The 1,153,433-nt window shown below is 43.8% G+C and overlaps 2 protein-coding genes, 2 non-coding genes and 1 pseudogene across 11 annotated transcripts; all 5 read left to right on the forward strand.

Moving 5' to 3' along the window:
• Nucleotides 1-14,959: 14,959 nt before the first annotated feature.
• Nucleotides 14,960-178,672, forward strand: LOC144502549 (histone-lysine N-methyltransferase EHMT1-like). 8 transcript variants are annotated; one of them, XM_078226630.1, is made up of 28 exons: nt 14,960-15,040; nt 57,461-57,510; nt 64,972-65,056; nt 68,458-69,065; nt 91,113-91,263; nt 91,673-91,800; nt 93,847-94,062; nt 95,608-95,697; nt 101,024-101,138; nt 104,084-104,191; nt 104,434-104,579; nt 107,321-107,464; nt 108,742-108,965; nt 111,810-111,998; nt 116,580-116,662; nt 116,920-117,026; nt 117,528-117,650; nt 123,529-123,630; nt 133,680-133,784; nt 139,576-139,730; nt 140,981-141,148; nt 143,763-143,907; nt 148,841-148,918; nt 153,990-154,105; nt 156,323-156,409; nt 160,621-160,699; nt 173,623-173,798; nt 177,900-178,672. In XM_078226630.1, exons 3-28 carry the CDS (start codon nt 64,981-64,983, stop codon nt 178,081-178,083), a joined length of 3,903 nt encoding a protein of 1,300 aa, XP_078082756.1. In that variant the 5' UTR covers nt 14,960-15,040; nt 57,461-57,510; nt 64,972-64,980; the 3' UTR covers nt 178,084-178,672. The 8 variants fall into 8 exon arrangements, with proteins under 8 accessions (XP_078082756.1, XP_078082755.1, XP_078082757.1 ...); XM_078226629.1 differs by lacking the exon at nt 57,461-57,510 and having other exon boundaries at nt 14,963-15,040; XM_078226632.1 differs by lacking the exon at nt 133,680-133,784 and having other exon boundaries at nt 14,969-15,040; nt 177,900-178,668.
• Nucleotides 178,673-185,123: 6,451 nt separating this feature from the next.
• On the forward strand, nt 185,124-185,330 carry LOC144503267 (U2 spliceosomal RNA; annotated as a pseudogene).
• Nucleotides 185,331-245,813: 60,483 nt separating this feature from the next.
• Nucleotides 245,814-910,220, forward strand: cacna1ba (calcium channel, voltage-dependent, N type, alpha 1B subunit, a). Its single transcript, XM_078227596.1, has 47 exons — nt 245,814-246,079; nt 248,747-248,852; nt 257,194-257,333; nt 497,948-498,039; nt 508,493-508,645; nt 520,121-520,296; nt 623,694-623,797; nt 663,734-663,849; nt 668,726-668,782; nt 676,008-676,097; nt 701,905-702,108; nt 704,993-705,105; nt 705,199-705,311; nt 707,768-707,899; nt 710,395-710,467; nt 715,454-715,571; nt 716,398-716,465; nt 719,153-719,259; nt 728,148-728,975; nt 738,951-739,165; nt 743,682-743,820; nt 749,119-749,248; nt 758,382-758,441; nt 761,943-762,049; nt 786,012-786,108; nt 790,144-790,304; nt 792,682-792,819; nt 797,284-797,485; nt 799,283-799,447; nt 801,835-801,945; nt 804,212-804,295; nt 818,629-818,745; nt 821,961-822,026; nt 829,471-829,562; nt 836,965-837,115; nt 845,952-846,079; nt 855,199-855,295; nt 857,849-857,954; nt 880,052-880,159; nt 883,585-883,694; nt 887,316-887,439; nt 893,718-893,836; nt 896,664-896,771; nt 898,997-899,029; nt 901,256-901,472; nt 905,971-906,194; nt 909,657-910,220. Exons 1-47 carry the CDS (start codon nt 245,814-245,816, stop codon nt 910,218-910,220), a joined length of 7,029 nt encoding a protein of 2,342 aa, XP_078083722.1.
• On the forward strand, nt 357,063-357,254 carry LOC144503249 (U2 spliceosomal RNA). Its single transcript, XR_013499464.1, has one exon. It is a non-coding gene; the product is annotated as a U2 spliceosomal RNA (small nuclear RNA).
• LOC144503180 (U2 spliceosomal RNA) lies at nt 501,067-501,258 on the forward strand. The gene has a single exon (XR_013499423.1). It is a non-coding gene; the product is annotated as a U2 spliceosomal RNA (small nuclear RNA).
• Nucleotides 910,221-1,153,433: the final 243,213 nt, after the last annotated feature.

Genomic DNA, 1,153,433 nt, shown 5'->3' on the forward strand with positions numbered 1-1,153,433 from the left:
TATGAAAGAGTTTCTGCACTGTAAATCTATTGAGCCTGCTTCACCTTTCAATAAATTCATGGCTGATTTGAACTTGACCTCAACTCCACTTTTCAACCTGTTTCCCATAGCCCTTGACCTTCCCCCGCCCCACCCCCGCCATCCCCACCTCGCCGCCACCAATGTTCAAAACTCTGTCTCAGCTTTGAATGTATTCAGTGACCCAGCCTCCACTGCTATTGGCCACCTGAAGAGAAACTTAGATCATCAGCAAGCTGTATTAACAGCCCAACAACCCTAAAAGCTAAATTTCACTTAAAAGCCACTGCTCCTTTTAATAATAAGTTTAATTTTATTTATTAGTGTCACAAGGAGGCTTACATTAACACTGCAATGAAGTTACTGTGAAACTCCCTTGGTCACCACTCTCGATGCCTGTTCGGGTACACTGAGGGAGAATTTAGCATGGCCAATGCACCTAACCAGCACATGTTTCGGACTGTGGGGGAAAACTGGAGCACCCGGAGGAAACCCATGCAGGCACGGGGAGAACATGCAAACTCCACACAGACAGTGACCCAAGCCAGAAATCGAAGCTGGGACCCTGGCGCTGTGAGGCAGAAGTGTTAACCACTGTGCCACCCCAATAGCACAGGTGCTAACATATATTCAGAATCAAAACACTGATCTTTATTTAGGTGCAGCAACTGTTCAAAGAATAATGAATATTCTTTAACTAGAATGTTACCTTTTATGTTGGTTGCAAAAGTAATCCTAATTCTGCTTTTAACAAAGTGAACCTACTCGCTAAAACTTTGAACTAAAAAGGGCCTATAGTTGTTACTCTTACTGGAGGAAAGAAATAGTGAATTAAAGGGCAATTTAAAAGTTTGTTTACGACAAGTTATCTAAGAATGTATACTACTTGCATTAGAAGGATTATTTTGATGTTTATGAATGATCATCGGTGTCAGGAAAATATTGGTGACATGAAAATATCCAGGAAATCCAAGAAAATGGATTGTATTACTCAGTTTATTTTCTGTCTTCATCAAATGATACACTTTAGACTAAATAAATCTAAATGACTGTAAATTTATTTCCTAATAATAATTGAACTCTTTGAGTTGGGCATCACTGGCTAGGCCAGTATTTGTTGTCCATTGTTAATTTCACTTGGGAGGGTAGTGGTGAGCTGCCTTCCTGAATACTTAGTCTATCGGTTGTAGGTACACCCATAGTGCTATAGTGGAGTTCCAAGATTTTAACCCAACAACAGTGAAGGATAACGTCCAATTCAGAATCTTCTGTGTCTTGGAGTGGAACCTGCAGGTGGTGGTGTTCCCATGCATCTGCTCTCTTGTCTTTCTAGTTGGTAATGGTCATGGGTTTGGAAGGTGCTATCAAAGAAGCCTTGGACAGTTGCTGCAGAGAATCTTGTAGATGGTACACACTTCTGTCATTGTGCATCGCTGATGGAGGGAGTAAATGCTTAAAGTGGTAGATGGGCTGCTAATCAAATGGGTTGCTTTGTCCTGAATTGTGTCAAACTTCTTGAGTGCTGTTGGAGCTTCACTCGTCACAAGTGGAGAGTATTCCATCACTCTTGACTTTGCCTTATAGATGCTGGATAGACTTCAGAATTTAGGAGGTGAGTTCCTTGCCACAGAATTCCAAGCCTCTAACCTTCTCTTGTGGCTACAGCATTTTATGTGCTGGTCCAGTTCAATTTCTGGTCAATGATAACCCTCAGTATGTTGATAGTGGGGGATTCAGCAATGATAATGTTGAATGTCAAGAGGTGGTGGTTAGATTTTCATTTGTTGCAGATGGTTATTGCCTGGCATTTGTGTGACATTTATGTTGCTTGCCACTTATCAGCCTAAGCCTGAATGTTGTCCAAGGTCTTGCTGCATATGGACACAGACTGCATCAATAGCTCTATCTTAATCCTTTTGGAATTTGCTGGGTGTAACTCTTGCAGAAATAGCAGTGGTTCAAGAAAGTCTCAGGACAACCAAAGGTTAGCAATACTTGTTTTTTTAAATGAGTGAATCAAGATATGTGTTTCAAACTGTAGAGTTTATGGAAAGCCTGAAACAGACAGTTATATCACTGTATCCGTGGTTCAACAGAACAATTAATTTCACTACATAATTTAATGTTATTGACAGTTTTAGCTTTCCAAGTGATAGAAAGTTTTACTTTGCTGAAAACTGAAGTAGTCCTTTCAAACACATCACTTTGATATATTTTAAATATCCACAAGTTTCTGACCTTCCCACCTCAACTTTAAGATCATTCTAAAAATGAGTCATTGTCTCGGTATATGATTTCTTCCTATTATGTGTTTTAAAGTCAAGATAGAGTAAACTTTGATCATTCACTTAAAATTAATTATTTTCTACAGAGGATTGAGTGACCAAAGATTCTATGTGATCATTCATTAAACCTATATTAGAGGATTACAAAGTTATATGTTTTCTAGTCATTGTGAAGAAAAAATACCCATAACGATGTGAAGATCTTTATCACACCTTAATTAAGAGATGACTAATCAGTCATCTGAAGTACAAATGTGTTATTGGGCTTGAAAACTAAGTTGACTTTTTTAAAAAAGATAATGCCCTTAAGAGAGAGAGCCATGAAATGTAATGTTTATTATGAGACAGTTCATCGCAAGACAACCTCTAATAGAATGAAGAAATGTAGAACAGAACATTGTTTTTATCATTTATAGGATTGTGGTCATTATTGGCTAGCCCAGCATTTATTGCCCATCCCTAATTGCCCTTGAAAAGGTCACCATCGATTCCTACAGAAACAATCAACTGGTTCCTAAAACTCAAATTTAAAATTTGTATCCTTTCCGTATTTCCAGAACAACAAATCCTACTGCTGCCATCTCCACTAATCCACCTTGTCATCCCCCTATTCCACGAAGCCTGGCCTTTGATTCAACTCCCCTCCCTTTACCTCAGAGTCATGCCTTCAGCCATTGCGGCCCATCCTCTGGCATCTCCTCCCCACACCCTTGCACTTATTGCGTTCCCTCCACTCCTTGATGGCTATCACAGCTCCATGAATATTTCCAGTGCTTGCACGGTTTAGAAAATATTCATGACCCCAATGAAAAATAGGTTTTGTAGTTTTTTATTACTCTGGTTCCTTTTAACTTTGATTCAAGACTGGAGGCTCTGCTGTAACTGTTTGCAATGAGGTAATGTCTACCAGATGCATTGGCTTCTAGGTGGATACTATAAGAACAGTAATTAAATTCTGACAAGAGTCCAGACCCAAAGGGTATAACGTTGAAATTGAATCTAAGATTATGAAGAAGAACTCAGCAATGGCAATGAATAATCTCTAAGAGGCAAAGATGAGAAAGCAAGATGCGACTGAAGAACATGTCATCACTGTAAGACTGAAGAGCCTCTGAAATATGTGAAAATATTAAGCAGATGAACTAACATTCAATAATCACTCAAGGACAACTTTCTGCAGCTGAAACTCTCGCTGATCGTCTCACACTTTAACATGCTACATAAGATTATCTAGGTCAAAAATGTGGAAACCTTTCCACACCTACAGTTAAAGTAAATGAATAAACTGTGTACTAACAGGTTTGAGTGACAGAATACAAGTGAGATGCACTGGCTAGAAGTTGATGCACACTGACACATTCAAGGGGCCTAAGATCAGTTGCAGGTGCAGGCCTGAATGCCTCTTTTTCTATCTTTACCAACCAGGGAAGTAGCACATTTCCAGTCTGCAATAAGCGGTGTGCCCACGCATAATATTAGATATTAATATTAGATGGGGAGGCATGGTGGCACAGTGGTTAGCACTGCCGCCTCACAGCACCAGCGACCTGGGTTCGATTTCTGACTTGGGTCACTGTCTGTGTGGAGTTTGCATGTTCTCTCCGTGTCTGCGTGGGTTTCCTCCGGGTGCTCCCATTTCCTCCCACAGTTTGAAAGACGCGCTGGTTAGGTACGTTGACCCAAACAGGCGCTGGAGTGTGGTGACTCGGGGAATATCACAGTAACTTCATTGCAGTGTTTAATGTAAGCCTTACTTGTGACTGATAAATAAACTTTACTTTACTTTATGTTAAGGAGGCTGCCTTTCATTTGAACAATGCATGTGTTGCACCATTGAATCACCAAGCCACTGATTCATAGAAATTGACGTTATTTGCTTTTATAATTAATTTAATAATTGCGGCCAACATAGTGATGCAGTGGTTAGCACTGCTACCTCAGAGCACCAGGGATCAGGTTCAATTCCCGGCTTCGGTCACTATCTGTGTGGGGTCTAAACATTCTCCCTGTATCTGTGTGGGTTTCCTCCGGGTGCTCTGGTTTCCTCCCACAGTTCAAAAGATGTGCTGGGTTAGGTGCATTGGCCATGCTAAATTCTCTCTCAGTGTATCCAAACAGGCGCCGGAATGCGGCGACAAGGAGATTTTCACTGTAAATTCATTGCAGTTTAAATGTAAGCCTAATTGTGACACTAATAAATAAACTTTAAACTTAATTATTCTTTTCATTTTTCCTTTAACCATTTCATATGTATTTTGATTCATTTCCTGAAAGAACAGTTACATTCTGGAAATATATACCAGGTTCATTATCCCCCCTTACTGCCTAGATGGAATAGATAATTTAACATTGCAGGTAGGGCCCCTTTCTCGGAATGTTTCTTATCAGAGACATTCTTATCAGAAATTAAAGGTAACAACATGAGAAAAAAAATCAAAACTTATTCTTTAACAATCTTCTTCAACCTCGCTCCCTCACTTCCAACAGCAAGTGTGAGGAAATCATGAATTTCTTTGTCACTAAGTCATTCCATCCAGTCAGCTGTCTCTGCCACTTCCCACCCTTCCCCTAGTGCACCAGCCCAGAGTTCTTCTTTGGAACTTCCCTGCCATAGCCCTAAACTTGGATCTTTCTCTAATTTCCCTCCTATCTCCCAACTTTCCTCTGCAAGCCCATAGGACCCACCTGCTGCTCTCTTGATCCTAGTCCCACTAAACTGATGAACACCCAGCTTCCCTTCTTAGGACCCATGTTAGCTGATGTAAGCAGTTCTCTCTCCTTGGGTATTGTCGATATCATCCTTTCCTCAAAAAACCAGTCCTTCAACCCTAAATCTTTGCAAAGTACTGCCTCATGTCCCTCATGACTCTATGACTCTATCCCTTTCCTTGCCAACATTCTTCAAAGTGTTCTTGGCTCCCAAATACATGCTCATCACTTCTGTAACTCGATGTTTGCATTCTTTCAAACAGACTTGCGCCTCAGTGCAGAAATGGCCCTTATTAAATTTACAAAGAAAGTAACAATGGTTAACTATCCCTCCTTGTCCTTCTCGATCCTTCCACAGCTTTTGACATGGTCAACAATAGTATATCCTCCTCCAATGTCTCTGCATTTTAGTCCAGCCGGATGGGACAACCCTCATCTGATTTCATCCTTATCTGTCTAATTGTAGCTAGAGAATCAATTGCTATTAGGAAGAATGAAACCATTGTCTTTAGCACCACTCCAAAATCTGTTCCCTGGCTAACACTTCCATCTCTCTCACCGGCAACTCTGAGACTAAACTAGAATACCCTAACCTTGGTATCATTGTAGAACCTGGAATGAACTTCTGGCTGCATATCCGGACAAAACCACCTATTTCCACTTCCACCACTTGTCATATCATCTGCTGTTGAAATCTGCATTCATGCCTTTAATTCCTAGCTGGTTTCCCATATTTTATTCTCTGTGAACTTGTGATCATCCAAAACTCTGCTACCCATGTCCTTGCTCATTTCAAGTCCCCCGGTGCTCGTTGACCTGCACTGGTTCCTGGTCAAGTACGTTTCCATGTTAAAATTCTCATTCTTGTTTTCAAATCTCACATCAGAGGCTGGGAACTCACCTCCTGACTCTCCACCATCTACAAAGCAGAAGTCAAGAGTGTGAAGGAATGCTCCACACTTGCCTCAATGTAAGCAGCTCCAACAACACTCAGGAACCTTGACACCATCCACAACAAAGCAGCCCACTTGATTCGCACCCCATTCACTACCTTAAATATTCAGCCCCTCCACACTGATGTACAGCATCTCCCATCTACAAGATGCACTGCAGCAACTCACCAAGCCTCTTTTGACAGCATCTTCCAAACCTGCAGCCTCTACCACTTCCAAGGACAAGGACAGTAGATGTATGGAAATGCCACCATCTTCAGGTTCCCCTCTAAGCCAAGCACCATCCTGACTTGGATGTATCACCGTTCCTTCACTGTCGCTTGGTCAAAATTCCAGAACTCCTCCTCTGTGGGCATTCCTACAATACATGGACAGCAGTGGTTCAAGAAGGCAGTTCACCACCATGTTATCAAAACTTAAAGTTTATTTATTAGTGTCACAAGTAGGCTTACATTAATACTGCAATGAAGTTACTGTGAAATTTCCCCAGTCGCCACATTCCGGTGCCTGTTCGCATACATTGAGGGAGAAAGGGAGGGAACAATACGCAAGGAGAGAGAACTGCTTACATCAGCTATCAGGAAGGGAAGCTGGGTGTTCAGCAGTTTAGTGAGAATAGGATTGAGAGGGCAGCAGGTGGGTCTTAGGGGCTTGCAGAGAACAATTGGGAGATAGGAGGGAAATTAGAGAAAGATCCAAGTACAGGGCTATAGCAGGGAGGATCCATGAGGAACTCTGGACTGGTGCACTAGGGGTGTAATTAGGGATGGGCAATAAATGGTGACCTAGCCAGCAACACCCACATTCCATGAATGAATATAATACACAGTTGGACAACAGTCTTGGTGAAGTAAGAGCAGGTTTCAGTGTATTTTTCTTATGCTCTCATCTTCTTCTGTCTTATTTATAGATCCTTCAATGATGAGTGGAGGCCTGTGACTAGTGGTGTGCCGCAGGGATCGGTGTTGGGTCCATTGTTGTTTGTCATCTATATCAATGATCTGGATGATAATGTGGTAAATTGGATCAGCAAGTTTGCTGATGATACAAAGATTGGAGGTGTAGTGGACAGTGAGGAAGGTTTTCAAAGCTTGCAGAGGGATTTGGACCAACTAGAAAAATGGGCTGAAAAATGGCAAATGGAATTTAATGCAGACAAGTGTGAGATATTGCACATTGGAAGAACAAACCAAAGAAGAACGTACAGGGTAAATGGTAGGACTCTGAAGAGTGCAGTTGAACAGAGGGATCTGGGAATACAGGTACAGAATTCCCTAAAAGTGACGTCACAGGTGGATAGGGTCGTAAAGAGTGCCTTTGGTACATTGGCCTTTATAAATCGGAGTATCGAGTATAAAAGTTGGAATGTTATGGTAAGGTTATATAAGGCATTGGTGAGGCCGAGTTTGGAGTATTGTGTACAGTTTTGGTCACCTAGTTACAGGAAGGATGTAAATAAGATTGAAAGAGTGCAGAGAAGGTTCACAAGGATGTTGCCGGGACTTGAGAAGCTGAGTTACAGAGAGAGATTGAATAGGTTGGGACTTTATTCCCTGGAGCGTAGAAGATTGAGGGGAGATTTGATAGAGGTGTATAAGATTTTGATGGGTATAGATAGAGTGAATGCAAGCAGGCTTTTTCCGCTGAGGCTAGGGGAGAAAAAACCCAGAGGGCATGGGTTAAGGGTGAAAGGAGAAAAGTTTAAAGGGAATATTAGGGGGGGCTTCTTCACGCAGAGAGTGGTGGGAGTGTGGAATGAGCTGCCGGATAAAGTGGTAAATGCTTTTAACACTTTTAACATTTAATAAAAACTTGGACGGGTTCATGGATGAGAGGGGTGTGGAGGGATATGGTCCAAGTGCAGGTCAGTGGGACTAGGCATAAAATGGTTCGGCACAGACAAGAAGGGCCAAAAGGCCTGTTTCTGAGCTGTAATTTTCTATGGTTCTATGGTTCTATGAACGATTCTAAGAAAGGTGTCTACCTCAAAGGTTAACTTGTAATTTAGGGTCGATGATCAACCTGCACTTTACTTTTAGAATTTTGTATTTTTCAGGAAATAAATCAAGTACGTAAGAAATCATAAAAGCAAATATGAAATGGATAACTGTGAAAAAAATGGCCATTCATTTCTAAGAGCCAGCAGTTTAGAAATTTAAAGGCATTAAGCTTGTTTTTGTAGATGTACAACTGGCTCCTAAGACTCCAATATGGTGGACAGCACCTGCTGCCCATTACAGGCCTAAAGTCTTCCATCTGCCTTTCAATAAGTCAAACATTTGTTTTGCAAAAATGTAAAGTAATTTTGTGCAGTAAATTTTTCAACCCAATTCTTGCGGACATGAAGGCAAACTAAAAAGAAAAAGTGCACAACGGCACAATCGACTGAAAAATCAGCCAGCTTCTTCATGGAGGCAACAAAGAGTGTTTAGTGGTGGCACAGTGGTTAGCACTGCTGCCTCACAGCACTAGGGACCCGGGTTCAATTCTAACCTTAGCTAACTGTATGGAGTTTGCATGTTCTCCTCATGTCTGCTTGGGTTTCCTCCGCATGCTGCGGTTTCTTCCCACAGTCCAAAGATATGCAGGTTAAGTGGATTGGCCATGCTAAATTGTCCCTTAGTGTCCCAAGATCTGTAGGTTAGGGGTATTATAGGGGCAAATAGGTGGAGTTACGGGGATAGGGCAGGGGGGGTGTGGGTCTCAGTAATATGCTCTGTTAGAGGATCGGTGCAGATGCAATGGGCTGAATGACCTGCTTCTGCAATGTAGGGATTCTATGATGAAGAGTGCTAGAATAGAAATGCAAAATGTACACATGTGCAGCAGCACATTGATGAAGGACATACAGGATGCTGTACTTTGCATCGACCTGTGCCATAGCTAAGCTGGGACAATGGGAGAACAAATTTGGATCTTTTGGACTGACATTCTCATCTTGATAATCAAGAATGTTTATTAAAAATATTATTTGAAAAAGCTTTAAAAACTTGTCTTTGGAGAAAACCTATTTGATGGTGTTATGATCCTATAGACACCAATAACTTGTAAAAAGAGGACTGAATTTTCCATTGACTGATAGAAGCGCAGGACAAAATTTCACATTTTAAGACTTTTTCTGTAGGAAACAATTAAAATTAACAGGGCCAAAGCCTCACTTAACAGGCAACCAATTAAAACTAAAGAAAATGTAGTTCCTCATTAACTAACTAACACAACTGAAATATTTTATGACCTATTTGTATGATACGCCACACTCCCAGTAGACATATAACCATAAAGATTAAGTCCACTCCTCCTGGCTTTTCAGCAGGCTCCCTTTTTTCCTACCACACCAAGACAGATCTTCCAGTGTCTTTTGAAAGCCATTCTACTCAGTCTGCTGTGTATTATCAAACCGGCTTCCAGCAGCAAGGTACCCTTCAGAAAATTCTTGGTCCTTAAATCTTCAGACCCCATCTCTTCAAACAGAGAACCTGTTTTCATTGGCATCTTGCTTGGTGGCTAACACACAATAGTCTTTTCCTCTACTTTTCACAGCAGCAGCTGTTTCTGCCTTCCTCTCTGGGTCTCTGAGTCAGTGGGTCTAAAGAACCAGCTACCACCCTTTTGTAGCAAGGTGTAAAAAGTAGTGCTTGATTTTCTATAGGTTTTGGCCTGGGCTTCTTTCTCCATAACAACCAGATTACATGGGCCTGTCTTGAGGCAGATTTTAGGAGAATTGTACCATTCTTCTATTCAGTACATTCTATCTCACCATAAGAATGAGCGGCCATGACCATTCTATAAAGTCTTTCATTCATAACAATGGGTACATCTGTATGAAAAAGTGTGTCCATTTAAAGAAAAATATATGCTCTGGCTCTTCTGCCATTGCAGAAACGAATAATATTACTAGAAATGTTGAATGCTTTTAAAATGCACGTTCACATTGACAGTCTTCCTCTTTGACACCCTGAATAAATATTGGGCTTATTGCTGTTGCAGCTGCTTACACTTTCCCAAATCCTAGAGCAGTCACTCCCAACAAGTCACTGTTTCTTGGCATCAGATGAGAGGTCACACAACACCAGGTTATAGTCCAACAGGTTTATTTGAAATCATAAGTTTTCAGAGCGCTGCTCCTTTGTCAGGCGAAGTGGAGAGAGGTGCGCAGGCACAGAATATATAGGTGGACCGACATAGCCTGACACTCGGGTGGCATGGTGGTTAGCACTGTTTGGGCCAAATGCAGGCAATTGGGACTAGCTTTGGGGTTTTAAAAAAAAGGGCGGCATGGACAAGTTGGGCCGAAGGGCCTGTTTCCATGCTGTGAACCTCTATGACTCACAGTGCCAGGGACCCGGGTTCAATTCCCGGCTTGGGTCATGTTTGTGTGGAGTCTGCACATTCTCCCCGTGTATGTGGGGGTTTCCTCCGGGTGCTCCGGTTTCCTCCCACAGTCCAAAAGACATGCTGGTTAGGAGCAGTGTTAATATAAGCCTACTTGACACCAATAAACTTTTAATCTCTCAGGTAAACTTGAAGTAAAGGTGTGAGACAATTTGTTAAGAATGTGGAATTTCTGTCCCTCCTGTGCCAACAGCCAATGGTATCAGAAACCTTCCAAATGTCCTGATGTTTGTCAATTATTTATACTGTATATGGTTGCTCCTCTCTACTATAATAACAGGCCTGAGAGTATGTTTGTCACTGTATATGTGCTGTGTGTTGCTCAACATATAATCCTTCCCTTCTTACCACAGGTCTGGAACAAGTTTTCAGTGAAACACAACATGTTGAGTGCACCAAATTTCAGATTCTGTTCTGTCTCTATACTGGCACCACTTTAACAACAACTTCTTTGTACATGCAACATAAATAACCAGCATTACATCCAGTCTGTCTCATTAATTATTAACCAATCAGTATCTCAGCTAGTGCATTGAATGGCTTAGCTGGTTGCAGCCAGTCTAATGATCCAGATTCATTTCTCTATCATTAATATGATAAATATATTTGAATATCAAATGGTTCATATCTTCCCAGTACACCTTAAATATATATATATACATATTTAACTTGTATAATAATCGTCCGAAATTATAATTAGAAAGACGATTTCTTAGCCAGACGGTAATGAGAAGACTCTCAGGAAATCATTTCTGCACTCGATTGGAAAAGGCGTATGAGCATTATGACAGATCTTGATTTATTTATTATCCAATCTGTAACATATCACAAGGAAGAAGTCGATCAGCAGTTCCTGCATTTCTGTGGTGCAGAGTTGCAAACAAAAAAAATACACATTTACAATGGTGTCCATCAGATATGTTATCTGTTTTTGCCACGGGTTGTGTTTTTGAAGCAACGAGTCGACATCACATTACAATCGTTCAGCCATTTCATTGAGGGGGGAATGAGAATAACATGATGCATATTGACTCAAAATACTTCAGGGTTCCTGAGGATTTCTAAGACAATGATTGGAGGTAGGCTGCAGGCGGCGACGTAAGGGTAACAGCATTGGGTACATTAAAAAGAAACATTGGGCGTGTGCTTGAAACAGACATCCATTATCCTGAAAGAATGTAATCCGGAGGAGAGTTAGATTTAATGAATGCAACTGATCAGCTCAGATTTTATTCGAAGAGCGTTAGGTGCATGGAGACGAAGCGGAATCGTGCATTTTACACCATTTTCTTTCATTGTTACGCCGCCTGGCTGTAAATCACACTCTCAAAAAAAAGGCTGGAAGCCTGGTAGTAATTTGTAACATTAAAAGGTCGCGGTGGAATGGTTGTTCGGGTCGTTTGAGGAGGCTTTCTTTGCGGAATGAACCTAGATTGCAACCCGCCCTCCTGATTCTCTCTCTCTCCCTCTCACTTCCCCCTTCCATCCTCCCTCGCCTCAAGGATCTGAGATGATTTTCTTACATTTTTCTGCATCAGATCCAACATGGCTCTTGTGACTACACAGCAGCCAGTTCACGCTCTTGATGTCGGAGATGTGCATTTCACACTGATAACAAAAAACATTGAAGACTTTTCATCAGACTCAATTTACAATGGAAAACGAACGTGTAATTAAAACAAATATCTCACACTGAAGTTGGCCTTGTGGTTCGGTTTTCACCACTGCACCTACCATTATTTCCAATGCAAATACATTCTGAATCCACTGTACTGTACTCATAGAAGTACTTTATTGATAAATAAACGTTTAATTTATTTGGTAGTTGATTAATAACAACGGATTTGATATCAATCGCATATTATTTTTGTGACTTAGAACAACAAGCTCGTATTCTCCAAAGATAAAAGCAAAATACTGCGGATGCTGGAATCAAACAAAAACAAAAAAATTTTGTAAAATCTCAGCAGGTCTGACAGCATCTGTGGAGAGAGAATAGAGCCAACGTTTAGAGTCTGGATGACCCTTCGAAGGGCATTGTTTTGCATTCTCTAAAGGTTTGTTTTATAAGCAGGGTTATTTAACGTGTCAGACTAATGTCAAATACTGAGAATCCAAGTATACAATATGTACTGTATGACGAACATAGATGGCTATGGTTTCAGAGCACAATGCTCACTTCCCAGTGATTCGACACACAACTCTTTCACTGCCCACCCATCCCTCCTCCCCATTAAATCTCCAGAGTCTGCTAATATTCTTAGGCAGCGAGATGTGCAGTTTAGTAGATTTTGTACCAGGCTATTGGTCTTGAGAGCGCGAAAGGCGCTCTTGACATGATTTTGTTCCTGTAATTATTTTGTGATCCAGTTGCCCCTCTGCACCAGATTTGGACTGTGGGATCGGCGTGATTGTGACTCTAAATCGAACTACTGGATTAATGATTCTTAAACTATTGAAAACAACCGCATTTCTAACTGTCCCCCATACAATTTGGAATGCAAAAAAAATTGCCTGTGACAAATGGAATTCAGGCTTTGGGCGTTGAACTGCTTCGGTTCCAATTAATAGGCAAAGACCATTGTTTTCATTCTATTTTATTTAATTTTTTACAGTTCTCTATCATTTATTTCTTTGTCTTTCTTCATTTTTCTTTCCCCCCTCTCTTTCCTCTTACTTTATCCCCTTCCCTTACCTTTTCTCTCCCTTTTCTCAATTTTACCTCTGTCCCATCCACCCCCCCCCCTCCCCCCCCTCCATCCAATATCTTCATTTTAGCTTCTCTGCCGTTTGGCCATTCACACCCGTTATTCTCTCTGTGGACTGCCATTAGCTGTTTTTCCCCCTGGTTTCTGTGGCTACGACTCATCTTTCATGCCCTCACCCTGCAGTATAAACGCCTCCCACTTTCTATGCCTTTTAGCTTTGACAAAGAGTCGTCTAGTCAGCTCTTTTCTCTCCTTACAGATGCTGCCAGACCTGCTGAGATTTTCCAGCATTTTCTCTTTTGGCCACGCATGCATATTATCTTGTACATGTGTGTAACACTTTTGACTCTGTTTACCTTTCTAACATACTGCTTCATGCTGGGGTGCTGGGCAACGCATCACCTGTTTTAGCCCTGAGAAGTAACATAAATTATAGATTAACTAAACCTATTGGAGGTTGCATTTTTTTTAACAAGGTTTGATCATTAGTAGTTTTGAGTATCCTTTGTGTTACAAATCGAAAGCTACACGGAGGATGAAGTCAAAGATCAGGCAACCTTGATATATATGTCAAATTTAAGATATGGAAATGTAATATGCGTAATTTAAAAAAAGAGTTAATCTTGTCCTGCTTGCCCTTTTATTCCATCTGAGCTACGGGAAATGATTCCATTTATAGTATAATAATGATCAGCAATGAAATAGGCTCTTGCATTTTAAGAGGGAAGGTGCATGTTGGAGGGTGTGTTTGAGAAAGGGATGGTGGCTGTGTCTGGGGTGGATAGGTGAGTTGCAGCCGCACACATCAGGGTTGTGCTCAGTTATTTAAAAAAATTAATGATGTTTTAGTGGTCTAGACTGTCCTCATGGTCTATTGTCGTGCAGTCTTTGGAAGATGATGATTTGACAACATAATAAAAATCAGGAATCATGATCATGATTTGTAGGAAAAAGGGAAGGTGTGTGTTGGGGAAGTGGGTGGAGGTTGTTGCCACGATTGGATTGCAGCCACCTACACTCTCCCTTAAACACACGCACATTCTCTCACTCTCTCACACACACTCACTCTCAGTGTTGCTCCGGTCAGACACACACTATCACTCAAGATTGTTCCAGTGATACACACACTAACTCACTCTCACACTCACATTCAGGATATCTTCAGTCAGACTGTCATACCTATGTACAAACTCTCACACTCAGGAATTTTCAAGTCAGATAGTGGCATTCTCACACTCACTCAGGGATGCTCCACTTAGTCACACACTCACTCATACTCTGTCAATGAATGAGTGTGTGTGTGAATGAGTGAGTGTGTGTGAATGAGTGAGTGTGTGTGAATGTGTGAGACACACACACTCTCATTCACTCGCACATACATAGTAATTCACTCACTCATATTCACATTCACACATAAACTCACTCACATTCACACACAAACACACATTCAGTCACACACGCATTCAGTCACACACACATACATAGTAACTCACATTCATACTCACATTCAGTCACACACACATACATAGTAACTCATTCACTCATACTCACATTCACTCACACATAAACTCACATTCAGTCACACACAAACACAGTCACACACACACATTCAGTCACACACACATTCAGTCACATACATGCACATTCAGTCACATACACATATGCACATTCACACACATATATATTCACTCATATATTCACAACACGCATTCATGCACATTCACTCAGGCACTCACATGCACATTCACACACACACATTCACTCACAGACGCACATACTCACACACATTCAGTCATACACATTAACTCATACTCATATACTCACACACATTCACTCATACACACACATACTCACATTCATTCATTCTCTGTGAGGCAGTGTGGCTCTGGGCGGCGATGACGTCAGGCGGCGGGCGGGCGGCCGGCCGCTGCGTCACCCGAGCTGATCCTGAGCCATGGCTTCACCGGATCCTGAGGTAAAAGCAGCAACTTTTCTCCCCGCACTCTGCCCTCTCCGCTCACCTCTCACCCTGCACACCCACCCGCCTCCCCTCCAAAAACAAGCACCTCCGCCGGAGCGGGATGAAGGAGAGAGTTAGTGAAGTGAGGTGGGGGGAGACATCAAGCCGGAGGCCCCAACCGTCAGAGCGCCCGCCGCTTTTAAAACAGCAGCCCGGGCTTTTGTTTTAATTAAAAGTTGGCGCTTTGTTTTTTTTGGGAAAAAATAGCAACTGAGGGAAGGAGGAGGTTGGAGGGGAGAGAGGAGAGGCAGAGGGAGGCTGGGCTGGCCTGCTGACCGGGGAACCCTGGAGCGTGCCGCCCCGCACCCTGGATAAGGAATGCGCCGCCCATGTATGCCCAGCGGAGGCGCAGCCGCCAGCCTGCTTCCCGGGCACCGGGCAAGAAGGCTGGCTCCAACCTCGAGTGTCTCACTTCTCTCTCTCTATAAGATTTTTGTTTGGCCAGGCGGCTGGGAAACGTGTGTGTGGGTTTTTTCTTTTATTGTTAATTCCTCCCTCTTTCCACCACACACACATAACCAGCCCCCTCTCCTCATGTATCCTGACTCTACTGGATAGAGGAGAACAGCCTGGTTTTTGCTTTTAATGTGCCAATCTTACTCCACTCGATAGTTGCACGTTCAAAAGGAAAGGAAAACAAAAGTGCTCTTGCTTTTGGAGGTGGTGGTGTGGTGGGGAAAGTAGAGTATGGAGGATGGATGGACACCATTCCCAAATGGTCAACAGCAGCCTCTTGGAAGTTGAGCTTGGAAAGGTGGTCTTATTGCACATCTCTGCACTTCTTGCATTGTTACTTTTTGTCTGCACAGTGACCATTGAGACTTCGCAAAAATAAAGAATCTTTTCTTTGAAAGCTGCTTCCAGTTCTACGGATTTTATTTGTTGGGTTGAGCACGGTGTAGAGGAGATGGTTTTTTGGGGTTGGATAGAGAGAAGACATGTCCCCCTTTCTTGCTCTGCCACTTTTCGTTCGGCTCACATCCAACCCTTGTTGCCCCTTGTGATGTCTTGCCCTTATATTGTGGCTTGTTGTCTCCTTGCTGGAGCTTTTCCATTTTTATTCATGTTAGTCTTTTTTATTGTGCAGAGTGGTGGATGGGGGGTGCGGGGTGGTATTTGTATGGTGGAGGAATGGGAAAAGGTCAATTATTTGGTTGTTATAATCTGGTGGTAAAGTAGTTCAAGATTTATGTTGATCTGCACTATCCAATTCTAGAATTGCTAAAAGAAACTCATTGTTCAGCAGTTGAACATCAAGTACATTTTACCTGAATTTAATTATGACATGTTAATCTTGCGTTGTTCGCTTGTTGGTTGTAAATGGATGGTCCTCAGTGTTGAATTACCTTGCTCACTAAATTTACAGTAGTTTAATATCTTTGAAGTGGGAAGGTTTGTAATGTCTAATGCTGGGCATTTGGTATCCTTGCCCCAGTTAATGTTTCTTCATTTACCAGTTTGTGTCCACGTTCATGCCAAAATGTAAACCTTCAGAATCTCACTTTTCCTTGTTATTGATCAGCCTAAAGTGAAGGTCTTTACTGCATTCTGATCAAGGGATTTCACTTTAGATGATGACCAAACTGTCATTTCAGTGAGGTCAGACAGGCATTTTTTTCCTCATAGAAGATGCTCTTCTTAAAGTTCAAGTTCTTCTAAACCTGTTTGACAAATAATTGCTTTTTATCCACATCTTTTGTTCTCTTTTTGAATCACCTCGGTGTGACAAATTCTTCTCAATGTAAGATAGATAGAACCGCACCAAATCTCTACACTGTTGTAGCACTAAGTAGAAAAATAACTTATTGGAAAAAGTTTTATGTTTGATCTTTACATTGGGTAAAGATCATATTGAAGTGAAGCTGCTGTTGCATTTCCATTATTGTTGGTGGTTGACTGATGAATTCCAGTTGGTGAAACTTCAAATCAACCAAATCAATGAAGATGTTGTTCATTTCTGTTGTAGTTGTTATCGTAATTGGTGTTAATGATGAAAACAGAGTCATTTTAAGTTGTATCTTGTAGCATGTTGACATCTTTTGGGCATGAGCATAGATTCAACATCCTGTATTTATCCATACATAACTTAAAGTAAAGTTTATTTATTATTAGTCACAAGTAAGGCTTACATTAACACTGCAATGAAGTTACTGTGAAATTCCCCTAGTCGCCACACTCTGGCGCCTTTTCGGGACTTCTCTTGAAACATATGCCTAGGACACTTGTATTTTAACACTGAGTGATAGTGTATTTTATTCCTGTTTACTTAGTCTGGTGACTGTTAGTAATATGGTCAAGTTAAGTTTTAATTGTTTAGGGGGGAACTTCGGGTTGACTTTTTCATCACACCATGGGGCATAGAAAGGGGTTACAATTATTTTAGGCATTACTTGAAATCAAATTTTAAATTTGAAGATCTTGATGGCGGCCAGTTTTGTATCCTTTTTCAATGGATAAAATTTGACCATGAATTTAACTGAAGAAGGATTGGATGTTACTCTGTCCCTATCACACAGAATCACAGTAGTTTTGCATGTATTTCAACCAATTTATTTTCATCACACCATGGGGCATAGAAAGGGGTTACCAATTTACATCTACCAAGCATGTGACCATTTGTTTCAATTTTTGGTAATTTCTCTTTCTTTTGGTTAAGCCTTTGGATTAAGGGATTCAGAAAAAATAGGTTAAAATAAATACACTTTTTAACATCAAATCCACATTTAGAATTTTAAATAACTTGAACTAAACCCAAGTTTAGGGATTTTGTCACTAACTGTTTCTCTGTAATTTTCATATTGAATGAACAGTTGGTAGTCAACTTCCTTCGTGTTTGTGTTAAGGTTAACCTTTCTGTGAAATAAAATTGTAAAGGAATGATTGTATGTCTGCACATCCTTCACTGTATTTGCATTGTGGTGTTTAAAGTTACTGTTTGATTGCCAATCTGCATCACCCTACTTCCTGTAATTAACTATTCTGTACTCAAAAATGGTATCCTTCATAAAATTATTGGATTCATGCACTATGCCAATTTTTTTTTTAACCTGTGACTTTACATTGCTTATGTTGGGTAGAGCTAGCGATCTGCATATATGTTTCAGATTCTGTTTTGTGTAAGTGGTGTTGAAGGCATTTACAAAATGGAAGAATATGTTCAGATCTTTGTTTAAATCATTTTTCAGTAATTGTAAAAATCTGAGAGATATTTTGAATTTATTATCTTGACTTCTGTAATATAAAAAATAAATGAAGAGGTTTATTTTTAAGATTCAAAGTAGTACAGTGGATTAGTCTCCAAATGGCAGGCCTTCATGTCTGCCAGCAGCTTGGACCATGAAATGGCTGAATCTGCAGTGAATTTATATCCAATGAGCATGCTCAGAGAGCTGTAACTGAAACTATAGGGGGAGTAGAAGAGTTGACTTCTTTGTACAGTATTGAGATGGAGCTGATCAAACTAACAGCTATAGAAGCATCCTTCATTAGATGAATAATTTGCACATCTTTCTTTCTGAAAGCCTTACCTACAGTAGTTGCAATGTTCTAGTGAGTTTTAGTTGTCTTCATCTGATGTCTTATTGGAAGAGTGTTGAAATGGGGACAATGCCAGCCTTTGTGTCTGCTACTGTTGATTCAACACAGTCTATTAAGTCTTATGGTGTACTCTGTTGTGCCATTTAAGCATGTAACACTCTTGAGATTTTCAGATTGGTGCAGCATGTGTAGTTTATACAGTGTAAACACAGTTTTCTGCAGTGTGTCGAAGAATAATATATGAAAATATGCTTTTTATGTTGTCTCTTACCAATTTGGATTCTTACACATTGTTAGCCTTGTAGGTTCTATAGAGTTGTGGTTAACTGATTCTTTCTTTCTCCCAACATGTCGATCTTTAAGATAAGTTTCATTTATCCAGTGTTGCTGAAATGAATTTGCCAATATAGTAATTCTAAAATGTATCTAAAATGTTGGCTAATGTGGCAAGTCGCTGAAATGGATCCAAAATGATATTTTGATAGATTGGTAAATGCACGCTATATATAAGTAACTTATTTGATAATCTTAAGAATCTACAGTATTACTTGGTATAATAGTATAACTAGGAGCATTTTTGATGGTGAGAAAACAACATGCAAGTGTTTTTATCCAAGAATAGAATAATAGTTTATATTGTGTATCAACCTGTTATTTTAAATTATGAATATAGATGTAATGATGAACTTGATTAGAAATGGACTGTCATCGCGACCATGTTGAAGAATTGGTACAGCAGCAAGCCTTAGCTGAAGCACAATGAAATTCAGCGTTTTCAGATTCTTTATTATAAATACAAAAGATATGCTTGCAAAAATTAAATTGTCATAATTATAGCTTGATTGGTAAAGGACTCCAGTGTTTTTAATCTATTGAGTTGCACTGTCGTCCAAGTTACGCCATCATAGTTATCACAATCTTTTGTATCTTAAGCATGGTTGGTAAAATTGCCCACTTTGTGTAGTGTGGTGAAGCAGAGTTGAAAGCATTTTAAACATATGTTTGGGTGAATTCGCAACATACTGCCTGTTTAGAAAGAAATGATCGATTTATGTTTTGAGTTGAGCTAATTTTGGCAGGATAAAAATGTTTTGTTGAAATTAAACATCAGTGGAACTTGGCTTTGCTCGAATTCTAGAACCAGTAACATTGAAAGTTCTATGGGGGACATTTTCAAATGTTTCAGAAAAGCCAGATTTTAGTTAAAATCTTTTACAATAGTAGCTTAGTTTTGGTTGTGGTCATCTGTAGGTTGCAAACATGGTCAGTTGTGGATTTGTTCTGTCGATGGTTTGATTACTGCTGAGTTGCAAAAAAATCCCTGTACCATTCTATGTGTTTTCTAGATATAATTTATTTGTATAACTTGTGTTTCTCAGCAGCCTTTGGTGTCTGAAATACACGTGTTTATGTCTGTCCATTGTCTTGGAATAAGGAACTTCCAGTATGGTCAAAAGCTGTGCTTGGAACTGCATGCAGTAATATAGAACATGAACGGATAACTATCTGGATCTCCACATCATGACTGCAATAAATAACAGTTCACTGTTTTTGGTTTTAATTTTTTGTTGCAGCTTTATTAATGGAAGATTGTCCATGCAAGCACTTAATGTTTGAGATTGTTTAGCTTGTGTCTACTGTATTTTATTGATGGGATAATTATTTTCTTCTGGGTCATTGTACATGAAACATTTTTTGAGTTGTGTGTAGTAATACAATTCATTGTGGAGGGACTGTTTTGATGCTTTGTCTACTAGCACTCTCCTTTTAACAACAAGCCAAGATAATATTTCCAATCATTGAACAAAATATCTAAAAGTGATTGCTCTGATGTGTACAATAATGCCAGAGGCCACTGTTTATATATTTCTGTAAGTCATTGTCTTTCCTTCGTCTTAAACTTCTGTGCATTTTAGTATTAATTTTTACTGTATTGGTGCTTTGGTTTTAATCTTAATGCAAGAAATGAGCTGCAACCAATTAGCATTTTGTTTAGTGTACTTTTGGACTTAATTGTACACTGGTAGAGCTCATGCAACATTATGCTTATGTCTGCAAATGGCAGCCCCACATATCTGTCAGAAGCTTGGACCACAAAATGGCTGCATCTGCAGTGAAATGATCTCCAACTCGCATGCTCAAAAACACAAACAGAGCCAACAGGGGGAGTTGAGAGTTGAGCTGCATACTATACTCAGATGGAATAATAAAGTACTGTACTTAAAAAGAAAAGTCATTTTCAAAAACAAACCGAAAGATTAAACTTTAACTTACTTTCCCGAAGCCCTTGCTTTAACAGATATTTGGAATGTATTTTCATTAATAGTGTGAATTTTATACGTTTGGCCACAAACATGTTAAACCAGTGACAGATGCATTAATGTTTGAGATTTTCATAGTGTAGTGTGTCCAATCTAGCATTGATTCAAAGACCATGGATGCATTTTTCTCATAGATGGAAGATCTCATGATTGAAAACCAAACTTGTTTTTTAAAAAGTATTTTATGTAACCTGCCAACAGGATTTATAACTATGACATGAGTTGGCACACTAAGTATCTACTTTGGAGTTAATTTCTAGGTTTGCATCATCTTGGTTTTGAAATTACCTTGGATTTCACCACGTATTTCTGTCATACATTTAGAATTGGTTAGTTAAGATGATTAGAAAAACAGTCCTTTCATATTGAATTGTTGCACTACGCCACTGATTGTCTCTATATGCTTCTTGTGCATAAAGACATTTTTTATCTCATTAATAAAATTCAGCAATGAGCTGTTCACCAGGATATGGTTGTTCTTTAGTCTCCCATACCAATTAACATTAAACTGTATAATGACAAGTAATCACACTGCAAGTTATTTTGTAAGCAATTAGGGTAGAAAATCATCCAATGAGCTGTGCTTGATGCAGCAGAAAGTACTAATTCCAGTTATATGTTGTAATTTTTGGAGTATTTGAATAAATGTTTGGATAATATTTATTCAACATTGCTTAGATTTTAGCTTCATTTCATTTAGAAAATGCACGACTGGGAGCAGCAGCTGTAAATGTTTGAGAGCCTACAGACAATTAATCTCTAGTGCAATGAGTGTTGACTCTTGAACACGTATAAGGTTTCCTCCAAGTTTAGGAGATCGATATAAGAGTAAAATAATCAAGGTTAAAAAAGTTGGCCAAATTTCAGTAAGTTCTCAACTGCTTACAGAAATTGTTCATCGACATATTTTTCCAAAATTCTTGCACAGTTAAACATTTTTAGCATCATAAACTCAACAGCTTTGAATAAGTTATCTTGTGTGTTCATGGATGTTTTGTCCCGATCAAAGTGTAGACAGTTTATACTGGGGAGACCTTGAATTTTATGACTGAATATAAATGTCAAAACAAAATTCACATAAGGCATCTCACCAGACTAAACTGTGTACATATTTTGAAAAATTCAACTGAGCTATGTTTGCAGCATAGCCTAACCTATTCTTTGTAATCTTGCTGTTTTGTATGTTATATGCAGCAGAAATTAGTTCTTAAGTTTGCAGGAATTATTTGGTTATTACTGTTCACTACCTTTTACCTCCATGAGAAGTTTCAAGAATTTAACATCCACATGATTGGAAAGTTTAAAAATAATATGGGAAGTTTATTTTTTGGCGTCGTTTGGATCAGTGCAAAAATTGTAGACTACTGAAATAGCAAAATACATTGTGATCGGTATTTGCTATACCGATCACAATGTATTTTGTATTTCCTAAAGCTTAGTGAAGGAGCTTGTTGTGTGCCTCAAAATCTTAATATAAAAGATTGTCTATAACTAAAATATTATCTTAATATTTCATTTCATTTTTTCTTTTATCCTCCTTACCCCTGCTGAGATTTTTCTTAGGCTTACAGGGTGGGCATAAGACCGGCTTAAAGATCTTTGTCAGTATATCATACAAGTTCTTAGGGGCTATGTAAGATCAGATGGTTGTGGCTCAATTTTTGTCTTCTCCAGTCCATTGGAGAAAGTGACTGGTTTTTGCTATTGCCTTGCATATGCATATTAGGCATGTGGAGATTCTGGAATTCTGGTAGGATTCAATTGGGCCAAGCACATTGGAGTGCTGATATATGGTTTGCTGTTCTACTTGATATTGTTTTACGGTATGTTATACTCAAATCACTTCTGTGAACAAAACGGTACAGTCACCCCAATTCTTAGTTCTTATTCTCCTTTGTGTTCTCCCTTTCTCCTGTTTTTCTCTCATGCTCATAATTTTTTCTGGTTTGTTGTTCTTGCTTGCCTGTGTTCTCCTCGCGTGGATCCTCCTCACTTACTTGCCTGGTCTTCCATTTGCAACACCCTCATCTGCCAGCTTGCATCCTCTTGGCCTCTGGCCACATCTGTTTGCCCGCCACGTATAGCCCTCTCCACATCTGACCCTCGTGCTGTCCTGGCATGTTGTATACAGTTCTGGGCACCACACTATAGGAAGGGTGTGAATGGAGAGAGTGCAGAAGAGGTTTACAATAATGATTCCAGGAATGAGAGGTTGTGACTCCTCTTCTTGGAGAAAAGACTCCGAGGAGATTTGATAGATGTTCAAAATCCTGAGGGGTCTGGAGAGAGAAGATGGGGAGAAACTGTTCCTACTCGTAAAAGGATCAAGAACAAGAGGGTACAGATTTAAAGTGATTTTCAAAAGAAGGTCTTGAATATATTGCCGGAAAGTGAGGCATTCAAGAGAGCATTAGATGATTACTTGAATGGAAACAATGTGCATGGATACCAGAAGTGGCACAAAGTCATGATGCTGGTTTGGAAAGCCTGTGCAGACACAATGGGCCAAATTACCTTCTGATCCGTAACAATTCTGTGATTCTAATGTGCCACTCACCCCCTCCTTGTGTGTTTTCTCTCTCATTTGCCTCTCATGTTTTCATTCATTTACTTTTGCTAATTGCTTGATTGTACTTCATCTTTTTATTTCATTACTTCTGTGTTGTCTCCCGACTTTCTCATTCTGTGTACTCTGACTCTCTTTATTCACATCTCAAATGTTTTGACTGTTTTCATTTGTTTTTGTGTATTTTTTCTTGCTTTTTGTACACATTCCTTTTTTGTCCTGTACTAATTTATCTCCAATGCTTATCTTTATTATGCTTATGTTATTTCTGCCTCTGTTTCCCTGATTTAATTCCCCCCCCCCCTTTGAGTCTTATTTTCATTGTCTTTACAGTTTATTTCTGTACTTCCTCTTTTCCTTTATCCTTTTGTTTAATTGGGCTATCACTCGCTCTTTCCCCCTTTTTTGTTCACTCTCCAGTTCTGTATTTTCTAGTTTATTCCCCTAATCACCCTCAATTTTTCTCATTGTCACCTTTCTCATTTTTTTAATGTCCGTTTCTCAGAGTTTTGTTTCTTTTTTGTGTTCCCTATCTTGAGCTTCTCTCTCGTTCACTCCCCTGTTCTCACACTGTCTCGATTCGCTTTGAGTCAGGTGTCCATCCTTCCTACTGCAGTGAAAGTTCTCATTCTCTGTAACAGTGGCATATTATTTCCTCCTTGTATTCTCATTGTCAACATGGTCAACCACGTCATAATCCTTCAAATGTCTCTTCTATTGTCCAGCTTGTTGAAATTGCTTTTACTGTTGCTTATTTGCAATTTCCAACTTGGCATCCTGCTTTGGTTGAGGAAGATTCATTTTTCACTCTTTGTTATGGAGCACCTTGTTGTCACCTTTTTTGAAAATAATTGTATTCTGCCACACCATAGTTAACACAGTAAGAGTTTTAACAACACCAGGTTAAAGTCCAACAGGTTTATTTGGTAGCAAATACCATTAGCTTTCAGAGCACTGCTCCTTTGTCAGATGGAGTCTGACGAAGGAGCAGCGCTCCGAAAGCTAATGGTATTTGCTCCCAAATAAACCTGTTGGACTTTAACCTGGTGTTGTTAAAACTCTTACTGTGTTCACCCTAGTCCAACGCCGGCATCTCCACATCATGACACCATAGTTAAACCAGGTATTTAATTCTGCTAGTTCTCAGGGCTTTGCAGCATCAAATATATTCACTATATAATTTCAAAAGTTGTGAAGCTGGCTTCTGTCTCTCCAAAGGGTCTGCTGGTCAAGAATTGATGTCCTTTACCAGCAGAATGTGATTCTTTCAAACAGGATGGCTTTGCTCACTCATCGGGAATAAAACTTCAGAGCCAGGTCTGCAGTTCAAATCCAAAGAAGTGCAAACATTTAAGGTCACCAAGCTCCATTTGGCACAACAGTTGAATGATCATCTTACAAAGCACTCTTCTCTTTTGGAAATAATTCTTTTGCTGTTGTATATCATTTCAAAGTACATAATTTTAGTCCAGGAATATCCTGGTACTATGTTTTTGAACGGAAATCAAAGAATGGTTACTGCACAGAAGGAACCCATTCGGCCTATCATGTCTGTGCCATCTGTCTGGAAGACCATGTCATCTAGTCCCAGTCCTCTGTTTGTTTATTGTTGTCCTGAAAATTTTAAAAGAAAGTTAAATTCCTGGAGTTAACATCTACATACATATGGCAGAGTAACTCTGCTGAAGTACCAAACTCTTCCGGAGGTCCCAAGCATCATAGATGCCAGTCTTCAATCAATTCGATTCACTCCACATGATATCAAGGAACAGCTGAAAGCACTGGATATTGCAAAGGCTAAGGAACCCTGACAATATTTGGGTAATAGCACTGAAGACTTGTGCTCTAGAACTTGCTGCGCTTCTAGCCAAGCTTTCCAGAACAGCTACAACACTGACATCTACCCAGCAATGTGGAAAATTGCCCAGATATGTCCTGTCCACAAAAAGCAGGACAAATCCAACTGAACCAATTACCCAGCAGTCTATTCTGGTTCATTAGTAAAGTAACAGAAGGTGTCATCAACAGTTCTGTCAAGTTGCACTTGCTTGGCATAACCTGCTCATTGATGCTCAATTTGGGTTCCACCAGGGTCTCTAAGCTCCTGACCTCATTACAACCTTGATTGTAACAAGCTGAATGCTAGAGGTGACGTGAGGGTGACTGCCCTTGATATCAAGTCACTGAGTGTGGCATCAGGAGCCCTAGCAAACTGGAGTTAATGGGAATCAGGGAAACTCTCCATTGGTTGGAGTCATACCTAGCACAAAGGAAGCTGGTTGTGGTTGTTGGATGTTAATCATCTTGGTTCTGGCACCACAATGCAGGTGTTCCTCAGTGTAGTGTCCTAGGCCCAACAATCTTTGGCTGTTTTATCAATGATTGTCCTTCCATCATAAGGTCAGAAGTCGGGATGTTTGCTGATGATTGCACAATGTTCAGCACCATTCACAATTCTTCAGATACTGAAGTAGTCCATGTCCAAATGCAACGAGCTGCACAATGTTCAGGCTTTGGCTGACAATGGCAAGTAACACTCGTGCCACACAAGTGTTGGGCAATGACCATTTCCAACAAGAGAGAAACTAACCATCGCTCCTTGACATTCAATGGCATTACCATAGTTGAATCCGCCACTTTCAAATCCTAGGAGTTACCATTGACCAAAAACTAAACTGGACTAGCCATGTAAATACTGTGGCTACAGAGCAGATCAAAGGCTAGGAATCATGAGGCATACACCAGCAGTATGATAGAATACTTTCCACTTGCCTGGATGAGTGCTGCTCTAATAAAACTCAAGGAGCTTGACACCATCCAGGACAAGGCAGGCTTGGGAATTAACTTTGCACCCCTTTGGCACCCCATCCACAAACATTCACTTCCTCCATCATCGATGCACAATGACAGCTGTGTGTACCATCTATACGATGCACTACACAACTTACCAAGCCTTCCAGACACATGACCGTCACCATCTAAAAGTTGGAACATCACCACCTGGAAGTTTGCCTTCAAGTCACACACCATCCTGACAAGAAATATATTGTTATTCCTTCATTGTCGGTGGGTCTAAATACTGGAACTTCCTCCCTAACAGCACAGTGAGTGTACCTACATCACATGGACTGCAGTGGTGCAAGAATGCAGCTCACCATCACCTTGAGGGCAATTAGAGATGGACAATAAAGGCTGGCCTAGCCAGCAACCCTCCCATTCCATGAATGAATAAAAAAAACACCAGGGATCCAGGATGAAGTATCTAAATGGATACAAAATTGGCTTCTTGACAGAAGCCAGAGGGTGGTTGTAGAGAGTTGTTTTTCAAACTGGAGACCTGTGACCAGCAGTGTGCCTCAGGGATCAGTGCTGGGCCCACTGTTGTTTGTCAAGTATATTAATGATTTGGGTGAGAATATAGGATGCATGGTTCGTGAGTTTGCAGATGACACCAAGATTGGTGGCATAGCGGACAGTGAAGAAAGTTATCTCCAATTGCAATGGGATCTTGATCAATTGGGCCAGTGGGCCGACGAATGGCAGATGGAGTTTAATTTGGACGAATGCGAGGTGATGCATTTTGGTAGATTGAACCAGGGCAGGACTTACTCAGTTAATGGTAGGGCGTTGGGGAAAGTTACAGAACAAAGAGATCGAGGGGTACATGTTCATAGCTCCTTGAAAGTGGAGTCACAGGTGGACAGAGTGGTGAAGAAGGCATTCGGCATGCTTGGTTTCATCGGTCAGAACATTGAATACAGGAGTTGGGACGTCTTGTTGAAGTTGTACAAGACATTGGTAAGGCCACACTTGGAATCCTGTGTGCAAACCTGGTCACCCTATTATAGAAAGGATATTATTAAACTAGAAAGAGTGCAGCAAAGATTTACTAGGATGCTACCGGGACTTGATGGATTGAGTTATAAGGAGAGGCTGAATAGACTGGGACTTTTTTCTCTGGAGCGTAAGAGGCTGAGGGGTGACCTTATAGAGGTCTATAAAATAATGAGGGGCATAGACAAGGTAGATAGTCAATATCTTTTCCCAAATGTAGGGGAATCTAAAACTAGAGGGCATAGGTTTAAGGGGAGAGATACAAAAGTGTCCAGAGGGGCAACTTTTTCACACGGAGGGTGGTGAGTGTCTGGAACAAGCTGCCAGAGGTAGTAGTAGAGGCGGGTCCAATTTTGTCTTTTAAGAAGCATTTAGATAGTTACATGGGTATGATGGGTATAGAGGGATATGGGCCAAATGTAGGCAATTGGGATTAGTTTAGGGGTTTTAAAAAAAAAAGGGCAGTGTGGGCAAGTTGGGCCGAAGGGCCTGTTTCCATGCTGTAAACCTCTATGACTTGGTACACCATGAGGTTTAGGCTGCCTTTATTTTTTCTTCCTTGATTTGACATTCTCTAGGTTTTATTGTGTAATGCAGTCCCGGAATGCTCACAGTCATTTATATTCTTCACCAAGGGAATGATCCTTTAAGAGATTCTGTCAACATATTATGATCCAGATAATCTTTTGGATTGGCGTTCAACTTTCTCATTTGGTCATTCAACTCTCTTAAGATGCACGGTTCTATCAGCAGGTTCTTCTTCAACCTTCCGTGTGGGTTGGATTATTGAGCACTGGCTTTTAAGTGATTGTCTCTGTTTTTTCACTTTAATTCGCTCTGCTGAACATTGGGACTTTTTTTGCTAGGTACACTTCCACAGTGGCTGGCATTCTTCTGGTATCTTGCCCAAATAACTATCATATATGACCATAGACAATGTTAGCATGTTTATTTTATCTTATTTCAGCAAGAACAGAGGATGCTGGAAAAACTGAAAGTTAACATTTCATGTTCTTTGGCTCTTTGTCAGCCAAAGGACTCAACGTTACCTCTACTTTCTCTCCTTACAGATGCTGCTAGGCGTGCTGAGTTTTTGTTTCAGATTCCAGCATCCACAATATTTTGCTTATTTATATGATCTTATTTCAATCATGGCATCAAGACAATCTTCCTGACTATATGCAGCAAGTGGATGAGGTTTCCTGTTTATGGTTTTAGGAGAAGAACAGGTACTTGTTGTGATATTCTCGCAATAGTTGCTCAACTGAAGTTTCCAGGTTCTTGCCAAGTACAGCCTTCGCACTTTTCAAGATCAGAACACCAGTAGGAGATGCCCTCATTTTTATCCCTCCTTGTTTGGTGTTAAGATTTAGGTAGGAAATCAGAAGTTGCCCTGATGTTCAACACATTGTGGTATCTGAATCTTCTTCTATGCCAAATACGTTTTTGTGTATTCATCTCTGCTTGAATTTCTTGGCTAAGGACTGTCTGACTCTGTCCTTTAATTTTGGCATATGGGCTAGTGAGCTACATGCACTTGCAAATAGATCCTCTGTCTTTTTTGTCGGTCTGTTCAGGTTGTTTTTTTAACCTCAACCCAGATTTCTGCCAATACTTCTTTTCATGGATTCGTGAATTTTTTGGGAGTCCTGGTATAATACACCCACAGCACATATGCTTGGCTTAGTTAAATTTTTATTTGCAAAATTCTTATGAAACCTTTGTGTTTAAGTTAGTCAGTTCCAAAGTGAAATCATTAAACCCCATTATAAGGAATATCATGTAGGTTCCATGGGTGCATGACACCTGCATTTCATTTGTGATAATCCATTTTTCGCCCTTTGTCTCAACTTTTCTAACACCGTTAATACAGTTTGTTTTATGGTATGCTGTTTAGTCAGAATATTCATGGTGTGCAGGTGTCTTTGGTTAGCCACTCAGGATGTCTGTAGAATATATTGCACTTTACTAATCTTGTCAAATATTCAAAATGAAGCTAGCAAAGAAATGATTCCACGGTCCTGATGAGATGAATGGTCAAGCTGGTAATACTGTTCATACACAATCAAGTCTTGACAGCTATGCAAAGTTAGCTCCCAAACCTGTTTCATGTAAATTCACTGGACTGGGAAAGCAATGGCTTGGGCTGTACATTTAAAAGAAAATAATTTTGGGCAAACCGATTTCTGTTTAATTTCTGGTATAAAGGAAATTGAGATTCCCTTATTGGTTAAGTAGTTATTTAGTATTTTCTCTTCAATACTAATCCTTCGCTCAGGGCTGGTACAAAATGCTTCTAATTCTGGGCTTGACACTCCAGACTCAGGCTTACTGAATCATATCCATCAGTAAGAAGTGGAAAACCCTTTAAATATGAAGATAGATATCTTTGGAACAGTGTTACAGGATTCTTGATGTATCATTAATATAATTCAGACATTTCCCCCTCTATTAGCTCTCCTCCCTGCCAGTGACAGGTTGTATTAGAGATTTGGATAAGTGCCCCAAGGTATCCCAGTACTGTTCTGTCTCTGCTGTTGGTGGAGGACTTTATTGAGAAGATTAATTATTTTTTAAGTAATCTAGGTGACTAGCCAGTTCCATTGCCCAGACATTCCCAAGACAATGTGGAGGCAAATTGTGAAGGATTGATGATGTCATGCTTGAGTTTTAAAAGCTCGGAAATGCAAGGAAGGAAAGGCTTCCATAATCTTGAGATCCAGAGACAGAATGGCCTGGATTTTAGTGCTAGGGGCGTGGATGGGGCAGAGTTTGTAAGGAGCATCCAGGAGGGCTTCCTGAAATAGTATGTAGATAGTCCAACTCGGGAAGGGGCCATACTGGACCTAGTATTGGGGAATGAGCCCGGCCAAGTGGTCGATGTTTCAGTAGGGGCGCAGTTCCGGAACAGTGACCACAATTCAGTAAGCTTTAAGGTACTGATGGATAAAGATAAGTGTAGTCCTCAAGTTAAGGTGCTAAATTGGGGGAAGGCTAATTACAACAATATTAGGCAGGAACTTAAGAATGTAGATGGAGGGCAGGTGTTTGAGGGCAAATCAACATCTGGAATGTGGGAGGTTTTCAAGTGTAAGTTGATAGGGATTCGGAACCGGCACATTCCTGTTAGGATGAAGGATAAGTATGATAAGTTTTGGGAACCTTGGATAACGAAAGATATTGTGAGCCTAGTCAAAGAGAAAAAGGAAGCATTTGTCAAAGCTAGGAGACTGGGAATACACGAAGTAAGTGTGGAATACAAGGAAAGTAGAAAGAAACTTAAGCAAGGAGTAAGAAGGGCTAAAAGGGGTCATGAAAAAGCATTGGCCAGCAGGATTAAGGAAAATCCCAAGGCTTTTTATACATATATAAAGAGCAAGAAGGTAGCCAGGGAGAGGGTTGGCCCACTCAAGGACAAGGGAGGGAATCTATGTGTGGAGCCAGAGGAAATAGGCGAGGTATTAAATGAATACTTTGCGTCAGTATTCACCAAAGAGAAGGACTTGGTGGATGATGAGTCTGGGAAAGGATGTGTAGATAGTTTGAGTCATGTTGAGATCAAAAAGGTGGTGGTATTGGGGTTCTTGAGAAACATTCTAGACAAGTCTTCACTGCCTGATGGGATATACCCCAGAATACTGAGAGAGGCAAGGGAAAAAATTGGTGGGGCCTTGAGAGAAATCTTTGTATCCTCACTGGCTACAGGGGAGGTCACAGTAAGAAGTCTCAAACACCAGGTTAAAGTCCAACAGGTATATTTGGTGGCACAAGCCACTAGCTTTCGGAGCGCTGCTCCTTCATCAGGTAAGTGGGAGTTCTGTTCACAAAAGGGCATATAAAGACACAAACTCAATTTACAAAATAATGTTTGGAATACGAGTCTTTACAGGTAATCAAGTCTTAAAGGTACAGACAATGTGAGTGGAGAGAGGGTTAAGCACAGGTTAAAGAGATGTGTATTGTCTCCAGCGAGGACAGTTAGTGAGATTTTACAGTTAGTGAGATTTTGCAAGCCTAGGCAAGTCGTGAGGTTACAGTACATACAGGGGAAGTCCCAGAGGATTGGAGAATAGCCAATGTTGTTCCTTTGTTTAAGAAGGGTAGCAAGAATAATCCAGGTAATTACAGGCCGGTGAGCCTTACATCAGTGGTAGGGAAACTATTGGAGAGGATTCTTCGAGACAGGATATATTCCCAGTTGGAAACAAGTGGACGTATTAGTGAGAGGCAACATGGTTTTGTGAAGGGGAGGTTGTCTCATGAACTTGATCGAGTTTTTCGAGGAAGTGACAAAGATGATTGATGAGGGTAGGGCAGTGGATGTTGTCTACATGGACTTCAGTAAGGCCTTTGACAAGGTCCTCATGGCAGACTGGTGCAGAAGGTGAAGTCGCATGGGATCAGAGGTGAGCTGGCAAGGTGGATACAAAACTGGCTCGGTCAAAGAAGACAGAAGGTAGCAGTGGAAGGGTATGTTTCTGAATGGAGGACTGTGACAAGTGGTGTTCCTCAGGGATCAGTGCTGGGACCTTTGCTGTTTGTTATAAATGATTTGGAGGAAAATGTAACTGGATTGATTAGTATATTTGCAGACGACACAGAGGTTGGTGGATTTGCAGATAGCGATGAGGACCATCAGAGGATACAGCAGGATATAGATCAGTTGGAGACTTGGGCGGAGAGATGGCAGATGGAGTTTAATCTGGACAAATGTGAGGTAATGCATTTTGGAAGGTCTAATACAGATATGAAATGTACAGTAAATGGCAGAACCCTTAAGAGTATTGATAGGCAAAAGGATATGGGTGCACAAGTACACAGGTCACTGAAAGTGGCAATGCAGGTGCAGAAGGTAGTCAAGAAGGCATATGGCATGCTTGCCTTCATCGGCCGGGGTATTGAGTTTAAAAATTGGCAAGTCATGTTGCAGCTTTATAGAACCTTAGTGAGGCCGCACTTGGAATATAGTGTTCAGTTCTGGTCGCCATACAACCAGAAGGATGTGGAGGCTTTGGAGTGGGTACAGAACAGATTTACCAGGATGTTGCCTGGTATGGAGGGCATTAGCTATGAGGAGAGGTTGGAGAAACTTGGTTTGTTCTCACTGGAGCGATGGGAGGTTGAGAGGAGACCTGATAGAAGTCTACAAGATTATGAGAGGCATGGACAGAGTGGATAATCAGAAGCTTTTCCCCAGGGTGGAAGAGTCAATTACTAGGGGGCATAGGTTTAAGGTGCGAGAGGCAAGGTTTAAAGGAGATGTCCGAGGCAGATTTTTTACGCAGAGAGTAGTGGGTGCCCGGAACTTGTTGCCGGGGGAGGTAGTGGAAGCAGATACGGTAGTGACTTTTAAGGGGCATCTTGACGAGTACATGAATAGGATGGGAATAGAAGGATATGGTCCCCAGAAGGGTAGGGGGTTTTAGTTAAGTCGGGCAGAATAATCGGTGCAGGCTTGGAGGGCCGAAGGGCCTGTTCCTGTGCTGTAATTTTCTTTGTTCTTATTTGCTGTCAGTGGCGAAGGGCTGGTTCTTGCTGCTTATTGTTGAAAAAGCTGTCAAATATTGAAGCTTCGATTTCTGCTATGCTGACATGACTTTGAATCTGGCACTATCTATAGGGAATATGTGCTGCCCAGGAGAAACATAAAGTCATTAAGCAAGCTGAACTGAAGAATTCTCACAGACAGCAAACCAGGAAGTAAAAAGCATTTAAATCATTTTGCAAAAAAAGGGACACAGATAAGGGATTTTGGGTAGAAGCTGAAATACCATAAACTTTAACTTTTTTATTATTTTAACAATCATGGGTTTTTTATACGTTGTGAGGAATGGACTCCATACTTCTAAAATTAGGTTTGCATGACGAGAGAGGTTGTAAATGCACTGTTAAAAAACTTTATTACACTCTTAATGACTGAAAGAGAAGGGAGAAAGTGATTGCCTTGTCTTCTTTCCTGCACCAAAGTATGAGAGAGATGTTAAATACACCTCACAAAAATACAGAGAATATTCAAAGTTTTTGGTTTTATGGAGATTTGAGATTATGTAGAAGAACATTTTTGCAAATAGGGGAAGGAACGTCTTGGGTAAAGTTTTAGCAAGTGAACAGATGAGGGAGATCCATTTTGAGGACAGAATGGATAGCGAGACCAAAAATGTTCATTGATGAAAAATTAAGGATTGGTTATCAAAGAATGGGCTAGGTTTGTGACAGTACAGGGACAACCCTGGGCCTTTTTGTATCAGAGTTTGGTTGAAAAGCATCAATAACAGAAACCTGTGAAGGATAAATACAATTGCTTTCATTAGATTGGATTAACAGACTTGTCTTCTGCTATTCACCTCACAGTTTTTCCTACTGATAGTACTGTGGCATTGGCAACTGTAAAATGTTTGATGACTTCAAAAATCCAACATTTTGAGAAATGAAAAGCTTCAATATATGAAACCTTGGCCTTGTTTCAGTATTCAATCGATGTGATGGTATCCAGTTTTAAATCTGCTCCTTTGTCTTCATACCATAGTAATTACTTATTCTCTAAAGATCTAAATGGTTATGAAACATGGTAGGATCAATTGTGCCGACGTGATGACAAAGACTCAGATAATACATCCTTGTGGCTGAAAAAGTGAGAGGCAAAGAAGGCTTGTTTTGTTATTTGGATCTCTTGTGGCCAGGCAGTATTAAATCGTTTGTGATCATTAATTTGTTAGCAGTGAGATTCATAACTGCAAGGGTTGTGGTGACCCAGATGAGCAGACAAGTTTTACTTTGTGTCGAATGCCTCAATTTTCCACTTTTGGGAGATCAGATTTCTTAAGTTTCCAACTAATGGGTTTTCAGGTAGAACCGTTGAAGTACAGTGGCTTGTTTTAAAATATGATGGAACTACTGCAATTGGCTCCTGATGTAATTTACACTCTAATCTCAACAGGATTTGTGGCGCCTTGACAAAAGACACTGCAGAGGTGAGATGACTATAGTGTAACAAGTGATGTCATAAAATTGTCAATCTGTAAATTTACTAGTCTTTTATGATGCTATGAGAAATGTGGAGTGTAGGAGTGGATTTCATAGGTATGTGGTGAATGGAAAATTTGTAATTGAGTTCTGTTTGTACATCTGCCAATATGGGCTTCACAGTGCTATAAGCCAACCATTAGGAGACGGCTTCCTGCTCTTGGCCATAGTTAGTTTATGGGTGGAGAAAATTGAGCTTTTCTTTATATTTAAAAAAAAATGCAATTCCCTGCTTCTGTCCCCACTCTTCCTGAGCTGCAATCATGGATAATCCCAATAGGCCTAATAGAAATTGGGAAAACCCAAGTGGTTTAGAATCATGGCTGTTCTTGACCCAGTCTTCAGAAATGCCACAGGAGAAGGTTTATTTCGGCAGCATACAGAAAATGAAAATCATTGCATTCTTGGGAGACAGTGATCACAGAGCAATTAATTTTAACATAATTTAGAATAGTCAACAACCCAGAAATTAGGGGCTGTAAAAGGGCCAAATTTGAAGAAATAAGAGAACCGCCAAAATAAATAGAACTGGATGTAGAGTTAAGCTTTGAGGAAACTGGGGTGAGAGGGAAATTCTAATAGGTGAAAGCATAACATACTGTGGAAAAACCATACTGAGTTTAGTGAGAGCGAGGCACACTGGGTGATTTATTTGTGTTTTTACTTAATGGATTTTCAATGTGGCAGCATATCCAGTGGCTGTCTTGCTATAAGTGATAAGTGGGATTGTGTTTTTCCTGCATTTATGCATTTCAGCAGCATGAATGCAAATTTAATCATCAATTGTCTTTGTTTTATTTATCTAAGTCCGACTGGACCTAGCTTCTTAGTTTCAGTGGATGAGAACATCCAGCTTCTCAATATTGAGTTTAAAAGATTATGGTCTGGACTTTAGAGGAGTCAAGGAAAGTCTGTAGTATTTCCAAAACATCCAAAATTCCCATCCTCATACCTGCAGAAATCATTTTTTGCTGAAGTGGGTTATGCAGATCGGGGGAGGAGGATGACTCCCACATCTGTGGGAAACTAGAACTCAGCAGGGCTATTCAAACGGACCCCATTTTGCTGGACCAAAGACCTTATCCTCCACTGTTAGGAATTTTTAGAGTAGGTGTAAATGCTCTTGAAGGGCAAATAAATGTACAGTTGTCAAGTTTTTGATATCCCTAGGTCTTGAAAAAAATAAAAACCCAGCCTGCCTGTGTCTGAGAGCAGTGTTCCAATAGTGTTAATAGTTGTTTGTTGGCATAACCCTCCATGCTATGGTAATAGCATTATTAATGTTTGACTGTTTTTTCACAACCTGGTGTGGGTTGTAAGTTCACAGTCTGACTAACGGATCAGAGGTTATTAAATGATTAGTTGTCTTTAATGTAGGGTTTATAGTACAAATGTTTGTTTCTATAAGGGATTAAGGACTTGAAGGGACTTAAATGGACTTTCATGATTGAGTTTTTGAATATAGTGAAATCTGTAATAAATATTTAGAACACAACACAGCATCCCCCCCCCCCCCCCCCCCCCACCCCTCTTCTCCCAAAACCCCAAACAAAGATCCTGCTGTTCAGGGCACAGTGGGTGAGTACCCAAGAGTCTCTGCAAGCTGAAGTTAATTGGATTTCTGTTGGTGTTGAGTTCTCACCTGGAGAACAATCCTAACATATCATTTTTTTTGTATGAGTTGTCAATTTCTTTTGATTATTGCTTATAATAATGAACATAATGTCTTGGTATTTATTAGGAGCAGCACATTCGGTTCTTTCCAATGGCATTTACATAAATTCTAATGATATTTTGCAGCATTTTTAAGATTGATGAATATTATACACATTATAGTCAAATTTTGAGGACGGTGTTTTGAAGGGGGGAAAGTGTAACATAAATTTGTACGAGTAATCAGTTAATTTTGAATTCTGACATTACTTCACATGAAAACATTCTCTTTTCTATATTTGTCCAAGATTGTAAAGAAAGAATGTACATGCATAAGAATGCCTTTCATCACCACTATTGCATGTCCCGAAATGCCAGTTGTGATATGAATATGGGAATCAAAGTCTGACAAACAGAAATGCTAAATAAATGTCTAGTTTATGGCTAGGACTTTGCAGTCAGTAGCCAACCATTTATTCTACATTTATTATATTTGCATTTGCCCACAGACTTTCCATGGCCTTTTGCACTGGAACTTACAATTGTTAGAAATTCAAAATAACATGGCACCCTCTTCAGGGGCTCGAACGCACGTGTGGACAGGACAAGAAAATACATCTCCTTAACCAGTTAGATCCAAAAATTCATTCTGAGGCAGGCCGAGTCTGGACCAAGATACGAGATTGGTTAACTGAATGGCAGATCATTTGCAGATAGCAAACTTGTGAGAAGAAAGATGGGATTGAGAGAGATTTTTAAAAGACAAATAGTAAACAAAGATTTATTTTTTAAAGATCTCTGAAGGAATTCGATTCTAAATTTGTAAGAGAGAGGTTTTTGGCAGTGATTAAGGTTGAGCACGCTCTAAAAAAATTACCTAAACTAAAATGGAAAAGCCCCAACTATTTTCTGATCTGTTTAGTGAGTATGCAGCACACATTTAATCTCATTTCATGTCCTTCAATTGTTTGAATATTGGGTATCTCAGCCAGATAACCAGAATAAAGCTTTTGGAGGAGTATGGGCACTTTGAACAGCAATTTCCTGATTTCCACTTTTAACTGGACATGTGCCATCACTGAATGTTTCTCTCTGATTTATTTTTCAAGAATGGTTAGTGTTGATAACCCCTTTGTTATTTCGACAACAACATTTGGAAACATATTTAAGATGTTGACTGAGAGATGAATTTTGGCCAGGGATCGGGAGGACTCTTCTTGCTGTCACCATCTTAAAGGCAATTAGGGATGGCTAATAATTGCTAGTCTTGCCAGTGATGCTCACAACCCATGAATAAATTCAAAACAAACCTGAGGGATGAGACAGGGCCTCAATTTAATGTGTCATCCTATAGATGGCATCTCCAACAATACAGTACTCACTCAGTACTGCAGTGAAGTGTCAGACTAAATTCTATGCTCAAATTTGTGGAGTGCTCCTTCAATCCACGACCTTCTGAATCAATCAAGAGCGTTAGGCACTGTGCCATTGCTGGCTCCTAATGTAATACAGTAAGAGTTTTAACAACAGGTTAAAGTCCAACAGGTTTATTTGGTAGCAAACACCATTAGCTTTCGGAGCGCTGCTCCTTCGTCAGATGGAGTGGAAATGTGGTGTTGTTAAAATTCTTACTGTGTTCACCCCAGTCCAACGCCGGCATCTCCACATCCTAATGTAATGACCAGTTTCTCAATATTGGCAAATCAAAGGCAGCATAATTAAATGAGTTGCACATGTGGATACTGCTTTATGGGTAGACAAAATTAGAGCATTAGTGTCATTGTTCCAGAAGATGTTTTTGTGCCAGGCCATGTTGAAACTTGAACATTAAAACGTTGTAGTTCTGTGGTCACATTTCTATGTAAACTCGTTATTCTAATTTAGTTCAGGTAATTTGCATACTGTGGGTGAACCAGTGGATATAGTCTTCTTGTAATTTATACTACAGCTTGATCAGGTCTCGGCAAAGCATGCCAAGTGATTTTGCCACTGATATTGATTTTACTTTTTGGATAAGTGTGTGCTGGTAATTCGGTTTACATTACGATCATTCATTTAAATCATGAATAAGGACATCTTGTACCAAATATTTTGACACAATTTTATTCTTAAAGCATATTGTAGAGTGTCAGGATTATATTTTTGTTTCTTTCTGCCAGAACTATTATTGAAAATCTTGCACAAAGAAAATGATCTATAAATGAAAAAAAGTCTCTTCTGATTTCCCATTAGGTTTGCTCTTCCATCATAGCAGACTGCCAGCCAAATAAGGATTTGTTGTTGTGACTTTGCACTCTATCATAATTAAAGAAAATGATTTTGGTGATGTGTTGCATTATATTTGTGGTCACTTGCCTTGGATGTTTGCATTGCGGAGAGAAAAATATATCATTTGATATTTAGGATGTCATAGAAAAGTGGTAGATTTTAAAGGCTTCAACTGGCAAGATATTTTTTCCATGATAAATCAAACTATTCTGTCTTTACTGAATTCTGATAGGCATTGTGTTATTTTCTAAATGCTAAAGAATATCTTTAAACCATTGAAAAGGTCAAGATTTGGAACAAAAATTAGATTTTTAACATCAAAGTTTGACTGAAGATTAACATTTTGGGCTGTTATTAAAGCTTGTTTCTTGGAAATATCCAAATAAATGTGCATATATACTTTTCTATGTCTTGGAAAACCTTGATAAAAATTGAGTTACCAAACAAGGAGGGGATTATATGAAAATTAACAATATTAAAATAGTTTTTGATGAGACTTTGACAAATTTATTTTAACAAAAGTTATATTTAATTGGATTAGAATTGAAGTGAACAGGAGCACCTGACATCGTTCCACAAAAACCCTAATGAACAGACATTAGCTGGCTGCCCAAAATTTAGTACCATACAAGGATTATCATTCTTCAAATTTTCCTCACACTAGCTTGGGATGTTGAAGGTGTTAATGCCCCTTTCCCACTAGAATCTCAGTCTCTAAGTAATTCCAGTGGTTTTTGAAAGTGGCTAAGATGTTAAATAGGTTTTTTTCAGTTTGTAATTATAAACAACTTGACATGAGTAAGTTTAAAAATTTCATCCATAATCTTTTGCTCATCTCATTGTGCTCTCAATAAACAAAACAGGAAAAGATGTCTGTGCGATGTACGAATAAATTGCATAAGAACTTAAGTTCCATAGAAACCTAGAGAGATTTAAAGAGATTGAAGGAGATCATTAGGCTCATCCTGTCTGTGTTGTGAAGTTGGAGGGCGAAAGGAGTTTTAGTTCTGGTATTGCATTCAAATCAGGCAGTCAACTGGTTCCAATATTTCTACCATGAAATTTAGATTCAAAGTGTACTTACCTTTTGTTCAGTTGCTGTTAAAAATATAAACTATAGTGTCCTCTTGAGAATGGCAAATAAATTGCTGAATTAATTTCAGCCTTTTATTCAGATTAATAATTGAAGTATGCCATTGATCCAGGGTTTCTAGGTTTCTATCTCCTTTTGAAACGAAGTGTATGTTGTATCCTACATTGCAAATTGTAGATAGTAGCCATTTTGGATTTAGATTCAGGCTCTCCATGCTATCTTTGAAAATGGCTGCTGTAACATGCAAAATGAAAAGCCCAGCTGTATGAAATATCCTGTGACTGCAAAAAGGAAAAACAGTTTTTTTTAAGTCTTTAAATAAAAAAATGATGGAATAATTTGTATTTTTTGAAAAAGCTTGATAATTTGCTAACATGGTGGTGCCTTTGCTTTAAACAGTTAAATAAGATTTGCAAGTGGGACAAATTCATGGATGAGCAAGAGATTTCTTTTACTGGCAATAAACTTTCTCTTCGTTTATGAAATTTCCAGTTGCCAAAAAAAGCTATTTTAAAGTCGTTTTGGAAAAAATTAACAAAATTCTTAAAAATAAATTGTTTCTCTGTAATGTTCATGGCAATTAGTCCTTCAACATTCTAAAAATTTTGACTTAACTCTATTGAGTTGAGTTTGGTTTGTTTTACCTTTGAAAATGGTAATAGAAATATGTTCGTCAAATGATCTGTAATGATGTTACCATCAGAATTGTAGAGGGCTGCCAAAATACAATTTCAAATAAAGTTCAAATCTTTTCCAACTTGAGTCAATTGCAGGACCTCACCACTAGCACTTTGACATAAGTATCTTTTGCAGTCTTAATTTCACACAGTTTTGCAAAAATCAAATACCTCCGTCTCCCCTTCAAATTATTGGGCTATTTTGCAATTTACGTTTATCTTCAGCAATTGATATCTCATTTTAACCTTTCAAAGTGTGGAATCATAGATCTTGATTGAATGAAACTTCTGACATACATTAATGTACTAGCCATATGGTGTCAGAGTGACAACAGTAGACAACAGTAGTGCACCCTGATATTTCAATTATAATCAAAATATAACACGCAAAGGTAAGGAATGTAAGCACTAGTCTTGGCGTGTAAAGGAGTGACCTCTAAAAGGGTGAATTAGGGAACTAAATCCATGAAGTAATACTCTTGTTATTTAAAGTTAAACATTTTAATCATCAAAGCTAGTTAGTGACTCAAGTAGTAAGGAATCGAGGGATTGAGTTTAGGAGTCGGGAGATAATGCTGCAGCTTTATAGGACCCTGGTTAGACCCCACTTGGAGTACTGCGCGCAGTTCTGGTCACCTCATTACAGGAAAGATGTTGAAGCCATTGAAAGGGTGCAGAGGAGATTTACAAGGATGTTGCCTGGATTGGGGGGCATGCCTTATGAGGATAGGTTGAGGGAGCTTGGTCTCTTCTCCCTGGAGAGACGAAGGATGAGAGGTGACCTGATAGAGGTTTACAAGATGTTGAGAGGTCTGGATAGGGTAGACTCTCAGAGGCTATTTCCAAGGGCTGAAATGGTTGCTACGAGAGGACACAGGTTTAAGGTGCTGGGGGGGGAGGTACAGAGGAGATGTCAGGGGTAAGTTTTTCACTCAGAGGGTGGTGGGTGAGTGGAATCGGCTGACGTCGGTGGTGGTGGAGGCAAACTCGTTGGGGTCTTTTAAGAGACTTCTGGATGAGTACATGGGATTTAATAGGATTGAGGGCTATAGATAGGCCTAGAGGTAGGGATATGATCAGCGCAACTTGTGGGCCGAAGGGCCTGTTTGTGCTGTGGCTTTCTATGTTCTATGAAAAACCTGACCTGGAAAGAGCTGTTTCATGTTGAGTGTATATGTTCTGATTTTCTTTTTCCAAAAAATATGATTTAGTTTAGTCTCAGTATAATTTTCCAGCAAATCTCTTCACAACATGCATTTTTCCACACAACTTAGGGAAAAATATTTTAAAACTCAATTTCCATGCAAAACCAGCGAACATTAATTTGAAATGTTCATTGGTTTATAATTTTAATATTTTGTGGGATGATGTCTCTATTTTAAACAAAAACTGAAGTGTAAAAGTTATAAAGTAGAACAGTGTTTTTTTTAAATGCTGGAAGTTTAAAATAGAAACCCCAGATTTTTGAAAGACAGCAGGTCCGTCATCTAAGAAGAGAAGAGGGGGTCCTGTTCAGTTGTAAACTTTCATAAGAAGTGCATTACAACAAAGTTTGCAACTCCTCTGTGAAAGAACTCTGCACTTAGCTCTTCACGTTTACTTGTTATCCATCCGTTGTCCACTTCATTTTGCAGAACTGTATCAAGGTGAAACAACAGTTTTCCAGTTCTAACAAATAGTCTCCACCTGAAATTATAACCTACCTTTTTTAGATATATTAATGACCCAGATTATGCTCTCAAAATAATGGAGAAACTAATGACTGGCAATTATTTATGGACAAATGGTACAGCAACTTAAGTGAGGAGCAGATGTATCATTACATGCCAGTAGTCAAAGGTTGCTGTCCTAGTTGTGCTGCTTGCTCTTAGTTTCATGAAAATGGCCATCTTGCTCACCTGTGAAATGCATTGACTGGCCTGAATCTGTTGTATCAGTGCAGTAAATATGAATGAATCTTGTTCCAGAGAGTTAAGTTTTATCATAGTCTAAATGCCCTTTTAATGATGTGGTGAGTGCAAATTACTGCAGGTGCCATCTCTGGTACTGAAAATTAACTATTGCAAATGTGGAGTCTCATACATTACTTGTTTGGGATTTTTTAAAATGCCAAATTTAAAATCAAAACTTTTGTAACTTTTCTGGCTTTTTTCTCTTGAATAGATTAGTTTATCCGTACAGATTTGACATGAAATTGATTCATTCTTAACTTATACTTCTGTCCAAATGTTATTAATTTCACAGTCCTTCAATCTGATTGGTTAAGAAGATAACCAGTTGCTTGCTACACTCAGGCCCCAGATGCCTGTTTTCCCTCAAATTGTAATTATCAGCTTGCACTCTCAACAACTTGCCACGCCAAAAAAGAAAAAAAATCTTAAACAGGCAAGTCCAACAAACAGCAGATGGTATTAGATGCCCTGTCACAACAAAATCTGGGTTGGTGTGTATTTCCAATTTTAATGTTTTTGCTACAAGGTACAATTAAGTTGGCACATTATAAACCCACTGCAGATTGGAAACCTTGCTCTCTTTTTCTGGTCGATGGTTGATTTGTTGTTGAAGTAACTTGACATTTCCTATCTTCTCCACCTTTGAATTCCCTTGGCTATCACTGTGCCTTTGAAGTGCCACATGCCGATTGACATATTCAGCTTCTCGTATGAGGTGGAGCAGTGTCAATCTAAAGGCATGAGTTTATGATGTTTGTAATTCAAAACTGTTAAGAAGTTGGTGGAAACAGGGAATGCAAATTATTAGTAAAATGGAGACAACAGGACTTGGTGCTTGTTGTGCTGTTACTACAAAGTGATGTAATCTGACATTCTTCAACAAATAGCAGTTTTACTAATATAAACTAATGGAAATTTGAAATGAAATAGGATGAACAAAGTCCCCTATGAATAAGACAGATTAAGTAAAGTTATTTCTTAAAATGCAAAATAATATTTGTGCCAAAATGTAGAACATACCGCTAAATGTTATTCCTTGTTTTCTTTATCAGGTCATCAATGTTAAGTGGGAAGGAGAGAAGAAATTCCAAAAATGGTTCTTATTTAAGATGTTTTTGATTTCTCATGTGCATTGCTTAGGAAACACTGACAAAAACTACTATCTATTACAGAATCTCTATCCGCTTCACTCAGAAAATAGCCTTTTGACATCCAGTAACTCCTGAGTGTAGACATCTGTGTGCTTCACTTAACTGTGGGAAATGCCAAGCGAGTGAGGGTAAAGCATTCTGTGAATTTGTGTCCAGCTTAATTTACATTGCAGTCGAATGCAGCAAATGTCACAATCTGCTAGTTTTGTTCTTCTAAGGATGGCGCAGTGGTTAGCACTGCTCACACACCAGGGACCCGGGTTCAATTCCGCCCTTGGGTGACTGTGGGTTTCCTTCGGGTGCCTGGAGTTACAGGGATCAGGCAAGGGTTGTGCCTGGGTAAGATGCCCTGTCGGAGGGTTGGTGCAGGCTCGATGGGCCAAATGGCAGCTTCCTGCACTGTAGGGATTCTATGATTCTATTTCTAGCTGGAAAGAATATACTTAAGTTTCAATTTTTATAGATTTTATTTTCATCATTTCATTGCAGTATTTTTTTTGAACTAAGGTAAACAGTTGTTGTGTAGTATTGTTATACAGTAGTGAAACCCTACAATACTACATCTGGTTTAGTTTCCAAATGGCAGGGCAGCCTATCTGTCCCAGCAGTTAAAACCATGAAATGGCTGACTTTGCAGACAAAGTGCCTCAACTGAGCATGCTCAGAATATTGAAGATGATCCTATGAGGCTGCTGAAGTCTTGAACAGCACTCATGTATTCTTATGGTGGTGGAATTGGTTCAAAATCGTTCTATTGTATAGAAGCTTTGGGAGATTCAGCGGACAATTGATGTATAGATTCTTAGGTTTATCAACCTTACTTACGTTTATTGGTATTGAAGCTCTAGACACAGCATGGGATTATTATGGTTTCGGATGCCTCAGTATTAGGTTGAAAACATTTGTTCAGCTAATACATTAGAAATTGGGATTATAAACATGCGATATCTGAAATATTGTTGCAGATGAAATCATGCTTGCTTTGTTACTACTGCAGGTGTAGATTCAACAATATTGGTGATTCTGGGTGATAATCTATCCCGTTTGAGGTACAAGGCTACTGGACTGAAGAAAAACATTTACACAATGCAATGCTTTCTTACGGAGCATAAGAAATTGCATGAAGAGTTGTATGCTGGACAAGGCCTGCTTTTAGTGGCATTATGGTTTTCAGTCCAAGTCATGACTGCTTTGGACCGATGACAGAATAATCTGGTGCTGGGCATTTGAATGTCAAAGGGAGGATCACTAGATATTGAATATGGTATATTGTAAGGATATTTTGTATGAGAATATCATTTTGCAAACATTTTATTTTTTTGGAATGACCAAGGAATAAGATGTTTGTGTTACTCAAAACAAAATTTGTTTTTTTTTGGTAACAAACTACATTCTTCAAGCAAAGTGATTCACCCAAGTTTGATTCAGGGATGCATTACATTGCCTATTTTTAAAATTTAAGGTTTAATATACAGTTAAATTTGATTTCAGGAGATATTTTGAACTGTTGCTAGCTGTATGTCATTGGTAGATTTCCTACAACTAGCCTTTCAGTATTCCATAAACCTGTAGCAAATGGGGAAGGAAAAGAAAACAGTGAATTTTATATTGGAATCATCCCAAGGTTCAGTGAATCATTTTAAGTCAAATTGTTTTTACTTGTTGACCAATTGGTGTCCTGCTTCAGATTGGAACAGAAGGCACAATGCAACTTGAGCCTGTTTCTTCCACTTAAGATGAACATTTTTTCCCTTTCTCCTCCCCTTCCACTGTTTAGTCATTTAAATGGCAGCCAGTTCCAGGAATTGCTGACATAATTGTGCAAGTTATAAGCATGCTTACTAAATCTAAACTGATATATAAAGTCAGAACACACAAGTGGAGGCTGTACCTCCAGCACAGTTAGTCCTCTTCTTGTTGAGGGCTGTTTTAAAACTCTCTTAATTGCGGCCCATAATTTCCTCTCTTTGAGATTTTTACAGCTATGCATATGCAATTAGATAAAAACCTACAGAAAGCTTATACTTTGAGCTTTTAATCTCTACCATTAATCAGTCAACATGCAATTTTGAAGGTGAAAGGTGGGATTGGCTTTACCAAAACTAACTTTTTAATTGACATTAGTAGGGCCTAGGTATTAGCATAACAATTCTTTGCATTTGTGTGTCCGATTATGCAATGTAGCTTCATAACTCAAGCTTGCAGGCAACAGAACCTGGTGTGCACTTTGATTATGGCAGCAAAAGTGGTGCTGAACTTATTGGGAATCTCGGGTTGATGGTACTAGCAAGAATTTGTTTCAGAATGCAGTGGCTTGGTTTCTGCAGATTTTATTTACTGTTGCTGGCTTTGTACGAACCAAAATACAATATTTAAACTTTGAACTGAAAAATGTGTTTACCTTGTACAAGTGCACCGAGGTAACTTTTGGCTCTCACTAGGGAAATTCAACAAAAATATTTTTTGTCATTAACTTGTGATTGAAATACCTGTTAGCACTTTAAATTGATTTGCACCTATAGTATAGTAATTGTCCCATAAAGGACAGGTGTTATTTGAGCAGGTATTAATTTGTGCTTGGAATGATTGAGCTTGTGTATTTTCCTTCTGCTGTATTGTCAATGGGAAATTAGATTTTTGGATCGGAATTGACTATGTGACAGTTTAAAGTCGACGTTGAAGAAAATATCAAAGTCAAATTTGGCTCAGGTTTAAGAGGTTCCATTTACCTTTTATAATCTGGTGTGTGTTTTTACTTTTGTATGTAGTTGCAATGCCTGCAAAGTATAAAAGTGCCCTGGTTAAATTTAAAAATGTACTGTAAAATTCAGTGGACACATGGTATCATAACACCATCTCCTGCAAAGGTGTGCATATCTTAAAAATCTTGTGAAAGTCCACTTTATGCTCTAGATTTTATATTTAGTCTCTAAATGAAGCAGGAATGGATGACAAGTTGAATAATTGTGATTGAATATCTTGATGGTGATACCTTTTGAAACCCCCTTTTCCTTGCATACAGCAGTCTATAACCGTATCAGATATTTTCTCAGGTAAGCGTATGTTCAACTTATTTTTCTTATTTACAGTATATACACATTTAAAGTAAAGTTTTTATAGACTTTTTAGGCAAGAAGTAGGGATGACTTACACAAGATTAATATCTTTGAGTTGAAATCCATGTATTTTGGAGCTACAGCTGTTCTATTAAAACATGACAAATATTTACCAATTACTGGTAAGCTATTCCAGGCTAAGCAGCAGTAGCCGTAGCGTAAATTTCTTCTTGGGTGCAATGAGGGCAGGGCGAAACTACACTCAGTTGCCATATTCCACTTTAAATTTGCCAATAAAGATTTGTTTCGCACTTTACGTTCCACTAATTGTAGTGCCATCCTCTCCCTAATTCACTACCTAATTTTTTAAAAATGTAGATTACCTTAACAGCACTGGTGATTATAACATCAGGAAATTATAGTTTCTGGATAGTAACTTGCGTTTACACTATTTTGGTGTAGCATTGTACAAAAAATATGAAAAAAACACGTTCTACTATCTCTCAAATTCCATATGTGCAGACTGGTGGGCATTTTGCAATAGGAATAATGGTTAACCTTAGTGGAATTTTGAGAGCAGTCCTTGACAGGAATGAAACCAACACTGCAGAGTCCCTTTAAGATTATTGTGGCCTGACATACATGCAGCTTAAAGGGAACGTTGGTTGTAAGCAGCACTCCCTTCCCTGTATGGTGGCACAGCAGTTAGCACTGTTGCCTCACAGCGCCAAGACCCGGGTTCGATTCCCGGTTTGGTTCACTGTCTGTGTAGAGTCTGCATGTTCTCCCAGTGTCTGTGTGGGTTTTCTCCAGGTGCTCCAGTTTCCTCCCACAGTCCGAAAAATGTGCTGGTTAGGTGCATTGGCCATGCTAAATTCTCCCTCAGTGAAGCTGAACAGGCGCGGAAGTGTGGTGACTTCACAGTAACTTCATTGCAGTGTTAATGTAAGCCTACTTGTGACACGAATAAATAAATTTTAAAACTTTAAATTAAGGCAATGTGAAAACGAAACTGGTTGTTATATGGGACCAGCATTGTTTTGTTTCTCTAACACCTTGAAATATGGGGAACATATAGAAATGCAGGAGAGAAACAGAATGGACTGAAAAGTAAGTACATCATGCTGATTTCTTTTTTCCATTGCTCTTGGCAAGGGCACTCTTGAATTCCAGACCATATTCCAGGACTTACTCAGTTAATGGTCGGGCATTGGGGAGAGTTATAGAGCAAAGAGATCTAGGGGTACATGTTCATAGGTCCCTGAAAGTGGAGTCACAGGTGGACAGAGTGGTGAAGAAGGCATTCGGCATGCTTGGTTTCATTGGTCAGAACATTGAATACAGGAGTTGGGACGTCTTGTTGAAGTTGTACAAGACATTGGTAAGGCCACACTTGAAATACTGTGTGCAATTCTGGTCACCCTATTATAGAAAGGATATTATTAAACTAGAAAGAGTGCAGCAAAGATTTACTAGGATGCTACCGGGACTTGATGGATTGAGTTATAAGGAGAGGCTGGATACACAGACTTTTTTCTCTGGAGCGTAAGAGGCTGAGGGGTGATCTTATAGAGGTCTATAAAATAATGAGGGGCACAAATCAGGTAGATAGTCAATATCTTTTCCCAAAGGTACGGGAGTCTAAAACTGGAGGACATAGGTTTAAGGTGAGAGGGGAGAGATACAAAATTCTTTCACACAGTGTCTGGAATAAGCTGCCAGAGGTAGTCGTAGAGGCGGGTCCAATTTTGTCTTTTAAAAAGCACTTGGATAGTTACATGGATAAGATGGGTATAGAGAGATATGGGCCATATGCGGGCAATTGGGATTAGCTTAGGGGTTTAAAACAAAAGGGCGGCATGGGCCGAAGGGCCTGTTTCCATGCTGTAAGCTTCTATGACTCTATGACTATATGATCCATATAAAATTTTGTACATCAGATGATAATAGCTCAGAAGAATCATTATGCCCACTGAGCACCTAGAAAAAAAATAAATTAGTATTGACGGTGTCACCCAGCTAAAAAGTACCTGGTAGTTGCCTTCAAATGTAAAAAGTTTATTTATTAGTCACAAGTAAGGCTTACATTAACATTGCAATGAAGTTACCGTGAAATTCCCCTAGTCACCATAGTCCAGCACCTGTTTGAGTCAATGCACCGAACCAACACGTCTTTCAGAATGTGGGAGGAAACCGGAGCACTCGGAGGAAACCCACGGAAACACGGGGAGAATGTGCAAACTCCGCACAGTGACCCAAGCCGGGTCCCTGGTGCTGTGAGGTAGCAGTGCTAACCACTGTGCCACTGTGCATGCCACATCTTAATGTTACCTTGAGTCAAATATCATGATGCAAATGAGCCAAAGCCTCGATATCTGACAAAATTCCACCATATTTGTTTCAGAACCGAAAGATGCATTGTATGGAACACTTGTTTGAAGATATTGCTTATAATTCATTCAAATTTTGTATTAGCTTTGGATGTATTGCAGGCATGCTTCAGTGATTGTTCAAAATGTTAGTGTTGCCAAGGGATTTGAGTATAAAGAAGCCAATTTTTTTATGATTGCAATCCTAACTTTTAATTGCAGTTTTAAGCTCACTAAGTAGAATTGTGGAATGCAGTGCTAGATGAGTAATAATAAATAAAAATGCTATTTTTGTCTTCATTCTTGACATAATATAAAATTTATTAAACTGAGCTGTTAAACTATTATACAACATAGAGTTGTACACTATATTTGGTAGTGATGTCAAACTGTGGTCCAAACCCTTTTGACACAAATTTGTATAAGTCATTTTCCTGTGGTCATAATTATAAGATTGGTTATTGGGTTAAAAAGGTTGTCATTTTGATTTGTTCTGTAGATTGCCACTTATATTCTTGAAGTAAACATGTAAAATTATAGCAGAAACCCCTCCCCAATCTCTGAGGAATGTGTTAAATGCTGTACCAAACATGTAAATTGTGTTGTATTGCCACTCTTCAGATGCAACAGTGTAATAAATTACAATTTTAATGAAAATAAAATGAAATTTTGCATCAGCATGTTTTAATTTACTTGAACCATTGTTAGATGTTGTAATCTATGATTTTATACTCGATCCATTGTATTATGATTGAAAATTATTTTGAAATTATTGTTGATTTATGAATCATGCGGATTCTGGTGCATGAATCGTCCTTGATTTAGGTTTTGTATAAATTGCTGGATGCCATAGTGTTTCCATTTTTATATATTTGCATGTTATAAAAACCCCACACAGAGAATGGGATATTTATACAGACATTTTGAAATAAATGCATTCAGTTCTGTATTGGGATACACAATACTGACTTCTAGGATTTTGCATATTTTCATTCTTGTTGATGCAACCCAACGTGAACTTGGAATTGTGGCCATTATCCAAAATGCAAACTGTTTCCTTGATGTCAGTGCAGCACAGTAAGAAGGAAGTAATAAGTATTGTTTGTGCAAAGATATGCTCAGGATACCAACTAGGATAATTTGAATAGTCACTCAAGTTTTCTCGAATATAGAGAGTACTATTTCACTGATTCTTGTATGTAATTATGTACCCAATTTTAATAATTCTGCAAACTACTTAAATTATGGTTTAATGAAGCTGCAACTTGTGCAAAATGAATTGAATCCCCAATTCACTGTCGCAACTAATTCAATTGAAAATTATTGACCTTGAGTCTGCGTGCAACTAGTATCCATAAGTGGTTGGATTTTTAAATACAATACTGTAACTCGTCTTCATTGAGCATGCTCACTTCAGTGAATTGAACCCTGTTGGGAAGCTGTAGCATTTGCTCACAATTCTTTGAATCTGAGGTAAACACTAGTAATATTATGAAAGGAAAGGCCTTGGATATTGGTGGTGTGCTGCGCCAGCTGATTGGTTTGTGTTTTTCTTCATATTACAGTAGCCTACTGGCACTCTCTGATCAGGAAGCAATTTTTATCTTTGTCTATGGATTTTTGTACATGTCTGCATCTACAGACATAGGACAGCACATTTTGCATTGTAGATACCACCATTTAACATTTGACTGTCTACTTAGGACTGTAATTCTAAATGGCAATGAATTGATGTAAATGTGGAGCAAATGAGCAAAATCTGGTAATTTATTGTTGCTTTCTTTTAATGTGGTTTTATGAGGATTGATGCATTGTCAAAATAATTTCATAAATTGACATGTTCCTTATTTGATTGTACTGCACTGCAAACAATGAGGTGTTAACAAAAAATATCTAAGCAGGGAGAGCTTCTCACCAAAGGAAAACAATGTATTGATTTTAAACTGCTTCAGTTTTTTCAATAACTGATCATGAAATTGTTATAATCATGATGTAACAGTAATGTCTAGTCTTCAGTGCTTGCAACATGATGCATTATGGTGTCTTGGTATCCTAAAATGGCGAGCCTTATTCCTTTCTCCTTTGTTTTAATGTACATATGCAAACTGAAATGCATGCAATCCATGCTTGCATGAATACTGTACTTCGATATTGAATACATTTGTGTTTGAATGTAAGATAATACCAAATTTCCCTCAGCTATTCTCTCTAGTAGTTATTTATTCTATTCCCTAAATGGCTGTAGATGACTTCCTTGGTGTTTGTGTGTGTGTTTTTGAAGGTTTCTAATCTCATTTGTTTATTGCTAATTATTGCAATTAAGCCTCATGAGACTCTAGTAATATTGACCTGTAATGACATTTTAAAACTTGGGGAAGCCATAGGGGATACAGTTAGGAGACAGAGGGTTAAGTCAATTTGCATAATTTGAGAATTTGCCTGCAGTGAACATGGGAGAAAGTAACAATTTTATCAACTAATTGAACCATGTTTTTGAAATTAAGGTATTTGTGTTGTGTTTCAATTGAATATTTAAAATATGAATTCAGATCTTTTCTCTGCTGCACATTGAATGGCAGACTGGAGAAGTCTGGGACCTGGATTTCGATATAACTAGAGCAGATCAGTGTTTTTGTTTTTTTATGCTGCATCTTTAAATGGTGAAATATATATGGCTGTCTCAATTCAGATATTGATATAAATATACCATACCAACTGCCCCTTTTCAAAAAATAGTGGAAATGCACTATTAATACTGCCTTTCACAACCCTAAACCTTTTCTACTTCCAATTACAATTCCAGTTTGTAAAAGATTCTCTTTCAATTGATTTACCTTTCCCGCAGGTAGTTTTTATTAACGAAAAGTGGCTACAGTGGAACAGTCTTTCAATTAATAATATGCTTATCAGTGGACTGTTAATTCCCATATCATTTTAGTGCTAAAATCACATTTGTTAGACTGTCACCATTCACTCCAATTTCAACAGTTCAAAAAAACTTTTCTCTCATTTGCAAAGGGCACTGACTTTTCTGTGATCAATGTGGTCAGCCTTCAGCATGTCCTTTACACTGAGTCCTAACAGTGGGAACATCAAAATTGAACCACATTCCAGACTTATGGACATCCACAGAAGAAGCTGAGAACCCTGGCTGAATTATTTTGTCCTCCTTTGTCCACATGTGCTAAAGGCAATTGTCATACACAACTGTTGACTTGGCTGCCACAAGCTGTAACAGGGAGAGAAGCACACCCCAATTATATCAGTACCTGGAGCCTGACTGATAAATGCATGAGAGGAAAAATAAGATTTGCTCATCCTAAACGCATCAAAAATTGAATAATTTTTGTTCATATATCCAGAGTTAGCTGGAAGTATGTAAAATAAGACTTGTGGAATTAGGGGTGTCCATAATAATAAAATGGCAGAAGCTTTAAAGGATTCTACCCCTTGGCTTATATGGAAAAGTGACCTTCCAACATCAGCTGCAATGATCAGCCTTCATAATGTAAGACTTTTCAGAAAATATTACACAACATATATTGGATTGTGTGAAGCAATGCTTCAGAGTAACATATGTTCTCCTGCTATTTTGGATCGATTTTGTTTAAATAAGTTTAGTTGCAGATGAAATCCTGCTTGGCAATCAATTTGAGTTCCTTCAGCTAAGTTTTTATCTCACTCATTATAAGTTGTTTGTTCTACTTTTTGTTGTGTTTGACACTTATGAACCCAAATTTTGTGTAACCTCTTTTTAGTATTCTGATTCTGTTTTGAAGGATTTTTAGCATGGTTAATATTGAGGTTATTGCATTTCAATGTGGTTTGTTGGTACCCCACCCTCGAGTGTTAGATTTTTTCTATTGTACGTGATTACTTCAAAAGAAATGAAGACTTTTTATTAGTGTGCTTTATCTGACATTGAGGTAAAGAAGTACAATATTACCCTAGTTAAAAGATTTCTACCTGTATGACAGTAGTTTTGTAATTAAGCTGAGGTGACAGTTTCAGAATTATTATACGTATATTTTGGTTCAAAGCTACGTGTACTATGATTTTGCATGCGTCTGCAGTCTTGGTGTTCAATGTTACATTTTAAGATTGCTTGACTTTACTGTCAGTAAACCACAAAATTCTTCACTAGGGATTGAATTTTAGGCTTTTTGCAAGCAGCTTTATTGAATTACAATGAGTTGTATATAGTATTGTAACAAAAATTATTTGGAGATGTGAAATTTTTTCAAATCACTCAGCAACCCCTTTTCATTAATTGGAATATCTGGTTTTGAAGCTAATAAAGACTGGTTGGTCAAATCGGATCCCTAATTTGGCTGTTTCAATTGCATCCAAGCTTAATCTACAGCTGATTTTTAAATGTTGGGACAGTATTTATTTTTATACTGAGTTTGTTTACATTAATAGTCCTACAGATCCTGGATTAAGCATTCATCGATGAAATTGTACACTTCCAAGATTTGGCTGCTGTTTCTACCTGCAGAATTGTCCACTATTTGTATCTGAAATTTGGTATATTGCAAACAGTTTAGACCTGCCAGAGGAAGATGTATTTTTATCTGCATGATCCAACTTTCATGGTTATGAGACATAGAATATTGTTTCATGTATTAAATGTATCTTAATTTAGTTAAACATTTTAATGAAATTTCAAGAGATTTGTCTAGAGCTTAACCCCAAGAGTGGTGTCTCTTACAGCCTCAAAATGGCAGATAATTTTGTTTGCAAAGAGTCATGTTATGAAATGGCTGAATCTGCAGTCAGGCGTCTGCATTGAGCATGCTCAGGTCATTGAATTATAGTCCATAGGGGGAGATGAAGAGTAGAAGCTGGGAATCAGTCTTCAGCAGGAACTGGGGTGTACAACTGCTTGAGTCTTTGTCCATGGAAAGATACTAAAATGACCTGTAGATCTTCACTTTTGCAGGCTTTGCCTTCTATACAGGTAATTTTCACCTGCTGCTTTTGGCCTAACATTACTTTGAGCTTTCAAATCTATCAGCAAACTTCACAAATAGTTTATGCCCGAAAACAATGATTTTCCAAATGATTTTCCTATATTTAAAAGTCAAAATAATGATTAGCATAGAGAATTGTTAAGGACGTTGAACAAAAGTACATTAATAAAAGTACAAGATTGTCACTTGGTTGGGGAACTTTAAACATGACTAGATTTTAATGAGTAAAATTATATTGTTTCACATTAGTGCTAAGCATACAGCATTGATAATTCAAGTGTTTCTTCAAGCAATTGAGAATAACACTTGTCATTTGAGGAAGCCTGGTAGATATTTATGGACCACAGGTTTAGCAATCCTAAAACAGGATAGCCTGCACACTTAAAAGGCAAGGGTCTGTTTTTTTTTATAAAAACTACCGCGGGTGAATTGGAAATACATTTTTTTTAAGCTGGTATCATTTTTTTGTCCGATCTAAAATTGTGACAATTCTGATTGGAAACATTGGATATCAACCAATGGTATTGTGCACCTCAAAGTTGAAGTTGTATGACTGAGATACCTTGCAATGAATCACAGTTTAATTAACATTTTATACCAGCTGTTTAGCTTAAATGAAAGTTAAACGTGGTATAGTTTCGAGAAATGTAGGTGACTGCAACATGAATTTATGCTGTGTTCCTTAATGCAAAGATGTGTGGTATTTTTCTCAAAGGGTGTTCAAAGAAAGTTGCAGGAGGGGTGGTGCATCTTGGCAGTTTTCCTATGGTGTTTTCTGGCGAAAATGATTAAAGGTATAGACTTAAAAATGTTGCTTTATCTTTACTTCCTTGAGGACATGTTTTGCACACCTGGATGTGCTTCTGTATTTTTCTAGTTTCTGAGCATCTACATAATGTTGACAGATGAGCTTAAATGTATAGCCATCGGATGTGGTTTTGGCATGTGAAAATTAGCAGCATTGATTTTTATTTTGCTGGCTGTAGCAAACTGTACTTTGAAAATTTAGTGTTTCTTTATCAGGAGATACAATATTGGGAATTCTATTCATAACGCCATTTTATAGTAGCTTGAATGTCTGCATACATACCTTATAGGTGATAGATATGAGCAAAATGGTTGCCTGAAATTGGGTGGATAATTGTATCTGAGGCATTTTATGGTCCAGAAGTATGTCGATTTACCAGTCACAAAAATAAGCTTTGTTGTTCATCTTTTTTGTTTTTGACTTGTACTGCATGTTGTCTATGGATTAACTTTGCAGCTTGAATCTTTTAAATGTGTTGTTCATGACATCGGCTGCAGTCTTTCTTAAACAATACTCTTTGCCTTCTTTACTGTAGAGCACTTGCATATATTTTTTGAATCAATTAAAGTATTTCTAATGGGTTGGCAGTTTGGCTGTTCATGGTATTGATTTGGATTTTCTTTAAGCATTTTAGTGCGTTTTGTAGGGCTGCTACATCAAGTCGTTCATGTTGACAACCAGTGTAGCATCAGCAACATTTTCTTTGTATGTAAATTTGTAATAATTCTGCAGTTTTTTTTAGTGTGAAATGAAGTAATATGTCCACCGTAACTGCAACAGCTTAGGCCTGAGAGTAAGAAGAGAGGGAGTTGAATGGAACTTTTAATATGAAACGCCTTCACGTGGCGAGCTAACAGCTTCAGTTGGTGAGTAAGCTAGTGGATGGTTTTTTTTCAGCGTAGCATTGAGACTTCAATAGCCAGTCAGAAGGAAATAATTTAGGGTAGGTGGAGCCAACATAAAAGCTGAAAATATCTCGGGCATTGTTTTGGTGCCAATTTTCCTGATATTGCTGTATATGGTATGTCAAAGCCCCAGTTGCTACACTGGGAAGTGATTGTATCATAGTAAAGAAAAAATTATATAAGGTAATTTTTCATTATTGGTGTTATAAAATGTTGGCATTGTCACATTCTTGTCTACAATTTAATTAGAAGTTAATATACTGTTCACGCAGTAATTGGGAATTACATTCTTGTCACATGTATCCTCAATAAATGGAATAAAAATTGTTGAATTTCTTTATGCTTGACTGAGCTGTATGGACTTACTGTGCTGAGATTGAAAGATTTTATAATGTTACTAAATATGTTAAAGTAGGTAGCAAAAAGCAAACTCTGCTTTTTACTCTGCAACTCCCCCCATCCCTCCCCCCCCCCCGGCCAAATTCAATTTTGGAATCATAATGTGACACTTGCAAATGAAAAACATTTGCTCAGAAGTCAAAAGCTTTTGGGAAGTAATCTAGTCCCTCTGTAATATGTACTTTGTTAGCTGTGTTCTAAACATTTGCTTACAATCCCATTGTGTTAAAATTTGATTTAGATTATTATACAATACTTACAACAAACTATTTTAAATTCTTGTGATCTGATAACAAAAAGAAGTTGCTTTGTTATGTGACTGAAAATTTTGAAATCATCAGTGAACGCCAATTGGAGGCCAAGTATGAAAATTAGTTTATTCCATCCCAATATTGTTAGAATTTTACATATTACTGCTTTCTTGTGATAGTGATGAGAAAAAGTTCATTTCAGTGTCTGCATATCCCTGATTATAAAGGTTGAAATTAGCAAAATGAATAGCTCTAAACTAGAATTTAAAATTTTTAATGAGCTTTAAATTGAGCTAGTACCGTAAAATAATTTAATGAAACCGTTACATTCTATTGGAATAACAACCAACAGTACGGTAAAAATATTACCTCAAAGTACAGTCGGTTGTTTAATTGCGGGTTCATTCAAACACCAGGCACTTTAGACAATGTCTTTATTGTTTTGTCAACTCGTCCAGTCCAGTTAGGAAATGGCAATTTCACTTCCGTTGCTCCTCCCAATGTATGAGTGACTCCTACTGGGCTCTGATCTGTACTTGCATTTCACAATCAATATGAATTGCCTGAGTACTGTTTTGGCCTGAGAGAGGGAGAGGTTCTTTCTTCATTCTGCTGTGTATGTTTTCCATCAATATCTTGTTTAGAGTTCCATCTGATTTATTTAAAAAAAACTCAATCTGGAACAACTACAACACAGAAAGAAGGCCTTTCTCTGCTGTGTTTCTTCCTAAGCACTGGCTTTGCTAACTGTGATGGATATCTTTGCCTATTTTCTAAACAGTTTCCAATGTTCTTCCCGAATGGAATGAAGTATTTTGTGTTGCATTTTTGAGTGTGTTAATTGTTGTATTGAAGTTGGGTGTACAGAACACAGGCAAATCCAAACACCTTTATCTGGTGCTCATGTGCAAGAATTTGTTGAATTTACTTACATTAGTTGCAATGATCTCAGCACAATGAAAACAATAGCTGGCAATGATATTCTACCACAGCATAAGTCTGAGAAACCATTTTATTCTTAATGTAAGGCTTTGCCTCCCAGTGTCCCATTTCGTTCTGAACAATGTCAGTATGTTTTCACAAATTCATCTGAACAGGACCCTCTTGATGTCACGACATGATGCATTAGTTGGTAGATGCCAGAATCATCAAAAAATTGCCAGAACCTCTGAAGCCAGCATATTTGAGCTGTACCTGGATCAGAGATGTTTTGGATAGAATTACTAAGTTAGTAAATCTAACTTTGATTGTCACGGTGACAGTGATCCTGCAGGTTGCAATGCCTAACAATCGCTACAGCTGTTTGGGTGCATACTATGTACAGCACAGGAGGAAACCATTGAGCATGTCATGCCGGTGGTAACTCTTCAATTTAAAGTGTCTGCTCTAATCCCATTTCCCAGACTTTTCCCCAGGTCTTTTATATTCTTTTTCAAATATGACTCTCTGCCTTATTATCAATTTGCATGAAAAAATCATTTTTTATTCTCTCAAAATCTTTCATAATTTTGAAAATGTCTTTTGCCTTCTCTGTTCCAGGGGAATAAAGTCTTTCTCCACAATTATCATGTGTAATTCCTAATATTCTGGTGAGTCTTCGCTGTCTCTTGCCATGACTGGTACCCTCCCCAAAACCAGATGCACAAAATGAAATGCAGTACTGCAAGTGTGGCTTATCCAATATCTTAAGTAAATTCAATAACATTGCATTGCTTGCTAGTCAGTGCACATGTGTATTAGAATTTAATTTGCATTTTAATAGCCTTTTTGATCTGCAGCCTTTGTAAATCTATCTACCCGTAATACATATCTCTCTCTCTCTCTAATTGGTGAAGTCTTACAGGTTATTGTTGTGTGCGTTTACTGCAATTTCAAAATGTGTTACAAATTTTACTGTGAACCTGCATCTGTAACTTATTTTAAAAAAAAGAATAATGCAGAATCCAGTGAGATGGTATAGAAATATTTAAAATGACGAAATGATAAGAGAATAGAAAGAAGAATACTGTTTCCAGTAATTGACGGATCTAGAATGGAGTCATACATAAAAGATTAACAAATCTATAGTTTATATAGCTTTACAGCTAATGAGCTACTTTTGAAATGCAGTCAGTTGTTATAGGAAACACGGCAAGGCTCCCATAAATAACAGAGCGATAATGACCAGGTTATATTCTATGTTGATTGAGGGATAAATATTGGCTAGGACACTAGGGTAACTCCCTGTTATTCGACAAAGTGTCATGGGATTTTAGTTTTTATTCTTTCATGGGATGTAGACATTGCTGGTAAAGCAAACCCATTGGCCCTTGCGAAAGTGGTGGTGAACTTCTGCAGTCTGTCTGGTGCAGGTACACCTTCACTGCTGTTAGGAAGGAAGTTCCAGGGTTTTGATCCAGCGAGAGCAAAGGAATGGCGATATAATTCCAAGGTAGAATGGTGTGTGCCTTGGAGAGGAACTTGCAGATGGTGGTGGTGTTGCTCTTGACCCTCGAGATGGTAGAGGTCATGGGTTTGGAAGGTGCTAAGGAGCCTTGGTGAGTTCCTGCAGTGCATTTTGTAGATCGTACAATGCTGCAACTGTGCATCTGTGGCGGAGGGAGTGAATGTTGAAGGATGTGCTGCCAATCAAGTGGGTTGCGTTATCCTGAATGGTCTTGAGCTGCACTCATCCAGGAAAATGGAGAATATTCCATCACACTCCTGACTTGTATTTTGTAGATGGTCAACAAGCTTTGAGGAGTCAGGAGGTGAGTTCCTTTACATCCACCTTTAAATAAACCCGTTGGACTTTAACTTGGTGTTGTGAGACTTCTTATTGTGCCCACCCCAGTCCAACGCCGGCATCTCCTCATCACATCTACCTTTTATCGCCTTGTTTGAAAGACAACACTTGCAACAATGCTGCACTGTAGTGTCAGTCTTGATTTTTGTGCTCAAGTCCTGGAAGTGGGACTTGAACCCATAACCTGCTGAGTAAGAGGCATAAGTACTGCCAACTGAGCCATTAAACGCAAGAAAAACTTGGTTACTTGTTCAGACATGAACTTGTTAACTTTCATGATCAATTTGGATGGGTGGATGAAAAAAAAAGGCCTAAAGGAGAGGAAAACCAGTGGGAAAATTTGATCTGAACTATTTGCTTACAGCAAGCATAAATTTCAACATGGATTGTTAAGGCAAATGGCTGGTTTCCCTGCTCTACGTTTTTGTTTGCTAATTTCATCAGCCTACTTTAGGTTTTTGTGCATTCTCACTCTGTCAAGTTCCTTAATTGTGTCATGAGGAAAGTTCAGTGATTATTCCTCCAGCCCCTATGTCCAAATCATTTATACAAGTGCAAGCCAAAATATATTCCTGCATAAATTCCTGCAACATGCACTTATATACACTCTTGTAATTTTCTCAATTGGAGAACTGGTCCAGAAATGGACTGAATGGCCTCCTCCTGGACTGTAATGATTCTGTAAAGTAGTTCCATTTACACTCTTCTTTTGACCCTCCAAACATCCCTTTATCTATACTGCTATTTTCCTACAAAAGTAACTACACTTAAAATAATGTACTACATTGGTTTTGAATCTCTTTGGGATAGCCTGAGGTTGTGGATGGTGCTATTTAAATGCAAATGCTTTCTTTCTACCTTCATTTTGACAAGCTTGTTCTGCAAGAACATTAGAAATAGGAACAGGAGTAGGCTGTTTGCCCACAGCCCTTTGAATGAAGGAATTTCTCTTCATCCCAATCCTGAAAGGCTGATCCCTTATTCTCAGACTGTGGCGCTGTGTTTTAGATTTCCCAGCCAGGCGCAACATTTTATTAGCATCAACTCTTGCAATGTTTCTGAAGAATTATATATTTCAATTGGATCACCTCTCATTTTTCTAAACTTTAGAAAATATCACTGATTATGCGGAATCTGCACGTTCTCCCTGTGTCTGAGTGGGTTTTCTCTGGATGGTCCGATTTCCTCCCACAGTCTAAAAGACATGCTGGCTAGGTGCATTGGCCGTGCTAAATTCTCCCTCCGTGTACCTGAGCGGGTGCCGGAGTGTGGCAACTAGGGGATTTTCACAGTAACATCATTGTAGTATTAATGTAAGCCGCCTTGTGGCACTAATAAATAAACTTAAAAATATATGCCTAGTCCATTCAATCTCTTCTTGCAGGAGAAATTCCTCATCCAAGGAACACGAGTCCCATGAAATAGTTTCTACAAGTTGATGTATTCCATATCCATCATATTCCTTTTATACATTGTGAATTTCTTCAAGAAAGATAAACCATGTTGACTCTTTGTTTCAGCCCATCTCTTTCTCAGTGTTCACTAATTTCACCCCATTATTGGCTCAAAAACTTACTTGAAATTGAAACAAAACTAACTAGCCTATAATTTCCAAACATAGTCCTTTTCATATGTCTTCCACAGTGTGTTCACTTATCAGTTATTTGACATAATACCCATTTCCAAATTGTTTTGCAACATTAAAGGCAATCAAACTATCAGCTCCCAATTTCCCTGGTAATTCAAAAAAGGTGCAATGCTTCAACATATTCCTTTTGTTTGCAGAGAACTGGTCACTTATGGCCAGCATAAATGAGCCAGGTTACAAGCTTGACCAATTATCTCAAATTGGTTGTTACTGTAGCTATTAGCATACTCAGATTTGTTTAGCAAATCGCTAATCGCTGGATCACATCGAAAAGTAGATGTTTTGGGTTTTGCAAGTGTGGACTAGTTGAGTATGGAGTGTACTCTGCCTTCCAAACAACCAAGGGAACATCTTGTTTAATTTGATTAACCAATTATTGAAACGTATGGACTGTGTAAAGGTAAAGTCATGATGTGGAGATGCCGGCTGGGGTAAACACAGTAAGGAGTCTAACAACACCAGGTTAAAGTCCAACAGGTTTATTTGGTAGCAAACGCCACTAGCTTTCAGAGCGCTGCTCCTTCCGTCAGGTGAGTGGGAGATCTGCTAACAAACAGCAAACAGGGCATATAAAGACACAAACTCAATTTACAGAATAATGATTGGAATGCGAGTCTTTACAGCTAATCAAGTCTTAAAGGTACAGACAATGTGAGCGGAGAGAGCATTAAGCACAGGTTAAAGAGATGTGTATTGTCTCCAGACCAGACAGCCAGTGAGATTTTGCAAGTCCAGGCAAGTTGTGGGGGTTACAGATAGTGTGACATGAACCTAAGATCCTGGTTGAGGCGGTCCTCATGTGTGCGGAACCTGGCTATCAGTCTCTGCTCAGCGACTCTGCACTGTCGTGTGTCATGAAGGCCGCTTTGGAGAACACTTACCTGAATATCAGAGGCCAACTGCCTGTGACCGCTGAAGTGCTCCCCAACAGGAAGAGAACAGTCTTGCCTGGTGATCGTCGAGCGGTGTTCATTCATCCGTTGTCATATCGTCTGCATGGTTTCCCCAATGTACCATGCCTTGGGACATCCTTTCCTGCAGCATAGACAACGTTGGCCGAGTTGCAAGAGTATGTACCGTGTACCTGGTGGATGGTGTTCTCACGTGAGATGATGGCATCCGTGTCGATAATCCGGCACGTCTTGCAGCGGTTACTGTGGCAGGGTTGTGTGGTGTCGTGGTCACTGTTCTCCTGAAGGCTGGGTAGTTTGCTGCGGACAATGGCCTGTTTGAGGTTGTGCGGTTGTTTGAAGGCAAGAAGTGGGGGTGTGGGGATGGCCTTGGCGAGATGTTCGTCTTCATCAATGACATGTTGAAGGCTCCGGAGGAGATGCCGTAGCTTCTCCGCTCCGGGGAAGTACTGGATGACGAAGGGTACTCTGTCCACTGTGTCCCGTGTTTGTCTTCTGAGGAGGTCGGTGCGGTTACACATGGAACAGCCATGGGGACTAAATTCGCACCTCAATATGCCAACATCTTCATGCACAGGTTCTGTGTTTGTCTTCTGAGGAGGTCAGTGCGGTTTTTTGCTGTGACGCGTCGGAACTGTCGATTGATGAGTCGAGCGCCATATCCTGTTCTTATGAGGGCATCTTTCAGCGTCTGGAGGTGTCTGTTGCGATCCTCCTCATCTGAGCAGATCCTGTGTATACGGAGGGCTTGTCCGTAGGGGATGGCTTCTTTAACGTGTTTAGGGTGGAAGCTGGAGAAGTGGAGCATCGTGAGGTTATCCGTGGGCTTGCGGTACAGTGAGGTGCTGAGGTGACCGTCCTTAATGGAGATGCGTGAGTCCAAGAATGCAACCGATTCCGGAGAGTAGTCCATGGTGAGTCTGATGGTGGGATGGAACTTGTTGATGTCATCATAGAGTTGTTTCAGTGATTGTTCACCATGAGTCCAAAGGAAGAAAATGTCATCGATGTATCTAGTGTATAGCATCGGTTGAAGGTCCTGTGCGGTGAAGAAGTCTTGTTCGAACCTGTGCATGAAGATGTTGGCATATTGAGGTGCGAATTTGGTCCCCATGGCTGTTCCGTGTGTCTGGATGAAGAACTGGTTGTTGAAGGTGAAGACATTGTGGTCCAGGATGAAGCGGATGAGTTGTAAAATTGCATCTGGAAACTGGCAGTTGTCGGCATTGAGTACTGAGGCAGTTGCAGCAATGTCATCATCGTGGGGGATGCTGGTGTAGAGTGCCGAGACATCCATTGTGGCGAGGAGTGCTCCTGGTTCAACTGCTCCATGTGTAAAGCCGCCATAGTCCCAGATGACAACAGGCTGCTCTCCCCTTCAAAGGGGAGAACTGACTGGTGGTGATTTTAACCTGAGGATCACCACACCTCAGGTGAGGGGCAAGGCCCAAAAGGTAGGCCTTCATGAATAACCTCAGCTGCTACAGGAATTGAACCCGTGCTGTTGGCGTCACCCTGCATCATGAACCAGCTCTCCAGCCAACTGAGCTAACCGCCTATGAATGGCATTGCACTGAAATTCCTACATGATGTTGATCAATTTTGTTGTAGCCAGAACTTCTTTTTGGACCGACGGCAGCATCCTATTTAGTGGAAAATACCACTTGTGTAGCCCCTACATAGTAATAGCGTGAAACAGCTTGTTTAACCTGTTAAAATTTTTGAGATACTAAGCTTGCAAGGTGAGCAATTAACTAAGGTCCAATTTATAAGATTACTGATGAAGCCAATCTTGTAGGACATGAACCCATACACATCTCACCATGTATGGGGTGCAAGTAGACTTGCAGTAGTCATGGAAAACCGATTAACATGTAAACTATTAGTAAGCAGAAGAATAGAGAAAGAGGGAATGGCAGAAATACTAAATAAGTGCTTACTTATGTAGACCTATTAGTAAGCAGAAGAATAGAGAAAGAGGGAATGGCAGAAATACTAAATAAGTGCTTATTTTTGTAATGGAGGTAGATATTGAATTTTTCAAGTTAGTGGAGGTTGTTTTACAAAGAAAGATGGTATTAAAGAAATTACTGAAAACAAAGGGAGACAATTAATAGGACCTCACTGTTTGCACCCAAAGATCCCAAGGAAAGTTTGGGAGAAAATAATGGAGGAGTTGATTTTCCAAAATTCAGTGGAAGGGAAGATGGTGTCAGAGAACTGGAGTTGACAAATGTTCCTGCCTTCTTAAGAAAAGTAGACGACAATAAAATAGGAAATTATAGGCCAGTTAATCTTAGGTAAACTACCAGAGCCTATAATGCAGAATGAAATTAATATGCTTAAGGAGACATTTGGTCGTTGGAATCGACATAGATTTCAAAAAGAAAGGATATGTTTCACCAACCTCCGACAGTAGAGGATAAAGATAGTACAGTAAATGTTTTTTCAATGAAGTATTTGCTGCTGTACCACAAATGAATCATAAGAATAAAAAAGTCACACGGAGTTAAGGGAAATGTGGCTTTGTGAAAGGAGACAATTTGGGGGCAGAAAACCAATGGCAGAATGAAGGAAGTAGTTTTGGTCTGGAAAAGTGTGATGGGTGATTTTCCTCAGGTTTTTATTTGGGCCATCTTCTCTCGCTTTGGATATTAATATATAACAATATCCTGTACGTTAATCTGTACTTAGAAATTGAGGGAATAAATTGGAGATGATGACAAACATTGTAAAGGACAGAAGAAGGTTTTGGAAATGAATAGGATGGGCAGACAGAGTGGGAATGCAAGTCAATGTAGAAAACATTGAATTATAGTTTCCTTGCTTTGATGTTTTCATCTTATCCAACATTGGGAAAATGTGGCACCTCTTGGAGAGAGTAACACCTCAATGTTTTTGAGTATTGCAAACACATGGACTTATATTAACCTGACTTAAAGGAGTACCACCCAAAATAGTGAGTTGAGCCTCCTAGCCTGGACTTCCAAAGTGTTCCACTGGAACGTGATGAATGCAACTTAACACTTTATGATTTATTATCTTTCTGTTTATTTTACAAAGGGAATGTGTTGTTGCTCTTAATGTTATTTTCATTAAAATAATGCATTGCATGCCAATGGGTTATGCCAGTACACCATTTCTGTTTTGTAGAATGTGTGTGCATTGTACTCCAACTGTTTACCTCACTTTCTGGATATTTTCCCCCTAATTGGCAATTTTGTTTTTGTTTAAGCTAATCCTTGTATCTTGACAAATTGGGAGAAAGTTAGAAAAGGTCAGAGTAGACTGGAGTTAGCAGCAGACTGTGAGCGTGATCTTGCTGCCCGTTCACACCATGCTCCCGCTGCAGTGAAGACGGAGAATTTGGCGACAAGCCAAAACTCCGTTCACTGCAGCGGGATGGGAAAAACCCGCTGGCCTGAACAGTCAGAAAATTCAGGCCCATTTTATTTCTGCATGTTTGTGAAATTTATCTTGTTAGAAAAGGTTAATTTTATAAGGTAACAGAATCACTGACATTGAACTCATTTGATGAAAGTTCAGTGAATACTGTTTTTGTTGGTCACTGAGTCTTGGTATAGAAAAAAGTGTGCAAGTGGTGAATAATAAACTTTTAATTCAACCTATTTAAAGACTAAGTACAATTGTGTGCAAGTTTTTATATATATATATATCAACTAAAGTAATCTTGTTTGTACTTCAGTCTGCAGGTATGACTGGGGCAGACACTGCTATAGAAGATCGGAAGCGGGAAGTGGCAAAAGAACTATCCACTACTGAAGACCAAGGTGAATAAAGACATAAGCTCAGACTCCTGGACCCAGATTTGCACTTCTGGGTTGGGTGCGCAGAGAGGGGAGAATTTCCAGCTCTGTGAACTCTGCCTTTAAAAATGGCTCCCCAGTTGTTGGGTTTGTGGTCTGGAGCGGGGGTGGGCTGGATTAAAAGTTGGAGCGGGCAACCAAGGAAGAATTGTGGAGGAGGCTGGGTGAAAGACCTACCTCTGGGATCCAGCACTGTCTCCAAAGTTTAAAACATGAAACATCCCTCTATTCTCACTGTTTCCCTACCCCCAACCTTCCACAAACTTCCCATATCCCATCCATGGCAACCCCCCAACCCAGCCTCCATAACACCTCACACCCTCCCTTCCAACCTATGCACCCTCACCCACTATGCTTTGGCCATATATTTCTTCCATGCCAACTCACTCATTTATTACATTTACATTCTATTAACTAAATAAAAACAAACATTTAATTCAAGTACACAATCTCTTATCACAAACACTGGAATTCATAATCCCGCATCAGAGTCTGTAACCACTTGGCTGGCACCCTACTGTGATAATGGATGATTGCAAAATCAGTCCTGCAGCACTAATCAAATAATGGAAACTCTCAGGCTTATGTCAACAGACAGAGTGAAATAGCAAGTGTTTTTGACCACTCCAAATGTTTTTTCCCCCCAAAGATTTGAAGGGCAGGATTTTTAAAAGCCTTGGCAGCCTGCCAGATCCCTTTGATAGGTCCCATTGACATGTTATTCTGACTGTTTTGACAATTGCCTTTGACATTGCTTCTGACGATTTTGACAGTTGATGTTGATAGTTTGTTGACAGTTCCAATGAGTTTGGCAGTAATGTGTTGTTATGCCTACTTTCACTATTCAGAAGGGCTCCTCGTCTTCCCCAAAGGTGTCCTGGGACCAGATCGAAACTAGTATCCTACTCCTCTCCAAAGGGCTACCCCGGCTAGCCAAACAAACCCACAAGGTTTTAGCTTCCTCTTACCTGCTCTAATTTACACACTTCGGGCTTCACAGTGCTGACCTATCAAAATCCCACTTCAGTGGAGGCAGCTGATGCTCTAAATGGCTAACTGCCTACGTAAACCATGCTTTTATGAAACGCGCCTTGTCACCAGTCCTGTTACCGCAATAATAAGAAATGCTTGTGTCTGGGAGCAGATCTTAGCATTTTCAAGCATTTCTGTTGTCTTTGTGACCATGCAGAAATCTTAATTGTGGCGAAAATCTGGGCCGTAGGTTTGCTATTTTTTGAACACATTATAAAAAAGCATTGGAATTCCATGAAGAACTTATAGTTCATAGAGCACTTAAGTATTTTCTGTTAGAATAACAGAAATTAGATTCTGTTAGATTAACAGAAATTAGATTCTGTTAATCTAATTCACACATCATAGAAGTGTAGATTTCAAGTTATGCCAGCTTGTAGATTTAATTCATAGCTAGCTACTGAGTTTAAAGTAAGCCATTTGGGAAGAGTATGTCTATCTTAGCAGTTGAATAAGAAGTAAAGCTGTTGCAGTAGAATAGAAACATTGAAAGTAGAAGGAGGAGTACTCCATTCGGCCTTTAGAGCCTGCTCTGCCATTCATTTTGATTTTGGCTGATCACCAAATTCAATATCCTGATCCCGCCTTGCCCCCCCCATATCGATATCCGTTAATATCTTTAGCCCCAAGAGATGGAAGCCAGTTTCACAACTTTTGAAATTATACTGAATATATTTGATGCTGCAAAGCCCTTGAGACCTCGCAGAATTAAGTACTCGGTTTAACTCCGCTGTAGCAGAATACAATTGCTTTCAAAAAAGCTGACAACAAGGTGCTCCAGTAACAAATAGTAAAAAATTAATCATCTTCAACCAAATCAAAGTAGACAGGATGCCAAGGTGGAAACTGCAAATAAGCAACAGTAAAAGCAATTTCAACAAGCTGGACAATAGATGAGACATTTGAATGATTATGATGTGGTTGACCATGTTGACAAAGAGAATACGAGGAAGAATAATTTGCCACTGTTATAGAGAATGAGAACTTTCACTGCTGCAGGAGGGCTGGAGAATGGAGCAAGAACAGGGAAAACGATAGGGAACACAAAAAAGAAACAAAAATCTGAGAATTGGACACTAAATAATGTCAAATGGTACTTGTTGGGTTAGGCTGTTTTAAAAGGAAGAATTTGAAATACACAAATTTTCACATTCAAAAGAGATGTTTAGCTGATGATGAAATAATGTGTGTTTGGGAAATTGAGTTGATATCTTGAGATTCATGATTGTAGAACATAGCGAAATAGAATAAAAGCACAGGAGGAGGCCATTTTCCCTATCTTTGTCTGTGTCAGCACTCTGCAAGGGCAACTCCCCTAATCCCCTTTTCCCCATAGCCCTGCAACTTTTTTCTTTTCAGATAATTTTGAAGGCCTTGACTGACTCTGCCTCCACCACAAAGTTTTCCAGGTCCTCACTCCTTGCTACATAAAAATGTTTTTCCTCATTGCTTCTTTGGCCAGTCACATTAATTCAGTGCCCTCTGGTTCTCGATCCACCAATGGGAACAGTTGCTCCCTATTTTCTGTCAGTCCTTTCAGAATTTTGAACCTCCTTATCAAATTGCCTTTTCTCTTCTCCAAAGAGAACAGCCCAGCTTCTCCAATCTACCCATGTAGATTCCTCATTTGTGGAATCACTCTGGTGCTCCTTCTCTGCACCCCCTCTAATGCCTTTTTTGTGTGTGAATTTGACTGTATGAATTTAACAGTCTGGATAAGCTATTCTGTGTTTTTCTGTCCTCTTAATCAATCTGGTTATATATTCCACATATTAACACATTTTCAAAATGTAATTGTGCAAATACTGTCTTATTTCCAAACTGACTGAGTTTAAGTAATTTGTGAAATTATTTGAAATTGTATAGTTATCAGTTAATTTAATTCAGAATAGTTCTCATGTTACAATACTGTTTGACACTATTTAAATTTAACATAATGAAGGTTGTGTATAAAGTGGTTGCTGTGCACAAATACAACTAACTCCTTGAACACGATAAAGCTTAATGCGCCCTAGCCAGTTTCAGTGCCTTTATTATTTTTGAAGAGGTAAAACTTTTACGAATTTCCATGAAAAGACCAAGGAGAGGAATCTGCAAATGAGTATTTTAATGAAAAAAATCTCCTCCTTACAAGGTCACAATTTAAAGATAATTTTCCAAATATAATTCCAAAAATAATTTTCCAAAATTGTTTATTTGCTATGGTTATTTATTCTTGACAGGAAACGAAAAAAATCTTGCTGTGCACATTAAACATTTTGCATACTGCCTTCAGTTTGTCCACTTAGTTTTTGTGGGGGGAAGTAATGAAGCTGTTGTGACCTCTTCCACAGGAAGTGACCTCAAAACTGCTAATTTGAGTGTCACAGAGAAGCCACTGGAAGTTTGTGAGATGTTTGCAGATGGTGAAACCAACGGTTCTTGTGGGAAGAATGAAGAAGCATCTTCAACAAAGAATCATCAAACATCAGTTAAAAACACTCAGGACACTGTGAAAACAACATCACGGGATTTAAGTGATCTAAAGCAGATAAATGAAAATGGAATATTAGGAGATGACGATAAGACTGTTAAAGCAAGCAATCATATGAATTCAGATGATTTGACACTAACGTCTTTGACGGGAAGCAATGGTTTTGTTTTAAATAGTAAACCCTTACAGCAGGTACAGACTGGGACTCCTCCTCTAATCGGTCATGCTGCCAAAACACTTCCTTCATCTCCTAGCAAGGCTGGAGGAGTTAACAAGGTAAAAAACTTAAGTGCAGTTGAAGTTCTGCAAAGCCAAGCCATGAAACCGCTTAATGTGGCATCAGCCAAATCACAAGAAGAAAACCCAGAAGAAAATACATCTCAGGCTAAAAAACTCTCACAAGGCCTCAATGCTGAGGTCAAGGTCCACAGAGCAAGGAAGACCCTCCCTAAACTCAACTCAAATCAGGTAAGAAATTCTTAACCTTAAAAAACAGAAACCTGATACTGGTTACAAGATTTTACACAACTCAAGTTTTGAGATAAACTGCTTGAAACACAGGATGTCTTTCGTGAATGTTTACTTTTGTGAAAAATGTTACTTTAAAAAGGTCCAATTATGCACAACACTGATACATAGTCTAAAGCTCTTTAGAATCTGCAGACTGTGCTGATAGTTTAAGGAGTGTGTGTGTTGGTGCACTTATTCAGTGGGCAGTACCTGGTCAGGGGAGGCATATGGTGTGCATGGAGGATTGCAGTGTGTGTGCATGCGTGCGTGTGTATGTGTGTGTGTGGTCAGTGAGTGGTGTGGTTTGACCAAACAAAAACAGCAGAAGGCAAGGTAAGCCCAATAAAGTTGCGATGGTTCAGAGATTGCATGTGGGGATGGCATTGGGAGGGATGGGAAAGATGAGATTGGCATGGGAGGGAGAGTTTGAGATGATGACATCAATTATTGATACAACTTATTGTTCAAAAGTTATTCTTCATGCTAGAAGTGAAGATGCGTTCGATTTGAATGAAAATGTTTTAGAAAGTTGTCAGATGAACTAAAAGAGTACAGCACAACGGCATTGATTCATAGAACCATAGAAAAGTTACAGTGCAGACTGAGGCTATTCGGTCCATCTCGTACATGCCAGCCCAAAGACATCCTTTATTATCCCACCTTCCGGTCCATAGCTTTGTAGCTTACAGCACTTAAGGTGCAGATCCAGGTACTTTTTAAAACCTCTGCCTCCACCACCAACTCGACCAGAACTGCACACAATGTTCCAGTTGTGTCCTCACCAGTGTTTTATACAATTCCAACATTATATCCTTACTTTTATATTCTATACCTTTGCCAATGAAGGAGAGCATTCTATATACCATCTTTACAACCTTGTCTAATTGAATTGCTGCCTTTCGGGACCCATGTACTTGTACACCAAGTTCTCTCACTTCATCTACCCATCTTAGTATATTCCCATTATTGTGTATTTCCTATAACTTTTTTACCTCCCTAAATGTTGCCTCATACTTCTCTTATGTTAAAATCCACCTGTCACTTTATCGCCCACTCCACCAAACCATCAATATCGTTTAGTAGATTATAGCTATCCTCTGCACTATCCACCGCTCAGCCAATCTTTGTGCAGTCTGCAAATTTTCCAATTATACTCCCCACATTCACACCCAAATCGTTAATATATAACACAAACTGCAAGGGTCGCAGCACAGAGCCCTGTGGAATACAACTTGAAACATCTTTTGCATGGGCATCCATCGACCGCTAGCCTTTGTTTCCTGTTACTTTTGATCCGGTTTGCCACATTACCCTATATCCCATGAGCCAAGTCCAACAGGTTTATTTGGAAACATGAGCTTTCGGAGCACTGTTCCTTCATCAGGTGAGTGCCTTCATCGAGAGCAGCGCTCTGAAAGCTCTGAAACACCTGTTTGGACTTTAACCAGGTGTTGTGAGACTTATAACTGTGTCCACCCCAGTCCAATGCCGGCATCTCCACATCATCCCTGACAAGTCCATGCCTTTCTATGTGACAGTTAATCCTGTCTCTCAGGATTGATTCTACTAATTTGCCCACCACCTAACTAACTATAATTGTTTGGTATTTCCTTTGATCCCTTTTTAAACAATGGAACTACGTTTGCATTTCTCCAGTCCGTCCCTGTATCTAGTGAGGATTGGAAAATTATCCTCAGAGTATCTGCTGTCTCCTCCCTGACCTCTGTCAGCAGCCTTGGAAACAGTCCATCTGGCCCTGGCAACTTATCAACTTTCAAGTATTCCAACCCTTCGAGTATTTATTCCCTTTTTATGATTATTCCAACCAATATCGCAGTGTTCCTTCTGAACCATTAAATCTGCATCATCTCTTTCCTTTGAAAACATGGAGATAAAATATTCATTTAAAACCCTTCCCACAGCCTCTGCATCTACATACAAGTTCCTGTTTTCATCTCTGATAGGTCCCAGTTTTTCTTAACCTTTTTGCCATGATATATTGGTAAAAACATCTTTGTGTTTTCTTTAACTTTACTTGTTAATCTTTTTTCATACCCTCTCTTTAATTTCCTTTATTTTCTTTTTTATTTTGTCCCTGCACTTCCTATATTCATCAAGGCTATTTGCAGTGCTTAGTTCTTCGTGCCTATCATACACCTTTCTTTTTCTGTTTGATCTTCCCTTGTATTCTTCTGGACAACCAGGGGGGTCTAAATTTGGCAGTCTAACTCTTATTTTGGAGGGGACATGTCTACTTTGTACATTTAGGATCTTACTTTTTAGTGCTTCCCACTGATTTATCCCCTAGCAGTGCTGTCCAGTCCACCTCAGCCAAGTCCCTTCTCATGCCTGCAAAATTTGGCTATTCCCCCAGTTCAAAACTTTTATTCCAGCTTTAGCTCTGTCCTTTTCCATGGTAATGTTAAATCTAACTGAATTGTGATCACTACCCCCATATGGTCGCCAACTATCACTTCACCCATTTGCCCTTCTTCGTTCCCTAAGACTAGGTCTAGAATCTCCTCTTGTTGGGTCTGTCACTAATTGGTTGAAAAAAAATTTCTGGACACACGGCATGAATTCGTCTCCCTCAGTGCACCTTGTATTGTTTGAATCCCAGTTGATATTGGGATGGTTAAAGTCTCCTACTATTATTGCCGCCTTGTTCTTACAAGCATAATTTGCCTACATATTTGTTCTATCTCCTTTCATTATTTGGAGGTCTGTAGTATACCCCCAGGAGTGTGATTGTCCCTTTTTTTTATTTCTAAGCTCAACCCATAAAGCCTCGTTTGTTGACTCGTTCAGTACATCATCCGTCTCACAAGATGTTAAACAGTTTATACACTCCGGGAGTTTCTACAGTCTAACTCTAACTGGCATGCCAGTGCATAAACGTAAATTCTCAAGAAATGAAAAGTTATAATGTTGACCCTAAACTTGAAACCCAAGCAAGGACAGTCGTGCAACAAGACTGGTAGTTGAAAGCTGCTTTCTTGGATGATTGATAGATGCTGAAATTATAATCGACAGATTAAGAAAATAAAGTGCTTACTCCTCAAATAATATGAGCCCATCAGACATGAGCCTGTCATTTCAACTCTGGAGAAATTGGTTTCTAATTAGACTTTCTTATTCTCCGACTATAAACAAGTGACAAGATCAGATTCTTGACAAAATTTATATTTATGTTCCCAGACTTTTTTGAACACATGGACAACTTTATATAGCTTTTCCCATTGCGAAATGGTGATGCTGTTAAGAAGTACTATTGCAATAAAGACGCTAATTTGGCTGCAAATATTTTCAGTAAATTTTGCTTTGATGTCAGTTTAATAATTTCGAAACTCCAACAATGATACATTCCCATGAACTGGCTGCACTTAAAACCTAAATAATGTGAGAGTACTAACAGTTGATAAAACAGTATTAAATCACATTGGGGGGGGCGGGGGATGGGGGTGGGGGGGCGGAAGTGATTTTCTGGATAAGTAGTGCTCATGGAAACTATCCAAAATTAAAATGCTAAATAATTGACTGATATGTATTGTTTTCATAGTGCAATTTGTTGAATTTCAACTTCCTGAAATTAGTCTGGTAGTCTGTTTTATAATACTGGAATCTTTTTAAGATGGTATTTTACTGCAAGTTAAACAAGTAATGAACCTGAGAGACTGCTTAAGAAGATGACTACAATGAACCAAATTCAGATATTTCCAACAAACTGAACATCACAGCTTGCTCTTGTATAGCATTTAATGTAGAAAAATGTCCGAAGCCGATTCCCAGAATGAGTCATGATCTTAGGCAGTCCTTTGGGATCAAGGATGACTTCTTCCTACACCAACTTTATGGATTCTGAGATGGCTGATCTGCCAACTTTGCCACATGCAGAGCAAGTGGTGCTTAGATGGTGAGGTTAAGTTTGTACACGTTTTCTGTTGCCTCAATTTCACCTTTGCTATTCTCGACAAAGTCTCATTGTGTTCACTTAATTCCCAAATTAATCTCCTTCATCTTGGTCGGCCAGGAATTCCCCTGAGTGGGTGGGATGTTTGACATCTTCAGGGATGCTTTAAAGACATCCCTAAACCCTTCCTGTTGCCATCCTGGGATTCCTCTGCCATGGTCAGGTTCTGCGTGGAATCACAGTGAGACAAATATGGGCATTGAGCCAATGATAGAAGGATGTTTGTCGAAAAGCTTGACCAAAGAGAATGGTATAAAGGAGAGTCTTTAAAAAGAAGGAAATCAAGAGACTGAGAACTTTAGGGAGGACATTCCAAATTATGGGGACCCAAACTGTCTAGAGCTTGATGTGAAAAGGTAAAGTTGCCATAGTCCCAGATGACTATAGACTGCTCTCCACTTTGACGGGGAGAACTGACTGGTGGTGATTTTAATCTGAGAATCACCACACCTCGGGCAAGAGGCAAGGTTGAGAAGGCAGGCCTTCATGATTAACCTCAACTAGTATGTGAATTGAACTCGTGTTATTGTTGTCAGTCTGCATCACAAACCAGGTGTTTAACCAGTTGAACTAACCGCTCTACTTAACTGTAGAACTGGGTCATGAGGGCACTTATGGAAGCTGACCCTATGTGTGTATATGGTGTTGTCAGGAGGTAGTATGTGGATAAGGATGAAGAAGAGGCCAAGGACAGATCCTTCTGGAAATCCAGAGGTGATACTTTGGAGATGAGATTGTTGGAGATACTTTGCTTTTGATTTCATAAGTAAGAATGGAGCCTAGAGAGGAGTGCCACTTAGCTGGACAATGGAAGAAAGCTGTTAGTGGTGGATAGTTTTGTCAGTGGCTGTCAAAAGATTTTGTGGATGATGATATCATTTGTGACTCTGATTTAGGGCTGTTTCAGAGCCCTGGCAAAGTTGAACAACTGATTGGAGTGATTGCAAGGTGAAGTTATTGGAAAGGGTGCATAAGTTCAGGTACTACATATGGTCAAGGAGCTTGCTGAGAAAAAGGAAGTTCTAGATCATACGGCAATTTGCATAGACTGAGGACTCAAAATGTTACTTAAGGCGAGAAAACTATTTATATTGCTAGCTAGTATGAAGGGCCAGAAGAGAAGTTGGATGTTCAGTAGTTTAGTAGGAATGGAGTCAAATTAACAACATGGACAAGTTAAGGTCAGAGAGGGCATGAAAGGAGATTGGGGAGAAACTGGATACAGATGCATGTTCAGCAGTGGAACTCGACGGAGTCTAGTTAGGCTTGTTGGGCAGAGAAGGAGGAGGGAGCAGTTGAATGGATTGTTACTGATGAAGGAGTCCATGAGCTTCCTTTATTTGTTGGAGGTGTGGGTGGAAGCAGCAGAGGAGACTGGTGATAGTGGAGAAGGGAAGCCAGCGCTGATTATTATTCTCTTGAATGATGCTGGAGCTGAGAGTTGATTTGCCAGAGGCATGGGAGGCCCAACAACAGCACTTAATGTGATCCAGCTAGTTCGGGTGATAGCTGAACTTGTTGTGCACCAGATATGTTTGAGTGTGTCAAAACATGTGAAATTCCTTGTGACTTCATTTGTAGATAATGATATTGGAGACTAATATGCAACAAGAAAACATATCCTTCTATTTTCTGGATTATGTTAGAATTCTTTTATTTCAAGTATCTACAGCACACTTACTTGTTATCATTTGAAGTTGGCTTATGGATTGTGATGGCTCATGGTTTTCTGCAAGAACCCAGTAATAAGTTAGGTGACTGACTGTTAGACGTTGCTCGCCTGCTAGAATGTTAATATCTACACAATAAATAGTGCCAGAATATGTTTAGATTTATTTTTTAAAAAGCGAATAACTGAATTGTCAATTCCCTGAATAGAATATGTTTATATTCTGTCAATATCCCCGTGTAGATATTTTTTCAGATTTGGAGAACTTTCCCTGTATTGAGGCATTTTGTGCAATCAGCAAATTGGAGTTGTGACTCCCAAATCCGGAAATTGCCAGATGTATTTTGTGAACTGCTGTTACACCGTCCTCGTTAAAATAAAGTACCCAATTCCTAGAAGTTGGCACGTTTTGCCATTTATTGTCGCCACTAATCACTATGAGATTACAGTTTAGTCAGTAACTTGAGACTGAAGCTAAGTTTCTTGCGCAGGAAATTGTGGTAAGAAACCTATTGTCTTTGTTTTAAAAGTTAACGAGAAAATTTGATCTCTAAAGTCAATACCTCTATTTTGTTTTATAATTCCGAAGTAAATCAGTTGATAAGCAATCTTATTTGTTTTGGTATATTTCTCAGAAAATTGTTCTAAATGTAAAATATTTGCTTGATGATTACATTTATTTTTCTGTATTTTCACCTTCCCAATTAATGGCAGTCAAGTTGCTACTTCAAAGCAACTAAATAGGGATGTCTTAAACGCTGAAAATTGCATGACTAAAATGCTTTGTTCCTTGCCCTCATTATATCATTTTTGTAAAAAGTTTGTCCGTCTTCTAACTGGAAGAGGATGTCATGTTGATGCTGCTTTCCTTTGCAGACAGTCATCAATAGGGGTTTATCCAGAAAGAAACTACCTGCGTTGATGAAAAATGCCTGCCATATATCATAAAGTGGAGATGCCGGCGTTGGACTGGGGTAAACACAGTAAGAAGTTTAACAACACCAGGTTAAAGCCCAACAGGTTTATTTGGTAGCAAAAGCCACACAAGCTTTCGGAGCTCCAAGCCCCTTTTTCAGGTGAGTGGGAATTCTGTTCACAAACAGGGCATATAAAGACACAGACTCAATTTACATGAATAATCGTTGGAATGCGAATACTTACAACTAATCAAGTCTTTAAGATACAAACAACGTGAGTGGAGAGGGCATCAAGACAGGCTAAAAAGATGTGTATTGTCTCCAGACAAGACAGCCAGTGAAACTCTGCAGATCCAGGCAAGCTGTGGGGGTTACAAATAGTGTGACATGAACCCAATATCCCGGTTGAGGCCGTCCTCGTGTGTGCGGAACTTGGCTATCAGTTTCTGCTCAGCGACTCTGCGCCGTTGTGTGTCGTGAAGGCCGCCTTGGAGAACACTTATCCGAATATCAGAGGCCGAATGCCCGTGACCGCTGAAATGCTCCCCAACAGGAAGAGAACAGTCTTGCCTGGTGATTGTCGAGCGGTGTTCATTCATCCGTTGTCGCAGCGTCTGCATAGTTTCCCCAATGTACCATGCCTCGGGACATCCTTTCCTGCAGCGTATCAGGTAGACAACGTTGGCCGAGTTGCAAAAGTATGTACCGTGTACCTGGTGGATGGTGTTCTCACGTGAGATGATGGCATCTGTGTCGATGATCCGGCATGTCTTGCAGAGGTTGCTGTGGCAGGGTTGTGTGGTGTCGTGGTCACTTTTCTCCTGAAGGCTGGGTAGTTTGCTGCGGACAATGGTCTGTTTGAGATTGTGCGGTTGTTTGAAGGCAAGAAGTGGGGGTGTGGGGACGGCCTTGGCGAGATGTTCGTCTTCATCAATGACATGTTGAAGGCTCCGGAGGAGATGCCGTAGCTTCTCCGCTCCGGGGAAGTACTGGACGACGAAGGGTACTTTGTCCACTGTGTCCCGTGTTTGTCTTCTGAGGAGGTCGGTGCGGTTACACATGGAACAGCCATGGGGACCAAATTCACACCTCAATATGCCAACATCTTCATGCACAGTTTCGAACAAGACTTCTTCACCGCACGGGACCTTCAACCGATGCTATACACTAGATACATCAATGACATTTTCTTCCTTTGGACTCATGGTGGACAATCACTGAAATAACTCTATGATGACATCAACAAGTTCCATCCCACACACGAGGATGGCCTCAACCGGGATATTGGGTTCATGTCACACTATTTGTAACCCCCACAGCTTGCCTGGACCTGCAGAGTTTCACTGGCTGTCCTGTCTGGCGACAATACACATCTTTTTAGCCTGTCTTGATGCTCTCTCCACTCACGTTGTTTGTATCTTAAAGACTTGATTAGTTGTAAGTATTCGCATTCCAACCATTATTCATGTAAATTGAGTCTGTGTCTTTATATGCCCTGTTTGTGAACAGAATTCCCACTCACCTGAAGAAGGGGCTTGGAGCTCCGAAAGCTTGTGTGGCTTTTGCTACCAAAAACACCTGTTGGGCTTTAACCTGGTGTTGTTAAACTTCTTACTGTATATATCATAACCCCAGAGGTAGTCCAGTGATTAGTGTAATGTGCTGGATCAGCAATAGAGAGATTGATCCCCAGTCCTGGAATGGCAACTTATGAAGTTGAATTTAAGTTAGAGAATTTTTCAACTTTCTGGGTTGACATATAAGCCCATCTATTTTAGAACGACGCTTCAGGGAATGGAAAGCTGCTCAGACGTACTTCGAGTGCCAGGCAACACTGTTGATTCTTAATGCCCATTGGTGACACTAAATTGATACCACACATTTGGCCAATTGGGAGGAGCAATAAATGCAGCCTTTCCAATGAAGCATGAGATTTACTTTTAAAGAAACGACTCTGGAATTATTAATATTTAGAAATACTGCTCTATTGCCACAGTCCTTGACCTTTTTTTCCTCTTTATAACTTGATGCTCTCCTTTCATGAAGGGATTGTCTTTTTTACTGGCTTACAATTTATGCGATGGTCAACCAGCAGTACATTGCCAATGCATTTAGTACGCATTGGTATGAGTGTTGATTGGAAGATGTTAAAACCTAGTTTGATAATGCTCACACTCTGCATACATAAGCACTTGAGGCATCAGGAGTGAAGCAATTTCCCCTCTTGCTTGACAAGGGTAGTATGTTGAATTGTAGCCCCAGTGAAGATCAGTGCAGACTAGATCTTGAATCTTAAGTGTTGGGAATGTGCTCAGGGAGTAGCTTTTACATCAGAGTTTTTACATCAATTTGGGGGAAAAATGCTGCAGATGCTGGAAATCTACGAACAAAGAATGTGCAAGCTGGAAATACTCAGTTGCTCTGACTGCATCTGTGAAAACAGAAGCCTGTTGACATTTCACGCCTTCTAGATCCCCCCCAGATCAAAAGATATTACAGGTTGACAGGAACACAAGGAAACTGGGGAACAGGGGAGGGGGGAATCACAGGGGAAGAAATAGAAGGACCTTTGAAATGCTTGGATGGAGGAAAGATGATTAAATGGCAAACCTGATAATTAGCAGGAGACAAAAGGGGGTTTAAGGAGAGGAATAGAAGATGCAGTGTGTGCAAACAGCCAAAGGGGGATAGGTGGAAAGGGAAGCATGTAAATATGACGAGGCAGAGTAGGCTCCAGTGGCCCAGGTGTTTAATGAAAGGATAAAAAGCTAGTCAACAACAAAGGTGCAGATCATCTCACTGGTAATGTTATGCTCTGCAGAAAGATAGGCACACCCACTCATATACCAGCACTGTCTGCCAGAGATCAAATGGGTGTTGTGGTAAAAGTCTGCAGTGGTCAAAGTCCAGAGGGCTATGAAATGCTTAGTAAAAAGATGCTGTTCCTCAAATTTGCATCAAACTTCACTGAGCAGTATTGAAAGTCAATGGCAGAGGTGTGAGTGATAGTGAAACAGTGAATTGAAATGGCTTGCAGCTGGTAGTTTGGGATTGCATTTATGAACAGAACGGAGGTGTTCTCCAAACGAGCACCTAACCTGTCTTTGGTTTACCCAGTGTAAAGTTCACAATGCGAATAGCGAATGCAATTGACCAGGTTTGAGGACAAACAAATAAATCACATCTCATTTGGATAGAGTGGGGCCCTGTGTAATGGTGTGGCAGGAAATAAATGGGGAAAAGAATTGTATCTCCTTCAGTTGCCAGTGAAAGGAAAGCAGGTGCTGAGAGTAATGAAAAAACTATAAAGGTGTTATGCAAGAGGAACAGTCTTTTGGAATATTGGGAATGGTGTGAAAGATATGCTTAGCATAAGGATAGTGTTAAAGATGGCAAAAGAAGATCTATAAAATGCGAAGGTTAAGGAACATTCTAAGAAGGAAGAGGGGTGCAGGGAACGGGATAGACTTGGAACAATGATCCTGACAGCTGTGATGGAAATCAACCCTCGGTTAAGAAGTAAGGAGTTTGCAATATATCTTTGCAATTTCTACTTTGCGACTGCCCAGTATCTAATCTCCACATAAGATTATGCAACACCAGATGAAAGATTATATTAGCTTCATAATCTCTCAAGATTCAGTCTGAAAGTCAAAGTTACAGAAGCCTATGAAGTTATAAGATGATGAAAGAAACAGTGGGTTAGTTTGTAGTACGGTGTCTTGTTATAAAACCAGAATTGATAGCTCACAGACCTGAAACGTTAATGCTGTTTTTCTCTTCACAGATGGTTTTCTGTTTTCATTTCACAATTTCTTGCTGCTTGGCATGTTTTAAGAATTGAATTTCTTTACCCAGATTCTAAAACCTGGCATCATCTTGTTAAAGAGTGTTGGATTCAAAAGGGTAGTTCTCCAACTTTGTGGACTTTCTGGAATGGTTCCAGGAATGAAGTACAGTGGTTAGCACTGCTGCTTCACAGCTCCAGGGACCTGGGTTTGATTCCCGGCTTGGGTCACTGCCTGTGCGGAGTTTGCACATTCTCCTCGTGTCTGCGTGGGTTTCCTCCGGGTGCTCCGGTTTCCTCCCACAATCCAAAGATGTGCGGGTTAGGTTGATTGGCCATGCTAAAATTGCCCCTTAGAGTCCTGAGATGCGCAGGTTAGAGGGATTAGCGAGTAAATATGTAGGGCCTGGGTGGGATTGTGGTCGGTGCAGACTCGATGGGCCAAATGGCCTCTTTCTGCACTGTAGGGTTTTTATGGTTAAGTTCCGTGAAGGTTTGAGAGGACATTTGAACTATAAAAGAATTCATAGAATTCCTACAGTGCAGGAAGAGGCCATCCGGCCCATCAAATCTGCACTGACTCTCCGAAAAAGCATCCCACCTGGGCCCTCCCCTCCGCCCTATCCCCATAACCCTGTGTATTTACCACGGCTAATCCACCTAACCTGCACGTCTTTGGACACTAAGGAGCAACTTACCACCTAATCCAATCCACCTAACTGTGCAAACTCTGCAGTCACCCAAGGCTGGAATCAAACCCAGGTCCCTGGCGCTGTGAGGCAGCAGTGCTAACTACTGTGCCACTGTGATAGAGATGTTCAAAGTCATTAGACTCTAGGCAGGAGTAGATGGAGAGAAGCTGTTTGAACTGTACTGACAAAAGAACCATCGACGATAGGAGTAAAGCTTTTCAAGCAGTGAGAGTGCACTGTTTGAGACAGTGGTGGAAGCAGTTTCAATTGTATCTTTCAAAAAGGAATTGGATAAGCACATGAAGAAAAAACTTGCAGGTCTATGGAGGAAGGTCAGAGGAGTGGGACTATCTGAGTTGCTCTTGCAAAGGACATGACTGGCCGAATGGCCTCGCTTTCTTCTGAAACCCTTATGATTCTATGCTGGGGAACCTTATCGGTTGGGAGCTCATGTCAGAAACTGAAGCATATGCTGAGCATAATTCTTGACTGTTATTTTCATGGTCGGAAAATTGTGTGCCTGTATTTCCAATATGCTGCTGGCTGGCAAAGCTCCCCACATAACCTATCAGGTTGGAAAATCTATCTTATTTGGTTCAGTTACTGATGGAGTCTGTGCTAGGAAAAGCTAAAGTCAATTGTTAGAAATGTCGAATGACAGTGCTGAAGTTTAACATGAGAAATATTGGAGAGGTTTTAGTTTTTCTTCATTTTTTTCCATCATTTCCAAATTCTATTCAAAACTCAAATCATTGATGGAACTTGGCTTATGTTTTGAGTCAATATTTGGTTGCAGGTACTACAGTTTACAGATCCCTGACATCCTTTTAGGGGATATGCTGCAGCAGCTTGATGTTTTCCGTTAGTGAGTGAAAAAAAAACTTGTCAGGCGAGTTGTACAGTTTGTGTCCTAAAATTCTGTGGCGTCAAGCCAAGTTCAGTGAAAAGAGGGCTATATGGAAATTGTCTGCATGCTCTAAATTGGGGTTGTTGCATGTGCACACCAAAGTAGAGGAAGTGCCATCTAAACTGTTCCCAGTTCAGGTAAGATCAATTCTGGGATAAGGGATAAATAAATAAATATCCCCTACTTACATCACCACCACTCCTCGGTGCTCCAAAGGTAGTGCTACGGAATCATTAGAACATAAGAACAGGAGTATCAGTCGGATTGGGTCATTCAGCCCGTCAAGTCTGCTTGGTCATTTAGCAGATTAAGGTTGATTTTATACCTCAACTCCACTTCCTTGCACTAACCCATATTCTTTGATTCCTTTAGTTCCCCCACACCCTCCTCCCTAATTGTCCTACCATCTACCCTGTCAAACCCTCTAGAAATCCAATACGATCTCCTCTCATCCTTCTAAACTCCAGGGAATGTAGGCCTAGTCTACTCAATCTCTCCTTCTAGGACAATCAGCTCATCCCAGTCAGTCTACTGAGCCTTTGCTGCTCTTCCTCGAAGGCAAATATATCTATCTTTAAGTAAGGAGGTCAAACTGAACAGTACAAAGCAAAGACTATTCTGCAAGAATAAAAGAAGTGGGGAAGGGAGGCATTTTTAATTCAAGCAAAAGGTACTCTAGGTGAGGTCTCAACAAGGCCCCATACATTTCTATAAGACTCTTCTACTCCAATCCCTTTATAATAAAGACTGACACACCATTTGCTTTCCTAATTGCTTGCTGTGCCTTCCATGCTAACTTTGTGATTCATGAACAAGGACACGCAGGTCTCTCTGAAAACCAACACTTCACAGTATATCATCACTTTTTTAAAATGTCTTCCTGTTTTTCTTGTCTGGGATCAGCCATGATCTTACTGAATGTTGGAGCAGGCTTGAGGGGCCAAATAACCTACTCCTGTTCCTATGTTCCTAAAAATTAATGAGGTGTGATATGAATGCAGGCCCCATTCTTTAACTTCAAATCAATATCAGAGTCTTAGGAATTTGTTGATTTGTTGTCAGTGATAATGCCAAGAACTAGATCTGTCAAAAAAATACTTCATGTGCATTCTTCTTTGAAGGTAAAATTAAAAAAAAAGAGTTGGAATGAAATGCAAATGAGCCAGGAAGTTGTGCATTATTTCTTTTGTAAAATAAGGTTTAAATAAGTTTTATTTCTAGCTGATTATTTTCTTTTAATTCGAGATTGAAAAAAGCACCAAAGGGGACAAGTTGAGGAATTTAAGTATCGAAGTGGAAAAAGGAAATGTTTAATGCAGGGCATTCCTGGACAGTGTTCTGGGAGAGATGTAATTACACATGGCCTATTTAACAGGCCTCGTAAGTAGAACCAAAGCTACGAGCTTGAGGAGTAGACATTTTTGAGCAAGGCAAACACTGATGTGTATTTTGCTGATTTGACTGTAACTTGTGTAAGAGATCAAATTTTCCAGTGGTTGTGATGCCGATTTTAGATGGCCGTTTGGTGAAATGTTACAGGACTATTAAGTATTTCTGGCCACACCACTTGCAATTTGGAATAAATTTTATTGTTTGTGTGGAAATTAAAACTTCTTAAAAGTTATTAACCAGCATAACAAGTATGCCTTTAAGGCACAATTACTCATGCTGTCATTAATAATTAGTGATTTTCCAGGGCTTATGTCATTGAGTTTATATGATATCTTGTAAACTATTTCTGCCTGGAAATCACTAGTATACCGTTATAAAGAAAATATTTTCATTTCTTTTAAGTGGCAGTGGGAATTTTTAAAAAATACTTTTCCAATTCAATCAAATCAAATCCAATTCAGAGTCTCAACAAGTTGAGACATTTGAGATCCAGGCTGACAAGACAGGGCGAGCGACCAAACCACCCTGTCCTGGGCCTGATCTACATGAGCCAAGCTGATTGGAGAAGGGGGAGGTTCCTCCTCCAAGACTTGAGCTCATTTGCATCTTAGCCAAAAGGCCGAGATGCCGCTTTTAAAAATTGCTTCATATGAAACATATGAAGCTTCAGTGTAACCTAATGACCTCAACCAAGTGCGGCCGACCATGGGCTGCCGACCATACTACACTTGATCTTAGCCAAAAGGTGGGAATTGTTGTTTCCTTTTCTCCCCATTTCAAACCAAGTGATGGATGCTGGCTGAAATACCACAGTAAGAAGTCTCACAACACCAGGTTAAAGTCCAACTGGTTTATTTGTAGCAAACGCCACTAGCTTTCGGAACTGGCTGTTCCTTCGTCAGGTGGGAGTTCTGATCACAAATGGGGCATACATACAAAGACACAAACTCAATTTACATGAATAATGATTGGAATGTGAGTCTTTACAGCTAATCAAGTCGTAAAGGTACAGACAATGTGAGTGGAGAGAGCATTAAGCACAGGTTAACGAGATGTGTATTGTTTCCAGACAGGAAAGTTAGTGAGATTTTGCAAGTCCAGGCAAGTTGTGGGGGTTACAGATAGTGTGACATGAACCCAAGATCCCAGTTGAGGCCGTCCTCATTTGTGCGGAACTTGGCTATCAGTCTCTGCTCAGCGACTCTGCGCTGTCGCGTGTCGTGAAGGCCGCCTTGGAGAATGCTTACCTGAAGATCAGAGGCCGAATGCCCGTGACCGTCACCCACCCACCTGACGAAGGAACAGCCAGTTCTGAAAGCTAGTGGCGTTTGCTGCAAATAAACCTGTTGGACTTTAACCTGGTGTTGTGAGACTTCTTACTGTATTTACCCCAGTCCAACGCCGGCATCTCCACATCATGAAATACTACATGCAGCTGATGTGTGATGATGTTGCTGAGTGATTATGATTGAGATGTAATCGTCAAACGTTTGCTGAAATTTAACCAACAGATGTTTAATAGTAACTATGTTAAAATCTCGCATCGATTGTGTTGTGTACACGCAAGAAAGAAAATATTGGTGCTCATCAAGATAAAGCATTGTCCGAATTCAGGAATAGAGTACTTATAGCTTGGACACCCAACATAAGGTACTCTGAGGTCAGTTTGTAATCTCGTTGGAAACTAAATTGAAACAATACAATGCTCTGTCATGCAAGTTCTTTTGATCCACAGAAGTCTTCCACTTTAATAGTCTGGACAATTTGAATCCAAGTCTACAAAGGTTATAAGGCACTGAAATAGTCCATTTGGTCCTACCAGTCCATGCAGTATTTATATTCTATCAAGCCTCCACCTATCCTTCCACATCTAAATCTATTATCATAACCCTCTTCTCTTCAGATGCTTATCTGGTTTCCCCTTCAATACATCTGCACTATTTGCTTCAACCCCTCCCTATGCTAGTAAGTTCTACATTCTCACCACTCTTTGGGTAAAGGAAGTTTCTTCTGAATTCCATATTGGCCTATCTTAAATTGGTGCCCTCTAGTTATGCTCTCCCTCACAAATGAAAACTACCTCCCTGTAGTCATTTTATCAAAACCTTTCAGAATTTTAAAGACCTCCATTAGTTCACCCCTCAGCCTGCTTTCAAGGAAAATGAAACTCAGCTTGTCGATCCTTTCCTGATGTGTATACCCATGCTTCTCAGATACCATCCTTGTATCCAGAAATTTGGGAACTCCACATCCCACCTTCTGAATAAGAACAAGAACACAAGAAGTAGCAAAGTAGAGTTTATGCTCTATTTCTCTGTCACTTTTCTGCCCACTCCCCGTTTTCCTGATCTCTCTGCTCCAGTGCAAATTTGCACGTGATTCTGACAATGTAAAGATTATTACCCTCCAGGTCCTGCTTAATTTAGAATTGAACTCGTGAGATATTTCAGCAGAACCTCCACCCTGTTCCTATCTCTGTTGTTTGTTTCAACTTGGACCAAGACAACTGAATTTACCTTAAAAATACAAAATGCTGGAAAAGCTCAGCAGGTCCGGTAGCTCCTGTGGAGAAAGAGGAACAGTTAATGTTTCAAGTCTTTTATGACTTTTTTTCAGAACCGAAAAGAGGCAGAAATGGGATTTATGCAGTTAAAAAGGAGGGAGGGGCAAGTGGAGCATGGACTATTTTCTAAACGGTGACAAAATTCATAATGCTAAAGTGCAAAGGGACTTGGGAGTCCTAGTCCAGGATTCTCTAAAGGTAAACTTGCAGGTTGAGTCCGTAATTAAGAAAGCAAATGTAATGTTGTCATTTATCTCAAGAGGCTTGGAATACAAAAGCAGGGATATACTTCTGAGGCTTTATAAAGCACTGGTTAGGCCCCATTTGGAGTACTGTGAGCAATTTTGGGCCCCACACCTCAGGAAGGACATACTGGCACTGGAGCGGGTCCAGCGGAGATTCACACGGATGATCCCAGGAATGGTAGGCCTGACATACGATGAACGTCTGAGGATCGTGGGATTATATTCATTGGAGTTTAGGAGGTTGAGGGGAGATCTGATAGAGACTTGCAAGATAATGAACGGCTTAGATAGGATGGACGTAGGGAAGTTGTTTCCATTAGCAGGGGAGACTAGGACGCGGGGGCACAGCCTTAGAATAAAAGGGAGTCACTTTAGAACAGAGATGAGGAGAAATTTCTTCAGCCAGAGAGTGGTAGGTCTGTGGAATTCATTGCCACAGAGGGCTGTGGAGGCCGAGACGTTGAGCGTCTTCAAGACAGAAATGGATAAATTCTTGATTTCTCGAGGAATTAAGGGCTATGGGGAGAGAGCGGGTAAATGGAGTTGAAATCAACCATGATTGAATGGTGGCGTGGACTCGATGGGCCGAATGGCCTTACTTCCGCTCCTATGTCTTATGGTCAAGGATAAGTTAGAGGGCAGGAGAGGTTAAGTGATGACATCAGGGAACACATGATAACGAGAGTGGTAATGATGGTATTATAAACTAAAGTTGATGCTGATAGCATAATAAAGGTCAGCACTGTCTGAAAGCAAAGTAGCAGAATTTACTTTTTTCCTTTCTAAGTTTCTCTCCAACTGTAGTGAGATTTCCCTTTCCCTGGTGCCAGCTAGAGTAGACTACACACTCTTCGGAATTCTTATTCATCGTTGTAAAGGACATTGTCTATCATCCAAATTATTGGTATTCTGCTCTTCCCCACCCCCAACCATAGACAGCCTACTGAGCCATGGTGCCTTGTTCTGCACTGTGGCTGGTTTCCCTTTAATCTTCCTTCTTGTCCTCACAGTTAATGAGGACATTGTGCCTATCGGACAGAACCAGTGTCTGTGGGATGACCTCTTCAACCTCCCCTCAATCCTCACTATCCTGCTTCCAAACAGCCACATCCCCACCTTTTTTAAGCTATTTTTTCCTTTGGGGTGTGATTGTGTTCTGGATTAAACCATCCTGAACTTCCTCCTCCTTCCTTAGGTATCAGTCTCCACAACTTACACCTCCAGTTCAATGGCTCTGAGTTGGAGAGATTCAAGATGGAGCCATCTCCTGCAGATGTGTTTGTCTGTTCAGGGCAGTTTCATCATCCACAAATTTCCACATTTTGCAGTACATACACAACCGTCTACCATATCTTAGACAAGCCATTTTATTAAATTAGTTAATGGTTTCACTGACCATTTGTGGGCGGCATGGTAGCACAGTAGTTAACACTGCTGTCTCACAGCGCCAGGGACCCGAATTCGATTCCCGGTTGGGTCTCTGTCTGTGTAGAGTCTGCATGTTCTCCCCATGTCAGCCTGGGTTTCCTCCGGGTGCTTCGGTTTCCTCCCACAGTCTGAAAGATGTGCTGGTTAAGTGAATTGAGCATGCTAAAAATTTTTCCTCAATGTACTCAAAACAGGTGCCGGAGTCTGGCGACTAGGGGATTCTAATAAATAAACTTCAAAAGTTGGTGGTTCTAAATATTTTTAACTACTGAAGCTTTAAATTTAATGCAGTACTTGGATTTTCCTGCTGAAGTTTAAACTACTTCCTTAGTTTAGAGCAAAAAAACCTAACTTTGCGATTCATCACCTAATTATTACCTAAAGACTTAATCTTTCGAGTCTCACTGCCTTCTTAGAACATAGAAAAAATACAGCACAAACAGGCCCTTCGGCCCACAAGTTACGCCGGTCATGTCCCTACCTACCTAGACTTATATATAGGCTTACCTATAACCCTCAATCCTATTAAGTCCCATGTACTCATCCAGAAGTCTCTTAAAAGACCCTATCGAGTTTGCCTCCACCACCACTGACGGCAGCCGATTCCACTCACCCACCACCCTCTGAGTGAAAAACTTACCCCTGACATCTCCTCTGTACCTACTCCCCAGCACCTTAAACCTGTGTCCTCTCGTAGCAGCCGTTTCAGCCCTGGGAAAAAGCCTCCGAGAATCCACCCGATCTATACCTCTCAACATCTTGTACACCTCTATCAGGTCACCTCTCATCCTTTGTCTCTCCAAGGAGAAAAGACCGAGCTCCCTCAACCTATCCTCATAAGGCATGCCAACCAATCCAGGCAACATCCTTCTTATCCCTCTCTTGGACTGCACCTGGTTTTGCCATTTGCCAGAGCTATGCCTCTTTACTCCACTGTGCTGAATTCTCTCACTCACCAAATGTCACTAGTACTCTATGGTAGAAGAAACTGAAACTGCCTCTTTACTCGTGTTTGAATAAATAAAGTGATTTGGGGCTCACAATTACCCAGCAATTTGTGATATTGATCAGCAACCCATTCATTACAATAACTGAGGATCCACTTTTAATCCCATTATGGCATCTGTCAAAATGCAGTTTTAACTTCTTCAAGCAGGACTCTGTGCGTTAACTATAGCCTCCTGTATTTGATTAGCAAAACCTTTAAAGATTAGCAGCTATTGCCAAGGAAATCAGTTGTTACTAGCCACCTAATTAATGAGCAACTGCCACTGGCAGGCAACTTAGTTAACTTTAACTAACACTGAAATAAAGTACAGATTAAGGTTCACTGTTAAATGCTAAATTCTAAAATCCACCCAAGTTTTGTAAGTGAGCAACCATTAGAATTCCTTCACTCACCAAATTCCCTGAGTTAAGTACTCTGTTGAAGCATTCATACAAGTGAATACGTCCACTGCCTCACACATGGTTGCTGTTTTAACAAATGTGCTCAGAGATAATAGCTGAATGATATTATAAAGGACATTATTGATTGTTCCAGGAGTTTAGTGCCTCTTATTTAAATGGGCATACCATGCAAGCTTGCATGCAAGCACTGAAGTTTGGTAGAAGGTTCAGAGAGCAATCTCATTAAAGACCTCTGAAGCGAAGCTTAAGGTTTCCAGGAAACTATCTTGACAAAAGTGGAAATGTAGAAAACATTGACAACTTTAGGGCAGAGTCTGTGGCAAGAAATAATAACGATTAGATTGTCATTGAAGCTAAAACTGCATTTTGACAGATGCCATAATGGGATTAACAGTGAATCCTCAGTTATTGTAATGAATGGGTCCCTGATCAATATCACAAATTGCTGGGTAATTGCGAGCCCCAAATCACGTTATTTATTCAAACACATGAATAATGAGGCAGTTTGAGCAGCAACATTTTCCTTTATTACTGCTGCTAGTAAGGCTGGTTGGTTCCATGAACAGCTGAACAGTCAAGCTTCCAATTTTTTTACTCCTGAAACCTGCTGGAGATCTGCTGAAAGTCAAAATTGTTTCTCATTTCTCGCCGTGACACCGTAGCTACATGGACAAGTTTTACAACCAAAGTTCAACTGGCCAGTTTAAAGTTGCTAGCTCTGTTGAGTTTGACTTAGTGGAAGCTTGAGACTGGATCATGAGGGCTCAGTGTCCGTTTTCTATATCACTCACCTGTGTAGCTGGGAAGCTATGATGTACTTGACACAGTATTTTTGGTTATTCCTTTTGAGTATATTACAGGGCTGGTGGCTGAATTTGCTGGCAGGTGAAGCAGGTATTCACGAACTAGTACATCAGCTGATGGATTAGCTGTTACCGTTTGGTTGATTTTTATGGCCAAATCAACAGTGAGTGGAAATAAAAAAGAAAAACTGGCAGCACTGATTCTTGATCTATCAACTTTCATGAAATTTGCATAAAATTACTTTGAAACAGTAACACGGAAACAGGCGCATCGGTGTCATTCCCCAAAAAGCAGTAACCTTCAAGTCATGTTCCCATGTCCCTGAACCCTCTTCTTCAATCACCGACCTGACTGACTAAAAGTTGGCAACATTTGAGGCAATTTGGGATGGGCAATAAACGCTGGAAACCTGCATCCTATGAATGACTAAAAATATAGATATGGGGGGGCAATTCTCCCAGCCAGCACAGCGGGCTGAGAGACATAAGCAGAGGCCGGTTAGTCGACTCCCTTCTGGGAGCCACGCCTTCCACGAGTCTCCGGCTGCTAGATTTCCGGCATTGACAGCTCCGCACCGGAAATCAGTGGGGAGATGAGTGGCGTGGGGAGGAGGGGGTCCCACTGCCACTCTGCACTTGGGGTCAGTGACAGAGGGTAGATGGACAGAGATCAGGGCTGGCCTTTGGGATGGGGGAGGTGGGGAGGGTCGGGGCTGGCCTTCCGGACATGGTGGGGGAGGGGGGTTGGAGGAGCAGCATTGCGGGGTTGCTGTGCTGCCCAGCAATCAAGCTGGCCAGCAATTGGGAGGCCGGCAGTGTGGGGCTACTGGGCATGCACCGATCTCAGCGCTGACCGGTCGGTGCATGCGCAGTGACCTGCTCAGCGCTATGCTGTCGACCTCTCCAACAGGAATAGGCCCCGCCTCCAAATTTTTATCGTGATTGACGCCAGGGCGCTCTTCGATATACAGTGTGTGGGAGATTCATTTTGAAAATCCCGATTTTTAAAAAAAAAAACAAGCCGGATTTACTCAATTGCTTTACATGAATTCGGCACTTAGAATTTTTTTGAGAGAATCCTGACCATGGTCTTGAACCACTAACTCTGAATTCCATGGCCTCACAACCATCAGCAAAATAAGTTTCTGCTGCATTCTACTATTCTCTTCCATTTAACCTTAAATGTGTGTTCCCTTGTTATAGACTCTAAAATCATTGAAACAGTTTTTCTCGCTATTCTGTCCCATCCACTGTAATTATCAATATCGCGAATGAAAAATGCATTGCGCTAATTTAAAAAGCTTACATGTTGTAACTGAAGAGGTTTTTGAAACTTAAATAATATTTCAGTTGTGAGATTTTATAATGGTTGTCCTTCATGCCCTAAGAAATGTTCATTGTTCAGTATTTGTCTGTGATTCTAGAATCAGCATTAAAAGAATTCCGGAAACTAATTAATGCTTTTATTTTCAGTATGTTTAACTTCACGCTTCCTATCAGAAAGCTAATGTTCACACACATAATCAATTTTCATTTGCATACTGACAATCTTATGCATTCAGCTTTTGCCATTTTCACAAGCCTGTGCTGTGAATTGGGTAACCTTAATTAGTGAACTGCCTGACACAATATTCCACAAGATTTTGGTGCTGCTTCATTTCTTTTATCAAGTCAGCAATGTTTTCGACTAAAGAAAAGTGTGCCATCTCAAAAGCATTGTGAGCAAATAACTAGGTATTGTGTTCAGTAGTATGCAGTATCACGGATCACTGAAATACTAATTAAGCTCTTCGTAACTGATAGGAATCGGCTTTGACTAAACTTATATAAACTTAATTTGCATTAAGTTTAAGTTTATTTATTCGTGTCACAAGTAGGCTTACATTAACACTGCAATGAAGCCACTGTGAAACTCACCTAGTCGCCAAACTCAGGCATCTGTTTGGCTACACTGAGGGAGAATTTGGCATAGCCAATGCACCTAACCAGTGCATCTTTCGGACTGTGGAAGGAAATCGGAGTGCCTGGAGGAAACCCACGCAGACACAGACAGTGACCCAAGCTGGGAATCGAACCCGGGTCCCTGGCGCTGTGAGGCAGCAGTGCTAACCACTGTATCACCGACATGCTTTTAAGTGGGCTTAAGTTCTAATAGTGGAGTGTTACTTTGAAAACCACAGCATTAAAAAGAAGCATTAATTTTGTACTTCTACCTTTTAAAGCCACCAAACAAAGACCCAAAGGAAGAAGGTGTAAATAGTCTAGAATGTGGGAAAAAGCCACCACCTCCTCCATCACCACAACCAACACCACCACAGCAACTGATACTACCTCAGAATCAGAACAACACTGCCACTAGCAAACCACAGTCAGGTAATAAGAAAAACTGAACTGGAGCACAGTAAGTTTTTATTTGATTGTGCACTCATCTATATCAGAGCTTCACATAAAATAATTAACAACAAATATTCAAGTGCGATAGTAACTAGATAAAATTTCCTGACTGCATAGAAAAATTAGGCCATGATGGAAATGTTAATTTTTAAAATAGTTAGAAATGGCATTTTATGTTTAATATTGATATTGATTTAAAAACTGATTAGCACAGTTTGAAGCACATATTCAGAGAGTGCAATAAAGACATTTCCAATGTAAGTGTATAACTACATGCATTTATAATTGATAAAGCCGTACATAAACATGAATGACAGTCATGACTTAAATTGCAAAGCACGCAATTTCTTATTTTATTAAATGTTCAAAATAATTAAAACTTTGACAGTGGCTAGGAAGAAGAAGAGAAAAATGGGAACTTATAGCCTGGCTCCTAAGAAGAAGACCAAACTGCTAAAGCAGCGCACCGTACTTGAAATGTTTCAGAACATGTCACAGTCTGCATCTGGCATGCAGGTGGGTCAAGAAAGTGTAAGCCTACTATATAGGGATTTTTTTCCCCCATCTCTACTATGGGGAAATGTATTAGAGTATTTAAGCACAAGTTTATTTTACTCCCAAAATTCTTTCGTACCACTGTCTTGATTTGATATTATTAGTAATTTGAGATAAATTCCAGCATACTTTCTGAATGATGAATATATTGATGATTTTAACAAGTCAGTGCTAGTATTGGGAGAAGCTCTGCTACGGAGTTTGTGCACCTTCTAAATCTGAGGAGAGTTTATATTTTACCTATCTGAATTACATGCTGTGCCCTGAATTAGCTAAAAGATTGAAAATTATATGTGATGAACCAAATCACAGGTTTGTCTTAAATTTTAAATTTTAACTGGTTTGTATGGGAACTTGTGTTTAGTTTAGTTTAGTATAGTATAACAGAATGAACATGGGTCTGAAAATTGCTTACAAAATAGCAATTGCAAATTGTGAGCAAAATAATTATCACTCAGCCATGTCGATACAAAATTTTATGGTCTTGACATTTTCTTGCTTAATTTACTTTTGGGACAAATGCCTCCATTTGATACAAAACATTAATTCAAGAAATGTCAGTCATCAGTGAAAATGAAACTTGGACAAGTTGGAAATAACCATAAAAATTAATGAAAAATGTAATACCATAGGAATTATAGCGACTCTTAAAAGAGTCACTATCTCCGTATATTCACTTCTCTCGGAAATGTAAATAAAACTGAGCGAGAGTGGAACCGTCGCCTACCTTAGCTCATGAGTGTAGAATCCAAACTTCGCTTTGGAATGACTTCTCTTGTCATGTAGTATCCTTGGTATTCTGAAGGTTGCTAATCATGGCTGTCCACGCGTGTCTATCTCCAGTAGTCTTCATGATGCCATGATATCACAACACGGCAAGTAGAAGAGGCAGATCTCAAGAACTACTTCAGCCAATACGGGGACTGAATCCATTCCGGCGGCGTTATTATTCATACCATGTAACCAACTGAGCTAACTGGTTGTACATAGAATTCATTATTCTTGCAAAAACAAAGAAATAAATTCTCCTACGTAACCAGTGCTTACCTCCTTGAATCCTACTTTAGCTAATGTCACAAGATAGAACTAGATGAATCTTCCTCAAGGTAGTAGAACTACATATTTACTTTCTCAACCCCCACCCCCTCAATGCCTGTGGTCTCGTCCCAGATGAATAAGGGGCAATTTCCACAGACTTTTTGTAAGAATTAGAAATCAGCACTTCTTCATATCCTCCAAATACATGACCCGTAATAATTTCTCCTCAATTATGAGAATGACACAGGTGAAAAGGAGAAAACATTCTTTTTCAGTAATTACATGAATTGGTCCAGTTGGAAATGGTTAACAAAAAAGCCTTTATCCAATTTATTAACTTTGATAAGAATCATGGCACCAATGGTTCAATTACAGTTAACCCTGGTATAAAATTGCTGATCAAGCAGATTTGAACCTCTTTGTGACAGTGTAGTAGGGCAATTGATACACCAGAGGGTGCTGTGTTGTGATGGGAGGGTGCACAGTGAAGAGGGTAAGGATGCTGGTGTGGGTGACTGGAGAAATTATGAAAAGCGGGTTCTGTTCTTTTAAAAGCAGCTCATCTAAATGGCAAACGCAGTGGCTTGAAATCACTTGAGCAACGTGGAGTAGATATACTTTTAATATATGTGGCAAAAATGAATCCTAATCATGGTTGAAAATGTTAACAAGCTGCACTGTGAAAAGATGGATTTCAAAATCTACAGCATGAAACTGAGGCAAAGCCAACTCTTGAATCCATAATGTTACACAAGAGATATTGAGTGAAGATGAAGGGAAGGGCCAAGGTCTGTAACAGAAGACATGAGGTAGAAAAGAATAAGTGAGAATACATGATAGATCAGAACATAAGTAGGCAATGCCAAGCTTGGGTATTAGAACGCAAAAAATTCCAGGCATGTGCAACATTTTTGACTGCATTATGCATTTGAAATGTCCTGATTTTTACCTCTTTCCTCTGTATCATAGGAACAGAAAGACTCCTCTAATGGTGTCACTCAGAACATAAATGGAGAGAATGCTGACATATCTCAAGATATGGAGTCCGAGGAGGATGAAGAGGAAGATGATGAGGAGGAAGAGGAGGAGGAAGAAAAATACAGTGTTGCAGACCATCCAGATTTAGAGTTCTCTATGGACTTTGGGGGAACTGACAGCATTCGCAAAATGGAAATTTCTAAGAAAGTATGTACTTGTTGATGCTTACCAGTTAATTTCCATATTGATAGACATGGTACAACACAGGAGAACTGTATCTCCAGTGCATTACCACTCACTGCATAAAATAAAGTTCTTCCTTGTGTTTCTTGCCTGAAACTTTAAATCCAATCAGCTAATGGGCACAGCTTTTCTTTTAGTATCTTGTCTAAACCTATCATTAATCTTTTGTACACCACTATTCCATCTCCCCTCAAACTCCTCTGCACTTAGGAGACAACTTCTCCAAATTAACTATGTAGCTGAAACTTCCCATCTCTAGAGCCATTCTCCTCTGCACCCTTTCGACGATCTTTACATTCTTTTATTGTTGTGATGACCAGGATTGGACACATGACTCTAGTAGTGGCCTAACCAGTGTATATAAGTTCAGCATTACTTCTCTACTTTTGTCTCAGTATTTATTTATTCAGCCTGAAACATTGGGATTAAGTATTGTTGCTATAATATGTTTATGTGTGCACACGCATACAAACATTTGTGTATAATTGTAGTTACATGTAGTTGCTATATTTGGAGGCAGCTTATAGACTCTTGGGCTTTTCAATGATTAATTAAAAGAAAAGTAATCAGAATGGAAAAATATGAGTAGCTATGCCTGGAATACTGCATTTACAGTTCTAGCTACAGCAACATGATGGGCCTGTCATCGTGAGAGGCAGTGCAGAGATCACCAGCCAGGCTGATACTTACTTTTAAATGGTCATCTTATGTTTTGTGATGGACTCTTCCAAAAATTCCTGATATTTCTATTTTTATCCATGATGTATTTGTCAAATGGGTTAGCTTCCGACACTTGTATTATTCAATTAAAATGAATTTTCAGTTCCCTCGTTTCTTGCTGCGATAGTTCAGTCAGATTTTTAAACTACTTTCTCTGAAGATCTTCGGTAAAATAATTCTGGACTTGAAATTTGCAGCCAGATTTTAAAATGACAAGTCATCATGGCTGCAAGCTGAGAAATAGTTTCCTTCTCAGCCCTTTTTTTTTTTAACTACAGAGTGAATTCCTGATCTCAGTTGTAGAGAGTTGATTCTCTAAGGTGAGGCTGAAAGTGGGAATGTGAGTTGAATTAAAATGCTCTTCCTTGGATGTGGTCTGCTCAATACCTGTGAACAGGTCACTTCTTGCCTCTCCCGAGTAGAAAGTGCTATTTTTAAAATCTATATACCCTTCTGTTTTGTAAATGTAAGAGATTTCAATTCCCTTCAAGTAAAATCCATATAATTGCTCAAGACTCAAAATCCTCTTGCAGGTTTGCATCAGACTCAAATGTCCTATTTTGTGCTAAAATATACCTAGTCTAGTTTAGATGTATAAACAGCACTTGATTTTTCACATTTTTCTTGTGCAATATTGTGACAGTTTTTGGTCCTTAAAATAGCAGGCTCACTATTTATTCGGTGGGTTATCTTTGATTTTTTTTCTATGAATGTTTTTGTGGTTGTGCTCTATGGTATTGGTAGATTATCACAGTTTACTGCAGAATTTTAATTTTTTTCCCTATACAGGCCGACTTGCAGCCGGAAGAATATGATCCTGAGGAGGATCAAGACTCTGACCTGGAGGAAGATGATGATGATGACTTTGAATCTGATGTGGTGAGCCATTTGTTCCGGAGTTGCAGTTGCTCAAAGCATTTTCCTTTGATTCTGCGTCTCCGACCACTTTCATAACTGAGCTTTTATTTCCTATAACTTGCAGCGTATCTTTATCTGCTCATCACGACAGTCATTTCTACAATCCAACACAAAAACTCTTGTTACCATTTTTGAATTTCTTAGTTCATGTCATGTACTCGCATGTTATCTCCATTTGCATCAGATGGCAATGGAGTTAGACACTTTTAGTAAACAGTGGCTTAGGCTGTGAACTGCTAAGCAGATTTATTAAGTAGCAAATAAATAAATTAACAAAAGCAATGATTTTGAGTAATTATACATTCCCTGAATGTTAACCTTATTTGGCTTTTTGTTCTCTGTTGTCCATGGAATTATTTCTTAGCCTTTCTTGCTCTCTTTTGGCTTCAGATGGAGCATTCAATTTGAACAAGACAAATTGAGAGATAATTTTCAACAAGAGGACTGGTGCAAATAAAATATATATAAAGCAAAAAATTGTGTCTCAGTATCAAAAGAGCTCTCAATTCAACACAGATAGATGTTAGCAGTGAATAGTTTACACCCTTACTTAAACACAGGCCCAGATGCAATGGGCTGAATGTTAACTTAAAAATATGGGTAGGTTTGGGTTGTGTGGAGGAGGGGGCGGTTGCTGTGGTGTGATTAAAGTATCTTTAATGGTTGTCATGCTTGTGATTCTGACAATTTTCTCAAGTCACTTGTGCAATTGTGTTACTATATAGTTAAATTTGGATCATAAGATGTTAAATCCACTGAATAACTATGCACTGACAGAGCTCAAGGCACCGAGACAAAGCACTTGAAGAAATATTGCTTACTATATATTTTTAATTTGTTCTTTGCATGTAGGTGACATTAGTAATACTGCATTTATTGCCCATTTCTACTACCGAGTGTACAATTTGGAGTTGAGACAATTGAAATTTGTTTCAGTACTTCAGTAAACATTCACACCGATTATGTTGGAATGGCCTGCTCTATTTGATTTGATTTATTATTGTCACGTGTATTAACATACAGTGAAAAGTATTGTTTCTTGCGCGCTATACAGACAAAGCATACCGTTCATAGAGAAGGAGACGAGAGAGTGCAGAATGTAGTGTTACAGTCATAGCTACGGTGTAGAGAAAGATCAATTTAATGCAAGGTAGGTCCATTCAAAAGCCTGACAGCAGCAGGGAAGAAGCTGTTCTTGTGTTGGTTGGTATGTGACCTCAGACTTTTGTATCTTTTTCCCGATGGAAGAAGGTGGAAGAGAGAACGTCTGGGGTGCGTGGGGTCCTTAATTATGCTGGCTGCTTTGCTGAGGCAGCGGGAAGTGTAGACAGAGTCAATGGATGGGAGACTGATTTGCATGATGGATTGGGCTACATTCACGACCTTTTGTAGTTCCTTGCGGTCTTGGGCAGAGCAGGAACCATATCAAGCTGTGATACAACCAGGAAGAATGCTTTCGATGATGCATCTGTAAAGGTTGGTGAGAGTCATAGCTGACATGCCAAATTTCCTTAGTCTTCTGAGAAAGTAGAGGCGTTGGTGGGCTTTCTTAACTATAGTGTCGGCATGGGGGGGATCAGGACAGGTTGTTGGTGATCTGGACACCTCAAAACTTGAAGCTCTTGACCCTTTCTACTTTGTCCCCTTTGATGTAGACAGGGGCAAGTTCTCCTTTATGCTTCCTGACGTCGATGACAATTTCCTTCATTTTGTTGATATTGAGGGAGAGATTATTGTTGCCGCACCAGTTCACCAGATTTTCTATCTCATTCCTGTACTCTGTCTTGTCATTGTTTGAGATTCAACCCACTATGGTGGTGTCGTCAGCAAACTTGAAAATCGAATTGGAGGGGAATTTGACCACACAGTCCTAGGTGTATAAGGAGTATAGTAGGGGGCTGAGAACACAGCCTTGTAGGGCACTGGTGTTGAGCATGATCATGGAGGAAGTGTTGCCTATCCTTACTGATTGTGCTCTGAGAGTTCAGGATCCAGTCGCAGAGGGAGATGCCAAGGCCCAGGCCATGGAGTTTGGAGATGAGTTTCGTGGGAATAATAGTGTTGAAGGCTGAGCTGTAGTCAATAAATAGGAGTCTGACATAGGTGTCCCTGTGTTCCAGGGTTGAGTGCAGGGCCAGGAAGGTGGCATCTGCACTGGATCTGTTGCGGCGATAGGCAAACTAGTGAATCCAGGTAGTCCGGGAGGCTGGAATTGATTTGTGCCATGACTAGCCTTTCGAGGCACTTCATAATGATGGATGTCAGAGCCACTGGCCGATAGTCATTAAGGCACGTTGTTTGGTTTTCCTTCGGTACCGGGATGATGGTTGTCTTCTGAAGCAGATAGGGACCTCAGATTGTTGTAAAGAGAGGAGTCTGTAAAGTCTGTAAATTGTTGTAGTTGTAAAGAGAGGAATCATTTAATGGAGTCCAAAAGTGGGTGGTAACCAGAGAGCCTTCACCTTAGAGTGTGATGGTCAATTTGATTGGCAACTTAATTGATCACTCCTTGAAGACAGTGTGGTATGTCAAACTGTTGGGTCCATATTCCATTAAGAAATAAGAAACAAGAAAGGGCGTGGTCTGGGGCAGCTTTGCTTGATTCGGTAATGATGCCAGGCTCAGATAGTGTCTTCAAGTGAGGGATAACCAGTTTGAGAAATTTCAAATATAATTATATAAAATAAATAGGGAAAATGCTGGATAAGCTCAGCTGGCCAAGCAGCTTTCGTGGAGAGAGAAGCAGAGTTAAGGTTTCAAGTCCACGTGACTACTTCAGAGTGTGCACTTCGCCTGCTAACAGGGCAGTTATGGTGTGTAATATATATGGAGTGCTCTGAAGTTGAAGCTCAAGGGAATTTAATGTAATCTATTTGTTCATTTATTGTTTGCAAAGTAAGTCAGTCTGTTAACATAATTGGCCCTGTTTAACTAAAGTTTCATCTGCCTTTCCTGAGATTAGAGAAATGCATTTGGTGGCTTGATCATTTAGTAAGGAATTTCATTGTCATGATTCCCAGATCATGCTGCTGTGTATGATTAGTTGTTGAACAAGGGTTCGCAAGTCCGTTTGTGTGGGACCTCAATGATGCTTCTTAACCTTGTGAGAATATCCAGTTCAAGCATGTAATTTGTAACTGTGGTTTTATGTGGTTCCAAATTCTGTTCATTCACATGAATTTTTCTGTAACAATTGTAGTGAAATTAAGTTGTAAGAATATACAGTTGTTGTACCTCTAATACTTGATGCATATCTCCTACTTGGACCTTCGTGTATTGTGTATTGTCTTTGTGGTGAAAATGTTTTATTGGGAACTTAGGTTACAGATTTACTAACTTCAATGCATTTACAATATTTTAGTTTCTCTCTATTTGGACTTGTAATTCTAGAACATAGAACATTACAGCGCAGAACAGGCCCTTCGGCCCACGATGTTGCACCGACCAGTTAAAAAAAAACTGAAAAAAAAAACTGTGACCCTCCAACCTAAACCAATTTCTTTTCGTCCATGAACCTATCTACGGATCTCTTAAACGCCCCCAAACTAGGTGCATTTACAACTGATGCTGGCAGGGCATTCCAATCCCTCACCACCCTCTGGGTAAAGAACCTACCCCTGACATCGGTTCTATAACTACCCCCCCTCAATTTAAAGCCATGCCCCCTCGTGCTGGATTTCTCCATCAGAGGAAAAAGGCTATCACTATCCACCCTATCTAAACCTCTAATCATCTTATATGTTTCAATAAGATCCCCTCTTAGCCGCCGCCTTTCCAGCGAAAACAATCCCAAATCCCTCAGCCTCTCCTCATAGGATCTCCCCTCCATACCAGGCAACATCCTGGTAAACCTCCTCTGCACCCTCTCCAAAGCCTCCACATCCTTCCTGTAATGTGGGGACCAGAACTGCACACAGTACTCCAAGTGCGGCCGCACCAGAGTTGTGTACAGTTGCAACATAACGCTACGACTCCTAAATTCAATCCCCCTACCAATAAACGCCAAGACACCATATGCCTTCTTAACAACCTTATCTACTTGATTCCCAACTTTCAGGGATCTATGCACACATACACCTAGATCCCTCTGCTCCTCCACACTATTCAAAGTCCTCCCGTTAGCCCTATACTCAACACATCTGTTATTCCTACCAAAGTGAATTACCTCACACTTCTCCGCATTAAACTCCATCCGCCACCTCTCGGCCCAACTTTGCAACCTGTCTAAGTCTTCCTGCAAACTACGACACCCTTCCTCACTGTCTACCACACCACCGACTTTGGTGTCATCAGCAAATTTGCTAATCCACCCAACTATACCCTCATCCAGATCATTAATAAATATTACAAACAGCAGTGGCCCCAAAACAGATCCCTGAGGTACACCACTTGTAACCGCACTCCATGATGAATATTTACTATCAACCACCACCCTCTGTTTCCTATCCGCTAGCCAATTCCTGATCCAATTTCCTAGATCACCCCCAATCCCATACATCTGCATTTTCTGCAGAAGCCTACCATGGTGAACCTTATCAAACGCCTTACTAAAATCCATATATACCACGTCCACTGCCTTGCCCCCATCCACCTCCTTGGTCACTTTCTCAAAAAACTCAATAAGGTTAGTAAGGCACGACCTACCTGCCACAAAACCATGCTGACTATCACCTATCAATTCATTACTCTCCAAATAACTATAAATCCTATCCCTTATAATTTTTTCCAACATCTTGCCGACAACAGAAGTGAGACTCACCGGTCTATAATTCCCGGGGAAGTCTCTGTTCCCCTTCTTAAACAATGGGACAACATTCGCTAACCTCCAATCTTCTGGTACTATACCAGAGGCCAACGACGACCTGAAGATCAGAGCCAGAGGCTCTGCAATCACTTCTCTTGCCTCCCAGAGAATCCTTGGATAAATCCCATCCGGACCAGGGGATTTATCTATTTTCAGACCCTCCAGAATATCCTGCACATCCTCCTTATCAACTGTAATACTGTCTATTCTACTCCCCTGCAACCCAGTGTCCTCCTCAGCTATATTCATGTCCCCTTGCGTGAACACCGAAGAGAAATATTGGTTCAATGCTTCACCAATCTCTGTTGATATTTTAAAAAGTAACAAAAGCATAAGTGTGATTGTTTACGATATAATTCTGTTTTCGTTGATATGACTGAAGCTATTTCGGCCTATTGTTCAAAATGAAAAGTCTGGCATTAGAATAATTTCCTAATTTATTGCAGCAAATAATGTTATGCACCTATTTTTTTGACTGCTCAGAGTTCAGAGTCTAGTTTGAAAAGGAAATGGAAGAAAAAAGGGAAGAATGACAGCCCGTGGGTAAAACCAACCAGAAAACGAAGACGAAAAAGCCGGCCCAAAAGTAATGATAGAGGTAACAGAAATAAATATTATGTGGATAACAAAAATAGGGCAGTAACTGTTGCATGCTATTTTTGCTGCAAAGCAAGTTGGCACTTGGTTTTACCTGGTGCTGTTATGTAGAATGCTGTTGGGTTAAAATGAAAATTACTTTGCTTTCTAAATTTTTGTCATTTCAAATGACAACCTTTGTGGTTAAATCCTATACTATTCCAAATTAGAATTCAGTTACTATTCCCCATTGAAAGTAAACAGGAGCGTTGTGAGGTTGAATGGCAAAATGTCGATAATCCAGTGCTATATACCCTGTATCTATTCAATACATTGATTTTAGATATTTTTCTTGTCTTGACAAGCATTTTGCCAGTGGTTTCATTGCTGGCTTAGGATGGTGGAAGTAGAGGATAATTAAGTCCTTATATGGATTTTGACAATTTAATAAGAGTTCAAATTCACAATGATCTTGAGGTGCATTTCATTCCAAGGTTCTTTCAGTAGTACAGTGCTGATGGCTAATTTTAGATAATTGTAATTTTAGCTTTCTATGGGCGGCATGGTGGCACAGCAATTAGCACTGCTGTCTCACAGCTTTATGGACCCGGGTTCGATTCCGGCCCTGGGTCACTGTGTATGGAGCTTGCATGTTCGTCCCGTGTCTTTGTGGGTTTCCTCCGGGTGCTCTGGTTTCCTCTCTCAGTCCAAAGATGTGCAGTTAGGTGGATTGGTTATGCTAAATTGCCTCTTGGTGCCCAAGATATGTAATGTGAATTAACTGGATAAATGTTTGGAGGTTACAGGGATATGATGGGGGTCTGGGCCTGGGTAAAATGCTCTGCCAGAGAGTTAGTGAAGACTTGATGGGCCAAATGGCTTCCTTCTGCACTGTAGGGATTCTATGATACCTAGTATTTTGCATTGACGCAGATCAACTTCAGATTTATACTGATACCAAGTTAACTTGCAATTGGCCTTGTTTAATTAAAGTGTTCATCTGCCTTTCCTATGGTTTGAGCAACACATTTGGTGGCTTGTTCTGGATCACAGTTCATTTAACAAGGGATTTCATTGTCATGCTTCCCAGGTCATGCTGCTGAAAGGCTGGTTGTTGGACAAGGGTTCACAAGGGTTGTGAAGTCTGTTTGTGTGAAAACCCAATGATGCTTAACCATGTGAGAATATCATGTAATTTGTAACTGCAGTTTTATGTTGTTCCAAGGACTGAGTTCATATACAAGATTTTTTCTGTAACAAATGTGAAATTAAGCTGTTGTAAGAATATATAGTTGTATCACTAATACTCCAATGTTACTTGGGCCTTATGTGGTCTTTGTGGTGAAAATGTTTTATTGGGAACTGTTGGCAAATTTACTAACTTTTCAGTGGATTAAGTCACCGGTCTGTTTACCTGGCACACCAAAGAGGCACAAGACTCTCCCTCATAAATTCTCCCTCAGTTCCTGGGTTTTTGCGCTGGGTGTAGCACAGCTCCAGAGTAGTGCAAAGTTGATTTTATAAAATGCTGAGGTAATGTTTTGAGTCTTTTTGAAAAGCCTTGTGAGAAATGACAATACTGGCTGATCTCTTGTGACATAAAAAAATAGCCAATTGAAGATATGGACTTGATTCATGCTTCATGCATTACCAGCAGTGAAGCACAGCGATATGTTTATGGGTCTGTACCCACAGCAAGGTACAGCGGGAGTGTAAATAGAACTAAAAAACTTAAGGTGGCTCACCACCACCATACCTTCTCAAGAGTTAAGGATAGGTAACAAATGTTGGCCATGACAGCAATGTTCATGTTCCAAAAAAGAATTTCAAAAAGCATATTGAGACGACAGTGGTATACTATATTTTATACCCCATGGTTATTCGTAAATTAGCTTATTTTTCTATGATTCTGAAAGTTGGCTTTTATTTACTCTTGGCTGACGTCAGAAAGCTCACATTATAATTATTGATGGTTTGTTTCAGTTTTGATACTGTGTTTGATATAATTTAAAGAAAAGTTGTTACTGGGTCTGGGACTTTTTTCCCTGGAGCGTAGGAGGCTTAGGGGTGATCTTATAGAGGTCTATAAGATAATGAGGGGCATAGATAAAGTCGAAAGTCAACATCTTTTCCCAAAGGTAGGGGAGTCTAAAACTAGAGGGCATAGGTTTAAGGTGAGAGGGGAGAGATACAAAAGGGTCCAGAGAGATTTTTTCACATAGAGGGTTGAGTGTCTGGAACGAGCTGCCAGAGACAATAGTAGAGGCGGGTACAATTTTGTCTTAAAAGCGTTTAGACAATTACATGGGTAAGATGGGTATAGAGGGATATGGGCCAAATGCGGGCAATTAGGACTAGCTTAGTGGTAAAAACTGGGCGGCATGGACAAGTTGGGCCGAAGGGCCTGTTTCCATGCTGTAAATCTCTGACTCTATGAATTTTAGAGATTTTATGTCCACAGAATTAAATGATACTTGGAAAATTCTTCCCATCATCCTCTCCACAGAATTGCTGCCTTCCTATTCATTGGACTCACTTGTCACTGAGGTCGACACTTGAGAATCCTGCCTGTTTTATCAAAGAACGAGTTAGCTTTCACAGATTGTGCTAACTGCACTGTATATAGCTTGACATTTAATTATAAATGTAGTCGGTGATGGGAGAACCATGTGTCAGCTGCATTCTTCTAACATAACGTTGCTAATAGAATATTCAAAAGAATATTGAAATTCAAAAAAACCAACCAGTAAATGGTAGACAATAATCTTCAATTCCAGCCCTCATGGAAAAAGTTAAGAATTCAGTGATCTGCGTGCTTAGAGAGAACAAACACTCCAGGTGAGAAAGTGTTTAAAGGCTTTTATATTTGTAATAAAACTTAGATATTTCAGAATCAGTCTTCAAATTCTGGTTGTTGTATGGTTAAAGTGTTTTTATGAACATCTGAGTGTAAATCTTTTTACGCAGGTGCTGAAATAGAGACTCAAGCTCTGACAGATAATAATGAATATACCGAGATGCCCCTTAGCTCACTGAACCTGCCTGCAGGTGGCCTATTCTCCTCACAGTCTACAGGTAAAGTTGCTTTATTAGTTTGAAAGTTTTTTGTTGTTAAGAACATGTTTCCAGATATACAGCTAGAATATTTTCAAAAAATTACTGTGAAAGAACGTTTGGGAAAGTATACACTTTGGAGATTTGTTCAGTTGAATTTTGTATGATTTATGTGAATGCTTTCAACCACTCTTATTTTCATGATTATTTTTACACTAAAAAAGGGTTGAAATAAGCTGTTTGAATATTGTAATTCAACGCAGGTATTTCCCAAAGCTCAGACTCGATGGAACTGGACAAGCTGCAGGAGTTACCTCTGTGTAGCTGTCGGATGGAAACACCAAAAAGCCGAGAGATTGTTAAACTGGGTAACAACAAATGTATGGCCACTGAGAATATAGATGAAGAGGTAAGAAAGGCTTGGCACAGGTTTGAGAAAGCAATTCTTTGGACAGGTTTATGTTGGTTGTTGGATTGCTATGATTCTCATAATGCCTGAACTACATTTAAATTTATGTTTTGATTTTGTGTCAAATTAATTAATCTACCTAGTTTGAAATTGCATTGAAAATTATAGAATGAAACAATTTTAAAAAAAAGTTAAGCATGCCCTCCTGAAAGAATAAGAATACTCCGTTTAGGATAATGCATGCTAATTTCTTGAAGAGTTATCAAATTGAAGGATACTGCTTCCAGTCGTTTTATTAACTTAGTCGTATTTTTGGAGGTTTGCGGTTTAGATTCAATGCAAAGAAATGTTAATAACTAGTACCAGAACATACATGTGCAAGATATAGTGCCATATCTTTAATATTAATGTACCCTTCTGTTGTGATGACTTATCTTTGGTTTTCTTGGTGAGCATTTGCTGTGGCTTGTGGATTAGAAGTCCCCTGCATGTGTAGGCTATGTAAACACGTAAGTGCATCACAAATGCAACAGGTTTGAAGGCATTTTGGTGTTTTTTCAATCAGCTCCATGTATCTGTCTTCTGTTTGCACCAAAGCTTGTCCATCTAAATAGTTTGATTGAGATATGCTGACTTTAAAATAAACATAGTATCCACTACAAAGTTGGAAATCTCATAAGTGGAGGTATTTTAACTTGTGCACTGCTTTACACAATCCAGTATCTTGTGCCAAAACTCAGATAGCCAGGTGGTGCAGGATAGAGTATTGGAACCTAGTCTCTATTCACTTACAAGCTTTTATTTAGCAGGAAATGTTGTATACAGTGCATTTCCAACATAAAGTCCATTTTCAGCCTGCTCATGTAGACATATAAGCCCCTATTTAATAACCACTACTTGAACACAGTTAACATGGGCGGCACAGTGGTTAGCACTGCTGCCTCATAACGCCAGAGACGCCAGAGACCTGGGTTCAATTCCTGGCTTGGGTCACTGTCTGTGCGAAGTTTGCACATTCTCACCGTGGTCTGCGTGGGTTTCCTCCAGGTGCACTGGTTTCCTCCCACAGTCCATGGATGTGCGGGTTAGGTGGATTGGCCATGTTAAAGTGCCCCTTATTGTCAGGGGGACTAGCTAGGGTAAATGCATGGGGTTATGGGGATAAGGTCTGGGTGGGATTGTGCAGACTCGATGGGCTGAATGGCCTCCTTCTCCACTGTATGATTCTATGCAATGTAGAACATCCAATCGATACACAGTAAAGACTCTGGAAATCTACATTGTGCAATAGAATTTAAGTAGCACAATTGAAGAATAATTGAGGGAAAATTTCCTTTGTTCTTAATTAGGATTTCTGTTTTGTTACTTCTAGCATGTGGAGAAAATCTTGCTTCACTGTACTTTTAAATCAATTCATTAATGCCTTTCATAGAACTAAGTGTTCGGCTGATGCATATGACTCTTTTTTCTGGTTAGTAATATACTTTAGCTCATTGAGCAGAATAAGAAATAAATAAGTAGGTAACTTGTATTTATATGGCACCTTTCATAATCTCTCAAAGTCCTAAGGTGCTGTATAGATAATAAAGTACATTAGAAGTGTAGTCTCAATGATAATATAATTGTGATGTCGCAGCAAGTTTCCAAAAGTACCAGTGTGATAAACAGATAATGAAATTGGTTGAGGGATAGAATCGTAGGAGGAAGCCATTTGGCCCTTTGAGGCTGCTTCGCCATTCATTATGGTCATGGCTGATATCCAACTCCATAGCCTGTTCCTGCCTTCTCCCCATATCCTTTGATCCCCTTCACCCCAAGTGCTATATTTAACTGCTTCTTGAAAACATGCAATGTTTTGGCCCCAACTACTTTCTGTGATCATGAATTCCACAGGCTGACTACTCTCTGGGTGAATAAATTTTTCCCCATGTGACCCCTGGTTCTGGACACCCCCACCATTGGGAACATCCTTTTTGCATCTACCCTGTCTAGTCCTGTTAGAATTTTATAAGTTTCTATGAGATCTTCCCTCTTTGTTTCTGCAAACATGCTGGCCCCGGGCACTGGAGATGTTCCCGGCTTCCCACAAGGAGCATGCCACGGCTTGGAGCTCTCCTGTCATGACTTACCCCTTTAAATTAAACCTTTGGAAGATGCTTGATATCAGATTATGTCCAATTCTCTAGGGCACTTCTTTCCTGGTCCTCGTTACTACCAAATATACCCTTACAAACTGCAAACTGAAGCTATAAGTGATAAAAGTATTAAATGCTTACCTGGCCTTACCCACTGCTTACCAATTAGCTCTGTCCCTTGTGTCCTCTAATACTGCAGCAGGGCAAGACCACTCTCTGAAGACTTAAAAGTTAGAAAGAGAGGAGAAAAACAAAAACACCTGTCTCCCCCCTGTATCCGAATTCCCACTCAGCTCCAAGTTCCTGATACCCACACTCACTCTGGCTGAGTGTTCTCTCCCACTGTTTGTGTGCAAAGCTCACTGTTAAATGTTAAGCTCACTGATCAATATTAGCCAGAACACTTGCTCAAAATAATGCCATGGGATCTTTTACAGCCACTCTTTCAGCATACCCATTTGATACACTGAGTGACTTGAGTATACAGATCAGGGTTCAGCTGTGATAAAAATTTTGTGCTGATAAAATTTAGTTCATGGGTGATCAATTTAGAACAAAATCTGCAAATCAGCAGCTGTAATTTGCCTGAATGGATGTTTCTTGCAGTTAAGTAGCTGTATTAACAGCGTGATCAAACAAGAGATGATGCGACCCTCCAACAAGGTGCAGCTAATGGTATTGTGTGAGGACCACAGATCCCGGATGGTTAAACATCAGTGTTGCCCAGGATGTGGATACTTCTGTACTGCTGTAAGTGTAGAGAGTCTCATGTAGTGGATAATTACTAATATGAAGATGAAAAATGTTTCTCACCTATTTTGTTCTTGACTGTAAAACCTCAAATAATGTATTTAATGTGGAGCAGAAAAGCAAAATTATTTTGTAATATATGTTAAATAATTGAACTGACTTTTTCCAGTTTCAAGTTAACTTGTAAGGCCAATGTGATAAATGTGTTCATAGTTAATAACCAAAAAGTATGTAGCACTTGTTTTTTTCAGGGAAGCAGAAGAGCTCCTTGAAAAAATAGCATGTTCGCGTGAACTCCCTTATTTGTTCCCAAATTAAGAAACAAAAAAGTCTGCATCCTTTTGTGTTTGAACACCATACAGTCAACCAACAAGCAATTTAGGGATTCTTCATGTATATTGGAAATATTTATTAGGTGCCCACCAGATGGCACAAGAGGTTTAAAGATAGATTTAGCTATTTTGAGCTCACGGTGGCAAAGGTAGCAGAGGTTTTTCAATTTCAGTTGACTTGCTCATAATGGTTAAATGAATTTTATGCACTGAACTTAAATTAGTTTCGGATTTAACCCCCTATATATTTTGATAGGAATTTAATTTCTTCACATATAGAGGAGTAAGATCTTTGAGAAAGGAGAAAGTGCTGCCTCTTATTTGCCCGTAATTGATCAGAGGCAAGAACATCAGTGCAGTAGTGCCAAGTTGGAACAATTTTGATTCCTTTTTCTCATGAAATGTACATTTACCTGACAACAAACACGACAGTAAGAGGATTGCATTTTCAACCATCCTGTTGCATACGGGTGTGAAGTGAATTTTTTATTACTACTCTGTGCGCATCTTGTGTTTATTGACTAAATTGCACCGCTGCAGTCTCCAATTTAAAAAATAATGGAATTTTGAAGTATATTTCTACCAGGATAATCCTCTTCCATCTCCCAACAATGCAGCAGAACGTTGTTGCTTTAATGGGAATAGGACAACTTGATTTCAAAACAAGGCATTTATGTGTGGTCTATTTTCTACTTTAACCACAACTAGTTGGGCAGACACTAAGCAAAGTTGTGTCTCTTATGCTGGGAAATAATGAAAATTTGGAAGTTATCGTTAGTTTGTCTCATTTACCATTCGGTTTGGGGACAGAGGCCCAGAAGCATTTTGCTGTCAACTCTTTCAATCATTTTACGTCATGGTGGATGAAAATGACATTTAAAAAAGTTATCCTTAAGTACTTGTCAGTTGTGACAGGCATGTATTCAATTTAACTTGTCGTTCCAGGGCACCTTCATGGAATGCCAGCCCGATAGTACTATCTCACACCGCTTTCACAAGAATTGTGCATCTCATATGAATGGGTTGTCGTTCTGCCCACATTGTGGTGAAGATACTATTCAAGCAAAAGAAGTTACCATAGCAAAAGCAGACACTACCTCTATGGTACCCCTCCCAACACAGGAGAAGATTGTCATTGTGAATGGAAAAGCAGACACCACTACATCGAGGTAGGACATCATTGCTTAAACGATAATGCTTTTTACTGAAAGACTTGCAAGCATTTAGAATCTTAGGGCGAAATTTTAAAAAATAAAATTGTTGAATGAGCAAGAAAATGGGAGAGATTCAGCCTAACTTTTTGGGCAAGTTTGAAAATGCAATCTTTTGGCGCTTAGTGCAATAAAAGTACCAAGATGCAACTCTTGCCAGCATGGAGTAGAGCCTCCACTCGCTTGAGAAGTCGGCTGCTGAGCTATAAGGGCACCATTGCACAGGCATCCTGATCACCCAGTGTACTGGGCAATCTCCTTCCTTAACCCCCCCCCCCCCCAACGGGCATTGCACATGCCCACCCCCCCGCCTCCCAAATGTACATTGCCACACCCTGTCCCCACGGCCATCAGGACCCTGATCCCCCTGGCAGAGTTACCCCCTCCCCTTTGCTGATTGCCCCCTTGGCAGATAGCCTCTTCTTCCCTCCCACCCCTGCCGTGCTCCCCTCTTGTCTCCGCCCCCATTCTTGCTCTGGCTCCACCCACTTGGCTCTGCCTATGGCATATTTATGGAGCCTGGTGGGCAGTGCTAGGTTGCGAGGCTGACAGTGCCAGGTTGGCACTGCCCATGGGCATTGCCCGGCCCTGCCCCTGACCATCCGGGAGCTTTAATGGCCTCCGATTTCCCCCCGGCAAGACCATCACGTGTGGTTCCTGTCGGGGGGACCATATGTGGTTCTCGTCTCCGAACCTTGGCCGGCGAGGTGGTAAAGATAAGTGAGCCCGGACAATAGCGTCCGGGGACTCGTTCATGACATTAATATTTAATGATGTCATTAATATTTAAATCGCTTCATGCCCTTCCTGGGCCCAATTCTGCTGGCAAAACAATGTAGGTACGCTCAGGGGAGGCAAAAACCAGGCGCAAATGTGATTTTTCACCTCCTGCTTGATCTTACCACCTCGCCTCGCTGAAAGTTGGGCGGGACGAGGTCGTAAGATCGTGGCCACAGTCTATTTATGTCTTATATGTTTGGATGATGGTGTGAACAGGTTATTGAGTAGTCTTTCATTTTGGTTTTTATAAGTTCACAAGTTCCAGTTTAACTAATATTTGGAGTAGAAACAGTTTTTGCTTTGGAAATCCTCAGTGTGTTTTCTTTTGCCCTTGTTTACTTGTCTTCATATTGCTATGGCTCAGCTAAAGATTCCTGTTGCACTGTGTCTTCTGAGATGTATAATTGGACTTTGAAGGGAGGATGTAGAATGCATTGAATAATTTTCACATCAGGTGCTGTTTCAAAGATTTCAGTGTTAATTCAACCAGAAAGTTAAGTAAAACTAATGCCCCGGATCACTGTGATCAGATTCCGTTTTTATTGAAAGTTAGGTGCTAATTCAGGTATTCTTTTACCCTGTGTCTGTTTGCAGTCAATGCTTCACTATTTTCCTAAGTATCTTGCACAAATTACGGAATGATTGGTAATTAAAGGTGTTTGAAATAATTTTAAAAACTGATCAATTCAAATAAACCTGAGTTCCATTTGCAGCATTTGAAGAGAATGACAAGCATTTCATGAGATAGAAACCAACAAACATTTACACACGCAAATATCTTGTGCTTAACTAAAATTACGTAAGAAAAAACATTATGCATAATCCAGCCAAAATTTCTTGTGTTGCAGATGTACCTTTTTAGGCCTTCATTATTCACCAAGGTTTTATATATAGCTAAAGCCATGATTTTTCATTAAAAATCTTAAAGATTATAAAATACTTGTGTTTTAATGGTCAGTTGGGTACACTGAAAATGCATCATCTGAATTATAGTTCCTGAATTTCATTAAGACATTTTTTAAAACATTAAGATCATTTAGATGTCCATATTCATAAATATAAATTATTGAAATTTAATATTATATCTTTATATATTATTAAATCTTAAATTTGGATTCTTGCTGTATGATACTGACCGATAAGGTCTGTCCACATCTGAAATTTTGTTTTGATACAAATCTTGGGTTAGGGATAAAACTCTAGCCTGCTCATGCCATTCACTCATTACTGCAAGTTTTACAATCTTTGCTGGGCGTTGACGTAATTTTAGCATTTTACTTTCATTTTTATGTGCTTTTTAAAAATTATATCCCTGTGAGGTGTTTAGGAATATTTTCTGCTTCAAGGTATTATGTAAAAGGGAGTTTACTCCATTTATTTTGTCTTCTACATCTTAGATGGCCTATTTAATTTTGAAACCGTACATTTCTTGCCTCTATAAACATTTTACTTTGCTGTCAGCCAAACTTTAAAATGCCAATCTACGTTCAATTTCACCCATAATCTTGCTGTAAATGAGTTGCCGCTTACTGGAAATAGTAGCAAGAGCGGAAATGGTGAATATTTGTTGATCTTGGATGGGTCCAAAACAAATCAAGATTCTCTTCTGAATTCTATTTTTTGGATAGCAGGTTCTTAAATGTAATGCATTTGTATCTGAATAAGCTGATATATTGTGACTCTAATGTTAAGCACATCTAATAATTTGTACAAAAACAGAAAATGCTGGAAAATATCAGCAGGTCTGACAGCATTGGTGGAGAGAGAGCAAAGCTAACATTTCGAATCTGGCTGGCTCTTTGTTGGGTCACCCAGACTCGAAATGTTAGTTCTGTCCTCTCTCCACAGATGCTGTCAGACCTGGTGAGATTTTCCGGCATTTTCTGTTTCTGTTTCAGATTCCAGCATCTGCAGTAATTTCCTTTTATCCAATAACTTGAAGTTTGTTGGTACTAGAATGATCATCTACAGAACATGAATTAACTTCAGTCAGCTAATATAATTTTCAAATAATTTTTGCAGCAGTGCTCGGATAAAAATGTCCGTGGAAAATAAGGCAGAGAGTGCTATCTCCAAAGTAGCTGATAGTTCAGATGCCTCCAGCCTTTCCACTACGTTGAAATCGGGAGCAGTCATATCAGTTGCAGGTCTGCCAACAGGGCCTGGGAAAGAGACGATGGAAAGCATTCTTATTGCACTTGATACCGAGAGGTAAGCATTCAAAAAGTAAAGGATTACAATAGAACAAAAATTTAAAGTTTTTTCTTATTGAAACAAGGAATAATAAAAATTCTATTTTGGAAAACGGCTAACTCCAGAAATTCCAAAGTGAAGTTAATATATTTATTTTCTCTTGATTTTCTGTGGGCTCATTTACTTGGAGTTGTTCAGGCCAGGCTCTGTGACACTGGGCTGGATCTTGAGCCTGCATTCACCTTCCGTGGGATCGGTGTCAGGGGATCAATATCCAGTGAAACCTGGGAGTCGGGAATCTCGCCAGTGAGATCGTGACTTTTGATTTTAGCTGGCGATGTAATCAGATTCACGTCCACAACGGGCGAGAGAGTTGCTGGCTCTGATCGTGATGTGGGGGGTGGAGGGTATGATGCCTGCTTCAATCAGGAGAGGGTGGGAGGTGAATGCCAGCTCTGAATAACGGGGGATACAGGGTGTAAATGCCGGTTCTGATCATTGGGGGGGGAGGTTTACATTCACACTGTAATTAAGTTACTGTGAAAATCCCCTAATCGCCACACTCCGGCGCTTGTTCAGGTACACTGAGGGGGAATTTAGCATGGCCAATGCACCTAATCAGCACGTCTTTTGGCCTGTGGGAGAAAGCCAGAGCACCCGGAGGAAACCCACGCAGACATGGGGAGACTCCACACACACAGTGACCCAAGGCTGGAATTAAACCCTGGTCCCTGGCGCTGTGAGGCAGCAGTACTAACCAGTGTGGCACCGTGCTGCCCCAATCTCAGTGCAGCTGGACTTTGCTGGCATGTTGAGGCCCTGCCAGCCTATATGACGCGTAAAACACCCAGCTGTTTGGAAATGCTGTTTTTCTTGCCGGAACCAATACTTTCCCCCAATAGCTCTGTAACTGAATGTCATAAGGATGCGCAAGAGTGGCATAAGGTACTTCTTATCCTTGCCGTATCCATGTAGAGAGCCAACATTTCCCCATTCCTCTGGCACAGCTGAGATCTGAAATTTGATGAACGGTACAGTTCCTTTAATTTACTTCAACATGTTGCATCATCATGGCCTTTTCTGTGTCTGTTCATTAAAAAAAATGCTGGAAACATAAAAATAATTCTACATTTCTCAAATTAATTTGCGTTGACAACGATCTTTCAATTGTATTTGCGGTGAACTTTGGGATGTTCATCGCTGTTGCAGGTCAGAACCCAGAGGAATTATCGATTTGTGCACGTGCAGAAGTTTCAAACTTCTGCTAGATAGACGTATGCTGCCTGCACCCCTCCAAGGTTTCCTCTGACATTGTAGACTTGGGCGAGGCCCTGAACTTGCCCAAAAAGTTACTCCAGAAAATGCTGATAATCACAGGTATAGGATTCTGAAGTTATTAACAGCAGAAGCTGCATTGGGAAGACCTAAAAGTGTATTTAAAACAATTAACACTGCCCATCTTTCACCCAGTTCACAACCTTCGCACACACCTCCACTCAGCCCTCAACCATCACTCACCCTTCCTCTCACCTTCACTCAGCACCCAACATCCATCCCAGCCCAAACCTTACTTCAGTGCCCCCAAACCAATTCACAACCACCATCCGGCTTGAAAGAAACTGTTGTCCACTGCTAATCCGTTCTGTAACATGAAACAAAATCAATGCACTTGGGAGCAGCTGCATCCACTTATAATCTATTGAGTAAACAAATAATTTTTAAAAATCAATGCGTTAAGAAACCTAATGCACTTTACCATTTTTTTTTCACTTGAAGTACTTTTATAATTCAAGTCCAAACTTTTCCAAGTTTACTTGGCATTAAAGTTTCTCAAGCTCATAAAAACAATTAAAAAGCTTTGAAACATTAAAAATAGTGTAAAAAATGCTTAAGAACTTTTAAACCATCACCATGACACCACAAGCCTGCAGGACCCTATGGGGCATTCCTTGTGCTGCTGACATCAAAGGGGACGTGGTCTTGGTGCTTCTGTGCCTTGCCGTTACCCCTTGTGACTGCATTTATGGATGTCTACACCCTCAGTGGGACAGGAGGTCCCTAAAGCTTCAGTGCAAAAAGGTAAGAGTACAGTTTTGATTGCTGTCAACGGCAAAGCTATGGCATTTGTCACTGACCGAAGGATTTAGGTCATTCGTGTTAACGACTAAAATATTTGAAAACCTTCTTGCTTAGCTTAATGGATAAAAACTTCTCCCAAAATAGCACTAAGCATGCAGATAAAGCTCTAGGTGTGATTTTATGTCTCTTAGAGTTTACTCATTTGATCTGGATCCTAACAGCTGGCACGTCATATGGTTTTCATGTCACTGTTCTGGATAAGGGAAAGAAAATAGTCTTGTTAGATGTAGCTTCCTGTTGGGCAGATGCATGGAGACCTGGTGAGAATGGGATCATTGTTAGTTGTGATATCCTCAGGGGTGAGTGGCCTGCCAAGTCTTGCTTGTGGAACTGTACACCAGTGAAAGTTGGACAACAAAAAATTATGACTAAAACAACAGACAAGCAATGTTTTTGTCAAGGAGCTGTCCTATCCAAGTCAAAATTTCTTTGTAATAGCTCCACTTATTGAATTAACCAATTGTTGATTTTGCTGAGCTTAAATCGTGCCTTTACCGGAAACTAAATAGTTTTGTTCTTGTATGGTAGATAAATGTACATTTTGATTACTCCTCATCGGACGTGAACATATTGTTTAAAATGACAGCCATTAAAAGGGAAGCATTTCCCATTTAAAGTACAGTGCCCAAAAGGTCTTCTGCATCTCAAACATTTTGGTGCTAACTCAATGAACTTATGTGACAATTGCCACAAGAATTTAAAATAGTATTAAACTAACAACTTTTAAGGAAAACAGTTTAGTGGCAGGGAAGTAATTACATATCTACATAAGTGCAGAAGTCTATGGCCCTGTCCACTGTCCACACCTTTCCTTGCTGTGCACCTGATTTATTCCTATTATCAAATGCTTGCTTTACTTCGAAGCTTTAGGGCAGGTTTCTGCTTTCATCTTATTTCCTGGTCATCAGTGTGATGCAAAAAATAGGCCACTAGCTCTCTGCAAAAGTTGCTGTCAATTGGGCAATTTGCTTAAGTTTGCCATCGAATTCCACCTTGACCTCAGCTCACCTGCTGCTGATGTCTTCATCCATGCCTTTGTTATCTTTAGACTTAACTACTCCAACACACTTGTGTCCTGCCCACATTCCACCCTCTGAAATTGAGGTCAACCAAAACCCTGCCTCTTGCCCTAACTTGCACAAGTCTCATTAACCCTGTACTTGCTGGCCCACACTAGCTCAGTTTGGCAACAGCTTGTTTTTGAATCCTTCCCATGGTCTCGTCCGTCCTCATCTCCTCTAGACTTCAACCCTCTGGATAACTGCACACCATAATTTTGGCCTCTTGCATTTCCCTGATTTTAATCACTGCACCATTGGCAGCAGTGCCTTGAGCTGCCTAGGCCCTAAGCTTCCTCCATAAATTTATCTGCCTCACTTCCTTTCTTTCCCCCTTTAAAATTCCTTAAGACCTACCTCTTTGACTAAACTTTTGGTTATCCACAATTGTGTGGCTTGGTGGCAAATTTTGTTTTGGAACATTCCTGTGAGGCACCTTGGAATGTTTACTGAATTAAAGATCTACATAAATATAAATGGTTGGATATGGACAAGAGCAAAAAGGAAACCCTTCTAACAATTACTGCATTTCTTTTGATGAAGCTTGATCTGCTTGATACTTCTCACTTCTATGATTAACCTTAAGATTGCACAACCCCTGAGGTGGGGGAGAGGGAGAGCGTAAAGTTGCATGGATGAAGTTCAACCTTCCCGCCCTGACTCAATTTCACAGTATGGCGGACAGGGTCTCGGCTGGGAAGTTCACCCTTGCCCCTATTAAGGCCCTTAATGGCCACTTGAGAGCCTTTTCTCACCCAGCCTCAATTTTTAGGCTAGTGGGCACCAGTTGGATCAGGATGTGGAATAGAATTAGTTAACAATCTCAAGCTTGGGTGGGAAGTGGGGGGTACCTCAATCTGAAGACACTGTCAGATTTGGGGCGCCCACTCCTTAGGGACCTGGGAGCTCCAGCCCTCCTCCTGGTCTACAACCCCCCCCCCCCCAAAAACCCCCGACAATGAGATCGTCCCCTTCTCTCCTGCCCCCGGTACTTATCTGAAGTGCGGCCCTGGAACTTGGGCTCAGGCACAGTGCTGCAGTACTACTTCTGGCCACTGCAGTCTGTGCCTGGGGCCAGGTAGCTGTTGGCAAATCTAATTGCCTAACTGCTTTCCAAAGCAGGACTCTGGCCTGCTGCCAATCAACACTCACTTGATCATGAAATGGCAGTGGGTCTGTCAGAGTTGGCGGAGATGAGTTCCCCATCACTTGCCATCCTGAAGAATCAGGCCTGGGCGTTTGGCTCTGGGGAATTTTTGGCCAAAATCTATCTCCCATCACTGCCAGTGCTTGTTTAATTCCACACTATGGATTGCCATTTTGCCTGATTTCCTACTATTTATGAAGAATAGCTTACAATGCTGTCTTTCTTACTGAGACTTAATTTGTTTTGTTCAAATAGACCCAAGAAGTTGCGTTTTCACCCGAAGCAGTTATATATCTCTGCTAAGCAAGGAGAGATGCAGAAAGTGCTTTTAATGCTGGGTAAGTTTTCATGTATATGTAAATGTAGGATAAAAACATAAAGCCTGTTTAAAATTGCAGGGAAGGGTTTTGTACATATCAGCTCTAAAGAAGTGGACTTTGCCAAAGAATGGCCTTCTTTGCACTATAATTTTGCATCTTTAAGAAATGCTTTTATTTTATATATTCCTTTGTCCTGTAATTGGCTTCAAATTGAAACCATAGAAAAACAGAAATTTGCTTGAATACTTAATTTTTTTCTCTCATCTTTACTCTAGTTGATGGGATTGACCCTAACTTTAGAGCTGAGCACCAGAATAAGCGGACGCCTCTCCATGCAGCTGCTGAGATAGGCCACGTGGAAATTTGCCATATGCTTGTACAGGTTAAAATGGTTTTATTTTGTTGACTTTGAACCTTATTTTTATAATGCCTTGTTTGTGCTCTATCTAGATAATTTTGCAATTAAAAAAAAAAATCATCTCCATAAATTCATTATTACATGAAGTCGTCATTACAGCTATGCCTATAATGTTGTAAATCACCCTTTTTTAATCTTGGACTGTGCACCTCTCAAGCAAAGATGGCATTTATTATTTATTCATAGTTGTCCATGAGAAAGTGGTGATGTTTGTCCTCTTGAATTGCAGCTGTCTATATGACGAATCTTGTTCTAATTTATCTTTTATCTATTTGCATGTAAAAATATGTTGTTGCAATGAGCTGAGTGGAAAGAGAGATGTCTTTTTGGGTTGCATGGTTGTCCATTCTGATTATAAGCAAGCAAGCTGCTATTCTTTCCAGCAGGGAACTAAACAGAATTTTACCCATAATGATAAAGATGTTCCAGTTTGTGTATCATAAAGACATTTGGCCTCTTTTGCAGGCTGGTGCTAATCTAGATACCTGTGATGATGATCAGAGGACCCCGCTAATGGAAGCAGCAGAAAACAACCAACTTGAAACTGTAAAATACCTCTTGAAGGCAGGTGCACTGGCAGATCACAAGGTTAGAATCAAAGTGAAAGGTTTTCATCATAAGTTTTGGTTTTCATAGATTTCTTGCAGTTTACCCTGAAGTTAAATTTTGGACCCAAGTGTAGCACTGGTTTCCGGTACTGTTTTTTTTCACCCCTGTAATATAGCTTGGAGTCGGGTGTAAACTCATGGGATGAAGATCTCCAATAGTTATAAGAATCCCAAATGAAATTTGTTTGGATGACTCATTTTGTGCAGAACATACCCATAATTTAGAATCTTATTAGAAAGGCCTACCAATGGATTTTGTGGGGTAATAGAAACATTCATGGTCCAGAATGGGATACCCTACTGGAGCTGAAATTGTAACACATCATGAAAAGAACTTTATTCTGCATCCGAGGTTGGAAATGACACAAACTACCGAAAATAATTCCACTTCCCACAGCTGGCAGCCATTCCTGATTTAGAAAATGTCTCCAAATGTCTAAATGTAAGACGGCCTGCTGAGCTCTCTAATATCACATCCCAAAGAACAGAACCTGCTGTTAGCCCTCTCTTTGTTATTTATACGTCCACTCTTACTGATTCCTTGCTGCCTACCATTCGTTCTATTTTCTTGGATCAACTACAGATTTTACTCAACTGAATTATCATTAAATAAACTCACTTATTATGTCGCAACCATCCTTTAGATGGGATGTCATGACCCAGTAGTGCACTTGCGTCAAGGATATCCATATCTACAAGAGGAATCAAAATACCAGAAATGTAACCATTTGATTGCCATGTGCCACAGTTCACACAAATGGGAATGATTTCAAAGTCTAAGCTTTACATTATGGCTTAATGGGCATGGTGAGCTTGCTACCTTGTGAGTACTTCAGGTTATCTATTAGTGATGCAATAAATATCATTGAATCGGGTGTGTACTTAGCTAATCTGCAAAATTGTATAACTGTACATAGGGTAAGGTTATCTTCATTGACAGTAATGGGGCGGTATGGTAACAAAGAGATTCTATTCTATTCTACATCCCCCTCAAATGACGAGGCAGACCAGCACATTTAAGGGCGCCACTGTGGCACAATGGTTAGCACTGCTGCCTCACAGCAGGTTCGATTCTGGTCTCGGGTGACTGTGTGGAGTTTGCACTTTCTCCCCATGTCAGCGTAGGTTTCCTCGAGGTGCTCTGGTTTCCTAAGTCCAAAGATGTGCAGGTTAGGGGAATTGGCCATGCTAAATGCCCCAAGGTGTGTGGGGTAAATATTTGGGGTTGCAGGGATAGGGCGGGGAGAGGACCTAAGTCGGATGTCCTGTCAGAGTCAATGCAGACTCGATGGGGCGAATGGCCTCCTTCTGCACTGTAGGGATTCTATGAAAACCTCCTGGAGAACTTGTAACTATCATGCTAACCAAAATATGTTAACAAAAGTAATCTGTATCTTATGAAGTTGTGGGACAGATTTTTGTTACAATACCATGTTCTTCCAACTGGTTAGGTAATATATTGTTGTATCTTTGGTGCAAAGTGACAGCTATTAGAGGATTAATGTTTGGCAAATTTTGTAGATATTTGATAAATTTCACAATGAGCGTGATTTACGTTGTTCTATTTTTCTCAATGGGAAAGAACAAAATAGTAGAATATTATTCCAGTGATGATTTATTACAAAATTAAGCGGGAAAATGACGCCTAAAAATTGAGGATTGTGAGCATCACTGGCAAGGCCAGCAGCTATTGTTTATCCTTCATTGAGAAGGTGATGGCGAGCTGTCATCTTGAATTTCTGCCGTCCATCTGGTATAGGTACATCAACAGAGCTGTTAAGAAAGGAGTTCCAAGATTTTGATGCTGTGTTCGTGAAAGAATGGCAATAGAGTTCCAACTCGGAATGGTACAGGGTTTGTAGGGGAACTTGCAGATGGTGTTGTTCCCATTTGTCTATTGCTCTTGTTCTTCGTGGTGGTAGAGCTTGTGGGTTTGGAAGGTGCTGTTGACCGTGGCAAGTTGCAGTGCATCTTGTAAATGTACGTGCTGCTGCCACTGTGGTTGAGGGAGTGAATGTATAAAGTGGTGGTGTGTTTTGTCCTGGATGGCGTCGAGCTTCTTGAGTGTTGTTGGAACTGCATTCACTCAGGTTCACCCACCTTTTACTGTCTCCAGATACCTCCAGCTGTTTAGCTGTGGCAAGCGCATCACTCAAATACGTGCATCACTTAGCTACACTACCATAAGACATAAGAGCAGAATTAGGCCACTCAGCCCATCGAGTCTGCTCTGCCATTCAATCATGGCTGATTATTTTTTCTCATCCCCATTCTCCTGCCTTTTCCCCACAACCCCTGATTCCCTTATTAATCAAGAAACTATCTATCTCTGTCTTAAAGATACTCAGTAAGAAGCCTCACAACACCAGGTTAAAGTCCAACAGGTTTATTTGGTCGCAAATACCATAAGCTTTCGGAGCACTGCTCCTTCGTCAGATGGAGTGGAAATGATCACATTTCCACTCCATCTGACGAAGGAGCAGTGCTCCGAAAGCTTATGATATTTGCTACCAAATAAACCTGTTGGACTTTAACCTGGTGTTGTGAGACTTCTTACTGTGTTCACCCCAGTCCAACGCCGGCATCTCCACATCATGACTATTAAAGATACTCCACAGCCTTCTGCAGCAAAGAGTTCCACAGATTCACCACTCGCTGGCTGAAGAAATTCCTCCTCATCTCTGTTTTAAAGGACCATCCCTCCTGAGGTTGTGCCCTCTGGTTCTAGTTTTTCCTACTAGTGAAACATCCTCTCCACGTCCATTCTATCCAGGCCTCGCAGTATCCTGTAAGTTTCAATAAGATCCCCCCTCATCTTTCTAAACTCCAACGAGTACAGACCCAGAATCCTCAACTGTTCCTCATAGGCAAGCTCTTCACTCCAGAGATCATTCTTATGAACCTCCTCTGGACCCTTTTCAAGTCCAGCACATCCTTCCTTAGATATGGGGCCCAAAACTGCTCACAATACTCCAAATGGGGTCTTACCAAAGCCTTATACAACTTCAGAAGTACATCACTGCTCTTGTATTCTAGCCCTCTCGACATGAATGCTAACATTGAATTTGCCTTCCTAACTGCTGACTGAACCTGCACGTTAACCTTAAGAGAGTCTTGAACAATGACTCCCAAGTCCCTTTGTGTTTCTGATTTCCTAAGCATTTTCCCATTTAGAAAATAGTCTTTGCCTCCGTTCCTCCTTTCAAAGTGCATAACCTCACAGCTTTCCACATTCCCCCCGCTTTCTCAATACTAGCTGTCCTCTACATATCTTTGTATCATCTGCAAACTTAGCAACAGTGCCTTCAGTTCCTTCTTCCAAACCGTTAATGTATATTGTGAAAAGTTGTGGTCCCAACACCGACCCCTGGCACACCACTGGTCACCGGCTGCCATCCTGAGAAAGACCCCTTTCTCCCCACTCTCTGCCTTCTGCCAGTCAGCCAATCCTCTATCCATGCCAGGATCTTACCATTAACGCCATGGGCGCTTAACATATTTAACAGTTTCCTGTACAGCACCTTGTCAAAAACCTTCTGGAAATCTAAATAGATCACTGACATTCTGCTGTCTCTCTTGTATGACAAAGTGGCACACAATCTAAGGGAGCATAACAGAGCTGGCAGGTGACAAGGACCCTTGCATCCCATTAACTCCATGAAGGAGATGGTATTCCGCATCATGGGAATGTCAGTGTCAGGATCTGCAACATCCAGTGTCGCGTATCATTTGAGGATAATGGCATCTTCCTGGCCTATACCCCTTCTTAGATAGCAGGATGAGAACCGTGCTGCCAATTAGCATGATGAGTAAGCTGCTAATGGTGTGACCGTGGACCTCTTGCTTCCCAACCCAACCAGTTCTTCACAAGCACCTTCCATTTCTCAGTTCCTCTTTTCAGGCAACGAGAAAGATCCACCTGCACAGCTAATCACCTCATGGTGGAAGGGAGAGAACAAAAGACCTCTTCCCTGATCTGACACTTACAGACTCCAGTTCAAACACTGGCATTGCACCTTCCTTGAAGTCTAGCATAGAATTGGGATCAGCACATGGTGTGTCATTGGGCATGAGTGTGGGCTACAAGCAAACCAGGTTAAAGGGATGTTTTCGTTCTCAGCTCACCATTGTGCTGAGAGAACTTGGCTGAGGAGTTCGATGGGGTGGTATGCAGGAGAGTTCTGATTGGGCATGCAAACTGTAATGAGAGATGTATTGGTTAGCAGGCCATACCGTCTCCTGTCACTGTCAAGGAGCATGGGAGAGTGTGGTCCCATTTTGGCAGAGGATATAATGCAGAGCTTGCCTTCTCTGCAGCCTCTGCTCCATCTCCCTGGTCTGCAGACCCAGAGGCACTGTCAATACTACCCCTGCCGCTGTTATAGCTTTTGTATGTGCTGCTTCCCATCCCTGTGAGGATGCAACAACAGTCTCGCAAATTGACCAAAACACCTCCAGAAATGCTCTTGAATATTGTGTGAAAGTACTGTAGAAAATGTTCCACAGATTTTATTTAGAATACCTGGTTCTGTAAATAATGCACCTGCAAGACCAATCTTGCTACTCATTCTCTTTTCAGGAGTAGACAATGCAGGTCTTCAGTACTAGGACCTGCATTAATCAGTTTCGGTGTCCTGGGTGTTTCATCAAGTTGAACTATGATATATCAGTATAACACCAATTTCATACGTTCGTGTACATATAGGGATGCAAAAGTGTTAGCCCATAGCAATTGAATATGCTCTGCAGGTAGTAGGCCATGGCATACTTGCCCCCAGGGAAGCAAGGTAGGCTTGGCTAACTATGCCATGAGAATGAATTTTGTGGCCTGGAAGTTTGAAGCTCACAGGGCACAAATGTGGGATAGAAGTCACCAGTTGTATCCCATGGCTGGAAAATGTAGCTCAGCATGAGATGTGTTAGACCTAACTTTTTAATGAACTTGGCATTTATGGCGATGATTTCATATTAGGCAATCAATATCAGTTTCAAACAGTCCTGTGTCAGATGTATGGGAGATCTGCAAACAAGGTAGTGAAACTCAACTTTAAGAAGATGAACACCAACTTCTGGTTGTCTATATGGCCTCTGAGACCACAAAATTAAGAACAATTTTGCACTTTGGGCTCAAATAGAAACCAGTTTTGTCCATCTCATATCAATTTCCAAGTTGCTTAGAATTAGCTGAAACAGGAAGATTTGATCCTTTTAGTCATGTCTAGATTTAAACCTAGTTCTCTTTAACTATTGCCTTGTATCCTCTGCACCATTTCATGCTTTGGCATTCAGTATAATTTGTTATTTTCAATATTGAGATTAATTTAAGCTATATAATTAAAATGATAAAGTCAAACTTCTTGGATTGCATTGATTAAAAATGTGAAATAAATGATTCATTATTAGAGACTGCATAAACTAATATTATATGAGAATCAGGTGGCTTAGTTATAATTCTTTGTTGAAAAAAGGCTGTCTGTGTAGTTGACCTTTGACGTCAATAACATTACTTCCACAGTATTTGTCAAAAAAATCTTTTTGCCTTGCTGGTTTTACAGAGTCTGCAAATGGTGCTTACGTTTTACTCATAATTTTTTTTCAAAGCAAATAATATTATGAAAACTGAATGTTCTCAATAGGTTTAGGTTTTATTAATAACTGAATGTGCTGCCAGTCAAGTTTCTATGGATTTCTGTAATTCAGAGAAAAAATAAACTGGCCCCACTTTGGAGATGGCTGCCACTGCACTCTCCTGAGTCTTTATTAGGGCAATATTGAAAGTTAATTACTGTATTTATCTGTCATATTTTGTGCAGCATTTCACTTTTAACATCACAGTAATGTTCTGATTTTTTTCTCAGGATGTGGAAGGTTCAACTTGTCTTCATCTGGCTGCTAAAAAGGGGCATTATGATGTGGTTGTACATCTTCTGTCCACAGGATTAATAGATGTGAGCTGTCAGGTGAGTCGTATACTTGTGTAGGTGTTATAATTTGTGTGTCCCATAAACACAATGTTAAAGGTTTTTCCCTGAGTTCCACTATAGTTGTCAAATCAGGTTGATGTAATCCTGGAGTATTTACTGAGTAACCCACCTGTCTTGAAAGACCTGGCCCTACAATCTCTTTGCATTGGCCCATCCTCCAAGTGTGTTGCCTTCCAAAGCCATTTGGATGGTAATCAGACTTTCTTGCCCTATTTGATTAATTTTAATTATTCGTAAGACAGCTGTATTTCCCCATCTCTGCTATTTTTTATAATTAATGGCAATGTTCAAAGAAGTTGGAAAAAATCATGCAAATTGATTTTTCTCTCAGATTGCTTGTAGCAGCGATCTACAGATTAATCCAGGACAACCCTGAAGGGTTGGTTACCTGAATCTCTGCTGAACTAACCAGAACAGTAATTTTTCTCAATGTGCCCGGGTGAGGGAGAGGAAAAGCAAGTTAGGATTCCGATTACTGATCTACAACCAGAGAGCCCAACTGTAAGTGCTCCTTTCCAATCATCAACTAGGGTTGCCAACCCTCCAGAATTGTCTTGGCGTCTCCAGGATACTGCTGTGTGCCACCCTGGAGAAAGATCAGCAGGATAGAAGTTTTTTTTTGTCATTTTCTTTGCACATTTCTCTTTACCAGATATAAAAGTTTTGAAAATGGTGAAAAATTATCATCCAGCGTTATCCAGTTGGGTAATGAGTCTTTTTTGCTTTCCACTTGACATAGGAAGGTAGTGTGTCACAAGAATGTGTTGGCCAACTAATGGCAAGAGTGTGGGGAAAGTCATGTAATGAAACCTCTAGGAACACATTTGATCACAACTGGCAACCCTAATGTCAAATGAACAGAGGGTTGCTCTTAGGTTTGATGGCTCAAATATCCAATTACCATTGAGTCTCAATTCACACCAGCTAAAAATGGAAGCTAGGGTGAGGTACTTGAGATCTACCACCTGTAAGTTATACAACTGCTGCCTAAGTAGTCATTTTTGAAGTGGAAAAGGGTAGAAAATGAAGGGAGCAACATGTGATAGAAGAAAAAGCTAAGAAATCCAGGCTGTATTTAATTTATTTTTAGTTTAAATATTATACTTATTCTCACTGTGGTTAAATACAATACCTAAGATATATAATGAAAATGTATTTTGCAACAAAAGCACATTGAATATAGGCTTCAGGAGGCCGGCATACTGCTATTGTTTTACTTGTGAAAAATAGAAAATATGACAGTTCAATCACAATTATCTTCTTTCTAAATAAAGTTATTCTAAAGTTTGAAGTAGAATCTATTTGTAGCACAAAGCAGTGTTTCTAAAATATGTTTTCCTATATCTTTGAAGCTCTGCCCTTCATGTAGTTTACTGTAACTTTGGTAAAGCATGACTACTTCTAATGCTTATACTACTTAAATCGTATGGAAAATTTATGAAACTCTTCATTTAAGAATGATGGTTTAAGGCATTCTTCTACATTGGGAGTTTAAATATGCTTTAAAAAAATTAAAAATTTCTGAAGTATTACACTGAATTTAAAAGAAGATGTTTATACAAAAGATATTACACAGTATTGCATGTTATATGATGAAAATATTCACTGAATTTGTTCTGACATCCATGTCAGGCACATCATCTAGTTGTATATGTAATTTAGTTTTCCCCTTTTTAACTTTTTAAAAATTAAAATATGTGTGAAAATTATAAAATGCCAATCTTAATACTCAATACAGAATCATATAATACCCATTAGGGAGTAGGAGCTCCACTTACCAAATAAAACAGCCATAAAATGCTGAGAGATGACATACAGGCCCAGATTTTGTGATAGCAATTGCAATTGGTCTCGAAGAAAACTCCCACAAGGATCTAGCGATCTCTGTAGCGGAGATTTCACCCTTTCCTGATGATTTGAATCTGGCACCTCTCCAGACATCCAGCAACAGTGACATCATCAAGCAGGGTATTCTCACAGAGAGCAAACCAGCAAGTGAAAGGCACTGATTATCCTTCACTTTTTAATATCATTTTGCAGAGAGCAAGCTAAATGATTGGGACATATACATAGGTAGAACCTGAAATATATATATATTAAATCTAAAAATATAAGCATTTTTATCATATTGGAGGAATTTGACAAATTATTTTTTCAGGGCCAGAGAATGAGTGGTTCAAGAGTAATTATGAACTTACTTATGTTAGGACCCGGATGAAAGAAGTGTGTGAGTTATCTAGTCCCACTACTCCACAGGTCATACCATTAATTTAAAAGTTCAGTTTACTCACCAAAATAGACATTTGTGCACCTTCACTATTAGAACTCAGAATAAAGAGGCTTTAACCAGGCTACTTCACTGATTTCAGGATGATTGATTTATTGTAAAACAAGCCTTTTAAACAAGTTACAAGAACTGGTTAACACACAAGTCTGGTAGTATAACTATCTATCTCTTGAACCTTCCCTAGCACACGTACACAGACAAACAAAAGACACACAAGTATTTACTGCAGAGATGGGTGGATAAAAAAACTTAATAAGAAAAGGATAAAGTTTTCAGCATTCAACGACTTCGATTTGGAGTCCCCTCGTGTGGAGACGGGCCTCTGGTCCCAGTGGATGTTTGGAGATTCGCACCACCATGTGGCATGGAGAAATATGTGGATCTGGATTAATTCGTTATGTCTCAACTTTGCAAGCTTCCAAATGCAGACACGTTACACTCCGAAGACGATTCTCTTGCTTCAGGTTGATAACCAGACACACAATTTCAAATAAGGCAGGGAAAGAGCAAGTCAGGCTAGCCATCCTTCTCTGCTTTACTCCCCAAAGCACACTGATTTCAAAAACAGGACACCCAAAACTTAAAAGCTTGCCTCTGTCCTGTGATTTCCAGTAAATCACTAATCTTTGCCAGTTTTTTCCCCGTCAGTTAAAGTGATTGCAGTTCAAAATGAACAAACCGTTCTTCGCCCTCGATTACTATGCTGGTCAGGTGATTTCTTTGAAAAGGCATTGTTGCTTCCAGTTCAAAAATGAACTTATGACCATTTAAAAAAAAACCAATCCAAGCGTCCAAATTTTAAAAGAAAAATCCAGTTCGTAAAGATGTGATTTGCTCAACAATTATGCTATTTCAAAACCTAGATATATTCAAAAAGGCGTGATATTTTCAAGAATTTTTACAGCAAGACTGATGGCAAGAAAAGGCAAGTTCTTTCCAGTTCAGTGATTTCTAATTGATTGTAGTTTGTGGAGACTTCAACAGCTCATCCTATGGAGAAGCATAGAATGACAGAAAGCAACTTCAGGATTTCCATGTTTAACTGTGCATGTGTGGACCCCAGAAGTTGTTATCGGTTTCAGAGGAGTAATGACAGTAAACACTGTCAGTTTTATTGTCATTACTACTGCAAAGTCTGGGCAAATGCTAAAGGACAGAGCACACACAAGTGCAAAGAATGGTGTAGATCCAGGAAACTGTGATAGATACAAAAAGCAGGGAAGAAAATCAAAAGATAGAGCTGTAAAAAGGGATATGAAAAGAAACAAACAATATAAAGATTAACACACAAGATTTTGCAGTTATTACAGAAGAACAATGGTCATCGAGAGAAATGTGAGCACTTTAAAAACAGATGCAGGTAATATTGCAAATATAAATAAGGAAATGGCGGACTAGTCAAAGAGTCATGGCACAGAAGGGCACCATTTGGCCCATCATATGGGACTAACGATGACGGTTACTGAATTGCCTGTCTGCCCCCATAACTATGAAATCTCCTATAACAATTCATAGAACCATAGAATCCCTACAGTGCAGAAGGAGGCCATTGCATTTCTATGCTTTGCTCTTCCCTACAGTATGTTTGTTGCCCATTGAAGCCCTGGTTTTGGATGCTGTCCATCAGGATATCATCACTCCCAGCAGTCTCTAAAGCTGAGTAGTTTATTGAGTGTTGCACTCAACCCAAAGACTCATGAATGCCTGCCTCTTCCTACTCTACTGGATGTCCACCCTTCTACCATCTCATTTCCTGTGGATGACCATCTCCTGGAATGTATGACCCAGGAAAGTTCCATCCTTCCTGGTGCTCCACAGTGACTCCAGCTTGGAAATCCGGAGCTTGAACTGGGGCAACTGGAGAAATTTCCTATTCATTTCCCCCTAGGCACGTGGAGTGTCCTGAAGTTCCCACATAGAACATAGAAAAGCTGCAGCACAAACAGGCCCTTCGGCCCACAAGTTGCGCTGAACAATTTCCTTACCCTCTATCTTACGAACCTCCATGAACCTATCCAAAAGTCTCTTAAAAGACTCAATCGAATCCACTTCCACCACCACCACCGGCAGCCGATTCCACACACCCACCACCCTCTGAGTGAAAAACTTACCCCTAACATCTCCTCTATACCTACACCCCAGCATCCTAAACCTGTGGCTTCTCGTGACAACCATTTCAGCCCTGGGTAAAAGCCTCTGAGAATCCACTCTATCAATACCTCTCAACATCTTATACACCTCTATCAGGTCACCTCTCATCCTTCGCCTCTCCAAGGAGAATAGACCTAGCTCTCTCAACCTATCCTCATAAGGCATACCACTTAATCCCGGCAACATCCTCGTAAATCTCCTCTGCACCCGTTCTATGGCTTCCACATCCTTTCTGTAATGAGGCGACCAGAACTGGGCACAGTACTCCAGGTGGGGTCTGACCAGGGTCCTAAACAGCTGCAGCATTATCGCCCAATTTCTAAACTCAATTCCTCAATTCAATTCCTCAAACTCAATTCAATTGATGAAGGCCAATGTTCCATACGCCTTCTTAACCACAGCCTCTACCTGCGACGCCGCTTTGAGCGTCCTATGAACCCGGACCCCAAAATACCTCTGTTCTTCCACACTGCCAAGCATCTTACCCTTAATATTATATTCTTCCATCCTATTCGACCTGCCAAATGAACCACCACACACTTATCTGGGTTGAAGTCCATCTGCCACTTCTCCGCCCAGTCTTGCATATTATCTATGTCTCGTTGCAACTGCTGACATCCCTTTACACTATCCACAACACCTCCAACCTTTGTGTCATCAGCAAACTTGCCAACCCATCCTTCCACTTCCTCATCCAGGTCATTTATAAAAATCACAAAGAGCAAGGGTCCCAGAACAGATCCCTGGGGCACCCCACTGGTGACCAACCTCCACTCTGAAAAAGACCCATCTACAACCACTCTTTGCCTTCTGTGGGCAAGCCAGTCCTGAATCCACAAAGCAACATCCCCTTGTATCCCATGCCCCTTCACTTTCTCCATAAGCCTTGCATGGGGCACCTTATCAAACGCCTTACTGAAATCCATATAAACCATATCTACCGCTCTTCCCCCGTCTAAGTGTCTAGTCACATCTTCAAAAAACTCAATCAGACTTGTAAGGCATGATCTGCCTCTGACAAAGCTGTGCTGGCTACTTCTGATCATACTATTCCTTTCCAAATGTTCATAAATCCTGCCTCTCAGGATCTTCTCCATCAACTTACCTACCACTGAGGTCAGACTCACCGGTCTATAATTTCCTGGGCTATCTCTTCTCCCTTTCTTGAATAACGGAACCACGTCCGCCATCCTCCAATCCTCCGGAACCTCTCCCGTCTCCATTGACAACGCAAAGATCATCGCCAGAGGATCAGCAATCTCTTCCCTCACCTCCTACAGTAACCTGGGGTACATCCCATCCAGTCCCGACGATTTATCTAACTTGATGCTTTTCAACAGCTCCAACACATCCTCTTTCCTAATGCCCACATGCTCAACCTTCTCAGTCCACTGCAAGTCTGCACTGCAACTACCAAGATCCTTTTCCACTGTGAATACTGAAACAAAGTATTCATTGAGTACCTCTGCTTTTTCAACCGGTTCAATACAGACTTTCCCACCATCATATTTGATAGGTCCTACTCCTTCACATCTTATCCTCTTGCTCTTCACATACTTGTAGAATGCCTTGGGGTTTTCCTTTATCCTGTCTGCCAAGGCTTTCTCATGTCCCCTCCTGGCTCTTCTAATTTCTCTCTTTAGTTCCTTCCTACTAGTCGTATACTCTTCTAGATTTCTAACATTACCTAGCTCCCTGAACCTTTTGTAGGCTGTTCTTTTCTTCCTGACTAAATCCGTTACAGCTTTCATGTACCACGGTTCCTGTAACCCACCATAACTCCCCTGTCGCACCGAAACATTGCCGTGCAGAGCTCCAGACAAATTTTCCTTGAAAATTTGCCACATTTCTTCCGTACATTTCCCTGAGAAAACCTCCTTCCAATTTATGCCTCTAATTTCCTGCCTAATAGCATCATAGCTGCCCTTACTCCAGATAAACACTTTCCTACCTCGGCTGATCCTATCTTTCTCCAAAATGCTCTCCCACTGATAGATTGACACCTGCCCAGGTTCATTCCCTAATATCAAATCAAGCACAGCCTCTCCTCTTGTAGGCTTATCCACATACTGTGTCAGGAAGCTCTCCTGAACACACCCAACAAACTCCTCTCCATCTAAACCCCTTACCCCAGGGATATTCCAATCGATATTTGGGAAATTAAAATCTCCCAACACGACCACTCTGTTATTATCACATCTCTCCAGAATCTGCTTTCCAATCTGCTCCTCCACATCTCTGCTACTATTGGGCGGCCTATAGAAAACACCCAGTAAAGTTATCGACCCCTTCCTGTTCCTAACCTCCACCCACAGAGATTCCATAGACAATCCTTCCATGGCATCCATCTTTTCTACAGCTGTGACACTATCCCTGATCAACAGTGCCACCCCCCCCACCTCTTTTGCCTCCTTCCCTGTCCCTCCTGAAACATCTGAAACCCGGCACTTGAAGTACCCAGTCCTGACCCTGAGATAACCAAGTCTCTGTAATGGTCACCACATCACACTTCCAAGCAGCGATCCACGCTCTAAGATCATCCATTTTGTTCACTATACTCCTTGCGTTAAAATAAACACAGCTCAACCCTTTGGTCTGAGAGCTCCCCTTCCCCTTCACCTGCCTATCCTCCCTCTCACACTGCCGACCAGCCCCTCTTATTTTTACTCTAACCTCGCTCTCCCAGTCACCACATTTTGATTCCCACCCCCCAACCATTCTAGTTTAAACCGTCCCCAGTAACCTGAGCAAACCTTCCCGCCAGAATATTGGTCCCCCTGGGATTTAAGTGAAACCCGTCCTTTTTGTACAGGTCGCACCTGCCCCTAAAGAAGTCCCAATGATCCAGGAACCTGAATCCCTGCCCCCTGCTCCAATCCCTCAGCCACTCATTCATCCTCCACCTTATTCCGTTCCTTTCCTCACTGTCTTGTGGCACAGGTAGCAATCCTAAGATTACTACCTTAGCGTTCTTTTTACTTAACTCCCTACCTAACTCCCTATATTCTCTTTTCATAACCCCTTCCCCTTTCCTGCCTACATCGGCAGTACCAGTATGCACCACGACCTCTGGCTCCTCCCCCTCCCACTTAAGGATTTCTTGGACCCTGTCGGAAACATCCCTAATCCCGGCTCCAGGGAGGCAAACCACCATTCGCGTTTCTTGACTACTTCCACAGAAATGCCTGTCTGACCCCCTCACTGTGGAGTCCCCAATCACCACTGCCTTCCTACTCCTTTCCTTACCTTTTTTTGCTCCAGGGCTGGACTGCGCACAGGAAGCACGACCACTGCTGCTTCCCCCAAGTGGGCTGTCCCCCCCAACAGCACTCAAACAAGAATACTTATTCTTAAGGGGCACAACCACTGGGGTACTCTGAACCACCTGACTCTTCTCTTTCCTAACTGTGACCCACTTGCCTGATCCTTGTGGCCCCGGTGTTACCACCTGCCTATAACTCCTATCTATCACCTCCTCGTTTTCCCTGACCAGACGAATGTCCTCGAGCTGCAGCTCCAGTTCCCTAACTCGGACCCTTAGGAGCCGCAGCTCAATACACCTAGCGCAGATATGCACCTCTGGGAGGTTAGGCGACTCCATGACCTCCCACATCCGGCACTGAGCGCAGCAAGCTGGCTTCACATTCATATTTCCTTTTTCCATGGCGATGGATTGCTTTGTTTCAGTCTTTACAGTAAAGGAAGAGGTTAATGAATCAAGAGTCGGAGCTCAATCTAGTTAATGTAAACAAGAAAACAGTACTGCAAAACAAAACCACTGAAGACTATCAAATTCCTGATGGGAACCTAACTTGGGGTGGCGCGGTGGCAATGTGGTTAGTACTGATGCCTCAGCGCCAGGGACCCAGTTGCCTCACAGCGTCATGAACCCAGGTTCAATTCCGGCCTTGGGTGACTGTCTGTGTGGAGTTTGCACATTCTCCCCTTGTCTGTTTGGGCTTCCTCCGGGTGCTCCGGTTTTCTCCCACACGCCAAAGATGTGCGGGTTACGGGAATAGGGTCTGGGTGGGATTGTTGTTTGTATAGGCTTGATGGGCCGAATGGCCTCCTGCACTCGGGATTCTATGATGGTTTCACCCCGACATTTAAGGGAAGTAGGTGAGGCAATTGCAGGGGCTTCAGCCAAAAGCTTATAAAACGCTCGATGTAGGTATTGTCATTTAGATGAAAAAAATCAAATCATAACTCCTTTAATTAAAAGAGGTGAGAGAAAAACAAGGAAATTATAGATCTGGTTAAACACTGATTGTGGTGGATGAAGTTATTGGAATTTATTATTGAGGATGGGGTGACCGAGTACTTGGAGAAGTTTGAGCTGATTAGACAGCGCCAATATGGATTTACAATGAATAGGTCATTTCTAATGGAATTAACTGAAGGTTTTGGGACAGTACTAAAGTTGTGGAAGTGAATGTCTAAGGATGTAGCTGGTATAGGCTTCTATCAAGAATTAGTAAGATTACGTTTAATTAAAGCTCCATGGTGTTGAAACCAAATTATTGACCTAGTTAGGTGATTGGTTAGTGGCAAAAATTAGAGAGTAGGAATAAATGGGTATGTGACCGTATTGGAAAGAAGTGACGAATGATGTGCTGCAAGGACCTGAGTGAGGGCCTCAACTATTCAGTATATTTATAAATGACTTGGAAAACAGAGAGCCATATGTCCAAGCTTGCTGAAGATACAAGGATTGGTGCCATAATAAATAGTAGATAGGAGCATTAAATTACAAAGAGACATTGATAGATTAAGTTAGTGGACAAAATGGCATTTAGGTATGAGACTATCCATTTTGGACCCAAAAAGAATAGATCTGAGTATTTTTTCAAACTGTGTAAGATTAAGGTCAGTGAGTTCTGAAGAATTCAAAGGGTCTATGTACACAGATTACTGAAATGTAGTAGTCAGAAACAAAAACATATTCTAAAAGGCTAATGGAATGTTGTTTTTAATAACTTGGGACCTAGAATGAAAAGCGGAAGAAGTCTTGCTGCCACTGGATCAAATCTGGAATAGCGTGTACAGTTCTGGGCAGCTCCCCCTTAGAATGGATAGTTGGCCTAGGAAAAAGTACATCACATTCATTGGAATGTTACTAAGGCTCCAAAATTTAGAATATATGGAGGAATTACAAAAATTAGGCTTATATTCCCTGAAATGTGGAAGGTTGTGGGGTGAGGGGGTGATTTGATTTAGGTTTTCATGAATTTGGGAAAAATATATGGAATAAGATGGAAACTTTTTCCACTTTTGGACAAGGACAGAGTCAGGCCATTAAGGGAGAATTTAGGAAACAGTGCTTTGTACAAAGAGTGTAAAAGTATGGAACACTGTCCCGCAAAAAGATGCAGTTTTAGTTAACAACTTTAAATCTGAGATTGATAGATTGTTGCTGGCCAAGTATATTAAGGGATATGGAACCAAGGCTGGTGGATGAAGCTTGTATATAGATAGCTATGATCTCATTAAATAGCAGAAGAGACTTAGCGGGATGAATGCCCTCGCCAGTTCCTGTGTTCCTACTTGATTTGCCAGTTTACTTACTCTATCTTTATTTTCTGAACAGGATGATGGTGGTTGGACATCCATGATCTGGGCCACTGAATATAAGCATATAGATATTGTAAAGCTGCTGCTGTCAAAAGGAGCTGATATCAACATTAGGGACAATGTGAGTTACTTAAATACTTGGGGGTGGAAAGGAGGTTAATCCTATAAAACAATGTATATACACAGTTATATTTGGAAATTTGGGAAGAACAAAATGCTTCTGATGAAACTGCTTTCTGGCTTCATTATGTTCTCATTTAGTGTTTAAATATTGCACAAATGGGTAAAAAATGACTTTAAAAATATTAGGGATCTGGAATTATCTTTTTTTTTAAATAGACATTTTATCTCTGGTTCCAATTTGGCACAGGTTGACGGAATGAAGTCTTCTTTCTCTTTCAGTTGTAATGATTTTGTATTACTTGAGTTTAGGCGGTTTCACCCAATGCATGTGGGATGCAGCTTTATATCACGTTTAGCTGCTAAGTTGGCAGTCTCATTTCTTTAAAACAAGGTTGGTGTGAGAAATCTATGGTACCATAACTGCAACCCTTGGGGCATATTGTGTGGACAGAATGAGGGGAAATTTATTGTGCATATGGTTCATCTTATCAGACCATGAGTTATGTCTGCTAAGTATCATATTGTTTTAGAAGCTTCATTTTCCTTGTTGCTGGATGTCATTCTAAAGCAATTAGCATTTAAATTATTTTGTCCAGGCAGAGTTCATAAGTGTAATAGACTTGTCAGTGTTGATTAACGTTTTGAGTGACATTGTGAGCAGTTATTCAAACAAATTGCAAACTAATTTAAAAATGTAGAGCTGTGCCTATGAAGAGTGAAATGCATCAACATAAGTTACATTTTGAAATGTTAGCATGTCACAGCTCATGAATTATATTTGTACACAGTACTCAACCTGTGTAGAATTATTTAACGATGGTACATGAGTTTCAAGTATGGTGAAAGGTTGACATGGTCTCTTTTTATCTGGAATGCAAGGTCCTTCGAGAAATGCAGTGTTTCAGAATTATTGAAGGCAACAAGAAAATATACTTTGCATTCTATATGCATTGTGTTATAATCCCAGTTTTTATTATGACGAGACGGGAAGATCTAGAATGGAGCCCTGGCTCTAAAGATCGTAACTTTTTTTAGAAAAGGTGGAAGAACGGAGTCACAGGCCCGCTAATTAGTTTTAACAAGAAGAAAAAAATATTAAACATGAAAAATTTGCTCTTTTACTCCCCCCTTAACTTAACAAATACACATAGATTTTAAGATTAACACGGATTATAAAATACAATGTAAGCGACGTTGGTCTCAGTAACACAAAGTCCCTTTAAGCACACAGATTGGCTGAGGTCAGATACACTCAGCTCAAGTGAGTGTCTGTGAATTTGGATTTCTCCCCGCCCCCAGATGATTGTTACATGAGAGTTTCAAAACACCACTCCCAAAAACATGCTTTAAAATCTTCTTTCACAATAATGCTTTCCATTAAGTGTTTGCATTCCAAAAATCCAGTCCAAGTTTTCCAAATGACTCTTAAGCAAAGCTCCAACTCCACTTTTAAAACCAGATCCAGTTTCAAGGTTTTACATCACTCCCTTTAAGATTTCTTTGTTTTAACTGCTGTACATACTATTCACAATTGTTTTAAATCTCGATCCTCAGCTATTAAAATGTCATCAAACTTTTGATTTGTCTCTGGAGTGTGCTTTCCCACTTTAATTCTAGTTACTGCAACTGTCTCTTTAACTCTGAACGCAAAGTATACTTTTCCCCTTGAATTCACCTGAACAATACCTTGTCCCTGTTCTCTTAACTACAGTCTTCTTAAGAATTCTTTCTGTTCTAATCCCCTGTTTATCTGGACTGCATCTGGTTCTTTGGGAGTCTGCCTCTTTGCAGCTTCCTTGTCCTGTCCAGCTTCCCTTGGCAGAGTTGAGAGATTGTCACTCCCTGGTGTCTTGCCTCCAAATATCATCAAATTCAGCTAAACTAAAACATAGAAGCTTTTAAAAGGACCTCCAGTTGCGAAGCAGTGCCAGCATACTTTTGCTGGACTATTTACTCTTCACACCGTAGCTCTCTAAGCACAATAGAAAAACAGTTTGGAATTGAAGTAACCCGCACACATATAGACATCTTGGTCCAGCATGAATCTAACTGTAGGTTTTACTCTTCCTTCCACAGAAACGTTAATTAAACTCAGTTAAGACAATACTTTATTTCTAATGTTTACCAATACAAATATAAATCCTTTAAAACTATCTTTGTTTTCTTAACAATCCCTTCATCTCTAGAATATATTTTCCATATAAAGTAAACCCAAGTTTCACTGAACAGGTAATTGTATTGTTTTGAAAATGTGCATGTGCTTTAATTTTCTGTTGTAGTACATTGTTAATGTAGTACATATTATGATCCCCGTAAAAATGGATAACTTTTTAAAAAGAAAGTAATTCCCATAACACGAATGAAAAAATAGACAATTTTACTTTTTTAAAAATGCTTTTATTGAAAGTTTTACATTTTACCTAAAATGCAACAAATTCCCAAAATCTTGTACAGTACAGAGTAATCATTCCACATAAACATACTGAAAAAACCAGTGAATATTCATGCAAATGTTTCAAATGATCAATCATTGCAATTATTGCAGTTGGTGTCTCCTCTCGTATGGATAAAGAAAGGATACCAGAACGAGTGGGGAATCTCAGGATAACAAGATAAAACCATGAGTATGTGGCCCCATAGTGCGCACCTTCTTCCACGAGATAATAGGGACAGAACTACACTGGGTGGCATAGTAGTTAGCACTGCTGCCTCACAGCACCAAATACCCCAGGTTCAATTCCAGCCTTTGGTGACAGTCTATGTGAAGTCTGCACACACTCCCCGTTTCTACATGGGTTTCTTCCGGCTGCTCCCGATTCCTTACACGGTCCAAAGATGTGCAGATTAGATGGATTGGCCATTCTAAATTGCCCTTTAATAGCCAAAGGTGTGAAAATTAGGTGGATTAGCCATGGTAAATGCAAGGGGTTACCGGGACAGAGTGGTGGGGATCCCACCGAGATAACGAAAGAGAGAGGAGCATCTGGATTATCCAATAGATGTCCGCCGTGATCTTTCAGCGTAAACTTTCACATGAAGGATACCAGGAACAGAACAGTAAAACCTCACAAGAAACAGGGCACAGCAGGATAAGATGCCCACCATACATTCCAAGGCCCCAAGATTTAGCACTTGACACAGGACCAGAAGCAAACAAAGCCTCCCACCCACCTCCGCTCCCTTGCCACTATTCATCAAAACCAAGATTGAATGCAAATTGCAATGCAACTTAGACTACGGTCCCTTGTTCCACCATAGAGCACGCTGGTGAATGAACACCATCAAAAAGAAAGATAGACAATTCTGATTTTCGCAGGAGAACAGGCGACAAACATCTCTGTGCTCAAATATCATACATCCTTATCAGGGTAAAAAAACTAGCACAAAATCAGGAGTATAATCACAAGTGAACAAAGTTCAGAATTAATGATGAACTATAGAATAGCATGACTATCCACAGATACCAAAGTCATGACAGGTTTGTCGAGCAACATCCAGGATCCACCCAGAGTTTTACTGAAGCCTCTCTGCACCTCCACCATGTCATCATCCCCAGTGAAGTAAAACCTAGGCCCCAGTGGAGAGGGACCCGACACACCCAGACGCCTCCAAACCTTCCCGATGAATACCAAGGACAAGACAATGTAGGACCAATAGTCAGAGTCTTCAACCAACTAAGCCTTGAAGACTGGATACAGTGTGCTGCATCAAACTCATGATGCCCAACCTTCAAATCAAGATTGTAAAAGCATGGCAGCCAGTTCTCAAGTTCATCCCAGCTCACCTTGGAAGACCGGGCGCATGGTATTCCTTCTCCAGCCACATCTCCCTGGATCAACCAGGAGGTTTGACATAACATGCAACAGGATTTCCAAGAACTGAAAGTGAGCTTTCACTGAGGAAGATGCCCTCTCAACTGACAGGATTCTCTTCTCCCCTTCATCCGTTCTCTTTAGGATATCTCACAGTTCATTAATATGAGCACCAAAAATCTGTGCCAGGGAGCCAGTCCATCGTCCACAACGTCACTCATAATGGCCGCACTCGTATTTCGATGCCAACAGTATCATTGAAGCATGGACCTGCTCATCAGCAAAGCCACCATTGGAAACCGGGCCACACGCTGGCTGTCTCTAACTGCTTCAATCAGACAAGGATTTTCTATACTTAACTCAGCTTCCCTTCGCCAAATTCAGCCAGGATCTTCCAAGACTATAGAATAGAATATACACATCAGGATCGAATAATTATGGATTGTGCATCATGATTAAAAAATGGAGTAAAAGCTGAGTAGTGCCAGAGCTCGCGGAAAAGCAGACGCTCTCGCACTTAAATCATGTGACCCTCCCCCTGATTTTACTTTTTAAAATTGGTACTGTAACAAACCAACTCAAATCAGCATAATTCAAGCATCAGTTAGAGGTAAAGGATATTTCAAAGGAAAATGTAAATTTTGCTTTAAATAATTGATGCAACAAAATAAACTCCTCATGTATTGACAAGCATTAGCATTACCTCCCATACAAATGTGGGACCACGTGTAATCTCACAATCATTCCCACTCTGCCTCCATTTTATAGAATTTCTCACTTCTATTTTGGCTTTTGAGCTGTATTCACCAGCAGCGAAGTCCCTGGACATGAATACCCCTGACAACATGCACATTTACACTCATTCGGGTCACAACAGTCCTACTAGAGTCATTGAGGTTTACAGCAAAGAAACAGGCCCTTCGGCCCGACTTGTCTATGCTACCCTTTTTTTTTAAACGACTAAACTAGTCCCAATTACCTGCACTTGGCCCATATCCCTCAATGGTGGAAAATTCCCAGGAACTCCCATCTTTAACCTCTTTAAGCAGTTTGGTGGGCTCTGGCACCATTTCAATCCAATCTGCAATCCCTTGCTCTTCCAGTCTTCAATGTTCTGACCATTGCCGCTATATAACACACACACTAACGATGTTTCTGCTCTATTCTCAGAAAACTATTTTAATACCAAAATCTATTCGAAGACTGCCAAACAGAAAACTGTTCTATCTGGAGAGAAACTTGTTTTTTCTTTTCACATTCCAAATCTTCTGAACAGGAAAAATAGGCTTACCAACCCCACTGTGATTAGCTTTCAATTTACTCTTTGCTTCTTAGTTATTGGTCCCTGTGGGAATATCATTTCTTGGGAAATTATGTCATAGTCAGAAAATGATGTATCCCTTTCGTAGTAATCCCCAGCACACTTTGTTCTTAAAGGAACATTGCACAAAAGAAAATAAAGGGCGGGATTCTCTGGCCTCCCAGCTGCATGTTTCTCAGTGACGTGCCGTTTGCCAGCAACTGGATCTTCTGGTCCTGCCGCTGTCAATGTTCTTTCCCATTGATTCCATCCCACGCCTCCAGGAAACCTGTGAAAGGCTGGAGAATTCCAGTCTGAGGCTTTTCCCAGCATGTGACACATGCTACAGCAGGTTGGTCAAACTAAACATTTGTTTACTTTTTCTACCAGAAAACAGTCATACACAACTATAACGTGGCTTCTAACTTAGATTAACATCCTTTTGTTCAGCAATGAAACTGGTATCTTGAGGGTCTTTTACTTGTACTCATACTATTATGACCTTTGCTGTGAAATCATTGATTAATTGTAACTTTTTGAGTGGCTTTTGAAGGAAAGCCTTTTGTATTTTTTACCAAAAATTGCAAAATAATGAAGTCTACAGTGTTCTTTTAAATGTTCTCTGAAGTTGAAGCATAACTTAAAAACTGTGCTCTCTTCCTATTTTCATTGCGCAGGAGGAGAATATTTGTTTGCACTGGGCAGCTTTCTCAGGGTGTGTGGATATCGCGGAGATATTCTTGAATGCAAAGTCTGATCTAACTGCAGTAAATATGCATGGTGACTCTCCTCTGCATATCGCATCAAGAGAAAATCATTATGAATGTGTAGTGTAAGTACCCTTAAGTGCCATAGATATTGGTGTGTTACAGTTCACTTGGGGAATCTGAGTTGTTTTTGCATGTATTTATGGATGGTGATGGTAGAGGCTCCAGCTTTCTTTTCATCACATGGCTGACCAGGAATCTCTCCCACTCTTGCTGCCTGTCATTGATATGTGTTGGACGATTTGCAGTTTGATGCTCAACCCTGTCTGACCACATTACGAACACACCTTTCTCGGCCATCAAGTCCCTGATCTTGAACCTTGAACTTCTGGCTCAGAGGCAAAGATGCTACCCACTATGCCACAAAATCTCAGACAATAAGTATTAAAGTGAAATTTGTGAAGTCAGAATGACGATTTCAACATAAATTATCTGCGATTTTTTAAAAAAGCTGTGTATTTTGACTTTAGCTATTGTAAGCAGTAGGAGCATGAACAGAATATATGGTAATTTTACTTCTTGAGTTCAGTCTGATCTTTGGGCACTTGGCTGATCCAATATAACTACCTCCTTTTAGTTATCCAAATATATTTACTTACTTTCGCTTTGTTTTGGATTTGCTGTGACAAATCTTTCCCCCCTTGTTCCTGATCCTTTCTTTTAGAAATACAATTAAATAACTATATTGCTATGTTACAGTTTCTGCAAATAGGTTTAAGTCCCTGAAAGCTTCCATGATCTAAGATCATCAGCCATAATTTCTTGATAGAAACTACAGGACTCACCTTATGAGACTGTCAAAACTTCTTCCTCAATTCTATTTTCCTTTCTGTCATAGGAGAAATTACTGTTGTCCATTGCACTGCAAAATTTAGTTCCTTTTAGCAATCATTTTGGGAGTGTTTGTGTTCATGGAGATGGCCCTTGCCTATCGCAGGGAAGAAAGAAACTTTATTTTTGAAGAAAAGCACCTTGCTTTATCCTTCACCAAAATTATTTCTTAATTATTGTTATTGTACAGTGGAGAGGAAGCTACAGTTTTGAAAAGCTGTGCAGCAACATGTGTACAGTATTATCCTGAACTGATGGAACGGATCCATCTTTTGCGCTCCGTGAAACACTAATGTGTGGATGCTAAATTGATTATTTGTAAATGATGATTTGAAGTGCGGTGTAGGATTAAGAATGAACTGTTGTACTTTGACACAAATTATAAAAGTTTCCCAATTTGAACGAAAATGTACTTTAAAATTGCTGTTTAACATGCATTTTGTGGATACTCTGGCACTGAAACTGGCTAACTGTGCACATCTAGGCTGTTCCTTTCACGTGGCGCTGATGTTAATATTAAGAATAAGGAAGGAGAGACACCACTCGAATGTTCAAGTCTGAACTCACAAGTGTGGGTGGCGTTACAGGTGAACAAAAAACTGAAACAAGCGTCCGCTAATAAGATTACCCAGGCTGAGAAACTAGTCAGCAGGTACAGTATAACTAACACACTTGGTCTTTTTCAGCTTCAGTTTTAATAGCAATAATTTAAACTTGAATATATTTATATTTTAATTTTCTGTATCCTAGAATCTCTTTTCTTGCTTTTAGCGTATTTGCACTTGGGAAATGATCTTGGAGCAATATGTCACACGGAGTAAATGTTAATGTTACCTCTTAGTTGTGATTTGAAAATCTCTAACTGGAATGTCTTAAAATACATTTAACATGAAAAATCATCAAGTAGCAAAGCAATTTTCTTTTTAAAAGGAATAACAAATTTTGATATTTTCATTACATGTTTTAGATGCATTTTCTAATGTATGTGCTTGCATGGAATGTTTTGTTTTTTTTAATTTTGCACGGTAGCACAGTGGTTAGCACTGCTGCTTCACAGCTCGAGGGACCTAGGTTCGATTCCCAGCTTGGGTCACCGTGTGGAGTTTGCACATTCTCCTCGTGTCTGCATGGGTTTCCTCCGGGTGCTCCGGTTTCCTCCCACAGTCCAAAGATGTGCGGGTTAGGTTGATTGGCCATGCTAAAATTGCCCTTAGTGTCCTGGGATGTGTAGGTTAGACGAATTAGTGGATAAATATGTAGGGATATGGGGGTAGGGCCTGGGTGGGATTGTGGTCGGTGCAGACTCGATGGGCCGAATGGCCTCTTTCTGTGCTGTAGGATTTCTAAGAATTAATTGCAAAAGATACAATTAGTACTGCAGCTACTTACCAGTTCCCATGTGTTGAGACAGGTACATGCTTTGAGGATTTGACTTTTGTTGGATTTTTATGCATGTTTTCTGCTACTAGTTGACTGTAATCTGTAAATCTATTTACAAATGGTGCCATTAATATTTAGTGGCAGCAATAGTGCTGGATTATTTTTCCATGTCATTTATATGTACAAATGAAAGTTGAAGTTTAATTTTTGATTTTTATTGATAAAATGTTTTGTTTGAAGGATCATTATGACTTAGCTACATTACCATAGTCTCTGCACTTCAGAGTAATTAATTGTGTGATGTATTTTTAAGATGATTCTGAGAATAGGGATGAGATATAGTACTTTTAAAAATACAATTTTTGTTATATTATAATCTTACATGGTATTGCTCACAGCAGACCTGGAGCAGCATCAGTGGCTTTTGTTATCAAGTGGAACATTTTTACTTGCAACTGTTGGAATAACCAATTGTGGGGGGAAACATTTAACTGTTATTGAGGAAATGTATATTCACATATACATAGTGATTGATGTTTTTTCCACTGATTTAACATTTTTAATTTGTTAGCTACTATTTCAATTTTCTTATTGAAGGAATATAAATGTATGGAAGTCAGGGGTTCAGTATGTTGTTCAGAACGTTTATTCAGTGTGTGACTGAGTGGCGTTGATATGACGGCCATGAAGGACACGGGGGGGGGGGGGCTCAGTTGCTATGACGGCCATGAAGGACACGGGGGGGGTCATCGATAGATCTTCCTGTGGGCTTTGTTGAGTATGAACTCCCTTACTGAGCAAGTGGAGGCTTTCCTAACGAGAAGTGAGCAGCAGGAGGTTAAAACCTGCTGCTCTAACCCGGACCATGGTTGTAGGCCCCCGGGTACAGACCTGCTTTCTGTAAGCCATGGCTGCAGCTCCTCCTTTGTTTTCCAATAAAGGTTTCTGGTGATGGGAAACTGGCCTTGGTTGAATTACTATATAGGTGGCAAGGAGCTAAAAAAGAGAGACAATCTTTTTTCACTCTTTCCATACAACCTCCAGAAGTTGAGAATCTTCTCTGGTAATGAAAAGCAATTGTGCCTCTTCTCAGGAAACTTGAACCCTATGATATCAGTAGGGTAGGCTGGGCCCAATATACAGAATGCATGCATTGCTTCTTCTGTGCTAACAACATTGAAGGTTCTTCCTTTGGCTTCCAATAAAGGGTTTCTGGTGACAGGAAACTGGCCTTGACTGAATAATTACATGGATATAGCAGAAAAGTTTCAGGTTTTACCCCCAGACTGTGTTGTGTTTGATGTCAATTTGCGGTGGGGTAGGGATTAGGATTGGTCAACACCACCCTGTCTGATATTGAACACCACCTAGACATGATGCAGAGAGAAATATCAGGCAGGAATGTCTATTTAAAAAAATGCCTAATTTTGTTAAATATATTTAAAGCAATGGGGGAAAATAATTTCTATGATTTGTAACCATCATGTCATCATCGCTGCTCATTTTCCTCCTCTTGCACAGATGATGCTCAATACCCATGTGGTGAAACTGAAAGTTTACCTCATGGTCAGATTGACCAGGCAGTAGTTGCAGCTAAAGTAAAGCTTTGAACAAGTTTAATCAATTTAGAAACAAAATGCCATTAAGACTTGTGAGATACTATTTCCACCTTTGTGCATAGCTATGTTCTTGTTGCATTCAGGGAACTTTTTGAATACTTTCCAAGACCGGTTAAAGTAATACTTTGCAAAGTAGGAAATAGAAAATAAGTTTGTTTGCACCTTCTGTGCCTTGCATTCACCATGACCTTCTTAATTGTATACTTGTTTTGGTTGTTTTGATCATCGCCATGACTTCAACAATTATTTTTCTAATTCAAATAACAGAGATATTGGTCGAGGTTATGAACATGTACCAATTCCTTGTGTAAATGGAGTAGATGATGAAGCTTGTCCAAACGACTATAAATATGTTTCCCAAAACTGTGTTACTTCTCCAATGAACATTGACAGGAACATCACACATCTGCAGGTATGTCCAAAAAGAAGGAAACTTCAGTAATGTCAGTTACAGAATGTTGTGACATTCACATTGCCTAAAGATAGACTAAATAATTACAGAGTAAGGCAGCCTCATTATTATTATATTTGAGGTCGTGTGTTCAGATCCCTTAATGGCAAGTTGTGAAACTGAATTCAATAGATATCTGGATTAGCGCCAGAAAAGACTATGAAAGCACAGATTGTCATTCAAAAACAAACTGATTTGTTAATGACCTCCTCGGGAGCAAACCTGCCATCCATTCCCAGACTGGTCTATACATGACTTCAGTTCCACATTCTGGTTAACTTAACGCCCTCTGGTAGCCAGGTATGGGTGATGGATGCCACTACCAAAGAACAGTACAGCACAGGAACAGGCCCTTCGGCCCACCAAGCCTGCGCTGATCACGTTGTCCAATCTAGACCAACCGCCTGTATCCCTCTATTCCCCGCCTGTTCATGTGTCTATCCAGATAAGTCTTAAACATTGCTAACGTCTCAACCACCTCACTTGGCAATGCATTCCAGGCCCCCACCACCCTCTGTGTAAAAAAAAAAACTTCCCCTGTACATCTCTACTGAACCTTTCCCCCCTTACCTTGAACTTATGCCCCTTTGTAATTGTCATTTCTGCCCTGGGGAAAACCTTCCAACTGTTCACCTTATCTATGTCCCTCATAATTTTATAAACTTCTATCAGGTCGCCCCTCAGCCTCCGTCTTTTCAGGGAGAACAATCCCAGTTTATTCAATTTATCCTGCCAATATTGTCCACATCTCGTATATATTTAATATTCATGTAAAAAAAGCACAATGATAAAATCGCCTGAGGGCAAATTGGGAATGTGGAAAACCGTAAATCAGTCATAACCAATCGTAAACTGACAAGGGACAATTTCCACTCCGTCATTTGAGTCCTACAGACATTGGAAGCTGGCTTACCCAGAAAATTATCAAAATTAAAACATGTTACAGTCATATTTAGTGCTGGTAATTTTTCCATGACTGCAGTTATATCCAGAACTAAACTAAGCATCAACACCTGATTTCAGTACATCATCTCTCTGACTCTCTCCAATTCTAGTGGTGCCCTGCAGCGTGGACCTTAGCCTTTCACTTGCATCTAAAAGCAAAAAAAAGGAAGGAAAGTGTATTTTCTTTATACTGAGTTTAATGTCAATTGTACTAGCACAAAATTCTTAAAAGGTGTTGTGTGAGAAAGAAAGGTCATCTTGCCTATTTTTATCTTTAAGTATCAAAGGAGTGAGAAATGTTGACTATCATTATTAGATCTATCTTAATAGTTTCTTAATATGATTACTTGTCAGTTGGCCTTTACAACACCCTGAATCTTCATAGCTTATCCCATTATTAGTGATTTTCCTTCATTGGAAAATGATGCCAAAGTTTTACGTCACAACAAGTGCACAAACAATTTTATCTTTTCATTATTTGAAACAAAACTGGAGAATTGCACAGAACTGCATTATTTTTTAATAATTTATGACATTTTGAGCATAAAACAAAAAATACAGTTTGGTGTTGAGATTCTACTTCAGTGCTCAAAAGATTAACTAAATCTTGGAGAAATACTTAATGGAAAAGACTTGATGGATCTTCCACTTAACCCAAGTTTGTCTATTATGTATATGTTGATAGGGTTTGGGGCTGCATTTTTGATATACATTATCATTTTGGCTGGCTAACTAAGGTTTTTGTTACCATGCATTTGAAAAAGCCAACGGTTATTGTTTGATGTAGTTATTAATGAATTTCTGATTGCTTTGGGATTAAAATGGTACCTTTCTAAAGAAGCTTTATTTGGCTAATAAAAATTATCACATGGCAGTTCAGACAGTCAAAAATGTATAAATTGGAACAGTTCACCACTTGTTTTCAGAGCCATTGGTTGACACTAAATATACTGTTGATGTTTGATAGTATTTAGTTTTTGTGCTCTCGTAAGCTAAAAGCATGCCATTGTTTAGCCCTTTTATAAGGATCCCGATGATATAGGAGCCACTGATCAATCTTTACTGCATTTGCCATTTTCATCTTCCAGGTAATCATTATTGCACCAACATTATAGGCAAATTGTGTCTCCTTCCTCAAACTGTCTCTTTTATTGTCATTCAGAGGCATTCTTCAGAACCATTTTCAGACAGGTGGGAAGGGGATGTGTAAGGGATAATATTGTGCAACAAATACTGAGGTCTGAAATGTTGGGGCTCTCACACTAAAACCTTGTACAATGAATGCACCAAGAATAGTGTGTAACAATGCTCGCAATCTTTTATATTTTCGATGTTTTCGGGAGCAGGTAATAACTGTATCAGGAAGGGTAGTTGTACCTTTGGGAATGTAACAGTTGTAGTTGAGTTGAAGTTTCAAGGTAAAGTAAGGTCCACATACTCGTGTGAAGGAATGTATATGACTTGGAAGTGTAAATCAACCAGAGTAGGATTGGCTTGAAAAAGAACAAACATTTTTGGAAAGGTTGGAGATTTGGAGGTGTTACCATAAATTCATGTTTATTTAAGTTTTTATAGTTTGTACTGTAGTGTCAGCGTTCACAAACAATTGTGTGTGTGTGTTGCGTGCAAGTAAATGTGTGTGCTAATCACTTTTACAATTATAGATTGACTCAAAATGCATGCAAGACTTCTTGTGTCATTAATTCCTGATGCACAAGTCCCCCACAGTCAACTATACTGGCAAATATATTTGATGCGATTGATGGCAATAGGGATTCACTGCTTCATGTGTCTCCTGAACCATGACCTCTCCATTGGACTGTTAAGTGCACTGAGCTGGTTTAAGTCTCCCATCTCCATGCTAGCAGTATAAACTTCTGTCATAATGCTGGCATCCATGATGCACGAGCTCAGTATCTTTTGCCAGGCTTCCATTTTGTTTAAATTGGAGAACTTGCTTTTTAAATTAAAGTAGAACCACCTACATTCTCTCAAGCCTTTATAAGTTTGCTGGAGGATGGTTAGAAAAATGTAGGGATTATGTTTTCTAAATCACCAACCAAAGGAGGGCAGGGGGAAAGATGAAACAACAGGAAGCATAACATAAAGATCAGTTTGATGTTTTTCTCTCCAAAATAGAGTTAAAAGCTTTTTACCCTGGGACTTATTCCACTATACAATGGCCATTGAACATCTTAATGTAACAGGCTGTACGGCACCTTTTCTTTTTAAAAAAAAAATTGGTTGGAGGAGGTTGATTGACATATATTCCATGCAGTATTTCAATTCATTGATTTGCAGACCCTAAATGCAGTGACCAGCCTTGAGTAAATATTGTGCATATGTAAGGTTTCTAGTAAATTCTCTTTTCACAAGTACTGCAATTAAATAAAAAAGGGGCGAAATCAAATCTTTCAAATCAACAATTGGTTTACAAAAAACACTCAACTAAAAATTCCTATACTGCAAATTCTGATTTTTCATTCTGATTTTTCAATCTGATTTCAAGCTATTGTATCAATTTAACCCTTTGCAAATGCTGCTGCAGCATTTACATACCACATCCTAAATTCTGTGCTGGAATTTTTTGATTTTCATTATATGTTTCAAATGTGCTTTTTCCCATGCATTAACTTTAAATAGGCTATATACTCAGTATTATGGTTTGTAATGTAAGCCAGGGATGTGTGAAACCATTTCATTCAACTATTACATTATAGCCAACTCAAAAACATGTAAAACAATGACTCCAATTGAGTCCTTAAACAATGGCTAAAAAAGATGGCAAATATTTAACATTCTTCTGAGCTCAGCTATCACACAAGTTAATGTTAGTGAAAGTGACTTATGATAATTGTCTTGATAACAATTTCAACAAGTGACTAACTATGTTCCAGAAATAGTGGCATCAAATAGGTGCTCTGAGAACCCATCCAGCATGTTCATTTTACATTTATCTCCCTAAATGGTAAATATTCAAGGCCACTATTGCTTAAAAATTAAAATCACAGATATTGATAGTTGTAGTGTGTGCATGCGTGAATGTTTTTATGTTCGTTCCCCAGTGCTTTGGAGGAACATCAATCTTCAGGGTTGTCTGCAGGTATGTGTTTTTAAAATTACATTTTATGTTAATTCTGTCTGCTACTGCAAATCTTCTTGTGATTTTACTTTTTTAATAAAAGAAAACCCTCTGGGCAGTGTTGAGGGGGAGTTTGAATTTCAGAGCAGTGTTTAGGATTAATGGAGACTCGGGTCTGTTCAGATGCATTGATTTACTTGTGTGAAGTGACGTTTTAGATAGAAGTGCATTTGAGGCTCACCTCCAACATTCTTTGCATCGATTGGGCTTGGATTTCCCTGTGTTTCACACAGTTCCAGGAAATTCAATCCAGAATCAAAAACTGTGCCCCAGAGAAAGAAGCTTCTTCAAATTCAGATCAGTTTAGATTTCTATACCAGAGTTAAGATTATGCTTACCAAGACAGTCTTCAGCCCTCAAAAGAGCGTTTTTCAAGACTGGTGCTGCATTTGAACCTGTGCCTTTTACACTTGGCTAAATTTGAAACTTGTGTCAGGCAGGACTGATTAAATATGTGGTTATTTGCTTGTTGTGACATTAAGTATTGCTTCCCAGAATGCTGTTACCAGTGAATTTGCTAAATTTAAAAGAAGGAAAACAAAGATGCTTTTCTTTTATGAATAGCCGGAGTGTCTTTTATCAGATGCATGGTACCTCGCCTTAATGTATGATTTTAAAAAATCATTGTGCAAAATTGATTTAAGCTAATACGAAGTTTGATTTTCATGAGAGTAAGATTATATTTTTAATTGTGTATCAACCTCATTAGCATAATTGATGGAATGCTTTATAGGTTTAATTTTTGTTTAGTTACCTACCACTTTTGCAATCTTCATGAATAATTATTTCTCTTTAATGTGTGCACAGTACTGTTTCTGTGACGATGACTGCTCCTCCAATAATTGCATGTGTGGTCAACTAAGTATACGGTGCTGGTATGACCAGGTAAGAAAAAATACTTTTAAGTTGAGAAAAATTATTTCCACCAATTCCCTTTATGGAAACTTAAATTATTTTCTGCAAGTGAAATGGCTGGTTCTGGAGCACACGTCTTCAGTACTATTGTCAGGCTGTTGTCAGAGCTCGTTGTCTTTGCTGTAATCACAACCTTCAGCTGTTTCTTGATATCACACGCCGTGAATTGAATTGGCTGAACACTGGCACCTGTGATGCTGGAGAATGTCACACAAGTTAAATTTTGAGGGTGCTGATGCTACTTGCTATTGTTGAATTGCAAAACTTGTAACATTCTTCCAAGTGAGCAGAGATCGAAAAGTTATTTCTTTTTTAAAATTTGGCCGTGGGATGCTTACATTGTTGGTGTTGCCCATCCTAATTTCCCATGAGAAGCTGGAGGTGTGTCATGGCTATGAACCAAGGTCATCCTTGTGGTATAGGGAGGCCATGGCATAGTGGTAGTATCACTAGACTAATAATCCACTGGACTGGTAATCTAGAAACCCAGAGTAATGCTCTGGGGACCTGGGTTTGAATCCCACCAATGTAAGTGACAAAATTTGAATTCAGTTTTTAAAATCTGGACTTAAAATGATCACTATGAAACGATAGTCAGTTGTCAAAAAAACCCATTTGGTTCACAATGTCCTTTATGGCAGGAAATCTGCCATCCTTATCCAGTCCAGCAGACATGTGACTCCAGATCCACAGCAAATGGTTGATTTACAAATATCTTTGAAATAACCCAGCAAGCCATTCATTTCAAGGGCAATTAGGGTTGGGCAATAAATGCTGGCCCAGTCAGCGACACCCACAGCAGTCGAAGGGAATTCCAGGATTTTGACTTAGTGATAGTGAAGGAACAGTGGTACAGTTCCAAGTTAGGATGGTGTATGGCTTGGGCAACATGAAGGTGGTGGTGTTCCCACATTCCTGTTGTCCTTGTCCTTCTAGGTGTCAAAGATTGTTTTTATGGCAGGCGTTGTCAAAAGAGGCTACAATACATCCTGTAGATGCTACACACTGCTGTCACTGTGTGTCAGTGGTGGAGGGAGTGAATAGGAGGTGAATGGAACAGCGATCAAGCTACCTGCTTTGTCCCAGATGGTTTTGAACTTTTGGGAGTTTTTGGAGACGCACTCATCCAGGCAAGTGGACGTATCTGAAGTAGTCTGAATGGTGCTGAACATCATGCAATCATCAGCAAATATCTCCACTTCTGACCTTATAATGGAGAGAAGGTCATTGATGAAGCAGCTGAACATGGTTGGCCCTGAGCCCTAGATACTTTGCAGAACTACTGCAGCGATGTCTTGGGGCTGAGATGATTGGTTTCCATCAACCATAACAATCTTCCTTTGTGCTAGGTGTGATTCCAACTGGTGGAGAGTTTTATCCCTGATTCTCATTGACTTCAGTTTTACTGGTCCTCCTTGATGCCACATTCAGTCAAATGCTGCCTTGTCCTTGTTTGAAGCAAGTCTATAACAATGTCTGGGACTGAATGGCCCTAGTGAAATCCAAACTGGGCATTACTGAGCAGGGTATGCCTTGAGTAACCGTCAGTTGATAGCACTTCCCATAACACTTTCCATGACACCTTCCATCACTTTGCGAGTAGACTGATGGGGCTGTGATTGGCCAGATTGGATGTATCCTGCATTTTGAATTGGGGACAGACAGCAATTTCCCATATTGCCAGGTAGATGTCAGTGTTGTCGCTGTACTGGAACAACTAGGGTAAAGAGTGCGGCTGGTTCTGGAGCGCACATCTTCAGTACTATTGTCGGGCTGTTGTCAGATCCCACAATCTTCAACTGTTTCTTGATACCATGCGGAATAAATCAAACTGATTGATGACTGGCGCCCATGATGCTGGGGAACTTCAGGAAGAGACCACAATGGATCATCCACATGACACTTCTGGCTTGCTTCAGTCTTGTATTTTTGCAATAATCCTCCCTACAGTGCAGAAGGAGGCCATTAAGTCAACACTGACCCTCTGAAAGAGCAATCCACACATGCCCGCTGCCAAGTCCTATCCCCATAACTCTCACATTTATGATGACTAATCCACCTAACCACATCTTTGGACACTAAAGGGCAATTTAGCGTGGCCACTCCACCTAACCTGCACATCTTTAGACTGTGGGAATAAACCGGAGCATTTGGAGGAAACCCATGCAGATACGGGGAGAACATGCTAACTCCACAAGTCCAGAATCGAACCCGCTTGCCATTATGCCGCCCTTAGATGTGCTGGCCTACCCCATCATTATGGGGGGGGCTCATAGAATAGAATAGCTACAGTGCAGAAGGAGGCCATTTGCCCCATCAAGTCCGTACCGACTCTCGGACAGATTATCTTACCCAGGCCCTCTCCCTTGCCCTATCCCCGTAACTCCACACATTTACCGTGGCTAATCCATCTAACCTACACATCTTGGGACACTAAGGGGCAATTCTTACCATGGCCAATCCACCTAACCTGCACATCTTTGTGTGCGGAGTCTCGTCCCTCTGGCCAGTTGTTTAATTGTTTACCGCCATGCACAACTGGATGTGACAGAACTGCAAAGCTTTGATCGATCTGTTGTTTGTGGTATCACTTTGCACTGTCTATCACATATAACTTACACTTTTTAGAATGCCTATGATGCATCTTCACTAGGTTTGCAGCTCATTTTTAGTTATGCCTGGTACTGCCCTTGCACTCCTCCTTGAACCAATGTTGGCCCGCTGTCTTGATGGTAATGGTAGAGTTGAGGATATGCTGAGTCATGTAGTTAAAGATTGAGGTGAAACGCAACTTTGATGCTGCTGGCCTACAATGTTGCATAGATGCAGAGTTTTGATGCACAAGATCTATTCTGAAGCTATCCCATTTATAATGGTGGCAATGCCACACAACATAATAGAGATATCTTCAGTCCAAAGGTGGGACTTGATCTATTCAAGGACTGCATGGTGATCACTTCATCCAGTACTGTCATTGACAGATGCATTTCTAACAGATTGGTGAGGTCAAGTTGGTTTTTGCCTTTTCTCTCACTCCCTGCCACAAGCCCAATTTGGCAGATCTCCCTTTAGAGCTCTGTAGTAGTGTTATCTAGCTAATCTTGGTGATGAACATTGAAGTCACTTCAGGGAGCATCGAAGATTGCAATGTATCTTTGCTACCCTCAGTGTTTCTTCACAGTTGCGTTCAATATGGAAGAGTACTGATCCACCAGTTGGGGAAGGCAGTAGGTGGCAAGCAGAAAGTTTCCTTGCCCACCTTTGACCTGATAACATGAGACCTAATGGTGCCCAGAGTCAATGTTTAAGACTCCATGGGTTACACCCTCCTGACTATATACCACCGTGCTTCTACTTCTGGAATCCTGAATGGAGGAGTCTGGGAGATTAGGCATGATTGGTGAGTTGACTATGTTAGGCTGTTGCCCTACATGTCTGGTATAGCTCTCCCAATTTTGGAACAAGTCTCCAGATGTTGGTGAGGAGGACTTTACAAGGTGGACTGAGCAGAATGTGCCTTTGTCATTTATGGTACCTAGGTCCATTACTGGGTGGTCTGTCCAGTTTTTTTATTCTTCAACCCGGTAGAGGCAACATGATACAACTGAGTAGCTTGTTCAGTCATTTCAGAGGGTCTGGGTCACATGTAACAGGCAAGAGCAGCAGATTTCCTTCCCTAAAGGACGTGAGTGAACCACACGGGTATTTACAATGGTGGGATAATTTCATTGCCATGATTACCGATACCAGCCTTTTCTTTTTAAAAACTGTTATTAGTTTTTTATTGAGCTGGAGGAAGGAGTAATTCATCTCGGACTTGACTGATGAGTCTTTTCACACTGGAAAAATGGTTGTGAGCGATGGAGAGTAGTACAGCTGGGTATCATCAGTTTATATATGTAAGGCTACATTAATACTGACTTGAACTTGACTCAAAATTGTGTACCACCTGGATAACTTCAAAAGGGAAGGGATAGGAATAGATTAATTTTATTTTTAAATTGCTGATTGCCATTAAAGTACAGTGCTATCTTTATGTTGCAAGTTAAAATTCAATCATGGAATCTTATTTTTTGCAGGGTACTGGAGGGTGAAAGTAAATTAAATTTAAACAAATGTGGTCCAAGGTTATATGATGGGTTAGGGTATGATATATAATATTAGTTTGGTTTGACTTTCTTTTTAATGGCATTTGGCATCCATTTCGAAAAGTAAATTGTGTTTGTGAACATTTTTAATCAACATGATCTTCATGTGGGGCAAGAAAACTGTCCTTTTTATTCTTATTTAAACTAAGAATTGATATTAGAGTTGTTTCCATTGCAGACATTTTAATTGTACTTCAGCATAGGCTTTTGGAGGAATCTGCACATTGTGCAACATCATATGTTGAGACTATATAAACTCCTCAGTGAAACGAAAGCAAATGCCATCTTTCATAGAATCATACAGTGCAGAAGAGGCCCTTCGGCCCATTGAGTCCGCACTGACACATTAGAAGCACCTGAACTCCCACCTAATCCCATCTGCCAGCACGTGGCCCATAGCCCTGAATGCTATGATGTGCCAAGTGCTCATCCTATGGGAAAATATTGGATTGTTACTCTGCCTCAGTTTTTACCAGCTAAACTGACCAAATGGGCTGAATGTCATTCCAAGTAGATTTCAAGACATCTAATAGCAGTGAAACATGGAGATGATCAAGCTTTGCTTTGGAATTTTTAAAATGCTGACACTTCCTTTAAAAATGTGTTCCTACCAGACATTACAGAGATCCGAAAAATAGATTTTGTCTTTCCAGTTATTTTGAAAGGGATGACCAGCAAGAAATGTACTGAACTGAGTAAATTCGAAATCAGAAGTAGTTGATAATAGTGTTAAAGTAGAAAATGTTTTAGATTTTGTGACTATTCCCATAACAGCACTCGAGATGTTAACTGTTGGTAGAAGTGCATTAGGTAACAAAAGGTTAAAGCTGCTAATGTTTTTGTCGGTTACTCATCACAATCAAAAAGAAAATTGTAATACTTTGTATTCTAAGGATGGACGACTTCTTCCAGAATTCAACATGCTGGAACCACCACTCATCTTTGAGTGTAACCACGCTTGTGGATGTTGGAGGACATGTAAAAATCGTGTGGTGCAAAATGGAATCAGGTCAGGCAAAGTTCGTTATATTTCTCGTGATATAATGTAAACCACATTGATTATAAGATCATAAGAAAAAGGAGCAGGAATAGGTCATTCATCCCAGCGAGCCTGCTCCACCTTTCGATAAGGTCATAGATGATCAGATTGTGGCTTTAATCCACTTGCTGCTCATCCCTCCATAGCCTTTAATTCCCTTGTCGAAAGTTAACTCTGCCTAGCTCAGCCTAGAATATATTCAATGATCCAATGTCCACTATTATTTGTGGAAAAAGATTCCAAAAACTAACAACTCTGAGAGAAGAAATTCCCGCTCATCTCTGTCTTAAATAGGAGATTCCTTATTTTTAAACTGTACCCTCTAGTTCTAGATTCATCCACAAGAGGAAACATACCATCAGAATCTTATATGTTACAATTAGATTGCCTCTCATTTTTCTAAACTCTGAGTATAGACGAACCTGCTCAATTTTTTCTCATGAGGCAACCGTTTCATTCCAGGAACCAGACTGATGAAGAGTCTCCGAACTGCATCCGATTAAAATATATCCCTCCTTAACTGTACACAGTATTCCAAGTACAGCCTACACTGTTGTAGAAAGACTTCTCTACTTTTATACTTGTATAGTATTCACATTACTAATTAATATAAAATTACTTCTATTTACTCTTAAATTTGCTGTCAGCCTGTTCGGGAGACGACGCGAGTAAATATGTTTAAATCTTTTAGGTTCAAACTGCTATACTTTCTCAATGTACTGCAGATGCAGATGTTATATATCTTTTGTACAAGATTGCTTGTAAACCACAACACAGTGTTTGAGTGTGTAATGATCTGAACTTGTACACTAAAGTTTGAATGTCAGTTTTAACAAATATTTTACTTGGCCTGTTCCAAATGGGTGACTCAGATCATTGTCCATTAACTTTCTGAGAGAGGAAAGCAATCTGGAGGATTATTTCCTGTATTCATCAATAGATTGCTCGGGTTGACCATATAGATGCACTGAAACAGAAATCAAGCTCCAATCTTTTAATGCTTGGTTCTCCACACTGTCTAGTGTGAGAATCAGAAATTGCACCACGGGAAGTATCCATTTGGGCATACGAGCAGTTGCCAGTTCTTCAACTGGGGCTGTCTATTCTAAAACCAATTCCCTGCTCTTTCCTTATATCTTATAGAATGATAAAATTAAATTCCCCACATTTGATATTATATGTCAGATTTTTTTCATATATAAATTAAAGCATTAGTACAAACAACAAACCTAATGGTGGAGATTGGGGCTTTTCTTTATTGTCGCTCTAGCAAAGAGTTGGCGCACATGAGAGCCAAATGGATAGTTGTATCAAACTGTAAGGACGATATTGTGTTTAAACAATGCTGCAACTCTTCAGGGTGTAGAAATGCAACCCCATTTGTGTTTAAACAGCACTGAACAGCAGTTCTACAATCAGTCACTCTCAAAATAATGCTCAGAACATTATTCTGATGCTTTGATCATAATGAAATCTAACTAAGCCCTTTAGTCTGTCTAATAGCCTGCAAACTGAAATGCATCACAGAGAACTAAGGCTTTTTTTTCTCTCGCGTAAAGAAGCAAAAATATTAATCTCATCTTTTGCTACTGGCAGAGAATCAAATATCTACTTTCCCCTCAATTTGTCTGTGTCAAGAATGTAACATTTCCCCTTGATGTAATAATCAAAACTGTAGTTCTTAATTTCCATCATTGTATTGCATGATTCTCATAAAATTCTCACACTTAAATAACCTGTTTCATAATCATGATTTCTCATTTTATTATGTTTAGTTGCTAACAATAATTTTGCATGTTAAAATTGGTTTCAAACGGGTTAGCAATGAACCATTCAAGAAAAAAAAAACAACTTTCAAACTACACGTCTTATGTAGCATCGGAAAAACAAGGTTTCTTTGAAAGCTAGCAGGTAAAATTAATGCGTTGTTTTAATGCTAAAAAGGCTTATATTTATTAGTGTCTTATCACCTTCACATATGGCAAATTACTTTGAAATGCATGATTTATTATATGTGCTGTGGCTATTTTGCACACAGCAAGAATTCGTAAACAACATTGAGTTGAATGGCTGGTTAATTTGTGGCATGGTCACTTTACAAATTTTCCTGAAAACGTTAACTTTATATTGCACTACTATGCTTACAATTTTTTCTCAGTTGCCTATTCCTTTTTGTCATCCTTACAGGGTTCGACTACAGACCTATCGTACAAATAAAATGGGATGGGGTGTTCGGTCATTGCAGGACATTCCTAAGGGTCATTTTATCTGCGAGTAAGTGTTGGACTTCACAATCACTAATGATGCAAATGAAGAATTATTTATATTTAAAATTAATTTTCCTGATGTGAAAGTGATTTAAATGCCAATACTTCAAAGCTCTATACAAAAACATGTGGTAATGTTTTTACCACCCTACTAAATTCTGAAGGCCTTTGATGTTCGATGCACTTTTCAAGTTTATTAAAAAAGTATAGAATGACATACGGCTATTTGGTCCAGCAGGACTCTCTCCCATAGATCAAGCACATTGACCTTTTTTAGGTATATATAATTTAGGCTCTGCTGACAAAAATTAATAACTACAGCTATCGCTTGAATAAATCTAAAGCTGTGATAAATGTCTGCCCTTGGGTAATTTACCAAAGCTCCAGGATACCAGTTTAAAGGTTGCATTTTGAGTTGCGTTACTACAGATTTGCCTGCCAGACGCTGATGTACCAGTATTATACAGGAAAAATAACTAATACCCTTCATTTTCATCTGTCTCTTAGTTGTAGCAGAACATGCAGTAGGCTGCATCTAATTTGGCCAACTATTGCTGCACCCACAGTGTGATTGAGTGTATTCTCATTTAATAGTCTTGCTGTAAATTTATATGAGAAAAAAAATCCTTATGTAGCAACAGCCTTGTGTATTTTTGATGTTCAGTTCTCTCAATCTCCTGCCTTTCTATACAATCAGAGTTTGAATTATAATGTTTGATTTCTTTCATGTCTTGCTGACATGTCAATATTGTGAAATGTTCATTGTCACTGATGTATTGGGTTTGCTAAGAGGTCGTACTGTGCAGTGGATTCTTTTATGCATATCTTTGTGTGTGTCTCTGTTATTTAGTGAACTTCCTTGTTCATTTCAATTAACATTAAGCATACCATTGTCTAACAGAATATAAACAGCACACAAACCTAACTATTCAGAGCAATATTTATTGTTGTTTGTGAAACATTTTATGAGATAAATCACTATCATGAATCTGTGTGATCTAAAATGTGTACCAGTAATGACATTGCGACTGGAACTAATTTTCTGTTCTATTTCGTATCATAGCTATGCCATATTTATGGAGGTAGGCAAATATGTGGTAACACTAAGTAATTTTATCCCAGGTAGCCTCAGTTAAACAGGGACAGATGCTTACGCAATGGTGAACAAGGACAACCAGTGTTTACTGTACCTGTTACATAGGAGTGTCAATCCAGCTCCACAAGACAATTGAGACATTTTCAGGAGACCATTTATCCATGGCACATAGAACATAGAACAGTACAGCACAGAACAGGCTCTTCGGCCCACGATGTTGTGCCGAGCTTTATCTGAAACCAAGATCAAGCTATCCCACTCCCTATCATCCTGGTGTGCTCCATGTGCCTATCCAATAACCGCTTAAATGTTCCTAAAGTGTCTGACTCCACTACCACTGCAGGCAGTCCATTCCACACCCCAACCACTCTCTACGTAAAGAACCTACCTCTGATATCCTTCCTATATCTCCCACCACGAACCCTATAGTTATGCCCCCTTGTAATAGCTCCATCTACCCGAGGAAATAGTCTTTGAACGTTCACTCTATCTATCCCCTTCATCGTTTTATAAACCTCTATTAAGTCTCCCCTCAGCCTCCTCCGCTCCAGAGAGAACAGCCCTAGCTCCCTCAACCTTTCCTCATAAGACCTACCCTCCAAACCAGGCAGCATCCTGGTAAATCTCCTCTGCACTCTTTCCAGCGCTTCCACATCCTTCTTATAGTGAGGTGACCAGAACTGCACACAATATTCCAAATGTGGTCTCACCAATGTCCTGTACAGTTGCAGCATAACCCCACGGCTCTTAAACTCCAACCCCCTGTTAATAAAAGCTAACACAATATAGGCCTTCTTCACAGCTCTATCCACTTGAGTGGCAACCTTTAGAGATCTGTGGATATGAACCCCAAGATCTCTCTGTTCCTCCACAGTCTTCAGAACCCTACCTTTGACCCTGTAATCCACATTTAAATTAGTCCTACCAAAATGAATCACCTCACATTTATCAGGGTTAAACTCCATTTGCCATTTTTCAGCCCAGCTTTGCATCCTATCTATGTCTCTTTGCAGCCTACAACAGCCCTCCACCTCATCCACTACTCCACCAATCTTGGTGTCATCAGCAAATTTACTGATCCACCCTTCAGCCCCCTCCTCTAAGTCATTAATAAAAATCACAAATAGCAGAGGACCAAGCACTGATCCCTGCGGCACTCCGCTAGCAACCTGCCTCCAATCCGAAAATTTTCCATCGACCACCACCCTCTGTCTTCGATCAGACAGCCAGTTACCTATCCAATCGGCCAACTTTCCCTCTATCCCACACCTCCTCACTTTCATCATAAGCCAACCATGGGTGACCTTATCAAACGCCTTACTAAAATCCATGTATATGACATCAACTGCCCTACCTTCATCAACACACTTAGTTACCTCCTCAAAAAATTCAATCAAATTTGTGAGGCACGACTTGCCCTTCACGAATCCGTGCTGACTATCCCGGATTAATCCGCATCTTTCTAAATGGTCGTAAATCCCATCTCTAAGGACCTTTTCCATCAATTTACCAACCACCGAAGTAAGACTAACCGGTCTATAATTACCAGGGTCATTTCTATTCCCTTTCTTAAACAGAGGAACAACATTCGCCATTCTCCAGTCTTCTGGCACCATCCCCGTGGACAGCGAGGACCCAAAGATCAAAGCCAAAGGCTCTGCAATCTCATCCCTTGCCTCCCAAAGAATCCTAGGATACATTTCATCAGGCCCAGGGGAATATCATTAGTTTTTACAAATTACACCCCCTTCCCCATGCCTCATACAAATCTCAGTGACTCTCATCCATCAGACCAGTCACAATGTTCCTGCTCCACTTTATGTCTCAAGCTTTCGGTATCCATTGCATACTTGAAATTCCTAAAATCCACATTTTTCATTGCCTGTCTGGTGAGGCTATTCCAACTTTTCAATACATTGTGCATGATGAAATAATTTTTAAGTTCTGTGTTGAACTTTATTCATCCAAGCTTGAAAATTTTGCCCTAGAACAGCTACTAAACTAGATCCCAGACTGATGCTCAACACAAACTATTTCAATTAGGATCTGGACAGTATTGTCACAGTCCTCTTTACAGCACTTTTTTCCAATGTAACCTTTTCCTCATAGCATGGGTGCACAAATGAATTTGTCACCTTTGTTGCCTTTTCTACAGCCCACCCCCAAACAAAAACCTCTAATGTGCTTCCTTCCCATGATGGAGCAATGCTACTTCTTTTGGAACCTGTATTCTATCTTTTCAGCTATATATTCCAAGACCCTATATATCTTTTATCATCTCTCCTGCATATTGTGTTGATGGGTTACATGAGCTTTATACAAGAAAAATTCTTGCCCTTATGGGTTCTTGTAGACTGTTTGTTTCTCTAGGAGGCACCAAAGCTTTATACTGCAATGGTCTCTGCCTGCCATATTACTGTTCTGTTGGAAAAATCCTATTCAAGGAAAAAAGGATTTGAGGAGTGTTTCTCTTAACGGAACATCAGGAGAACTTGGAAGGCTTGGGCATTTCTTCCCCCAATGGTGCAATGATGGCATATTCAGATAATTCCTCTCATGCCGATCACTAGTAGCTCTCAATTGTCTCCATTAGCATGGGTTTGTTTATCCTCCTAACTTGTGAAATAAAATAACGTTTCACTCTTTTCCCTGAGCATCTGTAATGTTAAAGTTAAGAATAATATATTGGTGACAGAGTGGCTTAATTAGCCTGATAATTTCTGAAGTTCATTTCTGTACCTTGCACGTTGCTTATGTAAAAAGTAGTGGTGGTATTGCTGTTGCAACCTTATCCTGATTTAGATACTTCTTTGCATGCCATAAATTGCGGTTCATTATAGATTATTGTTCTTCAAATGTTGATTGTGGAAACCATTAGAAAATATACTTAGGTGTGTTCGTCACCGATAAGTCTTTTAAGGTTTAAGTCTGAGAAATACTGTTTCTTGATATTTCAGTACAACTGTAAGTGAAGGTGGTTAAGATAGTATTGTTGGCCAGGTGTTATCAGATTATATATTCCAGCAACCATATTGGCTGATTTTACTTTGATATTAATGCATCACTCTTCGTTTGGCAATAGAAACAATCTTTTAAACAATGTGACCTTTTCTTTGTACAAGATATGTTGGGGAACTTATAACAGATGCAGAGGCAGATGTCCGAGAAGATGACTCCTATCTTTTTGACCTCGATAATAAGGTACTGATTATTTTGTCTCGTGGCCTTTCTGTGCCAGATCAATTTTTATCTTTCTTTGTTATTACCTCATCACATTAAGATTTCATTTACAAATCAGTTTGTTTAATGCTGATCGCTAGTCTTGAATGTTGTCCCTTTTCTTAAAATGCTGCGTGGTTAACAGAAGAAATACAAAGAGAAAACATCTCAATCAAGAAAATGAGTAAAAATGATGGGCAGGATTTTTCTCCCATTCCACAGCATGTTTCACAGTGGCGGGAGGTGGCAGGCACTCGCTGGCGGTGGGATCTTACAGCCCCGCTGTTAACGGGGTTTCCCATTGAACGCACTCCTCACCGCCGGGAAACCGGCGGCAGGGGTGCACGTCGGTGAGACTGTAAAATCCTGCCGGTGTGAAAGGGAGCAAGATTTCAGCAAATAAATTGGATGGGAAAACTGCACATGTGCAATCCGTTTTCTGTAACCTAATGTATTGTCCTAACTGGCTTACTATGAATTATTGTACTGAATCCAGATCGATTCATGTTAACAATAAGGATGGAGGAATTTCAACAACATTGATTGTGGCATAAACTTTAATGTGCAAATGATCATTATTGAAAGGACAACAGTATATAATTCACAAACTTTGAAAATTGCCTTTGACTGTTTAATGAAGATAAGTATAAGTGTTTTCAATATACAATGTAATATACCTCATGTGAAAAAGGATTGTCAAAAAATCTTCTGCCAAACAAAGTAAGATGTATTTTAATTATTCCCTTCTCTACCATTTGGAAACCCCACCTCATGTTGGGCTTAGGCACACAGTTAAGATAAACGTCACAGATGTTAGTAATTAGACCTAGGACCAAACGGTTAAATTGGAAGACTAAAGAGTTTGCGTCAAGGTTGATAATGTGCTGTGTACTGGGTTGGTGCTAAACTTGCTGGCTCGTTGCCTCCAAACCTGAGACAGACTGTGGTGCTGATTGGCATGACTTCAATTTCATTTGTCCACTGACAGATTTTGTTACTGATGTCTGTGGAGTTGCTTACAGCCGTGTGAGAGAGATCCAAAGTAGCAACCCTCCACAGGGAAGCAAAAGACAATTCTTCCTGTTGGCTGGGAAACATTTTCACATTTGTTAGCTGAAGTGTTTGATTTTGAAATTATTATCGTTGTATATGTCCTTTCACTTTGCATCTATTTTTGTAAAGATTTTTACCAAAAAATGAATATATATTTTGTTATTTAACCTTGAGGGTTTCAGCAAATTCCCAATGAGCTCAGCTGGCTCAGTAACTTGAACTATTTTCTCAATAAACAACTAATGTTATATACTTTGAGACCAAATGGCAATTCATCAAAATGGTGCATTGAATGGTATTTATGAGAGCATATTGGATAACTGTATCCAGCAGTGTGGAGATTTGATCGTTTACTGAAGTATTTCCTGTGACATTGCATCCAATGAATCAGGAGTTTTTATTTAAAAGTTATGTCAAGTAGAATTAGAAGAAACACTGATTATACCTATAATGAGCATCATCCTTTGACCTGCAAGAACAGAGAAGTGGGCCTAGACTTTGGCAGTACCGAGATGGAAGACACTGAGGGAGATTCTGAATAAGTTTTTTTTTGTCTTTCTCATTCCTCTCCTGTTTCTCACTCTTCTTCTTTCCCTCAACTGATTTTGTTTCTCTGCACACTTTATTTCCTCCTATTTTCAGAAGTGGGGTGACATGACTTGCAGGTAAAGGAACTACCAGTGAATGCAGGCTACATTTAAAATAAAAATGTGACCCCCTTCGAGCTCGCATCCCCTCCCCACAATCAAATGTGCTTTTCTGGCCTGCCGTTCTAGCAAAGTCCTGAGTCTTTCTTTTTCTTAATATCTCTTCAATGGTGTTGTTACCTGTTCAATTCCTGTATCCTGTCTTTCGCCTTTGCTCAGCTGTCATTCATCTCACTGTAAACTCTGCATCCACTATCCTTTTTTAAAAATCTTATTTGCTTCCCACAAAAGTCAGTGATGAGGAAAAACTACAGGCCCCATACACACATTCAGTTTCTGTACTCCCCTTCCTCTTCCTTTACTGTTCCACTCAAAAATCAAAACTCCTTTATGATTTCAACATCCAACCTTTTTTAAAAGAGAAATAAATCAAATCCTATTAATCTGTTTGTCTCCCCTTTTCACTTATAGGCATTAGCAATTTAAAGCTCAGTCGCACAGCTTTAGGCATCAGCCTTTTCTGACTGTCAGATGAAATCATTGATTAGCTTCAAAAACAGTTTCGAAAATTGAATTATTAACACGAAGAAACATTCTCTCACTCACACTTTCTGAATTGTTTGCCAGTTTTGTGCATCTGTTCCTCCTTGCTGGTTTTGGATATTAGGAATTACGTTTACAAAAGAAAAACAAAATGACAACTAACATTTTTGAGTGGAAAATATAAGCACAACATTTTGAGCAGTTAGTAGGAAAAAATCATTGCCGGGCAGATTATGCAATTAGACAAGGAAAATAAAAATTTATAATGGTATATGTTGACATAATATTGTGACAGATGTAAGATTTCAATATAATTTTTGACACACTGAATCAATATGTGATGAAAATTACCCACAAAACTGATGTCTTTAGCAAGAAGTAGCAATGAGTACTTCAAGTGGTGGAATTGAAGTGAGGGATTTACCCTTTTAAAATCATCCCCAGATCCACTTGCTGTTAATTCATGGACAAACTTCAGATTAGCAAATAAAAGCAAATTGCTGCTGATGCTGGAATCTGAAACCAAAAGAGAAAATGCTGGAAAATCTCAGCAGGTCTGGCATTATCTGTAAGGAGAGAAAAGAGCTGACGTTTCGAGTCCAGATGACCCTTTGTCAAAGCTCTGGACTTGAAACGTCAGCTCTTTTCTCTCCTTTCAGGTGCTGCCAGATCTGCTGAGATTTTCCAGCATTTTCTCTTTTGGTTTGAGATTAGCAAGTTGTACAGTGCAACTTCAAGCAAATTATTTTAACGTTTGTGGTGGGTAAGGTTTTGATATCCACAATCAGAGGAAAATATTCAGCAGGTACATGGAGAAATTTGAGTTCACTAAAGAGAGCCAGCATGGATTTGTAAAAGGCAGATCATGCTTGACGAATCTAATTGCATATTTTAAAGAAGTAACAGAAAAGGTTAATAAAGGGAATGTGATAAATATTGTCCATGCAAATTTTAAGAAAGTATTTGACAAAGTACCACATAAAAGTCTGGTTAGCAAATTTGAGGCTTATGGAATAGGGGGGGTTAATGATAATTTGGATAAAAATTTGGCTTAAGCACAGTTGTGGTAATGGTAATTTTTCAGACTGGATGGTGGTAGATAGAGATGTTCCCCAAGGGTCAGTGCTAGACCTCTGCCTTTTTTTGTTATGTAGAAAATACTTGGATCTTGGAATAAGGAGCAAAGTTTCAAACATTTCCGATGATGCCAAACATCTGGTGGTATCCAGGCAGATGGAATTTAATATAGAAAAGTGTGAGGTGATGCATTTTAGCAGAAGGGATGGAGATGGGCAGTATAGGTTTAATGTCGCAATTCTAAAGAGTGTGCAAGATCAAAGGGACCTGGGCATGCATGTGAGTTGATCTTTGAAGGTGACAGGACACATTGAGAGAGTGGTTAACAAAGAATATGGGATCCTGGGCTTCATAAAAAGATGCATGGAGTACAAAAGTAGGGAGGTTATGCTGAACCTTTTATAAAGCACTGGTTAGGACTTTGCTAGATTATTGTCTCCAATTATTTTTTTAAAAATTCATTCATGGGATGTGGGTGTCACTGGCGAGACCAGTGTTTATTGCTCATCCCTAATTGCCCTTGATGGGTGGTGATGAGCTGTGTTTTGGTCACCATACTTTAGGAAAGATGTGAATGCCCTTGAGTGCAGAGATGATACACCAGATGGTTCTGGGGTGAAGTGGGATGGGGTGTAGCAGGGCGGGGTTGTGGGGAAAATAGTTACAGGTTATAGGGCGGCACGGTAGCACAGTGGTTAGCACTGCTGCTTCACAGCTCCAGGGTCCTGGGTTCGATTCCCGGCTCGGGTCACTGTCTGTGTGGAGTTTGCACATTCTCCTCGTGTCTGCGTGGGTTTACTCCGGGTGCTCCGGTTTCCTCCCACAGTCCAAAGATGTGCGGGTTAGGTTGATTGGCCAGGTTAAAAATTGCCCCTTAGAGTCCTGGGATGCGTAGGTTAGAGGGATTAGCGGGTAAATATGTGGGGGTAGGGCCTGGGTGGGATTGTGGTCGGTGCAGACTCGATGGGCCGAATGGCCTCCTTCTGCACTGTAGGGTTTCTATGATTCTATGATAGGTTTAGGTTGAAAAGACTGGGGTTGTTCTCCTTGGGGCAAAGGAGATTGAGGGGAGATTTGATGGAGGTATACGCGATTATGACAGACTCAGATCAGAGAACGAAACATACTTCCCATTAGGTGATTGTGCAAGTACTTGAGGGCACAGATTTAAGATTTTGGGCACAACATGCAGGGGGATTGTGAGGAAGGACCATTTTTACATAGCATGTGGCAATGACCTGGAGCCAGCTGCCCATGAGTGTACTGGAAGAGGATCAATGGTTTTAAAAGGAAAGTGGATGGACTTGTAGGAGCTAAACTTGTTGGGCTGCAGGGATCAAGCAGAGGGACTGGGGCTACCTGGATTGCTCCACAGGGAGGCCGGCATGGTCTTGATGGACCGCAGGGCCTCCTCCTGTGCTGTTCGTGTCACTGATTCTATGGTATTGATGCAAGCAGCTGTAATTGCTTCAGCTTTTTGTTTTGGATAATACAAGCATTTAACCGGAAAAGGGTGTGGGTATTCTTGTTGCTTACTTAAGTAAAGTGGAGTTGCTATAAACAATGTGTTTAATCAGCCATTTGACACTTAGGCCTGTCATTTTTTTGAAAGTCTAATCCTTTGAATAGTGCAAACGGTTTTGAAAATTAAATGTTTTTTTAGTTTATAAAAAAAATTGACTTGTTGAAACCTTGTTCCATCCTAAAGTAATCAAAATAGATTTCAAATTCTCAAAATGGCATTGAACGTAACTAGTTTTTCGAATTAAAAACTTTAACATTTAAATTGAGGAAGACCAGTGTTGTAGCTGTTGTTACTCCTTGTTAGATGTGTTAATTTGTGGCTGATGGAACTCCGATTAGGACACAGGGCAATGCTGAATAAAATGCGTGCAAGTTGAGTAACTTCTTTGTGATTAATTTGTATGTTGACATATCAGCCGGAATTCTACCGCCCCGTCCGCCACGGGAATCGGAGCGGATGAGGGGCAAACCATGGGGACCTCAGGCGGGGTTTTACGGGTTGCGGGATGAGCAAGGCCATAAAATTCAGCCCATTGAGTAATTCCACCATTTAAACATTGATGTACTGACAGGAACATTGTGTAGAGATTCTCTCTCCCCCCCCCCCCCACCCCCACCAACTCTCAAAACTCATTAGCTACAAATGTTATTACAGGTAAAATATTGGAAGAAAAAGGCTCAAATGAAATTAATAGATTTAGTGATCATTAAATTAAACTAGAACAAACAAAACAAATTAAGGGGGCAAAAGTCTGTTCTAAAAGAAAATGAGTATATTCCAGAGCTCCTTAAGATTCCATTAATAACTTTTCCAAAAACCACAATTTTACAGGAATTCAACTTGTTTTGAAAGTTTCAAAATTTACTGCATGAAGATGGATTATAGTGGTTGAGTTTTACACTTACATTTACAACTACATTTCAGTTCAAAATAAAAAACAAAGTTGTTTGAGCATTGTCCAATATTTTCTGAGAAATCAATATTTCCAATTTACATAAGATGCAGGAAAATGTATTTTTAAAAAATGAATGAATATCTGTTAGAATACAAGGCAGATTGTGTGTTGCATCGTCAGGGATGAAATCTTTCTGCAAAATTCACTGTTATCCTCCTGCCCCTGCATGTTCCTTTTGACTTGTGTTATTGTTGGAAGGTCTGTTATCCTCTGTACCTATCATCAGGAGTGACTGGTTTTTAAAGCCCGATTAAATTTCATTTTAGTTTGCAGCTCTTATTTCCTTTAGTTTTGTACCCTTTATGTTGCATATCCATAGTGTTGTTTTGTTTCTGCTGTCATGTGCTTATTGTTAGTTAACTTACCCATGCAATCAGTTCACCCTGACATGAAGCCAATATATTTTCACAAAAACAAGGAAATAACTTTTAGAAAAACATCAACTGCTGAGAATTCTCATAAGTACGCACTGATACTGGCTTTAGTATAAAGCTATGGGCTGGATTTTTAGTCCAGGGCCAGGAGCCTGAAATCAAGACCAGTTCCAGGTCCCTGCCCTGCATGGCATGTTCTAGACATGTCCACCCATTTTTTTAAAGGGCCAGGCCTATTAATGGTAGCGAGTGATCTTATTACACAGTAAAGGATGCCAGACTGGCTCCCGAGGCTGGAGGGTCAATTGGACGGCACGGTAGCACAGTGGTTAGCACTGCTGCTTCACAGCTCCAGAGACCTGGGTTTGATTCCTGGCTTAGGTCATTGCCTGTGTGGAGTTTGCACATTCTCCTCGTGTCAGCGTGGGTTTCCTCCGGGTGCTCCGGTTTCCTCCCACAGTCCAAAGATGTGCGGGTTAGGTTGATTGGCCATGCTAAAGTTGCCCCTTAGTGTCCTGCCATGCATAGGTTAGAGGGATTAGCGGGTAAATATGTTGGGATATGGGGGTAGGGCCTGGGTGGGATTGTGGTCGGTGCAGACTCAATGGGCCAGATGGCCTCTTTCTGCACTGTAGGATTTCTATGGTTTCTATGGGAGACCCTCCAATGTTGACATATCAGCAGCCCCACTAACTGATTTGTGATGGGAGGGTGCTTCAACATGGAGTCACCTTTGGAAGCCATGGTCAGTGTTTCCATATTTGGAAACACCTCCAGGAGATGGCTAGTGGTTATAGCTGTGGCCTAGCAGCCATGACTACGGTGGATGGAGGTTCCCTCATGGGAATGAAGCCCAGCCCCAATCTAGCCCGATGTGAGCACACCATGGTTGCCCTACCATCGTCCCTTGTCCGCATTGCCAACTGGAACGGGGCCTTAATAGACCCCATTATTGACCCTAATTCGCCTCCATTGGTTGCTTGCTGTTTGTGGGTGGAGTTGTTCTGACTCGATCCAGTACCTCTATAATGGGCTTGGTGCCATGGTCATGGTGCTGAAGCAGCATGACGGCTGGTGAGGCAAAAGCTCTAGTCCTGACCACAACCTGCTTTCGAAACCCAGTCTGAAGATTTTTCTTCGCTTGTCTGATCATTCACTTCTATATCTGCAAGACAACATAGTTCTGTGAACATATAGGTGCAGGCATCTCAGTGCACCTTTGCACTGGAGTGCGACTTGAATGGAGTGCTGAAAGTTTGGTGAGTTGAGAGCAATGGGAAGGAGGTACTGCTTTGCTTTTTCTAACTTTTTCACCCTGTGGGGATTGGTTCTTACTCTGCTGCAGGAGGAGAGGCTAGCTGTAGAGTATCTGGTACGTGGTTACGGTCTATTCTATTCGTAAGGTTTATAATAGCGCAGAAACCTGTCATAAGCCTAATAAAATACATGCAAGGGAAATAATTAGTTGAACAAATTAATTAAGCAGTTAATTAAAACACATGAAGGATGGATGGGAAGATAGGTGATGTGAATCGGCTGCAGCATGTGGGAGCTCCTGGCTGCCATTATCTTCCAGGGCAAGCATGTGCACAGTAAGTGTTTGTGTCTTGAGGTGCTTTGGCTCAGAGCTGAAGGCTGAGCTGCAAACACTGTGACACGTCAGGGAGGGGAAAGTTACCTGGACACTTTGTACTAGGTGGCAATCATATCCTTTAAGGGAGGGTCTTCTGATTTGTAAGGTGGTCAGGAGCAGGAGCATGTGACTGCAGCTGAGGCAGGTAAGGGGACCCAAAGGGCAGGAGTGCAGGAGCCTTAGTCTCTACTATTGTCCAAGAGATTTAAGGTTCTTTTGGGTTGTTTGGATAAGAGTGGGGCAACATGGTGGATGAGCTAACTGACTGTGACGCTATCCCACGGGAAGCCATTCAAGTGGGAGGAGTAAAAAGGAATGTAGTGATAGTAGGGGGCTGTATAGTCGGGGGGATAGACACTGTTATTTGCAACAAGGAATGAGAGTCCAGAAGGGTGTGCTGCCTGCCTGGTGCCAGGGTGGAGAGGAAACAGTGAGAGGGGTGGGATTAGATGCATTGGCCATGCTAAATTTCCCCTCAGTGAACAAACAGGCGCTGTTGTTGTCCACTTGGGTACCAACGACATAGGCAGGATGAGGAAGGAGGTTCTACATAGTCAGTATGAGGGGTTAGGCACCAAATTGAGTAGGAAAACCACAAGGATAATAATTAGTTGAACAAATTAATTAAGTAGTTCATTAAAACACATGAAGGTTGGATGGGAGGATAGGTGACACGTCTCAGCTGCAGCATGTGGGAGTTCCTGGCTGCCATTATCTTCCAGGGCAAGCATGCCTACAGTAAGTCTTTGCAGCTTGAGGCACTTTGGCTCAGAGTCGTTGAACTGAAGGTGAGTGGGGATAAAAGGGGTCTTTTTCAGGATGGCAGCAGGTGACTAGTGGTGTGCCTCAGGGGTCAGTGCTGGGACCACAACTTTTCACAATATACATTAATGATTTGGAGGAAGAAACTGAAGGCAGTGTTGCTAAGTTTGCAGATAATACAAAAATATGTTAAGGGACAGGTAGTATTGAGGAGGTAGGGGGGGCTGCAGAAGGACTTGGACAGGTTAGGAGAGTGGGCAGAAAAGTGGCAGATGGAATACAATATGGAAAAGTGTGAGGTTATGCACTTTGGAAGGAGGAATGGAGGCATAGACTATTTTCTAAATGGGAAAATGCTTAGGAAATCAGAAAGACGAACAATGACTCCCAAGTCCCTTTAAGATTCTCTTAAGGTTAACGTGCAGGTTCAGTCGGTAGTTAGGAAGGCAAATGCAATGTTAGCATTCATTTCGAGAGGGTTAGAATACAAGAACAGGGATGTACTTCTGAGGCTGTATATGGCTCTGGTCAGACTCCATTTGGAGTATTGTGAGCAGTTTTGGGCCCCAGATCTAAGGAAGCATGTGCTGGCCTTGGAAAAGGTCCAGAGGAGGTTCACAAGAATGATCCCTGGAATGAAGAGCTTGTCGTATGAGGACTCTGGGTCTGAACTTGTTGGAGTTTAGAAGGATGAGGGGGGATCTTATTGAAACTTACAGGATACTGCGAAGCCTGGATAGAATGGACGTGGAGAAGATGTTTCCATGAGTAGGAAAAACTAGAACCAGAGGGCACAACCTCAGGCTAAAGGGGCGATCCTTTAAAACAGAGATGAGGAGGAATTTCTTCAGCCAGAGAGTGGTGAATCTAAGGAACTCTTTGCCACAGAAGGCTGTGGAGGCCAGGTCATTGAGTGTCTTTAAGACAGAGATAGATAGGTTCTTGATTAATAAGGGAATCAGGGTTATGGAAAAAGACAGGAGAATGGGGATGAGAAAAATATCAGCCATGATTGAATGGCGGAGCAGACTTGATGGTCCGAATGGACTAATTCTGCTCCTATGTCTTATGGTTTAATCTCTGAATTATTATCTGAGCCACATGAAAATTGGTATAAGGCAAATAAGATTAGAGAAATTAATGCATGGTTCAAAGATTGGTGTGGGAGAAGTGGGTCCTGGTTCATGGGGCACTGGTGCCAAAACTGGGGAAAGAGGCAACTATACAGTTGGGACAGTCTACACCTCACTGTGCTGGGGCTGATGTTCTAGCGAGCTGCATAACTGGGGGATGTAGAGAGGGTTTTAATCTAAATAAAGGCTTGAATTTGAGAAGATGTGGTATTAATATGAGAAATGGAAAGGAGAGCAAGTACAAATCTTAAAAGTAAATCAGCAGATAAAGCTAGAGGTTACAAAAATAATAAAGGAATAAAACTAAAGGCTCTATATCTGAATGCACACAGCATTCGAAACAAAACAGATAAATTGATAGCGCAAATATAAATAATTGAGTACAATTTGATAGCCATTTCAGAGACATGGTTGCAGGATTATATAGTTTGGGACCTGAATATTGAAGAGTGCATGACATTTAAGAAGGACAGGAAGCTAGGAAAAGGTTGCGGGGGGGGGCTCAATTAATTAATTAATGATAACACGAGGTTGAAATTCAACAGGTTTATTTGGAATCACGAGCTTTCGGAACACTGCTCCTTCAGGTGAGGAGCAGTGCTCCACAAGCTCGTGATTCCAAATAAACCTGTTGGATTTTAACCTGGTGTTGTGAGACCTTTTACTGTGCTTACCCCAGTCCAATGCCGGCATCTCCACGTCTTAATTGATGATGGTATTAACACAGAGAGGGATGCTCTAAGTTCAGGAAATCAGGATTTAGAAGCGGTTTGGGTAGAGATGAGGAAGGATAAAGGCAATAAGCCACCTATGGGAGTGATATGCAGGAACCCCCCCTCCCCCGGCCCCACTGCTTGTACAAATGGAAGCTTGTCAGGAAGGTATGATGAGAATCATGGAGGATTCTAATTTACATATTTTACATATAGACTGGAAAAATCAGATTGGCAAAGGTGGCCTAGGTAGGGAGTTCATAGAATGTTTTTGGGATTGTTTCTTTGAACAGCATGTTCTCGAGCCGACCATAGAGCAGGCTATGCTAGACCTGGTATTGTACAATGAGATAGGATTAGTTGATGATGTCATAGTAAAGGCACCCCAAGGCAGCAGCAATCATAAAATATGATTGAATTTTACATTCAGTTTGAGGGAGAGAAGTGTGCATCCAAGATAAGTATTTTAAAAAATAGGGGCAGTTAGGAGGGCATGAACGCAGAGCTAGATAAAGTGAACTGGAAAATGGGATAGGTCAATAAAGGTGCAGTGGGAGACATCTAAGAGGATATTTCAAATACAGTGAATAGATACATTCCAACAAGAAGGAAAAATTCCAAGAAGACCCACCATCTGTGGTTAACTGAAAAAGTTAAAGATAGTACCAAACGTAAAGAAAAAACGTATAATTGTATAAAGGTAAGTGGCAGATCAGAAGATTGGACAAAATATAAAAATCAGCAAAGAATGAAAATTAAAGTATGAGAGAAAGCCAGCTAGAAATGTAAAAACCAAAGGTAATAACTTCTTTAGGTATTTAAAAAGAAAATAATTAATGAAGTGAGCGTTGGTCATTTAAAATGAATCTGGGAACTTAAGGAGATGGCAGATGAAATGAACGGGTATTTTGCATCAGACTTCACTGTAGAGGATACAAGTAACGTCACAGAAATAGCTGTACCTCAGGAAATGGAAAGGAGGGAGGGAATCAAGAAAATTACAATGACAGGAGAAGTGGTACTGAGAAAATCGTTGGAGCTGCAGGCTGATAGGTCCCTGGGTCCTGTTGGATTTCACCTCAGAGCCTTAAAAGAAGTGGCTAGTGAGAAAGCTGATGTGTTGATTTTAATTTTCCAAAATTCCCTAGATTTGGGAAGATTCCATTAGACTGAAAATGGCAAATGTAATTCCTTTATTCAGAAAGGGAGGGAGACAGAAAATAGGAAACTGCAGGCTAGGTAGATTAACATCTATCATAGGGAAAATGTTAGAAGTTATTATTAAAGATGTTATAGTAAGACAGTTGGAAAAATTCAGGGTAACCAGGAAGAGTAGCATGGTTTTGTGAAAGGCAAATCATTTAACCAAATTTAACCAATTTATTAGAGTCCTTTGAAGAAGTAATGTGCTATGGATAGAGGGGAACCAGTAGATGTACTGTACTTAGATTTCCAGAACGCATTTGATAAGGTGACAAATCAAAGATTATTACAGGAAATAAAATCTCATGGTGTAGGGGGTAATATATTGACATGGACAGAAGCTTGACTGGCTAGCAGGAAACATAATTGCGTAAGTGGGTCATTTTCTGGTTGGCAAGGTGTAACGAGTGGTGTGCCACAAGAATCAGTGCTGGGACCTCAACTGTTTACAATTTATATAAATGATTTGGATGAAGAGGTGGTTGCCAAATTTGCTGATGACACAAAGATGGGTAGGAAAGTAAATTGTTAAGAGGGCATAAGGAGGCTACAAAGGGATATAGATAGGTTAAGTAAGTGGGCAACAATATGGCAAATGGAGTATAATGTGGGAAAATGTGAAATTGTCCATTTTGGTAGGAAAAATAAAAAGCTTGTTATCCAAATGGTGACCGATTGCAGAGCTCTGAGGCGAAGAGGGATCTGGGTGTTCTTGTGCATGAATCACAAAAAGCTGGTATTCAGGTACAGCAAATAATTGTGAAAGCTAATTGAATGTCATTGTTTATCACAAAGAGAACTGATTACAAAAGTAGGGAGGTTATACTTCACTTATAGAGAGCAGTAGTGAGACCACATCTGGAGTACTGTGTGTAATACTGGTCTCATTATTTCAGGAAAGATGTAAATGCATCGGAAGCAGTTCAGAGAAGCTTTACCAGACTTATACCTGGAATATTTTGTACTGTTAATTTATTATCAAATGGTTATATTTTCAGTTTCGTTTGAAGTGCCATTGCAGAATTGTGTGACCTGACATTGTTGCCTTCAGTTAATAGAATTCACTGAGAGTGCCAATTGTACTTATCATATCTTTACATTAAAATGTTTTTAAAAAACATACATTAGGTTGTCATTCAGAAGGAGAGTCGGATCTACGTGGGAATGTGCACCAATTCTCTGAAGTTCTCCATTCTAAGCATAACCATCCTAAATGCCATTGTAATTACATTCATAGCATTTTCACCTGAGGGAGAAAATAACTAGATCCATGGTTTGTGTTTTTAGGAAGGGGAAGTGTACTGCATTGATGCCCGTTACTATGGAAATGTCAGCCGCTTTATAAACCATCTGTGTGAGCCAAATCTGATCCCGGTGCGCGTTTTCATGTCACACCAGGACCTGCGTTTCCCAAGAATTGCATTCTTCAGCAGCAGAGACATCAAGTCTGGCGAGGAACTAGGGTAAGTATCTAATATTGCTCAACGAATTGCACATTTAAATATTTAAACAAAATGGATATCCTAGATTTCACTTCCACTTTATCGTCCATACGGAAATTAATTTTGAGTACATTGCTTATTCATTATTAAGTTCAATAACAACAAAAAGAAAATTGCAGTGATCTAACTTTAAAATATATATTAAAAACTATTTCGATGCACTAAAATAATCAGTCAGTGAGTCACAACATTAGTGCATATCCTGATCCGTACATCAAACCCCCTATTGAAAGTTCTTACAGGGAAGAGCACAAATGAGTTCAGGAATCCATTTGTCTTGCATCTGAGAGATTGTAGCATTTTCCATGAATGCATCCAACGGTAATACTGAGACCAGGAATGATTTTTATTTGCCGTGACACACTTTACTTGCATCAAATTTCTTAAGAACAGATTTTGTCAAGGAAGATCTGCTCATCAGATATTGTCCCTGCCTGATTCAATAATCTCTGTACCCGTAAACATTCTACTATCCAAAGATAACAGTACTAGAAGCGATGTCAAAAGGATAGTGCTCTCAACCGTAGCCATATAGAAAAGTTTAATGATTGTGGGATAGACTGCAAGTCTTCACTTTTCTATTGGCTTGTTTTACTACTATCTTTGTGGCTAAGGGATTGTTAGCGGGAGAGAATCTCAAAAAAAACACTCAATGCTCAGGGTTGGTCCTCGCATCAAACGGTTTATTTTCAAAGAACAGTACAGCACAGGAAACAGGCCCTTCGGCCCTCCAAGCCTGTGCCGCTCCTTGGTCCAACTAGACCAATCGTTTGTATCCCTCCATTCCCAGGCTGCTCATGTGACTATCCAGGTAAGTCTTAAACGATGTCAGCGTGCCTGCCTCCACCACCCTACTTGGCAGCGCATTCCAGGCCCCCACCACCCTCTGTGTAAAAAACATCCCTCTAATATCTGAGTTATACTTCGCCCCTCTCACCTTGAGCCCGTGACCCCTCGTGAACGTCACTTCTGATCTGGGAAAAAGCTTCCCACCGTTCACCCTATCTATCCCCTTCATAATCTTGTACACCTCTATTAGATCTCCCCTCATTCTCCGTCTTTCCAGGGAGAACAACCCCAGTTTACCCAATCTCTCCTCATAGCTAAGACCCTCCATACCAGGCAACATCCTGGTAAACCTTCTCTGCACTCTCTCTAATGCCTCCACGTCCTTCTGGTAGTGCGGCGACCAGAACTGGACGCAGTACTCCAAATGTGGCCTAACCAGCGTTCTATACAGCTGCATCATCAGACTCCAGCTTTTATACTCTATACCCCGTCCTATAAAGGCAAGCATACCATATGCCTTCTTCACCACCTTCTCCACCTGTGTTGCCACCTTCAAGGATTTGTGGACTTGCACATCTAGGTCCCTCTGTGTTTCTATACTCCTGATGACTCTGCCATTTATTGTATAACTCCTCCCTACATTATTTCTTCCAAAATGCATCACTTTGCATTTATCTGGATTAAACTCCATCTGCCACCTCTCCGCCCAATTTTCCAGCTTATCTATATCCTGCTGTATTGCCCGACAACGCTCTTCGCTATCCACAAGTCCAGCCATCTTCATGTCATCTGCAAACTTGCTGATTACACCAGTTACACCTTCTTCCAAATCATTTATATATATCACAAATAGCAGAGGTCCCAGTACAGAGCCCTGCGGAACACCACTGGTCACAGACCTCCAGCCGGAAAAAGACCCTTCGACCACTACCCTCTGTCTCCTATGGCCAAGCCAGTTCTCCACCCATCTAGCCACTTCTCCTTGTATCCCATGAGCCTTAACCTTCTTAACCAACCTGCCATGTGGGACTTTGTCAAATGCCTTACTGAAATCCATATAGACGACATCCACGGCCCTTCCTTCATCAACCGTTTTTGTCACTTCCTCAAAAAACTCCTCCAAATTTGTAAGGCACGACCTCCCTCTTACAAAACCATGCTGTCTGTCACTAATGAGATTGTTCCGTTCTAAATGCACATACATCCTGTCTCTAAGAATCCTCTCCAACAACTTCCCTACCACGGATGTCAAGCTCACCGGCCTATAATTTCCTGGGTTATCCCTGCTACCCTTCTTAAACAACGGGACCACATTCGCTATCCTCCAATCCTCAGGGACCTCACCCGTGTCCAAAGAAGCGACAAAGATTTCCGTCAGAGGCCCAGCAATTTCATCTCTCGTCTCCCTGAGCAGTCGAGGATAGATGCCATCAGGCCCTGGGGCTTTGTCAGTTTTAATGTTCCCTAAAAAACCTAACACTTCCTCTCTTGTAATGGAGATTTTCTCTAACGGGTCAACACCTCCCTCCGAGACACTCCCGGTTAACACGCCCCTCTCCTTCGTGAATACCGATGCAAAGTATTCATTTAGGATCTCCCCTATTCCCTTGCGTTCTAAGCATAATTCCCCTCCTTTGTCCCTGAGAGGTCCGATTTTCTCCCTGACAACTCTTTTGTTCCTAACGTATGAATAGAATGCCTTAGGATTCTCCTTAATCCTGCCTGCCAAGAACATCTCGTGACCTCTTTTTGCCCTTCTAACTCCCCGTTTGAGTTCTTTCCTACTCTCTCTGTATTCCTTTTCGCCAGCGGGGAGATGGCTTCTGTTAAATCCAGTGCCTCTCTCCGACGAACAAAGGAAAAACATCCATTCTTATACATTTTTCAAACATCTACACAGCCCATCACGGCTGGACCTTGTCCAATAATATTGATTACAGATTACATACAGCAGTCACATATCCAATGAAAAAGGCGTTACGTAAGGTGGGCTTGTGCATGATCAGCTCGTGGTCTCATGGACACGACTCATGGTACCTCAGTCAATATTATCTTTCTTTCTCCCACCTGGAGTCCTTGAGTGTACAATACTCCTTGTCCAGTAGGCCTCCTTATCACCTCCCATGATTATCATCTCCCATGATTATCCTCCCTAATCCGTGTCTGGTTTTCATCCGAGGCCTCAGATCATAGACTGGTACCAGTCACCAGTATCTGTGGTCTATTGTACACAAGCTTATGCTCAAGCCAGCTAATGGTGTTCAGGAATGTGGCTAAAAGCTAGCATCCATCTTGTGTCGTTTTACTATCCTGAGCTCCTGTTAACATGGTGGAGTTTTCATGCATGCCCTTTGTGATGGTATAACGGTAAATTCATACATATTTATCATATACTATTTATTCCTACTAATATAAATTGCTATACAGGTACCGTTGAATATAAATTGTTGTACAGGCATCTAAACCAAGGATATTGTTCCCTCCAAACCTATTCTTTAAATCTCCCTTCAACAGGATAAATTCCATGCTAAATGTTTGTAAATGATTGGTTTCCTTGTAGGCCAGCTAGTGCACATTTTGACATGGTTTAATTGTTATTGTGAGGCAAAATCAAAACAATCTGAAATCCAGCTTGCCTGAATTCAGGTTAGTGAATCTTAGGATGCTTGGCTATTCACTTGCTTAAAATATTAAGTGGGTAGGATGCACTTCCAAACTGTGTGTACTTCAAGCAGTGTATCTTTCTGTTATCGGTTCATCCCAATGCAAAGAAAATGCAGGTAATAAATGGGCACCTGCAGTATAAAAGTAGTGCTCAATATATGTTCAGTGACTAATAATATAGAGTTGCAGTCAACCTGTAAAGTAATAATACTGTTAAGAAGCAGAATTGACGGCATGGTGGCACAGTGGTTAGTACTGCTGCCTCACAGCACCAGAGACCCAGGTTCGATTCCTGGTTTGGGTCACTGTCTGTGCGGAATCTGCATGTTCTCCCTGTGTCTGTGTGGGTTTCCTCTAGGTGCTCCGGTTTCCTCCCACAGTCTGAAAGACATGCTGGTTATGTGGATTGGCCATGCTAAATTCTCCCTCAGTGTACCTGATCAGACGCCAGAGTGCGGCGACTAGGGGATTTTCGCAGTAACTTCATTGCAATGTTAATGTAAGCCTACTTGTGACACTAATAAATAAACTTTAAAAGAGTATTGCTTAAGGAGAATCATAGTCTTTTTTAAAGGAACTCTTTTAACACTCTGCTGTGTTTTCTCTTAGTTTTGATTATGGAGACAGGTTCTGGGACATCAAGAGTAAATACTTTACCTGTCAGTGTGGTTCAGAGAAGTGCAAGCATTCAGCTGCTGCCATTGCTCAGCGACAAGCTACAGTGTCCCAACTAGAAGCACAACAAAACGGACTTCCAGACACCAGCTCAGCCGCATCTGCCAATGTTTCTTGACATGCTAATTCAACCTGGACCACATTGAGCTGCATTGAAAGAAATGGCTCTGCTTGTGTGAACAGACTCTTGGAAGCACCAGCTCAGCTGTACTGATGAAATCCTTCCTGCGAATTGTCTGTCTAGATATTGACAATAGGACATTTAATAAATTGAACTTTTGTTATAGTGAGGGCCAACAGTTATGGTGCTGATTATTGTGTGACTTTACTCCCGAGTAAAACTCACCTCAAGATTGTATAAAGGAACAACTTGTTTTTAACATGAATTCAAGTAAAACTTTTTTACATGTAGTAGTATTAGTAATGGTAAAAGTAGTAAAAGTTTGTCTTTATGAATTTGCCATCTGCTGTTGATGCGTGATGGTTGGACATTAAAACACCATTTTTGCATAAAATTTTTAAAGGTCCTTTAGTGCAGGTCAGTTTTTTTGTGCAAGTCCTTTGAGAACTTTACAGAGACATTACTGTTTGCATTCATTATAATTTTTAATGGTTTTAAGGGCATTTATGCTTGATCCATTAGTGTTCTGAATTTGTATGCAAATCTTGCTCAAATGTTATAAATAAAAGCAGTTCGTAATAGATTTGTGAAGTGTGCAAATGCTTATTTTAAACCGATGTAACATTACTTTAAGAACTATCACCTTATTGAAGACAATGATAACATATTCCTGGGTTCAATTTGTGGCAGCCCAATATAAGATCTTAATGAAGTGTTATAAAGATAAGCAAACAAGACACATGAAAAATCCCTCCACTGCTGCTTCACAGCTCCAGGGACCTGGGTTCGATTCCCGGCTTGGGTCACTGTCTGTGTGGAGTTTGCATATTCTCCTCATGTCTGCATGGGTTTCCGCCGGGTGCTCCGGTTTCCTCCCACAGTCCAAAGATGTGCGGGTTAGGTTGATTGGCCATGCTAAAATTGCCCCTTAGTGTCCTGAGATGCATCGGTTAGAGGGCTTAGTGGGTAAAATATGTAGGGATATGGGGGTAGGGCCTGGGTGGGATTGTGGTCGGTGCAGACTCGATTGGCCGAATGGCCTCTTTCTGTACTGTAGGGATTCTGATTCCTCGGGCGGCACGGTAGCACAGTGGTTAGCACTGCTGCTTCACAGCTCCAGGGACCTGTGTTCGATTCCCGGCTTGGGTCACTGTCTGTGTGGAGTTTGCACATTCTCCTCGTGTCTGCGTGGGTTTCCTCCGGGTGCTCCGGTTTCCTCCCACAGTCCAAAGATGTGCGGGTTAGGTTGATTGGCCATGTTAAAATTGCCCCTTAGTGTCCTGAGATGCGTAGGTTAGAGGGATTAGTGGGTAAATATGTAGGGATATGGGAGTAGGGTCTGGGTGGGATTGTGGTCGGTGCAGACTCGATGGGCCGAATGGCCTCTTTCTGTACTGTAGGGTTTCTATGATTCTATGATCCAATGACTTATTTCAATTGGCAGCATCAGATAGAGTGGAAAGGTTGAAACATACTTAAAGGTGCATTTCTGTTACATATTAATTCAATGGACTGAAATAGTTGACCAGTGTTCATTGTGTATGCAGTTGCCAAACATATTTGATGTAGTCAGTTGACAGGGTAGACACTCGATTGAAGGAAGTGTGTCTCAATTATAACAGTCAGATCAAAAGCATTTTAAAAGAACTTACAATGTGCCATTACGATTTCTTCAACTTGGCAAACCTGGCTGCCATTGTATACTGTGACCACACAGCTAGTGAGTCCCAAGTACATCAATGTTTCTTGATGGTGCCTCTCAAAACCACAACCTCTACCTTGTAGATGATCAGGACTGCAGATCATTCCTGATGTTTCACTTTTATTATATGCTTCAAAAACACAACTTTTGAGTAAAAGTTATGTAACATTTCAGTAATGTTAAAGGTAAAAGACCATAGTATTGGTTCATCAAATGATGAGAACCAGTTGGAGGACTGTTCTTTGGGAGAGCTATGAAACTACCCTTCGGTGCTGCTGTGTCAAATTCAGGAAAAATGATTTTGTTTATATTACTTGGGTTATAAAGAGCACTGCAAGCATTGAAGCTGTTCCCTGACAAACCCAACAAACAAGAGTATTAGTAGAATTAGGAGTGTACAATGCTGTCGAGATGGGGCAATGATAGAATCATCCAATAAATCACTGAAGCAAAGGGAATTTTTTAACCCCTCCAGTTGGGGTTTAGGTGCACAGGAAAGTTTGGCTTGAATATTGACAAATCTATTGTATAAATGGTGTAAGTTCAGATATAACTTCCTGACCAAAGGAAATCTAACAACTTCCGTCTGATATGTTTAAATGTCAATATCTCATCTGATTCCAGAGATGAGGGGTTTGTTGTATGAAGAGAGATTGAACAGTTTAGGCCAATGCTCTCTGGAATTTAGAAGAATGAGGGGAGATCAAATAGAGCTATACAAGATGATAAAAGGTGTGGATAAAGTAGACATGGAGCAGATGCTTCCTCTTGTGGGGCATTCTAGGATGAGAGGCCATAGTCTTAAGATAAGGGGTAGCAAATTTAAAACAGATTAGGAAAAACTACTTCTCCCAAAGGATTGTGAATCTGTTGAATTTGCTACCCCAGAGTGTGGCGGATGCTGGGACACAGTAAATTTAAGGAGGAGTTAGATTTTTAATGAGTTTGAAGGCGATTCTGTGGGGGCGAACGGGACTCCAGGATGGTAGTCTGCCTACCTGGTGCTGGGGTCACGGATGTCTCCGAGCGGATAGGAGGCATTTTAAAAGGGGAAGATAAAGAAACGGATGTCATTATACACATTGGTGGAAATGACGTAGATAGGAAGAGTAGGGGGGTCCTAAGGGAGCAATTCAGGGAGTTGGGAAATAGGTTAAAAAGTAGGGTCACTAGGGTGGCCATCTCTGGGCTGCTCCCAATGCCTCGTGCCACTGAGGATAAGAATAGGGAGTTGGTTCAAATGAATGCCTGGCTAAAGGACTGGTCCAGGAGGGAGGGCTTTATTTTCATAGACCAATGGGAGGTTTTCAGGAGAGGATGGCACCTGTACAAGAGGGAGGGGTCACAACTAAGTTGGAAGGGCACAAATATCCTGGCTGGGAGCTTTGCTAATGCAGTTCGGGGGGGTTTAAACTAGTATGGCAGGGGGGTGGGGATCAAACTATTAGGTCTATAAGTGTGGTGGCTGGGGACGAGCTTGGGGCTGGGACAAGGCTGGCAAAGAAGAAGAGCACTCTGGGGGAGGACGACCTCACTGAGCCTGGGGGTCTGGAGTGCTTATACTTCAATGCAAGGAGCGTAGCAGGTAAAACAGACGAACTTGGGGCCTTAATGCGCACGAGGAATTTGGATGTGGTTGCGGTGACGGAGACTTGGTTGAAAGAGGGACAGGACTGGCAGCTGAATATTCCAGGGTACAAGTGTTTTAGGCGAGACAGAGGAGGGGCCAAAAGAGGTGGGGGAGTAGCGGTATTGGTTGGAGAGCATATTACAGCGGTGCAGAGGGAGGACAATTCGGAGGAGTCGTGTAGCGAGTCACTCTGGGTGGAGCTTAGAAACAGGAAAGGCGCAGTCACTATGTTGGGGGTGTACTACAGGCCCCCCAACAGCCCAAGGGAAGTGGAAGAATGGATATGTCAGGAGATACTGGATAGGTGCAGGAAATATAGGGTTGTTGTAGTGGGAGACTTCAATTTCCCTGGTATAGACTGGAAATCGCTGAGGGCAGGGACTCTGGATGGTGAGGCATTTGTAAAATGTGTACAGGAGGGTTCGTTGGAACAATATGTGGACAGCCCGACTAGAGAGGGGGCTATACTGGACCTGGTGCTGGGGAATGAGCCCGGTCAGGTCTTCAAAGTTTTGGTCGGGGAACATGTGGCAAATAGTGACCACAATTCTGTTAGCTTTAGGATAGTGATGGAAAAGGATGAGTGGTGTCCCAAGGGTAAGGTGTTGGATTGGGGGAAGGCTAACTTTATTGGGATCAGGCAGAAATTGGCAGCTCTTGATTGGGAGAGGCTGTTTGAGGGTAAATCCACATCTGGTATGTGGCAGTCTTTTAAGGAACGGTTGTTAGGGCTACAGGACAAGCATGTGCCTGTAAAAAAGAAGGATAGGAAGGGTAGGATTAGAGAACCGTGGATAACCAGGGAAATTGAGGGACTGGTCAAAAGGAAAAGAGAGGCGTATGTTAGGTCCAAGCAGCTAAAAACGGAGGGAGCTCTGGAGGAGTATAATGAAAGTAGGAAAATACTCAAACGGGGAATTAGAAGAGCAAAAAGGGGTCACGAAATGTTCTTGGCAGACAGGATTAAGGAGAATCCCAAGGCATTTTATTCATACGTTAGGAACAAAAGGGTTGTAAGGGAAAAAATCGGACCTCTCAGGGACAAAAGTGGGGACTTATGCTTGGAGCCCAAAGAGGTAGGGGAGATCCTAAATGAATACTTTGCGTCGGTATTCACTAAGGAGAGGGATGTGTTGACTGGGAGTGTCTCGGAGGGGAGTGTTGAACCGTTGGAGAAAATCTCCATTACAAAGGAGGAAGTGTTAGGTTTGTTAGAGAATATAAAGACTGACAAATCCCCAGGGCCTGATGGAATCTATCCAAGGCTGCTCAGGGAGACGAGAGGTGAAATCGTTGGGCCTCTGACGCAAATCTTTGTCTCGTCACTGGACACAGGTGAGGTCCCAGAGGATTGGAGGATAGCCAATGTGGTCCCGTTATTTAAGAAGGGTAGGAAGGATAACCCGGGTAATTATAGGCCGGTGAGCTTGACGTCCGTGGTGGGGAAGTTGTTGGAGAAGATTCTTAAAGATAGGGTGTATGCGCATATAGAAAGGAATAAACTCATTAACGATAGTCAACATGGTTTTGTGAGAGGGAGGTCATGCCTCACGAACCTGGTGGTGTTTTTTGAAGAAGTGACCAAAATGGTTGACGAAGGAAGGGCCGTGGATGTTGTCTATATGGACTTTAGTAAAGCATTTGACAAAGTCCCTCATGGTAGGCTAGTGAAAAAGGTTGGATCCCATGGGATAAAGGGGGAGGTGGCTAGATGGGTGGAGAACTGGCTTGGTCATAGAAGACAGAGGGTGGTAGTGGAAGGGTCTTTTTCCGGCTGGAGGCCTGTGACTAGTGGTGTACCGCAGGGCTCTGTATTGGGACCTCTGCTGTTTGTGATTTATATAAATGATCTGGAAGAAGGAGTAACTGGGGTGATCAGTAAGTTTGCGGACGACACAAAACTGGCAGGACTTGCAGATAGTGAGGAACATTGTCAGAGGCTACAGAAGGATATAGATAGGCTGGAAATTTGGGCAAGGAAATGGCAGATGGAGTTCAATCCTGATAAATGCGAAGTGATGCATTTTGGTGGGAATAATGTAGGGAGGAGCTACACGATAAATGGAAGAACCATAAAGGGTGTAGAGACGCAGAGGGACCTGGGTGTGCAAGTCCACAGATCTTTGAAGGTGACGTCACAGGTGGAGAAGGTGGTGAAGAAGGCATATGGCATGCTTGCCTTTATAGGACGGGGCATAGAGTATAAAAGTTGGGGTCTGATGTTGCAGATGTATAGAACGTTGGTTCGGCCGCATTTGGAATACTGCGTCCAGTTCTGGTCGCCACACTACCAGAAGGACGTGGAGGCTTTGGAGAGAGTACAGAGGAGGTTTACCAGGATGTTGCCTGGTATGGAGGGGCTTGGTTATGAGGAGAGATTGGGGAAATTGGGGTTGTTCTCCTTGGAAAGACGGAGGATGAGGGGAGACTTAATAGAGGTGTATAAAATTATGAAAGGCATAGATAGGGTGAACGGTGGGAAGCTTTTCCCCGGGTCGGTGGTGACGTTCACGAGGGGTCATAGGTTCAAGGTGAAGGGGGGGAGGTTTAACACAGATATCAGAAGGACATATTTCACACAGAGGGTCGTGGGGGCCTGGAATGTGTTGCCGGGCAAGGTGGTGGAGGCGGACACACTGGGAACGTTTAAGACTTATCGAGACAGCTATATGAACGGAGTGGGAATGGAGGGATACAAAAGAGTGGTCTAGTTTGGACCAGGGAGCGGCGCGGGCTAATTGTTCCTGGTTTCTCGTTTCAAGGCTTCATTCTACGATCATCTTGCTGGTGCCAGTACAGAGTGAGACTGCGGATAGTTGGGAACCTGTCTCGGGGGCAGGGAATTCATATGGTGTTCGTGGAAGTGGAAATGACTAGGGTTGGGAAGCATTTTCCGATCGGGGCCATTGTGATCTCCTGGACTCGTTTCGATCGCCTCAGGGGGTCGGAGAGGAATTTCCCAGATTTTTTTCCCCCATATTGGCCCTGGGGTTTTTCACTCTGGGTTTTCGCCTCTCCCTGGAGATCACATGGTCTGGAATGGGGGGGTGGGGGTAAGTTAATAGGTTGTAATGAACAAAGCATCGTAGCTGTGAGGGACAGCTCGGTGGATAGGATATTGGTATGTAGATAGGCTGGAAAATTGGGCGGGGATCCTGGATTCGGGATTCAATCCTGGACCGGGGAGCGGCGCGGGCTTGGAGGGCCGAAGGGCCTGTTCCTGTGCTGTATTGTTCTTTGTTCTTTGTTCTTTATGGGGAGAAGACAGGCAAATAGTGATGAGGAGCATATCAGCCATGATCGGATGACTGAGCAGACTCGATGGGCCAAATGGCCTAAATCTGTTCCTATATCTTAGGAACTAATATATCCATTCGGCCCATCAAGCCTGCACCGACGACAATCCCACTCAGGCCCTATCCCCGCAACCTCTTGTAGCTACCCTGGTGGTCCCACCAATACTGAGGGTCAATTTAGCATAGCCAATCCACCTAACCTACACATCTTTGGACTGCAGAAGGAAATCCGAGCACTAGGTGGAAACCCACGCAGACATGGGGAGAACGTGCAAATTCCACACAGACAGTGACCTGAGGCTGAAATTGAACCTGGGTCACTGGCGCTGTGAGGCAGCAGTGCTAACCACTGCCACGGTGCCGCTTTGATTATACTCGTTGTCTATGAAGCTGAGTCTCTGCTTTCTCAATCGCTTCTCGGCCTTTTGGCTAAGATCAAGTGTAGTATGGATCGCCTGCACTTGGTTGAGGTCATTAGGTTACACTGAAGCTTCATGTGTTTCATATGAAGCAATTTTTAAAAGCGGCATCTCGGCCTTTTGGCTAAGATGCAAATGAGCCCAAGTCTTGGAGGAGGAACCTCCCCCTTCTCCAATCAGCTTGGCTCATGTAGATCAGGCCCAGGACAGGGTGGTTTGGTCGCTTGCCCTGTCTTGTCAGCCTGGATCTGAAATGTGTCAACTTGTTGAGACTCTGAATTGGATTTGATTTGATTGAATTGGAAAAGTATTTTTAAAAAAAATACCTTCCCATCCCACTTTCTGATCAGTGAACTGCCTCTTCAGCTCTATTTTTGCTTCCATCATCAACTTGGTTCCACCATTTTCACAATCCCTCCTCAAAATATGCCCTAAACTCCTATTACCAGGAGTTATGTCCAACTCTATTTCTTCACACTTGTTGGTGTTTTGAGTGGAAATTGAAGGTGCTAATCCATTGGAATACAAAGGGGATTGGACAGTGTTATAAAGTAAGAGCTCTTGTGTCTAGTTGACCTATAACTTTATTCTACATTAGAGGTGCTATATAATGTTGCAAGGTACTTGTCAGAAATGTAAAGCAAGCAATGGTCAAAGAAGGTGATTTTATGTGGGGTGATCAGACACTTGATCCAGGAGGTAGGTTTAGAGAGGGAAGTAATTGCATCTGGTTGACTGAAGGCACAATCATTAATGGTTAGGCAGAAGGAAGGGAGATTCACAAGAGGCTGTGGTCAGCGGAACAAGGAAGAGAGAATATTAAATAAAATGGAAATTTTAACAGACATGGGAGCATCCATGCTCAGAATAGACCTTCAAAGTAGAAGGACTTGGTGCGAGATTAGAGGCAGAGAACAAAGTTTAAAACAAGCTGAAGTTCACGGGAATGAAAATGGTAAAGCATTGATGTGAATTTCAGCAGCAGATGAGCTGAAATAGGAACTTATGTGGGTGATGCTTCAGATATTCTCTGACTGTGCCTGCCCAGCTGGGATTCTCCAATCCCGTTGCAATGAATGGACATTTGGCTGAGTGCCAACTTCTCCCTTCTCGCCAGTGGCAGGGCGTGAATGGCCAGAGAATTCCAGCCCATGGTCTTTACAGGATAGGCATTGGAGTCGCAGCTCATTTAAATAGGATGCAGAGGTTGCAAATACTCTGCTGATATTTCAGGCTGAACTAAACTACAAAGGAGGGGGATGATGCCGGTAATGGTGCTGAAACCATGGTCGGAATTCCCTGCCTCACTCGCCCCACTGCCAGCAAGAACTAAGAATCTGGCACTCAGCCAAATCTCCAATCAGTGCAGCAAGACCGGAGAATTGCAGCCTTGGGCGAGGTCAGAGAATTCCAGCCAGTGTCTGTCATCGTCCAAGTGTTCAGCTGAAGTAAGTAGTGATTTATGGAAGATTGAATGTTGAACAATCAGATTATGGGATAGTGGAAGGGCTGAGGCCGATTGTGAAGCTGGGAATCATTGACCGGTAGCAGAGACTACTAAACTTGTGTGAATGGTTTCTTATTTTTCCTGAACATATCTGCTACTTTGGAAAAGGTCAAAAACTTATTGTCCTCCAAATGCTCATCGCCATGCTTTATAGCTCCACCCTGTCCAATCATTCCCACGGTTTTTGTTGTCATGGACAAGTTGGATTCTGCCTTATATTGATGTTCGTAAAACCAAAGCCACCTGTTGCAATTGCCAACTACATCTGTGTCCCTCTACCTTTGATTCAATTGCCCTTGCTGGATGTCACCTCAGTTTGGAGACGAGGCGGTGGCTTAGTGGTATTGTCGCTGGACTAGTAATCCAGAGACCCAGGGTAATGCTCTGGGGACCTGGATTCGAATCCCACCATGGCAGATGATGAAATCTGAATTTACTCAAAATCTGGAATTAAAAGTCTAATGATGACCATGAAACCATTGTTGTTTCTAAATAAACCATCTGACTCACTAATGTCCTTTAGGGAAGAAAATCTGCCATCTTACCAGGTCTGGCCGACATGTGACTCCAGATCCACAGCAATATGGTTGACTTTTGAATGTTCTCGGCTGGTAGACAAATGCTGGTCCAGCCAGCGACATCCACATCCCATGAACGAATAGGGTTTTTAAAAAAAAGTACCTCCAGATATTCGGTGAGACAAAACAAGTTTATTTGGTTTTACTCAGAGCGTGGTGAAGGGAGGTGGATTCAAAAATGCATCATCCCTGTAAAAAAGCTTTAGTTTGATCCAGTGACATGCTAACATTTTCATATATATTCCACGTGTGTCAGGGTTAATGTTCATAAATTGTTCACAAAATAAAAATGTTCTATACCAACCCACTCCCAATTGTCAAAACAGCAACACCAGTGTCTAGACTGTGACCTGCTGACAGGCAGTTCATTTGACTGGAAAGGCTGGAGTTTTTAAGTGCTTTTCTGATGTGATATTAACCATTGTAACAGGAAATGCGGTTTTCCTTTCCAATTTGGAAGGCACCAGTTTCTGATTGCGATATTTTATTGAAGTTCGTAAGGATTCAGTCCAGGGAATAAAATCCACATTTCTCCTCTTCTGCCCTGCATGCATTATAGCTTAAAGTTTATTTTTTTCACTTTAAGTACAACCAAGTATTTCCAAATTAGAACGGAATATGGCACAGGGAAGACAGGCGGAGAATTCAGTGTGGGTCGAGTGGAGATCATCCATTGTTTATGGTGAGTTGCGGCTGAGAGTTTGGGATCATAAAGCTAACAGGATAAATTATTCCGCATCTTTGAAAAGTTGCAATTAATTTATTGGTAAGAACCCATTGACTCGATCTCGCTGTTCACTCGTACACAGATTGATGTTTCTTGCTTTGAGTTTGATGGTGTGTCAATTTAAACCATGTCCTTTACATGTTTGTTTGGGAGTACTAACCATTCGTTGACAGGATTGGGCTTGAGTGTTTTGTATGTTAGTATTTCTCCCCTCTCCTATACCCCTAAGTCTGTCTTCCCTACAATGCTCCCCTGTTCACTGGTATAATCATCCAATGTGTATTCTCGTAATAACTGAGAGATCTGCAACTTTGTAATGAGCATCTCGGATGGATATCCACTCAGTTCCTGGTACCCGAGTGTTAATGTGAGCAAACAGGACGTTGCTAATGAGTTCAGTAACAGGGTGGCTGATTGCAATAATTTACACAATGGGCAGGATCAGTAAATGGGTCTCAGCTACTTAAAATCTATGTTGATCACTTAAATGAGAGGCCAGTAATGTATCCAAGTTTGATGTCCATATGAAGTTAAGTGGGAAAGTAGGCAGCGAGGTGGGGACGAAGAGACTGGGGTGGTGGGATACACAGGTTGGGTGAGTGGACAAGAATATGGCACAATATGGGGAAGTTAGAAGTTATCAATTTTGGTAGAAAAAAACCAAAAAAGAATATGTTTTGAATGGCAAGAGATGGGAAATATTACAGAGAGAGATTGAGTAGACCAGGTTTTTATTTCCTGAATCTTAGAAGAATGATCTAACTGAACATAAAATTTCTAAGGGGCTTGACAAGGTGGATGCTGAGAAAGGTTTCCCTTGTCTGGGGAACCTAGAACACTGGGTCATGTCTCAGAATAAGACTCAGAATAAGGGGGTGGCACTGTGGTGGGCACAGAGATCCAGGTTCAATTCCGGCCTTGGGTTACTGTGTGGAGTTTGCACATTCTCCCTATGTCTGCTTGGGTTTCCTCCAAGTGCTCCGGCTTCTTCCTACTGTCCAAAGATGTTCAGGTTAGGTGGATTAGCCATGGTAAAGGCTCAGGGTTACATGGATAGAGTGGCGAGGGGGGGAATGGAGTGCCTGGGTGGTGCAAACTCAATGGGCCGAATGGCCTTTTTCTGTACTTGTCTGGATTCTATGGTTCTAAGAGATAGATGATTTAGGATTGAGATGAGAAATGTCTTCACTTCAAGGATTGTGAATTTTTAGAATTCATCACCCCTTGAGAGCTGTGATTGTTCAGTCATTGAGCATAATCGATGGATTGATGTATTTTTGTGTAAGAAGGTGGAATTGAGATGGAAAATGAACGATGATCTTGTTGAATGGTGGACCAAATGACAAACACCAGCTCCTATTTCGTATGTCCTTAATGGCATAGACTCAGTGGGCTGAATGGCCTCTCTGTGGTGTAACCATTCGATGATTTTCAGGGCTATTTGGATGAAGTTGCTGGCTCTGCTTCTGAAATGAAGAACAGTTGTTCAGATTGATACCAACACATCTTCATTGCACAAGGACAACCACCTGCGTCTTTTCCAATTTTCGTGTTTAATGATGTTTCCCAGTCTTACTGATATAAACCAGTTCAGCTGATGACCACCCCTTGCATCTGCTGCTTGCACAAAGGACACTTACAAATTCGTACAAAAGTGATGGGGCAGATGAAATTTCCCCAAGGTGACTGCCAAAATGAGAAAATATTTAATATTATTCCTAAAATGAGTTTAGTCCCAAAAGGAATCTTGTGGTGGTTCACTATAGGAAAATGGGAATGAAAGTCAACTCACAAAGTTATCAAACCACCACATGAAATATGCTGAGCTTTGGTCAGCCATGCCAGTGATGGGACCCACTGACTTTCTGCCCATTAATAAGATGCAGTGCTAATGTGGGGAGTACAAATGCTGTAATCCCCACACCACTGCATCTTCTAGCGAAGAGTCCATGGACTCGAAACATTCAGTCTGTTTCTCTCCTGACAAATGCGGGCAGACCTGCTGAGCTTTGCCAGCATCCTCTGTTCTTGTTTCAGATTCCAGCATCCGCAATATTTTGCTTATTCCACTATGTCCCTGCCTTGTTTGCTCTTGACTTGGTGACATTTGTAAACTCAGCTACAAATTGGTGCTAACTTATCTTGAATCTGTAACTGATAACACTTTATTGTTGAAGAAGGCCAAGAACATTTTGTGCTGTACTACTCATCTCCCAGTCGCCTCTCCCTATCTACATTTGTGTGTGAGGTAGTGGTGAAGGATACGGCCTGAACCACTGGCGCAGATTGGTGTGAGAGTTTAGAATTGGATAAAATCCTGTCCAGGCCTGTGAAATGCAAGTTTGTTTAAGGGAAAAATCCCAACTGCAGTGGTACAGGCAGTCTCATCCCAGTTCCTGCTGGAGCTCAGAGCATAAAACACAACTCTATCCTTTGAATAAACCCAATCTCTCTGCTTTACTTCATGGTATTTGCTTCAAGAAACACATTTGCAGCCCAAAGGCTGAATTGCAGTGTAACAGAGTTTGAGTACAGAAAATGATGCTAAAGGACAATAGACAACAGTTGGATAGCAAGATGAGTAAATGGTTAAGGCAAAGATTTCTTCCCTTATTTCATATCCTTTGAAGCTTAAGCCTAGATGAGATGGATAAAGCTCTTTAAATCATTAAGGAAGGCACAGATGTTCTATCCAAAGTCCAAGAACATGGGACAAGTGCAGGAAAATGCCATTAGTGTGCCTGGGGTGGCACAGTGGTTAGCACTGCTGCCTCACAGTGCCAGGGACCCAGGTTCAATTCCGGCCTCAGGTGACTGTGTGGAGTTTGCACGTTCTCCCCGTGTTTGCGTGGGTTTCCTCCCACAGTCCAAAGATGTGTGGGTTAGGTTGATTGGCCATGTCAAATTGCCCCTTAGTGTCAGGGGGACTAGTTAGGGTAAATGCATGGGGTTACAGGGATAGGGCCTGTGTGGGATTGTGGTTGGTGCAAGCTCGATGGGCTGAATGGCCTTCTTCTGCCCTGTAGGGCTTTGATTTGGTGGTAGATATTGTCGGTGCAGACTCGATGGGCCAAAGCCTTTTTTGCACTCTATGAGTGGGATTTTCTGGCCGCGCTCACCCCAAAGCCGGAAAATCCCGCCTGAGCTCAACGGACCTTTGTGTGGTCCGCCCCTCCCCGCCCGCTACGATTCCCATGGTGGGCGGGAAGGGGAAAATTCTGCTCTGTGACAGGCCAAAATGGATTGTGCACACACCACCAAGCAGGCATTTAAAAATTGTAATTCGCTGCAAATGTGACTTAAATAACTGGAGACACGAGTCAGAAAGACAATCAGCTTGAATTTTGAGGTTTCTTATCAATGGGCTGACAGTGCTCACTATGGCTGTCAGAGTTGTACTTTATTTATCCAGCAGAGGGAGCAATGCTTACTTTTGATATACTGGACTAAAGTGGTGCAATCAGAAATGTTGAATTGGTGTAGAATACTTGCTGCTTTTTTACAGGTTGGGTGTCATAGTGCTCTAAGTTGTTAACAGCTATATTAGATAATGAATTGGTCCATTTTAAATTAGAGTCAAACAATGTCTGGATTTAAAAAATTCTGACCTGTGCTTTCAAATCCCATTATGGGCTCTGTCTCTGTAGTCTCCTCCAAACAAAGAAAATTACAGCACAGGAACAGGCCCTTCAGCCCTCCAAGCCTGCACCGACCATGCTGCCCGACTGAACTAAAATCCCCTACCCTTCCGGGGACCATATCCCTCCATTCCCATCCTATTCATGTATTTGTCCAGACGTCCCTTAAATGTCGCTATCGTATCTGCTGCCACCATCTCCCCCAGCAACGAGTTCCAGGCACCCACCACCCTCTGTGTGAAAACAATGTAGAAACAATCTGTAGGGTTACAGGGAAAAGGCAGGAGAATGGCACATTCTCTGCGATATCTACATTTTATTATTTCTGGCCTCTTAATTATAACTCCCAATTATGTTACATTCCCAATGATAACTGCTCCACCATTGGTGGCTATGCCTTCAGTTGTCCAGGCCCTACACTCTGCCAGTCCCTCCCTATACCTTCTCAAGCAACTTAATTCACTCTCCTCCTTTAAGACAATCCTTAAAAACGACTTCTTTGACCTAACTTTTATTACATTAAAGGCACTGTATAAATGTAAGTTGTTGTTTTAATGGAAAGTGATCAAGCTGGAACATAAACTCTGTAGTAAATTTCTGGTCCTGCCCGCCGTGGGAATCGCAGCTGGTGGGACAGAAAATTTGGCGGACCATTTAAAGGTCTGTTGACCTCGGGCGGGAATTTCCAGTCTTGGGGTGTGCGCAGCCGAAAAATCCCGCCCTCTCTTTCGGAGTATAACCCAGCATTTTCCAAAGATTTTTAATTCAGCTTTCTATATCTGCGATATTTTGCTTTCCTTTTTTTTATTAGGATTACTTTTGTGAACATAGGTGCTGCCAAAGAAATGTGTAACAGATACAATGCACATCTGATGAGGTGCAAAGATATTACAACCCAATAAAAGTCATATTTGTAATAGCCTGAGAAATTTGGCACACTTGGGGCAGCACAGTGGTTAGCACTGCTGCCTCACAGTGCCAGGGACCTGGATTCGATTCCCGGCTTGGGACACTGTGTGGAATTTGCACATTCTCCCCATGTCTGCATGGGGTTTCCTTCGGGTGCTCCGGTTTCCTCCAACAGTCCAAAAGATGCACGGGCTAGGTGGATTGGCCATGCTAAATTGCCCCTTAGTGTCAGGGCGACTAGCTAGGTCAAATGCATCGTGTTATGGAGATTTGTCCAGGTGGGATTGTGATAGGTGCAGACTCGATGGGCCGAATCGCCTCCTTCTGCACTGTAGGATTCTATCTTTTCAAACTAATGTTGGTAATGTTGGGGAATTTCACAGTAACTTCATTGCAGTGTTAATGTAAGCCTTACTTGTGACTAATAAATAAATAAAAACCTTGGAGAGGAATTTAAAGAGAAATGCAGATTCTATATTCAAAACATTAAACTTTGCCATGGTTCAATTTTTATTGATAAATGAGATGGGATGTGAACCAAGAACTTTAAAATGCCGGAAACTGGAGATAATGTCGTTTTAACTTAACCTGCAGTTTGGGGTGTGAATACAATCTGAACTTTAAGTTTATTTACTAGTGTCACAAGTAGGCTTATATTAACACTGCAATGAAGTTACTGTGAAAATCCCCTAGTCGCCACACTCTGGTGCCTGTTCGGGTACACTGAGGGAGAATTTAGCATGGCCAATGCACCTCATCTTTTGGTGCAGCAGGAAACCAGGTGCCAACCTTTTACTTAATACTAGTTTTATTTTCAGAATGCAACATTGCAAATGTTTACCTCTCCCCTATCAACCGCCAATGTCCCAGAAGTCTCTCTTTATACTCTTTCTGAGCAAATAAATCAGCAGATGGCCAACCCTTAAAGGAGCAAATCTCCTTGAGTACACCAATCAAACACCCCTTAAAGAGACCAGGTATGAAAGTTGGCCATGATTCACTAAGGGCCACAGTCATCTCTCTCTCCACTGGAGCGAGGCAATTGATTATATGGAACTTCAGACGCAGCACTCTGCAAATGTGGAGTAAGGTGAAGAAGCGGGGATTGAACCCATGACATTAGATCATACGCTAGCCAACTGTCTCTCTTCTAATATACTAAACAAACCAATAATGTAATTAACAGCTCCTTAAAGGGGTAGGCCTCTCTTTATGTGCTTTTTAAAATAAACAATAAAAAGATAAGTAATTACCAAAGTGACAGCCTCTTAATATCTTCTTCAGCAGGTAATTATTTAGATAGAGACTTCTCCAAGTAGGGGGATTGAACCCAAGTTCTTCCATATGATAGGCAGGGATACTAACCAATATACTAACAAGGAGCTGCCTAAAGTTTCTTCCCTATTCTCTTTTAATAATAAACCATAAACAATAAAATAAACTAATCAAAGGGGATGACAGGCCCTGATGGAGCATTGTAACTAAAACAAAATGTCAAAGGAGACTGAGCGAATCAAACTGAAGTATTGTTTCCAGGGTCTTGATGACACATTCCAGCTCCTGCTGTGCCCACCACTCACGGAAGACCTCAAGGATGCCAATGAACACCGTGAGCTGCCTCTCTGGGGCCACGAACGTATCAAGTCTCTCCTTACCGCCTCTTTTCAGTAAACAAATGGTCAGAACAAATAATCAGCCATGATCATAATGAATGGCGGAGCAGGCTTGAAGGACCGAAAGCCCCATTCCTGCTTCTAGTTTTTACGTAGAACAAAGTAACTAAGCAGTGTGAGGGGGTGACAGCCCCTGGTGGAGCACTGTGACTAAAACAAAAATGTAAAGGGAAACTCAGTTAACTAAACCAAAATATCAAGCCTCCCTTTATATTTTTGATAAACACAAATCAATAAATTGAACAAAAATGAGAAGGGGTGATATCCCCTGATGGGACACTATAAAGTTTTATAACGTTTATTTATTAGTGTCACAAGTAGGCTTACATTAACACTGCAATGAAGTTACTGTGAAAATCCCCTAGTTGCCCCTAGTTGCCTAGTTGGCTACACTGAGGGAGAATTTCCTCCGGGTGCTCCGGTTTCCTCCCACAGTCAAACGAACGTGCTGGTTAGGTGCGTTGGCCAATGCACCTAACCAGCACGTTTGTTTGACTGTGGGAGGAAACCGGAGCACCCGGAGGAAACCCACTCAGACACGGGGAGAATGTGCAAACTTCACGCAGATAGTGACCCAAGTCGGGAATCGAACCCAGGTCCCTGGTGCTGTGAGGCAGCAGTGCTAACCACTGTGCTGCATCTGGGGGTTAGTTTTGCTCAGTTTGGTGGACAGCTGGTTTGTGATACAGAGTGATGCCAACAGCGTGGGTTCAATTCCCGTACCGGCTGAGCTTATTCATGAGGGCCCCGCAATCTTAACCTTGCCCCTCACCTGAGGTGCGGTGATCCTCAGGTTAAATCTCCCCCTCAAAGGGGAGAGCAGCCCATGGTCATTGGGATGAAGGCAACTTTACTGACTTTACCTTACCTTACTGTAACTAAAACAAACATCAAAAAGGAAACCTAACTAACTAAACCAAAATATAATTCTCGGGGTGATGATGCACCCCAGCCTCTGCTATGCCCAGCAGTCATGGAGGTCTGAAGCATGCCAGTGAATACTATGTGCTCCATCTTCAAGGCCACCCAGTCACACTGCAAGTCTTCCTTTATAATCAGTAAATTAAACAAATAAGACAGGGGGTGGAGGGGTGGGGTGCGACAGGCCCTGACAGGGCACTGTATCTAAAATAAGACATCAAGAGGAAACTTGACTAATTCAAATAAAACTGTCATTTCTGTCTTTCTTTATATGTGCTCAAAGGACTTAATTGATCAATGCTCTCCACCTGTTTATCCTTAAACCTTAAAAATAAAATTAGTGCATCATTAACACCAGGCCTAAACGATGTCTATGAAACTGACCACTGAGAAGTTAACCACATGCGGACACTGCTTTTTAAAACAACACATTTGATACGTGAGATAAGCTCCTTATAAATGTAATCAACACATTGTTAGTTTCATTCGAAGGAGATGGGCAAATACCACACGATGTAATTATTGGTTAAAGGAACATGTATGGATGTAAAATCTGTCTTGTTAACGCTCAATCGGAGTCTGGGAATGCCATACATGGAAGTTGCGACAATCCCAGCTGATGTTAATACCAAACAAGTCAGAGCCCATAGTGAAACGTGACTTATAGATCCTAACTTTTTTTTAAACTGTGGATGATAGTCACTGAACAAAGTCTAACACAAAGAATAAAACATTTCTTAAACAAGTAAAATTAATCATATTACACCAGACAAACAAGGTTGGAAAGATTTCAACAAAAGCACAAGAGAATGATTCAAATATTCACCATTCCTTTATTCCAGCCATATCTTTACACATACATACAGATTTGGAAAGATAAAGCAATTTACCATTTCTATCTTATATTCTAATATTCAGGGTAAGTATGTGATATATGTGAATTAACAGGTGAACTGTGGTCAGACACGTCACACTCCAAAATAAATGGCAGATGCGACCAAAGCAGATTCAGTGGATTTCTCAACCACCCACCCAGATGCTTGTTACATTGAGAGCCAACTGGTCTCACTGAAGCTGTCTTTTCCACAAGGGTTTCTAATCTTCACATTTGAAGAACTCACCTTGGAATTCTCTCGAAAGATCGCTCCAACTTGGACGGCTTCAACAAGGATCCACCTCCAGGGTTTCATTCTCACCTTCTGATATTCCCTTTGCTTGGATCTGTGAGTTCACTCAAGATTCACCTTCCAAGCATACTTTCAGATCTTTGGCTATGCCATGCATGAACATTGCTGGTCCAAAAGTCCCATGGTAATAAGTCACCAGCCTTTGGATGCCTTATTGGATCTTTAGGGCTTCTCTCATGCCTGGTTCGCTTCAGTTCTATGCCTTGCAGCTCTTTCTTTAACTCCTCTGCTCCAGTCATTTATCCTGACCAAATGCAATCTATCTATGATCCCTGTTGTTGTCCCAGCCTGGGCCTTTCTTCTAGGAACTCTTTCTGTTCAACCTTCTGGTTTGGGGCCTTTGTTTTGACTTGGGACCTTCTCCCTGTCCCCCTCCCTATGTCCTGTTTCCGAGGACACCTCTCTGGCATTCTGGTTTCAGGTCACCAGACCTGCAATTTTGCCCCGTTTCACTTCCCTGCTCCCTTTCCTTTTGAGCAGGATCAATTTTTGGCCTAACTAACATGAAAAGACTTAGTGCACATGTGCACCCGTTTCCCAGCCAGTGCATACACAGAAGTACTGAGATCCACTGTAAACTGTAGTTCCCAAACTGCGACTGCTGATGTAGGTAAGCATTTTGAGTTTCATCCCATTTGATTGGGATGCAAATAATGTTGGTGGTGATGTTGCACTCACACTCAACATCTTCAGCCTCATTGTAAAACTGATGCTGAGGTCAAAATGGTTTTCCAGCCAAGCTGACTCTGAAGGAGAAACTCTGAGAGACTATCTCCTGCAAAGTTTCTCTGCCTTAGTTATTTAGAAAGCAATTCTCAGGATATAGGCATTGCTGGAAAGGTTGGCATTTCATAAAATCATAGAATCCCCACAGTGCAGAAGGCTACCATTCAGCCCATCAAGTCTGCACTGACTCTCCAACAAAGGATCCCACCCAGGCCCTATCCCATAACCTCATGTATTTAACCTGCTAATCCCCCTAACCTATACATCTTGGCACACTAAGAGGCAATATAGCATGACCAATCCACCTAGCCTGCGCATCTTTGGACTGTGGGGGGAAACTGGAGCACCCGGAGGAAACACATGCAGACACACGGAGAATGTGCCAACTCCAGACAGATAGTCAATCAAGGCCGGAATTGAACCCGAGTCCCTGCCACTGTGCCACCCCAAATTAGTGCCATTCCCTAGTGTTTCCCTTGAGATGGTTATAAGCCATCTTCTTCAGTGGTTTGATACAATGGAATGATTCGTTAGGCTACACTTCAGAAGGCCATTCCGTGTATATTTGGAGTCACATATAGGCCAGTCCTGTTGAGCACAACAGATATCCTTCCTTAAATTATATTCATGGCCAGTTGAGTTTTCCAACAATCTGATAGCTTCGTGATAGCTTTAACTAATACCTGCATTTTAATTCCAGATATTTATTTGAATTCAAATTCTCAAACTGGCATGATACGGTTTAAATTCTCAGGGTTACTAGTTCAGTAATATAATTACCACATTACTGAATACTTTGGCTTTTGACTCTGGGTTGAAACTGTATTTAGGCTCTAATTGTAGCAGTAATTTGAAGTGAAATTATCAAGGCTACAGCTATTATATGAATGCACCCATGAATATTCCAGAACTTTATGAAGCAAAATATTTGGTACTTGCGGCTGAGTGAAGAGCGATTGGATTGACTGGGGTTGTTTTCCTTGGAGCAGAGGAGACTGAGGGGGGACATGAGGGCAGCACAATGGCAGAGTGGTTAGCACTACTGCCTCACAGCGTCAGCGACCCGAGTTCAATTCCGGTCTCGGGTCACTGTCTGTGTGGAGTTTGCACATTCTCCCCGTGTCTGCGTGGGTTTCCTCCGGGTGCTCCGGTTTCCTCCCACAGTCCAAAGATGTGCGGGTTAGGTTGATTGGCCATGCTAAATTGATCCATTGTGTGAGGGGAACAGCAGGGTAAATACATGGGGTTAAGGGGATAGGGCATGGATAGGATTGTGGTCGGTGCAGACTTGATGGGCCAAATGGCCTCCTTCTGCACTATGATTATTGAGATGTCTAAAATTATGAGGGGCATAGATAGACAGGAAAAAACTTTTCCTCTTGGTGTTGGGATCAATGACTTGGGGGGCATAGATTTAACATAAGAGGCAGAAGGTTTAGAGGGGATGTGAGGAAAAAGATTTTCACTCAAAGGGTGGAGGGAGTCTGGAACTCACTGCCTAAAAGGATGGCGGAGGCAGAGACCTTCATAACATTTAAGATGTATTTAGATGTGCACTTGCAATGCCAAGACACACAAGGCTATGAGCCAAGTGCTGGAAAATGGGATTAGAATGTTTAGGTGGTTTGTCTTTGATCAGCACAGACACTGTGGGCCAAAGGGCCTTTTTCTGTGCTGTATACCTCTATGACTCAATGCCTCTATTTCTAGTTTTTATTCCACATGGAAGGAATTTAGCTCTTAATTAACTGTAAGCTTGGGGGTTTTTGATAAAGGGCTTTATAAAGCCCTTTTACTATTATATCTAACATCTGGGTTCTTAACTTATAACAATACGGTTCTCAGTTGAGCCTGACCTAACAAGGTATGAATAATGAATAGCATTTATGAATCAAGTAGAATTTATTAAGCAAAATGTTACATATACGTAACAAAAAATAGTGAAGACAGTGTGGGAAGATTTTTATCCCTTAAGGTCTTGAGTGTTGTCAGCCCAGGCAATGCCTATTCTCTTCTGTCTCTGAAGTAATGTTACTTTGAACTGTGTCTCAAAGATTTAATACCATTGAAAGCATGGTATAATTGGCAGCAAAGTAGGGAAAGTAGACCATAAGACCATAAGACATAGGAGCGGAAGTAAGGCCATTCGGCCCATCGAGTCCACTCCACCATTCAATCATGGTTGATTTCAACTCCATTTACCCGCTCTCTCCCCATAGCCCTTAATTCCTCGAGAAATCAAGAATTTATCAATTTCTGTCTTGAAGACGCTCAACGTCTCGGCCTCCACAGCCCTCTGTGGCAATGAATTCCACAGACCCACCACTCTCTGGCTGAAGAAATTTCTCCTCATCTCTGTTCTAAAGTGACTCCCTTTTATTCTAAGGCTGTGCCCCCGCGTCCTAGTCTCCCCTGTTAATGGAAACAACTTCCCTACGTCCATCCTATCTAAGCCGTTCATTATCTTGTAAGTTTCTATCAGATCTCCCCTCAACCTCCTAAACTCCAATGAATATAATCCCACGATCCTCAGACGTTCATCGTATGTCAGGCCTACCATTCCTGGGATCATCCGTGTGAATCTCCGCTGGACCCGCTCCAGTGCCAGTATGTCCTTCCTGAGGTGTGGGGCCCAAAATTGCTCACAGTACTCCAAATGGGGCCTAACCAGTGCTTTATAAAGCCTCAGAAGTACATCCCTGCTTTTGTATTCCAAGCCTCTTGAGATAAATGACAACATTACATTTGCTTTCTTAATTACGGACTCAACCTGCAAGTTTACCTTTAGAGAATCCTGGACTAGGACTCCCAAGTCCCTTTGCACTTTAGCATTATGAATTTTGTCACCGTTTAGAAAATAGTCTTTGCAATGGATAGAACCATGCATGAAAGAAAGAAAGAGTGATGAACTAAATAGAAGGAAGGAGGTGTGGGAAAGTGGGAAAAGTTTAAGGAAGTACTTTTGCATTGCCAAAATATTTCACCTGAATAGTGTTAAGGGAAGAAGCACATAAAGTAAAAATCAATGCAGATGGCTAGGAAGTCATGAAGCATTAAGGAGAAAAAAGAGGCAATGTAAAGTTCTGACTGTATTCAAAAAACCATAGGGGTGGTACTTTTCCAGAGGTAGCTCAGGGATATGTGGAAGTGGTAGAACAATGAGAACTGAGGTTTGTTACTACCCCAGCTGATGTTACTACTTGACAAGTCAGACCCCAGAGACCTGGCTTGTTAGATCCAAACTTTCTCTTAAGAAACTGTGCAGGAAAGTTATTGAACAAATTCACAGGAGTCTGTTGATGAACTTTTCACACAAAAATAAAATATTTATTATACAAGAAAAATGAGCTATATTGCTCCAGAGAAAAGGGTTGGAAAAAAATCTTGATACAAACACAAGAAGATGATTCCAATATTCACTATTCCGTTACTCCAGAATATCTCTACAGCCACATCCAAATTCAATAAGATGAAACAATTTACAATATGTATTTTATATTGCAATATTCAGGGTAATTATAAGGTACATGTGAATTAAGAGACAAACTATGGTCAGACACAGTAAAAGACTCCAAAGTAAATGACAAATGTGACCAAAGCAGATTCCATGGATTTCTCAAACACCCAAAATATTTGTCACATCGTGAGCCAGCTGGTCTCATGAAAACTTTGCTTTTCTCACGCGGGTTTTCAATTTCTACATTTGAAGAAATTGCTCCCAATTTGATGGCTTCCTCAAAAGTTTCAATCTCTCCTTTTGAGATTCCTTTCCCCTGGATTTCCAAATATGCACAAACTTTACCTTCCGAGCACAATTTCAGATCCTTGGCCATGCCAAGCAGAACACCACTGCTCCAAAATGGTCACAGGCTCGCCAACCTTGAGCTGCCTCCTCAGATCTTCAGTGCTTGTATCAAGCCTGCTTTCCTTTAACCTAATCCTCGCAGTTTGCTCGTTAACTCAGAGTCTGTAATTCTATTCCTTTCTTTAAACTTGACATCTGGTACCTTTTTCTGAGCTCTGTCTTGTCCCCAGCTGAAGCTTACTTCTGGGACTTCTCCCTGTCCCCAATCCCGATACCAGTGTCTTGCTCTTTGGGACACTTTCCTCAGTAAAGGCCCAATTTCTCAGGTAAAGGCCCAATTTCTCAGGTCAGGTGACCTGTAAAGCACCATTTCGCTTCTTTGTTTCTAAACAGGTGTGCAGGACAGGTTCCCAAACTAAAGAACGTAAATGACACAAACTATGCACATGTGGCCATTTCTCAGCTGGCTCATGCGCAGCAGGCTCAAGTTCCTCAGGGAACTCAAGCTCCTGAACTACAATTGCTGATTTAAAATTAAGTACCTGAGTTTCCTTCCACATTTAGTGTGGACAGGTTAAAGTGGCTGCACAGAAGGAAAGTCTGGTGATCATCTGTTATCGAGTATTTCAAGTTGAACATGTCTCTTTTTTGTGTTCTGAAGGGTCGTTTTGACCGGAATTCTGCACCCGCAGCGACATGTCAGCAACACACAACGAGAGGCCAATAATCAGAATCTCACCGCAAGGTCTGGTGACATGGTGGGGTGGGGGGAGGGGGTGTCGTATGAGGCTCCTGCCCAGGAGGATGGGAACCTCATTTAAATATGTTTAAGTCTCATTAGCAGCTTCCCCATTGTATCATCCCCCCCACATTGGTATCCCTCCCCTTGACGGCGTGACATCACATTGGCGGGGTTCACAGCGGGTATGGTTCAACATGAACCAGACGGAAGGAAAGCAGTGGGGGCTGAGAGCAGCCCCTGGGGGAGAGGGACATGGCAATGCAGTGCCCTGGCATTGCTTCTGGGACTGCTCCTTCGCACTGCGCCTTGGCACTGCGCCATGGCTATGAGGGTCGGATCCCCCTGCGCATGGAGGGGGGTTCCCTGTGTGCATGGGGATTGATTCCTGTGTGTGTGGTGGGGGGTTCCTCATGCATGCGGGGGAAGGGAGGATGGTCTCCATGCTCGTGGTGTCGGGGGGACGGTTCCACATGTGCATGCGGGGGAGGGGAGGGAGGTCTGCGGGTCCATTGGGGGGAGGCAGGTCTGCATGTCCGTGGGGCTTTCTATGTTTTAATTTTTAGTGCTCGTGATCGGAGCACTCCGATCTCTGGAAAGCCGGCATCACCAGCAGGATAGGCCCGGCATTTATTTTCCAAGTACTGGGAAGTGTGTCGTGGAAAGCCAACCAATCAGCACTCTCTGCTTGTACAATATAAAGTTGTTTCTCCTGACATTTGGTATTCTTGCCATTGTCCAAAAAAGCTTCGACAAAATGCCCTTTTTCACCAATTTCGTCACACTTCGCTGCTGTGAGGTAGGAATTATTTTTAAAAAAGTTTATTTATTAGTGTCACAAGTAGGCTTACATTAACACTGCAATGAAGTTACTGTGAAAATCCCCGAGTTGCCACACTCCAGCGCCTGTTCGGATACTGAGGGACAATTTAGCATGGCCAATGCACCTAACCAGCACATCTTTGGACTGTGGGAAGAAACCGGAGCACCCGGAGGAAACCCAGGCAGACACGGAGAGAACGTACAGACTCCACACAGACCGATTCTCCTCGCCTGAGCCAGCACTTAGAAATAAAAATGGAAAACTCTGCCCGTTACCTCTGATTGCCTCTCCACAGATGCTGCCAGACATTGCGAGTATTTCCAGCATCTCCTGTTTTTATTTGCGATTTCCAGCTCCCACAGTATTTTGGTTTCATTGTTTAGAATATTTTACAATATGTCTCCGGCAGTCAGAAAATTGAAAAATTGCTGAGTTACAGTTGTCAGGGTTGGTGGTGACCGTCATGCTATGGCAGACATAAATCTGCTGGCTACTTTGTACTTTGGACTTCAATGAGGTACGATGTACTTTGTTGCTGCGGTCTGTGCTGGATAGTGCAAGCTGCAATCTGACACCAGTTGGAGGTGATAAAATATAAAAAGGAATTGCATCTTAACAAGGTGTGAAATACTGAGTGAGCGCCTGCCTCTGCATGAGGTACAGAGTGCTCAATACACTGTACATGGCAAATGGGAAACTATTAACACCTCTCATTTGGGCAGTTTATGCTGTAATGGGCTGTTCATTGGTAATTTTTTCTTTACTCGCCTTTCCTCACTACTCCATTGGTAGAAAATAACTGAGAACGCTCCGTGGTGTGGAGGGTGCTTTGAAGATGAATTGACCTCGCATGAACCATCCTGTTCATTATCTGGGAGCAACGGTGGCACAGTAGTTAGCACTGCTGCCTCACAGTGCCAGGAACATGGTTTTGATTCCCAGCTTGGGTGACTGTCTGAGCAGAGTTTGCACATTCTCCCCGTGTCTGCGTGGGTTTCCTCCGGGTGCTCTGGGTTTCCTCCCACAGTCCAAAGATGTGCTGGTTAGGTGCATTAGCCATGCTGAATTCTCCCTCAGTGTACTCGAATAGTCGCTGGAGTGTGGTGACTCGGGGATTTTCACAGTAACTTCATTGCAAGTGTTAATGTAAGCCTACTTGTGACATTAATGAATAAACTTTTTTAAAAAATAATTCCTACCTCACAACAGCGAAGTAAAACGAAGTTGGTGAAAAAGGGCATTTTGTCGAAGCTTTTTGGACAATGGCAAGAATACCAAATGTCAAGAGAAACAACAACTTTATATTGTACAAGCGGAGAGTGCTGATTGGTTGGCAAGAGGACTCTGAGCAGCCAACCAATCAGTACTCTCTTCTCATAAAGTATTGCAGTAGTTTCACAGCTATTCGACTACAGTATACCTCACTCCTCGTAACTGACCAGTTGACACGTAGTTCAAAATCTTTATTCGAGCTATAGCAAGGAAGCCTACCAGTTACCAGTGGCTTCTTGAATTATGAAATACAATGTCAATTATACCCTTTGGTTCAACAACAAGAACTTAATATCTACCAATCAAAGGCTCACATTTGTTTTAAAAATTGTCTATGTCCATTCACAATTTATAATTGGGGTTACATAATATGACATGAGTATAGTTGTCCAATTACAATTTGAGCATGTCTATTTAATTATATTACCAAGCACGTATTTCTTTCTACTTATCTACTAACTTCCAGACATAAGTATGATAAAAATATGTTTGACCAGTGGTGTATCAATCCCTCTACTGGGGGGGCACAGTAGCACAGTGGTTAGCACTGTTGTCTCACAGCGCCAGGGACCCAGCTTCGATTCCTGGCTTGGGTCACTGTCTGTGTAGAGTTTGCACGTTCTTCCTGTGTCTGTGTGGATTTCCTCTGGGTGCTCCGGTTTCCTCCCACATTCTGAAAGACGTGCTAGTTAGATACATTGACCCAAACAAGCACTGGACTGTGATGATCAGGGAAATTTCACAGTAACTTCATTGCAGTGTTAATGTAAGCCTTACTTGTGACTAACAAATAAACTTTAAACTCAATGTTCCTTAGTTTTAGCAGAGATACATAAGTTACAGTTGCATAGTGAACAAATAAATGGTTTCTGTGTGCACATTGTGTGAAGAAAGCCTCTTTTATAATTAATACAGCTTGGTCCTTGACTATTATCTGTATCTGAGACAAATGGTTTCTCGTCAGGAGTTCCTCTGTTATTGGGAAATTCAGCAGCTAGCAGCTCATGCGATTTTTAAATGTGTATGATTTTTAAACCTTTTATACAGTATAAAGTTGCTGGGTGCGATCTTACTGCCCGTTCATACCACACTCCCACTGCAGTGGGATGGGAAAATCCCGTAGCATGAATGGCCATAATGTACATTGGTATTTGTTACGATGGGGAGATTGTCCCCCTTTTGAGAAGTAATGCCGAATCCCCCAAAGAGGAATACCTCACCTTGTAATCTGTTAAAAGTGTGTGGGAAGATGTGAACAGTTCTTCAGTAATGTTTAGTGGTTAACAGAAATACCTGACGTTCACTTTAACGTAGACGCTTAGCAATTTATTTATTTAACTAACAGGGAACTTTGACTAAATAAGTAACGTATCAAATAAAATAAGATTCTAATGGCATGCTGTTCAAATAAATACAATACTCATTCGTTAACCAAAAAACATATAATAATAGAATTCAATCACTCTCAAAAATACAACCAGGTTTGTGGCTTTCGGAATCTTTTGTAATTCCTCTGTTGATTCCTCTGTCTGTAAGCTCTTTCTGATTTGGTACCTTTCGCTAGTTAGAGAGTGCATTCCCTTAAGAGATATCTGAAGCTGGCAGAGTTGAGAGCTGCTCTCTCCCTCTTGAGGTTTGAGAGGTGGCAGTTCTTCTGTTGCTCTCTCGTTTTTCACTCTGCACTCTCTTTTATACCTGTGATGACCTATCAATTTTGCTCCAATAGGATTGGTCTGATGTTGGCAACACCATCAAATTCAAATTTAATAGGTTTCTGGTAGCTGAGTGCCTGTTTTAAATTGATTGGGCTAAATTCAAAAAACAGGTTGTTTTGTTAAGACTACTGCTTGACTTTTCAATACAAATGTTTCAGCTTGAACTCTGCATTTGTATTTTGCGTTTTAAACCTCCAAGCACTGAAACAAAACACCAGCTTTTAAAGAGACATCACAATATTTTTTTCCTCTCGCATTTTTACAATTTTTTACCTCTTTCCCGACATCAAATTCCAACTTCACAAACTCAACTTCGCAACAGTATTCTTGTGGTTTTCCTGATGAGTGCCAAGACAGAAAGCTTTGACAAAATGCCTTTTTTCAGCAATACTCAAATTCTGTACTACCAAACAACTATTTGTATAATGACGTTATGATACACAGTGTGTGCGTATGCGTACATAAAGTTGTAGTATGATGTAACTGTACAATAACTGAAAACCTCTGTGCATCCACAATGAACACCAGTTGGAGCAGCCTTTGTGGAGGCTTTACTTTGACTTACCATTTATCAGTGTCATGTCTGTTAATAAATGCCTCTGTCCTTGCTGTTTAGCTGTGCGCCATTCTGCCTTGAGTACCTGGAACAAGCTGCGAAGGGGGTCTACAGCTGGCGGAGCCTGGTCTCATACAGCGCCCAGTCAAACAAAGAAGCTGAAGGCCGGTCCAGGAAGGACTGCAACTTTGGATGAAAAGGGCATTTGTGCCTCTCCTGAGCCTGCAACTTACTATCGTGCCATTTACCAGCTACAGGAGCGGGGAGAGACTGTACACGATCCAGATGAAGCCAACAGCAACATCAGATACTGTGAACCAGTCAGTCAAGAGCTACAAGATGTAGATCACGTCACAAGGAAGGGAAACGAGATTGCGCAACAAGACAACGTAATCAGAACACATGAAATGTACAAGCGTGACCTCCCTCTAAACAGTTACCAACAATCCTTCCTTCAGCACAGAAACATTCATCAGCCTTCTCAAAGGGAAATATACAACCACCACACACTCGTGCAGAAAAATCCAACACTGGGGTAAGCCAGGAAGAAACAATTATGTGTCAATTAAGTTTTAAAATGCCATCATTCCACAGCTCCTCATAACACACAACCAGGATGGATCACAATCATCGGAATTACATATTATAATTTACCACTTCCATTTGGGCAGGAAAGTGCATTTTGGATTGCTCTACATCCTCATATTCCACCACTGGGAAGAGGAGTGCATGCCAGGGGATCTCAGACCCCCTAGGTAACTAGCAGTTGTCCACAAAGGCTTAGATGTCCCTCTCTCCATGAGAGAGAGTCAGTTGGTTATATATAACTTGAGGGGCACCACTCTGCAAGTCTGGAGTAAGGCGAGGTCTCCATGAACCTCCACAGCCGGTATAGGGATTGAACCTGAACCATCAGCGCCATTCTGCATCTTGCTCTAGCCATCACCATGGGTGGCGTGGTGGCACAGTGCTGAGCAATGCTGTCTCACAGTGCCAGGGACCCGGGTTCAATTGTCGGCTTGGGTCACTGTCTGTGCAGAGTCTCCCCATGACTGCGTGGGTTTCCTCCGGATGCTCCGGTTTCCTCTCACAGTCCGAAAGACATGCTGGTTAGGTGCATTGGCTATGCTAAATTCTCCCTCAGTGTAACCCGAACAGGCGCCGGAGTGTGGTGACTAGGGAATTTTCAGTTACTTCATTGCAGTGTTAATGTAAGCCTATTTGCAACACTAATAAATAAATGAAGTCAGTAAAAATACCCCTGAGGCTAGTCTGAGTCAAAATACAGTAAGGCTTTATTCTCACAAGCTTGCGGGAGAACTTGACCCCTTGAAAGCAGAAGCCAAAGTTCTCCCTGAACACAAGAAGCGTGGACCTTTATACGACAGGGTTCCCAATACAAGTCATGAAGCAAAGTCCAGTTAACAGTCCTTGATCATAAATTATAGTTCCTTTAACAGCTTCTGATAGTCTCTAACCATAATCCAGAGTGTATCTGGTATCCTTGGGTCATAAAGCACAATTCTCCTGGTAGTTGTAGTCAAGATGCAACCTCTGGTCCCCCGCTCTTCCCGCGGCTTTTCCTTTGAAGTGACTGTGTGCGATTGCAGCTGTCCCAGTGGGAGTCCTCCTTCCAACGGCCATTCTCGCACTCTACCATTTGGTAGCTGCTTCCTTTGTTTAAATCATACACAAGCCTACGGGAAAAGTAAGACTTACAACCCAACATTTATATTTAACTGTCTGTTTTATCAGAATGATATAAACAAGCGAGGGAACCATGAACAAATGGCTTATACTACTACCAGGAGCAATATAAACAAAGGGGAGACTAGCCATAAGGAAGCGTTATGTTTGTGATACATTCCAGGTACAAAGTTCAACCCTTTAGGTACAAAATACATTGAGTACAAAAAAACATTAACCCTTTCCCTTCTTCAATAAACATAAACTTAAAAATATCTGAGCTAATTGACTGAGACTCGCAGCTATAAACGGCTGATTACCATCAAAACAGTAAGAAGTCTCACAACACCAGGTTAAAGTCCAACAGGTTAATTTGTAGCAAAAGCCACTAGCTTTCGGAACTGGCTGTTCCTTCGTCAGGTGGGTGGGGGTTCTGATCACAAACAGGGCATACAAAGACACAAACTCAATTTACATGAATAATGATTGGAATGTGAGTCTTTACAGCTAATCAAGTCTTAAAGGTACAGACAATGTGAGTGGAGAGAGCATTAAGCACAGGTTAAAGAGATGTGTATTGTTTCCAGACAGGAAAGTTAGTGAGATTTTGCAAGTCCAGGCAAGTTGTGGGGGTTACAGATAGTGTGACATGAACCCAAGATCCCAGTTGAGGCCGTCCTCATGTGTGCGGAACCTGGCTATCAGTCTCTGCTCAGCGGCTCTGCGCTGTCATGTGTCATGAAGGCCGCCTTGAAGAACGCTTACCTGAAGATCAGAGGCCGAATGCCCGTGACCCGCGTTCTCCAAGCTGGCATCTCCACATCATGACTACCATCAAAACAACAGACCATATTTTATTTATGAATTGTTTCTGATCCGAAGTGCGTAAAATATAGCTCAGGATCCAGGGGTGGACAGCTGTTTGTGCTAAAAGACTTAAACGTTTCCTTTGGCAGGATTGTGTATCCCTGCACTCAATGTCAGCACAATGTTTACCAGAGGCTGACAGAAGCATGATGATTCCAAAGATCCATCCATGTTTTGATGTGATGTGAAATGACATTGAAACTCATGGACCTGCCTGCAGTCAACAAGTGGCAAAGCAATCAGTATATGTTGTATTTGGTCACCTCCATGAGGTTTGGAAATGTGGTGACCCATCTAGACCTCGAATTTAACATTTTCCTGCTGGCAGGTTTGGAGGTGGGGGAAGCGCCCATGGACATCCTCAGATGAGCTTCCTACTGGGCTCCTGTCTGCCTCAACCTCTGTGCAATTTTACAACGGGGCGAGTAAGGCCTAAGTCAACCTGCCCTTTGTCCCAATTGGGTCCTTAAACGCCCAGTTAATGAGCATTTAAGAGTCACTTCAGCCCAGCCTCAGTTTTCAAGCTGGCGGCAGGAGTTCAGGATCAGGGGGATAAGCCCAGAGAATGATGCTGCTCAGGCCTTGAGCAGGATTTCAGAGGAGGAAGGGGTGGGGGGGGGGGGATTGGGACGCCTTCATCAACGACCTCAACATCGGGTGGTACACTTCCCCATAAGGTCTGACCTCTGCAGGTGCTCCCCCACACCCCCTGGGTCATCTGATGAAGGAGCAGCGCTCCGAAAGCTCGTGATTCCAAATAAACCTGTTGGACTTTAACCTAATTTTGTGAGAATTCTTACTGTGCCCACCCCAGTCCAACGCCAGCATCTCCACATCATTTATGCTGAATGTAATTTATGGATTTTTTTTAGTTTATTTAATAGTGTCACAGGTAGGCTTACATTAACACTGCAATGACTTTTCACTGTATGCTAATACATGTGATAATAATAAATCAAATCAAAATCAATGAAGTTACTGTAAAAATCCCCATTCAGATTTGCTGTGTAAGTGTGGACTATCAACGAGAGACATTTTAAAGTTGTAACATTACTTTAATTTCAATTTTCACAGTTTCATGGGTAATGGCACAATTGAGAGTATAATGTGCAAAATGGGGCGGCACGGTAGCACAGTGGTTAGCACTGCTGCTTCACAGCTCCAGGATCCCGGGTTCGATTCCCGGCTCGGGTCACTGTCTGTGTGGAGTTTGCACATTCTCCTCGTGTCTGCGTGGGTTTCCTCCGGGTGCTCCGGTTTCCTCCCACAGTCCAAAGATGTGCGGGTTAGGTTGATTGGCCAGGTTAAAAATTGTCCCTTAGAGTCCTGGGATGTGTAGGTTAGAGGGATTAGTGGGTAAAATATGTGGGGGGAGGGCCTGGGTGGGATTGTGGTCGGTGCAGACTCGATGGGCCGAATGGCCTCCTTCTGCACTGTAGGGTTTCTATGTTAAATAGGGCATTTGATAACTGCAGCTGCAAGTTCAGTGTGCTTGGTAAGTTTTACTGGGCATGGATCAGAGAATTTATTGGAAACTAGAATTATATGATCCTTGTAGGATGGAAAGACAGGAGCAGACTGGGTCATGGCATAATTGAAGACTCAACTAATATTCTGGGGACCCAGGTTTGAATTCCGCCACGGCAGATGGTGGAATTTGAATTCAATAAAACGTATCTGATGAAACCATTGTTGATTGTCGGTTAGACCCATCTAGTTCACCAATGTCCTTGAGGGAAGGAAATCTGCCGTCCTTACTTGATCTGGCCTACATGTGAGTCCAGAGCCACAACAATGTGGTTGACTCTCAACTGCCCTCCAAGGGCAATAGGGATGGGCAATAAATGCTGGCCAGCCAGCGACGCCCATGTCCCACAAATGAATAAAAAAACTTCTATTGTTCGAGTTCATTCCTTGCATTCAGTTTCATTAGTCCTGCTCTCTGTAACTCGCACCCCCCCCCCCTTCCCCTCTCCCCACCCCCACCCCCACCATGACCTCTTCACCTGTTCACCTCCAGATCCATCTCTGGATAGATCTGTGCTCTCTTTGGTTGTGAAATTGGGGTTGGCAATTGCGGTATTTGATGGAGAGTGTTGGCAAGGGAGACACCTTATTTTCTGTTGTTCCCACAGCTTGTAAATCAGTGATCGGAGTGACATTTTTGGAACATGAAATCTGTATTTCGGATTATCCAGAAGTTCAAGGATCTAACATACATCTAAGCCCTAAAAAAAACGGTTCTGGGATTGTAAATGCAAACACAATTTTTAAGACTTGAACTTAAAATAAAATCATCCTCTGTGCTTGAGGTACCAGCTTGATTTGAGATGGTGGCTTTTAACGTAGATAATAGCCTAAGGTGGAACACAGACTCGACTTAGAAATGTATCTGAGCTTGAAAAATGGTAAGCGTTTTAACAACACCAGGTTAAAGTCCAAGAGGTTTATTTGGTAGCAAATGCCATTAGCTTTCGGAGCGCTGCTCCTTCGTCAGATGGAGTGGATATCTGCTCTCAAACAGGGCATACAGAGACACTCATACAGAGACACACAGTGTCTCTGTATGCCCTGTTTGAGAGCAGATATCCACTCCATCTGACGAAGGAGCAGCGCTCCGAAAGCTAATGGCATTTGCTACCAAATAAACCTGTTGGACTTTAACTTGGTGTTGTTAAAACTCTTACTGTGTTTACCCCAGTCCAACGCCGGCAACTCCACGTCTTGAAAAATGGAACAGAGAGAGAGATGGATATCGGAGAACAGGAAATGAGGCAGAAAGCTCAGCTGAAGAGATGGATTTGGAGGTGAACAGGTGAAGAGGTCATAGTTGGGGCGGGGGGGGGGGGGAATTCAAGAAAGCGGAACTAATGGAATGGAATACAAGTAATGAAATGCTGTCACTTGATAGATAGTGCATGGAACAGACTGATATGTTTAACAAACGCCATTTAGACTGCAGTTAAATGATCATGATCAAAGCCTCCTGGTACTCACTCAATTAATTACTTGCTGAACTATTAACGAGATTGTCTTGCTTCACAATGTGTGAATTTCCTGCAGCTGCTTGGTGTTGATATAAAAAACTGTCAGGATCCTGTGCTCTGGAACAATTACTGAGTTTAAGAAAAAAATAATTCTAGAGTGGTGGATTCCGGCAACACCCTCTTTATTGCCAATTCCACTACATAGTAATCACTTTTAGAATGAATCACATATACCACACTCTGTATTGATCTGAAACAGTTCTACTGTTAAACCCGTGAGGGGTTACCATCCTCACTAAACTCTATCTTCCTTTTATAAATCAGGACTGACCTTATTTAGAGCTTGATTGTTTTTTTTACCTTAGTCCTGTTAGTCTCATCTGCTCAGAGCCTGTCCTTAACTGGGATCTGGCTTTGCAGGGGGAATTGGAGGGCCAGCATTGAGGGGTTGCGACGATGGCCGGCGATCGGGCTGATCAGCGGTCGGGAGACCAGCAGTGCAGGGCTACTGCCTCTGCATCGATCTCGGTACTGACAGATCGGGACATGCGCAGTGGCCCACTCAGCGCTATTCTGCCAGCCTCTCCAGTGGGAACAGGCCCTGCCCCTGAATCTTTGCGAGATTCACACGAGTGGACTCTGCAGTGTGCAGAATGTGGGAGATTCGGCTTGAAATTTCCGCTGAAACAAAACCAGTAGGATTTACTCCAGTTTTTACGTGAATTCGACACTTAGAATTATTTTGGGAGGGCGAATCCCATCCTTAGTTTTTAACTTGGGGATAAGCTTGGGGGCTGGGCAGGGAGATGGTTGGGTGGTACATTGTGATCCAGGTTTTAAATTGCTGGGAGGCAGAGATAATGTAGATGAGGGAGGTTATTAATCTCGGACTATGAGAGCACAACCAGAAGATGTAAATACAAATTCAATAAGCCTCAAGCAAGATTGGAGATTAGAATTCTTTTTGAGGAAAAGATGTCTAAACATGTAACTGAGAATAGAATTCAATTTGTGTAAATGCATATCGATGAGATGAATGTGATTGTTCTTTGGACCCATGGAAGTCATGGAATCATAAAATCCTACAGTGCAGAAAAAGGCCATTTGGCCCATCGAGTCTGCACCAACAACAAAACCACTCAGGCCCTATTCCCATAACCCCACGTATTCACGCTAGCTAGTTCCCCTGATACTAAGGGGCAACCAGCACGTCTTTCAGACTGTGGGAGGAAACCAGAGCACCCGGAAGAAACCCACGCAGACACGGGGACAACGTGCAAACTTCATACAGACAGTGACCCAAGGCCAGAATCGAACCCGGGTCCCTGGTGCTCTGAGGCAGCAGTGCTAATCACTGTGCCACCATGTCACCCTATCACATTAGCCAGAATTACACAGGGATAGACATTTGGCTGGTGCAGGGATCGAACCTGAGTCCCCGGTGCTGTGAGGCAGCAATGCGAGCCACTGTGCCACTGTAAAGAAAAGAAAAACTAGTAAGTTTCAAAGATCGTTTGAAATAGAAGACAAGTAAGCCGGATAACTCGACAAAGGGAAATTAAAAGTCAATACAGATACATGTGAGGAATAGAATGTTATTAAAATCAGAAATTGAACAGGATGTTTCCTTTTTACCGCTTTGGTCATGCAATGAGATTCAAACAGAAGTCGACACTTGTGGCTGTCATCATTTGTGGGATAGTACTGAGATTGTTGGATTTAATGGTGTACAATAGGATTGATTTAGGTTCACTGCAAGTAAAGGTACCAGGCACTGTACAACCATCAGAACTTGAATGATTTTGTGTATTAATATTTGGACCATATTTTGATGTAGCACACAGGTGAAAAGGCACCTGCCAGTTGTCCTTGCGTGTTTGGCATTCTCATTTTCTTTGTGTGCGGCAAGATGCTGATAACATCACATTGAGGGAAACCAGAGCTTTGGGGCCCAATTCAACAGGGCGAGTGACTGTGTGCTTCTCATAGAATCCCATAAAATACCTACAGTGCAGAAGGAGGCCATTCGGTCCATCGAGTCTGCACTGACCACAATCCCAGGCCCTATTCCTATAACCCCTCATATTTACCCTGTTAATCCCCCTGACACTAGGGTTAATTTAGCACGGCCAATCAACCTAACCTGCACATCTTTGGACTGTGGGAGGAAACCGGAGCACCCGGAGGAAACCCACGCAGACAATGTGCAAACTTCACACAGACAGTGGCCCAAGGCTGGAATTGATCCCGGGTCCCTGGCGCTGTGAGGCAGCAGTGCTAACCACTGTGCCACCGTGCTTCTAATGAATTAGGCTGAAGGATTGTCAAAATAGACAGTACCAGCAATTTGAAGGAAGTATAAAGTGGGTGAATTCAATGTCAAATCCAGTAAAAAGAGAGGTAAAGAAAGATTGAATTCAAAAGGAAGTGGTTTAGTTTATTTATTCGTGTCACAAATAGGCATACATTAACACTGCAATGAAGTTACTGTGAAAATCCCCCAATCGCCACGCTCCAGTGCCTGTTCGGGTACACTGAGGGAGAATTTAGCATGGTCAATGCACCTAACTAGCACGTCTTTTGAACAGTGGGAGGAAACTGGAGCACCCGGAGGAAACCCACGCAGACGTGGGGAGAACATGCAAACTCCACACAGACAGTGACCCAAGCCAGGAATCAAACCCGGGTCTCTGGTGCTGTGAGGCAGCAGTGCTAACCACTGTGCCACTGTGTCATCCTAAAAGGCCAACAAAGGAAGATGACAAGGGAAGCAATAGGGATTATACTTCACACTTTACTGATTAGATGTTAATGCCAGGAGGTTGATTAGCAGCAATGAATAGTTATGTCATTGGAAGGATATTTAATCTGGAATGGACCAATTTTAACTATCTGTGGCGAATTAAGTTTGTGTCGACTGAATATAGAGAGCAACTTTGCACCATTCAATGCATTTCAATGGCGAGCCCGACAGTGAGATCTAACAGTGGAGTGGCGCAATTTGAACAACAGTTGATGGATTTTTATATTTAACCATGCGTGTAAAGTTACTATATCATTTGAGCATAAATCACTCTGAACCACCATTATCCTCACCTTTATCTTAACAGGGTCATTATTTTGTGTGGCACATGCCAAATTTTGTTAATTCTCCTCTGAAGAACCCAGGGACATTTTATTACATTAAAGGCGCTATATAAATGCACTGTGTTATCATGGTAGGACTAAATGATAAAAACAAAGCCTAAGAAGTAGGATTAGGAATAGTTCATAAGGCTCCAGGAGTCTGCGTTGCCACTCAGTAAGATGTTGGCTAAACTCCTGCATCAACTCCATTTTCTTGCCCTATCTCTGAATTCCATGATTCCCTTAGTGCCCAGAAAACTATCAATCTCTGTCCTAAATATACTCAATGACACTACTCTCTGGAGTAGGAAATTCCAAAGATTCATATCACTTTGATTGAAATAATTCCTCATCCCAATCCGAAGTGATCCATACCTTATTCTGAGATTGGGACTCCGAGTTCTAGACTCTCCAACCAAGAGGGAAATAGCCTTTGAGGATCGACTCATTCAAACCCCTTTTGAATCTTATATGTTTCAATTGGGTCACCTTATTCTTCTAAATTCCCGGGAGCACAGGTTCTTGCTGATGAATCTCTCTTTGTTGGACTACCCTCTCATCTGGAAATCATTCTAGTGAATGCTTGTTGCACCCCTTCTTAAGATCATATCTCTTCCTGAGATAAGGAAACCAAAACAGTACCCCAGAGATGGTCTTTCCAATGCCCTGTACATCTCTAGCAATTGCAAAGAAGTTACTGTGCCTATGTTACAATATTCTTCATCAACCGTTGGGTTCAAAACTGGTCTGGGTACTCCAAATGCAGATGTACCAAAGCCTTATGTAGTCAAGGGTATAAACTATTTAACAAGCAGATAGGGGAGGTGATGGCCTAGTGGTATTAGAACCATAGAAAATTACAGCTCAGAAACAGGCCTTTTGGCCCTTCTTGTCTGTGCCGAACCATTTTTTGCCTAGTCCCATTGACCTGCACTCGGACCATATCCCTCCACACCCCTCTCATCCATGAACCCGTCCAAGTTTTTCTTAAATGTTAAAATTTACCACTTTATCCGGCAGCTCATTCCACACTCCCACCACTCTCTGCGTGAAGAAGCCCCCCCTAATATTCCCTTTAAACTTTTCTCCTTTCATCCTTAACCCATGCCCTCTGGTTTTTTTCTCCCCTAGCCTCAGCGGAAAAAGCCTGCTTGCATTCACTCTATCTATACCCATCAAAATCTTATACACCTCTATCAAATCTCCCCTCAATCTTCTACGCTCCAGGGAATAAAGTCCCAACCTATTCAATCTCTCTCTGTAACTCAGCTTCTCAAGTCCCGGCAACATCCTTGTGAACCTTCTGTGCACTCTTTCAACCTTATTTACATCCTTCCTGTAACTAGGTGACCAAAACTGTACACAATACTCCAAATTCGGCCTCACCAATGCCTTATATAACCTTACCATAACACTCCAACTTTTATACTCGATACTCCGATTTATAAAGGCCAATGTACCAAAGGCACTCTTTACGACCCTATCCACCTGCGACGTCACTTTTAGGGAATTTTGTACCTGTACTCCCAGATCCCTCTGTTCAACTGCCCTCTTCAGCGTCCTACCATTTACCCTGTACGTTCTACTTTGGTTTGTCCTTCCAATGTGCAATATCTCACACTTGTCTGCGTTAAATTCCATTTGCCATTTTTCAGCCCATTTTTCTAGTTGGTCCAAATCCCTCTGCGGTATTATCGCTAGACCATCACTAGACTATAGGCCATGCCTACAGATAGCAGATGGTTAGACTTGTCACAGTGCCAACATCTTCTGTTACCCGCCTCTTTATGTACTCCAACGCACTTTCAATAAAGACTACCATAGCATTTATCTTCCTAGTTGCTTGTTGTGTCTTTCATTTTCATTCATTGGACATGGGCGTTGCTGGCTGGTCAGCATTTATTGCCCATCCCTAGTTGCCCTTGGAGGGCAGTTGAGAGTCAATCACATTGCTGTGACTCTGTAGTCTCATGTAGGCCAGACATGGTAAGGATGGCAGATTTTCTTCCCTAAAGGACATTAGTGAACCTGGTGGGTTTTTCTGACAATCAGCAATCAGTAGATTCTTATTTCTAGATATTTTTTATTAAATTCAAATTCCACCATCTGCCATGGCAGAATTTGAATTAATAGTCTAATGATAATACAACTAGGCCATCATCTCCCCTATCTGCTTGTTAGATATTTTATACTTTTTGATTTGATTTGATTTATTATTGTCACATGTATTAACATACAGTGAAAAGTATTGTTTCTTGCGCACTATACTGACAAAACATACCGTTCATAGAGAAGGAAATGAGAGAGTGCAGAATGTAGTGTTACAGTCAGAGCTAGGGTGTAGAGAAAGATCAACGTAATGCAAGGTAGGTCCATTCAAAAGTCTGACAGCAGCAGGGAAGAAGCTGATCTTGAGTTGGTTGGTACGTGACCTCAGACTTTAGTATCTTTTTCCCGAAGGAAGAAGGTGGAAGAGAGAATGTCCACGGTGTGTGGGGTCCTTAGTTATGCTGGCTGCTTTGCCAAGATAGTGGGAAGTGTAGACAGAGTCAATGGATGGGAGACTGGTTTGCGTGATGGATTGGGCTACATTCATGACCTTTTGTAGTTCCTTGCGGTCTTGGGCAGAGCAGGAGCCATACCAAGCTGTGATACAACCAGAAAGAATGCTTTCTATGGTGCATCTGTAAAAGTTGTTGAGAGTCATAGCTGACATGCCAAATTTCCTTAGTCTTCTGAGAAAGTAGAGGTGTTGGTGGGCTTTCTTAACTATAGTGTTGGCATGGGACAGGTTGTTGGTGATCTGGACACCTAAAAACTTGAAGCTCTCGACCCTTTCTACTTCATCCCCATTGATGTAGACAGGGGCATGTTTTCCTTTATGCTTCCTGAAGTCGATGACAATCTCCTTCGTTTTGTTGACATTGAGGGAGAGATTATTGTTGCCGCACCAGTTCACCAGATTCTCTATCTCATTTGTGTATTCTGTCTCATCATTGTTTGAGATCCAACCCACTATGGTGGAGTCGTCAGCAAACTTGAAAATTGAATTCGAGGGGGATTTGGCTACACAGTCATAGGTGTATAAGGAGTATAAGGAGGGGGCTGAGAACACACCCTTGTGGGGCACCAGTGTTGAGGATGATCGTGGAGGAGGTGTTGTTGCCTATCCTTACTGATTGTGGTCTGTGAGTTAGGAAGTTCAGGAGTACTCTTGGCTACATAAGGTTTTAGTACATCTGAATTTAGAGTACCAGAGATTTGAACCCAACACTTGGTGAAGGATATTGTAACATTGGGATAGATGTATGAGGGCAGCAGGATGATACTAAATCTTCAGGCTATTTGTTATGAGGTCAGGCCATGAGAAAGCCCAATCTGAATGAGGCAATGATATTTAAACGTGACGATTGAATGCAATGTGGTTACTTGAAATGGAAGGGATGTAGGGCTGGTGGCCATGCCTACAGATAGCAGATGGTATGACTTGCCACAGTGCCAACATCTTCTGGAACAAATGTATATAGCATGTGGTGAGTGCAGGATCACTTCACTCTTTTTAAATAGCAACTTGATGAGTTTCTGAGAAGACTTTGTCAATTACAGGGAGTTGGTGGTTAGTTTAGAGTGTTTTTCCTGCAGTCTCAAGACTTGGGAAAGGAATTACCCAGATTTTTGTCTGAATTGGCCACATTTCTCTGTCTGTGCCAACAGACAGAATTATGAAGAGATTATAGTGTGTGCTTCATCAGTCTGTACTTGCCCTTTTTATGTATTTTGGTGTGTGGACCGAGGGCTTGTTTCTGGTGTTGGATAACGTTGCCATAGTCCCAGGTGACCATAGGCTGTTCTTCCCTTTGACGGGGGAGAGCTGACTGCTGGTGATTTAACCTGAGGATCATCACACCTCAGGTGAGGGCGAGGTTGAGAAGATGGGGCCTTCATGAAAACCTCAGCTGGTCCGAGAATTGAACCCACGCTGTTGGCATCGCTCTGCATCATGAACCAGCTGTCCAGCCAACTGAGTTAAACCAACCCCCATGGTGTTGGGCAGTACATATCTGAGTGTGTTCATCCAGTTAGTCGCTGAGCCCAATGATAATTGCCATTCTGCACTCCTCCATTTACTTGAGTGAAGAAGAGCTGAGAAGGGATCAGGTAACATTCAAACGGATGTTCGCTTAAGTATTTTGCACATTGCTTGGGAGTAACCAGGTAGTACTGAGAACAAACAGAAAGGCTGTGCCTGTATGGAAATTGAGATTTGGGGGAAAGTTGGGATCAGGATATCGAATTTGATGATCAGCCATGATCAAAATGAATGGCGGAGCAGGCTTGAGGGGTCGAATGACCTACTCCTGCTTCTCTTTTCTATTTAGGCAGCAATAAAGTGAGCATTACCCACGAATGGAAGTCTGAGCAGTGATATCAGTTGTTAATGAGACACGGGGTGGGATTTTCTGGTTGCACTCACCCCAAGGCCAGAAAATCCCGCCTGAGGTCAACGGACCTTTGCACGGTCTGTGTCCTGCCCACTACGATTCCCGTGGCAGGCGGGATGGGAAAATTCCACCTCCAATATCCACCACAATGGACAGGAGATTGCTGATTACAAACAATCTGGTAGTCATTCCATCTCAACAGCCTGACAAGCTGTCAATCAAAAGCCTTTAGGCTTCAGATCCTGACTTCTCTCATCTTATAAGTTGGGTTTAGCATCTGTGATAATTCAATTTCACGTTTATCCTGGGGGTTGAAGTTTGTTCTCTTGGAGGGTCCATCCTTCTCATCCTGAGTGTAACTGGTATAGTGTCCGGCAGTGTGTAGGTGAACGTGTTGACTGTTGTGTTGTCCATTCTGACCAATAATGGTAACAAGAACCCTGTGGTTCAAACAGCAACGAGGAACAACAAGTCAACTTGGCCCAGGAGTGGGTCCCTCCCTATTAGTGGACACACTTGACTCTTTGTCATATTGGAGGCACACCTGGGAATGCCACCACCTGGAAGTTCCCCTCCAAGTCTGCATAGTCCGACACCTGTGTCAGACTCCTATTTATTGATTACAGTTCAACCTTCAACACTATTATTCCCACAAAACTCATCTCCAAACTCCATGGCCTGGGCTCCAGCACCTCCCTCTGCAACTGGATCCTGAACTTTCTAACTCACAGACTATAATCAGTAAGGTCATCCTCAACACCGATGCCCCACAAGCCTGTGTTCTCAGCCCCCTACTATATTCCTTATACACCGATGACTGTGTGGCCAAATTCCCCTGGAATTCGATTTCAAGTTTGCTGACGACACCACCGTAGTGGGCCGGATCTCAAACAACGATGAGACAGAGTACAGGAATGAGATAGAGAATCTGGTGAAATGGTACGGCAACAATAATCTCTCCACAATGTCAACAAAACAAGGAAGATTGTCATCGATTTCAGGAAGCGTAAGGGAGAACATGCCCCTGTCTACATCAATGGGGACGAAGTAGAAAGGGTCAAGAGCTTCACGTTTTTAGGTGTCCAGATCACCAACAACCTGTCCTAGTCCACCTATGTCGACACTATATTTAAGAAAACCCACCAACGCTTCTACTTTCTCAGAAGACTAAGGAAATTTGGCATGTTAGCTATGACTCTCACCAACTTTTACAGATGCACAACAGAAAGCATTCTTTCTGGTTGTATCATAGCTTGGCATGGCTCCTGCTCTGCCCAAGACCGCAAGGAACTACGAAAGATCGTGAATGTAGTCCAATCCATCACGCAAACCAGCCTCCCATCCATTGACTCTGTCTACACTTCCCGCTGCCTCAGCAAAGCAGCCAGCATAACTAAGGACCCTACGGACTCCAGAAATTCTCTCTTCCACCTTCTTCCTTCGGGAAAAAGATACAAAAATCTGAGGTCACGTACTAACCGACTCAAGAACAGCTTCTTCCCTGCTGCTGTCAGACTTTTGAATGGACCTACCTTGCATTAAGTTGATCTTTCTCTACACCCTAGCTATGACTATAACACTACATTCTGCAAACTCTCATTTCCTTCTCTAGGAACGGTATGCTTTGTCTGTATAGCAATACTTTTCATTGTATGTTAATACATGTGACAATAATGAATCAGATCAAATCAAATCAAAAGTCACGCACCATTCTGACTGAGAAATATATTGCAGTACCCTCACTTTCGCTGGGTCAAAATCCTGCAATTTCCTTCCTAACAGCACTGTGGGTGTACTTAAACCTCAGAGACTGCAATGGTTCAAGAAGGCAACTCACAAAAACCTTCTGAAGGGCAACTAAGGATGGACTATTAATGCTCACCCAGCCAGTGACACATAAAAAAGACACTAAAATAGATAGATTTTTGCTGATTAGGGGTATTGAGGGATATAGATAGAACAAAGGTGGGGTTAATGAAGTTCAGATGCTGATGAACTGTGATTTAACTGCATGGTGGAACAGGACCAAGGGGATAGAGACCTACCCAATTTATGTAATACTTTATTGAAATCTTTATTGCCCCTTAGTGTCCAAAGATGTGTAGGTTAGGTGGATTAGCCATGGCTCTGTCTTGTCAATAGTGGAAGTGAGATTGTAGCCCAAAGTGCATATGGTTGCACTCTGAGGATGTCGGCGAGAGGTTACACAATGGAATTGTGGTCTTTATGATGAGGGACTGCTACTTACCCCAGTGCTGATTGCAATCTTTCACTGCTTTCGCTATGAACTCCTCCGGTCATGTGTTGCAATCTCCTGAACATGCTCTCAAAGGACGCTGGCTCTCTCTCAGACCCTGCTTCTTTAAAAGGCTGGACCCAGAGGTCAGAACCCATTTCTCTGCTCTCCGCCGATGCTTTCACCTTGTTGAATACCTGCATTTGCTTCTGCTCACTCCTGTTCTATCAATTCCTCAATGTTCTGCCATCAAACTGACAAGCTAAATCCATCCCTGCCCTTTCTCATTTCTTAGCTCAGCTGTCTATTTCCGGCATTTTCTGATTTCTGGGATGACATTTTCTGACTTCTGGGATGACATTTTGTTTCCTCGTAACAGTTTATGAAGCTATAAGCTCGGGGTGTTAAACCGAAGAGGCTTCAAACAAGGTTGCCACAAGGTGCAGCTAAATGTCACACAGATATTTAATTACTATTGAATATTATTTTCTCTCAATATATGTGGCCATCTATAAATTGTAGGTGGGTTGACAGTTTGCTTAAATTAGCTGTTGCCTTCTCTTTTCTGTGGTGGGTAATTGGTTAGATTGCAGTTTCACAATATTGGGAAAGAAATATTTTTAGAAAATAGATCACCATGCAGAAGGCTGTGGAGGCCAGGTCATTGAGTGTCTTTAAGGCAAAGATAGATAAGTTCTTGATTAATAAGGGGATCGGTGGAGATGTGAAAAATATCAGCCATGATTGAATGGCGGAGCAGACTCGATGGGCCGAGTGGCCTAATTCTGCTCCTGTGCCTTATGGTCTTATACGAGAGAGTAATTGTTATGGGTGATTGATGTCGGCGCAGTGTAGGACCTGACCAATCACATATCTGCAAATCAATTTTCTTTGGTATTGTAGCCATCTAGAAGAATTGAGAATTAACAGATGAATTTAGTCAACATTAGCAATGTAGATTGAATGGCATGAAAATGGGGTTGGTATTCTGGAAAGTGGAGACCTACTTGTCACAGCGGTATCATTGAATAAGAGAATCCCTACAGTGCAGAAGAGGCCATTCAGCCCATCATGTCTATGTCGACTCTCTGACACAGTAGGCGGGACTTTATAGCCTCGTTCGTCCCGAAACTGTAAACTCCTGCCCGAGGTCAATGGGCCTTCCCATTGTTCACTCCTCGCCGATTCCCGTGGTGGGCGGGGCAGTAAAATTCCAGCCAGTATCTTACCCAGGCCACACATTTACCATGGCTAATCCATCTGTCCTACACATCTTGGGACACTAAGGGACAATTTAACATGCCCAGCCGACCTAATCTGCATATCTTTAGACTGTGGGGGGGAAATTGGAGCACCTGCAGGAAACCCATGTGGACACGGGGAGAATGTGCAAACTTCACTCAGACAGTCACCCAAGACCGGAACTGATCCTGGGTCCCTAGAGCTGTGAGGCAGCAGCTAACCACTGTGCCTAATTATTAAAACCACTGAGCAATAAAAATGAGGTTTACAATTGTTACAACTTTTTGGTTTTTAAGATTAATATGTTTTTGTCCTGATTGATAAGATTATCATATTTTGGGGGTGGTATCTTTAGGGAAATGAAGGGGGCAAAGTGACTCTGTTCTGAAGTTTGCCTGACAGTAAGGCTGGGGTTGACTGTTGCTGATCAAAGGAAAACTGAGATTGTTTTACCGAGAAGACAGTGCTAAATACCTGGCTTGTATAGGGGTTGCATGGTGGTTAGCACTGCTGCTTCGCAGCTCCAGGGAACTGGGCTCAATTCCGGCCTTGGGTCACTGTCTGTGTGGCGCTTGCATGTTCTCCCCGTGTCTGCGTGAGTTTCCTCCGAGTGCTCTGGTTTCCTCCCACAGTCCAAGATGTGCGGGTTAGGCTGATTGGCCATGCTAAATTGCCCCTAGTGTCAGGCAGATTAGCAGTGTAAATGTGTGGGGTTAGGGGAATAGGGTCTGGGTGGGATTGTGGTCAGTACAGACTCGATGGGCCAAATGGCCTCCTTCTGCTCTGTAGTAACTCTAGGATGATGAATTACACTTGGAGACAATAACAGCAGTCTTTGAGCATACCATGATGTGGAGTTGCCAGTGTTGGACTGGAGTAGGCACAGTAAGATGTCTCACAACACCAGGTTAAAGTCCAACAGGTTTATTTGGTAGCACGAGCTTTCGGAGCGCTGCTCCTTCATCAGGTTTGTTTCACAAACAAATCCTGCGCTCACCTGATGAAGAAGCGGCGCTCCGAAAGCTCGTGCCACCAAATAAGCCTGTTGGACTTTAACCTGGTGCTGTGAGACTACTTACTGAGTGTACCATGAATAGACTCTGAGTCTCCCAAAGTCCCAGAAAGACATTGAGTTGTAAACAGGTGTGCTGTAAATTATCCATTTACTTCTAAGAGTTAGGATCAAAGATAGCTACTAAGCCATTCTATCTTGACAACATTCACATTGCTCTGGGGAAAGAGGGCAGCGAAGCCATTTTGGAGATCACATTATCAGTTTCCTTACAAATCCATGACCATCACAGGCAGACAGCAGGTTATTTTGTATGGTCATCAGACATCTGAAAAGGAGAGAAAGCAAGAGATAGGGGCAGCAGTCCTGCAGCTGAAGCAGAGAAAATGTTGACTATATTGATCACACGTGGGAGCTCATACTCAGATTGACTGAGTTTGTGAAGATTCCAAGGAAGCTGGGAGTTTCACCTAGTTTGTGTTGGTAAGAAGGAATCTGCAGTGTAACCCTTGTAGTGAAAGTCAGCACTGGGCTTAGAAGTTATCTTGCTGGGAAAGTGAAAATGTAGTAACCCATTGGTATCTGAGAATCACAGTGTACTGTTTGCCATAGGGACTGTAATTCCATAGGGAGTTCTGTGTGTTAAGTATATAAAGGAGTATGTACCTTCCAGTAATTTAACGTCTGTTACCTCCAAAAAGAAAATAGTGTTGACTCATTAGTATTTTCATAGTCATTTGTTACAGTAAACGTTTTAAAATGTGAAATTTTGCCACGTCATTCTTCCAGCTCATAACTGAAAGTTCAAATGTCTTTTGAAAAGTTATTGGTCTCTATGGAGTTATAACAGGAAATGATTTTAGCATTTTCATATTAATGCCAGGCTTGCAAAACAATCCAGGAATGCAACCTTGTGTATTTTGCTACCTTAAACAATTGCTCAGTTTATATTCTAGCTTAGATTATTGCAGAAGGATTCAATTTAGTGGAATTGAAATATTTCTAAACTTCAGGGTGAAACAGCCACAGTTAGACTAAGATTCTGGAGGAAAATTGAATATTTATATTGCAGAGACCAATGGCATCAGATATGGGTAACAAATCTTGCTATCAAAGGTTCAATTCAATATTTTACTGAACGCGATGGATTTATAACTACATTTCTGTAATTATTAAATTGCAGAACATTGGATAGCAGTTGATGCTTCAGATTTTCTTGGAAGCTACTCTGCAACCAAATGCTTTACCGGAAACATTCCACAGATTATTAACTGTTAAGGCATGAAATAATATCAGGGTTTTGTGCCTTCAGTCCATCATTCAGAGTCTTCAAAGCACATGAGTTGCATTGGGGAGGGAAAGAGGGAGTGAGAGTGATTACCAAGCACCTTTCATGTCCTGAGGATGGTCAAAAGTGCAGAGGCATAGTTACTGTTATGCAGGCAAATGCCAACTTATACATAGCAAGATTCCATGAACAACAAATGGGATAAATGGCCAGTTAATCTGTTTTTTCTTGTGGTGTTACGTGTGAGACAATTACCTGCCAAAGGACCAGGAGTACTCTCTGGTCCTTGCTGGGAAAGTGAAGTTTGACTCCTTTGTGTCCATTTTAACAGGCAGTCAAAAGCTCAATTTCATAGCCTGGACCTCACACCTGACAATGCAGCACTCCCTTAGTATTGCGCACACCAGCTAGTGGATTTCATGCTTTGATCCTAGAATGAGTCCTGAATATGGAATCACCGTGGTAATAAGTAGTACATGATCATGTACAATGATCATGTCCAGGGTGCTACCGGGACTTGATGGTTTGAGTTATAAGGAGAGGCTGGATAGACTGGGATTTTTTTCCCTGGAGTGTAGGAGGCTTAGGGGTGATCTTATAGAGATCTATAAAATAATGAGGGGCATAGATCAGCTAGATGGTCAACATCTTTTCCCAAAGGTAGGGGAGTTTAAAACTAGAGGGCAAAGGTTTATGTTGCGAGAGGAGAGATACAAAAGGTCCAGAGGGGCACTTTTTTCACACAGAGGGTAGTGAGTGTCAGGAACGAGCTGCCAGGGGTAGTAGTAGAGGCGGGTACAATTTTGTCTTTTCAAAAGCATTTAGTTAGTTACATGATTAAGATGGGTATAGAGGGATATGGGCCAAACACGGGCAATTGGGACAAGCTTAGTGGTTAAAAAAAAATGGTTGCATGGACAAGTTGGGCTGAAGGGCCTGTTTCCATGCTGTAAACCTCTATGACTCTATGGGTCCTATTTTACCATTTTGATTCTAAGTGCTGGGCGGACTTGAAACTGGGAGTTTTTCAGATCCGTCTTTTAGACCCATACACACTCTACCTGCAAAAATATCAGTGATTCTGAATCACGCTGCACAAACCTGTGGATGGGGCTTAATGCATCCAAAACCCTGCAGCTCTGATCGATGCCTCCAACAGCACATGCGCAGAAAAAGAAACGATAGAATGCGGCTCCCCTGCCACATCGGTCCCGGGCCAGATAATGCCTTCCCCTTGCCCCCAAAGACATTGCCCCACCCCCACAAAATTACTGCCCCCCTTATTCCCCCACCCCCTCCGCAACCCAGACCGATCGTGGCCCCCCCCCCCCATGCGCAGAAAAAGAAATGATAGAACGCAGCTCCCCTGCCACATCGGTCCCGGGCCAGATAATGCCTCCCCCTTGCCCCCAAAGACATTGCCCCACCCCCACAAAATTACTGACCCCCTTATTCCCCCACCCCCTCCGCAACCCAGACCGATCGTGGCCCCCCCCCCACTGATCACAGGCAGAGGGGCAGTGGACCCCCCCTTTCCCCCTACCGATCGCAAGCAGAGAGCCGTCGGACCCACCTTACCTGACCCCCCACCCTCCTCCCCACCCCAATCTCAAGCAGAGAGCCGTCGGATGCTCAGCACTTACCTCCTCACAAACTGGAGTGCCCAAATCGGACTTTTGTGGAGCATGTCTGTTTCGTGCCAATTCTGGATGGGCGAATGTGGTGGTAAAGGGGGAAGTGCTGGTAAAGTTGGGTGTGCAGCCTATTAAGTCAATTTAAATGCATGCAAATGCATTTAAATGGCCGTCGTGCCCATTTCAGGCACGGTCCCGATCATGGACATTTTCGGGCCTTGGTAAAGGGGGAACCGGCGCGGAGGTGGGCGTGGATTGCGCTATTCGCCTCATGCCCGACTGTACTAAGTTTTCGTGTCCGAAAACGGGTGCAACGCGAAGGTAAAATCTGGCCCTATGACTCTATCATGATGTGGAGACTTCATGCAGTAAACACCACCATCCACCAGAACTGCAGTTTGTTTTATCACCACATCAGGCTACTCAATGGATGAGCATTTGTGATCAAGTGTAGTATGGTCGGCAGCCCACGGTCGGCCGCACTTGGTTGAGGTCATTAGGTTACACTGAAGCTTCATATGTTTCATATGAAGCAATTTTTTAAAGCGGCATCTCAGCCTTTTGGTTAAGATGCAAATGGGCCCAAGTCTTGGAGGAGGAACCTCCCCCTTCTCCAATCATCTTGGCTCATGTAGATCAGGCCCAGGACAGGGTGGTTTGGTCGCTCGCCCTGTCTTGTCAGCCTGGATCGGAAATGTCTCAACTTGTTGAGACTCTGAATTGGATTTGATTTGATTGAATTGGAAAAGTATAAAAATTTGTTACATTGGTTTGATTGTGGAGAAGCATTGTATAAGAGTCCACCGTCTTTCCCATAACGCACTTAGCCTGTAACTTTCTGGATACAGAAACTTTATAAGAACATAGCATGAGGAACAGGAGCAGGAGGGGCCATTTGGTCCTTCAGGCTTGATCTACCATTCAATAAGATCATGTCTGATCATCTACTTCAACTTCCCCAAGCCACACTTTCCCACTCTATCCCCTTTCACTCAATTACAAAATAGGATACAAAGATCTCGCAATTTAAGAATCAGTCGGTTATTATGTTGGAGGGAGGGGGAGAATAAGCCTTTTCCCCAGTTGAGCTGGGATGACTTGCCTACTTTATTTGCATGCTTTTTAGCTGACAGATGTTTCATGCAGGCAATGACTCATAAATGGGAAGCAGGGTTGCCAACTGTGATTCAATTTATTCCCGAAGGTTTCATCACAGATACTCCTGCCATTCGTCAGCCAGCACATCCATCCTGGTGACACACTGCCTTCCTACACCAATTGGAAAGCAAAAAGATTCATTGCCCAATTGGACGATGTTAGACTGTCAGCCCAAGCAGCCTTTCTTTCTCCATTTTCAATATTTTTATATCTAGTAAACACAATGGAACAGATTGATGTAGATTACAGACCAATCCTGGAGGGTGGGCAACACTAATGGGCAGGAAATTAGGAGTTTTCTTCAATACTGCGACATGTAGTGTAATTATAACTGACTTCAAAGAATAAGGAAAATAAAAAGATAAGGTGTCTTTATTAATAATAGCTGTAAATGTAACAAACTGCTGTTTGAATTTGCATGCAAAAATATTTCAATTTGTACTTTTTGACATTCTTCAATTGTAACACTTTTCATTTTATTAATTTTAATTTAATTAATTTTATTAATTTAACTATTTTATATATCCTGGTAGATTTAAGAAGGTGTTTTTTTAAAGGAAAAAGAGTTTTCTTCTGCAAAATAGTCATTTAAAAAATCTTCACCAACATGCAAAGCATGAATTGCAGTTTTTTTTATTCGTTCATGAGATGTGGGTGTCGCTGACTGGGCCAGCGTTTGTTGCCCATCCCTGAGGGTATTGCTGTGGATCTGGAGTCACATGTAGGCCAGACCAGGCCAGGATGGCAGATTTCATTCCCTATAGGACATGAGTGAACCTAATTGTTTTTTACAACAATCAACAATGGCCCCATGGTCATCGTTAAACTTTTAATTCCAGATTTTTTTTATTGAATTCAAATTTCACTATCTGCCATGATGAGATTTGAACCCGGGTTCCTGGAACCCGGGGTCTCTGGATTACTAGTCCAGCAACGATACCACTATGCCACTGCCTCCCCTATGATTTACCAAATGGACAACAAGCAAACAATATTACAGATAATTGCATTGAAAATGTTGATGTAAGCACCAGATCAATGAACATATCCCTGAGTGCGACAAGATGGTGCTGGTTCAAGGTGACAAGACCCAAACTTAGGACTGGTGTCAAGAAATTTCTTCACTTGAAAAGTGAGCAACATGTGTAACAATTATTGTTCTACAACATTAAAATAAACAAAAACACAACAATGACAGAATTACTGTTGGGCACAGCAAAACTCAGGAAATGTAACAGATACCGAATTTGTTTCAAAATCCTGGGTTTTTGGAAGAGATAACTGAAAAGGTTGGTGATGGTAATACAGCTGATGTGTTGTACATGGACTTCCAGAAGGCACTTGATAAAGTGTCGCACAACAAACTTGTACACAAAGTCATAGCTCATAGAATAAAAGTGTGTATAAGTCTTCAGAGGCAGAAGTCCCTTCACCAAAATCCCTTTCTTTACAAACTCTAACGGCAATACACAAGAGTGCGAGCAGTTAGCAGTCTATCTCCGGGGGTGCCAGAGGAACTGACACTCCCGGTTAAATACAAGGCAAAGACTCCCTGATTGGCTCATCAATTGGATCCTTAATCAGGGAGTTCATATTCCAATAGGCCAACCTCAATGGTCTGATTGAAGTCTTTACAAGTGACAGTAGCAACATGGAACTGAAACAAAAACAGAAAATGCTAGAAGATCTCAGCAGGTCTGACAGTATCTGTGGGGAGAGAATAGACCTGCAGTAATTTGCTTTGAACGTGGAACTGAAATTGACTGAGTGATAGGAACAAAGAATAAAGAACAAAGAACAATACAGCACAGGAACAGGCCCTTCGGCCCTCCAAGCCTGCGCCGCTCATGTGCCCACTAGACCATTCTTTTGTATCCCTCTATTCCCAGTCTGTTCATGTGGCTATCTAGATAAGTCTTAAACGATCCCAGCGTGTCCGCCTCAATCACCTTGCTTGGCAGTGCATTCCAGGTCCCCACCACCCTCTGTGTAAAATACGTCCCCCTGACATCTGTGTTGGACCTTGCCCCCCTCACCTTGAACCCGTGACCCCTTGTGTTCGTCACCTCCGACCTGGGAAGAAGCCCACTGTTCACTCTATCTATGCCCTTCATAATTTTATACACCTCTATTAGGTCGCCCCTCATCCTCCGTCTTTCCAAGGAGAACAACCCCAGTTTACCCAATCTCTCCTCATAGCTAAGACCCTCCATACCAGGCAACATCCTGGTAAACCTTCTCTGTACTCTCTCCAAAGCCTCCACATCCTTCTGGTAGTGTGGCGACCAGAACTGGACGCAATATTCCAAATGTGGCCTAACCATCGTTCTATACAGCTGCAACATCATATGCCAACTTTTATATTCTATGCCCCGTCCAATAAAGGCAAGCATGCCATATGCCTTCTTCACCACCCTCTCCACCTGTGCTGCCACCTTTATGGATCTGTGGACTTGTACACCCAGGTCCCTCTGTGTGTCTATACTCCTGATGGTTCTGCCATTTATTGTGTAGCTCTCCCTTACATTAGATCTACCGAAATGCATCACTTCACATTTATCTGGATTAAATTCCATCTGCCATTTCTCCGCCCAATGTTCCAGCCTATCTACATCCTGCTGTATTCTCTGACAATGTTCATCACTATCCGCAACTTCAGCAATCTTCGTGTCGTCTGCAAACTTACTGATCACACCAGCTACATCTTCCTCCAAATCATTTATATATATCATAAACAGGAGAGGTCCCAGTACAGAGCCCTGTGGAACACCACTAGTCACAGACCTCCAACCGAAAAAAGACCCCTCCACTGCTACCCTCTGTCTTCTATGGCTAAGCCAGTTCTCCACCCATCTAGCTAGCTCACCTTTAATCCCGTGAGATTTAACCTTTTGTACCAGCCTGCCATGAGGGACCTTGTCAAACGCTTTACTAAAATCCATATAGACGACATCCATGGCCCTTTCTTCGTCAATCGTTTTTGTCACCACCTCAAAAAACTCAACCAAATTTGTGAGGCATGACCTCCCTCGTACAAAACCATGCTGTCTATCGCTAATGAGATTATTCAGTTCTAAATGCGCATATATCCTATCTCTAAGAACCTTCTCCAACAACTTCCCTACCACGGACGTCAAGCTCACCGGCCGATAATTACCCGGGTTATCCTTGCTACCTTTCTTAAATAACGGGACCACATTTGCTATTCTCCAATCCTCTGGGACCTCACCTGTGTCCAGCGAAGAGACAAAGATTTCTGTTAGAGGAAATAAGAGTAGTGGTTAATGGATGTTTTTCAGGCTGGAGGAAGGTTACAGTGGGGTTCCCCAGGGGTCAATGTTGGGACCTTTGCTCTTCCTGATATTTATGAATGACCTAGACCTTGGGCACAGTTTCAAAATTTGTGGACAATATGAATCTTGGTGGCATTGGGAACTGTGAGGTGGATAATGTAGAACTTCAAAAGGATGTACACTGGTGCAATTGGTGGGCAGGTGGCAGATGCAGTTCAATGTGAAGAAAGGTGAAGTGATCCATTTAGGTAGGAAGTACATAGAGAAAATATTAAAAAAACAAAAGGTACAATTCTAAAGGAGTTGCAAGAGCAGAGGGTACTGAATATCTATGTGCATAAATTATTAAAGGTGGCAGAACAGGTTGAGAGAGTGGTTAATAAAACATAAAGTATCCGAGGCTTTATTAATAGGAATATAGAGTACAAAGAAAGTTATGTTAAACTTGTATAAGATACTATTTCAAACTCAGCTGGAGTACTGTGACCTATTCTGGGTGTCACATTTTGGGAAAGGTGTAAAGGCATTATTTGATTTGATTTGATTTATTATTGTCACATCTATTCAGATTCAGTGAAAAGTATTGTTTCTTGTGCGCTATACAGACAAAATATATCATTCATAGAGAAGGAAAGGAGAGGGTGCAGAATGTAGTATTACAGTAATAGCTAGGGTGCAGAGAAAGATCAACTTAATATATGATAGGTCCATTCAGAAGTCTGATGGCAGCAATGAAAAAGCTGTTCTTGACTCAGTTGGTGCGTGATCTCAGACTTTTGTACCTTTTTCTGAAAGAAGATGGAAGAGAATGAGCCCGATTTTACCAACACGTTGCGCCTGTTTTTGGGTGCGAAAACTTGATAAAGTCAGGCGTGGGGCGAGTAGCATGATCCGCGCTCATCCCTGCACCTGTTCCCCTTTACCAAGGGCCAAAAATGGCCGTGATCGGGACCGCGCCCGAAACAGGCACAACGGTCATTGTATTTGCATGTATTTAAATTGACTTACTGGGCTGCACGCCCATCTTTACCAGCACTTTACCACCACATTCACCCATTCAGAATTGGCGCGAAACAGACATGCTCCATGGAAGTCCGATTCGGACGCTCCAGTTAGTGAGGAGGTAAGTGTCTGTCGGCTCTCTGCTTGAGATCAGTGGGGGTGTGGGGGGGTGGGGGGGGGGGGGGGGGGGGGGGGATGGCAGGGGGGTCTGCTGCCACTCTGCCTGAGATCAGTGGGGGAGAAGGGGGAGTGCACTGTCACTCTGCCTGAGATTGGTGAGGGGGAAGGGGGGGGTCCGCTGCCACTCTGCCTGATATCAGTGGGGGGGGAAGGGGGTCTGCTGCCACTCTGCTTGAGATCGGTGGGGGGGGGGGGGGGGACGGGCCCATGATCAGTCTGGATGGAGGGGATTTGGGGGGGATAAGGGTGTCAGTAATATTGGGGGGGGTGGGGCAATGTTTGTGGGGCATTAGCTGGCTCGGGAGGGACGTGGCAGGGGAGCAGCATTCTATCTTTTTTTTCCTGCGCATATGCAGTTGGAGGCACTGATTGGAGCTGAAGGGTTTCGGGTACGTTAAACCCCATCCGCAGGCTTGTACAGCGCGAATCGTAATTGCTGATATTTTTGCAGACATAGTGCATATGGGGACGCCTGAGTACGGGTCTAAAAGGTGGATCTGAAACACACCCAGTTTCAAGTCCGCCCAGCATTTAGAATCAAAATGGTAAAATAGGGCCCGGTATGTTCACGGCGTGTGGGGTTCTTGATCATGCTGGCTGCTTTTCCAAGGCAGCGGGACGTGTAGACGGAGTCAATGGATGGGAGGCTAGTTTGTGTGATGGACTGGGCTACATTCACAACCCTTTGTAGTTTCTTGTGGTTTTGATCAGAGCAGGAGCCAAACCAAGCTGTGATACATTCGGAAAGGATGTTTTTTATGGTGCATCTGTAAAAATTGGTGAGAGTTGTATTGGACATGCCAAATTTCCTTAGGACCCTGAGAAAGTCGAGGCATTGGCGGGCTTTAAGAGAGGGCGCTGAAAAGATTAATGAGAATGACCCCAGGACTGGGCTCCAGTTATGTAGATAGATTGGAGAAGTTAGGACTTTTTTTTGGAGGAGAGAGGTTGAGAGCAAATTTGATAGAAATATTCAAAATGATGTGACAGAGTAGATAGGGAGAAGATGTTCCCATTGAACGATGAAGAACAAGAGGGCACAGATCTAAAGTAATTAAGAAAAGAATAATTGGCCACATGAGGGAAAACTTTTTACTGTAGCGAGTGATTAGGATCCGGAATGCACTGTCTGAGAGTGCGGTGGAGAGTTAATGGAGGCATGGAAGAGGGAATTGGATTGTTATCTAAAAAGGAAGACTGTGCAGGGCTACAGAGAGAAGACAGGGGGAATAATTAAATTACTCCAACATAGAGCAAGCGCAGATATGATGGGCCAAATAGATTACTTCTGTGCTGCAGCAATTCTGTAGTTTGAATTGGTTTGAACAGAAATTACAGAATATACAATGTATCCTGAGTTTTTTTTCATTCATTCATGGAACATGGGTGTCACTGGCTGGCTAGCATTTATTGCCTACCCTTAGTTACCCTTGAATTGAGTTGTGAGACCATTTCAGAGGGTAGTTGAGAGTCAACCACATTGCGGTGGCTCTGGAGTCACATGTAGGCCAGACCAGGAAAGGGATGGCTGATTTCTTTCCCTAAAGAACATTAGTGAATCAGATGGTTTTTTTTCGACAATTGACAATGGTTTCATGGTCATCAGTGGATTCTTAATTCCAGATATTTTTTTTAAAATTCAAAATCCACCCTCTGCCGTGGCGGGATTCGAACCTGGAGCCCCAGAACATTAGCTGAGTTTCTGGGCCAATATTCTAGCAATAATGCCACTAGGCCATCGCCTCCCCTGTAAGAATTCTGCCACTCACATTGAAAATTGCACCAAGCCCCTCTACTTTTCCTTCAATGTGCATTAAATTCAAAATACTTGTCCTCATTGATCAGTCCTTCTCTACCTCTGCAACCACCTCCAGCTTATGTGTCAGTCTATGCCATCTGCTATTTCGACTCATTCGTTGCTTCCTCCCCTGCCTACATTCCAGTTTTGGTGGAAGATCCTTATTTCCTTGGCCCTGCACTCTGAAACACTCTGCCGAAATCCCTCTGTTGTGCTAAATCTTTCCCTTCCTTCAAAAACCACTTCACAACTTCCTCTTTTGTTTCAGTTGCCTCTTCCAAAGTTTCTATCACTGCTCCACTGCTTGGTGTTATTAATATTCTTGTGAAACACATTGAAGGGGTGGCACAGTGGTTAGCAGTGCTGTCTCACAGCACCAGGGACACGAGTTTGATTCCCGGCTTGGGTCACTGTCTGTGCGGAGCCAGCACGTTCTCCCCGTGTCTGCATGGGTTTCCTCTCGATGCTCCTCCCACAGTCCGAAAGACATGCTGGTTAGCTGCATTGGTCATGCTAAATTCTCCCTCAGTGTACCCAAACAGGTGCTGGAATGTGGTGACTAGGGGGTTTTCTCAGTAACATCATTGCAGTGTTAATGTGAGCCTCCTTGTGATACTAATGACTAAAGTTAATTAAACTTTAAATATCTTGGGCTGAATTTTACCGTCCCACACGCAATGGGAATCATAACGGGCAGGGGCGGACCATGCAAAGGTCCGTTGACCTCGGGTGGGAATTTCCGACCTTGAGGCGAGCATGGCCAGAAAATCCTGCCTCTCATGTTAGATGTTATATAAATGGAGGTTTCCATGAATAGACAGAAACATATATGAGACTCCCTAAAAATCACTCCCCTCTTTAAAGAAAATCACTTTGCATATTTGATATTTTGTGTTCAATGTGCAATTGTTTGCAAATGTCCCTTCTGTTAGTTTTTTCCCTTAGATGTCAATTCACAACAAAAGATCCTCATCGAGACAATAGCCCGATACATAATCAAACACCCCTATGGAGACAATAGACCAGTGTGCAAATGAACAAGAGATATTGTGCTCAGAAGTGGCCATATTGCAACTCCCTTATGTTATTCCAAACTACACATGTCTTCTTTTCTTTCTTTTGTTTTAGGCAATTATGACACATTATTATTCCGCTACCCATCGCCTATTGCTTCAGGCATGATACAACAAATAGAAAAATAAAAACTGTCATTGGAACAACAAGAAAATGTTGCCCATTATAAGTGGAGATCATTCATTTTTACTGATGATCATTGATAATTTCCTTTATTTTTCTTTTGGTGGTGAATAGGCAACAAATTATTTCCTTAAGGATTTGAGGTAGAAAAATATTGTAATATCCCTAATTTGGACCTACCAAAATTCGGTTGCAGAGATCTGAACATTGTATTCATTTTGTCAGCTCCTGATGTGTGCTATGCATGTTATACTTGTGATGGTACTGTGCCTTTTAGAAATGTATTTGAGGTACGTTCTTGTGCAGTATCTGCTATTGCAGTTTTATGCACTCGGAACTGTAGTATTTATCAGCATCCTGTATTGTTGCTGCAGCAGCATAATTGCTTCTAATGGCTAGAATGTTGGTTCTAATCTGAACTAATACTGTTCTACTGTTTTCCCCTGGGACTTTGCAGAGTGGAGCTTGATTGGGATGATTGGCATGTATTGTCATGTGATGGGGAAGCTGGGCTTACACAGAATATTCAAGCTTAGATGCTACTTTTGAGTAAAGAGAGAGTGCCTGTCTTTCCTCTTTCTGAAGTTGGATACTGAAATCTGCCAAGAGATTCTTGGAGATTCTGCTGTATGGAGTATAGATCTTTCTCTGAAAATTGCTATCTGGATCTCTGTCCAGAAGTGTTAAAAAGCTGAAAATCCAGCATGACGTATGCATACTTGTTTTTGCGCTAACTAATTCTGAAGAAGGGTGTATGTCTTTGGGGTATTGCTTTAAATTGGAATAACAGAGATAGCTGACTGTTAAGAATTGTACTTTGCCATGTCTATATGTATTTTAATTGATAAAAGTTATGCTAATTATTTTTGTTATATTCTAACTGTGTTCTTAAATAAAGTTTGCTTTGATAAAGCTTCCCAGTGGATCACTTGAATCATACCTGTTGTGAAACACCTTATGCTCACTCTAATGCCAAAATCAAATGCAAAAGTTGAGGTCTCGGCTAACTGCATAATATACCTTGGAGTTTCTGGCCTGGGCCTTAACATATTCATGACACAAATGTAATGCATATGCACTTTGGGCTTGATTTCCAGTAGATAAAGAAACAGAAGTTTGCCTCTTATAAGAAGATGCAGACCATGTTTAGGTAAATGTTTGAATGAGTTTGAGTTTCATTTTCATTTTTCCTATTCTAAACTTATATAATTCTACTGTTAGTTACTTTAAATCTGTGCCCTCTTGTTCTTAATCGATCAATGGTAGCAATTTCTCCCTATCTACTCTGTCGCATCATTTTGAATATCTCTATTCGATCTCCTCTCAATCTCTTTTCTCCAAGAAAAAGAGTCTAAACTTCTCCAATCTATTTACATAACCTGGAGTTGTCCATTCCTGGGGTCATTCTCATGAATCTTTTCTGCACTCTCTCGAATGCCTTCACATCTTTCCAAAAGTGTGACAGCCAGAACTTGACACAGTACTCCAGCTGAGTTTGAACTAGTATCTGATGCAAGTTTAACATAATTGCTTTATACTCTATGTCCATATTAATAAATCCTGAGGTACTGTATGTTTTATTAACCGCACTCTCAACCTGTCCTGCCACCATCAATGATTTAGGCTCATACATATTCAGGCCCATCGGCTCCTGCAACTCTTTTAGAATGATTCCCTTTATTTTTTTATGTTCTCTCCATGTTCTTCCTACCAAAATGAATCACTTCATATTTTTCCACATCATCTTTAGATTTCAGGATTAACCAACCCCACTTCTTTCCTCTCTGATTGTTCACATTTTCAACCACTCTTCCAGCTAAATGTCATCTTGGTTTGTGTGCCTTGATTCTGTCCCTTAACCTGCTATCATATTTTGCCAGCTTTGAAGTCTCCATCAGTAAATTCAGTCTTTGATTTGATTTATTATTGTCCCATGTATTAGTACACAGTGAAAAGTATTGTTTCTTGCGTGCTATGCAGACAAAACATACCGTTCATAAAGTACAGAGGGGAGAAGGAAAGGATAGAGTGCAGAATGCAGTGTTACAGTCATAGCTAGGGTGCAAAGAAAGATCAATTTAATACAAGGTAGGTCCATTCAAAAGTCTGATGGCAGCAGGGAAGAAGCTGTTCTTGAGTCGGTTGGTACGTGACTTCAAACTTTTGTATCTTTTTCCCAACGGAAAAAGGTGGAAGAGAGAATGTCCAGGGTGCGTGGGATCCTTGATTATGCTGGCTGCTTTTCCAAAGCAGCGGGAAGTGTAGACAGAGTCAATGGGTGGGAGGCTGGTTTGCGTGATGGACTGGGCTACATTCACAACCCTTTATAGTGGTGGTTGTCTGCTGGTATTTCTCTGTGGAACAATATTTTTCAGCTTAATTTGTACTCCACTTGGTCAAATGTTTGCGATTTATGAAGCCAATATTCTTTATATTCCAGCAAACATCAGTATCTTGTTTCAAGTTAGATATAGAGCAAGGTCAGCAATGCACTGACAGTCACCATAAAGATGGCCTGTGGAAGACGCAGATTATCAATCAAAGGCTGACTTGGGTCACAAGACCATAATTGTATGCCTGTGCACCATCTCCAACATTTTTATCAGAGCAGTTAGGGTAGCCAATATTGATTGGGGCTCTAACAAAGCTAAAAACCTCCATTTTATTTCTAATTTCAAGAAAAATATTGATTGAATGAAGCTATTTTATAAAGATGGCATTGAGAAATTATGCAATTTATATTTGTCATTTAACTTTACTTTTTAAATACACCTTTACACGTTTTCTTGAATTTTGACAATTTCCAAAATAATAACCAATTTATTGACCATCTGTGAATTTACCTGCATTAGAATAGAATCATAGAATCCCGAAAGTGTAGAAGGAGGCCATTCGGCCCATTGAGCCTGCATAACAACAATCCCACCCAGGCCCTATCCCTATAGCCCATTCTGCTAATCCCCTGACACAAGGGGCAATTTTAGCATGGCCAATCAACCTAACCCGCACATCTTTGGCTTGTGGGAGGACACCGGAGCACCCCGAGGAAACCCACCAAGTTGGAGAACATGCAAACTCCACACAGACAGTGACCCGAATTGAACCCGGGTTCCAGGCACTGTGAGGCAGCAGTACTAGCCACTGTGCATTGATGGGGTCCAATCGTTTGTTTGGTTTCCTTCCCATTTTATTTTGATACTAAAAATAAACGGCAAGAAAAGGTTGGTGCTAAGAACCGACTTTAGTGATATTCAATGAAAAGAAAGAGAATGAGTGACCATTTGTAAGGATTGCAACTTACAACACACAAATTGACCGAAGCAACATACCTACTCTACAAGTGTTTTATTTATATGGAAACACAAAGATTTAATTTAACAACTGGTTTATTTGAAACTTTAAGTAGGTACTACTACCTTTAATTCTGATTTTCAGAATTCACTGACCTTCCATTCTTTTTAGTTCTAAAATATTCTAAATATGATTTGAAATTGGAACTATTAGAAATTTATAGTTTGAGTAGAAATGTGTGATCAAACAGGAAACCTATATGGGAAGACCTCTAATTGCTTAACCTACTATGAGCATATAGAATCATAGGAGGCCATTTGGCCCATCAACCCTGCACTGACAATAATCCCACCCAGGCCCTATCCCCATTTACTTACCCGCCTAATCCCCCTGACACGAAGGGGAAATTTAGCATGGCTAATCCACCTAACCCGCACATCTTTGGACTGTGGGAGGAAACTGGAGCACTTGGGGAGAACGTGCAAACTCCACACAGACAGTCACCCGAGGCCGGGATTAGAACCCGGGTCCTGGCGCTGTGAGGCAGCAATGCTAACCGTTGTGCCACCACGCCACCCACATTTTGCACAACTACAGGGCTGCACCTGGGCTTTGCATTCCAATAATTTTAAATGATTCCAATGAAGTGAAAGTTATTGTTCATCAACCCAGTTGAATTCTGGGTTGTGAAGATTTTGGGATAAAATCACACAGCTGAAATGTACTTTTAGCCGACTAGTAGGGATGGCAGAACGTGACACAGCACCTGTCACTGCAGCTTGCGTGAACCAATTAAAAAAAACACACACACACACACTCTTGCAAAATTTAGCCTCTCAAATTTTATTTTAAATACATATCCTCATCAGGTTGTACCTATTTACTGCCAAATAAGCAAAATAAGCTTTGAATGATTATGCCCATAAACTTCCGTTGAACAAATGTGTTGAGGAAGCAGGCATAACTGAATGGCTTTTGCATGCAGAGGGAACATGATTTCAAAACAATAATGATGTTCTAGATCAAGCAGAAGTTTTTTTTTAAAATTGAGAATAAGCTCAAATCTATGACATGAACCTCCACTAAGATAGAAAAGAAGGAAAATGAGATGCATCAATAAGTCCTTGTTGGAGTAAAGTCAATCTTGTGAGTAGGATAGAAAGAAATTGTGTTCATTTTGAGGTGCCAAGAAGAAATAAGAGTAGGGAACTGAAGAAGTAAGGCATATTTGTATTTTTTTAGAAGGAACAAGAATATTTATTGCGATTGAGGTGAGAAAGGCCTTGATGTATGTCGAGAAGAAATGAGACAATGAATCTTTTTCGGATCGCAAGGTACTACAGGTGTGAATGAGTTATGTGCAGCACAGGTGTTTTTTTATTCATGGTTCATCAACTACCTGCCATCTGTTTTGATCATAGTAACAAGTTTACATTTTGTGTGTGTTTTTAATCATGTTTTTAACAATCTTTTCCCACGTGTTTGCAGCACATGTATTTTGGCAGCTGCCCAAATGTTGTTCATTGCTCCCTTGTTGTGATGCCAATGGAAGCTGTGCCACACTGCTGATCTCACAGTTACATTTTCTGTAAGGAGGTTGTACCTGTTGGACATGTCTGACCTGTGGAGAAGTTCTTCAGTTTCATGCAAGGGTGATTCTAGATTTTCAAAAGGTTGTTACGGCAAGCAGAATGTGTAATTATTTCTGAAAGTGTTTGTTAGTACATTCCAGTAGAACTTGAGAATGGGCAACTAGGAGTAATATTTTTTGGTCTAGAAAATGTAAATTTTAAACATAATTATAGATATCATTTGAACCTGCACCAGAGGGATCTGTATGGGACATCTAATGTTCTGCCATGCATTCTTATGCATATTTCCAGTGTGTGTGAGAGACAGTCATAGAATAGAATCCACACAGTGCAGAAGAGGCCATTTGGCCCATCGAACCTGCACCGACTCTCTGACAGATTATCTTAGTCAGGCCCTTTCCCCCAGCCCCATCCCAAACATTTACTATAGCTAATCCTCCTTACACATCTTGTGACACTGAGGGGCAATTTAGCATGGCTAATCCACTTAACCTGCACATCTTTGGAGTGTGGGAGGAAATCAGAGCACCCAGAGGAAACCCACGCAGGCAGGGGGAGAATGTGCAAACTCCACACAAACAGTCATCCAAGGCCGGAATTGAACCCAGGCCCCTGGAGATGGGAGGCAGCAGTGCTAACCATTGTGCCACTGTACTGCCCCAACACTCCAATGTCTTTCCATTACCTACCTATTCATCAAACCCAATATTCAGACTCTGTAAAGCCCGTAAATAATATTCCAAAAAAAGACATTTGCTTTTTTTGTAAACCTGAATAATCTACCTATATAATCGTAGAGGCTCCAGTATTGGGGATTGTTGAGCAAGGTGTCACAGCTATGTAGCCATTATTAAAACTAAACCAAAAACAAGTTTGAAAACTTTTCTTAATTCCATGAGATATTTTGTGGTGAGATCTTGTCAAATGCTTTCTCAAAACTGAGATGTTTATCAACCATATTTCATTTCACCACTGACACGACTGCAGCTGAATTTCAATTCCCTTAGCTCTACATGATTTGTATAACATACAGGAATGTTGGTTTTCATTATCTTCTTATTAGAAGCTTAAAAAAATCCTCTCTGTCAAACTCCAGTCCTCAGTTATATTTCACAGAATCATGGGGTCTGAGTATTCTGAAATCTCACATTTTCTAACAGTGGTATGATGTAGATGTGACTGCAACAGCTGCCAATGTGGTTGACTCTTAGTTTCATTGTGAAGTGATCTGACAGCGCACTCAGTTGTGTCAAACTTAGAGTAATTGGGAAGGACAATAAACATTGATCTTCCCAGTGAGACATACATCCTAAGAATGAAAGCCTATCAAGAAATTGCATTCATGATTTTTACTCTTTGTATGAGCAAATAATGATGAAAGACAACTAGCTTTGGGTGGGATTTTACGGCCTCTCTCGGGCGAGACTGGAAATTCCTGCCTGAGCTCAACAGAGATTTCCTTTGCCGGACCCTCACCCACGCCGATTCCGTGGTGGGCAAGATGGTAAAGTTCGGCCATTGTGTTCCACTCCTTCACTATTCTCCAGTGTATTCCATCTGAGGGGAATTAGCATTGATTCGTGGCCGGCATGGTGGCACAGTGCTTAGCACTACTACCTCACAGTGCTAGGGACCCAAGTTCGATTCGCAGCCTCGGGTGACTGTCTGTGTGGAGTTTGCATGTTCTCCCCATGTCTGTGTGGGTTTCCTCTAGGTGCTCTGGTTTCCTCCCACAATCCAAAGATGTGCAGGTTAGGTGGATTGGCCATGCTAAATTGCTCCTTAGTGTCCAAAGATCTGTAGGTTAGTGGGATTAGCGGATTAAATATGTGGGGTCACAAGGATAGGATCTGGGTAAGATGCTCTGTTGGAAAGTTGGTGCAGACTCGATGAGCCAAATGCCCTTTTCCTGCACAGTAGGGATTCTATGATTGTATGATTGACTGTGCTGTGGTAAATTTGCTGAGAATTAACATGGAAATTAAGAAATTTAAGAATGTTAAGGAACATATTTATTGATGTTGAACAATCATATTTGTAATGAAGCAATAGAAGGTCATTTTTTCCTGTGGTTATTGAGTGAGAACTATCTGTTAGTATAATCATGATGCTGTATGAGACGAATATATTGTACTTATTAATGGGCAGAAGCAGATCATGGAAATTCCTATCATAGCCTTAGTTTACAATTAATAACATCATTTATGCTCAATTTTTCAGTAAATATTTGTCATAACCTCCGTCATTACCAAAGTAAGCAGGTCAAATGTATAAGACCATAATTTTTGTATGTTATACTACTTTAATAATTAAAACCAATAAATCATCTTGGTTTTGATTTGATGGTAGGAATTGCTCATGTTTAGACAGATGCACTTCTGATCAATTATCTACTAATATCTAGAGGATTTTCACAGAAACCTCACTGCAGTGTTAATGTAAGCCAACTTGTGACTAATAAATAAACTTTAGTTTACTTTAATATCTCACTACCTTTTCATACAATTGTGTAATGTTATTTTTCCATTTTTATTTAGTTTTATTTCAGTCCAAAGATGTGTGGGTTAGGTGGATTCGCCATGCTAAATTGTCCCCTAGTGTCGGGGGATTAGTAGGATAAATACCTGGGGTTACAGGGTAAGGGCCTGGGTGGGATTGTTATCAGTGCAGGCTTGATGAGCCCAATGGCCTGTTTCTGAACTGTAGGGATTCTATGATTCACACATGATAAAATTATACCATAATGGCCAAAAGTTGGAGGTGGCTACCTGAAGAGCAGGATTTTATCTTTTGCCAGGGTTTTCACTTAGAGCACGTTAAGTGGCTCAGGATGAAACTTTTGCCCCTTTTTGGGAAGAAAGTCCCAGCTCCAAGAGCTGACAGCAAATCAGATGGGCAGGAACTCTCTGGTCCATTGGGAGGGGTGGCCATTGCTGGAACTACACCCAGTTATCGGTGAAGATCATCACTGGAACCGATGGAGAGGTAGGTTAGTGGGGTTGGGGTGTTGGTGCTGTGATGGGGTTTATCCACACTAGAAGGCTCTTGCAAAGAGGATGGGGACTGGTCTGCAAGGGGAGTGGGAATAACTAGGGGTGGGGGAGGGGCAGACCTTGTATGGGGCTTGTGAAGGAGGAACACCCTTTTCCTGGCAATAACCAGAGAGGAGAGAGACCTGGCGGATTTTCAGCCTGGCTCTCTCCTCCACTTGCCACGGGAAAACCTGTAGTGGGCAGGGAGAGGTCTTTCAATGGCAATTAATTGGCCGCTTAAAGGCCTCACTTGGATGGGTGTAAAATTGTGGAGTGGGAGGGGCGGCAGGTATGCACCTGTAAAGGCACCCATAGCATTATGCCAACTTTTACACTAATCACAGCCACTTAGCAACCCACCCCGGGGGCATGTAGGTCCCAACATGTTTTATGTTGGGACCGACATTGAGAATAAAGATGTCTAAAAATTGTCCCAAATTTTTGTGGCAAGTAAACATTGGCCACAGTCTAATTATGGATTTTGTACTGGAATTTATGGCTATTAGAAATTTAAAATGGCTTGGTATCTGCTGCACAGGGATCTGGGAACCAACTGTATTGCCGGTATTTTACGATCTCGCCCACCCGAGGCTCGTAAGATCCTGCCCAAGGCCAACGGAGAATGCCGTTCTGCGAGCCTCGCCCGCCCTGATTCTGGAGCTAGCGTGTCAATAAAATTCCAGCAATATCTCCTCAGCCAAGCAGATTGCAGAACCCTTGGTGAGATTTTGAATCAGGAAGTACGAGTTAAAGTAGTTCTTTCAAGATCGAACCATTTACAGAAAATGAAATACTGAGGGGGGAAGAATGGCATGAAGATGCATTAAAGAGACAGAAAGGAAAAAGTTCCCCGAACATTGGAATTTAGTCTAAACCCCGCCGGAATGAAGTACTCCTGGCGGGTGGGAGATTCAATCGGGACTGGTAAGTTCCCGACAATTACATTTAAAATATATTTAAAACATATTAAAAAAAGATTCAAATGGCTTACCTGCCTTCCCGCCGGTTTCCAGTGTGGTCTGACCGGCGACTGTTCTCCGGCTCTGGGAGATGCGCATGCATTCCCGGCGCATCCGCAAATCCTGGAACAAGGTCGGCGACACGCATCTCCCACCCTGACCCACCAGAAAAGTTGCAGGTCTGGATGGGAGATTTGCCCCCCCTTGTTACAGAATTATGGGAAAAGTCATATCTGAGTAGCAGCATATTAAATATGTCTCACCTTTGTGATGAATTCATCATTAGTAAATATTTGTACTCTTTTAAGATCCAAATTAATAATACATTGAGAGTGTAACAGGATTTATGAGTGAGGAAGATCAAATTTTGTCCATCATCTTGAACATTTTACAGATATTACACACACACACACACACGGTGGCACAGTGGTTAGCACTGCTGCCTCACAGTGCCAGGGACCTGGGTTCAATTCCTGGCTCGGGTTACTGCCTGTGTGAAGTCTGCACATTCTCCTCGAGTCTGCATGGGTTTCCTCCCACAGTCCGAAAAACGTGCTGATTTAGGTGCATTGGCCATGCTAAGTTATCCCTCAGTTTACCCGAACAGTTGCCGGAGTGTGGCAACTCGGTGATTTTCACAGCAACTTCATTGCAGCGTTAATGTAAGCCTACTTGTGACACTAATAAATAAACTTATTCTCACACAGGGTGCTTGCATTTTTGTGTCCAATACTGGTTAAACTGTTACTACAAAACCTGTTGATTTTTTTTAAAGAAGGGAAATATATTGAGGTCATTTACAGCACCGGCCAGCGATGAATGGGATTGCCGAGCACCCTGTGTGAGAATAACTGGAAAGGGGACAAGGATTTACATGTGAAGTGGGAGGATTGCAGAGGCAGCATCTCCAGGTTGGGGAGAGAGAGGGAGGCACTGGGAGGGAGGCAGGGAGCTCTGAAAAGGGTGAATGAAGTTTGGATTGCAGAGGGATATATGTGTGCGTGTGTGAAAGTTTCATATGACCGTGCTGGCAGCGTGCACGATGTGGGTGTGCCCGCTGCTCTGCCGTGCACGAGAAGGGGGGAGGCGCGTGCACAATGCGCGTGCACGCCGGGGCACGCCTTGTCTTTGTTGGGCTTTGCTTTGTTCCTCTTGGAAGTGAGAGGCGCTTCCTCGGGCACACCTTACCCAGCCCAGGCAGGGGCAGCCCCCCCTGTGTGGGTGGGAGGCTTTGAGTGCCCCCTCCCCAGTGGGAGCGAGGGCAGGGAAGATGCCAGGGAGCTAATTCCTGATGTGTGTGTGTGTGTGTGAAGAAACAAGAAGAGAAGCCAACCCCTCCCACCAGTCTAAAAAAAAATGATTTGGAAATAAAGCTGGAGTGTTCTTGCTGATTGGTTTCGAGACATCACATGGGTAGGTTTCTATAAGGGATTGAAATTGACAAATTTGGTTACTTCCAGCATCTGGAAATGTGACAGCTGCTCCTGGTGTGACTCCTGCTTTCAAAATATCCACCTAGACAGGAGGAGGGGGAAAGAAAAATAACAATTAAAGAGGCAGATGCATTTATTTTAACAACTGTTCGCTTTCTTAGGCGATGCCTGCTGCTGCCTCTCCCTCCCAGCTGAGGTTGTGCTGAAGCCTCTGGAAGTTATGGCATTGAGACTGAAGACTTGCCCTGGCGTCGCCCACATTTGAGAGGAGGCTGCCTGGCATCGCTCCTGCCCTCCCTCCTTCCCTCGCTGCCTTTTGCCTCCGATGCACCCCCCTGCCCGCAGCCAGGACCAGGAGGACTCACCAACCCCCTCGCCGCGTCTGTGATGCGTCTCCCTCCCGCCGCTGATCTCAGGTGGGATTTTAACGTCTGGTTTACTTTTCCAGAATGGCTCGCTTCGGAGACGACGTGTCAGCTCGCTATGGAGGCGCGGGTCCCGCCGGCGGAGGCAGAGGGGCGAGCCGCCACGGTGGCCCCCAGGCTGCCCAGAAAGGCATGTATGGCTCCAAGTCGATGGCTCAGAGAGCCCGGACCATGGCTCTCTACAACCCCATCCCCGTCCGGCAGAACTGCTTCACAGTCAACAGATCACTTTTTATATTTAGTGAGGACAATATCATACGCAAATATGCCAAAAGAATAACCGAGTGGCCATATCCTTTTATATATATATATATGATATATGAATGGGAAAAAAAAGACATCCAGGGGTTGGGTTGGGGAGGATGCAGAATGACAGAGGTGGAAAATTCCCCCCTATTGCCTGGGCGTGTGTATGGGCAGCTTGGACCGGTGTGAGTGCTCTCTGCTGAGAGTCTCAGAGGGGGTAGTTGTTTGTTATTTCTATACAATCCCAGTCCCTATTGATTCTATGTAAGAGCAGTAAGTCTCGTCCACAGACACACGCTGTCTGATGCACGGGCTGTGTGATAGATATGTATTTATCTCCTCCAGTCTGCCTCCCCCCCCCCCCCCCCGCCCAAGACCATTTACAGGAATTAACCAATTCCTTAGCAATGGTCAATAGATGCCCTCCTCCCCCTTTTAAAATCCATATTAGATAACTAATATGGATATTATTGGTGAATGGACCGCCCCAGTGATTTTGTGCATTGCCAGTGATGCGAAGGAAGCACTCGCACCGAATGTATTGCTAACTTGTGCAGCGTAAAGGGGAAGCATTTTAAAAAGAAAAGTCCTTGTATTCGTGCCAAGGGTCGGTTTCCCCAAAGAAAGAAACACTCCCCCCCCCCCCCTTTACATGGGAGATCACAGCAGCAATGCAAGGCGTTTTTCGCTCTCTGTTGAGAAAGTTGCTGAATCTGTGTGTGTGTTAAATATGCTGGGAAATAGTATCGAGGCGGAGGGCGCTGTTCGCTGTGAAATGCCGCTGTCCAGGGTGCTGAAATGCGCCCACGTCTCCACGCAGACAGCGACCCGGTTGAAGAGGGCGAAACCCAGGCTGTGGGGAGGCGGCGGAGGGAATCATCTGCTCTCCAGGAGGGACGCACCTTATTTTTTTTTAATTAGGGTCGCAAATAGGCTTACATTAACACTGTCATGAAGTTACTGTGACAATTCCCTAGTCGCCACTCCTGTTCAGGTACACTGAGGGAAAATTTGGCATGGCCAGTGACACCTAACCCGCACACCTTTCGGACTGTGGGAGGAAACCGGAGCACCCGGAGGAAACCCACACAGACATGGGGAGAACGTGCAGACTCCGCACAGTCACCCAAGCCGGGAATCGAACCCGAGTCCCTGGCACTGTGAGGCAGCAGTGCCGTGTGCGTGTGTGTGTGTGTGAGAGAGAAAGGCTTTCTAGTATTTCTGGGTATACACAAAGCGACCAGACTTTGTCAATCTTACTGCTTAAGGTTTGTCCCCAACACTGGCAAATAATTTATAGAGCGGAAGGCAAGTTTCTTGACTTAATGGTGTGGGTGCCTTTTTTTCCCCTTGGGATATGTCGTCTGCTGGGACAGGTGCTGTTGTCACTTCCACTGTCCCCAAACTTCAGCTCAACCGGTGTTTGTCCCATCAGCCAATTGGTGGCACAGTGGTTAGCACTGCTGCCTCACAGCGCCAGGGATCTGGGTTCGATTCCCGGGCTTGGGTCACTGTCTGTGTGGAGTCTGCACGTTCTCCCCGTGTCTGCATGGGTTTCCTCCGGGTGCTCTGGTTTTCTCCCACAGTCTGAAAGACATGCTGGTTAGGTGCATTGGTCATGCTAAATTCTCCCTCAGTGTACTCGAACAAGCACCGGAGTGTGGCGACTAGGGGATTTTCACAGTAACTTAATTGCAGTGTGAATGTAAGCCTACTTGCGACATGCGAAAGCGGCACGGTAGCACAGTGGTTAGCACTTCTGCTTCACAGCTCCAGGGACTTGGGTTTGATTCCCGGCTTGGGTCACTGCCTGTGTGGAATTTGCACATTCTCCTCGTGTCTGCGTGGGTTTCCTCCGGGTGCTCTGGTTTCCTCCCACAGTCCAAAGATGTGTGGGTTAGGTTGATTGGCCATGTTAAAATTGCCCCTTAGTGTCCTGAGATGCGTAGGTTAGAGGGATTAGCGGGTAAATATGTAGGGATATGGGGGTAGGGCCTGGGTGGGATTGTGGTCGGTGCAGACTCGATGGGCCAAATGGCCTCTTTCTGCACTGTAGGGTTTCTATGATCTATGATTAATAAATAAATTTAAAAATATCCACATCACTAAAGATTGCCTCTTTTCAACTTCACATCCTCTGTGTTGGGGGAGAGGGTGTGAATAATATTGTCGGGACTGTTCTGGAATTCAGTATGTTAACTCTGAAGATGTCTACATCCTTTTTGGCTGAGACTGGGTGGCACAGTGGTCTGGGTGGCACAGTGGTTAGCACTGCTGCTTCAAATGCCAGAGACCAGGATTCAATTCCAGCCTTGGGTCACTGTCTGCGTCAAGTTTGCATGTTCTCCCTGTGGTTGCATGGGTTTCCTCTGGGTGTTCTGGTTTCCTCCCACAGTCTAAAGATGTGCAGGTTAGATGGATTAGCCATGCTAAATTGCCCCTTAGTGTCCCAAGATGTGTAGGTTAAGGGGATTAGCAGGGTAAATACGTGGGGCTATGGGATAAGCCTGGTAAGAGTCAGTGCAGACTCAATGGGCTGAATAGCCTCCTTCAGCACTGTAGGGATTCTATGATTCTATGATTACCGAACGGTGCCAAACAATTACAAGTTTGAACCAAATTATCTTTTATTCCAAAGTGTTTTTTTATAAGCCAAAAGCAGAAACAAAGTGAGCATAATTATGAAAGCGAATTTCCTTAACCTTGCTTACTCCATTTGAATACATGATACTAGCGACCATTATTGCAAACTGCATCGTCTTAGCTTTGGAGCAACACCTTCCTGATGGAGATAAAACGCCCATGTCTGAGAGATTGGTGAGTACCTTTGTGTTGGTCATGTTTTTCAGGCACTGTGCTTTTCAGCCGCTTCTAAGCACTCTCTACTCTCTAAGAGAGCTACAGATTGGGTCATTTACATCAACATTGCTGCAATAGTTCTAATACCTTCAATAAGTTTAGAGTTATCCTGGATTATGCAGAAACAGACTATTTGGCCCAACTGGGCCTGTCCTTGTTTATGAGCCATGCAATGCTCGTCCATTCTATCAGCAAAAGGACAATTATCATATTATCCTGTTGTTAAACAAGAACGTGCCCAGTTGTGGTTCTAAAAGCTGGGGGGGGGGGGGGGGGGGGTGGCGGCGGCGGCGAGGGTGGGGGGCGGGGTGAGGGGGGTGAGTGGGGGGCGGTGTTGGTGGGACTTATTCCCAGTTATAGAAGAAGATCGAAAGAATGTGAAACTTAGCTTTTGTATCCATTTAAGTAAAAGGAGGAAAATTCAGAACACCACTTCAAATGTAAGGACAAACATGTTCAGCAGGCAGCAGAGGATAACCATTTACAAGCAACACAGCAAATACACCTTAAACAACACAAACATTCATAAGTTGGAATAAATAGCAACAGTATGAAAATAATGAAGTGGACTGTGAACGCAGAAAAGAAGCTACTTTCCTCGTGTAACGCGTGGGGAAGATCTTTTTTCCCCTGGGCTATCCACAGTTTTGTAGCAATGTTTTAAACAGTTTCTTTATGGAAAACACAATCATTTGTAAATGACAAATAATAGCAAAATGGTTACCTGTTGAAAATAAAGAATTGATACCTTGATCCCACATGGAAAAAATCCTAAACTGGCTTTTAAAATGTCCTAGTTGGTTATAGTGAGTGTCCAGACCCCACTTTTGATGTTGTTCTCAAATAAGCCCCACTTCTGCATTGTCAATTTGAGGATTGTTACCACTACGTTACTGTCAGCAATGCGATGTTGAAAACTGTTCCACACAATGAGATCAAACCACGCTCTCTCCCTGTGGCACATTAATCACTGAGACACATATTGTGCTTTAATTAGGCAATAAAGAATGAGAAGGCACCCATTTGTTTTTTTCTCTGGCTCTTGTCATGTTTTAATGTTGATCAAGGTAAAACTAAACGCTGGAAAGGTGAAGGTCAACTACAGTTCATATAAATGCAACTGTTTGATTTAATTATTGCCAGTATTTGTGATTTTTCATCACATGAAGTTGACAGAAATTAAAAATGTGCCCGAGACACATTTTATTCAAGGGTTTCATAGTTGTTCCGAACCAATCAAAATATCCTTCTGTCCCTTCACTATAATCTAATTCATTCACTAAAACACAAATTGCAAGTGAAGTATCATTTTCTTTTACATTGGTTAATCAATTTAGTAATCAACCTCTAACACCAATGATTTCTTAAAAATCTTACACTCTCCACTGACTCATTTGATGAAGACGATGTACAACTGGACAGTTCCATCCATAAAGTATCAAATTTAATCCTCAGCCCATGCTCCACTTGTTCAATTCATTGGTGACAACAGTGCCACAATTAACTTTTGGTGTTCTTGGTTCAAGTGGGAAGACCACTCAGGATTCCTGCTCCTAATTTTTAACTACTCGCATCTGCTGGAAAGAGCACATAGGTGGACATTGAAGATGAAAACATGGTTCACCTTAGTGTTGCCCCAATTGAATTCTCTATATTAGAATCATAGAATTCCTACAGTGCAGAAGGAGGCCATTTGGTCCATCAGCCCTGCACCAACAACAATCCCACCCATAAATATCTCCCACTTTCTATGCCTTTTAGCTTTGACAAAGGGTCATCTGGACTTGAAACATCAGCTCTTTCCTCTCCTTACAGATGCTGTCAGATCTGTTGAGATTTTCCAGCATTTTTCTCTTTTGGTTTCAGATTCCAGCATCTGCAATAATGAGCTTTTTTCCACCCAGGCCTATGCCTGCAACCCTACGCATTGCCTTGCTAATCCCCCTGACATTAAGGGGCAATTTAGGCTGGCCAATCCACCTAACCTGTACATCTTTGGCATGTGGGAGGAAACTGCAGCACCCAGAGGAGACGCACACTGACAGGGGGAGAACGTGCAAACTCAACACAGATGGTCACCCAAGGCCAACAGTGCTAACCACCATGCCACCGTGCCGTCCTCCATATATATCACAGAACACTTTCTGATGCAAATAAAATAATTACTTTATATTACTCTGCCCATGTTTTAAAATTTAGAGATGAGGACATTGTTGTATAGGTCACCATTTATTATCCAACTATAATGATTGCCCATGAGAAAGTGATGGTGAGCTGTGATAGACAATTGTGTTAGTTCAAATTCTATCATGAAGAGTAGACATCTGGCTGATGTACCAACTTGTGGAGGTACATTCCAGCAAGAATCAATGACATCAGGGAAAGAAATAGAAAGGAGGAAGGCCTGGTGTGAAATTATTTTGCACACTTTACAAATCTTTTGCACACTCAGCAACAAAGATATCAGAATATTTCTATTTTATAGCCAGTATAAATTGGAGGAGTTAGGGCGTAAGCTTGTCCAATTGTAACAATTCCTGATGAATGCTGCCTCAAGCAATAACCATGTTAACTGGATTATAAAATATGCAAAATTTGTTTTTTTAAATCTTTGCCTAATTGAAATCTGTCAACCAATCTATATTCCCTTGACATACTGTTCTACACAAGTGGGTGGACTCACCACCATATACTGTGGTTTAAACAGAGCACAGCAAATGGCTTATTGATTAATTTTTCATAGCAGAGGCACAACTAGTACTAGCCAGATGAATTAACTAGAATGCGGCTTTCATTATAGAAAAATAACATACTGATTGTCCAACATGACGTTTTGAAAAGAATTGTCATTTTAACTTTGAAAGAAAGAATTTCCACGTACACTTGCACACCCACAATTACTCACTAATTGGCTATAGTAAACAAAACGTTAAAAGAGAAGTGTCAGCTACCATTTTCAGGTGCCATTTGGCTGTACTAAGTGAACTGCTAAATTATTATCCACAACAAAAACAGAAAATGCTGGAGAAACTCAGCAGGTCTGACAGCATCTGTGGAGAGAGAACAGAGCCAATGTTTGAGGCGGGTCCCCAAACTATAAAATCCCGCCCGAGGTCAACGGACCTTTCCATGTTCCGCCCCTCGCCCGCTCCGATTCCCTTGGTCGGTGGAATGATAAAATTTTAGCATTCGAGTCTGAATGACCCTTTGTTAGAGCAGTATTTTGCTTTTAAGTTGTTATTCATATTTAGTATTTCAAGAAGAAGGTATCACAAGATAAATCGTGCACTTGCCTATTTCTGCTTGTTCACATATTACAAAAACAAAATGAATTAGTGAAGTCGTTGTGCAAAACTTGGTTTATGGATTTGCAATTCCTAGTTGGGTAAAGTGTTTCTGGATTAGAGTCATAGAGGTTTACAGCATGGAAACAGGCCCTTCGGCCCAACTTAGGGCGGCACGGTAGCACAGTGGTTAGCACTGCTGCTTCACAGCACCAGGGTCCCGGGTTCGATTCCTGGCTCGGGTCACTGTCTGTGTGGAGTTTGCACATTCTCCTCGTGTCTGCGCGGGTTTCCTCCGGGTGCTCCGGTTTCCTCCCACAGTCCAAAGATGTGCGGGTTAGGTTGATTGGCCAGGTTTAAAAAATTGCCCCTTAGAGTCCTGGGATGCATAGGTTAGAGGGATTAGCGGGTAAAATATGTGGGGGTAGGGCCTGGGTGGGATTGTGGTCAGTGCAGACTCGATGGGCCGAATGGCCTCCTTCTGCACTGTAGGGTTTCTATGATTTCTATGATCTATGATTGTCCATGCCACCCCTTTCTTTAACCCCTAAGCTAGTCCCAATTGCCTGCATTTGGCCCATATCCTTCTATACCCATCTTATCCATGTAATTGTCTAAATGCTTTTCAAAAGACAAAACTGTACCCGCCTCTGCTATTGCCTCTGGCAGCTCGTTCCAGACACTCATCCCCCTTTATGTGAAAAAATTGTCCCTCTGGACCCTTTTGTATCTCTCCCCTCTCATCTTAAACCTATGCCCTCTAGTTTTAGACTCCCCTACCTTTGGGAAAAGATGTTGACTATCTACCTCATCTATGCCCCTCATTATTTTATAGGCCGCGATAAGATCACCCCTAAGCCTCCTACGCTTCAGAGAAAAAAGTCCCAGTCTATCCAGCCTCTCCTTATAACTCAAACCATCAGGTCCCAATAGCATCCGAGTTTGAAGAAGTATTTCCTTTGGTTTGTAAAGTTTAATTAAGGAGTCTTCACTTGCTAGTGAAATCTGCCTCAGACTTGTACTCTTGACGAAAGGCCTACAGTTGGTTTGTGTCCATGGCTAGTTAGTGGGTAGCATTTTGCCATAACCCAGCAGTGCCAACCCCTTCTCACTCACTCTGCCCTGGCGATGCTTCACTGCATGGCCTGAATCAGCAGCCAGGCTGAATTAGAGAATGTTATGTGCCTTCATCCCCACATATGATTGCACTGCAGGTTAGGTGGATTGGCCATGCTAAATTGACTCTTAGGCCAGAATTTTACCAGCATGCCCGCCCGAGGCTTGTAAGATCGCACCTGATGCCAATGCAGATTGTCGTTCTGCGAGCCTCGCTGGGGCGGGTGTGCCGATAAAATCAGGGCCTCAGTGTCCCAAAATGTGTAGGTTTGAGGGATTAGTGGGGTTCCGGGGATAGGGCCTGGGAGCGATGCTTTGTTGGAGAGTCAGTGCAGACTCGATGGGTTGAATGGCCTCCTTCTGCACTATGAATTCTATGAGTCTATGTAATTTCAATACTGGCTGGAATTATTAGCAGTATTATATGGCTCTGTTTTTATCAAGGCAATGGCTTTTTGAATTACAAAACACTAATGCTGAAGAGATTTTTAACAACTGCACGGCAAAAATGTATGCAATGTCTTGTGGCAGGTTTTACAAATAGTAATTGGCAATGCCGTGCTGTTTGCAGTGGGGGGCGGTGGGGGGGGGGGGGGGGGGGGTGAAAGCAGGGGGACACCCTACTAAAAATCTACATTCTTAAACCAGGATTGTGTTCTTCAATTAATAGGATCTGCGAAGCACCTTGAAAAAATATCTGCATTTCAATATTAAAATTATAATTCCTTGCAGTGAGTACCAGCTGATGAATAATTCATGACCTCCCAATTTTCTTGCAAGCAGACCAGAGCATGGTGTGGTTGAAAACTAATCATCAGTAAGGACTATAACACCCGAGCTGCACTTCGAGTTTTGGCCACAAAGAAGCGATGATACTGGTGCAAACTTTAAACACTGTTCCAGGGACAAATAAAGTGATCGTCAATTTGTTAAGCAAAGTACCATGGAATGCTGGAAATCTGAAATAAAAGCAAAAAAAATGCTGGAAACTCTCAAACATCAGATCATCAACCTGAAACATTAAGTGTGTTTTTCTTTCCCGGTTTCTGCCTGACCAGCATTTTCTGTTTTTACTTTGAGTGAAATGTACCTTGTAAAGCTGCAACACTCCATAATTATATATTTTCAGCTCAGGATGTTACGTTCGACATACATTACATTTGAAGTGTGACCTTTCTTTTTAGAAATATCTGTCTTCAATCTGAAATATTCTTGTAGCCTGTAACATGGTTCAGGCTCCTTAAGGGAAGTTAATTAATTCTGCTGGAAGTAGTTCCGAACCTGTTCCTGCTAATCCCTGTATATGAAGCTATGAATGAAAAGCAGAGATCAACATGATGCCTTCAGTGATGGATTACATTACGGGTGCATTGGCACTGCAAGTTTAGTGTAATTGCAAGTCAACTTTGGCTTTGGACTGATGCAAATGTTGAGGAGTATAAATCGTGTATTCAAGCCTGGCTTGACTGCTTCCCAGGGAGTCTCATGCCTCTTTGCTGTGATGTCCTGACTCTGGATTCAGGTGGCATTTTATCATTAACTGCAGGGAAGGTGCCAAGACACTGGGCATGTAATGTAAAGACATTTTTAAGATGTAACCATTTGTGGCCATTGCAACATATAAATAATCTGTGGGGGTCATGTTCATTGGAGAAAAATTCTGACATAAGAACATAAGAACTAGGAGCAGGAGTAGGCCATCTGGCCCCTCGAGCCTGCTCCGCCATTCAATAAGATCATGGCTGATCTTTTTGTGGACTCAGCTCCACTTACCCGTCCGCTCACCATAACCCTTAACCCCTTTACTGTTCAAACATTTATCTATCCTTGCCTTAAAAACATTCAATGAGGTAGCCTCAACTGCTTCACTGGGCAGGGAATTCCACAGATTCACAACCCTTTGTGTGAAGAAGTTCCTCCTCAACTCAGTCCTAAATCTGCTTCACCTTATTTTGAGGCTATGCCTCAAAGTTTCTAGTTTCTAGTTTCACCCGCCAGTGGAAACAACTTCCCTGCCTGCTTCTATTTTATCTATTCCCTTCATAATCTTATATGTTTCTATAAGATCTTCCCTCATTCTTCTGAATTCCAATGAGTATAGCCCCAGTCTACTCAGTCTCTCCTCATAAGCCAACCCTCTCAACTCCGGAATCAACCTAGTGAATCTCCTCTGCACCCCCTCCAGTGCCAGTATATTCTTTCCCAAGCAAGGAGACCAAAATTGTACACAGTACTCCAGGTGTGGCCTCACCAGCACCTTATACAGCTGCAACATAATCTCGCTGTTTTTAACCTCCATTCCTCTAGCAATGTTAGCATCTAGGCATGTTAATATACAGGTTAATGCCTGACATTTTCCCACCAAATGTGTTCGCGTTTTCAGGTGGGCCACTGAGAGGCTAAAGGTCTAGATCAAGTATAATCTTACGAGGTGGATGGTGGAATGAAAGAACTCATCATCTGGGCCAATCTTGCACACACACACACAACAGCTGACTTACAGAAGGCACTGTCAAAGAATGACTATCAAATTTTCTGGCTTAGCTTCTCAGCTAAAGAATATTGTGCTACAATTGAAAAGAAGAAAAGTGAATTAAAAAACTGCAGTGGGGAGATCAAAGAAGTATTGGTAGGAGCGGGTCACTATTGTAGGAATATGAGAGCTTGGTTCTCAGTCTTGTTTATCAATAGGCAGTATTTTTTGAAATGGTAATTTCTTCCACATTTCTGCTTTCTATTCAGAAATGCATATTGAGGAAAAATTGTACATTTAAAAACTGATATAATAAAAGCCCAACTAGAATGATGGATTGAATGCTGATATATGCTACTGGCTGGAATGATTTCCAAACATCTGTGCTTTTTTTCAGTTTTTCCCTTTCCCTGCCCCACTTTTCACCTGACGATACTAATTCTTGCTCTGTTACAGTTACCTTAACCTGGTTGCAATGCTTTGTCTGTGGGCCTAGCCATTTTCATTGCAAGATATTTCATCATGGCACGATAGCATAGCTAAACTTGTTTCTGTCTTCAGCCCACATCCTCATCTGTGCACTTTTCACCAGCAGTCATTGGATAGTATTCAAAAACTTGAACGTTGGTTGTTTCACCTGTTTGGCCATGGGGCACGAACGGTAATTGTGATGCTCGTATTTTTAGTCCCGCTGAGAGTTAATTAGTCAAAGACTAAAAATTGAATCAGATCCGTGAGACTGAGGGATCCCAATCATTGGAGAGACTTTGGCTGTAATTAGAGGCGGGATTTTTCTCCCACTCCGCGGCATGCTTCGCGGCGGCAGGAGGCGGTGTGCTCTCACTGGCGGTGGGATCTTATGGTCACACCGTTGGCAATAGGGTTTCCCACTGAATGCACCCACACACTGCCGGGAAACCCACGGCGGGGGTGCGCCGTCGGCAGGACCGTAAGATCCCATCGGCTTGAATGGCAGCAAGATTTCGGCAAACATTTATTCTCAACTGCAAAGCAGGTACTGCTTTTGCAATTTTGTTGGAAATCGGACTTCCTAACTGTACAGTGCTGGTTTCTATCATTGTCACCAGTAATCCCTGTTTCATGCATGACTCTATTATTATTGTTATTTAATGGTGACCATTTATATGTTTAATTACCTTAATGTTTCATCTGACTAATGTTTAATGTGACTACCTTTATGTTTAATCTGAATGCTGTTTTCCACATTACACCTTGAAAGTAAGGCCAGTTTGAGCTGACAATTAGATGATGTAAACATATTCTAATAAACATCAGCAAGGTCGGCAAAAACCAGTAAAACGAAAATGCCAAACCTAGTCCTTGCTATTGAGCAAATAACTTGAACAAGGTGTCATTTTATTGTCATCTGCTAGGATTTCTCACTGGTGGCCTGTTACTCTTTCAGGATGATACTGAGCCTTATTTCATTGGCATATTTTGCTTTGAAGCCGGGATCAAAATTATCGCCCTGGGATTCGCTTTTCATAAAGGTTCCTACCTTCGGAATGGATGGAACGTGATGGATTTTGTGGTGGTCCTCACAGGGTAAGTTGCTGAGCTTCCCATCGCCAGCACAGTTGTTTTATCTGAAAAGATTTCATGTGTTTCCCAGCTGGAATGTTGGAATATAAGACAATTTGTAATTGTGGAGCTTGATATTATTCTAGGGGGGTTCTGTTGTAGTCAGTTCAATGGAATTCCACCACCGACCCTCCAATTTAACCACCGTCCTAATTATCGGCCAGAAGGTTCTCAGAACATTTCATTGCACAGACTCTTCTGTTTTTATTTAATTTTCGTTCTAGGTGAATGGAACTAATATTTGTTTTGTAGGTGTTATACTCGCCTTTTGTCTAAGTGCCCAAAGCAATGCAGAATCACAAAGTACAATACCAAGATTTGGACACCCTGGATTATGCACCAGTTTTTAATTATCTACCACAAGGTCCCTCTCATATTAATGGATGGTGAAGCAGGCTGTGCTGTGCACTCATCCACGGGATGGCCAATGCAGCCTACTTTTTCATTGTGTGCAATGGCAAAAGTGAGCTTGTGTGGAAGTCGCTTTCTGAACCTGCTCTCAAAGTTACCTCAAAAGAATCACAAAATATAGAGTGCTGTGCTATTTGATCTAGGTGCACATTACATTGGATGTAACATTGAATTCCCGTTCATGCGTTGATAGTGGTCATTCCCCTATGTTTCCATGCACGTCACATTAAAATGAATCATGCGGAAAGTATTGTCTAACTTGGGATGAATTGCAGGTTCATTCGTATGGTAATAGGAAAGAAGAAAGTCCATTTTTTGCCTATGTTGATTTGTAATAAGGATTTGGATTGCTTAACATATTGTAACCCAGCCCTAAAGCACTGACAGAATATCATTTGAGTTTGAAGCAAAGCAGAATGCAGTAAGTAAATACCATCTGTGTAGAGAGATTTGCTTTAATGGTTTGCGTAGGACACTTCAGAATTGAAAAACGAGGAGCTATGAGCACATTGGAAGGGTCATAAAAATAATAAGAGGGAGCAGGATATCCCAATCACAGAAAAATGATTTAATTTTAAGTTTCATATATTCAGTTGCACATTCACCATGCATTTGGTAACTAATTTCTCGTTCATTATCTACAATTTATCATTTATTATTCCCCAAGTTGAGGACCATTGTGCAATGTGCTTTAACTGCAGTGAATAATTTTTGAAGCTTTTAGAAGTCTTTGGCTGTCAGTAAAGACAATGAGACAAAAGGGCCATATTAAAATTTGTGTATTGAAAATACATTTGGCAGGAAATATATAATTTTGAAGATCTTTATTGAACTGACATTTATGAGTAGTCATCTCTGAATGCAAGGCTATCACAGTTTCAAACCATTGTGAACTATTAACGTGAAGCCTCCCTCCAGGCAATCGATAATTACCTCGTGCAATTATTATTTCAGATACTGTCTTAATCGAAACATTTAGAATTGACCTACTATAATAGGTACTGTACTTTTCAGACTTCATCGCTGGAATTCTACCGCCCCGCCGGCCACGGAATTGGAGCGGGTGAGGGGCGGACAATGGAAATGTCCGTTGACCTCAGGGGGGATTTTCCGGTCTTGGGACGAGCAAGGCCGTAAAATCCCACATTTCTGGTTGTGGGTCAATAGGAGTGTCCCAGTGAATGCTTGGCTCATCATTACCCCCATTCACACTTATAGGAACTCTTCCATGTGACGTGACATTTAATGGCAGTTTGAGTGTAGTTTCAATATGTTGCTTTATGTTGCACAGGAAGAACCACACTTAAAATCTAGTTGGATATATTAAGAACTACTGGTGTTTGAATAGAGCATGCTACCATTGGTGCCTGGAGTTTCACCTCTAAACCAAAGTTCAGATATTGACCCAGATTTCTGTGTACTAACGGTGGGCGGCGGAGGAGGGAGGGGGGTTAATGTATATTGTGGATGTTGAGTAACTAGCATTTTGATGTTGTTCATGATTATATACATTACACGCAAAGTTGAAAAGTAAATGCTGCTACTCAGTCCCGTCAGTGTCCTCACGGTTTACGTTCAACCTGAAGTCGGGCAGTTGTGTGGCCGAAAGCTTCTGCGGTATTTAGTCCAATTCTTGTGAATGAATTAGACTGAACATTTGGGTTGCTCTCACAAGTCTCATTCCATACAATAAATGCATCAAGCTTGTAATCTTGTGTTTTTGGACTGGGCTGATTTTACGTGAGATATGGTTCAATGAAACAGATTACTTTCACCATTTTTCAAAAGGAGCATTCTAATCTATGAGGCCGATAAATAACTCACAGACTCTGTTGGGTGTTGGGGAGGAAGGGAGGATGGGGGTGTTCCATATAATTGCTTCTAAATTGTTTTCCTTAGCTGTTCATCTCAGATTTTAAGCGCGGATTGATTTTCAAGAGGGAGGAATGAATTGCTTTGGTTCCTATTAAAACACACAAATTACATGTGGTGTCCTGCAGCGAACACGTAAGTAGGTGCACTCTGCAAATGTGTTAATGGGAATAAAGAAGCCCTTAGCAACTGATACATGATGTAGTTCTGACAGACATCTCGTTCAGACCGGGCAAATCTATTGAACTGTTGCTTCCTCCCACTCCCAAATATACTGTTGACAAAAGGTAGCAGTTGTGATTCGTTTTAGTGTGTTCATTGATCAAAGAGATTTTTGTCTTATGCAAGTGTTCAAAGCAACGCGACTGGAAAATAAAAAGTGTTTATTGTGGAGGCAGGTGTCCAATTAGCTGTGTGAAATGCTTTTATCCAATCAGACAGCAGCTAGATTGACAGAACCTTTCAGGGATGACTTTGTCTTCTGGCCGCCAGTGACAGACAGATAATCTATCTGGATCCGGTACGAGAATGTGCTGATTGGGAAAGTAAATTTAGTTTTTGGCTCTTGAAAAAGATCAATATCTCATTGAATGACTGTAGAAAATCTAATAGACCAAGGCTAAGGGCTTGGCTTGTTGCTGAAAGAAATATCCTTCCACATCCAGCAGCTAAATATTATGTTTGCATTGTTCATTTTTAATCCGCCCAAAAAAGAGCAAGGGTTCAAGTTGGGATTTTGTTATGAATCATAAGCTGCTTGTATCCTTTGTTTTAGTTTTAAATACCATTTAGCAAAGTCAGTCGCTCTTCCTGTAGAATCTAGGACTGTAATCTGGAAATGCAGTCATGGAAATGTTCTCTCCTTCTTCCCCTAGACTCACTGTTCAACTTCAAACAAAGTCACTTTCTCCCTTTTTAGCATCTTTTGAATGTATTCAAGAGGTGGCTGGATATAGCACTTGGGGCGAATGGGACCAAAGGTTATGGGGAGAAAGCAGGATTAGGATTAGGCTATTGAGTTGAACGATCAGCCATGATTGTAATGAATGGCAGAGCAGGCTTGAAAGACCAAATGGCCTCCTCCTGTTCCTATCTTCTACGTTTCTATGTGTTTTGAAATGTGCAGGGCTGCACTGCACCATTCTGTGTTTTTTAAAATTCATGTCATGTTGGGTGTCGCTGGCTGGCTAACAAGGATTTTCACAGTAAATTCATTATAATGTTAATGTAAGTCTACTTGTGACACTAATAAATAAATAAATTTATTGCCTATCCCTAGTTGCCCTTGGAGGGCAGTTGAGAGTCAACCACATTGCTGTGGCTCTGGAGTCACATGTAGGCTAGCAGATTTCCTTCCCTAAAGGACATTAGTGAACCAGATGGTTTTTCCAACAATTGACAATGGTTTCATGGTCATCAGTAGATTCTTAATTCCAGATATTTGTTACTGAAATCAAATTCCACTATCTGCCGTGTAGGGATTCGAACCCAGGTCCCCAGAACATTAGCTGAGTTTCTGGGTTAATAGTCGAGTGATTATACCAGTAGGACATTGCCTCTTCCGAGTGCACTTGCAAAACAAACTGTTTCACCAGCAATCTGTTACTTAAATATGTGGGAGATTCTATTTTGCCAGCTTACCAGTGGACAGAGCACTTGTTCCTTGATTGAAACCCTACCTTTGTTCACATCACTTAATCTGAGGTGATCTAAAGTTTCTATGTTGTGTTTCCCATTTGAGTCCCTGCAAATGTGGTGACAAAGTACCCAACTTCATATTGACCTGGATTTTGGTGTTGAAGTTCCATTCTCAGTTATACGTGAAAGGGACATTTCTTCATGGAGACATTCCTTCAAGGTGGCCCTCCAGTTTGCTCTCAGTTAACATAGAACATAGAACATAGAAAGCCACAGCACAAACAGGCCCTTCGGCCCACAAGTTGCGCCGATCACATCCCCACCTCTAGGCCTATCTATAGCCCTCAATCCCATTAAATCCCATGTACTCATCCAGAAGTCTCTTAAAAGACCCCAACGAGTTTGCCTCCACCACCACCGACGTCAGCCGATTCCACTCACCCACCACCCTCTGAGTGAAAAACTTACCCCTGACATCTCCTCTGTACCTACCCCCCAGCACCTTAAACCTGTGTCCTCTCGTAGCAACCATTTCAGCCCTTGGAAATAGCCTCTGAGAGTCTACCCTATCCAGACCTCTCAACATCTTGTAAACCTCTATCAGGTCACCTCTCATCCTTCGTCTCTCCAGGGAGAAGAGACCAAGCTCCCTCAACCTATCCTCATAAGGCATGCCCCCCAATCCAGGCAACATCCTGTTGGCAACACCCATGTTGTTTGGTTTTTGTTCCTCTTCCCACACCGAGTGCTGTTTTTATTCCTGGAACGGGTCACTAGCCTGTCGCCAGAGGCTCATTGCTTTAGGGGCGTCACTCAATGACACTGCGGTATCCCATATTTTCCTTCAAATGTGACAAGTCTCGATAGAAGTAAAGCTTGTGCCAGATAAATTCTCAAACAGTTCTCCAGTTTGTTCATTTTTTTGTTTCCTTCATGTGAGGGCCAAACACAATTCCATTTCCATTTCTCTTCCCACACCTAGTGGTGCACTAAGGCAGACTGTCATCTGCTTTCCTAGCTAGTAATTCCTGGCCCAAGTTGCTAGTCTGTTGTCAGGAGCTTATAGCTTGAGGGGCACCACTCCACATCAAGTGTGGCTAACCAGGAATCTCCCCTGCTCTTCCCACCAGCCATCGGCGTGTTTGGGAGGATTTGGCAGGTTGACACACTTAATCTGTTTGACTGCATTATGAATCCACCTTCCTTGGCCATCAGGTCCTGGGATGGAACTCGAACCTGGAGCTTCTGGCTCAGAGGCAGGAACACAGTGGTTAGCACTGGGTGGCATAGTGGCACAGTGATTGGCACAGTGGTTAGCACTGCTGTCTCACAGCTCCAGGAACCCGGGTTCGATTCCTGGCTTGGGTCACTGTGTGTGGAGTTTGCACGTTCTCCCCGTGCAAAGGCAGTTTCCTCCCGGGTGCTCCGGTTTCCTCCCACAGTCCAAAGATGTCTGGGTTAGGTTGATTGGCCATGCTAAAATTACCCCTTAGTGTCCTGGGATGCGTAGTTTAGAGGGATTAGTGTGGTAAATATGTGGGGTTACAGCAATAGGGCATAGGTGAGATTGTTGTTGGTGCAGACTCGATGGGCTGAATGGCCTCCTTCTGCAGAGTCGGGTGTCTATCATTCTATGATTTCTATGATACCATCACCATGCCACAAGAGCCCCCTTGCTCTCAATGGTATGAATGATCTGTAAGGGGGTTGATCAGGCGGAGCTTTTTAGATGAATATTTTGACTGTGTATGTGTCACCGTGTATTTTTTCTTCTTTATTTGAAACACTTGAATAAAATGTTGTGCTTGTGTTTGTGAGGCACTTGCTTCTTGGGTCACACACAAAGAAGGACTGAAGTATGAGGGGGTTGCTGTGATACCTGTGGAACTGTACCTGAGGAAAGAAACTTTTGTTGGGCAGAGGAAATTATTTAAAAGTCCCCAGACTTGTGTCATCCTTAATGGAGACAGATGGGTTTGAATCTCAGACCTAGGGGAGCAAGAACAACTGTGATACTCACGAATAAGATCTGCATGGAAAACTAAGATTCAATTTTTTGTTTCTTAATGCCAAACTCCAAAAAATAAACAAATTAGTGTTTTCCACCTTGTTCTCAATAAGCAAAACTCCCACGACATCACAAAGCTGTCCATTTCCTGTGTTTCAGATCTGCATTTTAAATATGCCATTAGGGATCCAGTCGTTGTGGCAGTACAGTGCATTGGACCATCATTAATTGATAGGATGTGGGTTCTCATCCATAATCTACTGTCTCTGAATCATATATATGTTTTGGCTGGACCAGCAGGAGAGGGGTGATGTGTGAGTTGAATGATAAGCTACTCGAAAGGAAGAAAGTTCCACAGAAAAAAAAAATGGTTTTCCACATTGTGCACAGCAGACGCCTTTAAATCACTCCTCTTAATACCCTGAGACTCAATGCTGCACAATATTGGGAGTTAAAAATAAATAATAGGAAACGGGGAACAACATTTAAAAACTGTAAGAGTTTTAACAACACCAGGTTAAAGTCCAACAGCTTTATTTGGTAACAAATACCGTTAGCTTTCAGAGCGCTGCTCCTTCGTCAGATGGGAGTGGAAATGTGCTCTCAAACAGTGCACAGAGACACAAAATCAAGTTACAGAATACTGATTAGAATGCGAATCTCTACAGCCAGCCAGATCTTAAAGATACAGACAATATGGGTGGAGGGAGCATTAAGCACAGGTTAAAGAGATGTGTATTGTCTCCAGACAGGATAGCCAGACAATACACATCTCTTTAACCTGTGTTTAATGCTCCCTCCACCCACATTGTCTGTATCTTTAAGATCTGGTTGGCTGTAGGGATTTGCATTCTAATCAGTATTCTGTAACTTGATTTTGTGTCTCTGTGCACTGTTTGAGAGCACATTTCCACTCCATCTGACGAAGGAGCAACGTTCCGAAAGCTAATGGTATTTGCTACCAAATAAGCCTGTTGGACTTTAATCTGGTGTTGTTAAAACTCTTACTGTGTTCACCCCAGTCCAACGGTGGCATCTCCACATCATTTAAAAACTACCAGACATGTTTCACAACTAAATATTACGATTGAAAGAACATTTTTCATTTTCACTAATTCATTCTTCCCTTCAAATATAGGTTTTGGGTCATTTATTATCTGGAAATGACTCTGTTGTACGTCTTTAGTAAGAGTATCTCAAAGAACAACAAGTGAATTATTTCTTCGCACTAATGCAGTTTCTTGATGGATATTAGTAGAAATCTTGGGTCACTTGTACTAGTGAGATCTGTTGAGAATCATTGTACTCAATGGCCTAATGGTATTATCACTAGACTATTCATTCAGAAACTCAACTAATGTCCTGGGGACCTGGGTTAGAGTCCCACCACAACAGATGGTGAAATTTGAATTCAATAAAAAAAATTCTGGAATTAAGAATCTACTGATGACCATGAAACCATTGTAGATTGTCAGAAAAACCCATCTGGATCTCTAATGTCCTTTAGGGAAGGAAATCTGCCGTCCTTACCTAGTCTGGCCTACATGTGACTCCAGAGCCACAGCAATGTGGTTGACTCTCAACCACCCTCCTGAAGTGGCTGAACGAGCCATCAGCTCAAGGGCAACTAGGGATAGACAATAAATGCTGGCCAGCCAATGATGCCTATATCCCATGAATGAATTTTTAAAAAATCAGGAGCAGTGTGAACACCTACATACTGGTGGCAATGTGTTCTGAACCAAGGTTAATTCTCTGTTTTTTTTCGGCGGAATATTCAAAATGAATCTCCGACACTCTGTGCACTGCAGAGTGCCTCACCTTGAATCATTCTGAAATTCAGGGGGTGGGGCCTATTCCCACTAGAGAGGCCGACAGCATAGCGCTGAGCGGGCCACTGCGCATGTGCCAATCTGTCAGCGCCGAGATGGGTGCATGCGCAGTAGCCCTGCACTGCCGGCTTCCTGATCACTGGCCAACCCGATCGCTGGCCCATCTTGAGCTTCCCCGCCTTCCCCGCAGCCCCGATCCTGACCCCCCCATCCCACTGGCAACCCCGACCCCCTTGGCAGGCGACCCGCACCCACCCAGATGCCCAGCCCTGATCGCTGACCTCCCTCCCTCTGTCACTGATCCCTCTGCAGAGTGGCAGCAAGACCCCCTCACCCCCCAAGTAATCTCCCCCCCCCCAGAGACCCCGTCCCCCCCCCATGCCCTGCCCCATTAAGTCCCATCCCCTTAGCACTACTCGATGCCCAGTGGGCAGTGCCACTCAGTGCCCTGGGCATTGGCACTTAGCCCCGTGGGCAGCGCCAGGGGGCCAGGCTGGCACTGCCAAGCTGTTAATCCCCCTGGGGCACCCCCCCCCTTGTCCCTGACCTCCTGAGGCGCCTCGATGGCCCCCCTTCACTCCAGTGGGGTCGGGTCACCAGCTCCCTGCTAGTGGAGAGCTATTGTAAACCCTGCTGGAGTGAAACACTCCTGGCGGTGGGGCGGGGGGAAACTCGAGCAAGCCTGGAAACTTCAGTCCTGGGCCTGCTAATCATATGTTAAATATGTTAAAATCAGGATTTAAATAATTCATGCAGCTCTGTGCCGATTTCTGGCGTGGAGCTGACAGCGCTAGAAATCCGGTGCTCGGAGACTCGCAGAGGTCATGACGCCCAGGGGGGAGCCCACTATACAACCTCCACTTGAGTCTCCTGCCCCGCTGCGCTGCTAAAGGGAGAATCTCCCCCAATTATTAGCTCAGCACATTGCATCTGGAAGATTCCAGTATTCCTAGCAAATAATGGAAAGAAATATTGTGGCTAAAACAATTATGTATGAAGCATGTGTTGACATATTGTTGATTATTGAAAATTTCAGTAAACTCACTGCCATCCACAGCAAGGTGTAGTGATTAGGAATCCAATATTCTAAAGCTTGTATGATAGGTAACTTCTCATAATATGACTGAAGCTATACAATTAGAAAGTTAGGAGCCGGATCCAGGAACATTATAATGGAGATACCATAAATAACTGAGAGTTTCACGTTATATTTATTCCAACCTGAATTAGATGCACCTGAGTTTCGAAGAAACATCAGGAGGTGAGTGATTTTCCTTTCAAGTAACTTAGAAGAAATTAGTTCACACTGTTTGTACCTTGGTGTTTAATGTGAAGCACAGTAAATTGGAGACTGGGAACAAGTCTGCATCAAAGCTATTGTGCAAATGAGACTTTTAAGAGGCATGCTGTACACTTGCAGATTCATTAATGATTGGTTATTATATCTGTGTGTGTGTGTGTGTGTGCATGTGTGTGTGTGCGTGCATGTACTGGTATTGTTACTGGACTAGGATCCAGGGACCTCAGGTAATTCTCTGATGACCTGGTTTGATTCCCACCAGGGCAGAAGATGAAATTTGAATTCAATAAATAAGAGGAATTGAAAGTCTCTAGTCAATTGTCTTAAAAACTCACCTGGTTTACAATCGTTTAAGGAAGGCAATCTGTTGGTCAACACGTGAGTCCAGCCCTACAGCCGCGTGCTTGACTCTGAAACGGCCTAACAAGTATCGAAGCAGTAAAAAGGCCAATTGTAATGCCCCTCACGTCTGCCTTAGTTAAGATCAGATACTTTGGTATTCCAGGCCACTGTAGCTGGGTCATTACTAAAACCGGTGCATTTACAAGCTTACCCGTTGGGACGCAGACTACATTTATACTCTAAGATAGACCAGCTGAATTGGAATCAGTTCCACTTTCTGGTTTTGGAAAGCGGAGGTCTTTGTCAATGTAATCAAAAAGAAAAATGCTGGAAATGCTCAGCATGTCCAGCATCTGTAGAGAGAAACAAAGATAACGGAAGGAAAACTTCTGGCTGTTCGCGCCGGCTGGATTTTCCATCCTGCTGCAGTGAATGGAGATTTGGCTGGGCTTGCAGCGGCAGTGGGGCATGAACAACTGGTAAGATTGCGCCCAACATTTTCAGTCTACAACCTTTCTTCAGGCCTGTTGAGAATTCTGATGAACCGAAGCATTGATCTGTATTCCTGCCTTCAATGGGCTCCATCTTGGGAGGACAGTCAGCCAACAGCAAGCCTACCCTACAGCCCTGGCACACACGGGGTGGGCTAAAATAGCTGAGAGAGAGGGATTTCCGCCCCCTCAGTGGGAGGAAGTCCCTCAGGAACTGCCAGCCAATCGGGGACTGCAGAAAGAACATGAAGGCGAGTGGTGGTTGGCTGCTGGAAACAGATAAGAAGTTTAACAACACCAGGTTAAAGTCCAACAGGTTTATTTGGTAGCAAAAGCCACAAGCTTTCGGAGCGCTGCTCCTTCGTCAGGTGAGTGGGAATTCTGTTCACAAACAGGGCATATAAAGACACAAACTCAATTAACCTGGTGTTGTTAAACTTCTTACTGTGTTTACCCCAGTCCAACGTTGGTATCTCCACATCATGGAAACAGATAAGTCATGGCTTTTAGGGTGGGGAGGGATCTGAGAGCCCAGGGAGTGGGGAAAGAAGGTGGGGGGGGGGGGGGGGGCTGGGTTTTGGAAGGCAGGTGGTGAGGAAGAAAGCAAAGGTGACCCCTGAGGCACACAATACACCCCCCAGATGAGTTACCCCATCCCCCGCTTCTCCCACCATTTTGAAACCTAGGCCCCAAAAAACAGCCTGCCCACTCCCCTCTTGCCTGGCCACACTAACCATTTAATGGTACGTGCGGTATATAATCCTGTACAATAGGCTTGCTAACTAGCCTAATTGACCATTAATTACTCATTCAAACCCATTAAAACCGACATTTAGGGGGTGGGTACAAGCAAGTGGTGAGCCTGCCTTGTCAGCTTGGATCTGGAATGTCTCACTTGCTGAGACTTTGAATTGGACTTTAGATTGAATTGGATTAAAAAAAGGCAGTCGGCTAGCCACCCGACATATTTTGAGTGCCTCCCCTGCTGAAATCATACCTGGTGGGGAGCCCATTCAATCTGCTTCTCTCTCACAGATGTGGCCAGAACTGGCGAGTATCTTCAGCACTTTCTGTTTCTCTTTCTGATTTGCAGCATCGGCCATAATTTGTCTTCGGTTTTCTACACGTGATAGTTTTGCGAGGGATGGTCGTAGATGATTTAAAGACAGTCAAAGTGGATTGGAAATAGTTTTCAGCCCTTTCCAACAACACTGCCGGAATTCCACTGCCCCGCCCGCCACGGAATTGGAGCGGGCGAGGGGCGGACAACGGAAATGTCCGTTGACCTCGAGTGGGAATTTCCGGTCTCGCTCGAGCGAGACTCTAAAATCCCGCCCATAATGTCTTTTTTATTTTCTGCTGTATAGTTGATCTATGACTCATAGCAGATTGACTCTGTGTATCACTACGTATTTTTCTAAGTACCTCTTTAGCTATCTCCAGCTGGTAGCCTGCTCCCTCTGGCCTTTCATCCTTGTGCCTTTCCTCATGAGAGTCTGGGCAGTGAGCAGTGGAGCTGTTGCAGCCGAGCCTGACCTATTGCTCAGACTATGAGCATTAACACAACAACATGAGAAATAAGAGCAGGAATAAACTATATGGCCCCTTGAACCTGCTCTGCCACTCAGTATGGTCATGTCTAATCTCCCACCTCAACTCTACTTTCCTACTTACTTCCAGTATCCCTTGATTCCCTTAAGGACTAAGGTTTATTTCTTATTAAGTTTATTTATTAGTGTCACATGTAGGTTTACATTAACAATGCACTGAAGTTACCATGAAAATTCCCTAGTCGCCACACTCTGGCGCCTGTTCGGGTACACAGAGGGAGAATTTAGCATGGCCAATGCACCTAACCAGCAAATCTTTTGGACTGTGCGAGGAAACCGGAGCACTCGGAGGAAACCCATGCCAGCATGGGAGAATGTGCAGACTCTGCACAGACAGTGACCCAAGTCAGGAATCGAACCCGGGTCCCTGGCGCTGTGAGGCAGCAGTACGAACCACTCTGCTACTGTGCCACCCATATAGGGTTTTAAAGTACAAAACCCTTCTAATTAAAACAAATTGTAAGTTCTGAATTGATAATTTCTGACACTGGGGTCCTCAGTTGTGCTTGATCTACAAGGTACAACTAACTCGTATTTATGGATCAAGTTGAATTTATAAAGCAAGATTTGACATATACTTAACACGAAGCAGTGAAGACAACATAGAAGTTTCTGAACTATCAAGATTCCAGGAACCTTTGGTTTTGTCAGCACAGATGATGGCCCTGTTCTCTGTCTTTGAAGTGATGCTGAACTATGTCCAGAAGAGTCATATTCCAGAAACCGTGGTATCCCTGTGCCAACAATAATTAAGGGCCAGAATGTTCCGACCATTCATGCCAGCAGGTGTAAGATAGTCAGAAAAATTAGGATTGTCTGATCATGTTTGAAAATAAATACGACACGTATTTGCAAGGCACTTTTTCCCTTATGAAGAGTAACTGGCTTTGTTGAGCTGAGTGGAATGTATGGGTGCTGGTGTTGCGTGTAGCAGTTAGAGGTGTACCCATGTAATAGATGCCTGTTGCCCATAGCTCCAAAATGAGAACAGAATAACCTGGATGATCTGCTGTAGATTCACACAGTACAATGGGGAGATTGATGGGATGGAAATTAGATTTGATTTATTCTGGATTTTGTAGCAATTTCCCAGTCAGATGGGTGTCATTGTATGGGAAGAGTTTCTTTGCCAACTTGAAATTGCTCTGATTATTCCGACTCACTACTTGCTGCCTGTTAACCAATCTCCCATCCATTGAATATTTCACCTCCAGTTTCACAAGCTCTGATCCTGCCTATTCATCTTCTGAGTGGCACCTTATCAAATGCCTTTTGGAAATCAAAGTATACAACATCTACTGGCTCCTCTTTATCTGCTTAGTTGTTGAGCGCAAGTCATCAGCAGTGTAGCCTCTGCTGTATCCAATATATTCCGCTGTTTCTTAATAGCAAGTGGAGTGATTTGAATTGGATGAAAATTGGCATGTGTGATTGTGGGGACCTCAAGAGGAAGCCGAGTTGCATCATTCGTTTATAAGGCCATCAGATAAGACCACAAGATATAGGAGCAGAATTAGGCCATTTGGCCCATCGAGTTTGCTCCATCATTTGATCATGGCTGATATGGTTCTCCACCCCATTCTCCTGCCTTTTCCCTGTAACCTTTGATCCCCTCACCAATCACGAACCTGTTTATCTCTGACTTAAATACTCAATGACCTGGCCTCCACAGCCTTCTGTGGCAATTAATTCCATAGATTCACCATCCTCTGGCTGAAGAAATTCCTCTTCATCTTGGTTCTAAAGGGTCGTCCCTTTACTCTGAGGCTGGGACCTCAGATCCTATCATTCCTACTGTGGAAACATCTTCCCCATATCCACTCTACCAGGCCTTTCTGTAAGTTTCAATGAGATCCGCCCTCATCCTTTTAAACTCCATAGAGTAGAGACCCTGAATCCTCAAACACTCCTCATGCATCAAGTTTTTCATTCGCGGGATAATTCTTGTGAACCTCCTCTTGACCCTTTCCAAGGCCAGCATATCATTCCTTAGGTATGGGGCCCAAACCTGCTCACAATACTCCAAATGTGGTCGGACCAGAGCCAAATAAAGCCTCAGCAGTACATCCCCACACACAAGGTCTACTCTGCAAATCCAACACAGATGGTGATGGAGAAGTTTGAGACATTGTTTATATCAGTGACAGTTCTCACAATTCTGGCACAAGTCCCTATATGTCAGTGAGGACTTGCTTTGTCCAAATCAAATGCCAATCCTTGTGAAAAAATCACTTGTAACTGGTACCAATTTAAATGGGAATTGGAACTGGCCCCAGTTGAGCTACTCCCAGCCAGCTAGGTCTGTGCGAGTGCAGTTTCATTCTTATTTTCCCTGTGGCAGTTTGATAATACTGTTTGGTATACTTGGCCATTTCAACAAGCAGTTAAAGAGTCACCAGTTGCCAAGGATCTGGAGATCAGATAAGGGCGGCAGGTTTACTTCCCTGAAGGGCATATGCCAGTTGGATTTTCATGACAATCCAATAACTTCATGGTTGTGTCATTACTGATGCTAGCATTTTACTAAAAAACCATTCCGATGCTGAACACAAATTCATGAACTGCACAGGATGGGATTTGAATCCTGCATCTCCAGATTCTGGCCCCTGAATCATTAGTCCCATAACATCCCCACTGTGCTATTGAATCCATCTGCATTAAATGTGCAGTCAGCTGACGTCTTTGCAGAAATGGGCTTGGTCTCTTTTTAGGAACATGGGGATATAGGAATTAGAAGCAGAAGTAGGCAATTCAACCCTCGAAGCCTGCTCCGCCATTGAATCAGATCATGGCTAATCTCTTCCTGGTCTCAAATCCACCTCCCCACCTGTTCTCCATGTCCCTTTAGCCCATTTTTAAAATCAGAAATATATCTATCCCCTTCTTGAAACCATTTAATGATTCAGACTCCACCGCGCTATGGGGCAGCGAGTTCCACAAATTCACCACCCTCTGCAAGAAGTAGTTCTACCTCATCTCAGTTTTAAATCTACTGCCTATACCTGTGACCTTTTGTTCTAGATTTCCCCACAAGGGGAAACATTTGGTCTAAATTTACTTTATCAATTATTTTTAGTATTTTATATACCTCGATCAGATCCCCTCTCATCCTTCTAAACTCCAATGAGTATCAGCCCAAACTGTTTAATCTCTCCTCATGCGTCAACCCGTTCATCCCCGGAATCAATCTGGTGAACCTCCTCTGAACTGCCTCCAATGCCACCGCATCCTTCCTCAAATAAGGAGACCAAAACTGGACACAATACTCCAGATGTGGTCTCACCAACACCCTATACAATTGCAACAACACTTCTTTACTTTTACACTCCAGTCCTTTTGCAATAAATCTAACAGCCCATTTGCCTTTTTTATTACATGCTGTACCTGCATACCGACTTTCTGCGATCCATAAACACAGACACCCAGATCCCTCTGCCCAGATGCATTTTGAATCTGCTTTCCATTTAGATATTAATTTGCCTTTCTATTTTTTCTGCCAAAATGGACAACCTCACACATATCCATGCCTTATCCATGCATAATAAACTGCGCCATATATTGTATTTATATATCTTTCAATATGAATAGTGAAATAAACTGGTCTTTTGGAAGAATTCTTCTTTATAATTATGGATAATTTATTTGTGATTCTAAAACTCTGTGGAGACAAATGTTGTTGAGAATGAATTTGAATTATTTACAAACCTCCAGACTGGGAACAAGCATTCAACAAATACATTCAATTTGGCAAATTTCAGACATTGCCACACCCTTTTGTTTACACAATACAATTGTGTAAACAAAACAGTTGTCAACATTATGATATCTTTTATTGGAAAGGTTTCATTACCATGTGTCACACACAACATATCTTGGCCATCAAATATTCCAGCTTTTTGTTACAAGCCCAGCAACTGACCAAGAGAACTTGACAAATGAAGGATTCTCTCACTTGACTTTACCACTTATTCTATTTCCAGCCTTGGCTTTTGTAATAACCACGTGCATTCTCTGTAAATCATAGAATCATAGAATCCTACAATGCAGAAGGAGGCCGTTCGACACATTGAGTCTGCACTGACCACAGTCCCACCCAGGCCCTATTCCCATAAATCTATGCAATTATCCTAGCTAGACCCCCTGACAAGGGACAATTTAGCTAGGCCAATCCACCCAACCCACACATCTTTGGACTGTGGAAGGAAACCGGAGCACCTGGAGGAAACCCATGCAGACACGGGGAGAACGTGCAAACTCCACACAGACAGTGACCCAAGCCGTGAATTGAACATGGGTCCTTGGCTCTGTGAGGCAGCAGTGCTAACCACTGTGCCACCATAAACATTAATTGAAAATCTAAGTTCTATTCAAAATTGTTATAATATTATTATAAAATAAAGGAGGACAAATTGAACATTTAGTTGTTAATGGCAGAAGAATTTGTTAAGAAAATGGAAAAACCATTGAACTTTGCATCAAATAAATTTGCATCAATGGAGAATGTAACTGCTCTGAAATTTTCAGTGAGGTTTGAATGACTTTGCCATTAAACAATGCTGGCCATATCTATCCCTTTGTCGCCGTTCCAATGAGTTGCATATATAGCAAAGAAGTTAATTCAAAAACAAATGTTGAAAGAAAGAGTTACTGAAAGATGAAACTGCCACATTGTCTCAGTTAATAGCAATTTGGTATGAGCCAGAAGGTTGTGAATTCTAGCCTTATTACTAGGCTGAAGTACACAAGCCCGACTGACATCCCAATGAGAGTGTACTTTGCCAGAAGTGCTGTCTGTCTTTCATGCAAGTTGGAGGCTCCGTCGACTCCAGCAGTTCAGTTGAAGATCCCATGGCACAGTTTCAAATAAGATCAGTGAGGTCGACTTGTCCACATGGAATAAGTCCCTCCCTCAACCAAAACCAATTAAAAGCACATGAATAATCTGCTTATTCATTTAGTTTCTTTGGTGTTTGCAGGAACCAGCCATGCATAAAATCGATGTTATATTGGGCATAGTTTCTATTTTTATCATCAGGTAAAAATTGGCAGCAGTGAATTGGCTGCCCAATTGGCACCCTCTGCCCAGCTTACACCCTACAGAAAACAGTGGAAACTGGGTCATTGACCTTATTCAAGGTTGTGTTAGATCATTTTTTAATAGACAATGGAGTTAACGGTTATGGGGGAGCAGAAAAGAAAATGGAGTTGAGACCACAACCAGATATGAACATGCAAACTAGGAGAGGAGTGGGCCTTTGGATCCCTTGAGCCTACTCCACCATTCAGTAAGATCATTCTGATCTGACTGTGGCTTCAACACTATTTTGCAATTTACCCCCGTTAACTCATTACTCCCTTGTTGGTCAAGAATTTATCAAACTCTATTCAATGACCCTTCCTCTACTGCTTTCTGTGGGAGAGAGTTCCACAGAATCATGACCCTCTGAAAGAAGCCATTTCTCCTCATCTCCGTCTTAAATAGGCCTCTCCTTATCTTTAAATTGTGTCCTCTGGTTCTAGTCAACCCCACAAGGAGAAACATCCTTTTCAGCATCCACCTTGTCAAGACCCCTCAGGATCTTATACCTATCAATAAGATCACCTCTCAATCTTCCGAACTCCAATGGATACAGGCCCAAACTGTTCCACCTTTCCTCGTAAGATGACACGCTCATCCCAGGAATCAGTTGAGTGAACTTTCTCTGAGCTACCTCTAGTGCAATCATGTCCTTCCTTAAATAAGGACTGTACACAGTAATCTAGTAAGAAGTTTAACAACACCAGGTTAAAGTCCAACAGGTTTATTTGGTAGCAAAAGCCACACATTTGGTAGCAAAAGCCACACAAGTGGCTTTTGCTACCAAATAAACCTGTTGGACTTTAACCTGGTGTTGTTAAGCTTCTTACTGTGTTTACCCCAGTCCAACGCCGGCATCTCCACATCACAGTAATCTAGACATTGGGTGGGATTTTCCAGCCCTTTCTGCCGGTGGGATCGGTTCAGTCCTGCCCAAGATAACCTCCCGCGGTGGATTGGCCAGTGGTGGGATGGCCACACAAAATGCCGTAGTTATCGGTGGGACTGGAAGATCCTACTGGAGGCCAATGATGAGCCACCTCCACAGCTGTAAAACGTGCCTGCCTGGGGACAGGAAAATCCTGCCCATGGAATATGTCAGCCATGATCTTATCAAATGGCAGAGAAGACTGGAAGGGCTGAATGGCCTCCACCCACTCCTCATTCCGATGCTCATCCGATCTAGCTGTCCATTAATAAGCTAAGATGGCTACCATTGTCTTTGATTATATAAACCACTGCATTTTGAAAGTAATTTAAATATGCTGGCCCTCTTTGAAATGTTGACAGATGAGTTAAGGTGCCATTTAAATGCATCTTTTAATTTCACAGTTGGTTTAACAGTAGAATTAATGATTTTAAAAATGCTTCATTAGCAGTGAGAAGTACATCTGTGATTATTGCAATGTACTGTGTCTATACATGTGTGAGGAGTTGAACTCACCTCACGCAGGCAGGGCCATTGTAAGGAGATTATGGTTGGAGCAAAAGAACTGCTGGTAAAAATGGGAGGAATATTTCTGAATGAAAACTCTGGGAAAATAAAGGAAAATACAAAACAGAGTGGTGTTCAGAGCAAGCTCTCTGCTCCAGCATGTTTTAACACTTATACTGCTTAAATGTAGGGGAGGCGATGGCCTAGTGGTATTATTGCTAGACTGTTAACCAGGAACTCAGCTAATGTTCTGGGGACCCAGGTTTGAATCCTGCCATGGCAGCTGGTGGAATTTGAAATCAGTAAAAGAAATCTGGAATTAAGAATCTGCTGATGACCATGAAACCATTGTCGATTGTTGGAAAAACTCATCTGGTTCACTAATGTCCTTTAGGGAAGGAAATCTGCTGTCCTTACCTGGTCTGGCCTCCAGAGCCACAGCAATGTGGTTGACTCTCAACAAATGCCCAAGGGATGAGCCAGAAATGCTGGCCAGCCAGCGATGCCCATGTCCCACTAATAAATATTTTTTAAAAGTAGGACCTAACAACGTATAGAGAATATTGTGAGCAATTGTTTTCATCTGGAAATCTGAACTGATTAATAAAGTGTTAATGGTATAGAACTCATTTCTGGATAGATGTCTTATAGAATATTACAGTGCAGAAGGAAGCCATTCGGCCCATCGAGTCTGCATCGACCACAATCCCACCTAGGTCCTATCCCCATAACCCCATGCATTTACCCTAGCTAGTCTCCCTTACATTAAGGGGCAATTTAGCATGACCAATCCACCTAACACGCACATCTTTGGACTGTGGGAAGAAACTGGAGCACCCTGAGGAAACCCATGCAGACATGGGGAGAATGTGCAAACTCCACACAGGCAGTGACCCAAGCCGGGAATCGAACCCTGGTGCTGTGAGGCAGCAGTGCTAACCACTGTGCCGAACTTCCCAAATTGAAATGAGATAGAGGCATATGCCTCATCATCTCTTCTTCTGACATCCTGAAATCTTGCACCATTAACATTACAATGAGTCAAATCTACTCATAGCTCATCAGAGTGTCATTGTGTATATATATATGGCCCAGAAATGCCAGGGAACCAAGGGTCTAGTGTGAAGGAGGAATTGAAAGAAATCAGTCTTACTAAATTAATAGTTCTGGAGAAATTAATGGGATTGATGACCTACATCCCAGTGTACTAAAGATTGTGGCCACGGAAATAGTGGATCAGTTGTAATCTTCCAAACTCCTCTAGATTCTGGAAACCACCCCAGCAGATTGGAGTGTGGCAATTGTAACCCCGCTATTTAAAAAAGGAGGGAGGGATAAAACAGGTAATTACAGATCGGTTAGCCTCACAACATGAGTAGGGAAAATGCTAGATAAAGGCTGCGATAACAGGGCACTTAGAAAGTATCAACGTGCTTAGACAAAGTCAACATGTTTTTATGAAAGGGATATTATATTTGACAAACCTACTGGAGTTTTTTCAGGATGTAATTAGCAGAATAGATCAGGAAGAACCAGTGGATGTAGTGTATTTGGATTTTCAGAAAGCCTTTTGACAAAGTCCCACATAAGAAGTTAATATGCAAAATTCAAGCACATGGGAATGGAGTAATATACTGGAGCATTGAGGATTTGAAGTGGCAGGCAGTGACTAGTGGAGTTCTGCAGGGATGAGTGCTTAGGCCCCAACTATTCACAATATATATCAATGAAGGAACCAAATGTAATATTTCCAAGTTTGCTGGTGACACGAAACTTGGGAAGTTGAATAGTGAGGAGGATGTTAAAGGCTTCAAAATGAGTTAGACAAGTTATTGAGAATTCTGCGCTGCCTGGGCGTGAAGGGAGTTTTCAATTCTGCCAATTTCTCATCAGATTCAAAATATTTCGGCAATTTCTAGTGAAGGAACTGGTCGAAATTGCTGAATGCTAATCTGGGCAGGAGACATTAGAAATTTTCTTCAGGAATTGGTCTGGGCCAAAAACATATAGGTGGCTTAAAACAGCAAGCTGGATTTTTTTTTCCTCTATTCTTTCATGGGATGTGGCCGTCGCTGGCTGGGCCAGCATTTATTGCCCATCCCTTGATACATTGCTGTGGATCTGGAGTCACGTGGAGGCCAGACCAGGTAAGAACAGTAGTTTTCCTCCCTTTAAGGGCATCAGTGAACCAGATGGGTTTTTCTGACAGTGTTTCAATGGTCATCATTAGACTTTCAATTCCAGATTTTTGTTCAATTCAAATTTCTGCCATGGTGGGATTTGAACCTGAATCTCCAGAGCATTACCTTGGGTCTCTGGAATACTAGTCCCGTGACAATACCTCTATGCCATTGCCTCCCCATAATCATTGCGAGTTCCAGTCTCAGTCCAGACTGAAATCTGAGTTCAGAATTTCTGATTGGATATCTCATAGTTTTTTTCTGCATCACCCTACACCCATTGTTCTACAAACCCACGACCACTTGCACCTCAAAAGACAAGGGCAGCAGATACATGGCAACACCACCACCTGCAAGTTTCCCTCCAAGCCACTCACCATCCTGACTTGGAAGTTCCTTTGCAGTCACTGGGTCAAAGTCCTGGAATTCCCTCCCTAACGGCATTATGGGTCAACCCATAGCACGTGGACTCTAACGATTCAAGAAGGCAGCTCACTACGACCTTCTCAAGGGCAACTAGGGATGGGCAATAAATTCTGGCCAGCCAGCACAACCCATCCCATACGGGATCCAGGGTGAGGTATCTAAATGGATACAAAATTGGCTTCTTGACAGAAGCCAGAGGATGGTTGTAGAGAGTTGTTTGTCAAACTGGAGGCCTGTGACCAGCGGTGTGCCTCAGGGATCAGTGCTGGGCCCACTGTTATTTGTCATTTATATTAATGATTTGGATGAGAATATAGGGGGCATGGTTAGTAAGTTTGCAGATGACACCAAGATTGGTGTCATAGTGGACAGTGAAGAAAGTTATCTCCAATTGCAACGGGATCTTGATCAATTGGGCCAGTGGGCTGACGAATGGCAGATGGAGTTTAATTTAGATAAATGCGAGGTGATGCATTTTGGTAGATTGAATCAGGGCAGGACTTACTCAGTTAATGGTAGGGCGTTGGGGAGAGTTACAGAACAAAGAGATCAAGGGGGTACATGTTCATAGCTCCTTGAAAGTGGAGTCACAGGTGGACAGAGTGGTGAAGAAGACATTCGGCATGCTTGGTTTCATCGGTCAGAACATTGATTACAGGAGTTGGGACGTCTTGTTGAAGTTATACAAGACATTGGTAAGGCCACACTTGGAATACTGTGTGCAATTCTGGTCACCCTATTATAGAAAGGATATTATTAAACTCGAAAGACTGCAGAAAAGATTTACTAGGATGCTACCGGGACTTGATGGATTGAGTTATAAGGAGAGGCTGAATAGACTGGGGCTTTTTTCTCTGGAGCGTAAGAGGCTGAGGGGTGACCTTATAGAGGTCTATAAAATAATGAGGGGCATAGACAAGGTAGATAGTCAATATATTTTCCCAAAGGTACGGGAGTCTAAAACTAGAGGGCATAGGTTTAAGGTGAGAGGGGAGAGATACAAAAGTGTCCAGAGGGGCAATTCTTTTCACACACAGGGTGGTGAGTGTCTGGAACAAGCTGCCAGACATAGTAGTAGAGGCGGGTACAATTTTATCTTTTAAAAAGCATTTAGATAGTTACATGGGTACGATGGGTACGGAGGGATATGGGCCAAATGCGGGCAATTGGGATTAGCTTAGGGGTTTTAAAAAAAAGGGGCAGCATGGACAAGTTGGGCCAAAGGGCCTGTTTCCATGCTGTAAACCTCTATGACTCTATGTCCCGCAAATGAATTTAAAAAACGATAATTTTGTTCATCTAAAATTATGAAAATCTATCATCCAGTTAAAAGCGCCTACTAAAGTTAGCTATTGAAATTAAACAGTGCCTTGAGGTAAAGATCTATAAACAAATCAATGGCCACAGTAAATACTTCACCCGTGAAAGAAGCATTACTCAGCAGGGCTCTACATTTAACCTCAAGTGTCCCTGAACTACTAATAAAAGTTGACGAAAGCAAATTCTGATGGATAGTGAGCATGTGAACGTCAGGCTTAACTGCGAGGTCCTTGTGGAAAACCTGCCAGCTATGTGTGAAAAGAATGCACATTTGCATGAGACACTGAGGGCTGCTGATGTTGACTGAACTAGACTCCAACAGGAGTCAGCAACTTCACAGCAGAGAATCTTAGACGGACAAACGGAAAATAGGGGGGGGGGGGGGGGAGAAAACACATTTTCCCTTCCCTTAGTAGGAACTAATTTTTTTTCAAATTGTAATTTGTTTTAGTAATGTTTAGCATTTATTTATTATTGTCACAAGTAGGCTTACATCAACACCGCAATGAAGTTACTGTGAAAATCCTCTAGTTGCCACACTCCAGCGCCTGTTCGGGTACACTGAATGAGAATTTAGCATGGCCAATGCACCTAACCAGCAAGTCTTTCGGACTATGGGAGGAAACTGGAGCAAACCCACGCAGACACGGGGAGAACGTTCAAACTCCACCCAGACAGTGATCCAAACCAGGAATCGAACCTGGGTCCCTGGCGCTGTGAGGCAGCAGTGCTAACCACTGTCCCACGGTGTGAGTGTCAAGACTTGAGACCTATTAACGTCCTAAATAATATTTTTGTGTTTAAGTCAGCAGTGTCGAAGGTAAACATTTCAAAATAAGAGTCTAAGACAAACAGGCAGGATTTCAGGTGAACCAAATTTGTTGCCCAAGTCTGATCTTTGTTGACCATGATATTTAACCCTGGGGACACTCCCAGCTGCATTGTTGTGGAGTATTGTGGAAAGTATCTGCACATAATACAGGAAGCCCATTCTCTTTGAGTTAACAGATGGGGGTAATTCATTTCATGGAACTCACTATAAATTAGTGCTATTTGCTATTTGCTATCCTTTATTTTCGAAGAAGTCGGGAGGTGGATATTTTTGGTTTGATTTTTGAGTATTGTCTTCTGTTCTGAGTGTCACATTTTGGGAAAGATGTGAAGGCATGATTTGATTTGATTGATTATTGTCACATGTATTGGTATACAGTGAAAAGTATTGTTTCTTACGTGCTATACAGACCAAGCATACCGTTCATAGAGAAGGAAAGGAGAGGATGTAGAATGTAGTGTTACAGTCATAGCTCCAGTGCCATTGTTAGAGAGTTTATAAGAGTTAGAGTAGAGTTTTAGAAGCATAGAATGAGAGTAAAAGATAGAATTAGAGGGTATGTTGGGGACAGCTCACAAGAAGTTGCCACACTTGGGTGCCATGTTGAATTGAGTTTTGAAGATTTGAGAAAGGGTTGTGGCATCTACAAAAACTGCTTCACCCTGATTTTCTAACATTACAAACTATTTGCTCGCTAAAACCTACTTTGAATTCGAAGTGGAAAACGCTGGGATCAGCAGAATGATGACATTAAAAAATCGCTTTTGGCTCATTGACAGTGACCTGCATTCTGAGTTCTGAATTATCCAGTCTAAGTCCAGCAGTGCTGGTCCTGTTAGCAAACATAACTTCCCGAGTTGACCTTTATCCTGAGCTGTTACTGCTGTAAAAATGTCCTTTTAGCCCTTCCAACTTTTCCCAGTGACAAAATGCCCTTGAACTTTTTATTTGGAATGCCAAATACTTATGCATTACTTTGTTTCACTCAAATCCTTAAACAAGGAAGTCCTGCAACTTCAAACAGGTTCTTTGTGGTCTGGTCCGACTGTGCTGCTGATATATATCCACTTGTGTGTACAACACACTCGTGCTCAATTCTGCATGGATGGAAATTTACCTTATTAGTTAGTCGAGTACTTTTAAAGCTTTCCTAATCCATACCTATTTTCTCTTGTATCAAATTCTATATCTGTGTCTGGATTGTGCCAGTGTACAAGGGCAGCAGGGTGGCACAGTGGGTAGCATTGCTGCCTCACAGTGCCAGTGACCCGGGTTTGATTCCCGGCTTGGGTCACTGTCTGTGTGGAACAAAGAACATAGAACAAAGAAAATTACAGCGCAGGAACAGGCCCTTAGGCCGTCCAAGCCTGCATCGATCATGCTGCCCGACTGAACTAAAGCCCCCTACCCTTCCGGGGACCATATCCTTCTATTCCCATCCTATTCATGTATTTGTCAAGACACCCCTTAAAAGTCACTGTCACATCTGCTTCCACTGCCTTCCCTGGCAGCAAGTTCCAGGCACCCACCACCCTCTGTGTAAAAAATGTGCCTCGTACATCTCCTTTAATCCTTGCCTCTCACATCTTAAACCTATGCCCCCTTGTAATTGACTCTTCCACCCTGGGAAAAAGCTTCTGACAATCCATTCTGTGCATGCCCCTCATAATCTTGTAGACTTCTATCAGGTCGCCCCGTAACCTCCGTCGCTCCAGTGAGAACAAACCAAGTTTCTCCAACCTCTTCCTCATAGCCAATGCCCTCCATGCCAGGCAACATCCTGGTAAATCTTTTCTGTACCCTCTCCAAAGCCTCCACATCCTTCTGGTAGTGTGGCGACCAGAATTGAACACTATATTCCAAGTGCAGCCTAACTAAGGTTCTATAAAGCTGCAACATGACTTGCCAATTTTTAAACGCAGTGCCCTGACCGACGAAGGCAAGCATGCCGGAGTTTGTACATTCTCCCCGTGTCTGTGCGGGTTTCCTCCGGGTGCTCCGGTTTCCTCCCACAGTCCAAAGATGTGCTGGTTAGGTGGATTGGTCATGTTAATTGTCCATTAGTGTCAGAGGGATTAGCAGGGTAAATATATGGGGTTACAGGGAGAGGGCCTGGGTGGGATTGTTGTCGGTGCAGGCTTGATGGGCCAAATGGCCTTGTTCTGCACTGTAGGGATTCTATGATTCTATGTAGAACAATTGAAGATAGTGGGGGGAATTCTCTCACTTCACAGCCGTGTGTTTCTCGGCAGTGGAAGGCGGCGTGCTGTTTGCTGGCGGTGGGATTCTTTGATTCGCTGCTGTCAATAGGATTTCCCATTATTGTCACCCCAAATCGCTGTGAAACCCACGCGAAGGGGTATGCTGCCACTGGGACCAGAGACTCCCGCTAGCGTGAACAACCAGAGAGTGCCCCCCCCCCTCTGCCACACCCCCCGCCCCCCCCCGCCCCCCCCAGCAATGGGTTTAGTAAGAAATAAACCATTTTTCTAAATTGAGATATTTAAGTTTAAAGTTTATTTATTAGTGTCGCATGTCAGCTTACATTAACACTGCAATGAAGTTACTGTGAAAATCCCCTCGTTGCCACACTCTGGCGCCTGTTCGGGTACACTGAGGGAGAATTTAGCATGGCCAGTGCACCTAACCAGCACATCTTTTGGACCGTGGGAGGAAACCAGAGCACCCGGAGGAAACACATGCAGACACAGGGAGAACGCGCAAACTCCACACAGACAGTGACCTAAGCCAGAATCGAACCGAGGTCCCTGGTGCTGTGAGGCAGCAGTGCTAACCACTGTGCCACCGTGCCGCCCATCCAGGGGCACCAGCAGTTGAAAAGAACAGGAGGGACAAAATATAAGAGCTGCTTGCTGACACCAGGTTTGTATGATGTGGAGATGCCGGCGTTGGACTGGGGTAAACACAGTAAGAAGTTTAACAACACCAGGTTAAAGTCCAACAGGTTTATTTGGTAGCAAAAGCCTGTGGATAAGCTTTAAAATAGTTTCCTTTAGCTGCCAAAGTATTTTTGAAAAATAACCAGAATTCCTTCCAACGGGAATGCAAACAATTTGAAGTGTTTGCTGGTAATTCATCTTCCATAACTTGTCAAATTGCTCAATGATTCTCTCTGACAATATAACATTATGTTGCTTTCTCTTCAAGTGTGATACACTGTTTACTAAACTGTACATGCACAAAGCCTTGATATCATTATATACTAAAGGTACTGAGCGGGAGATGAAATGATCTGACAGAAAATTCTGCTTCATTGCTGTGTATGCTTTTCGGGAAACCTGGGGGCTTCCCTGAATTGAATAAAAAGTTGAGTTAAAGGAAGAGGTTTTGTGGCACGGTGGTAATGTCCACACTTCTGGGTTCAACTCCTACCTCAGGGCTGGATGGCCATGGAAGCTATCTTCATAATGTGGCCGAACAGGTTGATTATCAACTTGTTAATCCTTCTAACGTGCCTGGGGGCAGCTGATAAGAGTAGGAGAGTTTCTTGGTCAGCCACAGTGCAGGGGATAATGGCAAACCACTGTAATCCTTTGCCAAGCATAATCATGGACCAATTCAATGGAAGTCCATGGTCACCAATGCCAAAGGACATGGTACCTTAAGAAGGAGGTAGATGAAGTTAAAACTGCCCTGCATCTATTTGCTGTGAATAATTGCAAATTATTGCGGAGATGCCGGTGTTGGACCGGGATGGGCACAGTAAGAAGTCTCACAACACCAAGTTAAAGTCCAACAGATTTATTTGGAATCACGAGCTTTCGGAGCGCTGCTCCTTCATCAGCCACTCACCTCAGGAGCTTGTGATTCCAAATAAACCTGTTGGACTTTAACCTGGTGTTGTGAGACTTCTAATTACGAATTAAAAAGAGGAATTATTTCACTATTTGCAGTGGGGACTGCATTCTGGTGAACTGCTTGCACGTTGGCCGAATTCTCCGGCTGTTCATGCTGGCAAGATTTTCTAGTTCCTTCGGCAGGGCACCTCCGCCCCATGGGTTTCCTGCCGCCATGGGGTGATGCCAATGGGAATTCCCATTGACAGCGGCGGGACCAGAGAATCCCACCACTAGCAAACAACGCGCCACCTCCCACCGGCAGGAAACATGCGACTGGGAGGCCGGAGAATCTCACCCATTATGTTTATACATTTATACTATACTCCTCAGTTTAATATAATGATATAAAAAAATATATCTCTGCACAAAAGAAGGACAGATCCTCTCGATACTGCAATGTGAAAAGCACTGCAGGGAAAGGATGCTCAATAATTTAGCTCATCTTGCATTTTAAGAAGAGAATAAGCATCATGACAGAGAAAAGACCAGTTACTGTTTCTAGTTGCAACCCTTTGTCAGAACTAATAGCATTTTCAGACTTCATTTTGTCCTTTAGGATGCTGATGAGCGAGCTTTGAGTTTACAGCATTGTCTGTTTCCATTTCAGTTTTCTCGCCTTTATTGTTTTTTGATCTCAGCTGATTGCTCTAAAGTTGCTGCCTAATTTGCTTTCTCTTCTGAGGTTTAGCTGCCTCAGGTGCAGAGGGAGTTTGATGGATATCGAATTGCTTCTATTGAAGCAGGGATCCATGAAGCACAGAATAAAGCCTAATGGTTTCAGCCGTGCTAATGGCAATCACTTTGTCCTAATGTAACAATTTTCCCCACCTTTCATAAAGCAGAGAAATCCACATTGTGCACTTAAGGTGGTGTTATGCTGATTACAATTTAGTTCATTTACCCATTACTACACAATATGCTTACATACAAACACATCAGCAAACCAAATTTGTATCTTTTTTAAATGTCTCATTTATTTTTTTACCTTTTTGGATGACCTTTAACTTGAAAGCAATTTATATCAGTATATATATTGAATTTTAGGTAATCCAAACACTTGAAAGACAGTTAAGTGTGTGTACTGTTTCTGTGCAGGCAAAAGTACACAGGGAGGTTCCGTAAGCAGGATCTAACAGTTATGCACATGTGACCACTTGAGGCAAGCTGACTGATAAAGTTGGTAGATTGATAGTTCCACGAAGCGTTGAACTGGTATCACTCCCAAGCATTTAAGTTGAAGATTATAATTATAATGAATGCAAGAAGGTTCTGTGGAAGTTAAAATGTTCAGATTGAAGTTTCATATTTTGGAAGCTAAATTGTGCGGAAGCTGAAATATTCAAATTAAAGTTTCATGCCTCTCTGTAATGTTTATCATCTTGCAGACCTTCAAAGGAGTCAGTGTCTGCTATTTCTGCATGAACAGGCTAATCTTCATCTGCGCAGGCCCCATAACATTCTGCTTTTCGGCCTTCACCAGAGGGTGGGCAAGACCAGATTTTTCCACAACAAATACCAAAGGCAAGATATGGGGATATGTTATGCAAATGAAGGATTAGCAGAAGTCAGTTTTTCATCAAATGAGAAAGGGTGAAAAGCCAGGATTTAATTGGCGAATAGGTATGCAAGTGAAGGATTAGAAAAAGTGCTTGTTTTTGATTTGCTGTAATTGACTATAATTGCCAGGGTGTTTGTCTGTAACTTCAGAAACACTTGCAGGACAACTGCAAAGTGGTTCTCCTTGTGCATAAGTCATTAAAGGCCTCACATCGGATTATGCACGGTGCCTAACCCAGTTTGTACTCAAGTCGACTCAGAGTGCCTAAAGTTGCTAGTACCCAGGATCTATGACAGTATGTCAAAGGCATTTGTGAAAAAACGATATTGTGGTTGGGTCAGATCACATCTTCAGTCAGTTATGGTCATTGAGACACAAGAGAGTTTCAGATCCTTGAAGGCGAAACTGTCCAAAGGTCAGGGTCGTAAGAGAACATAGAACATAGAACAGTACAGCACAGAACAGGCCCTTCGGCCCACGATGTTGTGCCGAGCTTTATCTGAAACCAAGATCAAGCTATCCCACTCCCTATCATCCTGTGTGCTCCATGTGTCTATCCAATAACCGCTTAAATGTTCCTAAAGTGTCTGACTCCACTATCACTGCAGGCAGTCCATTCCACACCCCAACCACTCTCTGAGTAAACAACCTACCTCGGACATCCTTCCTATATCTCCCACCATGAACCCTATAGTTATGCCCCCTTGTAATAGCTCCATCCACCCGAGGAAGACTAGGATAATCTTGTATGTGCAATATGGTGGAGGTGATGGCCTCGTGGTATTATCACTACACTATTAATCTAGAAACTCAGCTAATATTCGAGGAACCCGGGTTCGAATTCCGCCATGGCAGGTGGTGGAATTTGAATTCAATTAAAAATATCTGGAATTAAAAATCTACTGATGACAGTGAAACGATCGTCGATTGTCGGAAAAACCCATCTAATTCAGTAATATCCTTTAGGGAAGGAAATCTGCCTTCCTTACCTGGCCTGCTCTACATGTGACTCCAGAGCCACAGCAACATGGTTGACTCTCAACTGCCCTCTGAAAGGGCCTAGCAAGTCACTCAGTGCAAGGGCAACTAGGGATACACAATAAATGCTGGCCAGCCAGCAACACCCATGTCCCACGAGTGAATAAAATAAAATCTATGACAGTTAATGACATGATAAATGTAAGTCTGAAATATGGCCAAATTAAACAGCAATAATAGGGCAAGGTTCAAAATAGTTTAAAGAAAAGTGGTGGCCTTGCTCCAGTGGGAGTTCTGTTATCTTTGGTTCAGAAGCGCTGGGCTTCAAGTCCTACTTCTGGTATTTGAATGAGACCTTGAAGCGAACCCTGTGTGCCCTGGGTGGATGGAAAAGATCATTTTGTACTCTTCAAACTAGAACAAGAGCATTCTCCTCGTATTCCAGCTAACTTTCATCCTTGTCTGCAAAGTGACTACTGCATTTGCCTACATTAGGGCAGCACGGTGGCACAGTGTTTGGCCGGGGGGGGGGGGGCGCACGGTGGCACAGTGTTTAGCACTGCATTGGGGGGCACGGTGGCACAGTGTTTAGCGGGGGGGGCACGGTGGCACAGTGTTTAGCACTGCATTGGGGAGGGCACGGTGGCACAGTGTTTAGCACTGCATTGGGGGGGGCACGGTGGCACAGTGGTTAGCAGGGGAGGGGGGGGGGGTTTCTGCCTTTACGAATGGATGAATTAAGATGACCCTCCCAAGTAGCAATACTTTACTGCGCAGATCCTTTTAAATTTTAGGTGATAGGATGCTGAAGAATTTGTTCTTTTCTTTTTCATTTGTACAACATGGGTGTCGCTGGCTGGCGAGCAGTTATTTATTGCCCATCCTTAGTTGTGCGAGTGCAGTTGAGAGTCAACCACATTGCTGTGGCTCTGGAGTCACATGTAGGCCAGAGCAGGTAAGGACGGCAGATTTCCTTCCCTAAAGGAAATTATTGAACTAGATGGGTTTTTCCGACAATCGACAATGGTTTCATGGCCACCAATAGATTCTCCAGATATTTTAAAAAATGAATTCAAATTCCACCATCTGCTGTGGCGGGATTCAAACCCAGGTCCCCAGAACTGCTGAGTTTCTGGATTAATAGTCTAACGATAATACCACTAGGCCATCGCCTCCCCTAAGATTGCAGGAAGGACAATATTATTATCAGTAATTATTGTCCCGATGACATTATTAAGTATGTCAGAAGCCAGTGCAAAATACAAAGATGAAATGTGTGTGAATAACATCCATTGGTCATGTAAAAGTGGCATCTTGAATCTATTTTTGAACAGGCAATTTACAGCTTGTCATTTGACAAGGATGGCATAGTGTTTTCAATTTGAATTTGCAAAACAAATGTTATCTTTCAGCAGTGTTATACATTATGAAACCAAATCTCAATTTCTGATGTTGAATATCCAATGTTTCAGTGTTGGAAACTACTTTGCTTGCAGTTCTTTTTCATCGGAGGAAAAAAATCCGTACATTTCCCTGGGGAAAGCAAACACTGTCGATCACATTCTGCATGTGGCCAATCAAAGCATTGGCTGCCTGCCTCTTCCCAGGAACCTGATGTTTCCCAGTGAGTGTACTCTGATTGCAGAAGCTTGAGTAACACATTATTAGCATACACTGTGGTGTTACAACCAGGAACAGTGCACTGGTTTCAGCTGTCTGTAAACTAATTAAGTATACACAAATCCAAAACAATGGCCACATCCTTGCCAGTTGAACATTTTAGGGAGCTACAAACGTTAATGTTATTTTGATTTTCTATCACAATGAAGGCGGCATGGTGGAAGGAGGTGGCACAGTGGTTAGCACTGCTACCTCATAGCACCAGGGACCAGGGTTCGATACCTGGCTTGGGTGACTGTGCAGAGTCTACACATTCTCTCTGTGTCTGCATTGGTTTCCTCCGGGTGCCCCGGTTTTATCCCACAGTCTGAAAGACACGCTGGTTAGATGCATTGGCCATGCTAAATTCTCCCTCAGTGTACCCGAACAGGCGCCGGAGTGTGGTGACGCGGGGATTTTCACAGTAACTTCAGTGCAGTGTTAATGTAAGCCTACTTGCGACTCTAATAAGTAAACTTTACTGGAAAATGAAAAGTTATTATAATTATTTATTTATCAAATTCATTTTTGATATTATGCCATTATAAAAATAAGCAAATACTATAATTTGAAATACAGCATTTATGTTGCTGGATTTTGAATTCTAAATATAAAAGCTCTTTCAAGGTTACTAAAATGTTATGCTATCCATTTCACCTTATCCTAAATTATTGGATTATACAATCCTTATACGCCTTCTTGAATTGTGCTTTGATAATATGTTGCTCTTAGTTGTTTTGGTCCAGTCCAGTAACCCTTATGTCTGGAGAAAAGTCAGAGGGCAGGAAGTCCAAAGATGTGCAGGTTAGGTGGATTGGCCGTGCTGAATTGTCCCTTAGTGTCCCAAACTGTATAGGTTAGATAGAGTAGCCAGTGGAAATGTGTGGGGGAGAGGGCCTGGGTAAGATGCTCTGTCAGAGAGTCAGTTCAGACTCAATGGGCCGAATTGCCTCATCTGCACAATAGGGATTCTATGATTCTCTAATCTTGTATGGATGGATTCCTGATCGGTAAGGGAATTAAGGGTTATGGGGATCAGGCGGGTAAGTGGTACTGATCCACGTCAGATCAGCCATGATCTTATTGAATGGCGGGGCAGGCTCGAGGGGCTAGATGGCCTACTCCTGCTCCTATTTCTTATGTTCTTATGTATGCCCTGCCACTGCTGCCAGCGAGAATGGAGAATTTGGCTCTCAGCCAAATCTCTATTCACTGCAGCGGGACTGGAGAATCCCAGCCGTGAGTGAGGTCGGAGAATTCCAGCCAGAATGCTCCACAGCTCTTTTAGGTAATCTAGTGCATTGGATTTTGCTAACATACTGCCTTGTGTTTCATACTGAAAGTAGTCAGATCCTGCGGTGTAAAGAGGCATTTGTCTAAAGCATCAATCTGTCCAAGCGTCAGTGCTCTTTAATTTTATGATTAATTGTGAAAGCAGTAGACAAAATAATCGTGACTTGAAAATTATGGTGTCTAATTTTGTTGGAGTTGTTTGTGTATAGTGGTACAAAGCTGTCTGTTCAGTTTCAGAGCTGTCCATTAGAGCTGTGGGAATCAGCAGGGCCAAAGGCTCCTGTCAGAAGGGAACCTTTGGTCATACTTATCCCTGCATAACTTACCTACAGCTGCAGGAAATTAAAATAAAAGCTCCGCAACCAGAGGGAACTGGCTTTCATTCTTCTTGTTTGTGTTATTTAACATAATGGTTTAAATATACATTGTTTAAAAATGGTACTGCAAAGTTTTGGCGTATGTCCTAGCTGATCCTATTAATTGTTCAATACCTGATAGAAATCTGCAAGATTATGAGAGACATGGACAGAGTGGATAGTCAGAAGCTTTTTCCCAGGGTGGAAGAGTCAATTACGGGGGGGCACAGGTCTAAGGTGCGAGGGACAAGGTTTAAAGGAGATGTACGAGGCAGATGTTTTACACAGAGGGTGGTGGGTGCCTGGAACTCGTTGCCGGGGTAGGTAGTGGAAGCGGATACGGTAGTGACTTTTAAGGGGCGTCTTGACAAATACATGAATAGGATGGGAATAGAGGGATATGGTCCCCGGAAGGGTAGGGGGTTTTAGTTAAGTCGGGCAGCATGGTCGGTGCAGGCTTGAAGGGCCGAAGGGCCTGTTCCTGTGCTGTAATTTTCTTTGTTCTTTGTATCTACTGAAAGTAATAAACAGCTCTCAAATCTACTGCAAGTCTTTGTGGATTTTTTTTCATTCATTCATGGGTGTCCCTGGCTGGCCATCACTTTATTGCCCATCTCGAGTTGCCCTTGGAGGGCAGTTGAGAGTCAACCACATTGCTGTGGCTCTGGAGTCACATGTAGGCCAGACTAGGTAAGTTCGGCAGATTTCATTCCCTAAAGGACATTAGTGAACCAGATGGGTTTTTCCAACCATTGGCAATGGTTTCATGGTCATCAGTAGATTCTTAATTCCGGATTTTTTTTATTGAAATCAAATTCCACCATCTGCCGTGGCGGGGTTCGAACCCGGCTCCCCAGAACATTAGCTGGGTTTCTGGATTGGAATTAGTAAACATAGGCTCACTAGGAAATAATTAAATATAAAATAAATCAGAACTGGCAGGATAACTCTACAAATGTGAAGGTTTTTGGTACTTTGACATACTTTTCTCCCTTTGGAGAATGAAGTGTTGGAGGGACTTGGTCCAATAGACTTGGTCCAACATGAGGGACTTGTTCCAGTTTGATTAATTACCTGGTTTGAGCCACACAAGCACTCCTTCCACAGCCAACAAGTCCTGGAATGGGAATTGAACCCAGGACTTTCCAGGTTAGGGGTAGGAGCTATTCAGTCAGACCAAGAGGTAGATATCTGTCAGAGGAGCAGTGAGCGGCCAGTCGAATTATGCAGCAGTCTTGGGTTTCCTGTTCTTAACAATGATCGTAAATGGAGTGCAACAAGTTTCCTGCAATATTCACCAAGTTTGTTATGCAGTTAAGTGATTAGAATCATAGAATCCCTACAGTGCACCGACTCCCTCCTCCCCCCATGTATTCAGCATGCTAATCCTCTAATTTACACATCTTGGGAGACTAAGGGGCAATTTAGCATGGCCAATCCACCTAACCGTACATCTTTGGAGTGTGGGAGGAAACCGGAGCATCCGGAAGAAATCCACGCAGAAACGGGAAGAGTGTGCAAACCCCACACAGTCACCCAAGGCCGGAATCAAACCCAGGTCCCTGGCACTGTGAGGCAGCAGTCTTAACCACTGTGCCACTGTGCTGCCTACGTTAATTAGTATGAGAGCGACGGAGCATTTATTGGGATCTGTATCAATTTGGCAGATGGCTTGTTGAATAGTAGATGGAACTTTATGTAGATGCACGAAAAGAACGTCATGCACTTTGCAGCAGGAAGTGTGACCAATAAATATGTCAGAAAGACACTTCTCACAACAACAACTGTACAAAAGCAAAATACTGTAGTGGCTGGAAATTTGAAATAAAAACAGAAAATAAAAGCAAATTACTGCCGATGCTGGAATCTGAAACCAAAAGAGAAAATGCTGGAAACTCTCAGCAGGTCTGGCAGCATCTGTAAGGAGAGAAAAGAGCTGAGGTTTTAAGTCCAAATGACCTTCTGTCAAAGCTGAGCTGGAGATTTTCCAGCATTTTCTCTTTTGGTTAAAAACAGAAAATGTTGGAAATATTCAGCAGGTCAGACAGCATCTGTGGAGAGAGAAACAGAGTGAACTTTTCAGGTCAATGATCTTTCATCAGAACTGAGCAAACAACAATATACTGCCACATGTATAGCAACTTTAACATAATAAAATGCCCCAAGGCATTTCACAGAGGCAGCGTAAAGCAAAATACACAAGCGAGCCACAAGCTGCTTTAAGTAGGTCAGCAAAGCACAGGGGCAATGGGTGAACGGGATTTGGCGTGAGTTAGGATACAGGTGGCAGAGGTTTGGATAACCTCAGGTTTACGGAGGGTGCAAGATGGAAGCCTGCCCTGGAATGCTTAGAATAGTCAAGTGTGGAATTAAAAAGGCATGGTGAGAATTTGAGTAGCAGAGCTGCAGAGGCAGGAGCAGAATAGGATGGCATTATGGAGGTGGAAGTAGGCGGACATATTGACGGCGCAGATGTGATTGAAAGCTAATTCCAGGGTCAAATAGGATGCCAAGGTTGCAGATGGCCTGATTCAGCCCTAGACAGTTGTCCGGGAGTGAGATGGACCCCATAGCCAAGGAATGGAAGTTGTGGCTAGGAACAAAGACAGTGGCTTCAGTGTACCCAATACTTAATTGGAAGAAATTTCTGCTTCACCTTTACTATCAGGAAAACAGTCTGATCAATTAGAGATGGAAGGGGTCAAGAAAGGTGGTGTTGAGGTAGTGCTGGGTTCCTGTGAATGCTGATAGTGTTTAGGGGAGGCAGTGGTGTTGTGGTATTGTTACTGGACTAGAACTCCAGAGACCCACGGTCTGGGAACCCAGGTTCGAATCCCACCACGTCAGATGGTGAAATTTGAATGCAATAAAAATCTGGAATTAAGAGTCTACTGATGACCATGAAACCATTGTTGATTGTTGTAAAAACCCATCTGGTTCACTAATGTCCTTCAGGCAAGGAAATCTGCCATCCTTACCTGGTCTAGCCTACATGTGACTCCAGAGCCACAGCAATGTGGTTGATTCTTAACTGCCCTGTGAAATGGCCTAACAAGCCAGTCAGTTCAAGGGTAAATAGACATCGGGAATAAGTGTTGGCCTCACCAGCGACGCCGATATCCCATGAATGCACAAAACAAAGCTGATGATGTTGAGGCACAGCAAGGAGGAATGGTGATGAGGATACATCCTTGGGTGGCATGGGAGGAGAAGCCATTAAAACAATTCTCTGGCTACAATTCAATAAGTAAGAATGGAACCAGATGAGTGCAGTTCTGTGCAGTAGATGATGGGTGGAGTGGTTTTGGAGGAGGTTGCAGAGAGGTTGGGAAGGATGCGGATGGATGGTTTACCTTTATCCACATCACATATAATATCATTTGTAACTTTGGGAAGAGCCATTTTGATACTGCGGCAGGGTTGGAAACATGATTGGAGGGCTTCAGACATGGAGTCCTGGCAATGCTGGATTTAGACTTGGTGAGGCCCTAAGCTACATAAAGCTTGGAGGCCCCTTGTTAAAAAGTTACACCAAAAGGTCTCACAAAGGTGCATACCAAAACAGGACCTTGGGTTGCCACAAAAAAACTGAAAACATAATTATGCCTTTTAATTATTTAATAGCAAGGTATTTAAAGTGAAAAATACAAATTATTTTCAAATGAATGCATTTACTGATTACATATTTATCATTTGGCTGGCTTGATCTCTCTCATAGATTTTGGTAATTTTGGTAATTTTTTGAGTTGCTCTTCAAGCTGGTGCTTTCTTTTTCCTTTCTGATATCCGCTCTTAGATGTTCTCTTCATTGTAAACCTTCTGAAATTTTGTGAGGCCCCTGCGGCTTGTGAGGCCCTAAGCTGTAGCTTGTTTAGCATATGCCTAAATCCAGCACTGAGTCCTGGGAAAGATGGACACGGATTTGGGAGGTGATGATGCACTCATGGACTGAAGAGACGAAAGGGAGGTTGGAGATAACGTGGCATTTTGCAAAGACTGAAAGAGTTTTGAGGAGAGCGGTGATAATGGTAGGAGGAGGAACAGACAGAACCTGATGAGAACAACTAACAACATTGGCTCACATTGCAGCCAGAAAGGGAATTTGGATGGTCAGTAATTTAATGGGAATAGGATTGCGAGAGCAGTAGGTGGATCTCATGGACAAGATGCACTTGAAGAGAGCATCAGGAGAGAAACGAAGAAAAGGTTTGAGTTCAGGGCTAGGGCAAGTGAGGGACCTTAAGAGGAAGAGACAAAGTGGCAGGGATAAATGAACCGATGGTCTCAATCTGAGTGACAAAGAAATTCATGAGTTCCTCACACTTGTTATTGGAGTTAGGGGTGGAGGAGACAGGGAGAGGGGTTTAAGAGGACAGGGAAAATAGTTTTAATGGGGATCAGGGCATCAAGGGTGGAGGTAAGGATGCTACTGAGCGGATTGCTAGCTGTGGAAATGTCATGGTGAATGGAGAGCCAGTTGGAATTTTGAGAGTGCAGCTGTAAGTGAATTGGGGGAGAGCTTTTCTCGGGACAGATTCAGAAGAAAGCTGGATGTGGGTGGAGAGTGATACAAGAAAGTAAAATAGATCTTTGTAATGAGCTGCTCCTGCACCTTGTTCTTATGTTGTTATATCTGTAGGCTATTCCACAGTGTAAGCATCACAGCTGAGCCTGATCCAGCCCCCACCTGAGATCTACATAAGCAGACCTTCAACAGGATAGTCAGTCAGTTGCTCTCTCTTCCTTTCTCTCTACCTAACCGCGCCCCCCCCCTCACTCAACTCCATTCCATATTTCCCTCTCCCCCGCCATAGTCTCACACCAAATAATCATATTGAGATAACTGGCAAGCTTGTTCACAGTGGAAACAAGACAGCTGATGTGAGAAAAGGTAAAATAACGTCACACTGATGCAATTGAGGATGCTGTTGGTAGGAGAGCGTAGGATCTGAGGGCACAGCCTCATGGTAAAGGGGTGGAGAAGACAGAGAACCGAGATGAGGAATTTCTTCAACCAGAAGGTGGTGAATCTGTGGAGTTCATTGGCAGAGTAGGCTGTGGAGGCCTTGCTGAATTGCCCCTCATAGTATCCCAAAGTGTTTAGGTTAGGGGGATTAGCGAGCTAAGTATATGGGGTTACAGGGATAGGGTGCGGGTGGGCCTGGGTAAAATGCTCTGTCGGGTAGATAGATGGGTTCTTGATTGGTAAGGGGGTCAAATGTCACGGGGAAAAGGCGGGAGAATGGAGTTGTGAAACATATCAGCCATGATGGAATGGCGGAGCAGACTCAATGCGCTGAATGGCCTAATTCTGCTCCTATATCGTATGGTTTTATGGTCTTATGGGTGGACTACAGAGAGTGCTACCCTGTGTGACTTGTGGTGTTCTTGATTCTAACACTTGGGGCCTGAAATGGGAAATGTTCCATTATTCTGAGTTAAAACCTCTCCTCTTGATGAGCACAATCAAATGCATTCTTTCCACTGATTGAAAGGCATACTTTACAGCAGCAGCATTCTTGAGGGAGAATGCATCTTAGAATGTCCAAACCAGACCTTGGGATGCTCTAAGCTGACTTCTATGCTTATTCATAGAATCAGAGAATCCTACAGTGTAGAAGGAGGCCATTCGGCCCATCGAGTCTGCACTGATCACAATCCCACCCAGGTCCTATCACCATAACCCCATGCATTTACCCTAGCTAGTCCCCCTGACACCAAGGGGCAATTTAGCATGGCCAATCTACCTAACCTTCACATCTTTGGACTATGGGAGGAAACTGGAGCACCCAGGGAGAATGTACAAATGCCACACAGACAGCGACCCAAGCCGGGAATCGAACCCGGGTCCCTTGTGCTGAGAGGCAGCAGTGCTAACCACTGTGCCACCGTGACGCCCTTATTCAAATGCTTAATGTTGCATTTGGTTGGCGTGTAGCTGTTGAGTGACAGAATGTCAATCCATCGATCCTCTTCCAGGTGATGTTTCCTATCCCAGGAGGATTCTTTGGAAATTGTTGAACACTTACAGGAATATTTGGCGGAAGAAAGGGAACCACTAAGTGTGTCACTAAGACATCCCCCTCGCATGCCCACCTCAGGATTAATTCAAGTGGAGAAGAGATGGCTATTTTTGTGCTTTGCCATAGAGTTTTTTTTTTCAAAACTGATTATTATCAAGCTATATGTCCTCCTCCATCATGATGCAAAGGGACTATTCACTTGAGCACTTTGATGTCTGGCTGCCACTACAAAGTAAAAAAAAAGTCAGAACCTGCTTTGAAGGTTATTGGCAGATTACTAACTTGTCGGTTGCAGTTTTGATCATTTTAAAATAGGTTAAAATGAAGAACGGTGATGTAGCTTTTAACAACGGGTTGTCCTTGCCATGGAAGGCTCCAAACCGTTTGTTCTCCACAACATGAAGAGCTCTTCAACGATGAACCTCTCTTACACTGGTTTCTGAAGTGGCCGTTAAGTTAAAGTGGTTTTGCATTGTACTTAAGCAAACAGCCAAAGTGATGGGGACACTTGAAGCAGTTAAACAGTTCCTCTGGATGCTGAGTAAATAGATCCCCATTCCACACAGGGTGGCTCAGAGTGATCCATCTGGCTATGCTTGTGTGTCTATGGATAGATTAAATAGCGGCTCAGGTTTTAACATGAACTCTCCTGAAGTTTCAACACCTTGAATTAGTGAGTGATCTTTAATTAGTGAGTGAAGTTGAATTAGTGAGTGAACTTGAATTTGTGAACATCTTCTGGAAGTCAGGGAGGAATTATCCAAAATTGTCTTCCATTCCTGAATCAGCCTAGCTTTTTAATTGTTTCTCAGTGGGTGACTTGGCCGCTGGTGGGCGGGAGGATTAGGGGTCATGATGTTTAGTTGAAGTGCAACTTCAGGTTCGTTGCGACAGCTGGTCTTTTCCTGCCCACTGGTTTCATTTGTTCCTATTTATTCAAGTTGTGCTCACACATGATCGCTCATTTCAATTGCATTCAGGTGTTGTGTACATTTTTTGTGGGTGGCATAGCGAAGAGGCAGCACTTGAACCCAGGGACTTAACTCACCAGAGAACAACAACAGACAACGGTATTTTCCCCTCCCACTCACGACATGTCTCCGAGTCTAGTCTATTTTTGTGTTCCTTCTATCCTCCTCCAGTCTGTGTGTTTGGTGCCCAGTATCTTCTACCTCAAACCCGATGTCCCCCGAATGCCTTTTTTGGCTCAACTCTCATAAGTACGTCTCTGTCTCTACCCGTTGCAATGCCTGTCAGCTCAAATCTTACACTTCATTCGGAAATGTGTTTAGAAAGATGGCATTCTGCTGTTAGAGTGGAACTGCTGGTGGGTGCTATTAAAGTCATGAGAAGAAATTTTCCTGTCCCACCCGCCATGGGAATCATAGCAGGCGGGAGCGGACCATGTCAAGGTCCGTTGACCTCAGGCAGGGGTTTCCAGCCCTGGAGCGAGCGCGGCTGGAAAATCCCGCCCAGGAAGTCCAATTGTGATACAGACTTATTGGGCAGGGTTCTCGCCCCAAAACTGGAAAATCCCGCCCGAGGTCAATGTACCTTTGCATGGTCCGCCCCCTTACCTGCTACGATTCCCGTGGTGGGCAGGACGGTCATCGAGTTCCATCAGAGAGCAATTATAACTAGCGTCTGTGGAGAGAGAAACAAAAGTTAACATTTCAGGCCAATCACCTTGCTTCAGATGATGACAGGGCATCAATCTGGAATGCTAACTCGTGTTTCTTTCACCACAGATGCTGCCTGACCTGCTGAGCCTTTCCAGCATTTTCTGCTTTTATTTCAGATTTCCAGCATCTGCACTATTTTCTTTTTATTGCCAGACTAATTACATTTGGGCCAACCTTGATGTAAATTGGAGGCTATTTTACATTGCTGGAAAATTTCTACAAAGCTAGAAGAAAATGACTAGCTTTTCCCCACAATGTCTATCATTTCTTTTAAAGTCTAATGCACACCATTCAGGCACCTTGGAAATGTGAGAAATCACTTGATTTCTGTGAGCAAATGTTTGTACAGCTCAATTTTTTGCTACTGTTTGATTTGATTTGATTTATTATTGTCACATATGTTAACATACAGTGAAAAGTGTTGTTTCTTGCGCACTATGCAGACAAAGCATACTGTACACAGAGAAGGAAAGTGAGAGTGCAGAATGTAGTGTTACAGTCATAGCTAAGGTATAGAGGAAGATCAACTTAATGCGAGGTAGATCCATCCAAAAGTCTGATGGCAGCAGGGAAAAAGCTGTTCTTGAGTTCGTTGGAATGTGTCCTCAGGCTTTTGTTTTTTTTTCCCGACAGAAAAAGGTGGAAGAGAGAATGTCTGGGGTGCGTGTGGTCCCTTAATTATGCTGGCTGCTTTGCCGAGGCAGCGGGAAGTGTGGACAGTGGGCCCGATTTTACCATTGTGTTGCACCCGTTTTCGGGCGGAAAAACGTGATAAAGTTGGGCGTGAGGCCATTAACATGATCCGTGCCCCCGTCTGCGCAGATGCCCACTTTAGCGAGGCCCAGGAATGGCCGCGATCTGATTTGCGCCCGAAATAGGTGCAACAGCGATTTAAATGCATTTGCATGCATTTAAATTTAATTAATGAACTGCCCGCCCAACTTTACCTACATTTCTCCCTTTACCATCGCGTTCGCCCGTCCAGATTCGGTGCAAAACAGACACGCTCGGCAAAGGTCTGTTTCGGGCGCTCCAGCTTCTGAAGAGGTAAGTTCAGAGCTTCCAACGGCTCTCTGACTCAGATCCGTGTTGGAGGTGGAGGCGGGCCAGATCATTCTCTGGTGGGGGGGGGCAGGGGAGGCGGGAGAAAGGAGGCCCGATCATTTTCTGGGGGATGGAGGGGAGGGAGGACAGATTGCTCTCTGGTGGGGAGGGAGGGAGGAGGAGGTGAGTCAGATGTATCTCTGGTGGGGGTGGGGGAGGGGGGGCGTCGGAGGGAGGCCAGATCATTGTCTGGTGGGGGTGGGTGGGGGGGGGGGGGGGGGGGGGGGGGGGCTGGCGGGGGGCGAGAGGGCGGGGGGAGGTGGGTCAGATCATTGTCTGGTGAGGGGAGGGTGGGCGGGAGAAGGGAGGCCCGATCATTTTCTGGGTAGGGGGGGAGGCGGGTCAGATGTATCTCTGGTGGACGGGGGTGAGGGAGGAGGGAGGTCCAATTGTTGTCTGGTTGGAGGGGAGGCCCGATCATTCTCTGGGGGGGCGGGTGGGGGGGGTGGAGAGTTAATTCTATCCCATCACATTTCTAATTCTGATCATTCCTGTTATAAATGCTACTTAGATTATATTTCCCTTGCCATGAATGTTGTCTTTTTTCCCCTGCACCAGCAAGTTCAGAAGAAGTAGAAATTATTTTATTACCATTTCCCAAATTACCTTCTAAACTTGGAAATGCAGCTCTTAGAATTTACTGCAAGTTGGCTGTTGCTAAACACAATTGCAAAGGTTGTTGAATCAAGTAACGGTTATTTGTACACACACCTATATGTTTCATTACACAGCTTCAATAAAGGCCTGGATATGTACCTCAGTGGACTTTGCAAGTACAGGCAACAGAGAAAAGGGGTTCCACAGCTATAATAGTGCACATGCACTTAATTAGTGAAACTATCAAAGCACTCGGCTGTGTGTTTGTGAAATATACTGGGAGGGAGGCCAGATGGATCTCTGGTGAGGGGGAGCAGGAGGGAGGCCAGATGAATCTCTGGTGGGGGGGGGGGTGAGGGAGGAAGGCCAGATGGATCTCTGGTGGGGGGGGGGGGTGGGGGGAAGGGGGGGAGGACGGAGGGCAGATGGATCTCTGGTGGGCGGGGGGGGCAGAGCAGGCCAGATGGATCTTTGGTGGGAGGGGGAGGAGGGGAAGGGAGGCTAGATGAATCTCTGGTGGGGGGTGGGTGGGGAGGACGGAGGCCAGATGGATCTCTGGTTGGGGGGGGGAGGGGGAGGAGGCTAGATGAATCTCTGGTGGTGGGGGGGGGGGTGGGGAGGACGGAGGCCAGATGGATCTCTGGATCTCTGGTGGAGAGGGTGAGAGAAGGAGGCCAAATGGATCTCTGGTGGGGAGGGTGAGGGAAGGAGGCCAGATGGATCTCTGGTGGGGGGGGAGGGGAGGAGGCCAGATGGATCTCTGGTGGGGGGGGTGAGGGAGGCTAGATGGATCTGAGGGGTGGGGAGGCAGGGGCAGAGGGGGTCCACTGCCACTCTGCGGGCGATTGGTGGGGGGGGGAAGGGGGCAGGGGGTCGCAATCGGTCTGGGTAGCGGGGGGGAGGTGGATAAGGGGGAAAGTTATGTTGTCGGGGTGGGGGTGATTTTTGTGGGGACCATCACTCCCGGGCCACTTTATCCGCATTTTGCAGTCCGGGAGCAATGTGACAGCGGTGCGATTTTCAATTTTTTTTCTAACTGCGCATGTGCAGTTCAGAGCTCCGATCGTTTTGGGCGTGCTAAGCCCCGCCCACAGCGCGATTCAGACCCACGATTTTTTTTCAGGCTAAGTGCGTAGGGGGGGCAGCCGAAAGCAGATTTCCAAGTCGGATCTGAATTGCACCCAGATTCAGCATTTAGAATGAAAATGGTAAAATCAGGCCCAGTGTCAGTGGGTGGGAGGCTAGTTTGACTAATGGACTGGGCTTCATTCACGACCCTTTGTAGTTTCTTGCAGTTTTGGACAGAGCAGGATCCATACCAAGCTGTGATACAACCAGAAAGAATGCTTTCTTTGGTTTATCTGTAAAAGTTGGTGAGAGTCGTAGCTGACATGCCAAATTTCCATAGTCTTCTGAGAAAGTAGAGGCGTTGGTGGACTTTCTGAACTCTAGTGTCGACATGGGGAGACCAGGACAGGTTGTTGGTGATCTGGACACCTAAAAACTTGTAGATGCTTGGTGAAGGATTTCACGTTCCACTAAAGCCGACGACTGATTGGTACTCTCACAAAATGGGGTATGGATCTTCAGGCCATTGCCTCTATCTTTTGGGGTGATCATTGCATTAAATTTCCTACAGAGCCCTCCACATTCCCCCTCCGCCCCCACTCCTTAACCTCACCCGATTAATACTGCGCCAGCTGGAACCATATATAGCACAGCTGGGTCGGAATGGAGAGTCGGAAATAGTGGATGTCAGTATTCTGAAGGGGGTCTGAAATGAGGGAGGTATCTCAGCTTTCGGAGAGGAGGTGGAGCAGTACTCAATAGTTAGAGAAGATCTCTGAAGACATGGTCAGGAAGAGATAGAGTGTAGTGGAGGAACCAAGAGGAAAGGGAAGTGAAGGTGGCTACAGAAAGACATGGGCTCCAGTAATCAGTTGACTGGGGCTCAAGCGGGGGGACAGGGGGAGACTGGAGATGAACACCCTTTATTCTCTGCAGAGATAGGAGCCAGTAGGGATGACTTGGAGTTGAAGCAGCACTGACAAAGAAACAACCAGTAAAGTGGTATGCTGCCTTGGAAAAGCAGCCAGCATAATCAAAGACCACACACACCCCAGACATACTCTCTTCCACCTTCTTCCGTCGGGAAGGAGATACACAAGTCTGAAGTCACGCACCACTGACTCAAGAACAGCTTCTTCCCTGCTGCCATTAGACTTTTGAATGGACCTATCTCACATTAAGTTGATCTTTCGCTACACCCTAGCTATGAATGTAACACTACATTTTGTGCTCTTTCCTTTCATTCTCTATGAATGGTATGCTTTGTCTGTATAGCGTGCAAGAGTTATATAACAGAATGAAAACATTGGAGACCTGAGGCCTCCTGCTAGAAGGTTATTTCTTGGCTTCCCTTGCTTGCCTACTCACGAGTAGCCTAGTTCTTGGAACTTCTTCGAAGGCCTCAGCAGATCTCAGAATCACTCCACCCTTGGTGGAAAAGGGCAAAGAACCAGAACATCCAACAAGCAAAAAAAGGACTGAAATTATATCTTGTTGAGGGGTTTCAGAATCAACCAGAAAGGAGGAAGGAATCCTGGGATATTTGGTTAATCGAGTACACACATTGACCATTCTGAAAATAAGAACACCATGATGCGGGGGCGTAGTGGTGTTGTCGCTGGACTAGCAATCCGGAGACCCAGGGTTACGCTCTGGGGACCTGGGTTCAAATCCTACCACGGCAGATGGTGAAGTTTGAATTCAATAAAAATCTGGAATTAAAAGTGCCATGACGACCACATCCATTATTGCAAAAAAACCATCTGGTTTACCAATGTCCTCGAGGGAAGGAAATCTGCCGTCCTCACCTGGTCTGACCTACATGGGGCTTCAGAGCCACAACAATGTGGTTGACTCTAAACTACCCCTCAGAGATAGGAAATTAATGCTGGCCAAGACAGCGACGCCCACATCCCATGAACAAATATAAATTTTTAAAAATCCTTAGGTAACTTCACAGTTTCAATGGAGCATTATTGTTTAAGACGAGCATTAACTTGGACAGTCTAATGCTGAGGCTAAATTCTGATATTCAGAAATGATTCTATACTGTATTGTTTCATTTGACTTGGTAAAGATACATTAATAATTTAGTCTATACCTAATTATACTTGATATATCCTTCTGCCTGATCCTGTTTTTTTGGGTTAGATCGGCTTTGCAGTTTGTTGTAATATGTAAATTAGCTGTGGAGTACTGACTGGTGCTGTTTCTATGGAGATATTCCATGTCTTCAGCGATTCCCTTATTTCTAAACAGATGAATTGTCAATGCTTATACCACAGGCAGTAATATTCAAACAAGATGTGCCTGTGTTTGGAAAAAAATGAATAATTCTGGTACAAAATTTGCTCATAACATCAGCTGACTATATTAAGGCAAGGCTGTCAGTTTATATGTTAAACGTAGATTTTTAGTATTCCTTTGGCTGCCTCAGTTACAAACTTCACCTGTCTTGTGAAAACACAAGTTTGTTAACTCACTCAAGGACATCAATGCTTAATATGAATAATGAAGAGGAACATGCACTTTTAATTAGCAACAAATCTATTTAAATAACCATTGTATTGCAAATATTTATTTTCTTAATAAGATTGTGGCCAATTTGCTGTCTTAAGTATTGGGCAGCACGGTGGCACAGTGGTTAGCACTGTCGCCTCACAGTGCCAGGGACCCGGGTTCAATTCCGGCCTTGGGTGACTGCGTGGAGTTTGCAAGTTCTCCCCGTGTCTGTGTGGGGGTTTCCTCCGGATGCTCTGGTTCTCTCCCACTGTTCGAAGATGTGCGGGGTGGGTTGGTTGGCCATGCTAAATTGGCCCTTAGCATCACGGTGCTTGGCAGGGTAAATATGTGATGTCACGGAGGTAGGGCCTGGGTGGGATTGTTGTCGGTGCAGGCTCGATGGGCCGACTGGACTCTTTCTGTACGGATTCTATGATTCTATTCTCGCCCCACTCCAGTTTTCCCTTTCATCTGCTGAAACTCTTGACTCTTGGTGGAATATGGTTCACCAATCACCCTCTGGCTACCATGCCAAAAATAGTCAATCCTGATTCCAAACACTAAGTGTTGGCAGGCTTTCTTTTTAGCAAGGTGAGTGTCATACTGAAGGTAATATTGTTTGTTATTGGTGTTCACAAGGGTGAACTTTCAGCTTGTGTCGGTCGTATCTGTCTCTCAATCGGGAGTTGAATCTGTGGCTGCTTTCTCCCACCCCGTCACCCCAACTCTCATCTTCTATTTTGGTGTCGAGGACTTGGAATATTCCTCCTGCTACCTAGCTGGAAGTTATTAATTCAACGCCAGCTGAAAGTGGAACCTAGAGCCTTTCTGGTCTCTATGGTTCTGCATCGCACTGTCAGTCGACATAACAGATAATCTTCAGCTGAGGGAAATCCAACTACCTTTGTCTGAACTGACTGTGTACATCTTCTTAGTTCGCTTTCATTGTAAAGTGCAAGGTTCTTCCTTAGGAAGCATGGCCTCAGAGGAAGCTGCCTGAAATAACTCCCACGAGGCTGGTATCCCTTTACCAAATTCGATTTATTTACAAGTGTTACTAATGCTTAGACAGTTACTTCCCAGTCCAGAGTATACACCCTGAGCACCGGTAACCCGGACACTCCACATTATATACCTCAGCAGGACTCCCGGATTGGACAGCTAAAACTGCTCAATCAAGGAGCTCATATTCTAACAGGTCCACCTCATGGACCTTGTTAAAGTCATTGCATTGCCAACCATGGGTTTCCATTGCTTTGGACCAAGTTATGCTTGGCAAAGCACTGCAGTGGTTTGCTGCAACCTCCTGCAGTGTGGATGACCAGGAAACTCTACTGTTCGTCATCAGGTCTATTGGAAGGATTCACAGGCTGTTAATCAACCTACTTTATCTTGTTATGAACACACTCTCCTTGGCCATCAAGTCCTGAAGTGATTTTTTGATTTGATTTCATTTATTTATTATTATCACATGTATTAGTACACAGTGAAAAGTATTGTTCTTGGACACTTTAAAGACAAAGCATACCGTTCACAGAGAAGGAAACGAGAGAGTGTAGAATGTAGTGTTACAATCATAGCTAGGATGTAGAGAAAGATCAACTTAATGCGAGGTAGGTTCATTCAAAAATCTGATGGCAGCAGGGAAGAAGCTGTTCTTGAGTCGGTTCGTATGTGTCCTCAGACTTTTTCCCGATGGAAGAAGGTGGAAGAGAGTATGTCCGGGGTGCCTGTGGTCCTTCATTATGCTGGTTTCTTTTCCGAGGCAGCGGGAAGTGTAGACAGTATCAATGGGTGGGAGGCTGGTTTGCGTGATGGATACATTCACGACCTTTTGTAGTTTCTTGCGGCCTTGGGCAGAGCAGGAGCCATACCAAGCTATAATACAACCGGAAAGAATGCTTTCTGTAAAAATTGGTGAGGGCCAAAGTGGACATGCCAAATTTCCTTAATCTTCTGAGAAAGTAGAGGCGTTGGTGGGCTTTCTTAACTATAGTTCAAGTGGGATTTGAACCCAGAGCTTCGGGCCCAGAGGTAGAGATGCTCCCACTTGTGCTACACAACCAACCTCCTTTCCCCCCCAATTTCTTATTTTGCTAGGACCAGGTTATTATGAAGAGCTCATCACAAATGGATCGGATGTCGCGCACTTCGCTTTTCGGTGAATGACGTGTGCCAGGCGCTTTTGTTGAAATATGTTTCGTAAGCCTGTCACGATTCTTTGGCATGTGGATCCTGATTGCAAATGTTTTGAATAGTCCATGAATAGTATTTGAAATAGTGTGATGGGAGCTGCCTCTGGCCGTGACAGCGGATGGAATCATCCATCACTTGGAGCAGGTTCATTTTGCAGTAGGTGAGTTAAGTTCATTAGGCCGTGCCAAATGTGACATTGGCCTGCTGTGCAGAATGAAGTGCTGCTCTGTGTTCTTTGCACTTGTGCAGTGAAGTGCCAGAATAGAATAAATTTATGGCAGTAATTGGAGCAGAAGGCATTATCCAATCCCTTACTGCACTGAGATGTAATGATATTTATTCATTATCCTGTTTAATTTATTTTTTAAAAATTTAGATGTCAATCCCGGTGGGGGAACTGAAAGTGTAGCACTCGGAGAGCTATATGGATTGATTTGGTGCTTCCTGCACTGTGGAGACCTTAGCTGGTGGCACCGTCTGCTGATTCTCTGCTCTCCTGGAACTGGCTGTAACCCAGTTGTGCATTATGAATCATAACAGGAACTTGTACCCTTAGAAATGTCAAATCATAGAATCCCTACAGTGCAGAGGGAGGCCATTCGGTCCATTGAGCCTACACCAACAACAATCCCACCCAGGCCCTATCCTTGTGTATTTAACCTGCTAATCCCCCTGACACCAAAGGGCAATTTAGCGTGGTCAATCCACCTAACCTGCACATCTTTGGACTGTGGGAGGAAGCCCGAGCACCCGGAGGAAACCCACGCAGACACGGGAAGAACGTGCAGACTCCACACAGACGGTAACCTGAGGCCGGAATTGAACCCGGGTCCCTGGCACTGTGAGGCAGCAGTGCTAACCACTGTGCCACCGTGCCGCCCACAAATGTTGAGCTGTATAAGGAGATATTAGCGGAGATGACCAATAGCCTGGCCAGAGATTCACAGAAGTTCAAGAAATGTAATTCAAGAATTTATGGCCTTGGCAGCTGAAGGTACAAAGGCAGTGGTGGAGTAATTTAAATCCGGAGCTATAAAAATAACAGCATCCATTTTATATTGAGATGGCGTTTGAAGGGTTACGGACTCTTGGTTGCAGATTTCTTTCTACACAGCCTGCTCTTTCCAACACCTACTCAGCAGCAGAGCAACACTTGAGGGGAGAGGAAGGTAACCCAATAGGAGCACTGGAAAGTGAGAAGAACTACGTTAATGTGGACTTGGGATGGGAGAACAGTGCCTGACTGAAATGGAGGGAAAAAGATAAAGACCAGCTGGAAGAAAGGCTTAAAGAAAATTCTGCCAAAATGAATCGTTTGTTTGGTAAAAATGTTAATATTTTGAACATAAAAATTGCTTCCTCCCCTTTGACTTCTTGCATCTATAATATACATAGACCCAGACACCGTATATCGAATTGTTAGACCTGTTACGATTGTGCGAGGGGGGGTGAAATGAATCCTCCATTCTACCACTCCAGATCTGACTGTAACAGGGTTGTGAATTTATGAGGATAAAGGTATTAGTTTAATGTCTGTGCTTAACCCTTTACATGCTGATGGCAAAGAAACCAATCTGTCTGGCTCTCTTGCAATTATAGAACAAATATGTTTGTTTTTATTGAGTTAAAATACCACCCAGGTAAAAATATTTAGAAAGGTATACCCACGACTCGACCTTGCACACCCACACAACACCCACACACACCGACACCCACACATACACACTGACACCCACACACACCGACACCCACACACACATACACACACACACCGACATCCACACACCTACACACTCACCCACACACACACCACACACACACCACACACACAACACACACACCCACCCACATACCCACACACACACAACACACACACACCACACACACCCACCCACATACCCACACACACACACACGCACACAACACACAACACACACACACCCATCCACACACTCACGCACACACACACACAGCATACACGCACACACACCCACACACACCCACACACACTTTCAATCTCTGTTTGAAGTGTAGCTTCATAGAAATGCAAAGGGTGAGGTGCAGCACAATTTTAGTAAAGGTAGGGGAGTCTAAAACTAGAGGGCATATGTATAAGGTGAGAGGGGAGAGATACAAAAGGGTCCAGAGGGGCAATTTTTTCACAGAGGGTGGTGAGTGTCTGTAACAAGCTGCCACACCCACACACACGCACACACGCACACATACACACACACAACACACAAATGCTCATACATATACACACACGTACACACACACATACATGTTATACAGTAGGAGATTATTTTTTTAGCCAAATTAATATTCAATGATAAAGGGCAAAAATAGAGAGTTCACTGTTTATGAGTCCTCTGTGTGTATTGCTGCAGGATATTTCTATGGTGGTCTTGAAATTTCAGTGGAGTTGAAGCTAATGTAAACTGCAATTTCTGGAGAAAGTATTTTTATTAATACGTAATCTGTCTTTCTCAAAGTTGATGGTATTGCATCTGATGTTGTTGAGTTTGAAAATACCCTTATCTCTGTGCTGGACTTCAAATTGTAATAGAGATAGGGTCTTGCACTTGAGAGAGAGAGAGAGAGAAGGAAGAGAGAAAGTTTTATTGCTCCATTGGTGGATTTCTTCCAGACTTCTGTCCAGCAGCTTAGGTATTGTAATAAAAAACATTTCAAAATGGTTAGTCGAGTCACATGAATTCCTTTCCCCATAATGATTTCAGAAGGTAATTGATTTGCTCATGTCTGGACAGATTGTGGCTATTTTTTTATATCCTAGGTGATTAGATACTGCAATATCCCAGCCATTAACTCCTGAATGATCCGTTATCCATACTGATGAGATAGGAAAAACACCTTCCATATAGCTATCGTCCCAGTAGACTTTCAATCTCTGTTTGAAGAGTAGCTTTATAGAAATGCAAAGGGTGAGATACAGCACAATTTTAGTAAAGGTAGTGGAGTCTAAAACTAGAGGGCATAGGTTTAAGGTGAGAGGGGAGAGATACAAAAGGGTCCAGAGGGGCAATTCTTTCACACAGAGGGTGGTGAGTGTCTGCAACAAGCTGCCAGAGGTAGTAGTAGAGGCGAGTACAATTTTGTCTTTTAAAAATCATTTAGCCAGTTACATGGGTACGATGGGTATAGAGGGATATGGGCCAAATGTGGGCAATTGGGACTAGCTTTGGGATTTTAAAAAAGGGTGGCATTGACAAATTGGGCTGAAGGGCCTGTTTCCATGCTGTAAACCTCTATGGCTCTATAAACATTTTGAAGTAATTCTTGACATCTGCAGCTGTGAAATTCCATAGGAGGCTCTCCTGTCATGTCTGAACTGAAATTCATGTAGGAACCTTCCAGAAACTGGTCAACTTGCAATGCCAGATATCAGGTGACTTGTGGCAGCCAGTTTAAGTCAGTATCTTTCTTTGCTTTTTAAAAGACCTTTTAAAGCAGTTTGATACATATTTGGTAGGCCGATCAAAATAACGGTTCATAACACACATGCGCACATCACATTGTCATGACGAGATCAAATACTGATCTCATGGAGTGAGGATTGAAGAAAATGAGAAGTTAAATCAAGGCAAAGTGAAATGCTACAGATGCTGAAAATCTGAAATAAAAGCGGAAAATACTGGGAATACTCAGCAGGTCTGGCAGGATCTGTGGAGGGAGAAACAGTTAATAAGTTCAATCTTCTGAGGAGTGGCAATCACTGTCGGATTGCAACTCCGCTTGTAATTACATGCACAGGAGCTCCACATTTTTCACCTGGACTTCTGAACTGGGCCTCCTCAGAATTGTAGAGTGCCGAGTCCTTCTTCTTGGTGCAGCAGTATTGAGGGAACTCAGCACTAGCTGGTGGGAGAGTTAGTCAGGTGGTCGGGGAGGTGGTTTGGATGGTGATTGAGTTCGAGGGATATTTGGCAGAGATAATCAGTGGGGTTGGCGGGTAGTTGGGTAGGGGGGGTGATCGGGGGAGTAGTCTGTTTGTCGGGGGGCACCATTGGAAATTCCATAGTTACCCAGGAATTGGAACTAATTTTAACCCTTTCAACCGAGTAACTATTCTGCTAATTAAATCTGAAGTCTCTGATTCTCATTCAATTTCAGCGGTTTCCAGATGCAGGGTAATTGCGCATCAGAAGTCCACACTCCCCAGGCAATTCCCATATAGTCAGTGCATGGGGACTTCCAAGGAGGTCCTCTAGTGCAACCTGTAGGGTACTTGCAGGGTAGGACAATCCAGAGAAGGGTTTAAGCAACTGAAAGGGCGATGGGTGGGATGAAAAACAATAGGGATGGCCTGTGATAGGGTGGAGAGTTTAAATTACAAAAGGTTTAATGATGCAATGCTAAAGGAAGTGAACATGGGTGAAGTAAAGAAACAAAAGATGTGTCTTGAGGAGTTATGAATAGCAACATTGCTGCCATTTGAATACAAAGGATTGAGAAAGAAAATCAAACCAGCAAAAAGACACAAAAGAAAATGAGGACAAAGGTTACGAATTATTGAATTCCAGGTTGAGTTGAGAAGATTGTAAATTGCTCAGTTGAAAGATGAGGTGCTCAGACTTGTGCCAGTGCTGAGTGTCTTCATGGAAAATGGCAGATCTGAGGAAAGATTAGATAGGCTGAGGCTGTTCTCCTGGGAAGAGAGGGGACTGAGGGGAGATATGATTAAGATGTACAGAATTGTGAGGGGCCTAGATAGAGTGGATGGGAATGGCCTACTTACATTAGCAGAGGTCAGTGACTAGAGGGGCACAGATTGGCAGAAACATTAGAGTGGAGATTAGGAAACTCTTTTCAGCTAGAGGATGACAGAGGTCTGGAACTCACTGCCTGAAGGGGTGGTGGAGGCAGAACACCTCATCTCACTTAAAAGATGCCTGGATATGCACCTGAATGCTGTTACAGACCAGGTACTTGAAATGGGATTAGGCTGTGTGACCTCCTTTTTTCTATTTTTTGTTTACTCATTCATGGACATGGGCATCGCTGGCTGGCCATTTGAATACAAATGCCCATTAAATACATATTGCCCATCTCTAGTTGCCCGAGGGCAATTAAGAGTCAACCATATTGCTGTGGCTCTGGAATCACTTGTAGGCCAGACCAGGTAAGGATTTCCTTCCCTAAAGGACATTAGTGAACCAGATGGGTTTTTCCGACAATTGACAATAGTTTCATGGTCATCAGTAGATTCTTAATTCCAGATATTTTTTATTGAATTCAAATTCCAAACCTGCCATGGCAGGATTTGAACCCAGGTCCCCAGAACATTAGCTCAGTTTCTGGATTAATAGTCTAGCTATAACACTACTCCGCCAATATCATGTTACTTGTCTACATATTTTACACTTGTCTACATATTCTAGATATGTTTCAAAACTCAGGCCCATTTAAATGATAACATATTGGTGTGTTTCTTCCCTCAACTGATTCCTCCCCATTGGAAAACTTGCTATCAGTTATTACAGTAACATAAAAACCCTCTATGTTTCCAGAATAAAAATAAAATTATCCCGGCAACTTGTTTCTGCAGTTTTTAATTTGATTTTAAAATGGCTTTCACGCTCAGATTGCTATACGTTTTGTGCCAATTATGTTTTGAGAAGCATGCATTGGTTCTGATTAAAGATCACCATCCTGAAATATGAACCTTCTCTTCACAGATGCTGTCTGACTTGTCGAGTATTTCCAGCATTTTCTGCTTATATTCCAGATTTCCAGTATCAACAGTATTTTGCTTTTTAATTTTTTGATTGGTTACACCTCATTATGTACTGATTTGAAGAATGAGGACATTTGCCAACAAGTCTTTAAGTTGGACTTAGAAACTCAGAAAAATAGGAGAAAGGAGACCATTCGGACCTTTGAACCTGCTCCACCATTCATTACAATCAAGGCTGATCATCCAACTCAATAGCCTGATCCTGCCTGCCCGCCCCTACCATATCCTTTGATCCCCTTCACTTCAAGTGCTATATCTAACTATGTCAAAGACTGTTGGAAACAGTTCAAATTTGGATTGGGTGCTGTGCTGCTTCCCATTCTTTTCTCTTTATGCTGTTCGGCCCGTCCATTCCTTCATGAGGCAGACTGGATAGTTTTATGATAGAGAGTTTATGCTGAGCGGTGGTCGCACACAATACAGTGTACTACTTCTGAGACTTTAGGTGATGGCTATTAATCACTGGCTGCAACTGATCTATCCATTAGTGCCGTAACCACAGTTTTGGAAGAGGGATAAAGAGTTGCAGGAGGTAAGGATAATGATAATAGCAATGCCGTCCATATGATTGTAAAGTGGCAGTCGCTCTGACACAGAGATGGCAGACTAGGATTTCAGAGTCGGTCACACAGCATTGTAAAATGACAAACACTTATCTATCTTGCTGAAATAAGGACATTGCGGGTTTTATAGTTATAGAAACATGGAATAAATCATATTGTTATTCTTTAAGCTGATGTTGTGGAACGCCATTCCTCATGTCATTATGAAAGCTGTTATGCGATTCCAGAAGATTGGCACCGATATTGTAACTGGATTTTTAGGATAACTTGGCTGCAGCTCCCGTCTGCACACCATTCGAATGGAGAAAAGCCTGGCCTAGACTCGTTGCACCTCTGACAGCCCAGCTGTAGAAGGTGGGGAGGTGATGGCCTAGTGGTATTATCGCCTGACAATTAATGCAGAAACTCAGCTAATGTTCTGGGGACCCGGGTTCGAATCCCGCCTCGGCAGATGGTGGAATTTGAATTCAATAAAAAATATCTGGAACCAAGAATCTACCGATAACCATGAAACCATCGTCGAAAGAACCCCTCTGGTTTACTAATGTCCTCCAGGGAAGGAAATCTGCCGTCCTTACCTGGTGGGCCTACATGTGACTCCAGAGTCACATCAATGTGGTTGACTCTCAACTGCCCTCTGAAATGACTTAGCAAGCCATTCAGTTCAAGGGCAACTAGGGATGGGCAATAAATGCTGACCCAGCCAGAGCCGCTCATAATCCATGAATGAATAAAACAACCTGAGGGGCAGAGAGCACAAGCCTTTTCTATGGCAGGGTGCCAGCCTACTTGATAGCTGTTAAATAGTTAACCTAAAGTCATAGAGGTTTACAGCATGGAAACAGGCCCTTGAGCCCAACTTGTCCATGCCACCCTTTTCTTTGAGCCACTAAGCTAGTCCCAATTGCCCGCATTTGGCCCATATCCCTCTATACCCATCTTAGCCATGTAACTGTCTAAATGCCTTTTAAAAGACAAAATTGTACCTGCCTCTACTCTACTTCTGGCAGCTTGTTCCAGACATTCACCACCTTCTGTGTGAAAAAATTGCCCCTCTGGACACTTTTATATCTCTCCCCTCTCACCTTAAACCTATGCCCTCTAGCTTTAGACTCCCCTACCTTTGGGAAAAGATGTTGACTATCTAGCTGATCTGTGTCCCTCATTATTTTATAGACATCTATAAGATCACCCTTCAGCATCCTACGCTCCAGGGAGAAAAGTCCCAGCCTATCCAGCCCCTCCTTAAAACTCAAACCTTTACCTGCTCAATAAATAGCAGCAATGCTTTGTGCTTTAAGGGTGAAACGTTTTTGTTCAATCATGTTTTTGGACTTGAGGTAAATTGGTGTTGACTTTCCCAATGAGCAGTTTAAAAATATTCATGATACATGGCGAAGGATGAATGAACAGTTTTTTTTTAAGGTATGCTCCTTCACCATTTTCCATGCCTAATGCAGAAGGTCAGTGTAAAAGTTGAAATGTAGGATATCCTTTCGATATTCAATTGATATTTCTTTTTAGAAATACACACATATACTTAAAGGGAGGATAAGCACATGAGGATGAAAAGAATAGAAGGATATGTTAAAAGGGTTAAATGAAAAAAATAAGGACTTGCATTTGCATAACCCCTCTCATAGTCATTGGATATCTCACAATGTTTTACAGTGAATGAAGTACCTTTGAAGTATAGTCACTGTTACGATGTAGGAAATGAGCAGCAAGTTCACACAAACAGCAATGCGATAACAATCAATTGGTCCGTATCTTTGAGATCTTGGTTGAGGGGTAAATTTGGCCAGGACTAATTTCCCCACTCTTCCTTGAAATACTAATGTGGGAACATTTACATTCACCTGACTAAAATCCTCGGTTTAACACCTCATCCTGTTCATGAGTCGTTTCTGATTGCTCAAGGCGTGACCTGGTTTTCTGGGGTACTACCTTATCTTTTTGATACAATAAGAAGATGCATGATGATGCAGAGCAGTGAAGCAACTCGACAGCACAGTGGAAAATTCTGCTCTTTCGTTAAGATCAATAAGAATAAGAGAATTGGTGCTTTCGTCACCGGAGCCTTTTCAAATATCTTGCAAGGCGCTGGTGTTGTTTTAACGCTTGTTTTCTATGACAAAATTAAGGAAGTGCTAATGATGCTGGAAGGGAAAATGATTTAAAAAGTTAATTTCAGAATTCAAGTGTGCATGTTCAGTGTTGTACATTTGTTTGAATGGATTTTTTCTTGGGCCGTGTACTTTTATAATGAAAAAAAAAGAATTTCAAGATCTTAAAAAAAAACCTCATCCAAAAGACAGTATTCCCTCAGTACCACACTGGCATATCAGCCTTTAATACTCATTTCCTGGATTGGGTTTTGAATCCAGCGCCTTTAGATTCAGAGGTGATAGTCCAACAATTGAGCCACTGCTGACAGTGCAAACAGGGTTGGGAAGGGGCTTGTGTAGAGTATAAACACTTCTCAGGCTTAAATGCCCGTTTCTGTGATTACTCTATGACAAATTATCAGTTTAGACTTTTATAACATTATTTAGATATATTGGGAAAGTGATAAAGGATCTTTCAGAGGAGCTTTAATGTTTTTTATAAGGAGGAAGACTGGAAAATAACAAACGTAACTCCATCATTCAAAAAGGGAGGGTGACAGAAGGCAGGAAACTACAGGACAGTTAGTTTAACATCTGTCATTGGGAAAATGTTACAAGCCATTATTAAAGATGTTATAACAGAGCAATTAGAGGGTAATCAGGCAGAGTCAACATGGTTTTGTGCAAAACAAATCATGTTTGTTTTGGAGTTCTTTGAAGTAGCCACTTGTGCTGTGGATAAAAGGGAACCAGTGGATGTGCTGTACTTAGATTTCCAGAAGGCATTTAATAAGGTGCCACATCAAAGGGTTATTGCAGAAAATAACAGCGCATGGTGTAGGGAGTAACATATTGGCATGGATAGATTGGCTAGCTAACAGGAAACAGAGGGTAGCCATAAATGGGTCTTTTTGTGGTTGGCGGGTGTAATAACTCCATGGAGGCAAAAGTCCCATCATCAAGTTACTTTATTTACACCATACATCTGTACACAGCCAGCTCTCCAGTTGCTCCCCGCTGAATGCAGGCTGGGAGTCTGACACATCTGCTTTAAATAAGGAGCACGAGGCTCCCTGATTTAACCATCAATTAAGACTCAATCAGGTATTTCTTTTCATACTCGAGCAAGCCAACCTCATTAGCCTGGCTGAAGCCATCACAGCGGGATATAGCGAGTGGTGTGCCCCACAGACTAGTGCTGGGGCCTCAACGTTTTACAATTTGTATAAATGACATGGATGAAGGGACGGAAAGTACGACTGCTAAATTTGCTGATCATGCTTCAGTTGTCCAGGACACCGGCAAAACCAGATCTGAAGTACTGTGTACAGTATTGGTCTCCTTATTTCAGGAAGGATGCAAATGCATTGGGAGCAAGGTTTACTGGACTAATACCAGGAATGGGTGGTTTTATGAGGAAAGGTTGAACAGGCTAAACGTGTATCTCAATTTCTAAACTGGAGTTGAGGAGAGTAAGAAGCAAATTGATGGAAACTTATAAGATCTGAGGGGTCTTGACAGGTGGATGTAGAGGGGATGTTTCCTCTTGTGAGAGGATCTGGAACTAGGGAAAGGCGTCACTGTTTTAAAATAAGACGTTGCCCATTTAAGACAGAGATGAAATGTTTTCTCTCAGAAGATAGTGATTCTTTGGAATTCCTTTCCTCCAAAAGGCAGTGGAAGCGGAATCTTTGATGTTTTCAAGGTAAAGATAGATAGATTCTTGCTAAACAAGAGGGTGAAAGGTTATTGATGGTAGGCAGGAGGTACAAGTCAAAACAGCCATGATCTTATTGATTGGTGGAGCCTCCCCAAAGGTCTCACAGCGCCAGGGACCCAAGGTTCAATTCCGGCTCCGGGTCACTGTCTGTGTGGAGTTTGCACATTCTCCCTGTGTCTGTGTGAGTTTGCTCCAGTTTCTTCCCATACTCCAAAGATGTGCGGGTTAGGTTGATTGGCCATGCTAAATTGACCCTAGTGTTAGGGGATTAATGGGGTAAATATGTGGGGTCATGGGAATAGGACCTGGGTGGGATTGTGGTTGGTGCAGACTCGATGGGCCGAAAGGCCTTCTTCTGCACTGTAGGGATTCTATGATTCTATGAAACTGTGGACTGGAGACTTACAGTACTTGATTCTTTTAATGGCAGAGCGGCCTCCTCCTGCGCCTAACTCATATGTTCGTAAACACATGCAATATGATGAGAAACACCGGATTGAAACTCCGTGCATTGCTTTCAACTGATATCTTGGGAAAGATGATATTGCCCATTGTGACGAAACTGTGCCTTTAAGAGTTATATTTTAATCATGTTTCTCTGAGGTTTTTTCAAGCAGGCCTGGACGTTTTGTTGCCGTCAGGTCTGAGCCAATGTCCTTTAATTGTTACTGAAATAATATAATGGGCATCTTGTTTCTTTTTAATTTTGGCTACTGCAGTGTCCTGGGGTTTTATGACCCTTTTGGAATTGTTGGGTGAAGAATGATTGACAGGTCGGGTGCCTTTGGACAGGTTTTTTTCCCATAGGGAAATATAAGGTTTTAGTTTCATTTTGGCGGAAGCTGTTTGGACTGCAGACTGAAAATAATGTCCTCTGTCTCTGGAGTGAAAATTCTGCTGTCTGTGAGGTGCAGCTAGAAGCTAAAGGCAAGTAGTATCCCTGTGGCTCTCAAGGGGTGCTGGGAGTTCCAGGGCTGAGAAGGCCTCAGAGTTTTCAATTCAACATCCAAAGGAGTAATCCACAGCAAGTGTTACAAAGCTGCAAAATCCAGCATCAAGTGAGCATACTTGCTTTCTTTGCTAAACCGAGAACATTTGTGGGGGTTGTTTAATTTGGAACAGAGTACTTAGCTGCTAAGGTTTATAGAATATCATGGCTGTCCTTTTTTTTGCAATTGGTAAAAGTTATGCCAATTTTCTTATGATATGTTAACTGTTTTTAAATAAACCTTGTTTGATAAAAGCTTCTCAGTGGGTCACTTGAATCATATTTGGAGTGGAACACCCTGTGCTCACCCGTGCCAAATTCAAAGTGCAAAACTTATGTTCGAGGCTGACTTCATAAAACGCCTCAGCGATTCTGACCTGGATTATAACACCATGCATTTGGGTTTGTTTTTTTCCTCCTCACGCAGTTCTCCATTTTGAGGCTGGCCACTTAAGCCAAAAAGATCATGGAGTAAAGAGCTGCAGTAGTTTACAGTACTCAATGAACAACTCACTTAATGTGACCCAGAAAATTAAGAAAGCTTACTCACCTCTACAGTCTTGAATAAACAGATTTCAATTTGGGTCTTTTGCTCACTCCTGTGTGAATGAGAAGGAGTGTGTGCCTCTGGTAAGTAATACTGAAGGGTGTAACTGCTTCAGGAAGGAACTGAGAATCCATTGGGTCCTTTATCGTTTGGCAGTTGTTGGTAAATCATATTAATAATAATTGCTGGAAGTTTACCGCCTCGCCCGCCCGAGGCCAATGAAGAATGCCGTTCTGCCGGGGTGGGCGTGGCATTAAAATTCCGGCCAATATTTCTGGTCTCACAGATTCAGAGGACAATGTGACTTGGGTCATTTTTGGTCAGGCTATTCTTTCAGTTCTAAGTCATGTGTTATATTTTTAAGGTGTGCACTTGAGATTCCATAATTATTGCAGGTATCTGATTTGGTAAGTCATTTCCTTACAGGAATGATTTTACTCAGTGAAGTTAAGTGGTGATTAGAAGGGCCCAGAAAACTGGGCCATCAAGATTTATTTTCAATTTTCTTCTGTTATCTGATCAATGTGGTAAGATCACACAAAGAAAATCCTCCAGCACTTCTCCCTAATCGCTATTCTTCATGTGTGGCCTTAGTTGATGATATTAATTAGTTGTCTCATCAGGGAGCTCACTGCAACTGAGCCCAAGTCTCCCTTCAACTGACACTCACTGAAAGACGTTCTGGTTAGGTGCATCGGACATGCTAAATTCTCTGAAAAGGCTCCGGTGTGTGGCGACTAGGGGGTTTTCACAGTAACTTCATTGCAGTGTTAATATAAGCCCACTTGTGACACAAATAAATACATATGACCCATCCCTGGATGACATGGTGGCGCAGTGGTTAGCACTGCAGCCTCACAGCGCCAGCAACCTCGGTTCGATTCCAGCCTGGAGTGACTGTGCGGAATCTCCACGCTCTCCCCGTGTCTGCGTGAGTTTCCTCTGAGTGCTCCGGTTTTCTCCCACACTCCAAACATGTGCGGGTTAGGTTGATTGACCATGTGAAATTGCCCCTTGGTGCCCCATGATTAGGGGGGGTTAGCCGAATAAATTCGCGGGGTTATGGGGATAGAGCAGGAAGTAGACCTGGATAAGATGCTCTGTCAGAGAGTCGGTGCATACCCAATGGGCCGAATGGCCTCCTTCTGCACAGTATGGGGGGCTTTTCCTGTCGCCTGCCACAGGAATTGTAGTGGACGGTGGGGGGGGAAGGGATGACCATGCAAAGGTCCGTTGACTTCAGGCGGGATTTTACGGTCTTAGGGTGAGCGCTGTTGGAAAATCCCGCCCAGCAATTCTATATGTGTTGCTGCTTAGCTGCTGAACTTAACACCTCACGTGAAAAATTGGGCCTGCAACAGAATATTGTCTGATGGCTGATGTTTCTGTTCTACTTTCTTTATAGTGCTGCTGAGTAAAATTGTGTGAAGGGGAGAATTTAATGTTTGCATACGGATTCCAATACACCCTTTCACTTCTTACCAACCGAAGTGCAAAGTGACCTGCTTTGAACAATGCCATTTCATAAATAAGCACAATTATAATGAATCAAAAATACAGTTCCTACCCCTGAGCAAATTGTTCTGGCAAGTTAAAACAATTATGTGCACTCAAATTAATAAACAAGATCTGGTTTCAATTTTGTCGTGATAGGTTGTGTCAGCAAGTGCAATTATTTTGTTTTGCTACATTGGGCGGGATTTTCTGGCTGCGCTCACCCCAAGACCGGAAATTCCCGCCCGAGGTCAACGGACCTTTGCATGGTTCCCCCCCCCTCCCCAACCCACCACCACCCCCCGCCCCACTGCACTGTCTGCTACGATTCCTGTGGCGGGCAGGATGGGAAAATTCCACCCATAGTGTTAACATCCCAAGTCAGGTTTGGCAGACACAGAATATAGCTTCCTTTAGTCCATTTTAGTCGAACCTCAAAGAAGTACATTTACTGTAGAACTGTAGTATCTGCAAGAAGAGACCTGATTTGTAATGTTGGGGTGTGGGTGCATTCTTAGAAAATCAGCAGTCAGGCCAGAGACTTTCACCCAGTAATCTGAGCTGAATTCAAAGTCTTGTTTTTTTTTTGCGGAAATATACTTTATTCGTAAAATATCTGAAAGCTACGGTGGCACAGTGGTTAGCACTGCTGCCTCACAGCGTCAGGGACCCGGGTTCGATTCTGGCCTTGGGTGACTGTTTGTGTGGAGTCTGCACGTTCTCCCTGTGTCTGCGTAGGTTTCCTCTGGGTGCTCCGGTTTGCTGCCATAGTCCAAAGACGCACAGGTTAGGTTGATTGGCCATGCTAAATTGCACCTTAGCATCAGGGGATTAGGAGGGTAAATACGTGGGGTTATGGGGATGGGGGATTATGGTGGGATTGTGGTCAGTGCAGACTTGATGGGCCGAATGGCCTCCTTCTGCACTGTCTACACCACCTTAGAGACTTAATAAACCATGGGGGAATCCTAGCCTGTAGCCGGGAACCAAGAAAACAATCAGGCAATCAACATTCCCTTTGAAAACATTGCCTCTCTCATCTTCTCATAAAGCTGTCCATCAAAGAGAGGCAGTGAAAGTCCCATTGAGAAAACCTTCAAACCACCTCACATTTCTTAATCTTCTCCAAATAAGCAGATAGCTATTGAAAATGAATTTTCTATCATTGAGGAGGATTCAATGTTGTGGATCTATGCCTCTTTATTTCTATTTGGGGCCAATCAAAATATCACTTACTGATTGTTCAGTGAACGGTGTAGCTTGCCAAATCTTTGTATGTTTAAATTACTGCTATACTTCATCCTTGTTTTAAAGGGGTTATTTTGCATCTTCTATGAACATTACAAGCAATTTGAAATGGTAATCACAGAAAGTGTAATAATATTCAAGTTGTCCACATTGCGCTCTGAGGTGCTTCAATACAGTCAAAGAAACATTACAGACATTTCAAAATGGTCACTACAAATGGCGCGATGGTATTTAAGTTGTCTACATTGATTAAGGTGCTTCAGTACAATTCATTGCAGAGATGAAAGATCAATGACTTATCCATGGGGTTCTTTCTATGAGCATGAGAAGGGGCATTAATTGAAATAACTCCTCAAAGGCCGGTGTCCTTTCACCGGATCCCTTTTATTTACAAACTCTATTCCACTCCTAGAGTGCTTCAGATACAAAGTCAGAATCCAGAGTGCCAGTGGACCTGACACTCCCATGTTTATCTACAGGTTGCCCTTCTCAAGGGCAACTAGGGATAGGCAATAAATGCTGGCCAGCCAGCGATGCCCATGTCCCAAGAATGAATCAAAAAAAAGGTGAGGCTCCCTGATTAGACAGGCACTTATGACCTCAATCAGGCAGCTTGTACTCCAAGAGCCCAACCTCATGGGTCTAATTGAAGTCATTACAATGATGGGAACCCTACTCCCATTAAATGTGCCCTACGTGATCCGGGAGTGCCTAATGCTTACAATGGGTGGATAAAAACATAAACAGTGAAAATAGGTTTTGTCAGGCGATAGGGAGACGAAACCGATGTTAAGAGTCTTTCGATTCTCCTTTACTAACAGGTGAGAATGACAATACTTGAACGAGTAAGCACCAACACTGATGTCTTTCAGATGTCAGTGTACAGCAATCCTCATTATTCAGCCTGGCTCTAAACATGATGTCCATTATACATGTAGCATTTAGCGCCTGCAGTTTTGGCCACTGCTCTCTTCCTGTGGTCGGGTGTTTTTCTGCAGAGGGTACTTTTTATTCTTTCGAATGTCAAGGGGTTTTGCCAGAAGTAACTTCTAGCCTGGGGTGGGATCTTTTTTCTCTCTCTCTGTTTCTGTTTCCGTGGTGTTTGCTTGTGTACACTTTGTTGAGGGGGGGTGGAAATGTTAACTCCACGCTGAGTGGAGTCATTACGAGAAATGTAATATTAGATTGGGTAAAGAATCGATCATAATGTCGTTAGGACAGAGAGGGAGAGTGAACGTAAGAGCCCACTTAGGCTTGTCACGTGCTCCAAAACTACAATTTTTTTGAAGTCGCAATAAAATTGTGCATGAAAACAAAATGGCGGCCCTGCGTGGTGGGAGCCATTGTGCACCATCAAAAAACATGGGTCCAACTAGTGTTTCTGGTGGCCACACCACTTCCACTAACAACATCATCACAAGAAACTTACTGAAAGAGGAAGGGAAAAGATACGGGAAGCGCCAATAAACAGAGCGGTTCAAGCATTTCTGACTTCTCTGCACAGACCAATGAAGGATAGTCATTCTGCTGTGCACACCCTGCAAAGCTCATGGAGAAATCCTAGATTTATAATTACTCTTCGCATATTCAAACCAATTCATTATAAATTTGAATCGGATGATCAAAATCTTAGAAACGTAGAAAATAGAAGCAGGAATAGGCCATTTGGCCCTTCGAGCCTGTTCTGCCATTCATTTTGATCATGGCTAATCGTCAAATTCAATATCCTGATCCCACCTTCCCCCCATAGCCCTTGATCCCTTGAGCCCCAAGAGTTATCTCTAATTTCTTTTTGAAATCACAAAATGTTTTAGCCTCAACTACATTCTGTGGTAGTGAATTCCCCACATTCACCACTCTCTTGGTGAAGAAATTTCTCCTCACCTCAGTCCTAAAGGGACCTCAGTCCTAAAGTTACCCCTTAGCCTCAAGCTATGACCGCTAGTTCTGGACTCCCCCACCATCGGAAACATTATTTCTGAATCTACCCTGTCTAATCCTGTTAGGATTTTATAAGTTTCCAAGAGATTCCCTCTCAATCTTCTAAACTCCAATAAATACAATCCTAACCGACCTTGTGTCTCCTCATACAACAGACCTACCATCCCAGGAATCTGCCTGGTAAACCCGAATGCACTTTTTAATTAATCTTGGCCTCAGTGAATATCTCTGAGCTAAACTGAGCTAAATCTTCTGCAGTACAGATTACACCATTGTCACATAGATCAGTGAGCACAATTGTTCACTTAAATAGAGGAGAGTGACATGATATCTTTGATTTGATTTATTATTGTCACATGTATCGGTATACAGTGAAAAGTATTGTTTCTTGCGCGGTATACAGACAAAGCATACCATTCATAGAGAAGGAAACGAGAGTATGCAGAATGTAGTGTTACAGTCATAGCTAGGGTGTAGAGAGAGATCAACTTAATACGAGGTAGGTCCATTCAAAAGTCTGATGGCAGCAGGGAACAAGTGTTCTTGAGTCGGTTGGTACGTGAACTCAAACTTTTGAATCATTTTCCCCGACGGAAGAGAGAATGCCTGGGTGCGTGGGATCCTTAATTATGCTGGCTGCTTTGCTGAGGCAGCAGGAAATGTAGACAGAGTCAATACATGGGAGGCTGGTTTGCGTGATGGATTGGGCTACATTCACAACCTTTTGTAGTTTCTTGCGGTCTTGATATCTGTGTATAAATATATTATATATATATAATATATAACATAATATCTGTGCACGTATTAACAGTGAGAGATCTGAAAAATGTCCTCCTAGGGATCAACATGAAGATCAACAACTCTTAAATTTCACATTGTGACTTTGGAGGTGCAGATGTGTGATTCTTATATGTCCAAATTTGGAATTCCTTTTAAGCTGAGTGAACAATGTTCAGACATTGTTTCTCACCGAGGATTCTCTTGAAGAAATATGTCTCTGCAATGCTGCAAACCTTCCAGTTACTTGGATTTTGATTGGATTTGATTGATTATTGTCACATATGGTGTATGGTGAAAAGTATTGTTTCTTGCGTGCTATACAGACAAAGTATACGGTTGATAGAGTACATAGGGGAGAAGGAAAGGAGAGGGTTCAGAATGTAGGGTTAAGTCATAGCTAGGGTGTAGAGAAAGCTCCGCTTTATATAAAGTAAGTCCATTCAAAAGTCTGATGGCAGCAGGGAAGAAGTGATTCTTGAGTCGGTTGGTGCGTGATTTCAGACTTTTGTACCTTTTTCCCGATGGAGCAAGGTGGAAGATAGTACGTACGGGGTGCGTGGGGTCCTTGATTATGCTGGCTGCTTTTCTGAGGCAGCAGGGACTGTAGATGGGGTCAGCAGATGGGAGGCTGGTTTGCGTGATGTACTGGGCTACATTCACAACCCTTTGTAGTTTCTTGCGGTCTTGGCCAGAGCAGCAGCCATACCAAGCTGTGATGCACCAATGCATCTGTAAAAATTGGTGAGAGTCGTAGCGGCCATGCCAGATTTCCTTAGTCCCCTGAGAAAGTAGAGGCGTTGGTGGGCTTTCTTAACTTCCATTTCAGCGTGGAGGGACCAGGACAGGTTGTTGCAGATCTGGACACTTAGAAACATGAAGCTATTGACCATTTCCACTTCATCACCATTGATGTAGACAGGGGCATGTCCTCCTCTATGCTACCTATACCTGCCCAAGTGGCCAGCTGATGAATTTGGCAGGGCTATTTAGCCAGAGTGATAAAAGTGGTGATGTTTAGGCCTGATTCTGCTATAACCTGATCTCCACTCCATGTGTGGAAACTCTCCCACATTTTTAGTAGGACCCGTTGGATAGAGAAAGGGATGATAGGCTGACTTGCTTTTTCCCTTCCCTCCTGAGGCTAGGGTGCTAAGGCAAGTTGTAGTACAATTTTGTAATGAAATTCAAGCCTTGTGGTTAATAGCTCCAGAATTGCTCCATATTTCTGTAGGATTCCATAGTGTTCCAGAAGGAGGTGCGTTTTAAAAATCATAAAATCTTTCGATAGTTATTAGAAACAATAGCTGTAAGGTGGCTCATAGTCAGTAAAATGTACTTATTATAATGGATTTTGACACTGTTTTGCCGTTGTGTATATTTATAGTGTAAATGCCTTTTCATGCAGATGAAAATGATCACAGTTAAAATATACAGAAGTAAAATCTTCTAATTATTAATATTGTATCAAAGGTCAAAACAACTTCTGGATGTAGTTGCATAGGATGACAAAATACTTAATCGAGAACAGTATAAAGTTTATTTATTAATGTCACAAGTAGGCTTACATTAACACTGCAATGAAGTTACTGTGAAAATCCCCTAGTCGCCACACTCCGGCGCCTGTTTGGGTACACTGAGGGAGAATTTAGCATGGCCAATGCACCTAACCAGCACATCTTTCAGTCCATAGGAGGAAACTGGAGCACATAGCGGAATCCCACGCAGACAACATGCAGATTCCACACAGGCAATGACTCAACCAGGAATCGAACCCGGGTCCCTGGTGCTGTGAGGCAGCAGTGCTAACCACTGTGCCACCGTGCTGCCCTTGAAGGCTGTTCTGATTAAAACAAGCATCATTACTGTTTGGAGAGGCAGTCTGTGAATTTTGAGTTCTATAATTTCATTGTTGTTGCCAAATGTCATCAAGAAAGTTCTGATCAATATAATTAGTGATTATAACGGTATTCATTTTTAACCTTAACACTGGCCCAAACCGTTTTCTGGTAAAAGCCATTTTATCTTACAGATGGTATCCCATTGAAATGCAGCTATAAACAATATCTGTTGACTGGATATTAAATGTTTCATGCTTGGTTCATACAATGCTCCATCATGTGTTAATCACTCTACTTGAGTAAATAATGTCTTATTTTGTAATATTGACAGTTCTTGAGATTGTGCCATTCAGCTGTACTCATTGTTCCAGACAGCAGACGGTTCTGACTGAGGATAGAGTGAGCTTCATTTGTTATTTTTGTGCCAGTGATGCTGGGATCCAGTCTCAGTCTCCTTTTGGATTGCTTGCTGCTAGAATTGGGTAACATAGGGACTAGTTTTTCACAGATGGACAGATACAGGGCAGCATGATGGCAAAGTGGTTAGCATTGCTGCCTCACAGTGCCAGGGACCTGGGTTTGAGTCGTGGCTTGGATCACTGTCTGTGTGGAGTCTGCATGTTCTCCCCATGTCTGCGTGGGTTTCCTTCGGGTGCTCCGGTTTCCTCCCACAGTCTGAAAGCTGTGCTGGTTGGGTGCATTGGCCATGCTAAATCCTCCCTCAGTGTACCCAAACAGGCGCTGGAGTGTGGCAACCAGGGGACTTTCAGTGTAAATTAATTGCAGTGTTAATGTAAGCATACTTGTGATACTAATAAATAAACTTTAGTGCGGCACAGTGGTTGGCACTGCTGCCTCACAGTGCCAGGGACCCGGGTTCAATTCCAGCCTCGGGTGACTGTGTGGAGTTTGCACGTTCTCCCTGTGTCTGCATGGAGTTTACACATTCTCCCCGTGTCTGCGTGGGTTTCCTCCGGGTGCTCTGGTGTCCTCCCACAGACCAAAGATGTGCGGTGGATTGGCCATGCTAAATTGCCCCTTAGTGTCAGGGGGATTAGTAGGCTAAACACATGAGGCTATGGGGTCAGATTGTTGTCAGTGCAGGCTCAATGGGCCGAATGGCCTCCTTCTGTAGGGATTCTATGATACATCTTTTCAAATTTTACTTTACGGTGTTTAACATTTTCTTGAAAATTCATATTTCCCTTATTCCCCAGACCCTGAAATCTGTTCAGTATGATTGTTATCCTGTCGCTGGTGGCAAAATAACCGTTGTCTAAGGAATGACAAAGGGTGTGGGGTCAAACCCTAACACATTGGCTGTAGCAAACACAGGAAAGCCAACTGGGAATCCAACATCGGACATACTCATCCTGCACATGAGTCACTCATTTGATCCGCTCAATCTGTTAATTGATGGAGGACTTTGGACAGAAGGGGCACTCCAAATATTCTGGTCTTGGAAGATTACTGGAAATTTGAGTCACTTGCTAGGCCTACCCACAGGAGAGAAGTCAAGTTAGCATGGCTCCACTTATTTTCCCTCTCAAAGGCCTGGTTAAAAACCTTATTTCCAGGGTCTTATGTCAACCACTTGTTCAATTGTCCATTAGTCAGGAACAGATAATCAAGGCAATCCCTCTTATTCCCATCGGAAGTCCGTTAAGTCATTTTGTGGCCCTTTGCTTGCTCGGACATCCTGTTTAATCTTCACTCAGACAGTTGGTTTACATGTGGGTCATGAGAATTCCCTCCCACCCTATTAAGTTTATCTTGTTTCAGGTTCTGTGCTAGAGACATGTCCTTGGCAGATATAACAGGCCTACACTGTCCTGTGTTTGTTAATCCAGGAAGCTTTCCCAATCAGAGAGCGAGAGCTTTCTATAATATTCAATACATTTCTGAAGATTTTGTCAGGTTATTAGAATGTGATTTCTTTCAGATCTCCCCACCCTGAGAGCAAATATGCTTACTGACGTGCTGGTTAGGTGCATTGGTCATGCTAAATTCTCCCTCAGTGTACCCGAACAGGCGCCGGAGTGTGGCAACTAGGGGATTTTCACAGTGACTTCATTGCAGTATTAATGTAAGCCTACTTGTGACACTAATATATAAACTAAACTAAACTATTATCTACCATAAGGCACATTTCCTCTTTGTTGCAGTGTGCAACTGCACCTATTGCAGTTGTCGGTGAAACACTTAAGGTATCAAGCGTTTTGGTGACTGTTTTCCAAGGTCCACTCAACGTAAATTGTCCCTCAATGGGGCAACTCCTCACACCAACCGTGAGAATCACCAACCTCAGCCAATTCGACTGTCAGCATTCAAAGTCCCTTGCCAACAGTTCAAAACTTAGAAATCAGCAGCAAACTGGCTGCCTCATTTCACCTCCCCTCCCCTGCCTCCCTTCACTCACCAACTCGCTTTGCTCCCATTAGAAACAGCCTAACATGGTGATGGATACCATCCACAAACACAGCACAGTGAGGATGCGCTGTTATGTCATAAACTACGTATGGGAGTGTATAATGCATGGTACGGTAGCACAGTGGTTAGCACTACTGCTTCACAGCGCCAAGGACCCGGGTTCGATTCCTGGCTTAGGTCACTGTCTGTGTGGAGTTTGCACATTCTCCCAGTGTCTGCGTGGGTTTCTTCCGGGTGCTCCGGTTTCCTCCCACATTCTGAAAGACATGCAGGTTAGGTGCATTGACCCAAACAGGTGCCGGACTCTGGCAACTAGGGGAACTTCACAGTCATTTCATTGCAGTGTTAATGTTAACCTTACTTGTGACTAATAAATAAAACTTTTAAAAAACTTTAATAATGACGTATGAGGAGCATTTGAGGACTCTGGACCTATACTCGATGGAGTTTAGAAGGATGTTGGGGGTGGGGGTGGGGGATCTCATTGAAACTTACAGAATAATGAAAGGCCTGGATAGAGCGGACGTGGGGAAGATGTTTCCATTAGTAGGCGAGACTAGGACCCAAGGGCACAGCTTCAGAGTAAAGTAATGACCCTTTAGAACCGAGATGAGGAGGAATTTCTTCAGCCAGAGGGTGGTGAATCTATGGAATTCATTGCCACAGAAGGCTGTGGAGGCCAGGTCATTGAGTGTATTTAAGACAGAGATAGGTAGGTTCTTGATTGGTAAGGAGATCAGTGGTTACAGGGTAAAAGTGGGAAAATGGGATTGAGAAACCTATCAGCCAAGATTGAATGGCAGAGCAGGCTGAATGGTCTAACTCTGCTCCTATATCTTATGGTTATGGTCTTATAATTAGAATATGTGATTGTATATTGATTTCATAAAGTATATATGTGAACATATCCGCTACCATACGGTGACTTCATAGAATGTATGTCAATGTACATCTCTTGCATGTAATAGGTTCGTAATTTATTTATGAGTTTACATTGATGTGTATAATAGCTTCATAAAATTTAAATGAACGTTGACAACTTAATTAAAAAATATATTTTGCTCTCCCTTGGAGAAATAAGAGTTACTGCATAAGATGGTGCCTCATAAAGCCAGCTATTTATTTACTTACCCTGGATCAGGTATATGTTGCATGCACAGTTTGTGCAAAATAAGCTAATTAAATAAAGAAGCAGATGAAAGATGTTTGAGAGTTTGCGATTGTTTAATACATCTCCCCTCAATAAATGTGTTCAGCTTGCATGACCGCAAGATTATGGCCCGTAACTTCCTGGCTCCCTGGTGTCGGATTTTGGGGTGTTTCCCACAAATACGCTGGAGAAATTCCTCTCGTACGTTTCCATGTAAAGGTTTACCCAGCAATTGTCCAGAAGTGTTAACTTCCCTTGGGCGAGTACGCCGATTTGAAGAATGCTTCAAATCGCTGACTTTGGGTGATTCTGCCAGCTTTACAATCATAGTTACTCTGAAAGAGTTGGGAGGAATAAGAGCACTTCTAACTTCAACGTAACTCTTTGAAAGACCCACACCAAGAACCCAATGGTCCACCCCCCCAACCCACATGGGATTCTTCACTCCCTACCTTGACCTGACCACTCAAACCTACACCAGCCCAACCCCCTCCCCAACAACCCGATCTTGCTCCACCACCCCCTGAACCAATCCCGCCCCACACCCCCGACCCACAGCGAATGCTGTGAAAAGGGGACACGTTCTCTTTCACTCCATTCCTTTTGCACTTTGGCGTTGGAGTTGGGGATTACACATTTTTTTTACATGATTTTGCTATGTATTTGCCTCAAGTTGGTTATGACTTGGGCTGTAAATTGATGGTAAAAATGCTTGGGTTACCTGCCTGCGATATTTTATTGTAATGCTGTCATTTCAGCTGGTAGCAGAGAATAATTTGTCAATATGTGGAGGTTGATGAAGACAATCCAAATCGATTTACTGTAACTTTGAATTGCCTGAATGAAATACATTTTCGAGAGTTTTAATTAGGAGGTAAAACAGGAAAAATGCATGAACCGCTTTTTCGGTATTCAGATCCAATTAAATGGAATTCCAGAACAGGTTAGGTCAAATAGCCTGCACCAGCAACACATATTCTTTTGTGGTCAGAGGGATTATTCTGGTGTGTTTTTGAGCAGGCTATGTTGTTCTTCAGTTTCCTCTCAGCTTGAAAAGGTGCAATTCTTTAAGATGTTGACTCTTCTCCTGGTGATCTATAAGTTGTGTGACAGGAAGCGCCTTTTGTTCAATTATTTCTAACCTTTTTGAGATGAGGCGTTCCTCCATGCTATCATGCTCTACCTTGAAGCCTTTATTGAAGACAACAGGATATTTGCTTCTAATGGTCTCAAAATGCCAGTTGATTCAATGCTAGGATTCACACTGACAATTACTTTGTCAGGAAACTTGATTTACTGGCATCCGCCCATGAGCCAATGGACTGTACCCAGTCTGAACGTCAATTATGGGTTGAACATTGGCCATTATGGCTATCGAGGTGTTGGCCCAAGATTGACTGATATTGTTTCCTTCTTATGGGCTCTCTTTCCTGCCATCTGGTCATTTCTTTGGTCTTCTGCATTTTCCGCACCCTTCCTGACTGTTTGTCTTCCGGCTCACCGTTCAACAATCATACGTGTCCATCAACTCTGATCCCAGAAACTTGGAGTCTCACTTACAGACATCTTGTATCGCAGACATGGGCGATCTGTTGGTCTTGTGCCGATGGCAAACTTGTCATAGAGCATGTCTTTGGGGATGCGGCCATCATCCATTCTGCTCACATGACCCAGCCAACAGCGTTACCACTGACTCAACATGGCAAACATGCTGAGGATCCCTGGTGTAATTCCATATTTGGCACTCTGTCTTTCCAAGTGATGCTCAATATTCACCTGAGGCAGCAAAGTTGGAAGCTGTTCATCCCCTTTTGTTGGTTGGGGTAAGATGTCCATGCCTCGCTATTGGTAAAAGAGGGTCTTGAGGCCTAGTACACATGGAGTTTGTATTCTTGGGTTAGTTTGCTGCTTGTCCACTCTCAACTTTGACATGACCAATGCGGTCTTGGCAATCCTCATGCTGATTTCAGCACTGAGGGGCAAGTTGCTGGTAATTGTTGAACTCAGGTATGTGAAGCTGCCTCCAAGCTCTAGCCTGAGGTTATCAATATTGATGGAAGATGACGTTTGTATCTTCTGGTCCATAACTTCTTCTTGATGCTGATTGTCCATTCAAACACCTTGCGAGCCCTGGGGGTACCAATCTCCAAGCTGTTGCAAGGGAACTCCAGTATGGCATATCAACATAGCATCATCGGCAAACAGCAACTCATAAACTAGGACATTCTCACTTTGGTCTTCGCATGGTCTTGCCAAGTTGCACAGTGGAATAACTCCTCCGAGGCCAGTGTCCCTTCACCAAATTCCCTTTATTTACAAACTTATCTCCACTCCTAAGAGTGCTTCAGGTATAAAATCAGAATCCAGAGTGCCAGTAGCCTCGACACTTCTCAATATATACACACAGGTGAGACTCCCTGATTGGGCAGGCAATCATTACCTCAATCAGGGATCTCATACTCCAAGAGACCACCTCATGAGCCTCGTTGAGGTCATTGCACACAGTTCGCCATCAACTCCGGCATGCAGGTAGACACTCTCTTTTGAGGACTCTTCCAGAAAACTTGCACTCCGTAACTATTGTATCAAGTCACCTTTTTTTCAAGAGGTTGCCCTGTTAAGATCAGGTTGTTGCAAAATTAATAATATGGAATTTTTTTGGATATTAATTCTTCCCTTAAAAAATAATGGATATTTTTTTCACTATTCACTGAGCCCTGTTTGTCCCTGTGCCGGGTCTGTTGTTTAGTAGTTTCTGTTCTCAATATGTCTGCATTTCCCTGATAGGCACTGGAAACTGACAAATACCTTAGGCCCTTGAAAAACTGTCTGTCCCCAGGGTGAAACATAGCTGCTGATCAGGTATCAAGTACAGGATCTTTAGGCAATGATTACATTTTAGTAGTCCGTTCTTAAACTCATTTGCAGACCCAATCTGTCAGGGTTTGCCTTTTGTTTTGCCACCGCTTGTTAGATATAGAAATGGATTCAAAAAAATTGTAACACATCTTGATATTGTTAGTCCTTAGTGTCTATATTACGCTTACTTAATTTTTCATGCTTTTATAATGAAAAGAAAATCAAAACATACCACATTAAAGAAGTTAAAGATTATTTTTTGTGTCCGTTGTGGCTTGCTCAAGTTTTGAATATGGAAGTCTTTCATCTTTCCCAAAAAACTGCCAACGTCAGTGGGCAGTTTCCACGATAGTGGAAAAATATCCCTGAGGGCAGAATTTTATGGTTCCCATGGCAACAACTTCCTCTCGCCCTCCCACCTTCCCTGAGCTGTCTGCAATTTTACTGGGCCGGGGGGGGGGAGAGCAGTGGGGGGGGGGGGGAGGGGGTCTAGGATGGTCGACCCTACCCTTACCTCAATTTGACCCTTCACTTCTGCTTCTCACTTCCCACCCAGCCTTGGTTTTGATGCTGGTGGGTGGAGTTAAAGAATAGCCTGGCAAGTCCTCAGGCAGGAAGTGGGACTTGCCTCACTCAAGGGCCCTCTTTCCACAACAGGCACCCCTCCTGACCCCTTCACCCCTCAAGATCTGCTTCCATGGTACTTCCTCTCCCATGCCCTATCAAGATTCCTACCCCAGTACCAGCCACCCCCCACTCCCACCCGACTTCTCCGGGGCCTCATTCCCCTCCCTGCTGTGAGAACCCCTTTCCCCCCCATGCTGTAATGATGCCCGTTCACAGACTTCATCAAACACAAAAAGTGTATTTATTAAGAAGGAAAAACTGTAAAGAGGCTTGCAGCCCACTTGGCTGCCCCAGTCACCACATGTTTACTACGTGCCTTAAGATACGACTCCACCCCCTGGGATGATTGCCCATTCTTCGTTCCAATTGGTCCCTGAAGCCAGGTGACCCCCTTCTGCTGTGTTTCCCTTAAAGGGATAATCACCACATCCCTCCCCTTTAAACTCCATCACACAATCTTCAATAACTAAGTTACTCAGTCCTAAACTCTAACTAAACATTATACACACAAGTTGGACAATTATAAATCATGCTTTTAAAGGGTTTTTCTGTTTCTTGTCGAACGGTGTAATTCTGTAGTCTGAGATGCTTCCATGGGATTGCCATTAATAGGAACTACAGAGGGTACCTCTTCTAGCACAGGCAGTTCATTACTACTTGCTTCCATGGAGATATCAGTCATATAACAGGTTGATCAGGTACTTTGGTGCTTACAAATTCAAAAATATTTCTTGGCGGCAACACTACTGGAGCATCTCTTTACTCCTCAAGTGATCCATATACTTACAAACGATCCATCCCTCCATGTCTACTGGGTACGACAGTAATCTAGTCACAGAGACAATAAGTTCAGAGATCTAGCTTGCTCCGCTACTGAAGTTTCACATTATAACACGTCATATTACATATTCAATATGGGTTTTTTTAGTATTTCAATGGTGATGGGTCATTGATGAGATCTTAAGGCTTGTATGTCCAAACATAAACACTTATACTGGTAGACCTTAACAATGTACGGTTCCAAATATCATCTTGCATGGAATTCTTCCACATAGACTTGGTGCTTACCAAGTTCAGTTCTAGATTGTTCTCTGACCATGTGACTACATACCTTACTCTGTGGGCGGTGCCACTCTCCCACATTGACCCTTGCTCTGCTGAGCACCTTACATGATAATGTATGTAGGCACGCAACGTCACAATACAACAGCTTCTGATGTCTTGACAGTTCTTTCACAATCTCGGTCTGTCACGTGTGAAGGAATGACTGTAGTTCTCTGTTTCTGGTCTTAGGTCATGGTGATAAAGTTTCTTCTCTCTCTAACATTTCAATTCAGCATCTTTTTCATCGACCATGTTATCATATTGATTCTTGCGCTTTTCTATTAGTGTGACCATTTCAGCAATCTTGTTCTGGCATTTAATCTCAGTTTCTTTCCCCATCTGAACTGATGATTCTGCTGTCAATTTCAATGTTTTTACCTCTTCAGTTAATTTCTCATAGTCAAGCTTCCATTCTTCAAGCTCTTATTCTACTGATTCAATTCTTCACTGGACTTGTTCTTATTTTCTGGTTGTTTTTTTCATGGAGTTCAGTTTATTCTCTATTGTCTCATTAAGTTCTCCTTCTTAGCTTAATTTTCCAACTTTTCTTTCCAAGTTTCCTGTCAGTCACTTCATCTTCTTGTTTTAATGTCTTCTCTAGAGCTTTAATTCTTTTTGCTGATTCCTCTTTTGTTCAATAGTTCCCAGTTTCTTTTTGAAGTCTTTGATTTCTGCGTTACTTCCAAGGGAAATCCATAATGTTCTTTCTGAACAAATACATTTCACAAATGGAATCATTATTTCTACTTGTCTCAACTTCAGCTAAACCCTTTTTGGGCTTCACTGTTGTTCAGGTCTATCTGTGACAAAGTGTTGACTTGTTTTCATTCCGGAATTCTCTTGTTGTCCATCATTTGGTCATTTATTGGCTTTTGTTGCCCTTCTTCTGTGGTCTTATGTCATGGCCCTCCTTTTGGGGTCATCTGTTGCCCTCCTGGGGTCTTTCATTGCCCTTCTTCTGGGGTCTTTCAGTGCCCTCTTTCTGGGGTCTTTCATTGCCTTCTCTGAGGTCTTTGATTGCCTCTTCCTTGAGGGCTTTGTTGCTTCTGAACCTTTTTTGAGTGTTTCCATCTTTCTGGGATCTTCTCCAATTTTCCTGTCCATTGCTATTTGTTTCTTCTTGTGGTTGCAGCTTTAAATGCATTGCAGCTTTCAGACTATCTTTTTTTACGCTGTCGGTTCTCTCTCTGTTTTTTACACACTTTTGAAGTTTTGGCAAGAACCTGCTGCTCTTCTCTTGAACATTCTTTAAACATTTAAAACATTGCTTCTTTTTATTAATGAGAAGTTCTCAGCTCCAACTTCTTCCCCCTTCTTTTGGCCATTTGAAGGGTTCATTTACCCTCTGCTTTCTGATGTACCTATTTTTGTCGATTTCACTGGAGACCTGACCCAAAATGGGTGGCACGGTGGCACAGTGATTAGCACTGCAGTCTCACAGCGCCAGGGACCGGGGTTCAATTCCCGGCTTGGGTCACTGTCTGTGCGGAGTTTGCACATTCTCCCCATGTCTGTGTGGGTTTCCTCCGGGTGCTCCAGTTTCCTCCCACAGTCTGAAAGATGCGCTGGTTAGGTGGATTGGCCATGCTAAATTCTCCCTCAGTGTACCCGAATAGGCGCCAGAGTGTGGCGACTAGGGGATTTCCACAGTAACTTCATTGCAGTGTTAACGTAAGCCTACTTGTGATACTAATAAATAAACTCTAAACAAGTGGCTGTTTTAAAAAACGTTTTACTTTTCTTTTAAACAGATGGAGGTCTTCTCCTCCTGTGAAAGCTTCAGACCTTTGCTGTCTGCAGTCCCCCAGTGCAGGGGCAGTGCCCGGAACCTCCGCAGGCTCTGCTGTGGTTCGAAGGCCAGCAATCTCAGTCTCTTCAGTTTCCCATGTTTCTTAAGTTCTCGCTGCAACTCCTTGGGGCATTTTTCCCTTTTAATTTTAAGCACTGCTGTCTGAGCTCCCCTTCCTTCATTCTTCAAAATAAACTGCAGCAACTCTTCGTCTTTTTTTTAACTTAAGTTCCACTTTTCCTTAAACCCCGAATCAGAGCTCTTGCTGGGCCACTCTGTGTCCGCCCCTCAGGTTCCGGCATTATCTCAACATCTCAAATGGTCTGTTTGCCCAAAGACAAGCATTTGGGGAGTACTCTTTTCTTCAGACTTTGATTGAAACAGGATACTCACAGGTGTTGGGCCAGAGACTGCGTCCTCATAATCAATCCCATCCTCGTTGCCAATGTAATGATGCATGCTCAAAGACTTTGCCAGGATCACAAAAGGTATTTACTAATAAGGAAAAACAGTAGAGAAGCGTACAGTGCCTCTCCTCCACCCCCACCCCCAACTGTCCTAGAGCAGCCCACTTGGCTGCCCCAAATCCTTCATGTCTACTCCATGCCTTCTCGATGTCTTGTGCCTCAGGTAGGACTCCACCCTGGGGGCGATTACTCTCTTTCAGCCCCATTTGGTCCCCCAAGCCAGGTGACCCTCTTCTGCCGTGCTGCCCTTCAAGAGATAATCACCACAAATCAACCACACTTACCTGATCCGAATCTCGGCATCTTGGAACTTGGGGATCTGCTTGTCGTCTCAGTTCAGATCACCGCTGCCACTGATGCTACTGTGACAATAGAGCAGTTGGCCAATCAGATTAACTGGCAGCTCACTAAGACAGGATTTCTGCTCAAAAGAAGGAGCATTAAATGGGGCTGTGATCAGCAGGAGTGATTCTTCGGGTGGCAGGGTGGGAAACCCCCACTATCTGAAAATTCCTGCCCTTGTAAACATTAAGAATGTGAAAGCCAATATTAACATGCTACTTTGCCAGTTGAATCACTCGGAATACTTTCTGAAAACTGCCTGTTACTGCTGCTTACCACTGAAATTTCTAAGGTTGTACACCAGTTTGCCAGTGCCTTCCTTCAGGGAATGTTAGTTTGAAACAATGGCAGACAATATATTCTCTAAAAGTGAAAAATGTGACTTCCATAATTCTGCACCCTCTCCTTTCCTTCTCTCCTATGTTCTCTATGAACGGAATGCTTTGTCTGGATAACACACAAGAAACAGTACTTTTCACTGTATCCCAATACATGTGACCATAATAACTCAAATCAAATGTCGCAGTAGCATTTCTCAATTTAGTCCTTTAAGTATGGATTCTAAAAGATAACTTAAGCCAGACAGATAACTTAATTTAGGAATTCTTTTTTATTCATTCGTGGGACATGGGCGTCGCTGGCTGGGCCAGCATTTATTGCCCATCCCTAGTTGCCCTTGGAGGGCAATTGAGAGTCAACCACATTGCTGTGGCCCTGGAGTCACATGGAGGCCAGACCGAGTAAGGATGTCAGATTTCTTTTCCTAAAGGACATTAGTGAAGCAGATGGGTATTTCTGACAATCGACAATGGTTTCATGGTCATCAGTAGATTCTTAATTCCAGACTGAATTCAAATTCCACCATCTGCCGTGCTGAGATTCAAACCCGGGTCCCCAGAATATCAGCTGAGTTTCTGAATTAATAGTCTAGCGATAATACCACTCGGCCATCACCTCCCCAGGGATTAAGTTGTCTCCTGGCTGAGGACTGAGGATTCTGACTCATGCATGCTAACCTTTAGGATCCTGGTAAATGGAGAGATATTTTTGTGGGCCATTGGATGCTTGGCAGCCCAGCGCAATCAGATCCTCCGAAATTTCACTGAAGGTATCATTTGTGGGTTGCTTGTTGAACAGTGTTTAGCAACCGGGTTCAAACATAATCTATACTTTTGCTTATCTGAGTTTTGCAGGTTTAATCAACTCAGGAGAGCATCAACAAGTAATGAAAACTAGGTTCAGTGATGCACGGATTTTGATGAAAGTGTAAGAAGCCTGACTAACTTGCTTTTTTTTTTCTGCTGTAGACAAAAGGGTTTCTGTCTGTCATGGAAGAAATACCTTGCTGAAGTGTTGTTGAAACCTGCAGTGTGCAATGTTGTTATAACGCCACTTGCTGTTTGCTTATCTTACAGTCTGCTGATGGGATTCATCGGCACACAAATATTGATTCAAATGAGTGAAATATACGGTTCCATTTAACCTGAGTCAATGGTATGATGAGTGTAAATATGGCCTCCTATTCACTGCATCTCAAAATCCTTTTATTTAAATGTGTTCGTTACGTTCGCAAAGGTCAATAGAAAACTACTATAGATGCAGACTACCTGAAATATAATGGGAATGTAATAAAATAGCAATCAATATGCCAGACAGAATAAATAAGTTAGAAGTTGAATTGTAGCTCTGTTTCACTGGTTTATTACAACACCAGGTTAAAGTCCAACAGGTTTATTTGGAATCATGAGCTTTCGGAGCGCTGCTCCTTCATCACCCGTTCCCCCACCCAACCCGCCTCGATATCCATCCCCCACGGCAGTCCCAATCTCCTGATTTCCCCCCTCTCTGCCCGCAGCCTTGAACCCCTCCTCCCCCTCCCCGATGGCCAGCCCTGATCGCTGATGAAGGAACAGTGCTACGAAAGCTCGTGATTCCAAATAAACCTGTCGGACTTTAACCTGGTTTTGTGAGATTACTTACTGTGCCCACCCCAGTCTAACGCCGGCATCTCCACATCATCCCTGCTTTGTCATCAGAGAGCTTTTCTGAAGTTCTGACTGAGCAAAAGTTACAATCCTATTTCCAACCTGTTCTTTTTATTGATAGGTTAAGTTTATTTTCTCATCTCTTTGAGGTTTAAAAATTGGTAAGAAGGTTATTTTCGATCAATGCGTTTGTTCAGGTAGATTTTTTTTGTTGTTTTAGGTTTTTTTAACTAGTTGCGAAGATCACAAATGTAAAAATGCATTTTGAATGCATTGCTCAGGCCGGATATGAAAACCAATCATCGCAATCGGAGCGAAGATGGAGATCCTTCAGCCCACTGTGCCAGTGCCAAAAGTAGCTCTTTAACACAGTGGATGGGCAACTTGTGGCCTGGGGCAAGGGGGGGGGGGGGGGGTGTATGGTGGGGGCACATGTGGCCTAGCTGGGTTCTGAGTGCAGCCCACAAGACATTTCGTTGACCCTTACCCATGCACAGGGTTGCCACATTCCGCTGATTTTCATCCGTGTCGTTTTTTTCCCTACTGGTATGACTGAAGTGATAAGCAAGTAAAGCAAGGGCCAGTGGAGTGAGGTGTGTGCTGATTGCTCACAACATTGGCTGTAAGAGCCGTGCGCTCCCTCTGTGTCCAAAGCATAAATATTTGTTTGTTTTTACCACTTGAAGTTGATGATCATTTTATCAATGTATAAATGATTAATTATTTTCCATAACTTTCTGTGAAATGTAATTAATCTTATTCAATGGGGTGAGGGGGCATGCTTAATGAACAAGCTCGATTTCAGCTGACTGAGATGAAGGAGGGCCACTCATGCAGCCCACTCACTAGCCCAGGTTGCCCATCACTGATTTAACAGGAGCAGCCAACTCTCAAAATATATTTTACTCTTACTGTGTACTTTTTTAAAAAAGGGTGGAACTCTCCCCAAAAAATTCTAAATGCCCAAAACTGGAGTAAATGGCACTGTTTTTTTCAGCGGGATTTTCAAAATGAATCTCCCACACTCTGTGCGTTGCAGAGTACCTCAGCGTGAATCACGCTGAAAATCAGGGGGCGGTGCCTATTCCCACTGGAGAGGCTGGCAGCATAGTGCTGAGCGGGCCATTGCGAATGTGCCGCTCTGTCAGCGCCGAGATCAGCGCACGCGCAGTAGCCCCGCACTGCCGGCCTCCAGATCACCAGCCAGCTCAGCAATCCCACATTGCTAGCCTACCAAGCCCCCCACGGCCTGATAGCTGGCCTTCCGGACCTGTCTTTGAATATTTCCTACCTTTTGTAGGTTTATTCATTTCCGCTTCAACCAAGTTTAGTGCAGTTGATGTTTATCTCTGCTCTTCGTAGTTCGCTTGCGTCTCTCCCTACTCTCTCAAACTTAGCTACATGCTTCACAAATCTCTGCGGTTATCATCCCCTCTGCGCTCCGTTGCTGCCATCGAGAAATGGCTCATAGTCTTTCGACAACCACTTTTGCTGATCCTTAACTCTACTCATAATGTTCCTATTATCAGATCATTCTTCAAATCCTTTCCTGCTACTGTGGTAATTGTGTATTTAATCAATATTACCAGCATTTATCTACTAAATTCCTTCTGGGTGTTCTTGACTGCAGTAATGAATCATGTTTACTTTATTGATAAAGGAAAATAATTGGATGTGTTATTTTTGTAGCAATTATATGATAAAATGGACCAAATAGTTTTAAAATGGTCTCAGCCCTATGTTTGAGTTAGTCGCATATATGGACAGGTGTACTATTGTTAAATGTTGAATCATAGTTGGGTACCATGGTAAAATGTTATTGGTGTTATACCAATGATCTATGGTCATGAATTGTTAACTTTAAACTCTGGCTAAAATTCAGCCAGTGTAATTCAGACCAAGAACACACAACTGACTACAAGTGACAAAGCTCCTGTGGGATCCTTTATCATTCAGTACCATTATCACACACTCTGTCCATCATCTGAGGATAATGAAGCATATCGCTCACTGAACCTGGGTTGCTGCCGCATGAATTGGGTTGTTGTTACACCGGTCCAATCTATCCACAAGCTTACGCGCTCCTAGCAACCAGCGGGGTCAGTTTTATGAAACATCTGTCCTCAGCTACAGATGCACCCCGTTGCTATGCCACCTAATACACAAGCAAAAATAATTATAATTTAAGCTGCCAAGCTTATGAGGCAATAAATGACAGCAATGCTGAATAAATAATCAGACTGCAGGGAGATGTATTTGTGAGAAATCGTAGCAAGGTTCTGACAAGGAAGTAGGCATTCAGACCATTCTGTCTGTACCAGTTGACAGAGAGCCCAAGCAGACGAGTGTGTTTTATTCATTTGTGGGACATGGGCATTGCTGCTGGCCAGCATTTATTGCCCAACCCTAATTGCCCTTGGAGGGCAATTGAGAGTCAACCACATTGGTGTTGCTCTGGAGTCACATGTAGGCCAGACTAGGTAAGGACGGCAGATTTCCTTCCCGAAAGGACATTAGTGAACCAGATGGGTTTTTCCAACAATCAACAATGGTTTCATGGTCATCATTAGATTCTCAATTCGAGATATTTTTTATTGAATTCAAATTTCTTCATCTGCCGTAGCGGGATTCGAACCCGGGTCCCCAGATCATTAGCTGAACTTCTGAATTAATAGTCCAGCGACAATACCACTAGGTCATTGCCTCTCCCGTTGGGTGGCAATAATAACAATGAATTTTGCTGATGCTTTTTTATGGTGGTTTTTGGTCTTCTGTGGGGAGATAGTGGTATTGTCATTGGATAAGTAACCCAGAAATCCTGCAGATCTAGGTTCAAATCCCACTACGGTAGATGGCAGAATTTGAATTCAACTAAAATACTCTGGAATTAAAAATCTACTGATGGCCCTGAAACCATTGTCAATTGTCATAGAAATCTCATCTGGTTCGCTGATACCCTTTCGGAAGGAAATCTGCTGTGCTTACCTTATACACGACTCCAGATCCGCAGCAATGTGATTGTCTCTTAATTGGCCTCCAAACTCAGTTCAAGGGTAATTAAGGATGGACAATAGGTGCCAACCCAGCCAGCAGTGCCCACATCCCATGAATGAATAGGAAAACTGGTGAAATTGTTGGTTTTGTGTGACATGCTGTATTTTCAGAAGAGAGCTATGTCAGGAATGCTTTCTAAAAAGAATGATTTGTTCCCGGGTTGATTTCCTGGCAAGGCTGTGTTTACTGTCCATCTCTGTTAGCCTGAGGGTATTGTGAATGGATCACATAGTGTGGGACTAAAGTCGTGTCAGCCAGACACAGCTGGAGTGGTAGCTGCCCTTGTTTTCTCAACTACCTGATAGACTATGGTCTCATGTTATTTTCGTTCGGTGGTATGTAATTTGTCGAAAAAAGACTTAATACCCTGTTTTAGTGGATAGCAAATGGCAAATGTTCTTTATTCTGAATTCTGATCAGACCTTTGTTAAAAAAGTGATTAATTTGGAGTGATTAAAATATTATTCTTTAACGATAGGACTACCTTCTGATTGGCCATAAGCTGCTTCATAAATTGTAATATGAGGCATATATGGTTTGCAAAGCTGTCACAACTGACTGGGGGCGGCACGGTGGCACAGCATTGCTGCCGCACAGCGTCAGCGACCCGGGTTCAATTCCTGCCTTGGGGGACTGTCTGTGTGGAGTTTGCACATTCTCCCCGTGTCTGCGTGGGTTTCCTCCGGGTGCTCTGGTTTCCTCCCACAGTCCAAAGATGTGTGGGTTAGGTGGATTGATTCAGTACTGACACAGGATGGCAGAAGTGAAAAAAACAGCAAGCATTAATATTGCGCCTCGTATGACCCCAGGACATAGCATGCTTCACAGCTAATGATGTAAAAAGTGCTGTGTGCACAAGAATCAACATTTGTTTCCTGGAGTAGAGAAGTTCACCAACAAAAATCACCATTGAGTCTGCACCGACAACAATCTCGCCCTATCTCCGTGACCCCACACATTTGCCCTGCTAATCCCCCTGACACTAAGGTGCAGACTCAATGGGCTGAATGGCCTCCTTCCACACTGTGGGATTCTATGATTCTACCAGATACTTTATCCGCCCACTTTCAGTCATAGCTTCTCTGTTTTCAATTAAGTCGTACCATAATTCTTATGAAAAATCTACAATATAACTGGGTGAACGTTTTTGTTTACACAAATTGCTGACAAACTTTGTAATGAGCTTCCATTGGGATAGTCCAGCTCATTAACATCTCTCTGGTTGATGCTGCCCTCACATTAATCACTGAATAAATAGCAGTTTTGTTATTAAAGTTTTGTCAAACAACAAGAAAGCTGCACATTTGAAGAAAAGCATGTGGTTAAACCATTGCGATTGAAATGTTAATCTCTGGTGGACAATCTGGCCAGTATTTTACAACCTCGCTTGGGCGAGGCTCGTAAGATCCGGCTGGAGGCCAATGAAGAATTGCGTTCTGCGAGCTGCGCCCACTCCGATTCTGGGGCAGGCGTGGCAGTCAAATTCCAGTGTCCGACTGTCAATCATTCCTTTAAATTAGCCCCGAGGCTGATCAGATTTTATTACTGCACATTTTTTGTTGGTGAACTTCTCTACTCCAGGAAACAAATGTCGATCCTTGTGCACACAGCACTTTTTACATCATTAGCTGTGAAGCATGCTATGTCCTGGGGTCATACGAGGCGCAATATTAATGCTTGCTGTTTTTTTCACTTCTGCCATCCTGTGTCAGTACTGAATCAATCCAGCTTGCATAAATGTTTTTTTATTTATTGGTGTCACAAGTAGGCTTACATTAACACTGCAATGAAGTTACTGTGAAAATCCCAGAGTCACCACGCTCCAGTGCCTGTTCGGGTACATTGAGGGAGAATTTAGCATGGCCAATGCACCTAACCAGCACAACTTTCGGACTGTGGGAGGAAACCGGAGCATCCGGAGGAAACCCATGCAGACACGGGGAGAAAGTGCAAACTTTGCACAGACAGTGACCCAAGCTGGGAATCGAACCCGGGTCCCTGGCGCTGAGAGATATCAGTGCTAACCACTGTGCCACCGTGCCGCCTTGTCCCCTAATGATGTGCCTTAACCCTAATCTCCAAAGCTGATCCAATATGACTCCAGTGTGAAACTTTCCAATTTTTACAGTTGTGGGCTGGATGGGTAAGATTGCCAATTCCCATTGAACTGTGGGTGGTTTTGGGAACTTCCTGCAAGTCTTTTTGATTGAAGCTGACCAAAAGTATTTCATATTAGATCCTTACAAGCCATTGGGACATCACAGTTTCAGTCACCACTAGCCACTCACCATATAATAAAAGCAAATTACTACGGATGCTGGAATCTGAAACCAAAAGAGAAAATGCTGGAAAATCTCAGCAAGTTTGGCAGCACCTGTAAGGAGAGAAAAGAGCTGATGTTTCGAGTCCAGACGACCCTTTGTCAAAGCTAAAAGGCTTAGAAAGTGGGAGATATTTATACTGCAGGGTGAGGGAATGAAAGATGAGTCATAGCCACAGAAACCAGGGAAACCAGTTAATAGCTGTCCACAGGGAGAATAAAGGGTGTGAATGGCCAAACGGCACTCACCATCCTGACTTGGAAATATATCGCCGTTCCTTTGCAGTCACTGGATCAAAATCCTGGAATTCCCTCCCTAACGGCATTGTGGGTCAACCCACAGCACGTGGACTGCAGCGATTCAAGATGGCGGCTCACCACCATCTTCTCAAGGGCAACTAGGGATGGGCAAAAAATGCTGGCCAACCAGCGACGCCATGTCCCATGAATCAATAAGAAAATACTCTTTAGTTGGGGCTGGATTTGAACGACGGTGTCAGAACTTGCCATCTAATTGCACAGCTTCATTAGATGCAGTTTTTAGAAATGGTTTAATAGTCAATCTAATCTCAACCTATCTTATTTACTCTTCTCTAAGGGAAGGTTGTTTTTCATCTGTTTTGGTTCCACCAATCTGTACTGCATTTTGACCACATGATAGCTCACTGATCTTCAGACCTGTCATAGTTACGTCCTAATTAAGTGTTCATCCACCAGAAGATGATGACTGGTGCAGTGGTACAATTTCATAGGAAGTGGGTTGGGGGACAAAGACGAGAATAGGATCAATACACCCGCGGCCGAATATGCCTTTTCTCCGATACTCATGTTGCTTCCCATGCTGAGACTTAGTGCCCAATCTCTCACATGAAGGGCGGGATTTTCCAACCACGCTTGCCCCAGGACCGGAAAGTCCCGCCTGAGGTCAATGGACCTCAGCATGGTCCACCCACCACGGGAATTGTAGTGGGCAGGATGGGGGGAGGGGGGGGGGACAATATTCCGCCCAAAGAATGACTATTTGGAGGAAGTATGAGAGGAGTTTCACAGCTCATGGAACCAGCAAGGCATCCACAACTTTGAGAGGAGGGACTGAGAAACGTGGGGAAGAAAAAGGAAAAAGAAATCAAATCAACAGTGAAACTTGGACATTCCAAGTCTACATCATAGAATAGAATCATAGAATCCTTACAGTGCAGAAGGAGGCCATTCGGCCCATCGATCCTGCACCAACCACAATACCACCCAGGCCTTATTCCCATAACCCCACATATTTACCCTGCTAGTCCCGCTGACACTAAGAGTCAATTTAGCATGGCCAATCAACCTAAGCCGCACATCTTTGGAGTGTGGGAGGAAACCGCAGCACCCAGAGGAAACCCATGCAGACACGGGGAGAATGTGCAAACTCCATACAGACAGTGACCCGAGGCGGAAATCGAACCCTGGTCCCTGGCGCTGTTAGGCAGCAGTGCTAACCACTGTGCCACCGTGCCGCCCATGGTTTAGTATGTAGTTCAACATTCCAATTGTTCTACATCCCAGACCCGTACATGCACCCACTAATATACCAGGCAACAGCCAAACGTTTTAAGGGCTGGTCTTAGTTCTGCAGTGCTTACATTGGAATCTGCAAAACAAAAAGGCAAATTAAATAACCATTTTATATTTTGGTAATATTTTGCACTGTAATGTGATAATGCAGGAATGGAAATTTTCTGTCTCAAAATCAATTGCTGGCACACAAAATAAACAGAAATCAAGATTAGCAATTAAAATAGCAGCAGTTTTGTGGCTTATTTTGTCATTAGCAGTAGGTGATTTTTGACAAAGGGTTATTTTAATTGGAAACCACTTTGTTTTGTAAGTTGTAATCTGAGTGTTTTTACCTGAGAATTTATAGATTATTCATTATCCAACGTTGTATCCAGGAGTCCATTATTTTCATTGTTAATGGCTGGGTCTCTTGGTATTTTAACTTGTCTTGTGTGATGAATTATAACACATACGTCGGAGAGTGTGATTCAAAGGTATCATCAGCTTAAATGGGGCACCTCATTAATTTGCATTCGTAGAATCATAGAAAACTTACAGTGCAGAAGGAGGCCATTCAACCCATCGAGTCTGCACCAACAACAATCCCACCTAGGCTCTATCCCCATAACCCCGCGTATTTACCCCCCTAATCCCTCTCACCTATGCATCCCGGGACACTAAGAGGCAATTTAGCATGGCCAATGCACCTAACCCGCACATCTTTGTCCTGTGGGAAGAAACCGGAGCACCCGGAGGAAACTCACGTAGACAAGGGGAGAACGTGAAAACTTCACACAGACAGTGATCCAAGCCGGGAATCGAACCCAGGTCCCTAGAGCTGTGAGGCAGCAGTGCTAACCATTGTGCCACTGTGCCGCGCATTCGCCTCAAGGTTATTCTTTACCAAGATGCCAGAGAGTCCAAAATTGTCAAGAACAGTTTTAAAAACATAGAAACTACAAGCAGGAATAGGCCATTCGTCCCTTTGAGCCTGCTCCGCTATTCATTTTGATCAGGGCTGATCATCGAATTCAATATCCTGATCCCCCCAATACCCCCATATCCATTGATTTCTTTAACCCCAGGAGCTATATCTAATTCCTTCCTGAAATCACACAACGTTTTGGCCTCAACTACTTTCTGTGGTAGTGAATTCCACAGATTCCCCACTCTTTGGGTGAAGAAATTTCTCCTCATCTCAGTCCTCACCCTCGAACTATGACCCCTAGTTTTGGACTACCCCATCATCGGGACTATTCTTTCTAAATCTATTCTGTGTAATCCTGTTAGAATTTTATAAGTTTCTGTGAGATCCCCTCTCACTCTTCTAAACTCCAGTGAATATAATCCTAACCGATTTAGTCTCTCCTCATATGACAGACCTGCCATCCCAGGAATCAGCCTGGTAAACCTTCACTGTACTCCTTCCCTCTTTGATCATTGTTAAATCACCCTCAAGAACTGGATAACCTGAAAATGGCCGGACAAGTAAAAGTGGGACGAAATTTGGAGGCAGAAAATTTGGATGGAAAATTGAGCAACAAAAATAAGGCAAAATATATGCTTGGGTATGCTTTCAGTAAACCAAGTCTTACTGAAGCTAATACACCAGCGGGGATGAAAATCCATAATTGACTGTCGAAAGCACTGAATCATTCTTGTGTTTTAATTGAGCTTCTGGGAAAATATGTCTGTGTTCACGATGGAAATGGAGGTTAGAACTGTGGTGGTCACTTCAAACACTGTACCGTTTGAATAATCATTAGGTATTTTCACCAGATGGAATGCACCCAAGAGTACTTAAAGCAAAGTGGGGTAAATGAAAGAGAGCTATTGCAGAAACCTTTCACCAGTCATTGACACCATGCTACCGGAGATTGAAAAATAGCTAATGTTATTGCAGGCTTGACAAAACAAAACAATGGCAGGTACATAATGGAAGCTTCAATTTGATTGCTGTAATCAAGTAAAGCATTACTGTACAATGAGAGATGGGTGATCAAAGGCAGAAGATGCTGAAACTGAGGAAAAAATTGCTATATGCAATAAAATCATGAATATTTAATTTTGTTACATACAGTGACGCAAACAGTGCCACTTCCAGGAGCAAGTCTTTGCATACGAGTCATTTGCTTAAGAGTTACAGCAGAAACTATCCTCCGACCCTTTCTCAATTTCTCTTGGTACAGGCTTACACAAGAGCAGGGAGTGACTAAGACGTTGAAGCATGACATTTTATGGTCAGCAGTGTTTTTTTGCAAATCTTTCATGCAGGCTTAGGGGAGTTTGCCACATACTTACTTACATTTTCAATTCCTGGGTTATGTGTGATGTAATGTATCTTTACTGATCACTTTAGGCTCATTTTGATCCCCAGCTCTCTGTGTCGGTGTGGTTTTTCCAACAGTAATAGAAACTTGTTCTGTGTGATTAATATTAAAGCTGTAGAGGGCAGCCTAGCGGCACAGTGGATACGTGGCACTTTGATCAAGTGTAATAAATTATTTTTACTGTCATCAGCTTGGTAAAAGGGGTGAAGCAGTTGCTCGTAGCCTAGGGATCAGCACAAATATCTTGATGTGGCACAATGCTGCAGAACTCACCTCTATTCTTCTTAGTCCTGGGAGTATGGGGTGATACAGCAACATGGGGATTGGGTCTTCGCTTGTGCGCACCTGCCTAATGAACTGGAATCCACAGTGTGATGGGATTAAGGAATGATGTTTTCATGCTTATCAGTTTGCAGACTGGATTGCATCAAATGCAGTAAATAACAACATGGTTAGAATGTTCAAGGTGAATTGGGTTGATTTTCCATCTTAAACCCATACGCCTGACACTCTGATCAAATTTCAAGATAATAATGGATGGGTGATCCTCACCAATGTGATCCCCAAGTCATTGCAGCATATAACTGGTTGTTAAATGAATTCAGGATTCACCGTACCTGTGAGTCAGTTCCACGTTTTCCTCACCATGTGTAAAGAACAATATGCTGATATCCACCCTAAATATGTCCTTTACAAGCTGCGTCCATTGCTCCTTTGTTCATTTAATTTTCTGGGTTTATCTTTTTGTGATGTTTGTCACCGGTATTGATTCTCAGATGCCTTCCTTCAAGGTTGAAAATCCCAAGTGTCTCCTCACAACTTGAGTCTCCAGCAATAGAGATCAGACCTGTGGGTTTTATTTTTACTGCACTGCTTTCAACATCTGAATGTCTCCTTTCTTTGTAAGCAAGCAGAACTGAAGAGAGAGGACTGAGAAGTGTACTCGATCTCAGTAGACACCTATTGACCAGACAGCAGGGAGCTGTACAATACCATTGGTGCTGATTTCAAATAGCCCTGCTGAGTTGGTGTTGCTTGCCAATGTGATTCGCATCTTGCTCCCTTCCCCCTGCTGACACAAGGGGATCTCTCAGAAACGGGGGGTTGGACTCCGGTCCCACCCAACATTTCTAAAGGTCTGCAAAAATCTGGCCCTAAATCTGTGATAATGCAAATAAATTCAGGAAAAATTGAACCACAAGTTCCCTTCAAAAGCCAGCACATTTTCAAGCACAATCTGTGTTAAGGTTGGGGCGGCACGGTGGCACAGTGGTTGGCATTGCTGCCTCACAGTGCCAGGAACCCGGGTTCGATTCCTGGCTTTGATCACTGTCTGTGCGGAGTCTGCAAGTTCTCCCCGTGTCTGCGCGGGTTTTCTCCGGGTGCTCCGGTTTCCTCCCACAGTCCAAAGATGTGCGGGTTAGGTGGATTAGCCTTGCTAAATTGCCCTTTAGTGTCAGGGGAACTAGCTAGAGTAATGCATGAGGTTATGGAGATAGGGGCTGGGTGGGATTGTGGTCGGTGCAGGCTCGATGGGCTGAATGGCCTCCTCCTGCACTAGAATTCTATTCTATGATTCTATTGTTTCTTGCGCCCAAAGCAGAGGTGCAGATTAATTGTCCATTCTGTTTCTTACGCAGTTTGCTTTACAATTCCCTATTTTCCAAATTAATCTGTGTCAGGGGGAAAATAATTCTGCAGTTACATTTTATTACTAAAAAGTCTTAACTGTGAAAGGATTAAGCCAAGAAATGGTCAACCTGCAAAACATCATAGAATCCCTACTGTGCAGAAGGAGGCCATTCAGCCCATTAAGCCTGCACCAACAACAATCCCACCTGGGCCCTATTCCCCTAACCCTACATATTTACCCTGCTAGTCCCACTGACACTAAGAGGCAATTAAGCATGGCCAATCAATCTAACCTGCAGAAGCTAGAGGGTGGTTGTAGAGACTTGTTTTTCAAACTGGAGACCTGTGACCAGCGGTGTGCCTCAGGGATCGGTGGTGGGTCCATTGTTATTTGCCGTTTATATTAATGATTTGGATGAGAATATAGGAGGCATAGTTAGTAAGTTTGCAGATGACACCAAGATTGGTGGCATAGTGGACAGTGAAGAAGATTATCTTGGATTGCAACGGGATTTTGATCAATTGGGCCAGTGAGTTGACGAATGGCAGATGGAGTTTAATTTAGATAAATGCGAGGTGATGCATTTTGGTAGATTGAACCAGGGCAGGACTTACTCAGTTAATGGTAGGGCATTGGGTAGAGTTACAGAACAAAGAGACCTAGGGGTACATGTTCATAGCTCTTTGAAAGTGGAGTCACAGGTGGACAGAGTGGTGAAGAAGGCATTCAGCATGCTTGGTTTCATTGGTCAGAACATTGAATACAGGAGTTGGGACGTCTTGTTGAAGTTGTACTAAGACATTGGTAAGGCCACACTTGGAATACTGTGTACAGTTCTGGTCATCCTATTATAGAAAGGATATTATTAAATTAGAAAGAGTGCAGAAGAGATTTACTAGGGTGCTATCGGGACTTGATGGTTTGAGTTATAAGGAGAGGCTGGATAGACTGAGACTTTTTTCTTTGGAGCATAGAAGGCTGAGGGGTGATCTTATAGAGGTCTATAAAATAATGAGGGGCATAGATCAGCCAGATAGTCAATATCTTTTCCCAAAGATAGGGGAGTCTAAAACTAGAGGGCATAGGTTTAAGGTGAGAGGGGAGAGATACAAAAGAGTCCAGAGGGGCAATTTGTTTTCACACAGAGGGTGGTGAGTGTCTGGAACAAGCTGCCAGAGGTAGAAGTAGAGGCAGGTACAATTTTGTCTTTTAAAAGCGTTAGACAGTTACATGGGTAAGATGTGTATAGAGAGAAATGGGCCAAATGCGGGCAATTGGGATTAGCTTCGGGTTTAAAAAAAAGGGCGGCATGGATAAGTTGGACCAAAGGGCCTGTTTCCATGCTGTAAACCTCTATGACTCTATCTTTGGAGTGTGAGAGGAAACTGGAGCGCCTGGAGGAAACCCAGGCAGACACGGGGAAAATGTGCAAAGTCTGTCAGCGAGCCTCTGATACTTTGTCAGAGAGTCGGTGCAGACTCGATGGGCCAAATGGCCTCTTTCTGCACTGTAGGGATTCTATGATCTATGAGTCATTATGGCTTCTGTGTCGAGAATGTGTTGGCGGCACATTCTCAAAAGCTGAATATGATTGCGTAAAATGAGGTGGTTTTCTCATGGGGTGAAGACCTGGAGCAGGAATTTATTGCATATAGCTCATATAGTAAATGAATTGATTAATCATTCATTTAGTGCAAGAACCAGCCTCCTTTAAGATTAAAGTTATAGGGAAAAGCCATTTTATTTTAGGCTATGAATGTTGCACAGTTGTATGCATGGCCACGATCTTTATAGGGAGCAATGTGCGACAGGAACCCAGCTTATTTAATTTAAAGCATTTTGTACTGTGTATCTAAATAAGTGGCTGTCAGTACTTTGCAAATCATGTTTAGTTCTGCAACATCACTAAACAAAAGAATATGCACACATTTTAAGGCAGGGTACTCCACCATTCTCTAAATCGCTAGAATTAGTGAGCTCGGTACAACAGTGCAGCAGTTTTCTTTCCTGTCTTGACCGAATCTTTCCGATTTTTAAAGTAGGTTGAAGCATTGGTGTTCCGGATTGTTTCTGTCCTTGTTGCTCCTCATGAAATGCTGTAACACTTGCTCCAAGTATCAATAAAATGCTTGTGAGCTGGATATTCCAAGCAACCTGCTGACTAAGTGAAGTGTGGGATCCATCGAATCCACAAACTAAGAGCATATTGCAATGACCGAGTTAGAAAGCAAAATGAGTTAGCGGCATGCTGGGTAAACTGAGGTGTGCATGCTATGTATCTATGTATGTGTGGACCAGTGGGCACACAGATGGGCATCGGTGGCCATCTTGTAAGGCTGTATTGTGTTGCCAGGAGACAGTGTTTATTCTGGGAAAGCCGGTTTCAATTTGTACTATGTGCTGAGTGCAAGGGGATCGGCAAATAATATTTTGTGCAAAAAGTAGATGTTATTTTCCAGTATTACACTGAGTTATTTGCTGCTGTTAAATGGAAGCTTCCAGCGAGTGTATGTATTGTGCGTGTGTGGGTGTGTGCGTGTGGGTGCATGTGTGTGTGCATGTGTGTGTGTGCGTGAGGGCGTGAGTGCGAGTGTGTGCGTGTGTGTGCATGTGTGCGTCTGTACCTGTGTGTGAGTGCGTGTGTGTGTGTGTGAGTATGTGTGTGCATGTGCGTGCGTGTGTGAGTGCGTGTGTGTCCGCATATGTGCGCGTGTGCGTTTGTGTGCGTGTGTATGTGTGTGAGCAACATACGGTTCTGAAAACAGAAAATGCTGGAAATACTCGACAGATCTGGCAGCATCTGTGGTGAGAGAAACTGAGTGAATGTTTCAGGTCATGACCAATCATCAGAACCTGATAAACCCATTTCCTATTTTTATTTCAGAATTCCAGTATCTGCAGCATTTTGATTTCTTGTTTGGTTCTCACCTGAGTTTGACACATTTTGCACCTTCAACAGGGGTTGCTGGAAAGCAAACGCACTGGCTAGTTTTTCTATTAGGTTCAGGGATTAATAAAAGGTCTGAATGAAAGCAGTTTTCAGGATGCAAATCTAATTTATTATTGGTCACTGAAACTATTGGCCTGAATATTTCAGATGCCTAAGTTTCCCTTCCCGTCATCTGAAGAGTTGGGGAACACTATTCCAGAGGCGAATAAGCATTAATTAGCCGCAGGTGGGACTCCCTCCCACTTAAGCGCCTCAATTGGGTCAAGAGTGGGCAATTATCAATTAACAACTCTGGTCCAAGGCCTTGCCTATATTCGCTGTGAGGTCGGGATGGCTGAGAACCCGGACAGAATTCCACTCCTTTAATTTCACATTCCATAGAATCCCTACAATGCAGAAAGAGGTAATTCGGCTCATCAAGTCTACACCGACCCTAAACCAACCCTCTGAAAGAGCATCCCACCCAGACCCCGATCCCCATAACCCTGCGCATTTACCATGGCTAATCCAGCTTTGGACACTGAGGGCAACTTAGCATGGCCAATCCGCCAAACCATCTTTGGACCGTGGGAGGAAACCAGAGCACCCAGAGGAAACCCATGCAAACATGGGGAGAACGTGCAAACTCTGCACAGACAGTCTCCCGAGAACGGGGTTGAACCCGGATCCTTGGCGCTGTGCTAACCTCTGTGCCTTTGTGACTCCCCTCTTCTTCCGCCTACAAGCCTGCCAGTGGGGTAACGTGAAAGTTGGGCCATTGTACCATTGTTTTGTGTGAGTATGTATGCCGTGCCAGATTAGACAATACAAATTGAGTTTTTTGGCATTTATGTACCTTACACCCCAATCTGGTGTGGGGAGAGCGGTGGTTATTAGACTGGTTATTGCCAATTTCATGTTTTCTGTGAAATTGAACGCTGGGGACAGTTAACTGGAGCTGAACCCTGCAGATTAACAACACTCTGAAAATGGCTGAAGGCTGTCTGCATGCAAGGCTGTATGGGCGAAGAGCATGTTTGGAAAGAATCTACAGACAGCGAATTAACTGGCTGGACTGAGCTGACATTTGTTGTTATTATCAATTTGTATTTAACAAATGGTTAGTTAGACATTGGAAAGAGCCTAAAACCAAATTCGAAGAGCCACACAGATTAATTGCGCATAGCTGGTTCTAGTGAAGTGAATGCCTCAACACCGATGCCTGTTAAGATGAGGGCTTTCATGAGCAATATCCAAGTTTATCCCTTGGTAGACCTAACAATCCATTGGGGTATCTCAGTCGCACTGAAGAACAAATAGTTTTTGAGACAAAGAATTGTATTCATTGGCGTTTAGAAGAGTGAGAGGGGATCTCATAGAAACTGATAAAATTCTAACAGGGTTAGACAGGGTAGATTCAGAAAGAATGTTCCCGATGGTGGGGGAATCCAGAAATGGGGTCATAGTTTGAGGGTACGGGGCAAATCATTTTAGAACTGAGGTGAGGAGAAATGTCTTCACCCAGGGAGTGGTTCTGCCCGCGTCTGCGTGGGTTTCCTCCGGGTGCTCCAGTTTCCTCCCACAGTCCAAAGATGTGCAGGTTAGGTGGAGTGGCCATTCTAAATTGCCCGTTAGTGTCAGGGGGACTAGCTAGGGTAAATACATGTGGTTGTGGGGATAGGGCCTGAGTGGGATTGCGGTTGGTGCAGACTCGATGGGTCAAATGGCCTCCTTCTGCACTGTAGAATTCTATGATTTATGAATTCCGGCCTCGGGTCACTGTCTGTGTGGACATGTGAGTTTGCATGTTCTCTTCATGCCTGTGTGGGTTTCCTCTGGGTGCTCCGGTTTCCTCCCAAAGTCCAAAGATGTGCAGGTGAGGTGAATTGGTCATGCTCTATTGTCCCTTAATGGCCCAAGATGAGTAGATTAGATGGATTAGCCATGGCAAAATGTGTGGATAGGGCAGGGGGGAGAGGGCATGGGTAAGATACTCTGTCAGAGAGTCGCTGCAGACTCGATGGGCTGAATAGCCACCTTCTGCACTCAGGGGATTCTACGGCTGGAATTTTACCAGCACGCCTGTCCTGGAATTGGTCACTGTCTCAGGTTCGCAGAACGGTATTCTCCGTTGGCCTCGGGTGAGATTTTACAAGCCTCGCCCGAGTGAGGTGGTAAAATCCCGGCCTATGATTCTATGAACTGAGATTTTAACAATGCAGTAACTGATAATTATCAACTTCTCTGGTTCTAAAGTAATTAATGTCACGTCTCATTTCTTCAGAAGAAAATTCATGTTCCAGAGAGAAAAATAATCTCTAATTGTTTTTTGGTTTAGCTATTTACATCTTTCCCTTGCATGTCTCTGTCCCAATCTTTATTTTACTTCCTGTACAATAATTTAAATATAATTTATGTTCCTTGTGGGGTTTTTTTTGCGCTTCCTGCTTTGTCCAATTCATGTCTTAGCAAGGACTCTTCAGTCTGGTTGGATGGAAAACCTCCATGTTGCTTACACACCACCCACAGATCCCCTGTACGTTGTGCTGGATTCAAACAGACACTGAATGACGGGCCACTGGAAGACAGCCATGGCTCAGTTTCATTGAACTCTGACCTCTGAACCACAGCTTTCCAGGATCAAGTCCCATTCCAGCCTCTGAGCACCAAGGCTGACGCTCCGGTGCTGAAGCACTGCTGCACCCTTGGAGATGCTGACTTTTGGATGAAAATTTATGCAGAGGCCCCATCTGCCTGCTCAGGTGGATGTAAACAAATCCCATGACACTATTCCGAAGTGGAGCAGTGGAGATATCCCTGGTGCCTTGGCTAATATTTATCCCTCAATCAACATCGTAAAAACAATCCTTGCCCATTATCACATTGCTGTTTTTGGGAGCTTGGTGCATGCGACTTGGCTGCTGTTTTTCCAGCCTTACAACTGTGACTACACTTCACATGCACTTCATGGACTGTAAAGGATGTTGTGACATCCAGTGGCGGTGCTATATAAATGCAAGCCTTTCTCTTTAAAGGATGTGAGCAACTGAATGGCGAAAGTCATTCTTTCGCTGCTCATTGTAAAATCTCGGCCATCATCTTTGGTCCCCGTCACATACTCCATACCCTTACCATTGATTCCATCCCCCTCACTGGCCACTGTCCCAGGCCAGGCTGCTCACAATCCCGATGCCCTTATTTGACACCAGATCAGCTTCTGATCGTATTCCATTCATTACACCCACCTCCATAACGTTGTCTACTTCCATTCCTTCCTCAGCCCATCTGCTGCTCAAACCATCGTCCATGTTTTTGTTATCTCTGGACTCGAATAATCTAGTGGACTTCTAGTCAGCCTGCCTTCCCTACTCTCCGTCAAGTAACTCATCCAAAACTCTGCTGCATTTACCCTATCCCATACCAAGTCCTGTTCATTGATTTTTTTTTACCTATGTTGTATACTGTTGAGTGTTCTGCTACTGGGAGTATCCCAAGAACTGACTCCACAGACAGACGTCGGGGAACACAGATATTAATTTGCAAGTCTCACATGCTCCACTCTCCAACTCCTACTGCCCTCCCAGGGTAGTCCCCGACAAATCATGACCCCTTCCCTTAAAGGGGCTACACCTCCAATATACATATTTTTAAAAATTCATTTGTGGAATATGGGTGTTGCTGGCTGGGCCAGCATTTATTGCCCATCCCTAGTTGCCCTTGAGAAGGTGGCGGTGAGCTGCCTTCTTGAATCGCTGCAGTCCATGTGCTGTGGGATGACCCACAATGCCGTTAGAGAGGGAATTCCAGGATTTTGACGCAGCGACTGCGAAGGAATGGCGATATATTTCCAAGCCAGGATGGTGAGTGGTTTGGAGGGGAACTTGCAGCTGGCGGTGTTCCCATGTGATGCCACATATAATGCTCAACACCTCAAATTTAACATCTTCATCCTTTTTGACTTTGCCTCTCCCTCCCTCTAATCTACTTGGGTCCAGTAACTCTTTGAGATCTTTGTAATCCTCTGACTCTTGGCACCCTGTGCATCTCTCACTCCCTCTACCTCACATTGATGGCCTTGCCTTCCGTTGTCAAGGCCAAATGTTGTTCTGGAATCCCCTCCAGAAATCGCTTTGTCTGTCCATGTCCCTCCTAAGATCCTTGTTAAAATCCTCTCCTACCATGGTTTTAGTCACCTTTCCTAGTATCATTTTTGTCTGATTGCACATATGTAAAAACATAATCATATTTTCCATCATAAAGGCGTGATATGAATGCCTGGTTTTACTGCCGACTATATGACTTGTCTCTTTTACTCAGAAACCATGGTTTGGAATGCACTTGATAGGAGGATTATAACCTTTCCAACTGAATGTTCTGCGTCAGTTATGACCTTGTATCAACTCACACTTTAGATCTCATTGCCTCCGCACGCATGAGGATGGCCTCAACTGGGACCTTGAGTTCATATCACACTACATGTAACCCCTACTATTTGGCCTGGGTTGCAAAATCCCACTAACTTTCCTGGCGTGAGACAATTCACACCTCTTTAACCTGTGATTATCCCTCTCTCCATTTGCATTGTCTTTACCTGTAAAGACTTGATGACCTGTATATGTCATGTTTGTGAACCCAACTCTCCAATTACCTGATGAAGGAGCAGCACTCCAAAAGCTCGCGATTCCAAATAAACCTGTTGGACTTTACCTGGTGTTGTGGGACGACTTATTCTTCCTTGAAGAAATTAGATAAATTTTCAATATTGTGGATTTTTCAATATAAACTATTTTCCAGATGCCTCTAATCGTTCACTGAGCACATTCAGTGAATAACTGTTGTGGAAATGATTTAATTTGATTTATTATTGTCACATGTATTGTGATACAGTGAAAAGTATTGCTTCTTGTGCGCTATACAGACAAGACATACCATTCATAGAGTACATAGGGGAAAAGGAAAGGAGAGGGTGCAGAATATAGTGTGCTGTTACAGATATAGTGAAGAGTAAGATCAGTTTGATATATGATAGGATCATTCAAAAGTCTGATGGCAACAGGGAAGAAGCTGTTCTTGAGTTGGTTGGTACGTGTAATTAGACTTTTTCTCAATGGAAAAAAGTGGAAGAGAGTATGTCCAGGGTGCGTGGGGTCATTTGCGTGATGGACTGGGCTATGTACCCTTTGTAGCTTCTTGCAGCCTTGGTCAGAGTAGGAGCAATACCAAGCCATGCAATACCAAGGAGCCAAAGCAATGAGGAAGACCCCAGATTTATTCCCCATTTGTTATTGAATTAGATGACCCTAGCCAAGGTGGTATTGGGGGCACTACAAGTCGCCTCCAAGTGAAGGATTACAGAGGGGGCAAGCAGCCAGGGTTGCACATGTTTGCTATTCAGTAACTCTGTGCAGCGATCTGCCTGTCCGCACTTTGGGTAAGCACAAAATTAGGCTGGGACCTGATAACCCCACTATTACACAGGCTGTCAATGGTCACATCTCAGGTATGAGAAAAGGGTATGAATGGCCATTTGGGTGTAAAACGTGTCTGGTTCTTGTGCAACTGCATCTCAGTGAAATCAAATGCCCTCTGCAGTAGACGAGAGAAGAGAAATTGACCCGAGAGCATTTTCTTTCATAAGTTATTTTGATACGTGTGCCATGGAAAAGAAGTAGTAATGAAAGAAATACACTGGCCAGAATTTTAACGCTTCACCCGTTCCAATTCACGTGGCGGACAATGGGAAGGTCCGTTGACCTTGGGCAGGATTTTATGGCTTCGGGATCATCCGTTTTTGCTTCTCCTTTGCAACCAATTCATGCCACAGAAAGTTTGGCAATATCGTGAGACAAAGAAACTGCCCTCCAGCAGTGCAGGAGGAAAGAGCAGCAACTGGAGTGAAGGGGGAAGACAGGAAATGTAACAAGGGGGAGAATCCGGAGGTACAGACTGGGCGAGAAGGTAGAGGGGGAGGAGAGAGGTATAATTGAAGTTAGTTTGTTTAATGAGGAGGGCACTTCATCTCCTAGGTCAGGTGCCAGGAAGCATATATCAGTTCTCAATTTTAACATAATATTTAATAAAAGTCGATGTGAGACTTGGAAGCGTGAGTGTCTCACCACAACTGTGATTATAGCAAATCTTAAACTTGCGCTGCTAACAAGATGTAACCTTCTACCATCACAGTAAACCTGCAGTTTTCAGCTGGTGGTTTAGTAATCAAGGAAACTGCGCTGCATGATCGTTGCTGGAGGGCACAAAGAGATGTGCTTCTGGTGATTAGATTTCACGGCGGGAGGGTTTGGGGGGTGGCAGGGGGTAAATTACACTGCAGCTCTTAAAAAACACAAGCTAGTCCTCTCCTTCTCTGGTTGCTGCACCATGCAACGACCCAACAATGTTGTCAGGATGACATAATGGAGGGCGCCGCAGTGGTAGACCGCTGGAAAACCTCGCAATTCAGCTGCGGAAGACACTCAAGAATGGCTTTGATTGTGTGCAAAAAGAAAATCGCTTCTCGGCCTTTTGGCTAAGATCAAGTGTAGTATCGACATGCTGCACTTGGTTGAAGTCATTAGGTTACATTTTAGCTTCATTTGAAGCACCTTTTAAAAGCGGCATCTCGGCCTTTTGGCTAAGATGCAAATGAAATCAAGCCTTGGAGGAGGTGTAATGCCCATTCCAATCAGCTTGGATCATGTAGATCAAGCCCAAAACTGGAGGTGAGAGCCCTGTCTTGTCAGCTTGGATAGGGAATGTCTCAACTTGTGGAGACTCTGAATTGGACTTGATTTAATTGAATTGGATTTAAAAAAACAAGAAAATGCTACCTGGCCCCATCAGGTCGCTTCCTTCCAACAAGGCAACTGTAATTTGTATCACTCTGTGTGTGTCCTTTCCAACTTGAATCATCTCCTGAGGGAAAAGGCTAACCTCAGGGAGGAGTTTGAGCAGAATCAGTGCTGGTATTTTTTGTGTGAGCATGTGGCTGATCGAGCAGGGGCTTCAGTAAAAGCACACGGCTCAGATTGCTGATCCTTTTGATTCCACATTTACATGTCCATGGCCTCGTTTTATTAGCTTCCATGTCTCCACATATCATTATTTTTCTTTAGTGTTATCTCCACACCCACACTTTGTTTTTTTCCTTTGGGGAATACTGGGGAAGGATTCCCGAGCTGATTATCAGCTCGTTGAACCATGTTATGAACGCTCCCTCTGTAGCCAACATGTCGTGGTCTAGGACTCGTACCCAGAGCTTCTGGAAGGGGCGCTACCCCTGCACCACAAGACCTCCTACGTATCTTTATAACCTTATACATTAACCAAATATTCATGCAATTCTTCTGAAATGAGCATATTTCAGATGGCACTGATGTCCTTTGATGGCTGCCTGTTTCCTGTATTCTTTGAGCCTTTCATGTGATGTCTTTATAATTTTGTACTTAGGTCCTTCAGAATGGGTACAATGGCATGTGCGCTGTGATATTTAGGTGATATTTGGAAGTGTAAATCTATGTTTTCTTGGTTTCATTTGTTGTTCGGTGAAAGGTGCTTTATTCCACAGGTACAAACAAGTCCCTGTTTATTCTGATGCATTGTACCCATTCTTTTCTTGTTCTGCATTCATTTGAAAAGTGAATCACAGAAAACGACTTTTTGCAGTCAAATCTGTCCATGTCTCTTCAAAAATAAAAGTTATTACACTAAACTGTAACTTTAGCTCATTTATAATGGCAGTGTGAAGGAGTACAAACACTCCTGCAATGAAACCCTAAAATAAGTCAAGAAATATAACTTGATGCCATCTTGTATGCGAATATAACTGGATAACATGTACATTCAAACACATGTCAAAATAATCGAACATTTAGAAATGCTTTTGCACCTTTTCCGTATTTATTACTTTACGTCCCTTGTGATCTCTTCTGCTCCCTGAAACCTTGGCCAGAATTCTCCGACCGTTCACGCCGGCAGGATTCTCCAATTCCGCCAGCAATGCAACCCCACCCGTGGGAGTTCTCATTGACAGCGACGAGACCAGAGAATCCCACCACTAGCAAACAATGCGCCACCTTTCACCGGTGGGAAAGACGCAGCTGGGAGACTGGAGAATCTCACCCGTTGACTTCTATCCTGAGAGCTGTGCGCAGTGAGTGATACCAGAATCATACAAAGCTGGGGGTTTTAGTTTCTTATCTTGAACATATATAGAGAGAGTCCTTGCTAATAGAGGGAAGTTTTACCAGGCTGATTCCTGGGTCTGTCATATTAGGAGAGGATAAGTCAGTTAGGGTTGTATTCATTGAAGTTTAGAAGAATGAGAGGGGATCTCATAGAAACTTATAAAATTCTAACGGGGTTAGACAGGATAGATTCAGAAAGAATGTTCCTGATGGTGGGGGAGACCAGAACGAGGGGTCATAGTTTGAAGATAAGGGGCAAACCTTTTAGAACTGAGGTGAGCAGAAATTTCTTCACCCAGAGGGGGGTGAATCTGTGGAATTCATTAACACAGAAAGTAGCTGAGGCCAAAAAATTGTGCGATTTCAAGAAGTAATTAAATATAGCTCTTGGGACTAAAGGGATCAAGGGATATGGGGGGAAGGAAGGGATCAGGATATTGAATTTGATGATCAGCCATGATCATAATGAATGGCAGAGGAGGCTCGAAGGGCCGAATGGCCTATTCCTGCTTCTGATTTCTGTTTATATGTAAATTACTGATTCGGTCACAGATGGATTGAGACTTCGGACGATGATTTGCTGTTATTGAGACTCAATAACCCATTTTCCTTTCCTCATTGCAGTTTCTGTGAAGCACCGTGGCTAACAGCCTATGCAAAACTGTGCCTTTGAAGACTCAGATACTGTAACCAAAGTAGATTCCATTTCTTTACAGATATTTCTTTAGGACACCTATTTGACAATGCATCACTTTCTTTTGGATTTGGAATTCTAAATGATGAATGAGACACCATTCTGATGAATCATGAGGTCAATTGATTTGTCTCAGAACTTTGCCTTCCTGAATTCAATTATCAGCAAGGAAGAATGTTGAATAAAAGGATATTTTACCCGCATGTTTGAAGCTTGGAATTGATATTGGCTTCAGAAACTTTCACTGTTTACCTTGAATGCAAAAACCAGTCCCCTGCTGTGAGAGAAAAAAGTATTTTCCCTGGCCTCTTGTATTCCTTCATCCATGTTGGGGGAGACGTTGGCCTAATGGTATTATCGTGAGACTATTAATCCTGAAACTCAACTAATGTTCTGGGGACCCGGGTTCAAATCCCACCATAGCAGATGGTGGAATTTGAGTTAAATAAAAAATATCTGGAATTAAGAGTCAACTGATGACCATGAAACCATTGTCGATTGTTGGAAAAACACATCTGGTTCATTAATGTCCTTTAGGGAAGGAAATCTGCCGTCCTTACCTGGTCTGGCCTACATGTGACTCCAGAGCCACAGCAATGTGGTTGACTCTCAACTGTTCTCGGGCAACTAGGGATGGGCAATAAATGCTGGCCCAGCCAGCGATGCCCATGTCCCATGAACGAATTTAAAAAAAGATTAGAACCTGGATATTGAAGTGGCAATGATGGTGAAACTGTCAGTGTTCTCTGCAATTACTCCTCTGGAAGTGACAGCATTTTCTGCAGTTAAATGTGGAAATCCAGAAATTGCTGTCAGTGATTCTTCTCTTCTCCAGAGGGTGCGCTGTTGAGGACCCCCAGATTGCAATCAATTAGAAATCATTCAACTGATGAGAATTCCCACTTTAATGTTCTTCATCTTGAAGTGGGAGTCACATCTTGTTGAAAGAGGCATAACTGGGCTTTTAATGGTGTTCAAAATCCATAATTACTGCTAAAAGAACTCACTTGACCTGAAAGAGACGCAGAACTTGATGGGAATGTGAGTGGGCGAGGAGAATGTTAAGAGGCTTCAAGGTGATTTAGACAAGTTGAGTGAGTGGGCAAATACATGACAGATGCTGTATAACGTGGATAAATGTGAAGTCATCCAGATCAGATGGAGAAACAGTATGGCAGAGTATTATTTAAATGGTGAGAGATTGGGAAATGTTGATGTACAAAGGGATCTGGGTCTTGTACACCAGTCACTGAAAGCAAGCATGTAGGTACAGCAAACAGTTAAGAAGGCAAATGGTATATCAGACTGCATTGCAAGAGGACTTGAGTACAGGAGCAAGGATGTCTTACTGCAGCTGTACAGGGCCTTGGTGCGACCACACCTGGAGTATTTTGTGCCATTTTGGCCTCTTATCTAAGAAAGAAAACACTGCAAAGAAGGTTGACCAGATTGATTCCTGGGATGGCTCCCAATCATTTATTTCACTAACTGGAAAAATAAAAGTGAAGGGAGCCGATGGTTTTTATTTTCGATTTGCTGTCTGTGGGAATACATCAATGTGATTGTCTGCTTATCCTGTTAAATTACATCATTGTTATTGGACACCTAGAGATTGCACCAGATTTAAACTGCCATTGGGAAAAGGGAAGTCCGCACCTCAGAGATTGCCAGATATTTGCAGCTGGCTTTCTTTGAGATCATAGAATGGTAGAATCCCTACAGGACAGAAGGAGGCCATTCGGCCCACCAAGCCTGCACCGGCAACTATCCCACCCAGACCCTATCCCCGTAACCCCATGCATTTACCCTAGCTAGTTCCTCTGACACTAAGGGGCAATTTAGCATGGCCAATCAACCTGACCTGCACATCTTTGGAGTGTGGGAGGAAACCGGGAGCACCCAAAGGAAATACACGGGGAGAATGTGCAAACTTCCACACAGACGGTGATCCGAGACCGGAATTGAACCCTGGTCCCTGGCGCTGTGAGGCAGCAGTGCTAACCACTGTGCCACCGCACTGCCGACATCATGAATTCACCACTGACAGCCAATTCCAACTCAAGATTATTTTCTTTCCTTCTTTCCTTTGTCTGTGTTGCGCTTGTACATGCCAACAGTCTGAGGATTTCATTTGCTGTCGATTTCTGCTCAGTGAAGCTTACCAACTGATGCGCATCAATTTGACACGAGGCACAAAGCTTCGGTAAAAGAAGGCTTTTATTAACTAACAATGGAACTATCAGAACTTTAACACACTATCCCAGACTGAAGAGGTCCCGCCCGAGCAGGGGGTCTTATACCTCTCCCAGGAGGCGGAGCCTGACTGGGATGTGCCACAACAGTTACAACCACAGGTGTATCAATCCCACCCTAGCCCAACAACAACATTAGAACAACCCAACAACAACATTAGAACAATCCCACAGTGGGAACCAACGATGGTTCACCACACCAACCTATTCAAATTAAAGACTATTTGCCCTGATTAGGTATTTGTTTCTATACTTCCACCTTTTGGAAAATTCTACAACACAACTTACCTTGCTCAGGTTCCGCAGAGGTGAGTCTGACTGTAACTGAGCTTGGGAACTTCGCTGTTCACATCTATGGCGGAACTTTCCTGTCCTGCCCGCTACGGGAATCATAGCGAGCGGGACAGGACCGTGCAAAGGTCCATTGACCTCGGGTGGGATTTTCCGGTCTTGGGGTGAGCGTGGCTGGAAAATCCTGCCCCATGTGTTATAAGCAGAAGCCACTTAACAAACTGATGTCACTACCTGTCAATTACAAATTACTACCTTGATCTCGCAACTAAGGGATGTTCCTTCTACCCTGTGTGGTACCTGCTGATTACAAACATGTAGCTTGAGGGAATATCTCTTAGTTCTCATTCAAATTAGTTTTTGTTTATAGCAAGTAGGATAGCTCAGATCATTGACTTGCAGACATTTGAGCCAGAGAGTCATAGAAGTCATGTCTGAGTATCCCATTTTTGCCCCAGATTCTAGAGGAACTAACCCTAGCCTCCTCCGGGTGTTGTTTATCTCAGTTGGTTAGCCTGTGGTTCAGAGTAACACCAATAATGAGGGTTTGATTCCCATTCTAGCTGAGGTAAGCATGGGTCTGGCCTCCTTGTCCTACTCCCGGGAGTGGAAGGACAGCCTGGACAGAGTGGGCATGGGGAAGATGTTTCTATCAGTAGGAGAGACTAGGATCTGGGGGCACAACCTCAGAGTAAAGGGACAACCCTTTGGAACCCAGATGAGGAGGAATTTTTTCAGCCAGAGGGTGGTGAATCTGTGGAATTCATTGCCACAGAAGGCTGTCAAGACCAGGTCATTGGGTGCATTTAAGACAGAGATAGATAGGTTCTTGATTGGTAAGGGGATCAAAGGTTACGGGGAGAAGGCGGTAGAATGGGCTTAAGAAACATATCAGCCATGATTGATTTGATGGGCTGAATGGCCTAATTCTGCTCCTATATCTTATGGTCTTACGATCTAAGTGGTTTGGCAAATCTGTAGCCAGGTCAATCTTTTATTATTTTAAAAATTATACATGGTGTCACTATCACAATTCTATACTTGTCGCTTGCTGATTAAAATTCAAACAATACGAATTTCACAAAAATAAATCTCCCAGTGATACAAAGATGTACCACACAGCTGCATTGTAAGTTCTAAGGTTTTCCCCTGATAATTAACAGTTTAACTGAAAAAATATTAGGCTGGCATTGACGCTGAATGTTGTTCATTGTCAAACAGATTCATCTCATTGCTGGTGTGCTAAGGAATGTTCCTCACTTGAATGCAGTAGGCCTGCTGTAGCTAGTGCCAGATGGTATAAATCACAGAGCTCGGCTGGGTGACAGGGTGACTGAAGAGCGTGCTGTTAATCATTCCCTTTGAAATGTATGGCTGTATTTTCCTTTTGTAAAATGGATTAATGTTCTCGTGCTAATGGAGCAAATCTAATTGTTCAGACAGGGAAGAGAATTCAATTGTATTACCTCTGTAAGGAGAGTGCGGTAGCACTGATACTTTCCAGATGCTTGCATCTGGCTATTTGGACTTGGTTGATATCAGATGAATCCTCACTCAGCACCACTTTGTATCTTGATCGAATGTTTTTGATGTATGCTGTCTGTTGTTTCTCTTGTATTTTCCACCTATTCTCCCAGTAAGTTTCCATTTGCATATTGGATCGGAGAATGTAACTAAACAAAAATGCACATCTTTCTCGCTTGCACAAAGTGGGGGGAATCTTCCAGTCCTGCCAGCAGTGGGGAACCTTGGTGGGCAGGGAGCTTAATTTGGCATCAGGCCAAAAATCATTTTCCCAAACATAGGATCATAGAATCCCTACAGTGCAGAAGGAGGCCATTCGACCCATCGAGTCTGCACCGACTATAATCGCACCCAGCCCCTCTCCCCATAGCCCCACGTATTTACCCTGTTAGTCTCCCTGACACTAAGGGGCAATTTTAGCATGGCCAATCAACCTGACCCACATATCTTTGGACTGTGGGAGGAAACCGGAGCACCCGGAGGAAACCCACGCAGACACGGGGAGAATGTGCAAACTCCACACAGACAGTGACCCAAGGCCAGAATCGAACCCAGTCCCTGGTGCTGTGAAGCAGCAAAGCTAACCATTATGCTACCGTGCCACCCCTGGTACAACAAACATCAGCAATTAGGTTCTTGGGACTTTAAAGAAGAGTGGAGCTTCCTGACAAACAGCATCAGAAAGCCCTTTTTGAATGTATTAGCGTGCACGCATGCTCACAAAAGGGCCACCTTATCAGAATTAAGCTCCACCCTCCAAATTAAGATCCCCGCTAGTGAGAAATTAAAGCATTCACATTCACTACTGTAAATGAGTCATGTGCACTTGGCGAGATTGACCACTTCCTGCACTTTGAACGTGGCTTTGGCCTTCTTGAGGCCCACTCACAAATCTCAGCCTTTGGACTCAGATTGGGAGCCAGTCAAGCAAGCTGCGTGAAGGATAAACGCAGGAGTTAGGCTAAGGATTAACGGTGGAGTGGAGGTTAGACATGAGAGGTAGGCTGAACGTGGAAGGGCAAATGGAGGCTGGACATGGGAAGTAGGCTAAAGGTCGAAGCACAAACAGAGGCTGGACATGGGGGGTAGACTAAAGGTCGAAGGGCAGAAGGAGGCTGGACATGGGATGTAGGCTAAAGGTGGAGTGGAGGGAAGCTGGGCGGAGAAGGGAAACAAATTGTCCGGGGCATGGAGGGTGGCATTGAGGGAATGTGAAGCTGCAGGGATGTGGGATTGAGGGAAGGAGCATGATTAGTTAGTTAGGGAGTCCTGTGGGAAGGTGGGGAAGGGGGTTTCCAGGCAGGGATGGAGGGAGAGAGATGGTTCTGGAGACGCGGTTCAGTAGTGTATGGTGCGGTCCTGGGGTTCCACTGAGGGTACTGGGCAGCAGAGGAAACAGGGGAGCAGTGGGGTGCAGTAGGCTGTCCCAGAATTAAGTGCACACATTTGCCAGTTTCTCCACCAGGATCTGTGGCCATCAGGACTTGGAGGCAATCCCGTGCCAATGGCATTAAAGGTCACCACCGCTTAAACATTTTTGCCAGTGACTCCTTCCAGGGTTCCACTGGGGATGTATTGCGGCATCATCCAGTCAGTGACATGCAAGTACAGCCAGGAGGTAACAGATGCCCTGTTTAGGAGCCTGCACCAGTTTGTCGAATTCCACCTGGATTCTGAAAGGCAGGCTGCAGAAACGTTGAGCTTTGCAGGAATCTCAGGTTTCCCGCAAGTGCAGGGACCGTTGATCAAACACATGTAGACTTGAGCGCTCCCTGACACCACCCATTTACATCCACCAACAGCAAAGGTTCCCCACTCTTTGAATGTGTCGCCTATAGGTGATCCCAGAAGGCAAATCCTCCGTGTTTGTGCTCGGTTTCCAGGGAGCTCTCGAGATGCTTATGTTGTGACTCACACTCAGGTGCGACAGGTTTTTGAAGGAGCTCAGCGATTGCAGGGTTGCCTCCTTTGGGACAATGGATAGCCTGAAGACCTGGCTGCTGATGCCAGAGTGCTGCTGAAGAGAGGTACATTGTTGCACGTGCCGCCACAAGGTCTGTAATTGAGGAGACAACAGGCCTTTTAAAGATGAGATGTAGATGTTTGGACTGTTTTGGCAGGCTCTTCAATACTCACCACAGAGAGTGTCCTGGATTCTCATTGTGAGCTGCGCCCTGCACAACCTTGTGCTACAAAGGCGGAAGGAATGTCTTGGCTGAGAGAAAGAGGAAGATCAAGATGTCTCCTCCACTGGTAAGGACAGTGAAGGGGACGGAGCTAGCCAAGATGTCTCTGAGCAATATGTAAGGTTTAAAGTTTATTTATTAGTGTAACAAGTAGGCTGCAGTGAAGTTACTGTGAAACTCCCCTGGTCATCACACTCCGGCGCCTGTTCGAGTACACTGAGGGAGAATTTAGCACGGCCAATGCACCTAACCAGCACGACTTTCGCACTGTGATAGGAAACCGGAGCACCCGAAGGAAACCCACGTGGACACGGGGAGAACGTGCAAACTCCACGCAGACAGTGACCCAAGCCAGGAATTGAACCCGGATCCCTGGCGCTGTGAGGCAGCAGTGCTAACCACTGTGCCACCGTGCCATCCTAGGTTTGAGGCCATTGCAAGGCAGACGGGTCTGTGACAATCTGATAGCTCACTAGATTCCAACAAGAACCGCTAAGATATTACTTTGACTGTTTGGGTTTCTATCCTCTGCTGGCTGAAAGGCTTCATCTCTTTTTTTGGTTTCAGACATTATACTTTGCTCTAATGTACCTTGATTTATGGTGGAGTTGATCAAAACACCAGCAGGGCTGATGATAAGTAGTGCAATTTAATTTAACTATGTGCTAAACTGTGCAGAGATACAGAGTCCTGGCGCTAAATGCACACATTAGGACCTGCACAGCACTCCGTCCTCCTGTGACCATGTGCACCTGTCGGTAGAATTGCAGTTTAACCCGAGTCCTCACAAAGCCCGTGTGCATGGCAACCTGGAAGCAATACCAAATCTAACCTTGGCAGGGATGCACTCCTGTCACCCTGACAACTGCTCCCAGTGGGGGGCAAACCTTGTAGAGAGCTCTTTCCATCAGAACCAGCGTCCGCAGGAAGGATGGGAACACCATTTTGCAGATTGCTCCTCCGTGCAGATTGATCAGGGAAGATCGTGTTCCTGCCATCTGATCATCAATCACCCGTAATAAACCCAAATCCTTTCATAGCTTTCTCATAGCGAGAAGTATTGCGGTAACTCTGGAGTCCGCTCAGTGAGAGTAACTCACCCACACTATGGATTACTGAGTAGCAAGTACTCCAGATTCTCCAATTGCAGAGACTCCTACGAGTCTCAGTCCTAGATGGCTGTAGTGTGAGTGCGAGACTCTGGTCTGTCAATCAGGACACCCAAGCCAAGATAAACATCTTTCCTGCATGGACGCTGCAAAGCCTTGTTCAAGCAGCTGATGCTTCACATGGATAGTATCAGTCCTCAGCACGATCCAGCGCACAGGCCCTTTTTACTCTCTCCCACATCAGGCAATAAGATCCCAGTTCTTCAGTGAGGTTTGATGCACTTTTATTGCAAACCATTTATGCGAAGTCCACTGTAACCCTTGGTAAGGAGACAAATTTAAACAAATCTCCATGTGAGGCCTGACAAAGGCTTCAGTCATCTGCACACACACCTCTTTAATTCTACACTCAACCCCTCTGAAGACAAGGCTAATTTGTCCGTAGCCTCCTTACTTGCAGTCTTCATCTGCACGTTCGCTCAAATTGACAGATCACTAAGGAAGCCATTAATGATTGGATGTGCCCACCACAACTTCCTCCAGACATGTCGGGAAATCTTTGGTTTTCTCCTGTTAAGGAGATAATGTAGAGTTTCACTCTGCTGCATCAATAATGTTTCTTGCTACTCACACAGCATGTTTAATTCCCCCTGAATACTTGTGGCATCCACCACATCTCACATCAGGGCAACAGCAGCATGAGATGCAGTGACCTCGCTGAACACATTCTCAGAGCTCAGAACATGGTGAGCTGCAACTAATGGCTTGTACGATGTGTGTCCGGGCAGCACATTCACTCAGTGTTTAATCAGACACGTGTGGGATTATTGAGTAAGCGCTATGTAGATAATGTGATAATGGGACCCTGGGCGGAGGTCGTGGTGGAGGTTAGTGCCCATGGGGCCCAGGACAGAACCAGCAAGTAGTGCAGGAAGAGATAAATGGTCTACTGCGCTCCACCAGGGTAAGTGGCACCATCAACTTACTGCAAACTAACACTCATAAGGGCATCGGACAGTCTAAGTGTGTGACTGCACAGGGAAGTCAGACAGAAGTTTGGCTGCAGGACTCATCAGAAGATGGGGCATCTGTACTGCCACTTACCCTGGTGGAGCGCAGTAGACCATTTATCTCTTCCTGCACTGCTTGCTGGTTCTGTCCCGGGCCCCATGGGCACTAACCTCCACCACGACCTCCGCCCAGGGTCCCATTATCACATTATCGTACAAGCCATTCTCGGTCTCTGATGGGGGCCCAGATTTCACATCCTTAAATGCCCACGACCATTGAAGCAACTTGCAGCAAGATTGGGGCGGCACGGTAGCACAGTGGTTAGCACTGCTGCTTCACAGCTCCAGGGACATGGGTTCGAATCCCGGCTCAGGTCGCTGTCTGTGTGGAGTTTGCACATTTTCCCCGTGTCTGCGTGGGTTTCCTCCGGGTGCGCCGGTTTCCTCCCACAGTCCAAAGATGTGCGGGCTAGGTTGATTGGCCATTCTAAATTGCCCCTTAGTGTCCCGGGATGCATAGGGGTTAGTGGGTAAATATGTAGGAATATGTGGATAGGGCCTGGGTGGGATTGTGATTGGTGCAGACTCGATGGGCCAAATGGCCTCTTTCTGCACTGTAGGATTCTATGAATCCAGGAAACTCCCAAACTGTGTGTGAATAAAGTGTCAAAATGTAACAATGGTATTACACCCGGAGCACCTGTGAACCTTCAAAACATCTTTATCTTTGCTTATCGCTATGTTTAGGTGCAACCCTGACATCTGCAGCTGAGGTGCAGGCAGCTTGCTGGCTGCTATGCCCTATTCACTGTGATGACTTTGGCGGGCATACTCTGGAGGCCTGAGGCCTGGAGGGCTCCAGCCTGCAAAGGGTCTCTGCTCAGGTGTCGATGCACCCTGGACGTCCTGACTTGCTGCAGATGATGGGGTCAGTGCCCAATGGGATGTGGAACAGCAGGGCCTCCTTGTGGTTTCTAGGGATGAAGCCTCAGGGTGGCCCTCATCCTCTCCGTGGGTGCCCGCTGGCATCTCCCTGATCCCTTGAGAAGATTGGGAATCAGGAGAGAGTTTGAGGAGGTGTCCCAGCCCCCTCTCACCTCATCACTGCTGCACTGCAGCCGTGGCTGGAATGAGTGAGTGCAGGTCCTAGTTCACACCTGGCAGCCATTGTCCATGCAGCTGGACCTGGATCTCCTTGGCGACGGCTATCCTTCCCGCAGAGCCAGCCAGACACTCGCATGGAGCCATGACAGCAGAGAGAATGGGGACGGACTCTGGTCTGCACGTGACCTCTCGCATCATTGCCCGACGTTCCCCTGTCTGCCTCTTCATCTCCAATGGATCTCTTAGGGCAGAGTCCAGAGGCTCAACATCATGGGGCCTGGTCTCCAGCAGTCCTCCGAGTGTCAGAGGTAGGCTGTCACCTCCTCCGCCAGCTGTAAACCCGTGCCTGTGATGTGCTCACTGGATTGTGACCCCGAGTCTAGTCTAGAATGTGCACTCACCGAGGTGACTGTAGCAGGGCAAGTGGAGGGTGCAGGTGAACACCGTGAAGGTGCAGCCTCTGTGGCTTCCTCCTCAGAGGTGGCCGGCTTGGGTTCTGTGGCTGGTCTCCAATGTGGGCCTTCCCCTTCTCTTGCCAGTACCTGGAATGGAGGAAAGAAAGCAGGTTGCTTCATTAGAGCATAGTGTTACTCTGTCGGCTCAGATTGGCAGAATCCTCACTGGCTTCCTTGGGGAGTCCTATCTTGCCTTCAGCACGGGCTCGGTCCTACTCCTCATAAGGAGTGAGGACTCAAATGTCTGGAACGCCACCTCAGGTCTTGGCCTGCTTATTGTTGCCGTTTTTGTCCTGCAGACAGAGAGAAGGATTAATTACCATCCCTTTGGGTGCATGAGCTGTTTTGGAGCATGCACGCCGATGGCAGCTGCTGAACCCTCCACAGTAAGAGAGTAAGAAGCAGAATGTCCTGCAGCTGGTAGAAGATTGAGAGCATGAACTGGCTGGCACACATTCAGTACAGATGCCCCATCTTCTGATGAGTCCTGCAGCCAAACTTCTGTCTGACTTCCCTGTGCAGTCACACACTTACACTGTCCGATGCCCTTATGAGTGTTAGTTTGCAGTGAGTCGATGGTGCCACTTACCCTGGTGGAGCGCAGTAGACCATTTATCTCTTCCTGCACTGCTTGCTGGTTCTGTCCTGGGCCCCATGGGCACTAACCTCCACCACGACCTCCGCCCAGGCTCCCAGGCTCAGACGCGAGAGTCTTTTGCTGCCATTGTGGGAAACAGCACTTCCCGCCTTTTCTGGAGGAGAGTCTCCAGGGAGGCTTTGCTGAAACACAGAAACGTAGAGAATAGGGGCAGGAGGAGGACATTCGGCCATTTATTTTGATCATGGTTGATTACCCTATTCAATAGCCTGACCCCGCCTTCACCCCATGGACCGTGAACTGTGGGGGCCACACATTGCTTTCTTTTCTACAACCTCCTGGTCTTGGCAGAGTCTGGAGTTCCTGGCCTGCAGCGAGTGAATGACTGTCTGGGTGCCCTTTAGATATGGCGCCCAGACTTTCACCCCCATGAGGTAATGGCGGTGACGGCAACTCCCTGCCTGTCCCCAACACGTGATTGGATGAGCTCCTTGTGGATACACATGTAAAGAGCTGAATAGCACAGGGTCACATGTGGTCAGCTGTCCTGCCATGTGTGCATGTGTATGTTTGTGTGTGTATGTTTGTGGGTTGTGTGTGTATATATGTGTATGTGTGTGATGTGTGCATGTGTGTGTGTTGTGTGTCTGCTGTGTGTGTGTTGTGTATATATGTGTATGTGTTGTGTGTGTTGTATATGTGTTGTGTGTTTGCTGTGTGTGTTGTGAATTATGTGTGTTCTGTGTATATGTTTGTGTTGTGTGTGTTGCATGTGTTATCTTTGTGTGTGCTGTGTATGTTGTATGTGTATTGTGTGTTGTGAGTTGTGTGTGTTGCGTGTATATGTGAGTGTGTTGTGTGTTGTTTGTGTGTATGTGTGTTGTGTGTTATGTGTGTGTTGTGTGTGTTGTGTGTTATGTGTGTGTATGTGTTGTGTGCGTGTGTGTGTGTGTATTCGTGTGTGTGTGTGTGTGTGGTGTGGATGCATGTGTGTTGTTTGTTTGTGTGTGTTGTGTTGTGTTTGTGTGTGTGTTGTGTTGTGTGTATGTGTGGGTGTGTTGTGTGCGTGGTGTGTGTTGCATGTGTGGGTGTGTGGGTGTCTGTGTGTGTGGTGTGTGGGTGCATGTGTGTGTTGTGTGTTATGTGTGTGTGTTGTGTGTGTTGTGTGTGTATTGTGTGTTGTGTGTGTGTGTTATGTGTGTGTGTGTATGTGTTGTGTGCTTGTGTGTGTGTGTTTGTGTGTGTGTGGTGTGGGTGCATGTGTGTTGTGTGTTGTTTGTGTGTGTTGTATGTATGTGTGTGTGTATGTGTGGATGTGTTGTGTGTTATGTGTGTGTGTTGTATGTGTGGTGTGTGTTGCATGTGTGGGTGTGTTGTGTGTGCGTGTCTGTGTGTGGTGTGTGGGTGTGTGTGTGTGTGTGTTGTGTGTGTGTGTATTGTGTGTTTGTATGTGTGTGTGTGTTGTGTGTGTATTTGTGTGTGTGTGTGTTGTGCTTGTGTGTGTGTTTGTGTGTGTGTGTTGTGTTTGTGTGTGCTGTGTGTGTGTTGTGTGTGTGTGTATTGTGTGTTTGTATGTGTGTGTGTGTGTGTGTGTGTTGCGTTTGTGTGTGTGTGTTGTGTGTGTGTGTGTTGTGTGTGTGTGTGCTGTGTGTGTGTGTGTTGTGTGTGTGTGTGTGTTTAACACACAAGACTGCTAATGGGTATGGTGCAATGAGAGATCCAATGGAAAATCCCACATTCTTCCACTTACACAATATTGCACGATCTGCTGCCCAAATTTTGCATAAAATGTTAAAGACACAAGTGAAATGAAAATACATAACATTAATGTAACTCTTACAATGTCGCCTAATGCCATTCTCTTTGCTTCCCACACTTCCTCTTTTTCTTTTCCGTTGCTTATTGCCCCCCCATTGCCTTCCATCATTTATTTCTTGTCTTGTAGTCGGGAGCCTCCCTGCTAATACACCTATACAGATGTAAAAAAACAATCTGGCATTATTTCTATGTTACATGAGGCTTGTGGCAATGCCAGTATGATTCGGAGGGATGAATGTACGTCCTTGCATCTGACATTCACAAATCGCACAACTTACTAGAACTCGAGGGCACAGCCTCAAAATAAAGGGGGGTCAGTTTAGGACAGAGTTGAGGAGAAACTTCTTCTCTCAGAGGGTGGTGAATCTCTGGAATTCTCTGCCCACTGAAGTGGTGGAGGCTACCTCGTTGAATATGTTTAAATCACGGATAGATAGATTCCTGATCGGTAAGGGAATTAGGGGTTATAGGGATCAGGTGGGTAAGTGGAACTGATCCACTTCAGATCAGCCATGATCTTATTGAATGGCGGGGCAGGCTCGAGGGGCTAGATGGCCTACTCCTGCTCCTATTTCTTATGTTCTTATGTTCTTATGACAGAAGACAAATGGGAAATTGGGCAACAATGGCCAACATTTAATTGTTCTGTTGGCTGTGACTCTATGGATGAAATGGCCCCCAAAGTTCAATGAAAATTAACTTGTGGAACTGGGTCATGTAGCTCATTCAAAATGTGAATCTGTGAATTGATGAGTAGCACTGGCCACACTAATTTGCTTTGGTATACAGGTAGAAAGTGTATGATGCTGAATAACACACTCATTGTAAATAAATTGTGATTGGATTTGATTTATTATTGTCACATGTATTAGTATACAGTGAAAAGTATTGTTTCTTGTGCTATACAGACAAAACATACCATTCATAGAGTACATAGAGGAGAAGGAAAGGAGAGGGTGCAGAACATAGTGATACAGTCATAATTAGGGTGTAGAGAAAGATCAACTTAAAAAATAATAGATCCATTCAAAATTCTGACGGCAGCAGAGAAGCTGTTCTTGAGTTGGTTGGTACGTGATCTCAGACTTTTGTATCTTTTTCCCAATGGAAGCAGGTGGAAGAGAGTATGTCTGGGGTGTGTGGGGTCCTTGATTATCTGGCTGCTTTTTCGAGGCAGTGGGACGTGTAGCCATAGAGTCATAGAGATTTACAGCAGGGAAACAGGCACTTCAGCCCAACTTGTCCATTGCGCCCTTTTTTTTTAGCCATTAAGCTAGTCCCAATTGCCCTTGTTTGGTCCATATCCCTCTATACCCATCTTACCCATGTAACTGTCTAAATGCTTTTTAAAAGACAAAATTGTACCCGCCTCTACTACTACCTCTGGCAGCTCGTTCCAGACACTCACCACCCTCTGAGTGAAAAATTTGTCCCTCTGGACCCTTTTGTATCTCTCCCCTCTCACCTTAAATCTCTAGTTTTAGACTCTCCTACGTTTGGGAAAAGATGTTGACTATCTAGCTCATCTATGCCCCTCATTATTTTATAGACCTCTATAAGCTCACCCCTAAGCCTCCTACACTCCAGGGAAAAAAGTCCCAGTCTATCCAGACTCTCCTGATAACTCAAATCATCAAGTTCTGGTAGCATCCTAGTAAATCTTTTCTGCACTCTTTCTTGTTTAGACTCCGTGTAGACGGAGTCAATGGATGGGAGGCTGGTTTGGGTGTTGGACTGGGCTATGTTCACAACCTTTTGTGGTTTCTTGGGGTCTTGGGCAGAGCAGGAGTCATACCAAGCTGTAATATAACCAGAAAGAATGCTTTCTATGGTGCATCCGTAAAAATTGGTGAGAATCGTAGCAGACATGCCAAATTTCCTTAGTCTGTGGCCAGAACCAGACATGATTTTATGCAGTTAATTTCTTTTCTATTGCCATTGTGCAGAATCCCTGATGTAGACATATAGTGCTTTGATGTGCAATGCCAGTATAAGCATAAATACTCTTTTATTATTTATGCTTTCTCTCTCCTGAACATTGAGGATTACCACTTCAGCACGTGACCATATCCTTCGACATGTGAATCAGCTCTTGTGAAATATTTCACGATTCAGGTTGAGTGGCGTATGAATGATTGAAATGGTTGAGCTGCAAACTGACTTTAAAGAAATAAAGAATGATGCCCTATTTAAATCTCTCAGTGCTGAAGATGAGTTCACGTTGCCAGGTCCAGCCAGCTGACCATCTGCTTGATGACTCAATCCCACAATTCTTCGGAGCCAAACGAGAGGTTGACAGAACTATCATTTCCAGAGTGCCTTTTCATGGCCTCGGAGCAGCTTACAACCCAGGAATTACTCTTGAAATGTAGTCACTGTGTTATGTAGGGGAATGAATTAGCCGATTTGTGGCATCAGGATGGGTACATGAATAGGGACGGAATAGAAGGAGTTAGACCGAGTAAGGGCAGGAGGTTTTCATTTAGTTCAATTAGGGCATCATGATCAGCAAAGGCTCGGAGGGCTGAAGGGCCTGTTTCTGAGCTATACTTTTCTTTGTTCTCTGTGTACAGCAAGGTTGCACGAGCAACTAAGGAATAGATGACCACTAATCTGCCTTGATGATGTTTCAACAGTGTCGTGGGATTTATCACTTCCACTAAAGCAGACAGATGGGACCTTGGTTTAACACACTGTCACTGTCTGCGTGGAGTTTGCACGTTTTCCCCGTGTCTGCATGGGTTTCCTCCGGGTGCTCCGGTTTCCTCCCACACTCCAAAGATGTGTGGGTTAGGTTGATTGGCCATGATAAATTGCCCCTTGGTGTCAGGGGGATTAGCAGGGTAAATACCACGGTGTTACGGAGATGGGGCCTGGGTGGGATTGTTGTCGGTGCAGGCACGATGGGCTGAATGGCATCCTTCTGCTCTGTAGGGACTCTATGATAATCCAAAAAGACAGCGCCATTGAAAATATAGCACCCACTCTGCCCTGCTAGCCCACATTATGTGCTGAGGTCCTCTTTGAAGCCATGACTTTCTGACTGAGGTGTAAGTACTGCTACAGAACCAGGCTGCCACTTTACCTGAAAGCCTTTGTTTGAACGCCATCGTAGAAAGATAGGTTTGCAGTACTCTCACTGTTAAAATATAGGGCTAGAGCCAGAAGGAAGACAAATTGGAACGGGGAGTCGGGAACGATTTAAAGGTTACATTTTTCGGGAAGAATACTTAAAGAAAGGTTCAGAGATAACTGGCAGACATGTAAAACTGAAGCTGATGGAAATAAGACCAGAGAGATCATTGAAGCACGGCAAATCTTAGGCAACATTTTCCTCGAGATGTTTTTTAAAGTGGTTTAGCATTGGTACGATAACAGTAAAGATTGTTAGCATCGCAGAACTAGAGACAGGAGTTCACACCGCCTTTCATCACTGAAAGAATTAGAGTGTGGGGGTTTGCAGACAGTCCCAGCTTTTAATGAGTCAGCAGCAAGAGGCAATTCAGGAAACTCCACTGCCTTGTGACATATTAGCAATCCCGTCTGCTGCAGTGGGAGGTTGACTGCAATCTGCAATGGTATAAATCTTCACTTTTCTTTATCATTAGTTATATATCAAAACAAAAGAAAGAAATAGAAGCAGCTTGTCCTTGAAATGTTATAAAGTGGTTTAGTGTTGGTATTACAACAATAAAGCGATTGTTGAGATTGTTAGCAACACAGAACCCAGGGAGACAGGAGTTCACACAGTCATTTATCACCATCAGAGTTAGAGTGGCATTATTGTCTCCTGTATGGGTTTGCAGACAGGCATCCCAGTTTCATGATGCTAAAATCTCTCCAGTCACACAGTGAGAATATCACCCGTTCAATGTTTTGAAGGTAATTGCAGCCCTTTAGCACTAATGGCACAGTGGTTAGCACTGCTGCCTCACAGCGCCAGGGACCCAGGTTTGATTCCAGCCTTGGGTGACTGTCTGTGTGGAGTTTGCACATTCTCCCCGTATCTGCGTGGGTTTCCTCTCACAGTCGAACGACGTGCAGGTTAGATGGATTAGTCATGGTAAATGCGCACGGTTACAGCGATTAGGTTGAAGGGGAGAGCCTGGATGGGATGATCTCTTTTTAAAAAAAATAGGGGTGGCATGGTAGAACAGTGGTTAGCACTGCTGCCTCATAGCGCCAGGGACCCGGGTTCGATTCCAGCTTTGGGTGACTGTCTGTGTGGAGTTTGCACATTCTCCCTATGTCAGTATGGATTTCCTCCGGGTGCTCCGGTTTCCTCCCATAGTCCAAAGATGTGCAGGTTAGGTTCATTGACCATATTAAGTTGCTGCTTAGTGTCTGAAAGGGGATAATGGGGATACAGCCTGTGTAGGATGTTCAGTGCAGATTTGATGGGCTGACTGGCCTCCTTCTGCACTGTAGGGATTCTACAAAATCCGGTTAACACTAATTGTTTATATGCAGAATTATATTAATTAACTAACAGCCTGTCTGTGAATTTCTTCAGTATCTCATTGCACATTTGGAGGATTTTTAACTCAAGAAATTCTCATAGGTGCAGCAGGTCTGGCAGCACCTGTGGAGAGAGAAACAGAGTTAATGTTTCGAGTCTAAATGTGTCTCCTCTTCAGAACTGGAGAGAGGTAGGAATGTGATGGGTTTTATAAGTGCTGTTTGTCATAACTCAAATGTCGTACAGTCGAGGACTGCCTGTAGCAAAATGTGTTAATAGCAGAAAAAGGGTCAGCAGTCTCTGAAAGCAAGGGACAAGGTTAGACTGACACATGGGAGGGAGAATATCAAAATGGAAGACAGAGTTCATGGCCAAAAGTGGCTGACCTCAGCATTGAGTCCAGAAGGCTGGTAAGTGCCTAATTGGAAGATGAGTTTGAGTTTCACTGAAACACTGAAGCAGACTGACGACAGAAATGCAGACAGGAGAGCAAGATGGTGAATTGAAACGGCAAGTGACAGGAAGGTTGGGGTCATACTTGCGGACTGAGCAAAGGTGTTCCACAAAGCTCTCACCTAATCTGCATTTTGTTTCCCCAATGTTGAGGAGACCACATTGTGGCAGAGTCATAAACCCAGCTCCAGTCCCCAGGAAACAACCCCCAAGGGACCATTGTCCCCTGACAGATTATTCATGAGATGGACATAAGGGTGGGAGTGAACTATGGATTGTATTATCACATAAATATGTTATGGATTCTGCACAAAGCACCAGCATGATGTAAATAGAAACAAAAGTTGTACAATTGTATGTAAATAGTTAATATGTTTTTGTTGTATCGGAGTTTGTTCTTTAGAGGGGAGAAGTGTTTGTATGTTGGGGCGTAGCCTCTTTAAGGAAATGGGTCATATGACCTCGTGTGGGGTAAGTCTGGGATCCACTCAGAATGGGCAATTTACATTTGCAGTGTGGTGTGAGAAGGCCTGAATAATTAGTTGTGTTTCCTGAAATCTGTCTGTGGATAGTTATTTAAGAGAAGTCTTAATGCAACAAGTTTTAACAATGTTAAAGAGGGCTCTGTGTGGGGAGGGTGTTGGGAAAAAAATCAAAATGGAGGAGAGAGTTCATGGCCTGAAGCTGTTGAACTCAGTGTTGAGTCCAAAAGGCTGTGAAGTGCCTAATCGGAAGATGAGGTGTGTTGGGCTTCTCTGGAACATTGCAGCAGACCAAGGGCAAGGATGTGGACATGGGAGCAAGATGGTGAGTTAAAATGGCAAGTGATGAGAAGGACAGGGTCATATTTGCAGACTGAGCGAAGATGATGCAAAGTCATCACTCAGACTGTGTTTAGTCTCCCCTGTGTGGAGGAGACCACATAGGGAGCAACGAATACAGTCGACCAAATTGAAAGAAGTGTAAGTGCAATGTTGCTTTACCTGAAAGGTGTGTTTGGGGCCTTGGACAATGAAGAGGTAAAGGAGCAGGTGTTGCATCTTCTGTGATTGCAAGGGTAGGTGCTGTGTGGGAAAGGGATGTGGTGTTCGGGGTAATGGAGAAGTGGACTGGTGTGTCACAGAGGGGAGAGTACCTCTGGAATGCTGTCAGGGGAGGGAGGGGAAGATGAGTTTGGTGGTGGGAACATGCTGGAGTTGGCAGAAATGGTGGATGATCCTTTGAATAAAAGTTGCGTTTGAACTGTATACGACTACACAGATCTGAGTGTGATCTCTCACTGAGTGTGAGAGCTAAGGTTCCAGTGAGGGGGCAGCTCTGGTTCTGAAAATAAAAATCAAAAACTGAGAACTGTTTGGTGCTACACTGCTTACGGGGATTAGTCTCACTCAATTTATGTTTAAAGGAAGTAAAGTTCTTGAAAAATAAAATCTGTATTTGGCCATCTCCCCTTTACCCCCTTCAAAGAAGCAAAAATAGCAATTAAATGTAACACTCTGGAGATAGGTTGTAAGTTAAACTAAAATTGCAGAATATTTTTAGTGAGGAAGAGGCAACAAGAAAAATTTCGGATTACTACAGATTGCTGCTTCCACCATCAGAATACTCCAAAGTGATGTACTTTTGAATAGTGTGGACAGGATAAAATTGTTTCCCTTGGTGGAGAATTCCTAGAAGCAGGGCACATAGATTCAGGATAAGTGGCAGTAGGCGTAGAGGGTGTCTGGAATTCACTGCCTGAGTTGATTCGATTTATTATTGTCAGATGTATTAACATACAGTGAAAAGTGGTGATTTTGTGCGCTATACAGACAAAGCATACCGTTCATAGAGAAGGAAACGAGAGCGTGTAGAACGTAGTGTTACAGTCGTAGCTAGGGTGTAGAGAAAGATCAACTTAATGCAAGGTAAGTCCATTCAAAAGTCTTGATGTGGAGTTGCCAGCGTTGGACTGGGGTGGGCACAGTAAGTAGTCTCACAACACCAGGTTAAAGTCCAACAGGTTTATTTGGTAGCACGAGCTTTCGGAGCGCTGCCCCGATGAAGGGGCAGCGCTCCGAAAGCTCGTTCTACCAAATAAGCCATTCAAAGGTTTGACAGCAGCAGGGAAGAAGCTGTTCTTGAGTAGCTTGGTACGTGACCTCAGACTTTTGTATCATTTTCCCGATGGAGGAAGGTGGGAGAGAGAACGTCCGGGGTACGTGGGGTCCTTAATTATGCTGGCTGCTTTGCCGAGGCAGCGGGAAGTGTAGACAGATGGATGGGAGGCTGGTTTGCGTGATGGATTGGGCTAGAAGCTGGAGCAGGCTACTTGGCCCTCCTGGCCTGCTCCATCATTCATTGTGATTGTGGCTGATCATCAAATTCAATATCCTGATTCCCCCGTATCCCTTGATCACTTTAGCCCCAAGAGCTATATCTAATTTCTTTTGTGAAATCACACAACGTTTTGGCCTCAACTACTTTCTGTGGGAGTGAATTCCACACATTCACCACTCTCTGGGTCAAGAAATTTCTCCTCACCTCAGTTTTAAAACGTTTACCCCTTATCCTCAAACTATGACTCCTAGTTCTAGACTACCCTCCACCTCCCCCAGAACATTCTTTCTTAATCTACCTTTTCTAATTCTGTTTGAATTTTATAAGTTTCGATGATATCCTCTCTCATTCTTTTAAACTCCGGTGAATATGATCCTCACCGATTTAGTCTCTCCTCATATGACTGACCTGCCATTCCCGGAAACAGCCTGGTAAACCTTTGCTGCACTCCCTCTATAGCATATTTGTAAAAAGAGTAAAATCAAAAGTAGATTAAAAGAGGACCAAGTGAAAAAAATATACTTTTCTTGTTAAGTATAAATTGATATAAAATTATGCTTTCAGTAGATATTTGTTTCTTTATGGTTGCAGTAATAAAATTACTGATATTTGACCAGATTATTACTGCATTATTAATAGTTTCATTATTTTAATTCATGAACTCAAGTCCGACAAAAATGGCTCATGTAAGAAAATAGGAACTTCCCTCAATCACTGGAATTTCTAAACTGCTGTTTTTCAGTCAGGGAGAAGTCTGAGATAATTCTCTTTTCTAACCTCCCGGCTTACTGCAACAAGATGTAATTTTGAGAGAGAGTGTTTTAACACTTTTAGCTGTTATGGCTTTCGAAAACTGACATAAACAGTTCTTGTAAGTTTAAACCAAAAGAAAAGATAAATATTTATTTTCACGATACCCAAAATGTGAATGCAAAATACACACATGCCCACTTTTGAGAGATGTAGCATTTACCTAGATTGGGTACCAAGTGACAACAAAACAGGCCATTTGTTTAAAGGCCTAAATATGGCGATTGAAACCAGTGCAGGCCTGAGGCATTCTCTCCTGGTTCCTTGTAGACAGATCATAGAGCTTCCCATTCCCATGGATGGAGAGGGATACCTTATTAACCCACAAGGGAGCCCAGAAAGGTGGTTTGGGACTAGCACCTCAGATGGAGAGATCAAACCCAGCAAAAGAGAGGAGCTATGCTCCATTTAAAAAAAAAGCTAATCTCAGGCAATGGTCAGAGGCTAATTCATTTCACCTGCAAGATTTGGTTTCTTTACTAAAGGAGCTCGGCCACAATTTCACCTGAAAAAGCCAGAAACTTTGAATCTCCATTTGATGTCAAAAGATGTGCAGGTTAGGTGGATGGGCTGTGCTTAATTGCCCAGTAGTATCCAAAGATGTGTGGGTTAAGAGGATTAGCCATGGTAAATGCATGGGGTACGAGGATAGGATGTGGGGTAGGCCTGGTTAAGATGTCAGAGAGTCGGTGTCGACTCAATGGGCCAAATGGCCTCTTTCTGCATTGTAGTACTCTGAGTCTATGATATCGAATAGCCACTCGACAATAACTATGTTGAGAAAAAGAGGATGAAATTGGGCTTTGATGCAGGAGAAAAATGATTGAGTGTCCAAATGGTCTTCCTTCACTCCAACATTCTTATCTCCCTGATGAACACTTTGACAACAAGCATACAACATCAGTGAAGAAGCCCTTTCAAAGCCACAGAGACTCAGATGAGTAAAGTCTGTGGGAAACTGGGCTGCAGTCATTTCACGATTACTGAAATGTCAATTGTGGATTAGGTTGATTGAAGTTGATTGCAATGTTCCTATAAATTTTCCTTAGAGTAAGTTGGAGAACAGTGAGGCTGCAGGGATTATACCTGGTGCATCCAAAATAGAACGCACAAAATGCTCTTTTGATTTGACATTTGTGTTTATATAGTTTTACCAGAAAGGCTTTCTAATCCACAAGATGAGAAGACTATGATGTGCTTGATTATTGCAACAACACTTCAGTCATTACAATTCTACCCAGTCATATGAAAGAGCTAATAGGCCCATAAGTTTTGACAGCCCTTAAAAATGGCCATGTTAAACGGTTCCTTGTGGCAGCAGCACATTCATTGTACTGGACATGTGTGGTTAGCTTGAGGAGTGGATTCATGAGCCAAGTGCAAAGTGTTTTGCTCTTGTCACCCAGCAGGTACGATTTGGTTTGACTTGGTGATTGGATGGGCACAGAATGAAAGTTGGTTACCAGAAAGGAGGTGATAGCCTAGTGATATTATCGCTAGACTATTAATCCAGAAACTCAGCTAATCTGGGGACCCGCCATGGCAGATGGTGGAATTTGAATTCAATAAAAAATGTCTGGAATTAAGAATCTACGAATGACCACGAAACCATTGTCGATTGTTGGAAAAACCCATCTGGTTCACTAATGTCCTTTAGGGAAGGAAATCTGTCGTCCTTACTTGGTCTTGCCTCCATGTGACTCTAGAGCCACAGTAATGTGGTTGACTCTCAACTGCCCTCAGCAACTAGGTATGGGCAATAAATGCTGGCCAGCCAGCGATGCATGTCCCACGAATGAATGAATAAGAAATAAAAAAGTGTCCCATGAATCCAAATCCATTTCTCCCACAGTATCTTGGAGTCACATATCTTGTTTGCCCTATGCTTGGTTGGGGCTCAGGTAGTAATCCAGAGATTATTACCTTTGTGGTTCTGTTTTTTTTTATTCCCTCGCTGTTCATACTCCCTCTTTCTTAGTTCTATCAATGTCATGGTACTCATGTGGACCACAACATGTGACTCCAGAGCCACAGCAATGTGGTTGACTCTCAACTGCCCTCAGGCAACTAGGGATGGGCAATAAATGTTGGGCAGCCAGCGACATCCATGTCTCATGAACGAATAAAAAAAATAAGAATGGAAGCTGGTTACCAGGATAGCGGGTATTCACCAGCCTGCCCATGGTCAGTTTCACTGGTGGGGCTGTCCTTGCCCTGCACATTTTTGGCGTGTGGGAGGAAACCGGAGCACTGGAGGAAACCCACAAGGGGAACGTGCAGAGTCTGCACAGACAGTCACCCAAGGCTGGAATTGAACCCAGGTCCCTGGTGCTGTGAGACAGCAGTGCGAACCACTGTACCGCCCTCATTATTCTGATGCACTCTGCTGTGTCCACTCGAACACCCTCTCAAAGATGGTGTTTGGTGCCCACTTTGCCAGTAAGTGTGCACCTGTGACACAGATGCCATTATGCTCCAAAATGGCACCCATGGTGCCACACAGGCTACTTTCATGGTCATGCTATTTAACAGCAGGGTGAGTAGTTTGGCACAACTCCACATAATACATGTTATTACTTTTCCATTGTGTTTTTTTGGCTACCTCAAATGATGCAGCTTTGTCAATAAAGGTTATGAAGTATAGTCTTTGCTGTGTTAATCAGCCTCACTTGGCCTGGGCCTTGGTTTTCTTGATTAGGAAGAGGAAAATTGGCCAGAGTCCATTGTGATGCTTCAGCCCCTGGTATTCACTGAGCCACAACTGCAAATACTTACTTATTGAACACCCTTCATGCAGGAGAAAAGAAATGACCCAAAGGCCGCAATACGATGTGGAGGGATGACAAAAAGCTCCGTAAAGTAAGGGTTTTAACCAGAGTCATAAAGGATGAAAGGCAACTGGTTTAGCGAGGGAAATCAGAGAAAGCCCACCAATGATAGGACAAAGGAAGAGGTAGATATACAAAGCAAGGATTGGAGGAAAGGAAAGTTCTGGGTAGGTGTGGGTGGGGCATTGGGGAAGCAGGTGAGGGGAGGGTTGCAGGATGGGGAGATGCAAGACTGAGGATGAGAATATTAAACTTGGAGATGGGGGATGGAATTGAGGGACCGGAAGGCCAGCAAGGCAAAGACTGATGTCTGAACGAAAGAGGTATGGGCAGCCAAGTATTTGAATACGTTGACATTTACAGAGAGCCCAAGTTTTGAGCCCAGCCAGGGTGGCACTGGGATCGTTGAGCCTGGAGCTGCAAAGTTTATGGCTGAGAGTCTGTGCAGCAGATGGCATGAGGCAGAGACGGAGGTGGGTGACGTGGCGGACACGGAAGTAAACAGCCTTTGTGATGGCAAGGACATGAGGACCAGTTACTTGGCAGAAGGATAAGAGAGCTGTCACTGGCTGTAGAATCATACCCTGTAAATCATAACTGCTTTGGTTTAAGTGATGTCTTGAAACTGAGAGTGGCTAGGATTCGGGTGGAACGGTGCACAGTGGTTAGCACTGTTGCCTCACAGCGCCAGGGACCCGGGTCACTGTCTGTGTGGAGTTTGCACGTTCTCCCTGTGTCTGCATGGGTTTCCTCCGGGTGCTCCGGTTTCCTCCCACAGTCCAAAGATGTGCGGGTTAGGTGGATTGGCCATGCTAAATTGACCCTTCGTATCAGGTGAACTAACTAGGGTTAGTTCCCCTAATGCATGCGGTTATGGGGATAGGGCCCGAGTGGGATTGTGGTCGGTGCAGACTCGATGGGCCGAATGGCCTTCTTCTGCACTATAGGATTCTGTGATTCTATGATTCTATGAATCGTTGAATGGAGACTAAGTGGGACATAGTTTTTTTGAAGTTTATTTATTAGTATCACAAGTCAGCTTACATTCACACTGCAATGAAGTTACTCTCATAATCCCCTGGTCACCACACTCCGCCGCCTGTTTGGGTACACTGAGGGAGAATTTAGCATGGCCAATGCACCTAACCAGCATGTCTTTCGGACTGTGGGAGGAAACCGGAGCACCCAGAGGAAACCCACGCAATCACGGGGGGAACGTGCAGACTCTGCATAGACAGTGACCCAGGCCGGGAATCAAACCCGGGCCCCTGGCGCTGTGAGGCAGCAGTGCTAACCACTGTGCCGCCTAGTATTAATGCTTCTTTATTTACCTTCTGAGAAGTGCATTCAAATCTGGACCGAATAAAACAGAAGGTACTTAACTGTAAGGATTCTAGTTGAAGTGAGCTTAATTTACTTTCTTAAAAAGCAATGCTTGGTCGACTGGATCGTTGTATTAAAACAGTGGGCAACCGAGTAATGTGCACTAGGAGTACCATGGTTTCACTTTGGTAAGTTAGTTCGGCTGAGGTGGAACAGTGATTGAGACGCCAGGAATGACCTCTGTCCCTTTTGGATTTTACAGGTTGAGTTTTGCCTAGGGCCTCCATTACTGATCGCTGTTGCAATTTGCAGCCTAATGGTCTACCAGTGTCACGGATGATGTTTAACCATGAAGAGTGATCTGATGGCTAAGATACTGGAGGGCAGTGTTAGTCATGGAATCGGTCACAGAGCTAGAATGTACGGATGTCCTTGTGCGTCGCATCAAGACAAGAATCTAGATGGATAGAATTAAGAAACACACTTGATCCAATTCCTGCCATGCATTATGAGTAACCAGTGGGGAAACATTAGAGGGGCAGTTCTACAGACAGCTCAGAGAGATAAACAAGAATAACAGGCATTAATATTGCTGATTTTAATTAGGTCAGGATAAACTAGAATAAAGGTAATGCATGTGGAAAAACAGTGCATCAGTCTTTATGGCAAATTTAATAACCTTGTTGCTTAGCAACATGAGCATGTTTTGATGGACATGTTTTGAACTGGGCAGAATGCATTAATTTTCTTTTGTTTCCACAATTAACTTTTCTGCTGTTCGTTCTTTATGATTGACTGGGAGGAGGTACAATACAGACATGTTTTCTATTCAATAAAGATGGAATGAATATCTTGCTCACATAACAAAGGGTTGAAGTGAACTGTTTGTGCTACATATTGAGGAACAGTTAATTTAAACACTGTAATGTTTCAAGTATTCCATTGATGTGATGCACTGAAGGAAGCAGAGTGAAAGAGAAATGCAATCTCTTGTGTATCCTGTAGCTAATTATTAAATTATACTGAGGTTTTTTTTTAAATGGCTGGCCCTTAGAGCATTACCTCCTGTTTGAAATGCCCTAACTTCGAAAATCCCTCTCTGAACCGCTTTGCCTCTCGACCTCCTTTTTTTCCTTCTTCAGAGACGCTCCTTAATTCCTACCTCTTTGAGCAATCATACCTCCTTGTGGGGCTGAGTGTCAAATTTTGGTTTTTAATGCTAACATTTTGTTACATTAAAGGTGCCTTATAAATACAGGTTGTTGTTGGATGGCCTAGATAATGCTGATTATTTTCCTTTCTTTGGTGGCACAGTGGTTAGCACTGCTGCCTCACAGCGCCAGGGAGCCGGGTTCGATTCCCATTTTGGGTGGAGTCTGCACGTTCTCCCCGTGACTGCGTGGACTTCCTCCGGTTTCCATCCACAGTCCAAAGATATGCAGGTTAGATGCATTGGCCATGCTAAATTGTCCCTTAGTGTCCCAAAATGTGTAGGTTAGGTGGATTAGCAGGGTAAATATGTGGGGAGTACAGGGATAGGGCCTGGGTGGGATGCTTTGTCAGAGAGTCAGTGGAAACATGATGGGCCGAAAGGCCTCCTTCTGCACTGTAAGAATTCTAAGTGGCTTCAGCTAAACCACATTGGAGAAAGAATCCTGTGGAATACCCACTTTAATTAATGGAGGAAGGAATCCAGCAGCACAAGTATTTCCCGAGGGCGTACAACCTGCTCCAGATAGTTTAGTGCCAGTGTTTCTCTTAGGTGTAATTTAGGTGTAATTCACTCGCTCAATATTTGTACCTTATTTTTTCCCTCCCAGCGTAGGAGCATCTGGCTTCTGTTTTGCAGCTTCCCCAGTAGAGTGATTTGGAACACATTGTATCAGGAATCTGTGTCCCAACATGAATGCGATACCCTGCCGTCACCACCTTCCACCCACCAATTTACAAATAAGGAGTGAGGTAGTTCCATGATGTGCCGCCTGAAGTTTAGATCCCCTGACATAACACTGATCATAACGTTCAGCAAAATCATTTATTCTCTGATTTCTCTTGAGCACTTGCCTCCTATTTCAATCCTAAAGTGATGCATCATAATGCTGAAGCTGCATGTAATATGAAGTTGATGCTAATGTACCTGGCACCACAATATGCAACATCTGCCACCTTGTTTGAGCACGCAATAGAGAACAATAATCACAGGTAACAACAAGCAACGGGAGGGGGCTTCAATAATAAGGAAATGAGCCTTGGTTGTCAGGCTCTTAACATTATTATGTTGGGGTGATATAATCCCTTGTTTATATATTACGGGTGGCCTAAAATCATAGAAACCCGACAGTGCAGAAGGAGGCCATTCAGCCCATCGAGTCTATACCGACCACAATCCCACCCAGAGCCTATTCCCATAACCCCACACATTTACCCTGCTAATCCAGCTGACACCAGGGTCAATTTCGCATGGCCAATCCACCTAACCCACACATCTTTGGACTGTGGGAGGAAACCGGAGCACCCGGAGAAAAGTCACGCCAACATGGGGAGAAAGTGCAAACTCCACACAGTGAGACAAGCTGGGGATCGAACCCGGGTCCTTGGCGTTGTAAGGCAGTAGTGCTAACCGCTGCGCCACCGTGCCGCCCCCACTTTAACCTAAATTCTATTTCTTCAAAACTTGTTTCTGGCCATCTTATTCCTCCAGTATCTGATTGGGGAAGGGAATGTAAGTGATAGGACGAAATAAGTGAAGAAAAAACTTGCACTTAAGTCGCAGAACTTCAGGACTTGCTGAAATGCCCCACAAGCCAATAAAGTACAGTCACCGTTGTGTAGGTTAGGTGGGGCAGCCATGGTAAATGCATGGGATTATGGCAGGGGAATGGGGCTGGGGAAGGTGCTGTTTTGGAGAGGCAGTGCAGACTCAGTGGGCCAAATGGTCTCCTGCACTGTAGGGATTCTTTGGTAACGTGTTGTTTGCAGGTGGCGGGGTTCTCTGGTCCCGCTGCTGTCAATGGGATTTCCCATTGAAACCACCCCATGCCACCGGGTAAACGCATGGGTGGGGGTGTGCTGCTGGTGGAACCAGGGAATCCCGCTGCCAACGAATGGCCAGAGAATCCCACCCAACACCTCCAAGAGTTAGCACTTCCTCGGCATTGCACTTGTATGTCAGCATGAGTGATGTGTTCAAATCTCTTGAATGAGGCTTGAACTATGGCCTTTCAACTCAGCTGGTGAGCCAAAGCTCTCACAAAAGGAATAGTATTCTATGGAATAATACAGGCAAGATATTCCTCTGCAACAAATGTGGCAAAGGGTAGAGATCTTCATAAATTAAATTTTGATTTTGCAATACCTCACAGAGAAATTCTTAGAACAAAGAACCAAGAAAATTACAACACAGGGACAGGCTGTTCGACCCTCCAAGCGCATGCTGATCATGATGCCCAAACTAAACTTAAAAAAAAACCCTTCTGCCCTTACTCGGTCCATATTCCTGTATTCCCTCCCTATTCATGTACCGATCCAGATGCCTCTTAAGTGTTGCTAATGTGCCTGCTTCCACCACCCCCTCTGGTAGCGCGTTCTAGGCACCCACCCCTCTCTGCGTGAAAAACTTCCCCGCACATAGAATCATAGAATCCCTACAGTGCAGAAGGAGGCCATTCGGCCCATTGAGTCTGTAACAGCCACAATCTCACCCAAGCCCTATTCCCGTAACCCCACAAATGTATCCTGCTTATCCCCCTGACATTAGCGTCAATTTAGCATGGCCAATCAACCTAGTCTCCCTTAAACTTTCTCCCCCTCACCTTGAATCTGTGCTCTTTTGTAATTGACACTTCCACCGTAGGAAAAAGCCTCTGACTATCCACCCTGTCGATGCCTCTCATAATTTTGTAGACCTCTATCAGGTCTCCCCTCAGCCTCTGTCTTTCTTCACCCTGTATTTCTACTCGTTTTGGGACCATGGGAAGGTTATCTATGGGACGTGATTGGTCAAAGTAGATCATCACAGATCGTTCATTTCCCTTGATAACTTCAGTGTTGCAGCCTTTTACTGGTTCAAAAACAATAATTGCAGGTACATAACTGCCAGGGGGAAAAAGCACGGGCCGGAACATTGCCTGAGTGTTGCTGGACTGAATAGTAATATTTACCCTGCCAATCCCCCTGACACTAATGGTCAATTTAGAATGGCCAGTCAAACTAACTGGCACATCTTTGGACTGTGGGAGGAAACCGACACGCCCGGAGGAAACCCACGCAGACTCCACACAGGTAGTCACCCGAAGCTGGAATTGAACCGGGTCCCTGGTGCTTTGAGGCAACAGTGCCAACCACTGTGCCACCCTCTTCTAAGTCAATCTCACTTGTTTGACTCCTTTACGTTTTTAACTCCTTTGACTTCAGCAATCTGCCTTTAACTTGTTATCTCTATGAAAGTAGGGCAGCACGGTGGCACAGTGCTTAGCATTGCTGCCTCACAATGCCAGGGCCCGGGTTCAAATCTGGCCTCGGGTGACTGCCTGTGTGGAGTTTGCACGTTCTCCCCGTGTCTACGTGGGTTTCCTCCAGGTGCTCTGGTTTCTTCTCACAGTCCAAAGATGTGCGGGTTAGGTTGATGCCAAATTGCCCTTTCGTGTCAGGGAGACTAGCAAGTGGAAATAGCGATTTATGGGGGTAGGGCCTGGGTGGGTTTGTGGTCGGCACAGACGCGAATTGTTGAATGGCCTCTTTCTGCAATGTAGGGATTCTATGAAACATACAGGAAGCCCTGTTTAATTACAAATTATTTGCAAAGCACTACCTGATATTGCTTTTGTTATGCATGAGGAAGGGATTTCATTTATCACCTGCAACACTGCAAATTCAACTCCCCTGTAATTTCCAGCACTTTCAGAATCCATTAAAATTTGACTGGAAATAGTAAAGACAGAATCACTTCTGTGTGTGCATGCAGATTCACCAGCACATTGCAACCAGTGGAAATCTCCATCCCTTTCATGTTTACGTAATTACATTTTTAAGATATATCATCATAGAAATAGCCATGAAAAAAATTCTAGTTGTTTGAATTGTCTCACTCACGTCTGGGGCAAGTGCCTACTGTTTGGGACCTTCTCCTATGTAATCATTTCAAGAAATCTGAGGTTATGAAAAATAATAAAATTTCAATTTGCAAAAGCAATGTTTCTCATGTTATGAAGCAAAGGTTGATCTGCTCTCCAAGAACTAACTCCTAACCACTCAAAGAGGAGTACCTCACCTCATAATCCGTTAAAAGTGTGTGAGAGTGTGCGAACTGCTCTTCAGCAACTTTTTAGTAGTTAAATCAAAATAACTACCTGACACACGCACTCTCAAATCAACAAGTAACACTTTATTTATCTAACAGTGAACAGGTTAACTAAACTATTAACAAACTGAATAAAACACTATTTTAATGGAATGCTGTTTAGATAAATATAATTCCACTTATTAACAAACAAAAGAGAATATTTAGTCACTCTCTAAATTATAACCAGGTTTGTCGTCTTCTGGAATCTTCTGTCTTTCTTCTGTCTGGAATCTGTCTTCTTTTGCTATCTTCACTATCGAGATCAGGCTTTCTTTTAAGACATAGATGCAGCTATGAGAACCAGCAAGTCTTCCTCTCTCGCTCTCCCTCTCAGAGCTGAACTAAGCTGTCATTTGGCAGGTGCTCTCCCGTTTGTCTCACTGCCCCTGTCTCTTATGCCCCTGATGACATCTCAATATTTCCCAAAATAGGATTGATTCTCAGGTTACCAAACATCAAATTTGATAGGTTGCTGGTAGCTAAGTACCTAACTTAAACTGGGCAAAATTCAAATGCCTGAAACCTGTTACCAAGGCAACACTACTGTTTGGCTTTTGATACATTGTTTCACTTTGGACTCTCTGTGTACTTGCATTTTTTAAAAACAAAAACACCACCTTTTTAACAGACAATTTTACAAACACCAACTTCGCAACATCCAAGATCATTCTCCAGCAAAACTGCTGACCAGAGACTCCCAATCTGAGCAGAGCTTTAAGATGGAAACTTGGCTTTAAGGTATTCCATAGATACAATCTGACACATGGGAGTTCTCCAAGTCTCAAACACTTCATAAAGGGGATTCCACTCTGAGTCAATGAGTTAATGCAGCATTACCAGTTCTCTTTGGGGGTCAGTTTGGCTAAGTTGGCTGGATAGCTGGTTAGTGATGCAGAGCGACACCAACAGCGTGGGTTCAATTCCCGTACTGGCCAAGGTTATTCATGAAGGCCCTTCCTTCTCAACCTTGCCCCTCGCCTGAGGTGTGGTGATCCTTGGGTTAAATCAAGCTCAACCGCTCAAAGGGGAGAGCAGCCTATGGTCATCTGGGACTATGGGTGGAATTTTTTCATCCCGCCCGCCACGGGAATTGTAGTGGGCGGGGGTGGACCACGCAAAGGTCTGTTGACCTGAGGTGGGATTTTCCTGTCTTGGGGCGTGCGCGGCCAGAAAATCCCACCATGGGCCGAAGGGCCTGTTTCCATGCTTAAACCTCTGACTCTATGGTGACTTTACCAGTTTGGTTAATGTTTAAATGCATAAATCTCTGCTTTTGCTTCATCATTGAAGCCTCCAGGGAGTATTTAATAACCATGTTTGAACAGTGATATTTTCATAGGCTAACTAGTGTTTTTTTTTCTCGTGAAAAGAACGAGGTATCACCGGATTTGAAGAGTGCAAGTAGAAGAAACTACTGAAATGTAATTTGTACATGCTGGAAAAATGCTAGTCAGAGTTTAATATTTTGAGTGTGTGCCCTGCACAAATCTAACCTTTTACTTCAGCTTTTGTTTCCAATGAAAGATGCGGGGCGTGATTTAGGGGGCCCGTTCGCCGCAGGTGCAAATCTTGTTATGGCTGCTAACTGTCGCAAGGTGACCATAACGGGATTTGCAGCAGCAAGATCTTGGGTTTTCGATCTTTCCTGTTCTCCGCACCCCCCCCCCCTATTAAATGTTCCTCATGCCAACGGGGATCACTGCTGGTTTTTGAGAATGAAAACTGGTCATGTTGATCGCGTCGGAGGCGTGGGTGTGAATATAGTCCCTGGGTGGTGAGGGACATATCAGAGCAGTGCCCTGGCACCGCCCCCCTGGCACCATGGCAGTGCCAACCTGGCAATGCTAGGGTGGGCTCTCTGGGTAGCCTCATGCCGGGGTGGCTTTAACTTTACTTTGAGGTGGGTCTTCCTTCAGATTGTTGTGGAGCCAGTCTTGCCGGATTGATTGGGCCCCACCCTGCCAGAATGAACGTGCTAACCACGCCCCACAATTGTTTTTGTCAGAGTGTCAGAAGATCTGGTGAAAAAACCTGGCTGTGTGAATGGAGAGAAACACGCTGGTCTTCAGTCAGAACCTGACGCTTTGCCATTTTGTTTGGAAAATTCTGCCCGTAAATTCCAAATCTTAACCTGTTTATTTTTACAGATAATGATCAACCTGTCCATTTCCAGCATTTTCTGTTGTGTTGGAATTGAGGAGCTCAGTCAACACTGAAAAGTGGCACAGTGGTTAGCATTGCTGCCTCACAGCACCAGGGATCTGGGCTCAGTTCTGGCCTCGGTTAAGTTTGTTTATTTATTAGTGTCACAAGTAGGCTTATGTTAATGCTGCAGTGAAGTCACTGTGAAAATCCCCTAGTTACCACACTCTGGCGCCTGTTCGGGTACACTGAGGCAGAATTTAGCACGGCCACTGCACCTAACCAGCACGCCTTCCGGACTGTGGGAGGAAACCAGAGCAGCCGGGGGAAACCCATGCAAACATGGGAAGAACATGCAGACTCTGCGCAGGTGGCGACCCAAGCCAGGAATCGAACCTGTGACTGTCTGTGTGGAGTTTGCACATTCTCCCCACGTCTGCATGAGTTTCCTCTGGGTGCTCTGGTTTCCTGCCATGGTCCAAAGATGTGCGGGTTAGGTTGATTGGCCATGCTAAATTGGCCCTTAATGTCAGCGGGATTAGCAAGGTAAATATGTGGGTTACGGGGATAGGGCCTGGGTGGGATTGTTGTCAGTGCAGACTTGATGCGCTGAATGGCCTCTTTCTGCACTGTACTGATTCTATTCTATTATAAGTTGCATAATATTGCAATGTGTGGGTTACAAAGAACAAAGAACAAAGAACAGTACAGCACAGGAAACAGGCCCTCCAAGCCTGTGCCGCTCCTTGGTCCAACTAGACCAATCGTTTGTATCCCTCCATTCCCAGGCTGCTCATGTGACTATCCAGGTAAGTCTTAAACGATGTCAGCGTGCCTGCCTCCACCACCCTACTTGGCAGCGCATTCCAGTCCCCCACCACCCTCTGTGTAAAAAACGTCCCTCTGATGTCTGAGTTATACTTCGCCCCTCTCAGCTTGAGCCCATGACCCCTCGTGATCGTCACCTCCGACCTGGGAAAAGGCTTCCCACTGTTCACCCTATCTATACCCTTCATAATCTTGTATACCTCTATTAGATCTCCCTTCATTCTCCGTCTTTCCAAGGAGAACAACCCCAGTCTACCCAATCTCTCCTCATAGCTAAGACCCTCCATACCAGGCAACATCCTGGTAAACCTTCTCTGCACTCTCTCCAATGCCTCCACGTCCTTCTGGTAGTGCGGCGACCAGAACTGGACGCAGTTTGGTAACAATGTGCAGTTGTGAGACACCTGAACATGCTTCCATCTGACTACAAGTGAGGAGAAGGAGGACATCAAGACGGGTTGAGATGTGGGAGGAAACAATGGCACAATCAAAGCTTCTATGAGTATTTAAAGGGAATAAGAAGTGGCAAAGGGGAGGGATTTGAGGAAAGATGTCCAGAGGACAAAATAATGCTGACTGAAAGGTAAGCCACTCGAGGAAGAATGGAGAAAGTGAGAAACAAATAGCCAAAGGCAGAAGCACTTGTGGTTAGAGGAGATTTACTTAAGTAGGAAGAACGGAGTGTGAAGAGCTTTTGACATCAGGACATGGACTGTGAAATTAGTACATGGAACTTGGAATCAGTGAAGCTTAGTAATGGTCTCGGTGATGGAAGTGTGCAGTGTAATCTGGTCAGAAAAGGACCCTCAAGCTACTGAGTTTCTGAATAACTGTGATTTGTAAATGGTGACGGGAGTGGGATTTGATGTGATGGGCATTTGACTAGCCAATCCTTAACACAAGGCCATGATTTGATTTATTATTGTCACATGTAATGGGATACAATGAAAAGTATTGTTTTTTGCGCGCTATACAGACAAAAACATAACGTTCATGGAGTACATATAGGAGAAGGAAAGTAGAGGGTGAGAAATATAGTGTTGCAGTCAGCTCAATATATAATTGCCGGTATTTTACAATCTCGCCCGCCCGAGACTCGTAAGACCCTGCCCAGGGCCGATGGAGAATGCCTTTCTGCAAGCCTCGACGGCCCCGATTCTGGGGCGGGCCAAGTGGTAGAATTCTGGCCAACATGTCCATTCAGAAGTCTGATGGCAGCAGGGAAGAAGCTGTTCTTGCATTGGAGTTCCACTGCTAAAGGGGGAAAGTTAGTGATTTGAATGGATAATACGCCTAAGGTGGGCAAACTGAGTCTTCGACTTAACTGTGTAAATATACAAAGGGATATCTGGACACAAAATGGACACTGTGGTTGCATAAGAACAGATCCAATTTTATTCCTCTTTCTCTCATCTCCCTCCTTTCTCTTTCTATCTCCTTTCTGTCTTTATCAGACTTGCTGAGGTTTGAATGTGATAATTATCCTCCATTATCAAAAGCTGAATCTTTCCTCTCAATTTGCACCTAAATATTATGTGTTTGTGTTCACAATTAGATGGAAAATAGCTGAGGCTCAAATTGCCTTGTCCCCACTGGAATAATTAAATCAGATCAGCAGATGGCATTAGATTATTTTACTAAACTGTCAGTACTGACTGCTTTGACCCAGTAAGAATCCCAGACCAGTGCCAACTCAACAGCTTTTTGTCTCTTGGACACTAGTCTGCGCTGATAGTTTGTGTTCGCTCTGATCTTTAAAAACAAATTGTCAATAGAAAGAATAACGATTACATAAAAGTTTTCAATTTTTTTAATGATCTTGTCCCAGTTATTATATCCCATTTTGTGAAAATCCAAGGAGATCACGTGTTAAGTATCATCGAGTAGCTGACAGCAAACTGAAAATATACGTACTTGAACAATAATCATCGAATTATTATGAACTATTATTAATCCAGAAACTCAGCTAATGTTTTGGGGCTCAAATCCTGCCATGGCAGATGATGGAATTTGAATTCAATATAAATAATATCTGGAATTAAGAATCTACTGATGACCATGAAACCACTGTCAATTGTCGGAAAAACCCATCTGGTTCACTAATGTCCTTTAGGGAAGGAAATCTGCCAACCGTACTTGGTCTGGCCTACATGTGACTCCAGAGCCACAGCAATGTGGTTGACTCTCAACTGCCCTCGGGCAACTAGGGATGAGCAGTAAGCGCTGGCCGGCCAGCTTTGCCCATGTCCCACGAACTAATTTTTAAAAAAAGTATCATAGAATCCCAACAGTGCAGAAGGCGGCCATTTGGCCCATCGAGCTTGCACCAATAACAATCTCATCTAGGCCCTATCCCTGTAACCCCATGTATTTACCCTGCTAATCCCCTGGCACTAAGGGGCAATTTAGCATGGCCAATCCACCTGAGCAACACATCTTTGGACTGTAGGAGGAAATCAGAGCACCTGGAGGAAACCCACGCAGACACTAGGAGATCATGCAGACTCCGCACAGTCACGCGAGGTCGGAATGGAACCTGGGTCCCTGGCACTGTGAGGCAGCAGTGCTAACTATTGTGCCACTGTGCCGCTCTAATAATCTCCAGATTATTTTGCTGCCGTATAAAATTGAAAAAGCTATAATGTTGATTCTCATTGCAGTAAAATGTGAAATATGAGATCTGCAAATCATTGAACATATTTTAGTGTTGGTATGAGTCTCTCTGACAATTACCCAACAACAGCTGTAGATAGTTTCTGAAGATGCTAATTAGTTCTTGTTCAATTGGTAGCCACTCATCCGGATCATTTTTGACACCGTAAGTTGTGCAATGTCACTTTTATTGATCTAACAATGTGTCCACTAAATGGGTGCTGTGGTGTGAAACAATTAAGTGAGCAATATTCCTGTCAGTGACGACTTGGGGGCTGGATTTATGCTATTGAGGCAGGTAGCTCAAATCAGGAAATCTTTGAGTTTGCTGAGCTGCCTTTGTTTTTAAAGACCTCATTGGACCCAATTTTTGTTTTGGGGAGGTGGGTTACCTTAGGAGCAGATTGTAGTCAGTCACGGAGGTGGAGGGATGGGGTGATGAAGGATGTGTGGGGGAGGGCTGGGCGAATGCTGAGCTGGGCTGATTAGAAGGCCTGTTTCGGTTCTCTGCTACTTTGTGTCTGTGGTTTTAGAAACTGAATTGCCCTCTAATCCTCACCCCCCCCCCCCCCACCAATTGTCCCACCGTGCCAACTCATGACGCTGAACATCCCCAGGCCCCCTCATACCCCTATAGACCCTTCATGCCAACCACGCCCCCACAACTTCAGATCATGACATTTAAACATACCTTATTTGCCCTTCAAGAGCATTTATGTCTATTCCAATTTGTGATTCCAATATTGAGGGATAAGATCACAGGAGCAGAATTAGGCCATTTGGCCCATCGAGTTTGCTGCAACATTTGGTCACAGCTGATATATTTCTCAACCCCATTCTCCCATCTTTTCCCCGTAACCTTTGATCCCCTTGCCAGTCAAGAACCTATCTATCTCTGTCTTAAATACATTTAATGATTTGGCCTCCACATGCTGATTCGTATCCCTGTGGACCCTCCATGCCACTGCCACAATTAACTCCTTGGAAGCACCACTAGATTTTATTGAAATTATATTTCTGTCCTTCTGCCAAATAATAGCTTCAACTATTTCCCCAGCAGAGTTTTATAAAATCACATGAATTCTGTCAGACAGAAGCTTTGAGCAAGATAAAACGCTGCACTAAAGATCAGCCAGCTGATAATGGTGAGGAAGAAAAACACTCCAATGAAGTTAAAAGTCAACAGGAAATTTCAACTGTGATCTTTATTTCTGGCCACTGCTGACTACATTTTCATAAAGTTGGGAAGACGACTGTGGCCTACTATCTACCTCATGAACCATGTGGAAATGAAAAAATAAACTTCCAGCAATCTGATATGGTTCTTTCTCAGACACACTTGATAGTGAGAAAAACTCTCATTCATGAAATTCATTTGAAGCATTTCAATCTCTTCAAGTGCTTCATAGAGTCATAGAGGTTTACAGCATGGAAACAGGCCCTTCAGCCCAACTTGTCCATGCCGCCCAGTTTTTACCATTAAAGTAGTCCCAATTGCCTACGTTTGGTCCATGTCCCTCTATACCAATCTTACCTATGTAACTGTCTAATCTCTGACAAAATCAAATAAACTTCTATTCAGACCCCACATCAAAGACAGCTAATCTTTTTTAAACTGTCAAAACTGTGAACTCTGAATCCCCTGCAGAGATAATTGTAGCTTTTGAAACTCAGCCAAGTATTTATAATTATGTATAATATATAACATAATTGGGAAATGTCAATGAAGAACTCAATTGAAACTTCACGAACAAATGGTATTTTAGTTTTTTCCAAACCTACACTACCTGTCCTGTCAGTCGAAGCAGTCCAGCAGTTAGTTATTTTTTTAAACTCTTGGTATCATCTTCAGCCTGTTATTTTTCATGTGTGAAAAGCAGAGCCTGTAACTTCAGATCATGACATTTAAACATACCTTATTTGCCCTTCAAGAGCATTTATGTCTATTCCAATTTGTGATTCTAATATTGAGGGATAAGACCATAGGAGCAGAATTAGGCCATTTGGCCCATCGAGTTTGCTGCAACATTCGGTCACAGCTGATATCTTTCTCAACCCCATTCTCCCATCTTTTCCCCGTAACCTTTGATCCCCTTGCCAATCAAGAACCTATCTATCTCTGTCTTAAATACATTTAATGACTTGGCCTCCACAGTCTTTTGTGATAATGAATTCTGCAGACTTACCACCCTCTGGCTGAAGAAATTCCTCCTCTCTCCAGTTCTAAAGGATCGTCCCTTTATTGTGAGGCTGTGCCCTCGGATCCTAGTCTCTCTACTGATGGAAACATTTTCTCCACTCTATCCAGGCCTTTGACTATTCTCTAAGTTTCAGTGAGATCCCCCGCCATCCTTCTAAACTCCATTGAGTACAGACTTAGAGTCCCCAAACGCTCCTCGTACATCAAGCCTTTCATTCCCGGAATCTTTCTCGTGAACCTCCTCTGGACCCTCTTCAAGGCCAGCACATCATTCCTTAGATACGGGGTGCAAAATTGCTCACAGTATTCCAAATGGGGTCTGACCAGAACCTTATAAAGCCTCAGCAGTACAGCTCTGCTTTTGTACTCCAGTCCTCTGAAGATGAATGCTAACAGTGCATTAAGGCCCTTGGAACAGCCAAAATGGGATGTGTTTGAATACCCTGTTTAATTGGCCCTGTTGTAATTGGGTTCCTCCCCTGTATGAATCATGCCTGCCCCCTTTCCCCCTGCGGGAATCTGTCAGGAATGGGGGCAGGACTTAGAGTCATAGAAGTTTACAGCATGAAAACAGGCCCTTCGGCCCAATTTGTCCATGCCGCCCTTTTTGTTTAAACCCCTAACCTCGTCCCAATTGTCCGCATTTGGCCCATGTCCCTCTATACCCATCGTACCCATGTAACTATCTAAATGCTTTTTAAAAGACAAAATTGTACCCGCCTCTACTACTACCTCTGGCAGCTTGTTCCAGACACTCACCACCCTCTGTGTGAAAAAATTGCCCCTCTGGACCCTTTTGTATCTCTCCCCTCTCACCTTAAACCTATGCCCTCGAGTTTTAGACTCCCCTACCTTTGGGGAAAGATAGTGACTATCTAGCTGATCTATGCCCCTCATTATTTTATAGACTTCTATAAGATCGCCCCTCAGCCTCCTCCGCTCCAGAGAGAAAGGTCCCAGTCTATCCAGTCTCTCCTTTATAACCCAAACCATCAAGTCCCAGTAACATCCTAGTAAATGTGTTCTGCACTCTTTCTAGTTTAATAATATCCTTTCTATAATAGGGTGACCGGAACTGTACACAGTTCCGCATTCAGGTCCCACCAATGATGATTGGAGTTCCGCAGGATCTTTTCAACTCCAGGCAAATCTGGCCCTGTTGTTGTCACAGTAAGAAGTCTAACAACACCAGGTTAAATTCCAACAGGTTTATTTGGTAGCAAAAGCCACTAGCTTTTGGAACAGGCTGTTCCTTCGTCAGGTGGGTTGGAGGTCTGATCACAAACAGGGCACAAAGACACAAACTCAACCTGTTGTTGTCAGCAGTGGCCAGGAATGCAGACCACAGCTGTGGTGTCCTGCTGATATTGTTGGAGTGTTTTTTTCACACCATTGTAAGCTGGCTGATCTTTAGTGCGCTGTTTTATCTTGCTCAAGGCTTTCTGCCTGACAGGATTGGCGAGATTTTATAAATCTCTGCTGGAGGGGAAATCACTGAAGCAATTTTTTTTGGCAGGAGCAAATAATCATTTCAGTGGAATCGAGCATCTAGTGGTGCTTCAGGGGAGTGCTTAATTATCAGATTGACATCCATGAGCATCGTTTATAATCCACAAAAATATCTTTACAATAGTGATGGCAGATTTTGACCGAAAATTAAGTTTTTGTTTTAAATTCATTTTTACGGGATATGGTCATTGCTGGCTGGGCCATCATTTATTGCCCATCCCTAACTGCCCTTCATTTCAGAGCGCATTTGAGATTCAACCACATTGCCATGGGTCTGGAGTCACATGTAGGCCAGACCAGATAAGGATGGCAGATTTCCTTCCCTAAAGGATATCAGTGAATGAGATGTGTTTTTACAACAGTCAACAATGGTTATGTGATCATCATTTATTGCCTATCTCTAACAGCCCTCCATTTCAGAGGGCATTTTAGAGTCAGCCACATTGCTGTGGGTTTGGAGTCACATGTAGGCCAGACCAGGTAAGGACGGCAGATTTCCTTTCGTAAAGGATATCAGTGAACCAGATGGGTTTTTACGACAACCAACAATGGTTATGTGGTCATCATTAGACTTTTAATTTCAGTGTTTTTTTTATTGAACTAAAACTTCATTTTCTGCCATGGTGGGATTCGAACCCAGGTCTCCAGAGCATTACCCTGGGTCTCTGGCCTGCTAGTCCAATGACAATTCCACTGTGCCACTGGCTTCCCATGTGAATCAAATGGTGAAGGTTAGTTGAGCTCTCATCTAAGAGTCCATTCTGTGTCCCAGTAAAACTGAATGGAACATTACTAAACTGGAATGCACTTCTCATATCTCCATCTCCCCCACTTCACCTCCAACAGTACTGTTGCTACAGCTAAAGGGAGCAGAAACAAGAGTGTGAAACCACGATAAATAATGCAACTATACAGGTTAAAATTGAATTGTCGTAAAGCTTGCTATTCACCTCATTGCTGCTATTCCTGCTGACGTGTTGTTTGTTAGGATAATGTGTTTCGGTTCCACCAAAAAAAATACTCAAATTAAAAATAATAATAAGAATTTTGCATCAAGATTTGTTGAAATGTGTGTGCAAATTAACTTTTCAATTATTAGAGTATAAATTTGCTATCGGAATGAAAACTGGGAAAATGCTTAGTTTTTGTTATCACTAATAAAATTGCTTTCCTTCAGCCACATTATGTAAGGATGTTGGATGTTAAGAGCGAAACTTCAGTTGGGGAAAAAGACAAACCCTTGTTATTCATTCAAGGATAAATTTAGTTCCATTATTTACATGGGGGAGTCCAGAACTAGGGTTGTAGTTTGAGGATAAGGGCTAAACCTTTTAGGATTGAGGTGAGGAGAAATTTCTTCACTCAGAGAGTGGTGAATCTGTGAAATTCACTACCACTGAACGTAGTTGAGGCCAAAACTTTGTGTGATTTCAAGAAGAAATGAGATATATCTCTTGGGGCTAAAGAGGTAAGGAGGGAAGGCAGGATCAGGATATTGAATTTGATGATCAGCCATGATCATGATGAATGGTGGGCTGAATGGCCTACTCATGCTTCTGTTTTCAATGTTTCCATTGCAATTAGGAAGCAGCCCATGATGAACTCTGGCTTCATGCTCACTTTATCCCCTTTATTTAGGGCTCAAACCAAATCAACTTCCAATGGAAATCCAATTCACGTTCTATTGACTTATCTGTTCAACAGAAGCATCTAGTGAGAGATCAACTTTGACCAGTTTTAAAAATGCTTTTTGTGCGTCATGCAGTATATAGCATTTAGCTGCATTCAGAGAATCAGTTATGTAAGGAAAAATACTCATTTGTATCAGTTGTGCTCTTTGAAGATTTCCTATTTGACCTCAAAATGGCAACCTCTACCTGTCAAATTGATAGACCATTAAAGCTCTTGAAAATAGTGGTGGGTGCTTAAAAGCAAACCCTCCTTGTGGCCTGAATGTGTAGGTGTCAGCAGGTTGAAAATAGAAGGTTTCGTTTTTCTCTATTTCGCAAGTTGCAGAATCGTATCAGGATCATGTACACTTTGCCCAGAAATTGCCTAGTAGATTTCCTGAATTAACTGGGCAGTAAAGTAGAAATTTGAGAGCATTTCTAAGCTGTGGTAATGGGTTTATAGCCACAATGACCAAAACTTGTTTATCTGAGTGTATTTCACCCAACAACCTCTAGGTTTTTAAAAATCATTCGTGGGACGCGGGTGTCGCTGGCTGGCCAGCATTTATTGCCCGTCCCTAGTTGCCTGAGAGCAGTTTGAGTGTCAACCACATTGTGGCTCTGGTGTCACATCTGCTATGAACAGCAGATTTCCTTCCCTAAAGGACATGAGCGAACCTGATGGCATTTTTCCGACAATCGACAATGGTTTCATGGTCACCGGTAGATTCTAAATTCCGGATATTTTTTATTGAATTCAAATTCCACCATTTGCCGTGGCGGGATTCAAACCCCAGAACATTAGCTGAGTTTCTGGATGAATGGTCTAGTGATAATAGCACTAGGCCATCGCCTTCCCAAATACTGTGGTGCTTCGGGGTGGGGTGAACATGCTGAGCAGGAGGAAGGAAGCAGAGTTGGAGCGTTAGTTGAGAGGACAAGGGAGGGACAGTTTTAGCAAGATTGGATGGGTTGGAGGGGGACAAGTGTGGGAGGTGCTAGTGGTGGGTAGAAGAAGGGGCTAAGGTAGTATTGAGTATTAAACCATTGGGCTGAGTTGTTGGAGAAGAGAGTCACTATGAATTGAGGAATGAATGGGAAGAAGAGTTTCTCTATAATCAGGATATGGAGTTGGGGATGGGAGGGGTAAAAATGCCTCTGTAACTGTGGTGTGAATATGGCCTGTTGAGGTAACCTTTGGGGAAGTCGCCATCTTGCTGAAAACTCAAACATTGTTTGAGAGTTTAATCATCTTCAAAAAAGGTAAACAATTAATTAGGAAGTATAAAAATGTGTAAAACTAACCAAAATTATTGCATAATTTTAAATTCCAAATTTTCAAAGAAAGTTTGTGAAGAAACTTAGAAAAGAATAACATTCAGAAGGAGTTTGTACAATCGACTCCTAATTTGCTACCTGCAATTCTGAGCGCGTGGACCCATGAGTGATCAAATTAAGTTTATTTATTAGTGTCACAAGTCGGCTTGCATTAACATGCAATGAAGTTACTGTGAAAATCTCTTAGTTGCCACACTCTGGCAGTACCTATTCAGATACGCTGAGGGAGAATTTGGCATGGCCAAATCAGCACATCTTTCGGGCTGTGGGAGGAAACCAGAGCACCCAGAGGAAACCCATGCAAACACTGGGAGAATGTGCAAATTCCACACAGACAGTGACCCAAGTCGGGAATCGAACCCAGGTCCCTGGCACTGTGAGGCAGCAGTGCTAGCCATTGTGCCACCGTGCTGCCTTTAATTAAGGAGTTTTAGGTGTGTGTAATAACTCCATGGAGGCGAAGGTCCCGTCACCAAGGTTTCTTTATTTACAAGAGAATACTATCCAACAGAGCTCTCATGCTTGATTGCTTCCTGCTTCAGCAGGCAGAGAGACTGATGCACCTGCTTTAAACAGGGAACATGAGGCTACCTGATTGGACCATCAATTAGGACTCATCAGGGAGTTCATACTCTAGCAGGTCGACCTCATTAGCCTGACTGAAGTCATCACACTGTGCCTACAGCTTTATTACAAATTTGGGTTGCACTTTACCTGTTCTGGAATGTCATAGGTTGGAACTAAGGGAATTTCCAAGGAGTTAGCATTTTAGAGGTTTGTGCCAATTGTTTTGTTACATACTCACTCCATTCACTTAATTCTGAAATAGTCCAGCGATGATCTCATGAATTGGCTGGTAGAATAATTTTCCAGAGTAACTTTCCCCCTATTGGCTCTGAGATTTTCTCTTTTATTGGCCCTCCTTGGGGACTAAGGGCAGAATTGTCCCATCTCACCCACCATGGGAATCATAGTGGGCGGGACACGGACCATGCAAAGGTCCATTGACCTCGGTCGGGATTTTCCAGCCTTGGGATGAGCGTGGCTGGAAGATCCCACCCCCAGGGTGGGAAACCCAGTTGCACCCGCCCCGAGACCGAAATTCCTGCCCAAGGACACCAGACCTTTAAATGGACCGTCAACATTTTTTGACCCACCCGCGACGATTCCCGCGGCGGATGGAACGGAAATTGGGTCGGGGGAGGAGGGGTGGCAGTAAGGAGTAAGTGTCTGGCCATGATTTTTTCCAACAGCCGGGCGTTTTCTGCCCGTCGGATTTTGGTTGTCCTGTTTTGTTGTCGCTCATTGTGGTGACTTTATTCTGAGAAACGTACTTGAAGTTTGGACTTTTTATATTGGTAACCATGAAGAATTTTTGAAGGCTCTATAATCCATCTATCTGGAATGTCTGATGCTTTTTTGATGCACTCACATCGAATAAACCTCCGTGAAACTATAGAGCTCATCATTTGTGACAGGTTTTTCAAAAGTGTGTCATACTGCATTATCAATGAGAAAACTTGAATTGAGAATTATTCTCTGAGAAGTTTTGTGGAGTGCAGTGGGGTGCAAGCCATTGAGGTGGCAGTGGTTTTGGAACACCAATGTACAGTCACCTGGACTGCGTTCAAGTGGCTAAGTTATGATGTTGCATTTTTTGGTTCATTATCTTCATTAGGATCTAAGTCTATAATTTCTTTTGGTGTAGCGTCATTATGATCAGAGAAAATTAAATTGATATATTTCCTGGTTAAGAAACGAATGCTCAGCTTGAAAATTCATGGCACAAGTGGAAAATACTTAGAAACCCTTCAAAATATTATCTTATATGAGGAGAGGTGTTTTATTTGTACTTTGTAGTGAAGAATCTACAAGTTTTCTATGTAATATTATTCACAGGTTGTGGTTAACAATGAAAGGTTCCTGTTGTACTGATAATTGTAGTATTTAGGAAAATAATTAATATAACTTCAGAGAAAAAGGCAAAAAAAACTGCTCCCAGACTTCTTTTGATTTGATTTATTATTGTCACATGTATTGGGATATAGTGAAAAGTATTGTTTCTTATGCGCTATACAGACAAAGCATACCGTTCATAGAGTTACATAGGGGAGAAAGAAAGGAGAGGGTGCAGAATGTAATGTTACAGTTATAGCTAGGGTGTAGAGAAAGATCAACTTAATGCGAGGTAGGTCCATTCAAAAGTCTGGCAGCAGGGAAAAAGCTGTTCTTGAGTCGGTTGGCACATGATTTCAGACATTTGTATCTTTTTCCCGATGGAAGAAGGTGGAAGAGACCGGGGTGCGTGGGGTCCTTGATTATGCTGGCTGCCTTTCCTTGGCAGTGGGATGTGTAGACGGAGTCGATGGATGGGAGGCTGGTTTGCTTGATGGACTGGGCTATGATCGCAGCTCTTTGTAGTTTCTTGTGGTCTTGGTTAGAGCAGGAGCCAAACCAAGCTGTGATGCATTCGGAAAGGATGTCCTTTGTCTTGCTCTGAACACGTTTATACGGGGCTATGTTGGAATATCCAGCTTTCCACTGATGCTTTCTGCTCTCATTGAGCACCATGGCATGAATAGTGCGGCTGTTGGCACATGAAGAATCATAGGGGCAAGGTCATTCCGTACCATTGTGGCACAGCACATTGACATTCGAGCAGACCAAATCCTTGCTATCCTAGTTAACTTGATCAAAAGGGCCTTTCTGGAGGAGTCATGAAAAATCTCGCATTCCTCATCTTTTCCTGATTACAGTTCCTTTCCAAGTGTCATACTTTATTGTATGTTCTTGTTGTGACTGCTGTTACATGACGGTGTCACCCTTGGTGCCGGATTGACTTTCGGTATTTGTCCCCTGAATAGTCTGTGAATCTGATCAATACTGTTAAAACAGAGGATCTCTCTGTGATGATCATCGTTGAAAGCAGAAGGCTATTTTCTCCCATGTTTTAGGAGCCTGAACCAAATAACCCAACTGATTGATTAAGGAACTTCGTAATTAAACACTTTTATATGAAACTATGGGAGTGATGTGTGGCACGGTGGCACAGTGGTTAGCACTGCTGCCTCACAGCACCAGGGACCCGGGTTCAATTCCCGGCTTGGGTCACTGTCTGAGTGAAGTTTGTACATTCTCCTTGTGTCTGCATGGGTTTCCTCCGGGTGCTCCGGTTTCCTCCCACAGTCCGAAAGATGTGCTGGTTAGGCGCATTGGCCGTGCTAAATTCTCCCTCAGTGTACCCGAACGGGCGCCAGAGTGTGGCAACTAGGGGATTTTCACAGTAACTTCATTGCAGTGTTAATGTGAGGCTACTTGTGACACTAATAAATAAAGTTTAACTTATTTTCTGGTTCTTCCTGCTGGCGGGATTCTCTGATCCTGCTATCAGCGAACCCTCTCTGCTGGGGGTGGAATCGATGGGAAATCCCTCTGATTGTAGGAGATCCCACCACTGGGCAATGGTGGTCCATCTCCCACTGACAAACACACCGTGCAGGCACGAGGAAAATGCCCCCCATAAATAGTGGTCCCGCAGCTTATATACTGAATGGAAATTGCTCCCATTTCAGCTGTATGTTATTAGAATAATTGTTATGATAATATAGCACAGCTTGGAAAAGCCGAAGTAAGAAGATATTGCTTGGAAGGAACAATAGTAGGAACAGATTGGTAGGAAATACTGAGTAATGTGATTGTACTTCAGAATTCCATTTACAGCAGAAAACTGCATTCAAGTTGATGTGATCTGAATGTAGCTTCACAGTGCTGCTACTCACCTCTGCCCCGAAGCTGCTTACAAAGCAGATGGTATCAAATGACCAGTTCAATGTATCTGCTGTGGATTTCCTGCGGGCACAAAACAGACGGGACACATAATCTGTATTACATTGCATTTCTCGGCAGGTTTTTACAATGACAGGATTTTTAATCGGAGTTACTATCACGGAATAATTTGGTGCGATTCACACCACAGTTGTGGTTGTGTAAATTGAAAGCTCCAGCAGACGTGAGGTCCATACTCATGTGCAACATGGTTGTTAGCTTGTGGATGCAATGCCAGAAAAAGTGGCGGGAGCGGATGCAATATTACAGGGTCCATGGGCAAAGAGCAGGGGGGAAGTGAGATTTAATGGATAGTTCATTTACAGAGCTAGCATGGGTATAATAGGGCTGAATGGCCTTCTGTGGTGCAAGACTCTATGACTACTCTTAGTCTGGAAAAACAGGGCAGAAACATTTGCTCCCAGGGGCAGTGAGCTTGGAGACAGGAAGAGCATTTATTTAGATAGTGTGGTGGCATATCTGAACCCAGCCAGCTTCCTATCTCTTCCAGAACTGACTGGGGTGGGGGAAGAAGGTGGGAGAGGCCCATGGTTCACCTTTCCACCCCACTGCCAATTGAGGCCCGTATATAGACAATTAGGTGGACTTGTTGCCATGCGGCATGCAGGATCGCTAAAACTGTGTGGCCAGCTTGTCACCTTTGTTTCAGGCAGGGCGGTTCCCTTGATCAAGGTTGCTGAGTGCCTGATGGAGGGATTGGACATCAGGGAGAAGGGGCCTGCTAAGACTCACCCCCTGCACTTGTTTCCAACCTCCCTGCCCTCCTCTCCCCATGACTTTCCCCTTCACAAACCCCAAACTCCCTCTGTGATCCTGGAACACCGAGGGATGTTCTTCCTTGGCCTCAAATGGTGTTGCTTGGCGCAAGATCTGTTGGCCTCTGACTGGAAGCTCTTGCTGGGTGGGACGTTTTCCTCCTGGGGTCCTAATTCCAGGGGTAGGCCTCACCATTGCCTGGTTGGCTTGTGGTTCAGTGGACATTCCTGAGAGGAAGTAATCAGGGTCTCTTGTGAGCTCCCGGCTGGCAGGCAAGACTAGCGATGCCTCGAAGATTCTGCCGGTGGTTTTGATTAGGATTCAGTTGTGAGCTATTTCCATCGGTCAGTCATAAATGTAGTCATCCCAGGATGACTAAAAGCAAGGGATTTCCTTGGTAGACTAACAGTTCATTCAATGATTCAGCTGAAAGATGCAGTAAGATCTCACGATAAGACCATAAGACCATAAGACATAGGAGCGGAAGTAAGGCCATTCGGCCCATCGAGTCCACTCCACCATTCAATCATGGTTGATTTCAACTCCATTTACCCGCTCTCTCCCCATAGCCCTTAATTCCTCGAGAAATCAAGAATTTATCAATTTCTGTCTTGAAGACGCTCAACGTCTCGGCCTCCACAGCCCTCTGTGGCAATGAATTCCACAGACCCACCACTCTCTGGCTGAAGAAATTTCTCCTCATCTCTGTTCTAAAGTGACTCCCTTTTATTCTAAGGCTGTGCCCCCGCGTCCTAGTCTCCCCTGTTAATGGAAACAACTTCCCTACGTCCATCCTATCTAAGCCGTTCATTATCTTGTAAGTTTCTATCAGATCTCCCCTCAACCTCCTAAACTCCAATGAATATAATCCCACGATCCCTGGTCTCTGCTGAGATGATGGGTTTTTGGTCAGGGCACTATGATTTCACTGCCCCATGGTCAAAGAGGGGGATTTCAACTACAGTTTTCACTTCTGATCGAGGAAAGCAACGATATCCAAATTTAGCTCAGCAGCCCTTCCAATAGAGGAGGCCACCGACAATGCCTTCAGGGTTCCTGCTTGGTCACAAGCCACTTCAACGTGACAAGAGTTTATAAACTGCCAAACAGTCAACATCTTCAGGAGAGGAATGGAGGTTGGCAGTTTGAAACAAAGTAGAAGACAGATGCTTTCCCTTAACAACTGGCTTCATTTGAGCAGCCCTGGATAAGGTTTGTCGTATCGATAGGCCAAAAATAGATTGAAGGGGAAGGCAAAAAAAAAGCGGAAAGTTGCAGGTAGATGAACAGGTTCCCCACCCATGGGAGAGAAACTGCCCTCCTTCCCCAATCCGGCCTATATATGTTTCCAGTCCATACTATGTTGTTGAACTCTTTAGCCTTTCTGTTTGTTCGGGTAAGTGGGAATGCTCACTGCACCATCAGAGTGAATTATAAATGTTATTTACCACACCACCTTTGTGAGCACTTACAGAGATTCATGATTGATTGTCATTTGTGTTAAACTGGATCTATGCCGTTAAGACCTTTGTTGGAGACCATTTAAAGTTACCTCAAAAATAGAACCAGTAAGGTTCAGGAAGAAGAGGCTTCCATCTCAACAACCTTTGCTGGATTCAGTGTGTACTGTCTATAAGATGCACTGCAGCAATTCGCCAAAGGTCCTTAGACAGCACCTTCCAAGCCCATGACCACTTCCATCTAGAAGGACAAGGGCAGGCCTGGGAACACCACCACCTGCAAGTTCCCCTCCAAGCCACTCACCATCCTGACTTGGAAATATATCGCCGTTTCTTCACAGTCGCTGCGTCGAAGTCCTGGAATTCTCTCTCTAATGGTATTGTGGGTCAACCCACAGCATGTGGATTGCAGCGATTCAAGAAGGCAGCTCACCGCCATCTTCTCAAGGGCAACTAGGGATGGGCAATAAATGCTGGTCAGCCAGCAATGCCCAGGTCTCACAAATGAATTTTAAAAAACCCCAAAGCCATGTATCCCACGAGCGGTGTTCTGAATTGGATGTGTTCTAGACGTTCATACCTTCAAATGTCAATACTTCTGGGCAACCCATGAGGTGTATGTTCATATTGCAACAGAGATGCTGAACCTTGTATTATGGTGAAAGACTCTGCGACTGTATCTCTATTAGTCCTATCATGTTGGGTGCTATGGTTACCTGAGGCTGAAGGCTGAAGATTGGTTCCAGCTGGACAGACCCTTGTTTATGCTGCTTCATCCTGCCAGATCGTTAAGGAGAGAGTTGTTACCCATTCCCAGACACATGCATTTGCAGATTGGTCTTATAAAAATTAAAAATGTCAACATTTGCAGTTCTTAAATCATTTAAATTCAGGTTGGCTTGGCTTACAGTTATAGTACAGTATTCAAGAGGTGGCTAGATGTAGCACTTGGGGTGAATGGGTTCAACAGGGAGAAAGCCGGATTAGGCTATTGAGTTGGACGATCAACCATGATCGTAATGAATGGCGGAGCAGGCTCGAAGGGCCAAATGGCCTCCTCCTGCTCCTATCTTCTATGTTTCTATGTAAGGCTGGACCCCACATTACTTTGTAAGCCAACGATAGAGGAACTCGTTGGATTTACACTCGATAGTGTGACATTTTTGCAGTTGGGTCAACCTTTTCAAGGGAGTCTCACTTCACTATGAGGTTAGGTCAAGTGTCGACACAGGATTTATATGAACAGTTTAGTGTTGATGCGAAACTGATGTCTTTCCCTCCTGGTGCTATATTTGCAGTGTTTTCTCCCTTAATTGTCTCATAGATCTGACAGATTCTTGTTAAAACATCAAAATACTGATCAGTATGGGCTGTAGAGGTTAGCCAATGTCTAATTTGTCAGCACATTTGGTGTTTGTTTAATAAGAATTCGATTAATTATAGTTTAGGAGTAGGCAAATGCTTTGAATCAAAACTAACTAATGTTAATATGTCAAGATCATGGCTTGATCCTAGTCTCATGAGTACTATTAAGATTCTTTTTAAAAAGCTTCAGGTCTTAGTGTAGAAACCTCTTTTCTCAAAGAAGGCAAGTACAATCCAAAAGTCCTTGCGTTTTCTCACAGCACAGATTGTTACCTATCATTTTATTTTTAAATGTTGATCTAATACAAGTGATTTAGTTTTGTCGGCTTAGTAAATATAAGTGCCGTTCCTTTGCAGCTGAGTGCAAAATCCAGACAAATATCTGACATCAAAACTTAGCAGGAATGGCTTTAAAATGGAAAAGAAAATCTCTTAACCTGTACAAATTACATGGAGTGGAATCAGATGTGACATATTAAACCTGGTCAGGCAGCAATGAGCACATTTTTCTGAATATATCAGGCAGGTATCTTCTTCAGAACAGTCCAGTCAGTAAAGGGAGGCCAATTTATTAAAAATAAGAGTGAGGCTGAACAAGCAGTGCCAAAGTGGGAGGCGATGGCCTAGTGGTATTATCGCTAAACTATTAATCCAGAAACTCAGCTAACGTTCTGGGGATCTGGGTTCGAATCCCGCCGTGGTGGATTTTGAATTCAATAAAAAATATCTGGAATTAAGAATCCATTGATGACCATTGTCGATTGTCGGAAAAGCCCATCTGGTTCACCAATGTCCTTTAGGGAAGGAAATCTGCCATCCTTATCTGGTCTGGCCTACATGTGACTCCAGAGCCACAGCAGTGTGGTTGACTCTCAACTGCCCTCTGAAATAGCCTAGCAAGCCATTCAGTTCAAAGGGAACTAGGGATGGGCAATAAATGCTGGCCAGTCAACGACGCCTGAATCCCCTGAACGAATAAAAAAAGTTTCAATTTTCACAAATTGCTGATTATCTTTTAACACCCTAAAAAATATGAGTGCCCTAAAGCCGCCATTATTTTCCAAGCAAATTCTAGACGTCTCAGTTATATCTGAACACTTTACGTAAGAAAGAAACTACCGAGGCGATGAAATATCTTTTTCACAAAGTTCTGTTTCTCTCCATAACTTGAGTGCTCACTAACGCAGGTGCATTATCCAAAATTGCACGTTTCAAAGTGATTAGTTCTCACCACTTTGCTAGCACGTTGTTAATTATGGGAGAACATGAATTATTTCCTCCCTTAGATAACAAAAACAGATGATGATGAATTTAAAACAGAATTTGAGAGAGAGCGCTTATCATCGCGACACGCCGCAGGAGTGTGAAGTGAGTCTGCTGTGTGTAGACCTGGTCCGGATCTGTAGTCATTTCACCGTGGTCATGATGTGGGGATGCCGTGTTGGATTGGGGTGGGCACAGTAGGAAGATTCACAACACCAGGTTAAAGTCCAACAGGTTTCTTTGGAATCACGAGCTTGCGGAGCGCTGCTCCTTCTTCAAACAAGTCTTTCTTCAGGTCATCACTCACCTGATGAAGGAGCAGCGCTCCAAAAGCTCATGATTCCAAAGAAAGCTGTTGGACTTTAACCTGGTGTTGTGAGACTTCTTCCTGATTTCACCGTGGGGCAGTATTTGAAATGCTACAAATGATTGTTTTAGCTGTTTGAGATTTTGTTTACCAGACACTTGGTTGGTAGAATCACAAGAGCCTTGCCAGCAGCGGAATTCTAGTGGTCAAACAGATGGTTAATCGGTGGAAAAGCAAGTGCGAGACAGCATCTTAATATGTTGCTGAGCCATCTGTGTTGGTAAAACTCTTGTCAGTGAAAACTCTTGCCAGATTCCCAGTGGGATATCGTGGGAGGAATCTGAGGAAAGGACTGGCGGTGGTTTTGGAATGATAATGAGATGAAGATTTTGAAAATAAAACCTTGCTAATTGATCACTGATGGCCTAATAATGCTAACACGCCCACTTCACACCAAGATAATGTTAAGAAAATAAATATTTTGAGAATTACAGCGGCATGTGAATTATAAGGGAGCAATCTCTAACTCTCAGCAGATAATCTTATAATAAGCTGTAAGAGCATTTTTAAATATGGTATGTTTGTACAATACTTTTAAATGATTAGATTATTTAGAGCAAAATTAGTCTTCACATCTGACTTGCACTGTGGTTAGCGCTTCGCAAAACATTTCCCATTCCAAACACAGCCAATTACAGAAGGATTTGTAATGTTGCATTTGTGGTGAATATTATGTGCCCGATAAATATTTTATTTTTCTGAATTAGCTGTGAATACTAAAATAATGGTGTTCATTGAAGTGGCTAATACAGCATCTTAAAATAGGAAATAATTAGTTCATTGATAAAGGCGGATGCTGGAATCTGAAACAACAACAGAAAATGCTGGTAATTCTCAGCAGGTCTTGACAGCATCTGTGGAGAGAGAATAGAGCCAATGTTTTGAGACTGGATGACCCTTTGTCAGAGCTGAAGACAAGGAAAATCGGACAAGATTTATACTATGAGCAGGGGGTTGGAGGGAAGTGTTGGGGGGTGCTGTAATTGATAGGAATGGCATAGACAGAAAGACAAAGGGAATGTGAGTGGTGATAAAGGCTGAAATTGGTGCTAAGAGCATCCATTTAGTGATTGGAGGCCAAGGAGGGATATGTGGACAGGAGAGCAAGGTAGTGTGTTGAAATGGCAGGCGACAGGAAGGTCTGGATCTTGCTTGCTTTAGTTAATTGGTTTATCTTGCTAAACCTGCGGCCTAACTGAGAAGAATTACAATTCTGCAGGCACTTGGGAGAATAGGGAAATATGCTGATGTAATGAACTGGAAATTCTGGGCCCTTCTGGTGTATTCCCGAGTAACTCCATGAGGGGTGCAATGGCATGACTAGGCATTTGGTCAGGATCGCATGTGCTACTCACTCTGGAAAACTCCCAATTTTCCAGATGACCAATTGGTCTTTGGCTGTAAGTAAGTGTTAGCATACTGAGTTTTGCACCCTCTGTGGCTCAGAATCGTTTAACCTGCTTGAGACCAGTCGTGGAAGCAAGCGATGAATGAATATTATTTATCCCTCCAATACAAGCAGCCAAGTCCATTGGGACCACCTTTACTGGAACTGATTGATTAGCTTCCTGCTCATCATAGAATATTGTTAACAGCAGTGGAGAAATCGGAGTCTGAACATTTCTAAAGGGGTCTGAAATTATCGTCACAAAGATATGAGGGATGTATAATCGCTGTCTGAGATTTACCAAACAAATGAACCTGCGAGTGTTGACAGCTTAACGCCGGTACTTTTTATTTCTGTAAACTGCTGCCTTGCTGTGGATCTTTGTTGAACAGGTTCCTTTTTTAAAAATTTAATATTTTAATTTATTTAAACTCTACAAAATTGTGATAATGTTGGGCTGCAGTTATGGTACAGTTAAATCTCAGATTGATACTTCTGGAGCACGGTGGTCAAATGGGAATCATACTGCTAGTTGTGCATCAGGTAGGATTGTACTAAGGTCAGTAACAAAGGAGCTCTGTGCACGCATGCTCCACTGCATCTGTTCTGGGCTCCTCACCCTGGGCATTCTTAATATTAGGAGAATTTTTAAAAATTCATTTTATGGGATGTGGGCATCACTGGCTGGGCCAGCATTTGTTGCCTGTCCCTAACTGCTCTCCATTTTGGATGGCATTTGAGAGTCAACCATTGCTGTGGATCTGGAGTCACGTATAGGCCAGACCAGGTAAGGACGGCAGATTTCCTTCCCTAAAGAACATTCGTGAACTAGATGGGTTTTTACAACAATTGACAATGGTCTCATGGTCATCAGTAGATTCTTAATTCCAGAGTTTTATTGAATTCAAATTTCACCAACAGCCATGGTGGGATTCAAACACTGGTCCCCAGATCTTGCCCTCGGTCTCTGGATTACTCGTCCCTGATAATATCACTATGACACCATCTTTCCATGCGTGTTGTAATGCCAACTTTGTCCTAACATTTTAAACATGAAGGTTATAAAGTTCTCCGATGGACCGCCTGACAGTTTATTTAATGGATCTTCATACCAGCTTTACTGCACATCATGGAAAGTTACCCTTTTGTTCCTTTTATTTTAATGCTCTTTGAAAGCACATCTGGGATCTAACACTAAGTTCCACTGTCAGTCTTGCACTGTTGCACAACTGAAGTTGATTTGCTTGAATGTACAAGTGTCAGTGTTATGGCTCAGGTTAGAAACTCCAAAGCGTTTTATGAAGCCCGCCTGAATCATAAGTTTTGCATTTTGAATTTGGCTAGGATAAGCATGATATGTTCCACTTCAGGTGTGATTCAAAAGATCTACTAGGGAGCTTTTATCAAACAAAGTTTATTTAAGAATATAGTTAACATATACGGAACGAAAATTAGCAGTAACTTTTATCAATTGCAAGCGAAAAAAACCAACACAATAATGTATAACACTTAACCAATGTATATCAGATGTTCCAATCAAAACCAATATCCAATAAACAAAACCCTTTAAACAGATTTATCGCTGCATAGGTTAAAGCTCACATGATACTGAAATCCAGTTCCCTGGCTTGAATGCTGATTTCAAATGATCTTGTAAACTCAGAGCAGTTTGTAGTCAGATTAGCTCGCCAAAACACCAAAGCACAGATTCTTTGGCAACAAGCCTTTCTTTTGGCTAACTGGTAAAATTTTCAAAGCAAAACAGAGAGAGCGAAGGAGATTCTTTTCCAGCTTGCTTCTGAGACTGCCTCTAACACTGCAGCCAAAACAAAACTGAAAGCTGAAAAACTTTGGTCACTTGACCAGCCCACAGGTTTTTTTCCCTCCTTCCAGTAATGACATCACCCAAGGTTGTGACCATGATTCAAAAACCTCTTAAAGTTACACTAACATCACAGTCAGTTTAGCTGAATGTGAATTCAGTGTACAAGAGAATCAATGTAAATTTCTGTTCCGTTCTGTTGCAACCTGCAAAAAAAGATATGGGTCGGAATTTTTCCATCCCACCTACCACGGGAATCGTAGTGGGTGAGGGGTGGAGCATGGGGAGGTCCATTGACCTTGGGCGGGAATTTACGGTTTTGGGATGAGTGAGACCAGAATATTCTGCCCGCGATCAGTGGACGTGTCCTGCCCGCCACCATTCCCATGTCGCGTAGGACAGGAAAATCCCATCCATAGAATATGAAATAATTGTGATTGTCAGCAAACTGAGCGAGACAGAGCAGTTTAGAAAGTGTTCTGTATTATGTCTGGTTGTGCTTGTTTCATGATACATTGCGTGATTTTAAGTATCAGATGAAGTGTCCTTCTGTCATAATCTTTCAGATATATCTGTTTGCATCCAGAAGGGATCATGACTCTTCTTTCATGACTTTCTTGATGCTGTAGCACTGGAAGAAGTGTTCACTGTTCCTCTTTGCCTGTCTGAATTCAGTATTGCTCCTACCGGTCAAAAGCTTCAAGTTTCTAGGTGTCCAGATCACCAACAACCTGTCCTGGTCCCTCCATGCCGACGCTACAGTTAAGAAAGCCCACCAATGCCTTTACTTTCTCAGGAGGCTAAGGGAATTTGGCATTTCCACCATGACTCTCTCCAACATTTACAGATGCGCCATAGAAAGCATTCTTTCTGGTTGTATCACAGCTTGGTATGGCTCCTGCTCTGTCCAAGACCACAAGAAACCACAAAGAGTTGTGAATGTAGCCCAATCCATCACACAAACCAGCCTCCCATCCATTGACTCTGTCGACACTTCCCGCTGCCTCGGCAAAGCAGTCAGAATAATTAAGGACCCCATGCACCCTGGACATTCTCTTTTCCACCTTCTTCCGTCGGGGAAAAAGATACAAAAGATACTCAAAAACAGCTTCTTCCCTGCTGCATCTAAGACCTTTGAATGGACCTACTTCGCATTAAGTTGATCTTTCTCTACACCCTAGCTATGACAGTAACACTACATTCTGCACTCTGTCCTTTCCTTCTCTATGTACGGTATGCTTTGTCCGTATAGCGCAAGAAACAATACTTTTCACTGTATACTAATACATGTGACAATTAATCAAATCAAAATCCATCATCTGTCATCCTTACCCTGCTAGTCTTATACAGCTGTTCTCTCTTCCTTATTCTCTTCATGTTGTCGTATTTGGTCAGCTAAGATCACAGGCAGGATATTTCAGCTGGTGGGGTTTCCTGCAGGAACCGTATCACTGTTGATTGCCACATCTGCACACCCATTGAAGCTCCGAGGAGCACTCATTGGAGAAAAGGCTTCCTCCCTTCGTTCAGCCAGAGGTCCTGCCTCAGAGAGCTGCCAACCAATAGCTATGGCAAAAATGGCCAGGGCTGGGACTACATCCAGTCCCCAGATTCTAAGTTCCAGAGTTCATTGACAGGTAAGAGTGGCAGGTCTCAGAGTGAGGAGGGGATGCAAGGCTCTGCAAGATGAGGAGATGGGTACCGGGGTCTTGATGGGGAGGAGAAGGAGGAGGAAGCACCCACAAAGGGCAAACATAGGAGCGGGGAATTGTTGCCTGATGGGGAAATGGGGTCCTTAAGGGAAGTGCATCCATCTTCCTGCCCAAGTCCTTGCTAGGTTTCCACCTTCCCCTGAATATTTCCATTTATTTAATTTTTTCATTCATTCGTTCATGGGATGTGTGCATCACTGGAAACACCCGCATTTATTGCCCATCCCTAATTGCCCTTGAGAAGGTGGTGATCAGTCGCTCTCTTGAACTGCTGCAGTCCATGTGTTGTAGGTACACCCACAGTGCTGTTAGAAAGGGCTTTCCAGGATTTTGACCCAGCAACCATAAAGGAATGCCAATACAATTCCAAGTGGGGATGGTGAATGGCTTTGGGGGGAATTGCAGGTGGTGATGTTCCCATGTATCTGCTGCCCTTGTCCTTCCTTCTGTGTAATAGTGATTGCAGGTTTGGAAGGGGCTGTTGATGGTGAGTTGCTGCTGTGCATCTTATACATGGTACACATGACTGCCACTATTTTGGATTGCAGACAGGCTTTGGGGAGTCAGGAAGTAAGTTGTACACCACAGGATTCCCACCTCTGACCTGCTGTTGTAGCCACTGTATTTGTATGGGTGGTCCAGTTCCGTTTCTGGTCAATCGCAACCCCCAAGTTGTTGAAATTGAGGCCAGGCGAGAAGTGGCTCTTAGGGGACCAATTAGGGCAGGGGCAGGTGCCCACTCCATGTAAAATGTCCTGCCCCATGTGGGTGGGCAGGAGAGTGGCGGAAGGGCCACCCAGGAAATTTTACTGGAAAACCCCCACCTGTGGGGACCCGTAAAATTCTGTTCTATGGCTCTTTAACGTGCACCTATTAGTCCTTGGTATGATCAGTGATCTATTCATGATGGAATTCTATTTAAGTTCAACTGAAGTTTGGTTGAACATTACCCAAGAGTCATCAGGAAGTTATTTTCTTCATAAAATGGTCCTCTTCAGAAAATGGGGTGAAATTTAAATTCCCATTCGAAAAAGGAGTGCAGTCCTTATGAGCAAGTTTAATGTTCTCTCCCTCTGCCAGGACAAATGAAATAAAATGCTGAGAGATGTTAGTCAGATGTCCCATGTAGGTCTATAGATTGCAAAAGCTCAGATACAATAGTTGCAGTTCATCCAATCTAGGTTTTTCGGTACTTTAATTCTAATCAAAAAATCCAATTCAAATTAAGTCCAATCATTGTCCCCACATGAGGGACAAATCAGGTCCAAGCTGACAAGACATGGCATCCCACCTTGGGCTTGATCAAACAAGATCCAAGCTGGTAGGATGAGGCATTCCACCTCATCTTAGTCAAAAGACCGAGATGGTTTTGCAAAATTGCATCAGGTAAAGCCTCAATGGCTACCCTGATCCTTTACTCTACCCTAGCTTAGGCAAACCACCATCGCAGGCCTCAGTGCAACCCAAATACAATGGGCTAGCCTCGTCCCCTGCCTGATCATGGTTTCACCCCTGCCAAGTTTTTTGAAACAGCTCAGTTACTGCGCTGGGAGAGCAATCATCTGTTACTGAAACTCATTGAATACTGAGCCAGGTGCAGCCCCATATAAAGACACACACTGCCTATTTTCTGCTGGCTTTGTGCTTGGCAAGGGAGGTAATGACAGCCTCAGTATTTCAGAAGTGCTAAAGTAGGTGCTTGTGGGAGGGCAATTAGAGTAGGATTATCCAGGGGGTTGTTGGCTGAAGGATAATTAATGCACTTTGCTTGGGAAGAGAAAATGCTTAAGATTGACTTGTTATTAACCGTTGTATTGCTTTACTTTGCTCTGGTGCATTGACGGAGGAGGCTGGGTGGGAATGGTATCTCCTTTTATAGATGGATTTAATTGAAAAACCTGCTTGACTAATGTAGGAAATCCCTCATGTCCTCTCCATTTATTATTCTGAAGTTGCTTCGGAAATGCAGCAGTAAGTGTGGGTGCTACATGTTTTCTTACACCTATTTAGGAACAACAAAAGATGCTCTCTGGTGCTTCAGATAATAAAGGTTTCCAGTACTTTCTGCTCTTAACCTCTTTCAAGGAAGGAGAGAAGAATTCAATACCTCATTCACCAACTCAATCTTTAACCAAAATAACAAAACCAAATATCGCAGTGTTGCACAGAAATCCAGTGTGTAGTACTAATCTGTGTCCTTGGCTATGTTGCTATTCTTTTGGCTTCTATTCAATTATTGTAAAATTACACTACTGTGTGCAGGATGCAATATCTTTCGTCATATTTTTTTCAGAGCTTTTCACAAATCTTTGGCTTGTAAGTAAGGACAGGCTAACAGAATTGCTGGAATCCCTGTTCCCTTCCCAATTTTCCACAATCGTAGAGGAAGATGTGTGTGTTTCTTAAACCTTGACTGCATGGACGATGTGAATAATCCAAGTAGCAAGCTTTTCATGGGTTTAAATAAATTGTTTATTGATAAGCTCCCCATAACATCTAAGGTTGTGGCACTTAGACACACACACAACCAAACTGAAGGAAAGTACAGTTCACGAGAGTAGTGCAGTTTTATAGGTTAAAAGAAAAGATAGCTCATAATTCATGTGATTGTCTTCTTCTGGAAAACACATGTTGCAGGCTTAATGCTGAAGATATCTTCACTCAGGGAGGGTAGTTAAGGTGGAATCAATGGCCAAAGTCGTCTCAGGATTCTCTCGAACACATTTTTCCCTAATTTCTTTCCTCCCCAAGTCAGCTGATGTTTGTCATCAGTGTCGCTAGTGAATGGAGGTTGGGTACTTCACCCTTATGAGAAGTTGGTATGAAGCCACCCTGGCATACTTCCAGGGGCGGCACGGTCGCACAGTGGTTCGCACTGTTGCTTCACAGCAGCAGGGACCCGGGTTCGGTTCCTGGCTTGGGTGACCGTCTGCGTGGAATTTGCACGTTCTCCCCGTGTCTGCACGGGTTTCCTCCGGGTGCTCCAGTTTCCCCCCACATTCTGAAAGAGATGCTGGTTTAGGTACATTGACCCGAACAGGCACCGGACTCTGGCGACTAGGGGAATTTCACACCAACTTCATTGCAATGTTAATGTAAGCCTTACTTGTGACTAATAAATAAACTAACTTTAACTTCCTACCACCCTGGTTAGGTGCACTGGCCATGTTAAATTCTCCCTCAGTGTACCCGAACAGACGCTGGAGTTTGGTGATTAGCGGATTTTCACAGTCACTTCATTGCAGTATTAATGTAAGCCTACTTGTGACTAATAAATAAACTTTAACTTTAAAAACTTTAAAATGAACAGTCGATTGCACAGGGTGAGACTATGACAGTGGTAATGTGAACCTTACAAGAAAAATCCTTCAATTCTGACTTCAAAATTTAGCTGTTGTTTTTAGATTTAAAAAAAGATTGTGCATCCTGACTTGGAACCATATTGCCATTCCTTCATGTCGCGAGGTGAAAATCTTGGAATTGCTCCCTAACAGCTGTGTGGGTATACGTACACCTCATGAACTGCAGTGGTTCAAGATGTTAGATCAGAATTAGCTACATGAGGGATGAGCAAACATTGGCCTGGACAGTGACATGCACATCCCATGCACAATTTTTAAAAAAAATCTAAAAAACAACTGCTAAATTTTGAAGTCAGAATTAAAGGATTTTTCTTGTAAGGATCACATTACACCACTTTCTTAGCCTCAGCCTGTGCCATTATTGACTTCTTTTTAAAGTTTTTTTTATTTATTAGTATCACAAGTAAGCTTACATTAACACTGCAATGAAGTCACTGTGAAAATCCCCGAGTTGCCACATTCCAGTGCCTGTTCGGGTACTCTGAGGGAGAATTTAGCATGGCAAATGCACCTACGCAGGGTGGTAGGAAATATGCCAGGGTGGTTTCATACAAACTGTCTCATTGCAGTGAAGCACCCAACCTCCTTTCACTGGAGATATTGATGGCAATCATCAAGTGACTTGAGGAGGAAAAAGAATGAGGGAAAAATGTGTTGGAAAAATTACATAGGCAGCACCAAAATACTGAATAGGCCATTGAAAGCAGCAATAATTAGTTATGCATCATCTGAATGGTTGGCATTGACATGAGAAGACAAAGAAGCTTTAAAACCCTGCAGAGGAGGTGGTGGGCAAGTTGTCACTGGACAAGTAATCCAGAGACCCAGAGTAATGATATGAAGACCCAGGTTTGAATCGCACCACAGCAGATGATTGAATTTAATCAATATCTTGAGTTAAAAGTCTGGTGATAACCACAAAACCATTGTTCAATAAACCCATCTGGTTTCTAATACTTGGGATGGGTTTTCCGGCCGCGCTTGCCCTAAAACCAGAAAATCCCACCCGAGGTCAACGGATCTTTGGACGGTCCACCCACTACGATTCCCGTGGCAGGCGGGACGGGAAAATTCCCCCCGTGGTCTTGTCCGGCCTGCATGTGACTCCAAGCTTTGACTCTTTAATTGCCCTTCCTCAGAGGGCATTTTGGGATGGGCAACAAATACTGGCCCAGCCCACACCCATGAAACAAATTTTCAAAGAAGACTTACCTTGCACCCTGGTCAGTGTGAGAAAATATGTAGCACCTAGCATGCGGGGACCTGTCCTTTGGAAACAAAAATAACGTGTGTGCATTACCTTTCTTTCAGCTAAATAAAAGCTTGGGGGGGATGGCTATTCGTTGGTTCATTTTCAATGGCAATGCTTTGACAACCAGAACTGAGTTGCCTCGCTTGTCAATTAACTGTTCTCTGGTGCATTCTCTATATCAATGCCTTTGCCAATCCAAGCCCTCTTCTCACGTGGTATAACATTTTTGAATATGTCCTGATGAGTGCAAGATGAAAATCTTTGACAGCTTGTCTCCCTGTTTCAGCAAAGCTCAAGGTTGGATTCTATAAGCACTGTAAACTGTAGTCTTGGCAGAGCTGCAAGCATGGAAAGATTAAAAGAAGCATTCGCATCTGCCTACATAAATTAGTAAGGCCAGTCGAAGATCAACATTTTCCTTTAAATCTTCAGTTCTTCTCATTCTCAGCTGGTCTATCTATGTGTTTGCTGTTTAAAGTTTATTTTATTAGTGTCACAAGTAGTCTTACATTAACACCGCAATGAAGTTAGAGTGAAAATCCCGCAGTCACCACACTCAGGCGCCTGTTTGGGTACACTGAGGGAGAATTTAGCATGGCCAATGCATCTAGCCAGCACGTCGTTCGGACTGTGGGAGGAAATCGGAGGAAACCCACGCAGACACAGGGAGAACGTGCAAACTCCACACAGACAGTGACCCAAACCAGGAATTGAACCTGGCTCCCTGGCACTGTGAGGCAGCAGTGCTAACCACTGTGCCACCCTGCTGCTGAATAAAGCAAGAGATGTAATGATAAGTCAAGCCACGTTATTCTGACACACCTCCTTGCAGATGCTCTGGATAATGGTTGTTCTTCTGATTCATAGTATCATGGAATAGAATCTCTACAGTGCAGAATAGTGGGAAGAAAACTGGAGGATGGGTATGAGGTGAGGTGAGATGAGAACAAAGATAAAGTTGGATATTTTCAGAAGAAAAAGTAACATTGTAATGTAATTTTTATTGAAAGGACTCACCAGGATATGATAGACCAGTTGAAAATAAAGGTGTGTGCCATATAGTGGGCTGGTTATCATTGGCACAAGAGAAAGGCACATCATGAAGTTCCACTGTTTGTGGTAGCAACCTGGGTTTCATCCTATAAGACGTACAATGTTTGCTTATTTTGTTTTAGATCATCACAGAATTCCAGTGTTGAACTTTTGAGCATCATGATTGAAGGGACGTCATTATTTCTTTGGCTCAAGTTCCTGTTGAGTAAAGTTGTTGTTGACAAAGGTATATCCCAGTGAAGGAGGAGAATTCTGTGAGGGAGATAAATCAACCATGATTAACCAAGGAAGTTAGGATAGTATTAAACTGAAAGAAAGAAACATTTATGGTGTGATTCTCCCAAAAAAATTTTAAGTGTCGAATTTGTGCAAAAACTGGAGTAAATCCCACTGGTTTATTCAGCAGGATTTTCAAAATGAATTTCACACACTCTGTGCACTAGAGTGTACTAGCGTGAATATCATTAGAAATCAGCAGGCGGGGCTTATTCCCATTGGAGGGGCTGGCAGCATGGTGCTGAGTGGGCCACTGCGAATGTGCTGATCTGTCAGAGTGCAGATCGGTTCATGCACTGTCGCTTCACACTGCTAGCCTTCTGATTGCTGGCCAGTCCTACAAACCAGCATCACTTCCCCTCTGACCCAACCCCCCGATCGCTGGCCTCCCTTCCTCTGTCACCGCCGAATACAGATTGGCAGCGGGATCGCAACCCCAGAGGTCTGTGCCCCATTAGGCCCTGCCCTCTTGGCACTGCCTGTCCCTTGGACAGTGCCAGGGGTCCAGGCTAGCACTGCCACTCTGGCAATGCCCAGGGGTCATCCCCCCTGACTCTGACCCCCTAGGGGGCCTCCATGGTCTTTACTCCAGTGGGATCGGGCTGAGATCGCTGCAAGTGGGTAGCTATTGTAAACCCCGCTGGAGTGAAACACTCCTGGCCAGCGGGGAGGGGGGAGACTCTAGCGGGTCTGGAGACGTCAGTCCCGGGCCCGCTAATATTGAAATTATCACTTTAAAAATTTATGCAGTTCCACGCTGATTTCCAGGTGAGTGAGCAAAAACTTAGCAGATAGAATGTAATACAGGAAAATGTGAAGTTATGCATTTGGGTAGGAAGAATAAAGGAGCTGAATATTGTTTAAATGGAGAAAGATTGCAGAAAACAGCAGCATAGAGGGATTTGGGGGCACAAATCAAGAGATGGCTGGATATAGCACTTGGGGGTGAATGGGATCAAATAGTTGTAGGGAGAAAGCAGGATTAGGATATTGAGTTGGATGATCAGCCATGATCGTAATGAATGGCAGAGCAGGCGCAAAGGGCCAAAAGGTCTCCTCCTGCTCCTATCTTCTATGTTTCTATGTAATTAAGGTCAACATTCCATTTGCCTTCCTAATTACCTGCTAAAGGTAATTCTAGCTCTTTTGTCATTCATTCATGAATCACAAAACAGCTAGAATTACCTTTAGAAGATAATTAGGAAGGCAAATAGAATGTTGACCTTAATTAGATAGAAACGTAGAAGGTAGGAGCAGGAGAAAGTCCTTTGAGCCTGCTCCGCCATACATTATGACCATGGCTGATCATCCAACTCAATATCCTAATCCTGCTTTCTCCCCATAACCTTAGATCCCATTCACCCCAAGTGCTATATCTAGCCGCCTCTTGATTACATTCAATATACTTCCTGTGGTAATGAATTCCACTGGCTCACCATTCTTTGGGTGAAGAAATGTCTCCTCACCCCTGTCCTAAATGGTCTACCCTGAATCCTCAAACTTCCAAAGGGAATGGTGTATAAATATAGGGAAGTCCCATCCGAGGTCAACTATACAATGTAAGTTAGACCACACCTGGAATACTGTGACCACTTTTTGTCCCCTTTATCTAAGGAAAAATATACTGGCATTCGTGACGGTCCAGAGGTTGATCCTGGGTATGCAGGGATTTTCTCATGAGGAGAGGTTGAGTAGGTTACGTCCCACACAGGGAAGTCAATTTTGGGAGCGACACCGTGGCCCAGTGGTTAGCACTGCTGCCTCACAGCGCCAGGGACCCGGGTTCAGTTCTGGCCTCGGGTGACTGTCTGCACATTCTCCCCATGTCTGCGTGGGTTTCCTTTGGGTGCTCCTCCCACAGTCCAAAGATGTGCGGGTTAGGTTGATTGGCCGTGCTAAATTGCCCCTTAGTGTCCCAAGATGTGTTGGTTAGGGGGATTAGCAGGGTAACTACGTGGGGTTATGGGGATAAGGGCTGGATGGGATTGTTGTTGATGCAGGCTCAATGGACCGATTGGCACTGTAGGGATTCTATGAAGTTGGGCCTGTACTCATTGGAATTTAGAAGGATGGGAGGTGAGCTTATTGAGACATATAGGCTGGAATTTTCTGACTGTTCATACCTCGCTGCCGCTGCAAGTGAGGGCGGAGAATTTGGTGCTCAGCCAAATCTCCTGCTCACTGCAGTGGATCTAGAGATTCCCGCTGGCATGAATGGCCGGAAAATCTCACCCATAGGACTTTCAGGGGCTTTGGCAGGTTAGATGCTGAGAGGACGTTTCCCTCTGTTGGAGGAGTTTAGGACCAGAGAGCATAATCTCAGAGTAAGGGGTTGCCCATTTAAGACAGAGATAAGGAGGAAGTTCTCCTCTCAGAGGCTAGTGAATCTGTGGAATTCTGTACTGCAGAGGGCTTGAGGGGCTGGGTCAGTAAGTATGTTTATGGCTGAGATAGACATGTTTTTTAATCAGTCAGGGAATCAAGGATAATGGGGATAAGATGTGAAAGTGGAGTTGGGGATTATATCAGATCAGCCATGATCTCATTGAGTGGCGGAGCAGACTTTTCTACTTTTACGCCTTATGAACTGGACATGTCAAGAAATAGAATCTTGGTTATCTTTCAAAAGAAATTGTCAATGCTAATCAATCCCAAAGTAAATCATATTAATATTGAAGGGAGACTATTCAAGGGAGATCTGCAGCTGTTGAAAAAATTATTCTTTTGCAAATCGTAGCCTGGGAAATTATTCTTACTGACATCGATGGATCAGCATTTAACACATTCAGGGAACATTCGGATATTCCTCAATAATGGAGGTGTTCACCTATTATTTTTTAATGGATTAACACCTCCGGTAGAATAAGGGAAGACACGTTAAATGCACATTGCAGTAATGGATTTATGCCTGCAATTGTTACAGCTCTGTGGTGTATGCTGGCCTTTTAAAGAATGGGTTGGCAGAAACCAGAGATTATATATTTATACTACGGCACAGATTCTGCAATCTGTAAATATTGAATAAGCAGCTAATTCAAATCATGTCACAGATCCCTTCCGGAGGTAAAGAATGAATGATTTGGATGTATATAAATGAAAACCAAGCCAGAGGCAAAGAAAGGGGAATATACTTTTGAGTATAATATATTCCACACCTGTGCTTGCTATCAGCAGCTCAGCGCAACTGGGATTAGGCAGAAGTGCATTTGACAAGACAATATTCAGCAAACAAAATTGTTCAGTTCGTGTTATTTTTTCTTCTCCCTGACTGCGTTTGAGAGGTGGTAATATGAGGATTTAATGCGCTGCTTTTAGTCTCCTTAATCCACAGCCAAAAATATGTGTGCGCTTCACAAATAGTCGCGTCTTGATGGTTATTTCAACTGACAAGACCATGACTCCTAAATGGTGGGGCCCTCGTTTTGTCAGGCAGATAAATATTAGTTTCTGTCATCAACTATGTGAAAATAATTATATTTAAAACAGGCAAAGTACAACCTTTACACGGTGAAGATAGAAAGGGTAGGGATTGTTGCCACAATGCACTTGAGGCTTCTTTGTCTCTTGCCGTTTAGTAAATGTAAGGAATATAGATGAGTGTATATTTGAACTAGATTTGAGCTAATTGGGAATGATTGCAATACAGGTGAAATTGAATGTGATCAGTATAAATAAGATGGTAATGACATTAGCCTGATGTAGAATCCTGTCCTGAACATAATTATACCCTCAAAATTGGTTTAAGAGATTTAAAAGATGCTGGATTATGGTATATAACACTGAGTGTAAAATAGATTATTTGGCCTGAATTTAGAGCTGCCCCACTGGCGGTTGGACGATGGAGGATAGACAAACTGCACCTGTGGTGCAGAGGGCCATTCCATTGCATCCATAGAATCCCGACAGTGCAGAAGGTGGCTATTTGATCCATCTGTACTGACTCTCCGAAAGAGCATCTGACACAGGCCCATTCTCTCCATCCACTCCCTCCCGCCCCATCCCGTGTCTGCCCTATCCCCATAACCCCGTGCATTTGCCATGGCTAATCCACCTAAGCTACACATCTTTGGACATGAAGGGGCAATTTAGCATTGCCAATCTACCCAACCTGCACATCTTTGGAATGTGGTAGGAAATCCACGCAGGCACGGGGAGAAGGTGCAAACTCCACACAGACTGTCACCCAAGGCCAGAATTGAACCTGTGCCGCCCAAGTCAGGTGAGTAAGTGCAAGGTAGTTGTAGTAGGGGACAGTATAGTGAAGGGATAGATACTGCTCTGTAGATGGAAGTATGATTCCTGAGGAAATGTTGCCAGCCCAGTGCCAGGGTTAAGGACCTCTTCTGAAGCTGAAGGACAAATTGGAATGGGAGGGGAAGGATCCAGCTGTTGTGGTCCACATGAGTACCATGACATTGATAGAACTAAGAAAGAGGGAGTATGAACAGCGAGGGAATAAATAAAAAAAAACAGAACCACAAAGGTAATAATCTCTGGATTACTACCTGAGCCCCAACCAAGCATAGGGCAAACAAGATTATGAAGTTGAATATGTGACTCCAAGATACTGTGGAGGAAATGGATTTGGATTCATGGGACACTTTTTTATTTCTTATTCATTCATTCGTGGGACATGCATCGCTGGCTGACCAGCATTTATTGCCCATACCTAGTTGCCTGAGGGCAGTTGAGAGTCAACCACATTACTGTGGCTCTAGAGTCACATGGAGGCAAGACCAAGTAAGGACGACAGATTTCCTTCCCTAAAGGACATTAGTGAACCAGATGGGTTTTGCCGACAATCAGCAATGGTTTCACGGTCATCAGTAGATTCTTAATTCCAGATTTCTTTTTTATTGAATTCAAATTCCACCATCTGCTGTAGTGGGATTCGAACCCGGGTCCCCCAGAACATTCGCTGAGTTTCTGAATTAATAGTCTAGTGATAATGCCACTAGGCCATTGCCTCCCCATGGCAATAATACTGGAGAAAGAAGGAGCTGTACTATTAGGCTGGCCTTCACCTGAACTGGGTTAAAACCACAATCAGATCAGCCATGAACTTATCGAATGGTGGGGCAGGCTCGATGGGCTGAATGGCCTACTCCTATTTCTTTTGATCTTATGTATATATAACAGACAGTATGCTACTAGATTTAACAGATCAGTATATAGAAGACTCTGTATTTTAGTGATTGCAAAACTCTTGCATTAATTGCTCAATATGGATGGGATTTCCAGTCTCGCTCAGGCGAGACTGGAAATTCCCGCCCGAGGTCAACGGAGATTTCCTTTGTCGGACCCGTGGCGAGCGAGGTGGTAGAATTCCGGCCAATATATTCCTACATATATAATAGTCCAGTTTAATTCTAGTTACTTCATAAATGGCAATAAGCAAGAATTACTGGAAATGCATTATTTTTAACTATCAGTAATAAAGAAAACAATGTTAGAATCGAACTTAAACTCTCAGTCAGTGTGAAGATGTGAATGGACGTTTGACTTCAAAGGTACAAGAGACATGGTAGAACTTTGTTTTCAAAATGCGCCATGTTTTGACAATAATATATTTCAGTTGGGAAATTATCTGAGATAAAACACAAACCAAAAATGCTGGAAAATCTCAGCAGGTCTGACAGCATCCCTGGAGAGAGAATAGAGCCAATGTTTCGAGTCTGGATGACTCTTCATTAGAGCTCTCGAAATGTTGGCTCTATTCTCTCTCCACAGATGCTGTCAGACCTGCTGAGATTTTCCAGCACTTTCTATTTTGTTTCAGATTCCAGCATCCTCGGTATTTTGCCTTTATCTGCAGTTATCTGGGATGTTATTTCATAATTTAGTGAAAATTGTGTTGTCGAAGCGTTTAATTATTCCCTGGGATCTATTACAAGACAGTTATGTGAGGCAATGTGAAGTCAATTGACGTAGGAGACCTACTTGCGGGTGGCACAGCGGTTAGCACTGCTGCCTCACAGCACCAGGGACCCGGGTTCGATTCCTGGCTTGGGTCATTTGTCTTTGGGGAGTCTTCATGTTCCTCTGGTCTTTGTGTGGGTTTCCTCCGGGTGCTCCGGTTTCCTCCCACAGTCCAACAGATGTGCTGGTTAGGTGCATTGGCCGTGCTAAATTCTCCCTCAGTGTACCTGAACAGGCACCAGAATGTGGTGACCTGGGGATTTTCACTGTAACTTCATTGCAGTGTTAATGTAAGCCTCTTGTGACACTAATAAATAAACTTGGGGAAAAAAAACTAATATTTTTGACATTTTTTGCTTCGTTGATGGAGATAACAATTTTGACTCTTCCAAGAGGTGGAGAAATGGGCCATCCATTCTTCACTGTTTACAGCACCCTCTGACATTGCAGGGTGTAGCTTTTAACTCTATTTAATTCCCACCTTGTTTGAATCACATTCGCTTCAGGATTATTACCAGTTTCTCAATCAGGATTTTCTATTTATCTTCAATGTAGTACTTTAACCTGTGAAAAGTTATATGCTAAACTGTGTGAATAATTCATAACTTCGAAAAGGGACATAAGGTTTAGCCATGATCCAGTTATGGTGTAGACTGCTTTACCCCAGCCTTGGATGTAGATGGGATTTATTTATTTTTCTTCGCATGGGCAAAAGATCCATGTTGGTTCCACCTCCAGTGACAAGGTCAGCCTATCACATTGTACGAACTCCAGTTACAGATCGTAGTTGGTTCAAGTCTACTGTTTTCTGGGATTCTGTGGGTATGTTAATGCAGTTTCACACTTGTATGAAAAACCTTTGGAAGGGAATTCTCATCTTGCGGAAGTCACTAATGTAAGAAAGGTATTGGTCCTAAACTGGGCTCCCTTGGGGCACCCGTTTTGCCAAGTTTTTAGATCAAACCTTGCCTAGTCAAGTGCTGTTCTTTGATGTCTATTGCCTCGGTATGAAAGAAATCATTGTACGGCTTGTCAGATATTCCAACACCGCTTGTGACACAGGATGCTGTGATTTACTGAATTGAAAACCTCATTAAGGTCTCATTGAATGATCCTGCCTACGTTTCCATTGTTCGTACTATTCTGAATCCAGTTTCTGAATTGAAGCAAAGCTGTGGGGGTGGGTTGACTCTCATGAAACCCAGGCCGATGAACATTTGTTCATAGCATGTTAGCTCATCAAGCAGTCATTGACGTGCTGCTATTTTTGTAACCTTTAATGAAAGAGATAGGATCGGCAGCAACCTGTAATTTTTAGAAATTATTAGAATGCTGGCTGATTATTGAGTGAAGTTGAGAAGGAATTAAGTTAAATGCAAAGGACAGGTAAATCATTTATGACAATGTTCCATAAATTTTATTACCTTGCCTAAATCTTGTAAGAAAATGCAAAAAGTTACGTTATGCTTTGGAAATTGTGAGGTGACACCTTTAATGTTTCAAATGCTCTCAGCAATTTACCCCCAAACTGCTGTGAGGATTTGTTTTGTTCTTTCGGGGCATCAAAGGATATGGAACAAAGGTGAATAACTGGGGTTGATTTACAGATCATGTATGGGCAGCACAGTGGTTAGCACTACTGCCTCACAGCACCAGAGACCCTGGTTCAATTCCCAGCTTGGGTCACTGCCTTTGCGGAGTCTGCACATTCTCCCCGTGTCTGCGTGGGTTCCCTCTGGATGCTCTGGTTTTCTCCCACAGTCCGAAAGATGTGCTGGTTAGGTGCATTGACCATGCTAAATTCTCCCTCGATGTACCCGAGCAGGCGCTGGAGTGTGGCGACTCGGGGATTTTCACAGTAACTTCATTGCAGTGTTAATGTAAGCCTACTTGTGACACTAATAAATAAATTTAAACTAAAACTTAGATCATCCATGATCATATTGAATGGGTAACAGGTTAAATGGACTATAGAGCCCACTCCTGTCTTAATGTCCCTAACCAATTGAAGTGTCTTCCAGAAACATTAACTCCCTCCATCACCAACAAACAGTGGCGGCCATATGTACCATCTACAAGATGCACTGCAGGAACTCACCAAGGTTCCTTAGACAGCACCTTCCAAACCCACAACCGCTACTATCTAGAAAGATAAGAACAGCTGATACACAGAGACCATCATCACCTGGGAGTTCCCTTCCATGTCACTCACTGTCCTGACTTGGAAACATGTTGCTGTTCCTTCACGGTCACTGGGTCAAAATCGCTCCCTAATAGCAATATGGGTGTATCTACACCACATGGTTTGTAACGGTCAAAGATTCACCAACCTTCTCGAGGACAACTAGGGATGGGCACTGAATGCTGGCCTAGCTAGCAAATACGGCATCTCCACATCTAGCTAGCAATGCCAACCTCCTGTCAATGGATTTTTTAAAAAATGAACATGGCTGGATCTGAGCCTTTATTTTAAAGGATTGCTTCAATTATGGTGCCACTTGAAATTTTATTCAGAAATTGATGTTTTATGGCAATGGTGGATTCAACTGATTTGGAGTCAAACTAATGAAAATTATACGTAGTTCATTCTGGAGATAGCATTGTGTATAGTTTGTGGCAATTGAATGCTATTGTCATTCTTTGCATCGTGCTGTAATGATCATATATTTGGAACACACTTTCTAAAATATAAGCAAAATACTGCGGATGCTGGAATCTGAAACAAAAACAATAAAATGCTGGAAAATCTCAGCAGATCTGGCAGCATCTGTGGGGAGAGAGTAGACCCAACGTTTTGTGTCTGGATGACCCCTCCTCATCCGTTTCCAGAATAAAATCCTGGTTAAAGGGAGTTTATGTTACTGCTTCACATGATCCTATTTTTAGGACAAAATTACAAAAAAAAACTACAATCAAATACTTTCAGAATCTTGGCCGGAGAAAATTCTGTCATTTCTTGAACTAAAGTTAAGCTGTGGTGAAGGATATTAATTTAGCAAAATCAGCTAAGTGTTAATAGAATCCATAGAATTCTTAAAAGGGCAGAAGGAGGCCATTCAGGCCATCAAGTTCTCACCTGACTCTCCAACAGAGCATTTTACCTATCCCCACAATCCTATACATTTACCCTGTTAATCCCCCTAACCTACAGATCTTGGGACACTAAGAGGCAATTTAATTATGAAATAATGGTAATCCCTGCAGCACAGAAGGAGGCCATTTGGCCCATCGAGTCTGTACCAACTCTCTCTGACAGAGTATATTACCCAGGCCCTTCCTCCACCCTATCTTCATAAGCCCACACATTTAGCATTGCTTATCCAGCTAATCTACTGATCTTTGGACACTAAGGTGCATTTTAGTATGGTCAATCCACTTAAGCTGCACATCTTTGGACTATGGGAGGAAACCGGAGCATCCGGAGGAAATCCATGTGGGCAAAGGGCAAACTCCATACAGTCGCCCAAAGCCAGGAATTGAACCCGGGTCCCAGGCGCTGTGAGGCAACAGTGCTGACTACTGTGCCAGTGGTCTTTGTGAACATTTGATGAGAAGATTCCTAACTTATAGTTAGATTTACCATAAGCCAGGTAAGTACAGAAGGGGAAAGCCATTAACCATTTGAATGAGGACAATTCAAGAAGAAATTAGATATTGCTCTTGGGGCTAAAGAGATCAAGGAATATGGACTTCTGCAGTGTGCATTAATAAATCTGGTTGTATTTAAAATAAAATTCCTATTCTTGTCACCGAAAAACTTTGAATACAGGAATTGGGACATTTTGTTGAAGTTGTACAAGACATTGGTAAGGCCACACTTGGAATACTGTGTACAGTTCGGGTCACCCTATTATAGAAAGGATATTATTAAACTAGAAAGAGTGCAGAAAAGATTTACTAGGATGCTACCAGGACTTGATGTTTGAATTATAAGGAGAGGCTGGATAGACTGGACTTTTTCCTCTAGAGCATAGGAGGCTTAGGGGTGATCTTATCGAAGCCTATAAAATAATGAGGCGCATAGATCAGCTAGATAATCAACATCTTTTCCCAAAGGTCGGGGAGTCTAAAACTAGAGGGCATAGGCTTAAGGTGAGAGGGAGAGATACAAAAGGGTCCAGAGGGGCATTTTTTCACAGAGTGTCTGGAACAAGCTGCCAGAGGTTGCAGTAGAGGCGGGTACAATATTGTCTTTTAAAAAGCATTTATACAGTTACATGGGTAAGATGGGTATAGAGGGATACGGGCCAAATGTGGGCAATTGGGACTAGCTTAGTGGTTAAAAACTGGGTGGCATGGACAAGTTGGGCCGAAGGGCCTGTTTCCATGCTGTAAACCTCTATGACTCTATGAAGCATAGAGAGTGGATAATGTCAGAGGTCAACATGATCTATTTAGATGGTAATGAGCAGTGAGTGGTGCTGCATCTAATGCCCTAGAGTGAAGGAGTTGGGGGATGTCCCTGAACTACCTTCCCTCTGGTGGCGAATTCCTGAATTCATCGCTTCACCTCCTTTGAAATCTAGAGCAATTTCTGGTGCACGTAAACCTCCTCTGTTCTGCCTCAGAATGTATTAGCAGTAAGATATCAAACCCTTTGTACAAAATCAAAGCAGCTGCACCTAAAAAGAAACACGCGCCTTATAAATAATGGACTGTAATGTGGATGCATATCTTTTCACATCAGAGAAATTCATCATTTGATGTTTTATTGACAGTGAGAGATGGACCTTTTGTTCCTCTTAGATAATAAATAAAAACACAGGGTAGAAATGAATATTGGGACAAACCTTAGAGCAAATATATCAATTTATTGGAATAGTTGCTCCTTTTCAACTGAATTTAAGATGATTTCAGATTCTGGTGGCATAGGTGTGAGCTAAAATAGTACTCTTTAATCCTGAGAGCTGGGATTCCGGTCTTATAAGTGTGAGGTCAAATACGTTGTGCTTTCTCATCTTAAGTCCTAACAGGACAGTGCATACTCCAAAAGTACCCATATATCAGTAATTATATTCCTCACTCCTCCCAAGGTTCCCAGCTTCACAGATGCCAGTCTTCTGCCAATTTGGTTGACTCCAAGTGATATCAAGAAAAGGTTGAAGGTACTGGATTTAGCAAAGGCTGTAGGCACCGCCAACATCCCCAATCTAATACTGAAGTCATGTGCTACAGAACCAACTGGGGAGGCAATGGCCTAGTGGTATTATCGCTCGACTATTAATCCAGAAACTCGGCTAATGTACTGGGGACCCAGATTTGAATCCCGCCCCGGTAGATGGTGGATTTTGAATTCAATTTTTGAAAAATTCTGGAATTAAGAATATCCCGATGACCATGAAACCATTGTCAATTGTTGGAAAAATTCATCTGGTTCACTAATGTCCTTTAGGGAAGGAAATCAACTGTCCTTACCTGGTCTGGTCTATATGTGGCTCCAGAGCCACAGCAATGTGGTTCAACCTCCAGGGGCAACTAGGGATGGGCAATAAATGCTGGCCATCCAACGATGCCCATGTCCCATGAATTAATTTTAAAAAGCTGTTCCAGCATCTACCTAGCAACATTTAAAATCGCCACAGTATGTACAGTACACAAAAAGCAAGACAAATCCAATCCGTTCAATGACTACCCCATCAGTCTACTTCCTATCATTAGTAAAGGGGTTGAAAGTGTCACTGACAGTGCTATCAGGTGGCACTTAGTCAGCAATAACCTGCTTACCGATTCTCAGTTTGTGTTCCACAGGATCACTCAACTCCCAACTTCATTGTGCCCTTGGTTGACTCCAGATATAAATCCCAGAGGTGAGGTGGGAGTGACAGCCTTTGACATCAAGGCACCATTTGACTGTGTGGGGTATCAATGATCCCCAACGAACTTGAGGGCAATGGGAATCGAGGGGAATTCTCCCCTCAGTTGGAGTCATGCCTCACCCAAAGGAAGATGACTTGACGCATGGCGGCTGCAAAGTGTACCATCTACAAAGTGCACTGCAGCAACTCGCCAAGCCTCCTTCACAGCAACACTTAACAGACTCTCAGCTTCTAACACCTCGATGGACAAAGGCAGCAGACACATAGAAACACCAGCACCTGCCTTCCAAGCCACACGCCATCCTGACTCGGAACTATATCTCTGTTCCTCCACTATCACTGGATCAAAAAACTAGAACTCTCTGCCTGACAGCATTGTCTGTATTCAAATCCTGGCACTAAAAAGGGAAGGACATGGTGCCATCAGAACCCAAATAATCAATTAGTGGCCTTTCTCCACACTGATTGTATTATTTAAACAACTCTGTATCTCAATGCAAACATGACACAGCGCTCAATGTGTAGAATGTCTAGATTCAGAATTTAGTTTGGTTATGAGGGCAGCACGGTGGCACAGTGGTTAGCATTGCTCCCTCACAGCGCCAGGGACCTGGGTTTGATTCCAGCCTCAGGTGACTGTGGCATCTGCACATTCTGCCCATGTCTGCGTGGGTTTCCTCTGGGTGCTTTGGTTTCCTCCTATAGTCCAAAGATGTGCAAGTTAAGTTGATTGGCCATGCTAAATTGCCCCTTACTGTCAGGGGAATTAGCAGGGTAAATATGTGGGTTACAGGGATAGGGCCTGGGTGGGATTGTTGTCGTGTAGATTTGATGGGCTGAATGGCCTCCTTCTGCAGTGTAAGTATTCTGTGACTTCTTTGGCATGTATTCTACTGTTGAGTATATGCTGCTGGGCATTTGGTGTCTGACACTGCATTCAGTATTGTAGCTATACTGTGCAGTACTAAATCTTTTTGTAAGAGGTGAGAGAATGAAGCTGCGGATTTAACGCCTGCCACCATATGTCACTGTAAAGTGATGAGTTACCTGCATTGACTCTGCTTGCCAGCCACCGACTACTGGCGAGGATTTTATTGATTGGTTGGACTTGGCAGGATGGTTGACTCTACATTCTTTAACAACTGAATGGAAATGCACAGAGACTGTATATTTATTACAAGCATGTTCTAGGTCTAGACAGATGTTGACGTAACAGCCAAGCTGGATTCTACAGTACATGTTGTATCGAAAAGTTATAAGTTTACGGTGAGCTGAAATGTACAGAGGGTTGGAGCGAGGGATGGAGTTTGTGTTCAGGGTATGGAGTTTGTAGTATAACGTTGAAGGTCATGGCTTTGATTTTCTCAATGCCTACCTGCAGGATATTGTGACCCTTTCACAACTGGCTATTAAACAGACAGTATGACAGCAGAGAAACTGAACAGTCATGGGGGTTGGGGAGGTGGACAGGTAGGTTTGAGTGTCATCAGCATACATGCAAAAAAGCATTTTACCCTTGGTAAAGACATTGAGTAGGAAAGGATACAACCTTGCTTGACCTTTTTTCCACAATGTATAGATCTCCTCCGCTCTTGCACAGATCTTCCAGCTGCATCGCACATCTTGGATGAAGTCCAGCTAGCCAGTGACAGCAAGCTGACACAGTTGCCTTTCCGCAGTCAAGCATGAAGTTTAGATCAAGCCAGCCAGGATTTAGATGAGTGCTTGGCCACATTGCCAAAAAAACTCTTGAATGTTTATTATATTTAGAGTCATAGAGGTTTACAGCATGGAAACAGGCCCTTCGGCCCAACTTGTCCATGCCTTCCAGTTTTTACCACTGAGCTAGTCCCAATTGCTTGCATTTGGCTCATATCCCTCGATACCCATCTTACCCATGTAACTGTCTAAATGCTTTTTAAAAGTCAAAATTGTACCTGCCTCTGGCAACTCGGCACTCACCACCCCCCGAGTGGAAAAAATAGCCCCCTGGATCCTTTTGTATCTCTCCCCTCTCACCTTAAACCTATGCCCTCTAGTTTTAGACTCCCCGACCTTTGGGAAAAGATGTTGACTACCTTGCGTTATTTTGTAGGCCTCTATAAGATCACCCCTAAGACTCCTATGCTCCAGGGGAAAAAAAGTCCCAGTCTATCCAGCCTCTCCTTATAACTCAAACCATCAAGACCCGGTAGCATCCTCGTAAATCTTTTCTGCACTCTTTCTAGTTTAATAATACCCTTTCTATAATAGGGTGACCAGAACTGTACACAGTATTCCAAGTGTGGTCTTGTACAACTTCAACAAGATGTCCTAACTCCTGTATTCAATGTCCTGACCAATGAAACAGATAGCTTTTATATATTTATTGGCCTTTTAGGCCAGTTGTACACAGTTTGCATTGGGGCAAGTGTGTTGGGACTAGCATCAATGCCACATTTCAAGTACATTTTTGGTGTGAAGATTTGGGGAGTTTAGGGAAGGGGCTGGCACTGTTTTGAAGTCTCTAGAACTGGTAGCAGGTAGCATGAAGTGGAATAGGGAAGGATAGGGATGATTTAACTGAGGCTTTTTAATTAGGATTTTAAAATGCCAGATAAGGTTAGAGAAAAACATTTTCTGTTGGTTGGTGAGGAGGGATGGTTTGGGATCAGAGAGCTTGAGCTTTATATCATAGGTAGATCAGGACAAGAAGCTCTGAAAAGGGTTGTAAGTGTACCGTACAGACTGTCATAAGAGCCAGTAGATGTTTGTTCAGTTAATCACTTAAGTTTGAAATTGATTTTTTTGCTAGCCGTTGGTATTAAGAGATACCAAAGAGATGCAGGCTAGGTGGATTAACCATGCTAAATTCCCCTTGAGTGTCCCAAGATGTGTAGTTTAGGGGGATTAGCAGTGTAAATATGTGGGGTTACGGGGATAGGGCCTGGGTAAGATGCTCTGTCAGAGATTTGGTGCAGATGTGATGGGCTGAATGGCCTTCTCCTGCACTGTTGGGATTCTGTGACTCTTAACAGATGGAGTCAAGCTGGGTGAAGAGAGTTAGGATGCAGATTATCCATGAATGGCAGAACAGGCTGGAGGGACTGAATGCCCTACTCTGTGGTAGCTTGCCCCTTAATGGGGCAAGTTCCGGGAGGGTCATGTGACCCATTCGGCCAATTGAGGCAGAGTATGTGAACCCTGGAGCTGAGAGCGGGTTTTCCTTGCCAGTTGGGAGTCTGGAGTTGTGAAATACAGTAGCTGTTATCTCACTCTCCGTACATAATTACTTACCTTAATACGTTCAATCGTTAATCTATGTGGTGGTCGCCTGTCTTTGCAAGATATTACGTACTCCGTTAGCTATTTTGTTAATGCTTTCATGGGGTGTTGGTCACTGGTAAGGCTTCCCCAATTGAGAAGATGGGTTGGGTCAACTTCTTCAGCCACAGCAGTCCATCTGGTGCAGGTACTCCCATAATGCTGTTCGGATTTTGATTCAATGGTAGTGAAAGGCAATATTGTTCCAAGTCAAGATGGTGTATATTTCCAGTAAAATAGCAGTATGACAGCGGAATATAGAGGACAATATATAACAAGAAGACTATAAGGTTGGTAACATATCTTTGTGTTATATCACAACTGACTCGTATAGCTTTTTCATTATAATTTGAATTCAGGATGACAAAGATTCATAAACTGTACTTTTCTGTCAAATAGCTTTAGTTTAAACTGAGAAAGAAATGAAAGTAGAAGAAATAATCTTAGTTAAATAATCTTAGGCTCAGGGCAAAGGAAGAAATCCCCCTGTCTAAAGGCTAGTGCTGAGGTAGGTACTAAACCCAAAAATTATTGAAATTAAGACATAAAGGCTGGAATTTTCTGGCACATTCGCTGCCCGCGACCACTGCCAGCGAAGACGGAGAATTTGGCGCCCAACCAAAGCTCCGTTCACTGCAGCGGGATGGAAAAATCCCACTGGCTTGAACGGCTGGAAAATTCCGTCCAAATATCTTTCTAAATGTGGCTGCTGACTAAAATCAATTTCTGATACTTAACACGTAGAACAACTTACCTTCAACAAGAGTGATATGCCGTTGTGGTGAGCCTGCAGGGTACAGGGACTGCTTGACGAAATGCAAAGAATTTCTTTCAACCCTGAGCAGATAAAGTCTGCCGAAGTTTACCCGATCAGCTTTTCAGGTAGTGGCCCAGTTCACACAGCATGCTGATGTCCTGACATGTCGTGGACTGGCAAGATGCGTAGAATCATAGGATCCCTGAAGTGCAGAAGGAGGCCATTCAGCCCATCGAGCCTGCACTGACAACAATCCCACCTAGGCCCTATCCCTGTAACCCCACACATTTACCCTGCTAATCCCCGCTAATCCTCCTCGTGGGGCAGCACAGTGGCACAATGGTTAGCACTGCTGCCTCACAGCGCCAGGGACCCAGATTCGATTCCCAACTTGGGTCACTGTCTGTGTAGAGTTTGCATGTTCTCCACATGTCTGTGTAGGTTTCCTCCGGGTGCTCCGGTTTTCTCCCACAGTCTGAAAGACATGCTGGTTAGGTGCATTGACTCGAGCAGGCGCTAGAGTGTGGCGACGAGGAGAATTTCACAGTAACTTCATTGCAGTGTTAATGTAAGCCTTATTTGTGACTAATAAATTAGCTTTAATCTACGCATCCTGGGACACTAGGGGCCAATTTAGCATGGCCAATGCACCTAACCTGCACCTCTTTGGACTGTGGGATGAAACCAGAGCACCCGGAGGAAACCCACGCAGACACGGGGAGAAAGTGCAAACTCCTCACAGATAGGGAATTGAACCGAGGCCCCTGGAGCTAAGGCAGCAGTGCTAACCACTGTGTAACCATGCCGCCCCCAATGCATCTTCAAGTGCCTGGGATTATTTCATGGGATGAGTTGCTGACCTCAGCTGCGCTGTGGAGTTGGGAGACTGGAATGAGAATAATGCCTAATGAGTCACAACAAGGTACTTCCTTGAGGGGACAAGGCACCTTGCCCACCTTCCACGGCAACTCCCCACCTGCACTGTCCCCATAGCTTTCCCTTTCTCTCCCATTCTCATTCACCTTCTGGCTACCAAAGCTTGAGAACATTGTTAGAAGGCTGTCTAACAGGATCTTTATCTGGGAAGTATGACATCTTGGGAGAGAGCTTGAAAGAATGGAGGAGGGATTTGTTTGTTTGAAGTCACGTGGAACCTCTCACCTCAAAGCTCAGCACTGAAAGTGCATTGAAATGACCACTTTAAAGGCCTTGCAATACTGTAGTGACACTGCAGAGCAAAATGACTGACTGTAATAAACTTGTGCTGAAAACCTCGAGGGGATTATTCATCAGCATTCAGTGAAAAATATTTCTATTTGTCTCGATTAATTATTTAAATAAACTGGGAGATGCTTTTATCATGACCAAACAAAACCATTATTTTGCAACAAGACCATAGGAAATCCATTTGACGTGATGTTTTTAACGCTTTCTTCTACACAAGTTCAACACCACGGTCCCTAATTGGTGCATTTGTGCCCACAAAGTGCTGTTGCTTGATTTATCATACAAGGCTGAAGCAATGGCAGGCTGACCCCTCGAGGTATAATCTTGTTTCATCCTCAGTTTCCAAAGCTCAGTGAAGAGGTTGCTATCAAATCAATTAATACTTTTTGTCCCCTGAACTAGAATGCCTACAGTGCAAAAGGAGACTACTTGGCCCATCGAGGCTACACTGATTCTAACCCAGGCCCTAGCCCGTAACCCCACATTTTTACCCTGCTAATCCCCTTAATTTATATATCTTGGGACACTATGGGAGCAATTTTAGTATGGCAAGTGAATGGGTGAGTAAGTGGAGCTGAGTCCACGAAAAGATCAGCCATGATCTTATTGAATGGCGGAACAGGCTCGAGGGGCCAGATGGCAAACTTCTGCTCCTAGGTCTTATGTTATTATGTAACCAGCACGTCTTTTGAACTGTGGGAGGAAACCGGAGCACTCGGAGGAAACCCATGCAGACACTGGGAGAACTTGCAGACAGCGACCCGAGTAAAGTACAGGTTGCTGAGGAATACACTGCAATGTGTCGACTTCACACTGAGTACAGAGTAATCAATCCTTTCATTGTAACTACTGACTCAGCAATTTCTGCTAATCAACAAAGTAGATGCATTTATTTATGCTTTAATATGCGTTAGTCATAAACAGCCGAGTGAGTAGCTTAAGATTCAAGCACTATGTAATTTATTGAAAGAGGCAAGAATACTGCAACAATGTAGCGCATCGATTAATGATTGTGGTCAGTGAGCATTTATATCAATTTTCTTGCATCATTTCAACCTTGCTTTCCTTCTGAAGGCATTATTCACTTCTTACCTGGAGTATGGTGAGTGTCAGCTGGCTATTTATTAAGTAGGGCTAATACTGTAGGGTGTTAGGAGGGCCATGGCATCCAGGCTTGTCTCATATACATGCTCAAGTACAAGCTGGAATGGGGCCATGTTATAGTGCCAAAGGGTAGGTCTGTCTGACTTTTCCTCTACCAACATGTCCATTCTTCATAACCAAGCCTTGTTTTGCTGCCCTATTCCACTATGCGTGTTTTCATAACCACACCCAATTCTATTCTTACCTGAAATCCACTTATGTCATTTCCAATAGGAACCTTTGTGTCACGATCAGGATCTGGAAACCTAGCTGATGTTTATTCTTCTTCTTAATGCAGAAATGACAATCCATCTTTTAATACCTGGCTTTGTTGAGATCAGTTAACATTGGCTCAAATCTGTGACCTTCTATTCCACATGCCTGAGTTCATTGGGTAAATATAAATAGTAAGAATGTTCATTTCTATAATGCCTTTCATGGCCTTCAGGATTCCCAAATGCTTTAGTATCCAAAAGGAAGTATTTTTAGAGCATGATCACTGTTGTAATGTAGAGAAATGCAGCACTCAATTGTTACGCAGCAAGAACTCACAAACAACCATGAGATTAAAACGAAACAGATCAGCTGTTGTAACAATAACAGAAAATGCTGGAAAATCTCAGCCAGCCTCACAGTGCATCCACGTTATATTCCTGGCTTGGGTCACTGTGCGAAGTCTGCACTTTCTTCCCATTCTGCGTGGGTTTCCTCTGGGTGCTCCGGTTTCCTCCCACAGTCTGAAAGATGTGCTGGTTAGGTGCATTGGCCATGCTAGATTCTCCTTTGTACCTGAACAGGCGCCGGAGTGTGGTGACTAGGGGTTTTCACAGTAACTTAATTGCAGTGTGAATGTAAGCCTACTTGTGACACTAATAAAAGTCAATTAAAAATTAAATAAAAAGCCTCTGTGGAGAGAGAATAGAGCTAATATTTTGAGTCTGGATGCCCTTTCGTCTGAGCTCAATGTCAACAGCATTTGATAATGATTTCATGGTCCTCATTAGACTTTTAATTCCAGACTTTTATTGAATTCAAATTTCACCATCCGCCATGGTGGGATTTGAACCCAGTCTCTAGACTCTGCATTACTAGTCCAGTGACTACACCACCGCCTCGCCTAATTTATAAACCTATTTTCCTTAAGTAACAATGCCAATTTTATTTGGTAACTGAATGCAATGTTGAAGATTATTAAATGCCGAGATCCATAATGTTATTTCAGTGGCATTACATTAATCTTTGGCCTTTACATAATATTTCTGTTCAGAGAATGTCTGAATTTTTATATTGTGCAACTTTTTGTAATGTTGCTAGTATTTTATCATTTTATAATAAATCAACTTGATAGCAATGCACCATTTAAGGTAATGTACAATGCGAGACCATATACCTTAACAATCCTTTACATTATAATACTAAATCTTCATAGTGTCAGAGATATTATTGGAATCATGCTGTGCAGGTTATCCAGAGCATAGTAAATAAAAGAACGCACAGTTAAACAGTTGATATTAAAAGTTAACTGATACTGTTGAATGGATTCAAGGCTTTAATCTGGTCTTCATTGACTTCATTGATTGAGTCTGTATTTGGAAACAAGTCATGGAATCATAGAATCCCTACACTGCAGAAGGAGGCCATTTGGCCCATCGAGCCTGCGCCAACAACACTCCCACCAATCCCTATCCCCATAACCCCACGTATTTACCCTGCTAATCCTCCTAACCTACACATTTTGGGACTCGGGTCAATTTAGCTTGGCCGATCAACATAACCTGCACATCTTTGGACTGTGGGAGGAAACCAGAGCACCTGGAGGAAACCCACGCAGCCATGGGGAGAATGTGCAAATTCCACACAGCCACCTGAGGCCAGAATTGAACTCGGGTCCCTGACGCTGTGTGGCAGTAGTGCTAACTACTGTGTCATCCCAGAGGTTGCAGGTGTCTTGACCACCATAACCATCGAAGAGGACAATAGTTACTCTCTTTTTATTCGCTTGTGGGACATGGTTGTCACTGGCTTTCCAGCATTTATTGCCCATCCCTAGTTGTCTTTGAACTGATTGACTTGCTAGGCTGTTTCAGAGGGCAGTTGAGAGTCTACCACATTGCTGTGACTCTGGAGGCACATGTAGGCCAGACCAGTAAGGACAGCAGATTTCCTTATCTAAAGTGAACTGGGGAGACAAGGACATCAATGGTCTTCCCTCTTTCAGAAAGTGGAAGAAAATCAAAAACTATATACAGTGCCACAGGTGCTGGTGTATTTCTATATCTTATCTAAGTGGGCATTCTTAACATGACTGTTTATTGCAAATGCTGACCATTCAATCATGGAGTGCAACTTTGTGAAGTCTGAATGTTGCCTTCACTTGATGTATACTTTCCAACAGCGCTCACTAGACTGGATCAGAAGATGAATGACTTTTTCTTTTCAATAATCCAAGGATGTTGAGACAAATTACTACAATAGGTAGGATTTGGGGGTCATCAGGATGATTAGTCAGAGGGTTAGAGGGAAGCGATGGCCTAGTGGTATTATCGCTAGACTATTAATCCAGAAACTCAGCTAATGTTCTAGGGACCCGGGTTTGAATCCCGCCATGGCAGAAGGTGGAATTTGAACTCAATTTTTAAAAACAATTTGGAGTTAAGAATCTACTGATGAAACGATTGTCGGAAAAACTCATCTGGTTCACTAATGTCCTTTAGGGAAGGAAATCTGCCGTCCTTACCTGGTCTGGCCTACATGTGACTCCAGAGCCACAGCAATGTGGCTGACTCTCAACTGCCCTCCAAGGGCAACAAGGGATGGGCAATAAATGCTGGCCAGCCAGCGACGCCCATGTCCCATGAATGATTAAAAAAAATATTCTTTTTAACTTCACCTCCTGGATCTTTATTAGCAGGACACACACACTAATGTCTATGTACACATGTATGTATGCGTCCACGCAAACACACTTACCAACAAATGCAGGCATGCAAACGCACATGGCACATGTTACATTCAGTACCCGGCTCTGACTTAATCTTTACAATACCATGGAAGATCCATAATTAGAGGAAAAGATTTTGCCAATTATTTTATTGAAAATTCAAATAAATATCAGTTACATCTTCCCCTCAACACTGTCAAGAATGTTTTCACGAAACACCAAGAATGTTAGTTAAGCATTTCCTCCAATTCCTGATATGGAGCTGAATTATCCGTCTAAATTTTGCTTTTCCCAACCTTCTCTTATGAGGTGTCTCAAATATTTTTGAAGCACTTTCCTTCCAAATATATCATTCAAGGGATTTCTCTTGATCCTTTTTTTGAAATGATGCAGTTCAACTATGCAAGACACGCCATGTTCAAACAATGTATAAATATAGTAATTTATGAATAACTCAAATGCCTAATTTCTGTTTCAAATTCTACTCCGTACTCCTCCATAATTTGCTCGTAACCTTTAGTTGACTCCTCATTTTGTGATGCTGCTAAATTGCTGTGCGTTATAAGAAAGTAATAATCTGCCACACACCCAAAGATCATTAAAGAGAGTAATCATCCTTAAACCACTTCAATATTCATTCTATTGCTGTACAATTACCGAGTTTAACATTAGCTTCAAACCCTTTGTGTGAGTGACACTTCAACGATTCACGTCCTAAATAGCGTAAGTGAACAGGAGATGCAGCATTGACTCTTTGCACTTCAGTTGCTTTCTTTAAGCAGCTTTGGGTTTGTGTGAAGAATTCTCCGCACAGACTTTTCGGCCATGTTTTAAATGTCGTTCAGCTTGGGCCTTTCTTCAGGCAATGTCCACGTCTTCCAAACGCCGCAGTTTCAATCTGTTTTCTTGGTTAATTTTAATGAAGTAACAAACCGCTTCCTGACTGGAGAAAGTGTTGCTTCCAATGTTTTCCGTTCAAAGTAAGAGATCAATCTCACTGCTGCAGCTGAGGTAATACATCTCGTTATCCCTCGACAGGTAAATTAAATGGAAGGAGAAAAATAATTGTTTGTTTCTGTGTCTTCGATGTTGTGTTCAGAAAGCAACCCATGCACAGTTGGACTGAAATTAGAATTTAGGGTGCAGTTACACCACATCACAGAATCGTTACGGCGCAGAAGGAGGCCATTTGGCCCACCATGTGTGGAGAGGCAAGATGGCGCTGGAGCATGGTGACTTCTTACGAGCTGTGCCCAGCATACCCTCTAATTCTATCTTTTACACTCATTCTTTGCTTTTAAAACGCTATTCTGACTATTTTAAACTCTCCACCTACCTCATATTAAGTTGATCTTTCTCTACACCCTAGCTATGACAGTAACATTACATTCTGCACCCTCTCCTTTCCTTCTCTATGTATGGTATGGTTTGAAACAATACTTTTCACTGTATACTAACCAATACATGTGACAATAGTAAATCAAATCATGTTTGCACTGGCTCTCCAAACGAGCAGCCTTACTTAGTGCCCTGCCTTTTCCCCATATCCACATGCCAAAGAAGTCATAGAATCCCTACAGAGCAGAAGGAGCCCATTCAGCACATCAAGTCTGCACCGACCACAATTCCACCCAGGCCCTTCCCCATAACCTCATGTATTTACCCTGCTAATCTCCCTGACACTAAGGGGTAATTTAGAATGGTCAATTCACCTAACCTGCACATCTTTAGACTGTGGGAGGAAACCGGAGCACCTGGAGGAAACCCATGCAGACATGGGGAGAATGTGCAAACTCCACAAAGATAGTTACCCGAGGCCAGAATTGAACCCAGGTCTCTGGCAATGTGAGGCAGCAGTGCTAACCACTATGCCACTGTGCTGCCACCTGAAGTGCTATATACATAAAATGGTGCCTGAATGCCATTTCAACAGTAACAATGGCCTTGCTTGCCACCGTCTTTATACCCAGACCAGGGGGAGGAGACTTGGGCGGAACCGACAGGTATGTGCCACATATACAGGTAACAGATAGCAGATAACAGTGGTTTACCACAAATGCCATTTGAACAGTAACAATGGCCTTGCTTTTTCAGTCCTTTCTCTCAAAACAATTGGACACAAATTTAAAGAATGTGGGAGATTTTTCTCTGAACTCCCATTGAAAAAAACCACCGTGAATTACTTCACTTTTCACACGAATTTGACATTTAAAATTTTTTGGGGGGAATTCCTGCCCCTATTTCTGACCTACTTAAGAACAATGGATTCAGTAAGGACCACAGACTGAGCCTGGATATTCTTAATCATTGAAGCTTGGATAATATATTGTCTAACCATTTCATTAATGGAGCTCTATCTTCCAGATTCTGCCATCAATTTGCATAAACACAATTAAACATATTGGGTAGAGTTGCACAAAAAAATACATCACAGAAACAGGCTTTTTATCCAGTCAGTCCTCGCTAATGCTTATGCTCCGCTCAAACCTCCTCCCCTTCTTTCCAATCTAACTATCCGCATTACCCTCAAATGCTTTCTCTGTCATATGCCTTTCCAGCTTCTTAAATCCATCTATACTATACCTCTCAACCACTCTCTGTGCTAGTGAATCCCACATTCTCACCACCCTCAGGTAAAGACTCTCTATTGTATTAATTGATGACTATCTGATATTGATTGTCCCTAGTTCTACACTGATCCACGCTCCCTTTGCATCGACTTCATCAAAGCCCTTATTCATTTTAAAGCCCTCTAAGGCCACTCCTCAGCCCAGCCCTGTGCATCACTGATCACTCAGCCTACCCCCATCTGGCACCTGATCTATGGTATTCTGTTTCTCAAGATGGTCATTGCGAAGCATTTGATTTGATTTGATTTATTATGGTCACATGTATTAGTATACAGTGAAAAGTATTGTTTCTTGCGTGCTATACAGACAAAGAATACTGTTCAAAGAGAAGGAAAGGAGTGCAGAATGTAGTGTTACAGTCATAGTTAGTGTGTAGAGAAAGATCAACTTCGTGCGAGGTAAGTCCATTCAAAAGTCTGGTGGCAGCAGGGAAGAAGTTGTTCTTGAGTCGGTTGGTATGTGACCTCAGACTTTTGTATCGCTTTCCCGACGGAAGAAAGTGGAAGAGAGTATGTCTGGGGTGCATGGGATCCTTAATTATACTGGCTACTTTGCCGAGGCAGTGGGAAGTGTGGACAGAGTAATTGAATGAGAGGCTGGTTTGTGTGATGGACTGGGTTACATTCACGACCTTTTGTAGTTTCTTACGGTCTTGGGCAGAGCAGAAGCCATACCAAGCTGTGATGCACCATAGAAAGCATTTTTTTCTGGTTGTATCTGTAAAGGTTGGTGAAAGTCGTAGCTGACATGCCAAATTTCCTTAGTCTTTTGAGAAAGTAGAGGCGTGGTGGGCCTTCTTAACTATAGTGTCGTCTTGGGGGGACCAGGACAGGTTGTTGGTGATCTGGACACGTAAGAACTTGAGATACAGGATGTCTCATCACCACCTTATCAGCTGCTTAGATTCTGAGAGTTTATAATTAACCCTGATTAGCAGTGAGGAATGAACTTTTATGCCCCAGTGCCTTCCCAGGAATCTTTCCATTCCTTATGACCTCTCTTTTGTGATACACTGTATCTCTAGAATTAAAGTCTAACTTAAGAGGGTCTTATGTGGTGCCTTAGAGATCTCTGATTTTTTTCTAAGAAAACCCTTGGTGAAAACCCTTCCTCCTGCATGTAAAGCATTCAAATGTGCTGAGAGAAAGGAGCTATGTGGAGCCCACTTTCGGGCAAGGGGACTATCGCTCAGCACAGATGATCAGAATTGGTCATTTGGGATGCCAACCCACAGACCAATTGATAAGGTCTGTGCCCTGCAACCATCTGAAGAAAATTCTTTGTGTGAATGTCCGTGCAAGGAAGTGATCAACTTGTCATTTGTTTGATCCATAAGATTTTATGCAGCATTTTGTCCATCACCTTTCACAGAGTCTGCTGTGGGAAGAGCTGTGATATTCATGAGGACAATGTTTATGTTTTGACACGTGATCTGAACTTGTCCTTGGCAAGCTTCCCTCCATTATCAGTCAGGCATCTGGGTTGGAATGTTACGGCCGTTCACTCCATTCACGTTGATTTTCCCATCCTACTGCAGTGAACGGAGATTTGGCTGGGCACCAAATTCTCTGACCTTGTTGCAGCGGGAGCATGGGGTGAACAGCAGTAAGATTGCACCCCGAGCCAATGCCCCAAGTACACTAGTTATCCATGACTTTACCTATAATTACCCTTTTGCCCTTTTAAGACCATAAGACATAGGAGCAGAATTAGGCCACTCGGCCCATTGAGTCTGCTCTGCCATTCAATCATGGCTGATATTTTTTCTAATCCCTATTCTCCTGCCTTATCCCCATAATCCCTGATCCCCTTATTGATCAAGAACCTATCTATCTCTGTCTTAAAGACATTCAATGACCTGGAGTCCACAGTCTTCTGCGGCAAAGAGTTCCACAGATTCACCACTCCCTGGCTGAAGAAATTGCTCCTCATCTCTGTTTTAAAGGATTGTCCCTTTAGTCTGAGGTTGTGCCCTCTGGTTCTAGTTTTGCTGTAGAAAGGCTACATCTGGTTGCCATACCAGTAAAGTGGAAATATTTCTCTTTGCCCCATACAGTTAGATCCATGGCAAGTACTCAGTAAAGTCACATGCCAAAGGAATGCTTACAATGGGATATGGTAGTGTCTTCTGGTACTTTTTACATATTGCACATTTGCACTAATCTCCTTGAAGAATCTTGTGTCATCCTCATCAACCACAGCTGCATCCTGTAGCAGGACTTTTCATCTCTGACAAGAAGGGTGACCGAATTGTGCAGCTTTAAGACAATTTGCCTTTTTGTTCTCTGATTTTTAGCACTTGATGCCATCAATACTACTTGGGCGGCACAGTGGTTAGCACTGCTACCTCACAGTGACAGGAGCCTGGGTTCAATTCCGGCCTCGGGTCACTGTCTATGTGGAGTTTGCATTTTCTCCCTGTGTCTGCGTGGGTTTCCTCTGGGTGCTCCGGTTTCCTCTCACAGCCCAAAGATGTGCGGATTAGGTTGTTGGCCATGATAAATTGCCCCTTAGTGTCAGGGGGACTAGGAGGGTAGATATGTGGGGTTATGGAGATAGGACCTGGGTGGGTTTGTTGTTGGTGCAGGCTCGACAGGCCTCCTTTTGCAATGTAGCTTCTATGATGCTCTAACATTCAGATTGGAAACATTGTTAAAGGGGATGCAATAATTCCTTGATTTCCTCACTTTCCAATATACAGTAGCCTTATTATACTCCATGTCCAGTTTCATTTGTGTCTTTTTTCATGGAAGGCAAAGGTATCCCACTGGAGACACCATCGGCTAACAAAGGGTTCAGATTTTAAAACAGTAAATGTCTTCACATCAGGATAACCTGGGAGAAGCTCAAGTTTATTTCTAATACAGAACACTAACAGTATAAACGCAAAAGTGTGGAAAAGCTACAAATGATGAGGCTGTTCATCAACCCCTCTGGCCAGCTGAGCTCACTTTCCTCAAAGTAAAAGGACATTTGTCAGTGAAGTGTAAATATGCATTTGCTGTAGAAGTATGAGAAGGGCAGATCACAAGGTTATTGGCTGTCCATATAACAGGAGAGGATTGATGGTGACTCCAGGTTCCTGTCATCTTGTAGTTAATGTCCCTGCAGGCAAAATCTGTTCCACCATTTAGTGCTCTGATAGAACACAGATAACAAAAAAAGACATTTACGCTGTGCAAGTACTCCTATGCCAAGCTTCAGTGGATCACCAAACATTAGTTAGTGGATACCCTTTCATGTCTAACCTTGCTGCTGAAACGATTGAGTATAAGTACTGCCTGTATTTCTACCTCGCAATCTGCAGACAGCAATAAATAAAAATCAAGGGGTTTGCGGGCGGGATTTTCTGCTCCTGTTTTTTTTAGGGAGGGGGCAGGAATGTCAGAGAATGGCGTGAGGGTCCCAAATTGATCATGAAGACAGCGGGATTTCCCATTGTGACTGCCGCCCCCCCCCATCCATGCCAATGACATAAGAGGAATCCCCAAGTCAGGATCCCCATTTGCTTCAGTGTAAATGCTATTATCAGGTGTTTATGCCTGATAACCCCGCTAACCCTGATAACAAGTTAAATTGTACATCTCTATTCACATCGCTGTGATGGCACAGAAATGTGGACCATGGCAGATCCCCCACAACGACGAGCACTTCACGGGCTGAACCCATCATAGACGCACAGGTGAGTACAATCCCAAGGGGGAGAGAGAGGGCCATGCCCGGGCAGTACCCTGGCACTGCCCCTTGGCACTCAGTGCCGGGGACGGTGCTGGAAGTGGTATGGTGTGGCGGGGGAGGTTTTGTGATGGGGCAGGGTGAAGTTCTGTGAAGAAGGTGCCGGGAGGGGAGTTCGGTGTTGCGGGTGAGGTGAATACCCTGGGGGTTGGTGGAGGGGAGGGGGGGGGGGCAGGGGGCCTCGGTCGGCACATTTCAATTCTTCTTCTTTTACATTGGGGCATCATTTTAAAAGCCTAATTTGCTGGCGGGCCGCGCTCAGTCATAGCCCACCCTGCGAGCATGATGTCGTGGGACATGCCCCTTTCTGTTGCCAAAGTGCCCAAAAATACAACGGGAAAATACAGTGGCCTACCCACTGCTTTTCCCGCTCAGGATGACACTTTACCAAAAAAATGGCAATATTCCACCCAAAGACTACTTAACATTATAAAACAGCTTTCATTATTTCAGCAGGTCCGAACATACTTTACAGTCTAAGAAGTTATATTGAAACGTAAGTATGCGCTGTGTTCATAGAAATCATAGAAACCCTACAGTGCAGAAAGAGGCCATTCGGCCCATCGAGTCTGCACCGACCACAATCCCACCCAGGCCCTACCCCCATATCTCTACATATTTACCCACTAATCCCATGCATCTCAGGACACTAAGGGGCAATTTTTTAGCATGGCCAATCGACCTAACCCACACATCTTTGGACTGTGGGAGGAAACCGGAGCACCCGGAGGAAACCCACGCAGACACGAGGAGAATGTGCAAACTCCACACAGACAGTGACCCAAGCCGGGAATCGAACCCAGGTCCCTGGAGCTGTGAAGCAGCAGTGCTAACCACTGTGCTACCGTGCCGCCCGTAAGCACCACATTAACGATGTTTACTCCGTGACTACATTCTTTCATCCTGATGTTCCAGCAAAAGTTTTCAGTAAGAACCGTTAGGGTCAACCGAGCATTTTCCACAACAATAATCCATCTTCCTGTTGTAAAATGATCGCCACAAGTGGCACTCTGTATCCTGGTGAACCTTTGCCTCCAGAAGCTTTAAGATTCCTTCATTGTCCGGCAGTAAAATTTCACATCTTTGTCAGACTGAGTGTTCAGGTGAAATTCAGGATGATCCCCAGCAGTATTCTAGTTTCACTGCAACAAATCTGAAAATGCTCATGGATGCTCGGCTTTCACCTCTGGGTTGTGACTGTCAAATCGTTGCTACTTTCTGAACTGGAATAGATTCGAGCGTAACCCGAGACCAAATGCTTTGGTGCCCACTCCTTTATCTGAACGCGCTCCCTTCAGAGCAGCCGAATGTTCCAATATTTAACAATGATATCCCTTGTGGGCGGAAAATTACAATAAATATTATGTCGGGGCGGCACTTAAGGAAAACATAAGGAAAGATCCCCTAGGAAACAGTGATCATAACATGAGAGTATTTAGCATCCTGTTTGAGAATGAGAAAATTGGATCAGAAATAAGTGTGCTATTCTTAACTAAGGGTAATTACAAAGGAATGAGTGCAGAGTTTGGCTGGAGTGGACCGGGAAAGGAGTTTAGCAGGAAAGACGGTTGATCAGCAAGGGCAAATGGTTCTGAAAAAAGCTCATGACTCACAACACGGATATGCCCAGTGAGGAAGAAGGATTATAGGAAGGGGATAAATCAACCATGGTTAACCACGGAAGTTAAGGGTAGTATTAAACTGAAAGAAAAAGCATCTAGGGTGGAATCTTACCAAAAAAATGGTGAAGTGTCAGGATGTGACTGAAAATCAGTGTGTTCAGAGAAACACAGTAAGAAGTCTAACAACACCAGGTTAAAGTCCAACAGGTTTATTTTCCACATTCAGAGAAACAGGCAGCTTTTCTCACCAGATATTATGGCACTTTGTCAAAAATAAAACAGGGGGGTTGTGTTTCCCACCACTGTGCTGAGGGTCAGGGTCTGAACACACTAGTAAAGCTGTCTGCTGGGATCACAGAAAAAAGTAACCTCCTCACGCCCCACCACAGAGGTCTTAGGTGCTCCCTCCACGTGATCAAAGTTGACATCACCCTCCACCCCCCCCCCCCCCCCCCCATCTCCCAATCCCCTTTCTGAAACAGCCAACGCCGGCATCTCTGCCACTTCCATGTCCGCTAACACCCCCCAAAAAAAACCCCACAAATACTCCCACTAGAATTCACACCTAGTGCTGTCTGTCAATGTCCCTCTCCCCTCGGGGCTATACTCATCTCTACGCCCCGGGGCAATCGAGGGGCAGAAGGGGAATGGAAACAAATACAATAACTAACAGTAGAGGTAAAAGTACTAAGGAAACTAATGGGGCTAAAGGTCGATAAGTCCCCTGGACCTGATGGGTTGCATCCCAGGACATTAAAGGAAGTTGCTACAGGGATAGTGGATGCACTGGTAGCAATCTTCCAAGAATCCTTAAATTCTGGAAAAGTCCCAGAAGATTGGAAAAGTGCCAATGTAGCATCCTTACTCAAAAAGGGAGGAAGACTTAAAACAGGTAACTGCCGGCCAGTTAGCTTAACTTGTCATTGGGAAAATGTTAAAGTCCATTATAAAGGATGTAATAGCAGAGCATTTAGAAATGCATCATATAATCAAGCAAAGTCAGCATGGCTTCATGAAGGGGAAATCTTGCCTGATAAATTTATTAGGATTCTTTGAGATGGCAATGAGCAGGATAGATAAGGGGGGAACCAGTAGATGCAATATTCTTGGATTTCCAAAAAGTGTTCAATAAAGTAAAGTTTATTTATTCGTCACAAGTAAGTCTTACATTAACACTGCAATGAAGCTACTGTGAAATTCCCTGAGTTGTCACACTCTGGTGCCTGTTCGGGTACACTGAGGGAGAATTTAGTATGGCCAATGCACCTAACCAGCACGTCTTTTGGACTGTGGGAGGAAACCAGAGCACCTGGAGGAAACCAACGCAGACACTGGGAGAACGTGCAAACTCCACACAAACAGTGACCCAAACCGGGAATCGAACCCGGGTCCCTGGCATTGTGAGTAGTTAGCAGTGCTAACCACTGTGCCACCACACAAAAGGTTACTTAATAAGATAAGAACACTTGGTGTCGGGGGTGCTATGTTAGCATGGATAGAGGATTGGCTAACTAATAGAAGACCCGGAGCTGGGATAAGAGGGGCATTTTCAGGATGGCAGCCTGTTGTGCACGACAACATCTTCACCGCTACCTTTCTTGTCACCTGTTCTAATATTACCTTGTGTGCCTCAAAGTCATTTTTGATAATGCTTTTGTGAAGTACCTTGGGACACTTTACTATGTTCAAGGAGCTATATAAATGTAAGTTGTTGGAAATGTGGTTTCAGAAGCGAAGAGGGAGAATTACTGAGGAAGCTCACTCCTATTCTTTACAAACAGGCTGTGGATGGTAACATGGAAAGTGCGCAGAGGAAACCATTCCCCACAATTTCCACGGAGATCAAACTGCTTTAACTATAAATGTGTTGTTATCTGAAAAAGTTGAGAGGAGCTATATTAGAACAAAGGTGCTTCATGTGGCTTCAAAAAGATGCAATTTTCTTGCAAAGCAACCATTCATAAAAGGGCATCCTGTGTTTTTAAAAATAACAGAAGCTTTCTAAAGCCCTGTTAAAATGCTTTAATGGAATAAGCTTACTTTCTACTTCAGAAGCTGACTCATTACCTTTTCACAGACAGAGCTTTGATTCTTAACAAAAAAGGAAACGTGTTCACGGAGGTAATTAAAATTTTGATGCAATATTTAACCAGGACAGGGTAGAAATGTCTTTTCTTTTCCTGTGTAGTTCTACCAAGTTTCCATTAAATTGTGTAAACTGTAACACTGCCTGCTTGCAATTATGCACGCAAGACCTCTTGAATTTATGTCCCTAAATAACCAAAAATGTAAGTAATATTAATGTACATTGTGCAAATCAAGACCTATTGCTTCCTTTTAGTGTTCCTGGCATCAGCAAGGCTTTTGTCTTTGCTGCGATATTCAAGAAATGTCTTAATCCAAATATCATGAGGGAAAATTCTATTCCAATTATGCAAGAAAAGTGTTTTGCCATATGAAGGAATTTTTTAATATTAAAACATCAAGCATTAAATCTTCATGCAGTGTGGTTTATATTTTGTGTTGTACCTATCTTTCATGCTGGGACTTTCTTCCATGGGATGATAGCCACACTGTCCAGTGGAAGTCACTGTGCCATGATTATGAAAGGAATTTCATTCAACTGATTTGATTTATTATTGTCACATGTATTGGAATACGGTGAAAAGTATTGTTTCTTGCACACTGTACAGACAAAACATAACATTCATTGAGTACATAGGGGAGAAGGAAAGGAGAGGCATTGGAGAGAGTGCAGAGAAGGTTTACCAGGATGTTGCCTGGTATGGAGGGTCTTAGCTATGAGGAGAGATTGGGTAGACTGGGGTTGTTCTCCTTGGAAAGACGGAGAATGAGGGGAGATCTAATAGAGGTATACAAGATTATGAAGGGTATAGATAGGGTGAACAGTGGAAAGCTTTTTCCCAGGTCGGAGGTGACGATCACGAGGGGTCACGGGCTCAAGCTGAGAGGGGCGAAGTATAACTCAGACATCAGAGGGACGTTTTTTACACAGGGTGGTGGGGGCCTGGAATGCGCTGCCAAGTAGGGTGGTGGAGGCAGGCACGCTGACATCGTTTAAGACTTACCTGGATAGTCACATGAGCAGCCTGGGAATGGAGGGATACAAACGATTGGTCTAGTTGGACCAAGGAGTGGCACAGGCTTGGAGGGCCAAAGGGCCTGTTTCCTGTGCTGTACTGTTCTTTGTTCTTGTTGTTGAGAGGGTGCAGAATATAGTAAAAGCATAGAATAAGAGTAAAGGATAGAATTAGAGGGTATAGTGGGGATAGCTGGCAAGAAGTTTCCTCGCTCCAGCGTGATCTTGGATATACCCCCACCCTTCCCATCCCCTTCCTTCCACCCTGCTGGCCCCACCACCCCACTGCCCTTATTCAAATAGACCAGAGATTCTGGCCCTACCTAACTTCCTGAAAGACCTATTAGCTGAAGATACTGCCAATGAAGCGCAATATTGATGCCCATTGCACCATCATAGGATCAACTCTTGCTTTGGGCTGGATTTGCTGATCTGGGGCAACAATTAAAATTTTACTCTTGGTCTGGGCTATGGCTGGCAAGATCAACCAATGTTCCAGAATCTGAATGCTATCCAATGATCTCTGCTGGGAAGAGTGAAAAGTAGTTGAGATTAGGATCAGACTTGGCTGTGTTTCTGTCCATTGTTGACATTCATGGTCTTAGTTCACATATGAACCATTTTGGTGAGTTACCTGAAGACTACTATAACAATAGGAAGCAAAAGTTAGGACTTCAGGAAGTGACTGGGAGAAGATCATAACGAACACTGAAAGGCCTGGATAGAGTGGACGTGGGGAAGATGTTTCCATTAGTAGGAGAGACTAAGATCCCAGGGCAGAGCCTCAGAAAAAAGGGACGACCCTTTAGAACTGGGATGAGGAGGAATTTCTTCAGCCAGAGGCTGGCGTATCTGGAATTCATTGCCACAGAAGGCTGTGGAGGCCATGTCATTAAGTATATTTAAGACCGAGATAGATAGGTTCTTGATAAAGGAATCAAAGGTTACAGGGAAAAGGTGGGAGAATGGGGTTGAGAAACATCAGCCATAATCGAATGGCGGAGTAAACTCGATGGGCCGAATGGTGTAATTCTGCTTCTATATTTTATGGATCTTAAGATCTTGTGTAAACTTTCTTGTTCTGTCCAGCTATTGCACTTGTCAATGGAAATATTGGAGGAGTACCTTGCAAAGTTTGATAACATCGTGCTAGCCTATTGCATTGAGTTGTATGTAAGAAATTGCAAATGTTGATTTTAGTTTAGGGCGGCACGGTGGCACAGTGGTTAGCACTGTTGCCCCACAGCGCCAGGGACCCGGGTTCAATTCCTGGCTTGGGTCACTGTCTGTGTGGAGTTTGCACGTTCACCCCGTGTCCACGTGACTTTCCTCAGGTGCTCCAGTTTCCTCCCACATTCTGAAAGACATGCTGGTTAGATGCATTGACCTGATCAGGCGCCAGACTGTGGCGACTAGGGGAATTTCACAGTAACTACAGTGCAGTGTTAATGTAAGCCTTACTTGTGACTAATAAATAAATTTTAGTTGTGTATTTCTACAGCCATTAATTGGAATGAATGTCCAATGGCTGAGAATGGAAGCTTGCCATTCTGCCCTTGATGGTAGAAAACCATATGATGGAACAGTTAAATTGTGTGAGTGAAGAAGTGACAAGATGATGAAAGTCTATGGTGGGTGGAGATAATGTAGAAGTCTGTGGGTTTGAGACTCGCTAATGGGAGGGAGAGGAGGAAGTGTATGAGAGAGATGCTGGATTCGATCCAACTCATTGACATTTGCTGCATGGACTTATTCTGTGCATTGTATTATCTAATAAAACAACATTTAAAAATGTATGAGGGTAGCACACATAGGAACACCCATTTACAAGTTGATGTATAATGCCATGCTGAAAAATGCATCTCATTAACGTGTACCAAAGTTAAGTGCAAGACATTTGTCATGGGAGACTGGTGTAAGCTTTTCTAAATGGAGGAGTGGAGAGTACACTTGATTTATTTTCTTTATTGGCAAGATTGATATGATTGGAAAAACACAAATGAGCTTTCAGTGACTGAATGCAGATGTCCGTAATGTTGACTGTGGCACACTAATGTGCTTTGTGGTGTAATGTACTTTTTAAAAGATTGCCTTCCAGAGAGAGGCTTTGCTTTGATAGTAAATTGCGGTGGGATAAAGAAAGTGGTTCAGACTTATGGGGCAGCTGTATGAATACCTCTTAAATCACATTAGCGCCAGCTTTTGAATGCTAAATGGGCTGAGACTGATGGCTGTAAAACTGGTTTCTCCCTGACGGTGCCTTGTTTCGACTCTTTAGCTTCAACTGCAGAACTGCTGCCCAAAAAGAGTGCCAATTTGCACTCATTTGTTGATCTCCTCTCAAGAATAATTATAACTTCACTGCTTCCAGGGTACAGGCGTGACTAGGAAGTCCAAGTTGGTTCTTATGTGACGAGGTTCCTCACTGGAGTTTAGCGCATGTGGCATCAAGTCTAAAGGCATCACAGCCTTCCTCACGCATTCATCACTCAGCAACCCCAATGCGACTAACATGGGCAGCACGGTGGCACAGTGGTTAGCACAGCTGCTTCACAGCACCAAGGGGCTGGGTTCAATTCCACCTCGGGTCACTGACTGTGTGGAGTTTGCACGTTCTCCCAATGTCTGCATGGGTTTCCTCCGAGTGCTCCGGTTTCCTCCCACGTTCCAAAGATGTGCGGGTTATGTTGATTGGCCATGATAAATTGCCCCTTACTGTCAGGGGGACAAGCAGGGGAAATAAGTAGGGATATGGGCTGGGTGGGATTGTGGTCTGTGCAGACTTGATGGGCCAAATGGCCTCCTCCTGCACTGTAATGATTCTATCAATCACTGGCTGGAGTTGCACCTCACTGTGAAGTGAAAACTGCAGATAGTGCAGAGCAAACATGGGTGGCATGGTGCTGCAGTTGTTAGCACTGCTGCCTCACAGTGCCAGGGACCCCGTGTTCAATTCCTGGCTTGGGTTACTGTCTGTATGGAGTCTGCCCATTCTCCCTGTATCTGCGTGGGTTTCCTCCAGATGCTCCGGTTTCCTCCCACAATCCGAAAGACGTGCTGGTTAGATGCATTGGCCATGCTAAATTCTCCCTCAGTGTACCCGAACAGGCGCCGGAGTGTGGCGAGTAGGGGATTTTCACAGTAAATTCATTGCAGTGTTAATGTAAGCCTACTTGTGACACTAATAAATGGACTTAAATATTCTCTGTAGCTAGCACTGAGAACATGACACATGAATATTTCTGAATGGATTAGTCTTCTCTGTGCTGTATGTTTCATTTTTATCTCGGCATTAATGGCTTGTCATTGCTGGTGAATATAAAGCAGTTAACTATAGGAACACATTTATTTTCCTGCACCTGCATGAGTGTTTAGTGTGTCACCTTTCTCATGTTCAGGTCCATTTTGACTGGCATTCAGCAATTGAAAGGAAATGCTTTAATTGTCGTACCTTAGCAGTGATAACCAACATTTAAGTTTCAAGAAGAAGGGCAGAATGCACTTTGAAGTGAGACACGCTATTTCTTTTTTGGTTCTGGGCCAACCGAATGTCCCTGTATTTCTCCAAAATAGCGCAGTGCGCCTATCACAATTAGACATTCCCATTATTTTTCTCAGTTTTCTCTTCCGTTTTCCATTTCCCTCTGTGCTGAGGTGAGAAAATGAAGGAACAACTTGGAGCAATTAAACCATTTATTTTGTTGTGTATGTGTGAAAAATAATAATCCGTGGATAAATTTGACATTTCTGTTATCTGTCCCCGCTGCTTAGTTAGCTTATTTGCTTCCTTTTTTTAAAAAAAAAGAAAAACTAACGGTAAATGTTGTTGTATTTGAGGTTTTACAAAATGATGTTCAAGATGTAACAATCAAAGTAATCATTCACATTCTTTTAAATTCTTTTTGCATTATTCACCATCAAAATAGGGTTAAGAAACATTAATATTTTCTGATTTAAAAAAAAAAATTCATTCGTGGGACATGGGTGTCGCAGGCTACCCAGCATTTATTGCCCATCCCTCGTTGCCCTTGGAGGGTAGTTGAGAGTCAACCACATTGCTGTGGCTCGAGAATCACCTGTAGGCCAGACTTGGTAAGGACGCCAGATTTCCTTCCCTAAAGGACATTACTGAACCAGATGGGTTTTTCCGACAATCGGCAATAGTTTCATGATCATCAATAGATTCTTAATTCCAGTTTTTTTTTATTGCATTCAAATTCCATCAGCTGCCATCATAGGATTCGAACCCGAGTCCCCAGAACGTTAGCTGAGTTTCTGGATTAATAGTCTAGTAATAATATTCCATTGGCCATTGCCTCCCCTATTAATAATTGCCACATGCACTATAGTTCCAGTGTGGAATAATTCCAAGAAGTCGCTGGCTGTAAATGAAATGCTGTATATACCATTGCGGTTGTGGAATGAAGAGGGTTAACAACCTGCACTACCATGTTTAGCAAGCGAGAGGAGTACATACAACTTTCATTTGTTTGTGGTCATTAGTAATCTGTTAAGGAGCGTCATGGCGTCTGAGTGGAGATATGGATAAGTGGACAGGGCTGATGTATGACGATGAGAATTGATGTTTGTTTTTGCAGAGGTATGATATGGTAATTGGCCCATTTGGTAAACTCAGCTGCAATATTTACTCACGCTGAGAGTTGAACAAATGAAGAAAGGATGACTGGTCTTTGAAAGAAATTATATAATCTCATTGAATGAATATGATTTTTTTCAAAATGAATGATGGGATAGCATGTTTCTCAAACAATTATATTTTCATTTACTCATCGCGATGGGATCACATAATCTTCAGATGGACTGCACGGCAGGATATTAAAGGGCTATGCCCTGTGAAATGACGCATTGATCTTTACAGTTTAACACGTTGGTTATATATAAAGCTGTTTATTACAGATGAGAATCTCAATTGCCATGGCTATTTCTTCAGTGATGTCAGCACTATTATTGGCAGAGATGGAGAGACTGGCAGAGATGCTCTAGAGGTCCAAGTTGTTGGGGTGAATTTGAGCCTGCATTGTCCATCTGCAGGAAGGGTGGCGTGTGCTCAAAATCCAGAGCGCGCGATTCACGCCGGCGAATTTGTGTTCCGATTTTACCGGTCCCTCGCCGGTGGAGTGGCGCGAAACGCGCCATGGAACCACAGAAAGCTCATGTTAAAACATTAGCATGTCATTAGTGAGAACTCTCTCCGGGACTTACTGGATATTCAGCGGGCGCCAGCGTGACTTCACACCGATGCCATTTACAACAGATTCATCGAGATGTGAACCTATCGTGGGGGCCTCCCCGGGGTCATGAAGGCGAGTATAGCCCCTGGGGGAAGAGGAACATGGTCGGTGGGTGGTCTGGCAATGCCCCCCTGGCACTGACCCTGTGGCGACTGGGGGAATTTTTACCAACTTAATTGCAGTGTCAATGTAAGCCTACTTGTGACACTAATAAATTTAATAAATCTCCGTTCACTGCAGCGGGACCAGAGTGTGGCCAGAAAACTCCCCTCCATCAATCCCCCACCCATCCAAAAACTGCACATGCTGTTCCAGGTGTGGTCTCACCAAGGCCCTGTATAATTGCAGCAAGACATCCCTGATCCTGTGCTCGAATCCTCTCCCTAAGAAGGCCAACATACCATTTGCCTTCTTTCACGCCTGCTGTACAGTTGAAAGTATTACCTTTATCCGATTTGGACAAGTGTCTTTGTGTGCTTGGAATAGGGAATTAAATTTCACTTTTGCAGTCACGGTGCAGTTAGCACAAAATTGAGAGTGTGGAATTCTTTCCAATTAGTGAAATAGCTCAGCTTGAATCAGCACAGAGAATGACATCTGCACCTGCTGCGCTCATCTTCAGCCTGCGAGCCGCCTTCCATGTTTTGATCAAGAAGTGGATCTTATCTTCTGAAGGGAATCTGATATTTGTCACGCTGGGTGTCTAGTTTCTCAGACAGGTGCATAAATACTTCTGACTGTAATGAGCTGCAGAGCACAACCTCCCTGCAGTCACTTGCCATATGTCCATGGCTGGAGACCAGTACCATTTCATTATCGTCCTGAGCTCTGTGGGTTTCTGATCTCTGCCACTGGGGATAACAACTGTTTCTGATGCCACAGCATGAGCTTTGAATGTTATTGCTCCCAAAGTTGACATCTTTGAGCAGCAGGAGCCACACTGGGATAACGTAGTGAAGCGGATGATCGATGTCATTCATAGAAACCCTACAGTGCAGAAGGAGGCCATTTGGCCCATCGAGTCTGCACTGACAACAATCCCACCCAGGCCCTATCCCCGTAATCCCATATATTTATCCCACTAATCCCTCTAACCTACGCATCCCGGGACACTAAAGGGTAATTTAGCATGGCCAATGCCCTAATCCGCACAACTTTGGACAGTGGGAGGAAACCGGAGCACCCGGAGGAAACCCACACAGGCACGCCAATTTTGATGGTATCAGGCAGGAACTTTCAAAAGTTAATTGGGGGAGTCTGTGGGAAGGAAAAGGGATGTCTGGTAAGTGGCAGGCTTTCAAAAGTGTGTTAACCAGGGTTCAGGGTAAACACATTCCTCTTAGAGTGAAGGGCAAGGCTGGCAGAAGTCGGGAACCCTGGATGACTCGGGATATTGAGGCCCTGGTCAAGAAGAAGAAAGAGGCACATGACATGCATAGGCAGCTAGGATCAAGTGAATCTCTTGAAGAGTATAGTGGGTGTAGGAGTAGAGTTAAGAGAGAAATCAGGAGGGCAAGGCAAAAAGGGGACACAAAATTGTTTTGGCAGATAAGGCAAAGGAGAATCCAAACAGCTTCTACAAATACATAAAGGGCAAAAGAGTAACAAAGGCCTCTTAAGGATCAACAAGGTAATCTATGTGCGGATCCACAAGAGATGGGTGAGATCCTAAATGAATATTTTTCATCAGTATTTACTGTTGAGAAAAGCATGGATGTTAGGGAACGTGGGGAATTAAATATTGATGTCTTGAGCAGTGTACATATTACAGAGAAGGAGGTGCTGGAAGTCTTAAAGCGCATCAAGGTAGATAAATCTGCGGGACCTGATGAGGTATATCCCAGGACGTTGGGAGGCTAGGGAGGAAATTGCGGGTCCCCTAGCCGAGATATTTGAATCATCGATAGTCACGGGTGAGGTGCCTGAAGATTGGAGAGTGGCAAATGTTGTGCCTTTGTTTAAAAAGGGCTGCAGGGAAAAGCCTGGGAACTACAGGCCAGTTCGCCTCACATCTGTGGTGGGTAAATTGTTGGAAGGTATTTTGAGAGACAGGATCTACAGGCATTTAGAGATGCAAGAACTGATTAGGGACAGTCAGCATGGCTTTGTGAGTGGAAAATCATGTCTCACAAATTTGATTGAGTTTTTTGAAGGGGTAACCAAGAAGGTAGATGAGGGCAGTGCAGTTGATGTTGTCTACATGGACTTTAGCAAGGCCTCTAACAAGGTACCGCATGGTAGGTTGTTGCATAAAGTTAAATCTCACGGGATCCAGGGTGAGGTATCTAAATGGATACAAAATTGGCTTCTTGACAAAAGCCAGAGGATGGTTGTAGAGAGTTGTTTTTCAAACTGGAGGCCTGTGACCAGCGGTGTGCCTCAGGGATCAGTGCTGGGCCCACTGTTATTTGTCATTTATATTAATGATTTGGATGAGAATATAGGGGGCATTGTTAGTAAGTTTGCAGATGACACCAAGATTGGTGGCATAGTGGACAGTGAAGAAAGTTATCTCCAATTTCAACAGGATCTTGATCAATTGGGCCAGTGGGCTGACGAATGGCAGATGGAGTTTAATTTAGACAAATGTGAGGTAATGCATTTTGGTAGATTGAACCAGGGCAGGACTTACTCAGTTAATGGTAGGGCGTTGGGAAGAGTTACAGAACAAAGAGATCGAGGAGTACATGTTCATAGCTCCTTGAAAGTGGAGTCACAGGTGGACAGAGTGGTGAAGAAGGCATTCGGCATGCTTAGTTTCATCGGTCAGAACATTGAATACAGGAGTTGGGACGTCTTGTTGAAGTTGTATAAGACATTGGTAAGGCCACACTTGGAATACTGTGTGCAATTCTGGTTACCCTATTATAGAAAGGATATTATTAAACTAGAAAGAGTGCAGAAAAGATTTACTAGGATGCTACCGGGACTTGATGGATTGAGTTATAAGGAGAGGCTGAATAGACTGGGACTTTTTTCTCTGGAGCGTAGGAGGCTGAGGGGTGACCTTATAGAGGTCTATAAAATAATGAGGGGCATAGACAAGGTAGATAGTCAATATCTTTTCCCAAAGGTAGGGGAGTCTAAAACTAGAGGGCATAGGTTTAAGGTGAGAGGGGAGAGATACAAAAGTGTCCAGGGGGGCAATTTTTTCACACAGAGGGTGATGAGTGTCTGGAACAAGCTGCCAGAGGTAGTAGTAGAGGCAGGTACAATTTTATCTTCTAAAAAGCATTTAGATAGTTACATGGGTACGATGGGTATGGAGGGATATGGGCCAAATGCGGGCAATTGGGATTAATTTAGGGTTTTTTTTTAAAAAAGGGCGGCGTGGACAAGTTGGGCAGAAGGGCCTGTTTCCATGCTGTAAACCTCTATGACTCTATGGGGAAAATGTGCAAATTCCATACACAGTGACCCAAGCCGGGAATTGAACCCAGGTCCTTGGAGCTGTGAGGCAGCAGTGCCAACCACTGTGCCACTGTGCTGTGCCGCCCCTTGTAGTTCTGAATGGATCTTGGGTTCTGACAATGATAAGTCAGTGACCATGGCTGCAATTTTACGTCCTCGTTCGAGCGAGGCTCCTAAAATCCCGCCTGAGGCCAAAGGAGAATTCTGTTTTGCGAGCCTTGCCTGCCCTGATTCCGGGGCGGGCGTGGTGGTTAAATTCTGGCACATGTGTCTAAGCTGCAAGTTAATATAGTAGATACCTAATTACCTTGCATAGTGTGCTCAATTGTTGAAACAGGTTTGCAGTTTGTAACAGAGTAGTTCCCACTGCTCCAATCTGAAATTCTACTTGAGTTCTAGAATTCTGTCAGTTTAAATAAACAGATGATCTGTAGCACATTGCAACAGATACAGTGAGTATAGGTTAGCCCCGGTTGCTATGCACTCACCACATCATCGACACAAGGGGGGCAATGGCCTAGTGGTTTTATCCGCGAGACTATTAATCCAGAAACTTGGCTAATGTTCTGGGGACCTGGGTTCGAATCCCACCACGGCAGCTGGTGGAATTTGAATTCAATATAAAAAAGTATCTGGAATTAAGAATCTACTGATGACCATGAAACCATTGTCAACTGTCAGAAAAAAACATCTGGTTCACTAATGTCCTTTAGGGAAGGAAATCTGCCGTCCTCACCTGGTCTGGTCCACATGTGACTCCAGATCCACAGCAATGTGGTTGACACTCTGAAGGAGGGCAACTAGGGATGGGCAATAAATGCTGGCCAGCCAACAACTCTCATGAATGAATGGGGGGGAAAAAACTGTTTGAGAATATATTTCGAATTTAACTGCAAATAATGATCTAAATGAATCTTTCTGCTGAGTTTATGATGACAAAAAAAAGGTGGTGAGAACTGGGAGATGTTACAAGCGCGGTGAGGTTCCCACCGGACAAGGATGTGAGGTGGGGGGATGAGGGGTACCGAGAGGCTGGTGATCACACACTAGATGTGAGCGTGCAGCATGCAGGGGCTGTAGTAGGCAGGACCATGTACAGATGCAGAACAGACGGTAGCTCTATCACTGCTCATTGTCAGCCACTGTCAGAAACTAGAATCAGTCCCAAAGTGATGAGAGGAAATCTTCCCCACAATCATCTATTTTTTTATTCAACTGACCTTACAGAACTCTGCTCCCCCAAACCCTCCCCTTGGATACCTGCCCAACTAATTGACAGATCCCTCCATCGAAATAGCCAGATAAAAGTAGTTATCCAGTTGGAGCCCTGCGGTATTCATGTATTCATTTAGTAAGCAGCACAATTCCAGGATTATTTGATGTGGGTTTAAACCATAGAATACAGAATCCCTGTAGTGCAGAAAGAGGCCATCCGACCCCTCAAGCCTGCACTGAAGCGCACCCCATCCCTGCCGTCTCCCCGCGTGTCTACCGTGGCTAATCCACTTAATCTACACATTTTGGGACACTAAGGGGCAATTTAGCATTGCCAATCCACTCTCACCTACACATCTTTGTGACTGGGAGGAAACTGGAGGAAACCCATGCAGACACGGGGAGAACGTGCAGACTCTGCACACACAGTCAGGGAAAACTGGAATGGAAGCTGGGTCCCTGGCGCTGTGAAGCAGCAGTGCTAACCACTGATAGTGACCAGCTGCTTTGGGATAATTGTGAATTACCTTATTTTATTAAGGTATTTTGCTGCTTTGAAGTTAATGCGAGTACAAAGCTGTTCTTGTGTGATCAAACGTTTGCATTGACGAATACTTGCACCTCTAATTTGAGACACATACGGTTGCTTAGCATTTTGACAATGATGCTTCATAACTTGTTCTAAATTAGAGAAATTGTTTTTTTCCCCTGACTTGGCTTAGTTTAGCCAGAAGAACTGTTTACATTACTCCTCCACTTGCAAAGAGCACATTGGTATCACAGCCTGCGAAGGAGGCAAAATGATGTTGTATGATGCCATTCATATATCTCTTTTAAAGCCTGGAGTCTGGTAATTAAAAGCTCTTCCGTCATTACAAGATAAGTTTTGCATTTTCTTTTTTAAATACGATGGCCGGGATTCTCCGATCTCATCTGCGGCTGGGATTCTCCAGACCCACAGCAGTGACGGAGATTTGGTTAAGACCCAAATTCTCCAGTCTCGCCGGCAGCGGCGATGGGTGTGACTGTCCGGAGAATTCTCCTGTCTTATTTTCTATCACTTGCCATTCAGTTACAACATCTACTTCTGATGTTGGCCCAATGGTGACATTTCAAAACTTTCCAACTTCAGTGGCTTCAACACTTTCAATCAGGGATTATAATAATCAAGACACTTCCTTTATGTGTGAGGAATCACTGTGAAAGCTAACTCTGCATTGTCAGTATGAGGTCACAGTGTGCGCTTCTAACCCTCAGGATCTAATTGTCACCAAATTAATTTTACAACAGGTTCTGGTGACACCCGATTGTAGAAAAACATCAAGTTAGACTAAACCGTACATTTTGAGCTCTGCAGACAGTCAATTTATTTTCTGTCCAGACAATGGATGGAAGTCATGCTGGAACTGCATAAAGCACCGGTTAGGCCACAACTGCGTGTGGTTTTGGTCCCCACATTTTGGGAAGGGTGTGATTGCACTGGAGAGATTGCAGAGGAGATTCACCTGGATGTTGCCTGGGCTCAAGCATCTGAGCTGAGGAGAGGTTGGATAGGTTGGCCCTGTCTTCTTTGGAGCAGCAAAAGTTGAAAAGAGACCTGATAAAGGTGTATAAGATCATGGGGGGCATAGATAGGGTGGACAGGAAGGCACTTTTTCCATTGGTAGAGGGGTCAATAAGCAGGGGGCATAGATTTAAGGTGACAAGTAAAATACTAAGAGGGGAGGTGAGAGGAAACTTTTTCACCTGGAGAGTGGTGGGAGTGAAGAACTCACTGCCTGAAAGGGTGGTTGAGTCAAAAACCCTCACAACATTTAAGAAGTATTTAGATCTTCACTTGCGCTGCCATAACTTCCAGAGCAATGGACCAAGCGCTGGGAAATGGGATTAGTGCAGTCAGATCTTTGTTGACTGGCATTGACACAGAGCGGAATGGTCTCCATCTGTGCTGTAAATGTCTATGAATCTATATGATGATATGTCACTTAAGGTTTGAATTTTCCCACTGTTTTATCTGACCTTAAAATGGAATTAAAGGGTGAACTCTTACATAGGGCAAAACATCTGTTTGCTGGTGGTATCGACACTTTCCTTTCTTTGGACAGATTACTTGGGAAAGGATATGCAGTCTTTTGGTTGGCTTTCGGTTTAATTGGGAAAAGACATATCTGATCTGAGACCCAGCTCATGAGAATTTGTACGGACCATGTCATAATTCTTTTTCCAAAGTAGTTTAACGTTTATAAAGAACTGTCTAAGTGGAAGTTGCTAATTGTTTTCACGGAATGTGTAGGGAGAAGTTTTAAATAGCCTGTAGCAGGAAGAACGTATCAGAACTACCATGATTTGGTTTGCAAATTGAGTTTTCAAGAAGCAGTTGGATATAGTTTTCAGATATAGGTTTCAGATTCCAGCATCCGCAGTAATTTGCTTTTATAGATATATAGCGCTTGGGGTGAAGGGGATCAAAGGATATGGGGGGAAGGTGGAATCAAGCTATTGAGTTGGATGATCAACCATGATCATAATGAATGGTGAAGTAAGCTCAAAGGGCCGAATGGCCTCCTGTTCCTATTTTCTATGTTTCTATGTTCATGTTGTTATGTTGCCCAAGTTACTAGTGAACTATTCCCTATTTACTGGTACAATCTTTATTATGAAGTTTTGGATTCAAGTTCCAAACTGTAATAGCTCAGAAAGTCTGACTGGAAAGGAATGATATTCATTGTTAAACATAACATTAAGTCATTGCTCTGTGGCGTACATACACAAATCCCAGCACTAACAGGGACTCAGCCGGGACGGCGATTCTGCGGACCCTTCCCGGTGTCTGCCTTATAAAGGGCTCAAGTGATGAGTTCCACCTGGGCAGGCCATTGCCTGTTACCGAGGGAACCTGTATTCGATGACCCCCCACAGGGAGATCGATTAGTGATTCCCCATGGAACTCGTGGGGGTTATCGCACAAATTATTGGTTTAAGAGTTCCAATCCATCCAAATGCCCATCCTGACTTAGGGCATAACCTCAGGCTAAAGGGACGACTCTTTAAAACAGATGAGGAGGAATTTCTTCAGCCAGAAAGTGGTGAATCTGTGAAACTCTTTGCCGCAGAAGGCTGTGGAGGCCAGGTCATTGAGTGTCGTTAAGACAGAGATAGACAGGTTCTTGATTAATAAGGGGATCAGGCGTTATGGGGAGAATGGGAATGAGAAAAATATCAGCCATGATTGAATGGCAGAGCAGACCCGATGGGCTGAGTGGCCTCATTCTGCTCCTATGTCTTATGGTCTTATGGACTTCGTAGTACTTGAGAAATAATTCATTGCTTGCATTTTCTCCAATCTTCATGAGACTTGCCCACCTCTCGGGTATAGACGTGTCATTGTTGCTTTGCCTAAATGGACAATCCACACATACGAGGCCATTTCATGGACTAGAAATCCTATTATTGTTGCTCCTGCTTTCTAAGTGGAAAATAGGAGCTCAAGTGACTACTATTGCAGGTGATTCATGCCCCACTAGGATGTCAGAATACTCCTGATCCCCTTCCCCCCCAATGGCCTCGGATGGCCTTCAGGAATCTGTGATCAAAATAGATGTTAGGGCCCCCTGCCAATGCTTGTCAGGTGAAGGGATGCTGGTGCGTTTTTTGCCACCTTAGCCTAATGTCTGAGATCAGTAGTTGCGCTGACTGAGAGGAACTAATTCAGCATAGATTGTGATTGAAGTTGAAAAGTTTTTGATTGTTGTTACTTAGTATTACACTAATGGTGGCTTTATCCAATACAACATTGATCTTATTTTTTGATAAATCTTTGCTGCCCATTATTAACCTATACATTAACTGCAAACACTTGTTTTGTCATTGGTAAAATGTATCCAAATTTGATATAGTAAGAAGCAGTCTAGCATATACAATTGAAACGTGTATTGCTGCACCTTGAATCTAGGTCTGAGTTGTTGAATTTGAATCTTTCTGACACTGTCATGGTGTACTTACATGGTCCACTGACACATTTAACAATGCCTGGATCTATTACTGTTAAGGTGTCAGGTAGCGCAATTGTTCTATAAAGACTTTAAGGCTTTGTTATAAAAGAAAACTTGTTCAATAAATTACGGAAGACTATGCTGGAAGAAAAGATTAATTTTGGCCTAACTGGTTTGTTGCAAAGTAGGCAATAAGCTTTTTAGAACCTGTTGGCGGCACGGTGGCACAGTGGTTAGCACTGCTGCCTCACAGCGCCAGGGACCCCGGGTTCAATTCCGACTTTGGGTAACTGTGTGGAGTTTGCACGTTGTCTGCGTGGGTTTCCTCCGGGTGCTCCGGTTTCCTCCCACACACCAAAGATGTGCGGGTTAGGTGGACTGGCCATGCTAAATTGCCCCTTAGTGTCAGGGGGACTAGCAGGATAAATGCGTGGGGTTACGGGGATAGGGCCTGAGTGGGAATGTAATCGGTGCATAATGGGCCGAATGGCCTCCTTCTGCACTGCAGGGAGTCTTTCCCTCTCGGCAAGTTGTGTCCTCTGTTCTCTGGAAAGGAGAGGAAGCAGTGAAATGTGAGTGCCCCAAAGGTTTTGTGTGGTGAGGAGGGATGGACAGCCTTTGTGGAGAGTGACGATGAGTCACAGGTGTGAGAGGGCAATAGGATGAAGATGTCTTGGCAGCCCAAGATGGAAATTTAAGGTACCTGAAAAAGGAAGAATGAGGGGAGCTGCAAAGTGTGTTGTCCTGAGGCATGTGCGCAGAGTGTGGGACTTGACCTAAAAGCATTTTGCTGCTTACCTGTCCTTTCCCCTGAGGTCCTGGATCTACTTGGTGAACTGTCTCTAGGTTGGAGGGACCACACACCTGTTTCTGACTGAGTTGTCCATTTCCATCCATTGCCTGCTTGGTGGGAGAGATTGTCCTTATCCTCCCATCCTTGGGAGAGCTCACCTTTCTCCAGTTCCTCCGGTATCACATCAGGATTTCGAGGTAAGAGTGAGAGACCAGGGGATTAACCTTCCCGAGTCAGGATAAGGGGGCAATCAGTTGGGACTGAGATGAGGTGAACTTTCTTCTCAGGGAGTTGTGAATCTTTGGAATTGTCTACCTCAGGTTGTGGATGCTCCATGGTTGAGTAAATTCAAGGATGAGATAGATTTATTATACCTCAGTGATTCCAGGGATATGTGGAGTCGAGGTTGGAGACCAGCCTGATTATAGTGAATAGCGGAGCAGGCTCCTAGGATCTATTTTGTCTACCACCGCTTCTATGTCTTATATCTCCTCTCCACATCTGTGGTTGCTATACCTTCAACATTCCAATTGCTGATGATGTCCTTTAACTTGTTATGATCCCTTTAATTAGAAAAACCTTCCTTTGGCAGAATGGGTATGTCATCCTGCCCATCCTCTCTGATTGGTGAGGAAGATTTCCTGTGCAACCTACTTAATTATCCAAAAGGAAGGATGAGGGCAGATCTTACAAAAGCGTGACACCACCCTCGGCCCCCGTCAAAAAAAACTCTTCCTGAGTCAACAGCTACTGCTCCTTTTCTTAGCTACCAGATTGGCTGCGACCCTTGGTATTGTATCTGACCCTGAAATGAGTTTCCAATTAGATATCCACGTTATCTCTAACACTGCCTATTTTTACCTCTGTAGCAACAGCTGTTTTCACCCACACATCAGCTCTTCCCTGCCTTTGTTTCCTGTAGACCATTTCAGCATTCCACCTGGTCCCCGTATAAACTTGAGGCCACCCATAGCTCTGCTGCCCATATATTAACTTGCAGTCCCATTCACCCATCACCCCTTGCTTGATGACTCGCATTGGCCCCCCGTTAAACAATGCTGCGATTTAAATATTCTCCCCCTCCCCTTCTTTGTAATCTCCTCACAGCCCTCTGAGAGAGAAACATAGAAGATAGGAGCAGGAGGAGGCCATTTGGCCCTTCGAGCCTGGCTGATAATCCAACTCAATAGCCTTTATCCAATTCAATAGTCTAGCTGCGCTTGTTTAATTCTGGCCTCTATAACATCCCTGATTTTAGTTGCTGCATCATTGGTGGCTGTGCTTTTAGCTGCCTAGGCCTTCAGCGCTGGAACTGTTTCCTTAAACCTTTCCTCCCCTTTGCTTCTCTTTCCTCCATGGGGTGGACCATGCAAAGGTCTGTTGACCTCAGGCGCGATTTTCCAGTTTTGGGGCGAGCATGGCCATCAAATCCAATTTTGCAGCCCCTCCCGTCAGTGGAGGCAACTCGCTAGTGGCCGCCAGCAGGATCATCTGGTCCCAGTGAAGTCAATGGCAATTTGCATGGGTTGCCCATCCTGGAAACCCGCCACGGGGGTCAACTTTGGCGGGACTGGAAGATCCCACTGGTGGGAAGGGCCAGAAAATCCCTGTATAAATGCAAGTTGTTGTTGTATTTGTGCAGTTCATAATAGAGGCTTTCGCACCAATGGACATCTTTTGGCTGCTGTATTTTTCTTCAAGTACAGCATGATCCCACTGTGTACGGGTGAATAGGTTTTTGCTCTAGACATCACAAGTAGTCTTTTATGGCTAAGTTATGTCAGGCATTCCTGCTGGGTGCCTGAAACTCGCAGCCTGGGGAGGTAGTGGAAGCAGATACGATAGGGGTGTCTTGACAAACATATGAATAGGATGGGAATAGAGATATATGGTCCCCAGAAGGGTAGGGGGTTTTAGTTCAGATGGGCAGCATGGTGGGCGTAGGTTTGGAAGGCCGAAGGGCCTGTTCCTGTGCTATAATTTTCTTTGTTCTTTGTTCTAATATTTTGACTGAGATTGTTGCTGCTCTGACAGCTCTCTCTTTAGTCTTCTGCTATGGCTTTGGAAGCATACTTGTGTGTTTATGTGGAGGCTTTGAGAAAGAATTACATATCCTGGCGATCCCTGTTCTTCCAGAGGAATTTCACCTTTAACAACTCGCTGCCTAATTCTTGTCGTTTTAAAGAAATAGAATTGAGCACCGCTATCTGGGGTCCGTGTTCATGAATCTGAAATACATCATTGTATTTCTGCTCCGAGGCGTTTTGTCACATTAAATATGTGGAAGACATCTCCATGACTAGGAATTATTAGGGAAGGTCATATCTTAGTAACTATTTTCCCTCTAGTGTTCCCCCCACCACAACTGCTCCCTCATGTCCTCCACTTATCAGCTTGGATATAGCTTGTGTCAAATTAATGGTTGATAGTAGCTGAATTTCATGAACAAACCCTCAACTCCAACTTCTCAAATGTGCAACTGTTTACAATAACAGTGTTGTGATTGTCTTGCATTCCAAACACATTCTCCACCATTGTGATTGGTCCACTGCGCAATGCGGTTTCAAGAATACTCTTCTACTTTGATCAAAACAATTTTTTTTTTCCTTCGCCAAATTTTGGTCAACCTTGCTGATCATAATTCCAAAAAAATCAAAGCTCTTGGCATTCAGATGATTGGAATCCAAAAGAAATTTGCAAGATGTGGGTCGGGATTCTCCACCCTCCTTGTTTCTGGTGGGTGGGAAAGCTGGTGGAGGTGGGGAATCTAACAGGAGTCCCCAAATGGCTTTTACACCAGCGGAATTCCCTGTTCTGAATTTCCCCATTCCCCCCAATGACATAATGGGGTTTCCTCTGACCTAGGTGGTGTTTCCTTCAGATCTGGACAAACGGGATTTTGGCAAAGAGAACCCCCTGGAGGCATACAGTTAAGTACATCCGCTGGAGAGCTGGTCATGCCTGGGCATTACCCTGGCCCTGCCAGGGGCATTACAAGAGGACACTTTTGGGGAGGGGGCCTTCCATTAGCAAGATCCGTGGGGGAGCAGGTTCCCCATATCTGTAGGGGGGGGAGGGGGCCGTGTGCATGGGGGGAGGGTCCTGTGTTCATTGCGGGGGGTGACGGAGGGAATCCTGTTTTGAATTTTGATATCATTTAAATAGTGGCGTCCTTTAAAAATCGCACCCAGGTCCCTTGAAAGACAAGGTTACAGGAGTTCATATCGCCAGTGTGGGTCAGCACTTTTTAAAACTAAATGTCCAAAACATCTGGTGGAAAAAACCGGCAATGGAGCCGGCGAGCAGCACACCGTATTTCCCGCCAGAGTTTACACTTACTAAAAAAATGGTAAAATTCTGTCCAGTGAATTGACACCTTTTGGTAGAATCGATTTTCAGAGATATTTTGTTTGTAAATTACATAGAAGAAAGTCACTTTACATAGAATCACTACAGTGCAGAAGAAGGCCATTTGGCCCATTGAATCTTCACTGACAACAATCCCACCCAGGCCCTATCCCCATAACCCCACGTAACCCCAAGGGCCGTACGGTAGCACAGTGGTTAGCACTGCTGCTTCACAGCTCCAGGGACCTGGGTTCGATTCCCGGCTTGGGTCACTGTCTGTGTGAAGTTTGCACATTCTCCTCGTGTCTGCATGGGTTTCCTCCGGGTGCTCTGGTTTCCTCCCAAACTCCAAAGATATGCGGGGTCAGGTTGGTTGGCCATGCTAAAATTGCCCCTTAGTGTCCTGAGATGTGTAGGTTAGAGGGATTAGTGGGTAAATATGTAGGGATATGGGGGTAGGGCCTGGGTGGGATTGTGGTCGGTGCAGACTCGATGGGCTGAAGGGCCTCTTTCTGTACTGTAGGGTTTCTATGATTTCTATGATATTTACCCTGCATTAGCCCTAACCCTAACCCCCTGACACTAAGGGGCAATTTAGCATGGCCAATCCACCTTACCCCGCATATCTTTGGAGTTTGGGAGGAAACCAGAGCACCCGGAGGAAACCCATGCCAACCCGGGGAGAACGTGCAACCTCCATTTGATCAACCAAGGCCGGAATCAAACTCTGGTCCCTGGCACTGTGAGGCAGCAGTGCTAACCACTGTGCCACCGTGCTGCTTATTACATAAGCATACTTGCAGTTATAGTGAAAGAAACCATTCAAACATTACTACCAAATATTTGTCACCTTCTTGGCACTTTTTCGGTGAAAGAAGGTCTATAAAAGATGGAGACAAACAAATAGATGTGAAATGCAAGCGGGCAGATTATGGCAACACATCTTTTGAGCAATGCACCTGTTAGATTCCATGTTCTGATTGTAAAAGTATATCAGGCACAAATATTTGCCGTGATATGTCATAGTTGCTATAGAAACAGCATTAACAGATTGTGCTCTTCAGTGGGAATCAATACCATGTAGTGGCTCGGAAGGCTGTGTGTATGGAAAAGCACGTGATTCACTGGAAGATTCTGTGAAAATTAATGAAGGGAGCAACCAGGAGTCCTGAGCGGACGTTGTGTCGTGCATGGTGTTGTTTCTTTCCTGCTTCATGAGTTGAGAAAAGTCGTGTGAGAGTCTGAGGGGTTGGCCATGGCTTCATCTTGATGTGTAACCATGGGAGCAGCAAGATATGGTCTACCAGCCGTGAGGCCAGAAGACCATTGAGCATCATTCCATTCCACTCCACGGAATCAGATTTCCCCGAGGGATTTTTAAGAGTTGTTAAGTCCCTTGCGTATTTTATAGAAGGGCTTAATACTAGTTCCAGGCAACCACACAAAAAATAGATTTGACATCTTCAGCAATGGCTTGAATACAAAGCATATTGGTAGCAGGCATTTCTACTGCTGAAGATTGCCACTGATAAATATGGGGTGGAGACGCCGGCATTGGACTGGGGTGGGCAAAGTAAGAAGTCTCATAACACCAGGTTAAAGTCCAATAGGTGATTCCAAATAAACTTGTTGGACTTTAATCTGGTGTTTTGAGACTTCTTACTGATAAATAGGTGCAACCCATATCAGTTTCTATCCTGAAATCTTTTATGAACCTATGTGTGTAATACAATATGGTTAGACCATTCAAAAAAGAAAACAGTTCAAATTCATGCAGATTCTGTGTATGCAAAGCTAGATATTTTGCAGCTCCAGTCACAAGGGAGCTGCATTAAACCACTACAATTGCCTTGAAATGTTTAGCAAGTCTGAGCAAAATATTTAAACATGACAGTCACTATTGTCAATGATCATCTGGCAAAGCTGCTGATATTATAGCTTCATGCAGTTGTCCAGGTATTTTCGTTCACAGTTGTTACCATCCCTATGGAGACCATTAACTTTTAAAAGCAAATTTGACCTTCCAGTTAATAGCTGAACAGATGACGTGGCGTTAACTGTGGGGGAAAAAAAAGACGAATAGCACAAATGACTCAAAGGTACTTTTGTAGGCAATTCATACCTTAAGCTAAAGAGCAGGGCCAGAATTCTCCATCAGGATTCTCCAGTCCCACGGGCAGCGCACCTCTGCCCGTGGGTTTCCCGCCTGTATGGGGTGACGTCAATGGGAATTTCCATTGACAGCAGCAGGACCAGAGAATCCCGCCGCTAGCAAACAGCGCGCCACCTCCCGCTGATTGGAAACACGCGGTTGACAGGCCGGAGAATCTCACCCCAGAACTTTCAACACAACCAAAACGTATCCCGCTATACCTTACACTGTCCTTCAAATAGGCATTCAATTCTCTCAGCATCAGTCCAAAATGATTCTTAGCTTTGGCAGGATTAATTCCAATCAGTTCCTTTTCCAGCCTGGAACTTTGAACTCCAGAACTGTTTGCACTGTGCAGGTTTCCCTGGAGAATTCTCCCTCGAGCTGAAGCTAGACAAATCTTAAAGCCTTATTTGAACTCCTCACCATGGCCTTTCCAGTATGAACGCAAGCTCTCACTCACATTCCTGTGCGGTGAACCACAGCATCTTTCTGCCTATGGCTGCTCTCACTGTCTAGCACACTGGCAGATTAAAAGTAAAGCTTTAAAGTTTATTTACTAGTCACAAGTGGGCTTGCATTAACACTGCAATGAAGTTACTGTGAAAATTCCCTAGTCGCCACACCCGACTGTTTGGGTACACTGAGGGAGAATTTAGTATGGCCAATGCACCTAACCAGCACGACTTTCAGACTGTGGGAGGAAATTGGAGCACCCGAAGGAAACCCACGCAGATATGGGGAGAATGTGCAGACTCCACACAGACAGTCACCGAAGCCGGGAATCGAACCTGGGTCCCTGGTGCTGTGAGGCAGCAGTGCTTGCCACTGTGCCGCCCCACTATCCCAAATGTCGGTGCTATTCATTGATGTTTTAAGAAAGCCTTTCACCTGATCTTGATAATGGTTACCTCTGCACCTTCGTCCATGGCAACATGCATCATCGCTTCTCGGCCTATTGGCTAAGATCAAGTGTAGTATGGTCGGCAGCCCATGGTTAGCCGCACTTGGTCGAGGTCATTAGGTTACGCTGAGGCTTCATATGTTTCATATGAAGCAATTTTTAACAGCGGCATCTCGGCCTTTTGGCTAAGATGCAAATGAGCTCAAGTCTTGGAGGAGGAACCTCCCCCTTCTCCAATCAGCTTGGCTCATGTAGATCAGGCCCAGGACAGGGTGGTTTGGTCGCTCGCCCTGTCTTGTCAGCCTGGATCTGAAATGTCTCAACTTGTTGAGACTCTGAATTGGATTTGATTTGATTGAATTGGAAAAGTATTTAAAAAAAAATTTTTAAAACATGCATCATCACATGGACCTTGTGTCTGTCAGAAAGGCTGGTTAGCTTTATCTTTTGCAATAATATACCTCTATTCATAAAATATCTAAAGACAAAAGTTACAAAACATTTCAAAATGGCCATCACAGAGAGTGCAATGTTTTCATAGCTATTGTTGCACTCTGCGATGCTTCAATACAATAAAAAACATGACAAATATTTCGAAATGGTCATTACCAAAAGTGATGGTCAATTTATTTTTGCGTCGATCATTTCGCACTCTGACGTGCTTCAATACAATTTGATACATGTAATATTTACTGTGCACATTCAATGTCAATCATACTGCCCAAGGAGTTCTATGAAATTTTCAGCCCCCTCGTGGACTCTGGCTGAAAGGTTTTATGATGTGGAGATGCCGGCGTTGGACTGGGGTAAACACAGTAAGAAGTTTAACAACACCAGGTTAAAGTCCAACAGGTTTATTTGGGGCTAGTGGCATTTGCTACCAAATAAGCCTGTTGGACTTTAACCTGGTGTTGTTAAACTTCTTACTGTGAAAGGTCTTAGACAGCGACCTTTCCCCTTTGCGCCTCTGCAGCTTCTCTCTAGCCCTCGACCCTATCTTATCCTGGAATCAAATGGACAGTTCATAGTATATCCCTTTAGAACCAGACCTCTTCGCACTTTCCTGGGATTTGGAGACCAAGGGCGCAAGCTTATCGACCATTCAAGCCGGCCTGCCGCAGCAAATGAGCGCGGAGAATTTGACGCTCAGCCAAATCTCCATTCCATGCAGTGGGACCAGAAAATCCCGCTGGCTGGAAAATGCCCCCCACCTATAGTCTCTCCACTGGCATCACAGCTTCTTTCACCTTTGCCTGCAAGTGTGAATATCTTGCACATCCTTCCCTATAAAACAATCTAGGCCGTTCTTTAATCTTTAATAGCTCATCACTCAGACTCTGTGGGCGGGATTTTCCAGCCCCAAGACCGGAAGATCCCACCCGAGGTCAACGGACCTTTGCATGGTCGTGTCCTGCTCGCTATGATTCCCGTGGCAGGCGGGATGGGAAAATTCCACCTTGTAATCAGGCAGACTTAAGCACAAGTCACATGACTTCCTTTTTTTTTACCCTAAATTTTAAAGTGACAGTCCCAAAATGTAATAATTTTATAAACCCCATAATTGTAACGCTCTACATGGTTTGCTGAGGTGAATTGCAGCAAATACGTACTAAAGGGGAGTGATCTTTATAAATTGATGATTGTTGTGCAATGACTAAGTCTCACCATAAAAAGAAATGAGCATTTGATTCAGAACATTTTCCGGTGAACTCCCACCTGTTGGAAGGAATTAATTTCATAACCGCTGCCTTTGGAACTGTTGTCTGGCCTGAGTCATTATTGCCCTTAGAAAGGAGGGTTAGGGGACAAAAATCAGAAAATAAATTGATTCAACAGCAATAATAAAGACAGTCGCATTTATATGTGATTTTTATGCCATTATTTTGCTTATTTATTTGCCTATCAGAAATGCAAACCGTCCTGTGGTAAATGGAGTTGAATTGCATATTGGCATGAGTCAGAGCAGAAGAGAAAGAAAGGTTTTTAATTGAGTCTCGGCATGAGCCATGTTATGAAATACTAAGAGATCAACAAAAAGCAATTTCCTGTTCAATCATCATCTCACTTGGGCGTACTCTGGATTCTCATAAATCTCGCCCCGACAGTGCCCGTTTAGCAGGGTGCACACACGCTCCGAGTATTGATAAGTATTCAGATCATGCATGGATCAAAACCCCTTCTTGCTTGCCATGATTCTTTCTCAAAATAGAACAGCTCAGGACAGAAAATAGCTCGACAGTTAAGCTGCTGATGAGGTGGCTGGATGCTGGGCTAACTGTGAGGACCACTGACGCACCAGCGGTTACTGGGTTCAGAGACCCATGGCTCCTGGCTGAACACTGAAACTTGATGCTGTGACCTTGTGACCAAATGACGACTCTTGGGAGTCCTGCTTTTTTTTCCAGCGTTTTGATGAAGTTTACTTATTGGTGTCACAAGTAGGCTTACATTAACACTGCAATGAAGTTACTGTGAAAATCCCCTAGTTGCCACACTCTGGCACCTGTTCGAGTACACTGAGGGAGAATTTAGCATGGCCAATGCACCTAACCAGCACGTCTTTCAGACTGTGGGAGGAAACCGGAGCACCCGGAGGAAACCCACGCAGACACGGGGAAAATGTGCAGACTCTGCACAGACAGTGACCCACGCCGGGAATCGAACCCGGGTCCCTGGCGCTGTGAGGCAGCAGTGTTAGCCACCGTGCGCATTTCTACAGAAATTGTACCCAACAGTGAGTCATGGATGCAACAGGTTTACTTGAATTTATGAAGGGACTTCCAATTAAATTATCATTTTATTTCGCATGCCTCTCAGCATCATCGACATTATTCTTTCCGACCTTTCGTGATTATAACAATCAATTGTTTGCAGCCGTAATAAATTATGAATGAATCATTTTGAAGAGCTGGAGGCTGCCATTTTAACAACTATCCTGAGGGACTAGGTAACTTAGACTACACGGCTTGTACCATTTGGACCTATGAAAGTGATAAGTGGGAAGTTATGTAAATCAAGAGAGGAAAAATAACAAGTAATTGCAGCTTATTCTGATGTTATTTGACATTATGACATCTGACACATTACACTGTTATAATTGTCGGGTAGCTGGAAAAGTATAAATGGTGATTTGAGTCATCCTGGATGAAGGTATAAACAAACAAGCTATAGTAACTTACAGTGTGCTGGTGGCTGGATTTGACTTGAACCAAAGATGTGCGGGTTGGGTTGCTTGGCCCTGCTAAATTTCCCCTTTAGTGTCAGGGCGATTAGCAGGGTAAATACATATGGTTGTGACCATAGGGTCTGGCTGGGATTGTTGTCGGTGCAGGCCAGGTGGGCTGAATGGCCTCTTTCTGTACTGTAGGGATTCTATGAAACATAGAAACGAGAAGCATGAATAGGCCATTCGGCCCTTTGAGCCTGCTCTGTCATTCATTTCAATCATGGCTGATCATTGAATTAATGTCCTGATCCCCCCTTCCCCCATATCCCTTGATCATAAGAACATAAGAAATAGGAGCAGGAGTAGGCCATCTAGCCCCTCGAGCCTGCCCCACCATTCAATAAGATCATGGCTGATCTGAAGTGGATCAGTTCCACTTACCCACCTGATCCCTATAACCCCTAATTCCCTTACCGATCAGGAATCCATCTATCCGTGATTTAAACATATTCAACGAGGTAGCCTCCACCACTTCAGTGTGCAGAGAATTCCAGAGATTCACCACCCTCTGAGAGAAGAAGTTCCTCCTCAACTCTGTCCTAAACTGACCCCCCTTTATTTTGAGGCTGTGCCCTCTAGTTCTAGCTTCCTTTCTAAGTGGAAAGAATCTCTCCACCTCTACCCTATCCAGCCCCTTCATTATCTTATAGGTCTCTATAAGATCCCCCCTCAGCCTTCTGAATTCCAACGAGTACAAACCCAATCTGCTCAGTCGCTCCTCATAATCAACACCCCTCATCTCTGGTATCAACCAGGTGAACCTTCTCTGCACTCCCTCCAAGGCCAATATATCCTTCCGCAAATAAGGGACCAATACTGCACACAGTATCCCAGCTGCGGCCTCACCAATGCCCTGTACAGATGCAGCAAGACATCTCTTTAGCCCCAAGAGTTATATCTAATTTCTTCTTGAAATCAGACAACGTTTTGGCCTTGACTACTTCTGTGGGAGTGAATTCCACACAGTCACCACTCTCTGGGTGAAGAAATTTCTCCTTACCTCAGTTCTAAGAGGTTTTCCCCTTATCCTCAAACTATAAACCCTAGTTCTGGACTTCCCCACCATCGGGAACATTCTTTCTGAATCTACACTGTCTAACCCAAAATGGAACATTGAGAAACCTAGTGATTATTAGCATAGTTCATATTTATTTATGATGTGGAGATGCTGACGTTGGACTGGGGTGGGCACAGTAAGAAGTCTCACAACACCAGGTTAAAGTCCAACAGGCACCTGATGAAGGGGCAGCGCTCCGAAAGCTCGTGCTACTAAATAAACCTGTTGGACTTTAACCTGGTGTTGTGAGACTTCTTACCATATTTATTTAACAAGGTTTGTTTACAGTAACGTAGGCCGAAGTCTTATCACCATTCATGCCAACGGGATTTTCCCATCATGCTGCGGTGAGCGGAGATTTGGATAGCCGCCGAATTCTCCAACCTCATTGCAGTGGGAGCATGACGTGAACGGGAGGTCAGACTGCGTCCTGTGAAGTCAGTTATTTCAAGATTTCTGATGTGACATAAAGAAAGAGCCCAAATCTGACCATTAAGTTCTTCCAATTCAATTACTGTTGTGCATCTTTGACATCTTGTTTTCAGTGTAATGTAAAAAGTAATAGTTTAAAATTTGTTGTTGGTTCTGGCTGAGATTTCTTAATTACACTGATTTCAGCCATAGGGTGGAAGGAATTGTGTGATGTTAGCCAATGTAAGATGCAGATAGGAGTAATCATAGAAACCCTACAGTACAGAAAGAGGCCATTCGGCCCATCGAGTCTGCACCGACCACAATCCCACCCGGGCCCTACCCCCATGTCCCTACATATTTTACCCACTAATCCCTCTAATCTACGCATCCCAGGACACTAAGGGGCAATTTTAGCATGGCCAATCAACCTAACCCGCACATCATTGGACTGTGGGAGGAAACCGGAGCACCCGGAGGAAACCCACGCAGACACGAGGAGAATGTGCAAACTCCACACAGACAGTGACCCAAGCCGGGAATCGAACCCAGGTCCCTGGAGCTGTGAAGCAGCAGTGCTAACCACTGTGCTACCGTGCCGCCCATGTTGGACCCAAACTTGCATCAATGTGACTGGTAGCGTAGTAATTCTTGGATTGTAGAATGTGTGAATGTGAAGCTATCCATTTATATGGTAGAATCATAGAATCCCTACAGCATAGAAGAAGGCCATTCGGCCCATCAAGCCTGCACCGACAACAATTTTACCCATGCCCTATCCCCGGAACCCCACGTATTTACCCTGCTAATCCCCCTGACACTAAGGGGCAATTTAGCATGTCCAATCAACCTAGCCCGCACATCTTTGGACTGTTGTGGGAGGAAACCGGAACACCAGGAGGAAACCCACGCAGACACTGGGAGAACATGTAAACTCCACACAGACAGTGACCCGAGGCCGGAATTGAACCTGGGTCCCTGGCGCTGTGAGGCAGCAGTGCTAACCGCTGTGCTACCGTGCCGCCCAGCTAAATATAGATTTTAGTGATTTTTAGAAATCAGATTTTAAAAACAGTGTCATGTATACTCAGCAAGTTGCTTTAGAATGTGGAAAAAGAAAGGATTGGTTAATTTTTCCAGCGGAGACCCTTCACCAGAACTACAAACATCTGAACTTCAGCACTGAACCGCCTTGGGACGACTGAATAAAATTTGTTACCATGGGGAGCCTTGCCTGACATTTAAATGCTGAGTCATAGAAGAACAACAGAACTCTGTGAGGTATTGGTTGCTAAGATGCAATTAGTTGGAATTGGAACCTTCTGGTTCACAGACTTTTAGTGGGTGTCACAGAGCGCCGAGTGTACAACCTGGAGATGTCACTTTTCATTTTCCCTTCTGTTGTGTCAACAGTCAGTTGTACTCTGTTATGATGCATTTCGTCAATATTTAAGAATACTATTTGGAATGGTTTGTTAACGTGTCATGCACTTAATAACAACAGCTTACCTGTAGAACGATCCTGATGATATGGGGTGAAAAGACTGTATTGCAGCAGTTTACCTTGACTAAGATTAAAAATTATTCCTTGGGAAAACATTTCACTCATATGTTATTAATAACTTGAAGAGGGAACTGATAGTCACCTCACAGATGGATCACTTTGTTGGAGTATGCCCTCGGCTATAAGCTACTAGATTCTGTGAAAGGCATTGTCTCGTAATATTACATTTTATACCTTTGTATCAAATTCCACTGTTCCCAATTTTAACATGAAAACAAATAGAAGTTTAAGCTAATATTGCACAATAGAATCTTCAGACTTCAATCTCCCTCTGGTGTTCTGCAGTCTCATTGTCTGCTGATAGAAGCTCTGTTTTGAGCAGATAGCCTTGTTTACGGTCTGTTGTCAAATGATCTGATTCCAAATTGAGTTTGGTTATTGTTTTACATTCGATCCATGTTTTCTGGGGTGGGAAAGAAGCAACCTGCTGAAAAGTCCCTCACATCTCTCTCTGTGTTGTGTGTGTGATGTGGATTGTTTCTCACTTTCACAATGTTCAAACAATCCAAAGATGTGCAGGTTAGGTTGATTTGCCAAGGTAAATTGCCCCTTAGTGTTAGGGGGACTAGCAGGGTAAGTATGTGGGGCTGGGTGGGATTGTGGTCAGTGCAGGCTCGATGGGCCAAATAGCCTCCTTCTGCACTGTAGGAATTCTATGATTCTAAAGATTTGACGAACAGGTTTCAACTTCCAAAGAACCTGCCATCAGTTCCTGCTGCATTGCTTCGTTGCCTGTTTAGGGTGTAATGAATGTGGGTTTTTAAAAATGTTTTAAAATGTCTCTTTTTTAACTTGAGGTAAAGAAAAAGGGCACCCGGGAAAAGGGAGATGATGATCATACTAACTCTGCCTGGAGACAAGCCCATGTGATCCAAATAGAAATCTATAGAGAATCAAGTGACAGTTTTCACATCTTGTCACAGAAAGGGAGTCTGCTGTCTTTGGGATGCAGAGGAATGGCGGCAGACAGACAGAGAGGCAAAGGATTTCCTGCTGTGGGGGAAAAGCAGCAGCTACTGCTGTGAAAAGCAGGGTGAACTGTTTTTGTATTAACAACCAGGCAGAATGCTTGTAAAAGTTGATTTTCTGCTCTAAAGGAAGGGAACAGGACTTATCAGACTTTGAGATTTATGGAACAAGGAGTCACTGAGGTGGGCCTTGCTGCTAAAAGTTAGCGCAGGGATATTCCAGCTGAGTGGAATGGATTTTAAAGGGCACTGGAAGATTCAGCCTGGTGGGGCAGAGAGATATGAGCGAGCTGGAAAGCTGGGTATAACTTGGGACTTAATCTTGCCTTGCTACGTATCTGAAAGATTCCTGGTCTGAGGTCAAAATGTTTCATATAGTTTGTTTTGATCCAGTTAATTAGTAAATGCAGAAGTAACTTTTCTCATAAGAAATAGGAGCAGCAGTAGATCATTTGCCCTGTTTCACCATTCAATAAAATTATGACTGTCTTGATTGTGACCTTAACTGCACTTCATCCCCACCCTCCAGAATCCTTGACAACTCTTGTTAACATATTGGTTGCCTGTTAAGTAGCATTTCAACTTTGTTGATTTTAGTTTGTCCTTTACAGTGAAAGTCTTAAAACATAAAGTCTTGTCCTTCAGTAATTTCCGGCAGTTATGGGAGAATTTTGTTTTTAAGTATCTGTGGAGGTTGTGATAGGGGAAATAAAATGGAGTGCAAAGGCTTTTGAAAAATTAAACATCACATTAATAAGAGGCCTTTAGGTTGACACAGTGGTTAGCACTGCTGCCTCACATCGCCAGGGACGTGAGTTCAAATCTGGCCTTGGGTGATTGTCTGTGTGGAGCCTGCATGTGCTCCCCATGTCTGTGTGGGTTTCCTCCAGGTGCTCCGGTTTCCTCCCGCAGTCCAAAGATGTGGATTGGCCATGCTAAATTGCCTCTCAGTGTTTCTAGATTTATAGGTTAGATGGATGAGCCATGGGAAATGTGTGGGGTTACAGGGATAGGATGGTGAGGGAGAGGGTCTGGGTAAGATACTCTGTCAGAGAGAGTTAGTGCGACGGCCGCCTCCCGCACTTTAGGGATCCTGTGAGGTCAGGTGAGAAAAAGTCTTCGGTTATGTCATGAAAGCTCCAATGGAGCAGGCATGTTGTGTAGTGACTGACCAGTGTGAGTTATCTTGCAGATCTGCACCCATGCTGTTTGGGGATAAAATCTGTCATGGTACAACTCGGTGCCTTAAAATATCATGGATTAAATTAACACAATGTTACTGTTTCAAAGAAGTTTGAAGAAATAGTCAGATTGAAACAGATCGGATTATCGATCAGGCTATAATACAATGACAGGGAGGGGCATTTATAAGAAGCATTTCTTGTTATAACAACTATGAAATTGTACCATGAAATGATGGTACTTCATGCATCTCTTGAACAGCAGTAAAATGAATGTACGTTAAAAACAGAGTTCTACATTAATCTAATAAAAGCCTGAAAGTTGAAATTACTGCCAAAATATTTTACAGATATTTAAAGGGACATTGCTGTTTTAAGTATCCTTGCTGAAAGTATTTGCCAATTTTACTTGGAGTGGTTGTGTAGGATAATGGGCCGGATTCTCCGACCTTGCCCTCGGCTGAGATTTTCCCATCCCGCTGCAGTCAACGGAGATTTGGCCGGGCGCCAAATTCTCTGACTTCACTGCAGCGGGGGTGTGGCGTGAACAGCCGGTAAGATCACGCACAATGTTATTACATTATCATGCTCGCAGTTTGGAATTTAACAAATAAATGTTAAATATTATTTTTTATGGGAATTGTCAGGGGAGGTTGTTGTACTCTGGCAGGCACAGCATCTGTTGCAATATGATCTGCCTCAGAGTGCCGTCTTGTGTCTGTTCAGCCACTGTACCATCACCATTACCTCATCTAATGTAACAGTGCGCTGTTCCAAAGGTAAATGATTCTGAAAACAATCAAGGTTTTTTTTTCAGCTATCGTATTCCAATTATAGAGATAATTGCATTTATTTTGTGCCTTGCAACATCAAAATTGTGATTCACTCAATGAAATTGTCAGGACCATAACAGGGTCCTTGCCTCCAGAAATATCAGCCATTGTGATCAGACTCATGCCAGAATTCTCCAACCTTGTCCATGGCTGGGATTCACCGTTCAACTGCTGTGAATGGAGATTTGGTTGAGCGCCAAATTCTCCGTTCTCGCTAGAAGCGGTAGAAGGGCGTGTGAGACTGGAGAATTTTGGCCTCTGTCTTTTTTACAGCCCATTTCCAGCGCTTCAGAGGGAGGTTAATGGTGAGCATCTGTTTTTGTCCAGGTCAAGGACAGAATGGAACAAATAGCTCAGCTAACTTGCCGAGATTCATCGCTCATAGAGTATCTCTTCTTCATCTCATGCGAACCTCTTTTTTCATTATTAATGGCGGGCACCATGAACTCGCCATTATATTTCCAACAATAGAAGCAACAAGGAACAATAAGATGTGCTGTTACGTTAAGAAAACGTTGCAGGTGTTCTCCAATGGAGAGGGCTTCAAACTTGAAAAGGCAGATAAATAAACATGTGTACATGAGGAACAATTGAATTTGGAATTAACTGCTGATAAAACGTGACGCTTCAGCCAGGTACACTCTGCCTTGAGGCTGCCATTTTCCAATGGAACTGCTCAGTAATTGCTATCACTGAGGTTTTCATCATTGTTACCCTCTGAGGGGGATTTTCCAGCCTCGCTGGCCCCGAAACTGGAAAATCCCGCCCAAGGTCAACGGGCCTTTCCATGGTCCGCCCCTCGCCCCCCGATTCCCGTGGCGGGTGGGACGGTAAAATTCACCCCATTGTCTCTGGTGTGTTTGGAATTGTAACCTCAGCGACATGGAATATTACCGAGGGTTACATAGGATGCCATCTTGTCATAGCAGACTTGGAGGTTTGGGAAACCCAAACTTTGTTTTTTTTTAAAGTTTCGTTTTGTGATTTTTTTTTAGGCTTGGGAAGTTGCAGTTCTTATTTTAAGAACACTGAAGTGGGTTTGAAAATGTGAATAAAAATCAGTTTTGGGTGAAAGGTAGAGGCTTCTTGTAGGCCCTTCTTGGCCAATCATCAAGGCCACACAGTTCCTGAAAAGACAAATCTGCAGAACTAAGGTTTAAAAAAAAACAAAAATATGCGGAAGAGGCTTGTTAAATATTGACAGTACTTCACTTCTTCTCTTATGGCTTTGCCAGGAATCTTTCATGTGGAGCAGACATGACACTGTTTGCAAGGTTTGGAAGCAATGTGTGCCTCCACGTATAGATTCTGCCCATTTCATCATCCTCACTGAAGTGTAATGGCTGCCGCTCATGAATGCCTTCAGTTCCCCTCAGTGCTTTACTTGGCAGGTGATGCTCATGTTCTCTCATCTGGAGGAGGAGGGTAGAATATGTAACGACAGATTGATGTCTCTGAAGGTTTGGGAGCTCTCAGTGGGACTTCATCACTTTAGAAAACAGAGATGCTCGATACAATAGTGTCAGAAATCTTATGCTAATTGTCAAGGAACTCGCTGTTCGTAACCAAATAGTTTCAGAAAGCAAAGCTACAGCAGCAGATTAATTCTGCCTCAGTTTTCAGCATTAAGTTTTTGTTTAAGTTCTTATTTATCAGTGTCACAAGTGACTTACAGTAACACAGCAATGAAGTTACTGTGAAAATCCCCTAGTCGCCACACTCCGGCGTCTGTTTGGATACACTGAGGGAGAATTTAGCATGGCCGATGCACCTAACCAGCACGTCTTTCGGACTGTGGAGGAAACCGGAGCACCCGGTGGAAACCCACGCAGACATGGGGAGAACATGCAGATTCCGCACAGACAGTGTCCCAAGCCAGGAATCGAAACCATGTCCCTGGCGCTCTGAGGCAGCAGAGCTAACCACTGTACCACCATGCTGCAAACTGGAACACCCGGAGGAAACCCATGCAGATACGGAGAATGTGCAGACTCCGCACAGCCAGTGACCCAAGCCAGAAAGCGAACCCGTGCCCCTGGCACTGTGAGGCAGCAGTACTAACCACTGCGCCACTGTGCTGCCATGACTTCAAGGCTGTTCAAATATATTGATTTTGGAATCGGAGTGCTAGAAATCAAATATTGCTGTGCCTTAACAAAATTTCCACTTTGTGCTTTTGGAACATCAAAACCATTTTGTGTTAGTCATATCACTCTATCTCTCGCACAGCTTGGACAAATGAATGGGTAATATTGTATGTGATGGCATAAAGTTCACTTTGTATTGGAAACCCTAGTATTTGTGTGTTAAATCTGCTTTACTGTGCATTACTTTCCACAAAGAGAATTTAACTGTGGACCGTTTTACTCCAAAAGCCAAGTGACTAAAAGCAAATGTGGAAACACGATATTCTGGAGATGGGCAGTAGTGAGGAGTCACAAGTGCATGGTAACCTGGATCACAAAACCCAGGCTACTTGGCGACTTAAGTAAGAAACTTGCAGAGCAATTGAAGGTACTTTATTATGGGCGGCACGGTGGCACAGTGGTTAGCACTGCTGCCTCATAGCGCCAGTGACCCAGGTTCAATTCCGGCCTCGGGTCACTGCCAGTGTGAAGTTTGCACATTCTCCCCGTGTCTGCGTGGGTTTCCTCCGGGTGCTCCGGTTTCCTCCCACGCTCTGAAGGTGTGCGGGTTAGGTTGATTGGTCATGCTAAATTGCCCCTTAGTGTCAGGGGGATTAGCAGGGTAAATACATGGGGTTACGGGGATAGGGCCTGGGTGGGGTTGTTGTCAGTGCAGACTCAATGGGCCGAATGGCTTCCTCCTGCACAAGGATTATACGATTCTATATCCGCAGGCTCAAATATATATCAGACTACTCTGTCAGGTATGAGAAAATTAGCCTATCAAACCAATTTCCTCAATTCAGCGGCTGAATTCCCTCCATGCTGTGTTTGATCAGCGGCAAACGCACCTGAACGTTTTTCAGCCACAATTTCTGATTAGTTCAATTGATCAATTTCCAACCCTGTCAAATAATTTACCAACTGTGTCAGATTATTAGCAAAATATCCGACGGAACCATGCTATGTTCATCAAACTGCATCTCCAATCCACGGGTTGTGTGACTGCTTCTGTGCCATGCCAGCTGTTCACCAAAGCATTCATGCAAATAGGGCCTTTATATTTGTGATTGGCTCAATATTACGGTTAACTAATGTGCAGCAGCAAGTAATCAACAAATCCCCAGGTGTGTTTACTTCCACAGAAAAACAAAGCCAGAAAATTGGGGGAGGGGGGAGGAGGGAGGTGGTGGAATGAGATGTGCAACTGATAGAGTTTCAGACAATGACTTGAACGTCAATTAGCAATCCTCCTTAACCAGGATCTCTGGTTCATCTTGTGATACATATAACCCCACCATACTGTTCTGTGGGGGAAAAATCTCCCTAACTGTCCTGTTCTGACACCATGCACATCTTGATTACATGTGATGATCTCTCTGCCTGAATTAGAGTTGTAGAGTCATAGAGGTTTACAGCATGGAAACAGGCCCTTCGGCCCAACTTGTCCCTGCCGCCCTTTCTTTTACCACTAAGCTAGTCCCAATTGCCCACGTTTGGCCCATATCCCTCTGTACTGATCTTACCCATGTAACTTTTTTAAAAAGTGTTTAGACAAAATTGTACCCGCCTCTACTTCTACCTCTGGCAGCTTGTTCCAGACACTCACCACCCTCTGTGTGAAAAAAATGCCCCTCTGGACCCTTTTGTATCTCTCCCTTCTCACCTTAAACCTATGCCATCTAGTTTTAGACTCCCCTACCTTTGGGAAAAGATGGTGACTATCTAGCTGATCTATGCCCCTCATTATTTTATAGACCTCTAGCAGATCGCCCCTAAGCCTCCGACTCTCCAGGGAAAAGAATCCTAGTCTATTCAAATTAGTTTGCATAGTGTTTAGCACCATCTTACTCTTTGATTATTTGTAATTATTTCACCACCTTAAATTATCGCTTCTTGGGTCGTTCCTTCACTTGTACAGCCTGTCGACACTTTACACATACTGACTATACTTAACTAATTGCATCTATTGATTAGCACTGGTGATTACCTGTAAAGACTTGTTATTCAGCTGGCCTACGCTGCATTACACTGTCTGTACTTACCTGTTGGCACTCTTGATTACCTGTGAGTATTGGGCTATAGTGGCTCTGTCTATATGTTCTGTGCTTGTGCACCTCTCTCCACTTCACCTGACGAAGGAGCAGCGCTCCAAAAGCTTGTGATTTGAAATAAACTGTTGGACTATAACCTGGTATCTTGTGACCTCTCATCAATTCTCCAGATGTAACTGATCTTTTCAACAATCCCTTCAAGTCTTAAGGGTGGAAATTTATGGCCCTGTTGCATTGGGGGCATGGCCGTAGGGGAGACGATGGCCTAGTGGTATTATCGCTGGACTATTAATCCAGAAACTCAGCTAATGTGTTGGGGACCCGGGTTCAAATCCTGCCACGGCAGCTGGTGGAATTTGAATTCAATTAAAAAACATCTGGAATTAAAACATCATGAAACCATTGTCGATTGCTAGAAAAACCCATCTGGTTCATTAATGTCCTTTAGGGAAGGAAATCTGCCATCCTTACCCGGTCTGGCCTACGTGTGACTCCAAAGACACAGCATTGTTGATGATTCTGAAATGGCCAAGTGAGACACTCTGTTTCAAGGGCAACTAGGGATGGGCAATAAATGCTGGCCAGCCAATGATGCCTCTGTCCCACGAATGAATTTTAATAAAATGCAGCAAACCATTCAAGTGTCCATTGACTTTGTTGGGATTGGAAATTCCCAAGAATGGAAGGGATGGTAAAGTTCTGCCCCAAGTTCTCTTGGAGACTTGCAGTGCCTCCTGCTAAATATTGGATTGTGTTCTCTTTATTATTTTGGGGAATGGGGAAGTTGGGTAATTGGGAAGGATGAAACAGCATTGATGCAAAAATGGTTACCACAGCCCTTGAGTCTCTCCTTTAGATACAATGCCAGAGAATGCAACACCAGGCATTTCAGTGAGAAACAGGCAAAATACATCTCAAATTTGATTATGTCTGCTGAGATTGTTCATACAGATATCACGGGGAAATATGGAGTGACAACTAAGAAACATTGAGGGCGATTTTACCAGCTCACCCAGCCCATCGATGGGTGGGGCCTGCCGGTAAAATCGCCCATATAGCCGAGAAATCAGGTTTGCACCCGATTTCTCGTCGCTCGCCATCTTATTGGCACCGGATATCCGGTGCATTCATTCAATCTCCTGCCCAGTTCCGGTGAGAGGCTGAATAAATTATTGAAATATATGTAAAGGCTCATTTCCATGTGATTAGCAAGCCCAGAACGCAATCGTCTCGGCTCACTTGCCTCTCTGGCCTTGCCGGGAAAGATTCTTTCCGGCGATGAAAACGCCTGGTCCACACAAACAGGCAGGCTGGCGATTTAAGCCCCGCCCCTTCCCCATTTTTTTTTTCAGGCACTATTTTTCCCACCCACCCTGGACTTAGAATTGTTTTGGTAAGATCGCCCCCATTGACTTTAACTTTGGGAGCTGTTTTATTTTAAAGGCTACAATTTGTTTTCTTGTGAGGTAATGCATTTTGGAAGGTCTAATACAGATAGGAAATATACAGTAAATGGCAGAACCCTTAAGAGTATTGGTAGGCAAAGAGATCTGGGTGTACAGGTACACAGGTCACTGGAAGTGGCAATGCAGGTGGAGAAGGCATACGGCATGCTTGCCTTCATCGGCCGGGGCATTGAATTTAAAAATTGGCAAGTCATGTTGCAGCTTTATAGAACCTTAGTTAGGCCGCACTTGGAATATAGTGTTCAATTCTGGTCGCCACACTACCAGGAGGATGTGGAGGCTTTGGAGAGGGTACAGAAAAGATTTATCAGGATGTTGCCTGGTATGGAGGGCATTAGCTATGAGGAGAGGTTAGACAAACTTGGTTTGTTCTCACTGGAGCGACAGAGGTTGAGGGGAGAACTGATAGAAGTCTACAAGATTATGAGAGGCATGGACAGAGTGGATAGTCAGAAGCTTTTTCCCAGGGTGGAAGAGTCAATTACTAGGGGGCACAGGTTTAAGGTGCGAGGGGCAAGATTTAAAGGAGATGTACGAGGCAGATTTTTTACACAGAGTAGTGGGTGCCTGGAACTCGTTGCCGGGGGAGTTAGTGGCTTTTAAGGGGCATCTTGACGAGTACATGAATAGGATGGGAATAGAAGGATATGGTCCCCAGAAGGGTAGGGGGTTTTAGTTAAGTCAGGCAGCATGGAAGGTGCAGGCTTGGAGGGCCAAAGGGCTTGTTCCTGTGCTATAATTTTCTTTGTTCTTTGTCCTATAAAAGACCAGTGAATGCACGTTTTAGCAACTCTGTCCTTACAATCCTCTAACTTGGTTTAACCTGGTTCATGGAAAACAAAATGACAGCTGTGTTAATTTACATCGTATAATAGCTCTTGTAACCCATCTGTTTATCCTTTTGGAGTTTTATATATGGCACGTTTAATAGTCCCTGTTTACTTTTCTCCTGCATATTAATAGTTTTGTCTCTCCTGGTCCATGAGACAAATTTGTTCTTTTTCCATTTTCTCAGAATGCATCCCTCATTCTTCATTAGTGTGTGTGCACACAGTTAGTTTGCCACTCGTGTTTCCAAATTCATTTTAAATGCATTTGGGGTTGTTTAGAATCACTACAGTGCAGAAGACCATTCAGCCCAGAGAACCTGCACCAACAACAATCCCAGCCAGACCCTATCCTCGTAACCCGACGTATTTACCCTGCCAATCCCCCTGACACTAAAGGACAATTTAGCATGGCCAACCCATCTAACCAGCACATCTTTGGAGTGTGGGAGGAAACCAGAGTACCCAGAGGAAACCCACGCAGACACGGGGAGAATGTGGAAACTCCACACGGACAGTTACCCGAGGCTGGAATTGAACCCAGGTTCCTGGTGCTGTGAGGCAGCAATGCTAACCACTGTGCCACTATGCCGCCCATGTATATTGTCTTAGGCTGTCATCACCATGGTTTGTGCTTGTTGCCTATTACTTATTTGGTCTTTGATGAAGTTTCTCTTACTCTGTGAGTGATTTTGGAGATGATCGACATTTTAATTTCCCTTGAAACTATTCATGTGGAACTATTTACATCCACGAACAGTCCACAGACTGTGCTGCGACTTGCTCTCTTGTAGCCTCTTGGTCATCTGACCTTGGTGTCATGCTTACATCATCATTAACACGTTTGTCTAATTAACATGACCATTGACCCTTTGAGAGTAAACTTGGATGACTCTGTGTACAGTTTTCTCTCTATCTTGCTTACTGCTTACTTTTCAGAGACTGGCTATGGTCAAGAACATTCCATGTTTGACATCGTCGGTCAACTTTTGGTTTTTCCTTCTTTGTGATCAGGGAAGGAATTCTCTGGCTGTTCAGGCCGGTGGGATTCTCCAATACAGCTGACAGTGCACCCCCGCCCCCTCTCATGGGTTTTGGGGCGGCTTGGGGTGGCATCAGTGGGAAATTCCCACTGACAGCTGCGGGACCAGAGAATCCTGTCGCCAGTGAACAACGTACCACCTTCCGCCACCCAGAAACACGCACAGCTGGGAGGCTGGAAAATTCTCTCTCTCCCCCTCCTCCTCTCTCTCTCTCTCTCCCCCCCCCCCCCCCCCTCTCCACCCCCCCCCCCCCCCACACACACACACACAATCCAAGATTGATCTCCACACTTTCAACATAGAGTACATTTTGCACTGCCAAAGGACAAAATAATTAGTTGTGTTACATGGAGAGGCTGTGATATGGGTAAAAATCCTTGTGCCAACTGGTAGTCAGTGAAATTTCTGCTTCATCCTGCATTCTATACAGTCCTAGCCTTTGTTGTTGTAATTATTCCAATCAATAAGTTAAAAACTTTGGATGAATAGTCATCTGAGATACACCATTGCATGTATTCTGAGTGAAAAATTTCCATTCCCACCGTCCAGGATGCATCAGGGTTTGCGTTGATTTGAGTTCTGATATTCCTATATTTAACTTGGAAGGTGTGTTTTGGCTTTAGCTTAATGCACCTGCATTGAAATGTGAGATTTAAACAACTGGATGGAAAGTGTGTGTGGCAAGATTCAATGCTAGCACAAGAAGGGCAGAAGTGTAATCGGTTTAATATTTTATTAAAGGAGATGTGAGAAATGATCTGTGGTTTCAGTACTCAAATGGAAGGCAGTCTTCATCCGGACTAGCACAGACTCAGAAGTTGGAGACTTTCTCATATATCCTTTCCCTAAAGGACGTTCTTTGTGGTCAGTAACCACTCAATGTACAAATGTAGTTATTGCTGGTGGTGTCCAACTTTTCCTCAAGCATTGTGTTACCTAACTGCTTTTGGAGTTATAAGGTCGAAGAGGTACTTGGACTCCACAATAATTTCTTATTACCGGTTTGTTCTAACGTTTTGAAGGAGTGTAAAGTAATGCCCTTTCAGCGAAGGGAGAAAAGAATGAATCCTGATTGAACTCTGCCACGATCATTTCTCTTTATCCCTATAGTCAATGCACATCGCAGGACTATACTGGATAAACGTTACGCAAAAGTACAGTGAAGAATTTTAGATAACCTTGTTCCTCAGTTTACTGGCAAAACAATCTGCGGTGGGAGCGTTGCTTTAATCTGGAAGGTACTGCCTTAAAAAATAGTGGAAACAAATCCAATTGTAGCTTTTAAAATGGAACAATATCAATACTTGAAAGGGAAAAGATTGCAGGGTAATGGAGAAACGGCAATGTAAAAAGAACTGAATGTCTCAAAGCACCTAACAGCCACTGAAATACTTTTGAAATGTAGTCACCTGTCGTGATGTATAAAATATAGGGCGGAAACTTCCCAAAATTTGGTTAAGTGTCGTTTTTGGTATGAAAACTGGAGTGAACCCCACCAGCAATTTAGACTGGAATTGTTGGACACTTGGAAAAGGTATGTTTTCCGGGGAATAACGTTGCGCTGGTTGGGCGACAGAAACGCAGCCCCACAGAATCATCTGAGCAGTTCATGCAAAGGGATGCTGCATTTAAATGGCTCCACAACACTTGCTCCCAGTCCAGCCGAGAGGATGGCAGCAAGAAAGCCAGCTGCCAGGTTTTCATTCACAGTATCTGTGTGGAGCACCACAATCCCTTTCCTCACTGCAAGTCATCGTCACCCTCCAACATTGAATGGGCAGCTCCCTGCGTTGCTAGCCCTTGTCATCCCCCCCATGCTCATAGGAGGGGCTCTGTCCAGAAGGGTCACCCAAGTGCCCTCCCCTAATCCTGGATCTCCTGGAGCTATGTCGTGATGAGGGCGTCTCTAGCTCTCCTGCCCATGCGCATGGAACCACTGTAGGCTTTCAATAGAGTCATGGGTTTCCTGGTCGTGACTGGATTGCTCACATTTGGACGATGAGGTGGATGTGGGAAGTGGGCTGGGGGCTGGGAATCCATAGGACGGCTAATGCAGGAGCTGTCGGCCCTGGGGGGAGCTGCCAGCCCTGGGGGGGAGGTGAATCCCCTGGCCCTTGTTGCTGAGGCATGAGGTCTGCCTGTCCTCTGTCTGAAAACTGAGGCTCAGCCTTGGATGTAGTGCTTTGGGGAGTTGACGGCGTAAAGGGTTAACTCCAGAGGGCTCCGGCCCCATCCCCTCCATCCCCCACCAGGAGAGGCTCCGACAAGCATTGACATGTGGGCACTCACCCACCCAAATCTCACGCAGCACAGCTGAAACAGAACAAGTGACCCTCGCCCTGGCACCCCTCACAAGGGCAATCACAATCCTCTGGCAGGTACCCTCTTCTTGGTCATGCATGCATGTGCACATGTGGCACGCGCACACTGTCTCACACACACACACACTTTCTCACGCACACACAGTCTCGCACCCCACACCACGCGCACACAACACACACACAGCTGTCCGGTACCCTCTCTCCCGTTGGGGCACGAACGCGCATGCACATACACACTTCCCGTGCCCACTCTCCCCTTGGGAATCTCTGGTGGATAGTACGTATGCACTCACCTCCAATCTTCCTCTCAGAAGTCACGGTGCCAGGTTTCCATTCTTCAAAAGCAGCAGTGATTTGCGTCGGTGTGACATCACGCTGGCTCGGTGGAAATGTACACCAAGAGCGGATGGTGTGTTATGATGCCCGCTAACACCATGGTAATACATGAAATCAAGCCTTCCTGGGCGGGAACCTGACTGCATAGCAGGGTTGCGGGGAGTTGGAAAGATTGCAAACCGAAACCTCGCCGTTGAGAACCGCGTTTTTAGCATCTTGCGAGATTTAGCGGCCATTACAGGAAATGTGCCCGCGGCTAACGCAGCCACTGAATCGCGGCCATAGTGACCAATTTGTGCTCAGCAAAGTCCCACAAAATGTTGACTGCAGTTGAACCGTATAATATAACTGCGCATCACCAAATACATTCATTACTCAAAGTATTTTACACTTGCAAGAAATGAAGGCTAAGGATGTTATTTCATATCATCAATCAATTTATGAAGCTTAGAGTTGCTGCAAATACTTTTACTGTGTACCGACTGCATTCAGTATTCGTTTTGTCAGGGCTGAGGCAAATTGACTTGATAAATGGGAAATGTTCTGAATCTTTTAATGTAGGACCATGATTCCAAGCACTGGTGATAATAAACCATGGCTCACAGATGTCCGGAGGAAAAAAAACTGTGAATTTTAAATCAAATCACAAGAGCTCGCTGATTGACTATCTGCAGGCTAGCTTTATGTGATATGGATTTATATTACAGATATGATCATGTGTCAGCTCTTGGGACCACCTTGGTTTTCTACCACAGGGACACAGTTTGAAAGAGTTAACAGTCTAACATTTCATTTACACACAGTTGGAGGTTAGAATCGCAAAAGAAAAATGTTTTAAGTTATCACACCTGAATGTAGAGCTATATACTGTCTATACCAAAATCGTTAAAACCTAGAAATTATTGGCGCTAATTTTCAACTTCGATGTCTGGGCGATAACCTGGGACAAGATTCAGGTGTCTTCAAGTGAGTGATCTGCTCTATCAGGTTATTGCCCAGAAGACCAAATTGAAAATTACCCCCCCTCCCTCCCTCACAATGCCACTACCATTGTGCACCATACAAGAATGAATGACCTTTTGCACTATGCACATCCTGAGGTCATGCTAAATGGGTCATCTTTAGAGTGTCATCATGGTCGTTGTGTAGGCAACACTTCGACCAATCAGAGTCCACTTGCCAACCTTTCAGCACCCTCTTCTCATACAGAATAAAGTTGTTGTTTTACCCTGATATCAGTACCTCGGAAAGACGTGCTGGTTAGGTACGTTGGCCATGCTAAATTCTCCCTCAGTGTACCCGAACAAACGCCAGAGTGTGGCAACTAGGGGATTTTCACAGTAACTTCATTGCAGTGTTTAATGTAAACGTACTTGTGACACTAATAAATACAATAATAAATGATTGTCCTGATGAGTGTAAGATGAAAAGCTTTGACAGTAAGTCTTTTTTTCAGCATTACTCAAATGTTACTTTATTTAGAAACATAGAAACTGGAAGCAGGAGTAGGTCCTTCGAGTCTGCTCTGCCATTCATTTTGATCATTGCTGATCATTGAATTCAATATCCTGATGCCCCTTCCCCTCACATCCCTTGATCCCTTTAGCTCCAAGAGCTATATCTAATTTCTTCTTGAAATCAGTCTTAGCCTCAACTACATTCTGTGATAGTGAATTCCACACATTCACCACCCTCTGGGTGAAGAAATTTCTCCTCACCTCAATTCTGAAAGGTTAACCCCTTATCCTCAAACTATGATCCCTAGTTCTGGAGTTTGGCTGAACTGTTTTGTGTTTTAATGTTCCATATGCCAAAAGGCACAAATAAGTCTTTCAACTTCCCTTCATTCCTGAGTCTTTGTAGAATGAAGCATCGTAGTTTAACCCTATTGTGTAGGTTTTATCCACAATATCGAGTGCATACAACAAGAATGTACTTCTACAAACTGAAGATCAGTTACTTTGATATTAAATCAAATACAACGTCTTTGAACATGAGTTTGCCAATAGCCAGAGAATGCAATGTGATAAAGATAACAAGAAAAGCAAAGTTTAACAATTCTGCTCAGGAGTTGAATTTGGTGTTTGATGGAAATGTGGATGAGGGAAACTATTGAATTTATCTCTTGAATTCAGATCAAAATTCATCTGACCAGAAGGATGGGAGTGGGTATAATCAGTCTCTGCTGGCAGCACAAAACACACTCGTAGTGAATTAGAAACCTGTTTTACATAGTATTTTATTAAATTAAAGTCAATAGATGCAAGAAGGAACACATAGTAATGTGGGTTGCCAATTTACGATGAGCACGCATTGTTTCACTGCTCATTAATTGTGTTTAACAGTGAACAGGATTTTACTGGGTGGGGGGGTGGGGGGGAAGTTCTATTTTTGAATTTTGGTGGTGGGCGGGATGTGCAAATGTTGGCCTATATGCACATAGTTGATGGGACTTATTTGAGCCCTGATTTAAAAAGTAACCTGAAAATACAACTGCCGGGCTAATTTGTAATGCATATCACAGAATCCCTACTGTGCAAAAGGAGGCCATTCAGCCCATCAAGTCTGCAGTGACTCGCCAAAAGAGCACCTTACCCAGGCCACCGCCCCCCCATCTTATTCACCAAAACCCAGTATGTTTACCATTGCAAAAAGATGTGCGGGTTAGCTGGATTGGCCATGATAAATTGCCCCCATGTGTCAGGGAGATTAGCAGGGTAAATAGGTGGGGTTACGGGGATAGGGCCTGGATGGGATTGTTGTCAGTGCGGACTCAATGGGCTGAATGGCCTCCTTCTGCACTGCACGGATTCTATGATTCTAAATCACCGAACCTACACATCTTGGGACACTATGGGGAAATTTAGCATGACCAATCCACCTAACCTGCACATCTTTGGACCGTGGGAGGAAACCGGAGCACCCGGAGGAAACCCACGCAGACAGTGGGGGGGGGAGGGAACATGCAAACTCCACACAGGCAGTGACCCAAGGCCGGAATCGAACTCTGGTCCCTGGCGCTGTGAGGCGGTAGTGCTAATCACTGTGCCACCGTGCCATCCTCAAACTCATACTTCCATATTTATTTATAGAATTATGTAAAGATTGGCTCCAGTTCTATCCTTTCCGGAACAGAATATAGTGCATTACTGGTGAAGACCTATTCCAGTCCTGAGGTCACTAGTTATTTTTACTTGGTTTTGCGTTAGCGATCGTCTCCAGTGAAATTGTCAGATTTGTGAAGAATGCGGACTAAGCTGAATCAGTTTAAAAAGAAAGTATGTATCTGGCAGCCGGCCAGAATTTATAAACATTGTCCAAGCATGGTATGAAAGCTGTATTAAAGCAGCCTCTGTCTCGTTCTCTTCCTTCTCCCATTTGTGTCTCAATCTCCCATAAGGACCCAACATAAAAGGGAGTGAGATGCTGGCAAACCAAGTGGGCAAGTCAACCTTACAAAACTCTCTCTCCCGGCATGAATTGACATGAAAGATAAATCAAAAGTAGGAATTTGAATGAGTTGATCTGAATCTGCAAATGCCGTTCTGTTCTCTTTATAGACAATGATGTATTTAGGAACTACTGATACACCTATGTTTAGTTTTTACCGACTTGAATGTAGTTTTCTGTGCAATTATTTCTATTTAATCTGTGGTAATTTCACTGGTAATTTCAATGTTCAAATCTTTATTATTGTGCAGGATCTTAGCCACTGTTGGAACAGACTTTGACCTGAGGACCTTGAGGGCTGTTCGAGTACTACGACCATTGAAACTTGTATCAGGAATTCCAAGTATGTTGAACAACTGGCTGACGTTTTTAAATGAGCTTTTACCTGTCTAAGAATTAGCATTGCACATTCTGTCGGCACATTTCATTTTTGATATCAGAAACACCTACATCAAATACAGCTGTAGAATCTATCTATGTAGGAACTCTCTGTGGTACTGTCCTATTTTCTCATTTACATGCTGCTTGTCAGCAACAACATCCAAAAACACAACATTTATTTTCACCTGTACCAGCTTTATCTCACCACCACTTCTTTCAACTGTTGCTAAATTATGAGACTGCTTATTCCAATATTGACTGAGCAGAAGCTTCTATAATATATAATGGGCCGACTGAAACCATAGTTTTTGGTTCAAAGTCGATTCAAGGCTGGCTCTGCAGTGCCAGCCAATCACCGCCCCATCTCTCAATCATCAGTAAAGTGATGGAAGTGAGCAGTGCTATCAAGCATCAATTTTTCAGCAATAGCGTGTTCACAGGCACTCAGTTTGTGTTCCACTTGGGCCATTCAGCTCCTGACCTCACCACAGCCTTGGTCTGAAAATTGACAAAAGAGGTGAGGTGAGAGTGACAGCCCTTGACTGAGTGTGGCATCAAGGAGACCCTAGTAAAACTGGAGTCAGTGGGAATCAGGGGAATATTCTTCACTATTTGGAGCCCTACCAGTACAAAGGAAGATGGTTGTGGTTTTGCAGGTCAACCAACTTATTCCCAGGACATCACTGCAGGAGTTTCTCAGGCTAGTGTCCCAGGCCCCATTGCTGCTTAATCAATGACTTACCTGTCATCATAAGGTCAGAAGTGGTGGTGTTCGCATAATGTTCGGTACTATTTGCAACTCCTCAGAGACTGAAGCAGCCCATGGCCATATGCAGCAAGACCTGGACAACATTCAGGCTTGGGCTGATAAGTGACAAGTATTATTCATGCCACAAATTGCTCAGCAATGAGCATCTCCGATGAGAGAGAATCCAAACATTCCCCCTTGACATTCGATGGTATTACCATCACTGAATCTCCCATTATCAGCCTCCTGTGGGCTACTATTGAGCAGAAACTGAATAGGGCACTGGGGCTACAAGGGCTTTTTAGAGGCTGGGAATACTGTGGTGAGCAACTCACCTCCTGACTCTCCAAAGTGCGTCCAATGTCTACAAGGCACAAGTCAGGAGCACAGTGGAATTCTTCCCAATTGCCTGGATGGGCACAGCTCCAACAGCCCCCAAGAAGCTCGACACAGTCCAGGACAAACCTGCCTACTTGATTCACATCCCATTCACGACCTTCAATATTCACTCTCACTGTCACTGGTGCACAGTGGCAGCAGTGTGTACCGTTTACAAGGTGCAATGTGGCTACTCAGCAATTAGGGATGGGCTATATATGCCAGGTCTAGCTAGTTATACCCACATCCCATGAAAGAATGAAAAAAAGCTCCTTGAAACTCAGCTCTTTAAATAAGCATTTGGTCATCTACCTCAATATTTCCTTATCAGTCTGCATGTCAAGTTTTGTTTCATAATGCTCCTGTGAAGTGCCTTGAGATTTCTTACTAGGTTAAAGCACTAGATAAATACAAGTTGATGTTGATTTTGAACAGTGAATTATAGAATTGTTTGCACCAGTGGGCATCTTTTGGCTGCCTGTATTTTCCCTCTAGGACAATGTGATCCAACTGAATGTGGGTGGCTAGACTCCCTATCAAGCAAAGCCCTGATTTTCAAATTCTCATTCTTACTCTCAAATCCCTCAATGGGCTCACCCCTCCCCTTTTCTTTTTGCAGTCTCCACCACCCTATAATTCTCCAAGGTAGTAACACTCACCTAATTCTGGCCTCTTTGGCAATCCCAATTTTTGATTGTGGGGAGACAGGGGTGTAGTGGTATTGTCATTGGGCTAATAATCCAGAGACCGGGGTAATGTTCTGGGGACCCAATTCCCATGTTCCATGGACAAATAAAAATCGCTCCACCATTAGTGGCCCTGTCTTCAAATGCTGAGGCCCTAAGCTCGGGAATTACTCCCCTCTACCTCACTTTACGCCTTCAAGTTAAAGCTACCCCTTTGACCAAACTTGTGGTCACCTGACCTAACATCTACCTATCTGACTTAATGTCACATCTTGGGCAGGTTTTTATGGCCTCGCTCGACCCGAGACTGGAAATTCCCACCCAAGGTCAATGGACCTTCCTGTTGTCTGCCCCTCGCCCACTCCGATTCAATGCCAGCGGGGCAGTAGAATTGTGGCGCTAATTTTAAAACGCTCCTTTGAAATACTGTGGGAAACTTTATTATGTTACAGGTGCTGGATAAATACAGGTTGCTGTTGTTTTGTAGAATCTTAGAACGCTATTTTATTATTGACAACAGAAAACCAAGGTGAAACCTATAATGTATCATTAAATTCCTACATTCTCCTTCACTGATCATTAATCACTGCTTTCCTATCGGGGGGTTAGCTTTTTAACAAAAATATTTAGTTAGTGGCATTCTTTAAATTGCCTAATTCCATAGTGTTTAAATTTATAGTTGTCTTCATGATTAAATCTCTTCAACATTTGTAACATAGCTTGAAGAAAAAGATGATGGCATGATTACGTGTTGTTAAAAATGATGTGTTAACTGGTGCAGCAAATCTTCCACTGTTCGGTCAGCTAACAACTAATGTGTTTTACTACTTACCCTTTTCAATCATTTAGATGTGAGGGGGTGATGGCCTAGTGGTATTATCGCTAGACTATTACTCCACAAACGGTTCTGGGGACCCAGGTTCGAATCCCACCATAGCAGATGGTGAATTTTGAATTCGGTAAAAAAAATCCGGAATTAAGAATCTACTGATGACCATGAAATCATTGTCGATTATCGGAAATACTCATCTGGTTCACTAATGTCCTACAGGGATGGAAATCTGCCACCCTTACCTGGTCTGGCCTACATGTGACTCCAGAGCCTCAGCAATGTGGTTGACTCTCAACTGCCCTCCAAGGGCAATTAGGAATGGGCAATCTCAGCATCTGTAAAGATGCCGCTTCTCGGCCTTTTGGCTAAGATCAAGTGTAGTATCGACATGCTGTACTTGGTTGAAGTCATTAGGTTGCATTTTAGCTTCATTTGAAGCAACTTTTAAAAGCGGCATCTCGGTCTTTTGACGAAGATGCAAATGAGATCAAGCCTTGGAGGAGGTGCAATGCCTACTCCAATCTGCTTGGATCATGTAGATCAAGCCCAAGACAGGAGGTGAGAGCCCTGTCTTGTCAGCTTGGATTGGGAATGTTTCACTTCTTGAGACTCTGAATTGGACTTGATTTGATTGAATTGGTTTAAATTTTAAAAAAATCTGTAAAGAGAAAAGAGCTGAAGTTTCGAGTCCAGATGACTCTTTGTCAAAGCTTTGTCAGACCTGCTGAGATTTACCAGCATTTTCCCTTTTGGTTTCAGATTCCAGCATCCGCAGTAATTGCTTTTTTATAGGGATGGACAATAAATGCTGGCCTGCCAGTGATGCCCATGTCCCACGAATGAATTTTTAAAAAAAATTCTAAAGGGCTAACTTTGCTTGCATTAAAATCTCTAATCGTTTAGCTATTGCTTATTCATTTGCAGACTAAATTCCTCTAGTGGCTATTAAATATCTCTTTTTCATTCTGTTGACTGCTTTCAAAATGATAAATGAAGAAACAACATTGCTCACGTTATTGAGATAAATTATCAATGAAGTTTCATTTCCAGTCTTTTCATATGCTATGGGGTTTGCCTTTTCCAGTCACATTAGATGAAACCGCATCTGTCTCCTATTTAAATTAGAACCTACTCTTTCCCATCCAGCGTTGTATCTTCTACCAGTACCTACTGGCCTGCAACAAGCAGACACTTTCTACGGTACGTAGAATTTTTAATGGCATCTCTGGGCAGAGCCCAGCAGACTGCCATCTATTCACATCGCTTCACTGTTGATTGCAGATCATGTGTGACACATGGGGCTTTGTTTGCCTTGTGTCTGTGTGTTTGCGCTCAAAGTGTAAGTGATGGTTTGGTTCTGAGGATGGATGAGGTGTAGGATAAGCGGACAGTAAGGATGAGGGTTTAAGGTGAGAGAGGAGAGATACAAAAGTGTCCAGAGGGGCAATTTTTTCACACACAGGGCGGTGAGTGTCTGGAACAAGCTGCCAGAGGTAGTAGTAGAGGCGGGTGCAATTTTGACTTTTAAAAAGCATTTAGACAGTTACATGAGTAAGATGGGTATAGAGGGACATGGGCCAAATGTGGGCAGTTGGGATTAGCTTAGTGGTTTTAAAAAAAAGGGCAGCATGGACAAGTTGGGCCGAATGGCTTGTTTCCATGCTGTAAACCTTTATGACTCTATGACTAGCACAGTTTGCTTCTTGTATGCAATTGTTAGCAATGTGTCTTAGAGAACAACATCAAACATGTTGATCGAGCTGACAATGCTTGTGTGATATTGACCATATTAATATTGATCCACTGGGAAATTATTAAAGCTACCCAAACTCAAGAATTTTATTTCACTTATTCAGGGCTGATTGTGGACATGGCCTCAGAGGTGAATAGGTAGTGTCTAACTGACTGAGCCCTACCCAGTTCCACGTGCATTGCTGTTTACTTTCCACAACAGCAACAACATTGCATTTGTGTAGCACCTTTAATGTAGTAAAATGTCATAATCTGCTTCTCGGGAGTGTTATTAAAGAAAATTTGAAATTGAGGCATATTAAGACTGTTAACTCTCTTAGTACTGAGGTGTCTCCTTAAGAACTATGCCACTGTCAGGGAAGAAGTCTCACAACACTTCTTACTGTGAGACTTCTTACTGTGAGACTTCTTACTGTGCTTACCCCAGTCCAACGCCGGCATCTCCACATCATGACTGTCAGGGAATACAGATCTTTATTCAGTCTACTCACTCCACATTTCAAACGTTGACTGCCCACTCAGGGCGGTTCTCAACCAGCTCACCCCACACCCCAGATCATATGACCTGTTCCCTTAAAGGGGCTATACCCCAACATACATAACAAGGATGTATTAGGGTGGATGACCAAATGCTGGGTTAAAAATGTAGGCTTTAAGGAATGTGCAAAAGGAGGAAAGTCAGGGAGGGAATTCCAGAGCTTAGGGTCCATGCAACTGAAGGCATATCCACCAATGATAGAGTGATTACAATTGGGGATGTTCAAGAGGCCGGAATTAGAAAGATGCAGATTCTCAGAGGGCTGTGGGGATGAAGCAGATTAAAGAGAGAGAGGAGTCAGGCCATTGAGGGGAAACGAGGATGAGAATTTTGAGACTGAGGCATTACTTAACAGAAAGCTAATGTAGATCAGGGAGAATGGGGTTGATGTGTTGGAAGGGGGAAGGGGAAATATGGGTAGAGAGAACAATAAGGAAATGATCAAGAACTGCCATATCCATGATAGCTCCACTGGGAGTAGTGATGCTACGTGAAATGCCAAGATCAGGTGGCTGTGAATATGGGTAAAAGGGTTTATATGGAGTTGTCAGGAAGAAAGGAGGAGAGGGGGAGAGCAAGAATGGATGAGATGGAGGTTGAAATCACCAAGGAATAGAAGCAGCTTGCTGCAGAAACTGAGGAGGATAGGCTAGGAAGATAACTCATTGAGCAAATTGGTGTGATTCATGAGTGCGGAGAACAGAGCACGGGTTTGAAATGCAATCGTATGAGATGTTCAAAGGTAGGGAGACAGACCAAAGTGTGATTTAGTGATGAGGACAGCAGCATTACCACTGCAGTTTGAGTGGGGCAGCGGGTGGAAAGACAGGGAAGTTTCTTTAAGGGGAAAGACCATGTATCCGTCAAGGCCGTGGTGTCAATGTGATCATCCACAGTAAAGTCGTGGATAGCAAAAGGTTGCATTCACATTCTGGGGGGAGATGTGGAGAGGCAGACTGATCACCAAGCAGCTAGCAAATTCCACAGAAATACACCTGTGAATAATGGGGAAAGGACATTGTCAAGGTTGGTCCTTTACAGGTGGAAAGGGTAGGGAGAGAATAGGATGGGGTGGCGAGGATAGCTGCGGCAAGTTCCTCAGTGAATCTTTCCAAGGATGTTCAAAATGCACAGGAGTTGAGCCTAGATGGCAGCAGGGGAGTCTCTTTTTTTCCCCCAAAATATACTTTATTCATAAATCTGTGGGAACTTAACAAACATTCCAAAATGACCATCACACAAAAAGCAATAATGTTCAGGTTCTTTACATACATTAAGTAACATTCTCAGATGCTTCAATACAGTAAAGGAAAGGTTTCAGACATTTTACAATGGTCTTACAAATGTTGCAGTTACTTTAAAGGTTGTCTACATGGAAAAAAATGCACTCTGAGGTGCTTCAGTGCAACTGAGATGCACGTAACAATTACTGGATGCATTCGGTGAGTCATTCGGCCCAAGGAGGTTCTGTTCCTTTGGTTCACTGTGACAATGACCTTCCTCATTGCACCTCTGCAGCAGCTGCCCCAAGTTTCAGTGCGTCCCTCAGCACATAGTCCTGGACTTTGGAATATGCCAGCCTGCAACACTCAGTTGGGGACAACTCCTTGTACTGGAAGACCAACAAGTTTTGGGCAGACCAAAGAGTATCTTTCACCAAGTGTATGATCAAGAGAGCCATTTAGGTCACATGAGTCCCCATTTTGTGCGAGACTGTGGTTTCAAAGGGTTTAGGGTGGCACAGTGGTTAGCACTGCTGCCTCACAGCGCCAGGGACCTGGGTTCGATTCCCGGCTTGGGTGACTGTGCGGAGTTTGCACATTCTCCCCATGTCTGCGTAGGTTTCCTCCAGGTGCTCCGGTTTCCTCCCACAGTCCAAAGATATGCGGGTTAGGTTGATTGGCCATGCTAAATTGTCGCTTAAGGTCAGGGGGATTAGTGGGGTAAATACATAGGGTTACGAGGGTAGGGCCTGGGTGGGATTGTGGTCGGTGCAGGCTCGATGGGCCAGATGGCTTCCTTCTGCACTGTAGGGATTCTATGATTCTAAGCCCTTGTTCTCAGACCCTTCTTAGTGTCAACATAACCACCCAGTTAGATATCCCATAATAAATTCAATGCAATGCCATTCACTGATTTTCGTCCAATTTCCTATAGTTGGGTAGAGTTAAGATCACCTCCCACCCCCATTCTCTTGCAGGTGTTGGCAAACCCATTTGAATACAAAGATCTATTAGCAAACCAGTGTTTGTTATAGAGGCCAGGAGCAGTTGGGAGAGTGGGATTTCAAACCTGAGGTCCTTCACCCAGGGAAGACCCAATGCTGGCCACCTAAATCACAAAAACAGAAAAATGCTGGAAAATCTCAGCAGGTCTAACAGCTTCTGTGGGGAGAGAATAGAGCCAATGTCTCGAGTCTGGATGACCCTCCGTCAGAGCCAGACATCATCTGGGCTCGAAACGTTGGCTCTATTCTCCCTCCACAGATGCTGTCAGACTTGCTGAGATTTTCCAGCATTTTCCTGTTTTTGTTTCAGATTCCAGCCTTCATCTGAACACTTGAGTGCCTGAGGGACACTTAACATGGCAGGCTTTCCTCAACAGAGGTGACACGGGTCTCCCACTGATTATCTAGCCAAAGCCCCGTTGTGAATATTTTAATTGAGTTTCTGATGCACATTTCAGTCTGAAACCTATATGGAAAATCCTAACTCTGAGACAAAGCGCTAACACAGTGGCGACAAACCTACTGTGTGACTGGTGGCTGGGACTCTCGGGAGCTGATGGAATGGGTTTGCAGCTGGAAAAAGGGGGAGGGGGGAGGCTGTAGCTGGGACCATTCATCCCCTTGGCTGTCTCCCAAAAGGGAAGATCAGCCAGCAACCAGGCAGCTGCCAAGCCCACAGGAAGAAATCTTCTCCGTCATGTTTCAGTTGCTCTGGTACATTCAGACCTCATGAAAACAGAGATCTATCATGCAGAAAGCGGAGTTCAGTGTTATTTCCCAACTTGCAGGCTGACTTCACCCAGGTAAAATGTTTAACGGCAGGAGCTGTCAGAACCTCGTCTGCTCAATGATCCAGTTTTCTAAATCATAGGCGCATGGATCATTGTTAATCCTAAGTAATCAGTCGTCGGACTTTGATTAAATGAGCACTCGCAAGTCAAATATGGTTAAAGATAGTCCAGACTGAATAAGGAGCCTTACATGAGATACTCCAGCGCTTCCCAAGGCATCAGATCAATCCCTTCCTGACATACCGGTTACAATGGAGAATTCTTACCTGTGTTCAGAGCTTCAACAGTATTTTTTTCTTAAACCTAAGAACAACCAGACAAATAAGACAGTGGCTCAAATGTTGGTACATGCAGAGAATGAATAATGGGTCATTTTGAAGCACTTTGTGGTGGTTAAAAAGTGTGACAAGGTGATGTGCAAATACCTTTTCCTACCAAGGCAAACCAGCCTCCCATCCATTGACTTCATCTACACTTCCCGCTGCCTTGGAAAAGCAGCCAGCATAATCAAGGACACCACGCACACTGGGACATTCTCTCTTCCACCTTCTTCCGTCGGGAGAAAGATGCAAAAGTCTGAAAACACATACCAACTGACTCGAGAACAGCTCCTTCTCTGCTGCCATCAGACTTTTGAATGGTCCTTTCACATATTAAGCTGATCTTTCTCTTCACCCCATCTATAACTGCAATACTATATTCTGAACCCTACCTTTTCCTTCTCCCCTATGTACTCTATCAACTCTCACAACACCAGGTTAAAGTCCAATAGGTTTATTTGAATCACGAGCTTTCGGAGCGCAGCTCCTTCATCAGGTGAATGACTCACCTGATGAAGGAGCAGCGCTCCGAAAGCTCGTGATACCAAATAAACCTATTGGACTTTAACCTGGTGTTGTGAGACTTCTTACCGTGCCCACCCCAGTCCAACACCAGCATCTTCACATCATATTCTATGAACGGTATGTTTTGTCTGTAAGGAAACAATAGTTTTCACAGTATCCCAATACATGTAACAATAAATCAATTCATTTCAATTCATGTACAGGCGGTCTTCCTTAGTACTTAGATCTCTATCATGGAGTGAATCTGCTGTTCAATGTTGTGTTCGATGCATACATTTACTAATTATTACAGATAGAAGGGCACTCTGTCTCATAAGGAGAGGTTGTTCCTTATGTTTTTGTTCCATGGTATGCAAAAGAGAATTTTTAGGGAAGAATTAATTTCTGATAAGCCAGCAATGCATTTTTTAAATACTTTCTTCCTTAAAGAAGAACAGCTTGCTGATCACTTGCTGTGGCCTGTGGCAGGAAAAACCTAATACAGGTGTATTTCTTTCAACATATTCATTTCCTGCTTCTCCAGTTTTAGAATTAACATCCACGGATGTGAGAAATTAAGGAAACATTCATAGAATCCCTACAGTGCAGGAGGAGGCCATTTGGCCCATTGAGTCTGCACCAATCCCACCCAGCCCCTATCCCCATAGCCCCACATATTTACCCTGCTAGTCCCCCTGACATTAAGGGTCAATTTAGCATGGCCAATCAACCTAAACCGCATATCTTTGGAGTGTGGGAGGAAACCGGAGCACCCGAAGGAAACCTACGCAGACATGGGGAGAACGTTAAAACTCCACACAGACGGTGACCCAAGCCGGGAATCGAATCCAGGTCCCTGACGCTGTGAGGCAGCAGTGCTAGCCACCGTACTGCGCAGGAAGGCAGATTATTATTCAAGCTAAGCATTAAAACTAGAATCACCATTTCTTATTTTATTTCCTATTTTGCACACTTTTAAAATGAATGTTTGTCTTCACCGACACAGAGAATTATCTGCAAGAAGTTATCCAAAATGTATATCGGTAATTGCAAGTTGTATCTTAAATGGATATATTTACTTTTTTAACCAGGGAGATAGCCATTAAATATTTTCAAATGTGTTCTCTTTGTGTTTTGATTTTGTTTCCATTCAGTATGCTCTAACTGAAAAATACCGGCAGGTTAATTTTCTCTTCATTGCTAGTTTTCACAGTCACCAGCGTTTCAATTTAATTATGTCCTGTAAATAAAAGGCTTGAACATGTAATTATGAATCACGCATGTTTTTCAACTGAGTAAATGTAATTTGAATTGGCTCAGCAAGAAACCGGCTGATTTGGGACCATGGGAACAGAAGTAGGCCTTTCAGCCTCACGAGCCTGTTCTGCCCGTCAGTCAGACAAGACGGCTGGAATTTTACCGCCTTGCCTGCCCAGGAACCGGGGCGGGCGAGGCTCGCAGAACAGAATTCTCTGTTGGTCTTGGGCGGGATTTTACCAGCCTCGCCCGAGCGAGATCGTAAAATCCCGCCCGACATCTCTGATCTATATCGTAACTCCATCTGCCTGTTGTGGTTTTGTAGTCCTTAATGCCCTTGCAAAAACAAAATCCATCAATTCCTTTTGCTTTCTCCAATCAGGTTTGCAAGTTGTGCTGAAGTCGATAATGAAGGCCATGGTCCCACTGCTTCAGATTGGGCTTCTCTTGTTCTTCGCCATCGTAATGTTTGCCATTATTGGGTTGGAGTTCTACATAGGAAAATTTCACCAAACCTGCTTCAGTGTGGAAACAAGTAAGGAAAAATATTGTTGCATTAGAATTATGTTTATCAGGTTTTGGAATGCTGTTAACCCTGTTATTGTTGATCTAGAATGGCTGAACGGCAATTTTAAAAATCTTTTCTTCATTTCTCGCTGTTTAAATTTCTTTGATGCATCTAGATAGAATTAGAACAGTTTCTGTACATCTGTCAGTGAATAGCCACCTGATAATTCTGCGTACAAAAGCAAGTTTGTTTAAAAGATACTTAGAATCCCTGCAAGAGGAGGCCATTCGGCCCATCGGGTTTGCATTGACTCTATGAAAGAGCATCTTCCTCAGGCCCCCCGCCCATCCCCATCCCCCTAACCAGGCACATTTACCATGAATAGTCCACTTAACCTACACATTTAAGGGGCGATTTAGCAAGGCCAATCCATCTCACCTGCATATTTTTGTGAGGAAGCCGGATCACCCGGAGGAAGCTTATGCAGACATGGGGAGAAAGTGCAAACTCCACACAGACAGTCATCCAAGGCTGGAATCGAAACTGGGTCCCTGCTACTGTGAGGCAGCAGTGCTAACCACTGTGCCACCATGCCACCTTGTAATGTTATAATATGGTTAAGCACATGCCCTTGCAAACATCAGATATAAGGGTAGATTGAAGTACAAAGGTATGTGAGCCATTTTCATGCTAATAACTGTAGCAGTTACATCAGAAAACAGTTAAACGTTGCAGCATTGGTGCTAGATTTGATTCTCAATATTGCGAGTGTAAGAGTAAATCTGTATTAAATAAATACTGGAAAGAATAGTGAGGAGTACTTGTAAAGTTAAATGTGGGTATGTTGCTTTATATAAATGATTCCTTTCCTACTTTAAACTCTGTGGTATAAATGGCAGTGCTGTGGCAGATGGAATGCCTGGTTATGTGCAGTCTGTTTCCCAGTTTAGATAATGGATTTGCAAACGGGCTATTGTGATGTTCCTGGAACTGAAATTGTTTACAAGATTTTCCAAAACAGCACAGTGCTACTGATAAATTAATCTGCTAATTATGCATTCCATCTACTGAAGCCGGAAGACTCAATTCTGACGAACACTCCTCTTGTCGTTGTAGTTGGAAGTCGATCTCCCCTCTGTGTTAGAGTACTTTTCCAGTAATGTTTAGTTTGATTACAGCAGTTCACCCAATCTTGCTGACAATGCCTTTCCCTGCTAGCTTGACAATGGTGAAACACTGGAAGCCTGCAAGAATTGCTGTTAGTAACAACTAACCATATCCTTGTAGGATTTGAGGGATTTAACATTCCGTTGCCAATTAAGGTCTTGCCCTCCCCTCAGTCCATTCAGTTATTCCTTTTTAATATGATTTCCATTTTTAGGATTGGAACTGCAGTAGATAATAGAAGCATAGAAAATAGGAACAGGAGGAGGCCATTTGGTCCTTCCAGCCTGCTTCACCATTCATTATGATCATAGCTGATCATCCAACTCAATAGCCTAATCCCGCCTTCCCCCTCGCCACCCCCCCCCCCACCCCCACCCCCAGGTATCCTTTGAACCCCTTCGCTCCAAGGGATATTTCTGATTTCTTCTTGAAAACATACAGGCACGATCGTGCTGCCCATTCACGCCACATTCCCGCTGCAGCAAGGTTGGAGAATTTGGCGCCCAGTCAAATCTCTGGAAAATTCTGCCGCGTGAACAGTGGTAAGATTCCGGCCACAATGTTTTGGCCTCAGGTGCTTTCTGCGGCAGTGAATTCCACAGGCTTACTGCTCTCTGAGTGAAGAAATTTCACCCCATCTCTGTATCATTAGTCAATGACCCCTGGTTCTGGACACCCTCACCATCAGGAATATCCTTTCAAGAAGGAATTAGATATAGCTCTTGGGACTAAAAGGATCAAAGGATATGGGGGGAAAGGTGGGATTAGGTGTTGGATTTGATGATCAACCATGATCACAATGAATAGCAGAGCAGGCTCGAAGGGCTGAATGGCCTTGTCTTGCTTCTACTCTCGATGTATGTTTCTTGCATCTTCCCTGTTTCACCCTGTTAGAATTTTGTAGGTTTCTATGAGATCCTCCTTTATTCTTTTAACTTCCAGCAAATATTATCCGAACCGACTCAACTTCTCCACATAGGTCAGTCCCGCCATCCTAGAAATCAGCCTGGTAAACCTTCTTTGCACTACCTCTATAGAAAAATTGTCCTTCCTCAGATAGGTAGACCAAAACAGCGCACAATATTCCAGCTGTGGCCTCATCAAGGCCCTATATAATTGCAGCAGGACATCCCTGCTCCTGTACTCGAATCCTCTCGCTATAAATGGCCAACATATCATTTGCCTTCATTACTGCCTACTGCACCTGCATGCTTACCTTCAGCGACTGGTGTACGAGGGCACCCTGGTCTCGTTGCACATTTCCCTCTCTTAATTTACAGCCATTGAAATAATAATCTGTCTTCCTGTTTTTGCTACCAAAGTGGATAATCTCACGTCTATCTACATTATGCTGCATCTGCCATGCATTTGCCCACTCACTCTCAGCTTGTCCAGATCACATAATGTAGACCATGAAAAGCTCTTTGACTTCACCCTGAATGGTAAAACCAGAAGGGGTAGGGAGGGGATTGATGTCCTGGTGGTCTTGGAGATGTGGAATGGAAGCCTGCTTGTGGGCACTTTGACCAGTGAGCGTGGTCAATCATAGAACCGGCTGTGTAGCAGGCGAGAATATGCAGTTAGTTTTGATTCACCCAAACGAGCAATAGATAATTTATTTCAGAGGATAATAACTGGGATACAGTATGGGAATAATGTGAGATTTGACTGTGTAAATGTAGTAGGCTGAGGAGAAACAGGTGAATTTGGACTAAAGGTTCCCAAACCTTCCCACCGCCGCAGTTTTCCTTTATGATTACTTTATGACTTTGTCTGTCAAAGAGTAATTGATAGAGGTTGATTGCTATGAGTAGTCAAGCAATTCCATTATCATTGGATCATGCAACTACCAGGAAGGTGGAAAACATACTTAAGGATGAGGGGGGATCTAATTGAAACTCACAGAATAGTTAGAGGCCTAGATAGAGTGGACATGGAGAGAATGTTTCCACTAGTGGGAGAGACTGGAACTAGAGGGCACAACCTCAGACTGAAGGGATGCTCCTTTAAAACTGAGATGAGGAGGAATTTCTTCAGCCAGAGGGTGGTGAATCTGTTGAACTCATTGTCACAGAGGGCTGTGGAGGCCAGGTCATTGAGTGTCTTTGAGACAGAGATAGATCAGGTTCTTGATTAAGAAGGGGATCGAGGGTTACGGGGAGAAGGCAGGAGAATGGGGATGAGAATCATATCAGCCAATATTGAATGGCGCAGCAGACAAGATGGGCCGAATGCCTAATTCTGCTCCTATGCCTTATGGTCTTTCTATGGATAGACCTTGCTCTTTTATCATCCACGCATTCCTATGTTACATTTCTTAATTATGTGGTTGCAGGATTCATCATACCAAGTGTTTAATATTTAGGGCTATTCTGATGTTGCCATTGAAGGTGAGCAGAGGTAATAGTTTGTCTGTAAAAAATATCTCTGAAAAATGTATGGATTGATTTCAAGAAACCTGGGTATGGCCCAAGGAAGAATTGATTGTTTTCTGGCAAAGAGGGGGATCTGGCTATGAACTCTGGAATATTTTAAAGGATTTGTTAACACTGGGAGATGGAATGAATTAACTTTTTTTTTTAGAATGTTGTGGGTTGTTTTGTTTTGAATGTTGTTGATTGTTACAGAATGTTGCGCATTGTCCCAGCTGTCAAAATGTGAGATTGGATTATCCGTTCGTGCCAACGTGAGTTATGACCAGCTTCCCACAGTGAGCACAGCCCACCAGAGGAGCTCATCACTTGATGGTGGTGGTGGGGTGGGTGATGGGGAGAAGAAAGAGGGGGGGTTCATGTCTGGGTGGTGCATAGGTGGTTTTGCATGGGGAAGAGAGGGGTGGGGGGCAGTTGTTGGAGTGCGTGTTCTGTTTTCTGTGTTGGATGGCCTTTTCCTTTAAACAGGGCCTGAAACCCACCCCTTGCAGTTCCTTTTCAATCATAGCGTAATACAGTGCTGAAAAGAAAGGGCTCTTTGGACTGCAGTCTCTGTCCCACGAGCATCTCCCCCTACCCGCCAGAGTGGTTCACTCCGACGGGAATACTATAGCTCCACATTTTCGGGCAAATAGCGGCCGGACCCTGTGGGAGTCAAGGGCGGGGAGGAGGCAATTGGGGCCCCCCAGAGGATCGGATGGCGGGGGGCTAGGCTGGGCATTGGCACCCTGGTGGTGCCAGCCTGTGCCCCTGCCACTGCCCAAAGGGCAAAGAGCAATGCCCAGAGGGCACCTTGGCACTGCCCATTGGGCATGGGGCAGTGCCAAGGGGGTGGGGGATATGGGGGGGCGGGGCCTAGGAGTGATTGGTGGGAGGTCCCGCTGCCTCTCTGCCTGGGAATCGGTGGGGGAAGGAGGGGGGCCAGCAACCGGGGTGGGCTGTCCAGTGGGAATAGGCTCCGCCCCCTGAAATTTAATGATATTCATGCAGGTGGCCTCTGCAGTGCACCGAATGTGGGAGATTCTTCTCTGAACTCCCGCAGGAAAAGCCAGTGTGAATTACTCCAGTTTTCATGCAAATTCGACACTTAGGCCGGAACTCTACCACCTCGCTCACCAATCGGCACAGGCGAGGGTCCAGCAATAGAAATCTCCATTGACCTCAGGCGGGAATTTCCGGTCTCTCCCAAAATAGATTCTGTTGCCAATCTGGGGCGGAATTCTCCTGAAAAAATTCTAAGGACGGGATTTTACGGCCATAAAATCCTGACCTTAGAATTCTTTCAGGAGAACTCCACTCCATATTGGCAACGGTATCTGGAAGATAGGTATGTTCCAATGTCACCTGGGGAGCAGGCTATTTTAGACCTTATAATGTGCAGTTAGAAAAGATTAATTCATGATCTCATCACAAAGGAGCCATTCAGCAATCATGATCGGAACATGATTAACTTTCATATTCGGTTTGAGGGTGAGAAGTGTGGGTTTAAGACTAGTGCCCTGAACTTAAATAAAGGGAATTACAAGCTTCACAAAGAGCTCATGGTGTAGACGGTAATGTGTTATATGGACAGAGGTTTGGTGAGCTATCAGGAAGCAGTGAGTAGGGATAAATAGGTCATTTTCAGGTTGACAATCTGTACCTAGTTGAGTGCCACAGGAATTGGTGCTGGGGCATCAGTTATTTGCAATCTATATCCATGACTTGAATGAAGGGACTGAATATATGGTAGCTAAATTTGCTGTTGGAAAATAAGTTGTATGGAGGACATAAAGACTCCACGAAGGGATTTAAATTGATTAAGTGAATGGGAAAAAGTTTGACAGATGGAGTATAAAGTGGGAAAATGTGAACTTGTCCACTTCGGCAGGAATAACAGAAAAGCAGTGTTATTTAAATGGAAAGAGCCTGCAGAATGCTATGGTACAGCGGGATCTGGATGTCCTGGTATATGAATCACAAAAAGTTACCATGCATAACAGCAAGTGATTCGGAAGGCAAATGGAATGTTGGAAATTAATGCAAAGAGAATTGAGTATAAAATCAGGGAAGTGTTGGTACAGTTGAACAGGGTCTTGGCAAGGTCACACCTGGATTATGTGGTGTTTTTGCCACCTTACTTTAAAAAAAGGATATCATTGCATTAGAAGCAGTTCAGGGAAGGTCCACTCAACTGATCTAGGATGAAGCAATTAGCTTATGAGGAAAGGTTGCGCAGGCTGGGCCTACACCCCCTGGAGTTTAGAAAAATGACAGGTATTGAAACGTATTAGATCCTGAGGGACTTGGTAGGGTGGATGCTGAGAGGATTTGATTTGATTTATTATTGTCACATGTATTGGTATACAGTGAAAAGTATTGTTTCTTGTGCACTATACAGACAAAGCATACCGTCCATAGAGAAGGAAAGGAGAGAGTGCAGAATGTAGTCTTACAGTCATAGCTAGGGAGTAGAGAAAGATCAACTTGGTGCGAGGTAGGTCCATTCAAAAGTCTGATGGTGGCAGGGAAGACGCTGTTCTTGAGTCGGTTGGTATGTGTTTTCAGACTTTTGGATCTTTTTCCCGACGGAAGAATGTGGAAGAGAGAATGTCCAGGATGCATGGGGTCCTTGATTATGCTGGCTGCTTTGCTGAGCCAGCGGGAAGTGTAGACAGAGTCAGTGGATGGGAGGTTGGTTTGTGTGATGGATCTTTCTCCTTGTAGGACAGTCTAGAACTATGGGACGCATTTTAAAACTTAGGATCTCCCATTTAGGACTGAGATGAGGAGAAATTTCTTCTTTGAGTGTTGTCAATTGGTAGGATTCTCTTCCCCAGACAGCAGTGGAGCTGGGTCATTGAACTTATTCAAGGCTGAGTTAGATGGGTTTTTGTTCGACACAGGAGTCATGGGGTTTTGGGGGTCAGACGGGAAAGTGGAGTTGAGGCCATGTCGGATTAGCCAAGATCTGATCAAATGACAGAGCAGGTTCGATGGGTTAAATGATCTACTCTTGCTCTTAATTCTTGTATGCTGTGTGGTGTTGTGTTCGTGTTTGTGCATCTCTGAGTTTGATACAGAGAGGAGAGCACCTGTTTCTGATATGAGGGGGAAAGTTATAAAGTGTTCTTTGTGTTCATTTTCAGTTACTTGGTGGATAGACTTTGAACAGTGAAAGCATATTTTTGTTTTTTTTATTCATTCGTGGGACATGGGCAACGCTGGTAGGCCAGCATTTATTGCCCATCCCTTGAACTGAGAGGCTTGCTCGGCCATTTTGGAGGGCAGTTAAGTCAGCTACAATGCTATGGGTCTGGAGTCACATGTAGTCCAGACCAGGTAAGGATGGCAGATTTCCTTCCATAAAGGACATTAGTGAACCAGATGGCTTTTTCTGACAATCGGCAATAGTTTCATAGTCATCAGTAGATTCTTAATTCCAAATATTTTTTCTTGAATTCAAATTCCACTATCTGCTGTGCCAGTATTCAAACCCGGGATCCCAGAACATTAGCTGAGTTTCTGGATTAATATTCTAGCGATCATACCATTTGGCCATCAGCTCCCCAACCCTTAGTTGTGAGGTGGAGATGCCGACATTAGACTGGAGTGGACACAGTAGGAAGTCTCACAACACCAGGTTAAAGTCCAACAGGTCTATTTGGAATCATGAGCTTTCGGATCGCTGCTAACACTCACCTGATGAAGGAGCGGCGCTCCGAAAGCTCGTGATACCAAATAAACCCGTTGGACTTTAACCTGGTGTTGTGAGACCTCTTAGTGAACCCTTAGTTGGGTTTCGAGGAAATATGATTTGCATTAGTCTGCTTAGCTGTGTGTGCCTTGACTATAGAGGACAATGAACTTTAGCTGAAGGTGAGAGATGAACATGTTAAATGTTCTTGCAGTAACATCGCACTGAATATTACCCCTGTACGTAGTGCAAGATTAAAAACATTAATTTTCTGCTGAAAATTAACTAGCATGTTATACACAAAAACTGGCAATGATGAAGGCGAAAGCTAACAATTCTGAAATGGAATAGGAAAGTTAGCTATGTTGTGGTTTTTAACTTGGGCAGTGTAATTGGATCCCTGAATTAGGCTGTGTTTGTTAATTGTATGTGTATCGAGTCGTTAATTATATTCGGGCAGTGAGTATTGACTGGAGATTTGTTTGTGCTACTTTATATAGGAGCAGACCAAAACTGTAGCTGTTAGATTCGAGGCTGCATGTTTGTAATATGTATCTCCATAGAGAAATGTTTGTAAATGTGTAACGGTGTGGGCAGCAGATACATGGAAACACCACTACCTGAAAGTAACCGCTGCTGCCGCGCCCCCCCGCCCTGCGCCCCCCCGCCCTGCGCCCCCCTGCCCTGCGCCCCCCGCCCCGCGCCCCCCCGCCCCGCCCCCCCCGCGCCGCCCCCCCCGCGCCGCCCCCCCCGCGCCCCCGCCCCCACGCCCCCCCTCTAGTTGTGTTATGATCAGGTGAGGAGATATTAAATGGCTCCTCTCTTTTCCCTCCTCTTGCTTGACCACGATAGGTTTTTCTGTCTGTAAAGGATATAGTGATCAATTCAGTGAGTACTTAATTGTTTTCACAATTGTTTTTGTTGGCAGGATTTGTCATTGAAGATGAACTCATTCATAATAATTTGTCAGACTGTTCAATTCCTTCCATGTTTTTAGATCAGCTCTCCTGACATTGACTTCCATTCTTAATCATTCCCATGGCTTCCGGGAGGCCGAGCCCCTGCCCTCTCTGTAGATAGAGGGTGCCTCTCCTTTCTGCCTCCTGCACCAACACTTCCAAGTGCATTGCCATTAAAGTCTGACGCTCACTCTCCAAACACGTTCAGCCATTTTCCCAAAGCGTCGCAGTTTGCATTCACTTTACAAAACAAATCTCCCACTACTTGTTGCGACTGCAGTGCGTCTTCTCTTTAAGAGATTCGGGCATCCTTTGCCACTTGTGGTACTGGCTCCCCTGCTGATTTGTGCAGTCAGTGAGCATTGCAGGTGACACTGGCTGCATAGAGAAGTCATTGAGAAGAGCAGGTGTCATCCATTTAATGTGCTGTCCGCATCGTAACACACAGGCATGGGCTAAACGCCTATAGCTATATCCACACCTGTTTTCAGTGCTTAATTTAAGCCTGTTTAATCCCCTCCCCCACCCGCTTCCCTCCCCCAATTATCGTATTCAATTCCAAAAGGCTATTATGCTGCTGTGTAAGGTGTTCACTAATTGCCAGTTGCCAGTTTACGGTTACTGATTGGGATTTGAATAACGATCGACCCTGTTTTCCACCTCACTGTTCCTCTTCCATAATAAATTCTCACTCTTTTTTTTAAAAAAAACAGGCAGCTGCTGCTCCTTTCTCCTTTCTGCTTGACTTCCTCGGACAACCAATTGTTTTTATTTTCCATTCCCTCGACACTAACCCTGCCACTGAGCAACAAGAGGAGAATTCTGCTGCCGCAATCAACACTCGATGTGATGTTTGTTCTCCCAAGTTCAACAGGTTTGAAGCGTCCGGACTCTATTTCAGAATGGATTGGGCCTGGCGTTTTTTTTTGTACCCGAAGGCCCCTCATACAACAGCAACTGGGAGGTTTAATCTTCCATCAGATCGTGGGTTTGAAGCCAGCCAGAATAATGGCCTGAAAGCCTATCTTCCCACTGGGAATGTGAAAGACGTGAATTAGCCAGCACTCTCATATTCCCACACTCTCCCCGCCGAGACCACTGATCTCTTGGGAAGAGGCAAAACATGCATCGTAGAATCCCTACAGTGCAGAGGAAGCCATTCGGCCCATCAAGTCTGCACCGACACTCTGACAGAGCATGAAAACACAGAAAATGGAAGCAGGAGTAGGCCATTCGGCCTTTTAAGCCTGCTCCACCATTCATTTTGATCATGGCTGATCAGAGAATTCAATGTCCTGATCCCTCCTTTTCCAGTCCCCCCAGTCCCCCATCCTTGATCCCTTTAGCTCCAAGAGCTATATCTAATTTCTTCTTGAAACCACACAATGTTTTGGCCTCAACTTCTTTCTATGGTAGTGAATTCCACATATTCACCATTCTCTAGGTGAAGAAATTTCTCCTCAGTCCTATCCTCAAACTAAGATCCTTAGTTCTGGACTTCCCCACCATTGGCAATATTCTTTCTGAATCTACCTTGTCTAATCCTGTTAGAATTTAATAAGCTTCTATGAGATCCCATCTCAATCTTCTAAACTCCAATGAATACCAATTTAGGACCCCCACCCAGGCCCTACCCCTGTAACCCCTCACATTTATCATGGCTAACCTATCCATCTAACCTACACATCATGGGACACTAAGGGGAAATTTAGCATGGCCAATCTACCTAACCTGCACATTTTCGGACTGGGAGGAAACCGGAGCACCATGGAGAAAGCCCATGCTGACACGGGGAGAATGTGCAAACTCCACACAAACAGTCACCCATGACCAGAATTGAACCCGGGTCCCTGGAGCTGAGAGGCAGCAATGCTAGCCGCTGTGCCACCGTACTGCCTCATGTCTTTCGATGCTGGGGTGTTCATTCAGAAATAATCCTCTCGATATCGGTGATTTACCCATAAAATTTAGTCAGCAACCTTCTGTGTATCACCAAGTAAACACCATGGGTTCCATGGTTGTCGCAACAAAAATATTTTGTTTTAGTTGGAGCTTTAATCCAAGATGTTGCGTCTGATTTTTCTGAGCTTCAAGCAATCAAATGTCATCTGCAGCGGTATTGAATCTCTCCACCGTAATCATATTCAAGTTGCAAATTACTGAGCAACATTATCCAGCAATCAATTGATTTTCACACAATTCCTGAGATTTTCTAATATGGACTTTTCGATGAAATATTTGAATATTCTGATGAACTGGATGGGGAAAGCTAGTGCTGATGATGCAAGAAGCTTTATGTTAGGTGTAGACATGTTTGGCAAAGGCATTTATGGGCATACTTGAGATTTGCCCATATCCCAAAGCTGATGCAGAAAATTGCCTTTAAAACTATATATCGCCCTTAGAAAGGAGGATTGTGAGCTCTGGGTCCACGTGCCTCCAGCATATGATGCTGGTACTGACTGCATTGGAACCCCTTCTAACTTTTCTTCGTACTTAATACATTTTACTGGAGCCTTTCACCTTATCATCTGCAACCATAGAATCCCTACAGTGCAGAAGGAGGCCATTCTGCCCATCGAGTCTGCACCGACAACAATCCCACTGAGGCCCTATTTCCATCATCGCCCTGCTCATCCCCCTGACACTAAGGGGTAATTTAGCATGGCCAATCAACCTAACCCGCACATCTTTTGTACTGTGGGGGGGAAACCAGAGCACCTGGAAGAAACACACACACAGACTAGGGGAGAACATGAAAACTCCACACAATTACCTAAGGGCGGAATTGAACCTGGGTCCCTGGCGCTGTGAGGCAGCAGTGCGAACCACTGTGCCGCCCTATCATCTATATATAGAATAAGTTTCTTTTATATAAAATGACAGTGTTGCACTGATCCCCAATGTGTTGTAACATATAACGCTAGATAAATGGCTCATGCCAGAAGTTTCTCATTTGTTGGCGGCTATTTGTGTTTCCATGGCCAAGTGGAAACTGGATGCTGCTACAGCAAGGGAGGGAAAACTAACAGTTGCGGCAAGTCACCCTGGGTCATTGTTGTATGCCTCCTACTGGATAAATTGGAGCAAAACTGGGATATGTCAGCCTGCGCACTGTGTACTTGGCAGCATAACTAGCGGCACAGACAGAAAATAAAATACCTTAGAAAGGGTAAATCCTGCTGATCTGCCTTTGAGATGATTAGCATGGCACTGTTCAGTGGTATTTAACAGTGAACTGAAATGTTTTGCCTTTGTTTCTATTCAGATCGGCCAGTGACGGATTTTCCATGTGGTTCACGGGAATGTCCAAATGGAACTGTTTGTAAAGGATACTGGACCGGGCCCAACTATGGAATTACAAACTTTGACAATATCCTCTTTGCTGTGCTCACAGTCTTCCAGTGCATCACCATGGAAGGGTGGACGGACATTTTGTACAACGTAAGTCGAGTTTAATCATTTCATCACGGCTTGAGAATTGGCAGCCATTGTCATTGCTAAGGTGACCCGTTGTTGTCTTGCACCAGCTAGGTCTGGGGAAATCGTTATCGAAGTTAAGTCTCAGAATTTCTGTCAGTGCATGAGGAATAAGGAGAATTCTGAATGTTCACATCAAAGTGTAGCCTTGACATCGATCTTTTGGGAAGTTGGACTGTAACCAGTCTGTTCCAATGGCTAGGTGGGAGTGGCACAGTGGTTAGCAGTGCGGCCTCACAGTGCCAGGGACCCGGATTCAATCCACAGCTTATGTCACTGTGTGGAGTCGAGTCGTTCTTGCTGTGTCTACGTGGGTTTCCTCCGAGTGCTCCGATGTTCAACCTACCTCTCCACTCACCTGGTGAAGGAGCAGCGCTCCGAAAGCTCATGATTCCAAATAAACCTGTTGGACTTTAACCTGGTGTTGTGAGACTTCTTACTGTGCCCTCCAAAAGGCATGCTGGTTAGGTGCATTGGCCATGCTAAATTCTCCCTCAGTGTATCTGAACAGGCGCCGGAGTGTGGTGACTAAGGGATTTTCACAGTAATTATCGCGGTGTCAATGTTAGTCTACTCATGACGCTAATAAATAAATCTTAACTTTAAAAATCCCACAACATTTTTCGGATAAAGGGAGCGCTTATTTTTGGTTTCGCAACCAATGTTCTTTTCTCGAGCAACACCATCGGAGGAGAGCTTAACTGGTCTTTCACCTCACGGCTGCTTGCGAGACGTTGCTGGTATAGAAAGACGGTGACATTTTGTTTGCTGAACCATTGTCACTGCAGTTCACCGGCAATTCATTGTGTGTTGCGATCTGAAACATTCCATGCGACAAGGTTCCAAAAGAAATAGTGAATATTATTGTTCAGCCAGAATAGATCAATTAAAGAAACCATAACAAAACCATGTAGAACCTGACCTTGAATAACAAGCCTGCTATCGCTTGCATTAATGACCATAATATTATGGGCAGAGGGCAAAAAATCAATCCCTTCATTATACTACATATTAAGCAGCTCATAAGCCCCAAGTCATTCACATTTGATATACTGCCACAGGCAATTAAAATTAAAGTCTAATATTTTTGTTTCATAATGTAATTTACTCATCTTATACAATGCTGAAAAACTATATAACAAAATCATATTTACTTTCCATTTTCATGAGCAAAAATACTCAAAGGACAGCTTCAAGTCTCTAACCTAAATCACTCAATATGTTAATGGTAAAAACCTGTAAGGTTGAAAGAAAATACAAGTTAGGAGTGCTGCTTTTAGGATAATTGCTTCACACTCGTTGCTTGTTGCAAAATTTAGATACCAGGTCAAAGTTGCGAAGAGTGTGAGAGAAGATGAAGAATAAGCCAAGAGGAATGAACATAAAATGCTGGAAATTAAAACAAGAAGTGCTGGAAATATTCAGCAGATCTGACAGCATCTGTGGAGTGAGAAAGAGAGTTAGTGTTTCACGTCCAACCTGACTGTTCATAGAAACCCGACCGTGCAGAAGGAGGCCATTCGGCCCATCGAGTCTGCACCAACAACAATCCCACCTCAGGCCCTATCCCCTAACCCCACACAATTGCCCCGCTAATTCCTCTAATCTACACATCCCGGGACAAAATGGGCAATTTATCATGGCCAGTCAATCTAACCCGCACATCATTGGACAGTGGGAGGAAACCGGAGCACACGGGGGAAACCCACGCAGACACTGGGAGAATGTGCAAACTCCACACAGACAGTGGCCCAAGCCAGGAATTGAACCCAGGTCCCTGGAGCTGTGAGTCAGCAGTGCTAACCACTGTGCCACCCTGGCGCCCCACAAACTAGGGTCGATTGACCATGGCCAATCAACCTAAACCGCATCCTTTGGACTGTGGGAGGAAGCTGGAACACCTGGAGGAAACCTATGCAGACACGGAGAGAATGTGCAACCTCCACACAGACAGTGACCCAAGCCGGGAATTGAACCCGGGTCCCTGGCACTGTGAGGCAGCAGTGCTAACCACTGTGCCACCATGCCGCACTTCTGTTCTTCCCATTGTCAGTGGGAGAAAAGGATTGCTGGAAGTAAGGGGTGCAGTGGGAAAGGTTACAGGAGATGACGGCACAATGAACCTAAGCGTAGCTAGGATAAAAGAAAAAGAAGATTTTCCTTGATGTTTAGGAGAAACAAGAAAGGGAAGTTCAGAGAAGCATCAGACATGGTGTTGATACATGGGCAGAGAAGGAAATTTGCATTGTCTGTTCGCATGCAACTCGATAGCAACCAACATTTCAACTATCTTACCAACATTGAGACTCTGTTAGTAATTGCCAGATTGGTGGGGCTGCGATTGCCAAGCATTTAATTCTATTTATATCTTATTGCAGTTTGATTTTTACAAGTGTGCGTAATAAAGATTCTAGGGGAGTACTATGTAAACTTAAATTGCTGTAACAGAGTCGGGGGAAAATGAGGTTCAAGGATATCTTTTAGAGATTAAAGTGAACCTGTATGTTTGCTGATGTAATCCATCAACAACAGAATGGCATTGTAGCCACAGGGCATTTTTATCACTTAATTTTATATGCCTAAACTTCCTTGGGAGATCAGCTCCACTCTTCCAATGTTGGCCAGGCGACCTAAAGTTTAACGTTTAAGTTTAAAGTTTATTTGTTAGCGCCACAAGTAGGTTTACATTAACACTGCACTGAAGTTACTGTGAAAATCCCCCAGTTGCCACACTCCGGCGCCTGTTCGGGTACACTGAGGGAGAATTTACCATGGCCAATGCACCTAACCAGCGCGTCTTTCGGACTGTGGGAGGAAACTGGAGCACCTGGAGGAAACCCACGCAGACACGGAGAATGTGCAAACTCCGCACAGACAGTGACCCGAGGCCGGGTCCCCGCCACTGTGCCGCTCCAAATGTTACCAAATTGATAAAGCAAATCATTCAACTTCCTTTTGTCCCTTTGGTACTGGTTTGTTTTGGTTGGCAAATTGGCTTGTGCAGATCCTCAAAATTATTGCAGTGGGAGCACACGATTCTTGTGCTGTACTGACATAGATAGTGAGTGCTGTAATAACTGATCCTCCTCTTTGTGCTGGCACTAACTGCACTTTGCATCGGGTGTTGTCAATAAAGCTTGTTCAGAATCGCTGTGTTGGAGAAATAGCAGTTGGAAATTTACTTCAAACAGCAGGAACAACGTTCGGAGCGTGTCAGCAACTCAAGAAGTTCAATTACCTTGTCTGCTTTTGCCATTTTGGACAGCACATATGGTGCGATGAGGAAATGGTGCATCACAAAAGCATGTCAATTTTATCTTGAAATGAATATTTTCAAATCCCTCCATTGCCATATCCCTGCTTGGCTTTATAACCTCCAACAAACAGCCCAGCAAACCTCCCAAGATCTCTGCACTCATTGCACTCTGATCCCTTGTGGATCCTGATTTTCATGGCACCTGCACTGACTGGCCTTACCTTCAGCTTCCTTACCTGGAATTCTGGAATCCCCTCCTTAAAGCTTCCTGCCCCACTCCTTCTCACTTCTCCTTTAAGACATGCCTCAAAACCTACCCCTATAGCCAAGCTTTTGGTCACGTGTCCAGCTATCTCCTTCCGTGGGTTTGGTGTAAAAGTTTGTTCAGTAAAATTTTGTCAAATGTTGTTGGATAATGTTCCTGTGAGGCAGCTTGGAAGATTTCATCATTGTAAACCCTCGTTATATAATGACTTAAAATTTGTGTTGCACCTTTAACATCATGATGCAATCAAAGTGCCTTTTAGGGGCATTATAAAGAAAAATTAGACATCAAGCTCCATAAGGCAATGCTCGAGTAGGCTATGGCCTAGTGCTATTATCGCTGGACTATTAATCATGATGTGGAGCTGCCGGTGTTGGACTGGGGTGGGCACAGTAAGTAGTCTCACAACACCAGGTTAAAGTCCAACAGGTTTATTTGGTATCACAAGCTTTTGGAGCACTGCCCCTTCATCAGGTGAGTCACCTGATGAAGGGGCAACACTCTGAAAGCTCGTGCTACCAAATAAACCTGTTGGACTTTAACTTGGTGTTGTGAGACTACTTACTATAGACTATTAATCCAGAAACTCAGCTAATGTTCTGGGGACCCGGGTTCGAATCCCACCACAGCAGATGGTGGAATTTGAATTCAATAACAAAAAATCTGGAATTAAGAATCTCCTGATGACCATGAAACCATTGTCGATTGTCGGAAAAACCCATCTGGTTCACTAATGTCCTTCAGGGAAGGAAATCTGCCATCCATACCCAGTCTGGCCTACATGTGACTCCAGAGCCACAGCAATGTGGTTGACTCTCAACTGGCCTCCAAGGGCAACAAGGGATGGGCAATAAATGCTGGCCAGCCAGTGACACCCTTGTGTCTTGAACGAATAAATAATTCGGCAGCTGACCAAAGCTTGGTCAAAGAGCTAGGTTTTAAGGAGCATCTAACTGGAAGAAAGAGTGGTAGTGAGATTGAGAGGTTTAGGGAGTTCGACAACATACAACCACTGAGGGTGGAGCAATCAAAATGTTGGCTGTCCGGGAGGCTAGGATTAGATGAGTCTCATGGGCTGTGAGGCTGGAGAAGGTGGCCGGTTATGGATGGAGGGATTTGAAAACATGGAGCAGAATTTTTTTTAAATCAAAATGTTGCTTGGAACCAAAGTCAAGTGTTGATGAGTTTTTAAAATTCATTTACGGGATGTGGGCATTGCTGGCTAGGCCAGCATTTATTGCCCATCGCTAGTTGCCCTTCAGAAGGTGGTGATGAACTGTCACTTTGAACTGCTGCAGTCCCTGAGGTGTAGGTACATCCACAAAGCTGTTAGGGAATCATAGAATCCCTACAGTACAGAAAGAGGCCATTCGGCCCATCGAGTCTGCACTGACCACAATCCCACCCAGGCCCTACCCCCATATCCCTACATATTTTACCCACTAATCCCTCTAACCTATGCATCTCAGGACACTAAGGGGCAATTTTTTAGCATGGCTAATCAACCTAACCCGCACATCTTTGGACTGTGGGAGGAAACTGGAGCACCCGGAGGAAACCCACGCAGGCACGAGGAGAATGTGCAAACTCCACACAGACAGTGACCCAAGCCGGGAATCGAACCCAGGTCCCTGGAGCTGTGAAGCAGCAGTGCTAACCACTGTGCTACTGTGCCGCCCTAGGGAGGGGATTCCAGGATTTTGACCCAGCAACGGTGAAGGAACAACGATATATTTCAAAGTCAGGATGGTGAGTGAATTGGAGGGGAACTTCCAAGTGGTGTTGTTCCCATATATCTGCTGCTTTTGTTCTTCCAAATGGTAGTGGTCATGGCTTTGGAAGGTGTTGCCTAAGGAACCTTGGTGAGTTACTGCAGTGCATCTTGTAGGTGGTGCACATGGTTGCCACTGTTCTTTGATGCGAGCGGGATTGAATGTTTGTGGAATGGGTGGCAATTAAACGTGCTGCTTTGTCCTGGACAGTGTCAAGCTTCTTGTGTGCTGTTGGAACTTCACTCTTCCAGGCAGGTGGATAGTATTCAATCACCTTTCTGACTTGTGCCTTGTAGATGGTGGACAGGCTTTGGGGGTTCAGGACGTAAATAACTCGCCGCAGGACTCCTAGCCTTCGACCTGCTCTGGTAGCTACAGTATTTATCTGGCTAGTCTAGTTCAGTTTCTGGTCAATGTTGACGCTGGGGGGGATTCAGCGCTAGTAATGCCATTGAATGTCAAGGGGCAATGGTTAGACCCTCTCTTGTTGAAGATGGTCATTGCTTGGCACTTGTGTGGCATGAATGTTGCTTGCCACTTGTCAGCCCAAGGCTGGATATTGGGTGAGGATGTGTGAATGGGACTTGGTGTGAGTAAGGATTGGGAAGCAGAGATTTGCATGACCTTAAGTATATGGAGGGTAGAATGTGGAAAGCAAGCTCAGAGTGCATTATAATAGTCAAATCTAAATGTAACCAAAGCATAAATATAAATACAAGTTCTTGCTTTTAGAAATCTATAAAGCATATATTGAAGTCAATTAACAAATCTAGATGTCAGCAATCTTATACAGATTATATTCTGTCATTGATTGATATAATGGAGCATCAACAAGTGTACACACCTACAGGTGATCTGCAGTATACTACTGTAAAGAATGGTGTTTAAGGTAGTCATGGACCTGATTTGCTATCTATAAAATCTTCTCCATATTTTGGTGGTTAAGTGAATTATTTTAATGTGCGCTTCATTTTAATTTCTACCATAAAGTTGAAACAGTAAAATTATTTTGATCCTTGGGCATTAAACTTCGTTCGTCAGAAGGAATGGCTGAAAGATTTGAACAATTTGTGTCTGGAATGAGCTGCCAGAGGTAGAAGTAGAGGCAGGTACAATTTTGTATTTTGAAAAGGGTTTAGTTACATGGGTAAAATGGGTAGAGAGGGACATGGGCAAAACGTGGGCAATTGGGGCTAGCTTAGTGGTTTTAAAAAAAGGGGCGGCATGGACAAGTTGGGCTGAAGGGCCTGTTTCCATGCTCTAAACCTCCCCGACTCTCTAACAAACTTGCATCATGAATAACGTCATTTGGTTAGAAAGAGACGAGGAGAGGCCTTATTTCCTATTACAGTGGCTGGAATTTTCTGGACCCGCCATTGACTTCCCAGCCAAAGGTCAGTTGTCTTTCAGGGGGGCGAGACGATCCAGGTGGCAGGTGGGGCTGGAAAATCCCACCCAATAACATCACACCTGCGCATGGAAAAGATACTGTGGGTGTCTAAAATTTGTTATTCTCGTTCTCTTTTGGTTGCTATTATGCAGCGGGCAGAGTTCATTTTTTTTTCGAAACACTGGCTTGAACTTGAAACCTTCCTGCAATTCTTTTGATAGACCACCAAAAAATACATATAAATTTCCAAGGAGCCTGAGTTAAATGCTGGCATACACATACATATTTTCACTCGGGAAAAGATATAATCCTTTATTTAAAATTGCATAATAGTTTGGGACAGGTTATAATATCTTCCTTGTTTGTTCATTAGATGTGAGCACTGCTGGCAAGATCAGCACTTACTGACCTTGAGAAGATGGTGATGAGCCACCTTCTTGAAACATTGCAGTCTGTCTGGTGAAGCTACTCCTATAGTGAGAGGCCTATTTTCTCAGCTGCTTCAGAGAAGAGTCCACAATGACCTGGAGCTCAGTTTCTGAATGAATGTGCACACAAGCATCATCGACATACCGCAGCTTAATGACTGAAGTTGGAATGATTTTGGTTTTAGATTGAAGGCAGCATAGTTGAACACTTTCCCATCTGCTCTGTAAATTATCTCCAGCCCTGCGGATAATTTGCTGGAGGAGAGGTACAGTAAAGAAAGGAGGAGGAGAGGGTTGGTGCAGTGTCACAGCCCTGTTTGATTCCAGTCGTTACTGCGATAGGGATTTTGTTGGCTTCATGTCATGTCATGTGAGCTTTGCCCAGAGACAGGCCCTTTGCTTATTGTCTGATAATGCTCATTCTGAGCTGGTTCCTTGGCAGTTTTTGACAGTGATGTCTTGCAATCTCAAGGGCAGGGCGAGGAGGAAGGTCCCAAGTCTACCACAGCCAGAACCACATCCTACCCATCTAGCCAAATGAACTTACTAGCCCCCTTCCATTGGCTTGTGACCGACTGAAATAGAGAAAGTTCATTCAGGGGCCAGCAACTACAGGCCAATCAGTTTAACTTTAGTGGTAGAGAGGCTTCTAGAACCAATAATTTGGGATAAAATTAATAATAACATGGGTAATTGTGGGTTAATTAAGGAAAGCCAGCACAGATTTGTTAAAAGAACACATATTTAATTTACATTGAGGGTTTTTTAGGGTAATCTGTTGACGTGGTATATGTGGACTTTTAGAATATATTTAATGCAGTGCCACACAGCAGAGTTATAGCTCATAGAATAAAAAGGACAAGAGCAACATGGGTAGGAACTTGGCTGAAGGACAGGAACGAGAGAGTAATGGTTAATGGATATTTCTTTGGACTGGAGGAAGGTTTGTAATGGATTGGTCAGGGGCATTGGGAAAACTCAGCAGGTCAAGCAGCAAAAAGCTGTCAGTTCGATGATCTTTCTGACCTTGCCATACTTACTTCATATTTCCAGCGTCTACAGTATTTTACTTTTGTCCCTGTTGGGTCCCTTGCTCTTCCTGATGTATATTAATGATCTAGACCTTGGTGTACAGGCAAGAATTCTAAAGTTTTAGATTATACGAAACTTGGAAGCACTCAGAACTGCAAGAAGGATAGTTTAGATCTTCAAAAGGACATAGACAAGTTGATAGAATGGGTGGCAGATGAAATTCAATGCAGGGAAATGTGAAGTGATTCATTTTAGTAGGAAGGGTGTGGAGAGAGAGTATGAAATAAAGAGTACAATTCTAAAGTGAGTGCAAGAGCAGAGGTACCTGGATGAATATGTTCATAAGTTACTGTAGGTTGCAGAACAGGTTGAGAGAACGGTTAAATCATACAGCATCCTAGGCTTTATTAATAGAAGCATAGAATACAAAAGCTAAGAGGTTATTTTATGTTAAACTTATATAAAACTGGTTTAGCCTCAACTAGAGTATTGTTTCCAGTTCTGGGCAGTATGTGGAGAAGCCTTTTCACCCAGTCAGTGATTGAGATCTGGGATGCGCTGCCTGGAAGCATGATGGAGGCAGGCTTAATCAAGAGGCAATTGGATTGTTATCTGTAAAGGAAGAATGTGCAGAGCTACAGGCAGAAGGTGGGGGAGTGGCGTTGGATGAATTGCTCTTTGCGAGAGATGGTGCAGATACAACAAGCCGAGTGGTCTCCTTCTGTGCTGTAAGAATTCTGCGATTCCGTGGGAAGGCACCTTACACATTGAGAGACTTTGTCAAGAACGTGCAGAGGCAAAGTCGAGGATTCGGAGAAAGTGCACAGACCTCTAAATAACTCATCCTCCTGATGCTTAAAACACCATCTCCTCCACATGTGGTAGAGTCTGCAGATCACATGTTAGACTTACCAGTCATCCCAGAAGCCATAGAATCAGAGTGGAAGCTAATAATCCACAAATGAGCGCAGCATGGTAGCATAGTGGTTAGCACTGATGCCTCAGAGCTCCGGAGACCCGATTTCAATTCCGACCTTGGGTGACCATCTGTGCGGAGTTTGCATGTTCTCCCCGTGTCGGCGTGGGTTTCCTCTGGGAGCTCTAGTTTCCTCCCACAGGCCAAAGATGTGCAGTTAGGTGGATTGGCCATGCTAAATTGCCGCTTAGTGTCCCAAGATGTGTATGTTAGATGGGTTAGCAGTGGGAAATGTGTGGGGTTACGGCGATAGGGCACGGAAGAAGGCATGGGTGAGACGGAGAGTCGGTGCAGACTCGATGGGCCGAATGGCCTCTTCTGCAATGTCGGGATTCTATGAATCCCAAGGGACTGCTTGAGAAGTAAGAAGAAGAAGTCTGTGGTGTTGTTAGATAGGGTGTTCCAGGACCTACTACCAGCAAAGATGAAGGAATATATTTCCCTTTCTACATTTAGACTAACAAAATCGTAAACTACAAGAGGTGACAGAAATGCTAACAGCTTTGAAATTAGTATTTAGATGATATCCTGGTATTTTATACTTGAAAAATTTATATTCAGAACCATGCAAAGCTCAAAATGCCTAACAAGCCAGCATTTGGTTGAGTTAACTCCCACAGGAATGAAGTATGAATGTTTCAATAATAACATCTGAATCTAAAGCATCCTGAATCCATAAAGCACAATGCTTATTTTTTATGCAGGTGTAATTCATACATTTTAATTTTCTGGTGGATGTCAACTGCTGTACATGTTTGAGGCACACGTGAGTTTTGAAGTTCAGAATGAAAACCGACGCGTATCCCTCCAGATTTCACTCCAAAGTTTCTGGCACTCAGTGCACAGAGAATCTAGGGTGTGGTTTGCACTACAATTCAGGCGGGTCATAGCCTGATAGAGTCAGCAAGGCCGGCTCCACAGGATTCGAGGTGCTACCTTTAAAGTGCTCCGAGCTGCGCTAAAAATAAATAATGCCCCCCCTCCAAGAACAGGGAGGAACCTCCAACAACCATTGATTTGATTTGATCTGATTTATTATTGTCACATGTATTGGAATGCAGTGAAAAGTATTGGTTCTTACATGCTATATAGACAAAACATACCGTTCATAGAGTACATAGGGGAGAAGGAAAAGAGAGGGTGCATTGGGGCAACCCCACCACCCTCGTAAGCACTCCCACCGCACCAAGCAAGCATGGGGCATTCCCTCCCCCCACCAGCCCCCCCTTCTTCCACCCTTCCCCACCCACCAAGCAAGGCATTCATTCCCCTCACAGGCATTGGGCAATGTCCCTGTTCAGCAGAAAGCTGTTTTAATTCATTGTGTGCTGATTCCACTAACAGTGGGGTGCACAGACAGTGTGAACCCATATTTCCATACATTCATTGTAGGGTGCTTGCATTGAAGTTTAAAGTTTTTTAAAATTAATTTATTAGTGTCACAAGTAGGCTTGCATTAACAATGAAGTTGCTGTTAAATTCCCCCAGTCGCCACACTCCGGCGCCTGTTCGGGTACACTGAGGTAGAATTTAGCATGGCCAATGCACCTAACCAGCACGTCTTTCTGACTGTGGGAGGAAACCGGAGCACCCGGAAGAAACCCACGCAGACACTGGGAGAATGTGCAGACTCTGCACAGACAGCAACCCAAGCCGGGAATTGAACCCGGGTCCCTGGGGCTGTGAAGCAGCAGTGCTAACCATTGAAATTGTTGGATGTTGAGGCCACAAGGCTGGAAGGTGCTTAGTAAAAAAAAGGTGCTGATTTAGAAACTTTATTGGAACAATGTAGAAAGCCAAGGACAGAGAGATCTCCTTGGAGACATTAGCAGCAAGTGACTGGGAGTTCAGGGTCACACTTGCAGACAGAAAGGTATTTAGCAAACCAATCACCTAATCCACCTTTGGTCTCCTTGAGTACCAGTGTGAGCAGTGAGTGCGGTACCATCGATGGAATGAAGTACAATGGTTTCCAATTGATTGCAATCTGGGGAGACTCAACATTCTGGAGAAGCATAGAATCACTGATAGCAACTCCTAGGTTTCTGTTTAAATGTGCATGCGTGTACTCTGGAAGTTTCAGACGGGTGATGGAGAACGCTAACTGTTTCGCTGTCATTCCTACAGCAATACCTGAGTCTATGCTTTGTAACCTCTCATCGGTCTTGGTATCACAGCTGTTGAAAAATTAACATGTAATTCCAGCACTTTTTTCCTAATTTTACCTCCTTCAGTCCAATCTAGTGTGGATTTAGCACCACCAGTATTTATAACAGGTGATCATAGGGGGTGGAATTCTCTGGTCTCGGACATCCTGCTACCTCTGCCAGCGAGAACAGAGAGTTTGGCATTCAGCCAAATCTCCATTCACAGCAGCGAGACTGGAAAATTCCAGCTGCGGGTAAGGTCGGGGAATTCTAACCACGGTCTTACCTGGTGGCTGTTGTTATCAAGTGATTTATTTGCGGCAGTATTCCTGCAAATACGCATCTATCATGGACCCTTTCTGCCAAGCTCTGACATGCTTAGCTCTGACATGCTTACTGGAACATAGAAACCCTACAGTACAGAAAGAGGCCATTTGGCCCATCGAGTCTGCACCGACCACAATCCCACCCAGACCCTACCCCCATATCCCTCCATATTTACCCACTAATCCCTCTAACCTACGCATCTCAGGACACTGAGGGCAATTTTTAGCATGGCCAATCAACCTAACCCGCACATCTTTGGACTGTGGGAGGAAACCGGAGCACCCGGAGGAAACCCACGCAGACACGAGGAGAATGTGCAAACTCCACACAGACAGTGACCCAAGCCAGGAATCGACCCCAGGTCCCTGGAGCTGTGCCGCCCTGTGCTATCAAAAGCCTCTTTCATAGAATCATAGAATCCCTACAGTGCAGAAGGAGGCCATTCAGCCCATCGAGCCTGTACCGACAACAATCCCACCCATGCCCCATCCCTGAAACCTCATATATTTATCCTGCTAATCCCCCCCTGACACTAAGGTGCAACTTGGTATAGCCAATCCACCTAACCAACACGTCTTTCGGACTGTGGGAAGAAACCGGAGCACCTGGAGGAAACCCACGCAGACACAGAGGAGAACGTACAAACTCCGCACAGACAGTGACCCAAGTCGGGAATCGAACCTGGGTCCCTGGTGCTGTGAGACAGCAGTGCTAACCACTGTGCCACCTGTGCTGCTGTGCTTCAACACTGAGGCTTGTTGGGGTGTTCAGTTGAACTGTGACCGACTATGAATGATTACTGGGGCTCTGCTGCTGACAGAAAGTGAGAACAAGTGGAAAACATGTCACGTGTAAATAGCAGACAACTTTGCAGATCGAGACACTCGTCCTGTCTCATTAATAAACAAGGCCCATTGCATTTGCAGCATACTTCAAAATGTGAAGTTTGGAGAAACATATTGTTAGCAGTTCCCGGACCAAGGGTTACACCATCACACGCTAGATCTGCAGCGAATTTCAAAGATTTCCAATATTGGGAATGTAAAGCTTTGAAAACTTATTTCTGATCAATTTAATTTGAGGATTTGAGTATAGGAATAGGGATGTTTTACTGCAATTATACAGGGCACTGGTGAGGCCATACCTGGGGTATTGTGTGCAGTTTTGGCGTCCTTATCAGAGGAAGAATGTCCTTGCTATAGAGGGAGAGCAGTGAAGGTTTACCAGGCTGATTCCTAGGATGGCAGGTCTGTCATATGAGGAGAGACTGAGTCGGTTAGGATTATATTCACTGGAGTTTAGAAGAGTGAGAGGGGATCTCATAGAAACTTATAAAATTCTAACGGGGTTAGACAGGGTAGATTCAGAATGCTCCCGATGGTGGGGGAGTCCAGAACTAGGAGTCATAGTTTGAGGATAAGGAGTAAACCTTTTAGAACTGAGGTGAGGAGAAATTTCTTCACCCAGAGAGTGGTGAATATGTGGAATTCACTGCCACAGAAAGTAGTTGAGGCCAAAACACTGAGAGATTTCAGGAATAAATTAGATATAGCTCTTGGGGCTAAAGGGATATGGGGGGAGGAAGGCGGGATCAGGATGTTGAATTTGATGATCAGCCATGATTAAAATGAATGGTGGAGCAGGCTCGAAGGGCCGAATGGCCTACTCCTGCTTCTAGTTTCTGTTTTTATGTAATTAGATTTCACCGAATATTAATAACAAGTAAACTTCCAGAGAGAGTATCATAGAGGATACAATTTCGGCTGGAAAGGGTATTGATTAATGATAATCAATGTGAATTTGTAAATGACAAGTCTTATCCAAAAAATTTAATAACAGTCGTTTGTGGACATTGCTGAATATATTGACAAAGGAAATTTTGTGCACCTTGATAAAATCAAGAAATAAAGCAGGTGAGACAGCATGGGTAGGAAGTTAGTTAAAGGGAGAAGACTATGTATGGTTCATGGATCTTCTTTGGATTGGAAGGATGGAAGCAACCCAACAGTGGTATCTTGTGCAGTGTTATGATCCTTGTTCTGCACTGACGCGATCTGCAATTCATGCACAAGATCAACATTTGCAGGCAGTATAAAATAAGAGACTGTGGACAGTCACTGACTTCAGGAGAATCACTGACATTTTCACCCTTATTCCCAGCACAAAATTCAAGCTTTTAACACAGTCCTGTTTTAGGAAGCAAAGGGGTGATGCTAAAATGATATACATCATTGATTAGGTCCCTGTGTGTCCCATTTTGAACACCTTGTATCGGGAAATATACCCTGGCCGTAGAGAGGTGGCAGAATTGATTCACCATGGTGACAACAACTTGCATTTATATAGCACTGTTAGCAATACTTTATTGAGGGATAAATATTGTCCAGAAAAATGGGGATTAACTCCTCCGCCCTTCTTCAGATGAAGGTATGCTGGGCGGGGGTTCTCAGAAAAATACCAAGTGTAAAACAGGCAAGAAAACAGGAGGTTTTCCAGCGAGGCAAGTGGTGGTAATTTATGGCACTCTGCAATACAGAGGCCATAATGTGAATCTTATCAGTTGGGAGGAGGGCGTAGAGTCTCAGCTTGCTGAGAAGCTGGCTGCTGAAAACAGAGGCATCAGTGTGCAGGCGTCCAGATCTCCCCCAGTATACCGTGTACACTGTATACCCAGTATACTGGGATATCTGACACACACACGCATGCACGCGCGCACACGTGGGACTAATTTCACCAGTGAACCTGACTTTTTGCCTCATTCATATTTCCTGCCCCACCACGCTACTCAACCCAGCACAACAAGATGGAAAAATCCTGCCCATGATATGTCTGCCTGAGCGGGCAGCCACGGCTATGGTATAACATGTCATCCAAAAAAGGGCACCTCTGACAATGCAGCATTTGCTCAGTGCTGCACTCCAGTGTCAGCCTAGATTGCTGTGTTTAAATCCTGGAATGGGACTTGAACCCATAATCTTCTGACCCAGAGGCAAAGGTAATACCACCTGAACCACATCTGAAAGACTGATGTATTGTTGTATTCCCCATAATTTAGAAGGTTAAGGGATGATTCGATTGATGGTCTCAAAATTATGAGCAGGATAAAAGGATAGATAGGGAGAAACTGTTCCCACTAGTTGGGGAGTCTAGGACTGGGGGCAGGGGTGAATTTGGGAAACACTTATACATGCAAAGTGTGGTGGAAGTTTGGGAACTTCTTGAAGAATTGGAGTTGATGGTAGATCTTTTGATTGATCATTTTTTTAGTCAAAGGTATTACAGGGCATGGCACAGAGATGGGTATATGGATTTGGTTGTAGATCAGCCATGATGCCATTGAATGGTAGAACAGGTTCTAAGGGCTAAACAGTCTACACTTGTTTCAATCTTCCTATGTTTGTGCAGGTTTAATTTGTTGAACTATTTTACTTATGAATTTATTTTGCTGTTTATTTGATCAGAGACTTCAATGGGAATCGAGGGTTATGGTGAAAAGGCAGGAGAGTGGACATGAGGCATGTCGGATCAGCCATGATTTTTTTGAATAGCGGAGCAGGCTTGAGGGGCCGAATGGCCTACTCCTGTTTCTGTTTCTTACGGTCTTAATGCAATCTCATGTGATACTCTGCTTCTTTCTTGAATTTAGAATCCTTCTCGTATGTTTATAATTTCCTATGTTGAATCCGCCATGTGTTTGGTGTCTGCCTGTTCACATGCTGCAGGGCTCACTTCTTAACTGGGCACCACACTCATTGAATTGACATTGTATCAGTTGAAATGGCCAGTTGTCAGCAGAAATGCCAAGCAAACGTGGCCATAGCTGCAGTTGGGTCATGATGATCATTTTCTTACAACTATTCTGCAAGCATACTCTTATTATGCACTTGCTTCATTTTGAACTTCAGATTTTGATGCTGTTTGCTTCAAACTCTCATGCTTTATACTTTGTTATGTATAGTGGCATTGCACCAAACATTCATTCCATCCGGGAAAGATCTGGCACAATCGAATTTAAGCTGCTAACTGCTTAAACTTTTTCCACCGTGGATGTAACATTGATTTTACACAAGTGCCAGGCAATGCCCCATCTCCAACAAGAGAGAATCTAACCATCCTGCATTATCTTCACTGAAACCCCCACTATCAACATCCTAGTGGTTATCATTGACCAGAAACTGAACTGGATCAGCCATATAAATACATTGGCTACAAGAGCAGGTCAGAGGCTAGGATTTCGGAGTGAGTAACTCACTCCCCAAAGCCTCTCCATCATCTACAAGGCACAAGTCAGCAGTATGATGGAATTCTCTCCACTTGCCCAAATGAGTGTGTTTTCCACTCAAGAACACAGCAACCTGCCTTGATCGCCGCCCCATCTGCCATCTTAAACACCCACTCCCTCCACCACTGACACAGTGTGTACCAAATACATGGTATGCTGCAGCAACTCACCAAGGTTCCTTTGATAGCACCTTCCAAACCCACAACCTCCACCACTTAGAAGGATAATAGCAGATGCATGGGAAGACCACCACCAACCCTCAAGCTACACACCCTCCAGACCTGAAAATATATAGCCATTCCTTCAAGGTTGCTGGATCAAAAACCTGGAACTCCCTTCCTAACAATACTGTGGATCTACCTGCACCAGATGAGCTGCAATGATTTTAAAGGACAGTTTACCACCACCTTCTTAAAGGCAATTAGGGATGGGCAACAAATGCTGTCCTTGCCAGGGGTGCCCATGTCCCATAAAAGAATTTTTAAAAATGCCAGCTCAGAGGACATCACCTCTTATATTGTTCACAAGGTGGGAGCACACTTATGGTACCCAGTACTGGAAACCACACATAAACTTGTGACGAAAGGCTTGGGTTCTACCCTGTATCCCTCTCCAAATACCCCTACGCAGTGTTCTTGAGATCACTGGGCTATTTTTTTAAACTCACATTTAAATTTGATTCATGAGTTGAAGATAAATCTTTTGCAGACCAGCCATGAGTAGGAATACCCCCTGTAATGTGTTGGTCAGGAACGGCACAAAGATCCAGTACTACTTTGACAACCTACAGTAATTCCTTTGATGCTACGGTGTTATGATTTCATTTTCAACCCGCGAGCCCTGAGTCTCTTGTGGGCTTTACAAATTAGATGTCAAATTCAAGGATCTGTGGATACATGCTGCGTAATCCTGCCAAGTCAACTGACAGAACTCATTTAATTTGCGACCCCTAACAACCACCAGTCAGGAAAGGTTGTTGCCTCCCTTGCCTGGACTAAATTTGAATTTCAGTTGCCATAGTAACAGCTGCGGCGTACAAAACAATAGATCTGTCATTCTCTCCCCTTCCCCTCCTGTGCTTGCAGCCGCTTGGTTTCTCGATTTCTAAATACTCTTTCGAAACGAGAATATAAATGAACACCTCGTGGGGAAAGAAATATTGTTTCTTGCTCTTTGGTTCCCATCTGCTCCCTGTCAGTTCAAACACATTCGCAGTATCCTTGTCACCTTCAGTTATGCGGGGAGACTTAACAGTTCAGTATGTCTAGAAGACAAGTCCATCTCCCTGAGCATTGGTCTGCACAGTGTGAAGGCGACTTTGTGTCATTTCAATTGAGACTAGCTACTTAAGAGATGAGCGGATGGACATTTAAAATTGTTGATGCCAGGACTTTCCGTATCTTACAGCTATTTCAGGGAAATGTGCTACCAAAGAAGTGTTCATTCCTTTGGACAGTATCAAAATCTTCACATGGCGTGACATTCCTCAATGTGACATTGTTACCCAGCTGTATACCGAGAGTAGTTATTTTCTTGACAGCTTCAATAAATAGGTTCAAATAAAAATACAGGTTCTGAAGGAAAACACAGCTATGCAGATTAGGTAAATTAAAGGCCATCAGAATTAAAAGTAAACTGAATTAAATTTCTATACATCAGTATATATCTATAGCTGTGAAGGAATATTCATATTCAAGTGTGACTATCACTTTGTTGAGTGGCTTCATACCGGAATTGAGGTTTGCAACATAAAGAGGTAAAAAATTTCCTGCAGAGTAGGATCCTGTGTTTCAAGTGTGCCTAATGGTATGGGAGACCTGTACCTTTAAGATGATAAGAGATTCTGATGCTTCAGTTTGCTTCGAACTGTCAAGTTTTCAGCAGTGTTGTGCATAGCTGCATCACTGCAAAATTTTAGTTAAGCCAGAGAACATCTGTCAAGATGCAGGTTAAGCTTTTGGCTACTTAGTCTTTCTTTGACCTATTGTTAATGATGCTGCTGTAAAGTCTTTCCTGATGAGGCTATCAGGAGATCGATGTGAAAATTAGTCCTGGCACGGTAGCGTAGTGGTTAGCACTGCTGCACCACAGCGCCAGGGACCCGGGTTCGATTCCTGGTTTGGGTGACTGTATGTGCGGAGTCTGCATGTTCTCCCCATATCTGCGTGGGTTTCCTCTGGGTGCTCCAGTTTGCTCCCACAGTCCGAAAGACGTGCTGGTCATAGTTGCATTGACCATGCTAAATTCTCCCTCAATGTGCCCGAACAGGCACCGGAATGTGGCGACGAGGTGATTTTAACAGTAATTTCATTGCAGCATTGATGTAAGCCTACTTGTGACAATAGTAAATAAACTTTAAACTCCAAAGTTTAGTTAAACCAGAGAAACTTTGTCAAGATGCAATTTAAGTTTTTGGCTACTTAGTCTTTCTTTGACCTATTGTTGACGACGCTGCTATAAAGTCTTTTCTGATGAGGCAATCAGGAGATCGATGTGAAAATTAGTCCCCGCAAACTGTGGCAATACTTGTAAATTGATTACAATTGGTAGATAGCTGAGGCTGAGGAAGAGAACTCCAATCAGTCAAACTATGCCCAGACATTGCCCAACAGTTACTTGGTGAAGGGCATTGATTGAATTTAATTTGATTTGCTTTTAACTTTGATAGCCTTTAATTGACCTAATTTGCATACCTCTAACATAGAGCATGACCTCCTTTGATGTTATGCACAAAGTGGAGGCACACTTACGGTGCTGATTGCACTTGGCACCATACTTGAGTGAAGAATTATAATACTCAGCTGCAGCAGTGAGCAAGGATGTCCACTCCAACTTTCCTGGTGCTATTATCTGTCGAGGCCAGCGGTCTCCAAACTCCAATCCGGAAGCGGCCCGCTGCGGGCTGGATGTGGCCTGCAGGCTGTAGTTTGGAGACCCCTGGTCTAGGCCCAAAGTTCTGGAATTACCTCCCCAAATTTCTTGGTCTTTCCACCTTTCTCTCATCCTCTTCAAGATCATCCTTAAAACTCACCTTTTTGACAAAGTCACCCCTCATAATGGTACTGGGTTTTATCTGATTACATTGCAATGAAGTCTATTGGGACTTGAAAGATAAGGGTAACCAAAAGAGAAAATGCTGGAAAATCTCAGCAGGTCTGGCAGCATCTGTAAGGAGAGAAAAGAGCTGACGTTTCGAGTCCCTTTGTCAAAGCTAAGCTTTGACTCGAAACGTCAGCTCTTTTCTTCCTTATGGATGGATGTTGCCAGACCTGTGAGATTTTCCAGCATTTTCTCTTTTGGTTTTAGATCCCAGCATCCGCAGTAATTTGCTTTTATTTAGTTAGATAAGTGTAGGTTGGTTCTTTGCATCCAATTATTCAGCTAGTGGCTTCCACCGAGTTAAATCAGGGAGGATTGAAAAGTTACCAGGTCTTCTCAATTTGCGACAACATTTTGAGTACGGAGGTTAACAATAGCCTACAGTCTTTTTCTAAAGAACAGGGAACAAGATTGAAGGACGGAAGAGAACTCTAATCAGTCAAACTCTGCCCAGACATTGTCCAACAGTTACTTGGCAAAGGACATTGATTGAGGCTCCTGACAAAATCTACCAAACTGAGAGTACATTCCACTTGAATAAATTTGAAGTATTTTGTTAAAATATTCAGTCACGGTGCTAAAGCTGACAATCACTTGCCATAGTTTCAGTAGAAACAGAGGAAATCTCTGAAGAGTTGGTGTAAATACCTGTTGCTGCTATAATGTCTTTTCTGATGAGACGATCAGGAAAACCGAGTGAAAATTAGCCCCCACAAACCATAGCAATGTTTGCAAATTGATGGCAGTTAAACTACTACCAGCACTGCTGCCTCATAACGTCAGGGACCCGGGCTCGATTCCCGGCTTGGGTCACTGTCTATGCGGAGTCTGCACATTCTCCCCGTGTCTGCGTGGGTTTCCTTCGGGTGCTCCGGTTTACTCCCACAGTCCAAATATGTGCAGGTTAGGTGGATTGGCCGTGCTAAATTGCCCCTTAGTGTCAGGGAGACTGGCTATGGTAAATGCATGGGGTTATGGGGATAGGACTTGGGTGGGATTGTGGTCGATTCAGAATCAAGGGGCTGAATGGTCTCCTTCTGCACTGTCGGATTCTATGAAACAATGGCAATACTTGCAAATTGATAGCAATTGAACTCCTATCAGAAGCGTTGCTAGGGTAATAGTTAATTTAAGATGGCACCCCATCAGAGGGACAGGTATGCAATGTCTGCAACAGTCTCACACCCTGGTCCTGGAGGCAGGGGTGGCCAGTGGTTCTGGCAAGCTTGGGGAAGGCATGAGGTGAGGGGAAGCTATTAATAATGGAGCAAGATGGTGTGGGGTGGAAACCCCATAACTTTCCCAACAACCCACCCCCCCCACCCCCCTCCCGCTCCCCTCAATTAATTCCAGGGTAGGAAGAGCCGAGGATGGCCTTTCCACCTGGAGGCTAATGGCGATTCTTAAATGAACATTTAAGGATCTCATCCTGCCACTGTTGGTGTTCAACTAGCAGCAAGTGGAGACCCCGCCATGTGGGAAAACTGCCAGCTGAACCCTGAAGTTGGGCATCTTGTGCCCATTGGTGACAATGGAGGGGCTGATAGAAGATAGCACCCTCCCACCCCTCCTCACAATGACTCCCTTCCCCCCACTCGCCAGAATCCCACCCCATTCACTTTCATTCGGGGGCTCCCGTAATGATCTTCCTCTTTGACCTCCTGCAATACTGGCAGTGGCCACTGTTCTTGGTGGCGCTGCCAGTGCTGGTGAACTGCTAGCCTCTGGCCATCAGTTATTGGAGGTGGGACATCTGGCCCACACCAGGATGTCTGGCGAGAAGTTGAAGCCTGAAACTGTCAATGGCAATCAGCAGGCTGCCTAGTTGGGACAGAATTCCGATGGAACTCCCAGAAATCGTGGAACACCCTCCCTAACTGCACTGTGGATGTACCTATACGTCAGATACTACAGTGATTCAAGAAGGCAGCTCCTCACCACCTTTGCAAGGACAACTAAGGATGGACTGTAAATGCAGCGGCATCCACATCCCGTAAATTAATTTTTTAAAAGTACCCAAATCCTTCTGTTGTTTTATTTATTGTTTATTCATTTGTGGGATATGGGTGTCATTGGCTGGCCAGCATTTATTGCCCATGCCCAGATTCCCGAGGGCAGTTGAGAGTCAACCACATTGCTGTGGCTTTGGAATCAAGTGTAGGCCAGACCAGTTAAGGACGGCAGATTTCCTTTCCTAAAGGACATTAGTGAACCAGATGGGTCTTTTGACAATTGACAATGGTTTCATGGTCATCAGTAGAAACTTAATTCCAGTTGCCTTTTACTGAATTCAAATTCTACCATCTGCTGTAGAGGGATTCGAACCCGGGTCCCCAGAACACCAGCCGAGTTTCTGGATTAATAGTCTAGCGATAATGGAAGTAGTGTTGCCATTACATTGTTACATTTCAGTGCCTGGCAGCCAATTGTTTTTTTAGATTTCAGCTGACAATTATATTTTAAAGCATTATTAAAATATGCCACACAAACTGGGAACCGAATATAATTAATCCAGATTTGGTGTACGTCAGTGAGCTGTCAGGAGTGAGAGAGATGGCCAAAAAGGCTGAAGATTTTAATTTTATTTTTCAAACTTTATCATTTGCACGAGAATTTGGCACTGTGGGTGAATATGTACCTTTGCACCAGTATCTCTGTGCAAAATTGGGAAGGGTGCAAATCAGACTGCCCAATTACTGACCCCCATTTTGGCAGTGTAACCAAAGACCAACATTATTCTTTGTATCAGAATACATGGGATTCACTCGTGACAGGCTTTGTATCATTGATAAACCAATATAAATACATCAGAACTATCCATCCTTCAAATGTCAACATTATTGTACAATGGCTTCATGGAGTGAGATAATCATAGATGTCTCATGATATCAGCTGCTGATGTAAAAAAGAACAGATAGAAAGAATCATAGAAACCCTACAGTACAGAATAGAATAAATTTGTCTTCATCTACTCACCGGGTGGATTATAATTACGTTGGAGTGACACCAGGGCAGTAATATTCCTGGAGTTCAAATGACAACTATCAACCAAGCTTGCTTTTCATGGCTTAATACCATCTGAACCCTGAAATAAGATCAATCCTCTGCATCAATTCATTGGCTGAATAATGTGTTTGATTCATTTAATGCTGCAAGTATGTCCCTGTAAAAATGAAGGATAAAGATGGCAACCCTGGATGACAAGAGAGATTGTGAGCTTAGTGAAAAAGAAGAAGGAGGCATACATAAATTTCAGGAAATTGAAAACGGATAAGGCTGTTGAGGAATACAAAGACAGCAGGAAAGAGCTTAAACAGGGACTTAGGAGGGCTAAAAGAGGCCATGAAATGTCCTTCGCAGACAGGGTTAGGGAGAATCCCCAAGCTTTTTATGCATATATAAGGTGAAGTGAGTAGCTAAGGAAAGGGTAGGTCCACTCGAGGACAGTGGAGGAACAAAGAACATTACAGCACAGGAACAGGCCCTTCGGCCCTCCAAGCCGCTCCTTGGTCCAAACTAGGCCATTCTTTTGTATCCCTCCACTCCCACTCCGTTCATGTGGCTATCTAGATAAGTCTTAAATGTTCCCAGTGTGTCCGCCTCCACCACCTTGCCAGGCAGCGCATTCCAGGCCCCCACCACCCTCTGTGTAAAATACGTCCTTCTGATATCCGTGTTAAACCTCCCCCCCACCCCTCACTTTGAACCTATGACCCCTCGTGAACGTCACCACCGATCTGGGAAAAAGTTTCCCACCGTTCACCCTATCTATGCCTTTCATAATTTTATACACCTCTATTAGGTCAACCCTCATCCTCCGTCTTTCCAGTGAGAACAACCCCAGTTTACCCAATCTCTCCTCATAACTAAGCCCTTCCATACCAGGCAACATCCTGGTAAACCTCCTCTGCACTCTCTCCAAAGCCTCCACATCCTTCTGGTAGTGTGGCGGCCAGAACTGGGCGCAGTATTCCAAATGCGGCCGAACCAACGTTCTATACAACCGCAACATCAGACCCCAACTTGTATACTCTATGCCCCGTCCTATAAAGGCAAGCATGCCATATGCCTTCTTCACTACCTTCTCCACCTGTGACGTCACCTTCAAGGATCTGTAGACTTGCACACCCAGGTCCCTCTGCGTATCTACACCCTTTATGGTTTTTGTGAAATTTGTGTGTGGAGCCAGATGAGGTGGGTGAGGTCCTTAACAAGTACTTTGCATCAGTATTCACAAAGGAGAAGGATGTGGTGGATGGTGAGTGTAGAAAGGAGGATGTTGACATTCTAGGACATGTTGAGATAAAAAGGGAGGAGGTATTGGAGGTTTTGAAAAACATTAAGGTGGACAAGTCCCCAGGGCCGGATAGGGTCTATCTCAGAATACTGAGAGAGACAAAATTGCTAAGGCCCTGGCCAAAATCTTTGAACCCTCTTTTGCCACAGGGGAGGTACCAGAGGATTGGAGAGTAGCTAACATTTTTCCTCTGTTTAAGAAGGGCAGAAGAGATAATCTGGGAAATTACAGGCCTGTGAACCTTACAGCAGCGGTGGGGAAATGATGATTGGAGAAGATTCTTAGGGACAGGATAGACTTGCATCTGGAAGAGAATAGGCTTATTAGTGATAAGCAGCATGGTTTTGTGAAAGGGAGTCGTGTCGCACAAACTTGATTGAGTTCTTTGACAAAATAAAAAATGACCAGGGCACGGCAGTGGATGTTGTATACACGGACTTTAGTAAAGCCTTCGATAAGGTTCCTCATGGCAGGCTAATACAGAAGGTGAAGTCATATGGGATCCGAGGGGAGCTGGTAAGATGGATACAAAACTGGCTTGGGCATAGAAAGCAGAGAGTAGCAGTGGAAGGATACTTTTGTAACTAGAGGTCTGTGACAAACGGTATTCCTCAAGGATCAGTGTTGGGGCCTCTGTTATTTGTAATATATATATATAAATGATTTGGATGAAAACGTAGGTGGTCTGATTAGTAAATTTGCAGATGATACAAAAATTGGGGGAGTAGCGGATAGTGAGAAGGATTGTCAGAGGATACAGCAAGATATAAATCGGCTGGAGACCTGGGCCAAAAGATGGCAGATGGAATTTAACCCAGGCAAATATGAGGTGATATGATTTGGAAGGCCGACTGCAGAAGGAAAATATACAGTAAATGGTAGAGCCCTTAGAAATATTAGCATACAGAGGGGTCTGGGCATGCAGATCGACAGTTCCCTGAAGGTGGCAACTCAGGTGGACAAGATGGTCAAGAAAGCATATAGCATGTTGGCCTTCATCCGTCGGGGTCTTGAGTATAGGAATTGGAAATTGGTTAGGCTGCATTTGGAGTATTGTGTACAATTCTGGTCGCCACACCACCGGAAGGATGTTGATGCATTGGGAAGGGTGCAGAAGAGATTTACCAGAATGTTGCCTGGTTTGGAGGATATGGATTATGAAGAAAGGTTGAACAAATTTGGATTGTTTTCATTGGTGGACCTGATAGAGGTTTACAAGATTATGACAGGCTTGGGTAGAGTGGATAGTCAGTCTTTTTCCCAGGGTCGAAGGGTCAATTACTCGGGGGCATAAGTTGAAAGTGAGAGGAGGACAGTTTAAAAGAGAGGTAACAGGCAAGTTTTTCATACAAAGGGTGGTGAATGCCCGGAACGTGGTGCCGGAGGAGGTGGTGGAAGCAGATTCTATAACAGCGTTCAAGAGGCATCTGGATAGATACGTGAGTAGGCAGGGAATAGAGGGATATGGACTATGTAGAGGCAAGAAGATATTAGATTAGAGAGGCATCTGTGTCAGCATGCACTTGCTGGGCCGAAGAGCCTGTTCCTGTGCTGCACTGTCCTTTGTTGTTCTGCCACTGTAACATACTATTTGCTATTACCATAGCCTTGGAAACGAATATCATTTAGCTGTGACCCTTGCTGAATTAAAATTTTATGTGCTTATTCTGATGCATTTGTGGCATGATTCCATAGTAATCTTTGGAGGTGGCAAAACGGGAAGAAAATCTAACTCTCCGCTCAAAGCCTAAACTTGCATATTTATTTAAGAAGTCTCAGCTGAGTCTCTCTCCCACATTCACAGTTTGTTAAAGGTTAAAGTTTGTTAAAGGTTAAAGTTTGTTAAAGGTTAAAGTTTGTTCAAAGTTAAAGTTAATTTATTAGTGTCTCAAGTAGGCTTACATTAACACTGCAATGAAGTTACTGTGAAAATCCCCTAGTCGCCACACTCCGGCGCCTGTGTGGGTACACTGAGGGAGAGTTTAGCATGGCCAATGCACCTAACCAGCATGTTGGACTGTGGGAGGAAACTGGAGCACCCAGTGGAAACCCACACAGATACGAGGCAAATATGCAGACTCTGCACAGACAGTGACTCAAGCCGGGAATTGAACCCAGGTCCCTGGAGCTGTGAGGCAGCAGTGCTAACCACTGTGCTACCATAGGCTCATTGAGTAGATAGCAGAATCATGGAACCATGTAGGTTGGAATTCTCCGGCCATTCACGCCTGTGGGATTCCCTGGTCCCGCTGGCAGTGCACCCCCCGGTTTCCCGCTAGTGTGGGGTGACGTCAATGGGAATTCCTACTGACAGCAGTGGGACCAGAGAATCCGCTGCTAGTAAACAATGCACCACATCCCACTGGCAGGAAATACAGAACTGGGAGGCCGGAGAATCTCGCCCTTAAGCTCTACAGTGCAGAAGAGGCCATTTGGCCCATCAAGTCTGCACCGACTCTCTGACTATCCAGGCCCTCTCCCCCACCCTATCCCTGTAACCAATTTACCATGGCTAATCCACCTAACCTACACATCTTGGGACACTATGGGGCAGTTTAGCATGGCCAATCCACCGAACCTGAACATCTTTGGAAAAGAGAAGCTGGAATAAGGTCTTGCTTTAGGCAACATCACCCCCAACCTGGAATCAGTACGACCAATGTTACTGTCCTTGCCACTTCCCCCTCAGTTGACTTCAATGATCTTTGAACAATGGGGGAATCAAATCTTGACAGTGAATTGAATGATCAGAAGTCCACGTTACCATGTTCTGGTTATTGACTTATTTACGAAATTGGATAGGTTCATTTTGGTACAAATCTGGGCGTTTTTGAATTATGTGCACACAACTATTTCATAATACAAGGAGATCTGTGCAAGAAACAGTAAGACTTTATTTTTGGTCATATAATGTCAGGTAAAGTAATGTTACCAGTTGTGATTTTAAGTGTCCCAGTAGGCCAATACCAGGGAAAAGCAGATTGAGGCCGGGATTCCCCTCTGGGTGGCGGGTTTCCCATGATGGATGTGGCACACCATTGGCCACCGGTGGGATCTTACAGTCCTGCCAAAGTCTGCGGGCTTTTGCATGGCTCACTTGCCCGCTACTGCCGGGAAACGAGGCACAAGGGGCCAACTTACAGCAGAACCAAACCCTTCCTGCCAGCGGTAAGGGCCGTATAATCACACCCGAAGAGTCTTTATTGATTTAATGAGTAACCTATTATGCATAGAAATGACTATATAAATCAGACCCAATTTTGAACAATTGCAGCTTGCAGTCCATTAAATGCTCTGAGAACGGTCGGATTATTAGGAACTTTTGATTCAGAAATTTGATAAGAGGGTGCAGGTTGGCTCATATAGACATTCCTTGCTGACGGATTTCGATACATTTCAGAAATTGAAAGAATGAACTTGACAGTACACCGTAACATTCGCTTTATTTGAAAATGGGTGGCACGGTGGTACAGTGGTTAGCTCTGCTGCCTCACAGTGCCAGGGATCCAGGTTCAATTCCGGCCTCGGGTGACTGTGAGGAGTTTGCATGTTTTCCCCGTGTCTACGTGGATTTCCTCCGGGTGCACCGGTTTTCTCCTACAGTCCAAAGGTGGATTGGCCATGCTAAATTGTCCCTTAGTATCAGGGGGATTAGTGGGGTAAACACATGGGGTTACAGGGATAGGGTCTGGGTGGGATTGTTGTTGGTGCAAGCTCATTGGGCTGAATGGCCTTCTTCTGCACTGTTGGGATTCTATGATTCTACATTGGGATGGAAATCAGGCTGATTTGCTTTGCCAGGTTATGCCCAGGTCAGGAATTTGAAAAAAATATCCATTCCACCGTTTCTGCATATTTAGTTCTTTTTTAAAGTTTCTAGTTTATTTATCAGTGTCACAAGTAGGCTTACATTAACACTGCACTGAAGTTACTGTGAAAATCCCCTAGTCGCCACGCTTCAGCGCCTGTTCAGGTACACCTAAGGGAGAATTTAGCATGGCCGATGCCCCTAACCAGCATGTCTTTCGGACTGTGGGAGGAAAGGGGAGCATCCGGAGGAAACTCACGCAGACATGGGGAGAATGTGCAGACTCCGCATAGACAGTGACCCAAGCCAGGAATCGAACCTGGGTCCCTGGCACTGTGAAGCAGCAGTGCTCACCACTGTGCCACCCTATTCGTAGATAAAAATTTTAAGTTATTCAAATCCACCCACTTGCATAGCATCAAAATTGGGATCCCAAGGTCAATGCTGAGGCACAGGCAATGGTTGAGAGTACTGGATCATGATCTCCTTGGAGATATTCACTGGGAAAGGTCAGTTCCTTTGGAAGAGAAAGATCTATTTATTTTTAAGTACAATCCATTTGCACCTCATCATTTTACTCCATGTGGAAAATACAACTCAATCTTTATCACAATTTGGTTTTAAAGCTGTTGGTATTTGGGAACAAATTGGGTTTGGATCTGACAATATGACAAGAATAAAGAGGAAAGCCGTGTATAAATAAACTAAAACACTTTGTCGCAGCCACTGGATAAGGACCTCTACTTATCAGTCTCACTGCACAATGGTCCTCTGGTTCTCAAGTGGGGACAATAACAAAACTGTTTTGCATTTTTAAAAGCAGGAAAGTCTAAATTAAAAGCTTAGTGTGTGTTATTTCAGACTTCTTTTATCAGAAGCTATTTCAGTAGAGCTTTGAAATGAAGTCAGTAAATAATCTCACCTTGTAGTGAAACAAGTCCTTTGTTCATTTATAATAAATTATGCACTGTTTAAGATGCCGTGTTATCAGTTGGTAACAGAGACATTCCTATGAAGCCTTTCTTGAAGATGTTACCCACTGTGCCTTTTTTAAAAAGTATTGTTTGAGACAAAATGTGTAATTAATCAGATTAATAAAACATTTTGGCAGTGAGAGCCGGACATTGCTCATACTGAAAATAATTTACTTTAATAATACTTAAAATAGTCGACTTCTATATCTCAAGCATAACAAAAATAAAATGTATTTATTAGTGTCAGAAGTAGGCTTACATTAACACTGCAATGAAGTTACTGTGAAAATCCCCTAATCGCCACACTCTGGTGCCTGTTCGGGTACACTGAGGGAGAATTTAGCATGGCCAATGCACCTAACCAGCCCATCTATTGGAAGGAAACCTGAGCACCCGGAGGAAACCCACACAGACACGGGGAGAATGTGCAGACTCCGCACAGCCAGTGACCCAAGCCAGGAATTGAACTCGGGTTCACCCAAAGATGATGATAAATGAGAAAATAAGGGGAGTGTGGGGTGAGACTGGCAATTTTAAACCACCAGTGGCACTGCTAATGAGGCAGCCACCATTTTTATTGATTCGTGGGACATGGGGGTCGCTGGCTGGCCAGCATTTATTGCCCGTCCCTAGTTGCCCAAGGGCAATTGAGAGTCAACCACATTGCTGTGGTTCTGGAGTCACATGTGGGCCAGACCAGGTAAGGATGGCAGATTTCCTTCCCTAAAGGACATTAGTGAACCAGATGGGTTTTTCCAACAATCGACAATAGTTTCATGGTCATCGATAGATTCTTAATTGAATTCAAATTTCACTATTTGCAGGATTCGAACCTGGGTCCCCAGAACATTAGCCAAGTTTCTGAATTAATAACCTAGTGATAATACCACTAGGCCATCTTCTCCCCTCATTGAAAGTCGCTGGCAAATGGTGGCCACCCCTTGGAAGCCCATGGACTGTCTGAAGGGATTTTCACTCAAGCCCATAACAATCCATCCAGCATTCCTGCCTTTTTCCAGTTTGAGTACATGGATGGGAGCACGTGCTGTGCACGCTCCACCCAGTTGCATTGGGCAATGCACATTCTAACCAGGAGTCCTGTTGGGAGAATCTTTTGTGGTGGGGCTGCGGGGAGTAGGAAGGCTCTGCAAATAATGCTGCAAAGCTTCTCCTCCATAGCCTGATCTGCTGTACTTACCAGTGCCCCTTGCTGCCAAATTTGGGCAGCGTGGCGGCACAATGGTTAGCACTGCTCCCTCACAGCACCAGGGACCCGGATTCAATTCTGGCCTTGGGTGACTGTGTGGAGTTTGCATGTTCTCCCCATTTCTGTGTGGGTTTCTGCATGTTGAAGAGAGAATTTGGACATTCTCTCTGTGTCCGCGTGGGTTTCCTCCGGGTGCTCCAGTTTCCTCCCACAGTCCAAAGATGTACAGGTTAGGTGAAGTGGCCATTCTAAATTGCCTCTTGGTGTCAGGGGGATTAGCAGGGCAAATACATGAATAGGGCCCGGGTGGGATTGTTGTCTGTGCAGGCTCGATCGGCATGAGTCGGAAAAAGTTGGTTTGCAGGTGCAGCAGGCAATTAAGAAGGCAAATGGAATTTTGTCCTTCATTGCGAGAGGGATGGAGTTTAAAAACAGGAAGGTTATGTTGCAGCTGTATAAGGTGAGGCCACACCTGCAGTACGTGTACAATTTTGGTCTCCTTACTTGAGAAAGGATATACTGGCACTGGAGGGGGTGCAGAGGAGGTTCACTAGGTTGATTCTGGTGTTGAGAGGGTTGGCTTATGAGGAGAGACTAAGTAGACTGGGACTATACTCATTGGAATTCAGAAGAATGAGGGGAGATCTTATAGAAACATATAAGATTATGAAGGGAATAGATAAGATGGAAGCAGGGAGGTTGTTTCCACTGGCGAGTGAAACAAGAACTAGGGGGCATGGCCTCAAAATAAGGGGGAGCAGATTTAGGACTGAGTTGAGGGGGAACTTCCTCACCCAAAGGGTTGTGAATCTGTGGAATTCCTTGTCCAGTGAAGCAGTTGAGGCTACCTTGTTGAATGTTTTTAAGGCAAAGATAGATAGATTTTTTGAACAGTAAAGGAATTAAGGGTTATGGTGAGAGGCAGGTAAGTGGAGCTGAGTCCATGAAAAGATCAGCGCTGATCTTATTGAATGGCGGAGCAGGCTCGAGGGGCCTACTCCTGGTCCTAGTTCTTATGTTCTTAAGTTTTTATGCATTGTAGGGATTCTAATTAAGGACAACATATTGGCATAGTGGTTAGCACTACTGCCTCACAGCATCAGGGACCTGGGTTCAATTCTAGCCTTGGGTGACTGTGTGGGGTTTGAACGTTTTCTCCATGTCTGTGTGGGTTTCCTCTGGTTCCCTTCCACAGTCCGAAGATGTGCAGGTTAGGTGGATCGGCCATGCTAAACTGCACCCTACTCTTCCAAGATGTATAGGTTAGCAGGGTAAGTTTGTGGGGTCAAGGGGATAGGGCCTGGGTAAGATAAAAGGGTGGCAGGGTGCAGACTTGATGGGCTGAATGGTCGCCTCCTACACTGTAAGGATTCTATGATTGTCCTACTGCTCTAACATGGCTAGCCATTTTCAAGTTTTTATGCTGCCCTGCCAGAAATATATTTACAGAGGACTCAGAATAATGGTAAAGATGGAAAAGTAACATATTTCAGCAGACAAATGCAACTTAATGCGGAGAAGTTCCATTTTGGAAGGAAGAATGAGGAGAGACCCATATTAACTAACTGGTACAATTTTTAATGAGATATTCATGAGGTTTTGGCAGAGAAATGTTTCTGCAGCGTGGAAGGTCAATAATCAATGGACACAGATTTAAGATCATGTGAGAGGGCAAATGAGAATTGTTTTAATGTTGCCAATTGTTACGATCTGGAACTGACTGCCCAAGAAGGTGGTGGAAGTAGATTCACCTGTAACTTCCAAAATGAAATTGGATATATATGCTCAAAGTGGGAAAGAAAATGCAGGATCATGCAGAAAGTGCGGGAGAATGGGACTAATTGGATAGCCCTTTCAAAGAACCAGCACAGGCCTGATGGACCGACTAGACATTTTCTCCCTGGCTCACTCTTGCCCCCTGTTTCATCCCCCCTTTCCTTACCTTTTCTCCCCCTTTGCTTCCCCCTGTTTCTCAATTTTACCTCTTTCCTCCCCATCTCCCCCATCCCCCCCACATCTGCATCTGTCACAGTTTACCCTCTGATTTCAGCTTCTCCCCCGTTTGGCCATTTACAGCTTCTATTCTCTCTATGGACTGCCATTAGCAGCCTTTCCCCTTGTTTTTGTGGCTATGATTCATCTTTCATTCCCTCACCCCACTGCACAAATATCTTCCACTTTCTATGCCTTTTAGCTTTGACAAAGAGTCATCTGGACTCGAAACGTTAGCTCTTTTCTCTCCTTACAGATGCTGCCAGACCTGCTGAGATTTTCCAGCATTTTTTCCTTTGGTTTCAGATTCCAGCATCCGCACTAATTTGCTTTTATTTTACGACTAGACTTCTGTCCTGTATTAGGATGATGGTGCAGACTTTTTCCAAGTACTAAAACAATGAATATGTTTCATTCTGAAGACAGATGATGGGAAAATTGCACATGGCATGCTGATGTCCTTTTAATAATAATCCTCTGTTTGCAATCTTTTTTTTGCATATCAGTGGGTTGGAAGCTAAAAATAGAGAGTCTGTGTGGTATTCAAAGTTGCAACTGCACATTTTTTTTGGCATCTTGAAAACTGTCAAATAATCGCTGTCCATAAATAATCAGGATGTATCTGGGAGTTGTCAATTCACATTCTGCCGCAGTATTAGTTATCGGTGGGCAAAAGCAATTTACCATGGATCGTACAAGTTGTGAAGAATCAGAGAATCCCTACTGTGCAGAAGGAGGAGCCTGCACCGACCACAATCCCACCCAGGCCCTATCCCCGTAACCCCATGCATTTACCCTAGATTTTACTTATAGTCGAAGAACACAATCCAACTTGTACAGAGTGTTTGAAGTAAATAGCTGAGTCTTGGCTGCAGTTCCTCTTCACAAGAGATCAGATCTATCATGTTCCTCAGACAATATGCCTTCTCCATCAGTCTAGGCTGGAGGAGGACTCAGAAGCTCAATGTTTCAATTCCATCGAGATGATGCTGCATTATTTGTGAACCGACCCAGGTTTGCTAGCCAAGTTTTATGCCAGTTTTGGAAGGCACTTTTTTCATGAAGATTAAAATCCAGTTTCAACCTTTAATCAAACTGGTGGACTTGAATCTGTAGAACAAGAAATGTTTTTTCAAATCTTGATTTATTATTAATTGGTCAGTGATGGTCACTGTTTGTTATTGTGGAAGAGTAAATTAATTGCATATCATTAAGTGACAGATTAATCTGAGTTTCAGTAAAGGTGTAGAAACATTAAAACATAGAAAATAGGAACAGGAGTAGGCCATTCGGCCCTTCGAGCCTGCTCGGCCATTCGTTAAGATCATGGCTGACCATCCAACTCAATAGCCTGGTTCCACCTTCCCACCCATATCCTCTGACCCGCTTCGCCCTAAGGAATTTATCTAAGTCCTTCTTGAAAACATAGTATTTTGGCCTCAACTGCTTTCTGTGGTAGTGAATTCCACAGGCTAGCCACTCTCTGGGTGAAGAAATTTCTCCTCACCTCAGTCCCAAAAGGTTTACCCCATATCCTTAGATTATGACCCCTGGTTTTGGAAACCCCCACCATTGAGAACATCCTTCCTGCATCTACCCTGTCAAGTCCTGTTAGAATTTTATAGGTTTCCATGAGATTCTCCCGCTCATCCTTCTGAACTGCAGGGAATATAATTCTAACTGATTCAGTCTGTCCTCATATGTCAGTCCTGCCATCCCAGGCATCAGTCTGGTAAACCTTTGCTGCACTCCTTCTCGAGTAAGAACATTCCTCCTCAGATAATGACACTAAAACTGAACACATTGGGCGGGGTTTTATGGCCTCGCCCAGGCAAGACTGGAAATTCCTGCCCGAGATCAATGGAAATTTCCGTTGTCGGACCCTCGCCCACTCCAATTCCGTGACGGGTGAGGTGGTAGAGTTCTGGCCATTATTCCAGGTATGGCCTCACCAAGGCCCTGTATAACTGGAGCAAGACATTCCTACTCTTGTACTTGATTCCTCTTGCTATGAAGACCAACATACCATTTGCCGCCTTTACTGCCTGCTGCGTATGTATGCTTATCTTCAGACCTGGGTGTTGTACGAGGACACCAAGGTCTCATTGCATATTCCCCAATCTTAATTCATAACCATTTAGATAATAACTGCCTTCCTGTTTTTGCTACCAAAGTGGATAACCTCACATTTATCCACATTATACTGCATCTGCCATGCATTTGCCCACTCACTCAGCTTGTCCAAATCAGACTGAAGCATCTCTGCATCCTCCTCACACCCAGCTTTGCGAATGGTCAGCTTTTGTAGTGTCATCCATTTACTGCACGAATCAGCCAATCCAGCACTCTGTGTGCCATCCATCGCCAGATTGAAAAATATTGTCCAAGTCCAAGAGTGTATTCATCTTGGAGAAGTGTTTCTGTGAATTAGTGTGAAGCCAGCACTTTTGCACAGATTGCACATCTTATCATGTCTACGGTTAAAATTAGATGCAGCCACCTGTCTAAAATGCAACACCTTTCAATTTAGCAATCTATAAAACTGCATCAACTTAAAAGTAACCCCGCTGAGTTTAATAAAATACACCATTACACTTCAAAATGCCAAAAAGAATATCCTTTCCTTCAATCAACTGGTACAAGTGGCAACCTTTTATCAAGTTTGCATCTTTAAACTGTAAAGAACCAATTTGCCTGATGCGAATTACTGGTTGGATCCCCATAGGGATGTATCACACATATTTAATCCAGAGAGTTTAAGAAGAGGATGACAGAGCCAAAGCTCAAGGACATAGAATTGTGCTCAGAATGCCGCCAGAATCTGCACCTTACCCACATGGGTCGATCTTAGAGCAGGAAAGTGGGGATGAGTGTGGATATTGTAAGTATATGAACCAGGACCGGAACAGTATTGATGGGGTTTCCTGTTGTTATACAAAGACAAGAAAACCATTGAAGTGAGGATGTTTGAACTGCTGGAGGAAGCTAATCCTGTGCAAATCTTGACTTCTTTAGCTAGAATTAAGTGATATATAAATAAGAGTGTTCAAACATTGAGTATTTGAGCCACTTCGAATCGACACAGCTGCGATTTGTTTTTAGGCTGACAATTCAGTAGGTTTTACCCATAACTGGGATCATTTTAATTGCAAGTTTGAGCCAGAAATGTATTTATTAACTGCAAAGGCCCCTTTCCTTGCTTGTGTCTGCAAGCCACTGCTGTGATAGGCCACTAATGGTATTCTAAAATGGTGTGGACACAATTCAGTTTTCTGTTTTTGGTCTCTAATGAATTTCTGCAATTTCCTTCACTTTTGCTGAAAATTTGGTAAAGGTGACAATATTATTTCGGAGGTTTTTGCTGATCTGCAGTTGATCGAAAATGAAAGGACAAAGATCACTGATAAATGAAGGTGCTTCTGTCGGTGGCACAGTGGTTAGCACTGCTGCCTAACAGCGCCAGGGACCCGGGTTCAATTCTGGCTGACTGTCTGTGTGGAGTGTGCATTTTTCTCCCTGTGTCAGCCTGGGTTTCCTCCGGACGCTCCAGTTTCCTCCCACAGTCCAAAGATGTGCAGGTTAGGTGGATTGGCCATGTTAAACTATCCCTTAGTGTCCCAAGATGTGCAGACTAGATGGATTAGCCATGGTACGTGTGGGGTTATGGGGATTGGGCAGGGGAGAGGACCTGGGTGAGATACTCACAGAGACCACTCCATCTGACGAAGGAGCAGCAAGCTCCGAAAGCTTATGGTATTTGCTACCAAATAAACCTGTTGGACTTTAATCTGGTGTTGTGAGACTTCTTACTGTGCTTACCCCAGTCCAACGCCGGCATCTCCACATCATGAGATACTCAGTCAGAGAGTCGGTGCAGACTAGATGGGGTGAATGGCCTTCTTCTGTCCTTAGGGATTCTGTGATTCTATACTATGGTTTTAAAGGAGCACCATCTTCCTAGGTAATGAGGTGTGTAGTATAAAGAGTTAACAGACTTGATATACCAATGCATGATACAGATGATAATGTGACAGTCAGAATTGTGCTACAGATTCTGTGCAGCAGGCGGGCAACTCTTAGAGCAGATGTTCCTTCTCAACAATCCAACTTGTACAGAGTGTTTGAAGTAAATAGCTGAGTCTTGGCTGCAGTTCCTCTTCACAAGAGATCAGATCTATCATGTTCCTCAGACAATATGCCTCCTCCATCAGTCTAGGCTGGAGGAGGACTCAGAAGATCAATGTTTCAATTCCATCGAGATGATGCTGCATTATTTGTGAGCCGACCCAGGTTTGCTAGCCAAGTTTTATGCCAATTTTGGAAGGCACTTTTTTCATGAAGATTAAAATCCAGTTTCAACCTTTAACCAAACTGTTCCAGTACAGCTCCAACACTGGCATCCACCTGACAATGTGGAAATGGCCAAGCTATGTCCTCTCCATTAAAAGCAGACCAAATCCTGACTGGACAATTAATGCCTCATTAGTCTCCTCTCAATTATCCGTAAAGTGATGGAAGATGTTGTTGATGGCACTATCAAGAGGCACTTGCTCGGTTAGGGTTCTGTCAGGGCATTCGGCCCCAGACATCATTATATCTAAACATGGACAAAAGAGCTGAATTCCAGTGTGAGGTGGGAGTGATTGCCTTTGACATCAAGGCATCAGTTGGCCGAGTGTGGCATCAAGCAACCCTAGAAAAATTGAAGTCAATGGGAGTTGGGGGGGAAATCTGTCCGCTGGTTGGGACCAGACCCAGCACAAAAATAGGGGTGGTTGTTGGAGGTGAATCCTCTCAGTCCCATGACACCACTGCAGAAGTTCCTCAACCTATTGTCCTAGCTGTGAACCATTTCCAGCTGTTTTATCAATCAGCTTCCCTTCAATGTAAGCTAAGAGGTGGGGTTGGTCATTGATAATACCATTGTGACTCCTCAGATCATGAATTATTCCATGCTCGCATGCAGCAAGAACTGGGCAATATTCAGGCTTGAGCTGATAAGTAAACTGTGTGCTGCACATTTGGCAATGGCCAGCTCCAACAAGAGAGAATCTAAGCATCTTCCCTCAGCAATCAGAAGCATGCTTCACTGAATCCCCCACCATCAGCATCCTGGAGATTGCCATTGACTGCATTCTTAGCTGGACCAGCCGAATAAATAGTGTGTTGACAAGTACAGGTCAAGGGCTGTGAATTCTGCAGCCTCTGCTCCTGACTCCCCAAAGGCATCCCACCAACTTCAAGACACAAAGTCAAGAGCATGATAAAATACCCTCAACATGGCTGGATGAGTTTGGTTTCAGCACCTCTTAAGAGGCTGTGCACCATCCAAGATAAATCAGGCCGCTTGATTCAGACCCCATCTACCGCACTGAACATTCACTCCCTCCATCACTGCCATAAAGAGGCAGCAGGGTGTACACTCAAAACTGCAGAAACTCGCCAAAGATCCTTCAACATCAAATTTCAAATCTATGACCTCTGCCATCTAGAAGGATGTGGAAACAGTTGATTATCAAATTCCCCTCCAAGTCCCTCTTCACCCTGGCTTCGAACTATATCACTGTTACTTCACTATTGCTGGGTCAAAGTCCTGGAACCCCCTCCCTAACAGCCCTGTGTCTCTTCCTACACCACATGAACTACAACGCTTCAAGAAGATGACTCCCCATCGGCACTCAAAGGCTGTTAGGATGGGCTTTGCTGGTGATACACGCACCCCAAGAATGAATGAAATAAAGCCATGCACTTGCTTTGTCAATATCAATGAAATCGCAATGAGTCAAACTCGGATGACATGAAATTCCGGTTATGTCGAAGTTGTCAACCATTCCCATCGGCAGAATAACAAATTCCATAGAATGATGCCCATGATAAGCCAAAACTCCAGACTGGTCACTCCAGATAAGCCAAACTTTTCTACGCTTGTCATGACTGCACTCACCAATTGGAGGGGAGCTGGACCACACAAGAACGTGAAATCATTGAACACCAGGCAAGCTATCATTTGACATTGAGATATCCCTGGGAACATGGCGAAAGCTGTCTGAAAGTTAAAAATGTTGTCAATTAAGGGAAGGTGAAGTTGATACAGCAAGTGGGAATCCATGGCGGAAAGTGGAAAGCACACATTGCAGTAAGAGTTGGAGATTCTTCCATCAAATTTGTTCACCATTGTGAAACATAAGACAAACATCTCGGAACAAAACAAATGGGAATTCTGTTGAATAAGGAGATGGATGAGAATGGCTGTCCACATAACGTCGAAAAAGCTAATGTCGTTCAAGGCAGCCCAAGCAGAGAACTTTCCCATCTCTGGCCCAAATACTGCCAGAAAGAGGAGTCATCCTGGCAAAGAAACTGGGCCACATGAAGTTCACCTCCAGCAATGGCTGGCTGGACTGATTTAAGGCAAGACATTCCACGTGGCAAGCACTGAGGGTGTGGCAGGTATGGCAGCAATGACTGATGATTGGCACCAAAATGGTCTTGCCCAAGAGACATTTTTAATGCACGTGAAACCGGATTGTTTTACCATCTTTTGCCAGATCGCTCTTTGATATTTAAAGGTAAAACATGTAATGGAATGGAAAGCAGAGCAAGGAATACTTCAGTGCTATGGTTTGCATTAACATGGATGGCACCATAGAGCTGTTGCTTCTTGTGATGAGAAAGTCCAAGAAGCCATGTCGTTTGTCAGTGTCAAGAAATGACGCAGTCAATAGGAGATTAACAAAACCTGAATGGCCTCCAGCATATCTGAATTGTGAATTGGAAAATTGGACAAATGTATCAATAGAAGCAAAGGAAGGCTGTCATTGTTACAGACTGCCTGCACACTCCGACAATGCTGGCCTCAAGAGTGTGTAACTACTCTTTGTACTTCCCAACGCTAACTACTGCCAAGGCCCGGCTAATGGATCAGGGGTGATTAGGAGCCTGAACATCCACAACAGAGGGCAGTTGATCTCTTGGGTTACCGCAGTCGATGAATGCCCACCCGCTTGCTGCCTGTTTCCCCATCCTATACCGCAAAGGCCATAGAGATGCTCCAAGATTTCGCACTGCCACACAGAAACACCAAAAATCTGTGTGATTGCATTGGAGACAGCACACTAAGCAGAAGAAGGTTTCAGAGATTTTCCGGAGCTATTCCTGGCCTTTTTCAACACAAAGCCGCAGCCTTTGACAAGGTCAGGCCATTGTAAGGTGTGAACAAATTGAAGAAGGACTTGTTCACACATTTACAGCTTTACTGTGTTTTCATTTGGCATTTGAATTTGTTGCTTTTGACAGAGACTGCTTTTGTTGGCTTATTGGCTTACATAGAAATGCATTCATGGCTATTATGAAGTTCTGCTTAACACAAATCTGGATGTGAATCTCCCATTTACTATTGCTACTGTTACTGAACTTGGAGAAAAGAATATATGCATTTTATATTGAAGAATCCAATGTTTCCACTTTTGGCTGTTGTTAGGCCTCATTTTGATCATAACTCCTCTAAACATTCTTGGTATTGGGCCATGATTTACACATAAGTGGAACAGCAACCTAGTGTGAGGGGCTGATGTGTAGCTAAAGGTAGATATTCAAAGCTGCCGTAATTTCATCACTGTGTTTGCCTTATGAAAATGGCAAGCTGCTGTCTGACTTGCCATCTCCGTGCATTGAATGGTGTGAACCTGCTGCGTTTGCAGAGTTGACGTGGGCTATATTACTTGTCACAGTAATTTAAGTTGTGTCCATTCTGCAAACCTATTTGATGATATGATGAGTGTTAACTGTTGCCAATCACCTTTGTGGCACTGTAAGCTATCTGTTAGAAGTGTCCATTCTTCTTCTTGTGTTAATTGTTGTTGCTGATTACAAAATGTCAAGTTTATCTATTTTTTTTCTTTTCCTTTCTGTCTCTATTTTTCACTTGTTGAATTCAATCTTTCCTTCCCTCCATTTTGCCTTCTGTACCTGATTTGACATTACTTCATCCACTCTTACTTCACTTCCTCCATAATCCTTCTGCTGTTAGTGTCCTAATCCTTCAATCTGACTGGCGAAGGAGGGACACAGTTGCCTGTCATGTTCACTCAGGTTCAAGGTTTCTCTCGTTACGGCATTGTCAGCTGAAAGCCAAAACATTGCGTGATTCCGAGAAGGAATTAGATATAGCTTTTGGGGCTAAAGGGATCAAGGAATATGGGGGGGTTGGGGTCGGGGAGGTGAGATTAGGATATTAATTTTCATGCTCAGCCATGATCAAAGTGAAGTCTCACAACGCCAGGTTAAAGCCCAACAGGTTTATTTGGAATCATGAGCTTTTGGAGTGCCGCTCCTTCATCACCTGCGCTCCAAAAGCCTATCAAGAACAAAGCTTGTGATTCCAAATAAACCTGTTGGACTTTAACCTGGTGTTATAAGACTTCTTTCTGTGCCCACCCCAGTCCAACGCCGGCATCTCCACAACATGATCAAAATGAATGGCGGAGCAGGTTTGAAGGGCTGAATGGCCTACTCCTTCTATTTTCTATGTTTCTATAGAACTTTCAGCAACTTGCCAAGCAAAAAAAAAATGCAAAAACCTGTAGGTGCTGAGGAAAGTCTAACTAACGGCAGACACCACTGGCAACAGCAAACTGTGGCTCATTTTATTAGAATTCCTGCATATGGGTATGGGTTTAATGTGGAGGAGGTGGTGTGAAAGTCAGAAAATGACCCTTTAATTTATGTGGCTCAGGCAAAATAGGTTTAAGGTGAGGAGAAAGATTTAAAAGGGACCTGAAGGGCAACTCTTTCACACAAAGGGTGGTGCGTGTATGGAATGAGCTGCCAGAGGAGGAGGTAGATGTGGGTACAAACAGTGAAGTCGTGCCTTCCATCCCTCTGAGATTGTGGGTGGGATTTTCCGCCCGCGTTCGCCCCAAGCCTGGAAAATCCCGCCCGAGGTCAACGAATCTTTGCATGGTCAGGTCCCAGCCGCTATGATTCCCGTGATGGGCGGATGGAAAAATTCCACCCTCTGTGTCCTGCCTTCAGAGCTGCAAACCAATCAGAGAGCTGGCAGTTGTCCAGTCCCAGCAGTGCCATCAGGGGCAGTGGCCCCTCCTGGAACTGCGACTGGTGTCTGACTGGAAACCGCACCAGAGGCCCAAGTTCACCCCTAGAGGAAGTACTTAATTTTGATTTTATAGAGGTTTGCAAAACCATGAGGGGCATAGATAAGGTGAATAGCCAAAGTCTTTTCCTCAGGGTAGAGGAGTCCAAAACTAGAGGGTATAGGTTTAAGGTGAGGAGAAAGATTTAAAAGGGACCTAAGGGGCAGCTTTTCCACACACAGGGTGGTGCGTATATGGAATGAGTTGCCAGAGGAGGAGGTAGAGGCCGGTACAAATACAACATCTAAATTACATTTGGATAGGTACATGGATAGGAAAAGTTTCGAGGGATATGGGCCAAACACAGGCAAATTGGACTAATTCAGTTTAGGAAACCAGGTCAGCATGGACGAGTTGGGCCCAAGGGCCTGTTTCCATGCTGTATATCTCTAATTCTCTATGACTCTCTCTGCAGTGGTCACTTTGCCCTTTCCTAATAACAGCATTAATGTTATAATGCAGCCTCAGTCTCTATTTGGGCCATGGGAGACCTGCCAATACCTTACATAAGTGCAGCAAATTTCCTGCAATCCAGTCTTGTCTTGAAAACATTAACGGTCTGTTGTCCATCTCCATTAGGTATCATACAAATTAACAGGAAAAAAAGAGAAATATAATTAAATCAGCAGGGGAGGGCCATGGACATCATTGAATCACAGTCAATGATTGGAGTTGAAGGATTGATTTTATTCTTTGGGACTGTCCATGTGCTTCTTTTCAAAAGAAGTTTTAAGATCTGCCGGTGCCCTATGGGCAGTATTTATGCAAATAACTGGACTGGGGTCAAGCTCGTTGTTTGGTTCAGCTCCAGGCTGATTTGCAGATTTGGTTCTGTTGTCCACTGGAAAATTAGATGACATTCAATTTCTCCAAAAGGAGCTGTTTTGTTAAGTTTAAGTTTATTTATTCGCGTCACAAGTAGGCTTGCATTAACACTGCAATGAAGTTACTGTGAAAATCCCCGAGTCGCCACACTCCGGCAGCTGTTCGGGTACACTGAGGGAGAATTTAGCATGGTCAATGCACCTATAACCAGCACGTCTTTTGGACTGTGGGAGGAAACCGGAGCGCCGGAGAAAATCCATGCAGACACGGGCAGAACGTGCAAACTCCACACAGACAGTGACCCAAGCTGGAATCGAAACCGGGTCCCTGGCACTGTAAGACAGCAGTGCCAACCACTGTGCCAGCTTGTTATCCAAAGTGCTACAGTGGATACAAGTACATTTGCCTGCTGGCATCCAAAATAAGGCTGAGCACTGAAAAATGTATACGAAGCAATGCACTTGCATGGACCAGGAGTGCATAACTAATGGTGGGGTTGAATCTTGTTTTGTCCCCAAGCCCACTCTTGAATTTGATTTGAATTATTATTGTCATGTGTATTGGGATACAGTGAAAAGTATTGTTTCTTGGATGCTTTGCAGACAAAAATATACCTTTCATAGATACATAGGGGAGAAGGAAAGGAGAGGGTGCAGAATATAGTGTTGCATTTACAGATAAGGTGTATAGAAAGATCAGTTTAATATATGGTAGGCCCATTCAAAGGCCTGATGGCAGCAGGGAAGAAGCTGCTCTTGAGTCGGTTGGTACGTGTTCTCAGACTTTTTATCTTTTTCCCGACGGAAGAAGGTGGAAGAGAGTATGTTGGGATGTGTGGGCTCCTTGATTATGCTGGCTGCTTTTCTGAGGCAGTGGGAAGTGTGGACGGAGTCGATGGATGGGAGTTTGGTTTGTGTGATGGACTGGGCTACGTTCACAACCCTTTGTAGTTCCTTGTGGTTTTGGTCAGAGCAAGAGCCATACCATTCAGAAAGGATGCTTTCTATGGTTCATCTGTAAGAATTGGTGAGAGTTGTAATGGACATGTGAGTTTCCTTAACCTCCTGAGAAAGCAGAGGCATTGGTGGGCTTTCTTAACTAGAGCATCGGCGTTGAGAGACCAGGATAGATTGTCAGTGATCTGAAGACGTAGAAACTTGAAGCTCTCGACCATTTCCACTATGTACCGACTCATGCAGGCTCACAGCTCCAAAGGAAATGACAGTCTCCACTGTGTTGCCCAGGTAATCATTTCTCACGCCTGAGTCCACCGGCAGTCTATAAGGTCGCTCTGACAAAAAAAAATAAATTAATATGCTAAATGAAAATTCTTTTCCCCAGACTCTAAACAATAAATAATTTGTTCGCTTGTTTGTGTCATTGTAAAACACATTGCGGCTATTGTGTTAAACACCCTTTTGGTCTCTGTCACTGTATGAAGACACATTAGACTGAGATGGGGCCATAGGCAAGCAGAGAGGTTTTTTATTAGATGTGAGGGATGTGAACCCAGTCAGAGTTAATTGGAAAAGCTGAGAGGCCCTCCTTTGAGGAATAGGCTTAGTGTGCAGCAAGGAAAGAAAGAACCCTTTGTTTAAGTTGAATAAGATAACTCGTTGTCATGGGGGTAGTGTGATATATTTCTTTCTAACATTACATAAAGATAAATTTCACCAATTGAATTAAGGAATCTTTTTATTTCTTTCTTCATTCATGTGATACGGGCGCTGCTAGCTGGGCCAGCATTTATTGCCCATCACTGAGGGCATTTCAGAGTCAACCACATTGCTGTGGGTCTGAAGTCACATGCAGCCAGATTTTCTTCCCCAGAGGACATTAGTGAACCAGGAGGCTTTATGCAACAATCGACAATGATTTCATGGTCATCATTAGACTTTTAATTCCAAGTTTTTTCTATTGAATTTAAATTTCACCATCTGCCATGGTGGGATTCCCCCCAACTCTGATCATCTCTGTTGCTCCCCACATTCACCTTACTTTGAACAAAGCAATTTGGCACTTCATGTGAAGCATTGCTTCACTTTTGTCAATGTGGCTGTCATTTAAAAAGATGGCGATGTATATAGGGGAACACATGTGAAAGACAAATGTTGTAAGATTCATTGCAACTGGGACACAGCGGAATTTTACTACCTCACCCGCTCCAATCCCGTGGCGGGCGAGGCTCGCAGAATGGAATTCTCTGTTGGCCTCGGGTGGGATTTACGAGCCTCGCACGAGTGAGGTTGTAAAACCCCAACCACCATTTTATTAGTAAATCTTGGTTAGTATGAATTAACTCTGTCACACAAGGGATATGGGATCCACTAATGGGAGTGACTGACAGCACTGAACATGAGATGTTGCCTGCAGGAGACCCAAACTTATAGTGAGCACTTATCCAAAATGAAGATTGTTTGCAAGACTCAGCATAAGAAAAACCAAGTGGAAGCTTGTGTAAAATTATACTTCCATGGAACCACAAGCATCTCTGAATATTGCTCTATGTGTGTTTCCCGGAGCAGATACATTCTATTTGTGTTACAACAACATGCAAATTATGTGCAATATTAATAAGGCTAAAGATGAGGGAACTTATCGAATCTCCTAACAATTTCTGATTATATTCAGCAGCTCCTACTTTCACTGCTTTCCAGTTCTACATTTAAGGGTCTTTCCTTTCTCCTGAAGGCATGTCTCTGTGTCAGCATAAGCCTATTCACCACGGTGCTCCAATATTTTACAGCCATGTTTAAAATCCCTGTCTTCCACGTAAAGAGTGCTGTTCACTGAGATTGACTTTATTGAATGGCAAGGGACATTCAACATGTACATTAGTCATCTGCCTAAAGGGCTCTTAACTCACTGCAATGAGGCTCCATTGGTATAACTGCACTGCTCGCTGTTTTTCTAAGTGTTCGGAATGCCAATAGTGTCACGGTTAAAAATCATATAAAAAAAGAGAAGCATGGATCAGAAGGCACAATGGACAAAGAGTCTTATATAACATGCTTCAATGGGATGCATGATTTAAAAGCCACCCAGTATAACTCGTGCACCTTGCTCCTGGGGTCACTTATATCAGGAATGAACCTAAACTGGATGTTCTTTCTCCAGCACAGTGGCACTGATGGCATTTGTATCATCTGCCAACACTGGTCAGTTATCTTGCTGCAGATCCATGACATTCCTGTGGACTCGCTGGGTAATGTTGCTGAAATTTGAGTTGTTTGTTTTCTTTGTGAGCCATGGTGATGCTCAGCATTTCAAGATTTAAATTCTTTGAGGATGAAGTGCAGTTTGTTTACTACCAGTGTAAAGCCATTCTTGTTTTAAACATGGCGGTGATGGATAAAGTAAGAAGATAGGGGTGGCATGGTGGCACAGTGGTTAGCACTGCTGCCTCACAGCGCCAGGGACCCAGGTTTGATTCCGGCCTTAGGTGACTGTCTGTGTGGAGTCTGCACATTCTCCCTGTGTCTACGTCAGTGCATTTCCTTGAGTCTCTGGATTACTAGTCCAGTGACAATACCACAATACCACCACCAACCCCCCCTAATCTAGAGTCAAAAGAATTGTTATTTTTTACAAATTCAGATAGAAAAATAGCGATACCCATGTGGATTAAAATGATGATGTCGTAGTTTGCTGGTACTCAGACAGTGGAATGAGGCAACGTGTAGGAGTTAAGTATTGCAATGTGTTCTGCATTATTCTGTAACCTTTTATCTGTGGCTCCTGGGTGCACTGTCCTTCCCGCCTTCACAGTAGTTGCTTCGTAGTTTATAATTTGAATGTTGCTGAAAAGAAAGACATGTTGCTGAAGCCTTTCATCTTGCACTCATTGGGACAAATGCAAGAATACCAAATTTTAACCAATCACAACCATTTATACTACAGAAGAAAAGGTTGTAGATTAGTTGGCAAGTTGATTGACTGAAGATTTTCCATGGAGAAAGCAGTGGGGAATAGGCTCTCCAACTTCTAGCATAATTTTTTTTAAAATTGCAAGGCTTGAACATGTTCCTACTGTCAGTTCAAAAAGGTGTCTTGCCTACCGCACAATTGATCAATGTTGTGAATGAATTCCTGTGCCAGTGTGATGCCAGCTATGTAGGTGGTGCATCCTCAACATTAGCCGATCAAATCAAACAGCATGTATCCTTTAGTTGTTCACATTAAGCAGATTAGAGACTGTAGTCAACTAGGATGTGTTCACAAAACCCAAAAGAAAACGTCTACAGTTAGATGTGATTTGGCTATTGGATAGCACTTGCTGAACAATCCTGAATGTATTAATAGCTACACTGACAACCAATTTAAGATAATCAGCTGAGCTTATGACATGGCTGTTTTATGCCTGTTGGAAAAGACATACATTTGTATGCAGGGGCCAGTTCTCCGCAAGCAAAGTTATTGTGTTCAAGCTTTGTGCCTTTTCCAATTAGACGGAGCTAGGGGAACCTAAAATTCCCCATTGTTTTCTCTCTGGCAGCACCTCGACCAATTGGAATCAACTTGCCAACCTATCAGCACCCTTTTCCTCCTATAGTGTAAATTTTTGGTGTCCATTTGAAATTTGTCATTCTTTATGTTGCCCTGAGAAGTGCAAGATGCAAAGCTTCGGCAATATGTCTCTTTTTTTTGTAGAGTTGTTACGGCGCAGATGTAGGCTATTTGGCTCTTTGTGTCTGCACCACCTGTCTCTCTCATATATATATAGTTGATCTGAAAAAGGAATTCCTACAGGCCTTCATATTTCTATTCATAATCTCATACATTTTAGTGGAATTGCTAGAGACTTGAAATGAAAGCAGAAAATGTTGTAACACAAAGATCAGTCAATATCTGCCAAAAATATGTACACGGATATTAGTTTCAGGTGTACATGCAAAATGTCTTCATGACATTTTTCTATTTACTGACCTGCCATTTATCGCAACATTGTTTTTTGTTCTTTAACTTTCCTGCGTCTTCTGCTGCCTGCAGTCTTTGCTTTCGAATTTGACTTCCTTGGATCTGCATCGTCTGTTTGCAATTTTTTTAAATCTGAAAAGTTGAGTATCATTTGAGACTTCTGAAGGGCACAGTGGTTAGCACTGCAGCCTCACAGGGACCCAGGTTTGATTCCCAGCTGGGGTCATTTTCTCTGCGGAGTCTGCGTGTTCTCCCTATGTCTGCATGGATTTCCTCCAGGTGCTCCGGTTTCCTTCCAAAGTCTGAAAGATGTGTTGGTTAGGTGCATTAGCTATGCTAAATTCTCCTTCAGTGTACTGAACAGGTGCCGGAGTGTGGCAACGAGGGGATTTTTACAGTAACTTCACTACAGTGTTAATGTAAGTCTACTTGTGACGCTAATAAATAAACTTAAAACTTAAAAACAGAAAATGCTGGAAAATCTCAGCAGGTCTGACAGCATTTGTGGGGAGAGAATAGAGCCAACATTCTCTCTCCACAGATGCTGTCAGACCTGCTGAGATTTTCCAGCATTTTCTGTTTTTGTTTCAGATTCCAACATCCGCAGTGTTTTGCTTTAAACTTAAGTAGTTCTCCGTCTTTGTCAGGTAACAAACTTATACAGCCATAACCTGGAAAGAACACCCCAGCTGAAAGGTGATCAGCTGGGGGTTTGTTCTAGGAGAGTTGTGGAATTGGTTCTTCTTAAGTGTCTTCCTCGAATGCTGCCGTGCTTCCTGCAAACCATTGTAACCTGACGCAGTTCATGTTTTTTCTTCATGAGTCTGTTGCCTGGCAGACTAGGCTTATCTCCTTTATCATAGTTCAGCAACGCATTATCCTTTTTCTTTCACCTTATCTTTTGCTGTCAGCGGGATGAGTAAGTGTCCTTGAACAGTACACAGGTTCCAGTCAGTCTACCAGACATCCTTTCTCAAAGCAGCTTAAACCGTGAACTAGTCCATGATGCTTTATGTTCTTGGTCAAGCTAAACGATAATCCAGAGTCGTCTGCTGAATTGGCGTTTCATTACAAATGATCCATTCCTCTGTAAGCTATCAATCCCAAATCGGTCTACATGTAATTTAGTTTTGATTGAATTGACCGCACGTAGGTTATTCTTCATTTGTTGCTTATAATGCTTTTTTCTATCCAAGTATTCACCCAGCTAATCCAGAGCTGCAAGTTCATTTCTTTATCTATCTTACAGTTCCTGGATGAGCCTCGCTCTGACAGTTCCCATTTCAGGGGAGGTGATGGCTGAGTGGTATTATTGCTAGACTATTAATTCAGAAACTCAGCTAATTCTCTGGGGTCCCGGGTTCGAATCCTGCCATGGCAGATTTGAACTCAATTAAAAAAAATCTGGAATTAAGAATCTACTGATGACCATAAAACCATTGTCGATTGTCAGAAAAACCCATTTGGTTCACTAATGTCCTTCAGGGAATGAAATCTGCCATCCTTACCTGGTCTGGCCTACATGTGACTCCAGAGCCGCAGCAATGTAGTTGACTCTCAAAATGCCCTCTGAAGTGGCCTAGCAAACCACTCAGTTCACGGATGAACTAGGGATGGGCAATAAATGTTGGCCAACAAGCGATGCCCATGTCCCACAAATGAAAAAAAATTCATTTGTTTTGCATTTGTTGAGAGCAGATGCCAACATTTTCATGTGAAAAAGCACAAGACCCTTTAAGTTCCTTTCAAAACCTAAAACTCTCAATTGAGACAGTCTGCAAGGAAGCTGGTTAATCCTTTCATGTTATTTCTGTCAAACTGATTTTGGAAAATTATTTGAACAACTTAGTAAAATCTGCTATAGTGACACACTTTCCGATATCTTTGTGGTTATATTTGTTTAAGTAGCAATATTTGCCTTGAAGTCTTTTTTTTGAATTAATTACATTCTAGAAATTGATTGAAGCTTCACATAGTTATCACTCTAATGCCACATATCAGGAGCAATTAATAAGCCTTAACTGTAATTGATTTTAGCCCTCTAAATATGACAATAAATAAAAATGCATGACAGTGCATTTATTATTTACATTGAGGAAACTAGCTCCCAGTGTTTCCTGATGTACAACAATTCTTTTACAATTTTTCCAAAGTACTTCATCTATCAATCAATGGAGGTCAACTGCACCTAATATGTTAGGATTTATTTTATTCGTTCGTGGGACATGGGCGTCGCTGGCTGGCCAGCATTTATTGCCCATCCCTAGTTGCCCTTGAGAAGGTGGTGGTGAGCCGTTTTCTTGAATCGCTGCAGTCCATGTTCTGTGGGTTGACCCACAATACTGTTAGGGAGGGAATTCTAGGATTTTGACCCAGCGATCGCGAAGGGACGGCGATATATTTCCAAGTCAGGATGGTGAGTGGCTTGGAGGGGAACTTTCAGGTAGTGGTGTTCCCATGTATCTGCTGCCCTTGTCCTTCTAGATGGAAGTGGTTGTGGATTTGGAAGATGCTGTCCAAGGATCTTTGGTGAATTGCTGCAGTGCATCTTGTAGATAATACATACTGCTGCTTCTGAGCGCAGTGGTGGAGGTACAAGAAGTTTGTAGGTGTGGTGCCAATCAAGCGGACTGCTTTGTCCTGGATGGTGTCAAGCTTCTTATGTGTTGTTGGAGCTGCACCCATCCAGGCAATTGGGGAGTATTCCATCCCACTCCTGACTTGTGCCTTGCGGATGGTGGACAGGCTTTGGGGAGTCAGGGGGTGAGTTACTCGCCGCAGTATTCCTAGCCCATGAACCGCTCTTGTAGCCAGTTCAGTTTAATCGGAGTTTAAGATGGAATACAACATACTAGTTGCACAGCAAAAACACACGATGGTGACAAGTAGTAAGCAGAGATTCAAGTTTGGTAGATGGCTGGTATGTGCAAATAGCTCTCTCTCTCTTCTTTCACTTCTCGTCTTCATGCCCAAAGTCTTTGCTTCAGGCCTTAACTCTACAGCCTTAGTCTCCAACCTTTTCAGGATTTCATAAGTACTTGATTAATTATCACCATAGCAAGGTTTAATGTTGTGCCAATGCAATACCCAAGACTAACCCAAACCCTCACCCGAAAGGCACTGTGTCCAAATGCAAAGCAAATTCGAACCTAACTCTAACGTAGGAAGATTTAATTGCAGCTGGTCTGATACGGGACCAATTTCCCGACATTGGTGGTTAAATCTCCAGTTCCATTGGTGGCAAGGTAGAAAAATGCAGCTGAGTGAATGGGGCAAGAACACTGACAGAAGCGGCAATAAAATGTGAATGGAGAAGCAACATTCGGTGGCAGTGGGAGCAAAGTTGTGGAGAGGGTTTGTAGTGGCACAAGGGCAGATTTAGGAAAAACGGGCAAACGATTGTTCAGGGGTTTAAAAGAAAAGAGATAAGCCAGTCTGCATTTTTATCGGCAAGTCATTGAACTGGGAAAATGTAGGTGTCAGCCCCCCAAGGCTCAACTTGGAGTCAGAAAGTCTTGTGTGCAAGCTCTGTTCCAGAGACCTGGGCATTATAATCCAGGAATTCTCTTTAATCCAGTACTGAAGGTGTGCTGTACAGTCAGAAGTGTTGCTTTTCAGGTGAGCTGCTAATTCTGACATCTCAAATGGACATAAAGGCTGGGATTCTACAATCTCGCCCACGGCTGGGATTATCCGATCCAGCTGTGCTGTCCGGAGATTTGGTTGAGTGCCAAATTCTCTGTTCTCAGTTGCAGCGGTAGCGGGGCATGCGAGATTGCAGAATTCCAGCCAAAAGATCCCTTAGCACCATTGAAGAAGACTAGTGGCATTCACCCTCAACCCAGACAACAAAAACAGATCCATCATGTAACCCTTTTGGGTTCGTAGGAACATAATGTGCACAAATTGACTAGTGTGTTTTCTAATGTCATAAAGTATGATTCAAAGTACTTCATTGGCGGCCCATTCTTCATGAGTTCTGATGATCCCTTATCCGGTATGAGCAACAGAAGCTCAGAACTATTGCTGGCACTTAAAGATATAGACTTGATCCTCTAGCACTTTTAGAGGAAGTGTATCAAAATTGATGACTATCCAAAATATTACCTTTCTTTGAAGTTGTTCCCCTGCTTCTACCCACTTCTTTATGGACCTGCCTCCAATGTCACCCTTGGTAAGTGTAATGTCACCTGACTAATAATCCAAAGACCCAAACTAATGCACTCAGGCACACGGGTTCAAATCCCACATGGCATTTGGTGGAATTTAAAGATTCAATGAATAAATCTGCCTCAGTAATGAGTGACCATGAAACTATCATCGATTGTTGCAAAAACACATCTGGTTCACTCAAGTCTTTTAGGGAAGGAAATCTGTCGTTCTTGCCCGGTCCGGCCTCCATGTGACTCCAGACCCACAAGCAGTAATGTAGTTCATTCTTGACTGCCCTCAGAAGTGGTGAAGCCACTCATTTCCAGGGCAATTAGGGATGTGCAACAAATGTTGACCTTGTCAGTGATGCCCACAATTAAAAAGAATAAAATTTTAAGTGCCTAAAAATCCTCTCATTTACCTTTCAAGCAGTTTGCAGTCCTTCAGTCCCATCTCAGTGGCCATTATCACCTTTTCTCACTCAATGAGGTCGCAGTGGGCGACCAAAATAACCCACCCCGGTGAAAATCTTGGAACGTCCGACCTTAGGCCTTTTGGTGGAAGTTGTTTAAGGAGATACTCAAGTCCTCACAACTAAAATATAGCCCACTGAGGAAGAAAGATGGTAAGGTGGGTAAAAAACACCCATGGCTAAACAAGGAGGCCAAAGGCAATATAAAGACAAAAGCTGAGGTATACCATATTGCAAAGGCCAGTGTCAGACTGGAAGATTGGGAAACTTCAAATATAGACAAAGGTAAATAGGTAATAAAAAGAGCTAAGGTAAATTACAAAAGAAAACCAGTGCAAAATATCAAGAAGGAAAGCAAAAGCTTCTATAGGTATATAAAAGGGAAGAGAGTCGCTAGGGTGAACGTTGGTCCCTTGGAAGATGAAACCAGAGAGTTAATAGTGGGGAACATTGAAATGGCAGAGATGCTAAATCAATACTTTGCCTCAGTTTTCATGGTGGAGGACACTAGTACCATTCCTATAGGAACGGCAAGTCAGAGGTAATAGAAAGGGTAGAACTTAGAACAATCAACATCGATAGGGAAAAGGTACTCAGCAAACTATTGGGATTGAGGGCAGATAAGTCCCCCGGGCTTGATGGCCTTCATCCTAGGGTATTAAAGGAAGTGGTGGCGGAGATAGTGGATCCATGGGGAAAGTGGATAATGGGGATCCTGTTGATGTAGTATGTCTGGACTTCTGGAAGGCGTTTGAAAAGGTGCTGCACAAAAGCTTAATTCACAAGGTTAGATTACATGGGTTTAGGGATAATTTATAAGCTTGGATAGGTGACTGGCTGATGGACAGAAGACAGAGAGTCAGGATAAATGGTTTTTTTCTGGATGGCAAGAAGTAACTCGGGAGAATCCACGGGGTTTGGTCCTTGGGCCCCAGCTATTTACAATCCATGTTAATGACTTGGATACAGGGATAGAAGGCTCTACAGCCAAATTTACAGATGACACAAAAATAGGCAGACAGTAAGTTGCAATGAGGAAATAAGAACCTTACAAATGGATGTAGATAGGTTAGGAGAGTGAGCCAAAATGTGGCAGATGGAGTTTAACGTGGATAAGTGTGAGGTCATACGTTTTGGTCGCAAAAATGGAAAGACGACTTATTATCTAAATGGGGAGCGACTTCGGGTTGCTCTGATGCAGAGGGATCTGGGTGTCCTCGTTCATGAGTCACAGAAAACTAGCACGCAGGTACAATGAAGAAAGCGATTGGAATGTTGGTATTTATAGCTAAAGGAATATAAAGGTAAGGAAGTATTGTTGCAACTATACAAGGCATTGGTGAGACCACACCTGGAGTATTGTACACAGTTTTAAATAAATAAATGTAAAAGATGCCTTTCAGCTGGGACTTCCTTTGGCGCATTTCAGAGCAGCTTTGAAGAATGTAATTCGGGGTGGGGGGGAGGGGGGGGTGGAGATGCGCTATTGCGCAATCATGGAATAGTTTTTGATTATATATATTTATATGTATTTGAGGGAAGATGTAGTGGCATTGGAGGCAGTTCAGAGGAGGTTCACTAGATTGATTCCAGAGATGAGGGGTTTGCCGTATGAAGAGAGATTGAACAGTTTAGGCCAATGCTTTCTGGAATTTAGAAGAATGAGGGGAGATCAAATTGAAGTAGCCAAGATGATAAAAGGTATGGATAAAGTAGACACGGAGTGGCTGTTTCCGCTGGTGGGGCATTTTAGGACGAGAGATCGTAGTCTTAGGATAAGGGGTAGCAAATTTAAAACAGAGTTGAGGAAAAAATACTTCTCCCAAAGGGTTGTGAATCTGTGGAATTCACAACCCCAAAGTGTGGTGGATGCTGGGACAGTGAGTAAATTTAAGGAGGAGTTAGACAGATTTTTAATTGGTAATGGGTTGAAGGGTTATGAGGAGAAGGCAGAAAAATGGGGATGAGGAGAATAAACCATGATCGAATGGCGGAGCGGACTCAATGGGCCAAATGGCCTAATTCTGCTCTGATATCTGATGAATTTATGAACTCTTATGAATCTTATGAAAGGGTTGGTGGGCTTCCTGCCGCGACATGTAGCATGTACCGTGGCTGCTTACAAGATCCTTCCATTCTGCCCAAATCCCCATTAAAATTGCTTCACCATGGCAGTAATCTTGCTGAAGGCACACCCGAATCGAACCCAGGTCCCTGGCACTGTGAGGCAGCGGTGCTAACCAGTTTGCTGTCCTTTTATTCCTTATTCCCCCAATTATTCCTTATTAAGAGATTAACTGTGCATAACAAGGTGATTAGGAGACCTGGAGGTTTATGGCCTTTTCAGTGAGCAGTGTCACAAATTATGAGGAACGAATGAATAGGCAACACCTGACCTGTGTTCTTGATAGGCTTTTTAAAATGTACACGGTAATTGTTTTTTTCTATCGGAGACATTACAGACATTAAATAACATGAGAGGGTCTTTTCTCAATAATGACTTGGGAGAGCATGGTAAACAGTCAGTTGTGCTGATAAGTGGCCTGAGATGGGATGTGTTATTTAATTGTAACTGAGAATGTTAAATATCATTAATCACGTCTTTTATTATTTAAACTTTTTTTTTGCTGCTGGCACATTAATTGCGTTGGTGTGACTATTTAATAGAAGCGTATGTCATTGAGATGGAGACCTTCTCAAAATGCTTTATCTTCTGACTAATAACTGATGAGTGAGGCAAAGCATCTTAAATGCGCTCCACTGGCACTGGACAATTTCTACATGACGATGATAATCTTATTGATGCCAACTGAGGACTGTGATTTCCTCTGTGTGCTGTGGCCAAATCATAACATTTTTTTTTAAAGAACCATCCGTATTCAGTACCAGCAAGGACGCAGAGAATGATCAATTTACAATCGCTCAGTTATTACACGACAGGGTACTATTATTTATTCCCAAAATAATGGAGGGAGAAATTTCTGACAATTGCGCTAAGCATTCTTATGGTAGCTCCCCATGTAATTTAAGAGCTCTGTTCTCTATTTGCTAACAATATTAAGTATAAAGAGCTTAATATTAGTGCGGCATAAGTTCTGATAATGCATAGGTTAGAGGGGTTAGTGAGTAAATATGTAGGGATATGTGGATAGGGCCTGGGTGGGATTGTGGTTGGTGCAGACTCAATGGGCCGAATGGCCTCTTTCTGCACTGTAGGATTCTATTCTATGAATTCTGGTTCCAGTCAATGTGATTCCATATATGGAAATGGTGATCATCAAATCCTATGTTTAATAATTAACCCTCAACTCCAATCTGAAATAATATTCTATCGTATTTCTGTTGATATGACCTTTTAAATTCACCAATGTCTCACAGAATCATCATAGATTAGAACTATTTATCATTTCCTGATTTCTTTGGAAAACCTTTTCTTCATAGGTCAAATGCATATTGCCTCCTCCTCGCGATTATTTTTAATATCTGGCCAGATTTTTATTTCTTCACCACCGATTTCACACGGGAGAAGATTTATAGCCTTTACAAGCAGCTGACTGAAGTGGTGATTGATCCATCAGAGGTCCAGGAGACAATAAAGTAACGAAATGGATGGCTTACTGGGACACTTGATGACTCTGAGCCGCTCGAAACCCAGACTGAGGGGTGTTGTGAAGTAGATGATAATGGAAGGGTGCCTTGTGATAGTGGAAATTGTCTGTTTCAATCATATATCAATCGGTATTGCTGTTTACGTCTGACTCAGAATTATGGGCTCAACTCCAAATGTGGAGATTTGAGTGCAAATGTCTAGGCCGATACTCCAGGGCAGGACTTGAGGGAATGCTGCACTTTGGGAGATGTGTCTTTTTGAAGGTCTCTTCTGCCCCTCAGCTGGATGTAGAAGATCCCCATGACACTATTCTTAAAACCCAGGCCAGAAGCTCCCATGGTGTTTTACGAAGTTAGCCCAGCCCCTAAGTTCCACATTTGGTTTTGGCATTAGGGTGAGCATAAGATGTTTCAGTCCAGGTCTGATTCAAGTGACCTACAGGAAGTTTTTATCAAAACAAAGAATACAGTTCAGATAGAACAAGAAGAATTAGCATAATATTTACCAAGACAAAACTTAAACATGACACAGTAATAGCTAGCTATCTCTGATGTTCCAAGTTAAACACCATCCCACAGACATAGACCCTTCTTCAGAGTTGGCACAGAAACAAGTGATGCTGAATTTGCAACTTTTTAACTCCCATCGTGAACTGGTCCTTTGAATGTTGGATCAATTCTCTGTGGGTCCTCAGTCCTGGAACTCTCAAAGTTTCTGGAGAGAGAAAGAGAGACGGGGGCAAATTTTCCCATCCTGCCTGCCATGGGAATCCGAGCGGGCGAAGGGCAGACCATGGAAAGGTCTGTTGACCTCGGGTGGGATTTTGCGGTTTTGAGATGAGCGTGGCCGTAAAATCCCAGCCACTGTCTTCTTCCACCAGCTCCGAGCAGCAATTGAAACGAAACTAAAAATTTGGAATGCTCTGTTTTAAAAACAAAACAGCAGTCCCCAGGCGTATCACCTGATCTGTCAATCATCCCCAAATAAAGTTCCACTCCGCAGTTCCAAGGAACACTAAAAACCACAGGACCCTACATTAGTCCAGATTAAAAATAAACATGATGTCTTTTATACTGTCTCACCAGCAATGCAGGACACCAGTTTCAGACAACATGGCACCAGTAAAATGCTAGGGCCTGCTTGAAACATCCTGCAGAGAAACGTGATTAAAATACATTTCTTAAAGGCACAGTACCATCACACTATTTCAAAGAAGAGCAAGTGAATTATCCCTGGTGTCCTGGTCTAGCTTTATCCCTTCATTCAACATCACAAAATATAGATTATCTGATCATTATCAATCACATTACTGTTGTGGCAATTTGCTCTGCTCAAATTTACTGCCACATTTCATACACCACAACAGTGACTACACTTCAATAGTACTTCACTGGTTGTAAAGCGCTTTCAGACAACCCGAGGCTATGAAAAATGCAAGTCTTTCTTTCAAGTGTTGTGAAGCTCACTGGTAGGATTCACTATAATGATCCAATATGTGATCCATGGTGACAAACAATTCAATACTTTATTCCCCTGTAAAGCAACACTTATCCTGGGATGTTTAGCACAGAATTGTAGAACCAAAGTAGAAAATCACTTGCAATACTGCAAATAGATATTCATCGGATGTTGTGCTACAATAAGTTATTCAGGGGACATTGGTTTGAAGTTTATTTGTTAGTGTCACAAGTAGACTTACATTAACACTGTGATGAAGTTACTGTGAAAATCCCCTAGTCGCCACACTCCGGCGCTTGTTCGGGTACACTGAGGGAGAATTGAGCATGGCCAATTCATCTAACCAGCACATCGTTCGGACTGTGGGAGGAAACTGGAGCACCCGGAGGAAACCCACGCAGACGCAGGGAGAACGTGCAGACTCCGCACAGACAGTGACCCAAGCCCAGAATCGAATCCGGGTCCCTGACGCTGTGAGGCAGCAGTGCTAACCACTGTGCCACCGTGCCACCCATAAGGGATGATACCAAGATCACATAAAAGAGAGACTTTAATAGTTATGAGAAGGTGGAATTCCATGGCCATTTTCTTGTAATTGGTACAGTGGGAGTTTAAAGGGAGTAAGCACCAAGGCACCTGCATTAACATTGCTTTTGGAATGGTCAAAATAATTCAACAAATTGATTAAAATCCTTGAAAAACATAACTGAATTAGTAAATGTGATTAATATAGCTCATATTTTAAGTAATAGTTTCAGGAAATTTAGATCCCGGGCTAAATCTTCTGGCCCTTCCCGCCGGTGGATCTTCCAGTCCCGCTGTTAGCGACCGCTCACAGAGGGTTCACCAGTGGTGCGGCTAGTGAACAACACAAAATGCCCGAGACATCTGCAGGACTGGAGTATCCTGCCACCTACGAATAGCGAGGCACCTCTGCCACCGCCATTTTGTTATTCCTTTCTAAATAGCCTGATTGTTCTATTCATCTCTTCGCTAATTTAAGTCAAGAACCTCTGTGTATTAATCACCTTTGTTCTCAAACCCTCAGAAGAAAGTGTGTTGCTTGACTATTAATTTTGCCTATTTAGTATTATCCTCAGAGTTCATTCCTTAGAAACACATCTGATGCACGTCAGTCGCAAAAAATTGTGATTGATGGAAATTCTCTGCGACTAAAAGTATCGCCAAATTAGTACACAAGTAATCTAGCTCAGCTGAATGCATTTGGAAAATGTGTGTGGAAAAGCAGTCTCTCCCTGTTAGATTTAATTAAATCACATGCTGAAAGTTCAACAAATGTTTATTTCTCTTAAAAAAAACTCCATAATATTGAACTCAAGTGAAGCCACTGGAAAATAAATATGAGCGAGGCTAAAAGAGGTGACTACTTCCACCTCTTTACAAAATTAAAATGATGCCCTTTTCTGCAGAGCAATATAAAGTAGTGACAACATTATACTTCCCCACATTAAGTTGATTAGTTAAATGAAACAGAATATTACCACTGCATCCACAGTGCCCATCCCAGTCCAAAAATGTGCAGGTTTAGGTGGATTGGCCATGCTAAATTGCCCCCTGGTGTCAGGAGGACTAGCTAGGTTAAATGCATGGGGTTATGAGGAAAAGGCCTGGGTTGGATTGTGGTCAGTGCTGACTTGATGGGCCGAATGATCTCCTTCTGCACTGTAGGATTCTATGATTCTATCTCTTTAGGGCCCTTTGCCTCACTCTGTTTCAAAGACTCAACTGCTCATATATCTTTTCTGTTCAAAAAGATTTTGGGCTGAATTGTCCCGTTGCGCTATTGGAATTGTGGTGGGCGGGACACAGACCATACAAAGGTCTATTGACCTTGGGCGGGATTTTCCGGCTTTGGGGGTGAGCGTGGCCATAAAATCCCACTCTTTAGCTCTCTCGACTTATCTCTCTCTCCATCACCAGAGATTTGCAGGATTTTCCAGTAAAATGGTTGAGGTTTTTTTTTGATTACCTGGTCAAGGAAGTAAATTGCTGATTGTTCACTTGTCTGGGGAAAGCAGTTTTCATTTAGCATTTTGGCTAATCTGTCATTGAGGAATCTCTCAGAAATTTGTGTCACCATCCTTAGGCATAAAAATAATCTAACATTGAAATTAATCCATGTTTTCAAATCCCTTTTGTGGGAAAGGTGGGTGTTGTATCCTGAAATGAGATGGTTTAACCATGGATAATCCCCAAGTATGCATAGTTATGCTTTTCACCAACTCCGAAAAATACAGTACTCAATGAGCTGGAAGGATTCTGCTTATCTCAGTTAATTTCCTAAATTTGATGGTAGTATTTTTTCTTTATTCTTTCACGGGTTGTGGACGTCGCTGGCTGGGCCAGCATTTATTGCCCATCCCTAATTTACCCTTGCTAGACTATTTTCAGAGGGCAGTTAAGAGTCAACCACATTGTTGTGGGTCTGGAGTCCCATGTAGTCCAGACCGGGTAAGGACTGCAGATTTCCTTCCCTCAAGGACATCAGTGAACCAGATGGGTTTTTATGACAATCGACAATGATTTCACGTCCATCGTTAGACTTTTCATAGAGTCATCATAGAATCCTTCAGTGCAGAAGGAGGCCATTCAGCCCATCAAGTCTGCACCAACCACAATCCCTATCCCCATAACCCCATGCATTTACCCTAGCTAGTCCAATTCAGCATGGCCAAGCCACCTAACCCGCACATCTTTGGACTGTGGGAGAAAACCGGAGCCGGACGGTGACCCAAGCGGGGAATCGAACCCAAGTCCCTGACGCCGTGAGGCAACAGTGCTAACCACTGTGTCACCGTGCTGCCCCAGATTTTAAAAAAATTCCAGATTTTTTATTGCATTCAAATTTCACCAACTGCCGTGGTGGGATTCGCAACCGGCTCCCCCGAGCCTCAACCTGAACCTCTGGAGCAGCAGTATCACTACGCCACTGCCTCCCCTTAATTTAATTGTTCCTAATTATGAATCTATATTTGTCTTCCTTTATGGCTGAGGTATCAGCTTGAAACCTGACTGAACCAGCGCAGTGAGTCAGGGTTATAAGATCTACCAAATTTGGATTTATTTCATATCTCTGCTTTACAATGCATGAGCAGTCTGACACCTAAATGGCAGTCAGGAATACATTCTGTTGGAAAAAGTGTAAAGTTAGCTTCTCAGTGTAACAATAATCTGTGCCTAATTAAATTTACGGTCCTTATCGCTCTGTTTTGATTTGTGTAGCAGCTGATTATATTAGTGGCAATGTATAGGCATGGGGCAATAATTTCTAAGCAAAGCATTAAGAAAACATTTGTAACTATGTGCAGAAAATGCTATTAAATGACTGATAAACTGACCGTACAGGAAACAAAACAATTCAATGAATACCAGTCTTCAATGGTCTTTTATTATGTGCCATATTTCCAAACATTTTTGGCTACTGATGTCCAGGTCCTTCCCCGAGTGATCCATGTAAAACTTAATTATAAATTACAGTCGATCTTTTTGAATAGAAACACTGAAGAAAGGAACAGGAGGAGGCCATTTGGCCCTTCGAGCCTGCTCCGCCATTCATTACGATCATGACTGATCGTCCAACTCAACAGCCTCATCCTGCTTTCTCATCATAGAAACCCTACAGAGCAGAAGGAGGCCATTCGGCCCATCGAGTCTGCACCGACCACAATCCCACCCAGGCCCTACCCCCACATATTTACCCGCTAATCCCTCTAATCTATGCATCTCAGGATTCTAAGGGGCAACTTTTAACCTGGCCAATCAACCTAACCCGCACATCTTTGGACTGTGGGAGGAAACCGGAGCACCCGGAGGAAACCCACGCAGACATGAGGAGAATGTGCAAACTCCACACAGACAGTGACCCGAGCCGGGAATCGAACCCGGGACCCTGGAGCTGTGAAGCAGCAGTGCTAACCACTGTGCTACCGTGCCGCCCCAGAACCTTTGATCCTATTTGCCCCAAGTGCTATATCTAGGCACCTCTTGAATACATCCAATGTTTTGGCATCAACCACATCAATCTGTGGTACGATGCTCACATTGCTACATGTGTTGCCATCATGCCTCCTCACCCAGCAGTTTAGATGTCACAAACATGTTGTTGGACCTCAATCTCTTTGGGGAGCCAACGGCCTAGTGGTATTATCGCTAGACTATTAATCCAGAAACTCAGCTAATGTTCTGGGGATCCAGGTGCGAATCCTGCCAGGTTCGATGGCAGAATTTGAATTCAATTTTTAAAAAAATCTGGAATTAAGAATCTACTGATGACCATGAAACCATTATCGATTGTTGGAAAAACCCATCTGGTTCACTAATGTCCTTTAGGGAAGGAAATCTGCCATCCTTACTTGGTGTGGCCTACATGTGACTCCAGAGCCACAGCAACTAGGGATGGGCAATAAATGCTGGCCCAGCCAGCGATGCCCAAGTCCCACAAATGAATAATTTAAAAATAATCACTGCAGATCAGTCTAGTCAATGGGGAGCAACCTCCCCAACTGCAGTGCACAGGTGAGTACAGGGGGAATCTTACCAAATAATGGCAGAGTGTTGCTTCCGGTGAGAAAACCAACATCTTTCTCTCCAGAGAAACCGATCAGTTTTCTCTCAAAATCTTCTATCACTCTGCCTAAATGAATCAAGGGGGAGTGTATCACGTGGCAAAACCCAGCAGCACTGATCAGAACATGTCCAAATCTCCCCCTCCCCCCAGCCCACCATAGTGGTCGCAGGGGCTCCCTTCCCCCCTCCAATTAGAGTCGCCACTTCTCTTCACCCTGCCCCTACCCACCAATTAACGGCCCCTTCACGCCCCCATTTTTCACCCCTTTCTGTCTCTTTCCCTCCCCCCCCCAACCCCCTGCAATCATTGGCCCCTTCTCTCCCCACCCCTGCCAAACATCGACTCCCTTCCCCCTCCCCACAGTTAGAGCCGGTACACCCCCCCCCCCCCCCCCACCCCAAGCAACGGCCATCCCCGTCATACCCTACACCTCTGTCTGCCCCCAGCCACCACCACATTGAAATGAACCCTCCCCCTCCCCTCTCCCTCATGAGTCTCCCACTGTGGCGCGCCCACCCCTTGGCACAGGTTCTCCAACCCTTACAACCAGAGGAAAATTTAATTCCATCAGATTGGTTGGATGTGAACCTTGACCCTTGTGCTGAACCATTGTTGGTTACCACCAGGAGTGCTGAGCCATGGTCTGGCCAGCACTATGAGTCTGTAGATATGTTACTGTTGGGGTTAGGGTTGGGCTGTTCTACCTGTTAATATAGTCCTATGGTACACCCCAGTTGGCTCCGCCTCCTGGGAGAGGTATAAAGGTCACTGCTCTGCCTGGTGACCCTTTAGTCTGGGATTGTATATTGTATATAGTAGCTCTGTTATTGTTGGCAATAAAAGCCTTTATTTCCCGGGTACATCCTGCCTCCCGTGTGATTTATCGCGCATCAACCCTGAAGTGTGAAAAGGTAATATCTGACCCAAAGCACCATCTGTTCCTCCCCTTATCTTTATCAATTATAATTCCAGGATTTTCCGGTGATGGAGGTGGTTTGTCATTGGCTGCTGGCCGGATATTCCAGTCCTCTTGAAGTCAGTGGCCATTTACGATGCCGACTGGTCATGCTGCTGGGGGACTGGAGGATCTTGCCGGTGGGAAGGGCTGGAAAATCCAGGCCTAAGTATTCTGATCCTCCATTGGCCTGAAAAGGAAATAAATTCTCAGATTATGATTAAATCACAAATTTGGCAAATTGTAACTGGTATTGTACTTTCATATCCAATGGGAACTTTAACAGTTTAAAGTTTATTTATTCATCACAAGTAGGCTTACAGTAACACTGCAATGAAGTTACTGTGAAAATTCCCTAGTCGCCACACTCTGGTGCCTGTTCAGGTATACTGAGGGAGAATTTAGCGTGGCCAATTCACCTAACTCGCGTACCTTTGGACTGTGGAAGGAAATTGGAGCACCCGGAGGAAACTCACGCAGACACGGGGAGAATATGCAAACTCCACACAGACAGTCACCCAAGCGGGAATCGAACCCAGGTCCCTGGCACTGTGAGGCAGCAATGTTAACCACTGTGCCACCGTGCTGTCCCATGTAAGGGAAGGAGAGAGCCTGAGAATTTATGGCATTTGTCGCTATTTTAACCAACTGTTTTAAAGAATCCCTGGCACATTCTAAAGTAGTGATAATCTTAGATGGCAAGTGTCTACAGTGAGAATGATCACAGGATTATGCATTCCCTCAGGAGATTATCAGCCCTCATTTTTGAATCAGAGAAGCAGACATCCTGTGAGCAGTGTAACAAAAAAAACAAAATTAAAATGAATATAAGTGGAGAAAGAAACGAAGAGAAGAAAATGAACTGGAAAAGCCAAAGGGTGGAATTTTCCAGCCATGATCAGCCCAAGACTGGAAAATCCCACCCGAGGTCACCGGACCCCTGCAGGGTTCAGTCCTTCCTGCTACGATTCCTGTGGTGAGTGGGATGGGAAAATTCTGCCCAAAGAGTGAGGAAGAGCAAACAAAAAGTGGGGAATTGAATAAGAAATGGAGACGGTGGAATGAACAGGGACGGCCTTCTCCCCTCTGCGCAGAGTTCTCCGCAGTAACCATATAGATGTCCTCAGCACAAATTGTCTCAGTGACGGAATAAGACGTGATTGAAGGGACCATTAAAGGTTAACAGTTTGATTAGATAGGAAGCTGTTATTTTCAAACAGAAAAATTGCAGAAATGTCTAATTAACAAGATTGAAAATTCTAAAGATAAGTACAGACACGGGTGATCAGACTCCCAGTGGAACGTTGTGGCTCCAGTCCTGTTGTGACTGTGGAAATGTCATCTCTCGAACCCAGGCAAAGTGCTGGAGGTTCTGGTTTGAGATAAAGCTTCTTTTTCAAAGCTGGGTTAGCTCAGTTGTTGGGGAGACATTTCACTCAGTGTTATCTTCTAGCTGTGGACTTTCCATCTCTCTTTAGAGAATACATAATGTTTGTTCTTGGTCTGTGAGAGAAATGGCTTTGATCAATCAAATGGCTCCATTTCATAAAATCCCTACAGTGCAGAAGGAAGCCATTCGGCTCATCGAGTCTGTATTGACCACAATCTCACCCAGGTCCTATTCCTGTAACCCTACACATTTACCCTGCTAATCCCCCTGACACAAACGTCAATTTAGCATGTCCAATCAAACCTAACCCCCACATCTTCGGACATCTTTGTTTCATACTTTCAAGGAGACTTTTCATCGAGCATTCTGTTGTTGATGCTGCTAGAAGTATACAGGGATAGAATCACAGAATAGAATTCCTACAGTGCAGAAGGAGACCATTCAGCCCATCGGGTCTGCACCGACTTGCCAACAGAACAGCCCACCCAGGCCCTATTCCCATAACCCATGGAATTTACCCCACTAATCCCCCTAACCTACACATCTTTGGACACTGAGGGATAATTTAGCATGGCCAATCCATCTAACCTGCACATCCTTGGACTGTGGGAGGAAACCGGAGCACCTGAAGGAAACCCATGCAGATACGGGGACAATGTGCAAACTCCACACAGACAGCCATCCGAGGCCAGAATTGAACCTGGGTCCTTGGAGCTGTGAGGCAGCAGCGTTAACTACTGCGCCACCGTGCTGCCCGTAACAGGGTTAAGGAACACAGAAATAAGAACATGCAAAAATTGCCGCGTAGATTGCAGCTGGGCCAGTAAACCTGCCCGACACCACAATGGTCAAAATGTCGTGACTAAATACTTCTCCCCTGCTACACCCATCCCAGCCCCTCCACTTCCCCAGAGCCATGTTAGCTCCTGATAGAAACAAAAATAAGAGAGAACTCAGAGTCAATAAGGGATAAAATACCTGAGAAAATTCCTCCCTGACACTCTCTGATGAGCTGAACCATCCAAGAGATAAGAACATAAGAACTGGGAGCAGGAATAGACCATCTGGCCCTTCGAGCCTGCTTCGCCATTCAATAAGATCATGGCTGATCTTTTTGTGGACTCAGCTCCACTTGCCCGCCCGCTCACCATAACCCTTAATTCCTTTGCTGTTCAAAAATGTATCTATCCTTGCCTTAAAAACATTCAATGAGGTAGCCTCAACTGCTTCACTGGGCAGGGAATTCCACAGATTCACAACCCTTTGTGTGAAGAAGTTTCTCCTCAACTCAGTCCTAAATCTGCTTCCCCTTGTTTTGAGGCTATGCCCCTGGTTCTAGTTTCACCGGCCAGTGGAAACAACTTCCCTGCTTCTATCTTACCTATTCCCTTCATAATTCTATATGTTTCTATAAGATCTCTCCTCATTCTTCTGAATTCCAATGAGTATAGCCCCAGTCTACTCAGGCTCTCCTCATAAGCCATCACTCTCAACTTCGGGATCATCCGAGTGAATCTCCTCTGCATCCTCTCCAGTGCCAGTATATCCTTTCTCAAGTAAGGAGACTAAAACTGTACACAGTACTCCAGGTGTGGTCTCACCAGCACCTTATACAGCTGCAACATAACCTTGCTGTTTTTAAACTCCATCCCTCTAGAATGAAGGACAAAATTCCATTTGCCAATTCCATTTCCAATACATGGGGCATTTATTATCCCAAAAGGCTCATCTTCTGTCAAATCACAGTGAACGTTACATTACTATTGGCGATCGGGAATGCAGTGGAATAGTGAACGGTTTTATAGATTCGAAAAAAGGGGAAGGATTTTCTGGCCGCACTCAGCCCAAAACCGGAAAACCCTACCCGAGGTCAACGGACCTTTCCATGGTCCGTCCCTCGCCTGCTATGATTCCCGTGGCAGGTGGAACGGGAAAATTCGCCTGAAGATCACTATAACCGCGTGATCAGTAAATGAGAAAGTGACAGACCGTACCAGGCAAGTCAAAACCAACAAGTAGACAACATTGATAAACGCAAAATACTGCGGATGCTGGAATCTGAAACAAAAACAGAAAAATGCTGGAAAATCTCAGCAGGTCTGACAGCATCTGTGGAGAGAGAGCAGAGCCAACATTTTGAATCTAAATGACCCTTCGTTGGAGCTCTGACGAAGGGTCATCTAGACTCGAAACATTGGCTCTCCTCTCTCTCCACAGATGCTGTCAGACCTGCTGAGGTTTTCCCGCATTTTCTCTATTGGTTCTTGTAAGTTGATGTTACCCCAAGCATCATATAATGTTTCGTTAAAGTTTCACTGGCAATGCCATTGCCAAGATAAAACTTAAAGAGGTTTGTTTGCAGCAGTAAGGGATTGTTAAATGAAGATACAGACTCAACTGGGAATTAACTATGTGCTGGGCTGTATTTTATCCCGTGCTTTTGCACGCAATAGGTTTGTATGACATTTATGAAGTGCCTCAGCTTCACTTCAATGCTTCATCCCATTGCCAAACCCCTCTGGTGTTGAACACAGTTGGAGCCATCTGTTATGCTGTTTGGAGGCAAGTTCTTGTAGCAGCAGCTTACATTCTTGTTAATAGATAAATCTTCGCCACGGTTTTGTCCAAAATAGTCAGAGGAATTTAACCCCGGGAGTTTATTTAGAGAAATGTATTGTGTTTGATTTTTTTTAATGTGTAATACTGTGTCCACAGAAGATATCTGTCAAAAGAAATCATAAAAGGCAGTGGGCGGAATGTTCTGGAGTTGGTTCCTGCCAGAACAGTGGGACCATTTTTAGGTCAGGAATTTGACTTATCGAATTATGGGCTTAGTCATGGCTCTTTAGCTCAGCCACAGAATTATCATCCCAACTCCGGTTTCGTGATTAATCAGGGTGAGCAGGATATTGCATCAATTAGAATCATAGAATCCCTACAGTGCAGAAAGAGGCCATTCGGCCCATCAAGTCTGCACCGACCACAATCCCACCCCGGCCCTATTCCCGTTACCCCACATATTTGCCCTGCTAATCCCCCTGACACTAAGGGGCAATTGAGCATGGCCAATCAACCTAACTTGCTCATCTTTGGACTGTGGGAGGAAACCAGAGCACCCAGAGGAAACCCACGCAGACACGGTGTGAATGTGCAAACTCCACACAGACAGTGACCCAAGGCTGGAATTGAACCCGGGTCCCTGCCACAGTGAGGCAGTAGTGCTAACCACTGTGCCCCGTGGCCCCCCCCCAATTGTTGGAATCAATTATTAAGGAAGAAATAGCAGCACGTTTGGAAAATCATAATCTAATCAAGAAGAGTTAGCATGGCTTCATAAAAAGGAAGGGCACCATAGGAAACAGGAACAGGAGTAGACCAGTCAGACTCTCGAACCTGCTCCACCATTCAATAGGATTATGGCTGATCTAACATACCTCACGTCCACTTTTCTGTCCTTTTCCTGTAACCCTTGGTTCCCTTACTGATCAATGATCTATCAATCTTAGCCAATCTCAGGACTCTGCCCCCACAGCTCTCTGTGGCAATGACTTCTAAAGACTCTCCGAGAGAAGAAATTCTTCCTAATCTCATTCTTAAATTGATGCCCCTTTATTCTGAGACTATGCCCTCTGGTCCTCGACTCTTCCATGAGGGGAAACATCCACTTAGAATTTACCCTGTCAAGCTCCTTAAGAATATGTCTCAATTACATCCTTTCCCATTCTTCTAAATTCCAATGAGTAGTGTCCCAACATGTTTAACCTTTCCTCATAAGGCAATCCCTCCATACCAGGGATCATCCTAATGAACCTTCTCTGAACTTCCCAAAAGGAAATAATATCTTTCCTTAAATAAGGGGACCAAAACTGTTCACAATACTCCAGGTGTGGTCTCCCCAGTACCTTGTACAGTTGCACCAAGACATCCCTACTCTCCTATTCCAACCCCCTTGAAATAAGATCCAACATTCCATTAGCCTTCCTGATTACCTGCTTCACCTGTGTGCCAGCTGTCAGTGTTTTGTGCACATGTATCCCCGCGTCCCTTTGTGCTGCAGCTTTCTGCTGTTTTTCTCCATTTAAATGTTCTTTTGTTCACCCTTCCAAAATGAACAACTTCACACTTTCCCACCATTTGCCAAAATCTTTGCCCATTCACAACTTATCAATATCTCTTTGTAAACTGTTTGTATCCCTATCGCAACTTACCTTTTCACCTATTTTTGTGTCGATTGCAAAGTTGGCTACAGTACATTCACTTCCTTCTTCCAGGTCATTAATACATTGTAAACAGTTGCAGTCCCAGCACCAATGTCTGTGCAACCATATTGGTGACACGTCACCAACCTGAAAAAGAACCCCTTATCCCCACCCACTGTTTTCTGCCCAGTAGCCAATTCTCTATCCATGTCTATATACTACCTTCAGCGTTATGGGCTCTTATCTTATGACTTAACCCTTTCTGAGGTATCTTGTTGAATGCCTTCTGGAAGTCCAAGTACAACACATCTCCTGGATCCCCTCCATCGACTCTGGTTGAGACTTCCTCAAAAAAACTCTAATGAATTAGTTGACCTGATTTCTCTTCTTTGAAGCCATGCTGACTCTGCTTGATTAGATTATGATTTTCCAAATGTGCTGCTATTTCTTCCTTAATAATTGATTCCAACATTTTTCCAATAATAGATGTTAGGCTAATTGGCATATAGTTATCTGCATTTTGTCTCCCTCTTTTTTGGAAAAGGGGTACCACATTGGGAATTTCCCAATCCACTGGTACTTGTCCAGAATCCAAGGATTTTGGGGAAATTACAATCAATGCATCTATTATCACTGTTGCTACTTCTTTTCGAATCCGAGGATGCAAGCCATCTGGGCCAGGGGACTTATCTGCCTTTCTCCCCCATTAGTTTGGCTAATACTGCTTCTCTAGTGATGAAAATGGTACTCAATTTCTCCCTTGTATTCTTTAGTATGAACGAGATGTTCCAAGTATTTTCCACTGTAAAGACTGCCGCAAAACATCAGTTTAACTCCTCTGCCATTTCCTTGTTCCCCATAACTGTCCCCAGATTAATTTTCTAAGGGGTCTACATTCACTTGTCACCATGGTCTAATTAAAGGGACCATGACAAGTGTAACAAGGACTCACCGGCATTTGGATTTTTGAGACCACAGCAATCACGGAGATGGGAAGGAGACTTGGGAGCGTGTTCCTCATGTCTCTCACTCTTACTTGGACATCCTGCAGTGGGGTCTGAGGCCCTACAATGAGGTCAGCTCTCACAAATACAGGATGAAGAGGACCTCTCCAAACAAGCTAGTAAGGACAGAAACAATCAAGGAAGTCAGAGGTAGGAGTCTGGGCCCTCCAGCCTCGAGGCAGAGCACCAAAAGGATCCAGGGCTCAGGAGGCTGGGAATGGTGACTAGCAGAACACAGTTAGGCATCAAGCCCCGGCTTTCTCAGCTTTCTCCTGCACAGCATTCCTTAGGACAGGGTGGCAGGCAGAGGAACATTCTCTCAACTCGCCAAAGCACTTGTGCCTCCTGATGCTCAGGTTCTCATGGCAGACCACCTCTGCAGCTCCTGAAGCAAGACCTCCTTCCCAGGGGAGCAGATGTTAGCATTCATGTCGAGAGGGCGAGATTACAAGAGTGGGGATGTACTGCTGAGGCTGTATAAGGTTCTGGTCAGACCCCATTTGGAGTATTGTGAGCAGTTTTGGGCCCTATACCTAAGGAAGGATGTGCTGGCCTTGGAGGGGTTCCAGAGGAGGTTCACGAGAATGATCTCTGGAATGAAGGGTTTGTCATATGAAGAGTGGTTGAGGAGCCTGGGTCTATGCTCGATGGAGTTTAGAAGGATGAAGGGGGATTTAATTGAAACTTCCAGAATACTGAGAGGGTTAGATAGAGTGGACGTGGAGACGATGTTTTCACTAGTGGGAGAGACTAGAACTCAAGGGCACAAACTCAGACAGAAGGGACGCTCCTTTAAAACTGAGATGAGGAGGAATTTCTTCAGCCAGAGGGTGGTGAATCTATGGAATTCATTGCCACAGAGGGCTGAGGAGGCCAGGTCATAGAGTGTCTTTAAGACAGAGATAGATAGGTTCTTGATCAATAAGGGGATCAAGGATTATGGTCTTATGGGTGTCCATGCATTGCCAGAGGCCAACCAGGTGTCTGACACTGGAGGTCCACCTCCTGCCCCGGGTCTCCTCCTCTCACTAAATTGTACGCCTCCTTCTGCCAGGAAAGAAAGCTGGGAAGGGTGAGTGTTTGTGCGGGAAGGAGAGAAGGACAACATTTGTGGAGGCATTGGCGTGAGGACAGTAGAATGGGGGACAGTGCGAGTGTCGGCCACTCAGATGGGGCTGTGAGCTGCCTATAGAGAGAGGGAGGGGATGAGTGGAGTTGTAAGCCGGTGTCTTTTGCTGAGAAGTGTTCTTTTTAAAAAAAAATTCTATACTTATGTATGTCAAGCCAATGACATTACAAATTAATATTTTATATAACACATCTTCATAACACTTGGATACCATATGACAAATCACATTCTCTTGCAAGGAGGCTATATCATCCTCTCTTCAAATATTTGTCAAATTTGCCCTTTAAAAATAATGATTCTTCCACCAACCACTTTTTATGGTGAAGTATTATACACTTAATCAAAACCAGTGTAAAGAAATTTCACCTAACTGCTCTCCTTACTTCGTGGCTATTTTAAACTGATGAATCCCTAACCATTCACATCCCAATCTGGGAAAGCAGTTGTTTCCTGTTCGAGCTATCAAAAGCCTTCATAATTTAAAAAAAAAACTTCAATTAAGTCTTCCCTTTGCCATCAGTGTTGCAAAGGAAGTAATTTTCATCACTCAAGTTTCTCCTGCTAATAGCTTCCCATCCTTGACATCATCTGGTCAGTCATTACTGTTCAATGTGTGGCTTTAATGCTTTTTCCATAATGGGGCTCATCAAACCGCACACAGTACTCTAACCATGGCCTAATCAATGTGTCGGTTGCATTAGGTAGGAGTAAGAGTGTGCAGAATGATGTTTTCCCTGCTCAAGCAAGAAACATAAGAGGCATGTTTAAAGAACAGTGACCATGATTTGGATAAAATTGAGACAGATTGCAAGGCAAGTAGAAGTTAAAGGTGAGAGAAGAATTATCAGCTTTGGTTTTTCAAAAGTCTGAGGAATATCCACCAAGAGCCTCCCGAGATCTTTTACAGTAGCACAGTGGTTATGTTATTGGACTAGAAATTCAGAGGCTGGACACATGATCTGGAGACAGGGGTTCCAATCCCAATGAAGTCAGTTCATTAATGAAATAAATCTGCGACAAAACGATAGTGTCAGTGAAGGTGCCAATGAAACAACTGTGTCCTTTAGGGAGAGATATCTGCCATCCTGACCCTTACAGGGGAGGGTGGCACAGTGGTTAGCACTGCTGACTCTCAGCACCAGGGACCCGGGTTTGATTCTTCACTCAGGTCACTCTCTGTGTGGAGTCTGCACGTTCTCTCCATGTCTGCATGGGTTTTCTCCGGTTTCCTCCCACAGTCCAAAAGACACGCTGGTTAGGTACATTGGCCATGTTAAATTCTCCCTCAGTGTACCCGAACAGGCGCCGGAGTGTGACGACTAGGGGATTTTCACAGTAACTTCATTGTCATGTTCATTTAAGCCTACTTGTGACACTAATGAATAAATGAAATGAAAGAATAAAAATAGGTGGTGGTGTAGTGTTATCATCACAGGACTAGTAATCCAGAGACCCAGGGTAATACTCGAATGACCCAAGTTCAAATCCCATCACAGAAGATGGTGAAATTTAAATTCAATTAAAAAAAAACAGGATTATATTCAAGAGTGGTGACCTTATATAATTTAACTATCATTGTCAATTGTTGCAAAAACCGTTGGTTCACTAATGCCCTGTTGGGAAGGAAATCTGCTATCCTTACCTGGTCATGTGATTCCAGATCGACAAATGTCATAAAATCATAGAATCCTTACAGTACTGAAGGAGGCCATTCAGCCCATCGAGCCTGTACCAACTACAATCCCATCCAGGCCCTATTCCCGTAACCCCACACATTTACCCTGCTAATCCCCCTGACGCTCGGGTCAATTTCATATGGCCAATCTACCTAACCCACACGTCTTTGGACTGCGGGAAGAAACCGGAGCACCTGGAGGAAACCCACGCAGACACAGGGAAAATGTGCAAACTCCACACACACACACACACAGTCGCCCAAGGCCGGAATTGAACCCGGGTCCCTGGCACTGTGAGGCAGCAGTGCTAACCACTGTGCCACCCTTCTCTCGAATGGGCTAGCAAACCACTCAGTTCAAAGCAAATTAGGGATGGGTAATAAATACTGGCACAGCCAGCGACGCTCACATCCCATGAAAGAATTTTTAGAAGTGTTGTTCCAGAGCCATGAGCAATGCAGGGTTGACACTTAACTGCCTGCTGGAATGGCCTAGTGGTGCAATTAAGGATGGGGCTTCACAGTTGGGTTTTCCAATGATGTCTTCACCAGTGTATGAACAAAAAAAATACTTGGGTAGTTCTTTCACATCTTGTATGGACCAATGCTCCCTAAAGAGCTTTAACATATCATTGAGAAACACTAAATTCTCAAAAAGGTGAAAAAAAACCCCTCTGCTGAGTTTGGTGCTAAGGTATACAGACTAAGATGATCATTGGTTTGACCTGCGATCTGAGATAAATTACTTGATCTCAGCTGTGACAACTGTTTATTTGAATATTTGTAAGGTCGGAGGGGGGGGAATGAAATTGAATATATTTGTGTAATAGGGCAGCACGGTGGCATAGTGGTTAGCACTGCTGCCTCACAGCACCAGGGCCCCAGGTTCGAGTCCTGGCTTGGGTCACTGTCTGTGCGGAGTCTGCATGTTCTCCCTGTGTCTGCGTGGGTTTCCTCCGAGTGCTCCAGTTTCCTCCAACAGACGTGCTGGTTAGGTGCATTGGCCATGCTGAATTCTCCCTCGGTGTACCTGAACAGGCGCCGGAGTGTGGCAACTAGGGGATTTTCACAATAACTTCATTGCAGTGTTAATGTAAGCCTACTTGTGACACTAATAAATAAACTTAAACTTAATTTTGAAAAGATCGGTGACTGCTTTTGTCAATCCCCTGCTCGCTAAAATTATTTTATCATTTACTGGTTAAAAGCATAATCCAGTCATGTTCATAATTAAGCACCATTAATTGCAAGGCTGTAATCTGAACAGGACAGATCTGTCCACTCCCCGCTGGCAAACTGAAGAAAGCTCGGAACACTGATTACTATTCAGTTAGGAAAAGGGGAGGAGATTAAGACGAGTTGATTCTGGTTTGTCTAATTGAATTTTATATTTGCCAACAGCTGTTCAATTAGTGACAATTAAGCGTAATGTTCGTAGGTTTGAATTGAAAATTATTTTGTAATCGATGGGCAGAATGTTACGTCTCTGTCATGCGTAGAGGGAGGGAGGAGGTGTTCGAAAGCTGATTGGTTTTGGTGTGTTTGGAAGGTCCCGCTGACAGGAGGAGCTATGAAACCTGCCTGATGTTTAAATTTATTTAAGTTTTGTGGCCAGCCGAATCTCTGTTCTCTGCGGCAGGAAGGGAAAATCCCACCAGCGTGAGCAGTGATAAGATTCTGACCCGAGTCGCAGCTCATCTCACATCCATCCCATCCGTTTCTAGATACAGCCAGCAACTTGGGTATCTTCAAAGCTTAAATTGTTACATTAAAGATGGCACGTTGTGGTCCGGTTCATGTTTAAAAACTCCTTACTTCCACAATTAATAGATTTTCATCCAAAATTTGGCTAACCAAGTCACTTCAGGGCTTATCCATAGTCCACATTTCACAAAAAATTGCCCCAGCTCTCGTTCTCCCTCACTCGAATGGCACTCCCCTTTTGGGCGGCACAGTGGTGAGCACTTCAGCCTCTCAGCGCCAGGGAACCGGGTTCGATTCCTGCTTCGGGTCACCGTCTGTGTGGAGTTTGCATGTTCTCCCCGTGTCTGCGTGAGTTTCCTCTGGGTGCTCTGGTTTCCTCCCACAGTCCAAAGATGTGAAGGTTAGGTGGATTGGTGTAATGTCTAAACTATGTGTTCACAGCTGCGGGTTTTAACAGAAAGGAAAGCACATGGTTTGCGAACTTGGTTTCAAAGTAACAATAGCAAGGTTTATTGAAGAACTGTTCTCTGCACTGCACAAAGTAGAAAACTGTAAAGAGCAGCCTCTGCAAGCACCCTAATGACATCACCATCAAATCATGCAATCAGCTCTTAAAGTAACCAGCAAACCTTCTAAATATATAACAATTGGCCATGCTAAATGCCCCTTTAGTGTTCAAAGTTGTGTAGGTTAGGTAGATTAGCCATGATAAATGTCTGGGGTTACGGGGATAGAGCGGAGGGAGGGCCTGGGTGAGATGCTCTTCCAGAGAGTCAGTGCAGAGTCGATGGGCCGGATGGTCTCTTTCTGCACTGTAGGGACTCTATGATTCTATCACAGGGGTCTCATTTTTGCTTCCAAAGAGGAACTGGTTCTCCCTCATAGCGGAACACTTCTGGTCTAAACCCTCCCAGCTCAGAGGGATAGATCTTCCAAACACCTCTCCAAATTCAGCAGTCCTTCACCCTTCCAACCCTTCCAGCTCACAGGGGTACTCTATCTCACTAAATTCCCAGAAACAAAGCACATTTATTTCCCTTCACTCCCAAAAATCGAAGCACTAACTTCGCAACCACCTCCCTCCCCATTCAGAAGCACCCTCCCTTCTAAACCCCATTCATGGAGTCACTCTACCCTCTCTGACTGCCAAATCATAAGACCATAACGTCATAAGACCATCAGATATAGGAGCAGAATTAGGTGACACAATCGTTAGCACTGCTGCCTCATAACGCCAGGGACCCGGGTTCAATTCCCGGCTTGGGTCACTGTCTGTGTGGAGTTTGCACATTTTCCCCATGTCTGCATGGGTTTTCTCCGGCTGCTCCGGTTTCCTCCCACAGTCCAAAGATGTGCAGATTAGGTGTATTGGCCATGCTAAATTGCCCCTTAGTGCCAGGGGCACTAGCTAAGGTAAATGCATACGGTTATGGGATAGGGTCTGGATGGGATTGTGGTCAGCGCAGACTTGACGGGCTGAGTGGCCTCCTTGTGCACTGTAGGATTCTATGATTCTATAAGTCTGCTCTGCCATTCAATCGTGGTTGCTAAGTTTCTCAAACTCATTCTCCTGTCTTTTCCCTGTAACCTTTAATCCCCTTACCAATCAAGAACCTAACTATCTCTGCCTTAAATGCCCTCAATGACCTGGCCTCCACAGCCTTCAGTGGCAATGAATTCCATAGATTCACCATGCTCTGGCTCTCACCCTCTCGAACCAGCACAAGCTGGCAATGTTTCAGAACCTTTTAGCCTTTTCAATAAAAGAAATTCCTTGATATAGTCAAGAATGGTGACCTGATACAATATAATCACAATAGCTGGTACAATTTCAGACTTTGCAGAGGATACAACACTTAGAAGCATTGTGAGCCATGAGGAGCATTGTGTAGAACTTTTAAAGAACAGACAACTGGCAGATGAAATTAAGAGAAATGTGAAGTGATTAAGAATATGGAGAGGCAATATAAAATAAAGGGTACAACGCTAAAGAAGGTGCAACATTGTAGATGTACACAAATTATTGAAAGGCAGCCTGAGAGAGTGGTTAACAAAGCTTACAGTATCAGAGGGGGGAGATCTTACCAAAAATTTTCTCAGTGCCGAACGAGCATGAAAACAGGAGCGAATCGTACACGGTTTTTCGGCGAGCTCTCAGACATGATGGTATGTCACTTTGTGCAAAAAGAAAAGGGGAAAAATGTGATTCATGCCAGTCGGGGGAGTGGACAGAGTCTATCCTCACCGGAAAGCTGGCTGCTGATAGCTAGACGACGCCATTGCACATGCACCTTGACGTTTTGAGATCTATGACCTCCCCCCCCCCCCCCCCCCCGCCCAATTGTTGGCCTCACTGCCCATCGCTGGCCTACACAGCCGATTGCAAGCATGATAGCACTCCCTCCACCTAATTGCCGCCCCAATACTCCACCAGCTGATTGCCACCCTTGCCAATCCCCAATTTCAGAGTGCACAGACCCCTCCCCCCACTTCCCACCTCCCCTTAGGCCCTGCCACATGGTACTGCCTGGTGCCTGGTGGACAGTGCCAGGATGCCAACGTATTGCCTATGGGGCATTGTTCCCTGACCACCCAGTGGGCCTCAATAGCCTCTGTCCCACCAGCGAGGCCACCACATCAGGTCTCCATTGGTGAAAACCTTACGTGATCCTCGCCGGTGAGGACCTCCAGTGGCGAGGCCCTGAAGGCAAGTGAGCCCAGACAATTTAGTCCCGGGTTCACATATAATATTTAAATGATGGGTGCAAGGCTGATTGCGCCAGCTTCACGTGAGAGGCGAGAAACTAGGCACAGAGCTGATTTTCCCACTCTCTCGTGATCTTACCAGCTTGCCATGCCAGTCAACCAGGCGGCATGGTGGCACAGTGGTTAACACTGTTGCCTCCCAGCACCAGGGACCTGGGTTCGATTCCCAACTTGGGAAGTCTGCACGTTCTCCACAATTCTGCGTGGGTTTCCTCCGGGTGCTCTGGTTTCCTCCCACAGTCCGAAAGAGGTGCTGGTTAGGTGCATTGGCCATGCTAAGTTTTCCCTCAGTGTACCCGAACAGGCACCAGAGTGTGGCGCATTCACCTCCTCCTCGCTGCAGCCTCACTGACTGCCCTGTCAATCCTGCCCCCACTCATGTTTATTCAGGAGCTCTAGCGATGATCTGCAGCCTGGGGCCTCCTGCAGTGTGAGCAGTGTCCACTGTTCCTTGCGGTGCTGCCGGGATCGGAGAACTGTCAGCCTGTGGTTGACCGTAGCTCTCGGAAGCAGAACATCTTCCCCACACTGAAAATTGTGCTGGGAAATTACGTCTGCTGGAGATGGGAACCTCAGCATCAGACTGTAGACCTCCTAATTGGCACTTATTCCCAATGGGGTTGTGGAAAATGACAGTGGCCTTGCTCACCTGCCCACTGCTACGAGCATTAAATTCCACCCATTAACTCTGTTTCTCCCTCCACAGATGCTGTCAGACCTGCTGAGCATTTCCAGCATTTTTTGTTTTCATTTTTAGATTTCCAGCAAATGCCTTAGTATTTTGATTTGGCGAACATGTCCAGTTTAATGTTCGTTTTAGTAGACATTATGAGAAACAAAAGTGATCACTATTGTACTAACCAAGAATCTACTGACGACCATGAAACCATTGTCAATTGTCGGAAAATCCCATCTGTTTCACTAATGTCCTTTAGGGAAGGAAATCTGCCGTCCTTACCTGGTCTGGCCTATATGTGACTCCAGAGCCACATCAATGTGGTTGACTCTCAACTGCCCTCTGAAATGGCCTAGCGAGCCATTCAGTTCTGTCGACGTTTCAAGAAGACAGCTCACCATCACCTTCTCAAGGGCAACTATGGATGGGCAATAAATGTTGGCCAGCCAGTGACGCCCATGTCCCATGAATGAGTAGAAAAAAATATAAAGGGTTATCAAAAAATAGCATAGATTCATATCAATCAGCTAACATCTGTTTTGTAAACTGGGGTTGTTTTCTCTGGAGTGGCGGAGGCTGAGGGGAGATCTGATAGAAGTCAATAAAATTATGAGAGGCATAGATAGGGTTGACATGTCTAATACTAGGGGCATGCACTTAAGGTGAGAGGGGGAAAGTTGAAAGGAGATGTGAGGGATAAGTTGTTTTACACAGAGAGTGGTAGGTATCTGGAATGCGCTGCCAGGGGTGGTGGTGGAGGCAGATACGATCAGGGCATTTAAGGGGCTTTTAGATAAGTACATGAATGTGCAAAGAATAGAGGGATATGGACCAAGGGCAGGCAGGAGGGATTGGTTTAATTTGGCATGACGTTTGGCACAACATCATGGGCCGAAGGGCCTGTTCCTGTGCTACACTTTTCTGTGTTCCAGCACCAACAAGCCCACTACACACAATGAGGATTGTAGGCCAATTTGTGTCGGCGAAAAGGATTGAAACTCTGCCTCTTTTGATGAACCGGATATTTATATGGACCACTTCATTCAAAAGAAAAATGACTATTCTCAGTTGCTGAACTCTAGCCAGAAGGTGGATAACCAGGTTGCAAACTCACTAATTTGTGTTGTCTGACATGATCGTTGTACTGGTCAACAAGAAATGCACCTCCACGGGGACAGTTAGAGCATCTGTTTGCTTTTCTGGTGGGCCAGCTGAGGACTGCCAAAAGCAAATTGCCTGCACTGCTTCATTACCAGTTAGATCATCCATTTTTTTACTCAGGGACTTAAGACTTAACAGTGCAATTTCTTGCAGTATGCTGCCTGTCTGTGTCACAGGAGGAAAGCCTTGATAATCATCGATCCATCTGAAATTATATATGATGGAGACGCTCTGTATTGGTAGATTAAATACACACATTTCACGAGTGAGTTAAACTTTGATAGAATTATTATCTGAACCCGATGGTAATTTTATTGATCATTAAGTGTGCAATCAGAGCATTTGTGGTGATTAGAATCCAGCAACAATGTGGTGCTAACTGCAGGAAATCAGGGACCTGTGTGAACAGGCCAAGAAACTGTGTATTGTTTTCTTAACCAGGTAGATTGAAGAATTTTCAATGTGCCTCAACCAGGAAGAAAAAGTGAGAAAGTTCATTCAATGCCAAATCATGTTCAGAAAGGGTAAGGTAAGTAAAGTATAGTCGCCATAATCCCAGATGACCAAAGGCTGCTCTCCCCTTTGAAGGGGGAGAGCTGACTGGCGGTGATTTAACCTGAGGATCACCACACCTCAGGCGCGAGGCAAGGTTGAGAAGTCAGGGCCTTCATGAATAACCTCAGTTGGTACGGGAACTGAACCCAAGCTGTTGGTGTCACTCCGCATCACGAACTAGTTGCCCAGCCAACTGAGCAAAACTGACATCAGAAAGGGTAATGAGGAAAGGACGATGGGGAGAGGAAAAAATAAAATCTTTCAATTTTAAATAAACATCTTTTGGAAAAAACTTTTGTCAAGAGTATTGTATTTAGTCAGCTTATTAAAAAAATCGTAGAAATCAAATTTTTCAATGTTTATTCATTCATCATAGAGGTGGCACGGTGGCACAGTGGTTAGCACTGCTGCCTCACAGTGCCAGGGACCCGGGTTCAATTCCTGGCTTGGGTCACTGTCTGTGCGGAGTCTGCACGTTCTCCCCGTGTCTGCGTGGGTTTCCTCCGGGTGCTCCGGTTTCCTCCCGCAGTCTGAAAGACATGCTGGTTAGGTGCATTGGCCGTGCTAAATTCTCCCTTAGTGTACCCGGACAGGCGCCGGAGTGTGGCGACCAGGGGACTTTCAAGTAACTTCATTGCAGTGTTAATGTAAGCCTACTTGTGACTAATAAATAAAGGAATAAAATAAAATAAATAAATGAAGGAATAAAATAAATCAAAATATCATTAAGTGTTTAAAAGTTATTTTTCGGTGCCAGAGAGGTTGTTGGGCTGTAATTAAGACTTACCACAACATTAATATTTTGCTTACACTGAAATGGACCTTTTTCCTGGTGAGTTAAATGAGTGTCTACCATTCATTTCTGCAACTTTACAATTTTCCATATAGTTCATTGCCCAACCTCTGTGGATTCCCAGATAGCAAATCCTCTGGAGGATCAGGGCAATTTGGAAAGCCAGTTCCTGATTTCCGCATTTAATTGTGCATGTTTGGTTACCAGAAATCGCCATCTGATTTACCCCTTCATGACAGTAAGCGTTGTTAACCTCACTCGTATTTCTATCGTGAGGTTCGAGCCGTATCAGGGACATGAGCTGAACTGTATAAGGGGCTCGCCCAAGATGTAACTAACAATGCAGTTGTTACAGTGTATCTCCTATTCAAAGAATCAGTACCTAAGAGTGAGTTCAATTGCTATGTCCAATCTGGATATTTAGCTGTAAATCGTACCAGCACTGCATTTCCACATTGTGACACTGAATCTACTCATAACCTCATTCATTTCAACTTGCTAATTGTTTTATATTTAGGTTTGAACAAGGCACATGTCAAGCTATATTTAACTTTGACCAATAACGTAATCTCATTGCGTTGCAATCTTTTAAAGAAGTGCTTATCTAACAGGAACCTTAATTAATTTAGAATTTACAGTAACAGAAAACGCAATTAGCCAGAACCAAGTGCTTGGTGTTTTAGGAAATTCACTGATCCATTCGGCCTCGGGTCACTGTCTGTGCTGAGTCTGCACATTCTCCCCATGTCTGTGTGGGCTTCCTTTGGGTGCTCCGGTTTCCCCCCACTCAAAGATGTGCAGGTTAGGCTGATTGATTGATGTTAAATTCCCTCTTGTTGTCATGGGGATCAGCAGGTTAAATGCGTGGGGTTACAGGGATTGAGCCTGGGTGGGATTGTTGTGGGTGCAGGCTCGATGGGCTGAATGGCCTCCTTCTGTACTGTAAGGGTTCTAGGCTCTTTAGGAATTTAGACAGTTACACTTAAAGGAGCTACATGATGTTTAATAAATGAACATTGAAAAATGTGATTTTTATGATTTTTTTAATAAGCTGACTAAATGACACTTGACAAATGTTTTTCCAAAATCTTTTGCTTCTGGTTATATATTTGTTTTCTCCAGATTTATAGAATTCACAAGTTAAATTTTAGCTATTTACCAGCTTTTATCTGGCATTGCGCAGAAACTTCAATAACCAGGTTTTTGTGGAGCTTAACAGACAGCCTAAGAAAACTCCTGTGGTTTGACCCAACCTACAATAGTTTAAAACGATCAGCGAATAGCAAAAGTTGCATGTTTGGGAACAGAAAGGTCAGCATTATTGGTGAAACAGAACATTCTTCATCTCAATTTAATTGTAGCATTAATAAGGAGACGGATTATATATAAAAAGAGAATTTCCATTTTGGCACAGAACATTAGGGCTGGAAGAGATTATGCTTTAATGGACTGACCAGGGCCATCTGTCAATTTGTAACCTTTCAATTTGGATTATGCACAAATGGTATTAGCCGAACTGTAACATTAGTGTCTTTCATTTATTATTAATTGCTGAAAAATAGATCAAATAGCACGTCCCTGCTTACAACAGAAAAGGTGCTAACCTAACCAGCATGTGCTTGCAAAACGCCAAACACAGGCAGGAATTTTCTAGCCATTCTTGCCAGCGGGACCTTCTGGTCCCGCCAACAGCAAACCCCTGCCACGAGTTTCCCAGTGGCGGGGGTGCGTAGAATGGGAAACCCCATTGGGAGGGCAGGATCAGAAGGTTCCACTGCCGGCCAATGGTGGGCTGCCTCCGCCGCAGCGAAACTCGCCACGGTCAATGTTAGATGCAATTCAGCGATTGGGCAGCACTTGCTTAACAATCCTGATTGCGCCAAGAAATTGACTGACAACCAACTTCAGATTATCAGTTCGGTTTGCAGTGTGGCTCACTTGCCCATGCCAGAAGCCACATAGATTCACACACAGGGCACGGTCCTTTGCAGACGGAAGGAGCGTGTCCTGACTTTGCACCTTTTTCAATGACATGAAAGCTTGGGGGGGGGGGAGCAGCCATTCTCTGGTTCATTCCCCATAGCAAAGCCATGACCAATCTGTCGACAAGCCTGGTTTGAATTTGAACAAAAACTTGGCAATTAACGGTTCCCTATTACATTCTCCATGGCAACACCCCTACCAAACAATTCACTTATCAATCAATTGGCACACCCTTTTCATGCATGTTAGAATGTAACCAGTGACAACCTTGTATTGGATGTAATGTGACCAATGGGAACAAGATGTAAGGGTCAGTTGACCCAGTAAACCATGGAACCAATTACAGAGTGATGCAATAGTCAGCTCACCAGCTGATTCATTATAAATAAGGAACTATGTAGAATTGTGGGGAGCTTGGAGTGGCCCAGGGTGAGGCCCCAAGTTTGGAGTAGTGAAGTTTCTATATTAAACCCTTTCTTTAATTTATAAGTTGGAGTAAGTTTTGTTGTATTTTCATTAGCTGCATTTTGAAGAGTTCCTCCTGAAGAAACAATGCAGTATAAGTTGTCGTTCCCTTTATAATTGCTACTCTTACGAACTCTGCCCTGAGGAGTGCAAGAATAAAAGCATCGGCAGCATGCCTCTTTTTTTTAAGTAAGACTCAAGTTCTGTACTACCAAATGATTATTGTTACTTCTTTGAAATAGAAGTGGTTTTAAGCAACCTATTTTTTTCGCTCTGCTTTATTGAGAAGTTTGCGCAGTTAAAGTTGATCAATGACAACATTGTGCGAATGCTGCACTTTTGGAGGTGTCATTTTTTGCAGATGAGAATTAAACCGAAGCGGTATCTAATCCCTTGGGTTGGAGTAAAACATCCTATGGCACAATTTGAAAAAAGGAAAAGGAGAATTCTTCCTCAATCAACAACATTGGTCATTTATCTCATTGCTTTTTATGGCACCTTGCAGTGTTTAAAATACATATATTGGAACAGTAACTACAGGGAGAATTTAATGGAGTCCACTGTCGTGGTAGGGTGGTCACTTGCATCTGACCTCGCACCCCTCACCTTGCATCCACTACTTGTAACCCGACTTACGTTTCCTCAGGAATCCAGTGGCAATCCCTGTTGAAGGCCTTTGTGCACTTTCGGTAGTTTCTAGGTGGTGCTGCCAGTACTGGAGAGCTGCCATCACTTGATTGGCTGGCAGCTCTTAAAGCTGAGACTTCCAGCCTACAGGGGGGGGGTCTTAATTCATTGGGAGGTGCAACGCTGACCAGGTGAGTGTCTAATTGTACTTGTGTTTCATGGTGTTCCCTGTGGAAAGGCATTGCAGGGTTCCCACCAGTTTTCCAAACAGCGGGGAGGTCATCAGCACCAAATTCTATCCTACATTTCAATGTTTCATTGAGTGAAGCACATCAGAATATCCTGGGAATGAGAGAGCCACAATATACAATCATAGAATCCTACAGTGTAGAAGGAGGCCATTTGGCCCATCGAGACTGCACCAACCACAATCCCACTCAGGTTCTAGCCCCATAACCCCATGCATTTACCCTAGCTAATCCCACTGACACTGAGGGGCAATTTAGAGTGGCCAATCCACCTAATCCACACATCTTGAGACTGTGGGAGGAAACTGGAGCATCGGGAGGAAACCCACGCAGACACGGGGAGAACATGCAAACTCCACGCAGACAGTGACCCAAGCTGGGTCCCTGGTGCAGTGAGGCATATGAATGTAAATTTGTTCTTTCTTTACCTCAGACAAAGCCAGTTGTCATTTGTATGAATACATCGCGCTGACTGGCATACATAGAAACTAGAAGCAGGAGTAACCTTTTGAGCCTGTTCATGAGGTGAACTTTATAAGTTTCTATGACTGCCTGCGTACCTGCATACTTACTTTCAGTGACTGATGCATGAAGACACCAAGGTCTCACTGAGTATCCGCCTCTCTAAATTTACATCCATTCAAGTAATAATCTGTCTTCCTATTAATGCTACCAAAGCGGATAACCTCACATTTATCCACATTATACTGCATCTGCCATGCATATGCCCACACACTCAGCCTGTACAAATCACGCTTAAAGCATCCCTGCATCCACCTCACAGCTCACCCTCCCACCCAACTTTGTATCATCTGCAAATTTTCACTTTTCCAAATAATTATGATATAGTGTGAACAGTTGGGGTCCGAGCACTGGGGTACCCTGCTAGTCACTACCTGCCAATCAGAAAAAGAGCCATTTATGCCAACTCTTTGCTTCCTATCTGCTAACCAGCTTTCTATCCATCTCAAGACATTACCTGCAATCCCAAAGGCTTTAATGCACATTAACTGCATTTTCCTCAAATCAGAGCCTAAGGCAGAGCATTATCGAGCAGATTATATTGCCATTTCTTCACAGTCGCTGGGCAAAATTCCTGGAATTCCTTTCCTCACAGCACTGTGGATGTACCTACACCAGATGGACTGCAGCGGTTCAAGGAGGCGGGTCACCAACCATCTTCTCCAGCAATTAGGAATAGGCAATAAATACTGGCCTAGCCAGTGAACCCGCATCCCATAAACGAAAGGAAAAACTAGCAAATACGCCAATTCTAAAGAAAGTACTTTGCCTTAGAAATGTTGGTGTTGTCACTACATTGTTGCACTTAAAGTGGGTGCCTTTCCCTTTTTGGGCTCTTGAGAATGAATGTTAAGAATAAATGCCCCTGAGTTGCCCCTCAGTGTCAGGGGACTAGCAGGGTAAGTATGTGGGGTTAAGGGGGTAGGGCCTGGGTGGGATTGTTGTCGGTGCAGGCTTGTTGGGCTGAATGACCTCCTTCTGCACTGTAGGGATTCTAAGAGCCTTTGAGTCTTTATATTTTAACAACAGTATTTGATGCGGATGCTAAAATCACACAAACCACATGGGTAAAAGCTTGTTCAACATAACAGCGTAACCTTCAGTGGCCTATTCCCAATTCTGCAGATTATGGGCCATTGAAAGCATGCACTGTATTCAAAAGCAATTTACTGAACCTATGTAAACACTCTGATTTATTTATCCGATCCTCTAAAATTTTCAAGCATAACAGTTTCTTTCATTCCCCATCAATTTAGCACGTTTGAAGACAAGTTCAGCGGGAAGCTTGGCAAATATAATTGTAAGAAGTTTAACAACACCAGGTTAAAGTCCAACAGGTGGCTTTTGCTACCAAATAAACCTGTTGGACTTTAACCTGGTGTTGTTAAACTTCTTACTGTGTTTACCCCAGTCCAACGCCGGCATCTCCACATCAAATATAATTGTGCCATGGAAGGGTTAGCCATTATCAAAATCTGTTCCACAGACATTCACAGCCAGGCAACATTGTTGTAGTGTTTTATTAATGAAAGGAATATTTTGGATGACAGTTTGAAATTATATTGCGACCTATGATAATATTCCAAGATTCTGACAGGGGGATTGAAAGACTGGGGTGGGCGATATTTGATCCCACATTAGCCGTGCACAGGATTGGCGAAGTGGGTGCAAAATCCGGAAAGGATTGGAAAATGTGAATCTCACCGGCGAAATCGCGATTCCTGATTTTTCAACCCCCTCGCCGCGGGAGTCCACGAACCTCATTTAAACACGTTAGCATGTCATTAGCCAGCACTCACTCCGGACCTTACCCCCTCATTGATTTTTAACAGGTTCATATAAAGGTGAACTGGTGACCTCCCCTCCAAAAGGGGTTATGGAAAGTGAGCGCTCAGGCAGCCAACGCCCTCCAGGGTGTGATTTGCTGAGGGGGCACTGCAGCGGACGTGAGGGACACTGAGAAATTCAACTCCAGGCCAGCAGAGGGGGTGGGGGTTCAGTATATCACAGGGTTAGGGTTTGCTTGCAGGTCGTCCCTTCCCTTCATGTTTAAACCACCTTGCTTTAAAAGGGTCCGGTTGCCAGCATGCAGGCAGTGCTGCCCGTATCCTCCTTGCTGGGCCTGTGTCCATGTCACTGCTCACAAATGGGGATGCGCATGGGTGGATGTCCCAGACGTGTGGAGGGCTGAGGGTCAGAGCTCATGATGTTGAGATGCCGGCGTTGGACTGGGGTAAACACAGTAAGAGTTTTAACAACACCAGGTTAAAGTCCAACAGGTATATTTGGTGGCAAATACCATTAGCTTTCGGAGCGCTGCTCCTTCGTCAGATGGAGTGGAAAACTGCTCTCAAACAGGGCACAGAGACACAAAATCAAGTTACAGAATACTGATTAGAATGCGAATCCCTACAACCAACCAGGTCTTAAAGATACAGACAATGTGTGTGGAGGGAGCATTAAGCACAGGTTAAAGAGGTGTGTATTGTCTCCAGACAGGACAGCCAGTGAGATTCTGCAAGTCCAGGAGGCAAGCTGTGGGGGTTACTGATAGTGTGACATAAATCCAACATCCCGGTTTAGGCTGTCCTCATGTGTGTGGAACTTGGCTATCAGTTTCTGCTCAGCGACGAAGGAGCAGCGCTCCGAAAGCTAATGGTGTTTGCTACCAAATAAACCTGTTGGAATTTAACCTGGTGTTGTTAAAACTCTTACTGTGTCAGAACTCTGTCAGGAATCCTCATTGTTCACCTTGATGTTCTCTTCCTTCCAGTGCATGATTCTGGAGAATCATGGAGCCAGTTGAGTTGACAATTCTACTCATAGTAGCAGATGTCTCAGACGCCGCCACAGATGAGGCATCACATCTGTTACCCGCACCCTCCATTCGCACCAGACAGCATCTTGTTTGGGTTCAAATATGGAGTTTAGTGTTCTGTGCAGCAGACTTTATTTGTTAAAGTCTGTTTAATTCTTAACAATGTACTTTTACATATTATAGAGGGATCATGACCTCGATATGCCATGTGTTGAGAAATTCTGAACCCAATCTGCTTAAATTCATAGATAATTTTCTTACACTCAGGTACCCTTCCCTTTTGCTGTGTTTTAAATGTGGCTGAGTCTGCGGACCACACGTTAGACTTATCAGTCATCCCAGAAACCATCAAACCAAAAGCTAATGATCCTCAAATGAGGGTGGCGCAGTGGTTAGCACTGCTGCCTCACAGCGCCAGAGACCTGGCTTCAATTCCGGCCTTGGGTCACTGTCTGTGCAGAGTCCGCACGTTCTTCCCGTGTCTGGGTGGGTTTCCTCCCACAGTCCAAAGATGTGCGGCTTAGGTTGATTGACCATATTAAATTGCCTGTTAGTGTCAGGGGGATTAGCAGGGTAAATGTGTGGGGTTACGGGGATAGTGTTGGGTGGGATTGTTATTGATGCAGGCTCGATGGACCGAATGGTCTCCTTCTGCACCTGAGAGATTCTATGATTCCACCTTGCCATTGAAGCACTGGGGTTTGAATCAGATTAAAGGAAAATGGAAGCTAAATGGTGTACTAATTCCCATTTGTTAGATTGTCGCTCTTGCTTTCAGATTTTTCTCGGTGCTGACAATTGACTTATCACCTAGTCTTTTCTCGGTTGGTGTTCACTCCATCATCTCCCAGGTTGGCTGACATTCAGTGAAAAGGTCCATGACTGCCCAGCAGTTGTCTTCCTGTAACGAGCGCACTGCACTCAGACCTACCCTCATTACTTCAGCTTTAATCAGCGTCTTCTTGCAACCTTCTCCCTGCACAGCACATACCAAACAGCATTTACACCCTGTCTCCATGCTCAGATTAATGTCCCGATCTCAGCACTGAGCATCTTGTCACCAGCTCAACTCCATTTTGATTTGCCACGGTGTCCGCAGTCCATCAAAAAAAACAAGAAACTTCCAGTTTTAAAAAAAATGAAATAAACTTTGCGGGAAGACTAATGTCAGGGCATCTCTTTCTTTAATTACTAAGACACAAAGAGGAGGATAAAATGAGACAATATTTGTGCATGTGAATCAAAATCAGCCTGTATTTATCAGTGAAAACCTGATGTTTTTTGAACTCCAGATGTTGTGCAGTGAAGGTTGAGGTAGAATTGTCTCTGCAGCTGCAATGGCTTCCACAGTCGAATTGCCCACGGTTGGTAAATTGGTGAGCTTTGTAGACAGAGCAGGGAAGAGAGAGAGAGAGAGGTTCCTTACTCTGATAAAACAGCACGTGTGGCACTTTCGGCTGCCCAGTTACTTACAGAATCATAGAATCCCGACAGTGCAGAAGGAGGCCACTCAGCCCATCGAGTTGGGCGGCACGGTAGCACAGCGGTTAGAGGGTGGCACGGTACCACAGTGGTAGCACTGCTGCTTCACAGCTCCAGGGACTTGGGTTCGATTGCCGGCTTGGGTCACTGTCTGCGTGGAGTTTGCACGTTCTCTTCGTGCCTGCGTGGGTTTCCTCCGGGTGCTCCGGTTTCCTCCCACAGTCCAAAGATGTGCGGGTTAGGTTGATTGGCCATGCTAAAATTGCCCTTAGTGTACTGGGATGCGTAGGTTAGAGGGATTAGTGGGTAAATATGTAGGGATATGGGAGTCGGGCCTGAGTGGGATTGTAGTCGGTGCAGACTCGATGGGCCGAATGGCCTCTCTCTGTGCTGTAGGGTTTCTAAGATTTCTAAGATTCTGAATCTGCACTGACCATAATCCCACCCAGGCTCTATCCCCATAACCCTACTTATTTTTCATACTAATCCCCTGACACTGAGGGGCAATTTAGCATGGCCAATCAACCTAACCCGCACACCGTTGGAGGAAACCGGAGCATCTGGTGGAAACCCACACAGACACGGGGAGAATGTGAAAACTCCACACAAACAGTGAGCCAAGCCGGGAATCGAACCCAGGTCTCTGGCGCTGTGAGGCACGATGCCACCGTGCCGCCCAGCAGACCATTAGCTGTTTCTGGACGTCTCTCCAGCTCTGGCTGGGTTGGAACTCTTTGTCCGTTTCTCGGAAGATGTTTCAAGGTGGATCGGGTGTCGACACAGCTTGCCCTGCGCTTTTGTAATATCCTTGGCAGGCAAGCCAAGGTAGCCACTGTAATCATGTGACCTATACCAGAATATAGGGCCACTTTCCACATGAAGAAAGTGGCAATCTCATTTCACAATCCAAAATCTCCTTACCACCTGCAGTGTTCAAAAGGGGGCCAAGGATTTTAACTTCTTAAAGTCCTTATCGGTTACTGTGTTTGAAGGAAGGCCATCAAGACTATGGAGCCCATTTACAGTTGTGGGCACTCATTGTATTTCAAACGTATTCCCGTGTCTGCGTATGACTGCTTGTAATCCACTCTGAACCTTCTGAAGATTGATGTGGAGTCTGTATCGATATGCGCGATCTTCTTGGAGATCCTCTTCACTTGGAGCCGGCGGTTTGCGGTGTCGATGGTAGTCATGATGTAGAGAAGTTTAACAACACCAGATTAAAGTCCAACAGGTTTATTTGGTAGCTTTTGCTACCAAATAAACCTGTTGGACTTTAATCTGGTGTTGTTAAACTTTCTTCTGAAGATTGACAGGCCAAAAGACGGATGACTCTAGCAGCCATTTGACGGCCAACCGGGACCTTTTTTATAGTGTAATTTTACAGAATTTAAGTATAACTACACAACATGACGCTACCCATGAGCGTAACAATGTTAACATCATTGTAGCCACATGCACTCATTTTCATGGAAAGTCCTTACATATGTTTAGCTATCACAGATCAATTTTAGGGACCCATTTGCCCAGTTATCCAAGAAAAATGTCTTGTAGCTTTGCGTGAGGTTTGTTAATGTTTTTAACTATATTTCCTTGAATTTTATGCTTATAGTATTGGATTGATTCATCGGGCGGGATTTTCCGGCTGCGCTCGCCCCAAGACCGGACAATCCTGTCCGAGGTCAACGGGCCTTTGTCTGGTCCAGCCCTGCCTGCTATGATTCCCGTGGCGGGCGGGACAGGAAAATTCCACCCATTTTTTCAGCCATGTTAACCATGTGTTGTGAGGAGACTGTGACAAAGTGTTAACATACTGGACTAGTAATCCAGGGGCCTGGGCTTATGCTGTGGAAGCTCAAATCCCACCACGGCAGCTAAAATTCAATCAATAAATCTGGAATATAAAGTGAATTTTGGTGGTCAAAATGATCAGACTTTTGTAAAAGAAACCATCTGGTCCCCGGTTTCCTTTTAGGGCCTTCCTTCCTCTGGCCTACATATGACCTCTGGCCCATAGCAGTGTGTGAGACTCCTAACTGCCCTCTCAGTGGCCTGGCAAGGTAAGATCATTCAAGGACAATTGGGGACAGACAGCAAATGCTGGCCTTTCCAGTGACATCCATATCCCATGAAAAAATAAAGTTTCAAAATTTAAAGGGGGCATGCACAGGCCACTGAGTCATCACTGCATTTGAGAGGGAGGGATGTTCCTGTGATCACTAGGCCTCCTTGCTCTTTGTCCCTGTCCTCCTCAGAGGAGGTGTTCCCTCCGAAGTGGACAATACCCACCCGTATGGTTGCCAATGGGGCTGACCCGTGCACAAAGGCTGACAGACGGAACCAAACCTAATGCCCAGAGAATTCCACACTGTGCTGAGCCTGTACAGAAAACACTCCCTCAAAACACCACCTCAACTCACTCCCTGAGACTCCCAACTCCTCCCCCAGCATTTACTCTATTCCCCTTTTAACCTGCCCTCGAATCCAAACAGTTAAAAATCGTTTGGTCCACTTGCCCATGTTTCCTGAGTTTGGAGGCGCGTGGGGCATGTTAAATCTTGGTCAATTGGGGATTTAATCCACTCAATGAGCAGCAGAAATGTTGGCGGATGCGCTACCAATCCAAGCCTGCACTTGCTGACCAAAATATCGTGCAAGTGTGCGATGACGTTGTGATAACCGCCCAGCGTCATCATGCGCTATTTAACGTGCTTCCAGGTTGGGCACGAGTCGCAGAATACCTACAGAGCAGAAAGAGACCATTTGGCCCATCATGCCTGCACCAACAACAATCCCACCCAGGCCCCATCCCTGTAACCCCACATATTTACCCTGCTAATCCGCCGACACTAAGGGGCAATTTATCATGGCCAATCCACCTAACCCGCACATCTTTGGAATATGGGAGGAAACCGGAGCACCCGGAGGAAACCCACGCAGACATGGGGAGAACGTGCAGACTCCGCAGACAGTCACCCGAGGTCGGAATTGAACCAGGGTCCCTGGCACTTTGAGGCAGCAATGCTAACCACTGTGTCACTGTGCTGCCCCTGTCCTACCGGCAGATATAAAATTCTTCCTTAAGTTCCAAAATGAGTCTGTCAATTTTAATCAAAGTATTGTTTTGCTGAATACTCAAGTCTTTTTGATAATAGGGTGCCCAAACTAAGCAAAACAACTGTGTTCTTGGGGTATCGGCTTTTGACTGATTTAAACCTTTTGCAATGAAAATAACAAAATAATTTTACTTGGCTCCTGAGATTATATCTACAACAGAATTACAGTCTTGAAGTAACCCTTCCAGAACCAACACATGCATAATATGCACATTTATGCTTCCAATATGCTTTGGAAGCTCCTCAGCACTGATTTACAAAAGCATTTTTAAAAATTCATCTGTGGGACATGGGCGTCACTGGCTGGCCAGCATTTATTGTCCATCCCTAGTTGCCCTTGAGAAGGTGGTGGTGAGCTGCCTTCTTGAATCGCTGCAGTCCATGTTCTGTGGGTTGACCCACAATGCCATTTGGGAGGGAATTCCAAGATTTTGACCCAGTGACTGCGAAGGAATGGCGATGTATTTCCAAATCAGGATGGTGAGTGGCTTGGAGGGGAGTTCGCAGGTGGTGGTGTTCCCATTTATCTGCTGCCCTTGTCCTTCTAAAGGAAGTGGTCATGGGTTTGGAAGTTGCTGTCTAAGAATCTTTCGCGAATTGCTGCGGTGCACCTTGTAGATAGTATACACTGCTGCTACTGAGCGTCGGTGGGGGAGAGATTGAATGTTTGTAGATGTGGTGCCAATCAATTGGGCTGCTTTGTCCTGGATGGTGTCAAGCTTCTTGAGTGTTGTTGGAGCTACACCCATCCAGGCAAGTGGGGAATATTCCATCATACTCCTGACTTGTGCCTTGTAGATGGTGGATAGGCTCAGGAGGGTCAGGAGGTGAGTTACTTGCCACAGTATTCCTAGCCTCTGACCCACTCTTGTAGCCACTGTGTTTATGTGGTGAGTCCAGTTGAGTTTCTGGTCAAAGTTAACCCTAAGGATGTTGACAGTGGGGGATTCAGTGATGGTTACACCATTGAATGTCAATGGATGGTGGTTAGAGTGTGTCTTATTGGTGATGCTCATTGCCTGGTATTTCTGTGGCGCGAATGTTATTTGTCACTTGTCAGCCCAAGCCTGGATATTGTCCAAATCTTTTATGCATTGGAACATGGACTGCTTCAGTATCTGAGGAGTTAGGAATGGTATTAGTATAGCACCGGTTCACCTTTTGTGACGAGAAGCAAACAAGTGGTGGGGCTTAATTAATTGTCAGGTGAAAAGGCAGTTTGAGCAGTTGTGTGTGCGAGTGCATACCTTTCAGTTGTTTACCCAAATGATAAGCCTTTAAAACTGGGGTGTGCATTTACATCTCCCCTGAGAATGAGGACTTCATAACAGCAAAAGTGAGCGAGGGAAAGAAATTAATTATTCAGAACAATATTTTCAACGTGGAGTGAGCAGAGCCAATTATTGACGAAACCATCAGCAAGGCAGAAACAATACCTTTCAATCAACACCAAACCTTTCCGTTAATATCGGCAGCAATGTGCCGATGTATTTTTTCTGTGCCTGAAATGGCAAAGTAGATGATGGTTTTATAAGGACAGATATAAACACAGCCTTGAATTGCTAGCTCTTGATATGTGACCTTGTCTTTTGAGCGAAGATATTTCCCCAGTGGATTACTCACCAGTGACTGTTCTCACTGCAGAGAAGTGTGAGAGTCCAATCACCAGGCATTTTCTGTGATCCTGATGAAGGCTTGACATTTCAATTGGAATGGGTTGGACGAGTGGCTCTGCTGTTTCGAAATCTGATTCCGCACTTATTATACACAGTAATTCCGACATTCAGATAGACCTTTCAGGTTGTGTGACTGGCGGAATGACAGATGCATCCATTTTGTTAAAGGTTGGCCTTTAATATGCCCAAATCCTAATAGTTGAATTTACAGGGCCTGGTCTGAATGTAGAAACATAGATATTTGATTTAGATTTATTATTGTCACGTGTATTAACATATAGTGAAAAGTATTGTTTCTCGTGCGCTGTACAGACAAAGCATACCGTACATGGAGAAGGAAAGGAGAGGGTGCAGAATGTAGTGTTACAGTCATAGCTAGGGTGTAGAGAAAGATCAGCTTAGTGCGAGGTAGGTCCATTCAAAAGTCTGATGGCAGCAGGGAAGAAGCGGTTCTTGAGTCGGTTGTTTCGAGACCTCAGACTTTTGTGTCTTTTTCCCAATGGAAGAAGGTGGAAGAGAGAATGTCTGGGGTGCATGGGGTTCTTAATTATGCTGGCTGCTTTTCCAAGGCAGCGGGAAGTGTAGACAGAATCAATGGATGGGAGGCTGGTTTGTGTGATGGATTGGGCTACATTCACGACCTTTTGTAGTTTCTTGTGGTCTTGGGCAGAGCAGGAGCCATACCAAGCTGTGATACAACCAAAAAGAATGCTTTCTATGGTACATCCATAAAAGTTGGTGAGAATCATAGCTGACATGCCAAATTTCCTTATTCTTCTGAGAAAGTAGAGGCGTTGGTGGGCTTTCTTAACTATAGTGTCGGCATGGGGGGACCAGGACAGGTTGTTGGTGATGGAAAATAGAGATAGGAGTATGCTATTCGGCCCTTTGGGCCCTGGCCAGCTTGTTGCCATGGAGAGAATATGACTTGAAGGCCTTTAATCATCAAGAAGCTCATCAACCTGATTTACTTTCTAGTGTGTGTATCTCATCTTCAACAAAGTGGATAAAGGCTGTGTGACACCAATGCAACACCAGTGATGATGGGATTTTGCAGATGCATTTCTCAAATAATAACTGGCAAACTATATTGGATCAATATATATTTGGAAACTTGTAGAGCGAGGATGAGACGTGTAAAGCATAATTTCCTATCTGCAGTGTTTGGGGCAGTGCCAGGGGGCAGTGCCCAGCAGTGCTGGGGATATTGCCGAGGCATGACTGGGAGTATTATCCAAGCAATGCCAGAGGGTACTGCCCAGACAGGGCTGGAGATATTACCCAGGCTGTGCTGGGGATATTGCCCAGGCAATGCCAGGGGATATGGCCCAGGCAGTGCCAGGGTATTACCCAGGCCGTGCCGGGGAGATCAGTGCCCAGGCAATGCGGGGGGAGGGCAGTGCTGCGGTGGGGGGGTCAGTGCCCAGGCTGTGCCGGGGGTCAGTGCCCAGGCCGTACTGGGGGGTCAGTGCCGGGGGGCATTGCCCAAACATCCCCCTCTCTCTCCTGGGTGATGCACTCAACTGAGCTTCTCTGGCAGGTCCTGCTCACCAGGTGCACGCTGTGGGAGAGCTGGCATTATTCACGTTGGCATGTCCTTTCATTTGACTATTGGACGTAGAAACCTGATAATCAGATGCTAATTTATTCCAATAGTTCTCCTGATGTTGAATGTCAGGATTCCCGTTGTCACTGGCAGGGGCGCGGGTACAATCGCGTTACCCTGTGACATGGTTTGGGCCTCTTGTAGGATTTTCTGCTCCCCTCGCTGATGCCACCCAATGAAAATGGGAGTGGAAAGTCCCCCATTGATACATTAAGCATATATAACAGTGAAGAGTTGGGGAAACTTTGTTTCTATGTTTGGTGTTGTTACAGCAGCAAGGTGAGAATGTACACAGAAAAATAATCACAATGAGTCTATTTCAGTGATTAACTTTTTAAGCAAACATACTACCTCTTAATAGGCAAGATCTCAAGCTGTGATTCATTCTAAACTCTTTATACGTGCAGGTATACTGCCAATAAATGGACTGATAGGGCCATGAATATTTTTACAGTAATGAACTTTCCCAGATTACTCATTTATTCCATATGGTAAGACCTGATTTGTACGTGTTTATTAACAGTTTCTTTGCAGAACTTTAGCTAAAGTAATATGTGATTTTCATAGAATCCTACAGTGCAGAAGGAGGCCATTCGGCCCATCGAGTCTGCACCGACCACCATCCCACCCAGGCCCTATCCCCGTAACTCTATGCATTTTCCCTACCTAGTCCCCCTGACACTAAGGAGCAATTTTAGCCAATCCAAGTAACCAACATGTCTTTCGGATTGTGGGAGGAAACCGGAGCACCCGGAGGAAACCCACGCAGACACGGGGAGAACGTGCAAACTCCACACAGACACTGACCCAAGCTGGGAATCGAACACGGGTCCCTGGTGCTAACCACTGTGCCACCATGCCATCCCCCCCTTCTACTTATCGATAAGAAACTCAAATATGTTAGTTTCCATGCAAAACTCATGAATGATATCAAGTGGAAATTAATGCAAATTAAACAACATTTCCAGCACAGCGGAATTCTATAAAAGCAAACTCTTGCTTGCGTTTAATTCTTGTCGCAGGAAAGTTTTAATGCAATAAAAACTTAACAAGAATATGAACCACTACAGGATCTATTAATATAATAAACTCTGTAACTCAAGCAGAAACCGAAAATGCTGGAAATTCTCAGCAGGTCTGACAGCATCTGTGGAGAGAAAATAGAGCCAACATTTCGACTCAGGATGATCCATTGTCAGCTCTGATGAAGGGACACCCAGATTTGAAGCGTTGGCTCTATTCTCTCTCCACAGATGCTGTCAGACCTGTGAGTTTCTTCAGCATTTTCTGTTTTTGTTTTAGATTCCAGCATCCACAGTACTTTGCCTTTAAACTCCCTCACTGTTGTTTTTTGAGCTGAGATTTCTTTCTTATGAATTGATTGACTTAAAATAGGTTAGAACTTAGTCCTCTGTTGAATGGAATTGCCGACTCATTCAGAATTTGTTCACTAATATCGCAGCCATAATAATAATCCACATTGTTTCGAAGTGCAGCTGTCACCTTAGTTCTAACAAATGCATTTTTTTCTAATGAAAAGATCATGAAAACCGTAAAGCATAGCCAGTTAGCTGCTGTATGTTTCATTCTGTTCCCTAATGTTACTGAAGTAAGATGTGAATATAAGCTAGAAAGAAGCGCTAAAAGTTAATGATTGGGAAGATCTGCTTTGTTTTCTGAATTGGTGAATGGCAGTAAAAAGGAAAAGAAAAGTTGCATTTATATAGTGCCTTTCATGACCACAAGATGCCCCAAAACTCTTGGCAGCCAAAGTACTTCCGGAATGGAGTCCCTGTTATAATGTAGGAAATAATTAAAGGCGGCATGATAGCACAGTGGTCAGCAATGCTGCCTCGCAGCACCAGGGACCCCAGTTCCATTCTGGCCTCGGCTCACTGTCTGTGTGGAGTTTGCACATTCCCCCCTTGCCTGCATGGGTTTCCTCCGGGTGCTCTGGTTTCCTCCCACAGTCCAAAGATGTGTAGTTAGGTGGATTAGCCACGGTAAGTGTTACGAGGGCAGGGCCTGAGTAAGATACTCTATCTTAGGGGAGGCAATGGCCTAGTGGTATTATTGCTAGACTATTGATCCAGAAACTCAGCTAAGGTTCTGGAGACCCGAGTTCGAATCCCACCATGGTAGATGATGGAATTTGAACTCAATTTAAAAAAAAATCTGGAATTAAGAATCTACTGATGACCATGAAACCATTGTCGATTGTTGGAAAAACCCATCTGGTTCACTTAAGGGAAGCCTTAAGGGAAGGAAATCTGCTGTCCTCACCTGGTCTGGCCTACATGTGATTCCAGAGCCCACAGCAATGTGGTTGACTCTCAACTGCCCTCCAAGGGCAACTAAGGATGGGCAATAAATGCTGCCAACCAGCGATGGTCCTGTCCCATGAATAAATAAAAAAAAATTGTGCAGACTTGATGAGCCCAATAGCCTCTTCTGTAATGTAGGGATTTTATGATCTATGATAAATCACAGAAGTCCATTTGCACACGACAATTTCCCACAAACAGCAATGTGATAATGGTCAGTTGGGCTGTTACTGATTGGGATATTGAGACAAGGGAGTAGAGTAGGGGTGGGTTTCCCTCCAATTGTTGCATGGGATCTTTTACCTCAGAGGGCAAATGGGGCAAATAAGGCCCCAGGTGAGTTTAACATCTCACCGAAAGATGGTACCTCCTACAGTTCAGCACTCCCTGTGTGCTGCATTGGAGTGTCAGCCTCAATTTTTTGTGTTTAAGTCCTGGAGCACCTAAACCCGAAACCGTCTGGGCGGAACTTTCTTGTCTCGCCCGCCACGGGAATCATAGCGGGTGGGACACGGACAATGCAAAGGTTTGTTGACCTCAGGTGGGATCTTCCAGCCTTGGGGCGAGCGCAGCTGGACAATCTTGCCCTCTGAATCAGATGTGAAATTGTTCCTCCCTGAGCCACAGCTGCCTGTGCATGTGCATGGTTTTCAGATCAAAATAAGAAAAATTGGGCTGGGACTCTCCGCCCTCACTGCAGAGGATGGAGATTTGGCTAAGCTCCAAATTCTCCATTCTCATTGGCAGCGGCGATGGGGCATGAACGGCTGGAGAACTGTGTTCCATGCACATATGGGCAGCATGATGGCATAGAGGTTAGCACTGCTGCCTTAGAGCCAGGGACCCGGGTTCGATTCCCGGCTTGGGTCACTGTCAGTGTGGAGTTTGCACATTCTCCCCATGTCTGCTTGGGTTTCCTCCGGATGCTCCGGTTTCCTCCCACAGTCTGAAAGACATGCTGGTTAGGTGCATTGGCCATGTTAAATTCTCCCACAGTGTACCCGAACAGGCGCCAGAGTGCGGTGATTAAGAGATTTTCACAGGAACGCCAATGCAGTGTTAATGTATGCCAACTTGTGACACTAATAAATAAACTTTAAACTTGAACAAGAGTATTGAAATAATTGGACTTAATTGTGGGGGTGGAATGCCATAATATGAACCAGAGAGTTTTTTGTTTAATTCGTTCATGGGATGTGGGCATCGCTGGCTGGGCCAGCATTTATTGCCCATCCCTGAGGGCATTTAAGAGTCACTTTGTCTCTGGAGTCACATGTAGGCCAGACCAGATAAGGATTTCCTGCCCTAAAGGCCCAGATGGGTTCTTCAGGATAATCAACAATGGTTTTGTGGTCATCATTAGACTTTTACTTCTAGATTTTAATTGAATTCAAATTTCACCATCTGCCGAGGTGGGATTCGAACCTGGGTTCCCCAGAGCATTACTCTGGGTCTCCGGATCACTAGTTGAGCGACAATCCCACTATGCCACCACATCCCCTGAAGTCCTCTGAATTGCCTGTTGTTTGATTGGCTGGCAGCTCTTGGAGGCGGGGCATCATTCCCAATGGGGACAGAGGTAAGTAGCAACCTGTTGGCCCTAAATGGCTGTGGGATGAGCCAACCAAACCAGGAACGGGTGCCCCTCTGACTGACTTGTACACCAGTGGAGCAGGTTCACCTACTCCCAGTGGAAAAATTAAGCCCAGTCATGTTAAAATGAACGATTGAGATAGGGGGCTGAATATTGCTGAGCATCTAGAACTGCGTCAATGATGGTTTAAAAAGGTTAGTGATGCTGTGACTGAAGGTGTTGTGCGTTTTTGACTACCGCTGCACCCTGCTTGATCCCCTTTCATTTGTGCAAAATGCAGGTCTAAGGACAGAACATTTATTGCTCTGCAAGTTGAAGCTACAGTACATGAAAAGCCTGATAATGCGAGAACTCAGCAGTTTGAATGAAAAAAAAGTTCACACAAATCTAGCACAATTAGTTTGTCTCTACTCAACCAAGGATGCCCAACAATTTCAGATGCTGGGTGGAAGTAGGATTTATTAATCTTGAAGTGTCTCAGTTAGGCCTGTGAGAGCATTGGCCCCGCAATGTAAAATGACTGTCACACCTTTCTCTACACCTTGCAGTCGAGAAACTCAAGAGAATATTTGGATTGAGATGGACAACATTGCAAAGCATCTTAATAGGGTGGATAGGCAGTAACCAGGGGCGGCAATGTGGCACAGTAATCGGGTTTGATTACGGCCTTGGGTGACTGTGTGGAGTTCGCACATTTTTCCCGTGTCTGCGCGGGTTTCCTCCAGGTGTTCTGGTTTCCTCCCACAGTCCGAAGATTTGCGGGCTAGGTTGATTGGACCTTAGTGTCAGGGGATTAGTGGGGTAAATACATGAGGTTACGGGGATAAGGCCCAGGTGGGATTGTTGTCAGTGCAGGCTCGATGGGTCGAATGGTCCTCTTCTACATTGTAGGGATTCTATGATAACCAGAGGACACAGATTTGGCAAAATATCCAGAGTGGACATGAGGAGATTATTTTTTGGGAAAAGAACAAGGGAATGTGCCTAATTTGGTATTATTTCAAAAGGCTGGCACAGATATGATGGGCTAAATGGCCTCTATCTGAATTGTACGATTCTACAAAAGAAGCTATGAAGGAAAATAAAATCCCTTTTGATAAACTTGGAGAAAAAAAAGCAGCTTGATTGATGGAGAAGGCATCAGGTTTGTTCCCTTATGCTAGAGCACTTCATAACCTACTTAATGAAAAAGGATCAGTTTGTGTGAGATGAGTGGGACACACTTGACAACTGATTGGCATAACAACCTGAGAATCCTAATTCCAGCTGAAGGGTGAGATGATGGATCTGAGACACGCTACAATTTGAAAATACAAGCCCTTTGAATAGATTGTCAGTAAAACTTTCTAATTCACTAACTGTAAGTCTAGCAAATGTATTAGAAAACTACTGCAATATCCAATTAAGCAACCAATTCTGAATATTGATATGGAAGAATCATTTGAAATACAAGTCAATGGCCTCTTAGCAGTGCAGGAAAGCATTTAATGATTTTTTAAAAAATGAATACACACTAACAATCTCCGAACAGTCTCTCAGCAGTGTCCTAGGTTCAACCATCTTCAGCTACTTCATCAATGACCTTCCTTCCATCCTAAGGTTAGGAGTGGGATGTTTGCTGATGATTGCACAATGTTCAGCACCATTTGCGACTCCGCAGATACTGAAGCAGTCCATCTTCAAATGCATCAAGTCCTGGACAATATCCAGACATGGGCTGACAAATGGCAAGTAGACGTTTGAGTCATGCAAGTGCCAGGCAATGATCAGCTTCAACAGGAGAGGATCTAATCATCGCCCCTTGATCTTCAGTGGCATTACCGTCGCTGAATCCCCCACTTTCAAATTTCCTGGGGGTTACCATTGACCAGAAACTGAACTGGACTAGCACAATTACTGTGACGACAGGAACAGGTCAAAGGCTAGGAATCCTGCGACAAGTAACATGCCTCCTGACTCCGCAAAGCCTGTCCACCATCTACAAGGCATAAGTCAGGAGTGTGATGGAATACTCTTCCCTTGCCCAGATGAGTGCAGCTCCAACAACACTCATGAAGCTCAACACCATTCAAGGCAAAGCAGCCTGCTTGATTGCTACCCCTTCAACAAACATTCAATCCCTGCACCACTGATGAACAATGGCAACCGCGTTTATCATCTACAAGATGCACTGTAGGATCTCACCAAGGTTCCTGAGGCAGCACCCTCCATGCCCACGACCGCTGCCATTTATAAGGACAAGTGCAGCAGATACCTGAGTGCACCACTCATCAGTGAATGCCCCTCCATGACCAGGGCCCAGCCTCTGGCCCCCGTTCCCTACGTTGGAGTGCTTTGTCACTGGTAGGGAGCGGCGGAAAATGAAATCTTGCTGGCGAGATTCTCGTCCTCTAGCTTTCGTGGGATTTTGTGCCCGCATCACCATTTGGACTCGGGGCGAATGTAGGTGCAAAATGTCCCCACTACCTTCATGCCAAGCTTTGAATGAATGAAAATTAACCGGACAATGATCTGAGTGAGATCAGAACAAATCATTGCAGTATTAAAAACACTTTTGTGACATTTCGGTGTGAAGTTCCATGAGGAAAACAATCCAGTTAAAATTTATTTATTAGTATCACAAGTAGGCTTACATTAACACTGCAGTGAAGTTACTGTGAAATTCCCTGAGTCGCCACACTCCAGCGCCTGTTTGGGTACACTGAGGGAAAATTTAGCATGGACAATGCACCCAACCAGCACGTCTTTCGGACTGTGGGAGGTAACCGGAGGAAACCCACGCAGACACGGGGAGAACATGCAGACTCCACACAGACAATGACCCAAACTGTGAATTGAACCTGGGTCCCTAACGCTGCGAGGCAGCAGTGCTAACCACTGTGCCACCATGCTGCCATTCCCTCCCCCATTTAAACTTTTTCCAAATTTCAAATCGTGTCAATGGACGGAATCCTGTCTGGACAATTTCCAGTTACATTTTTAATCTCAGCATTATTGTGATATGATCAGCGTACCCATCTGTCAATTCCTGGCATCCACAGCTGAGAATTAGTTCTATCCTTCAACTGATGAGCTCTGAGTTGAAATATGTTTCAATATTGAAATGTGCTCCCTTGCCAGAAGCATTAAATCATTAAACTGCTATACTGATTGTGGGTTTGCTCATAAAACCTTGTATTAATAAGTGCAAATTATGACTATTATTGAAGGAAGACTCAAATGTTGCAATTCTGTCAGGACATGATTTGTGCTGGAGTGTATATTTCACAATACTTGCAAATAAATGAAAGGACATTCATTCATGCATGGTAATACAGTTCTGTTTCTAAGGTTAGTGGGTATCTGGGGATTGGACCAGAATCTTCAATACCTGATGGTGCTGAATTGGGCAGAGGTGTTGATCTATGTTTTACTGCAATTGTATAGGGCATGGGTGAGGGCACACCTGGAGTATTGTGTGCAGTTTTGTCTCCTTATCTGAGGAAGTCTGCCCTTGCTATAGAGCGAAAGTACAGCAAAGGTTTACCAGGCTGATCCTTGGGATGGCAGGTCAGTCATATGAGGAGAGGCTAAGTCAGTTAGGATTATATTCACTGGAGTTTAGAAGAGTGTGAGGGGATCTCGAAGAAACTTATAAAATTCTCACAGGGTTAGAGAGGATAGTTACAGAAAATATGTTCCCAAGATAGTGGGGGAGTCCAGAACTAAGGGTCATAGTTTGAGGATAAGGGGTAAAGGAGGAGAAATTTCTTCACCCAGAGGGTTTTGAATGTGTGGAATTCACTACCACAGAAAGTAGTTAAGGCCAAAACGATGTCTGATTTCAAGAAGAAATTAGCTATAGCTCTTGGAGTTAAAGGGATCAAGGGATATGGGGGGAAGGTGGGATCAGGATATTGAATTTGATGATCAGCCATGGTCAAAATAAATGGAGGAACAGGCTTGAAGGGCCAAATGACCTGTTCTTCTAGTTTCTATGGGTACTTCATGCTCCCTTATTCAAATATCTATTGGCCATATACAAGCCTATGCAGCCATTTGTTGATTTGTTGTTATTTTTGATTGAAGGAACCATTTTTTTGCTTTTATTTCATGGGATGTGGATGTTGCAGGCAAGGCCAGCATTTGCTGCCCATCCTAGGTTGCCCTTGAATGGCTTGAACGTTTTAGAGGGCAGTTAAGAATCACCCACACCGCTGTGGGTTTGGAGTCACATGTAGGCCTGACCAAGTTAAGATGACAGATTTCCTTCCCTAAATATATTAACGAACCAAATTGACTTTTATGACAATTGGTAACAGTTGCCACTGTCACCATTAGTGAGACTAGCTTTCGAAGAACAAAGAAAAGTACGGCGCAGGAACTGGCCCTTTGGCCCTCTAAGCCTGCGCTGATCATGATGCCTGCCTAAATTAAAACCATATGCACTCACGGAGTCCGTATCCTTCCATTTCCATCCTATTCATGTATTCGTCTAGTTGGCCCTTAAATCTGCTATCGTACCTGCCCCCACCACTTCCCAAGCAGTGCGTTCCAGACATTCACCAGCCTCTGTGTAAAAAAATTTGCCTCGCACATCCCCTCTAAACTTTTCCCCATGCACCTTAAACTTATGTCCCCTAGTACTTGACTTTTCTACCCTAGGAAAGAGCATCTGACTATCCACTCTGTCCATGCCACTCATAACCTTGTAAACCTCTATCAGGTCACCCCTCAATCTCTGTCATTCCAGTGAGAACAAACCGAGTTTATCTAACCTCTCCTCATAGCTAATACTCTTCAATCCTTTCAATCCCAAATTTTATGGATCGAATTGAACCATTTGACCATGGTAAGATTGAAAGCCATGCTCTCCTGGGCATTCCCCTGGGAGTCTAGATCATTAGTCCGGTGACATTACCACTGCACCACCATCTCCCCATCATGGTAAACTCAGTCCTGGTCTTGGCATGTACACACTCCTGCAGTTATCCCTAGATAGAATGGAAAACCTGGCTGAATATTTGCTTTCATTTATTTCCAAGAATTGCTGAGGCCATTCGTAACAACTATTGATGTTCTTAGAATCCCTACAGTGCAGAGGGAGGCCACTTGGCCCATCGAGCCTGCACCAAACACAATCCCACCCAGGCCGTAACCCCCAACCCCACATATTTACACTGCTAACCCTCCTGACACTAAGGGGCAATTTAGCACGGCCAAACAATCTTACCCATACATCTTTGGACTGTGGGAGGAAACTGGAGCACCCGGAGGAAACCCACACAAACACGGGGAGAATGCAAACTCCACACAGTCAGTGACCCGAGGCTGGAATTGAACCTGGGTCTCTGAGCTATGAGGTAACAGTGCTAACCACTGTGCCACCATGCCATCCTTGTAATCTTGGTAAGGTTAGCTACCTCATTATGGGCTGTGGATAAAAGCTGTATCTGTGTTGTTTAGTTTCATACTGGTTGGTTCATTTAACAGGTGACCTATCAAGGGAGTGATGGATTTTTAAGTTTAAATTTGCTTTTCTTGAGTTTCTTTGACTTGAGCATAAAGACTGGAGCACAAAATGTTGTGGATTGATGGACATAGTACTAAAATGCCAAGACGACTGTTGTCTACCTAATTGTATTCATGAAGGAAGAACTTGATGAAGAAATATTTAACATAATGGGCCTCAACATTAAAGGCTTCTAGTGACCCATGGGTCACATTAAATGGGACAGAGAAAATGAGACAGTCAAGGTTCAGTATGGCAAATATTACCATGGTGTTGATTTCCATCTTTATAAATGACAATGAATTGAGTTAAGTTGCCCTGTGATAGAAAGGTATTTCCCTCGTCAATTGAGAAGCTAATTGCCTTACGTCTAAGGTGGCACTTATATTATTTGGAATCATATAAATGATCCCGAATAAATTCAACGTTGGGAAGTTTCTATGGATGAAGAAACTACTTCAAATCAGATTAGAACACTGCAATGAAGTTACTGTGAAAATCCCCTGGTCGCCACACTCCGGCACCTGTTCGAGTACACTGAGGGAGAATTTAGCATGGCCAATGCAGCTAACCAGCACGTCTTTCGGACCGTGGGAGGAAACCGGAGCGCCCGGAGGAAACCCACGCAGACACAGGGAGAACGTGCAGACTCTGCATGGACAGTGATCCAAGCCAGGAATCGAACCCAGGTCATGGCACTGTGAGGCAGCAGTGCTAACCACTGTGCCACCCAGATATTGCAAACAATGAATGTGCCGCATTTGGAATGTGCAAAAACGGCAATATTCAATAATAAGGCAAATAAAGTTAAAGCTAACAGCCAACTAAGGACATTTTGTATTGATTCAGTTGTCTTGAGATTGTCGCTTATTCAGTTCTGCTTCATTTAATTTTGTAGCCAGATAGCTGACTATCTGGATATGTTTGCCTGTTCTCCCGTTTCACCTGAGTTCTGTCTTTGCTATTTATTTAACAGGCAAATGATGCCTCGGGGAATGCCTGGAATTGGTTGTACTTCATCCCTCTGATCATCATTGGATCTTTCTTCATGCTCAACCTTGTCTTGGGTGTTTTGTCAGGGTAAGTGAATGGAAATTTGTAAATCGCTGATTAGTATATCTTAGAGCCCAGCAAGTACAGGGGATGTGACAGGGGCCTCTTGATGGCGGAATAATCATTGCTAAATAAAAATCAATTTTGTGTTGATCTGCTGTCTGTCAGTGATGGCTTCACTGCACTGAGAAATCTGAAACAGCAGCAGAAGACACACCACGATCAATCTTATCAGGGACACTGATGAGTTGGCATTTGGAGAGAAGATTACTTATTCAGAAGTCACGCTGTCTGAAGTGCTGCTACTGTTGAGATATTTGCATTAAAAAGGACAAAACGCCTTGCAGAGTGTGACTTTGTGCAATTTTCAGAGCAATTTGAAATGAAACACTCAGTTTTCTATACACGCAAGAGGCTCCCAGACCCAAGCAGTGCAGAAATATTTCAGCCTCCTCTCCATTTCAGTTTATTTTCTTACACAGGTTGATTTTTTTCAACTTTTGTTTTAAACCAGAAAACTGGTAAGGAGCTCAAGTTCGATTCCAGACGTTACAAAAGTTAAAAAGAGTAAAGGATAAATGGGGAAGTGGTCACTGACTTGGTTAAGCTTGGGTTTTCAAAGCCTGAAGACTGAGAGTAGATGGGAAATAATGGCTTATTATTCGGCTTTTCCATTTAGACCATCTCTCAGGCCGGAATCCTTCACCACCTGAAAGGGCTGCATGCCGATGAGTCCCAAGTTCCCATCCAAGTCATAGAATCCCTACAGCGCAGATGGAGGCCATTCGGCCCATCGAGTCTGCACCAACCACAATCCCACCCAGGCCCCCTCCCCACAACCCCACTCAAGTACCGTACCCAACCCCCTGACACCAAGGGGCAATTTATATGGCCAATCAACCTAACCCGCACATCTTTCGGACTGTGGGAGGAAACAGGAGCACCCGGAGGAAACCCACGCAGACACAGGGAGAATGTGCAAACTCCACACAGACAGTGACCTAAGCCGGGAATCGAACCCGGGTCGCTGGCACTGAGAGTCACACACCATTGTAACCTGGACATATATTGCCACTCCTTCATCGTTGTTGGGTGAAAATTATGAAACCCCCCCTATACCTAATGGCTCTTGGGAGTACCTTCATCACAAAGGTTCAAGAAGAAAGTTCACTACCTCAAGGTGAGCCGGGATAGACTCCAGATTCTGACCTTGTTAGTGATACCCACATTTTGGCACCCAAGAATGCCTTTTAAGATGTCTGTGCAAGGGATTACTCATCTGAACAGGGATTAAAATAGCAAATTCTTGCTTTTAAAAATTGGGGGTGAGTTTCTCTGGCCTCCTAGCCGTGTGTGGCGGTGGAAGGCAGTGTGCTGTTCACTGGTAGTGGGATTCTCTGATCCTGCTGCTGTAAATGAGATTTCCCATCGGTGTCACTCCACGCCGCCGTGAAACCAGTTTGGGGGGGTGGTGCGTGGGGGGTGCGCTGCTGGTGGGACTGGAGAATCCCTCCTGCATGATAGGCTGGAGAATTCCGGCCTTAAAATGATAACAGTCGCTGTAATAGAAAGGCCACATAACAATGCAGTCTGCAAGAGATTGACTGACCCCTGGTTACATTTTACACAAAAAAGGGCTCACATCTGAGATCAAGGGCGGAATTTTACCGACACGTCCCCCCGAGGTTCGTACGATCCCACCCGAGGCCAATGCTGTTCTCCGAGCCTCGTCCGCCCCCAGAATCGGGGCGGGCGTGCCAGTAAAATTCCGGCCCAACTTTCCATTCCCGCTGGGCAATGTGCTACAAAGGACGAAGGACTTGATCAACAAAAGTCCTGTAGTCTGTAAGTGAGTTAGCATTTACATTCTAACCATCAAACAAAAGTAATATCTGCGGAAGAATTACATCCAGTATCCAGTGACCATGTAAAATCTATCATGCTTCCGTCGTAGTGAAGCCTGTATGAAGGAAATAAAATAAAACCTTCACAAAATCAGATCGTTTGTTGAACAGTAACGATGGTGAGATGTCAGATCTGTATGAGAGCGTAATAGCTCACCCATTGGGTCAACACTTATATCAGATATTTGACTTTGTTAAGCCATTGTCAGTAAAGCTAATGCGGAAATTATATTCATTTTACATGGCTTATTATCCCAGTAATACCAAAGAGGAATTCTCCTAGGGTGCCGGGATTATAGAACGTCGACAAAATGGTTACCTTCTGTGAAAGCTCTCACTGATGCCATTAGATGTATATTATTATTGCATTTCCATAATGATACTGCCAAATACCCTTTCATTATTTCAAGCCAAACCTTGGGAGTCCTTTTCATTGCAACGCCAGCGAGAGACTGTTATACACAGTGCACCGCATGAAATCGTATTAGGACTATGTTAATTTGTCCTGTGATGAGAAAATGTTATTTGCTGAAGAATTGCTCTGGAAAGGGAAGGTGTTAGCCTTTCATCAAACCTTCAAAAACCAGAACAAAGCATCTCAGATTGATAAGAAGTCTAAAGAAATGGCCCCTTCCTCCTCTCACTGTTATGTACTGTGATTCTCCAGATGAATCGTTCTGTACAAAGTTGAACAAAAATAGAAATTTCTATCATTAGGATTTGCAGTATACTGATGTTCTACTGTCCTGTACTGTTATCCTTCACTTTGGCCACCGGCCCATTCACAGAATAGTCGATACCCATTCTCAACAGTAAGAAGTCTCACTGGGTGGGATGTTCTATCAGAGAGTTGGTGCAGACTCGATGGGCTGGATGGCCTCCTTCTGCACTGAAGGAATTCTATGATTCTGTTGAGAATGGTAGCCACGACGTGGAGATGCCAGCGTTGGACTGGGGTGGGCACAGTAAGAAGTCTCACAACACCAGATTAAAGTCCAACAGGTTTATTTGTTATCACGAGGTTTCGGGGCGCTGCTCCTTCATCAGGTGAATGAAGGAGCAGCACTCCGAAAGATCGTGATACCAAGTAAATCTGTTCAACTTTAACCTGGTGTTGTGAGACTTCTTACTGTGCCCACCCCAGTCCAACGCTGGCATCTCCACGTCGTGGCTACCATTCTCAACAGAATCATAGAATTCCTTCAGTGCAGAAGGAGGCCATCCAGCCCATCGAGTCTGCACCAACTCTCTGATAGAACATCCCACCCAGGCCCTCATCTCTGCCCTATTCCCATAACTCCACGCATTTAGCATGGCCAAAGCACATGATCTGCATATCTTTGGACTGTGGGGGGAAACAGGAGAAAAGCCACGCAGACACAGGGAGAACGTGCAAATCTCACACAGGCAGTCACCCGGAATTGAACCCGGATCCCTGGTGCTGTGAGGCGATAGTGCTAACCACTGTGCCACCATGTTGTTAAACCTCGCACACGTCATTTCAACTTCTGGACTTTGGTGAGGTGGAACAAAGAGGGAAGATCACATCTGGGAGCGGGTTTTGAATTTGGTTCATTAGTTTGTACATCATTCCAAATTTGTCACGGTTTATTAACTCGGAATCGAGCATTTTCTGTCATTCAACATCTCCCTAATTAGGTATATCTTCCGTTCTTCATTAGTAAAAGAGTGAAGAACTTTGCTATACAATGTGAAGGCCTGTTAAACAATAGCTACAACTGATGCCAACAACTCTTACCACGGATTACTTTGTATAAATGGCGTTAACCATTTGCCAGTAATATGAGACTCAATTAAAAACCTTTGTTATAAAAGAGTCATTGTGCTGGTTTTTTTGAGCCATTCTAAAGGTTTTTCACTAGAGTTGAGTCTAGTTATTCTCCTGTATTTGTGAAATTGGCCTTTTGTTCTAGTTGCTGAATTCATCGAAGGCATTATAATAGACAGCCAAAATTAGCTGAGTTTTGATTCCTATCAGCCTGTGGAGAATATCTCAGCTAGCTTCAGTTTGTTAGAATAATGAAACAAAGCTTGATGCTGCCATCAAAATGAGTATGGTTGAACTGGCAACTTTTTATAGTGGGCAAATAGTAACAGCAACTTATCAGCCGGAATTCTCTGGCCGTCCATGCCGACGGAATTCTCTGGTCCTGCCAGCAGCGCACCTTCGCCCGTGGGTTTTCCGCCAGCGTGGGGTAGCGTCAGTGGGAATTCCCATTGACAGCGGCAGATATCCTTCCCTAAAGGGCATTAGTGAACCACGTGGGTTTTTCCGACAATCGACAATGGTCATCAGTAGATTCTTAATTCCAGATTTCTTTTAATATTGAATTCAGATTCCACTATCTGCTGTGGCAGGATTCAAACCCGGGTCCCCAGAACATTAGCTATGTTTCTGGATTAATAGTCTCACGATAATACCACTAGGCCATCACCCCCTCCCCCCACCCCCCCGCCCTTAAATTGCGGGTGCTTCCTACATGTTGGAAGGAAAGTTGAAGTGTAAGATGTGACCGGCAGCAGGTTGTACAAAGAGACCAGAAAGGAATCGCAAATTTCTTGAACATTTTGTTGCTTAAAATGTTAAAGGTTGTGTAATGTTAAAATGTTAAAGGTAATGATTTATGTAGTTAATCCCTGCAATGAAAATAAATTATTTTATATCTGGTGAATGTGGATTAAAGTATGATTTGATGGCACGTTAAATGATTTGAAGTGGACAATTGGACAAAAGTCCGTTTAGTCATTTGCTTGAAAGTTGACAGATTTCCGAAATGTATTTGTAAATTTTCCTATTTGTGATGGTTAATGCTGAGTCCATGGTGCGGAATCTATCTATCCTGTCACACTGTCTGTTCAGAGACAGTTGCCGTGTGATAATTTCCCCAGTGTTTTCACTCCTCTATCTCTCGCTTTACCTTATATCTAGGTGAGGATTAGATTCTGTCTCATGCTGTGACCTGTGCCTTAAGTGCTTTCTACTTTTTACATGCTGGGTCTGGCTGACAGGATTATCAGTAATGCTGTGATGTCACTCCCATTGCCTGCGATTTGGAAGGCCACTTTAAGCAATAAACCTCATTCACTCCTTTGGACAGTTGGGATTAGAACTACTTCACAGTCCTACTGCATTTTAAAAATCATTTGTTCAGCATCCTGTGTCCTTGTGTGACAAAAGAGACAGTTATGCTCTTATTAATCACTTCCTGAAGTAGTTCTGTGAACTACTTCATGACAACATAGGGAGGTGATGGCCTAGTGGTATTATCGCTAGGCTTTTACTCCAGAAACTCAGCTGATGCTCTGGGGACCCGGGTTCCAATCCTGTCATGGCAGATGGTGGAATTTGAATCCAATAAAAGCAAATCTGGAACTAAGAATCTACTGATGACCATTGTCGATTGTCGGAAAAACCTATCTGGTTCACCAATGTCCTTTAGTGAAGGAAATCTGCCGTCCTTACCTGGCCTGGCCTCCCTGTGACTCCAGAGCAACAGCAATGTGGTTGACTCTCAACTGCCCTCGGGCAACTAAGGATGGGCAGTAAATGGTGGCCAGCTAATGATGTCCATGTGCCATGAATGAATAACAGAAAAGGTGACTGCTCCCATTTTCCCTGCTGTAGGCTTGATTTGAGGGGTCCTATTAAATCCAGATCAACAACAAAACAGGAGAGCACTTTCCCCAGTTAGAGAAGGTCTGTGCAGCATGACTGATATCCAAATCTTTGTTTTGCTGGTTTATGCAGTGGAAATTGACAGCTATTCAGCACATCCGTGCCTGTGTATTTTGACCATTTCTGCCTGCAAGATGATGGTGTTTGTGCTGTCATTGGTGGCACGACTTTAGACCACTCGAATGTGAATATTGTTGAAAGAGAGACGTATTGTTGAAGCTTTTTGTCTTGTACTCATCAGAACAAATGCAAGAATGTCAAATTTCAAACCATCACTACAATTTATACTGAAGGACAAAAGGGTGCTGATTGGCTGGGAAGTTGACTGTGATTGAGCGAGGAGTTGCCATTGGAGCTATTGGCACACTTGGGATTGTTCAGTAAATTCTGCTCATTCACAGAATTTGAACTATAGAGTTTTGCTTTGGGTTTTGCAATTGTGGGCTGGTTGAGTACAGTCTGCACTCTATCTATTGAAAACAGCCAAAGCAACATGCTGCTTGAACAAGCCTTGCATCTTTGTCGAATTACACAGGAGCTTGGGAAGCCTCTAGATCCCCATTGCTTTCACCATGGCAACACGGCAGCCAATCAGAACTGACTTGCCGGCCGTTCAACACCCTTTACTTCTTTAGTACAAATTGCTGTGATAATTTGAAATTTAGCGTTCTTGCATTTGTCCTGATGAGTGCACAACGGAAAGCTTCAGCAACATGTCTCTTTTAACAATATCCAATATGTGATCCTGTTACCACGGCAATGCTCTGAAGCTTCCACCAGGCTTTCCAATCTGATGCAATTGGGTTTTTGCCTGGAGTCTTGGGAGAGCTGGGATGTAATGTCCTTGTTGCCTTGCATCCCTCTGAATTTCATGTTTTCATGTGCTTTGCAAGCGTGCCTGCAAACAAACCCCAATAAGCCTCGTACTGAGAACTAATCAATGTTCATCTCCTAAAACTGCCAACACTTTATTAAACATTTACAAGGTTTCAATATGACAATCCTAAAGTGCACCATGAAACAACTATTCAAACGTCTCCCCAGATGCACTGTGTTTGGACTGTGAACATGAGGAATTTGGGAGGCCTTGTAGCTCAGTGGGTGGCATCGCTTTCTCTGAGCCAAAAGCTCTGGGTACAGGTCCCACTCCTGCAATTGTTGGCCGTAGAAGGAACATGTGTGGCATGGTCAAACAGGTTGGAAATCAACCTGCTAATCCTTCCAACAGGTAGAGCAGGAGAGACTCCTGGTCAGTCATAGAATCCCTACAGTACAGAAGGAGGCCATTCAGCCCATCGAGTCTGCACCGACCACAATCCTACCCAGGCCCTATTCCCATAACTCCACACATTTACCCTGCTAATCCCCTTGACACTAGGGTCAATTTAGTTTAGCCAATCTACCTAACCTGCCCATCTTTGGACTGTAGGAGGAAACTAGAGCACCCAGGGGAAACCCATGCAAACACTGGGTGAAAGTGTAAACTCCACACAGACAGTGACCCGAGGCTGGAATTGAACCTGGGTCCCTGACGCTGTAAGGCAGGAGTGCTAATCACTGTGCCACCATGCCGTCCACACTTGATGTGGAGTGGTGCCCCTTAAGCTATAACACTTGTTTTTCTATGCAACAGAGAGAGAGAGAGAGAGATGCCTATGGTCCATTGTGGACTGTGGCTAATTATGGATGAATGGCCGACAAAAAACTCTTTGTCCTCGCAGTGCCAGTTGGTAAAGGAACTGAATCACACAAATCTAGAATAGCCCAAGTTTGATGGGTAGTCTGTGCTGAGTTATATAGGGGGTGATTTTCCAACCTCACCGTGCATGGCACAGATCCCACCAATCCCAGAAAATTGTGTGTGGGCCAAAAACGGGTTTTGTGCCAGGTGCTAAAAGGTTTGCAATCATCCTGGTCCTTTTCTACTGGTGCAAATTGAATCTCGCCCAGAAAAAGTGCAAGGCTGATTAGCATATTTAAAATAGCATTTAAATATGTTTAGCCCATTTGATGCCGGATTCTCCCAGCTACCGGGATCTTCTGATCCTTGGCGGGGAGGGCACAAGTCCGTTGAGAATTACTATTGGTCTCCACTAGTGGAGACCAGGCATGATGGCCAGGCCAGGGGGCAGGGAGACCATTGAAGCCCCCGGGTAGTTGGGGACATGGCTGGACAGTGTCCACCTGGCACCCTGGCAGTGCCCACCTGGCACAATGGCAGTGTACTGGAGGCTATGCCAAGGAGTGCGGGGGGGGAGGGGGGGGGGGGCGAGGCCTGAGTGCAGGCTATGATGGGGGAGCCTATGAAGGGGGCATCATGAAGGGGGACCCAGTGGGAGGGGCTTGATGCCAGTGATCTGTATCTGGGAGGGGGTGGGGAAACATGCTGCCAATGTTAGACGTGGGAGGCCAGGGGGTCTTACAGTGCACTGTGAGATCGGGGCGCCCTTTCAGCACAGTGCCTATTCGCTTTGCAGCCAGGCTCTCAGGTGTGTTTGGGCCCTGCCCCTCCCAGAACTGGTACGCAAGTCACCACTCTCCCAAAAAATGACTGTGGAACAATTGCAGTCTGGTCTGTGTGAGACAGATTGGCACGGATAGCTCCGGTTTTCTCGCTGTTAGTCATTTTTTGGGAAAGTTCCATCCATGTGCTGGAATTTTACCGCCTCGCCCACCCGAGGCTCGTGAGATCTCACCCAAGGCCAATGGAGAATGCTGTTCTGCGAGCCTCGCCCACCCTGATTCCGGGGCGGGCCTGCCGGTAAAATTCCGGCAATAGTTTCAGCTGGGTTGCATGTTGCGGCTATCAAACTCGGCTGTCTTAACTTAACTATCAGAGGTGAAAATTGATTCCCCGGAATTCTGCTCTTGACTGTTGCAAAAAGTGACCCCTGCTGAAAACTCCGGCGAGGGAGCACTGAAATGTAGCTCAGCTGTAACCTTCCCCCTAGTCAGTGATCGCTGTGTCAACTTCCACGTGGAGCGCATCAGAGAGCAAGAGTCCAGAGGGTTACCAGCTCCCATGAAAGTGGCCTGGATACTAAACGGCACCTTGCAGGAAAAGAGAGAAGAAAATGATAAAGACATATGCAGGAGAATATGTTTGTGTATCAACTTCAGGCAGTTTTCTATATCTTATTCTCAATTCAGTATTATGGAAGCAATGTACATTTTCCATTTACAAACACAGGTTGTTCTTTAATCATGTTATGGGACATTTCTCTGTTTAGAAATCTTCACCATTTGCCTGTGCAGCGTTAGCTTACCTTAACGTACATTTGAAATGACAGACAATCAGATACTACCTCACCTACTGGCCTGTAAGCGCTCATTTTAACCTGACACCATCTCCGGATCTCATTTCACACCTGATTCACAGTGGTGAAGGGGAAAATCCCGAGGTGCAACATCCCTAAGAAAATGTGTTGGCCCCCTGTCGCTTCTAAACATACTGTTGCTTTGTTTTCCTATGTATTAATCATTTGAGTCCCCAAAAACCAGTAAGCTCTGCATTTTTAGTGAAAAATATTAATGACCTCAAGTGGTGAGCATTTTATTTTGAACGGTGTGGTGGTCTGAATCGTTGGTCTTTAAGGTAGCTAGAATTTCAATTTGCAACATTTTACCAGGTCAAGTATCTGTTACCTAAAACGCCATCGCGTTTTGCATTTCAGGTCAATTTGGTTTTTGGATCTGGCATATAGGACTAGGTCTGCTTAGTCTGAAGTCAATAAAATGACTCAAAAAGGTAACTGAATAATGAATGAAATTGCCTATAATAAATTATAGGGTTATAGGGATCAGGCGGGTAAGTGGAACTGATCCACTTCAGATCAGCCCATGATCTTATTGAATGGCGGGGCAGGCTCGAGGGGCTAGATGGCCTACTCCTGCTCCTATTTCTTATGTTCTTATGTTCTTAAATTGTCACCCATGGCACCATTTTCAATTCTGCTTGTTGGAGCAGGTTCAGAGTGTTGATGTGTTCTGTTGGACGGCATTCTTGAATAGTTCTTCCAGCTTCACCTGTTAAAGTTAAAGTTTATTTATTAGTCACAAGTAGGCTTACATTAACAATGCAATGAAGTTATGTGAAAATCCCCTAGCCGCCACACTCCGGTGCCTGTTCGGATACACTGAGGGAGAATTTAGCATGGCCAATCCACCAAACCAGCACCTCTTTCGGACTGTGGGAGGAAACCGGAGCACCCGGAGGAAACCCACGCAGACACGGGAAAATGCGCAGACTCCACACAGACAGTGACCCAAGCCGGGAATCGAACCCGGGTCCCTGGCGCTATGAAGCAGCAGTGCTAACCACTGTGCCACCATCTGCCTCATCATCATTGATTTTTGTTTCATAAGTTTGTCTTTTATTTTATACATTGACACTATTTCTTGCTCACACATAAATCCATATTGCTCGAGTGCCTCTATCCACCCATTAATCATCTTAATAATATCCTTCATCCCCACCGAATTCACTGTGTCATTCTCATCATCACTGGGTGGCATGGACAAGTTGGGCCAAAGGGCCTGTTTCCATGCTGTAAACCTCTCTGACTCAGTCACTGTTTTTATCATAGAATCCCTATAGTGCAGAAGGAGGCCATTCAGCCCATTGAGTCTGTGCCGACCACATTTCCACCCAGGCCTTATTCCTGTAACCCCACACATTTACCCTGCAATCCCCCTGACACTAGGGTAAATTTAGTATGACCAATCAACTTAACCCACACATCTTTGGACTGTGGGAGAAAACTGGAGCACCCGGAGGAAACCCACGCAGACACGGGGAGAATGTGCAGACACAGGGAGAACGTGCAAACTCCACACAGACAGTGATCCACGCCAGGAATTGAACCCAGGACCCTGGCGCTGTGAGGCAGCAGTGCTAACCACTGTGCCACGTGCCGCCATCAATTGACATTTATGACCCAAAAATTGCCTTGGTCCATCGGCTGAGATGGAGTAAACAGCAAAAACAGTGGGTAGAATTTTTGCTGAATTTTAGCTAAGTGTTGCTTTCGATGTGAAAATCGTCCCCAACGATGCAATCCAGACTGGAATTGTTGGGCACTTGAAGAAAAAAATCCTTCACATGAAAATGCTGTGCCTGTGGCAGGGACCCGTCTGATTCACCCGCCCTGGGTGCCATCTGAGCAGTTCTGTCAAACGGACAATGCATTTAAACAGCTCCACAGCACTTCCTCATAGTCAAGTCAGGAGGATGGCAGCGAGGAAGGCAGTTCCCCACTTCATGGATGGGGGTCTTCACCCACTGCTTGATGCTGTGGAGGAGAGAAGGGGAACAATCTATACTCAGGCTGGCAGAAGACCCTCCAAGAAGATCACAAACCCTGCCTGGGAGACAGTGGCAGCACTAGTCAGTGCCAGCGGCCTCCACAAGAGGATGGAAGTGCAATGCCAGAAAAGGATGAACGACCGACTCCGTTCCACCATGGTAAGTGTGCCATGTCCCCTCTCTGCGCTCCACCATGTCGTCACCCTTCGGAATTGCACCTCGGCCCCAGCCCTGACCCCCCACTAACTTCCTCACACCCCCTGGGAGTCCTCTCTTCATGACCCCTCCCTCTACACATGCCAGGTTTCATCGACATCTGACCCACCAGGTGGAGAGTTTACATTAACACTGCGATGAAGTTACTGTGAAAATCCCCTAGTCGCCACACTCCGGTACCTGTTCGGGTACACAGAGAGAATTTAGCATGGCCATGTCATCCCAATTCACGTTCCTGCAGGCTAAGCTTGCTCACAACCATCACTAGCGAGTGAAGATTGATGGTGGGATGCCGGAGTTGAAGACCCTGCCTCCATTTGAGGAGAGAGCCCTGGAACTCGCAGGGGAGGGGTGGGAGTGGGCCTGTGCTGAGTGAGGTGGGCCTGCAACAGAAAAGTGAGGGCTTCTGCACCTACATCCAGTGAGAGTGGAGGAACAAAGATAGGCACCCAAAGTCAAGATGCTGGGTGACTTGGATGTGATGGCGTTTCCACACAGCTGCTGCCTTTGCCCTTCACCAGCAAAGTGCTTGTTCTGGAGCTGCTGCTGAAGAAACCTTGTCAAGTCACTGCAGTACATCTTGGAGATGGTACACATTGCCGACAGGCCGGATTGGATAGTTGAAGTGGTGGATGGGCTATTTTGTCCTGGATGGTACTGAGCTTCCTGAGTGTTGCTGCAGCTGCACCTTTCAAATCAAGATGTTGTGTTATTCTGTTTAATTGATGATAAACAGCAGCACAGTCTGCCGACTGCTTTAACGCCATTTACACATATTTCCCTCAATACTGAGCTTGTATTCAACACTGGGCCTCAACACAAGCACAATAATGAACCGAACAATGAACCTGAATTTAACATAGCATCACAGCTGACCTGAGTATTTTTTTATTGTTGATGAGAAGATCATTGATTCATTAATTGATTTATGCCAGCAGGTTATGAACAGAGGCTCGCTGTTGAGTTAATCCTCCAATTTTCTCACAGCTGTTTAACACCATTACTACAACCATCTGCTTCTCACTTCTGCTGTCACCGTGCCAGCAGCTTTTGCAAAATGGTGTGAGCTGGAAATCATTGTTGTATTGTCTGTTCGTGTGCCTACATAGGGGAGATTAGTAAACCCCCAAGCATTAGATCTCAAATGCTAGCTCCTTGGGGGGCTCCAACACTGCTCCTTTCCGCCAAAGCAAGACTTTGATGCACAAAGAGGAAAAATCCTCTTAATTTTTCAGGCAGTTGCAAGACATATTGAGAAGTTGGATAGGTTAATGTTGACCTCCCTTATGTTACATATTGAAATTGATTCCCTCCTGCCATTTAGTGAGTTAATGTTGACTCCCATCTGGCACTGGCTTGCTTAATATTGTAAGAAGTCTCACAACACCAGGTTAAAGTCCAACAGGTTTATTTGGTAGCAAAAGCCACTAGCTTTAGGAGTGCTGCTCCTTCGTCAGCACCTAATGAAGGAGCAGCGAGCGCTCCAAAAGCTAGCGGCTTTTGCTACCAAATAAACCTGTTGGACTTTAACCTGGTGTTGTGAGACTTCTTACTGTGTTTACCCCAGTCCAATGCCGGCATCTCCACATCTTGCTTAATATTGGCATGCTCCCGGTGTTGGATGGGTTAATGTTGTTTATCTCCTGGTGCTAGATGGGTTAATGTTTATTATCTCCTGATGTTGGATGGGTTAATATTGACTATCTGAATGATGTTGGATGGGTTAATTTTGGCTCCCTCCTGGTGTTGGATGGGTTAATGTTTGTTATCTCTTGGTGTCGAATGGGTTAATGTTAACTATATCCTGGTGTCGAATGGGTTAATGTCTACTCACTCCTGTTGTTGGCCGAAGCCACCTCCATCCCGTGGTTGTGTTTTGGGGGCCTGTGTACTGAGTGGAAAGTTCCAGTCAGCATGCAGAAACTGACCTTTCAATCGGCCCTACCCACCGCGTTCGGGTAAGTAGCCATTACGATCCCCCACCCTCACCACCCCCCCTGCCCCGAACCCATCTATCCAGGAATGGAAATGGCCTTAAGGTGGGAGCATGGTAGGAGAGGGAGCAGTACGATGACGTGGGGGAAATTGCATGTGGGTCCACCTCCAGATCCACCTCTGTGACTGTGTTTAAAAATTCAGCTTTGTGCTTCCTTATCTAGTTACTGATTCAGCAACACATTTAAACCACACTCAAACTGTGGTCTGCAGCTGACAGAAGGAGACCTACATTGCTGCAATTGGTCACTATCACATAAACTACCTTGCCTGTAATAAGGGCCAGCTAAAAGACCTGAGGTGTTTAGCTGTTTGCAGTTGTTGAAATTTAGTGTTCATGTATTGGGCCTCTGTGACTTTATAAAACTAAAATCATTACTTGGCCAATAAAGGAAAATAAAAATAAATGACCAAATGGGAAACAGCAACAATGAAATAAAATACAGAAGGGGAAAAGAAAACAACGAGAATGGTTCAAACATGAAATACTGGTACCTGACAGTCGAAAATGAAAGATGCGTGGATAAGCCTTGAATAATATTACACAAAATTAGCAATCACATAGACTGCACCATGAATACAACCACACCATGTCTACATTCGAATCAAGGAGTGGCACGGTGGCCAGTGGTTAGCACTACTGCTTCACAGTGCCAGGGACCCAAGTTTGATTCCCGGCTTGGGTCACTGTCTGTGTGGAGTTTGCATGTTCTCCCTGTGTCTGCGTGGGTTTCCTCCGGGTGCTCTGGTTTCCTCCCACAGTCCGAAAGACATGCTGGTTAGGTGCATTGGCCATGCTAAACTCTCCCTCAGTGTACCCGAATAGTCACCAGAGTGTGGCAACTAGGGGGTTTTCACAGCAACTTCATTGCAGTGAGCCTACTTGTGACTAATAAATAAACTTAAAATAATATTTTGGATAGGTTTAATCCACAGCAATACTGCATGCTCCCCATTGCTGTGTGGTTTGGTTTGTGCATCGATCTTCAGAGAATTTGTTGCTTCAAATCACCAAAGCTTCATTTTTTTTTCACAAGTTGACTGAAAGCACGCTTATGCTTGTCTGACAGCTGAACAGGGTTCCCTTGCTTATGGCTGTATTCTGATATCATGTCAGCTACACTGCAGACTCTGCTGTGTGCTCTGAATATCAATTTTTTTACTGTTGGTTATTTCTCAACCTGGTACCAGGATTCGGGTGCTGTCTGAAACAACATTGGCTTGTGGCCTCGTATTCCTGACTGTTGTTTTTAAAGTTTATTTATCTATTAGTGTCACAAGTAGGCTTACATTAACAGTGCAATGGAGTTACTGTGAAAATTCCCTAGTTGCCACATTCCAGTGCCTGTTTGGATACACTGAGGGAGAATTCGGTATGGCCAGTGCACCTAACCAGCACATCTTTCAGACTGTGGGAGGGAACCGGAGCACCCAAAGGAAACCCACCCAGACACGGGGAGAACGTGCAGACTCTGCACAGACAGTGACCCAAGCCGGGAATCGAGCCAAGGTCCCTGGCGCTGTGAGGCAACAGTGGCTAGTATTGATTGACGAACATGCTGGTCAGAGTACCTGTCAAACAATTTTAGTTAGCACAATAATAAAACAATTGTGATTCGGCTGGATGAAAGCTTCGAATGTGAGGACAGAACTAAGGGATGTGAGGTTAAAACTGACAAAGTTTGAGTGAGATTAGAGAAATGCTTCACTTTTCACCCAGGAGAGCATACGGAGAATAGATTTGCTTTAAAGAATACGGAAGAGCTGTGGTTAGTGGTTTGTTCTCACTAGAGTACAGCTGAATGCATTACTGTGCTTGGAATTGGACAGTGGATTGCCTGCTGTGTTGTTTTTAACTAATTAAATTAATGTATCATAACTGATTGCTCTGATTGCTCAGGTCGTCTCGTTGCTTCTGCCATCCAATAGATAAATAAACAATTCTGGGCTTGAACCTTATCTGAACCAAGGTAACTTATCTTAACACAGATACCTGTTAAGATGACCTCAAACGTTAGCCAGTGTTCATGCGATCCTGACACGTGCACACACACGCATATTAGGAGCAGGAGTAGGCCAATACCTCTGCTCTGCTTTTTGATAAAGTCATGGCTGATCTGATATGACTGACCCCCTTACACCCTTTGACTCTCTTACGAATCTATCCAACTTAGCCTCCACTGCTGCCTGGGGATGAATATTGCATAGACTAGTGACCTTCCGAAAGAAAAGGAATCTTCACATCTCCCTCTTAAATGGGAGACCCCAGGTGTGATCTTACCTGCCGTTCACGCCACACTCCCGCTGCAGCGAAGACGGAGAATTCGGCGCCCAGCCAAATCTCCGTTCACTGCAGCAGGATGGGAAAATCCCACCAGCGTGAACAGTGGTAAGATTCCAGCCCCCTTATTTTTAAGCTGTGCCCCCTAGGCCTACCCTCTCCGATAAGGGGAACCATTCTCTCAATACCCATCATGTAAAATCCTCCCAATAAGTTTCAGTCAGGTCCCCTCTCATTCTTCTCTGCTCCAATGGGTGCAGGTCCAAACTGTTCAACCTTATCTCGTAAGTTAGCGCCTTGATCCCAGGAATCAGTGGAAGTGATTATGTGAAGATGTTTGTGTAAGAATAGCAAATGGGTTGAACTGCGGTGTGCTGTAAGGCTGAACAATCTGCCGGTACGCTTTACCCAGACATGGAGATGATGGGAAAAGCTGGTGCTCTGGAATTACCCCAGCATTAATCAGCAACCTTAGGAAAAAGCAGATTAAATGGTGAGGTGTGCAGCCAAGTGATTAATATGATTGTAGCCTTGAAGCAGATCACAGGTATGATCAGTAAGTTTGCTGATGACATGAAAATTGATGGTGCGGTAAATAGCGAGGAGGAAAGCCTCAGATTACAGGCCGATTATATATGGGCTGGTCAGATGGGCAGAACAGTGGGAAACGGAATTTACCCCTCAGATGTGTGAGGTGATGCATGTTAGAGGGACTAATGAGGCAAGGGAATACATAGTGAGCAGTGGGATGCTTGGAAGCACAGAGGATCAGAGGGAACTTGGGGTACTTGTTCATACATCCCTGAAGGCAGCAGGACGGGTACATAAGGTGGTGAAAAAGGCATGTGGAATATTTGACTTTATTAGCCGAGCGGAGAGTATAAGAGCAGGGAGGTTAGGATGGAGCTGTATAAAATGCTCGTTAGGCCACAGTTAGAGAACTGGGTACAGTTCTGGTTGCCCCGCGATAGGAAGGATGTGATTGCATTAGAAAATCGCAGAGATGGTTCACCAGGATGTTGCCTATTCTCTACACTTCTATTATGTTTGAGAGGGAGCTGGAAGTGGCCCTTGCGGCTAAAGGGATCAAGGGGTATGGAGAGTGGTACTGAAAGTGTCTGATCAGCCATGATCATATTGAATGGTGGTGCAGGCTGAAAGGACCGTATGGCCTACTCCTGCATCTATTTTCTATGTTGCCTGGGCTGGAGCGTTTCAGCTGTGACGAGAGGCTGGTTAGGCTGGGGCTGTTCTCCATAGAGCAGAGAAGTCTTTTTCGGAGAGTCAGTGCAGACTTGATGGGCTGAATGTCCTCCTGCTGCACTGTACTGATTCTATGGTTCTAACCTGATGACTGCGTTTTGTTTTTTGGAGCAAGTGAGGATGAGTGATCTTCCCCTGTTGGGCGGCATGGTAGCACAGTGGTTAGCACTGCTGCTTCAGGGACCTGGGTTCGATTCCCGGCTTGGGTCACTGTCTGTGTGGAGTTTGCACATTCTCCTCGTGTCTGCATGGGTTTCCTCCGGGTGCTCCGGTTTCCCCCCACAGTCCAAAGATGTGCGGGTTAGATTGATTGGCCGTGCTAAAATTGCCCCTTAGTGTCTTGAGATGGGTAGGTTAGAGGGATTAACGGGTAAATATGTAGGGATATGGGGGTAGGGCTTGGGTGGGATTGTGGTCGGTGTAGACTCGATGGGCCGAATGGCCTCTTTTTACACTGTAGGGTTTCTATGATTCTATGATTTCTATGTATGCCACCACCAGAGCCCGCCTGGCTCAAAAGGCACTGGCAAAGAAAACCTCCTAACATGTGGTCCTGGGACCTCCAGAGGAAGCAGTGCCACTTCATTTCTTTTCCAGCTGCTACCCAACACCAACTATTGGCAGCACCTACTCTGAAGCAAAGGGAGTGTGAGATGGCGCAGGCTGAATTTTCCTTCATAACTGCTTGAACAGCTACTACCCAACCTTGGTCAAAGCGGCCTTCATGAAGGTGCAGAAATGAAAGAAACTGTTTCACCGAAAACAATTTTGCAATAGCCACAGTCTCCAGCTGCAATAAAAACAAGTTTGCAAACGCCGCTGGACACAGTCCAAAGCCAGAATCATCACCCTCCATTGCAATGAAATTCAAATCCGACGCACCATCACCTGCTGCTGGCCAGTCAGATTACTTCCCTCGGCAAATCCATAGAATCCCTGCAGTGCAGAAGGAGGCCATTCGAGTCTGCACCATCCCACCCAGGTCCTATCTCCAGAACTGTAAGTATTCACCCTGCCAATCCCCCTGACACTAAGGGTCAATTTAGCATGGCCAATCAACCTAACCCGCACATCTTTGAAGGGTGGAAGGAAATCGGAGCACCCGGAGGGAACCCACGCAGACCCGGGGAGAATGTGCAAACTCCACACAGACACTAACCCAAGTCAGGAATCGAAGCCGGGTCCCTGGCGCTGTGAGGCTAACCACTGTGCCACCGTGCCACCCCTCTTCTCGCCCTTGATCCTATAGTCTGACCTAGTGATGACGCCAAATTCAATAAAAGGAAAATCTATTCGCTCAGACTAACTTGATCTGGATTCTCTGCTGCCACTGGAGGTAGATCAAACCAGGGACCATCCGATCTTCAACCAGACTCTCTCTTTTTAATCTTGGATCAGGCTCAGTTACATCTGCAAAGCAGAGTCCCAGCAGCCTGTGCACTTGGAGGGAGAGCCTGCCACACCTAGAAAGGATGTGGAGATGCCGGCGTTGGACTGGGGTAAACACAGTAAGAAGTTTAACAACACCAGGTTAAAGTCCAACAGGTTTATTTGGTAGCAAAAGCCACACAAGCTTTCAGGGGCTTAGAGCTCCGAAAGCTTGTGTGGCTTTTGCTACCAAATAAACCTGTTGGACTTTAACCTGGTGTTGTTAAACTTCTTACACCTAGAAAGGACATTTCTGCAGTGCTAGAACAAGTGTGCAGGCCTTTTGCTAAAGGGACAGCAGCTCACAGCATAATGTAGATTGAAATTTGGAAGAGGTTTTGATGGAACACCAAACATCTAGGAGTAAATTCAGACCTAAAATACTGAGAAGGGTTCCATTCAATATTTCATGAGCCCTACTGAAAGGATCTAAAGTGCATGAAACATGTATCATAGACAACCTAGAACATGTTTTCACAGTGGCACCATGGTTAGCACTGCTGCCTCACAGCGCCAGGGACCAGGGTTCGATTCCCAGCTTGGGTCACTGTCTGTGCAGTGTCATCACGTTCTCCCTGTGTCTGTGTGGGTTTTCTCCGGGTGCTCCTGTTTCCTCCCATAATCCAATGATGTGCACGTTAGGTGGATTGGCCATGCTAAATTGCCCCTTGGTGTCCAAAGATGTGGAGGTTAGGGGGATTAGTGGGGTAAATGCGTGGGGTTACGGGGATAAACTGGGTAAGATTTTAAAGTGGGTTGCTGCAGACTCAATGGGCCAAATGGCTTTTTTCTGAACTGTAGGAATTTTATGATTACACGTCACGGTGTAAGCTACTTGCCTTTAAATAACATCTTTGATGTATTAAAGCACCCAAAGGTATCCCACAGGAGTGTCATCTGAAAGAAATTGACTACAAGCCGAAGACAGAGATATTAGGGTTGGTTACCCTAAAGCCTAGTCAAAGACTTGGGTTGAAAGGACTGTCGCTAAGGAGAAGAGAGAAGCAAAGAGGTTCATGGAAGAGATTCAGGAGCGTAGACCCTGGGCAGCTACAGCAATGGCAAAGGATGTGAGCAATGCACAAGAGGCCAGAGTTGTAGGAATGCAGAGTTCCTGGAGGCATACAGGGCAGTGGGAAGATTCAGAACTAGGAAGGAATTAGGAGATTGTGGAAGGATTTGTAAACAAGGGGGAGAATTTTAAAAATCGATGTGCTGATGGACAGTAAACCAATGTAGCATAGGGATGATGGATGGAAGGGTCTCAGTGTGGCTTAGGATGCAAGCAGTGAAATTTTGGATGAGCTCAAATCTATGGAGAGTTGAAACTTGGAATACCAGCCAAGAGAGCATAGGAATAATCAAGTCTGAAGATAACTAAAACATGGGTGAGGGTTTCAACAGCAGATGGGTTGGAGCAGAAACAGAACTGGCAATGCTATAGCGACAGCCTTTATGATAGAGAGAATTTTGGATTGAAAGCTTAATTGGCTTAGTGTCAAATATGATGCTGAGGTTGCGCATTGGCTGATGTGAAAAGATAGGTTATTAACACAAGCCTTATTCTTTCTATTACTTTGGCTGATACAGAATTATTGTTGATGCTGATAGACATTCAAATACTTAAAAGTTTCTATTTATCCACATAGTTATGTTTATTTATTAGTCACAAGTAGGCTTACATTAACACTGCAATGAAGTTACTGTGAAAATCCCGTAGTCACCACACTCCGGCGCCTGTTCGGGTAAATTCGGGAGAATTTAGCATGGCCAATGCACCTAACCAGCACGCCTTTCAAACTGTGGGAGGAAACCAGAAGACCCAGAGAAAAATCTCGCAGACATGAGGAGAACGTGCAAACTCCATGCAGACAGTGATCCAAGCTGGGAATCGAACCCAGATCCCTAGCATTGTGAGGCAGCAGTGTTAGCCACTATGCTACTCGTACATAGCATTACAACCTTTATCTTTACTAATTGGTTATATTACTTTGTCAAAAATGATCACTGATCTTTAGAAAATCGGCCTTAAGTTAGACATCCAATTCAAATTGAATTATTTCAAACCAAGCCCACTCCCCCTCCGCCTCATGCCCTTGAATGGCTGCCATATTACAAGCTTATCTCACTAGTTATTTATACCAAAGTGATCATTACATTTTTATAAAAATCTTTACATTTTATTTGACAAATTAAGTACATAGTAAATATTATTTGGGATGCATGGAATTACAAATAGACAAAGTACTGCGGATGCTGGAATCTGAAACAGAAAATGCTGGAAAATCTCAGCAGGTCTGACTGCATCTGTGGAGAGAGAATAGAGCCAACGTTTCGAGTCTGGATGACTCTTTGTCAGAGCTCTGACAATGGATCATCCTGACTCAAAACTTTGGCTCTTTTCTCCCTCCACAGATGCTGTCAGACCTGTTGGGATTTTCCAGCATTATCTGTTTGTGTTTTGGCAATATGTTTTGTTCCTGGGGGGCACGGTGGCACAGTGGTTAGCACTGCTGCCTCACAATGCCAGGGACCCAGGTTCGATTCCCGGCTTGGGTCACTATCTGTGTGGCTGTCTTTGCATATTCTCCCCGTGTCTGCGTGGGTTTCCTCCGGGTGCTCCAATTCCCGACCAAAGATGTGCGGGGTTAGGTTGATTGGCCGTGATAAATTGACCCTTACTGTCAGGGGGACTAGCAGGATAAATGCGTGGGGTGACGGGATAAGAGGCTGGGTGGGATTGTGGTCGATGCAGACTCGATGGGCCATATGGTGCCCTTCTGTACTGTAGGGATTCTATTCTATGAAAACAAATAGGTTCTAGTTCTAAAGGAGAGAATAGAGTTTGAAAAAAGATAAAAACTAACGGATTAAACGGACAGCATGAAAGATGGAATGTCGTTCATCAGATCTGTTTGCGTTGAGCTGTGGATCAGTATCTGAAAGGGATCACTGGCTGGTCACCTGTTTATTCAGTCACTTCATTCCTGAACACAGCATGATGGAACATTAATCTCAAAGCGAAACTGCTGTCCGCTGTGCTGTGAATCAGCCTCTTGATTGACAGACTGCCTTTGCGAGGAAGCAGATTGATTTGCACCACTAGGATTTACTGTTGAGCTGACGTTGTTCGAACAATCTTCGGTTTTCATCATAGAATTCCTGGATTTAGAAAGAGAACATTTCTGAAGACACTATCATTCAGAAATATGTCACATTGTCATTCTCCTGCTTAGAACATAGAACAGTACAGCACAGAACAGGCCCTTCGGCCCACGATGTTGTGCCGAGCTTTATCTGAAACCAAGATCAAGCTATCCCACTCCCTATCATCCTGGTGTGCTCCATGTGCCTATCCAATAACCGCTTAAATGTTCCTCAAGTGTCTGACTCCACTATCACTGCAGGCAGTCCATTCCACACCCCAACCACTCTCTGCGTAAAGAACCTACCTCTGATATCCTTCCTATATCTCCCACCATGAACCCTATAGTTATGCCCCCTTGTAATAGCTCCATCCACCCGAGGAAATAGTCTTTGAACGTTCATTCTATCCCCTTCATCATTTTATAAACCTCTATTAAGTCTCCCCTCAGCCTCCTCCGCTCCAGAGAGAACAGCCCTAGCTCCCTCAACCTTTCCTCATAAGACCTACCCTCCAAACCAGGCAGCATCCTGGTAAATCTCCTCTGCACTCTTTCCAGCGCTTCCACATCCTCCTTATAGTGAGGTGACCAGAACTGCACACAATATTCCAAATGTGGTCTCACCAAGGTCCTGTACAGTTGCAGCATAACCGCACGGCTCTTAAACTCCAACCCCCTGTTAATAAAAGCTAACACACTATAGGCCTTCTTCACAGCTCTATCCACTTGAGTGGCAACCTTTAGAGATCTCTGGATATGGACCCCAAGATCTCTCTGTTCCTCCACAGTCTTCAGAACCCTACCTTTGACCCTGTAATCCACATTTAAATTAGTCCTACCAAAATGAATCACCTCACATTTATCCGGGTTAAACTCCATTTGCCATTTTTCAGCCCAGCTTTGCATCCTATCTATGTCTCTTTGCAGCCTACAACAGCCCTCCACCTCATCCACTACTCCACCAATCTTGGTGTCATCAGCAAATTTACTGATTCACCCTTCAGCCCCCTCCTCTAAGTCATTAATAAAAATCACAAAGAGCAGAAGACCAAGCACTGATCCCTGTGGCACTCCGCTAGCAACCTGCCTCCAATCCGAAAATTTTCCATCCACCACCACCCTCTGTCTTCGATCAGACAGCCAGTTACCTATCCAATCGGCCAACTTTCCCTCTATCCCACACCTCCTCACTTTCATCATAAGCCGACCATGGGGGACCTTATCAAACGCCTTATTAAAATCCATGTATATGACATCAACTGCCCTACCTTCATCAACACACTTAGTTACCTCCTCAAAAAATTCAATCAAATTTGTGAGGCACGACTTGCCTTCACGAATCCGTGCTGACTATCCCGGATTAATCCGCATCTTTCTAAATGGTCGTAAATCCCATCGCTAAGGACCTTTTCCATCAATTTACCAACCACTGAAGTAAGACTAACCGGTCTATAATTACCAGGGTCATTTCTATTCCTTTCTTAAACAGAGGAACAACATTCGCCATTCTCCAGTCCTCTGGCACCATCCCCGTGGACAGTGAGGACCCAATGATCAAAGCCAAAGGCTCTGCAATCTCATCCCTTGCCTCCCAAAGAATCCTAGGATATATTTCATCAGGCCCAGGGGACTTATCAACCTTCAGTTTATTCAAAACTGCCAGTACATCCTCCCTCCGAACATCTATTTCCTCCAGCCTATTAGCCTGTAACACCTTCTCTTCCTCAAAAACATAGCCCCTCTCCTTGGTGAACACTGGAGAAAAGTATTCATTCATCACCTCGCCTATCTCTACTGACTCCATACACAAGTTCCCACTACTGTCCTTGACCGGCCCTAACCTCACCCTGGTCATTCTTTTATTCCTCACATAAGAGTAAAAAGCCTTGGGGTTTTCCTTGATCAGACCCACCAAGGACTTCTCATGTCCCCTCCTAGCTCTCCTAAGCCCCTTTTTCAGCTCGTTCCTTGCTAACTTGTAACCCTCAATCGAGCCATCTGAACCTTGTTTCCTCATCCCTACATAAGTTTCCCTCTTCCTTTTCACAAGACATTCCACCTCTTTCGTGAACCATGAACCTCACTCAGCCATTTCCTCCCTGCCTGACAGGGACATACCTATCAAGGACACCCAGTATTTGTTCCTTGAAAAAGTTCCACTTTTCATTAGTTCCTTTCCCTGACAGTTTCTGTTCCCAACTTATGCCCCCTAATTCTTGCCTAATCACATCATAATTACCTCTCCCCCAATTATAAACCTTGCCCTGCCGTACGGCCCTATCCCTCTCCATTGCAATAACAAAAGACACCGAATTGTGGTCACTATCTCCTGCTTATTCGGTATCATGAGCATAGATCCTGTAAGAATGCTGCTTTGTCCTGTGTTATGGAGAATAATTAAACCGTAGTAACAGGGAGCGTTGTAAAGCCCACTTGGTAATTGTCCTTCATTTTCTGTCCATTTTCAACTCCAGCCTGCTATTTTGACTTGTCTTTTTGATCTATTCTTCTCTCCTTCGAGTTTTCAGCCCTCTCCCTGGAGGTTAAACTGGAGTATAGCAGCTCTGGAACGAAATTGAGATGTTCAGCTCATTTGCTGGGTTTGGCTCATAAAATCCCGCCCGAGGCCAACGGAGAATTCCGTTCTGCGAGCCGCGCCCGTTCCGATTCCGGGGCAGGTGTGCCGGTAAAATGCCGGAGTCAGTTCCACCATTCAAGTCGACCATGGCTGATGTACAGCTTAACTCCGTCTACCTGACTTGGTTAATGCCTGCCTAATGATCTCCGGTTTAAAATTTCCAATCAATCCAACCTCAATAGCTTTATGTGGCGGGGATTCCAGATTTGCATTAGCCTTTGTATGAAGAGATGCTTTCGCGCAACACCCCAAGACGATATAGATATATTTCTGTATAAAAAAGGTTAAAGGGATATGGGGAGCAGGGAGGGAGCTGGATTTGAGACCAGGAAGAGATCAGTCATGATCTGATTGAATGGCAGAGCTGACTTGAAGGGCTGAATTGCCTACTTCCACTCCTAATTCCTATGTTCCTATGTACACTCAAGATTTCTAGTATGAATTTGAGCCATACGCCCCCTTTGATCTACACTCCCCCATTAGAGGAAATAGTTCAAATCCTTTCAATCATCTTAAACACCTCAATTAGATCATCCTTTAGTCCCATAGAATTCCTACAGTGCAGGAGGAGGCCATTCAGCCCATCGACTCTCCACCGACTCTCCGAAAGAGCATCTTATCCAGGCCACCTACCTGCCCTATTCTCGTAACCCTACACATCTTTGGACTGTGGGAGGAGACTGGAGCACCCGGAGGAAACCCACGCAGACACAGGGAGAACGTGCAGTCACCTGAGGCTGGAATCGAACCTGGGGTTTCTGGCGCCGTGAGACAGCAGTGCTATCCACTGTGCCACCTGTATGTTAATAACAGCTTCCAGCTTTTAGTCTACCAAAGCTTAGGCAAATAATCCAAGTTGAACACTTTCAAAGTGAATGCTGATTGAAGGAATTCCTTAAGTACCTTGCAGCTAAACTGTATCACCACTCAGCCATTCTGAAAAAAGCGACAGAACAAACTGAATGAGTTCTGACAATATTGATTGTGCCTATCACAACACTGTGAACATGGACTGGGAAATATGTTGCACAATGTAAATATTACAGATAGCTGTCTTGCTGAAAATAAAATTGGCGATACAAATTGACACTGAACACATAAAAGAGCAGATAGAATTTAAAATACACACATACAGAAATGTATTGACTCAATCAAACCAAAGGTCATAGCAATGACATTTCTTACAACTATGGTGTGTTGCCATAGAACCATAGAAACCATACAGTGCAGAAGGAGGCCTGCACCGACTATAAGCCCACCCAGACTCTATTCCCGTAACTCTACGCATTCACCCTGCTAATCCTCCTAATTTACACATCTTGAGACACTTAGGGTCAATTTATCCTGGCCAATTCACCTAACCTGCACATCTTTGGACTGTGGGAGGAAACCAGAGCACCCGGAGGAAACCCACACAGACACGGGGAGAATGTGCAGACTCCGCACAGACAGTGACCCGAAGCCGGGATTGAACTCGGGTCCCTGGCGCTGTGAGGCAGCAGTGCTAACCACTGTGTCACCGTGCCTTTGATTTACCCATCAGATGTCTCAGAACAGCTGGCTAGCTTTCTGTCATAAAGGAGGTGGTTTGGGTGGGGTGACTCAAGCCAGTATTGAGGTTGGCATTTAAATATGAGGGCTGAATTCTCCCATTTTGAGGCTAAGTGCCCATGCTGGCGGGAATACCGGAGTGTTTCCAGTTGACACCAGCAGCATCTGTCAGGTGGGATTCATGCACCTGAACGATGCTAATGAGCTTATTTCAAGCAAACCGCCAGCCAGCCCCACTGATCCGAGACAGGGCCATCATTTTTAAAGGGTGTCCTGATCTATGTGCTCGGAGATGGGATCCCCCTCTCCCCAAAAAATGAAATAGTGCCCCCCCCCCACTGACCAGGGGAGCACCACCCACCCCTCATCAAAGAGGGGCATCCCCCCCCCACCAACAAAATAACAGATAACACCGCAGAGGCATAAGAGTGGCCAACCAGACCCCCATTCAGTCCCTAACCCAAACCCTAATGCAGACCCCCACACTCTGCCCCACTTCCCCCTCAGACCCCCCCTCCCACTTAGCCTACATTCTCCTCTGACCCCTCCCCACTCATCGGGTCACCCTCATGCCTGCATGGCGTGTGTGTTTGGGAGGGGGTTGACCCGTGATTTGAGTGGTGGTGGTGGGGGGGAGGATGCCTCTCCTTTCTGAGGGGTTGCTTGTGCTCTCCTGGGCCCCTGGAGTCTAGCACACCAAGACCACACTCAGGGGTAGCACATGTAAAGCTCCATGGGCTGGGAAAGGTCTGGGTAGGATTTTTAGTGGGCAAATCAGCAAACCCGAACAGTTTTCCCATTTTAGTGGCCAGCTGTCAGGTTCATTATGGCCACACCAGAAAGTTTCTCTCTCTTTGTCGAAAGCTGTTGTTTTTTTGGGTCATCTTGCACCAGATTGCCTGGAGTACATTTATTTTGCCTGCATGACCACTTTCCTCTACACTGACACTGCTGGCTCACTGAGAAGCTGCCGACTCCCGTTGGCACGGCAATGGCAGACCCGTCATGGCTGCTATCCTTCTTTGCCAGTGGAGCCAGACAGTTGTGATATCATGACATCATGGAAAGGCTGTTTAAGAGAGAGAAGTGTGGAGAGTCCACCTTCAGCCTCCCTCAGGCAACTGAGGATGCTACATAAAGAGGGAGGGGGAAATTCAGAAATGTTTCATGTAATAAAATCAACTGCTTTGAAGCGTAGACACAGTTATTTTGTTTATTGTTCTGTAATGTTTTTCCAGCAGCCTCGGCATAGATTAGCTAACTTCACATAAGCCAAGGACCAGTATGGCCTCATTAGTAACGGGGCCATTGTGGGATTGTAGACCAGTTGTTTTAAAACAAAATTTATACTCAATTTATATTTAAAGTGAACACGAAAGTATTTTTTTCAGAGGTTTCATTGTTTTGGGGAGGGGAGAAGTAATAAAGCACATCTCGAACACAAACTAAGGGTGGAACCTTAGCACTCAATCAGATACAGGTTCATCCAAGGCTACAAAGGTGGAGGGGCATGCTTTCACTGACCTCTTGCTCAAAATGGGCGTAGAATGCATTGAGCTCATAAGTGTGCACCGACCACAATCCCACCCAGGCCCTATCCCCGTAACACCACGCATTTACCCTAATAATCTCCCTGACACTAAGGGGCAATTTAGCATAGCCAATCAGCCTAACCCGGACATCTTTGGACTGTGGGAGGAAACCGGAGCACCTGGAGGAAATCCACGCCAACACGGGGAGAAGGTGCAAACTCCGCACAGATAGTGACCCAAGCCAGGAATTGAACCCGGTTCCCTGGCGCCCTGAGGCCACAGTTTTTAAAAAATTCATTCGTGGGACGTGGGTGTCGCTGGCTGGCCAGCATTTATTGCCCATCCCTAGTTGCCGTTGAGAAGTGCTAACCACTCTGCCACCGTTTTAAAAAAAAAACATATTTAAGACTCATTAAAATATCATCCAGATCTATTATGATCAAGATAAGCTTGGAAGCTGACTTGTAACCATATCCTATTCAGATGATTAAATCTACATGCATTGGAAACAGGAATGACATTGTTGAGGATTAGAATGAGAATAGTATCATTACTTCTAAAATATGCCTATTCTGCTCCTCTAAATCCAAATGATATTTAGCTCCTTAAGACAATTGTAGATCAAGTTATTGTTGCAGTGTTTTCAAGCATCTTTACAAGCAGTCCTGAAGCTGGTGGGTGGGCAGATGGTTTACCATATAATCCTGAACGATACTGAAGGAAGAGCAACTTCCTGATCAGCCTCAAATTGCTCACAACCCCCTCTATCTGCTGGTGATGCTTCTTTTGATTAACTAGGACACACTGGGTAGGAAAACGGCAATTTTACCGGCATGCCCTGTCCATTGATGGGCGGAGGAAGCCGGTAAAATCGCACGGGAGCTGAGAAATCAGGATTGCGCCTGATTTCTCGGCTCTCGCAATCTTGCTGACACCGGATTTCCGGCACGGTCAGCCACTGTCCATTTCCGACGAGAGGCTAAATATATTATTCAAATTTATGATAAACATCATTTCCATCTGTTTCGTGAGCCCAGCACTCAATTGGCCGGGCTCACTTGCCATTGCAGCCTTGCCGCAAGAGGTTCTCTCCGGTGAGGAAAACACCTGTTCCCTGTGAATAGGGAACTCTCGTGTTGCCCTTGCCAGTAGAACTGGAGACCATTGAGGCCCCCAAGGAGGTCAAGGGCAAGGGGGGGCTTGCCTATTGGGCAGTGCCAGCCTGGCACTGCCTGCCTGGCAACTTGGCACTGCCAGCGTGGCACCTTGGCAATACCCAGCTTGACACTGCCCCCTCCAGGCCCTGCCCAGGCACTGCCCAATGGGCATTGCCAGGGGTGGGGCCTGGAGAGGGCAGGACCTGGAGGGGGTGGGGCCTGAAGGGGCAAGGCCTGAATGAGCAGTGCCTGGAGGGGTTAGGTCGAGGCTAGGACGGCCCGATTGGGGAGGAAGAGCTACTCTGCCTGTATTCCATGGGGGGTGGGTATGATCAGTCTGGGCAGTAGGGGGGACTCCAGGGGCTATATTTTTGGGCGGAGAGGGGCTCGTGATGGAAGCGGGCTCCTGCAAGATTGCTGCGGGGTGCGGCTCTAGCAGAAGAGGCCTGACAGATCTCTCTCTGTCTCTCTCACTCTTTCAGGCCTCTGCTGTTGGAATTACTCATGTGCAGCCACAGAGGTCTGCACAGGCACAATAGCTCCCTCTGATGCCTGTTCAGGCCGGCTGGTGAATTAAGCCATTCCCACTGCCTCTAGAAGCTAGAAACAGCCTAGCCCATTTTTCCAAGCACTATGTGCTTAAGATAGGGAGTAAAAACTCACCCAAAAAATGGATCTGCAACTCTCCCATTTTCACACGAGCTGGACACCCAATGAGTGTGATCTTGCTGCCCGTCCATGCCATGCTTCCACTGCAACAAAGTTGGTGAACTAGGCAGCCAGCCAAATCTTTGTTCACTGTGGCGGGATGGGAAAATCCCACTGGCGTGAACAGAGGTAAGATTCCGGCCAATCAAATAAAAGTCATCAATGGGGCCCTTGCGAAGAGGTCACAGGTTAGGCCTTTGAGAAGTGGAAATACTCGATAATAAATCTCTCCTATACAAAATAAAACACAAAACTAAGTAACCTGCCGTTTATGTATAATAGCCCTGTAATAGAATTGTAGTCATCTATTTTTTTCTTTGAAATGGAAGATTGCTGTATTGCTGAATCTGGTGATATTCCAAAGTGCCAGGGAGAAGGTAGATAGGGCCCAATGAGCTTGGGTCTTGCACAGCATTGATGGAAAGGTGGTATTTTACCATATGTGATGTTAGTGTACCTTTAAGAGTTTTTTAAAAATCATCCTCTCTAGCTCTCATTGTGACACCGGGTTGTCCACTTGGAGCCCTTTTATTGCTCCTTAAGTGGTTCTGAATGAGGTTTGTTTGTTTTTACTTTGGGAGATAGTTTTATGACCCTGCATTGTCAGGAGGAAGAATGTTTGCAGGTCAGGTGGGCTCTTTCATTTTCAGTTCTGAGCTGCAGGTTTTAGTTTTTTTAGAAGGGACATCAAGCTGGAAAGAAGTGTCTCTTTCTCTCCCTGGTTTTGGAAAATTCTGCGATTTTAGCTGAAAGCCTTCCTGGAGTAGAGAATCTGTTGTTGGTGGCTTGGCCAGGGTCTTTCCCTGGTCTGGGAAGCTATTCTGACTTCAAACTGTTCTGAATGCATTAACAGAACTGCAGCATTCATCCAAAGGACTCAGTTCCGGTATCACGTGAACATTAGTCTTTGCTGTGGTAAACCTGTGAAATAGGTTTTGTCCAAAGGAAGTTTTGGTTTTGATTGGAACATCTTGGATATATTTGTTAAGGATTATACATTATTGTGATTGTAATGTTTTGTTTGTAATTGATAAAAATTATTGCTAATTTTCTTTCCATACATGTTAACTATATTCTTAAATAAACTTTCTTTGATAAAAGCTCCCTAGTGGGTTATTTGAATCATACCAGAGGTGAACCGTATCATGCTAATCCTAGCCAAATTCAAGGTGCAAAACTTCTGATTCAGGCGGGCTTTATAAAACATTGTGGAATTTCTGGCCTGAACCATAACACATAGCAGGGTGGAATTCTCCAGCGGCAGTCTTCCCGCAACGGAGATGGCACCATTGGCAGCTGAGGGGATCTTCAAGTTCCGCAGAAGTCGATGGCGATTTATGTTCCTCGCTCTTGCCACTGTTGGGGAACCTGGGGCGGGGATTGACTTCAGCACGACCAGAAGATCCCGCTGGCGGGAAGGCCTGGAAAGTTCTGCCCGAAACTTTGGGCATTTTACTTCCTTACTTTGCCCGTCCACACAGGGGCTATTGAAGTCCTTAGCATTTTATTAGAAACTGGTTGAACTAATTTTGTGATCGAGGAAGAGTCTGCCCATTTTCTTAACTTTTTCATGTTGTGGGCGTCAAATCGCTGTTCTCAAAATGATTGACTGTGTCATAGCTTAGTGTTAAGATTCAACTCTCTGCCTGTCTAATTAGTGAAACTTCTGACATACTTGATCTGAAATGAGATAATTTGTAAGGCCCAGTTTGATTCCAAGGACCACTGCAGTAAAGAGAGACCAAGATAATCATTTATATTTCACGGCTTCAGAACATTCCAAAGGACTTTACGGCCAATGAAGTACTTTTTGAAGTGTAGTCACTGTTGTAATATAGGAAATTCTGCAGCCAATTTGCGCACAGCCAACTCCCGCAAACAAGCAATGAGATCATATTGGCACAGTGGCATAGTGGTTAGCACTGCTGCCTTACAACCACAGGGACCCAAGTTCGATTCCAGCCTTGGGTGACTCTCTGCGTGGAGTTTTCACATTCTCCCTTATCTGCGTAGGTTTCTTCTGGGGTGCTCCAGTTTCCTCCCACAGTCCAAAGATGTACGGGTTAGGTGGATTGGCCATGCTAAATTACTCCTTCGTGCCCCAAGATGTGTAGGTTAAGGGAATTAGTGGGGTAAATACATAGGGTTGCAGAGGTAGGCAAGATGCTCTGTCAGAGAGTCGGTGCAGACTTGATGGGCTGAATAGCCTCTTCTGCACTGTAGGGATTCTATGATAACTAGATAATCTGCTTATTGTGATTTGGATGTACAGTGGCCGGAACACTGGAGTGAATTCTACCCATCTCTTCTCCAAAATAGCTTCAGGGGACCTTTGATGTGCACCTGATAGAGCTTAACATCTCATCCAGAAATTGTCAGCACAGCTCATTTGAGGTTGTCCACTGAGTTTAACCCTTCGACCCATTTACTTCTTTTGCTGCAGGCATCCATTGCTGATGTATGAACTTTGAACTCCATTTATGCAGCTACTGTGGATCGAATGATATTTGGAAATCGTGACTCTCTGTAGTAGAAACTATTGCACATCATATTTTACAACTTCTTTTAATTAAACCAAGTTTTTGAGAAATAAGACCATTAGCTATGTCTTGCAAAATAACCATTAGGCCACTAATATTAATTATAGGATTCACTCAGAATTCATATTAATTTGATTTAGTATGACTATTGGCCAAATAGCCTTTTCTCTGTAACCAGATTTATGGGGAAACAGAGCAGTTTAAATTTTATTGCGCAAACAACATTGAATAACACGACTAAGATTAATTACCCTTGAGTTCCACTCGGAGATAAAGGATTTTGGAACTGAATGTTAATGAATATTTTTTAAAGGAGTATTGCTGGATCTGGGAGTTTGGAATATGCTCCTTGTGAAATGCAGTTTTAGTAACTTCCAGGTTAGTCTTACTTCAGTGTGAATGGTTGTGATGTTGGCTTTTAGTTCACTTCATACAGAGGCTACGGCTTTATTGTGTCAAACATCATTCACCCTTCATTGGTATGAATATTTAAGAAAAATGCAGAAAACATGGTAAATGTGTAAAAGGACAGAGAGCAGAAGGTGACGCAGGCCTTACCCTCACTTCATGTTGGAGCACCCCTTGTTTTAAAGGGGTTCTGAAGACTGGAGTACAGGCAGCACTTTCTGTGTCCTCCTTCCTGGGTTCCTGTCCACAAGTGGGGGGAGGGGAGGGGGGGGGCTTGAAAACAAGAGGCTCAGCCTTTGAGCGCCAGTGAGTTACTCGGGTGGGGTCCCACAACAGGCTGGGCTGTCACGGCATTGTAGTGGAATCAGGAGTGGGTGGGAGCCAGATTATGTCTGAGTGCGGTGGCTGGGAGGATCGCAATGGGGTTTCGCACTGGCGCTGAACGTGCTAGACACCTCACCCGCGATCCTCTGACCCTGGTCCATTCCAACGCGATCTCCGCCAAGCGTGATTTGACCTGATAATCGTAGCCAGTGTGTCCAATTCTGGGCACCACACTTGAGAAAGGGTGCCAAGGCCTTGGAAAGGGTGTAGAGGAGATCTGCTTGAGTCGTACCAGGGATGAGGAACTTTGGTTGTGTGGAGTGAATCAAGAAACTGGAATTGTTTTGTTTAAAGCAAAGCGAGGCAAGGGGAAATTGAATGATGGTTTTATATTTTTGAGGGGATTTGGTAAAAAGTGCACGGGAAAATCTGTTTCCACATGTAGGAAGGGTGATAGCCAAAGGCCAAAGATATAAATTGGCTCACAAAATAACCAGAAGGGAGATGAGAATTTTTCTTCACAGCGAGTTGTCATGATCCAGAACGTGCTGTCTGGTGGAAGCAAATTCAATAGAACTTTCGAAAGGAAATTGGGGAAAATACTTGAAAAGGAAAACATTTCCAAGTTCTAAAGTTTAAAGATTAGTGTCACAAGTAGGCACACATTAATGCTGCAATGAAGTTACTGTGAAAAGTCCCTAGTTGCCACACTCTGGTGCCTGTTTGGGTACACTGAGGAAGAATTCAGCATGGCCAATGCTCCGAACCAGCGCGTCTTTCTACGTGTCTGCATGGGTTTCCTCCAGGTGCTCCGGTTTCCTCCCACAGTCTGAAAGACGTGCTGGTTAGGTGCATTGACCCGAACAGGTGCCTAGGGGAATTTCACAGTAACTTCGTTGCCGTGTTAATGTAAGCCTTACCTGTGACTCATAAATAAACTTTGAACTTTTCTTTCGGACTGTGGGAGGAAAGCGGAGCACCCGGAGGAAACCCACGCAGACACGAGGAGAATGTGCTGACTCAGCGCAGACAGTGACCCGGGTCCCTGGCGCTGTGAGGCAGCAGTGCTGACCACTGTGCCACCTTGCTACCCCAGGACTGTGAGGTAAGGGCAGGAGAATGGGGCTAACTGGACTCCATTTTCAAATAGCTAGCATAGGCAGGATGGTTGAATAGCCTCCACTGTGATGTATAATTCTTTCCGATATACTGTAGCAGGCAAAATGCCTTGTGAAGCTTTCACATCATTGTTAATGAGATTACTGTCTAGTGGGAAAGGATAATATAGATTAATCTTTGCAATCAAATGTTTTTCACAATTGCTTTGTAGTTTTTAGTTTGTATTTAAGGTTTATGCTATGGGAATGAACTAAATGAACCCTATTGATGTCCATTAATTGCTCCAGTAAGGCAAACTGTCACAAATTCACAAATAGCACCTTTTATCAATTACTTGCATTCTCTTCAAAGTGACATAGAATTATCTGGCACACATATGTTTAATATAATTATAATGGTTTTTAGTGCTTTCTAGATTTGATAGAGGTAGAGAGGAGATGAGGTTAAGTGGGGTACATACTAATATAATCCGACAGAAATAAGGGCAGCATGGTGGCACAGTGGGTTAGCACTGCTGCCTCACAGCGGCAGGGACCCGGGTTCAATTCCCACCTTGGGTGACTGTTTGTGTGGAGTCTGCACAATCTCCTTGTGTCTGCGTGGGTTTCCTCCGGGTGCTCCGGTTTCCTCCCACAGTCCAAAGATATGCGGGTTAGGTGAATTGGCCATGCTAAATTCATAGAATCCCTACAATGTGGAAGGAGGCCATTCGGCCCATCGAGTCTACACCGACCACAATCCCTCCCAGGCCCTATTGCTGTAACCCCACACATTTACTCTGCTAATTCCCTGACATTAGAGTCAATTTAGCATGGTTAATCAACCTAACCCGCGCATCTTTGGACTCCTCAGTGTCCCAAGATGTGTAGGTTAGATGGATTAGTCATGGGGTTATGAGGATAAGATGGGGGAGAGGGCTTAGGTCACATACTCTGTCAGAATGTCGATGCAGACCCGATGGGCCAAATGGCCTGCTTCTGCACTATAGGGATTCTATCACTTTTATATCAACATAATTATATTTTATTGCAGGCACAATGGTAAACATTTGCAGGTTCAACCCAAAAAAGTGGAAATCTTAATTCCAGGCGTAACACTTGTTCAAATCTGCTAACTTTAATTTAAACAGTACCACCCCATCACTGGTGCACGGCATAATACTGATGAGGGCTGCAGACAAGCTGGTTTTGCAAACCAAATGCTGTTCTCTCCAACAATAAGGGGGAGTATGATGGGGAGTCTCAGCTGTGAGGCCTTATAATAAGAAAAACCAATAATAAAATACTTTCATTTATACAGAAAGCTTCACACCCTCAGGGAATTGCAAAGCATTTCTAGGCCAATAAATTAATATAAATGCAGTCGCTGCTGTTTTTTTTTTGGACAAGCACAGCAGTCAATTTCCAAACAACCATACCTCATGAACAAAATTGAGATAAATGACCAGTTAATCAAGTCTCCCTTTGGTGGCGTCTGACGGATTAATGTTGGCCAGGACTGCCGTACTCATCTTGCAATAGGGTTCATTAATATTCACTTGAAGAAATAGATAAGACCTTTGTGTAAGGTCTCGTAGGAGAGCCAGTACCTTCGTAAGAATACGTAATCAGGCTTGGCTGAAGCCTGGATATCCACTACTTTTGTTGAAACAGCTGCATCCCATCAATGTCACAATGTTAATTACACAAGGTTAAGTGGTTTCAAGAACTTGTGGCTTCTATTATTGGTAAGGTTCTGGATGATTGACCATTTATTGCCCTGTGGTGAAATTGCTTGTTAAACAGTGGAAAATAATGATTTTCTTTTACGTATTCTACAGTCACAATAGGGGTCTATACAGTTTAAGTTTATTTATTAGTGTCACACATAGGCATACATTAACACCGCAATGAAGTTATTGTGAAAAATCCCCTAGTCACCATACTTTGGCGCCTGTTTGGGTACATTGAGAGAGAATTTAGCATAGCCAATGCACCTAACCAGCACGTCTTTCGGACTCTGGGAGGAAACCGGAACATCCGGAGGAAACCCACGCAGACACGGGGAGAACATGCAGTTTCTGCACAGACAGTGACCCAAACCGGGAATCGAACTCGGGTCCCTGGTGCTGTGAGGCAGCAGTGCTAACCACTGTGCCACCGTGCCGCCCAGTGTATAGTCAATGGGTGTGGAAGTGGCACAGATTAGCATAGGGGGCATGAGGGTCTGTGGGGGTAGTGGAATCAGTAAGAGTTTTAACAACACCAGGTTAAAGTCCAACAGGTGTATTTGGTAGCGAATACCATTAGCTTTCGGAGCGCTGCTCCTTCGTCAGATATGGAGTGGAAATGTGCTCTCAAACAGGGCACAGAGACACAAAATCAAGTTACAGAATACTGATTAGAATGCGAATCCCTATTTTGTGTTCACCCCAGTCCAACGCCCTCATCTCCACATCATGGGGTAGTGGAATGCCAAAGCTTGGCTTGGGGGCATGAGGGGCTATGGGGGTGGGTGGAGGGGCATAGCATGGCATTGGGATTATGAGGGGCTGTGGGGTGGGGTGTGTGGATAGCTTGGCTTGGTGGTTTGAAGACCATAGTGTTAGGTTGGGGCATAAGGTGGCATGAATCAAACCTGTTTGGACGGCGAGGGAGTGTGAGGAGCAAGGGCTGGAGGGCCTCTGTTCTTTTATTTTTACCGGGAAATGTCCCACAGTGCAGAGGCAGGCCTTTTAAACAGCCCACCTCCACACCCAGCTGCCTTTGACCTCTTTTCCTGGCTGACTGATCCAACTACAGCCCCAATCCAAATGAAGGTCCCACCTTGTGGGAACCTGCTCTCGAGGCAGCCAGGCCGAGCTGGGAATTTCCCCAAATCCTGCTACCTGGCTCCTGCCATCATGCCCTTGGCGTGACTGTCACACCTGATGAGATTAAAGCAGACCTGGTTCTTCTTGCACGGTAGTACGACCTTAGCCTGGGCTGGAATATGTAGGCATAAATATTTGCTCAGCAAGGGCACATTTTTGGATACAGAATGTACCCAGTTTATAATCTCTGCAGTCTTTGTGTTATTGTGGTCGAGTACTTGTTTATGTTACAGTAAGTGCTTCTCCCATTCTCAAGACATTGGTGTTTGCATGTTCTACTCTTTCATTTCAACACCGTCCATTGTTTATACAGTGAATAGAGACAAAGTTAAGATCTCCTTCTCTCATTTATTCTCCATTTTAAAATACTAGAAGAAAGGAACACTGTGATAGATAGATTTTTTAAAATATCATCTTAAAACAATACGATAATCTCGATTCATTCATTTCCTAGTTGCTTTCCCGATTCACCTCCACTGATTTTGAATAGTTTGGCATTTTGGCTGTCTCAGTGGGATACTTTGTCATACGTGTGAAGTGAGAAACTCTTTGTGGTGCTGTGGCCTGGTACTGCATACTGAGAGGAAAATACACCCAGAGCAGTGTCTCTCCTTTGTAGGAAAGTTACTATCCAGGCTTTTGGATGCGCACTGTGATCTGTCGCGCCCTATTCTCAGATGTTTCTGCTCACAGTTAGGTTGAGGGGTAGACTTTAATTGACCCTTAGATTTAGAGGGATTGGCGGGGTAAATATGTGGGGTGACAGGGATAGGGCCGAGGTGGGATTGTGGTCGGTGCAGACTCGATGGGCCGAATGGCCTCTTTCTGCACTGTAGGGATTCTATGATTCATTCAGGGGTATTGACATTTCTATTAAGCACTGAACATAAGATAGTTACAGTTTAAACCATATGTTGTGGTTTTCCATCTACTTTGTCTCTTATTTGTGACTGACTGAAAGGCTTGGAGTCTCTTCCGCATTTGCGCCCAGATTAGCAAGTGATAGTCTCCTCTCACGTTTACAGTCATCCATTCAAACCTCCAATCTGAACTAATCTCTGCCCCAGTATCGGTCACATTTCCTGGCCTCGATATTAGAACTCTCGTCCCTACTTTGAAAATCCTTCAAGGCCTTGTTCCTCCATATCTCTCTAATCTCCTCCAATCCTGCAACTCTTTGAGGTATCATGTGCTACTCCAATGTTCACCTGGCAGTAAGAATCTTCCAGGAGCAAGCAATAATAAACAAAAAAACAACAAAGTAAAGGTTTAATAAAGATCCTTCATTACACAACCACCTGGGCCATGCCCTGGTCCACAAATGTTTCCTCCCAAACCCCCATCTGCGTCCAATTTCTACTGGGTCAGCTGACTGCCACAACATGTTGCATCCAATTCTGGCCTTCTGTACATTCATGACTTTAATACTTTATCGGTAATGGCTTTATCTTCAGCTGGCAAGCCTCGAAAGTCTGGAATTCCCTCCCTAAACCTCTCTGCCTTTCTTTCATTGAAACTCTACGGTGCAGAAGGAGGCCATGTGGCCCATCATGTCTGCACTGACAACAATCCCACCCAGGCCCTACCCCCCATCACCCACATATTTACCCCACTAATCCCAATTGGCAATTTAGCATGGTCAATCAACCTATACCGCACATCTTTGGAGTGTGGGAGGAAATCGGAGCACCCGGAGGAAACCCATGCAGACACAGGGAGAACGCGCAAACTCCGCACAGATACTGACCCAAGCCGGGAATTGAACCCAGGTCCCTGTAGCTCTGAGGCAGCAGTGCTAACCTCTGTGCCACCGTGCCTTATTTAAGGTGCTCCTTAAAGCCTATCCCTCTGAGCAAGCCTTTAGCCACCTGCCCTGTGGCTTGGTGCCAAACTTTGCTTTATAATGTTTTTTGTGAAGCATCCTGGGATGTTTAATTATGTTAAAGGTGCTAGATGAAGCAAATTGTAGTTGTTTCCCAGAATCTGATGTTATTGTACATTCTGCCATTAATCAAACGCTAAGAAATCTCAACTCATCCAATCTGTGGAAAATTGAAAGATTCAAATGTATTGTGTTTACATCAATGGAGACAAAAAGTGATTAAAATTTGATGAAAGGTAGGATGTAAAAGAATTTAGGGGATTTTTTTTATTGGAATGTTCTCTTTTTAAAAAAAAACAGATACAATTTATTTCCCCATTTATTCTGCTGGTACTGATTATCATCATTTATGCTTCTTCACAGAAGTGCTGTGTGATTCTGTGCAGTGATTGCCAGTCTTGTGTGACCAAAGCTAATTTTTGATTGTCAGGTTTACAGCAATATGGGGAATATCATTTCCACATAATTCCCCATCTAGCTGGTAACTAATTGTTGATTAATACTTAACCCATAAACTTAGACCAGTTGAGGAGACAGGCTGTGTGAGTGCTGTATCTCTCAAAAAAAACTAGTCAATCTCATAGAATCATACCGTGCAGAAGAGGCCCTTTGGCCTACTGAGTCTGCACCGACACGTGAGAAACACCTGAACTCCCACCTAATCCCATTTACCAGCACTTGGTCCACAGCCTTGAATGTGCCAAGTGCTCATCCAGGTTCTTTTTAAAGGGTCTGAGGGAACCCGCCCCTACCATCCTTTCAGGCCGCACATTCCAGACCGTCACCACCCTCTGGGTAGAAAGGTTTTTCTTCACATCCTCCCTAAACCTCTTGTCCCTCACCTTGAACCTATGTCCCCTCGTGACTGACCCTTCAACTAAGGGGAACAGCTGCTCCCAATCCACTCTGTCCATGCCCCTCATAATCTTGTACACCTCGATCAGGTCACCCCTCAGGGTTCTCTGCCCAGCGAAAACAGCCCAAGCCTACCCAACCTCTCTTCATAACTTAAATGTTCCATCCCAAGCAGCATCCTGGTGAACCTCGTCTGCACCACCTCCAGTGCAATCACATCCTTCATATAATGTGGTGATCAGAACTGCACACAATACTCTTGCTTGTGGCCTCACCAAAGTTCTATTTCATGGCTTAATCCCCCCAAAAATATTAGGTTTTGCATCTTCTCAATATATATTTTCTTTTATATTTTTATGACTGCTGTACGGTATCCTTGTTAAAATCAATTTAGCGTTAAAGCATTTGGAAAAAGTATTATTGGGGATTATTGTTCAACATTTGGGGTGTAACAACGGCACCCATTTCTTTTGCAAAGAATGCTCCTTGATCCTTTTGAAGGTGCGACAGGCAAACACTTTAAAAGCTGCTGCCTGGCACAGACATGCTGCTTTCTTTCATATTCAAGTGAGCGAACAGCATGGCAGTAATGATTGAATTCATTTCATTCAAACAGTACAACTTATCTTTGTGTAATGGTGGAAGAACAAGTAGATACAAGCTCCTCCACATCAATGGGTTGGATTAGTTGGCTGAAGAAGTATAATTCTTCCAGCAATTCTGACCTTTTCTTCTCATTCACAAAAGTCTGACTGGCAGCGCATTATTATGTTTCAAACAACCTCTTTGCTGGTCTACATCTCAGTCGAAATCTTGTTTCATCTTCACGGTTACAAATCATCTAACGCTTTTCAAAGCAAGGTGTGTGAGGTACTTAACCGCTAGCCGAAGCAGCTCAAGAAATTACTTAAATACAGTCTAAAGAGAAACATAAAGCTAACTCATTAACATCTTAACTACATATTGACTCCGCCGTTTTTCAAGAAAAGAAACTAGAACGGGACAGTATCTCATTTTTGTTCAAATCTTTAGTTCTGAACGGCTGGTCAAAAAGTCCTGAAATCAGACAATTAGCTCTCCTACTTTCTTTTATAACATGTTGTGTTACTTGATTGCTCATTTTTGTACCACAAGACATGAGAAGATCTATTTCTATCTTGCAGCGAATTTGCCAAAGAACGAGAAAGGGTGGAGAACAGGCGAGCCTTTCTAAAGCTGAGACGACAACAACAGATAGAGCAAGAATTCAACAGATACCTGCGCTGGATCCATATAGCAGGTAAACTTGGCGAGTCGACAGTCAGGGTGCTTGCTTCACTTGAGAAAAGCTGCTGAAACCTCAAAGATCCATCATCATTTGTGTCATTTTTAACCAGTGCTGTGGTCCCTTTGATTAGAAATCTTTCCTTTGACATATCCAGTCTGTTACACTGCCCAACCTCTTTGGGGCGGCACAGTGACACAGGAGTTAGCACTGCTGCCACACAGCACCAGAGACCGTATTTGATTCCCGGCTTGGGTCACTGTCTGTGCGGAATCAACACATTCTCCCCATGTCTGCATGGGTTTCCTCCGGGTACTCCAGTTTCCTCCCACAGTTCGAAAGACGTGCTGGTTAGGTGCATTGACTATGCTAAATTCTCCTTCAGTGTACCCGAACGGATGCTGGAGTGTGGCGACTAGGAGATTTTCACAGTAACTTAATTGCAGTGTTAATGTAAGCCTACTTGTGACACTAATAAATAAACTTTAAAACAACCTCTTTAATTGGCTAGGAACCCAGTGACCGGGGGGTTGGGGGGGTGGGTGGGTGAGTGACTGGGTGGGGGAGTTCTCCCATCCCGCCCACCATGAGAATCGTAACGGGCGGGGGCCGGACCACGCAAAGGTCCATTGACTCGGGCGGGATTCTCCGGTTTTGGGGCGAGCGCGGCCAGAGAATCCCACCCAGGATATTTGTGCTGTGGCTCAGTTAAATTGCAGAAAAGCCTACTTGTTAATCACACATGATCCGAACCTGCCAACGACCATGTTGTTTCCACATTTTTACAAATGCTTATTTTTACATCGGTTCATGATAGTTTAGCTTCCATATTAATTTATTCACAATCATTTTCTTTTTCACTGTCTGAAAATCTAAAAATAAAACTGATGATAGTCAATGCTTCTAATCTCCTGGTTTGCTGTCTGTGAGAATGCTTCATTGTGATTAGCTGCTTACCTCTCCTGCTGATATACTTGCTGCTACATGCCTAGTGGTTCCTTTGGCTTGCTGCCTGGTTTAAACTACCATTGAGAAAGGGGCGATCACACTATAGAGATCACTAGATATTTTGGGCAGCTTTCTTCAAGATCAGAGGTGAACTGTTGGCTCACTGCTGACTGCAAAATTCATCCCAAGGTATTTCATTACACGACAGCAAACAAAACTGAGAAACAAAAGACCATTCAACATCCAATTAATCTATAACCAACGCACAAGTGTCTCACTCCCTAGTTAAAAGGCCCATACGGTATGTTCATTCTAGTTCAAAGAACAAAGAAAATTACAGCACAGGAACAAGCCCATCGGCCCTCCAAGCCTGCACCGACCATGCTGCCTGATTGAACTAAAACCCGCTACCCTTCTGGGGACCAGATCCCTCTATTCCCATTCTATTCATGTATTTGTCCAGAAGCCCCTTAAAATTCACTATTGTATCTGCTTCCACTACCTTCCCCGGCAGTGAGTTCCAGGCACCCACCACCCTCTGTGTAAAAAAAAACTTGCCTCATACATCTCCTTTAAACCTTGCCCCTCGCACCTTAAATCTATGCCCCCTAGTAATTGACTCTTCCACCTGGGAAAAAGCTTTTGACTATCCACTCTGTCCATGCCCCTCATAATCTTGGAGAATTCTATCAGGTCGCCCTCAACCTCTGTCGTTCCAGTGAGAACAAATCAAGTTTCTCCAACCTCTCCTCATAGCTAATGCCCTCCATACCTGGCAACATCATGGTAAATCTTTTCTGTACCCTTTCCAAAGTTTCCACATCTTTCTTGTGGTGTGGCGACCAGAATTGAACACTATATTCCAAGTGTGGCCTAACTAAGGTTCTATAAAGCTGCAACATGACTTGCCAATTTTTAAACTCAATGTCCTGGCTGATGAAGGCAAGCATGCTGTATGCCTTCTTGACTACCTTCTCCACCTGCGTTGCCACTTTTAGTGACCTGTGTACCTGTACGCCCAGATCCCTTTGCCTATCAATACTCTTAACGGTTCTGCCATTTACTGTATATTTTTTATCTGTATTAGACCTTCCAAAATGTATTACCTCACATTTGTCCGGATTAAACTCCATCTGCCACCTCTCCGCCCAAGTCTCCCACCAATCTATATCTTGCTGTATCCTCTGACGGTCCTCATCGCTATCTGCATATCCACCAACCTTTGTGTCGTCCGTAAATTTACTCATCAAACCAGTTACATTTTCCTCCAAATCATTTTTATAGATATATTACAAACAGCAAAGGTCCCAGCACTGATCCCTGAGGAACGCCATTTGTCATAGCCCTCCATTCAGAAATGCACCCTTCCACTGCTACCCTCTTGTCTTCTATGATTGAGCCAGTTCTGTATCCACCTTGCCAGCTCACCTCTGATCCCATGCGACTTCACCTTCTGCATCAGTCTGCCATGAGGGACCTTGTCAAAGGCCTTACTGAAGTCCATGTGTACAACATCCACTTCTTCGAAAAACTCATTCTAGTTAGTGAGACCTGACCTCCCCTTCACAAAACCATGTTGCCTCTCGCTAATACGCCCATATATTTCCAAATGGGAGTAAATCCTGATTCAAAGAATCCTCTCCAATAATTTCCCTACCAGTGACTTAAGGCTCACCGGCCTGTAATTACCTGGATTATTCTTGCTACCCTTCTTAAACAAAGGAACAACATTGGCTATTCTCCAATCCTTGTAGCCAGTGAGGATACAAAGATTTCTCTCGCGGCCCCAGCAATTTCCTCCCTTGCCTCTCTCAGTATTCTGGGGTATATCCCATCAGGCCCTGGGGACTTGTCTCCCTTAATGTTTCTCAAGAACCACAATACCTCCTCCTTTTTGATCTCAACATGTCTCAAACTATCTACACATCCTTTCCCAGATTCATCATCCACCAAGTCCTTTTTTTGGTGAATACTAACGCAAAGTATTCATTTAATACCTCACCCATTTCCTCTGGCTCCATGCACAGATTCCCTCCCCTGTCCTTGAGTGGGCCAACCCTCTCCCTGGCTACCCTCTTGCTCTTAAAAAGCCTTGGGATTTTTCCTTAATCCTGCCAGCCAATGATTTTTCGTGACCCCTTTTAGCCTTCCTTACTCTTTGCTTAAGTTTCTTTCTACTTTCCTGTATTCCATACTTGCTTCGTGTTCCCAGCCTCCTAGCTTTGACAATTGCTTCCTTTTTCTCTTTGACTAGGCTCACAATATCTCTCGTTATCCAAGATTCCCAAAACTTGCCATACATATCCTTCATCCTTACAGGAATGTGTCGGTCCTGAATCCCTATCAATTTACACTTGAAAGCCTCCCACATGCCAGATGTTGATTTGCCCTCAAACATCTGCCCCCAATCTACATTCTTCAGTTCCTGTCTAATATTGTTGTAATTAGCCTTCTCCCAGTTTAGCACTTTAACTTGAGGACCACACTTTTCTTTATCCATCAGTACCTTAAAGCTTACTGAATTGTGGTCACTGTTCCCGAAGTGCTCCCCTATTGAAACATTAATCACCTGGCCGGGCTCATTCCCCAATACCAGGTCCAGTATGGCCCCTTCCCTAGTTGTCCCAGTGAGTCCCAGTCAATGTAGGTGAAGTTAAAATCTCCCACCACAACAACCTTGTTATTTTTACACCTTGATAAAATCTGCCACATATCTGTTGCTCTATCTCCTGCTGGCTGTTGGGCGGCCTATAGTAAGCCCCCAACATTGTGACTACACCCTTCCTATTCCTGAGCTATGTACATTCGTGATACCATAGAATCCCTACAGTGCAGAAGGAGGCCATTTGGCACATCGAGTCTGTACCAACCACAATCCCACCCAAGCCTTATCCCCTTAACCCCATGCATTTACCCTGATAATCCCCCTGAAACTAGGGTCAATTTAGCATGGTCAACCTAACCCGCACACCTTTGGACTATGGGAGGAAACTGGAACACCTGGAGGAAACCCACGCAGGCACTGGGAGAAATTGCAAAGTCCATACAGACAATTACCCGTGGCCAGAATTGAACTTGGGACCCTTGCGCTGTGAGGCAGCAGGGCTAACCACTGTGCCACCGTGCCGTGGCCATGGACTATTTGAATTCTAAATTTATACTGTTGAAGTTGAGTTCCAACTTCCATGAAATTGATGGGAATTCAATGGATTCTCTGGGAACTGTGACCCACAGTGTAGACCTTGCATTAAAGTAAGAGCTTAAGAAGATTTAAGTTTAGCTCTGCCTATCTACTCTGAGTGGTATGGTGGCACAGTGGCTAGCACTGCTGTGTCACAGCGCCAGGGACCTGGGTTCAATTCTGGCCTTGGATGACTGACTATCTGTGTGGAGTTTGCATATTCTCCCCATGTCTGTGTGGGTTTCCTCCGGGTGCTCCAGTTTCCTCTCACAGTCTAACGATGTGTAGGTTACATGGATTAGCTGTAGTAAAATGTCCAGGGTTACGGGGATAAGGTGGGAAGTGGGCCTAGGTAAGATGCTCTTTGGAACGTCGGTGCAGACTCGATGGGCCAAATGGCCTCCTTCTGCACTGTAGAGATTCTATGATCCTATACTCTGCACACTGATAATTCACATTAAGAGAAGTGCTGACTCACAACAGGACAGAAAGGCCGTCACAAATAGTCAAATTTAAGTAAACTGCAACAGCGAATGGGCATAGATGGAAAATGTCTACTTAATTTGTTAGACAGAAAGTTATATTTTTAAACACATCAGTTGATTTGGCTTTATACTCAGTCACGTGAATCACAGCTATAGAAAAGATTGAGAATCCATGCAACCACTTGTCGATTTATTCCCTTAGTTGGGTAGTTCTTTGTTGATCACATTGATGGTAAAAATACTGCATTTTTGAGTCTTTTCTTGCATCCGATTGCAGAGGAGGTCATGTTGGCGGAAGAGGACAAGAATGCAGAAGACAAGTCTGCTTTGGATGGTAGGTGCACATTCTGTTAATTGCTGCAGTGATGAATAAAGACTGGCTCATTCAAAGCTATTCAGAAAATTCTAGCCACTGGCGTATTTCGACTTCTATGCAGCCATCCTTTTCAATATAATTGTTGTATACATGCGACCTCCTGAAGATATACATATTTCACAACTAGGCTTTCTCAGTAATAAGAGGCACATCATTACTGGGGATTTTATTCATCCCGAATGTGTTTAGCCTTGCTATGGCATGCCTCTAATAGCCATGGTGCCAGATTCTTTAGGTGCAACCCTAGATGATGACCATCAGAATTGGCTTCCTGCTCCCAAATTTGAAGCTCATACTACAAAAAATATGGGATTCACAGTTGAAGGCCAACAGTTGTAATGAATTAGGTACGAGAGAGAGTGATATTTTTGCTTTATTCTTAAAAGAAATCGAGAGAATAAGTCATCAATTTAAAAAAAAACAGACGAAAGGCATGATGAAATTTGAATTCAATAAAAAATATCCGGAATAAAAGAATCTACTGATGACCTTGAAACCATGGTCGATTGTCGGGAAAAATCCATCTGGTTCACTAATGTCCTTTAGGGAAGGAAATCTGCCGTCCTTACCTGGTCTGGCCTACATGTGACTCCAGAGCCACAACACGGTGGTTGACTCTCAACTGCCCTCTGAACAAGGGCAACTAGGGATGGGCAATAAATGGGACATGGGCAAGCCAGCGATGCCCATGTCCCACGAATGAATAAAAGGTGTTGATGTCCAGCAATATCATTATGAAAGCTTGGGCTCTGGATTGTAAGAGAAGGCTGTTAATCCATGTAGGATTTGGTTTCTAGCAGAGTGACTGGAGCTGAGGGTGTCAGACCTGTGTTTGCAGGGTGTGGTGAACCATCGTTGGTTCCCACTGGATAGTACTGAGCCAGGGTCTGGCCAGTACTACAAGTATGTACATATGTTACTGTTGGGTTAGGGATGGGTTGTTCTACTTGTTGCTGTTGGGGTTAGGGTGGGGTTGTTACACCTTTGTATTGTAGTATTGTGGTACATCCCAGTCGGGCTCCGCCTCCTGGGAGAGGTATAAAGGTCCCTGCTATGGCTGGGACCCCTCAGTCTGGGATCGTGTATATAATTGGTAGCTGCCTTGTTACAGCAAATAAAAGCCTTTATTTCCTGAGCATCAAGCCTCGTGTATGATAACGCGCATCAATTTTATTTGCTGTAAATAAACTCTCGCCGAAGAAAAAAAAAGAGTATGGAGCAGATACTGAAGCCTGAACGCCTCACACTAGATCCACGTGCGGTGGGCGCCTTTAACACCTTCGACCACTGGCTGAAGTGTTTCGAAGACTACCTGGCAGCCTCCGCAGCGGTCACCACAGATGATGACAGACTCCGGGTCCTCCATGCGAGGGTAAGCGACACTGTCTACCTCGCGATCCGTGCAGCCACCGATTACACAAAGGCCCTCGAGCTTCTGAAGAAGCGTTATATCAAACCGCCCAATGAAATGCACGCTCGTTACCTCTTAGCCACTCGACGACGGCAGTCTGGCAAAAACGATGGAGGAATACGCGAACGAGCTCCTACAGCTAGCCAGGGGCTGTAACTGCAAAGCTGTGTCGGCAGAGCAGAGTATGAACGACCTCGCCCGAGATGCGTTTGTGGCAGGAGTCGGATCGTCGTACATTCGACTCAAACTACTGGAGAAAGGTAACCTTGACCTTACCCAGGCAATAGAGCTAGCGGAGATGCTGGAGACGGCCTCCAAAAGCCTAGTATTGTACCCTGAAGACCACGTGGAGACAACGTGGCAGGAGCAGTCGCCAATCCTTCCTCGTCCCTCGGGTTCGAAATGCTGTGTAATGGCCAGACGACGGCAGCAGCTCCGGGTGGCCCGCGGTGTTACTTCTGTGGGGGAGCGAAGCATACTCGGCAACGGTGTCCCGCTAAAGCTGTGTTGTGCTCCGCCTGCGGTAAGAAGGGGCACTATTCGAAAGCGTGCCAATCTAAATCTAGGAACAGCAGTGTGGCCTGCGATTCCTCAGAGCCCGGTTCTTCGTCGTCGAAATTGTCGAGGGTTTCGTCCACGTGCGAGGCCAGGGTGACGCCATTACGGTCGACGGAGTCGGAGATGTGTGACCACCAGGGGTCGCTGAGTTTGGCGCCATCACCCATGTGCGACCTATGGGAGCGGCCATGTTGGTCGGCACCGACCGCGAACGACCAGCAGGGGTCATCCTCGTCAATTTCAGCTGCCTGCAGTGGCGCTCATGAACCAACAGTGGTGTCAATCATCCTGGACCAGGCCAAACCTCATAGACTTGACAAATCTATGATGGACATTCAGGTAAATGACCACTTGATTTATTGTCTGTTTGACAGCGGGAGCACTGAGAGCTTTATCCACCCAGACGCTGTGAAGCGGTGTGGACTCCGGATTCAACCTGTCAAACAGACAATTTCTATGGCATCGAGGTCCCGGTCTGTCACCGTGCTAGGGAGTTGCGTGGTAACTTTAACGGTGCAAGGCACAGTTTACGAGCGTTTCAAGCTCCTAGTGTTGCCGCACCTTTGCGCGCCAATACTTCTCGGACTAAACTTCATGGTCCACTTGAGGAGTGTAACCCTACAGTATGGTGGGCCACTCCCTTCGCTTTCAGTTGGAGAACAGCAGCCTCCAAATTGCCCAACGCGCCCCGCCTGTAGCCTCTCGACGCTGAAGATCACCACACCCTCCCTGTTCCAGAATCTTGTGCCAGGCTGCAAGCCCATTGCGACTAAGAGTAGGCGTTACAGCGCTGAGGATCGGATCTTCATTCGATCTGAGGTTCAGCGGCTCCTCAAGGAAAGGGTCATACAACCCTGCGCTAGTCCGTGGAGAGCGCAGGTCGTGGTGGTCAAGAGCGGGAACAAACCCCAGATGGTCATTGACTATAGTCAGACCATTAATCGATACACGCAGCTGGATGCGTATTCCCTCCCGCGCATATCTGACATGGTCAATCAGATTGCGCAGTACTGGGTGTTCTCCACCATAGACCTCAAGTCTGCCTACCACCAACTCCCCATTTGCCCAGAGGACCGACAATACACGGCTTTTGAGGCGGATGGTCGCTTGTATCACTTTCTCAGGGTTCCCTTTGGTGTCACCAATGGGGTCTCGGTCTTCCAGCGTGCTATGGACCGAATGGTGGACCAGAACGGGCTGCGGGCTACCTTCCCGTACCTGGATAATGTCACCATCTGCGGCCATGACCAGCAGGACCACGACACGAATCTCCTGAATTTCCTACGCACTGCATCTCGCCTGAACCTGACCTACAACAGGGAGAAGTGTGTGTTTCGTACGCGCCGTTTAGCCATCCTAGGATACATGGTGGAAAACGGGGTCATTGGCCCTGATCCAGACCGTATGCGCCCCCTTTCTGAACTTCCCCTGCCCACTAGTGCAAAAGCACTGAGAAGATGCTTAGGCTTCTTCTCTTATTATGCGCAGTGGGTTCCCAATTACGCGGACAAAGCCCGTCCGCTCATTAAGTCCACTACTTTTCCCCTAACGCCAGAGGCCCGATTGGCCTTTGATAAATTGAAAGCCGACATCGCGAAAGCTACGATGCACGCGGTTGATGAGTCCATCCCCTTTCAGGTGGAGAGCGATGCATCTGATTTCGCCCTGGCCGCCACACTTAACCAGGCGGGCAGGCCCATCGCATTTTTTTCCCGCACCCTCCAAGGCCCCGAAATTCGGCATTCAGTGGTGGAAAAGGAGGCCCAGGCCATTGTGGAGGCCGTCAGGCACTGGCGCCATTACTTGGCGGGAAAACGGTTCACCCTGATCACGGACCAGCGGTCCGTGGCGTTCATGTTTAATAACACGCAGAGGGGCAAGATCAAGAATGACAAGATCTTGTGGTGGAGAATTGAACTCTCCACCTATATCTATGACATCATGTATCGTCCAGGGAAACTCAATGAGCCCTCGGATGCCCTCTCGCGTGGAACATGCGTCAGTATACAGGAGGACCGTTTGCAGGCTCTCCATAATGACCTATGCCATCCTGGGGTCACTCGGCTCTACCACTTTATAAAAGCCCGCAATCTGCCCTACTCGGTGGAGGACGTCAGGTCCATAACAAGAAGCTGTCGGATATGCGCGGAATGCAAACCGCACTTTTACCGACCTGACCGGGCACATTTAGTCAAGGCCACTCGTCCCTTCGAGAGACCGAGTGTCGATTTTAAGGGCCCCCTTCCCTGAACAGATCGGAATGTGTACTTCCTCAACATCATTGACGAGTACTCTAGATTCCCTTTTGTTGTTCCCTGCTCTGATACATCCGCTGCCACGGTTATCAAGGCATTCCGTGATCTTTTTACCCTGTTCGGGTACCCCAGCTACATTCACAGCGACAGGGGCTCGTCGTTCATAAACGATGACTTGAGGCAATACCTGCTCTCATACGGGATTGCCTCTAGTAGGACCACGAGCTACAACCCTAGGGGTAACGGACAGGTGGAACGTGAGAATGCTACAGTCTGGAAGGCTGTCTTACTGGCGTTGAAGTCAAAAAGCCTTCCAGTCTCCCGTTGGCAAGAGGTGCTCCCTGATGCGCTCCATTCTATTCGCTCACTCCTGTGTACGGCAACCAACGCTACTCCCCATGAGAGGATGTTTTCATTCCCTTGGAAGTCTTCCTCGGGGACCTCATTACCGTCTTGGTTGACGTACTCAGGACCTGTCCTCCTGCGGCGACATGTAAGGGCCCGCAAGTCCGACCCGTTGGTCGAACAGGTCCATCTCCTCCACGCCAACCCTCAGTATGCCTATGTGGCATACCCTGACGGGCGAGAAGACACGGTCTCTATCCGAGACCTGGTGCCAGCAGGGGACGTAGCAACCCCTGTCACTCCCATACCCCCTGTTACAAACCCCATAACTCTTGTTTCCCCCCCGGACACGGCGCGGGCAGCATCGGGACCATTGCTTAACCCTTTTACTCCCGTGTACAGCTTGCCTGAGTCCAGAGGATGGTCGCCACTTCAGGGCGTGTCGGGACTCCATGGATTACCGTCACCTCAGGGTCAACCGGCCCGTGAGTCTGTGGAGGATCAGCTGGACATCGCCTTGGGGAGAACGCCACCGCAAGTGCCTACTCCGGTGTCACCGCCGGTATTGAGGAGGTCACAACGACGGTGCGGTCCCCCTGACCGTCTGAACTTATAGACTGATGACAAATTATTCTGTTTTTGTACCCCGCCGGCCTTTGTTTTCAAAGAAGGGGTGAATGTTGTGAACCATCGTTGGTTCCCACTGGATAGTACTGAGCCAGGGTCTGGCCAGTACTACAAGTATGTTCATATGTTGCTGTTGGGTTAGGGATGGGTTGTTCTATTTGTTGCTGTTGGGGTTAGGGTGGGGTTGTTACACCTTTGTATAGTATTGTGGTACATCCCAGTCGGGCTCCGCCTCCTGGGAGAGGTATAAAGGTCCCTGCTCTGGCTGGGACCCCTCAGTCTGGGATCGTGTATATAATTGGTAGCTGCCTTGTTACAGCAAATAAAAGCCTTTATTTCCTGAGCATCAAGCCTCGTGTATGATAACGCGCATCACAGGGTAGGTTTTTAATGCTGAAATCTATTCCCTGCTGCACAGCCCTCACTACTTGAGACCTAATTGCATGCCAGGCTTGCGAACTCTGCCTTTCGAGAGCCTGGACCTTTGTATTAATTTGAGTGCATCCTCTTCTCTATCACCCTTCAAGTTTTGAATACAGGAAACATACAGGTGAAGAATGAATGGAATTGTACCATTCCTGCAACCTGTGAACTCCAAAGATAGATGCTGAAAAATTTGTATGAATCGTCACTTTTATTTTTTTGCACGAAAAGTCACGTTTTGTTAAAAGTAAGCACTGTAGGTTTTCTTGACCCAAGAGCATATAAAAGTGATATAAATAAATACTGTCCCAAGTCAGCTATTGTTAGCTCAATGTGCGTCAACTGAAAGATTGATCTAAACACTAAATGGCCTGTTTGTTCCAGGGAATAGATCAATGGGCCCATGGTGGATTGTGGGAAATGTTTCTTTTGTGGACTGCAATCGACTATCAGTTCTAATCCTTAATAATGACTGGATGATCCTGGCCATGTTTTGTAGGATAAGCAGGAACTCTAGCTAGCAATGCAGAAGTATAGAGGATAACTGTGAACAAATTTAAGGTGATTGAGTGGGTGTTGCCTCAAATAGTTGCTAGACTGCTAATTGCTTCTCAATTGGAAAATCTCTGAATTGGGAAGGATCTTGGGCTTGTTCTGAGTTTACCTATGAGGTGGAGATGGCAATTTTTGATCTGAGGCGGGCACAGTGAGAAGTCTCACAACACCAGGTTAAAGTCCAACAGGTTTATTTGGAATCACGAGCTTTCGGCGGACTGCTCCTTCATCAGGTGAGTGGATGTTAGTTCACAAACATGGCATATCTAGGCAAAGACACAATGGACACCTCATAGGCTGTAGGAAAGGATGTCCCGCGGCGTGGTACATCAGTGAGACCATGCAGACACGACGACAACAGATGAAGCATGCAACAATCACCAGGCAGAAGTTTTCCCTTCCAGTCAGGGAGCACCTCAGCAGTCAAGGGCATTCAACCTTCGATCTTCGGGGTAAGCGTTCTCCAAGGCGGCCTTCGGGATGCACGCCAACCCAGAATCGCTGAGCAGAAACTGATAGCCAGGTTGCGCACGCATGAGGACAGCCTCAACCGGGATCTTGGGTTCATGTCACACTACATATAACCCCCGCCATACTGCCTGGGTTTGCAAAATCCTACTAACTGTCCTGGCTTGAGACAATTCACACCTCTTTAACCTGTGATTATCCCTCTCTCCACACACACTGTTCATATCTTGTAAAGACTTGATTACCTGTAAAGACTCGCATTCCAACCATTCTTCACATTCCAATCTGTAATTATCTTACAATTGTGTCTTTGCCTATATATGCCGTGTTTGTGAACTAACCTCCACTCACCTGAGGAAGGGGCAGCGTCCGAAAGCCCGTGATTACAAATAAACCTGTTGGACTTTAACCTGGTGTTGTGAGACTGCTTACTGAGTTTAACTGGCCACACATTTTATTTCATGCAATGAATGCACGTCTTGTCAGACTGAGACCGCGCTCGGAGGATTGACGTTGCAGTAACGCTTCGTTGTTTACACAGTTTTAAAGAGAGCGACAACGAAAAAGAGTAAGAATGATCTGATCAATGCTGAGGAGGGAGAAGATCATTTCACAGACATTTCCTCAGTGGGTGAGTACCATCCCTTAAAGATCCTTCTCATTCAAATGTAGTTTGTAGGACATGATATCGGCGGGAGGGGAGAGGTGGCGGGAGGGGAGAGGTGGCGGGAGGGGAGAGGTGGCAGGGTTTGAGGGTAGAATTGTTGAGTGAGAGATGGCCTTATTTTTAAAGACATTTTGCTGCCAGAGTCACGGGAAGACTTGTTTTTTAAAAAATATCTTTGTAGTTTTGGCATGTTCTGTTGAAGGCATGAGTTAAAAGTGTCCATGTTGGCAATATTCTATTGCAACTAGTCAAGCAGTCCATTAGTGAGAGAGGGGCAGGGCAGGGCAGAGGAGAAGGTGGCGGAGACCTTGTGCTCCCTGTTCCTGAGGCACTTGAAAAGGCCCGAGAATATGATTAATTACTGACATGCGTGTGGGTTTATTGACTGAATTGCAAAGAGCAAGCTGTGTTGGACTAATCTTTCCTTTTGTCTTTATATAGCTCTGAAGTGCTGCCTCTTGTTATCGTCTTTGTCTGCCTGTTTTCCTCATTCTGTAACATTGTCATCCCTCTGTCTGTTTTTTTGGTATGTTTCTCACTCTGTGTAAGGTTGTTTTGAGTTTGTACATTGCTTTCTTCCCTATTCCTGGTTTTCCCTTTGCCCGTCTCACACTTTGCCCCAAACACCACATTTTATGTTTTTCCTCTATCTTCTGAATTGCTTTTGCTGTTTCCTTCCTTCTCATTCTTTCCTCCTTTCTGTTCATGCTCTGCATTTTCTTCGAAGCAGCCTTCCTAAATCTTCCGTTTAAATTCACTCTTCCTGTTTGATTTGGGACAGCTGGCTCCCTGGTTGATCTCAGGTTATGGGGCATGTGGATCATGCTACATTGGGTTGAACTTAACAGAAAGCAGGTTGTTCTCAGAGAGGAGGTGGGCAGACCCAGGTTGGGCAGGACAAACTAGCTAAGCAGCTTAGGATGTGGCCCTGTAGGAGATAGTAGCCTTCAATTTCTTTGAGAAAAAGAATTGACAGTTTCCATTGAACTTTCTCTAAAATTAAATACCATGCCCTGACAACATACCTCTATTAAAATGTACAGACTGAGTTTCTCTACGTATTGTTAAATGTAAAAAAATGAAGACAAATTAGACCAGTTTTATTTAAAAGTTAATGTGATCCAGCCCTCTCTCCCTTATCTGTCCTGACACTCTCTGCTATGTGGCTGGTGTTGTACAAAATGAAATCCAAGCCTTTTATTTATGTTATTGGCCAGAATTAATCTGCAACGCCCCATCTTTACTGGTGCTATTCCTAAACCAGTCCTTTGCATTACTTAAATGTCTGTTGTGGGGATTATTATTATCAGGGACATTGGCTCTGCAAGGAAAGCTGAGATTTGTTTGTGCACATCTATCTGTATAGGGTACACTTCACACATCAAACATTTGTTCAATGTAATAATGCAATCTATCCCTGGGAAACAAAAGTGAAAGAAAGCCAGTGATTCCCCTGCTGCTTTCTATGGGCCTCAGAGAATGGCATCGAATTAACTTGGAGATCTCATTTACGACAATTAGATTTTGAGGCCTTTAAGTGATGGGGCTTTACTTGGTCAACAGAATAGTACATTGCACGATGCTTCAGGTTTCTAAAATCTATGTATCCTCCAACTTACAGTTAACTAAGTTGATGTGGAAGGCTCATTTCTTCAATTAAGATATGGGAGCCCAGTGGAAACTCCAAGGAATTTCATCCTCTGCTGTGGCACAGTGGAACATGTTCATATAGAATCACCATGTTTATTATTTTGACCGGACTGTTAACCAATCTATTTAAATAGGTCAGTTCTGTGAGAATGGCACACAAAGGGATTCCACAAGCGTGTGTGAACTGCTGCGCTCAGAGGGAGTGGCAGTGAACCACCAAGGCAATGCTGGGTGGGTTTCAGTTTCATCCCCAAGGACCGGGACATTAAGGCACTGCCAGATGTCTGGTGGCTATGACCACAATCTATTTTCCAGCTTTGACAATGAGCCCATTGGTAACACACAGTGCCATCCACACCATCCAATACATCACTGTGTAATATCTCTATATACAGCAAGGCAAAAACTACTGATGAGCAAGTGATGAAAGTCTATATTTCACTGAAATAGACAAGAGGTAGCAGGATAGTCTAGAGTCTACTCTAGAGTTACTCATTGTCTGACATGGGTTTGAGTTCACAGGCTATCTCAATCAGGTGAATATTTTTAATATTCAGCTTGTGCTACTCAATAGAATGCTCTCCCTCTGCCTTAGGCCTGAACTTGCATCTTTCTTGTTTAATTCCTATCTCCCCTCATTCCCTCTCTGAGCTCATCTTGGCTATATGACCCATCCCCGTTCCCTTAATCCTATGCCCAATAAACTAGTGTCCACGCAACTTCCCCTCCTGACCCCCATATTGCTGTTGTCCTTTTGACCTTAAAAAAAACTTGACCCCACTGACCTTGCTAACTATTTGCTCATCCCCATCTCCCTTTTCTCTCCATATAACTCTCTTAAACATGTTGTCACCCCCCAACTCCAATCCTCCATTCCCATTTTTCCTGCAGTTCCATGGGCACAATTCTCCCGATCGCATTCAGTGTAGGAATGCTTCCCGCTGGTGTGAGCAATGCTTGTCTGTGGGATTCACCCACCTGATTGATGCAAACTTGCGCATCGTAGGAAACACAACGGCCAGCCCAGCTTATTAAAGGGCTCCCCAAACTCAGCGTTCAGAGACTGGACCCCTTCCCCAGTGACCACCCCACTGACCAGGGAAGCATTGCCAGCCCCTCAGCATAGAGTGGGACCTTTGCCCCCTCCAACACTGGAGAAGAGGTCAGCCCCCCTCTCCAGGCCCCACCCCTTGGCAATGCCAACCTTGCACTGCCCCCAGACACCCTGCCACTGACTCCCTGGCAGTGACACCCTGATCTTGCACGTTGGACTCCTAATGGAGGGTCAAGGAAGTAAGTTCTCTGCCGTGGCTCCTCTGCTGCTGCCAGGCTGCAGAGGGACGTTCCCCCAAGGGACCCAGGGCTGGTGGGGGAGTGGGGTGGTGGTATGGGGGGAGGGGGCTGGGTGGGGGGGGGGGGGAGCTCAGGCTGCAGGCATGGTTGACATTGGGACTCTTCCCTGGGATGGGGTCTTGTGGCTGGACTGCCCCTACTAACCCTGGGAAACCTGAAGATCACTCTTGGCAAGGTGATCTCAGGCAACTCTCAGATCAAAGTCTTCATTCATGTCTGTGTATGGTGAAAACTTTAAAGTGACCTGCTCAATTTAATCTCCATGCTCCCTGGACACCTGGAAGGCTTCCAAATTACAGAAGCACTCCTTAGAATTCCCCCTTTCCTCTCTAAGAAGCTGCCAGTGTGAGAAGACTCCTTTGATCTCCTCTAACTCACAGAGGTTAGCTTGACTGGGTGTGGGGGAGAGATGGTTTCCCTTCTCCACAGCTTCTCACTCAATCCCGTTCTTTTAACACTGCAGGTCTCTGAGCTCAAAACCTTAAAAAACCTTTGAGGTCCCTTCAAATCAATTTTCTGCTCTGCCATATTCTACCCCCTGTGAACCTGAGGGCATCCAAAACTCTGCTCCATACGTCTTACTCTAAGCAAATCCCATTCCTATCACCTCACTGGTCACTAATCTACACTGTCTCCCGGTCAATGAACACATTGGGTGCGATTTTCCCACCCCACTACGCTGGTTGAGTAGCATAGCTGGGTGGGAAATGTCAGCAGGAGGCCAATAACAGAAATTGCGACTGACATCCGGCTGGTCGCAATCGTCCCAGGCCATTTTTTAATGATGTGATCAATGTTCATAGACTGATTTAAATCTCTTTAGCAAGCCCGGGACTCAATTGTCCAGGCTCACTTAGGTTTCTGACCTTGTCGGTGGACATCCATGCCAGCGGGGACCACAGATGGTCCCCAACAATGGGGACCTGATGTGATGGCCTCGCTGGTGGGGCCAGTGGCCATTGAGGTCCCCTAGGAGGTCTTGGGCAGGGGGGAGCAATGTCCCTTAGGCAATGCCAGTCTGGCACCCTGTCTCTGCCATCCTGGCACACTGGCAGTGCCAAGGAGATGGGGACCTCACAGGGGGGGTGGGGCCAGATGGATTTGAGCCAGACCGGGGAGAGGTAGGAGGGGAGGGAAGTGGGGAACTCTTCTTTGGGGCTGGGGCAAGTGGTGGGGCCAGTGATCAGAGGCCGGGGCTCGCCAGCAGAGGTCTGGGCCAGCCATTGGGAGACTGGCGATCGGTGGGGGAGGTTGCAGTGAGGGCATGTCAACTGATCTCCGATGTCCAATGCCCCCCTGAATACTCTGCTGCTGGAGTCTCCAGCGAGTTTAGGCTTCGTCCCCCCATCTCTCCGCTCCCCCACTCCCCAAATTGGCATGAATTGCCTGAAGGCCTCTGTATTGTACAGAGTGCCGTAAATTATCAAAAGTCAGCTTTCCCAAAAAATGGGTGGGAAAATCTCCCGTTTTCCTGCCCGTTGGGCACTTGGGTTCATTTTGGGAAAATCGAGCCCATTGACTTTAAAATCCTCATCCTTGTTTTCAAATCCCTCCGTAGCCTTGCCTCTCCCAGTCTCTGAAATATCCTCCAGGCCCACAACCCTTTGTGATATGGTGGTGATTGTCCCGTTCAGGGTAACCCAACAGAGTAAGGGTCACATGGCTTGGGGGATCAATTGGGACTCAATGGTGGGTAATGACCCTAGGGGATGGAGACATGTAGGGAGCTAGGTTCAGCCATGAGGCTGCTCTTTTCTTATTAATAAATCCATTTTGTATGCACAAATGGAGTCTGCAAAAGTGCATCATTATAGATATCTACGCTCCTCTAATTTTGACTGGTGGAGCATCCCCTGTTTTCATCGCTGCACCATTGCTAGCCATACCCTCAGCTGCCAAGTTCCTATGCTCTGGAATTCCCCCCCTAAACTTCTCTGCACCTCTACTTCACCTTCTTCCTTTATGACATTCTTTAAAGCATACTTTTGGTTATCTTCTCTAATATTTCCTTATGTGATTTGGTGTCATACTTGGTTTTACCATGCTCCTGTGAAGCAGCCAGGGATGTGTTATGTTACAAGCGCTATATGAATATATGTTGCTGTTGTTATAGTACAGAAACAAGGGATTTCAGCAGGAGTATATTCTATTTAATACTTTAATTCAAACTCATTGCTAGCTGCATTGATGGATCAGACAGTCCACTCTTTTTACAAATGAAAGGTTTGTGAGCAACTGGCAATGAAGCATGAGAACATATCTAAGATGGAGAGAGAAGGATGTCATTCTCAAAATGAAGGTACATTTGGAATATTGCGAGCAATTTTGGGCCCCGTATCTAAGGACTGGTGCGCTGGCCTTGGAGAGGGTCCAGAGGAGGTTCACAAGAATGATCCTGGGAATGAAAAGATGGCCATATGAGGAGCGTTTGAGGTCTCTGGGTCTGCCCTCGATGGAGTTTAGAAGGATGAGGGGAGTTCTCATTGAAACTTACAGAATAATGAAAGTCCTGGATAGAGTGGACGTGGGGCAGATGTTTCCATTAGTCAGAGAGATTAGGACCCGAGGGCACAGCCTCCGAGCAAAGGGATGACCCTTTAGAACTGAGATGAGGAGGAATTTCTTCAGCCAGAGGGTGGTGAATCTATGCAATTCGTTGCCACAGAAGGCTGTGGAGGCCAGGTCATTGCGTGTATTTAAGACAGAGATAGATAGGTTCTTGATTGGCAAGGGGATCAAAAGTTACAGGAGAATGGGGTTGAGAAACATATTAGTCATGATTGAATGTTGGAGCAGACTCGATGGGCCGAATGGCCTAATTCTGCTCCTATATCCTATCGTCTTATGATACATTTTCGAATGTGGACATCATCCCCAATGTGCTTATAAGTCATTACTTCCGAGAAAGAACAAATTTACATTGATAGAAGGCCAATCATAACTTCAGGCTGTTCCAATTTGCTTCATGGATCGAGACGGATTTGTAATGTAGGCAAACCAGATGCAGACACCAAAGTCCCACAAAGAGCAATGAAACAAAATGACAAGACAATCTCTTTGTTTAGTGATGTGGGACGGAGAAAAATGTTGGCCTGGAAACGATGAGCACCCCTCTGTTCCTCTTCGATTAGTGCCGTGAGATATTTCACGTCCATCTTATAGGGTAAAAGTTGTCACTTGTAATAGCGGAGCACTCCTTCAGCATTGCACTGAACTGTCAAGAGACCTGATTATATGTTCAGATCTCTGGAGTGAAACTTGAAGCTAGCACCTTCTTAAGTGTGACTGCTGATCCAAGGCTGACTATTTTGGGATTATCTTGCTTCCCAGTTTAAATGTAAGGATGTATTTTCGAATTATATTAATTTATAAGTCATAAGTAGGTAATGCAGGCAAGCATCTTGTTATAAAAGCCTGTGCTGCCCAGCAATCTAATTTAGTTTGCCTACAGGGAGACAAGCTCAGTCCCAGCCATAAACCAGCTTTTTAATACTAAAAAGCTTTCAGTCAACGGTAAACAATTCTTCTCAGAAAGCTTAAGTGTTTCTGCGAGCCTAGTAATTTCCTGATGCCAGAGTAATTTCAGAAAGGTAATTTCATCGCGATCTGATAATCCTTTTCACTAGAATGTAACTGCTCAAAAAATAAAATTACCGTATGTTTGGTTTGAATGCCGATGTCAGTTAGTAGATGTCTAGCCTTTGTGATTGCCCCCAGATGCAACTTGCAGGGGCAGAGGATGCAGAGTGGGCAGTCATGGATATCTATTTTATTGTCAGATGAGCTGCCCCACAATGGTCTTGTGACTGGCTGCATTGTTGGGGTGGTACTTATCCACATAGCCCATGGAAGTGCCAGCTTTGATCGCCATGATGTGCCGAGTGATTTAATCTCAATGAGAGTGCCAGTTGGGATTGGCGCAGTAGGCTTTGGATGGGGAAGCGATGGGCTAGTGGTATTATCGCTAGACTATCAATCCAGAAACTCAACCAATGTTCTGGCGACCAGAGTTCGAATCCCACCACGGCTGATGGTGGAATTTGAATTCAATAACAAATATCTGGAATCAGGAATCTACTGATGACCATGAAGCCATTGTCGATTGTCAAATAAACCCATCTGGTTCACTAATGTCCTTTAGGGAAGGAAATCTACCGTCCTTATCTGGTCTGACCTACATGTGACTCCAGAGCCATAGCAATGTGGTTGACTCTCAACTGCCCTCTGAACAAGGGCAACTAGGGATGGGCAATAAATGCTGGTCAGCCAGCGACGCCCAGGCCTCTCAAATGAATAAAACAAGAATTCCTGGAGTACTGCTTGGGATATGTTTGGACATTGGAGCATAGGATTAACATTCCACATACGAAAAATAGCCAGTTGGATGAGCCATCTGAATGCTGCTGACCTTTTGTGGATATAGAGGCTTATATTTCATTTCTAATATTTAAGATCAACATTAAAAAGGCATTCAATAAGATGCAATGTTAAATGTTATACAAGGTAAGAGATCGCGGTATTAGTCATGATATATTAGCATGGACAGTGGATTTGGCAAACTAACAGGAAACAGTGTTAGGATAAATTGGAAAAAGTGAAGTGTCATGGAGGTCAGTGCTGAGGCCTTTACTTACAATCTGTATTAATGACGTGGATGAAGGAACAGAGGGTATTGTAGCCAAATTTGCTGATGATACAAATAAATGAAGTTTTATGATTCCAGACCGGACCCTTGGTGTTTTGTATGGTCCTGGATGACACCCCCAAATTTGGTTACAGTCGAGTTTGGGAACAATAACTTTTTTTCCGATGAAGGAGACAACATATATAATCCCAGTTATTCACCAGTGGAACCAAACCACAAGATTCTACAGTTTTAAACAGACAGAGGTACTCGTGTTATACCAGAATCAACAAAGCAATCGATGCTCTCTATTTTGTACTCCAACGTTGAGAATAAAAATCAGGTAAATGTAAATTAACAGGCAAACTGGTTGAATGCGCAGCAAACTGCACATTAAATAGCAGACACAAACAAGGCAGATCCCTGGAATTGTCTTAGCATTCCGCCCAGACATCAGTGAGCCACAGACATTCTGTCTCCCTCCTGAGAAGTTTCAGCCTGTCTCTTTTAAAGAGCTAGTCTGATTGCTAGCAGCCCTAGACTACTTGTGGGCGGCACAGTGGTTAGCACTGCTGTGTCACAGTGCCAGGGACCCAGGTTCAATTCCAGCCACGGATGCCTGTCTGTGTGGAGTTTGCATGTTCTCCCTGTGTCTGCGTGGGTTTCCTCCCACACTCTAAAGTTGTGCAGGTTAGGTTGGTTGGCCATGCTAAATTGCCCCTTAGTGTCAGGGGGATTAGGAGGGTAAATAAGTGGGGTTACGGGATAGGGCCTGGGTGGGATTGTTGTCTGTGCAGGCTCGATGGGCCAAATAGCCTCCTTCTGCACTGCAGATTCTATGATCTACCCCAAGTTACTGGGTACAGTCTTACCCAAGAGAAATATTATTCCAGATTTCTTTCAAATCTGCTCCCAGTCCAACTTTCTTGATCTCTATTCCAGCTGAGCCGAATTGCTAATGAATCAGTGTTCCCTGGATCTGCATCATTGGAATTCAACAATACAACCTAAACTAAATCACCCATTCATTGCATTGGTACATTGACATGCCAAGGCTGCTATGGCAAGTTTGCACGGAAACAAGTATTTTACCTGGTAGACACAAGTGAACCAGCAATAACAGGGTTACTGACTGAATTCATCATCATGACCATACATAAGATCACCAACATACCAAGCAGAAGAGACCAGGAATAATCGCAAAGAGTCTGTTCATGACCGATGGCAGATTTACCCAGATAGATGCAACACACAAAGAAACTTCAGAGTTGATGCTGTACTATAGCTCAGAGAAGATGCAATGCTGTTGAGCGACCCTCCAAGAAAGAGTGGTGTGCACGTTCAAGAGAAGCTTAAGATGGGTTGGATGGGATAAAATGAACAGGATGTTTGGAAGGGGAACTGTGTGTTGAACAGGGATCAACAATGATATCGAGAAGGTATCGAGGATATGTGAAGTATTCCAGGGTCACCAACAATGTCAAAATAAAGAAGCTGTCCATCCACACAAGATTCCATTGTATCCATGGGCTAAAATGGCAACAAATTTATTCACTGTTCATGGCAAAGACTTTCCCCTAGTCGCTGATTACTTTTCCAAGTTTCTAATCCTTAGAGAATTGAAGGGTATCTTAAGTATGTCCAAGGTGGACAAGGGATGGCATTTTTCAGCCTTGCTCGAGCGAGAGCAGAAATTCCCACTCAAGGTCAACGGACATTTCTGTTGTCCGCCCCTCACCCGCTCCGATTCCGTGGTGGACAGGGCATTATAATTCCGGCGAATGAGTACAATATTCAGTTTATTCAGTATGTGTTAACAGACTATATTGGACACTGGATCATATTATACTGGCAGATCTTTTAGGGACACGTGGTAAATAGGGCATAAACCATGTGGCAGCCTTGCCGCACAATGCCAAATCCAACAACCTTGCCAGAAGAATGGTCCGCATCATTAAGGCAGTAATCACGAAGTGTGGAGAGACAAAACAAGATCTCCAAGATTGCCGTGTTACACTTGAGAGCAATGACTTTAGATACGAACTTATCATCATCAGCAGAAATCATGTCGGGAAGGCAGGTTAGGACAGCCTTGCCAAGCCTTCACCTGTCCCAGTTCTCAGAGATGCAGAACATCTTGAAAAACAAGCAGCAACATGCAGGTGTGGAAATCCCTGGTCTGTGCATCGGACAGATGTTTCGGGTCATACCTGAGAACCTGGTCACCTCCAGAAGTATCCAAAGTGTTGAGTGAACCTAGATCCTCTGAGACTGAATGGAACAACATTAAGGAGAAACAACAGCCAACTAAGGGAATTGTACAATTGTACAACACCCCTATTGCATCGAAAACACATCCAAAGGTGAACTCGGAGAATGTGCAAGACCAGCGTTTATTTATGGGTTGTGGGTGTCGCTGGCTGGGCCAGCATTTATTGCCCATCCCTCGTTAATACAAGGGATGCCAACACATCACCATGTCAAGAACACCTCGGTGTTCCAGATCTCAGGAAGGTCATACCATCATGAGTTCCAGGAGGATTAGTAAGCCACCCATATTTAAACTCTTAAAAAACAGCAACCCATCTTTAATGGAAATAGCATCTCAGAGACATTCTATTGTGTGTGTAATTTTACCCTTAGTGTATTTAATGTCATCTTGGAGAACAAAGGGGATGTTTCAGGAATGTGTGAAAAACAGGTAATCAGGATGTTGGACAGCATGTGACTAGCTGCTAGTAGTGTGTGATGTGTAAGTAGGAATTACATTTGTGCTGTGTTGTCTTGGTGAGTATTGGTTGCTAAATCCATAAAGTAGTCCCGGCTGCTGAACCATCCGCTAACTGTATCTTCAAGTGAACCAGACCGACACACAGTAACCGGTCCTGGTGCGAGGTTTTGTAAAGCAGACATAGAAAAGCAATAGCTACCAATGGCTCTTAAGGCTTCTCGGAGTCCTCTCAAAGCATGGAGCTTTCGGCAACACTTCAGCTGCATGGAACCAACCTTTCTCTTCATCTGCCCCTGAATAATGGACCCTTGAACTGATGGCTGTGAGCTGTTAACATCTCCCAATAGGGTTCTGCTCCTGTTCCTCAGCAGAATTTGATGTGTTGAAGCTGGGTACACTCTGTACCTTGGTTACAATCTCCATTCAATGAGAGGTCACCTACCCACCACCCCCCACCCTGTATGAAATTACCGTAACTCCACATCTAATGCATACAGATAAAAAAAAAATCCAAAATCATGTGGATTTCATCACAGTTAGGAAAGCAAATGATGAGAAGGCTCATAAAGAGGCTGCAAAATGATACCAATAGGTTAACTAAATGGGCAGAAAATTGGCAGATTTAGTATAATGTGGGAAAATGTGAAGTAGTTCACTTTGGTGGGAAAAAGAGAAAGACTGAATATTATTTAAATTAAGCGAGACTGCAGAATGGGTGGCATGGTGGCACAGTGGTTAGCATTGCTACCTCACAGCACCGGGGACCTGGGTTCGATTCCCGGCTTGGGTTACTGTCTGTGTGGAGTTTGCACATCCTCCCCGTATCTGCGTGGGTATCCTCTGGATGTTCCACTTTCCTCCCACAGTCCAAAGATGTACGGGTTAGGTGGATTGGCCGTGCTAAATTGTCCATTAGTGTCAGGGGGATTAGCAGGGTAAATATGTGGGTTACGGGGATAGGGCCTGGATGGGATCGTTGGCGGTGCAGGCTAGATGGGTTGAATGGCCTCCTTCTGTACTATAGGAATTCTATTCTATGATTCTAGAATGCTGCAGTACAGAGGGTCCAAGGTGTCCCTGTACATGAATCATAAAATGTTAGCATGTAGTTACATCAAATATTTAGGAATGCAAAATGAAGTCTTGGTCTTTACTGCACGGGGGATAGAGTATTAAAGTAGGGAAGTCTTGCTACAGCTATATAGAGCATTGATGAGACCTCACTGACATACCTAAGGAGGTATGTACTTACATTGGAGGCAGTTTAGAGAAGATTCATTGAGTTGATCCCTGGAATGAAGGGGTTGCCATATGAAGAAATAACTTCAGCCTACTCCATTGAGCAGGCTGGAGTTATACTCATTGGAGTTTAGAAGAATGAGAGGTAATCTTATTTAAACATATAAAGATTCTGAGGGGCTTTGACAGGGAGAGGCTGAAATGTTTCCCCTTCTGGAGGAAAGCTGGAACTAGAGGACAATTTCAGAATAAAGGGCTTCCCATCCATTTATACCGAGGTGAGAAAGAACTTCTTCTCTAAGCGTCATTAGTCTTTGGAATCCTCTTCCCCAGAGAGCAGTGGGAGCTGGATTATTGAACATATTCAAGGCTGATTGGACAGATATGTGATCTACAAGGATTATGGGGGACAGGCAGGAAAGTGTACTTGTGACCACAATCACAACAGCCATGATCTTATCGAGTGGCGGAGCAGGCTTGAGAGGTCGAACATCCCAATGATGCTCCTATTTCTTATATTCTTAAATGCTGTTCAATGGAAGAATGTGCCAAGGATTTTGAGCGGTTTCCATTGCTCTTCTGCTAAGCCTATTGTATAAAGTCCTCAGCACACACACACACACACACACTGATTCCTGTCTCTATTTGGAAGATCACCTGGCATGCAAGGTGACAATGGCATACCTCCAGTGTCCACATTAGCGTTCCGTGGTCAGTGACCTCTCAGGCAGTTGTTTGTCTGCTAACTGTCCTGTCCAATTTCTTCCGTCTGTGCAATCGGAAGAAGATGAACAGTAAATCCTGCCCTGTATTGACTGTAATAACTACTGCGTTAATCTGAATTTGGCTGTCTGGGTGATTTTATGCAAATTTGGAAATACTGTCAAAACAATGCAAAAAATAACAGAGATCCTCATGAAAAGGAAAAAGACAACAAGCAAAGACTAACGAGACAGGTTGTAAGAGTTTCAGAAATGGAGTTAGGAGGGATATCAAAACCACCACAAAAAACTTTTACAATCGCATTTGGAAAAATAGGGTACTCAGGAACAAACTGGGATCCTGGCACAGTGGTTAGCACTGCTGCTTCACAATGACAGGGATCCGGGTTCAATTCAGGTCACTGTCTGCACGGAGTCTGCACGTTCTCCCCATGTCTGCATGGGTTTCCTCCAGGTGCTCCGGTTTCCTCTCACAGAATGAAAGACGTGCCCATCAGGTGCATTGAGCATGTGGTGACTAGGGGATTTTCACAGTAACTTCATTGCAGTATTAATGTAAGCCTACTTGTGACACTAATAAATAAACTTAAAAAAACTTTAAAAACTTGAAAACTGACGTTGCCAATTAAAATAAGGAAATAACAGACATGCTGAATAATTACTTTCCATCAGTATTTTACAATCAAGGAAGAGGCTTGCATGCTAGACACACCCCAAAGGAAATTATTCTTAAAATAATGTAAGCAGGATAATAGAGATGAAAATAAAATTGGCACTAAAGAATGGCAAATCTCCAGGAGCAAATCCCAGGCTCTGGAAAAGGACAGGGAAGGACATCATAAATGTCCTAGCTGTAATCTTCCAAAGTTCTCACAATTCAGAGGTTGCTCCTCCAGATTGGAAAATTGTGCTTGCCGCTCCACTATTCAAGAAAGATAAGAGAGGGAAGCAGGGAATTCTAGACCGGACAACCAAACATCTGTTGTCAGGAAATTGCTGATGTATATTAAGGATAGGCTGACTAAACACCTTGAAAATTTTCGGCTGCTCAGAGAGGGATACCGTGGATTTATAAATGATGCATCATGCTTCACAAATCATGTTGAAGAGGTGACTGAGCATCAGGGGGATGTTATATTACTGGACTTCCAGGAGACATTTGATGAGGTCCCGGATAAAAGACTGCGAGCTTAAGTTGAAAGTTATAGAATTTAAGGGAAATTATTGACTTGGTAAGGAAATTGGTTGAATGGCAGGAAACAAAGTTTAAAGTTTATTTATCAGTGTCACAAGTAGGCTTACATTAACACTGCAATAAAGTTACTGTGAAAATCCCCTAGTAGCCACACTCTGGTGCCTGCTTGGGTACACCTGAGGGAGAATTTAGCATGGCCAATACACCTAACCAGCACGTCTTTCAGACCGTAGGAGGAAACCGGAGCACCCAGAAGAAACCCACGCAGACATGGGGAGAACGTGCAGACTCCACACAGACATTGAGCCAAGGCAGGAATCGAACCTGGGTCCCTGGTGCTGTGAGGCAGCAGTGCTAAACACTGTGCCACTCCAAATGTAGGGATATTGGGCAGATATGCCAAGTGGCAGGAAGTGACCAGTGGTGTTCCACAAGGATCTGTGTTGTTATTCACTGTATTCCTTAATGATTTAGATGATGGGATGCATATCAACATATCCAAGTTTGTTGATGAAATTACGATGGCATTGTGAGCAATGTAGATGGAAGTGTAAAATTACTACAAGATATCATTAAATCACTAAATGGCGGCAAATGGATTGTATTGAAAGCAAATGTGCGGTCATTCACTATTATGCTGTTGCTGTTACGGCAGTGTCAAGATATTTTAGACTTTGTTAGGAACGGAAGGTATTTATTGATAAAATAAACTTGGTACAGAGGTTGCAGCTCTGGGGTGCCCTGGAGCAGAGCTCCAGTCCTTATGTGCTTAACCACATGGCTGCTACCCAAGAGAGGCCTCCACCCTCTGGGGTGATCACTCACACTCAGATCCCATTGGTTCCTCAAGTCAGGTGACTCTCTTCTGCTGTGCTATCTTAGAGAGACACCACATATACAACATTCACTTTGTAGCTAAAATAGAACATGTTTCTGGTGAAAAACTAGACGCTGTGGAGGTCCAAAAAAATGAAGGCGGTCTACAGACACAGACTTAACATGTCATGACCAGGTACCCATCATAATGGAAAAGGCTAATAAAATGCTAGTGTTTATATTTGGCGAACGAAATGCAAAGGGGTAAAAGTTATGTTGTAGCTAAACAAAGCCTTGGTTAGATGGCACTTTGAGTTTTGTGAACATTTCTGGGCATCGCACCTTAGTAAGGATAGTTTGGCCTTGGAGGAAATGCAGTATATATTTACCAAAATTTAGACCAGGCCACCAAGGGTTAAATTATGGGGAGAGATTAAACAAACTCAGGTTGCATTCCTGAATTTAGGAAGTCAACGGAGATTTTCAAAATATCAAGGGGAAGGATAGATAAGGAGAAACTATGGGTGGGGTTTTCCGGCTGCATGCACCCCAAGACTGTAAATTCCCAATGGACCTTTAGATGGTCCGCTGAATTTTCTGTCTCACCGGCTACAATTCCCGCGGCGGGCGAGATGGGAAACTTTCAGTCTATTTCTGCTAACTGGGTGAGTTGTAAGACTAGGGGGCATAGTCTAAAAGTTAGATCCAGACCTTTCAGGAGTGAAAAAAGGAAAACACTTCTTCATAGAAAGAGTAATAGAAATTTTGATTTGATTTATTTGATTCGGCCCCCATTATTGTCCACCATTGAGAGACATTCCTAAAAATGAATAGGTGCTGGATTAACCTGGTCAATTATTTTCTTGCTGGTCCACTTCCATTGTACTGCCATGTCACTTTCCCTCAGTTAGTTCAGAGTCAATCTGACCACTGTAGAAGGGCATTCAGCCTTGGATCTTCAGGTAAGCGTTCTCCAAGGCGGCCTTCACGACACACGACAGCGCAGAGTCGCTGAGCAGAAACTGATAGCCAAGTTCCGCACACATGAGGACGGCCTAAACCGGGAAGTTGGATTTATGTCACATTATCAGTAACCCCCACAGCTTGCCTCCTGGGCTTGTAGAATCTCACTAGCTGTTCTGTCTGGAGACAATACACATCTCTTTAACCTGTGTTGAATGCTCCCTCCACCCACATTATCTGTACCTTTAAGACCTGGCTGGCTGTAGAGATTTGCATTCTAATTAGTATTCTGTAACTTGATTTCTGTGTCTGTGCACTGTTGGAGAACAGATATCCACTCCATCTGACGAAGGAGCTGTGCTCCGAAAGCTTATGGTATTTGCTGCCAAATAAACCTGTTGGACTTTAACCTGGTATTGTGAGACTTCTTACTGTGCTTACCCCAGTCCAACGCCGGCATCTCCACATCACTGTAGAAGGCACAGTGTGTTGCCTTAAATGGCACGATAAAGTAATGCTTCCTCTTTTGGACTGATGATACCAAAAAAGGCAATTATGCTTCCTCCAAGACCTAATTTCTGTTAGTTTTGTATTTGCCTTTAACTCTTTATTGGAATTGTACTAGGGATTCTCATAAGAGAATATGCACGTTTCCTTGTAGTGCAAATGATTCTTCACCTTAAACTTGATATGAATACATGCTGGAGAAAGCAGCGATGAGCTATGCAAAAAGGAAGGTCACGGGTCCAACCTCCAGTCTGTGTTGAGTTAACAGATCTCGACCTCGAACAGCTAGGTTGCCAAAATTAGGACCCACATCCTTGATATGGGATGGGCAGTGGGGGCAGATCAGACACAAATCAAAGTGAACATTGTACAGGCTGCTAAAAAATAGTTAATTTACCTGATGCCATTTTTCAAAACCATCTTAAGTCTTTTGGCTAAGATGAAGTGTTAGATCAAGCCTGGGAGGGAGTGCAATGCCGCATCCTATCAGCTTGAATCTTGTTTGACCGAGCTCAAGATAGGATGCAATGTCTTATCAGCTTGGATAGTCAGAGGCTTTTTCCCAGGGTGGAAGTGTCAATTACAAGGGGGCGCAGGTTCAAGGTGAGAGGGGCGAAGTTTAAGGGAGATGTGTGGGGAAGTTTTTCACACAGTGAATGGCGGGTGCCTGGAACGTGCTGCCAGAGGAGGTGGTGGAAGCAGGCACATTAGCAACATTTAAGAGGCATCTGCATGGGTACATGAATAGGGCAGAAGGTTTTTTTTAGTTTATTTAGGGTATCATGATCGCACCAGTTTGGAGGGCCAAGGGGCCTGTTCCTGTGCTGTAATTTGCTTTATTTGTTGTTTGTTTGTCCCTCATGTGGGGACCATGATTGGACTTTATTTCTAATCAAAAAAGCAAATTAAAATTAAGTACCAAAAAAAGAGAGAGAGTTCATTCAGGGAATCAGACCCAGGGTTGAGAACTGAAGCAGCCTCAGCTTTGATGTCCATAATGGTCAAATCTGCGGACAATCTTGACTACTTAGTCTCATCCAGTTTAATATCCTGGTAAAGCAGGGGTGCTGTTTGAACTGCACCCAGAAAAGGTGACAAAACTGAACAGAAGATAAAGGCTGCATTCTCCCATTACCTCTGGGAAGTCCAGAAGCCAAAAACAGAGGGAAGTTGAAAAAATAAGCAGCCAGATCAGCAGACACTCGCTAACTTAAAACTAAAAATGGCATTCAAATCCATCAAATGGGCAATTTATTTTGAAGGGGCGGCACGATGGTTATCCATCACAGCGCCAGGGACCTGGGTTCGATTCCCGGCTTGGCTCCCCCCCCCCCCCGCCCCCGTGTCTGTGTGGATTTCTTCCAGGTGCTCCGGTTTCCTCCCACACTCCGAAGATGTACGGGTTAGGTTGATTGGCCATGCTAAATTGTCCCTTAGTGTCATGGAGATTGGCAGGGTAAATATGTGGAGGATACGGGGATAGGACCTGGGTGGGATTGTTGTCAGTGCAGGCTTGATGGGCCAAATGGCCCCCTTCTGCACTGTGGGAATTCTCTCCCCCCCCCCTCCCCCCACGAGTGTCCTTTTCAACCATTTGTGTCGAGAGGGAAATTGTGAAAATCTAAGGCCAATGGGGGGGGGGCTAAATAGATTGTGAGAGGGATTGCATGCAGCATGATCGCTGGTTTACATTTTAATAATGATGGCGAGATGCCGGCGCTGGACTGGGTTGGGCACAGTAAGAAGTCTCAACATCAGGTTGAAGTCCCAACAGGTTTATTTGGTATCACGAGCTATTGGAGCACTGCCTCAACCAGGATCTTGGGTTCATGTCACACTATGTGTAACCCCCACCATTTTCCCCGGGCTTACAAAATCTTACTAACTGCCCTGGCTTGAGACAATTCACACTTCTTTAACCTGTGATCATCCCTCTCTCCACTCGCATTGTCTGTACCTGTAACAACTTGATTACCTGTTCAGACTTGCATTCCAGTCACTATCTTACAATTGTGTCTTTGCCTATATATGCCGTGTTTGTGAACCCACCCCCTCCACTCACCTGATGAAGAGGCAGCGCTCCGAAAGCTCGTGATTCCAAATAAACCTGTTGGACTTTTAATAGAAAGAAGACAGCGCACTTTGTAAAAGAAAATGTCTTTTTTTTTCTTTTTAAAAAAAAGAGCTGCACTTTTTCCTTTTTTTTAAGGGGCTGGAGCCGACCCGAAGCCTGCGGCAGTTTCGGTAGATGACACCAGCAGCAGTTAGTGTTATTTTAATTATTTCTGCATCTCATATCACCAACGTTTCATTTTTTGGCTTTTTATCAATTGGTCAACTGTGTGATTTTCTGATGATAGTGGTGAGAAGTAGAGTCTAAGATCATCACAGATTTTAAAAAAAACTATTCCCAGCACTCAAATCACTTAAATGCAACACTGCAGCCCCAGTCTCTGGTCTCTTCAACCAGGGTTCCTTTTTGTGTTATTTTCATTCCCTTTTCAAGCATTTTATTTTCTTACTTTCCAAGTGCCCCAGTCTTTCAATGGCAGCTTCTGCCCAGGAGCCGATCATTAACATAACGGGCAGGCTATAGTCTATCGCTAGACTATTCATCCAGAAACTCAGCTAATGTTCTGGGGACCCATCTTCCAATCCCACCACGGCAGTTTGAATTTGAATTCAATTTTTTAAAAAAAATCTGGAATTAAGAATCTGCTGATGATCATGAAACTATTGTCGATTGTCATAAAAACCCATCTGGTTCACTAATGTCCTTTAGGGAAGGAAATCTGCCATCCTTAGCTGGTCTGACCTACATGTGACTCCAGAACCACAGCAATGTGGTTGACTCTCAACTGCCCTCTGAAATGGCCTAGCAAGCCACTCAGTTCATGGGCAACTAGGGAAGGGCAATAAATGCTGGTCAGCCAGCGACGCTCATGTCCCACACATGAATAATAAGAAAAAAAACCTGAATTGGAGCTCGACTTTCCCTCAGTTAGTTCAGAGTGAATCTGACCACTGAAGAAGGCACAGTGTGTTGCCTTAAATGGCACGATAAAGTAGTGCTTCCTCTTTTGGATTGATGATACCAAAAAAGGCAATTATGCTTCCTCCAAGAACTAATTTCTGTTAGTTTTGAATTTGCCTTTAACTCCTTATTGGAATTGTACTTGTACTAGAGACTCTTATAAGAGAATATGCCATATTTACCTGTTGCCTTGCAGTGCAAATAACTTCTCACCTTAAACTTGACATGAATACATGCTGAAAAAAGCAGTCATGAGCTATGCAAAAAGGAAGGTCACAGGTCTAAACTCCAGGCTGCGTTGAGTTTCATAGAATCCCTGCAGTGCAGAAGGTGGCCATTCATCCCATCGAGTCTGCACTGACAACAATCCCACGGAGGACCTATCCCCTTAACCCCACATATTTACCCTGCTAATCCCTCTAACCTACGAATCCCGGGACACTAAGGGGCAATTTAGCATGGCCAATCAACCTAACCGGCACATCTTTGGACTGCGGGAGGAAACTGGAGCACCTGGAGGAAACCCACACAGACACGGGGAGAACATGCAGACTCCAGACAGACAGTGACCAAAGCCGGGAATCAAACCCAGATCCCTGGCGCTGTGAGGCAGCAGTGCTAATCACTGTGCCACCGTGCTACCCTAAGTGAGTTAACAGATCTCTGTAACAGCTAGATGGCTTAAATTGGGACCTACATCCCTGGTAATGGGATGGGCAGTGGGGGCAGAGCAGACACATTTCAAAGTAACCGTTTTACAGGCTGCTAAAAAATAGTCCATGTCCACTTTCCTGCTACTTTGTCTCCACATCTGCCAAACAGTGGGTATCCTTTATAATATTATGGTCCCATTCCTCAATAGAATTGATTCACTAATGCACGTGGGCGCAGGTGAGAGTGAGCATCTTTAAACTTCGAGCATCTTGCTCATTTCACCAAAGTCAAACTGATGGCATGTTGTTTCCTGGTTTTGGCTCCCTGGTCAGCCTTTACCAAATTGGAATAGCGTTAGCATTTTTCCAAGCTGGGGAAACAGTCCCTGTGTTTAGTGAGCTATCAAATATATGGGAAAAAAGGCTCATAGTGTAAATGTTCCAACTCATTTACAATTTAATCAGGTCAGCCTCATGAGCTACGAGTTACTTCATTTTGTCTAAGGTGGCAGATGGGAGACGATGGCCTAATAGTATTATTGTGAGACTGTTAATCCAGAAACTTAGCTAATGTTCTGGGGACCCGGGTTCGAATCCTGCCACGGCAGATGGAGGAATTTGAATTCAATAACAAAAAGTCTGGAATTAAGAATCTGCTAATGACCATGAAACCATTGTTGATTTTCATTTTAAAAAACCTGCTTCGCTAATGTCCTTTAGGGAAGGAAATCTGCCATCCTTACCAGGTCTGACCTACTTGTGACTCCAGGGCTACAGCAATGTGGTTGACTCTCAACTGCCCTCTGAACAAGGATAACTAGGGATGGGCAATAAATGTTGGCCAACCAGTGACGCCCATGTCTCATGAATGCATAAAAAAAGATAATGGCCCACGTTCAGGCAGCTTGTGTGAAAGCAGAGCCAACACAATTAACTCTTGAAGTTATAATAATCCATTTCTATGATATATTTCAAGTTTTCCATCTGTGTGCATCTCCTGTCAGCTTCTTCATTATAAATAACAGTGTCCACATTTCTAATGGAAACAGTATCTGTAAATTTATCAGGCTGTAATTATAGCCTCCAGCCTCTGGAGGCACTGGAGAACAGCAAATTTGCAGAGGCTGCTTCCATCATCAATGCAGACAAAGGGTGGGTTTTTACCAGTCCCACCCACCCACAGCAGGACCAGAAAGCCCTGCCCAAATCCAACAGACCTTTTGTTAGTTCACCAAATATTCCGCCCTGCCTGCGACCATTCTGGCAGTGGGAGGCGACTGGAACGTCATGGCTAGAGGAAATTATAATCAGTGTGAATGTCTGCGCATCCTGCTCCAGTTGTCCCCTGCCAGTTGAACCCTACCTCATGCGAAAATCGCTACGCTCCATGTGTACAACACCGCAGGGCATCGTCAATTTATGTGCAATGTTTTCAAACACAGTTGTAGCAGCAAATGTGCAGTTAAATCCTCCAACTGCTTTCTTCTTTTCCCCCCCCGTTTTATCACAGTTCAACTATTAAAACATAATTTCAAAAAAAACAAGTATCAGCAAATTGCAATTAATCAGATGGGCTGTCCGCAGTGCAGCCTGCTGTTGTTAATTCTGTTAGATTTTGTGCTAAATTGTTTAAATCATCCAGTAATTTAGATAAAGCGATAGGAACAAAATAACACTGGAGGCTTTTTTCCTTGAGCACAATTCACATTTGAATTATCCCGCAATTTGAACAGAAGCAACACCTAATTGGCAGCAAGGGCTGCATTTAAAATGGGAGTATGGAGAACTGTCCATTTATTTGACCATGCATTATTAAACCAAAAGACAACCCAGGTCACTTACCCCGCAGTTAAGTTGGCAGCCTTTCCCATTGCAGCATTTGAGGAAATCCAAGGGGTTATTAGATTTTTAATTGGGAGAAAATGTCAGAGATTTCATTTTGTGTTATTGTTTCCCTTTTCACCCGCCTCCAATGCTCATCTTCACTCATTTCTTCTCGTGTTCAATTTTCTGGCTGCCTCCTGCGGCAGTTTCCCATTGCCTGGCCCATGGAAGGCTGCGGTAGAAAATTGTTCAGCCACTAGATAGGAAAATGCATTTGCTTGAAAATGTTGCTTGAAAATTGACACGCCACGTATGAATGTCAACAATTGGGAACCGTCAGGGTGTAAATTTGCTATTCCAATCTGTTGTTCCCTATTAATGGGGCAGCAGGGTGGCACAGTGGTTAGCACTGCTGCCTCACAGTGCCAGGGACCCGGGTTCAATTCCGGACTTAGGTGACTGTCTGTGTGGAGTTTGCACTTTCTCCCCGGCTGGAATTTTATCACAGAACAAAATCTCCATTGGCCTCGGATGATCTCGCCCGAGCGAGGTTGTAAAATCACCCCCCCCCCCCCCCCCCCCCCTCCGCCCCGCCGTGTCTGCATGGGTTTCCTCCAGGTGCCCCGGATTCCTCCCACACTCCAAAGATGTGCGTGTTTGGTTGATTGGCCATGATAAATATGATAAATTGCCTCTTAGTGTCAGGGGGATTAGCAGGGTAAATACGTGGGGTTATGGGGATAGGGCCTGGGTGGGATTGCTGTCGGTGCAGGCTCGATGGGCCGAATAGGCCCCTGCTGCACTGCAGGGATTCTATTCTAATTCTCTCCATATAGCAGACAGTGCATCCACAGAAGCAGCAACTGTGGGATCTGAGAATATTTTATGAACTCTATAACAACAGTCTTCTGTCAGAATGCTTTGTGTGTGTGAGAACCAGCACTGGGGCAATTATGTACAAACACCAGCTCATTTAGTCATAAACATATTCCAGTATTTTATTAACCAGGCTTGATTTGGGAACTTCTCTTTTTCGAGGAGTTTCTTTCCAGAATTCCTGAGGAACCGACTGCCTGAAAAAATAAACAATCTTCTCAGTAACAAAATTACTCAGTTCCCTTTTGAACAAAGTTAATAATTCCAAGTATTGTGTTCCCTTAGTAAGCAATAAAATAAATTGTTGTGAGTGGGGGGACGGTGGCACTGCTGCCTCATAGCGCCAGGGACCCGGGTTTGATTCCGGCCTTGGGTGGTGTCTGTGTGGGTTCTCCCCGTGTCTGCGTGGGTTTCCTCCAGGTGCTCCGGTTTCCTTCCACACTCCATAGATGTACAGGTTAGGTGGATTGGCCATGCTAAATTGCCTCTTAGTGTCCCAATATGTGTAGGGGGATGTTACCAGTGTAATTATGCGGGGTTACAGGGATAGGACTTGGGCACAGACTTGATGGGCCGAATGAACTTGTTCTGCACTGTAGGATTTTATGATTCTAAGATAATAATGCAATTCGAATCTTAACATAGGAAATGAAATAGTGCGAGGTAGGCTGCAAAGTGCTATGAATGATGTTGTGCGCTGGTCACTTGTTTAGGCATGGCCACTAGGTTGAACTGTTTCGGTCCTGTGTGTTAATATTGATACCTTTTTTTTATAAAAGAAACATGTTCAGCAGAGTTATATACTGTAGGGATGTGTGGACGTGTACTCAGGGAGAGTGAGGATCTCATTCTGACAATGAGTTCTCACTGTTAGCCTCGCTTTCTGGCAGATGTTGAGTCAAAACAGCGTCCCAGTGGGATAGAAAGAGATTGGAGATATTAGATAGATACATTTTAATGAATGTTTCCTGCCACTTTACCACCCACACTGCTTCTGGCACCACTGCCTTGGTACTTGTCCAGAAAATGCTGCACAGTACCAGGGAATTATATGGGAAGATGGAAGATAACTATAAAATGGGACGAGAAAAAGGCATCACCTTTTCTTGAGAACTTTGTGCTGCTCGGAGTGATGGATAGTTGTGATGGTATGTTGCGTGCTTTCTTTCTTTATTGCTATCAAGCCCATTAATTGTAACTGGGGTTAGGTGAAGGATAAACACAGTGACTGGTCATTCAGCCCCCCTCAAGTGTGTGCCATTGGAATACTATTTCAACAATGTACCCCAAATCTGGTGAGGTGAGGTCGCACATTTCTAATGTGTGACCTGGGGCATAATGCCCAGGGCGGCACGGTAGCACAGTGGTTAGCACTGCTGCTTCACACCTCCAGGGACCTGGGTTCGATTCCCGGCTCGGGTCGCTGCCTGTGTGGAGTTTGCACATTCTCCTCGTGTCTGCGTGGGTTTCCTCCGGGTGCTCCGGTTTCCTCCCACAGTCCAAAGATGTGCGGGTTAGGTTGATTGGCCGTGCTAAAAATTGCCCTGAGTGTCCCCTGAGATGTGTAGGTTAGAGGGATTAGTGGGTAAATATGTAGGGATATGGGGGTAGGGCCTGGGTGGGTTTGTGGTCGGTGCAGACTCGATGGGCCGAATAGCCTCTTTCTGTACTGTAGGATTTCTATGATTTCTATGATGATTTCAAAAATGGTTGAAATAATTTTGTCAGGAAGGATATGAGGGCTTAAAAGTAAAGTTTTAAAGCTTATTTATTAATCATAAGTAAGGCTTACATTAACACTGCAATGAAGTTACCGTGAAAATCCCCTAGTCGCCACACTCCCGTGCCTGGTCGGGTCAATGCACCTAACCAGCATATCTTTCAGACTGTGGGAGGAAACCGGAGCACCCGGAGGAAATCCATGCAGACACGGGGAGAACGTGCAGACTCCACGCAGTCAGTGCCCCAACCCGGTAATCGAACTGGTGCTGTGAGGCTCCAGTGCTAACCACCATGCCACCCCTATGGAATCACATGAGGATAGATGGAGTTAAATTGCAGAGTGGCCACGGTCTAACTGAATCGTAGAACAGTCTGGGAGGCCTGAATAGCCTACACCTGTTCCTATGACTGAGAATCTCAAACAGCAGAAATGCACAATGCACTTGCATTAGTGTGGCACAGTGGTTAGCACTGCTGCCTCACAGTGTCAGGGATCCAGGTTCGATTCCTGACTTGGGTCACTGTCCGTGCGGAGTCTGCATGTTCTCCCCGTATCTGCGTGGGTTCCCTTTGGGTGCTCCGGTTTCCTCCCACAATCCGAAAGACGTGCTGGTTAGGTGCATTGACCATGCTAAATTCTCTCTGAGTGTACCTGAACAGGCACCAGAGTGTGGCGACGAGGGGATTTTCACACTAACTTCATTGCAGTGTTAATGTAAACATAAATGTGACACTAATAAATAAATTTTAAACTTTCAAACTTTAAACATTGATTAATATGAGAGTAATTTACCGTGACAGTTATGCTGAAGGAAGTTTGGTGAGGGTGAGAACAGTATCAATTGATACTAAGTTATGAGCTGCATTCTGTTGTTTATTTGTGCTCACTTGGAACTAGCCAGCGACTGCCCAATGCTCATTTTGTAAGAGACCTTGGGAGCTATCAGGGGACTTCCATTCTAACAATCCTTAGGCTGGACTTGTTCAACCATGGGTTCCCAAATCAAGCAGAACACTGGAATATTTTTGCTTTGCAACATCCCAGTTATGTAGCCCTTACCAGCTGCTGTCCGCAGTCACCTTCCATCCCCATGCCAGCAGTACAAGGAGCACTGGTTCTTGCCGAGTATCTGATTGTTTGTCTGGACTTATTCCTGTGACCTTCAATCCTATTGCCAGCCAAATAATTAAAGAGACATTTGTGCAAATTGGTGCTGTCATGTGTAATTAACTGACAGCAGTCTGTTCAAAAAAGAGTGAATTAATAATTAGGCTCATTTAAATTGTGAGAGATGCAAACTAAAATAAACAGGCACAAAAAAACTTAAAATGGTGTGAAACCAAAAGGAGTCCTTGGCTACAATACACGTGCTGCATCGTATTCCAGTTAATCTGGCACGGTGGGACACTGGTTAGCACTGCTGCCTCACAGCACCAGAGACCCGGGTTCGATTCCCGGCTTGGGTCGCTGTCTGTGAGGAGTCTATACGTTCTCCCCGTGTCTGTGTGGGTTTCCTCCAGTGGCTCCGGTTTCCTCCCGCAGTCCAAAGATGTGCGGGTTCGGTGGATTGACCATGCTAAATTGCCCCTCAGTGTCAGGGGAACTGGTTAGGGTAAATGCATGGGGTTATGGGGATAGGGCCTGGGTGGGATTGTGGTCGGTGCAGACTCGATGGGCCGAATGGCCTCCTTCTGCACGATAGGATTCTATGATTCCAACCCACTCAGCTTTAACATAGAGTTAAATGCATTGGCTTGAAGTGATGTTAGAACAAGTTTGCATATAGAATATCATCTTTGATTGGAAGCATTTACAATTACACTGAATTTTACATGTTTCAATTTGTATCTCTTCTTCCCAGGATTTACTCGACCTAGCCTAAAAAGTGTTAAAAATGAGAGCTCCTCGTATTTTCGGAGGAAAGAGAAGAGATTTCGCTTCTTCATTAGACGCATGGTGAAATCGCAGAGCTTCTATTGGATAGTTCTCTGCGTGGTGGCACTTAATACTCTCTGTGTTGCAATTGTCCACTATGACCAGCCAATGTGGCTCACCGAGGCCTTGTGTAAGTATGCAGCACCACATTAAGCCTTTGTCAAATATATTTTCACGTTGCTTCTATCTGGTTCGAAAATCTTTATGCAGATATTTTCATCTCTCTGGGTGAACACTGAGAGCTCAGTATTGCCTAAATGTTGGCATTATCATTGAACATAAAGGGGAACTCCGTTTTCACTGGTGGGGAGGGGGGCTGTACATTTCTGCAATTTACTCATTTTATGTCGATAGAATAACATGCAACAAAAATTCTGAGTCTATTATTCACTTGTGAGGGGGAGGCAGTGGCACTGTCACCGAATCCAGAAGACTCAGGGTAATGATCTAGGGACCCGGGTTCGAATCCCGCCATGGCAGATTTTATCTGTGGAATTCCCTGCCGAGTGAAGCAGTTGAGGCTACCTCATAGCATGTTTTTAAGGCAAAGATAGTTAGATTTTTGAACAGTAAAGGAATTAAGGGTTATGGTGGGCAGGCGGGTAAGTGTAGCTGAGTCCACGAAAAGATCAGCCATGATCGCATTGAATGGCGGAGGAGGCTCGAGGAGCCAGATGACCTACTCCTGCTCCTAGTTCTTATGAAATTTGAATTCAATAAAAATCTGGAATTAAAAGTCTAGTGATGGGCCTTGAAACCATTATCATTAAAACCCATCTGGTTCAGTAATGTCCTTTAGGGAAGGAAATCTGCTCTCCTTACCTGGTCTGGCCTACATGTGACTCCAGATTCACAGCAGTATGGTTGACTCTCAACTGCCCTCGGGGAGGGACAATAAATGCAGGCCTAGCTAGCGGCGCCCACAACCCATGAACGAATAAAAAAAAAACTCAAATTGTGCTGGGATATAGAAGACTGGCCAATTCATGCTTCCTCCTTTTGGAGAGGCCAAGTTTCTTTTTCCTCTTCTACATCCATGCTGTCTTTGCTGACTCAGTCTGATTTTTCAAAATAATCCAAAATGAAAGGTGTTCCACGTGGAACTAGTTTTAATCGTGCCAATGTAAGGCACAATTTTTTCAACAATCTGGAGTAATTAGCCTCTTTGGGAGAGTATTTCATCAGCTGTGTCCTGGTTCTTTTGCAAATGGCAGAAGTCCCAGTGCAAATGTAAGGAAATCTGTGACAGGCTCAGCAGAATTTTCACTTGGTACAGTCACCACAGAAGCCATAAATGAGCTGCGCTGACCTGGAGCTCCCACTCCCTGTTGTAATCCGTTGATTGCTGCAGGAAATTTCATGGGATATCGGATCAGGATGGGATGAGACTCGATAGCCAGGATTTACTGTGTAGGCAGTGGCCCTGATTGCCAACTGGAAAGGTATGGGCAAGCCCGCCTCTCCTGGAACCCATGACTTCAATCCTTGGGCGGTTAGTTACCTGAGATGGTAGCTTCTGCCGTACTCCATCACCCACTGCCTCCCCCTTACCCCATGCAGGATGTCATGCCCCCAAAAGCTGCCAGTCAGTCAAAGGGAGGTTCCTCAGTGCTGGCAGTGCCAGCAGGAGCAGTGGCCACTTCTGGGCCTATGATAAAGCCTTGACCAGCAGCAATGTAAGACACCCTTGTCAGACTCCTATTTATCGACTACAGCTCAGCCTTCAACACCATTACTCCTACGAAGCTCCTCTCCAAACTCCATGGTCTGGGACTCGGCTCCTCCCTCTGTGACTGGATCTTGAACTTCTTAACCCATAGACCACAATCAGTAAGGATAGGCAACAACACCTCCTCCACGATCATTCTCAACACCGGTGCCCCATAAAGCTGTATCCTCAGCCCTTACTATGCTCCATCGAGCCTGAACCGATCGCAATCCCACCCAGGCTCTATTCCCGTAACCCCACATATTTACCCTGCTAATCCCCTGAAACTAGGGGCAATTAACATGGCCAATCAATCTAACCGGCACATCTTTGGATTGTGGGAGGAAACTGAAGCACCAAGAGGAAACCCACCTCGACACGGGGAGAACATGCAATCTCCGCACAGTCAACCGAGGCCGGAATTGAACCGAGGTCCCTGGCGCTATGAGGCAGCAGTGCTAACCACTGTGCCACCAAGCTTGTTGTCCAATTATTCTGTTTATATTCATCTACCTCCTTGGCTAGTTTTGGCCCTTCTGATCTCCCTTTTACACCTTCCCACAAGAATTCCTATTTTCCTCCTGCTTTTCTTTACTACCAGTTTGTAAATGCATAATTCTAAAAGATAATGAGAGAATTGTGGACAAATCTCTTGATGCACAAGGTTGTTGGAGCGCGGAGCAGTTGAAATATAGAGATTATTTGCATTTTTCGAGGGTAAAATAGATGGACGGTTGAAGCAGAGGAGGATAAAAGTCACGCGGAAAGTGTAGGGAATGAGGATTAGTTTGGATTGCTTTAGCAGGAAGGTGATGCTCATGGAGTGGGTTGAATGGCCACCCTCTGTGCTGTGAAGATTTTTTATTCTGTGGATTTGGAATCCTACCCTCATCACTTGATAGATCTTGTGCACAAACAAATAGTTTAAGTTTTATTTGTTAGTGTCACAAGTAAGCTTACATTAACACTGCAATGAAGTTACTGTGAAAATCCCCTAGTTGCCACACTCCGGTGCGTGTTTGGGTACACCTAGGGAGAATTTAGCATGGCCAATGCAGCTAACCAGCAGGGACTGTGGGAGGAAACCGGAGCACCCGGAGGAAACCCACGCAGACACGGGTAGAACGTGCAGACTCTGTACAGGCAGTGACCCACGCCGGGAATTGAAACCAGGCTCTGAGGCTTCAATGCTAACCACTGTGCCACCATGCCGCCCTCCATTTCTTCGACGAGCTGTTAACATGTACATTATGTAACAGGCCTGTTATGTGCTATGTACGATTTTGACAAATGATTCTTGTTTCAGATTTTGCCGAGTTTGTTTTCCTTGGACTTTTTCTGACTGAGATGTCCCTGAAAATGTACGGCCTGGGACCTAGAACGTACTTTCATTCCTCATTCAACTGCTTTGACTTTGCGGTAAGATTGAGGTTGCGTGATTGAATGCAGACAATGGAAATATTATTGTACAGAGCTCACTAACTCAGTGTGTGTTGTGTACTGCTTTTGCAGGTGATTGTTGGCAGTATTTTTGAGGTAATTTGGGCCGCTGTTAAACCGGGCACCTCGTTTGGTATAAGTGTTCTCAGAGCACTTCGTTTACTCAGAATCTTCAAAGTAACCAAGTAAGGAGAATATTAATTTGCTGCGAGCTTCCCTTTGTCAATTTCTTGTAAAACTTTATCTTGGCAACAAAAGAAAAACATTATTTGCGCGATGATTGTTTTTTTTTGGTTAAAGCTACAGCTCTGTGAACCCTAACTGACGATAACGGATGCTTATTGCAAATTAGTTCCATTAGTTCTTTAGCCGGCTATTTTATCATATATATTCAGAAAGTTCAGTTGTTTCACCCTTGAAGATTCCATTGGTTTTGCATTAATTGAATCGCTTGTTCCACTGGACAACTGCAAGTGAGAAGCTGGCAGCACATCTTGTCATCATTATTGCACAATCCAATGGTTCTATGTTTCATAGAATCGTTGCAGTGCAGAAAGAAGCCATTCGGCCCATCGAGCCTGCACCGACGACAATCCCACCCAGGCCCTATCCTTGTAACCCCACATATTTACCCTGCTAATCGCCCTGACACCAGGAGCCAATTCACTATGGCCAATCAACCTAATCCGCACATCTTTGGACTGTGAGAGGAAACCGGAGCACCCAAAGGAAACTCATGCAGACACGGGGAGAACATGCAAACTTCACACAGTCACCCAAGGCCGGAAGTGAACCCGGGTCCCTGGTGCTGTGAGGCAGCAGTGCTAACCACTGTGCCACCGTGCACCGTGTGTTGCTTCCTATTTTGTTGACATAGGGCAATGGCCTCATTGGATGTAGCCAAGATTATAAAGGTACTAATGTCTAAACTTGCAATACACATCATAGACTTTCTAACTATGAGAACACAGAAGTACCATAAGAATTGTTACTTACTAATATTTACTTAGAAATAGCATTTCTAACTACATGAAAGATGAAGTGCTGTAAGAATCGTTATTTACTGTATACTTACCAAGAATTGTACTTGAAGATGGAAGAAAAGCACAAAATCCATATTAAGAAAAGGCCATTCGGCCCATCATGTAGGTTGCATCCAAAGTAAATTTGCGATTATTCTATTGTACATTTCCCGACCATCAGCGCTAACAACATCACCTATTTTGAGAAACATTTCCATCTCCAATTTCCTATGAAGAACAAAAATCTATCAGTGGGATTAATCTCTCTCTACCCCTCAACTCGGCTTCTCAAAATACTTTGGTCCAATTCTCTTTTAAAGATATTAATTGACCTTGAATCAACTGTCAGTTTTGAGAGCAGGTTCCACATGCTATCTTGTGGGGTTCAGAAGTATTCTGTTAAGTATCATTTTGGTACTGATAATGAAATCATGGAAATCCCGTAAGTAACTCCCAATGAAACTGCTGTTACTATGCATAATGTATTGGTATCATGTCAAGTTTCTAGTCAACCATTTTTCAAATCAAGTAACATGACACCCTCCTATTAAACCTTTAGGCTGGAATTCTCTGCATCTGGAATTTTCTGATTCCGATTTAGTGAATGGAGTTTTGGCTGAGTGCCAAATTTTCCGTTCTTGCTGACAGCAGTGGTGGGGTGTACGACATTGGAAAATTCCAGTCTTAGATTCATTGAACCTTGCAACGTTGAAGGAAGCCATATTGCCCATTGTACTTCCGAGGCTACCTCAGATATGAGCTATTCTGTTACTTATTTACAAGTGGAACTTCTGCCTCAAGTGCTTCATTGTCCTTCAACATTAGCTTCTGTTCCCAAATCTTCCCAATGACAGAGCCATTTTACTTAACGTTTCATACCTTAAACCATAGAATCGAACCATGGAATCACTACAGCGCAGAAGGAAGCTATTTGACCCATCGGGTCTGCACTGACCCTCCAATAGAGCATCATACCCAACCCACTCCCCCTATTCTGTAACCCCACACATTTATCATGGCTAATCCCCCTAACCTACACATCTTAGGACACTAGAGGGAAATTTAGCACGGCCAATCCACATAACCTGCACATCTTTGGATTGTGGGAGGAAACCAGAGCACCCGGAGGAAACCCAAGCAGATACGGGGCGAACGTGCAAACTCCACGCAGACAGTGACCCTGGCCCCTGACGCTGTGAGACAGCAGTGCTAGCCACCGTGCCACCCATATCTTTCTAAACCACATTGAATTTCAATGCAAAGAAAAATCAACCTTGCTTGTCTGAAACCTCCACTAATTGAAGTGTCTCAATATACAATTTTCACGCACTCATTACTTATAGTTATCCTAAATGTTCACATGCAAATTTGCATTCCCTTAACCAGTTCGACACATACACGTTGATAAATGCTAAACATAAACCAATGTGATCAATATTTATCCAGTAACTCATTCAAATTTTATTGAAGTTTTCATTTTTCTTTGAAGCGTGTGATTTTAAGATTGAAGTCAGGGAGAAAAAAGTGAGCTGGCTTCCTTGCTCAATATCAGACAAGGTGTCGAAGGAGTAACACTGTCGTTGGTGTTTTGCTAAGATGCTTGACCTGTGTTTTTAAAGGTACTGGAACTCATTGCGTAATCTGGTGGTATCTCTGCTGAACTCCATGAAATCTATCATCAGTCTCCTCTTCTTGCTATTCTTGTTCATCGTAGTCTTCGCCTTACTTGGAATGCAGCTCTTTGGGGGACAGTAAGTCACACTGTAGCATTGTATGAATTTAAAATTAGGTTGTTTTTTTTATGACTGGGAAACTTAAATGTAAGACAAAAACCTGAACTGCAGGATACAAGCCAGATTGATAAGGGAAAGGGGAGCACGTGAATGTAATCCAGAAACAGTGTGCAGAGGATTGACTTTTAGGACCTGTACATTGACAGAGGTTAGGGAGACTGACCGAGGCTATAGGTATTCCATAATTTTGAGCTCTGAAGGGTGGATAGGCTCGATTATCTTCTGGTGGAAATAAGAACATAAGAACTAGGAGCAGGAGTAGGCCATCTGGCTCCTCGAACCTGATCTGCCATTCAATCAGATCATGGCTGATCTTATTGTGGACTCAGTTCCATTTACCCGCCCGCTCACTATAGCCCTTAATTCCTTTACTGTTCAAAAATTTATCTATCCTTGCCTTAAAAACATTCAATGAGGTAGCCTCAACTGCTTCACTGGGCAGGGAATTCCACAAATTCACAATTCTTTGGGTGAAGAAGTTCCTCCTCAACTCAGTCCTAAATCTGCTCCCTCTTCTTTTGAGGCTATGCCCCCTTGTTCTAGTTTCACCTGCCAGTGGAAACCACCTCCCTGCTTCTAACTTATCTATTCCCTTCATAATCTTATATGTTTCTATTCGATCTCCCCTGATTCTTCTGTGTGGGAGGGATTCTCCAGCCATTCACGGCAATGGGATTCTCCACAGTGAATGGAGATTTGGCTGAGCGCCAAGTTCTTCGTCCTCTCTGGCAGCAGCGGCGGGGCGTGAACAGCCGGGGAATTCCGGCCCGTGGGCCTCGTGAAAGGGCTGTGGGGTTGGCCAGAAGTAGCTGCATGTCTGGTAAAATTGTGTACCGTCGAGGCCACCACCAGGAACCCATGGGAAAAATTGTCAGCACAAGCCAAATGGTTGTGGTAACTCAGGGACTGAATTGAAACCTGGAGGGTGGAAGCAGGGGGCAGAGTGGGCATAGGATTCCCTTCTGGGGCCCTTTGAAGCACTATTGCCCCTAACAATACCATTTGTTTTATTTCAAACTTCTGGCCTTGGCTCCTGTTGCTAGCAGGCTTGGCTTGGCCAGGGATGTCACTGCTGTTCCTCCACACAGGCCTGAGATTAAACTAGTAAATGCTCCATAAAATCATGAGGGGCATAGATAAGGTGAATAACCAAGGTCTTTTCCGCAGGGCAGGGGCGCCTAAAACTAGAGGGCATAGGTTTAAGGTGAGAGGGGAAAGATTTAAAAGGGACCTGAGGGGCAACCTTTTCACACAGAGGGTGGTCAGTAAATGGAATGAGTTGCCAGAGGAGGTGGTAGAGGCGGGTACAATTACAACATTTAAAAGACATTTGGACAGGTACATGGTTGGGATAGATTTACAGGGATGTGGACCAAACTTAGGCAAATGGGCTAGTTCAGTTTAGGAAATCTGGTCGGCATGGACGAGTTGGGCTGAAGGGCCTGTTTCAGTGCATCTCTATGACTGCTTCACACTCCAGTTTCCAACAAGTATGGAGGGGGGTTAAAATACCCTCCAAAACGTCAGTATGGAACACAGTGCAATCGGTCTTGAATTCAGGACTATACTCCATGTGGACAAAGAGAAAGAGTAAGTGAGTTGATATATTCCAACTTTAGGTGGAATAGGAAAGAAAGGTTCATAGAAACCAGACTCAGAGTAAAGTAAGACACGAGATATGCTGAGTTGAGAGGGTTAGAAATCATGTAACCTGACCACATCATAGAATTATAGAATCCCTAGAGTGCAGAAGGAGGCCATTCGGCCCATGGAGCCTGCACCAACAACAATCCCACCCAGGCCCTGTCTCTGTAACCCCCACGTCTTTAATCCCCCTGACACTAAGGGTCAATTTAGCATGGCCAATCCACCTAACTTGCACATCTTTGGAGTGTGGGAGGAAACCAGAGCACCTGGAGGAAACCCACACAGATACGGGGAGAACATACAAATACCACACACACACACATGGTCACCCGAGGCCGGAATTGAACTCGGGGCCTGGTGCTGTGAGGCAGCAGTGCTAACTACTGTGTCGCCCAATGTATGTGGACATGCCACATATTTACAGAGTTAATTATAAAACTACAACAATACTTTGAGAATGGAATAGCAACTTAAGATGGTGCCTCTCTTGTATCGAGCTCACATACAGCTGATGGCCTTACTTCTCTTGTGGGCTCACTGTCATGCTCTGCAAATCCACAGCAAACGGTTTAACAGCGCAGAATGAATTTCAGTCCATTAGAGCACTCCCAGTTTATCTGCACGGCCTGCTCATCACAACAACACCCATCATCAGGAACATTCAGATGCACCTTTGGAAGTTTTGTCCGTGAATCATGCTGTTTTTCAGCACCGTTGCATTTTGTATATGCTGTACTTGCTATTGGAATTGGCTTCACAATCTGCAGCAATAAACCAGATTCACCTGTGGTGTTGTTCATCTCCAGGTTTAATTTTGACAATGGAACGCCTCCTACAAATTTTGATACATTTCCTGCTGCGATTCTTACTGTGTTCCAGGTAAAAAAAAATGAACAATGATTTTTATTTAAATTCATTAGATATGTTAAGTTATTAAAAAGCTTTTTAATATGGCTTATTTCTTGCATTCGGTGTTGTATCCAATACGCTTGCATTGCACACTGGACAACGTTGCTTGCAATAACTACAGATCACCCATGGCTTGACTAATTTTCCAGTTCTATTGTACAATCGCCAATCCATTCTGATCAAGCAATAACCTCGGTGTGTGTTAGAATGTAACCGGTGACAACTTTGTATTGGATGCAATGTGACCAATGGTAACAAGCTGTAAGGGTCAGCTGACCCAGTAAACCATGGAACCAATTACAGAATAATGTGATGGTCAGCTGACTCACTACAAATAAGAACCTGTTGGGAATTGTGGAGAGCTGGGTTGGCCCAGGGCGAGGCCCCGAGTTTGGAATAATGAAGTTTCTTTATTAAACACTTCCTTTGACTTATAAGTTGGAGTAAGTTTTGTTCTATTTTTATTGTCTGCATTTGAAGAGTTCCTTCTGAAGAAACAGTATGCACCATTCATAACAATAAGCACGGAACTACTAGTTTGACTTTATAATTCAGCTCACCCAAATGCTTTGTGTTGTGGGAGAGGGAGGACACTAAAATTGTCTGCAGTGCTCCTGGGTTACTAATGCCAAACATTAGCCAAGCGACCCGCTCCTGATCACTATCCAGCAATTTCAACTAGAAAGCAAGTTTAAGATTTATTTATTAGTGTCACAAGTAGGCTTACATTAACACTGCAGTGAAGTTACTGTGAAAATCCCCTAGTCACCACACTCCGGCGCCTGTTCGGGTACACTGAGGGAGAATATTAGCACGGCCAATGCACCTACCCAGCACATCTTTTTGGACTGTGGGAGGAAACCGGAGCATCTGGAGGATACCCACGCAGATACAGGGAGAACGTGCAGACTCCACACAGACAGTGACCCAAGCCGAGGAATCGAACCCAGGTCCCTGGCGCTGTGAGGCAGCAGTGCTAACCACTGTGCCACCCTGCCGCCCCAATGCTGTGAAATGAGGAAACAATCAGGTTGCTCCAATCGGGAATGCCCCCTTTATGAAGAATATCTCCTTGGGTGGGAAACTATCATAAACCACTTCTCGAAGAGAGCTGGGGAGAAAATACTAGAAAATAGTGAGAGGAAGAGGATTGCAGCCAAGGTCTAATAAAACTGCACAATGCGTTCTCCCGTGAAAAAAGCAAACCCTCTCCATAGACAAAGATAAGTTATGTGAGAGTTGGAAGGTACCTGAATGCATTGATCTAACACATTCCCAAGTCATGGTCAGTGATTATTTTATGTAGAGTGGATCAGTGAGGCATTGCAATATTATAATATTGACAATTATTACAAAGATCTCAGGTCTGTATCTTTCAGTGAGATGGACATTTTTTGAGTTGAATTTAATGTGGAAGTCCAGGAATCTAGGGTCAGATTTGATTATACCATCAGGCCGGGATTTTCCAGCCAAGTCTTGGTGGGACCCACCGCGGGAGATTCAGTGACCCAGCCAAAAGCCCATTGGCTTGCAGTGGGACTGACAATCCCAACAACAATGGGGTCAGGACAATCCAGCACCCAACCAATCAGGCCTCCTTGTGGGGGGAGATGCCACACCTCCAAGAGTTGCCAGCCAGAGAGTCAGCAGTTCTTCAGTTCCAACTGTGCTATCACATAATCATAAAGATCATAAGAAATAGAAGCAAGGGAAGGCCATTTGATCCTTCGGGTCTCCTCCTCAGATCAATTAGATCATGACTGTTCTGATTGTGGCCTTAACTCCACTTTCCTTCCTGGACTTTATAACCCCCTAAGTCCCTCATCAATAAAAAATCTATCTAACTCAGCCTTGACTGTTTTCAATGATCCAGCCTCCACTGCTGTCTGCAGAAGAGAATTCCACAGACTAATGACCCTCTGAGGGAAGAAAATATTCCTGTTCATCTCTGTCTTAAATGGGAGACGCCTTCTTTTTAAACTGTGCCCCCTAGTTCTAGCTTTCCTCATCAGAGGAATCATACTCCCAGCATTTCCTTAAATGTTTATATATTCTATAAAAGTGTTACAAGTAGGCTTACATTAACACTGTGATGAAGTTGCTGTGAAAATCCCCAAGTCGCCACACTCCGGCGCCTGTTCAGGTACACAGAGGGAGAATTTGGCATGGCCAATGCGCCTAACCAGCACGTCTGTGGGAGGAAACCGGAGCACCCGGAGGAAACCCATGCAGACACTGGGAGTACGTGCAAACTCCACACAGACAGTGACCCAAACCGGGAATGGAACCCGGGTCCCTGGCGTGTGAGGCAGCAGTGCGAACCACTGTGCCACTTTTCCACCCAGTCTGCCACTGCTTTACCATCTTCTTCCCTTTTATGTTCTCAGTTCCCCCTTCCATCCCTCCGGTTGAGGACTCTGGATCTGTACTCATTGGAGTTTAGAAGGATGAGGGGAGGACCTTATTGAAACTTACAGGATACTGTGAGGCCTGGATAGAGCAGACATGGAGAGGATGTTTCCAGTAGTAGGAAAAACTAGAACCAGAGGGTACAACCTCAGGCTAAAGGGACGATCCTTTAAAACAGAGACGAGGAGGAATTTCTTCAGCCAGAGAGTGGTGAATGTGTGGAACTCTTTTGGCGCAGAAGGCTGTGCAGGCCAGGTCATTGAGTGTCTTTAAGACAGAGATAGATAGGTTCTTGATTAATAAGGAGATCAAGAGTTATGGGGAAAAAGCAGGAGAATGGGGATGAGAAAAATATCAGCCATGATTGAACAGTGGAGCAGACTCGATGGGCCGAGTGGCCTAGTTCTGCTCCTAGGTCTTATGGTCTTGTGGATGTTATGTTCTCAATTGGGCGGGGGGGGGGGCGGGGGGGGGGGGAATTTAACACTTGGTATTTTCCTGAGTTCATTCATAGAAATCATAGAAACCCTACAGTGCAGAAAGAGGCCATTTGGCCCATCGAGTCTGCACCGACCACAATCCCACCCAGGCCCTACCCCATATCTCTACATATTTACCCGCTAATCCCTCTAACCTACACATCTCAGGACACTAAGGGGCAATTTTAGCACGGCCAATCAACGTAACCCACACATCTTTGGACTGTGGGAGGAAACCGGAGCACCTGGAGGAAACCCACGCATACACAAGGAGAATGTGCAAACTCCACACAGACAGTGACCCAAGCCGGGAATCGAACTCAGGTCCCTGGAGCTGTGAAGCAGCAGTGCTAACCACTGTGCTACCATTGTCACCGGTAACTCCTGTAAATGAATTTGATGCTCACAACAACCCAAAAGATGTACAAAAATATTTTTGCAACCCCCGCCCCCGCAAATATTTAAGCAAATAATCACAAGACCTAAAGCAAACCTTTACCCTCGACCTAGGATACTGGCACTTGTCACATGTTGCTGCATCATTTTCTCAGAGGCTCAGGCCGTTGAACCAATGAATACTTAAATTGATTTAATTAATGAAGAGGAAACATTACCAAAGAAGTGAAAAAAATATTTCTCTCGGCTGCTGGAAACATTAAATAATAAAGGCACCACTCACAAATAGGTCATGTGGAATGGAATAGCACAAAGTAGCAATTAGTAGCATGGTACACAGTCTGAAAGATTATTCTCTCTGTGCCCCCTGCCTTCACACCCTCCCCTCCTCTGAATTATCTCCTCATCTTGCCTCCACATTCAGCTGCCTCAGTGTAAAAGCCTCACAACTTCTTGCTCTTCTCAGCTGGCAAACTGCATTGGTTAGACATAGAACTCACTCAATCCATGCCCAGGCTTCCCGAAGCCCGAAGCCCGAAGCCTCCTGGTGGGGAAACAGGCACACCCCATTTGCTACCCCACATTTTGCATCATTAAAATTGCCCCTGTTCCCTACTCAAAAGTTTTGGACACAGCTGTCATTGAAACCTATTGTCCCAGGTTGGATCCTAATTCTGTATCAAGGTAGCAAGCACCTTTGAAGTTCTAATTAAACAAAAGGTAGTAGATAACTACACGCCTTGCAGTTAAATTCGATCAAAGACGATATATCAATATTGAATGGATAGTCAGTTTTTGATGACAGATCTCTGTCTGTGATTGAATATAAATGTTCTTTTGATTTGACTTGTTATTGTCACATGTATTGGTATACAGTGAAAAGTGTTGTTTCTTGTGCACTATACAGACGAAAGTTCGAGTACATTGGGGAGAAGGAAAGGAGAGGGTGTTCTGGTCATTTAGACAATTCCTACATTAGCTTATGCATACCTGATCCCTCAATTGATGGTAGAGAGGTCTATTCATAGCATCCTACAGTGCAGAAGGAGGCTATTCAGCCCATTGAATCTACACTGACCACGATCCCACCCAGGTCATTCCCATAACCCCATGCATTTACCCTAGTCTTCCTGACACTAAGGGGCAATAGCCAATCAACCTAACCCGCACATTTTTCAGACTTTGGGAGGAAACTGGAGCATCCAGAGCAAACCCACGCAGACACAGGGAGAATGTGCAAACTCCACACAGACGGTGACCCAAGCCGGGATTCAAACCTTGGTTCTTGGCACAGTGAGACAGTGGCGCTAAAAACTGTGCCACCGTGCCACCTATTGTGAAACCTTGGGCTGAATGTTGTGGCTTTGTCATTGAGGGGATTGGGGCCGGAAAATGCGGTGAACCATTCAAAAGTCCATCGACTTCAATGAGAGCGGCAAAACCTGCCGACAATAGGTGTGAATCCTCGCTTGCTGTTTCTAGCAATGCAAAAGACAAGTTTCAACAGATAAGAAGCACATTTTTGGCCTGGAGACTTTGGTGGTTGAAAGATATCGGGAAACTTTCTGATTTAAACATTTCAAGTTTGTAGATAATTGAAGTTTTTCAGTCAGTAGTGTCGATGATGTGTGAATGAAACAATTGAATCTATTCTTCCATTGTTATTGCACAGATCTTGACAGGTGAAGACTGGAATGCCGTGATGTATTTTGGAATAGAATCGCAAGGAGGAGTTAAGAAAGGGATGTTTTCATCTGTTTATTTCATTATCTTGACACTGTTTGGCAATTGTATCCTTTGAATCTTGATCATCAACGGTTGTTGAAGTTTGCTGTGTCACAACTCAATCTTTAGACACTTGTTTTCCACCGGTTACCTTCAATTCAGCAGAAATGGCATAAATCTGGAGAAGAAACCAATTCTAATTGTGTCTCGCAATCAAAAGATTTTCCTTGTCAGCTGGCCTTGAAGCAACTTCAGCATCACAAATGGTAGAAATATTTATCTTGCTAATCGCCTGGCTCCTCCTTCCAAGCTACTGGAGCATGTGTGGAAGCATCCCTACAGTGCAGAGGGGAATAGGACCTGTGTGGGATTTATTGTTGGGGCCAGACTCATATCATAGAATCCCTACAGTGCAGAAGGAGGCCATTCGGCCCACTGTGGCCAGTGCAGACTCGATGGACCAAATGGCCTCCTTCTGCACTGTAGGGATTCCATGATATGAACCTGCACCAACAATAAATCCCAAAAGGTCCTATTCCCATAACCCCATGCATTTACCCTGCTAGTTCCCCTGACACTAAGGGCCAATTTAGCACGGCCAATCCACCTAACCCGCACATCTTTGGAGTGTGGGAGGAAACCGGAGCACCCGGAGGAAAACCACGCAGACATGGGGAGAATGTGCAAACTCCACACAGACAGTCACCTAAGGCCGGAACTGGTGCAGTGAGGCAGCAGTGCTAACCATGTGCCACTGTGCCTTCCAAATGAGTTTGCAAATGAGTTAATGAGTGGACGAGATGGGAACGCAAAATGTGTTGCGGAGGCTTTTAATACCCTTTTAATTTTGACCTTAGAACAAATGTATTTCCTTAGCTTGATCATAAACAGATACACTTCTCAATGTCTTCTTGGCCATTGCAGTTGACAACCTGGCAAATGCACAAGAACTGACAAAGGTTTGCTCATCAAATCATTCCCTTGTAAATATTTTGAGACGGAGCACAAATGATTCCTCTTGGCTCTTATTATGTGCTTTGTTTTCGATGGAACACAAAATAGCCGCTTGTTATGCTGAGGAATTGATTACTTTTATTAAGGAGCGGGACAGGTTAAAAGCGCAAAACGCTTACGATCCTCAAGGCACTAATTTGACAAACCACACATTGTAGAAACAATATAATTAATTGCACATCACACATAATGAGTGGGATTTTACTACCTCACTCATCCCAAAATCGTAAAATCCTATCCGAGGTCAATGGATCGTCTCATCGTCCACCCCTCGTCCGCTCCGATTCCCGTGGAGGGCGGGGCGGTAAAATTCTAGCCAATTAGTTTTTTTCTATTATATTCAGCTCAGAAGCTTGTCTGAGAGAACTGAATTGCACAATTATGGTCATTAAATGCACGAGTGTTTCCATTGCCGACCAAAGTGGGCCAAACTAATGTATGTAGTCACAGTAGCGATAAAAATATTATGTTGTGGAAGTCAAAATGTTTCACTCCGTGGTAGTTATTTTGTGCAACTGTTGTCAGAGGATCTGTTGTCAGTAGACAGATGCCAGGTACTTTCAGACAGACTATGGGAGAAATTGAGGAGCATCCTATGTACAATCTAGCAGGAGGTTTAACTGCAGCACTTGTCCAGAGATGAGCAGATCACATTCATAGAATCATAGAATCCTACAGTGCAGAAAGAGGCCATTCAGATTAAGTGAGTGGACAAATAATTGGTGGAGAAAGTCTAATGTGGAAAAATGTGAATGTGTCCACTTTGGCAGGAAGAATAGAAAATCAGCATATTATTTAAATGGAGAGAGATTGCAGAACTCTACGATGCAGAGATTTAGGTGTCCTGGTCCATGAACCACCATAAGTTGGTCTGCAAGTACAGCAAGTGATTAAAAAAGGCAAATGGAATGCTTGTGTTTATTGCAAGGAGAATTGCATATAAAAGTAGGGAAATGTTGCTCCATCTACACAAGGCCTACTGAGACTGCACTTGGGGTAATATACAGTTTTGTTTTTTAAAGTTAATTCATTAGTGTCACAACTAGGCTTACACTGCAATGAAGTTACTGTGAAAAATCCCCTAGTCGCCACACTCCTGTGCCTGTTCGGGTACACTGAGGGAGAATTGAACATGGCCAATGCACCTAACCAGCACGTCTTTTGGACTGTGGGAGGAAAACGGAGCAGCCGGACGAAACCCATGCTGTCACAGGGAGAACGTGCAGACTCCACACAGACAGTGACCCAAACCGGGAATCGAACCCAGGCCCCTGGCGCTGTGATGCAGCAGTGTTAATCATTGTGCCACCGTGCTGTCCAATTTTTGGTTTTGGTTTCCTTACTAAAGAAAGGATATCATTGCATTAGAAGCTGTTCTGAGAAGGTTCCATTGACTGATCCCTAGGAAGAAGGGCTTATGCTGTGAAGCAATATTGAGCAAGTTGGACCTATGCTCAATGGATTTAGAAAATTGAGAGGTGATCTTATTGAAATATATATATGTCAGAATTCTCCGGCTGTTCATGCCGGCGGAATTCTCCGGTCTCACCAGCAGCGCACCTCGTCCGTGGGTTTCCCAGCAGCGTGGGGTGGCTTCAATGGGAATTCCCATTGACACCGATGGGACCAGAGGATCCGTTGTCAGCAAGCAGCACACTGCCTCTTGCCGCCAAGAAAAACACTGAGAGGAGGCCAGAGAATCTCACCCAAAAGATCCTGAGGTTACTTGACAGAGCGGATGCTGAGAGAATGTTTCCCCTTGTGGGGGAGGTCTAGTGTTATTCTGCTGAGCAGGCACCTGGTAAGGGCCCTTGGTCCTTTTACTGGAGCCCGTTGGATGGACAGATACATCCCAGACATGGTGGTACGTTGATAGTGTTATTTTACTTTCATAGAATCATAGAATGACATGTCAGCATAGAAGGAGGTCATTTATTCAAGTCACTACACTTCTAACTCCTTCTCCCTCACCCTCCAATGTTTTCCTTTCTAAGTACCTATCCAATTCTTGTTTTGAATATTTCTATTGCATCTGCCTCCACCATCTTTTCAGGGAGTATCTTCCAGATCGTAACAACTCGCTGCAATGAGGGAAATAAAGACCTCTTAATGTGTCTGCTTACTTTTTTCTCATCAACTAACTTAAGTTTCCGTCCTCTGGTTACTGACCATTCTGTCAGTGGAAATGGTTTCCTCCGACGATAAAGGCAAAATACTGTGGATGCTGGAATCTGAAACAAAAGCAGAAAATGTTGGGAAATCGTAGCAGGTCTGACAGCGTCTGTGGAGAGAGAATAGAGCCAACGTTTCGAGTCTGGACCGAACCGTTGGCTCTATTCTCTCTCCACAGAAGCTGTCAGACCTGCTGAGATTTTCCAGCATTTTCTGCTCCCTCTTATCTGTTGTCAAAGCCTCTTCAATTTTTGTTTTCTAGTGTTTCTAAATAACATTCTGCCTTAGAAATGCCCTGGGGAAAAGAAAGATTTCAGTGTTTGTGTTTTGAAAATCTTGGCACATATTTCATCCCTCGAAGGATTAGAGAAACATTTCAGGGTCAGTGGAAATGAAATGCACAGGCATTGAATGGAATAATATGAATCTCAGAACCACCTCCCGCCATTTTACTCTTCAGGATGAAGAAGAGATGGAAGAAGCCAACATCCAAAAGAATACCATCCAGAAGGCAATGGAGGTTGCAGATGTCAGTCCAATCTCTGCGACCAACCTGTCCATAGCAGCGTAAGTTCAGAATTTATACAGTGACATTCTGCATGCAAATATATTTCTAGAAATATCATTGCACTTCAGTTGCTCTCTGCATGACATCAAAATTATTGACATTTCTGTTTATTTTCATTTATAAGTGTTCTTTCATTTGTCATATTTTAGTTCAGATATTTTAATTTTGCCTTTGACCTCCGAGACTTTTGGGCCATGGAATCTGCATCTATCATAAAGTGCTCATGATTAACATCCACAAAACTGGTCTCATCGTAGAATCATAGAAGGAGGCCATTCGGCCCATCAAGTATGCACCAACCACAATCCCACCCAGGCCCTATCCCCATAACCCCATGCATTTACCCACTAGTCCCCCTGCCACTAAGGGGCAATTTAGCCTGGCCAACCCACCTAACCCACATATCTTTGACTGTGGGAGGAAACCGGAGCACCCGGAGGAAACCCATGTAGACGCAGGGAGAACATGCAGACTCGGCACAAACAGTGACCCAAATTGGGAATCACCTGATGGTCGGGTCGCTAAAGTGGCTAAAAAAGAGAAAATATAGAGAGCCAGGGCACTTCCACCCTCTTGCTATTTAAAAACCCTCGTGGAAGACTGGACATAGGGTGAAGGCAAGGTCATGCTGAAAAATCTTGTCTTCTCATGTTCTTTACCTCCTGACTTACTGCCCAAGTTCATGCCTGAAAATTGTTCATTTGGAAAAGCTGCCAGAAGGCTGTTGGTGACTATGGATGCATATTGGAGTGAGTATCTTTTTACAAATTCGTTCATGGGATAAGAGTGTTGCTGGCAAGGTCAACGGTGTCCCCCATCTCTCATTGCCCTTGAGAAAGTTATGATGAGCTGCCTTCTTGAACAGCTGCAATCCATCTGATGTAGGCGCACCCACTGTTCTGTTAGCAAACGAGTTCCAGAACTTTGACCCTGAGACAGGCAATATGGTTCCAAGTCAGGATAGTGTGTGGTTTGGAGGAGAATTTGCAGCTGGTGGTGTTCTCATGGGTCTGCTACCCTTGTCTTTCTGGATGGTAGGGCTCACAGGTTTGGAAGATGCTGTCAAAGAGTGCTTGATAAGTTGATGCACACCATTGCATTGGCGTGGAGGCAACAGATGTATTTATGCTGTATGGGTTGCTGGTTAACCCGACTGCTTTGTTCTGGATGGTGTCAAACTTCTTGTTTTGTTGGAGCCGCATTCATCTAGGCAAATGGAATGTATTCCATTACATTCCTGACTTATGAGTTGGTGGACAGGCCTTGGGGAGTCAGGAGATGAGTTACTCGCTACAGAATTCCCGGCCTCTGATCGTCTCTTATAGCCACAGCTTTTGTATGACTAGTTAAGAGTTTTCAATTTTCTACACTCCAAAATAATTCAAAGGAAGTTTCTGGACAAGAACTATATTTCATGTCCTGGAGGTTGGATCACCAAGTGGCTGGGAAAATAATGATTTGACTTGATTTATTATTGTCACATGTATTGGGATACAGTGAGAAGTATTGTTTCTTGTACACCATACAGATAAAACATACCGTTCATAGAGTACATAGGGGAGAAAGAAAGGATAGGGTGTAGAATATAGTGATACAGTTACTGATAGGGTGAAGAGAAAGATCAGCTTAATGTGCGATAGGACCATTGAAAAGTCTGATGGCAACAGGGAAGTAGCTGCTCTTGAGTCAGTTGGTACGTGACCTCAGACTTTTGTATCTTTTTGTGACTTGTAATTGTTATCTCCTGGAACCTGTTGGATTGAACCTATGGGCTCAAAGCGAACATCTCCCCAGCTTTTCCTAAGTTGTCCCCAGGTCATGTTTTAACTTTGCCAGAGAGATTTTGCACCCATAGGGATGATGTGTGTGGATGCGGCAGATATCTGACCTTTCCTCATCCTGGGTTATCCAGCCAAGTCACTCCCTTTGGGAGTGGTATTTCTGGATGTGGTGGGGTGAAGTGGCGAGTAAATATGAAGTCATATTCCATTGCTTAATGTCTATTTTTTTCTAATTATTTCAAGTCTTTTATAATTTGCAATGTCAGAAATGCTTTGGTTACGCTCGGGCAGTGCCATTCAGTTCATTATGAGGGTACAATTAGAATTAAAGGCATTAATTAACGCTTCACAAGTATTTATATAGATTAAGTCATGTTTTCTGTTTGCTTCCCTATTTTAGTTTGAATGAAGAAGCATTTCATTTTGGCTGTGTTTTCTTTCTGTTCAGCTTTTCATTGCTTTAATTTGAGTTTTACGAAGGTGAGTTGATATGCCTGTAATCAGTCCCAAAACCCATCCTTGCACTTTCCTCAAACAGCTGTATTTTGGTCTGATCCTCTGTGTTCCTTAAGTTGCTTTGTTTTGATCAGAAGCTAAGCAGCGGCAAAAGCAAGATGTGGAGATAAATTGTGCAAATTGCAGGGCACAGAAGCCACATTTAGCAAATGATCCAACCCAATAATTGCTGTGCTTTTTTAGCTACCTTCTGACAAGGTTGGGAGCTTTAGCAAAATGCGATGTAGCATTGATCTGGTCTATTTAATTTGTTTTATCCAATTCACCATCTTGCAGAATAATGGCCTCATTATTCACTGCAGAACAATGGCTAGCATTAGCCTCAGTTTTGCCTGTGCTGAGAGATTTTCTCCACTGTGACAAACACATTAGCAAAGACATTAGGGGCATTCTGTGTCCAGCCCGGCTTTATGTGGCCCATATATCTGTTCAATCCCTGACTGCAGATTATTAAAAATGGTTGATATATTTCCAGAAAGATATTGCAGATGCCAATTTTGTTGGGAAACAAGGGAAGACCGGATATTAATGCCGAAACGTTGCTACCATTCACATTGCTGAGATCATATAGTCCCGCTGACGGTGCACCCCCAACGACGAGGGGTGCGTTCAGCAGGAAACGCCATTGACAACGGCGGGACTGTAAGATCCCACTGCCAGCGAGCGGGGCACCGCCTTCCACTGCTGCAAAACGCATCACGGACAGGGAACAATATCCCGCCCGACATGTCAGATTAGTTAACAAGCAATTGCTCATATCTGCCGGAATTTGACTACCATGCCTGTCCCGGAATCAGGGCGGGCGAGGCTCGTAGACGGCATTCTCCATTGGCCTCGGGCGGAATCTTACGAGCCTTCATAAGATTCGTAAAATTCTGGCAATCATGTCAATTTTCTTTTACAAAATGGCTGTATTTAGAAAGCAAATATCAATAAACCTCCCAAGTTGTTTATGTGGATTAAAACTATCTGAAGGGTAAGATTGCAAATTTTCAAATCTTAATCCTGACACCCTGCCCCCCCCGCCCCAAGAAAATACAATTCTTTCCTTCATTTGTTTTGTTGCTGAATGTTTCCATTTGTTGTCTTTGCTGTATCTTATCATAAAGCAACTTAATTCATCTTCCTTTCCTGTGATTGAAACATGGTAAGTAATTATCCTGTGAATGAGTTGATGCACTCCCCTTTTTCCCTCTGGTTTTGTGTGATATTGCCTCGCCCCTTTGGGCCGTGCTGTTAGATTTTTTAGTGCTTTGATTCGTCACTCATCTTTATACTCTCTTTGAAATTGTGATTGTAGGAATGAATTTTACAAAAGTGCTCCGTGTATTTCCTCCTTGAAGGGTCCGAATGGTATTGCTGGTACTTTAAATGGAAGCAGGAAGGAGTTGGAAAGTTGAAGCGTTGAGATTAACTGTTGTTTAGCTGAGTATGACTCAATATCAGTAGCGGTTTTCACCAGAGCAACTGCCCTGATCTAGTCTGTGGAGGTGGAGTCCCAGACATATGCAACCTACCTGTGAATATGATGGAGCCTGTTGATCTTTTCCCAATGTATTTTTTGTCTCATCTTTTTTGCATGTGCAGTTTTGTAAAGCAAAATCGAGGTGCTCTATCTCGCAGCTCGTCAGTCTCCAGCGTAAATTCACCGTGAGTTGCTCTATGTTACAATATTATACCGTAACCCCTTCAGAAAGTGTCATTCACCATTGTAACACCGGGTGTGAAGAGCGGATGTTGTAAACATGCAGTGGCTGTGCTCTTCCTACTGTCTGGACAACTCTGTTTTTTTTGTCTACTCCATTCACTGTCATTGGTGGCTTCTGTGCTTTTTGATATCTTGGCACTTTATTATGTTCCTTTGACCTTTCTGCAGTGAATCAGGTAACATATCAACTTGAACAAGGAAGTCGAGAATCTATGTCACCTAAACTAGATCATAGCAATCCTCATTTTGTCAAATTGCATAGCTAAAGCCACAATAAAATTGCTTGCTCACAAATTAAATAGCTGTGTGCCAAAATCAATTAGAACTAATCAGACCCCAAATTTTGTTTTCTGAATGAAGTTGGCAAGGGTACTATTATATTCTAATTTCATCCTATTTCTAATTGCCTTTGAGCACCTCATGATTTAAAAACTGAGTTAAATTTAAAATTTTACAGAGTTGTCTTAATCCTATCTTGGCTGATGATATCGAAGATAGGATAGACCTATCTAACTTGATGTAGATATAAGCGCATCACTTGCTCGAATGATGGCGGTTAAAGCTTTCACGCCATGTTAATTAATTCAGTGACGTGTATGGCACGACCTCACCAGCCATTCACGCTGCAGCAAGGTCGGAGAATTTGGCATCCAGCCAAATCTCCGTTCACTACAGTGGGATGGGAAAATCCCATCGGTGTGAACGGTTGTAACATTCTGACCAAAGATCTTAACATAGAAAATACAAGCAAGAGTAGGCCATTCAGCCCTTCGAGTCTGCTCCGCCATTCATTTTGATCATGGCAGATCATGAAACTAAATATCCTGATCCCACCTCCTCCCCACCCCCAATATCCCTTGATCCCTTTAGCCCCAAGAGCAATATCCAATTCCTTCTTGTACTCTGTGTTTTGGCCTCAACTACATTCTGTGGTAGTGAAATCGGCCACTCTCTGGGTGAAGAAATTTCTCCTCACCTCAGTCCTAAAAGATTTACCCCGTATCCTCAAACTATGACCCCTAGTTTTGGACTCCGCCACCATATATTAATTTTATGACTTTTGTGAAACTCTGATAGTGACATATATGTAGTTTCAGAGGTGAGATTCAGAATACTGTTTTGGCCATTCAATTTCTTACTTTTGATGCATTTTTTAAATTTCACTGATATTTTATTGTGGAGGCCTTCAGTTTTCTAAGATACCTGCAAAATGCTTAGTATCGGAGGAAGTGAATCAGAAAAACAAATGAATTTTAGAATTTTTTTGTTTCTTTAGGTCCTTCATCTGAATTTAATTTTATTTCTGTCAGCTTTTTCTTGCTGTGCAGTAGGAAAGTAGGGGCTTGAAATTGATGGTGTTCAGTGTTGCTGCCTGAATGTTTGGTGGGCTTGTTTCATTTTAAATGGCTTAATCTTAGAAACCCTACAGCACAGAAAGAGGCCATTCGGCCCATCGAGTCTGCACCGACCACAATCCCACCCAGGCCCTACCCCCACATCCCTACATATATACCCACTAATCTCTCTAACCTACACATCCCAGGACACTAAGGGCAATTTTTAGCATGGCCAATCAACCTAGCCCGCACATCTGTAGACTGTGGGAGGAAACCGGAGCACCCGGAGGAAACCCACGCAGACACGAGGAGAATGTGCAAACTCCACACAGACAGTGACCCAAGCCGGGAATCGAACCCAGGTCCCTGGAGCTGTGAAGCAGCAGTGCTAACCACTGTGCTACCGTGCCGCCCCATTAATGCGCCCGTTAACATGGCGGAGAAAGCAATTCAAAACAAATGCTGTAACTGTACGTAAAGGCCCTGAATACTTGCAGTCAGCAGCAAAGCAAGAGAACTCACCACTGACCCAGAAGAAAACTGCCCACAAATATCTAGCGATCCCTGTGGTGGGAATTTCCCCTTTCCCGATAGCAGTTTAAATCTTGTCATAGAATAGTATCATACAGTGCAGAAGGAGGCCATTCAGCCCATTGGGTCTGCAACAATTGTCTGTCAGAGCATCTTACCCAGGCCCACCCCCGTAACCCCACACACTTAATCCCCCATAGCCTACACATTTTTAGATGTTAAGGAGCAATTTAGCATGACTAATCCACCTAACCTGCACATCTTTGGACTGTGGGAGGAAACCGGAGCACCCGGAGGAAACCCACGCAGAATGTGTGAACTCCAAACAGGCAGTCACCCAAGGCTGGAATTGAACCTGGGACCCTGGCACTGTGAAGCAGCAGTGCTGACCATTGTGCCACCATCTTGCCCTCTTGCGCCAAGTCAGTGATACCTCCATGTGTAACAGCAGTAATGTCAGCAGGCAAGTAAGCAGCTGATCACATTGCAATATTTTCACTAAAGCAGTTTGAACCAATAAACGTCCTTCTCATTAAATTTACATTTTCAACTAGTGGAATAGATGTATGACTGTATTAAGACAGAGGCTAAAATAAAGATGAGCAGAGATTTTTTTTAAAAAGTGGAATTCTTAATCTTTGTGGAATGTCACATTTCTCCACAATGTAAATTTGCTCTTCAGAGCCAGTGATGATGTTTAGAAGTAATAATAAAGTTCATAAGATCCCTTCAGTGCAGAAGGGGGGCCATTCGGCCCATCAAGCCTGCACCAATAACAATCCCACCCAAGCTCTATCCTCGTAACCCCACATATTTATCCTGTTAATCCCTCTGACACTAAGGGGCAATTCAGCATGGCCAGTCAACCTAACCTGCACATCTTTGGACCGTGGGAGGAAACCTGAGCACCCGGAGGAAACTCACGCAGACACGGGGGGGAACGTGTAGACTCCACACAGACAGTCATCCGAGGCCAGAACTGAACCTGGTCCCTAGCGTTGTGAGTCAGCAGTGTTAGCCACTATGCCACCGTGCTGCCTTAGTGTGTTGTTTAAAAAGCCAGTAACACCTCATTTAACAGGGTGTATCTCTTTCAAGAGGTTTTACAGTGAGAATAACAGTGTAGATAAAAGTGGTAGACTCGTCAATTCATTATTGCAAGGAAGATTGATTACAGTTTGTGAAAAGCTCTACAGCACAAAACTCTGGAGGAACATGGACTCTCAATCAGCAACTTCTGGATTTTCATGTTCTTCTGCATTTGTGTGGACTTCCAAAGTCGATTTGAGTGGAGTAATGGCAGCAAAAGCTGACAGTTTTGCCATAATTACCACTGCAAAATCTGCGCCATTGTAATATTACATGGCATGCTTTCAAAACCCTGATGTTTTCGTAGTACACACTTGGTGGGGGTGGGGGGAGGGTGGCATATCCCATTTAATTTGATTGGGTATCAATATTAATGGTCAAAATCTTGCACGCTGAATTATTCCACTTGATGCCTCAGTGTTTTACTGTAGGAACAACAAGAACTAACACTTCCAGCCATGCAATGGATTAAAACATCTTGTGCTAGATTTTAAATAATTTGGAAATTATCATTACCTTGGCAAACGGATTGCAGGCGTTAAAATATAGGCACTGAGGCCTTTCAGTTGTGACTTAACGAGAAGCTAAATTTTCTAGTTGTTCAGAGCTTATTTAAAATAAACTAGGTTCCGATGCAATCATTTCAATAACTCCCTGTGGAAAGGACAGTAAAATAGTTTAAAGGATGCCCAGATAAGTATAAATCAAAGATGTTATTCCTTCTTCAACAATAAGAGCAAATTATTGGTCCAGTGGTTCACTCACTTTGAATGATAAAATGCTAGGCATTCTGACCATTGTGCTCCAGCTCTGAACGTGTTACTTTTCAGCTGAAGCTACTTGTGTGCTTTGTACCGTGGAGTCATTATATGTCCCAGAGGTCATTTTGTTGTCTCACGTGAATGCTCCTATCTGGCTTTTTATTTTTAAACGCGTTTCTTTGTACCATTTGGAGCATTTGTCTATGTGTGTGTGTTCATGTATATTCCCACTCACTATTTGTAGCAAGTGTGATTCTGTGCTTCTGAAGATTAGTGTCACAAGTTGGCTTACATTAACACTGCAATGAAGTTACTGTGAAAATCCCCTAGTCGCCACATTCCGGCGCCTGTTCGGGTACACTGAGGGAGAATTTTAGCATGGCCAATGCACCTAACCAGCATGTCTTTCGGACTGTGGGAGGAAACCGAAGCACCCGGAGGAAACCCACGCAGACACGGGGAGAACATGCAAACTCCACACAGACAGTGACCCAAGCCAGGAATGGAACCCAGGTCCCTGGCGCTGTGAGGCAGCAGTGCTAAACACTGTGCCACCCTGACATGCAGTCGTTGGATTTACGACGGCTAATCAGACTGGCAGGCCTGACAGTTACTGTGGGACAGTTTTCGGGTTTACATGAGGAACGCTTTTATTCTTTTCCTTTCCCTTTGCCATTATCAATTGGTTTCTTATTTTGAACTTTTACAGTTATTCTCGGCCAAAAAAAAAAATCTCCTCATGCAAGCACAGAATCAGAACTTGCCTTCACATCTTCACATTTACTAAGGAGCTGTGCTGCCGCTGCTTGATGATAGCACCCAACAAATGACACATTGTCATGTCTGAAAATGGATGGCATTTGCTTGTGGTGCTGATCTTTACTTTTGGCAAGGATGATTGTGTTCGGGTTCTGGGGGAAATGCATGCTTCAGCGTCTCAGCAGCATCTAGGTGACTCCTATCCAGTCTCGGTTTCGAGAGGTAGATTTTCCATTTGATCGGAGGAATACTTTTGGCTAAGGCAAAATTCTGATCCCTTCTCCTGTTGTTTAAATGCTGTGTGTGGTTAAATTTTTCAAGACGGAGGCGGTTTAAGGTGTGTAACATTTCTGTGTGAATTTCCTGCAGCTTTGTGTTACTTTTTTTGTCGCTTGTTATTTATAGCAAGGATCAACAGAAGGCGTTCAAGGCGATGTCCATTTGGGAGCAAAGGACTTCTCAGCTAAGGCGCCAGCACCTGCTAACGAGTCAAGAGGCTCTGTTTAATGAACTGGATGATGAGCAGCGTAGGGTGTACGTCTCCTCCCATCAGATCCGACCAGATATGAAAACTCACTTGGACCGGCCTTTGGTGGTGGAACCCCGGAAGGATGTAAAGAACAACAATGATAAAATCCATCAAAATGAGTGCCAAGATAGCGAACACGAAAGGCTAGTCCAGCCCGAGAGCTGTGAGGCACCGAAACGGCACCATCGACATCGTGACAAGTCGAGCGAGAAGGGAGATGGAGCAGTTAACAATGGAGAATCTGGGCCGAACAGCAAGGACGAACCGCGACGCTCACACAGGAGCCGAAGTAAAGAGGCCGAGAGAGACCAGGAAGAAAGGGCCAAGGATGGAAAGGGTGACCGAAGCAGAAGTCGAGAAGGAGGGAAGAGGCATCATCACCACCAGGGCTCTGTGGACGAGCCTTCCGAAAAGGAACACCGGCGACATCGCTCCCACCGGCACGCGGCCGACCAGCAGGCCAAGGAAGGGAACGGCACGGTCAACGGCACAAAGAGCGAAAGGCGGACACGTGCCAAAGAGGGGTCGCGCTCAGGTAACCGAGAAGGAGACGTGTCCAGCAGAAGTCAAAACGCAGAGGGGGCAGAGAGGCGACGCAGGCACAGACAGAAGGCACTCTCGACCTACGAGTCGGTGGAGAAAAGGGAGAATGATGAAAAGGAAGGAGAGCCTGTTCTACGAGAACGACGGAATCATAAAGTAAAGTAAGTCTTCATGATGTTATTACTCAAACATTGATTGCTGTGGGGTCATTAAATTCTGGATGTAGTAATATACAATATACAGATTTTCAACATGTTACCCAACAGGGAATGGTCACAATATTTTTTTGTAAACGGCACATAATTCATGGAGCTGTTAAACTAGTCTCAGATGGACAAATGTTGTTCATTCGCCAACTCTTGCCACTCAATTCCTGCTATGGTACATTTTCCAATTATATACAATTTATAGCAGATGTATGTAAGAGTATAGAGACATTCATGAGCGATGTTGTTCCAAATGCAAGTGAACTGTCAGCTTTTATTTAGTGTAAATGTGAGCTCCAACTAAAATATATGGGCGAATGTTTGCTAGAGGGAGCGACTCAAGCCTCTGAATGTTTACCCAAATACGGTCAATTTCAATCTATATCCATGTGTCCATTCTCTCCTGTGTAAAAGTGACCACCTAAGTTTATTTATTAGTGTCACAAGTAGGCTTACATTAACACTGCAGTGAAGTTACTGTGATAATCCCCTAATCGCCACACTCTGACACTTATTCGGGTACACTGAGGGAGAATTTAGTACGGCCAATGCACCTAACCAGCAGTCGGACTGTGGGAGGAAACCAGAGCACCCAGAGGAAACCCATGCAGACACAAGTGACCCAAGTCTGGATGTGAACCTGGGTCTGTGGTGCTGTGAGGCAGCAGTGCTAACCACTGTGCCACCGTGCTGCCCATACATGCTTCAGAATTAATCACCATTTTCCATTGAATCTGGGCTGAACGGGTTTGCGATTCTCGGGAAACCTGGAAGGTAAAGGAAGGCATGAACTTCTTGGATCCAGAAAGTAAGTGCCTTTCCACTTAACTGCCTGGGGTCCAGTTTATCCGCTTAAACCACCCCCTACTATGGGACCCGCCGCTCGATTCTTCTGATTTCTTTCTTTTATCCAGCTCTTTTGGTTTTCCCCTCGCTCAATCACTCCTGTCCCCTCCAATGCCTCCACCCCCATGCCACGTAACAATCTCCTATCTGCTGCAGATCCCAATCTTTCCCTGATAACACCCTGCAATTTCCCTCCATTCTTCCACTCGCTGCCCCAATCCTGGCCTTTCTGATCTCTCCCTCCCATCTCTCTGCTGCCTGGTCCTGAATGCCAATCCACGCAGCAGCTAACCTTACAATCTGACTGACTGCAGCCGGCAAACTGGGAAATATCCATCCCTCCAAGATTCCTGAATGCAAATTTGCCAAGCTATAGCTGGAAGGGTATTGCATTTTCCTAGTTGTTAACGAATATAATTTCCATGCATAAAGAAAAAGCATTTCCAAGGGGGTGATGGCAGTGCAGTGGTATTGTCACTGGACTAGTAATCCAGAGAGTCAGCCTAATACTCTGGAGATATGAGTTCAAATCCCATCTTGGCAGCTGGTGGAATTTAAATTCAGTTAATGAAGATATCTGGGATATGAAGCTGGTCTCCGTAATGATGACCGTGAATCTATCATTGATTGTTGTAAAACCCATCTGGTTCACTAATGTGCTTTTGAGAAGGAAATCTGCCATCCTTGCCTGGTGTGGCCTACATGTGACTCCAGAGCCACAGCAATGTGGTTGACTCTTAACTGCTCTCTGAAGTGTCCCAGCAAGCCAGTTAGTTCAAGAGCATTTGGAGAATGGGCAACAAATTCTGGCCTTGCCAGTGCTGCCTCCATCCCATGAAAGAATAAATAAAAAGATAATATTTATTCATAACAATTCACTGAGACAGGCCCAGAGGTGATTAGTTTTGAAAATGGACAATGTACTGCTGCAGTGGAAAGTGGGACTGAGACATAGGGCAGGATCCGGGCGTAATACGGATCCGAGCCCGGAATCCTCTTTGCAGCACGCCCATACGCGTTTTGCCGGCTCCGGCCCGATGCGCGCTGTCAGCGGTGCTTAACGCTGGCGGACCGATCTGAGTTGTGAACTACGCATGCGCAGTTCGAAAAAATCCGAAGCAGCGCGCCCGGGCGCGAAATACAAAACAGCAGAGAGAGCAGAGAGGGGGGGACGGATGGACTTGGGAGAATCTTGCAAACTGCAAATAATGTAGCATCCTCTTTGTGCTGCCTAATTATCTATGGGAAAGGTAATTAAACTACAGTGTCCTAGTGAGCAATTAGTGACCTGTATGATACATTTGTGATCTGTAACTGGATTATTGATGCTCACATGTTCAGAGTCCTGTGGTGAACTTGCAGAATTGTCCCCGTGGTGGAACTTGGTTGGAAATAAGATTCAAGGAGATTACTACATCTGGGAAACCAACCATAGTGAAAAGAAGTTTGTATTGGCAACTCTTCTCTCACATTCCATGGCAGATGTGCCCCTACTTATGAATGTGACTTGCATGGGCAGCGTTGGGTGCAGCTACTCTGCCTCTGGAGCAGCCTTGGATCCTTTCTGTCATCTTGTTTTCATCTGAACATTGCACAGAATTAGAGGAATCCCCTTTGGAAGATAATGTCAAAGTTATAACCGCAGGGACTAAAAACCTGACAGTCAAAAATCTCGGATAATATTTCAAAATGTATATCCCCCCATCCATGTTCTGGATTATTATCCCAGATTTTTGACTGTCAGGTTTTTAGTCCCTGCGATTATAACTTTGACATTATCTTCCAAAGGGGATTCCTCTAATTCTGTGCAATGTTCAGATGAAAACAAGATGACAGAAAGGATCCAAGGCTGCTCCAGAGGCAGAGTAGCTGCACCCAACGTTGCCCATGCAAGTCACATTCATAAGTAGGGGCACATCTGCCATGGAATGTGAGAGAAGGGTTGCCAATACAAACTTCTTTTCACTATGGTTGGTTTCCCAGAGTAGTAATCTCCTTGAATCTTATTTCCAACCAAGTTCCACCACGGGGACAATTCTGCCAAGTTCACCACAGGACTCTGAACATTTGAGCATCAACAATCCAGTTACAGATCACAAATGTATTATACAGGTCACTACTTGCTCACCAGGACACTGTAGTTTAATTACCTTTCTCATAGATAATTAGGCAGCACAAAGAGGATGCTACATTATTTGCAGTTTGCAAGATTCTCCCAAGTCCATCCATCCCCCCATCCTCCCCTCCCCAACCAGAGATCCATCGACAGTCACAGCCCCCCCCATGCACCCCAGTCCCCCCCAGCCACGTGCTGCATACAGTCACAGCCCCCCCATGCACCCCCGTCCTCCCCAGCCACGTGCTGCATACAGTCACGGCCCCCCCATGCCCCCCAGTCCTCTCAGCCTCATGCAGCACACAGTCACAGCCCCTGGTAACATTGGAAGTCTGCAGCAGTGCTATCTGCACTGTGTGCACATCTTCAGCCTTCAGCCTGAAGTGAGCTGCAGTGCGAGGACCCAGCTGCACTGCAGGACCCGAGGTCCGTGCTGCCACACGGACATCGGAGTTCATGCACAGCAACAGCCCCCCCTCCCCCCCACACACTCGCAGAGACGCCACAGACCCGGGACAGCGGAATGGCCGCGGCTCAAGATACACAAGTACCGGGGAGCCTCCGAATGCAACGCGCCTACCCTCACTGAGGAAGCGCTGGCTTCCGACTTTTATTTACCAGGTCGTTAAAAACGCGGACGCGGATTGGGCCGCACGGTGGTAAAGTGGGATTTGGTGGTAGAGTTGGGCGCGCGCTTCATTAAGTCGATTTAAATGCATGCAAATACATTTAAATCGGCGGGCCGCCCGATCCGGGTGCGGGCCCGGCCCGCGCCCGAATCAGGTGTTGGTAAAGCCGCGCTCTGCTAGGAATCGGGTGCGCACTGTGTTAAAGGCCCGATGCCCAGCTTTACAGTGAACGGACGTGAAGTTTTGGTAAAATCGGGCCCATAGTAATGGTGCAGAATGGACTTTATCCTTCTTCTAGCTATGTTATATATGCCTCACTCAAACATGCATGATGCTGCCACTAGGTATTTGATTTTCACTCCCAGGGTGGGTAGATTGTGCTGGGCAATTTCCCCACTCGGCAGCCCTACCTTGGTCTAAAGAGCCCCTTTGGACCTAATTTTCACTCCAGGGAGGCAGGGTCAAGATCGAGTTGGGCCCACCAACCTCAGAGGCAGAGATTGTCTCCTTGACCTCCTTATGTGACCAAGGAGACAGGCAAAGTGAGTTGACTAGAAGGCCTGGCTCAGTCCTCTCAGACCCCTTCCTCCCCCCTTACACCTCCACCCACCTTTTATACCCGTCATTCTCCCACACAACTTCCTTGCCAATTTGTGCCACCACCCATGACACCTAATGTCACCTCCAAGCCAACTCATATTCTCACTCCCCCTTATACCTACAATGCTACCTCATATCCCATGCCACCTATGGAGATAAAAAAAACATCAAACAATCTCATCCAGCTCTCAATCATACACATTTCAACATGAAAAAACTCATATTCAAGAAACCCATTCAGAGTTTTTAAAATCTCCTCAAATGGTTAATCTCTTTTAATAAAATAAGCAAACTGCATCAAAGGCAACTAATCCTTTAATAGTTTCTTAATCTGTCAAACTGTGAACTCAGAACCCCCCTGCTGAGACAATTATAGCTTCTGACACTCAGCCAAGCATTCATAATGGTATAATAACAGTCCTTGCAGAAATGTCAACAAAGACTGCTACAATCCTAGCTGATGTTACTCTAGAATGTTATTTCCAGACTGGAAACTTGACTCGATAGATCACAACTTCTATTTTTGTTTAGAGACGTGGGTGAACAGACTCACAGAACTACCAATTAAATGTTATAAAAGGAATAAAACATTTATTAAACGTGAAAAGGTTGACTATAATACGAGACTCCTTCGCCCCACCTATATCTTCACAGATGTACACAGGTTTTTAAGGATAACATTAATTACAAAATATATCTTATACTATAATGTTCTCAGTAAATACATACACAATCCTCGTAAACCAATAGGCCAACTGTGGTCAGACACTCCCCACTCTGAAACCAAATGGCAGACGCCACCCAGTACAGCTTCTGTGGATTTCTCAGTGAATCCCCCAGATGCTTATCACACTGTGAACCAACTGGTCTCCCTGGAACTCTGGCTTCTGCATGAGGGTTTCCAAACCAGCCTCGAAAGACACACTTTAAAAATGTCTCCCACGCGAGGCTTTCTCTCCAATGCTTTCACCAAGGATCAACATCCAGGATTTCAACCCAGGGCAGAATTTTATGAGAATGATCCTAAGTGTCCAGCTAGCATCAAAATGGGAGAGTTCCTGATTGGGCGAGCTTTCACACCCAATCTTACAGGCTTAGACATTGAAAAATGGTCTGGGCTGTTTCTACCTCCTGCAGGCAGTGAGCTGGGCTTAATTCGCCAGACAGCCTGCAGAGGGAGCTAATGTGCATGTGCAGAACTCTGATTCAGCACATGCGCAATTGCAACAGCAGCGGTCTGACAGACAAAGAAGCTGGCCCTTGCTGCCACAGGTGGCTTGAACCAACCCCTCCCTCCCTCCACAATTGCGGGGGGGGGGGAGGGGGACGGGCACACTGCACAGACATGTATCATCCCCCCCCTCACCACCCAGACCAATCGTGCCCCTCCCCCCCCCGATCGTGATTCAGAGTGGCAGCAGCCCCTCACTCCCCCCCCCCCCCCCCCCCATCCAATCACTGGCAGTGGGTGCAGCAGCCATCCTCCCTCCCCCCATCGGGCTGCCCCTTCAGGCCCTGCCCACTCCAGACCCTGCCCAGTGGGCAGTGCCAAGGTGCCATGCTGGCATTGCCAAGGTGCCAGGGTGGCACTGCCAGGCTGGCACTGCCCAAGGGGCACCCCCCCTTGCCCTTGGCCCCTCCAGGGGAGGCGAGGCCAACACGACTGTTTCCCATTCATGGGGAGCAGGTGTTTTCCTCGCCGGAGTGAACATCTCCCGGCGAGGCTATAAAGGAAAGTGAGCCCGGATGATTCAGCGCCAGCTCACTAATCACATGTAAATGAAGATTTCAATAAATTTGAATAATTAATCAGCCTCTCACCCATTTTCGGTGAGAGGCTGACCGTGCCGGAAATCCAGTTCTTTTAAATTCGTGACGGCCAGGAAATCGGGCATGATCCTGATTTCTCGGCTCTCGCGCGATTTTACCAGTTCCCTCCACCTATCGGTGGGCAGGGCGAGCCGGTATAATCCCAGCCCCCATCTTTCAGTGTTCCTCTGCCTTAGATTGCAATGTGTATTCAAGCTTCCACACAATCTCACAGGCACCCAGCCACAACAACAGATCACCACCGCTTCACAGGCCGTACAAAGATATTACCAACCTTAAGATTACTTCAGATGTCTGGCTTCTTGCTAGCCAACTTGTAGGGTCTGCTCCTCTCAGCTCTGCATTTAACTAGGAGCCTCTTTCTGTCCCTTCCTTTAACTTCAGTGAACAGTACCTTGTTCGGATTCCAGTTCTTTGTCCCTTTAACTCCAGTCTTCCTGGGACTCCTCTTTCCATCCCCTGATTTCTAGAAGAACTTATTCATTAGCATCTGGGACTTGCTTTCTGCCCCTTACTCCATCGTCCTGCCTCTCTTATGGCAGTGTCTGTGGGGGCTGCTTTCTTCTCAGATACCTCGATTCGACTGAACCACAAGTGCTTCTGCTTTTTAGTGTGGGTCTCAGTTGCTAAGTAACTGCCTAGTCTTTCCTTGAACCCCATTTGTTTTCATGTCATAACCCCTTTAATTACAATACAGGCATAGTTTGAAATGAAACCAAAACCCACCGACATGCAGGCACCATTGCTTAACATGCAGCTAACTAAGGTTTTAACCCTTTCTTACACAAAAACACAATATTGAACTTACTTACCTAAAGTTTCTAATGCCCACAAATACAAATATAGCTTATTTAAAACTACCCTCATTTCCTGACAAGTCATCTATTAAAATTGCACAACTGGAAGGTATATTTTAAAAATTCATTTGTGGGACATGGGCGTCGCTGGCTAGCCAGCATTCATTGCCCATCTCCAGTTGCCCTTAGAGGGCAGTAGAGAGTCAATCAAATTGCTGTGGCTCTGGAGTCACATGTAGGCCAGACCAGGTAAGGACGGCAGATTTCCTTCACTAAAGGACATTAGTGAACCAGATGTGTTTTTCTGACAATCAGCAATGGGTTTCGCAGTCATCAGTAGATTCTTAATTACAGATATTTTTTATTGAAATCAAATTTCACTATCTGCCATGGCGGGATTCGAACCCGGGTCCCCAGAACATTAGCTGAGTATCTGGATTAATAGTCTAGCGATAATACTACTGGGCCATTGCCTACCCCCCTTTCTAACATACACCAGATGGCCAATCAATCAAAGCCGTACAGCAAAGGGTATTTCTTTTAACTCTAACACACAGTTTGAGCCTGTTTAAAGAGCTGGGGGTTTAAAAAACTTCAAATCATGACACTTGAATAGAGCTTATATGACCTTCAGGAAGAATTGTGTCTATTCCATCAATTTGTGATGACCATATTGTGGGTTAAGACTCTTTCAACAACCAAAATGGGGTCTGTTTGTTCAAAATGGCCCTGCTGAGTTCGGGGTTTCTCATGTGTGAATTACTCACTTCCCCTCCCCCTCCGCACAAATTGGATCAATCAGAAATATATGGAGCAGAACTTTGGATCTGGGTCCTCCCTGTGTTTTCTAAAGGTCCGTGCGGGCTTCCCAACTCCACAAAAATCCAGTCGCAGTTCTCTGACCTGGAGTGTGTTAAACTGAAGGGTGGTATACAGTAAACATTTTAGGCACCAGTTCATGGTCAGTGCCCCTCATGCTCCCATGTTTTATTATTTTTGTTCTATGAAGTCTATTCAAAGTAAGCATCTTTCTGGTGATATGCAGAAATTGCTCTGTTTTAAAGTTCATTTATGAGTCACAAGTAAGGGTTACATTACACTGCAATGAAGTTACTGTGAAATTCCCCTGGTCGTCACACTCCGGCGCCTGTTTGGATCAATGCACCTAACCAGCACGTCTTTCGGACTGTGGGAGGAAACCGGAGCACCCAGAGGAAACCCACGCAGACACGGGGAGAACATACAAAATTCCACACACACACACACACACACACAGTGACCCAAGCTGGGAATCAAACCCGGGTCCCTGGCGCTGTGAAGCAGCAATGCTAACCACTGCTACCGTGCCGCCCTTCTCAATTAGCCAACAATAGCTGAGTTTGCTCTCATCTCTGGTGTGAGGCTGCCTTGCTCAGGTAGCCCATATGTTAGTCTAGCTGCAAAGTTAGCTGGATTTATGTGTCTGTAGCTGATGGATCAGAATGCCAGCAGCATAGAAAATCCCAGGCCCTGAAATCAACCACAGGGCTCTGAACGCTTGGTCACTAAAGGCTAATGGAAATTAAACACAATATATCAATGGGTAATTGTTTAAATGTAGCAGATCAAATGGACTGAGGTCTGAAGCAGAATTCTCCAAAAGAGTCGTATTAGAATTGATGTGTCCTTAAAAACCCATTCCAATTGAGGGATTTCTTCTGTAATGACATTACAATTACAAAGCATTTTAAACCATAATCATTGAGAATATTGTTGATCAGTACTTAATTATTATTCAACATTTACCCACAATTATTCTGGCGCAAAAGAAAGTCAGTGAGTGGGTAGATTTTGAGAATCATAGAATCCCTACGGTGCAGAAGGAGGCTATTCGGCCCATCGAGCCTGCATTGACTCTCCAACAACAATCCCACCCAGGCCCTATCCCCGTAAACCCCACATATTTACCCTGCTAATCCTCCTAACCGACACATCTTAGGACACTAAGGGGCAATTTAGCATGGTCAATTAACCTAACCTGCACATCTCTGGAGTGCAGGAGGAAATCCACATAGACCACGTGCAAACTCCACACGTTGGACAGTTACCCGAGGCCGGAATCGAACCCGGATCCCTGGCACCATGAGGCAGCAATGCTAACCGCTGTGCCACCTTGCCGCCCACAAATTGAATTCAAATTTGATCATCTGCCATGGTGGGATTCGAACTCGGGTCCCCGGAGCATTACCCTGTGTCTCTGGATTACTGGTCCAGCGACAATATCATTATATCACTGCCTCTTCTCAGTTTTTTATTCTTTTAGTCTTTCTCTCCTTAACCCAGTGGTGCCAAAGCTGTTTGTACACCCACTGAACACTACCCTTCTTGGACTTTCTATAATAGTGTCCAACTGCGCATTGGTTAAACTTACTCGGCCATTAGATGAGTCAGATGGGGATTATTCTGCAGTGAAGTGTTCCTCACATGTAAGGAATTAAAGAAATTGAATAACTTTAGAAGAAGGCTTGTTTTTTTTTTAAACTCGCATTGATTGTGGAACAGCCTGATTATTAAGTTAAATCCATTCATTATGACTTTTCAGTAAAGGTCATGGGTAAATTTCAAACTCTTGCCTATTAAGCTGATGCTGCCTTGTCAAAGCTTCCCCTTAACGCCATTTACACGGAATGAAAAAAGTTCTGTCTGTCATGCGACCGGTGACCATTTAACCGGGCAGCACGGTGGCACAATGGTTGGAGCGGACGGTGGCAGAGTGGTTAGCACTGCTGCCTCACAGCACCAGGGATCCAGGTTCGATTCCCGGCTCCACACTGTCTGTGTGGAGTTTGCACATTCTCCCCATGTCTGCGTGGGTTTCCTCTTCGAGTTCCAGTTTCCTCCCACAGTCCAAAGATATGCGGATTAGGTTGATTGGCCATGCTAAATTGCCCTTTAGTGTCAGGGCGACCAGCTAGGGTAAATGCATGGGGTTATGGGGATAGGGCTTGGTTGGGATTGTGGTCGGTTGCAGACTCGATGGGCCAAATCCTTCTGCACTGCAGGATTCTATGATTCTAATGCTCCACTGGGAATATAAAAACTTTTCCTTTACATGTTTCATCAATTTTCACAGAGAGAGTCAAGTGCCTGCGGACACTGCCATGTTGGGGACCACAGCACTGCCACCTGCTAGTGGTTTGAAGCAAGTTCCCCAGCAACCGGAGGATGCTGACAACCAAAAGAACATTAAACTTGTGACGTTACCAACAAGGGATTCAGAGCACACCATCACTGTCAACATCCCTGTCACCATCACTGCTCCTCCTGGAGAGACCACGTTATTCCCAAGTAAGTGGCAAAATAAACTGCACAGCACAGAGGGAGGAATAGTCCATTGTTTGTTTCTTTAGAAACCGGAATTTGTTAGTGGCATTCACACAATTGCAATCAGAAAGCAACAGGTAGTGGTTCACTTGGGGGTTACGGGAATAGGGTCTGGATGGGATTGTGGTCGGTGCAGACTAGATGGGCTGAATGGCCTCCTTCTGTATTGTAGGGATTCTATCACACTTTAGAATAACGGCCACTGTTGTAATTTTTAGTGCAGAAAAAATAAATTCTTCTGCTGTACCTAGCAACAGTGGACACTCAGATTCCTAAAAGTACCAGTAATGGGCCGGTTGAAAGGTCAACCATTTTGTCCTTTCAGATGAAAACTTGAATCTGGAACGTTGACTGACTTGTACTCAATCTTAGGGGTCAGGTGAGAGACACAGTTTGCACATGTTGTCAGGACTGAAAGATGTCGGCAAACAGCGTTCCTTCAATTCTTCCTTCTGGTGGCAAGACAAAGCTAATGCAAGCTTCTGATGTTTGCCTCAATGTTATAGCCTAAATATTCTTACCTTAAAGTGAGGGCTGCCACCCACACATTGGCTTCCTTGTGGAGATTGTTGTTAGTGCATCCTATCAGCCCCTGTCTGACTGCCAAACATCACTCCTGGACAAGTGCATGCTGGTACCTCCAGTGAGACGTGCAGATCTTCCTTTCCATCCCCATCAGATAGGCACACCATGATTGAGATTAAGTTTATTTATTAGTGTCACAAGTAGGCTTACATTAACCCTGCAATGAAGTTACTGTAAAAATCCCCTAGTGGCCACACACCAGCGCCTGTTCGGGTACACTGAGGGCGAATTTAGCGTGGCCAATGCTAACCAGCACGTCTTTCAGACTGTGCGAGGAAACCGTAGCACCCGGAGGAAACCCACACAGACACGGGGAGAATGTGCAGACTCCACACAGACAGTGACCCAAGCTGGGAATCGAACTTAGGTCCCTGATGCTGTGAGGCAGCAGTGCTGACCACTGATGCCCCCACAAGCCAGCAGTAAAAGAGGGGGTCTGCTCTTGTAAACCCAACAGTTAGCATCTCGCTTTCTTGAAGCGGATGTTTTGGTACAGCCATGAAAAGAGAGTCAGTCACACCATGTTAGACCCTCCAACCTATGCACATTAGACCTTCCCACCCAATCTTAATCAATGTGTACAAAATTCACCAAATGTTCATCAGCATTTCCCGCTCACAGTCCAGGAGTTTGAAGTGCAAGAGGATGGCAGCGTGTCTGAGACAATCACATAATGGGTCTGCAAAACACCACACTGAGGGTTGCATATTTGGATTTTCAGAAGGCTTTCAATAAGGTATCAGACCTGCTACAAGAATTACAATACTGATATCAAAGGGAACATAATCATGTGGATGGAGATATGGCTGAAGAAGGAAAAGAAAAGGATAGGGAAATGAAAGTTTTCTAATGGTTTGGCTCTGTGCTGGGTCCTCTTTTTATTCTATTTATAGAAACGATTTAAACAAAAACTACAGAACGAATGAGTCATAGAATCTTTTCTTTATTTGTTCATGGGATGTGGGCATCACTGGCTAGGCCAGCATTTATTGTCCATCCCTAATTGCTCTTGAGAATGTGGTGGCGAGCTGCCTTCTTGAGTCACTGAAGTCCATAGGAACAGCCACTGTGCTGCGAGGGAGGGAGTTCCAGGATTTTGACCCAGCAACAGTGAAGAAACAGCAAGAGAGTTTCAAGTCGGGATGGTGTGTGACTTGAAGGGGAGCTTGCAGGTGGTGGTGTTCCCATGAATCATCTTCCCTTGTCCTTCTAGACGATAGAGGTTGTGGTTTTGGAAGGTGCTGTTGGAGGATCCTTGGTGAGTTCCTCCAGTGCATCTTGTAGATGGTACACTGCTGCCATTGTGCATCAGTGGTGGAGGGAGTGAATGATTAAGGTGGGGGATGTGGTGCCAATCAAGCGGGCTACTTTAGCTCGGATGGTATTGAGCTTTTTGAATGTTGCTGCACTCACTCAGGCAAGTGAAGGGTATTCCATCACACTTCTGACACATCAGTAGCATTGTAGATGGTGGAGAGGCTTTGGGCAGTCAAGAGGTGAGTTATTGTCCTCAAAACTCCTAGCCTCTGATCTGCTCGTAACTACAGTATTTTTATGGCTGGTCCAGTTCAGTTTCTGGTCAATGGTTACCCCCAGGAAGTTGACAGGGAGGGTGTCAGCAATAGTAATACCATTGAATGGCAAGGGGCGATGGTTAGATCCTTTCTTGTTGGAGATGGTCATTGCCTGGCATTTCTGTGGCGCAAATGTTACTTGCCACTTTTCAGCCCAAGCCTGGATATTGTCGAGGTCTCGCTCTATGAACTGCTTCAGTATCTGAGGAGTAATGAATGGGAATAAACATTGTGCAATCATCAGCGAATATCCCCACTTCTGACTCTTTGATGGAAGGAAGGTCATTGATGAAGTAGCTGAAGATGGTTGGGCCGAGGATATTACCCTGGGGAACTCCTGCAGTGACGTCTCTCATGGAGTCATGATGGTATAGAAGTCCATCCAGTTCATGCCGGCTCTCTATCGAGCAGTCTCGCCAGTCCTATTCCCCTGTTAAGTCCCTGTAGCCTGCAAGTTTATTTGCTTCACATAGCCATTCAGTTCCTTTTGAAGGAAACAAGTGTTGATGTTTGCTTTAAACATGTTGAGACCCTGATTGTGTTATACTTGGACCATTACATAGAGTTCTGCACATCTAGTAATCGGAAGGAAACACATGGGAATACTCACTGGTGCAAAGCCAGGAAGAAAGCATTACAGCTATGAAGAAAGGTTGGGAATGTAGGGCTTTTTCACTGGCATGGAGAACATTACAGAGTAATAGAAGTCTTCAAATCATGAAAGGTTTAGGTGGGTAAAGACAGAAGAATCATTTCCACTCGTTAGAAACTCAACAGTGCAGAATGAGGCCATTTGGCCCATTGAGTCTGCACCAACAACAATCCCACCCAGGCCCTATCCTCGTAATCCCATGTATTTACCCTGCTAATCCCCCTGACTTTAAGGGGCAATTTTGCATGGCATGGCCAATCAACCTAACCCGCACAGCTTTGGAATGTGGGAGACATGGGAGAATATGCAGACTCCACACAGACAGTGACCCAAGCCGGGAATCGAACCCAGGTCCCTGGTGCTGTGAGGCAGCAATGCTAACCACTGTGCTACCGTGCCACCCATGCGCAAATAGAGAATAGACTGAAAATTATCATCATCTTTTTTCACACACCGTGTTACCAGTACATGGCTATTAATGTTGAAAGTAGCACAATTCAAAAAAGAATTGATTAGTCTTTGAAAAGAAAAATAAATTAAGACAGGGAAATGGGACTAGAGTAATTAGTTCTGGTTGAAGGATTAAAATCATCATAGAAATCATAGAAACCCTACAGTACAGAAAGAGGCCATTCGGCTCATCGAGTCTGCACCGACCACAATCCCACCCAGGCCCTACCCCCATATATTTTACCCACTAATCCCTCTAACCTACGCATCTCAGGACACTAAGGACAATTTTTAGCATGGCCAATCAACCTAACCCACGCATCTTTGGACTGTGGGAGGAAACCGGAGCACCCAGAGGAAACCCACGCAGACACGAGGAGAATGTGCAACCTCCACACAGACAGTGACCCAAGCCGGGAATCGAACCCAGGTCCCTGGAGCTGTGAAGCAGCAGTGCTAACCACTGAGCTACCGTGCCGCCCATCCTGTGCTAAAAATCTACTAAAGCTGATTGCAGATTTAGGGTGGGTTGCATCCTGTAAATTACCGCAGAGGGTCACATCACGTTGAGACTTTGTGTTGGACTCTTTTATGTTCCTATACAGAATCTAGTGTTGTAAGATATCTTTTCGTTCCTTTTCAAGCTACCAATAAAATTTGAAATCTACTTTGGATTACGTGGTACTTAAACCTTTATACAATCGGGGATTTTACAGTTATGCCATTTTAAACATAGTTGATCACTGATGCAATCATTGTCCAGGAGTTTGGAAAGTGCTCGCAAGGGCGACAAAGGGTCTAGTGCTAACATGACCTGAGGAATTGATAGGGAACTGATTTTCTGGGCATTATGTCTTGTCAGCAGTTAACACTGCAATGTCTTTGGCTGCAGAGAGACATTTGACAGATGGGCCTAAGGTAAGGCCCTTGAGGTGTTTGCTTAGCTTGCTCTCGTTGGCAAATTCCCACATGTGCTTTATACGCACGTTTGTTGTGAAACATGTACAAAATGCTTAGCTTGGAAGATCCAAACACATTTATGAATAAACTTGTCTTCCATTTTAATGCCTGGCAAATGATATTTTAATAGTGCTTGTTGTACAAGGTTTCTGCTTAATTGACGTAACTATACCTCATGAAACATTTATGCCAACTTCAGTTGTTACTAGATTTTAGGAGGTATTCAATGGACTCATCATTTTCATTTTGTTTATTCCAGTCAATAGTGTAGATGTGGATCTGGAAAGTGTGACAAAAATGGAGGAGAAGAAGGACATGGATGCTGATGATTTGATCAAAAGTGGACCGAGACAGATACCGCCATACAGTTCCATGTTCATTTTCAGCCCTACGAACCCGTAAGTACCATTGCTGTAACTCCAGCCAACGACCAGAGTAATCAACAATTATTAACAACTTGTCATGTCAGTGTCATTCTCTTAACCGCTTCTTTATGTTTTTTTTCTTGTTCACTGAACATTTAATTTCCTCACCTATTTTGAAGAATATAAACTTATTTTTATGTTACCTCAATCTGCAACAGTAATTTATCTCAAAACAATATTTTGGAATTTAGTATGTCTGCTTCAACAATGAAGAAAATGTTTCTCTGAGTGTCATTTTTTGTGGCAATTTAACTAAGCCCCTGCTGAATGTTTTGTCTGACTCATGTTATTCACAGCCACCCATGGCCAATTTATTCATTATGCATTGCCATGCAAGGAGACGGGGGGGGATTCTTGCCAAAAAATGGCAGTGTGTTGGTTCTGGTGTGGAAAATGGCGTGTTTCTCTCCAGATCTTACCACATTCTTGTCACAGAAAACAACTGGGTGTGTTTCATGCCGTCATGTAGAGGGGCAGGGCCTCAACACGCCATCAAAGCCCGGCTGCCCTGTGATCAGGGCGCCATGTTTCAAGGGTGCCCCAATCAAAGCAAAAGGTGACCTCCCCTTTACCCACCACAGAGATCTCAGGGACTCCTTTCCCCAGCCATGATCTGAGTCGCCACTTCTCTTCCCCCCCTGCTTCCCTCCGATCATCGGCCTATTCTCCCACTTCCCCGCCGATCATTGGCTCCTTCCCCACCCCACCCCCAAGTAGAAGCTGGCTTCCACTCCCCCACCCCTTCCCTCCAATGGCCATCGCCTACAACTCCTGCATTCGCTCCCGGCCCACAACCAAATCTATCAAATCACCTCCCACCTCCCCACCATCCCTCCTCCATGAGGCTCTCACTGAAGCTGGCCCTTGGCACAGGTTGGGACTGCAAGGTTGGCATGGGCATGATGCTAACCTATGCCAAGGGGCAGTGCCCGGGGGCATTGCTAGGCCACTGCCTGGCCATGTCTCCCTTTCCCTGAGGGGCTATGCTCACCTTTAAGCTCCCAGGGAGTGCTCCACCACAGGTTCACATCTCGGTGAGCCTGTTGTAAATGGTGCCGGCATGTCGTGACACCGGCACCTGCGGAATAGCCGGTGAGGGGAGAAGTCCCAGAGAGAGTGCTCGCTAATGATATGCTAACATATTAAAATGTGCTTCCTGCGGTCCCACGGCGTGTTTCACGGCACTCCACTGGCGCCGACGCAAAACGTGCTTTCTGGATTTTGAGCACGTGCCTCCATTCCCGCAAGTGGTGAGTGCAGGCTTGTAATCGCCACCCCACCCCCCCCTTATAAATGCACCCCTATGAGACTCCCACTGGCGTCTGCCCCTGGCACTGCCAGGTCAGCACTGCCTGTTCGGCCTGGTGCCAACCTGGCAATGTCATTCTGTGCCAGGGGCATTGTCTAGCCACCTTCCCCTCCCCTGGGGGATATACTCACTTTTGTGCCCTTGGGGAGGGGGCGGGGGATGTGGGGGGAATCCCATGATAGGTTCACGTCTAGGGCGAACCCATATTTTGTTGGAGTTGTAGGAGTATGGTTGAAGTAAATGGGGAGGCGATAGCCTAGTGGTATAATCGCTAGCTATTAATCCAGAAACTCTGCTAATGTTCTGGGGACCTGGGTTCAAATCCCACCACGGCAGATGGTGGAATTTGAATTCAATAAAAAATATCTAGAATTAACAATCTACTGATAACCCATTGTCGATTGTCGGAAAAACCCATCTGCTTACTAATGTCCTTTAGGGAAGGAAATCTACTGTCCTTTCCTGGTCTGGCCGACATGCGACTCCAGAACCACAACAATGTGGTTGACTCTCAACTGCCCTCGGGCAACTAGGGATGGGGAATAAATGCTGGCCAGCCAGCAACGCCCATGTCCCACGAATGAATAAAAAAAGGTAGGCAGCATAAAGGGCTCCATGTGGATATGAGATACATTTTTGGACAGAGAAAGGGTTGAAATATACGCTGAGAAGCGAGGTAGTGGTGGCATCAATCAAAAGAGAGTCTTGTTGGACTTAATGCCCTTTTCTTGTTTCTGAACATTGAATAATCTTGTAAAGGAATATTTATAAAGAATTCATGAAGTACCAATTATAAAAGTTCCAGAGCCGTCAGCCATGTATATTAGAATTGAAAAGAAATAGTGCAGTCAAAACATAGCAGCAAGGCTGCAGGTTCAATGCTTTGAAAGGTTCTTATAGGCAAATTGTTCCTCAGTGCCTTACACTGCATCAAAATCACTAATTAGAAGCACTTTTGAAGGGTACAGGATTTCAGTGGGACCAAAGTCATTGTGCAGCATTTGGCCCACTCTTTTCACCCAATGCCAGCTGCTGAGATTTTATACTGAACCAAAAAAAAATAGGTGTCCAGTGCTTCTCCTGCAAACTGGCAAAGACCTCATTAGGTTATCCACATTTGGGTCTTTTCATGCAAGTAGGACCCCAATACAATCTTAGTGCTGTGACAGCACAGTCCTCAAGGGCAACCCAGCGAAGCTTAATGTTATTAAAAACAGAAAATGCTGGGAAAACTCTGCAGGTCTGGCAGCATCGGTGGAGAGAGAAACAGAACTGACATTTCGTGTCCAATATGACTCTATCTGCTCTGAAGAAGAGTCATACAGACTCGAAAAGTTAACTCTATTTCTCTCTCCACCGATGCCACCAGACGTGCTGAGTTTTCCCAGCATTTTCTGTTTTTATTTCAGATTTCCAGCATCCGGAGTATTTTGTTTTTATAGAATCCCTGCAGTGCAGAAGGAGGCCATTTGGCCCATCGAGTCTGCACCGACCACAATCCCACCCAGGCCCTGTTCCCGCAACCCCACATATTTACCCTGCTAATCCGCTGACACTGGGGTCAATTTAGCAAGGCTAATCCTCACATCTTTGGACTGTGGGAGGAAACCAGAGCACCCGGAGGAAACCCACGCAGACACGGGGAGAATGTGCAAACTCCACACAGCCAGTGACCCAAGCTGGGAATCGAACCTAGGTCCCTGACGCTGTGAGGCAGCAATGCTAACCACTGTGCTACCATTCAGTGGCCAAATGAATAGTCCTTCCAGGGACCACTGGGGGCCATTCAGGAAATACTCCCAAGTAAGTTTTTAAAAACTTTTTTCTGTTGCTAGGGCAAGAGTGAACATTGTTGCATCAATGCAAGTTGCTGCTTTGGCAGACAGTAGCAGAGGGTGGGATAGAGGACAGACCGGCAGCAGTCAGGATGATTCAACAGCCTCCACTCTCTGAATCCATAGATTGTATGAGAACGTGAAAAGTATTCCAGATGGCACACAAGGCCTGTTGAAGGATGCCATTGAGTTGTCAGCATGCATCCATCCTTCACAATTATGACTTATGGTTTTGGGACGAACAAGGTCGTAAAATCCCACCCCACCTCTTTTAGAAGCCAGCTTATAGCCCCACCTCCTCCCCAGTACTGCCAGGGGCCCAAGCGTATGGGCAGCTTACACTGGAGTACCAATTATTCCTTACCGGAGCACCCGGAGGAAACCCACGCAAACATGGAGAGAACTTGCAAACTCCACACAGACAGTGACCCGAGCCGAGAATCAAACACCGGCCCCTGTTGCTGTGAGGCAGCAGTGCTAATCACTGTGCCACCGCGCCACCCTTAATCCAAGCTGTCAGAATCACTATCACTGCATAACTGCATGAAAAGATTGTTTCCCATTATAATTTGACAAGCCACTACCCTGGCACATCTTTGGACTGTGGGAGGAAACCGGAGCACCCAGAGGAAACCCACGCAGACATGGGGAGAATGTGCAAACTCCACACTGATAGTGACCCAAGGCGGGACTCGATAGTGACCCAAGCTGGGAGTTGTGCAAACATCCAGGAAAATGGTGCTAATTCAGTAAGGTGTGTAGGTTAGTGGGATAAATGTGTGGGGTTACAGGGATAGGGGAGGCCTAGGTAGGATGTTCTGTCAGAGAGTCAATACAGGCTCGATGGGCCAAATGGCCTCCTTCTGCACTGTAGGGATCCTATAGTTGGTTGGGTTGCAAGCAATTTTTCTTCAACCTAAACATACCTGCAATTTTGTCGTTTTTGTCTTGCGTTTGCCCAAAAATTAAATTAGTTCTCCATGTAGCTCATCTGGCAACGCATCGTTAAACAATTAAGAACAATATGCTTCTAAAATTGATTGCTTCTCTGTACTGAGTCGATTAATCTCAGTTGGATTGATGACGGCAATGCTGCAATTGGTCACAGTATCCTCCGGATTGGTGAAAGGAAAGATCATGAGTGTATTTTCCTCAGTTCTCCATCCAATGACCTGTTCTGGAATTTGTCAGCTGCGGGCTGACAAATCTCTGGGTCCTGATGGATTTTACCCTCGGGCCTCAAAAGAAGGAGCTAATGAGATAGTTGGTTTTAATTTTTCAAAATTCCCTGGATTCAGGGAAGGTGCCATTATAAAATCTTCACAGTGCAGTGGAGGCCACCTGGCCCTATGAGTCTGCACCGACCACAATCCCACCTAGGCCCTATTCCCATAACCCTACTTATTTACCCAACTAACCCCCCCGACACTAAGGGGCAATTTAGCCAACCATGGTGTTTACAGAGACTGCACCCTGCCCAAGCTCCATGTTGTTAAGTTTGAGACTATCGGGAACCCCCCCCCCACCCCCGCAGCTGACAGCTTATTCCAATCAGAGGTTGAGCAAGTGATAGTGTCACATTGGTTCATGATCATTTTTAAGTTTAATTTATTTATTAGTGTCACAAGTAGGCTTACATTAGCACTGCAATAAAGTTACTGCGAAAATCCCCTCAGCATCACAAGAGGGATATACACCTTGGCCTGTGAAGCTCGATGTATATTCTATTTATGTCAATAATTACCAATTAATTTAATTAGATTAAAGGGTGCAAAGAAAGGCTTTAATGGTTCACTGAGATTCCTTTTGGGTTGCAGTTCTGCTGGAAGGCGCGTAGCTTAGAATAATCTCATTGGAGTTTGGTGTGAAATCAGACTTCAAAGGAAAAATTGTTGACTAATTAAACTGTAACATGATGTAATTTCTATGAATTCACTCCATAGCGTGAAATATTGGCACAAAAGGGAGAAGGAAATGAGTACTTGAGTACTATGCATAAGGTGGTTGATACCAAGTGGTGCCAAAAATATGACAGTACCTGTTTAAGAATCTACCCATTGATACTGCCATGTGTTGCTATGTTGAATGCTTGTATAATGGTACATTCATGACTACTTTTTTCTTTAGTATTCGTAGGGCATGCCATTACATTGTCAACCTACGGTATTTTGAGATGTGCATCCTGCTGGTGATTGCGATGAGCAGCATAGCCCTGGCAGCGGAAGATCCCGTAGTAGCAGATTCACCAAGAAATAATGTAAGTCGGTGCAACAATTGTTATAAAGTTTCATAGCTGCAGGTCTTAGCCACTTTGACTGTGAATACTCTTAAAACGTGTCTTATTAAAAAGGAACTGCAGCATTAGACTCACAAGATGAAGCCAGGCCTGTGACACCACATCTGGTTCTGCTGTAGAACAGGGTCGGGCTAAGAGCAAGCGAGCAGTAGCAATAGGGGACTCGCTAGTTAAAGGTACAGATAGGCGTTTTTGTGGCCGCGATCGAGACGCCAGGATGAAGTGTTGCCTCCCTGGTGCCAGGGTCAAAGATGTCTTCGAGTGGTTAAAGGACATTCTTAAAGGGGAAGGTGAGCATCCAGAAGTCGCTGTACACATTGGTACCAATGACATAGATAGGAAAAGGGATGAGGTCATGCAGTGTGAATATAGAGAGTTAGGCAGAAGGCTAAAGTGCAGGACCTCGAGGGTAGTAATTTCTGGACTACTGCCGGTGCCATGTGTGAGCGAAAATAGAAGTAGGAAGATTAGGCAGATGAATGTGTAGCTTGAGAACTGGTGCAGGGGGCAGGGATTTAAATGTGGATCATTGGGATCTCTTCTGGGGCAGGGATGACCTGTTGAAGAGGGATGGGTTACACCTGAACTGGAGGGGGATTAATATTCTGGCGGGGAGATTTGCTAGAGCCACTTGGGAGGGTTTAAACTAGCTTGGCAGGAGGGGTGGTTCACTGTGATTCCATTTGGGTTGCAGTTCTGCTGGAAGGCACGTAATTTAGAATAATCTCATTGGAGTTTGGTGTGAAATCAGACTTCACAGGGAAACAAAAGAGAAGGTTGAGGACAGCACAGAAGTTAAAGAGAGCACGTTAAATAGTAAAGGCAGTGTCAGTAATCCTTGTACTAGACAGTTCAGGCAAAAGCAGGGCAGAGAGCAAAGGAAGTTTAGATTAAACTGCATTTATTTCAATGCAAGAGACCTGATGGGCAAGGCAGATGAACTCCGAGCATGGATGGGTGCATGGGACTGGGATATTATAGCTATTACTGAAACATGGTTATGGGAGGGACAGGTCTGGCAGCTCAATGTTCCAGGGAACAGATGCTATAGGAAAAATAGAACAGAAGGTAAGAGAGGAGGGGGTGTTGCGTTTTTGTTTAAGGAGAACATCACGGCAGTACTGAGAGGGAATATTTCTGAGGGTTCGTCCACTGCGTCTATATGGGTAGAACTGAGAAGTAAGAAGGGGGAGATCACTTTGATATGATTGCACTGTGGCCCTCCAAATAGTCTGCGGGAAACTGAGGAACAAATATGTAAGGAGAATACAGATAACTCCAAGAAAAATAGGGTGGTAATAGTCGGAGATTTTAACTTTCCCAACATTGACTGGGACAGCCATAGCATTAGGGGCTTGGATGGAGAGAAATTTGTTGAGTGTATTCAGGAGGAATTTCTCATTCAGTATGTGGATGGCCCGACTAGAGAGGGGGCAAAACTTGACCTCCCCTTGGGAAATAAGGAAGGGCAGGTGGCAGAAGTGTTAGTGAGGGATCACTTTGGGACCAGTGACCATAATTCCATTAGTTTTCAGATAGCTATGGAGAATGATAGGTCTGGCCAAAAGTTAAAATTCTAAATTGGGGCAAGGCCAATTTTGATGGTATTGGATAGGAACTTTCAAAAGTTGATTGGGGGAGTCTATTGGCAGGCAAAGAGATGGCCAGTAAGTAGGAGGCTTTCAAAATTGTGTTAACAAGGGTTCAGAGTAAGCACACTCCTTTTAGAGTGAAGGGCAAGGTTGATAGAAATAAGGAACCCTGGATGACTCGGGATATTGGGGCCCTGATCAAAAAGAAGAAGCAGGCATTTGATGTGCATAGGCAGCTGGGATCAAGTGGATCCCTTGAAGACTATAGCGGGTGTCGGATTAGAGTTAAAAGAGAAATCAGGAGGGCAAAGAGGGGACATGAGATTGCTTTGGCGGATAAGGCTAAAGAGAATCCAGAGAGCTTCTACAAATATATAAAGGGTAATAGAGTAACTGGGGAAAGAATAGGACCTCTTAAGGATCAACAACGTCATCTATGTGCGGATCCAAAGAGGTGGGTGAGATCCTAAATGAATATTTCTCATCAGTATTCATGTTGAGAAAGGCATGGATGTTAGGGAACTTTGAAAAATAAATAGTGATGTGTTGAGGAGTGTATATATTACAGAGGAGGGGATGTTGGAAGTCTTAAAGCACATCAAGGTAGATAAATCTCCGGGACCTGATGAAATGTATCCCAGGACATTGTCGGAGGCTAGGGAGGAAATTGTGGGTCTCCTAGCAGAGATATTTGAATCATCGACAGCCACGGGCAAGGTCCGTGAAAATTGGAGGGTGGCAAATGTTGTGCCTTTGTTTAAAAAGGACTGCAGGGAAAAGCTTGGAAACTACAGATCAGTGAGCCTCACATCTGTAGTGGGTAAGTTGTTAGAAGGTATTCTGAGAGACAGGATCTACAGGCATTTAGAGAGGCAAGGACTGATTAGGGCCAGCTACTGCATGGTAGATTGTTGCATAAGGTTAAATCTCACAGGATACAGGGTGAGGTCGCCAATCGGATACGAAATTAGCTTGATGACAGAAGACAGAGGGTGATTGCAGAGGGTTGTTTTTCAAACTAGAGGCCTGTGACCAACGGTGTGCCTCAAGGATCGGTGCTGGATCCACTGTTATTTATCATTTATATTAATCATTTGGATGAGAACTTAGTAGGCATGGTTACTAAGTTTGCACATGACACCAAAATTGGTGGCATAGTGGACAGTGAAGAAGGCTATCTAGAATTGCAATGGGATTTTGATCAATTGGGCCAGTGGGCTGATGAATGGCAGCTGAAGTTTAATTTAAATAAGTGCAAAATGATGTATTTTGGTCGATCAAGCCAGGGCAGAACCTGCTCAGTTAATGGTAGGGTGTTGGGGAGAGTTATAGAACAAAGAGATCTAGGGGTACAGGTACATAGTTCCTTGAAAGTGGAGTCACAGGTGGACAGAATGGTGAAGAAGGCATTCAGCATGCTTGGTTGCATTGGTCAGAAAATTGAATACAGGAGTTGGGCCATCTTGTTGAAGTTGTACAAGATATTGGTAAGGCCACACTTGGAATATTGTGTACAGTTTTGTCACCCTATTATAGAAGGGATATTATTCAACTAGAAAGAGTGCAGAAAAGATTTACTAAGATGCTACTGGGACTTGATAGCGTACATTATAAGGAGAGGCTGGATAGACTGGGACATTTTTCCCTGGAGCGTAGGAGACTTAGATGTGATCTTATAGAGGTCTATAAACTAATGAGGGGCATAGATCAGCTAGATAGTCAACATATTTTCCCAACGGTAGCAGAATCTAAAACTAGAGGGCATATGTTTAAGGTGAGAGGGGAGAGATACAAGAGGATCCAGAGAGGCAATTTTTTCACACAGAGGGTGGTGACTGTCTGGAACAAGTTGCTAGAGGTAGTAGTTGAGGTGGGTACAATTTTGTCTTTTAAAAAGCATTTAGACAGTTACATGGGTAAGATTGATGTAGAGGGATATGGACCAAACACGGGCAATCGGTGTTAGAATGTAACCAATGATAACATTGGATCTGTTGTAGTGTGACCAATGGCAACATGCTGTAAGGGTCAGGTGACCCAGTAAACTATGGAACCAATGACAAAATGATGTGGTCAGCTGACTCAGTATAAATAAGAAGCTGCTGGGGTTTGTGGGAGCTTGGAATGGCCCAGGGTGAGGCCTCAAGTGTTGGAGGAATAAAGTTTCCTTATTAAACCTTTTTCTTTGATTTATAAATTGGAGTAAGTCTCGTTTTATTTTATTGCCTACAACTGAACAGTTCCTTCTGGTGGATCGACAATTGGGACTAGCTTAATGGTAAAAACTGGGCAGCATGGACAATTTGGGCTGAAGGACCTGTTTCCATGCTGTAAACCTCTATGACTCTATGAAGCTTAATTTGTAGAAGACACAGTAATTTGTCCACAAATCCTCAGGAAGATCTCTAATCTGGTGTGGCAACATCAATTTTCCTGTGAGTACATAGAATCCCTACAGTGCAGAAGAAGGCCATTCGGCCCATCGAGTCTGCACCGACCACAATCCCACCCAGGCCCAATTCCTGTAACCCCTCATATTTACCCTGCTAATCTCCCTGACACTAGGGTTAATTTAGCATGGCCAATGTATCTAACCATGCTTTGCATATAGCTGACAGCTTGGGGCTAAAGGGACCAAGGGATATGGGGGGAAGGCGGGATCAAGATATTGAATTCGGTGATCAGCCATGATCAAAATGAATGGCGGAGCAGGCTCAAAGGGCCGAATGGCCTCCTCCTGCTTCTGTTTTCAATGCTTCTATCCTGCCTTCACACCTCTTCGAGACAAAGCTTTTGGCTGCAATGTTACCACTGTTCACGCCGGTAGGATTTTCCCATCCAGCCGCAGTGAATGGGGATTTGGCTGGCTACCATATTCTCCGACCTCACTGCAGTGGGAGAGTGGTGTGAGCGGCCGGTAAGATCGCACCCACTGTTTCTTCACTTATCTCATTGTCACTTCCTTTGATCTTGCAGCATGAGAGTTTTTGTCATTTAATTTGGCCCAGTAATCTATTGCAAACCTTCCCTTTTGTTATACTTCTCTCTCTCTCTCCCCTTTCACTTGATGCGAACCTAATACATTTCTAACTTTTCACAGTTCTGATGAAAAGTTACAGACCCAAATGTTAGCGCTTTCCTCTCTCTCCAGAGATGCTGCCAGATCTGCTATGTATTTCCACCACTTTCTATCTTTATTCCAGCAGTTTTCCGACCTTTTCCTAAGAGGTTTTGGCTTTGACTGTGGAAAATGCACAGATAACATTTGCTTCTGAATTAGTGGAAGCAGTGAACAGTATTTGATGGAGGCTAGAGAGTCTCACCAGTCAGCTGAAGAGCTTCAGAGCAACGTATTACCTCTTTTGCAGGAAGCTCTGCTGAATTCATTGCCAATGGGGGCGGCACAGTGGTTAGCACTGCTGCCTCCCACCACCAGGGACCCAGGTTCAATTCCGGCCTCGGGTCACTGCCTGTGTGGAGTTTGTACATTCTCCCTGTGTCTGCGTGGGTCTCCTCCGGGTGCTCTGGTTTCCTCCCACATGCCAAAAATGTGCGGGTTAGGTTGATTGGCGTAAATTAATCCCAGTGTCAGGGGGATTAGCAGGGTAAATATGAGAGGTTACAAGAATAGGGGTTGGGTGGGATAGTGGTTGGTGCAGACTTGATGGGCCGAATGGCCTCCTTCTGCACTATAGGGATTCTATGATTTTATGAATCAGGCGCTCAACTGGTCGGGAGTGGGCCTTTCATAGAATCTCTACAGTGCAGAAGGTGGCCATTCAGCCCATCAAGCCTGCACCGACTGTCTCATAGAACACCTTAGATTTTCTGCTTAAAACCAGCAGTTTGCCTGAATCCATCCGAAACAGCATGGAATTTTGCATGCAAGTTATGTAAAGCTTCACTCAAGTTTCACAAAATTTAAATTTGGTTGCAAATCTTTGCTCTGAATGTCTGTCCTGCCCACAAAACTGTGCCTTGCCCCCATATCAATGATAATCAGCATGGCAAATTTCTGCCCTTTGCAATCGTTCAAGAAGGCTCTTCAAATTAAGCATATCTTTTTTAGGCACATTCTAAGAAACTGGCTAAGGACACCAGTGGAACTAATAACTGGTTCAGTAGAGTCTTTAATTAATTTTCAATCATTTATAGTTATGTGTGGCCGACTGGACATTTATTAACAATGCATATTGCTTGCGCCGAACCTATTTTCAGCTGTAATTACTAAAGCTACATCGGGTCACCACTCCCGGATACACCAATTTTTGAATGCAAGGGAAAAAAAAATTATAATTAATTACTTTCTATTGTGGTATCCAATTGCACTGATTCCTGGAAGATTTGACTGTACGTCTGAGTTGTTTGTTATTATGCAAACAAATTTAAGCACAGACTTGAACAATTAGTTCACTTTGGAAAACCAGCACAAGTTCAAGCGTGATTTGCAACCAGATTGCAAACCGCAGCTGAAGCAGAAACTCGGGATTAATTGAACATGGCTCTCTCATTGTTCCTGACTGGATTTTCAAGCTTATCCATTTCCCAGTTCCAACCAATGTTCTATGTAGTGTTCTTCAATTATGTGTTATTGAATGAACAAATGAAGCAGCTTTTGTTAATGCAACCAGCAAAATTAGTGATAGATTTACAATGAACAAATAGCAAACTTTGTTTTTGCAATGCCGTGTCCCACTGATAAATCTATGAGGAATCAAAATATGAGCAGTTTATAGAATCATAGAATCCCTACAGTGCAGAAGGAGGCCATTTGGCCCATCAAGTCTGCACCGACCACAATCCCACCCAGGCCCTATTCCCGTATCCCTGCTAATCCCCTGACACTAGGGTCAATTTAGCATGGCCAATCAACCTAACCTGCACATCTTTGGACTGTGGGGGGAAACTGGAACACCCAGAGGAAACCCATGCAGACACGAGGAGAATGTGCAAACTTTACACAGAGACCTGAGGCCGGATTTACACCCATGTCCCTGGCACTGAGAGGCAGCAGTGCTAAATACTGTGCCACCGTGCCACTCTTTATAACAAAGATTTTGTTTGGGGTGACCAATCTAAATCGTGTTTTTTTCCACCTAGATAATCGATATATAGAATTAATCTTTTTGTTAAGGGAACTGTTGTGTTGTTAAATAACTCCTTCAATAAAGAATAGAAGGGATAGCTGATAAAGAAAGTGACTGAATGTTCTCAGGGTAAATATTGACACTTGAAGCAGATATACTCTCTGAGAACATTGGCTCCAAGTCAGTTTGGGCCATAAAAATGTCACATGTGGACTGAAACATAAAAGATCCTGAGGCTTCTTGACGGATCTGAAAAGGATGTTTCCCCTTGTGGGAGAATCTAGAACTATTTAAAAGTAAGGGGGCACCCATTCAAGACAGAGATGAGGAGAAAATCTTTCTCTGAGGGTCATGAATCTTTGGAACTCTCTTCCTCAAAAGGTGGCGGAAAGAGAGTCTTTAAGTATTTTTAAGGCAAATGTAGATGGATTCTTGATCAGCAAGGGGGGGGTGAAAGGTTATCAGGGGTAGGCAGGAATGGAGAGCTGGGGTTAAATCAGATCAGTCATGATCTTACTGAATAGCAAGGCAGGTTTGAGGGGCCGAGTGGCCTACTCCTCCTAGTTCATATGTTCTCATGACTGCAGTGGAAAGGGTTGAATAATTTTGATTTGATTTATTATTGTCAAATGTATTGGGATATAGTAAAAAGTACTGTTTCTTGCGCACTGTACAGACAAAACATAATGTTCATAGAATACATGGGGAGAAGGGAAGGATATGGATACATTGGTTGTGGTTAACATAGAAGCATAGAAGATAGGAGCAGGAGGAGGCCATTTGGCCCTTTGAGCCTGCTCCACCATTCATCACGATCATGGCTGATCGTCCAACTCAATAGCCTAATCATGCTTTCTCCCCATTACCCTTGATCCCATTTGCCCCAAGTGCTATATGTAGCCACCTCTTGAATACATTCAATCTTTTGGCATCAACTACTTCCTGTGGTAATGAATTCCACAGACTCGCCACTCTTTGGGTGAAGGAATGCCTCCTCAGCTCCATCCTAAACTGTGACTCCTGGTTCTGGACTCCCCCACCATCGGGAACACTCTCCCTCCATCTACCCTGTTTAGTCCTGTTAGAATAGTTATTCTAACAGGACTAAACAGGGTAGATGGAGGGAGAGTGTTCCCGATAGTTATTCTAACAGGACTAGGCAGGGTAGATGGAGGGATAAGTTTGTTTGATTACAACTGAGGTTCAGAGACAACTTAAAAAGTTTGACTGTTTTTGATATTTTACTTGTGATTGTTCACTTCTCTCAGAAGATTCACCAGATTGGACAAATGAGTGTGCCTCTAACCTAATATAGCTGGTAGGAGACTGACGGGATAGAAGTGACCATCTTATACCCCTGCCGCTTTTATTTTGTGTGACTTTTTAATGAAATTAAAATTCACACTGATTCAATGCTGTCGGGATGATGTCAAGTTTACCCCCATAATCTGTTCGAAAGCAGAGATTCGATGGCCAAGGCGCCTCTGACATCTTAAAACGTTTAACTTTACTTTTACGAACTGAAGGTATTAGTTATTAACATAGTTTGTAAATTCTGACTGCCTGTAATTGAGGTGACGAGGCAATGATTGAAGGTTTTTGTTATTGTGCAATCTGTTAAAGCAGCAGTTGTTTTGGTGCCTTTGCTCTTTGCTGCAATTGACAGGCTCAACTCTGTGGTTTTATTTATTTATTCATAGCCTCCCTGCTCTTAATTTCTATGCCTCAGCTAACAAGACAAGCATCTCATACGTCTTCTTAACCACCTTATCTACCTGTCCTGCTGCCTTCAAGGGATTTGATTTGATTTATTATTGTCACATGTATTGGGATGCAGTGAAAAGTTTCTTGCGTGCTATACAGACAAAGCATACCATTCATAGAGTACATAGGGGAGAAGGAAAGGAGAGGGTGCACAATGTAGTGTTACAGTCATATCTAGGGTGTAGAGAAAGATCAACTTAATATAAGGTAGGTTCATTCGAAATTCTGATGGGCAGGGAAGAAGCTGTTCTTGAGTCGGTTGATACATGATCTTAGACTTTTGTAACTTTTTCCTGATGGAAGGGTTGTGTGGGGTCCTTGATTATGCTGGTTGCTTTTCCGAGGCAGAGGGAAGTGTGGGCGGAGTCAATGGATGGGAGGTTGTTTTGCGTGATGGACTGGATGCGAGATGGATCTTTGGATGTGCACCCCAAGGTCCCTCTGATCCTCTGTGTTTCCTAACGTGCTACCTATTTTGCCTGTTTTCATGTTATCTTCCTCTATAATTCTGTAAAGAATGCATTTTTGTTGACTTGCATGAACTTATCAAATCAATGACTAATGAAGTACCCAGCAACAATGAAAATGGACTTTGAAAGCAGCTCCGTTATATGCTCTCAAATCAAAATAAAAAATTATTTTTTGCTTCAGGTTCTGAAATACCTGGATTACGTGTTCACTGGGGTCTTTACATTTGAAATGGTGATAAAGGTAAACATTCCAACCGGATTCTTCTTCATTTCAATGCGTGAAGTATATTATTTGAAAATAATAACCTTTGTGGGAAGGCGATGGCCTAGTGGTATTATCGTTAGACGATTAATCCAGAAACTCAGCTAATGTTCTGGAGACCCGGGTTTGAATTCTGCCACGGCAGATGGTGGAATTTGAATTCAATTTTTTTTTAAAATCTGGAATTAAGAATCTACTGATAACCATGAAACCATTGTTGATTGTTGGGAAAAACCAATCTGGTTCACTTATGCCCTTCAGGGAAGGAAATCTGCTGTCCTTACCTGGTCTGGCCTACATGTGACTCCAGAGCCACAGCAATGTGTTTAACTCTCAGCTGCCCTCCAAGGGCAAGTAGGGATGGGCAATAAATGCTGACCAGCCAGCGATGCCCATGTCCCACGAATGAATTTTTAAAAAATATTTAATTGTGTCATTGGCCGGGAATAAAGAATTTGAATTTTTTTTGTGATTAATGAGGGCAGCGATACATTGCATTGAGTTTAAAAGCATCGAGTTGCATTAAGTTGTTTGCTTTTAATGAGTTGTGTGCTGTGATAAATCTGTGTAAGAAGTCTCACAACACCAGGTTAAAGTCCAACAGGTTTATTTGGCACTAGCTTTCGGAGTCTCAGGCTCCTTCTTCAGGTGAGTGGGAGTTGTGTTCACAAACAGGTCATACACAGACACAAACTCAATTTACAAGATAATGGTTGGAATGCGAGTCTTTATAGGTAATCAAGTCTTAAAGGTACAGACAATGTGAGTGGAGAGAGGGCCAAGCACAGGTTAAAGAGGTGTGTATTGTCTCCAGCCAGGACATGAATGAATGCTCGACAGTCACCAGGCAGGAGTGTTCTCTTCCAGTCGGGGAACACTTCAGCAGTCACAGGCATTCAGCCTCTGATCTTCGGGTAAGCGTTCTCCAAGGTGGCCTTCATGACACACAACAACGCAGAATCGTGAGCAGAAACTGATAGCCAAGTTCCGCACACATGAGGACGGCCTCAACCGGGATCTTGGGTTCATGTCACACTATCTGTAACCCCCATGACTTGCCTGGGCTTGCAAAATCTCACTAACTGTCCTGGCTGGAGACAATACACATCTCTTTAACCTGTGCTTAACCCTCTCCACTCGCATTGTCTGTACCTTCAAGACTTGATTACCTGTAAAGACTCGCATTCCAACCATTATCTTGTAAATTGAGTTTGTATCTGTATATGCCCTGTTTGTGAACACAACTCCCACTCATCTGATGAAGGATCCTGAGACTCCGAAAGCTAGTGCCAAATAAACCTGTTGGACTTTAACCTGGCGATGTGAGACTTCTTACTGTGCTTACCCCAGTCCAACGCCGGCATCACCACATCATAAATTTGTGCAACAGACAAGAGTAAATTGAAATTTCAATATTTTTGTTCAGAAGTATGAACTTTAGAGATTGATTCATTATTTGGTGTGGTGAATTTCTCAGTACAGCATGTCTTTATTTCCTTTCATTTTTGAACAGCCCATCCTGTTAAGTGTTTCAGTTTTAACATTTTGATGAATTTTGAACTGCTATGGCGCTGGGAAAATCTGACATTCTTACCGAATGGAGAGAATGAGCATCTTTCTAGTCTGTGGGACAGCTTCAGAATCTTCCTGCCATGGTTTTATTTTATTTATTAGTGTCACAAGTAGGCTTACATTAATGCTGCAATGAAGTTACTGTGAAAATCCTCTAGTCGTCACACTCTGGCACCTGTTCGGGTACACTGAGGGAGAATTTACCCTGGCCAATACACTAACTAGCACATCACAGAATCATAGAATCCTACAGTGTAGAAGGAGACCATTTGGCCCATCGAGTCTGCACTAACCACAATCCCACCCAGGCTCTATCCACATAACCCCATGCATTTATCCTAGCTCGTCCCCCTGACATTAAGGAGCAATTTAGCATGGCCAATCCACCTAACTCGCATATCTTTCGGACTGTGGGGGGAAATCGGAGCACCCGGAGGAAACCCATGCAGACACGGGGAGAATGTGCAGACTCCACACAGACAGTGACCCAAGCCAGGAATCGAACCTGGGTCTCTGGCGCTGTGAGGCTGCAGTGCTAACCACTGTGCCACCGTGGTGCCCTACAATATTGAAAAATGAATCCATCGGCCTAGAAATTTGTTGACTCTGCAGCTGGTGTAAAATGGATGCCAGAGTGATCAGGTGTGAGTGATTAAGGGCCCGAATATGGCGCAGGAGTAGTCCATTCGATCCTCTCAAGCCTGCTGTGCCATTCAATGAGATCTGATTTAACCTCAACTCCACATTCTCACCTAACTCCCGATAGTTTTTCATTCTCTTCCTTATCGAGATCTATCTACCTCTGCTGTGGAAAAAAAATAAAACCCCCTGCTTCAACTTCTTTTTGAAGAATGGAATAGAATAGAATCCTCGCAGTGCAGAAAGAGGCCATTTGGCCAAAGGGTTCCAGAGGTTTGGCCAGAGGGTTCCAAAGACTCAAATCCCTCTGGGGCGGCATGGTGGCACAGTGGTTAGCACTGCTGCCTCACAGTGCCAGATTCAATTCCCGACTTGGGTCACTGTCTGTGTGGAGTCTGCACGTTCTCCCCATGTCTGCATGGGTTTCCTTCGGGTGCTCCGGTTTCCTCCCACAGTCCGAAAGACGTGCTGGTTAGATGCACTGGCCATGGTAAATTCTCCCTTGGTGTACCCAAACAGGCGCCGGAGTGTGGCGACGAAGGGATTTTCACAGTAACTTCTTTGCGGTATTAATGTAAACCTACCTATGATACTAACAAATGAACTTTAACTTTACACTTTACTCTCTGAGAGAGATTTTCTCCTCAGCTCTTGTCTTAAATCGGCAGCCCATCATTTTAAAAGAGCGAATGCCCTTTTTCAGCCATTTATTTCCAATCCTGGAGCTATTGGTGTCTGCTGTCGAGGGTGCACCTCCCCTTTAAGAGGTGTTTGGTGACTTTAATGGCATCAAAGATGCACAAACTACAACTTAAAGCAGCTAATTAACTTGTGTCCCAGCATCAATTTAACGTGGTCCTTGAGACCAGGTGAACGGGCATGTATGGACACCACCCCGGCCTTTCCCACCGGTGAGATAACAAAGAACAGTACAGCACAGGAAACAGGCCCTTCGGCCCTCCAAAGATCTTCCAATCCTGCCAAAGGATACCCGCGGCAGACTCCCTGGTAGCGCAGCCACCGGGCATTGCAAATGGCCATTGACTTCGGAGGGACTGGAAGATCCCGCCAGCAGTCTTGGTGAGCTGCCTCTGCAGCCGGGAAACCTGCTATGGGGGGAGGCGGGATCTGTCCCCTGTGCACCCATTGCCAAATATCTGGGCCATGGCCTTAAAGATTCAGAAAAGCAAGATAAATCAGAAATAATTGCAGCAAAGCAAGGAATTGTTTGGCATATTTACTTCACTTTACCTCGTTTCCTTTCCTAAGATGATTAATCTCGGCCTGATACTTCATCCTGGCTCTTATTTCCGAGACCTTTGGAACATTCTGGATTTCATTGTCGTCAGTGGTGCTCTTGTGGCGTTTGCTTTTACGTGAGTAACACCTGAACATTTCACTATTCCGGACTCACCTTTTAACCCTTGTAAACTACAAGTTAACCGAAAATATCATTTGCATCTCGTGTGTTGAATTATTCAACCTAATGCTATTTATGTTGGTCTTAGAATCATAGAACCATAGAATCCCAGCAGTGCTGAAGGAGGCCATTTGGCCCATCGAGGCTGCACCGACAACAATCCCACCCAGGCCCTATCTCCATAACCCCACGTATTTACCCTGCCAATCCCCCTGACACTAAAGGGCAATTTAGCACGGCCAATCCACCTCACCCGCACATCTTTGGACTGTAGGAGGAAACCCACACAGACAAGGGAAGATTATGCAAACTCCACACAGACAGCGACCCGGGGCTGGAATTGAACCCGGGTCCCTGGCACTGTGAGCAGCAGTGATAACCACTGTGCCACCGTGTCGCCCTTGGATAATACTTGACAATTTTTTATTTCTTTGGCTCTTAAAATGTCCATTTCTATCCTGTTTTAATGGAATCATAAGAAGTCAAGATGCATGAGATTGAAGGAAATCTTCAGCCATACTGGTGGAAATTGTAACTCCTGGGTGATTGGCTGGCAGAACACACAGGATTGCAATCCAGGAGTTATCACAGGAAGGCAGGCAGTGCTCAATGCTGTGACCCAGGAGCCATTACGGATGGTGGTTGTGGGGGGAGGGCAAGGGGTGGGGGAAGAGGGGGGCGGCGGGGAGGGAGGGAATCCCTCATGGGTTGCAGTGGCCCCTTCCCCGGTACCCTAACCTAAGTTTACCACATTGGCCTGAACAAGTTTCAAGCCCATGTGGATTGCCTAGATGCTGTCAGGAAATCCAAGTTGGCTTCAGTAAGCCACGTAATTACATTAATTTGATCCAAACTGGCTCCTCACCATTTGCAGCCGGATTTCCAGTTGAGACGCCACTCGGCCTCTCTGACGAGTGGGATTGTGATGCCACATTGACAAGGTGGCTGCTGGAGGCAGCCTGCACCAGACTTCCTGTGACATTTCAGCCCATTATTGTTGAATCTGTTTCCATCACCTTTTAAGGCAGTGCATTCTAGATCATTACATTCTTTCATAAATAAATCTCCTCACCTTAGTTCTAATTATTTAGCTTAAACCTGCGTCCTTTATTTACTAAACCTCCTGTCAGTGGAAACTTGGTGGGATTTTCCAGCCCCTCCCATTGGTGCGATCTTCCAGTCCCACTAAAGACTTTTGGCTGGCTCATGGCATTCTCTGGGTAAAAGTTCAAAATCAAATTCAAAGGCCAGGAATCAAAAGAGGAATGAGCATAGAATCCCTACAATGTCAAAGGAGACCATACGGCCCATCAAGTCTGCACCAACTCTCTGACAGAGCATGATACCCTCCTGCTCTATCCTCGAAACTCTGCACATTTACCTCGCTAATTCCCTAACCTACACATCTTGGGACACTAGGGGTCAATTTAGCATGGCCAATTCACATAACCCACACATCTTTGGAGTGCGGGAGGAAACCGAAGCACCCGGAGGAAACCCACGCAGACATGAGGAGAACGTGCAACTCCACACAGTCATCCAAAGCTGGAATTGAATCTGGGTCCCTGGTGCTGTGAGGCAGCAGTGCTAACCACTGTGCCACCATGCCACCCAATGAATCACAGAAACCATACAGTACAGAAGGAGGCCATTTGGCCCATCGAGTCTGCAGCGACAACAATCGCACCCCAGGCCCTATCCCCACATCCCCACACTTTTACCTTGCTAATTCCTATAACCTATACATCCCGGGACACTAAGGGGCAATTTATCATGGCCAATCAACCTAACCCACTCATCTTTGGACTGTGGGAAGAAACCGGAGCACCCGGAGGAAACTCACGCAGACACGGGGAGAATGTGCAAACTCCACACAGACAGTGACCCAAGCTGTGATTCGAACCCAGGTCCCTGGAGCTGTGAGGCAGCGGTGCTAACCATTGTGCCACCGTGCCACCCAACGATCGCGTTACCCAATCAGCAAACACTAACTTCTTAACTAATTAATTAACAATTGAAGAGGATATAAATTCCACTGCTGTTGTTTTGAAGCTGACCTGTTTTTCTTTTATTTTCCCTGGGCTGCTGGGATCTGAACAGAAGTTTCCTCGGGTAAGGATTTCATTGCAATCTTCAAACAGAATTTGTGCCGTTGCTTCTGTGATCATGTCAGTGTGTATGTGTGTTATATGTTAGGAATGAGTGCACATATGTTTTCAATGCTTAAAAGAAAATCATGTGCCACGTTCTTGCAATTCTGATGAGAAAGTCTACATATGCTAACAAGTTCCTGAATGAATTTGAGATGATGTATGGCAAACTCGGCGATTGGGTGGTACAACAGTTCTTATGCAGTAAGTTTAAGTTAGTCGTTGGTGACCTAAAACCATTTGGTCACTTCCTTTCTTTAATTACTATTATTTGAATTCAAAAGTCACTCGGCTGTGAACGTTTTAGAGAAAATTATGGCAATTTTTCTCATTAACTTTCTTGACGCGGGATTTTAGATTGATTGAGAAGTGCAATTTGAAGGGAGTATATAATTGAGTGTAGTTTTTTTTTCTTAGATTTCAGTTTCAAATAAAGCAGTCATTGTGTATTAAACTTATTAACCTCTATTAATATTTAAACCCATCCTCACCTCATAATAACTGGCACCAGGCATTTCGATGAGGCTGAATTACAAATCTTGCCTGGAATAATTCATTTTAGTTCCATTTTGAAAATGGAATATATTATCTTGTGTAAAGGATTTGTTGCCTCATATATTTTCACACAACCTTTGAGTTATTGTCACGACCAGTCACTTCATAGAAATCATAGAATCCCTACAGTGCAGAAGGCCCATTTGGCCCATCGAGTCTGCACTGACAACAATCCCACCCAGGCCCTATCCCCGTCACCCCATGTATTTACCCCGCTAATCTCTCCAACCTACGCATCCCGCGACACTAAGGGGCAATTTGGCATGGCCAATCAACCTAACCCGCACATCTTTTTTTTAAAAAAAAGATGAGCCCTTGTTTCTTTTTTATTTGATCCGATTCTACCCAAACAGCGTTCGTGAGAATGATGATTGTGATCAAAATCAGGACTCACGTGATTAAGGCATAATTTGTTTGGCGTAGGTAATGACGATCAGGATTTATTGCATTCTCCTAATATGGATTATATTAGCCTCTTCGTCAAGGGGACAAAATGTTTGATAATTGAAATAAAAAGTGAACGTGTGATTAATGCGTCGTAGGCCAGGCAGCATTGAAATAGGCAGAAAGGGTTCAGGAGACCTGCTAAAAAAGGAGCCCACCCAAAATCTGAGCCTATATTTGGAGATGCCGACTGAGCCACTATGTGTTCCAGCATTTTCTTTTCCTACCATCGCCTTCGTAGGTGCATTGAATCACTGTAGTGATTGAAATGCATCCATGTTGAAAATGTATCAGATTTTCTGAGTAAAATGTGAACATCCATTGCATGACAGGAACACAGATGCGAAACAAATATAGTGGTGTGGGAAGGAATGAGTTATTTGGGAGTAATGGCTGGTGTAAATATGCAATTCTGGAACTGGATTATTCCACCGAGGTGGGGACCACGTTAAATATGTTGGGTGGCCAGGCCACCATCTTCCGTCTCACCCCTGAACTGGGCCCCCTATTATGGGAGATGTGGGTAAGATGACTGATAAGGCCACCCATCTGTAGGTTTGTCAAATCCCTTAAGTGGGCAATTATTGGGTGCTTAGAGCCCAAGGGCACGATCTTCTCTGCTGTTCCCGCCACATTCCTGCTGCAGTGAAGTCAGAGAATTTGGCGACCAGCCAAATCTCTGTTCACTGCAGCGGTTCGGGAAAATCCTGCCGGCGTGAACAGTGGTAAGACTCTGGCATAAGTCGGCCTCTGCTGCCATTGGCCAAATTTGATGAAAGGAAGAGTGTTAACTCCTTTTTGAGGGGCATCAGGAAGGCAGCCCTCTTCCAAGGTAATACCTGCCCATTGTGCCTCCCTGCCTGGTTCCTGAAGCCCACCCCCCAAACCACCTCCCCAAAGCTCTCCGACCCCTTCCCGTCCAAACTTCCTGGAGTTGCCTTTCTCGAGTGGCCATGTCTTCTTCACCACAGGGCTGCTTTGCAGTTCCAGCAGTGGCCACTATTCAATGTTGGCACTGCTGAGACAGTAAGAGCTGTTGGCCAATCGAGGCTGGGTATTCCTTCATTTGATTGAGGGGCGGAAGTCAGACCCTCACCTTGTGAAGACTGCCCCCAGCATGGTGTCACTGCAGGGCCCAACCAACATTTCTTCTGGGGGGCAAGCAGTACAGAATGCCTCTCCCACCCCTTTTTCCTAATAAAATTCAGCTCTTGAGATGGATTTCCTCCAATTTGTTCTTAGGCTTTGAATCATGGAATCGTAGAATCCTACAGTGCAGAAAGAGGCCATTTGGCCCATCAAGTTTGCACCAACCACAATCCCACCCAGGCCCTATCTTCATACATTTATCCTAGCCAGTCCCCCTGACAATAAGGGTGTCAATTTAGCATGGTCAATCCATCTAACCCACACATCTTTGGACTATGGGAAGAAACCAGAGCACCCGGAGGAAACCCACGCAGACACAGGGAGAATGTGCAAACTCCACACAGACAGTGATCCAAGCCAGGAATCGAATCCGGGTCCCTAGCGCTGTGAGGCAGCAGTGCGAACCACTGTGCCACCGTGCTGCCCCTTCAGAGAGCCAGCGACGCCCATGTCCCACGACTGAATAAAAAGAACATAATTTCTTTACACTGCATTCCAGAAGTTAATGGTATGTTAATTAGATTCATTTACATGGATAATTAATGGATTAGATGTTCTAGTGGAAAGGATGGGTTTTACTCTATTCAGTTGGAATGCTTTTTCCTCTAGAACTGACAATGTTTTAAAATATTCATGTAAGATCAAATCACTTCTGCCTTGTTTCATGCACAAGAGCTTGCATTGAAAGGCAGATGATGACAAGTGTATAAAGGCATTCGGATACACTGGGTGGGGTTTTTCTCCCTCTCCGCGGCGTGCTTTGTGCCAGTGTGAGGCGGCCAGCAGATTGCTGACAGCAGGATCTTATGTTGCCACCGTTGTCAATGGGGTGTCCCGTTGAATGCATTCCTCGCCACCGGGAAACCCACAGCAGGGAGTCGACAGGACCGTAAAACCCTGATGGCGTGAGCAGGGGCAAGATTTCAGCGATCAAATCCGTACTGTAGTATAATGATAGCAAGGCAAAAAGCCCCATTTAGTCCATTCAGTTTGTTGTTTCTATTAGTGATACTGTACAAATGGAATAAAATGAGTGGAACTACTTTACAGGAGGGTTTTAAACAATTAGCTTTACATTGCAAAGAATGCTTGATAAAATAAGAAGTAAATCATTATGTGTGGAAAAAAAATGATGTGGAGATGCCGGCGTTGGACTGGGGTAAACACAGGAAGAAGTTTAACAACACCAGGTTAAAGTCCAACAGGTTTATTTGGTAGCAAAAGCCACACAAGCTTTCGGAGCTCGGGGCTTAGAGCTCCGAAAGCTTGTGTGGCTTTTGCTACCAAATAAACCTGTTGGACTTTAACCTGGTGTTGTTAAACTTCTTACTGGAAAAAAAATGTCAGAGGAGACATTGGGGTGGTTGAGAAGGGTCTTATGCAGAAAAGAAACAAGTTCAAGAGAATTGCAACGCAAACCAGAACTGGGGTGGCACAGTGGTTAGCACTGCTGCCTCACAGTGTCAGAGACCTAGGTTCGAATCCCGGCTTGGGTCACTGCATGTGGAGCCTGCACGTTCTCCCCATGTCTGCATGGGTTTTCTCTGGGGTGCTCCGGTTTCCTCCCACAGTCCGAAAGATGTGCTGGCTAGATGCATTGGCCATGCTAAATTGCCCCTCAGTGTATCTGATCAGGTGCCGGAGTGTGGTGACGAGGATTTTCACAGTAACTTCATTGCAGTGTTAATGTAAGCCTACTTGCGACACTAATGAATAAAAAAGTTTTTAAAAAATTAAGAAACTGGTAAGATGTGGGTGGCACAGTGGTTAGCACTGCTGCCTCACAGCGCCAGGGACTCGGGTTCAATTCTGACCACAGGTGACTGTGTGGAGTTTGCGCACTCTCCCTGTGTCTGCGTGGGTTTCCTCCGGGTGCTCCGGTTCCCTCCCACAGTTCAAAGATGTGCGGGTTAGGTTGATTGGCCATGATAAGTTGTTGGGGCAATTGGGGAGTAGGAGGGTAAATACATGGGGTTGTGGGGATAGCAGCCAGGTAGGATTGTTGTTGGTGCAGGCTCGATCGGCCGAGTGGCCTCCTTGTGCATTGTAGATTCTACGATTCGATGTGAAAAGGGCAAACATGAGGGATCTACAGAGAAAAATATTAAACAGCAATAACAGAACCTTTTTAAAGAAAATCAGGAGTAAAAGAAGGGTATAGTGGGATATTGGTTTATTTGACTGTGTCTGTGGGGGTGAAACTGAGAACAATACTGCGGAATTGCTAACTTGCTATTTTATTGCTATATTTATCATTGAAGGGGGGGGATGTGGGTGAGTTAAGAGAGAAATTTAAGGGAAAGAGTGAACTAGAAACAAGCGAAGGTGAGGTAGAAATTAGGAAGCTGATGGTGAACAAGGTCCCAGAAGTGGACAATCTCTGCTCCAAGGTACGGATAGAGATAATTGAAGAGATTGCAGTTCTCTGCACCAATAATTACCTCAGTGTAATAGAGCACTGTTGCAATGGATTGGGAAGTAGCAAATTAGACCTCATTTTCAGAAGGGACAAAAGTAACTCACATGATTTGCAGACTTACCTTTATTGTAGGGAATATATTTCAGACTTGGTAGAAGTAAGGAATCATTTTTAAAGATACAGGGGGTGATCTAACCAAAAAGATTCTAAGTGCCGAATGAGTGTGAAAACAGGAGAGTCTCAGACCTGTTTTTTCAGCGAGGGGAGAAATCAAACCTGATAACACTTAGTTGAAAAAATGAGCCACAATCTCATTCTTGCCAGCAGGGGGAGGGGGCGGGGCCGAGGCTTGCCGGCAAGCCGGCCGAAGGCTGGTAGAGAGCACTATTCTCCATGCACCCTGATCTGCCAGTGCACTGTGTCAAGAGTACACAGTGCTTTGGGAGATTGTCACTTCCCCCACCCCCCCAGACAACTCCCATACACTACCTCCCCTTCAGTTTCACCCCCTCCTCTTAGGTCATGCCCCTTGGCACTGCCCAGTGGGCACAGCCCAGTGTCCAGTGGGCACTGTCAGGGTCCCAGGCTGCCACTGCCCAAGGGGCACTGTGCACCCTTGCCCCTGACCACCCCAGGGGCCTCAATGGCCTCCGGTCCCAATGGTGAGACATCACGTCAGATCCCCATTGCTGGGGACCATAGGTGACCCTTGCTGGTGAGGATCTCCACCGCGAAGCCGTTGAGGAAAGTGAGTCTGGACGATTGCACCCCGGGCTCACTGATCATATTAAAATCAGCTCATTAATATTAAATCAGCCTCATGCCCGGCTAATTGCGCCAGCAGTTCGGGGCCAGTAAGATAGCGTGAAACAAGAAACCATGTGCAAACCTGGTTTTAGGCCGATCCACCGGCGTGACGAGCCGATAAGGTCACCCCCACAGTTTACTCAGACAGGACCAGCATCGACTCAGATGGACTAGATCATGTCCGATCATTTTATTGGAACTCTTTGAGGAGGCCACACAGCTGGTAAGGGTGAGACAGAGGATGTTAGCTTCCCAGATTTCAATTTGACACTGTCCCACATACAGACAGGGTGTGTGCCCATGAGACACTTGGCAAACTATGAAGTTGGATTGATACATGGCTGATGCGTGATGAACAAAAGGAGGTGTCTAAGTTGTGATTGATCCCATAGCTTTCCAAGTTGGTTATAAGTTAAAGAATGGAACGTTGTCCAAAGAGTCAACATTTGCAAATGTCATCACATTGGGTGCAGTGGTCACTGCTGCTCAGTGTTAATTTTTTTTAAATTATTTGTTCATGGGATGTGGGCATTGTTGGCAGGACCAGCATTTATTGCCCATCCCTGCGAGCATGTAGGAGTCTGGAGTCACATATTGGCCAGATCAGGTAAGGACAACCAATTTCCTTCCCATCAATGAACCAGATGGGCTTTTAAGACAATCAACAAATGTTTCATGGTCATCATTAGACTTCCAATTCCAGATTCCTTTTATCGAATTCAAATTTTACCATCTGCCTTGGTGGGATTTGAACCCAGTTCCCCAGAGCATTACCCTGGGTCTCTGGAATACTAGTTACCCACTACGCCACTGTCTCCCCATATAAGTGATAAGTCATAGGATCAGGTGAGACAAGTGAATAGACAGAAAAGTGACAGATGAATTTGTGTAAAACATGTGCAGATATGAATTACATGTTAAGTGGTTACCTGCTGGTGATTACAGAACAAAATGGTATTTGGGACTTTTGGTGGATAGTCTTTAAAACTGTTGGCAGGTAGTGAATAAAGCAAGTAAAATGCTGGACAGTGTGGTTTTAAGAATGTCATGAGGTCAACGGGAGGTTGCCATCTGGCCTTGATGAGTCTCACCTTCACTGTAGAATTGTTGAAGAGTCCAAAAGAGACTGCATCCTGAACTTAGAAACCCAAACTATAAGGGAAGTCGAGGACCCTGGATATCCACTGTTTGAAGATGTTTTAGAGGAAGAGTGGTTAGCACTGCTGCCTCACAATGTCAGGGACCTGGGTTCGATTCCCAGCTTGGGTCACTGTCTGTGTGTAGTTTGCACGTTGTCCCTGTGTCTGTGCGGGTTTCCTCCGAGTGCTCCGGTTTCCTTCCACAGTCCAAAGATGTGCGGGTTAGGTGGATTGGCCATGCTAAATTGTCCCTTAATGTCAGGGGGACTAGCAGGGTAAATGCATGGGGTTATGGGGATGGGGCCTGGTGTGGGATTGTGGTCGGTGCAGTCTCGATGGGCTGAATGGCCTCCTTCTGCACTGTAAGATTCTAAGATCTAAGATTCTAAGGATAGGAGGGTCTTGATAAAAGTCTTTCAAAATTCTTATGGATATGTAGAAACTAAATAAAGGGACATTATTTCTTGAGCACAGATTTGAGGATGAGTGGGCGTGGTTTAAAAATAAGGAAATGAAAAGAAAGAAGGAAAATCTGGGCAATGTTTTTGGGAAGAAGGTTCTCCAATTAAGGAGCGGGTTACCAGGTTCCTGGTTGAGCAGGGGTGGTAAAATAGAAATCTGTAGCTGTTGAGGCCTGTAGAAAAATATTCTTTTCAAAAGGTGAGAGAGGAAAGCTCGTTCCAGAATCACAGCCGGGCAGTGGTTAGGAAGATTAGCTAGATGGACCTACTCTCACCCCAGATATTATTGAGTGTGTTGCTACCACTTGCTGCATATTCGGTCTCCTGCTTGCTCTTTTGAGTAATTAGGTTCTCAAAGCAAATTGTAAAACAGAGGTCCAATTATTTAACTTTGGAAAAAAAAAGTTATTCCCCAGCTCCAGTAATACTCATTTATAATTACCATCACACATTGCCTAGGCATTTTGTGATTCATTTTGATATCCACTGCTAATGTTTATGAGCTGGAAAAAAATGTGCAAGAATTTAACACACAGACATTTTTATTTCTGTTTTAATGACTGGACTTGCAAATGCTTTGGTACGGCTGTTTAAAATATGTTAAAAGTGTGCACAGTTGTGTGGGGAGTGAATTTTTAAATATGAGACTATGAAATGACTAGTTTATTACCAGGAGATATTAATATGCATTACAAAATGTTGACACAAGTTCACACTCTCGTCGTTATTTATCGGCTCATAGTCTCGATAAATGCCCAGCATGTTTTATCCTGGAATAAAAGACAGAACTTTATTGACGCAGTTGTAGACTCATAGAGATTTACATCATGGAAACAGGCCCTTCGGCCCAACTTGTCCATTCCGCCCTTTTTGTTTCAATCCCTAAGCAAATCCCAATTACCCGCGTTTGGCCCATATCCCTCTATACCCATCTTGCCCATGTAGCTGTCTAAATGCTTTTTAAAAGACAAAATTGTAACCGCCTCTACTATGACCTCTGGCAGCTTGTTCCAGACACTCACCACCCTCTGCATGAAACAATTGCTCCTCTGGACACTTTTATGTCTCTCCCCTCTCACCTTAAACCTATGCCCTCTAGTTTTAGACTCCCCTACCTTTGGGAAAAGATATTGACTATCTAGATGATCTATGCCCCTCATTATTTTATAGACCTCTATAAGGTCACCCCTCAGCCTTCTCCGCTCCAGAGAAAAAAGTCCCAGTCTATCCAGCCTCTCCTTATAACTCAAACCATCAAGTCCCGGTAGCATCCTAGTAAATCTTTCCTGCACTCTTTCTCGTTTAATAATATCCTTTCTATAATAGGGTGACCAAAACTGTACGCAGTACTCCAAGTGTGGCCTTACCAATGTCTTGTACAACTTCAACAAGATGTCCCAACTCCTGTATTCAATGTTCTGACCAATGAAACCAAGCATGCTGAATGCCTTCTTCACCACTCTGTCCACCTGTGACTCCATTTTTAAGGAGCTATGAACATGTACCCCTAGATCTCTTTGCTCTATAACTCTCCCCAATGCCCTACTATTAACTGAGTGAGTCTTGCCCTGGTTCAAACTACCAAAATGCATCACCTCGCATTTATCTAAAAGTTCCCGACTTAGCGCATGTCTATCCTGGTGTAACACTGGCTGATGCATTTATTCTAACCTTTTGCTATTCTTTGGGATTCCTTCTGCAATTCTCTTCAGCTCAGGCCCTCTTTCATCCTCTTTTAGAAATCTCCTCAAAACACTTCTACTTGATCTGACATTTGGTCATCTTTCCCAATCCCATTCTTCCTGGCTCCATGTATGTTTTTGTTGCATTTGTTTGTGAAGCACCCTGGGTCATGTTTTTATGCTGAAGGTGCCGTATGAAACCAGATTGTTGCAGTATTATCACAGCTTTGATTTTGTACTTCATAGAATAGAATCAGTGAATCCCTACAGCGGGCCATTCGGCCCATTGAGTCTGCACCAACTCTCTGAAAGAGCATCTTACTCAGACCCTATCCTCTTAATCCCACCAATGCCCCCAACCTACATATCTTGGGACACTAAGGGGCAATTTAGCATCACCAATCCACCTAACCTGCACATAGAATCATAGAATACCTACGGTGCAGAAGGAGGCCATTTGGCTCATTGTGCCTGCACTGACAACAATCCCACGCTGAACTCACTCCTGTAACTCCACACCTTTACCATACTAATTCCCCAACATCCCCCTAACAATTTAGCATGGCCAATCAACCTAACCCGCACATTTTTGTGGGAGGAAACTGGAGCACCCAGAGGAAACCCATGCAGACACGGGGAAAATTTGCAAACTCCACACAGTCACCCAAGCCAGGAATTGAACCCGGGTCCCTGGCACTGTGAAGCAGCAGTGCAAACTGCTGTGCCACCGTGCTGCCCATGTGCCACCGTGCCGCAGATGCATTTTTGGACTGTTGGAGGAAACCAACGCAGACAGGGGAACAACGTGGAAACTCCACACCGACAGTCGCCCAAGGCCAGAATTGAATCTGGGTCCCTGGCGCTATGACGCATCAGTGCTAACCGCTATGACGCATCAGTGCTAACCACTGTGCCACCATACTGCTCTGTGCTGGCTAAAGCAAACAAGCAACCTATCTTATCTCCACTGTTTCGCTGAAGAAATTGATCTTGGCTAGGGCAGCATTACAGGCACTATTAAAATAGAAGCAAACTTGAAGTCATCCAAAGGGTTATTCTAATCTAATCTAAAATGACAGTGCAGCACAGTACTGAGGAAATACTGCACAATTGGAAGTGAATGAGACATCAATCTAGGCCCCACTCTCCGATTTGCTTTGGAGACTTGGACAACCTACAGCAGCACTGAAGATGTACCACCAGAGGTACCTTCACAAGATCCTCCGAATCCAGTGACAAGAAAAGTGGTCCAGCAGTCATGTCCTCTCTCAAGCCAATTTACCCAGCAAGCAATTGGTACCCAGCACATTGAGCGACTTTGTTGGGAATGTGGAGAGCTGAAGTTGAGGCATCAGAGGAAGTGAACAAACCTTCAAGCAACCCATCTACCCAACCCTTCAAGCACCATCTGCCCCACATGTGGCACAATCAGCAATCGGGCATTGGACTTACTGACTGTCTCAGAACCCATCGAACTGGAGTGGAAGCAAATCATCTCCAATCCTGAGGGACTACCTAAGAAAAGCCTAGGTACGATCTGCCCTCTCAAATAGACATACAAGGCCCAATAACACTATTTAAAGAAGAGTATGGGAATTCTGCTGGTGTCTTGGCCAACACTGAGAACATATTGCCTGATTGTTTATTCATTGCTATTGGTGGCAACTTGCTGGGCATAAATTGGCTGCTTTGTTTCCTTCATTGCAACAGTGTCCACATTTCACTGAGCTTGTGAAAAGCTTTATGTAAATGCAAGTGTTTTGTTCCTTCTTCTTAAACATTACATAGGTAAGCACGACAGCCATTTTGAATGCAACCCAAGCATGTATGACCACATTCCATGACATTATTTGAAGAAAAGCTGGGATCTTCACCCATCTATACCACTGGAACAGGCAAACAGTCTCAGATTAATGCTGTGATTGAAGAACGGTACCTTTGACAGTGCTATGCTCCCTCAGTATAGCATTAAACAGTTAGCCCGGATTAGGCGCTCATATGGTCATGGACTAAGACTTCAGAGAAAAGAGTGCTAACACCTGAGTCAAGCTGACCTCCTGAGCTACTAAAGGGAACAATCAGCTTGAATTTAATCACTTGATCACCATGTTGTGGTGACTGGTAGAAAATCTACATGTAGGACATTGAATGGGATGAGCATTGGGCTTAGCGATCAGACCCTGTCCGGTAGAATACCTTGCTGATGCTCACCCATGAAGAACGGTTAGTTGAACAATGCCTTGGAGAGCCACCAATACCTTGGAACATAAGCAACAAGGCCTTCAGTAGCTTTGGGAATAAGTTTGTTTATTTATTAGTGTGACAAGTAGGCTTACATCAACACCGCAATGAAGTTACTGTGAAAATCCCCGAGTCACCACACTCTGGCACCTGTTCGGGTACACTGAGGGAGAATTTAGCATGGTCAATGCATCTAATCATCATATCTTTTGGACAAAGGGGCAAAAATGAAATTGGTAGCGCATTTGGGCATCTTTTTAAAATGCTGTCTCCAATGACATATCAAAAGAATGTTTCGCTTAGTGCTGTTTTTATTTCCTCCAAACATGCCTGTAAATATCAAAAGCACAACATGGATCACAAACCATATGCTTAATTAAAGTCTATATAAAATCACATTCATTATCATTTACAGAATGTTGGCATTATAAAAAAATCTGATGAAATGAGTTAAGTCAACTAAGACATTGGCAAATCTTTTTATTAATTTCAAAACCATTTAAACCCTATTCTGTCACCTTCTAGAATGCAAACATTTTCATAGAATCATAGAATCCCTGCAGTACAGAAGAAGGCCATTCAGCCCATCAAATCTGCACTGACCAAACCCCACCCAGATCCTATTCCCGTATTCCCGTAACCCCACACATTTACCCCACTCATCCCACTGAAACTAGGGTCAATTTAGCATGGCCAATCAACCTAACCTGCACGTCTTTGGACTGTGGGAGGAAAGCAGAGCACCCGGAGGAAACCCACGCAGAGACGGGGAGAACATGCAAACTCCACACAGACTTGGGGCCAGAATCGAACCTGGGTCCCTGGCGCTGTGAGGCAGCAGTGCTAATCATTGAGCCACTGTGCCGCCCTAAATGCAACTTTTAAAATATTTTCATAATGAAATTAGTTTAAATTGTGAAATGGGTTAAATTGTAATATTTCCAAGCAACTGTTTGCTGTAAGGATCATTCTTGAATGGCAAAACATAGATACAGAAATGAAAATGATGGTGATCCAGTAAGCATGATCTACTGCGGTGCTTTGCTGAACATCATTCCCAATTAATCATGCATCATTCTCATTAAAAGCACACCAGGTTTTATTGCAGTAGTTCAAATCGTATTTGTTCCTCGGTAATCACGCAAACTTTTTATTGGACCATAAATGTCAAACAGTCTCTTTAATTTCATTGAATTATAGAATCCCTACAGTGCAGAAGGAGGCCGTTTGGCCCATTGGGTCTACACCTGCTCTCCGAAAATGCATCTTGCCCATCCCCACCTGCCACCCTATCCCCGTAATATGATTGATTTGATTTGATTTGATTTATTATTGTCACATATATTAGTACATAGTGAAAAGCATTGTTTCTTGCGTGTCGTACAGACAAAGCATCTTACCCAGCCCCACCCCACACCCTATCCCCGTAACCCCATGCATTTATTTGATTTGATTTGATTTATTGTTGTCACATGTATTGGTATACAGTGAAAAGTATTGTTTCTTGCGCGCTGTACAGACAAATCATACCGTTCATAGAGAAGGAAAGGAGAAGGTGCAGAATGTAGTGTTACAGTCATAGTTAGGGTGTAGAGAAAGACCAAATTAATATAAGGTGGATCCATTCAAAAGTCTGATGGCAGCAAGCAAGAAGCTGCTTTTGAGTTGGTCGTTACGTGACCTCAGACTTTTGTATCCTTTTCCCCACTAATCTCCCTAACCTACACATCTTATTACACGAAGGGGCAATTGAACACAGCCAATGTAGCTAACCTGCAGATCTTTGGATTGTGGGAGGAAATCGGAGCACCTGGAAGGAAACCCACACAGACAGGGGAAGAACGTGCAAACACCACACAATTAAAACCACTATCAGCCAAACTGAAGAGATGATTGTTTTGCATGTTACATTAATGTTTTGATCAAAAACATGAATTAAGTTAAATGAATTTTAACTCTTTTCACATTTTAACTTTGCACATCCATCCGCTAACATAGATGAACAGTCTGCACAATTTTGCATTTTATTACAAAAACAGAAAATGCTGGAAAATCTCAGCAGGTCTGACAGTATCTGTGGAGAGAATATAGGGCCAATGTTTCAAGTCTGGATGACCCTTTGTCAGAACTAAGAGCAAAGAAAATGAGGAGAGATTGAGAATGGGGGGGAGGTGGGGTGCTGTAATTGGACAAAGGAAATGTAAATGATGATGGAGGCTAAGAAAGGTGTGAAAAGCGTCCATTTAGTGATCAAACATTTTTGGTCCGTTCGCAAGCAGGACCCAGACCTTCCTGTCACTTGCCACTTCAACACACCACCCTGCTCTCCTGTCCACATGTCCATCCTTGGCCTTTTGAAATGTTCTAGTGAACCCCAATGCAAACTGGAGGAACAGCATCTCATCTTCCAATTGGCCACTTTACAACCTTCCGGACTGAACATTGAATTCAACAACTCCAGAGCATGAACTCTCCCTTCCATTTCCATTTATTTGATTTCATTTTTTTTATCTCATTCATTCATTTTTATCACCCTTCATTCTCATTTCCATATTTACGCTCTCCATCTTTGCCCCCACCCCCCTTACTTCAGGGCAACTGCTACATTCCTCAGGCAGCCCCTTATCAATCTGTACCTCTGTTCTGCCATTCACACATTCTGATCACTTACTGGACACTTTTAACACATTTCCCAGCCGCCTTCTTCATTTCCTTTTACAGCACACCACCCCCCCCGCCCCACCCTCACTGTATAAATCTCTTCTGATTTTCTTTGCTCTTAGGTCTGACAAAGGGTCATCCAGACCTGAAATGTTGGATCTATTCTCTCTCCACAGATGCTGTCAGACCTATTGAGCCGGCTTGGTGGCACAGCGGTTAGCACTGCTGCCCCCAGCGCCAGGGACCCGGGTTCAATTCCGGCCTCTGATGGCGTGGAGTTTCCACATTCTCTCCATGTCTGCATGGGTTTCCTCCGGGTGCTCCGGTTTCCTCCCACACTCGAAAGATGTGTGGGTTAGGTGGATTGGCCATGGTTACCCCTTGGTATTGGGGGAATTGCAGGGTAAATACGTGAGGTTACTGGGATAGGGCCTGGGTGGGATTGCTGTTGGTGCAGACTCGATGGGCCGAATGGCCTCCTTCTGCACTGTAGGGATTCTATGGATTTTTCCAGCATTTTCTGTTTTTGTTTCAGAATCCAGCACCCGCAGTAATTTGCTTTTATCTTTTCATTTTATGACTTGTGGCTATAAATATGGAGCTGAGAGTAGTTAAGGACCCAGGGTTTGCAGTCCATGATGAAGAAGGGCTGCCTCTAGCGATCTCTTCGGTCTGAATTTCACCTCTATCTTCAGGCAGTGACACTGCATGAACTGATAACGGTGCTTGTTATTGGGGACACCCAGCCTGGAGCTGGTGAGAGATTCTCAGGCTGTTCAAGCAGCCAAACACATTGGAAGAATTTCACAACCAGGAAAGAAGAAACAGTAAAATAAAACTCTTCTAAAAGCAGTTAGATAGCACAGTTTAAAGATTGGAGCACACACAACGGGGTGAAGGTGAAATCTAAATAATTCCAAAAAGAATTATTTTAAATAATTAATTTGGCTTAAGAAATCTACTGTTTAATCAGTGTGCAGCACTCCATCAATGTAATATTATTTCCTTGGGGACAATTCTGGTGTTCATTAAATTTTATTTATCATGTAGTTGCTCAAAATCCAACTGTGCCTTATTAACAAAGCGGGTTTTCTAACAGCAATGTGAGAGCAGGCGAGTTGAAATTCTGACTGATTTCAGATTGATAGTTGTGAGGCCCGGTTGCCGACAGCAACCACCCCCTCCACCACGGGTTGCCCGGCAGCAGAGGGTGTGAATAACAGGAAACCCCAATGGGGAGGGCAGAGGAGGTGGGGGGAGTGGAGGATGGGGGGCGCAAAGCAGTAGGCAGGGTGTGGGGGGGGGAGGGGGGGTGGCGTTTCCATAGTGCAGCTTGTTGTAGGACATTGAGTGACAGGTAGGCAAATTCAGAATGGCCGTGCTAATCTGACGTTCTGGTGGTCAGGTTCAGAGGGACAGTGATAGCAATGCTGAGAGGTCACCGTCAAGACCCTCCCCCTCAACCCGCTGAAAAATGGCGGTCCATTGTGCCTCCTGTTTGCCATTATGTTCCATTACTTTGCAGTCAGTCAGTCACAAGTTCACCTGTATTTAGTCTCCAAACTGGTGAACTGGACAATGGTGTTCTTTGACAATAATAAAGAAAGGCAAAGCAAATGAAAGAACTGCAATCTAATAAACTGGAGTATACTGTGAAATTATATTTGCGATTGTAGACTGCTGGACCTGTTTTTGGAAGTTTTACTTCCAATGCTATTCTAAAGTTATTTCATAGAATCATAGAATCCCTACAGTGCAGAAGAGGCCATTTGGCCCATCGAGTCCGCACCAACTCTCTGAGGCCCTCTCCCTTGCCCTATCCCTGTAACCCTGACACATTTATCATGGCCTATCCACCTAACCTGCACGTCTTTAGACAGTGGGAGGAAACCGGAGCACCCGGAGGAAACGCACGCAGACACGGGGAGAACGTGCAAACTCCACACAGTAACCCAAGGCCAGAATTGAACCCGGGTCCCTGGCGCTGTGAGGCAGCAGTGTGCCACCGTGCCGTCCCCTGGACTTCAATAATTCCACACAACTTATTTGACTTTCCTTTGCAGTTCTTCTTCTACGAAGAGTGTCCTTAAACCTCTCTCTCCCAATCCCTTCTCCGCTGTTAGGCTCAATAGCAAGTGCAAGGAACTCATAAACTTTTTCAGTCAGATTGAGACTCCCTGGGAGTCTGGGATTCTCCCAGCCCGCTGTGCTGCTCAAGTAGTGCAGCGGGCCAGGAGACATCAGCCGGGGTCCTTTAGCGGGACTTGGTCTTCCAGGCCCTTTTTCTTTCACATAATCAGCTCCGTGCCGGAAATCTTACTGAGCTCTGTCGCTCACTGCCCACTTAAGCCTTGAGCCATTAAGAGAAAGTAGAATGGAAGCTTAGTGATGCTGCGTTGACACATGGTGGTTTAAAATATATTTTATTCAGCAATAGTACTTAAACATTCAATGTGGTGTGCATTTCATATTTTGTTCTGGCACTCTAGGCCACTGAGACAGATATCAATGATATTGAGTAATAAGCAAAAATATAGCTTTACAGGTTGCAATCAGACTTTACACAACACAGATAGCATAAAGGCATGATGTTGAAGAGATGGGCTTTATTACCAAAAGAGATAATGCTGGAAAATCTCAGCAGGTCTGGCAACAGTGTAAGGAGAGAAAAGAGCTGACGTTTCGAGTCGAGATGACCCTTTGTCAAAGCTTTCCTTCGGGTGCTCCGGTTTCCTTCCACAGTCCAAAGATGAGTGGGTTAGGTTGATTGGCCATGGTAAATTGCCCCTTAGTGTCAGGGAGATTAGGAGGGTGAATATGGGGTTACGGGGATAGGATCTGGGTTGGACTGTTGTCAGTGCAGGCTCGATGGGACAAAATGGTCTCTTATCTGCACTATACATTCTATGATTCAAATCATGTGCATTTAAGGAGAAAGTGGGGGGGGGGGGGGGGGGGGTGGTGCGGGGGTGATTCTCCCAAAAAAATTCGAAGTGTTGAGTTTGCGTAAAAACTGGAGTAAATCCTGCTTGTTTTTTCAGTGGGATTTTCAAAATGAATCTCCCACTCTCTGTGCATTGCAGAGCGCCTCAGTGTGAGTCACGCTGAAAATCAGTGGGCAGGGCCTATTCCCACTGGAGAGGCCGGCAGCATAGCGCCAAGCGGGCCACTGCGCATGCACCAATCTGTCTGCGCTTGTATCAGCATACGCACAACAGCTCCGCACTGCCGGCCTCCCGATCGCTGACCAGCCCCGTGGCCCCCGCATCGCCAGCTATGCGCCTTCCCCCCCACCCCATCCCACCCCCCCGCAATTGCTGGTCCTCCAAACATGCCTGAGCCATCTTCGACCGCACCCCCAGCCCACCTCGATGCCCTCTCCCTCCCCCCCCCAAAGCAGACTGACTCTCCTCCCCACCCCAATCGCTGGCCTCCCTCCCGCTGTCATTCAGCACAAATGCCGAGTGGCAGTGGGACCCCCCCACCCCCAGCATGCCCCGCCCCTTGGCACTGTCCAATACCCGGTGGGCAGAGCTAAGGTGCCCTTTGAGCAGTGCCAGGGGCCCAGGCTCGCACTGCCAAGGTGGCAATGCCCAGGGGGCACTGCCACCCTGGTGCCCGGCCCTCCGAGGGGCCTCAATTGCCCCTCCTTCACTCCAGCAGTGCCGGGCCACCAGCTCCACGCAAATGGGGAGCTATTCTAAGCCCTGCTGGAGTGAACCACTCCTGGCCGGGAGAGGTGGTGGTGGAGGGCCCGGAGATTTCAGTCCCAGGTCCACTAATGATATGAAAATTGCATGCAAATGAATATTTGCATTAAATATGCAGCCCGGCACCGATTTCTGGCAGGGAGCTGTTGGCACTGGCAATCCGGTTGCCGGAGATGCGCGGCGGCCGTGGCACCCAGCGGGGCGCCCGTGAAATGGCCTCCTCTAGAGTCTCTCGGCTTACAAATGCAGCGCAGCGGAATGGGAGAATCATCCCGTGATATGTTAGGTTGATGACTTTTCAACAGAACCGGGTGGCACGGTGGCACAGTGGTTAGCACTGCTGCCTCACAGCTCCAGGGACCTGGGTTCGATTCCCGGCTTGAGTCACTGTCTGTGTGGAGTCAGCACGTTCTCCCCGTGTCAGCGTGGGTTTCCTCCGGGTGCTCCGGTTTCCTCCCACAGTCTGAAAGACATGCTGGTTAGGTGCATTGGCCATGCTTAAATTCTCCCTCAGTGTACCTGAACAGGCGTCGGAGTGTGGAGATTAGGTAATGTTCACAGTAACTTCATTGCAGTGTTAATGTAAGCCTACTTGTGACACTAATGAATAACCTTAAACTGAACCCTGTTTCCCCCGCCACAGATGTTGTCTAACCTGTTGAGTGTTTCCAACACTTTTTGGGTTTTCTTTTCAGATTTCATAGCATATTTCTTTTTGTTTTAATGTACATTTCAGCTTTGGTCAGTAAGAGAAATATAGGGGTGAACTTTACCATTCTGCTCACCGCGGGAATCATAACGGGCGAGGGGTGAACCATAGAAAAGTCTATTGACCTCGGATGGGATTTTACGGTTTAGGGGAAAGCGAGGTCGGAAAATCCCACCTATAGTTCTTGTATTTCACTGTATTCCAGCGATATGGGAGAAGGCGACAGCTGAATTTTGGTTTAAGCTTTAGTTTAGATTTGAGGATTGCTGTTCCAAGCTTTTGATGTAATTTTACCAGCTGGTATATATGCCGTTCTGCATAATCATGAAATAATACAAAAGATGTGCTGACTCAGTTACGCGGTTTAAAACTGAGAGAAGTTTAACGGAAATAGCTGGAGAGGCAGACTGGTGCGGCAGGCACCACTACTGGGAAAACTGCCCCACATTTTTTTCATTTTGCGGGATGTGGGCGATACTGGCTGGGCCAACATTTATTGCCCATCCCTACCTCCCCCTCTCAAAGGGCAGTTGAGAGTCAACCACATTGCTGTGGGTCTGGAGTCACATGTAGACCAGACTAGGTAAGGACGGCAGATTTCCTTCCCTAAAGGACGTTACTGAACCAGATAGATTTTTATGTCAGTCAACAATAGTCATCGTTAGACATTCAATTCCAGGTTTTTATTGAATTAAAATTTCACCACCTGCTGTGGTGGGATTCGAACCTGGGTCCCCAGAGCATTACTCTGGGTCTCTGGATTACCAGTCCAGTGACAATACCACTGCGCCACTGCCTCCCCAATTTGGTGAGTGGCGGAAAGGGGCTGCCATGGGAAATCTGTCCGCTACCAGTGGAAAGGCTCATTAATGGGCCTCGTTCACAGGCATTCAGTGGCCGATCAAGAGACCTGGCATCATGAAGGGAAGCCTTGCCGGGAGCCATCAATCCTGCCCTTGCATCATACTCCTCCACCCTCAACGGTGACCCCCGCCCTCCTTGTGACCCCATCCCATCACACTTCATCCTGGATGAAGAACCCAGTGTGTTAACGGCAGCAACCACCGCTCCCCGTTTCTGGCCAGCAGTTTTCAGGGGCGGGACCTCCACCTTGCTGGGGATTTATCCAATAGGAAACCTGGTGCTCTCCAGGTACATGCCAGCTCAGCTCGTCATTGTGTCAGGCCCAGAGAAATGTGACGTGGGGTTCTCCAATCACGACGTTAGATTCTGCCTGAGGTATCATACAAATTGTTCATCTAATGGATGGACAAATATCACAAATTACAGAGTTTTGTCAACAAAGAATTCATTATTTCACTGGCGAATTGAAGACTTGTTTTTACATTGCTGTTTGTGAGTGCAAATTGATTGCCACATTTCCTACTTTACAGCAATGACTACACTTCATAAAACAAAGTGCTACATTGGCTGTAAAGAGCTTTGGGACATCCCGGGGTCGTAAAAGGTGCTATATAAATGCAAATGCCTTTAGTCTCTGCAGTAAAGCCGTTGAACTGTTTGAATCAGATCAGAATCGATTGACTGACTTAAATCTGCTTGTCAGATGAGATTAAGTTAGGGTTCAGCTTTGGAGGATCTGAAATTCAGATCTTCGCCTGAATAATGAAGTTGTGATGGATGAGTAAATGGGGATAATTATGGTTATAGAACAGTTTTGCAGTCACTGTTGAAGACGGGTAATCATCGCCATCATTTTGACTTTTATCTCCTAAATTCAACAAAATACATCACAACAAAGAAGCCAACTAATCCCCTCTTACCACAATGCAAGGTACTAGATTTGAATTAGTAATGAAGAAAAATAACTTGACCTATCATTTACCATTGCCTGGCAAAATTATTGCTTAATGAAACCATGTCTTTTTTGCTATGCCTACAATTCACAACTGGTCACTTGGTTCGATGGCATGAAAACCTGCATTGAAATGAACATTTTGGTATCCCTCCATCCATAGCCTCTTCCACTACACTGTTTATGTTTAAAGGAATATTTGACGAGTGAATGCATTTGGAGAATGAATCCTAAGTGGTCCGCTTTCAGTTTAGACTTAGTTCATTCTCAGACCTTGTTACTTGCCAGCAGATAATATTGGATATAATACTTCAAGGATGGGGTGGGGGGAAGGAGTGGTTAGCTCGATTGGCTCAATGGTTAGCATGTGGTTCCATATAACACCAACACCAAGGGGTTCAAATGCTTTCCTGGCTGAGGTAAATTTGGGAACTGCCTCCCCCTCACTCTGTCCCTCAGAGTGGAACACAATGGCAAGCCATGACTGACAAAACAAAAAGCTGCCCAGAAAATGGCTGCCTGCTGATGCTCCAGTCTCAATGAGAGAAGCAAGGCGTGCCTTCAGGCAGCGCACAAATCAGCTTCCAGCTCACTGTGGTATCACTTTCTTTTTTTATCAGGGTTTTAAGACCATGATTGTAACATCTGTAAATGGAACCTCCATTTTCTGTCATAACAGAGTGGATTCTTCCTTCCTCTTATCCGTCAGTGGAAGATAGAGTTTGATGTATAATAGAGATTTCCCAGATTTTGCTTTAACATGTGTACCACAGGAAACAAAAGGAATTGCAACAAAAATTAAAGAGCTAATCCATAAAACCATAGAAAAGTTACAGAACAGAAGGAGGCCATTCGGCCCATCTTGTCCAGGCCCGCCCAAGCACACCCAGGTGCCATTTCTCATCCCACCTTCCTGCATCCGGCCCAAGCCCTGCAGTTTACAACACTTAAGGTGCAGACCCAAGTACTTTTTAAAAGAGTTTAGGATCGCTGCTTCTATCGTCAACTTGGGCAGCGAATCCCAGGCGCCCACCACCCGCTACGTAGAAAGGTTCTTCCTCATGTCCCCTCCTCCCCTACTGCCACTTATCTTGAATCTATGTCCTCCGGTTCTAGAATTCTCCAACAAGGGAAACAATTCTATCCTGTCCACTCTATCTCTTCCCCTCATGATATTGTACACCTCTATCAAGTCAGCCCTGTGAAAATGTGGTTAGATAGTAATAGAGGACATAATGGAGATTTGATGTCAAATTTATTAGGATTAAACTAGTAGTTTAATTTTTGGAATTTGTAGCAGTATGTAATTTACTTCCAGAAAATATTGAATACAGATTCCTCAATAAGCAAAGATTAAATATTTATTACATTTATTCATATTTAGCAAATTTGATTTGCTTACTAAAATTTAATTATTTAAAATGCCGGATAAAGTGGTAAATTTTAACATTTAAGAAAAACTTGGACGGGTTCATGGATGAGAGGGGTGTGGAGGGATATGGTCCAAGTGCAGGTCAGTGGGACTAGGCATAAAATGGTTCGGCACAGACAAGAAGGGCCAAAAGGCCTGTTTCTGAGCTGTAATTTTCTATGGTTCTATTATAAATGTAGACATATAAAACAACATTGGACTGGAACTTTCATGTTGATGTCTCATACAATTAACTATACCCTAAACTGAAAGTACATTGCTTCCTCCATGTTAGGAATTGGTTAGACATAAGTAGATATTTCTCCACTTCGAAAGCATGGTTTTTTCTTTCATCATTTGTGTTGGTTTTGTGATTTGCTGTCGAAGTGTTGACTTTCCATCCATCTGTAATCTTGCCAGTTTCATCTCCAATTATAAATATGGCTCCCAGGCATGCCTGTGTATTGAAACGTGCTATGAATTTTGCGCATAGTTAGTGTGACAAAACTGGACGAAGTTCAATTGTCTTCCATCATGTATAATTCTTGATCTTTGCATGCACAGCGGAAACAAAGGAAAGGATCTCAACACCATCAAATCCCTGCGAGTTCTCCGTGTGTTACGGCCATTGAAAACCATCAAACGGTTGCCAAAATTAAAGGTATTTAGTGTTTGCATTGTTGCACTTCTGCAGTGAAATTTTCTATTAGTAAAAACCCAGAAGGTACTTGTATTTTCACTCTAACTCCGACCAAAACTGGAAAAGTGTCAGGAACAGCTGAGGACATTTGGCCTGCACTGCAGATACTGTATAGAATCCCTACAGTGCAGCGGGTGGCCTCTATTTAGGGGGATTAGCGGGGTAAATACATAGGGCTACGGGTTATGAGGATAGGCCTGGGTTAGGTGCTCCTTCGGAGAGTCGGTGCAGACTCGATGGGCCAAATGGCCTCTTCTGCATTGTAGGGATTCTATGATTGGGTCAAAATTTATTTCCTTAAATATTGTGTTCAAAATACTTTTTTATTACTAATGATGAAACTCCACAGTTAAGAGTATGCAGTTTTGGTTCCCGCGAATGTCTTGAATGGTTGCTGGGGGCGATAAAAGATATACATATCACTCCCAGGCATCTTGTATTACCATTTGAATAACCATTTGAAAAACAGTGGTGGTTTATTTCGTAAATTAGGTTAAGCAATGTTGAACCAAACCAAAAAAACTGCGTCATTATTTTTACCTTTACTCGGAAGTGACTTTTAAAATGGTTGCTTTCTGAATAGTTGCGATTTTGACCAATATTTGATTATTTTCTGAAGGAGATAGTAAAAAGACACCCGTTTGCAAGAAAAGTTGTAGAATTCAGTCACAAGAAGAAGAGCCACACTTAAAAGCAACTTTCACTTTAAACAGTTACAGGGTCTGAAACTGACACTGCAGCCTCAGTTTTCACTCCCCCGTCGGGAACACAAACTTGGGTGAATTCCTGGATCAATGAACTCCACTCCTGCAAAACCTTCCCCGATGGTCAGAGTTTCATTTTAACGAGGTTGGGGTGTAATGGGAATTGTGTCTGAGAATCCCAGAAACAGTTCAGGGGCAGCACATTGGTACGAAGGCAGGCTGGGCAAAAGACCAACCTCAGTGACCCAAAACTTTGTTCCTGCTGCAGGAAATAAACAAGGAAGAGCCCTTTAGCCCTCACCACAACACACACACCCTCACCCTCTCTCACTCTTCATGCCTCCTCCATGCCAATGCTTGACACCTCATGCCCCAACTCTCATGGCCCTTCACACCCTCTATGCCAACCTATGCCACCCATCAAACCCTCATGGTCCCTCATACCTGCCATGCCCCACCACCCTCCCTCATGGTCTATTGTAGCTCCTATGCCAACCTATGCCTCTGCACCAAACGTAGATGTCTCCTCATATCCTCCATGCCAACCTATGCCCCTACTCACCCCCCATGGCCCTTTATAGCCCATGCCAACTTGGGGCCAACATGCCAATCCATGCACCCCTCCCTACCCATCACACATTGTGCTTACCACCTCTCTACCAAGTCACCCATTATCACCATGTACAGTCCTCAGAAACCATGTTGAGAAGAAATAAAATAAAGTTTTCAGTATATTTTGATTGATTCACTATTTTAAAAAAAGCACTCACTGATTTGAAAAATCATATTTTAATTCCTTTGACCACTTAATCACTAATAACAAGCATGAAGAAGGCCTATAGTGTGTTAGTGTTTATTAACAGGGGGTTTGAGTTTAAGAGCCGTGGCGTTATGCTGCAACTGTACAGGACCTTGGTGAGACCACATTTGGAATATTGTGTGCAGTTCTGGTCACCTCACTATAAGAAGGACGTGGAAGCATTGGAAAGAATGCAAAGGAGATTTACCAGGATGCTGCCTGGTTTGGAGGGTAGGTCTTATGAGGAAAGGTTGAGGGAGCTAGGGCTTTTCTCTTTAGAGCAGAGGAGGATGAGAGGAGACTTAATAAAGTTTTATAAGATGATGAGGGAGATAGATAGAGTGGACATTCAGAGACTATTTCCTCGGGTGGATGCAGCTGTTACTAGGGGGCATAACTATAAGGTTCATGGTGGGAGATATAGGAGGGATGTCCGAGGTAGGTTCTTTACTCAGAGAGTGGTTGGGGTGTGGAATGGACTGCCTGCTGTGATAGTGGAGTCGGACACTTTAGAAACTTTCAAGCGGTTATTGGATAGGCACATGGAGCACACCAGAATGATAGGGAGTGGGATAGCTTGATCTTGGTATCGACAAAGCTTGGCACAACATCGTGGGCCGAAGGGCCTGTGCTGTGCTGTACTGTTCTATGTTCTATTTCTCTTCAATAGGCTCACTTCAAAGACTTTATAAGCAATTGGAGCTGTCAATCAAACTGTGAACTGACAGGCACCCACTTGTGATAAGGATAGATTGTGAAATCAGTCTGATCACTAATACTATAATGATAACTCCAGGCTTATGTCAACAGACAAAGTGAAATAGTAAGCAATGATTTTCACAAACAGATAGTATTTTCCACAAGTATGTAAAGGGAAGGAGATTTAAATGCCTTAATAGTTCCAGTGAGTTTATCTTTTTTTAAAATACACATTCATGTCTCATTTTAACAATCCCAAAGTGCACTTGACTGCTCCCAAAGGGCATCTTACCTCTCCCAAAAGGCATCTTACCTCTCCCAAAGGGCATCTTACCTCTCCCAAAGGGCATCTTACCTCTCCCAAAGGGCATCTTATCTCTCCCAAAGGGCATCTTATCTCTCCCAAAGGTGTCCGATGATCATATTAAAAGAATACCCTGGTCTCTCCAAAGGAGTACTATACCGCTCCAAAGAACTCCTCTAACTTTTCGACCTTCTCCTGACAGGCCTAAAATGCATAAGTTCTGCTTTTGACTTTCGACAAATAAAAATTGGATCTGACTAAGGGCAGCTGCAGTTTAACATGTGCCATTGCTTTCATAAACCACCAGTGTGCAAAGAACAACCAGACCCCATTTTCTCCCCTTTTGAAAACTGCTGGGGGTCCAGGTTCAGGGGCAGAACTTCTGGAATCGGGGCTCCGGAGCCATTTTGATAATCTGGAGACTCTCGCTGTCTGCACAAAAATTCAGGCCTGCATCTGAACATCTACAAGAAGTGCTCCCCCTAGCTTTGCACTCCAAATAAATTGAATCTTGTATATTGTATTATTTATGTAGACCATGGCTTGAGAAGTGATCAGTTTTCGTGCACTGTATCCTGTGTAAAAATTGTGCACTTTTGAACAAAAATACATTTAGCGGGTTATCTTTAAAAACACCTACCTACTCATTCATGTATTTGCAATATGGTTTAAGTTTAATTATCAGTGTCACAAGTAGGCTTACATTGACACTGCAATGAAGTTATTGTGAAAATCCCCCAGTCGCCACACTCTGGCGCCTGTTTGGGTACACTGAGGGAGAATTCAGCATGGCCAAAGCACCTAACCAGCATGCCTTTTCGGACTGTGGGAGGAAACCCACACAGACATGGGGAGAAGGTGCAGACTCCACACACACACACACACTGACCCAAGCCGGAAATCGAACCTGGATCCCTGGCGCTGTGAGGCAGCGGTGCTAACCACTGTGCCACCACTGAGATTATACATTAAATCACCCATATTGTTTCGTTTGTAGTCACATTACATATTTTGCATTTGGTGAAAATTTGCCATCGAGACTGAGAGTAAGAAATCTGCTGAATTGAATTGAACCAGCTTTAGAAGGTGCTTTCACATCAGTCCCCCTTGGCGGTTGAATTTTAATCAGCTTAAAATGTAATTTTGCAAAGCTCTGAGTAAGCATATCTGCAGACATTCTTTCGCGATGTAGACTTTTTACTGTTAACAAAGTGTTGGTTATCCTCTCAGCTAATCCATAACGCAGAGACATAACTATCATTTTGACCTGTCTTCTCTGGTTAGAGAGACGTAGAATGGTCTATACACCTCGAGTGTTTCAGCTCACCAATGCTCGAAACGGGTAGCAGTTTTAAATTTCTTTGCAGACGTACCCAATGCTACGCATTGATCAGAGGTTGTGACTAAGTGGTCTTTAAATGCAGACTCTGAGAGCCTAGTTTTGTTTGTCACTTCTTGTTAGTATCTGACTCAAAATGTGTTTCCTTTAGGCTGTCTTTGACTGTGTAGTGAACTCCCTGAAGAATGTTCTGAATATACTCATCGTCTACATGCTCTTCATGTTTATCTTTGCTGTCATTGCTGTGCAACTTTTCAAGGGTAAATTCTTCTACTGCACTGATGAGTCGAAGGATTTGGAAAAAGACTGCAGGTAAACCCTCACAAAGCAAATCAATGGCGTTATTAACTGGAGGATCAATATAAATTTGAATAAATGATAACTTTCAATTTGGTTTTGACCTAAATAATAGCAAAAGCTCTTTTTAATTCTATTGAATTTTGATTTGATTTATTATTGTCACATGTATTAGTATACAGTGAAAAGTATTGTTTCTTGTGCGCTATATAGACAGAGCATACCGTTCATAGAGAAAGAAAGGAGAGGGTGTAGAATGGGTACAGTCATAGCTAGGGTGTAGAGAAAGATCAACTTAATATGAAGTAGGTCCATTCAAAAGTCTGATGGCAGCAGGGAAGAAGCTGTTCTTGAGTCGGTTGGTACGTGACCTCAGACTTTTGTATTTTTTCCCAATGGAAGAAGGTGGAAGAGAGTGTGTCCAGGATGCGTGGGGTCCTTGATTATGCTGGCTGCTTTTCCGAGGCAGAGGGAAAACAGTGTCAATGGGTGGGAGGCTGGTTTGCGTGATGGACTGGGCTTCGTTCACAACCCTTTGTAGTTTCTTGCGGTCTTGGACAGAACAGGATCCATGCCAAGCTGTGATACAACCAGAAAGAATGCTTTCTCTGGTGCATCTGTAAAAGTTGGTTGGTATGTGGATATCATGTTATTTAATTACTGAGTTCTCTTTCATGTCCTAGCCTCAACCAACATCACAGAGAAGATTATCTGGCTTTATAATACTGTTGTTTGTAGAAGCTGGCTGTGCAAATTGACTGCCACATTACAACAATGACTATCCCCCAAATATAATTGGCTATAAAGTGCTTTGGGATGTGCAAAGATTGTGAAAGGCGCAGTATATCAATGCAAGTCTTTCTTTAAAGAAGCATCGCCATTGTTTGCCAACAGAGTTTGCCTCACAAAGCTGAAGGTGGTGCTCGGTCTCAACATTGAGTCATTTACGGCACAGAAGGCGGCCATTTGACCCATCAAATCCATGCCAGCTTCCTGCAGGACAAATCAATCAGTTCCACTCCCCAGCTTGATCCCCATGCTATATATTATCCCAATTGATATTTGGGTAATTGAAGTCTCCTCTTCCAGCAACACCACTCTATAGTCCTTACACCTCTCTGTGATTTCCTTTACTGGGGAAATTGGACACTGTACCATTGGGACAGTCTACACCTCCACCATACTGGAGCTGGTGTTGGAGCGAGCCACATAACTAGGGAGGGTTTTAAACTAAATAGCGAGGACAAGGGATCAAATTTGGGAAGATGTCAGACAAAGCCAGAGAGAAAGGTACTAATATGGGTAAAGATAAACAGAGCATGACAGGAAGGGTCAGAGGATACACATCTACGAGTAAATCAGCAGATAAGTCTAGGTGATGATTTTGCTATATGTTAAAACGGGCATGATTTGGGCATGTGGTATTACTGCTTAGTCGGTGGATCTGGAACTGGGCAGCTTCCTGTGACCTCAGGGACAGTCGGTACCTGATCAGTTTTAACTCTTTTTGCTAGTTGGGTACAGTTTATAAATATTGCAAGTGACAGGGCAAACAGTCTTCCACTCTCTAATCTCCCAGGGAGTGAATGTCTCTCTCCACCAGTGACCTGTATCTCTCAATTGGTCCAAAACACATCCTATCCAAAGGCGCATCATCGGCAGGTATTTATTTTTGGCTCTAGCTGCACCATTAGATAAACCTGTGAAAGGTGTACACTGGCTTTCATTGATCTACATACCACCCAAGTGATTTAACATTGTGGCTTTCTTTATACTTTTTTTGTTCATTGAGACCTCCGGGGAAACGTTTTACTGATACCTGTACTGACATTTCATTGTGGCAAAGCGTGCTTTTGTTAGTTTGATTTTGCCAGTGATTTTGCTGGTCTAACTGCGTTTATTATCTCAGCTAAGAGTTCTAGATCGATGGAACTATTTTAATCCAACACGAAAACATATTTGAGAATCACATTAAATGGGAACATATTAATGGGAACAATGGCTGGGATTTTCCAGTCCCGCCCATAATGAGAATCGTTGCAGGCAGGACGGAAAGTTTGACGGACCAGCCAAAGGTCCATTGACTTCGGACAGAAATTTGAATCCCCAGCCTACTAATTAATATTCCGTTTTGAAGAGTCGTATTGGGTTAAATGTTAACTCTGTTTCGCTCCCCACCAATTCTGTCAGACCTGCTGTGTGATTCCAGTACTTTCTAATATTTATTTATGCCTTTGGTAATATTCCAAAATATTCAACACCTCAATTATTTTCCTGAAAACCTTCTCTCGAGTCGCAGAAAAATAGATAATTAAAGCATTATTACTTTGATGAAGAACTTGACAAGACAAAAATATTACTTCTGCTGATCCAGTCGCTGTTTGTTTTGCAGGGGTCAATATCTAGTTTATGACAATGTTGAAACTGAGGCAGAAACCAGAGAATGGAAGAAATATGATTTCCACTATGATAATGTGCTGTGGGCCTTGCTGACACTATTCACTGTGTCGACCGGTGAAGGCTGGCCAACGTAAGTACTAACTGTTGTATTCATTGGTATTTATAGAATCATAAATCCACTTAACCTGCACATCTTTGGACACGAAGGGGCAATTTAGCATGGCCAATCCACCTAACCTGAACATCTTTGACATCTATGTCACCTGATTGCTGGGCATTATTAAAGATATTGGTCGGATTCTCAGTGGAACGGCCAGGAGACACCGACAGGAGGCCTTTAGCGAGGTTCGTCAGTCGCGAGTCTCCCAAGCGCTTTTTAGAATGCAATCAGCTCCACCCCGGAAATCAGCGCAGGTCTGATTGTCATATGGAAATTGACATTTCCATATGATTAGCAGGCCTGAGCCTGCTAGCATCTAACCCCCACCCCCTCCCCACCAGCCGGGAGTGACTCCCTCCAGTGGAGTTTATGACTACTTCCCACTAACGAGGAACAGGCGTCCTGACCCCGCTGGTGGGGACAGTGGCCATTGAAGTCCCCCGGGAGGTCAGAAGCAAGAGGGGTTGCCCCTTAGGCATTGCCAACCTGGCACTCTGGCACTGCCCAACGTGCACCTTGGCACTGCACACTGAGCACCAGGCAGTGTCAAGGGGCTGGGGCCAGTGCCAGATGGGGGTAGGGCATACTGGGGGCCAGGGCCTATTGGGGTGATTGGTAGGGGAGTGGGGGAACCTGCTACCACTCTGCAATCGGGATTGTTGGGGGGAGGGAGGAGGGTGATCGGGGTGGCCATGGGGGTGGGTTCGGGACAGGTCATCAGGGTGGGGGGGGAGGTATCGGGGCTAGCCATGGGGGGACTGGGCTGGCCGGGGGTGGGGGGGGGGGGGGGGGGGGGATCAGGGCAGGCCATGGGGGGAGGGGGGGTTGCGGAAAGATTGGGGCTGGCCAGGGGATGTCCAGTAGGACAGGGATTGGGGGGGGGGATTTGGAAGACCAGTGATCAGGGATGTTGTGGGGCAGACCAGCGATCCAGTGCAAGATCCCTTGGGGATCAGCAGGAGGCCAGCGATAGAGGGGCCAGTGCACCTGCGCAGATCTCTGCACTGACAGATTGGCGCATGCGAAGTGGCCTGCTCAGCACTACACTGCTGGCCTCTTGGGTGGGAATAGGCCCCTCCCCCTACTTACCAGAGTGAATCACGCTGAGGTACTCTGCAATGCTCAGAGTGTCAGGGATAAATACGCCCAAAAACGGACAGGAAATACTCCCCCTTCTCTCTCCCCCCCCCCCCCCCCCCCACTGGGCACTTAGTTTTGTTTTGGGAGAATCCCGACCTTTATTTTTATTGGAATTAATTGTTGCAAAATTGTCACTTCAGTTGTGAAAATTTAAATGAATTAGACGGAATTCGTTTTAATGACAAGTGGGGTGGCACGATGGCACAGTGGTTAGCACTGCTGCCTCACAGCGCCAGGGACCCGGGTTCAATTCCCGGCTTGGGACACTGTCTGTGCGGAGTCTGCACATTCTACCCGTGTCTGTGTGGGTTTCCTCCGGCTTCCTCCCACACTCCAAAGACAGTCAACTGAGGCTGGAATTGAACGCGGGTCCCTGGCGCTGTGACGCAGCAGTGCTAACCACTGTACCATCGCGCCGCCCTGAACACTGCTGTTCCAGTGCAGCACCATGTGTACCACTATGCATTTGTAGAGGCTCATGTGTCAAATTTTTTTTAAAATGTGCAGGTTAGGTGGATTAGCCATGCTAAATTGACCCTGGATTCGGGGGAGGGGGTGTTGTTTTAGCAGGGTAAATATGTAGGGTTATGGGGATAGGGTGGGATTGTTGTCGGTGCAGGCTCAATGGGCCGAATGGCCTCCTTCTGGACTGTAGGATTCTATGACGTTGCAGAAAACAGCGATAAAGAAGTTGTACAGTAACATGGTACAAGGATTGGATTAAGGGAATCTGATCAGTTCTCTGTCAGCAATCACTTTTTAAATCATGCCCAACTTTGAAATTTGACAGAATGAATTTTCAATTGCTGCATTCAGGGTTTTGTCAAATCTGATTACATATTGCTCACGTCATGTCAAAGTACCTAATTGTAAGTAATATTCTTTAAATGCACATCTTTTTCCAACTGTCTCGTTGCTAAATGCAACACATAGCCAATGCATTATATCCTATGTGAAAGACGCTGACATTATTCCATTGAAAGAAGCTATTCTGAGGCAGATCAAAGTAATTGAAACCTCCCCTTTTCTTGGCTGAATTTCTTGCAAGTGTTCTTACTGCTGCCTGGAAGAGTTTCAGCTGATGAATTAATAAGTGAAGTATGTGTTCAGTGAGATGATGAACAGCGTAGGATTTCAAATAAGTGTCCTGGATGAAAAATCCAAAGGGAACTTATTGTTTTTTAAAAAATTTTGACACACGAACCTCTACAAATGCATAGCGGTACACATGGTGCTGCACTGGGAGCAGCAGTGTTCAGGGCGGCACGATGGTACAGTGGTTAGCACTGCTGCGTCACAGCGCCAGGGACCCAGGTTCAATTCCTTGGGTGACTGTGTCTGTGTGGAGTTTGCACATTCTCCCTGTGTCTGCGTGGGTTTCCTCCAGGTGGTCCGGTTTCCTCCCACAGTCCAAAGATGTGCAGGTTAGGTGGATTGGCCATGCTAAATTGCTCCTTAGTGTCCTAAGATGTGTGGGTTAGGGGGATTAGAGGAGTAAATACATGGGGTTACAGGATAGGGCCTTGGTGGGATGCTCTGTTGGAGAATTGGTGCAGACTCGATGGGCCAAATGGCCTCCTTCTGCACTGTAGGGACTCTATGATTGTTAGGGTTTTGGGGGTGGGTGTGTTTGCACAACAGTGCAATGGATATTTTAGGTGCCAGGGCTTGAAGACTTTTTGATTTGGCTCTGGTGAAAGGTTAAGACACATAGGGCAGGATTTTCCGGCCACGTTCGCCTGAAGGCCGGAAAATCCCGCCTGAGGTCAATGGATCTTTCCATGGTCCATATCCCGGTCGCTACAATTTCCATGGCAGGTGGGACGGGAAAATTCCAGCCATAGTCCTGGAAACCTCAGGAGTCAGAGATGAAAAAATGCAATGTTGAGGTGATACCAAGCCTGGGTATGAAACAAGAGGAGACAGAATGATGTTCAACAAAGCTCGAAGGCAGAAGAGGAGGAACAGCATGCAGGACGAGTAGGAGGCACATAATGGGAAAATGCTGAGGAACACTGAGACCTAGTAGTTTGTGAATAAAATAAAGAGAGGTAGCAGAGGAAGAATAGAGAGAGAAAAGTTGCAGGCTGTAAGAAACATCAGGAAAGATGTTGTCATCTGAGGTGCAACCACATCTGCAGAGTTGAGAGAGGTCCATCATCAGGGGCCATTAGTGCATTTGAAGAGGGGACAGAACTCCTGGTTACATCTATGGCTCTCATGATATACTGTTAATGTTTCCAACATTTCTGAGTAGAAATTATTTAGGGGTTCTCTCATTCACCTGCTCTACTGGAAATCCTGGAGATAGGGCCTTTTATGTAGTTCCTTTGAAGTTATCATGGGAGTTTGAGGAAATCGCGATGGAAATTCTGATCATTTATAGCTATAGAAAAGCAGGATACATTTACATTGTACAATCATAGAAATCATAGAAACCCTACAGTGCAGAAACAGGCCACTCGGCCCATCAAGTCTGCACCGACCACAATCCCACCCAGGCCCTACCCCCATATCCCTACACATTTACCCGCTAATCCCTCTAACCTATGTATCTCAAGACACTAAGGGGCAATTTTAGCACGGCCAATCAACCTAACCCGCGCATCTTTGGACTGTGGGAGGAAACCGGAGCACCCGGAGGAAACCCACGCAGACACGAGGAGAATGTGCAAACTCCACACAGACAGTGGCCCAAGCCGAGAATCGAACCCAGGTCCCTGGAGCTGTGAAGCAGCAGTGCTAACCACTGTGCTACCATGCCGCCCGGATGGAACAGATTCACTCCAAAAGCAAACATTTATTATGACATTGTTAAGATTATTTACATCATTGGAATTATAAAGCTATTAAATAATTCAAAATATATTTTTAATAACTGTGATAAAAGCAAAATACTTCAGAATCTGAAACAAAAACAGAAAATGCTTGACAATCTCAGCAGGTCTGACAGCATCTGTAGGGAGAGAATAGAGCCAACGTCTCGAGTTTGGATGACTCTTGGTCAGAGCTCATGAAGGGTCATCTCAACTCAACATTGGCTCTGTTCTCTCTCCAGAGATACTGTCAGACCTGCTGAGATTTTCCAGCATTTTCTGTCTTTTAAAAAAAACTGTATTGTATTAAATTTGGACTCATCCAGACTTGGAGTAGAAGGTTTATGCTCTTTGTGGATATTGAGTAACTCAAACCTTGCAGGTTTTCACTTACAGGTTTTCTAGTTATCGTGTGAGGATCAGTGTCCACATCGCACTGCAAATTGCCCTCATAAAGTTTTTGTTCTCTCCCCCTCAGAGTTCTGAAACACTCCGTGGATGCTACAGAAGAGGACCAGGGACCCAGCCCTCGCTACCGCATGGAAATGTCCATCTTTTATGTTGTGTACTTCGTTGTGTTTCCATTTTTCTTTGTGAATATTTTTGTTGCGCTCATTATCATTACGTTCCAGGAGCAAGGTGATAAGGTGCTATCCGAATGCAGTCTCGAGAAAAATGAGGTACGTGTCAAACATTTCCCAATTGCTGACTCACTCAGGGCTCCATTGAAATCGAAATTTCCTTGAAGCTGCTTTTGACCCCTGAGACTAAAGTTCAGATAAATGGATAGCGCAGGACAGGTTGACAGTAATCATAATGTGATTCCCCCCAAACTGGCTAGCAGGATATTAGGGCAAGATTGCCATTGCCTGAATTCTTATTTTGCAATGAAGTGCACTCACTCTCAGTGCAGGGTTTTCTGCCCCCCCCCCCCCCACCCCCCCTCACCTCCTGCTGCGTGTTTTTGGGCGACGGATGTGGCTTGCCATTGGACGCTGGCGGGATGTTCCAGTTCTGCTGATATCTATGCTATATTGCATAGCTTGCCTGTTCCACCACTGGAGAACCTGCCCCATCGATCACCTTCGGCAGGACCGCAACATCCCACCAGTGGAAAGGGCTGGAAAATCCTGCCTTTGAGCATCCATAACAGCTTTGTGGTAATTGAAAATCTTTTTCTTTCTATGTTACTTGTTTTACCTTGCCACAAAATCTGTTACGTGAATTAAGAACTGCGGGGTGTAGGCCATTTGGCCCTTTGAGTGTGTTCCGTCATTCAACAAGATCTTCTACCTCAATTCCACATTCCCGCAATATTCCCCATTTGCAGTCAATTACTTTGACACGTCGTAATATTAAACTGAATTATTCTGAAAGCTCAGTGAATGAAAAATGCCAAAAGGCTGATCTAGTTTGAGAATGGATACTGGACTGTTTGTGTAACAGTGATGAAGAGGTGTGTACCATGTTAAAGATACAATTCAAATGTGCAATATGGAATGGAGAGAGAGAGGTCAATGATAAATAGAGGTACTGAATAGATAATGCAGAGATTGTATGGTGGTAGAAGGCATTAATATAGGAGAGAGGGTAGGTACACTGTGCTTAGGGAGTGAATACAGGATGGGGGCGGCACGGTGGGACAGTGGTTAGCACTGCTGCCTCACAGTGCCAGGGACCTGGGTTCGATTCCCGTCTTGGGTCACTGTCTGTGCAGAATCTGCATGTTCTCCCCGTGTCTGCGTGGATTTCCTCCGGGCGCTCCGGTTTCCTCCCACAGTCCGAAAGGCATGCTGGCTAGATGCATTGGCTAAGTTCTCCCTCAGTGCACCCGAATTGGTGCTGGAGTATGGCGACTAGGGGATTTTTACAGTAACTTCATTGCAGTATTTATGTAAGCCTACTTGCGCCTAATAAATAAAGTTTAACTTTAACATTAACTTAGTGAATACAGAATAGCATCTGACTGTGGGGATGGAGGCGGAGTTGAAAACAAGGGGCAGAGACAGTGGATTGGGGGCATCCAGAATATATAGGAGCAAAGAGTGTAAGTATAGTGCAGAAAGTGCAGAAGGATTAGAGAGTGAGAAGCAACTGAAGAATGATGAGGGAGTTAATGCAGGAGACTAGAGAATGAAAATGAGTGATCTTATGAGTGAAATCAGTCAAATTACTCTGATGGCTGGCTGTGAGTTTGCTCCCTTTCTCCTCACGTTTGTGATTAATTCCTACATCCTGACTCAACACAAGGCACAGGTTTTAAGTAAGTGTAAGTGGAAAAAAAAGGAAGGCAGTGCAACTGCCACACAAATGTTCATCGTTTTTATTCTTGCGCTGTTAATAATGTTGCCCTCTTGTTGGAAGTTGTATTTATTTGAGCAGCACATGTGAAAATTGTGTAATCTTGACTTTGCCCTTTGAGTGTTGCGAGTCAAGGAATGGGCCCGTGGTGGTAACCTTGTCCAATTCTCTTCCAGAGGGCCTGTATTGATTTTGCTATAAGTGCCAAACCGCTAACTCGCTACATGCCACAGAACAAGCAAACTTTCCAGTACAAGATGTGGAGATTTGTTGTCTCCCCTCCCTTTGAATATTTTATAATGGCCATGATCGCAATCAATACCGTAGTGCTAATGATGAAGGTAAGGTGCATCAGCCAACATTCTGCAAAACTGGAGTAAGTGCTGCACTTCAAGCACAATCAGTAATTGTACTTCTGTGAGTTTTCGTGATAAAGCTAAATTCTTCTGTTTTGAAGAATACCAGATTGTCTGTTGTGTAGCATTTCATCTCAGGGCGACAGTGGCATGGTGATAATTTCACTGCACAATGAGATATTTACATGATCCTGCGCAATGATAGTGACAATTTTGACTTGGGGCAACATTGGATCAGTGGATGTTCAATTGAAATAACATTGGGGAGAGATATGTGATAGGTAACTGAATTGATGACGCCTTTTTTATGTCATCACCCATAGTTCAAGCGCAAGTGTCATCACTGAGGATGCCACATGGTAGGCGGCACAGTGGTTAACACTGCTGCTTCACAGCGCTAGGGACCTGGGTACGATTCCCGGTTTGGGTCACTGTCTGTGCAGATGCTCCGGGTGCTCCGGTTTCCTCCCACAGTCCAAAAGACGTGCTGGTTAGGTGGATTGGCCATGCTAAATTCTCCTCAGTGTACCCAAACAGGCGCTGGAGCGTGGCAACTAGGGGATTTTCACAGTAGTGTTAATGTAAGCCTACTTGTGACATTTAATAAATAAACTTTTAACTAGAAGTCAATTAATTGGCTTGTTGACTAGTCTTCTGGCAATGGAATTATCACACATTTGCCTGGTTAAGGTTTATAATCATATGATCATAGTAAGATTTGCGACTGATTGCAAAACTGTAATTTGATTCAGGAGCACCTATTGGAGTTTTTAGTTTGATGAAGAATTGGTTTATAACTGTCATTTCAACTCTGAAACCAGACAAAAATAACTTATTTAAATTGGTTGGTAGTTTTATTTAATTTTAAGCTGTTTTTGTGAACGGCATGGCTGCTGTTGATAGATCACTTCACATCGATTATGTCTGTTGGTGTTTATATCTGAGAAAGACAGATTTGTTGGCTTTTATCTTTATATTTATTGAGATGACACGTGTGGTTGATTGCAGCGCATTGTATGGAAAGTGTAGTAAAAGTTCCAATTAGCATACATAAGACAGCCCGTGTGGGAATTAAATTTACATAAAAATCAGCAGCACAAATTTTCATATCTTCAATGGAACACTCAGTGAAAAATTGAATTGCAAGATAACTGGTAAATAAATAATTGGCAGCCAAATCAATCATGAAACAATGATTGAATTTCCCAAGAAAAACTAGAATATTATCAAACAATCATCTTTTTTAAATTGGCGTTTTATTCTGGGTTATTGGGTTTGATGCCCTGTCAGAGAGTTGGTGCGAACTCAATGGGCCGAATGGCCTGTTCTGCACTGTAGGGATTCTATGGGTAGAATTTCCTTGTTTCGCCCGCCACAGGAAACGTAGCAGGCAGGGGCGAACCATGCAAAGGCCTATTGGCCTCGGGCGGGATATTCCGGCCTTGGGGTGAGCGCGGCCGGAAAACCCCGCTCTGTGGCTGGAATTCTACCGCCTCGCCCACCCTGGAATCAGGGTGGGCGGGGCTCGCAGAACGGAACTCTCCGTTGGCCTCAGGCGGGATTTTACGAACCTCGCCCAAACTTTACTTTTAAACTTACTGCCTTTCTGTCTGCCTGGCGTCTGCCTGTCTATATATTTCTGGTCAATTGACTGCATTGATCACTAATGGCTTTACCTCATGCAGTAGGTGGACAATTATGTATCAGAACAGTGCACTGGATAATAATGCACATCCATATTGAGTCACATTATACGAATGTGAAGTGGTGCTACAGTGCTGTGCTTTTGTAGTCAAGTCAGAAATCGCAGGCCATTTAATTAGTCCTTCCTTGCAAATTGTTGTGCAGTGTGGGACATTCGAAGCATAAATGCTGCAGCCACTCATTAAGTGATAGCATGAGCTTTGTCGTGTGATGCAACAAGGAGGCAGCAAAGGACAGCTGCCACTCATCCAATTCCCGCTGGTGATTGTAGGATTAGCATTGCCTGTTGAGAAAACCTTGAGGAAGAACTGCAAACCAGCAGGGGCAGAACGGGAAGCTGTTGCTCGGACCTCACTAGTTGGTGCTTGAAATCAGAGAGCAGTAGTCAATGTCATCTCATTATATAATTGGGAATGAATGGAGGAAGTGCTGATGAATGTTTCATGTGGACATCGATGAATAATGAATGCACTCCTGGATTCAAATAATCAACCTGCAACATAAAACAGTTTTCTAAAACCCTCAGCACAGCTGTGTTTAAGTGAAACAATCTTTTCTGGGCAGGAAATTATTTCATTCCCTGTTATGGAAATTGTAACCTTGTAGTTTTTTTTTAATTGACATCGTCTCAAGGACCGCATCTGATTCTTGTGTTCTTTTATTTGTAGTTCTACAATGCACCCGATCCCTATGACAGAATGCTGCAGTACCTGAACATGTTATTCACTTTCCTCTTCTCCATGGAGTGTGTGCTGAAACTTATTGCGTTCGGTATTCTGGTATGTTATATTTTAATTCAACTGACAAACAAGTTGTTAGGTGGCGTATTCAAAATAAATCACTGGGTGCCTCAGAACGGAAACCGATCTCGTGAATATATTGATTCAAATACGTTTGATGCAATCAAGTAGAAAAAAAAAGCGATGTTTCCGTTTAGCCAGTCAAAAGCTGCAACTCCATAAAGACCCTTATGTCAATGAATCTCAATCCATGGTTGGTTTTGTTGGGCTATGACTTTAAGTCGTGCTTCAGAATTTGAAGACATGATCTACTCTTGTACGATGTGAGCCCTTTTCTTTGGATAAACTGCAAAAGATCTCATTGCCCTAAGAAAGAGCAGCAAATTCTCCTTGCTTATATTCCTTCCTTAAGAAATTCCACCAAAACAGTTGCCTCTTCTGGCATCTGCTGTGCACACGTCGACTGTCTCATTTGTCTACATAATGTAGCTCTTACAGTAAAAGTCATTCAATTTTCGGGAAAGCTCTTTGGGATGTTTCCGGAAGGCACAAGAAAATGCTTTGCAAATGCAATATGAAACCGTTCAATTGATTAGGAGAAGATATTTTTGATCTCTGAGCTGCAAAGTTTTGCTGCTCACTTCACACATAACTGCCTCACAGCGCCAGGGGCCCAGGTTCAAATCTGGCCTCGGGTGACTGTCTGTGTGGGGTGTGCATGTTCTCTCCTTGTCTGCATGGGTTTCCTCCCACACTCCAAAGATGTGCGGGTTAGGGGGATTGGCCATGCTAAATTCTCCCTCAGTGTCAGGGGGATTAGCCAGGGTAAATTTGAGGGGTTGCGGGTTAAGGGCCTGGGTGGGATTGTGGTCGATGCAGACTCGATGGGTTGAATGGCCTCCTTCTGCACTGTAGGGATTCTATGAAATGTTGCCATTGGTGCTAAGCACTGTCGCACCATTTCTGAATGTTACCTTTCTTGAATGTTATAATTCATAACTGCTTCCATAAATTGACATAGCTATAGAAAAAGTGAAGAAAAATTTAACTTAGTTTAAAAATTGTTATCAAAGCGGTATTCTTTATCTTTTTATCGTCATTGATACTGATTTAGCAATACACCACATTCTATGGGTGTTCATTGTGTAAGCACTTGTCTGAGGTAGGTATTAAGCCCAAAGCAACAAAGGTGGGAAGATCCAAATTATCATGGCAAAATTCTGTATTATGGTCTTTCCGGGGAAACTGGTGATCTATGTATGTGTAATAAGTCTTCAGAGGCAGAAGTCCCTTCACAAAAATCCCTTTATTTACAATTCCAACAGCAGTACCCAGAGTGCTTTCAGTCAGCAATCCATCTTTGGGAGTGCCAGAGGAACTGACACTCCCGGTTAAGTACAAGGAAAAGACTCCCTGATTGGCCTATCAATTGACTCCTTAATCAGAGAGTTCATATTCCAATAGGCCAACATCAATGGCCTGATTGAAGTCATTACAGTATGTGTCCTAGAATTCATGCAGAGAGATCCAATCTCTGGGATCTGGTTAAAATTGAAAGTTGACAAACAGCTGCCCATCCTAAAGCTTTATCACAACAAAAAGTTTCAGCTTGGTCCATTCAAATCTGTGAATCTTTTGCACTGCAGCAACTGTGACATAAGATTGCTTTCTGCTGAGCAACTTGTGTAGGAAGTGAAGCTGAAAGCCCTTTAGGGCAACAGAAGCGAGTCACTGATTCCAGCTGTCATGCAACCATAAGAAAGCTGGTACAAAGTTGGGCATTTATCTGATAGCAATCTGAAATGGGGGCAGCACGGTGGCACAGTGGTTAGCACTGCTGCCTCACAGCGCCAGGGACCTGGATTTGATTCCTGGCTTGGGTCACTGTCTGTGTGGAGTTTGCACGTTCTCCCCGTGTCTGTGTGGGTTTCCTCCGGATGCTCCGGTTTCCTTCCACAGTCCGAAAGACGTGCTGATTAGGTGCATTGACCCGAACAGGTGCCAGACTGTGGCGACTAGAGGAATTTCACAGTAACTTCATTGCAATGTTAAATGTAAGCCTTACTTGTGACTCATAATAAATAAACTAAATTAAACTCAGAGCCACGTTAAGTGGCTCAAGACGAAACTTAACGAGTTAGGTGCATTGGCCATGCTAAATTTTCCCTCAGTGTACCCGAACAGGCGCTGGAGTGAGGTGACATGGGGATTTTCACAGTAACTTCATTGCAGTGTTAATGTAAGCCTATTTGTGACTAATAAAAAAAACTTTTTAACTGATTTTTTTTTCCTTTTCTTTATGCAGAATTACTTCCGCGATGCATGGAACGTGTTTGACTTTGTAACTGTACTGGGAAGTATAACTGATATCTTAGTCACTGAACTGGCGGTGAGTATATCTGCCCGAAATCATGCTGGTAGTTGACAAACTAGGGTCACTCCAGTTTTTGAGGTGAAGTGCAATGGTGAATTGAACTCTCGTGCTCTGTGTTTGATCCAAACAAGTGATAAAGTGATTCACCATGTTGGGTCATTTAAATTTACATGAAGAGGATTTCTTGTATTCCTTGATTTGAACTGCAACAGGTATTCTTTATATGGGGTAGCTGGGAATATTATGGAACTTGCATCAAGTGGTTGTGGTTTCAGACTTTCTTTCCAGGGCTTGTTTGCTCTTCAATAAACTATGGATCAAAAATCAATGCAGCTAAAAGCAGAGCTGTCACGCTTTGAGAAGAATGCACATGGCATCCTTCTGGTTCACTGCATTTCTAACCTATTCTTTCTCCGCACAACATCCTCTCTCTCCCCACTCCTACCCCGCAACTCTACTTTCCTCCTATTTAATGAGCGTGGAGGAGAACGGCACAAATGAATTGTGTTGCTGTCAGCACTCTTGCCCACTCCAGTCTCTGAAGGCAACAGATTGGGAAAAAATTGAATATTAATCTGGTAAAACATCCTTTCCCTTCTGGGAACTGGGATTGGATTCAACCCAGCCAGATGGTTTGCAGATGGAAGTCTCATTTTATACTCTCCCCTGAGGATTCCGATACCAGATCAGTCAGTGGTTTCTGCCTGGGATCTAATTCAATGGGACAAGGTTACCCACCCGTTTGGCTTTAGATGACACCCATTCTTCAGCCTTCCTCAGAAACTGTGGCAGTGCATCAGTTGCAGAAAGTAAGCTCGCAGATACTGCAGGTGGTATAGAAGACAAATGGTATGCAGGCCTTCATAGCGAGAGGAATAGGGATGTTTTACTGCAATTGTACAGGTCATTGGTGAGGCCATACCTGGAGTATTGTGTGCAGCTTTGGTGTCCTTATCAAAGGAAGGATGTCCTTGCTATAGAGGGAGTACAGCAAAGGTTTACCAGGCTGATTCCTGAGATGGCAGGTCTGTCATACTAAAGAGACTAAATCAGTCAGATTACATTCATTGGAATTATAAGAGTGAGTGGGGATCTCATAGAAACTTTTAAAATTCTAACAGGATTAGGCAGGATAGATTCAGAAAGAATGTATCCAATGTTGGGGGGAGTCCAGAACTAGGGGTCATAGTTTGAGGATAAGGGGTAAACCTTTTAGAACTGAGGTGAGGATAAAATTCTGGTGAATGTGTGGAATTCACTAGCATGGAAAGTAGTTGAGGCCAAAACGCTGTGTGATTTCAAGAAGAAATTCAATATAGCTCTTGGGGCTAAAGGGATCAAGGGATATGGGGGGAAGGTGGGATCACAATATTGAATTTGATGATCAGCCACGATCAAAATGAATGGTGGAGCAGACTTGAAGGGCCGAATGGCTTACTCTTGCTTTTATTTTCTATGGTTCAATGAATGGACATTGTATAAAGTGGGAGGGGGGGGGTCTCCTAAGTGCTTGGTTTTAACCTGTTCTTTAGAACAATGTAAAGGGAGTCAGTGCTATTCTAGATCGATAGAAAGTAGCGCACCTTACGTGGACCTGATTGCGATCCATGTTCCAATCCACGGCGTGGCTATCCTTCACCCGAATAAAAAGCTGACACCCAGAAGAGATGAAAAATTATATTCCAGAAATATATTACTGGTGGTCCCCTGTCTGCTATTTTGACTGAGGTGTTTTACATGCCGATTATAAATAGGCTGATCCCTTTGTTAAAATAATGCAGAGAAGAATCAAACAGTACGACATTTGATGTTTATCCATTAATATTTTCAACACAAGTTCCTGTCTTCACATTTTTCATTTTTTAGTATCAGCTCTTATTTTGAGGTCATTTTTTTTTTTGCAGCACGCCTGAGGAGATTGACAATTTCTGAATGTGAGCAACGAACCCAGTATGTTGTTGCTATTGTTAAATAATTAATGTGATAAGCGATAAAGCACCACATTGACTATTTTGGTGCAGTTAAATTTATATGAAGAGGATTTGTTGGATTCCAAGATTTGTGCAGCAGCAAATTTTCCTTGCACAGAATTATGATTTTTTTTTAAATAGCCTTCTTTCCACAACGACAAATACTTTGAAAGATGAATTACATATTGTAGTACTTCCAGTGTAATGTACTTGCCACATATAAATCTCTGCTGTTATTGGAGTAAGCCTTAATTTCCATGTTAATGAGCAGTTCCTGGGTATGGACTCACCAGAGAGCTGTTTAGCTGGCATCAGCCACCAAGTTTTGTCAGCATGTTTCTACAAACAGGTCAATATTCATCAGCATCATTTCTCTTGGCCCTGGATACCATCTGGGAGCTGTCCAGAAACGCTAGCCAAGTTCTGCTGTGCACTTGGCTAGTCCTGAATTGTAGAGTTTTTCAGTGCAGAGTAACAATCTAAGATCAATTTATGCTCCAAAGTAATGAGACAAGAGGAGGAATAGCAAGTCCACCTCAGTAGGTAAGATGACTCGCATCTCTCACCTGTATTTTTGTTTATTCTTTCATGGGTTATGGGTGTCGCTGGCTGGCCGGCCTTTGTTACCCATCCCTAATTGCCCCTTGAACTGAGTGGCTTGCTAGGCCATTTCAGAGGGCAGTTAAGAGTCAAACACATTGCTGTGGATCTGGAGTCACATGTAGGCCAGACCAGGTAAGGACGACAGATTTCCCTTCCCCAGAGGACATCAGTGAACCAGATGGGTTTTTCCGACAATCGACAATGGTTTCATGGTCGCCATTAGATTTTTAATTCCAGATTTTTAATTGAATTCAAATTTCACCATCGGCCGTGGTGGGTTCGCAGAGCATTACTGAGTCTCTGGGTTACAAGTCCAGTGACAATACCACTACACCACTGCGTCCCCTCTTTATACAGTGATCTGGCTGGCTGACCTCTTAACTTAGAACCCCAAACACTGTACATTTGAGCGGATCTGCCTATGAGGTTATGGCAGCAATTATTTTTTTTAATGGTGGCCATAACTGCATAATTCCTTGTCTTCAGCGCATGTTGGCCCTTTCAATCTTTTTATCACTAATAAGATCTGATAAAAATATATACAACTTGCGTTGCACAAGTTAACTTCACAGCACATTTGATTCCTACACATTTTGGGACTTAATCATAGAATCCATAGAATCCCTACAGTACAGAAGGAGGCCATTCGGCCCATCAAGTCTGTACCAACCATAATCCCACCCAGGCCTTATTCCTGTAACCCCACACATTTACCCTGCTAATCCCCCTGACACTAGGGTCAATTTAGCATGGCCAATCAACCCAACCTAACGAGGGCTGCATTGAGAACATTCAACTACAATTTCTCCTGCATGGTTACAATGTTGAAGGTTATATATTTTCACATTAATTACTATATCACACTGCAAGCATACTTTCTTGGTAGAGATAGTGGAGGGTCAGTAGCACCCCCCCTTCCCCTCCCCATCCCCTGCCATGACACACATTCAGGCATCATTCAGCCTGGGTTTGATTCCGGGCTCGGGTCACTGTCTGTGCGGAGTTTGCACGTTCTCCCCGTGACTGCGTGGGTTTCCTTCCACACTCCAAAAATATGCGGGTTATGTTGATTGACCATGCTAAAATTACCTCTTAGTGTCAGGGTAAATACTTGGGGTTACAGAAATAGAGCCTGGCTGGGATTGTTGTCAGTGCAGGCTCAATAGGGCGAATGGCCTCCTTCTGCACTTTAGGGATTCTGTGGATTCTATTAGAAACTAGAAGCAGGAGTAGGCCATTTGGTCCTTTGAGCCTGCTCCGCCATTCATTTTTGATCATGGCTGATCATCGAATTCAATATCCTGATTTCCCCTTGCCCCCCGCCCCCTTATCCCTTGATCCCTTTAGCCCCTAGAGCTATATCTAATTTCTTCTTGAATTCACACAACGTTTTGTCCTCAACTACTATTGGTAAGGTTCCTTAGCTTCAGCAAATCAAAATTTTCAACATTCATATTCAAGCATTTAGATTTGAAATGTAAACATGAGTTTCCTCACAAACCGTTGCCAGGAAGTAAATTGAGCTTTCCTATAAAGGGAGAGTTTCTTGGAATTTCTGCAGAATGTGAAAGATATTCAGGCCAGCACCCAGGTGACGCATCTGGCTGATGTGAATCTGATTAAATTTAGATGCATTAAAAAGGCACTTCCGCTAGGATAATGTCTGATTAATTATTATAACCCTATCTACATGTAGCTATCATTGTTTATTCTTTAATCTAAATTAATAAACAATGCATTTGTATTCATGCAAATGTAATTTTTATTTGTTTCAAAATATTTATTTCGGAATGACAATTCTAGATTACTTCGAATAATCACATGTTACTGGCAGTTAGTTGGAATAAGTTAGCGTGAGGTTATCTTTCATTCTCCAGTAAATTTACAGCCACTTTAGCTAAGGGATACTTTGAACATTATCTTTGAACTAAAAAAATCCCTTCCTCATCTGAAGCAGCTGACTTGAGCTGGGGTTCCTTGGCATTGGTAGGCCCTCATGACCATATCCAACTTGCCATTATGTTTGATCCTGGGCAGTGATGATTGGTAGGCTACTTGACTGTGGCAGCATCACTGTCAAGGCTGATCCTATTGGTCATCACAAAGGCGTTCCCAATTGAGGTTTCTGGATAACGCTGCACCACGGAACTTATTCTTCAGGTGGGTTTCTGCTTCCCCTCTTTGTTTCAAATTCACTAAAAATAGAATTGTAATGACAGAGCTTATTGGAGAGAAGGTTTCAAGGGGCTTATTTCAGGGGAATGGCGGTCTGGTGCCTCTGTGGGTAGTGTCCCTACCTCCGAGCCAGAAGCTCCGGGTTCGGGTCCCATCCCGGGACTTGAAGGTGCATTCGTAATGCAAAATCCTGCAAAATCCTTCCAACACACCCATGGGCTGGTGGTAAGAGCAGGTCAACTACATTTGATGTGGAAGGGCTCCTCTCAAGCTGTAAGCCTCTGGTGACGAGCTAGCAATCTGGTGCAGGTAAAACCCTTAATGGGAACAGATGAAAGTCTGCCTTGGTGTGCCACTCGGCGAGGGAAGAGAAACAAACATTTCAGGAGAAGGACCTCATTTGACGGGAAGGCAAATTGAAGAATTGAGCTCAGAGTGCCCAATTTGCCAGTGCTTAACTGATCACTGCTAAACCAGGAAGCATGAGACTTTGCATCAGTATCAGGGCACTACAAAATGTACTGTTCAATAATTGTAAAGTAAAATATCTTCCACAAACGGTGACCATGTTGTACTAAAGGTTATTGACTTAAAATGGCCTCCAATGCAGTACAACAATTGCCTGGACGAGAGCGGCATGGTGACACAGTGGTTAGCACTGCTGTCTCACAGCGCCAGGGACCCGAGTTCAATTCAGGCCTCGGGTCACTGTCTGTGTGGAGTTTGCACATTCTCCCCGTGTCTCCTTGGGTTTCCTCTGGGTGCTCCAGTTTCCCCTCTCAGTCTGAAAGATGTGCGGGTTAGGTGGATTGGCCATGCTAAATTGCCCCTTAGTGTCAGGGAGACAAGCAGGATAAATACGTGGGGTTATGGAGATAGGGCCTGGGTGGGATTGTTGTTGGTACAGGTTCGATGGGCCGAATGGCCTCCTCCTTCACTGTGGGGATTCTATGATAAGTAATGAGGAACTTTGATAAGAAAATATTTTAGTGATGTGCTTGCAACTGCTGCAAACTCTTAAAAGCTGATGGCAACATATGAGTTAGCTCTCACATGATTATTCAACTGTAAAATTGCCATTCAACTTTCGAGATCACCACCAGTTGAATGAAAAATCGATGCTCCTTACGTTTGTATTGATTATCTTCCTGGTACATCCACAATGAACCTGCATTCTGAGTTACTACAAGCTTGTCCTTTTTGACACCACTATAAAGGTTCTAACACTGATTTGCTGGATTGTAATATGATTCAAGTGATGTTTCATTTTGATTATAAGAAAAAGACTTGAGTTTGATTTCACTCATCTGATTTCTCATTTCCTCTTGTTTCTGTGCCTTATTTTCTCCAATGGTCGCCTGAATCACGCCATCCAACCAACACACTATGTGAAAACCCATGCATCCGTCTGTATGTTGTCTGCCTGCTGTTCCCTCCTAAAACCTTTCTTTGCGTCCTGCCAACATCTATCATCCATGAACAACATCAACATGTAGCAACGGGTTGGTTTCATCAATTTAAGAAATTGTTTGCTTTTTAATTTGCTTTATTCCCCCCCGCCCCCCCAGCCCCATTAACTTGGTGCATGTACACTGAGAAAAGCGAAGTGTGTTCATTTGGCCCCGCTCTCCCGTTTTCTGACATGCAGGACTGTATAGGGTACCCACTCCTGGCAGCTTAGCCTGGCTAAACTTGCTTTCCTTTTCCCAAGCTAGCGACAGACTTTGGAATAAACAGCCACAGTGTAGACTTTGAAATAGGGCAGTACCATGGCACAGTGGTTAGCATTGCTGCCTCTCAACGCCAGGGACCCAGGTTCCATTCTCGGCTTGGGTCACTGTCTGTGTGGAAGTTGCACTTCTCCCCGTGTCTGTGTGGGATTAGCAGGTTAAATATGTAGGGTTACGGGGATAAGGCCTGGGTGGGAATGTTGTCTGTGCAGGCCTTATGGGCCAAATGACCTCTTTCTGTACATGATCCTGTGTGGAGTCTGTATGTTCGCCCCTTGTCTGCGTGGGTTTCCTCCGGGTGCCCACAGTCCGAAAGACGTGCTGGTTAGGTGCATTGGCCGTGCTAAATTCTCCCTCAGTGTACCCGAACAGGCACTGGTGTGTGACGACTAGGGGATTGTCAAAGGCACTTCATTGCTATGTTAATGTGAGTCTACGTGTGACCAATAAATAAACTTTAAAACTTCACGGTTGCATTTTAATAATAGTTTCCGCATAAAACAAAGGAGGAAGGAAATGGAAAGGGAATGGATGGAGGAAAGGCACTGGGAAAGGAATAAGACAAAATAGAATAAACGTGTTATTCCCCTGCTTTATAATTAGATCGTTTCTCACTAATAATAACAAATAGTTCTCCCCGTAGGGTGCTTATGTGCTCAGCGTTAAGACCAACTTTGCTTTTTTTTGTGTTAATTTTAAATGAATTGTTTTCTTTTAAGAAAGAATTAATTACTATTGATGGGATTGGGTTGGAGGAGCTACTCTGAGTGAGGTGGGTTCGTGAAGAGCTACTCATTAAAGTCAGGGAAATTCAATGATTGTCTTGCTTTGCTTGTTCACTTTAACTCAGCTCTCTCACGCAGTCATTCTTCCCAGATCATTCCCGTGTTGGTATTTATCCATGCTGGCTGCTGAAAGAAAATTGCTCCAAAATATTAGAGAAACACGGGAGGGGGAGGGGAAAAGAACATTCAGATGAGCTAAGTGCTTTAATTTTGGCCTAATGATGGCTTTTTATTTTGACCTGATGATTTGGAATGATCATCATTAGCATTAACAGGATTGCTTAATTCAGAGCAAACCTATTATATTCTGTGCTAGCGTTGATCAATCACCTTGCTAATTACAGAGGAAATCTCTGAGAAACTTCCATATTTATCATGTCTGTTCACTTTGTTAAGAGGAAGAATAGTAGGTTAAATAAAGAAGAATGGGTGCAAAGTGAGATTACTGAGAGGCAGAGAGGGCAATTTAAGCCCCTCTTTTGTAACTTGAGAGCGCAGGTAAGGCCTTCCTGACGCAGAGCTGTCCATCCTAAGGCGGCACAGTGGTTAGCACTGCTGCCTCACGGCGCCAGGGACCCGAGTTCGATTCCCGGCTTGGGTCACTGTGCGAAGTTCGCATGGTCTCCTCGTGTCTGCATGGATTTCCTCCAGGTGTTCCGGTTTCCTCCCACAGTCCGAAAGACGTGCTGGTTAGGTGCATTGGCCATGCTAAATTGCCCCTCAGTGTACCCGAACAGGTGCCGGAGTGTGGCGACTAGGGGATTTTCACAGTAACTTCATTGCAGTGTTAATATAAGCCTACTTGTGACACCAAGCAATAAACTTTAAACCTAAGATGTCCAAAGATGTGTGGGTTAGGTTGATTGGCCATGCTAAATTGACCCTAGTGTCAGGGGCATTAGCAGTGTAAATATGTGAGGTTACGGGAATGGGGCCTGGGTGGGATTGTGGTCGGTGCAGACTTGATGGGCCAAATGACCTCCTTCTGCCCTGAAGGGATTCTATGATTCTGTAAGGTCTGTACGATCAGTAGACTAAATCATGTTTCTGTCAAAGAGAAAATGCCTCTAATTCTACTGGCCAGATGTGTTGCCCCTCCTCATTTTGGAAGAATGCCCAGAGTGGAGTCTAAGTTCTTTGATAAACAATCAAATCGCAAGTCAAAACAGTATGTGTTCTCCAGAAATTCTCCATTAACAACCCAATCAGTGGCTCAAATTCATAGGAAATGATAGGCGCCAAGTGCAAGACTACATTTGCACTGCTTAGTGAAACTCTGTCGGTCATGAGCCTCGCTATGTAGCTGGATCTCAGGTCCACTGCAAGATTAACAAACTCTTGGAATGTTTTCTTCCTTGCCTGATAACTAGATGCTCCATCTAATGAGACAATTCTGCCCTTGGGCTCCCCTTGCTTAAAGATGGCAGTGTCCTTGAGGCAAAGAAATATAAGCTGACTTTGCAAGAAGTTCTTCATGGAATAATGAATGACCCGCACCAGGCAGGAGTCCAGCAGAGCCCCAATCCACTAACAAGATATCCAGCTCCCCAAAGAAGCTGGAGGCTTCGCTGTAGGTCCCATGCACACTAATTACATGGATCCGTACTCCCGCACGGGAGCCAGAGATCATTACAAAAGATCTTTGAACCCCTGCTGGTTTAAAATGGAAGGACTGACAATTGTCTCCCCTAGGTTTCGATGAATATACTAACCACTCTCCCCCACCCCCACTCCCCTACACCCTCGACCTCTGTACAATCTAGCATGTTCTATGCTAATTAGATTTATTCTCTGGGCCCGTATTTGATAACACAATTTTATTCCAGGAGTGACAGTATTTTCTTGTCTCTAATGGGGTGATTAACACATTTGACATTTAGTGAAATTAGCGTTAAGTCAGCTGTAACCATTAGATACTATTTTTATTCCAGTCACGCATTTCTCTGAATGCATAATTATATTTTACATTCCCCAATGTAAATGTGGAGGAATCTATTCCCTACTCAAGTGTGGAGTTACAAAATTAATTTGTATGCCCCTGTGCAAAATCCTGATATCGGGAATACATAACTCTCCATTTCCCAGTTTCTCAAGAATGTACTGAGTAGTTAGAGTCTTCCATTCTGAGGATCAGGAAACATAATGTCGCACATTGCTCCCCCTTTCTCCAATTCCTCTGTGCCAAGTTCAGTGAAACTATTTCCCCATCCATCCACTGCAGAATGGATCCCAACCAATTTTCACCAATGATGAACCCCCCCTCCCAGGGAAAATTTAGACTGTAAAGTCAAAGTAAAGTTTATTTATTAGTCACAAGTAAGGCTTACATTAACACTGCAATGAAGTTACTGTGAAATTCCGCTCGTCGCCACAGTCCTGTGCATGTTTGGGTCAATGCACCTCACCAGCACGTCTTTCAGACTGTGGGAGGAAACCGGAGCACTCGGAGGAAACCCACGCAGACACGGGGAGAACGTATAAACTCCACACAGACAGTGACCCAAGCTTGGAATCGAACCAGGGTCCCTGGCACTAACCACCGCTAAGCAGCTGTGCTAACCACTGTGCTACCGTGTAGAAAGGGTACAACAGGGAAAATGAGCACTTGATGCATTGGTCTGTCTGGTTCCTATCTAAGTTTTCAAAGAGCACCCCAACTGAGCATCATGGACAGCACGGTGGCACAGTGGTTAGTACTGTTACCTCACGCACCAGGGACCCGGGTTCAATTCCGGCCTTGGGTGGCTGTGTGGACTTTCCTCCAGGTGTTCTGTTTTCCTCCCACAGTCCAAAGAAGTGCAAGTTAGGCAGATTGGCCATGTTAAATTGCACCTTAGTATCCAAAGATGTGTAGGTTAGGTGGATTGGCCATAGTAAATGGGTGGAGTTACAGGGATAGAGCAGGGGGAGGGTGGGCCTGCATAAGATGCTCTTTTGGAGGGTCAGTGCAGACTCAATGGACCAAATTATCTCCTTCTGCGTTGCAGAAGTCAGCTCCAGGTACAGACATAGAAAAGTAAGGAGCATACAAACCTGTTGCAAAGAAGCAAGCCATAATTTAAGACACCATTGGTAAGATTCAAGATGCTTGTACAGATCTTCTCTTAGAACCTAATCCTGATGTGCCTCAATTTACAGAGGGGGCTGGTGCAGAAAGGAAATAATGTAAATGAAGCCTAAATATTGAAGGTACAATCTCTGCCCAGTAAAGAATATAATTTCACTGAACTGAGACTAGGCAATGGACCTGATTAATTTCTCTTCTTCGTTTTACTGTCGAATTCTAAAGCTGTTGCAGCCTATTTTAAGAAATGGTCAGTTCATATTTTAAACTCATCAGTCAAATTTTAAATCATCTTTGGAGTTTCGGGGGATCAAAATGGTTTCATCAGGATAACGGAACCACGTTTAGAGTCCCCGGTATAAGAGGAAAGGTTTTTCATTACAAAATCCATTGTCCAAGATATGGTCAGGATTTAACTTATGCAAATAAAGAAAGAAATCTTTTAGCGCTTTTCATTAAATTTTTTCCTGTATTTTAAAAACTCTATGATTGTGGTTTACAATTTGCTTTCACTGTTTTGTTTTGCAGTTCATTTAACCATTTCCAGTCCAGTCTCTCCCAGGTTCTTGTTGCATTTCAGACTAACAATCATCATCTCCTTAAGTGTACCTGGCTAATCAGCTCCTACATCCAAAAGTCTTCCCCACGTATCAGCCAGATTATCCCTTTCCATTGACCACCTTGTTGCAATGTAGTTTGAAAATAGTTCTGTTTTTGGATAGTGGGGTGTATCTCTGAATGCTGATAGGAAAGTGATGGACTTGATGCTCAGGAGGACAGGACGAATTTTTGAGGCAACCATTTATTCAGAGGACAAGACCTGACTGATAGGACAACCACACTCCAATGAATTAATGATGCTTTTCTCCAGGGAATGCTACAATCCCCAAAGCTTGCAATTGATTTGACTAGGCAGGAAAGGGGCGGCACAGTGGTTAGCACTGCTGCCTCGCGGCACCAGGGATCCGGGTTCGATTCCCGGCTTGGGTCACTGTCTGTGTGGTGTTTGCACCTTCTCCCCGTGTCTGCGTGGGTTTCCTCTGGGTGCTCCGCTTTCCTCCAAAGATGCATGGGTTCGGTGGATTGGCCATGCTAAATTGCCCCTTAGTGTCAGGGGGAACTAGCTAGGGTAAATGCATGGGGCTGTGGGGATAGGGCTTGGGTGGGATTGTGGTCGATGCAGACTCGATGGGCTCCTTCTGCACTCTAGGATTCTATGATTCTAAAATGGTGTGCATGCTTAAATCCCCCTGCTTCTATGTCACAGAGCTTCGTGCATGCAAAGTTTTTTTTTCTTATATATTTGCTTAGGCGCATTTGAACTGCATCATCTTTATGGATTTCAATTATCTGTCTGTGGGTTCAATGACCATTCTATCTGATAGTGAAGTGAATAAGTCCAGTACGTGTTAGCATGGACTCTTCTGCATAAGAAATTATATTTGAGCATGAAACAGCTCAGTTCTGTTTAAACTGATTTTACTCATTGATTGTTTGTGTTCACTTTTAAATATTGGAGTTCAGTCTGTTGAATGAGATAGGTACTCCACTGGGAGGCTTCTGACGGGTTGCAATAGAAAGGAACACTCAAGAAAACTCTTTCGAATTTGACATTACCGTTCGCAGTTGACTGGTTGGTCCAATGGTAAAGCATTTAATCGCTACCAAGAATCTTGCTGCCAAAGATTAATACCATTTGGTGAAGGGTGGCATGGTGGTTAGCACTGCCGCCTCACAATGCCAGGGACCCGGGTTCAATTCCTGGCTTGGGTCACTGTCTGTGCGGAACATTCTCCCATGTCTGCGTGGGTTTCTAAAGATGTGCGGTGGATTGGCCATGCTCAATTGCCCTTTAGTGTCAGGGAGATTAGTAGGGTAAATATGTGGGGTTACGGTGAGAGGGCCTGGGTGGGATTGTTGTCGGTGCAGGCCCGATGGGCCAAATGACCTCTTTCTGCACTGTAGGAGTTCTATGATTCTGTGTGGAGTCTGCATATTCCCACCGTGTCTGTGTGGGTTTCCTCCGGGTGCCCCAGTTTCCTCCCACAGTCCGAAAGACGTGCTGGTTAGGTGCATTGGCCGTGTTAAATTCTCCCTCGGGGATTTTCACAGTAACTTCATTGCAGTGTTACTGTAAGCTACTTGTGATATTAATAAAGTAAGCTTAAATAAACTTGGTCAGGTTAGCTTCAGGACGTCTGTGGCATTGTCCTGGAAAATGCTTAATTGTACATCACATGATGTTGATAAACGAACCAAAATGTGCAATCGCTCAAATATATTAACATATCCAATGGCACCATTATCATGTTAGTGATCAATAATATTTTCCACAAATCCATTAACTCAAAGCTAATCAGAAAAGAGCTCACAAATTTAATTATAGTTCATTAAAAAAACCAGCACAGCCACAAAGGGCCAAATGGCCTCCTCCTCTGCTGATTGCAAATTCTAAATACATTTTTAAGTGCCTGCCAAAAAAAACCCCCAAAATGATAAAGAAAAAAATGTGTTGAAATGTTTCATCAAGATGATTAAAAACATTGCCAATTCCATGACAACTAACTAGCGGAGAGATGGCAACTGGAGGCTCTGGGGAGCTGATGTTTGCATCGGATGGGCTTTTTAATTATTCTGTGATTAAAAAGTGATTTTCTAGTTGAATCAGGCTTTTGCAAAGGAAGTCAATCCTTCTCCTTTACCCCCGTTGGAATGTGCCCGCAGTTGGAACAGCCACGTGCTTTATCAGCCGAGCTATGCTTGCGAGTGGGAACCACAACATCAAGCCAGGAATTCTCCTAAAATTTAGGCTTTCTAGATAATGTAGGACATCACACCATCAGGGTTACTAGGATTTCCTGAATCTGGGATACAACTGTAAACCAAGCAGGGTGGCACCGTGGTTAGCACTGCTGCCTCACAGCGCCAGGGACCCGGGTTCGATTCCCGGCTTGGGTCACTGTCTGTGTGGAGTTTGCACGTTCTCCCCGTCTCTGTGTGGGTTTCCTCTGGGTGCGTCGGTTTCCTCCCAAAGATAAGAACATAAGAAGAACATAAGAAATAGGAGCAGGAGTAGGCCATCTGGCCCTTCGAGCCTGCCCCGCCATTCAACAAGATCATGGCTGATCTGAAGCGAATCAGTTCCACTTACCCGCCTGCTCCCCATAACCCCTAATTCCCTTATCGATCAGAAAACTATCTACCCGTGATTTAAACATATTCAACAATGTGCAGGTTAGGTTGATTGGCCATGATAAATTGGCCATTAGTGTCAGGGGGATTAGCAGGGTAAATACATGGAGTTACAGGGATAGGGTCTGAGTGGGATTGTTGTCGGCGCAGGCTCAATGGGCTGAATGGCCTCCTTCTGCACTGGAGGGATTCTTTGATTCTGTGATTATACTGATCGTATAGAATTATAGAATCTCTACAGTGCAGAAGGAGGCCAATTCGGCTCATCGAGTCTGCACCGACCACAATCCCATCCCCACACATTTACCCCAATAATCCCTCTAATCTACACATCCCGGGACACACTAAGGGACAATTTAGCATGGCCAATCAACCTAACCCTAATATTATTGAAGCTCAACTTGCATTTGTAAACTGGAATGGTTACATTTCTCTCAGGATAGGAATGTACTCAAAATATGTGTTCTCCTTGTCCATTTCTGCCTTGCCGCAGTAATAGGAAAGTATTTAGTGTAAATTTTCTAATCCTGAGAAATGCTCATAACGTTGTCCTTTATTGTAAAAGGGAATTTGGTTCAAATCACAACCCATCAAGGGGAATCTGGTTGCAGGATAACATTTTGAATCAAGTTGTTTCACTTGTTTCGAATGAATCTCTGGATCAATTCTTTCTTAAATTCACATATTCCAATTGATGAACTGATGTCACTGATAAAATGCTCCATGAAGAGGGCTCCTGTAAAAGATTCACTGCAGTGCGAACCACGCCGCTATGCCGATTTAGGTTTCTGGTTGCTGACCGTACCCTGAATTCTTTGTTTTTCACCAGGGTAACTTTATCAATCTCAGCTTCCTGCGGTTGTTCAGAGCTGCACGTCTCATCAAGCTCCTACGCCAGGGATACACCATTCGTATTTTGCTCTGGACCTTCGTGCAGTCCTTTAAGGTGCGTCCCCCGACACCACGGTAAACTGAAACAAACTGACCCCAGAGGGAGCGACTATTTAAGATGGGAGGTGATTTTAAAGCCCATGCAAGAGCAGGGATGAGTTTGGATCAGTGGGAGTATTGTTCTATTTCTTAACAATTTTATGTACCAAGGCTAATGATTTGTTTTTTTTCAAAGGTTCAGAAGACATTGCTGTTACGCGCAATTGACCTGTGTCTTGTGGTATAATTGTGCCATCTATTGGTCAATAGTTGTAATTTTGTCCAGTGCAGAGAGTAGAGATGAACAGCGAAGTGAGCTTATTAAATGAGCTGAAAGTTTGCCAAAGCTTTCATCCAGTTATTGTCACTGCACATAAAGTTGACCTTGAGGCTCGCTCACACTTCAAACCTGTTCAGTTTAATGAGTAAGATAACAGTATGCCATGTAAAGATCGCATTTATTTCCTTGGAGCAAACTAAATGGAATGGAGGTTCATTTAGACTGTGGTAAAAATTCAGTGGATAGGGTCTTAGCAGGATGGCAGGTTGGCTCCTGAAGCTACCAGCCCAACCAAAGAGTGGGCAGCGCTCGAACCTCAGCAGCTGCATCAGGAGAGAGGGGCACCGCTAGGGTGGTTCAGGTAACAAGAGGGGCACCTGTGGCCCCTTCTTTGTGGCGTGGAGTGGTCTCTTGGACATCTGCAGGATACATGAAACTGCCAACCTCCCCCCACGAGGGTATGCCAACTCCCTGTTGGCCAGGGAAAATCACCCCTGATGTGGGCCTTTGCTGCCTGCCTCCATGTGAAAACTTTCCACAGCATTGGAAATGTATCTTGGAGCCATCCCAATACAGCTCACTGCTATTCCCCCTCCCGGGCCACCACCCGGAATGGGAAAATCCTGCCCACTGATGCAGCTTGTGTCACCTTAGGCCACAGCTAGAGTACCGTGTGCCGTTCTGGTCACCACATCATAGAAAGGATGTGATTGCCCTGGAAAGGGTGCAGAGGGGATTCACCAGGATGTTGCCTGGGCTGAAGCATTTCAGCTATGAAGAGAGGCTGGATAGGCTGGGGTTGTTTTCCTTAAATTATGACGGATAGATAGGATACTTAGGAAAAAAACATTTCCCTTTAGTGGAGGGGGCAATTTCGGGTAAGGGACAGGACATTTAGCAGGAATTTGAGGGAAAACCTTTTTACTCAGAGGAAGATGGGAATCTGGAACTCTCTGACTGAAAGGGTAATAGAGGCGGCACAGTGGTTAGCACTGCTGCCTCACAGCGCCCGGGACCAAGGTTTGATTCCCGGCTTGGGTCACTGTTTGTGTGGAGTTTACACGTTCTCCCCTTGTCTGCATGGGTTTCCTCCGGGTGCTCCAGTTTCCTCCCACAGTCCGAAAGACGAGCTGGTTAGGTGCATCGGCCATGCTAAATTCTCCCTCAGTGTACCCGAACAGGCGCCGGAGTGTGGCGACTAGGGGATTTTCATAGTAACTTCATTGCAGTGTTAATGTAAGCCTACTTGTGACACTAATAAATAAACTTAAATAAACTTTAGAGGCGGAAACCACATTTAAGAAGCATTTAGACAAGCATTTCAACTGCATTTTGTCATGTATTGTTTCCGCAAAGCAAAGCTGACCATGAAGTCAAGTACTGCTGGTATTAAAGTTCTGTATAATTAGCAATAATTGTAAATAAAGTTTACTAAATGCAAAATGTAATCAATGTATAGGCATAACCCACCACCTGTTGGCCACCACCCATAGATTTGGATTTAAAGCCCATTCAGGTAGAAACATCTTTTTCAAATGAGACACAAGGCAAAGTGTCAAGTTCCGCATGCACGTTGACATTGACTGCAATACTAAAGAGAGATGTTTATTTAGTCACACTGATATTTTTGTATGTTGGCTTTCGGTCACAGAAACAGAATATAATCTTTCTTGTGCATTAAGTGGATCAGTATTCCATAAGGCAGTGGAAGATAAAGAGACATTATTCTGAGGGAGACAGACTTGTAATGAGCCTTTCACTAAAAGAGCCCTTATGCCATTCCAAGATCAAACAGAAAGTTGATTCATATCTTTAATTGAAGTCCTGGCTGTTGTGACTCGGCCATCACAAAGCTTGAGAGCCTGAGTATAAATATCAGAGAGCAGGAGGACAAGCAGTGGTGCAAGTAAAATATTCATGTCACTCTTCGACTGGGCGTATAATGTGTATATTTCTTATTTTGTGAATTATTGTTGAAGAGAGAGACAAGCTGTCAAAGCTTTCCATCTTGCACTCATCAGGACAGATGCAAGAATACCAAATTTCAAAGGGATCAACAATTTATACCACATGAGAAAAGGTGCTGATTGATTGGTCAAGGCATTGTCATGGGATATGCACCAGGGATTAGTTGTCCCCTCTTGCTTTTGTCTGATTGAAAAAGGTGCAGTGCCTGGACATGTTCTTTTTGCTTGCGGAGGACAGGCCCCTGTGCTAGTGGAGTGCTGGAAGAATTTTACTAATGGCCATAAAATATACCAGGAAAATCCGAGAAAAGCAGCCGTCAGATAGCTGCTGTCAAATTGATGCTTCGGGTGCGGTCTTACCGGCCGATCACACCACGCTCCCACTGCAGCGAGGTCGGAGAATTTGGTGCCCAGTCAAATGTTTGTTCACTGCAGCAGGATGGGAAAATCCTGCTGGTGTGAACAGTGGTAACGTTCCGGCCTTAGTGTTTACTGAGAATCTACTGAGGTTCCATAGACTCGGATTAATTCAAACATACTAGAATACCTAACCAACTTGTTTAATGAGGACAAAAAGCAGAATATTAACATAAAGATGCAGCATCTTGGGCAGCATGGTGGCACAGTGGCTAGCACTGCTGCCTCACAGCGCCAGGGACCCAGGTTCGATTGGGTCACTGTTTGTGCAGAGACTGCATGTTCTCCCCGTGTCTGTGTGGGCTTCCTCCAGGTGCTCCCATTGTCTGAAAGACATGCTTATTAGGTGCCATGCTAAATTCTCCCTCAGTGTATCCGGACAGGCGTCGGAGTGTGGTGACTGGGGGATTTTCACAGTAACTTCATTGCAGTGTTAATGTAAGCCGACTTGTCACACTAATAAATACATTTTAAAAACTTGTATTTAATGAATTTCTAAATGTTTCCTATGATGTTGATTGTCGTATCGGTTTTTCAGTGTTGCCTAACTTTGTGTTTCTTTTGCAGGCATTACCGTATGTCTGCCTCCTGATTGCCATGTTATTTTTCATCTATGCCATTATTGGAATGCAGGTCAGTGCAGCTAATGTTACAAGAAAAAAGCTCTGATCTAATATATGCTGAAGGGCAGCCGATCACGAACTGTCACACCTCTGGAAATGTGAAGTAAAGTTAATCGCCCTGTTGTCCAGATTGCATGTTAATTGGTTGGCACAGTGGCTTTCTCCTAATCGGGGGAACTATTTGATAAAAGGCTTGAAAATAAAATGCAAAACATATTTTAAAATTTAGAAATGTATGTCCAATTTACAGTGGGCAATAAATATTTAAATACTGTGAAGTTGGCAGTAAAAGTTGGTTGCTCTCGCTGTCCCTCTGGGTCCTAAGGTTGTGCAAAAGAATTCCACTCCGAGGTTTGGCTGATCTAGACTACTAGCTCAAACTACTTGATTAAGGGTTGTGAATCTGTGAAATTCCCTGCCCAGTGAAGCAGTTGAGGCTACCTCATTGAATGTTTTTAAGGCAAGGATAGATACATTTTTGAACAGTAAAGGAATTAAGGGTTATGGTGAGCGGGCGGGTAAGTGGAGCTGAGTCCACAAAAAGATCAGCCATGATCTTATTGAATGCAGAGCAGGCTCGAGGGGCCAGATGACCTACTCCCGCTCCTAGTTCTTATATAAATGAAGCAAAGTACTGCAGTGTTGTCCCAGTTAGAGTTTACATGATGCGTGTGTCTCTTTTAATGGATGAGATGAGTGTTGAAAATCCAATGGTATTGTTTAAAGACTAGGAAGGATTCTTTCTGTAGCTTGATTCAACATTAATTCTTCAAATTAACCAATGTATAAAAGTACAGGTGCTTATTTCAATTGGTCAGACATAGAACAGTATAGCACAGGAACGGGCCCTTTGGTCCACAATGTTGGGCGACACGGTGGCACAGTGGTTAGCACTGCCGCCTCACAGTTCCAGGGACCTGGGTTCAACTCCCAGATTGGGTCACTGTCAGTGTGGAGTTTGCACATTCTCCCCGTGTCTCCGTGGGTTTTCTCCGGGTGCTCTGGTTTCCTCCCACAGTCCAAAGATGTGCGGGTTAGGTGGATTGGCCATGCTAAATTGCCCTTTGGTGTCAGGGGGACTAGCTAGGGTAAATGCATTGGGTTATGGGGTTGTGGGGGTGGAGTCTGGGTGCGATTGTGGTCGGTGCAAATGGCCTCCTCCTGCACTGTATGTTTCAATGATTCTGTAACATGATGCCAACTTAAATTAATCCCTTCTGCTTGCCCTTGGTCCATATCCCTCTCTTTCTTGCATATTCATGTGCTTATCTAAAAACCCCTTAAACACCACTAACATATCTGCCTCCACCACCACCCCTGGTAGCACGTTCCATAGAAATATAGGGTGGAATTTTAGGAGAATGATTCTAAGTGTCCAGCTAGTATGAAAGTGGAAGAGTTCCTGATCTGTTTTTGGGCGAGTTTTCATGCCCAATCTTCTGCACTTTGTCATTGAAAAAATGGTCTAGACTGTTTCCAACAACTGCAGGCGGTGGGCTGGCGTTAATTCTCCAGCTAGCCTATAGAGGGAGCTACTGTGCATGTGCAGACCTCTGCTTCTGCAAATGCTCAATAACAGCAGCAGGGGACTGACAGACAAATAGCGAGCTGTCAGGCCCCTGCTGCTGCAGGCAGCCTCAATAACAGCACCCCCCCCAACCACAATCGCGAGGGCCTGCAGCAGTTCGCAAGCCCCACAACGCACACACATCTAGCCCCTGACGGCCCCCCCACCACCCAGACCAATCGTGCCACCCCCTCCACCCCCGATCCGCTCCTGCTGCAGAGTGTCAGCGGACCCTGCTTCCCCCTTCATGCCCTGCCCCCTTCGGGCCCTGCCTCCAAAGCCACTCATAGGCCTTGCCCCACATAGGCCCCACCCCCAACGGCCTTGCCCCCATAGTTTTTCATTAGCACTGCCCAGTGGGCAGTGCCAAGGTGCCTGCTCGGCATTGCCCAGATGCCAGGCTGGCAGTAGCAAGGTGCCAGGCTGGCACTGCCCAAAAGGCAGCCCCCCCCCCCCCCTTTGCCCTTGGCCTCCCTGGGGGTCTCAATGGCTCTGGTTCTACCAGCGAGGCCATAAGACCATAAGACATAGGAGCGGAAGTAAGGCCATTCGGCCCATCGAGTCCACTCCACCATTCAATCATGGTTGATTTCAACTCCATTTACCCGCTCTCTCCCCATAGCCCTTAATTCCTCGAGAAATCAAGAATTTATCAATTTCTGTCTTGAAGACGCTCAACGTCTCGGCCTCCACAGCCCTCTGTGGCAATGAATTCCACAGACCTACCACTCTCTGGCTGAAGAAATTTCTCCTCATCTCTGTTCTAAAGTGACTCCCTTTTATTCTAAGGCTGTGCCCCCGTGACTGTTCCCCGTTCGTGGGGAGCAGGCATTTTCCTCGCCAGAGAGAACCTTTCCGGGCAAAGCCATCAAGACAAGCGAGCCCGGACAATTGAAAACTGGGCTCGCGAAACACATGGAAATTCAAATTTAAATCTATTTAAATAAATTACTCAGTCTCTTGCCCATTTCCGGTGAGAGACTGACCTTGCCGGAAATCTGGCTCTCATAAAAGCACGAGAGCCAAGAAGTTGGGCGTGATCCTGATTTCTCGGCTCTTGTGCAATTTTACCGGCTCACTCCGTCCATCGATGGGGCGAGCCAGTAAAATTCCGCCCTAAGAAACAAGAAGCAGGAGTAGGCCATTCGGCCCTTCAAGACTGCTCCACCATTCATTTTAATCATGGCTGATCATCGAATTCAATGTCCTGATCCCCCTTCCCCCCGCCCCCATCTCTTCATCCCTTTAGCCCCAAGAGATATATCCAATTTCTTCTTGAAATCAGACAACGATTTGGTCTCATCTACATTCTGTAGTAGTGAATTCCACAAATTCACCATCCTCTGGGTGAAAATATTTCTCTTCACCTCAGTTCTAAAAGGTTTACCCCCTTATCCTCAAACTATGACTTCTAGTTCTGGTCTCCCCCACCATCGGGAACATTCTTTCTGAATCTACCCCGTCTAACCCTGTTAGAATTTTATAAGTTTCTATGAGATCACCTCTCACTCTTCTAAACTCCAGCGAATATAATCTTAACCGACTCAATCTCTTCTCATATGACAGACCTGCCATCCCAGGAATCAGCCTGGTAAACCTTTGCTGTACTCCCTCTCTAGCAAAGACGTCCTTTCTCAGATAAGGACAACACAACTGCACACAATACTCCAGGTGTGGCCTCACCAATGCCCTGTACAATTGTAGCAACACATCCCTATCCCTATACTCAAATCTTCTCGCTCTGAAGGCCAACATCCTATTTGCCTTCTTTATGCCTGCTGTACCTGCACGCTTACTTTCAGTGACTGATGCACGAGGTCTCGCTGAGTATCCTCCTTTCTCAATTTACACCCATTCAAGTAACAGTCTGTCTTCCTATTATTGTTACCAAAGTGGATAACCTCACACTTATCCACATTATACTGCATCTGGCATGAATATTCCCACACACTCAGCCTGTCCAAATCACAGTGAAGCATCTCTGCATCCTTCTCACAGCTCACCCTCCCATACAACTTTTTATCATCTGCAAATTTGGAGATAATACATTCAGTTCCCTCTTCCACATCATTAATATATAATGTGAACAGTTGGGGTCCGAGCACAGATGCCTGCGGAACCCCACTAGTCATTGACTGCCCATCAGAGAAGGACCCATTTGTGCCAACTCTTTGCTTCCGATCCGCTAACCAGCTTTCAATCCATCTCAAGACATTACCTGCAATCCCATGTGCTTTAACTTTACGTAGTTAGTAGTCTGTTATGTGAGACCTTGTTGAAAGTCTTCTGAAAGTCTAAATAAACCACATCCACTTGTTCTCCTTGGTCATCTCTACTAATCAAAGAATTCCATTGAGGAGTTCCAGATACCTATCACTATCTGTGTAAAAAACTTGCCCTCACATCTCTTTTGAACTTTCCCCCTCTCACCTTAAGTGCATGCCCCCTGGTATTAGACATTTCAACTCTTGGAAAGAGATTCTGACTGTCAACCCTATCGATGCCTCTCATAATTTTATAGACTTCTGTCAGGTTTCCTCTCAGCCTCCGCCGCTCCAGAGAAAACAACCCTAGTTTGTCCAGCCTCTCCTTATAGCTCATACTCTCTAATCCAGGTAGCATCCTGGTAAACCTCTTCTGCACCCTCTCCAAAGCGTCCACATCCTTCCTGTAATGTGGTGATCAGAATTGAACACAATACTCTAAGTGTGGCCTAACCAAAGTTTTATAAAGCTGCAACATGACATCCTGACTCTTGTGCTCAATGCCCCAGCCAACAAAGGCACGCATGCCATACACCTTCTTTACCACCCTATCTACTTCTGTGGCTATTTTCAGGGAGCTATGAACTTGAACCCCAAGATCCCTTTGTACATCAGTGCTGTTGAGGGTCCTGCCATTAATTGTATACTTACCCTTAACATTTAATCTCCCAAAGTGCAGCACCTCACACTTGCCCGGATTAAACTCCATCTGCCATTTCTCCGCCCATATCTGCAACTGATCTATATCCTGCTGTATCCTCTGACAGCCTTCTACACTATCCATAACTCCACCTTTTGGCAATGAGAATGCAGTGTATAAGGGTAATTATTACATACTTGATTAACTGTGTCCTTGTCACTCATCAGCCAAATGTTCAGTACCAACCAGCTGAGTGGTGCATTCTAGTTCATTACAAAGTGTACAGGAACTTTCATCAGAAGAAATCTTTAAAAAAAAACAGCATTTGCATTTATTTGGCATAATTTGCATCCTCAGAGTGTCCCAAAACACTTAAAAAATAAATGCATTATTTTTAATATTTTATTACTGTTACAAACATGACAGCCAGTGTGTGCATGAGTTGGGCCCTTCAAATAGCAATGAGAGAAATTGCCAGTTAATCTGTTTCAGTGGTGTTGGTTGACACTGACTGAACTCATGGACACTTCTTTTTGTCAGTCCACCTGAACAGACAGATTTGAACATAAGAACATAAGAAATAGGAGCAGGAGTAGGCCATCTAGCCCCTCGAGCCTGCCCCGCCATTCAATAAGATCATGGCTAATCTGATCGTGGTTTAGTTCCACTTACCCGCCCGCTCCCCATAACCCTTAATTCCCTTATTGATCAGAAATCTTGATTTGATTTATTGTTGTCACATGTATGAATATACAGTGAAAAGTATTGTTTCTTGCGTGCTATACAGACAAAGCATACCGTTCATAGAGAAGGAAACGAGAGAGTGCAGAATGCAGTGTAACAGTCATAGCTAAGGTGTAGAAAAGATCAACTTAACGCGAGGTAGGAAAAGAGTTAGAATGAAACTTTAGAAGCATAGAACAAGAGTAAAAGATAGAATTAGAAGGTATGCTGGACACAGCTTGTAAGAAGTCGCCTCACTCTGGCGCCATCTTGAATGTAGCTTGGTTTAACAATTCAACCGTAGAAAACAGAAATCCCCAAATAAATCCATCCAGATATTTTAGAGAGGGCATAACTCCCTGCATGCCCACATTAGCTCAGGAATTTCAGTGACTTTTCCAGTCAGGAGTGTATGTGTCAAAACACACACAAACTTGATTTCAGTCGAGTAAAGATACTTGTTTTGCCTGTAAAACCTTCCCATTGCAGAAAGAGAAGTCTCAAAGGTTTATAACACATCTTTCACCCTGAAAGAAGATACTCCTTTGCTATGATTTTGTTGGTTCAGTACAACATTAGTTCTTCCCTATCTGAAGTGGTTCATCATTCAGATTCCAGATATAACGGCCAGAATTCTCCCACCTTGTCTGTGGCTGGGATTCTCTGGTCTCTGCAGTGAATAGAGGTTTGGCTGAGCGCCAAATTCACCATTCTTGCTGGCAGCAGTAGCGGGGCTTGAGAGACCGGAGAATTCCAGCCAATCATTACTGATGGGCAGCACAGTGATTCGCATTGCTGTCTCACAGCACCAGGCACCCAGGTTCGATTCCCAGCTCGGGTCATTGTCTATGTGGAATCTGCATGTTCTCCCCATGTCTGCGTGAGTTTCCTCTGGATGCTCCGGATTCCTCCCACAATCCGAAAGACGTGCTGGTTAGGAGCATTGGCCGTGCTAAATTCTCCCTCAGTGTACCCGAACAGGTGCCGGAGTGTGGCGACTAGGGGATTTTCACAGTAACTTCATTGCAGTGTTAATGTAAGCCCACTTGTGACACTAATAAATAAAGTTTAATTGTGATTCATGGAAAAGATGCTAAATCAGGTCCATGAAATTAAAGTATATTTTGCCATTTAAGTGTATTTGTTGACTTAATAAGATGTTGCACATTCATGTTTTCAGTTTTATATTATACTTGGATATAAACTTATTCTGCATATTAATTGTTGTGTTTAATGGTAATTTTGTAATTAAACTAATGAAGTGAAATCAGTTTCATCATTCAAAATCATTTCCAAATTGTTCTAAAATCCATTCATGTTGGGCCGAGAGGTGGCGGATGGAGTTTAATGCGGAGAAGTGTGAGGTAATTCACTTTGGTAGGAATAACAGATGTGTTGAGTATAGGGCTAACGGGAGGACTTTGAATAGTGTGGAGGAGCAGAGGGATCTAGGTGTATGTGTGCATAGATCCCTGAAAGTTGGGAATCAAGTAGATAAGGTTGTTAAGAAGGCATATGGTGTCTTGGCGTTTATTGGTAGGGGGATTGAATTTAGGAGTCGTAGCGTTATGTTGCAACTGTACACAACTCTGGTGCGGCCGCACTTGGAGTACTGTGTGCAGTTCTGGTCCCCACATTACAGGAAGGATGTGGAGGCTTTGGAGAGGGTGCAGAGGAGGTTTACCAGGATGTTGCCTGGTATGGAGGGGAGATCCTATGAGGAGAGGCTGAGGGATTTAGGATTGTTTTCGCTGGAAAGGCGGCGGCTAAGAGGGGATCTTATTGAAACATATAAGATGATTAGAGGTTTAGATAGGGTGGATAGTGATAGCCTTTTTCCTCTGATGGAGAAATCCAGCACGAGGGGGCATGGCTTTAAATTGAGGGGGGGTAGTTATAGAACCGATGTCAGGGGTAGGTTCTTTACCCAGAGGGTGGTGAGGGATTGGAATGCCCTGCCAGCATCAGTAGTAAATGCGCCTAGTTTGGGGGCGTTTAAGAGATCCGTAGATAGGTTCATGGACGAAAAGAAATTGGTTTAGGTTGGAGGGTCACAGTTTTTTTTTTAACTGGTCGGTGCAACATCGTGGGCCGAAGGGCCTGTTCTGCGCTGTAATGTTCTATGTTCTATGTTAAACAATAAAGTATGGGCCTTTTTCATCGATTCCTTCCACAAACTATTGGTGTATCAAATATTATCCAAAGAGTTAATGCTATGAAGAACTAAATTGAACACACTTACATTTTTTCCCTTTTCAAGGTATTTGGCAACATTGAGCTAGACGATGATGGTGCGATTAACCGCCACAACAATTTTCGGACCTTCTTGCAAGCCCTAATTCTCTTATTCAGGTAAAACAATGTTTAAAAGAAAAAAAGGTTTTCTATGCAAAGTGATCCATCTAGGACATTAGCTGTGGCTACAGTGGCAATTGTTGTGACGTAATTAGTTCCAGGACTGAATTAAATGAACTGCTTCAATAACATAGGCCCTGAATTTCCTTAAAGCTTTTCTCAATCTTTTCATTCCAGGCCATGGATTTCAATATCTGAAAGCACTGAGCATTACTTTGTCAATGCAATGACTACTGGGTGGCATGGTGGCACAGTGGGGGCGGCACGGTGGCACAGTGATTAGCACTGCTGTCTCAGAGCTCCAGGGACCTGGGTTCAATTCCTGGCTTGGGTCACTGTGTGTGTGGAGTTTGCACATTTTCCCATGTCTGCTTGGGTTTCCTCCGGGTGCTCCAGTTTCCTCCCACAGTCCAAAGATATGCAGGTTAGGTGCATTGGCCATGATAAATTGCCCCTTAGTGTCCCGGAATGCTCAGGTTAGAGGGATTAGCAGGGTAAATATGTGGGGTTACGGGGATAGGGCCTGGGTGGGATTGTTGTCAGTGCAGACCCGATGGGCCAAATGGCCTCCTTCTGCACTGTAGGGATTCTATATTACATAGGAAGTGTTCTCGATTTTTTAAAAATTGGGAGTCCAAGGCCTGAAGTATAGACCATCACAGAAACTGATAAGATTTAAAGAGACCAAGGAGGTCAAGATATGGGCCGGAATTTTCCGGCCATTCAAGCCCTGCCGCCGCTGTAAGCGAGGACGGAGAATTCGGTGCTTAGCCAAATCTCCATTTACTGCAACTGCAGCGGGACGGAGAATCCCGCTGGCGTGAACGGCCAGGAAATTCCGGTGATAGTGTTTTAATTTTTAAATACTGAAAAATGCGAGAAGAATGGAACTTCAGGGGAGGCCTGGACATCCATGGTTTTGAGCTTCTGATAAAGAATGTGTTTGAGCAGAAGAACACAGTGAATCCTGATGTCAACACAGTGGGATGCAGCGAGGAGTGAGCGAGAGAGCAGGAGGCCTGTTCCTTTTCAGTCAAAAGAGATAGTGAAGTCAGTGTGTAACCTGGCGAACAAATCAGAATTGGTAGCTGTCACTTTGATTTGAGAGGATTATGAAGAAATTGTATCTTGGAGAACTAAAAGAAATGTGATTTTTAATTGAAGGCAGGGAAGGGGATATGATATAATGGGGGGCACGGTGGCACAGTGGCTAGCACTGCTGCCTCACAGAGCCAGGGACCCGGGTTCAATTCTAGCCTCGGGTCACTGTCTGTGTGGAGTTTACACATTCTTCCCTTGTTTGTGTGGGTTTCCTCCCACGCTGCAAAGATGTGCTGGTTAGGTTGATTGGCCGTGCTAAATTGACTCTAGTGTGAGGGGGGTTAGCAGGGTAAATATGTGGGGTTACGGGAATAGGGCCTGGGGGTATTGTGGTCGGTGCAGACTCGATGGGCCAAATGGCCTCCTTCTGCTCTGTAGGGATTCTATGAAGGTTTCCAGCATTGGATTGAGAGGGCATAGAATTGGGTGGTGTGTCGGAGTCAGTGGTTCAAAAAAGTGACAGAGTGGGAGAGAGATCGGAGACATAGGGATTCCCTACAGTGCAGAAGGAGGCCATTCGGCCCATCGAGCCTGCAACGACAACAATCCCACCCAGGCCCGATCCCCGCATTTACCCTGCTTGTTTCCCTGACAGTAAGGGGCAATTTAGCATGGCCATTCAACTTAACCTGCACATATTTGGAGTGTGAGAGGAAACTGGAGCACCCGGAGGAAACCCACACAGACACGGGGCGAACATGCAAACTCCACACACAGAATCCCCCCAAGGCCAGAATTGAACCCGGGTTCCTGTGAGGCAGCAGAGCTAACCACAGAGCCACCGTGCTGCCCCAGAAATCCTAAATTAATGGAATAACAGTCAAATGATAAGCCACTCCTTGTTTCACAGAAAAGTAATTTGGAAGGAAACCAGATAACCACATCCATTAATTTAGAGGAAGACCATTTTGAATCATCGAATGGGAAGAACAGGAGCATTCTGTCCCTTGTCCCCATACCAACTCTGCACGAGCAGCTCAATTCGTCCCACTCCCTTACTAGTTCTCAATCACCCTGCATTTCTTTGGGGCGGCACGGTGGCACAGTGGTTAGCACTGCTGCATCACAGTGCCAGGGACCCAGGTTCGAATCCTGGCTTGTGTCACTGTCTGTGTGAAGTCTGCACGTTCTCCCCGTGTCTGCGTGGGTTTCCTCCAGGTGCTGCGGTTTCCTCCCACAGTCCGAAAGACGTGCTGGTTAAATGCATTGGCCATGATAAAATTCTCCCTCAGTGTACCCGAACAGGCGCCGGAGTGTGGCAACTAGGAGAGTTTCACAGTAACTTCATTGCAGTGTTAATGTAAGTCTTACTTGTGACACTAATAAAAAAAGAAATAAACTTCTATTTAGCTAATTATCCAATTTGCTCTTCAAAGCCATGATTGAATCTTCTCCACACTCTCGAGAAATGAATTCCAGATTCAATTTATTCACTGCATAAAAAAGCTTACACTTATGTTGCCTTTTGTTCGTTGACCAATCACTTTAAAGTGGTGTACTCTGCTTGGCAACCCTTCTGCCAATAGGAACAGTTTCTCCCTATCAATTCTGTCCAGACCCTTCTTGATTTTGAACACCTCAATCAAATCTCCTCCTAGTCTTCTCTTCTCTAATGAGAACAGCCCCAGCTCCATCTAAGTTTAAGTTTATTTATTAGTGTCACGAGTGGGCTTACATTAACACTGCAATGAGTTTACTGTGAAAATCCCCTCGTTGCCACTCTCCGGCACCTGTTCGGGTACACTGAGGGAGAATTTAGCGTGGCCAATACACCTAACTAGCACGTCTTTCAGACTGTGGGAGGAAACTGGAGCACCCGAAGGAAACCCACGCAAACATGTGGAGAACATAAGATGGGAATTGAACCCAGGTCCCTGGCGCTGTGAGGCAGCAGTGCTAACCACTGTGCCATCATGCCACCCCTACCCATGTAACTGAAGTCAATCATCCCTCAGGAACCATTCTCTTAATTCGTTTCTGCACCTTCTCCAATGTCTTCACATCCTTCCTGAAGTTTGGCATCCAGAACTCGAGTTGCAGTTGAACAAATGTACAAAGGTTCACTTCATACTGAACGCCGCTATTTATAAAGCCCAGGATGCGGTGTGCTTCATTAATCACTTTCTCAAGTAGTCCTTCCTGCTTCATTGATTTGTACACATGTATTCTCAGGTTCCTTTGCTCTCTCAGCCCCTCACGCAGACGCGGGGAGAATGTGCAAACTCCACCATAGACAGTAACCCGAGGCCGGAATCGAACCCGGGTCCCTGGCACTGTGAGGCAGAAGTGCTAACCACTGTGCCACCATGCCGCCCTCTACCAAAACGTATCATTTCACAATTTTCTACATTAACTTTAGTCTTCCCGTTTCAACAGCCTGCCTCTGTCCCTTGGAGTTTATCACCATCCCTCTCACATTTCGCAACACTTCCAAATTTTGTGTCAATTGAAAATTTTGAAATTGTGCCCTGTGTCATCAGCGCCTATCCCTTTAGTGAACCCATCTGGTTCAGTAATATCCTTTAAGGAAGGAAATCTGCTGTCTCTACCTGGTCTGGCCTACATGTGACTCCAAGAGCCACAGCAATGTGGTTGACCCTCAACTGCCCTCGGGCAACTAGGGATGGGAAATAAGTGCTGGCCGGCCAGCAAAGCTCACATCCGGTGAATGAATAAACAAAAATTTCCAGTTGTTCGCACTGGCGGGATCTTCTGGCCTGCCGACAGCGCACCACTGCTGCGGGTTTCCGGCAGTATGGGGTGGAGTCAATGGGAAATCCCACTGACAGCAGTGTGACCAAAGGATCCCACCGCTGGCTAACGGTGTGCCTTCTCTCTCCACAAGAAACATGCCGGAGGGAGACCGAAGAGCCTTGCCCTGGGTCTCTGGCTTACTAGTCCAGTGACAATACCACTGCCTCCAGCTGGAAAGAATTATGATTAGATTCAGCACACTTCCTGCAGTCCAGACAGTGCAGGCTTTGAAAAAGATATTGGCACTCAAATCTAACACCAATGCAAAGGATTCAATAGAAGGAAAGAGTTTAAGGAGGTTCTCTGAAAAGATGATTGGGATTCAAAGCGAACCAAAAAATATCCTTCCTTTTTTTTTCCTTTGAGAGTGAGCAACTGTATTGTTCGGATTGACGTGTGAGGTGGGGCTTTCACAAGAGTTGAGAGAGACAGCTTTGGCAGGAGACCAGATGGATTGGATGCTGGATGGACAGGAAAACAACACTTGATGCTTCCTTTCAGCAAAGTTGTGTTTAGCAATTCAAATAGTGGATTCAGAAAATGTACAGTGCAAAATAATGTTGGCTCTGGCTGCTCCTGACAGATCAAGACACCAAATGCAGCTGGTAGAATATTTATGAGGCTGCAGAAAGACAGGCGTAATTGAACTGAGACTTGGTGCCAGATCTGACAGAAGGCGAACAGGGAGGAATGAAACCTTCCACTTGAATTTGTGATTGCCCGAAACATTATTTAGATCCTCTTGTTGCTGTGAAGGAGGCTGTTCCGCCATATCTTTAATTAGTGCAAGCCAGCTGAAAACCCTGCTTTCACACAACTCTGAAATACGTTTCATTACTTAATCCTCTGAGATGTCCCGATATGAAAAGTGATAGAAATAGTTGTCTTTCTAATCATTGCTCCTGGGCTCGATTTACATTCTCTTTAGGTTATGTAAAATGAAAAAAAAAGAATCAGGCTCCAAATTCCAGTTATTGAATCCTACAATCTTGTATTTGCAATTGGATATTTTACCAGTGGAGCTACGGAAGGGGCTGCCTTTCACTGTCATTGCGTCTGAAGCACCAATGTCCCAATCGCAATGCTTGGTTGCATAATGACTTTACATAGCATCTAACAGCAATTTACTTGCTAATTTTTGTAGAATCGTAGAATAGAATCCCTACAGTGCAGAGGGAGGCCATTCAGCCCATTGAGCCTGCACTGACAACAATCCCACCCAGGCCCTATCCTCAGGTATTTACCCTGCTAATCCCCCTGACACTAAGGGGAAATTTATCATGGCAAATCCACCTAACCCGCATATCTTTGGAATGTGGGAGGAAACCGGAGCACCCGGAGGAAACCCACGCAGACACGGGGAGAACGTGCAAACTCCACACAGAAAGTCACCCAAGGCTGGAATTGAACCCGGGTGGCTGATGCTGTGAAGCAGCAGTGCTAACCACTGTGCCACCGTGCCGCCCACCTCTTTCCTCCTCCTCTTCTGAAGGTTCAAACTCATGTTCATCCACAGTCAACCATACGAAGAGCACATTCGAAATGTGAGGCTGTGGGATTTTGAATCATCTGTTTTGCTGTGGAATCCAATACAGCTGGGCACAACTCAGCTTTCGTATGGAATCCACCTCCCAGCAAACAGCAATCAGGAGTAAGGAATTTGGCTGACATTTACTGCTTCTATCCCAGGGATGTTGAAGCCAATTGTTGCACCTTTATGGCTGCTCGGTTATCTCGGTGAGAATTACTGCTTCAAACTTCAATAAGTCATAGGTACGCAAATTGTTTTAATGCCACTCAATAACTTTTGTATCCAAACATATAGACTCTTCCAGCACAGAATGATGTTATTTAGCTCATTGTGGCAATGCTGGATGTTTGAATGGATTGTCCAGTTTAGTTCTGCACCCCTCTTTTTCATTGTAGCCCTGCAAATTATTGTCTTTAAGTCCCATTACCTGTTGAAAGTTCTGATTGAATTCACTTCCACCATCGTTTTAGGTGATGAATTCCAGATCTTAACAACCATCTGTGTGGAAAAATAATTCTCCTCGTCCCACTCACCCCACAGCTCCCCAAATAATTCTGTTGTCAATTATTTAAAACCAATTTTTACATTTCTTTAAAAATTCATTGTGGACGTCACTGGCCAAACCACCATTTATTGCCCATTACTAATTGCCCTTGAGAAGGTGGTGGTGAGCTGCCTTCTTGAACTGCTGCAGTCCCTGTGGTGTAGGTATAGCCATAGCACTGTTAGGGAGGGAGTTCATAATTTTGACCCAGTAACAGTGAAGGAGCGGCGATGTATTTCCAAGTCAGGATGGTGAGTGACTTGGAGGGGAAACTTCCATGTGATGGTGTTCCCAAATATCTGCTGCCCTTGTTATTCCAGATGGTGATGGTATTGGGTTTGGAAGATGTTGCCTAAGGAGCATTGGTGAGTTCCTGCAGTGCATCTTGTAGATGGTACACATGGCTGCTACTGTTTGTCGGTAGTGGAGGGGGTGAGTGTTTGTGGAAGAGGTGCCAATCAAGCAGGCTGCTTTGTCTTGATGGTGTTGGGCTTCTTGAGTGTTATTGGAGCTGCACTCATCTAGTCATATTCCATTGCACTTCTGACTTGTACCTTGTAGATGGTGAGTTACGCACTGCAGGATTCCTAGCCTCTGACCTGCTCTTGTAGCCACAGTATTTATATGTCTAGTCCAGTTCAGTTTCTGGCCAATGGTGACCCCCAGGATGTTGATATGGGGGGATTCAGCAATGGTAATGTCAAGGGGCGATGGTTAAATTGTCTTTCATTGGAGATGGTCATTGCCTGGCACTTGTCTGATGTGAATGCTACTTGCTCTGACTGCATGCTGGAGGAAACCATTTCTTCTGAATTGCTCCCACAAACCTCTCATAATTTTCAATAACGCGCAATCTTCCCTGCTCCAAAAAGAACAATCCCAGCTTCTTCAATCTCTCCCCATAACTAACACCCCTCATCTATGGTTGAATTCTGCTCAACCTCTTCAGTACCCTCTCCAGAACTAGAGGCGGCACGGTGGCGCAGTGGTTAGCACTGCTGCCTCATAGTGCCAGGGACCTGGGTTCAATTCCTGGCTTGGGTCACTGTCGGCACGTTCTCCCCGTGACTGTGTGGGTTTCCTCCGGGTGCTCCGGTTTCCTCCCACAGTCCAAATGACGTGCTGGTTAGGTGGATTGGCCATGCTAAATTCTCCCTCAGTGTACCCGAACAGGCACTGGAGTATACCGACTAGGGGATTTTCACAGTAACTTCATTGCAGTGTTAATGTAAGCCTACTTGTGACACTAATAAATAAACTTTGAACTTTGCAAGGCCTTGATGTCGTTCCTAAAGTGTGATATGAATGTCCACTGTTATAATTAATGTTACTTGGTGGAGCTGGGTGATAATTGGTTGCTACTTTATTGTTTGTTTGATTTTTAAAAATGACGTGCTTAGCTTTGTTGAAAGTAAAAATAAGGAGTTAGAATGTATTAATGAAACTTCAAACATATCTTTTGATTGCAGGAGTGCCACTGGAGAAGCCTGGCATGAAATTATGTTGGCGTGTCTGAGCCAAAGCCCATGTGATCCTGACTCAGGAATAGACAGAAATGGATGTGGAAACGATTTTGCCTATTTCTACTTTGTATCTTTCATTTTCCTTTGTTCTTTTCTGGTAGGTTTGAATTTTCTTCACACCGTGTTAAGCATAAACAGTACCTGACTTTATTTCAAGCTTTTTTTTCACGATGCGATGCAATATTTAATCCTTTGAGCTGGCCAGTGAAATTGTTCTCTTCAACTTCCTACATAATGCATGTAGTCCACATCAACCAGTGCACAACATGTGTCGGGCCATTTAAATGTAAATTAAGAATTTGGTGGGGAGTTGCTCATTGCAAATGAAGGTAGAATTTAAAGTGCTTTCTTAAGTTCAAGCACTGATGTGGTTCTTTCATCTTTTTGGACACAGTCCTTGGCTAACTGTCTCCAATACAAAAGGATATAAGCATTTAAACTCAGCACATTTTAGAAAATCCATCATTTTTCAGTTGTGCTTGGTACAAAAGGTCGGTTGTTCAGCCAACTATCTTGCAGCTCAGTATAAATGACTGTATCCCTGATAGCATTCTCCAGGAGAAACCTCACCAAGTGGGTCTCCTTATAGATCAAAGCCAAAATATGTTCAGCACCGACATGGTGACCCAGCTGGTGGATAGCTAGTATGGTGATGCCCTTCATGTTTTCACAAAACACTCAATGGTGCCACTTGTGGGTGGCACAGTGGTTAGCACTGCTGCCTCACAGCGCCAGGGACCTGGGCTCGATTCCTGGCTTGGTCACTGTCCATGTGGAGTTTGCACATTCTCCCCGTGTCAGTGTAGGTTTCCTCCGGGTGTTCCGGTTTTCTCCCACAGTCCAAAAAAAAGTGCTGGTTAGGTGCATTGGCCATGCTAAATTCTCCCTCGGTGTGCCCAAACAGGCGCCAGAGTGTGGCAACGAGGGGATTTTCACAGTAACTTCAGTGCGGTGTTAATGTAAGCCTACTTGTGACTAATAAATAAACCTTACTTTGATTCTGCCAAGTCTTGGCCTGTCTTAGACATGATGATTCTTCAGTCAATGCACTGCTCAATAAGTTGTACTTGCTTCAACCATGTCCAGTAAGAGTGCCTTAACACAAAGCACAAACTATAAAGAGTTGACACATTTCTCCTGTTACCCAGTAAGATTAATGGGTCTCTTCAAAGCCAATAATGATGACCTATACCAAGTTAATGAGTATTTTGAATTGCTTAATTACCAATGGAAGACACACTGGAGGGCCCCAAAGGTAGAATAATTAATAGGCTTTATCTTTGTTTCCATGGGTATGTACATTTCTTACTGCAAAATTAATATGCTGTGGGCATTTCAGTCATCTTCATAAAGGCAGCAATCGGGAAAAAGAAGAACCTACCTTTGAGTGCATGCAGTCTGGAGATTTAACTCTTGAGAATGTAATTGATGCAAGAACATGGACTATGCATAAACTCACTTATATTTTATATATTCTTACTAAAGGGAGGCGATGGTCTAGTGGTATTATCGCTAGACTATTAATCCAGAAACTCAGTTAATGCTCTGGGGACCAGGGTTCAAATCCCGCCACGGCAGATGGTGGAATTTGAATTCAATAACAAACATCTGGAATTAAGAATCTACTGATGACCATTGTTGGAAAAACACATCTGTTTCACTAATGTCCTTTCGGGAAGGAAATCTGCTGTCCTTACCCGGTCTGGCCTACATGTGACTCCAGAGCCACAGCAATGTGGTTGACTCTCAATTGCCCTCTGGCAACTAGGGATGGGCAATAAATGCCATCCAGTCAGTCCCATGAATGAATAATTTTTTAAAAATTAAACGCAACGATGAAAAGTAGTTTCCCTGAACCAGAAGTTGTATTGCTGTTTGCAAATGCTATGTTTCATTCAGCAGTGAAACACTGGGGATCAGATTAAGGTAAAGTTTATTTATTACTCACAAATAAGTTTACATTCACACTGTAATGAAGTTACTGTGAAAATCCCTGAGTCGCCACACTCCGGCACCTCTTCGGGCACACTGAGGGTCAATTTAGCATGGCCAATGCATCTAACCAGCACATCTTTGGACTGTGGGAGGAAACCGGAGCACCCGAAGGAAACCCACGCATATGCAGGGAGAATGCGCAAACTCTACACAGTGACCCAAGCTGCGAATCGAACCCGGTCCCTGGCTCTGTGAGGCAGCAGTGCTTACCACTGTGCCACCGTGCTGCCCCAATAACAAGCAAGTCATACAAAGTTTGTGCTACAAATCACTGATTAGATGTCCCTGTACAGTGTAGACGGCTATGCTATTGAATGACTTGGTATGGAATTGAAGCTTCCTCCATTTGTTCCAGTCCCAGCTTTAGATTAGCCAACTATTGAAGGAAGTAGCAACTAAACATTTATAAAAGAGGTGATTTTGGAGGACGCATTGCCTTTCAACTTCAAGTTGCAGAGTAACTCCGCTGGGTGCCTGGCGAGGTACCCGAAGAGGCGCCAGAGTGTGATGACTAGGGGATTTTCACACTAACTTCATTTCAGTGTGAATGTAACCTACTTGTGACTAATAAAATAAACTTTAAAACTTGAGACTCAGTAATTCACTGACTACCAGCTATGGCACAACCTGCTTTGGGTGGAATGCTAGTGATAAAGGAATTACCCTGGATCACAAAGTGGCAACCTCTGTAGGTTGCACAACTTTTGACCACAGTTTAGGAAGAGAGCATCAGAAGTGGAACCGATTACCAGAATAATTGAAGAGGCTGAAATAATCCAATTTGCGACAGCATCAAAGCTTGCTAGTTCCACAAACCTGGCACTAGCTAATATCCTTGAGTTCAGGCACATTCGCACCTTTGTCGTGTTTTGATGCACTACAGATGTATGTTCAGTAGGAACAGATGTAACTGTACTGATTTGGAGGCCTGTTCCTCAGAACTGACACCATGGTGAATCAAAATAAATCCTGCCGAAGGTGTCTAACCACACAGTGAAGATTTAGGAACAGGAAAAGTCCATTCTGTTTGAATGGATCAACCCATCAAGCCTTATACCCACTTCTGAAACATATCTCGAATGATAATTTCTTCCAAGAAACTCATGGAATCAGTTAAGAGATTGAAGCAGACAGGACTGATCGTTCAAAGAGCTAATTTGGGGCTATAGTCTCCTTAGTTCTGAAAGACTGGGGGAAATACCGGTTTCCCCAGCAACGCCCCCCGCCCCCCGGTAATAAATATCCTGCCAAAGAAATTCCAGGAACATATGGTTTGAAACCTAACTTTATTGGAAAATATAAATGTTCGCAAAAAGGGGTTAGTTTTGTAACAAAGCAGTCGCGATCATTTCTTCATGATTGATACTTGCTGGGGAGTTTTTTTTACAGCTCCAAAAAATAGACTAAAGTAGCTTGGCAAAAAAAAATCAAGGAAGGAACACTGGGCGGCATTTTCCCTACAATATGCCAAGTGTGACAGTGGGCAGGAAAAGTGGCATGGCATCCCCGATGGCAATTATCTCAACTGCATCATTCAGCTTGAATGCAGGGGGTTGTAGCGGGTCATCAAGAATCCTTACGGTGCAGAAGGAGGCCATTCAGCCCATCGAGTCTGCACTGACAACAATCCCACCCAGGCTCTATCCCCGTAACCCCACATATTTACCCCGCTAATCCCTCTAACCTACGCATCCCGGGACACTAAGGGGCAATTTAGCATGGCCAATCCACTTAACCAGCATGTCTTTCGGACTGTGGGAGGAAACCGGAGCATCCGGAGGTGATGCACCTCAATGAGCACCCGGAAACAAGGCTTTAGTACTGAAGGCTTTAATACATTAACAATGAAACTACTAACACAAATTCACCCGTTCAGACTGAAGGGGTCCTGCCGGAGCAGGGGGTCTTATACCCTGCCACCGGAGGCGGGACCCCACTGGAGTGTGCCATGATAACACTTAGGACAGGTAAACACCCTAACCCAACAACATAGTACAACCCCCATAACAACAACACCCTAGCCCAACAGTAACACAATAACAACCCCAGTGGTGAACCAACGATGGTTCACCACATTCACCCCTCCTTTAGGAAACAAAGGTGGCGGGGTGGATGAAAACAGACAATAACAAAAAAAATAACAGGATTCACAAGTCCAGACGGTCTGGAGGACCACACCGACGCTGCGATCTTCTCAACACCGGTTGCGAAACCGGAGCAGGTGCTTGCGGTGGCTCTCTCAAAGCAACATCTGGCTGTCCCCTCAAGGACTCCCGGGCCGGCCGGCCCTGGTGAGGCGATGGTGCAGGGGATCCTGGAACGTTTGGTGGTGGTGGTGGTGGTGATGATGGTGGCGCCGATCTCCGAGTCTCAGGCAAGCTGTACATGGGAGTAAAAGTGTTATGCACTGGTCCCGGTGCTGACCGTGCCACGTCTGGGGAAGTAATGAGGAGTAGTGGATCTGTGACTGGGGGAATAGGAGCGACAGGAGTTGCTACGTCCCCTGCGGGCGCCAGGTCTCTAATGGAGACAGTGTCCTCTCGCCCGTCAGGATATGCCACATAGGCATACTGAGGGTTGGCGTGGAGGAGTTGGACCGGTTCGACCAAGGGGTCGGACTTGCGAGCCCTCACATGGCGCCGCAGAAGGACGGGTCCTGGGTACGTCAACCAGGCTGGCAATGAGGTCCCCGAGGACGACTTCCGAGGGAATGAGAACATCCTCTCGTGGGGAGTAGCATTGGTTGCCGTACACAGGAGGGAGCGGATAGAATGGAGCGCATTTGGAAGGACCTCCTGCCACCGGGAGACTGGAAGGCCCCTGGATTTCAGTGCCAGTAGGACAGCCTTCCAGACTGTAGCATCCTCCCTTTCCACCTGTCCGTTACCCCTAGGGTTGTAGCTCGTGGTTCTACTAGAGGCAATCCCGAATGAGAGCAGGAATTGCCTCAAGTCGTTGCTCATGAACGACGAGCCCCTGTCGCTATGTATATAGCAGGGGTACCCGAACAGGGTAAAAAGTTCACTGAAAACCTTGATGACGGTGGCAGTTGACGTGTCCGCACAGGGGAAAACAAACGGAAACCGGGAATATTCGTCTATTATGTTGAGAAAATAGACATTCCGATCCGTTGAGGGAAGGGGGCCCTTAAAATCCACACTCAGCCTCTCAAAAGGGCGAGTAGCCTTGACCAAATGTGCCCGGTCTGGTCGATAAAAGTGTGGTTTGCATTCTGCGCAAATCCGACAACTTCTATTAACTGACCTGACCTCCTCCACCGAGTAGGGTAGGTTGCGGGCTTTTATGAAGTGGTAGAGTCTGGTGACTCCAGGATGACACAGATCATTGTGGAGAGCCTTCAAGCGGTCCTCCTGCATGATGGCGCATGTTCCGCGCGAGAGGGCATCCGAGGGCTCATTGAGCTTCCCTGGACGATACATAATATCGTAATTATAGGTGGAGAGCTCAATTCTCCACCGCAAGATCTTATCGTTCTTGATCTTGCCCCTCTGCGTGTTACTAAACATAAACGCCACGGATCGTTGATCCGTGATCAGGGTGAACCGCTTACCTGCCAGGTAATGGCGCCAGTGTCTGACTGCCTCCACAATGGCCTGAGCCTCCTTTTCCACCGCTGAGTGCCGAATTTCTGGGCCTTGAAGGGTGCGGGAAAAAAACGCGACGGGCCTGCCTGCCTGGTTTAGTGTGGCGGCTAGGGCGAAGTCAGATGCATCACTCTCCACCTGGAAAGGGATGGATTCATCCACCGCGTGCATCGTGGCTTTCGAAATGTCGCTTTTCAAAACCTTGAAGGCCAATTGGGCCTCCGGCGTAAGTGGGAAGGTCGTGGACTTAATGAGCGGACGAGCTTTGTCCGCATAGTTGGGGACCCACTGTGCATAGTACGAAAAGAACCCGAGGCATCTCCTGAGTGCTTTCGTGCTAGCGGGCAAGGGAAGTTCAGTGAGTGGGCGCATACGGTCTGGATCAGGGCCAATGACCCCGTTTTCCACCACGTATCCGAGGATGGCTAACTTACGCGTACGGAATACGCACTTCTCCCTGTTATAGGTCAGATTCAGGCGAGATGCAGTGCGCAGAAAGTGTTGGAGATTCGTGTCATGGTCCTGCTGGTCATGGCCGCAGATGGTGACGTTATCCAGGTACGGGAAGGTAGCCCGCAACCCGTTCTGGTCCACCATTCGGTCCATAGCACGCTGGAAGACCGAGACCCCATTGGTGACACCAAATGGAACCCTGAGGAATTGGTATAGACGACCATCCGCCTCAAAGGCCGTATATTGTCGGTCCTCTGGGCGGATGGGGAGTTGATGGTAGGCGGACTTAAGGTCTATGGTAGAAAACACTCGGTACTGCGCAATCTGATTGACCATATCAGAAATGCGCGGGAGAGGATACGCATCCAGCTGCGTGTATCTATTAATGGTCTGACTATAGTCGATGACCATCCGAGGTTTGTTCCCGCTTTTGACTACCACGACCTGCGCTCTCCACGGACTAGCACTGGCCTGTATGATCCCTTCCTTGAGGAGCCGCTGAACCTCAGATCTAATAAAGATCCGGTCCTCAGCGCTGTAACGCCTACTTTTAGTAGCGATGGGCTTGCAGCCAGGTACCAGATTTTTAAAAAGGGATGGTGTCGTGATCTTCAGGGTGGATAGATTGCACGCGGGGCGCTTTGGGCAATTTGGAGGCTGCGGCTGGTTCCCTACGGCCAGTGAATGGAGTGGCCCACCGTACTGTAGGATCACACTCTTCATGTGGACCATAAAGTTTAGTCCGAGGAGAATTGGCGCGCAAAGGTGAGGTAACACAAGGAGCCTGTATTGCTCGTAAACTGTGCCCTGTACCTCAAGAGTTACCATACATCGTCCTTGGATCGGTACAGACCGGGACTGTGATGCCATGGAAATGGTCTGTTTGGCAGGGAGAACCCGGAGTCCACACCTTTTAGCAGTTTCAGGGTGTATGAAACTTTCGGTGCTCCCACTGTCAAACAGACAATTCACAGTTCTGCCACTAACCTTTACCTCCATCATAGAATGTTCCAGTCTGAAATGCCTGGTCTGATCCAGAGAGATCGACGCCACCGTTGGCCCCTGGGCGTCACTGCATGCTGCCGATGTGGATGCTGAGGACCCCTGCTGGTCGCTGCTGCATGCTGCCGATGTGGATGCTGAGGACCCCTGCTGGTCGCTCCTAGTCGTCGTGGACCATGATGGCCGCCCCCATGAATCGCATGTGGCCGAGGGCTCCAAGCACAGCGACTCCTGGTGGTCTTCCTCCTCCTCTGTTTGCCACGATGGCGCCGTCCTGGGATCGCACGTGGTCGGACCTCGTGGGTACTGCGACGCCGAAGGAGATTGTCTCCGTTCTGGAGGGTTACAAGCTGCACTGCCGTTTTTAGGTTTGGACCTGCAGACTTTGCTGTAGTGGCCTTTTTACCGCACTGGCTGCAGATTGCCGTTCTTGCCGGACACTGCTGCCGTGGATGCTTGGCCCCACCGCAAAAATAGCATCGCTGGCCACCTGGAGCTGCCGCCGTCGTCGAATCGATCTGGGAGCGCGGGTTCGCGGGGCGAGGAGGGAGCAGAGCTTGCTCCAACCACGTTGACTGCACGTGGTCCTCGGGGTACAGCGCCAAGCTCTTCGACGCCGCCTCCAACCTCACGGCCATCCCCATTGCCTGGGTCAAGTTGAGTTTCCCCTTTTCTAATAATTTAAGTCTGATGTACGAGGACCCTACCCCTGCTACGAACGCGTCTCGGGCGAGGTCTTGCATGTACTGTTCGGCGGAGACATCCTTACAGTCACAACCCCTGGCAAGCTGCAGGAGTTCATTGGCGTAGTCTTCTATGGTCTCGCCCGACTGCCGACGTCGTGTAGCGAGGAGATAGCGAGCGTGAATCTCGTTGGGTGGCGTAATGTACCTATTCTTTAGGAGCTCGACGGCACCCTGGTAAGTGGAAGCTGCACGAATGGCTAGGTAAATCGTGTCGCTTACCCTTGCGTGGAGGACCTGGAGTCTATCACTGTCTGTAGTGATAGCTACCGAGGCTGCCAGGTAGTCCTCAAAGCATTTCCACCAATGTTCGAACGTGTTAGCTGCACCGACCGCACGTGGGTCCAGTGTCAGACGATCCGGTTTTAGGATCTGTTCCATATTCTCAGTTAATGTATTAAATTGATGCACCTCAATGAGCACCCGGAAACAAGGCTTTAGTACTGAAGGCTTTAATACATTAACAATGAAACTACTAACACAAATTCACCCGTTCAGACTGAAGGGGTCCTGCCGGAGCAGGGGGTCTTATACCCTGCCACCGGAGGCGGGACCCCACTGGAGTGTGCCATGATAACACTTAGGACAGGTAAACACCCTAACCCAACAACATAGTACAACCCCCATAACAACAACACCCTAGCCCAACAGTAACACAATAACAACCCCAGTGGTGAACCAACGATGGTTCACCACAGGAGGAAACCCACGCAGAATCTGGGAGAACATGCAGACTCTGCACAGACAGTGACCCAAGCCAAGAATCGAACCCAGGTTCCTGGAGCTGTGAGGCAGCAGCGCTAACCACTGTACCACCATGCCGGGTGCTATGTCATTATGCTGGTGGGGCGATTTCAGATTGAGACCTGCCCCCCCCGTCCCCTGAAAGCAACGTTGTTTAATCCCTTTCCTTTATCAGTGCGTCACACTACAGCTCCGTTTGCCAAATGTTCTCTCTTTTAGTCCTTTGCTCCGATATTAATAATTCCACCCTCACATAGCCTACCACCTACTGACTAAACTTTTACTTTTCAGGAATTTCCTTTGGAAGTGTTTTTTTTTTAAGTAACAGTTTCATATCGATTAATTCGTTTAAGGGGCTTTCCATGTGATTCTTTTGCCCTTTTTTTTTCAGATGTTAAATCTTTTTGTAGCGGTGATTATGGACAATTTTGAGTATTTAACCCGAGACTCCTCTATCCTGGGACCACACCACTTGGATGAGTTCATTCGTGTGTGGGCTGACTATGATCCTGGAGCCTGGTATGTAGAATTGGCTTTATTGCCACATGTCTGGAGCTTGAAATGATTGTGTAATCTTTGAAATGCGATGAAGGTAGTAATGTTGTCAAACATGTGATGTCAGACTGTTAATTTATGGAATGGGGGAAAAAAACTATATTGGTTCGAGAGCGAAATTATGTCAAGCGTATCATTTATAGAAATCTGCCGCACCTGGCTTTACTTATCAGTGGCTTTATAATCATAAGGTGTAATAAAAGTGAGAACCAATCCTGAAGAAAGGACTGAAGGTATGGCCAGAAGGCAGCAGAGATCAAGCAATTCCCAGCAATATCTTAATGTCATCACGCCAGCTGCATTTTTCAAGGAATTGAGTGGTCTGGCAAAATTCTCACAACTTTCCCTTCATATTTCCATCTTCTGTTAACCAGGGGTCACAACTTGGAGTTTGCACCTTCTCCCCGTGTCTGCGTGGGTTTCCTCTGGGTTCTCCGGTTTCCTCCCACGCTCCAAAGATGCGCTGGTTAGGTGGATTGACCATGCTAATTTGCCCCTTAGTGTCCCAAGATGTGTAGGTTTGGTGGATTAACCATGGTAAATGAATGAGGTTACGGAATGGCGGGGTGGTAAGATGCTCTGTTGGGGAGTCGGCGCAGACTCGCTGGGCCGAATGGCCTCCTTTTGCACTGCTGGGATTCCTTGATTCTTTCAGGCTAGGGCCCTCATTGTGCAATGCAACATTTCTCAGGCATGCAGATTCCCAAATAACCAGATTTTTGCCAATGCCCCTCTTCTATATTAAGCACAACAGCACCCTGTCTTAACTGGGGTGGTGATGGCCTTGTGGTATTTTTGCGAGACTATTAATCTGAAAACTCAGTTGATGTTCTGGGGATCCGGGTTCAAATTCCGCCACGTCAGATGGTGGAATATGAATTCAATAAAAAATCTCTGGGCTGGGATTTTCCCAAAGAAATACTAAGTGCTGAATTTGCGTAAAATCTGGAGTAACTCCCACTTAGTGGGATTTTCAAAATGGATCTCCCACACTGAAAATCGGGGTGGGAGGGCTACTCCCACTGGTGAGACTGGCAGCGTAGTGCTGAGTGGGCCACTGCGCATGCGCCAATCTGCTAGAGCGGAGATCGGCCCTGCAATGCCAGCCTCCTGATCATTTGCCAGCTCAATCACTGACCAGCCCACAACCCCCCTCCCCCCCAACCCCCCCGGCGCTGGCCATGCGCACCCCTCACCCCCGCCCCCCCAAACCCTGATCACAGGCCTCTCTGACATCTCCCAATGTTCTCCCCCCCGCCACCAGCCCCGATCTCCCCGACCACCCGCCCCCCCGTCCCTCCCTCTGCCACTGATCCCTGTGCAGAGTGGCAGCAGAACCCCCGACCCCCCACCAGTTTCCCCCTTCCCCCCTCTCCCCCTCCCCACCGAGCCCCGTCCCTTTGGCACTGCCCGATGCCCAGTAGACAGTACTAAGGTGCCCCTTGGACATTGCCACTTTGCCCCTTGAGCTGTGCCAGGGGCAAGGGTGGCAATGCCTAGGGGCACCCCCCCCCCATCCTCCTGGGGGGGGCCTTAATGGCCTCTCTTCATTCCAGTAAGGTTGGGCCGCCCGCTCCCCATTAGTAGACAGCTGTTGTAAACCCTGCTGGAGTGAACCACTCCTGGCTGGGGCGGGGGGGGAAGAGAGAGACTAGTGGGTCCAGAGACTTCAGTCCCGGGTCTGCTAATAAGATGTAAATCATGATTTAAATATGGAAATCAGCAACTGTTCCGAGACAGAGGGCTGGATTTAGTGGTTCGTGGCGCGATGAGGAGGGTGAATGGGAAATGAGTGGTCCGCTCACCTCAGCCCCCACCCCTGCTATCTCAGCTCAGCGAATCAAATATCAGATGGAACCCAGTAGTGGCTACCCAGCTGCAAGGCAGCCAATCACAGTGCGCCCAATTAGAAGTCTAGGCCAGGATGTCATGAGGCAAGGAATGATGCCATGAACACAATGGACAGGAAGCCAGTCAAGGCTTCAAATCTAAAGCACCCACCCCCCCACCTCCCCACCTCCCCCCCCCCCCCCCAAAGCTCTCTGAATCTCCCTCTTTCTTTTGGCATGCTCAAAAAAGTCAATAAACAAAGTCATATAAAAGCAAATTCCTGCAGATGCTAGAACTTTATCTTTCTCCCACCATCTCCCCCTCCCCCCACATCTTCATCTGTTACCCTCTGATTTCAGCTTCTCTGCCGTTTGGCCATTCACACCTTCTATTCTCTCTGGATAGCCATTCACACTTCTTAGCCTTTCCCCTGGTTTCTGTGTCTATGACTCATCTTTCATTCCCTCACCCTACAATATAAATATCTCCCACTTTCTACGCCTTTTAGCTTTGACAAGGGATCATCTGGACTTGGAACGTCAGCTCTTTTCTCTCCTTACAGATGCTGCCAGACCAGCTGAGATTTTCCAGCCTTCTCTCTTTTGGAAACAAAGTCAAATTTCTGCCACCTTCACCAGCAGAATCTGCTGCTACGTGCAGCCTTGTCCCTGGTGCTAGGTGACCTTTTCTTCCACCCTTGTGCCTCCTCATCATAGCTGCTGTCAAGCGCTCCCAAACTTGTCCCCATCTGATGTCCAAAAATTGCAGCAGGCAGATCTCTGTTGTTGTCGCTCATTCAGCCCCGGTAACTGGGGAGACTGGCATGCCGATGTGGCATTGCCGACCCAATGTCATCAGCCCCTGTTTGACATTGGTGTGGCGGGGCAGGGGGGGGCGGGGGGGGGGGGGCAATAAAATGCAGCCCAAGGTAGTGTTTCAGAAACCAGTGTTATTTCACGGTCTGACCTGAAGGGGTCACACATTCATCGGTTGAAGGGAAACTGGGACATTCTCTTCTCATTGTCCTTCCCACTCATTAGGCTGTTCGGGAACTGTCAGGGCAGATACAGTTCAGGAATCATCACATTTATGAGCCTAGATTAGCATAGTAACTCTTCAGGGCTGCAGTGATTAATCACTTAATCTATGAACTCACACTGTAAACTATTTAAATACATCTGACAGAAGCCTTAAGGTACATGAAGCAAAGGATTCCAAAGGAAGATTTGCCTGAAGCCAACTGATCGGGTGAAGGTCAAACATGAGCATTAAAACAATCTATGTTTTTAAATCAAACACGTGTCATTTAGCAGCAACTAAAGGGCAACAACTAATGGATCAAGAGTTGTGGTGACCGATTGAGGAATTAGTCTATGTTTGCCGCAGGTTCTCTGTGGTTATCTTGTGATAATACAGCATGCCTTCTGTTGCAAGAGCAGCTTGCCTTTTTGGGAAACTGTCACTCGGTTGCCGTAAAGGATTGTGGACTCTGTTTCAATGTCCAGAAGAATGCCATGAATCCTGTGGCCAAAATCACTGATGGTGAACACAGCAGTAAGGGCAGGATAAAGTGAAACCGTGTGGATACAATCCTGTCAGCAGTTTTAGTAAACTTAAATTGCCTGCTGCATAGAATCATAGAATCCCTTACAGTGCAGAAGGAGGCCATTCAGCCCATTGAGCCTGCACCAATAACAATCACACCTAGGCCCCGTTCCTGTAAAGCCACGTATTTACCCTGATATTAAGGCACAATTTGTTACGGCCAATCAACCTAACCCACACATCTTTTGAATGTGGGAGGAACCCCACACAGACACGGGGAGAATGTGCAAACTCCACACAGACAGTCACCCAAGCTGGGAATCGAACCCAGGTCCCTGGTGCTGTGAGGCAACAGTGCTAGCCACTGTGCTGCCCTTACCATTTTGGGACGGCCTTGTGAATGGACCTTCTGATGCTTCGCCCCTCACCCACTCCGATTCCTGTGGTGGGCGGGCTGATAAAATTCTTGTCATTACGCCTGACATGTCAGATTATCAGGAGTTACTATATTTGTTTTAAATTTGTCTTTCGTGTAAAGCTGGCATGTGCTGCAACACCTCGCCATTATGGGCAGAGTTATTGTGGAAAAAATTATTTTAGTGCTTGGTATAGAATCTCCAATGTAGCCAGCTAAAAGCAGTCATGTGAGACAAAATCATTTGTTTGAAGGAAGCTATAGGTTCAACAAGTGACTTTTGAGTGCAGTAATGGTGACCACATTTCCTGATGACATTTCCGATTGGACATGCAGGACTGTGTTACCCTTTGACTAGCGTTAGTAAAGAGACAGCTGGCTTCTGATGTCAGAAGAAAGATTATAATCCTTATGTTACTGAGCGAACTGTATGTATAACTAGAGTACTGATCCATGGTGGCAGACTGTAGTGAATATTGGTTGTTGTTTACTGGCTAGAAATGGTAAACTCTCTGGTTGTGAAGTGGTTGAGACTTCTGTGTCTTAATTAACTAAATTGTTCATAGAATCATAAAATCCCTACAGTGCAGAAGGAGGCCATTCGGCCCATCGAGCCTGCACTGACCACAATCCCATCCAGGCCCTATCCCCGTCACACCACATATTTACCCTGCCAATTCCCCTAACACTAAGGGACCAGACTAAGCAAAGTGCAGATTTCTCACACCTGGGAATAAAAGGCAAGAGCAGCTAGCATCATAGAATCCCTACAATGCAGAAGGAGACCATTTGGCCCATGGAGCCTGTGCCGACAGCAATCCCCCATCCAGGGCCTAGCCCCATAACCCCATGTATTTAACCTGCTAATCTCCCTGACACATGGGTAAACAACCTAACCTGCATATCTTTAGACTGTGGGAGGAAATCAGAGCGCCCGGAGGAAACCCACGCAGACACGGGGAGAACGTGCAAATTCCACGCTGTCACCCAAGGCCGGAGTTGAACTTGGGTCCCTGGCGCTGTGAGGCAGCATTGATAACCACTGTGCCACCCCGTGTTCTGTCAATATTTAGAGGGGAGTGGGATGAAATTGTCTAGGATAGAGGATTAAAGCATGATTGCCTGAAGTACACTGCACATTACAGGCTAATGTTCTTCAGTAGAAAGTATCAACATGCCATGGGATTATCATTGTCTTTTGATGACAACGGTTTGCACTGTTGCCTCATGGTTGTATTTTACCACTTTCATCTTTGACATATCAATGTACTCCCCTGGAGCCTAAGGGAGGAATTTGACTGTAAGCCTCTGAGTTGGACTAAGTCCGGTTTATGGCTGTCCAGTTGTGGTTATTAGCATCTGAATGGATGTGCAATGAGCTGAAATTCACATTGCACAATGTATGTCCATGTTAACCTTTGGGAGATCAGAGTTTAAAGCTCAGTGATCCAACTGTTGCTTATTTCACACCCAAAAAGGGGGATAACGAGATATAAAAACTAAGCCAGTGAGTTAAATGGGTGCAGGATATAGAACAAAAATCTAGCGTATGTTTGAAGATAGGAGATGTCAAATCAGTGTGATGTTTGGTTTCTTGATGAGTAGATTTATCAGGCAGATCTGATGTCAGTGGGATAATTTTGCATTGCGACTGAGATTAAGGTATAATTTGAAGTCAGTGGTCTTCACTGGACCTTTATCTCACACCCTAAACTAACACAAATTCACCTGTCCCTTTACAGAGTGCACTTTGCCCACTTTGGACTTGTTCAGGAATTTGTCAGTTCAAAGTTAACGAGTAGGAAAGCTCGGCAGCAGCAATGTCTAGAGTATAAAGGTCATTGCATCAAGTTTCTGTTTCAGCGATTATCATTATTAGTGCTTGCCAATTTTCTCCCTTTCCTTTTTGCTTGACTCTACTTTCAGAAACATGTATGGTTCTCCGGAACCTTACCCGAGTCATAGAATTCTATCAGAGCATCCCTGCAGCGCAGAAGGTGGCCATTCAGCCCATCGAGTCTGCACTGACCACAATCCCACCCAGTCCCTATTCCCCTCATCCTACATATTTACCCTGCTAATCCCCCTGACACGAGGGACAATTTAGCATGGCCAATCAACCTAACCCGCACATCTTTGGACTGTGGGAGGAAACCAGAGTATCTGGAGGAAACCCACGCAATCACGGGGAGAACAGTGACCCGAGGCCGGAATTGAACCCGGGTCCCTGGCATTGTGAAGCAGCAGTGCTAACCACTGTGCCACCATGCCGCCTGTAAATCAATGTCAGGAGTGGGATTCTTGACCATTCTTCACATGTGAGCTTTCGCTATGAGCGTTGGCAAACCATTGAATACAGCACAACTGATTGTATCAAAAACAGAAAATGCTGGAAAATCTCAGCCGGTCTGACAGCATCTGTGGAGAGAGAATAGAGTCAACGTTTCGAGTCTGGATGGCCCTGACGAAGGGTCATCCAGACTCAAAACGTTGGCTCTATTCTCTCTCCACTGATGCTGTCAGACCTGCTGAGATTTTCCAGCATTTTCTGTTTTTGTTTCAGATTCCAGCATCTGCAGTAATTTTGCCTCCATCCAACTGATTGTATTCCCATTTGATGTCTATATGTGCAGTGCTCACTGCTTCATAGACCCCGGCTAATTTGCCATCCCAATTCCCTCACTCCCACATACCATATAGATGTTGAGACCAAGAATAACATTTCAACTGTTAGTTCAGGCTGAAATCAGCCTCATGAACCTTAGGGCTGGAGCTGCTTAGCACAATACCAGCATGCCTCTGTATAATTAACCATTGGACTGATTTAGGTTGTGATACACCAATGCGCTTTGTGTACTGAATTTGCAAATAAAAAGGATGCGCACAGACAAGAATTAGTTTTACACATGTTGACCTTGCTGGATGGCACGGTGGCATAATGGTTAGCACTGCTGCCTCACATTCCAGGGACCCGGGTTCAATTCTGGCCTTGGGTCACTGTCTGCGTGGAGTTTGCACGTTCTCCCTGTGTCTGCATGGGTTTCTTCCAGGTGCTCCGGTTTCCTCCCACACTCCAAAGATGTGCAGGTTAGGTGGATTAGCCTTGGGGTTATGAGGATAGGGCAGGGGAGAAGGCCTGGATAAGATACTCCCCTGCCCTCAGAGAGTTGATGCAGACTCGATGGGTGAAAAGGCCTCTTCTGCACTATAGGGATTCTATTGCCAGCGGATGATAGATGATCAGTTGAGTAGGTGCCATCTTCCAGTTGTGATACCAAGCAAATGGAACTGGAAGAGGAATGATATTTGCTCTTGTCCTCTGTTGCCCTCTGTTATTGCCTTAGAAATAAACGGTTCCTCTACACCCAGTGGAGGAACCACCATGATCAAACAACACTGAAGAGTCACATGAAAATACTTAACTCATTAGTAAATTTAATTGCTATTAAGTTTGGACTACACAAACAAAGTGGTTCCCGGTTAACTAATTGGAAAAAAAATGTAGGGGCAGAACAAAAGAAAAGTTTTTTTTTCTGCAGCTTGGTACTTCAAAAAATACTTATAAAACAAAAAGTGAAGCTTGTATGAGGTCATGTACACATAAAAGGAGTAAATATTCATATTGGTGGCAAAAATGATCTGTCACTTCCTAACTACCTTTCTCCTGCAGGTAACTTGGGCTAAGCAAACAAAATGGTGGAACTGCTGCAGATGAGATCCGTGTTTGGCCCATCATTTTTAAAAAGCAGACATTAATATTGTCAATTATTTATTCAATCATTGCCAATTCCGGTTCATTTAAATTCAAAAATACAAGCGTTCTTTCAAAAGCTGACTGATATCAAATAGGATTGATTACTTGACTCAAACTGGAAAAACTGTGGCAGTTTTATCCCATTTTCTTCATTTATTATTACCTAACCATTGATCACTCCATGGAAGCCTTCGGGCCAATATTTCAGAGTGCTATGGTGCTCAGTGGTCTTCATTACCTTACTCATTGTGGTTTAATTTTGAGAATGTTGAGCGTTTAAAGTCAAAGCTGTATGGATTGCTTGTTTAATATATTGACATTGTCATTGTGAATGTGATGTCTGTGATAGTCACTCGCTCATCATTTCCTTGAGGTTCGAAAGTAAGTATAGTTTTCCTCATGAACTGTCTGGGGTTTTCAATCAATAATTAGTTCACGAAGTATTTTCTTTTTTGGTAATGAAAAATATTACCGTGGAGTGACGTGTCCAAGTAAAAACTTTAGTTCCTATTCCTTTGATGCCCAAGTCAAAAGTCCTGATACTTAAAACGATGATACCATTTACAGCCCATCTGCAAATAAATTACAAATCATATAGACCTGACATAGCAACCCATCCAGTGGTACAAACGTTCTGAGTTTTCAAGTTTTACTGTTATTTCTGCTGCATATTTATGCAAAGGTTTAAAATAAATGAATTCAACCATAGAGCATGAATGAGAACATTTTAAATGCTTTGGTTATGACGGCAGGCAATTATTTAAAATACATATGCTCACCTTTGCAAGTGCAACCTGATGAGGAAATAGATTTTGTTCAATGAATATTCAATGTTGTTCTGTTTGCGTCCCATTTGGAAGTTTTTTTTTGCTCAGGAATCAGTTGTTTCTGCATGTACCATGTCGTTCCTTTGGTTTACGTGAACCAATCGATTCACTAATATGAAGCCTTGTTTCATAAGTTCATTTGTAGCGCTCATTTTCTAACCTGTGAAATTCTTTTTCCAGTTACCGGATTCATTATAAGGAAATGTACAAATTGTTGCGTATTATCTCACCACCCCTTGGCTTAGGGAAGAACTGCCCACATAGGTTGGCCTATAAGGTTTGAAATTAAACTGATAAGTAGATTATCCAAAACGCCCTGACTGTCTGCATCCGAATAGGAATGATTGACTTTGACCATCTTCTTCCATTCAATCCAGTGTTTAGCTTTTATGAGTTTGCTAGCGAATTTCTTAGCATGCTGACTTGAAAGTATGTTCGATGAAAGGAAGCCATCATTTGTACATTCTTTCACCATCTACTAAACTGTCAATCATTCCACATTGAAACAGGGATTAGAGAATCTAGATTTCATTGCAAGAAGACATATTCCCATGCAAAGCCTGCGTTGCACTGGAAAGTCTTGCACCTCCATTTTGGAATCTAATTAACCTGGATTTCTGTGTTTCTTTTTTTCCTTTCTGTTTTTGTTCCCCCTTTTTTTTGTTCTGTTGTTTGGACTTAAATTTGATTTTGCCTCACTTCTTTTCCAAAGTGGGCGCATCACTCACAATGACATGTATGAGATGCTGAGACACATGTGTCCACCCTTAGGTCTGGGAAAGAAATGTCCTGCAAGAGTCGCTTACAAGGTAGCATATGAACCAAATATATACACAAAACTACCTTACATGTCAAATCCAACTCTGTGTTTTCCTGTGTGTGCTATTATATTTATGTAACTGTTGTTCACGCTGTTCCATTTTGTATTCAGAAGTCTCAATATATTTCTGCCCCTATTGTGGTTAATGTGGTTGAACAGTTTGTTTTTGTTACAAAGGGTTCAACTGCTTTTTACATCTACCCTCATGGGTTGTTTTTATGTGTATATATAAATATATCTAGCTATCTATACTGGATTTTCTGGCCACGCTTGCCCCAAAACTGGAAAATCCCACCCGAGGTCAGTGGACCTTTCCATGGTCCGCCCCTTGCCCACTTCGATTCCCGTGGCGAGCAGAATGGGAAAGTTTGCCCCCATTAAGTTTCAAGCCCTAATCTATAAACAACAAGAAATCCTTAGTAAAAAGGCTTTTTTTTTCTCTGCCGAGTACTGTTTCTAAGCCTCCTTTGAGTTTGGGTCTTTTTAACAAAAGCAATCCATTTATACTGAACCAGTGTAACTAAAGCGCTAACGCTCGACGTCACGCAGCTATACAGAATAGTTCAAATAACAGAAGCGTGCTGGCAACAATGGATACTATCCTCTATCTATAACAGTTCAGATTGTGCTGTATGGTTCCAACCGTGTCATGCAGTGAAGCAATCCAGAGCTTCTTAAAATAAATATTAAAGTCAAGAGTTCCTGAGTTCGTACCTTGTTTAAATTTGCATGTTTTTACAGTAATCTGGACTAAATAAGTGGAGGGGCATGGAAGACTTGTTTGTCTGTCAGTTCTGGTGTCTGGTAAGGTTATCATGTCACAAGCCCCTTTTCTTTCATGTCTCAGTTGCCACTTCTGTGCATTTCCATTTGGCTATGTGACTTCCCAAAATCAATCAAAATAAATGTGATTATCTGTTTTGCTTATTTACAACCAATCAAAAAAAAACCACTCAAACGCACTGATTTTTGAAACATCAATCATCTTGGGAAGTGTGAAAGGGAGTTGGAAGGTAAATTGAATAAAAGGGAGGGTGAGAACTACACTGAGAATAAGGGCAAATCAGAAAGAATTGGGGGCAAGTAGTCTGCAACAAGAAAACAATAGAACTTGAGAGACTTGGGATATAATTAGAGACTGGTACAGGTAGAGAGAGAGAGAGAGAGACATACCAAAGTTGATTTCATTTTTCCCATAAGCTTAGCAACAAAAGATCCAAAAGATAAATCAACCGTAAAGATTTTTTTTTCCTCGACAATTGTGCAATATTCAGTCATTGCCATCAGAGTTCAATTATTTGTGAATAAATTTAGTTTTTGATCCGCAGTTACCACAGTTACTAAATATAACAGTACATTTTTAGTTTGGAACTTGTAGATGTGAAGTGGAACATTGTAATTGTACCTAGTTCGTATTTTACATAGTGACGATATTTTAGATTTATTCACAACTTGTATTAAACATCCCATTTTTCTCTTTATTTTACTTCTCTGTCCTCTTCCTGTTTGCAAAAAGACCTTGCTTTAAATCTTATTGTCTGGCACAAACTTAAATCTGCTTTTTTAACCTTTTTTTTAAAGAAAATTCAATCGTAACTCTAAAGTTTCTTCTCTTTTCCTTCTATAATTGTATATCGATCTGTCAGGTCTTCAACAGTCTCTTCAGAACAGCAGGACAAATCCCTGTACAGTTCATGTGCCATTGCATTCCAGCATGTACTAAATTGCTAGTCCTTTGAATTGCATGCGAGTCTGTGCCTGTTTCTGCTCTGTTGCGGAACTCTCCATCTGTCTGCTCATTGCTATGCATTTCTCTCTCTCTCTCTGTCGCTCAATTCTCTTGCTCTCGAATGGATTCACACTGACTCTATTTCAGTAAGTTGTTTGTTGCATCGTGTTGTGTTCAGACTAAAGAATGCTCACTTGTGTTAACTCCTGGTCTGCTGACTGAGATCGACAGTGTCAGAGCATTGCGAGCTCTATGTTTGCCGAATGGGTGAACCAGCCTTCTGATTGCAGGGTCCTGAATCTTCAGGCGCCCTTATTAGCGACACATTTTAACCTTGGAAAATGATGGCTGCATTTTATTGCTGCGTGAAATGTTTTTGAATAGGATTCCCATTTGTCCTATTCAGCCACTCGAAAAAATTAGATGCAAGAATTGCAACAAGTGCAATGATTACCAGCATTCAATCCAAGGTCACAGTATCAGTCATATCTGTGGTTGAAATGTAGATTAATTTTTTTAAAAACCTTCCAGAATACGGTACTTTGACTTACAAAAACAATTAAAATTGAAAATGGTTTTACATGTTTTCTAAGCAGATTGTGTACGAAGAGGGAAACTGGTTTTGTATCATTTTCCTATCTCTCTGACAGCTGCATGTCTTTAAAAGGAAAGTGGGTTTAAGATTTGACACCCGTTTGCCTCAGCGGATAAGGAGTTAACATTGTTAAAAGTGCAGCTTGCCACATGCATTGTCTATCGTCTGTGCTCAATGCAGAAATTCCCACTAACCTCCGGTGTCCTATTTGCTCACAGCGACTTGTAAGAATGAACATGCCGATCGCTGAAGATGGCTCTGTGCATTTCACGTCTACCCTGATGGCATTGATCAGAACAGCCCTCAATATCAAAATTGCTGGGGGTGAGTGGACAGTCCATACCAGCTTCTTGTAAGCAATACCTGTCAGCCTGTGTAGTAGAATCGGGGGCATTGCGTGTCAAGTGGAAGAATTTCCTCAAAATGGTTCATTGATGGTATACCTTTTCAAGTATCCAAATTGCCTGTCCAAATGGAGGACTTTGTCACTCTGTTATAGCGCTTGTATTTGCAATGTTAAAATGCATATTAACATCATACAAACAGTTAGAAGGAGGCCATTCAGTCCATCGAGCCTGCACTGACTACAATCACACCAAGGCTCTATCCTCGTAACCCTACATATTTGCCCTGCTAGTTCTCTTGACACTAAGGGGCAATTTAGCATAGTCGATCAACCTAACTGGCACACCTTTGGAGTGTGGGAGGAGACCAGAGCATCCAGAGGAAACCCATGCAGATCCGGGGAGAACGTGCAAACTCCACACGCTTGGTGACCTGAGGCCAGAATTGAACCCGGGTCCCTAGCTCTGTGAGGCAGCAGTGCTAACCACTGTGCCACCGTGCCGCCATCATTTTTGGCTTCTCATTAAACTACATTCAGTACTCAAGGTGGTTTTAGGCATATATATGCTTTTAATGGAGGGATACAAAAGATGGGGCTGAAATTTCGTGCAGGCCAGGTTTAAAGGCAAGAGGAGATCCAGTCATTTCCACCATCATGTAGCCCAGAAATCCAGCCCATCATGTCAAATATTTTTGCAAAAGAAATCTCTGTTTTCATTAAACTGGTGTTGACCAGTTCATCTGCCTTATGGGGTTTCAGCTGGTATTCTTGCTAAGGCAGATGGATAACTGTTGTGTGACAGTGATAATCATCTATATCATATATCCATCTTTTGATTTATGCTTGCGTATAGGTTTCTGTCAGCACAGACATACAGGGGAGGTGATGGCCTAGTGGTATTATTGCTAGGCTATTAATCCAGAAATTCAGCTAATGTTCTGAGGACCCAGGTTCGAATCCCACCATTGCAGATAGTAAAATCTGAATTTAATAAAAAACATCTGGAATTAAGAATCTACTGATGACCATGAAACCATTGTCGATTGTCAGAAAAACCCACCTGGTTCACTAACGTCCTTTAGGAAAGGAAATCTTCTGTCCTTTGGCTTACATGTGACTCCAGGGCCATAGCAATGTGATTGACTTTCAACTGCCCTCGGACAACTGGGATGGGCAATAAATTTTGACCCAGCCAGCGACGCCCATGTCCCACGAATGAGTTAAAAACAAATGTTCATGAAAGGCTTATACCCAAGGTGGAGGCACTCACCTTTGGAGGTTGTGACGGTAATCATAGAATCCTACAGTGCAGAAGAAAGCCATTCAACCCATCAAATCTGCACCAACCACAATCCAACCCAGGCCCTATCCCATAACCCCAAGAATGGGGTACCCTAGCTAGTCCCCCTGACACTGAGGGGCAATTTAGCATGGCCAATCCACCTAACCCACACATCTTTTGGACTGTGGGAGGAAACCAGAGCACCCGGAGTTAACCCACGCAGACACGGGGAGAACGTGAAAACTCCACACAGACAGTGACCCGAGGCCGGAGTTGAACTTGGGTCCCTGGCACTGTCAGGCAGCATTGCTAACCACTGTGCCACTGCGCTACCCCATGTTCTGTCAATATTTAGAGGGGAGTGGGATGAAATTGTCTAGGATAGAGGATTAAAGCATGATTGCCTGAAGTACACTGCACATTACAGGGTAATGTTCTTAAGTAGAAAGTATCAACATGCCATGGGATTATCATTGTCTTTTGATGACAACGGTTTAGACTGTTGCCTCATGGTTGTATTTTACCACTTTCATCTTTGACATGTCAATGTACTCCCCTGGAGCCTAAGGGGGGAATTTTGACTGTAAGCCTCTGAGTTGGACTAAATCTGGTTTATGGCTGTCCAGTTGTGGTTATCAGCATCTGAATGGGAATCGAACCCAGGTCCCTGATGCTGAGAGGCAGCAGTGCTAACCACTGCGCCACCGTGCCGCCCATTAATAATCACCCTTATGTGACACCAGCAACAACCAGCAGAGGTCATTGCTATTAGTGTAACATATAGGCCAGATGTTGTTCTCCCAGTGGAGGTGTGAATCGAGTTAGAAAGTGCTGAACATAGTTTCTTTGCTGGAAAAGCCATTTTCCAGTGCCTTCCTGACCCCACATCATGAGCATGTGGAGCTTTGGCAGGGTGGGGACGGCCTTGGGTGAAAAACGCACATGTGGGAGTCCCAACTGTGAAGACCACGGGAAGATTGCATTTTTTCTGCACACTATTTTTGTGCGGTGGTGTTGGTTTTGTACATCCTAAAAAAAAAAGTGCAGCTCCCTGGAGTGTTTGTGACCACTGAGAATTGAAGAGCTGGGAACATTTCTGTTTTGACAGTTTCAAATGTCACTATTAGATGCTGCATCATAATGTAGATGGGGTTTTCATGTTGTGATTTATCATTGGGATTTTCCTGCAAATGTAAATTAACCCTTTCATTAACCAGCTCTGTGTAATTGTTGTGATGCATTACAATACTTTTCCAATTGTCAAAAGTGCAACAACATATTTTAAAAATGTCTTTTTTTTAATAATGTGATTTAACTTGACTGACAGCTCTGGCCAGTTAAAAGATCTTTCTTTTGAAAGTTGACAAATATCTCTGTACGTGCTCCCCTCCTTTGATCGTCAGGCACTCTGCTTTGAAATCAAAATGGGACACCACTTGGTTCTGTATGTTTCAGGCACTGTAGCTGGAAGCTTTTGTTATGGCAGCTGTAGCCATCATGAATGCTTGGCTGCATTTCAAAAGCTTTTAATAGTTTCAGCTCAGCAAATGGGCTATTGATCCATGAACCATTGAAACTTTTAAGAGACTGGGAGGGGTGGGGGGTGCGATCTTACCAGAATTTGGCAAAGTGTCAGGATCTGGCTGGTTTTCTCTCCAGATCTGATGACAATCTATCAAAAGATAAATCTGGGCATGTTTCACACTGACATGTTGGGGGAGGAGCCTAAATATGCTGGTAAAACTAGCTGCACTGAGATTGGGGCACCCCCCCCCCCCCCCAGTCCCTTGCCCCAGAACATCGCTGGCTTCAGACCCCTTAACCCCAACCCCCTCACCCAAACAGCCATCACTGGCATCCCCAGTTCCCATGTCTGCTCCTGCCCACCACCATAAATATCAATCCCCCTCCCCCCCCTATGAGGCTCCTACTAGGGTCCCTCATGGCACTACCCCTGACATCAGTTGGCACTGCCAGGTTGGCACAGCCAGGTTGGCATGGGCATGGTGCCAGACTGGCAGTGCCAATCTGTGCCACAGGGCAGTGCAAGGGCAATGCCTGGCCATGTCCCCTTTCCCCGGGAGCTATTTTTACACCCTTTACATGTGGGGGGATGTGGGGGGTGGGGGGGAAATCCCACAACAAGTTCCTGTCAGGGAGGAACCTGTTATTAACACATTGGTGGGGTTTGAAATTCTGGTGAGGGGTCATTATCTGATGGGGATTGTTTAATTATATTAAAATATACGCAAACGTCTAGATTAGAGTGTCGGTGACAGAGAGTCAGAGACTAGAAGTCAAGGCAGTTCTTGCAAGAAGGTATTCTTGGTGATGGACTAAAAAAAGAGAAAATGTTGGAAATGCTCGGCAGGTCGGGCGGTGTCTGGGGAAAGAAAGAGCTGACATTTCAGGTTGATGAGCTTTTGTCAGAACTGGAAGAGATGTAACAGGCTTTAAGCAAGTACAGAGGGAGGGAGAATGGGGACAGGGGAGGTGGTGGAAGTGGCAGGGAGAAGAAGAAAGATCTGTGATAATGTAGAAGACAGGAGGGGCGGTCTTGCTGATGGAATGGGAAGTATGTTTCCCAAGGGATCAAAGTGAGCTTCCAGTGGTCCACAATTAGACCATAAGTTGATAGCCTCCAAGATCCCAGGGCTGAAACAGAAAGTATTGGTTTTCCAAATTTATTGAAGCAAATTTAAACTTGCCCTGATCTTGATATTGGTCAGGCAATTGGACAGCCTGGGTTCATTGAAGGAAATAAGGGAAGATAGTTTAGGGCACAAATCTCATTGATTCAAGGAGTTGATAGTAATAGCTGTGAGAAGTGTATTGATTCGTATTGGGCCTTTCTTTAATAGAATCATAGAATCCCACAGTGCAGAAGGAGGCCTTTTGGCCCATCGAGTCTGCACTGGCAACAGTCCCACCCAGGCCCAATCCCTGTCACCCCATGTACTTCCCCTGCTAATCCCCTGACAATAAAGGGCAATTTAGCATGGCCAATCAACCTAACCTGCACATCTTTCGGACTGTGGGGGGAAACCGGAGCACCCAGGGGAAACCGGAGCACCCGAAGGAAACCCACACAGACATGGGGAGAACGTACAAACTCCTCACACACACTGACCCGAGGGCGGAATTGAACTCAAGTCCCTGGTGCTGTGAGGCAGCAGTGCTAGCCACTGCCACTGGGCCACCCCTTCACTGTGCCGCCCCTATCCATAATCTATATTTACATCAAATAAATTACTTTTAGTTTTTCAGGGAAGTGACATGTTTTACTCTTGTTGCGGTGGTCATCTGACCTAATAAAGCATTAGACTTGTTGAACTGCATGTCCCATTTGCATTAAGATATGGGCAATGATAGACAAAGCAAATAGTAATAGTCATTACGTAAGTTGTCCAGCAAAAGTCAGTATCATCATGTAATGTCCACGTATCTGACAGCTCAGAAATCCTATTGATTCGTTTACAAAGGATCTCAGTAGCTCTAAGAACCTAGTGAAGTTCATGAAGCAGATTAAAGACTGGTTAGTTTTTTAATGACTGAAAATAACTCATGCTTATGTATGTGTGAATAATTAAGTCACAATGCATTGACTTTTGGGTTTGGTGAGATAAATGTGGGTTGATTGTGAGAAGTATATGTATTGGTTGGCATGCTCGATTATTGTGTTGGGTAGTCTATGAAAAATAGTTAGGAAAGAAAATGGGTGCAAAGCAAGTTAAACAATCATTTGAATATATTTGATAAAATTAAACCTCTGCAATGCCAGCTGCAACCTGCAATTGTTGATGTAAGTCCTATTATTGAGTTCTTCTATGATCTTCCTGGCTTTGTTCGCACCACAATGGTCCAGCAGTGCTCACCACATGAACTTCCTGATATTTATAAATTACTCCCTTTAACTGACACAGGGTACGGCACCAGCTGCATGTTAACTTTGTTAGGATCTATTGCTGTGATTTGCAGGTCGCAACACATCCAACTTTGATCTGTTTCGCTGATTATCTGAGGCACAGTTTTCCTCCATTCGCAGTTTTTAACCCAATAAAGCAGCAAAGTAAAAAGCAATGTTTCCTGCTTCAAGGTCAAAGTTGCTCAATTCAAATGCATTCCAGTACGGTTTTACTTGTATTTATTCATTCCAATTATTAGATCATTTGAATTTTGAGCTAGCAAATAACGTTGCATTAGCATAAGTGGGCTGTGATTTATTTTTCACGAAAGTCAGTGAACAGAGGAAAATATAGCCCAAAATTCTGAAGTGATGAACTGTGACATGCGTTTTTAAGTTGGAAGGTATTTTTTGTTCAAATACAATACTTGCAATAGAAAAAAAAAAGGTACAGAATATGGCGTTATGAGATTCACAAATTCGCTCTTCCCGGCCCGCTGCTCTGTAACGAGATACCAGTGGCGACTTTCTCGGGCCATTTTTCTATGGTGCAGTTAGCCTCTTGCTGGGAAACAACGCAAGGCTGATCTTACCATATCATTAGTGAGCCCGGGACGGTATCGCCCATGCTCGTTAATGTTTCCCACCCCATCGGGCAGGTTCCCACAAACAGGGATTAAAGCTGATCCCCATCAAATTCCCAGCGTGAATCCCCCGGTGGACTCTGTGAAGTGCAGAAAAATGTGTGCCCAGAAAAACAGGCGGGAAAATCTCCCATTTTCCCATCCGTTGGGCACTTAGATTTTGGGGGGGGGGGAATCACCACCCCACATCGTGAAACTTTCCGAAGGTTCAGCCACTGAGGAAAATGCTAAGTCCTTTTTGTTTGTGAAAAGACAGAGGTTTCAATATTTTAATGTATACCACTGACTGTCAAAGTCAGTAATAAGCCCATCAAAAATTATATAACAGTTAGAAACTATTGATGAGATTTATATAAGAGAAATTATTGAAATATCAGTATGAAATATCTGAAAACAATACAAAGTTATTAGCACTCTTTTCCAGATTTATAAGTTTATGACAATGTACTAGATCCTGCCAGAGAATAAAGGGCCCTGCTTCCTTCTTTTGAAATCTCTTCTACATCCAATTGCGAGGGAAGCATTTTAATTGGAATTCCTTTCCTTATCTTCCACTGGCACTAATGGTATCCACTAAAACATTTGAGGTCAGGGGTGTGGGCTGTTGTTAGAAGTTAAGACACTGGATTTGAATCCTCTTCATTTTCTAGTTGGAACTCTGCGGATTGCTTACCAAGTGAGAAACCAGAGAATGAATACTGCCTCCGAAAGCAACACAAGTAGACTTTGTCGTCTGGTGGTGCTTAACTAAAAATTGATAATACCTATCAGATGGAGTGGGGCTGCAAATGGCCATTACTCCTTTGACTTTGATGTTGCACTTCAGCAAGCCTTACTTATCATCTATAGATGGAGCAGACATTGACATCTGCCACAGCAGAGTTAAGATTGAAAGAACTGATGGCAGCATACAGACTCAACATAGCCTGGCCAAATTATTATCTCATTGAAAGATAAAATCAGACCTGTAAAGATGTTCGTGAAAACTGATTGCTACAAACCAGTAAAACAAAAATCTGTGACCTGTTCAACGCTATCCTCTGCAGTCTGGTCAACTTAAACAATTTAACTTAAACAAACCAGAAGAAAACAAAATGCTACATGTGTAAGACAAATATACGGGGGCTGTCATGATGTTTTCTTGTGTTTAAAACTATCGTTCCCCTCCTGTAGCCAGACAAAGTCACGGACTGGTTCAAGGGACTTATTGACAACTGCAGTGCTACAGAACTCCTGACTAAGTCAGTCATTCAGACCAGTCAGAGTGCAGAATTCAGAAATACACAAGCAATTATAGTTCCAAATTCGATTATAAGTAATTAGCATATACCAATAAAAGTATAGGAGTTATCTCTCCCCACTTTGTATCATAAAGCAACGATAACTAGATCTCTGCCCAATGGTATATCAACCTCCCTTTCCATTGTTCCTTGTTCTAATGGACAAACATGAGCTGCAGCGATACATCGTTCAATTAAACAGTCCTTAACTCTTATCGGTCTGCTTTAATCAGGACCTGTGGTTTGCACATAGCTTCCCTGTGTGAGAGAGATTCAACTTACAGCTTGTATGATTTTTAAACTTGTGATTATCAACCCTTTCAATAACTCTAACATGGAACATTTTAACGTTTCAGAAGGCAGTTTGAATTATCCTTAAATTACTTAATTTCTGTCCTATTTTACTTTTTACCATATTCCCCCTCTGCTAAAAATGACAGTGGATTTGTTTTAAATATAGGGCAAGCTTGACATTTTTAATCAGGTATTTAAATTGCACTGGAGTTTATGACTCAACTAACATTTAGTCACCAGGAGGGTGTCAACAACAAATAATGATGACATGGATAAAACATGCAATGCCAAAGGGCGGCTTCATCCCCATTTTGACATAAACATTCGGCAGTGTGTTGTCACATTTTAAAAAGCTCGAGCTAAACATTTCTTTTTTTCAATTTCTGTCAGAGGAATTAAGAGGCTGCTTGTCATTGGTATGCGAATATAAATAATGGTAATCTGTGAACAGAACTGAGTGTGCAACAAGGAAGGATTCTGACTGTATGCATGCACAAATTTATGAGATAGTTTGACAATATTTTTGTAAAGGGTTTTTTGTAAAGTGTAATCTCATTGCATATGTGTAAGTTCTATGTGAAGAGTGTATTCACACTATCTAACAAAAGAATAGGAGTACTTCTCAGGCAAGGGGGTGAGTGCTAAATGGGCAATTTTAGGTCAGCCGCCTATTTTACTGTGATGAAACTGTGCCTTTAAGAAATGTATTCATTTCATGTTTCTTGTAAGGGGTATGTTTAAAATTCAGCTCTGATTTACATAGTGCCAAATTGTCTGCTCACATGCTGAGAATGCAGGCTAATGATTGATTTTAGCTAGGGATGTGACTGTTTTAATCTGAGTTAATGCATTTTTGTTTATTTGTTTTTGCCATTGGGGTTTCAGAGTAGGGTTTTGATTAGGATGATTGACAGAATCATGTGCTTAAGGGGAAGAGTTAAACTTACAGGGAAAAACAGGCAATTTCTGCTTGGTTTTGAAAGTAGTAAGAGGTGCCTCTCTCTGGGGGCTGCTGCTTGGGACCTGTTAGGAGAAATAAGTCTCTCTCTGTCTCTCGCTGCAGAGGTGTTCTGGCGGTTCAAGGACTGGCAGCTCAAGTACCAGCATGTAAGCCTGTGTGTTGCTAACTGACTTAGAAGAGGAGTTTTTATTTATTTCTTTATTTAATTATTAGTGTCACAAGTGGGCTTGTATTAACACTGCAAATAAATAACTGTGAAAATCCCCTAGTCTCCACACTCTGGCGCCTATTTGGGTACAGTGAGGGAGAATTTAGCATGGCCAATGCACCTAACTAGCAAGTCTTTCAGACTGTGGGAGCACCCAGAGGAAACCCATGCAGACATTGTATGGAGTTTGCACATTCATCCTGTGACCCAAGCTGGGAATCGAACCTGGATCCCTGGCGCTGTGAGGCAGCAGTGCTAACCACTGTGCCAACATGCCGAGTTTAAGTCTATCAGAGGAATGTTGCTTGAATTGGAACTAATAGAGATAGATTAGCAGTTAAGAATTGTATCATGTCATGTTTAAGTATTTCAATTGGTAAAAGTTAAGCTAATACATTTGTTATAGGTAAACTGTATTAAATAAAGTTTGTTTTGATAAATGCTTCCTACTGGGTCAATAGAATCACATCTGGAGTGAAGCACCTTATCCTCACACTAATGCCAAAATAGGAAAATCTGTTGGGATCTAGTCAGGCTTCGTAACATATTTTAGAGTTTTTGATCTGCACCTTAACAGTACACAGTGCATGATGTTTGGTTCCAGTGTAGATGATGTGTAGGGCTGTGGGGAGAAGGCAGTGAGTGGCACGAGGTGATCTGATCCGTCGGAGTGCCAGCACAGACACAAGGATCAGAAGTTTCCATTCATGTCAGTGGGATTCTCTGGTCCCGTTCCAATGAACAAAGATTCAGCTGAGCATCAAATTCTCCGTCCTCGCTTGCATCAGAGGCCGGGTGTGTGAACAGCCGGGAAAATTCCGGCTAAGATGCCGAAGAGTTGTCTCTTGCACTGTGTCCATTCTGAGATTCTGAAAGGACCTCTCCTCAAATTTCATTTTTAAATCAATTGTTTTGAAAGTCAGAACATGCATGTGAGAATCTTATTTGGGTTTTCAGACTATCACCCTTCATCTGAGTTATTGAGGGCGTTACATCTGAAGCTGGTGTATTGGTCTCTGTTCATGCGCTTCTCATCCATCCTGCTGTATTGATGCCTACCAGCAGTCCAGAATATTCCAAAGGCTGGATTTTCTGCATCCCTGCTGGCAGAATTGAAATAATGAGGAACTTGTAAAATCCAGCCTTCCTGTTACCCACCCACCTACTCCCAAATTGTATGAAATTTTGTGGGGAGAGGTAGAGGTGTCATGTTGCCTGCCCGTCCACCTTTGAGCCTGTTGAGGCCCTTAAGTGACCAATTAATGGTTACACAAGGGTCCCAGCCCACCTACCGCCACTATTTAATCTGTAGAAAGGAGAGAAAGCCAAGCGGGAAGCCCGGAGGTTTTAGTTGCATGGGATGGTGTCAGGCAATGGGGTGGACCTCCTTTGTGCGTCCTCTGAGTCCATTGGACATACCCCCAACAACCACAATCACACATTTCCCTTTACTGTCGCCCCCATTCCACCTCACCCAGCCTCTCAAATCCTGTCCCCCAATACCCCTCTCCTGGGCCTACCAATCTGACCCGGCAAAATTACTCCCACTTAGCCTTGGTGTCCAGTCTCCAGTCACTGACTCCTTTGGGGCCTTCCTTAACTCCCAGTGGCCAACACTACTGGCTGCTGAGACCACAGAGCTACTGGTCATCTGATTGGCTATCAGCTCTCTTAGGCAGGACTTTCAGACCTTAAAAGGAAGACATCCTGCCTCTAAGCTATTCAGGGCCAATTAAATGTTCATTGACTGACAGTGCGGAAGCCAGTCTTCCCCTGGGTGGGATCCCCATCGACCTTCTAGCTGGAGGGGCGAGGACTATGTTACCCTATCTAATACAGCCCAATATTATTGAGGGACCTGCAAGATTCGATAACATTAATAGTGTTTAGCTAGAAGTTATGAGTTGGAAGTATTGTAAACTGTGAAGAGCACAGTATAGAACTTTGAAAAGGACATAGACAAGTTGGTGGAGTGGGCAGATAGGTGGCAGATGAAGTTCAATATGGAAAAAAAGTGTGAGGTGAAGCATTTTGGTAGGACGGGGGTGGCACGTTGGCACAGTGGTTAGCACTTCTGCCTCACAGTGCCAGAGACCTGGGTTTGATTCCCGGATTGGGTCACTGTGTGTGGAGTTTGCCAATTCTCCCTATGTCTGCGTGGGTTACCTCTGGGTGCTCCAGTTCCCCCCCCCCCCACAGTCCAAAGTTGTGCGGGTTAGGTGGATTGGCCACGCTAAGTTGCTCTTTACTATCAGGGGGACTAACTGGGGTAAATGCATGGGGTTGTGGGGATAGGGCCTGGGTGGGATTGTGGTCGGTGCAGACTCGATGGGCCGAATGGCCTCCTTCTGCCCTGTAGGGATTCTGTGATTCTATGAACATGGAGAGACAATATAAAACAAAGGGTTAAATTCTTAAAGGGCCGCAGGAACAGAGAGACCTGGATGTCTTTGCACGTAGATCATAGAAACCCTACAGTGCAGAAGGAGGCCATTCGGCCCATCGAGTCTGCACCGACCACAATCCCACCCAGGCCCTACCCCCACATATTTACCCGCTAATCTACGCATCTCAGGACTCTAAGGGGCAATTTTTCACCTGGCCAATAAACCTAACCCGCACATCTTTGGATTGTGGGAGGAAACCGGAGCACCCGGAGAAAACCCACGCAGACACGAGGAGAATATGCAAACTCCACACAGACAGTGACCCGAGCCGGGAATCGAACCCGGGACCCTGGAGCTGTGAAGCAGCAGTGCTAACCACTGTGCTACCGTGCCGCCCCATCATTTAAGGTGTCAGAATAGGTGAAGACAGCGTACAGTATCCTGGGCTTTATTATTAGGGAAAGAACAAGTTATGCTGAAATTACACAAGATACTAGTTAGACCTCAACTGGAATATTGTTTGCAGCTCTGGGGACCACACTATAGCAAGGCTGTGAATGCATTGGAGTGAGTGCAGGTTTACAAGAATGGTTCCAGGGATGAGAAACTTAAGTGATGAGGATAGATTAGAGAGGTTGGGACTGTTCTCCTTGGAGAGAAGGCGGCTGAGAGCAGATTTGATAGAGATGTTCAACATTATGAGGGGGATGGACAGAGTAGATAAGGAGGATCTGTTCCCACTCGTAAAAATAATCATGAATGAGAGGGCACAGATTTAAAGTGATTTGCAAAAGAAGCAGATGTGATAGGAGAAAAAACTTTTTCGCACAATGAGTGGTTCTGGTCTGGAATACAATGGAGGTATGGTGGAGGCAGGTTCAATCGAGGCATTCAAGAGGGCATTAGATGATTCCGTGAGTAGAAACAATGTGCAGGGGTTATGGGGAAAAGGAGAGGGAATAGCACTGTCATGATGCTTGTTTGGAGAGGTGGTGCAAACACGATGGGCTAAATGGCCTCCTCCTGCGCCGTGACAATTCTGAGATTCTGTGCAGCCGAGAAATTATTGTGATATAATTGGAGCAATGTGTACTGTAATTGTGTGCGATTCCCTTCACTGTCACTGTAGCAGTAGCATTAACATGATCAAAATAAAAGGTAATGTTCTATGGATACAAAAAGTGTTTGTACATGGATTTCACCAACAGCAATTTTTAGCATCATTGTTAATGCTCTGTGATAGTTTCACAAAAGGGAAAAGAGGTCCTTGCTGAATCCAGAACACAAAGGAAAGACATACCAACCATCAGTCAGTGGATTAAGACTGTATGGAAGTTAAACAAAGAATACGAAACATCCATCAAGGATTACAATCTCACTGACAAAGCACAAAGCCTGAGTAATTCATTATTATGACCACAGCTTTGAGATGAGAGTGAAGTTTTGCACATGTTCCAAAGGCATTTCTTAAAACACACACAGATATCAATAATTGATGTGGGATGGTGTCCACTTTAAAGAGTTCAAGAATGTGATATAATCACTCACATTTTATTCCAAAGAAATCCCTTGCCTTATTCTCGCACTGCCCATGGCCTCTGAGCATCCCAACTCTTTACAGCCAACAATGTATTCTTTGAAGTGCAGTCACTCTTGCATTGCAGGGAAATGCAGCAGCCAATTTGCATACAGCAAGGTTAAGCAAGGTGCAATGAGATAGGTGATGACCCCCAGGACTTACATGGGGAATCACTGATTGACCTCCCTGTAGGACTCATTGAATACGAGCTCCCTGTGGATTGGTAATTGACTCAGCAGGTGGAGCTTCTATACCGAGCCCTGTATAAAGCAGGTCCCTGAGTGGGTCCATTGTTGTATTGTCCCAGTTGGGACCAGTTTGTGTTCACCACAGGCTTGTGGTTTCGCTTTATTTTGTGCAATAAAGCACTTGTCCTTTACAGCTGACTCCTGGAGTTATTATAAGATACATTATCAGATCAGCTCGATGTTGGGCGAGAGATACTGACAGAACTCCCTGGTCGTCTTGGAAAAGTGCCTTGGGTCCCAAATTGGCAAGCAAGGCCTCAATTTATTGTCACATCAGAAAGATGGCGTCTCCAACATCGCAACCCCAACTTCAGTACTGCACTGAAGTATCTGCATAAATGATGCTCTAATCTCCAGGCGGCACAGTGGTTATCACTGTTGCCTCACAGCGCAGGGACCCGGGTTCGATTCCCGGCTTGGGTCACTGTGTGGAGTTTGCACATTTTCCCCGTGTCTGCGTGGGTTTCCTTCAGGTGCTCCAGTTTCCTCCCACAGTCTAAAGACGCGCTGGTTAGGTGAATTGGTGATGCCAAATTCTCTGTGTACCTGAACAGGCATCGATCGGAGTGTGGTGAACAGGGGATTTTCACAGTAACTTCATTGCAGTGTTAATGTAAGCCTACTTGTGACACTAATAAATAAACTTTAACTTACAGTGGCATTTGAACCAGTAAGTTTTTGTTGTGTAAGAACTTATTATAGTCACCATCTATTTTGAAGATCACCTTCATGGCTAACAACAATTCCTTAAAGGAATTTAGATAAATGTAAACAACTTTCTCCCTTTACTAATTCTGTCTCTATTGTGTTAAGCTGATATATCAGATATGGCACATGTATAACAAACATCCACTAAAATGGCACATGCCCATGATTATGGGCGGCACGGTAGCACAGTGGTTAGCACTGCTGCTTCACAGCTCCAGGGTCCCGGGTTCGATTCCCGGCTCGGGTCACTGTCTGTGTGGAGTTTGCACATTCTCCTCGTGTCTGCGTGGGTTTCCTCCGGGTGCTCCGGTTTCCTCCCACAGTCCAAAGATGTGCGAGTTAGGTTCATTGGCCAGGTTAAAAATTGTCCCTGAGATGTGTAGTTAGAGGGATTAGCGGGTAAATATGTGGGGGTAGGGCCTGGGTGGGATTGTGGTCGGTGCAGACTCGATGGGCCGAATGGCCTCCTTCTGCACTGTAGGGTTTCTATGATTCTATTATAAGGGGACCAGAATCTTTTCCTTTGATCTCTCTTTGGGTTGTCTTTATGGCTGCAATCTGAAGATGCCCATCATTCTGAGTCCCCCTCATTTCCCAGACCAGTCCAGTCCACTTGGTCACCCAGCTCTGCTTTTCTTGTGATTTCCTGATGAATGTATCAATCTTCCTTCAGCAGTGTCTATAGGAATCCCATCCCTTAGCTAGTTTTCATGCTGTCCACATTGTATTTTGTAACTTGCCTTTGGATTACATGAACTGAAGGCGATCCAAATCCAAGCCAATGCAATCGAAGAGCCTGCTTACGTGAATAGGAATGATTGGCTTTTGCAGTGTTATTGTAGGTGTGGCTGTTCAGAATCACATCAATGAAATTCATGGTCTCATTAAAGAGTATGGCATGCTACCCTGGAGATGCCAGATCCATTTCCTCTTTTAATGATTGTAAGTGATGTTTTGTATGTCGGGGCGTAGCTCCTTTTAAGAGAATGGGTCAGGTTGGGGAGATAATGGTCTAGTGGTATTATCGCTACACTATTAATCCAGAAACTCAGCTAATCTTCTGGGGATCCGGGTTCGAATCCTGCCATGCCAGATGGTGGAATTTGAATTCAATAAAAATAATCTGGAATTAAGAATCTGTTGATGACCATGAAACCATTGTCGATTGTCGGAAAAACCCATCTGGTTCACTAACGCCCTTGAAGGAAGGAAATCTTCCGCATCTTACCTGGTCTAGCCACCATGTGACTCCAGAACCACAGCAATGTGGTTGACGCTCAACTGCGGATGGGCAATAAATACTGGCCAGCCAGCGACATCTATGTCCCACTAATGAATAATTTTTTTAAAGGGTGACCCCCAAGGACGAAGAGGGGGGGAGCGTGGAGGGAGGGGAAATGATCAGCCCGGCGACTGCCCTGAGAGGTCAGTTGTTGTTTGGAGTGTGGAGCGAGTTGAACTGTTCCCTGGCACCTCTGTGAAGTGGTTCTTGAAAATACTTTTCGGCACTAAAGAATTTAGCTAGTGATATCACTAATAATCACACACCGTACAATAAGAATGGGTTATTATTGATTCCATCACCATGCCAATTTGCATTATCTTGACTGAAACACATTGTTTTTTTGTGTTCTTTCTCCCCCACCCTCCCCACAATTGATTCAAAGCCCTGTTGTGTTAACCAGTACAACCAGTGCGCACACAATCTGGGTACTGATGTCATCTACCTTACTTCCTGTAAATACTCCGGGACAGAGATGCTGATCGACATCTGTTTTCCTTGGCTGTGCAATTTGTCAGTCGTTTGACGTTACTGGGGACTGGAACAGAACTGTAGTGACGCTATGCTTCTGCTAGCTGATGTAATCCAAAGTGGATTTGTTTTTAGATAAAGCCTGGAATCTATTAAATTCAAGAAAGACTTTGATTGAAATTCACTTTTTCAATCAATGTGTATATTTCCAACAGTCATTCTTGAGTAGATTTCATTAGACTATTGAGTGGTGACATCACATAACCAAAGTAAGTGATCACTGTACCAATATGTTTGTTAGACATTTAATTACATTGGCGCAATCCCAATGAAAATTTCAAGAAACTCAGTTATTACAGTGGAAAGATCAGCACTATAATTTTAATAGGTAGTCTTCAGCACTGTTATAAAAGTGGGGATAATTCATGTTCTCAGCATTCTCCTCGTTCTTCCATGAGCAGTGCTGGTAATCGGAACATTGCATACATTTGCATCATTATATCTTGCAACAGAGATTTTCTCTTATTCATTCACAGAATGTTATGATTGCAGGCAAGGGCAGCATTCATTGCACATGTCTGAGTGCCCTTGAGAAATTGGTGGTGGCCTGCCATCTTGAACCGTTGCAGCCCATGTGGTGAATTCACACCTACAGCGCTGTTAGGGAGCAAGTTCCAGGATTTTGACTCAGTCACAGTCAAGGCACAGCGATAAATTTCAAGTCAGGATGGCAAGTGACTTGGAGGAGAGCTTGAAGGTGGTGGTGTTCCCATGTGCCTGCTGCCCTTGCTCTGCTGAATGGTAAAGGTCACTGGTTTGGAAGGTGCTGCCCAAGGATCTATGATGAGAGGCATTGCATCTTGGAGATGGTTTGCACTGCTGCCACTGTGTCAGTGAGTCGGTGAATGTTTGGGGGTGATGGAATGCCAATCAAGCAGCTGCTTTGGCCTAGATAGCATTGGGCTTCCATTCTTTGTTCTTTCATAGGATGTGAGCTTTGCTGGCAAGCCCAGTATTTGTTGCCCATCCCAATTTGTCCCTGAACGGAATGGCTTGCTAGGCCATTTCAGAGAGCAGTTAAGAATCAACCACATAGCTGTAGATCTGGAGTCACATGTAGGCCAGACCAGATAAGAATGGCAGATTTCCTTCCCTGAAGAACATTAGTTAACCAGAAGGGTTTTACAGCCATTGATAGTTTTGTGGTCACCATTACTGAGACTGGCTTTCAATTCCAGATTTATTTTTATTGATTTGAATTTTAATTCTCCTATCTGCCATGATGAAATTTGAAGCAGTTTTTCAGAAATTTAGTGGGTAATAGTAGTAGATAGGCAGCACGGTGGCACTGTGGTTAGCACTGCTGCCTCAACTCCAGGACCCGGGTTCGATTCCGGCTTGGGTGACTGTTTATTTGAAGTTGGCACGTTCTCTGTCTGCGTGGGTTTCCTCCGGGTGCCCTGGTTTCCTCCCACACTCCAAAGATGGGCAGGTTAGGTGGATTGACCATGGTAAATGTGTGGGGTTACAGGGATAGGGTGGGGGAGAGAACGTGTGTAAGATACTCTGTCAGAGAGTGGGTGCAGACTCAATGGACCGAATGGCTTCTTCTGCACTGTAGGGATTCTATGATTCTACTCCAGGGACATTACCACTCCACCACCAATATTGGAGCTACACTCATCTATGCTACTGGGGAATATTCCACCACTTACCTGACTTGAACCTTGTAGATGGTGGACAGACCTTGAGCAGTCAGAGGTGATTACTCACGGCAGAATTCCCAGATTCTGACCTGTCCTTGTAGCCACAGTATTTATTTAGCTGGTCCCTGCAGTTCAGTTTCTAATAACCCCCATGATGTTGATGCTGTGGCTTTCAGTGTTGATAATGTCACTGAATATCAGAGAGAGATATTCCGCTTCTCTCCCATCAGTGACAGTAATTCGGCAGGATTCCCCGCGGCATTTTTCTTGGCGGTGGGAAGTTGCATGGCAAGATGTTCTGGTCCTGCCGCTGTCAATGGCAATTCCAATTGAAACCACCCCACACTGCCAGGAAATCCCTGGCAGGGGGTGTGCAGCCAGCAAGAGCACAAGATCTGCTGGTGTGAAGAGCCAGACGATTGCGCAGTGATGTCCCAGAGTTGAAATGATTGGCCACAAACAACCCACAACCAACTTCCTTTGATTTAATTAAGACAAAGTAGACTGACATTATGAAAATTGGTCAGATTGGTTTGTTCTGATTTTGGAGAGAGGACATACCTCGGCACGATAGCACCGTGGTTAGCACTGCTGCCTCACAGGGACCCGGGTTCGATTCCTGGCTTGGGTCACTGTCTGTGCGGAGTCTGCACATTCTTTCCGTGTCTGCGTGGGTTTCCTCCGGGTGCTCTGGTTTCGTCCCACAGTCTGTAAGATGTGCATTGGCCATGCTAAATTCTCCCCCAGTGTACCCTCGCAAGCACTGGAGTGTGGCGACTAGAGGATTTTCACGCCATTGCAGTGTTAATATAAACCTACTTGCGACACTAATAAACTTTAAAAACTGAGTCATTTTCAACATTGCAGAATAGACACCAGCGTTGAGGGTGTACTGGAAAAGCTTGGAAAGTGGATAAAGCGAGTCCTCACTCTGACCAAAGTCTTGTGGCTTTTTGAAGGCCCCAATGATCAGACAAGCAATGAATTCTCTAAGACTGACAACCTGGAGACAATGCAAAGTCAGGATTATCTCACAGCTCAATCTTTCTTAAAAAAAGAGAAAACAACTTTGTATTTTGCTGTGCAGTAAAAAACTGAATTGCAAACCTCACAGGGCTAAGGAATTCCCAATTTTAGAGCTATTGTAAAAGCAAATGACTACAGATGCTGGAATCTGAAATAAAAACACTGGAACATCTCAGCGGGTCCGACAGCATGTATGGAGAGAGAATAAAACTAACATTTTGAGTCTGGATGACCTTTCGTCAGAGCTGAAGACAAAGAAAATAGGATGAGATTTAGACTGTAGGGATGGGGTGGTGGAGGGGGCGGTAATTGACAAAGATGCCACAGACAAAAAAGACCAAAGGGGATGTAAATGGTGGTAATGAAGGCAGAAAAGGGTGCTAATAGCAGCCCTTTAAGAAATCAATATGTGTGAATGACAGAACAAAGCTGAGTGTCAAAGGACAACCTGGGAGATGCAACAAAGTTGGGGGGTAGGGGGGGTGGACAAGATGGAAAGTGAGATTTTTGAAAAACGATGGAAGAAATTAAAATTTTAAAAAGATATACAATAGGGTATAAAATAAAATAAATTAAATTAAATACATGGAAATGGGGTTAAGAGGGAGGCGAGAATTTATACTCTGAAGTTATTGAACAAGTTGTTCAGCCCAAAAGGCTAAAAGTTCCTCATCAGAAAATGAGTTGCTGTTCCTCCAGTTTGCGTTGGAGCATTGCAACAGGACAAGGACGGACATGTGGACAGGAGAGACAGGAGATGGGCTGTTGAAATGGCAAGCGACAGGAAGGTCTGGGTCCTGCTCGCAGACAGACCATACTCCTCTTCGGGGGTACATTTACACTGACCAGGGCTGCCACTGCATCCTAGTCGGGAGTGGTGACCCTGCTGGAAGGCTTTCTCTTGGAGCAGGGGGTAGAATGTGTCCTGCCTCTGTTCCATTCCATTCAGCATCCTGCCGAGGGTTCCCTCTGCAAAGCGAGGTACAGACTTCTTGGCTGCCATCTCCTGCAGTTGATCTGGAACAAGTGTTCGGGGGCCATTTATATGGACCTCCCCAGCGCTTGCAGCGATTAAGTTGTCACGGGGTGGGCGAATCAGAGGGAACACGCCGCAGGAGTGCTGTGATTCTCGAGGGCGTATGAGTTTTCAGTAATGAGGCATAAGATTTGGTCTGAAGTCACACTGGCACCATCGGCAGGGATCATTCCATTCTTCATGCCAGAACCAACACACTGCCATTTCTTGGTCAGATTTTGGGCTCTGTATCATCTGAATTTCTGCCAGTGACACAGCACAGCTTGCAGCAAAAGGCATTGCAGAATTAAAATGTCTCTTCACTGTTTTTCCAAAAAATATTCTCTCTTTAGAAAAAGAGAAAATTCACAAATTTCAGGCAGAACTTGACCGTAGAAGATGAAATGTCGGTGGACAGATACTGAGCATTGGAAATAGATCGGCATGTAAAGTTTAAAGCAAAGGGTAAAGTGGCTTCTGTACCCTTGGCTGAATGAGAAAGAAAGTACATTGGAGATACTGAGACTGTCAAGTTACAAGCATTGTAATTCCTAAGTAAGCAGAAGTGTGTAAAGACTGCGGAAAGGTGAGAAATGGCTATGCATTGGAGATTGCTAATTCCTTTACAAATGAGTCAGGATTACACATCTAAGAATCTAACACATCTATCATCATAATTGTGAAATGAATCAGTGAGGATTTTTGCACAAATAGGAGATCATTTTGATCTGATTTATTATTGTCACATATTAGTATACAGTGAAAAGTATGGTTTCTTGCGCACTTTACAGACAAAGCATGTCATTCATAGAGAAGGAAAGGAGAGAGTGCAGAATGTAGTGTTACAGTCATAGCTAGGGTGTAGAGAAAGAACAACTTACTGAAAGGTAAGTCCATTCAAAAGTCTGATAGCAGCAGGGAAGAAGCTATTCTTAAGTCTGTTGGTATGTGACCTCAGACTTTTGCATCTTTTTCCCGAATGAAGAAGGTGAAAGAGAGAATGTTCAGGGTGCATGGTGTCCTTAATTATGCTGGCTGCTTTGCAAGGCAGTGGGAAGTGTAGACAGAATCAATGATGGGAGGCTGGTTTGCGTGATGGATTGGGCTACATTCATGACCTTTTGTAGTTTCCTGCGGTTTTAGGCAGAGCAGGGAGACATACCAAGCTGTGATGCAACCAGAAAGAATGCTTTCTATGGTGCATCTGTAAAAGTTGGTGAGAGTCGTACTGACATGCCAAATTTCCTTAGTCTTCTGAGAAAGTAGAGGCATTGGTGGGCTTTCTTAACTATAGTGTCAGCATGGAGGGACCAGGGCAGGTTGTTGGTGATCTGGCCACCTAAAAACTTGAAGCTTTCAACCATTTCTACTTCATCTCCATTAATGTAGACAGGGGCATGTTCTCCACTGTGCTTCTTGAAGTCGATGACAATCTCCTTCATTTTGTTGTCATTGAGGGAGAGATTACTGTCATCGCACCAGTTCACCAGATTCTCTATCTCATTCCTGTACTCTGACAACTGCAGACTGAAGTGCGTGAAGGAACTAGCTACTTTCTGGCAGTCAGTGGAAGCAATAAGTTAGGATGGATTGGGACGGGTGGTGGAGTCTTGCTGCCCATTGCCCCTCACAGGATCTAAGTCTTAATAAGAAAATAAACGGAAGTGACTAATCCAAAGTATACATTTGTACTCGAATCCAAAGGTACCCAAATTGATCCCATGGTTTCAGAACTATTAATCAAAATGGCTGTCAAGAATTTTTCCAATATGTTGCTGAGGTTCACCTTGCTGCTCTGCTCGGAGATTAAAGACACATGTATAACAAAATCAAACAGAACAGAAGGAGGCCATTCTGTGCATGTGCATGCTGGCTCTTCAAAAGAACTATCCAATTGGTTCCACTTCCCGCATCTTATTCAGTAGTCCTGCAAATTTCTCCTTTCCAAGTGTATGTTGAATTTACGGTGGAATCTGCCTTCCATGTAGTGCATTCTGGCTCGTGATTGTTAGAGAGTAATGGTCATGATTGAACCGTGAGTTGTCTGAAAAATAAGTGGGCAAAGTAGTAAGTGTAAAATAGAATTAAAGCAAGTTCACAAAATTCAGTAAATGGTTCTCGCTCCTTTTTAGTTCCTAGGGAGGCGCTTAGCTGTTTTCTAATAACTTCAGAGAGAAGCTTTGTTTGAGTAGTTGTGATTCAGTTGCCAAGCCTTTAATGTCAGAACTATGCCTTCCTCATTTGTGTTTTATTCAGCAATACAAGTTCCTTTTAAGTCCAAATATTGTCTCACTATATGTCAAAGAAATTCTGTAAGACGCATCAAATAATCAAATGCTGCTTTTCATATTTTGTAAATACTGATAATTATCATCATCTTGTAGTCTTATCAGGTTATGGTAGCCTAAGGAATCAGCTGGAATGTGGCTGGGTATTTTATGCTTCTTCCTATATTGAGTTTTTTTACCATTGGGTGGGATTTTACGACTTCGCTCATCCCAAAACCGGAAAATCCTGCCCGAGGCCAATGGACCTTTCCAAAGTCCGTCCCTTGTCCGCTCCGATTCCCATGGTGGGTGGGGCGGTAAAATTCTGGCCATTGTGTCTTAGAGGGAGGATCTGTCCCAGCTGACCATTTGTAGGGAGTAAAATTGTACATCAACGTTTAATGAGGCATGCATTCTCTATCACTATCTCCCAACTCTGTTTATTTTTATCGTGGACATTCTTACATTGTGAAGAAGTCCGTTTGATTCCAGGGGCTATTGATTTATCTCACCCAATTTTGCTTCTATGCCAAGTATATAGAATCACAATTTATCTCCCGTTGATCTGCTTGTCTATATTATTTTTGTAATGCACCGTCGGGGTAGATTTCTAATGAATGGACAAAAATGTTGGCATGACATGTGTTTCATGGTGTGAACCGCAAGGGCTTAGGCCTTTCCAGTTAGCCTTGCTCACAGTGAACAAAAGTACAGTTGCTGTTTGCCTGGATGTAGATCAGAATGGGCAGGGCAATAACTTCCATGTACAATGGAACAAGAGCAGAGTCTGACCGTGCTTGCTTTCCTCTGTAGGAGGTGCATACCAGCAACAATGTGATGCGGAGCTGCGGAAGGAAATAATTGCTGTTTGGCCAAACCTATCTCAGAAGATTCTGGATATTCTGGTGCCTCCACATAGACGTGAGTGCTCTTCCTAAATTCAAAGGGTTTGGTTTTGCTGAAAGGACACAATGTGTGTTCAGTGCTTATTGAGTCTATGACATGATTTTGATTAATATATTAGCTAAGTCCAAACAAATGAGCAACAGAGCCTGGCTTTCCCTTAATCTGACAGCTTATCTGATACTTTATTACTGATAACTTAGGTGAAGACAGTAAGAAGTCTCACAACACCAGGTTAAAGTCCAACAGGTTTATTTGGTAGCAAAAGCCACTAGCTTTCGGAGCGCTGCTCCTTCGTCAGGTAAGTGGGAGTTCTGTTCACAAATGGCATATAAACACACAAACTCAATTTACAAAATAATGGTTGGAATGCGAGTCTTTACAGGTAATCAAGTCTTAAAGGTATAGACAATGTGAATGGAGAGAGTGTTAAGCACAGGTTAGAGATGTGTATTGTCTCCAGACAGGACAGTTAGTGAGATTTTGCAAGCCCAGGCAAGTTGTGGGGATTACAGATAGTGTGACATGAACGAAGATCCCGGTTGAGGCCATCCTCATGTGTGCGGAACTTAGCTATCAGTCTCTGCTCAGCGACTCTACATTGTCGGGTGTCGTGAAGGCCACCTTGGAGAACACTTACCCGAAGACCAGAAGCCGAATGCCCGTGACCACTTGGGTGGATGCAGACCAGCTGCGAAACTCTGCCAAGCAGACGAGACAAAGGAACTATGCCATCTATATGCACACCAAGAACAGGAAACTTGAGAAATTTAGGTGAAGACCATGGGTTCATGTAACTTTTATATAAAGCAAGGATTTGTACATATAAAATTTATCTATATTATGACAGTCCACATGTCGAACTTTAAAAAGCAGGTTACAAACATCTGCTCCACCTGAACAGGTAATGCAAACAGGGAAATCAGAATGAAAATTACTGGCGCAATGCTGTTATTAGTCTTGCTAAATGGTTTGATCATGTGGTGCTTGCAGTTAGACTTGATAGAACCAGAATATTTCCGATCATTTAAGAAGACGCTTTTAGATTAGTGACTGATCCATGCCTGGATGAGTCAGTTGCTGGAAGAACTGCCCAGTGTTTAACAAAACTACCTGGGCCAAGAACGACCTTGTTCTGTGCTGTGCAGGCTGATTTTGACCAGGGCAGCAATTGAGGCTCTATAATTGGCTTCATTGCTGCTGGGCTCGGATTATTACCGCTTATTGCCATCTGCTGGCCTCACTGGATATTATTCGTGCCAATGTTGATTAAAGACAGAATTCGTCTCAAGTGTGACACCCCAATGATTCTTGATTGTTGCTTGCTAAACCTGTGAGTGAAGGGTTCTGGAGCTTATCCAATACCTGTGGAATTTCCCCACAATCCAAGAGACAGCATCTTCCAGAGAGGGAATGAGGAAATTGGAAGAGGAGAACAAAAATACTTTCAAAGAGAAATGAATCACTGATCATCAGTAATGATGCAAGCTCTGTGCATAGAAGAAGATCTGTGTCCATTCCTTCTTTGAAGTTACTTGTGTTAAAATGGTAAACGGTACTGGAAGAGATTAGTGGATAAGTACAGCATTCGATCTCTGACAATGAGCTTTCACGGTTCATTTATCGTCAAATTGGAGTAGTTACAGGAACATTTGCGAGCTCACAAATTCTGAACGAGCTGGCGAACGCTTGCAGCCTGGCCTCATTGAGTTTGACCTTTTAAATATAACACTGACTCAGGAGCAATGAAAGCTTTGCTTGAAACTTTGGTCTGAATTATACTAAGTCACAGGACAAAAGCAATTATGGATGGCATCGGTCCAGTTGGATACCTTTCCAAGTTACCATGTGCCAAAGTCCAACCGTGAATAAAGAATGAACCTCAACATATGTTAATTAAGCCTTCAAGTGCCTAATCTACAGTGGGTCAGTGCTGCGTTATTGGAGGTGCCATCTGCAATAACTAAATGAGGTCCCGTTTACCTGGTCCAATGGTTCAGGTGAAGATTTAGTGCTGGTATTTGAAGAAGGGCAGAGAGCTCTCCTCACATCTTACACTCACCCGACACCCTCCAAAAGAATCGATGATTTGGTTGTTCATCAGGAACTGGCATAGCATGGCTCATTTTACCTTACAGACCTCCAGAAAAGTGTAAAGTACTCACGGACGTTTGATTTGATTTACTATTGTCAAATGTATTAGTATACAGTGAAAAGTATTGTTTTTTGCGCACTATACAGACAAAGCATACCGTTCATAGAGAAGGAAAGGAGAGAGTGCAGAATGTAGTGTTAGTCATAGCTAGGGTATAGAGAAAGATCAACTTAGTGCGAGGTAGGTCCATTCATAAGTCTGATGGCAGCAGGGAAGAAGCTGTTATTGAGTCGGGTTTGTACGTGACCTCAGACTTTTGTACCTTTTTCCCGACAAACCACCAAACCACAATATCAGCAGAATTTTCACGTCTTGCCCGCTATGGGGATTATGGCAGGCGGAACACAGAGCATGCAAAGATCCATTGACCTCGGGTGGGATTTTCCGGCCTAGGGGAAGCACAGATGGAAATTCTCGCCCTATGTATCCAATGCATCAATATATTCAATCATATATACTGCCATAAAAATGTAAGTACTATGTGTTAAATATGTTAAGTCACAAAACAAACAGATATGAGAAACCAATTACTCCCTCTTAGATGATTCAATCAGAAATATGCTGTAATCAGTCCCTTGTTCCTAGCAGTCAGTTGTGTCTTGGCAAGTTCCGATCTCCACTGCCCAACTCAGAAGCCAAGTCTACGTGACCTACTTTTTGGAACAAAGAAACTACTAAAAACTGATTTAAATGTAACTTCTCTTAATTTGAATCTAATTAGGAAATGCATGAATTTTAAAAACAAACCGCAATATCAGCAGAATTTTCAAGTCCTGTCCGCCTCGGGAACTATAGTGGGTGGAACACAGACCATGCAAAGGTTCGTTGACCGCGGGTGGGATGTTCCGGCCTTGGGGTAAGCGTGGATGGAAATTCTCGCCCTATGTATCCGATGCATCAATTTATTGAGCTGAGATCAGCAAAGATTGACTTGATTTTTAAGTCTAGAAGCGGTATTAAAAATGTCAGAGCAAGAAAGTTGATTTTCAAGGAATTCATCTATTAACTAATATGTCAGAGGATGTGGAATCTTCCACATCACTTTGCAGGATATTCTACAATGAAAGCAGCTGTGTTTCATTTCAATTTTTGTTCATGTATACACCTTGTCCAAAATGTTTGCAGTGCACGGTAGCTCAAATACAAGATAAAGAAATAGTTGCAGAGGATAAGAGCTCCCCACAAAGCTCTTTCTTTCCTTCAATAATCCTGATTGAGATTCACTGTTGTGGAAGGGGCAATGCTGCAAGAGTGGGGAGGGCTTTCACATCTTGCTTTCTTTCTGCAGCCACCGAGTTGACAGTGGGGAAAGTCTATGCAGCTCTGATGATTTTTGATTACTACAAGCAGAACAAAAGTAAAAGGATGCAGCAACAGCAGCCTGGCGGCTTGTCACAGGTAACTAGAAAGACTGAGCCATGAACCAACACCATGATTATTCCCCTGCTGTTTCATGGCGGCACACAGTGGCTAGCACTGCTGCCTCACAGCGCCAGGGCCCTGGATTCGATTCCCGGCTTGGGTCACTGACTGTATGGAGTCTGCACGTTCTCCCCGTGTCTGCATGGGTTTCCTCCGGGTGCTCCGGATTCCTCCCACAGTCCGAAAGACGTGCTGGTTGGGTGCATTGGCCATGCTAAATTCTCCCTCAATGTACCTGAACATGTGCCAGAGTGTGGCGACTAGGAGATTTTCACAGTAACTTCATTGCAGTGTTAATGTAAGCCTACTTGTGACAGTAAACAAACAAACATTAAAACTTAAACCTTAAAATTTTCATAATAGAGAGTTCCCTAAACATCTTATAAAAATAAGATTTTACATATTCCAGAATGTACTGGCTATTTAACTTCTCGCTCGCTCTCATTGTGTGGAGTTTTTGACATTTGTTAACTTCTCATTCTGTTAGCTGTTTAATGAGATCATTACTTTAGCCCCATGGAGATAAATTTGGTCATAACTATTCCATCCCAAAAACCTCAGCAGCCTCCATCAATGACGTGTAAAGTTGTCTGGTCACTATGCTATTTACATGAATGTTCTGTTCTTGCGATCACCGTACAATGTTTGATGTCTTATCTGCTCAAGCTCTACCATTTTAGACTACTTTACATTGATTACTGCAACTGTACAACATCTGTTTCAAATCCTTTCTAAGAAGAAATCTGTAACAGACATTGAGGCTGACTATGTGTGCAAGCGTATGTATGTACGTATATTTGTGTATGCTTGTGGTACTCTCCGAAATTGGAACAGTTTTGTTTTCCACAGCAGGAGGGTACTTAGAGGGCAACTTTCATCGACATCATTTGAGTAATAAGCTGGCAGAGTGCATTGCCCGCCCATTGTAAAACCTGCCTGACTTTTAGCCCAGTGAAATCAGCGCATTGAAAAATCAGGCAGGTTGTACCAACAAGTGGATGAACTGTGCTGCCAGATAACCACCCAGGCAGTGAGGTTTAAATGGAAAACTCCAGCTTGTTTCTGAAACAGGGGAATAAGCAAGTGACAGGAATGGGGTAGTCCTTGATAAATATATTCTGGAGGGAGTGCGTTATTGAGCCAAAAGGCTTATCCTGCTCCAAACGTTCTTTTATTATTTTGCCCTTGCATTCCAAAGTAAGAGAATTTCCTTCCCTGGCTTTTGGGATAAATTTTGAACAATTAAAAGGTTTGTGTTTGAGACGAATACTTAAGAGCGGTAAGGAGCCTGGAGGCTGCTGCTGCTTTCAGATACAGAGCTGGATTTCTGTTTGGCTGTTTGTGGAGGTGTGTTACTAATTTTAGAAAATAACATCCGATATTGTTTTTTTCTCTCCATCTCTGCCCAACGGTAGGGTCCAGAGAGCTAACCGCCTTAGAATTTTTTTTCACCATGATCTGGATGGAGTTGGATAGCATACACGGATGTGGCTTGCAAATCGTGTAAATGGCCCAACCTATTTTGCGACTCAAGGATGAAAGTTCAGCCCATAATCTCCATCCAGTGTTCACAATGCAATATTTTCTTAGATTATTCATTCTGTACTTTGTCTCCCTTCATTTTTAACTCCCCTGCTAGTTACCATTCTACTGCCAATAAAGATACTGGAAGGCTAGCTGCCAGGACTCTACCATTGGGCAGAGGTGGAGAAAAGACAACATCAGATGTTAATTTTCTAAAATTAGTAACATTTGCACACATTTCTGTTGGGAAAAGGGAGCTGCTTCACTATGGAGGCCACAACATGTCCTGGCAGCAAAGCTGAGGAATCACATTTCCCACATTGGATATCAGAAAGCAAAAAGTCCACTGCAACCATTAGACCACTATTATAGAATCCCTACAGTGCAGAAGGAGGATATTCAGCCCATCGAGTCTGCACCAACTCTCCGACAGAGCATCTTTCCCAGCCCCATCTCCCCCGTCCTATCCCTGTAACCCCACGCACTTACCAAGCTAATCCCTCTAACCTGCACATCCTGGGACACCAAGGAACAATTTAGCATGGCCAGTCCACCTAACCTGCAAATCTTGGGACACCAAGGAATAATTTAGCATGGCCAATCCACCTAACATGCACATCTTTGGACAATGGGAGGAAACCAGAGAACTCGAAGGGGAACTACACAGACATGGGGAGAATGTGCAAACTCCACACAAACAGTCATCCGAAGCTGGAGTCAACTGGGTCCCTGGCGCTGAGAGACAGCTGTGTTAGCTGCTGTGCCACTGCGCCATCCACTAGAAGAAACAAAATCCGGCTTCCAGGAGATCACTAAAGATTTGACCCTTATCACAAGGACAATAAAGTGCACAAATGTATTTCTATCCCTCAGTTAAAATACATGAGCATTTCAGAATTGCTTATTTATCAATATAAGGCAGGTGTAAAATAAAGCACCAATTCTTAGTTCAGCTTAGAAAAACCTGTAAATCCATTTCACTAGTTGCCATCCCATCTGTACACTGGTTGGCCTCTCGTTTGTATAGGTGCAGGTTTGGTTGCTTTAGGAGGATTGCTGGGTGGGTCATTCCCCCCGAATCCCCACTGGAAGGAAGAGTTGATGTGTGTTCAGTGAATGAATGTGCCAACGGGACAACTAAGCACAAGGCTGACGGTAGCAATGTATAGGCTGCTTGTACTCTCACTGGCAGGAGCATAAATGATAACTCCAGTGTGGAGTGAACTTGTACTTGTTTATACCTTCAGTGAAACTCTTGTCATTGGCTTGCGACAGTAACCTATTGCTTCAATGCAAGCATGTGTACATCACTTCCTTCACCATTTTATGTCCTTCTCTTTCGTGCTTGTATCAAATTCTCTTCTCTTCCTTTGCATGCCATTTTGTCCTGCCCAAGATGCTTACACCTCCACCTGCATTTCACCATCCTCCCCCCTCTGGCCTATACCGGTCCTCTGCCCTCCTCAGCACTTTCCCTCCTCTGTTGAGCTGCTTCCTTTCAGATTGCCAATAGCTACCATGATGAAACTGAGGCCTGATATTGAGTACAGTGTCACACGGTTTCTATCAGGTCTGCATTACTCCTGTTTGGACTCTCAGACAGATATTTGCCTAAAATGAACAAAAAGATCTCTCTCAAGTTAATTTTCCCTTCAAATTTTTGACATGAAAACCCCGTAATTGAGCACAAGGGGAATTAAGTTGGAAAGTACTGATTCCCTCAAAAATAAGTCACCACATGACAGTTGACAAGGTAACCCATTTTCTGTTATGTAATCAGTGCTGTGCTGTGGTGCAACTTTTCAGTAAATTACCAATTTGCCATCCTTTATTTCTCCTGCACTGTGAGATTGAAGGGCTTTAAAAAAGCTCAGAAGAAGAGTACGGCATTTATAACACACAGTTGTAAGGCCATGTACCTTTCCATGCAATCGGAATTACCCAGCAGTGGGGTCCACCAACGAAACAGTCTCCTCAGATTTTTTGCCTTTGATTTTGCTTGTACCTTTTTTTTTGGTTTGCATCCATAAGTCCCTTTCATTCCAGACCTGCGATGTATTATATTTCACACAGACTCGAACATCGTTCTTTCAGCGTATGGTGGGAGCTTTGACGCCCACACAAGAAGAGCCCCCCTCCCTTAACAACACCAAGTCCATCTCTCACCCAGTGAGCAAGAATGCACTCAACAATGGCGGCAACATGTGAGTATTTGAAATTTCTATTCAATGTCTTGATGTATCTCCCACTTGCTCAGCACTGCCACCTCTGTTTACAGAATGAATGACAAGGGAAAGGGTATCCATGGATTCAGTAGAGGACTGGATACTTTGGGGAGATTGATGGATATGGTGAGAAGGTGCTGGGTAGATTCACCCAGAGCAGTTCACCATGTTGGACCAAATGGCTTTTACTTGTTCTGGAAATAATTGTTGTTCCTCTAATTGGCGAGAGACGAGTTATGCACCAACTCTTGTTGTGCTGGGCAGTTATAGCTCTGCTGTAGCGCTTTGTTGCTTTTGTGCAGTTTTTTTTCCAAGGAAGAGTCTTTGTGGCGCTGCAATTTACATGTTTTGAATTTGGAATGTTAAGTTTCACTCAACGTCGGCGCAGTGGTTAGTGCTGCTGCCTCAGTTACAGGGATCCAGGTTTGAATCCCTGCTTGGGTCACTGTGCGGAGTCTGCACATTCTCCCTGTGTCTGCGTGGGTTTCCTCTTGGTGCTTTGGTTTTCTCCCACAGTCCAAAAGGCGTACTGGTTAGGTGCATTGGCCATGCTAAATTCTCCCTCAGTGCACCTAAACAGGTGCTGGAATGTGGCGACTAGGGGATTTTCACAGTATCTTCATTGCAGCGTTAATGTAAGCCTACTTGTGACAATAACACTTAAACCAAGTTGGAGCATCAGACAAGGTAAAAATGTACTGTGTACAACACAGAAACAGGCCCTTTGGCCCAACTCTTCCATGCCAACCAGGTTTCCTCAACTGAAGTAGTCCCATTTTGCTGCCCTCTCACCTTGCTTATGTGAGCTGAAGCTCCGATCCAAATCCTTGACTGCCACTTCAGAGTTACATTTTGTTGGCCCACCAATGTATTGTTTCAAGGCCTGTTAATAAGTACTATGTGGTCATCTCTTTGAAATAGGTTATTAAGTGACGGCTAACTGTGGCACCATATTCCAATGCAGTCAAAATTCTGGAGCATATTGAAACAAAGTATTGTTGCATTTGTAAGTGCAAATATCATAAAAATAATTGCCAAAAAAGACCATTGGACCGGCCACTCAACATGACCGAACAACCTTGCTCGAAAGTAAGCTCAAAGAGACACTTGCTGGACTGGTATATATGACAGGGTTCATCCTTTGTATGTGTGGATTGCCCAAGGCACACAGAAGTGATGTCCCTTAATTACATCTTACAAAGATATGCAGCTTAGATTGATTGGCCATGGTAAATTACACCCTAGTATCAGGAAGATTAGCATGGTAAATGTATGGGGCTGCAGGAATAGGGCCTGGGTGGGATTGTTATAGGTACAGGTTCGATGGGCCGAATGCCCTCCTGCACTGCAGGGATTCTATGATTCTATCTATGACCAGTTCTGCACAGCATGAATTGCCAAATGGGCAAACTACTACAGCCAGTTTTGAGCAAGTTTTACGAGGACTATACAGGTCAATACCATTAATAGCAATGCTGTGTCAATGTGCTCATCTGACATTGCTAGGCTATTCACCAATGTTCCACTTAAGAAAGCCATAGATATCTGCACTGCAACGCTATATCATGGTGACCCAAACTTGCCACCATTGTGTGAATCAGTATTCATTGAGCTTATGAACTCAGCAACTCACTCAGTGGAGTTCAATTTTAATGACACCATGTATCCCCAAATAGATGGTGTAACCATGGGATCCCCTCTAGTCTCAGTTTTCGCAAACATCTTTGTTGGGTTTCATGGGAAATATGTCTTCAACGGAATGACATCTAACCACCTACCCCTAGCATAATTCCGAAATGCGGATGGCTGAAATTCTCCCGCCTTGCCCGACATGGGAATCGCAGTGGGCGAGGCAGAAAATTTGGCGGACCATTTTAAAAGTCCGTTGAGCTCAGATGGGAATTTCTGATCTTGGGGTGCGTGCAGCTGGAGAATACGGGCCGATATGTTTGCTATATTAAAATCCGCAGTTGAATGTAATCATGGGTGGCACAGTGGTTAGCACTGCTGCCTCATAGCGCCAGAGACTCAGGTTCAATTCCCAGCCTTGGGCCACTGCCTGTGTAGAGTTTGCACATTCTCCCCGTGTCTGTGTGGGTTTCCTCCAGGTGCTCCAGTTTCCTCCCACAGTCCAAAGATGTGCAGGTTAGGTTGATTGGCCATGCTAAATTGCCCCTTAGTGTCAGGGAGACTAGCAGGATAAATGTGGAGTGAAGGGGATAGGGGCTGGGTGGGTTTGTTGTTGGTGCAGACTCAATGGGCCAAATGGTCTCCTTCTGTACCATAGGGATTTTATGAATCTATGATTTCCTTGCATGTCCTAATGTCCGCCCTGCACTCAAGTTGACCTTGGAGCATTCAAATGAACTCCCTCTCCTTCGTGTACGAGTTGAGAAACCTGCCAAGTGGTTCTGTACCACGGTCTGCCCCAAGTCTACTGTTACTGTTAAATACATGCATTGGGATTCTTATAGTTCCACGCACTATTAGATTATTAACAACCTCACAAATAGGACTGAAGCTATGAGCACACTACGCGAGCCTGATGCTGAAGAGGGTGCATCAAAGACATCATGTTGATAATGGCTATCCTGATCAGATCATCTCAGGCCGTATATCACATAAACTCATGAATGGGCCTAAAGCCGTCACTTTTGGCACTGAAGTATCCAATCTACCCGAGATTATCCTGGGAGGGCAAGTATCTCAAACTTGAGCAACAGGTGATGCTGTTTCACACAGCTACCATTCAGCAGCAATGTGAATGGTATTTGCCACTAACAGGATGCTGCCATCAAACCACACGGACATTCTGCCTATCACACAGATGAGTGTATGGAAGATGAATTTCAGTGCCAGTGTGATGCTAGGTATGTAGGCTGTACATCCCAAAGACTGGCGGATCACACCAGACAACATGTCCCTTCTGTTGTTCACAATGGGCACAGTGCAGACCGTACCCAACCAGCCCGTGCTTGCACAACTCAAATCACCGTGTCCCAACATGAGATGCGGTTCTGAGATTGGACAACATTTGCTAAATAGTCCTCAGTGTGCCAAGAATTACGCTGACAATTGATTTAATATTTTCAGTCAGGCTCACAATGTGGCGCATATGCATGTACTGGAAGCTACATATTAATACACAGGCCCTGTCCTTTGCAAGAACATGCACACACATTGCATCTTTTTCAATTAAACAAAATAATTGACAGCCATTTGCTGGTTCATTCCTCAGGGCAATGCTTTGACCAGTGTCAAGCTGCCTGGTTTAAATTTCAAACAATATTTGGTATTTAACTGTCAGCCACCATCAACTGGTGCATTCTCCATGGCAACGCCTCTACCAATCAGAATCGACTTGTCAACCAAGCAGCACTCTCATCACATACAATGTTTCTCCTGACATTGGTACCCTTGCTAATTGTCCTGCTAAGTGCAAGACAAAAAGCTTCAACCAGAATTCAGGAAATTTATATCACAAGCAATATACTGTTACTGGTGAAATATATTTGTCGATGCAACTTTTAATAACCTTTAATATTGTACCAGAACAATGATCAGATACAAGTTTTGAATTGTAACATTTTGATCAATGCTATTTTCAATGTGAGTTATAACCATTCCATAAGAAATAGGAACAGGCCATTCAGCCCCTCCAAGCCTGCTCCACCATTCAATAGGATCATTACTGATCTGACATTCTGCATGTCCATTGTCCTGCCCTTTCCCCATAACCCTTGATTCCCTTACTGATAAAAATCTGTCAATCTCAGTCTTAAATATACACAAGGACTCTGCCCCCAAGGCTCTCTGTGGCAAGGAGTTCCAAAGACACTCAACCCTCAGAGAAGAAATTCCTCCTCATCTTGGTCTTAAATTGGTGACCCTTTATTCTGAGACTTTGCGCTCTGGTCTTAGACTCTCCCATGAGAGGAAACAACCTCTCAGCACTTACCCTGTCAAGTCCCATAAGAATCCTACATGTTTCAATGAGATCACCTCTCATTCTTCTAAATTCCAATGACTACCGTCGCAGCCTGCTTTGTTTTTTCAGAAGGAACTCTTCAAATGCAGACAATAAAATTAGAACAAAATATACTCCAACTTATAAATCAAAGAAAGGGTTTAATATAGAAACTTCATTACTCCAAACTTGGGGCCTCACCCTGGGCCATTCCAAGTTCCCCACAATTCCAAAGAGGTTCTTATTTATAGTGAGTTAGGCTGGTCAGCTGACCATCATTCTGTAATTGTTTCCATGGGTTACTGAGTCAGCTGATCTTTGCAGCTTGTTATCATTGGTCACATTACATCCAATACAAAGTTGTCACCGGTTACATTCTAACATGTTTAACCTTTTGGTTTTCAATGATAATCAGGATTCCGGGCCGTTTATTTATTGCGGTTGCTTTGTTTTTATATACAAATTGAGTTCTGTGGATTGGCAGCAGCCAACATTTGGAGCAAATGGAATACTGTCTGCCCAAGTATTTTTCTCAGATCTCTAATATTGTTTTACTCTCGCTGGTGGTAAAAACATTGGCAGACGACAGTAATGGTAATTAGACCTGATGTCTACTAATGGCAATTGTTTCACTAAGAATGTGGGTTCTTTCCCATTTAGCACAGCCAGAATCAATGTGCTGAACCTTAACTTCTAAAAACAAAATGGCTGGCTCAGGGTCATGAGTTGTTGAAATACGAAATAGCTGAAACAAGAATCCAATGTGCCTTCTGATTGTTACAAAGGTGGGACAAGAGACAGGTGATCAATCCTCTCACACAAAGTGAGTTGGTCATTTGAATGGTGCAATAAGGCAGCCTCCCTTCATAGAATCCCTACAGTGCAGAAGGAGGTCATTCAGCTCATCCAGTCTGCACCGACCACAGTCCCACCCAGGCCCTATCCCCGTAACCCCACATATTTATCCTGCTAATCCCCCTAACACTAAGGGACAATTTAGCATGGCCAACCCACCTAACCTGCACACCTTTGGACTGTGGGAGGAAACCAGAGCACCCAGAGGAAACCCACACAGATAGATGGAGAATGTGCAGACTTTACACAGACAGTGACCCAAGGCCGGAATTGAACCCGGGTCCTTGGCGCTGTGAGGCAGCACTGCTAACCACTGATACCGTGCCATTCTTCATTTTAGCAGTCATTCTATTCTCAACTAATTTTGGCTGGGTTTCCCAGGCTGAATCCATAAGTTAATTGTCTTTACAGCACTGCTTGTGGGCCAGGAGGAGTAGGAGCTGTTCCTGCACAATCAACAAGCTATCAAGTAAATCCCTCACCTCCCACACCCCCTGTCAACCTAAGCAACCTGTTTGTTCCCTCATTACCAACATAAGAGTCCCACCCCCTTCTCACACACTCCCACCGGACCTCACAATCTCACTCACTTTCCCAATTGTGAAGTAGAAAGAGGCCCAGCCTGTCAAGGCTGTTGTGGGCAAGAACCAAACAGAAAAAAGCAATCTCTCGACTGTTGTTTCTCACGGAAACCATCACCCGGTTCAAATGCAGTCTGATATGTTTGGATGAGTTTGCCCAGCAGAATTAATCATTCTTTTAAGAGTAACATCTTTTGACTCCTTTCACATTGGATGCAAAGTACTTTCACATTAATCTATTTTGATACTCAGTTTTGCAAATTTGACATTTGTTGGAGCATGTTAGTTGAATGGCCTCAATGATATTCAAGAGATCCATGTCTTCATGTCAAATGTTAATCCTTTTGCCGATCATGACTCAATGTTGTAAATCATGTGAAAACAATTCACTGCCTTCCTAGTGCGCCCAAAATATTGCAGAAAAATTGATGACAGGTCTTTTCAAGCAAGGTTGAAGACATTATTTAGTGAACCGCTACATATTTTTATTGCAATATCACTGTGGGTTTAAATTTGAATGTGTTGTTCAAATACTGAACACCCTTTCACAACCAAACCCATTTCTATTCTGATTCTAAACAGTCAATTATTAACATAGCCCCTCCGTCTGATTGCAACAGTTATATTTCTCTTGATAGGACATATAAGCTCCATGATTACCGTTCATCAGAGCTGAGTATTTTGACTCTGAGAATTATGCGCAATAGTATGTGTGTCCCTATCATATTTATCTCAAAAATGCCTGGAGATTAGTTCCCAGTCAAGTTATAACAGAGAGCATGTATATTTTTGACAGTGTGAGTTGTACTGTAGTAATTATATTTTCTATCATTTAGTTTGTACCAAGGCGGCCTCAAAGAATCTTCACCCTGGTTGCGGGCCCAGGAGGCATTTAATGAGGCTAAGCTGCGAATGCCAGAACATAGTCAAGCGGATGAAGTCCCAGTTACTCAAAGCAGCCCTCAGGTATGAATTTAATATTTAACATGCAGGAGAATTTCATAACACAGTTAATAATTCCCAGTGACAACTGTGAGTGAACGTGGCTGACATTACATCTAAAGCTTACAGTCGCTTACTGCTCCATTTGATTCTGAAAGGCGCATCTTATTTGCGTAATGCACGTGACTGGAGAATAAGATGCAATATTCTGTGAGGCTAATGTGGAAGAGGCATTCTTTGTTATGTAAAGGGGATCGAAAATGGTCTGTTGGTTTTTGCTGAATCAATATTCTGCACTATGGAAATGTAGGCTATATGTTTTGTCTCAAGAGAGCGTCCATTGATCATGATTTTTCCTCCTCCCCCACCGATGCCCTGCCAACCTCTCGTGCACTGTATGATTCTATGATTGCCTAATTAACATAATCAAGTCACTTGTGCTACGAAGGCACCTTTATCCTCACTTACAAATTCTTGCATGCTCTTCTCTACTCTGCACCATGTTCTTACAATCTCGCCTCTAACCTCTGCATGTTTTGAGGTTGTCCAACTGTACATTCCCATTCCCTTCACTATAAGGGTGGCACAGTGGTTAGCACTGCTGCCTCACAGTGCCAGGGACCCAGGTTCAATCTGTTGCTGTCTGTGTGGAGTTTGCACTTTCTCCCTGTGTCTTCGAGGGTTTCCTCCGGGTGCTCCGGTTTCATCCCACAGTCCAAAGATGTGCAGGTTAGGTTGATTGGCCACCTAAATTGACCGTTAGCATCAGGGCAATTAGCAGGGTAAATGTGTGGGGTTACAGAAATAGGGCCTGAGTGGGATTGTGGTCAGTGCAGACTCGATGGGCTGAATGGCCTCCTTCTGCACTGTAGGGATTCTATGATATAATCACTGGTAGAGCCTTCAGCCATTTCACTTCAATATTCACGGATTCTCTTCTTAACCATCTTAACCGTCTCCCCTTTTGCAAACAGAAGGAAAAGGGAATCTTTCACTTGTACCTGACCTGGTCTACATATGACTCCAGTCTCGCACGCCATGATTGACTCTTACTGCCCTCAGCAAAATTAGAGGAAACTGCTTTGTTGAAGCTGTCCACGTCGCAAGAGCAAATAAAACTCCTTTTCACCACCCCTATTTCTAACCAGCTCCTATTGTGAAGCAGCTTGATTAAAGGCATCATGTGAGGCTGGTGTGGTGTTATCCTCTACTCTCAGATGCTTGCTTGGGGGAGATGGTGGAATACTGCTAATGTCACGGGACTCATAATCCAGAGGCCCAGGCTAATGCCGAGGTTGCAGGCTCAAATCCCACCACGGCAGCTGATGGAATTTTAACTTAATGGTGGCCATCGCCAATTGCCATCAAAACCCATCTGGTTCAATGATGTCCTTTAGGGAAGGAAATCTGCCATACTTATCCAGTCAGGCCTACATGTGAATCCTGGCCCATAGCAATGTTGTTGACTCTCAGATGTTCAATTCAAGGCCAGGTGGTGAGGACGAGTCAGGTGGGGTCAGGGATTGGAGGAAGATTCGACTGTTGGTGTGGTCAGGGGTTGAAGGGTGTTCCAGGACTATCAGTTGTAAAGTCACCCAGAAGTTAGTCTACGGTGTTTCTGTCTAACATTTCTTGGGTAACTATCCAAGTGAGTGAGTTGGAACTTTCCAAAGTCTCAAGAGTTGAAGACTTTTGCAGAGGATTCCAGGGAGTAGGGGATTTGCTCATCGGAAGTTCAAACTTTCTGGGCAATTTCCATGAACACGTTGCATTGGAACTTCCGTTAGCACCTGAACAACATCTTGGGGGTTAAGTCTGGTCTTAAATGGCCCAGAGACCGGAGTATCTGGGCAATTCCTTTTGTTTCCATTTCCTGCATTAGTCTGCTTTATTTCTCCCTAGTTTTTGCTTTCAGACAGCAGCACGCTTGTCTGAAAGCAAAAACCATGGTAAGAAGAGAAACCTAGGGCGTCATCTTACTGGCCGTTCATGCCATGGTCCTGCTACAGCTAGGTCGGAGAATTTGGCAGCCAGCCAAATCTCCATTCACTGCGGCGGGACGGGAAAATCCCGCTGAGGTGAATGGTGGTAAGATTCCAGCCATTATTTTTGACCCTGGAAAATTGACTCATAGAATACCTACAGTGCAGAAGGAGGCCATTCAGCCCATTGAGTCTGCACCAACAACAATCCCACCTCGGCCCTAACCCCGTGACCCCACATATTTGCCCCACTAATCCCTCTAACCTACACATCCTGAGACACTAAGGGGTAATTTAGCATGGCCAATGCACCTAACCTGCATATCTTTGGAGCACACCATTCAATCTCTCCTGTCTTTTAACCTATCACAGCGTGTGAGGTCAGAGAATTCCAGCCTATATCTCTAACTTCCCCAGATCTGATGAAAGGCTCTTGACCTGAAATGTTGGCTGGGATTTTCCAAACTAATCCGCAGCTGGGATTCTCGGGTCCCGCTGCTGTGAAAGCAGATTTGGCTGAGCACCAAATTCTCCGTTCTCATGGGCAGCGGTGGAGGGGAGTAGGAAATCAGAGAATTCCTGCCATTAACTCTATTTCTCTGTCTATAGATGCTGCCTGACCAGAAAAGCTTTTTCTGCTTTTAGCTCAGATTTCCAGCTTCTGCAGTATTGTTTTTCGAAGGAAGCACCTTGTTGGTGTTGTCATTGAGAAGTTTAAAAAGATTCTCATAAAATAATGAGCATCATTTAATTATTGATCTGTGTCGATTGCAAATGTGCTTAAGCAGAGCTTTAACCTCAGTATATAGTGAAACTATGATAAATTGAATTGAATGCAAAAGAGTTGATATCCCTTTGCTCTTGCACAGGCTGTGGAGATGAGAGAGATAGGGTATGATGTGAATCAGGTCGATCAGCCGGGTTTGGAGAGTCAAGGACGTGCAGCATCAATGCCTCGGTTGACTGCAGAAACCCAGGTAAGAGTTTCACAAAGAAAACCCAGAAGCGCACATTAAGGTTTCAAATGATGCCAATGGGCTTGGAGTGTTTCGATGTCGATACAGAGTCTACATGAATCCCCACTCTGAGAGATGTTGAGCAGAGATGAGATAGTTAAAAAATGCCATGGGATTTAGACAAGTCTATGGGCAGAACCATGAGAAGAAGCACATTAAACATGATGTGGAGGTGCCGGCGTTGGACTGGGGTGGGCACAGTAAGAAGTCTCACAACACCAGGTTAAAGTCCGACAGGTTTATTTGGAATCATGAGCTTTCGGAGTGCTGTTCTTTCCTCAGGTGAGTGGATGAAGGAGCAGCGCTCTGAAAGCTCATGATTCCAGATAAACCTGCTGGACTTTAACCTGGTGTTGTGAGACTTCTTACTGTGCCCACTCCAGTCCAATGCCGGCATCTCCACATCATGAGAGATGTTGAGCAGAGTTGAGATAGTTACAAAATGCCATGGGTTTTAGACAAGTCTACGGAGTGAACCATGAGAAGAGGCACATTAAATATGGGACTGACCAAAGAAAAGACTATGAACCTTGTGAAGTCCGACTAAGATTAAATTGGAATCTCCTTTCACCACAGTCTGAGAGCAAGGACAACTAAATAATTAACCATTCAATTTTTGTGTAAAATATACCGCTTGCTATGTTCTGTCCTGTTTATCGGTCAGACTTTGTTTCTTACATATTTTTGTTGGACACCTTTTTTTTAAAAAAATGCCCTTATAGTTCATTTTACTTTCATATTATTGCTGAACAATTTTGAACTGAAGTTGAATAATAGCGACACAGCAGTTAGCACTGCTGTTTCACAGCGCCAGGGACCCAGGTTCGATTCCAACCTTGGGTCACTGTCTGTGTGAAGTTTGCACATTTTCCCCGTGTCTGCTTGGGTTTCCTCCGGGTGCTCCAGTTTCCTCCCATATTCCAAAGATGTGCGTGTTAGGTTGATTGGCCAGGCTACATTGCTCCTTGGGGATTTGAAGGATAAATACTTGGGGTTACAGAGAAAGGGCCCTGGGTGGGCGGGCTCGATGGGCTGAATGGCCTCCTTCTGCACTGCAGGGCTTCTATGATAATGCTATTTAATAATAGAACTAATCCACTGGAAGTATTTACAGATCAAGAAATCATTTTCAGTCAGCTTAATAAAAAACTGTTATTTAGGCAGTTATATCTAATTTGCTGAAAACCACTTCAAAACATAGCATTGAGCGTTCATGTAAGTTAACTTGACAAGTGTAAAGTTGAACTGCAATCAGGAATGAGAGGTAATCATTCAGTAGAAATGAAGCCAAAGAGAACCAGAATCATTCACACGTTTCCATTCAACCCTGCAAACCTCCTCCAAAAGATGAAAAGAAATCACTTCACTCTTCTGCTTGCGATGAAGCTCATACTCTGGTCAGTGACCAGACTCAGTGGGTGGAATTTTCCTGTCCCGCCCACCATGGGAATCATAGCGGGCAGGGCGCAGACCATGCAAAGGTCCCGTTGACCTCGGGTGGGATTTTCCAGTCTTGGGGGCCAGCGCGGCCGGATAATCCCACCCAGTGTCTTATGTTTCCCGATGCAATTGGTATTTTCCAGACCTGTTCATTTTGCAATTACTAATCATTAACGCTGAGATTTATAGCCAGTCTCCATTCCTGTGTGAAAGCTTAACGCACGCCCTGGATGCTATTCATTCTGTTTGGAGCGATGGTTGTATTTTTTGGTTGGTTTAAACTGTCAATCACAGTATCCGTTGCTTGTTCATTTCTCCAGACTGGTAATATATATTTGATGTAACCAAAAACAATCATGCAATTATTAATTGTTTTGAGCTCAATTGCTGTGACATTTCATAATTTTTGTGCTTTGTCTTTCTCATCCTAACCAACATTTGATTCATCAATCCTTCCCCTCACTCCTTAATCCAACTTCTTACTTCATTGACTTGTCTTTTCTCTGTTTTGTTCTCCTATCGATCTTTCTCCATCAATACCGAAACTTCCCCTGTGCCTACTTCTGTGTGGTGTCTTGACATCCTGGGTTGATCTGTTTTTGCTTTCATAAATATCTCTCTGGTGCTTTGGTTTGCAATGCTTTTTCTCTGTTTCCACCTGACCCCCGTCTAACCCTCCCTAACCTCACCCAACCCTGTGCTATGGGCTGCTTCACTGTGTCGTCTTACTCAACCCTTTGCTGAAGAAATCATCTCGATCATCTGGGAGTGTCCTTGCAGTATGTAACTTGTATTATGTCCACTTTTATTTTACTTCAGTCTTTTGGTCGTTGTGCATTTGAATGAAACCCCACTTAGACTTGTTTGGCTGGGAATGCTGGACTTCATTTCAACATGGTGTCTGGCCCAGTCCTGTAACTGCGTTTGTAGCTTCGGGCACTGGTAGCAACTCCTCCCTCTGAAGAATGGGTTGAGTTCAGGAAACTTGTAACTGTGCCACTGAGAAGCTGCTACATCTTAAAGAGAACTGCTGCCAGGCCTTACCTCCATTCATTGCATTTATTAACAAGATTGTACACTGCGGTTACTCCTAATATGCATGCATGAAGTCAAAAATGATCATAGTGCTTAGGAGTAGGCCAATCAGCCCTTCAAGTCTGTTCTGCCATTCAATAAAATCATGGCTGATCTGGTAGTGGCCTCAACTCCACTTTCTTGTCTGTCCCCCAATAGTCCTTTACTCGCTTGTCTATTATTTCTACAAAGAAATCAAAGGTGGTTTATCAGCTGAGATCCTCTGTTTCTATGTTGACTGCAGTTAATCAGGTTATTTTGTACAGGTGATCCTTGGGTTTACTCCTAGTCATCAATTCCATTCTAGACTGCTAGGTCTATAGTTGCCATTGTTTGTTTTGGCTTCCTTTTTGAATATAGGCACCATTTTGGGTCATGTGAAATCTTCTGCACTATCACAGCATTCAATAACGTCTTGGTAATGCCCTACAGATCTTATCCTGAGTCTCTATCAGCACTCTGGGATAAATACCATCTACCCATTTGTCGTGAGCCCACTTGACCAGTCTCAGAGTTTAATCTCATTTAGGCCCAAGTATTATTTTTACTTGGATTCTTTTGTTTGGAGTGTGTTGCTCAAGTCCACTAATATATAACATTCAATGTACATAAGTATTCAAAAACAGACAAAAGATTCTATTCAGAATGAGAGAACTGATGGAAAAAAATGTGCAAAAGTCCAGTTCAGAATGCATCAATGTAGGAAGTGAATTATGAGACACCTTGATCTTTTATAAAAACTATTTTAGTTTTGCTTGCATATATTTCTGTGATATTTATATGCTTCCTCATTCCATCTTAAGCTAGCAACTTACAGTTAAATGGGCTTTCCAGGATATGCTCGAACTGTAATATTAATGCATATGTTTTAGTGATATCAGTAACCAAATATAAGGAAAAAATGGTGGAATTGGCCAAAAAGAAAATATGCAATCAAGAAATCTTTTGGTTATAAAAATTGCCTAGTTTCCATGAATTGCAAATTGCACATTGTGGGTGGAATCTTACCAAAAACTTGTTTTGTTTTCCCTTTTGGAACATTTTTTCAGAAACAAAAGAGCAGAAATTTCAAACTCTGTCCTCCAAAAGACTGTGGATGTTGGCAGATTTGGAGTTGTAAAGAATGAGAGAGAGATTTTTGTTCAGTAATGTCACCAAGGGGGTATGGATCGAAGCAACCAAGAGAAAAGAGTGGGGCAGCACGGTGGCACAGTAGTTAACACTGCAACCTCACAGCAGCAGGGACCCAGGTTCAATTCCCGGTTTGGGTCACTGTGTGAAGTTTGCACATTCTCCCTGTGTCTGCATGTGTTTCCGCCGAGTGCTCCGGTTTCCTTCCACAGTCTGAAAGATGTGCTAGTTAGGTGCATTGGCCATGCTAAATTCTCCCTCAGTGTACCCGAACAGGCGCCGGAATGTGTTGACTGGGGAATTTTCACAGTAACTTCATTGCAGTGTTAATGTAAGCCTACTTGTGACATTAATAACGCATAAATAAAAATGGATTTTAAATACATGTCAGCCACGATGGAATTGAATGGTGGAGCAAGCCTGAGGAGCTGAGTGGGTGGCATTGAATGGCCGACTCCTATTCCTAATGGTCCTGTTATTCTGGGAGATTTTCTCTCATCAGTATTTCTATGAAGAGGTTAATGTGATTAATGATGCCATTACACAAAGCAATCGAAGGTCAACCAGCATATACTCAGTGCTATAAAGTGTGCTTGATCGTGCTTATTGAATGGCTTTTGAGTCGACATAAGTAATAATTTTGTGTTTCTTAATAACTTCTTTAGTATTAAAAACTATGCTTAATAATATGACATTAAGAAGCATGGTTAGCGGAATACCAGAATAAAATGGAATGAATGTAACTGCAGTGTACTCGGACATTCTAACTTTCTTGGGTGTTGTGCCCCTTTTTTGTGTAGCCAATTCCAGACACAAGCTCCATGAAGCGCTCCGTCTCTACGCTGACGCCACAGCGCTCTCATGGGATGCATCTGCCAGATTACTCTCTGGAGCGCGTTATCCCGGAACGAATGCCTCACCATCACCACCACCATCAGCATCGCTGTCATCGGAGAAAAGAGAAAAAGCAGCGGTCACTTGAGAGGTCTCCCAGCAGACATGCTGATGGAGAAACAGGTAACAAATTGGGATCACTTTAGGATCAGGGAATCATAAGATGTCTGAAATTTGACAATTTATGGACTTTTTTGGGGGGCTCATTTATAATTCGTTTCCTGACTCTTGTGTTCATCAAAGGCGAGAGGTATTAATACTGTGGAATGGAGCAGTTTATCTTGTCAGCACCCCAGATGTTTGCATCAAGCATTCCCTGACTGGTATCGTACTTTTTGATGGAGAATAAAATTCAGTTCACTTTGTTCTGGTGGCACAGTGGTTAGCACTGCTGCCTCACAGTGCCAGGGACCCAGGTTCAATTTCCGGCTTGGGTCGTTGTCTGTGTGGAGTCTGCACGTTCTCCCCGTATCTGTGTGGGTTTCCTCCGGGTGCTCCGGTTTCCTCCCACAGTCCGAAAGACGTGCTAGTTAAGTGCATTGGCCATGCTAAATTGCCCCTTCGTGCCAAGGGGACCAGCACGGTAAATACGGTGAGTTACGAGGATAGGGTGAGATTGTTATCGATGCAGGCTCGATGGGCTGAATGGCCTCCATCTGCACCATAGGGATTCTATGATTCTATTCTATAATTCTACAGGTAATCCTTGACATATACAAAATGAATCCCTGGAGACCATTATTTAGGAGGATTTCCCCTCCTATGAATGCCCATGCTGGTCTGGATTGCATGTCATGTTTTGATCAGACATCTCTCTGCATCATCTTTCCTTTGCTTTATTTTCCTCTGTTTTGGATGCTCATGCTGAAATTAGACAAACCTTTTACGATCACATCACTGTATATGACTAGAAATGTAATATATTCCACCTGATAGAAGTGTATAAAATTATGAGAGGCATGGATAGGGTTGAATCTTTTTCCTGGAATTGAAATGTCTAATACTAGTCGGCATGTACTTAAGGTGAGAGAGGCAAAGTTCAAAGGAGATGTGAGGGGCAAGGCTTTTACACAGAGACTGGTACGTGTCTGGAATGCGCTGCCAGGGGTGGTGGTGGAGGCAGATACGATAGGGGCCTTTAGATAAGCACATGAATATGCAAGGAATCGAGGGATATGGACCAAGGGCAAGCAGAAGAGATTAGTTTAATTTGGCGTTATGTTCGGCACAACATGGTGGGGCAAAAGGCCTGTTCCTGTGCTGTACTGGTCTATGTTTGATGTTCAGAGTGTGTCCGACACACTAGATTTAAGCAAGCTAAATAAACAAATTCTAAAAGTGAAGTAATCTATGTAAAATATATTTGATAGCTGCCTAAGAATGCTTTGATGTGGATAATACTATTACCAAAATCATATTAACTTAGAGTGACAAGCTGTGAAGGTTGACATTGTGCTTTCAATTGCAAATATGAACAAGCTATTCATTATCCACAACTTCAAAAAATAACCCTATCTATGCACTGCAATGTGGACAAGTTGGATATAAGTCACCACTAGTCTTCCCCATTTTATACTTGGCAGCCCCCAGTTTCTTGCGTCATTACATGGAGCTCCTGAATGGAGGCTGAGCGCTTCCACTTTCATGGGGGAAGACTTGCAGAAATGATAAAGCGGAAAGTGTAGCACAACTTTCCTGCTCCCTTGGGGCATCATTGTATAGAATGGTGTTGCCATCACTGAATCCCTCACTGTCAACGTCCTTGGGGTTACCATTGACCAGAAACTCAACTGGACCCACCACATTAACACAGTGGCGACAAGAGCAAGTCAGAGGCTAGGAATACTGCAGCGAGTAACTCACCTCCTGACTCCCCAAAGCCTATCCACCATCTACAAGGCACAAGCCAGGAGGAGTGTGATGGAACACTCTCCACTTGCCTGGATGGGTGCAGCTCCAACAACACTCAAGAAGCTTGACACCATCCAGATAAAACAGCCCGCTTGATTGGCACCACATCTACAAACATCCAGTCCCTCCACCACCGACGCTCAGTAGCAGCAGTGTGTACTATCTACAAGATGCGCTGCAGTAATTCATCAAAGATCCTTAGACAGCACCTTCCAAACTCACGACCACTTCCACCGAGAAGGATAAGGGGCCACCATCACCTGCAAGTTCCCCTCCAAGCCACTCACCATCCTGACTTGGAAATATATCACTTTTCCTTCGTAGTCGCTGGGTCAAAATTCTGGAATTCCCTCCCTAACGGCATTGTGGTCAACCACGGCACGCGGACTGCAGCGATTCTAGAAGGCAGCTCACCACCACCTTCTCAAGGGCAACTAGGGATGGGTAATAAATGCTGGCCAGCCAGCGACACCCATATCCCACGAATGAATTTTTAAAAAGATTGTTGGGAAAGGCCTTTGGAGCAGGGTGCCTCCTGGATAAGACTGGAGCAACGGACCATAGGAAAGGGAATAAATAAACAAATGCAAAATGGTTTTCAGCCAGCTGAAAAATGCTCCTCATCTGCAAGAATAATAGTGCTGTTTTCAACAACATAATTCAGTATGAAAAGCTTACTGGATCAATAAATGGGTCTCTATTAAAAATGGGAGAATATCTGTCAACAGCAGCCAAAGGGCCCGAAAAGAAAGAGGACAAATGCTAGGTATCCGCTCCCCTTTACAGGAGATCGACAACTCGATGCTGGAGAATTCAAACAAATTCTGCTCAAATCATAGAATCCCAACAGTTCAGAAAGAGGCCATTCAGCCCATCGAGCCTCCACCAACAAACAACGATCCCACCCAGGCCCTATCCCCGTAACCCCATGTGTTTTCCCTGCTAGTCCCCCTGACATTAAGGGGTAAATTAGCACGGCCAATCCATCTAAACTGCACATCTTTGGACTGTGGGAGGAAACCGGAGCACCTGGAAGAAACCCACGCAGACACAGGGAGAACGTGCAAACTCCACACAGATAGTGACCCAAGCCGGGAATCGAACCTGGGTTCCTGGTGCTGTGAGGCAGCAATGCAAACCACTGTGTCACTCTGCTGCCCAGCAATGCAATGTGGGACATCAGAGGATCACTATGCTAAAGTCAACGTAAAGCAAAAACTGCTTCTAGGTTTATGGTTTGTCAATGGCCTGCAACTTAAAAGAATTTGCTTTAGAAAATTGGATAAAAGAGTGTTAGGAACTGATCAAAAACTGGGACAAGTCTATGTGCTCAGCAGATGTGGCTCCAGCGTGTTTTGATCAGTTTTCGGAGCACTGGATTGGAACATGAGAATTCTGAGAATTTGTGTGGCGTGGGTTCGTAACCCAAAAAAAGATTACAGATTGGGAAAGGAAATCTTCCCTTATTGCATCCCCCCGCCCCCCATAACTGTTGCATGTCAGTTATACGGTTCAATTTTATACCTTTGCAGAGATCAAAAAGCAGAAAGACTTGCATCGTTCACAAGGTTGAGACATCCCAAAAGGCTTTACAGCCAATGAAATACTTTAGAAATGTAGTCAGTGGGGTAGTGTAGGAAACATGACTGACAACGTGTACACAGCAAGCTGTCACAAATATCATAGAATCCCTGCAGTGCAGAAGGAGGCCGTTCGGCCCATCGAGTCTGCACCGACAACAATCAGATCCAGGCCCTATCCTCATAACCCTACGTATTTACCCTGCTAATCTCCTTGATACTAAGGGGCAATTTAGCATGGCCAATGCACCTAACCCGCACATCTTCGGACTGTGGGTGGAATCCGGAGCACCCGGAGGAAGCTCACACAGACGGGAGGGAACATGCAGACTCCACACAGACAGTGACCCGAGGCTGGAATTGAACCCAGTTCCCTGGCGCTGTGAGACAGCATTGCTAACCACTGTGTCACCGTGCCGCCCTAAGGTGATAATTACCAGCCAATCTGTGTCATTGCTGCTGCCTGAGGGATAAATAAGGCCAGGGACACCAAAGAGGACTCTTCTTTGAAATAGTGTCATTTTAGAGAGCAAATGAGAGCATGGTTTCACATGCTGTTCAAAAGACTGATGCAGGTATGCTTCATTCATTACCACTCAAAAGTATAGGAAGGCTACATTTTTAAATGGATCGCATTTATGTATTTTATCACATTTTATTTATTCATTCTTGGGACATGGGCGTAGCTGGCTGGCCAGCATTTATTGCCCATCCCTAGTTGCCTGAGGGCAGTTGAGAGTCAACCACATTGCTGTGGCTCTGGAGTCACATGTAGGCCAGACTGGGTAAGGATGGCAGATTTCCTTCCCTAAAGGACATTAGTGAACCAGATGGGTTTTTTTGACAATTGACAATTGTTTCATGGTCATCAGTGGACTATTAATTCCAGATTTTTTTAATATTGAATTCAAATTCCACCATCTGCCGTGGTAGGATTCGAGCCCCAGTCCCCAGAACGTTAGCTGAGTTTCTGGTTTAATAGTCCAGCGATAATACCACAAGGCCATCGCCTCCCCCCCTCATTCTGCCTGTGGTATTTTTCAACCAGCAGTAAGGTGCGTAAATGCTGCTTGTTGGAAGGTCTCGTTGACTCGTGTGTTTTTACTCTTATCCGATGTTGTTCCCTACAGACCAAATGGATGACCTGAGTTCTGCAGCTCGTCAAAAGGTCCAGCCGTCGAAGGAGCGCGTGCGAGGTAGGTCACAGGAGAGGAAATCTCCATCCTCCAATGAGAAGCAGCGTTACTACTCCTGCGACCGATATGGAAGTCAGGAAGTGCCGCAGCCCAAATCAACTGATGAGAGTCGGTCAACATCTCCGAGCGCAGTCCCAGATCATAGCCTCCACAGACAGGTGAGAATAACTCAGCATGTGCCAGCTGGAGCTTACGGGCAACTGTAAATTCTAATTGAACCTTAACTTACTGATGGTGGATGGGGGAGAGATTTCTTTTTAAAGTCAATTGTTAGAAGTTAAAATTTATTTTGTTGTTGACAGATTTTTATGGCTGGAATTTTACCGCCATGTCCGCCCCCGTTTAGCACGCTGTTTTTTTTTTGGGAACACATTAGGAGTGCTAAACAAGAGATAGCTGTAAAGTAATTCAGTAAGAGTATGGGGGTAGGAGATTCTCTGGCCTGTCCACAGCGTGTTTCTCGGCTGTGGGAGATGCCGTGCTCTTCGCCGGCATTGGGAATTTCTGTTCCCGCCTCTGTCATGGAAAGCCACGGCAGATGTGCACTGTAGGTGGGACCAGAAGATCCTGGCGACATGAACAGCCGGAAAATTCCAGCGAATATATATTTAACATAAATCTTATAATGATTATCGTTTATTGTCTAAAGTCTAAAAAAATGAACAGCTACAACCACCATCAGTCAGGCTGCAGTTAGGAGGAATAATAGGAAAGTTACGCTCAATTTATATTGGTCAGATCACACTTGGTGTACTGCGTACAGTTACTAAAGTGTTTATCTTTTACAATTACATTTTGTGCTTTCGGTACCAAGGCACCTATAAGACCATAAGACCATAAGACATAGGAGCGGAAGTAAGGCCATTCGGCCCATCGAGTCCACTCCACCATTCAATCATGGTTGATTTCAATTTCTGTCTTGAAGACGCTCAACGTCTCGGCCTCCACAGCCCTCTGTGGCAATGAATTCCACAGACCCACCACTCTCTGGCTGAAGAAATTTCTCCTCATCTCTGTTCTAAAGTGACTCCCTTTTATTCTAAGGCTGTGCCCCCGCGTCCTAGTCTCCCCTGTTAATGGAAACAACTTCCCTACGTCCATCCTATCTAAGCCGTTCAATGGCCGTTCACCTAAGTTACAATGGATCAATAAGTATTTTTTAAATTCTACTTCCAGCCCAATTAAAATTAAAATGGGGCGGCACGGTGGTTAGCACTGCTGCCTCACAGCGTGAGGGACCCGGGTTTGATTCCCGGCTTGGGTCACTGTCTGTACAGAGTCTGCACGTTCTCCCTGGGTTTCCTCCGGGTGCTCCAGTTTCCTCCCACAGTCCAAAGATGTGCTAGTTAGGTGAATTGGCCATGCCAAGTTCTCCCTCTGTGTACCCGAACAGGCGCCAGAGTGTGGCGACTAGGGAATTTTCACAATAACTTCATTGCAGTGCTAATGTAAGCCTACTTGTGACACTAATAAATAAACTTTAAAACTTGTGAACTTTAATTTTCCAATATCAGATTGATTCTTACTATTTTTCTCTTGTGTTTTTGCGTGTGCAAAATATTTTCCTCTTCTCTTTCCCTGTGTCAGTTATGTGCTGCTTATTTAGCTGTCCTGATTTGCCACAACAACTTAAAATTCTTCCACTGGAATATTTTAACACTTTCCTTGTTGGTATCCCACGTTCTACCCTTGATAAGTTTAAGCACATCCAAAACTCAGCTGCCCATGTTTTAACTTGCACCAAGTTTCATCCCACTCCCTCTCCTCTGCTCGTTGACCTACATTGTCTCATGTTCAATCAATGTCATGATTTTAAAATTCTCCTCCCTGTTTTTGAATCCCTCCATGGCCTCACTCCTCCCTATCTGCATTATTTCCTCCAGGCCCACAACCCTCCAAGATATCTGCACTCAATGTAGTATCCATCTTGTAACTCTCCCCTGAACTGCCATCAACACAATCACATCCTCCTTTAAATATGGAGACCAAAACTGCATGCAGTATTTTTATTTTATTCATTTAATGGATGTGGGTGTCCCTGGCTGGGTCCAGCATTTATTGCCTATCCCTAACTGCCCTCCATTTCAGAGGCCATTTGAGAGTCAACCACATTTCTGTGGCTCTGGAGTCACATGTAGGCCAGACCAGGTAAGGACAACAGATTTCCTTCCCCAAAGGACACTAGTGAACTAGATGGGTTTTTCCCGACAATTGACAATGGTTTCATTGTCATCGTTAAACTTTTTAATTCCAGATTTTTTAATTGAATTCAAATTTCACCATCTCCCATGGCAGGATTTCAACCCGGGTCCATTGATTGTGCTCTGGGTCTCTGTCCAGTGACAATACCACTATGCCACTGCCTCCCCCATTGGAGAAGTGGTCTCACCAATTCCCTGTCTTCACCTGGTTTAAGTTTAGAGGAAAATTCTCTATCGCAAAGAATGCTCATTGATTGTATTCATGGTTGAGATCAAAGGATTATTGTGATTGGGCAGGAAAGTAGAGTTGTGGTACAGGATTGACCAGGATTCTATTAAATGTCAGAACAGGACTGTGGAGCCGTACGATTTAGTCCTAATATGAATTCTTATGTTTCTCACATCATTCTGCAGTACACATGCCTCTATATTCATTTAATGTGTAACATGTATATCTTACTTAAATTCACAGCAGTGTTTTCATGAACGTACACAGGTAGTGTGATATGTTAAGGCATCTGTCTTTATCAGAGTTCATGTTTCACCTCAGTGTCGCACAGAAAATAATGCACTGTGTTTTAACAACTTCCATCTAATGGCACAGCGCCAGGGACCCGGGTTCAATTCCGGCCTTGGGTGACAGTCTGTGTGGAGTTTGCACGTCCTCTCCGTGTCTGTGCGGGTCTCCTCCGGGCGCTTCGGTTTCCTCCCACAGTCCAAAGATGTGCAGGTTAGGTGGATTGGCCATGCTAAATTGCCCCTTAATGTCCCAAGATGTGTAGGTTAGATGGATTAGCCATGGTAAATGTGTGGGGTTACAGGGATAGGGCAGGAGAGAGGACCTCGGTAAGATATTCTGTCAGAGAGTCGGTGCAGACTCGGTAGGCTGAACAGCCTCCTTCTGCACTGAAGGGATTCTGTTCTATGATTTTATTGAAAATAACCTTGTTCATAATTTAAATGTATCAAGCGTTCATTCAAATTGTCTTCAATTAATATTCTTTAAATACTGCAGCAATGAAATCTCTTATGTTCCCTCAGCTAGCTGCCTGTGCACTCTTCCTATTTACCAGCCTCTTCATGGGTTTATCTTGTATACTTAGTGCCTATTTGTTCTTGCATACAAACTAGTCTTTGCTTGATTGATGGTGCATCACTTAATACTGCTAATTATTTACCTACTTTTTCCAGAATTGATTTTGCCACTCATGATAATCATTTTTCCCCCAATTCTCTCTGCATCTCTGTGTATTTTGCCTCATACTTTACTTTCTCTTTTTGGTGCACGTCTGCCCGTTTCATCTTATTTCTTCTTTCACATGATCTTTGTGTCCTTTTCTGTTGACATTTTTCTTTTGTTGTTTTTCCGTGTGTCTGTTCTTTTGTTTTTTGAATTGCTTTGTTCCAATTTTCATCTAGGGCAGTGGTTCGGTTAACGGCAGCCCTCTGCAGTCAGTCTCTGGCGCGAGCACCCCGTGTCGTGGTCGACGGCAGCTGCCGCAGACACCTCTAACACCGCGCCCCAGCGTCACCTACAAAACTGCAAACTCCTCTCCGACTCAGTTTAGCAACCTGCACGGCGTCTTACCCCCAACTCCCCCAGGGAGACTCAGCCGCGGACGATCAGAGCACAACACTCTGCTGCGCAGCGAGTCCCAGAACCACCCTTACACTAGCGGCGAGAGCAGACAACCGACGGTGATGCGCATCGGATCGGACCCTTACTTGGGACACCGTGAAAGTTGCAACAGCGATGGGGGGCAGACTCTGCCGGAAGAAACTCTGACCTTCGAGGTGGCTGTCGCCACCACCGCGGGCAGGTCCCCGAGGACTTCTTGCATCTCGTCCTTTGCGTCTCAGTCTCACCAAAGCCGCAGAGTCCCGAACGGTTACCACTGCAACCTGGGCATGAGCACGGGCCATGGGACGGGAGCAGGAGAGCGGAAATACTATCGCGAAACAGACGAAGACGATTGGTGCTAGCGCACCGGTCGAGCGAGACTCTTACAGATTATGCATTAATAACGATGAGTTTTATCATCTGCAGGGTGTTCTGTCAGAGCTCGAGAGTGTATATTAAGTAATATGCAGCATTCACGGGGATTTTGAAACTGGAAATTGTTCCAGAAATCTAATTTTTTTTAAAAAAAAGAATTGCTTCAGCTTGTTTTTGCACTGAATTTGCAAGTGAAAAAAAACCCTCACTTGAAGTGAATAAAACAAAAGACTGTTTCATGCTAGAAAACATCTGTTTTTCTATATCTCTCCCCACATTGGCTATTTCAGAAAACAACAGATGCCAAATTTATTTACAAGTGTATACTTTAACCAGTGGTAAAAACCTCCCGATGAAATACAGTAGCCTGTTCTTGTGACCCATTGGGAGGGAGGGGGGCAAGAGGTGAATGAGATTGCCTCTTTATGAAGTAGGTTGTGAGAAGCTGGCTCTACTTTCATCGTGGACTTTGAATACCAGAGGTTGGGGGGGGCGGGGGGGCGGGGTAGCGGTGTTGAATAAGATATTTTAATGCATATCGAGAGACTAATGCAGACAGCAAAACCTTTCAAATGTAGGACTTGATGTGTTAATAACAGATAAACATGTCTTGAACGGAGCCAGTAAACAAATTTCTCCTCTTGCACTGCACTATGTCTCCGCATGTCTCTGCATTGTTCTCATCTGCACCAAGGACTTCTGCAACATGTTCCATTTTAAGTTGGCGGCACCACATCCTTCAGGTCCAGAGGCCTTTCTCAGCGTCGTTTGCTTTTCACACTCTGTTTAAAAAAAAGTTTTTGGCGATTCGTTTATACTTTGTTTTTTGTCCTTTTTTTTTGTTGTTTCGCTTTTCTTTACACTTACCGTCGCGATAAACGAAAGGTGACCTGCGATCCTGGTTTTATTAAATCACCAGTGGCTAGCCTTATGTAGTCACGCCAACTTCGTAGCGTTCCATCGTTTTACACAAAGTGTACAAAAAAAACCAGTGGGAATTTGTATGTTGAGGAGTTAGCACGACATCATTCCACTCTTTTGTATTTAGTGCTCCAGCTGTTGAATTCCAAGTGCCTAACCTTTTAAATAGCTCGTAAGAGAAGATGCAAACTTGCTTCAGTGCGTCTTAACTGGTAAGTGGGAGGTCTGGCTGAAATGCATAGGTGAGCGAAGTTAGTGGTGTAAATCAAATATCTACGAGATGATTTAAAATAAAATAACCTGGCTTGAGATTAGTAATGATGTGTAGCAAAAATCAAATTTGAAACATAAAGCCAAAAGACTTTATTTGGTGTCGAATCTAGGCTTTAACCTTCTCTGAAGTTAAGACATAGGAAGATCAGTGCCGAAACAGTGTGCGAACCAGTACAGCATCTTTGTCTGCTGTCCTTACAATTCACGGTGCATGTCCAGTCTTATCAACTTGGTTGCGGCATTTACGAGCACATGTTTCATGGTGTACAGTTTCTATGTTGTGAGGATACGTGGGAAAACATTGCTGTTGCCTTTGTAATTGTCTTTCATTTTCCAAAAACAAAAATGTGTTGGGAGTAGCCTACAAAGCGTGCACTTTGAAGAATCGAAAGAAGAAATGAGGACACTGGTTCACAGAGGATGACCCCAGTGTTTTGTTGGGAGGGCTATGCAACAAGTTGATATTTTGTCAGGCAAAAAAAAAGGAAAATCATCCTTTCTGTAGCTTTATCTGCTGGATTCTCCTGTTTCAGACGCCAGCACGATTGTGACCAAATGTTTTATAGATTTCCTTATAACAAAGGCACAACGATTATTTAAAATTTTAAAAAGAAAACCCATTATTGGGTGGGTGGTCGGGGGGGGGGAGGGAATATATATTGATTTAAAAATTGTTCCTGGAACATTTTAGGTCAACTTACATCGTGAATAATGCATGCACCAATTGTACTCATTAATTGTAGAACCTACATTTGTGCAGAAGGATTGGATTTTTATTTAGAAAGGTAAACTCTCCCATACTTGTAGAACTGACCGTTTGTGATGTGAGGTTGATTGTGACGGGGGAGTTTCAAGAAAACATCTCCCCTTTTTTATGTACACAGAAGTATCAACAATCTTACCTAAAATCGTTTTGTCCCGATTCAGTATTGTGGGGCTGCTGTGGGTAAACGAACAGAGAGAGAGAGAGAAATAAAACTATAGTAATAAAAGGAAGATGGAAACTCTTGCCAGTTTACTGTCAAAACTGTTACCTGTGGCCTCTCCACCTTTTTCTGTGTGCAGCTGAAATGCCTTCGAACTGCATTCCTTCCCTTCATCTGTTTACAGTAGGTTTGCCAAACTCAAGATGCACCCAACTATTTTCACATCCAGAGTTCTGTTTCTTCGTGATTGTCGTTTGATGAAGTAACGTTAGCATGTGATAAAAGTGTGTGCATGGAATATTGTTTATCTTGGTACCACTTTTTTGATACAATGTATTCATCATCTGTTCATTTTTAAGGGAAAGTTTAAAAAAAACATTTATAAATTTGGGAGTTTGTTGCGATAACTTTATATATGAAACAGTGTTGGGAAAGTTCACCAGTTCCAACCATGCAACATGACTGGAGCTGATAAGGTCCTGTGATTGACCAAGTTTGTTGCCTGATTGACGTTTATCAGCCAAACTTTGAACTTCTGCAGTTTCTACAAGTTACATTTTGTATGAGGCAGAGTCCTTGAATTAAAATAAAACTTAGAAGGAAAAATTTCACGTGCTTCGTGTTTTCTAATTTGCACAATTTTTAAACAAGACTTCTGCGAATCTTTAAAAAACAATGTTAACTGGCTTTGTCGCATTAACTAATATGTTGAGAATGTATGAATGTTACAAAACTATATAAAGATGCATTTGCTGAGCTGTTCTGATGTCTTTTAATTGACGGTTTGCACTCGTACCAAAAAGAAACACAACCCTAATTATAATTGGGACAAAATGTCGTTATGCACCACGGTTACGTTTCGTTGGATTAGACTGACAGAAAATGCATGTCATGCCCCGAGCTTGAATCTTGCATTAACCTTTTGCCCTGCTAGACTTTTTATATCACTTCCTGTCTACAAGAAAAAAAGATTTCCCGTATGGGAAGTGGCTAACCAAAAAAAGAAAACATGAATTTCTTTTGGAATGTTTGAATGGGTCTTTTATTTGTCCATGCATGATTGACTGAATAAAGCTTATTGAAAAAAAAATACTGTTGTAAATTCATTGTAAAGTAATATGCTGACTACCACAGCAAATAGTGAACTTCCTGGACACAACTGCACCATCATATCTCAAAGGGGGTTTTAAAACAAAATGGCTACTTGAATTTGGTGTAATCTGAAAGCCACTAAGAGTAATTTTTGCTTCCCGTGTGTAAAAAGAGAAAGAACCCTATTGGCAAGTGGTCGTTTGAGCATTCCTAAAAATAGTTAGGGTTGAGTTGTCATTTTAAAGAGGCTGTGTCATCTTGAGGGAAGGGCTTAACTGGTGGTTTCCATAGCAACATATTTATCTCTGGTGGTGTACTCATGGCAAACATGGAACATTTGGTGTCATCCATGGCTTGGGAAAGTCTTTTTTTTTTGGAAAATGCAGAATAATATTTTTGACTATTCCCGAAATTTGATCTTTGTAAGAAAGCCTAGGTTCCTCACTTTACCAATTTTACCAAAAAAAAGTGGATGTGAGTATAAGGTGGCGTTGAGCGCTTTGCACTCCTGTCTATCTACTCACTAAAATTAGTCAACAGAGTAAAATAACACTCTTAAATCTTTTGAAACAGTCGACAAAATGTCTCTGGTGAAAGGAAATGGAAGACCTTGATGTACAGATATTGGCTGTGACCCGAGCAGCATTAATCAAGGGATACGATGACTTCAACACTATTTTTACTGAAAATACCTGGCTTGAAAGCCACAAAAAACACCTGATGACGTAGGCCTTTTAAGAAGCTATTACTATTGTAAAACAATTAAATGTATCTGCATTCTGTTTGTTCAGCTGAACCCTGTTAAGATCAAATCAGTATTGTTGAAGCACGGTTGCTCTGAAGACAAGTATGATCTTATCAAAGGTATTTCAGTGGTAGATGTCAGCATATTTAACAACAAAAAATTGTAAAAGGGAAGCTCGTCAGGGATTAACCTGGAAAGGAGTCTACTGCATGTAAACTGTGGTTCCCAGTGAGAGTGGCCATCAGGATGTTATAATGCCTGAAGTCAAAGACCAAGGGCACTCCAACACACTGGAGGTCACTCTTGTAACATGGGTGAAAATACAGTGTTATGATATATATATATATAAAATACTATATCTCCCTCTGTTTTCTGAAAAATAAACCTTGTACTTTGCACATTCTGACATCAGAACGTGCGTGTTATTTTCCTACTCACGTGTCGAATATCACACTTTCCATCAATGTTTGCGTTCAGCACAATGTTTCCATTGTTCTCCGTTACAAGTGAACTTGACCTTTATGTTGTCCCCACACCGCGATAAAATGTTGGCTATTTCAATGTTACTAAGATGTATGTATATTAAAAATATGACTGGAGTATCTATATTAAATGCTTGTAGCTGGCCAGAGTGCCATGTCATTCCAGAACATTGTAATCACAACCCTGGATTTACCTTGCTCCAGCCACTGCAAGTAATACCATCAGTGCAGTGAGTGAATATCGTCTCAAAGGTTAGCGAGTTTGCACACTTGTCACATTAGTTAATTCCTATTATTCGTTACATTGTAATTGATAGCACTAATTTCTCCTCTCACCACCCACCCATAAACAGAAAGTTCTTTTGATTTGTTTCCCTGTTTATAAGTGGTAGTGTTTTTTCCAAACCCCTTTGGTACAATCCAATTTTCCATGAACTCAAGATGGATGAACTCAAAGGGTTAGTTTATTTATACACACCTGAATCGCAAAAAGAAGGTTCACAACACCGCCTCACCTGAAGAAGCTAAACAGAGGGGTAGAGAGAAGAAAGATTTACAGAGCAGAGACCACAGAGGAAGGAAATAGTGTTTCACATGGATTACAGAGTCCAGAATCAAAATCCAAGAGGTATTTCTCCATGGAGGTTGGTGGGTTGAAAACCGATGCTGGATAAATCACTTTTTCAATTAATGATTACTTCACATGATGAGATAGACATGCAGAGATGCATCAGTCTTGTAGGAGATGGTATAGCCTTCCAGCAGAAGCAGGGTAGTTGGGGGTTCAGGTTACCAACCTGAGTCAAAGTTTCTTCAGTGGGGCTTGTTGATCAGGTTTTAAACTGTGGAATCAACTATGCACTCCAGCAAGGCTTGTTCCACAAGCTAGAAGCCCATGTTACATGACTCCCACCTGTCCACCATTTTTGACAAAGGATAGACATCCATTGTTTGGGAGTCAGAGACTTAAATATCTCTGCCATTAGGAATTGAAAGGAAGGTCATGCAACCTTTGGATGCATTAGTGGTCATTTTCCAAAATTCTAGGGGATTTTCACACTAACTTCATTGCAATGTTAATGTAAGCCAACTTGTGACACTTCTAAATAAACTTAAAAAAAACTTTAAACAGCCTGATGTCAGTAGTGAGGAAGACGCTAGAGTCTATTATAAAGGATGTGATCTGACAGAACATTTGGATAATAACAGAATTGGACAAACCAGCATGGGTTTATGAACGGCAAATCATGCTTAAGAAATCTACGGGAGCTTTTTGGATATATAACTAGTAGAATAGATAAGTGAAAACCAGTGGTTGTAGTGTATTTTTGCTTTCAGAACTCTTTTGATAAGCTCTCTTGTCAGAGGTTGGTGGGCAAAATGAAAGCACGTGATCGGGGGGGTTATATATTGGCATGAATCAAGAATTGGTTGACAGACAGGAAATAGTGGGAAATAAATGGGTCTTTTTCCAAGTAGCAGTCAATGACTAATGGCATATCGCAGGGATCAGTGCTTGGGCCCCGGTTGTTCACGATATATAGAAATGACCTGGGTAAGGGAACCAAATGTAACATTTCCAAGTTTTCTGATGACGCAAAACTGGGTGGAATTGTGAGTTGTGAGGAAGATGTTAAGAGGCTTCAAGGTGATTTAGACAAGTTGAGTGGGTAAGCATATGGCAGATGCAGTTTATAAAGTGGCTAAATGTGAAGGTATACACTTTGGTGTGGAAAACAGAAGGGAAGACTATTATTTAATTTGTGATATATTGGGAAGTGTGGATGCACAAAGGGATCTGGGTGTCTTGTACACCAGTCAATGAAAGTGGAGAGTCAGGCACAGCAAACAATTAGGAAGTTAAATTTTATGTTGGCTTTCAATACAATAGGATTTAAGTTCAGAAATAGTCATGTCTTACTGTAGTTACACTGGGCCTTAGTGAGAGTCCTCAGCTGGAGTATTGTGTGAAGTTTTGGCCTCTCTCCCTAAGAAAAGATACACTTGCTACAGAGGGAGTGTAGCAGAGGTTCACTAGGCTGATACTGGGGTTGGCAGGACTGTTCGACGAGGAGAGATTTGTTTGACTGGGCCTGTATTCACTAGAGTTTTGAAGGATGAGAGGAGATCTGAATCATAGAATCCTCCTATGAGAGGAATTTTCTGAGATGTCTCACTGGGGTGTCTTGTATTCAGATGATCTCACTCAACCAATACATAGACTACAAAAGTCAGCATGTAGATAAAGAATGAAAAAAAATGTATTTGTTAACGCATGCATCAGGAGAAAGAACAATCAATGAGGGTTGACTATTCTCTCCGCCTTAACATTACTGATGTAGAATTGATGTATTGTCTTGAACACTTCAATCTCCCGTCCAGCCTGTCACCCAGACTAGAGGGTCCAATTACAATATTACATAGTATATTACCTGAGCTAATAATGTTCCACCTGTCGACAGGATGAGGAGATCATTAGTTTATTGCACCTAAGGTTCCTACCCCATTACCTAGGAAACCTACGTACATCGGATTATATCTAAGGCCACAACTAACATCTACGAATTTTAATTAGTGAATGGGGTCGTTATTTCACCTGAATCTGGCCTCTTTTATCAGCTTGAATGACTGCACCAGCCTCACTACCCAGGAGCACACTCATTCCCATTCATTTCAGAACTCTAATTATACCTGCTCCTACCTATCCCAAACAGATAAGAACAAACTGCTCACCATGTTCAATTGTATTAAAAGAATTTAGTCTGTCTACCACTATGTTTCCCATCATGCTGAGCAGCTAGATTGTTTTTCTGTCAAGGTTCTCAAACACATTTAAAACTACATTCTAGTTGCAATACATATATATATGTTTAAAAAACAGTTTAAGTTTATAATACTCGGTTAATTTGTGGTTATACGGTTTATAATACCTTTGCATCTATTGTTCCAGGCACATTGTGAAATCTCACTATATAGGCACTTTATAATTACCTTAACCTAGTCTACTTATTTTAGTAAAACTAAAATGAAGGACCTCATACTAAGAATTCTGTATTACCCTCCATTACCTCCAGTGCAGAAGGAGGCCATTCAGCCCATCAAGTCTGCACCGAACACAATCCCACACAGGCCCTATCCCAACAACCCCATGCATTTACCCTAGCGAGTCTCCCTGACACTAAGGGGCAATTTAGCATGGCTAATCCACCTAACCCGCACATCTTTGGACTGTGGGAGGAAACTGGAGCACCCAGAGGAAATCCATACAGACACAGGGAGAATGTGCAAACTCCACACAGACAGTGACCCAAGCCAGGAATCGAATCCCAGTCCCTGGCACTGTGAGGCAGCAGTGCTAACTACTGTGCCACCGTGTTGCCCTATAAAGATTGAAACGTATAAAATTCTATCTAAATTCTACCTATCTAAAATTCTAGGGTTGGGCAGACTAGATGCAGGGAGGATGTTTTCCCTGGTTGGGGAGTCTAGAACCAGGGGGTACATCTTCGGATATGGGGTAGACCATTTAGGACTGACATGAGGAAAAGATTCTTCACTGAATATATTCAAGAAGGCGGTAGAATTTATTTTTAGATTTTAATGGTGTCAAGGGATATGGGGAGAAAGTGGGAATATGACATTGAGAAAGCCATGATCATATTGAATAGCGGAGATGGCTCCAAGGGTCGAATGGCCTACTCCTGCTCCTAGTTGCTATGTCTTAACAAACAATCTTATCTCTCTCTGGCCAACCTGGGTTAGTAAATGCAGTTGTCCTTTGTATTAGATCTCTCGGAACTTGGGCTGTACAGTCATTAGTGGCTCATCAGAGCTAACGAGATCTGCAATTTCGTAAAAATGCAAAGTGGCTTCTTTTGTTCAGGGGTCACAGACAGTCACAGTTTCAGTCATTTTAAAGTTCTTTGTTCAGTTATTAAAATTTTAGAAATAGCAATGAACATATCTATATATGTTAGAAAAATATACAGGGGGAGATATTCACCCTTCATAACAGGTTGGTTGAGAAAGCTACCATATATCCATATCAGGCAATGTAGCCAATTTCTAAACATTGCATTCTGAATTGGAGCGTTGAATTTATTTATTAGTGTCACAAGTAAGCAAACATTAACACTGCAGTGAAGTTACTGTGAAAATCTCCGAGTCGAGACACTCCGGCACCTGTTCGGGTGCACTGAGGGAGAATTTAGCATAGCCAATGCACCTAACCAGCACGTCTTTCAGATGTGGGAGGAAACCGGAGCACCCGGAGGAAACCCACGCAGACACAGGGAGAACAGGCAGACTCCACACAGACAATGACCCAAGCCCGGAATCGAACCAGAGTCCTTGGTGCTGTGAGGCGGTAGTGTTAATCACTGTGCCACCGTGCCTCCCATATGCACTGATGGTTGATGCAGAGTAGGTATTTTGCCCAGTGTGGTTTCACCTTCTTGCAGTACTTTACATTCTATCAGTTGGACACTCCTTTGGAAAAGGATACTGTTTTTGTTCCTATAATTTTCTCCCATCCTTCCCTGCAGTGTGTCGATGCAGTAATAGCGACATGGGATGAGCCAAATATGGCAGTCAGCCAATGACTACTTTTCTCATCTAATGGCTAGTGACAGTCAGTAATGCTAATTTACTGTGAGTACCTAGTGGCCATGTCTGATTCCCGTCCTGACCAGAAATTCAAACATTTCAGCTGGAATCACTATGGTTATCCGGAACTCTGACTGAATTGTTTATCTCCCTCGGTTACGGCACTGAGGCCAATTGTAAGCCCCCACCCCAAAACCAGCTGAGAACAACTGACTCACCTTAAAATGCGGGGTGGAATCTAAGGCCCACCTGATTTGTGTGGATCAGTTAGCCCTGAGCATTATTTTAAAATTACGACGTAGGCCAGGATTTTCCAGCTCCGCTTTGATGTCTCTCTCCCCACAATGGATGCAGTGAGCGATTTCATTCTAAATTCAGCTTGGTGGGACTGTAATATCCCATCACATGGGAGGTGCTGTAAAATCCTGGCCACAGCAGTGGGACTGGAAAGTCTTGCCTGAAATCAATGGACCTTTTGGTGGTCCGTCAATCTTTCCATCCCACCAACGACAATTCCCACATGGGCAGGACTGGAAAATCTTGCCCATAGTATCACAAGTAAGAAAATGACACCCGTGGGTATGGTGCAACGTTAATTTTGATGAAATGTCCGATCTATGATCAAGAGTTTCCAATAAAACATCTTAAGCGGTTGACAGACATTTTTATTTTCAATTTAATTCAGGCTACACATATGGTTTAAGCATTTTGAGAAGGAGGTGGAATGTGCACAGAATCACAAATAACTCTTCCCAAATCGGGGGTTATATGTTCTGGTATGTTCTTTAAAAGTTGTCGATGAAGCAGAGTAATCTGCACAGTCACTAAATTAAAAAGGATATCAAAGGATTTGCTTGTCATGAAGCCAGATCATAAAATTACTGAGTTAGCTACAGGAGGTGGAACTTCTTGCTGTGTGGCAGATTGCTGAGTCGCAAAAAATAAATCCTTGGAGTTCTACAAGTACATCCATTGTATGTGCAGTGCGGGTTTAAAATCAGTGCAATCATAAATCTCCTGATCCATAATTTATACGACCTTTTTTCTTTAAGTACATTCATTATTAAGCTTCTGTCCCGTCCCCCCCCCCCTCCATTTTATAATGGTCTCATGTTGCTATACTCAACCTCCAGTAAAGAAGAATAATAACTACCCTCACTAAGTCCGAGGCAACACCACGCTAAATAGCCATTTAAAATCATTGCTGCATTACACGTCCCTGACTCCCATATTTCCAATTCCTCCAGGTCACCCAGCCCCCATTCCCTATTCGATGGCGGCCATGATGTGGAGATGCCGGTGTTAAACTGAGGTGGACAAGATGAGAGGTCACACGGCACCAGGTTATAGTCCAATGGGTTTATTTGAAATCACAAGCTTTCGGAGTGCTGCTCCTTTGTCAGGTGAAGCCTTCACTTCACCTGATGAAGGAGCAGCGCTCCGAGAGCTTGTGATTTCAGGTAAACCTGTTGGACTATAACCTGGTTCCTGTGACCTCTCTCTCTACTCAGCGCCATCCCATAACTACTCAGCTAAGAACAAGAACCGTATAGAAAACCATAGACATCAAACAAGTAGCTTTGCTTCCATGGACCCTTAATGCGTAGACTCTGAATCAAATGATAAACTTCCCAAATATCTTTTCCTTTTGAATAGCAAACATTGAAGAGTCAAAAGAAATCAAGAGTCAAAATGTTGTTTTTCTTTCAATAAATTCAACATATTTTGAGGAGATTTTTAATATTCCAAAAGGAGACAAAAGTACATAAAGGATATCAAAAGGATCGTTTTTAAAGTAGGTGATGAGGTCAAAGGTTAGGGGATGCAAAACGAATAGGTTTATTTTGACATTTCTATCATGTTACAGCGCAAAACAAAACTGGTCATTTTGCTGATCGTAAATTTAAAGTTACACATCGATGTCGGAGTGCCATTTTGCAAAGTCGACAGTTTGCCCACATTTACATCAGATATCAGTATAGACACTCCAAACACAGTCACTTTGCAAATGAATAGTTGCGTAGGGAACTCTTTATAAACGGACTATCAAATGGCAAGTTTTTGTACCACTTTGCTTTTGTTTGGAATACGGCCTCAGACAATTGTCATCGCCTGATTATATGGGCACTCATGATGTGGAGATGATGTGGGGAATAAACCTGTTGGACTTTAACCTGGTGTTGTTAAACTTCTTACTATATGGGCACTGCCATCAGGTTTTGACAGTAAGAAGTTTAACAACACCAGGTTAAAGTCCAACAGGTTTATTTGGTAGCAAAAGCCACATAAGCTTTTGGAGCTCCAAGCCCCTTCTTCAGGTGAGTGGGAATTCTGTTCACAAACAGGGCATATAAAGACACAGACTCAATTTACATGAATAATGGTTGGAATGCGAATACTTACAGCTAATCAAGTCTTTAAGATACAAATAACGTAAGTGGAGAGAGCATCAAGACAGGCTAAAAAGATGTGTATTGTCTCCAGACAAGACAGCCAGTGAAACTCTGCAGGTCCAGGCAAGCTGTGGGGGTTACAAATAGTGTGACATGAACCCAATATCCCGGTGGAGGCCGTCCTCGTGTGTGCGGAACTTGGCTATACACATCTTTTTAGCCTGTCTTGATGCTCTCTCCACTCACGTTATTTGTATTTTAAAGACTTGATTAGCTGTAAGTATTCGCATTCCAACCATTATTCATGTAAATTGAGTCTGTGTCTTTATATGCCCTGTTTGTGAACAGAATTCCCACTCACCTGAAGAAGGGGCTTGGAGCTCCGAAAGCTTGTGTGGCTTTTGCTACCAAATAAACCTGTTGGACTTTAACCTGGTGTTGTTAAACTTCTTACTGTGTTTACCCCAGTCCAACGCCGGCATCTCCACATCAGGTTTTGAACCAGGGATGCAGGAAAATGGTGATACCTTTCTGCACCTCCATCCCCCATCTGAGGGTTCCCCTATTTCTTCCCTGAACAGAGGCCCAACCAGTCCCCATCTACCATCAGCATCCTCCATTAGGATGGATGTGTTCTCATGTTGAACAGCTCCATTCATTTCCTCCAAATAAAAGGTATTATTGTGAGAGGCTATGAGGATATGTGGAACATCCTTTGTCCCAGTTCTACACAAGATCTCTCCCTCAACTTTTCCTCTGGTACATTGATGACTATTGGTGTTGTTTCTTACCCTCACCTAAAACTGAGCAATTTCATCAACTTTACTTTCAATTGCAATGCATCATTTGATTTCACATGGTCCAGGTCTGACTATTCTCTATCTTTCCACAACTTCTCTGTCTAGAATGGTTCCTGGAGTGATGAAATTTTGATTGGAGAAGTTGGGATTGTTGTCCTTGGAGCAAAGGACATTGAGGGATATTTGATAGAGGTATACATACATTAAGATGGGCTAAGATAAAGTGGACAAAGAAAAGGTATTCCCATTAGCTGATGGTAGAAGGATTCCTCCTTTAGGTGCCATGCCCTAAGACGGCATTGGCGACCATGGACTTTCATTAAATTAGGCAATGGTTCTACTGCAGTGGTTTGCTGTTGCCTTCTGTAGTATGGCTCACCAGGAAACTTCCCCCCTGCCTCCCACTCTTAACATCTGCCATTGGCAGATAATTTTTTAAAATGTATTCATGGGACATGAGACATGGGTGTCGCTGGCCAACATTTATTGCCCATCCCTAGTTGCCTGAGGCACTTCGAGGGGGATCTGCACACTGAGGTAATATGGGCTGAGGTTAGAAATAGGAAAGGAGCGGTCACGTTGTTAGGTGTTTACTATAGGCCCCCAAATAGTAATAGAGATGTGGAGGAAGAAATTGCTAAGCAGATTATGGATATGTGTAGGGGTCACAGGGGAGTTGTCATGGGGGACTTTAACTTTCCAAATATTGATTGGAACCTTTGTAGGTCAAATAGTTCGGATGGGGCAGTTTTTGTGCAGTGTGTACAGGAGGGTTTCCTGACACAATATGTGGATAGGCCGACAAGAGGTGAGGCCACATTGGATTTGGTACTGGGAAATGAACCGGGCCAAGTGTTAGATTTGGTTGTGGGAGAGCACTTTGGAGATAGTGACCACAATTCGGTGTCTTTTGTTATTGCAATGGAAAGGGATAGGGCCGTACGGCAGGGCAAGGTTTACAATTGGGGGAGAGGTAATTATGATGCGATTAGGCAAGAATTAGGGGGCATAAGTTGGGAACAGAAACTGTCAGGGAAAGGAACTAATGAAAAGTGGAACTTTTTCAAGGAACAAATACTGGATGTCCTTGATAGGTATGTCCCTGTCAGGCAGGGAGGAAATGGCCGAGTGAGGGAACCATGGTTCACGAAAGAGGTGGAATGTCTTGTGAAAAGGAAGAGGGAAGCTTATGTAGGGATGAGGAAACAAGGTTCAGATGGCTCGATTGAGGGTTACAAGTTAGCAAGGAATGAGCTGAAAAAGGGGCTTAGGAGAGCTAGGAGGGGACACGAGAAGTCCTTGGCGGGTCGGATCAAGGAATACCTCAAGGCTTTTTACTCTTATGTGAGGAATAAAAGAATGACCAGGGTGAGGTTAGGGCCGGTCAAGGACAGTAGTGGGAACTTGTGTATGGAGTCAGTAGAGATAGGCGAGGTGATGAATGAATACTTTTCTTCAGTGTTCACCAAGGAGAGGGGCCATGTTTTTGAGGAAGAGAAGGTGTTACAGGCTAATAGGCTGGAGGAAATAGATGTTCGGAGGGAGGATGTCCTGGCAGTTTTGAATAAACTGAAGGTCGATAAGTCCCCTGGGCCTGATGAAATGTATCCTAGGATTCTTTGGGAGGCAAGGGATGAGATTGCAGAGCCTTTGGCTTTGATCTTTGGGTCCTCGCTGTCCACGGGGATGGTGCCAGAGGACTGGAGAATGGCGAATGTTGTTCCTCTGTTTAAGAAAGGGAATAGAAATGACCCTGGTAATTATAGACCGGTTAGTCTTACTTCGGTGGTTGGTAAATTGATGGAAAAGGTCCTTAGAGATGGGATTTACGACCATTTAGAAAGATGCGGATTAATCCGGGATAGTCAGCATGGATTCGTGAAGGGCAAGTCGTGCCTCACAAATTTGATTGAATTTTTTGAGGAGGTAACTAAGTGTGTTGATGAAGGTAGGGCAGTTGATGTCATATACATGGATTTTAGTAAGGCGTTTGATAAGGTCCCCCATGGTCGGCTTATGATGAAAGTGAGGAGGTGTGGGATAGAGGGAAAGTTGGCCGATTGGATAGGTAACTGGCTGTCTGATCGAAGACAGAGGGTGGTGGTGGATGGAAAATTTTCGGATTGGAGGCAGGTTGCTAGCGGAGTGCCGCAGGGATCAGTGCTTGGTCCTCTGCTCTTTGTGATTTTTATTAATGACTTAGAGGAGGGGGCTGAAGGGTGGATCAGTAAATTTGCTGATGACACCAAAATTGGTGGAGTAGTGGATGAGGTGGAGGGCTGTTGTAGGCTGCAAAGAGACATAGATAGGATGCAAAGCTGGGCTGAAAAATGGCAAATGGAGTTTAACCCTGATAAATGTGAGGTGATTCATTTTGGTAGGACTAATTTAAATGTGGATTACAGGGTCAAAGGTAGGGTTCTGAAGACTGTGGAGGAACAGAGAGATCTTGGGGTTCACATCCACAGATCTCTAAAGGTTGCCACTCAAGTGGATAGAGCTGTGAAGAAGGCCTATAGTGTGTTACCTTTTATTAACAGGGGGTTGGAGTTTAAGAGCCGTGGGGTTATGCTGCAACTGTACAGGACCTTGGTGAGACCACATTTGGAGTATTGTGTGCAGTTCTGGTCACCTCACTATAGGAAGGATGTGGAAGCGCTGGAAAGAGTGCAGAGGAGATTTACCAGGATGCTGCCTGGTTTGGAGGGTAGGTCTTATGAGGAAAGGTTGCGGGAGCTAGGGCTGTTCTCTCTGGAGCGGAGGAGGCTGAGGGGAGACATAATAGAGGTTTATAAAATGATGAAGGGGATAGATAGAGTGAACGTTCAAAGACTATTTCCTCGGGTGGATGGAGCTATTACAAGGGGGCATAACTATAGGGTTCGTGGTGGGAGATACAGGAAGGATATCAGAGGTAGGTTCTTTACGCAGAGAGTGGTTGGGGTGTGGAATGGACTGCCTGCAGTGATAGTGGAGTCAGACACTTTAGGAACATTTAAGCGGTTATTGGATAGGCACATGGAGCACACCAGGATGATAGGGAGTGGGATAGCTTGATCTTGGTTTCAGATAAAACTCGGCACAACATCGTGGGCCGAAGGGCCTGTTCTGTGCTGTACTGTTCTATGTTCTATGTTCTATTTGAGAGTCAACTACATTGTTGAGGCTCTGGAGTCACATGTAGGCCAGACCAGGTAAGGATGGGAGATTTCCTTCCCATTGGACATTAGTGAACCAGATGGTCTTTCCAACAATCGACAATGGTTTCATGGTCATCAATAGATTCTTAACTCCAGATATTTTTATTGAATTCAAATTCCACCATCTGCCATTTATGGGATTCGAACCCAGATCCCCAGAACAGTAGCTGAGTTTCTGGATTAATAGTCTAGCAATAATACCACTCGGCCATCGCCTCCCCAATCAACCCATTTGACCACATTACGAGCATACCTTCCATGGCCAAGTCCTAGGTGAGACTTGAACCCAGAACTTCTGGTCGAGAGATAGTGACACTGCCACTGCACCACAAGACCTCCTAGCATAAGAGCTAGGGGACTCATCTTTAAGGTTTTGGGAAGAGAGGCAGGGGAATGAGAGGAAGGACTTTTTAATGTGGCGAGAGTTAATCACTCTCTGTCCACGAGGGTGCTGGAAGAGGAATTGATCGATGAATTCAAAAGGAAATTGGATGGGCAAATATATTTGCAGGGTGATGGAGATAGAACAGGCAAATGGAACTGATGGGATTGCTCTGCAGAGAGTTAGCATGGACTTGATGGGTCAAAAGACATCTTTCCTTGCCATCATGACTCAATAACTGCATTTTTGGAGATAGGTTATTGACAAATGTTTCCTATAAGCCCTAGTTCACCTTGACTACATTCCTTCACACCCTGCTTCCTGCAAGGATTGTTTTCCCATTTTCTCAGTTTCTCGCTCTCAATTGTATCCATCCCAACAAAGTGGCCTTCCACAACAATACTTCTGGCATATCTTCCTTTTTCATCAATCAAGGGTTTCTCCATTGTGGGTGGCAGGACTCTTGATACATGTCTGCTCCATTTCCTCCATTTATGCTCTATCTCCTTCCTCCCATCCCTTCCAAAATCATGTTAGCCTTCCCCTTGTCCTCATCTTAGAACCTACCAGCCTCCACATGAAATGGATCTTCCTCTGCTGTCACCTCTAGCGAGATGCCACCACCAAATGCATTTCCCATTTCAGCATTCCAAAGGGATCATTCCCTCTGTGACACTCTGGTCCGCACCCAATCACTCCAAACACCTTGCCTCCCTCCCCATGATGATTTCCCATGCAAGCACAGGAGATGTAGCATTTATCCTCTGACCCCCTCCCTGCCCAACTTCCAGAGCCCCAAACACCGCTTTCAGGTGAAATGGTGATTTACCTGTTCTTTATTTAATTTAGTACACTGTATTGACTGCTCACAATGCGATCAGCTCCACGTTGGATGATCGCTATGTGAAATATCTGCATTCAGTCCTCAAGTGTGTCTCAGTGCCTCTGATTGCTGGCCATTTTAATTCTCTGCCCCATTTCCACTTTGAACTCTCTGTCCTTGACCTTCTGAACTGTTCCAATCAAGCTTTCATCTTTCATCTTTCATCGAAGCACTAACAACCTGCCGGACTGAACATTAAGTTCAGCAATTTCAGATTATAACCTCTGCCGCACTTTTGCTTCTGTCAAAGCATAAGCTTGGGAAATGGAACTGACGTGTTTCTATTATTCCCAGTTACATTTCCTCTAGAAATATAGTTTGATTATCTACTTGTTCCATTACCATCTCCTTCTGCCTTGCACCATCATCCCTTTTGTTATTTAATCTCTCTTGCTGTCCACCCTATCACAGATCCTCCCTTTTCACTCTGGTCTCCCTTTCCCACTTAAAATTGATAAGTACTGTCAGATCAATCAAGGACCCCATACACCCCGGACACACTCTCTTCCACCTTCTTCCACTGGGAAAAAGATACAAAAGTCTGAGGTCACATACCAACCGACTCAAGAACAGCTTCTTCCGGGCTGCCATCAGATTTTTGAATGGACCTACCATATATTAAGTTGATCTTTCTCTACACCCTAGCTGTGACTCTAACACTACATTCTCCACTCTCTACTTTCAAAGAACAAAGAACAGTACAGCACAGGAAACAGGCTCTTCGGTCCTCCAAGCCACTCATTGGTCCAACTAGACCATTCGTTTGTATCCCTCCATTCCCAGACTGCTCATGTGACTATCCAGATAAGTCTTAAACAATGCCAGCGTGTCTGCCTCCACCACCTCACTTGGCAGCGCATTCCAGGCCCCCACCACTCTCTGTGTAAAAAACGTCCCTCTGATATCTGAGTTATACCTCGCCCCTCTCATCTTGAGCTCGTGATCGTCACCTCCGACCTGGGAAAAAGCTTCCCACTGTTCACCCTATCTATACCCTTCATAATTTTGTACACCTCTATTAGGTTTCCCCTCATTCTCCGTTTTTCCAGGGAGAACAAGCCCAGTTTACCCAATCTCTCCTCATAGCTAAGACCCTCCATACCAGGCAACATCCTGGTAAACCTTCTCTGCACTCTCTCTAAAGCCTCCATGTCCTTCTGGTAGTGCGGCGACCAGAACTGGACTCAGTACTCCAAATGTGGCCTAACCAGCGTTCTATACAGCTGCAACATCAGACTCCAGCTTTTATACTTTATACCCCGTCCTATAAAGGCAAGCATACCATATGCCTTCTTCACCACCTTCTCCACCTGTGCTGCCACCTTCAACGATTTGTGGACTTGCACACCTAGGTCCCTCTGTGTTTCTATACTCCTGATGGCTCTGCCATTTATTGTATAACTCCCCCCTACATTAGTTCTTCCAAAATGCATCGTTCTCTATGTACGGAATGCTTTGTCCATATAGTGCACAAGAAACAATACTTTTCACTGTATACTAATATATGTGACAATAATAAATTAAATCAAATCAGCTAGGACCAATAGGAAAGGAAGAGAGAAAAACAGGGGAATGGAGAAGGGACACTACATTCTGCACCCTCTCCTTTCATTCTCCCCTATGTACTCTATGAATGGTATGTTTTGTCTGTATATCACACAAGAAACAATACTTTTCACTGTATACTAACAAATGTGACAATAATAAATCAAATCAAATAAAAAAAAAGTTTTGATAAAACATCGTTGACTGGAAATGTTGATTCTGTTTTTCTCTCCACAATTGCTACCAGTCTTACTGAGTATTTCGGGCATTTTCTGTTTTTTTCATTACAGTTTCTGGTTAATTTAATGTAGGGTGGCACAGTGGTTAGCACTGCTGCCTCACAGCACCAGGGACCCAGGTTCGATTCCTAGCTTGGGTCACTGCCTGTGTGGAGTCTGCACATTCTCCCCATGTCTGCGTGGGCTTCCTCTGCGTGCACCGATTTCCTCCCACAGTCCAAAAGACGTGCTGGTTAGGTACATTGGCCGTGCCAGATTCTCCCTCAGTGTAGCCGAACAGGCGACTAGTGGATTTTCACAGTAACTTAATTGCAGTGTTAATGTAAGCCTACTTGTGACACTAATAAATAAACTTTAATTTATGAAATGTATGTTTTTAGATTAAATGGAGTAGTGTTATCCTGGTTATGCATTGCCTTAACTGTCTTTGGGGATTATTTTTCAAGCACTCAGACTCTCAATGCATTTGTACAATGATCCTTCAACAAATAGCTCTTAATGAGCATTCGCCTTCATGAACTGATGCATGTTAGCTAACTCATTTCACAGAAACATGGAATTAAATTATCAGATTGTCAGAAAGTATTTGAAATTTTTGTAACATTCCAAGTCATTCAGCAATTTATTTGCATCAGGATGTGTTGAAAATAACATGTTTCGATCGGCTGAGCAGCATATTTGCAACTTAACTGTGGATTAAAAGGCTTCCTGTGACTTCCTCGTTCGCAGTCAGTCTCTTTCACACATCATCAGTAGTAGGGAAACATTCTCTCCTGGCCAGTTGTGAGACTGTGGAAGAATCTCTTCAAAGCAGAAAACCACTGCTACAAAATGTGGTACAATGTTTTTTTGTTGTCGGGCATACGAAATTGTTGAATAAAAGTTCTGATTATGAATGTGCAAGCTGTGATCAGTAATCAGCTTGGCACCTCCTACGGATTGTCTTAAGATTGAGACACTGGCGGGAGGTCATTAGTGGAACTTCCATTCCGTCATCTCTTGTCAGCGTTAAATGTTCATGTTTCTGTTCCAACATGTTGATGAACACCGATTTAAAGGGAACAGCCCTTTTGAAGAAACCAAGAGAGAAAATGCTGGAAAATCTCAGCAGATCAGGCAGCCTCTCTGAGGAGAGAAAAGAGCTGACATTTTGAGTCCAGATGACCCTTTGTCAAACCCAGGTCCCTGGAACTGTGAGGCAGCAGTGCTAATCACTGTGCCACCGTGCCACCCGATCCATTGGCTATGGGATTAATAGGCACAGAGCCTATCACATCTGTTTCTCCTGTTTAATCTCTGTGTTCTGTTTGAGAGCAGATTTCCACTCCATCTGACGAAGGAGCAGCACTCCGAAAGCTAATGGTATTTGCTACCAAATAAACCTATTGGACTTTTAACCTGGTGTTGTTAAAACTCTTACTGTGTTCACCCCAGTCCAACGCCGGCATCTCCACATCATAACTTTCAATTAGTCATGGCTTGTAGCTCCACCAGGTTGGCACCTCATGCTGGTTGTTGCTGTTGGCATGCCCGCTTACACTCTTCAATGTACCATGATTAATCCCCTGGCTTGAGAGTAATGCTGAATTCAAGGATATGCCAGGACACAGTCTGACGCTGCTAATGACCCACTGTGCCTCATGGATGTCTAGTTTTGAACTGCTAGATCTATTTGAATTTATCCCCTCAACATGGTGCTAGTGACACATAACATGATGGAGGGTATCCTCAATGTGAACACAACATAAGAACTAAGAGCAGGAGTAGGCAAGTCAGCCCCTCGAGCCTGCTCTGCCATTCAGTATGATCATAACTGACCTCATCTGAGCCTCAACCCCATTTTCCTGCCCATTCTCCATAACCCTTCAACACATTACTAATTAAAAATCTGTCTATCTCCTCCTTAAATTTACTCAATGTCCCGGCATCCACACACTCTGGGATAATGAATTCCACAGACTCATGACCTTTTGAGAGAAGTAATTTCTCCTCATCTCTGTTTTAAATTTGCCACCCCTTATCCTAAAACTATGACATCTTGTTCTAGATTGCCCCACAAGAGGAAGCATCGCTCTACATCTACTTTATCAATCCCCCGTAACATCTTATATACCTCAGTTAGATCTCTTCTCATTCTTCTAAACACTAGGGAGCATCGGCCTAAACTGCTCAATCTCTCTTCATAAGACAAATTCCTCATCTCTGGAATCAATCTAGTGAACCTCTCTGAACTGCTTCTAACGCCATCACATCCCTCCTCAAATAAGGGGACCAAAATTGTACCTGCATGCTAATTGTCTGGACTCATGCATGATGACATCCAGATCCTTCTGCACCAAAGCACCCCGAAGTCCCTCTTCATTTAGCTAATGAGTTACCTTTCCATTTTTCTAACCAAAATGGATAACCTCACACTTATCCACATTAAACGCCGTCTGCCACATTTTGGCCCACTCACCTAACCTATCTATATCCATTTATAAATTTCTTATTTCCTCATTGCATCTTTACTACCCCACCTATTTTAGTGTCACCTGCAAATTTGGCTAGAGTACCTTCTATCCCTGTATCCAAGTCATTGATATCGATTATAAATAGTTGGGGCCGAGAACTGAACCCTGTGGCACGCCACTAATTACATCTTGCCAACCAGAAAAGACCCATTTATCCCAACTCTTTGCCTTCTGTCAGTTAGCCAGTCTTCTATCCAAGCTAATAAATTACCCCTAATCCCATGTGATTTTATCTTGTGAATAAACCTTCTGTGTGGCACCTTATCAAAACACCTTCCGGAAGTCCAGATATACTACATCTACAGGATCCCCATTATCCACTTTGCTTGTTACATCTTCAAAGAACTCTTGCAAATTAGTCAAACATGATTTACCCTTCATGAAACCATGCTGACTCTGGTAGATTGCGTTTTGACTTTCCGAATGTCCTGTTATTGCTTCCTTAATAATGGATTCTAAAAATTTCCCAACAACAGATGTCAACCTAACTGGTTTATAGTTTCTTATTTTCTGCCTCCCTTCCTTTTTGAACAAGGGTGTTACATTCGCATTTTCCCAACTCATTGGAACCTTTCCCGTATCCAGGGAATTTTGGAATATTGTAACCGATTAATCCATTATTTCCGCTGCCAATTCCTTTAATATCCTAGAATGTAGGCCATCAGGCCCTGGGGACTTGCCTGCCTTCAATCCCAGTAGTTTGTTGAGTACTATTTCCCTATTGATGATGATTGTTCTAAGTTCCTCCCTTTCAATTACCTCTGCATTACCTGCTACCATTGGGATGGTACTAAGTTTTAAGTTTAAGTGTATTTATTAGTGTCACAAGTAGGCTTAGATTAACACTGCAATGAAGTTGGTGTCTTTGATATTTCAGTGTTCCGCAGAATTAACTTCCCAGTCTCATCCTCCAAGGGACCAGCATTTACTTTAGCTACTCTCTTCCCTTTTATACACTTAAAGAAGCATTTGTTATCCTTTTAAATATTTTGTTCCAGTTTTCTTTCATAATTTACCTGTGCTCTTTTTATTACTTTTTTAGTCACCATTTGTTGATCTTTTGAGTTTCCCAATCTGCCAGCCTGCCACTGACTTTTGCAATATGGTTTTTGTCTTTATGTTGTCTTTCACCTCCTTGCTTAGCCATGGGTGTTTCTGCTCCCTCTTACAATCTTCCTTCCTCTCTGGAATATATTTTAGTTGGAAGGAATTGAATTTCTCCTCAAACAACTGCGAGAGACTGGGTCTCCACAAGTACTTGGGTGGTGGTTACACCTACCAATAACGCCATGAACAAATGCATCTGTGACCAATCGGTTGGTGGGCACAAGGTCTAGTAGGTATTTTCCCTCTTGTTTCTCTCACCACCTGTTGCAGGCCTGGCAGATCGGTCCTAAAGGATTCAGCCAGCTCGGAGAGTAATGGTGCTACTGAGTGACTGCTGGTGATGCACATTGGAGACCCCCATCCAGGGTATATTTTGAGTCCAAGTTATCTTCAGTACTTCTTCCAAATGGTGGTGGGTCAACATGGATGAATATTGATTCACCAGCTGAGGGAGGACAGTAGGCGTTAATCAGCTGGGGGTTTCCTTGCTAAAGATTCACCAGATGCCATGAGGCTTCACTGGGCCCATAGTCAATACTGAGGACTCCCAGGGGAACACCCTCCCTGACTACACCACTATGCTGCCACTTCTGGTGGGTCTGTCCTGCCACTGCACCAGGACATACCCAGGGATGGTGATCGAGGAGTCTGGCATTAGCCATAAGGCATGATTGAATGAGTTTGACTAGGTCAGGCTACCATTTGACTGATCTGTGGTATAAGTTTCCTAATTTGGCATAAGTTCCCAGACGTTAGCGAGGCAACATTTGCAATATCAACTGGCAAGTTCCTTTATCATTTCCTGTGCCTAGGTTGAAGTTGGTGGTCTATCCAGTTTTATTTTAATTCAACTTTTCTGGAGTGGTTTGATACAACTGAGCAGTTTGCTAGGCTAATTTCAGAGGGTAGTTAAGGGGGGAGTCAAAGGTATCATGGGTGGCACGGTGGCACAGTGGTTAGCTCTGCTGCCTCACAGAGCCAGGGACCCAGGTTCAATTCCTGGCTTGGGTCACTGTCTGTGTGGAGTTTTCACGTTCTCCCCGTGTCTGCGTGGGTTTCCTCCAGGTGCTCTGGTTTCCTCCCATAGTCTAAAGATGTGTGGGTTAGGTTGATTGGCCAGGCTAAATTGCCCCTCAGTGTCAGGGGGTTTAGCTCGGGTAAATGCATGGGGTTGTGGGGATAGGGCCTGGGTGGGATTGTGGTCGGTGCAGTCTTGATGGGCCAAATCGCCTCCTTCTGCACTGCAGGATTCTACGATTCTATGTAGGCCAGACCAGATCTGTACAGCAGATTTCCTTCCGCAAAGGGGCATTAGTCAACCAGCTAGACTTTTATGACAAACCTTGATCATCATTAATAAACACTAAAATAGAATAGAATCCCTACAGGGCAGAAGGAGGCCATTCGGCCCATTGAGTCTGCACCAACCACAATCCCACCCAGGTCCTATTCTCGTAACCCCACATATTTACCCTGCTAATCCCCTAACACTAGGGTGAATTTAGCATGGCCAATCAACCTAACCCACACATCTTTGGACTGTAGGAGGAAACCGGAGTGCCCAGAGGAAACCCACGTAGACATGGGAGAACATGCAAACTCCACACAGACAGTGACCTGAGGCTGGAATTGAACCAGGGTCCCTGGCGCTGTGAGGCAGCAGTGTTAACCACTGTGCCACCCTGCCGCCCTAAACCCTAGTATTTTATTCCTGATTTATTAATTAATTGAATTTAAATTCCACCAAATGCCATAGTGGGATTTGAACTCATATCGCCAGTTGTTATTCAAGGCCTCCGGATTATTAGTCTGGTAATATTATCGGTATGCTGCTGTCTCCACAAATCTGATTGTTACCAGTATGATTATTTGTTTCAATGAGATTTCAATAGTAAATGGTGTAATTAAAGTTCCTCTCACTTCTGGTTCCTTCCTGTGAATCTTTTCTTACTCAGTCCCATGGCTTCCATTCCCCTCTTCCCCTGCCCTCAGATTCCCATTTTACTTTCTGGTCCTCGTTTTCCCATGCCCTCTCCCCCTGCCCCCTCTTGCTGGTTGGAAATTCCTGCATGATAACGATGGCAAAAGTGTGATGCTCAACCACATGGGACCCAACCTTCTACTTTATACAGTCAACAGTCAATGCTGCAACATTGGTAGATGTCATGTGGCCAGATGTCTGTCACATTTGATTTATTATTTGATTTGATTTGATTTAATGCTATCACATGTATTAGCATATAGTGAAAAGTTTTGCTTCTTGCACTCTATACAAAGTATGTAGTTCATAGAGAAGGAAACAAGAGAGTGCAGAATGTAGTGTTACAGTCATAGCTAGGGTGTAGAGAAAGATCAGCTTAATGCAAGGTAAGTCCATTCAAAAGTCTGATAGCAGCAGGGAAGAAGCTGTTCTTGAGTCGTTTGGTATGTGACCTCAGACTTTTGTATCTTTTTCCCGAAGGAAGAAGGTGGAAGAGAGAATGTCCAGGGTGCGTGGGGTCCTTAATTATGCTGGCTGCTTTGCCGAGGCAGCGGGAAGTGTAGACAGAGTCAATGGATGGGAGGTTGGTTTGCATGATGGATTGGGCTACATTCACGACCTTTTGTAGTTTCTTGCGGTCTTGGGCAGAGCAGGAGCCATACCAAGCTGTGATACAACTAGAAAGAATGTTTTCTACGGTGCATCCGTAAAAGTTGGTGAGAGTTGTAGTGGATATGCCAAATTTCCTTAGTCTTCTGAGAAAGTAGAGGCGTTGGTGGGCTTTCTTAACTATAGTGTCAGCATGGGGGGGGGGGACCAGGGCTGGTTGTTGGTGATCTGGACACCTAAAAATTTGAAGCTCTCGACCCTTTCTACTTCATCCCTGTTGATGTAGACAGGGACACGTTCTCCTTTATGCTTCCTGAAGTCGATGACAATCTCCTTCATTTTGTTGACATTGAGGGAGAGATTATTGTTGCCACACCATTTCACCAGATTCTCTATCTCATTCCTGTACTCTGTCTCGACATTGTTTGAGAACCGATCCACTACGGTGGTGTCGTCAGCAAACTTGAAAAACATGGTCAAGATGTTACAAAATCAAACCTACCGAGTTGCAATCATATTAAGGTCTCAGTTAAGATTTTTGTTGTTGCCTTCCTGAATCTGACTAGCTTTTGGTTTGAGATGAGGAACATTTCCTACACAAGGCCAGCCTTGCTGACTGCCAACCCAGCCATCTCTTTATCTCTTTTCTCTAAGCTAATGCTAATTCTGTTCCTCTGAGTCATTCTGCAATCTGTGATTTGCTAGTTTTTCTCTTCAAACAGGATAAATGCCCTCTAAAAATATTTACAAAATATAACAATGTTACTGATTAATTTTAAAATTATTTCATTTGATGCCAGCATTGCTGACATAGCTGATGTTTATTACGTATCTCTGATTGCCCTAGAAGGAGGTTGCTTGCCATTTCCAGAGATATGTTGGTTCGTTGGATTGACCATGGTAAGTTGCCCCTTAGTGTCCCAAGATGTGCAGGCTGGGTGGATTGGCTAGGGAAAATTGCCCCTTAGTGTCCCAAAATGTGCAGGTTAGGTGAATTGGGCATGGTAAATTGCCCCTCAGTGTCCCAAGATCTGTAGTTCAGATGGATTAGCCACGGTAATAAATGTGTAGGGTTACAAGGATAGGGTGGAGGAAAGCACCTGGGTAAGCTGCTCTGTCAGAGAGTTGGTGCAGACTTCTGTCAGGATTCTATGATTTCAGAGGGCAGTTAAGAGTCAGCCACATTGCTGTGGGTCTGGAGTCACATGTAGGCCAGACCAGGTAAGGATGGCAGATTTTCTTCCGTAAAGAACATTAGCGAACCAGATGGGTTTTTAAAGCAATTAACAGCCATCACTGAGACTAGCTGTCAATTGCAGATGTTATTGATTGAATTTAAATTCCACCAGCAGCCGTGGTGAGATTTGAACTCCATGTTCCCAGAGAATTCCGCTTGGGACCCTGGACTTTACAGTATCCCAGCACGGAAGTGAAGACAGGTACAAGGAGGAAAAGCACTGGGTGCATTAATTACATTGGGTAAAGTGAAAAGCAATGACTGGATTACTATGGTTAGGAACATGAAATGAAACATTCCCTGCAGAATGGAACCACAGTCTTTTTCAATTCATTTGGCTGATAAGATGTCCCCACATTTCGATGTCTATAGCTGCCTCTCTGATTTAAATACTACTTTAATTGTGTGCCAATCTCCCAGAATGGAGTGGGGGGAAGACACAGAGATAGCCTAACGTCCTGCATCGAAAGCTGGGGGTGTGCACAACTAGTTAGTAGTACCTGGCTTGAAGACATAGCTACAAAAGTGAGCACAGACCTGGGAGGGAGCTGAGGTGGCGCTCTGTCTCCCCAGGGGATTAGAGCTGTGATTTGTTTAGACACCGAGTGCTGGTTGGCTGCAGATTAGACCCAGTGGCTAATGTAAAAGGGGGTGGGTGGAGTGAGGGGGGGAAAAGAGTAGAATTTGTATCGAGTCAGTGAGGAACACTGCTGGCTGGGAAGTCGCAGTTTGACACATCCATCTCCCTCCACTCGCAATCCCTGAGTCGCTCCCCACGCCAAAATCATCCTCGCAGCACTTGGGAAGATTTCTAAACGGCTGCCGGTGATTTTACTTTGTATATATATATATTTTTTTAAAGCCCCTCGTTTTATTTTAATTGACTGACCGCGCTAAACGCTCCTGGACAAGGCATGAAAAGTATGGACTGGAGGATGTCCGAGTTGGCTCTTATTTTGTCAGCCTGTCTCTTCCTGTCCCACTGTGGACTGATACCTGAAGGTGACACAGAACTGGGATCCGGGGTCCCCTTTGCAGGTAAGGAGTTATCACTGTGTGCACTTTAGTCTGCCTGGAAAATATTTGGGAGTCGGTTGCTAAGAGATGATGAGTGAGAATGCCCCGTACAGCAAGCGTTAATTTCGTAACATGGGAATATTCAATGTTGCAGATATTAACACCATTTAAACTGACTTGAAATGACAAAATTGCCTGTTAGTGCATAATACTTTGCATTGATTTACTGCTCTGTTTTAATGCCATGCTGAAATAATTTCAACTAGTTTGTTTCAGTGTTTGGATAAATTAAACCACTAACTGTTTTTTGTTCAGGAACTGTTTATACTGAGTGAGGAAAGCACCTTTAGTGGCCACTTGTATATCGACCAGTCCGGCAAGCGGCGCTGTCTCTCCACTATGTTTCCAGAATGGAGTATGTCCAAAATACGCTTCGTTCCACGGTAGTTAATGTGGAAAAGCATATTCCATTTTACTATGAATTTCAGGCAGTACATGTGTTCCTATTGTTGTCAATACACGTTTCTTCCTCCCCTAAGCATCAGGGACAGGACGCTTTACTGACCCATTTCTGCACAGAATTGCATTTTGAGATGATACAACTTTCTTTTTAAGCATATATTTTTTCACACACATACCTTTTCCCCTTTGGGGACGAGCAGGGAAAAGATTCCCGAGCTGGTTACCAGCCTCTTGAGCCGCGTTATGAACGCTCTCCTTCCACGACCAACAAGTCCAGGCGTTGAACATGAACCGGGAGCCACTGTGTCGCAAGACCTCCCATACAGTTCAACTTGAGAGAAATTACTTTAGATGTATTCAAGATTGACCAGTGTTAAGCCCTGATCAGAGCCAGCCGCTGTTAAAATTGCTTTGAACTGCATCATCTAAATGAAGAATCCAATATGATCATTCAACTGTTAAAAATCCATCTATTGATCTAAATAGTAACTATTTATCGGTCTATTCCTAGGAACATATGAAATAGGAGCAGAAGCAGGCCATTTAGTGAGATCATGGCTGATCTGTTTGTGTCTCCAATTCATAGAATCCCTACAATGCAGAAGGAGGCCATTCGGCCCACTCGGAAACCCCACCTATTTACCCCACTAATCTCTCTAACCTATGCATGCCGGGACACTAAGGGGCAATTTAGCATGTCCAATGCACCTAACCTGCACATCTTTGGACTGTGGGAGGAAACCGGAGCACCCGGAGGAAACCCAGGCAGACACCGGGAGAACGTACGAGCTCCACACAGACAGTGACCCAAGCCAGGAATCGAACACAGGACCCTGGAGCTGTGAGGCAACAGTGCTAATCACTGTGCTGCTGTGCTGCCCACAGTGGGAATTCTATATTCCCATCTCCCTTGCCTAACAAGAATCCATCTACCTCCATCTTTAACATGTTCAGTGACCGCCCCCCCCCCCCCCCCCCCCCCACCACTCCCTCCACTACCCTCTGAGGCAGTGTTCCAAAGTTGCACAACTCTCAGAGAAAAAAAGATTTCTCCCCATCTCTGTCCTATAGGGGCCACCCCTAATTTAAAAACAGTGCCCCCTAGTTTGGATTTGCCAGAGGACAAGAGAAAGCATCCTTTGCACGCCCACCTTGTCAAGACCATTTTGAATCTTGTATACTTCAATCAAGTCATCCCTTTTTTCCCCCAGTAATTGAATGATCAATCCGGGTGAAAGGCTGAATATAATTAAGGGACCCACAGTTGTGTGGAGTTTTAAAACATTGATAGATTTAAGTTAGTCTTTTTTAATTTCAAACAAAATGGGAGATGCAATCAGTGTGTGACCTGTAAAATCATGACTTTATCGTGTCAGCTTTCTTCTGGCAAAATTCAATAGGCTGATTTTGGGAAGATTCAATATGATTGATCCATTCCTATCTGGCTCATCTTCCTATGTTCCCTTTACTGTGAGGAACTGTGGTTGTGCACACTGCAGAGGTTTCATAGATTCTGACAGTGCAGAAGGAGGCCATTCAGCCCATCAAGTCTTCACCGATCACAATCCCACCCAGGCCCTATCCCCATAACCCCATGTATTTACCCGAGCCAGTTCTCCTGACACTAATGGGCAATTTAGCATGGCCAATCCACCTGACCCACACAGCTTTGGACTGTGGGAGGAAACCGGAGCACCCGGAGGAAACCCACGCAGACACAGGGAGAACGTACAAACTCCACACAGTCAGTGACCCGAGGCCAGGAATTGAACCTCTGTCCCTGGCGCTGTGAGACAGCAGTGCTAACTACTGTGCTACCCGATCAAGCAGGCCATTCCACCTTCATTTTGTAGAACAATCCAAACACTGAAATCAATGCTGGAGGGGTGGAGGTGGCAGGGTCAGATTTCAATTATTTAGAAAAATTGTATTTTCCATAAATGACCCATTCACAGAAACATGCCAGCACTTCCTAAGATTGTGATTTTGTTTGCGAGATAGGAATAAGGAGGAAAACTCAACTGTGTTTTTGTTTAACTGTATGAGGAATTTTATCTCCATAGTTTTCATTAACAGGATAGGAAGTTGCTATTTTTCATCTGCGTTCTTGTTACTTGCCCCCGTTCTTTGAATGGTTAGTGGTTTTTTCTTGACGTTCTGCAGCTGTGGCCTGGGAAGCCAGTATATCAGTTCTCCACATCTGTTTCTGTGCAAAAACCTTGAGATTAACCTTTCATGTAATTCAGAAGAGGCATTTTTTTAAAGTGTTCATTGACCTGTCAGTTGTCTATGTGTCAATGGATATGGTCATCTCCCTAGATTGGCCAGTTGTTGAAGATTCCAACTTGCCTCCACTATGATTCTGAAACAACCAGTATTGTCTTTGTGCTGCAGGATGAACTTTGACACCATGATCTGCATTTCTAACTTTGAAATCATTTTACTGGCCTGCTTTCTTTCATGTGGTGTTCACTAACTTCAACAAAGCTTTGGTTTTCATTTTCTCCAAAGGGATTTTTTCAGTGAGCTGAAACGCCCAAATCTTAAGGATCTGAATATAATCACTACCAACTCACTTTCTCCCACATTAAAACAAAAGGATGCTAAGATTTAAAAAGCCTTGTGATGATTTGGAATGCACTCCCTCAACAATGCTGGAAGCAAATCCAATAAATTTCATAAGAGATTTGGGTATCTGGTTGAAAAGGAAAATATTTTCAGGGCTATGAGGAAGGAGCAAGGAGTGGGCTTATTTGGAAAGCTCTTTCAAAGAGCAAGAAGGATGGGCTGAATGGTCTCCTTCTGTGCTGTTATTCTGATGCCCCATCATTAGAGCTTGCCATTGCTCAGGTGTTGACATGTTTGCTGCCTCCAGGAATTTCTCTATAAAATGGCTCAATCTAGGCAGTGAATTGTGCGACACAGGGTAAGTGTAGACATTTGTGGGATTTGTTGGCAAGGGTTGCAGCTTTATAAAACTTTGCTTAGGATGCAGTTAGAGTATTGCGTTCAATTCAGGATCCCACATTACAGGAAGGATGTGGAGACTTTGGAAAGGATGCAGAAGAGGTTTAGCAGGATGCTACCTGGATTAGAGGGTATGAGCTAATAAGCAGCGGCTGGACAAACCCTGTTTTTTTTCTCTGGAACGGCGCAGGCTGAGGGGAGACCTGATAGCAGTCTATAAAACTGAGAGGCATAGATAGGGTTGACAGTCAGAATCTTTTTCTCAGAGTTGAAATGTCTAATACTTGGGGAGGCCATGCACTTGAGATGAAAGGGGGAAAATTTAAAGGCGATGTGAGGGGCAAGTTTTTTACATAGTGGTAGGTGTCTGGAACATGCTGCCAGGGCTGGTGGTGGAGGCAGATACCATAGGGGTATTTAAGGGGCTTTTAGATAAGTATGCGAATATGCAAGGAATAGAGGGACATGGACCAAGGGCAAGCAAAAGAGATTAGTTTAATTTGGCATCACGTTTGGCACAACATCATGGGCCAAAGAGCCTGTTCCTGTGCTGTACTGTTCTATGTCCTATGGGTCATGTCAAGTCACTTTGCTCTATTATTGCTTAATGGGGCATTGCTGTGCATCAGTGGTATTTATCATTTGTTAAAATGTTCTTCCTCTGGTATACAATTAGTTCTTTCACTGAAGTTTATCTGCATTTGATATAGAATCTTGGAATGGTGCATGGTGGCGCAGTGGTTAGCACTGCTGCCTCACAGCATCAGGAACCCAGGTTCGATTCCAGCCTTGGGTCACTGCCTGTGTGGAGTTTGCACATTCTACCCGTGTCTGCGTGTGTTTCCTCCGGGTGCTCCGGTTTCCTCCCACAGTCCAAAGATGTGCGGGTTAGGTTGATTGGCCAGGTTACAAAATTGCCGCTTAGAGTCCTGGGATGTGTAGGTTAGAGGGATTAGCGGGTAAAATATGTGGGGGTAGGGCCTGGGTGGGATTGCGGTCGGTGCAGACTCGATGGGCCGAATGGCCTCCTTCTGCACTGTAGGGTTTCTATGATTTCTATGAAATTCTCTCTCAGTGTACCCAAACAGGTGCCAGAGTGTGGTGACTAGGGGGTTTTCACAGTAACTTCATTACAGTGTGAATGTAAGCCTACTTGTGACTCATAAATAAACTTTACTTTTCAGAACAGTTTGCATTTAGCCTCAAAGAACACAAATATAATCAACATAAGTCACTTTTTTCTGATTCCAGCTACATCTTTTTCTATTGAGTTTTTGTTTCTCATTGTTAAGTGTTCATTTTCTGGAGTATTGTGTCCAGTGTTGGTCTCCTTACTTGAGGAAGGATGTGGTGGCACTGGAGGCAATTCAAAAAAGTTCACCAGATTGATTCCAGGGATGAAAGGGCTGTCGTATGAGGAGCGGTTGGACTCGCTGGAGTTCAGAAGAATGAGGGGGGATCTGATTGAGGTGTATAAAATGCTAATGGGGATTGATAAGGCAGATGTTGAACAAATATTCCCCCTTGTGCGACAGTCTGGAACCAGAGGTCATAGATATAGATTGAGAGGAGGTAGGTTCAAAATTGAGATGAGGAGAAACTACTTCTCAGAGGGTTGTGAATCTGTGGACCTCACTGCCCAGAGTGCAGTGGAGACAGAATCAATTGTACTTTGGTATGATCCTTAGGTTTACAGTCAAATATTGGGGCGGCACGGTAGCACAGTGGTTAGCACTGCTGCTTCACAGATCCAGGGACTTGGGTTCGATTCCCGGCTTGGGTCACTGTCTGTGTGGAGCTTGCACATTCTCCTTGTGTCTGCGTAGGTTTCCTCCCACAGTCCAAAGATGTGCGGGTTAGGTTGATTGGCCATGCTAAAATTGCCCCTTAGTGTCCTGGGCTGTGTAGATTAGAGGGATTAGCGGGTAAAATATGTAGGGATATAGGGGTAGGGCCTGGGTGGGATTATGGTCGGTGCAGACTTGATGGGCCGAATGGCCTCTTTCTGTACTGTAGGGTTTCTATGATTTCTATGAATCACCAGATTCCAGAAAGAAATAGATACTTTTCCAATGAAAAGTGGGATAAAGGGCTATGGGGAGCAGGCAGGAAAGTGGAGTTGAGACCAGGATAAATTCAGCATTAATCACGTTAAATGGCGGAGCAGGCTCGAAGGGCTGAATTGCCTAATCCTGCTCCTAGTTCCTATGTTTGTCTTTTGTTGCAGTAAGAAGTTTAACAATACCAGGTTAAAGTCCAACAGGTTTATTTGGTAGCAAAAGCCACACAAGCTTTCGGAGCCTTAAGCCCCTTCTTCAGGTGACTCACCTGAAGAAGGGACTTAAGGCTCCGAAAGCTTGTGTGGCTTTTGCTACCAAATAAACCTGTTGGACTTTAATCTGGTGTTGTTAAACTTCTTACTGTGTTTACCCCAGTCCAACGCCGGCATCTCCACATCATAACTTTTGTTGCGCCATTCATGCTTCTCATATCTGTAAATGGCGCTCCATGCCCAGTTCGAAGGATTTAATGGAGGAATCCTCATGTTGTCTGGGGTAGGTAAATTGGGGAGCCAAAGAGAGTCTCTTATTGCATCTGCTCTTCAACTGAGCTATCTTGTGATTACTTATTCCGGCAATGAAAATCTTACACAATACAGCAGCAACTTCACTTCATGCATACATCAGCAGTTGCAAAGTAATTGGATGATTCTGATGTTAAATGCACTGTTTGATCACCAATTGTCTTTCGCATATATCTTCCATATCTCAGACTCATATCAGCCAAATATGTTGTACACCTGCTTCTAATTGACTTCCACATATTTGGAAAAACTGCAATAAATCACAACAAAACACTTTTTAAATGACAAGTTAAAGAAAGCCAGTCACTTCTGTTGCATTTTGCAATGAGCCAGAGGTTTGCAGGCAGCAGTCATGTAAGGATGTGAGATGCCCACTGCTGACTCTCAGGAGAGAGAAGTAGCAGTGTTGTTACTTGGTTAAGACATTAGCAGAGAAAAACATCCCACAATTGCAGCAGTTCACCTTTTGATGTGTCCATTTAGGCCACTTTTCCTCCTTCTCCTCCCTCCATCCTTGCAAATAGAAAATAAGGTTTGAATGCTGCTTCAGATGACTATTTGCTGGATTTGAAGGGGACATGGACAGCACTGTGGCACAGTGGTTAGCACTGCTGCCTCACAGCGCCAGGAATCCGGGTACGATTCCGGTCTTGGGTGGCTGTCTGTGTGAAGTTTGCACATTCTCCCCATCTCTGCGTGGGTTTCCTCTGGGTGCTCCGGTTTCCTCCCGCGGGTTAGGTCGATTGGCCATGCTAAATTGTCCCCTCCATGTCAGGGGGATTTGCAGGGTAAATACGTGGGGATAGGGACTGGGTGGGATTGTTATTAGTGCAGGCTCGATGGGCCGAATGGCCTTCTGCTGCACTGTAGGGATCCTATGATTCTACGTCCTGGTAAACACAGCTCAGCAATAAGCTGCTTTCTTCAAGATGGATTCTTCCTACGCATTGATTCAGGGCTATCCTTCTTTGTGATTTAATTAAACCTTGAATTGTATAACCTCACAGTTTAAAAAATAAAACATGCATTCTCCTACTTGGCATTGGCTGTGTAAGGGAGATCAACTGGAGATATTTTTGGTACGCAGATGAATTTTGACTTTAATATGATCTAAACTATTTAGAAAATAAGGCTGCCCTGAAGATAAATGTGGTGTTCATAGAAGTGATGAGAATTGATGTTTGTGTCTGAATCGTAGAATCCCTACAGTGCAGAAGGAGGCCATTTGGCCCATCGAGTCTGCACTGACAACAATCCCACCCAGGCCCTATCCCCACAACCCCACATATTTACCCCTCTAACCTACGTACCCCGGGACACTAAGGGGTAATTTAGCATGGCCAGTGCACCTAACCAATGAACCAGAGCACCCGGAGGAAACCCACACAGGCATGGGGAGAACATGCAGACTCCGCACAGACTGTGATCCAAGCTGGGAATCAAACCCAGGTCCCTGGAGCTGTGAGGCAGCAGTGCTAACCATTGTGCCACCGTGCTGCTCAGTCAGAGCTAACATCATGTAATGGGCTTTAAATTGCACACTAACTGATCTAGCATGCTTGGCGAAAAGAGATTTTATTTCACAAGAGTGAAAATATTTAAGCAAGGTTATCCCTCACCCCAGTAGGAATAATTAGTCCAAAAGTCTTCTTTTGGTTTGTGAATGGTTTGATTTGTGGGGTGGGGTTAGCTGTGATATAAATCTCCCACAGCTGTCCAAACACTAGCGCATACTGTACTAATCACATCTCTGCCAACTGCTGACCTACACAGCCTTCTGGAACTGCTGTGTGCGGTTAAGAGGACAGGATATACTCCCAGAGTCTCTAGTGACTAATACACAGGTATATAGCATTGCTCAGATTACCAAGTACTTGCGCAGTGGAGATGCTGTAGCAGCAGTGCTGTTTGCGTCCTACCTAAAGTAGTCCTCTGCTATTATTTTCAGCAGGAAACATAAATCAAGTATGACATTTTGAGCTGTACTAACTGGCGTGCTTCCATATTCTAAAGTGGGAAAACATAAATTTAGCATGTTCACAGTAAAAACGAAAGTTGCCTGGAAGGTAGGAACAGGACATGTGTAAGTCTATTTTCTCCAAATTATTTTTGGATGAACCTGTAAGTTCTAAGGTCAAATTGACAGGTATTTTCTGAAACTCAGGAATCCTTCTGCTTAAATGCAAGCTTGTATATCGGAAATGCAATTGGCCATCACTTAACCAGGATAAAATCCCTACAGTGCAGAAGGAGGCAATTCAGCCCATCGAATCTGCACCAACTCTCCGACTCAGGCCCTAACCCCATGATGATACATATTTTCCCTGCTAATTCGCCTAACCTACTAAGGGGCAATTTAGCATGGCCAGTCCACCTAACCTGCACATCTTTGGACTGTGGGAGGAAACTGGAGCACTGGGAGGAAGCCCACACAGATGTAGGGAGAACGTTAAAGCTTCACACAGACAGTCACCCTAGGCTGGAATCGAACCCGCATCCCTGGTGCAGAGAGGCAGCAGTGCTAACCACTGTGCCACCTTGCCACCCCCTAATCCAAGGACATAGTACGAAGGATGCTAACATGGTCATATTACGAATTCAGAACAAAATCATTAAAGCCATACAGCTCACTTTTCCATTTCTAAATTCCCCAATAATATTTTTGTTACAGTGCCCTTTTAGGAAACATTAATTCCTTCTCATGGCAATCTTGCTATAGGGGAACTCCTTGTAAAGATGTAGTCAGGGTGGTTGACTGCATTCACTGGAATGTCCTACAGCAGTATCATGTTGTGGCCCACAATTCCTAGAAGAAGTTAATTATGCCAATTCAAGACTGCAAGACTTGCTATAATTCACAGAATATGTAACTGCTGATCCCTGTCCATGATGGGCAAGGATTGGAATCTAAAATCCAAGAATGCTGTTATGGTATTACTATAAGGTTGCTATCTTAATTTTTTGTATAAACGTGGTATCTGATTAAAGCATTCAGCTTTGAAATATGTTTTTGGCAATTTTGACAAGAAAATCTATCATACAAGGGCTTATATGTAGAGTAATACTGTGTGTTGAAGAGGGAAAGAGAGAATAATGATAGATTTAATGAGTCGCATTGTTCATGAGTTCTGAGAAAATCAGCAAATTTGTGAACGTTTCAAGATTCACCGGAGTCATGAAGGACACCCACCTTGGACTCGTCAAAATAAGCTGTTTGAAAAATTCAATTCCTAGGAAATTCCTTGGAGCTGCTCCCGGTTCACTAGGATTTCATCGGAAGTACTATGTTTGCTATGGCTGCAGTCCTTCTTTGAGTGAACTAAGTCTGTGGGCTGGGAATAGCTCCAGAGAGATTTCTGGTCAAATGATTGATGTGGATTTGATCTCCCCGACTGATTTAAATTGCTTGGATAGGGTGATTGGGGAGGGGCACAGGTGCCAGAATTTCACTGGCATGACCACCCCGGAATTGGGTAGGGTGGGTTATGCAAAGGTAGAAAGAGTCCAAATGCAATGCACGGGCACAGTATTTTTTTTAAAGTCCTGTAGGTGTATAGGGAATTCCAGACGATATTCAATGAGACGTCTCACAGAGATTGTTTACAAAAGTTCTAGTGTGTGGATAAAATGTTTCGCGAAAAGTTTGTTTCTAGTTACTGGAGGAACAGACAGGAAACTAGTTGACAGACACAAAACCAACTAATCGGACTAATGGAAAATGATTGATCGAAAATAGTATACACAAATCAGTCAACAAATGCAAGGTCTATTTTTTTTTTAATTCTTGGTGCTCGTGGATAATTGGATTTTGGTCTTTACTACAGGCAGCTAGTTGCTGAGGTTAGAATAGTAAAACCCACAAAATTGGAGTGTTATGAAAACAGCAAGACTGTATGTAAAATACTTTAGGAGAATGTCACTTGGTAGTAGAGAACTTGAATATCTCCGATTGTTGTCGAAGCTTTTCAACTTACGCTCATCAGGGCAGAATTGCAAGAATACCAAATTTCAAAGGGAACAGAATAAACTTGGTGCTCTTGCAATTGTATCCTGATGAGTGCAAGATGGAAAGCTTCGACAGTGTGTCTCTTTTTTTTCAGCAAAACTCAACTTTCGGAGAACATAAATAAATTGTGAGGTAATGCATTTTAGGAGGACACTTATGTAGCAGTAGTATTGCGAAGAAGTTAAAGGCAGTGATTGAACCGAGACATAGCGGGATTTTATGGCCTTGCTCGGGAGAGACTGGAAATTCCCGCCTGAGGTCAACGGAGATTTCCGTTGTCGGACTCTCGCCTGCTCTGATTCCATGGCGGGCAAGGTGGTCGAGTTCCAGCCATAGTATTCAGATACTTCGATGCTTGTAAATGTAAACGCAGATTGATGAAGCCATTGAAGGAGGAAATTTTCCAGAAAACCATATTTGTATCATCAAACATATTTTTATTGGACTAATTGGCACCACTCATAACGGGCCAACAATGCAGAGGGGCACCCCCGGATGGATATTCGATCGGGTCTCCCCCTGCACAGCTGAGAGACTCACGAATTTCAGAAACTGCGGGAGATCCCTAATCTGCCTAGCAACAGCCTGTAGCTGCATTTTAAACTGGTCAAGGACGATCAAGATCCCTATGAAACGAGACACAGAGTGGGTTATCAAAACCAAGCTATCACTGAAACATTACTAATTCGGCCAAGGCAGACATAAAAATCTGATAAACCAAGATATAAGAATAAAAGGTTAGAATGAAGTACTCCAGACATCCAACAAGACAGGATAACATTAACACTCAATCTCACAAGCAGGAAACACAGACACGGGACAATAGGATCAAATTCAAATAAGGGGACACATAAAGATGATAATGGGAAACGCATTTAGACACCGGGGCAGGACCAAGTAACCCCATTAACACGAACACACACCATACAAATGCAAATTGACAAGCCTCCCAGAGAACTTCCTGACCTGACAGACCACTTTATACATATTGTAAAAAGATGCATAATCAAATGTTCCCGCTCAAATTTGGAGCCCTATAAAGATCCAGGGCTGATGTAATCCAATTGAGATCAACGTGGCCAAGCCACTGTTTCTGAGCTGGCTACGGGGGTCTCCCTGGGATCCCAGTAATTGTACAATAAAGACACGCTTTGAACCTTGATTTGCGACTCAACGTCTATTCTGCACTGGTAAGGGATATTTCCCTACAACAAAATGGCGTAGTCACGGCAGGATTTGATATCTGACTTCTGACTGATGGCCACAGTTTGAAAGTCGGGATCAAATTTAAACGAATCTGATACAAATCCAGAGCAGTCAAAGGCGAGTGCAGGTCTCCGTTCAAAGTGAGGTACCTTTAAGGGTTAGGGTTTGTCTGTTTTAAGTATTGTTGTCTTGTAGAACTGTATAATCTTGCCTAAGTTTTTAAATTGAAACAGAAGTCCGCACTAAAGAGGTACAGGTCAGAACGACCGCGTGGAAGAAGGTAAGTAACTTTTAACTTTAATAGGAGTAAAGGACCAGAGGTAAAGATAACAGGTTTTGGGCTATTTGATAACAGGAATTAAGACTAATATAAAGATAAGTACCGCATGCAGAACTAATTGGTGTAACTAACCCAGGATTGTAAATGAAACCACTGTCTGTGCCAAGGCAATAGGACAAGGGAGTGCTTGACTCAAGGTGCCCTACCCTAAACTGGACGTTAAGAGGAGAAATCTCCCACGCTAAGGTTGGGTTTTGAAGCGGGCGCTAAGAGGCACAGGCACTCAGGGTGCAAGGCACGGACAGTGTAAATCGGGTAACAACACTGACTCTGAAGGGACGAACAACCTCAGAGTCGATACAGTTACTAACTATAACAGGGGCTTTGATAACAGAGTACAGGTGTGTAAGTGTTGAGGAAAAGTGGACCCGATCCATCCTGACCAAGAGACACGACGACGGAGGATCCATTAGGGACCCGGGCGGAGTTTGATAACCTTGTTCGTCTGTAGGGAACACCACAGCCCATAGCAGGATACCCGGTTTTGGGGGGTAACGGATCAACCCTGCTAGTGGGGGTGGTGGCCGAGCGGGAGGCGTTGTACTTAGAGGGGCTGGGAACAGGGGCGGACAAACCCACTAAACAACCAGCACACATCCCAATAAGACAACACAAAATAGTCCAAGCGTGAGGTGTCAGGAATAGTTGGGGGAGCCCAGGGGAAAGAGACCCACTGGAACCTCACTACGAGGCTCTACAGCAATACAGACGGTGCTGGGGCAGTATCAGTGACAGGAGTTGAGGCACTTTTACTGTAGCAGCCAGCATGCGGGGGTTGCAGGACTGCTAGACAGAAAAATGGCAGACCACGTTGTTAAGGGAGAAACTGCAGTAGCTCTCATTTTGAAGTATCTGTTAGCCAGAGAAGCGATTGTTGCAAAGATGAAACGGAACGGGTGGAACGCATCACAAACTTTAGAAGATCAAAGAAAGTGGGTAGACGGAGTTAAACGGGACAAAACAAAAGTAATGGGAGTAATATTAGTGACCCAGTTAGCTGGACTAATTGAGGAAGTAAATGCCTCTATGGAGGAGAGACACAAAGAGACAGAGCAAATTAAAGTATTACAGGAGAGAGTGAGGGAATTAGAATACAGAAACCACACTGCGGAGATAACGCAGAGATCAGAGGAAACGGACCCTCGGCGCCCATACGAGTCAGTGCAGAAACATACAGCCACTCCAGCATCAAAAGAAAACATAGACAATTATAATCTAGCGCCAGTCACGAGAGGAGGGACGTTAGCACAACCAAAGGCAACCTATAAGCCTTTTACGCCAGGGGAAAGGCAGCAGATGGATAGGAGAGATCTTAGTTTTTGTATTTCAGTGTGTTTGTGAGATCTGGTAGCTTGTCGAATGTAGGTAGTTGTTGTTGTAATTAGATTGAGAGCAGGGAGCTCTTTGTTCCTGTGGAATGTTTGCTACAGGCAGTAGGTGCAGTACATTGCACCTTGGTTTAGCCTCAGGGGGGCTGGGAGAGTGTTAAAACTGTAAAGATTCAAGTGATAGGATTTCTTGAATTTACTTCTGCTTTGAGTCAATTACAGTTTGGAAGAAAGAAGAATAAAAGCGATTGTCTTAATCAATGTTCAGTATTCTCTTTGAATGTTTTACACTCATCCCAGTCTGAAATGATAAGTTTGAATGAAAAAGGATGTACTGTGGAATGACTTTTGGAAGCTTCCATGTGTATATATGTGTGTGTGTTTAAACAAAGTGGTTGCGTGAATGCTTTATTGTTGTTTGTTTTAATGTTAAGAAAGGATTTAAACCTTGGAAGGAAGCATGTGCTCTTTCCTTTGTCTTGAAGTAGAAATTATAAGAGTTAGTTGAGGAGTTAAGAGAAGAAAATAAGTTATTTTGTGGAAAGGTAGAAAAGCAGGAACAAAAGACTGAGGTCTATGAATTAGTTTAAAGTATATCAAGTCAGTGAAATACAGTATTAATCGCAGAATATCGCGATTTGCGAACGTCAGATAGTTTAGTATTCTGAACTAGTTAAAATTATGTACTGCCGTCGGAATTTCATGAGCCATCAAGGTTCAAGGTTTGCCAAATATAAAAGCACTGCAAAGCTTAAAACCTAGCCAGTTAAGAAACCAAAATGTTCCTAATCAAATAACTGGTATGTATTGTACCTGCTTTGATTTTGATTCGGCGCCTGTTACTTTTCCTAGAGTGCGGGGGTTTCGATCTGGAGCTCAGTTTAAAAAAAAGAAACGGCTTAAATTAAAAGGGTTTGGATATCACGGGTACGATGTGTAAAGTGGTATGATACAACTGCCGCTTGATTATTTTTATTATACAGTATAGCACTGCCATATAGACACAAGAATAACATCAAATCCTGAAAAGCCTTAACCAACTTTGTATGATATATTCATATACTATATTGGGTATTGATAAAGACATAATTATTTTGTGAAGTACTGTGGTGTAGCGCTTGCACGCAAACAAATGATCAAATTAGAGAGAGTGTAAGAGTACTCATATAAAGATCGGAACTGTATGGCATGTGATTTTAATGGGGAAAGCGATGTCTTTTGATAAGATTACAGACAAATGAATGGATGTCCAATTGCAGCCAAAAAAGGCCAGTACAAAGTGTTATTTAATTCACACTAAGCTTGCTATGGATGGGGGATGCCAATTCCAAGTTGATTCGGACCAGGGAACACATTTCACAGGAAAGGTTCTGAAAAACATTTGCCAACTATTAGGAATAAAACAAAAATTTCACATCCCCTATCACCCACAAAGTTCCGGGATGGTGGAGAGGATGAATCGGACTCTAAAAACAACAATGGCAAAAGCAATGCAATCCTCAGGTAGAAATTGGACAGAAGTCCTACCTGCAGTTCTGATGAGGCTTAGGGCGACCACAAATCGAACTACCGGCTTGACTCCATACGAGCTGATGACCGGGCGAGCAATGCACTTACCCGAAAACATTATTACAGGCTGGACAGATGTGGGTCCGATAAAAGATAGGATCCGACAATACATCCGAGACCTTAGCACCCAATTGAAGGGGATGCGCCGGTCCGTAATTTCTAATCAGGCACAGGTCGACGCAGAGGGGGACTCAGAAATATTACCAGAAGTCCCAAAAGCCGGGAGCCGGGTATTAACAAAAGTGCTTCCTGCAAAACCAGGATTTGCCCCAAGATGGCACGGACCTTACGAGGTCATTGTTAGCGGAGATACCTGTGCCTGTATAGATATAAGGGGACAGGGGGTCTGGAAACACTGGACCCAATTAAAACTATATGAGGACAAATGAACTAAAAAATACCGTTTTGCTCATTCAACTTCCACAGGAACCAGGACCAGATCTACTATCAAGACGTCGGAACCAACTACTTTTAATTTAATTGCCTGTTTATTTTTTGTATATACTGTAATTGTAAAATACTGTTGAAAAAAAAAAAGAGCGATATGGGAACAGGGACATATCTGATAATAACCCTGACCATTGTAAATACACTCCAGCATACGAGGGTTAGGGGAGCAGAACCACCAATCATGGAAGGAAACCTATTCCTGAAAACACACATCCAGATCTATGGGAATAGGACCGCTTGTTACCCCTCAGCGCGATCAGTAAACTCCCTATTCATAGCAACACCAGGGTGGCTCCCACAAGAGTTATTCACTATTGACACATCGGGGGCACCCTGCAAAGAACATATTGGGTACTTTAAGCAAGGGATACAAGGAAGGTGTGTAGAGCTCACTGAGCCGGGAATTCTAAGGGGGACGGGACCCCAACCGGAGGAGACACATGGGAACTACCCACAATGTTTTAAGGGAGAGGGATGGGGGTGCGTGCATGCCTTTGTCCCTAAAAATGATTCGTGCGCTGAGGCACATTGTGCTCTCCAGGAGTGCCGGGTCCGGGAAGGACACTTCACTTGTGACTGCAAGCAACAAAAATGCATTGCAGTCACCGCGGGTAGGCAGCTTATGTGTGGCAAGTGCAACAGCACCCACGTAAGCTCAGCCTCAGGGACATATCCATTTGATTCTCACCAAGAGGTACAATCAAGTGGACAGTCCAGGGGGAGGGAAGGTTCCACAAGATGGGGCCATGCGGTCAAACGACCCCGGGGTAATGCATGTTATCGGGTTAAAGACGGGTACGTGTTTTTATTTAAAAATGTATATATGACGGCCACAGACAGGCCTCCAAGGTTCTTTTCCGTAGGGACAATCAGACCTCTCACGGTTCCATGCCCAAGTGAAGGGCATGTCCAGAAACGCATAGTGACCAGGGCCATCAGCGCAGAATTTTGCTCCGACTGGCAGGCCCCTGTCACACTAGGGTCTTCTTTAGGATATGGATTTCTGGGGACACTATCCCTGGGAGGCGCCGCAGGGGTGATCAGTGCCAGTAATAGGAACTTCTTCATATGTGGACTGACCATTTTAGGAAACAACACCCTACAAGCATTAGGCGCAATTGACCAAGAACTCGCAGAACTCAGACTATACACACAACAAACGAGATATGCGGTGGACTATCAGCTAGCCAGACAAGGGGGGGGTATGCACCATCATCAAGGAAAAATGCATCACATACGTACACGACGAGACACTAAACATAACAGCAGCCATGTCCGGGATACAAAAGCAATTGGATAACTTTAAACAGGGGTTAACAGGGACTGATGGGTGGTTAGGATGGCTGTTTAACACAGTTTGGGGAGCATATATTATGAAGGGATTGATCCTAGTAGTAGCCATCCTGTTCACACTCTGCCTTGGCCTAACCTGTATTAAAGTGATATGTGCAAATATTACATCAGGAATGCTACCCACTGCCAGTATCCAGATGCAAGAACTTAACAACGACCCAGAAGAGGAGGAACAACGGCAAGGACAACAGCTGTACAAATCACTGTTCCTCTGAAGGTCGTCCATGGGGGGTCAGCCATGAATGGCACCCCCTGGACGAGAGGAGGGACTGAAGGAGGAAATTTTCCAGAAAACCATATTTGTATCATCAAACATATTTTTATTGGACTAATTGGCACCACTCATAACGGGCCAACAATGCAGAGGGGCACCCCCGGATGGATATTCGATCGGGTCTCCCCCTGCACAGCTGAGAGACTCACGAATTTCAGAAACTGCGGGAGATCCCTAATCTGCCTAGCAACAGCCTGTAGCTGCATTTTAAACTGGTCAAGGACGATCAAGATCCCTATGAAACGAGACACAGAGTGGGTTATCAAAACCAAGCTATCACTGAAACATTACTAATTCGGCCAAGGCAGACATAAAAATCTGATAAACCAAGATATAAGAATAAAAGGTTAGAATGAAGTACTCCAGACATCCAACAAGACAGGATAACATTAACACTCAATCTCACAAGCAGGAAACACAGACACGGGACAATAGGATCAAATTCAAATAAGGGGACACATAAAGATGATAATGGGAAACGCATTTAGACACCGGGGCAGGACCAAGTAACCCCATTAACACGAACACACACCATACAAATGCAAATTGACAAGCCTCCCAGAGAACTTCCTGACCTGACAGACCACTTTATACATATTGTAAAAAGATGCATAATCAAATGTTCCCGCTCAAATTTGGAGCCCTATAAAGATCCAGGGCTGATGTAATCCAATTGAGATCAACGTGGCCAAGCCACTGTTTCTGAGCTGGCTACGGGGGTCTCCCTGGGATCCCAGTAATTGTACAATAAAGACACGCTTTGAACCTTGATTTGCGACTCAACGTCTATTCTGCACTGGTAAGGGATATTTCCCTACAACACCATAAACAAATAAAATTCCAACTTCTATAGTTAGGAGAATAGAGTACAATAATAGTACGTGTTACCTGATTCAAGCTTGAACCTTAAGGAATATGTCCTCGCATCTCAATACCAGGTCTATGTGACAGGTCGCTTGCGAAATTGCAAGGGATGAGAAGTAAATTGAAGGGATTAGTGCTTGTTTCCTCTAAAGAATTAGGAGGAGTTGGGTCAAGCTGAGGAACTGTAGGTCAATTGTTGGCTCATTATAGGTTGTTGGATTTAATTAAGCCCACTATTAGCTAAAGGATATTGCGAGCCACTTTGTGAAGGTATGAAATTTTCATTTCCTTCAAACTCCCATGGGCTTGTGCAGCTGCCTCTTGTTTCCAGTTTGGAAGCGTAGGTGAACTGGCCTTTGTGCTACTGGGATTGAAAGAACTTGGACAGATTATGCTAGATACATCTAAAGGCAGGTCTCCCCTCAGTGGGAGTAAATTGTCACAAGAGCACTTGTACTGCTAAGCTGCTTTGGAAAATTTATCACTTGTTTTATTTCTATACAACAGTAAATGTGCTTTTGTTTTATGTATAATTGCAGGCAGCAATACTAGTATTTGGATCTATAGCACGGCACCAAGAAAAATCTAACAGTTCATTCAAATCCAATTAACCTGTGTGCAAACAAATGTTTGCTTTTAAAAGGCGGAACAAAAGATGTAAGTTTTTTATTTAGCAAGTGGGAGTATTTGGCGAATAGCTGAATAATGTTACCTGCTCTGTTCATAACATTTCCTTCAAACTTGACCAACAAGAAAGATTCAGGTTCTTACAACAAGGATCAGTGGTGCCAGTGATGGTGCCGTGGTGTCCTGTGAATTGTGAGTATCTGATTTGAAGCTGTATAATTTTATATTAAACAGTGCAGGGTCAAAATGACACATCCTGTTTAAATGCTGGCCTGCCAGCGACGTCCATGTCTCATGAATGAATTTTCTTTAAAATTGGCTATCAAATCAAGTTGTGACATTGAAGTGGGAAGTGGTACTGCTTTTAATGGACATGCGTGTCCCAAGAAGAAGTGTTTACAGCTTTATCAATTTCATCTTGGTGTCCATGCTTTGAATTGAATAAAATTCTCACCCTACCACAAAGGTCTTCTCAATCGAAACACACACATTCTAATAGGAACAAAGCTTCTCTTGGGGCGAGAAGTTGGGTAAAGAGTAGTTAGCAGGATGCAGACAGCAAGCGAAACAATGGTCAATTTTGGCAGTTGTACTACGGCGTTAGAAATTAAGATTTCAAGCAGTAAGGAGAGCAGAACCAAACTTGTATCTACCAATTTTGCCTTCTAGAGAACTTCAAAATTACTAATGAATATTCTCTGAAAGTATATCGTTGTAGAGATGCGTTGTAGCCCCTTTCAGCAGTTGTAGGTGGGATCACGGGGACCTGGTTGAGGACTCTAGGGGACCATAGAAATATCTGGAGGATGTAGCGCAATTTGGTATGGTTCCTGCTCTGACCAAGCCCGCAAGAAACTACAAAGAGTCGTGAACTAAGCCCAGTCCATCACACAAACCAGCCTCCCAACACTTCCTGATGCCTCAGAAAAGCAGCCAGCATAAATAAGGCCCCCACACACCCCGAACATACTCTCTTCCACCTTCCATCGGGAAAAGGATATAAAAGCCTGAAAACACGTACCAACCAACTCAAGCTTCTTCCCTGCTGCCATCAGACTTTTGAATGGACTTACCATATATTAAGTTGGTCTTTCTCTACACCCTAGCTATGACTGTAACACTACATTCTGCACTCTCTTCTTTCAACCTCCCCTATGTACTCCATGAACAGTTTTGTCTATATAGCTTGCAAGAAACATAGAAACATAGAAGATAGGAGTGGGAGGAGTCCATTCGAGCCTGCTCCGCCATACATTATGATCATGGCTGATCATCCAATTCAATAGCCTAATCCTACCTTTTCCCCATAACCTTTGATTCCATTTGCCCCAAGTGCTATATCCAGCCACCTCTTGAATACATTCAATGTTTTGGCATCAACTATTTCCTGTGGTAATGAATTTCACAGGCTCACCACTCTTTGGGTAGAGAAATGCCTCACCTCTGTTCTAAATGGTCTACCCTGAATCCTCAGACTGTGACCCCTGGTTCTGGACTCCCCCCACCATCGGGAATATCTTCCCTGCATCTACCCTGTCTAGTCCTGCTAGTATTTTATAAGTCTCTATGAGATCCCCCCTCATTTGTCCAAACTCCAGCGAAAACAATTCTAGCCCAGTCAATCTCTCCTCATACATCAGTCCTGCCATCCCCGGAATCAGCCTGGTAAATCTTCACTGCACTCTCTTGAGAGCAAGAACATCCTTCCTCAGAAAAGGAGACCAAAACTGCAATTAATACTCTAGGTGTGGCCTCACCAGGGTCCTGTATAATTGCAGCAACACATCCCTGCTCCTGTACTCGAAACCTCTCGCAATGAAGACCAACATGCCATTTGCCTTCTTTACTGCCTGCTGCACCTGCATGTTTACCTTCAGTGACTGATGCACAAGGACACCCAGGTCCCACTGCACACTCCCCTCTCCCAATTTACAGCCATTCAGGTAGTAATCTGCCTTCTTATTTTGCTTCCAAAGTGAATAACCTCACTTTTATCCAAATTATACTGCATCTGCCATTGATTTGCCCACTCACCCAACCTGTCCAGATCATTCTGAAGGATCTCTGCATCCTCGTCACAGTTCACCCTCCCACCCAACTTGGTATCATCTGCAAACTTTGAGATGTTAGGTTTTATTCCCTCATTCAAATCATTAATATATATTGTGAATAGTTGGGGTCCCAGCACCGATCCCTGTGGCACCCCACTAGTTACTGCCTGCCAATTTGAAAAGCAGCCATTAATTCCTATTCTTTGTTTCCTCTCTGCCAACCAGTTTTCTATCCATCGCAGTACACTTCCCCCAATCTTATGCACTTTGATCTTACACGATAATCTCTTATGCGGGGTTTGTTAAACGCTTTCTGAAAGTCCAAATATACCACATCGACTGGTTCCTCCTTGTCAATTCTACTAGTTACATTTTCAAAGAATTCCAACAGATTTGTCAAGCATGATTTCCGCTTCGTAAATCCGAAATACTTTTCATTGTATCCGAATACATGTGTCAATAAATCATTCATCATCCTGACTTGGAAATATATTGTCATTATTTTACTGTCGCAGGGTCAAAATCCTGGAACTTCCTTGCTAACAGTACTATCTACACCACAGGAGCTTTAGCAGTTGGAGCCAGCTCACCACCACCATCTGAGGGCAATTATGGATGGGCAATGAATGCTGGCCCAGCCAATGGTGCCCACAGCTCATACATTGATTAAAAAATATACATTTTTAACATTCACTGAGCCAAAGAAATCAGTCGGGGTCTCTGGCTTAACATGAGATCAGAAGGTTGGCATCTCCAACAATGCTGCTGTTAGATTGCAAAGCTGGCCCACATGTCAGCTGGAAACCAGGGAAGCTTGCTACCAGCTAATCAAAGCTGACAGTTAAATATTGGTTACTAAGCCAAGATGATATTCGCTGTGACTTACTTTCTTCTAATACACTTTCAATTATGCATGCCTTGTAGATAATGTTCTATTCCTTAACCCTGAATGTTATCCCTTTTGCCTCTCCAGAAGCCAGGGATCTATGTTGGCCTACCTTCAGAAGCCTTCCAATTCCCTGTCCAAGTGGCCATTCATCAATGAGGTCTTGACCAATGGCAATAGTGTTAGAAGTTTCATCACAGTCAAGTCCAGAACCTGTTTTCACACAGCGCGCGTATCCTTTTCCAGAAGAAGTGGGAAACCTGGCCGACTTTGGCCCAAGCTTTTGCAGGGATGTAAGAGCAGTGCGCCTTGGTCAAAATGGCACCGGATTCCCTAAGTCCCACCCAGCCGAACCCAGGACCCACTACTTTCACCATGAGCTAACAGGGGCGGGTTGAGATTTGCACATCCGTGGTTCAGAGATGTGTAAAAATGCAGCAGCCTTCCAACGGGTACGATTTTCATGACTGGAATGACCAAAATACAACTCGTGAACTTTGTACATTTGAGCAAAATGTCTAAAGCTGCTGGAGTATTTTGGAGATAAATTATTCCTTCTGTTGAGGTCCGGGTGCCACTTTGGAATTGTTAAACGTAGAAATAAATGTGTTTAAAAATGGACTCAGTGGAACTGTCAAGGCATTTAATTCCCCAAGCTCTTTAAATTTTTGAAAAGAAACCATTCTGCAGTTGAAAGTAAATCAGTATTTGCAATTTCATTCGCTGTCTGCGAACACAATCTTCAGGATTTCCATTATAGGATTAGTGACGCATGACTTATTCCATGACCTGTAATTATCACATTGGGGAATTGTAAATTCACAATTTGATTGGCAGCTCCAAGTCTTTGATGTGGGGCTATGAGTACAATGTGTCTTTTAAGAACGTGGGATTACGTGCTTAAATGAAATGTTTGTTTTCATAAGTGATTAAGTATTTGAAGGAATTTACACTTATTTAATGGGTTTTTATCAATTACTTTTTTTTAGATAAAGTCTACAATTGACATTAAGGACTTTATTTTATTTCATCTCAGAATGGGCCCTGAGGACTGCTGATAGTGAATACTGGGAGGGTTGACGTGGAAAATGGACGGGCAAAGGGGGCATGGGTTGGCATGAGTAGGCACTGTTGGCTATGGGCTGTAAATAGGTCATGGGAATGTATAGGAGGTTGTATGTGGGCATGAGTTGGCATGGATGGGGCATGAGGAGTGGAGGGTAAAGGGCTGATTTTCATTTTACAGTCTTTTAAACAACTGGGAGGAGATCCTGGAAAACCGAGGCAGCCCTTTTGCCCAGTCTGCCTCCACACCCCATCGCCCCTCTGACTGTCTCTGCACCATTTCCAGAGAAATAGGCCTGACTCTGTTAGCACTCACCCGCTCTCCCAGAATGAAAATCCGACTATCCGGGTCCCAAGTCGGGTTTGCGGAGCCAGGAATTTTCCTGTCTTGTTATTTCCCTCCTTTCTTGCCTGGAGATGTTGAGGCTAAATATTATGCCCCACCATTCTTCTGGGTTTGAGACCTGCTGACTTAGCACAGACTGGGATGCAAACTTGGGACATTGATCTGCGTGCTTTGCTACCACACTGGGTGATACACTTACCCGCTGACCCATTTAGAGTTCCGATCCCACATTCTTGCACTTTCTACATATCCCAAAGAACCCTCCCCCAGCTTGTAAATGGTTTAAAGTTTTCTTGTGACTATAAAATACAGTTGCTACACTTGGATTGTTTTCGCTGACACATTATAGTCTCTGAAAGCTGTGATTCAATAACTGTGTTACATACCACACTAGTAGGTGTGGTATATAGGCCCCCAAATAATAATGTTGAGGTAGGGAGGGCTATAAACAAGCAGATAAGGGATGCGTGTAAAAACGGAACGGCAATAATCATGGGGGACTTCAACATGCACATTGACTGGCAGACACAAGTCGGTAAGGGTGGAATGGAGGAAGAGTTCTTAGAATGCTGTCGGGATAGTTTCCTTGAACAGCATGTTACGGAACCGACGAGGGAACGAGCTATTTTGGATCTGGTATTGTGTAACGAGGTAGGTAGAATTAAGGATCTTATTGTGAAGGACCCTCTTGGGTCTAGTGACCACAATATGGTCGAATTTCTGATTCAGATGGAAGAGGAGAAAGTTTGGTCTCAAACCAGTGTCCTCTGTTTGAACAGAGGGAAATATGATAGGATGAGGGATGAATTGGCTAAGGTAGACTGGGAGAGCAGGCTGGCAGGTAGGATAGCTGAGGAACAGTGGAGGATTTTTAAGGAGATCCTTTTCAGTTCTCAGCAAAAATATATTCCAGCAAAAAACAAGGATTGTAAGAAAAGGGAGAACCAGCCGTGGATAACGAAGGAAATAAAGGAGAGTATTAAAATAAAAACAGCTGCGTACAGGGTGGCCAAAAATAGTGGAGAAACAAGTGATTGGGAAAAATTTAAGAAACAACAAAGAGAGACTAAGAAAGCGATAAAGAAAGGAAGGATAGACTATGAAGCTAGGCTAGCAATTAATATAAAAAATGATAGTAAAAGTTTTTATAAATATATAAAAAGGAATAGAGTGGCTAGAGTGAATGTTGGACCCTTGGAGGACGAGAGGGGGGAGATAATAGTGGGAAATGAGGATATGGCTGAGTCTTTAAATAAGTTTTTTGTGTCGGTCTTCACGGTGGAGGACACAAATAGTTTGCCAAATATTAACGATAGAGGGTTGGCAGCAGGAGAAATACTTAATACAATTAATGTTACCAGAGAGGCAGTGCTGGGTAGACTAATGGGACTGAAGGTAGACAAGTCCCCGGGTCCGGATGGAATGCATCCCAGGGTATTGAAAGAAATGTCAGAGGTAATAGTGGATGCGTTAGTGATTATTTATCAAAACTCGTTGCATTCTGGGGTAGTGCCGGTTGATTGGAAAACGGCTAATGTTACGCCGCTGTTTAAAAAAGGAAGGAGACAAAAGGCGGGTAACTATAGGCCGGTCAGCTTAACGTCTGTAGTAGGGAAAATGCTGGAATCCATTATTAAAGAGGAGATAGCAGGGCATCTGGATAGAAATGGTTCGATCAATCAGACGCAGCATGGATTCATGAGGGGAAAGTCGTGCTTGACGAACATGTTGGATTTTTATGAAGATGTGACGAGGGCGGTTGATGGAGGAGAACCGGTGGATGCGGTGTTTTTGGATTTCCAAAAGGCGTTTGATAAGGTGCCCCATAAAAGGCTACTGAAGAAGATTAGGGCACACGGAGTTGGGGGTAGTGTGTTAAAGTGGATTGGGGACTGGCTATCCGACAGGAAGCAAAGAGTCGGAATAAATGGGTGTTTTTCTGGTTGGAGGAAGGTAACTAGTGGCGTGCCGCAGGGATCGGTACTCGGGCCGCAACTGTTTACCATTTATATAGATGATCTGGAGGAGGGGACGGAGTGTCGGGTAACGAAGTTTGCAGACGACACAAAGATAAGTGGAAAAGTGAATCGTGTGGAGGACGGAGAAGATCTGCAGAGAGATTTGGACAGGCTGAGTGAGTGGGCGAGGATATGGCAAATGGAGTATAACGTTGAGAAATGCGAGGTTATACACTTTGGAGGAAATAATAACAAATTACACTTTGGAGGAAATAATAACAAATGGGATTACTATCTCAATGGAAACAAATTAAAACATGCTACCGTGCAAAGGGACCTGGGGGTCCTTGTGCATGAGACGCAAAAGCCCAGTCTGCAGGTACAACAGGTGATCAAGAAGGCAAATGGGATGTTGGCCTATATTGCGAGGGGGATAGAATATAAAAGCAGGGATGTCTTGATGCACCTGTACAGGGCATTGGTGAGGCCGCAGCTGGAATACTGTGTGCAGTATTGGTCCCCTTATATGAGGAAGGATATATTGGCATTGGAGGGAGTGCAGAGAAGGTTCACCAGGTTGATACCGGAGATGAGGGGTTTGGATTATGAGGAGAGGCTGAGGAGATTGGGTTTGTACTCGTTGGAGTTTAGGAGGATGAGGGGGGATCTTATGGAGACTTATAAGATAATGCGGGGGCTGGATAGGGTGGAGGCGGAGAGATTCTTTCCACTTAGTAAGGAAGTTAAAACTAGAGGACACAGCCTCAAAATAAAGGGGGGTCGGTTTAAGACAGAGTTGAGGAGGAACTTCTTCTCCCAGAGGGTGGTGAATCTCTGGAATTCTCTGCCCACTGAGGTGGTGGAGGCTACCTCGCTGAATATGTTTAAAGCGCGGATGGATGGATTCCTGAGCGGTAAGGGAATTAAGGGTTATGGGGATCAGGCGGGTAAGTGGTACTGATCCACGTCAGATCAGCCATGATCTTATTGAATGGCGGGGCAGGCTCGAGGGGCTAGATGGCCTACTCCTGCTCCTATTTCTTATGTTCTTATATGCAAGGATTGCATGTTCCCTCAGCAATGGACCAGTCAAACCGACTGAACTGTAGTTTTAGAATTAAAAATGATGAATTTTACTGGTGTATCTCAAAATACTTGTTTAACTAAAGTATATTCTCTGCACAGACATAATTCTGTTCTGTGACTGAACCATCTTATTTTACTAAGTGACAGAAAGTAGGGTTCACACTTCATAAACGTTCCATGAAATTCAAGACCCGGCCACTTAGCACATTGAACAGAGACGACTACAAGCATCTGGTAATAATTGACACCATTTCTAACCACTTGTCTATAATCGGTCTACATCAACGTTCAAAGTGATTTTCTGCCCCCCGCCAATACACGCACAGACACACATGCACGCACATACACATGTACACGCACACACAAACCCATGTCACCTGCTTGATCCCTTGTGCCTGGTTAGAAGGTATGTAAAACATGCAATTGTGGAGAGAAAAGGTGAGGCTGACTATTACGGTGGCACAGTGGTTAGCACTGCTGCCTCACAGCGCCAGGGAACCAGGTTCAATTCCCGGCCTCGGGTCACAGTCTGTGTGGAGTTTGCACATTCTCCCCATGCCTGCTTGTGTTTCCTCAGGGTGCTCCGGTTTCCTCCCACAGTCCAAAGATGTGCGGGTTGGGTTGATTGGCCATGATAAATTGCCCCTTAGTGTCAGGGGGATTAGCAAGGTAAATGTGTGGGGTTATGAGAATAGGGCCTGCGTGGAGTTGTCGTCAGTATCAAATGGCCTCCTTCTGTACTATAGGGATTCTATGATGTACATGATTGTAGCATATTGTGGCTGAGAAGGTGGGTTGACGAATGTGCAAAAACATGATTTTTAGGGCTGGAAAAATGGGGTCATCTTGTACACAAGGTCAACTTTTATGCTGCAATTTTATGGTAAGATACGTAGGCTAGAATTCTCCTGCCACGAGAGTTGTAGCGGGTAAAATTTGGTGGATCATGTAAAGGTCACTTGGCCTTGGGTGGAAATTTCCAGTCTTTGGGCCCGGGGGGGCGGGGAATCCCACCCATTGTGTATGTCAAAATGTAACTTTTATCTGTGCAATCTAAATGAATTACTGACTCTCTATTTTAATATGTCCTCGCTCTGGGACTGAAGGGCTGTCTTTTTTAAACATTCTCAGCACATTCACATTCTCTGGATGTGAGTAACACTGAACTAGTTACTCTTGCAACAGTCATGTCCTGTGCGTTGAAGTCAACTGACTGTTTAGGGGCAGAAGGATCCTTTCTCTGAAGATTCTTACTGCATTTGTGGGGGCTTTTCTCTGTTGTCTGCTTTCTAAATTTACAGCTAGCTATGCTGAGATTTGAACTTCTGACCTCACTGTTAGTACACTGGATACGTTACTGGACGATATTGCATCAAATCGTTTTGTGGTTTATTGGGATTGAAAACCCACAAACATTTTTTTCTCCCTCCCTAACTCAATTTCCTGATGTGACCCAGTCTATTTTAAATAACCTCAATTAACATGGTGCAAATCAAGAGAATAATGAATACGAGTTACATGGCTGCATGCTTCTCATGCGCACCAAATAATGTGCGATTGTGAACATAGCGCAAAACGTTTTAAAAACTCTTTGAAACCAGAGATTTATGCACAGAAATTCAGTCACTCTGTGGTATTACCTGACTTTCACTTCAAGTTTATGGTTAAATTCTAGACTTCCTGATATCTCCCTCTACCCATAATGTTTGTGCATTGCTGAATGAACGAGGATGCTGCATCCCTGAGGTGCTATTGCTGTAGCGATTTAGGGGTGTAGCTTGCAAGGAATTGCTGTGTGTGTACATCTGTTTCCATTCAAAGGTGAAACTGTCTATCTGTTTCCTTTGGAGATGTTTATAATAATTGAAGGATTCAATCATGTAGAAATAGAGAATCAATGGGTGGAACTTTACGCTGGCGGGATTTTATGGTCCCACCAAAGTCCATGGACATTTTGGATGGCTCACCGCATTTTATGCCCCCATTCCTGTCACAACAAGGCCATAGAACTCTGCCCAAGGGCAAGGCATTAATAACCAGAGACAGTAATCTTAAAATTTGGAGCCAAGTTATTCCAAAACGAAATCAGGATGGAAATGCCTCAAAATATTGTGGAAACTGGGCCTATTGAGATTTATAAGCTTGGAATGAGTCGGGGTGTCAAGGAATGTGGAACAAAATCAAGTAGATAGACTAGGTGCATAGATCAACTGTGATCCAATAGAATGGTGGAACAGGTTCAAGGGGCTGAATGGCCTTCTGTTTCTAATGCTCACATACTTTAGAATTGATACATGAGGCAAACATATTTTCATAAATAGAGTTTTTGGTCTGTAATTAGACTTTGTTCAATCCTGTTATGAAATGCCTGAAGTGAGCGTCCATAATTTAAAGACAGCAATCCATTAACCAATTTTCTTTAATCATAGAATCCCGACAGTACCGAAGGAGACCATTCGGCCCATTGAGCCTGCACCGACAACAAAACCACCCAGGTCCTATTGCAGTAATCCCAAGTATTTACCCTACCAACCCCCCTGACACTAAGGGGCAACTTATCATGGCCAATCAACCTAGCCCGCACATCTTTGGGAGCAAACCGGAGCAAACCCACACAGACATTGGGAAAAGTGCAAACTCCACGCAGATGTGACCCGAGGCCAGAATTGAACCTGGGTCCCTGATGCTGTGAGGCAGCAGTGCTAACCACTGTGCCACCGTGCCTCCCTAATGATCAGAATAGTATTTGAGCTGGCTAGGTTTTTTTTGTTAGAACTGACTGAATGCTGATGAAGGATCAGCAATTAAAATCTATTTTACCACTCTTCAGTTGATTACAGACATGTGCATTTCCAATCATTTGTTTTTTTTATGATTTCAGAGTTCCTGTATTTGTGGCTTCTTTTAAAAACAAGTACAGTGCCTTGCTTTATTAGTCTGGCTGTCGGAATATGGTGGTATGGCATGCTGACAAAGTTGCCCATTGTTGTCCAGTCAGTGCTTAATTGCTCCTGCATTCAAGATCAATGAAGTGAACACAATGGCTGTGCTTATTGAAATAAAATACTGTACTTGTTGCTGCCTTGGACTTTGCTTCACTGTCAATTAATTCAGCACTGTAGGAATTCTATGGTTTTGTCTAACCATCATGGATTTTGTCGGCATTATTTTTTTATACGTCTGAGTGAACCAGGAAACAGCCTGAGTATGAAGGAGGCCATCAACCACCCTCTACATGCCCCCCACAAATTCTGTGTGGAGCCTCGGCCTTGCCCCACACACTCTGCAGAGTCTGCGTTGCTTCAGATCCAGGTTGCCCCTCAGTACTTCCACTTATCCATCAGAATAAACAGTGGCAGCCGATTTAGTGTTTTGTGGAGGAAAACAAGTGCTGATAATCTGGTGATTAGCTGCGATTACACGTGTCTGAAACATTCAGATCAGCACTTCCCCTGTGAAAGTAAGCAGGATAGTCTAGCCTAACAACGGGGCAGACAAGCCCTTGATTGAATTCCCAGGCATCCATGAGGAATGTGGATTCCCTCCCAGATAATCTAAACCTCCAGTAAGCAAAAATGAAAGTGACTAGCCGTATCTAATGAAGATAGATGTTGTGTATTAAATTGACAGGGCCCCTATCTATCATGCATTGCTTTTGTAATGATTCAGTCTGCAATGCCAAGGGAAAGAAAGTAGATTGAGGCTACATATGTTTTCTCTCCAAGAATAGTTCCCACTGTCAAATATGTCTCAATTTAAAATGCACTTCTGTCCTCCCATGCATCATGACTTCTATATTCTGTACCTCTCCACTATTTCGCTAATGTTGTGACCTTATTCACACGAGTTGTAGTTTTGTCTCATGAACTTTGAACCTGAAATCCCTCCATATCACCCAACCCATCCATTCCCCATTTTTTGCACCAAGATATAGCAATCTCACATTTAATGATGTATAATTCCCCTTTTTTTTGTCCTTTCAGCCATCTTTGCCAATAAAGGGCAAAAGAATAACTAGGGAGAGAGTAGGGCCTCTTAAGGATCAACAAGGTCATCTATGTGTGGATCCACAAGAGATTGGTGAAATCCTAAATGAATATTTCTTATCGGTATTTACTGTTGAGAAAGGCATGGATGTTAGGGAACTTGGAGAAATAAATAGTGATGTCTTGAGGAGTGTACGTATTACAGAGAAGGAGGTGCTGGAAGTCTTAAAGCGCATCAAGGTAGATAAATCCCTGGGACCTGATAGAAACTTACAAGATAATGAACGGCTTAGATAGGATGGACGTAGGGAAGTTGTTTCCATTAACAGGGGAGACTAGGACGCGGGGGCACAGCCTTAGAATAAAAGGGAGTCACTTTAGAACAGAGATGAGGAGAAATTTCTTCAGCCAGAGAGTGGTGGGTCTGTGGAATTCATTGCCACAGAGGGCTGTGGAGGCCGAGACGTTGAGCGTCTTCAAGACAGAAATTGATAAATTCTTGATTTCTCGAGGAATTAAGGGCTATGGGGAGAGAGCGGGTAAATGGAGTTGAAATCAACCATGATTGAATGGTGGAGTGGACTCGATGGGCCGAATGGCCTTACTTCCGCTCCTATGTCTTATGGTCTTATGGTCTTATGGTCTTAAGTGTATCCCAGGACATTGTGGGAGGCTAGGGAGGAAATTGCAGGTCCCATAGCAGAGATATTTGTATCATCGACAGCCACAGGTGAGGTGCCTGAAGATCGGAGGGTGGCAAATGTTGTGCCTTTATTTAAGAAGGGCTGCAGGGAAAAGCTTGGGAGCTACAGACCGGTGAGCCTAACGTCTTTAGTGGGTAAGTTATTAGAAGGTTTTCTGAGGGACAGGATCTATAGACATTTAGAGAGGCAAGGACTGATTAGGGACAGTCAGCATGGCTTTGTGTGGAAAATCATGTCTCACGAATTTAATTGAGTTCTTTGAAGGGGTAATCCAAGAAGGTAGATGAGGGCAGTGCAGTCGAAGTTGTCTACATGGAATTTAGCAAGGCCTTTGACAAGGTACCACATGGTAGGTTGTTGCATAAGATTAAATCTTACCAGATCCAGGGTGAGGTAGCCAGTTGGATATAAAATTGGCTTGACGACAGAAAACAGAGGGTGGTTGTAGAGGGTTGCTTTTCAAACTGGAGGTCTGTGGTCAGTGGTGTGCCTCAGGGATCGGTGCTGGGTCCATTGTTATTTGTTATTTATATTAATGATTCGGATGAGAATTTAGGAGGTATGGTTGGTAAATTTGCAGATGACACCAAGATCGGTAGCATAGTGGACAGTGAAGAAGACTATCTAGGATTGCAACAGGATCTTGATTAATTGGGCCAGTGGGCCGATGAATGGCAAATGGAGTTTAATTTAGATAAATGTGAGGTGATTTGGTTGATCAAATCGGGGCAGGACCTACTCAGTTAATGGTAGGGTGTTGGGGAGAGTTATAGAACAAAGAGATCTAGGAGTACAGGTTCATAGCTCCTTGAAAGTGGAGTCACAGGTGGACAAGGTGGTGGAGAAGGCATTCGGTATGCTTGGTTTCATTGGTCAGAAAATTGAATACAGGAGTTGGGACATCTTGTTGTACAAGACATTGGTAAGGCCACACTTGGAATACTGTGTACAGTTCTGGTCACCTTATTGTAGAAAGGATATTAGTAAACTAGAAAGAGTGTAGAAAAGATCTACCAGGATGCTACCAGGACTTGATGGTTTAAGTTATAAGGGGAGACTGGATAGAACTGGGATATATTTCTCTGGAACATAAGAGGCTTATGGGTGCTTAGGTGATCTTATAGATGTCTATAAAATAACGAAGGGCATAGATAAGGTAGATATTCAACATCTTTTCCCAAAGGTAGGGGAGTCTAAAACTAGAGGGCATAGGTTTAAGGCGAGAGGGGAGAGATACAGAAGGGTCCAGAGGGGCAATTTTTCACAGAGGGTGATGAGTGTTTGGAAGGAGCTGCCAAAGGTAGTAGTAGAGGCGAGTACAATTTTGTCTTTTAAAAGGCATTTAGACAGTTACATGGGTAAGATGGGTATAGAAGGATATGGGCCAAATGCAGCTAATTGGGACTAGCTTAGTGGTTAAAAACATGGACAATTTGGGCCGAAGGGGCTGTTTCCTTGATTTGATTTATTATTGTCGCAAGTATTAATATACAGTGAAAAGTATTGTTTCTTGTACATTATACAGACAAAACATACCATACATAGGGAAGGAAAGGAGGGAGTGCAGAATGTAGGGTTACATTTATAGCTAGGGTGTAGAGAAAGATCAACTTGATGCAAGGTAGGTCCATTCAAGAGTCTGATGGCAGCAGGGAAGAAGCTGTTCTTGAGTCAGTTGGTACTTGACCTCCGACTTTTTTGTATCTTTTTCCTGACGGTAGAAGGTGGAAAAGAGCATGTCCAGGGTACGTGGGGTCCTTAATTATGCTGGCTGCTTTTCTGAGGCAGCGGGAAGTGTAGACAGAGTCAATGGATGGGAGGCTGGTTTGAGTGATGGACTAGGCTTCATTCACGACCCTTTATAGTTTCTTGCGGTCTTGGGCAGAGCAGGAGCCATACTGTGGTGGACCTCAGTTGTGCCTTTGTCCTATATGGACCACCGTTGTGTGTGTTTGTCATACCTGGACACATCCCCTTCCAGTTTGGTTCCTCCCCTCAGCACCTAGTATAAAGGTGGCTGTCTCCTCCCCCTTGTTCAGTCCAGGTCGGTTAATTGTTGGGATCTGCTCCTGATTCTGTTGTGAATAAAAGCCTACACTTATATTGGCATATCGGTAGTCTTTCGCCTTATTGATAGTGCATCACATACCAAGCTGTGATACAACCAGAAAGAATGCTTTCTGTGGTGCATCTGTAAAAGCTGGTGAGAGTCATAGCTAATATGGCAAATTTCCTTTGTCTTCTGAGAAAATAGAGGCGTTGGTGGGCTTTCTTAACGATAGGGACCAGGACAGGCTGCTGGTGATCTGGGCACCTAAAAACCTGAAGCTTTCGGCCATTTCTACTTGGTCCCCATTGATGTAGACAGGGGCATGTTCTCCACTATGCTTCCTGAAGTCGATGACAATCTCCTTCGTTTTGTTGACAATGAGGGAGAGATTATTGTCTTCGCACCAGTTTCCATGCTGTAAATCTCTGTGACTCTATGATACCTTTGTAATTTATTTTGGACTTCAATTATTTACTTTGCCTCATATATTTTAGTAAAATGTACAAATGTGGTCATGGTGACTCCCGGGCTTATTACCAATTTCTTGGTGCATGCATTGCACAGAAGCAACCCCAGAGTAAAGCCCTGTGTCCCAATTCTAAGTACTCTGAAAAATTGCCCTCAATGTCTACACTTTGTATCCAATTAACCACCCTTCCTTATTTCCATGCTCTTTAATCTTTTCCTTTGGTTGGCAGTGTGATAGCTTGTGAAAGAAATCATGAAAGTTCATGTGCACCTCATCTATGTCTTATGTACCATAATGGTCTGCACCTAAAGGGGTAACGTGGAACTGAATACAGTAGCACCCACACAGTGATGCAACAGGACTCATGATCTTCACCTCGGGGTCAGTGTAGTTAATGTTGGACAGAGTCGTGTGCAGAAGTAAGCATGGAGACAGCTCCGAGCTTGAACCTTTACTGTATCTATGTATATAGTTTCTGCTGGTTAATAAATACTTAATATGGAGCCGTCTAAAACCGCAAATACCTTAAGAGTACCAAATTATCCCCAACACCTGACAACATGGTGGTAGTACATGCCCAACCCAAAAGATCATAGAGACTGCAAGAAAAAAAATTAAATCCTGGAAAAGCCGAAGAAGGATTCGAACCTGAAGAAAAGCTTGAAAGACAAAAGTGCAGCAGGAAATCGCCGGGAGGCATGATGGCACAGTGATTAGCACTGTTGCCTCACAGCACCAGGGGACCAACTTCGATTCAAGCCTTGGGTGACTGTGGAGTTTGCACATTCTCCCCGTGTCCACGTGGATTTCCTCTGCGTGCTTCAGTTTCCTCCCACAGTCCAAAGATCTGCAGGTGCAGTAGCTTGGCCATGCTAAATTGCCCCTTAGTCTCCCAAGATGTGTAGGTTAGAGGAATTAGTGGGATAAATACATGAGGTTAAGGGAATGGGGCGGGGGTGGACCTGGGAGGGATGCCCTGTCGGAGGGTCAGTGCAGCCCCAATGGGCCAAATGGCCTTTCTGTACTGTAGGGATTCTATGAAAAGCTGCAAAGAGAAGCTTGGAAGCTGAAGGCAGAAATTAAATTCCTCACTGCCGCAGAAGACTGCATTGAATCCCATGGAAGTCCAGCTTTAATATTCGGAATGTGCAGAGTAAGCAGACCTAGCAGGGGTGAGCTAAAACTTTAAAATTCCTGGAAAACACAAGTCCTGAAAAAAAAGTGAATTTCTGCAATGGTCGGAAAATGCCATTTAAATTAAAGTCATTGGAACATGATTCCTGAGTCAGAGCCTGGTCATAGCTGAGGTCGCTCGCTCTGACTAAAGGAAAAAAAATAATCACAACTGAGTCGGCAGTTTAACAAGCCCCAGCAAAAGCTGAGAGCTTTTATCAAGATCTGAGAACATTGCGCTGTTGAGGGGAAGATCCTATTCGATCGACCCAGGCAGGCATTATTGAAAGAATCTAAAACGTTGAAATCACAAGTGCCATTACTGTGGGAGCCCACCAAAATCGGCAAGCTCTTTGTGAAGATGCGAATGGCGGCACCATCTGAGATTTTTCAAAACCTCTTAAAGCTGAACCTGGAATTTATATATTTTAACCATGGATCAGAAGTTTAAAAGTTTATTTATTAGTGTCACAACTAGGTTTACATTAACACTGCAATGAAGTTACTGTGAAAATCCCCCAGTCACCACACTTCAGTGCCTGTTTGGGTACACTGAGGGAGAATTTAGCATGGCCAATTCACTTAACCAGCATGTCTTTCAGACTGTGGGAGGAAACCGGAACACCCGGAGGAAACCCACACTGACACAATGCAGACTCTGCACAGACAGTGACCCAAGCCAGGAATCGAACCCAGGTTCCTGGCGCTGTGAGGCAGCAGTACTTGCCAATGTGCTGCTCCCTCTTCCGGATCAAATTTGACTTATCCAAAGCCCAGATCAATCATAACAATGAGGACTCTAGAGAAAGAGATTCCTTAGATACATCGAGTGAACGTTCAAAGACTATTTCCTCGGGTGGATGGAGCTATTACAAGGGGGCATAACTATAGGGTTCATGGTGGGAGATATAGGAAGGATATCAGAGGTAGGTTCTTCACGCAGAGAGTGGTTGGGGTGTGGAATGGACTGCCTGCAGTGATAGTGGAGTCAGACACTTTAGGAACATTTAAGCGGTTATTGGATAGGCACATGGAGCACACCAGGATGGTAGGGAGTGGGATAGCTTGATCTTGGTTTCAGATGAAGGTCGGCACAACATCGTGGGCCGAAGGGCCTGTTCTGTGCTGTACTGTTCTATGTTCTATACATGATTGCATCAAGTCTGGATAAAAAGACAGAAGCTGAAGAAGTTCACAAGCTGCTTTATTCAGTAGACCTGATAAACAATGATGTATCAAGGCAAGGAATCAACAAATCATCTGCAAAATCTGATGACGTTTTAGAGTCATTTAATGCTTATTTCAACCTCAGAAGTTACAAAATCTAATGGATGTCCAGCAGCTGGGAGAACCTGTTGATTATTTCATTAATGAGTTGTACAGAATGGCTGAAAGCTGTGATAAGTGAAATCTGAGCTAATCAGGATGGAACAGTTGTCGGAGTGGTGGATGATACACTCTCAGACATGCTTCAAGCGAAGGAAAAGATAAAGTTTATTTTAAAGTGAAGTTTATTTAGTAGTGTCACAAATAGGCTTACATTCACACTGTAATAAAGTCACTGTGAAAATCCCCTGGTCGCCACACTCCGGTACCTGTTCGGGTACACTGAGGGAGAATTTTATCATGGCCAATGCACCTAACCAGCATGTCTTTAGGACCATGGGAGGAAACCCACGCAGACACGGGGAGAACATGCAGACTTCTCACAGACAGTGACCCAAGCTGGGAATCGAACCTGGGTCCCTGGCACTGTGAGTCAGCAGTGCTGTCTACTGTGCCACTGTGCTGCCCCCAAGATCTAACTGTTGAGAAAGCCATCCAGATTGTTCGGCGATTTGAAATCTGTTTGTAGCACTGAACCATAATGAAGAGAGAAAGCAAGCCGTGGTACAAAGTAAACCCCAGTGACCAGTTAGTGAAGCACAGAAACAGCGACATTCCAGGCCAGGGAATGCAATACCATAATCGACCAGTAGAGTGACCACGCCAGTGCTGTGGAGCAAAGCAGCCCCTCAGGCATGATCAATGACTGGCAATTTCAGCCTGGTGCTTTCCATTGTAGCTGAGGAAGAAACGCCAGAACAACTTGTGATTCAACAAAATTTGCCTGCAGCTACAGAGTCTACCCCTCCTCCGACATTAGTGAGCACAAGATATGGAAGTGTTGTCAGGTCTCCAGATCACCTAAACCTATAAATTCAGAGACTTGAGGAGAGTAGTGGGAGGAGGGGAGGGGGAAATGGAGGAGTATTCTTTTGTATCCCTCCATTCCCACTCCGTTCATGTGGCTATCTAGATAAGTCTTAAATGTTCCCAGTGTGTCCGCCTCCACCACCTTGCCCAGCAGCGCATTCCAGGCCCCCACCACCCTCTGTGTAAAATACGTCCTTCTGATATCCGTGTTAAACCATCCCCCCCTCACCTTGAACCTATGACCCCTCGTGAACGTCACCACCGACCTGGGAAAAAGCTTCTCACCGTTCACCCTATCTATGCCTTTCATAATTTTATACACCTCTATTAGGTCACCCCTCATCCTCCGTCTTTTCAGTGAGAACAACCCCAGTTTACCCAATCTCTCTTCATAACTAAGCCCTTCCATACCAGGCAACATCCTGGTAAACCTCCTCTGCACTCTCTCTAAAGCCTCCACGTCCTTCTGGTAGTGTGGCGACCAGAACTGGGCGCAGTATTCCAAATGCGGCCGAACCAACGTTCTATACAACTGCAACATCAGACCCCAACTTTTATACTCTATGCCCCGTCCTATAAAGGCAAGCATGCTATATGCCTTATTCACTACCTTCTCCACCTGTGACATCACCTTCAAGGATCTGTGGACTTGCACACCCAGGTCCCTCTGCGTATCTACACCCTTTATGGTTCTGCCATTTATCGTATAGCTCCCCCCTACGTTAGTTCTACCAAAATGCATCACTTCGCATTTATCTGGATTGAACTCCATCTGCCATTTCTTTGCCCAAATTTCCAGCCTATCTAGATCCTTCTGTAGCCTCTGACAATGTTTGCTTTGCAGAATGGCCAGATTTCTTACACCGAATTAACTGGAAATCTTTGGAACTTGTTCACAAACACAAAGTGTTCCTGTTTTCCTAATCAAAAGTGGAGTCTAGTTCACTAATCATGTCCATTCAGGCAAGAATATTGCCAGAAATTCCACCTTTCCGAGGACTGTAGTTTGCGATTCACAAATGCTTCACTGAGAGTGGCTAACTGCAGTACAGATGCCTATGTTGTCCGATTAGTGATTTCAAGAGTTTTATTCCATTTTGAAACCTAATTGAAGATTCAAATCAAGTGTACTTCTTTCAGCCCTACAGAATTTCCTCTAAGCCTTATGTAAGAATGACAGTGTTAACATTTTTTTTTATTGAAGCTAATCTTTGTGATTAGAATTATTGTATTTAATTCTTAATTGTCCATATATACATTTAAGTGCCACATTGGCTTTTATCCAGGTATTGGCACTGGTGATATATGATAGAATCTTTCATTTTCATTTTGTCGCAGACTGTTCCATAGGATGATTTTTAATTATCGTGCAGACCTTGTGATGGCTGCAACATGATGAATTTCTGACTTGCAATGCCAGCTTTTATGATGGGACTCATTAAAAGAATAGAAGATGGTATGATGTTGATGCTTTTCTTACAAAGGTTGAATGTTCCTTGCTCCAATAACAGCTGGCATTTATGTAACACATTTATATAACATCAAACATTCTAGGACATGCCAGGAGTGTTACTAAATAACATTTGACACTAGAACTGCATCAAGATCTTATTAGGACAGTTGATCAAAAACTTGGTAACAGATGGAGGTTTTTTAAAGTGTCAAAAGATTGGAAAGAGAAGAAATTAGCGGGCCTAGATTCTAGACAGCTGAAAGTGTGTTCGCACACTCATCACAGAGTCAAAATGTTATGGGTTCCCTCCAGGGACTTCAACACAAATCTTAGTCAAAAGTGCAACGCTGAGGGAGCTTCTGTTCACCTTAGAAAGCAGACAGAGCTCATTTTAACAATTAATTCTAAAGGCAATGGGTAACGGCTCTGCTGATGCCCACCATGGCGGCCAATTTTGATGCTTAGAATTTTGGGGGGAGAATTCCGGCCTAGGTGTATTGGAGTGGGTCCATCTTTCAGCCTCAGAATACTTATGGAGATCCATACTCATTATCAAGAGGTCCATCTTCTTTCTTCAATGGTGGGTCAGTGAGATTCGGTGACTTCGATATGGCACCTGGATACCACGGCAGAATACACATCATTCAGTCCTGCCCAACCACCGAATACGGTCAGAGTTGAGGGGCGGGATTCTTCCATTTTGAGACTAAGTGCCGGGGTAGGAAAGTAGAGTGTTTCCTGCTGTGGCAACTAGCAGGAAAACACACCAAGCCTAAGCTCATTAATTGTGCACCCAGATTATATATGCCGTATTCGGTAGCTGGGCAGGACTGAATGATGTGCATTCTGTCGTGGTATCCAGGTGCCAAAGTCACCAAACCTCACTGACCCACCATTGAAGAGAGAAAGTGGATCTCTTGATAATGAAGATGGATCTCCGTCAGTATTCTGAGGCTGGAAGATCGACCCCCTCCAGTACATCAAGGCCGGAATTCTCCCCAAACAATTTTAAGTGCCGAAATCGTCCACCGTGGTGGGCACCAGTGGAACCGTTACCTATTGCCTTTTGAATAAATTGTTAAAATGAGCTCTGTCTGCTTTCTAAGCTGAACAGAAGATCCCATGAGTACTACTTTTAAGAAGCTGCATGATGGTTAACACCCTTGCCTCGTTGTGCCATGAACCTGGATTTGATTCCGGCCTCGGGTGACTGGATTTGTGGAGGTTGCACATTCTCCCCATGTCTGCGTGGGTTTCCTCCAGGTGCTCTGGTTTCCTCCCACAGTCCAAATTTGTGTGGGTTTGGTTGACTGGCTATGCTAAATTCACCCTTAGTGTCAGGGGGATTAGCTGGGTAAATACATGGGATTATGGGGATGGGGCCTGGGTGGGCTTATTGTCGGTGCAGCTCAATGGGCCGAATAGCCTCCTTCTGCACTGTAGGGATTCTAAGAGAGGGGGAGCCATTCTTAGCTACCTGGCCAATATTTATTGCTTGATCACCTTCGCTGAAGTAGATTATCTAGTTGTTTGAACGTTGTTGATTGTGGGAGCTTGCTGTGCACACATTGACAACTATGTTTCTGACACTGTGACAGTGAATACACTTCATTCACTGTAAATAACTTCGGGACATCCTGAATCTGTAGAAGCTGCTTAAACTTAAGCCTTTCTTTTGAATACTTGTTGCACTAATTTATGGTCACATGAATCTTCTATCGGTCTTGTACATCCAAGATGAGGAGCTACACCAAAACATTGGAAGAACACAAATCTCCCAGAAGGGGAATTACAGACCACTTAAGTGTAAAATCTTACAGCCTGTGTTGTGTGTCTCTCTTGTACAGCTCTCCACCTATCAAGGCTAAACATTTCCCCAGACAGATATCCATATGTAGGATGAAGTCATACTTTGGCCAAGGCTGACAAAAAAAAACATTTGGCTGACTCTGTGAAAAATGAGACTCCGTTTTTAACTTCATTCATTGTAGCTGTTATTTGTTGCCAAAAATAACACTTGGTTTGTCCCAGAATAACATGTAGGTCAGTTCAAATCTGCAGCTTGGCAAGATAAAGGGGTTCCAGTAAAAATGGATGGTGAATTCTATTGGCTCAGTGTCCCTGGGAAACACTAAGCATATCAAATAACACAATTTATCATTGCAAGGCAGGGACTGTACATTAGATATTTCGCAGATGCAGTAAAACAAAATTGACACCAGAGTTACTTCGGTTTCCAGGAACACAACCAGTCAATTAATGTTGACTCGTTAATAGTTTGAATTATGTTCCATTTTTATTGTTAACCTGTCAGATATCAGTTGGCCTCATGACTGCGATTTTGCTAATGTGGTCTTTTCATAGAATCATAGAAACTCTACAGTGCAGAAGGAGGTCGTTCAGCCCATCAAATCTGCACAATCCCACCCAAGACCTATCCCCGTAACCCCACATATTTACCCTGCTAGTGCTTCTGACACTAAGGGGCAATTTATCGTGGCCAATCCACCTAACCCGCACATCTTTGGACTGTGGGAGGAAATCAGAGCATCTGGAGGAAAGCCACACAGAAAACGGGGAGAACGTGCAGACTCCACACAGACAGTGGCCCAAGCCGGGAATCGTACCCGGGTCCCCGGCGCTGTGACGCATGACCACCATGCCGCCCCATGTTTTTAATTAGTGGAGTGTGAGTAAAATCTAGCCTTTTACTTCTAAATATCAGTCAAAAAATTCTTAGTGACTAAAATTCATTTTTATAGAGAATGTGCATTTATCTTTGGATGGGAAACTGTAAAGCCTGAATACATTTTTTTAAAAACATTCTTTCATAAGGTTTTGAGTGTCAACAGCTAGGTCAGCATTTATTGCCTATCCCAAACTGTCCCTACAAACTGGTGGTGAGCTGCCTTCTTGAATTGCTACAGTCCATGCGCTGTAGGTACGCCCATCGTTAGGAAGGGAGTTCCGGGATTTTGACCCAGTCACAGTGAAGGAGTGGTGATAAATTTCCAAGTCAAGGTGGCGTGTGGTTTGCAGGGGAACTTGCAGATGCTGGTGTTTCCATGCATCTGCAGTCCTTGTACTTCTGGGTGGCAGCGGTCACTGGTGAAGCTGCTGTTCAAGGAACCTTGAGTTGCTGCCATGCATCTTGTGGAGGGAATGACTGTTTGAGGTGCTGTAGTGGGTGGCAATGCAATGGACTGCTTTGTCCCAGATGGCGTCATGAAGATGTGCTTATTTCAAAGAGTGATTTTTAATTCAGAGGGTGGGAACTTGGATTTGGGATAACTGGAACTCCCAGTCACAAAGAATGCTCGGCCCCAATTTACATCACTATGCAGCCCACATACCATTTCATCGCGACGGAGAATTTTACCAAAATCTGGCAGAGTGTCAAGGTTCTGACCAGATGCACAGCCAAGTTTTCAGACCAGATTGTCCAGCACTCAGTGCACAGGAAATCTGAGGGCCATGGCTTACACAGTCACTGTGGCAGGTCAGGGCCAGAGCGGAGACGGCCTTGCTAGTACAGAGATCGGGGCGCCATCTTTAAAGGGTGCCCCAATCAACACTCGAATTGAATCTCCTCATCCAGCCCCCCCCCATGAGAAACGATGACCCCCCCCATCCCCCACAAGCATTGAAGCAACCATCGCTCCCCACACCACCCTCCCCTACCACCATAGAAGTATCTATTGGGGCACAAATCTATTGGGGCACTGTTTCTGCCCCTCACATGTCCTTCTCCTCACACGTCCTTCTCCTCCCGCCCCCCCCCAACCCAACCCACATAACGGGATCCGCCCTGTCAAAGATTTGTAGCAAAAAGATACCTATGGGGTAAGAATGAATCGGAACATATTTTGTCTTATTATTTTATAGTTTTGTTTTGCATATTAGAGCTATCCACTGCAATAACTCGAAGTGACTCGATGTGGCAAACAATTAACTGAAGGGGTTTATTGATGGGAAGAACTATATACACAAAGGGTTGAACAGCACAACTATACAGGTCTACTAACAACGTCCTAACTCCATCTGAAACCCTCCAGCCCCGGGACTGCTTGCCCTCGCTCCCATTTGGCCCAGGTTTGTCTCCAGTCAAAGGATCGGCCTTAAAGGAGCCATGTTGCCACATCCGCCATCAATATGTTAGATCCTTGTTTCCATTTCCACATTAAATGAGAACAAGTTTCATTTGTTCATTGACTTTTGATTTCAAAACAATTGAGGGGCAATAAAGTCCTTTGGTTCACTTTTGTTTTCCTTGTGCTATTGTGGAGTAGTTCTTTGGGCTTGGTCTACAAGTTTAGTCATAGAATTCCTACAGTGTAGAAGGAGGCCATTAGGCCCATCGAGTCTGCACCGACCAACAATCCCCCCCAAGCCCTATCCCCGTAACCCCAAATATTTGCCCTGTTAATCTCCCTGACACTAAGGGTCAATTTATCATGGCCAATCCACCTAACCCGCACATCTTTGGACTGTGGGAGGAAACCCACGCAGACACGGGGAGAACGTGCAAACTCCATACGGACAGCTACCCAAGTGTGGAATCGAACCACTGTGTCACCATGCCACCCATGGTTCATTTTTTTTCCCTTGTGCTATTATAGAGTAGTGCTTTGGGCTTGGTCGACAAATTTCCAGCAAAGGAACTGTCTCGCCATGAGAAGTCTGATTTACATTATATAGAGTATGCTCGCATTGCAGCTGATGGCTTGAAAAGCATAACAGGAAATGCTTCGGGTGATTGGAGAAGTTGGTTGGAAATATTTTCTCACAGGCTTAAATTTTCACAACGTTTTCACTTTATTTGTCTTGAATTATTTTTACTTTGAAATGTTTTAATTCCTAAAACATTAATGAAAACTAGGTTGATACTACAGGTTTCGAGTAATTTGGATGCAATCTTGAAGTTCTTTGCAATGTAAGAAAATAAATTGGCCATTGCAAATTTGTGACATACATCTGAATCGGCTGATAGCCTTTTAATTACTTTAAAGTGCAGCCACTTTTTTAAGGAAATGCAATTGTGAGTTTCATAGAATCATATAATCCCTGTAGTGTTGAAGGATGCAATTCAGCCCATCGAGTTTGCACTGACTCTCTGACAGAGTATCTCACCCTGGCCCCCCTGCCCTCACCCTATCCCCATAACCCCATACATTTCCCATGGCCAATCCATCTAACCTGCACATCTTTGGACTGTGAACTGTGAAACCGGAGCACCCGGAGGAAACGCCCGCAGACACAGGGAGAATGTCTCGCCCCAGGCTGGAACTGAACCAGCCCCTGGTGCTGTGAGGCAGCAGTGCTAACCACTGTGCCACCGTGCCGCCATGGTGCCTCAATTTGTGCCTCAAGATCCCATACAAAGGACACTGAATCCTTTTATGGTGGGAGTGGTTTAGAGATAAATAACAATCTAGAACTCTCCCATTCTTCAACTGCTGTGTCCACCTGAAGTGGTAAATGGGAATTTAGTTTAATACTTCGTGCAGGGGTTGATACCCTGACAATGCTGTGCTGCCTCAGTAGGGCACTGAAATATCAACTGGCATTAAAATTGGCTGGATTTTCGCTAGGTAGCTAAACCGACTTGGGAAATGTTGGGGGATTTAAAAAAAATGAAATCATGACACTTAAACAGGCCCCATTTTCCCTTCAAGAGTGCATGTGTGTACTCCATCAACTTGTGCATCTCACACTGAAAGTTAAGGCCCTTGAAACTGCGAAAGCGGAGTGTGTCTGCACTATTTCAAATGTCCCTGCTGAGTTTGGGCTTCCTGCCTGTGTGATTCAAACCTTGCCCTTTTCCTCCCCCACCACTGCAGGTGAAAATGGGGATGGGAACTCTGGATCTGGGTACCCCCATCATTTTTTGAAGGTCTGTGAAATCTCCCCGAGTCCACAAAAATCTGGCCGTGCATGTGATTTAAATCTTGCTAGTGGCATATTCAGAGGCAGCAGCACAGAATAGCTACCGACCTGGAAGAGATGTGATTCCTAAATTGATCTGAATGAGGTGAATGGCTCTTTGTGATAATTTACAAAAAAAAATCCATTGCATGCCTTTTTTGAAGCTCCTTACGTTCGCACTTCTTCATTCTCATTCTTTCTCTCATTTTTCTCTTTCTATATCTCCCTTCCCTTTCTGTTCTGTTTGTGTGACTCTCCCTTGTTGGGCCTTTTTATCAGTTTGTGAACAATGCTGCTTTATGTTTTAATCTTTTTGTAATCTAGAGCATGCATGAGATGGCAGCCATTGTGCTCTGGATCAGAAGTGAATGCAGGGGTTGGAGATGATTACTGGAAGCATGGAACATGATTGAGATGTAAACTGATGTGGGCACGGGACTACTCTAGAGCAGGGATCCGAATAGGAGTGACAGCTAAGGAATGCATCCCATACTGGTTGGTCTTTCTGATGACTTTACATTGGATCTGAGGCTACAGTCCTGACTAATACGGACTCATCCAGGAACAATAGCAACATGAATGAGTGAAACCTGGCAGGGTCTGAGGAAAAAGCAGGATTAGGCTATTGAGTTGGATAATCAGCCATGACCACAAAGAATAACGGAGCAGGCTCGAAGGGCAAAATGGCCTCCTCCTACTCCTATCTTCGATGTTTCAATGAAATGCCAGAGGTGTTGCAAACTGTGACAAGATGTACTGGAGGTTTGGTCACTGGAATTACCCGCACACTCCAGCCATTCATCGACCAACATGACAATCCTTGATGCACTGTTTTCCAATGCCAAATGGAAAGCAACGACATTGATTACCTGATTGGATGTTTGACTGTCAAGCCTCTCCCACCCCCACATCATTTTCAATATTTTTATGTGGTAAGAAAAATGATTAGAACCATAGAATCCCTATAGTGCAGAAAAGAGGCCATTCAGCCCATTGAGCCTGCACCGCTGACAATCCCACCCAGGCCCTATCCCTGTAACTTCATATATCTACCCTGCTAAGTCCCCTGACATGAAGGGGAAATTTATCTGAATTGTTCAAAGAAAATTTAAAAATATCCCTATGGAATGCCCCTGTGATTTGTATCCAGGACTGGGCCCACCACTGTGTCAAGAGGTACACAGTGCACTGGGTGATCGTCACTACCCCACCGCCCCTGGACATCGCACTCCCACCCCGATTGCCGATGCAGAGTGCGTAGGCCCCACCCCTTCCCCTTAGGCCTTGCCCCCACCCCTGACTACGCAGGGGGCCTCAATGGCCTCTGGTCCCACTGGCAAGGCCATCACGTCTGGACCCCATTGCTGGGGACTGTATGTGATTCTGGCCGGTGAGGATCTCCCCCACCGGCAAGGCTGTGAAGACAAGTGAGCCTGGACGATTGCATCCGGGGCTCACTATTAGTATTTAAATGAGGTCGTTGATATTTAAGTCAGCGTTGCACCTGGAAAGGGCTTCATTTCGCCGGCAGATCGGGCCTGGTAAGATCGCGAGAGGTGAGAAACAGGGCAGGCAGCCAGTTTTCATCTCTCTTACGATCTTACCGGCTCACCATGCCGGTCTGCTGGTGTGATGAGTCAGTAAGATCGCCCACATTGAGTTTCTACAATTCTGTAACCCAAAGTTCCTGGTGTTTACTCAGTTATGTCTTAGCGTTCAATGATTAAGCTGCTATCAGTGTGGCACAGGGTCTGTCTTATAAATGTGGACTTTGGAAAAAGTCCGTGTTGGGCACCTGCTAAGTGGTTTCTGTCCTTAAATCTCATTAGAATTGATTTTTTACGTCAATTGGGCACTCCTCCCACTCTAACCAGGACAGAGTGATCAATCTTTCAAATTGTATGACTTGTGCACATTTGTGGTTATTACAGCTGGGTTTGAATCCCCACCTTAATAAACATTGGCAAAGTGACTGGTGTTGCCAGCACTCTGGAACTAAACATACAACTTCTAGCTCACAGCATCTGTCAGGAGAGAAAAGATCTGACGTTTCGAGTCCAGATGACCCTTTGTCTGAGCTTTGACAAAGGGTCATCTGGATTCGAAATGTCAGCTCTTTTCTCTCCTTACAGATGCTGTCAGACCTGCTGAGATTTTCCAGCATTTTCTCTTTTGGTTTCGGATTCCAGCTTCCGCAGTAATTTGCTTTGACAGAACTTCATGCTGCTTTTACACTTGCAAAGTTTCAGTTTTATTGTAATAGCTTCTTTTCAAAGTCATAGAATCCCTACAGTGCAGAAGGAGGCCATTTGACCCATCGAGTCTGCACTGATAACAATCCCACCCAGGCCCTAACCTCACGTATTTGCCCTGCTAATCCTCCTGACACTAAGGGGCAATTTAGCATGGCCAATAAACCTAACCTGCACATCTTTGGTCTGAGAGAGAAAACCGGAGCACCTGGAGGAAACCCATGCAGACACGGGGAGAATGTGCAAACTCCACCCAGACAGTGACCCGAGGCCGGAATAGAACCCTGGTGATGTGAGGCAGCAGTGCCAACCACTGTGCCACCGTGCTGTCCTTCTTGATGGAAAGTTGTTCAGTTGAGGCCTCCATCAGGTAAAGAGACGTGTTGAGGTTGGCGCATTGGTATTGAGAAAGAGAGTGAACATATGACCTAATACCTGAGCTGGAGTTGTACCTGCTGCCTAGGTGGGAAGGTCTTTCGGAAACACTCTATGCTCATGCCCGCCACTTTTGGAATTTTCCATTGGAAATAACTGGGTGCACACAATACATCTGTTATCTGGGCGAATGTATTGTATCTCAATCATTGGCACCCAGGTATATATGGGGCGGCACAGAGGTTAGCACTGCTGCCTCACGGCGCCAGGAACCTGGGTTCGATTCCCGGCTTGGGTCACTGTCTGTGTGGAGTTTGCACGTTCTCCCCGTGTCTGCGTGGGTTTCCTCCGGGTGCTCCGGTTTCCTCCCACATTCTGAAAGACATGCAGGTTGGTGCAATGACCCGAACAGGCGCCGGAGTGTAACTTCATTGCAGTGTTAATGTAAGCCTACTTGTGACGAATAAATAAACTTTAATCTTTTATATTTGACCATTTGCACCATAGAACTGATCTTTGGTGTTCATTATTGCAGTATATCACTGGGAAGGATTTAAAAATTTGAAGGTCCAAAGTTCAGATACAAACACTTGCCCAGTCCATGTGTGAAGGTACCTGAGACATTTCATGGCTACTCACACTTTACATGAGTGTCAGTGAGCCAGTTATTGCTGAGTGAGTGCTGCATGATAGCACTGTTGATGACCCCTTTCCATCACTCTCCTGATGACTGAGAGTAGACTGATGGGGCAGTAATTGGCTGGGTTGGATTTGTCCTGTTTTTTGTGTACAAGGCATTCCTGGGCAATGCTCCACATTGTCAGATGGATGCCAGTGCTGTAGCTGTACTGGAAGAGCTTGGCTAGGAGAGCAAATGAAGATGGGGTTATTTGTGGAGCCTCCTCTTCCAGTGAGTTCACTTGTCCTCTACCATTCATGGCTGGATGTGGCAGATTTACAGAGGTTAGATCTGGTCCTTTGGTTCTGGAATCAGTTGCTGCTTATGTTCTTTGGCACGTAAGTAGACTTGAATTGTAACAGTACCAGGTTGGCACCTAATTTATAGGTACGCCCTCCTGCACCCTTCATTGAACAGGGTTGATCCCCTTGCTTGGGGGAATTGGTAGAGTGGGGGATATATTCATTGGGGGGAACAGAGTGGAATCTGGTAATCATCAGGTGGTTTCCTTGTCCATGTTTGACCCACTGCCCTGAGACTTCATGGGAGTTCAGTCGATGTTGAAAATTTCCAGGCAATTCCCACCCAACTGCATACCACTGTGCCACCACACTGTCTCCTAGTAAGTTGGACAGGACATACCCAGGAATGGTGATGGTGATGTCTGGAACATTGTCTTTTAGACATTAATTCCGTGAGTATGACTATGTCAGGCTGTTACTTGACTAGTCTGTGAGACAGTTCAGCTCTCCCAATTCCCAGATATTAGTCAGGACCATTGTCGATGCCATCTGGTTTTTTTTGTAGGCTTTGCAGCACATGTAGGCCAGACCAAGTAAGGACGACAGGCTTCATTCCCTAAAGGGATTTGGTGAACCAGATGGGTTTTTATGCCAATGGTTTTGTTCCAGATTTTTATTGAAATCAAATTTCAGTATTCAGACTTGGGTCCCCAGAGCATTACCCTGGGTCTCTGGATATCTAGTCCAGTGACAATACCAATACACTACTGCCTCCCCATGGACTTTATGGACATCTTTTCTCAGTCATATTTAAAAGTAGGTTTATTTATTAGTCACAAGCAGGCTTATATTAATACTGCAGTGAAGTTACAGTGAAAATCCCCTAGTCAGCACACTCCGGCGCTTGTTCAGGTACAATGAGGGAGAATTTAGAATGGCCAATGCGCCTAACCAACATGTCTTTTGGACTGTGGGAGGAAACTGAAGCATCCGGAGGAAACCCACGCAGACACGGGGATAACGTGTAGACTCCACACAGACGGTGACCCAAGCCACGTCCCTGGCGTTGTGAGGCAGCAGTGCTAACCACTGCGTCGCCGTGCAGCCCATAAATGGAATGTTTGCCACCCATAGTTGGAATTTTACACATAGCTTTATTCCAATTCCAAAATTGCATACAGGAAATTAAATTCCTGCTCTTATTTCATGTCCTGGAATATGTTGATTTTAATTTGTGTAGACTGTTCCGAGAGCCAGGGAGAAATTAGTATTGGCACCAAACTTCTAATTTTGAGTGAAGAGAAATTAAACAGCAGGACCATTGGACAGCTCCAACCATCCAATGTCTCACTCCTAATTTAGTGTTACTACGTTAGCTTAAATGAGAACACAACCATTTCAGAACAATTGATGATGATGAATTTTATGCTGCCATTAATTTATTTGCAGCTAAAATCACTGCTATATTAAAGCTTGAAATGTCTTCATCTTTCAGATATACTGCTAGTTGACCAAACTTGGCAAAGGAGGAAAATGATAGTGAATATATACGGCAGCTCATGTCACAGAATCACAGAATACTACAGTGCAGAAGAGGCCCTTCAGACCATCGAGTCTGCACTGACGCATGAAAGGCCCGGACCTGCCCACCTAATCCCACTTGCCAGCACTTGGCCGAGAGCCTTGAATGTTATGGTATGCCAAGTACTCATCTAGGTACTTTTTAAGGCATCCTGCCCCCACCACCCTCCCAGGCAGCGCATTCCAGACCGTCACCACCCTCTGAGTGAAAAATGTTTTTCCTCAAATTCCCCCTAAACCTCCCACCCCTCACTTTTAACTTGTGTCCCCTTGTAACTGACCCTTCAACTAAGGGGAACAGCTGCTCCCTATCCACCCCGTCCATGCCCCTCATAATCTTGAACACCTCAATCAGGTCACCCCCTCAGTCTTCTCTGCTCCAGAGAAAACAACCCAACCACTCTTTATAACTTAAATGTTGCATCCCAGGCAGCATCCTGGTGAATCTCCTATGTACCTCTTCCAGTGTGTTCACGTCCTTCCTATAATGTGGTGACCAGAACTGCACGCAGTACTCCAGCTGTGGCCTCACCAAAGTTCGATACAACTCCATCATGACCTCTCTGCTTTTGTAATCTATACCCCGATTGATAAAGGCGAGTGTGCCAAATGCCTTTTTCACCACCCTATTAACCTGCCTTTCCGCCTTCAGAGATCTATGGACAAACACGCCAAGGTCCCTTTGTTCTTCGGAACTTCCCAGTGTCAGACCTTTCATGGTATACTTCATGTTTGCTAATCTTGGCTTTCATTTATTTTCTTTAGAATCATTTCTGCTTCATTATTAATGTACTTTTCAGGATATTTAAGTTTAATTGTTTTTTTTTCTCCCCTGAGCAAGTTTGTTAAGAATATTTCATTTCAGTTTTTTTCAGGCAAATCACAAAGTGCAATAAGCCATAATTCATTCACCCTTTCAACTCTGGCAGGGAGAGATTTGGCTGTAAAATCTAAGTGCTCTGAATAGTAAATATAATTAAAAGGGGATATTGTCCCTATCTACATAAACAGTTGCCCCATAGTGACGGTAACCACAAACTGCGTAATAAATTAGCAAGCTTAGCCAGGTAAAGGAAAGGACAGTTGCAAGCTCCTGAAGTAATGTCAAGAAAATTGAAGCAGCCAGATTTAGAAAGCGGATGCTTTAAGGTACAGGACAGTAGGTGAAGGGGGTAAATCATTCTCCAAGCATTCCTAAAGAGAGACTTCCTCCCTCTTGTGTCTCATTCCGAATCTCCTGTTTCGCAGTAAATCAAAGAAGGTTAAACACTAGCTCTGAACTGTTCTTTCCGTGCCTGTTAAACCTTCAGGGGAGGAAAGTGTTTCGGCCTGTGACGTGAACTATACTTGAGGAAATCAGTCAAGACAATTCAGCAATGGAATCATCTTTTACTCAAAGTGGCTTGTAGTCGAAAGTGATTAGTAAATCATTACGTTTAGCTGCTACAAGATTGTTTGAAGTTTATTGTTAATATTAATAAGCACCTCAATATATTTCTACAGCAGAATAAAATGCAGAATCAAATTTGTACAATGAAAGGAATTAGCTTTAATGGGGCGGCACAGTGGTTAGCATTGCTGCCTCAGCGCCAGGGACCCAGGTTCGATTCCTGGCCTGGGTTCTGTGCGGAGTCTGCACATTCTCCCCATGTCTGCTTGGGTTTCCTTCGGGTGCTCCGGTTTCCTCCCACAGTCCGAATGATGTGCTGGTTATGTGCGCTGGCCGTACTAAATTCTCCCTCAGTGTACCCTAAGAGGCACCGGAGTGTGGCGACTCGGGGATTCTCACAGTAACTTCATTACAGTGTTAACGTATGTCTACTTGTGACACTAATAAATAAATGAACTTAGAACTAGCTCTTCACAAATTGGTTTGTGATTTTTGGTTCCCAGTTCTAATGTTTAGATTGCTATAAGAATGAATCAGATTGCTATAAGAATATTTTAAATTACAGAAGACTTGCTTTAATCCTCGGTGTTGACTGAGGTGCAAGAAAACAAATGTTAAAAGACAAGTTACTGGCACTGATGTTGTAAATGGAAAAATGAGTTGAGAAAGGATAGGTTTGTGGTTTTGTTACACGTGGTTTACAGAGTGAATCTTTCTCCCCCAGATGGTTCATCCCTGTGAAATGTTGCCAGTTACAGTTCGTCTCTAATTTTAAAGATTGACGGCCTGGAATAATTTGCGGTAAAGCTGAACATTTGGGACTGGCTGTAAAATATTTTAATAATCCTGAGGGCCCAGTCCGATACAAAGCTGCTCTGTGTCTTGTGAGGCATTAGTCATGGTGGCCAATCGGGGAAGATATATTTCAGTCATTGTATCGTCCGAGAGAGGTGAAGGGCTTGGAGCAGTGGTGGAGGGTGCATTTCACTAGAGGGCCTATTTTTAAATAGTAAAACCAGAAAATAAAGTAAAGTTTATTTATTAGCCACAAGTAGACTTACCATTCACACTGCAATGAAGTTACTGTGAAAATCCCCTAGTTGTCACACTCTGGCGCCTGTGCGTGTACACTGAGGGAGAATTTAGCATGGCCAATGCACCTAACCAGCACATCTTTGGATTGTGGGAGGAAACTGGAGCACCCGGAGGAAACCCACGCAGACACGGGGAGAACATGCAGACTCCACACAGACAGTCACCCAAACTGGAAATTGAACCTGGGTCCCTGGTGCTGTGAGGCAGCAATACTAACCACTGTGCCACCCTGGAAATGCTGGAAATGTTCAGCAGCTCTGGCAGCGCATGGAGAGAGAGAAAAACACAAAGTTGATGCCCCTCCCCCCCGCCCCCCACCACCCCGCTGAGGTTTGTGGTGGGTGTCCTTCAGTCAGACTGGAGAGTGGGGCCTCGCCGCCTTCCTTCCTTCACCCCCGATTCAGTCTGTGATGGGAAGGCCTGTGAATGGTTAATGCCAGTGGCAGGCAGGAGGCATTCAGCATGTGGGGAGCACCGCAAACAAACCCCATGTGGGGTTGCCTAACGGCTCCTGTGTGAGTGGGGGGGGGGGGGGTGCCCTCATTCAAAGGCACTCAGTGTCTGATCGAGGTACCTGATGTCAGGAAGATGGGGGCACAGGGGGATGTTGTAGATCCCCCCACCCCCCACACGTGATCCCACCCCATGACACCCTCCCGCCGTGACACACTTGAATCCAGCGATGATGCTAAGCCTTGGGTGGGTGTCGTACAGTGAGCAGCTATAGCTTTCTCCCCAGCCCCCCCACCCCAGCAGTACTGTTATGTTCAGTTGGCCTCTGATGGACAAGACTCTCCCACCATGATCCTTGATCCCAGGGAATGCCTATTGCTCTCCAGTTACATACCTGGCACCAGCGGGTTGCCCTCCAGCGGATGTGACAAGCCATTCAAATTCCGTTGACTTTGGTGGGCCGGGAGGTACCCACCCACCCTGACTGACACTTAATATTGTGGCCCTTCCCTTAAAGAGGTGACAATGGGCTTTCACTGGCTGTCCAGCGGTAGACAAGACCCTCATTGCCTTCATTAAATTCCATCCATTAACTTTATTTCTCTCTCAATGTTTATAGTTTTCATCTGAATTACATTTTGGGCTGTTTATCTGAAATGAGTGTAAATTCAAATCCTGTGCTCATTGTACAAGAATGTGAACAAGAGCACTTCCAGTATTTTCTGTTTTTAGTTCAGATTTCCAGCAGCTTTCTGGTTTTCGTCATTATCTGTTGGCTGTTTTCTAACTGGTATTTACTAATACAGGCTCGGTTAATTAAATTGGTTTCATGTTAAGAGTTGGAGAGACATGCCAGTCAATTTCTTGCACCCCAACAAGCAAACCAGTGAGTGGAAAGGTTTTGTGTTCTAGCACATGTTCAATGTTATTGTATTAATTGGGAATGAGCTTTGTCAAATTATTTCATGCACAAGCATAACTTGAGGTTGGGGTGGCACAGTGGTTAGCACTGCTGCCTCACAGCGCCAGGCACCCAGGGTTCAATTCCAGCCTTGGGTAACTGTGTGGAGTTTGCATGTTCTCCCCAGTTTCCTCCCACGGTCCAAAGATGTACAAGTTAGGTTGGTTGGCTGTGCTAAATTGCCCCTTAATGTCAGGTGGATTAGGAGGGGAAATATATGGGGTTATGGGGATGGGACCTGGATGGACTGTTGTCAGTGCAGGCTCAATTAGCTAAATGGCCTCCTTCTGCACTGTAGGGATTCTATGAGTGGTGGTAGTTTCTGGTTAGGCATAATCTGATGAAATTAACACTGGAAGAAATGAAAATTCTGACACAAAAATAACTCCTGATAAGTGTTTATAAAGCAGAGAATTTGGTTTCTTAATGGTAATCTGTACATTTTTTTGGTACTTTTTAAGGACTCACTGACACCATTATCTTTGGCATCGTTGTGATCTTGAAGTCGCAGTCTAAATCTGGATGAGAATTTTACTTTGCTTGGACGGGCACATGCCTGACCTGGAAGTGCATGAAATTGCGCAAGAAGATTAAGTTTGTATTAAGTTTATTTATTAGTGTCACAAGTAGGCTAACATTAACACTGCAATGAAGTTACCGTGAAAATCCCCTAGTCGCCACACTCCGGCGATGTCGGTATGCATCCTGACATCATTGCGCATAGCGCAACTTCAGTAGGTGAATGTGCGCATGAGTCATAACTGCACCTGTAGACAATTAAGCAAGCAATTAAGTCCATTGAGGGGCCAATTGTAAGCTGCTTTACGTGGCCTGTACTATTATAGTTCCTGGGTGGGTTGAGTGGTCTTTACATTTTAGCTGCAACCTTGAGCCAGGGCGGGTCGAAAGGTCAGGGCGGAAATAAAATTCGAAAAGATTTCTGGGTACTGAGATTTGTGTTTGAATTTGCTGCCTGGACACTTCTTGCTGCGTTTTTCACTGGAAATTTATTTTGCACAGCTCTGCAGCTCCCTGAGACAGCTCCGCAGCGACAGTCCCCCCCCTGAGGGAGCCCATTAGAAGAGCCAACCCTTTTCTCAGCTCCCACTGTCCCAGCAACACCGAGCTATTCTCAACATGCAGTTCACACTGGCTGCCTATTAATAGGCCAGCCAGTGAATTATTGCGTTCTGGGGCTGATGGCGACCAGAAGCGCATTTCGCTCCCACTTCCCTAAACTCACAGAGTGCGTGTGCCCAATGACAACAAAAGATGTTGAGACCTGACCGAATCTGAGAGAAGAAATCTAACCTGACTTGGCCTGATGCTTCTCTCAGTCCTCTCAAGGAGCCTTATACAGATTGTGTTTGAGACCATGTGGAATATAACTTCAACACTTGCTGAGTTGTTTGGGTCAATTGGACACTCAGGCTGCCTGGAATTGATTTATCTGTTTGGACAGTATGGACATTGCCATCAATGTTTTCTGCATTTAAATTTTAAATGCAGCGGGAGAGGTGAGATCTGCACACTCTCATCGTCAGGAGTGCAGAAAGTTCTCACCTGGGCAGGACAACTGCAATTCTAGTCAGGCAGTATAAATGGGTGGCACAGTGGCATAGTAGTTAGTGCTGCTGCCTCACAGCGCCAGGGGCCCAGGTTCAATTCTCGGATTGGGTCACTGTCTGTGCGGAGTCTGCACGTTCTCCCCACGTCTGCGTGAGTTTCCTCCAGGTGCTCCATTTCCTCCCACAGTCCGAAAGACATGCTGGTTAGGTCCATTGACCATACTAAATTCTCTCTCAGTGTACCCGAGCAGGCGCCGGAGTGTGGCGACTAGGGGATTTTCACAATAACTTCATTGCCGTGTTAATGTAAACCTATTTGTGACACTAATAAATAAACTTTAAATGGTGCTGAGTGGGAACCCATTTGCAGCTGCCCATCTCAGACTTGTCACCACAATATACATGCAGAAGCTCTAGTAAATAACTGCAGTCTCTTACTGAGGCTGCCTTGGAGAATAGCAAATATTGTCCAACTGTAAGTAATGTTGTAGAATGTTATAGCTGGATATAGTAGTTAAGCAAGAACAGATGTATGTAGAGTCTCCCATTCCGAAGTTTCAATCATGGAATGTAAAGAATGTCCGGTGAAATACATAAAGCCATAGGAGAACATAGTGAGATGTTTTTGGGCGTGAAAATGAATCATGGTTTTAGGACTACACTTTTTTGATTTAAGATGGACATTGTAAAGTCAGAGTGCAACAGGATCTCCCATAACCATCCAGAGCCCCACTTTACAATGCAGCATCAGGATATTTTGACAACCTATTGAATCCTACGACTTTACATTTTTATGCAAAATGGACATTACACGCCATGTAAAAAATGCACCTGTTTCAATCTGTATGATGAAAGAGCAGCAGAGTGAACCCAGACTCATCTGATTTGAAAACAGTGGAAACCCAAGCAGATGTCCAAATACCTGATTGAAGATGCATTTTTCTTGCCTGCGATTTCCATCATGTGTCCACTTCATTATGCAATCTACAGTGCAGAAGCAGGCCATCGGGTCTACACCAACTCTCCGAAAGAGCATCTTACCCAGACCCTATCCCCGTCACCCCATGTATTTACCTCACTAATCTCCCTAACCTACATATCTTGGGACACCAAGGGGCAATTTTTAGCATGGCCAATCCCACCTAACTCACACATCTTTGGACTGTGGGTGGAAACCGGAGCACCCAAAGGAACCCTCGCAGACACGGGGATAACTGGCAAACTTCACGCAGTAAAAAGTCTCACAACACCAGGTTGAAGTCCAACAGGTTTATTTGGAGTCACGCTTTGCTCCTTCATCCGGTGACCGGAAGCTTGTGATTCCAAATGGTGTTATGAGACTTCTTACTGTGCCCACCCCAGCATCTCCACATCAAAACTCCACACAGTTGCCTGAAGCCGGAATTGAACCCAGGCCCTTGGCGCTGTGAGGCAGCAGTGCTAACCACTGTTCCACCATGCTGCCCATGTCATGTTAACATACCAAGACTGTATTTGCACATTATTTGTATATTAGAAAAACAATCTAACAAAAAGTCTTAGCCTCACAGTCTCAACAAATAAAATACTATAATCAGGCACGTATTTGCAACCAGTGGCGTGTCACCATGAATTGTATTAAGGACATGTTTAAAATGCATTCCAAGTTTGGTAACTAGCATTAGCTGCAGATTTGGGGTGGAGTTGTCCCACCCGCTGCGGAAATCATAGCGGGCGGGACAGTAAGTTTGGTGGAACCATTTGAGGGTCCATTGACCTCAGGCGGGAATATCCAGTCTCAGGGAGTATGTGACTGGAAAACCCCACCCTTGATAGCTGGGCTCCAAATTACGGGGGAAGTCTGAGTAATCGACATCATGGCAAGTAATGCCTAACCAAAGGCACATTTTTATTCAACAGTTAATTGCCCTGAGGAATCAAACTTGTGCTCATGGGGCTAGAATGGTTTCAAATTGCAGTGTCACATGGTCACATCATGATGCATACTCGGATATTACACAATTCAAGATGTTAAACTGGAACTGGCGTTTTTTTGAATATCATAATGATGGGTCTTGCTGCAATGCATACAATTTTGTTCTTCTGAATTACATTTTGGGCCGTTTATCTGATATGGGTGTAACTTCAAATCCCACACTCATTGTACAAGAAACAATTTAATATAAACAAGAGCAATCAATTTTAAGTGGCTTCTAAAGCAACATCTGAAGGCTGTGCATTGATTAAGTTTCAGTCTGTGTTTTTATTTTACTTTTTAACTGCTTATGTGTGAAATATGGGAAGTAATGATTATTGAATAAAGTTTATCCTATTGAAAAATTAGAAATCTAACACAATTCATGTTCGTTTAATCTATCTAAAATGAAATGTTTGCAGTATAGGCTAGTTCACAAAAACTTAAGCAAGTGAATTATACAGTACAGTCAATCAGTTCATGGAAAATAATTCCTCAAAGTATAATGAGTATGAATTTTCTCCAGACTAATCTTCAGTCTTATACTTTCCATGGTCTTATCTTAATGAATTTGTTAGTTAAAAGAATTCCTTTTTCTGTGAATGTAAAGGGCTTACTAACTTAAACACCCCACGGCAGGCTTTCCCACAGTGCTATGAGCTGGGTGCAGGAAGGTGGGATTAGAAAGTGCACCTGGGTGTCCTCGGGCTGGCAAGGAGAAGATGGGCTAAGTGACCTCCTTTTGTGTTGTAACTTTTCTATGGTTCTATCGAAGTGGCTCACCATTGGCTAGCGGTGGAATGGAAAGGGCCTGGAAAATCCGGACCAGGCTCATTTTTAGGCCAAGGATTTATCTCGTAAACCAATGATACCAATGAAACCAATAATGGTGGTTAGCACTGCTGCCTGCACAGCGCCAGGGACCCAGGTTCAATTCCGGCCTCTGGTGACTGTCTGTGGGGAATTTGTACGTTCTCCCCGTGTCTGCATGGGTTTCCTCCAGATGCTCCGGTTTCCTCCCTCAGAACAAAGATGTGCAAGTTAGGTTGATTGGTCATACAAAAATTGTCCCATAATGTCAGGGGAACTAACATGGGGCTATGGGGATAGGGCCTGGGTGGGATTGTGGTCGGTGCATGCTTGATGGGCCAAATGACCTCTTTCTGCACTGTAGGGATTCTATGATACTGCTTGCTTTTTACGATTGTCCTTGGTTCTGAATGGAGTAAACGTATTATTTTGATAGCATTTAACACTTCCATTTCTAATGTCTTTGCCATTCATTAAAATCCTGATTTAAATTGATTTTTACTCAGTCTGAATTTGAGATTTGCGCTGGTGCACCACGATGGGGAAAAGCAGCGATATCACCCAATAATAGTCGCAAATGATCAGTTTACTAAGTAGCATTCAAGAATCGCTGTAGCGCCTAACAAAAAACTAGTTGAAGCCTGCCAACTAATCTTAACAAATTTACAGGAAATATGAGCATGAGCCTCGGTTCAGGCCTCTCATGTCTGGTGGGTGTTGTAAAACTGTTATCATTGAACTGACATGGGTGTTTTTCAGTGACTGCCTGAGCACACGTGTAAATGGAACATGGTCCGTCACGCTTTTAAATTCTTCATTGCGCACGCTCTGCCCCTGTAAACTGGGCCAAATGATGCTGAGTTTGTCCTTCCACATGTTATTGGCTAGCACATTGCGTGCACACGATGTACAACAATGGATGAGTCACTTAGCTTCAACAATGAATGTGACTGTGTCACACCTTTCGGGAGAGGAAGGAGAAGATTTGGAAGAGCAATGAATTTCGTCGAATCACAGAATTGTTATGCAATAGAAGGAAGCCTTTGCGTTTGCATTTCAGCTCTTCAAATGAACATCATGACTTAGTGCCATTCTCTTGCCTTTTCCCCGCACCCCTGCACATTATTTCTATTCAAATAATTATCTAATGTCCTCTTGAATGCCTCATTGAATCTGCCTCCACTACACTTCCAGGCAATACATTCCAGACCTGAATCGCTTATCACATCACATTTGCTTTTTTTGCAAATCTTTTTAAATCTGTGCCCTCTTGTCCTTGATTCTTTTACGAATGGGAACATTTTCTCCCCATGCATCCTGTCCAGCTCACTCAAGATTTTGATCATCTCTGTCAAATCTCCTCTTAGCCACCTTCTCTCCACGGAGAAAGTCCCGACTCTCTAATCTGTCCTGATAACTGAAGTTTCTCATCCCTGGAACCATTCTTGTAAATCTCTTCTGCACTCTGTCCATTGCATTCACATTCTTCCTATAGTGTGGCACTCAGAACTACAATACTCCAGCCGAGGTCTAACTAGTGTCTTGTATAAGTTCAGCGTAACCTCTATGCCCCCATTAAGAAAGCCCAGAATACTATATGCTTTACTAACTGCTCTCTCCACCTGCCCTGCTATCATCAATGATCTATGCACATGTACATCCAGGTCCCTCTTGCCCTTTGCAATTTTACCCCTTATTTTGTATTGTCTCCATGTTCTTCCTATGAAAATGCATCACTTCACACTTCTCTGCATTGAATTTCATCTGTCATCTATCTGCCTACTGCACCAACTTGCCTGTGTCTTTATGAAGTTCTACACTGTCCTCCTCATAGCTTACGATACTTCCAAGTACCCTATTATTTACAAACTTTGGAATTGTCCGCTGTAGACCAAGATCCAGATCATTAATATACATCAGGAAACAGTGAGAAGTCTCACAACACCAGGTTAAAGTCCAACAGGTTTATTTGGAATCACGAGCTTTCGGAACGCTGCTCCTTCATCCATTCACCTACAAACCATCTCCAGCCTGAAAAATATCCATTGGCCATTTCTCTCTATTTCCTATTATCCAGCCAATTTTGCGTCCATGTTGCTACTGTTCCTTTTATCCATCAAACTTTTGAATGGAGCTACTTCACAATAAGTTGATCTTTCTCTACACCCTAGCTATGACTGTAACACTACATTCTACACTCCCTCCTTTCCTTCTCTATGTACGGTATGCTTTGTCTGCATAGCATGCAAGAAACAATATTTTTCACTGTATACTAATACATGTGACAATAATAAATTGAATAAATTATTTTCAAGCCAACAGGTTGTGACAAAAATACTGCACATCCTGGGACTGGATGTAATCATCTATGTGAGCTACTTGGTCTAAGTTCACATTTTCTTTTAGGAAATGATCCTCAATTTATGTTAAGAAAGAACAAACATTTATGATAGCACCTTGCACAGCCTCAAATATCCCTAAATGTTTATTGAACCTCGGTGGTGGATAGCTATAGATGAGAATTCATTAGATTCACATAATTTACAGTGATTCCAAGAAAGTATCATGCTGTGAATTAACAAATTCTTTCTTTGTCCAAACAATCATCTTCAAGACGCCGACTGTAGTAAGATGTGCGAGAGTGTTAGGATTATATTCATCTGACATTATACTGTTGAGTGTTCACAGATGCTGTAGACTAATAGTGGAAGCAGATGTTTGTCATGTTGTCAGTTCCTTTAGAAATTCTGTCTTCTGACCCCTAAATTTGTTTCCTCCTTGGAATGGTGGGATTGGAAGAATGAGTGAATTTTTAGTGTGCATAATTTGAAACATTGCTTCAAATTTTTTGTCCTGTAATCATAAATGGCGTCAATGTCTGGTGTTCATTCCCAGTCTACACGATTTGGTTAATCTCAGCCAGATGGAGGCTGCAGTTGTCTGGTAATGGCCCCAGGTTTATGAGGGGAAAATTAGTTGGGTTTGACACAGCTGATTGCTGTACATGACTCCAGGTAGAAAGTGCACATATGTGCTGGGATCATCACAGAGTCCCTGCAGTGCAGAAGGAGGCCATTCAGCCCATCGAGACTGCACCGACCCTCTTAAAGGGCACTCTATCTAGGCCCACTCTCCAGCTCTATTCCCATAACCCCGCACATTGATCATGGCTAATCCATCTAACCCACACATCCCTGGACACGAAGGGGCAATTTAACATGGCCAATCCACCTAACTTGCACATCTTTGGACTGTGGGAGCAAAATGGAGCACCCAGAGGAAACCCACGCAGACGCGGGGAGAACGTGCAAACTCCACACAGTCACCCAAGGCCAGAATTGAGCCTGGGTCCTTGGCACTGTGAGGCAGCAGTGCTAACCAGCGTGCCACCCTATCTCTGCTCAGGGCCTAAGGCCCTTGGCATGGCAGGAAGCAAGGGTGAAATAGCACTGAATCGCAGGATGGTGGGCTCGTTAATTATGCAGCAAAGTCTGCTGATGTTGTTTGTGACTGGACGTGCCAAACTTAAAAGATGCCGAGATAACTGCTGCTTTATTGCACTCTTAACTATGACTGAGACATGGAACCCAGAACCCAAGGAACACCAGAAGCCAGATTCAGCGATGCATCGTAGGAGGTACTGCTGAATGGAGTGAAGGAGGCGAGTGATGTGCTCTACCTGAGGAATGGAAGGAGAATCCACACCTGACTCACCAACCCTGCATGGGAGCCAATCGCCAGATAGGTGAGTACCAACTGCTTTCACCAGAGGATAACCCTGCAGAGCAGGAAAAGGATGACTGACCTTATCTGTGCTCATAGTAAGAAGTCTCATAACACCAGGTTAAAGTCCAACAGGTTTATTTGGTAGCAAAAGCCACTAGCTTTCGGAGCGCTGCCCCTTCATCAGGTGAGTGGGAGTTCTGTTCACAAACAGGGCATATAAAGACACAAACTCAATTTACAAAATAATGATTGGAATGCGAGTCTTTACAGGTAATCAAGTCTTAAAGGTACAGACAATGTGAGTGGAGAGAGCGTTAAGCACAGGTTAAAGAGATGTGTATTGTCTCCAGCCGGGTCAGTTAGTGAGATTTTGCAAGCCCAGGCAAGTCTTGGGGGTTACAGATAGTGTGACATGAACCCAAGATCCCGGTTGAGGCCGTCCTCATGTGTGCAGAACTTGGCTATCAGTCTCTGCTCAGCGACTCTGCGCTGTCGTGTGTCATGAAGGCCACCTTGGAGAACGCTTACCCGAAGATCAGAGGCCGAATGCCCGTGACCGCTGAAGTGTTCCCCAACAGGAAGAGAACACTCTTGCCTGGTGATTGTTGAGCGGTGTTCATTCATCCATTGTCATAGCGTCTGCATGGTCTCCCCAATGTACCATGCCTCGGGACATCCTTTCCTGCAGCGTATCAGATAGACAACGTTGGCCGAGTTGCAAGAGTATGTACCGTGTACCTGGTGGATGGTGTTCTCACGTGAGATGATGGCATCCGTGTCGATGATCCGGCACGTCTTGCAGAGGTTGCTGTGGCAGGGTTGTGTGGTGTCGTGGTCACTGTTCTCCTGAAGGCTGGGTAGTTTGCTACGGACAATGGTCTGTTTGAGGTTGTGCAACTTATCTGTGCTGCCAGTGTAAGTGAACCTTTGACTTCCCATACTCACCTCACTGACTGGGAGCAGGGCTTCAGTGGCAAGGCCACTATCTGTGCTGCCCATGCATAAATATGCAATTTGGTGTGACACAGTGATGCCTCCATAGCCCCATTGTGGTCCATGTAGTCTGCAGATAGAGTGGTGATGGTGGGCCTTTGACCCTGTCACATAGAGAGCTCATATTGGGGGATGGGGTTGGCGTAGAGGGCAGCAGCAGTTACTGCTGATACGATGCTTCTGTCAGTCTCATCCTTCTACCTGCATGAGCTGACTGCTCAGAGAGTGCTGCCGAAGAAGCTTTGTGGACTGGCTGCAGCATCTTTCACATGGCACACGGTAACCAGTGGGTTGTTGTTGAAGACTGGCAGCAATGCAAACACTACCTCTATCCCAGTTGGTCTCAAACTATCTTCTCTCCCTGTGCGGGATAGATTAATGCACAACAAGCGTGTGTGTGACAGAGAGTGGACGGGGAGGGGGCCATGGCTGAACTCATGGCACCTCACACCATTCGAAGAGCAGGCTGCCAAGCTGGCTGGGGGGGTTTGGGACTGTTCACTGGCGGGCGTCTAGGTCGGCTCCGGGCCTCCGTCCAGTGAGGAACCATGCTTACTGTCCTTTCACAGCAACCCAAGAGTTGGGCTGCCATGTTGGAGGCTGCCCATGCAGTCACTCACTCCCTCGTCTTTTCATTATTTTCTCCTCTTTCCAAAGATGCGTGGGTCAGGTGGATTGGCCATGCTAAATTGCCCCTTCGTGTCAGGGGGATTAACAGAGTAAATGCGTGGGGTTACGGGAATAGGGCCTGCGTGGGATTGTGGTCAGTGCAGGCTTGATGGGGGGCCAAATAGCCTCCTTCTGTACTGTAGGGATTCTATTATTCTATGATTGCAGCTGCCAGCAAGAAGAGGGTGAGGCCTGAATTTTCTGGTTGAGTTTAGGTGCATAATGTGTCAACATTTTACAATTTGATTATTGTTTATATTAATCTAAACTCTAGAATGTTAGGTGAAGTGTTTCATGTCCGTTTTTCATTCTAAATGCTGCCACACACTAAAAAGATCTCCATGACTGAAAAATATTTCCAGAAGAAATTGAGTGCAAGCTTGCCAACCTGATAATAACACTGAAGTAATGACAGTTGCGGAAAAATTTCATATAAAGTATCTATAAATGTAAATCATAAATGAGCTTTAGTTTATTTTTAGTTTTTCATGGGATTTGGGCATCGCTAACTAGGCCAGCATTTATTGTCCATCCTTAATTGTTCTTGACAAGGTGGTGGTGACTTGCCTCCTTGAACCCAGCAACAGTGAAGGAACGGTGATATATTTCCAAGTCAGGATGGTGAGTGACTTGGAGGAGAACTTTCAGGTGCTGATGTTTCCCTGCGTCTGTTGTCCTTGCCCTTCTAGATGGTAGTGGGCAATTTTCCACATTCAGGTAGTTAGCAGTGTACTAGAACAGTTTAGTTTGAGGATTTTGTCTTTCGTACTACAGTTGGGGTGAAACATAGAAACATCCATTGACTCCGTCTACACTTCCCACTGCCTCGGAAAAGCAGCAAGCATAATTAAGGACCCTATGCACCCCGGACATTCTCTCTTCCATCTTCTTCCATCGGGAAAAAGATACCAAAGTCTGAGGTCATGTACCAAACGACTCAAGAACAGCTTCTTCCCTGCTGCCATCAGACTTTTGAATGGACCTACCTCGCACTAAGTTGATCTTTCTCTACACCCTAGCTATGACTGTAACACTATGTTCTACACTCTCTCCTTTCCTTCTCTATGAATGGTGTGCTTTGTCTGTATAGCATGCAAGAAACAATACTTTTCGCTGTATACTAATACATGCGACAATAATAAATCAAATCAAAGAAGCAGGAGAAGGCCATTTGGCCCTTTGAGCCTGCTCTGCCATTGATTATGATCATGGCTGATCATCAAATTCAATATTCTCATCCCTCCTTCATAGAAACGAGAGGCAGGAGTAGGCCAAATGGGATGAGGTCAGGACCCTTAGTCTCTGCTGTATTCTTGTGCTTTCAGTTGTTGGTACATTGCATGGTGTGAGGCTAATGCTGTTTACGGTGTTCATTTTATTTTTATTCATTGGACATGGGCATCGCAGGGCCAGCATTTATTGCCCATCCCTAACTTCCTTTCAGCTGAGAGCATTTAAGAGTCAACCTCATTCCTGTGGATTTGTAGTCACAAGTAGGCCAGAGAAGATAAGGATGGAAGATTAGAGAACCAGATGGGTTTTTACAACAATCGACAAAGGTTTCATGGCCATCATTCGGCATTTATTGAATTCAAATGTCACATCTGCAGTGATGGGATTTGAACCTGTGTCCCCAGTGGAAAGCCCTGGCTCTCTGGATTACCAGTCCAGTGATAATACCACTATGCCACAACCTCCCATGCACAAACTGGAAAGCAATTACAAACAAGCAGAGATAAAACATAAAAACCCATAAGTTGACATCCAAGATGTGTCGTTCATGAATGGCGTGAAGTTTCTGCACTTGTCATACTTGCCACAGTACTTTAGGACACGTCCAGCTCAGTACAAATAATATTTTCATGGTGTGATGAGTCTTAATTACGGCCAAACAATGTGTGGCACTGAAAACAAACTTCCAAGTGTGGAGTCCCATTCCTTCTGTTTTGAATTAGTGGAGATTTTTTCGAAATGTCACTTAATTTTTACATTTTCTGTCTGCCTTTCTTTCTCTGTTGGTCTCATCTATCTTTCCTTCTTTATTCCCTCTCTATCTGATTGGCCATTGAATCCATTACTCTAACTGAGACTTCCTGATTCAGACTTTGCTGCTTATTAATTCGACAATCTGGTCAAGACGACGCACACAGATCCCAGCTGTGACAATTCAATTTCCCACCTGGAGCAACTTGCTGCACAAAAGCTTATGGAAAATCAAGTGGCAGGTCTTATTTGTGGGCTACTGGATAATCTGATCCAATACATTTGTGCAAGGCTTTAGTTAGAGTGCGGGATGACTAAAATATAGATTGACCAGGATTAAGGCAGCGATGGAAAGCTTTGAGTAATGGGACTATTTCCATTGAAATAGCTAACCACTGACGAGGATTAATGGATGTTTGCTGGGCGGCACGGTGGCACAGTGGTTAGCACTGCTGCTTCACAGCTCCAGGGACCTGGGTTCGATTCCCGGCTTGGGTCACTGTCTGTGTGGAGTTTGCACATTCTCCTCGTGTCTGCGTGGGTTTCCTCCGGGTGCTCCGGTTTCCTCCCACAGTCCAAAGATGTGCGGGTTAGGTTGATTGGCCATGCTAAAATTGCCCCTTAATGTCCCGGGATGCATAGAATGCATAGGGATTAGTGGGTAAAATATGTAGAGATATGGGGGTAGGGCCCGGGTGGGATTGTGGTCGGTGCAGACTCGATGGGCCGAATGGCCTCTTTCTGTACTGTAGGGTTTCTATGATTCTATGATATAAAAGCCTTTGGTAGTCCAAACAATGAAAGGGTTGTTCTGTTTTAATTGGAGAGTCAGTGACTAAGGGGATTATCATTTAAAAGTGATGGCACAATGGTCAGCACTGGGTGGCACCGTGACACTGCAGCCTCACAGCGCCAGGGACCCGGGTTCAACTCCGGCCTTGAGAGACTGTGTGGAGGTTGCACATTTTCCCCCATGTCTGTGTGGGTTTCCTCCTAAATAAGCAGCTGTTGGGAATTGTGGGGAACTTGGATTGGCCCAGGACACGGCCCCAAGTTTGGAGTAATGAAGTTTCTTTATTAAAACCTTTCTTTGATTTATAAGCTGGAGTAAGTTTAATTTTTTTTATTGTCTGCATTTGAAGAGTTCCTTCTGAAAAAACAAGGGGGATTAGCAGGGCAAATACGTGGGGCTACGGGGATAGGGCCTGTGTGGGATTGCAGGCTCGATGGGTCAAATGGCCTCACTATTGTTTATAATATTAACAAACGTTTGCAGGGCTTTGCTTTGCCATTTAAATGAAAGTAGTAAACATATTAACCATACATGGACCTGCACCCGAAGTGCTGTAACCTGCAAGGCTATGGACCGGGTAATGGAATGTGGGATTAGAATGGGTGGCCAGTCTTTTCAGCTAGCGCAGACACAGTGGGCTGAATGGCCTCTTTCTGTGCCGTAACTTTTCTATGGTTAGAGTCATAGAAAGAAGTTTAACAACACCAGGTTAAAGTCCAACAGGTTTATTTGGTAGCAAAAGCCACAGAGTCATAGAGTTTTACAGCATGGAAACAGGCCCTTCAGCCCAACTTGTCTATACTGCCCAGCTTTTACAACTAAACTAGTCCCAGCTGCCCACATTTGGCCCATATCCCTCTATATCCATCTTACCCACGTAACTGTCTATGTCTGCTTTCTGAAAATGCTGGCCACAGAGGGATGTTGGGAAAGGAGAGCAAATACTGAGAGGAAAATCACATGCTCAGTTTAACTTTTGTTATTTGGACAGGGAAGTACTTTTGATGGATGTAATAAAGTTTATTTATTACTGTCACAAGTAGGCTTACATTAACACTGCAATGAAGTTACTGTGAAAATCCCTGAGTCGCCACACTCCGGTGCCTGTCCGGGTACACTGAGGGAGAATTTTAGCATGGCCAATGCACCTAATCAGCACGTCTTTCAGACTGTGGGAGGAAACCGGAGCACCCGGAGGAAACCCACCCAGACACGGGGAGAACGTGCAGACTCCGCACAGACAGTGAGCCAAGCTGGGAATCAGCTGGGTCCTTGGCACTGTGAGGCAGCAGTGCTAACCATTGTGCCACCGTGCCATTTATGGCACAGGTGAACAGGCTTATGTATATTTTTTCACTCATTGCTGGGATTGTTGGAGTACATTTTAGGGAAAGAAGAGCGTTCACCAAAATATACTTTGTTCCTTGAGAGAGCCTGATCTGTGGAATACTTTGATTTTAAGCATTGCAAGACTAATGATAAACAGTCCTCACATCATTCTTCGATTTTGGCATCAGTTGGCAGATGCCACCCATCTGTGTTTATAACTTAATACACTTTCCCCATTCTGCCCTTATTCACTTGGATATATTGGTGAGTTACTCATCATGTGAAATTGAATCTGAATAGTCTGCTGGCAAGCATATGGGTCCCACTTTCCTATTTTAAAGATCAAACGTAGTGGTTCATGTAGTGGCAACACAGTGTAGTGAATGTATACAGTGCAATTGATATTAATGTTCGTAGGTCTGTTTCTACTCAATAAGCATTGGCAGGTCGGGCTCTTATTTGATTCAGTAGGAAGCGTGTGAATCTTTTCCCAACCTGAGATCCAAGATCTGCTCCCGCATTTTGCCCCACATTTTGTGTATGAAACAACGAGCAATGGAGATTCCTTCAGATGAAAAGAACAGGAGTTCATGATAACATGCTGAACTGCGGGCTCCAAAAACACAATGAACGCAACACACAACAGGATTTTCCAGCCCTACCCCGCAGGCGGGATCTTCCATTTTCACCAAAGGCAACCTCCCCTGCCCCCCACGTGGCAGGTTCCCAAGTAGTGGGACAGATGAGTCACACTGTAGACATTGGCGAGACTGGAAAATCCCACCAGCAGCCAATGGTCTTTTTATTCATTAGTGGGACATGGGCGTCGCTGGCTGGCCAGAATTTATTGCCCATCCCTCGTCGCCCAAGGGCAGTTGAGAGTCAAGAACATTGCTGTGGCTATGGAGTCACATGTAGGGCAGACCAGGTAAGGACGGCAGATTTCTTTCCCTAAAGGATGTTCGTGAACCAGATAGGTTTTTCTGACAATCGACAATTGTTTCATGGTCATCAGTAGATTCTTAATTCCAAAATTTTTGTCACTGAATTCAAATTCCATCACTTCTGTTGCAGGATTTGAACCCGAATCCCCAGAACATTAGTTGAGTTTCTGGATTAATAGTCCAGCGATAATACCACTAGGTCATTGCCTCCCCTCTTAGAATGGTGAGCTGCCTCTCACTGCTTGGTTGGAGCAGGTGGTGGGGGGCTGGAAGTTCCCACCTATGGGCTTTTAATCCAGGCCAGAATTAACTGGTTTTGTACACCCCGCTACAGCTGCCAGCAAGAACAAAGGATTTGGCGCACAGCCAACTCTCCATTTACTACAGCGAGACCGGAGAATCCCAGCTGCGGGCGAGCTCCGAGAATTCCGGTCCAAATCTTTAACGGTTCTGGTTTTGCTAAAATGTTTTTTCTACTTGGAACCAAATGTTTAAGTAGCAAACTGGTGTTTGATGTTAAATTGAAAGGGTTTCCTTCAGCATCAGGTCTTGTATAAAAGCCACTGTATGTGGTACAAATGAGTCCCTGGACTTGGCAACCCCTTCAATGATGCGATTTCCTTCCTAGATGCATCATTTGTCATCTGCTTCATTTTAACCATTTTACTGCTTACAGCCATGCAGCACATCCTGACCATGTAAAACTACCCTTCGTGTAATGTAATACCTGCAGTTATCAAAAGACAAATATCCTTCATTTATAGGATTGTGAATTTCTTTGTGGTAGTAAAATATGTCATGTTTATTATCACCTGGTTTACAGTAGTTGAACTGGAGGAATAACAAATGTAAGAATAGCTTTCGGTGCACAGCTTCCCATTGCCTGGCGAGCATTTCAGCTTCTTCCCTACTGCGATCAGACTTTACAATGGATCTACATTATATCAAATTGCTCTTTCTCTACACCCTAGCTACGACTGTAACACTAGATTCTGCACCCTCTCCTTTCCTTCTCCCCTATGTACTCTACGAATGGTATGTTTTGTCTGTAAAGTGGGCAAGAAACAATACTTTTCACTGTATCCCGATACATGTGGCAAAAATAAATCAAATCAAGTCATTGAAATCGATCTGGCCACTGAGCTTATGCCCCGTGACCTCAAAATTCCACGCCAGGTCTTTTTCTTCAGCGGCTGGGCCGAGGTCTGATGCAAGGATCAGGCCAGCAGGCCGTGTCCTATTTCCCCCTCTCTATCTCTTGTCCATTGCCCCACTCTCTCTGTCTGATGTCCCCTGCTCTGAACAGCCCTCTATTATAAACTCCCCTTCCTTTCAAAGATCCTTGCTCCCCCCAATAAAATCCGCATTATTTTGACATCAGTACGATGCGACCGAGCTCTTAGAATAGATCAGCGAGCAGCTTTAACTTTCATATCTTGAACTGCCTGATGAATTGTCCACTGCACCCTCCACTTTTAGGAGAAAGATGTCAGCAAAATAAGCTCAAAATGTCCTCCTTTTTTAAAATGACTTTGCCTCGTGGGAATATCTTCATCAAAGAAACAATTGCGATGAAAAGACTCCATTCTTTTTTTTCCTCCTTGCCATAAAATCTTTGTTTTTTTGCCTGGTTGTAAAATTCTTAAAATTCCTGGCAATCCCGGTGCCTTTCCCATTTAAGTTTGATTAAGTTCAAAATCCTTACTGCATTTTCGGAAGAGCACACCCTCATGTCCAACTCTGCCGGCTTGTGCTGAAGATGAATTCTAGTTCATGTGCTACCCATATCATTTTCCCATTTCAATAGTGTGACACATTCCACGGCTGATAAGCAGCTTCTAGGTTGCGGATTTTATTGTTTAGAAGGAACAATAAGCAAACCTCCCATTTGCTTTGAGCATTGGTTGCACCGAGCTGAGGGCGGCCTTTCCTACTCACCAATGATGTTCCATTCATGAGGAAGTCTCCCATCTTCAATTTGATGTTACCTGAGTTATTGTCAAGAGCCAATTTAGAGCTTGATTGGTAACTCAGGATAAATGGGTTACATAGATATACCATGGGGTGGCACGGTGGCACAGTGGTTAGCACTGCTGCCTTACAGCGCTAGGGACCCGGGTTCGATTCCCGGCTTGGGGTGACTGTCTGTGTGGAGTCTGCACGTTCTCCCCGTGTCTGCGTGTGTTTGCTCCGGTTTCCTCCCACAGTCCGAAAGATGTGCTGGTTAGGTGCATTGGCCATGCTAAATTCTCCCTCAGTGTACCCGAACAGGTGCCGGAGTGTGGCGACTCAGGGATTTTCACAGTAACTTCATTGCAGTGTTAATGCAAGCCGACTTGTGATTAATAAATAAACTTAAATGAATATTACTATGTTTATGCTCAAATTTACAGCGCATCTTCATTATCGGTCAATACTACCCTAAACATTCACTCCCTCCACCACCAGAGTGCAGTGGTAGAAGTATACACCATCTACAAGATGCATGGCTTTGATTTGATTTGATTTATTATTGTCACATGTATTAATATACGGTGAAAAATATTGTTCCTTGTGTTATACAGACAAAGCATACCGTACATAGAAAAGGAAAGAATGTGAATGTTACTGGGAGTGCCAATATTTGTTGCCTCCTTATTTGCCCATTGCCATTGGGAAGATGGTGGTGAGCCACTACAGTCCATGTGGCACCAGCACACCCACAGCTCTCAGGAAGGGAGTTCCAAGATTTTCACCCAGTGGCAGTGAAGGTGTCTATTTCAATGCCAGTATTGTGGGGAAGGCAGACGAGCTGAGGGCGTGGATTGACACATGGAATTATGACATTATAGCCATTAGTGAAACTTGGCTACAGGAGGGGCAGGACCGGCAGCTCAATGTTCCAGGGTTCCGATGTTTCAGATGTGATAGAGGCAGAGGGATGAAGGGTGGGGGGGTGGCATTGCTAGTCAGGGAAAATGTTACAGCAGTGCTCAGGCAGGACAGATTAGAGGCCATATGGGTGGAGCTGAGAAACAGGAAAGGTATGACCATATTAATGGGGATGTATTATAGACCAACCAATAGTCAGCGAGAATTGGAGGAGCAAATCTGCAGAGAGATAGCAGACAACTGCAGGAAACATAAAGTTGTGAAAGTAGGGGATTTTAATTTTCCACATATAGATTGGGACTCACATACTGTTAAAGGTCTAGACGGGTTAGAGTTTGTAAAATGTGTTCAGGAAAATTTTCTAAATCAATACATAGAGGTACCAATAAGACAGGATGCAATATTAGATCTCCTATTAGGAAACGAGTTAGGACAAGTGACGGAAGTGTGTGTAGGGGAACACTTTGGTTCCAGTGATCATAACGCCATTAGTTTCAACTTGATCATGGATAAAGATAGATCTGGTCCTCAGGTTGAGGTTCTAAACTGGAAAAAGGCCAAATTTGAAGAAATGAGAAAGGATCTAAAAAGCGTGGATTGGGACAGGCTGTTCTCTGGCAAGGATGTGAATGGTAAGTGGGAGGCCTTCAAAGGAGAAATTTTGAGAGTGCAGAGTTTGTATGTTCCTGTCAGGATTAAAGGCAAAGTGAATAAGACGGATAATTGACGGATAATAGTGAATAAGTGGTTCTCGAGGGATATTGGAACTCTGATAAGAAGAGGGAGATGTATGACATGTATAGGCAACAGGGAGCAAATGAGATGCTTCAGGAGTATAAAAAGTGGAAGAAGCTACTTAAGAAAGAAATCAGGAGGGCTAAGAGAAGACATGAGGTTGCTTTGGCAGACAAGGTGAAGGATAATCCTAAGAGTTTCTACAGGTATATTAAGAGCAAAAGGATAGTAAGGGATAAAATTGGTCCTCTTGAAGATCAGAGTGGTCGGCTATGTATGGAACCAAAAGAAATGGGGGAGATATTAAATGGGTTTTTTGCATCCATATTTACTAAGGAAACTGGCATGGAGTCTATGGAAACAAGGCAAACAAGTAGGGAGGTCATGGAACCTATGCAGTGAAAGGGTAGGAGGTGCTTGCTGTCTTGAGGCAAATCGGAGTAGATAAATCCCCAGGACCGGACAGGGTATTCCCTCGGAGCTTGAAGGAGACTAGTGTTGAAATTGCAGGAGCCCTGGCAGATATATTTAAAATGTCAGTATCCACGGGTGAGGTGCCGGATGATTGGAGGATAGCTCATGTTGTTCCATTGTTTAAAAAAGGCTGAAAAAGTAATGCGGGAAATTATAGGCCGGTAAGTTTGACGTCAGTAGTAGGTAAATTATTGGAAGGAGTACTAAGAGATAGGATCTACAAATATTTGGATAGACAGGGACTTATTAGGGGGAGTCAACATGGCTTTGTGCGTGGTAGGTCATGTTTACCCAATCTATTAGAGTTTTTCGAGGAGGTTATCAGGAAAGTGGATGAAGGGAAGGCAGTGGATGTTGTCCACATGGACTTCAGTAAGGCCTTTGACAAGGTCCCGCATGGGAGGTTAGTCAGGAAGGTTCAGTCGCTAGGTATACATGGAGAGGTAGTAAATTGGATTAGACATTGGCTCAATGGAAGAAGCCAGAGAGTGGTAGTGGAGGATTGCTTCTCTGAGTGGAGGCCTGTGACTAGTGGTGTGCCACAGGGATCAGTGCTGGGTCCATTGTTGTTTGTCATCTATATCAATGATCTGGATGATAACGTGGTAAATTGGATCAGCAAGTTTGCTGATGATACAAAGATTGGAGGTATAGTGGACAGTGAGGAAGGTTTTCAAAGCTTGCAGAGGGATTTGGACCAGCTAGAAAAATGGGCTGAAAAATTGCAGATGGAGTTTAATGCAGACAAGTGTGAGGTATTGCACTTTGGAAGGACAAACCAAGGTAGAACATACAAGGTAAATGGTAGGACACTGAAGAGTGCAGTAGAACAGAGGGATCTGGGAATACAGATACATAATTCCCTAAAAGTGGCATCACAGGTAGATAGGGTCGTAAAGAGTGCTTTTGGTGCATTAGCCTTTATAGATCAAAGTATTGAGTATAAGGGTTGGAATGTTATGGTGAGGTTGTATAAGACATTAGTGAGGCTGAATTTAGAGTATTGTGTGCAGTTTTGGTCACCTAATTACAGGAAGGATATTAATAAGGTTGAAAGAGTGCAGAGAAGGCTTACAAGGATGTTGCCGGGACTTGAGAAACTGAGTTACAGAGAAAGGTTGAATAGGTTAGGACTTTATTCCCTGGAGCGTAGAAGAATGAGGGGAGATTTGATAGAGGTGTATAAAATTATGATGGGTATAGATAGAGTGAATGCAAGCTGAGGCTAGGGGAGAAAAAAACTAGAGGACATGGGTTAAGTGTGAGGGGGGACAAGTTTAAAGGGAATATTAGGGGGGGCTTCTTCACGCAGAGAGTGGTGAGAGTTTGGAATGAGCTGCCACATGTGGTGGTGAATGCGGGCTCACTTTTAACATTTAAGAAAAACTTGGACAGGTACATGAATGAGAGGGGTGTGGAGGGATATGGTCCAGGTGCAGGTCAGTGGGACTAGGCACAAAAATGGTTCGGCACAGGCAAGAAGGGCCAAAAGGCCTGTTTCTGTGCTGTAATGTTCTATGGTTCTAACAGCGACATGATTCCACGTCAGGATGGCGTGTGGCTTAGAGGGGAGATGCAGTCGGTGGCATTCCCATTTATCCACTGCCCTTGTCCTTCTCAATGGTAGATGTCACAGCGTCACGCAAACCAGCCTCCCATCCATTGACGCTGCCCACGCTTCCCGCTACCTCGGAAAAGCAGCCAGCATGATCTAAGATCACATAACCTGGACATACTCTCTTCCAGCTTCTTCGGTTGGGAAAGATATACAAAAGTCTGAGGGCAGCATGGTGGCACAGTGGTTAGCACTGCTGCCTCACAGCACCAGGGACCCAGGTTCAATTCTGGCCTCAGGTCACGATCTGTGTGGAGTTTGCACATTCCATGTACCCAAATTACCAATCAAGCTCTAAGTTGGCTTTTGACAATAATTAAGGTAATATCAAATTGAAGATGGGAGATTTCTTTTCAACATAATCTGTCTTTTTGAATTAAAGTGAGGATAGGTTATTGTCGGACTGCTGCCTTATGTAAAGCTGCAGTAGTACATTGGTCGTGATATTTTCCTGGTACAGCAGAGATCATTAAATCACATTGCATCGTAGAAAGTTGACAGGTGTCCTGCCAAGTGACTCCGTCGAATCATACTGCACAGCCGGAGGCCATTCAACCCATCACAACAATGCCGGCTCTTTGAAAGAGCTATCTAATTAGTCCCACTTCACCTGCTGTTTTTGCACACTGGTGCTTTCCTTTCCTCAGGGGATCGAACGTATACTAGAAAGTCGGCTTCCAACACCTTTTCGAGCATTGCATTCCAGATCATCATCATGCCCTGAGTGTAAATTAAACTCCTGTATCTGCCTCCTGATTCATTATAATGTCAGGTTCACATTATGATTGATGGTGTCCTCTGAAGTAATGTCACAAACCAGTCATTTGCGATTAAATTATTCTGGAAGATAACCCAGCGTTACTTTGTCAGTGTAATTGCCGGCACGGTGACACAGTGATTAGCACTGCTGCCGCACAGCGCCAGGGACCCGAGTTCAATTCCTGGCTTGGGTCACTGTCCGTGTGGAGTTTGCACATTCTCCCCGTGCCTGCGTGGGTTTCCTCCAGGTGCTCTGGTTTCCTCCCACAGTGCGCGGATTCGGTGGATTGGCTATGCTAAATTGTCCCTTAGTGTCAGGGGGATGAGCTAGAGTAAATGCATGGGATTATGGGAATAGGGCCTGGTTAGGGTTGTAGTTGGTGCAGACTCGAGGGGCTGAATGGCCTCTTTCTGCACTGTAGGATTCTATGTGCTCTTTAACTAAATTGGACAGTAATTGTGGCCTGCGTTACCCAAATTTGACAAATATGCTTTTTTTAAAAGGAAAATAAATCTTTTGTTCTTGCACTGTTCCTGAGATTTGTATTTTGGACAAAATGTTTTGAAATGCTTGTCATTTTCCTTGTATGTTTTATGCCAATTTCACAACACAAAAATTATTATATATTTTTTAAGTCCTCAATTTTTGAAACCTGTTGTGACTTATTAATCCATTAGGACAAACCGTCCAAAGATTGTTGTTGACTTTCATAAGACACTCGAAAAAGAGACAGACTGGGCGCGATCTTATCGGCCATTCACGCAATGCTCCCGCTGCAGTGAAGTCGGAGAATTTGGCTGCCAGCCAAATCTCCGTTCACTGCAGCTGGATGGGAAAACCCCGCCGGTGTGAACGACCGGAAATTTCCAGCCGTACTGTTTTAGATTTTATGGACATCAAAGCATATGGGGAGAAAGCTGGAATATGGCATTGAGATAGAGGATTAGCCATGATCATATTGAATGGCGGAGCAGACTGGCAGGGCCGAATGGCCTATTCCTGTTCCTTGTTTCTATAAGTTGTATGTAATTATCTTATGTACAGTATCCCACAAAAGATAACTGAAGTTCTAATATTAACTTGGATTTTCTGGTATTAATCACGCCAGAATTGTTGGTGTTTAATGTCATCATGTGAAACTGACAATGACTTTTGGTATCTGCACATGTTCATTGTAAAAGTGGAAATTCAGAAGATGCTTTGTGATTCTCTGCTGCTCTGCTGTTAAAGTCTCCAGCGATGGCAATCTTTAGAAACCGCTTAATTTCTAACGAATAACAACTTCTCATTTTACCCGGTAATACAACTATTTAAAACAAACTCTAAAATGTTCCACATGTTAATGGGGTGTAACTGGATATTTTGCCAGGTTCTAACTCACAACTATGGAACTCTCTTCTCTGGGGAGCAATGGAGGCAGGGTCATAGAATATTTTTAAGGCTGAAATAGATTGCTGTTTGAAAAGGGAGCCACAGGTGAGAGGGTATGGACAGGAATGTGGAGTTGAGCCCTGATCTTATTGAGAGCTGGAGCAGGCTCGAAGGGCCGAATGGCCTACTCCTGCTACTAATTTGTATGTTTTTATGTATTGCTAAACAACCTCCTTGGCCCTGAAGAACTAATTTTAGATTTTTTTAAATGTTAGATATGGACTGTGAAGTGGACTGAATACAACTACTGAAGGGAAAACAGTGTCAAATTAATTATTGACTTGAGTTATTATTGTCACATGTATTAGTTTACAGTGAAACTCTTCCACGCTATACAGACAAAGCATACCATTCATAGAGAAGGGAACGAGAGAGTGCAGAATGTAGTGTTACAGTCATAGCTAGGGTGTAGAGAAAGATCAACTTAATGCGAGCAAGGTCCATGCAAAAGTCTGATGACAGCAGAGAAGAAGCTGTTCTTGAGTTGGTTGGTATGTGACCTCAGACTTTTGTATCTTTTTCCCAACGGAAGAAGGTGGAAGAGAGAATGTGTGGGGTGCTTACTTATGCTGGTTACTTTGCCGAGGCAGCGGGAAGTGTAGATGGAGTCAATGGATGGGAGGCTGGTTTGCATGATGGATTGGGTGACATTCACGACCTTCTGTAGTTTCTTGCGGTCTTGGGCAGAGCAGGAGCCATACCAAGCTGTGATACAACCAGAAATAATTAGTGGGGGACATTCAAAATTGAGCTTCTACAGGCACAGTGTAGACATGTCCCCACAAAGAAACAGGATGGTACTGCCAAATCTAGAGCCCCGTGTTCATCCAGATGCTTACAGGGTAGGATAAAGCTGAAAAGAGAGCTTATGGCAGTCAGAAAAAGCTGTGGAAAGCTGAGTGGCGTATGGAAAATACAGGGGTGAGTTTTTTAAAAAAAAGGAAATTGGGAAAGCAAAGGGAGGATGCAAAAAAAAGGCAGGTGAAAGCAAAGAAAACACAAAGATGTTTCACCAGAATATTAAGAGCAAGAGAATAATGAAGAAAAGCATGGAGCCCTTCAGAGATGCGCATGTAACATATGCCTTGATTGGAAGATGTGAGCTGGATTTCCTCCAGAAGAAAGCCTGTCTTCAAGATGGGCACTTTTCATCCCTTTGAATTATTTTTTTCAGAAAACGAGAGCAGTAAGTGTCAGTTTGGTTGGATCAAGATGTTGCTTTTTAATCGATTCCAGTTCTTGGACTGTTCAACAGTGCTCTGCACTTCAGAATTAATCAATCTATAAGAAGTATTTTGATACATTTGAGAAATGCACTGAATAAATATGAACCCATCTTCAAACACACACCGTAAAATGGTTGAGTCGTGGAAAAAGTTTGCGCTTTCCCTTTTCTCATTTGAGATATCTCTGTTACCATCGTGCCTGGACCAAGAAGATGGTGCAGAAATGAACAACTATTTTGCTTCTGTCTCCATTACGAAATAATTTCATAATAGCTGCAAATCGGGAGGTTGAAGAGAGAGGGGAATTTGATGGAATTACAATCACTCGGGAAGCATTACTGAGCAAACTGATGGAGCTGCGGGCTGGCAGGTCTCTGGGTCCAGAGGCATTCCATCCCAGGGTCTTAAAAGAGGTGGCAAATGATATAGTAGATGTGTTGGTGTTAATTTTCTAAAATTTGTTCGATTCTGGGAAGGTTCTGTCAGACTGGAAAATAGCAAATATAATCCTTTTATTCGAGAAGGGAGGGAGGCAGGGAACCAGAAACTACAGGCCAGTTCACTTGACGTCTGTTGTGGGGAAGTTGTCTGAAACTATCATTAAAGAGATCATAGCTGGACACTTAGACCAGCTCAAGGTAATTAGGAAGAATCAGCCTGGTTTTATGAAAGGGAAATCCTGTTTAACCAATTACTAGAGTTCTTTGAAGGTGTAACATGAAATGTCAATAGAGGGGAGCCTATAGCTGTATTGTACAGGCAGCACGGTGGCACAGTGGTTAGCACTGCTGCCTCATAGCACCAGGGACCCGGGTTCTATTCCCGGTTTGGGTCACTGTCTGTGTGGAGTTTGCACATTCTCCCCGTGTCTGCATGGGTTTCCTCCGGGTGCTCCAGTTTCCTCCCACAGTCCAAAGATGTGCAGGTTAGGTGGATTGACCATGCTAAATTGCCCCTTAGTGGCTGGGGGACTAGCTAGGTAAATGCATGGGGTTACGGGGATAGGGTCTAGATGGGATTTTGGTCGATGCAGACTTGATGGGCCGAATAGCCTCCTTCTGCACTGTAGGATTCTGTGATTCTATTCTTGGATTGCCAAAAACATTTGATAAGGTGCCACATCAAAGCTTATTGCAAAAAGTGAAAGCTCCTGATATAAGGGGTAACACATTAGCACGGACTGAAGAATAGCTGGCTGGCAAGAAACAGAAAGCATGCATATATAGGTCATTGTCTGATTGGTTGGATGTGACAGGTGGAGTCCCACAGGGGTCAGTGCTGGGGCCTCAGATTTTTCCAATTTACATCAGTGACTTAGATAGAGGGGAATGAAGGCATGATATCTGCATTTTCAGAGGACACAAAGATAGGTAGGAAGGTATGGTGTGAAGAACACATTCGCAGGCTTACAAAGAAAATTCCAAATAAATGACTTGGAGGAGGGGGCTGAAGGGTGGATCAGTAAATTTGCGGATGACACCAAGATTGGTGGAGTAGTGGATGAGATGGAGGGCTGTTGTAGGCTGCAAAGAGACATTGATAGGATGCAAGCTGGGCCATAAAATGGCAGATGGAGTTTAACCCTGATAAATGTGAGGTGATTCATTTTGGTAGGACAAATTTGAATGCGGATTACAGGGTCAAAGGTAGGGTTCTGAGGAATGTGAAGGAACAGAGAGATCTGTTCCTTCACATTCTGTGCAGAGGGGCGGCACGGTAGCACAGTGGTTAGCACTGCTGCTTCACAGCTCCAGGGTCCCGGGTTCGATTCCCGGCTCGGGAAACTGTCTGTGTGGAGTTTGCACATTCTCCTCGTGTCTGCGTGGGTTTCCTCCGGGTGCTCCGGTTTCCTCCCACAGTCCAAAGATGTGCGGGTTAGGTTGATTGGCCAGGTTAAAAATTGCCCCTTAGAGTCCTGGGATACGTAGGTTAGAGGGATTAGCGGGTAAAAAAAGGGACTAGCGGGTAGGGCCTGGGTGGGATTGTGGTCGGTGCAGACTCGATGGGCCGAATGGCCTCCTTCTGCACTGTAGGGTTTCTATGATTTCTATGATCTTGGGGTTCATATCCACAGATCTCTAAAGGTTGCCACTCAAGTGGATAGAGCTGTGAAGAAGGCCTATAGTGTGTTAGCTTTTATTAACAGGGGGTTTGAGTTTAAGACCCCTGGGGTTATGCTGCAACTGTACAGGACCTTGGTGAGACCGCATTTGGAATATTGTGTGCAGTTCTGGTCACCTCACTATAAGAAGGATGTGGAAGCACTGGAAAGAGTGCAAAGGAGATTTACCAGGATGCTGCCTGGTTTGGAGAGTAGGTCTTATGAGGGAAGGTTGAGGGAGCTAGGGCTTTTCTCTTTAGAGCGGAGGAGGTTGAGAAGTGACTTAATAGAGGTTTATAAGATGATGAGGAGGATAGATAGAGTGGACGTTCAGAGACTATTTCCTCGGGTGGAAATAACTGCTACTAGGGGGCATAACTATAAGGTTCGTGGTGGAAGATATAGGAGGGATGTACGAGGTAGGTTCTTTACTCAGAGAGTGGTAGGGGTGTGGAATGGACTGCCTGCTGCGATAGTGGAGTCGGACACTTTAGGAACTTTCAAGCGGTTATTGGATAGGCACATGGAGCACACTAGAATGATAGGGAGTGGGATAGCTTGATCTTGGTTTCGAAAAAGGTTCGGCACAACATCGTGGGCCGAAGGGCCTGTACTGTGCTGTACTGTTCTGTGTTCTGCTATAAAAGTGAGCAAACAGGAGAGTTTCAGACCTCCTTTTTGGGCGAGTTTGAAAATGCAATCTTATGACACTTTTTTGGACAGAAAGTGCGATTCTCACCAGTTTGGAAGGGGTGGAGCCGAAGCCCACCAGTGAAGCCAGCTGCAGACTGCTCAGGGTGCCATTGCACAGGCCTTCCTGATCCTCCAACCACCACGCACTCCCCCTCCACAGGCATTGCCGCCCCCCCATCTCCATCATTGGCCGCAGTGTCACCATCTCCATGGCAACACTGGTCACCAGTAGCAGGGCATTAAGACTCTCCTGATGAGTCCCCCACCGTGACCCCCTCTACAGCCCACATTGCACGCCCTTCCCTGGGGATCAACCCCCCCGCCCCAACCCCCCGCAGCTGCTGATCACAGCCCCTTGTATACCATCCCTGCCGATCACCCCCATCTGCTGATCACAGCACCCTGCCTCCCCCATCCACAGAGCTCTCACCCTGTCTCCCCCATCCACAGAGCTCTCACCCTGTCTCCCCCATCCACAGAGCTCTCACCCTGTCTCCCCCATCCACAGAGCTCTCACCCTGTCTCCCCCATCCACAGAGCTCTTACCCTGTCTCCCCCATCCACAGAGCTCTCACCCTGTCTCCCCCATCCACAGAGCTCTCACCCTGTCTCCCCCATCCACAGAGCTCTCACCCTGCCTCCCCCATCCACAGAGCTCTCACCCTGTCTCCCCCATCCACAGAGCTCTCACCCTGTCTCCCCCATCCACAGAGCTCTTACCCTGTCTCCCCCATCCGCAGAGCTCTCACCCTGTCTCCCCCATCCGCAGAGCTCTCACCCTGCCTCCCCCATCCACAGAGCTCTCACCCTGTCTCCCCCATCCACAGAGCTCTCACCCTGTCTCCCCCATCCACAGAGCTCTTACCCTGTCTCCCCCATCCACAGAGCTCTCACCCTGTCTCCCCCATCCGCAGAGCTCTCACCCTGTCTCCCCCATCCACAGAGCTCTCACCCTGTCTCCCCCATCCACAGAGCTCTCACCCTGTCTCCCCCATCCACAGAGCTCTCACCCTGTCTCCCCCATCCACAGAGCTCTCACCCTGTCTCCCCCATCCACAGAGCTCTTACCCTGTCTCCTCCATCTGCAGAGTTCCCCCTTGCCTCCCCTTTTGATGATATGTTTGATCAGGAATTGCATGTGTGAAATTACAGATGTAAACCTAAACCACTCCACTCTGTGACACTGCAAACAGCGCACTAGCTGCTTATTTTTCTTCGCCATGCATGTTTTCAGTGATGCAAAGAGTTGCACGATAGATTATTACACTTGCTGGTAAACATGGACCATGTCGATGCCAACAGATGATTCTTGCGTTAAAGGTTGGGCTTGGTCTGTGGTGGTGACACATATAACAATGTGAAGTTGAAAGAGGGAGAGACTACCATCTGAACCTACCTACCTCACCCGTGGCTGGGATTCTCTGATGCCGCTGCAGTGAATGGAAGTTTTTCTGAGAATGAAAGTCCCTGTTCTTGCTGGCAGCGGGGCGGATTGGAAAGAGATTGGAGAATCCCGCCCAACTTCTTTGAGATGGCCTCATAACCGATGCTAAAACTCAAACAGATGGCAGCTTGATTGCTGTTCTACATTTTCCATTGTGGCCATGCTGAAGCACTTCAGACACAAGTACGCAGCGTAACGGTCATGTTACAAACATCAGTTACTGTAATTCAGTGGAAGTTTGGCATTCATATTTTGTGCTCAGATATCATTTCAGAAGCTGTAACGCTCAGAAGAAAATTGGCAGGCAGCACCAAGAACCATCTCGAGCGATATAGCTGCATTCTGCCATGTCACATTTGGTGTTTAGACTCACGTTTTCATTAGAACAAAACATGATGTTGTAAAACCATCTAGTTGTTCAATGTCATTGTAATTTCCTTGACATGGACATAGCTGTAGATATCTTCTCGCTTTTCCATTTTATGCTTTCCAGAAGGGAAATTAATTATTTGTAAGGTTGTCAAAATTGGACCTTTTCTTTGTGTGTGTATCTAGCTTTTCTTAACATAGAATCATAGAATCCCTATAGTGCAGAAGGAGGCCATTTGGCCCATCAAGCCTGCACCAACAAGAATTCCACCCAGGCCCCATCCCCTTAACCCCACATATTTACCCTGCTAATTCCCCCGACACTAAGAGCAATTTAGCATGGCCAATCCATCTAATCTGCACATCTTTGGACTGTGGGAGTAAACTGGAGCACCCGGAGGAAACCCAAGCAGACACTGGGAGCATGTTCAAACTTCACACAGACAGCAACCCAAGGCCGGAATTGAACCCGGATCCCTGACGCTGTGAGGCAGCAGTGCTAACCACTGTGCCGCCAGAAAAAGCAAAACAAAATTCCAGGGCTTTCTTCTGTTTTGTGAATCGCCAACATGTTTAGAGTGTTGAAAAATTGTGATGCTGAAGATCGTGGAAGTGTGTGATGTAAATGTGGCACAATACTGATTACCTCAACCTTGTTAAATGGTAACATTGACATTCACCTGAGAATACAACCATTTAACAGCGACTGACTTTCTCCACAGGATCGTTGATGATGAAGTCAAAACTGATACATTTGCAGCAATATCTGCATGGATGGAGAATCCATTTAGGTTTCACTGCACCTTATTTCACCATCCATAACTAAAGTTCCCAAACATTGCTCGAGCTAAATTACATTCTCTGCTCCGCTGTCAACTGTCCAATAAATTTTATCTAATTGCACACTGGAATATTTCAGCTGTGTTCCAAAGTATCATTCAGTTTTCGTCTCAACTCTTTCTGCTGTTCATAAAACCTTATTTTAATATTCCCAAGCAATCTGTGCTGTCATAAGAATGTTTTTCAAACAAATCTGACATTCCTTTTTCATAGCCCAATGCATAAGATACAGTGATGCACACAGCGTGATAAAACTGTTTTGGTCTGCTGATGCATTCGGTGCACTGGCACTCTGTGTAGATATTCATCAGTGACAGAACAAATCATTCTCCAATTAAATGCACTTCGTAACAATCATTGAATACGGGCTTGTTTTTAAGCCTGTCCATAGGCCATAAAAACAACCTCTCCAATTAAAACTGGTGCACGTTTCAAGAATGCTTTTTTACTTGAACTTGATAGATTTACAAATCCTACCAAATATCATGGGCCCGATTTTATTGGCCGTTCAAGCCATGTTCTGCTGCAGCAAGATCAGATTTTGGCACCCAGCAAATCTCCGTCCACTAAAGCTGGATGGGAAAAATCCACTGGCGTGAACCGTGGTAACATTCCAGCTATTGATTATTCTATAATGTGGAAGCAGTGGGGGACTACATGAGACTCCATCTTACACCGTCAGGACTGAAGATCACAACATCTCAAGCAGGTCTCAGATATGCTTTGGATGACCACAGGTTTCTTTTTGAGGCTTACTCTTCACTGATCATAAAGCAGACAGACACTGTCACGAGAGACTTCTACACAACATTGAGCTGAGGCTCGTGATGTGACCGACATCTGCGATAAGAGGAGTGGGGTGGAAATTGTCTGAAACTTGATTGACGACAAAACATTTTGACTAACCAAAGAGGCATACACACCAGCAGGAGTGGAATGGGTGCAAATCTATTTATATTTGTGGACATGGTACCTGTGCAACATCTGTGCTCCGAATATTTCTTTATCATGGAGTAGAAGAATCATAGAATCTCTACAGCGCAGAAAGAGGCCATTCAGCCCATCGAGCCAACACCGACAACATTCCCACCAAGACCCTATCCCCCTGTAACCCCACGTATTTACCCTGCTAATCTCCCCAACACATGTTAACAAAGAAGAACATAGAAAAAATACAGCACAAACAGGTCCTTCGGCCCACAAGTTGCGCCGGTCATGTCCCTACCTACCTAGGCTTATATATAGGCTTACCTATAACTCTCAATCCTATTAAGTCCCATGTACTCATCCAGAAGTCTCTTAAAAGACCTGTTGGAGCTACAATGACAGACATGAGAATATCAGGCAGGGTTGTCAGATGCAGTCAACAGATTGTAATGGAGGAATCCGTCAACGTTCAGTTTGATGTTATTGAACTGCCATGCCAGTGCACCGAGGTCAACACTGGTAAGATGACAACCATCGTGAGAACCTTGGTCCGGGACATGGGGCCTGCTGTGCTCCATGCATTGCATTCCATTACTGTAGACATTGGCGCATTCATCAGTGGCTAAGCAAGAGGAGTCAGGGCACCTTGACCCAACTCCAGGTGCCCCTCATTCTCAGGGAGTCAGCCAGGGACCCTGGGCACCAAAGAGGACTAGCAGTTGAACACCTGAGGACATCCACCCAGGGAACTCCAAGAATATCCGGCTGATGTACATTCCCTCTGCCTGTGACTCTATCAGCTACACCTCTACAGGCCAAGGAGAGTGCACCTGCCTCACAGCAGGAGACAAAAGCAGGTCCAGGCCCTCCAGGTTTTTCCCCTTCTTAGCATACCTGCCAAAATCATCTCCGACAACAGGACATTGCAGTAAGGCTGTCCTCCACCTTAGCTATGGATGTTTTGGATGCACCAAGATGTAAAGGTAGAGTTAGTAAGCTGTCTGTGTGGAGTTTGCATGTTCTCCCGTGTCTGCATGGGTTTCTTCCGGGTGTTCTGGTTTCCTCTCACACTCCAAAGATGTGCAGGTTAGGTTGGCCATGCCGGATTGTCCCTCAGTGTCTCAAGATGTGCAGGTTGGGGGGATTAACCATAGTAAATGTGTGGGGTTATGGGGATAGGGTGGTGGAGAGGGCCTGGGTAAGATACTCTGTTGGAGAGTTGGCGCAGACTCGATGGGCCGAATGACCTCTTTCTGCACCGTAGGGACTCTATGAAGCACCTGACCTGGGCTGCAGAGAGTGAATGATGCACATGGGTGCCCGGGAAGATGGGTTCGATGCAGGGTTCACCTACACCACCATGGGATCTGACATGTTTCCTGTTATGCATGTACAACAAGCTGAAAAGTGGACAATCTGTCCTGGAAATCTGGCATTAGAGTGGGCAGGGAAACACTCCACTTTTGCCGCCCACCACTGCACTCAGTTCTCGGGCGTGGAAAAACCCCACCATTTATCAGATGACATCTGGCCTTTGCCCAGTGTTCTTTCATGACCTATGAATTTAATTTTGTCCATTTGTGAACAGATGGCATGGTGGCACAGTAGGGGGGTGGCACAGTGGTTAGTACTGCTGCTTCACAGATCCAGGGGCCTAGGTTCGATTCCGGCCTCGGGTCACTGTCTGTGTGGAGTCTGCACATGCTCCCCGTGTCTGTGTGGGTTTCCTCCGGGTGCTCCAGTTTCCTGCCACAGTCCAAAGATGCGTAGGTTTGGTTGATTGGCCGTGCTAAATTCCCCCTTTGTGTTCCGGGATGCGTAGATGAGAGGGATTAGGGGGGTAAATGTGTGGAGTTACTGGGGATTGTTGTCGGTGCAGACTTGATGGGCTGAATGGCCTCCTTCTGCACTGTAGGGTTTCTGTGATTCCTATGCTTCAGCAGTATAAAACTTCAGCTCGTTCTCCATTGACTGTCCCAATTAGATGTTCTCAAAATGCTGGGTACACATTGGAAACTGAGAAAAGAAGAACTGCTCTGTTTGTTCTAAGAGAAGCGAACGCTTCACCACTCTTGGCTGTCACTGCTTTTGAAGCTTTCATTAGAGAATAGCTTCACTGCAATCTCCAGTGACATTGTGCTGTTTAGAAATTCCGTTTCGATTCTCATGGAAGCAGGGAACTGAAGAATAAAGATAAATTTGATTAACACACCAAGATCTAGACCGTTCTTGCAAAGCCTGTATTGTTGTCAACAGAGGTGTTTGTTCCTACTTTTTAATGTTTTAATATTTCTCAGCAGTGAGCATCCATTTTAATTTACCTAACTATAGTCTAAAGTTACTGAGATATTGAATCATCGAGCTGCAGTGAGAAAGAACGTACACTTTTATCTTCTGACGATTGCATAGCTAATAAATTATGTTTTGAATGCAGATTCTGTTGTTAGGCGCTCCCCATAAATGCACTGGGTGGGATTTTCTGGCCCCTCACTGCAGCATGTTTTCCAGCGGCAGAGGCGGCTCACATTGGCCGCTGCTGAGATCTTCCTGTTCCGCGCTTGGCGTGGCTTGCCTGCCGTGAGGGGTCGACTTCAGTGGAACCTGAAGATCCTGACGGCGGGAAGGGCCAGTTGGCACAGTGGCTAGCATTGCTGACTCGCAGCGCCAGGGAGCCAGGTTCGATTCCCAGTTTGGGTTACTGTCTGTTTGCACATTCTCCCATGGGTTTCCTCCGGGTGCTCCGGTTTCCTCCCACAGTCCAAAAGATGTGTTGGTCAGGTGCATTGGCCATGCTAAATTCTCCCTCTGTGTACCTGAACAGGCACCGGAGTGTGGCTACTACCACAGTGACTTCATTGCAGTGTTCATGTAAGCCTACTTGTGATACTAATAAATAAACTTTAAATGCTGCCCCCTGTGTCCACATGAATCACAAGTCAATGCTTCACCTGAAAAATACCACCTCTAACAATGCAGAATTCCGCGCTGGTCTGGTTTGATTTCTGTGCAAATGAATGGGCTTTGAATGAGCTAAAATCTAAATGTTAGAATCATAGAATCCCCACGGTGCAGAAGGAGGCCATTCAGCCTATCGAATCTGTACTGACTCCCCGACAGAGTATGTTACCCAGGCCCATACCTATCCTGCAACACCATGTATTTACTCCATTAATCTCTCTAGCGTACACAGCTTTGGACAATTTAGTATGGCCAATCCACCTAACTTGCACATCTTTCAGACTGTGGGAGGAAACCAGAACAACCAGTGGGGTTTCAGTTAAGTCGGGCAGCATGGTCGGTGCAGGCTTGGAGGGCCGAAGGCCTGTACCTGTGCTGTGATTTTCTTTGTTCAAACCCACGCAGACATGGGGAGAACATGCAGACTCCACACAGAGAGTCACCCAAGGTCAGAATTGAACCCAGCTCCCTGGCATTGTGAGGCAGCAGTGCTAACCACTGTGCCGTCCATCAGGGTGGAGCTCGGTTGGGGTGAAGCTAAAATCAAAGTGTCTGATTCAGGTGAGAGTGTTACCTACTGAGCAAAGCTGCTGCTGATTATTTTCTCAGACACTGATTTTATGATACACTTAGACTGCCGCATTCACATCGATGCAAATCTGTTTCAGGTGTCACTCAGTATGTAGAGAAAGCAGATACTTCGTCTACAGGGAGGCACGTTCGGACAAAGTTTCTTTGTGGCTCAACTCTGTGATTCATAGTCAGCAATAAAACCTGGGTCTGCCAAATGCTCTTTGCACCCCAGCAGGTTACCACTAGTAACCGCAATATAACCTCAGCTCCAGTTTACTTCAAAAACCCTTGCAGATTTCTTAAGCTCATCAGCCACGAAGAAACTAAGCCATATATTGTAAAGAGATTACTTGTTAGATCATTTTTGCAGTAAGGTGGTACATTTGGTCTTGTGTGAGCCTGACTGGCGATGGTGGGGGGAAAAACAGCCACAATTGTTAAGATAAAAGCAAATTACCGCAGATGCTGGAATCTGAAACAAAAACAGAAAATCCTGGAAAAGCTCAGCAGGCCTGACAGCATCTGTGGAGAGAGAATAGAGCCAATGTTTCAAGGCTGGGTGACTCCTCATCAGACATGGTTGTGTGCATTTCTTTGTGCACGGGTGTGTGTGTGCAGGTCTGTGTCTGTGTGCACATGCGTGTGTGTATGTCTGTGTCTATGTGCACCCATGTCTGTGTTTCTGTGTGTATGTGTGCCACGTGCATGTCTGCATGTGTCTATGTGTACGTCTGTGTGCACGAATGTCTCTGTGTGCCCATATCTGTGTGTGCGCGCGTGTGTGTGTATGTCTGTCTGTGTATACTGTTAATACAGTAATAGCAATAATGTTGGAATAGCATTAAAGTTGTAACAATAATATGGAAGCACAAGACTTACAACAATGTAAGACTTGAAGTAAACTTAGTAACTCTATCCATGGGATATGGACTTGGGTGGAGCTTATAGGGTTAATGTCCACACAGTGATGTAAGATCCAGGGTCAGTTTCAGAAGTCTAGCGATCTGGACTGGAGTCAGTTCCAACCTGTATTCACTTGTTGTCAATGCACTCAAGACTACAAAGCTATTTCATGCTGTCCGAAACAAGATTCTTTGATAGGGGTTATAGTTACTATATCCGACAGTATAGTTCACTTATTGCATATTCATAAAATTGCATACAATAATGCTTTGCATTAGGGAAGGTAACTTACATTTTTTATTCATTGGTGGGACATGGGTGTCGCTGGCTGGCAAGCATTTATTGCCCATCACTAATTGTCTGAGCGTCAACCACGTTGCTGTGGTTCTGGAATCACATATAGGCCAGACCAGGTAAGGACGGCAGATTTCCTTCCCTAAAAGGGCATTAGTGAACCAGATGGATTTTTCCGACAATCGATAATGGTTTCGCGGTCATCAGTAGATTCTTAATTCCAGATATTTTTTTTTATTGAATTCAAACTCCACCATCTGCTATGGTGGGATTTGAACCCGGGACCCCAGAACATTACCTGAGTTCCTGGATTAATATTCTAGCGATAATGCCACTAGGCCATCGCCTCCTTTGTATCATGGATTAGACGGTCTCAGGACAATCCAAAGTGTATCCCCACCAAATAATACAGCTTTTCCCTATTCTATCTGACAAAATAGGGAGGTGCAACAAATGCTGGCCTTGCTAGCAACACCAGCATTCCTTGAAAGCATAAAAAAAGATTGGTATTTAATATTTATTTTGATATTCTCTTCTTTTAGTCCTGTCATGCTAACATGTTGGAGCAAAAACTGCTTCACTTTCAGAGGCCTGTTCGGACCCATACTGTTGCAAAAAAAAAACCCTTCAGTTTAGTTTGGAAAATAAGCGTCAGACAGATGCAGGCAGCAACCCATTCAATTCAAATGTAAACATTTGTACGGGATTTGTTGAAATATGTTTTTAAATGCAACATGAGTTGCTAATCAGTTTTGAAAAAGGGGCCCAGTCATTTTTTAAGGGGTATTTATCAATCTCTGTTGTCGGAGAGTATGTTTGGAATCTTTGCAGAATATTTGCCTGCCAGCCACAAAGAGAATTAGCTAAGTCCTTTGTTTATGGAGAAAAGAAAAATGATGCTAATTTTGGACTGGAACAGGTATTTGCCAGTTTGCCAGTTATAACAGCAATTTGGTTGCCTGCTTTCTTTTAAAGAAGAGATACTTCCACTGCCTTCTGCTTGTGCAGTAGGTAGGACCCAAAAGCTTTATAATGAAACCCTTGTGACCTGGATAGTGCCTCCAGGTGAATGAAGTTACCACAAGGTGAGGTGTCATTTGATTCCGTTTATAAATTACTTTATTGGACAGCGGAGGAAACCTCATTCGTCTGTGGACTGTTACTATATATTGCGTTGTTGAGTTGGAGTTGTTTCAATAAATTCATTGAATCTACAGTGCAGAAGGAGGCCATTTGGCCCATCGAGCCTGCACTTGACGACAATCCCAATCTGCTCCCAACCCCATAACCTCACATATTTACAGTCCTAATCCCACTAAGGGGCAATTATCATGGCCAATCAACCTAACCCGCACATCTTTGGACTGTGGGAGGAAACTGGAGCACCTGGAGGAAACCCACGCAGACACGGCGGAGAATGTGCAAACTCCACACAGACAGTGACCCAAGGCAGAATTGATCCCGGGTCTCTGGCACTGTGGGGCAGCAGTGCTAATCACTGTACCACCGTGCCGCCCCAATTGTTGAAGACTGCTAGCTATGAAACACTCTTTACAGTTATGAGAGGAACCTGCCACTAGCTTCTGACATGCTCACTCCCCTTGAGTCCCAGATCAAGTCGATGCGTGTCGCTTCCAGTGACATCACAGACCGTTACAGTTAACCCTTGATGGGACTTGGTCTAACGTGCTCCTCAATATTACAATTCCTGAAATCAAAATCGGAAGATGCATTTTACCAGCTTCACTTTGACATACCTTTTACCGTTAAAAGGATAGTCCCCTCCTCTTTTTTTTTGCAGCCTTTCTAACTCCTGATCTGTTGGCGAGCGATCTTGAGCCCACGCTCTCTGTCCGCGGGAATGGCAGCGGGAGCTCGAGATCCGGAGAAACCTGGAAATCACGAATCTGGCTGGTGAGATCGCAATCTCCGATTTTTGCCACCCCTCACCAGCAACGTAACCAGGTTCACACCCGTAAGGTGCGAACTGGATTTTAATACATTTTAAGACATTTAAGTATCATTAAGGACCCTCCCCACCATATATTCCCCCTTTAGGGGTATTGGAGAAATGGGAACCAATGTCGCTCAGCAAAGATGAGGATGAAAGGCAATTTAGAATTGGTGCAGGATAGGATATAATAATAGAACATAGAACAGTACAGCACAGGAACAGGCCCTTCAGCCCACAAAGTTGTGCCGAACATGACGTCAAATTAAACTAATTCCTTCTACCTGCCCTTGGTGCATATCCCTCTATTCCTTGCACATTCATGTTCTTATCTAAAAGCCCCTTAAACACCTCTGAGCTTTGGATAATCTCTAGTTCAGAGGGTAAATGATGTGAGGCCATTCTGGTAAATATTGGACCAATCAACTTTGGCAGCTGAAGTCTTAGCGACGGATAGACGGGGGAAATGGCAGCAGGCAGTCTGACGTGAAATGAATATGGGGTCAGAAGTTTGATTTGGGGTCGACCTGGATGCTGAGATTGTGAATGGCCCGGTCCGAGTATCCTTCAGCTTTTGCCTAAGAGTCTGATATGACTGGATTTCCATTTTTGCCTGCTCGACCACAGATCACCCTACACTCTACTGAATGAGCAACATGGTGCAGTTGAACTGGACGAGTTCCTGGGTTTTGCCCCAGTCTCGTACTTGTGCAGGCTTTAATCTGACGATGGCCAGAATGGGATTGTCGGACTGGAGACATTAGCTTTAGTCTGTGGTAATGGAATGGTTTAAAGTTAGCCAAAGCCATTCTGAATAGATCAAACATACGGAAGAAATTTGCCTTCAAAACAAATGGGTGTGTGTGTCTGTAACATGGTACAGATGTCGGGTTTTATGATAGAGATTGTTTCCATCATATTTCCAGAGGTGGGCTAGGGTGACCCTGCAACGGTTTGTACACCTTACAACCACATGCTGAAGTTGAGCATTTGTAAAGGAAAAACACATGTAAGCTTTGCTTCAAGCTTCACTTCCCTGACTGCAGGCTTGCCTCTCAGCAACAGCTGGCAACAGTGTTAAAGTGCTCATAACACCTGCAGAATTGCACATATGTCATGATCCATTAGTTGACAATCCCTTAAAGTCCAGTAAACTGGTCTGAATTAGAAAAATGTTGTGATTCCCCAAACTTCAAATGTGCCGAATAATTTGCAATTGCCGAATGTCTTTTGATCAGAATGCGGTGCGGGGTCGGGAATCTCTGTTCCATGTTTTGAACCAACTGCTCTGCATCCCAAGTCCATCAGAAGTGAGTAACTAATTAGCCACAGTCCACGAAGGAACCACAGACATCTCTTTCTACTGGAGAGAGACAATTGCTTATACAATGTGAGGGGCACCATTCTGCAGCAAGCGTGGGTTAAGTCTGCCACAGCTGGAAATGCGTTGCTGATGCTATCTGAGCCACACACTAGCCAGAAGTCCAAAGATGTGCAGGTTAGGCGGATTGGCCATGAAAAATTGCCCCAAGTGTCCCAAGATTTGCAGATTAGAGAGAATAGCGGGGTAAATATGTGGGGTTACAGAGATAGGGCAGGAGTTGGGCCTTGGTGAGGTGCTCTGTCAGAGAGTCGGTGCCCACTTTTTGAGCCAAATGGCCTCCTTCTGCACTGTAGGGATTCTATGATTCAACCAACTGAGCTAATCAATCCCGTCAGTGCCTCGTGGAAGATTTTAAATAATTATAGATGCTACATCCACAAGGAATGTAAAAGATGGAATTTTCCAGTCCCAACCGCCACGGGAATCGTAGTGGGCGGGAAACGGACGATGCAAAGGTCCGTTGACCTCGGGCGGGATTTTCCGGTTTTGGGCAGGCGCAGCTGGAAAATCCCACCCAAAGATTTTTAGCATAAGAAATTTGGAACATTTGATTACAAAATAAAACTAGTTGACCTTAACTTTAAAACAAAAGTTGCTTCATGTTTAATCAAGCTTTGGAGTAGACTGCCACCTAGTGCAGTTAATGTTGACTTCAGTGGAGAATGGAAGGGAGAACTTAGATCCACGTCTAATTCCAGTGAGTGGAGGGCGATATGTGATAGAATAGAATCATAGAATCCATACAGTGCAGAAGGAGGCTATTCGGCCCATCGAGCTTGCACTGACAACTATCCCACCCCAGGCCCTATCCCCTTAACCTCATGAATTTACTCTGCTAATCCCTCTATCACTAAGGGGCAATTTAACATGGCCAATCCACCTAACCCGCACATCTTTGGACCGTGGGAGGAAACCTGAACACCCGGAGGAAACCCAGGGAGACATGGGGAGAACGTGCAAACTCCACACAGACAGTGGCCCAAGGGTGGAATCGAACCCAGGTCCCATGGTGCTGTGAGGCAGCAGTGCTAACCATTGTGCCACTACCCCCCCACCCCCAGATTAAAAAGAAATTAGAACTGGTCAGATCAGATCTTTCGTTAGAAACTGGATGACCTGACTGGCTTTTTTCAATCCTTTTCTCTTGTCCTGGAATATGATTCAGTTGCACGGTATGAATGGAATGTTGTTTCAAATGCAAAGTCTAAACATATCACAAAGTTTTTTTTTAATAGCTTAAAACTAGATTTGAAATGACATATGCATTCTGTTAAGGTATTTGGATGTTCTCATGCTAGAACTTTGAAAATTAGAAGTGTTCTGTCCAGAAAGTCAAGATGATTGATGTAAGTGTTTATGGCCATGACTTGGTCATGATCTCAGAACCCTTTCCCCACCCAATCAAAAAGGAACAAGGTGTTAGTTGGAAGAGTTCATTCAAAGTTGGCAGCAGTGAAGATGGATCTTCTCTCACCATACACAGTAGTGTAACATGATCCTTCCACATTTGGGAAAGGTACTGGCATGCATTACAAAGGTATCAATTCAGGAGTATCGAGTGATAGTGAAAGGAGTAAGTGGAAGTCAAAATAGGATTATGAAAAGCAGGTGGTGATTAACATTGGAATTTTTTTGTAAATGTAACTGGATTCGTGTATATGAATGTTATCAACAATAGGGGCCGGATATTGACTACCGAGGCAGTAACCCAGGTTCAGAAATTTCCTGACTCGTCAGAGCTGCCTCAGTAAAAATGACCTGAATCATGAGAACGTCACTGGAGATGGGCCTGGCTGGGGAGGGGGAAGGGGTGCGGTTTCAGGTTGAAGTCTGGCTCACTGACCCCAGAAGCAGATGCTAGGAGGAAAGAGGGCTGGGTGAGTGTGGAGGCAGCTGTTTAGAAGGGCTGCCTCAGTTCTGTGGAACTTGATCCCAGTTGTTTTCAAAGATTTTAGGACTCTTAGCCCTCACACTACAAAGAACAAAGAACAGTACAGCACAGGAAACAGGCCCTTCGGCCCTCCAAGCCTGTGCCGCTCCTTGGTCCAACTAGACCAATCGTTTGTATCCCTCCATTCCCAGGCTGCTCATGTGACTATCCAGGTAAGTCTTAAACGATGTCAGCGTGCCTGCCTCCACCACCCTACTTGGCAGCGCATTCCAGGCCCCCACCACTCTCTGTGTAAAAAACATCCCTCTAATATCTGAGTTGTACTTCGCCCCTCTCACCTTGAGCCCGTGACCCCTCGTGAACGTCACTTCTGATCTGGGAAAAAGCTTCCCACCGTTCACCCTATCTATCCCCTTCATAATCTTGTACACCTCTATTAGATCTCCCCTAATTCTCCGTCTTTCCAGGGAGAACAACCCCAGTCTACCCAATCTCTCCTCATAGCTAAGTCCCTCCATACCAGGCAACATCCTGGTAAACCTTCTCTGCACTCTCTCTAACGCCTCCACGTCCTTCTGGTAGTGCGGCGACCAGAACTGGATGCAGTACTCCAAATGTGGCCTAACCAGCGTTCTATACAGCTGCATCATCAGACTCCAGCTTTTATACTCTATACCCTGTCCTATAAAGGCAAGCATACCACATGCCTTCTTCACCACCTTCTCCACCTGTGTTGCCACCTTCAAGGATTTGTGGACTTGCACACCTCTGTGTTTCTATACTCCTGATGACTCTGCCATTTATTGTATAACTCCTCCCTACATTATTTCTTCCAAAATGCATCACTTCGCATTTATCCGGATTAAACTCCATCTGCCACCTCTCCGCCCAATTTTCCAGCCTATCTATATCCTGCTGTATTACCCAACAATGCTCTTCGCTATCTGCAAGTCCAGCCATCTTCGTGTCATCCGCAAACTTGCTGATTACACCAGTTACACCTTCTTCCAAATCATTTATATATATCACAAATAGCAGAGGTCCCAGTACAGAGCCCTGCGGAACACCACTGGTCACAGACCTCCGGAAAAAGACCCTTCGACCTCTACCCTCTGTCTCCTACGGCCAAGCCAGTTCTCCACACCTCTAGCCACTTCTCCTTGTATCCCATGAGCCTTAACCTTCTTAACCAACCTGCCATGTGGGACTTTGTAAAGTGCCTTACTGAAATCCATATAGACGACATCCACGGCCCTTCCTTCATCAACCGTTTTTGTCACTTCCTCAAAAAACTCCACCAAATTTGTAAGGCACGACCTCCCTCTTACAAAAGCATGCTGTCTGTCACTAATGAGATTGTTCCGTTCTAAATGCACATACATCCTGTCTCTAAGAATCCTCTCCAACAACTTCCCTACCACGGACGTCAAGCTCACCGGCCTATAATTTCCTGAGTTATCCCTGCTACCCTTCTTAAACAACGGGACCACATTCGCTATCCTCCACCTCACCTGCCCCACACTCACCCTGTCATGACTGCTCATATTCCCCATGCCAACTCACTCAATACACAGCATGGACATACCTCAGGAATCATGTAGAGTTGAGAGAAATACAATTTTTAAAAAAACAAATATAACTCTCACCATATAGACTTAATTGTGAAAAAAAGATCTCCCATTCATGAAGGTGTCAAAGCTTTTAAATTTCTCCAAGTGGTTAGTCTCGTAAACATACAAACTTATGTTCATAAATCTAATCATGGAATAGCATTTTTAACTGTTAATCAAGCTGTAAACTCTGAACCCCTGCTGAAATAATTGTAGCTTTCGGAACTCAGCCAACCATTCATAATGAACAATCTGTTGGAAAGTGACAACAAATAATTCTTGAAACTGTTTAAACAGATGTTCCACCAAATGACCTGCTATTCAAAGTCGTCCAGCAGAGGCTCCCAGCTATCACCACATACAAATAAATCTCCCACCTACTCCCCTCCCCCATGAAGCTCCCACTGGGGTCTGTCCCAGCACTGCCCCCTGGTACTGCCAGGTTGACACTGCTAAGTTGGCACTGCCAAATGGACATGGTGCCAACCTGGCAGTGCAAACCTGTGCCAGAGGGCAGTGCCAGGGCACTGCCTGGCCTTATCCCTCTCCCAGGGGGCTGTACTCACTTGTGCACCCCCCTACCCCAGGAGGAAACCCCATGATAGCTTCGTATCCGGGTGAATCTGTTGTAAGCTGTGCCGATGTGATGTCATGCTGACACAATGTGAATATACGGTGGGTGTCAATATCTGGCGGGAGGGTGTTTACTAATGTGTAAATGAATTTAAATGTATGTAAATCAGGTTGACACCCATCATGGACATGAACCTGATTACATTGGCGGCGGGGGCAGTGAAAATTTAAAGACGCGCTCTTGCCGGTGAGATCCGGGACTGTCGGGTTTTCCTGCATTTTGAGCCTATGTCGGCAATCTAACAGATGGCGAGAGTGGGCTCAAGTTCCACCCAAAGTAAACTGTTCTTCCAATATCGTTTATTAATAGTCAATATTGTCAATCAATAACCATCTGACTAACTGCAACTTCATCTTAGCTGGATTTTACAAGGAGAATGATTTGGGAATTTTAAGTTTATTTAACAGTGTCACAAGTGGGCTTACATTAACACTGCAATGAAGTTACTGTGAAAATCCCCTAGTCGCCACACTCGGGCACCTGTTCGGGTACACTGAAGGAGCATTTAGCAAAGTTAATGCATCTAACTAGCAAGTCTTTTCGAATGTGGGAGGAAACCGGAGCACCCGGAGGGGACTCACGCAGACATGGGAAGAGCGTGCAGACTCAGCACAGACAATGACGCAAGCCGGGAATCGAACCCAGGTCTCTGGCACTGTGAGGTAGCAGTGCTAACCACTGTGCGGGTGTGATCTTACCGGCCGTTCGCACCCTGTTCACTGCAGTGGGACCAGAAAATCCCTTGGGCCTGAATGGCCGGATAATCCCGCCTTTGATTTCAGTAGACACAAAAAGTAAGTATCGGACTCCTAATAATTTTGTCTTCAATTTCCTCCAAAACTACTAAAGGAAAAAAGACCATTTTGCTTCAGATACGCGACCATTAAGCATAATCTCCATCCTTGTTCCATATTTTGACAGCAGAGTTAACTTGTTGAAAGCTATTAACTGCCTAAGCAATTAATTTGTCGACTTGTCTTTGTGGCTAATTGAAGTGCTTTGGTAAACTAAGCTACCCAGAACACAGGTGATGATTGCAGCAGTGTAAATAGCATTGAGTTCAAATTTTGTTTGTACAAGATCTACAAGCATTTTTAAAATGTCACATAAATGAATTCTTCTGTAAAATGGAGTGAAGAATAGAATAAGTAAAAATGCCTTGTGTATAAACTCCTAAGGTCAACGAACACTTTGTGCTCAATGTTTAATTGCTAGTCAAGATTCTTGATGAAAGAATCCTTTGTGCAAACCCTTGAATCTAATTAAACAAGTTACATCGATAAAGTTAACTAAATTCCCAGTAGACGCTGGTGAGCCTGTATGTGTCCAAGTGCTTACAAAAAACAAAGAAAATTACAGCACAGGAACAGGCCCTTCGGTCCTCCAAGCCTGCACTCACCACGCTGCCCTAGTCTACTCTGTTACAAATATGAGTTCTATCAGTATGTTTTAGGACTGTGGGGGGAAATTTCCTGTCCCACCCACCACGGTAATCGTAGCGGGTGAAGGGGAGGGATGGGTGGGTGGGGCACAGACCATGCAAAAGTCTGTTGACCTTGGGTGGGATTTTTCGGTTTTGGGCAAGTGCGGCCGAAAAATCCCACTCTTTATCTTTAATTCAAGATAAAATGAAGGGGGTGATGTGACCTATTCAAAGGTCTGCCTATCAGAGGCCAGAGTGATGTGGCTGTTAATGATTTAAATGGAGGTTGTTTTTTAGAAAGAAAATGTAGGTTCTTTACATTTGGAGACAATGGCAGAAGCAGCTGTGTTTACACTGGTCAAACTGCGAGTATCCAAGGTCCCGTGAAGGTATTCAGAATATCACATTGCAAACAATTTTGCTTTAAACTGTCTATTCCATGCTAGAATGAAGTTCGGGTCTAAAGAATAGCTAATATTATTTCTACCTGGATACAAGGCCCTTGTGATTCATATTGCCATGGTGATAGACTTTCAAAGGGGAAGGGTACAAAAGAAGCCGTTGTGATATTGGGTTACAGGCTTTCCTAAAATATAAATGAATATCACAGACAGAATGTGTAGTATCCCATCATCTGGAAGAGAGTGAGCACTTAGAGGTTAAAAATGTCACAGGTCACAACACAGGAATGTAGGTGGGAGCTCATGTTTGGATTGGAAAGATCGTATTGGTGAGGAATCAAAACAAAGGCTGGAAGATTTGCCTAGCTTACACCTCAATGGAAGGCTATATCAGGCTGAGAAAGGAAAAGATGTGGGGTGGGATTCTCTGGCCGTTCACTCTAGCAGAATTCTCTGGTCCCACCAGCTGCATACTCTGCCTATAGGTTAGCTGATGGTGTGGGGTGACTTCAAGGCGACCAGGGAATCCCACTGCCTGCAAATGGCATGCCACCTCCTGCCGACGAGAACCACATGGCTGGAGGGCTGGAGAATCCTGTCCCAGAGGTAAACCCTTGGGAACTAAGAATGACTTTGGACTGGTTCTAGGAGAAAGCACAGAATCCTACAGTGCAGAAGAGGCCCTTCGGCCCATCGAGTCAATGCCGATGCATGAAATGCCCTGACCTACTCACCTAATCCCACTTGCCAGCACTTGGCCCATAGCCTTGAATGTTATGGCATGCCAAGCAATCATCCAGGTACTCCTGAAAGAATGTGAGGCTTCCCGCCTCCATCATCCTCCCAGGCAGCGCATTCCAGACCATCACCACCCTCTGAGTAAAATGGTTTTTCCTCAAATCCCCTCTAAACCTCCCACCCCTGACTTTTAACTTGTGTCCCCTCATAACTGACCCTTCAACTAAAGGGAACAGCTGCTCCCTATCCACCCGGTCCATGCCCCTCATAATCTTGAACACCTCAAAGTGGCCATCCCTCAGTCTTCTCTGCTCCAGAGAAAATAACCCAAGCCTATCCAATCTCTCTTTATAACTTAAATGTTCCATACCAGGCAACATCCTGGTGAATCTTCTCTGCACCCCCTCCAGTCTGTTCACATCCTTCCTATAATATGGCGACCAGAGCTGCACACAGTACTCCAGCTGTGGCCTCACCAAAGTTCTACACAACTCCATCATGACCTCTCTGCTTTTGTAATCTATATGTGGAGATGCCGGCGTTGGACTGGGGTAAGCACAGTAAGAAGTCTGTGCCCTGTTTGAGAACAGAGACCACTCCATCTGACGAAGGAGCATTGCTCCGAAAGCTTATGGTATTTGCTACCAAATAAACCTGTTGGACTTTAACCTGGTGTTGTGAGACTTCTTACTTTGTAATCTATACCCAGATTGATAAAGGCGAGTGTGCCATATGCCTTTCTCACCACCCTATTAACCTGCCTTTCCGCCTTCAGAGATCTATGGACAAACACGCCAAGGTCCCTTTGTTCTTTAGAACTTTCCGGTGTCAGACCTTTCATGGTATACTTCCTTGTCAAATTACTCCTTCAAAAGCGCATCACCTCACAAATGAATATCTACCTGGAAGACAATGCAAAATGTACCTGCGAGGTGTGTTTCCTCAGTAAAGAAGGGAAAATTCTGTTCTGTGGATAAAGTATACGTTGGCTACAAACATTGTGTTTAGTCAATAGTCTTTTGTTACAGTAAAGGTCTTAAAATGTGAAACCATGTCATCCTCTCAGCTATTAACTGGAAATTCAGATCTCTTTTTCAAGGTTATTAGTCTCTACATAGATAATAAAAACTGTTGTTTATACACGTGTAATATTTGATAGGGGCAATCTTGACTTTGTGACATTTGAATTATGATGAACTGCATTTACAATGTTTGTAAATTGACACCACATTTCGAAGTTACAACATTCGTTTCAGCTTTACGATACGCCAGCACATTCATTCATGCGCATTGGTGTTCTGTGCTGTCCATCTGCATGACTGGACAGGCCAAACTGTCTTTATTAGATTGGAAACAAGTGTTTTATTCTGTTCCTTTTTTTGGGTACAAAACGTCACAATTTTAATGCACTTGTACGTTGATGCTGTATTTAGTTTGCGTTTGACCTCACAGACATTCAAGGTTAAACAGGCAACTGACAGTGATCGATGCCTTCATTATATCCCCCGACTAACTGAGGAACTTATGCTACGACGTGCAGGCATCATCCGTCACCTCAGTGACTTCATGGCAAGAGTTGAGAGCATTAATCACAGCTGGGTGCCCATGATGAGTGATTTCTGGCCTTGGTTCAGCAACCAATCCCCCGTATCTCACATTATTCCTATAGAAAAATCGGTTCCGACGAACAATGTTTCGACTCACAACTCGGTTTTCAGGAACTAATTGTGCTGTAAGTGCGAGGACTGCCTGTAAAGCGAAGAACAAGGCCAGAAATGTTCAATATCACCAGCTGATAATGAGTAGAACATGTACCCCTCTGACAAATTGCAGGGAAAGGAACAGGAAAATATCATTGCAAGTGGCAAAGCAGAATGTGTTCAGCAGCTCGCAGAATCAAGTTCATGAGGTAGAGATAGCTGTCTTCAAAATTGCCTCTGGTTGCAGTCTGTTACTAGACCAAGTCTTCCAGACGACAATCAGGGAAGATGATGGCCTACTGTTATCATCGCTGGACTATTAATCCAGAAACTCAGCTAATGTTCTGGGGAACCAGATTCAAAACCACCCCCCCCCACGGCAGCTGGTGGAATTTAAATTCAATAAAAAATATCTGGAATTAAGAATCTATTGATAACCATGAAACCATTGTTGGAAAAACCCATCTGGTTCACTAATGTCCTTTAGGGAAGGAAATCTGCTATCCTTACCTAGTCTGGTCTACATGTGACTCCAGAGCCACAGCAATGTGGTTGACTCTCAACTGCCCTCGGGCAACTAGGGATGGGCAATAAAATGCTGGCCAGCCAGCGACGCCCATGTCCCACAAATGAATAAAAACATTGACTTCTAAACTCAATTATTTGAGCCTCTCATTGTAAAATTATGTATGGCTATAATCCTGCAGTGTTATTAATGAACATGAGTGGAATTCAATTCCCATATATTTTAATTAAGGCCTGAACTCTGTTTATTTATTTAAGAGCTCCTTCGAAACACATTAACTCCTCTCACTAATATTACAGTGATTTCAACTCACTTTTGTTACTGAATTTATGGACATTAATGGTATAATTTTAAAGGTTAGAAGTTCTCTGTTTATTTGTACTCTGTCTCAAGTTTAATATCTGAAGGCCATTGTTTTATCTTTAATGAGTATGACTTTATATCGATTATATTTTTGAGGGGGTATGCGTAAGACTTTCCTGGTTCACTGTAGTTTATTTCGGGTTGTGGTGTTTGAGCAGCTGTGCTAATTTCCTGTTGCTTATTGCCTGCTGTGTGGTCTGAAATCTATCTGTGTTTGGATAACTGATCAAGATGCTGGTGGATTCCATGTGCTTCACCGTTTTGTTGAAAGCGAAGAAATATTGTAACATAGAATCCCTACAGTACAGAAGGAGGCCATTTGGCCCGTGGCATCTGTACCGACCACAATTCCACCAGGCCCTATTGCTGCAACCCCACATATTTACCCTTCTAATCCCTTGACACTATTTAGCATGGCCAAACAACCTAACACGCACATCTTTGGACTGTGGGAGGAAACTGGAGCAAACCCACACAGACACAGGGAGGACGTGCAAACTCTGCTCACAAAGTGATCGAGGCCGGAATTGAACCCAGGCCTCTGGAGGTGTGAGGCAGCAGTGCTAACCACTGTGCCACCGTGGAACAGTTTTAAATGAATAAAATGAATTTTTAAAGCTCTCGCTCTGGAGGGCTTATTAGAGGGAACAATTGTGGGGAAGCAATTGTCACGCCCCCATTGATCTCTCAATTCTGTCCACAACTGTATTTGGGGTGCAATGTGTGCCTGTTGTAGCCAAGGAGTTGCCATATAACTGGGTTGGGGAGGTGGTGGCGTCATGGCATTGTCGCTAGACCAGTAATCCAGAGACCCAGGGTAATGCTCCAGAGTACCTGGGTTCGAATCCCACCATAAATTCAACAAAAATCTGGAATTAAAAGTCTAATGATGACTATGAAACTGTTGTCGATTGTCGTAAAAACCCATCTGGTTCACTAATGTCGTTAAGGGAAGGAAATCTGCCGTCCTTACCTCGTCTGGCCTACATGTGACTCCAGAGTCACAGCAATGTGGTTGATATTTAAAAGCCCTCAGGGAGGGCTAATAAATGTTGGCCCAACCAGCAACGCTCACGTCCCATGAATGAATTTAAAAAAGACCGGAAAGGCATTGTTGTCCCACTGTTGGGACAATCCCAGGCAATGTGTGCCACCCTTCCAGAAGAAATTTAGCAGGTCACTGTTTAGGGGAGTTTACAGTTGATTGACAATTGCACTTTTATTTTTAAAATGTATTTTTATATCTCAAACGTGCAATTAATTTGGCTTTGCCATGAATGTGAACTGATCCAATAGTGAATCAGAGAATCCCTACAGTGCTGAAGGAGGCCATTCAGCCCATGTTCTCTGACTGACTATCTCACTCAGGCCCTCTCTCCCATCCTAACCCGTAACCCCTCACATTTACTATCCATCTAACCTACACAGCTTGGGACACAAAGGGGCAATTTAGCATGGCCAATCCACCTAATCTGCACATATTTGGACTGTGGGAGGAAACCTGAGCACCTGGAGGAAACCCATGCAGACACAGGGAGAATGTGCAATCTCCACACAGACAGTCACCCAAGGTGGGAATCGAACCCGGATCCCTGGCACTGTGAGGCAGCAGTGCTAACCACTGTGCCATCATAACGATTCTCAGTTTATCCCAGCGTTGAATGGTTCTCTTTGGAAGCTGTTTTCAGAATGAAAGTGAGATTGAATTGTCCTATCACGTCCAGTCAAACCTGGAGATTCTAGTTTGCCATAAACATTTCCGAATGAAGGTGAGATTAATAATTGTGTTGAAAAAGTGGAATCGGAATAGTGTCATGGTAAATATATGAAAAACGGCCATTGTAATTGGTGGTCCTAATTCTAAGTGTGAGCAGGTCTTGTTCAGTGAATTTGAGTGCAAGGTCAAATCCGATTCTCTCCAGTAAAATGTAGCAGGCCTTGTATTTTTTTAAATCCATTTATATCCGGGGCAGGAAATTGGTCGGGAATTACAACATTTGGAATGACTCAGAGGAGCGGAATGGCAGGATTGGCTCCTGGGGTTTCGCACCTATTCTTTGCAATGGGGAGGTAACTGAGAATTTATTTTCCTTTTTTCATTCGTGGGACATGGGCGTCACTGGCTGGGCCAGCATTTATTGCCCATCTCTGAGGGCAGTTAAGAGTCAACCACATTGCTGTGGCTCTGGAGTCACAAATAGGCCAGACCTATTTCCCTCCCTAAAGGACATTAGTGAACCAGATGGGTTTTTACTACAATCGACAATGGTTTTGTGATCATCATTTAATTCCAGGTTTGTTTATTGAATCCAAATTTCAACATTTGCCGTGGTGGTATTTGAACCTGATTCTTAGAGCATTATCCTGGGTTTGTGGATTGCTAGTCCAGCAACAATACCCCTGGGCCACTGCCTCCCTAAATGCTAGCAGAGGAAAACTATGCTCTTGCTCCGGCTGATTTTAAAAGAAAACAAAATGGAGAATTGAAACCTCGGTGACTCCGATCCATTCCCTCACCGGCTGATCCGATGGAAAATCCACTGCTTCTCAGGCTACAAAGTAAAAATTGCAGTCAGTTCCTGATGGTGTCATCAGGATCCAAGATACATGTGTTTAAAAGGACGCTGACAGCTTTGAGTCGGTATCTAATTGCTGCTTGTGCAAGAGTGTAGACTCATCATAGAATCCAAAAGACACACTGGTTAGGTGTATTGGCCATGCTAACTTCTCCCTCAGTGCAGAAGGAGGCCATTCGAGCCTGTACCAACATCAATCCCACCTAGACCCCTATCTCCGTAAATCCATGTATTTGCTCTCTGCTAATCCCCCTGATACTAAGGGCAATTTAGTGTAGCCAATCAACCTAACCCGCTCATCTTTGAACTGTGAGAAGAAACTCACGCAGACATGGGGTAAATGTGCAAACTCCACACAGAGAGCCACCCGAGGCTGGAATAGAATCCGGGTCCCTGGCGCTGTGAGGCAGCAGTGCGAACCACTGTGCTGCCCAGTTTTTAAGATTTAATCGTAATTTGAAACATTGGGCTTGAACCTCCTCAGAGTGGCAATCAGCATTCGACTGTCACTCCATGTCCAACCATCCACCACAACACTTCCCCCATGCTATTGTGCCCGACCCTGGAACCCAGAGTGGGCAAGATCCAAGCAGCCGGTTAGCTTGCAACGGCTCCAGCACAGATAATTGACCTAAATGCCCTCTAAGCTAGGCCTGATTATTTCCCTTTCTGTAACCATTTGTAATTTTAAAGATTGAGTAAAATAGCCCCTCCCCCAGTCTCTTTTCTATCACTGGGAAAGGATTGGAGATGTTTTGAGCTGGAGATTAATTGGCATGGGGAAGGAATCATAGAATCCCTACAGTACAGAGGAAGGCCATTGGGCCCATCAAGTCTGTCCCACCCAGGCCCTATCCCGTAACCCCACACATTTACCCTGCTAATCCCCCTGACACTAGGGGCAATTTAGCATGGCCAATCAACCTAACCCGCATATATTTGGACTGTGCGAGGAAACCGGAGCACCTGGAGGAAACCCACACAGACACAGGGAGAACGTGCAAACTCCACACAGTGGACAGTGACCCAAGGCCGGAATTGAACCTGGTGCTCTGAGGTAGCAGTGTTAACCACTGTGCCACCATGCTGGTACGTTATGTCCATCCTGGATATTTCTCTTGTGATACATGTGGGTTGACCGTATTATTACCAATTATTAAATAAATTCCAACACGTCTGGGAAGATGAAAAACACATGACATTCCTTGAAATGTATTCATGTTGATCATATCAAAAGCTAAGCCAGGAAGTCTGTCTCTTGGATCTTTTGCACAAACAGTAACTCATTCAAACACAAGGCGACTCTTGTGTTTTGCTTCTCCTTTCCTGATCCATGATTACTGTACACAATGAAAGCTTTTTTTTCGGGGGGGGGGGGGGGGGGGAGGAATCAGGCCTCTGGCGATGTTTTTACACTCTCCCACCCTCCCAACTCTGCCATCCCAAAAAGCAGATCAGGCTGACATATAATAGTTGAAAATGCATTTTTTTTAATGCTTTGCAGGTTTTGTTCTTTGCCTTCATGAAAGCCCAATTTCGGGCACTAACAAGAATTTCACCAATAAATGTTAAGTTGCTCCAAATCAATGGTATACCTGTTATTTTCAGAAGGCTTAGATCAAGAGTTAAGTAATATTTGTTTTGGAAAGTGGTTGCAAATCCCTGCAGAATATTGTGCTGCGACTGTGGTTTGAAGCCTTAATCTTCTTCTGAACTAAGTAAATAAGAATCTCAAGTTCCAGCTGCTTCTATTAGATTTTCTGTGGAAAGCTAATTAGAGTAGAAGAAATGGGTGAAAGAACGCAGTGATCAAGGAAAAGGACATATCAACAAGGAAGCAAGTGGGCCAACGGTTGGTGCGTCATGCCACTAATGTGCTGATGTTTAGCGTTTTTGATGGGTTTGCACCAGATGTTTCCTGATCACACCCAGGATGACATGGTGAAAGTGTTGACGGAAGGTAAGGCAGGCCTCAAGCGAGGGCATGGGGTAACTGATCTGAGCCACTCTTGTATATAAAAGATTAACATCAGGTACAAAAACATTGGCATAGGACATGATTTTGATTGCTTTACCGATCTTTCAGCATAAGGATTGGCCACTGAATTCTCACTGAATCATAGAACCCCTACAGTACAGAAGGAGGCCATTCAGCTCTTCAAGCCTGCACTGACAACAATCCCACCCAGGCCCTATCCCCATGACTTCACATATTTAACCTGCTAGTACCCCTGACAATAAAGGGCAAATTATCATGGCCAATCAACCTAACCCACACATCTTTGGACTGTGGGAGGAAACCGGAGCATCCGGAGGAAACCCACACCGACACGGGGAGAATGTGCAAACTCCTCACAGACAATGACTCAAGGCCAGAATCAAACCCAGGTCCTTGGCGTTGTGAGGCAGCAGTGCTAACCACTGTGCCACCGTGCTATCAGATCTCCAAATACTTGCATGAAACCACACTAACAGGGACATTATCCTGTGTAAGGCTGCTATTAAGATAGTGAAGGATAAATGTTCAAGCTCATACTTCAGTGTTCCATGGCATCATTTCAAGAACCATATGGTTCACATTGGCACATGTGGCAGAGAAGGTGGGAATAAAGTGATCCATGTGGAGAATATGTAGACATGAATATAGAATTGTAAAAGTAAAGTACTAAAGATTTTACCCTTTTTCTTTAGAAAACAAAACATACTGTCAGATATCTCAAAAGTGTTGGCTGGGCCAAATGAAATTTAAAAAAAATATATTGCTGCTAAAAATTGTGGTAAAATTTAATTTTTGAAAATAAAAAATACATCATCGCATAATTCAAAACTGAATTGAAATATAATTTTCTGCTGGATTTCCCACACAGTTGAATAGAATCCAGTGTATCAGATCACCCGAATCCAAATCTGTCATGAAATAATACAGATTTGTGCAAATGCACCAATTTGTGTATGGGAGGTGGTGGCACAGTGGCATTGTTTTACTGGACTAGTAATCCAGCGACCCAGGGCAATCCTGAGGACTCAGGTTCAAATCCTGCTACTGCAGATGGTGAAATTTGAATTCAATAAATGTCTAATCCTCACAGCTGTGAGGATATATTTCGGTCTTACTCATCATGTGAAATTAAATCTGAACAGTCTGCTGGCAAGCATATGGGTCCCATTTTCCTATTTTGAAGATCAAAAACCCGCGGTTCATGTTGTGGTGACACAGTGGCAACTATTATTCCCAAGGATGTTTTTCCAAGTCTCTCTAAGTCTCCAGGCGCAGGGGAATGCCACCGCCTGGACGTTTCTCTTCAAGTCACTCACCATCCTGACTTGAATATGGCACAGTGGTAAGCACTGCTGCCTCACAGCGCCAGGGACCCAGGTTTGATTCCCGTCCTGGGTCACTGTCTGTGTGGGTTTCCTCCCACAGTCCAAAAGATGTGCTGGTTAGGTGCATTGGCCATGCTAAACTCTCCCTCAGTGTACCTGAACAGGCACCGGAGTGTGGCGACTCGGGGATTTTCACATTAACTTCATTGCAGTGTTAGTGTAAGCCTACTTGTGACTAGTAAATAAACTTTAGGAATTATTGATAACTGCAACACAAAACAATTAATTGTAGGAGTGTTGCTTTCATGGGCAGGATACTTGTCGACTTTCTCCTCATCTTGGAATCTTTCGTCCAAAATTAACTGCACATTCTTGAACATCGTTCTGCAAAGATCTGCTCTCAGTTGCTGGTTCCTTTCCTTCCAGCTGATGATACCATGTGCAGTTCCACCACAACGGAACAATGTTTGCACAGATTGCCAGATAAGTTTTCCAGTGCATCTCTCTTGAGTTTTGTGGGTTAGTAAGTGCAACTTCCAGTTTTGAACTTCTTTAAGTACAGGAAACGTGTGTGTGTGTGTGTGGTTCTTTTTCTTCCTTTTATCCATGTTCCCCTCCATGCATACACTCAACAAGGATTTGCCTGCTAAAAATGCTGTCTACGTTTTTATTTGATCAGCACCTTCAAAATAGGTGCTACTGAAACATGATTTAGAATTAACTATTAACAGGCTGGCAGAATTGGCCAGTTTCCTTATCAATGAAGAGATGGGACAGTGGTTAGCACTGCTGCCTCACAGCTCCAGGGACATGGGTTTGATTCCCGGCTTGGGTCACTGTCGATGCGGAGTCTGCACGTTCTCCCTATGTCTGCGTGGGTTTCCTCCAGGTGCTCCAGTTTCCTCCCACAGGATGTGTGGGTTAGGTTGATTGGCCGTGCTAAATTGCCCCTTTGTGTCTGGGATGTGTAGGTTAGAGGGATTAGCAGGGTAAATATGTGGTGTTACGGGGAGAGGGCCGAGGTGGGATTGTTGTTGGTGCAGACTCAATGGGCTGAATGGCCTCCTTCTGTACTGTATGGTTTCTATGATTCTATGAAGTTGAGAAGGTGGCCAATTCCCCATTAACTGTCACCTGTATTAAATGAAATGCCTCAGTCAATCTTGACACAAAACCATGGTAATCCCATTAACATGGTAGACAGCCTGCACCAGCCTCTTTTCTACAAAGGCTAAGAGCTTGAAGTTTTTACACAATGATAAATTATTAAAATGACAAGTGGAGTTTGCACATTCTCCCCATGTCTGTGTGGGTTTCCTCCGGATGCTCCGGTTTCCTCCCACAGTCCAAAGATGTGTGGGTTAGGTTGACTGGCCATGATAATTTGCCCTTTATTGTCAGGGGTACTAGCAGGTTAAATATGTGAAGTCATGGGGATAGGGCCTGGGTGGGATTGTTGTCAGTGCAGGCTTGATGAGCCAAATGGCCTCCTTCTGTACTGTAGGGGTTCTATGATTCAGTGAAAATTCAGTGGCCAATCCTTATGCTGAAAGATCGGTAAAGCAATCAAAATCATGTCCTATGCCAATGTTTTGTACCTGATGTTAATCTTTTATATACAAGAGTGGCTCAGATCATGCCCTCGCTTGAGGCCTGCCTTACCTTCCATCAACACTTTCACCATGTCATCCTGGGTGTGATCAGGAAACATCTGGTGCAAACCCATCAAAAACGCTGTACATCAGCACATTAGTGGCATGACGCACCAACCGTTGGCCCACTTGCTTCCTTGTTGATCACAATGTCAACAGTAAATATACCTCATACAATGAAATTAGTTTAAATTCTTGTATGTGAATTAAGCCAAGGGATTTTGCCTCTGGTGTTTCGCCATCCAGGGTGTCACCTTCTAGGGTTTTGCCTTCTAGGACCCATGAGTCCCAGTCAGAACAGTAGTCCTCACACAAGTTCCAAACCGGGACAGCAATTCTCACACAAGTCCCAAACTGGGACAACAGTTCTCACACAAGTCCCAACCACTCAGCACTAAAAGATTGTTGGACCACTTAAATCTGGACTGGGTCCAAGGCCAGAGAATAGTTTGTTTGAACACTCATCTGCAATAGGTAAGTTGTAAATTAGACCGATAATGAGGTGGAGGGAAAGCCCACAAAGTTCATCAATAGGGGATGGAACCTCTTGCAACTGGGAAATGGTGGCACAGTGGCATTGTTGCTGGACTAGTAATCCAGAGATCAGGGCAATCCTCTGAGGACTCAGGTTCAAATCCTGCTACTGCAGATAGTGACATTTGAATTCAATAAACATTGTCGAATCCTCACAGCTGTGAGGATATATTTGGGTCTTACTCATCATGTGAAATTAAATCTGAACAGTCTGCTGGCAAGCATATGGGTCCCACTTTCCTATTTTGAAGATCAAAAGCAGCAGTTCGTGTTGTGGCGACACAGTGGCAATTATTATTCCCAAGGATGTTTTTCCAAGTCTCTCTCAGTCTCCAGACGCAGGGGAACACCACCACCTGGAAGTTTCCCCCCAAGTCACTCACCATCCTGACTTGAAAATGGCACACTACTGCCTCACAGCGCCAGGGACCCAGGTTTGATTCCCAGCCTAGATCACTGTCTGTGCGGAGTCTGCACATTCTCCCTGTGTCTGCGTGGGTTTCCTCCGGGTTTCCTCCCACAGTCTAAAGATGTGCAGGTTAGGTAGATTGGCCATGCTAAATTGTCCCTTAGTGTCAGGGGGTCTAGCTAGGGTAAATGCATGGGGTTGTGGGGATAGGGCCTGGGTGGGATTGTTGTTGGTGCAAATGGCCTCCTTCTGCACTGTAGGATTCTATGAAAGCTGCTTCTTAATGCTGAAAGTTGTCAAATTCATTTTTAAAGCCAATCTTGCCTTCTGGTGTTTCACCATCCAGGGTGTCACCTTCTAGGGTTTTGCCATCTAGGACCCAAGAGTCCCAGTCAGAACAGTAGTCCTCACACAAGTCCCAAACCGGGAAGGGAACTTAGAAGGGATCACCAAGCCACATCTGTATGCAAGGTCTTCTGAACTGCTTCCCCTGCTGTGAAAAGTAACAGGTTACTTCTCTTGAATGAGTCCCAAGAGTTGTTTTGAAACTATGCTTCAAGCAACAACAATTGCTTGCTGTTACATAGAGCCTTTAACTGAGTCAAATGTCCCAAGTCACTTCATAGCAGCATTATAAAAAAAAACTAACACCAACTCAATAAGGAGACATTAACACAGGTGATCAAAGATCCCAGCTTTAAGCAGCATATTGATGGGGGAGAGAGAGAGAGAGTGGGAAAGGCCAAGAGGCTCAGGAAAGGAACCCCAGAGCTCAGGGGTCTACAGGGATGACCACCAGTTGTGAAGTGAAAAAAATTGGAGATTTCTAAGGGGCCAGATTTTGAGTAGTGCAGGGTTTTTGACAGCTTGTAGACCTGGAGGAGATTGTTGAGATTCGGGGAAGGGGAGGCGGGGGGGGGGGGGGGGGGGGGGGGGGGGGGGGGTGGGGGGGGGGGGGGGGGGAGCGGGGCGGGGGGGAGGGTGGTGGGGGTGGTTGTTGGGTGTTGGGAGATGCTGGCGTGTTAATAATAAGCTGTCACATTTGCTACAGTGTTCACTCTCACTCTGAAGCCTGTGGCTTCAGTTCTGCTTTGGGAACAGATTTTTGTCACATAGCACACGTGACACAGAGATTAACTTTTCTTTGGTCTTCCCCAAAGATTCAACTGAGGCAGCTTGCTTCAGCACATGCTCCACCGGGAGATAGCATCTGTACCTGTCAAAATGTAACTAGCAGGTATAAATTGATGAGTATTTGCTCCTTTGGTTGGTAGTAGGGAATTTGATACAAACTTCAGATTGTCACTCTCCAAAGAATCTGAGCACTGCTGCTGGATTCAGCAAGCACCACTGATCACCCATCTTGGTTAGTTGGCAGATTGCAATGTTTTTTGAGACTGATGTAAATGTGAGTGGACATAGTCATATTCTTCAGCCAGTAGGCCAGAAAAGGGAGTACAAGAACGAAGGTCCAATCTGTTCCAATATTCGCATATTTGTTACAGCCGCGTAAGATGGGGTACAAATGACTCCCGTAGTTTACCACTTCAAGTCTAACTGTAACATAAGAACATAAGAAATAGGAACAAGAGTAGGCTATCTAGCACCTCGAGCCTGCCCCGCCATTCAATAAGATCATGGCTAATCAGTGAATCAGTTCCACTTACCCACCTGCTCCCCATAACCCTTAATTCCCCTACCGATTAGAAATCCATTTTTTTTGTGAAGTTGGAAGGATGGCGGTACCTCCTCAATGTCTGTGCAACACCATTTACATGCTAATTGCAAAGAAACGCGTCTGTCAGGCTGACCATTGCAAAGAAGGTGTGGAAAGGGATGAGGTGGTTTTTGTCAAGGTTCATATCGAACGGTGACGCAGGACTCTGTGCTCTACGGACTGTTTCCAGGGATGCACACCAAGACAAATATCAACTGTTGCTGGAGGATCATCAACTCAGTGAAAGGCACTCCTTGGTCTGGTCGAAACTTGTTGGTTTTCCAGTGCAGAGTTGTCCCCGACCGAGTGTTGCAGGCTGGCACATTCCAAAGGCCAGGGCTACTTGCTGAGGGACATACTAAAGCTTGGAGCAGTCACCACACAGAGGCACAATGGGGAAAGTCGGTGTCTAAGATGTTTTAGCCATCATGATACAAAGGGAGCAGAACCCCCTCAGGCCAAATGACTCACTGAATATATACAGTGAATATTACATATATCTCAGTTGTATTGAAGCACTGCAGAGTGTAACTTCATGTATGTAAAGAGCCTGAATGTTACTGCACTCTGTGTGATGGCTGTTTTGGAATGTTTGCAATGTTCCTTCAGATATTCGATGAAGAAAGTATATTTTTGCAAAAAAAACACCTGGCAGATTGCCGTGAGTTTAAAACAAAGAGGGGCTAGTTTTCATCGAGTTAAAAACCTACACAGGTAAAGATATTAAAATATTTCAAATTGTAATCTCGAGTCTCGACTTTTGCAACACAAATTCACACACACACACAACATGGAAAATTTACCAATTATATTAGAATGGAATCCCTACAGTGCAGAAGGAGGCCATTCAGCCCATTGAGTCTGCACCGGCCGCAGTCCCATCCAGGCAGTATTCCCGTCACCCCACATATTTACCCTGCTAGCCCCCCTGACACTAGCGTCAATTTAGCATGGCCAATCAGCCTAACCCACACATCTTTCAGAGGAAACTGGAGTGCCCAAGGAAACCCATGCAGACACGTGGAGAATGTACAAACTCCACACAGACAGTGACCCGAAGCCAGAATTGAACCTGGATCCCTGGCGCTGTGAGGCAGCAGTGCTAAGCACTGTGCCACCATGCCACCCCTATGTTGTTGTGGTTATTTTCTTGGTCAGTTTCAGTGCTGAAAGGGGAAAAAATGGACTTCATTGTTGAGTCCTTGACTATGGAAGATTATTTTCCATGGTGACCTTAAACCTCCAGTAGTGGAATACCCTATACGATTGCAATTGCCAAGACAATTTTGTTTTAAATGTTAAAGTTTAATTATTAGTGTCACAAGTTGGCTTACATAAACACTGGATGAAGCTACTGTGAAAGTCCCCTAGTCACCACACTCGGGCGCTTGTTCGGGTACACTGAGCGAGAATTTAGCATGGTCAATCCACCTAACCAACACGTCTTTCAGACATGTCTTTTGTGTCTTTTCCAGAAGTTGATAATGTTTTGCACCCGAGGTTCCTTTCGATCACACGTTCACTATCTCTAGACTGGATTTTTAAACTGTAAGGGATAGGTATTAGGTTGTCTGGGAGGGAAGAGAAGGGAGTTTGTTTGTCATGGCTTTTCCAGACTACTGACTTAGCAGCTCATGTAGTAAAGAGATTTGGAAAATGGTGACATCAGTTACATGACCTCTATCTCCCCACAATGATTACAAAAGCTATTTGTTTAGCTGATATCCCCTGAATTGACTGTGGCTTTTGTTTCTTGATCAGGGTGATTAGATTATGTAACATCGCAGCCATTACCCCTGAATATCCATTATCCACATTAGTGAAATCACAAAAACATCCTTCCATGTTGCAATTGTCCCAGATAGACAAATATGAGGCCCAGTGCTATTTTCAGTAAATCCCTTTGCAGTCGTTCTTGACATCACCAGGTGTGCAATTCCAGAGAAGGATGTCTTGGCATGTCTGAATTGTAATTCATATTACAGCTCACCAGAAGTTAGCCAACTTGCAATACCAGATATCAGGTGACTTGTGGCAGCCATCTTAAATCAGTATATTTTCTTTCATAAACTCTATTTAAACAGTTCAATATATGATTGATCAGCTGGTGAAATTGTAGATTGGTATTACTCATTCACCAGTCACATCCTTATATTAAGTTGATCTTTCTCTACACCCTAGCTATGACTGTAACACTACGTTCTGCACTCGCTCCTTTCCTTCTCTATGAATGGTATGCTTTGTCTATACACCGCGCAAGAAACAATACTTTTCACTCTATCCCAATACAAGTGACAATAATAAATCAAATTGTTGAAATTCAAGGTTGAAATTTAGGAAATGGGAAAATTGATTTATTTCTGCTGGACAAAATGAGTAATAGTTAAGCAAAGAACAAAATACTACAGATGCTGGAATCTGAAATAAAAACAGAAAATGCTGAAAATGCTCAGGACATCAGGTAGCATCTGTGGAGAGAGAAACAGAGTTAAATTGGGCACAATTCTCCAAAAGATTGACCAAGTGTTATGTCTCCAGTGGGAAACGCGGTACAGTTACAGTCGGGTGGGTTGGCGTAATCCTGATCACAATCCTCCCCCACTTAGTCAGTTTTTTGGAAGAAGGTGATTTGTGCTGTGTATGAGAGGGGTGGGGCCTAAGGATGCCACCAAGGCCTACTCCTCAAAAGGGTGCCCCGATCTCTGATTAATTTTGAACGCCCCCAGTCATCGTCGGTGTTGTGAAGTTGCGTTTGTAAAGATGTACAGAATGTCTGTAAAGAATGTAAAATCCTAGAGGGGAAACAACAGTGCGTGGTCCCTTTAAAAGCTGGTTGTGTCAGTGCCTTTAAAAGCTGGTTTTGTTCAATGCTGAGATGTTTAAAATGCAGAATGCACACAGACTCTAAGTTGCAACATTTGCTTTAGAGACCAAAAGCATCAGGGTTGCCTTGGTAACCGGCTCTGCAGGTTTTTGCATTTTCTTAGCCTATGAGTATAAAGAAAACACTCAGTTAAAGGGAACCTATCAGATTTGAATTTGCTGTTGTTGTCAACCTCAGGCCAATCCGTGTACAGGAATGTTGATAGGTCATCAGGAATATAAAAGAGGAACTCAACTGCCTTCAGTTCAGTTCCACCAGGAGTTGAGCCCAGAGTTCAACCAGAAACAGGGCCCAATCATTTGAAACAGTTAAAGGCAGTTGGTTTTTAACTCTGCCAGCTTCGGATTGGTCTTAAGGTAACTCACTCTCTAACCAGCGAAAAGTACCAAATCAGACAGCGCTTGCAGACAGTGGACAACTACAGAAGAACTCCAAAAGCTCCTGACTTTCAACAAACCTGGTTGTATAATTTCTTTGAGGGCGACTAAAATTCTGTTATTACTGTTTTGGTAATGAATGTTCCTTGTATTACTTGAACAGCATTTCAGTCAAACCGTACCTTAATTAAAATATTACTTGTTTAGTTATAGTTCCTGGTTATTTAAATAAAATACCTTGTTAATTGTTCACGTAAAGCGAGTGTCAAGCCTTTATATTAATGCACCTCTAACTATTAATTAAGAACAGTTCACACCTTCCCAAATAATTATAGTGGATTACAATGCAAGGTAAAGGGGATTAACCTCTGTGCCGTAACACTGGCATCAAAGCAACCTGCTCTTTGTGTGCGCATCCCTCGCCTATAGGTCCTGCCCCCTTCATGATCTGCCCTTAACAGCACCAGGGAACTGCCCTGCCCTGCCCCTGACCACTCAGGGACTCCAATGGCCTCCGAGCCCTCCAGAATGGCTATCAATTTAGCATAGCCAAACCACCTAACACACACCCCAAAGATGTATGGCTTAGGTGGTTTGGCCATGCTAAATTGCCCCATAATGTCAGGGGGATTAGCAGGGTAACTACATCGGTTACAAGGATAGAGCCTGGGTGGGATTGTTGCCGGTCCAGGCTCGATGGGCCAAGTGGACTCCTTCTGCATTGTAGGATTCTATGATACTATGATTTCTATGATCATGCCTGATCTTCATTTGTGGAGACCAGTGGTATTTCCGCTGGTTTCCCATTGTGACAGCGGGTTGGTGAATACCGGGAGCCAGGTGAATCTAGCTAAAACCTGGAAATTTCAATATGCTTATCTGGGTTCACGTCCCCGCTGGCATGAACCAGATTATGTCCTGTGGGGAGACAAATCGTGTTAAGGCCTTCTCCTGAGATTCCCTGGCCGTAAGCGATTTGCACCTGGGCGTGCAAGGCCTCAAAGTCGCTCCCAAGCTTTTAGGCCGTGACCCCTCACCAGAGTAATAGTTTCTTGATTACTTGGAATAACTGCGTGGAAGACAAATTGAAGTATTTTATGCTTCCTTCAAGTTTATTTTACCAGTGCCACAAGCAGGCTTACATTAACACTGCAATGAAGTTGCTGTGAAAATCTCCTAGTTGCCACACTCCGGCGCCTGTCCGGCTCCACTGAGGGAGAATTTAGCATGACCAACGCACCTAACCAGCACATCGTTTAGACTGTGGGATCAAACTGGAGCACCCGGAGGAAACCTACACAGACACAGGGACAACGTACAAAGTCCGCACAGACAGTGACCCAAGCTGGGAATCAAACCCGGGTCCCTGGTGCTGTGAGGCAGCAGTGCTAACCACTTTGCCAATGTGCCGACCCTTCTGTACTGCTTCTGTACTGTGTTGTAATTGTAACTTAACCAGCCCATCAGAAAACTGACCAGATCTTAAAGAACACTAATTTTGCAGCTATTGTACAGTATTATGCAGCAGACTGTAAAATCAGCATTCCGCCGGAGGGATTAGATTATATCGTATCCCATGGCTGCTGGACAATATTGAGTCTGGAGGTGGCAATGTGAGCCAAGGTATCAGATTTTGGCATTTTCCGTGGCATCACTGAAGTCTGAGTCCATCTCTCTGCACGTTTAGTTGCTAAGGGTAGGACCAGCTTTTCCAGTTCCCTCTTAAGAAGTGGGGGGAAATTTAATGGGATACTGCAGAGTTGGCAGCAGGGGATGACATGAAGGCCGGAATTCTCCGGCCTCCAATCAGCAGATTTCTCGGCAGCGAGAGACGGTGCGCTAGTGTCGGGAACTTCTGGTCCCGCTGCTGTCGATGGGATTTCCCATTGTAGCTGCCCCACACTGCCAGCAAACCCGCAGCGAGGGTGCATTGCCAGCGGGACCAGAGAATCCGCCACTAGCAAATAGCCAGATAATTCCGACCTTACTTTTTCGCAGTTGTGCCTGATAATCAGCGGTGGTAATTTGATGCAGTCCTTTGGGGCAGCACGGTGGCACAGTGGTTAGCACGGCTGCCTCACAGTGCCAGGGACCCGGGCTCGATTCCGGCCTTGGGTCACTGTCTGTGTGGAGTCTACATGTTCCCCCTGTATCTGCGTGGGTTTCCTCCAGGTGCTCCAGTTTCCTCTCACACTCCAAAGATGTGCGGCTTAGGTTAATTGGCCATGCTAAATTGCCCCTAAGTGTCAGGGGGATTAGCAGGATTGTTGTCGGTGCAGGCTCAATAGACCAAATGGCTCAATAGCCACTAAATTCTCCACTCTCTCCTTTCCTTCTGTATGTACGGTATGCTTTGTATAGTGCGCAAGAAACAATACTTTTCACTGCATACTAATACATGTGACAATAATAAATCAAATAAAAATGGCCTCCTTCTGCACTGCAGGGATTATATGACTCTGTGATACTGTGTATGTGATATATGTTGCTACCTAAAGTCTTCTAAGTGTAGTTAAGGGATGATCCCACCCAGAATGTGCAGAACCTTGTGTCACCGGCGAGGGGCAAGGAAAGTCTGAGAACGAGATGAGGTGCCGAGATTCTTGGTCTTGTGGGATTTTCCGCTGGCATTGCCAGTTCTGCCCATGGTGAACGCCAGCTGAACTCCCATGCTCCTCCCCACCTCCAAATAAAGATCTGCTAGGATTCACAATTAACCCATTGAATCCAATAACCAAATTACATTCACTGGTTTAGAAAGCTCACACTTGAATATTTGTTGACAAAGGTGAGGGTGATGAAAGGGCTTCACTTGCATTGTAATTAATGTAGGTCTATTCTTGACTTGGCTTTCCACGTAATTAATCATGAAAAGCTAGCTTTTTTTTGGTAAGAACTAACATTTGCCTACCCTGAGGAAGTGATCCTTCCACCTGCTGAGATTTCAGCGTCTGAAAATATTTTTCCAAGGTTCACTTGAGGGGCGAAGTATACTGAGCGTTATTTGTTTAGCTGCTGGGATAACTTCTTGTATTGCTATAATTCACTCGTGATTTAGGACAGCTGCCAGCAGCTGCCACAGTTCTCCCTGCAGAGTGAGACGCAGTTTAGCGAACTTGACAGCTATTGAACGGTAGTTGTAAGTGCGGACATGTCGACTCTCGACATGTCCGCACTTACAACTACCGTTGCCTGGTGACTTTTCCTCAGTTATTCGTCTCCTGCTGTTTTCAAATTGATTTTCAAAGTAGTTCGCAGAATCATAGAATCCCTACAGTGCAGAAGGTGACAATTCAGCCCATTGAGCCTGCACTGACAACAATCCCACCCAGGCCCTATCCCCGTAACCCCACCTATTTACCCAGTTAAGCCCCCTGACACTAAGGGGTAATTTAGCATGGCCAATCAACCTAACCCGCACATCTTTGGAGTGCGGGAGAAAACTGGAGCACCCGGAGGAAACCCATGCAGACACGGGGAGAATGTGCAAACTCCACACAGACAGTGACCAAAGGCGGGAATTGAACCCGGGTCCCTGGCACTGTGAGGCAGCAATGCTAACCATTATGCCACCATGCCGCCCCAGTTAAAGAAATAACCCTTTTCCATTACTGAAAAGAAAGGTGTTGTCAAAGCTTTTTGTTTGCATTCATCAGGACAAAAGCAAGAATGCCAAATTTCAAACAATCACAACAATGTATACCACAGAAGAAAAGGATGCTGATTGGTTGCCAGTGAACTCTGATTGCCCAAGGTGTTGCCATGGGGAAATAAACATTTCTTTATTCGCAAAACATTATCCAAAATACTCGCTTCCATCTGATTAGTTTCATTTTTTAAAATGTTTCTAATATTATTAGAAATAAATCTAACAGGAAATATGCCTTGAAAGATCGAATAAGGTTGGGAATGTCTTGTTATTTCTTCCTTATGTTATGAATAAGGATCTGATGCAGTATGTTTTACGAGTTGTGCACTTTGAATATCAATGTGCACTGCATCATGCCAATGGATAGCGTGACATCACAGCAGTTTACATATGGAACCATAGAACGCCACAGTGCAAAAAGAGGCCATTTGGCCTATTGAGCCTGCACCATTCGCTATCCCACCCAGGCCCTATCCTTGCAACCCCATGCATTTTCCCTGCTAATTCCCTGACACTAAGGCCGGAATTTTACCGTTCCGCCCGTCACAGGAATCGGAGCAGGCGAGGGGTGGACAATGGAAAGGTCCGATGACCTTTTACGGGCTCGCTCGTCCCGAAACTGTAAAATCCCGCCCTAAGTTTATCATGGCCAATCAACCTAACCCGCACATCTTTGGAGTGTGGGAGGAAACCAGAGCACCCGAAGGAAACCCTCGCGGACATGGGGAGAATGAACAAACGCCACACACATGTCACCCGAGGCTGGAATTGAACCCGCTGCCGCTGTGAGGCAGCAGTGCTAACCACTTTGCCACCATGCCTACCCTTATTATGATGTGACATATAGCAACTGTTTCACTGCCCTAACTTACAGGGCCAATATTCGAAACAGAATTGATACCCTAAGTTTTCTGTAAAGAAGTATTTGCATTCATATAATGCCTTGCCCATTCTCAGGAAGTTGCAAAGCCCTTCAACATAAAGATAAAAGCAAAGCGCTTGTTTAAAAGATTTAACAAGAATACAATTGAATCCCATTGCCTGGATACTAGAATGTGTGTCTTGATTTCTTCATTTTCTAGATGAAGTAGACTTGCTGGACAAACTTGCTTCTGTGTCAGCTGACCTCACCAACATTTCCCTTTCACTTGATGAAGAGAACTGCACAGTCTATGAAGTTGGACAATATTCCACCCTCAGCATACCAAGTAGGGAAGTATTTGGAAGCAGGTATGGACACTCACTTTGTTTTGATGCATGTTTTCCAGACTTGTGGGGCCAGAGTTTAGCCATTTGAGGCAGGAATCTGGAGTTGGGAAATCGTCCCATGTGGCAGACCCCGTTTTCCTGGGCATGGCCTCGCATGTACAATTCCCTTGTGGGGGGAAGGGAGGGTGGGGGTGGTGGTATGAGGGGGGGGGGGGGGGCATGGTGCATGTGCATGTTTGAGTTTGGCCTGCCACTTCTGAAGGCCAGAGAGGCACGTGAATGCCATGACAGGCTACTGAGAAGGTCAATCTTGGTTCTCTGAGACTTTGGACCAGTGGTATAAAAGCCTGCTCAGCCCTCTGGCCCACACTTCCCATCTCACTTACCCTAATCCTCTATCATAGTTCCCATTCCACCTTCATGTCACATCATAATGCCATGCCAGCTCCATGCCATGTCCAAACAGCAGCCCCACCACCCCCCCCCAATGCCATCTCCATGGGCACTTACCCCCAGTATAGACAGCCCTCAAGAGCCACATGGAGATTTTTTTAAAAAGTTCCAACAACTTGAGTGACTGCTCACACATATAAACTTGTTACCAGAAAACCCCTGCCATTATAACACTCATTCGAAGATTTTAAATCCCTTGAAGTTCAAACTGCTATATTAACAAACAAATATTTATTCAGTAACCACATCAAAGACAGCTAATTCTTTAATAGCCTTTAAAAACTGTCAATTAAAATGTGAACCCAACCCCTCTGCTGAGGTAAGTACCTTTAGAGCTTTTGAAACTTAACCAAGCATTCATAATGGGCTCAGCTGCAATAACAGCCAGTAGGAAATGTCAGCGATTAAGTCGTTTGATACTGAAGGAACACACCGTAATGATTTTCCTAAACGACACCAGACGGCCTGTCAATCGATGCACTCCAGCAGCAGGTTTTTATTTAGCTCGAAAGGGCAGCTGCAGCCTGCTCTTGTTTTCATTTTTAAAGGGCTAAGGGTTTAATTCACTTCAGATTATGAAAGCGTTAAATGAACCTTATCCAAACTCAAGCATAAATTTTTAAGCCCTGCATTGCAGGCTAAGGCCCTTGAAACAGGCAATAAGAACATGAGAACATAAGAAATAGGAGCAGGAGTAGGCCATCTAGCCCCTCGAGCCTGCCCCGCCATTCAATAAGATCATGACTGATCTGAAGTGAATCAGTTCCACTTACCCGCCTGCTCCCCATAACCCTTAATTCCCCTACCAATCAGAAATCCATCTATCCGTGACTAAAACATATTCAATGAGGTAGCCTCCACCACTTCAGTGGGCAGAGAATTCCAGAGATTCACCACCCTCTGAGAGAAGAAGTTCCTCCTCAACTCTGTCCTAAACTGACCCCCCTTTATTTTGAGGCTGTGCCCTCTAGTTCTGGTTTCCCTTCTAAGTGGAAAGAATCTCTCCACTTCTACCCTATCCAGCCCCTTCATTATCTTATATGCCTCTACAAGATCCCCCCTCAGCCTTCTAAACTCCAACAAGTACAAACCTAATCTGCTCAATCTCTCCTCATAATCTACACCCCTCATCTCCGGTATCAACTTGGTGAACCTTCTCTGCACTCCCTCCAAGGCCAATATATCCTTTCGCAAGTAAGGGGACCAAAACTGCACACAGTATTCCAGCTGCGGCCTCACCAATGCTTTGTACAGATGCAGCAAGACTTCTCTGCTTTTATATTCTATCCCCCTCGCGATAAATGCCAACATCCCATTTGCCTTCTTGATCACCTGTTGTACTTGCAGACTAAGTTTTTGCGACTCATGCACAAGGACCCCCAGGTCCCTTTGCACAGTAGCATGTTGTAATTCTTTTCCATTTAAATAATAATTCAATTTGCTATTATTTCTTCCAAAGTGAATAACCTCGCATTTGCCAATGTTATACTCCATCTGCGAGATCCTCGCCCACTCACTCAGCCTATTCAAATCTCTCTGCAGACCTTCCGCTTCCTCCACAATTCAGTTTCCCCCTTATCTTTGTGTAATCAGCAAACTTTGTTACCCTACACTCAGTCCCCTCCTCCAGATCATCTATGTAAATAGTAAACAGTTGAGGCCCCAGTACCGATCCCTGCGGCACGCCACTAGTCACCATCTGCCAACCAGAAAAGCACCCATTTATTCCAACTCTGCTTCCTGTTGGATAGCCAATCCCCAATCCACGCTAACACACTACCCCCAACTCTGTGTGCCCCAATCTTCTGCAGCAACCTTTTGTGAGGCACCTTATCGAATGCCTTTTGGAAATCCAAAAACACCACATCTACCGATTCCCCTCCGTCAACCGCACTAGTCACATCTTCATAAAAATCCAGTACGTTCGTCAAACACGACTTTCCTCTCATGAATCCATGCTGCGTCTGCTTGATCGAACCATTCTTATCCAGATGGCCTGCTACTCCTTCTTTAATGATGGATTCCAGCATTTTCCCAACTACAGACGTTAAGCTAACCGGCCTGTAGTTACCCGCCTTTTGTCTACTTCCTTTTTTAAACAGTGGCGTAACAGTAGCCGTTTTCCAATCAGCCGGCACTACCCCAGAGTCCAGTGAATTTTGATAAATAACCACTAACGCATCTGCTATTACCTCTGACATTTCTTTCAGTACCCTGGGATGCATTCCATCCGGGCCCGGGGCCTTGTCCACCTTCAGTCCCATTAGTCTACCAAGCACTGCCTCTCTAGTAACAATAATTGTATTGAGTACCTCTCCTCCTACCAACACTCGATCGTCAATATTCGGTAAACTATTTGTGTCTTCCATCGTGAAGACCGACACAAAAAACCTATTTAAAGTCTCAGCCATTTCCTCGTTTTCCACTATTAAATCCCCCCTCTCGTCCTCCAAGGGTCCAACATTTACTCTAGCCACTCTATTCCTTTTTATATATTTGTAAAAACTTTTACTATTATTTTTTATGTTTAGAGCTAGTTTAGTTTCATAATCCATCTTTCCTTTCTTTATCGCTTTCTTGTCATTCTTTGTTGTTTTTTAAAGCTTTCCCAATCTTCTAAGTCTCCACTGTTTTTGGCCACTCTGTACGCATCGGTTTTTAATTTAATACTCTCCTTTATTTCCTTCGTTATCCACGGCTGGCTATCCCTTTTCTTACAGTCCTTCTTTATCACCAGAATATATTTTTGCTGAGTACTGAAAAAGATCTCCTTAAAAATCCTCCATTGTTCCTCAGCTGTCCTACCTACCAGTCTGCTCTCCCAGTCCACCCTAGCCAATTCAGCCTTCATCCTATCATACTCCCCTCTGTTCAAGCAGAGGACATTGGTTTGGGACCCTACTTTCTCCCCCTCCATCTGCACCAGAAATTCGACCATATTGTGATCACTCGACACAAGAGGGTCATTCACAAGAAGGGCCTATTGGAACTTAGCATTGATTTCAAAAGACCTTGCCGAGATTGGGTTTCCCACCTGTGTAACTCATGCCCCGCCCCCTTCCACCTACTGGCAAAAAATGGGATCTGCTGGATCTCCTTCAAAGGAGAAATTTTGAGAGTGCAGAGTTTGTATGTTCCTGTCAGGATTATAGGCAAAGTAAATAGGAATAAGGAACCTTTGATTCTTGAGGGAGATTGTAACACTGATTAAGAGGAAGAGAGTTGTATGAAATGTACAGGCAGCAAGGAACAGATCAGATGCTCGAGGAGTATAAAAGGTGCAAGGAGCTACTTAAGAGGGAAATCAGGAGGGCTAAAAGAAGACATGAGGTTGCTTTGGCAGACAGAGTGAAGGAAAATCCAAAGAGCTTCTATAGGTATGTTAGGAGCAAAAGGATAGTGAGGGATAAAATTGGTCCTCTTGAAGACCAGAGTGGTAGACTGTGTATGGAACCAAAAGAGATGGGGGAGATACTAAATGGTTTTTTTGCATCCGTATTTACTGAGGAAACGGGCATGGAGTCTACGGAAATAGGGCAAACAGGTAGGGAGGTCATGGAACCTTTACAGATTAAAGGGGAGGAGGTGTTTGCTGTCTTGAGGCAAATCTGAGTGGATAAATCCCCAGAACCGGACAGGGTACTCCCACGGACCTTGAGGGAAGCTAGTGTTGAACTTGCAGGGGCCCTGGCAGACATATTTAAAATGTCAGTATTCACGGGGGAGGTGCCGGATGATTGGAGGGTGGCTCATGTTGTTCCGTTGTTTAAAAAAGGTTCCAAAAGAAATCCGGGAAATTATAGGCCAGTAGGTTTGACGTCGGTGGTGGGCAAGTTATTGGAAGGTGTGATAAGGGATAGGATCTACAAATATTTGGATAGACAGGGACTTATTAGGGAGAGTCAACATGACTTTGTGCGTGGTGGGTCATGTTTGACCTATCTATTAGAGTTTTCCGAGGAGGTTACCAGGAAAGTGGATGAAGGGAAGGCGGTGGATGTTGTCTACCTGGATTTCAGCAAGGCTTTTGACAAGGTCCCTCATGGGAGGTTAGTTAGGAAGGTTCAGTCGCTGGGTATACATGGGGAGGTAGTAAATTGGATTAGACACTGGCTCAATGGAAGAACACAGTAAGAATTTTAACAACACCAGGTTAAAGTCCAACAGGTTTATTTGGTAGCAAAAGCCACAAGCTTTCGGAGCCTTAAGCTCCTTCTTCAGGTGAGTGGGAATTCTGTTCACAAACAGGGCATATAAAGACACAAACTCAATTTACAGAATAATGGTTGGAATGTGAATACTTACAACTAATCAAGTCTTAAAGGTACAAACAATGTGAGTGGAGAGAGCATTAAGACAGGTGAAAGAGATGTGGATTGTCTCCAGACAGGACAGCCAGTGAGACTCTGCAAGTCCAGGCAAGCTGTGGGGATTACAGATAGTGTGACATGAACCCAATATCCCAATTGAGGCCGTCCTTATGTGTGTGGAACTTGGCTATCAGTTTCTGCTCAGCGACTCTGCCAGGTGAATTCCCACTCACCTGAAGAAGGAGCTTAGGGCTCCGAAAGCTTGTGGCTTTTGCTACCAAATAAACCTGTTGGACTTTAACCTGGTTTTGTTAAACTTCTTACTGTGTTTACCCCAGTCCAACGCCGGCATCTCCACATCAATGGAAGAAGCCAGAGAGTGGTTGTGGAGGATTGCTTCTCTGAGTGGAGGCCTGTGACTAGTGGTGTGCCGCAGGGATCGGTGTTGGGTCCATTGTTGTTTGTCATCTATATCAATGATCTGGATGATAATGTGGTAAATTGGATCAGCAAATTTGCTGATGATACAAAGATTGGAGGTGTAGTGGACAGTGAGGAAGATTTTCAAAGCTTGCAGAGGGATTTGGACCAACTAGAAAAATGGGCTGAAAAATGGCAAATGGAATTTAATGCAGACAAGTGTGAGATATTGCACATTGGAAGGACAAACCAAAGTAGAACGTACAGGGTAAATGGTAGGACTCTGAAGAGTGCAGTTGAACAGAGGGATCTGGGAATACAGGTACAGAATTCCCTAAAAGTGACGTCACAGGTGGATAGGGTCGTAAAGAGTGCCTTTGGTACATTGGCCTTTATAAATCGGAGCATCGAGTATAAAAGTTGGAGTGTTATGGTAAGATTATATAAGGCATTGGTGAGGCTGAATTTAGAGTATTGTGTACAGTTTTGGTCACCTAGTTACAGGAAGGATGTAAATAAGGTTGAAAGAGTGCAGAGAAGGTTCACAAGGATGTTGCCGGGACTTGAGAAGCTGAGTTAGAGAGAGAGATTGAATAGGTTGGGACTTTATTCCCTGGAGCGTAGAAGAATGAGGGGAGATTTGATAGAGGTGTATAAGATTTTGATGGGTATAGATAGGGTGAATGCAAGCAGGCTTTTTCCACTGAGGCTAGGGGAGAAAAAAACCAGAGGGCATGGGTTAAGGGTGAAAGGAGAAAAGTTTAAAGGGAATATTAGGGGGGGCTTCTTCACGCAGAGAGTGGTGGGAGTGTGGAATGAGCTGTTGGATAAAGTGGTAAATGCAGGGTCACTTTTAACATTTAAGAAAAGCTTGGACGGGTTCATGGATGAGAGGGGTGTGGAGGGATATGGTCCAAGTGCAGGTCAGTGGGATTAGGCAAAAAATGGTTCGGCACAGACAAGAAGGGCCAAAAGGCCTGTTTCTGAGCTGTAATTTTCTACGGTTCTATGGGGGAACCTCCACATTCCGGTCCCACCCGCCATTTTTAAAGGTCTCTTGAATCAGCCTGACATTGATGCTCATTGGGGGGCAAGTGTACGAGATGTAGCAAAATCATGAACCTGATCCTAACAAATACTTTAAAAGAAATTTGCTGCACCTCGGCACGAAGGGTAATCTTGCCAATTATCGAGCAGTGAATAAAATACATTCATAGTGAGGAGCTGTTGAAATCGTGCTCTACGAAGAACTAGCAGAATCTCTGGCAGTCCGACGGTTGTGAAGGACGTGTTCCGATTACACTCACCGGCAATGTCTATTCTCGTTTGTCACCAATGCTATCATTTAACGTACAAATTTTTTAATGACTAATCAGCAAATTTAACTTTTTCATGTGTACGGAACTTCAGGTGACCTATTTAGTTTGGAGTTGTCAGTTTAATGCCACACTGATTACTGACACTCGTTACAATTGCTCAATACTATTTAAGCCTTGAAATTGCAGTGTGAATGTCAATAAAGTTGAAGTTAATTTATTAGTGTCACAAGTTGACTGACATTAACACCGCAATGAAGTTACTGTGAAAATCCCCTAGTCGCCACACTCCGGCGCCTGTTCGAGTACACTAAAGGAGGATTTAGCATGGCCAATGCACCTAACCAGCACGTCTTTCGGACTGTGGGAGGAAACCGGAGCATCGGAGGAAACCCACGCAGACGCGGGGAGAACATGCAGACTCCACACAGACAGTGACCCAAGGTGGGAATCGAACCCAGGTCCCTGGCACTGTGAGACAGCAGTGTTAACCACTGTGCCACCGTGCTGCCCTCACAACACTCAAAAATAAGTCATTAACTGGCTGATTTTAAACGAGGTCCCCTGCCAATAAAACACCTGATACAAGTGTACCAAATATTAATTTGCTAATAATAGTGCAGTATAATTTTGAAACTTTGCCTTTCGGATCATCACACAATGGGCTGTGTAAGTACAGTTGGACATTTCCTAACAACATCTCGGCTGCCACATTCATCTCAGAAATCATAAGTAGTCCAGGGTGCTTTTGCTGAAATGTAACGATGAGTTTGAAATCATGATTTCAGGTCAAAGTGGGTGGAGCATGAGCTATGCATTCTCTGCCTATTTTTATCAGCCTACCTGAGAGAGACTGATGGACACTACTACAAAAAGTAGCCAGGTTATTTTCTGCAGTAATTATTGTCAGGACAGGAGGAGTGGGAATGGTCCCACTACAACACTGTTATCTGCTGCCGGCCTGATATGTCCCCAATCCCTTCTGTAAGATGAGAGTGACAGCCCTTGACATCAAGGCCGCAATTGACTGAGTGTAGCATTGATAAATCTGAGCAAAATTGGAGTCAGTGGGAATAAGCGGCAAAAATCTCTGCTGGTTGGAGTCATACCCAGCACAAAGTTGTGGTGGTTGGAGGTCAGTCATCTCAGCTCCAGGATATCATTGGAGGAGTTCCTCAGGGTAGTGTCCTCGGCCCAACCATCTTCAGCTGCTTCATCAATGACCTTCCTTCCATCATAAGGTCAGGAGTGGGGATGTTTGCTGATAATTGCGCAATGTTCAGCACCATTCATGACTGCTCAGGCACTGAACCAGTTCATGTCAAAATGCAGCAAGCCAGGCTTGAGCTGATCAGTGCATGTAACATTCACAGAAGTCAAAGAGACCATACAGTACAGAAGGAGGCCATTTGGCCCATCGAGTCTGCACTGACTACAACCCCACGCACTTACCCTGCTAGTCCCCCTGTCACTTGGATCAATTTATCACGGCCAATCAACCTAACCCGCACATTTTTGGACTGTGGGAGGAAACCGGAGCACCCGGAGGAAACCCACGCAGACACGAGGAAAACGTGCAAACTCTACACAGTCATCCGAGGCTGGAATTGAACCTGAGACCCTGGTGCTGTGAGGCAGCAGTGCTAACCACTGTGCCACCGTGCCGCCCAAGTGCCAGGCAATGTCTAACTCCAACAAGAGAGGGTCTAATCATCACTCTTTGATGTTCATTGTTTTTTAATGTTCATTTATGGGATGGGGCATTGCTAGCTGGTCCAGCATTTATTGTTCATCTCCAACTCATCTGAGAGTCAACCACATTGCTGTGGGTCTAGAGTCACGTGTGGCAGATTTCCTTCCATACAGGACATTAGTAAACCAGTTGGGTTTTACGACAATTGGCAATGGTTTCATGGTGATCATTAGACTTTATATTCCAGATTTTTATTGAGTTCAAATTTTGCCATCTGCTGTTGTGGGATTTGAACTCAGGTCCCCAGATTTTCCACAGGGCCTCTGGATTACTACTTCAGTGACAATACCACCTAGGTCACTGCTTCCCTTTAATTACCATCATTACCTCACTGAATCCCCCACTATCAACATCCTGGAGCTTACCATTGACCAGAAACTTAACTGGACTAGCCATATAAAAACCATGGTTACAAGAGCAGGTCAGAGGTCAGGAATCCTGAGGTGAGTAATTCACCTCGTAACTTCCCTGTCAACAATCGACAAGACACAAGTCAGAAGTGTAATGAAATACTCTCCATTTGCCTGGATGAGTGCAGCTCAAACAACACTCTAGAAGCCTAACACCATCCAGATCAGAGCAGCCTGCATGATTGGCACCCCATCTGCAAACATTCACTTCTTCCACCAGTAGTGTGTACTATCTACAAGATGCACTGCAGAAATCAGAAACTCACCAAGGCTCCTTAGACAGCACCTTCCAAACCCACGGCCACCTTCCAAACCCACGGCCACCACCATCTAGAAGGACAAGAGCAGTAGACACCTGGCAACACCACCACCAGCAAGTTCCCCTTCAAGCCACTCACCATCCTGACTTGGAAATGTATTGTCATTCCATTACAGTCACTGGGTCAAAATCTTGGGAATTCCCTCCCTAATAGCACTGTGAGTGTACCTACACCACATATGGACTGCAGCAATTCAGGAAGCGAGCTCACCACTACTGTCTCAAGGACAATTGGGGATGGGCCACATTCCTTGAACGAAAAGTGTTTATTCTTGCCCCACTCATCTTGAGACTATAAAAATCTCAGTCTCCCCACCCTCCCTTGGTTAGGCGAGCTACCTGCTGGTATCACTGACCACTGAGTAACTTGCACAGCTAATTTCAAAGAGGTCCAAACCAGAAGCTGGTTACAACTCCCAACACTGGCTTTGAGCAGATTGTAGAGCTACTCTGCCGACTTCACGCTCCTTTTCAGTTTTCCCAAACCAGCTGCTGATGCTCAAGAGTAAGAACCCAGCTGATTTTTTTTTCAGCTAAAAATGTTTCCGTGTGCACCATTTCAGAGGTAGGTGGTCAGTCAAGTCTCAGAACATTCAGGGGTTAACCTGCCATTTCACATAGTTTGGCAAAGTATAAATGGTAACTGAAGCTAACCATTTGTCCACACTTTCAAACTGGGTCGGCCATTAAATGCCACACATGTAGAAACTATTTACCTGTTTCATTACAGATTGTCAAACCGCAGCACATTGCAAATTTGCTTCACTGTCACTGTGTGGGTAGGATAACAAAAAAAATGTTTTTTTCTTGCCGTGTGCTATGGAAATGTGCATTGTCGAGTTCTCACAGCGGATGTCAATTTGAGTTTATGCATTCCCATTCTCCATCCTTCATTGCCTTGACTTCCTGCCAATTTTAGAGCCAGAACTGTAGGATAACGTGTGCTTGCAAACTGACATCTACCGTGAGTGTTGCCAGTTTTCAGGGCTGTCGTTAAGACATCATTGTTTCACAATAAGCTGGCAAACTTCTTTCTTCCAATCTTGAAAAGATTGACATCTGCCATTTTTTTCCCAGTTAATTAAAAAGACCTTGGTCCAAATTTTTGCTGATTGCAGCAAGTCCCAGGTTCAAATGTGAGAGGTGGCCCCCATGGGCAGATAGACAGGAGCAGGTCGCCACTGGGGCAGCATCCAAGTATGGAAGATGGTCTGCTCCCCCAAGACAACCAACCCAATTAGAAAGCCAGCAGTTCAGCAGCCTCAGTACTGCCGCAATGGCCTGGTGCTCTCGAATTGTATTAAATAGGGGTGGGGAAGGATTGTGAAGCAGCCAGAATCTCCATTGTCACAAGGGCAGTCATTGATGCTGGGTATGTGGTCCTCAGTGAGGCATGCTGTGCCCATAAAGGAGAGCCCTCCCACAGTATAAAGTATATTTATCAGTGCCACATGTCGGCTTACATTAGCATTGCAAGAAGTTGCTGTGAAGATCCCCCAGTCTCCACACTCCGGCACCTGTTCGGGTACATTGAGGGAGAATTTAGCATGGCCAATGCACCTAACCAGCATGTTTTTCAGACTGTGGGAGGAAGATGGAGCACCCGGAGGAAACCCACACAGGCACAGGGAAAACGTGCAGACTCCGCACAGACAGTGAACCAAGCCGGGAATTGAATCCGGGTCCCTGGCGCAGTGAGGCAGCAGTGCTAACCACTGTGCCCCCGTGCCACCCATAAGCCTAAGGGAAGGCCATAGGCTTCACCGGCAATGTCCCTACACAATGGTGGGCCCTCCTGACACTGGCAAAATGCCTGTGGAGACAGTGTGCCCTCAGTTAGGCTCTTAAGAAGAACTATTCTCCTTTCAGTGGGCATCCAAGACACCCCTTCCACCCCCCAGCAATACGGCATGGGGAACGGAAAGACATTGGGCTTCCTGCCATCTTTTTGCCAATGCTCCCATGTTCAGATTTGACCCTAAAGGTTCGAGAACATTCAGCCTTTCTGTCAATTATTTTTCAAGTAGTGAAGTGGCAGAATTGCTTTTTGGACCAAAGTTATCCTGGTTGTGGGAATGCCTGTGATTTTCTGACAATTTGGGGTTTGTTCAGCTGCTCTTCTATGTAGAAGAATTGATGTTGGAATGTCATGAGAATGCAGCAGCAAAAAGAGGTCAGTACATACGGCCTAACCTGTAGTTCCATGTTTCAATAGATCAACACTGGGGTCCTTAATAAAACATTCTTGTACACATTGTTTTTTATAGTCTGATACATTTTTGCCTCCGTGCCAGAACAAATTACTGTGTGTGTGTGAATGAAATGAGATGCTCATTTTGCACAAATAATGCACCATAGATTTCCAAGTTTCCCTGAAAACCAGTGGAATTGTTAATGGCTGCAACAAGTAAATTGTCAACTCTGTCACAGGCGTTTGCTGTAGTGTCTCATAACGTTGTTCCCTTTCTGGTTTTCTTAGCTTTGCAGATGAATTCAGTCTACTGATCAAACTCCGCTACACAATGAGGGAAGAAACTATCCTTTTCACTGTCCTGAACTATCAGAGTCACATCTTGCTTCAAGTCAGACTGAGTCCCTATGCATTTGTTTTTGTGACCACCAGGCGGCGCCACTATGAGTAAGTTGTGGTGGGGGGCGGTGATGGTGTGGGGGGGAGTGGGGAGGAAAAAGTCACTAATCACCAAATGAACAGAGTGTGAATGCAAATGTTGATTATGTCTTGGATTTTCAAAGGAAAATGTTGCTATGTCAGCACAGCAATGCAGTTTTTGTTCCTTATTCACTTATTTATTAGTGTCACAAATAGGCTTACATTCACACTGCAATGAAGTTACTGTGAAAATCCCACACTCCGGCGCCTGTTTGGGTACACTGAGGGAGAATTTAGCATGGCCAATGCACCTAACCAGCACGTCTTTCGGACTGGTGGAGGAAACCGGAGCACCCGGAGGAAACCCACGCAGGTGGGAACGTACAGACTCCGCACAGACTGACCGAAGCCGGGAATTGAACCCAGGTTGCTGGCACTGTGAGGCAGCAGCGCTGACCACGGTGCCACCGTGTTTGCTCTGAAGATTTGTTACAGTACAGAGGAAGGCAGTTTGGAATTTTAAGTTAGTTTTTAAATGAGGGCATTCACTCTTTATGTACACTCCAGGACTGCATACCTGCAGCAGCATCTCATAGAAATTTACAGCACAGAAAGAAGCCACTTGGCCCATCAAGTCTGTGCTGGCCCAGAAATGAACATGCCAGCCTAACCTCAGTTTCCAGCATTTGGTCTGTCGCCCTGAAGCTTACATCAGAAGGTGCATATCAAGACACCTTTTAAACCAGTGACTGTCCTTGAGCTGAGATTGTAACAGTGGGTGGGGAAATTCTAGCCCTGTGTGTCACTGCAAAACGGGGGTACAACATTGGTAAGTCACTGGGGTAGAAGCTGTATATTTCTTATATGTTTGTTTCATTGAGGAATCCAGGTGAAGGCTCTGACTGATATTCTACTATACACACCTTAGATTCAGTACAAATCCAGTGACACCAATGGTTAGTGTCAGGGGGATTAGCTGGGTAAATACATTGGGTTCTGGGGGATAGCCCTGGGTGGGATTGTGGTCGGTGCAGGCTCAATGGGCCGAATGGCCTCCTTCTGCACTGTAGGGATTCTATGATCATTCCCTGCAACCTCAATAAACAGTAATGCTGGGTCTGAAAGAACCCCTGCCTCACTCTGCCGCTCAGACACCTCGCCCTGAGGTACATCTTTCTGTTGCTGCTGTTGAATGGAGAGCTGAGTAGCCAGTGTGGCTGGTCTCCGTCCCCTCTGTGACATGATTAAATCCGAGGGAAATTCCATTTTAAGCCATCTGGTTATTTCAATTTGAATACCTTGAACACTTAACCCATTGGCGGGTTGCCATTGCTCACGTTTTGAAACTGAATATCCTCATGCCCTTGAAAAGAATACTATTTCAATACTATTTTCCCCGAGCATTTAAACAATTGAAGCTGTCATGCTGCATTTCTAATCAGCCAGCACCTCATCACTTTGATCATTATCTGCCTCATCTTGACATTTTTCGGATCTTTTTTGTGCATTAGGTTTTCCAGTGTCCTGTCTCAACTTGTGTTCTTTCACTTAGAGCGTCAAATTATACATGACGGTTGTGTTGGCATTCATAAGAGGGCTGTTACTCAAGGGTGCTGAATTTCCATGTTCAGAAATTAAAATAGGTGGCACAGTGGTTAGCACTGCTGCCTCACCGCGCCAGGGATCCGGGTTCGATTCCCAGCTTGGGTCACTGTATGTGTGGAGTCTGCACATTCTCCCCGTCTCCATGTGGGTTTCCTCCCACAGTCCAAGAGATGTGCTGGTTAGGTGTGTTGGCCATGCTAAATTCTCCCTCAGTGTATTCTCCCGGCGCTGGAGCATGACGACTAGGGGATTTTCACAATAACTTCATTGCAGTGTTAATGGAAGCGTACTTGTGACACAAATGCTTAAACTTAAAAACTTTTTAAAAACTTTTTAAACAGTAGTGGTGGTAGGGCAGGGCCCTGAGGTTAACCAGCTTTAAGACATTTGTTGCATTACCCTTGCGGCGCTGACGGTAGCTGTGCAAGCCACTGTGGAGAGCTGCGGAGATAGAGGCTGAGATCAGGAATGTCCTTAAGTGACTCCTGCAGAACCTCTCAAAGCCTTTTCTAAATACGTATTCCCCCTCTTCTGCTAAAGGCTGGACTTCTTCCTCAGTCTTACTCCATCTCCAGCAGTTCTGAGGAACCTAAAAATGTACATAAAAAACGGAAAACGTATTCCGCAAGCTTCTGTAGTATTGGGTGCGGTTCATTTAGTAAAAGAGAGATTCTGTACATTTGTGTCTAATTTAAAACAGTACATCAGCTCGGTTGCCGGTTGCCAATGCAATCCCAGCCCCGAGACTGACATCCTGGCTTCTGGGGTTGCACATGTTCTGGCTTTAAGCCTGTGAATCTTGGCACTCAAGACTGAAGCTTTCTGCTGGCCAGAATTCAACTTCTTTCATTCTTTGCTTTTGATTTTCCTTAATCTTTTACATCTGAGTTTGTCCTTTACAAGGCTGATTTCAAGCATATCACCACACTACCTCACCCTCGAATCCTGAATTGCCACCCCCAGTCTGTGATGCTAAGATTTAGCATTTGTTAGATGATAATGCAGACCACATGATTGTGGAAGCAGTAACGCCTGGCTGCTAACTCGTAGGATTTCTTGATTTGACCTCCGATGTACAAGCTTTATGGTGGATCTTTTTAAAAGTCAATTGCTATTGTGGACTATATGTTTCTGTAATATATTATGGCAACAATTGCTTCCATTTTAGCTTGTTCTTTTTCAGGTGGGCTCAACTGTTCAAAGGTTAAGCTTCCCTTGGGTTTTTGCTGATTGCATTCCCATATGTTAAGCTTAAGTTTTAAGTTTCTTTATTAGTGTCACAAGTTGGCTTACATTAACACTGCAATGAAGTTACTGTGAAAATCCCCTAGTGGCCACACTGTTCGGGTACACTGAGGGAGAAATTAGCATGGCCCATGCACCTAACCAGCACGTCTTTCAGACTGGGAGGAAGCTGGAACACCCGGAGGAAACACACGCAAACACAGGGAGAAAGTACAAACATGGCATAGACAGTGATCCAAGCGGGGAATCGAACCCGGGTCTCTGGCGCTGTGAGACAGCAGTGCTAACCACTGTGCCACCGTGCCGCCCATGTCATGTGTTTTTTATGTGCAAAATGGCCAAATGAAGATTGCGGACTCATTTTCACAGTTAACAGAATGCACTGAGGAAAAATCTCCTGCCATAGCTATGCATGTAGCGAGTCTGTGCCCACCCCTCCTCAGGAGTTCAGATAAATAGCACAATGTGCCTGAGCTGCCCTTTTGTAAGAGACTATATTGTCCCGTCTACTGTCACTTGGGAAAATTTTACTGAGTGGGTCAGAGAAGGCACCTTCCTGAGATGTGCCTATTGAAGGCACTTCATGGTTGTGGTGCATTTCATCTGCACATTTATCAATCTACTAGAGCAGAAAGGAGGCTCAAAACATCAACCAATATATTGATACCAGACAAGGGAATTTCTTTTAGATGGGAGACCTTAACACCTCTAAAGTAATAGTCTGTGCATGCATGAAAGCTATTCCCATTGTGGTTGGGACTTGTGTCACAGAACTCTACTGCAGTTACCTTACATTCCACTGTAATTGGTATATAATTAAGTGGTTGCATGATTGCTTTAAGAGGTGATCACATGATTTGACAGTGCTGTCATTAGGGTATTTAACAAATGCTGTTTAGTTTATGTTCTGTGCAGAGAACCTCTCTTTCAATAAACCTGTTGTGGGTTACTTTGACTCTACATGTGCAAACAACACTTTTTCTTTTTTGTTTAAAACACACAACTTTTAACATAGTTAGAACATTAGTAATTTGCATTGGAGATAATCACCCATCCATGACTTCACAGATCCAACTCGTGGAGTCTTCTATACTTCTTATCCAATCTTGCAGGGTATTTTGCATGGTCACAAATAATTCATGTAGATGATCCTGTTTGAATAGAAATATCCTTTTTAAAGGCAGGTCTTGTGAGGCTTAAATTTCTGTGCACTGCAGCAGAGATAAGAAGATGCTTCAGCTGCTGTCATCACTTGCTCCTTCTCATCCAATGCACTATAACTTATCTGGGTGCTGTTGCCTCCTCAAGCTCATTGTCAACATTTTTGGGGGTGTAGGGCAGAATTGGTGAGACACATATGGTGTTCCAACTTCCTTGCGGACACTGGATTCAGCCTGTTCCTTCAAGCCTACAAAAGTGGGGGAAAAAAACCACATTAAATGCTCTCTCAAAGGAGCACAGACATTGTAGCACACTGTATGGGATTTCTTAAGTTCCACACGTCAGTAGCTAACCAAAGTTTCTAAACAAGTGGTTCTCAAGTGAGCAGCGGTTGCAAGTGTGTTCAGCTCCCCATCCTCCTGTGCTTGTTCAATGATCTTCTGCCCTTGGTTCTGTCTGAGCTCCTGCTGTCTCCAAGCACCTGCCAAAGATAGAGAGACTCTGCAGTGAGAAGCAGGCACTTCAAATACCTATCAGCTTCAACACATTATTGGAAAAAGTATTTCTGTCTAGCGCATTATATTATGAGCCGGACATAGTATTATAATCTTGATGGAAGGTGGGGGGGGGGGGGGGGGGGGTGTTCATTGATTACTAATCCATTTGAATAGGAATCCTTCAATGAAAATATTTTGAGAACCAATGTTCTAACCACATTAATGCACTAGCCCTGAGCTTGTGTGGGGCAGGGGCATGCTTGAGCTTATCAATTTTCTATTCAATCAATGAACACCTAGTGAAGTAAACCTTTGGCAAATATTGGAGATAAAGATGAAATGTTTAATGAAACAGGGTACAGGAAAGGAGATAGAGAATCTGGTGAGCTGGTGCGATGACAATAATCTCTCCCTCAGTGTCAGCAAAATGAAGAAGAAAGTCATCGACATCAGGAAACGTAGTGGAGGACATGTCCCTGTCTACATCAAAGATGATGAAGTGGAGATGGTCGAGAGCTTCAAGTTTCTAGATGTTCAGATCACCAACAACCTGTCCTGGTCCTTCCACACCGTCGCTATATTTAAGAAAGCCCACTAATGCCTCTACTTTCTCAGGAGGCTACGGAAATTCGGCATGTCCACGACAGCTCTCACCAGTTTCTACACATGCACCATAGAAAGCATCCTTTCCAAATGTATCACAACTTGGCATGGCACCTGCTCTGACCAAGACAACAAGAAACTACAAAGGTTTTGAATGCAGCCCAGTCCATCACGCAAACCAGCCTCCCATCCACTGATTCTGTCTACACTTCCCGCTGCCTTGGCAAAGCAGCCAGCATAATTAAGGACCCCACACACCCCAAACATACTCTCTTCTGCCTTCTTCTGTCGGTAAAAAAAATACAAAAGTCTGAAAACATGTACCAAACGACTCGAGAACAGCTTCCTCCCTGCTGCCATCAGACCTTTGAATGGTCCTATCACACACTAAGCTGATCTTTCTCCACACCCTATCTGTAACTGCAACACTATATTCTGCACTGTCCAACCTTTCCTCGTAATGCAACCCATCCATTCCCGGATTTAGTCTATAAACCTTCTCTGAATTGCTTCCAATGTATTTACATCTTTCCTTAAATAAGGAGATCAATACGCCAGATGTGGTTTCACCAATGCCGTGTTCCCGTGTACAACTGAACACAGTAAGAAGTCTCACAACACCAGGTTAAAGTCCAACAGATTTATTTGGAATCACAAGGTTTTGGAGCGCTGCTCCTTCATCACCTGTACAATTGAAGCATAACCTCCCTACTTTTGTAATCAATTTCCCTCAGAATAAACATTCAATAAAGAACATTCTATTAATTTTACTGATTACTTGCTGTAGCTGTTGATCAGCCTTTTGTGATTTATGCACTCGAACACCCAGATCCTTCTGCACTTCAGAGCTCTGCAATCTGGGCAGCAGGGTGGATCAGTGGTTAGCACAGCTATCTCACAGCGCCAGGGACCTGGGTTCAGTTCCGGTCTTGAGTGACTGCCTGTGCGGAGTCAGCACGTTCTCCCCGTGTCTGTGTGGGTTTCCTCTGGATACTCCGGATTCCTCCCACAGTCCAGAGATGTGAGGGTTAGGTGTATTGGCCATGCTAAATTCTCCTCAAGTGTCGGAGGATTAGCAGGATAAATGCATGGGATTACAAGCATAGGGCCTGGGTGGGATTGTTGTTAGTGCAGGCTCAATGGGCCGAATGGCCTCCTTCTGCTCTGTAGGGACTCTATGAAACTCTCACCATTTAGATAATCAGCTTTTCATTCCTCCTGCCAAAATTGACAATTTCACATTTGCCCACATTATTCTCCATCTTTTCTTTTCTCAGACAGATGTTGTCTATTGTGAAGTCCTCCAAAATATCCTGCCAGAGGCACGTGTGTGAAAATAAATTTGCGATTCAAATACAATTTGGCAAAAGCTTTTACGTTTTCTTTCAGTGTAAATACCTTTCACTTGTGAGCTACTTGTGAATGTTACATTACCCATGGCCAAAGTTCTTAATTTGTGACAAAACTTGAAACCTCTGCATCACTGCAGTGCCCTACCATCAACTTTATTTTGCTTGCATAATGTATGGGTGACTATAGATTTCCTTAGATTTCAGCCTTTAACTGATGAACTAGCTTTGAGATTCCTGTTTATTCATATAATCATAGAATCCCTACCGTACAGAAGGAGGCCATTTGGCCCATCGGGTCTGCACCAATTCTTTTACAGATTATTTTACCCAGGCCCTCTACCGGCCCTAACCCATAACCGCACAGACTTAAAATGGTAATGCACCTAACCTATACATCTCGGGGCATGATAGGGCAAGTTTAGCATGGCCAACCCACCTAACCTGCACATCTTTAGACTGTGGGAGGAAACCAGAACACCCGAAGGAAACCCACGCAGACACGGGGAGAATGTGCAATCTCCACACAGACAGTGACCCGAGGCCGGAATCGAGCCTGGGTCCCTGGTGCTGTGAGGAAGCAGTGCCAACCACTGTGCCACCGTGCTGCCCTCATTCCATAAGTAAATTCAGAACGCAGCCAATATTAGATAGATTCTGAAAGTTATGGAACTCAGACAGTAACATTCAGCACCAACAAATTATACATGCCTATGCACTTAACATAAAATATAAAATAATACTCTGTACAGAAGTGTGCAACTTAACTCTGGAATCTTAACAATGTGATATATTTGCATCACTTTACTAATTATGACTTAGCAGTTCAGCAATGGTCATTCAACAAGCTGTCTTTTTGACCGGTGGGGTTGGTTATCAAGTAACCTTGTCTTTGGATATGTCTATTGGAATACGTGACAATGTGAGTCTTAACTATTCCGAAGGCACATAATGTCCTGTGAAATTCTCATTGTGGAAAATGTATAAATTCCCCCGTTTTCTCTCTGGCTAACATAGATTGCACTCTTCTTCCCACAGATTTCCTATTTCCTTTCTTTCAGATGGCAAGTGGCATAAAGTTGCAATTGGTGTTTCCTTGAATAAAATGGAGCTGTATGTTGACTGTGAGCTTATCGAAAGTGTGGCGTGGAAAAATTACTTCGGAATGGAAATAACTACGGAGGGCCTGGTCATTGTTGGAGGACTAATCGAGGCCTTTGAAATGCCTTTCGAGGTAAATGTCTTAGGGTTCTAAGAACTAGGCATCTTACAAATAGCAGGATTCATATTCCACCCCACTTGCATTGGATTGAATGAAATTTGAAATTCTAATGAACAATTTCTGTTTTTGCAGCAGTTTTCTTATTCACTGAATTTCTCTTCTGCTTTCAAAACTATGCACTGGAAAACAAAACTACTGGTCTTGCAATTAAGCATCAAAATATTCACAAGATGCACATGGCATCAAGAAACCACTTTGGTTAGGACCTGAATATTCATCTATAGAATGGAATAGAATCCCTACAGTGTGGCCATTCGGCCCATCAAGTCTGTACCTACGCATCCTAGGACACTAAGGGGCAATTTAGCATGGCCAATGCAACTAACCAGCACGTCTTTTGGACTGTGGGAAGAATCCAGAGCACCTGGAGGAAACCCACGCAGACACGGGGAGAATGTGCAAACTCCAAATAGACAGTGACCCAAGCTGGGAATCGAACTGGAGCTGTGAGGCAGCAGTGCTAATCATTGCGCCACTGTTCCTTGCCCATGTTGATACCATGAGATTTCATGAGAAGTCGATGTTGAAGAGTTCCAGGGTCACTCCCTCTCGACTGTATCACACTTTGCTGCCACCTCTCCTGGGCATGACCTGCCGGTGCAATAGGACATACCCAGGGATGTTAATGGAAAATGGGACAGTGACGTGAGATATGATTTGGCGAGTTTGACTATGTCAGGCTGCTGCCTGACTCATCAGTTTTGGAAGAAGTCTCCAGACGTTAGTGAGGAGGGCTTTGCAGGGTCGACTGGGCAGGGTGGGCCTTTGTCATTTCCGTTCCTTTATTGATGCCATGTGTTCCATTGGTTTTATTCGGCTTCTACTTTGATACAACGAGTGGCCTACTAGCCCATTATGGAGAGTAGTTAAGAGTTGACCTCAGTGCTCTGGATCTGTAGGCCAGGCTAGGTAAAGATGGCAAATTTCCTTCCCTAAATTCCATCAGCTACATAAAAGCATTGAATCTCTTGAATGTACTAAACCAACTTTTGGACATTTACCCACAAGTACAGATGGTTCTTTGCTGCCTCCTAGTGAAATAGAATGAATAGCCAGACAATACTGTACACCATTGTGAGGAAAGCATTGGAAGACACTTCACCTTCAGTAGTTGTATGTCAGGTGGCTGTTGCAAGATGTACTCCTACTGCTAAGTGATTTCGCAGAGACTGGTGTGCGAATATAGACCAGCGATATTCGGAGATAAAAATTGACATTCACTCGATCTGCATTACATAACCAGATTTATTTTAACCAAGATTCTTCTCAATTCTGGCCGGCACGGTGGCACAGTGGTTAGCACTGCTGCCTCACAGAGCCAGGGACCGGGGTTCGATTCCCAGCTTGGGTCGCTGTCTGTGTGGAGTCTGCACGTGCTCCCCGTGTCTGCATGGGTTTCCTCTGGGTGCTCCGGTTTCCTCCCACAGTCCAAAGGTGTGCGGGTTAGGTGGATTGACCATGTTAAATTGCCCCTTAGTGTCAGTGGGACTAGCTAGGGTAAATGCATGGGGTTATGGGGATAGGCCCTGGGTGGGATTGTGGTTGGTGCAGACTCGTTGGGCCGAATCGCCTCCTTCCGCGCTGTAGGATTCTATGATTCTAAATTTGGATATGTTATCTTAGCTGTTTCTTTCCTCTTTTTTTTATTGTTTAAAAATAGAAAGTACAATGGGTGGGATTTTCCACACCTCTTGCGGTGTGTTTTGCGGTGGAGGATGCGGCCACTGGCCGGTGGTGGAATCTGCCAGCCCCAAAGTGTCAATGGGATTTTCCATTGATTGCACCTGCCATCACTGGAATTAGATGACCCAATGGCACGAAGCCAGTGTCGGTACGACAAGAGAAACTCTGTACTCGAAATGTCGCTATGGGCTGCCGGAATTCTCTAGCCGTTCATTCCCTGCCGCTGCTGCCAGCGAGCATGGAGAATGTGGCGCTCAGCCAACTCTCCGTTCACTGCAGTGAGACCAGAGAAGCCCGCTGGCGTGAACGGCTGGAGCAGCCCGGCCATGGTCCAGTGTTCATTCTGTGTTGAGTGGCCGGATGAATTTCTACTGCATTGAAGATTTACTGGAATATCCACTGACTGGAGCAGCTGGAAAATCCTGCCCCATATCTTGGGATGAAAATAATAAAATCACCATTCCTTTCAAAATCTAATGGAGCTAGTCTGAATCCAAAAGTTCTTAACTAAATAGTAAATATAATATTTCTGCATTGCTACTGCATGGTAAAGAAAATAAACTCTGCTTAAATAACATTACTTTTTTCTTCAGAACTGCCTGATTCCCATATTTACTATAATCTATTTTTGTGTTCTTCCTTCTGATCCACGCAGTAGAAATCAAAACAGCCACACAAATCACACGCAAGGCAGCACAGAATGAACATTGAACCGTAGCGACATTTCGAGTACAAAGTTTTGCTTGTGGCACGGACACTGGCTTCACATTATTGGGCCATCTAATTAAATGGTGAACTCTGCAGCAACCTGTCAATGTCATGCCAACAAATGAATAGAACGGGAGTTATCGCTGAGACCTCCAGAAGCGGATTAGTGTTCAGATAGACATGCAACCCAGCTATGATAGCAAGTATTGAAAATTTACAAAACAAAATTGAACAGATTCAATTGAAAAGCATTGAGGAGAATTGTTCCAACAGGAGTGGGGGGGGGGGGGGGGGTCTTGGCACAAACACTGTAGTGAGAGTATTTGGTTCATTGTTGGAGGGGTCATGACAACTAGGTTCAAAGGGCTCCTTGTTCACAAAGCCCCATTGCCTTCCCAGGATCACAAATCTTCCAAGTTGCAAAATCTCAACACTGGCAATTTTCTTTCCAATTCTAATTTCCTTTTGTGGCAGTGCAACTGGCAGCAATAATTAAAGATTTTTTTTTTCCAAATCAGCACTGGCAGAGAGCTTGAAGGCCTGCGCGTGTTTATATAAAGGAAATCATTTTGAGGAAGCAGAATTGTAACCATATATCATCGTTCCTTACCAAAAGGTATATGTTGAGTTAATATCCCTCTATTGACTCCAATCATTATTGTCCATGGTTCTAACAGTAATTAAGGAATGGATTCAAATATTTATTCAGCATGATACTTTCCAACAATTTAAGTGGATTGGTCCCACTGTAATTGATGTAATTACCAGAACTGCTGAAACACATGATTCATTAAAGTACAGAAATAAAGCTAGTGTTTAAAAATTGACTGTATAAATAGATTGCATTTTGAGGCTTCAGTCAGAAATTAGCACCTTTTTCAATTAGATGTGTTAATGACTAGTGTGGAACTCTCCTTAATTCAGACTTTTCCTTATTGTGATTGTCACTTACACTAGACTCGCTAATAGGGATTCTTTTCTGGAATATTGCAGGGAAGCATATGAGTATAAAACCAAAATGTTGGAACTTGTATCCTAAATTCTGAAAAAGAATGACAGCCACATTTTAAAGCTTCTGAAGAGTGGCCATCACTTCACCCTGAATGTTTTATTTTACACTGGGGTTCTGCATTTCTGGCTGGGACTTCCAAACTCCTGCTCAGAAATGCAGGGTGCATCTGTTCCCAGAGTCTATCCTTGTTTGTACAGAATTGTCGTGGGCAGCCAGGCCATGTCCCCCTTTTTACAGCAATAACTGTATTGACATGCATTTTGATAGCATGGTCAGTGGCAGGTTGGTAAGGTGCCAGCTGGGTAGGGTGGTATGGGGTGGGGGGTAGGGGGGAGTCAGGTTTCTGCGGGGGGTTGGAGGCACCACAGAGTGGGGGAAGTTGGAACGCCAGGAGAGAGTCAGAACGTCAGGAGGTCAGCGGATCGGGTGGGAGTTGAAGCGCCGAGAGGTCAGTCAAGTTTGGTCGGGGGGCATTTGTCAGAGTGTTGGGTGATAGTTGGAGGGTCGAGGGGCTAGTCGAGGGGATATCCTCAGATTTCTGCACTCCTCCAATTCTGTCTTCTTTCCACCACTGAAATCATTAGTGCTTTCAGAGAGGCAGCACAGGCACAATTGGCCAAATGACAGGCTTCTGTCCTGAAGAGGGGGTAGTGGAATATCCCTGTTCACATCCAGCCTGATCCGATTACTCAGTTTTTTCTCTGTGACGTCTGCCATCCCAGGGACATGACTGAGGGAGGTAGGACTCAGCATTCAAGGCAAAAATACCTATAGAAACCTTTTAGCATCCAAGGTGGGATACTTCTTATAAATCTTCATTGAATATTCAGTATATTTATTTGAATTCATTTACCAAACCGTGCCACATATCAGAATAGATTTGCATTTACAGGAGTGCTAAGATGGCAGAGACTTGTAGCAGTCAACACTACAAGGAAACATATCTGTTATAGACAGGTGTCTTTTTCAGATGGCTTACATTTATATAACATCTTTAATGTAGAAAAACATTGCACCCCTGGGAGCGGAGAACAGTAAAAACTGGGAAGTAAGAACTTTAGGGCGGCGCAGTGGTTATCACTGCTGCTTCACAGCACCAGGGACCCGGGTTCAATTCCCAGCTTGGGTCACTGTCTGTGCAGAGTCTGCACATCCTCCCCGTGTCTGCGTGGGTTTCCTCTGGGTGCTCCGGTTTCCTCCTACAGTTCAAAGATATGCAGGTTAGGTTGATTGGCCATGTTCAAATAGTCCCTCAGTGTCAGCGGGACTAGCAGGGTAAATACATGGGGTTATGGGGATAGGGCCTGGGTGGGATTGTTGTCGGTGAAGGCCTGATGGACCAAATGGGCTCTTTCTGCACTGTTGGGATTCTATGGTTATCTATGAACACTGGTCCCAACAGGTTTTGCAGACCTTAAAATGGATCAGCAGTAAAAACCGGGTAATATGAGTACTGGTCCAAACTGTATTTTCTTATTGGGCAGAATTGTAAAAGGACAAAAATAGCCATCGTCAAATGGGTGTCAAAGAATGGAAGTGGGAACAGTGACCAAAACCTTGGTGGAAGGTGGGCTTTATGAAGGGCAGTAAAGGACGATAAGGACTTGGAGGAACTTAGGGAAGGGAGTCCAGAGCAGGCTGACAAGTTGGGCACTGATTGGGTTAAGGCATACAGAGAGGACAATGTGTGTCCGATGCTTTGATGACTGCTTTCAGCTGATGGCAGCAAACCATCAATTGCAATCTGTCATTAATGAAATTTACTGGTGGAAAGTCAGAAATAGAAAAGTCTAAATAACATGGGGCACTCATCAGACAGAGCTTTGATGGCTGGAGTCTGTCCATCCACAACAGTTATTGAACTTGAATCAAACTAGATCTCTATCAGAGCCTTCCCTATCCTTCCATAAACTCGGAAATGCTTTCAAGTTAAAAATACTTCTTTCATTCCTGTATAAAAACTGCTTGGACTTGTAACCACAAGTTACTTGATATTGTCCCGTCCCTACACATTAAGTAATTTTCGGTTTTCCAGTTATATATTGGCTGGCTATGGATTTATTTTATAATTATGTTTCTATAATAATCCTGTGAAAGTTTAAGCTGAACTTTTTGCTGGCATGTATATTAGTTCAACAATCACAGGCAGAGTGTATTGCCCTGCCCCGTGGCCAGGGTTAATCCATCACCTTCCTGCCTTCACCATGATTCAGGGGAGGTGGTGGTTTAGTGGTACTGTCACTGGACTAGTAATCTAGAGACCCGGGTAATGCTCTGGGGATCCAGGTTTGAATCCCCACCATGGCAGATGGTGAAATTTGAATTCAATAAAAATATGGAATTAAAAGTCTAATGATGACCGTGAAACCATTGTTGATTGTCGTAAAAATCCATCTTGTTCACCAATGTCCTTTAGGGAAGGAAATCTGCCATCCCTGCCTAGTCTGGCCTACATGTGACTCCAGATCCACAGCAATGGTTGACTTTTAAATGGCCTCTGAAATGGAAGACAATTAGAGATGGGCAATAAATGCTGGCCCAGCCAGCGATGTCCACATCCCGTAAAATGAATTTTTAAAAAGTCTCTGACAGGACGACAGTGGGAGTCTCTACCTGCCACACTCCTGTCCAACTCAATGCCCCTTGCTGCCAAACTTGCCACAGGGGAGGGAAATAAATTCTCCCCATGGTTGTTGCATGATGCACATATACACAAAGACTTCAGTTTAAATCTTCACAGGACTCTTTTTCAATTGAAATCTTCACATGGGGTCTGATCAAGATACCCAGTAGCGGGCGGGGAGGTGCCACTGTGAGCCACCCTCTGGCCTTCATGTCGACCCCTGCTACCCTTCCTGCTGCGCCATCACTCACTTGTGGCTGATTCGATCCTTGGGTGGATGTCTTACCGGCAATGACCACTGCCTTCCCAGTGGTGCTGTTGTTCAATAGAGCTGCCAGCTGCTTATTGCATGGCAGTCTTTGGTGGGCAGAACTTCCAACCATGGTGACCTTGATCCTGGGGAAGGCCTGCTATTGTCCATTTAAATGCCTGATATGGCACATGATGCAGCGAAACTTCCTGCAAAGAAGCGGCGCAGTGCTCTCGTCTGCTCTCCAGGCTGGCAAGTTCCTCTTCTCTCCATTAAATCCAGCCCTACATAACAGTTGAGATTAGATTAGTGGCCTATATAACTGGATAACCCAGTACATTGAACATTATTGAATACTTTATCATTAAAGATCAAACGCTTGGTTATTTCCATTATAGAATGGCTCTTATTTTTAAATTCCTTTGGTATTATTTGATAGTTTTAGTTCTGAGAACAAAGAACAATACAGCACAGGAAAAGGCCATTCGGCCTACCAAGTCTGTGCCAATGTATGGTTTATATCCCTCTGTTTGCCTCCTGTTCATGTGCCCATCAAGATACACCTTGAACATTGCTAACGTGCCTGCTCCCACCATCTCCAATGGCAGTCCGCTCCAGGCACCCACCGCCATCTGTGTGAAAAACTTTCCTGGACATCTCCCCTAAACCTACCCCTTTTCACCTTAAATCTGTGCCCTCTTGTAGTTGCAGCAATCTGTGAATTCCAGATGCTAAGCTTCCATTTTAAAGTCAGCAAATGATAAAACGGTGATCCCATAAAATTATTTAAGTTGGTATTCTCTGCCACATTTTCAGTGGAGAAGCATACATGAAATACTTGTATTGCTTATTTGTGTGACAGAGATCGTTAACGCAAAATAAAGTTAGGTTTTATCAACCCCAGAAAATAGTCACTAAAAATGAGACATAGGAAAATACATTTCTGAGACTGGAGCACACAACCCAGGGCGACGTTTAAATGCAGAAGTGAGAGATTGCTGCATGATAGGCAGTGCTAGCTTTTGAATAAGATATTAAACCATTGGCCTTTCAACTTGTTCAGATAGTTGGAAAAGATATTACAACACTATTTGGGTTCAGTAAGACTGACAGTACTTTGGTTGTAAATAGTGTGGATCTCAGTGTGATTTTTTATTCCCAAGGGGAGGGAAAATAACTCAGATTCTAGGAATCTGGCCAGGAATTCTCTGATCGTTCATGCCGGTGGGATTCTCCAGTCCCGCTGGCAGCGCACCCCCGCCTGCAGGTTTCCCACCGTCATGGGGTGACATTCATGGGAATTCCCTTTGACAGCGGCGGGACCAGAGAATCCCGCCGCTAGCAAACAACGCGCCACCTCCTGTCATGGGAAACAAGGAGCTGGGACACTGGAGAATTCTGGCCCTGATTTTCAGGTGACTTGGGCCATACGGCACTTACATTTTGGGATGATGATCTACGTCAGCAGATTATTCATGTTCGTCCAGAAAGCTCACTCAAGCTGGTCTTTTGTGTGGGGTAGGAGTTGGATAAGCGAGCGATAGACTTCACCAGGAAGTGAAATTAGCACATAGCAATATTTGTTTAAAATTGGCATTAAACAGTTACGGGTGAATTCCCTGTTTAAAAACGGTGCAATGTCTCGCTTTTACCATAACTTCACCTAACCTTCCAGGGAATCCTAGGCTTTTTGTTACAGTTGTTACTGTTGCAAAACAACCCATTTTAGAAAAAGAAACTGTAAACATCTCGTCCCGCGTTCTTCTGGAGTAATAGATTCATGTACAGGTGCAGTGACTTATCAACTTCAACCACACACACATCCTCTGACAACAGCTCTGATGAAGGGTCAGCTAGACTCAAAACATTGGCTCTATTCTCTCTCCACAGATGCTATCAGACTTGCTGAGATTTTCCAGCATTTTTCTGTTTTTGTTTCAGATTCCAGCATCCGCAGTATTTTGCCTTTATCTTATCAACCTCGGAAGTTTAGAAGCCGTTACATTTAGCTGGATTTGCCCATTTTAATCATTTTTTCCCCCCAAAATACTTGAATGGTGTCTGCAGAAAGTGAAGAGAAGGTTAAACCTAAACTAAACATCACTCCCAAGTTTCAGACCTCTGATCACCCTTGAGTAATAGAATCATTGAAACCCAACAGTGGAGAAGGAGGCCATTTGGCCCACCGAATCCGCACCAACAACAATCCCACCCCAGGCCCTATCTCCACAACCCCTCACATTTACCTCGCTAATCCCTCTAACCTACAAATCCTGGGACTCTAAGGGGCAATTTAGCATGGCCAATCAACCTAACCAGCACATCTTTGGACTGTGGGAGGAAACCAGAGCATCCGGAGGAAACCCACACGGACATGGGGAGAACGTGCAGACTCCACACAGACAGTGACCCAAGCCAGGAATCAAACCTGGATCCCTACTGCTGTGAGGCAGCATTGTGCCACTTTCTAATGCTATTAGAAAGTAACCACTGATTAACAATTATTAATGATTATCCAATTAGTTTGTTTAAACTGTAGACAAGTCGTGCCTGATGGAATATTCATCTTGAACAAAGGAATCAAGGGACTGGCTCCTGACTACAGTTCCATGCTTTGACAGTAGTTTTAATAACTCAGTCTCCTCTTTGTTCATGTCTGGTGCTATGTGTTTTGTGCGTCTCCACTCCTATGCATGTTTGCTTTAATTTGAGTGTGTCATTGTGAAGGAGCTGATCATTGTGAACAAATTGAATGTTTTCATTTAATTTGTTAGCATCCTGGATTTGTCCAAATTTGCAAGCTATATACTTTCCAAATTATATTTATTTCATGTCCTCACTATCCTGTGTTGGCATGGTGTCTTGCTATTTACTAGTGTTTACCTGCCGCCTATTTAGTATGACAATTTTAAATTAATATTCCATGTATTAAAATTAAAGTTTATTTATTGGTGTCACAAGTAGGCTCACATTAACACTGCAATGCAGTTACTGTGAAAATCAAGTGTTGCCTTTGAATTCAATAAAAAATATCTGGAATTAAGAATCTACTGATGACCATGAAACCATTCTCAATTGTCATTAAAATCCATCTGGTTCACGAATGTCCTTTAGAGAAGGAAATCTGCCGTCCTTACCTGATCTGGCCTACATGTGACTTCAGAGCCACAGCAATGTGGCTGACTCTCAATTCCCCTCTGAAACGGCCTAACAAGTCACTTAGTTCAAGGGCAACCAAGGATGGACAATAAATGCTGGCCCAGTCAGCGATGCCCATGTCCCATAAATGATTTTTTTTTAAAAATCACTCTTCCTTCACTGTCAATGGGTCAAAATTCTGGAACTCCCTCCCTAACAGCACTCTGGGTGTACCGACACTACACAGTGTACAGTGGTTCAAGAAGGCAGAACATCACCACCCTCTCTAAGGACAATTTTAGGATGAGGAATAAATGCTGACCCAGACAGCAACTCCCATATTCCATGAGTGAATAAAAAGTGACATGTTTCCAAACCAGGATGGTGAGTGATTCGGAGGGGAATCTCCAGGTGCTGGCATTCCCATGTATCTGCTGTCCTTGTCTTTCTAGATAGTAGAGGTTGTGGGTTTGAAAGGTACTGCCTAAGGAGCCTTTTCCTGCAGTGCATCGTGTAGATGATAAGCATTGCTGCCACTGTGCATTGGAGATGGAGTGAGTGAATGTTTGTGGATGGGGTACGAATCAAATGGGCTACTTTGGCCTGGATGGTGTCGAGTTTCCTGAGTGCTGTTGGAGCTGTATTCACCCAGGCAAATGAAGAGCATTCAGTCACATTTCTGACTTGTACCTTGTAGATGGTTACTTGCCGCAGGATTCTGAGCCTCTGACCTTCCCCTGTAGTCACAGTATTTATAAGGCTAGTCCAGTTCTGTTTCCGGTTAATGGTAATCACCGGAATGTTAATAGTGGAGGATCCAGTGATGGTAAAGCTATTGAATGTCAAGGGATGATGGTTAGATTCCCTTTTGTTGGAGATGGTCATTGCCTAGAACTCATGTGCTGCAAATGTTATTTGCCACTTGTCAGCCCAAGCCTGGATATTGTCCAGGGCTTGCTGTATTTGGACATGGCCTGCTTCAGTATCTGAGGAGTTGCGAATGGTGCTGAACATTGTGCAGTTATCTGCGAACATCCCCACTTCTGACCTTATGATGGAAGGAAGGTCATTGATGAAGTACTGATGGTTAGAAAGTTTAATTTCTGCATTTGAAAAGCCATTGGATGAAATGGTTGTTAATGTACATTGATTCCAGTGAAGATTTAGGTCTCTTTCAGCCGATACTGAGCCGCAAAGTACAACTTTTCAGAGACTGCTTTCTGGAATCGGTTTGAATTGTAGTTTGGCTTTTGTTCAGCATGTGCCACTGGTAACAACAGTACCAGCACATAAATGGCTATAAGAACAGAAAATGCTGGATAAATGCTGGGGCGGCAAGGTGGTGCCGTGGTTAGCACTGCTGCCTCACAGCGCCAGGGACCCAGGTTCAGTTCCAACCTCGGGTCACTGTCCGCGTGGAGTTTGTGCTTTCTCCCCGTGTCTGCGTGGGTTTCCTCCGGGTGCTCCAATTTCCTCCCACAGTCCAAAGATGTGTGGGTTAGGTTGACTGGCCATGCTAAATTGACCCTTAATGCCAGGGGGATTTTCAGGATAAATGAGGGTTACGGGAATAGGTCCTGGGTGGGATTGTGGTCGGTACAGACTCGATGGGCCGAATGGCCTCCTTCTGCAATGAGGGGATTCTATGATTCTATAACTCAACAAGTCTAGCAACATGTGTGGAGAGAGAAACAGAGTTAATGTTTGGAGGCTGTACGACGCTTCTTCAGAGCTGGCGAAATGGTTAGCAGGTCAAAGTGAATGATCAATATATGTATATATATAAAGGTTGAAAGCTTCATTTAACAAGAAAATACATGACAATGAAAAATCCAAACTACGGACTGTTCCTTCAATGTGTCTGTAGATGTAATTATTACTGAAACAACATTTAAATGCTTCATTCTGAATTAAGTCTTGTGACTCAGTCGACATGTGTAATGGACCAAGTGTTGATAGATTGAGAACTCGGAGATCTCAATCTTCAACATATTGTCACACAAGCCACAACAAAGACTGATTTGATTTTTTACAGCCAATGAAAGGTCATTTCACTTTTCCAAATTGGCGTTTACATCTCTGTCAAATCCTTCTTTGATCCATTTTGCTCCAGTAAAATCTCTTGCTTTCTGTTGACATAGTTTTGACGTGCTTTTGTGTCAACTTACTTGTGTCAAATTTCCCTTGGTCTAATTTGTAATGGGTATTGTCTCTGCCAGCTTGTCAAGCTGCAAGTAAATAACTGTTGGTGTTGAGATAGAGGATCTGCCAGGATCATATTGAATGGCGGAGCAGGCGGGAAGGGCCACATGGCCTACTCCTGCTCCTAGTTTCTACGTTTCTATGACCAGTCAGTTACAATGAGGTAGAGATGCCAGCATTGGACTGGGGTGGGCACGTAAGAAGTCTCACAACACCAGGTTAAAGTCCAACAGGTTTATTTAGAATCACGAGCTTTCGGAGCGCTGCTCCTTCATCAGGTGAGTCCGTTACAATCAGTTACAGTAAGCAGCTCAGTTTTATGTTTTCCTGCATCTTGAACCTCTTCGCCTGCCTATGTTGCAATCAACTAGTCTCCTTACATTTTACTACTTAGCCAAATACAGTAAGGATAAAGTGTGCATTGTCCAACAAATTATATCTGTGCAACCTTGTTCAATTATCCCTTGCTCTCTAATCCTGTTCCACCAGAGGAATTCCCTTTGTGCAACTTGGATTAATTCTAGCAACCGTAGGCCATACATAATCATGCAAATCGAGTGCTGTGCGACTGGCTGTCAGGAAAGAATGCATCTGGCTAATGTAATAACTCTTCCACCGCATTGTAATACTTGCATTGCAAATGCAATCTGTATATCTATCCTTGGCAAGGCATCCAACGGGCATTTATTGAAAATGTTCCCCACGCTGGTGAAAACACTTGCTGAAGTGGATCTTGTGTAACAATGTCTGATTGGTGCTCTGGGGATTTGCTTAGCTAATCTACTGACTTGCCTTCAGCGGAATGGGCATTGGCCAACACTTGCCAATATTGAGCTATTATAGTTAGGATTTGAAGCCACGCGGTGGTGTTGTGTAAGTATTCCAATACGTCTAAAGTACATTGTTACTTTTTTTTAGGGGCTAATTCGGCAATTGTTGTTTGTTATGGGGGATCCAAATGCAGCCAAGGCACACTGCACAAGATACAGTCGAGCTTGCAGGGAGACTTCTGACGCCTCTGAATCCCTCCTCAATGGTTCTGGATCACATCAAGACCAGCACTCTCTACCAGTGCCGCCAGAGGTATGTTAAACATTTATATTAATTAACTGAAAATAAAGGCAAGAGTTGATATCAGACTTCACCATTATTGCCAGCTCCCCGGTTGTCAGCAATTCATTTGTCAAACTGAGTAAGTTATAATACCCATGATCACATTTCTGCTCAAGTTAATCAAGGGGGCAGCATGGTGGCACAGTGGTTAGCACTGCTGCCTCACAGCACCAGGGACCCGGGTTCAATTTCGGCCTCAGATCACTGTCTGTGTGGAGTTTGCATGTTCTTCCTGTGTCTGCGTGGGCTTCCTCCGGGTGCTCCGGTTTCCTCCCACACCCCAAAAAATGTGTGGGTTAGGTTGACTGGCCATGCTAAATTGACCCTAGTGTCAGGGGATTAGGAGGGTAATTTTGTGGCGTTACAGGAATAGGGCCTGGGTGGGATTGTGGCCAGTGCAGAATCGATGGGCCAAATGGCCTCCTTCTGCACTGTGGAGATTCTGTGAATCTGACATTAATTTTATCTTGGACAAATGAATGATGGGTGTGGTTACAGAAACTCTCACATTCTTCAGCAGCCGTTGGGATGTGTAGGAACGGTTCTGGAGAATTTCAGTTAGATTTGTGCCTCACACATTTGGACACCCATCGTGCTTATAAAATCCCAATAAATGTTTTTGTTTTCTCTTGCTAAAACCGTAAGCATGAATCTCTGGGAGGGATTATGGTTTCTGGATTTGGGAGCGTTTGTTAGTTATTATTACAGACACATGGAAATAATGACTGCAATGCCTTTGTTTTGCAGACAGGCTGCAGAATTAATTAAGACCATCCTTCTGCTCAAAATGTATGAAACCAAACTAGTTTTGATGTGTGTTTTGCCATGCTGTCTTTACAAGAGTTCAGCAATCATCTAGTTGCTCAAATGATGCAAAACTCAAATGAAATTTTAATTCCTCATTGTCCATTGGATGGCAAACAATCCAATAGGGATCAATTTCTGACTCTCCTCATCAAGAGTAAATGCACACTTACTATCCTCCGAATTTCCGAGCAATCTTCTAATGGTGAAAGGTTCACAAATGACTGAGTGCAGCAAATCTAGTTGGGAGCAGTGCAAAGAGTCAGCACAGAAACTAGGCCTCCTTCTTACAGCATGAGCTGCTATATCGCGATGTGCAAAGTCTTCAGATGTCCCAGATCTTCTTCGAAACGCCTGGGAGAGAAGGGAAGCAGGCAAGATAAAGGGGCATTATGGGCAAGTGTTGTTGGCTGTTAGGAAAAGGAATGGGGTGGCAGATGGAAATGGAAGCAGATGGGTGAGTTGGGCAGGGTGACAGGCAGGTGAGGCAGAGAAGGTGGCAGGGTGGCAGGTGAGTGAGTTGGGCAGGGTGGCAGGCAGGTGAGGCAGAGGGTGGCTGGTGAGTGAGGTGGACAGGATGGCAATGCTGCAGGTGAGTGATGGCAGGTGTGTGAGGATGGCAGGTGTGTGTGTGTTGGGCAGGGTGGCAGGCGGATGAGGCAGATTAGATGAGAGGGTGGCAGGGGAGTGAGGTGGATAAGGTGGCAGATAGGTGAGGTGGGTAGGGTGGCAGATGGGTGAGTTGGGCAGTGAAACAGGGTGGCAAGTCGGTGAGGTGGATAGCATGGCAAGGCTGCAGGTGGGTAGGGTGTCAGGGTGACAGGTGGGTGAGGTGAATAAGTTGGCAGCTGGGCAAGGTGGGTTGGGTGAGGAGGAGTTGCCATGCTTGGGGCTGATCAGATTGAGTCTGGGGGATTCGGGGGCTTTGGGTATAGTCAGGATATTGGGGGAAGGGGGGTTGGGCAGGTGTGGTGGCATGGCGGGGTGGGGGGCGGGGGGGGGGGGAAGAGTAGTTAAATAGTAACCCAGGTATTAGATTAGGGATGGAATTTTACAGTCCTGCCTAAGTCGATGGACATTTGAATGCCTTGCTGCATTTTATGGCCCAGTCCTGCCACAATGGGGCAGTAAAATTCTGCCCGAGATATTTTTCTGTCTAACATTTCCAGGGTCAATATCCAGGTAAGCGGCTCTGAACCCTCCCTAGTCTCCGACTTTAACTCAGAGTTGGAAGATTTTTTCAGAGGGTCCTGGGGAATTACCCATTGAAAGTTGAAACTTCCTAGACAATACCCATAGAGCCCTCGCATTGAGACTTCTGAAGGGTCCTGTGGCGCATCTTTGAGGTTCGTTTGGTCTCTGGGTGGTTTGGGCCATCATGATTCGGTTGTTGTATAATAATTTAATATTGAAACTGGCAAATTGCCTTCTGAATCATTGTTGGTCATCAGACGGAACTGTCTGTGCCTATGTTTGTTTGGGTAACAGATCATTGATTTGAGGTATTGCCTGGCATTGATTGTGCTTTGCCCAGAGATCATTGATTGTACCATTTAAGAAGATAGATTAACTTTGTCGACTCCGCAATTTTGTAAGATTGAGAATGTTCCAGTGACATCAGAACTCAATTGGCAAATCAATAAATGAGTTGCTCAGAGCATGGTTGAATCTATGTTATTACATTTAATTATAGAAACATAGAAACGTAGTAGATAGGAGCAGGAGGAGGCCATTTGGCCCTTCATTACGATCATGGCTGATCGTCCAACTCAATCGCCTAATCCTACTTTTCCCCCATAGCTTTTGATCCCATTCACCCCAAGTGCTATATCTAGCCGCCTCTTGAATACATTCAATGTTTTGGCAGCAACTACTTCCTGTGGTAATCAATTCCACAGGCTCACCACTCTTTGGGTGAAGAAATGTCTCCTTATCTCCGTCCTAAATGGTCTACCCCGAATCCTCAGACTGTGACCCTGGTTCTGGACTCCCCCACCATCGGGGACATCCTCCCTGCATCTAATTATGATTGCAAACATACCTGAAGAAAGATTAACATCCCAGAATGCATACAAGTATAAATCATGATGAAACTTGGTCAGAACCTAGACAACAGAAAAGTTGTATTGCTGATTGTATCATTGCTATCTCAGATAGTTAGACTCGCCTAAGTATCACTGTATAAATAGCAGCTTCAGCATCTGCTATCTAAATAAGGACGGCGCAATGCCAATTTTCCAAGCTCTATGCTTCAGATCTGAGGCAACAATTGATGGTTTCATCACTTTATGGAGCTGACTGAAAGATTAATGACCTGTATTTTCCACTCAGCAGCAAAGGGAAAGTATTTCAACATTCCCCTCATATGCTGTTGGCCAGAGACTTATCGTAGGCCGCTGCGGAGTTTCTGCTAATCTGACATCTGTTTCATTGTGGCATTCCTACAGTGGATCTGTGGCCCATGGATAGGGCAAACAGTGAGGCTCTTCAGCAAGTCAGACAAACTGAGATGTGCAGACTGCAAACTCAGAAGCGTAAAACAGGATACATAAATTACATTTGAATTGCCCACTTGGAATGAAATAAAGATTGGGAAAGAAGGATGAGATTAAAAAAGAAAGCAGAGAAGAACAGAGAAAATGTTTCAAAGAAATTATATCTACATTATTTTTCTTCTGAAGGAATGAATTTCCACACTTGTAAAATTTGGCAATAATTATCACCTTATGACACTGTTAAGAATTCACCTTGCTCCTTAATGCACCAACTCCAACGTTCTATCATGCTTAATGAGTAACAAATGCACAAGTACTGTAACTTGTATCTTTACATTGATTTTAATCAGCCTATCAGCAAGGCACCGTTACAACACAGACTGCACAGGAGCAGGGTAACTTGGGACGCACCTTCTGGATACCTGTATTTAACTGTGCATATCCATACTCTGGAAGTTGCTGTCAGATTTACACTAGGATAACTAAGCATTGTTAACCTCACTGTTACCTTATGTACAAAATCAAAGTCATTACAACCACCAGCCTCTATTTAGTACAAGGTTACATTAAAAATAAATAATTTGGTGGTTAGGGAAGATCTTACCAAAGTAACAAGCTCGATCCAAAAATTGGAAAAGGTAAAATCTGTCCGAGGAATCATTTTTTAAAATTATTCATTGACGGGATGTGGGCATTGCTGGCTGGACCAACATTTATTGCCTATCCGTAGTCGCCCTTCAGAAGGTGATGATGAGCTGCTGCCTTGAACCGCTGCAGACCCTGAGGTGTAGGTACACCCACAATGCTGTTAGAGAGGGAGTTCTAGGATTTTGACCCAGCAACAGTAAAATAATGGTGATATATTTCCAATCAGAATGGTGAGTGAGTTGGCAGGGAATCTCCGGGTGTTGGCGTTCCTGGGTATCTGCTGCTCCTGTCCTTCTAGATGGTAGTGGACGTGGGTTTGGAAGGTGCTGCCTAAGGAACCTTGGTGAATTCCTGCAGTGCATCTTGTAGATGGTACACATTGGCTGCCTCTGTTTGTCGGCAGTGGAGGGATTGAATGTTGTGGAAGGGGTAGCAATTAAGTGGGTTGCTTTGTCCTGGATGGTGTCAAGCTTCTTGAATGTTGTTAGAGCTGCCACCCATCCAGGCAAGTGGAGAGTATTCCATCACACTCCTGACTTGTACCTTGTAGATGGTGGATGGGCTTTGGGGAGTCAGGAGGTGAGATACTCATTGCAGGATTCCTAGTCTCTGCCCTGCCTTGGTAGCCACTGTGTTTATATGGCTAGCCCAGTTCAGTTTCTGGTCGGTGGTAACCCCCTGGAAGTTGATAGTGGGAATTTCAGTGAAAATAATGCCATTAAATGTGAAGGAGCAATGGTTAAATCCTCTATTGTTGGAGATGATTATTGCCTGGCACTTGTGTGGCACAAATCTTCTTGTGGGGCATATAATCTTCTGAGAATTAGCAAAATGGCAAGAAATCTCTCCATAACCGTAAGTAATTTTAACATCTGCCAATTGTGTAAGACATACCCATTTTAAGGGAGAGAAGAAATTTTATAGCAATTACTTGCTCTTTATATTTCGAGATGAATTTAATCAATTTTACAATAGTTTCTTCTTGTTATCAGATAGAATCATAGAATCCTTACAGTGCAGAAGGAGGCCATTCAGCCCATCGAGTCTGCATCGACTACAATCCCACCCAGGCCCTATCCCTATAACCCCATGCATTTACCCTAGCTAGTCCCCTGACACTAAGAGGCAATTTAGCATGGCCACTCCACCTAACCCGCACATCTTTGGACTGTGGGAGGAAACCGGAGCACCTGGAGGAAACCCACGCAGACACGGGGAGAATGTACAAACTCCATACAGACAGTCACCCAAGCCGGGAATCGAACCCGGGTCCCTGGTGCTATGAGGGAACAGTGTTAACCACTGTGCCACCGTGCCACCCTTGACTGGTTCCTTTTATAAAGTAAAGTTTATTTATTAGTCACAAGTGGGCTTATGTTAACACTGCAATTAAGTTACTATGAAAATCCCCTAGTTGCCACACTCCGGCGCCTGTTCGGGTACACTGAGGGAGAATTTAGCATGGCCTATGCACCTAACCTGCACGTCGTTTGGACTGTGAGAGGAAACTGGAGCACCCGGGGGAAACCCACGCAGACACGGGGAGAACGTGCAAACTCCGTACAGACAGTGACCCAAGCTGGGAATTGAACCCTGGTCCCTGGCTCTGTGATGCAGCAATGCTAACCGCTGTGCCACCGTGCCAAAAGGCAGCACATTAAAGCACCAGGACCTTATTGTGAAATGTAAACCCAATCCCCACTCCATTTCTTCGAGTTTGCAGTGTTGAAAGCAGAGAGATTTAGGGTTTTCTCCACTTCTCAAGCTGAAAAGAAGGTTCACGTTTGTGCCGTTGAGTCATTCTGAATTTGGAGGGGAGTCTCAAGCATCCTTGGAAATAATAATAGATTTTATTCAAACAGTCTTAAACTTGGGTGTTTGATCAAGTAAAGTTCGAGGGGCTGCCAGATTGAAAAAAAGAGGATTTCATACAGATTTCTTTAAGTCGTCACATCTTCATCATCAGTAAACTTTGAGGAAGATTTGAATGAATCTTGACAGGGTATCCATTGAATTTACTGTTTCCTTTGTAAATGATTATTTTAAAGATGGAATTCAAAGTCCAAAGTTAACAGTAGTTTTCTGCTGTGACTAACAATTTGTAGACATATTTATATAGCCAAGCAAACGATGTTTAAGGAGATGATGAGTGTATTTGATTTTATAATCTGCAACAGAAATTAACCGCAGAGCACAACTACTTTGAAATGGTTATTCAGAATAAGAACATAGGAATGAGCAGCAGGAGTCAGCAACTCAGCCCCTGCTCCACCATTTAATACAATCAACGTTGATCTAATCTCAGCCTCAATTCCATTTTTCTGCCCGTTCCCCATAAGCCTTTCATCCATTACTAATTAAAAATCTGTCCACCTCTTCCTTAAATTTACTCAGTGTCCCACCGCCCTCTGAGGTAGTGAATTCCACAGATCCACAACCCTTTGAGCGAAGTAGTTTCTCCTCATCTCTGTTTTAAATCTGCTACCCGTCATCCTAAAACTGTGACCTCTTGTTCCAGATTGCCTCACAAGCGGAAACACCCTCTTTACGTCCACCTTGTCGATCCCCTTTAGCATCTTATATACCTCAATTAGATCTCCTCTCATTCTTCTAAACTCCAGCGGATATAGGCCTAAACTGCTCAATCTCTTTTCATAAGACAAATCCCTCACCTCTGGAATCAATCTGGTGAATCTCCTCTGAACTGCCTCCAATGTAACTTCATCCCTCCCCAAGTAAGGAGACCAAACTTGGACACAATGCTCCAGGTGTGGTCTCACTAATACCTTGTATAGTTGCAACAACACTTCCCTACTTTTACACTCTATTTCTTTATCAATAAATGCCAAAATTCTATTTGTCTTCCTTATTACCTGCAGTACCTGCGAATCATGCACAAGGACTCCCAGATCCTTCTGCACTGAAGCACTCTAAGGTTTCTCTCCATTTAGATAATAATTTGCCAATCTATGTTTCCGACCAAAATGAATAACCTCACACTTATCCACGTTAAACTCCATCTGTCAAATTTTGGCCTACTCACCTAACCTATCCACACCCATTTGTAAATTTCCCATTTATTGATCGCAACTTACTATCCCACCTATTTTAATATCATCTGCAAATTTGGCTTTGGTACCTTCTATTCTTACATCCAAGTCATTAATATAGATTGTAAATAGTTGGGGCCCCAAGGACTGAACCCTCTGACACCCCACTGGTTAAATCTTGCCAACCAGAAAAGGGCCCATTTATCCTGACTCTCTGCCTTGTGTCAGTTAGCCAATCTTCTATCCTGGCTAATAAATTAACCTACTCCCATGTGAATTAACCTTGTGTATTAACCTTCTGTGTGGCACCTTATCGAAAACTTTCCTGAAGTCCAGATATGCTACATCTGCAGGATCACCATTATCCAATTTGCTTGTTACATCTTCGAAGAACTCTAGCAAATTATTTTACTTTTATTATGACACAGAAAAATACGTGGGCCAAATGGCTTTTTCTCTTTCATTCACCATTGGCTGTACCTCTATATCCAACATCGCCCCCTCTTTCCAGGCACCCATTGGCTGTCATTCCTTTCCTTCAAACCTCTCACCCCCTGACACCCCCCTAATAATAAATTGTTGGTGTACCTGCACCACAAGGACTTCAAGCAGTTCAAGAAGGCAGCTCACCACCACCATCTCAATGGCAAATAGGCATGGGCAAGGAGCACACATTCCTTGAATTCATTTTTTATAATGCACACGTTTCTTTCCTTAATGTCCCAATAAAGGGGACAATAAAGGTGATGGGCCAGTGGGTATTATCGTTAGATTATTAACCCAGAAATCCAACTAATGTTCTGGGCACCCGGGTTCGAATCCCACCACAACAGATGGTGGAATTTGAATTCAATAAAAAATATCTGAAATTAAGAATCTACTGATGACCATGAAACCATTGTCGGAAAAACCCATCTAGTTCACTGATGTCCTTTAGGGAAGGAAATCTGCCGTCCTTACCTGGTCTGGCCTATGTGTGATTCCAGAGCCACAGCAATGTGGTTAACTCTCAACTGCCCTCCAAGGGCAACTAAGGATGGGCAATAAATGCCGGTCAGCCAATGACACCCTTGTCCCACAAATTAATTTTTAAAAATTACCACTCCCTCTGTCCTTGTACCACCAACTCTTTTGACATTTAACCACTCCTGCCTTCTTCCCTATCACAGATTTCCCCCCTCCCTGAACCTATTACATTTCTACCTTTTCCCATTTCGGATGAAAGGTCGCCAACCCGAAACATTAATTGTTTCTTTGTCCACACATGCTGCCTGACCCGCTGAGTATTTCCAGCATGTTCTATTTTTTTATTCTTTTCCTAACTGTTCTATTTATTTTCAGCCATTTTGTGTGGTCATCTGTATTATAGTTTAAATGCCTGCACCCATTCGCAACATGAGATTTTTTTTCAAAAGTTTGCATTGAGTGACAGCGAGCTTTACATATTACTTGCACAAAATGCAAATATAAATTCAGATTTTAAACACAATCGCAACATCAAGCCAATTGCAGCATCAGTGCCATGTTGATGTCCTGAAAGCCAAATTTTTTCCTCGAAGTCATCATCATCTTGGAATCATCATAGAATCCCTGCAGTGTAGAAAAGGCCATTCAGCCCGCCGAGTCTGCACTGACTCTCCGACAGTATATCTTACCCAGGCCCCTCCCCCCTCGCCCTATCCTTGTAACCCCCACAGTTATCATTGCTAATCCAACTAACCTACACATCTTGGGACACTAAGGGTAATTTAGCATGGCCAGTCCACCTAACCCGCACATCATTGGGCTGTGGGAGGAAACCGGAGAACACGGAGGAAACCCATGCAGACATAGAACATAGAACATTACAGCGCAGTACAGGCCCTTCGGCCCTCGATGTTGCGCCGACCAGTGATACCAATCTAAAGATCCTCTAATCTACACTATTCCAATATCATCCATATGTTTATCCAATAACCACTTGAACGCTCTCAATGTTGACTCGTCCACCACTGCTGCAGGCAGGGCATTCCACGCCCTTACTACTCTCTGAGTAAAGAACCTACCTCTAACATCTGTCCTATATCTCTCACCTCTCAATTTAAAGCTATGTCCCCTCGTGCTAGGCAACACCATCCGAGGACAAAGTCTCTCACTATCCACCCTATCGAATCCTCTGATCATCTTGTATGCCTCTATTAAGTCACCTCTTAACCTTCTTCTCTCTAACGAAAACAACCTCAAGCCCCTCAGCCTTTCCTCATACGATTTCCTCATACATGGAGAAAAGGTGCAAATTCAACACACAGTCACCCAAGGCTGGAATTGAATGTGATCCATGGCCCAGTTAGTTCAACAGCTAAGGTCGGATGAGATGCAATCAGGTGCACTAATGGGGAAATCTTGCTATATCGGAATTGTGAATTTGGAGTGGATTGTATGAAGAGTTCTCTGTTGTTCATCAATATGATCACGGCTTATTCGATGACAAAACAGTACCTTTTTTCTCATTTTTTTCTCTTAAGCCTTTTTTTTGTTTTATGACTTCCAATTTCAGGTCTTTTTTTTTGATTGTAGCAGCGGATCTGGATTGTTTTACCCTAAACAAGTAAAACTCACAAAGTCAAATACCATTGAATGAAACAACCAGCAAGGACTTCAAAGCCAAACTGCCGTGTCTTGTCAACAATGACATGAATCCCATGAGTTTACCGCTTCTGCTTTGAATTACCAAGATTATATTTTCTGTTTTCTGGAAAATTTCATAGTAAAATTGAATGAAACAACATAAAATACTTGGGCCAAATGGCTTTTTCCCTTCTGTACACCATTGGCTGCACCTCTATATCCAACATGAGAAGAATGTCACTAGTTTATTATGTACCTGGAAAGATTTGATTTGTTAGCCTAAGTGCAAGTTACTGATTTAAAAGAGACATTCAATAAGCTCCAAATATTGCTTCTGGAATAGGCTGGTTAAGTGCTGTCTGCTGGCTCAATGCCAAAATGGAGACACATATGAAATATATTATCAGCTGATGCTTGGCTAACAGGGCTGTGACCCAGTGAATCAAGTGGGGACATGCACTGTCTAATGTGGAGCTACGTCTTACAGGTGAGGTGGCTACCTGGTTTATTCAAACATCTCCTATGACTTCAGTGGCATCTCCCAGCCCCTGTCCTCTACCCAATGAGAAGGATGAAAACAGCAAAATTATGGAGGGGAGGCTGGAGACCATGATGTTCCTAAATCATGCTACATTCGGATTTGAACAAATGCTGTCATTCTTTCATCGCTGTTTGGTCAAAATCCTAGAATTCTTAGCTGACACCATCATGAGAGCTCCCTCTCCAAGGGGACTGGAATAGTTCTTGGGGTAAATAAGAATAGGCAACCTTGCCAGGATCATCTGTATTCTGTGAACAACTTGGATTAAGAGAAGTTGAGCTGTGGTAAAGATAGTCCAATTAGTTCCAGCATCCCAGGAACAAATCTGTCCCAGACTCAGCTCCTGATGCCATCGTCCAATATCATTTGTGTGCTTACCATCTGGGTTATTGCATGTGTAAACGTCCGGAAGGCGGTCAGTTTTCTTACAATCTTATCTCAGCACGTAGCAAAACCTTCAGGATCATGGAATCATGTGTGTAGAAGGAGGCCATTTGGCCGATCGAGCCTGCACCAACAACAATCCCACCCAGGCCCTATCCCCATAACCTGACCTATTTACTCTCCTAATCCCCCTGACACTAAGGGGCAATTTAGCATGGCCAATCATGTTAAAAAATGGAAGAGAAGGAAATTGGAACATTGGAGGTGGGTTCTTAAAGGTTTACTTTTGTGCTCAATTGCTTTTTGTGAAGGAGCTGATGTTTGAGAAGATGATTAAATGGATTAGGGATTTGTGAAATTGTCCTTTTCCCCCACATATACATAATGCAAATATCCTGTAAAAATACTGTACAGCTTTCATAGACAGTGTAAATAGAAAGGAGAAAGGAAGCTGCTTTTATATTCCACCTTTCAGGACCTCTGCATCTCCCAAAGCACTTTATAGCCAATGAATGCTTTTGAAGTGTAATCATTGTAGTAACAGAGGAAATGCAGCTGCCAATCTTTGCACAGCATGATCCCACAAACAGCTGTGTGATAATATGATTAGATTATTTGTTCAGTGACATTGGTTGAAGAATAAACCGTTAGCTTGGACATAGAGCACTCAGTGATTATCTTCAAACATGCCATGGGTCAATTCGCCCCCATCTGAGAGGGCAGATGTCACCTGAGTTTTAACATCTCACCCAAGAAATTGCACCTCTAGCCGTGGGGCACTCCCTCGGTATTAAATGGAAGTGTCAGCCTGGATTATACACTCATGTTTTTGAACCCTCTATCTTCTGACTCTGAACACTATTAATTAACCATGGTTGACATCTGAATTAACCTTAACCCAAATATAATGTCAAATATAACTTCAGTGATTTGAGTTGGACAAAAGAATGGTTTCTCAAGTTAAGATACCAGAATCTGTTGTGTAGTTGAAGGAAATTGGAATTTTCAGCCTGCCAGACACATTGACTAATCCTGTCACAAATATCTAATCTTGTATTTCCCACCTGAAGATGGACGGCTGGAATAATACAGGAATAACATTCACTAAAGTCATTCGTCTGGGATAAACTTAGCTGCTGATAAAGATGATGTGAATGCTCCTTATTTTTAAAAAATGTATTAGTCACAAGTAGGCTTACATCAACGCTGCAATGAAGTTACTGTGAAATTCCCCTAGTCGCCACAGTCCGGTGCCTGCTTGGATCAATGCACCTAAACCAGCACGTCTTCCAGAATGTGGGAGGAAACCCACGCAGACATGGGAAGAATGTGCAGACTCCGCACAGACAGTGACCCAAGCCGGGAAATGAACCCTAGCCCTAGCGCTGTGAAGCAGCAGGGCTAACCACTGTGCTACCGTACCGTCCCTTCATTGCAATGCGCTCATGCACTTGACTACCATCTCACGCCCGCCTGCCACACCTCACTGACAAGCAGAGGGTGCGATCTTACCTGCCATTCACACCATGCTCCCGCTGCAGCTAGAGGTTGGAGAATTTGGCAAAAGCCAAATTTCCGTTCACTGCGCCAGTATGAAGGGTGGTAAGATTCCGGCCAGAGTATCTGGCCGTTGTCACATTTTTGTGGGAGCTTGCTGTGTGTAAATCGATGGCTGTGTTTCTTGAATTGCAACAATGACCACACTTCCAAAGTAATTCATTGGATATAAAGGATTTTGGCACGTTCTGTGATCATGCAAGATTCTATATAAAAGCAAAATTTATTTTTGACATCCAGTAGAAACCATTTGCCGCAAAGGCTAGAATGTACTCGTAGAACTGGTCCACATCTGGAAATGTATAAATTAATTGTCTGCTACGCGCTCACTCTCTCCTTTCTCAGAGAATCTTTATTGGCTATTTTGCACATGATGGGCATTCAGTGGATCAGGTTTTGTATAATACAGCAACATGAGACATCTATCATGTAAGGATAAGGAAATCAAACTGAGTCAGTCCCAAACATTGCACTCACGTCCAATTTAATGTGGAAATATAAGTTAACAGTAACACAAAAGGAGGCTGAAATCTCTAAGACATTGTGACAAAATGCTCAGTCTCAGTGAACAGTACTTTTATCTGTAATGATTCTTAAGGAAGCAACAGGGTTGCAGAATGCTGCTGAGGATAAGCCAATTGATTTCCTTTCCTAAAGGGGAAATTATTAGCCTTATCTAACGCATTGCAGAATCCATTATCCTTCACTAAGGTCAGCTACATGTGTCACAGTGTACATCGCTTCATTCATTTTTGTCTAGTTAGCCAGTTTCTCGATTTTTCACTTCTGTGGCGGATCTTATCATTTTAAAAATCAAGTTTGCATCTCTACCCATACGGCTGCAGAGACATATCGGAAGCCTGAGAAAATCAGAACCATTTGCATCACTTGGAAGGTGGGATTGTGCGCCTGAAAGTAGGCCTCAAGAACCAACTCCCTTCTTGTTGTCTTTGATTTCCAATGGAACAGTGGAACATATTTTAAACCTTGTTGTATCCCTCCAAGATTTATTTAACTTTCCTTGATAAAGGTTTGGACCCTTTCAAAAGGTTGGATATTCTTGCAGTGAGTGACTCCTGACTCCATAAACCCTCCCCACACCGACAGGGCAGTGCATAGCGCCAGGGACCCGAGTTCAATTCCGGCTTCGGGTCACTGTCTGTGCAGCGTTTGCACATTCTCCCCATGTCTGCGTGGGTTTCCTCCGGGTGCTCCGGTTTCCTCCCACACTCCAAAGCTGTGCAGTTAGGTTGATTGGCCATGCTAAATTGATCCTTCATGTCAGGGGGATTAGCAGGGTAAAAATGTGGGCTTACGGGGATAGGCCCTGGGTGGTATTGTGGTCGGTGCAGACGCCATGGGCTGAATGGCCTCCTTTTGGACTGTAGGGATTCTATGGGATTTCAATAGGGCAGGATGTTTGAGAGGCCAGAATTAAAGAATGGGGATGTCCGAAGTTTGTTGGATGAGAGAAGATTAGGGAGCAAGGCCCTGGAAGAATTTCAAAACCAAGATGAGAATTTTACAATTAAGTTATTGATTGCCTGGAAGCCAGTGTAGGTCAGCCTGCATAAAAATGATGGGTGAATCAGAGAACTTGGAGCAAATTCGAACACAGACTTTGGACTACGGAGTTTACAGAGGGTGAGAGAGAGGCCATCCAGCAGGTCATCTTTTTTCTTATACATTCATGGGAAATGGGAGTCACTGGCTGGAACAGTGGTTAACATTGCTGCCTCACAGCACCAGGGACTTGGGTTCAATTCCCTCGGGTCACTGTCTGTATGGAGTTTGCATGTTCTCCCCGTGACTGCGTGGGTTTCCTCCGGGTGCTCTGGTTTTCTCCCACAAACCAAAGATATGTGGGTTAGATTGATTGGCCCTGTTAAATTGCTCCTTAGTGTCGGGGATTAGCAGGGTAAATATGTGGGGTCATGGGGATAGGTTCTGGGTGGGATTGTTGTCAGTGCAGGCTCGATGGGCCAAATGGCCTCCTCCTCTACTGTAGGATTACTTGATTCTATGAAGCAGGATATATTTAATGCAGATATTTAGGGAGAAAGTTCAAATAGTTGTCTGTCCATGAATTTTTATTGGGATTTTCCACTGTGATTGAAGTATATGTGTCAGTGAAACCCAAAGTATTACCGCGCTAATAAGAACAACTTGACAACGATGACATGAGTATCTTTGTTTAGGATTAACAAACACGGAAACATTCATCTTAAGTAGAAACATATTTAACTAGTAAATTGAGGTACATCACAAGATTGATTTTAAGGAACTATCTTGCTCTGGAAGTAATTACATGTCACAGGATAAAAGAATGCTTTGAAAGAAATAAAATGTTTTTTTTTCCAAAATGCAATAATGTACTTTGCGAAAGGGCTACCAGGATCCTGCTGTGCCAAAGCCTCCATTGTAATTATTACAGTAGACATTACATCACCAATTATTTGCCTCCATTATAGTCCTAATAATATGCTGAAACATTCAAAGCTGATTCAACCTGAACAAGTTTCAAAGCTCATGATGGAAATAATTTGTCTAATGGCATCTGGTTAATTCTGGTCCCACTGAGGAAAGATAACAATTCTGTTTCTTTTGTACTGTTAAGATCTTGGTGGAGACCAGTAACTTTAAAAATAAATTAATTCTCCCACTTAATCATTGAAAGAATTGTGCCACAAAATTTCACATTTTGAACAAAAACCTTAACTGTGCAAGAGTTAACCAAATCAAGTAATTGCACTATATTTTGCACCCTTATTATTTAAACCCAAAAATCTAAACAGAACATTTATCATTCCACTTTCATATTTATCCAAGAGTTCCCCTCTCCAGGTCTTTGAAGGTTTCTTCACACCTCCTGGGACCAAACCCAAGGTGTGCCACAGCTTTCAGGGATTCACTTTGATTTGCCTCGTGGTCCTGCTCTTCGCTGAGGTATGAAAATTATTGGGGACCTTCCAGCTGAGCAACACTTCAACTTCCCTTATGTACCTCACAAGTATGATCTCCCCAGTTCAAGCATGGGCCTCACTACTCTCGTGTTTAGTGATTCCACATCAGAATATTCCCCTTGATTTCCAATAGTCCTCTCCTACTGCTTCCAGCTACTTTAAACCACCACTGCTGGCAGTCTTCTATCTTCAAACACCAACCAGCTCTAAGCACTAACTAACCCTTTCTGTGATATCACTGAGATAAATCAAAACAAAAGCAAATCTCCCTGCATAACCCACTTCCATAGAAACATTACACGCCAAGGTTGCCCCAGATAAAATTTTAAATTAATAATTTCCAACTTCAAACCTGTCCTTTGATCTGAAAAGCACATAGGTAATTAAATTATTTTCAAACCTTTCTTTAACCTGGGGAAATTGCATGCTTCATGTATTGAAACAGTTGTGGACTGGGCGGAGGAGGTGGTGCAGTAGTAGTAATGTAATTGGAGCATGCTAATGCTCTGGATACATGGGTTCAAATCTTATCATGGCAGCCGATGGAATTTAAACTCAATGAATAATTGGTTAGGGCAGGGGTGTAGACAGGGGCTGGAGACGGGCATCTTATGGTCGTGCTTATGGATTTAGAGTCACATGTAACTCACCACAGACCAGCTGACTACTAATTACCTGCAATTGTGCACTTGCTGTTTTTATGATCTTGTGTGTATTTAGTGTTGCTGCCCTTTATCAAGTCACAGATCAGGCTGTGGACGCATTAGAATGGGGCCCCAAGATGGGCTTTGCTGTTGATCTCATTTAAGCATCGTTGCCTCTGGAGTCCCGCAAGGATCTATCATAAAATCTCTACAGTGCAGAAGGAGGCCATTCGGCCCATCTACACCAACAACAATCGGCCTTATCCCCGTAACCCCATATATTTACCCTGCTAATCCCCCTGAAACTAAGGGACAATTTAGCATGATCAATCAACCTAACCCTACACATCGTTGGAGTGAAGGAGGAAACCGGAGCACCCGGAGGAAACCCATGCAGACACGGGGAGAATGTGCAAACTTCACACAGACAGTGACCCAAGGCCAGAATTGAACCCCGGTCCCTGGTGCTGTGAGGCAGCAGTGCTAACCATTGTGCCACCTTCCTCGGCCTCCCTACTATTTCTCAAGCTACATGCTGCCCCATGGAGAAATTATCTGAAAGTGCAACATCAAGTTTCCCATGTACACCGACAACACTGCGTTCTATCTCACCGCTGGACCCGCCACTGATTCTGATTTGTCACACTGCTAGCCGGCCTCCGATATTGGATGGGAAGAAATTTCTTCCAATTAAATACTGGGAAGGCTGAAGTCATTGGGTGTGATCCTACCAGCTGGTTGCACCGTACTGCCACCGCAAGTGAAGATGGAGAATTTGGCACTCAGCCAAATCTCCGTTCACTGCAGCAGGATGGGAAAATCCCACTAGTGTGAACAATGACTGTAAGATTCCACCCATTGTCTGTGGCCATAGACTCCATTCCCATGCATACCAGCAGAGTCCCAGTAGCTCGGCAGGAAAAGGTAGCAGCTGCTGAAACTACACGGAGGGACTCTTTGAGGTGAAAAAATAAATCATTATTTCAGAGAGGCCAAGCTGACAGCCTCTTCGAAGGAGGGGAAACCACTTTGGCAACAGCATCTGGGACACACCAGCGGCCTTTGATGGAGCAGTTTGTGGGATGTGTCTCTTCCAGGCCCTGGGACTACTACAGGGAGACCGATGAGCGGCTGGGTACTGATCCGGGGCAGCGGCTCTCTGTTGTTCTGGTGCAGCCATCAGCCTGGGTTGGCCTTGCCACAGGTGGCGACGTTTGTCAGCCGCCACAGCAGTAATGAGGATTTCTGCCAGCTCAATCTTAGCCTTCATGGTTCCTCTGGGAAAAGGAGAGGCAGAGAGACAGTCAGTAATGTTATCCATCCCAGGCCCCTCAATCCCTCCCAACCCCCCCTGTCCTTATGATCTTGCAAGCTGACAACCCGACACCATTCCCGGTGCCATGTGCCACCTCAATTGGCTGCTAACCATTACACATCGTCACTGCAGTGGGCGCAGGCATGCCCCTTCATGATCGCCAATGGCCTCCCACACATCTGTACCCTCTCTGCACATGACGAGGCATGGTGTCATCTGTACCCCCAGTGCAGTTGCGTGGTCGCTGGTGTGAGGCACAAAGTTGCCCCTTCGGGTGGCCAACCCTTAACCTTAAACACTTGACTCTGACACTCACCCTGACTTGGAAACTGAGGCAGCTGAGAGTGGTGAAGGTTAGATGATGATGGCCAATTTTTTGGATGGGTATAACTCGCTGGATTGTGAGAAGGCGGTTATATTTTCAGAGGCAGAATAGGACCACACCAACATGCACCGTGGATAGTCCAGATTGCACATCTCGCAATCTTACCGCTGGCATACTCAATGCACCATGAACTGTGACTTACCAGTTGTTGGCCCCCCAATCACCACTCCCCCCTCCCCAGGATGTATGTCCCACCTTTTCTCTCTGAGTGACATCCAGCCAGCCCCTTGGGCTGGCAGGTTACAGTTGGGGGGGTCCCTCCTGTCCCAGTAAGGACCTCTGGTACCCCAGGCCATTGGCAGCGGCATGTGGCAGATTGGGCTCAGCTCTCTCGCACTCACAGGGAGTATAAGAGTTGGCTGTGAGAAAGTTCTCACTGAAGAACCCTTGCAGTATAAAATCTGAATGTACCCACCTGGATGAATGGTGCAAACTAGCTTCTAGGAATGGCATGTAGTTTAGACAGAAGACAGGAAAAAAAAACTTTCCAACTTCCATGCAATTAGACAGTCCAGGTGTTCATTGTAGGGAGCAAAGTTTTTGCTGTGTGCAGAGCTGTGTTAATACCTGACAAGCTCCCTTGATTGAACCAGCAGCTGCCAGACCTGGTCCTTGTAACTGTTAGTGGGACCTGGGATGGAAGGTCAGCAATAAACCACTGAGCCTGACCAGCAGGCAGATGGCAGAGTTATCGGTGTGACACCAGTGGGATTTGAACTTGGCTTCACATGAAATCCTCCCATCCATTGTCTCTGTCTACACTTCCTGCTATCTCGGCAAAGCAGCCAGCATAATCAAGGACCCCATGCATCCCTGACATTCTCTCTTCCACCTTCTTCCATCGGGAAAAAGATACAAAAGTCTGACGTCATGTACCAACTGACTCAAGAACAGCTTCTTCCCTGCTGCCATCAGGCATTTGAATGGACCTACCTTGCACTAAGTTGATCTTTCTCTACACCCTAGCTATGACTGTAACACTACACTCTCTCCTTTCCTTCTCTATGAACGGTATGCTTTGTCTGTATAGCGCGCAAGAAACAATACATTTCATTATATACTAATGCATGTGACAATAATAGATCAAATCAAATCAAACCCCTCAAAGGTCTTTTAGCAGGCCGAGAGAATACTCGCCACATGAGTCCCAGCGGTGACCCCTAACCTGAGGACCTCCGGCCTAGCTCGAGCCCTCCAAACCCCTGCACCCTTAAAGGCCCCCCATCCCACCCCACCCTGTACCATGGCAGTGGCTGACGTGCACTTTTGCACCCTGGGGATTAGTGCTAAACGGCACTTACCTCCTGACTCGTCTTTGCAATCCATGAAGTTTAGTCCACACTTAAAGGGCCAGAAATGATTTGCACCCAGATGACTTCTCATTGGGAGGGGGGGGGGGGGGTGGGGGTGGGGGGGAACATTCCAGGAGGGGAGGGATGACCATGTGCCAAACTCGCTAATCAGATTGAAATCAAGCAAATCTCATGTTAATCAGCCTTGTACTCTCTTTCTGGGTGAGATCTGGTTCACAACAGCAGAAAGGGACCAGGAAGATAGCAAACATTTGGCACCAGGTGCAAAACCCCTCCTAAGGCCTGCAGGCAATTTTCCCAGATTAGCGCGATCTGTACCAGGCGCAATGCAGCCGGAAAATCGCAGCCACAAATCAATGTAAATGACAACTTTTGAGAAGGCTGGTGTAAATTGCATGATCTCCACAGTTTGTTACTGTTGTTGACCTAGTCCTGACATTGGCTTCATTGTTTTACTTGAGTAGGGATCAAATGAGGCAGGAATTTATTCTGTCCTTACAACATTCAGCAAAGGTGCAAAACAATTAAGTATGACCCTGTTTAATGCATGAGATTTTGCAATCATTCTTTTTGTAAGTTATCTCAAGATCCAGAATGGCACACTGGTTAGCACTACTGCCTCACAGCGCCAGGGACCCGGGTTTGATTCCCAGCTTGGGTCACTGTCTGTGCGGTGTCTGCACGTTCTCCCTGTGTTTGCGTGGGTTTCCTGCGGGTGCTCCAGTTTCCTCCCACATTCTGAAAGATGTGCTGGTTAGGTGCATTGACCTGAACAGGCGCCGGACTGTGACAACTAGGGGAATTTCACAGTAACTTCATTACAGTGTGTGGTGAACCATCGTTGGTTCCCACTGGATAGTACTGGGCCAGGGCTGGCCAGCACTATGGGAATGTATATAGGTTACTGTGGGATTGTACTAATGTTGTTGTTGGGCTAGGGTGGGATTGATACACCTGTGATTGTTACTGTTGTGGCACATCCCAGTCGGGCTCCGCCTCTGGGAGAGGTATAAGACCTCCTGCTCGGACGGGACCCCTTCAGTCTGGGATAGAGTGTTAAAGTTCTGATAGTTCCATTGTTAGTTAATAAAAGCCTTCTTTTACCGAAGCTTCGAGCCTCGTGTCCAATTGATGCACATCACAGTGTTAATGTAAGACTTAGTTGTGACTAACAGATAAATAAACTTTTGTGGGTGGCACAGTGGTTAGCACTGCTGCCTCACAGCGCCAGGGACCCGGGTTCGATTCCCGGCTTGGGTCACCGTGCGGAGTCTGCACATTCTCCCCGTGTCTGTGTAGGTTTCCTCCGGGTGCTCCAGTTTCCTCCCACAGTCCGAAAGACGTGCTGGTTAGGTGCACTGGCCATGCTAAATTCTCCTTCAGTGTACCCAAACAGGCGCCGGAGTGTGGCGACTAGGGGATTTTCACAGTAACTTCATTGCAGTGTTAATGTAAGCATGCTTGTGACACTAATAAATAAACTTAAACTTAAAAGAATCATGTAAGATGGAGCTACACTGGTGGCTTTTGAAAATTCATTGGGCGAATGAACTTGCGTTGGCAAAAACATATTTAAAAGGAGCAGTTGTTTTTCTTACAGGATTGCCTTAAATTGAAGGTTCCGTGTAGCATTATGTTGGAACGTTCAAATTTGAACTGTGGAAATTATATCTTGTCGCATTAAATTGGAAGTAATTTTGTTTCCAAGCTTGCTGTGGGTTGACAATGTTTTACAGTGTGTTCAGCGATGCAACAAGTTTCCATTCATGACCGACACTTTAGTGGTTTCAAAATGACCTGGTAGAACGACAGCATTTTCTTATCATCTGTAATGATATGCTTCGAAGGATGATTAGTTTTCCAATTAAATAGAATGTTGCTTTTAACATGCAAACTCATATTTCATATTTTAATTATATATAATTATGTTCACTTTGGTTCCAGAATTGCACCAGAGTTGCCACAGTAACAGTAATCCATCTGCCAGTAAATACCAGGAGTATCTTAAATGTTACATAAACCATGTTTAACCCAGCTTCCCTTGTCCAGCGTCACGTCTTGTATCTGTTTTATTAACCAATCTATGTCGTAACATCTGTTGTATATTTACAGCAGAACCACAAATAATTTTATGATTTACTGAATTTAAAAAAAGTGAAGTAAAGTTTATTTATCAGTGTCATATGTAAGCTTACATTAACGCTGCAGTGAAGCTCTGTGAAAATAATGGTGGCAGAGTGGTTAGCATTGCTGCCTCACAGTGCCAGGGGCCAGGGTTCGATTCCCAGCTTGAGGTCACTGTCTGTGCGGAGTCTGCACATTCTCCCTGTGCCTGCGTGGGTTTCCTCCGGGTGCTCCGGTTTTCTCCCACAGTCTGAAAGACGTGCTGGTTAGGTTCATTGGTCATGCTAAATTCTCCCTCAGTGTACCCGAACAAGCGCCGGAGTGGTGACTAGGGGATTTTCTCAGTAACTTCTGTAAGCCTACGTGTGACACTAATAAACTTAGGGGTGAATTTTCCCATCCCGCCTGTCACGGGAATCGTAGTGGGCTAGGGGCAGACCATGGAAAGGTCTGTTGACTCCGAGCGAGATTTTCTGATTTCGGGGCGAGCGTGGGAAAATCCCGCCCTGAAACTTTATAATAACATTAATTGGGTAACGTTGAGGTTGAATATTGTTGGGTGCTGGTGACAGACTAGTATGTCTTAAGGAAGTCTTCGTAGTCTTCACTAGGTTAACTACTAGAACTAGGTAGAGTAAAGGGCACAAACTAGGAGCTATCTCTTTGCTTAGATCTTCACACGTCTTTGCTCAATGCTACACTAACCCCTGGGTCTGGGTCATGTGCCTTTTTATATCATTCTGTGGGTGGTACTGTATTCAGTCCCACATTAACCCTGACATGTCAAACCCTTTGCTACACCTTCACCCAAGTCTTTATCCAATGTTTATGGTGTTATACTAGTTTACTTCATGCCTTATTTTGTTATCAGTCTCATATATTTACACTGTTATTATTACAATATCACTACTACATTAACAATGTTAAAACATTATCGCTACTAAAAAAATTATCACTCCCCCATCGCCCCCCTTCAAGTCCTTGAATTAAAAGGTTCAGGTGGTCTGGAGGCCATAAAACCCTTTTAAATCACATCTGGTGTTCTGTTGGAGGAGTGATAGGCTCTGTTGTTGCTGGTTCTTCCAGGTTGGGCTTGCATCCGGTATGCTTTCATTCTTTCCTCCATTCCTTTGTTTGGCCTTTGCATTCATTGGTGGTTGCTGCTACTCTACCTCCTTTCTTGAGAAATGGACAAACGTCTTGCTCATGGCTTAGAATCATAGAATCCCTACAGTGCAGGAGGCCATTCGGCCCATTGAGTCTGCACCAATGACAATCCCACCCAGGCCCTATCCCCGTAACCCCACGTATTTACCCTGCCAATCCCCCGGACACTAAGGAGCAATTTAGCATAGCCAATCCAGCCAACCCACACATCTTTGGACTTGTTGCTTCTTTCTGTTCCTTTGCTATGTGGGACAACTCGATGAGGAGGAGCATTCCTGTGGCAGCAAGGAGTTTCATGTTCACCACGGCTTTTTGTTGACCATGAGTGACTGCTGCCAGGTTCCAGGATCTATTGTGGTTATGGCATGTTCACTGAAATTGCGGTGTATGTACTGTGGCTGCAGTGTGTGTACAGTGGCTGCAGTGTGTATACAGTGGTTGCAGTGTGTGTACAGTGGTTGCAGTGCATGTGCAGTGGCTGCAGTGTGTGTACAGTGGCTGCAGTGTGTGTACAGTGGCTGCAGTGCGTGTACAGTGGCTGCAGTGTGTGTACAGTGGCTGCAGTGCGTGTACAGTGGTTGCAGTGCGTGTACAGTGGCTGCAGTGTGTGTACAGTGGCTGCAGTGCGTGTACAGTGGCTGCAGTGTGTGTACAGTGGCTGCAGTGCGTGTACAGTGGTTGCAGTGCGTGTACAGTGGCTGCAGTGCATGTACTGTGGCTGCAGTGCATGTACAGTGGCTGCAGTGTGTGTACAGTGGCTGCAGTGTGTGTACAGTGGCTGCAGTGTGTGTACAGTGGCTGCAGTGTATGTACAGTGGCTGCAGTGTGTATACAGTGGCTGCAGTGTGTATACAGTGGTTGCAGTGCATGTACAGTGGCTGCAGTGTGTGTACAGTGGCTGCAGTGTGTGTACAGTGGCTGCAGTGTGTATACAGTGGCTGCAGTGTGTGTACAGTGGCTGCAGTGTGTATACAGTGGTTGCAGTGCATGTACAGTGGCTGCAGTGCGTGTACAGTGGTTGCAGTGCGTGTACAGTGGCTGCAGTGTGTATACAGTGGTTGCAGTGCATGTACAGTGGCTGCAGTGTGTGTACAGTGGTTGCAGTGCGTGTACAGTGGCTGCAGTGTGTGTACAGTGGTTGCAGTGCGTGTACAGTGGCTGCAGTGTGTGTACAGTGGTTGCAGTGTGTATACAGTGGTTGCAGTGCATGTACAGTGGCTGCAGTGTGTATACAGTGGCTGCAGTGTGTATACAGTGGTTGCAGTGCATGTACAGTGGCTGCAGTGTGTGTACAGTGGCTGCAGTGTGTGTACAGTGGCTGCAGTGTGTATACAGTGGCTGCAGTGTGTGTACAGTGGCTGCAGTGTGTATACAGTGGTTGCAGTGCATGTACAGTGGCTGCAGTGCGTGTACAGTGGTTGCAGTGCGTGTACAGTGGCTGCAGTGCATGTACAGTGGCTGCAGTGTGTGTACAGTGGCTGCAGTGTGTATACAGTGGTTGCAGTGCATGTACAGTGGCTGCAGTGTGTGTACAGTGGCTGCAGTGTGTGTACAGTGGCTGCAGTGTGTATACAGTGGTTGCAGTGCATGTACAGTGGCTGCAGTGCGTGTACAGTGGTTGCAGTGTGTGTACAGTGGCTGCAGTGTGTGTACAGTGGCTGCAGTGTGTGTACAGTGGCTGCAGTGTGTGTACAGTGGCTGCAGTGTGTATACAGTGGTTGCAGTGTGTGTACAGTGGCTGCAGTGTGCGTACAGTGGCTGTAGTGTATTTACAGTGGCTGCAGTGTGTGTACAGTGGCTGCAGTGTGCGTACAGTGGCTGTAGTGTATTTACAGTGGCTGCAGTGTGTGTACAGTGGCTGTAGTGTATTTACAGTGTGATACACGATTAATTCACTCGGGAGGCTGGATCGTACCCGGGAAATAAAGGCTTTTATTAGCAATAATAATGGAGCATACTGCTTAACAATACAATCCCAGACTAAAGAGTCACTAGGAAGTGCAGTGACCTTTATACTCCTATAGGAAGGTGGAGCCAACCGGAGTGTACCACAGAACAATGCCAACAGGTGGAACACCCCAACCCTAACCCCAACAGTAACAAGAGTAACATATGTACAAGTACCCATAGTGATAACCATCTATGGTTCAGTACCCATAGTGGTAACCATCTATGGTTCACCACATTCATCCCTCCTTTAAAAACAAAGGCCGATGGGGCAAAAAAAACAGTACGAACTGTCCATATATTCACAAGTTCAGTCGTATCAGAGGTCCGCACCGTCTCTGCGACCTCCGCAGCACTGGCGGTAGCGCCGGTTCTGGTGACCGTGGTGTCCCTCTCTCCAAGGTGGTGTCTAGTGACTCCTCCAGTTCCTCACGGACGGGTGGACCTCGAGGTGGCGACAATCTCCTGGACTCAGGCAAGCTGTACACGGGAGTAAGAGGATTAAGTGGCGGTCCCGATACTGCCCGCGCCGTGTCAGGAGGGGAGAGAATGGGCAAAGGAACCCTAACCAGGGGTGCGGGAGCGACGGGGGTTTCCAGGTCCCCTGCAGGCGCCAGATCTCGGATAAAGACCGTGTCCTCTCGCCCGGCAGGATATGCTACATAGGCATATTGAGGGTTGGCGTGGAGGAGATGGACCTGTTCAACCAAAGGGTCGGACTTGCGGGTCCTAACATGCCGCCGCAGGAGGACAGGTCTTGAGTACGTCAACCAAGACGGCAATGAGGTCCCAGAGGAAGACTTCCTAGGGAAGGCTAACATCTGCTCATGTGGGGTAGCGTTGGTTGCCATACACAGGAGGGACTGGATTGAATGGAGCGCATCAGAAAGTACCTCTTGCCAATGGGAGACTGGAAGACCCCTAGACCTCAACGCCAGTAAGACAGCCTTCCAGACTGTAGCGTTTTCTCTTTCGACCTGCCCGTTACCCCTGGGGTTGTAACTCGTAGTCCTACTTGAGGCAATTCCTTTAGAGAGCAGGTATTGCCTCAAGTCGTCGTTCATAAACGACGAACCCCTATCACTGTGGATATAACTGGGGTAACCGAACAGGGTAAAAAGACTCCGCAGGGCTTTGATAACCGTGGCAGCGGACATGTCAGAACAGGGATTGGCAAAAGGGAATCGAGAGTACTCAACAACCACGTTGAGGAAATATACGTTCCGATCTGTCGAAGGAAGGGGGCCCTTGAAATCAACACTCAGTCGTTCAAAAGGGCGAGTGGCCTTAATGAGGTGTGCCCTGTCAGGTCGGTAGAAGTGCGGCTTGCATTCAGCACATACCTGGCAGCTTCGAGTTATCGACCTGACATCCTCTATGGAGTAGGGCAGATTCCGGGCCTTTACAAAATGGAAGAGCCGAGTGATCCCCGGATGGCAGAGCTCATTGTGGAGGGCCTGTAGCCGGTCCTCCTGCACACTGGCACATGTTCCACGCGACAGGGCATCTGAGGGCTCATTAAGCATCCCCGGACAGTACATGATATCATAGTTGTAGGTGGAGAGTTCGATTCTCCACCTCAAGATTTTATCATTTTTAATTTTTCCCCTTAACGTGTTGTTGAACACGAATGCCACGGACCGCTGGTCCGTGAGTAGGGTAAATCGTTTTCCAGCCAAATAATGGTGCCAATGCCGTACGGCCTCCACAATGGCCTGAGCCTCTTTTTCCACAGAGGAGTGCCGAATTTCAGGGCCTTGGAGGGTGCGAGAGAAAAAGGTGACGGGCCTGCCCGCCTGGTTAAGTGTGGTGGCCAGGGCGAAATCAGATGCATCACTCTCCACCTGGAAGGGGATGGACTCATCGACAGCGTGCATCGTGGTTTTCGCGATGTCAGCTTTTATCCCTTCAAAGGCTAAGCGAGCCTCTGCTGCCAGGGGAAAAGAGGTAGATTTTATGAGCGGACGGGCTTTGTCCACATAATTGGGAACCCACTGTGCGTAATACGAGAAGAAGCCTAAGCATCTTCTCAGTGCTTTGATGCTAGTGGGTAGGGGAAGTTCAAGGAGGGGACGCATACGGTCTGGATCGGGGCCTCGACGCCATAGAGATTGTCTGCCTGACAGTTTGTACTCGGAGAGCGCACCGTTTCACGGTATCCGGATGAATGAAACTCTCCGTGCTCCCGCTGTCAAACAGACAATGTATCAGGCATCCGTTTACCTCTATGTCCATCATGGACTTGTCGAGTCTGTGAGGCTTGGCCTGGTCCAGGATGATTGACGCCACTGTTGGATCCCGAGTGCAACTGCAGGCAGCTGAGATGGTCGATGATGAGGACCCTTGCTGGTCATCTGCGGCCGGTGTCGACCAAAATGGCTGCGCCCATGGATCACATGTGGTCGATGGCGTTGAAAGTGGCGGCACCCGCAGGTCGCACGTGTCTCGCGTCGTCGTCATCAGGAATGGCGGCGCCCGTGAATCGCACGTGGTTGAAGACCTTGACGAAGCTGGAGACGAGGAGACGGATCCTGGGGAGTCACATGCAGCACTGCTTGGCTTCGAAGGGGGCTTCGCTCGGCACACTTTAGCATAGTGCCTTTTCTTTCCACAAGCGGAGCAAAATACCGTCCTGGCCGGACATCTCTGGCGAGGGTGCTTCACCAATCCACAGAAATAGCACCGTGGGCCTCCTGGAGCTGCCGCAGCTGTCAGGTCCGAGGTTGAAAACACGATCGTGCAGTTCCTAGGAGCCGCTGGGTAGAGTTGAGTCGGTGGCTGTACTTGCCACGATGTTCCCACGTGGTCGGTGGGATAAGTTTCAAGACTTCTGGAGGCCGTTTCCATTGCATCAGCCAATTCCACCGTCTTAGCTAGGTCCAAGTTACCCTGTTCTAGCAGCCGCAGGCGAATATAGGATGAGCCGATTCCCACCACGAACGCACCTCGGATCAGATCGTTAGTGTATTGAGTAGCTGACACTGGCTTGCAATTGCAGGCTCTGGCGAGCTGCTGAAGTTCGCGCAGGTACTGTCCCGTCGTTTCGCCGGGCTGCCGCCGTCGAGTGGCTAGTAAGTGACGAGCATGAATCTCGTTTGGCGGTTTATGGTACAGCTTCTTGAGTAATTCGATGGCCTCTTTGTAGCCTTGAGAATCACGGATTGTTGCATACACAGTGTCGCTTACCCTTGCGTGGAGGACCCGCAATCTGTCGGCGACGTTTTGGACTGCTGTTGAGGCATCGATATAATCCTGGAAACACTTCAACCAATGGTCGAAAGTGTTCGATGCTCCAGCGGCACGCGGATCTAAGGTTAGCCGATCGGGTTTTAACATCTGCTCCATGTTGTTTTTTTTTCAAAACAAAAATTGTTACTAATAAAATTGATGCGCGATTAATTCACTCGGGAGGCTGGATCGTACCCGGAAAATAAAGGCTTTTATTAGCAACAAGAATAGAGCATACTGCTTAACAATACAATCCCAGACTAAAGAGTCACTAGGAAGTGCAGTGACCTTTATACTCCTATAGGAAGGCGGAGCCAACCGGAGTGTACCACAGAACAATGCCAACAGGTGGAACACCCCAACCCTAACCCCAACAGTAACAAGAGTAACATATGTACAAGTACCCATAGTGGTAACCATCTATGGTTCACCACACAGTGGTTGCAGTGTATTTACAGCGGCTGCAGTGTGTGCACAGTGGTTGCAGTGCATGCACAGTGGTTGCAGTGCGTGTACAGTGGTTGTAGTGCGTGTACAGTGGCTGCAGTGCGTGTACAGTGGTTGCAGTGCGTTTACAGTGGTTGCAGTACATGTACAGTGGTTGCAGTGCGTGTACAGTGGCTGCGGTGTATTTACAGTGGTTGCAGTGCATGTACAGTAGCTGCAGTGTGTGCACAGTGGCTGCAGTGTATTTACAGTGGTTACAGTGCATGTACAGTGGCTGCAGTGTATGCACAGAGGTTGCAGTGCATGTACAATGGCTGCAGTGTATGCACAGTGGCTGCAGTGTGTGTATAGTGGCTGCAGTGTGTATACAGTGGCTGCAGTGTGTATACAGTGGCTGCAGTGTGTATACAGTGGCTGCAGTGTATGCACAGTGGCTGCAGTGTGTATACAGTGGCTGCAGTGTGTATACAGTGGCTGCAGTGTATTTACAGTGGTTGCAGTGTTTCTACCTTCAATTTCCAGGCCTTTTCTCTGGCAATTTTCTTCTCTGCATCTTCCGCTTCTTTTGGCTCCCAAAAGAATCCGGTCAGAATCTTTGCTGAAGCTTTTTATTAGTCTTCTAGCGTTTTAATTTTAATAGTATTTTAGCAGGTTGAGTAGTTTTGATTACCTTCCACCATGCTGGGAAGGTGCTGGTTGCAGAACGATGTGTCTTAAAGAAATCTTCGTAGTACTCAGTAGGTTACCTGTAAGTTAAACTACTAGAACTGTCTACACATGTGCAGTAAAGGGTACAGGCTAGGAGTTTTTTGCTTGCCTCGGTCTTTGCACGTCTCTGCTCAACACCATGCTGACCCCTGGGTTTCTCATGTCACTGTGTGGACGGTAGCATACTCTGTCCTACATTAACCCTGTATGTGCCAGACCCTTATTCTGCAATATATATTGGTGATGTGGCCTGTACTTATTTTTGAAAAAGGCAAATTAGTGTGGATGCTGGAATCAGAAACAAAAGCAGAAAATGCTGGAAAATCTCAGCAGGTCTGACAGCATCTGTGGAGAGAGAATATAGCCAAAGTTTTGAGTTAGGATGACCCTTCGTCAGAGCTGAGTCAGGGTAAAAGAGACAAATGGAAATTCTGTCGGTGAGAAGAGTAGTACTTCCTTCAGGATAGGCATTCATAGAATCATAGAATCCTTACAGTGCAGAAGGAGGCCATTTGGCCCATCAGGTCTGTACCAACCACAATCCCACCGAGGCCCTATTCCCGTAACCCCACACATCTACTCTGCTAATCCCTCTGACGCCGGGGTCAATTTAGCATGACCAATCAACCGAACCTATTTATTTCTGGAAGAGAAGTGGCAGTGAGTTAAATAGAAAGATAAAGGTAAAATACTGTGGATGCTGGAATCTGAAACAAAAACAGAAAATGCTGGAAAACCCTTCGGAAGGATCATCCTGACTCGAAACGTTGGCTCTATTCTCTCTCCACAGATGCTGTCAGACCTGAGGAGATTTTCCAGCATTTTCTGTTGGCGTTGGGTTTAGTTTTGATTAGGCTTCCGGGTATTTTAATTATTAGTAGAATTGTGGAAGAATCGTAGAATCCCTGCAGTACAGAAGGAGGCCATTCAGCCCATCGAGTCTGTACCGACCACAGTCTCACACAGGCCCTACTCCTGTAGCCCCACGCATTTACCTTGCTAATCCCGCTGACACTCAGGTCAATTTAGCATGGCCAATCAACCTAACCCTCACATCTTTGGAGTTTTTACTTTAGTTTTTGTTCATTGATGGCAGTATAACAGCTAAGGGTATATTTGTGTCTTAACATAGAATTTTCCACGGATTATTGGGAAGTTGACAATAAATACTTTGCACGTTCTTTTGGCTTCGGATAACATTACCACATGGAGTGAACAAAGCAGCCTTTGGTGCAAACGTCACCATCTGTTATTGGATGTCATTTGAAGCTGCCATGGTCTATGGGTGAGGGAGTAAATGAGAGACAACTCTTTGCAATGGAAATATTGAGCTTGCTTGTTGGAATTGTTGTTAAGTTCCAGATGTGCACTATGGTGTGCTCCGGATGGGGTGTGATATGGTTTGGAGGCAGTTGTTTTTGGAAACAGCCTGGGTGGGATGTTCCAGACATTTTGTACCCAACCATAGGTCCAACAGACGGCACTAACATTGATGTCTCTGGGTGGTGCAGCGGGTTAAACCATTGTTCCTCATCTCTGGGTCTTGGTTTCAAATGCAGTCCAGATTATACCCCGAATGTGAGGCAGACAAGTTGTACCATGAAGGTACAATCATTTGCGACTGGTACAGCAGTTTTCTTGGTACTGAACTATTCTAATAGAGAATTCTCATTGTTTTAAACTATTAAATGTCCTCAGTTTTTGGACTTCTGTTATCTGTTATCTAATTCTTCAGTTCCTCTGCTTCTGAAATCTCCATTCCTTCACTCCACAATGCCTAGGTTTTAAAAACAATTCTTTCATGGGATTTAGGTATCACTGGTAAGACCAACATTTGTTGCCCCATTCCTAATTACCCCTTGACCTGAGGGCAGTTAAGAGTCAACCACATTGTGGATCTGGAGTCACATGTCAGCCAGACCAGGTATGGATGGCAGCTTTCCTTCACTAAGGAGCAATAGTGAACAAGGCAGGTTTTTACAACAATTGACAATAGTTGTCATGGCCGCCGTTACTGAGACTATGGGCAGAATTTTCCCATCCTGCCTGCCATGGGAATCATAGTAGGCGGGACAGGACCATGCAAAGGCTCATTGACCTTGGACAGGATTTTCCAGTCTTGGGATGAACACGGCTGAAAAATCCCACCCTAGCTTTCTTTGCCAGATTTATTGAATTCAAATTCCACCAGCCAACCAATGATGAGATTTGAACCCACACCCCAAGAGAATACTCCTAAGCCTCTGGATTACTAGTCCAGTGGCATTGTCATTTCACAACCATCTCCCCAACTCTACGTGAAATTCTCTTTGTAAGTCTCTCTGCCTCTCTACCTCCTGATATTTCTTAACATCCACACCTTTAACTTCTGGTCATTCTGTCCAATCTAGCTCAACTGTTTCCCTTCTGTGTAGCACCATAGACCATTTTTCTATATTAAAGGTGCTTCCAAAGTATAAGATATTATTTTAAACAGCATTCCAGATGACCCTATCACTTAAAAATGGACAACAGTTGCTGGTGAACAAGAGGCAAATTAAAAGTTGATGATCATAATGCAAAACTGCTCAGAACTTTGTTTACACAATTGACATTCTCAGATCGAGAGCATGTGAAGATAAATGACCTGTGAAGTGGAAACCTTGTACTGATGTACTGACGTTGGGTGAAACTACATTACTGAATTGGTGCAGAAAGTGATTCAGGTTGTGTGAGTGCTTGACCTGACATGAAATGCAAAATATAGAAAACTGCATGACTGTTCAAACATAGAATCATGGAATCCCTACAGTGCAGAAGGAGGCCTTTCGGCCTGTCAAGGTTACACCGACCACAATCCCAACCAGGCCCTATCCTTATAGTCCCATATATTTACCCTGCTTTACTCTGACACTAGGGTCAATTTAGCATGGCCAATCAACCTAACCTGCACACCTTTGGACTGTGGAAGGAAACTGGAGCACCCGGAGGAAACCTACGCCGACATGGGGAGAAAGTGCAAACTCCACACGCACATTCTTGGGAAAACAACTGAACCCTAAAAAAGAAAGATACAATATGTATTTTGCTCCATGAACCACCACTCTTCAACTATTATATCTCATTGTAATTATCAATAAATATAATCATTGAATTATAGAATGATTACAGCACAGAGGAGGCCACAGTCCATTATGTCCATACTGGCCCTCCGTGGGAGCACTGAGCTAGTCCCACTCTCCTGCCTTTACTCCACACACCCTCAGAAAATTACTCAGTTCCCTTTTTGAAAGGGACAATTGAATCTTCTTCCACTCCACTCTCAGTGCAGGGCATTCCTGATCCTAACTATTTTGTTTGTGCAAAAAGGGTTTTCCCTCATGTCACATTACATCAATGTCCTCTGGTTCTCTACCATTCCACCAATGGAAACAGGTTCTCCCTATCTTCCCATACACCTCATGTTTTTGAACACCTCCATCAGAGAGGACTGCGAGAGGAGGACCCTGGGACAGGCAGTGAACAGCCCTTAGGGGGTAGGGTGAGAGGAGGACCCTGGGACAGGCAGTGAACAGCCCTTAGGGGGTAGGGTGAGAGGAGGACCCTGGGACAGGCAGTGAACAGCCCTTAGGGGGTAGGGTGAGAGGAGGACCCTGGGACAGCAGTGAGCAGCCCCTACAGAAGAGTGCAAGAGGAGGACCTTGGGACAGGCAGTCAGCAGCATTGAGAAGAGAGTGCAAGAGGAGGATCCTGGGACTGGCCGTCAGCAGCCCCAAGAGAAGAGTGCAAGAGGAGGACCCTGGGACAGGCAGTCAGCTGCACTGAGAGAGGAGTGCGAGAGGAGGATATCAAGCAGGCTGTCAGCAGTACCTAGCATCACAAGAGAAACCTAAGTTCATTGGTTGGTGAGAAACTGCTGTGAGAGAGGATTATCAAGTAGCTGCAAATTAGAAAAACACATTTTTACTTTCTTTTAGAGGTAAGAAACCCAGTGATAAGGAAATAATGTTAAGATGAGGCCAGGTTAATTAAAGTTGCAAAAGTAAACCAAAGTAAAATAAAGTTAAAGCAAGGGAAGTAAATTGAAGCCATGGCAGGACAGCTTGGTCATGTGGGATGCTTGTGGGAAGTTTGTAGTTTGTGGGAAGTCGCGGATGTGCCTTGTGTCCTAGACGAGCACATGTGCAGAAAGTGGTACCAGCTGCAGTATCTTGAGCTCCGGGTTTTGGAGCTCCAGTGGCGGCTGGAGTCACTTTGGCGCACCCGCAAAGCTGAGAGCTCCGCGGATAGCAGGTTCTGAGAGATGGTCACACTGCAGCTTAGGAGCCTGCAAACCGAAAGGGAATGGGTGACTGCTGGGTAGTGCAAGAAAACTAGGCAATAGTGCAGGAGTCCCTTGAGATCATGCTCACCAATCGGTTTTCCGTTTTGGACACCGGCGAAGGTGTTGGTTCCATGGAGGCATGCAGTCAAAGACAGGTTTGTGACACTGCAGGTGGCCCTGCTGTACAGGAGGGGAGAAAGAAGAAGGGAAGAGCAGCAGTGATGGGGAGATTCATTGGTTAGGGGAACAGATAGGCGTTTCTGTAGCTATAGATGTGACTCCAGCATGGTACATTGCCTTCCCTAGCAATGGGCAAGGATATCATGGAACGTCTGTGGGACATTCTTCTGGAGTAGGATGATAGCCAGAGGTTGTGGCCTACGTTGGTACCAATGACTTAGGTAGGGAAGGGGATGAGGTCCTGAAAGCAGACTTAAGGGAGCTTGGAGGGAAAAACAGGGCCTCAAAAGTAGTCATCTCAGGAGTACTCCCAGTCCCACACAAAAGTGAGTATAGAAACAGGGGAATTGAGTGATTAAACGTGTGGCTGGAAGGTTGATGAAGGAGGAAGCCCATCAGATTTCTGAGGCATTAGGAATGGTTCTGGGAAAGGTGGAACCTGTACAAGCCGTGTGGTCTCCACCTGAATAGGACTGGGACCGAATACCCTCGCAGGGAGATTGGCTCATGCTGTTGGGAGGTTTAAGCTAGATTAGCAGGAGGATGGGACCCTGAGGGCAAATTCAGAGCAGGTAAAAGTAGATTAGTGAGTGACTAGGAAAGACAGAAGCAGTACAGGTTACAAGTCATACAGCACAAGAATTTGGCCGTGTTAAAATGTATATAAATAAATGGTAGGAACAGAGTAAATGAAGCTGATAAGTTGAGAGCACAGATAGACATATGGCAACATGATCCATCACTATAATAGAAACTTGGCTTAAGGAAGGCAAAAACAGCAACTCAACACCCCTGGATACAGAGTTTTCAGGCAGGATAGGGAGGGGGATTAAAAAAAGAAGGGGATGTATCATTATTGGTTATAGATTCAATTACAGTTATTTGGAGGGATGATAGAATGAATTAAGCATTAAATGAGGCCATATGGGTTGAGCTCAGCAATAACAAAGGGGCAGCCAAACTGCTAGGAATGTACTATAGACCCACAAATAGTGGCAGGGAGTTGGAAGAGCAAGTGTGTGGACAGATTTCTGAATGGAAAAACAATATGGCAGTAATCACTGGGGACTTCAACTGCCCTAATATCAATTGGGATACCAACAGTGTGAAGGGCACAGAAGGTGCAAAATCCTTGAACTGCTTTCGAGGGAACTTTTTTCACCAGCACGTAACAAGCTCAATGAGAGGGGCTGCAATTCTAGATTTAGTCTCGGGAAGTGAAGCTGGGCAAGTGGATGAAGTAGTCGGAGGGAACCATTTTGAGATAGTTACCATAATATAGTTTGATTTAACATCATTATGGAAAAGGACAAAGATGAACAGGAGTAAATATTTTAAACTGGGGGAGAATAAATTTTACACAGCAGAGAGGCGAGTTGGTGAGGGCGGACTGGATACAGCTATTAGAAGGTAAAACCGTGAAAAAGCAGTGGGAGGCATTCAAAGGTGAAAGTCTACATGTTGAGTGTAGACGTTCCCCAGGAAGTAAAAGGGTGGTACTGCCAAATCTAGAGTCCCCTGATTATCCAGAAACATGATGTGGCGATGCCGGCGTTGGACTGGGGTAAACACAGGCGGTTCCGAAAGCTAGTGGCTTTTGCTACCAAATGAACCTGTTGGACTTTAATCTGGTGTTGTTAGACTTCTTACTGTATCCAGAAACATACAGACCAAGATAAAACACAAAAAGAAAGCTTATGACAGTCACAAAAGACTTAATACTGTAGAAAGCCTTGAGGAGTCTACAAAATGCAGAAGGGAAGTAAGAATAGAAATTAGGAAAGCAAAGAGAGAATACAAAAAAATATTGGCAGGTAAAATTAAAGAAAATCCTTCGCTGTTTTACCAATATATTAAGAGCAAGAGAATAACTAAGAAAAAGTTTGGGCCTATCAGAGATATACATGTTAATTTGTGGGTTGATTCAGAAGAACCTATCTTGTATTAAGTTGATCTTACTCTACACCCTAGCTATGGCTGTTACATTACATTCTGCACTCTCTCCTTTCCTTCTCTACGGTATGTTTTGTCTGTATAGCATGCAAGAAACAATACTTTTCACTGTATGTGACAATAATAAATCAAATCAAATTTGGGCAGGGTTCTCAATGAGTACTTTGTCTCTGTCTTCTCTAAGGAGAGGGATGATTTGGACATTCTAGTTAAAGGGAAGAGTGAGTATGAAATATTATCTATAATAAACCTAGTGACAGAGGCAATACTCAAGGGACTGGCATCCTTGAAAGTGGATAACTCACCAGGGTCAGATGGATTGTATCCCAGGGTGTTGCAGGAAACCAGGGAGAAAATAACAGATGCTCTGAGGATCATTTTCCAATCCTCACTGGACATCGGGAAAGTATCAGAGGATTGGAGACCCGTGAATGTTGCACCATTATTTAAAAGGGGTACGAGGGATAGATCAGAAAACTATAGGCAAATTATTGGAAACAATTCTGAGAGACAGGATGAGCTGTCATACGGAAAGGCACAGATTGATCAGGGTTAGTCAGCATGGTTTTGTTCAGGGAATATCGTGCCTCACTAGCTTAGAATTTTTTGAGGAAATAACAAGGAGGATTGATGAGGGTAGTACAGTTGATGTTGTCTACATGGATTTCAGAAAGGTATTTGACAAGGTCCCACATGGTCAGAAAAGTGAGATCTCATGGGATACAGGAATCATAGAATCCCTACAGTGCAGAAGGAGGCCATTCGGCCCATCGAGTCTGCACCGACCACAATCCCACCCAGGCCCTACCCCCACATATTTTTACCCGCTAATCCCTCTAACCTACGCATCTCAGGACACTAAGGGGCAATTTTTAACCTGGCCAATCAACCTAACCCGCACATCTTTGGACTGTGGGAGGAAACCGGAGCACCCGGAGGAAACCCACGCAGACACGAGGAGAATGTGCAAACTCCACACAGACAGTGACCCGAACCGGGAATCGAACCCGGGACCCTGGAGCTGTGAAGCAGCAGTGCTAACCACTGTGCTACCGTGCCGCCGGAGAAGATGGCAGGTTGGATCCAAAATTGGCTCAGTGACAGGAAACAAGGGGTAATGGTCGATGGATGTGCTTGCGAATAGAAAACCGTATCCAGTACTTTACATTTTAGAATTCCTTTAATATCAAGTAATTAAGAAAAACAGTTGAGTAAATATTCTTTTACTGTGTCTTAAAAACTTGGCTTTTTCCATGTCTGCTTCAGGCATAAGGACATTATTCTATGGTCGGTTTTACTGTGTTAAAGGTTGAACTACAACAGATAATTACGATTTTTACTGTTATGAACACATCTGCGTCTGACTGCTACCAGTACCTTGTTAAAGCCAGGTTTACTGTTGAGTGCTACGTTTCTATCGAATCCCCAGGCACTTGCATGCACGAAGCTCTCCAAAGGGTTTTAGCCAGGTGCTTGAAAAACCCACCAGAAGCCTCACTGCCACTGTTTACAGTGTGTTAGCCTTGGAGATGGCAGAATGAGTACAATCCCAGTTAATCTTTGTGACACAGGAGAAGAAAATGCCATAAATCCAAATTTCCCTTGCATCGATTAAATGTTGAGAAGCAAGGCCAAAAAAAGAAAGCATTTTTTTTTCTATCTTCCAGATGGTTACTTAAGCTATCAGGTAATGCCTGCTGGTGAGACTTCATTCAGAAGTTTCAGATACTGAAGTGTTTCCACAGCTGCATTGGAAAGGGCAGGGCTTAAATGTGGTCTTCTCTTATAATGTCATCCTGCTACACAGTTCCATATGTTTGGATCTGCTTCGAGTAGCTGATACAGCTTCTCTGCACAATGGTGAAGATATGTTTAGTGATCTGTTTATTTGTGACTTTGGCACACACGACTGCCATTGTCAATGGTGGCAACAACAAGGTAGGAAAATCTGAAGCTAGTATGTTACTAATTATATTTCCAAATTAATATACAAGTAAAATGAGTACTGTTTCTTGAAACATAGCACATTGTCTTGACGTTTTGATGACAGATTTGATTCCTGGATATGTTCAGCTACTCATGTTAAAACATACTTTCTGCAATGTTTTAATTCCTTGCATTATTATCCAATAGCAACATTTGAAATGTGCTTAACTACATTTTTCTTATTGGACATTTCTAAGCAAATAATAGTTTAACCCTCTCAGTGTTTGGTTGCTTTATGTGTGCGTTCCTTGTTTTTTAGTCCATTAACAACTAAACAATGGGATGGCACAGTGGCACAGTGGTTAGCACTGTGTTCATTTCTGGGTGACTGCCTGTGTGGAGTTTACACATTCTCCCTGTGTCTGCATGGGTTTCCTTTGGATGCTCCGTTTTCCTTCCACAGTCCAAAGATGTGTGGATTCGGTTGATTGGCCATGCTAAATTAGCATTCGTGTCAGGGGGATTAGCAGGGTAAGTATCAGGGATTATAGGAATAGGGTCTGGGTGAGATTGTGTTCGGTGCAGACTCGAAGGGCCGAATGGCCTCCTTCTGCACTGTAGGGATTCTATGATTCTGTACAATAACTTTGCAAATCCCTCACTGTTCAATTCATTTATTCATTCCATTCAATTGTCAACTGTCCATTGGTACTGCATCAGATTTTCAAATAACTGCTTCGATCTCACACTGTTGGATATTCTTCAGAGCAACGTTTAAAGGAAGGGAACCATTTTCCCTTTTGTTTGATTGTATTAGTCTGTATTGTGGCCTGGCTGACACTCACACCCGGTCTCCATGCAGTCTTACCCCTCCTTACCCCAGATTAAGGAAATATGCCCTTCAGTAATGGACAGCTGTGTGCTTTCTAGGATTTATCATCTTAACACTGGAGGATAGCTGTAAATGGACACCTGCCAGAGAAGCAGTGTTCAATGTAATTCAAAGCAGGGTGGATTCCAGAGTTAGTGATTAGTCTGATTGCTGAGTTGATAGTGGTTGTAGGTAGGTTTCTGTCTTGGCTCGAGTCCTGTGCATGTTCATTCCTCCAGCGGCGTACTGGTTGTGCAGGCACGGTGGCACAGTGGTTAGCACTGCTGCCTCACAGCACCAGGGACCCGGGTTCAATTCCATCCTCAGGTCACTGTCTGTGTGGAGTCTGCACGTTCTCCCCGTGTCTGCGTGGGTTTCCTCCGGTTGCTCCGGTTTCTTCCCAAAGCTGTGCGGGTTAGGTTGATTGGCCATGCTAAATTGACCATAGTGTCAGGGGATTAGCAGGGTAAATATGTGGGGTTACGGGAACAGGACCTGGGTGGGATTGTGGTCGGTGCAGACTCGATGGGCCGAGTGGCCTCCTTCTGCACTGAAGGGATTCTATGATTCTATAAACAAGCAGATTGCAAGCTTGACTCATGGACTTGAAAATATCATTGCAGTGAAAGTTACATTTGAAAATGGCTTTTGTCAAATGTAACCCTCAATGATTTATAATGAGCAACATATCTCTGTACCTGTTCTTACTTTTTGCTGAGTGGATTAAATGTACTGTCATCGTTTTCTGGAAGACAGTAGACTGTTCCAAGATAAGAGGCTGTATTATGTGGTCAGTGGCAGAGCATCAGTGCTTGCTGCTGACATTGAAGATAGCTGCGAACTAAGATCTGTCGACCCCTGTGGATACAGACTTCCCTTTTCCCAATGTCAGTGTGACCCTGGCACCAAGTTGAGGGGATCTCTCCAGACACCCTGCTGGAGGATAATTAACCAATTGCAATGGCCTAATCTCACAGGTAGCAAATCCCAATGTAAAACCAGTGAAGTCCTTCACTTTTCATTTTATATTTTACAGAGAGTTAACTAAATGATTGGGCTATGCAAATGGGAATAAGGTAGAAGCTAAAATATAATCGTAGAAAACTTGCAGTGAGGAAGTAGGCCCATCGAGCCTGCACCGACAACAATCCCACCCAGGTCCTATCCCCGCTTAGTTATCTTGCCAATCCCTCTAATCTATCACATCCCGGGACACTAAGGGTTAATTTAGCATGACCAATCAACCTAACCCGCACATTTTTGGACTGTGAGAGGAAACCGGAGCACCCGGAGGAAACCCACGCAGACACGGGGAGAATGTGCAAACTCCACACAGACAGTGACCCAAGTCAGGAATTGAACCTGGGTCCCTGGCGCAGTGAGGCAGCAGTGCTGCCCACTGTGCCACCGTGCTGCCCAATGGACAGAATTTTCCAGTCGATCATGCCAGCAGGATTCTCTGTTCCCACTGCAGTGAACAGAGATTTGTCTGAGTGCCAAATTCTCCATCCTCGTTTGCAGCTGGGCATAAACGGCTGGAAAATTTTGGTCTATATCTTTAAATTCTATTTGTAATTTATGTGGATTCTCTGATCAGAAACCTTACATTCAATAAACATAACATTCTTCCTGGTCCAGTGAGGCTATTTAGCAGTACACCATTAAAATCCCAGGTACACTTTATTCAGCAAGGGATTATCATTTCCAGGGTTTTTACAGTGAGGCGACAGGTTCTATTTTCAATATATGGTCAGGACCAGGATGCCCATTCCCAGGTCTCACCTCCATACTGTGGCTGTCTGCAAATGCAGATCCCCTAATTAGTGTCACTGAGCACTGCCAAGAGGCAGGAGGGGAGACCTGATAGAAATCTATAGAATTATGAGATAGGGTTGACAGTCAGAATGTTTTTCTCAGAGTTGAAATGTTTAATACTAGGGGACATGCACTTAAGTTGAGAGGAGGAAAGTTCAAAGGAGATGTGAGGGCCAGGTTTTTTACACAGAGAGGTAGGTGTCTGAAATGTGCTGTCGGGGTGCTGGTTGAGGGGAGTTTAAGGGGCTTTTAGTCATTGAGTGGCACGGTGGCACAGTGGTTAGCACTGCTGCCTCACAGCGCCAGGGACCTGGGTTCAATTCCGGCTCGGGTGACTGTCTGTGCGGAGTTTGCACATTCTCCTCGTGTCTGCATGGGTTTCCTCCAGGTGCTCCGGTTTCTTCCCACAGTCCAAAGACGTTCAGGTTAGGTTGATTGACTGCGATAAATTGCCCCTTAGTGTCAGGGGGAACTTGCAGGGTAAATATGTGGGGTTGGGGGAATAAGGCCTGGGTGGATTGTGGCCAGTGCAGACTTGATGGGCCAAATTGTCTCCTTCTGCACAAGGGATTCTATGATTCTAGATAAGCATATGGATATGCAAGGAATAGAGGAATACAGACCAAGCACAGGCAGAAGGGATTATTTTAATTTAGTGTGATGATCCGCACGACATTGTGGGCTGAAGAGTCTGTTTCTGGGTTGTACTGTTCTATGTTTTATAACGATGGAGTGCAATGTTGAAAAGTAGATGGCAGCCATGACTGGGTTTCCCACTGCCTTGTAAAGTCAAGGAGGTGGAAATCAGTGGGCCAGCAGTCTTCTGGCACAGAGAATTGGTCAACCAACCATAGAAAAGCTAATAGCTTCCCACTCTGAGAGAATAACCCATTTATTCTTTTCTTCTGCATTAACATTAAGTCAGGCTGACTTAATAGCAGCCGACAGCTGTGCACTAATGTGCAGCAGACTGTTTGTTTTTGCCGATGTGCGATTTCAAAATCACCTTCTGACTCTCCCCAGCCCATTCGTGGGCAGCTAATTGGAGGCGAGTGGGTCTTGAAGGCGTCAGGAAAATGACATGCCACCTGGGACCGCTATCCTGAAAGCGCGCCTGCACTGAAACCGCCCTCATGGGCGATTGGAACTTCTTGGCGTGGAACCTCTTGTCAAATCAGTGATTTCTAATTGATTGTAGTCTAGAGAGATCTCAACAGTGCGTCCTCTGGGGAAGCGTAGAATTGCTGACACCTTTTAATTGCTAAGCTATGGCAGAAATTTATTCAGGAAGGTTGTTTTATCTCAGAAAGGTTGAGTCAAAATTCACTCAGGTCTTTTAAAAGCAGCAAACGCTTAACAGATAGCAGTGCTGACATGAGCTTATGTTTTGGAGAAATTGAAGACATGGCTATAATTTAACATTTCCAGAAAAAAACAGCATAACTTCACTCAGCTTAATGTATTCCACATGTACTGGCCTTCAATCTACGTGATGTACTGTTTACTATTTGTGTTTCTAGGTTCAAATCATTGTTTCTAATTCCAAAAAATGGTCTTTCCAGGATGCTGATCTGTAGTCCCTTTGCTGACTATATTTCTTTCTCCTCAGGGTGCTGAATATACAACCCCCAGGATGCATACAAGATCTACCTTCTCTGGGATTCTGACTAAAGGAGCTGTGAGGGAGTTTCCTACTGTGAACATTCCTGTAACAGACGCTGGACCAAGAAGGCCACTTGAAGATAATCAGCATGGGAGCACAGAACTGCTAAACCTCACTTACAATGAAATACCAAATTCAGGAGCAGGCAGGCCTCTTATTAACATCAGTAATCCAGCATTCACATTCAATGCTACAGGTATTTCAAATGCCATTCTCCAAGTTCCTGATTTCAACCCCAATAAAGTACAGGAAAAGAATGAGGAGCAGGCTCACTTAAGGACTTCCAATAAACTTGATGAACTTGTTGGTGAAGAGTTCTACTTATCATTAACTGGAGATCGGGAAGATATTGCAGTCCATGATCAAAAACAGGTTAGAGAGTCAGAGTTTTCTGATAAACCAACGACAATGACTTACACGGATTTGCAGACAATTTCATCAAGTGTTGGGGACTTGTCTCAAAAGGAAACAGATTCACAGCAGCAAGAAAACATGTTGGCAGAATATGATAATCTTGCAAATGAGAAAACACCAGACTCGAAGAAGATGAGATGGTATGAGATAGATATTGATCTAGACGGTGAGCATTTCCCAGGTAGGGATGCCAAAGGAGAAATTGCTTCCAATGAAGAGATCAAGGAGAGGAAGCGTACAGGAATGACCACCCATTGGGAAGGTGACAAACGTCATGAGACTTCGAATAACACGGCAAATCAAACAGCGATCCATCCAATTTACAAAGGAGAAATGGAGGAAAGGGCAGGACGTCCTGGGCCACCAGGCCCACCGGGACCACTAGGCCGATTGGTAAGCAAACTCCAGAATCATAGAAGGCTTTGTCATGGCCTTACAAAAGCGTAGAATTTGCCTAAAATAATGGTTTGTTTGGTATGGGGATGCATTGCATATAATTCAATGGTCATGGGTTATCTGCAAACATGGGATGTCCCCTATTAGTTTTGCATGTGCTTATGTGTAAAAATATGGCGGAAATCCATAATTCCATGAATTAGAGAAAAATAATCTATAGCCTACCACTGTGACGCAATGAACACTTATTTTATTGATAATATTTTAGATTTTAGAATTCATATTGATGCTTAAATCTCATTATATTGAGCGGCACGGTGACACAGTGGTTAGTACTGCTGCCTCACAGCACCAGGGAACCGGGTTCAATTCCGGCTTTCGGTCCCTGTCAGTGTGGAGTTTGCACATTCTCCCCGTGTCTGCATGGGTTTCCTCTGGGTGCTCCGGTTTCCTCCCACAGTCCAAATATGTGCAGGTTAGGTTGATTGGCCATGCTAAATTGCCCCTTAGTGTCAGGGGGATTAGCAGGGTAAATATGAGGGGTAATGGGAATAGGTCCTGGGTGGGATTGTGGTCGATGCAGACTTGATGGGCCGAATGGCCTCATTCTGCACTGTAGGGATTCTATGGATTGTATAAAATAAATGAGGTAGGAGGTTTCCCTGATGATCAGGGCAGTGATCTTTTGAGACTAGGAAGGTCATGGGTTCAATCACCAGTTTTTTTAAATTTGTTACTGGGGTGTCACTGGCATTTATTGCCCATCCCTGAGGGCATTTAAGAGTCAACCACATTGCTGCGGATCTGGAGTCACACATAGGCCAGACCAGGTAAGGATAGCAGGTTTCCTTCCCTGAAGGACATTGGTGAACGAAATGGGTTTTTACAACAATGATTTCATGGTCATCACTGGACTTTTAATTCCATACTTTTATTGAATTCAAATTTGACCATCTGCCACGGTGGGATTTGAACCCAGGTCCCCAGAACATTACCATGGGCCACTGGATTACTAGTCCAGCGACAATGCCACTTGGCCACTGCCTCCCCTTAAGTTGACAAAGAAAGAAATTCAATGATAACAGAAATATAGGAAGCAAAATGATTTACACTGTACAGATAAAACTCCTGATCCTTACTCACAGGGGTTTGGTGGCCAGGAGATTATCTTTGTACAATGTAATTGAAGTATAACTGTGACCTCGAATCTCCCTAGTTTGTACTTCCTTTCAGCATTTCTCTTTCAAACGGTATTCCTTCAATTAAGAATCAAGGGTGAGATTCTCTGGCCTCCCAGCTGTGTGTTTCCTGCTGGCGGGAGGTGGTGCATTGTTTGCTAGCGGTGGGATTCTCTGGCCCTGCCACTGTCAATGGGAATTCCCATTGGCATCAACCAACATTGGCGGGAAACCCACGGGCGGGGGTATGCTGCCAGCGGGACTGGAGAATCCCACCGGCGTGAGCGGCCAGAGAATTCTGGCCCAAAAGTTGGATTAGAAAGAAATGAATCAAGGAACATTTATTCCAATGGATTAAAATAATATTGAAGGAAAGTTAGTCTGCATAAAGCACTTACAAAAAATGCTACATTTGTACCGTGGCGGCATGGTAGCACAGTGGTTAGCACTGCTGCTTCACCACGCCAGGGAGCTGGGTTCGATTCCCGGCTTGGGTCACTGTCTGTGTGGAGTTTGCACATTCTCCTCGTGTCTGCGTGGGTTTCCTCCGGGTGCTCCGGTTTCCTCCCACAGTCCAAAGGTGTGCGGGTTAGGTTGATTGGCCATACTAAAATTGTCCCTTCGCGTCCTGAGATGCGTAGGTTAGAGGGATTACCGGGTAAATGTATCGGGATATGGGGGTAGGGCCTGGGTGGGATTGTGGTCGGTGCAGACTCGATGGGCCAGATGGCCTCTTTCTGCACTGTAGGGTTTCGATGATTCTATAAAATATTCTTTCTGTTCAAACTCAGATGTAATTGTACCTTGAATTAACCTTATTATTCATACCAATTGCTGCAACCCATGATTTATAATGTTTGAGATAATTACCTAGTTCCAAGCATTTCCGGATTAAGATCCCTCGCATAGCAAAAAAATCATTTATTTTCAAATAACCTCATTGAAAAGTCATAAACTAACATTATTTCTATCCCTGGTTTATGTCTTGAATGCTTTGAGGCAGTTCTTGGGTCAAGGTCAGTGCAAAGGGCATATGCTCCAATGCAGTATTCACTCATAAAAAGGGAAAATAATTCATCATGACAACTTCTGCGCACTACTTAAAATTATATGAACAGATTGAGTAATTCCACAATACAGTATAAAGATGGGGAACAAGCATTTCACATCACGGGGAAATGATTTGGCAGAAAATACATTCTCATTACCTTAATAGCAAGCAGATCAATGCACACAATATTAAGCATGCAATAAATAAACCAAATCATTTCATATAGCTCCCTTGTGACAATACAAATGTGTTTCTCTGTCTCTGCTTGCAATTGAAATCCAACAGGTCTGCTACACCGAAGTAATTAGAATGTATATGGTTTGGATTGCTCGTATTTGAAGATTGGCTTAAGTAACACCACTTTTTAATTACACAATAGACTGGTCCACACATGGGCAACACAGTGGCATAGTGGTTAGCACTGCTGCCTCACAGTGCCAGGGACCCAGGTTGGACTCTGGCGTCGGGTGTCTGTGTGGAGTTTGCATGTCCTCCCCATGTCTGCGTGGGTTTCCCATGGGTGCTCCGGTTTCCACCACAGTCAAAAGATGTGCAGGTTAGGGGATTAGCTGTGGTAAATGTGGTGAGTTACGTGGATAGGGCAGGGGTGGGATGCGCTGTTGGAGAGTTGGTGCAGACTCAATGGGCCAAATGGCCTCCTTCTGCCTTGTAGGGATTCTGTAGATCTCTTGGATTACACGTTTTCTTGATTTCTACAGCATCATTGCAATATTTTTTCCCAGTACATGACCACTGCTAATGCAAAATTAATACTTCCAGCCATACTTTTCTGTGCAATGACACCAATTAAGTTCAAATAAACACTGTCTTGTTGCTTTGATCAAAGTTGCTTTGAAAATTGCTCGTAACCAAACTTCACATCCAATTTTCCTTTAGGAATGTAACAAATACAAGTATTTTTCTTGCTGGATTAGGAAGTCTAAGGCACTTTTAAAGGAATTTTTTGTTCACCTATGAGGACAGGCGAAGATGGCATCTTCAACAGTTGATCACTTTTGAATTGCCAGTTTAATTAATGTACTGAAGCATCTGGAGGGGAGCTTGAACCTCTAAGCTACCTTAGCAGCATGGTGGCACAGTGGTTAGCACTGCTGCCTCACAGCGCCAGGGACCCGGGTTCGATTCCCGGATTGGGTCACTGTCTGTGTGGAGTTTGCACGTTCTCCCCATGACTGCGTGGGTTTCCTCCGGGTGCTCCGGTTTCCTCCCACAGTCCAAAGATGTGCGGGTTAGGTGGATTGGCCATGATAAATTGCCCCTTAGGGGGATTAGCCAGGGTAAATGAATGGGGTTATGGGGATAGGACCTGGGTGGGATTGTGGTCGGTGCAGACTCGATGGGCTGAATGGTCCCTTCTGCACTGTATGACTCAGGTCAGAGTGCAACTATTAAGCCAAGTGTTATGATACCAGTAGAAATGAATAACTTTTGAAAAGAGATTTGAATTCCTAGTAACTCATATTTTTTATATATTCATTCATGAGCGTTATTGGTTGGGCCAGCACTTATTGCCCATCCCCTAGGGCATTTGAGAGTCAACCACATTGCTGTGGCTCTGGAGTCACATGTAGACCAGACCAGGTAAGGACGGCAGATTTCCTTCCCTGAAGGACATTAGTGAACCAGATGGGTTTTTCTGACAATCGACAATGGGTTCATGGTCATCTTTAGACTTTTAATTCCAGATTGTTATTGAATTCAAATTTCACCATCTACCGTGGTGGGATTCAAACCCGGATTCCCCAAAGCATTACCCTGAATCCCTAGATTATTTGTTCAGTGACAATACCACTACGCCACTGCCTCCCCAAAGAATCACACGGGGGGGATGGGGGGATTCTCCCAAAATTGCTGAATTGGTGGGAAAACTGTTCTAGATCATGACTGTTTTTTCAGTGCAACTTCAAACCTGAATCTCCGCACTCTGTGCACTGCAGAGGTCCCAATCGTGAATATCATTAAAAACCCAGGGGGGAGGGGGTGGTGGACAGCCTATTCGCGCCGGAGTCTGACAGTTCTGGAACTCTGCGCATGCGCAGTGGCTCCGATCTGTCAGTCTCCCCGTTTGCTGGCCAGCTCAATCACTGGCCAGCCCGGGCCCCCGCAGTGCTGCCCCTCCAGCAGCCCCCCACGACCTGATCGCGGCCCCCACGACAATTCCCAGGCCAGTCCTGACCTTCCCCGCCCTGGAGCACCCCGATGTCCAGCCCATCCCCCCCAGCAGTGGTGATACCCTCACCCTGGAGAACCCCAACCCCCCCACCCAGCAGACCACCACCCCCTCCAGCCCACCCCAATCGCTGGCCTCCCTCCAGCCTAGACCGATCCCCATGCAGAGTGGCAGCAGGACCCCCACCGATCGCTACCTAGACCCCTGCCCACAATAGACCCTGCCCCCTTGGCACTGCCCGATGCCCGATGGGCAGTGCCAAGGTGCCCCCTGGGCATGGGCACTTTATCCTTTAGGCAGTGTCAGGGGACATAGGCTGGCACTGCCAGGGTGCCCATGCCTGGGGGGCACCACTCCCCCCTCCCCGCCACCCAATCGCCTAGGGGGCCCCGATTTCCCCCCTTCACCCCGGCGGGGTCTCCTGCTAGTTCCCTGAACGTGGGGAGCTACTTTAAATCCCGCTGGAATGAAAGACTCACATGTAACCTACATTTAAAATACATTAAAAACAGATTTAAATCACTTCCCTCTCTTCCCGCTGGTTTCCAGTGCGGTCCCGACTGCCACTGTTCCTTGGATCTGGGAGACGCGCATGTGTCAGGAACACATGTGCGAATCCCACAAAATGGCCGACATGCGATTCTCCTGACCGGACCCGCCAGAAAATTTGCGGGTCGCAATGGGAGAATCGCCCCCAAGATTTCAAGTTTTAAGACTTTTACTGTAACAAACAAACTAAAATCAACATTACTTCGTCGGCAACTTAATACACTCAGCTATTCTGTCTTAGTCTTAACATACTCTAAAATCCCAATCTGTATTTATAAATTACAGCATGCTCTCCACAGAATGGCTGTCTTTACAGGAAACTGTCCAAAGATCCTCCCATCTTGCAACAGGCTAGCCTTTCTCTCCTTTGCTGAGTCATAATCGGGAATTTTACCGCCACGGAATCAGGACGGATGCAGCTCGTAGAACGGAATTCTCCATTGGCCTCGGGCAGGATTTTACGTGCCTCGCCTGAGCGAGGTGGTAGAATACTGGCTGCAATCTCCAGTCACCACTGAAGATTCTTTTTTTAAGCTTTCTGAGAACTTCCAAACCAACTATCAGCAGCAAGGCTCACTCCAGTGAATTCTTCCCCTGGCTTTTCCAAGAAAATTCTTTTGGAGTCCTTAATTATCTATGGGTTCCATTTTTTTGATCAGAGGATGTCTTTCCCCCTCCTGAATTCTATATGGTAGCTAACAGAGAAACAGCCTTTCTCCCTCTGCTGGCTGCAACAGCTGCTGTTCCTGTCTCTCTCTCCCCAGGACTTTCTCTCTCTATCCAAATGAGGTGAAATTACTTCTTTCAAAGCGTCATTAGTCTGTAGAATTCACTACGCCAGAGCTCACACCGAGACTGTGAATAAATTTAAAGAAGAGGTAGACAGATTTTTAATTAATAAGTTTTTTTAAAGTTAATTATTAGTATCACAAGTAGGCTTACATTAATGCTGCAATGAACTTACTGTGAAAATCCCTTAGTCATCTCACTCTGATGCCTGTTCGGATACACTGAGGAGGAATTTAGCATGGCCAATGCACCTAACCAGCATGTCTTTCGGACCATGGGAGGCAACAGGAGCACCCGGAGGAAAACCCACACAAACACTAGGACAGTACATATGTCTAAAGCCAGGCCAGCTGCTTCTGCCTTTATGTTCAATCATTAATTCTGGCCCATGGATTTCAATAGCACTTGACCTGGAACCCCTGTTCTCATTGGTAAAAAGGTCGCATTGGCTTTATATAAAAGCAAAATACAGCGGATGCTGGAATCTGAAAGAAAAACAGAAAATGCTGGAAAGTCTCAGCAGGTCTGACAGCATCTGTGGGGAGAGAATAGAGGCAACGTTTCGAGTCTGGATGACTCTTCATCAGCTCTGATGAAGGATCATCCAGACTCGAAACGTTGCCTCTATTCTCTCCCCACAGATGCTGTCAGACCTGCTGAGACTTTCCAGCATTTTCTGTTTTTGTTGCATTGGCTTCATGTCAGGCAGTACTAATAGGAGTCATAGAGGTTTACAGCATGGAAACAGGCCCTTCGGCCCAACTTGTCCATGCCACCCTTTCTTTTAAACCCCTAAGCTAATCCCAATTGCCCGCATTTGGCCCATATCCCTCTATACCCATCTTACCCATGTAACTGTCTAAATGCTTTTTAAAAGACAAAATTGTATCCGCCTCTACTACTACCTCTGGCAGCTTGTTCCAGACACTCAGGTCACATGCTCGCTTATTACCTTGAATTAAAAGGAGTTTAAAACATAACCATCATATAAAACCTTGCATTCTTAACACAAAGCTGAGATATCGCGTGGTTTGTTTAAATAAAGCAGAGTGCCTGTGAGTGAGGTTGTGTAATATACAGATGGAGTTCAGCCATTCTAGCTATTTCAGAACCACCTCCTTGTGGCATCCAGTAGCCCCAGTCAAAATATTCAGTAGCCAAATGTGGTATCTGGCCCCTTTGAGGGGTGATCTTCTGAAAGGTCACATGGCCTGGGCTGACCAATCAGGAACCATGTTGGGGCTTCACTTCAACTTGTCTGGGCTTGTCCCAGCAGTTAGATCCTGGAGGTATGACAGTAATCTACATTGCTTTGTATATAGTTGTTACTGTTAATAAATGTTCTTTGTTTGTTAATAACTGATGGAGCCAAGTTACAACAGCAGTCATGGTACAAGCCTACTGTTAGCGGTGTCTGACTAACTTTACTTCTTATTCACTGCTTCCAACTAAAGAGAAGATGCATGCTTTTAATGGTATTAATGTAATAAGAATAACTGTATGAAGAGAATATATTGCTCTTAACATGGGGTTTTTACTGTACTCAGTTGAAATTGTGGCTACATTTTTTACATTTAAACTATTCCAGATTTTGGTTGAATTCCAGCATGTACACCGAAAGTCATTTGATTTGGGTTTAACAATCTTAAACAACTTCTCAAAATTGAAGTCAAGCTGTGTGAACTAATTAGCGAATCCATTAGAATTTTCATAGGAAACTCTTTATTTGTATTTGAAATAAAATACAAGTTCACGGTAAACATTCTGTCGCATGCCACTTGCCATGTATAGAAGAATGGGAGGAGATGTGATTGAGGTGTTGAAGATGATAAAGGGATTTGACAAAGTAGACGTGGAGAGAATATTTCCTCTTGCATGGAAATCTAGAACAAGAGGTTATAGTTTTAGAATGAGTGGTGGCAGATTTAAAACAGAGGAGAAATTACTTCTGTCAAAGCGTCATAAGTCTGTGGAATTCACTACCTCAGAGCATGGCACGTGCCGGGACAGTGAATAAATTTAAGGAAGAGCTAGACAGATTTTTACTTAATAAGTTTAAGTTTATTTATTAGTGTCACAAGTAGGCTTAGTAACTTGTACTAACAACTTGTACTTAACTAACTTGTACTTATTAACTTACTAACAATTTCAATATTGCTAACACTGCAATGAAGTTACTGTGAAAATCCCCCAGTTGTCACACTCTGACACCTGTTCGGGTACACTGAGGGAGAATTCAGCTTGGCCAATTCATCTAACCAGCACGTCTTCCAGACTGTGGGATGAAACCAGAGCACCCGGAGGAAACCCACACAGACACGGGGAGAGTGAGCGAACTCCACACGGACAGTGACCCAAGCTGGGAATTGAACCCAGGTCCCTGGTGCTGTGAGGTAGCAGTGCTCAGCACTGTGCCACCGTTTGGGTTTGAAGGGCAGTGATAAACAGGCAGGAAAGTGGAGCTGAGGTCGACACAAGATCTGCCATGATCGTATTAAATGGTGGAGCAGGCTCAAGGGACTGAATTGCCGATTCCTGCTCCAAGTTCTTATGTTCTTATTTGATGAAATATTACAAAATAGTTTCAGCATTGTGTAATTATGAAAATATGAATTGGTAATTGCGAAGATTTTCAGTTTTTAGGTACGTAGAAGTGATGAGTCTTCAAATTTTACAACACAGGGGAAAACATTTAGCCTCGTGCACCTTTGCAGGTTTTCTGAAAGTGCTAACATCCTTTTTCTCTGTCCTATCACAAGAGCATTTCAAAGTCACACCTTTCAGAAATATTTTTGCTTTCTTTTTAAAAATGAATTCTACTTCCAGCACTGTTTCTGGGAAAGTACCCCACATCCTAACAGGTCTATGGATTGAAATACTCTCTTACTTTTTTTGGTAATTAACTTAAATTGCGAACTTGTGAGCACGGGTTTATCATAGAATCCTACAGTGCAGAAAGAGGCCATTTGGCCCATCGAGTCTGCACCAACCACAATCCCACCCAGGCCCTATCCCCATATCCCTACATATTTAGCCACTAATCCCGAGACACTAAGGGGCAATTTGGAATGGCCAATCAACCTAGCCCGCACATCTTTGGACTGTGGGAGGAAACCGGAGCACCCGGAGGAAACCCACGCAGACACAGGGAGAATGTGCAAACCCCACACAGACAGTGACCCGAGCCGGGATTTGAACCCAGGTCCCTGGAGCTGTGAAGCAGCAGTGCTAACCACTGTGCTACCGTGCCGTATCGACCAATGGAAAATAGCATTTCTTTATCAGAATGTCTCAAAACTTAGAATGCCTCTTAGATTTTAGGGAAGGAAATCTGCTGTTCTAACCTGGTCTGACCTACATGTGACTCCAGAGCCACAGCAATGTGGTAGACTCTCAACTGCCCTCTGAAAGGGCCTAGCGACACTCAGTTCAAGGGTGAGTAGGGATGGGCAATAAATGACAGCCAGCCAGCGTCACCCATGTCCCACAAATAAATTAACAAAAATGGTTTTAAATGCTTGTTTTAGTTTGTTCGATGTGTTCTCCCATGTGAAAAGATTTCTAAATTTAAGCACCTAATGGCTTTCTACTTTATTACTCCTTTTAAATGTTTACCATTTAGAGCATATGTTCTCCTTATTTCTTTCTCCCAAAGTTTATGCCCTCTCATTTTTCTGCCATTTATCTTCTAGCCTGTCCATGTCTTCTTGGTATCACTTTGAATTCTTTTCACAAGTAACCATGCTGCATGTATATATTATTGATGCATTTTGATATTGTTGCACCTGCACAAGTTTTATACTTATCGAAAAAATGTGCACTATCACAATTTACAGGTGACATAAATATATAGATAGGAATTTTCTGGCCGTTCCTGCCTGCGGGATTCTCTGGTCCTGCTTCAGTGAATGGAGATCTGCCTGAGTGCCGAATTCTCCTTCCTTGCTTGCGGTGGGGTGTGGGGTTGTGAACAGCCAGAAAATTCTAGCCATCGAATGAGAAAGTGAAAGAAGAGCAATTAAACTGATCACTGGGCGACACCAATGTCTTGTCCAGGGCTACATCCATCAACCCCTAACTCCTATTTATATCTTTCACTCACTTATCCCCCCTTGCCACTACATTCCCTTTAATATCATTGTTATTAATTTTATAAACAAACTTCCTATCAAAAACCTTGTTAACACCATAAACATATCTATTGTAATTCCATAATTAATAAAAGTTGCTACTGCTTCAAGAAACAAAACCTAAAAATATGGTTGGTGACTTGCCCTCAGCTTGTGCTATCTTGAATTAGTCCAAGTCCTTTTAAGTGGACATTATTAAAATTATGTCATGTTATGGCCTCAAAATCTTTCCCTATTATTGATATTGGACTGTTATTATCAGCGAAAAGATTAATGTGCCTTATCAGAGTGTAATACTTATCAGTGTGTGGTGCATGTCCCTTTAAGGGCAACACAGCAGAGTAAGGGTCACATGGTTTGTGTGATCAATTGGGACTCAGAATGGGAATCACACAGGTGCTGGAGTCCTCTTTGGCAAAAAGATACAACAAGCTGAGGGAGACAACAGAACAGTGAGTGGTTACCACCTGAAGGATATGGAGAGGGACAATGGAGATGGAAATAACAAGAAACAGCTCAATCAATACTCTTAGTTTCTGCTCATTTTTAAAATTCATTTGTGGGACATGGGTGTTGCTGGCTGGCCAGCATTTCTTGCCCATCCCTAGTTGCCCTTGGAGGGCTGTTAATGGTCAACCATATTGCTGTGGCTTTGGAGTCAATGTGTAGGCCAGACCAGGTAAGAACGGCCGATTTCCTTCCCTAAAGGACATTAGTGAACCAGATGGGTTTTTCTGACAATTGACAATAGTTTCATGGTCATCAGTAGAATCTTAATTCCAGATTTTTTTTAAATTAAATTCAAATTCCTCTGAACCTAGGTCCCCCAGAACATTAGGTGAATTTTTGGATTAATAGTCTAGGCCATGGATCTAGATGTTATGCCTTTCTTATAGCTTCTACATGTAAACATTTGGGTGCGATCTTACCAGCCATTCACGCCATGTTCCTGCTGCAGCGAAGTCGGAGAATTTGGCACCAAGGCAAATTTTCGTACACTGCAGTGGGATTGGAATATCCCGTTGGCATGAATGGTCAGAAAATTCCGACCTGGATATTGAATTAGTGGGTCTGGATTTTAACTGTGGAGAAAACACAATAGTAACAAATGTTTTAGCAATATAGGTCGGACCCTTGCTATGCATAATGCTCCACGTTATTGTGCAATATTTGGAGAGCTGTACTATAGGCTAGGCAAGTCAAGTAATAATAGTCACATGCTCAGAATCAGACCTTTCAGAAATGTTCCAGAGCATCACTATTACCAAATCCACAACCTCTTCCTCTGCCCAAAACAAAGGCAGCTGTAACTTCCCCTCCAAGTTGCACCTCATTCTGACCTGAATCTATATGACCGTTCCCTCACTGTGGCTGGGTCAAAATCCTGGAACTCCCTGCCTAACAGGTCGATGGGAGAACCTACATGATGAGGACAGCCGAGATTAAAAACTGGAGGCTCACTAGCACCCTTGTCAAGGACATGTTAGGATGGACAGTGAATGCGGCTCATGTCACCAGCCCGCAATGTCCACATCTCGTGAACAAATCAAAATAAAATGCAGACCATGAGAAAATAAACCTGTTGGATTTTTGTCTTCTTTATCTGAGATGTTTTTGTGGCTGCGCATTTATACAGAAACATATCAATAAATCAACTTAAACAGCTCAAGAGAAACTCCAAACCCAAAAGTGATGCAAATTGTTCAAATAGTAAGATCCAGAATTGCCCAATTATATTTTTTGAAGGAAACTTCAAGTAAGAAGATTTGGATCATATATCACCATGAATGTCATCAAATTCCAACAAAGTGGAATCTTTACATAATTGGAATCCATATTCCCGACTGCTGTTTGTAGAAGTATGGGGGGCAATCTTGAGCCCACGCTCGCTGTCCGTGTGAGTGCCGGTGGGGTCTCAAGATCCGGAAGTTGCAGTTCTCATCAGCAAGTTTGTGATTTTGGTTCTTCCCTGCCCCTCACTGATGACGTCATCAGGTTCATGCCCTTGGAGGCTGATGGTCATGGGGGAGGAGGTCAATGATTTGAGAATGAAGGGGGTGGGGGGTGGTGTGCCAGGAGGCCAATGATCTGGGGGGGTGCTGGAGGGGTGGAAGGGCCGATGATTGTGGGGGGAATGGGCCAATGACCGGGGGGGGGGGTGGTTAGAGAAATGCCAACTCCAATTGGGGATAGGGAGAGGAGCCCCTGTGACCTCCGTGGTGGGGTGGCTTACTCAGGTTGTGATTGAGGCGCCCTTTAAAGATGGCGCCCCAATCTCTGTGCAGCCAGGTTTTGCTGGCATGTTGAGGCCCCGCCTCCCTGTGTGACAGCATGCAACATATCCCCCTTGATTTTTTTTGGCAGAGTATTGTAAAATCCGGAGAGAAAACCAATGCGTTTCCCTGGAGAGAAATATGACGGTTTTCTCACCGGAAACAACACTGCCATTCTTTAAGATTTAGCCCATAACCTGAAATGAGAACCTTTATATAAAACAGTCATTGGATTATGAAAAAAAAATGGGATGCTTTAGTTATGACTTCAAGGTGATAATGTAATTTTTTTGATGAATATAAACCACTTAATCATCCATCTCATGTTTTGGTATCTTCTGAAGACTTTGGTTAGGTTTAGGAATTGAGGAGATATTTCTATTGTGTTTTATATCCATTCCTCTTTTCTCTTTCAACATCAGGGTGACCATGGACCACCAGGACCCAAAGGAGACAAAGTGAGTTGCAACCTGAAAAAAATATCAATCTAAGGACGTTCCTAACATTGGTTATGTTCAAAGAAAGTCATTTGCTGTCTATTTGAACACCTGGATAATAGATGCTGTTTTGTGCTGGGTCTAAATTAGGCAATTATAAATGTTTACAATGGATGTGTTGAATCGGAGTGATTAAGAGTTTCAATTTTGTAAATGGATCTCCTCATTTCGCATTATCTCTTTCCCATCTTATAAAGCAAAAGTGAAGTTTTGTCTCTGTGTTGTGCTTAGCTGGAACTAAAACTTCCAGACACTTTGTGACTGGGATCCAAAGCTAAATAGGATACAAATTTATCAATGGAGCTTCCCTCTTCTGCAGTTGTAGCTAAGCAACTGTAATGTGCTTGATCTATGACATCGTGAGCACTCAGAAGGGATGTGACGGTGTTAAAATCATACTAGAGTCTACGAACTTTATAGGTGAAGTTTGATTTTTCTTTTATCCACTCACGTGACATGAAGCCTGAGGAAATCTTGATATTGGAAACTTCACCAATATCAACTGGAGAAAGTTGCTATCAGCTACTTCCTTGTTCATGCCCCATTTAAAAATGACCTCGTGATTTTAAAAGGAAGAACTTCTCTCACTCAATCTGTTTGTCACGTGTTGTATAGTTTCAATCGTTGAGAAAGACTCAATGTTGGGTGGCAGAGAAGAAAGGTCAGTAGGTTGATGGTGACAGTCAAGGTCATGCTTCAGACGGAAGTCATCTAAAGCAATGCATGCTGGATCCTGGGGTTTATAATACAAAAGCAGTGAAGTTATGATGAACCTTTATAAAACACTGGTTAGCACCAATTGGTGAATTGTATCCAATTCTGAACATTGTGCTTACAGACAGAATGTAAAGTCTTTTGAGGGAATACAGGAAAAATCATGAGAATGGTTTCAGTGATGAGGGACTTCTTTCATGTAGGTGGATTGGAGAGATTGGCATTTAAAAGAGGGTTGAGAAGTCATTTGATAGAAGTGTCCAAAACCATGTTGGGTCTAGACACAGTAGGTAGACAGTTTTCTTTGACAGAGAGCACCCATTTTGGGGTGAGGGGCAAAAGAGCCAGTGATCCAATGATGACAAGAGGAAAAGCTTCTTTACACAGCCTTTGGTTAGGATCCAGAATGCACTGCCTGTGAGAGTGGTTGAAGAAGACTCAGTCCTGACCTTCAAAGTGCAATTGTATAAGAACCTGGAATGGACCTGCTGCACCAAATGGCCTGCTTCTTTGCTGAAAGCTCTTCTCCTCAATTGTCATGGCTCCCATTAGAAAATGTCCTGCTACTTTCCCTCAAAGGAATTCTCCTGCCTTGCTGACCCCATTAATGTTAAACGTATTTAAATTCAATCTTTATGCCTTCTGATTATTTTTCCTCGCCATTAACCATCGTCTCCCATTGTGTGCCTTTTCAATTCTAACATTCTCTACCTCTTCCAGAGGGCAGCAAGTTCTGAAATGGCTGCTTTGGTGATTACCAACATCAGCCTTGAGGCACTGAGGTGGTCCTTTTCTCTTTTTGACTGTGGGCTGTTTGCTCCTTCAGGAAGAAAGTGTGCACTCTGCTTCCCACCGTACAGAATAAAACCCAGATGTGAAGATATGGGGCGGGATTTGACGGCCTCGCTCAAGTGAGCCTGGAAATTCTCGCCCAAGGGCAAAGGACATTTCCGTTGTCCAACCCTCGCCAGCTCCGAATCTGTGGCAGGCGAGGCAGTAGAATTTTCCAGTCGTTCATGCTCCTCTGTAAGTGAGGACGAAGAATCTGGCACTCAGCCAAACCTCCGTTCACTGCAACGGGACCAGAGAATCCCGCTGGCATGACTGGCTGGAAAAGTCTGCCCTTGCTCTTTAATGCTGGGGTGAGACCAAGTACAGGAAAATAGCATAAATCTTTCAATGACTTCTAACACTTTAGGGCTTGAGTGAAGGACTATTTGGAGGATGGAGAAAGTGGAGTGAAAGCTCCCATGATCCCTTTTATTCTAGAGAAATACTACATAGTATTCAAGATAGAGAGGGCAAGATTTAAGGAGATGTGAAACATTTTCTAATATTGCATTGGTTTAAGCTGTGACTATTTTCTGTGACTTGATTAATCTGAAGATACCATCGGAATTCTCCTTCTAGAATTTGGTAGTTTAGCAGCTATTGCCATCCCCTTCCACAAGGTCTGAGTCATGACCTTTGGGGCCTCCTTCCCACCTTCCCTCAGTGCAGATTCCAACCTTCATTACCTCAGCAGAAAGGTCTACGAGATTAGGGAATTGATCCCTGAAAACTATCATAATTGGGGATTATTTGTTTATCCTTTCATAGACAGGAGTTGAACATAAAATAAGCGACTCTTCTTAAAGAAAAATACTTGCGCAAAACAGACCAGTTTCTCGAGGCAAGTTATGGATGGTAGGCAGGTGAATGATAATTGCAATGCAAATGGAAATTTCTCTCAGAGAATCAAACAATGGAAACCTGTTCGCCATGTCTTCATATTCAGGAGGACATCTCCTACTCTGGTGTTGAAAATCTCTGTTTTGATTTCTATGGGTATCAGAATCATAGAATCCCGACAGTGTAAAAAGAGGCCATTTGGCCCATCGAGGCTGCACCAACAATCCCACTCAGGCCCTATCCCCATGACCGCACATATTTACCCTGCTAATCCCCCGACACTAAGGGACAATTTAGCATGGCCAATCAACCTAACCTGCACATCTTTGGAGTGTGGGAGGAAATCGGAGCACCCAGAGGAAATCCACGCAGACACGGGGAGAATGTGCAAACTCCACACAAGCAGTGACCCAAGCCAGGAATCGAACCCGGCTCCCTGGAACTGTGAGGCAACAGTGCTAACCACTGCGTCATCGTGCCGCCTTGTGAAATCCTGGCCAGCTTCTGGTCTTCCAGCTGGAGATGTTATGCTTATGTCTCAGTCAACTAATCGTAGAATTATAGAATCCCTACAGTGCAGAAGGAGGCCATTCAGCCCATCGAGTCTGCACCGACAGCAGTCCCACCCAGGCCCTATCCTCGTAACCCCATATATTTACCGCACTAACCCCTCTAACCTACGCATCCTGGGACACTAAGGGGCAATTTATCCTGGCCAGTGCATCTAACCTGCACATCTTTGGAGTGTGGGAGGAAATCTACGCAGACACGGGGAGAACGTGCAGACTCCACACAGACAGTGACCCAAGCCAGGAATTGAACCTGGGTCCCTGGAGCTGTAAGGCAGCAGTGCTAACCACTGTGCCACTGTGCTACCTGTGAAGTACTGAAAACTTAGGCCCGGATTTGCACCACAATGGAGCGCCTCTGCATCATTGCGAAAATCCTAAGTCCCACCCCCGAACCCAACATTTCCCATCTGCGCAGGAAGTGGGATGAGAATCAGGCTGGGGTTTGTGCACATGTGATTCAAGAGGCAGCTGCTGATTAAAAATACCCCATTGAACATTTATAACTGTTTATCAAAACATTCCCCCCCGCCTGTGACGTGTTTTGCGGCAGTGGATGTTACTTGCCATTTGCTGGGGGTGGGATATTCTAGTCACTGGATTTTTGCATTGTCCTCACTCTCTGTTGCTGAGGGAGGGGGAGGGGGGGGGTCACCATCGGCAGGACTCGAATATCCCGCCATCAGGAGCAGCTGGAAAATGTCAGCCGTAGTTTTCATACGAGGAATAATGGTTTTAAAATATTTAATAGCTACTGTTCTGAAAAGTCAGACTCCCTCATTGTCGATGTTGCTAACTCATCGATGCTGCTATTGATTGCAGGGTTATCCAGGTGTCATGGGACGGACTGGTAAAACGGGTGTACCTGGTCTTCCTGGGCCCCCTGGCATGCCAACAATTTACCTGTGGAGAAATTCAGAGGAAGACTGGTTGGCCTTCTATGTAAGTCATTTTTGTCATACTCTCCAGCACTTCATTATAAGTCCATCAAAATGAGGGTGGGAATAGTTCACTGATCCTGTTCCCTCTAGACGTGGCGTAGACATGCACATGTTCGGCTCACCGTCTAGCCGTGCAATCTCCAGGGGCAGACAGAAGTCAAACCTGTGGCCGGTTCCGGAAAGAAAATTGGGGAAATTCCTCTCTAATTCCCTGAGGCAATCAAGCTCCAGAAGACTGTGTTATCTCATAACTGGCACTGAGCAATTGCATTCTCCTGTTTGGAGAATTTGTGTTAATCGCAGGGCCCCTTTTCTCCTTTGCTCTCCCTCCTCAAGCTCTGATCATTCTTAATATCAGATGAATATCTTTTATTCATGCTCACACCCTCCGGTGAATTTAAAAAGAAAAACGATTTCCCATTCTGCCCTTGATACATTTTGATGAAGGATCTGAAAATGACACACCCATTTCAAGCATTTATCCACCTTCATTTAAAGTTTAAAGTTTTTTTTAGTAAGTGTCACAAGTAGGCTTACATTAACATTACAATGAATTTACTGTGAAAATCCCCTGTTAAGAATAAATAGGTAACATTATATTTGCACAAAATGCAAGATATTTATGATATTTATGAATATTTATAGATATTTATGAAATTACATTACACTGACCCAGAAAGCGATTATAGATCCTAAATTAAGTCATAACTAATTTCATTTTCATATACAATTGGAATTTTCTGCCACAGTAACCCATAGCGTAAAAATCCCAACCATTCTTGCACACAAATTCATTTATGGGATGTGGCATCCCTGGCTGGGCCAGCATTTATTGTCCATTCTAACTGCCCTCCATTTCAGAGGGCAGTTGCGAGTCAACCACATTGCTGTGGCTCATGGAGTCGCATGTAGGTCAGACCAGGTAAGGACGGCAGATTTCCTCCGCTAAAGGACATTAGTGAACCAGGTGGGTCTTTACGACGATTGAAAGTGGTTTCATGGTAATCTACAGGCTTTTAATTTATCTGCCGTGGTGGGATTTGAACCTGGTCCCCAGATCTTGCCCGGGGTCTCTGGATTACTAATCCAGTGACAATACCACCATGCCATCATCATGATAGTTCTCTGATGGTATTAAAATTAATCTTATTCACGCCGTGTAAAATAGATTTTTCCTAAATTTCCAATTGAGACATCATCAATTTGAGAATAAATCGGGGTGAACCATTTGTACTGGTTGGTGAGTTGGTAACGAGAGGAAATAGATCTTAGTCCGTACCATAGGAACCAGGTGGGACATTTGGAAACCTGAGCCAACCATAAGACAGAGGAGCAGAAGTAGGCCATTCGGCCCATTCAGTCTGCTCCGTCAATTAATGAGGTTGTGGCTGATCTGACATGATAATCCTCAACTCTATTTTTCTGCCTTATCTCCATAATCCTTGATCCCCTTACTGATTAAAAATGTATCTATCTTAGCCTTTGACATTCTTAACGACCCAACCTCTACAGCCCTCTATGGTAAAGAATTCCACAGATTTACTACCCTCTGAGAAAAGAAATTCCTCCTCATCTCTGGATTAAATGGACGATCCCTTACTTTGAAATTATGCCCTTTGAAACAATACTCACCCACAAGGGGAAACAACCTCTCAGAATCGACCCTGTCAAGCCCCCTGAGAATCCTGTATGTCTCAATAAGGTTGCCTCTCATTCTTCCGAACTCCAATGAGTATAGGTCCAACCTACTCAACGCTTCTCATAAGAAAATCCCTCCATACCCAGGATTAACCCAAGTGAAACTTCCCTGGACTGCCCCCAATGCCAGTATATATTTCCTTAGATAAGAGGACCAAAACTGTTCACAGTATTCCAGTTGTGGTCTAACTAGTGCCTATGGTGGCACAGTCGTTAGCACTGCTACCTGACAGTGCTAGGGACCCAGGTTCGATTCCCGGCCTTGGGTCACTGTGCAGAGTCTGCACGTTCTCCCCATGTCTGTGTGGGTTTCCTCCGGGTGCTCCGGTTTCCTCCCACAGTCTGAAAGACGTGCTGGTTAGGTGCATTGGCCATGCTAAATTCTCCCTCAGTGTACCCAAACAGGCGCCAGAGTGTGGCACCTGGGGGATTTTCACAGTAACTTCATTGCAACGTTAATGTAAGCCTACTTGTGACAGTAATAAACTAAACTTGTGCAATCTAAGCAAGACTTGCTTATTTTTATATTTGGACATGACTTGCTTTTTTTTTGACAATTCCCTTGTTTGAGTTTCCAAATGTTTTAGCATCTGCAATCAACATACACACTACTTCTTAAATCTAAATGGGAAAGGGTGTTCTCAATTTTGTGAATATGATTCCCTCATTGCCAATTTTCCTTTCACACTTTAAAACATCTATCTTCCAGTTGCAGCAGGTGGCTTTGACTGGAATTTTCTTCTTTCTTAAAATTATGAAATAGCTTTAAAACTTTAAAAAAAAACACATTTCCCTTCAACCCAACATCGCGATCCGTGTGAAATACAGAAAAGGCTGGCAGACAGAAATGTGAATCAGTTGTGTACAAATTATGGTTTTGTATCGCCACGGGCGGGATTTTCTGGCCACATTTGCCCTGAAACCGTAAAATCCCTCCCGAGATCAACCATAGTCTGCCCCTCCCCCGCTACAATTCCCGTGGCGGGCGGAACGGGAAAATTCGCCCACACATGTCTGATTTTATCAGGGATTGGGGCAAGGGTTCAGAAACCCATATTCTTGAAATTGAGTGGTTTAATCATAAGGACACCTGTCCAACTCACATGTAAGATTTGCTGTTTAAGGGTCACCTTACAGGAGACTTTTGATGAGGAGCATCCCAAGTTGTCTTAATAGCTCGATTTTAAGATGGATTGTGCTATATCTCCTGACTTTGAACAAAGTGAACAAAATTTTCCTCAATTATTGCTTTAAGATGCAGAAAATTAATGAGATTTAATATCTTTTTCTATAATTTAACAGCAAACATCATTCTATCAAATATTACAAGCAGGCTGGCCTGTAAGTATAAAATCATATTCGTACTATATAAGTGCACTACTCCCTTATTATATCTGTTCTAAGTAAATATATTTCTTTTAAGCAGCAGATGTTACCATGTTGACACCAAAGACAACCATATCGGTCGCAAAATTGTATTTCTATTGATGTAATAATCTTTCAGTTTAAAAAAAATATATATATTCTCTTCCCCTCTTTAGGTCTTTTCAAGCCATGCATCATTCCATGGTCTTTAGGGCAGACAGTCAACCTCATCTCTGGCCTTTCGCGTCAATGAGTAGCTCTTAGCACGTTTGGCCTTAGATGATTTGCCCTCCCAATTTTCCTGTCATTGCCTGAGGGGAAACACCTGGCTTACATGTGGCGTTCCCCTCACTTCAGCCCTGACAACATTGTCAAGTTCAGGGAATTAGTGCCACAGACTGACATCTTTGTCTATCCTGCGACAACAATTTGGAGTATCACTGTGTTCAGCCAGCTCACAGCCCAGAGCTTACTAAAACGCCCAACACAAGTCGCTAATCACCTTTAACCAAGCCGATATAATCTGGAACTTCTGTTGTAAAGAATGCTGAGAGGAAAATGTTGATTCAGAACCACTCTTTTCATGGGGCTAATTCAGAATCTGTATTGATTCCGCCCACACATTGACATCTCCCCATTCATGGCACGGTGGCACAGTGGTTAGCACTGCTGCCTCACAGCACCGGGGACCTAGGTTCAATTCTGGCCTTGGGTGACTGTCTGTGTGGAGTTTGCACATTCTCCCCGTGTCTGCGTGGGTTTCCTCTGGGTGTTCCGGTTTCCTTCCACAGTTCAAAGATGTGCAGGTTAGGTGGATTGACCATGCTAAAATTGCCCCTTGGTGTCAGGTGGGTTAGCAGGGTAAATACGTGGGGTTACGGGGTTGGACCTGGGTGGGATTGTTGTCAGTGTAGGCTCGATGGGCCGAATGACTTCCCTCTGCACAGGAGGGATGCTATTGCTGGAATTTTACCGCCTCGCCCGCCCGAGGCCAATGGAGAATGCTGTTCTGCAAGCCTCACCCGCCCCAATTCTGGGGTGGGCATGCCGGTAAAATTCCGGCCTATTATTCAATGTTGATGTTGTAATTATACGAATTGTTGGCAAAAATAACATTTTACACTTGGTATAATTTGTGGCATTTTAACTTTTGATATGCTGATGCTGCATTTGTTTTGCGCTATTTTTAGATGCAGCATGGAATGGTGGGGCCTGTTGGATTACCAGGGCAACCAGGCCTTCCTGTAAGTAGAAACCAAAAATGGAAGCAACAGAACAAAAAAATCGGTTAAAAATAATGGCATGAAACCTACTGGGATAATGACTTGGAGTTTAGATCCTGGAGGATAGATCCTTGAGGGGGAAGGGACAGCTGTTGTGAAGTCAGGAAACTGCGAGGCTCCTTTGCTATCGGGTATCCTGCCCACAGGCAGCTTGATTGACAGGTCGGAGGACTGGCCTCTGGGAAACCTGCTTCACAAGGTCAATGCCTACGAGAGCAGGTAGCTGGTTTGGGGGAGTGAAAGAAATTGTCGGTGGAGAGAAGGTGGTGTGGGTGGTTTCCCAATTGCTGAGGCAAGGCTGGACTGAAATATTTGTTATAAAGCATGGGGGAGTAACAGATTGTGAGGTAGGGAGTGTGATTTACTGGAGAAGTTGTTTGTCGTGAAGTAAACGCTCCTAGCCCACAAGCTGTGCTGTAAAAGCACTTAACCTTATAGAATAAGCCCTTCCCATCTTATTTGAGCTGCTGGGTTTTCCGAGGCTGGGGGACTCCAGCTGACAAGAGTCAAAAATAAAATGAAGGCCTGATCGCCTCACCATAATATTTAAACAACTGACCCTCTTCCCACGAGCAGATTGGTCACCTCCCCCTCATCCTGCCTCCATTAAAAACAGAAGTAGGGGCGTCAAGCTTCAGAATTTTTGCATTATGTCCTCTGACATAACCCCAACCCATCAATTCTTGAGAGTTAAGGTTCAGCAGATAATGCAGCTGCCAGATCAAAGCAAGAGCAATCCAGTCTGTACAAGTCATGACATTCACAGAAAATGAGAAAGGAAAGAAGTTGAACCAGAGTTTAAAGTTCAGGGAAGGTTTATACTTCCATTGCAATGTGAAGTGGTTTAGTTCTAAACCTGGGACCACTCAATGCTGAGCCTGGATGGGTGAAAATGGAAGGCGCTTAATTCCCTCAAAAGAACAAAGAACAGTACAGCACAGGAACAGACCCTTCTGCGCACGCAGCCTGCACCGACACATGGCGCCTTTCTAAACTAAAGAGTGGTCTCTACGTGGTCCATATCTCTCTATTCCCTGCCTATTCATGTATCTGTCAAGATGCCTCTTAAACATTGCTATTGTATCTGCTTCTACCACCTCCTCTGGCAGCGCTTTCCAGGCGCTTACCATCCTCTGTGTAAACCATTTGCCTCTCACATCTCCTTTAAACTTTCCCCCTTTTACCTCAAACCTACGTACCCTAGTAATTGACATTTCTAACCTGGGAAAAAGACTCCGACTCTCCATTCTGTCCATACCGCTCGTAATTTTGTAAACGTCTATCAGGTCGCCCCTCAACCTCCACCGTTCAAATGAAAACAAACCAAGTTTGTCTAATCTTGCCTCATAGCTAATACCCACCAAACCAGGCAACATCCTGGTAAACCTTTTCCGTATCCTCTCCAAAGCCTCCACATCCTTCTGGTAGTGTGGCGATCAGAACTGCATGCAATATTCCAAATGTGGCCTCACTAACTAAAGTTCTATACACTTGAATGAACACAAAATTCACCAAGAAATAATTAGATAAGGAAAGATTTCTACCCTGTGAAATCTGTTGAAAATAAATGGGTCGCACCAGTGTGATCTTCAATAGAAACGTATCAAGGGCAATTATCTACATTAACCAGAAAGTAAGCGGTCAGTTGATTAACATGTGCTGACCCGTCTTGATTTCAACTTTGTGCTGGAAGTGTTAGCAAGCTCTGTGCTGACACTGAAAAGCAAATGAACCAGCATTTAAACACTGGAGACTTGGCTCAATGTCATTCTGTGAGAATGCATGGACAAGACAGTAAAACCTAATAGGCCACATAATTTTGTCCCGCCAGCTCAAATCATTGTAAAGGAGATAGCGGTGTCAAAAGTAGGAGAGAACTCCAGTATTTCCCATATTATGTTTACAAGTAATGTTTACATGATTTGCTGCAGTTACCTTTGTTTTCTATGAGCTAATATGTTCAAAATCCATTGCATATCTCAGGCGGAGTTTTCCCATCCCTCCTACCCACGGGAATTGTAGTGGGTCGGGGGGTGGGGGGGAGACCAGGTTCTGACCTGCCCTCCTCTTCCTCCACCACCCACCCTCTTAACTCCCTCAAGAGTGTTCCTTTAGGAGCCAAGTAGTGTGGTCTCCCACCTCCTTCAGCACTCTCACTCATGAACCCTGACATCATTCCCCATAAGCTTTAGGCGAGGGACAATGCAGGCAAATTTAAATAGGTCCCAAAAGTTAAAACGGACCATGTTTTGCACTGAACCCTTGGATTAAAATTGTGGCTGTGATGTCTTCTTAGCCGCTTTGGTCAGATTCCTCCCAGGCATCTATTACGCTCTCTTGCACCTCGCCATTGAAAAGGCAACTTAAATCTTCATTGGAATAAATTGGTGTTATGCTTCTATACTTAACCAAATAGTTCAAACTGTGATGTACATCTCTAATGACATATGGCGACGTATTTTTTTCAGGGTCTTCCTGGAGTTTCAGGATTACCGGGTAGACCAGGCTTACCAGGGGACATGGTAAGTGTAACCATATCAACTCCATGCCGATTCAAGTTGGTCACATGTTCAATGTATTCCCTTCTATTGTAACTTTGAACATAAGAATTCTAAATTCTATCATTTTGCACTTTGCTCATTTGAGAAATTGTATTCAACAAATGATTAAGGGTCTTAGTGTTGGATCATTGAATAGGGGACGCAATGGCCTCGTGGTATTATCACTAAACTATTAATCCAGAGACTCAGCTAATGTTCTGGGGATCCAGGTTTGAATCCTGCCATGGCAGATGGTGGAACTTGAATTCAATAAAAAGTATCTGGAATTAAGAAACTACTAGTTCCATAAAATCAATGTCGATTGTCTAAAAAACCCATCTGGCTCACTAATATCTTTCAGGGAAGGAAATCTGCTGTCCTTACCTGGTCTGGCCTACATGTGATTCCAAAGCTCCAGCAATGTGGTTGACTCTCAACTGCCCTCAGGGATGGGCAATAAATGCTGGCCAGCCAGCGACGCCCATGTCCCACAAATGAGAATGAAAACTGGGACATGAAGACTAAGAGGGTCCGTTAGATTGTGCTGTCAGCTGCTCCT

Source organism: Mustelus asterias, chromosome 13 (assembly GCF_964213995.1).
Source record: "Mustelus asterias chromosome 13, sMusAst1.hap1.1, whole genome shotgun sequence".
Lineage (NCBI taxonomy): Eukaryota > Metazoa > Chordata > Chondrichthyes > Carcharhiniformes > Triakidae > Mustelus > Mustelus asterias.

Excerpts from the sequence above, each read along its gene's own strand:
- LOC144502549 (XM_078226629.1), top strand. The coding sequence starts at position 15,020 with ATGGCTTCACCGGATCCTGAG. Across the intron at positions 95,698-101,023 it reads ATGACTTTGAATCTGATGTG|AGTTCAGAGTCTAGTTTGAA; the intron begins GTGAGCCATTTG and ends TTGACTGCTCAG. Across the intron at positions 111,999-116,579 it reads ATTGCACTTGATACCGAGAG|ACCCAAGAAGTTGCGTTTTC; the intron begins GTAAGCATTCAA and ends TTGTTCAAATAG.
- cacna1ba (XM_078227596.1), top strand. The coding sequence starts at position 245,814 with ATGGCTCGCTTCGGAGACGACGTGTCAGCTCGCTATGGAGGCGCGGGT. Across the intron at positions 520,297-623,693 it reads GGACGGACATTTTGTACAAC|GCAAATGATGCCTCGGGGAA; the intron begins GTAAGTCGAGTT and ends TTTATTTAACAG. Across the intron at positions 899,030-901,255 it reads CATCTGGGAGTGTCCTTGCA|CCAATTCCAGACACAAGCTC; the intron begins GTATGTAACTTG and ends TTTTTTGTGTAG.